This window comes from Lepidochelys kempii, chromosome 4, assembly GCF_965140285.1.
Source record: "Lepidochelys kempii isolate rLepKem1 chromosome 4, rLepKem1.hap1, whole genome shotgun sequence".
In the NCBI taxonomy this organism is placed as follows: Eukaryota; Metazoa; Chordata; order Testudines; family Cheloniidae; genus Lepidochelys; species Lepidochelys kempii.
In genome coordinates, this window is record NC_136383.1 from 63,697,906 (window position 1) to 64,851,338 (window position 1,153,433).

A 1,153,433-nucleotide genomic window follows, 5' to 3' on the forward strand; every position below is an offset into this window, starting at 1 on the left:
AATAAGCTATTCTAGATATGGGCAAAATTTTCCAGACAAATAGTTATTTGCCAGTGATGATGCTTTATAACCCATTGGCCAGGGCATTCACCTGGGATGTAGAAAACCCAGGTTTAATTCCCCATTCTGCCAGATGTAGAGAAGGGGGTTGAATGGGGGTTTCTGAGCTCCCAGGTGAGTGTTTTAACCATTGTGCTTTGAGACATTCTGGGGTAGGTCTTAGTCTCCACTGCTGAAGTGGTTCAACTTTGTATACGTAGTCATGGAGCAGTGACTAGAATCTAGGTCTCCTATGTTCCAGATTCATGCTCTAACCTCTGAGACAGAGAGTTGTTCTAATACTCTGTCTCTTGCCCAGTGAAACCACAGTTCATCTTTCAGCAAACATGTAAAAATTGGCCTGGGCTGAATTAAATGTTTTGGGCAACAAAAAAAGCTAACCCATTTCATTTTAGATTTGTCAAAAACTTTTGGAATTTTTAGTTTGTTTGACCCAGCCCAATATTTTTTGATTTCCAGAACTTCCAACCAACTGAAGAATTAGTTATTCTCCCAGACTTATTGTACATCAATGGATGTTAAGTTTACTGCAACTGATTCTTTGTAAATTTTAGAACAATTTGCTGCAATATTTGTTTAGAAGTAATACAGAGAGCTGCTGCTGCTTCATCACAGACACGATCATGGAAAACTATTCTGTAGAGCATGTTAAACTGGCTATTTTCTTAACACTGTTTAATGGCTTATGCTAATTGAATCTGTGGTCTCAGTCCAGATCTTAATAGATGTATCTGCAGCATAACCCGCCCCCCACCCCCCACCACCACCGCCAACAGAATTAACTGGGACACTTGCCACTGGAAGATTAGATTCCCATCATCTTCATTGGGCTTCCAATGAGATCCAGATTCAGCAAAGACTAAAGAGCGACTGGGTGTGGAAACTGAATGTTAAACTGAAAACGGAAACTGAAAATTAAAAGTTTTGAAGAACATCCAGGAACAATGAGACCAGAGAAGAATGGTGAAACAATCCAATTTTTATAACCTTTTGGTGCTGGAGTGACTGGAATAGATTTTTGAAAGAAAGCAGAAATTGGCTGGAACCTTCTTCCATCCTGTCTCTACCCTTCACATCTAGGATCTTTAGGAAGAATTCCTCTGGAATAGAGGTAGGAAAGTGGCAAGCAAAGAATCTGACAAGTCCTAATCCTGGACCTCCATTTATAGGAGGGGAAGGGACATGGAGGCCGTTGTCCCTATACTCCGAATCCAGACGTTTGAAAAGAGTTTAAAATAAAGAATATTACTATTCACTATTAATATTGCAAGTTAAAATATAATTTCATGTTCAAATTTTGTTACCACTAGTACTGTACTAGGATGACTACCAAGCTCGTTTCATTCATAGCACTCAAAGCATTCTACAAAGGAGGTCATTTTATGGATGAGAAAACAGAGGCACAGAAAGGTGAAATGACTTGTAACTTACTGGTATAGTCCCACTGTTGACTGGACATGTGGGGGTGAAATTACATTTGCCCTTCCACTGATTCAGACACATCTCTTACTTTCATTGGCACTAGTTCTCGATTAACAAATGTTTTTTCTTAAGACTTCCATACATGGAAGGGGTGGGAGAAGTGAGGGAAAGATAACACCATTTTCTCACCCTCAGTGATTCTATAGACCACTGTAATTGGGTTTCTACCCCTGTACCCTTGCTAGCTGCACTTTCTGTGATGTGGGTGTCCTGGTCTACTCAGCTGCTATTTCAGTCTGAAACCTCAAGGTTGGCAAGCAGCTGCATGGATTAGGACAGCAAAGCAGTAGTCTGTTCACTACAGAGCCCAGCAGTGGTAGCTGACTACAGAACAGAATAAGTGTTTGGTTTGGGGGAAAACTGTTTTGGTTTAGGGAAAACTGTTTTGAACTTACGCACAGAGGTGCCTTCACTAGAGAGGAATACTTGAGTTTTGTATCTGTATTTAAAACGGAGTGTGGGTGACATAAAATAGTGACAGTTGGGAGTTTCGGACTCATTCTCTACAAAATAGTTGATGACTATGATATGATGATTGCTCAGGATTGACAGGAATCCAGAAGGTGCTCATGGCATAACTGGACAAATCGTCAATAGCAATGTGTGCACTGGTTGTTAACTATTTGAAAGGTGTGTAACATGATCAGATCTGTCAAACAATTATCTATACTTTGAGATAGTACACTAAGGAAATACCTCATTTTTTCCATACCAATACTATATAAGGATAGGCTGGATTCAAAGGGAGAAGTAATAAAGCATTCCCATTTTTACTGTAAACTTCACATCCAATATTACATAGTTTGCAAAGCCCTGTTTGTACCAGAAACAGGCAAACAAGGTAACTTGCACACTAATTCTTTCATGCAGCAAGTGCACATGACAATTATCAGGGCACCTAGGACTGAGAGTCACTTTGTTACCCCCTGCCTGCAACATGAGGAAATCTTTCATGTGCCTGGCTGAATATCAGTTCCCTAACACAATCAGCCTCTTAGCCACTCGAGCACTCTCCTTTGGGCGATGCCAGTCTTGCAATCTCGGAAACAAATAAATACTTACAACACAAACCTGGCTCTATACTTTATTAATAAAGTAGGTTCCCTCCCTACCTCCAAGTTCACTCTGGACAAGCATAAAAGGACAAGCATCCAAACATTCATGAATACATCCCCACTTCAAAAGGGGTTTCCTCAGTGATTGGAGTCAAGAGACCATTCCTCCCTCTGCATTATACTGAAACAGTCTTTTATTTTAGTTGCTATCGATAGACCGGGTAAACCCCTGTCTTGTTGTAACATTCCTTTTGTACCTTCAAGGAGTTTTGGTTGTTTGCAGTTGCCTCAGATGCCTTTCCAGTCAAAGTCTTGGTACTGAGCAAGACTAAACAATTGAGCCTTGCATTACACCCCCAGCTAAACAGGGCTGAATGATGACTCCCTCCTGCTTGAATGGACCACCACTGAGGCATATTATCCCCTGGCTACTAATTTTCATGCCAGATCCATAAAGCATACTTTCAGTACAAATACATTATCCCCTTAAATATTGCCTGTTCATACATGTCAGAATGATTACAAGTCTTGACAATTAATGAGCTTTCTTTAGATATTTTACATGTTACTCTACGGAAAAATATCCTGTAAGAGATGTGTTTGATGTAGTGAGTTTGTCATGTCTGAGGTGAGAGTTGTTTGCAAAGAACAGGGAACCCTTTGCTAAGGAGTCTGTGTCACTTTGCACATCAGGCTTATATAAAAAGGACAAACAGGATTGAATTAGCCACACTGGAAAAAAAAATTCAGTTGTTTTTTTTTCAGAGAACTAACCAGGATTCATCTTGCTCAAGATAATCCTTCCCAAGCAACTTTCAAGAAACTAAAAATGTTCAAAGGTGTGCATGGCACAACTATTTTCAAAGATACAGCTATGTTGTGATTTCGTAGCAGAATGCTTGTGGAGAATATGGGTTACACTAGTATTCTGGAACATATCAAATTTTACCCTCTCATTAATATGGTCATCTTGCCTGCTCCTGCCCTTTCAGGCTCAACTTGAGCTATTGAACATTCCTTCAGATCTTTGCAGCATGAAGATGTGGCTCTGACCAGCAATGGGGAATCAGAGGATGAATGCGTTGTGTTTGGATTTATGTCCATCAGGAGAAGATTAATCTTAAGGACACACTTCTGGAGAGAGTGCTGAACCAATTGGGACTTAGGGAAAAGAAATTTTGCTTCCTCTTTAGGAAAAAAAATCTTGTGCATAAGCAAATAATTATGGTACATTCATCATTCAGTTAATATTCTGTTTAACTATGGTTATCAATCATTACTTGATTAAAACCTTGTGTGCCTGGCAACAAAATTTAGCTTGTCTAAAAAATGATGGGGCAGGGAAATGTACTAATGCAGGTAAGGGGAAAAAAAAGGCAACTGTGCAAGTTACTAATCAAATCACTTAATTAAAACTAGTTTGTGTTAAACAGGAATTCTTAATTTAGGACTGGGAATGTCAATGCGAAACAGTCAATTTTGTTCAGATAGTAAACAAAAACACACAAATAATGTTAACATTAAAATCTTTCCAAATCCACAACATGAATACATTGATAAAATTGAACAGAAAAAAATATTATGCAAACAGCTGATTTCAGAAAGTAGTAACTTATGCTCTGTACATGACATAACAATTTAAAAGAAAATGTATGTCACAGAATTTACTTAAATCCTCTCATTTTCACTGTTCTCTCATACAGATATATTGAGTAAAACTTCCCCCAATGCAAAATCATTCAGTAAAGACCAGTGTAAGATCTAAACTATAAAATTCAAATCCAGACTCAGCTTTTCCAGAAGACTAGGTGTAAGTTGGTCTTAAATTGTAGTGATTGAGGACCATTATAAAGATAGGACTGATCCTCAAAATTCAGATATAGATCCAACCTACCCTCAAGTTTGGGTGCGGGGGATAATTGTGGATCCAGGATTCGAAGTTCAGGCTTATCTGCAATGTTGGGATTAATCATTACAGAAAATGCTACCTGGAGGGAATTTATCAATTTAATAACCTCCATGATCACGCATATGATAAATCATCCAATAACTTTTCTTTTAACTACTGTGACTATCTGTACTATCTGGTCGACTGAATTTAGCCGTATGGAGTGGAAATCTATCAACTTAATGAAAAAACTCGTACAGATACAGACAGACATCATCTTCCTTTCCAAATGCAAACAGATGGAAACCATACCAAAAGGACTGAAGGTAAAAAATCCATTACAATCTCCATACCACACAGACTATGCTGACACACACTCTTGCTTGTGCCACACACTCTCAAAGAAACTGCGGAACCACCTGATCAACATTCTCTACAGCAAACAGGGAAAGATTAAGAATGAGCTCTCAAAACTGGATACTCTCATAAAAATCCAACCTTCCACACAAACTTCCTCATGGCTGGACTTTACAAAAAGTAGACAAGCCATTTACAACACACACTTTCCTTCTCTACAAAAGAAAAAGGACACTAAACTATCTAAACTACTACATGCCACAAGGGACCACAACAGTGGTTCCCTTAACCCATCCAGCAATACTGTTAATCTATCCAACTATACTCTTAGCCCAACAGAAGAATCTGTCCTATCTCGGGGCCTCTCCCTCTGCCCCTCCACCCCCACGAACATGATACAGTTCTGTGGTGACCTAGAATCTTATTTTCAACGTCTCCGATTCAAGGAATATTTCCAGCACACCTCTGAACAACATTACTAACCCACAGAGACCTTCCTACCAAGACTACAAAAAGAAGAATTCTGGGTGGACTCCTCCTGAAGGTCGAAACAACAGACTGGACTTCTACACAGAGTGCTTCCGCCAACGTGCATGGGCTGAAATTGTGGAAAAGCAGCATCACTTGCCCCATAACCTCAGCCGTGTAGAACACAATGCCATCCACAGCCTCAGAAACAACTCTGACATCATAATCAAAAAGGTTGACAAAGGAGGTGCTGTCATCATCATGAATAGCTCGGAAAATGAACAAGAGGCTGCTAGGCAGCTCTCCAACACGACTTTCTACAAGCCATTACCCGCTAATCCCACTGAGGGTTACCAAAAGACACTACACCAATTGCTCAAGAAACTCCCTGAAAAAAGCACAAGAACAAATCCGCAAAGACACGCCCATAGAACCCCAACCAGGGGTATTCTATCTGCTACCCAAGATCCATAAACCTGGAAATCCTGGACGCCCCATCATCTCAGGCATTGGCAGCCTGACAGCAGGATTGTCTGGCTATGTAGGCTCCCTCCTCAGGCCCTACGCTACCAGCAATCCCAGCTATCGTAGAGACACCACTGACTTCCTGAGGAAACTAAAATCCATCGCTGATCTTTCTGAAAACACCATCCTAGCCACTATGGATGTAGAAGCCCTCTACACCAACATTCAACATTCTACACAAAGATGGACTACAAGCTGTCAGGAACAGTATCCCCGATAATATCACGGCTAACCTGGTGGCCGAACTTTGTCCTCACCCATAACTATTTCACATTTGGGGACAATGTATACCTTCAAATCAGCGGCATTGCTATGGGTACCCGCATGGCCCCACAGTATGCCAACATTTTTATGGCTGACTTAGAACAACGCTTCCTCAGCTCTCGTCCCCTAACGCCCCTACTCTACTTGCGCTATATTGATGACATCTTCATCATCTCGACCCATGGGAAAAGAATCCCTTGAGGAATTCCACCATGATTTCAACAATTTCCATCCCACCATCAACCTCAGCCTAGACCAGTCCACACAAGAGATCCACTTCCTGGACACTACGGTGCTAATAAGCGATGGTCACATAAACACCACCCTATACCAGAAACCTACTGACTGCTATTCCTACCTACATGCCTCCAGCTTTCATCCAGACCCCATCACACGATCCAGTGTCTACAGCCAAGCTTTTGACACGGTCTCCACAGTATTCTTGTCAGCAAGTTAAGGAAGTATGGGCTGGATGAATGCACTATAAGGTGGGTAGAAAGCTGGCTAGATTGTCGGGCTCAACGGGTAGTGATCAATGGCTCCATGTCTAGTTGGCAGCCGGTATCAAGTGGAGTGCCCCAAGGGTCGGTCCTGGGGCCGGTTTTGTTCAATATCTTCATAAATGATCTGGAGGATGGTGTGGATTGCACTCTCAGCAAATTTGCGGATGATACTAAACTGGGAGGAGTGGTAGATACGCTGGAGGGGAGGGATAGGATACAGAAGGACCTAGACAAATTGGAGGATTGGGCCAAAAGAAATCTGATGAGGTTCAATAAGGATAAGTGCAGGGTCCTGCACTTAGGACGGAAGAACCCAATGCACCGCTACAGACTAGGGACCAAAAGGCTAGGCAGCAGTTCTGCGGAAAAGGACCTAGGGGTGACAGTGGACGAGAAGCTGGATATGAGTCAGCAGTGTGCCCTTGTTGCCAAGAAGGCCAATGGCATTTTGGGATGTATAAGTAGAGGCATAGCGAGCAGATCGAGGGACGTGATCGTTCCCCTCTATTCGACATTGGTGAGGCCTCATCTGGAGTACTGTGTCCAGTTTTGGGCCCAACACTTCAAGAAGGATGTGGATAAATTGGAGAGAGTCCAGTGAAGGGCAACAAAAATGATTAGGGGACTGGAACACGTGAGTTATGAGGAGAGGCTGAGGGAGCTGGGATTGTTTAGCCTGCAGAAGAGAAGAATGAGGGGGGATTTGATAGCTGCTTTCAACTACCTGAAAGGGGGTTCCAAAGAGGATGGCTCTAGACTGTTCTCAATGGTAGCAGATGACAGAACGAGGAGTAATGGTCTCAAGTTGCAGTGGGGGAGGTTTAGATTGGATATTAGGAAAAACTTTTTCACTAAGAGGGTGGTGAAACACTGGAATGCATTACCTAGGGAGGTGGTAGAATCTCCTTCCTTAGAGGTTTTTAAGGTCAGGCTTGACAAAGCCCTGGCTGGGATGATTTAACTGGGAATTGGTCCTGCTTCGAGCAGGGGGTTGGACCAGATGACCTTCTGGGGTCCCTTCCAACCCTGATATTCTATGATTCTATGATTCTAAGCTCTATGAGACAACCGCATTTGCTCCAACCCCTCAGATAGAGACATACACCTACAAGATCTCTATCAAGCATTCTTACAACTACAATACCCACCTGCTGAAGTGAAGAAACAGATTGACAGAGCCAGAAGCGGACCCAGAAGGTACCTATTCCAGGACAGGCCCAACAAAGAAAACAGAACGCCACTAGCCGTCACCTTCAGCCCCCATCTAAAATCTCTCCAACGCATCATCAAGGGAAGTGAAAGGTGGGAGCACGGAAGGGGCATAGGACATTAGAAGCAGTGAGGCAGAAAGGCATAAACACTAAGGAAAGAGGATGTGGAAGGCAAGGGAATAGTGTTCTCAGTTTAAAAAATACCCCAACAACTACAGTGTCTGTCATCACACTGATCGCTCAGCTTATATATGAAAGCCCTTTCTCCAACCCTTTAGCTGTCTACATCCTATTAGATTGCACATTTTGGGGGAAAAGACTGTGGCTCTTTCACCATAAAAAATTAAATCATATGGATGATATTCCTACACATCATGGCAATGTACTCCGATTTTGGGCCTTCTTCTAATTCCTTCCTCCATGTGACATGGTACTCCACTCACTACTGGAATGGCACCCTCTCCTGGTCATTCTGGGGAATAGCTTGCAAGGTTGATGCCCTTCCCAATGGCCAGGTCACCAAACGGTTTCCTCTTCCAGGGTTGGAAAGTCTCTTCCCCAAAACAGGCTCAGGCAATCTTGCTATTTACTGCCCCATGGTGCCGTTTACCCAGTGGGTGGCAGGGGAACCAAGGCCCACCTCTAGCTCTACTCCAGGTTCCAGCTCAGGGACCCTCTTGTCAGCAGTCAAGATCTGTTCCACCCCAAACCTTGCTGCATTCCCCTGAGCCCTTTCCTAATCTTCTGGCTCTCCCTTTCTTCTCTGGGTCTACCAGCTTCACCACTCCCTCCTCCTAGGGAGAGACTACAGCCTTTCCCAGCAACCCTGTCTTTCTGCTACCAATTTCCTGTCATTGTAAATCCAGCCCAACTCATTCCTCCCCTGCTGTGCTCCCCTCACTCAGTCCAGGGATTACTTAGCACCCAATTCCTCTCAGCTGTGGGCTGTTGGGTTAAGTAGCCCTCCTCTTACCCTCCATTAACCTGTCAGGGCAAGTGTGGGGTGAGCACCCCATCACACTCCCCTGAGCCCTTCAGTATAAATTCAGATCAAGAGTAGAAAAAGCTACAACTAAAGGAAGTATTTCCCCATGGTCAGCCTCTATACTTTGAGGTTTAGAAGCATATTTTTCACATGTAATTAAGCATCTCCATTTTTGTGGGCTCACAAATATGAATGCAAATTTCTATTTTCACAGTGTGAAAATTCCTGTATCAAAGATGTTTTTAAATTTTACATCCACTTATTTTCAGCTACTGAGATTCCTAAATCTCGGATTTCACCTGCCAAGATTAGACAGGGTTCCAATTGTATAGGATTTCAAAGTCACTGCCCAGCATCCACACAGGCAAAAATAAAGTTCAGATGATTAAGACAAAGCTTTAAAAGTTCCTTGGTTGCAGTGACTATGTAGCCATTCAATTTTCAGTCCTCGGTGTAAGATGAGAAAGGTGAAAATTAAGCTATTTGTGTAGCACTGTAAACTTTTTTTTGTTTTGCACAACACTTTGCTCTGCTCCCTCTTTTTCTGGTTACAATTTAATCATCTGCACTAACCTGATTAGCAGATCTACTTGGAGATCATTGCAGGGCATGCTGACTCAGGAGCAGCCTGGCAATATGTAGGTCCAGTGGGTCCATTTTGTTGACTAGATATATTCATTGTGCTTGATTGATTTAGAACTGTGAGCTGAGTTGCACTCACCACACCAGCATTGATCTTATCTTTTTGGGAAGGCAACATATTTTTTCCTCAGCTACTGCTCAGTTTTGTATAGCTGTTTATTCTACTACTAATGATAGAATGGTAATTTTTGTGACCAATTCTGAGTGCCACTTAATATCATTTTGATAGACGATTCTTCCCCAGTTAAAACATTTGGGAATAGTAGTAAGCTTTAATAAAATATAAAGCATACACAAAAAGTTAAGGACAGTTACTACTTGTGTCACATGTGGCCGAAGGTGATATGAAAAGAGCATGTATCCTTACCCTGTGCTGCGAAACTCTAAACAGAAAACCATATTATAATAAAGACACAACCTGTGCTCATTTCAAAAGTTAATCTTTCATAGTGCCACCACAGGACTTTCTTATAACTGCTTCCTACCATTTGTCAGGCAAAAGTCTTGACTCACAGAAACCATATTAATTAAGTTTTTACTAGCTTTTCCAAACAGATGGGAAAAAACCAAGACAACCATGATATTTGACAGTCAGCATAATACTAGTGTAATACTTGTAATAACAATAGAAGAGTTCAGTCTTTATTGACATTACATTGAACAGAGCAATGACTCGCCATTTAATATCATGACCAACATGTTCCTTTTCTCTTAAAGTGGCCCTGAATTTTTTCCTTGCTCTATTAAAGGCACTTCATTTTAACTTATGTATGAAACATAAAGGCCAAGTTCTTCTAAACTCATTCTTACAAGCCTGCTTAAAACGCTCAGTGCATAATTATATTAACTAAATTTCTTTTTAGAGAAGCAAGGTTATGTTTGCACGTTCTTGACAGCTGGTTTGGCATAGAAAGGGATTTTAATAAGTGATGGATAATTTTCAGAAAGTTTAGAGTCCTGGTTTGGTTCAGATAAGCATCCCACCTTATGTAAAATATCTGAATTTTCAGTCTTTCTTTATTCAGGAACTTCTCTGTCCAGTGACTCCTGCTACACAAAATCCTTAGTTCACTATGCTGTTAGTTATGCCCCTTCCATATAAGCGAACAGCTTTCTATTTCCTCTACTGCATTTTTCCCCTTTTTTGTGCAAGGTGCAGCAGCTTGTTCCATGGCCTTCAAGAGACATCTCAACAGGCCCCTGGCATTACACAGGGGAAAGGTTCTCTGGCTAGCTATACTCTGTGAACAAGTATCTTTAGAGATTAACCTGGCAACCCACCTTACCTATCTATGGCACTTATATGCCCTCAGTTGCTGTAATATCCAAGTACCTCTATCTGTCATGTATTTATCCTCAATACCCCCAAAGTAGGGAAGTGCTAACATATGGGGAATTGAAACAGAGATTAAGGTCTTGTCCTCAAGGGGGAAGATAGCGCTCAGCAAGCATGGGTGTGAAAATTGCACAAAGGCACTTTAAATTCGCACCCTACTTTGCTGCCTCCCCCTGTAAACAAGTCCCAAGTGATTTGCCCAAAGTCACACAGGCTGTTTCTGATGGAGCAACAAATTGAACCCAAGTCTTCAGGGTCCCAGGCTAGTGTCCTAACCACCAGATTACCTTTTCACTCTTAATGGGTGGGATTTTCAAAAGCACTCAGCACTCACCTCATTCTACTTCTATCAATGTCAATGTGAACATTAACACTGATTTAGGGAGTGTCTACACAGTAGGGATGGGGGGTTAATCTGAAGCTTTCTGATGCACATCAGGTAACTCACAGTACACAAGTCACACAAATAGTGTACACACAGAATGCCTGTTTTGTTTTCAATTCAAATCATGTGAACACACAGCAGCAGTTTGCTGTGAACTGAAGGTGTAGTCCATGGTCCTCTGTGTTGCTTCAGAGCAGTATCCATCCTGGGGTTGTTTTCACCCTGATTCCACTGTCTCCACCCCTATGCTTCCGTTCTGGGATGTCTCGCATCATTTTCAAATTGCTGTTGGCCAGCAAGGATCAAACAATGCTCTGCACCACTACGGTGACCAGTGTGAATAAGCACAGGCTACTTGGGCTGTATTACAGCAGTCAGAGCTAGATGAATTCAACATTGGACTTCACCCATCACACTTCTGAGCAGATGGAGCAAGAAAACACTCTGTCAACAGCAGCTCCTTTGGCAGCAGGATGAGGCAGAAGAAGAACAGGATGACACTGAACTGCTGGAACAAGAAAACCAGTTCATGGATCACCAGAACAGCATTCAGTGCCATTTCTGGGCCTGGGAAACCAACATGGATTGGTTGGAGGCTCACTCTGCAGATGTTCTCTTGCTAAAGCTGGTTATCCCACTTTAGGATGGGGGTAGCTACCATTTTTGAGCTCTATGCAGAACTGGCCCTGGAGCTTCATCAAGAGTGTACCAACATGCTGTGTCCTAAACCTATAGAGAAATGGGTCACCATTGCCAGCTGGAAGCCAGACATCCCAGAATGTTACCTGTGTATAGTCAATCAATTTCAGCATGGGGTGATCAACTGTTAGGGACACTTTCCTGCAGATCTGCTCTGCCATTGATAACTAGCTGTCTAACTGGATCATGAAGCAGGGTAATGCTCAGGAAATTGTTGATGACTTTACATTCATGAGGTTCCCAAACTAGAAGTGCAACTGATGGAACACATGTACCTATCATTTGCCTCTTCCCCTAGGCAAAGCACAGAATTTATAAACAGAACTGGGTAAATTTATTTAGTGCTCCAAGGACCAGTGAACCCAGCAGTAGCTTTACAGACACAGGCAGGGGACAGTCCATAACGCTAGGATCTTATGGAACACAGTTCTATTTAAATTAATGGAGACAGGACTGTTTGTCCGTAGGACCACTGTGGTCATTAATGGTGTGGAGGTTAGTGTGGTAATTCGGGGAAACCCAGACTATCCTCTGGTGCCATGGCTAATGAAGCCATACAGAGGAGCATTACTGTCTGTGCCTTGAGAGGTTATGCATACATCACGTAAACTACAAGAACTAACCAAGTATCTTTTCCTGTAAGCATTGTCTCAGTGAACTGTTGGAACTTTGCACAAATGAATGTTATATGTATTCACATCTGCTGTGGGAGGTGGGCCAGGAGAAGGATGAGGTACAGAGTACAACTGTACCATGCTAGCGTGTGCCATTTTGAAACAGCAAAAGGCCGGGGCGGGGGAGGCTGGGACAGGCTGGCTGTCATTGAGATCCTGAATCCCAAAAAGATCCGGGCTCTCAGGGGGGTGCTCCTCTCATCCCCCAATGGGTCAAGCTGGTCGTCCACAGCAGGGGTGGGTGGGGGGAGAAAGTGCAGGCAGCAGGCTCCTAATAGCCCCTGGGACAGTTGTCCTGTAATTGCATAGAATCCTTCCCAGTTCATCCAAAAGTGAACAGGTCCCATGTGCCCTACCAAAATGTCTCTTTATTCCTTTTTTCAGTGTACTTTCCCCTGAGCTGCTTGTTCTTTATCCAGCACTGGTTGGCATTGCAATCATGACTCCTCATGGATATCTGTTTAGCAGTATCCACAAAAGGGTCTTCATTCCTGTGCCTGGCCAAAAGAGCTTCATGCAGTGATGCTCCTCCCCAGATGGCAATGAGATGTAGGGTCTCAGCATGGCTCAAAGCAGCTAATGTGAGACATGTTGTGGGCTTTCAGGAGTGCAATCATAATTGTATCACCAGAACAATATACTGGGATCCAGGAGTAAATGGGCAAAATCTGGCTCTGCTTTTAAAAGGGGGAAGGGCCATCCTGGAAACTTAACAGGGCAGGGAGGGTGCATAAGTAAACAGACAGGCCAATAACAGTTGACCTACAAAGCATTGTGCAATACCACTTTCTGCATGCTTCCAATGCTATGCAGCAACTGCATGTACACAAAACACTAATACAATTCAAAACAATTCTAGTCCACTTTGCAAGAGGATGCCCGATAAATGCTGAGTACATGCGCAGTGATGGGTTTCATCATGTGTATGCAAGTGTTTTCAAACCAGATTAACCTCAGTTTGAACCAGTTTAAAACCTACACACAGACAAGCCCTTACATGGAAACAGAGTTATCCCAACATCAAAGTCCTTTACAAAACAAAAAAAATCCACCCTCTATCTGTACAGCATTTACAGTTGTGCCTCCAGCCTTATCAAAAAGTCTCATAACATTTACAAAGAGAGGGAATTTATGTTCATGGCATACACACACACAGTTCGAAACAAAACAAATACATTGCAATCTGTCAGGAAGAGTAACTACTTTTTTCCCCTTAAGAATCCAGAATTCTAACATACAACCACCACCAAATACAGAGAGGAAGAGAGAAAGTAGGCTGCTACCTAAAGCAGCGAGGCACAACTCAACCCCATGTCCTAGGCTGGCTTTTTGCAGATTGACTGGTAGAGGACAGAATGCACACTTCCCTCTAAGCCCCGAAGCAGGACCAGTAAACCCCTTAGGATTTAAAGGGACCGCTAGTAATTTTTACACTTGAATACACCACAGTAACATCTGTCTCAATTTTTTTAAATTAACCTATAGGTTTCTGTAGCAAGTAAATATCTATTAAATTCCATAAGACATTTAAAAATTTCTACTGTGTATCCAATGTGTATTAAATTCTATGCGTTTTAGAGTACCTCTATTGTATACTAGGACTTTTCCACGAATGATCCATTTGTGGATCCTATTCACAGTCCTGGTCTTAATTTATTAAGATCCTTAATAGGCTCTCAGTCCTTCTCCCTCTGTGACCCACAAAGAGAGTTGCACTCAAAGTTGTGGTTGACAAAGCCCAGGATGAAACTTATCAGGAGCTCAAGGTTGAGGCCTCTCAGCAGAGGGCCCTGAAGCTGCAGAACTGTATTGAAAGAGGTCGCATTGAGCCCAAGTCTAAAGCACACAATAGAAGTTAGCCTCTTTGCATGATTTCTCCCATGAGGTGGTGGAGGACGGTGAGGATGCAAGAGAGAAGTGAAAAAAGGATGTTTATGGGGGGAATTAAAAAAAAAACCACACACACACACACAATAACTAAGCACTGGAACAGCTTCAAGCAGGGATTGTTGGATTGCAGAGATCGCTGCCTATCAGGATGACCAACGTTTTCTCATTGTTTCCTTGTACTCCATCTGTTGTCTCCCAAGTTATAATTAAACTGTAAGCCCCTTGGGTCAGGATCTTTTTGTACAGCACCTAGCACAATGGGCTCCTGATATATGACTATAGGCACTAGGATTGCTGTTATTTAGGTCCTTTTGGACTGAATTAGTGCTACCTTTAGCCTTTGAGCCTGCAAACATACATGAACTTGCTTAACTTCATTCACATGAGTAATCCCACTGAAGTCAATGGGACTGCTTAGGTGACAAAGTCACATGTATGCACAAGATTTTGAAGGAATATTTTTTTTTGTTTTAATTTGGTGCTGAGCTATCATGATTATAAAGATGCAGAACATAGAAAGAATATGCCCTTAAATATGGACTCATACAATACGTCCATTTAGAGCATTTGAAAGGTAGGGCCTGGAATTATTTTATTTAGATTTTGTTTAATATGATTTGTCACCTTGTGTTATGTGAAATTTTCTTTTATGGGTCATAAAAAAAACTTGAAATTGAATTTAAAATAGGTGCCACTCTGAGCTAATCTTGCAAACAAATCCTATTTAAAACTAAGATCGATTTGCTTCTCCTGTGTTAATAATTTCCCTTGCCACTTTTACTAATTATAAAATGGTTTTATTGTTTACCCAAAGGAGTTTTCTCTATTCCAGCCCATCTGCTCCTCCTACTTTGATGTTACAGGAATAATTAGAACGATCAGCTAAAACTGATCCAAATTTTTTGAAAGCATATAAAGAAACAACTTTTTGATGGTCAATATAATTTTTTGCCCTATACCCACCCCATATACAAAAAATATTCAGCCCCTTAGGTACTTCAAGTGGGGCACTTAAAGCCAGCGGACAACTTTTAAAATGTAGATTTAAAGGACTAGAGAGGCAATAGTCTCATGCAAGAGGGAAGAGTCCAAAGTCTGAGAACCTTAACATATACTATCCAACGTATCTTATCAAAGTTAGATCTGATCGGGGAATATTTTTCCGCCTGAGAAATCAAAGATAAATAAAAAAACCTTGAGAAATTTTCTTTAACATTTTTGGAGGAGTGGGGATGGAAGGGGTGTTGGGGAAAAAAATAAAACAAAGTTTTCACCCCCCCCCCCAATTTTTTTAAACCTGCTCTGCTCCAAATGTGCTTTTGTTGGCATGTGTTTATGTTCTTTTTTGTCTGTATGTAGATAAAAATAAAATATTCTTTATGGAAGTCTGCAGCATAACTGCTTTTATTTTTTTTAAAATCCAGAATCTTAAACACAGGAGAGGGAGAAAGCAGGCTGCTCCTTAAGGCAGCGAGGCATGATTCACCCTCCTTACTCTAGGCTAGCTCTTTGTACAGTGAATGCTGCTAGACCTAGATTACACTCACTACAAATCCCCCTAGACTTCAAGCAGGACTGGAGAAACCCCAAAAGTTGAAAGGACAGTTTACAATTTTAAGTTTTTAAAACCACCACATATCTGACTCCGAGTTGGGAATAGGAAACCACCTTGAAACTCCTTGTAGCTGTGCAGAAAGCTTTTGATTCTAAAACAAAGCTGTAAATTTATAGTTTTCCCATTAGTCATATCCTACCATCAGGTTTTTTCCCCTCCTCCAGAGATTCCATAGACTTTAATGTAGTTTCCCCCACAGAACATGGCCTGACATTTGGGAGATTAAATGTGAAGTTTGCAAAAGGACCACACTATTCACAAAAGAATAGGGCATCTGTATAATGTTCTGAAAATGGGGGGGGGTGGAATAGAATGTTCGCTAAATGTTTCCATTAAAAGTTTTGCTCTATCGTAATGGGGGAGGAGGGGAGGACAAAAGGAAATATACATTCCTTTACTTTTAAAATAAAATTGCCAACTATCTCCCCTCCTACTCACATTGAGTTCTTTGTTTCTAGCCATACCATAACTAAGTTACATCTGAGAGGTGTATTAAGCCTGCAGACTTGCTTTGGTCAGCCATAATTCATAACTAGATGTGTGCAGAAAGTCCTAAAGCTTACAATATTTTATGGTCTCAAGTGGGCAGGATCCTTGGTTACAGTTGCTTCTTGAAAAGGTCAGTTTTTTAATATGTCATTATAAGAAGAGGTTTCAGAGTAACAGCCGTGTTAGTTTGTATTCGCAAAAAGAAAAGGAGTACTTGTGGCACCTTAGAGACTAACCAATTTATTTGAGCATAAGCTTTCGTGAGCTACAGCTCACTTCATCGGACGCATACTGTGGAAAGTACAGAAGATCTTTTTATACACACAAACCATGAAAAAATGGGTGTTTACCACTACAAAAGGTTTTCTCTCCCCCCACCCCACTCTCCTGCTGGTAATAGCTTATCTGAAGTGATCACTCTCCTTACAATGTGTATGATAATCAAGTTGGGCCATTTCCAGCACAAATCCAGGTTTTCTCCCCATCCCCCCACAAACCCACTCTCCTGTTGGTAATAGCTTATCTAAAGTGATCACTCTCCTTACAATGTAAGATTGTAAGGAGAGTGATCACTTTAGATAAGCTATTACCAACAGGAGAGTGGGTTTGTGGGGGGGTGGGGAGAAAACCTGGATTTCCTTAGCTGAGCCTTCCCATGCAGAGCTGATTTCAGGGTCTGTGTTTCTGCAGCTGGGTATGTCCCTACCTCTGTGCTGGTGAAAGTGAGAGACCAGAAGCATGTCTTCAGCTTGCCAGAGCATTATAGGGTAAAAGTGAGCCCAGGCTGGTGGGCTCAATAGTGCCCCAGTTCCAGGTAGTACCTCAAAGGGGGGATGGGGAGGATCAGTCACACCCACCTTATAGTAAATTTAATCTAGACCACATATATGACATTCTCACATGCAAAGTAGAAATAAGACTGTCAAAAGTCTTACTAAAAACCAAGCTCTATCACGTCTACTGCTTCCCCACTGCCATCCACTAGGCTGTAACCCTGCCAAAGAAGGAAACTGGTGATTTGCCATTATTTGTTCTTGACAAATACATGCTGGAGATCCCTTCTAATCCTGTGATCCTTTAGGTGGCTATACATTGATTGTTTAGTAATTAGCTTCTGGTACCTTTCCAGGTATTGAAGTTAAGCTGACAGGTTTATAATTCCCTGGGTCATCTTTGTCCCCCCTTTTTAAAAAAATAGGAGAAACATAGTAACTTCTTCAATCCTCTGGGGTCTGATCCATCTACCAGGAGTTCTTGAAAATAATTGTTAATGGTTCCAAGATTCCTTCAGCTAGTTCCTTAAGTACCCTAGGATGAATTTCATCCAGTACTCCCACTTGATTACTTCTAACGTAGCTAGATATTCTTTAACCTATTATTTCCCTATTTTGGCCTGTGTTCTTCCCCCTGTCAGAGAAAAACACAGTTCTCACTCTCAGGTTGGGTGCAGCAAGTCAGATACACTTTATTATCTCACGCAATTGCACCGAGGGAGAGAGAGCACTAGGACACAGGGTTTCCCCCACCTAGGCAGGTCTCTCCCAGATAAACAATTTGAGCAAGTATTTATACCTTTATTACAGACAATAATAAGCAACAACTGCAGATTGTTTATACATATTCCTTCATGATATCTTATTTTTCTTACCATTTCTCTTATAGTCTGCATTCTATTCTTATCTAATACAAGGTCACAACAGCCTCTTTCACAGTTGTTTTCCACTCGCTTCGCGCTATCCCTGCTTCTACAAATCTTGCGTTATTAAAGCTAGAGTTAGCCTGACTCCTGCTCATTTCAGAGGACTGCATCCAAATTCCCTTTTTTCCACACCCCCTCGTTAATATTAATTGTGTTGAGTAGCTAGTCAGCATTAACCTTTTTAGTGAAGATTATAGCAAAATAGGCATTAACTCAGTCTTCTTGAGGTCATCAGTTATTAGTTTTCCTTCCCTGATAAGCAGAAGGAAAGGAGAAGGACCTACACTTTCCCTCAGTTTTCCCTTCTTTCTCCTAATGTATTAAAAGGCAATAAGAAGTAGTTCTTTAATGTTGCTTAGTTGGCGTAATTCATTTTGTACTTTAGCCTTTCTGATTTTGTCCCTTCATGCTTGTTCTAGTCTTTTGCACTTCTCCTTAGCACTTTGTTCACATTTCTATTTTTTGTAGGATTCCTTTTAGATTTTCAGGTCATAAGGAGCTCCTGGTAGAAGCATATTGTTATCTTTCTATTTTTTAATGTTACCTTTGCATCAGAATACTTTGTTGTTGTGCCTTTAATATTGTCTCTTTGAGAAACTGTAAGCTCTCCTGAACTCCTTTATCCCTTAGATTTTCTTCCCACAGGAACTTACCTACCAGTTCATGGGTTTGTTAAAGTCTGCTTTTTGTTTTTTAAGTCCATTGTTCTTATTCTGCTTCGCTCATGTTTTCTTTCCTTAGAATCAAGAAATGTATCCTTTCATGCTCATTCTCATCCAACTGCTCTTATATTTTCACAACCAGTTCCTCCCTGCTGGTCATAATCAAGTAAATGACTGTCGTCCTGGTTACTTCCTAAAACAAAATGTTGCCCCAATACTTACTGGAAATTTTGTGTCTTACCATATTACTTTTCTAACAGATGTATGGATATTTATAGTCCCCCATTAGTACCAGGTCTTGTGTTTTGGAATATTTCTGTTATGTGTTCTAGCAATGCCTCATCCACCTCCTCTTCTTCTGGCAAGTTCCAATGTGGATGGGGAATTAGGAAGTGTCCGCGTGAGGTCACTGTAACCCAGTGGACTACCTGGGCATAACAATGCATGGTGAGGAGGTATGCCTCTATGTCTGGCACCGCTTGTGGCTCCCTTCATCTTATGTCTTATATCTCCAGTGTAAAGGAGGGGAGTGGTTCAGGAGTCAGGCTTCCACTTAGGGTTCCTTTCCAGACTTAAAAGGGGCATGGCCTTCGCACCCACCCTCAGGTTTGCAGTATGTTGGGCCACGAGTGACAGTTGAGAACTGCACCAAAACAAACCTGCCAGGTAGTTTGGAGTAGTTACCTCAATTGAAAGCTTTAAATAAAGTTGCAGCCTCTGCATTTAATCATCCTCTGTCTGTGTCATGGGCACAAACAAGGACAATAACCTTAAGTTAAAAAACACACAATACTTGTTTTTAAACAGTGTTTTGAGACTTATCAAATTATAGACATTTAAATGATTTAAAAGGTTACACTGTTTACCAAGGTTTTCAGTGCATGAACAATTCTGATAACCATTTTAATACATTTGAAATCATTTGCTAAACACTTAAAGTTACCAAGACATTTCACTACCTCTTCCCCAAATTGGCCCCTGAAAAACTAACATGTAAAGGTTTTTTTTGCAAAATGGGGTTCCATTTTTTGACCAGCTCTAAAGATATTAATGGCATGAGGAAAAGTAATAGGTTTATATAGACCCTAACCTTGCAAACATTTAAGCACATTGAAGTCAATGGGACTATTCATGTAAGTGAAGTGCATATGTACATGTTCAGACTCAGGACCTTAAATTGTAAACCAGGATTGTCAAGATGTTTGTACAAGTTCTCACTACTAATGAACTACAAAGTTCAAGATCCTGTAGACAGATAAAATAATGTGATTAGTGATTCCTCTAGCGTTTATGGTCATTTTGTTTAACTCATGCTCACCTCTATCATTGCAAGATTCTCTCTTCTTGTTTAAGGGTTAACTTTTTTTCTTACAGCAGTTGATAGTACTTTAATATATTTCTCATTGACTAGGTCGTTAGCTAACATAAATCAGCATAGCATCATTGAAATCTAGCAGTATCAGTGGAAATATCAGTCCCTCCACAGTACCAACCCCAACCTAGTGGGATAACCTCCAATTCTAAGAGAGTAATGCATGCAGACTCAATTCCTTGGTCCATTGGATAAAACGATCAACAGATACAAATATGGATTGTGGGGCTGACATTTCCCCATTAAGAATCGACTCAAGTCCACAAACTTATTTCATATGGAAAAAAAAAAGCTAGTCAATGACAATAGTTTGTGTTTTATAACTGATTTATCAATAGGACTCACTGAAGTCAGCAGAATTCTACAGCTGAGGATCTGACCTAATTATTAAACTTTATTAGGGCTCTCTATAGCACTCGTCACTGTAATATTTGAAACCTGGAACACGAAGCCAGTGAAAGGCTCAATATCCTCTACCAATCAGTCCCTAACACAAGCTCAATTTTAGATAAAGCAGTTGACTGCACCGCACTTAAAGTGGGGCAAATGGGTGGGCTTGCTGAAGGAGGGCAGCTGTGCTTTATGGTGGGGAGGGGGGTTATGAGCTAGTGTGATTGCTCAATGTCAGATCAGAAAGCCAGGCATTGAGAGGGAGAGGGAGAGGGAGAGAGAGAGAGAGAGAGAGAGAGAGAGAGAGAGAGAGAGAAGGTAGCTTAGCTCTCTCTTGTGCCAACCCTGTTTTTACCAAATCCGTGGGGAATTAGGTTTCGCCTCATTCCTGCTTGGCCAGATTAGCACTGGGAGAAATTTACCTTCACTGCGGGGAGGGTAACAAATGTTGCACAGGGCAGTCCTAGTGGGGGCGAAGGGGTAAATGGTGGCCCAGGGTGGGCTCCCCACACTAGGGGCAAGGGGTTACCACCAGGACAGGGGTTGGGGAACCCCACAGTGGTGTGGTAGATCACCCAAGGTAGACTCATGCACTGGGGGAAACGGATGCTCCAGGGGAAGCAACTACACATGCAGGTGAGCAGGCTGTTTGCTGGTGGGTTAGCCAGCAGCCATTTGCAGCAAGTGACCAGTGAGGTTGTTTCCACAGTACTGCAGGGCTTCCAAAATGTACTGAGCCACCCAGAACCCCAATGTTCTTCTACACTGAATCAAGGAGACGGGGGTGAGGCTGGTTCCAGCAGTAAGGGGATGCTTTGCAGGACCAGATCTTGAGCAAAGCAAGCACGTGCTTGGGGCGGCACAATTCCAGGGGCGGCGTTCTGGCCACTCCCCCCCCCCCTTTCTTTTTTTTTTGGCTTGGGCAGTTGCCATCGGAGCTTGTGGCGGCAAAAAACCTAGAGCTGGCCCTGGTGCTTTGCAACAGACAGAGGTGCAGGATCTGGGCTCAAATTATACCACCTCAGAATGTACTGGAGGGGGACGGGAGTGAGCCTTGTGGGGTAACAAATAGGCCAGGGCCAGGAATGGGAGTCCCAGAATCCATATCAGATCCATCTGGAGGGTGCACCCCGGCTGGAGACACCCCTGCTGGTGTTGTGCAGCTGCTGCAAGCTAATCTGCAGTTGCTGCGCCAGCTTCAGGCATGTGTGGGTGAGGAGTTTGGCCTCGATTCCAGGGGAGGCCCAGCATGTGCCTGAATTTGGGAGTCAGGAGACAGGCCGGCGGGGAAGACTCCCCTGCATGGGTACGGGGGGCAGCAGTGTGGTGGAAACCCCTGGGCACATCAACTCACTGGCTGTTGACAGATAACCTTCTGGAAGAGAGGTGAGCTTCCTGGGGAGGCTGTGGGGGAACAGGGCACAGAGGAGGCCCCATCAGTCAGTCCCAAGTATGGTTATGCTCAGGTGGGTGACCCCATGGGCGTTCACCTGCTCAGTACAACGAAGGACAAAATCCTGCGTGGGGAATACGTGGACCTATTATCCCTCTTGCACAGGGAGGCATTGACAGAAAGTAAGCTGGAACACAGCGCACAGAATGAGTTGCCCAAGCGGCCACGAGTGCCTAGAACGTGGGAAAATTGGGAGGCTGCCTTCCTTATTTCTGCAGGTGTTATAGGGCAGGCCTACCCAGAGAGAAGCTCAGCCTTGTTTAAGTATATGGATAGAATCAGGCGAGCATACAATACGTTGGGGGGGCATGTATTGGTTTACTTATGACGAGCAGTTTCGATTAAGGCCAGTAACACAAACTGGGATCCGGTGACACATACCACATCACACGCTGTGGTTAGAGTGGATGACTCCACAGGGACGAGGATTTCACACGAATAGTGGCCTGTTCCTTCCACTGCAAGCTCAGGAGAGGCACGAGTCACATAATATTTGCTGGGCATTTAATAACAGTGTTTGTTGTTGCAGCCCCTGTAGATTCAAGCATATGTGCGAGGTATGTTTTGGGACCCATTCAGCCTGTTCTTTCCGGAGCCATAGGGGATGATCGCAAGAGGAAAACATAACTGGGGGCGGTCCAAGTGCCAACCGCAGGTTTGGCTCAGTTGGACAGCGTATCGGACACAGAACACAAGTTGGGGAGGGGGCCCAGTTGGTGGTGGTACAATGGGCATGGACACCACTGCTAGATGTGTTAAACGTTCTCCTATGGGATTACCCTAACAAGACAGATGGGGCATATTTGTGGAAGGGGTTTACTGTGGGATTTCAGATCCCCTTTGTGCGGAATAGGACTCATGTGATGTCAAAAAATTAAAAAGTCAGGAACTGGGATGGGCTATATTGTTCAAGAAAAGATTACATAGGAATTAAAGGAGGGCAGGGCAGCTGGGCCCTTTGACCAATTACCTATAGAAAACTTGAAGGTGATGAATTAATCACCTGCCGTACCCACGAGGTGGCTCTGTTAACGATGGGATAGACCCGGCGCTATGTTCTGTGCACGGTTCCTCCATTGATGAAGCCGTTCATATGGTTAGGGCTTCTGGCCCAGGGGTAATAATGGCTCAGTGAGATATCAGGTCTGCTTTTCAACTGGTTCAACATTGGACTTTGAACTTTTGGATTTCTTTTTTGAGGCACAATTTTATTTTGACTATGGCTATGCCCATGGGCTGTTCGGTATCCTGTTCAGCATTTGAAAAACGTAATTCACGGTTGCACCAGGCAGTGGTGCAGGCAGCAGAACTATGTCAAGTAGTGCATTATTTGGATAATTTTTTGTTTGCAGGATGAGCCTGGTCAGATGGACCTAATGGACATTTCAGTCCTGGCTAAACAGTTGGGGATACCCCTAACAGAAGAAAAACCAAAACCAAAACAAAACACAAACACACACAGAGGTCCCTTCCATTACACTGACTGACCTGGGGATCAAGCTGGACACCAACGAGGGCATATCTTCCAAGCACGTGCCGGGCACGGATAATGGCATAGCAGACACCTTGTCTCATTTCCAGTTTGAGAGATTTTGTGAGCTTACACAAGAAGCTAGCAACAAATCTGTGCAGATGCTGCTGGCTCTATGGAACCTCAGCATATGATGTAGTCAGTGTCATGGAGATTTGTGGCTCAGGGCATGCAGTTGAGCTATGTAAGAAGGTTTTTTTGTTTGTTTGTTTGGTTTTTTTTTTTAAATGAGTTTTCAATGTAAGGATCCAGAGTGCTGGTCACCTATACTACCCACCACAGAGGGCGATTGTTCTGGTACCTGGTTGAGGACAACCTAGCTGCTGGTACCCTTTGACAATCCTGGCATGGTGCAAGGGACAATGGGTTCTTTCAGGAGAATGGGGCTTCACCTATTGGGGCTGCTATACAAGAGATGTCTGGGAACCCAACCGGGTTGGTGGGGGGAGGGGGGAAAGAGGAGGCAGCCGAGCAAATTGTTGGTGCTTTCTTGTGCTGGATGTCCAGTGCAGGTACTTCATAGGGAAGGCAACCAGTGACCAGATAAATGGCCTGGTAAAGGACTTAAATGGAGGTGCTGGATAAAAATAACAGAATGGGGGAGGGGGATTGGGGACTGCTATGATTGGTATGGCAGGGAGCCACCGCCATTCCTCCCCCCAGCCGCCCATTCTCATACCCCACCTTAACCCTCCTATGAGGGGGGTGGATGGTAAGGTCCAAGCCATGGGTTGGCTGGGGGGACCTGGATGGAAAATGAAGTGTGACTGGGTAATGATTTGAATACATATGGATTTGCCTGCACTGTACACTTCATCAGACATCCATATAAAGTTGTGGCCTGATTAAAATCCATATCAAGTGTCTCCTGTCCTTCTTTCAGTATGCCTAGACAATGAACTTCCCTGTCAACTAATATGATGTTGTAGCACATTTTACTGCCATATAGAAGAGCTGAGTATAATTGCCTAACTTGGTATTTACTCCTTGGTCCAAAAGTAGTCAGGAGACATACAAGTCAGTGAGCAGTCTCTCACAATAATCCGTTGAAAAGTTTGCAGGCAGATTTAGAAACAGTGTTTTTGGCTCCAAAGGAAGTTCTATTAATTTCTCCCAAGTTTGAAACTGCCTTGCAGAACAGCATCTTAAAAAAGGCACAGAAAGACATGTAGACACTGCATAAGCCTTTTGTGGTTACGTATACACTGAAAGCAAATTTAATTGTTTGACCTGCCTAAACTGAATATAAATGTATTTCAATCAAGAATGGGGCATCATCTTTTCTCCAATAATATAAAATTAAATCCTGCAATAAGAATCAAGATAGGTAGATTTGATTTGAAGTCTGTTGTCAAATCATGCATCATAGATTTATAAATATCTGCTCTGGAAGCTAGTCTCTTAAGTATGAAAAGCTCACTGAGCTGATGAAGTAAATCCCACAGAATGCCTGTAATCAGTCTCAGAGATCTTACATGTATAAGTATATGGTACTGCAGACAGATGGCATGAATAGCCTCATCCACGAAGCAGTGCAACTGCTCTGGGGCTGTGGGGGAAGTCCATATCAATACGCAAATGAACTACCATAGTTAGTTATTCTGAAAGACTGAGCAAATGGAATTAAAGAATTTTTCTAGTTAAATTGTATGTGAAGTATGCTGTAAAACAATGCATTTTATGAAGATGCAAATCGTTCGTAAGACTCCTAACCACTATTAAACAATTGGCATGACCTTGGGTTTCCAATTTGCAAGTATTTTTAGAAATCCATAACTGCCATAATTGATTAAACTTTCCGTTACCATAGTTAAAAGCCTTGTAAAGCTTCCATTGTTCTTGAGTAATTGGTAATAATATGCTGTTGTTCTAATGGGCGCTTGTGCATGACTGCAATATTAACAATTTACCCTTTGATTTTTAGCACATTATAACTAACAGGAAATAGTATATCAATTTTCAACTTTGTATATTTGGTATAGCTTCAAATCACATCAAAACTTCAAATCATCTCCTCCCTTTGTTAGAGGATATATTCTGAATGCTTGAAATCATGGAACTTAGCTACAGCTCTAGCTAATGAATTAATTATTTAATGACATCTGCAGAATAGGAAGGAAAATATATTAACCTAAAGGCTGTCCACATGCATCAGATAGGAATAAAACTGGGAAGCTTAACAGCTTTGACTTTATTAATGAACTCAAACCACTAACAACAGAAGTCAACTTAATCATGCTTTATTTTTTAACATGTATTCTTATAATCATGATGCAAACAGTTAATTTCTGGAATATACTATTTAACCAGGAGTGGGTTGGTTATAAAGGACACTGGATATTTACTAATCAATGGAAATATTTTTAATTCATATTTTTCAAAGTATACTTTCAACATATTAAAGTATTCAGTTATTACCATAGAAGCCATCTGTGTATTATCTATGTTCAAGAACAGGGGAAAATAGGTCTACATTAGCTCCCCTTGAAAGAGTGACTTTTTTCCCCATTATACAATTACTGTAGCTATCCAACCTCAAAACTAAATGTATCCTCCCTGATTCAAGTCACCCTTTGTTCCTAAAGATAGAAGTTCCTATAAAAGCCAAAGACAACCCTAAAACTACCACCTTCTCACATGAGTATTATACCATGAAAGCATCAGAAGAGACCATCTTAATTAGGCAGCATTTGTAGTTAAAAGACCCTCCCAAAGCCTCTCCAGAGATGCAAGAACAATTCTGTTGCACCTTTGTTAGAAGACTATCACTCCTAATAAATGATTGAAGCAACCAATAGTCACTCAAAAAAGACTAGTCAAGTCTCACTGTCTTTATTTCCAAAGCTGATAGTTACCTGCGTTTCCAGGTTAAATGGCAACTACTGATCAACCTTCCACCATCCAGCTCCAAATGGAATGGGGCACTCTTGGTGAATCCCTATGCAATGAAACATGAAAGCTAATATAACATAATACATTTTCATCATTGCTCAACCTATATCTATTTCAAAATTAATACATTCTAGCAGACACCAGACTGCAGAATCAACAACTTTCTGGAGCTGCAACCTCTCACTCGTTGTAATACGCTGTCTTTGTGTATATGAGGGAGGAAGTCATATTGTTCTCTAGTGGCTGCCCTGATAATTACCTGTTACTACCACCTACTACAGTGTTTGTCAGATGTTCAGCTGTGTGCGTGTGTTCTTTCAGTGTGCTGTCCCAGCTCTTCACAGATAGCAGAGATAGCAGACTTCCACTGAACTGCCCAATAAATCCACAGGCTCTGTTTTTAGTGAAAGAACCTGGCCAGGGTTATTGTCAACGAGGCATGGTCCTAGTATCCTGCAGACTCTATGGGACCACTAACACATGTATGCCTGTTACACTGAGCTGTCCATTGTATGGCAGGACTTTCCATTCCTCCCTGGGCCAGACGAAGACATTCCCTCTGAGACTCCATTTTATATACCAACACAAACAAGTTAGGAATTGCCCCTCTGAAATGGCTAGTTGCCACCCACTGATGTGGCTCGCTTCTACCTATCACCTTGTACATGTTGGTTGAATCAAAACATCTCTCCCCATCTTACTGTCATCCTGACCTTATCTCTGAGGAGCATGCTTGTACTATTCTTGGTATCGTGGTGTTCTGATACTGCCCTTCTGGAATGCGTTTGTGTGAGTGTTCCATGCCTGGCACTTATTAGGAATGTGTGTTTCTCCAACATCAGCCCTGGTCTTACCAGGTTCTGGGAGCACGTTCACCTTTAGTTCAAATAGTGGAAGGATGTGTTTGTGGCTGAAAGTAAGGGTCCAATTCTTGCTCCCTGTATATGGGTATATATCGTGTGTGATTTATACAGTAACAGTGGGCTTGTCTATGTGGTGCACACACACTAAACGCTTCCGAGAGCACCTAATATAGTACGGAGGCTACATTAACATGCACTAGGGAACTTTCACTGTATGCCAACAGGGTTCACAGAGGCCGCCAGTTAGTGGACGATATGCTGGTGCACATTAGAAAGTAGTAAAAGTGCCTGAGCTCAATCTACACAACAGTGAACATCATTGGAGCAACAGAGTGGTACTCTTGTTGGGAAAAAAAAAGGGATAAGAAGTTTCCTATTGTACACAGTCTCTTTTGTGTTGTGTTATGTGACGTGACTAATGAGTCTGGATGCCTAGATTTCTGGGTACCAAATTACAAACAGCTTAAAGGAATCTCAGAGGGCAGTTACTCAGCACTTTCCGAAAGTCAGGTACATTTAGATTTTCTTCACTTGCATACCCAAAATCTAAGCACCCAAAATATTTAGTCACCTTTGAAAAAAGTCAGTCTACTTTCCCATTAGATATAAAAAATGAAAAGTCCAGGACGAGAATTTTTATTTCTTGAATAGGAGTCAAGTATTGTATGTAAGACCCAGGAATTAGTTGTTCCATTCTACTCTGCACTGGTGAGGCCTCAGTTAAAAAGTGTTGCGTCCAATATTGGGCACCACACTTTAAGAAAGAAGTGAACAAAGTGCAGAGAGTCCAGAGGAGAGTGATCTCAATAATAAGAGGTTTAGAAAACCCCACCTAACGACAAGGCTGCAAGAACGACTACAAGGGACTTGATACCTCAATAATATTAAGGGCTGTTCTAAAAAGATCAATTGTTCTGCATGTCTACTGACAATAGGTCAAATAGTAATCATCTTAGTTTGCAGCAAGGGAAATTTAGGTTAGATATTAGGATAAAAGCTCTTTAAGTAAGCACTGGAACAGGCTACCTAGGGAGGCTATGAGATACCTATGATTGCAGGTTTTCAAGAACAGGCTAGATATACTCCAGTCAGGGATGGTCTAAGGATACTTCATCCTGCCTCAGTGCAGGAGAATGAACCAGATGACCTCCTGAGGTTCCTTTCAGCCCTACATTTCTACGATTAGTGAAATCAAGTACAAATAAAGTCTCCATGAAAGAGCACATTCACTCTAATGATCAGCACATGTGTACTAAAACACAAATTTGGAGCTGCATCCTTTTTGTTATTAAACAGCGTGTCTTAGAAGAAGTCCTAAAAATGTTAGCAGCCTAATATACCTACAGTGGGCCTGGATGAAAAATATTAAATGTTAATCGAAATTCTGAGAAATTGAGCAAAGAGCAGATCTGAGTTTGGTTCAACTTTTGGGTGAAGGTTTGAGTTGTGTCTTATTTTATCTGAAGGGTTTTTCCGAGTCTAGTAGGCTAGTGTCCCAGAGGGGTTTGCACCAATGCACCTATACCAACAGCTGGCAGTTGATGAGGCCTGGCCCTGCTCACAGCCAAGGCCCTGGTCAATGGCCCTGGCAACACCCTGTGACTGAACACATCCCTGTATTCACACCCTACGCACCATTGTAATAATCTTTGTGCTACATATGCTTTATGAGTTATCAGATTTCAAATGATACCTCACTGGTCAGTAATATCATGGTGAAATATATGTAGCAACATTATAAGTAAAGTTATGCATTCCCCCGAATGCTGTTGGTAGCAGCTGTTCAAACCCACATTGACCCAGTTAAGTAGGAATGGTCAAGCAGGTCTATTTTAAAAGAATGAGTGTCTACCTCAATTTACATATGCAGTAAAGAAGGTCCTTGAGACAGCAAGAGGGAGACATCCCAGACTCCCACCTCCTTCTTTACTGTTTAAGTAAACTTCGCTTTGAGGGGTAGTCCTCAGAAGAATCCATTTCAAAAGGGGATCTAACTAAAAGTGAGAGGCAAAAGGATCCCGGTATTAATTATTATTTTCCTCTAACATTCACACAGAAGATGGCAAAATAAACTAGACCTTTGGACAGGGTTCTGACCTGATAATTTTGTGAGTCCTGTTGCTGGGAAGGATTTTACTTTGAACCAAGTCTAGTTTGTTTAAATTTAGTTATTGGAAGTTGTGATGCATGGCTAGAAAGGGTTAAACATCCTGCAAAATAAATAACTCTCAAAAGACATGTAGGGAGATAATGTTTGTGTTTTTGTGTATTTACGTATGTATGAGTAGGGTCAACAATGTAATCAACAGTCCCCATCTATACTGTATTCTGATATCATTTAAATGAATTGTAAACACAGGATCTCTCAGTATTCATCTCTTTGAAATGTACTGTGAATGGTGGAGGAACAAGCAAATGGCCTTATGTGAATTCATCTAGCTAAGTACTGGTGAAGGACCTCCTTCAAAGTCATCCTAATTACCTTTTGTTCCCTGAGGAACTCCAACTTGTCAAAAGACATGAAATTGTATAAAAGATATTTGGATCCTGATTCTGTCATCTCAGATTTGCTTAAGCTTCATCAGGGGAAGTTTGAGTCACAAGCCTGAGGTCCCAGTTATGCTGGTATGCCCTGAATATGATATTTGGGCATTGGACTATGACCTATAAACTGAATTCTGAAAGAATTCTTTGCAACTACAAAGCTCACCATCTCTGCTATGAATCTGAACCTCAATGATTGAACTCATGTCTGTATGTATATTGATCTTTTAACCATTCTCTCGGTTTTTTAAAATAAATTTTAGTGTAGTTAATAAGAATTGGCTGTAGTGTGTATTTGGGTAAGATCTGAAACATTCATTAACCTGGGCAGTAATGTGTTCAATCCTTTGGGATTGTTAAAACCTTTTCTTTTATATGATGAAATAAGATTTACAGAAATTTTCATCATATTTGATGTGGGTAGCTGGAGGCCCGAGGCTGGATCACTTAAGGGAACTGTGTTTTTTGGACTTCTGAGTAACCAGTAAGGTAAATAAGAAGCAGTTTTATGCTGGCTTGGTAAATCACTTAGCTTTATGGGGATTGTCTGCCCCATTCTTTGCAGTTCACCCTAACGGAGTGACCATATCTGGCTCCCCACTAGGACCTCGGTCACAGAAGTGTTATCTTTTTCTCTCTTGTAACCATTTCTGACTTCAACTTTTTTATTCTTTAATTAAAACTATTCCAGTGTTGTGGTTAAACTGGGCAGAGTAGTAATTCCATTTAAAGTAGTCAATTGTTAGATATTGTTCCCGTACAGGGGCAACAGGCCTCCAATATCTGGACTTTGCATGAGAAGGCAGTGTAGAATACATAATTGGGTGGAAATTTGGGACAGAGTTTTGGAAGTCATCCTGCAGGTAGTAACTAAGGCTGCTGGGCTCAGTGTTGCTAGCAAGCTGCAGCTATACTCAGACACTCAGGTTGTGACCTGCATGCTGTTTGTGAGGAGCCCAGGTTGAGAGCAACAGCAGAAAAGCTGTAGACACAACCCAGGTTTCAGGGCAGATGGTGACAACCTCTCACTGATTTGGATTGTACCCCAGAATACACCAAAATCAGCTTGACCAAAAAAAGTCTACTCCCACTTATAACAGACTAGAAGTGTCCCTGACAGGGACTCCTTCCAGCTTCAGATCACTTGTTAATGATCTACTGGCACAGATGAAGTTGCAGAAATGGCCCCCTGCTCCTGGTGCCCCCAAGCATCGGTCCACATAAGGGGCTGTTTTGGGACCAGAGAATACCAGGGTCTAAGGGAAATCCAGCCATTCCGTTGGCACTGGTGGATGTGCATGGATAGTACAGGAGCTTTCCCCAGTTGCTCTGAATCACCTGAGGAATCCTCTACCCAGGAATATTCCTTTAGAATCTTGATCTGCCAGATTTAAGGACTTTTGCATCAGCAGAGCAGTGCCATTTTGCACTCACTGTTCATTATACGAGGAGTTTTGTACCCCACTTGGATTAGAGGTTAGGCTGAGATATATTAAAAATAGTGTGTTTTAATGTACGAAATTGTTTAAATTCTGATCTATTAAGTGTATGATTTTTTGGAAGGCTAAATCACTACTAAAGGATAAAAAATTTGGTAGGGCTGCATCTTTAAGAGGAGGTAGCAACAACCATGTATGTTGCCTCTCTAAAAGTGAATAGTTATTGAAGTTAGTCAAATCCAGAGAAGACTGAGTAACTTCAGAGGACCCACCCAAGCTAGGTGATTGGACAACAATGACAAATGAAGTTCAAAGCTGATAAATAAAAAGTAATACACATTGGAGGGAAAAAGCCGGAGTACTCATATCTTACCGAGTTCACCATATCAATTCAGGAAGAGAACCTTGGCATCACTGTGGAAAGTTCTATGTTTGATGTGCAGCTCTGGTCCAAAAAGCCAACAAGATATTAATATGTACAACAGTGGTCCCCAAACTTTTTACCTCATGCCCCTGTCAAGCTGATTCCCCACTCTGGCACTTTGAGTGCAGAAGGTGGGGGCCTACAAGGATTATACAAATTAATCCTGGCCACTCCAGGCTGGTATTAAACTTCCAATGTTACAGCTTCTCTCTGACCTTGTATGGGTAGATGCTGCCACTGCACAAGTGCAAAAAACCCCTTTTGACCCAGGAAGGCACACTTGGGAATTCTTCCTTGTGGGGTACCCTCAAGCCCTTTCACACACCCCTCTGGGAAAGAGCTGAGAAAGAAAACAAAGAAAATCAGTTGTTGCCACCAGCTTATTAAACATATGCACAAACCTTTTAGGACACACAAAACCCCAATCCAGTTCTTTAAAAAGGTAAATTTTATTAAAAACAAAAATAATTAAAATACATCTGGAACTTAGGCTTTTGCTAGATTTAAAAAGAGCAAATATAATAATTAAGAATCAAGAATGGTTTTCTTGAGGTCCAGCTCAATGGTTACAAGCAAAACAAAAGCATTTGGGAGTTAGCACAGAGGAGATCAAAGCCTTACAAAAATAAAAGATAAACCTAATCGCGTCTTTCTAGACATTTCCTGGTCTACTTACATATCTGGGGTTTCAAATTGAGTAGTTTCTAGGTATGATCTGGTGATTTTCATACACGGTTTACAGATTTTTACAGCATAGCTCCAGCCCGGTCTCTGCTGTGTTACCCCCCCCCCCCCCCCCGCCATTTAAAAAAGTTCTAGCCCTCCCATTGGCTCTTTTGGTCAGGTTCCCACTCCCTTCCTTTTACCTATGGGCTTTTTTAACCCTTTACAGGTAAAGCAAGTAGAGAATAGCTACTAACAGGGATTTTATAGCTAAGTGGCTGGCTGGCTGTCCATAAAAGGGAGCTACCCACCCCTCCCCACCCCCCTTCATTTAGCACACCCCCACCTTACCCCTGTCCACACCACCTCCAGCCTCCCAGAGCTTCTGCCAGGAGTGGGGCCAGATTTCCAGGAAGGAAGGGGGCATGGAGAGGGGTAAGGGTGCCAAGTCTGGGGCCATAAGTGGGATTGGCAGTGGAGCTGGCAGTGTGGGACTGCAGGGCCAGTAGCGGAGCTGGGTGGTGCTCCCTCCCCACCCCCTATAAGGGCTGGCCCAGGGCCCCAGCTGTGCCCCCCCAAATGTTCCTCCGTGCCCTCCCTAGGGGGGTGTGCCCCATAGATTAGGGACCTCTGATATATAAGAGGTGGGATAGAGAATGTGGAAATCATTCTATTATATCAATCAATGGTATAACCTCCATCTGAAATAGTGTGCAGTACTGGTGACCCCATCTCAAAAAGGATATGGAGGGAAACATGATGAGAACAATTAAGGGCCTAAACTCTCACATGGAGAGACTGAAAAGATTGGGATTGTTTAGCTTAGAAAGGAGATGAGTAAGGGTTGACATGATAGAAGAATGAATGGTTAGAGAAGGTTTCATTTTCGTTGAATGTCAACATGGCAAATTCAAAACGGATAAAGGAAACTAGTTTTTCAAGCAAAATGTAATTAGATTGTGGAACTGATAGCCGCAGAATGTCATGGAGACCAAAAATTTAGCAAGATTCAAGAAGAGTTTGGACATTTGGATGAGAGTTTGGATGAGGCTTTCTTCCGGCAGCTCGCGGAAGCTACTAGATCGCATGCCCTGATTCTCATGGGTGACTTTAATTTTCCTGATATCTGCTGGGAGAGCAATACAGCGGTGCATAGACAATCCAGGAAGTTTTTGGAAAGCGTAGGAGACAATTTCCTGGCGCAAGTGCTAGAGGAGCCAACTAGGGGGGGCGCTTTTCTTGACCTGCTGCTCACAAACCGGGTAGAATTAGTGGGGGAAGCAAAAGCGGATGGGAATCTGGGAGGCAGTGACTATGAGTTGGTTGAGTTCAGGATCCTGACGCAGGGAAGAAAGGTAAGCAGCAGGATACGGACCCTGGACTTCAGGAAAGCAGACTTCGACTCCCTCAGGGAACGGATGGCCAGGATCCCCTGGGGGACTAACTTGAAGGGGAAAGGAGTCCAGGAGAGCTGGCTGTATTTCAAGGAATCCCTGTTGAGGTTACAGGGACAAACCATCCCGATGAGTCGAAAGAATAGTAAATATGGCAGGCGACCAGCTTGGCTTAATGGTGAAATCCTAGCGGATCTTAAAAATAAAAAAGAAGCTTACAAGAAGTGGAAGGTTGGACATATGACCAGGGAAGAGTATAAAAATATTGCTCGGGCATGTAGGAATGATATCAGGAGGGCCAAATCGAACCTGGAGCTGCAGCTAGCCAGAGATGTCAAGAGTAACAAGAAGGGTTTCTTCAGGTATGTTGGCAACAAGAAGAAAGCCAAGGAATGTGTGGGCCCCTTACTGAATGAGGGAGGCAACCTAGTGACAGAGGATGTGGAAAAAGCTAATGTACTCAATGCTTTTTTTGCCTCTGTTTTCACTAACAAGGTCAGCTCCCAGACTGCTGTGCTGGGCATCACAAAATGGGGAAGAGATGGCCAGCCCTCTGTGGAGATAGAGGTGGTTAGGGACTATTTAGAAAAGCTGGACGTGCACAAGTCCATGGTGCCGGATGAGTTGCATCCGAGAGTGCTGAAGGAATTGGCGGCTGTGATTGCAGAGCCATTGGCCATTATCTTTGAAAACTCGTGGCGAACCGGGGAAGTCCCGGATGACTGGAAAAAGGCTAATGTAGTGCCAGTCTTTAAAAAAGGGAAGAAGGAGGATCCTGGGAACTACAGGCCAGTCAGCCTCACCTCAGTCCCTGGAAAAATCATGGAGCAGGTCCTCAAAGAATCAATCCTGAAGCACTTGCATGAGAGGAAAGTGATCAGGAACAGCCAGCATGAATTCACCAAGGGAAGGTCATGCCTGACTAATCTAATCGCCTTTTATGATGAGATTACTGGTTCTGTGGATGAAGGGAAAGCAGTGGATGTATTGTTTCTTGACTTTAGCAAAGCTTTTGACACGGTCTCCCATAGTATTCGTGTCAGCAAGTTAAGGAAGTATGGGCTGGATGAATGCACTATATGGTGGGTAGAAAGCTGGCTAGATTGTCGGGCTCAACGGGTAGTGATCAATGGCTCCATGTCTAGTTGGCAGCCGGTATCAAGTGGAGTGCCCCAAGGGTCGGTCCTGGGGCCGGTTTTGTTCAATATCTTCATAAATGATCTGGAGGATGGTGTGGATTGCACTCTCAGCAAATTTGCAGATGATACTAAACTGGGAGGAGTGGTAGATACGCTGGAGGGGAGGGATAGGATACAGAAGGACCTAGACAAATTGGAGGATTGGGCCAAAAGGAATCTGATGAGGTTCAATAAGGATAAGTGCAGGGTCCTGCACTTAGGATGGAAGAACCCAATGCACAGCTACAGACTAGAGACCGAATGGCTAGGCAGCAGTTCTGCGGAAAAGGACCTAGGGGTGACAGTGGACGAGAAGCTGGATATGAGTCAGCAGTGTGCCCTTGTTGCCAAGAAGGCCAATGGCATTTTGGGATGTATAAGTAGGGGCATAGCGAGCAGATCGAGGTACGTGATCGTTCCCCTCTATTCGACATTGGTGAGGCCTCATCTGGAGTACTGTGTCCAGTTTTGGGCCCCACACTTCAAGAAGGATGTGGATAAATTGGAGAGAGTCCAGCGAAGGGCAACAAAAATGATTAGGGGACTGGAACACATGAGTTATGAGGAGAGGCTGAGGGAGCTGGGATTGTTTAGCCTGCAGAAGAGAAGAATGAGGGGGGATTTGATAGCTGCTTTCAACTACCTGAAAGGGGGTTCCAAAGAGGATGGCTCTAGACTGTTCTCAATGGTAGCAGATGACAGAACGAGGAGTAATGGTCTCAAGTTGCAGTGGGGGAGGTTTAGATTGGATATTAGGAAAAACTTTTTCACTAAGAGGGTGGTGAAACACTGGAATGCTTTACCTAGGGAGGTGGTAGAATCTCCTTCCTTAGAGGTTTTTAAGGTCAGGCTCGACAAAGCCCTGGCTGGGATGATTTAACTGGGAATTAGTCCTGCTTTGAGCAGGGGGTTGGACTAGTTGACCTTCTGGGGTCCCTTCCAACCTTGATATTCTATGATTCTATGATTTATGACCAAGAATATTCGGAATTGTAACAGTTCATGCTAACAAAAAAAATCAGAAGGCATGCTTCAGCACTTAAATCAATCTCCAACTATTACATGTTAGGTTGAGTCCTTCATAGGAGATGAATGCAAAGTAGGCAGATGTGGAACAATCACATTTCTTGCACCTTCCTGTGACGCTCCTGGCTCTGGCCCCTGTCAGGAGGAGGATTCTGGACTAGGTAATTCCTGGTTCTGATCTAGGTTGGCGATTCCTTTTGATGGCTCGAGCCTGATCTTTGGTTTATGATTTAGTTTTGATATATTGAGCTTGTTTTATGCCAGTTTTGTAACACAAAGATCAAAGTGGTGAACCAGCTCCATTAAGAGATGTGACTTAAAAACTAAAACCAAACCCTATTGTTTCTATATTCTCCTTGTCAGGTTTTGTTTTTGTTTTTAAACTTAATATCGTTCTTCCCCCATTTTCTTCTGCTTAGCTTAAGCACACAAAAGGCTGCTCTTTATGGTATTAAGGGACTCCATTTCTGTTTTATTTCCACTGAACTATGCCACAGAGTCAGTTTAACTTGCGTTTACTGAGGTGTTTTAGGTGGCTTGATTAAGGTTTAGGAGTTTCATTGCTGTGTTGGAAAAAAATCCACTAAAATAGCAATAAGTAAATGAATAAAATACATGATGAAGATTTAGGTTATACTTCCAAATCAACTAGTAAAATAAACAAAATAGTTCAAGTTTTCAGCAATCACTTTCTCAATCAGGCCATAAAAAAAATAAATCAAGCCAAGTAACAGACAGTGTCAGCACACTAATTCCAACCTCAATTAAACAATGATGCAGCGGATTCTGTTGTCCCGCCAATTTATGTAATTTACCGTGCAGTCTCCAGCCTGAATATTAAAGCTAAACATTTTTACATGTTGGACATGTGGGCTAACAGTATCAAGGGAGAGTGAAAGCAAGTGTTGGCTAGGGAACAAACATACCTGCTATACTGAAGGCAGTGCTAATGAGGTCCAATAAATCTCTTTCTGGCATTGAATTTATCAGAAGTAAAGCTTTCTTGTAGGATCTTGGTCCCCCTTTTCAGAGTTTGCAGGGGTCGGGATTCACAGCTCACTTAATTTCAGAGAGACAGAGAGAGAGAGAGAGAGAGAGAGAGAGAGAGAGAGAGAGAGAGACTACCTTTTGCCTCAAGTAACTTAAAAGTGAGCTTTTTGGCAGGATAAGGGAGACTGGCTGCAATTGGAAACCCACCCATTCTTCCACCATCCTTCTAGCTGAGGCTGTGAAGCAGGACTTCAAAGGTTGTGAGACAGAAACAAGGCCAAGAGAAGGGTCCTCTTTCCATTGTAAGGGACGTCTGATCCCTTAAGGAATGAATCTCCAAGCTAAACTCCAATTTTTATTCACACATAGAAGCACAGGTGCCTTGTTCATTAAAATAATTCAATATCATTATATAATGATATTAGTATGAAATATGCTTAGTAACTACAATCCAGTTATAATTACTTTATAAATTTATTTGTGGAAGCTAAATAGACATTCAGAAAATTGCAAAAATATCAAGCTAATGGCATTTACATATAAATCACATTTTACAAAAATCTTCTTTATAATAGAGTCTATACTTTTGTCATGTTTCTATACACAGAACAAAATTACCAAGTTCCCCAGTGGCTGACAAAAGAGTGCTAAATATACACTAGCAACTCTCTCATGCATCAAATTTGTAATAAAAAACATGGCTAAGTCTGAAGGAAAAATCTGCACTTTAGAGAAATCATTAAATAAAAATAATTGTTTTAACAGAGGGATGTTTTTCATTCCCCCCCCTCTTGCCCCCACACAACACACACATTCCTTCTCCTAACCTGTTGTGTTTCACACCAAAGTTGGCTGCATTTCAGTGGTGAGAGAAGTGTAATGTCATTTGGGTTTCTTCACACAGAGGCAATATAGATATTTAATATAGTTAATAAAGTATATTATTTAATGAGATTCATCTATGCCTCAATTTCTGTGGCCTCTACCAGCCTAATCCACTGCAAATCCTTTTAATTTGGAGGTTTGGGTGGTGGTTTTATCTGGTACTGAAAGCTCCTATCAGGTATAAATTGGCAAATATGCCAGAGCATAGCCACTTTGATTCAGTGGTAAGTGTAATGAACAAAGCTGTTGACTGCATCTGAAAACCTTACCTTGCTAGAGAAGGTCTCAGTCCTAACTTTAACAGCGTTTTTCTCCATATCAGTATACATATCCTGGATGTTTCCTTAATGGGAGATGTCCACACTGCCATTAGACAACTGAGGCTGGCCTGTGCCAGCTGACTCAGGCTCAGAGGGCTCAGTCTAAGGGGTTATTTAACTGTAGTGTAGAGATTCAGGTTTGGGCTGCACTACCTGTGAGACCCACCTCACAGGGTCCTTGGAGACCAGGCTCCAGACTGAGCTGAACATCTACAGTGCAATTAAACAGCCCCGTAGCCCAAGCACGGTGATCCCAAATGAGCTGGCATGGCCATAGGGTTTTTAATTGCAATATAAAACATACCCCCATTCATCTACAGCTAGTGACCTGGCCCTTAAACTGCCAGCACAAGGACTTTTATTCTTTAGAACATTTGGCTCAACACCATTAGGTCTGTCACATCTTTTCATGCTTTAAATCACAGTTTAAGGTTTTTCTATTTAATTTTGTTAAAATGGACCTGTCTGCTTACTTTTGCTTTGCTCATTGTAGGTCACTGACATTTTCTTTTCACCTGTCTTATGTGCTCTTTTGTAAAATACTTCAAGATATGCATGAGAAGTAAGTTATAAGTGAATTGATACACTGGATGGGTGCTTGTAAACATTAACATATTGAATGAATTTCAAACATTTTAATGGAACTATTTGGCCAACATAATATAATCACTTATGAGACAAACTATCTGAAACAGTTGTTTCTTTCTTATAGGAGTGCTGGATTTCAGTCCTGCATAAAATATATTAGCATTTAAAGGTTCCACAATTCATTTTCATAGCTGGCTTTCTGTGCTCATGCAATTTAAAAAGCAGTTTCTTGACTGTCCATTTAGCTGCCCCTGCTGTTAAAGACGTGCTCCTTAATCAGAACTTTAAAAAAAAAAAAAAAAGCTCAATATGTATTGAAAAATGCTGCAAGAAGTCTTTTGGAATTCTGCATTCCATCTGTGAAATTGAAATACATTCTTTAGAAATGAGAAACGGTGCAGCCTGCTCTCACAAAAAGAATATCAATATTCTGTAAAGGAGAGTGCTCCCAAAAAGAAAACCTAAATGTTTTCAATGGGACATATTTCAATACTACCTCTTCAGAGAGTCTTGAGGAAAGCAGCACAATGAAAAGGAACTCAGCTCTCTTTTTCCCTCAATCATGACTAAAGGCAAGAGATACAGAAAGGTGTATGTCATTTAAGAGGAAAACCCCCCACATTTTCCATCTTGAGAACAAAACTATCAGAAGTCAGTAATACCTTTCAAGATCCAAGACCACTGGAAATAAAAAAAAAAACATTCTTGTCAGCAAGTTCTTGAAGAAGCCAATTGGTCTGTAAATCTTATTAAAATGAGATTACCATCCTAAATGTGACTATAAGAGTGTCATTATGGGGCTCCATGTTTGTTGTCTCCACACAATTCTGTTTCAAATTTGCTCAGTTTGAAGGGTGAAGATTTTTGTTCCTCAGCAGTCAATTCTGCAAAACTCACTCAGGCATTTAAAAACTAAGCTGAGTTGTTCTTTCTAGTCATGGACCCAAGGCTTGAAATAGCCCAGTGGTGTGGGGGGAAATTGACCTTCTCCCAAGCTCCATCCAGTTGAGACAGACACCAAAATGAGGTAGACACCTATGCCTTCAACCTTGCTCAACTTTGCTTGCCCATGGTGGAGCTTGAATCCTCCTCTGACATCTGCTGGTCTTGACTCACCCTCAATGGGACTTTGTTTGTCCTCTGTCAGGCTTGGACCTCATTCTGGGCTCAGTTGTTCTCAGAGGGACCCCAGAGATTGATGGGGTGGTTGGTTCCTTCTAGTTGAGATGTTGCCTATCTGGCTATTGCACCCTGTTCTGGTGGGCATAGCAATATTGCTGCTGCCTCTACCTAGTGCTCTCTCTCAGGAAGGCAGAAATGCTTGCTGCTTCTGTGTTGAGGGTAGCAAATAGACTCCCTCCCAGGGGTTTCAGACTGCAAAAGATGGGGAAATTGGCAGAAGTTGGGGGCCCAGCAGACAAACCCATAGGGAGAGCTCCTCTCATGAGGGACATTGGTTTTTTTTCCCCTATGCTGAGCCTTCATGGGTGGGGCTACGGCTGTGTTTGAACTTGTATCATTCTCCCTCTGCAAGGAGAATGATGCCAGGGACAACACAAAATAGCTGTTGAGGAGCAGACAGGAAATCATCAGAAAGCCCAGAAGTAAAATAAAAAAGGTAGATGGCCAAAAATGCCCTGGTTCACCAAGCTGGCATAAGTCAGAACAATTTGAGAACTGCAAGCCCTCCTGACTCAAAAAAGGTGTATTATTGGGGTCAGTAAAGTGCAATTGTTTTGTTCCTCTATATGCAATTCAAGGTAAAGATGAGGGTTAGGTTAGGGTTAAAAATTGTGTTCACAATGCATGAGCTGAACTAGTTATTGCCCAGTGTTTATCCTCCCTTTTCTAAGGGAAAGAATCAAGAAGATAGAAACTTTGTTTTTCTAATAGCACCCATTAAATGCCAATAGCCTGATGCCGGTCAGACTTAAGGTCAGAGCAGGATACAGAGACACCAGTTGCAGCACCACCGGATGATGACCTCCTAGCCATACTCATTCTGCTGGGTTTCTGTGCATCATTTGATTAATGAATGATGCCATTTTCCAACCCCAGTGCAGAGATGCATTGAAATGCACTGAAATGGCTGAGATCCTTCACATTCTGAATCACAGGTTCATTACATGCAGCTGTTTCTCTACCACCAAGACCCTCACCTGTGGATTCTTACTGGATAGTCACAGAGGGTGAGCGTCACTTTGCAGTCCCTCTTGAATATGCCCCGTGGGTAAACTTTGCTACCTTCACCCCTTTCTGGGTGGAACTATGCAGTCCTACCACATTGGCACACAGACTCAGTGACAAAGTCCCCATTTACCACTCATGATAATCAATAGGCCTAACTGTATTTGGCATCTGAACTTTCCTTCAGGACCTTGTGACCAGCAGCTGACTGAAGTGACTCAAAACAGGCCCTTCAAAACAAACTATATTTGTTTACCCAAAGGTACATATTCAGAGAAATGAGCTAAAACAGAAGTCTGTACACATCCGGTCTCACCTAAACATTATCCTTTCTTTGCAAATTTTGGTAAACTCCCCTTAGCCCATCTATTGCTGGCTGGAGAAGAAAATCTGCAGCACTCTGCCTCTGTGTCTTGCCCAAGTAACTGCTGCCCACTCACCCCCACCCTGCCTCTCTAGGTAGGGTTCTCAACTGTTCATTGGCCTTTTTGAATCTAGACTCCGGACTTGCCAAAACAAAAAACAAAAAAAACAGCTGGCACCAGGGAATAACATCCTTCCAATTAGTAGCTTCCTCACTGTTATCTTAACTCCCTTAAAGTTGTTGACTTCAGATGTCTTATCTGACCATTATTTTGTTTCCTATTTGCTATTCCTAAGGCACCACCTGCATCAACTTTACCCAGCAACAAACAAGGCACTGCAACACATCATTACAATAATCTCACTTCAAGCCTACCTTCCCTCCCAGGGGCTCTGATAGGCAGCAGTTTTGCAAGCAGTTCCTAACTCAAAGTGAAAGCTGGAAGCCTACTTCTCTTCCTAGCCAATCTAGAGGTGACCTGGGCTCTCTCCTTTTAACTCCTCCCCCCAAGCCTAGCTCCTAAGGCAAGGGTAGCAGGCTAGGGCTGATTAAGCTCACAGATGCTAGTTAACCTTTTCCTGGCCAGTGCGGGGTTTGTACACCCTTTCATATCTGATTCTACAAAACCCTTTTGATTCTTTAAAAAAATCATTTTAACTCCATACATAAAACAAACAAAATGTAAAACAAACAAAGAACCAAATATCAGCCTGGGGGTCCATGTCCATTGTGTGAAGCCCAACACAGCTTTTTGTAACAGCTGAGTTCCACAGCTGTAGAAATATAAGCACTGTTGCTGATTGAGAATTTTTCACTGGAACAAACTTTTGTTAGAAAATGCAGATTAATCAAACCAAAACTTGTGGCAATGTATTTGATGTAGAAGACAACAAGCTACAAGCCAAACAAGCTACAACCCAAAACTAGCCAACAAGCAACTCACAAGCCAATAACAAGCTCAATTTCTGCTTTTTTTTTTTTTTTTCAGGTTTGGCATGTCTGCTTGGGACACATGCAGGGTTCATAGATTCATAGAAGGTTAGGGTTGGAAGGGACCTCAGGAGGTCATCTAGTCCAACCCCCTGCTTGAAGCAGGACCAATCCCCAATTTTTGCTCCAGATCCCTAAATGGCCCCCTCAAGGATTGAACTCACAACCCTGGGTTTAGCAGGCCAATGCTCAAACCACTGAGCTATCCCCCCCCCCCCCCAAGCTGGTCAAAAAATGCAGAAAGAAAAGGTTAAAAAAATGATTTTCACTCTCTCAACCAGTAAAATAAACAACAAAATCTCTTTCAAAAAAAGTCAAAATTTTGAGAAATCCAAAAGATTTGACCATCTCTAACATAGGGTTGTGCCGGTTGCAGTATGCACATATAAATGTGAGCCTCACCCCACAAGCAGTTTTACAGCTTCTGACTGCACAGCAGTTAGGGGTCCCTGCACCTGCTATACACCAATGCCTGACCTTCCATAGGAGACTCTTGCCCCAGAATTATTGTAGCCAGTTTTTATGGTATGCTGGGACTCCCATGCTCTATACTGCTGCATACACTGACCTTAAGATTTGGCCCCAAAGTAATAAAATACAAAAAACAAACTGTCTAGTCAAAAGTTCAGCTTGAATGAGAATGGAAAGAATCTTATTGAGCCTACCATAAAGGCTCCAAATGTCATCATGCACTCTTCTCCTTCTTCTGTCAGTATTATTTTCATTAATGCCAGCTTGGACTATCACAATAATTCTTACATTCATCAGGCATGTGGCACTTCGCACTGCCTCATTAGAACTCTCAGGGCTACAGCTAGTGCAAGAGAAACCCATCTGAAGGCAGATGGAGAAAGATGGAAATTAGGAAAAGGGAGACTGAAAGTAGAGTGCTTAGAAGATGGAACTAAATACATGATTGCAAGCAAGAAGGAGAGGCTGTTACAAATGTCAATGTAATACATTTTTGCCTTCAAGACACAGGAGTAATCTGAGGGACAGATTTGCAGGTTGTCATTGCTGCAGGCACTTCCAGAATGTTTCATCATTTGAACACCTTGCCTTGTTCATTCTCTCTGACAGCCAAAAGTTCCCGAAGGTTTTTAGAACTCTTTGGCAGCTTCTACACAACAGATTTTCCACTTGTCAATTGTCCAACTCTCTCTGTGATTTCTTTCTCCAAGCCTGAATGTATTTTTTTCCCTTAAGAGGTAATAGCTGCAAACAGTGCATTAGTGAGAAGAAAATCCACCTCAATCAGCAATAGAATATGGGATAATTGTACCTTCCAATTTTCTTACGATTGTGGAACCTTAAAAATTCCACCTGTCCTGCAGGGTCACTTCTGAATAACATTACATTTCTGATAAAACCCAATAGGCCTTTTCTTCAAACAAAGGTGAAGCTTTAAGCCTGAAGGACTATGTACCTTTGAGAGATCAGATTTACATTTTAACTTTGTTAGTTTGAATTCTAGCACCAAAGCACATAAAGTTACTTTGGAACAAATGTCAGCTCATATAGCACACAACTTTAAATAACAGAGCTGTGAACATTTGCCAATATATTAGCATTCACATGCAAAAATGGCTACTCTTGGATATAGAGTATTTGCAATTTAAATATGAGATTATAATTTCCTGATGATACATATGGGTTTTTAGAAAACGGATGAATTTATTACACGGGCAAAGTCATGTCATTCATTTGCACACAAGGAAAAATCTCAAAAAATTTAAATCAGAAATACGAAACCATTGAGTAGCACAATCAGTTTCTCGAAGGAAAAATCTTCCTTCTCCTCCACCCCCAAATTAGAGGCAAAAACAAAACAAAAATTATTGCTTTTATGGAAACTCGTGAAATGTATAGCTTCAGTGCAGAGGACTGGATTTGGTGATTTCTTGAGGTTTCTTCCAGGTCTACATGTATACAGTGCTATGGTTCTATACTGTTTACTGGTTTTGCCAGTGGTAAGAATTGTATTACATAGTTCTGGTAACTTAGTGACATCCTCATATTCATGAATTTGCAGAAACTCTCATGCATTTGTTTCCCTTAAAAAAGTGAGAAATCTATATGCTATGCAATAAGGGTAAGAGGGGGGTGTTTGTTTTTCTTTTTAACGAACCCCGCTCTATTCATTTAAGAGAGGGCGGAACATATACAAGTAAAGGATGTTGTCATAAAAGTTAGAAATATCCTTTCTCTCTAACAGCTTCTGGGGCCTATCTACATAGCAGGCTCTTTGTTGTGTAGTCAGTTCGTTTTATTAACTTTCTATTTCTGGGAAGCCCTGAAAGGCAAGAATTTTCAGAAACAGCGGATCCTGACAACGTGTACTGTTTGAGCAAAGCCAAATGACGAGTTTTATTGTGACAGCATTTGCAGATGCCAAAAAAAAGTTCTGAATCGATTTCCAAATCATAAAAGAAACAGCATATTCTGTATGGCAAATCAGATTGGTAACTCTTTTTGATCTGAGTAGTTAGCTAACGTCCAGGGCCCTGAGGATTGTTCTATTAGAAGGAGAAATTGATGAGGGAATCAGGTAACTTTGATGCAATCTTGTTTATTTACAAAGATTGTACAAAGTCCTGTTTCCCTGAACACAGGAGAAATCAAATAACAACATAGTTTTCTTGCTCACAGCTCCAAGCCTCTTTCCAACCAGCATTCAGCACAAAAGTTCTCTTTCAGGGCAAGGCTACCAGTGCTTCTGCCACTGTAGCTGGTGCTTCCTTTCTGACTTCTTTATCAGCTTCTCTGATCTTTTTTTTCTTTTTTTTTCCTTTTTACTTTTTATTGAGTTACAATAAAATGTTAACATTCTTATTATGTACTTATTCAGGATCAGGTGAATATTCAAAGAACCTGGGAAAAGATTATGGCTTGCTGCTGTTTCTCTCACCGACACATAATAATAGCCAGCAAAGCACTTCCACCCACATGTGCCTTTGCTTTGGATGGTAACATGTGCCTGTGTTTGAGGTAGAGGCCACTATTATTTTCACCTATATAAAACAGCTCATTAGCTTCTACAATTATCTTACATGACGAGTTGTGATTATACTCCTTGCCCCAGTTTCAAAGAGATTTAATCTAACCCATAACAATGTAGTTTAGTTCCTTCTTATTTATATATACAGATTTAAATGCATCCTAACTACAGATAGGAAAAAACCCACAACTGCAACCATCATTTTCAATCCTCAGTGTCTACAGTTAGACATCTAAAAAAGTGGCCTGATTTTCACAGGACCTGAGCACGCACATTTACTTGTCTACATTTTGATTCAGGTGCCTAACTTTGGGCACACATGTTTTAAATTTTTAGCGTACACCTTTAAATAATTGTCCTTTTGGATCTTTTCTTTCCCATACAGAGATGGGCCAGAATCTTTCTATTCAGTTGGTGCACTAGATGGAGGAGGTGCCAGTTACCTCTCCCTACTGCTCAAACTGCCTCAGTCCTGACACAGAGGTAGATAGATAGGAGCAATCTAGGGACTACTCTAATTTACGACACCTGGCTCTGGGCCCTAAGGGACCATATACCAGCTGTGGTTTGACATAGGGAGTTCCCTACCTCTGACTTGTCCCCTACCTCAGGGGAGGGGCTGATGGCATAGGAGCCAGTTATGACAGTTTTTCACCAGTTGACTATTCCCCTCCATCTGGGGAATTCTCTGCTTGTACCTAGAGCAAGAATCTTGCCTCTTTGTGCTGCAAAGGGGTTACAATAAGGACACAGCAGCTGGACCTACTTGCGTATCATGTTCCATTTCTTAATGTTAACTTTCACACTAAAGGACAAATTGCCAAAAACAGTTTCTAATGTAGTCACTATTTTATGCCAACAATCAACTGTGGGAGCACATCTGTGGGTAGATTATACTTTAGGAACAAAGGACAGAATTTAGATAAATCACTACCTGATTTTCAAGTGCAAATAATTGCTGCTGTTTGTGCCCTCAACTGAGCATGTACAATTATGCCTACAAGTAAAACTCACACCAAATGAGAGGCTGAGGGGGGCACTGTAAATATCATGAAGGATGATGGAAATCCCACCCCAAGGAGTTTACAAATCTGGGATGACAATATTTTAAAATCCTCTGCCAATCTTCTTGCCTTCCATATCCGTGTTTTGTTTAATGAATTGTAACTGTTTGGGAATTAAACTGACTGGCCTTACAGAAGAACTATGCTTCCAGGAGGGATTAAAAGGAGGAATGTGTAAAGGCTAGCTGCACCAGGGAGGGGATGGCATTCCTAGTGTAGCGTGGGCAGTGTGGGGAAGGAGAAAATGAAGGGATGAGCATAGGAAAAGGATTAGGAGAGGTGAGATGGAGTTCACTGAGGGAGCAAAGTGGAGAAGTATTTACAGCTATAGGGTGAATGGAGCCAATGACTTATAAAACATTAATATAATCAGAGGAAGATGAATACTATTATCTTAGTAGAAGCATTTTGCAGGTAGCAGGCAGAACTATTAGATATTGCAAAACCTACCATACATTTATTTAGCCAGGAAATTTAAATTTAATATGTTAACATATGTATGGGCATATGTTGCTTGTGTTGAGGGAGCCAGAAAGGATTTTTTCCACATACATGGATCATTGCACTGGTGGCTTGGTGCATTATGGGAAGAATTGTGGGTTTTTTTTTTCATCCTCTGAATAATCAGGCAGTAGCTACTTCCCAGGATGTCCAGATTACCAGTAGTTATGATGTATTTGAAAGTTCAGATAGTACATAGCCCCGGTACAATTTTGCCAGTAGATACATTGATTACTACAGTGCATGTTCTGCATGTTTCAACTGTCTGAGAAGCAGTTCCTCTAGAAAAGAGAAAATATCATATTTCTGTCTGCCCAAGAAACTATAACGTGTCTTGGTGTTTATTGCTAAAATGACAATTGTACACATAGAATCATAGACTTTAAGGTCAGAAGGGACCATTACGATCTCTGTAGTAACTCAGATCCCACCCCATCTAACATCCCATCACAGGCCATTGGGCGTATTTACAGCTAAAAGTCAAAGATCAATTAATTGCCAAAATTAGGCTATCCCATCATACCATCCCCTCCATAAACTTATCAAGCTTAGTCTTGAAGCCAGATATGTCTTTTGCCGCCACTGCTCACCTTGGAAGGCTGTTCCAGAACTTCACTTCTCTGATGGTTAGAAACCTTCGTCTAATTTCAAGTCTAAACTTCCTGATGGCCAGTTTATATCCATTTGTTCTTGTGTCCACATTGGTACTGAACTTAAATAATTCCTCTCCCTCCCTGGTGTTTATCCCTCTGATATATTAATAGAAAGCAATCATATCTCCCCTCAGCCTTCTTTTGGTTAGGCTAAACAAGCCAAGCTCTTTGAGTCTCCTTTCATAAGACAGGCTTTTCATTCTTCGGATCATCCCAGTAGCCCTTCTGTGTACCTGTTCCAGTTTGAATTCATCCTTCTTAAACATGGGAGACCAGAACTGCACACAATATTCCAGATGAGGTCTCACCAGTGCCTTGTATAATGGTACTAACACCTCCTTATCTCTACCGGAAATACCTCGCCTGATGCATCCCAAGACCACATTAGCTTTTTTCACGGCCTGATCACATTGGTGGCTCATAGTCCTCCTGTGATCAACCAATAGTCCGAGGTTCTTCTCCTCCTCTGTTACTTCCAAGTGATGCGTCCCCAGCTTATAATAAAAAAAATTTGTTATTAGTCCCCAACTTGTTATTAATACAGAACTGAAAACAAAAGGGATCTGATCTGCTAAGGCAAGGTGGCCAACCTGAGCCTGAGAAGGAGCCAGAATTTACAAATGTACATTGCCAAAGACCCACAGTAATACGTCAGCAACCCTGCTGATCAGTGCCTTCCCTTCCCTCCCCGCACCTCCCGATCAGCTGTTTCGTGGCAGGCAGGAGGCTCTGTGGGGGAGGGGGAGGAGTGAGGGCATGGCAGGCTCAGGGGAGGGGGCAGCAAGGGGTGGAGTGGGGGAAGGGCCTGTGGTAGAGCCAGGAGTTGAACAGTGAGAACCCCCCGACACATTGGAAAGTTGGCGCCTGTAGCTCTAGCCCCAGAGTCGGTGCCTATACAAGGAGCCGCATATTAACTTCTGAAGAGCCGCATGTGGCTCTGGAGCCACAGGTTGGACACCCCGGTGCTAAGGTAAGTCCTGAGGTCCTGTGATATAGATTTGTAGATTCTAAGGCCAGAAGGGACTATCGTGACCATCTAGTCTGACTTCCTACATAGCACAGGCCTTAGAACTGCCCCCAAAATAATTTCTGTTTGAACTAGATCATTTAGAAAAATATCCAGTCTTGATTTAAAAATTGCCTGTGATGGAAAATCTACCATCACTTTTGGTAAATTTTATCAATGATTAATTACCATTGCTGACAAAAATGTACACCTTATTCCAGTCTGCATTTGTCTAGCTTCAACTTCTAGCCACTGGACCTTATTATACCTTTGTCTCCTAGATTAAAGTGTCCATTATCAAATATTTGTTCTCAACATAGGTACTTATAGATTGTAATCAAGTGACTGCTTAACCTTCTCTTTGTTAAACTATATAGATCGAGTTCCTTGAGTCTGTTGCAATAAGGCATGTTTTCCAATCTAGATTATGTGAGGGAGCAAGAAGAGGTTGATGGATAATTCATTTTTGGTTCACTGGAATTTCTGAAAACCGTTAAATAAAATATAGGTTCGGGTTGAAACAAATGTGAAAAATTACAAACAAAAATGGTGAATCAGAAAAATATTTTTTGAATTTAATTAATCGTTTTAATTTACTATTCACTGAAAACCAAAAATTCAGCCAGCTCTAGTGGCAAGTGATATTGGTTAAGAAAATTAACAAATAATATAGAAATGGAGGCTGGAATGCATATCTGCATATATCTTTTTTATTTTTTTTAATTAGACATTAGTTCTCTGAGAGTCAATTGAAAACAACAATAAAATGACCCTTCAAACAAAATAACAATTTATTTAGAGATCCAAAATACTAACTGCATGCAGAAGCTCCTATGAGCATCTAGACCTTTCATTGTCTGACTCCAAGCTTTTTAATGCAAATCATATTTTAATTCCACGTCTCTCACATGTACCGACATACATTGTACAATAGTTGGTGTTGATACATGGAAATCACATGCATATTTCTACACTTTGCTATGAGATATTTCTGGTTGCCTGTATTTTCGATGGAACCAACATATTCCAGGTAACTTGGACTGGTGAAGCATGCAAAATCATATTTTATGGGTGTCTCTGGTGTGTGTACATCACTCACTTTGTGGATTACTTGTTTGTTTTTTTTAAGTCTGTGCACTAACACAAAAGATCAATCTTTTAAACTCCGCCATATGAAATGTTGTGTCATTCATTTCAAAAATTGTGATGACTAACCTCCAGGAGGCATAAAAACATAAAGGTGGAATCGAACAAGTATAGTGTTACAGAGAAAAAGTTCAAGCATTAAAATATTTCAGTCAGAAAACTAATCACAATTATCCCAAGAATAAGAAAACAACCTGGGACAGACTTCCCTTTGAGCCATCCTGCCCTACATTGGCTGCATGATTCATGGACTTCCTGCAGGTGATTGGCTCCAATCCTATAACTTTACACAGCAGAAAAAGATGGATTTTGCTGTAAGTCTGGGACGTACAGCAAGCATGCAAAAAGTAGCAGGTGTCCACCTTACACAGATGCCTTGCACAGTGATACACTCTCACAGAGATAACCATGTAACTGCAGTTTTCCATTCATTACAACGAGCACATTAGGGGATTGAAGAACACTATTGAGGAAACACCTGCATGAAATCTCCCATCTTCTACAAAACAAAGTAATATTAACAGGGAGCACATTACCATTGTGCAATTTGAAGTCTCCCCTTTAACAAGCTGATTTTTTTGTCTGTAGCTCATATTGGATTTTTAATGGGAGTCTAGTAGCATGAATGTAAGAAAACTAGGAAAGATCTATTTTTCTGCCTGCAAGGCCTTGTTTGCCTGTTCTTTCCAAAGATGAGAGTCAACCATCTCATACTTCATGGGAAGCAATTCTCAGCAGTCCAGTATAACAATATTTGCTGGCATTTCCTAATAATCCACAGGTGGAGAGAAAACATGCAGCTGCCATTTCTTTGTGCGCTGAACTAGAATAAAGCTCTCTCATTCTTTTCATCCTCTCACTCATTTTAGGTACTTTAAACTCTGAAAAAAAAAGGTGAAACAACTCCTTTGGGGTGGGAAAAGAAACTTCACCATAAATGCTGAATTCAGACATTTATTTCAATTTGTCTTTTTTTTTCTTTTAGAGTCTTAATATTATTAGCCAAATGATAGCCATTTCCTGCATGAACTCTCCCTGGTATCAGCCAGTATTGAAGCCCCTTGTGATCTCCTGAGAGTAAGACCTAGTGCTCCATAGCGTACTAGCTTCTCCAAAAGTGCTGGTGGGCTGAGGCAGGAAATAAAGAGAGTGCCATGTTTCTTATTTCCCTCCCACAAGCAACATAACCACCGGCAGGCCAATGATGCAAATGGGCAGCTCACACTGTCTGATGGCTATTCTCTGTAGAAGTTCTGCACTCTACTCTACTCAGGGCCACTCTAAATAGCAAACTTTCTGACTTTATTTATGTAGTGATGTTTGCAAGCTATAATACTACAAATAAATAATAGGACAATTAACATACATTTGAATGGTTGTTACCTTCCTGCAAATACAATAGACATCTATTGTAAATGGTGAGAACTCCCTAAATAATAAAGTGCTCCACACCTGTATACATGCCAGATAAAAGTTTTGTGTCTTTCTTGATTAACATGGCTCTTCCTCTTCTAATTCAATATTCTCTCTTTATTCTTCAGATTATTCATTTCCCCACTCATTTCCTCTCCCTCCTTACAGTACCATAGATTTATGTCATTCCACACATGATATAGACAGAATTCTTGTCTCATTTATCCTAGTAGAAAGCAGGACAGACTCCACTGAAACTTAGGAAATTACACTACTGTGAGATCATAATCAGGCCCAGTGCTGTTCATTGCACCCAGCAGGGCCTGCATCTACCAGTATATGTAGGGGCCCAAGCTTTTCTCTAAATCAATTGCCTGAATTATTGTAGTTGCACATTGATTTTCCACTGAACCATAAACTTGGCCTGACTGGTAGGATGACATTAATACAAGGAGTTCTTTTTCAAAATCAAATTATCTTGCATAAAGCTCTTCACATTGATTCCCATAACTAGTGCTGATGGGAGCCACTTCAATGAGGTGGTGGGAACTTTCCTAATTAGATTAGATGCTATTCTTTCTAACAGATTTCTGAGGTGTTATTTCTAACAGGTGACAGACTGATAAAGAGAACAGTTGGACAGGAGAGATTGTGAAGTACTTGAATGATAAACAGTTAAAGGTTTCAGAGTAGCAGCCATGTTAGTCTGTATTCGCAAAAAGAAAAGGAGTACTTGTGGCACCTTAGACACTAACCAATTTATTTGAGCATAAGCTTTCATGAGCTACAGCTCACTTCATTGGATGCATGCAGTGGAAAATACAGTGGGGAGATTTTATATACACATAAAACATGAAACAATGTGTATTACCATACACACTGTAACGAAAGTGATCAGGTAAGGAACAGTATGGGGGGGCGCTAGTGGCATTCTGTTATTTTCTTTGTTGGGCCTGTCCTGTAGAATTTACCTACTATCTATTCTGAAGGACGACCCATCACTGGGAGTGGATGTGTCATTATATAAAGTAAAACTTTTTCCCCAGGTTTATTTCCCTCCCCCCATTGTTCCTCAGATGTTCTTGTCAACTGCTAGAAATGGCGCACCTTGATTATCACTACAAAAGGGTTTTTTTTCTCTCCTGCTGGTAATAGCTCACCTTACCTGATCGCTCTTGTTACAGTGTGTATGGCAACACCCATTGTTTCATGTTCTCTGTGTATATAAGATCTCCCTACTGTATTTTCCACTGTATGCATCCAATGAAGTGAGCTGTAGCTCACAAAAGCTTATGCTCAAATAAATGTGTTAGTCTCTAAGGTGCCACAAGTACTCCTTTTCGTTTTAGTATGTATTGGGAGCACTATAAAAAAGGAAACATCAGAGAAATAGGGCAATGCATTGTTTAAAAACTGAATTTATCCAACTAAATTTAGCTAAACAGCTATTGTGAACCTAGAATGGAAGTAAAAGAACATTTACTTGTTTCAGCTAATCTGAGTTCTTAACTTGGATCCTCTGCTTGGGTTACCTAAAAGAAAAAGTAAAATATCTTTTCTTGGTTATATATATATATTTTTTGAGACAAGTGTTAATATTGTAGTAGAGGCAGTTACCATGAATTAACATGTATTAATCTCATCAACTGTGGCTATTTTGTAGGTTTTTTTTTTATTTTCAGATATTTACCAGACCTATTATGATTTTCTGTTTTCCTTAAAGTAACTCACTCTACAGTTCTATGATTAAGGGGAATGAAATATAAAATTTGTATGAAAAAAAGAGAAAAAAAATTCAAAATACTGAATAATAATGATACAAAACAGTTACAGTGTAACAAATTCTGTCAAAACTATGAGGCAAATTTGCATAAAGGCACAAACCTGGTAGCATACACCTATATAGTTACTGTGATGGCACACAAAAATACTCTGGTAGTTTGATTCCAGGTTGATGATAACTAACAATTCCTAGCATCAAATGAAAAATTGTAATTTTAAGTATAAGCATGAATAAGCCTCAAATCTTGCAGTCAAATATGGCTGGATAGACACCTATTTACTTTAGCAGAGATGTGCACAAAGATAGTGTCCACTTACATGGATCCAAGAACTAGAGCCGAGTAGGAAATCTTTTTCTGTCCTGTGAGATTTTCTGAAATTAAAAAAAAAAAAAAAATCCTGCCCGACATCAGGACAGTTGAAATCTCAATGTTTTTTGCACCAAAAAGCCAAAAATAAAATAAAATAAAAAAAATAAAATAAAATAAAATAAAATAAAATAAATAGCTCGATCTTGTCAATTAAAATATTTTGTTTCAATTTTGACATTTTTTTAAAGAATTGTTGGGTTTTTTACTATAAATTAATTTAAATTTATAAATTTTAAAAAAATAAACAAACACATTTATAAAATGTCAGCATGGGATGTTTTGACAACTTTGAAACTTTGGCTTTGACAAACTGGCATTTTCTGACCAAAAAAAACCCAGTATTGTCAACAAATTGCTGACCAGCTCTATTAAGTATAGTTTTGGGACACAAATTGATTGTTATAACTGGTGACCTAATTCATTGTCTTGCATTGGAGTATGTTGATTGAAATAAATTTTGTTACATTTACAAAAAAGGACATTGCATTGTTAGATTGGAAGCAATTTATGTTAGCAAGATCCTGGCTGTGAATGCTACAGAGACTTTTATTCTGATGAAATAAAGTGTACCTTTCTGACGTTAGAGATCACTCAATCAGCAAAGTCAATATGAGAGGAAATATTACAGCTTTGACCTCTTTAATGGGCCTGCCAATGAGCAGAGACTCAGATGCCAGTAAGATGACTAGTGTTCCTGAAATTCTGAGGGGAGGAAAAAAAGATGTTTTCCTGGAAACAAGACATCAAAGACAAATGGTCATGTCTTCTTAGCACATGCACAACCTGCCTCAGGTGGCACATGCCCAGGATTCATCGCCGAATTTGGTAGGCTGGTTTAGTAGCATGCTGTACTGCTCACTTACAGTATGCTACTAAATGAACATTAGAGTTGCTCAGCCTCAATCATGCAATGAAACCGCGATGGAAGTAGTAAAGGACCACTGGAATACCTCAAAATTACTGCAACAGGTAGCAATGGAAAAACATCTCCAGTTTTCTCCCTCTCCTTGTGTCAGGGAAAAGTATGAATCTATTTTTTCAGGATTCGGTGGAAATAAATACTGCATGATGAGGATAATACTGATACTAAATGATACAAGGATGGATGGAAGGCACTATACTACATGTAACTGTCCTGAAGGCTCTAGCTAAATGATCAGTGAAAGTAACTTTAGAAAAGCAGTATGAAGACTGCAATTCCCTAATTTTATAGACTACTGAATTAACAAACTGTCTTCTAGGTATAAAAAATCACAATCAATCTCTTTATATGAAAACCCGCATTCAGGAAGCTCTAAAAACAATGTTGTAGCAATGGTGGGTTTTTGTTTTTTTTTTTTTTTTTTTTATTTGTTTTAAATCTACAAAACAAAGCAGCTTCCTAATTAAAGAAAAGGATTGATCTGATTCCAAATCCTCTTTCTTGGTGATTAAGAAATAAGAGTATTAGATTATTGAAAAGTACTCACATTTACTGAACCAAAGATTTTCAGTGTTTGCCAAATGTAACTATTAATATGATTAGGAACCATGTTATAGAATAATAGATATTTTTGTTAGAGCTATGTGAAACCTCTGTATAAATACACCAAAATAACAGAAAGGTAATCTACTGTAGTACTGTATCTGGAAACCATTCCTAGATATATTTTCTAAGTGGCTGACACTTGAGATGAACCCTTCTGCTCATATGGGGTCCCATTAAAGTCAATGGAAAGACTCCCCTTGACTTTGATAGGAATTTTATCAGACTCCTGTTTACACAACTGGTAGATTTACAATCTAGATACCATAGTTGGGGCTTTTGTTTGTTTTGGAGTTCAATAAATACTGAGCCAGTCTATTGTATTTGCCTGGTAGTACTCCATTACTTTGTCATTAACTGCTATCATGACATAATGAGATATTTATGTATAAGCATATTTATGTATAAGCATCAGTGTCACCAGCGTGAGAAATAGCATGGGTCTAGCATGAGATAGCAGTACTGTAGTGCTTATTGCTTTTTGTTTTCTTCAGTGGAGATCTTGACTTATATGGTGGTACCTCTGCTTTATGGCTTTCCTCCTGAGAGGACACAAAGGAGTGCTGCTCCCAGGGCATATAAAACACTAACTGTTCAAGAATAATACACATTCCCCTCAGAAATCAACAAACAGAGGCATGAAAAGGAGGCCAAGACATCCCTCTGGTGAATCAAAGAAAATATGTCTTATTTGGATCATAAAAATAAATAAATAACTACATACATGCATACATAGAGGGTAGGAGAAGAGCAAAGAAGAACTTGTACCCATGGGGTGAGCACTGGACAGTTCCAATGGACATGCTGCTGGGTCCGACACATTTAGCATTACTGTGTGAGAAGAATGGGGTCTAAAGGTTGATTTGGGGGTGTAAGAATGCTGGTTCTGGCGAAACCCAACTGAGAGTGCCAATTCAGGACAAATTGCTTAAAGCAGGGCAGTTACCACCCAAGGCTGGGGTTTCTATGCACACCAAGGCAAACCAAACCAGCCAAACAGAGAAGACTTTGGTTTCACCCCACTGGCTAACCACAAGTCACACAAGCAGTTCCCTTAGACACTCCAGTTTCCCAGTATCACAACCAGTGCCACTCGTTATAGGGACAAATGGTTATGGGGGCTACTCATTATGGGGACAATACCCCAGTAAAAGAAGAAAGGTTCTCTCGATCCCGAAGGATCAAGCCCCAGACCCAGGTCAATACAAATCAGATCTTACCCACAAATCATGCTGTTGCCAATCCTTTAGAATCTAAAATCTAAAGGTTTATTCATAAAAGGAAAAAGATATAGATGAGAGCTAGAACTGGTTAAATGGAATCAATTACATACAGTAATGGCAAAGTTCTTGGTTCAGACTTGCAGCAGTGATAGAATAAACTGCAGGTTCAAATCAAGTCTCTGGAGTACATCCACAGCTGGGATGGGTCATCAGTCCTTGGTTCAAAGCTTCAGTGTAGCAAAGTTCCTCCAGAGGTAGGAAGCAGGATTGAAGACAAGATGGAGGAGCTGCGGCAGCTTTTTATAGTCTCTTGCCATGTGGTCTTTCTTTCTTTGTTCCAAAGACAAGCTGTCCATCACATGGCCTGGAAAAACCTTAGAGTTCTGTCCATAGGCAGGTCCCTGCATGCCTTGCTGAGTCACAAGGCGTGTCTGCCTTCTCTCAATGGGTCAGTTGTGTAGCTGATGGTCCTTAATGGGCCATCAAGCAGGCTAGGCAGGGCTGACACCAACTTGTCTGGGGTGTCACCCAGAAGCATAGCGCAAGTTTGAACTACAGACAGTACAGAGCCAATGTTCATAACTTCTACTACAAAAATGATACACATATACAGATAGCACAATCATAACCAGAAAACCATAACCTTGTCTTAGACACCTTATTTGACCCCCTTTATACAAGATTTAGTGCCACTATAGGACCTTGGTTGCAACAATGTTCTATATGGTCCCAGTTCAAGTCAATCACGTCACAGGGGGCTTAGGGAAAATGTCCCTACTCCTTCAGGTGACTCACACTGTGGCAGACACGTCTTGGATTAGATTGGGCAATTAGTGTTCTGAGCATCGATGCTGCCATATTGACTTGCCTGGACCTTGGAGTCAGGAGAACCGTTGCAGGGGATTTTCTAGCTCTGATCCTGCTCAGCCTTCCACTGTGAGACCTCAGTTCTGCTGTCTCCACGTTATCATTAGCAAATGACAGCTGGGTTTTGGGTGTGCCCTTTTGGCCATCGAGCACATTAGGTTAATCTGTAATAGTTGTATGAATATGTGATCTACTCAGTGAACCAATGCATTGCTATATCAGGCCATTGGAATGTGGGAATGTCTTGCAACAGTTTAATATTGGACTGTTGGGACAACAAGAAGGCAGGCAACAGTAACAGCCCAGATAAGGAACAGCCAATTTGAAAGACAACAGCAGAGCTGGCAGTTGAGAAAAGGCCACTTCCAGGCTCCAGTATGAGTTGCACAGCTACTTTGCTAAGATTGGGCACCTAGAGCTCAACAGAACTCTAAAAAATTGAAAAGATTCTCCAGAGAAAGTGTGGAGGTGGGGGTGGGGTGAGTGGTCAGCAGCTGTTGCAGAGGAGAGCCACTGATACACAGCAAGTCTGCATCAAGAGACTTGTCTCTACAGACCAGAGGTGATGGTACACTTGGATTAAGAGGAATTTACCAAAAATCTGGAAAGGAAGGTTAAAGTTTAGGCAAGGTCTACAGCTCTGCTAGGTTCAGCCCTGTCCTCTGATGGCTGTGTACCTATGGGTGATTAAACATGTTTGTCTGGAAGAAGTTGTTTTGAATAACTTTAATTAGCCTTTGGTCACAGACTCCCAAAGGAAAGTTGCTTGTGAGTGCCAAGTACAGTTGGGCCTGTGGATTTATGATGGTTGAAAAGAGGGATGGGGGGGTTGCCACCCTGGTATGCAGTCGAATAGTGGCAGACCTATGGGGTTCCACTCAGAGAGATGAAGGGAACAGAAGGGGACAGTTGAGAGGACTGCAAAGGGATCTAAGGCACAGCTCATCCTGTAAATGTGACAGTCCATGGTGATCCAGTCTAAAGTAGGATGAACTTCAGAGTTCCACTCAGAAGGAAGTGCAGGAAGAGGGCTGTCACTTGGAAAGAGTACCCAAAGAGACATTGGGGGAGTGGTTATAGGTGCAACTCACCCGTGAACCATGATATCAGTTTTGGAAGAAAACATCTATTTATTTAAAATAGGAATGAAGTCACCTCAAAATTAGTTTTGGAGTAAATTGGAGACCTAAGCTACAGTCCTCTTTGAGCAATAGCTTTGTTATGAAAAACATTTAAAAAATAATTGACCTGCATAGAAAAATAATGGGATTTGAAAAGGACTCTAGGAATCTGGAATTACTCAGACTTCCCGCAAAAAAAAAAAAAAAAAAAAAAGCAAAAGCACTGCAAATGTTGGATTCCCTGTTTATTTTATTCAAAAAACTACATTGGCTCACTAGATTTAAAGGTTTGAGAATCCCATTGAATGGAAATCCCTGATTCAACTTGAAGTATGCTCTTGCTACTAATCCACTATACTAAACTGATGAGCCAAATGCTCAGCTGTTAATCAGCACAGTTGCACTGAAGTCGAAAAATCTATTCCGATTCACACCAGCCGAAGATCTGGGCTCATATATTTTAAAACAAGGGTTCGTTTTAAACTTGCATTACAGTGGCTGCTGCTCCGCTGAAAATGCACCTCTATAGAATATATGTTGAATTGTTTCAATACTCACAAAGCCATTTACACACATTGAAATGCAGAGTACTAGTAAGGGCTCATCACATGAATAGAATGTACCTGTATGTCCATTCCATTTAAGAGTTTGTACGTACTTTTACACTTTGCCTCACTTAGTTTAGTAAAGCATCACTTGCTCTAGCTGGAATAAACTTCCTGTGGAACAAACAAGTAGTTGTTTTTTAAAGAGATACCATTGTTTTGAGTAGTAGCACCTGATCCTTTGAGAGTTCTTGCTAGCTAGCATCCAAGGCTGCTCAGTCACCACTTTCCTATCTGTGAACAGAGAGTGTGCTATCTCAAAGATAAATGAAAAGTTACACAGTACTCCTTTTCTTTTTGCGAATACAGACTAACACGGCTGTTCCTCTGAAACAGTTTATACAGTATGTCTGAAAAATTAAAAGCTGCATGTTTTGTATTTTTAACAAACAGAACCACATTTATTTGCTAAAATCATTTATAAATTCACAATTCAGAATGTATCATTCATCATTAATCCTTCACTGCTAAAATAAACTGTTCTTGCATTTTGCTGGTGTATGACCTGCTGGTAGATGTTGACTGAACTGCCTGTACATAAATATTCATCAAAATCCGCAAAGTCATGGATTTAGACTCACCTGGGATGTGAGTAAGCCAGTTGCAACAGTGTCACAGTGTATGACAGGGTCTTATAGGTCATCTTTACACAGACAGTTGTAACATATACAAATTTTAAACTGGTGTCATGTATCCTTTGGCCTTAAAACAAACTTTAAAACAAACAAAAAAACAACAGGAATGACTATGCCAGGCTCGCTCCCTAAAACCTTTCAGTGGTGGCTTGTCATGAGCATTTGTCCTTAGGAAGGAAGGCATGTCATATTGTGTCTTTGGAGCTTATTATTGGTCAAGCTTATCGAGTTCTATACTCAACATGGTGGCATTTCTCTGTTTGCCTGTGTGGATATAACACAATAACTTTTGAACACCACATCCAGAAAGGAGAAATGATGGACACATGGAGCCCCTGCCATCTGTTTAGCAGAACCACAGCTTCATGCTCCTCTACAATTGTCTGAAGACCAAAAAAGTGGTTGATGGCACCCATCAGCACCTTTCAGCATAACAATATCCCTATCACATCTCTGTACATCCTCCCAACGGAGATGACCATGTTGACATCCTGAATGAGTTATCTCCCCTAGATAAAAAAAGAGAAATAATAATTGTTGAGGAAGAGGAGAATGGAGTGATGTACAGAACCCTGTGCAGGGGGAGATTAAGGGATCTTCGTATGGGGTGGAAGAGAGGGCATACAAAACCCATGGTACTGGGGAGGCTGCTGGGAGTTCCTGAAATACGGGGGGAATGGGAGGGTGGCACACAGTGAGTTTTTGAGAGAGAAAGGAGGGATGAAAGGATTCCCTAGTTTTCTCAATGAATTATGCGACCCTCCCCTAGGTCTTAAACCATAACATCCTGCTGGTAAAGGTCACAGTTCATTTTGGGTTTTACACTCACACACACACACAAAAACCCCTGAAGCATCTCGTCAGAGAACACATTGTTTTTTTACCATACATTTAATTAAAAGGGGGAACATATACCTGAGTTTTACCCCTCACCCCCCTCCAAAAAACACACACACAAACTCACTATCCTGCTGGTAATAGCTAATACATTGTAGGGAGAGTGGTCACTTTGGATGAGCTATTACCAGCAGGATAGTGAGTTTGTGTGTGTGTGTTTTTGGAGGAGGGTGAGGGGGTGAGAGAACCTGGATTTGTGCAGGAAATGGCCCACCTTGATTATCATGCACATTGTGTAGAGAGTTATCACTTTGGATGGGCTATTACCAGCAGGAGAGTGAGTTTGTGTGTGGGGGGGTGGAGGGTGAGAAAACCTGGATTTGTGCTGGAAATGGCCCAACTTGATGATCACTTTAGATAAGCTATTACCAGCAGGACAGTGGGGTGGGAGGAGGTATTGTTTTATGATCTCTGTGTGTATATAAAGTCTGCTGCAGTTTCCATGGTATGCATCTGATGAAGTGAGCTGTAGCTCACGAAAGCTCATGCTCAAATAAATTGGTTAGTCTCTAAGGTGCCACAAGTACTCCTTTTCTTTCTACTTTCTAGTGTATCTTGTTTTAGCTCTATCTGAATTTAGGAGGATGAAAATTGTAAGACTCAGATTTGCTTCTATAAATTTCACCTCTTCATGATGGCTGTAGTCACTGATCACTTAATTTCACTCTATTGTCTGGTTACAACTGCATACTCCTTACTTTCCTCTTGTTCTTCCATAGCAATAGCCTTGTGTTCATGGCTAATCACAGACAGAATGACATAATTAGTAGCTTTCTGAGAATCTGATTCAAATGAAAATTAATAAGCAGACCGAAGGGAGAATGTACAGATCAAAGATGCCAATTTTGGCTTTCTCCAGGAGGCTAATACTATTTTCTTCATGAGCAAAGAGTTCCCTTTGAAGACACTCATACTATATACCTGACATGCTCTCGCCTGTCTCAAGCCAATTAACCAGTTAGCTTCTCTTCTACTTTACATACCCCCATGATGAATACAATATGGTAGGCTTCTAATATTAAATATTTGTCCAGTGTATAAAACACCCAGAACTGCTGCAATCAGAGCTGTGGCAGGTCTGGGACATTTGGAGGCCCACCACAACTGGGCCATTAGGAAGTCTGGGAGGGGCGGGCCTTGGCTGTGAGGTTCAGATTTGTATATGCGCTATCCAGTGCTGCAGTTGAGTCCCACTTCAGTTGTGCTGTAGCTGTTCTTCCACAATTTGTAAAGGAGTACTTAGTGTGCAATGCCCGTTACAGGCTCCTTTGCATACCTGGGTCTATTTGACACCCGAGGACTGCATTCTAAGTATCAACATAAGACTGCTCCTGCCTCAAGATGAAATATTCAGGGCTCTAGATTAGCCAAATGTCAACACAGATTTCTGACTGTATCTTGGGCCAGATTTTTAGCCCCTCCCTAACTGAGTCTCTGGGCTTCACGCTCGCAAATTAGACAATTTAGCTTTAAGCACTGATATGCAAGTGCAATCAAGTAGTTTGACATTTGAAACACTTAAATTATGTCTGTAATTATTTTCAAGCACTGGTTTCATGAGCAAAAATGAAAGCCAGCATTTATGAATCTTGCCCTTGATTATACTATCACATCTCTTCTTTGCCATCTTTTCTTCATGTTGGCTTTTGAGGTAGTGTGTCTCCCCCTAAACAAATATTCAAGAGCTACTAGAAAAATAACCCATCATACACACCTATACAAATGCACTGTGGAACAAAATTCAGATACTCTTTCAAGCTATGGAATGAATACTGCTTGGATTAAAACCTGCTAATACTTCAAGAAACACCATGTCATTCTCTAACTACTGTTTTTTTTTATAGGATAGTAACTATGGTTTGTTGGTTTGTATTTTTTTAAAAACCCAACTGATCTATAAAAAAAGAGCTAATTTTAAACTTTCTTTTCTAGTATAAAGTTTTAGGGTCTTATTCTCTTCTCATCTATATCAAGAATCAGTGCCTTTAAGTCAATGGATTCATACTGATGTAAAATTGTTGTAGGTGAGAAGAGTATCAGCCATTTGCTAAACAAACCAAAAGAGGCAGCCTATGTCATGAGGTGACCATTTGATTATTTGAGGTGGTGATGGTTCTCTATATTTGTTCATCTGTTATATATTTAGAGCTAAATTTTCAGTAAGATGCATGTAAATGTTCACATACATCTATGGCCTCCGAAGTTATGAATGCAAGTATGTAACAAAACCACATAGAAAGGGTATTTGTATGGGCCTTAAGTGAGCCCGCTACTCTCCTTGCTTAATGATCTCATTCTGATATTGGACAAAAATTAAGTGTCCATGCTGATTCTTTTAGCAGAGACAGTGAGGCGATGAGGGCAGCAGTGGCTGCAGTATGTGGAGAACGTGCCTCTCTACGGCTCTTTCATTGGACAGTTCACTAGTTCAGTTTTCCCAACATCCAGCAAAGATCAGGACTTTACTGATTTAGACTCAGTCCATGTAAAGACAAAGAGAACAGAGTAGATTTGGGGAAACAACCAGAGGAATTGTCAGAGATTATACTAGTGATCTCTAATGAGTAACAATGGGTCGCCCCTTTGTTACTCAGGTTCACAACTGAGAGGTCTTGATGGATCCTTGGACGTAGGGAGATAGAAGCAGTGGCAGTGGCCCTCACCCAGAGTCAATTTTCCACCTGTGCTTAGCCAGAATGATGATGGTGTTGAGTTTTTTTGTCACAATTCTCATCACATTTAATCGTTTGTTTGTCCTCTGTTACCACAGCACGTTCTTCATACTTGAAGACAGCTTTCAGACACTGTATTTGGTGCAGAATACAAGAATCGACTCACATAACTGTATTTCTACAGACCATTGTTCAGTATGAGCTCTAAGTTCCTGTTTATTTCTGGGTGCAATTCAAGCTCTTGGTTTTGATATGTAAATTCTCAGCAGGTTGGGGCTGGTCACATCAGATACAACGATTTCTTTGTGTAATGCATTAGTAGTTGAGATTAGCTGAAGTGGGCAAGGAATTTACTTCCACAAATATGATCAAGCAAGACCACAGTCTGTTGACCTTCAGAACATGAAATAAAACTCAACTGTTTTCACACATATCCCCCCCCCAAGGGAATGGGATGAATGATTGCAAGGCTAAGGGGAAACAGTGGAAGTATTCCTGGATGGTGGAATTGGTGCAAATTTATGGCTAATTTACAGCTAATATGTGTATTTTTTAGGCGCTTTCGAAATATTGATGCAGGTGATTATCCTTACTCAAAATACCATGAGAGGTGAAAAGTTAAACATCACAAGTAGAAATGAAAAAGGATGGAATGGCTAACACTGGTAAATGTTGTAGGACATGTATGAATAATTGACAGTCCTTTTTCAAAAGTTAGCCGGACACCTTTCCTGCCAATTAAAATAAATGGCCCAAATTAAGCTGGCATTGCTAATTCAGTTTCAAGCCTAGTCAGGGTACCCAAGAATTTTGAGCTAAGTGGGCAAAAGGATTTAATAATTATACTTTGACATTTATATAATATTTTTCATTTATAATTCTCCTGAATAACTTTGCAAATATATTCAAGAATAATTTCATTCATCACTGAAATCCCTGGGTGGAAAATAGCAGCTGCTTAACAGCACACTGCAAACTATACCCATTTAAACTTGAAAGTGTAGAAAAAATCTACATCTAATTTAAACTGCAAGGTAATATATAGCAAGACAGAATATAATTATCCTATCTCGGGTATAGCCAAGACTCAAGACTTAAAAACCAAATAATGCTATGAGATTTTAAAAGCTAAAAATATTCAGGGGCTCACCCAGCAAAAATCCCTCCAGTAAAAGCCACCTAACACCATGTTAATTCCACTGCCATCCACATCACTTACAATAGCAATAGTCTTTTCTTTAGAAGTCTCCCACGTGAGAACTTGTTAAGACAGATGCTTCTTAACATTTGCTTTCGTAGCTGACAAGATCACATCTGAGATGGCATTGCTAGAGACAAAACCCAATGATTATAATTTTCAGCCTATACTTTTTTAAAATCATTACGAGCACCAGTGTTCTGTTTTAAATGTGTCTGTAAATGTATGAACAACAAATATGCTTGAATTTTTGATGGGATGGGAAACTTTCAGATATTTGCAAAGGTGTTTTTGGGCCCATATACTCTTTTGTGCCATATGTCTTCACATTGGAAATAACTTGTTTGCAGCAAATATAATTAAACAAGTTAAAGTAGGTGTTTTGAGCTTAGTTTACCTATTTCTGTGAGCGAATTAATTGGTGATTAATTAATACTTAGGAAACAGAGCAGTCTGTTGAAAGAATGTAACTGAAGGCAACGTGTACATGTTGGAAGATACAACCATCAGATTTCTGAGTGGCTACCTCCACTAGCTTATAAAAAGAAACTGCAGTGGCCTCTCACCTTCCCTCCCCTGCGTCCATTGATGTAGGTACTCAACACAAGGCAGGTAGATCATATTTCAACTGATTATTGGTATGAAAGAAGTTATTAAAAAGTAAGTGCTCCAGAGCGCTGCCTCCACCACTCTTCCCTTCTCCTATCAAACTGATGGAAAATTCAACATGATTTCCTTGCCTCAGGTGGAGTTCATTCTTCTCTCTGGATACTGCTAAATCAGCCCTGCCAGAGCTTTGTCTCATAAAAGTACAGCATTCTTTTGGAATAGTTCAGGTTGGAACACATAGGAAGCTTACACAATTCCCAGTGGAGGTCTCCATTCTACCCCATACCCGTCAAATTACACATTTTAATGCTGTGCTGTTCTTTCAATATACTCAGTTTTCAGAAACAAACTTTTCCAGCAAATTTATATTTACTGTAAATTTGTTTGCCATGTGGTTTTTGACTCCTTTCTGTGTTATGACTAGGTTTCTCAATTTGTATCTATGAGCAGACCATAAATCTATGAGCAGACCATAGGTTACAGAGGAAAATCAGGACTTTTACCACAGGACTTCTTCCATTTTTGTGGGAGGCCCATGCTAAAGTATTGTCACAGAACATTATTAGACTATATTTTAAAAGATAGCATTGATTGGGACTTCATTTATAACAACAATTAATAAAGTAAGAATCTGAAACTGCCTACTGTATCTTGCATATGCACATCAAGGTGGAATTTTGGCTGCATCAAAGTCAATAGGATTTTTGCCATTAACTTCAACAGAGCCAGAACTTCACCCCCCGATGCAGGGAAGCTGGAAGGACTTTTTAAAATCAGCAACTGGAAACCAACCAAATTGTGGGCCTTTGTGACAGCAAAATGTGAGAACAAAGCAAGCAAACAACTGCTTCAACCACCTTATCCAAATATACTTACAATAATAGATTTTAAACTAGAATTCAGCAAGTTACTGGGCCAGATTCTGTGCTCGTATAATGTAATTTCATTGAAGCCAATTGAGTTATTCCAGTTCACATGAGCAGAAAATTTGGCCCACTATGTTAATGGAAGTTTAACATATTTAATTTACAACTGAAGGTGCCTACTACTACCAAATATTTTTGAGTTCTTAAAGAAATGTACTTTGACCAAACTGTTAATTGACTATTTTATTTATACTTCAATGAGACAGTGGGGCTAACACACAATGTGGCACAGCTTCTCAGAAATATCCTTTACTGTTGGAGACATAATCACACTATGCTTTATAGATAAATAGAAGTCCTGAGTCTTTCTGTGTAAAAGCAAATGTAAAGCTTCCCAGTTGGTAAAGTTTCTCCAAACAAAAAACATATGCTGCATATATCATTCATGATATGCAGTAGGTGATGAAAGGCAGATGAGCCTCTTCTCCCTTGGCCTTCAAATAAAAAGCAGTGTTATATGTTTCTTGGTTTACTACAATAAAATATAATTTATGGCTGTATTGCAACATTCACTGAAGTCAAGAATGTTTAAAATTGAAAGGGTTTATTCTCCTTTTGTCAAGCATTTTCTACATACAGAACATCCACATGGTGTAAATTACAGAAGAAAAATGCATAAGAGACAGACTACTGTAAATAATTGAGTAACAGTTTACATGGCTCTCATTCACAATGGGAAAAATTGTTAAAAAGGAAAACAGATTCAGTAGCTAGAAATGTAAGCAGATTTTTTATTTTAATTAAATCTACCTGCCAGGAAGTTTCCTCAAGCTAAAGAGAGATCTACTGTATCACACAGCACAGGATGCTACATACACACACAATTACAATGCTAGAAAATTTCAGGTTTCTAAGTGATTTTACACAATCTAAACTGGAGCAAAATTTTACTTAGAAAAGCTTTTTTTTTTTCTAATTGTCTTTAGTAAACAGAGGACAGTTTAAGAGCTCATAAGCATTCCTTAGGAAAATAAAAATAAATAAAAATTACCCCCAAATATTTATGTCATTACTGTAAGTCTTAGATGTTTTACTGCTGGCTTCAATTAGTCACATGTTTATTTTTTTCTGATTTTATGTGCTAACATTGTTCTAAATTTAAGAACCTTATTCTCATTTAGATGTGTAAGCTATGTTTAAATTTAGAGTAACAGTTAGTTAAATTAAAAAAAAATACAAGGGAACTTTTTTTTGCAATAATCCAATTAGAGATTTGGAGTGGCAAATCTACTAAGCAAATGGAAGAGGTTATGAAATACTTGTACATGACATAACGCACAAGCAAAAACTCTATCCACTGGTTGTTGTCTTAAATCCAGTTCTGAGTTTTATGTTAAGTTCTTCAAAATGCATGTCTCACAAAATTATTTTAAAAAATAGTTTTCTTGCCAGTATAAGTGAAGCTTCATATCAGTATGAGAAAGTGTGATTTATTCTAAGCAGATACACATCTTGTTTCTCTTTAGTAGAAACTCCCTGTTGATGCAACCCTGTGATAGCAAAATAACCTGACACTTAGATCTGTTACAAAAAGGTAAAACTTCTGCTATCAATTGAAATGATCTCAACTAAAACTCACAATAAAAATAAACTTCTCAAACTGCAGTGATCAAAAAACAGAGTACAGAAAAAATTGCAAATATAATTTGCCATTTTTTTCCTTAATGTGCTCCACAACCTGATGGAGACTAAAAACTTGAGATACTAAATGCTTCTTTTCAATAACACAAAATCCTGTAGCCACACTGGGAATAAATTATATAATTTCTACTCTTCCTTTTCCTTGTGAGACATTCCCTTCAAGGCACAAAAAGATTAAACAGTGGACAGGATAGAACATTTCAGTTTAAGAAGTCTAAGGTTGCACAACACTTCTTATTTTTTGTTGGAAGAAAACCAAACTGGAATTTAAGTATATTTCAGTATGCCACTTACAAATGCAATGGATCATATTAAGTCATTTGAAATTCCCTGAAGCATAGGTTTGTTGTTTTACTACCTTAAAATATTGTATCATCATTTCATAATTAAGCTTTAGAATTGCTCTCATTATTAAGGTGTAGCATAAATTTCAATATTGATTTTAATCAACCAATGTATCCTCAGATGGTCATTAGTAATAAGTCCCTTTGATGAATAATCAGTTTTAACAATTTTCTATGTCAGAGTTAATATCAAATTGTATCTGAACCAAACAAATGACAGATACAGAAGGGTCTAAATTTCAAAGGAAAACAATGTAAATTTAAAGAATGAAGTTAAGTGCAATGTACTGTAGAACTATTCATTCGGTAATTATCTAATATGATTCCTTATGCTTCTCCAACCCAAATTACTGTGTTGCCTCTCTCAACTTCAGTGATTTCACAATTTAACTTATTGAGTCTTCCATCCAGGATAAACAGGGATTCCTTGGAAGGTGTCATAAGGTACTGGCCAAAGAGACCACTGTCCTTGATTAGCCGGTTCTTACTGCTCCATGGCCATTCTTCTGTCTTGACAGGCTCTTTAAGGCTCTTCACCATTTTCACTTTGCCAGAGGAGAGCTCTACAAAGAGCACATCAGTTTGTGTGCTGGAACTAGCATAGATGTTGTATTGATGGGCTTCAGTAAATGATGGCTGAAAAGCAACATCAGATATGTGCAAGTTAGTGTGAATATCAAATGCATCCTGTACTTCTCCTCTGATTGTAATGGACTGGACCCTCATGAGACCTTTCACATCATCAATGCTGACAAGGTAGTGCCCATCTGGAGAGATATATGGGGTGCCTGTCACATCACCATTGTATCCAATCACAGAATCAGTGACACTGTCCACAATAAGCTGTGGTAGAATAGCCCCAGTTGTATCAGGCTTGCAGCAGATAAAATAATATCCTCCGAGGTGTGTATAAGCCAGAGACTGAGGAATGCAATTATAATCCTTTAAACTAATTGTCTTGATGTATGACATAGTTTCAAGATCAATTTTCTGGAGCACAGGCTCATCTTTGTGAAGAATAAATCCAAACCTAAGAGGAAAAAGCACAACATCAAAGAAAGAAAGCCCATAGTCTAATTATGCACAAACGTGCAATCTATGTAAGCAAAGTAGATGAGTTAAGATGTATAACAATATGTTCCTGCATATCTCAGCTTCAAATGTTTCAAACAGTAAGCTGCTTACAAATATCTATGTTTTCTTGGCTTCTTTGCAATTATAATTCAGAATTTGTAAAGCAAAATATTTTAAAACCATTGATCTAGTTAATTGGAAGAGTATAATTTGTTTTTTTTTTACAAAGGGTAAGAGGTAAACATTATTCCGGATGTGTCTAAATCTATTGGCATTTTCTATGTTCAGTTATAAAATCAAGTAACTTTTACCAAAACCAGAAGGGATACAAAACTTGAATATCAAGATGCAGTACATCCCACATATTTTAATTCGCTTCATTTAGTTCTCATATTTTGTTGAGAACATCAGATTAATCCATCTGAATTGCTATTCAGATAATAATCCAAATCCTTCTAATTGAATTCATCTGAAATAAATATCAAATAAGGATTTAGATTTATGTCTTTCAACCACAAGGACCTCACTTATAAAATTTTTAAACAGCCCTTCTTAAATCACAGAATGTCGATTGAAAATGAGCTGTACAATTAAACCCTAAAATCCCTAAATTTTATATTGATAAAAAAATTAATATAAACTCCATAGTAGTTCTCTAACTATCTGCACATTGTCCCACAAAGGAGCATTTCTGGTCCCATTAATTATTGCATTGCACTCACACAAAAACCTTGAACATTTTCTAAAGCTTAGGAAGTGCACAGTACTCGTTTCCCTTCAAGACAAGAGCATCAGCAGCATTTTTTCTTAATAGGTGCTTCATCTCGACACACATTTCAAACCCTAACTGACCCCTGGATCCTGAGAGCCAGGCTTTCTTGCTGCTGAGTGCTAATATATCTGGAAAGCCTGACAATCTGAGCCAATGGGTTAATAGGATTAACAACAAATAAGGATGACAGTGATGCTGGGACAGGAAATTGGAATGGATTGACTGAACAAGATTAGGCTCATATTGTGTTTTGGAAAGTCTGATTTTGGATGCCTTTTCTTTTAGCTTTGACCTTGACTAAAATACGCTCCCACACTCTTCTCATGAAGCCTACTGAGACTCTTGATGCATGATATTGTGTTGCTGAAGGTAAAATACAGTATTCGTACTTCTGCGGTAAGAGCAATGTAATTTGGCTAATGCTACACACATTGTGAATTGGCAAATGCACACGTTTGTCAGACATTTAAAACAATATTGGGCACAATTACATACTGAATTACCATTTGTAACACGAGGGCTCTTGTCGAGCAACAATATGAAATCTTAAAACTATATGGCCCACTTCAATGCATATATCAACACACTGCATCCAAATGCAGAGAAGTAGAATGATTTAATAAAGGTGACTAGAAAAGAGTAAATAATAACTAAATCCGGATGTCCTTTATGTAATGGCCTCCACTGAGAGTTATCTTTGGGGATTGATCCCCACACCTGCAGTGCTAAACGTAAAGGAACATTAATTGGTAGCAACAATGGACTCATACTCTCCATGAATCAACCGGTTTAACACACTTAACAGTACTTACCTATTACTCAATCTTTCCCATACGAACCATTCAACTGGATTTTTATTTGGCAAGCAATGACTGGGCCAGATAACGTCTTCAATTCTGAAACAAAACTCCCCTTTGACTTCACCTTTAATACCAAATTCCTTCCTCTTCCCTCACAAAAATTGTAACATTAAAATTGCTATGTCAAGCATTCAAAAGTCAGTAAATAAAAATCAAAAATGGTTTGTCCCACAACATTAACTCAGCTTAACAACACAGCCTTTCTACTATATGGTGTGCATTAATAAAAACAAAAAAATACATTTAACAAGGAAAACAGGATTTGAAACCACCATGTATTTGTAACACAGCTGAGTTAACACTGTGGGAGAAAATCTTAACCTTTGGCATTTCTTGACTTTTGAGATGAGTGAATACAATTGACGATTTAAAAAAAAAAATCAGATGTTAAATACATTTTTCTTTTAAAAATAAACTTGTTTAAAATTAAATTTAAAATTATAACAATGTATGTTAAGGCCTAAACTTGCTACAATTTATAAGTTGACTTGTGGCCATGATCCTGAAGAGGTTCTGAGGCAAACTTAATTTATCTATAGTTTGCAAAATTACCTTTATGAGTCAAGCCAATATAGCTAAAGTGAAAACAGAAAACATACAGTATAAATATTAACATTATTAATGTTAAGGTAAGTTTGGCAATCAAGCTGAAGCCTAGCGATGTCTATTAGTAGTTATATTTTTGTTAGTAGAAATAGCATAGGAGTTAGCATAGATTATAAGATTTAGCAATATGTGCCTTGTGATAAATGTGTAAACTGCAAAAGTACCAATATAACTTTTGAAATAATGAAATTTTAGAAACTTTGTAACAGGAGCTGATCACATTGATGTATTAAAACTATTAGGAAATGTACTGATGCAAATAGCTTATGTTAAGAGTTGAAACCTTAATTATGGTCTTTCAGGATACCATACACAGGCAAGAGGCTAAAATTTAACAAGTTATCATCCTGGACATGTGTGGGTGTTCAGGGTATAAAAGCTAATGTGTGGATATTCACAAGTGGGTTCAATAGAATGACAAGAGCAGGCAGCAGGCCAGATCCTCACTTCCACTTACAATGTGCTCCACTTATTGATCTTTCCATCTTCATTTCTAATGGTCGCCATAAGATTGTAAGTATGAGCAAGAGAGGGGACATTTTGTTATCTTTACTTTGCTTTATGATAATTTTCTATTCTTTCAATTATATTTACCTGTAACACCTAAAACTCAATGTCTGTGTGTGCACCTACCAATCTCATACATAATAAAAGTGACTGAAGAAAAGAATCTGTTGTTAGTGACCTGTGCAATTTCCTCTCCAAAGTTATCAAAGGCTACAATTAAAACATTTAAATAAATAAATGTGCTGGAACAATGAGCCCTCCTCTGGTTGCCCCGTCTCAAAAGAGATATATTAGAATTGGGAAAGGTGCAGAGAAGGGCAACAGAAATTATTTGGGGTACAGAACAGCTTCCATATGAGGAGAGATTAAAAAGACTGATGACATTTTCCTGTGGAGTCAAGGGCTCAAGTAACACCAAATAGGCTGCGGGCAAACCAGCTTATCTAGCAGCTAAAAAGTTGTAATTTAACTGAATTGTTGCAAAACCTTAAAATCACCAGTTTAAAAAAAATCAATTGGAGGGAAAGTGAGAGGAAGAGAGAGATTTTAAAGAGCATTTTAAAAGGCTTCTTTTCTATTTATAACTGGCTTTTTTAGAGAGAGTCTCTGAAATTGGGATGGGGATGGGTATATGAATGTGCAGGGGATGGGTGTATGTGTGTGAGGGGGACAGCTGTGTGTGTGCGTGCGTGCATGAAAGGAGAGTCTGCTAGTTAAGGCACTGGACTGGGATTCAGATATGCAGTTTCAGTTCCTGGATCTGCCACAGACTGCTTGTTCGACCTTGAAGAAGTTAATCTCTCTGTGCCTCAATTTCCATCTCTAAAACAGAGATACTACTACTTTATTTCTGACATCCTTTGTCATCTTCTTAGATTTCATATTTTTTGGGGCAGAGACTCTCTCTTACTTTCTGTGAACACAGCATGACTAGATGGTGATCTCGATTGGGGCCTCTAGGTGCTACTGTAATAAAAATAAAAGGAAAAAGAATGTACACCTCCAGCCGCTGGAGGTAGGATGTATTGCCACTTCTCTCACTTGGAAAGTCTGGTGGGAGGAAGCAGAATTAGATTATGGTTCAATCTCAGAAGAGTCCCATCAGCCAACCTGCTGTGTGGACACATTAAATCAACACACCTCAGTTTGGCCTGACAACTTATTCTTGGCCAGATCTTCCCTCATGTTGGCTGTGCTGATCCCCTAAAGTCCTTCAGTGGAGGGAAGATTGCAGCTGCCTTCTGCTACAAACCCTACCCAATAGACTTTTCTCTCCCAAAGGCCACAGCCAAGGACTGCACCAGAATAAACACTGGGTTGCTGATTCCAGCCCACTCTATTAAAACACTTATGGCTGGAATTTTCAAAGGAGCTGGGCACCTAACTCACTTAGGTTCCTTTCAAAATTAAGCCTATAAAGTAAACACACCATAAGATAGCATGCAGAGGCTCGTGTATTCATATAGACCTTGGATTTTCATACCATGTTTTGACCATTTTAAAAAGAAAGATTTTAGTTTTAAAATTAACCTCACAACATTTTTGGTCTATAGCTTTTATCATGTCCATACTTTGCTGATTTCACACAAGGGCATTTCAATTAACTTTTTCTAAAATAAAAAGAACGAATGACCAGTTGTGATCATACACTGTTCAAACTAAATGTTCCCTCCAGCCTAAAACCATGTCTTCTTATAAGGCACTGATCTAGTAACTGGGGAGGGGGTTTGTTGGTGTTTATAATTTTACATTTTAAAAGATTGTCAAAAGGCTGGCCATTCTTTTGAGGGATATAAATCTAAATAAATAAATACTAATACAATGCACCATTGCTGACAGGTGTTTTTATGTTAATCAGCCATAACAATGTGGAAACTCCTCAAGTAGCAGTGAATGGCTTGGGGGACTAGCACTGGGATTGATATGGAAGCTTTTCTCTCAAGATTGCCAGTTGTATGCAGTGTTGTTGTAGCTGTGTCAGTCCCTGACTATTAGAGAGACAAGGTGTGTGAGGCAGTATCTTTTATTGGACCAATAGCTTTTGTTGGTGAGAGAAACAAGCTTGAGGGCTTGTCTACACTGGCACTTCACAGCGCTGCAACTTTCTTGCTCAGGGGTATGAAAAAACATTGCATCACCACTGCACTCCCAGCGCTGGCAGCTACGCCCCTCGTGACAGCACTTTAATGTTGCTAGTGAAGATGTGCCCTGGGTCTGGAAAACACAGAGTGTCACAACTAAATACAAAGTGGAAGAGATTGTTTAGCATAAGTAGTTAACAAATATTTCAAATGACTATTCAAGGTGAAATGGCCCATTAATACCTCTCCAGTCATTGGAGGTGGGGGAGGGGGAAGGGGCAAGGGGGCTGTTAGTGGGTTATATAAAGTGTTCACCCATGGATGATGTGGTATTCTTGTCTTTTATCATTTTCCTGTGAGAGTCCATTTAAGAGCATAGTGATTGTCTGATTTCATCCACATAGTTGTTTTTGGGGCATTTAGTGCACTGGATGAGGTACACCAGATGCTGTGATAGGCATGTGTAGGACCCACGGATCTTGAAAGGTGTGTCACAGGCAGTATTGATCGTTGTAGCAGTGGAGATATGGCTGCAAGTTTTGCTTTGGTTGTTCTGGCAGAGTCTGGTGCTGCTTTGAGTTGGTGTGTCCTGGTCTGTGGGGAGCTTGCTTCTGATGATGAGTTGGAGAGGTTGTGGGGTTGTATGAAGGACAGAGGAGGGAGTTTAGGAAAGATTTCTTTCAGGATGGGGTCCCATTGAGTACGGATTGTAGTTATCTGATGATACCCTATATGGTTTCAGTGTTGGGCGGTAGGTGGCAATTTGGGGTGTGCAGTTGGAAGGGGGTTTATTTCTGTATTCAAGCAGGTTCTCTTGGGGTATTTGGTGGCCCGTTCCATGATGCAATCTACTCTGGTGGAGTGTCCCTGTTTGGTGAAGGTGGTTTTGAATGCATTAAGGTGTATATTCCAGACTTTCTCCTCAGAGCATATTCTGTGGTATCCGAGTGCCTGACACCTCTATAATAATAAGCACCCCCCACAATACACCTTTCAATATCCATGGGTCCTACACATGCCATCACATCATGTAGTGTACCTCATCAAGTACACTAAATGCCCCAGTAACAACTATGTGAGTGAAACCAGACAATTACTGCACTCTTGAATGAACTCACACAGGAAAATGAAAAAAGACAAGAAGACCATATCAGCTGTAGCAATTCTCACAAAGTGATCACTCTGTATCTGACATATCAGTCCTCATCCTCCAAGGAAACCTGCACAAAACTTTCAAAAGATGAGCTTGGGAGCTAAAATTCCTAACTTTGCTAGAAATTAAAAACTATAGAGCAAATAGAGACACTAGTTTTATGGCTTATTACAACAATCTATAATCCACTAAAAAAAACCCTCACCACACTTCTTTTCCCTCCAATGACTGGAAGGATACTAATGAGCCACTTTACTTTGAACAGTCCCTTGAAATATTTCTTAACTACTTATGCTAAACAATCTTTTCCACCTTGTATTTAGCTGTGACACTTTGAGTACATTTCCCAGACCTGAAGAAGAGCTCTGTGAGAGCTCTAAAACTTGTCTTGCTCACCAATGGAAAATTTCCAGTAAAAGATATTACTCACCCATTTTGTGTCTATGACACTGCCAGTTAGAATTTCGCCTAGATTAATAGCAAACTGATTAGGTTGGGGTTGGTTCTACTTTGAGCGGGTGGTTGGCCTAGAAGACCCCCTAAGGTCTCTTCCAACCCTAATCTTCTATGATTCTATGATTCTATGAAATGGCCATTTTTGCCATCTCATGTTTTCTCAATGTCCTATATGACATGAATGGTTTGTTATTTCAGTGCTGATTCCTATTCCGAAGGATGTCCACTTCACAAAACTGGCTTTAAATAGAACCTATTGTTGACAGTCTCAGCAGATTGGTTAGTGATTGATTCGGCAGAGATGTCACTATCCACTTAGCTTTATATAAGGTTCTTTCTGAGCTGTGTGGGAAAGTCTGTACTTTTACCCCCTACGTTTCACCTGCTGTGTGGATGCAGGAATTCAATCTCCATGACAAATTTCAAAAGCACTTAATTTTAAAATATTTTTGTTTTTTAAAAAAATATAGCCACGCATAATCATGCCAAGAAATTATGCCTGTGGCTTAAGTGCTGCACGACTATTTTATGACTAGGCCTCCAGTAGAACAAGTGATACATCACAGAGCCTTCAGTTTTCCCAAATGATTCATGGGTAAGACGTGGTGTGTTTAATGCAAAGTTTCCTCTCATACAAGTTGATATAAAGAGTCCTCCCACTGTTCATTAATCCCTGATTAATATTTATGAGTTCAACCCTCATGTCTCCTCCATGCAATAAAATAATGCTCATTATCAGGCAGCCTATATGGCATTTGTCAGAGCATGTACTGGGAGCTCAAACAACTCAAGTCTGTAAGACTAAGTAGCTAAAACTTATTTTTTTCAACCATTTACTTTACAATTAATGAAGGTGAGAAGCTGTAACCTGCAGGCACATCACTGCACGTAGAATATTTGTCAGAGTTTCAAAAGCTGTAGTCAATTGTTTCTTTCTTCATTTATTCCATCTGACTATCTAATACAAATCTCAATCTTCCTAGAGGTAAAGAAATTTAGCCAAATTGTATTTTGTGACTAACAACCAAAAGAAGGGTTTCAGAGTAGCAACTGTTTTAGTCTGTATTCGCAAAAAGAAAAGGAGGACTTGTGGCACCTTAGAGACTAACCAATTTATTTGAACATAAACTTTCGTGAGCTACAGCTCACTTTGTAGCTCACGAAAGCTTATGCTCCAATAAATTGGTTAGTCTCTAAGGAACCAAAAGAAGAAAATTGAAGCAATAATACCTTGCTCTTCTATAGCACTTCTTAGCTGGTTGTGGTGCTAGAAGCACTCTACAAGCATGAATGAATTAAGCTTCATAATACCCACATTAAGTGCTCTGGGTAAGTACTATTATTATAGTACCAGCTTGGGTAAATTGAGGCAAAGAGAAGTTAAATGACCTCTCCGAAATCACACAGCGCAGGTGGGAAGACAATCCAGGAGTCCTGACTCAGTGCCCCGCTCTAATCATTAGACCATACTTCCCCCAGAAGTAAAGCACAACCAATACAGATAGTTATGTATTTTTCTAATTCAAATGAAAGTAGCTATATTAAAACATATAGTATCTTTAACAACTAAGTTAACAATATGTTCCAGCTGACTCCCTGTATTATCTCAAAATCTATATCTGACATGAGACTTTTTTTTTTACTATGTTACGTGTTCCTTAATACTTAGCTGTGCTTATATTAATGTGTCTTGCCTCCTGTAAAGGAAAGACTGAGTAATGTTCAGCCTAAAATACAAAAGAAACAGCTTTTTAGCTGAACTTCATATGAAAGCTGAGGTGAAATATTTCAGTTCTTAAATAGTAGTTACATTCATAGTTAGGAGAAAAAAATGCACAGAGAAGTACAAATGAATACATTTATTATAGCTCTAAAGCTAGAATTGGAACAGATTCTGAATAGCTCAAATGCTGGGACATAGTTGAGAAATGGATGAGCTCTTCTGAGCTCTAGATTTATGGAACCAATAACCAGTATACAGGCAAAACCAGAGAATGGGAAAAAAACTACCAGCTTAGATCTCTGCAGCATGTTTTCTCACATACCTTCCCTCTCCCCCCATGATGAAAGACTTCCACTACCTCCCTATATCCATTGACAGCCACTGCAAACTAGTTCTTTTTCATTCAACACCCTTAATGGTCATGCCTCTCAAAATTCCTCTCTCCAGTTTCTCCATTCTGCCAATAACAGCCTCCTCTCCCACTTTGAGGTCAGACTGGACTTCTACATAGAGTGCTTCCACCAACGTGCATGGGCTGAAATTGTGGAAAAGCAGCATCACTTGTCCCATAACCTCAGCCATGCAGAACACAATGTCATCCACAGCCTCAGGAACAACTCTGACATCATAATCAAAAAGACTGATAAAGGAGGTGCTGTCATCATCATGAATAGGTCGGAATATGAACAAGAGGCTGCTAGGCAGCTCTCTAACACCACATTCTACAGGCCATTACCCGCTGATCCCACTGAGGGTTACCAAAAGAAACTACACCATCTGTTCAAGAAACTTCCTGAAAAAGCATAAGAACAAATCTGCACGGACACACACCTAGATCCCCGATCAGGGGCATTCTATCTGCTACCCAAGATCCATAAACCTGGAAATCCAGGATGCCCCATCATCTCGGGCATAGACACCCTGACAGCAGATTGTCTGGCTATGTAGACACTCTCCTCAGGCCCTACACTATCAGCACTCCTAGCTATCTTCGAGACACCACTGACTTCCTGAGGAAACTACAATCCATTGGTGATCTTCCTGAAAACACCATACTAGCCACTATGGACGTAGAAGCCCTCTACACCAACATTCCACACAAAGATGGACTACAAGCCATCAGGAACAGTATCCCCAATAATGTCATGGCAAACCTGGTGGCTGAACTTTGTGACTTTGTCCTCATCCACAACTATTTCACTTTTGGGGACAGTGTATACCTTCAAGTCAGCGGCACTGCTACGGGTACCTTCATGGCCCCACAGTATACCAACATTTTTATGGCTAACTTAGAACAACACTCTACTTGTACTACATTGATGACATCTTCATCATCTGGAGCAATGGAAAAGAAGCCCTTGAGGAATTCCACCATGATTTCAACAATTTCCATCCCACTATCAACCTCAGCCTGGACCAGTCCACACAAGAGATCCACTTCCTGGACACTACAGTGCTAATAAATGATGGTCACATAAACACCACAATATACCGGAAACCTACTGACCACTATACTTACCTACATACCTCCAGCTTTCATCCAGACCACACCATATGATCCATTGTCTACGGCCAAGCTCTACTATACAACCACATGTGCTCCAACCACTCAGACAGAGACAAACACCTACAAGATCTCTATCAAGCATTCTTACAACTACAATACCCACCTGCTGAAGTGAAGAAACAAATTGACAGAGCCAGAAGAGTACCCAGAAGTCACCTACTACAGGACAGGCCCAACAAAGAAAGTAACAGATCGCCACTAGCTGTCACCTAGAGCCCCCAACTAAAACCTCTCCAACGCATCATCAAGGATCTACAACCTATCCGGAAAGACGATCCCTCATTCTCACAGATCTTGGGAGACAGGCCAGTCTTTTCTTACAGACAGCCCCCCAACCTGAAACAAATACTCACCAGCTACCACACACCACACAACAAAACCACTAACCCAGGAACCTATCCTTGCAACAAAGCTCGTTGCCAACTCTGTCCAAATATCTATTCAAGGGACACCATCATAGGGCCTAATCACATCAGCCACACTATTAGAGGCTCATTCACCTGCACATCTACCAATGTGATATATGACATCATGTGCCAGCAATGCCCCTCTGCCATGTACATTGGCCAAACCGGACAATCTCTATGCAAAAGAATAAATGGACATAAATCAGATGTCAAGAATTATAACATTCAAAAACCAGTTGGAGAACACTTCAACCTCCTGGACACTCAATTACAGCCCTAAAAGTAGCAATTATTCAACAAAAAAAAGTTCAAAACCAGACTCCAACGAGAAACAGCAGAACTGGAATTAATCTGCAAACTGGACACCATTAAATTAGGCTTGAATAAAGACTGGGAGTGGATGAGTTATTACACTAATTAAAAACTATTTCCCCATGCTAATTTCCCCCCCTACTGTTACTTACACTTTCTTGTCAACTGTTTGAAATGGGCCATCCTAATTATTACTACATTTTTTTTTCTCCTGCTGATAATAGGCCACCTTAATCGATTGGTCTTGTTAGAACTGGTATGGCAACCCCCATTTTTTCCATGTTCTCTCTCTATATATATCTTCCTAATGTATTTTCCACTACATGCATCTGATGAAGTGGGCTTTAGCCCACGGAAACTTATGCTCAAATAAATTTGTTAGTCTCTAAGGTGCCACAAGTACTCCTTGTTCTTTCATTTTATCTCTATTGTCTCAACCAGTGAGTACCCGCATACTTTAGGTGTGATCAATTTTCCACTTTCTCTTATAGAATCAATGGAATTGCCATGGCAGGTTAGACTTGTGGTCTGTCTGGTCCAGCATCCTGTCTGACAGTAGCCACTACCGGATATCTAAGAAACCCTGAAGTAAGAAGTTATGAAATAGCCTACACCCAGGGAAAGTTTCTTCCCCAGCCTTTTCATTTAGAGTTGGTTTATGCTCTGAAACATGGGGGTTTAATTCAGATTTCAAAGTATATTTATTTTTAAATCCTAACAATGGTAATTCTGGATACTCACGCTATCCATATTTCAATGACTCTATTGGTTTTTCAAGTTCTACTTGCCTCCTTTTGTTAGTTATCTCTACCTACTCTTGCATTGTTTTTCAATATTTTTCCATTGTTTTAACTGTTGTGACCTGTGAGAAGAATGAATCATACATTATACAAATATATTAGGTTGTAATGTATAACCTCAAAAGGAATAGAACAGAAGTCTTCCAGTGTATGAGAAAATATTGTGTAAGAGTGTGGTATACATATTCTGATGTCACCATGGGATTTAGGTAGCTACCTCCTTTCCATTCTCTGAAACATTTACATAAGAGATTTGTCATTGTCTTTTAGTGCATGAGTTATTTTCACAATTGCTCCAACGCTACTGCAGAAAAAGAATTCAGTACATGGTAATATCTACTGTTGGGTATGCTTTATACAATACTCCTATTCAAATTCTACATCTGTGCCATTTGGACTGGAGCACCCTCCCTGATGCCGTAGAGTAGACCAATACAAGTAAAGATTCTCTTTTATTGATGGAAGGAGAGTCCTCAGTTTGATTATTTTCTTTCTGTGTTATATTCATCTATATTTCTACCCCTACTTTAAAAATGCTTTGAAGGTATTAGCACAGTTTAAAGTCTAGGTGACTCTGTGGACAGATGAATCTGAACTCCAGATGCTTATTTGAAATTTATATGAACTACCAAGCCTATGGAAGCTTCCCCACCCCAAATCCTCCTTGCTCCCAGAAAAAAAAAAACACCCCTTATAGCCAATAGGTTATCGCTCCCCCAACCTTGTCTGGGTACCTCTCTTCCTGTCCTCTAGCACTGAGAAGAGTGGGGGAGCCATCTTCTAAACCCCCACAGTGGTGAGCTTCATTGCAGCACTTCTATCTCTGTTTAGGGATCATACAGTCTTATTTACCCAAACCAATATACATGGCTGTGAAGCAAGCAGGATAAATGTTGTCCAGTTCCCCTCTGAAGAGAGGGTATAGAGCCAGAGGACACACGTGACAGCAGATGTTGATGGTCATACTGAAGAATGAATTTTGTAGCCTCTTTTTAAATCATTATAAACTTACTATGATATTTTTAATGCTTTCATCCGGAAGCTGCATTCCCTCAGGCTGATTCTGCTCCCTATATGCCACCCTGGCAGGGTATGCAAGCTGCAATAGAGACACAAGTAGCTAGGGAAGAATGTCTACGGTAAAGAAGCTGCATGGGGCCAACACGTGCCCCTATCCAGCCCTCCCCTCCTTCCCTTGCAATTTCCATTTCAGGGGCAGAAAATGGTCTGAGGGCTATGGGAAATTCTGGGCTGCTGCCATAAATCTGCATTGCTGGATTCGGGTAAGCCACTATAAGTTAGAGCAGCACTCTGTTGGGGTCTGTCATGGCCCCCTCAGCAGCCCAGAATCCAGTGGGTGCAAGATTGGCAGGAAAATCAGCTTTTTCCCCATGTCCCTGTGCTGTACCACTCTGGAATTGGAGCTCAGGCACTACCCCTCTCTATGGTGTAGTCTGCTTCACCCAACTTTCAAGATGGCACTTTCTTTTCTGATAGTAAATTATTATTTTTGTTAGAATTAAGACACTTAAAATATGTTGTCATTTGCTTTGTTGGTGATTAGCTGCAGTGATGAAAATATCTTCCATATATTATACAAGGATTTTTAATTCAGTTACTGCTTGACACATTCTATAAGTTTCTCCGTTTTCCTTGTAATGAGGGCAGTAAACAGCTTTACTTCTGATCTATTACTTTCTAAAGGAAGGAAACAGAATTTTGGTGTCAAGGGTAGGGAGGTCACATGAGTTTTCTTCTCTAGTCTCCTCTCAAAAGGCCACAGGTAGAGTTAGTGCACAAATGCTTCTTTTGCATGTTAGCTACTTTTGCGTCAAACAGAGGGTCCTCTTGAATGTAACATGAGGCCCTCCTTCCTCCCACCCTCAAAGGATGAGCATACTGCCTCTGCTTATAAATAAATTCAGTCTTGTGCTTCAGTTTATGAAATGGATGCTCAAATTTATACTTTTCTCTCATAGAACAAAGTACACTGCTAGAGATGGACCCAACAAGTCCTGAAGTTTGGGGGATTCACCATCTAGATCCAAATTCTGCAGCTCAAGCATATTTTAGCCTCATCACTGTTGGCGATGTTTTCGAACACTGAACATTTAAAAAAAAAAAGACTCTGCTTCTTAGGACCAATGGTACAAAGGCATTTGGTAGAACTGCAGATTATACTGCTATGTTTTTAAAGTCTTGTATTTCCCACAATGTATGTCTTGGATCAGTTTATCAATAAATGGCATGGAGATCACATCCCCCCTTTTGGGTTAGGCATGGTGTTACACATGAGCCCTGCCTCATTGCCCTTCACTCAGGTTACAAACAAGTCCAGACAGACCTTTTTATCAAAGAGCATCCCTTTTCCTATAAGTGTGAATAGGACCTTACCCAGATGCACTTGAGCACTGATCCTCTCTGACTCCTTCATTCTTCACTGCACAAGGTAACACACACTGTTTCTGGAACCCTTCCCAGTTCCTTCTCCTTGTCAGACTTTTCTTAAGCAGGAGGTCTACTTAAAACAGAATTCCCTCCAGCTCTCCTGCCTGGAACCGTTATTCAGATTTTCTAGGCCTTCTTAAGTAGGAGCTCTCACCTCTCCTCTCTGGAGCTAAGTTAAGGTCAGTCAACTTAACACACCAGCTTCTCCTTCAGATGGTTCCTTTTCCTGAATCAGGTTTCAGACTGTTCCAAATGCTAGGCTTTCTTTATTGGAATCTCCTGGTGTCTGCCCTGCTGTGAGGGAGGAGGCAGCATTTATTCTCCCACCTCATCCCCAATTGGCTGCGGGAGAGGGAAACCTAACCCTACCCCCTCTGCATAGTTGGTCTCAGGCCCACAAAAAACTGTAAAAGGATTTCCCTCTGAATACTTCTTACTCATAGACTATCAGAGTTGGAAGGGACCTCAGGAGGTCATCTAGTCCAACCCCCTGCTCAAAGCAGGCACAATCCCCAATTTATTTTTTATTTTTTTTGCCCCAGATCCCTAAATGACCCCCTCAAGGATTGAACTCACAACCCTGGGTTTAGCAGGCCAATGCTCAAACCACTGAGCTATCTCTGCATAGATCCATAATTTTTAGAAGGAAATTAGAATGTTTAGAAGCAGACTGCTACTGCTCCAATATCGAAGATCTCCTTGTAGCTATAATTGGAACTTTCTAACTCTTAAAGGACCATGCCAGGTGACAGGGTGGGCTGACCATTAGTCATCACTACTCTTAAGCAGTCAACTAACCCCTAACATGCTACTTAGATCTGTTGGACTAACAGCTTCCAAAACTTTTGGCTTTCTCCTTGTGGTAGGTGTCCAAAGCCAGCCTACCATTTTTGAGCAAGCCTGTGAAGCAAAGCATTATTTTCTAACCAAATACAACTTAACCAAATACAACCAGTATTTTCTAACCAAATACAACTGATGACTCTTCACTATGACCACACCACTATGCATTGCAAAGGCCTGAGGATTTTAGAGTTGTGGGTGCCCAACAACCCTGAAAATCACACTCCAAAAAGTTTCAAATTTGGCATCCAAAAAAATGGAGGCATCAAAAATCCGTAAATACTTTTGAAAATTCTAGCTAAAAATGACCAAGGCTGCAGTGAGAATCAGAACCAGAACTAGATTTCAAATATCGGTGGCCCTTTCCCCTGTCCAGGGCATAGTCCGCTAGCTCAGACAGACACTCAAGCTACTTTCCTCCATGGTCAGAAATCACAGTGGCTGCTCAAGAGAGAAGCTAGCTCATCTACAAGTAACTGGCTAGGATGGTGATGGATGTCAGTCCCAGTGCCCACCATATTTGCAAATTGATTTGGTTTCCTTCTAAAAATTCAGGGATCTATGCAAATACTATCTATAGGCTTCAAAGATTAGTCCTGGGTATTTGTAATGAAGGACCATAAATAACTCTGTGTTTTAGGGAAAAACTACTTTTGAAACACTAGTGATCAATTTAGATATTTTTATACTTTTACATTTTCAAAACTATGTTCCCAAGGAAAAGGGCTAGACATTTGAAAGAAAGAAAGAGAGAAAGAAAGAGAAAAACAAAAGAACAAAAAGAAAAAGAGAAAGAAACTTGTGATTCTCCCTTGCATTTCTAGGCCCCTAACAAGTTTTCCAAAGGTAACTGTGCTTATTGCAAATCTAAATGTGCTAGATATTGTTTTTACTATTAAACTAAAAGACTTGACATACTTTGCTAGTATTAATGTGATAGCTGCCAGTGATATGGCTTCTACTAGATTTCTTTCAGATATTCCATTTACAAATGTGGAAAAATGTTTAGAAAGGAAGATTAAACTCTGAAGAAAACATTAATATTTTTCCCCAGGAAATCGTATATACATTATCGGCACTGTAGCTTTAATATTTTATGGATGACACCTAAATAACTCAAGATGATTTTTTTAAAATCTACCAAATACACAGCAGTCGCAAAGCACTGAATCACATAGTTAGTGTATAATAATGTGGAGGTTTTTAAAGAAATATTGTGATTGGTGTGATTAATTATTTTAAGTTATTCCTTTTAAAAAAGGCATTTTGAGTGTGCCTTTGTATGTACACACAGTCTGATACTGTCAAAGATAATAAGGAAATTGGACATCCACTTTCCATGAATTTCTAATGGCCACTGGGCTTCTCTCTCATTAAGGTGGCATGCACATACTGCTATATATTATATCTTTACATAATATGTATGTATGGAACAGAATGGCCACCACTGAAAAAAGAAGTCAGCATTTGCCAGTTGTTTCACACAGTGATATTTGAGGTTACTATAATTTCCCACTGTTTAGTATAGGAGATGGCTGTGTGAATTGTGTGATATCTGACTTCTGTACAACACGCTAGTGCTGGGTGGATAGCTCAGGAAGAAATTCAAGGCCACTTAAAGGTAACATTTGAGTTCCTGCTGCTTTTAGTTTTAGTCCAATTAACGTTGATTGAACTGCTGCATCATATGACCTCAATGTAAATATCACTGAAGGGTCAGATGCAAGGGCAAAAAGAACTGCACCTTCTGAGAACTGATCTCTGGGGAGCAGGAAAAGCTGTTTCCCTGCATTTCTGAAACCCATTTCTGGAGTTCAGGTGATTCAGATTTGACCAAACTCTGTATCTAGCTGCTGAATGTGAACATCTCTAGGCTGTTCGATACCAGTAACACTGCATCCCCAATAGTACACTATTGCCATGATGACATCTGATACAGTTAACTCCTAGAGTGAAGTAATATCGTCTGAAACCTCAGATGTATGACTTTATTCACAACTCTCCTGTTATTCTGAAAATAGTTTCAGACAGTTACAAACGCTAGTGAAGATGTGCCCTTAGTCTGGTCTTATTCTAAATGTTACTTCTTAGAGAAACTGTGCTCACAATTACACAGGGATATCTTGGCAGAGATGGAAGGTCATACAGGTATTGAAAGAAATAATTAAGGAAAAGTGCACTCAAATAGCGAAAAATTACCATTATCTCTCTTGCTTTTTTTAAAAAAAATTAAATGTTATATTTATTTTTAAATATGTTTATCTAATGAAATGAGCAGGAAAATTGGTTGAATGGAATGTGCTGTAGTCTATGGAAAATATAAAGTCATTTTCAGTTTCTATCTTAGTCCCTGCTCCCACAAAATACCTACGGAAGTCAAGAGGCATATTTATGGAATCAAGAGTAAATAGAGTGAGTGAGGACTCCCAAGAATGTGATGCTATGGAAGGAGAATGAGCACTTAAGGACAAATTTCTCTCTCAAAATAAAAATAGATAAAATAGCAAAAGGAAAACAAAATAGGGGAAAAAGAAAGGGCTGGACCAATTAAAGAAGCAGGATTTATCCTTTCTATCAGCCAAGAGCAGTGGAAGATTTAGTGGTGCCCAAGACCATGGGACTCCAGGTTTACATAACTGTCTGTAAATAACCCTTTGAAGGACTGGGGTCTAACATCATGAAGAGCGTCTCTTCAATCCATATAGAAAACTACTAATTATCACAAACAAAATTCAAAAGAAGCAAAATGTTATCTGCTAGCTATTTTTCTCATGAAATGGAGTAATATTCACTATAGTCCCAGATAGGGAAATATTCATTTAAAAAAAACAAAAAGAAGCATGTTTTTGCATGCTTTACTAGGCTGTTCAGCTCAGTTACTTTCAGGGGCCCATTTAGTTTTTGTGATAAATAAAATATCAAAATTATTACACTTTTCACTCTAAATATTTGATCCTCTAGGAGTCTGACATTTAGTATCCCGAGTATTCGCTATTTATTTCTTTTGTTGCTCTCCAGTTTATAGCTACACAGAGATGGATGTGTGAGCGTGACTGACTGGTTGCACAGATCATTTATTTGATCTGGACATTTTAAAGTAACACACGGATAACCTTCTCTGACTAAAATATTTGTAAACAGGCTATGCTTCTTTAGAACCATTTTATATTAAAATATCCTATTATGTATTACATGTACATATATTTATCTATAGATAACATATACTTTAGACTGAACTGTTTCTGATGTCAAAAACTGTCAGCAAGTGCACAGCAAACATCCCTTCATTCTTGCCTAGGACAGTACACTTCCGGCAGTTGCTGAGAAGGGCCCTTTGTTTAATTTCTGTAACTCAAAAATTGTTGTTTGATGATAAGGAAAGGCTAAGTAGATATTGCCAGTGGCTATTGCTCATCAGAATAAAAAGTTGTTTTTCTTTTGGGTGCTATTACAGTCTCTGACCTTTAAAGTTCATTTCCTTAATTTTCCTTTCCTGCTGTTCTCTATGAATAATAAAATGATACTGAACTTTTCCATCAATATTTAGTGCTCTGTTTCTGTGGAAAGATTAATCATTCATTTTTTTGGTTTGGAATATTTGTGTGTGAAAATTCTAAGGAGGTAGAAGTCCACCTGACTGAGGACTCATCTAAGTGGCACACACTGATAATTCTGTGTTGTTTCTGTTATTGAAGGCCTTCTTCCCTTCCCTTTCCTTCCACAATTTATTTTACTTGTTGCATCACAGAGAGTAATATTGCAATATTCTTTATATAAAACACAACAATATTTTACTAGCCTGTAATACTGCAGTATCACTAGTAATCTACTCATTAGGGGAATCCAAATATTGTTACTCTGAGGATCACAATATGGGAGTGGATTAGTAGGCCAACCAAAAAAGGCAGAGCAGAGGAATGACAGGAAAACTGAGTCTTATAAACTGTTGCATAAAAACAGCCAACACGTGTGAAACACCCTCATTACCCCCAAGTCAAAAGGTAAGCTCTGATGAAACGCAGGATTGATGGTAGGACTGTTCCTTTAGTCCTCAGACTGTTCGTGCTGCTCAGAACACGGCTGTTCCAAAGGAAGTGCTGGGTTCTGAGCTCTGTAAACAAACGTAAAGGTGTGTGAGAGCTTATGAACATGAAAACAGAGATAAGTACTGTGTGTGTAATTGAGAAGAATGGAAGGATTTTCCCACTTTTAAATTCATTACTTTTACTGAATGTGCATTTATCGACCTCAGCCCAAACTGACCTCAGCATGCTAAAGTAATAAAGCAATAATAATAATGATGATGCAAAGCATTTGTGAGGGTTTCCTTTGCAAACCAGTCTTGCCCATCTAGCTGATACTTCAGAATGTGAGCAAATTTAGGGCTCCATTTCCCTTACATTGGAATAACCCTTGAAGGGAAAAAGAACTTCATGAGTTGCAAATTTTTGGATTTTCTGAATAATTCTTCTGTTGCAGTGGATGGCTGGGAATGGTTTGTCCCCAAGGAAAAGACTACAGATTCAGCCTGAGAACCCATGAATCCTGAGACTCAAATGGATGCTGACGAGTCCCCTGGAAGCTCTGGTCCATCATGGAGATGTGCAGAGCTCATGAAGAGTTCAATGTAACTATAATGATGTAAATGAGAACAGAATTTGGCCATGTAACTAACTGCAAGTGATTAACAAAAACCTCATTACCAACCTTTGCAATTTTACTTCAAATCGCATGATACAGTATCTGGTGCATGGGGGGGGGGGGGGAGGAGGAGTCTGAGTCATGCCATTACACGAGAATCCCAACTTTCATGACAAAAATTAAAAGTAAGTTTCTAGCATTTGTGGTTGCAGAGGAACGCCTGAAAATGTGAAGTGAGTGTTCCTTAAAGGCTCAAAAATACAGAAAGCAAATTTAATTCTATTTACACCAATTTCCTGATTTTCAGGAGCCTGACACATGATTTTTGAAACCATGGGGTTGGCAATTTTGAAGTGTGGAAAAACTTGGGTCTGACTTTAACTCACAGAAGTGTAAATCATGAGTAATTCCACTGACATTAGTGAAGCTGCATCAGTGAAAAACCTGTATAATAACTGTGAAGAAATCCAAACCCTCTTAGAAAAAAAATGATTGAACAACAGCTCCCATATATCTGAGGGACCTTGGGTTATAGTCTACATTTTTTGTTCTTCTAATTCAGACACAGGAATATATGTCTGATAGATATTTCAAAAATACAATCCACTTTATCATTTGCTATTTAACTTGTCGGTGGAAAAGCCACCAAAGTAAGTTTAATTAACTTGTGGTCATTCTGTGCAAACAATAAAGCATTTAAACAAACAAACAAATAAAAAAACAGTCCCTTACCACATATACTGAATTTAGTTTAAAAATCGTGCTTTGGAAGCTGACAAAATGGGTAACTGTTAAATTTCAAGATCACTTAATACGTCTTGCCATCACTTGCCATAATCTTTATAATTTGATTTATCTGAAATATGTATGATTAATTAGGAGGGCATTAAAGAAAAAAGTTACCTGCTGCTCTTTGAATACCATGGACAACAGGCTACACATCTGTGGGTTAGTTTTCTGCTATACTTGAATGTGTTTTAGAATATATTATACACATGTGCTTTATTTCCATGTAGTGCTACATGCTGCTGTCCCAAAAAGAGTGGATGAAAGAAGGTGCTACAATTATTTGAAATAATGGTTTATTTGGCCACTTCTAATGGACTGGGTACCCATTATCCCCTCCTGTACACCAGCTCTTAAAGATATTTGTACAGGCATTAGGGAAGAAGAAACATATAGGGTGAAATTCTAGTCTAATTGAAGTCAATGGCAACATTTCCATTGACTTCACTGGGGCCAGGATTTCATGCACACAACTTATTTATGGCCGGATTCTAGCTGGTGCCTGAATTGCTGTGAAAGTAGGATAGGTCACAAAGAATTTCCTTTCACCACCACCTTTGTGCCACAGCACACAGCTGATCTGAATCCCACATGTTTCTAACAGAGTACTAAGCATTAATTTTGATAGTTATACTGAAAGAGTTAGGTATTTACTATCATCTTTACTCAATTAGCAGCTATACTTCTGCAGCCCTTGCAAAAATTCTACTCCACTCACTCAAAACAAAGATTTTGGGTGGGTTTTTTTGGGTGTGTGCGTGAATTAAATCAAATATTTTTTTTCTTTATCATCAGTTTTCACTGTATAAAGGAAGCAAGTAAATTTCACGCCCGAAATAATGGTCAATTTAATAAATGTAATCAATGTAAGAGTTAGCTAGTTGAAATAGCCTTTGTCTGTATAAATCAATGACTTTTAAATAAACATAATAAAGACCACAAGGTGAATTTAGAAATGAATTGCTAACTGTACCATACAAACTAATGTCTATTAATTCTCTTTTATCTATCAATTTCATTTGCAAACAATGGTCAGACGAATCCACAGACCTAACTTGAACTTTTAGACCAGTTCATTTCTTCCATAAATACTGAATGACCTATACAAGCTAAATCTCTTCTCTTTTGTTCATTCTTTGTATTGCTTTTAAAGTACAGATCCTGGAAGGGAACAATTTAAAACTAGAGGCAGATAAAGTCTTAAGGAAACTTTCTATCTGTCTCACGTTCTTCCTGTAAAACCAAATTGCACTCTTTCCTCCTTTTTGGGCAGGGAGAAGGGACATAGGAATGGGAAAGAGGACTGAAAAGTTTTGCAAGGTTATTTTTGCAGTTTCCAGCTAATGCTCTCCTCACCATTAAGTACTTTAGAGAGTTAGAGTGAGCGTAGGCCTCCAAACTTTGCTGCTCCTGCACAAGCTGTGCTGCTACTGGCTGCTCAGAGTATCAACTGGATACTACAGTTACTGTCAATTGCAGTTGCTCCACAGATTCTCCTCCTCCTCAGAGAAGGCATCTGCTCTTGGAAGTCTTGATCCCACAGGGTTGGGGCATATTAGCTTCTTTTGGTCTAAGGTAGTGTGCTGTGATGCTGCTGAGCCTTCTATAACTGTGTCCTTAAGCACCACCTGAAATGACTTCCCCCTTAGCTTACATTACCACTGAGAAGCACTGCTCCCTATATTATAAACCCATCATTAATATTTTGTTCACTAATGTGTGTGAATTGGCATAAATTATCATTTTCCTTACCCAACTTTCAGTAGTATTTGTAAAATACTAAATTGTTGTTTATTATCTTTGAACTAGACCACATTAGCTAGTTGGATATACAACCCAAAATTTAATTGTATCTCTTTGTTGTTGTTTTGACAATGATAGACACAGAATTTACTGCTTGCATCATCTGATTTGCAAAGCAAAATTTCATGATTTCTAATCTTACAGGATTCCTGAAGCAAAGTGATATTTTTTTAATGTGCTGATTTACACTTGGTTCAAAGAATGTGCTTCCAGCTTTTCAGCTATTCCACAGCAGTGTGCGAGCCTATGCTTTGGAATGAAGTTGGAAGCCGTGTGAGTTTTTTGAATGCATTAATTCTTCCCAAAGGGCTTACTTTTAGGAACTCTTACAATGGTGTATTTCCAATCTCTTTTTATAACGGCTCAGTTTTCAGAAAGTTTGGCGTGAACCAATGAATATAATTTCAGAGTGGATATTTCTCCTAATAACATCTACACAACAGAAAGAGAAGAATGAAACATTTCAAACAGAGAATATTTAATTTTACTCAGCTCATGAGCCTTCCCTCACCAGTGGGTTGATTGTTCATTCTTTCACAGATTGAGGCAGGTAACTGTATGATGGTCAAAATGCTTGTTAAAAAGATTAAAACAGCTGAAGAGTTAGCGAGAATCCATTACAACTAGTTCATTTAATATTGCTTAGAAACATTGTACAGCAGTGTAATGATAGACTTTAATTTATTCCAATTATCTTTTGTTCACTTAGATTTATGAACTGCGGAACTGAAATAATCAGCCCTTCTGCTCCTTAGACTTCTAAGAACATCCCTTCATGGGCACTGCAAAAATAATCTTTCTGCAGCCATCCCACACACTAATTACAAATGTCTATTTTTATGATAATGAACAGATATTAAGAGACAACATAATTGCTTGTATTGATCTAACTTAGCAGGAAGGGTGGTTCATTTCATGAAATTTTCTTCAAGGTAAATATATGGGGCCAAAGACTGAAGCCCCTACTCAATTTTTACAGGCAAATCTCCAAAGGGAATAAATTGGGTGTAGGTTTGTCTGAATAAAAACTAAGTAAAACAGAATAAGGACCTTGGGATTTCTTCTACTACTACTACATTCCATCTTAACTATTTGTCTCCTTGTATGACCATGGTATCTGAGTGCCCTTGGCTGCAACAGTGGGATCTACTTTCAGGCTGTGCACTCTGAAAATGTGGATAGAAGAAACTATATTTTACATAGATGCACACGCGCACACACACACACACAGAGCATGTGCTCAGGCATGATTTAACTAAAACCAGCAATGAGCCAATATGTTACAGGTACTAACAAAGTAGAAGTTGATAACAGGCTACACATTTTTTTTCAAGATTTGCAAAATGAAAAATAAAAACAAAAATCCTCCATTGAGGACCATACACTCCTAACACCAATCCCTCATTTACTTATAGATTTGGAATCACTGGTGCCTTAGTGGGTTGTACCACAGTGTCCTTCCAGCTTGTGATCTGCCCGAGACGGAATTCTCGGGCACTGGACTCAACTAGTAGCTCTAGAGTCTCAGTAAACAGTGCAGAAGTCACTACTCGGTTCTGCTGAAGTCAATGGAATTTTTACTTGAGTAACAACTTCAAGCATGTGTCCTTCATTTTTAAGTATCAAGGGGGTGAAGGTCTTCTGCTGTCCCTTGGAGGAACTCCCACACACATGACACCACCTGTCCCAATGTAACTAGCAGGGGGACCACCCAAGCCATAAAGTGACATGAGGATTATGGGGTTAAATTCACACGATTTTCAGAGGCTCATCAGGGAGTCCCTGACCTTAGAGTAGTTGAGGAAATCTTACGCTTCCTATCTGCATTTGAGAAAATCAGGCATGGATTTGGTAACTAGAAAAAAGGACAAGGTATTCTGGAGATATTAGAGCTACCTTTAACAACAGACCTATGCTTTATTGTATGGTTTGCTTTGGTGTTTAAGGATGGTTAACTGACAAGAAAGCAATGTGGCCAGAGTCTGGTAGCTTGTTTAACATTATTTTACGAGGGGAGAAGAGTAGTTTGACCAGACCAGAGGGAGAAAGGCACACCCTGTGCTCTTAGTCATGCTGCAAGATAGAGTAGGGGAGTCACTCAGCCCTTCACCTCCCAATGCTTGTGGCCCTCCTCCTCTTCCTTCTCCTCTGCATGATTACATTCATCTTAGAGAGAAGGAAACGGGTCTGGGGGTGGTTTCAGAGACAAAGCTGGACACTTGCTCCACCCCCTCTTGGCACTCATCTGGCTAGCTTGGGGAGTGAACCAACCAGGTTTGGTCAGCTCATGAGGTCTCTCCCCAGGCCCTGGCACAATCTTTGCTGATGTCTAAATGGCTCCTACTCACTCTTCTCAGTACTTAAGTGGCCTGAAAATGGCATACCTGGGACTCCCACTATGCTGTCAGCTAAGCCATATCACCCCTCAGTTAAAGAGGAAAGTTTGGGAAGAAATTTTCTCTCAGGACAGCATGGGCCATTGCTCTGAGGATTTTCAGTTTTTGTTGTTTTGCTTTTTACTTACTCACAATACCTGGGAAGCCTTTTTGGGTGGGATGGGCTTTGAGAGTCAACACAACATTTAGCTGGTGTCCAGCATGGGATTAGTGTAGCTGTCAGTTGACCAGCTACTGGGATAAACCTGAGCACAGGACTCAAAGCATTGGCTAAATTCACTTTTTGTAGAGTGAGAGGAAGTCTCTTCAGTGTAGCATTGGTCACAGTAACTCTCCTCCACCCCCATTCCCTAACAAGAACAGGAGGAATCAGGAGGATATCTGTGGCTGGGTAGACCTTTAGGATACTAAGCGATTGAGCCTTGTTTGTGTTGTTGGTGTAGCATAAAGTCATATTTTCCTCTATTGGACCACTGTTTTGCCTGATGGAATTTGTCATACTTTTCACCCTAGCATTAATTCATATCAATAAAAAGTTATGGTCTGCTGCTTAAACCCATCTACTGTGTGTTGTGTCTGCATTCATCTGTGTATCTGGGTCAAAAACCCTGGAAATAAACTCCAGATTCCAGTTCTGGATTAGCTTTAGAAAACACATTACAATAATGTTCAGACAGCCATTAACCCAGTCCTATCTCAAATATTATTCTCAGAGAATAATCAGCAGCACCCAGATTAATTCAACTATTCAGTGAAATAGACACAAAGTTTAACTCATTTCCCCCACACCAATCAATTTTCTCAAAACTTCAAAAGTCCACATCTCTTGGGCGTGTTCTAAATGCTTAGAGCTTTGAAAACTATAGGTCAATGCTCATTTAAGTGAATGTTTTAAGTACAGTACACAGTGGACAAGTCTTGCATAATTCATTTCTGTTAATTCTGGTAAGGAGCAAGGAATACCTTTTAAATGACAAATGGATAAAAACAACTAATTTTATATGACAGATTTTTTTAAAGAGTAACACTTAGAAGCAGTGTATTTTTCTTTTTTAAATGTAAAATTAAAACCAGTTAACAGCTAGGGTTGACCACACATCATTCTGTCTGTGTTAGTCTCATTCAAATTAAAATATAAAACTCATCTGTATTTACACAAAGTTTTAAATAAGTATGTAATTGTGTTAAAGGTAAAAATGAGACAGAACCAATAGTCCACCATTGCTTTACATTCATCACTTTCATTTATGTACATGTACATACAAACATATAGACACTATCTCTCTCATACAAACCTCCTTAGCCTCTATATTTCACAAATAAAAACTCATTAGAAAGTTTAAATGATATCACCTACATCACGCTCTAATTTACACAAGATGTATGGCATCTTTTGAGAGCTACAGTCTTTTTACAGGTTTCAGAGTAACAGCCGTGTTAGTTTGTATTCGCAAAAAGAAAAGGAGTACTTGTGGCACCTTAGAGACTAACCAATTTATTTAAGCATGAGCTTTCATGAGCTACAGCTCACTTCATCGGATGCATACCGTGGAAACTGCAGCAGACTTTATATACACACAGAGAATATGAAACAATACCTCCTCCCACCCCACTGTCCTGCTGGTAATAGCTTATCTAAAGTGATCATCAGGTTGGGCCATTTCCAGCACAAATCCAGGTTTTCTCATCCTCCACCCCCCCACACAAATTCACTCTCCTGCTGGTGATAGCCCATCCAAAGTGACAACTCTTTACACAGTGTGCATGATAATAAAGTTGGGCCATTTCCTGCACAAATCCAGGTTCTCTCACCCCCTCACCCTCCTCCCAAAAACCACACACACAAACTCACTCTCCTGCTGGTAATAGCTCATCCAAACTGACCACTCTCCAAGTTTAAATCCAAGTTAAACCAGAACATCGGAGGGGGGGGGTAGGAAAAAACAAGGGGAAATAGGCTACCTTGCATAATGACTTAGCCACTCCCAGTCTCTATTTAAGCCTAAATTAATAGTATCCAATTTTCAAATGAATTCCAATTCAGCAGTTTCTCGCTGGAGTCTGGATTTGAAGTTTTTTTGTTTTAAGATAGCGACCTTCATGTCTGTGATTGCGTGACCAGAGAGATTGAAGTGTTCTCCGAGTGGTTTATGAATGTTATAATTCTTGACATCTGATTTGTGTCCATTTATTCTTTTACGTAGAGACTGTCCAGTTTGACCGATGTAAATGGCAGAGGGGCATTGCTGGCACATGATGGCATATATCACATTGGTGGATGTGCAGGTGAACGAGCCTCTGATAGTGTGGCTGATGTTATTAGGCCCTGTGATGGTGTCCCCTGAATAGATATGTGGGCACAGTTGCAACGGGCTTTGTTGCAAGGATAAGTTCCTGGGTTAGTGGTTCTGTTGTGTGGTGTGTGGTTGTTGGTGAGTATTTGCTTCAGGTTGCGGGGCTGTCTGTAGGCAAGGACTGGCCTGTCTCCCAAGATTTGTGAGAGTGTTGGGTCATCCTTTAGGAGAGGTTGTAGATCCTTAATAATGCGTTGGAGGGGTTTTAGTTGGGGGCTGAAGGTGACGGCTAGTGGCGTTCTGTTATTTTCTTTGTTAGGCCTGTCCTGTAGTAGGTAACTTCTGGGAACTCTTCTGGCTCTATCAATCTGTTTCTTTACTTCCGCAGGTGGGTATTGTAGTTGTAAGAAAGCTTGACAGAGATCTTGTAGGTGTTTGTCTCTGTCTGAGGGGTTGGAGCAAATGCGGTTGTATCGCAGAGCTTGGCTGTAGACGATGGATCGTGTGGTGTGGTCAGGGTGAAAGCTGGAGGCATTCAGGTAGGAATAGCAGTCAGTAGGTTTCCGGTATAGGGTGGTGTTTATGTGACCATTGTTTATTAGCACTGTAGTGTCCAGGAAGTGGATCTCTTGTGTGGACTGGACCAGGCTGAGGTTGGTGGTGGGATGGAAATTGTTGAAATCATGGTGGAATTCCTCAAGGGCTTCTTTTCCATGGGTCCAGATGATGAAGATGTCATCAATATAGCGCAAGTAGAGTAGGGGCTTTAGGGGTAAGAAAACCTGGATTTGTGATGGAAATGGCCCAACCTGATGATCACTTTAGATAAGCTATTACCAGCAGGACAGTGGAGTGGGAGGAGGTATTGTTTCATATTCTCTGTGTGTATATAAAGTCTGCTGCAGTTTCCACGGTATGCATCCGATGAAGTGAGCTGTAGCTCACAAAAGCTCATGCTCAAATAAATTGGTTAGTCTCTACGTTGCCACAAGTACTCCTTTTCTTTTTGAGTCTTTTTACAAGACAACGTCAGATGGCTCAGAAATGCCTCTTTTAAAAAACAAAACAAAAAACCTCAGACTTGAGTTGCCACAAGATAAACTCAGATTTGTCCTGGACACCAATTTGGTAAAACATGCACATTCTGTAATCTGCCTCATCATTCAAAGAATTAGTTTACAAGTGACAAATGTGCGTACCTCCAGAAGGTTTTCATTATGATGGAAAACTCTGCTCTTGCATGGTCAGTGGGGACTGAATTCTAACAAAGCAAAGAGGAGCTCCTGAACAGTTAAGTTAACCATATCAACTCACTCAGCCAGTGGGGTTATTTCCTTTGTAGCTGTCTCTTGCTATTCAAGTTCATGACATGTTCTCCTGGTTGGTTTATACACAAAAGGATAATAAGCAGGAAATCTGATGTTTGTTGCTTAACGTCCTTAACACGCATGTGCTGTTATTGAGTATTTTCATAGCTCACTGATGACAGGTTAGATTTAGACAGTTTTTCCATACCACTACTAATTTGATGGATTTCTCTTTTGCAGTTAATTTAAAACCTTCCCTGACACACTGCACATATAGTTCATTTTTATTTAAACAAAACTTCAAAGTGTTTGAAAGTCAGGCACAGTGGAAGGTGAATTTTTTAAATAATGAACAAATTTAAATAGATTTATTCCAGAAAAGTAAAAGAAAAATATATACGTGATCTCTGTCTGCATCATTGTTTGTTTGTTTGTTTTTTTTTTTAAATACAAGATGCATTCAGAGTTGGTACAATTTTAACAATCAAACTCCAGCTCTTTTTAGTGTCAAATTCCTTGGGAGCTAAAAGCTCCACATGCATAACCAAGGTCAGGATTTGTTTTATTGGAATGAATATTGGGAAAATTTGCTGAAGTATTTGAACTATTGGTAATCAAGATTTTTTTTGGTGAAAATAATATCAAGAGAGAGGAAAAGGCAAATAATTACCTCTTTGATTACTAAATAGGAAGAAGTCATTTTCTACTCAGGATCAAATGCATTTAATGATACTCTAGAAAGTATACTGTCAAACTATTTGCAAAAAACAATTTTTGATTTTAAACACTCAATTAAAAATTAAGGGCACTATTTGCACTTTTAGAAATTTGAAAATGGCACATCCTTAAAGGAGTTTTTTCTAAGCATGAGGAGGGTTGTCTTTTTGGAAATATATTTTAGGGCATTTCCAATGCAGCACAAACCAATCAAACTCTGGTGAATTAATTTCATTGGTTATATACATAAATCAATTATGTCAGCATAGGAAAAATATAAGTCCTTTTGAAACAGTAGCCATTTTATTTGTAAGAAAATGAAAAGAAAGTGCAAAAGAAATTAGAAGTTAGAGAAATCAGAAGCATCAAAAAATAAAATAAAATTCACTAATCCTAAAAGTTGTGTTTCTTTCTATTTTATGTTGTCACTCCTTATCCCATTTCATTCTTTCAGTATTTCACTCCATTTATGTCTTTCTTTTCTAAGTATTTTTAATTTAAAATTTAATGTGTACAATTCAATTTTTAGTTTTCTTTCTCTTCTTCTTCCCTTTCATTCTGTTGGGTGTATTGCAAAGCCTGCTGAAGCCAAAAGAAAGATTCTCACTGACTTCAATCGGCTTTGGATCAGGCCCTTTGTCTTTTCCCATTCCCATGTCACTGTTGTCTCTTGAGTAGGAGTATGGAGGTTAAATTACCTCTGTATTTAGCACCACTGAAGCTACTGCTGGAATACTATGTCTAGTTCTGGTGTCCACAGTTCAAAAAGGATGTTGAAAAATGGTCAGAGGTTCAGAGAAGAGGCACAGAAATGATTATAGTATTACACTCAAGAAACTCAGTCTACTTAGCTGAGCAAAGAGAAGGTTAAGGGATGACTCCATCACATTTTAAAAGTACCTACATGGAGAACATTTTATGGTGGGCTCTTCAGCATAGGAGACAAAGGTATAACAAGATCCAATGGCTGGAAGTTGAAACTAAACAAATTCAATCTGGAAATAAGAAGCAATTCCTTTAACAGTAAGAGTAATTAACCTTTGGAACAACTTCCAAAGGTTGTGGTGGACTCATCATCAGTGGTCATTTTAAAATCAAGATTGGTTGTTTTTCTAAAAGATATCTTCTACCTCAAAGAGGAATTAGTTCAGGGAAGTTCTATGTCCTGTGTTACACAGTAGATCAGACTAGATGATCATAGTAGGCCCTTCTGTTCTTATATGTCCATTTCCATATTTCTGTTTCCTGTTCTGACTGTAGGGAAATTAATGTACCGAATTGAAATGTTACCTCTGTTCCATTGTACCTTTCCACTGTAAAAATCTGCACAAGGAATATTTTATAGTTATATTAAATTTTGGCCCAGATAAAGTTGGTAGCATCTCTTTAAATAAATTTGTCTGCCTAAATGGTGTAGGATCTTTTTGACTTTCATGAAACAAAATAAATATATTTAATATTAATAAGGTTCATTACTAAGATGGCACAATATGTGCCTATCTGAAAAAATGTTACAACATATACCTATATTTAATTTAGAAAGTTGACTCAGTCTTTATTCTGGCAAAGCTTTTTACTGGTAGCCATGCTGTGGGATGTAAAAGAACACCACATTTTATTGTTATGCTTAAGCTATACTGCTTAAACTGAACACAATTAGCAACATGTAGAAGTGCCCAACAGGATCCATTAGTTGAAATATTGCTCAGGAAGACAATTAAATCAATCAGTCCAGCACTTCAGGGTAGATCAATGCCAGCTCTTTCCTTTAAATGTTGCTCTACATTGTGGATTAAGGGTTTGTGGGCACCTGTCCAGGTAAGAACCACCACCACTGCATGCCATTAATGACAGAATTCAATAGAAACCGAGTCTCCCCAGGGCATTAATACAGAAATAAAAAATTATGTTCCATTAATACTAGGAGAAGTGCTTCCTTACTTGATTACTACTTTATATAAATAGTGGCCATTGGCTTTAAAGTACTACTACTCCAAAATGTAGCAGACATGGTTTAATGATTTTCTAAGCATGAAGATAAGGACTGTTTGTGCACTTATTCAGGGATAGTGTATACTCATGTTTAAATCGATTTAATTAAAGAATTATGTGCACAGTTATGGTACTTGGAATCATAATTTATTATTCAAATGTGTTAATTTACATTTACTATATGTTTTCATTTACATATGACAGGGTGATAATTCACTTGTTATCTAGGAATTACGTGGAAAATTAGACATTTTGCCTTTTAATGTGACAGCATCTTCAGGAGAACTGCAAAGATGTTTTCTAATACAAAGGACCAGATTCAAAGGTATAGGGAATATTTTTACTTTTATGAATTCCAACAGCTCAGTCTCTATCCTACTAATTTGAATTCAGAAACTGACAAATATTTTTATTGATAAATTTCTGAATTTCATATTTAAAAGAAAGCCAATGCCAAACTTCTAAATATATATTTTAAAAAGGGAGGATATAGCTCAGTGGTTTGAGCATTGGCCTGCTAAACGCAGGGTTGTGAGTTCAATCCTTGAGGGAGCCATTTGGGATCTGGGGCAAAAATTGGGGATTGGTCCTGCTTTGAGCAGGGGGTTGGACTAGATGACCTCCTGAGGTCCCTTCCAACCCTGATATTCTATGATTCTATGATATTATTTGAAATTGTAGCTGAATCTCCCTTAGGGTGAATGATGCTTGTTCATTTATAGTGAAGATATTCCTAATTAAAGCAGTTTTGTACAAGTATCCAAAACCTTTGAAACTCAGAGTACTAAACAAACAGCTCAATTATTTGCAACACTGGTTTGAAGTAAAATCAGGACTAGGTTAATCCGGGGCTGACCTTACATTCCTTGAGCACACAAAGCTCCCAGTGAGAATTAATGCAAGTTTTGGAAGTGTGGAAGGAATATGTGACTTCTGCATCTTCTGTGGACTGAAGCACTAGTAACTGCTATAGGCAAATTTTGGGGGAAAAAGCAATTTAATATACCTGCTAACATACTCAGAGAAAAAATTAGTATAATTAAAATTGACATACATTTACATATATCATTGGTTACAGCACTTGGTGATGGTGTGGGGACAACACCATCACCAAGCCCTTCTCCCTTGAAGTGGGTGGGAGGGAGAAATTGGAGTGTGGGTAGAAACATGAGATTTCTTTTCTCGTTTCTTTCTCATTTAAAATATTTCCCTCCTTCCCTCACCTCTTCACAATTTCTCTTTCCTCTCTGACTAACCCATGTCTCCATAAAATCCAACTGGCCACTTTCTCCCATACCTGGTATATTCATATTACAGGCAGAGTTTATATAGTCTGTAGGACAAATAAGCATAGTTTGTGAAATTTATAGGCTCCAGTGGTTCAACTAGTGGATTGTTACACTTCTTGAGAGAAACAGCTAGAGTTCATGAAATTTACCACCTCTTCCAGCAGAGATTGTAATGAGCTCCCACTAACACCTCTAAGAGGTGTATTTTTGTCATGAAGAAACAACGGGAAACTCACTATACAAGAATTAATGTACATTAATTTGTGAGGGCACAATCAAGAAAGCAATTGGTGACATCTAATGTAGTCTATGTCAGAAAAGGTGCTCTATGGTTATCAAGACACCCAGGGCTCAATTCTGCATTGTCAATGGGACTTTCAAGTGTGTGCGCAGTGCATAGCAATACTAACAAACTGGTATCTGTGACCTTCATTCAAGGAAGCATCCAGACTCCACAAATAAATCAAATAACCAGAGAACACTCAATCCCAACATTATTCCATGTGTGGAGCCCTTACTGACATCAGTGGAAGTTTTCAATATATGACAAGATCAGAAAGAGATATGCTGGTACAAGGACAAAGTCTGACATACTTAGTCTATACTCAGCAAAACTCCCACTGAAGTAGGCCCATAGAGAATAACTTTATAACACAGTAATAAATGTTATCATTACTGGGGGTTTTTCAAACAATACAGTGCTTTCTTTACATGAGATGTCATGGCTCATTTGAAAGTTAATTATAAAATATTATGACTCATATGGACTTACCTAATATGGGTGATGATTAAGGTTGTAGTTGGAATGAAAAAGTCATCCACTCTATCAAACTGTTTTCCCACGGGCTGAGTATGGATTGTGTGGTGAGCAATACTCCCACTGGCCTGTGTTATTACCTAGAGTAATAATAACAGTGTTACATGCTTTAAAAATATGCCAACAATTAGTTGGAATTAATGGGGTTTGATTCAAAATAATAAGCAGGTTTAAAGATACCCTCTCTGCCTCAACTCCACCATTGTCAGCACAGGAATGCTATTATATGCAAGTCAAATTTAATAAATGGTAATAGTCCATCATCAGTTGCCTTTTTATTCCACTCCTGTTTGCATTAATCTTTGGCTATGCTGATAAAGAGCAGTTCAAAGGACAATGGAGTAAAACTAACTGGTATGACAGATTTTGGAGAAACATTGTGTCCAGGCTTTAACCCTGTTGTAATGATTGGGCTTACACATTTATCCTAATTGTAAGCTCAATTGTAAAAGTGCATAAAAATTATAAAACGTTACTGTAACCAACAATAACGAATGTTGATGGGAAAAGGTGCAAAGTAAGACACAAAGACTGAATTAATACAAACAAAAAAGTCCGACTAATATAATTCAAGGACTGTATTAAAATTATGACTGGTAAACAAGATAAATTAAGGATCAGAAATTAATGAACTAAAATTGATGTGCTGGAAATTGGGCCTAATTGGTGGACAAAATGATGAAGGCTACTCCACCCATCACTTTCTTTTAGGGTACTTAAAGAGATTTTGGAAAATAACTGGCTACTTCACCATCATGGCTGCTACCCCTACCATGTCCTGGGACCTGGACCATCTTCATCCTAATCCTGGAGAGATAGCCTGATCAGACCAGGCCAGAGAGGGACCCAGATGACACCACCACCTCCACCAGTTCTGGAATGTGAGATTTTGTCTTTCTTACTCACACTCCCTATGTGTTCTTTTCCTTGCTAACCTTATTTCCTGTCTGTGACCAAAAAGAGGCAGCTGAAAGCAATGCCCTACAGCCTGATTCTGGTACAAATTTGCCAGGTCTCAGAGTGGTTAATAAGACAGTATGCTGTAAGGTTCCAGCAGTAAGGTTCCAAGTGAAAGTCAATATCAAAGACAAACTGAATTTTCTATCTTTGCTATTCTTTTCTATTCCCTTTTTGTGTGTTTGCCTTGTTTTATTTCTTTAGGAAACAGGATTAGTCTTTAACAGCAGCAGCCTCTAAAGCTCCAGACCATCTCAACTCATTTCTTCTCTTTTTCTCAAGAGGACAGTTACAACCATCTTTAATACCATCTAAGAGACTGTCAAACAAGATGTTTTCCACCTTTCTCAAACTCTGTCCAGCTAAAGGAAAGGAACAAGGACTGTTGTTAAAATAAAAGCCTCACTTAATACTTTGCATCTCAAATGCTTTAACTGTTTTTCCTTTTTTCTGTGTCATTAATAAAAGGTTAACAAGATGTTGAAAATTGTATTTGCCATGGTACTAAGCAGGCTAAGGTGTTTGTGTACTAAACCTTCTTTAACACTGTTTAATGTTGCACAGGGTTGTGTAACACCTTTTACTTTTTGGGCCATGTCACAGGGTAGGGTTCCCTCACTGTCCTTACTGCCAATAGTCTTCATGAACATAGAACTCATGGCAAGTTCAACACCTAGTGCTTTATTTACAGTGTGAATATAAGAACAAGTACCCCACTGCTTGAGGTTCTTATATTCTCCCAAGGCAGGGTGTGAGAGAGGAACAAGATCACACCTCTCTGAGATCCTAGGCTTCTTTCTTTCTTCCAGCCTTCCCCTCTTCCTGTCTCTCTCTTAGCTGTCCTCAGCTGATGAGCTGAGGAACCTTGTTAACTGGTTAATCATTCAGTCCGTAACTAATTATTTCCCTAATTTGCCCCATGTGGGGATGCTTAGCAAATGCCCAGCCTGGTGAGTCAGCCTAAGGCTACACTCACTCTGTCACAGGCCCATATATTCCATCTAAATTAGTACAACCACCCTCATGCTTACTTTTTATTCTAGTACAGTTTTCTTAGGCCAAGGTACCAAGATTTTTTTTTTTAAATGAGTGCCTGAAATCAGGCTGCTGAATCCACAATGGGGCATCTAAATTAAAGGGCCAGATTTTCAAAGGGCTTGTCTACACTGGCAAGTTTTGTAGCCAAAAACACCCAGTTTGGGTGACAAAAAACTTCCACCCCTATGAGAGACTTGTCTTTTTCCCTCCCTTTATTGTCAACAAAGAGCCAGTCTAGACACTGCTGACTGTTTTGTCAACAGAACTAGCTTCCGCCAGTATCCCACAATGCCTGCCCTAATTGTGTACCCAGTAGTTCACACTGAAAACCACCCCACTTGCTTAGGTGCCTACACATGAATTTAGAAGCCTCAGTTTAGGCACTCATTTAAAAAAAAAATAAAAAAAACCTTGGCCTTTATCTTTATACAGCAAAAAAGAGGATGTATGGGGGAAGATTCTGTAAAGCAGTAAGAAAGGAAAAGGTAAAATAAAATAGCCAGATACCCTGAAATTATAGTAAAAAAATGTCAGGTAGAGCAGGAGATTACCATATTGTCATGATGTTGTTTTAAACAGAAGTAGAAAATGATATGAAAAAAATAAAAAAATTAAGTACAACTGTTGAAATGTATTTTTTAAATTGCTCTCCAGTGACTGAACTTAGATTTGCATATGCTCACAAACATTGTAAAAGTGAAGCTATTTATTCTTTTATTTTGAAAAAAAGTTCACATTATGGGTTTTTGTTAGCTTGCCCACGTCTCTATAAAGCCCGCATAATTTTACTGAAACACAGTTTAATAATGCTACATCTAGGCAGCAAATCAACATGCTTAAAATCTGCTGAAAGCTCCAACCAGACATTCAGTCACAGACAGTAGCAACACATACAATCTACATTCAAAAGATATGCAGCTATAAAACATGCTATTCTTGTAACCTGTGTCGCACTGCCATTATCAATTCAGTGGAATCACCCCTTTAGAAATGAATACGATGAAAACAACCAACTTTAGTAAACAAATTCACCGGTTATCTGAATTATTTTCAGGTAGTTCACTTTATCACCATTGTTGAGATTATTAATATTATGTTTAAAGGAAGACAAACAAAAATGTTGTTATTAAGCAGATTGTCAGGTTTCCATATAATTTAATAATTTTGGAACTAGATGCTTTTAAATCACTTTTTATTTGACGAATGAAAAGGTATTCCCAGTGAAAAATTAATCTGGGTATACAATGAAAACTATCTTCCCCAACACCATTTTGTTTAAGTGTCTTAGTTTCTATATTAAAAAAAACCCCACACATGAACCAAATATTTTATCTCTATTTTTCTTCTCTTAACTAGTGTCTTCCATTCTTTTTGCTCAATTTTGAGAGATGCTGAGTTCTTCTTGGGAGGTGACGAGCCTTCTAGACTTCCAGTGATGTCAGTGACTGCTCAAGATCCTCAGCACCTGCCATGATCAAACTATATATTTGCTATTTTGTCGTGCACACAAGTATCCTCCCAGGATATGCGGATCCCATCAAGGCCCTGATTGGGGAAAGCATCCTTATTCAAGACATTAAATGTTTGCTTAAATGCTATCCTGAATAGGGATGGACATATACAAGGGCTTGCATGCTTAGCTGAACGAGGTCCCAAACTTATGACATAAAAATTTTGAACCCAGGTCTCTAGATGGTAAAATGCCAGGATATGAATCTGCCACTGACCTGTTGTTAGTGTTGCTAGTGCCCCACTGCTTAAGGTTCTTATATTCTCCCAAGGCACGATGTGAGAGAGGAACGAGATCGTACCTGTCTGAGATCCTAGGCTTCTGGTACTGCTATTTCTGGAGCTCATATGTATTCTGCATCAGCAGAGAGTGTAGTTTGTTGATTCAGACCTCAATGTTTTTCAAAGAAAGACCAAAGGCTCGGTTCGGTGGTGAAGGCTTGGCAAGGTTTATTGTCAGCAAAGCACTGTGCTAGTGCCCTGTCCAATGGGTCACAGGGACACTAAGACATGTATGTCCATGACAAGGTACTGGCTCAATCAACAGCATTATCCCCTAGGCCAATACGAAGACAGCCCTCCTTCCACTCTCTTTTTATACATTGATACAAATAAGTTACATATTAAATTCCATATGTTGTTACCACCTTTGTACTTTGTAGTTCAAACAAAACATCCTCATCCATTATCCTGTCATCCCATCCTTATCTTTACAGGAGGTCTGTGGTTTCCTGTACCACCATCTTAGGAATTTGTTTACATACTGTTGAACACTCTGTGTGTTCCTATGCCATTCTCTCAGGTCAGGGACATGCTTACTAGTTAGCTGATACCGAGTGTCACTATTCTGACAAGGCCTGCTTTGATTCATAACCTTTCTTTAGTTCATATTTTAAGCTGAGGGCTCCAGCAAGGCCTGCACTACCCACTGACATTTGTTAAGCTTGAGTATTAGCATCACTACAAAGATTCACAAAGTATACTGACCTGCAATGTCGGTGAATTCTTCTCCATGTTTCCCCAGCTGAGCACCCATACCTGATCATGTGATTTGTCATAGTGTAGTTTCACTGGAACAGGGTCTGTGCTTACTGCCTATAGTATAAAAAAAAGTAGAAATAATCACTCTTTTTGATTTCGGAAGAGAAAAATAAAATAGAATAATACAAGAAATGATGACTGAATGAGATCTTCGAGATGCCATAAGACCACATATAAAATTCAGGCTGCCAATTGTTGAAGCAGGTCTCTGATTAATTTGAAGCTACTGTACTTCTGCTTAAATAGTAATCTTCATTATTTGCATAACACGACAGATATATGTTCACTCAGCATCTGACTGTATACTATACTGGAGCTACAAAGAAGCTCAAGACAAAAGTGGTAAGTCAGCCAAAAGTTTATTTAACCTCCTTACCACATTGTATATTACATTTAATGAATATGGGTAAGACTTTTTACTGGACATTGACTGAAAAGGGAAGGGCATTTTGATAATGTATTTCGCTAAATGTTTTGCATTTCTCTTGAGTTGTAGATCAAAGTTTGAAAATTCTCCCTAAAAATTTCAGAGCTTAAAACAGCAAGCACATTTGTACAACATATTTCTTTCCCAGCTGGATTACTTAAATGACAAGGCCACCATCAATAAGGAAACAGTTTGTATAGTATTGTGTATAGATTAGTACTTTTATTAGTCAGTCAACATTTGTTAATGGTTGGTATTTAATTTACTAAACTTGAAAGAAATGACTGCTATGAAAATGTTCTTATTCTACCTAATTAGGTTCTTCTGCTACAGATCAATACTACTTTTGTTTTTAAATTCATTGCAGTTCATATTTTGATATTTTTGTATTTTTACAAAATACGTTCAGTACAACATCTCACCAACCCTTAACAGTATTTACAATAGAGGCAGAATTGTTAAAAGTAGGTAACACCTGCCTTCTCTTATTCAGAGTGAAAATCTTATTGCACTATATAAAATGTTCTCAATTGGATGGGACACTACTGGTTCTGGGGTATTTGCGGGAAACTATGTGGGTGGGTGAAAGATGTTCTGGTTTGGATTCTAGCTACATTTTTGGCAGCTCTGACTTTTCAATTTGATTAAAACTACTATGTGACATCATATGCAATAAGACCCCAGAAGAGGCCTGGAGCGCATCTTCAAAAAGAGAAGATAAGAGAGCTAGCTTCAAAAGCAAACAAACAATCTATATTTTATACTTTTGAGATCATATAGGATACATCTACACAGCAATCAAAGATGTGATTGCAATTCAGGAAGGCATACCTGCATTAGCTTTAATCTAGATAGTGTGGTTGAAAGTAGCAGTGAAGATACAGCATCTTGAACCTTGGACCAGGCTACGGTTTCAGGTGCAACTGTACAGTTTGTGTTAAGGCCTGTATTGCCATGCCTTCACTGCTATTTTTAGCCATAGTAGCTAGATTAAAGCTAGTGTGGATATGCCTACCCAAGCTACATTCACATTTTTGACTGCAGTGTAGACACACCCGTAGTGTGAGATCTTCATTATGATATTACAACAGAAACCTCACTAATTGGAAAAAAATATGTCAGGATGCAATGTCATTTCAAGGCTGTGGAACATATAGAAAAGTGTATTGGGCTGACTCAAAGAAAATGTATTCATGGGAATAGAGAAAAAGTAGACTTTTTCCTCCCAGTAATTGTAATAATTCACTAATGGCTGGATTCAGAGACTTAGATCCTGCCACTTCAGGTGCCTGAATACCAGAATCAGGCCACAGTGGAATTCACAAAACCTCTGCTCAGCTGCCCCCAAGTCCTACAGGGGTACAGCATCACCATGGCTGAGTTTCTTTGTGAATCTAGCCCCAAATAAATCAATCTGGAGTAATTCTGTTGGTATCAACAGTTATACCAGTGTGAGATCAGAATTTTGGATCCAGTAACATTCCCTGCTCTTTGAAGCTTTGTGATCAAGTCCTAGTAGGTCACAGAGTTCAACAGGTTAATTCAGTATAACTAATTTGAGTTCCGTGCCTCTTCAGCCCAACCAATTATTTTAGATATTTGCATGCTCTTCTTTCCTTTCTTGGAAATGGCTTGTTAACAAAATCACACAGCTGAGAACATATCTGAAGACTTTATAAGTGGAGGACAACAAAGCATTTGATTAAGTGACACATTGTATTATAAGTGAAGTAAAACAACTGTAGGGCTAATTTTTCTATTTTGGTCATTACAGTAGAAAAAATAACATGTGGCACTCTGTTTTTTGGTCTTGCCATTATGGAACTCTAAAGCACAGCTTGTTTATCAGTTTGTCAAGGAGAGTACCAGCTGGCTAATTAAGTGAACCTAATTTAAACTAATGATGTCAAGCCTCAAGATAATGCTCTAATGGCTGGATGAGACTGCAGATGATACTTAACTGTACTCCTGAGGGCTCAGAACAAGCCTCTTCTGCATCTAAGCAGAACCTGGTTTTCCTTTTGAAGACACAAAATTAAGCCAGTTGTTTACTAGCTCTTTTTAAGCAGCAAAATAACTCCTGTAAAAAGTCATTCACACTTTATAAAACTTTTATAGTACTGTTGAGTTAAGCTACTTACTGTCTAAAACAATAGCTAGACTGCTGTACTATTTAATTTGCCTCAAATTTCCATTTAGCTACTTCAAAGGAAATGTATGAATGACAAATATTTATGATTACACGTGAATGATTCCATTTCTTCCTTCTTGGTAGTGCCCCAAATTCCCAATCCCAATCCCAATCCCCATTGTGCCAGACACAGCACAAACACAGAAGACAATCACTGCCCTAAAGATTTGCTTAAGGTCCATATCCTGCAGATACTTAATTTTATGCATGTGAATATCCAACTAAAGTCAAAGAGTTCATTTGTGCTTAAAGTTAAGCATGTGCTTGTTTGCAACAACCATTTGTAACTCAGAACATTCAATATAGGATCGGTCATCTCATCTTCACTATTTTATATATTTCCCTAAAAACCATCATCTTAGAACCAAATTGTCACAGGTGTACCTCTACATTTTTTCCTTTACTGTCGATTTTTATCAAAGAAATTAATAAAACTAGCTAGAACAAGTTCCGTCCAAACAAAATCACCACAGAAATGAAAAAGGACAATAAACGAATGAAGCAAAATAAGAGATAAAATTTAGATAGGAAAAACTAGAACTCTGCAGCATAAAAGTTTGCACAAAACATGAAAAATTGATTTTAGTGACTTAGAGTTTCTTCACTTTAGAAACTTGATAGATTTTTTTTCATTATTGAATCCATGCCTCTGTTTTTCCCACTTTTGATCCTGATGAGAACACTTTTTTTTGCATGTCTGAAAACTCAATTTTGCAAAGCAGATATAAGAATGGACATACTGTGGTAGACCAAGGGTTCATCTAGCCCAGTACCCTGTCTTCCGACAGTGGCCAATGCCAGGTGCCCCAGAGGGAATTAACAGAATAGGTAATCATCAAGTGATCCATCCCCTCTCACCCATTCCCAGCTTCTGGCAAACAGAGACTAGGGACACTATCTCTGTCCATCCTGGCTAGTAGCCATTGATGGACCTATCCTCCAAGAACTTATCTAGTTCTTTTTTTAACCCTGTTATAGTTTTGGCCTTCACAACATCCTCTGGCAAGGAGTTCCAGAGGTTGTGCGAAAAAAATACTTCTTTTTGTTTGTTTTAAACCTGCTACCTATTAATTTCATTTGGTGACCCCCTAGTTCTTGTGTGATGAGAAGGATTAAATAACACTTCTTTATTTACTTACTTTCTCCACACTAGTTTTATACAGTTTTATCTTGAGGAATTAGAGTTTAAGTGATAATCAACTTGAAATAATTATGCTCAGTATTTAAGTAACATATTACTAAAAGAGAGGACAGCTAGAAATGGAACAAGAGACTCCAAACTCCCTTTCCCCCCCAAAAAAAAAAACAGATAAGGGTTTAAATTAATGATGGAGGAGTGCATCAAGCAGGTCCTGTCTTCCTCTTGCCGGACAATGGGACACAGCAAGCCCAGGGAAGAGGAGGTACTACCTGCATTCCTCCTGCTTGTATCACCCCACTTTTACCTGCAGAGTCTGTTTCCTTCCCAGCAGGTCCAATCAAGTCTTTAACCCACTGAGCCAGGTGGACTGCATTTTAGGAGGTATGGCCTTATTTATATACAGAGGAGACAGGTTTTCTAGATTTTACCTTAGTTACTTACAAAGGAGGCAATCTATTAAGGAGCAGCTGAACAAACAGCTTACTATTGTATTTTCGAAGAAACTTTGACTTTTTGCAATTTCCTGTGCTAGGAAATTATACTCATATGAACAACAGAAATAAATACTTTTCAAACAACTGACCTGAGTAAGAAGTTAAACTCCCTTTTCACTCAATTTTAAGGTATATATTTACAGACCTAACTTAAAGGGAAATAAAAAATTACTAGTGCTTAGAGGAAAAAAGGGTGTGGAGGTGAAAGCAGATGTCTTATTAAAAGATAAGGAGAAAAGGACTGTTTCTGCGGTAATACCAGCAATGCTGAGCAAAGTATTTCCTGTACTATGTGTAGAAACTTTTATGGACTTTTTTCTTCTTCTCTACTCAAACACTCGGAGACTTTTCAGGTTGTCGTCAAGCTATATATTTTAAGTATGTGCATGGTTAACAGCAACCAGTCATCTGAGGCAAGTCCCATGGTATTTTTGCAGTGATTGGCTAAGCGTATCCCATGTTCAGGAAAATCAGTTGAGCTCAAAAGAAGCTCTATTCAATCACTTCAATAGAGAGACAGGCTGCCTTTCAGTTCATTTCTCTAGTCCAACAGTTATTCTCAGTCCTATTATCCTACTTCCTATAACAATTTGAGGACTATCTTATATTTATATTTGTCTGAATTAAGTATTTTCAAGTTTATTGGGGGAAAATGCATTTCTTTCACTAAGTCTCCTTGTACCATTAAGACTGAGGCTTATATTCCTGGACAAAAGCCACCTCTGTAGTTCCCTAAGTTGGTGTCCAGCAGTATTATCATTTGATATTTTGCTTTATATAAATATCTCTCAGTTTTACAATAGCAATTTTCCTTGACATTCAAATTTTTCTTTTGCAAAAACTTAGATTTTCTGGGGAAGTCATCCTTGCACTGGCAGTAGGGTCAGTCTGGACTGGTGGGAGGTGGCTTGTGCCTCCCATATTAAGGGGATGTCTTAGTCCCTGGTGCAGAACAGGATAGCTCTGTTCCCCATCCACAATCCTTTCCCTCCCCCAGCACTAGGGACTCTTGCAGGGGAACACAGAGTGGGCTCCAGAAAAAGGCCTTTGTTGTTGTTTTTAATTTAGGGTAGTTTAACGATGTATTCCACTGCATTTTATGATGACAAAAAAGATAATTTTAAAAACAAGTAATTGGAATGATACCTCAAGTAAAAAACTTCGAGTGTATTTGCATAGTTTTTGTTAGAATCCTAAAGTGTTATTAAAATCAACTTTATATATTGTTAAAAAGCATGTGTTATGCATCAGCATTACATCATGTTACACAGAATCTTGTAGACATTATGAACACTTGTGCGATTGCAATTTGAATGAGAACATGCACTGTGGTATAAGAAACCCTCACTGAAATAATTGCCTTTTATTCTGAGGATGACAGCTGAATTGTTAACAAGTTATTAGGCTTATTCATGAACTGAATTCATAGATGCTTGCAATAGAGTTAAATTTATTTTAGCAAGTGCAGAGTTTTACTTTTAAAATAAGTTTAAAGATGATTCTACATGTTCTGAAATGGACAGTAATTAGAAAACTCCTTTGCTGGCAAAAGACTGTTGACAGTTCCAAACTGAATGCCTGTAATTGGTTGACCTGTGTTGCAGCTGGAAACAAAGTAAAGCTAATTTTCTTGGTCGGATGACAACAGTCAGAAAGACTGTATAGTATAATATATTCCACTGTAATAATCTTTGGCTTAAAAATGAAAAACAGAGTATAATGCCTTTGTAGAGGTATTAGACAAACTGAACTAAGAGGAAAAAGAATTCTACTGCAATTGTGCCTTTGTAAATTTTATCTGTCTTGTTATGAACTGTAAACACATGAGAGTTTACAACAAGTAACCTCTTCGTATTTTGGAGACACATTTTTAGACATTGTAAAGCTTAGTCTATTATTCTCCAAGCATATTTTTGTATTTGAGCATCCCATGTAGCTGGTGATAGAGGGCCTGATCCTGCTGCCATTAACGTCAAGTTTGCACGGAGTTCAAATGGGGCAATATCAGGTCCACAGTGCTCAGTCTTGTAGTACTTACTCACATGAATCCTCATCTTGATTGACTTAAATGGAAGGACTCACATGAGTAAGGACTACTGGGTTATTGGCATCAGTATGACTGTACATGTGAGTAATGTCACCAGAACCGAGTGTATCGTAAGATTTTACATTGCCTTGTTAACAAATCAAAACTGTACACCATGGAGCAATTGGGAGGGATTCTCACCTCTGCTTGAACCTTTCTGTGGAAGCATAAAAGAGCCTGAAGACCTCTTGATCCAAATGAAGAAAACAGGTTGCCATAACTTAAGAAGCCCCTCAATTTGTCAAAGTCATGTTGGGGGCCTCCCTACTGCCATAGCAGCCGAGAATTGAGAGGACAGAAAGGTGGCTTAAAGTCACCTTGAGCTTCACTCTCCCTCAGCTGTGGAATTTTGTGCTCTTGCAATGCCGTCAGACCCTGGTCGTCAGTGGGCGGGATCGAACGGGGACCTCTGGAGCTTAAAGCATGAGCCAAAAGCCAACTGGCTGTTAGCTAAGGCTGTAGAGCAGACTCATTAATTGCTCTAAGTGGTCTCCGTGCCACTAGATGGGACAGAACACCACACCCAGGAGGTGTGTAGGTTACATACTTCCCCTAGCTGAGGAAGCGTGACCCGAGCTTCAGAGGGCTTCCCAGCTGAAATCCTGGATGAGCCCCCACCTATAACACACAGACCCTGACAGACATTGGCCATCAGAGGGCAGGATCGACCCACGGACCTCGGGTGCTTAGTGCATAAGCCTCTACCATATGAGCTAAAAGCCAACTGCCTGTTAGCTGAGGCTGTAGAGCAAACTCATGAATTGCTCTCTATGTGGTCTTGGTGCCACTAGATGGGAAAGAACACTACACCCAGGAGGTGTGTGGGTTACACTGTGTTTAAGAGGCACAGCACAGAACCTAACAAGTAGCATCTTGAATGTCTGTATATAGGGACTGTAACAACATCTAAAATGGATACTATTTTTTTAACTGACAAATTTAAAAAAATCATTTTCTGATGGAGCACCCTTTAAATAGTATATTAAAATATTTTTAATGTTGTACTGATTCTTTATGTTTCTAAAGGTCTTTTCAGTTACTTTCTCTCTTGCTAACTCTCTATATGCAGGGGAAAAGTGAAAGTGACTAAATACAAACTACTGTCAAATACGCAAAGTAAACAAATTGGTTTGGGGCAGGAAGTGTTCATTAATTACTTTCAGTGTAAGTAATGTTTGGTGTGAATTGTAAAAACAATATGTTGAATTGCTTTCAGACATAAAAGGTAATTGTCAGGTTGACTGTGTCCCTGAAAAGCATATAGAGAAGCAGAGCTGGAGATGTTGCATCCATACTTGTCATTAATTGTAAAGTTAGAAATAAGTACCTGCACAACTTTTTGGGATTGTACATCAACAATAAGCACTCTGTCCAAAGTAGGCTGAGTTACGTAAATGAACTTGTCTTTGATATTAACAGCAGATGCCCACACACACCTCTGAACAGTATCTCTTTGAGCTTTGGGACAAACTTCATCCTATAATGCAAGAGAAACAAATGAGAGAGAAATGAAAATCAAAACAATAAACTCAAGCAATGCAAAAGATTAGTCACAATTACTGTTTGTAACATGTTTCCTCCTGAATCAAATACAAGGGATATTGCATTTCATCTAAGGAATTAAAAAAAAAAAAAGGTTAGAGTATAGACTATTCCAGGAGTTTATCATCTTAGTGTTAAAACCAATGTGGACAACCACCTTTAAGTCAGATTTTTTTTCAAAGTCTCTTAGGTGAAATCCTGAATCCATTGAAGTTAATAGCAAAAATGTCCATTGAATTTGAAGCCTTAGGAAGAATTTGAAAAATATTCTGTTTAGAGATGTACATCAAGGGTTTTTTTTCCTGTTTATTTCTCCAACTTTTACTACTTGAATAAATGAAGACTTGGCACACCACTTCTGAAAGGTTGCCAACCCCTGCGATAGTACATAAAAAACATGCCCTTTAAAGGAACATGAATGCAGAATAAAATTCCCTTGGCACTGGCTGTAAAATTGTGCTAGTTCAAGGAACAAGATATATTTAAAAAAAGCAGCATGAATTTAGATGAGGGAAATTCTTGCATATTTATTAAAATATTGTTTAACATAGCTCTTTGTTGTATAAAGAGTATGCATGTAAGGCTGCTAGTATGAGCAAGCAAATATGTAACATGATCAATAATTGTCAGATTTCAAGTGATGGGAGTTTCTATCACCTTCTCTGAAAGACTATCCCACAGACCTCCTGGCCATCACTCCTTCAGAAAGATCCATGCTGATGGCCTCTGACACCTCTTTATGCTCAGGGTTTATCAACAGGGAAATTATTTCTGATGCTCAGCCTAAATGTTCATTTTCTCAGTTTTATGTAATTAATCAAATGTATAACCTTTTGGATCACTCTAAAAATTCTCTTCCCTCCTGCTGGGACGATTTGAGGACTGGCACTGGACCTAAGGTAAATTGAGTTTGAGACCCCTAGCATAGATCAAGCTATTTGAGAATTTTAAAATGTATCTCTATGTGAAAATGAAGTAAAAATCATGAGACCCATGAAACAAATTTCAAGTGCTAATATTTTTTTTAATTTGCAATTATGTGAAAGTAAGCTGGAGATATGGAATATTCAGAATTTTTTTCTCTCCTATTCTACGTCACACACACAAAATGTAAAGCAAATGCTGTCTCAAATAATAAATTAAAGAGGTGGTCAAATTAAAGTTTATAAATTAAACTCCCAATGCAAATGCAACCATGGAGTCACTATAGTGGCTTTATGATTTTTTTTAAAAATTCCACAATATGCTAGCTGACCCTTGCTCTCCCCCAAAACATCCTCTACAAAAATATATAGAAAAATTCAAATCAGTGGTATAAAAACACTACAATCTCCAAACTCTTTTATCTAAAATATGATTTTGTTTCCCCACATGAATCCGTTTCCCATTTGTTTCCCCAGTTATTCATTCCCCCATTTATCTGGCATTCGAGAGGTCCCAGAAATATCGGGGATTAATGGAGCTGAGATTTTGCCTTTTAAAGAAGTAAAAATTATGTGAGGAGGCTGAATTTGGAGTTCTCTTTAAAACTATACTCTCTGCTATTAAGAGTCAATATTAATTTCCCTTGGGGTTGGGTAACAGGATAAAATATTTTTTCCTTAAAGTATAGGTATAAATGCATTTGTTTTTTTTTTAATTAAAAAGTGAGCAATTTACCTTTTTTTCTAATTTAGCCTTTGTACAAGACAAGCAAACATCTGTTAAAAGGCAATGGAAAAAGTTAATTTATTTCATTCTTTTCACCGCATTTCCCTACTCAGAAAATGACTCTCCTAAATCAAATCAAGGGATGGTAGAAAATAATTCCTTGGATGTACTGTAAAGAATGTTTGAAGATGTTGGGGCAACAATACATTCTAAAGAGAAAACATCTGTTTGTGGACAAATTTTACTTTAATCCAAAGCCACTGAAGTCAATACAATGATTCCATTGTCCAGCTATACCAAAAAGAGGACAGAAGACACTTCATATGGTTTTAATCAGGCTACAACTTTATTATTATGTCTGGCATGACCCAGCAGCTCAAAGTATACAGTGCAGATAACTCCATGTTCATTCAATATCTACCTGGGGGGCTTTCACCAGCCCCCCCCGCCCCCTTTTCCATCCAGGTACCCCAGCCAACCCATAGTTTGGACCTTACCAAGCTCTCCCCCCAAACAAATGACAGTTAAGGTGGGTTATAAGAAAAGAGGGTGACTCCCTGCTGTAGCAATCATAGGAGCCCAGAACTCCCCACCCCCATTCCACACCTAAACACCTCCTTTTAAAGTCCTTTACCAAGCCATTTATCTGGTCACTGTATCCCTTCCCTGTGGAGTACCTGCACTGGACTTCTACATCATGAGTTGCAACATCTTAGCCTAAATCACCATAACAAAGCCCCCTGAACCCACGGTGGGGAAGGCAAAAAACAAAACAAAACAAAACAAAAACCCACTCCACCTTGGCCAATCTGATGGTGAGGGAAAAATTCCTTCCCTAGGAGGGGGCAAACTAGTGTGAGGCCCACAGCAGGTCCTGAGTCCTGACCAATCCTAGTATTTTGCCACCTCCAAGGATGGGGAGGATAGGTGCTGCTCCGTCTGGTCCAGGAAAAAGGGGCTTGTTCTGCCGGGTTGGCCCCTTTCTAACTCCGCAGCCCTTCCAGTCCCTGGGGATGAGTCAGCATCACCACATTGACCCACTCTGCCTTTGGCAGCAGCTTCTGAGCCCCTCTTCCCCCCTCCAACCCATAAAGTACTATTCCCTCTCCTCCGGCAAGCTGGACAACACCCTCCCCACCTACTTAAAGGTGCAGTGTGGCCAATTGTATGTCATGGGCTTTCAATCAAGTTGTTTAAACACAGATTTGATAATCTGATGAACTCTTATTACATAATTGTAATTAATAATCTCAAAAAACCCTCTTTCTGCTGGTTAGGGCTTACGTTTTCAATGCAAATAATTTTCCACAAAAAAGTGTTGGACAAAATTCCAGTCTGAAATTCAGGGTGAGCACCCCACACATATCTCACAAAGAGTACAACTGTCTTTGGGCACATTGAACCAGTCGTGGCTTTTTCAAAGTATACAGTGAAGTATTGCTTCCCTTTCATAATCTAGTCCTTCGTTTGCTAGTGTAATTCAGCTGAGATAGACCAGCAACCTGAAAAAGCTAGAGGACTGTGTATACTGTCCCCAGAAAAACTGGTTGGTATCAGTGTTAGCTATTGTATGGTATCAGGTTGTACAAGATACTGTATATGTTATTATGTGCGCTCATTTTAGAAGGACAGGATCCTGGTTTAAAACGTTAAACCTGTAATTTAACAACAACAATTACAACACAATTTCAGGATAAGAAATAGTGTTAAAGAATCTGGCCCCATTAGAACTTTATGTGCTTAAATGCTGTCATGAACTGGTATAATTGTGTAGAGGACAGACAAGGGTTGAAATATTGGCTCCACTGAAGTTAACGGGAGTTTTGTAATGAACTTCAGTGAGCCCGGGTTTCCACCAGCCTCAGGGGAAGGGAAAGAATCTGCGTTTTTTGCTTGTTTTAAGAGTAACTCAATGATTTTCACTCTGTAAGGCAAAAGATCCCCTGCACAATGGTAGAATGGTAGAACCAAAGCCATCTACGAAATATTTTAAGTTCTTCATTATTGCTCTCAGAATAAGTGAGATCCCCTTTCCTCTGGCACAAATGTAATGAAAGGAATCAATACATTCAGAAACTTCTGAAAGGAGTGTAGGCTTCTATTTTTCTGGGGAAAAAACAGAGCAAGTTTGGGATGCCACTGAACAAAATATGGATGCATGCAACAAAACAAGGCTTCAGTCCAGCAAAGTACTCAAGCACATACTTAACTTTGAAGATGTGAGTAGTCCCATTGATTTAAATGTTAAGCACCTGTGTAAATGCTTTGCTGGATTGAGGCTCAATAGAATGAGTGCCTAGAAAATCTTAATATATACTTGGTGGGAACTTACATTTTCTCTCATCAAAATGTAGACATCTAATTTACTGAACAGAGTGTACACAACTACCAAAGAGCCCTAAATATGAGCTTGAGTGTATGGAGCATTACATCAGAAAGGTGTTTAAGAAAAACTAATTCAAGGAGCTGTGCATATGCTTCACTTTCTTCTTCTTCCACTGAAGGCCTCATATTTAGAAAGCTTTGTAAAAAAAACACTGCATGGTTTCTTGTAGACATATCAAAGAATTAAATAATGGAAATGTTTCATTCATGGTAGGTATATTAAGTGGTGGGGCAAAAATGTATGCACAGCTATAAAAGTAGATATATCTAAAATACTACCCTGTAAAGCTCTCTGGCAAAGGAAGCCGGAAGAAAGAATAACTCAGAATGCATCACATGAACCCTGACCAGTCAATGAGCACAAGCTGAAAGTTGATGAAATCTGACACTGCACCAAAATTGATTTTTTATTTAGAACAAACCCAGAGCTTTTTCCAAAGAGGTATGAAAAAGATAACAACTGACTCCTTTGCAGAGTGGATCTAAAGTTCCTGCTCAATGAGTTGTTTTGAGTAGCACACAGCTGCTGTCTTGATATTAAGAGTGTATATAGGGAATTCTGTTAAATTCACACTTCAATCCTTCTTCTAGGAAGAAAATCTCAATGGACTTCTATTTGTCCTATCACACTCCAGAATCTTTCACTGAAAATCAACCCCTTTTTCTTGGACAGGGAAGTGAAGAGTGATTTAACAAGTATTTGTAAAAACAGAAACAAAAAACCAAACAACAACAATGAAACAAAACACACACACCAAGGTAACTGTCTGAATACTCTCATGTTTCTTTCTGCAAGATAAAGTCCCCATTAACCTGCCTATTCAAGGGAGGAAAAAGTCAGTCTTCTGATGTACGTGCAGCACTAGTATTGATGTTAATGGAGGTGACCCACACATTCAAGGGCAAAATCTACTGCTCCTCCCTTTTAAAAAAAATATATATATATATCCATGTACTACCTTATAAATTTTATACATAAATCAAAATACATTCTACAGAGGCGCCAAGTTTGTTCCTATTTAAAGAAAAGAGTCACTCTCTAACATTTCCTTGGCTTAATTAGAATGTTATTTTGGAAATGGAAAGCTGCAAAAAAGAAATGTGGTTTTTTTTTCATTAAACTTACTTATCCATACCATTAATCATTCTGAAGATCATTAAATTCTTAAACAAAACACAGGATACATTTAAAATATGCCACTCTCATTTTCACTTTAACCCAATAAAATTTTCAGAGATTTCTTAAATAATCAGCTTTTGAATTAACCATCCATAAAGAAAGGTCTTTAGCTTATTTTTGGCTGTGTCAACCTTATTTAACTTAAGCGGCACAAATCAAGGTATGATTAGCTGCTGAAAGTATAATTATTCACAGTAAAAATATATCTTGCTGTTGTGTATTGCATACTATGACTTCTGTAATGACAGCTGAAGAGGCAAACTCCATAGAGACAGTTCTGTTTTTTTTTTTAACTTAATGTACTTTTGGTAATTGAAAAACATTGCATGGGGGATTGCTCATGGATTGTTAGACTGAGGTTTTCATCTAAAGCTCCATCAGTCAAATCCAGTCCAGATGTGCAGTGAGAAAGAGTTATTACCGTTCGAAGGCTTTATAATGGACTATACAAAATGAGTTAATCTAGATACGAGCACACAAGTGTTCCTATCGGAAGTGCCCATCATCCCAGTCAATAATGGAATGAGTGGATATGGAGACTAAACTACTGTTTACAGAGTGCTTTACAAACACACAAAAATTTAACACAGAAGTGGATGAAACTGGGTACAACACCAGTCATTGCAAAGAGATGCAACTGCTTACATCAACTTTAATTGTGGTCTTCTGGTGTTAACTATCTCCACTGACTATGACAATTTACACCAGCAGAGGTCTCTGGTCTCCGGAGCTGACAATCTAATTTAGACAAATAAAATAAAATGGAGAACAATACAAACAGTTCAGCACTGAGGCACATTGGTTTGTAGCAATTACCTGTTACAATGGACACGTAGAAGACTTCACTTTCCATGGTCATCATCCTGGCACATTTGACCAGCATTAAATTGACATTTTTATTTTAAAAGAAAAGAATCACTGAAGAAAAAAAAAACCCTATAAATAAATTCATAAAATACTTGCCTGAAACCCGAGGAGTTTTTCACTGGGCTTAATATGTCTCTGAAATTCACATTCTACAGGTTGTATCACTTTGATTCCATCTTCATAAAACACATAGAACATGTTCCCAATTCCCAGACCTTAGGAACAAAAACACATTCAAATGAACAAAATTAGAGCCTAAAAAACACACAACCAACTCCTCCTTTTGAATGCAAGCCCTCACCATATCACTGGCATGAGATCAATTTATTAATGTGCATGATGTTAATAAAGCTAATCCTATGGGATCTTTTATTGTTTAGCTAAAACAAAAAAATGACATTATTCAGGATTTCACATTGTTTTTTCCCACATGAGTAAGCCAGTGGGCTTCATGAACACAGACTTGGAAATGTATACCACATTGAGAGCTTCATTAAGGAAAATGATCATGTAATTTTTTTTTTTACATTTGGATCAAATGAAAATAAATTCCACATATTTTTCACTTTTCCTTTTCTGAGGGATGAGTTCAAATAATTTCTATAAAACCTTAACAGAACCATCCTGATTTTTAGTCATTCATTATTATATATCACATTTCTTTCAGTACTGTAAATAACATATTCTTTATAATATTTTATTGGAAAGTCACGGTGGAAGAAGAAGGGGCCTACTGTAATGCTAATTTGAACAAACACAAATGTTTAGCCACTGTACAATCACAGAAATGTAGGTCTGGACGGGACCGTGAGAAGTCATCTAGTCCAGCACCCTGTGCTGAGACAGGACAAAGTATACCAAGACCATTCCATAGATGTTTGTCTAACTTGCTCTTAAAAATCTCCAGTATCAGAGATTCAACAACATGCCTTGGAAGTTTACTCCAGTGCTTAACTATCCTTACAGTTAGACAGTTTTTCCTAGCATCTAACCTAAATCTCCCCTGATGCAGACTAACAGTATTACTTGTTGTTCTACCTTTAGTGAACATGGAGAATAACTGATCGCTATCCTCTTTAATAACAGTCTTCTAATACGTTTATATGTCCCTCCCCCCGTCTTCTTTTCTCAAGGTTAGTGTGCCCAGTTTTATCTTTCCTCCAAAGTCATGTTTTCTAAACCCCCTTTTTTTTCCCCCTTAATTTTTCTCTGAACTCTGCACTCTCTAATTTCTCTACATCTTTCCTAAAGTGTGGCACTTAGAACTGGACACAGTACTCCAGTTGAGGCTTCACCAGTGCTAAGTTGAACCCCTGTGTCTTACATACAACACTCCTCCCCCACAAATTATATTAGCCTTTTTCACAATTGCATCACACTGTTGGCTCATATTCAATTTGTGATCGACTATGACCCCAGATCCTTTTCGGTAGTACTATTACCTAGCCAGTAATTCCCTGTTCTCTAGTTGTGCATTTGATTTTTCTTTCCTAAGTATAATACTTATCTTCATTTAACTTCATTTTGTTGATTTCAGACCAATATTCTAATTTGTCAAGGTAATTTTGAATTCTATTCCTGTCCTCCAAAATGCTTGCAACCACTCCCAACTTCTTTTCATCCCACAAATTTTGTAAGCAAACTCTCCACTCCTTTATCTAAGTCATTAATGAAAATATTGACTTGTACTGGACGCTGGACACACCCATGTGGATTAGATACTTTATCCCAGTTTGACAGTGAACCATGATAAATACTCTTTAAGTACAGCCTTTCAATCAGTTGCGCACCCACCTTTTAGTAATTTCATGTAGACCACCTTTCCCTAGTTTGTTTATGAAAATGTTATGCGAGCCATGTGAAAAGCCTTACTAAAATCAAGATACCTCATGTCTACTGCTCCCCCCTCTCCACTAGGACAGTAACCCTGTCAAGAAATAGAAAACCAATTACGTGGTCTGGCATGATTTGGACTTGACAAATTCATGTTGGCTATTCCTAATAACCCTATGTAACCACCCTCTAGGAGGTTACAAAATGATTGCTTAATAATCTGTTCCACTATCTTTTCAGGTATCAAAATTAGGCTGATTGTTCTATAATTCCGTAGGTCCTCTTTGTTCCCCTTTTTAAACATAGATACTATGCCTGCCTTTCTCCAGTTGTCTGGGACCTCACCACATAATTGCTTCAAGGCCCAGATGAATCCATGCTGACGAATAACTACAACTGTGAGAGCCTATATTAACTGGACTGTCAATACTCAACTCCATCAAGGCACATCAATAAGTAAATATAGGACTTAAAGGAAAGGTAAGGATGGTGGGAGTGCTGCAACAGTGTAGAAAGGGAGAAAAGGCATACTTCCTCCTGGCTTTGCCTTTATTGGATGTCTGCTGTCACCTTCCTGCCAGCCGCAATAATTGCTAAAGGCACAGGGACTGACCTGACAATAACAGAACTGCCATTGGCCTGTGAGTGTTTGGTTACAGTCCCTGATCCACAAATAGGAGTCCTGGGGGCATACAAGAGTCTGGGACATGTTTACTCTGTTCTCATCAGTCCACACACTGGTACATCATTTTTTAATTATTAATAACTATTGTTACAGAAGCAATAAAAATGTGATAGGTACTCTCTAATCACAGAAGATGACAGAGGATCAGGCTTGAAAAGTTTACACTCAGCTTATACTCAGCAGACAAAAAAGGGCCAATAACGTACTCAGTTCTATATAAGACAAGAAATGAGAGAACCCTTTGCTAAAGTTGCAAAATAAGCTTGGAGGGTGATACATGTTGGATTCTCAGTCCCCAACAACTGAATCAAGAACCCTAGTATGTGACTCTCAGTGTTGTCTTGGAAAACTCACTTGAACTCTCTGGGCCAGATTCCCACCTGGTGTACCTTGGCTTAGCTCCACTGAGGTCACTGGATTGGCAGGTTTATATCGGGACCCGTAAAATAGGGATGTTGAAAGAACCTAGTTAATATTTGTAAAGCACTTTGGCAGCATAAAGAATATGTGCTAAGTTTTATTTGTAATTAGGCCATTTCCAAGTCAAATGTTATATTTTGAACTTTGATTTCTATGGAACAGAAAATTCAGTCACAAAAAGTGTATTTGTGTACCACGCATCAACATCTACCATGGCAAAAGAGCACTGTAGCACAGAGCAAAATCTGTGGGAAACTCAGCTACCATGAATCTTTCATTGGAAGTAATTGAAAAAAAAAAAAAAACCCTTACATTTATGGAAATATCTGAAAGTTTCCCTATAACTTTAATTGAATATACAGCTAGTCAGAGTTAAAAATAAAGGGTCTTATTAACACTTCGGTTTCAACATTTTTGCTTGTGCCTAGATATTGCTATGGTAAGTCATATTAAAGCACAGACTCAGATCCTGCAAAATACCTATCATTGGAAGTAAACCTTAGAAGGCAACAGTGTTCTAAACTGCACAAACACCTGATACTGCTTATGCCATAAAATGTATCCCTTAGAGAAGTTTCCAAAAGGTCATGAAATTTTCCCCCAGAGTCACAACATTATATCAAGAAGAAACTGCTTTGTCTTATGGACTAATTAACCAATCAGAATTCTCTATTATTCTGCGAGCTGCACAAGATGACACTCTTGACAAATGATTCACAGCATGCAGTCAAAATTCTAACTACAGATAGGCTGAATGGATGAAAGATTTATAACAACAACAGGACAAGCTAAGGGCAAAGCAACAGCCTGGATTTTCAATTCTGACTCTGAGTTTCCTTGTTCCTATACCCTTAACATTACACAGATGTAGGTTAAATACAAACAATAAAAAAGTTGTTGTAAATAATCAATTTGCCCCAAAATAAGCATGTTTATATAAAGGCATTAACATGCCATGATATTTTACAAAAAAACCCCTGCAAATGAAAAGATAATTACTAGAACTACTGACTGCTAACGAGAAATGTAATAGGCACAAAAGAAAAAATATCATAGTATAGAAAAAATAATGTGTTAGTACCTTCCTCTCGCCACAATATGTTTGCAACTGCAGCATGTAAGAGAGAAAGAACAGAAGAGACAAATGAACAAGAAAAAAACCCCATGAAATGGTATATCAGTCCCTGAAATAATTATGACGCTACATTTTCTGGTTCATAAACTAAAGAACTTGTATTTACAAAATACAGTGAATTTACCAAAAGTTTCATATCAAACTATTGTACTTCAAAATGGGAAAAGCAATGACTTATCCATGCTTGTTGTTGATGTTTTTTGCAATTAACATTTCTAGCCTTTTATTAATAATGAGTATGTTCAATATTCCATTACTAACATATCTCAAGTTTATGTTCATAGAAATATAGATAAGACTATAGCTGAAGATAATTTTCATCTACTGTTTTAGTGCAAGTAATGAATTTTGAAGAATTATTCATTTTAGAAAAAAGTGATGAGAGACGTACACACTTAAGAACATATTTATAAGAGGCACTTAAAAATCATTGTTACTTCTATCCTGCTGTAACATGAGTCCTGATCCTTCAAAGTTAATGGTATGTTTGCCATTGACTTCAAAAAGAGCAGAAAGGGACAATAACTTTGTGGGGCAAACACACATGAATTGTGAGTTGTTACATTTACATGACATCATGAGCCATATCTGAAATTCTTGCCTGAAGTGTTTGGATTTTTGACATGTGGGATGGAGAAAAATGAATTATACAAATTCTGCTACTCCTTCCATCTATATATATTATATATAGCACCTAAATATAACTACCCGCTAAATATTTCTAAATATTTAAAGCACAGCCTGAAGTGGAAGAAACTAATCAAACAAACACACGAATGCCTTGAAAAATAACTGTCCTCACAGATACATACATATTTCAAGGAAAAGGAACAAAGAGAGAGAAAAAAAGTTTTTGTAAGCCCCTGGAGAACACCATTAGACTTTTTTCTAAGTTAATGATTCAGAGGCTTTGGAAAACATGGCAGTTGGGTTTTTCTTATTATCTTATTGCCTCCTCATTGTATTTCACACAGTCTCTCTTAGTAGTATTGACTTGCTATATGACCTTAGCCATACTACTTAAAGTCACTGTCTTTCAATTTCCCTATCTGCACTAGAGGAGGAGAACGTTTATGAACATTCAGCACTTTCAGATCTATGGATGAAGTTTTCTATATAAGTGTAAATTATTAGTAGCAATAGTGAAATGTAGCATTATTGAATTTTGGAATCAAAGCTTCACTCTTCTACATGAGAGCATACATTATTAACATATTACTATATTAATGTTTATTAGCTTTATAACTGTTTAATTTTTGTGCCTTTGTTAATTGCCCCTTGGGCGTATAGTAACTTCAAACTCCCAACACTGTATTGTCTTCATTGTGACCCATTAATGTATTATACACTACAAACGGCTAATACTGATTGTGGTCCTGATTCTGCCACCCTTTATTCACATTATGACATTTCTACATAAGGGGGCACATCCTCCCTCAGTTGGTGTAAATTGTAACAGACCCATTGAAATCAAAATTGAGACACTGCAAATTAAAATCTGTTTGTATATTCTCTCAATTTATTTTTTATACTTGCTCTTTTGAAGTCAAGTTGGCTTCCTATTTCAAAAAGAGATTAACTTCAGTGGAGTTATGACAGTTTACACCAGCTCAGGGTCAGTCTCACTGAAAGCAGCAGGATACCTGGGGACAATCTGCAGAGTAAATTACTACTCAGCAACAGTGAGGGCAGAACTGGGCTCTATGTTAACAGTACAAAATATGCTGGGCTTGCAGTGTGATATTACATTGGCAATCACAAACACAGTACTTAATATGCCTCTGTTAGTGTAAGGTACAATATTTTTTACTTGGCTACTCATGTGTAAGCAATTTGGCTGTTTTGCTAAATGATATTTCTTTTGTCCTTGTGTAAAAGCGTTTAACAGTTTGAGGCAGATCTAGTCCTCTTGCTGTAAGCTGCATTCATGTAGGGATGGAAGATTAGCTTGGTGTCTTATTGACTGATTCTCTTTGTGAAGTAAGAAACCAACTTGACATAAAGAGGGCAAATATATTGTGGCAGAGCTCCAACCTTGTTCCCGTGGGTCCCGCGCTTCCAGGGGGTTTATGCTAGCTTCAGAGGCTCACTGCAACCCTCCACATAGCCCTTCTCTCCCAAGGGCCAGGGATACAGTCTACGGAGTCCTTTTCATCATAAGCCAGCAATGGAGGTTGGTGAGAGAATTCCCAAAGTCTCTGTTGCTCCTACGGACTTATGCCAAAACAGTTTAGCCTCCTGTCCTGACAGGGGCCTGTTTTCCCCTCCCAGGAGGTGTTTCTGTAGTGGAGGGTTGGGGGGAACCCAGGCCTGCCCTCTACTCCGGGTTCCGGCCCAGGGACCCTAATGGTAGCAGCTGTTGGCAGCCAACCTTTTACTGCCAGAGTTGCTACATTTTCCTGGGCCACTTCCCCACAGCTCTAATGCTTCTCCCTTACCTATGACTTGGGGGTGTCTTCATTAACCAGCCCTTCAGCTGCACTTCCTCTCCTCTGGTTCCTCTCTGCCCGACTGGAGTGAGCCCTTTTATATTATCAGAGGGGCCTTAATTAGAGTCAGGTGGTCACATTACCTTAATGGAGTCACCTGACTCTTTGCAGGTTAATTGGAATTAGGTGTTCTCATTAGCCTGGAGCAGCCCCTGCTCTGGTCAGTCAGGGAACAGAAAACTGTTAATCCAGTGGCCAGTATATCTGCCTTCTGCTTAGGCTGGGGGGCCGGTGGGCCAGTCTCTATTCCACCTTAGTCCCGAGGCCTGCCGGGGATATCAGTTGGCAGCTCCTTCACCGGGCCGTGATCACGAGCATGTACTTGGCACGGTTCACCCCAATCCCGGACAACTGCCCCTTTTGCGGCGTGAGGGAAACCCTGGCGCACGTCTATCTGGAGTGCGCCAGGTTGCAGCCCCTATTCCGGCTCCTCACGAATATTTTGTTAAGTTTTTGGTTGCACTTTTCTCCTCACCTTCTTATCTATGCACTCCCTGTCCGTGGCCCCACTAAGTCGCGGGACCTCCTGGTCAACCTCCTCCTGGCCCTGGCTAAAGTGGCTTAGGCTGGGGGGGAGGAGGGCCTGGATCCCAATAAGGCTTAGGCTGGGGGGGGGAGGATCCTTTAGCAGTGGGCTAGCCTGCCCATATAGATATATATTAAAAAAATTGAGATGGTATAAAATATAGATTTTAAATTGTGTTACTCCAGACAATGGAGAGAAAAACGTTGAATTTGGATTTTTTTTTCTACTTAAAGAAAATTTTCAATGAGATAATCATAGTCCTGCTGCTACAGAGCCAAGCATTCCCTCTTCTGCACAGGAAGATGAGAGCTGGTGGTACCCATAAAGAGAAGGAAGTACAGCCAATAAAGCATTACCCTTCCCTTCAACTTCTTTGAAGCCCCTCTTTGCAAACAACCTGCAGTGGAGCCTCTTCACGTGCAGGGGACACCAGCCCGAAGAGGGAGGGGGTGCAAAACAAGAAAAAACACTCTATATGTCATGCACCCCCAGCAACTCAATCTTTCCAAGAAAAAAAGCAAACATGGTAGTTAACACCCCAGCATTTAACTACCCTTTGTACATCTGCAGGGGGGTAAGACATAAACAGGGATTCAGAGAGCAGCGTGGACGAGCAGGGTGTCCTTGCAGATGCACTAGGATAGTGTGGCTGGAGACTATTATGCACGGACATTCAGTATCTGCAGCATTTGTGGACTCAATTTGCCTATGTAATGCTATGCAGGGTCTCTCTGCAAGACTCAAAAGCTGTCTCCTTAGAGTAGTGGTTCTTAAACTTTATTTCAGCCTGCACCCGTTTGGTTCTCAAAATATGTTCCTGCACACCTGATCAAAATCAAAATATGTTCTCGCACCCCTTATCAAAAATTGTGGAAGTAGGTCAGTTCTTTAAACCTATTTGTATATTACAGTAATCGTTAAAAAATGTATAATGTTAATAAATACATAGGTTTGATAAAACAAAGTACTTGCACTTATGTGCCCGCGCTTAATTTGTGTTTTTGATGATTTACCTTCTAAAAAAATCTGGCATGTCTCGCACCCTCAGGGGGTGCGTGCGGTCCAGGTTAAGAACCACGGCCCTAGAGCAAATTGGAAGGATTTTTTTTTTAAATTAGTGTTCCTCTCCAAAGATTTTCTTAAGGAAGGGCAGCATGTGACCCAAATGTATTCAAGGCCTCCTGCACAGAGCTGTAACTCCTGCATTTGAACAATAAATTCTAGGAAAGGTGGATGTGGGGGAGAGAGATAAAAGAAAATTAAAACCATTCTCCCAATTATTTCAACTACATGTAAGGACATGGCATTAACAAATGCATGACATCTAAGACATTCAATACAGAATACAAATAATCTGGTTAATGCAAAATGACATATATGATATCTAGATTTGTTACACAAGACAAAAAATGAATGAAAAAAAAAACCTCAGCTTTAGAAAAACTGACTTACTAGCTTGAAAATACCACAAGATACCTGGTAAATTGTAGTGGGAAGAAGATTTAGCATTGCTTTTTGAAACTGCAGCTTGGATGTGAAATACAGATTTTATAGATTTTAAGAGTGGACCATTATCACCATCTAATCTAACCTCCTGGAGAGCACAAGCCAAAGACGCTGCCCCAATATTTTATGCATTAAGTCCACAACTTCTATTTGAACTATAACATATTTTTAAGGAAGATATCCAGTCCTGATTTAAAGATTTCAATAATGGAGGATCCATCACATCTGCACTACAGATGGGAGGCACTACAAGGAACATGCCCTTCAGATTCTATTTTAAATAAAAACTAATCACTCAGCCATACCCCAATACTCAACTCTTGCATTTTTCTTAGGCTCAAGATGGAAAAAATGCACAATTATTATAAGTAATCTCATAGATGACAATTCTTCCCATGTATTAAAATGGAGAGTTGCTATGTTCCAGTCATGTCTTTTTTGTGTCAAGAAATGCGGTATGTAATGCATTACAACTACTGATTAAACAGTTACGTATATACAATATACAATTATTAAATAGTAATACTGGTCAAGATCCAAATCTTTTCCCCTTGAACAAGAAGTGTTCTTAACATAATCAGAAACCTCCACAAATAGGCCAGAGAAGCTCTGAATGGCTAGGAAAACACACATACTCAGTATTTACAAAAGATGACTTTCAGTAAAGAAAACCCCTCTCTGCCAGTATGGGACCTCTCTGCCACATCACATGGTATTACAGTGTCCTAATTTTCTTCTTTATATTGAAATGGTGGAGAATGGATACAAATGATGGGATCTTTCTTGTTTATTTTTCACATGACTTGAAATTCAACAATTTTGCAGTTGAATTAACAATTTCCTTTTGCCAACATAACTGGATCATCATATTGCCAGCAATCAATAAGCAGTATACTATGTTTCAGGAGAAAACAAAGGGTGAGGCCACTGAGAATCAGAAAAGTCACTTCTTTTGTACAAAAAAATGCTCTTTCATGTTTTCCATAGAACAGTTTTACTTCTTGACTCACATGCTTCAATGGCCATCATATAAAAATGGCTGATGACCTTTAAGATCTATTAGCTTTTATCTTCACTGAAGTATTGTCATTTTTTTACTGGACCTATATTATGCAGCTTGTGGTTAAATAAGCTTTCCTTCCCTCTCCATTGATATTTCAAATCACAGGGCTAAACAAAACATTTTCAATACCATTTTGTTGCTTTGGTGCTAATGTAGACTAAGTGGAAATCAATTGAAAGCTTAAGTTTAGAAATGTTTCCAGAATCACTATGCTGGCTGAACATTTTAATTCAAAACAGCCTCATAAGAGACGGGGAAAAAAACCCTAACGAAAAAGACACCAAATTCTCTTCTGGGTTTGCATACTGAACTAGTAAGAAATACATTGTTTCAACATTGTCATTTATGATATTAAATTAACAGGTTTCAAACTGAACATCCATTTGTGGAAACCTGGCAAATGGAGAAAAACAATGATCTCTCATGACACCTTATGAAATATAACTCAAACTCAAATTTCTCTATCTCTAACTCCTCAAAATGCCTTTCCATAGTTTGCATTTAATAAGAATATTCCTTTGTCTAGTATTATTAATTCCAATAGATGGATCAATAGATACATGCACAGTGGCACCACAACTCAAGTAACCTTCTTTCACATTAACCCAACAACCTAGGGTGACTGCTCTATAGGGGTCAGGATATCGACTGAGAATTCCTTCTACTGGCTCTGCAGCTGCTCAAGGGTAGGAAGGGGATTCTGTAGAGTTGGCTTCTAAAGACAGTAATTCCAAACGTTTTCATTAATTGTTATCATGAGTTTATATCACATGAATTTCAATTTAAAGGTTGGATTCAAAACCATCAGGTTTCATTTGGTTTCCTGATTATCATTTAAACCCACACAGTTTGCAATATTTCTAAATGAACCCAATTTGAGTTTTAGCTTCGTCGTGAAACCAAGAAACAAGATGAGAATTTTTGCATGTGTTTGGTTTTTTTACGTTATCTTTAGATCGTGTAACCAAGTATAACACTTCAATCTCTCTGGTCACTCGATTAGAGACCTAAAAGTGACAATTCTTCAACAAAAAAACTTCAAAAACAGACTCCAACGAGAGACTGCTGAATTGAAATTAATTTGCAAACTGGATACAATTAACTTGGGACAATTAAATTGGGAGTGGATGGGTTATTACACAAAGTAAAACTATTTCCCCATGTTTATTCCCTCCCTCCCCGTTCCTCAGATGTTCTTGTCAACTGCTGAAAATGGCCCACCTTGATTATCACTACAAAAGGTTTTCTCGCCCTCCCCCCCCGGCTCTCCTGCTGATATTAGCTCATCTTAAGTGATCACTCTCGTTACAGTGTGTATGGTAACACCCATTGTTTCATGTTCTCTGTGTATATTAATCTCCGCACTCTATTTTCCACTGAATGCATCCGATGAAGTGAGCTGTAGCTCACGAAAGCTTACGCTCAAATAAATTTGTTAGTCTCTAAGGTGCCACAAGTACTCCTTTTCTTTTTGTGGATACAGACTAACACAGCTGCTATTCTGAAAACTATAATAGTAATGACTGCAGACACTATGGCTAAGGCTTGCCTTTTCAGACTATTTTCTTCAGAAAAATATGGATAGCTGTCCTTATGTCATGAGTGAGGAATCCTGGTTTCTGTTCCCAACTCTGTTCCAGACTTCCTGTGTGATAATGGGTAAGTTTTTTACTCTGTGGTACAGGTTTCCCATAATACTTTCTTAAATTATGTGTTTCTGAATTTCCTCATTACCATTTAGTTTCCCTTTATTGGAATTTTGGATAAATTTAATAGTGATATCAGATCCTAATTCAGATTTTCTCAGGACTCGCTATCTACCAATGTTATGGTCAAATACTCTTCATCCATGGTGAAACTCATATTAATATTAATGAAGTGTTCATGTGTGGGCTCAGAGCAACATTGGCCCTAAAAATTCATTTCTAGTTAAGTTTCAGGCCTGTCTCTATAGTACTGTATAAATGAGTACAGACAGCATGAGTGAATTTTAGGAAGGTAGTTGCAGTACACTTTTTCTGCTCTCTGTAATAGCTATAAGATTAATTGTTGAAAAATAATGTCATTATTTGGGAGAGACATTCTCTGCTTGATTCATATGGTGATAACTCTCATAGGCAACAGCTGTACATCGATATACACCCATCAAGAAGAAACCATATCCTGTGACAGGGTCGGTCCATATGACTACAGGAGAAGAGTAATAGAAGGCAGATATATTAGCTGCAAGCTAAGTAGGTCCCTTTTCCCTGGGTAAGGTAACAGGGAAGGTTTTTTTTTTTTTGTTTTTTTTTTGAAACAGAAAGAAAATTTATTGGTAACGCTTACAGAATTACCAAAGGAAACAAAACAACTATGCAACAAAACAACGCAATCAGAAGGTATAACACAGCAGCTTTCAGGAGGGAGAAGTGTTCAGGCTAGCCTGGGCCCAGAGCGGGGGGGCTTCCTCGACACTCGTGGTCTTCCACCCTCCTGAGTTACCTGGTGGCCTAGAGCGGGGGGGCTTCCTCGACACTCGTGGTCTTCCACCCCCTCGAGTTACCCAGTGCCGCGCCCAGTGTCACCGATCCTCCCCCTCCTGAGAGTGCCCGGTAAGATGGGCACGGCTGCGGGGTGGGCAGGTTAGGGAGGGGGGGGTAGACACCCATGTATTATAGGACCCCTCCTAGATGACAGGAATGATGGTATCCACAGCGGCAACGGCTGGGGCTGGCGTCTCTCGCTCTTCCCCTCAATCAAAGGGTCAGACGGAGGGAACCGGACGGGGTCACCGAGCAGAGAACCCCAGACAGCGCCCACCGCTCCTCGAAGGCTTCAAGGGAGTCGGTGGACGCCGCCCAGAGGAACTCCGCCCGGATACGTGAGTGTACTGAGGATAGGAAAACGGCCCCACAATCGCAGGACGCTTCATGGGCCAACCTCCTCTCTCTGGTTTTATAAATGGCTGTTTTAGTCAAAGCTAGGAGGAGGTTGACCAGAAGATCCCGCAACTTTGTGGGGCCACGAATGGGAAGTGTATAGATAAAAAGGTGGGGGGAAAAATGAAGCCAGAAGCGTAATAAAATATTTGTGAGGAGCCGGAAAAGGGGTTGCAATCTGGCACACTCTAAATACACGTGCGCCAGGGTTTCCCTCACATTACAAAAAGGACAAGTGTCCGGAATGGGGGTAAACCGTGTCAAAAACACGCCCGTGCTCACAGCTCCGTGAAGGAGCCGCCAACTGATGTCCCCGACGGGCCTTGGGACCAGGGTGGAATACAGGCTGGCCCACCGAGGTTGCTCACCCTCCAAAGGTGGCAGGAGATCCCGCCACTTTGTATCGGGGCGGGACACCAGGGTGTGGGCGTGAAGGGTGTGAAGCCTAAGTGTATATAAGTATTTCCGTGGAGCAATTTGAAAGCTAACCGGCTGCAGTTCGTGCAGCCGGCTTGCAGTGAAAGGGTGAGGGGTTTGTTGGGATCTACGGGGTGGGGGCCCGATGGAAAGGTTCGGCGGGCCCGGGGTAAGGGATGGGCGGGGTGCGCCCTCGCACAAGGCTCGGCTAACATAAGCCCGAGCAGCGGGGGTCAAGGCGGCCTTCACCTCCTGAAGTACGCGCCGGGGGGTACGAAGGCTGGAGAGCCCCATGCGCCGAGCGAGCATCAGGGGATCCAGCCAGTCTCTCCGGTCGTAGTCCAGGAGGTCTCCGACCCTCGTGACTTCCGCCAGGACCAACCTCTGGCGCACCGAGCGGGACTCCGCCACCTGCACACGGAGCTGGGGGTTGTGTAGCAGGGGCTCCGTGAGGAAATCTGCCCCCACGGTGGCAGCCACGGACCTGGTTGTTAGAAACAATTTCCAGGTCCGGAGGAGGTCCTGGTAGAAGACCGGCAGCCTGGAGAGGTCTCGCGGAAAACCCCTCGGAGAAAGATAAAAGAGCTGCCGGTCATATCGAAACCCTTGGAAACGGCGCAGGAAGGCGTGCGCCAGTATGCTCCACGCCGAACTACTTGCACTATAAAAGAGCCTCTGCAGGGCCTGGAGGCGGAAGACGCGGACCTGAGTGTACAGACACTTCAGGCCCTGCCCTCCTTCCTTCAGGGGTAGATGAAGAACTCCAACAGGGGCCCAGTGCATTCCTGACCAAAAGAACTCTAGAATCAATCTCCGGAGATGGGTCAGGAAACCCGGGGCCGGGGCCAGGGTGTTGAGCCGGTACCAGAGTGTGGACAGGACTAGTTGGTTAAGCACCAGTGCTCTCCCTCGGAGGGAGAGACATCGGAGAAGCCTCGTCCATCTCCGGATCCGCTCTATCACCCCGCCCTCTAAATTTTGCCAGTTCTCCGGCGGGGAAGGATGCATGGCGGAAAGGTAAACGCCGAGATAGAGCAGTGGACCCGCACTCCACCGGATGGTCTGAAGTGCGGGTGGGAGGGAGCTCACCTGCCGCCAGTCCCCCACCGCCAAGCCAGAGCTCTTGACCCAGTTGACTCGGGCGGAGGAGGCTGCCAAATAAATGGCTTGGCATGCCTCCACTCGCGCCAAGTCACCCGGGTCCTGGACCACGAGGAGTACGTCATCGGCGTACGCCGACAGGACCAGCTGCAGCTCCAGCTCCCGCAGCACCAACCCTGTCATCCTCCTGCGGAGGAGACAGAGGAAAGGCTCGATCGCCAGAGCATACAACTGGCCCGAGAGGGGGCACCCCTGCCGCACTCCTCGCCCGAAGCTGACCGGTTCAGTCAGGGTCCAGTTGAGCCTAACCAAACACTCCGCGGAGGCATACAGCACCCGGAGAAAACTCACAAACTGAGGTCCAAATCCAAACGCCTGCAGCGTGCTCAGGAGGTACCCATGGTCTACTCTATCAAACGCCTTCTCCTGATCAAGAGACAGGAGGGCGAACGATAGACCATCTCTCCGCCCGAGTTCCAAAAGGTCTCAGACGAGAAAGAGGTTGTCAAAAATGCTGCGACCCGGGACAGTATAGGTCTGGTCTGGGTGGACCACGTCCGCCATCACGGACCCTAGCCGCAGCGAGATTGCTTTCGCTACGATTTTGTAATCCGTGCTAAGGAGTGAGACGGGACGCCAGTTTCGTAAATCGCGGAGGTCCCCCTTCTTCGTCAGCAAAGCGAGCACCGCTCGCCTGCATGACAGAGGGAGGACCCCGCTCTGCAAGGACTCAGCCCAGACGGTGACTAGGTCTGGGCCGAGAATGTCCCAGAACGCGCGGTAAAACTCCACGGTCAGCCCGTCCATGCCCGGAGATTTATTGGTGGGCATGCGACGGAGGGCTTCCGAGAACTCGGCCAGGGTGAGAGGCAGCTCTAGTCGGTCTCGGTCGCCCACGCTGACTGTGGGGAGTTCCTCCCAGAGCACCTCGCAAGCGTCAGGATAGGTCGGGTCCGGGGAGAAAAGGCTTGTGTAGAAGTCACGGGCCCTCCCACACATCTCCTCCGGACCCGTGAGGGGGGTGCCGTCTTCCGCAAGAAGGCAGGTGACGTGTTTCTTGGCCCCCCTCGTTTTCTCCAGGGCATAGAAGAAGCGGGAGCCGCGGTCCATCTCCCGAAGGAGGCGGATGCGGGATCGAACGAAGGCACCTCGGGCCCGGTGGTCCTCAAGGGCCCGGAGCTCCTCCCGCTTCTCCCGGCACGCTCCGCAGAGGGACGGGTCCTCGGGATCGGCGGCCAGGCGCCTCTCCATCTCTAAGACCTCCCGTTCCAGCTGCTCTATCGCCGCATTTCGCCGTCGGCTGGTGCCCCGAGTGTAGTCACGGCAGAAGAGCTTGGCACGCACCTTCCCGAGATCCCACCATCGCCGCACCGAGGGAAAGGCACGCCACTGCTCTCGCCAGGCCAACCAAAACTCCCGGAAGGACATCACAAAGCTCTCGTCCTCCAACAGGCTGTTATTAAAGTGCCAATAGGCCGGCCCCGGTCTCTCTGCACGGAGGGAAACCGTTACAGCGACTAAATGATGATCGGAGAATGGGGCCGGCCGAATGGCGGAGGAGTGGGCCTGTGAAAGATGGAAACGGGATAAGTAAATACGGTCCAACCGAGAGTGGTGTGACCGATGGGCCTCCACCTGGACAAAGGTGAACGTGGAGGTGTCATCTGGGTGATGGTCGCGCCAGACGTCCACTAGGGAGTGATGGTCGACTATCCCTTGGAGAATATTCGCGTCGGCCGGACTCGGTTCGGCCCCTGAGCGGTCCCGTTCCTCGAGGGTGGTGTTAAAATCCCCTCCCAGGACCAGGCACTCATGCGAATCCAGGGTGCCGAGAAAGTCGGACACCTGCTGATAAAATTGTGGCCGCCTGGAGCTCATTTGCGGGGCATAGATGTTAACAAAATTAACCACGAGCCCCTCCATACGGACTCGAAGGTGCAGCACGTGGCCCGGTACGGCCTCATTGACCCCTAGCACCTCAGGCCGTAGATTGGGGGAGAATAGGGTTGCCACTCCAGCCTGCCAGGTCGCAAAGTGGCTAAAGTATACCCCGTCCCCCCACTCCAGCCACCACCTGTCCTCGGCGGCCGGGTCCGTATGGGTCTCCTGCAGGAAAACTACAGAGTACCTCCCCTCCCGAAGGTAAGAGAGCACCTGGGACCTGCGGAGAGCCATCCTACAGCCCCTGGTATTCAGGGTCGCAATAATAAAAGGCGTCATACGGAGGGCTGGGGGGGTGGGGGTCTCGTATTGGCGGGGGGGTTCAGGGCCCCCGGCGGGTTGCACAGCAACCCATGACCCATCCCGTGGGTGAGTAGATCGCTTCGGAAGCTGCGGGCTCGCTCGTAGGCCGCAGCACCGCGCTTTCCTTGCCCCCTGCCCTCCTTTATAAGGGCCTTTGTGGCCTGGAGGAGTTGATCAAAATCCCCCCATAGCCAAAGAGCCAGCTGTGCCCTATCGCGGGCGCCACGGGAGTGCTCTAGGAACTTCCGTAGCGCATGCCGCAGCTCATGGGGGGGTGGGGTTACAATTCCTGAGGTATTCCCTGATGGGCCTCTTAATACAGCCTCGTGGTCCGCTAAGGCAGGTAGACAGGGTGCGGACCACCGACGAGGCGTCTGACAGGCTGGGGTTATTAAATTCATTTCACACCTTGGGGTGGAGGGGGATGGCAGGGGAAAAATTGCCACTCCTAACGGGTCGCGACTAGAAAGTGCAAAGACTGCTCCCTGGGGGGAGTCTGCAAAAGGCGGAAAGGAAATAACCCCAGGGGCGGCATTAACATTGCAGGAGGAGGGACCTTGGGCAGGGGCAGGGGTGGGGGCAGGGGTAAGGCTCTGGGGTGCAGGAGGCGAGCAGCTAAAGGAAAGTGCCTCCTGAGCAGAATCAAGGGTTAAGGGGGAAGGGGAGGGGCTCCCAATAATGCTAGGTGCTGGCTCCTTGGTGGTTTTAGCGGTCACGACATCAGGTGGTGGACCGCCTTCTGCAGGGTGCTCACCCGGGAAGGCAAAAAGGGGGAGGGAGCATGGGGAAAGGGAGGCTGGGGTAAGGCTGCCCAGTTCGAGGCCAGCCGGCAGCAAATCATCCCCTCCCTGGGTGACCGGGGTCAAATCTAGGGCCTCAATCTCCGCATACACGGAGGAGAGGCCAACTCCTGCCACCCCGGGGGCCTCTCCTCTAGGGCCTGCCTCAACGGCTGCCTCGGGGTCCGCGGGGGGTTCGGGTAGCGTCCAGGCAGAAGGGGTGTCCTCAGGAGTCTCGGAGGGGAGGGTTTCCCGTGGAGGGGGGATTCTGCCCTCCAATGCCAGTCCGTCTTCCCCTCCCGACACCGGCGGATGGATCTCGCTCGCGGCCGTGGCGGGAGGCTCGATAGCAGTGCCTCCTTTCCTGGTCTTCCGGGGGGCTTCCGCGTCGGGTGGATGCAGCGGAGCTCGAGCCTTCCGCTTGCCTCGCTTCCCCTGGACTAGGGTCCAGCCCTCCATAGCATCATCTGGGGGTTGGTTAGCAGGGGTCGTGTCGGGGGGCGGAGGCGATGGTTTAGGGGTTCGGGGAGGTAGCGGTGGGGCAACATGAGGGGCGGGGGCCTCTCCTTGGGGAGGGCCCTCTCCTATACCCGATAATATCCTTGCCACACCCTCCTCCATGGGCTCTATTGGGGTGGTACTAGCAAGGGTGGAAACCCCTTGCTCGCCCGGGCATTGTAGGGAAGGGATCTCTTGGGCCCGGACGGGAGCAGCGATGGGTCGAGTAGGAGGAGGGTTGGTTTCTGGTACTGGGCAGCCAGGGGCGTCAGCAGCGACGGGGCCGATGTCCTGCTGGGTCTCGGGGGTTTCGGGTGCCCCTCCCCCCCCCAGCCAAAGGGCAGTCTCTGCGGACGTGCCCCGCTGAGCGGCAGAGGTAGCACCGGGCCTCTCCGGTAGAATAAAAGACCCGATAGCGGGCTCCCTCGTAGGGGACTAGAAAGGACCCCTCAAGCGCCTCTCCGTCACGCGCCCCTGCTGGTGGCAGAAGCTGCACTTGCCGGCGGAACGAAAAAATGTGACGGAGGGTGGGGTCCTTGCAGCCCAACGGGAGAGGGCTGATGACAGAAACAAGTTTCCCCAGGGTGGAAAGAGCGGGTAACAGGGCAGCATTGGGTAAGAAGGGAGGAACGGAGGTAAGGACGAGGCGAACGCCCAGGTCTTCTAACGGTTCTAGGGGGACAAACACCCCCTCTACCGTCAGGCCCCTCTCCACCGCCTCCTGGGCGGCATCCTCCGAGGCTAAGAAGAAAACGACCTTCCCATACATCTTGGAGGCCGCCACAATAGCCGTGGGTCCTACCACCTTCGCCAACGCCTGCACGTATGTCTCCACGCGGGGCGAGGCGGGCACCAGGAGGCAACGGACGCCGTGCTTCCTGGTCAAGGCGGGGAAAGGGCCTCGGCCGCTGGTGATGGTGGCGGAGGCAGGGGGTGGGGGGGAGATGACGAGGCGGCAGGCAGCGGGGAGCCCGCTGCCGCCCGGGCATACGTCCTGGGGGCCGGGGGAGGGACAATCGCAGAGCTGGTGGAGGGAAACGCTGGGAGGGGCGCCACGGTTGATGACAAGGCCGCAGCGGTGGGGGCAGCCCCTGCCATGGAGGGCTCAGTGGTTTTAGCGGGGCCCTTTCCCTTCCACCCGCCCTGGCCCTTCTGGCGAACCGGGGGGGGTTTCCTAGAATCTGTGGGGGGGGTGGGTGCAGCAGCAGCAGCAATCACCCTGGTGCCTTCTGCTACCGGTGCCCCAGCAGGGGGGGTGGCAAGTACCTTAACAATAGTAGTAGGGGGGGGGACCTTGGGGGTTGGGCTGGGGTGGTGGTGGTGTGGAAGGGACAACTAATTTTATTGAAGCAGTCTCGCCCCTCTCGTTCCCCGCCATTGTGAGCAGGGAGAGACAGGGAGACACCGGAAGGAGGAGGGGGGGGGGAGAAGGCAGAATAGCCCCTCCTTCCGCTGGCTGCAGACGGGAAGGGAAAAAATGCCGAGGGAGGGGGGCTGGGAGGAGCGGGGGGAACAAAATCGGGGTCCAGTAAAAGGGGCAAGTTGTGGGATAAGCAATCCGGGGGGGGGGGGGGTGCAGACCCACACACGTTTGTCCAAAGAGTCTTGGTTGGTCGGTTGTTAGGTCCGGTCCGGAAGGCAAAGTTCAAAGCAAACAGCTGGATCCGAAGGGAGATGGCAGATTGCCAGCAAGGACAGACTGCGGGGGGGCCGTGACAGTTGTAATAACGATGGGGGGGTAGGGGCACCGATGGATCGGGGGTGGGGGTCTCCACGCCACACCCCCTGTGCCGCCACAAACGCAAGTAATCACAGTCAAACTCCCCCCCACGAGAGTATAATTCAGAAAGTTACTCAATCTTACGGCCTCCGTCACGATGATTTATATTATTTCTTCTGTCCGATGAAATCTCCGTCTCCGGCTGTGTTGGCTGTGTTCCAAGTCCTCCGGTATGTTAAGAATGTTATAAGGTCCGGGCTGCTGGCAAAACGGCTGGGTCTGGGGGTTTCCACTCCCCCCTCCGGACAGCAAAATCGGCAATCTTCCCCCCCCCCCCCTCCGGGGGCTCAGCTGAGGCAAATAGCTGCGCCCGAAAGCAGGCGTGGGGGGGATGGCTGGTGAAGGACGTAGACGGAAAAAAAACATAAAAAATAAAAAGAAAAATCAAAAAAGCGTCTGGCCCGGTCGGGGGGGACTAAGGCAGGTGCAAAACGTAAGAAAAATCCGGGCCAGGGGGCTTTAGGAAAGAATAGAAAGCAAATAGCTGAGGAGCAAGCAAAAGACGTTCCGTTTCCTAACAGGGAAGGTTCCAGAACAATCAGGAACCTTCTGGAGACAACTAAGACAGGCAGGCTGATTAGAACACCTACAGCCAATCAAGTAGCTGCTAGAATCAATTAATGCAGGCTAATCAGGACTTCTTTTAAAAAGGAGCTCACTTCAGTTTGTGGTGTGCGTGTGAGGAGCTGGGAGCAAGAGGCACTAGGAGCTGAGAGTGAGAATGTGGACTGTTGGAGGACTGAGGGGTACAAGCATTATCAGACACCAGGAGGAAGGTCCTGTGGTGAGGATAAAGAAGGTGTTGGGAGGAGGCCATGGGGAAGTAGCCCAGGGAGTTGTAGCTGTCGCACAGCTGTTCCGGGAGGCACTCTGGACAGCTGCATTCCACAGAGCCCTAGGCTGGAACCCGGAGTAGAGGGCGGGCCTGGGTTCCCCCCAAATCCTCCTAACTACTGGTCAGACACAGGAGGAGTTGACCTGGACTGTGGGTTCACGAAAATGGCCAAACTAAGGGCTGCCGTGAAGCTCCAAGGCGAGCAAATCCACCAATAATCGCAAGACCCACTAAGGTAGAGGAGGAACTTTGTCACAATCCCTAATGATATAATTTTTTCTGGTACTTCGAAAACATAACATGATACTCCTAAGTGATAGGAACAATGTTGTGTCATTAATAATTCTTTGTATGTGAATAAAACAATGCACTTTTTCAAAAAGAACCATGACTTCTTTCAATTGGTATTCATGTGATCGAGTATATCTGACAAAGAAAGCCTGACTCTTTTGTTCTATTAGCATCATCTCAGATTTTAGAGAAAAAAAAATGAGCCTGCTCTCCCTTCATGTGATACGTGCTTTGATTTCATCTTGGGGTATATTAAAACCAATTATCTAACATTTATTGTCCTGACTAATTATTAAGCTTTTATTTATCAGTTAAAATGTCACAACTTCCATATTACTTCCTCTGATTATATTGCTCAGAGCAGAAGGTTGTTTGATTGTAATTTTTCATAATTATATCTTGAGATAGTGTAACAAAGCATAGCAAAGATGACATTTCAGTGATAGCGGTGCATATTGTGACACAAATAATTTTGCTGTAAGAGATTAAATATTGACACCTTTCAGTGGAACTGACTTTTCGGGGTAAGATAGTTCTGGAGTTCATCATAAATGTTCGTGACCTTTACACTGCACTCTTATTTATTTTCTGTAAGTTCTGATAGTGATCCAACCTGAATTCTTTTGTCAGAGCACCCTAACACAATACAATGTACATGAAAATAATCTGAAAGTTTAACCTTATTTAAGCTTTGAATACCTAGCCATAAAATGAAATGCCAGCATAATTATCTCCAAAGAAATTAGGTAAATAGGTGTCACTGAGTATGAGAGTCGACAGGGAGATTCCATTAAAGGTGCATAAAGCCTTGCAGGGAAAATTTAGGCAATAAAACAAAGTCAAAAAGCTTTTAGTCTTATTCCAAATTCTAGGCAGCGGAGATGCCTGGTTGCTTATGATGGCCATAAACCTGTCAAGTCAGTAGTATTCAGATCACATAACCTCTTGTTAGGTGATAAGACTATGACATTACCTCCAAAAAGGCATTGTGTTAGACATAGATCTATTTAACGGCATGGAAAAGGCATATTATTTTTTAAATACAGCCCCAAGGCAGAGAGTGCATGAGGCAGATAATTTTCAGCTTCCTCTGGGTGAACAGACGAAAGGATTGTATAGAAAAAGTTGCTTCATGGAATGTGACAGCATCACAGTGGCTAAAGTGAGTACATGGGAAGCTGTAATTGATGTTAAAGAATCAAACCTGCTTGATAAAATTTTTAAAATATTCTTAAACTGCTCCAGAAATACCATAATGACATTATGTGACAAATTTCTATCTCACTAGATTATCGGGTACATCTCTGTCATAAATATAAAGGGAAGGGTAAACCCCTTTGAAATCCCTCCTGGCCAGGGGAAAGCTCCTCTCACCTGTAAAGGGTTAAGAAGCTAAAGGTAACCTCGCTGGCACCTGACCAAAATGACCAATGAGGAGACAAGATATTTTCAAAAGCTGGGAGGAGGGAGAGAAACAAAGGGTCTGTGTGTCTGTCTATATGCTGGTTTCTGCTGGGGATAGACCAGGAATGGAGTCTTAGAACTTTTAGTAAGTAATCTAGCTAGGTATGTGTTAGATTATGATTTCTTTAAATGGCTGAGAAAAGAATTGTGCTGAATAGAATAACTATTTCTGTCTGTGTATCTTTTTTGTAACTTAAGGTTTTGCCTAGAGGGGTTCTCTATGTTTTTGAATCTAATTACCCTGTAAGATATCTACCATCCTGATTTTACAGGGGGGGTTTCTTTATTTCTATTCACTTCTATTTTTATTAAAAGTCTTCTTGTAAGAAAACTGAATGCTTTTTCATTGTTCTCAGATCCAAGGGTTTGGGTCTGTGGTCACCTATGCAAATTGGTGAGGCTTTTTATCCAACATTTCCCAGGAAAGGGGGGGGTGCAAGTGTTGGGAGGATTGTTCATTGTTCTTAAGATCCAAGGGTCTGGGTCTGTAGTCACCTAGGCAAATTGGTGAGGCTTTTTACCAAACCTTGTCCAGGAAGTGGGGTGCAAGGTTTTGGGAAGTATTTTGGGGGGAAAGACGCGTCCAAACAGCTCTTCCCCAGTAACCAGTATTAGTTTGGTGGTGGTAGCAGCCAATCCAAGGACGACGGGTGGAATATTTTGTACCTTGGGGAAGTTTTGACCTAAGCTGGTAAAGATAAGCTTAGGAGGTTTTTCATGCAGGTCCCCACATCTGTACCCTAGAGTTCAGAGTGGGGGAGGAACCTTGACATGGTGGCATAGTGGTGGGATTAACCTGAAATCATTTTGAGATCCAGTTGAGATTTTTTGAACTAGAAATACAGATTTTAAAAAGGATTTTTTTTTCCTTTGGAAAGGAAGTCCAGAAAGCAGCTGAAATTGAAAGCAGCTTCTCTCTGCTTTGTGGCCAAGCAGAAACAAAAGGGGATTATCTTTGTGAATTGCAGGTTTTCTTTGCCTGGAGGCAGGGTACTTAACTCCTGCAGGGAAATTCACAGTCTTCCAACCCAGAGTTTTTTTTTTTTCTTGTCTTCCTAAAAGTAAATAGGGGGTGTGTGTTCTACCCATTTGCTTTTCCTTTGGGCTGCTGGTAAGCAGGTTTCCAAGTAGTTGGAGGTTTTTTGCTTTAATTTGGGCCCAGAGCAGAGACAAGGGAATTGTCTTTTTCTGTAGGCTGACAATCACTATCAGAGAATAGGTATTCTATTCCAGCACAGCAAAATTTTACAGCCAAGTTTTGTTTGTTTATTTCTAAACCTCGGGTGTAAAGTTAGTTAAAAACAGAGAGGTTAGAATGACAAAATCCGCGGCTCGACAACAGCTGGAATTAGCCAAATTTCAGGCTGAGGAAAAACTAAGGGAACATGAAAGACAGATAGAACTCATGCAGCTGAAGAAGGAGGTACAGGAGGCTGCCCACAAGAGGGAAATGGAGGCAAGGAAGCATGTGGAGGAGGAGAAGGAAAAAGAGAGGAAGCATGTGGAGGAGGTGGAGAGGATAAAGGCCCGGCAGAATATACCAACAAACCCTAGCAATCCTTCTCCAGGTACCACTTCCCATCCCAGAAAGTTCCCCACCTACAAGGCAGGTGATGATACTGAGGCCTTCTTAGAAAACTTCGAAAGGGTCTGCCTTGGGTACAGCATCTCTACTGACCAATACATGGTAGAGCTGAGGCCGCAGCTCAGTGGACCCTTAGCTGAGGTGGCAGCTGAAATGCCTAAAGAACACATGAACAAGTATGAACTGTTTAAATCCAAGGCGAGAGTCAGAATGGGGATAACACCCAAGCAGTCTCGTCGGAGGTTCCGAGCCCTAAGGTGGAAACCAGACATGTCATTTACCCGACATGCCTACCACATTGTGAAACATTGGGATGCCTGGATATCAGGAGCAAGTGTTGAATCTCCAGAAAATTTGCCCTTCCTAATGCAAATGGAACAATTCTTAGAGGGTGTTCCTGAGGAAATAGAAAGATACATCCTAGATGGGAAACCCAAAACTGTAATCGAGGCAGGAGAGATTGGAGCCAGATGGGTGGAGGTAGCAGAGAAGAAGAAAACTGGTCGCTGTTGGAGCAGAGACCAGAAGGGACCACCCCAGACCACACCCTATTACCGGGGGCCGCCCAAAGCCCCACCTACCTCCCAAAGAACCCTCCAGACCCCTTATCGTCCCACCACCCCGTTCTCCAGCAACCCTCCTCGCCCCAGTGACCCGTCAGCTGGACGATGTTTTAAATGTAATGAGCTGGGGCATGTAAAGGCCAACTGCCCCAAGAACCCCAACAGATTACAGTTCATTGCATCGGAATCACACCAGAGGTCCGCAGGCCCAGATACCTCCCAGATACCCTTGGAGCGGAGGGAAACTGTGAGTGTGGGCGGGAAGAAGGTCACCGCGTGGAGGGACACCGGAGCACAAGTGTCAGCTATCCATGCTTCCTTAGTGGACCCCAATTTAATCAACCCAGAGATCCAAGTGACGATTCAACCCTTCAAGTCCAACTCTTTCAATTTGCCTACAGCCAAGTTGCCTGTCCAGTACAAGGGCTGGTCAAGAAGGTGGACTTTTGCAGTCTATGATGATTATCCCATCCCCATGCTGTTGGGGGAAGACTTGGCCAATCATGTGAAGCAGGCCAAGAGGGTGGGAACGGTCACCCGCAGCCAGGCTAAACAAGCCGTGAGGCCTAGCTCTGTTCCGGAAACTTCTATCAGGACCCAGTCAGAGGTGATGGACCCGGACCCCAGGCCAATGTCTGCAACAGCAGTAGTGGATCCAGTCCCAGAGACCCAGACGGAACCAGTCCCAGAACCGGAACCAGCCAAACAACCAACACCAGACCTTGCAACCTCAACACCAGAGGGCCCTACCGACCCTGAACTGGCAGCAGCCGATAACCGACACAAGAGGCTCAGCCGGAGCCTGAATCCCAACATAGTGCACCAGCGGAGAGCGGAGAGCGGTTCACAGTCAACAGAAACAGCTCCATCCCCTATATCGCTTCCAGAGGGACCAAGCCTAGGTCCACAATCCAATGAGGGACTGATGTCTCCAGCATCAAGGGAACAGTTCCAGACCGAACAGGAAGCAGATGAAAGCCTCCAGAGAGCTTGGACGGCGGCACGGAGCAACCCACCGCCTCTCAGCTCTTCTAATCGATCCAGGTTTGTTGTAGAAAGAGGACTTTTATACAAGGAAACTCTTTCTGGGGGACACCAGGAAGACTGGCATCCTCAGAGACAGTTGGTAGTTACAACTAAATACCGGGCCAAGCTCTTGAGCTTAGCCCACGATCACCCTAGTGACCATGCTGGGGTGAACAGGACCAAAGACCGTTTGGGGGGGTCATTCCACTGGGAGGGAATGGGCAAGGATGTTTCTACCTATGTCCAGTCTTGTGAGGCGTGCCAAAGAGTGGGAAAACCCCAAGACCAGGTCAAAGCCCCTCTCCAGCCACTCCCCATCATTGAAGTTCCATTTCAGCGAGTAGCTGTGGATATTCTGGGTCCTTTTCCAAAAAAGACAGCCAGAGGAAAGCAGTACATACTGACTTTCATGGATTTTGCCACTCGATGGCCGGAAGCAGTAGCTCTAAGCAACACCAGGGCTAAAAGTGTGTGCCAGGCACTAGCAGACATTTTTGCCAGGGTAGGTTGGCCCTCCAACATCCTCACAGGTGCGGGACTAATTTCCTGGCAGGAACTATGGAAAACCTTTGGGAAGCTCATGGGGTAAATCACTTGGTTGCCACTCCTTACCACCATCAAACAAATGGCATGGTGGAGAAGTTTAATGGAACTTTGCGGGCCATGATATGTAAATTCGTAAATGAGCACTCCAATGATTGGGACCTAGTGTTGCAGCAGTTGCTCTTTGCCTACGGAGCTGTACCACATCCCAGTTTAGGGTTTTCCCCATTTGAACTTGTATATGGCCGTGAGGTTAAGGGGCCATTGCAGTTGGTGAAGCAGCAATGGGAGAGATTTACACCTTCTCCAGGAACTAACATTCTGGACTTTGTAACCAACCTACAAAACACCCTCCGAACCTCTTTAGCCCTTGCTAAAGAAAACTTACAGGATGCTCAAAAAGAGCAAAAAGCCTGGTATGATAAACATGCCAGAGAGCGTTCCTTCAAAGTAGGGGACCAGGTCATGGTCTTAAAGGCGCTCCAGGCCCATAAAATGGAAGCATCGTGGGAAGGGCCATTCACGGTCCAGGAGCGCCTGGGAGCTGTTAATTATCTCATAGCATTCCCCACCTCCAACCGAAAGCCTAAGGTGTACCATATTAATTCTCTAAAGCCCTTTTATTCCAGAGAATTAAAGGTTTGTCAGTTTACAGCCCAGGGAGGAGATGACGCTGAGTGGCCCAAAGGTGTCTACTACGAAGGGAAATGTGGTGGTGGTGTGGAAGAGGTGAACCTCTCCATGACCCTTGGGCATATGCAGCGACAGCAGATCCAGGAGCTGTGCACTAGCTATGCGCCAACGTTCTCAGCCACCCCAGGACTGACTGAACGGGCATACCACTCCATTGACACAGGTAATGCTCACCCAATTAGGGTCCAACCTTACCGGGTGTCTCCTCAAGCTAAAACTGCTATAGAACGGGAGATCCAGGATATGTTACAAATGGGTGTAATCCGCCCCTCTGAAAGTGCATGGGCATCTCCAGTGGTTCTAGTTCCCAAACCAGATGGGGAAATACGTTTTTGTGTGGACTACCGTAAGCTAAATGCTGTAACTCGCCCAGACAACTATCCAATGCCACGCACAGATGAACTATTAGAGAAACTGGGACGGGCCCAGTTCATCTCTACCTTGGACTTAACCAAGGGGTACTGGCAGGTACCGCTAGATGAATCTGCCAAGGAAAGGTCAGCCTTCATCACACATCTCGGGCTGTATGAATTTAATGTACTCCCTTTCGGGCTGCGAAATGCACCCACCACTTTCCAAAGACTTGTAGATTGTCTCCTAGCGGGATTAGGAGAATATGCAGTCGCCTACCTTGACGATGTGGCCATATTTTCGGATTCCTGGGCAGACCACCTGGAACATCTACACAAAGTCCTTGAGCGCATAAGGGAGGCAGGACTAACTGTTAAGGCTAAGAAGTGTCAAACAGGCCTAAACAGAGTGACTTACCTTGGACACCAGGTGGGTCAAGGAACTATCAGCCCCCTACAGGCCAAAGTGGATGCTATCCAAAAGTGGCCTGTCCCAAAATCAAAGAAACAGGTTCAATCCTTCTTAGGCTTGGCCGGTTATTACAGACGATTTGTACCGCACTACAGTCAAATCACTGCCCCACTGACAGACCTAACCAAAAAGAAACAGCCAAATGCTGTTCAGTGGACCGAAAAGTGTCAGAAGGCCTTTAACAAGCTTAAAGCGACACTCATGTCTGACCCTGTACTAAGGGCCCCAGACTTTGACAAACCGTTCCTAGTAACCACAGATGCGTCCGAGCGTGGTGTGGGAGCAGTTTTAATGCAGAAAGGACCTGATCAAGAATTCCACCCTGTAGTGTTCCTCAGCAAAAAACTGTCTGAGAGGGAAAGCAACTGGTCAATCACTGAAAAAGAATGTTACGCCATTGTCTACGCTCTGGAAAAACTATGCCCATATGTTTGGGGACGGCGTTTCCACCTACAAACCGACCATGCTGCACTGAAGTGGCTTCACACCGTCAAGGAAACTAACAAAAAACTTCTTCGGTGGAGTTTAGCTCTCCAAGATTTTGATTTCGACATCCAACACATCTCAGGAACTTCTAACAAAGTGGCTGATGCACTCTCCCGTGAAAGTTTCCCAGAATCAACTGGTTAAAATCGTCCTTGAGATGTGGAAAATATTGTTAGTCTTTATGTACTTGGTAGTATATTTAGAGATGCATGTGTCTTATTAACTCTGTTTTCCCTAGAGCTCCAGGAAGAAATCCCAGCCAGTGTTTCACCCTAGCTGAGATTTGGGGAGCATGTCATAAATATAAAGGGAAGGGTAAAGCCCTTTGAAATCCCTCCTGGCCAGGGGAAAGCTCCTCTCACCTGTAAAAGGTTAAGAAGCTAAAGGTAACCTCGCTGGCACCTGACCAAAATGACCAATGAGGAGACAAGATATTTTCAAAAGCTGGGAGGAGGGAGAGAAACAAAGGGTCTGTGTGTCTGTCTATATGCTGGTTTCTGCTGGGGATAGACCAGGAATGGAGTCTTAGAACTTTTAGTAAGTAATCTAGCTAGGTATGTGTTAGATTATGATTTCTTTAAATGGCTGAGAAAAGAATTGTGCTGAATAGAATAACTATTTCTGTCTGTGTATCTTTTTTGTAACTTAAGGTTTTGCCTAGAGGGGTTCTCTATGTTTTTGAATCTAATTACCCTGTAAGATATCTACCATCCTGATTTTACAGGGGGGGGGGGTTCTTTATTTCTATTCACTTCTATTTTTATTAAAAGTCTTCTTGTAAGAAAACTGAATGCTTTTTCATTGTTCTCAGATCCAAGGGTTTGGGTCTGTGGTCACCTATGCAAATTGGTGAGGCTTTTTATCCAACATTTCCCAGGAAAGGGGGGGGTGCAAGTGTTGGGAGGATTGTTCATTGTTTTTAAGATCCAAGGGTCTGGGTCTGTAGTCACCTAGGCAAATTGGTGAGGCTTTTTACCAAACCTTGTCCAGGAAGTGGGGTGCAAGGTTTTGGGAAGTATTTTGGGGGGAAAGACGCGTCCAAACAGCTCTTCCCCAGTAACCAGTATTAGTTTGGTGGTGGTAGCGGCCAATCCAAGGACGACGGGTGGAATATTTTGTACCTTGGGGAAGTTTTGACCTAAGCTGGTAAAGATAAGCTTAGGAGGTTTTTCATGCAGGTCCCCACATCTGTACCCTAGAGTTCAGAGTGGGGGAGGAACCTTGACAATCTCTTACATGAAAATTTAGATCTAGGCAGTAAGTTAGTTTTAAAAAAACAATTTAAGAGACACTGTTCTATTTAGACCCATTTGTTTTGTAAAACAACGTTCTAGAAAGTTTGAAAAAAATAGAAATGTTGCCATGATTTAAAAATAAACAAAAATTAACTGAACCAGTTGATTTTAAAAGAACGCATATTTTCATTATCTGCAAGCCCAATATTGTAATATTCAGCGAATGTGCAATGACCCAGCAATGAAACTAACCATAAGCAAGTGAAATTTATCTAGCTGCATTGTCAAAACTGAGTGAATAGCAAAAATTAAACAGAAAAAAAATTAAAGGATTTTTGTTTAAAATATTGTTAGTAATTATTAGTTAGACAGATAAAAAAGGTTTTTTATTTTAAATACATGACAATTAGTATTGAAAGTGTCCCTTTGGCATACACTTTCTTCCCTCTTTAATGCTCATTCTTTTAAAGCTCTTTCTGTAGTATACTGTCAGGTTATCTTTTCCCCTCCCTATCTAATCTATTCCATACTCCTAAACATGTAATTAATACTACTCTACTTCTGTAGCTTTCCTTTATTTTTCCAATCTGATTTGAGTTTCCACTTAAGACAGATTTCACTGTGCCTCCCAACTTTGCATTTCTTCTCTCAGAAGGCAAAATTCAGGCTTGCTCCTTAGCTATTTATTCAAATACATCTTGGTTGATGTTGCTTTTACTAAACTAAAGCTTGAGATATATATTACCAGCACTGTTACTACCTGGAAGGATTTGTAACTTAACTTTAGGTTAATGAAACTAAAATAGCCCGCAGACAGACAAAATCACTTCTGCCTCCTCAATGTTTCATTTTGATACAGTAAAAAGAAAACCTAACTAAAATGGTCATCCTCTGCATTGTCATCTAGATGCTGTCAACTCAAATTTACTCACATTCATTAATATTTAATGAATGCCAATACCTCAGCCAGAGAACCTGCACCCTTTGCCTGGTGGTTTTCAGCATCCAGTTGACCAGACTGTAATTCTGATAGTAAGAACACATATAGTAAACTGAGTCAGCACAGGGCCTGCTGCAGACTCACACTCACATAATCTAATCAATGATACATTCGTTATGATGGAGGGAGAAGCTGCTCATATTAATGACTTTAATGAGAGAGTTGAGAGCTTCTTGAAATTCAGCTGCATGTACGGCAAACTACGAAAAGAAACAGCTGTCTTATCAGCTGTTGCTGGAGATGATGGACTACTGGAATAAGAATCATGTTCAGAAAACAGCAAGATTAACTGTTCCTCTTAGGAGAAGATGTAGCTTTAACTACACTTGATACCTTTGTTTTAAACCGAAGGAATTATTTCTAGCTGCTTGAAATTCATTCCATGCCATTTTATTCTCCTCCACTCTGTAACAACAAAGGCCACATCACAACAACCTATCAGATACGAGACAATAATGTGATGCAGAAGCAAAAAAGGCAAACATAATTCTATATTATATTAACAAAATTGTCACATGTAAGACATGGGAAGTAACTGTTCCACTATACTCAGCATTGGTGACACCTCAGCTGGAATATTATGTCCAGTTATTAGTGCATGCTTTTAAAAAAATGTGGACATACTGGAGAGAGTCAGAGGAGAGCAACAAAAATGATAAGAGGTTTAGAAAACATGACGTGTGAGGGAAAGTATTTTTTAAAGGACATATTTAAGTCTTGAGAAAAGAAGACCAAGGGGGACCTAATAATATTCCTCAAATATGGCAAGGGCTGTCATAAAGAGAGATCAGTGATCAGTTATTCTCCATGTCCACTGAAGTTAGGACAAGAAGTAATTGGATTAATCTGCTTCAAGGGACATTTAGGTTAGCTATTAGGAAAAAGGTTCTAACCATAGGATAGTAAAGTACTGGAATAGGTTACCAAAGGAGGTTGTGGGATCCCCATCATTGGAGGTTTGTAAGAAAAGGGTAGACAAACACCTGTAAATGATGGTCTAGGTATACTTGGTCCTGCCTCAGTGTGGCAGGCACGGACTCTATATTTCTATGATTCAAGCAAATATGTGCATGTATGTGAGGAGAAAGAAAATATGGCCAGATGGTGCCGTACAAAGATAACTAATCCAAATGCTAAATCATGTGGAAAAGCTGTAAGAAGAGAAGGAAAAATATTCCCTTTTAAGAGCTACTTAAAACCTGTCAGGTTTGGTTTGAATGGATGTTGGAAAATTTTATAGCATGCTTCATTGTTAATATTGTTCAATAAATATTTCTAGTCTTTATTTGGAAAGAAGTAGGATGATATACACTTATCACATGGATAATTTGCATCGAAGAGTCCCAAAAGTATTGGCTGAGAAAATCTATGGCTCATTCATATTAATTTTTAAATTTTGAAACACCAGACATTTCAGAAAACTGGAAAAGTGCTACTATTGTGCCAATATTCAAAAAGAGCAAGAGAGATGACCTAAGTAACAATACATCAGTCAGCCTGACATAATCCCAACCAAAATAATGCAAAAACTGATAAGAGATTTAATTGATAAAGAATGAAAGGATAGGACTATAATTCATGCCAGTCAACATAGGTTTTAAAGCAAATAGGTTTTATCGAAGAAATCTGATTTCATCCTCTGAGGAGATTGGAAGTTTGGCTGATAAAGGTACTACAAAGTTGTAATACATTGGCTTAGTATTGCACAGCATTCTGATTAAAATATTAGCACTCTACAATATATCAAAAGGCACACTTTAAATGGAATAAGAACTGGATAACAGAGAGAACTCAAAAAGTAGTAAAGTAGTTGTCAATGAGGAATCATCATCAAATGGGGGTATTTCTAGGGGTGTTCCATAAAGATTGGCAAAGTGACAAATAATGATAAAAACAAGGCATTCATATTGCACAATCTTGATTGCTTGTTAAACTGGGCCCATTTAAAGAAAATATGTTCTAATATAGTCAAATGCAAAATTATACATCTAGGAACAAGGGATGCAGGCCATGCTTACAGAACAGGGGACTTTAACCTGGAAAGCAATGATTCTGGACCAGGTCATAACAGGCAAGCAACTCAACATCAGCTCCCAGTGGGATGCTGTAGCAAAATGGGCTAATGCAATCCTAAGTAATGTAAACAAGGGAGCAGTGAGAGTAGGATAAGGAAGTGATTTTATCTCTGTATACTGTATTGAAGAGACTGATCCCAAAATATTGTGTACACTTTTGGTGTCCACATTTTAGAAAGGATGATGAAAAACTGGAGAAGGTGCAAAAATGGACCACAAATATCATTTGAGAGCTAGGGAAAATGCCAGATAGCGAAAGACTTACAGAACTCAATCCACGCATCTTATTATAGAGACAAGGTGACTTGATTACAGTGTATAAATACCTCCATGGGGAGAAAACACCTGAGCTAAAAGTCTCCTTAATCTACAATAGGAAGGCATAACAAGAACCAATGGATGGAATGTAAATCCAGAGAAATTTAAATTAGCAATTAGGCACATTTTTTTTTTAACAGTCAGTATGGTTAACCATTGGAACAAACTACTAAGGACAGTGGTGGATTCTCCATCTCTTGATGTCTTCAGACGAAGACTTGATGCCTTTCTGGAGAATATGCTTTAGCTAACCACAAGGCACTGGGCTTGAACAGCCATGACTGCTGTTTGATTTCCTGTGATATACAGGAGGTCAGACTTGATCAAATGGTCCCTTCTAGCCTTGAACTCTAAGTGGTTACAGTTTCACTCTGAGTATTGAGTTCATTTGAATTTGAGATGCCAAACAAAATAAGATAGAAGTGGAAAGCCAACAGGTTTCATTGCTTTTATTGTGAAACTGATGAAACTAGCCCTGATCTTCTTATCCACAATAAGTATGCAAAAGACACTAGAGGTGATAGGCTAAATGGTGCTCAAGCTTCCCATCCTAATCCAAGGAGACATCTGATATTTTGGGAGATCAATACCTGCTGGGAATGGGTCCTGGTCAAAAATCTTACTTGAAGTTTGCTGAAAAGTTTATGGTAACCATAGGCATTTTCCAGTTTTCTTACAAAACTTTCACAAAGCCTGCTTAATTCACCACTAAGGAGCTTATGACAGGGGATGGATCACTTGAGGATTACCTGTTCTGTGCATTCCCTCTGAAGCACCTGGCATTAGACAGTCAGAAGACAGGATAATGGGCTAGATGGACCTTTGGTCTGACCCAATATGGCTGTTCTTATGTTCGTATGACCCAAATTCTACTGAAATTAATAGAAAGACTCCTTTTGACTTCATAGGCTTTAGAATGGTTTTGCTTTGCTTCCACTATTGCTCCTGTCTTCTGCTGACCTAAAACACAATCCACACAGAGCACTAACCACAAGACCATTTGGATGTCATTTACAAAGTATGATTCAAATGGTTTTGGCTCTCTAAATGGTGAGGAAATCAAAATGGATTGCCTCAGATGTAAGGGAAAAAATGTATTCATTGGTATCACTGCATGGTTAAAAGCTTGTCAGAGTGCATCCTGCTGTAGTCCCTGTATTAAAACAATTTTCCTTCCAAAATGGGTTGGGCCATTAGTTGAAGGTCAAAATCTGCGTACTAATATACAGAACTGCATGCACCAATTAACTCCCATATGTATGCTAACAATACATATAGATTATATAGACCAGTCATTTCCAAACTTGTTCCGCTGCTTGTGCAGGGAAAGCCCCTGCCGGGCCGGGCCAGTTTGTTTACTTACTGCATCCGCAGGTTCGGCCTTTTGTGGCTCCCAGTGGCTGCGGTTTGCTACTCCAGACCAACGGGAGCTGCTGGAAGCGGCAGCCAGTACGTCCCTCGGCCTGCGCCACTTCCAGCAGCTCCCATTGGCCTGGAGCAGCGAACCGCAGCCACTGGGAGCCGCGATCGGATGAACCTGCGGACATGGCACATAAACAAACCGGCCTGGCCCACCAGTGGCTTTCCCTACACAAGTGGCGGAACAAGTTTGGGAACCACTGTTATAGACATACATTAACAAAACTATACTAAAACATCAATAAGAGGTTGCAAACTCAAGCACTCAAAAGTTAGGAAATGCCAGAATTAAGATTACCCATGTAATCACAATGTTAATGTGATCTCCTTGTCTGTATGCACTATGATACAATCTTTAATTTCATGGCCATATACTATTTTTTCCACACAAACCCAGCCTCATGCAGCGAATCAGCAGCTATTCAATATTTATTTTCTTCTCCATATTCAATGTATGTCCCTAGGCCTTGTTTAACATACACCATCCAATCCCTGAACTGAATAAAAATTATTAATTTCCTCATGGATGTTTCTATGGTGTTTTCATCATAGTATCTGAGTGCTTCACGAACATTAATGAATTTAACTTTCAAATGTCTTGTGACATTAAGTGGCAGTCAGTATTAAATCCAATTTGCAAATGGGGAACTCAGGCACAGAGAGATTAAAGGACAAAACTGTGAGAAGTGTCCACTAATTTTGTGAGCTCAGCTTGAGTCACTAGGACCTGATATTTTAGAGTACTTAGCATTATATAGTACAGTATATATTCAGTGCACAGCTCCCACTGACTTCAGTTGCAGTTGTGATTGCTCAACACCTCTGCAAATCTGTCCTGAGGTTTCTCACCTGGGTATCCAGAAAATGAGGAACACACTATTACTTGCCAACGGTGCAGTTTGGATTAAGAGATTTCTCCAGCATCACACAGGAACTCCGTGGCAGAGACAGGGACAGAATCCATTTCTTCAGGACAGAATACAACTGCCTTAACCATTAGACCATCCTTTATCTTTTCCAGTTCTCTGCCACCACACATCTTTCAACATCTGCCACAAATCAGGCAGGTGTTCTACAAACGACAGCCTCCTTCACTACACAATCCTGATTAATTTGTGGAGCACTGTCCATCCTTTACATTGAATGAGGCAGGGATCCTCTGGAAAAAATAGTATATAATCATGTCATTATAGCATGTATCATAATGCATACATAAAAGATAGACGAATTAAGTTTACACAGGTAAACTTAATCTTAGCATTTCCTAACTTTTGAGTGCTTGGCTTTGCAAGCTATTTCTAACATTTTTATATAGAATTTCTTAATTAAAAAAAATCACAAAATCTGTCATGTGGAACCACACTGAGCCCCAGACTGGGTCATCGGCAGGATTCAGATAATTATATTCACAGCATAGACCTCTAGCACTTGAGCTTACTTAGTAATTAGTAGCAGCAGTACACAATTATCCTCTATATGGACCAGATACTAGAGAGTGGACGAGACACATCTGCCATTGATTTCACAAGTATTTGCTGACAAGAGAGGAATATAAAGAGTGAGGACACCTGGGTTCAGTTTCAGGTAGAGGAGGGTGCTCTCATGGTTATAGACCCCATTACCCCAGGCTGCTCCTCTGTTCTTATCCTCTCCTGACTTCTATCCATCTAATAATCCCACAGTTCCTGCCATCCTCTAGCTCTATGCCTATATAACTCCAGAACCGCACTCTCTGCTCCTATCCACACACCTGCACACCTGCTATCCTAGCCTCCTTTGCTTCCCCACACTCTTTAGTCCCTGGTTCTAGCAACCCTCTCTCCCTGTCCCTGGATTCCTCTTCCCTCTGCATTCCAATCAATTACTTTCTCCTTCTCTGCCATACAGTCTAGGTGCCTGTGGGGAGCACTGAGTACAGGAAGGAAAGACTCTATGCTTTCAGTTTCTGTACCAGTTCCACAGTGGCCTCCAACAGCCAAGAAAGCAATTATGGGAAAGTCCTGCTCAGTTCCTGCAGCCCTAAGGATGGAGCATGCCCAGTAGAGACAAAATTTGAAGAGAACTTAGCTGCCAAACTTTAATAAATCTCTACTGACCGTGTATAAACTGGGATTATTTGGAATCTTATAATGTGGCCAAATTTGGGCAGATTTTAATTGGGATGGCAAAAGGCATACCCAGTGCCACCCCTCCCCCCCAATTCCAGTCCTTGTTCCAAAATGTGGATATGCTAAAGCTTCTCAATAAAACTATTTTTTTAAACATAATCAAAAATAATGTATTTTCCCCTAAACCTTTTTCTCAGAAATGGCTGAATCTATTAGTTGAAACTTAAATGAACAAAAAACGCATTCTAAGGCAGACAACCATCATGGAAAGTTTCAGCCTGAACGGTTAAGGCTCAGCAAATGAAAATAGGGTCTAATGATGGGAAGCATCAGGCAACTTCTGCATATAATATAAATGTTTTGCGGAATAGTATGTAACTAGAAAAATTCTCATGGCATTTTTTTTCAGATCTGGCAAGAAAAAGGTATCAATTCTTGGGCTCAGATGTAAAATATATCAAGTTTCAATTCAAAAGGGAGTTTGTATGTTGACATAGTAATCCCCTGAAAGTATGCTGTTTGAAAGAAAATGCTCTTGCATATTCAAGTATTGTGCTTCTGGGACAATCCTAACATGAAAACGTATTTTTAAAAGTTTGTTTTGTTTTCTTTTAAAAATATATACTGCATAATGCTCAAAGGCTAACCAGAGGCTGGACTTTTCTTGAGATTGTCATAATTTATTAAAATCTCACCTATATGTAACAGAACACCAGCTCATTGTTTAATGTAGGCATACATTTAACAGCTCTGGGTGACAAAGCACTGTCACAATGTTTTTCATCTACTTTAATCTTGAATTTCCATCTTGATGATGAATCATTACCATCTAGGTGTAGTGACGTCTCCTAGGAATGGGAATGTATCAAATATCTGTGCTACCTGCTAGAAACTTTAAAATAAATAACGTCCTTACTGATCTACCTAAACCATACCTCATACTATTTATTTCCTTTTATTCTTGCTTCTAGCATCAGGCACCACACAATCCACGACAGGTCCTATCCATCACTCTATTTCTCTTTCTGTTATAAACAACAGGACATTCATCTCTAACACACCACACCATAAACTATTAAATCTCAGCAATCTAATCTCAAATTTAAAATATAACAATAAAGGAAATGCTCTGATTTTTGTTTACAGTCAGTGGCTTCAAAAAGCAAATTTCAGAGTCTAATTTTTGCTAATGAAACCTAAGTGATGACATTATGGCAGAAGCACAGGAAAATGCAAGCCTTACTATCATATTCTGCAAGACCTTGTTCTTTCCAAGACCTTTTGTGGGTCCAAGAAGGAATTAATTCTTTACACGAGATAATTCTAGGGCTCTGGTGAGAAGATAGCATTTATGTTTATGTTCACAGCACTGTGTGTACTCTTTAATATACAAATTAAGCAACTCATTTTTGTTGGACTGAAAATGAGATCCCAGAGATAAATGGCCAAATGTAATCTATTATGGAACACTGATTCTATATTCATTGCCAAAATGTTTTACACGCATACAAAAACAGTAGATGGAATCAGTGCAGAAAGGCAACCCGTCATTCCAGAAGTGAAATATTTACACTCTGTGTACTTTTGTTTGTTGAGTGGATCATTATGTTAGTAATATTAAGTGTGATGCAATGCAATTATAAACGCTTTATACTCCAGATAGACACTGGAAATGCTCATTATAAATCATTACCTCCTCAACAGCCAATCAGCATTCTGAATTCCCCAATACTCTGACATATTGTTCTCAGAAAGCAGGGGAGTTCAGGCGAGCTGACAAGCTGGAGAGGAGCTATGTTGCTTCCCTCCTGATGCAGAATTCCACTATAACATTTCCAACAAGGAGGTTTCTGTGCTTTAGTAAGAAAGAAAAAAAAAGCCTAGATTAAGAATATAAACATGTCCACTTTATTCCCTTAATGGAGAATAAAAGTGGAATCATTTATAATGAATGTAGTATATAAGAGCTACAGCTTATGTGAGATCATATGAAATCACATTTGCACCACTCACCAGAGGACATTCTTGGATCAGAACCTGTGGCCTCAGCAGCAGGAATTAGATTATAGTTGAAAAAAAATGTTGCATTTAAGTAACAAATAACTAACCAGACGGTTCTGGCTGTATCAGTCTCATCCCTGTTAAAAGGGTAAAGCATTTTTTTCTAAAATGCAGTGCTTGGAGGGGTCTGAATAAAAGCAGACTGAAGTTAGTGACAAAGCCCTCCTCCTCTAACTTCAAATATAAATTAAATAAATATTCTGTAAAGGTGCATCTTTTTCAATAAGAATACAACAGAAATGAGAGCCAAAAAAAGTGTGCACCCTGGTGTCTACAAAAGATCAGTAGTTGTGCAGGCAGGCTAACATTTGTGCATGTAAAAACAACAACTGGATGCTGACAGTAACTACCCATTTCCATTTATATGCCCATATGTCTGATTTGGACATGCAAATATAGGTTTTGAGTGCACATGCATCTTCTGGAAGCGCCTGTTGAACCCACGTTTGAAATACTCACTCAAAGTGTAATGAGGTATAAGAAGCTGAGGACAATAATGTCCATACCTATACAAAAAGAAAAGGAGTACTTGTGGTACCTTAGAGACTAACAAATGTATTTGAGCATGAGCTTTCATGAGCTAAAGCTCACTTCATTGGATGCATTCAGTGGAAAATACAGTGGGGAGATTTATTCACATAGAGAACATGAAACAATGGGTGTTACCATACACACTGTAAGGAGAGTGATCACTTAAGATGAGCTATTACCAGCAGGAGAGCCGGGGGCCGGGGGGGGGGGGGGAGAGAAGAAAACCTTTTATAGGGATAATCAAGGTGGGTCATTTCCAGCAGTTGACAAGAACTTCTGAGGAACAGTGGGGGTGGGGAAATAAACATGGGGAAATAGTTTTACTTTGTGTAATGACGCATTCACTCCCAGTCTCTCTTCAAGCCTAAATTAATTGTATCCAGTTTGCAAATTAATTCCAATTCAGCAGTCTCTCCTTGGAGTCTGTTTTTGAAGTTTGTTAGTCTCTAAGGTGCCACAAGTACTCCTTTTCTTTTTGCGAATACAGACTAGCACGGCTGCTACTCTGAAACCATACCTATACAGTCACAGATTTTTAGAAAAAAACATCTTAAGAATCTCTGAACAATAGGATAATAATACTCCCTGTCCCCAACATATAGCAGTCTGTTTTACTTAGATGGATCCTCTTAGAAACATTTAGGTTTATAGTCTGTTTTTCTCCTGTTACAAATTTCAGTTAAACCCAAATGTCTACACTAACTGCTCCCAACATATTGCTATTGAACCTGACTGCATTGTAAGTCTTATAAAGTTAGCTGCTATAAAGTCTTGGCATCATTTTATAATTCATGAAAACAGTATTTTGAATTTGTAAAGGGAATCTTTTCTGAGTTTAGACCTCATAAATATCACAACTTAAAGTGATTTTTCTCTGATTAACTTTAGTTCTCAGTTTTATAAATTAAGACAAATATACATGGTTGTTAAGCATAAAATAATAAATAATAATATTAATAATACTAATTTTGTTTGCAATAAAGATATCAAAAATAGAAAAATATTATACATTAAGTTTAAAAAATCCTAAAAAGGATATATATTGAACATTAAAGTTGAAAGGCCCCAAACTTTACTTAAAACACATACATCACTTTAAAACGTGACCTCCTGATCCTGGAAAATCTAACAGTTACTCAAACTGAAGACGACAGCCTTGATAAAAATTAAAGTTTACGGTATCCATTTTGTAATCCTACAACAGCAAAACTAATATGCACAATTTCTTTGTGATCATGGATGTTCAAGTGAGCTTTAAATTGTCCTTCACACCTTTTGGTACATTCTTAGCATCATGAAGAATTTATTTTAATATCCCCCCTCATCACATAAGGGTGTTTTGAAAATAAATCGATTAATGTTTGTGATACATTCAGATACCATAGTGATGACACCCCTGACGAAATTACTAATTCAGTCTTCAGAACAGGATATGAATAGTCTGCAGTAAATAAAACCTGGGGCCACACACTGAATCATGAAGATACAATAATAAATTGAAGGCTGCATGCCTTTAGCACCATCCTGTGCACTGAATGAGACAGGGATTCTGTGAAAAAAATAGTATGTGTTAATGTAATTAAAACCTGCATCAACATGCATGTGCAAAAGGGGGTTGGGCTAGGGTTACCAGAATTAAGGTTATCCCTTTGCATTTCCTAACTTCTAAGTGCTTGACTTTGCGATCTTAATAATGTTCTTTCAATGAAGTTCTTTGTGTACCACTTCCTAGATTTAAAAAAAAAAATGCAAAAATAGAAAATCTATCACATGGCATAGGGTCCAGACAAATTGGAGGATTGGGCCAAAAGGAATCCGATGAGGTTCAACAAGGACATGTGCAAAGTCCTGCACTTAGGATGGAAGAATCCCATGCACCGCTATAGGCTGGGGACCGACTGGCTAAGCAGCCGTTCTGCAGAAAAGGACCTGGGGATTAGACTAGATGAGAAGCTGGATATGAGTCAGCAGTGCGCCCTTGTTGCCAAGAAGGCTAATGGCATATTGGGAGGCAAAAGTAGGAGCATTGCCAGCAGATCGCGGGAAGTGATTATTTCCCTCTATTTGGCACTGGTGAGGTCACATCTGGAGTACTGCATCCAGTTTTGGGCCCCCCATTACAGAAGGGCTGTTGACAAATTGGACAGAGTCCAGCAGAGGTCAACAAAAATGATCAGGGGGCTGGGGCACATGACTTATGAGGAGAGGCTGAGAGAACTAGGCTTGTTTAGTCTGAAGAAGAGAAAAGTGAGGGGAGATTTGATAGCAGCCTTCAACTACCTGAAGTGGAGTTCCAAAGAGGATGGAACTTGGCTGTTCTCAGTGGTGGCAGATGACACAACAAGGAGCAATGGTCTTAAGTTGCAGTGGGGGAGATCTAGGTTGGATATTAGGAAAAAATATTTCACTAGGAGGGTGGTGAAGCACTAGGGAGGTGGTGGAATCTCCATCCTTAGATGTTTTTAAGGTCAGGCTTGACGAAGCCCTGGCTGGGATGATTTAGTTGGGGTTGGTCCTGCTTTGAGCAGGGGGTTGGACTAGATGACCTCCTGAGGTCGCTTCCAACCCTAATCTTCCATGATTCTATGAAAATGACACCCATTGTGGAACACTGGGTTGGAACATTTAGATCCACCACACAGACTTTTGCCACTTGAGGTAAAGGAGCAACTGATAGAAATATTTGGTTGTCATCCTCTAAGTGGACAAGTATAAGAGGGAGATTTTGATGGAGTTTACCCCCTGCACCTACAAGGCAAAGGAAAGAACCCATGTTCCACACCTAGATGGTAATTAACTGATTGCCATCAGTCTTATAAGTAGACTGATGGAGCTCAGTTGGAAAGAGGCAACAGAGGTGACTGGACTCTCTGATGGAGAAAAGTCTTAGCTTAGGGTTTAACAGACAGAAAGCAACAGAGAAAGAACACTACAAGACCAGGTTAGACTCCTGCAGGGGAAGCCCTTGAGCAGAATGAACAAGTGATGTCTGAAAGGCATGGAATGGCTATTAGTTATAAGATTTATTTGGATTTTCATTTAGACCTGTAAGGGGCTTAAACTTTTATGTGATTTGGCTGGAGGGCCACCGCATACAATACCCCAAGGGGGAGCCAGGAGAAGATGCAGGCTGAGAAAGAACATTGCAAATCCAAGGGAGAGCCCAATAGGGGGACTCCATGAAATATGGTGACCAGAGACAAGGGGGCACTCCTGAAGGGTGGACATGCTACTATCGGGATGAGACATTTTGTCAGTGAGTTTAACAGATATTTGCTGACAGAAGTGGAATAGTCAGACTTAGGAGTCTTGGGTTCCATTCCAGATTCTGGAGGGGAATGTTCTCCAGTGGGCATAGACTCCAACCTCAGTCTCTTCCCTCACATCCATCTTATCCCAATCTATTTACTCACAACTCCCATCTGGCTCTGTCCACTCTGCATTAGATTCATAGAGCTTCCTCCTCTACAATGCATGGTCCCAGCAGGTTGAGCACAGGAGAAACAGGCTTTCCTGCCTCAGTTTAGGTACCAGGACATAGCATAGCATGGACAAGAGTAGCAACTTCACTTTCTGGACCGTGCACAGTGCAGACAGACTCTTCAGAGATATTGGCTGTTAAGCCCTAGCAGGTCTTGACAGAACATATTCTAACTGAATTTTTTCAAAGGCTTATAACTTAGCAAAACTTGGGTGAATTTTCCTGGGGAAAGCAAAAGACACATCTTTGACATAAAAACCAGCTCCTGCCAAATGTCAGGTCCTTACTCCAAAGCATCTCATAGCAAAGGTGACCAGAAATATTTAATATGTGCATAAAAGTATTTTTCTTGAGAGCATCATTCTCAGAAATGGATGAACCTTTTTGGTTGAAGTTTAAAAACCAAAACCAACAAAAACGAAACCTCCACAAAGCCCAAGGTAGATATCCCTCATGCATAATTTCAGCCCAAATGCTTAAAGTTTGGTAAAATTATATGCAATTGAGAATAAGGTCTTATAATGAGAAGTGTCAGACAACCTTACTGTAATACCGTAATATTATATATATCATCTATAATATCTATGATTGTTGAATAATCACCCAGGTTACTAGGGATTTCTTGAATTAACACGACACTCATTATTAAACTATACTGGATGTACTTGCAGTGAATGGGAATCTGCATGGTATTAAATAAAACTTGCAGAGTTGTTCTGCCATGAACGGGGCTTAGTGTAAAACCAGGTCGGGATTCTTTGGAGATGTCTCTTATTCAGTTGATATAAAGACCAATTGTAAGATCCTCGGCATCTACAATTCCTCTGTATCACTCTAGTTCTGCAAAGGGCCGTTAAAGCTGCCTTAAGGTAACAGCTAAGGATTTTCCTGGCATTGTAGAATCCTGTGCTGGCATAGGACTAGCATCACTGCTGTTTCTTATTTCCCCAGGCTAACAGGTGCTTAGGGGAGGGTTGGGGTATGCAGGGAGAATTACAAGAGCACAAGATTGCAGAGACAGACTACAATTCTTTGGACTCACTGGAGTCTGTTATCTACTAGACTTTACTAACTAGAGCAGTGGTTCCCAAACTTGTTCCACTGCTTGTGCAGGGAAAGCCCCTGGCCAGGCCGGTTTGTTTACCTGCTGCATTCGCAGGTTTGGCCAATCGCCAGTGGCTGCGGTTCGCTGCTCCAGCCCAATGGGGGCTGTGGGAAGCGGCATGGGCCAAGGGACGTACTGGCCGCCGCTTCCAGGAGCTCCCATTGGCCTGGAGCAGCGAACCGTGGCCAGTGGGAGCTGCGATAGGCCGAACCTGCGGACGCAGCAGGTAAACAAACTGGCCCGGCCTGGCAGGGGCTTTCCCTGCACAAGCGGCGGAACAAGTTTGGGAACCATTGATCTAGACATACAAACTTTAATACTTCACAGTGGTTTCCAATATCAATTTTCTTAACACATAGCTGAGGGCTAACATAAGAAATAGACTTTCTTCCCAATACATACGGGTCTTCCGAGCAGAATCTTCCACAAAGAGAGAAGAAATGTCTTCATCCACTCCTGCTTCATTCTTTGCAATACAAGTATACGCTCCTGTATCTTCATAGCGCACATTGCTAATGTGAACCTCACTGCCATTTGCTGAAAACAGAGGGAGAACACGCCATGTGAACAACAATTTCAGTTTTGCTACAGTGCTTTCAGATTACACTCAGGAAGTTTTCTCAGTTCATCCTAATTAAACTGCTTTCGTTCCTGAGTTCATGCTTTTGAGCCATGCCAAACTACTCCAAAGGTATAGTAGTACTATCAACCATTTCACAAAGAACAGGAATATCTCAATTGTACTTGCTGCTTGGATCTAGATGTCAGTTCCAGATTAGATACCTGCTTGAGTGCTGATATGCCCTCTTCTATAGACTTTAGCTGTTGTTACTTATGCTGTATATAATCATTGACATTCTGGCGTCTTGTATTGCTGATTTAACACAAAATAACATGGCTTCCATAGAACATAATGGGGTAAATTTTCAGCTCAATTCAAGCTGAAAGAGAAACGGCTTCTAGCATATGGGATGCTATATTAATTGTATTTATTTATAATTTGGTATAATTGAGTTAGAAAAATAGAGAGTCGAATTTGCATAACCCAACCTCTTTTTCATGCGTACACTCCTGCTCACCAATCAGAGTGCCACTGCACACGCAGATGACAGTTTATATGTGCAAAATGTGGACAAATGCCCTTGAAAATTCACTCATATGTGCTTACAGCAATAAAAGTCAAACAAATGCAAACTGTCAAAAGCACAATTACACCACATGCTGAAAAACAGATATAGCTCCTAGTTTCTGCAATGCTACTCAAGGAGGCTGGGATGAGGGTCCTTTGAAATATCAGTCTAAGAAAATCCACCTTTCTGAAACGGTTCTCAAATATGCAATATTGCTCTAATACACTTTTCAATTGATAATTCTGCCTTAAAAAAAAAACAGCCATAGCGATTACTACATCTGGAAGTGAATGCAGAATAGCAGCTGACAGGTTTGTACAGCATTTTATAGTAGGATTCTGTGGAAACCTGTCTCTGAAACAATTTCAGGGCTATATTTCAGATATGCTTCTGAAACAGTACACTCAAATAGTGTTTTGTGCACAAGTTTGTACACACAAAATCAATCTTTGTGCATACAAATGAGAAATTGTATGTGGACTTGGGTAGATAGGTGTACAATTTTCTGGTTTTCATATGCAAATACCCTTTTGTAATAGGAGTGCCACTCTGCTGTAAGTGCAAAATGTGCCTGCTCAAATTCAGAATCCATGTTTAAGAATCCAATCTTTACAATTGTATATGGACAAAATGGGACTCAGGGATGTGGCATATAGCTTGTCAAGGAGCACTTTTCTTTTGTTCCAGTCTTTACATTTTTTTTTACTGCTGATTTGTGGGGTAAAGGATAGACAGGTTACAGGAAAAATATATTAAGATTATCCATAATTTAATTTTTAATAAAGTGTATTAAGTAAGAAGGCATGAAATATGTTTTCCTTGAAAAAAGATAATTTTCCTCATTGTATTTATCTCTAGACATCTAATGTTAAAGTCAGAAGAGAACCTCCCTAAACAACCCTCCAGAGCACAAGTGAGCTGTCAGAGTCCTGAAGGCATGTTCCCATGGACAGTGGTCCTGCAGAAGGAAACGTTCCCATGGTATGAAGTGCTCCTTCAAGGGGAAAGTGGGTATGTCTCTTGGGGGAGCTGAAGTGGTTAAGAGAGCTCAGGATGATCACCTATAAGGGTAAATACAACACTCTCTGCACAGAGCTATCTGCTACCTTCCCATCTGTACTCTTTCCCCAGATGCACTTTGGATTATTGTCGATAGGAACTCAACACTCTCACACTCCCCAGACACTTCTCTGTCTAGAGGAGTCACTGCCCCATGCCCTACCTTTGAAGTTGAACATAATGGAGTTGTGGAGGGAGACTAACACCACAGGGTCCCTTAAAGTGGCAGATCATCCAAGAGAAGGATGGATAACAAGTAGCTCTGCACATGGAACAGAGGGATCTCAATGAGCTATTTACCCTGCATTCAGACAGACCTGAGATCACTGTTCCCTGTAAGCTGTGAGCATGTGCGTGTGCGCACAGATCCTAAACCCCATGCACACGGCGAAACACCACGCGCAAAAAATGTGCACAGAAGCACAACAATTTGCACAGAAGAATATTTTGTGCACACGGCCTGTCAAAAATTAGAGGGAACATTGCCTGAGATCCATGGGATCACTCCCTTTATCTGCCTCTTATTGTTTCACAAAAGCATTTTCCTTTAGATTGTCTGTTTGCAAGAGTGCTCCCCACACATCCCTTCAAGAGAGCTTTCATAGCATCCCCACTAGCTGTGCATATTTTGGGTGCTTCTCTTGCTCTTTCTGCTACCAGGTTCCTTATCAGAGGTCTGAGTGTTCCTCTCCTTCCTGTTCCCAATAACTTAGCAAAACTTAGGGCAGCCTTGCGTTTAGGCAGCCTGCTAATTCAGGTGTTGCTCATTGCTGACAACATAGTAACTCTCAGCACTGGGGGACCCTCTCCTATGAAAGGGTGGGAAGTCCTTGGGATTAAGTGGATAAGACTGCACTTTTATAAAAATAGAGAGGGGAGATTAACAGCCCAAGATTGGCCTTTAATTTACACTTTATATAAAGTACAAGTTGCTAATATAGAAATAAGTATACAGCTGTACTTTGAAAGCTGCAGGATCTCCCATGCATCTTTAAATTATATCCATTTCAATGGATGTTCAATCAAAGCTCCTACCAAAGCCCAAGAATTATCTTAGAGCAGTAAAGAAGTTAAAAACACAAATACATTTCAGAAGTGACAAGTGATTTCAGGTGCCTCAATATTTGGGAGTTCAACCTGAGACCTCTTAAAAGGGCCTGATTTTCAAGAGTTCTGTGCATCTGCTCCTGAAAAAAATCAGACCCTTTTGAGGTGTCCCAACTTGGGCAAAAGTGGAAGCACCTACAATCACTAATCACTTTTGGAAATTTAGACCTAAATGACTAAAAATACACTAGAAATTAGATCCATCAAATCAACTTTAAGTACAACTGAATCTAGTGTCGGGAAATAGAGGATTATTTAAATTTTGTTTTAGAGTTAAGGATAAAACTGGACCCTAGGATTTGATCCCACTCCAAACTTTGGGAAAGATCCAGAACTAGACTTTGTGTCTTGGGGTTCTTCTTTCATATTAGAGAACTAGATTGCCATTATTTACAAATTTGCATTAAATATTAAAATGAAAACATATGGAAACTTATATCCTCCCTCTGTTTTTATCAATTATTTAACATTTTAAAGTATCTGGGAATAACATATGTATGGAAAGTCGTACAAAAAATAAAGCCGCACCGTATTACGTGAGACTGCATTCTGGATATTAGAAAGCATAGGGGCTGCTTCAATAGGACAAGAACTGACCTGAATCTTCATCCAAACTTGAAATGAACCAGAAGCGAATTTTGTTAGGAGTTGGAAAATGTTGATTATTTTTCTTTTTCTTTCATTTTTGCCCTTCTCTATATCATTACTTTGGCTACGACAGGAAGCACTGAAATACTGCAAAAGGCGAATCTTGTGATATATCTGACCTGACCAGATTCATTACTTTTAGAAATCTCATGAAGGAGCCTGCCTTCTGTCCAATTTCCAGCCAAAAGTAGCATCCACATTTTCAGTGCTGTCTAAAACCAACTTTGAGGGTTTTCTCTATGTTCTGACAGCCTTACTTCTATTGAGTTGTACCTTACTCCTTGAATAGCCTCACTGGCATTAGTGGAACTACTCACACGCTGTGGTACTATTCACCCTGAGTAAGGGTGCCAGAATCTGGCCCTGGCGCATTTTCAAAATAAAAACCATGATGCACTTTGTCATGAAATACTTCTACAAAAAGATAAAAAAGAACAGATTTTCAAAAATGCTGCACAGTTGTTGCTAACTCACACCTGCATATTTCTCAGAAGGGAGGATTTTTTCCAGTCACCGAAGGCAAGTCTACACTGCAGCTGGGAGTTTACTTCCCAGCGTGGATAGACAGACCTGGTTAACTAGAAGGGTTGAGGCATGGGCTAACTGCCTCAGTACAAACCCTCTGGATGCACACTAATGGCTCAATTCTGCAACCCCTTTTCAGGTCAAGTAACGGATATTCACAATAGTATCCCCACTTATTACAATGAGATTACTCACATGAATAAGTACCACTCACCAGTTATGTCTTCACATGACAGCTAGCTGGAGTTAGCACACTAGAGTTAACTGCACTCAAACTAGCCTAGCTTCAGAGATCTTGTCCACACTTCAAAACAACAGAGGGTTACACAGAGTGACTTGATTACCAGCACAGAGCGATTGCATTAGCTGCTGATGAATTGTTGTAATTCTAGCTGTTGCATCCACATTGCATTTCTATCTCAATGTAAGCGGAGGAATAGTCCCACTGTTGTGGGGAACTTTCCTGGCTTCTGCACTACCCCGGTGAAGTGGGCTAGTGAAAGGATCTGAGTCCTCGCTCCCACTTCCTTTACCCAGAGGCCTCCCTGCCCTTGAGGACTCCCCTTCCACTCTCCAGTCTGGCAGAGTACTTGTAACCCTGACAAGGCTGGGTCCAGGATTCCTCGGGGGCTCGACCCCTAACCTTGCTGTGGTCACCTAGGACAGGGGCTAGGGTGTCCCCACTCCAGGGTACTCTCTCTGCACTGGGCACTTCCCTGACCCACTGATCATTATATACTATTTAAAGCAAATACAAGTTGTTTAATTAACAATTAATTTAAAAAAAGAATAAGGAAAAATGGGAAAGGTTAAAGGAAAACACATCCCCCTGCTCTGTAGCAGGGAACATTGAAAACAGTCTCTGAACGCCAGGGCACTTCACAGTCTGTTCCTTGTAGGTCCAAGGCCTCCTTCTCAGGCCCTGCCTGTGCTGCAGGGATGTTGCGGGTTGGACACTTGCAATGGTGGTAGACACACACCTCTGGGTTTTGGGTGTTGGGACCTTTCTTGACAGTGTCAGCCCCCCATCGGGTGTAGATCCCCCTCACAGTCTGGCCTGCAAGGACCCTTGGCTGGGGGTGTCTTTCTGTGCTGGGCCCTTTGCCCAAGGTCCCCCCTTGACTGGCCCCAGTTGTTCACCACATCTGGCTCTGTGGCTGCAGCCCTGTTCCCAGCACAGGATCTGCTCTCTCCCTGGGCTGTTTCTCTGGCTCTGGGGCTGCAGCTCTGCTCCCAGAACAGGATCTGCTCTCCCTGGGCTGCTTCTGTGACTGCTCCTAACTCTGACCTGTTTCCTGGGCTGCTTTTCTGGTCCCTCTGAATCTGGCACAGCTCTGCTCCCCAGCTCAGCTTGGGCCCCTGCTTTCTCCTTAGCTCGGCCCCACTCTGTCTGACCCAGGCAATTCCAGCTCACACGGAGGACGGGACCCCCCCTGGCCTCCTGACTCCCTGATTAGCCTGCCCACCCTGTTCTGGAACATTGGTCTCTCCCCATTGTTCCTGGGGACTGTCAGTCTCTGGGTCCTGATTTCCCATTGACCCTTCCCCTTTAAGTACTGGGAGCTAGCCAACCAAAACAGCACCACTGAATGTTAGTAAGGGGGCAACAGTCCCCTGACATCAAGCTTCAACAACAACAGAGCTTTAACAACCCTCTTCACCCTACCCCCAAGAACTAGCTAGCTTGAGTTTAAAGCACCATCTAACTCCAGCTAGAGATTGTTCTGTATGGAGAGGAGTTCAGCTGAGGTAACACTCAAGTTATAACTCAAGCTAACTGTGCTGAGAAGACACATCCATTGTGAGTAAAGGTGGCAAAATAGGATCATGACAATTCAGATACTTAACTCTTGGAGTCTTCTACTCAACCTGCAAAGGAAACTGCTAGTATTGCTGGACAATTCTATTACTGCTTCCTGTATTGCCAATTCCTGTCCAGCAGGCAAGGGTGGTTTTTAAATCTTAAAAGACTGTATTTTCAGCCTGGCTTTTGGCAGAGTTCAACTCTTTGCTGGCATTTTATTTACAGCATGTATTACAAAATGGTATGAGACACCTTTACTAATAAATGTATATATGTTTCATGTTTATAATGTCCAATAACTGATTAATGCTCTGTTCTAGTCATTCTTTACTTATCTCAGTGAACAGATTTTGATGGTTTTAACAGAAACTGCAAAATTTACAAAATTCACTTAAATCCTAATCCATCCCTAAAGTAAACTCTTTTGTTTTCAATGGAGGTAGAGTAAAAAATGAATTTGGAACATTGGGCCAAGTTCTGCTCTCATTTGTGGTGGAGTAAATCTGGAAAAATTCCATTAAAGTCAATAGAATGAGTTTTGATTTACACCAGTGTAACAAATAAAAACAATAACTGGGATTCTTGGCTATCTTTTTTTAAACATATTATTTTCTCCTAAATTAGATAAATGGCAAAAACAGCATAAATTGCAGTAGTTCCAAGTCAAAAACTTTAGTACTGAATTGCAGTTAAACGATGATCTGGATTGTGTGCCTTCTGCTACACAGACCTGTGCAGAGGAGTAAGGGAGAGTAAGAATCATCACCCTTCATTTACATGGATCTTAGGTTTAATATCACTTGCCCCATCTGGTACAGGTTGCAGGGTAGGAGGAGTCTTAGCTCTTCATTGTGCTGGCTCACACAGATAAACTCTAGTGCAGGACTGGAGACAGGTCCAGGTATTGAAATGTATTGCAGGTACAGGCCAGAATCAATTACTCTCCCCATTCTCTCACTCAAGCAAAGGGGGAGCAGGGAGGGATTTGTGCCTCAGAGGGTACCTCTAAGGCACAGTGTCTCCTGAGGTGGTGCAATTCACACTTGTCTCCTTGGTTCAGGGCTGTGCCTAATGGCACAATGTCTCTCTAAACAGATAAATTAAAGCAGCATGAAACGTAAAATTCTACTGTAGAATCTCCATTGTTTGTTTTAAATCAAGTCTTGCCCTTAGACAGTGGTAAGTATGCCTCTTTACCTTGAAGGGTTAACTGTTTGGATAACTTTGGAGTAATATCAATTCCATTCTTCAGCCAACCAAGCTGTGGGTTTGGGATACCTTCAGCGTAGCATCGGAGGCTTGCTGTCACACCAGGCTCTCTGGCCTGGCTCTCTGGATAGACTCGAATGACTGGTGGAACTGAATACAGAAAACAATTATCAGTCAAATGAAAAGCAAAATTATCACATTAAAAAAAAAAATTCTCCAAGCAGTTGATTCTAAGAACCTTGAAGCCATATATAATGAGATAATGAAAGGGTACTGTGATATTACCAGCATATTTAACAGTATCTAGCATTGCATTCCACAGCAAGTCAATTTCTGAAAGAGAAGGCATGTCATTGTGAGAAATCCCTCTTTCCCTTGTCAACAGTGTGACTGCACAATTCTGAATTTTAATTCAGTTGTTCTTAGGGTTTGATATTGATTTCTTTATATATATATTTCCTTTGAAGAACAGGATTTTGTATGAATCATTTACAATATACCAACATCTTTCATTAGGATTTATACATAATGTTCAGATCATGTTTTACCTACACTTCACAGTTTGATTATATTTTTGGTTGTTTTTACACTCTTGGAAAAACGTTCTCCTCCATCCTCCTCCTGTGCTGTCATGCATCTTCATATCTCAGCCTTTACCCCATCACCTCACAGAGCATTTTTCCAAGCAATGAGCATTAATCCATTTTATATGAACAAAAATATCCATACTTATAATAGTTGATGCTAACAAAAAAGTGAATGATAAATCAACACTCAACTCTTAAGAATTAGAAAGAGATCTTTAAGAGGGGTAGATTGCCTATTGCAGGGTTTCCTGTCCCTTCCTCTAAAGCATGAGGTGCTGGCCACTGTCAGACACAGGATACTGGGTGAGATGGACCTGGGTCTGATCCAATACAAAAATTCCTATAGTCCTAATTATTTTAATTGATAAATAAGGCTGGCTGGATAAAAAGAATTTAGCGTTGTGAAAAATTTTAAGGTTTCAATTTTTGTTTGCATTGCATATTGGAAGAAAACAGAGATCTTTGGAAACGTTTACTGAAAAAACAAGGGGAGAGAGACAGATCCAGTTTCAAGTCCCTACTCTACCTGATTCAGAGCAAGGACTTGAATGCAGGTCTTCTACATCACAGGTGGTGCGCTAACCACCTGGCTATTAGCAGAAGATCTTTGCTTTCTCTTCTTCCCCCTCCTCCTTCCCCAGAGATACCCTCCTGGACCCAAGATGCTTTCCCAACAAAAGCATCATCAAAACAACTGCTTCCACAAAAAGTTTCAGTTTCAACCAATCAGCATTTTCCCACAAAAGAAAAAAAAAGAAACAATTCCAATCAGCTTTACTGATGAACTACAAGTAACATTTACAAGACATAACTATAAAAAAACTGAACATGCAAGACACAAACATATAAAAACTGAAGCAACTGCTTAAATTTATTATATTGCTCTGAGCCTGCCTTCCATAAACCCTCCACCCCTTTTTGCCTGTTATCATTTGTTACATTATTTCTAAGTTTAAGTTTAGACCCCAAAGATGCTATGTGGAAGGATCCTTATGCATGCATAGAGACTCACGGACATCAGCGTGGCTCTGCTTGGACACAAAGATTACCTTTCACAGATTCAATTTCAGGATTGGGGCCGTAGATCATAAGATATTTGGGGCATGCCTTTTTTCATGTTCTGAAAAATCTCATGCATATTTAAGACATTGTATGCAATTTAATAACCATAATAATTAATAATGAAAAGAGAAAAATATTAAATGGAAAGAGTACAGAGGCATAAAGGGTAGGAGAATAAAGGGAGAAGAGAGCACTGAAATATGCTTGGATAGCACACCTCCATGGGGCATCCATCAGCCAGTCTATAAAAAGAGAAATTGGGAGCCCCTGCATTTTAGGCTGCAGTATTGCTAATATAAGAACGATATTTAACTTCACATCTCCTTTTGTTGAATCTGGATGCTGTGGTGTCTCTGCCCTCCCAGAGGTTACTGGAGGTAGTGATATGGATAACAGAATACTGTCAGAAGCTCAATCTAGATAAAATGGAAGTAGTGTATATCAGTAAGTAGAAGGTCTGTGTGTGCACGCCTTGTGTTCTTCCTTTTACCCACACAATCCACAGTGTATGAGTTATTCTTAATGTGTCACTGCTTTTGGATGCCTATACAACAGGCAATGGTTCAAAGCACCTATAGAATTTGCGTATATTGAAGGCCCATCAGAGTTCACATTTAATGAGGTTTAGAGGCAAAATGCTTGCACTTTTTTACTTTGATTAAAACTCATTATATTCCCCATAATTTATTAATTTAAACTTGTTGTTCCTACATGGTACTATTTTATGTACATTTAAATGCTGTTATGGTGCCCAAATGTTATGGTAGAGATATTAATTAAACATAAAGGAAGAATAAACAACAACATAATTACTGAAAACTGTTGAAGAGATGCTTTACTTCCATGCCATAACGTGCTTAACTTCATCTTCACTGCCAAGGAATAACTCTTGAATGATCCGGTGAAAGGTTCAGAACAGCAACCATACATACAGTATCCACCAATACTTCATTACACTATATAGTATTGAAAGCATTAACATATATGGTGTATGTCATTTTTTATATTGCCCTTAGAAGTTTTTTGGGAATGCTTTTCCTGAAATACTGGATATCTGTATTTTACACATTTAACTGATACAGCCAAAATTCCACTAGCAGCAAAAAAATCATATTTCATGGCTACATTTCAATCAGAAGCTTATTTTCATCTGATCAATTTGTTAAATAGTAGCTGAAGACCTACAGTATAATCTATAGCTACTGTATGACAACTGTAAATATAACTTTTAAAGTCACAGGAAAAAAAACAGTATTTTATGCTAACAGTGAAATCCTCTAATTAAAAATGATTTTTGGTTCCCACTTTTGGTTCCCACCCAGTTTTATTGTGCTTGTAGTAGATCCCCTTAAGGGTGGGAGCAAGCCAAGGCTGATTACAGAATGAGCCATACTTTGGGAGAGATCAGGGTAATTTCCCTATAAAGAGCAGGAGGAGCCAAAAAGCTTGGGAAATGGTAAAGACTGTGAGTGACTAGTCCAGGGAAGATCCTAAGGGCTTGTCTACACTGTGACGTTGTTGACAAAACTTTTGTCTTTCACGGGTACTTAAAAAAAGCCTCCCTGTGAAAGACAAAAGTTTTGCTGACGCAAGTGGCACTGTGAATGCGGCTTTGGCAGCAGAAGTGCTCTCCTGCTGACAAAGCTAACATCGCTCGTAGGGTTGGAAGTATTTTGTCGGCAAAAGTGCTGACAAAATACCAACAGAGAGCGTTTATACACACTGACTTTTAGTGACACAGCCTTGTTGCTAAAAGCTGCGTAGTGTAGACAAGCTAAGATTAAGGGAGTTATGACAGAGGAACTGTAGTGAGCAGGATGTTCCTACTAGAGACCCTGACTGGGAGAAGGGTTTAGGTCCCTGGAAGTAAGAGGGCTGAGCTCCAGCCAGGTACAGCTTGAAGGTACATTTATACTACAATAAAAAATTGGCACTGAGTCTCAGAGCCTGGGCCAATTGATTTGGGCTTGTGGGTCTTGGGCTCTGGGGCTAAAAACTGCAGTGTAGGTGGTTGGGCTTGGACTGCAGCCCTGACTCTGAGTCCCACCCTCCTGCAAACCCAAGTCAGATGACCCAGGCCAGCCAGGGCCATGCTGCAGGAGACACACAGGGGTGGGTGGGGGAAGTTCAAAAATCAACTAAAAAGCATGTTTTTTTTTTAAAAAAAATATAATTTTTGACTCTTAATTTTTGAACCTTCAGGGTTGGCACTATTGTGAATAAAAATATTTGTTGACTGCATCAGTTGTAGATTAGTATTTAAACATCTTACATATTTGAGCAGCTCTTACATATTCCATCAGGTTTCAAAGTAACAGCCATGTTAGTCTGTATTCTCAAAAAGAAAAGGAGTACTTGTGGCACCTTAGAGACTAACCCATTTATTTGAGCATGAGCTTTCGTGAGCTACAGCTCACTTCATCCGACGAAAGCTTATGCTCAAATAAATGGGTTAGTCTCTAAGGTGCCACAAGTACTCCTTTTCATATTCCATCAGGTAGAGGGAACTAGAACTCATGCCCATGGTAGGGGGGCGGAGGAAGGAGGAGGCGGCAACCAGAAAAACAGAAATTTTAATAGAACTGGTCAGGTTGATATACTAGTAAGTATAGGAGCTTGTCAGACTATTTAGCTAATAGAACTGTTTATTTTTAGGAAATGGAAGAGTGCCTATAGTTGTTCGAAGACACTTGCAGGAAGTAACAGATAAATATTTTTCTTTCAGGGATAAAAGCAAAATCCTTTTTATTGAGAAAAGGATGTTTTAGTCTGCCATATATGGTGTTTGGAAGCCTTTAATCTGTAATTCTACATATTAGAACCTCTTTGCTACCTCTAATTTTACACATCCTTCCTGAGATACAATACATTGGTGTACTTCTTAGTAGGCAGAAATCTGAAGCATTTCTTTATTAACAGGATCTAAATGGGACAACATACTGGGGCATTTCTTGTAAACAGTTGGATAACACTTGAAAATATTTAACTGATTATGTTGGAATGGGATTCATTTTTTCATTTAGTTATCTTACTTCATATCTCTCCAACTGTGTTTTGTGACACCAGTTAACTGCTCCAAATTCTATTTAATTGTAGGAAATAAAACTTTGGGGAAAGGGAGGTATGTTTCTTTAACCTTCATTACAACTTGTTTCTCTTTTACAAAGAAGCTCAAAGTTCCTGCTATTTAATGTATAATTAAAGATAAGATCACCAATTACTTTTGCTTAAAAAAAATCTAATTAGCGGATTTAAGAAATCTTGGTTAATCATTGATTACTAATAGGAATATGCCCACTGTGATATCACATCTTTTTTCTGCCAATAGTGACATGTTACATATCAGACTTTCATTGATAACTGTGTACTGTAGCACCTTCACAAGACCTTGATAAGTGTTCGTGATTATCGTTATTTTTTTGCTAAGGGGAGTGTTAGTACAGCAGATTAGTGTGGCCTGTACCTCTGGAGCTCATTTAAACAGGTGGTTTGGCTCTGGGATTTAAGAACAATTAGTTGGATTGTCTCAGGTCAATTATTGTGAAATACTCCATAATAAAATACACACATATACAGTCATATGTCTAAAGCACAAACTGGAAGAAGAAAGTAAGGCACAGGGAGGTGAAGGGAATTGCCCAAGATCACCCATAGGCCACTGACTGAGCCAGGAATAGAACCCTGAGTTCCAGTCGAATGTTCTAAGCACTAGACAACATTGTTTCCCTGTAAATCTTTAAATCTGAAAGGGAGTAGGCCTAGCAACAGGGAGAGGCTTTTACTTTCCCCATGAAACTCCATTCAGAATCAACTGACTTTTAAGATATCAAAAAATTGCCATTTGCAGTGTGCACTAAGCTCATTAGAGCTTGCTTAAAGCCTGTTGCTAAAATCACTGACAATTTCATCTGAGTATATTCCCAGCATTGTACAGAGTTAAATCTCTTCCTCTGCCATCTCCTTAAAATACCCTCTGGCTTAGGGAAGGTGCACAGAGCTGGGAACCAGGAGATCATACATTCTAAACTTACCACTGCTGGTAAATGATGAATAATTCAGTGGTTTTCTCAAAACTTATTGTTGAACTAGCTTCACACCCCACAGAAAAATTACACAAGGTGGGAGATCTTAATCTTATCCATTCTGCTTCTCAGGTAGAATATGCCAAATATATGTGCTTGGCTATGTTGTCAGTAAAACGGGATTACTAGTGTATACATAACACACTATTTCAATTAATTACTCTTCTTCTAATGAGTGGTCCACAGGGCATATCTGCGATTATGTCATAACTGCTCTTTAGTCATTTAGCCCATGTGATCTGTGTTGCAACGCAGAGACTCCAGAGTTCATGCTCTGCTGATGATGTATGCAAGGGAAGCATTATAGTTGAATGCATCTGATGAAGTGAGCTGTAGCTCACGAAAGCTTATGCTCAAATAAATTGGTTAGTCTCTAAGGTACCACAAGTACTCCTTTTCTTTTATAGTTGCAGTTATAGTATACTATGTTTTGCCTGTTTTCTTCTTAATAAACCAAAGGAAGTTATAAAAAAACCAAAACCTTGAACAACAACAAAAACATGACATCAGTCCCTGGAAAATCATGGAGCAGGTCCTCAAGAAATCAATTCTGAAGCACTTAGAGGAGAGTGATCAGGAACAGTCAGCATGGATTCACCAAGGGCAACTCATGCCTGACGAACCTAATTGCCTTCTATGATGAGATAAGTGGCTCTGTGGATAAGGGGAAAACAAGGGACGTGTTATTCATTGACTTTAGCAAAGCTTTTGATACGGTCTCTCACAATATTCTTGCCAGCAAGTTAAAGAAGTATGGGCTGAATAAATGGAGTATAAGGTGGACAGAAAGCTGGCTAGATCATTGGGCTCAATGGGTAGTGATCATTTTTCTCCATGTCTAGTTGGCAGCAGGTATCAAGTGGAGTGCCCCAAGGGTCGGTCCTGGGGCCGGTTTTGTTCAATATCTTCATTAATGATCTGGAGGATGGCATGGATTGCACCCTCAGCAAGTTTTCAGATGACACTAAACTGGGAGGAGAGGTAGATACGGTGAAGGCTAATGGCATTTTGAGCTGTACAAATAGGAGCACTGCCAGCAGATCAAGGGAGGTGATTATTCTCCTCTATTCGACATTGGTGAGGCCTCATTTGGAGTACTGTGTCCAGTTTTGGGCCCCACACTACAAGAAGGAGGTGGCAAAATTGGAAAGCGTCCAGCAGAGGGCAACACAAATGACTAGGGGGTTGGAGGCACATGACTTATGAGGAGAAGCTAAGGGAACTGGGATTATTTAGTCTGCAGAAGAGAAGAATGAGGGGGGATTTGATAGCTGTTTTCAACTACCTGAACGGGGGTTCCAAAGAGAATGGATCTAGACCGACTCACTGGTAGAAGATGACAGAACAAGGAGAAATGGTCTCAAGTTGCAGTGGGGGAGGTTTAGGTTGGATATTAGGAAAAACTTTTTCACTAGGAGGGTGGTGAAGCACTGGAACAGGTTGCCTAGGGAGGTTTCTAAGGAAACTCCTTCCTGAGAGCTTTCTAAGGTCAGTCTCGACAAAGTCCTGGCTGGGATGATTTAGTTGGGGATTGGTCCTGCTTTGAGCAGGGGGTTGGAATAGATGACCTCCTGAGGTCCCTTCCAACCCTGATATTCTATGATTCTATGATCAAAGGAAAGTTATTAAAGTTGCAAAGTCAAGCTCTCAAAGGTTAAGAAATGCCAGAATGAAGGCTATTCATACAAACTATATTATGTTGCCAGTTTGTGTGCATTATAATACATTCTTTAATTATACAAACTCATACTATTTTTTCCATAGCCTCGTTGTGATACACCCTAGGAAATGAGCTTCACCCTAAGAGTATTTTCTCAAATTTAATAACTAATAACAGCTGTGATTGTGCTCCATGTGCTCATGGAAAGAAAATTTTATGCATGCATGCTAAAGCACTCATTAATGGTGTATTTTAAATGCAAATGCTTGAATACTTAAACCAAAAGTTTTATAATGGACAGAGGATCTTATGACTAAATGGCAAGGATAGGGTTTCTAGGTCCCCTCATCAGAGCCCTGCCAAATTAAATGAATCAAAGAAGGTTCTGACTACACTCTTTGCAACTAAGACCATTAAAGTACATGGAATTACTTGATTTGAATGTGATGCAGGAAGAAATCTATCTCCAGCTAATAAATTCTACAGTAACATAATTTTTCTAGGAATGATGCCTCAGGCAAGAGTTGTCGATCCCTATTCCCCAGAGACATATAAATGCTAGAAATGAAATGAAATCTATTTAGTGAAAAATAATAATAATTCCATAATGAACTGGAAACTACTAATGCTCTAAAGAATCATCTTTTCTTTTAGAATTAAGGAGAAATATCTGACTTGGATGCAAAAAGCTGTTCAGGTTAAAAGGTACTTGAGTACAATGGGCCAGTTCCTCAGCTGGTGTAAATCTGCATAGTTGTACTGATTTACACCCACTAAGAATTTAGCTCAGTGATTGTTCCTTTGAAGTAGTAAAATATAACCTCACTGAAGAGGGTTTAGTCCAGAACCCAAATGTGGCATGAGGAGAACACATGCAATCATTTTGCACGAAAGCTCCATAGAAGTCAGTGGGGCTTTTGGGAAAAAAATCAATAGTAATGAGCAGAGATAAAGATCTCATGTTATGTTATTACTTATTTAGCTCTTCTGTAAAATACACAATGGAAATCAAACTATTTCTATTCCAGCTTTTAAAAAATATATGCCTGAATTAACAGATGAAATCCTGGACTTTTCTTTATCACAAAAGATATCAAGTCCTGGAATTTATCCTTTGGAAAAGCCATGCAAGTATATCTATGGTCATTTCATTTATATGAAAGAACAACTGAGCTGTAAATAAGGATCTGGTGTCATCTAGATATTGTGCACATAACTCCCAGTAGAATCAGTAAGATTAACATCCATGGGTATGGAGAGAATAGATCCATAAGAACAACATCATATACTCAGATGACATGGTAAATGTTCAGGTAATGAGAAAAAGAAAACCCAAATGCAATTACTTCTAAGATATCTACATTATGCTTTTCCCAGGGCACTTTTGAGAGCTTGCATGTGTCAGCTGAAGTAGAGTCATCGTTTGAAACCTCAGGTTACTGTAAATTGTTCTAATCATATCACGCTAACATAATCCCAAAGAACAACAACAAAAAGATTGATTTATATTCCGCATTGGTCCTTAATAAATACATTCAGTTAGAATAAAGAATAACATCCCAGAGCAAGGAAGTAAAATAACTCTTCTATGATACAATCTATTTTTTTCCCCTAGCGTCAAAGTGTGATCTGTTATCTTGAGAACTAACTGAACTCTTGTGATTCAAGTAGGAAAATTGCATGATGTAGGTACTTTGAGAGCAGTGGGTTGGGGATATTTGGGATGAATAGCTGACCCACCACAATTGTTTTATTCCAGGAGAAAACAAGAATGAATTGGAGGTGAATCATAAGGTCACTCACAAGTAAACCAATCAAAAAGTTAGATTTTTTGAAAAAAGTTTTGCTGCTGCCATTATTTGCTTTTGTTTTAAAGAATTCTGCCATTGTTCTTCCACAGTGTAGTCATACAACTGCTGTAAAAAGGGTTAGAAATAGGTTTGATGGAATGAATACAAATGTCTTTATAATACTGGTAACTCACCACGGCATTTGTGGTGTTCTATTTGCACTATTTTCTTTTGTGACTAAAGCAAGCTTTCAATCAAAAATTATGGGGCTGATTTTATAAATATGTTATGGGTTAGTGAACTAGCCAATGCCTCTTTGTCTGAAATATTATAAAAGCAATCAATTCACCCCATCATTGTCCTAGAACAGGCTTCATGATTTTCATATTATCTCTTGCCACCAAAACAAAAAACAAACAAACAAAAAACCCTCCCATATCATTAATGTTTCCAACATAGAAACATTTCAGATCTTAAAAACATGCAAACATACTCCAATATCTAAATAATCTGCTCAAAATTTTATGGCAACATTAATCCCTCAATTTCATCATCATCAAATCACAGAAATTTTAGAAGAAATTTTGTTGACAAAAATTAAGTTTTTTAAAATAGATATTTCATAAAGGAATTAAGAATAGCCCATTTCAGTTTTTGACATATCCAGAATTGTGGGGAATGATCTATTGAGTCAGGAAGACTCAGCTACATGAGCTCTCCACCATCAAGCAGGATTTCAATGACCAGCCAAAAACATTCCCATGCTGAATAATTCATTTAGTGTGGAGCCAAATCTTTAGCCATTTTTGTTGAATAGGTTTAGTTAGTCTTGTATCTTAGTCCCTCAGTTTAGAAATAATCCATGTCATGAGGAAGAATTCTTCAACCATTACATTTTACATGTGGAGTTTTAAGGATTCCAAATGTGATATATGTTCATTTAGTACAGGCCCCAGTCATGCACTGTCAATTACACAGCCAATAGCTACAATACTGGGCCCATAACATGTAGTGATAGATTTACCTACTGTATGCTGACAATATAATTTAGCTTGATTTCACCAGAGAAAATTGAGTGTGGACCCATGGAAACATTTGGATGAAAGGGATCAATCCTATGCTCAACAGCAAGAATTTAAATATTCTCTTATTAGGATTATCTAATGATTCTATAACACTTTGACAATGTAAAGTGTTACATAAGTGCAAAGAATTATTAATCAGTAAAATAATTATTCCTGCACCAGCATTGTTTTGTGGTGAGTTGTCTATTTACTATATGTATGAGAAAAGGCTTAAAATACTTAATGTTCACATAAAACATTATTTACATAAAAAGTAAAGAATGTATTCTGTCCATAATATGCAAATTTTTATGCAGTGATTATCTGTATTATTTAAATAAGGGCTTCACTAATTTTTTTTAACACTTAATACGCCAATTCAGAAAATTAGAGTTTAATCCTGATATACACAAAATAAGCCAAAGTATAAAATATTTTTGCAATGTTTAAGGATTGGGCAAACTGGTGAATGCAATATAGATATAGATATATAGTACCCTCACGCTAGATGTTAAGATCAACTAAGCCTCCCTATCTCATTAACCTTCTTTTGACTCTTCTGTTAGACTAGTGTCATTATATTAATTGGTTATTATCCTAGCCTATGAGTACTGATTATCTTGTCTCTCTCTAGGAACATTACAGTTTAGATGTACAGATGTAATCTATGGAAGTGCTGTTCATTTGACCAGAACATTAAACTTAATGTTTTTCATCCCATTTAACTACAACATACAAATTATAATGGTTAATCAGTATGCAGTTTCATTAGATAATGCTACAACAGAAACAAAATAATTGTGTAACCGTGTCTTCAAATAGACAATATTCTTGCTATTACATTAAATACATAGTGGTACAGTTCACATATATAATACGATAACACACCAACCTCGGCATTAAATTCCCATCAGGAATTACTTTAACCTGATCCTAGATCTGACAGGCTAAAGAAAAACAGTATCCAAACTTGTGAGAGAAGGGGTCACTCCAGTGCTGACTCTTAGAGCAGCAGCTGTCAGGGCAGAGAAAAAACGGACTAGTCAATTTGCTTGGGTAGCTTTAAATAATCTGATAGTGACATGTAGTAGCATAGGCAGCTATTGCCTTCAGCACCATGTACATTTACAATATGCTCTGAATGACTAACACACAGTAACAGTAATATGCTGATGGACATATCCTGCAACTGCAAGAATGTGTAAAAAAATCAGTATTTCAGTTGTGGATGTTTTATTGTATAAGCACCCATTCTGAAAGAAAAGTGCTTTTCTGAAGATAGCCAAGAAAAGCATGAAATGGTTTCCACCTCTAGTGTCCTGCATTTTTATGGCCTCATTATCAGAAGTGTTGAGCACCAACAAATCATACTAAAGTCAAGGGAGTTGAAGAAGTTACATCTCATTGTTTCCTTGGGCACTCTCTGCCTATCTGTTGCATTCATCTGTTGTCTCTTGTCTTAGCTTTTCAGGGCAGGGACCGTCTCTTTGTTCTATGCATGTACAGTGCCTGGCACAATGGGACTAGGGCTTCGAGGCACTACAGCAATATAAATAATAAACAACAATAGCAGCAGCAGCAACAAAGCAGGTGCTCAGTACTTTGATAATCAGGCCATTGATGTATAAATTTTAGGAACCAGCTAGCATTGCTTACTCAGGCAAAGCTTGCACATACTTCAACAGGAGTTTTGCCTGAGTAAGGAGTGCTAAATTGGGTCCAAATGACATACATTAAGAACTGCACAACACTATTAATTGTGCTATAATAACACCCAAACCCCCTCATTAGGATAGGGTCCCTATTCTGCTAAGCACTATGATGATAAGGGTAACACTAATATGTCCATGTAGTTACATAGCCTTGCTATGTATTCAAATTTCAGGTTTAATGTTTGTCTTTAAATAAATATCAGCTGTCTCTATTTCCTCCTCAGTTTAGCCAGAGTTAATTGGCTGGCTTCTTGTTGGCTTCAAAGCTTGAGGAGAGATTTCAAGGAGGAAGGTTAGTGGTTTTATGCATTACTGCAGGAAGGGCATTCAACCTGCAACAGGCTGCATGGAAGAAAACACGGAGACACTTGTGGAAGATATGGACAAATAGGCATTCAAGGTTGACAGCACTGAAGGAACACAGGGAATGGGAAGACAATGTGAGAGTGAAAGATCATGAAGAGACTAAGTTAGGGCAATAACAAGAATCTTGAATTTGATGTGATGGAGAAAGTGGAGTTACCAGGGGAATGCAAAGGTGGAGGTGGTGGATGTAGTCAGACTGAAGGACAAGGGAATGGTGCATTTTTTTATGGATAGGATGGACAAATGTGGATATCAGGGAGGCCAGTGAGAATATTTTAGTTATCAAGGGAGGAAATAATGAGAGCATGGATGAGAATCACAGATGTCTGGTCAGAGAAGAAAGGTCATATTGTAGAGTTGAGAGAAGAAGTGTCAGGGAGTGGACACACGTTCAATGGATCTGAACAGACAGGGAGCGTCAAAGTTGACAAGAATTTGGGCCTAGCTAAAAAGGAGAACAGTAGTGGTACCAACAGTAACAAAGACTGGGAGAATGGAGTAGGCTTCAGCAGAAAGATAAGGAATTTTGGGCTGCTGGCCAGACATCTAGGGCCACATTACAGAGAAACAGACTTTAAAAGCTTTAATCCTGACCAAAAATATTGGATTGGATGAAGAATATTGAAATCTGAGAGTGGAAAGGTAAATATCATCATAAACATGGAAATTGAAGCCATGAGCACAGATGAAGTCTTTCAAAGAAACGATAAAACAGAAAAAGAGAAGGAGGCAAGGACTGAGCTCCATGAGGTGGAGGAAGACCACTCAAAAATAACTTGAAAGAACAACCTGAGAGGTGGGAGGAGAATGAGGAGAGGACAGTGTCTTGCAAGCCAAGGGAAGGGCAGATGTTAAGGATACTAGTACTGATTTCAGTTGAGGTTCTGCCTGAGTAAGGAATACAGGAATGGGGCTTTATATGCTGACAAAGGCCTTGAATATTGTGGACAAGATTTTCAAAATCCAAAGCCTAAATTTGTACTCCAAAAACCACAATTAGGCACCTAAAGAGATGCTTTGATTTTTAAAAAAACAGAGAAGCCAGTGATTCTCATGGAGATTAATTGAAGCTCAACACTTACGCCTTTTTAAAAACAAATGTGTTTTTTTTTCAATTTGTATTATACTTAATATTTTTGCAGAGAAATAGAGCTGCAAACATATTTTTTCACAGATTGTGCAGTATAATGATTATGTTGTTATTCAAAGTTACTTTTTCATAAATACCTATTGTACAAATAGCATGGTAATAATGTGCACTAACAATGTTAAGGGATTGGTGTACAGAAAAAAAATGTTTGTTTTTTTTATTATTCTTTTTAATAAATATTATTTATGTAGGATCACTAAATACTGTGATTATATTTTGTTTTCCTGCAATCTTTTATACAGAAGAAAAGCTATTAACGAAAACATATTGCCTGCTGTATCTACTATTGTATTCAGCTGTAATATGAAGTTAAATAACTGAAAAAAAAATCTACCAAATAATATCCAGAGACTGCCCTACAACTGGCAATTAGAACTTCTTTCCTTACCATTTACTTGGACGATATGAGTCTGATAGAGATTATCATAGCCATCAGCATAGCATCTGTAATTTCCCATGTGAGTTGTGGTAACCTTAGTAATGTACAAGGACCCATCATCTCCAAAATCCTACAGGGAAAGATTAAAAACAAGGTGATCGTAATTATTTCAGCAGCACTATAATAATTGTGTACTTCACCTTGGCAACAGAGCTGATGCAACTATCAAACATCTACATTTCGAACTAGATAGGCATTGGTGGCATACATAAAAGCAGACTTTGGTGTTAATATTTTATCTATAGCTTTGTTTTTGTGTGTGCCTTCCCTGCCCTGCAGTTCATCTTAATTTTACGAGTTTTCTATTTGTAACTCATTAAACCTCAAAATTAGTATTAGTATACTTTTTATTGCATCTATTTTTTTTATTTCATTATGGTAGTTATGGGGGAGAGGTTAGTTTTGCCTCTACCTGTTCACATGGAAAAAAACCACCAATCACTGCCCAATGTATGTAATGTTTTAAAGTAAAAAATCAAATAACATGTTGCAGGAATAAGATTATATTTACCCTTGGACATGAGCTGTTATACAGAAAATAATCTTATTTTTCATGAAGTTTGCTCTCACTGTTAAATTACATCTTCTAGTTCCACTTTAATTAGTGGACAGGTTCCACAGGATTAGGACACAGGTTGGAAATCAGAAGACCTAGGTTTGGTTCCCCACTGCCAGGGTCTCACCATATACAAGTCACTACACTTTTCTATTCCTTAGTTTCTCCATCTGCAAAATGGTGATGACAATATAAACTTTTCATTATAAAGTGTTGTGAAATCTTTGGAATAAAAGTGTCAAGTTTAAACATTATTTTTAGTAACAAGATATAACCTCAAATTTACAACAAGAGGTTAACAGTTATCGCAATTTGGCAGATTTACAGCAATATAGCTATTGAAACATATTCAAATTTTCCTTATCTTTCATGCCTTCAAAGATTGGTAACTTTAACACAAAAGTCATATTCCTCATATGCCTAACTTCTTGTTACCTAATAGCATATGTGGTTGTTTTGTATTTGCATTATTCGCCAAGATAGCTTCTGTTGTCTGATATTTAATTCAGCACCAAGAAATACAATGGAAAATTAATTTAAAGACTACAGAAATTTTTGAAAAAATTGTATTCCTTCCACTTTTTGAAATACAACAAAGACTTTCAAAGCCTAGAAACCTGCAAGGATGGAAGAGAGTATAGGTCAGTGGGACTACAGCCATCTTTCCTAAAGCAATAAAGAGTTGAATGGTTTGAATGTACATATATAGAAAACCAAGTATCAAATAGGCCTCTTTGACTAGAACTCTGCTAAACACAAGGCAGCCAGTGATAAATTAATGTGTGTGCCTCATTAGGGTCAAGGGCGTTGCAACAAAAGCAATAAATTTGTAAACATTAATTTTCAAACTAGGAAGAGTTATTGGGCCAGATTCTCAGCTCCACTTGTGCACCACTTAAGTGGGTGCGAAGTGGGCATATTTGGGCTGCAATGGTGGGTAATTCTCATAAAACCAGTTAGGGTGACTCCAATGTCAATTGTCCCCACTTCTTGGCATTGGAGTATGAGTGGCAGGGCATACCTCTATTCCACTATTTCAATACTCAGTTGGCATATGGCCCACTTACATAAGGATTGGGCGAAGACCCTTGAGAATCAGGAAGCAGTAACCTGATGAATCTCCATCTCCCCCCTGTGCTGAGTATATTTCAGTGTTGGAAAGAATCTCTGGCCCATCTTCTTTAATGGATTTTTGGCATTGTGTGTGTGAGGGGGAGGGTGACATTTTAAGAGAGGTGGAGAAGAAGAGCTTACTGAGAGTTCCTGCAAGATGCTGCAATGGCAAGTTTAGAGCTGTCTATGGGAGGCAAAAAGTATCAAAGCAGCTATTTTGTTTAATCACGGAGGAGACTGAATCTTCATCCTCATTAATGACAGGTAAATGCTGATACAATGATTGTTCTCTTAAAAAATCCAGTTCAGATGACAGGATATTAGAGTGCCATAAAAATACAGTTAAAATACAAACACACTGTATATCACTCCAGACATAAATCAAAAGCAGATGATACCAGAACAAAAGCAAGTTCTATTACAACAATCAACTAGAGACAATTATAGACTAGTATAAGCAGCTGATCAAAGACAGACAATTATGTAATAAGAGCTAGGTTCTATTATTGCTATTAGTCATTGTATGTAGAGTACAATGACAGTCCAAACTGCCCATTTTCAGAAGCATCTATTACAGTAATTATGAGAAGTATTAACATTTTTAGTTCAATCTTGGGGTTTTGTTTGCGTAGCAAATGCTGTGAGTCCAGTGACCAGGATGACTTTTTTCTAAACTGCATCGAGTCATGACATGCAATGACTCTTGGATGCGACCCACACTGTCATTTATGCCTTTGTATTTGAAAATTAGATTATTGCTTGATATTATGTATAGGGCTATAATTTACTTCTACTTGAAAACTGAAAGTGGTGTATAGGAGACAGTGTCCCACTTGTCACTTTATGTATCTTGCTATGAGTACATGACACTAGTACTCAGTAATCTGCATTGGCTGCTTGTTGATTTACAGGTGGAATTTAGGAAACTGGTGCAAGCTGTATGGAATATGGGTGACTATTTATAATATTATTGATACCAAGATTACAAAATTGCAATGAATCTTATACAAGATATGCCATGTAAGGTATCACCTGAAAAGTTATGATTTGCTAAATATAGTAAGCTTACTTTATATGTATATATCATCTCTGTATCATGAGTTATAAATATGTGTGGTATATTGATATCTCAAACTTGTGCTATGCATCTGGGTGACACCCCAAGAAAGATAGGCATCAGCACTCTCCAGCCTGCTTGATGGCCTGACAAGGGAAAAATCAGCTGTACAATAAACCCATTGAGAGAAGCTAGGGGCTGTGCATATCAGTCAGCAGGACTTTTAGGGACATGCCTAGGGACAGGAGACTCCAAATACTTTTCCATGCCCATGTGCTGTGAGCATGTGTTTAGGACAAAGGATGTAAAAGCCACATGGCAGAGAATATAAAAAGGCAGCTGCATCACCAGACATACCAGGATCTCCATGTGGAAGATACATAGATACCCAAAAAGAAAAGGAGTACTTGTGGCACCTTAGAGACTAACCAATTTATTTGAGCATGAGCTTTCGTGAGCTACAGCTCACTTCATCAGATGTTTACCGTGGAAACTGCAGCAGACTTTATATACACACAGAAATCATGAAACAATACCTCCTCCCACCCCACTGTCCTGCTGGTAATAGCTTATCTAAAGTGATCAACAGGTGGGACATTTCCAGCACAAATCCAGGTTTTCTCACCCTCCACCCCCCCACACAAATTCACTCTCCTGCTGGTGCTAGCCCATCCAAAGTGACAACTCTTTACATAATCAAGTCGGGCTATTTCCTGCATAGATCAAGGTTTTCTCACATCCCCCCCACCCCCATACACACACAAACTCACTCTCCTGCTGGTAATAGCTCATCTAAACTGACCATTCTCCAGGAGAATGGTCAGTTTAGATGAGCTATTACCAGCAGGAGAGTGAGTTTGTGTGTGTATGGGGGTGGGGGGGATGTGAGAAAACCTTGATCTATGCAGGAAATAGCCCGACTTGATTATGTAAAGAGTTGTCACTTTGGATGGGCTAGCACCAGCAGGAGAGTGAATTTGTGTGGGGGGGTGGAGGGTGAGAAAACCTGGATTTGTGCTGGAAATGTCCCACCTGTTGATCACTTTAGATAAGCTATTACCAGCAGGACAGTGGGGTGGGAGGAGGTATTGTTTCATGATTTCTGTGTGTATATAAAGTCTGCTGCAGTTTCCACGGTAAACATCTGATGAAGTGAGCTGTAGCTCACGAAAGCTCATGCTCAAATAAATTGGTTAGTCTCTAAGGTGCCACAAGTACTCCTTTTCTTTTTGCGAATACAGACTAACACGGCTGTTCCTCTGAAACCTGACATAGATACCCAGTAAGCTAGACATGTATAGTCTATTTATTGTTTTAACACATCTTTTTCTCTGAACTGCTTTGGTTCCAATTAAATAATACTTTGCTTTAAGAAGATTGTCAGGTCACTGGTTACCTCTGTAATTGCTCTTGGAGGGAAGAGAACTGCAGGTACTTAACTTATGTCAGGCCTGTGGAGGTAATCACAACAGATAAATGGGGCACTGCAGCCCAGGATCTAGTCTGACAGTGAGAGAATCATGTGACTCCATCCTGAGAGACAGGTGGAAGCTTGAGGCTCAATACCTGAGAGGAGATGCACTTGAAGAGACCAGCAAGGGTCAGAGGTGCACTTTTCACTTGACTGTTTTCCGCTATTATTGCCCTTCCACTCCTTCCCTCTACTCTACTATCCCCCTTTCACTCCTGACTGTCTTCACCCACACCTACTTATACAGCAAGCTGACACCAACCCATCTCCCTACCAATTCAGATATCACCCATGTCCCCTCGGCTTCCTCCCACTGCTCAGAAGCTTCCTCCCAGGTAAAAATATCTCCCTTCCCACAGCTGAGAACTCCCCCCCACATATTTTCTACCCATCTGCCCAAAGCTCAGAGCAAACTCTGCATCTCTCCGCAGAGCTCAGAAACCCCTGGCTTTCACACATTCCTGCCCCAGGCTCAGAAACTGTCCACCTACAAGGTCAGAAAACCTCTGTTCAGGTGCAGAGGTCTTCCCCATACTTCCTAACCCAACCTCAAACTCAGAATTCTAGTCTCACAGAAACAGGATGGGAAGGGAAAGCTGAATTATTGGTACTTAGCCTCTGAATGATAGCACAGCAAACTCCATCTTTGCTTCTCATGCATAATCATTACATGGACAAAAAGTATGCCCTCACTCAGTTACACCTCTGGAACTCCAGTGGGGTTTGATGAAAAAGGGATTAGCAAATCTGGGTAAGGATATATCAGTTGACTGTAGAATCTTTGGTACTAGTGATGATCCATGAGAAGGAAAGAACCCAGCATGCCTCTCAGAGCCCAGATGAGTTTGTAGGACTGGTAGTTAAGGGGGGAAAATTGTGTGTGTGTAAACTGTGCATATTTAATATGACACACAAACATAAAATTAATTCTAACTGTTTTAGAGTACTTTTTCAGAGTAGAACCAGGCTTTAAAGGTATCTGCCCCCTGTACTCTCACTTTGTTCTTTTATCTGGTTAATGGCATTTGGCATTTTTTTGTAATTACCTATATATTGCTGTGTTGTGTGCTTTACTTCAGTATCTGGTCTGTCTATTGTCCCGTCCCCCCCCCCCCCCCCCCCCGCTTTTAGTCTGGGGTTTGTTATTTCAGCTAAAATATAGGCCTTCCAACAATATTTTTTTCCTCACCTGTCACAGTCCTGGTCCTTTGAGGTAAGAAATGCTTTCAGGGTTCACTGTAGTGCTGTGGGTTCTGTGTTTGCTTTTGATAGGTTAGAGATTTTGTGCACAGAGATTTAGCGCTGAGTTACTTGGAGTCAGCTGATCCTTGTTGCCAAATGTAGTTTTTTTGTTTTTTTGTTTTTGTCATGAATGAAAGAAAAGAATACTAAAAGTGTTTAAATATGCAACATATCCTTTTAGCAAGACCTTACCAGAGGACCTCCTTTCTTCATCACATACAGTATGTTCTTTGTGGACATTCACAGTCGAAGGCTGCTAGTAAGGCTGGCCAGAAAACAAGAATTCTGTAGTTTTGAAATTTGTTTTCATTCCAATGCAGAATGAAAACACAATTGTTCAAAAATTTATGGGGAAAAAAAGAAAAAAAACCCTCACAAGAGAACCACCTCAGAACAGCCAATAGCCCTGTGGTTTAGAGCACTCAGCTGAGGTATGTGTGCCCCAGGTTCAAGTCCATCCTGTGAATCAGGCAGAACAAGGACTTGAACCTGGTGTTCCACATCCAAAGTGCTCTGATCACTTGGCTATTCTGGGGTATGTCTCTAACTAAAAATTCCGTCCTGTATCTGAGAAATTGTCCTAATAAAATTTTCATTGAAACCAATGCATTTCTGTGAAAGATTTCAGTTTCAACAACATGGCATGTTTTAATAGGGAAAACACTGAAACATTTTGATTAGCTCTTGTTGCTAGTGAAAGTCTGCAATGTATTATGTAGTTCACTGGACCGGAGTCTGCAGCGCTAAAGCAGATTATAGAGAGACATCACTGGAGTGAAATTCATACAGTAATATGACTCAGGCTTCTGCCATCCAAAATAGGCCAGAGCACCTTCTTGAGTTTAAGCAAGAACACATAGCTGAACCAATTTTATATTCTCTGGTTAGTAGCTGCCTTAAGCCACTATATAATTGGCTACTACAACCTTTGTAAAACTTAGAATGATTTTTACTCACATGGTATCTGTATCCAAGGGAAGAAAATTCCTACATTAAACTCAGAGCTGGAGCGCCTCAAAAATGTGCCCGTTGTGCTGATCAGTTTAACTCTGCCCTTCAGTGTATTTTAATCATTTGAAGCAATGTCAGAAAGTTCACCCATATCATAGACCCTCTATTATCTCCAGTGTTCCATGAAAATGTGACTTCTGTTTTAAACATGGAGTGACAAGCTATTCTACCCTAACTTGTCATACTCTGTATGTATGTACATAAAATTCATATTGAGTAAAAGATAATATTCTAGAAGTACCAAACAACACTGAATAAACAACACAGCTTTATGTAATGATCACTGATTAGTTCTGACTGTGCACATTGCCTTATTTCCTAAGTGTGCCACTCAATTAATAGGTCTTTTCACTATTTCACGTGGGATACTGTTATATTTATGAAGAAACTACATCTTAGAATTTAGCATTCAGCTGGATTATTCGAGCAGACAAAACTTGGTTTGTCAGCAGAAAATCTCTCCAGACAAACTTTGAGGTTTGATACTTATATTCTTTATCTCTTTCTTAGCTCTAATAATAAACTCCTTTGACTGATATTTTCTCATCGCTAGCTTGCTACATATTATCAAGGAGTGGCTGTTTAACTAAATGGAGGCGGTAGGTACCTTCAAAAGAGCCATAACAGAGGGAGAGGAGTAGAAAACAGGCTGTTCTCTCCTACTGCTTATACACTATGGGTATATCAATCATGTGATTTAGTTTTATTGGGATTGCACCATTTTTCCATATGATATCCCAGGATATCTTTTTGGGACAGATGAAATATCCCAGTTTTTCATTTCATTAGTCAAAAAGGTTTTTTTTTAATAAATACAGAATAAATGTTCATGGCATATTATTACACCAAGTAGAATTTTCCCTGAAAAAAAATTATTTGCTCTGAAAAAACAAGCAGATGTCACTGTTGGGTCAGAAGCTGGTAATAGTAACCTCAGCACACATGAGGGTGGGCAGGGGAAGAGGGGGAAGCATTCTATTATCTTTTAAAGGGAATTTAAGGTTTTGTCACCTGAAAAAAAAAAGTTATTACAAAAGTTTCCCAGTTTTTGAATTTGAAAATATGGTCATCTTAAGCACAGAGAGTGCATGGTAACCACTTCTGAAATATAAACTCTTAGAACTTCTAAAATTAAATTGATAATCTCTTTCCTTATTTTTATCACACAAAAATATTGTGAAAGTCAACTGTTATTTTGGAAATCATGATTCTTAAAAGGTCTTGTATACTGCTAAGGGACTCGGCATTTAAGCATGTGTGTGATGAATATCAATTAAAGGGATTCTGTTAAACTAAAAAATATGTTTACAATCAATTTTTACTTAATTATATTACTGACAATAGAAACCTAAAGTGATATTTGTTTTCAAATCGGTCATTTTATCTTCTTTACATTTTCAGTTTGTTTTCATGTGCTAATCCCTATGCAGATGGAAGGAGTTTGTGAACACTTCCAGGTCCTGGATTATGTGTGGCTATTAGAAACCACTAGCTTCCATCCTATACAATAAAGAGGAAGTGTGTATAAAGAAAGCAATTTAACTCCAATCTGTGTATAAATTCATATATAAATTTCATTATATTATTAAACTACTGTTATATTACTTTCTTAAAGTGTATTTATATATTTCCTATTTGCCCTCACAAACTTTGATCCTTTTCCTCAGTTATAAAACACCACCTTACTTTAAAAAACAATAAAAAAGAAGAAAACCATCAGTGGCTTTCTCCCTCTCATCCCATCCTGCAAAATCTCCCCATGCAAAGATATCACAGGCAACACACACAAGATGTCCTTCAATATCTCCTCACACAATATACAATATTCTAGAATTTTTCCGGAGGTGTCACGCACCAGAGTTTCGGAAACAATCTCCTACAGTCATACAAGATTTCAAAAAGGGACGACCTAACATATGGCATGTTGGAGGGCTGCCATGGCACAATATTTAGTAGGGCTCTTGGCCTTGTTCTTTATCTCTCTCAACCTGAGGGGTTAAGACCTGAAGTTCTCCAAATCTTCCATGACTTCTCCGAGAACAACTCTTTTACTTAGAAGAAGTCCTGAAGATAGTAGTAACACAGAACTGAAGTGCTCCAAAATGAGCTGTCGTGAATTAGGTTGGCTCCATGTGCATATGCACACTTCTATACCAGCGCTTGTTTGTGGCCCGTGTTAGGCAAATCAAATTAAATAATCACCATGGTTCCCTATGGCCTTAAAATATGATTTTATGGACTACAAATGACTTCAAAACATTAACCTCGCATGGGTACCTGCTTTCTAAAACTCCACATTTTGGAACAAAAATAATGAAAAGAAGAAACATACAGAAAAAAGGATGGCTCACAGGACATAGACGTTATTTTGAAATAGAAAATTTGAGTGATTAAAATGAATTACTAGCATAAACACAAAACAAATTAATAGTTTATAATATTCTACAAATGTGGGCCTAAACCTACAGGAAATCATTTCAAACCAACCTGGCAGCTTTCTTTGACAGGACAACAAGCTTTCTTTGATAGGACAACAAGCTTTGTGGATGGGAGGAAGCAGGCAGGTAAACAAACCGGCCGGGCCTGCTAGGGGCTTTCCCTACACAAGCATCCCAAGTTTGGGAAACACTGATCTAGATAATTAGTCCTGCCTTGAGTGCAGGGGACTGGACTAGATGACCTCTCGAGGTCCCTTCCAGTTCTATGACTCTATGAAGCAAACCTACCTATAAACAGCACAGTGATCATACATTATCTGCTATCTCTCAAAGAGCACTTGCTGAACATATATAACTCCTTCTGAAATCAATGGCATCTGAGAAGGCTCAGCAAGTCTGAGAATTGGCAGAGAAACTTTCTGTTACTCTAAACGAGTGAAATCCATTTAAATTGATTGAACTGTGTCTGTTTATACCAGCAGAGGATTTGACCTTAACGCCTGCCTCCCTCTTCACAATTCTGAGTATACAATAGGGACTGAAGTTTTACACAAGAGATAAATAAATGGCAACAGCTATTGCCCGCTGCTGTTTTATGCTGCAAATATCCACCAGCTCTGTGCTCTCCAAAATCTGCAGACAGAGTGAGGGCTCCTTTTTGGCTCTGTCTGGCTGGGAGAAGGTATCACTTTCTCAGGACTGAAGAGTTGGAGATATCGCCCAGCCCCCTCTAAGAAAGTAATGATAAATCCAACAGATCTCATAGCACCATCACCAACCAGGGGAAGAAGAGAGTAGAATAGTCAGCCCCTGGACATTGACAGAGAAGGTGACTTTCCTTCTTGCAACACTTCTCACTGAAGTGCTAAGGCCCATCCTTTCTGAATCAATGATGAAAACAGACATGAACATAGAAGTTGGATGGCATATATTGGAAGACATGGTTATGAAATTTGAATCCCAGTTTAGAATACTGACTCTTGAAGGCCATCTACTGGAGTGTATATTGGCTTGCTACATCACCAAGTGTGACGAAATTAATTTTTGGACAATCAACTCTCCATTTTATGACTATAAATGACTTTTTACTAAAAGGTCTGTGTTCTCTGATAGTGCGGCTCCTTATGAGATGGTTTATTTTATACACTGGGTGGGATTTTCAAAAGTTCCTAAGATTTTTAGGAGTACAAATCTCATTGACTTTCTACAGAGTTTGTGCTCCTAAATCGCTTAGGAACTTTTGAAAATCCTATCCATATTCTGATATATTATGAATATTTATATAATAATCCTTTGTCAGCTGATCAAGCTCCACAAATTAAAAACTAATGTGCCATCTGCACAGTCCACCTTTCTACCTACTTGTCGACTTTTCTTTTCCACTCAAGTTGTTTTTTCTATCTTGGCTAGTTCTATCCCATCTGTTTTTTTCCAATCTTGCTGTGTCTTTGATTTCACTGGTACTACACACTGAAGTGTTTGTATTATGGGAACATTGTCTCACAATATTTAGTGAAAATTTAATTAAAAATTACTTTATTTTTTAAAAAATAATGAGAAAAGAAAAGTATTTTGTGAGTAGATCTCTCATTTTATTATTATTTTTACGTTGTTATACATTGCAGTTTATTTAGGTAAAGCTATTTAGCATTCCCCCAGTATGCTTTGAGCATTTTCTCCCCATTAGACAGATTTAACAATTGCTCATGCACTTTTTTGACATTCCTCTGTAACAATTACTCCATCCTCATAATCATAAAAGATAAGTTAAGCTAGGGTGAATTTAACACAGCATGTTCCATATGAATTCTGGAAAAAATATAACCCTGAGTGAAAAGCTGTAATAAAGCTTTCCCATCATTTTCATCCTCAGCATGCCACCTATTACATTAGAAGCAATGCATTCTCTCTGTAGCCGTGCCTCAAGAAACCAGCCACTTCGAAAACCTTTTCTATCAAGTTCTGTTTAACTGAAACTGTTTAGAAAAACACTTTGGGTTGAATCCTCAGTTAAAGTAAATCAGTATCACTTTATTCAAAGCAATGAAGCTGCACTGATTTACATCACTTGAGGACCTGGCACTTTCTTCATTCTGAATACGTCAACCTTTACTCTTGCAAAGCGATCTTTACATTCTAGTTGTACAGGATCCAGGGGGCTTCTTAAGCATTAATAGCACTATTCATTCTAGATACAGATGGCAAAATATGGCCCTCAGTGAGCTTGCTTAATTTCAATGAGTCTATATCCCCAAACACCATAATACGTCACTCTTCTGGGTGCATCCTGTCACCAATTCACCATTTCATGAGTCAACTATATCACCTTTTTTTTTTTTAAACTTAGGTGTGGTTGAGACTATTTCACTCTTGGTTTCATTCTTTCATTTGCAGTTACCATTTAACTACTTAATTCTACATATTTCTAAATAAAGTCACCTGTACCCTGGTTTTGCTTTCAGCTTTGAGCACAGCTCCACTGAAAGTACTCCATCAATTCACAAATAATGAGCTATTTTGGAGGCGCTCTATTCAAAACTAGAAATGGTTTGTACACAGGGTGTATATAATTATTTCTTTTATATCTCTTTCCACACATAATAGTGAAATAGTCTGAGAACTGATATAATTTATGGCTGAAACCCTATCCTAGCATTGCCCTCTTTCCTTCAGTCACATCCTTCTTTCCCTGCTACTCCAATAAGTGAGCTGTAGCTCATGAAAGCTTGTGCTCAAATAAATTTGTTAGTCTCTAAGGTGCCAGAAGTCCTCCTTTTCTTTTGGAGGACAAGGAGGGTAAATGGCATTAGAGTCCCATATTCTGAGGTAGTTTCCCGTCAGCCAGTGACATTAGATTTAAAGCCAAACAATGTGAACAGCATGGCCCAAAGAGAATGCACACAATGGATAATCTGATCCAATACATATAACTTAAGTATCCTAATACTTCACATCCAATAACACAAGAAAGTGTGCTAAAAAAACCCCAACTCTACCAGTTCAAATTGTCCAGATAAGAATGAGTTCACCTTTCATTGATGTTGCAAATAAATGTTAAAAGCATTATTTTTTCCTTGAAGCTCTGCTGAATGTACACTGCTATTCTACTGTTAGTACCATTAGCCCTTAACATTGCTGCATTAGAAGTAGCTTGTTGTCATCTATTGGAGGTGACTTTAATATTACCTTTATTCCAACTACTTTGCTCTAAAGCCACACTTAGAGAACTTGTTATAGATGTTTAAGTATATTTCTTTTGACTATTATGGAAACAGTATTTGGGGGTCAGATTTAACTCCATCTGTGCAAACCCCTTCCCTTATGGTGGAAGTAATTTACAATTTTAGACTGAAGGGCTGAATATATATTTTTGTTCCTTTAAGATACTGTAGGTAATAGCTTTCTCTCTTTTTTCCCTTTTGATTATACAAAATTTCTCTGGTTGCATGTTTAGGAGCTTACAAAATTCTCCATAAAATATAAAAATGAGCCTTAAAACCTATGTTCCTGAATTTTTCATCCATCCACATTTCCAAAACTGTCAGAAACAGTATGTTTGTAAAAACATATGCGTCTTTGAGGTTTATACAGGCAACAAAAGCTCTGTGAGCTAAGTCTACATTTTATTACTGGGGAACAACACTAACCTGCACAGATACGATAAAACACCCAAAGGACAATAAAATACCCTGCCAAACATATACCTTTCCTTCAAGTATGTTACAATCAATGCAGATATTTGAGAGCCACCTCAAAGCTTTGTCTTATGTTATCCTGCTTGCATCTAGAATGCACAAGAAGGATACTCTTTCTTTCTTTGCTTGTTTTCAACATTGTATTAACACACTGGAAAGTTTTGCAAAAAGAAAAGGAGGACTTGTGGCACCTTAGAGACTAACCAATTTATTAGAGCATAAGCTTTCGTGAGCTACAGCTCACTTCCTCAGATGCCATCTGAGGAAGTGAGCTGTAGCTCACGAAAGCTTATGCTCTAATAAATTGGTTAGTCTCTAAGGTGCCACAAGTCCTCCTTTTCTTTTTGCGAATACAGACTAACACGGCTGTTACTCTGGAAAGTTTTGGAAATTCTGATGGTTCCTTTGCCCTTTGTTACAATAGAATTCCAAGTGTCCGAGTGGGTCAAAATCAGCACTGTATTTTCATGTCTTTTCACTTGAATTCAAAGTCTACAATATTTCTAAAAACCACAAAAGAAGGGCAAGTCAGTTTCACCACAACAGAATTTCCAAGTATTAATGGCAGGACAGGGGAAAGGGAGACTGCGGACCACAGTGCCCTGAGTGGTTCCCTCTGGGTCCAGATGGGGATCAGGAAGACTCTGAGTTATCCTCTGCACACTTGGCATTGAAAGAGAAAAAGCAAGAGAGAGAAAAGAAAAACAAAAAACAGTTGCTGTGGTACTTCTGGGTGAGAAACTTGAAAGACAATTGCTTTCGTGGCATCTCTTACCCAGTTTTGATTCAGAAAGATCAAATAAGCTGCTTACACACTTTTGGGTACTCATCTGAACCAAAGCACAGAAGATTTTCTACCAATCATTTAGTCATTGCCCACCATACTTCAAAACAGTTGCTTGTTTGACATTAAGAAAGTATCTGACGCTTAAAAAATGGGAAAAAAGATTTGTGAATTATCAGTTGATTCTGATACAAAGTGGGGTGCTCCTAACATGTAGGTCTACAGAATTAGATAGGAACTCTCAGAAGAATAGCTTCTCCTATTGTAGTCCAGATCTTTTGCTTAATATCCCAAATGGAACAAAATTAAAAAAAAAATTACACCTAGTAGCCTTAAATCAAAATGACTCAGCTATTTAATTTTGGGAAACACCAGAAAATAATTTTGGGGAACACTGAAGAATCTTATTTGAGTTTATTTGCCTATTCCTAGCTCTCAAGTCATATCCAGCAGCCACACAGAATCTCCGAACAACAACATAGTGCTAGAAGTAACTGTTGCATTTCTCATCAGGATTAATAACAGATTGCCATTTTGGCAGTTCATTATAACAAAATGATACAAATATATATATAAAAAGATTTGAAGGCCACTTATTTTTTAGAAAGATCCTATATGAAGGATAGGAAAAGAATATAGACTAACATATATGCAAACGCGTGCGTATACACACACACACACACACTCACACACACAAGTGACATATTCCTCCCATTTTCTTCCTTAGTTCCCAGACTATGGATAAAGCAAAGTGGTGAAAGATGACACATTTGTTCTAGCTGCTTCATTTTAGCTAGGGCTTTTCCCAACTTAACATACTTTACACCCATTGTATCTTTTTTGTTAAATAAATTATTTGTGAAAACGGCTTAACTCCAGTCAATCTGAACTAAGAATTTAGCATCAGCTGGAGTACAGCAAGTAGAATGAATTAGTAAACAAATACATAGAGAATGATGAATTACACTAATTAAAAACTGGAAGTTTAGAGAAGCAAAGCATTTATGTTTAATGTCAGTTTTAGCTAGGGGCAAACTGAATACCTAGACATTGCCTTTCTCAGATCTCTAGCACAATGTAAAATTATTTTCAGATTAATCTTATATCATGAGAAAAACTTTACTGTGCAAGATCACTTCTGTTACAGAAGTGGAAGAAAAGACCTTTCCGTTCCATTGGCAGCACCTTCAACACTTTTATCGTAACTATTGAAACCAATTACATAGGAATGACTCAATTTTTTTCTTCTACCAGAAAGGGTCATAAAGGTGGCCTCTTTAAAAATGGCTTTTGTATTTCACTCTGATATTGTGTTCTGAACAGGCAAGGTGTAGGCTATTAAAGGAGGGCAGAGCCTGGGGGTGGAGGGGGGGACTCCGTTGGTTACTGTGTTGACAAGTTGTCTTCACAAAAAGGATTCAGCAGCTATATGGCACTGGCAGAAGTTACTGGTTGGAGCTGAATCGAAACCAGTGACATCTTTTCTTTTACCAAATGATGTGAAACCAAGATGTTATCAAGAAATTAAATAACTCTACCAATAACCTATTATGCCTTACCTTGCCCACTTGCATCTGTATTCCCACCTTCTGCAAAAGCTTAAAAAAACCAGTCCACACACACAACTCTTCAGGGTACAGCACAACAGATTTTGACGATTCTGGACCAAAGGAAATGTGAATTCCAAAACCACAGGGAATACTATGCTGACAGTTTGCTTACTTTCACACACAGCCAGTGATCTTCAGCTCAAGCACCTCAGCTATTTTATGGCAGCATTGCACAGGGAGTGGAGAAGGCAGGTTATCTTTCACGTAGGCAGGCCCTAGAAAATGTAGGGCTTATCTGTTGACATCAGCACCTTATTCTCTACCCAGAAGGCAACTCATAACCAGTGTTGATCACAGAAATCTCATGCCCGGTACTGCCAGCAAGAATCCCATCAAGGCACATCAACAGTGCAGGGAGCTTCATTGCACATAAGCTTTAGCTTCCAAATAGACTTCAGGTGTAACCTTATGCAATATCTAATTGCAGTAGTTTGATCCTGATGTAACAAAGGCCTGGTCTTTTCTACTCACTATGGCCAACAAAAAAACTTCAAAAACAGACTCCAGCGAGAGACTGCTGAATTGGAATTAATTTGCAAACTGGATACAATTAACTTAGGCTTGAATAGAGATTCGGAGTGGATGGGTCATTACACAAAGTAAAACAATTTCCCCATGTTTATCCGCCCCCCTCCACCCCCCACCCCCATTGTTCCTCAGACATTCTTGTCAACTGCTGGAAATGGCTCACCTTGATTATCACTCCGAAAGGTTTTTTTTCTCCCCGCTCTCCTGCTGGTAATAGCTCACCTTAAGTGATCACTCTGGTTACAGTGTGTATGGTAACACCCATTGTTTCCTGTTCTCTATGTATATAAATCTCCCCACTGTATTTTCCACTGAATGCATCCGATGAAGTGAGCTGTAGCTCACAAAAGCTTATGCTCAAATAAATTTGTTAGTCTCTAAGGTGCCACAAGTACTCCTTTTCTTTTTGTGAATGCAGACTAACATGGCTGCTACTCTGAAATAAAACATTTGTGTTCCTTCTCTCCCACATTGCTTTTTATTTTGCCTTATCTTGTACCTATGCGATGTAAATCGGTGAGGAAATTACCCATTTGCTAGTGTCCCATGGGCAGTAGGTATCAGTCTGGGGGAGACTGTGCCTCCCCAAACAGCCTGGCATGGACCTGCCCACAGTCCGCTCCTAGGCTCCCTCCTGAAGTTTCCAGCGCTCTGCCCTGGCCCAAGCTGCCTGAGGCTGGCCGGTCGGCCTGCCTGCTATGGGGACTCGGGGCAGCTGGTACTGGGGCCATGTTGTCTGTCCAGTGCTCGGAACATGCCACTTGGCTAACTGGCACTCTGGGACTAGTGGCGCTGGCCATCCGGCATTCCAGGATTCACACGAGGGCTGGGGATGCTGTGCACTGGACCTAAAGGCGCTGCCGCCTAGTGCTCCAGGGCTGGCCACCCGGTGCACTTGGAAAGATATTGTTTGGAAATGGCCTTGCCTTTCAATCTTTCTGCCATTGATAGGTGTGGCAACCATCTGAAAGGTTTAGCTCTGGCCAGGTAAAAGGCTAATGCTTGCCTGAAGTCCAACTTGCTCCTTCTGATTGTTGTCTGGTTTTGAAAAGAAGCATGGAAGGTGGATTGGTTGATTTAGATGGAAAGAGGATGGTACTGTGGGTGAGAATTTTGGGAGTGGATGTAAGGTAAACTTATCTTTATGAAGTATTGTGTATGGGGGGAAATATCATGAGCACACCAATTTATTCCACCTGTTGGGCAGAGGTGATAGTGACCATGCTGTTTTCATGGATAAATTAATATAAGAGCATGTTGCCATTGGTTCGAATGGTGCTCTAATAAGGGAGCAGAGTACTAGGCTGGGGTCCCAAACAGGAGTGGAATCCCATATGTAAGGATAAAAATTTTGAAGACCCTTCAGAAATCTTTTCAAGCGTGAATGGGTAAAAATGGAGTGACCCTCCATACCAGGGTGAAAAATAGTGATGGCAGTTAAGTGTATGTGATTGGAGCTGGTGGATAATTCTGATTCTTTAAAATGTAAAACACAATCTAGGATGAGTGGCAAGGGAACGTTCATTGCATGACATGATTGGTGGTGCACCAGGATTAGAATCTTGTCCATTTTTGGAGATAAGCGTGTCAAGTTGTGTCACATCTCCTAGTCAAGAGTATCTCTTTTACTGCCTCTGAACAGCTCATCTCTGAATCCCCAAACCATGGAAGAGCCATGCCTTCAGCTGGAGTAGCTGTTGATTGGGATGGAGGATTCAACTCGAGTTGTGGAATCAGTCTCAGAGTGATCAGAGGACATACCGCCATGTGAATCAGGTAAGTATACCAGATAACGTTGTGGCCATGTTGGAGCTATAAGGTCCGCTTGGATCGTGTGGAGTATTCTGAACAGAAATGGGAAGGAAGAGAAAGTAAAGATTAGCGGGGTATCTCATGTGAGAAGGAAAGTGCCTCCCAGGGATCTGCGGCTAGGCCTGCTCTCGAGCAGAACTGAGGACAATGTGTGTTCTCCAGTGTGGTGAAGAGATCTATCGTGGGGAATCCCCAGCGGCTGAATATGTGGTGTAGGGCTTGCGTGTCCAGCTCCCACTTGTGGTTGTGGGAGAATCTTCTGCTCAATGAGTCTGCTGTGGTGTTCTGGTGGCTAGGGAGTCATGCAGCTGAGATGCTGATGTCATGCTGATGTTGGATACACCAGTTCCATAATTTCAGCGCCTCCGAGTATAGAGAGTGGGATCTCACTCCACCTTGCCTGTTGATGTGGAACACTCAGGCAATATTGTCCATTGTAACTCTTAAAGTGTGATGCCAGATCAATAGTAGAAAATGTCAGCAGGCATTGTAGATGTCCCATAGCTCTAGGAGGTTGGTGTGCAGGGTGGATTTGGTTAAGAACCATCTGTCCTGCACTGGATGTGTCTGTAGGTGTGCTCCCCAACCAATTAAGGAGGCATCATTTGTTAATATCATGGACAGTGCTGGTTGAATGAAAGGGACTCCGACATAGATACTTTTGGGTTTAGTCCACCAGCATCATGAACTGGTGACCTTGATAGGCTTGGATAGTAGCTTGTGAAGGCTGTGTCTGAGAGGTACATAATTATACACAGGCACACCTGGAGGCAGCACATATGCAACCATGCATACTTTACCACTAATGTGGCTGCCACCATTTGGCCAAATAGCTGGAGACACATCCTGGCTGAGATCTGGGGACAAGTCCTCACTATGGATATGAGATAAATTATTGCTGCAAATCTGCGAGGAGGGAGGAAAGCTCTGGCTTCTATGACATCCAACTGTGCCCCAATAAACTCTAGGTATTGCACCAGTGACAATGCTGATTTTTCTAGGTTTATGTGAAGTCCAGGTCTCGAAAAGAGGTCTATTGTCACGTATATGGTGTGAATGGCATCAGGTTCGAATGGGGCCCTGAAGAGACAGTCATCTAAGTATGGACGTATGACGATGCCCTGTTTGCGTATGTAGGCAGCCACTACCTCGAGGAATTTGGAGAATATCTGGGGGCAGGTGTGTGTGTAGAGAGTCCAAAGGGTAGTACCCTGTATTAGTAGTGGTCGGTCCCCATGTTAAATTGGTGGAACTGTCTGTGAGCAGGATATATTGTGATATGAAAACTTGTGTCTTTGAGGTCGAGGGACGAGAACCAGCCCTCCTGTTCCAGTGCAGGGATAATGGTTGATAGAGTAACCATCTTGAAATGCTGCAGTTTGACAAACTTGTTGAAGTTTTGTATAGATCCCTGCAAATCCACAGGTATCCGCTTTATATTCATGAACCATTTCTGCAGATACCAGCGTGGATGCGGATACAAATTTTGTATCCAAGAAGGGCTCTGGCAGTAAGAGCAAGTGGGCAGCTCTGAGGAACCACGGCACAGATCCTCCACCTGCCCAGGGAAGAGAGCTTGGGGGGCAGGGATGGAGGCCGGGGACTGCTCGGGCCCCACATCCAGAAAATGTGGAGGGTCTGCCGGGGCTCTGCACAGTTGCCTGCCTGGCTCTTACTATGGCAGGGGTGCAGCTCCGAAGTGGCCCCCTGGCCAGAGCTGAGTCAGGGAGAGCCGCTCTGGCAGCTGTGGGGAGCCTGGGTCCCTCCACCTGCCCTGGGTGGGGGGCTGAGACACTGGGCAGAGCGCTGCTCGGAGGGCTGCCCAGGGCAGGTGGAGGATCCACCGCATTGCCACATAGCTGACAGCGCATCTCTACCAGACCAGGCTCCGTGTGTGTGTGTGTGTGTGTGCGCGAGCGCACGCGCGTGCCTCGGAGCCTCAATTCGGCTCAGCCCTGGTGTAGAACCCTGCAAATCCGCAGATCATTTTTGCGGATCGTGGATCAGATGCGGATACACAATTGTGTAGCTGTGCAGGGCTCTAATTTTGTACCTCTAGGATCAGTCTCCACCCTCCAGATTTCTGTTGGATCATAGAAGTACAAACTCTTCCCTCTGTGTTGGAATGGGACTGCTTCCATGGCTCCCAGTTGCAGAAGGTAGTTTATTTCTTCTCATACATGTTTTTGTGAGAAGGGTCCTTGAGGAGGGACGGAGAGAAAGGGTAGCTTGTTGGGATAGATAGGGAGGAGGTTTCTCGGACTCAACCAAACCTTCAGAATTGTTGTTTGGATGAAGGCATATGAGATGTCGCCCCTTGAAGAGTCAAGTGTCTGTGCTTCAAAGGTGGTTTCTGTTGTTGGCACTGGGTGTCATATTGTCGATAAGGAGTGAAAGATAGAGGTCGGGGTCTCTGCGGAGATTGGTATTTTCCAGGTTGTCTCTTTGGGGCCAGCATATAAATGCAGAGAAAACAGAGATTTGTCCGTGAGTCCTTTAGGGCGTGTAGGAACTGGTCAGTGTGTTCTGCAAATAATTTGGGGCCCTCAAATGGTAGGTCCTTAACAACGGTTTCTATCTCCTTAGGGAGACTGTAGAGGTATAGCCATGATGTATGGCCGTCACAATGAAACAGACAACTGTATCTGCAAAATCCAAGGAGGCTAGAGGTGTCCTTCAGATCCGAGCGCCTGAACCTGCTCCTTCTTGTGGTCAGGAAGGTCATGGCAGAACTCCTGTATCTTGGAATACATGAGATTATTGTATTTGGCCATGAGAGCTTCGTACCTGGAGATGAAGAATTGGAGCATGGTGGAAGAATAAGCCTTGTAACTGAAGAGATCAAGTTGTTTCCAATCCCTGGTAAAAGGGGTGGATCGTGGGTGGAACTGGTGCCCGTTTTCATGAACGGCATTGACCACTTGGGAGTTTGGAGTGGGATGAGACAAAAGGAACTCCATGTCATAAGTGGGACATAATATTTCTTGTCTGCCACCTTACAGCTATATATAGATGCTGCTTACGGTGTGAGATGGGAAGGTGTGAATGTATGGTCCAACGGGCACTGCTACTGGAGACCTCTGATCCCAGTCACAGTGGGCGCTGTCACACTTACAATGGAACACTCATAAGGACATCACTCAAAGAAAAACATTCTGTTTTTCAACAAGTTTTTTATTTAATTCCCAATAGCATATAATCAGAAATGAAAGGTAACTTATGAGGTACATACCTTGACCTGTTTAGCAAACTATTGCTAGAAGTTTGATGGGTTTTCTTTAGAAATAAAAATAATAAAAACACCTAGCTGATTTCAATTTGTTTATTGAGTCTGTTTCTTTATTTCACTCACATAGTTTTCTAAATTAAACATCATTCAGAATTTCATTCAGATGGCATATTGCGTTGTGTACCATGAAACCGCATACTTAGAAAATACTTGGTTTTTTTGCGCGTTTGTCACACATTTCCATACTAGACTATGCAGAGGCACTACTATTGTAAACCATGAATGTTAATGTCAGCTTATGTGACTGGGTTACGGAAGCACTAGTAAGGCAATTTTTGTTAGGCAGAGTTCATACTTAGCTGGAAGACAGAAGGGCAGAAAAGGTTCCTTTAAATTGCTGATGCCATTTGCTGATGCCTACTTTCAGTTATATTTTACTCTATTTATAACCCTATCATCAACAGTTGCTGATAGGTTACATTACTCATTCCAGAGACAAGACCTTTAGAAAAATGAAATCATACATGGGGGCAAAAAGTAGCAAAGGAGTTTTGTTTCTTTACTTCAATTCAAAATGTTTTAATGTTTCAATGTTATCTGCTTAAAGTACACTGCTTTCACTCATGAATACATTGTTTAAAATTAAGAATAGTATGTGTCTTGTGTCCAAAACATGCAGACAAGGCAAAGCCTCCACCATTCCTCAGTAATCACAAGTGCTGATTCTATTTCATAGAACTAGGGGGAAAAATCATGCATATTGAAATTTCATGACATACCAGTTTGAATATTTACCAATACTTCCTTTTACATTATTTATTATTGTAAGCAGAGTCAGGATGAGCTCTACCCTGACATCTGGTGGCGAGTCATGGTGGGTTGTGGAAAAAAACTTCAGGGGCTGATCTCATTTGCATAGACACACCCACCCCGCCTAGATGGTCACTTTGGCTGCCGTAGGAGCCCCAGTTTCTCTGTTATTGGGGCAGGAATAAACTGTTATTATCCTGATTATGTGAATCAAGGACAGTGGAACTGTACTTGACTTTTTGTTATGATGGAGGGACTCACCATCAACTAAGTAGCACTCGCTAGGCAAGGGTCATGGGTTCCACAACTGAGTGAATGTAGAGAGGTTTGGAACAGGTATTGATACCTGGTGGTATGGGTCCCCTTACATGCTAATTACACTTCCTCCTCTCTTTACTGTGGAATATCAGAGCTAATTTTGACTCCATTAGGAGTCTAGTTACAGGCTGCTGAGCTGAATTCACTTTGGGCCAATAGTGCACCAGCACTGAGGCTCCCCTACTACAAGCTGAAATCACAAAAGAGCTAAACTTACTAAGAGCTGAAATCACTGAGTGTTGTGTTATGTAGTGGGGGAGCCTGAAGATATAGTGCGGAGCAGTTCATGGGATGGCTGGAGTAGCTCATAGGATGACTGGCAGGGCAGAGCAGAGCAGAGGGGCTGGTGGAATGGAGCAGTTTGTGGGATGCCTGGAGCAGCTCATGGGGGTGGCTGGCAGAGCGGAGCGATTTGTGGGATCGCTGGCAGAGCGGAGCCCCATGGAGAGGTGGGGTGATCGACTTTGGACCATGTAAGGTGCCCCTTTAACCCCCCCCCCATCTCCACCTATGTTGGGAGGTAAAACTCTGCAGATAAACTTTCGGACTCTGGGGCTGCAATGACCAGGGACAGAGACTTTTGGGTTGTTGGACTTTTGGGACTTTGGGTGATTTTGGGTTCCTGGACTCAAGAACCAGAGGGAAAGGACATGCCGCAATTTGCTTGGGGTGGGTTTTTGGTCACGGGTAGTGTTATGAATCCTGTTGGTGGTATTTCCCCAACATAATGCCACATTGTTTCTCTCTGTTATTAAAAGGCTTTTGCTACACTCAGACTCTGTGCTTTCAAGAGGGGAAGTATTGCCTCTTAGAGGCTCCCGGCGGGAGTGGTATATATTTGTCCCAGGTCACTGGGTGGGGGCTCGAGCCAGTTTTGCATTGTGTTATTGGAATGGAACCCCTAGATACTGAACCCAGCCCTTGTTGCTGCCAACTCTGACGGGCATAAGGGTTACATTATTATGGGAGCATCCAGAGGCCACAATCAGGATCAAGGTTAACTGTGCTATATGTCGCAGAGAGGAAGATACAGTCCTTGGCACAAAGAACTGACAATCAAAGGACTTGAGCAAACTTTTGGGCGTGTGGACACAAAGACACAGCACTTAAAAATGTTATGCAAAATGACATGGCAGGATTTGAACAGAGAGGGTGAAAAGCAGAACTGGATTGATGGAGAAAAATCAGGAGTGGAAAGATAAACTTATGAGTCATGGACATAAAGAAGGCAGTTGAATGGAAGACATAATCCAAGGAAAGGGTGTAAAGAAAGGAGAGGACAGAGGTTAGTGAATTTTTTTTGGAAAGTAGGGAAGGGAAGAAGGTGGCCCAAATAAAATGGATGCTAAGGGAATAGTCACAGGAAAACTAAGGTGGAGAAGGGCAGTATCACAAAACTCAAAGACAGACAAGATGTCATGGAAAGGAAAAGCAGCAATGTCAAAAGAGGCAGAAAGGTCAAGGAGGATGAGGATATAGTAGAGGCCCTGAGATTTAGTTCTGAGCACATCATTAGAGGCCTTGGTTAAACCCGTTTTAGTGAAACGGAGAGGATGAAAACCAGAATAGAATGGATCCAGCAAAGACTTGGAGAAGAAGTCAAAGCAATGCTTTTAGACTCTATACTGTAGTGAGTTTACAGAGCAAGAGAGATGGAGTAATAATAGGAGAGGCCAGTATGTGTGAATTTTTCTTGAGGATAGAAAAATGGAGATTAGAGCATGTTTGTGCTGCGAACAGAAGGAACCCAAGGAAAGTAAGAGTTTAAGGACAGTGATGTAGGTAACAAAAACAGGAACAAAGGAGGTCAGAACGTAGGATAGGATGTGGTTATGAAGGCAAGTAGAGGGGGTAGAGGAGGGCAGCTGTGAAACCTAGATGTCAGTAACAAAGGGAGGGGAGAGGAAACAATTTGCAAGACTGCATGGAGATGCATGAAGATGTCGGAGGCAGAGTGATGTTTTAATACGTCCAAGGTGGTAAATAGGCTTCTGAGATTATGGGTGTGGGAGACAATGAGTGAGGAGAAATAGTGCTGCTTGAGCAGGACAATGACAGAACTCCCAATGGCCATCTGCTTTTTTCCACGGATATTCAGAGGTGTCAAAGCAGATACTGAGAGTAAACCAGGGTTGACATGACAGACTTTACTGTAGGAGAGAGGGACAAGTTACACAGAATTCCAAGAAATTTAGTTGCAAAGAGACCAGGGAAGGAGGAGCATGTGAGACTAAAGAACATGTATTATTAACAAAGCAGTGCAGCAGGAAAGATAAATGAAGAAACCAGAGAAAGGCCACCCATGGCAGCACTAAAAGCAAGAGTATAAGCATGAGTATAAGCAACAGCACTGAAAATCTCATGTCCATGCTGCTACACTGCTTAATACATATGAATAAAAATTAAGGAATTACATATTTTAAGGAGTTTTGTATGCACAGGGAATGCAAGATTGAGCCCTGAACCATTACCAAGGGAAGCAGGTAAAATCTGGATGTCCATTGCACCTTGATTGTATCCTCTATTATATAACATGGCTATCAACTAAAGTATAGGTTCTTCCAGAACAAACAAAGGTCTTCCTATAACTGAACAGAGCAATGACTAAACCAGATATATACTCCTGAGTTTTACCATCCTCTGTATACCCCTGAAAATGAAATGAACAGAACCAATACAAAATGTAAGCAGAAGTAGCACTATCAAAAACAACAAGGAGAATCAAACAGACTTACTACTGATGATGGCTACTGGCTAGTAATGCAAAGATAATTAATTTTCCAAAACACATGTTGTAGCAGCGTTCAGAAATTAAATCAGCAAGACAGAGTATTTATGTACCAGAAGTGGCATCTGTCACTCAGGGGAAGTTTATGGTGTTTCTGTTAATTCTCTATTAGATAACATATAGAATTAAGGTGGAAAATACACTGAAAGAAAATAAAAGTTCTCCAGTAAAGACAAACAGTAGGACCATGAATAATTGTGTTTCTGCATCCAAGTACTATCAGTTTTCAAAATGAAGGGGGAGGTGTGTGTAATCTGGGTGTTTCAAGGAACAAAGTACAGAAAATGGAGCCTTTCACCTTGAGATGACCCATTCAAATCCATCTGAGGCAAGCCGCCATCATGTGTTTCAGGTCCTATGTGTACGAATTTGGTAGTGCCTGTCTCATTTCCAGTAGAGAGGTGTCAAGATAAAAGAAACATCCAATGAATGGCACTTCTGTTGGGAGAGGGAGGCCAAGATAGGAATGGTCATGGAGACTGCAACATCCTCTGACTCCTTGAGGTGATCCTTCTCCATCATTGTTAAGGCACAAAGTAAGGGAAGGGTGGTGAAAAAGTGCCCTTGATTTGGCTGAGTTTGTTCTGTGAATCAAGACCTTCGTGACCAATAATTCATATGAAAAGTTTTAATTAAAAAACAAACAACTTTTTACATAAGATGCATTTAAAAATTGGCAATTTAGCATAATAGGCATGGATTCAAAAGAGGAAAACTATGCCAGACAAATCAAGTAAAAAAGGAAGTATTCCAAGTTTTATGTGGGGAATTCATTGTCATGAGTTTAAGAAAACTTTTGTACAGTGTTGTTCAATATTCCATAATAGAAATGTGAAAAATAATACAATACGCAATAAAGGGAGAGCTATTTGAACATATAAAATGCCTTGCTATGAAAAGAAAGGCTACTTACGTATGTCTGGAAGTGGAAACAATTTGGGATGAAAAGTGGTGAAAAATGAGTGTTACATTATTTAAATGGATTTTAACTTAGTATAAAACAACAAAAAGGAATACACAGGAAGGTGTTAAAGTTTATATATGGTACAGAACTTGCAATGAGGAAAGAGAAATCAGTCCGTACTAAAGTAGATCATCAATAAAATTTAGAAGTAAATGCATGCAAGGTACTAGGAGCATGGGTAGATAGATCAGTGAGCAGTTTAATTTAGAGAAATGTTAAGTGCCATCACTTGAGAAGTATGTCAGACAGACCATCTTGCATTGTAATCCTGTCAGAGCTCACATATTAAGCGGGGGTAATCTGGATAAGTAATTTGCTGCATCTCAGTTTGGCTGGGAATAGTTCTAGTGATTTTATAGTGGGAGGCAATCTGCTTTTTGCGTCAGTACTGAATCAATGCCACAGCACTATGATGAAACACTTGTTGTCCTGTCCTCTTGCAGTACTTAAGGATTGTATGGTATTTTGGGGAACATTATAGATGTTAGCTCTGGCCATATTCCAAGCATGGTAATTACATTCTGCCTATCTGAATTCAACTTCCCCAGATACCTAAACCAAAGGGTAGTGCTGTTGTGCTCAGTTAAGATCCGGACTTGCTGCTGGCCACTTCTGGGACACAGTGCAGAGTCAGGACAGGCAAGGACAAGTCTGCCTTAGCTCTGCAGCACTGCACACCAGACTTTTAATGGCCTGGTCTACAGTGCTGACCGGAGCCACCAAGGTCCCTTTTCGACCCGGTGTTCCAGTCAAAAACCGGACACCTGGTCACCCTAGAATGGAGACAACAATGATACTCAGATTCTGAGATGTAGAGAAAATGTTAGTGATACTAGATCTAAAGAGGATCTAAGAGAAAGAGCATATGAAAAGGAGACCACAGTAAAGTACACAACTTCTGAGGCAAGCTGAAAGGATAAAAAGTGTTTTCTATGCAACAGTCAAATGCAAGAATGATGAGGCATAAACTTAAAGGCAGGAATGGACACTAAATTAGATGGAATCTCTTGGAAAAGTACTAAAAGCTACTGTAATAATAGAACTAAAGAATAGTTTTTGAAAGAATAAATTCAGAGAAATGCGTATCAGAGAAATGCCTGCTAAAAGGAAGGGGTCCCTGACCTTTTTTCTTGAAATGCCCATATTTCTAAAGAATCATGAACAGTTAATTGCTATTCATTTCATACAACTTAAAAATAGAACGGGTATCAAGCAGGGCACAGCTGTGCAGGAAAATACTAAAAACAATGATACAAGTCAGGAGAAAGATATTTTTGTTTTCTTTCACAAGACAAAATTAGCTCTATAGTTCCGATAGAAGAAACTATTTTTAACACCAAAAAAAATGTGCATTAGTGCAAAACAATAAATAGGATGTTTACAAATAAAATGATACTTTCATGTTTTATTTTAAAAATCTAGACATTTATTTAATGCTTTATTTAAAAAACCTGGACATTTGTTTAAAATTGCAGATATATTTGTGCTCCTTCCCATTTGTTGTTAAGTGTGTGTAAAATGAACAACGTAAAATTTTGTGTGCTCGAGGGAAAAACAACATATGCAGTGTCTTGCTTCCCTAACACAGCATATAAAATAGCCATGCACTCTTTTTGTTTTTTTAGGAGTACATTTTCTGTGTTGAAAATTTAACTCAGAAATATCCAGACTCTTTCCAAGCCTTTATGCTTTTGCTGCAATCTTTGGATAACATTTGTTCTGCTTCTGATACTCAATTCCTGTAATGTGAAAGAGAAATCCCAAGGACTGAATTAGCAAACATGAGCCTCTGTACCCAGCTTTCATATATGTTTTTGTCTCCCCAGTATCTCCTCATGAATGGAAGCTTGCTCCTTACTTAAACTGAATGTTCAAGTCAAGATTTTCAAAGGTGACTAGTGATTTTGGATGCCTCAGTTTCTAGGTGCCCAACTTGAAACACCTAAACGAGCCAGATTTTGAATGTGGGTTCTCAGAACTTTCTGAAAAATCTATCTTTTTAAGGTTATTTTATTACAATAAATAATTGATTGCTTTAAATAATTAATTTTAATCATGTTTTGAATTTGTACTTTTTCCATTATTTTCCTAAAGAAAGATTGATTCTTATTGGTTGGTAACCATTAACACATGTTGATTTGCCACTAAATGTAGCCTTTACACTAAATGTGGTGCTTCTGTTTGCCACCCAGGAGAATATACGATATCTATACATATTTAAACAATAATATTACTCAATTTCCATTCATTCAGATTCTTGTACTTTACATTTTTCTTACGTTAAAAAATGATGAATGATGCATTTCTTATTTACTAGATGAACTCTCTCACCTAGTTTTTATTCATCTATTGGAAGAAGAAAACAAGCTTTTCTGCTTTTTCAACTTCCAATTTTTTTTTAAACTTTGAATGAATTAGTCATTGAATTGAACTACTTGAATCAACTGAAATACAGAAAATATTTTCTCTGCACCTGCAAAAGAGGCTACTGTAATCAAAAGCTGGTTTAGCACTTCAACAAACTCTGGTTCCAAGTACTTAGCCAGTGACTTCCAGCAGTTCAGTGATTTGTTTTTCTTTAAAATTTGGGAGAAAACGTGTACTGCTTAATATTAATTTTGTCTTCAGCATAAGTTATTTAATATATTATAGTAAGTTTAGGCCTTAACAGTAAAAATAACAGAGGGTGTCAATTTCAATGTTAATTGGGTTTATTTGAAGAAAAAAAACCACATTTAAATGGCAAAAAAGCCAATTTATAAAGTCTGAGTTTTTTTAAATCATCACTTTTTATCTATCTTGGCAATAAGTGTTGCAGTAGACAGACCAAATTATTGGAAAGAGATCTGCATTTTGCTTCTTTATAGACATCATGCTGCTTATCCAGGGGACACTGGAATCTAACACAGCACTGATACCTCTTCTCACAGACACAGTCATACAGTGCCAATTGAATTTTCCTCTGTGATGAGCACACTGACTCAACCAGTGCCTCTGCTTCCAGTCACAGCTCTCCTTCTGGACAGCCATCACCCATTCTTTCAAATCATCTCCATAGTCCATCGGACTAATCTGCTTTCCTACTGCACATACAAAGTTCCAGTGCTCAGTGCTTATAATCAGATCCCTGGCTTCATTAGCTGGGGTTACTGGCAGTTTACATCCGCTACCACATCTTTTTTCTGGTTTGTAAATGTGAGATTCATTTTCATACCGGCTGTATTGTGCTCTCACTGTTCATTACCTTGAAAGCACCTGCTCCAACTAAAGAGTCAAGTCTGGGAATTACTCTGGGGGATCGATCACTCTACATGAGCCCCTAATGTCCAGCTGTAATCTAAGCCAGTGGCTCCCCCAAAACATTGTTACATACAGTGATATTGGTATTCTGCCCCATTGCTCTTCTGCCCCAAGTCTCTGACCTCTATATGTATTTGGAATTAGGTAGAGAATCATGATATCATTATCTTCCCATATTGTCTGTGGGGCCATCCACTTCCTGTACAATTCTAAAACAACAACTCTGACACCTATCCTCAGTCTTGTACATTCTACTAAAATGGTTTAGTTTTCCATACTCCTTATCACAATGTTCAATTGCACTTTTCTTTTACCCAGTACTTGGGACAAGTCACTAAAGTGGGAGATTCAGCAATTTCGAGCAGAAAACAGTTAATAATACATTTTAAGTAGGAATATTGTGTTAAAAATATTGGAATTAAGATATAGTACAACACATTTCATTAGATATGTAGCTGTGATATGATGCAATACTGCTTGAGGAAACAGTGTATTTGACTGATTGTATACAAACAACAAAATGGAATTTTCCAACTTAATTCTACTAAAATATTTCAGGTTGTGAAAGGTGCAAAGTTTAATTAGACAATAAATGCTTTTAAAATATTGGATTTTCAATGGAAATCAAATTGAAAATAACACATCTGTTTTGAAATCTTGTACCTATTGTTGTCACAAGAAACTCCTTGGATTAATATAACTCAAATAGACTGGGAAAGGGAAAGATCTTTCTCTCTATTTCTGTTTATTATCTGGCAGCACTTTGCATAGGGTCAGTTTCACTTTTATTTATTTATATTGCAGTACTGCCTAGAGGCCTCAATTAGATCAGCGTCCAGTTGTGCTAGGTACAGAACAAAAAGAAGATCCATTCCTTCACAATCTTACATTACAAGCTGATACACGAAAGCAGTGAGAAAAGGGGAGCGCCAGGGTCTGTATCCACAAAGGGATTTAGGCACTATTGTGAGACATAAAACCCCTACTCAGCTGCCACTTACCTCCGTAGATGCCTAAACTCTCTCAGCACCTGAATTTCTGCTGTAAAACTTCTTTGGGTGCCTAAGTTTCTGCTTACACACTCTGCTACCTTACTCTACCAGCCTAGATTCTTATCTCCTGACTAAGTGCCATTATGATCCACAAACTAGGAAAAGAAAATAATTAGTAGGGGAAGCAAAAGTGGATGGGAACCTGAGAGGCAGTGACCATGAGATGATGCTGATCTTAAACACAAAAAAGAAGCTTACAAGAAGTGGAAGTTTGGACAAATGACCAGGGAGGAGTATAAAAATATTGCTCAGGCATGCAGGAGTGAAATCAGGAAGGCCAAATCACACCTGGAGTTGCAGCTAGCAAGAGATGTTAAGAGTAACAAAGTATGTTATCAACAAGAAGAAAGCCAAGGAAAGTGTGGGCCCCTTTCTGAATGAGGGAGGCAACCTAGTGACAGAGGATGTGGAAAAAGTTAATGTACTCAATGCTTTTTTCCCCCTCTCAAGTTGCAGTGGGGGGGCGGGGGGAGGTTTAGTTTGGATGTTAGGAAAAAACTTTTTCACTAGGATGGTGGTGAAGCACTGGAATGGGTTACCTAGGGAGGTGGTGGAATCTCCTTCCTTAGAGGTTTTCAAGGTCAGACTTGACAAAGCCCTGGGTGGGATGATTTAGTTGGGGATTGGTCCTGCTTTGAGCAGGGGGTTGGACTAGATGACCTCCTGAGGTCCATTCCAGCCCTGATATTCTATGATTCTATGAAGTGAAGGAGCACCTATCTTGCCTGCAGGGCCCATTATAGTAGAATTGCTCAGAGGACACCTAAGTCCACAGAAAGCAGGAGATGGAGGGAAGGAGGAGGATTCCACCCTTATAACCTTTAGCCCGGTGGTTAGGGTACCCATCTGGGATGAGAGACATCTCACTTCAATTTTCCCCTCCCCTAATGAGGAGAAAGCATTTGAACAAGTATTTCCCACCTCTTAGGTGAATGCCTAACTACTGAACTATAGAGTGATTGTTACTTTTTCTCTGGCCCAATTAATATTTAATTATTGAATTAAAGAGCTTCAACAGGAGAGATTGAGGGAGACCCACATCAGAATAGCCCCTGGTCCAGTGGCTAGGGCACCCACCTGAGAGGTGGAGAACTCTGATCAAATCTGTTCACCTAATTAGGCAGAGAGCGGCGGGGGGGGGACTGAATCCTTGTTTACCACATCTTGAGTAAGTACCCAAACCACTGAGCTAAAGGTTTCAAGGGAGGACTTCTCCCTGGCCATTTTGTGTGAAGTTAGGCAGGCACCTAACTCATTTTTGCAAGAAGTGCGAGGGGCTCCCAGCTGTGGATTGCAATAGATAGGTATAGAATCATAGAATATCAGGGTTGGAAGGAACCTCAGGAGGTCATCTAGTCCAACCCCCTGCTCAAAGCAGGACTAATCTCCAATTTTTGCCCCAGATCCCTAAATGGCCCCCTCAAGGATTGAACTCACAACCCTGGGTTTAGGAGGCCAAAGCTCAAACCACTGAGCTATCCCTCCCTTGTACTGCAACTTGTGAGGTACCTCCTCACAGCCTGAATTTAGGTGCTGAACTCTGTGACTGGGGTGGAATTTAAGACACACTCCTCTTGCCAACATCTCCCATTGGCTAGCTTGGGTGTCTTCCCACCTAGAGGGGTGGCTTTTGTGGATTGCGTTCTTAGGCAACTCTCTCTCTCTCCATGCATTATATATAGGGAGTCTAGGCTTAGGCTAACTTAGGTTTTGTGGATAGCAGTTATTTCCAGTGATTTTCGAGGCACCTAGATCTTAGGCAATGCAACACCTAAGCCCCGTTGTTGATCCATACCAACGTGGCAATGAGACTGTCACAGGGTGAGCTGGCCCTTTAAGGGGGCTGGGAGGTGCCTCCCTTGGTGAAGGGAATAAGTTCAGGAGTTACATGATAAGTGTTTGTGACTCACAACCACGCCTGCTGATATATCAGTATGAGATCACTGAGGGACTTAAAGAAACAGGAGGGTTGAGTGAGCTGCTCTACACAGAAAGATGTACTCAGATTGTAAACTTTTGGTGGGGGACAGGAGTCATCTTAATGTTCTGTGTTTTTTACAGTGCCTAGTACAACTGGGTTCTACTCCTGGAGCTCCTAAGCACTACTCTGTATTTATAACAATAAGAGAGAGACTCTCTTAGTCCTAAAGCAGAGATCTGGAAAGTCAAGCCTTTAGGGAGCAGGAGCCAGCTAGGAAGGGTCGAGTGTGGGGAGGAAACACGCTGGAAGAAAGCCTCCACAGAACCCTGTTCCAGAGCTTGTGAGACATCTGTGTGGAATTTTTTGTGTTCCTCTGAAATTTACGTTAATAAACAAGACTCCCAAAAGAGGAGGGTTACTGAGAAAACTCCCACAGAGTGAAATTTCCTTACATGAGAAAGAAGTGGAAACTGAGACAACAACAGGGAGAAGTATAAGTGGGATAAGTTGTGGACACAGCATATGACTTTGTGTAGGGTTAATTTCACTGTTTATTGATGGCACGCGCTTCTCTCAGTGCTGAAAAGAACATTTTCCAATTAAAAGCAGCAGAAGAGAAAAACTGGAGGATGTACTTCAGCCTACTCAAAAGACCATTCTAAACAAGCAGGGATCAGAAAATCCCCTTTAACTGTTTTTAAAAGGGTGTTTTAGATAAAGCATGCTCAGGAGTGTCATGATAGCAAACTGATTTAAAATTAGTTTAAAAAATGTCAATTTGGCAATATCCCTTTAATTTTGTGATTATAACTGCTAACAAAACATATATGTAAGGGTAAGAAAATGTTTAAAATTCTCAGAGTGATGTGCAAGATAATTTTTCATTTTGTTAGCAATTCATATAAAACATTTAGTGCGTATCTCCTTCTAGCTAGTTTCATATGGGTTGTTTCAGGTTATTCTCATCAGGGCAGTTAGGAATGGATATACATCTTATATTACAGCCTTTCAGGGACATAAGACCTTTCAATTTGAAGTTATAAAAGACAAAATCAATTATTAACAGACCCAGCTTATTTAGATATGTTTAAAAGAAAAGACATTTGGGTGTAAAATGAGAATTAATGGAAAACAAAACAAAAAAAAAAATAGAACACAAATACATGTAACAGAAGTTGTCACCCATCTCACCATAGGGGACCATGTAGACCTGCACTCCTCCTGTCAGCCATTGGAAGACCATGGACCAGATTCTGCCCTCAGTTACTCTGATGGAAACCTGAGAGCAGAATGCCACAGCATACAGCTCAACAGGTCAGAGACTTGACTGGACATACAGTGTGGTGAATAGTCCTGTGGAGAGGTGGATGCTGGAGAATGCAGAGGTGGGACCCTCCGCTTCCAAAGCTCTCCACCTCTCACTGACCAGCCAGAGGGAGATGGTATCTGACTGGTCCCCAACTCCTGTTTCTTCCCCTCCTCTGCCCGCCATTAATTTAAACCATTGACTGGGTCTTTTGGAGTCTCTCGCTCTCTTTAGCTGTCCCACCCTCCCTCCTTTTAATTGTAGTATAGGGGCTGTGTTTTTTTAGCATGATTGCCTGTTTTGGGATCAGAAAGGAATTGTTTTCATTGGGGACAAATTGACAGAAGCCTGATGGGATTTTTCACCTTACTCACAGCATCATGGAGACACAGTTAGATCAAAGAGGAGGACCTAGAAATTAATATTAGGAATTTGTACAGCTGTTTAATTCATCATGGTTGGAGTTCAGCACAGATAAAAGGCAAAAAGGACAGCTTCCAGAAGTAATGGACACCTCATATTTCATAGGTGGTCCTTACATCTATCGGAGAAGGGAGGACCTGAAGACTTCTCTGACCGAGGTCCCCCTTAGGGTAGGAAGATTAAGAGGATTCACAAGCATGAGCAGAATCCTTTGGGTAGGCTGAGGGGGTGTCTACCCTGAGTTATATGTTATATGGTGGGAGCCCTGTCACCCTCACACTTTCAAAGATTCATAGATTCCAAGGCCAGAAGAGAATATTTTGATCATCTGGTCTGGACTCCAGTATACACAGGTCATAGAGCTTCCCCAAAATAACTCCTAGAGCAGATCTGTTAGAAAAAAAAAACATCCAATCTTGATTTAAAAATATCCAGTGATGGAGACTCCACCACCATCCTTAGAAAATTGTCCCAATGGTTAATTGTTCTCACCATTAAAAATTTGTCTTATATTTCCAGTCTGAATTTGTCTGGCTTCAACTTCCAGGTACTTGGATTCTGTTACACCTTTCTTTGCTAGAAAAGACTATCACCAAATATTTCTTCCCCATGTAGGTACTGAGGGGCTGTAATTGAGTGACCCCTTAACGTTCTCTTTGTTAAACTAAATAGAATTTAGATAGATAGCTCTTTGAGTCTATCATAGTAAGGCAGGTTTTCTAATCCTTTATTCTTTCTTGTAGCTCTTTTCTGAACCGTCTCCAAACTGTATACACTCTTGAATTGTGAATACCAGAAATGGCACATTATTCCAACAGCAGCTGCATCAGTGCCAAATATTGAGTAAAATAACCTCTCTATTCCCACTCAAAATTCCTGTTTATGCATCCAAGGATTGCATTAGTCCTTTTGGCCACAGCTTCACACTGGGAGTTCATTTTCAGCTGATTATCCACCATGACCCCTGAATCTTTTTCAGAGTCACTGATTCTCAGGATGGAGTCCTCAGTCTTTTAAGTATGGCCTACATTATTTGTTCCAAGATCTATTTATTTACATTTAGCATATTAAAACACAGTGTTTGCTTTTGCCCAGTTTACCAAGCAGTCTAGATTGCTCTGAATTAGTGACCTGTCCTCTTCTTTATTGACCACTACCCCAATTTTTGGATCATCTGCAAACTTTATCAGTGATCATTTTATGCTTTCTTCATTAATAAGAACATTAAATAGCATAGGGCCAAGAACTGATCCCTGCTTGCTGATGATTCCCCATTTACAATCACATTTTGAGACCTATTAGTTAGCCAGTTTTTAATCCATTTAATGTGTGCCATGTTAATTTTATATTCTTCTCATTTTTTAATCAAAACGCCATGTGGTAAGTCAAATGCCTTAGAGAAGTCTAAGTATTATTACATCAACATTATTACCGTTAGCTACCAAACTTGTAAACTCAACAAAGATATCAGTTTACTTTGACAATTTCCATCAACTCCTGTTGATTTGAGTAAATACATAACCCTATTTTAATTCTTTATTAATCAAGCCATTCCATTATCTTTAATAATTATGCAGGTCATCCCGTTTACCCTTTTTAAAAATTGGCACAGCATTATCTTTCTTCCAGTCTTCTGGAACTTCCCCTGAAAGTCAACATTAACAGTCCAGTGAGCTCTTCAGACCACTCTTTAAAAACTCTTGGCTGTAACTTATCTGAACCTGCTGATTAACAAATGTCTGCCTTTAGTAGCTTCTGTTTAACATCCTCCAGACAGACTAGTGCAATGAAAAGAGTTACCATCACCATATGATGAGACTATATCATCTATTTTAACCCCAAATACAGAACAGAAATATTACTGTACACCTTTGCCTCTTCTGCATTGTTATTGATAATTTTACCATTTCCATCTGGTGATGAGTCAATATCATTGTCAGGATTCATTTTGTTCCTAATATATTTTGAAAAAAACCTCTGTATTTTCCTTAACTCTTCTGGTCTCTTAGCCCATTTAAATGTCTGGTACCGGAGAGTTGGGAGAGATGAGTTAGAAAGCACCTTTCTGAGGTGTTAAATTAATGAAGTTGAGGCTTGCCACTTAAATCGATCCCTGTTTGTCTTCATACTTCTGTGTGTCTTGATCAGTTTGGCCCTCTGAGCTTGATTTTGTTCCCATTGAAATGAATAGTATAATTCCCATTGATATCAACAAGCACAGGTTCAGGCACATGCTGCTTCTGCAACAATCCTGTGGCACAAAGAAAGTGGAAAGTTCATTCCCCAGCAGGGAATTCTTCCACTAGGGCAGAATTCCCAGATGATATATAGCTGACATAACTAGCTGGCCACCAGCATATTGAATGTGGCCAGAGCTCAGATTATAGTTGGCATAAGATTCCGGGAGACTGTTCCCTCTTAGCTTAAGTCAGAGCACCTAGAGCTCTGACATATGCCAGGTCCAAACAACCCAAATAATTGGTGAACTGTAACTGGCACCCCAATGCATCTCCTTACCCTTTCTCTCCTGTGCTGAGCAGATCTCTGAGCAGGAGAGTACCTAGACCCATAGCGCCTACTCTATAGTACTGAACAACATAATGAAAAATATTAAAAAACAATAAAAATATAAATGTACAAAGTCCTCTTAATGTTCAAACAGATGAAAGCAAATGAGATGGTGCATATAAAAAGAGCATGATCCTACAAGTCTTACTCCTTGAATGCCAGTGGATCATGTGAATAATGTCACTAATTCTTTAAATACAGCTCATTGTGAATAAGGGTCCAAAAAAGAGATGGAAAAAGTGACTGTGGAAAAGGGCTAGTAAATATAGGGATAACACTGGTCAAAACAAAATACTTTTTCCATAAAAACATAAATAAATAAAAAATACAAACTATCTTTTATGAGTAGTAAGATAGTAAAAAAACTGAAAGGTGTTTGTATTATTAAATAATAGGCAGTTGTATCAGTGAGAATTTAAAACAAATGTAATTGTTTTGATGTTTAATTCTAAAGATTTAACAGAGCCAGCAGTATTGGTATTTGATCCAATAAGGAAAGAGAAAAAAGTAAATAATAATACTCAAGACTTGGAAGACATTATCTCTTAATACTTAAGAGATAACATATGATAAAAATAAAAATGTGCCAACTTTGATGAATTAGTATTAGTCAAATGCGACTACCTCAGAAAATATAAACAATAAAAAGTATAGGAGCTAGGTAAGAGATAAGTTTGAGTGTCTCAATAAAAATAACATATGAGGAAAAGTGACAACTAGTTTGTTAAAATGACCTTCACATGGTCTGTTGGGAACTCATACTAAAGAGTGTGCACCAAGTGGAATTTTGGCAACTAATTTCATTGCTGGTTGACTGACCGTTATTTACCCAGTGAAATTTTAAAGAATTTATTTTAAAACTAGCTAGTCAGAAGCCAATTTACCTAACAATACTGTATTTTTATCTAGTTAGACTGAAATTCTAATCTGAATACAGAACAAACACAGAATACAAAATTCTGTTGGGAACAAAGGATAACCATATCTATGAATATTGCCGTCAGCTACAAATATCTAAAACAGCCTCCCCTTATAATACATACAATACGATAAAACAAGAGCCTGATCACTTCATCCTGCGGGAGAGGTCCACGGACAAGGAGTACTCCATAAGGTCCTCCTAAGAGCTTTTTCCAAGCCATGCAGAGGAGTAAGGGCAGGTTTCTCCCTTGCAGTTCTAACAGGGGGGCTCTACTCCCACAATCCATGTATCGTAAGATATCTAAAGAAGGCCATCTCTGTGGAAGCCCTGTACTTCTTCAGTGGTGGTTATCTCACCTGCTTCCCCCTTTAGGCTTCCTTCACAGAGGATGTGCTTGGAACCTTTAGTGAAACAGAATTCTACATTGTGGAAAGGAGCATTATCTCTGGGATATTAACTTCTCATGGATTCACTGATGGACCTTGGGGAAAGAAAATGGGGAGAGGGCAAGAAGGAACATGCCTTTGCAAATGCAGGTAGAGTAAGTGTAAGTGTATCTCTCAAGCAGCTGATACTTCCCTGTGTAAGAAAATGTTGGAACCCATACACAGTTCTTTCCCTCACAGTACAGGACACAGCAGGATGATTACACCTCAGATGTGTATTTGATATGCTGCTGTCTTTACTAGTGAAAGCTAAATCGCAGAACATCTATAAAGTTGTTGAGAAAAGAGAAATTGTTTTTTCCTTCCAAATTAGACCACCAAATTCACATTTCCTAAAAGGAACACAACATTTCTCCTCCCATCCAGGTACTTCAGAAATAGCTGGGATGCCTTTAGTTTACTTAAAACCTAGATGCTAAACTAAGAACATTTAAAGAACAACCAATTTAGTTATGTCAGCAAAACAAACTTTTGTAGTGGATTAGTTATCTGACTAGTTGTAGTATAAATATAATACTATTTAAAGAGTGGCCAGACGTGCTGTAATGAAAGAAAAGTTCTATTGCTAGTAGAGAGTGGGTAAAGATATGAGAGGGGTGGAGAGCAGTAGAAGGAAACAGTATGTTTGCTATATTTTATGTCCTCAGAGTTTAAACAAAACACCAATGGATACCTGATCAAAGTAGTTATTCAATACCCAGGTTAAATCTTCAGAATTGGGTGTAAAGAGGTCCTGACCTATTTCTGACTCCATTTTTCCATTTATGTATTATGACACAAAAGTGGAGTTTATAGTGGGTGATTTAGGAATATGGACTGAAATCCTGACCCCATTGAAGTCAATGGCAAAACTCCCAGAATGCTGTGTGAAAAGCTGTATGTAGGGGAAGGCTGTCATTTCTACATCTGGAGTGTTTTCATGTGTGTTTGCCATGATGTACAAATTCTCTTCATGCTTGCAGCTGTACTGCTTAGGCCGATGCAGGATCACTCTCTCACACATGTAATGGTGTAACGTTGACGGAACCTGCTTGTCGGGGGGTGGGATCTAACCTGGAGCTTAGTGCATGAGCCTCTACCGAATGAGCTAAAAAACAACTGGCTCTTAACTAAGGCTGTAGAACAGACTCATTTAACTCTCTCTAAGTGGTAGCATGTATTTTTCAATCAGTACAAATTGTATCGTTGGTAGTTTATTATTCCAACAACAGTGATCTACCTGTGTTTGTAATTCTGTGCCATGGCTAAATCATACTGCAAGCTTTATGGGACAGGAATTTTCCTATTTGCCTATAAAGTGCTATGTACACTCATAGTGCTCTATGAATAGGCTTGGCAGAGTTTGATTATTTTAATATAATTTTGAGGGATAGCATCAATGTTTATTTTTAATCATTTATTCAATTTTTATCTATATACATTTTTACAGTTGTTCAAAATTATCGGTGTTAAGCTTCCCCCCCTTCAGTTTCTACTGATTTAAGTTTTCACACTTGTGGGAAATTATGGGGGGCAGAGAATAGGGCTAGAGAATAATTATTTAATGACAGTAGATGTTGAGATTCAAAAGTTAAAGCCTTATAACTGTTAACACAAATGATCAACATCATTGTCAAAAAGAAAATACCCTTAAATCAAAGTCCAATAGGTTCTCAAGCAGGATTTTTCTTACTTTGCCTATCTGTAAATTTTAATTATTATTGAGGTAAATATTATTTTTTGGTTTGTGTTTGTACACTGATATCAAAATGTATTGACATTTACTGATAAAAATGAAATCCTTCCAAACCCATCTAAGAATAACATTAATATGGAGATTTTCTTGAAACAAAAGATGTAAAACCTCACAGTTCTAAGTTTTTATATTGGGTAACTTAAAATGGCCAGACCAACACTATTACTTTAGCTGAAAGTTTGTATGTCAAGTTTCATCTGGAGGTGTTTGTTTTTGTATGTAGCAAAATTGCAATTCTAAAGAAAGTTATTTATAATTAAAATGCTACCAAAATTTTTGTGATATTCATGATCACATTAAGATATACCATATACACTATCAGATTCTTAATAAAGCCTCCTATTCACAGTAAGTCCCTTATTTTGAAAAACAGTTTCCCTTTTTAAAGAAAAAAGTCAGCAGTTACTCTTCTTATTATGATCTGTTTGTACCATGATTCATTTTCATGGACAAGATCTTGATGTTATTATATGCAGTATGACACTAACTATATTTTAATATGTGATCTTGTCTCAATATTCTTATATTGCTATATTCATTCTCTGAAATGGTCATCGGATACATCTTGGTTTCTCTGTGTGTGACTTTTACTATTGAATCCTACATTACAGTAGGAGTTTTATCATTGACTTAAATGGGAGGACAAGTAGACATTACAGTCACTATTGATCATCATAAAAGGTATAACAAATTCAGTTACTGGTGAACAAGTGACTGTGGATAAACTGGTGAACACTGGCACTAAAAGACCAATAATTAAAGTAAAACTATAATATGTGCCAGATATTAAAGTACTTCACTTAAAAGATATTTTTGGTTGCTTCATTTTATGGACAAGTATTGTATAAAAACCTAAATCTTGTATAGCTCTACGTTTGTCAGCAGAGATGTGCTAAACCCATAGTTCACCAAGGTAAGTAGACAGATACTCCGTCTCAAATTGCATATTCTTTACAAACTTGATTATCCAAATGTTGCTGAGGTCATATTATAACAATGCACAATGTGACAGGTTTAGTAGGTCCTCCGAGCCCCTAGGGGGCGATGGAGAGCTATGGTCCCACTGGCAGGCCTCAGTCACATCTTTCGGGCGCTGGGGAATTAGCGGGGAAGGTGTGCCGGCCGGAGTCTGCAGCGCGCCCCTCAGGCAGGGGAGCGCCGGCACGAGTCTGCAGCGCGCCCCTCAGGCAGGGGAGCGCCGGTATGGGTTTGTAGCACACAGTTCTGCTACCCAAGGCAGGCTGGCCGGGGTAGGAGAACGCAGGTCCACCCAACTCCACTGCGTTCCAGCCCAGGGCCTGGTCAGTGGCGGGAGGCGAAGGTCCCGCCGCTGGGCCATGTGCTCCCGCTGACCAAACACACCCACCCCACGGTGCAGTTCTGCCCCTGGGCTACTTCCTGCCCGGTCTCTCAAGCGGGTCTCTCCGGTCCCTCCAGCTCGTCCGGGTATTCCGCTGCTGGCAGCTCCAGCTCCCCCTCTGTGTCGGACTCACGCTGGCCCGGGCTACAGCCGGGCCCCTCCAGGTAGTCAGCGGCTGGCAGTCCTGGTTGCCACAGGCCTTCCTCCTGGTCGCCACAGGCCTTCCTCCTGGTCAGGTTCCTCCTTGCCCAGGGCCTCCCCTGGGTCAGCAGCAGGATCACGAGGGAGCAGCCAACAGCCTGTGTCTGCCTCCCTCCCTGGTGCTCTCCTCACTGGGCAAAGGGCCCCTCCCTTTGTACTTCCTGTCCCACCCCTCCCCTTCCGGGGATTGGCGTAAGCTTGGCTGGCCCCGCCCACTCAGGCTGAGAGGGTGGCTCTTTACCCTCTGGTTTGGAGGGGAGCCACCCTGGCTCCCTACATACCCACCCCTCAAATCCAGCTCCTGATCTTCAAAGCTGGCATCCTCCCCCTCTCTGAGGCGGGATAGGAAATCCGCATTGGCGTTGTCTCGTCCCGCACGATGGTGGATCGTGAAGGCATAGGGCTGCAGAGCAAGATACCACCGCATCAGCCTGGCATAGTTGTCCTTCATCTTATTAAGCCACTTCAGGGGTGCGTGGTCCATAACCAGTATAAAGGGGGCTCCGAGGATGTAGTAGCGGAGAGCATCAACTGCCCACTTAACTGCTAGGGCCTCTTTCTCCACGATGGAGTAGTTCCGTTCTCTGGGGAACAGCTTCCGACTGAGGTAAACAATCGGGTGTTCCTCCCCATCCACCTCCTGTGAGAGGACCGCCCCAAGCCCTACATCTGAGGCATCAGTCTGAACAATAAAGTCACGATGAAAGTCAGGGCTGAAGAGTATTGGATCGCTACACAGCTGTTCTTTGATAGTTCGAAAGGCCGTCTCGCACTCGTTGGACCAATGCACCCAGCGGGGACTGTCCTTGGTCAAGAGCTCTGTTAGCGGGGCCGTAATGCTTGCGAAGTAGGGTACAAACTGCCGGTAATAACCAGCTAAGCCCAAGAATTGACGCACCTGCCTCTTCGTGGTCAGCACCGGACATTCCTGCAGTGCTTGGACTTTCCCGATGAGGGGGCGGACCTGTCCCTGGCCCAAGGTGTACCCCAGGTAAGTGGTTTCCTCCCGCCCGATTTGGCACTTTTTTGGATTGGCCGTAAGCCCAGCTGCCCGGAGGTCCCGGAGGACTGCCGCTACTTGGTTAAGATGTTCCTCCCAGTTATTGCCGTAGATGACCACATTGTCCAGGCAGGCCGCAGCGTACTTTGTGTGTGGTTGAACACCTAATCCACCAAACGCTGGAAGGTTGCCAGGGCCCCATGTAGGCCGAAAGGCATCCGGGTGAAATGGTATATCCCTGTAGGGGTGGCAAACGCGATCTTCTCCTTGGACCTGGGATCCAAGAGGATCTGCCAGTACCCTTTGGTGAGATCTAAAGTGGTGATATAACAGGCCTCCCTGAGCCGGTCGAGGAGCTCATTGACGTGGGGCATCAGATAGGCGTCAAATTTTGAGATGGCGTTTACCCTCCGGAAGTCAATGCAAAACTGCCGGCTCCCATCTGGCTTTGGTACGAGGATGACGGGGCTCCGCCACTTGCTCTGGGAGCGCTCAATAACACCCAGATCCAACATTGCCTGGACTTCCTCCTCTATGGCCTCCCGCATTCGCCTAGGCAATGGCCGGGTTGTCTCTCGGACCACCACCCCGGGTTCCATCTGGATCACATGGTAGGTTAGCGTAGTGCGCCCAGGTTTCATGGTGAACGTCTTGGGGAATGCCCTTACTAAGCAGAGTGCCTGTTCTTGCTGCTCGACTGCGAGTGTCTCTGCTAGCTGGGGCTCACCATTATCCGATTCCTCGGGCGGTTGGGGCCCCAGTTCCGGTTCAGGGGGATATGGGGCAACTAGGAGCCCTTCTCGGTCCTGCCAGGGTTTTAAGAGGTTTACATGATAAATCTGTTTTTCCTTACAGCGACCAGGTTGCCGAATCTCATAGGTGACTGGTCCTACCTGGTGGAGGACCTCATACGGACCCTGCCAGCGGGCAAAAAGCTTTGATTCCTCCGAGGGGAGCAGGAGGAGTACTCGGTCCCCTGGCCCAAATGATCGAGCCTGGGCGCCCCGACTGTAGTGCTGCTCCTGGGCTCTTTGGGCTGTGTTTAAGTTATCCCTCGCGAGCTCGCCCACCTACGCCAGCTGCCCCTGCAGTTGTAAGACGTATTGCAAGAGACCCTTGCGGACGGGTCGTGTTCCCAATTGTTGTGTTCCCCTTGCGGATGTGTTGCGGATGGGTTGTGTTCCCAAGTCTCCCTCAAGAGGTCCACCCTTGCGAAGATCTTCACGAGCTCCGCAGTGATAGTGCGGGCGGTGATACTTCTTAAGAGGGCAGCCTCGGGGAAGTGGGTGGCGTAGTCCATCAGGACAAGGATGTATTGATGGCCCGCCTTACTTTTTGGAAAAGGCCCGACCAGGTCCATTGCTACCCGCTCAAATGGTACACCTATAACTGGTAACGGGACCAGGGAGGCCTTCCGTACCCCTGCCGGGGCTACATGTTGGCAGTCCAGGCACGACGCACAGTAATCCTTCACCTCACACTGGATGCTGGGCCAGAAGAACCTAGCCAGGAGCCTGGCCACAGTTTATTCCTGCCCTTAATGGCCGGCAGCCGGGATGTCATGTGCAAGCTTCAGGACAGCCCGACGATGAATGCGGGGGACCACGAGTTGGGTCTGGACCTCTTGGGTCTGGGGGTCTCGGTCAAGGTGGTAGAGCCGCTCGTGGTTGAGTTCAAACCTGGGCCATTGGGTGGTGCACCGCGCCTCCACGACCTCACCATCCACCCGGGCCAGCTGCTCATAGGCAAACCGGAGCATAGGGTCCTCCCTTTGATCCCGGCTAAAGTCCACCAGGTCAGGAGGGGGACCAGCCTTTTCCAGGCCATCCTGCCCGGGGGTGAGACCTGGGTCAGCTCCAGGGTCGGAGCTCAAGTCAGGTCCTGTCTTCTCAGGCGGGGCTCCCTCGAACGCCTCTTTGGTGGGTAGGGATTGGAGCACCTCGATGAAGTCTGGCCAGTCACGGCCCAGGATCACTGGATAGGTGAGGGATGATGCCACCACCACATTCATTAACTGAGTTGCTCCATTCATGATGGGGACCCAAACCGTGGGGTACAATTTTACGTCTCCGTGGATGCACTGAATCCGTACTTCCCCAATGGTCTGCTTGGTGTCCGAGAAGAGCGCCTGGTGAGGGTCTGCCCACAGCCCAAATCAACTAGACCCACCACGGGGACCCCGGCGACCTCCATGGGAGCTGTCAGTTTGACCACAGAGGGCAGACGGGCCCGTCGCTCCCCTGCGCACACAAGGCCAAAGTTGCAGTCCATTGCAGGACAGCCCCGTTGCAGATGACCATACTCGCCACATCGGAAACAAGGTCCTACCTCTGGGTGCGTTGGCCGCATGGTGGCACCAGTGGGGTTGCAGAGTGGGCTGGGGCCCAGTGGTTGGGTTAAGCATCCAGGGCCAGAGAGTGGTGTGGACTTGGGGCGTTGGGAAAACTCGGTCCTGCCGCCATCTGGTCGTCAGGTACGCTGGGGTGCGTTGGTTTGGGAGGTGGGCCCCCTCCGTACAAGTTTCTGTGCATTGGGTCCAGGGTTTGGGGGGCGGGCGGGCGGCCGGTCCTATCGGGGCCTCTGCCTCGAGAAAGTCCTCCATAAGCGCGACGGCCGTGCTCAGACTTTGTGGCCGGTGCCGCAACACCCAACCCCTCCCCTGGGGTGGGAGAATGTGCACTGTTCAGTCACCTCAGCTGCGGTTCAACGCTCGGATTGGAGCCATCGGGTACCTGCTTCCTTCAGTTCCTGGGCCAAGGCCCGGGGTCTGGCGCCCGGTGGGTAGACCTTTTCCTGAAACCGTCACTGAAAAGTCTCCAGGGTAATGTCGAAGGCATCCAAGATAGCTGTTTTCACTCGAGCATAAATGCGGGCCTCATCATCTGGGAGCCCACGGTAAGCCTTCTGGGACAGCCCCATCAGATATGGGGCGAGGAGCGTCGCCCATTGGTCAGACGCCCAACCAGCCAATGAGGCAACCCGCTCGAAGGTCACTAGATAGGCCTCCGGGTCATCCTCAGGCCCCATCTTGGCCAGACGGATCGGTGGGGCAGGCAGGGGCGGGGTGGCTGCCCGGTCCGGTTGAGTACCCCATGGCCTGGCCACAGGGTTGCAAGCTGCTGGAAGCATTGGGTTTGTTGTTCATGGTGCTGGGCCCCCAGGGTTTGAAGCAACTGCTGCTGGTGGACGCCCAGCTGCTGTACGAGTTGGTGCTGCTGCTGTTGTTGGCTCTCAGCCAGGAACTTAAGAAGCCTTTCCATCTCCATCTTTCCAGTAGGGGAGCTTCAGAGGCCCCCTCGCACTAACCCCTTTCTGCAGGGATAGGGAGTCGAGTGCCCACATTCTCCACCACTTGTGACAGGGTTCAGTCGGTCCTCTGAGCCCCTAGGGGGCGATGGAGAGCTATGGTCCCACTCGCAGGCCTCAGTCATACCTTTCGGGTGCTGGGGAATTAGCGGGGAAGGTGTGCCGGCCAGAGTCTGCAGCGCGCCCCTCAGGCAGGGGAGCGCCGGCCAGAGTCTGCAGCGCGCCCCTCAGGCAGGGGAGCGCCGGCACGCGTCTGCAGCGCGCCCCTCAGGCAGGCGAGCGCCGGCACGCGTCTGCAGCGCGCCCCTCAGGCAGGCGAGCGCCGGCACGCGTCTGCAGCGCGCCCCTCAGGCAGGCGAGCGCCGGCACGCGTCTGCAGCGCGCCCCTCAGGCAGGCGAGCGCCGGCACGCGTCTGCAGCGCGCCCCTCAGGCAGGCGAGCGCCGGCACGCGTCTGCAGCGCGCCCCTCAGGCAGGCGAGCGCCGGTATGGGTTTGTAGCACACAGTTCTGCTACCCAAGGCAGGCTGGCCGGGGTAGGAGAACGCAGGCCCACCCAACTCCACTGCGTTCCAGCCCAGGGCCTGGTCAGTGGCGGGAGGCGAAGGTCCCGCCGCTGGGCCATGTGCTCCCGCTGACCAAACACACCCACCCCACGGTGCAGTTCTGCCCCTGGGCTACTTCCTACCCGATCTCTCAAGCGGGTCTCTCCAGTCCCTCCAGCTCGTCCGGGTATTCCGCTGCTGGCAGCTCCAGCTCCCCCTCTGTGTCGGACTCACGCTGGCCCGGGCTACAGCCGGGCCCCTCCAGGTCCTCCGGGAAGTCAGCAGCTGGCAGTCCTGGTTGCCACAGACCTTCCTCCTGGTCGCCACAGGCCTTCCTCCTGGTCAGGTTCCTCCTTGCCCAGGGCCTCCCCTGGGTCAGCTGCAGGATCGCGAGGGAGCAGCCAGCAGCCTGTGTCTGCCTCCCTCCCTGGTGCTCTCCTCACTGGGCAAAGGGCCCCGCCCTTTGTACTTCCTGTCCCACCCCTCCCCTTCTGGGGATTGGCATAAACTTGGCCTGGCCCCGCCCACTCAGGCTGAGAGGGTGGCTCTTTACCCTCTGGTTCGGAGGGGAGCCACCCTGGCTCCCTACAACAATGATTACAAACCAATAGATAAGTAAAGATCTGAAAGGTTTCAGAGTAACAGCCGTGTTAGTCTGTATTTGCAAAAAGAAAAGCAGTACATCCTATGAAGTGAGCTGTAGCTCACGAAAGCTTATGCTCAAATAAATTGGTTAGTCTCTAAGGTGCCACAAGTACTCCTTTTCTTTTTTAAAGACCTGAAAACAATTCATTTTCATTTGGTTTAGGCTGTAAAGAAACATTCAAAATTTAATATATCCAAGCTCAGCATGACACAAAATAAGGCAAAGATACATCAATAAAAACAAGGATATTAACTCTTTCACTTCCTCTTTTTTCTATATTACTCACAAACATCTGGTTACAACATTTGTGAGCAATATCCCATCAGAGGCAATTATCACCTGCTCAGATAACACTGCTAATTTTTATGGCTAACATTTTATAATGAGGACATTAAATCATTTTAGAGCGTTTCATTACTTACATTGATGTCTTCCAAATCTAAGTTATTTAGAATGACATTGTTCCTTTTCCAGATGATAGGAGGTCTCAGGGCTCCCTGAATGGCACAACTTAGGACAGCACTTTGTCCTACTGTTGCTGTAGTGACACTTATTTTCTGATCATCTGGCAGACTCAGCTGAACAATCTCTGTAAAAGATATATTGTTTGTAAGGTTAATTAGCATGCAGTTTCATAAGGTTAATTGGCATGCAGTTTCCGCACCTTTGTAATTTAAGGATTCTAATTTGAACCAAAGGAAAAAGAACTTTCAAAGGACTGTTGGAAGTTTAAACTCTTCCAAATAAAAGGTCAGCATGACATTTCAATTAAATTGACTGACAAGTATCGCCTAGTCAGAAAATAAGCATTTAACATGAAATAAATTTCAGAGATACAGTTATAATAAATATGGCAGACTAGATCCAAAGGTAGACACACACAAAGTTATTTAACTACCAAGCCAGCATCTGCAATTGAACCAAAACAGATCAGTTTATTCACCAATATATCATTACAATAGCCACTGAGACATGTTCATTTCCTGCTAAGTCAGAACATAAATGCAGCTGAATGAATAATATATGCTCATGTATTTGGAAACACATGAGAGGGAAAATAAAATGTGTTTAAGATAAGGCTCTGAAACAGGAGATTTGTAAAATGTAGGTTTGTTTCTTTATATCTAGTCCTCCTTTATTTAGAACCAGTTTAACTCAAGAATATAAGGTTCTGGCAGGCAAGTGATGAAGCTGATTTAAACTGATTTATTGTTGAGAAGCAATTGTACAAATATTTTTATACATATTAAAGAAAAAACACAACATAGTATTTTGATTAGACTATTAAAAAAAAAAAACCCTGCTTTGATGCTATTTGCAAACATCTGCTCTAATGGGACACGTTGCAGGCAATATGGACAAAATCCTAATTTAAACCAATTTAAAGAATACTGAAAGAACTCAGAACTGTGACAGAAAATGTGTCCCAGAAATACAAACATCCAAAAGAAGACTTTTCCTATCTAATCTAAAAGTCTCCAGGGAAGAGGTGAAAATGAACATTATAATCTAAAAAAAGAAAGGAAAGTTTCCAAAAAGCTGAGAAAAAGTGTACATTTTAGTACTAATAAAAACCTACAAATAATGTCCCACAGTATAATAAGGTGTTAATGTTGCATTGACCAAATACAGGGTTGATCAAAATCACTTGATTTTTTAAAAGAAATAAATAAAAATAACCAGATTTTTTTATTTAAATTGGATTTTTAATTTAAATTACATATATTTTTGTTTTAAAAATAAACCTATTCAAAATTAAATTTGAAATTATGACAACCTGTATTAAGGCTTAAACTTACTATATATTAATATCATGTAAATTAAATAAAAGGAAAATAAGATTAGGCAATGCATGTTTGCTGCTGAAGTTGTAAAGAAAGTCAAGCACTGACCCAATGGCTAAGCACCTGAAACTACAGTGTGTTGACATGCTAAACCAGCTTTGGACAATAGCCTCTTCTGCAGGTATAGAGAATATTTTCTTCATTTCAGTTTACTCAACTAGTTCAGTTCACTGACTAGTTCATTTAAAGTTAAGAAACTGATTGGGTGTTGAAAAAAGCAGGAAAACTTGTTCTCTTCTATTAATCCAAGAATAAAAACTTAGAAATGTCTAAATTTACAAGTTCTATTACCTTGAAGGACATGGTGAACAGAAAAAAATAATCAATTAAATTTACAAAAAAATACAACCACTATAAATAAACAACATATAAACCTGTTTTGTACATTTTTAATTGAATTCCAATTCCCATCCAAATAGAATTTGACACAAAGTATGAATAAAAATAAATAAATCACCTAGTAAATAAGAAATGCATTATTTACCATTTTTAACATAATATAAAATGTTAACTTTAAGAATCTGAATCAGTGTGCTAAGATATATAATTACTTAATTGAGAGTATACACACAACATATCCTCTTGTTTGCAAGAAGACAGACACATTTAGTGTAAAGGCTATGTTTAGTTGCAAATCAACGTGTTTTAATAGTTACCAATGAATGAGAATCAAACTTTCTTTAGGAATATAATTAAAAAGTACTAATGCAAAAGAAGATTAAAATCACTTATTTAAATCAAAGTTTCCTGCTTTCTGCTTTAAATCATGATTAAAATAGTTGATTTAATTTGCTTTGATTTGAATTAATCCAGCCTGACCAAGGAGCCCTAATAAAACATGACACTTCTCACTTAAATCTGGCTCAATCACCCCCTCATTAGAATATTTATTTGAACACCTGATGGATTTCTGTGTTCAGAAAATAAGAGGAAGGAATTTGTTGCAGTTCCTCAAGAGACAAATCTATTGTGCTTATGCTTTCCTTCTTTCTGTCAATGAAATCATGGTTTATTGATCAAGCTAGCACTGCTAATGAAGGTGGGAATGTTCTCTCTTTATATCTCTCAGAAGAACTTTATTATCCATGATCTACTGAGCACAATAGGATTTCAAATTATTTCCTTTAAAAAGAAACAGAACTAAATTAATTTCTATTGGATTACTGCAGTAAGTGAAATGTTTCCTTTGACTTCTTATGAAACTCATAACAGTAATAGTAAAGAGCACATTTTACATGCATGGAACTCCTTTGAATCCAAAAGAGATCAAAACACTTTACAGAGTACATACACAAATCACTGCATCCACCGAGCAACCTACTTCTGTGATGGAACATGGCAGCTATTATAAAGTATGGCAAATTTACATAACAGCTGAGGACAAGAATTAAAGTGCATGTTGTTTATTCTAAATGAAACAGTAGGGGGAATAGAAGGAGGTTAGAATTTAGTTAGGAATGATATGCTATGTTCTGATGACCTATTTGCAAAAGTATATCACCCAAAGAGCAAAAATAACAGAGTCCAATAAGATTGGAGGATCTCAGCAATTCAAATACAATAGTTTAGAGAAACTGAATAAGTTTGCAAAAATGAAGAAGAGCCTCTCTACAGTATACATAGCTCCCAAAGGAAGACAGAATTACTGAAATTTTGGCAATTAAAAGGTTTAAATATTGAAATAAATAAGCACACAGATATTGTTAAGGAACAGTGAGGCAGTATTTCTTTAACTGGTTAGCCTTAGAGTCACACAATCTACATTATCAAGCTGGCATAATTCATACAAAAATTTTTAAGGAGGTCGGTGTTAGAAATATTGTGTTCTTAGTGGCCTGAGCAGCGGAATTGAAACCAAGGATATCAGAGTTCTAATTCTGGCTCTGACAAAGATTCTTTTTATGGTCATTGGCATGTCAATCAAACTCTCAGTCTAGGTTTGTCTGTAAAATAGAAGTAAAAAATATTTAATTAGCTACCTCCCAAGTTTGGCGTAAGGATTAATTAATTTATATTTGTAAAGTACTTTTATGGGGAAGTTGTTATTTAAGTCCTAAGCATTTGCAGAAAACACATTGTGGAGTGAAGGTACTGATTCAAAGAAGATTAAAAGGGCTGCATGGTCTCTTGTCCCAAGCTTCCTATTTAGATTATGGTAAAAATTAAAGAGGCAACATATTTCTGAATTAGGGAAGTTGTTATAGTATTTCAGATCCATATATTCATCACATACAATCCCCTATGCATGGAATGTCCTCACTAATTCAGGTTTCAGAGTAGCAGCCCTGTTAGTCTGTATCCGCAAAAAGAAAAGGAGTACTTGTGGTACCTTAGAGACTAACAAATTTATTTGAGCATAAGCTTTCGTGAGCTATAGCTCACTTCATCGGATGCATGCAGTGGAAAATACAGTGGGGAGATTTATATACACAGAGAATATGGAACAATGGGTGTTTCCATACACACTGTAACAAGAGTGATCAAGTAAGGTGAGCTATTACCAGCAGGAGAGCAGGCCGAGGGGAGAAACTTTTGTAGTGATAATCAAGGTGGGCCACTTCCAGCAGTTGACAAGAACGTGTGAAGAACAGTAGTGGGGAAGGGGGGGGGATAAACATGGGGAAACAGACTCCAATGAGAGACTGCTGAACTGGAATTAATTTGCAAACTGGATATAATTAATTTAGGCTTGAATAAAGACTGGGAGTGGATGTGTCATTACACAAAGTGAAACTATTCCCCCATGTTTATACCCCCCCGTCCCCGTCCCTGCTACTGTTCCTCACACGTTCTTGTCATCTGCTGGAAATGGCCCACCTTGATTATCACTACAAAAGGTTTCTCCCCCGGCCTGCTCTCCTGCTGGTAATAGCTCACGAAAGCTTATGCTCCAATAAATTTGTTAGTCTCTAAGGTGCCACAAGTACTCCTTTTCTTCTCACTAATTCAGTTTGTGAGCCTCCAGGAAATCCACTTCTTTTATGATGCTTACAAGATGCAATTATATAATATTTAAAAAGCAAATGACCAACTAAATTGTCTCTACTTCTGGATTTTCCGGTGGTTTCTGTTTTAGATGGGTCAGGTTTTCAGAAGTGCTGATCATACAGACGTCCAGTTCAAATGTAAGACAGCAGAGCATATTCAACACCTAAGAAAAACTAAGCACAATGTCTGTGCTAAAACAACAACATTACATGTAACTTTTCTTACTAAAACTAAAATTTTGCACTGTAACAGAATCACATACATAAAAAATATTTAATACAGTCATTGCACTTAAAATAGATTAATTCTGCCTCTGCATTTTTCATTGTCCTCTTTATACTTACTATGGAGAACACCGAGGGGGATATTGCAAAGAGAGTGGTATTTAGTAATCTAAGAAAAATTAAGTTTTAAAATGTGACTACTGTACTTGTACCCGAGGAAGAGAATAACATTTTCCCACGGGAATTATAAGAGAGCTGGTTATTATCCATTTCATGAAAAATCCAAAGTACTCCACTAACAATGTTTATATACTGTATCTTTTTATTCAGTCATTTTTAACACAAAGTGCCTAAAGTTTGAGATGCTCCCCCCCTTTTTAAAATTCTAAATAAATAAAAGTTTAGAACAACAACACTTAAGAATACTTGAACCAAACATGGATAAAACTGACTTATTCAGCTGTATTTCTGCTGTACTATAGTTTAGAGCTTGCCATCTAGCTAGGCAGTCTTGGCAATTTAAACAGGCCAGCCTGCTGTAAACAACACAGTTAATGCGTGACCCACTAAATGCTTCTTATGTTAGAAAAGCATGCTTTTTTAATAACTGCATCACATCACATACAGCCAGGAGGATTTTCTCTGCCAGCACCAGAGCCAATAGACCTAAATCTGTATAATGTAGTGAGGACTGACACAAAACTATGCTGTTTTTCAATCTATTTCCTTCTTAGTAGTGTGTTTATAAATCCACTAGCCTACCCTGTACACATACATAATTGGAGGAAGAAAGGAAGAGCTCCTGTTACACTCACTCACAGAAGTTAAAAATAAAAAAAAAAAAAGACAGCAACAGTCCTATCTTTCTCCAGACTGAATTTTAGACACACAAACACAGCCCACTTAGAATGGGTTTCTACCTTCAGTCAAGTGTTTATTTAATTAAAATCTCAGTGGGCTTTCACTTCCAAACAAAAGGGGAAGAACACTGAGTCCCATCATCCAAACTATAAAATATCAGGGAATTGGTATATCGTTGGTAGGGTCCAGGGGTGAAAGTAACTTAAAGGATTTACGGGTACTCTGGAGTCCTTAGGAGGGGACAGGGCCTCTACCGGAAGAGGTGTGGCCTCTTCTGGAAGAGGCTGTGCCTTTACATCCCTGGGCTCTTTAAATCAAGAGCAAGATTTAAAGGGCCCAGGGCTGGGACTGTGGTAACAGCAGCTGGGAGCTCCGGGCCGTTTAAATCACCATCGGAGCCCCAGGGGCTCCCGGCTGCCACTGCTACCCCGGGGCCCCGGGCTCTGGTGGAGCTTTAAAGGGCCAGGGGCTCCGCTGCCGCTACCCCCGCTGCCACTACCAACAGCAGGGCTCGGGTGGCGATTTAAAGGGCTCCAGAGGGTAACAGCAGTGGGAGCCCTGGGCCCTTTAAATCGCCATCCAAGCCCCACTGCTGGAGCCCTGGGGTAGCAGAGGCAGCCAGGGGCTCCGGCAGTGATTTAAAGGGCCAGGGGCTCCCAGCCGCCACTACCGCAGCGGAGCCCCAGGCCCTTTAAATTGCTGCCGCGACCCCCGGGGCTCCAGCAGCAGGGCTTGGACTGCGATTTAAAGGGTCCAGGGCTCCGGTTGCCGCTACCTCCCTGGGTCCTTTAAATTGTCCCCGGAGCCTGCCGGAGCCCTGGGGTAGCAGCGACGGGGCTCTGGTGGCTATTTCAAGGGTCCGGGGCGGTAACGGCGGTCGGAACCCCAGGCCCTTTAAATCATCCCCAGAGCCCTACCGTCACTACCCCAGGGCTCCAGCAGGCTCCGGGGACCATTTAAAGGACACAGGGAGGCAGTGGCAACCGGAGCTCCGGACTCTTTAAATCGTCCCCAGAGGGGTATTTAAAGGGTCCGGGTTGGTAGCTGTGGCAGCAGCCCCGGGCCCTTTAAATTGCTCCTGAGCCCCGCTGCCACTTCCCCAGGGCTCCAGCAGCAGGGCTCTGGAGGCAATTTAAAGGGCCCGGGGCTCCAGCTGCTGCTAGGAGCCCCAGGCCCTTTACATTGCCGCCTGGGAAAGCCTATCCATGCCAGTACGGCGCACAGGCTCTTGCTGGTACACTGTACCAGGCGTCGGCTTACTTTCACCTCTGGTAGGGTCCTACAAAATTCACAGTCCATTTTGGTCATTTTCATGGGTTTTAAAATTGGCCAATTTCATGTTTACAGATGTTTACATCTGAAATTTCATGGTGTTGTAACTGTGGGGGTCCCAACCCAAAAAGTACCTGGAGGTGCATCTGATTCCCTCCCCAGCCCAGCTAGGATTTACAGCTAGGATTTAGTCCCCAGCTGGGGCACTCCCAGCAGCATGGGGGAGATCAGATTTCATGGAGAAGGGCTTATTTCACCATCCGTGAAACATTTTTCACGCCTGTGAATTTGGTAGGGCCCTAATCAAAGGATACTCTGAAGGCCTAGGGCAACATTCTGGGGATGTGAGGACACAGGCGATCCCTCCTTTACTTCCCCACCCTCCTCCTGCCATGTGGGCTGCAGAGAGAAGCGAGCCAGAGATTCCAACAAGTAGGCGCACAGCAGCCAAAGCAGGGACCTTTTGAACTAGAGAATCTGAATCCCCAAAGTGCTGCAATGGTACTTCTGCTAGAAGACAGTATTTCTGAAATGAAGATCAGTTGACTGCATCCATACTTAGTGGGAGAGACAATTGTTTATGATGCATTGTCTGACATTTTAAAACATTTGTTTCCCAAATATACTGCATCTTTTTTATCCACATCCATATTCATCCGTCCATTTGATCTAGTGCATAAGGCAAGCAGTACTGAACAGGAAGTAGCAGAAGCTTACTCTTTTGTTCTGCTCCTGGTGTAGTCATTTACACCAATGCAAAATGAGTGCATATAAAATGCTACCATTCTGACTTGGTAGCATTTTACACCCACTTTGCACTGGTGTCACAAGGAGCAGAGCAATGGAATATCAAGCTAAGAGTAACTTTCCATACATTGTCCAACTCTGTGTCTCAGCCCTGAGCTGGAGGGACCACGACTCCAGGTGAAAGCAGAGTTTATGTCCTTTCAAAATCCATGGCCTCATGCTGAGGCCAACAAAGATGCAAGTAATAGATAATTAAGAGCGTGTTCTTCTGTGGTCACCTGGGCCCTACAAATTTGGACTGAGAACAGCAACTCATTTCACCTAGATTATTGAAGAGCCATCAGCTCATAATGACTTAAAGCAACTACTAACCTGGACTCAATTAGAACCAGTGTCCTAGAAATGAAAATTTGTTTATCCTATAACAAATTATCTTAGCCATTGTTCATTTAAAAACAAACAAACAAACCCAAGATACACTTCTGCAGGTCCTGCTTTGAACCTATTCCAATCCAGCCAAAACCAAAAGCTTTTGACCTATTATAAGAAAGGTTGTTTTGGTCAGATACTGAGCCTGATTTTCACTTGAGTGTTGTCTACAGTTTCTCATTTTGGAGAAGGGAGTTGGGGGTTCTGAGAGTTGGAACATTGAAAGTTTGTATTTTTGGCTGCTGGATTAATCTAATCCAAAATAATCTAAAAGTGGCATACTTAAAAGAAACAGCATAGTTAGGAACATGTGTGGAATTTAAAGAGGTCAGGAAAAAGGTGTTGAGGAGAAGTTCATGCTGTTTCCACCAGCAGGAATCCTTGGAGAGATGTTCATGGGAACAAGGACATCATGGCTTCTCTCTTAATCTGTTCTCTCCTACCCCCAGCCAGGCTGACTCACTCAAACAAGTCAAAAAGCCTAAAGAGTATTTAGCTAGAAGCAACAGAAGTGAATACACAGGATTTAGGGTGGAGCAAACACTGAACGGGCTGCTCTGTTCCTGATCATTATTTGAATGCTTTCCTGCCACATTATGCTTTCTTCTGAAATGCACATCATTTTCCCCACAGGACAACTTCCTGGTTTCCTTCTGCAGAAATCATATAACAATGTCATTCTCGCTTTTCCATCTTCTGTACAATTACTTCAGTCATTCAGAAATTTCCATGGAGTCAAAGAAACACTCAGTTTACAACAAATTCTTAACCTCCCTTTCACATCTCAAGCATACAACTGCTGAAATGTGAAAATCTTAATGTTATAGGGCTTTCATCCTCTAATGCAATTAAGGGGAGAAAAGTTTGGATAATTTGAAGAAGTTTAGTATATTACCTTCCACACACTGGAGGCCTTTACTGAATCTTGAGAACCTTTCAGGGCTCATCCCAGGCTAACCATTTCACTGCCAAGTGAAAGACCTTCAGTTATTTTATCTATCAGTCTTTAAATCACTGGAGTGACCCCCAAAGGCTTCACTTTTCTCCATTCTTTTTACTTTAGGTTCATATAAAACAGGCATTAATCTTTAGATTATGACAAAACAGCAACCTATGAACATGCTGAGATCCTTAACTAGCTCTTTTTTACCCACCAAGGCAACATTTAGTGATTAGCATTAGCACAATTAAAAAGATAGTAAATTTTGTCTAATGTGTTTCAAATAGTAGGCATCAAAGAAGTATTTCAATTGCTTTAGGAAGCAAAGCTTTGTTATTTCATCATTAAATCACAAAAATCAGTATTTCAGTTTTCTTTGGAGTATAAATATTAATCTTCTATTTAGACAAAAAGAAAAATTACATCAATTTGTTCTTTTCCAAAAGGCATGCTCCATAAGTCAGAGCTTAATATATTGCCCAGAAGAGACATGTAAATGTGATTTATACATTGTTTTACTGGACTCATCATGTGACATACAGTTATGAATGTCATCAGCTAGAATATCTTTTTAAAAAAGAAAAGAAAGAAGTGAATCAAGTAGAAGATCTGTGGTCATGTATTACAGTTTCTAAGGTCAAACATATCCATTTGGAATATTTCAATCCCCTGTTCCCTCCACATTATTAGAGATATATATGGGGTGGACTTCCTGAAACGATCTGTTTAGCCACTGGCAGATTCAAAACAGATAATTACTTCTTGGAGACAAACACATACTTTGCTCATTTATAGTAGTGTAGCAGTTATTTTTTCATCCAATGATCTCAAGATGTTTCACAAACGGTTATTGGTGGTGGTAGTGGCCTGTGGTATGCTGGAGGTCAGACCAGATGATCAGCTTTAAACACCATGACTCTATTAATCCTAATGTACACCCGGGGAAACAGAGGCATAGGGGGATTAATTGACTTGTCCAAGGTTACATAGGAAGCCAGAGTTGGACTAGTCTTCAAGACTCCCAGCCCTGTGCCTTAACCTCTATACCATGCAACAATGCCAAGTGTTATTGCAGAGTAGCAACTTTAATAAAATAAAATAAAATACAAAAGTCCCACTTGTTTTAAGATTTTTGTTTTTATTTACATGTCTTTGCCGAACTAGAAATATTACAAATGGAAATGTTCAGCAGAGCAGAATTGTTGCCATAGAACCTTTCGAGCCATGTTGCCTCCAACGGTGGAAAACATCAACCTTATGTTTATCTTCTTATTTTCTTTAGCTACTCAGGAAGCTTGCCTTTCATACTAGCTCACAGTGAGAATGGTTATGTTTCTTCATGCCCTCGGTCTCCAACAAACTTTGTTAATGTCTTTATCTTTAATGCAATATAGATTCTAGTTTAATCTTGAAAGTTTCACTCAAAGTTGGGGCCTGATTCATCTACCCTTACTAATATTCAGTAGTACTATAGTCTGGCTCCATTTCAGCAAATAATTTTACATCTTGAAATTCATATCTATTCAGCAAAACACGTAACTTTCAGAGTGTGTGGGACTTAAGCATGTGCTTAAGTGCTTTGTTTAATTGGAGTAGACTGCTGAATTATGGCCCTATGAATATTCATTGATTCCAAGGAACTATTAAAAGTGAATAAGGATGGAAGTCTGGATTCTTTGATTTTTAATGGCTGTCAGTGACAGCAGGGACAATGATTACATAATACAGCGAGGTACCCCTAATGGAAGATACACTTCTAATATTAGGCTGTTAGATAACTGATATACATACTACTTACACATAAAATACAGTTCTAGTTCTGTGTTTCTCCAGGGGGCCATGAGAAAACAAACAAAGTGAGAAAAGTCTATTTACAAATTATAATGCAAAAGGCAGAAATTAGGAGAAAAGCTATAAAATAACAGCTTTCATATTTTCAGTTTCTCCGTGAATATCAGAAACCTACCTTCACTTGTAAAGTTCTGGCCTAATGGATATTAGGAAGTTTCTGATTTTCACTGAGTTTAGATTGCTTTGGAGAATAATCTCTATATACACAGAAGTGGTACTGATTTGCCTGATTCACTATTACTTAATGTCGGATATCCTTGAAACAATAGTTGTTTGCTATTGTCTCTTTGTTGAACTGAACTGTGCCAGGCACAACCCACTTTCTGAACGCATTAGAGAAATTTAAAACTGCCAAAAGGGAAGGAGGACAGATTTTCAAATATTGCTCTCCACCTGACAAAGAGGCTTCAAGAAATATTATGACTATTAGTTTTACTTAACTACTCTAAATACTTGTACATACAGATAAACAAAAACAGTGAGTTGTGTTTCACATAACAGAAATGTTGTCAGATTTTTAAATTTTGAGAAAAAGTATAATTTTTCACCAGCAGAAAAGACAACTTTTACCACTTTAACCAAGATGGCATACACAATTAAAGAGATATACTAGCTCTACCACTTGATTGAGGTGATATAAATAAGCCATGTGCAAGATATATTTTTCTACTGCTCTGCTAACCAGTGGTACTGATAACCTTGTACATTACGCATTCATTAAATGGCAAATAATGAGCTGGAAATGAAGGTAAAATTATAGTACTGATAGAGGAATTCCCTAAAAATGACTTCAGTAACACTCAGTCTTTTATATAAGATACATTAATATTCATGTTGGTACTATGATTATAATTATAAATACATATGTATAATATTTTTAAAACATAAGATGAGTCATGCCAGGTCAGAACTGGTCAATATACTTCCATGTGTAAAGAAATAAATGCGATAAGAAAACAAATAGGGAGAAGTCTATTTGCAAGTCCTTTATGTATCTATTTATTTATTTTGCAAAACACCATATGTATGTTACATATGCAATGCAAAAGTAATCATGAAATTATGTATTTGTACAGGCAGGCCTGTCGACAGCAATGCCAGGACCCAGGGCCAGGGCTGTCCCTGGGGGGACGGGGGGAACCCGGGCTGGAAGTGATGAATCCCTCACTCCTAGGCACACGTGACCACTCCAGTCCATGCGCTTTGGGGGGCCCCGCAGGCCGGCACGATTGTCCAGCACGGTCATGTGTGCCTTCGAGGTATAAAACAATGCCCGCCCGGGAGATTCAAAAGGGCCTGGGGGCCCCTGGCCGACACCACTGCTGCAACTACCAGGAGGCCACGGGCCCTTTTAAATCACTCAGGCCCCTGGGCAATTGCCCCCTTTCCCTCCCCCGTCAGCGGGCCTGTGTACCAGTAATATTGTGCAAGTTGAACAAATCTTACTTTTTTCTGATATTCTACAAAAAATGTAAATATATTTTATACACTAAATTTTCATAAAGAAACCTACATTTTTCCAGTGAAATATTCATTTTTGCTATAATAATCTCTTGCTACTTACCAAAAAGAATCATAATTTTACCCAAATAGTAGTATTTAACCAGTTATACCACTAAAAAATTTACTAAGCAGAAATAGCTAACTTTTGTGCTGAATTAATTTCACAAAAGACTCAAGAATATACCCATTTTTCATATGCATATTTGTAATTCAAGAAGTTAAAAAGACAGGTACATAGGAATCGCCATAGCCAAACAAACAGATGGTCTGGTATACTGTTTCCAACAATGATCACGGTCAGAGTTCTCATTGGAAGATATAAAACAATGTCTACGCTACACATACACCTCACAACATTGTCTAACAATTGAGGGCTATTTCTTCCTTACACTAACTGATCATCAACATATGACCAAAGCATTAGAACTGATAACAGAACTATGAATCATGATTTTAAACAGCTCATTGAGGACTGAGTTATCAGATGATTGAAGACAAATAAAAATGGAAATCCAATAAATTAATGGAAAGTTTGTCTAACATCAACAGTGTAAATATTTGAACAAACAAGTGGAGAAAATTTCAAAGTAAATACAAGACAGAAATTTCTTGCACACACAATGGACAGAATGGGTTTAAAAAGGAAATTGTAATAGACAATCCACAATAGTCCTTCTATGAGGCAATTACACGTTTCATACACAGGCAATGCAATGATCCTATAATACTGAAACATGATCTTCACATGTTAATCTAGTTGAGAAATTAAATTGATGATTAATTATACTATGATGATCACATAGATAAGAAGTTGGTTGTTAAACTAGATGAAAAATGATACGAATGCTGTATGCAAAGTTTAGAGAAAATGACAACAAAGGAGGTAATACACAATTGTGCATAAATAACTGCTTGGAAGCAAGAAAGAGAGAGGGAAGAAATTGTCACACTTTCAGGATTAACTGCACCATTGACACCTCCTCCCACCTTGGTCTTTGAGGGAACCAGCGTATGGTTTCAGGCTCTCAGCAGCCACCTCTATCAGGTAGAGACCCTTTTCCCACTCCCTTTTTAGGTTCTATAGGCTGCACTGTCCAGTCTCATATTGTAATATCCCCAACAAGCTTGAGTGTCCACAAGGAAGACCAGGAGGGAAATCAAATGTGCAGTTAACCCTGAAACTGAGACTATATGGTGGCAGCACGTGTAATCTATGACAGTGTGGAATTGCCAGTAAAGCGCCGACAGCAGTGCTGTTTCCTATAGAAAGGAAAATAACAGAAAAGTCTCAGTGTCTTTGGGAGATGAATAGTGAAAAGAGAGAGGGGGAAACTGAGTTATGAACAGCTGAAAAAAAGTTGATGGCTGTGAGCCTGAAGTGGGTGTCCTTGAGAAAGACTGAAGTGGGAGTGGTTCAAAGGGGCAGTTAACCCAGTATCTGTGTCAGATATATTTAAGATTTTACAATAAGATATTGAATCCAGAATAGTCAGAAATATTTTCTTAATGCTTAATAACCGTGACATCAGTTAAAAAATGGAATCTTTTTACCAAGAGAAATCATTGAAGTCCTTAGAAGTAGACTGGCTAGAATATTTAAGTTTTACACATAGGACAGTTCTGCTTAGTGCAGGGATGTGCTCTAGATAGGTGAAGCCTAAATCCATGTCTATACTTCAAAAAGGAATTATTTTTAATCAATGGTTAACTGTGGCCATATTTCTATGATTGTGTGATTATTTATTAGTGTCAAGCAGAGCTTTAAAAGGACAGCTATTGCCCCCTGTGGCAGGATGCTGCTGGAGACATTCTTAATCAGCTCCTGCCACTCCAGACCCAATCAGGGAGAATGGATTGAGGCTGGGGGAACCGCCCTATGTTTGCCTGGTAACTGACTACACCTGCCAGCCTCATTAGCGGGAGCTATAAGGCTGGGAGGAAGTGAGAGAAAGGGGGGAGGCGGAAAATGAGAGCGGGAGGTCAAGCTCAGGCTCAGAGGAAGTAGGAACCTCCTAGTCTGTTGCTGGCCAGGCCTGTAGTAGGCCAAGCTGTTGTAAAAAGCCTGTATATAATTGGAAACTGGTGGTGAGAAACTGATCACGAATAAAGAACACAGGTGTTGCAACAGACTGAAGTGTCCCTGATTCATGGAGGAGAGGGGCCCAGGGGCTGAATCTGGAGGGGCACAATGTGTCCCCCGTTACACCCCCAAAGTTTACTACCTAAAGACTGTGAATTTACTGCTGCTGATTCCACTTTATTCACTGTTGGAGTTCACTGCACTAGACATAACGGGTATCGCATTGATCACATTAGGTAGGTTTAAGATTTCAGCAACCGAAGCGAAGGAGAAGAGATCAGCTGAGAGAGATTTCTGGAGAAGTCATCACAAATGCCGAATGGCTGAAATGTATATCAATTCTCAGAGAACAGGAATACTTTATTTTATTCTGAATACTTCCAGTTAACTGCTGTGTACTGGAGGCCTCTCTATTTACCAGACAGAGGGACAATCAGGGTTCAAAGAAAAATAAAGATTGTCAGACAAGATAGCATTTTGCAGGGATATCCTTCCTTCAAATAGGGAAGCAAACTTCATGCCACTCATCACTAAGCCTCATGGGCTGTCATAATTTTGTTGCAAGTTAGCACCTAATAGCAATAATACCATACTTTTAAAATATATAGTAAGATACTGCTTTAAAGACAGGGACCAGTGATCTTCAGGTATCACTGAGCTGCACTTTAAGTCTCCTTTCTGTTTCTCTAATTCTGGAGATAGCTAGCAGCTGGTGTGGCCCCCTATGTAATTTAAAGTAGCCTTTGAGATGTTCTAACTTCAACTTGCTTACATGAGCTCACCTTTACCCCCAAGAACTATAGACTGGCTGGGGAATAAAGTTCTCTCATTGCACACCTCCTTATACTTCTATGTTCATACGAGAAGGACCAGGGAAGTAAGTGGGTGAAGGAATAAGCCCCCTAACACATTTCTCTGCACTTTTTGCAATTCCAATATATCTTTTTTGAGATGGGATGAACAGAATTTCATGCAGTATTCAAGGTGTAGGTGTACCATAGATTAATATAGTGATATTAGGATATTTACTGTTTTATTGTCTATCCCTTTCCTAATTGTTCCTCACATTCTGTTAGCTTTTTTGACTGCTGCTGCACATTGAATGGACGTTTCCAGAGAACCATCCATGATGACCCTAAAATCTCTTTCTTGCGTGGAAAAAGCTAATTTAGACTCCATCATTTTGTATGTGTAGTTGGGATAATGTTTTCCAATGTACATTACTTTGCATTTATTAACATTGAATTTCATTCCCCATTTTCTTGCCCAGTCACCCCATTTTGTGAGATCCCTTTGCAACTCTTTGCAGTCTGCTTTGGTTTTAACTGTTTTGAGTAATTTTGTATCATCTGCAAACTTTGTCACTTCACTGTTTACCCCCTTTTCCAGATAATTTTTGAATATGTTGAACAGTTCTGGTCCCAATACTGGTCCCTGAGGGACACTACTATTTACCTCTCTCCATTCTGAAAACTGACCATTTATGACTACCCTTTGTTACCTGTCCTTTTAACCAGTTACTGACCCATGAGAGGACCTTCCCTCTTATCCCATGACTGCTTAGTTTGCTTAAGTTCCCTTTGGTGAGGGATCTCGTCAAAGATTTTCTGAAAGTCCAGGTACACTATATCCACTGATGCAAAGAATTCATTTAGTTTCTCCACAAGGCCATTATCTTCCTTTTAGCACCTTGCTCATCTTGTGGCTACACTGATTGTTTGACAGGCTTCCTGCTTCTCATGTACTTAAAAAAATTGCTGTTAGCTTTCGTGTCTTTTGCTAGTTGCTCTTCAAATTCTTTTCTTGACTGCCTAATTATACCTTTACACTTGACTTGCCAGAGTTTATGGTCCTTTCTATTTTCCTCAGTAGTGTTTGACTTCCAATTTTTAAAGAATGCTTCCCTCTTCCCCCCTACTGCCGCTTATACTCTGTTTATCCATGGTGGCTTTTTTATTTATTTATTTTGGTTTTCTTACTATTTTTTTATATTTCACAAATACGTTTATTTTGAACCTGTACTATGGTATTTTAAAAAGTTTCCATGCAAGTTTTCCTGAAGACATTTCACTCTTGTGACTCTTCCTTTCAATTTCTGTTTATTTAGCGTCCTTATTTTTGTGTAGTTACTCTTTTTGAAATTACATGCTACTGTGCTGGGCTTTGGTATTTCTTTGGTTGCCAGCCTTATGGTTAGCCCAGCAGAGCACTATGCCTTTATAACACATTAATATGGCATCCAAAAACAAAAACTCCTAATAAATTAGAATAAATCACAGCTGTAATTAAAATACATTTTTACTCTGTTCCCAAGTCAGTTGAAAGTCACGTTTCTGTTGACATAGAAAGCTAATATTAGAATATTTCCAGTTGGTAAGATATCTTGCACAAGCTGATTCCATAAAGAAAATCATTACAAACTGTAAAAAAATCTGTAAAAGATTTGTATGTTGGAGCAACGGGTATTAATAAAGGGTAATTTATAGGTCATGTTAGTCAACATCTATTTCAAGGAGGAAGAAAAAAAATACATAACAGAGCTAAAACATATGCAAACACTGCTTTTTTTAAAAATTACATACAGAATGAAGCATTCTTATTTTATTGTCTGGAAAACCAAAAGAATGTTTCAGCTTTTAAAATGAGCATTATTCACATGACTAATAAGGTGAAATACCTCTGTTAACATCTTGATTTAGTCAAATCACTATTAGATACCTGCATTAACTGGAACTGATGAAACATCTTTCATCTTCTGATTAGATTAGGGCCAATATATTAAATGGAAACAGATGTCCAAACAAGACATATCGGCGCTGAAGTAAATTAATGGACTAGATGCAGGTATGCAAGGAGACAACAATTTCTGTAATACCAACCAACTACTAAACATTTTATAACCTGAATATGAATTTCATAGCTAAAAACGTGCATGGATTTGGAGTGAATTTTACATGTAGCTTTTCAACAGTAACTGTGCTTGGTACAATCTCTCAGTTTTTCCTAACATGGGAACCACAATATGGTAAACAGATTTCCTGGGGTATCTAAAAGTTTTTCTCAGTCCTGGGCCTTGTGCAGTTTTCCATCTGAGTTAAAGACTGCCTATCCTCCCTAGTGTAAACAATATTTATAGTTATTCATATCCACATATAAACAATTCCCAAATAAATAAAATCCATAGGAATTTATACCTCAGGGACAGATTAGATATAAGCAAGTACACAGGGTCCCAGTTTCCGGAACTGGAAGATGACATCCGAATCTCAGTTTTTGTTGTTTTTAATTTTTAGGGAGAAAAAAAATCCATTTCCAGACCTCATGGCTGTGACAAAAACATTGAGTGCAACCAATGCAGTGACTTCCTTTGGAGTATGCATAAAGTCTGAAACATCCCACATATCACAATAAGTTATTAATTCTCCAGCTTGCTGCTCTGGAACATCTCCATACACTACCTCAGTAGAGGGGGGAGGGAGTCTTCATTGCTGCCACTCCATTATTGACTCTAGGGTACCCTCCTGAGGACACAAAACAGTGGCCTACAGGGAGGAGGCTCACCTTCCCCCAAAAAGAAAAGGAGTACTTGTGGCACCTTAGAGACTAACCAATTTATTTGCACATGAGCTTTCGTGAGCTACAGCTCACTTCATCGGATGCATACCGTGGAAACTGCAGCAGACTTTATATACACACAGAGAACATGAAACAATACCTCCTCCCACCCCACTGTCCTGCTGGTAATAGCTTATCTAAAGTGATCATCAGGTTGGGCCATTTCCATCACAAATCCAGGTTTTCTCACCCCTAAAGCCCCTACTCTACTTGCGCTATATTGATGACATCTTCATCATCTGGACCCATGGAAAAGAAGCCCTTGAGGAATTCCACCATGATTTCAACAATTTCCATCCCACCACCAACCTCAGCCTGGTCCAGTCCACACAAGAGATCCACTTCCTGGACACTACAGTGCTAATAAACAATGGTCACATAAACACCACCCTATACCAGAAACCTACTGACCGCTATTCCTACCTAAAAAGTGATCATCAAGTTGGGCCATTTCCAGCACAAATCCAGGTTTTCTCACCCTCCACCCCCCACCCCCCCCACACAAACTCACTCTCCTGCTGGTAATAGCCCATCCAAAGTGACAACTCTCTACACAATGTGCATGATAATCAAGTTGGGCCATTTCCTGCACAAATCCAGGTTCTCTCACCCCCTCACCCCCCTCCAAAAAACACACACACAAACTCACTCTCCTGCTGGTAATAGCTCATCCAAAGTGACCACTCTCCCTACAATGTGCATGGTAATTAAGGTGGGCCATGTCCAGCACAAATCCAGGCTTTCTCACCCCCCCGCCCTTTTTTTTTCCCCCAGGGACACACACACACACATACAAACTCACTCTCCTGCTGGCAATAGCTCATCCAAACTGACCACTCTCCAAGTTTAAATCCAAGTTTAACCAGAACGCTGGGGGGAGGGGGCGTAGGAAAAAACAAGGGGAAAAAACTTCCTGGACACTACAGTGCTAATAAACAATGGTCACATAAACACCACCCTATACCGGAAACCTACTGACCGCTATTCCTACCTACATGCCTCAAGCTTTCACCCTGACCACACCACACGATCCATCGTCTACAGCCAAGCTCTGCAATACAACCGCATTTGCTCCAACCCCTCAGACAGAGACAAACACCTACAAGATCTCTGTCAAGCTTTCTTACAACTACAATACCCACCTGCGGAAGTGAAGAAACAGATTGATAGAGCCAGAAGAGTTCCCAGAAGTTACCTACTACAGGACAGGCCTAACAAAGAAAATATCAGAACGCCACTAGCCGTCACCTTCAGCCCCCAACTAAAACCCCTCCAACGCATTATTAAGGATCTACAACCTATCCTAAAGGATGACCCAACACTCTCACAAATCTTGGGAGACAGGCCAGTCCTTGCCTACAGACAGCCCCCCAACCTGAAGCAAATACTCACCAACAACCACATACCACACAACAGAACCACTAACCCAGGAACTTATCCTTGCAACAAAGCCCGTTGCCAACTGTGCCCACATATCTATTCAGGGGACTCCATCACAGGGCCTAATAACATCAGCCACACTATCAGACGCTCGTTCACCTGCACATCCACCAATGTGATATATGCCATCATGTGCCAGCAATGCCCCTCTGCCATTTACATTGGTCAAACTGGACAGTCTCTATGTAAAATAATAAATGGACACAAATCATATGTCAAGAATTATAACATTCATAAACCAGTCGGAGAACACTTCAATCTCTCTGGTCACGCAATCACAGACATGAAGGTCGCTATCTTAAAACAAAAAAACTTCAAATCCAGACTCCAGCGAGAAACTGCTGAATTGGAATTCATTTGCAAATTGGATACTATTAATTTAGGCTTAAATAGAGACTGGGAGTGGCTAAGTCATTATGCAAGGTAGCCTATTTCCCCTTGTTTTTTCCTACGCCCCCTCCCCCCAACGTTCTGGTTAAACTTGGATTTAAACTTGGAGAGTGGTCAGTCTGGATGAGCTATTGCCAGCAGGAGAGTGAGTTTGTGTGTGTGTGTGTGTGTGTGTCCCCGGGGGGGAAAAAAAAGGGGGGGGGTGAGAAAGCCTGGATTTGTGCTGGACATGGCCCACCTTGATTACCATGCACATTGTAGGGAGAGTGGTCACTTTGGATGAGCTATTACCAGCAGGAGAGTGAGTTTGTGTGTGTATGGGGGTGGGGGGTTGAGAGAACCTGGATTTGTGCAGGAAATGGCCAAACTTGATTATCATGCACATTGTGTAGAGAGTTGTCACTTTGGATGGGCTATTACCAGCAGGAGAGTGAGTTTGTGTGTGGGGGGGTGGAGGGTGAGAAAACCTGGATTTGTGCTGGAAATGGCCCAACCTGATGATCACTTTAGATAAGCTATTACCAGCAGGACAGTGGGGTGGGAGGAGGTATTGTTTCATGTTCTCTGTGTGTATATAAAGTCTGCTGCAGTTTCCACGGTATGCATCCGATGAAGTGAGCTGTAGCTCACGAAAGCTCATGCGCAAATAAATTGGTTAGTCTCTAAGGTGCCACAAGTACTCCTTTTCTTTTTGTGAATACAGACTAACACGGCTGTTACTCTGAAACTTCCCCAAAAAGGAATCATTGTGTGCTCCCTACATACCAGCAAACTGTTTTTGTGTGAGTGGCCATGGCTAATACCATCCCAAAGAGGAGTGGGGGCTCCTGTGTTAGAGTGTGTCTAATCTGATTCTGTATATGACCTTAAAAAACCCCCAACACTTTATCTGTATTCCACATACAAGATGTGCATTATGAGCAAGATAGACTTCAGCTATGATAAATTTCAGAGTAACAGCCGTGTTAGTCTGTATTCGTAAAAAGAAAAGGAGTACTTGTGGCACCTTAGAGACTAACCAATTTATTTGAGCATGAGCTTTTGTGAGCTACAGCTCACTTCATCCGATGAAGCTCATGAAAGCTCATGCTCAAATAAATTGGTTAGTCTCTAAGGTGCCACAAGTACTCCTTTTCTTTTTAGCTATGATAAAAAATGGGAAATGAAGAATATGTCTTTGATTCATAGATTTTAAGACCTTTCCCCTTCACAGGGTCCTAGAGCTTGGGCTCCAGCCTGAGCTTAAATGTTTACAGCATAATTAAACAGCCCTGCAGCCCGATTCCCAGGAGCCTGAGTCACCAGCCACAGGTGTTTAATTGAAGTGTAGACATACCTTAAATCTCTCACTGCAAGGTACTTCTCCAGCCCTCAAAATAATTTTTGTAGCTCTTTTCTGCACCATCTACAATTTTTCAACATCCTTTTTAAAATGTGGACACCAAAAATGTACCCAGTATTCATCTCACCAATGACATATTCAGAATAAAAAAAACCCTCCTTATTCCTACTCATTATTCTCCTGTTTATAAATCATTCATGAAGTGACCCTCAAGTAATTTAGTAAAGACTGTTCCCTTGGGGAGGAAGTTTCTTCCCTTCCCAGAGTATAGACAGGAGGTTCCATTTCCAAAATCCACAGATTTAGGAAGATATGCCAGAAGAAAAAAAAATCAATATAGAAGTCATCTCCATACTGACTCCGGAACCCCCTGTTTCCATCATAGGCATTGTTTGAGCGGGAGTCCTGGATTAAGGACTGATGTCAAGAAAGAGAATAATAATATATCAATTAATTAATAAACTCCCTAAGAAGCCCAACTCCCTTGGCAATAATAAAATAGTACATACTTGTCTTATTAAAGTTAGTTTTATTCTTCACATTGTAATTTTAAAATGAAAAAGAAAAATAGTTAAATAAATGTTAATTCTGCAGCATGAAGAATGCTAATCCCTATGCAAAATGATGGGGTTGGAAATATTCAGTCAATCTGATAGGAATACTCAGCCAATTAGAGTTTAAGTACTTTACAGAGTTAATGAAAGGATTTTATTTTGATTTGTTCCTTAGCATTTTGGTAACATTAAGGGAATTATAGGCAAACTATTTTGTTGACAGAATAGTAAGGCTGGTTATATGTTGCACGATGTTCTCTAGTCTAGTATGTTATTCAGGAATGTCATGTTTAGTTACCAGGTCCAGGGCTCTTGTTTCTTGGGCTGACAGGAACTGGAAACATTCCAAAGACAGTATGCTTGGCCCTTGATGGGACGGGAATAAATGGCCTTCTGTCAGTTAACAGTGACCTTTGACTGATCATGGAGCAACAGATGGGCTTTTAAGGCAGACCTGTCGAGACAGTCATCTTCAGATAAAAGGATGATGCTAATGCTTCAGGGCTTTCAGAAAAGCTGGAGCGGGGGTTAAAGTTGGGACAATGTAGTGATCAATGGCTCCATGTCTAGTTGGCAACTGGTATCAAGCGGAGTGCCCCAAGGGTCGGTCCTGGGGCCGGTTTTGTTCAATATCTTCATTAATGATCTGAAGGATGGCAAGGATTGCACCCTCAGCAAGTTTGCAGATGACACTAAACTGGGAGGAGTGGTAGATATGCGGGAGGGTAGGGATAGGATACAGAGAGAACTAAACAAATTAGAGGATTGGGCTAAAAGAAATCTGATGAGGTTCAACAAAGACAAGTGCAGAGTCCTGCACTTAGGATGGAAGAATCCCATGCACCGCCACAGATTAGGGACTGAATGGTTAGGCAGCAGTTCTACAGAAAAGGGGTTACAGTGGACGAGAAGCTGGATATGAGTCAAAAGTGTGCCCTTGTTGCGAAGAAGGCCAAAGGCATTTTGGGCTGTATAAGTAGGGGCATTGCCAGCAGATTGAGGGACATGATCGTTCCCCTCTATTTGACATTGGTGAGGCCTCATCTGGAGTACTGTGTCCAGTTTTGGGCCCTACACTACAAGGAGGATATGTAAAAATTGAAAATGATTAGGGGACTGGAACACATGACTTACGAGGAGAGGCTGAGGGAACTGGGATTGTTTAGTCTGCAGAAGAGAAGAATGAGGGGGTATTTGATAACTGCTTTCAACTACCTGAAAGGGGGTTCCAAAGAGGATGGATCTAGACTGTTCTCAGTGGTAGCAGATGACAGAACAAGGAGTAATGGTCTCAAGTTGCAGCGGGGGAGGTTTAGGTTGGATATTAGGAAAAACTTTTTCACTAGGAGGGTTACCTAGGGAGGTGATGGAATCCCCTTCCTTAGAGGTTTCTAAGGTCAGGCTTGACAAAGCCCTGGCTGGGATGATTTAATTGGGGATTGGTCCTGCATTGATCAGGGGGTTGGACTAGACCTCCTGAGGTCCCTTCCAAGCCTGATATTCTATGATTCTATGAACATCTCAGGGTTCTGCCAGAGATGCAAAGGACTCACTGGGAATGAAACTATATTGGATAACTTGAACACATGTATAGGAATGGTTTACAGTGGGGGTTTGTGCATTTGATAAAAGTGCAGCGGTGCAAACCCTCATGGTCTGTATTTTTATTTTATAGAAAGTATTTTCAAGGAGTGTTGGGGAGGGGAGGGAGAAGGAGGCTAGCTGGAGTCCATGAAATATTGTTTTTTAACTACATCTTTTGTTTGGGAAATAACTTTTGTGAAGTAAATTCCCCCACTCCGTACTACCCCTCAGAATCCCAGGACAATCCAAATGCTTGATTCACATTGTAATAGAGAGCCCAGGGAAGTTGCATGGTGTCCACTGTGGAAGTACAAGACCTTTAATGAATTGCTTGTTGCTGCTGCATGTGTAAACCCTGCCCCCGTCAGAAAAAAAAATCTAGTCCATATCATTAACTTTGAATTTGGTTTCTGTGTGCTATAAGACTATTCCAAAGGATGTCTGGGGAAACAACCGCTCCCCCAGACTTCAAATGCAGGGAAGGAAGTCAGTAAGCTAGTCTAACAACCACAAAGGCTTTAAGGGAAAATGGGTTTTCAAGGGCAGACCTTGCAAGTCCCAAGAAAACAAAATAAGATAAACTAAACTCACTGCTATAGGTTTGCCAAAACTATACAAATCAACCAGTGAGTTTTTCATAATGTTATTATAACAAAATGGCTCCTTCAGGCTGCATGAAAAGTAGGGCTAATTAAAAACTTTAATTTCAAACTCACAGTGTGCATGTATATATATATATATATTTAGTGAGATTTGCATCTCAGTTCTCAGATTGTAAAGGTGAGAATTAATGCTCTATTAAAAAAAAGATGTAATCAAGATGTCACATAAGAACACTGGTAAGAGACTGTGTCATCTACTAGTTCCTATCATATTACATGCTTATAGAATCATAGAAGATTAGGGTTGGAAGAGACCTCAGAAGGTCATCTAGTCAAATCCTCTGCTCAAAGCAGGACCAACACCAAGTAAATCTTCCCAGCCGGGATGTTAGGCCAGGCCCTAAAAACCTCTAAGGATGGAGTTTCCACTACCTCCCAAGGTAACCCATTCCAGTGCTTCACCACCCTCCTAGTGAAATTATGGTTTACAACATTTTTATTTGTTCTGTTTGTACTTGAATGGGGTCTGGGAAAGTTGTCTTCACCTAATGTAAGAACTGGGCCAGATCTTCAGGTCTTTATTCAAATAAATTCCACTAAGCTCAAAGCTTTGCTGATTTACACCAGTTTGATCTGACTCACTGTGACCTTGGAGCCCCATCCTAGAAAATACAAGCAGTGACACTCAGGTTCATATATGGCACTCATCTAGTAAATCCTGTTTCTAGTTTCTCCTCCCAGATATAGTGTCCTCACTTTTTAGCAGTGGGAACAAAGTCATCTCTAGCACATCTCCATTGACCCCCAACAGGACAAACATTTTATATTATTCTTTCAAGTATTACTATAATACAGTAATTTAGATATATTGACAGAGTAGTCTATCTTCTCAACCTCAAGTGTATTATCATGGATTAATTAAATAGTATCATACATATTGTTTTCTAATTATTCTGATATTTTTAAATTGCTCTAATTAGACTACATTTGAAAGGGCAAATAAGCTTAAAGTATATGAGTTTTAGGATAAAAAAATGCAAAATGATACTAGTAGGGATTATTAGTGTAATTAATATTTATAAATTATATCTATTTTAAAACTAAAAAACCCACCACCCAAAGCTTTTATGTAATTTCTCATCGTTATCCTATAGCATGCATTTAATTTGTTACACTCACTCATGTTTTGACTATAAACTCTTTGGGACAAGGAACATCTCTTTGTTTGCTCAGAGTATAGCACAAGGGGACTCCATTTATGAATAGGCCCTCTGTTGCTACAGCGATGATGACGATTCATATAGGGCAATACATAATAAAGCATATGCCTTTACTTGCACATCTCTGGAATACTTGGAAAACAAAATTAAGATACTACATACATTGAAATGTTAAAAGGCATTAACATTACAATATTTTTGTATTTAAAACTACCAATGCCACTGTTTAGAAAGACTTAGAATGTAACCACATTAAAAATAAAAGTCAGACAGAAACATAATCAGCACAAGCAGATTAGGGATAATCCTTAGCTCATTTCCATATATTCCACTTTGGAATTAAATGAGTTGGTTTGCAAAAAAAAAATGTCTCCAAGAAGCAGCACTGGGAACGAATAATTGCCTTCACTGATAAAAAACATGCCCAGGAAAATAACTTCTACAATTGTATGCCTTAAGCAAAAAGATTACTTTATAGATTCTCTATAGGTAATGCAAATTACTATAGCTGTGAGAGGCGAATGCAATTATCTGATTCATGAACATCTACCAAAATATTATTATGAACAAGGGGATTTTGCAACTGATCACAGACTGATATGATATTCAAAAATCAAAATACAAATCTGAAAATGCAAGAAAATAACTATGGTATAAAAAGTAACAAGCATACGCACACATGCACACACACAACTCAATCAAATCAACACTTAATAGAACATCATAGCTACTTTCTTCTGGGTGCTGAAGATTTTGTGGAAGTCTTGAATATGCTGCAGGGAATTTTAACATTTTAATATGTTCACATTTTAAATGATTAGGAAATACATTTGTGTAACCTAGATGTAAATGCAAACAACTATATTCAGCCTATTCCTTGTTACTCATGGAAGACGGCCAACTGTGCATCTACTTGTTTTAATAATGAAAAATGCAACATTTTTCATTATATTTTAGTCAATTTCCATTTAACTCTGTCATCTGAATATAATCAATATACTTTATCTGTGTGAGGGTGTTGCAGCGTCTCTGATTTAAATGTCTGTCAGATCTGTCATTGCAACAATTTTAATGGTCCTGTCTTCTGAAGTTCATAGTGTGTTCATGTTCTTCATAAAAGGAAAGAAACTAATGATAAATACAAAAATGAATACATAATCTGTATAACACTGATCAGTACAAGGTAAAACAAGGGCTTCAACATTTTACATTAGAAGCTCTTAATAACAGATTGTGGTATTTTGGTACTGGGGTCAAGGTAGTAATGACAAGTACGGAAAATATGAATTACAAAGACAGCCCTAGAAAATAATTATTTAAAATTACAATGCCATTATTAAATGTTTGACTAAAATGTTTTAAATAATAAATACCATGTTATATTCAAGATTATTTATTAAATAAATTTCTGGGAGCAGGTGCCATTAACTAAACTACGCTACAAACATGATCTACATCTTTTATAAAATTCAAACACACCCTCTTCCTGGGGTTGGAATTATGAGTGGGGGGAGGAGAGAAACAAAACAAATATTAATAAGATAAAACAGACCAGGTGAAACCTCTATTTTCAGGTTTAATTGCTCTTAGCATTCCTCCTCAGGACTATATAGCCCACAAGCTAGATACACTCCTTCCAGAGAGCCACTCCAACCTCCCCTATATCCAGGAAGGAAAATGAATCACCCAGCTCAGTGAATCAGTAGGACCCACTTAACCCCTTTATATTAAGATTGACACCTGATAAACCAGATGGAATGTTCCAGGAACATAATGCTAGCTTGATATAGTTTCTTTATGGTTGGGGGAGGTAGGGGCGGTTAGTTTTGTATTCTTTTGTTTTTTTAATTATTGTTATGAACTGGTATCTTAAACAAAGTTATCAATCCTTTCCCAAAACTTGCTCTATGATACAAAAATGGGTTAACATAATATTTTTTCTTATATAAATGTACTAATAAAAGTAATATTGGAAGGTACTACTGTCAGTTAATAAGCTTGTAAATTAATGTTTTTGATCTCAGTGATATCATTTCTTTCTTGCTCTTTATTGAGATCTATAAATGTTCCCCTCCCAAATCTGGCCCTGTGTGCTAAAGGTAAAGGTTTCCTGATACACAGTTTGACATGATTAATTAAACATTGCCTGATGATGGCTGATAGCTCCCTTTTTAACTACTTTATTTTGCTTTTTTCTCTCTCTCAAAATACCTTCTGTTTATTGCTCAGAGTTTCTGAAGTTATTTGGTTTACTGAGAACAGAAGAGTCAGATGGCAGGAGAACTTTTTTCCTCCCCACTTAACTTCAAATTTTATATAGGCCAGATAGACTGTACAGATGACACATGCAGAAGGTGAAAGAAAGGTAGAACGTCCACAAACAGAAGGGATCCAGAGTAAGTATTTTTTTTCCCATTTACTTCAGATTTAGCCATACAGTGCAAGGTGTTTGAGACTGGGCTTCCTGGCATCCATTTGGGGAAGAAGGGAATGTTCTCCTGCTTACTACATGTTTATAAAGTGTCTAACACAATAAGATTCTAATCTTGCTTGGAATCTATCAGAGCTACTGTAATACTAATAAAATAAAATAAAATAAAATAAAATAATAATAATAATAATAATACAATCTTTTGAACAGCAATTTTCAATCACAAAAATATAGCCTTTTGTGAACTGAAGATATAGCACATAAATGGATCATTTTGTTGAAGCTGCTGAAAAAATCTTGTGTGTTGGTTTTATCAGTGTACAAATATTTTTGCACAACTGTAAGGAACCTTTATGAACATTCTCTGCAGTCAACAGATGAGGATATTGTTCTTTTTTCACTGTTCAATGACTGATGAGAAAATTCATCTTGAAACAAATACCCAAAGTTATCCTTGTTTAATTTCTTCTGATCTATCTATAAACTTTCCCGAGGAACACAATATGATTGGAAGAGAATTCTGAAAATGCAGAGTTGGGTTAGTTAACATACCTATGTATAGGCTTGAACTGACAGCTTCACCAGGATCAATATTTTCCAATATTAACAAGATAGTAGGAAAAGCAAGGTTGTGGGTGGGAGGGTAAAGAGGAATTAATATTTTAAGCCTCCAACCTTGTAAAGTAAGAAAGTCCAGTTGCTATTCAAATACTCACAACAGGCAAAATCAAGAGCCAATCCTGTAAGGTCCTGATCTCCTTCTTTGAGAACCCTCAGTATTTAATGGAATCAGAAAGTGCTCAGCATCTTACAGGATCAGACCTTTAATACTGAAGTGTAATAAATGGAGTGCACTTGCAGTTCAGCTAATCATTGAATGGGGATATACTCAGAAGTTAAAAAAAACAGACAAAAACGCACTGCATGTTATATGCATGGGGTTTGTGGAAAATAAGCATTCCTCTGGATAAAGAGCAGCTCCTTCTCTCCATTTGTCAACACATTATGTGAAACCTGACTGTCACACAGGTGTGACAACAAATTTCCGTTTTAACAGTGGCTGTTTGTGGATATCATCGGACAAAATTCCTTTTTCATTGAAGAAATTAATTAGATTCACAAGGATTACATATCAACAATTTTTAAAATAAAACTATGATCTAAAATCATCTATCTTCTGTATTTACCTTAAAAAAAGTCAAAATAATTGAAATAAGAGACATGTAAGGAGGTAACATTGGAAAGATGGCTAACCGTGGCTTAGATAAAACAAAAACTTGATATCAACATTTTCAGTATCATTTATACTTCCCGATGCTTACTACAGGAATACTTAGAATACTTCAAATATACACCTCAATCTTGCAACTGACAGTGCAGGAGCCTTTTCTGAATTCAGTGGGGCTCCCTGCCACTCATGGATCTGACCTGATGAAGTCAGTTGGAGGATTGGTAGAAATGATGTGTCAGAACTGCCAACTCTAGGGGGCTTTCACACCCTCCTATTGCAGGGAAAACTGGTAGCCTATAGGAAAATCCCCACCTCACTGGCTGCCCTTTCCCTTCCTCTGTTTCCTGGGGAAGAGCAGCCAGTCAGAGCTCATCATGCACTGAGTGACAGACTTACTGAGTGGAGCACCTAATGCTCTCTACCCCTCCACTGAATGAAGTGTGGAAGTGCTTCTGCTGGCTGGCGTGCAGGTTCTGCAGCCCCAGTGTGACTCCTAGTAGTGATCCCAACACAAGCCTGGGAGAACACAAGACTCCTTCCCGTGCTGCCCAAAGCTAGGGAACGAAGGTGAAGGATCTTTCCTGGCCAGCCCTTCTCTCAGCAGAGGTTCCCTGGGTTGCCTCACCCGAGGCTTCTACAGATGAAGGAGAAGGAGGTTAAAATGAAATTGGGGAGGGTGCATTTGAGTTTCAGAATGTAATTTGGGGATGGCATTTAGTTTTAAAATAAACCAATTTTATCTGGGGACATTTTGGAATAAAAAGCTGATGCTGGTTGGGGAATAAAAGAAGAGAATGAAACAGTGGAGCTTTTCTCTGCCTCCCTTCTTCCCAAGTTCAATACAATTTTTTATCTATATATTGATGCAAAGGTATTTATTTTATTGTACAGTTTTGCAATTATGTAATCTACAGGTTTTCATTCTGAGGATGTTGTTAGGTAGGATATATGGACCTTTTGATCCTACAAAAAATTTACAGAGTTTCTTAACTTCAAGGACCCAGATAGTCCCATTGAATTCACTATTGCCAATGCCACTTAAGGAAATTAGCAAGATTTTAAGAGGGGTTACTGCAATATAATGCCTGTATTTTTCTCTCTATGATTAAAATATTTATTCCCCCAAAAAGTTAAAAGCAATTTAAGGTGGAAAGTATGTTTTGACTTACTCCAATTATCACTCCCCCAAATCTTAAACTTACTTTACAAAACCTTTACTAACTTTGAAAACCAAATAATAAAAGTATAGAAATGAAAAGTTAAGCAACTCAGCCAGTCCCTGCCACCATCACTTACTATCACTCCACATCTGACCTTCACTTTTCCCCTGGATTTGTTCTGTAATTGATTTTGTGTTTAGTAAAGATTTCAAAACAAATATAGCATCAGGGTACCTCAAGTCATGCAATAATTATATCATTTTTCTCATGGCGTGATGTACTGACTCAAAGAATATTTTTTATAAATGATGCTGGATTGACTGATCTATTCAGTGTTCTCAAAATGTATGGTGTTGCAAGCTTGTGTAAGTGTATGCAGAGTTGCAACCTTTTATATAGCAAATATTAAAATTATATAATTAATACCATTTTAGAAGCCAATAAATTTGAAGTAAATGTTAACAAAGTATATTTAGAAATTGATCTAAAAAAGAACAACAAAAATTATAGTCTTCTAGTCATCTGTAATTTTATCCTTTGCACGTATTTTACCAAATATTAAGTAGTACATTTAATATTGGTTGGGCACTGTTAAAATAGAGGCTCACTAATCATACTCCCTGCACGAACTGAATCCACAATGGTTTGGAAAAGTGATTAGCCCTCCCACCTACAGTGCTACATCACTGTACGGGAAAAGAGCCACTTCAATGGGGCTACGTACTGAGCTGGAGTGACTTTGCCTGTCGTATGTGATGATATGACAGCGGCAGCCACGAGAGCTCATCCACCCAGTTATCCTTAGTCACTCACTCATTCATTATTCATTGATCCCAGTGCATTCTTGCACCAATCATGTGGTGATAATTGCTTTAAAAATTGCTACTACTGTGGTAATAGTTGCTAAAAAAAAATCCCACAAGGAAATATGATCGCCAATGTTAAGAGCTGCAGGGAAAATAAAACTGTGTGTTCAATTTGGCCTTAACTAAGTTCACTTTTGTGAAATAAAGAGGGGAGAGTTGGAATGTAACAGTGTATTGGACTAATTAGCATACATGTCTAAAACTGATAAAGCACTATTGGGATGCCTTAAATCTGAATTCCCTTGTTTTGTTTGTGACATTTATTATATCATATTTTTAGTGTTTATATTTAGTGTTCACCAAAGAACATGTTAGACAAATGTTCAGGGCAATATGTCTCACTACAGTAATATTGGTTCCTTTGTTAATTAAGGAGAACACTGGATAGGCTAGATTTCAAGTGATTTTGTGCTAATAAACACAAGAACATTTCTTGTTAACTTTAATGCCAATATGTCATTGTGGGCATTTAGTAGGTAAACAGTAGCAGCAGCAGGTGGTGTTTCGGCCCCCTCCTCCCAAACCAAAATCAATAAAAATTAACAGTCATGTTAAACTTAGCCTCAGTACCTTTTAATGACATCTCTGTTTAGTTTGAGGCAAATTGGTATGTGCAACCAAAGTTTTAATCTTTTAATAACTGTGGTGATGAGGGATGAGTAATAAATAGGAGAGGACTTGAAGGAAAACACAAAAATATTAGGAAAGGGGAGAGGTACAAATGATCAAAAAACTAAGGTGGGACAGACAGGGAGAGAATGAATGAGAAGGGAATGAGAGCACAGAAAAGGACAGAATCAGAAAGGTGGAAAGGAATGAGCTAAGGAAAGAGTGGGATGGTGAAGAAAGAGGACCAAAACAGAAAAAAAGGACGCAAAATAAAAGGAAAGAAAAGATTAAAGATAGTATATGAGGGACCCTCTTACTATCATATAGAAACAACGAGGCCTCCATGGCACTTTAAAGACTAACAGATTTATTTGGGCATAAGCTTTCGTGTACACAAAACCCACTTCATCAGATGCATGCCCAAAGAAATCTGTTAATCTTTAAGGTGCCACCGGACTCCTCGTTGTTTCTGTGGATACAGACTAATATGGTTACCTCTCTGATACTTACTATCATATAGAGTTCTACAGCGATTAGCAATGGCCTGAGCCTAAGGGAATCATGCCCAACAGGTGAAATATATCATCAAATATTTTGCAAGATTATTAGGATGAGTCAAAATTTCATTTTGACCATTACCTACATGAATTTTTGGCTATGTTTTAAATTAGTCAAGGGCAGACAGAAATCTGAGACTGAAAAGAGGCTTGAGTATTATATTATATATTGCATTTTTCTGTCACTCCAAGAACATCACCCCTTCCCATATTCCTACTCTCTCTCCAAACCGATCCCTTTATCTCTGTCCTTGTCTACACTACAAAATAACAATTGCAATTTAGCTGCTGGTGATCAGTAACCAGTGTAGCTGAACCAGAGGTTTTCAGTGAAATTCCTAAATGGGTCATGCTGGCTTTCATGGAGGAAGGTCAACCTGGCAAGCATTGCAGTGACACAAAGCACCCAGAAAATGGGGCCAATTGGCTCCATCAGCCATAACTGAGCCAAAAGAGGGTTGCACCATCCAGGGAGGATGGAGAATGTACTTTTTCAGTACATCTCCCAGGCGATCTCTGCTGATGGGGCTTCCATGAGGCCCAACCACAAGTTAAAGCTGAAAACCCCAGAGATGCCTCAAGAGCTATACAGAGACAGAGTTTGCAGCTCACTACAACCAGCAAAGGTGAGTATAGCCCAGTGTCTTGTATTAATTTTGTATGGAGGTGGTTTACACTTATAATACTTGATGATAATAGCACAGGGATGATGTAGCTGTACTGACCTTGATGGAGCCACAACAATTTATGTCTTATCTTCCCTCTTATCCCATAGCAGCTTACTTTGCTTAAGACACTTTGGTGAGGGACCTTGTCACAGGCTTTCTGAAAATCTAAGTACACTATATCCATTGGATCCCCTTGTCCACGTGCTTGTTGATCCCCTCAAAGAATTCTAGTAGACTGGTGGGGCATGATTTCCCTTTACAAAAAACATGTTGACTCTTCCCCAAGAAATTATGTTAAGCTATGCATCTGGCAATTTTGTTCTTTACTATAGTTTCAACCAGTTTACCCAGTACTAAAGTCAAGCTTACTGGCTTGTAATTGCTGTGATCACCTCTGGAGACTTTTTTAAAAATTGGTGTGACATTAGCAATCCTCTGGTCATTTGGTACAGAAGCTGATTTAAATGATAGGTTACAAACAACAGATAGGTTTCAGAGGAACAGCCGTGTTAGTCTGTATTCGCAAAAAGAAAAGGAGTACTTGTGGCACCTTAGAGACTAACCAATTTATTTGAGCATGAGCTTTCGTGAGCTACAGCTCACTTCATCAGATGATTACCGTGGAAACTGCAGCAGACTTTATATACACACAGAAATCATGAAACAATACCTCCTCCCACCCCACTGTCCTGCTGGTAATAGCTTATCTAAAGTGATCAACAGGTGGGACATTTCCAGCACAAATCCAGGTTTTCTCACCCTCCACCCCCCCACACAAATTCACTCTCCTGCTGGTGCTAGCCCATCCAAAGTGACAACTCTTTACGACTTGATTATGTAAAGAGTTGTCACTTTGGATGGGCTAGCACCAGCAGGAGAGTGAATTTGTGTGGGGGGGTGGAGGGTGAGAAAACCTGGATTTGTGCTGGAAATGTCCCACCTGTTGATCACTTTAGATAAGCTATTACCAGCAGGACAGTGGGGTGGGAGGAGGTATTGTTTCATGATTTCTGTGTGTATATAAAGTCTGCTGCAGTTTCCACGGTAAACATCTGATGAAGTGAGCTGTAGCTCACGAAAGCTCATGCTCAAATAAATTGGTTAGTCTCTAAGGTGCCACAAGTACTCCTTTTCTTTTTGCAAACAACAGATAGTAGTTCTGCAATTTCACATTTGAGTTTCTTCAGAACTCTTGGGTGAATATCATCTGGTCCTGGTGACTTATTACAGTTTAGTTTATCAATAATGCATAGTGAGATAAGGGGAAAGGAAAAGAAGAAAGGTTGCTGTACTTATTAACCCCACACTCAAACTAATAACAATAAGCCTAATAGCCTATATGTCAGTTTTAAAGAGGAAGGATTCAGACAGAAAAAGCTGATATGTAGGAAGGGTTCTGAAGAATGACATCTGTGGTGCAACAGATTTTTTTAGCGTATATTTTTCCTATCTCCTGAATGAAGCAATGACTGGTGGTAGAAAAAGGAAGTGGCTGAGGGCTATTAAAGACTCTCTCTGTAATGATATTGGCAGTCCGACTGGGGATAGATCAGGGTATAAACTCAGAGAGCAGGGCTCAACTAGCTGCTATGAGCATCCCAAGCAACACCTTCTGAACCACTCATCCAAGGCACGATTAGACAGAAGGGATAAATCCTTTGTAAAAAGCTAGGCACATTCTCCCCAGGGAAATATTTTGAAAAATACCTGTAATTTCATGAGAACTGTTCCCCTCAAAGGACAGAAAGGTTGTTCTTCAGAACATCTTCAAAGGACATCTCTTCAAAAAACAATCCATTACGAGGGTGATTTACACATATTAAGAAATGAGGCTGAAATGCAACAAAAGCAAGGATCCCCTTGCAGTCCTATATTCAGTTCAAAGAGTACACATATGTATATCTCACATCTATAGAATCTACGACAGTATTGATGTATTTAATAGTAACATTTTGGCAATCTATTTCAGAATTTTTTTTAGATCTTTCTTGCTTTTGTCTCTTCCTTCACTTTCTCTTTTTTCCAGTAGTAAGCCCTATTGTCAAATTTGTCAAACAAAATTGTTCTTTCCTCCATTGCTTTCAGTGATCTGTGATTTCGTCATTCTCTCCTTCACAGGCTTTGTTCCACTTCTTTCTTTTCCTGAATTATGCTGTCTCTCCTTATCCCCACCAATCTAATTTCTTCTGTGCCCACTACTTTTTACACTTTTCCCACAAACCTCATCACTTTTCTGCTCAGTGATTCCGTTACACCCACATGTACACTCTTACTGGTGCTCAGATATGCTTTCATGTGTCAGCTCTAGATTTCAAGATGTACACAGGTCAGTTTTATTTGGGTTTGTATTTTCTTATAAAAACTCCTCATAGTTCTATGTATAATGAAGATAAGGATAAGCTTGCACTCCTGCTACCAGAAACATGGTCATAGCATCTACTTTTAGATAGACACACACACAAGGTTTAGATTGTTACATTTAATAATTGAAACTACCTCTTAAGGGGGAATAGTGCACTGGAATCTAAGTCCAAAATATCAAATAAATGCATATATAAGGATCAAGTATAACAGTTCCACTATTTAGCTGAGGTAAAAAATATATAATTCTGCAGTTTTCAAGCCACAGATTCTTGCTACAATATTTCCAGTCACACAGTAATGGCATATCTTGTTACAGCTTAAAGACTTTTCTGTTTGTACACTCAAATACAGTACTTCACAGAATATATCATCTTCACTGATGTTTTCTTTTAAGGCAAGTGTGGTACCTGCATATTAAACAACCATAGTTTAAAATCGTTCAACCCTATTCTCCAGCTGCAGAATAGGAATAACTGTAATTGAAAGTAGTACAAACAGCCTACATTTTCTCATGTTTTCCAAGAACAAAAGTTGGAGGGAAGAAATGCATATGAAGGGAATCCCAAGAAATATTAAAATACTGGTTAATGGGGTAACAGAAAAGAGGGCATTAAATAGAGGGAACAGAGAAAAAGTACTAATGTTAATTGGACTGCTAGCTGACATTCAGAAATAAAATTTCCACCCTACTGCCTTAACACATTAGAATTCCTTCATCTGGAAGAGGGAGTATGGTTAGTTCTTCCCTCAAGTCAAAAGAAAATTAAGCCCCTGTCACTATATGCGTACAGTAAGATACTTTTAAAATTTAACAGCGCAAAGGTACAACATTGCTTATTTTTAGTTAATGGAGGTAAAAAAAATCTTCAAATCACTTTTGTTTACCTTATTCAATGCTTAGCTAAACCAAAGACACTCTGACCCCTAAAACAAAACAAAAAACAAATATGCTCCTAGGCCGATTCCTCCAATAGCAAGTCATGAACCAAAAATAAATCATGTGGTCCATTTTCAAACCCATAAAATGAGAGTTTATAATGATAACCCAAATCTTTATAACAGGAAATTCAATATAGAGAAAAAACAGTAGTTCTTTGTATAGAAACAACTGATTCATTCCAATGATAAAATGAGTAAGGTGTCAAGAGTGAAACCTTAGGGCATATCAATCCACTCATCCAGTTACAAGTAAATACTCCATTTACAAATAGCTGAAATGGAAAATAGGAATGGAATTAAATAAAACAGGATTGTCTAGCCTTGTATGTGAACAATACTAAGATAAGTTATCCTACTTGGTCAGAGAAACTTCAACAGAATCATATTGACAGAATATGTAGTTTCATCAAAATGCTTTGCACGATCTGGTCAATTTTACTGGAATATCATTTAATAATAAAAGAGGGAGAAGTTCTGGTGATACTGAAATTGGATGTTTTGACATTTCTGGAATAAAAAAAATGATTTTTTTCAGTTCTTTTAACATTTCATTTTATTATGTAATATACAATTTTAAAAAGTCTACATAGAAACAAAATACTTTGACTAATCTGAGAATTTTTTTCAGAATTTTCTTTCATGAAACATTTCAAAGTTTCTGTTTTGTTCCACTTCATAACTAAGCTGAATTTCAAAATATTGAAATCCTTCAAGAAACTGAACTTCAATTCACCACACAGCTCAAATAATTAATTTAACAGCTTCCTGTTATCTGGTACAAGATCTGCTGTAATGTCAATATATGGCAAGGATGACGGTGGCAGGGGGATCTTGACTATGAAGTGTCCAAATTAATTGCTGTGCTTATGTTCAAAAATAAATAAATGTTTTTGGTATGTTGTCAAGGTTCCTTCCCCACTCTGAATGCTAGGGTACAGATGTGGGGACCTGCATGAAAAACCTCCTAAGCTTCTCTTTACCAGCTTAGGTCAAAACTTCCCCAAGGTACAAAATATTCCACCCTTTGTCCTTGGATTGGCCGCTACCACCACCAAACAAATACTGGTTACTGGGGAAGAGCTGTTTGGACACGTCTTTCCCCCCAAAATACTTCCCAAAACCTTGCACCCCACTTCCTGGACAAGGTTTGGTAAAAAACCTCACCAATTTGCCTAGGTGACTACAGACCCAGACCCTTGGATCTTAAGAACAATGAACAATCCTCCCAACACTTGCACCCCCCTCTCCGGGGGAATGTTGGATAAAAAGCCTCACCAATTTGCATAGGTGACCACAGACCCAAACCCTTGGATCTGAGAACAATGAAAAAGCATTCAGTTTTCTTACAAGAAGACTTTTAATAGAGATAGAAGTAAATAGAAGTAAAGAAATCCCCCCTGTAACATCAGGATGGTAGATACCTTACAGGGTAATTAGATTCAAAACATAGAGAACCCCTCTAGGCAAAACCTTAAGTTACAAAAAAGATACACAGACAGAAATAGTTATTCTATTCAGCACAGTTCTTTTCTCAGCCATTTAAAGAAATCATAATCTAACGCATACCTAGCTAGATTACTTACTAAAAGTTCTAAGACTCCATTCCTGGTCTATCCCCGACAAAGACCAGCATATAGACAGACACAGACCCTTTGTTTCTCTCCCTCCTCCCAGCTTTTGAAACTATCTTGTCTCCCCATTGGTCATTTTGGTCAGGTGCCAGTGAGGTTACCTTTAGCTTCTTAACCCTTTACAGGTGAGAGGATTTTTTTCCTCTGGCCAGGAGGGATTTTAAAGGGGTTTACCCTTCCCTTTATATTTATGACATACATGAAGACCAAGGCAGCTCATCAGGCTAGTCCCATGACCTGATCTTTGACAACGTGAATACAAATGCATTATATACAAGGCAGTACTCACTGCAAAATCTTCCATGCTCAGTTCAAACAAAATGGCATTTTAGTACACAAGGGACCATTTTTAATTTGTTGTAAACTTCAACTTCAATTTGTTGTAAATTTCAGATTCAAATTAGGCTTTTCAAGTGCCTTGGTGAAATAAATGTTTATTATATTATACACAAAAAGCTATGTTAAGAAAAAAAAAAACTATTGATGTTGCGTAGCCAGGCCAGAATTAAGAAATGCCAGAATTAAGATTGCCTGTGCAACCTTATTTCAGCCTTATTTCCTTAGCTTTCTTAATTCTGGCATTTCCTAACTTTTAAGTGAATGATTTTGCAACCTTAATAATTTTCTTTTAAAACAGTTTGTCTGTGTGTAATTCCCTACGGTGTTTTTTTTTAAGAATTTCCCTTGTTTTTAAAATGATATTCCATCATACTGATTACACATATGGGTCACTAGTAGGGTTGGAACCTTTAGATCCACTACTCTGATCTCCGCCACCTGAGCTAAAGAAGTAACTGATAACATCTCATCCTTTATATGGCCCAGCACTGGGGGGGTAAGACACATACTTTGTCAGTGGAATCACAGATATTTGCAAATGGAGGAATGGTGAGACTCAAAAATTTTGGTTCCATTCTAGGCTCTGGAAGGGAGTGTACTCTAGGGGTCATGGACTCTTCTTCTCTCTTTCCCCCAAGCATGACCTCTTATGCCCCCTCTACCTGTCACAATCCTATCTCTTCCCTACTCCTGCATCTTTGTCCCAGTCCCATTCTCTTTGCCTATCCCATCTTAGTTCTCTCGCTCTTGCCCCAATCCTTGTCCTTAGTCTTCTAGCCCAGCAAGTCCCAATTCCCTTCTCCTGGCTCATCACCCAGTGTGTATCTCCTCTCTGCCACAACCTGGTTCATAGTCCCAGTCTCCCTGACTGGGCTTTTCATCCAGTGTCAGTATCCCCCAACCCAGGCTCCTTGACGAAGTCTTTCCTCTAGATCCCTCATTGCCCAGTCAGTCCCAGTGTTCCCCTGCACCCTAGCTCCTTTTCATATCTGTCTCTGTTCCTCTCCTCCCCACTTTCCTCCACCCTACTTCCTGGTCAGTCCTTCTTTTAGCAAAATGAGTTTGTCCACCCATCTCCATAACTCGTTTGTTTTCAGAACCATCCTTATTGTTACTTAGATCCTAATCCTACACTTCTTATTCAAAATGGAAGTTATTGAGTAAAATCTTGACGTCAATAAGAATTCTGTCACTTAGAAGTGCAGAATCAGAACTGTAAAATTGTTGAATTCTTTACTTGTTGCACAAGACAAGAGAGAGTTTTATTTAGACCACTACTATCCTAGCTCAAATAATATTACATAGCAATAGGCTGAATCATCTTTTGTGTGGATTCCACATGAGATTTGGGGGCAGGGCAGCTAAATAGCTCCAGTCAGGCCATATTAACGTACACTCCAAATGTGAATTTATGAAAAAATGCACACATATGTAGTGCATCTTTCAAGTACAAACTCTCAAACCCTGACATTTTTATAAATAAGCAAATGCTCCCAAATAAGAAGTACTACATACAATAGATTTATATTTATGTACTTACCAGTAATATTTTCATGTTAAAACTTTTCAGTAGATGCTTATGTTACACATATTTAGGCAGTGAACCATTATTTCTGACTGGTTCCTTTTCAACAATATTTGAACTAGGACTTCCCAACTTCCATTGTTCACAAAAGGTTGACATACAATAGATCAGTGATTACATATGGCATTTTCTAAATCCACACAGGAAGTCTAATGAGGAATAAAGTCAATCATGAGTCTTGATAAGCCTGATTATAAAGGTTTATTACAGCATTAATTTCAAATTCATCCAATATCAGAAATTAGAAAATGATAAAACGGAATCCCATCAAGCTGAAAATAGTGTTTCCCATGGAAACAGTGGCATGTTACAGCATGCATGGTTGATGGCATGTGAGGAACAAGAACTGAATGCTAATTTTTGGAACTTTAAATAAATTAGTTCAAATTATATATGTGTGAATGATGGCAAATTTTAAATTCAAAATATAGCTTTTAGTTATGAGGAGGTAATTGATAAAGTTATGTAACTGTTCATAAAATAGAATTCAAGTGGAAGGTTATAGTGTTTATGGACAGACAGACAATGCATACACAGACAACTATGTATTCCTATCACTATTTCTCTCTTGTCCTCCCTCCACATTCCCTCCTTTTGTTATGTTTGTGTAGCTGGGATTATATTTTCCAATGTGCATTACTTTACATTCATCATCACTGAGTTTCATCTGTCATTTTCTCACCCAGTTTTGTGAGATCCATTTGTAACTCTTTGCAGTCTTTGGACTTAACTATCTTGAGTAGTTTTGTATCATCTGCAAAGTTTGCCACCTCACTGTTTACCCCCTTTTCCAGACCATTTATGAATATGTTGAATAGAACTGATCCCTATACAGACCGCTGGGGGACACCACTATTTACCTCTTTCCATTCTGAAAATTGACCGTTTATTTCTACCCTTTGTTTCCTATCTTTTAACCAGTTACTGATCGATGAAAGGACTTTCCCTCTTATCCCATAACAGCTTCCTTTGCTTAAGAGCCTTTGATGGGGGACCTTGTCAAAGGCTTTCTGAAAATCTAAGTACACTGTTTCCACTGGATCACCCTTGGCTGACCCCCTCAAAAAATTCTAGTAGATTGGTGAGGCACGATTTTCCTTTAAAAAAAAAACATGCTGACTTTTCCTCAATAAATCATGTTCGTCTATGTGTCTAATAATTCTGTTCTTTACTATAGTTTCAACCAATTCACCAGGTACTGAAGCCAGGCTTACTGGCCCATAGTTGCCAGGATCGCCTCTGGAGCCCTTTTTAAAAATTGGCGTCAAAATAGCTATCCTCCGGTCATCTGGTACAGAAACTGATTTAAATGATAGGTTACATACAACAGTCAGTAGTTCCGCAATTTCACATTTGAGTTCCTTCAGAACTCTTGGGTGAATACCATTTGCTCCTGATGACTTATTACTGTTTAATTGATCAGTGTGTTCCAAAACCTTCTCCACTGAAACCTCAATTTGGGACAGTTCCACATATTTGTCATCTAAGAAAATTAGCTGAGATATGGGAATCTCCCTCACATCCTCTGCAATGAAGGCTGATGCAAATAATTCATTTAGTTTCTCTGCAGTGGCCTTATTTTCCTTGGGTACTCCTTTAGCATCTCAATCGTCCAGTGGCCCCACTGAATGTTTGGTAGGTTTCCTGCTTCTGATATACTTAAAAAAATACTGTTAGTTTTTGTGTCTTTTGCTAGTTGCTCTTCAAATTATTTTCTTACCTGCTTAATTATACTTCTGTGCTTGACTTGCCAAAATTTATGCTCCTTTCTATTTTCCTCAATAGGATTTGACTTCCAATTTTTAAAGAATGCCTTTTTTTTCCTAACCACCTCTTATATTCCATTGTTTAGCCATTGTGGATCTTTTTTGGTCCTCTTACTATGTTTTTTTTTTCAATTTGGGGTATCAAGAAACTTTGGCTCTGCATCCACCATGAGGTGACATATACCTAGTCAATATAGGGATAGGTATAGGGAATATAGGGAAATCCCCCATTATTATTGAGGTGGGTTTTATTTTATTTTATTTTATTTTATAGCCTCTTTAATCTCCCTGAGCATTTCACAGTCACTATCAGCATCCTGGTCAGGTGGTCGGTAGTACATCCCTACTGTAATATATTTATTATTCAACCAGGGAATTACTATTTTATGGTAGTTTGATTAATTTAAGATTTTTACTATATTTGAGTCTATACTTTCTTCCACATGTAGTGCCACTCCCCCACCAACAAGACCTATTCTGTCCTTCTGATATATTTAGTACCCTGGAATTACTGTGTCCCATTGATTATCCTCATCCCACCAAGTTTCTGTGATGCCTATTATATCAATATCCTCATTTAATATGAGCCACTCAAGTTCACCCATCTTATTATTTAGATTTCTAGCATTTGTACATAAGTACTTAAAAATTGTCACTTTTTAGCTGTCTGCCATTATGTGATGTAACTGAATGGGACTCTTTTACATTTGACTATTTCTCATCAGATCCTACCCATATTTTATCATATTCCACCCTTTCCTCCTTACTAGAATATAGAAAATCTCCATTAACAGATCCTCTCCTAAGGGAGATCTCTGCTCGAACCATGTGCTCCTCTCCTCGAACCATGCCTGTCGGCTTTTCCCCAGCCCTTAATTTAAAACCTGTTCTACGACCTTTTTAATTTTACGTGCCAGCAATCCAGTTCCATTTTGGTTTAGATGGAGCCCATCCTTCCCGTATAGGCTCCCCATTTCCCAAAAGGTTCCCCAGGTCCCAGTAAGTCCAAATCCCTTCTTCCTACACCATTGTCTCATTCACACATTGAGACCCTGCAGTTCTGCCTGTCTAACTGGCCCCATGCATGGAACTGAAAGCATGGAATAGAGAATGCTACCATGGAGATCTTGGATTTCAATCTCTTACTTACCAGCACAAATTCGGCCTTCAGGACTTCTTGCCTATTCTTCCCTATATCATTGGTACCTACATGGATAGGCGTGGGAGTCCCAGGGGGCCTGTCAGGGGGCGGGGGTATGGATATGGGTTGGGGCAGTCAGCGAACAGGGAGCAGGGGGGGTTGGATACGGGGTGGGGTCCCAGGAGGAATCGCTCCCTGCCCCAGCTCACCTCCGCTCCACCACCGCTGCCGCTCGGCTTCTCCTCCCTCCCTCCCAGGCTTGCCACACAAAATAGCTGTTTCATGTGTGGCAAGCCTGGGAGGGAGGGGGGAGAAGCAGAGCAGCGGCAACGCACACAGGGGAGCAGGCGGAGGCGAGCTGGGGCAGCGGGAGCATATTTCTAGAGGCGGCATGGCCGGCGCCGGAATGCTGCCCCTCGAAATGTGCTGCCCCAAGCACCGGCTTGTTTTGCTGGTGTCTAGAGCCGGCCCCGTTCATAGGTATTTTCTGACAGCAGAGAATGTAGAAACTTGGTTCAATGTCAGGTTATATAGGAAAGCTGTCATAGTAGTTGGTAGTAGACTGGTACAGTGTCAGAAGGGTCTATTTCTTGTTCTGCTTATACCCACCCTCTGCTTCCCCATTCTGTCTCTTCCAACCTCCTCCCCCACTCTACTCCCTACGCACACCTCCACCAGCTCCCAACCACCTAGCTCCTCCAATCCCCTACCATCATCATTTATCATCTTTCTGAATTCCAGTAAGGCTATGTATACATCATCAGATAAAATTACATCATTAGAAGTCTTGCCTGAATAAGGACTACCTTTGGATTAAGCTTATTATCAGCTGCCCCTAAGTTTGCTTTCCATTGATACAAGAATTTTCCGGAATGCAATGGAACTTTCTACAGTGTCCATCAAACCACTAGGAAGCACAGGAAATAAGCTCTCCAGTATAATATAAATTCTTGTTTTCATAAGTAATTTGTATCTCCACACATTGCATCTAAAACCAATAGCCTAAGGGACAAAATAGGAACTCATTTCTGATGTACAGATGATGATGTTATGCAACTTCAGCTGAAGACTAGTCTGAATTTACTTTACTCAACCCTTTTAAAAACTGAACAGCATCCTAGGCACTTAATTGGGTAGCAGCCTGGAGATCAACAATGCTCAAAGGGTTAATGATAAATTTGTTAAATTCTCATACTGTAACAAAGAAAGGATTATTCCAGTGTTTCATTTATAACTTCAAATGATGTGTTGACTCTCTATTCTGTTATGTCTACAGGGTATGATCTTAGAATGCTAGCCAATAAAACCCATCATGCAATACAAAGAATTGAAATTCAGTATAATTCCCCCAATGAATAAAGTGATGTGGAACAGAATACGCATTTTCAAAGGGACAATATTTGATTAAACATTCTGGTCACTAAGAAATAAGAGAAATCTGAGTCATTCATGTTTTGCTTTTTAGACTTTTCCACTTGTTCACTATAAATAACTGATGAATTAATTACTTTTAAATCTGGGCCACCTGTTTCCTTCTTGCTGAAGGAAAGATAAAAACATCACTATACTGGTTTCTATTATGCCGAGAGAGAGAATTAAATTTTGCTGCTAGCTACACTTCCTAGACTTGTTAAGGGGGAGGTGGGGTTATGGCTATAAATGGGGGCAGAATTTGACCAAACATTTTTGACCAGAATTTGACCAGTAGCTACAAACATACACAAATGGTAATGCCGACATCTTCATTACTTTTAATAAAATCATTTGACTTTTTTTTCTGAAAATGTTTTATATAAAACAGTTTTATGTAAAACACGGTTTAGCCCCTATACCAAATGCACATGGCAGTTCACTAAAGTAATAGTGATATAATTAGAATAAAAGGCTAATCATCTTTGGCCTAATATATTGTAAAATAGTTCGGTGAATTTGTCTAACTGGAAAAGTGAATTTATGAAAAAATCAGTTACAATGAACATCTGTTGTGTTTGCACATGACTAGCTCAAGCAAAAATATTTTAATTAGATGTTAAAAGTTTAGCAAAAATTTTCAAGCAATTTTACTGGTATAGATCCGAATCTAATGCTTCTTATGTTTACTACAAATACAGATGCTGAACATCAATATTGCATACTTGCAGTTACTTCAAATTAAATACTTAAAATTAAATACAGCAGTTCAATCTACAAGGTATTTCTGGAACTAATCAATAGTAATGGGAATGTTAAGAGAAGAGTTGACATCCCCAGTAACTCATGGTTTTACACATGAAGGTTTAGGGTTTTTTAAATATAATACATTTACCCATTTTATTTAGTGCATAGCTTGATTTACATTTTGAATTCCAATGTTCCTTCCTCAAAACTGTAGTAGAAGGACTAAATATTTACAACCTTTGGAATTATCTAGAATTTCACAATAATCAGACTTGTGTAACACTGTCTTTACTTCTAGTTCTATCAGCAAAGTGATAAAACAATAAATCTAATATAGTCATCAAGATTAAATCTTCCTAACCACAGAGGGGCCTCAGACATCCTGAAACATAACAGAATTGCAGCATTTCCACTGGATCAGAAGGAGAGAGAGGCCACACAAGAAGAACTCTACAGTTCTCTGTGTACTAGAAAGTGGAGCTGTGCAGTAGCTCTCCACAGAAGTCTGAAATGTGGAAATAGTTTGAGCTGGAGTGGCAGTGGACTAGCAAGTGACTCTGCAAATCTATCAATCAACTGGACAATTATTCACAGGCAAGGGGAGAGGGAAATAATACAAGATGGAGAGAGAAGGCAATGGCTGCCACCCAGCTGTGCAGATGCAATTCATTTTGCCTATTGGTTGTGGGAAGGTTTCCGCACCCCACCAGTACTGATTTCCATCAAATGTTTCTTTGCCAAGAAACCAAATTTCACCTCTTAAATTAAATTAGTTGGTATAAACTGAACATGATGGAGCATATTCTGTAAGCTTTGTTCAGGGTTGTAACTGCTTGATCCTCACTAACATCAATGTGCCAAATTCTGTCCTCAGTTACATCTCCCACAACTCCCATGGCTTTGGTGGATTTGCACAGGGTTTAATTGAGGACAAGATTTCAACCAGTGTGTTTTAATCTTAGCAACAAAACTAGACAAATCCCAAGTCAAAAGAAAACAGACAATCAATTATTTGTGGGGGGCGGAGGGGCTCAGTATCCCTAATGTAGTGAATCACCGTGCACTTGAAAGCTCTTATCACACTAGACAATTAAAATTGGTCTGCTGGAATTCCTGGTGTCGAAAGAGGAGATGGTAGTAAGCTAAACTACAACCCTAGTCAGCCTCCACAAATGTTTCCAGCCTGTATAAAACAAACTTTGGTGAGATTCCATGGATGTGGTGGCTAAATATTTAGACCCCAATTCTGCAAAGACTTAAACATAGGATTAATTTTGTACAGAGTGGGTAGTCCCACCAACTACTCACTGGCCCCCATTATTGAAAGTACCTGTTTTCAAGAAAACACATAAGCATGTGCTTAATTTGAAGGCAATGGGACTTAAGCACATGCTTAACTTTAAGGGCTTTTCTTGAATCAAGGCATGTACATAACTCTTTTTGCAGAACTGGTACCAAATATGTACAAAAATTCCAGAGCTGCAGTAAAATATATATTAAATGAGAACTAAGTTTTTGCACAGATCTACTGTTGGATTTATAATTTATGAAAGAGTTAAGTGCACAGATTTTGTTTTCATTTACAGAATTTTGATGAATGACATACAATAGATATCTACTACTGAATTTTAACTGAGAATCATCAGTGTGTATTTTTCCTATTTAAAAAAAAATATTTTGTGCATTCAGTTAATAACTATGGGTGAGATAACATACTGTACCTCTAAGGGTATTTCTACAGTGCAATCAGAGGTGTGATTACAGCTCGGGTAGGCATACCTGTGCTAGCTTTAATCTAGCTAGTGTAGCTAAAAATAGCAGTGAAGACATGGCAGCATGGATCTCAGCATGGATTAGGAGCATGAGTATGTACTAAGGCAGTAATTCTCAAACTTGTTCCACAGCTCGTGCAGGGAAAGCCCCTGCCTGGCCAGGCCGATTTGTTTACCTGCCATGTCTGCAGGTTTGGCCAATCGCAGCTCCCAGTGGCTGTGGATCACTGCTCCAGGCCAATGGGAGCTGCTGTTAGCGGAGGCCAGTAAGTCCCTTTGCCCGCGCCACTTCCAGCAGCTCCCATTGGCCTGGAGCAGCGAACCGCGGCCACTGGGAGCCGCAATCGGACGAACCTGTGGCTGCGGCAGGTAAACAAACTGGCCCAGCCCAGCCCAGCAGGGGCTTTCCCTGCACAAGCGGCGGAACAAGTTTGGGAACCACTGTACTAAGGATTCCAGGCAAATTTGTATAGCCCACAGCATGGTCCGCACCAGCCATCTTCATGGCTAATTTCAGTAGTATTAGCTAGATTAAAACTAGCATGGGCATGCCTGCAAAATAGGGTTGCCAGGTGTCTGGTTTTCGACCGGCGTGCCCAGTTGAAAAGGGACCCTAGTGGCTCCAATCACCAACCCTGACCAGGCCATTAAAAGTCCGACCCATGGTGCAGTGGGGCTAAGGCATGCCCTGGCTCTGCATGGCTCCTGGAAGCAGCGGCATGTCCCCCTCCAGCTCCTAGGTGCAGGGGCGACCATGGGGCTCTGTACGCTGCCCCCGCCAAAAGTGCTAGCTCCACAGCTCCCACTGGTTGCACCCCAGCCTGCACCCAGCCTATACGCTGCACTCCCTCCTGCACCCCAGACCCTGCTCGCAGCCCCCTCCTGCACTTTGTACCTCTGCGCCCAAGCCTGGAGCCTCCTTCTGAACATCAAACCCCTCATCCCCATCCCAGAGCTCGCACTCCCCCTCCCAGCCAGAGCCCGCACCCCCCACACCTCAACCCCCTGCCCTAGCCCAGTGAAAATGATCAAGTGAGGGTGCGGGAGAGTGAGTGATGGAGGGTGGGGTATGCAGTGACCAGAGGGTTGAGCCTCAGAGAAGGGGCAGGGTAGGGGCAGGGCCTCAGGCTGGGGCAGGGACAAGGCAAGGGTATTCAGTTTTCTGCCATCAGAAAGTTGACAACACTACTACTCAGGTTGCAATCACACATGTGACTGTACTTATATACCCAAAGAGGCTCAGCAATATAGCTGAGCAAGTAACAAACCTTTGGTTGCTGGCAATTCTGGCAAGCAAATGTTTCAGGTTGAACAGAATTTTTTATTTTATTTTTTTTTAATTTTCAGCTAACAGAAAAGTAAAAAAAGAAACAAAAAACAACAACTTGTTTTTGGGTCAAATGTAAAGTTTTGTTTGAACCAAACCAAAATGTTTCATTTCAAATTTTTAAATATTTTAACTATTAAAAATTAACTTATAGAAATTTTTTAATGTGAAAAGTAGTTTCAAATAAAAAAGTCAAAATGTTTCAATTAGAAAATGTTGAAACAAAATATTTCGTTTATATGTTTGTTTTGTTAAATAAAACCAATTTGGTAAAATTGACATAAAACCACAAAATGTTTTGAGGAAAAATAATCTGCATTTTTCCCTCACCTTCACAGCTCAGCCCCGAATGCCACTGGCCCTCTCACCCCCCAGTAAAATCACGGTATGATGGGTCCCTGGAAGGCAGCTTTATTGCTTCCTCAGTTCTTGTGCTGGAGAAATCCTTCCCCAGCCTCAAATGGGAGTTGCAGGACTCATTTACACTGCTCCAGCCAGAGACCTGAGTGGAGGCAAAACATCTCACCCCATGATTTGATATTTCACATATAGTAACTCTTTACAAGACATATGATTCAGATAACATAAAAATCAACCCAGTGCTCCACCCAAATTAATCTGAAGAGAACATTTTTTGTCTGTGAAAGGTAACTTCTACACTTAAATTAAATTTTCATGTACCTTTATACTTTTGAGTGTCAGATTGAACCAGAAACAAAATGCTGAAAGAGTGCAAAAAAGATTATTCTTGTGATATTTTTAGTCTAATCAGATGCAATACATCTTATAATTTCAACCCAGTTTTGAAGGCTTGGGATATTCTGAGAATTCATAAAAAGCATCCAAACTTTCGCCTTGCACAAGAAATTGAATCCACTAGCATAGAACCAGGGTGGATAAAAATTAATTATTTAAAAAAAAATTTAAAAATTGGATTTTTTTATTTAAGTATTATTTTTTGATAAAATGCTTTTTTGAGGAAAAGACCTATCTAAAGATAGTTTTAATTAAGATATATTATAGCTCAAAGAGATCTCATCATGGAATAGGGATTATAAATTCTAATTCTATAGTATGAAACAATATATTCATGTAATGTTTAAGAAAAGTTATGTAAATGAGTTCCAATAGTTCATGGATTAGGGTCCCAATCTTATGGGGTTTCAGGGGCTTCTCTATACATTATTTAGGTTAATCTTTCTATCTACCCAGTGGGACTCAGTGCTCAGTCTAGAAGATATCATCAGAGATGTTTAGTTTTGAAGTTTTCAAACTGTGGATTTGTGTATCCAGAGATAACATGCTCGTTAACAGCAAAAAATGTTTTAAAAGAAATAAATAATATATAGATATGAGAAATAACAGACCTTCTGCAAATTTGTGTACACAGAGTCAATCCCTTACCTCTCTCTAAAAATGCAAAGTTTCAAAAAGTTCAATGAATAGAAGATTGTTGGGGGAGGAATAGATCTGGACAAGGAGAAGAAGTCGGGAAGTAAATGTGAGAAGGGAGGGGCAGGCAGTGGAAACAAAAGTGAAACTGTTTAAGTAACATATTCCCCAAAGTCTTGAGGTCTTTCTGAGTGTAGCCTTCATTGATTTGAGATCTACCATACCATTCTCTCACTAGATGGGAAAATCTATAATGGCAGCAGGCCATAAGAGAGACCCAGTTTGGGAATATTTCAATGAAGTTCCTCTACCTGTGGGTAAAACAGGCATGCATGCAAAATCCAAACATGCAACAAAGAAATGCAAGGCCTGGTTTCCCAAATAAAACAACATCATGAGGAGGAAGTTGTGTTGAAGATGATGAAATGAACATGTCTGAACATGCAGGATCTTTAGGTATGTAAACTTTTTTTATTTCATACTTCTTTCTTAAGTACTGCCTGTCTTCCTTCTGGACTATTCTTGAATTCTCATGTTTGAGCAAAAAATATAGTTACTCTATGGTACTATCATTTTAGATGCAGTTGTGATAAAAAATAAATAGCTGAAATAGGCAGATCTTCCTTTTACAATTTCACCTTTAAAGTAGTACTGAGTGTCAGTGAATGTAATGAGTAACACTAAATGAGCAGTATGGTAATAATTAAATAACTGCATTGACTTATTTTGTTTAGGAGAATCCATCCTCAACATACAGGATTCTGAAGACCATCCACCTTCAAGATAACCATCATTTTCTATAGTTTCAGAGTTATCTGCCAATGATAGTGTTTCAGTCACATCATGTATGTCACATAGCCACAGTATATCATATAAAAAGAAAAGGAGGACTTGTGGGACCTTAGAAACTAACAAATTTATTTGAGCAAAAAGAAAAGGAGTACTTGTGGCACCTTAGAGACTAACCAATTTATTTGAGCATAAGCTTTCGTCAGCTACAGCTCACTTCATTGGATGCATAAAGTGGAAAATACAGTGAGGATGTTTTTATACACACAGACCATGAAAAAAAGTGAGGATGTTTTTATAAACACACACACCATGAAAAAAAGTGAGGATGTTTTTATACACACAGACCATAAAAAAATGGGTGTTTATCACTACAAAAGGTTTCTCTCCCCACACCCCACTCTCCTGCTGGTAATAGCTTATCTAAAGTGATCACTCTCCTTACAATGTGTATGATAATCAAGGTGGGCCATTTCAAGCACAAAGCCACGGTTTAACAAGAACCTCTGAGGAACGGGGAGGGGAGGGGGGAAGAATAAACAAGGGGAAATAGGTTACTTTTTATAATGACTCAACCACTCCCAGTCTCTATTCAAGCCTAAGTTAATTGTATCCAATTCAGCAGTCTCTCGTTGGAGTCTGTTTCTGTTTTCTGTTTCTTATAAATATGTAAAAAAACACTTAAAATACAATTTTAAACTACTAACACAGAAAAAGAAACGTTAAAAACAACACTTTTTCCTCTTAAAAGCTTACCAAACAAAATTTTACTTTCATAACCCTAGCCTAGTTATTGTGCTATAAACAGAAAATGAGATAGCTCCTTTCTGCTACAGTTTTGAGATCATTGACCATTAGGATCCTGTCCTTATGGTTTATGTGAGATACAACGAACGTAAATGACTTGTGATATTAACAAGAGCAGAGTCAGGCTATATTTTAAGTGGATCCAAAATAAGTAACCTTGAAAAGAAGCAAACAAAACCAGCAAGGACAATTTGCATCCTGGGTTGTGAAATTCTTAAATTAAACAAAGATTATCTGCCAGGAAAATGGTATTAATATCAAGAGTGTGTTGAATTTATGGCTTTTATTGAAGATACCCAATGTCATAAACAGAAAGGTATTTGTAGTATAGCTTTCATTATATGTTTTTAGACTAAATTTATGAACCGCATCATGCATGTTTAATTCCATGTTTTGCTTTCAACAAGGAAGATGAAAACACTCTAGTACTAGTTGCATATTAGACATGTCAACAGACATCCATCTTCAGTCTTTTTATGTTTTCTATGTGTCACAGATATGGCCAATTAAAAACCACATGTTATAATTGCAGCAAGCTCTACCGTACGAATGTGAACAAGTTTTGTGGACTCACAATCAATCAATAAATCCTCCTCCCTATATGCCCTCTTTTTTTTCACCAGGAAAATAAATAGATAAATATAAATTCTACAAACATTTTAAAGGGGCTTGCTAGAAGCATTCTAGATCAGGGATCTGCCTCAACTCCCTCTTTAGCTAGGTGGAGTACTTACATGAAGATAAAACATTTAAAAAATGAACCATTTATCCTCTTTTTGCTGATTGATTAGAGGTAGAGACATTTTCTGAAGCCAGGAAGCCATTTCACTGTACTGTACATCTCTGAAATCAAAGCGGAGCCCTATAACAGACTAAATCTCCGAACCTGCAAATACCTTCATGTGTCCTTAAATCAATGCAATTACTCATGTTTTTAAAGTCAAGCATGTTTATAGATGTTTGCCCAAGAGCTGAATTCTGCAAGGTGCTAAGCACTTTGGCCCCAATCCAAGCAAGCATTTGAACAAATGAATAATTCCATTGGGACTTCTCACAGTCCTAAGTGCTTGGCTGGATCAGAGAATGAGAGAACTATTTGTTGAGTTCCTTGTTAAAATACTTGTAGTACACCTTGGCTCTGAAATAGAACTTTCCAGCCCATAGCAATACATCCATATTTAAAAACACTTACGCTTGGTGGCAGAGAGAAATATATATTAACCACAGCTTTAAAAACATCAGACCCCCAAATAGTTGTGAGTTTTTTAATTAAATATTGAAACCCAACAACACAGCTTTAAACCCAACAACAGAGGTAATAAAAATGAAATACATAAAAATAGTCAAAATAATAATAAATATCAGAAACTTCAGAAATTCACCTGGAAGGTATTGATCTGCACTGTTTGCAGATGGGAGACTTCAACTACCCAGACATTTGTTGGGAAAATAACACAGCAGGGCACAGATTATCCAATAATTTCTTGGAATGTATTGGAGACAATTTTTTATTTCAGAAGGTGGAGACAGCTGCCAGGGGAGAGGCTGTTCTAGATTTGATTTTGACAAATAGGGAGGAACTGGTTGAGAATTTGAAAATGGAAGGCAGCTGCGGTGAAAGTGATAATGAAATGATAGAGTTCACGATTCTAAGGAATGGTAGGAGGGAGAACAGCAAAATAAAAACAATGGATTTAAGACGGCAGACTTTAGCAAACAGAATAATAAATAACAGAAAATGTGGAAATGGCAGAGGTGCTTAATGACTTCTTTGTTTCAGTTTTCACCAAGAAGGTTGTTGGTGATTGGACGTTTAATGTAATGAATGCCAGTGAAAATGAGGTAGGATTGGAAGAGGCTAAAATAGGGAAAGAAAAAGTGAAAAATTACTTGGACAAATTAGATGTCTTCAAAGCACCAGAGCCTGATCAAATGCATCCTAAAATACTTAAGGAACTGACTGAGGAGATATCTGAGCCATTAGCGATTATCTTTGAGAAGTCATGGAAGACAGGAGAGATTTCAGAAGACTGGAAAAGGGCAACTATAGTGTCCATCTATAAAAAGGGAAATAAGGACAACCCAATGTTGTCCAATCAGCCAATCAGCTTAACTTCTGTACCCGGAAAGATAATGGAGCAAATAATTAAGCAATCAATTTGCAAACATCTAGAAGATAATAAAGGGATAAGTAACAGTCAGCAGGGATTTCTCAAAAACAAATCATGTCAAACCAACCTGATAGCTTTCTTTGACAGGGTAACAAGCCTTGTGGATAGGGGGGAAGCAGTAGACATGAGATATCTTGATTTTAGTAAAGCTTTTGATACTGTCTCGCATGACCTTCTCATAAACAAACTAGGGAAATGCAAGCTAGATGGAGCTACTGTAAGGTGGATTCAAAACAGGTTGGAAAAACGTTCCCAGAGAGTAGTTATCAGTGGTTCACAGTCATGCTGGAAGGTTATAATGAGTGGGGTCCTACAGGGATCAGTTCTGGGTCCGGTTCTGTTCAATATCTTCATCAATGATTTAGATAATGGCATAGAGAGTACACTTATAAAGTTTGTGGACAATACCAAACTGGGAGGGATTGCAAGTGTTTGGAGGATAGGATTATAATTCAAAATGATCTGGACAAACTGGAGAAATGGTCTGAAGTAAACAGGATGAAATTCAATAAGGACAAATGCAAAGTACTCCATTTAGGAAGGAACAATCAGTTGTACACATACAAAATGGGAAATGGCTGCCTAGGAAGGAGTACTGTGGAAAGGGATCTGGGGGTCACAGTGGAACACAAGCTAAATATAAGTCTACAGTGTAACACTGTTGCATAAAAAGCTAACATTATTCTGGGATGCATTAGCAGGAATGTTGTAAGCAAGGCATGAGAAGTAATTCTTCCACTCTACTCTGCTCTGATTAGGCCTCAACTGGAGAATGTGTCCAGTTCTAGGAAGCACATTTCAAGGAAGGATGTTGGACAAATTGGAGAGAGTCAAGAGAAGAGCGACAAAAATTATTTAAGGTTTAGAAAACATGACCTATGTGGGAAGATTGAAAAAAAAATTGGGTTTGTTTAGTCTGGAGAAGAGAAGACTGAGAGGGGACATGATAACAGTTTTCAAGTATTTAAAAGGTTGTTACAAGGAGGAGGAAGAAAAATTGTTTTTCTTAATCTCTGAGGATAGGACAAGAAGCAATGGGCTTAAAATGCAGCAAGGGAGGTTTAGGTTGGACATTAGGAAAAACTTCCTAACTGTCAGGGTGGTTAAGCACTGGAATAAATTGCATAGGGGGGTTGTGGAATCTCCATCATTGGAGATTTTTAAGAGCAGGTTAGACAACCACCTTTCAGGAATGGTCTAGATTAGTCTTGCCGTGAGTGCAGGGGACTGGACTGGATGACCTCTCAAGGTCCCTTCCAGTTCTATGATTCTGTGATTTATTACATTCAAAGTCCAATCTGTTTTTGAAATAATATACGTTTCCCCCCAACACATCATCAACCACTACCATATGTCCTCAATGTGGGGGATTGTATCTATAATACAATAAGAATAAAATGCACTAACACTGCTTCTAGCTTCAGTGATTTATTCATTTGCAGAGGAAGTAACCAGGTGAATTTCCCCAACCTCACTTCCATTCTAAACAATCTATTCCCTGGCTCTGTATATTCAATAATTTCCCACCCAGAAAACACATTTGTTTCCCTCCTCCTCTATATTTCCTTTGTTTTTCATTATCTCTTTCTAAATGTTTTGTGACACAATACTGCAATATATTTACCTCTGCCTGCAGCTTTGAAACCTTTGAGTGGTGCCCTCCAGGAATTTCATAAATAAATCACTACTCACTTAGTCACACGGGATTCTGGGTACCTAAGAATTCCAGGGGATGTGCTCAAGAATCCATTGATAAGTTTATTTTGGGTACAGCACAACCCCAGTTTTTGGAAAGGCTTTGGAATAAATATAAAAATCTCTGAACAAACATGATTTTGGGTAAGTGGAAGTGCAGTGTATATTATGAAATGCAGTTAGGGTGACCACCTTTTCAAAAAGCGAAAGCAAGACACATGCAGGAGCCACCCCCTTCATAATCCCACTCCCTGCTCCTCCTCTCCCTCCCAAGCCCTCCACCCCCTGACCCTCTTCTTCACCTGCCACCAGCCAGGCCAGAACCCAGAGCCAGGCCATAGTAAGAGCCATCTCGGAGAGGCATGTGCGAGGGGTGTGTGTGTGTGTGCCAGGTACCCGAGAGCAGGCCCGGGTCCCCGCCCCCAGGGTCACACCGCCCAGGGTGGGTAGAGCGTTCGGGATTCCCCACAGCAGCCAAGGCTCCCTGGGAAGCTCTTACTACTGCCCGGCTCTGGCTTCTGGCCTGGTCAGGGGTGGGGCCTCAGGGGAAGGAGGAGGAACGTGGGCAGGACCTGGAGGCAAAGGCGGGGCAAAAGCCCACCTAACTCCCTCCGCCTCCAGGAAGAGGCTGGCACCACCCCTGAGTCTCGGGCAGGCATAGAGTGGTGCTGCTGGGAATCCGGGACAAATGCTGTGCCTGGAGTCATTCAGCTCAGGACTGGGACTTGAACTCTGCATTTCGGGACTCTCCCACCCAATTCAGGACAGGTGATTACCCTACATGTAGTAAGAACAGGACTATTAGCTAGCTAGGACTTGTGGCCTATCACAGTCTTCAGTGATTGAGTTGTCCCTATATGTTGTTAATTTGGTCTCTCTCTCTCTCACAGACACACAGAGACAGGTCTATACAATATCCAAATATACATGTAAATATATGTAATTATGATGTTGTCATAAATATAAAGGGAAGGGTAAACCCCTTTGAAATCCCTCCTGGCCAGGGGAAAGCTCCTCTCACCTGTAAAGGGTTAAGAAGCTAAAGGTAACCTTGCTGACACCTGACCAAAATGACCAATGAGGAGACAAGATACTTTCAAAAGCTGGGAGGAGGGAGAGAAACAAAGGGTCTGGGTCTGTCTGTAGTCGTCTTGGCCGGGGACAGAACAGGAATGGAGTATTAGAACTTTTAGTAAGTAATCTAGCTAGGTATGTGTTAGATTATGATTTCTTTAAATGGCTGAGAAAAGAATTGTGCTGAATAGAATAACTATTTCTGTCTGTGTATCTTCTTTGTAACTTAAGGTTTTGCCTAGAGGGGTTCTCTATGTTTTTGAATCTAATTACCCTGTAAGATATCTACCATCCTGATTTTACAGGGGGGATTTCTTTATTTCCATTTACTTCTATTTTTTATTAAAAGTCTTCTTGTAAAACACTGAATGCTTTTTCATTCTTCTCAGATCCAAGGGTTTGGGTCTGTGGTCACCTATGCAAATTGGTGAGGCTTTTTATCCAACATTTCCCAGGAAACGGGGGGTGCAAGTGTTGGGAGGATTGTTCATTGTTCTTAAGATCCAAGGGTCTGGGTCTGTAGTCACCTAGGCAAATTGGTGAGGCTTTTTACCAAACCTTGTCCAGGAAGTGGGGTGCAAGGTTTTGGGAAGTATTTTGGGGGGAAGGACGCGTCCAAACAGCTCTTCCCCAGTAACCAGTATTAGTTTGGTGGTGGTAGCGGCCAGTCCAAGGATAACGGGGGTAATATTTTGTACCTTGGGGAAGTTTTGACCTAAGCTGGTAAAGATAAGCTTAGGAGGTTTTTCATGCAGGTCCCCACATCTGTACCCTAGAGTTCAGAGTGGGGGAGGAACCGTGACATGGTGGCACAGTGGTGGGATTAACCTGAAATCATTTTGAGATCCAGTTGAGATTTTTTGAACTAGAAATACAGATTTTAAAAAGGAATTTTTAGGAAGTCCAGAAGGCAGCTTTGAAACTGAAAGCAGCTTGGTTTCTCTCTGCTTTGTGGCCAAGCAGAGACAAAAGGGGATTATCTTGTGAATTGCAGGTTTTCTTTGCCTGGAGGCAGGGTACTTAACTCCTGCAGGGAAATTCACAGTCTTCCAACCCAGAGGTTTTTTTTTTCTTTTCTTCCTAAAAGTAAATAGGGGGTGTGTGCTCTACCCATTTGCCTGGAGACAAAAGTGGCAGGGTTTTTTTTTAGGATTTTGATTTTTTTTTGTTTTACAAGGAGCACAGGTTTGAAAAGAAATTTTTTTTTTCTTTGGGCTGGGTAAGCAGGTTTCCAAGTAGTTGGAGGTTTTTTGCTTTAATTTGGGCCCAGAGCAGAGACAAGGGAATTGTCTTTTTCTGTAGGCTGACAATCACTATCAGAGAATAGGTATTCTATTCCAGCACAGCAAAATTTTACAGCCAAGTTTTGTTTGTTTATTTCTAAACCTTGGGTGTAAAGTTAGTTAAAAACAGAGAGGTTAGAATGGCCAAATCCTCGGCTCGACTACAGCTGGAATTAGCCAAATTTCAGGCTGAGGAAAAACAAAGGGAACATGAAAGACAGATAGAACTCATGCGGCTGGAGAAGGAGGTACAGGAGGCTGCCCACAAGAGGGAAATGGAGGCAAGGAAGCATGTGGAGGAGATGGAGAGGATAAAGGCCCAGCAGAATATACCAACAAACCCTAGCAATCCTTCTCCAGGTACCACTTCCCATCCCAGAAAGTTCCCCACCTACAAGGCAGGTGATGATACTGAGGCCTTCTTAGAAAACTTCGAAAGGGCCTGCCTTGGGTACAACATCTCTACTGACCAATACATGGTAGAGCTGAGGCTGCAGCTCAGTGGACCCTTAGCTGAGGTGGCAGCTGAAATGCCTAAAGAACACATGAACAAGTATGAACTGTTTAAATCCAAGGCGAGAGTCAGAATGGGGATAACACCCAAGCAGTCTCGTCGGAGGTTCAGAGCCCTAAGGTGGAAACCAGACATGTCATTTACCCGACATGCCTACCACATTGTGAAACATTGGGATGCCTGGATATCAGGAGCAAGTGTTGAATCTCCAGTAAATTTGCCCTTCCTAATGCAAATGGAACAATTCTTAGAGGGTGTTCCTGAGGAAATAGAAAGATACATCCTAGATGGGAAACCCAAAACTGTAATTGAGGCAGGAGAGATTGGAGCCAGATGGGTGGAGGTGGCAGAGAAGAAGAAAACTGGTCGCAGTTGGAGCGGAGACCAGAAGGGACCACCCCAGACCACACCCTATTCCCGGGGGCCGCCCAAAGCCCCACCTACCTCCCAAAGAACCCTCCAGACCCCTTATCGTCCCAGCACCCCGTTCTCCAGCAACCCTCCTCGCCCCAGTGACCCGTCAGCTGGACGATGTTTTAAATGTAACGAGCTGGGGCATGTAAAGGCCAACTGCCCCAAGAACCCCAACAGATTACAGTTCATTGCACCGGAATCACACCAGAGGTCCACAGGCCCAGATACCTCCCAGATACCCTTGGAGCGGAGGGAAACTGTGAGGGTGGGCGGGAAGAAGGTCACCGCGTGGAGGGACACCGGAGCACAAGTGTCAGCTATCCATGCTTCCTTAGTAGACCCCAATTTAATCAACCCAGAGATCCAAGTGACGATTCAACCCTTCAAGTCCAACTCTTTCAATTTGCCTACAGCCAAGTTGCCTATCCAGTACAAGGGCTGGTCAGGAATGTGGACTTTTGCAGTCTATGATGATTATCCCATCCCCATGCTGTTGGGGGAAGACTTGGCCAATCATGTGAAGCAGGCCAAGAGGGTGGGAATGGTCACCTGCAGCCAGGCTAAACAAGCCGTGAGGCCTAGCTCTGTTCCGGAAACTTCTATCAGGACCCAGTCAGAGGTGATGGACCCGGACCCCAGGCCAATGTCTGCAACAGCAGTAGTGGATCCAGTCCCAGAGACCCAGACGGAACCAGTCCCAGAACCGGAACCAGCCAAACAACCAACACCAGACCCCGTGCCAGCACTGAATCCAGTACTTGCAACCTCAACACCAGAGGGCCCCACCGAACCTGAACTGGCAGCAGCCGATAACCCTACACAAGAGGCTCAGCCGGAGCCTGAATCCCAACATAGTGCACCAGCGGAGAGCGGTTCACAGTCAACAGAAACAGCTCCATCCCCTATATCGCTTCCAGAGGGACCAAGCCTATGTCCCCAATCCAATGAGGAACTGATGTCTCCAGCATCAAGGGAACAGTTCCAGACCGAACAGGAAGCAGATGAAAGCCTCCAGAGAGCTTGGACGGCGGCACGGAGCAACCCAGCGCCTCTCAGCTCTTCTAATCGATCCAGGTTTGTTGTAGAAAGAGGACTTTTATACAAGGAAACTCTTTCTGGGGGACACCAGGAAGACTGGCATCCTCAGAGACAGTTGGTAGTTCCAACTAAATACCGGGCCAAGCTCTTGAGCTTAGCCCATGATCACCCTAGTAGCCATGCTGGGGTGAACAGGACCAAAGACCGTTTGGGGGGATCATTCCACTGGGAGGGAATGGGCAAGGATGTTTCTACCTATGTCCAGTCTTGTGAGGTGTGCCAAAGAGTGGGAAAACCCCAAGACCAGGTCAAAGCCCCTCTCCAGCCACTCCCCATCATTGAAGTTCCATTTCAGCGAGTAGCTGTGGATATTCTGGGTCCTTTTCCGAAAAAGACACCCAGGGGAAAGCAGTACATACTGCCTTTCATGGATTTTGCCACCCGATGGCCGGAAGCAGTAGCTCTAAGCAACACCAGGGCTAAAAGTGTGTGCCAGGCACTAGCAGACATTTTTGCCAGGGTAGGTTGGCCCTCCGACATCCTCACAGATGCAGGGACTAATTTCCTGGCAGGAACTATGAAAAACCTTTGGGAAGCTCATGGGGTAAATCACTTGGTTGCCACTCCTTACCACCATCAAACAAATGGCATGGTGGAGAAGTTTAATGGAACTTTGGGGGCCATGATACGTAAATTCGTAAATGAGCACTCCAATGATTGGGACCTAGTATTGCAGCAGTTGCTCTTTGCCTACAGAGCTGTACCACATCCCAGTTTAGGGTTTTCCCCATTTGAACTTGTATATGGCCGTGAGGTTAAGGGGCCATTGCAGTTGGTGAAGCAGCAATCGGAGGGATTTACACCTTCTCCAGGAACTAACATTCTGGACTTTGTAACCAACCTACAAAACACCCTCCGAACCTCTTTAGCCCTTGCTAGAGAAAACTTACAGGATGCTCAAAAAGAGCAAAAAGCCTGGTATGATAAACATGCCAGAAAGCGTTCCTTCAAAGTAGAAGACCAGGTCATGGTCTTAAAGGCGCTCCAGGCCCATAAAATGGAAGCATCGTGGGAAGGGCCATTCACGGTCCAGGAGCGCCTGGGAGCTGTTAATTATCTCATAGCATTCCCCACCTCCAACCGAAAGCCTAAGGTGTACCATATTAATTCTCTAAAGCCCTTTTATTCCAGAGAATTAAAGGTTTGTCAGTTTACAGCCCAGGGAGGAGACGACGCTGAGTGGCCTGAAGGTGTTTACTATGAAGGGAAATGTGCTGGTGGTGTGGAAGAGGTGAACCTCTCCATGACCCTTGGGCGTATGCAGCGACAGCAGATCCAGAAGCTGTGCACTAGCTACGCGCCAACGTTCTCAGCCACCCCAGGACTGACTGAACGGGCATACCACTCCATTGACACAGGTAATGCTCACCCAATTAGGGTCCACCCTTACCGGGTGTCTCCTCAAGCTAAAACTGCTATAGAACGGGAGATCCAGGATATGTTACAGATGGGTGTAATCCGCCCCTCTGAAAGTGCATGGGCATCTCCAGTGGTTCTAGTTCCCAAACCAGATGGGGAAATACGTTTTTGCGTGGACTACCGTAAGCTAAATGATGTAACTCGCCCAGACAACTATCCAATGCCACGCACAGATGAACTATTAGAGAAACTGGGACGGGCCCAGTTCATCTCTACCTTGGACTTAACCAAGGGGTACTGGCAGGTACCGCTAGATGAATCTGCCAAGGAAAGGTCAGCCTTCATCACACATCTCGGGCTGTATGAATTTAATGTACTCCCTTTCGGGCTGCGAAATACACCCGCCACTTTCCAAAGACTTGTAGATGGTCTCCTAGCGGGATTAGGAGAATATGCAGTCGCCTACCTTGACGATGTGGCCATATTTTCGGATTCCTGGGCAGACCACCTGGAACATCTACAAAAAGTCCTTGAGTGCATAAGGGAGGCAGGACTAACTGTTAAGGCTAAGAAGTATCAAATAGGCCTAAACAGAGTGACTTACCTTGGACACCAGGTGGGTCAAGGAACTATCAGCCCCCTACAGGCCAAAGTGGATGCTATCCAAAAGTGGCCTGTCCCAAAGTCAAAGAAACAGGTTCAATCCTTCTTAGGCTTGGCCGGTTATTACAGACGATTTGTACCGCACTACAGCCAAATCGCTGCCCCACTGACAGACCTAACCAAAAAGAAACAGCCAAATGCTGTTCAGTGGACCGGAAAGTGTCAGAAGGCCTTTAACAAGCTTAAAGCGACACTCATGTCTGACCCTGTACTAAGGGCCCCAGACTTTGACAAACCGTTCCTAGTAACCACAGATGCATCCGAGCGTGGTGTGGGAGCAGTTTTAATGCAGAAAGGACCTGATCAAGAATTCCACCCTGTAGTGTTTCTCAGCAAAAAACTGTCTGAGAGGGAAAGCAACTGGTCAGTCACTGAAAAAGAATGTTATGCCATTGTCTACGCTCTGGAAAAGCTACGCCCATATGTTTGGGGACGGCGTTTCCACCTGCAAACCGACCATGCTGCACTAAAGTGGCTTCACACCGTCAAAGAAACTAACAAAAAACTTCTTCGGTGGAGTTTAGCTCTCCAAGATTTTGATTTCGACATCCAACACATCTCAGGAGCTTCTAACAAAGTAGCTGATGCACTCTCCCGTGAAAGTTTCCCAGAATCAACTGGTTAAAATCGTCCTTGAGATGTGGAAAATATTGTTAGTCTTTATGTACTTGGTAGTATATTTAGAGATGCATGTGTCTTATTAACTCTGTTTTCCTAGAGCTCCAGGAAGAAATCCCAGCCAGTGTTTCACCCTAGCTGAGATTTGGGGGGCGTGTCATAAATATAAAGGGAAGGGTAAACCCCTTTGAAATCCCTCCTGGCCAGGGGAAAGCTCCTCTCACCTGTAAAGGGTTAAGAAGCTAAAGGTAACCTCGCTGGCACCTGACCAAAATGACCAATGAGGAGACAAGATACTTTCAAAAGCTGGGAGGAAGGGGAGAAACAAAGGGTCTGGGTCTGTCTGTAGTCGTCTTGGCCGGGGACAGAACAGGAATGGAGTCTTAGAACTTTTAGTAAGTAATCTAGCTAGGTATGTGTTAGATTATGATTTCTTTAAATGGCTGAGAAAAGAATTGTGCTGAATAGAATAACTATTTCTGTCTCTGTATCTTTTCTGTAACTTAAGGTTTTGCCTAGAGGGGTTCTCTATGTTTTTGAATCTAATTACCCTGTAAGATATCTACCATCCTGATTTTACAGGGGGGATTTCTTTATTTCCATTTACTTCTATTTTTTATTAAAAGTCTTCTTGTAAAACACTGAATGCTTTTTCATTCTTCTCAGATCCAAGGGTTTGGGTCTGTGGTCACCTATGCAAATTGGTGAGGCTTTTTATCCAACATTTCCCAGGAAACGGGGGGTGCAAGTGTTGGGAGGATTGTTCATTGTTCTTAAGATCCAAGGGTCTGGGTCTGTAGTCACCTAGGCAAATTGGTGAGGCTTTTTACCAAACCTTGTCCAGGAAGTGGGGTGCAAGGTTTTGGGAAGTATTTTGGGGGGAAGGACGCGTCCAAACAGCTCTTCCCCAGTAACCAGTATTAGTTTGGTGGTGGTAGCGGCCAGTCCAAGGATAACGGGGGTAATATTTTGTACCTTGGGGAAGTTTTGACCTAAGCTGGTAAAGATAAGCTTAGGAGGTTTTTCATGCAGGTCCCCACATCTGTACCCTAGAGTTCAGAGTGGGGGAGGAACCGTGACAGATGTACTATTACTTGAATAGGCAGAAAACCAGCAATGATCAGCCGTGATGAGTATCAGTGTAAAACAACAGTAATTTTCATAGATTTCAAGTCCAGAAGGGATCACGATTATCATCTAGTCTGACCTCCTGGATACAATAGGCCATAGAACTTCCCCAAAATAAGACCGTATCTATTATGGGGAAAAATGCAATTTTGATTTTAAAATTACCAGTGAAGGAGAATCCACTATTACCCGTGGTAAACTGTTCCAATTGTTAGCCAAGATCATAAAAATAGCTATGACAGACTGAAGCATTTGATACTCCCTCTCCCTTCTCCAGTACACACATGCATTGGTTTCTGTGAAAAAGTCTGCACTTACTAAGAATCACCATACCACTCTATCTGGAATATTACAATTATTTTCTATTCTAAGAGTAGAAATAAACCAAAGTGTAACCATTATTGGCACTTTTTTTAACTTTTTAGCAGTGACCACAGTAGACATATTTTGTGTAAACAAAAAAGAAAATTAAATTATATTACTATGCAACATGGGCTGACAAAAGATCCATGCTTTATATACGGTCTCATAAATTTTTGTGTGTTCCAGTTTTAAAATATACTGAAAGAAATCTATCGCTAGAGGATTAAAGAGACCTACTTTTCAAAACTTCATAATAGCTCTTAGGGTTCAGCTCATGGTTAGTAAAAGATATATTCAGCTTTCATACCATATAGGATTGCAGAAAATGATTTTTCATGTTTAGTTGAGACTTCCCAAATCTATCAACGAGTCAGAAATAGCCAGCTGTCACAATGGAAAGCTTTTTAGAAAAGCATCTTGTGCATGTACCAAAATGATAGACACAGTCAAATATGGTTATTGGAAATGATCATTACTACACACTGCCCTGCTGAGATTATTTGATGCTTTAAAGAGACAGAAGTAGTCTCTCTTTAAAGAAAGGTTTCCTTCATATTTTTTTTTCTCTCAAAGAGGTTGCTCTTTTAAATGATAACTTTTAGACTACTGTATAGCAGGAGCACTAGGAAATTAAGAAACTAGGAAAATAAGTTACTCCCCAGCTAAAATAAGCACTCATTTGCTAATTGATAGATTTACTCATTTTTTAAATAAAAAGTAAAAACCAAAATTCAGATTTTTATTACTTAAGTGATGGCAGTGTCCTCAGTACTCTACAAGGGAAAAAAAGCTGAATTAGGTAAGGGAACTTAACTAACTTAAGACTGTGTAAGATAAGTGGAACAAGGAAGTAAGATTAGAGTAGGGAAAGAGCTACTACAGATTTTTTATTGTTCAATTTGGGGTTTTGGGTAAAGATGGGTTGAAATACTGCAAACCTTTGTGTAATTCAATTGTCCCACTCGTCTAGTGTGTTTAAAACCAGGGATTTTGAAGTCATCAATACTTTGTGACTTTAAATTTTCAAAATTAAATAATTTTTTTTAAATCTTCTTTGCTATTTAGAGAAGCATATCCAACTTAGGGACCAGGCCCTAGCAGGGGTGCCCTACCTAGTTCAGGGGTACAGAGAAGGGAACAATACTTGGGTGGATTCTTTGGATCTGTTCTTCTGCAGTGAAACTATGCTTCTGTAACTGCATGTAATGTACCCTCTTGAAAAACACCCCTTTTCCCTTTCTTGTTCCATAACCATTGCTAAATGAAATGATTAGTTGAAGCTGACATGCACAGTTCTGCAGGGTACTCCTCTTCTCCAATAGCACTCAGCTAGACTGCAGGAACATGAAACCCCAACCTTTAGCATCATTTAACCTTCTGCTAAGGTGGTAGTAGAGTAGAGTAGAGTACAGAGGGAAAGCCACAAAACAAAAATAAAATGTACTAAAAACTTTAGAAAGCAAGACCAAAAAGAGGGTACATTTTAGGGGGGTGGGGGTGGGGCACAGAACAGTTGCAGAATAGAAGATAGAAAATGGGTAGGAAAAAAATGGTACAACTGTGCCAGGGAATGGCAAGAGGGGACACCAGAGGTCGGGCACCCTGAAACTTTCATAAGGGTTATTGTAACTAATTGTAACGGCTTTTCAAAGGGGCCTACAATAAGGGTGGCACCACCAGAAAGAAATTGGTAACCAGTGAGTTAAAGGCTTCCCTCAAACACTTGCATGTCCAGCTGTAGTATTTTTTTCCTAGGAACTTTCTGTGGGGTGAGAGGTGGGGAGGGAAATGGGGGAGACAAGAGAATGTACTTCCCCCAATCTCTACACTCCCTTCTTCAGCTAACCCACTGCAGCCCTGATCAATCCCCAGGCTCTGTGGGGAAAGATGGAGGTTGGAACATCCCCGTGGAAGGGGTATAAAGGTGCTCTCCCTTCTTCCATGTGGAAGGGACCATTATCCACAGGCATAATTGGGCCCAACGAGCATAATTGGGCCCATTTAAAAATCCATGTGCATCTGTGCATACATGCATAAACACACACACGCGGAACTGATTGTTATAGGCCACTGGGTACTAAACAAACAACAAAATTCAACAACATTTAAAAACACAATATTACTCGTTTTAAAAGAGGAAAACCAGGGTGTAATAAACTTTAGTTGTTTCTTGAATTGTTAAGTTTGTTGTGTTAAGATAAGTGATATGAAAAAAAAGCTTTGATTATCTATTTCAAAACCAAGTATAATAAGTTGACTACATATAGAATAAGAATTAACTATTTACCCCCACCCTGTCTTTGAAGATTTCTATAAATTCTTACATCCAATATTACATTTATTTTTATTTCAGTTGGTGAGCAATAATCTCTTTCCAGGTCTTTGATGTAGGCAAGACATGAACTTAAAAAAAATCGTAGTATGATAGCACGTTATGGGAGCACAACACTAAAGGGAAAAAAAGGATACAGGAATGAAAAGCTATGGATTAATACCATAGTAATTCTTGAAAAATGTGCTTATTACTTTTGGGAATGGAGTTTGTAATGGAATTTCCTGAAATCAGTACATTTTGCCATGGCGTTGTTTTCTAAAGCAACAGAATGAAACTAAAAGGGTTTCCCCCTCTAATATTGTTCCTTGAAATAGAGAGATTTTTTTTAATGCTGATTTTGTTCACATTGTATGCATTTCATATTTAAGAACATTCAGAAAAATAATTTATCCACCTTCTACGCCACAAAGTTCTACAAAAGCTTTGCAAAATTGAAAACATTTTTTTTAAATTAAGCCCAGCCCTGTGTATCTTAGACATTTCTAACAGATCTCTTAGGATACTATGTAGGTGTTTACTCCAAAAGAGCAACTTGAAACATAATCTGTCCTTCTGTATATTGAGACTATCATGAATGCTCAGTAAATCTAAGTAATTTAGACAGTACTGAAAGGCTTTTCTGAAAATTGTTCCTGTCTGCAATTAAGGTTAATAATCTAATTAATATTTACCTATTCATGTAAACGGAGTCCCTAAGCTCCCTTCTTCTCTGAGGCAGTGAAAGAAGCAAATGAGTAAAAAAAATATAACAAAAATAAAAACAAACAAAAACAGATGGACAAGCCTTTGTGGTAAACTTATATATTCTGAGAGGTCTGTTGGGGAAGGCAACATGTTCCCTTACCTAATTCAGTAAACTAAGGGCTGTCTGTGATGGGTTCGGTCACAGAGACCCCTTTGAGGCTGTCACCTGATGTGCTGGAATTACCTCTGAGCCTGCTTTCGCTGCCAACTTGGGACTTCAGAACCCAGCCTTGTTGAGCCAGACATGCCAGTCTGCTGCAACACAGACCCAGATCTGGTCCACACCCCCAAAGCTGCAGACTTTAACCAAAAACTGCTCAGCAAGTCACCTATCTCCAGCACCCAGACACCCAGCTCCCAATGGGACCCAAACCCCAAATAAATCCATTTTACTCTGTATAAAGTTTATACAGGGTAAACTCATAAATTGTCCACCCTCTATAACTCTGAGAGAGAGATATACACAGGTGTTTGCTCCCCCAGGTATCAATCACTTATTCTGGGTTAATTAATAAACAAAAGTGATTTTATTAAGTATAGAAAGTAGAATTTAAGTGGTTTCAAGTAATAACTGACAGGACAAAAAAGTTAAGCAAAATAAAACAAAACACACAAGTCTAAGCCTCATACATTTAAGAAACTGAATACAGGTACATCTGACCCACAGAGATGTTCCAATAAGCTTCTTTCATAGGCTAGACTCCTTCTTAGTCTGGGCCCAATCCTTTCCCCTGGTACAGTTCTTGTTAGTTCCAGCTCAGGTGGCACCTAGGGGATTTCTCATGACTGGCAGCCCCCTTTGTTCTGTTCCACCCCCCTTGGCACAAGGTGGAGATATTTTGTCTCTCTGGGTCCCCAGTCCTCCTCCTAAATGGAAAAGCATAAGGTTTAAGATAGATTCCAGTACGAGGTGACATGATTACATGTCACTGTAAGACCCCATTCTCCATTCTTTTAGGGCTGGCCTGAAGGTTCCCAGGAAAGTTTTCAGAGTAGCAGCCGTGTTAGTCTGTATCCACAAAAGGAAAAGGAGTACTTGTGGCACCTTAGAGACTAACAAATGTATTTGAGCATAAGCTTTCATGAGGATAGCTCACTTCATCGGATGCATGTAGTGGAAAATAGAGTGGGGAGATTTTATATACACAGAGAACATGAAACAATGGGTGTTACAATACACACTGTAACAAGAGTGATCGGGTAAGGTGAGCTATTACCAGCAGGAGAGCGGGGGGAGGAGTGAGGGAAGGGGAACCTAGGCCCAACAAAGAAAATAACAGAACAAAGAAAGTAGCCATCACCTTCAGCCCCCAACTAAAACCTCTCCAATGCATCATCAAGGATCTACAACCTATCCTGAAGGACGACCCATCACTCTCACAGATGTTGGGAGATAGGCCAGTCCTTGCTTACAGACAGCCCCCAACCTGAAGCAAATACTCACCAGCAACCGCACACCACACAACAAAAACACTAAACCAGGAACCTATCCTTGCAACAAAGCCCGTTGCCAACCGTGTCCACATATCTATTCAGGGGACACCTTCATAGGGTCTAATATACCTCTACCAACCTGCCCCACGTAATGCCTCCACCGTTCAAAGCATTTAAGCCTGCTAAAACTCACACAGTGAATGCAGGGCAGTGAATGCAGATAATTCCCAGTTGCTGTTGCAGCTCCAGGAAAGCAAAGTTAAGGCTAGCTGGGTGTTTACCTTAATGCTGTATTTTCTGAAGTTTGACTTTTGCTGAACTTGACATGCTGGAAGGGCACAAGCTGGCACTGGGAAACCTTAACTCTGCACTAATGAACTTTTTTGCCCAATTAATTATACAAAGTCAGCAAATCCTTGACAAATAAAAGACTTCTTTTGTGAATAATTTTTAATTTACAGAACCTAAAACTCTGAATATTCTGTACTTGATTCCTCTACTTGTTGACTAGCTCCATTGTCTTATGTTTCAGCCACTCCTCTGAGACAAAATACATGTATTATTTGTCCATTATTAAAAGAGGTATTCATAAATATAAATCACTTTGACTTTACTTTTATTTGGTCTGTTGTGTGTGTGAATGTGTGTGCGCTTACATTATACATATTATATTTTACCCACACACGGGCTATCCATATCCTAAACTTCAGAACCATGTGATAACTAGAGTCAGTCTGAATTTTTCCAACGGACATCATTTTGGTCAACAAATGCTCATTCTTTGAACTCAAACATTTGCAGGAACCTCTTGATTTCAACAAAGCTTTTGTGGAAACCAGACAGGTTCCTGCCTCCCTGGCACCTCAGCAGTCTGTCTAGAGGAAACTGAGAGCCCTGCAGTCCTGGGGGCCTTGCCTCCAGATGGAGATCTCAAGGTTTCTAGTCTCCCTATTCCTCAAGGCCTTTGTGGCCCTGGAAGCTGTAGGAGTCCAAGCTTGAGACAAGTGTTTCCTAGTTTCTAAGCTTCCCATTCTGTGGCAGATAACTCAAATGGAAATGCTCCAATTTTTCAGAACCAAAATTTCCTTTCCACAGGAAATTTCTCATTACAAAAACAAAAATGAAAAAACAAGAGAAAACAAAAACCTGATTCTGAACAAAAACTTCTTCTGATATGTTAGAATTTCCTTTGGAACAGAAATTCCAAGTTTGAGCAGTTATAATGAGAGTCAATATTCAACCTCTTCCAACCTACACACCAGACAGTGAAAAATTCCTTTTTGACCTAAAAAGGTGGTCAGGTAGAATCAGAAGGGTAGGGAAAACTTTATCTATGTTACATACTCCATGTCCCTGCTTTAAATATATCTTTATCATTTTAGATTTAATGATCCCTGTTTATGAGTCTTGCCCTGAGAGACTGTTCCAAAGTCTAACAAGATCTGATTAGGAATTCTTTTCCTAATATTCAGCTTAATTTTTTTCCTTTTTACCCCGACTATTATTGGAAATAATTAGTTTTGCTCCGTTGTGATTGTGCCATTCAAATAGCAGGCCTGGAAATATAACCTGTAGCCCCCCAAAAGCTCATGATATATGTAAAACGGCTAACACTGGCATATGTATGTTAAGGGTAAAAGAACAAAAGCCTCAAAATATAAAAACCCCACAAATGCCAAGGCCCTACTGAAGCCAATAGGACAACTCAGATCCTTACATTTCCAAACATGTTGAATTATCTTGATTAACTGGGGCCCAAGTCACTAGACTTCAAAACAGAGTTCTGTCAGAAGCAGTTCTCCCCTCGCTGTTATTGACTTCATCACCTACTCACAGAAGAGGAAAAGCCCTGAATTTAAGGACCATAACTCTAGGCTACTTCATCCCAAGAGATACAGTCTGTCACCCTGTATTCTCCCTTACAATAGATACCAGAAATATCAGACTACACTAACCCTCTGATACTTGAAAGAGACCTTTGTTTTAAGGGGTGCCACTTAGCTGTCTCTTACAGCTATCTTAAATGAAAAGTGGAGCTCACAGCTGTTTAATGGAGGTTTAACCCAACACACCACTTACTATTTAAATTACAGATCTTTCTAGGAATGATGACATCTACTTTTGTCAGCAACACTGTTATATGAACTGATAGTTAGTAAAAGTAGAGCACAAATACACACAACTTAAAAAACTGTAAATTTAAATGAACTGCATATTTAAGGGGTGATATTTGCTTATTTCACACATACTTATTTTACTTGCATTGAAAAAGTGGGAAACACCCCCCAGTATTTATCTCAAATGCATTTTGTCAGCTGAAGAGATATTGTCTAAATAATTAGCAGTAAATGAATATGAATATAATATGTTAATCTTTACACTAGGCAACTACCAGTTTATTATCAAGAAAACCAACCTCCTTTAATCTAAAATATGTATTATAATCTTTAAAATGGATGATTTCTCTTTGTCCTGAAGGTAGTTATTAATAGAAGAAAAATAAAAGTTCATATTGCCTGACTGGAGCCTTATCGTTAAACTCACAATGTAATTCATGGTCATATTTGATTCTGAACTCACAATCTTTATGTGACAGTCAAGGCTATAATCAACTACACTGCTGGGGAAAAAAAAACTATTAGGAGATGCTAATGAAACAAAAGATAATTAATTTAAACAGATATTGCACTCTGGTCCTTGTCCGCATATTGAAATGAAATTTAATTGCCTAAAAAAGTAGTTTTCAATATGGGGTCCACAGACCGCAGGGGGTCCACAGACTATGTCTAAGGGGTCTACAAAAGGTGGTTGTTACTACAAAAAGTAGTTTTCAACTTGGGATCTACAGACCCCTGAGGGTTCACAGACACATCTAAGTTTTCACTCCATAACTGACCTATCAGTTCTCATCCTCCAAGGAAACCTGCACCACACTTTCAAAAGACGAGCCTGGGAGCTTAAATTCCTAATTTTGCTAAACATTAAAAATCCTGGATTGAATAGAGACACTGGACTTATTACAACTATATATAACCCAATAGAAACCATCCCCACAGCTGTTTTTCCCTCCTCTTTCCTTTCCTCTCTGTGACGGGAGGGATGTTGAAATGTGTGGTAAGTACTTATGCTAAATATTCTGTTCCATCTTGTATTTAGCAGTAACACTAAGTTTCCCAGACCTGAAGAAGAGCTCTTTACAAGCTCAAATTCTGGTCTCTCTCACCAACAAAAATTTGTCTTCTAAAAGATATTCCCTCACCCACTTTACCTATCTGACCCATAACACAAGTAGTAAGACTTCTTAACTGTATTAATGTACCCAAAATAGATTGCATAAGCAGAATTGCACATTCAAAATCAGAGGATGCTTTTTTGAAAATCTGCCCCAGAAATAGTTTAAATGGATCAAAGTTTATTTAAATGAGTTATCCAATCCCTAACAATCGTATTCAGTATCTTGTTTAAATGTCCAGATTCTCACTGGCTACAACCAAGAGTGTAACAACGTATGTAACAATACATAAAGTATGTGATGTAGACTATTTAATACTATGCCTATCTTCATTTTCTTAATCTTTCATGATAAAAAACCATTATACAGACATATCATGTGTCATACACTAGCTTCCTGGTGGACCCTGCATATATCAACAAGGGGACAAATAACTTTTATTGTTTTCACAAAAGGTTTAGTATGCACACATAATTTAAGCTGAACAATAATGCATCCACTGGCCTTTCCTAAGAATTTTTAAACCATACAGGTTTCAGAGTAGAAGCCATGTCAGTCTGTATCCACAAAAAGAAAAGGAGTACTAGTGGCACCTTAGAGACTAACTAATTTATTTGAGCATAAGCTTTAGTGAGCTACAGCTCACTTCATCCACTGAATGCATCCGATGAAGTGAGCTGTAGCTCACGAAAGCTTATGCTCAAATAAATTGGTTAGTCTCTAAGGTGCCACGAGTACTCCTTTCCTTAAAGCCATACAGAATAATTCATATGGAATCATTTATAAATGATCATCATGCTTGCACATTTCAAAGAGCAGGAGTGTGATATTTCTGGATACACTCAATTATTTCCCTTGTAAAAGGGTGAAGTTTGGCTCTCATGTATGAAAAGGACAAATAGCAACTAACAGCCAGCACCAGAGCTAGTGCATGCAGTAGCTGTGGAGGTTTCTCCATGTAGCTCTGTCACTGAATCTCAAGACTGACCTTCAACACTCCTAGGCTTCACTGCTGATTATGCCAGAATGTGACAAATTATGAAATGGCTTACCTTTGCCCTGCACACAGCAACTAGGAAGAAGACACCAAATTAATTTCCACTTGTGATCTAAGTGAGAATTAACACCCAAGCACACCTTACACTCCCAGACTGCTCTGCTCTCACTTATATAAATATAAATTATATGCCCGTTAAAATCAATGCAGTTACATCAGTTGGAAAACAGTAAGAGGTGAAGCCACCTTTTCATTTCCTAACAGAAAAATCTAAGGTGGCCGTGTAGCAATGCTTCCATTATCCATCACCTCCCATTTGTTTTCCAATAGCTTCCCAATTTTAAATATGGACTCCTCTAACATTTTGTAGTGGTAAGCAGAAAAGAAAACTTTCAATTCATTATAAATAGTGTTTCCCCTTTTGACTCAAGCAGCTAGCCAAAAAATTGGGGTCATGGAACAGAGACAGGGAGAACAGTAGTGTCTGGAGATGCAACAATACCATATAGCAGTAAACTTTTGTTCCCAGACACCTTGGACATCCAGTAATGAGGGATGGTTGTCAAAAAACAAGGACCATCCACAAGTTACACTGAAAATTCACCTTGTTTTATGAATCCTCTATAGAGTACCCTTCAACATATTTTGTTGAACAAGCACAGCAGGGGTATATCAGCATGAAATGACTACCTGTATCTGTTAGGCTTGTAGCAATCAGAATATAGAAAAGGGATGTGGCTTGACCAATTTTACAGATTACAACCGGATCTTGAATACAGTAGCTTTTCACTAGTGCATCCGTACATTCGTTTGTTGGCAGAAAAGCCGATCTTCTACAAATGCCCCTTTATCAGAATCATTGTCTTGAGAAAACTGGACACAAACGCATCTCCTACTGATTTCTGTTTCAGGATGTTTCCCTACATCATAATGATCAAGTTGTGCTCACTGTTGAAGCACTGCATCATGGCACTTCAAATTAGGACATTTTATTTTTAAAAAGTGAGACAGAAAGAGAAAACTGTGAGAAGAGTAGAAAAAAATCTTGTACTTACCAAATGCTCTGTAGAATTCTTCTAGAAGTAGGTGCTTGTCACCGTTATAATCATCATATTTCAGCAGATCGAATAGAGAGCAGTCAGACAGATCCTTGCCAAGCTCATCCTGTTTTATTACCTGATAAGAAAATTATAACCATGAAATTACATTTGAACTCTTAGAGTTTTGCGGTATAATTAATTGATCTATTAAATGATTATTAGAAACATTTTAAGGCTGCTTGGGGCAACGAACTGAAACTGCGTAAAGTTGGGGATTTCCACTTGCTTTATAATTATTTATTACAGTTTAGAAAGTTAATACCTTTAAGTCAGTGCCAATGAGTTTACACCAAAGTTTGTGAAATATGAGGAATATATACTTTGGCACAGTATGTAATAACATTGCATAGATATTCTGGTTTGCAATTAAGATTTCACTATATTGAAATTCTTTACAATGACATTGACCAAAAAAAAAAAAAAAATGAGATGCGTGAACAAGATGCACTGTCCTCCTTATAACAACATGGATTAATAGTAAGTTTCTCCCTCCTATTACCCTCCCTTTCCCTCACCCCAAATAAGAACTTCTTTTATTTACATGAGGTTCCAATTCTTATTACACCAGCAATTACATCAACTTCTTATACACGTCTGACAAGCCTATTATATTTCCTAAGAACCTGTTATAAAAGACCTCAGAAGATATCTCAGTGTCTCCACGAGGGGGGCATCCATTTTGTAAGTGGATTATAATTAGTGGTTATTAGATTTTAACACTAATGAACCTCTGCTGAAGGTATGTTTTTCTAATGTGTGCATCATTTCTATTCAGTCTCTAGACTTTGCAAGGACAAATGTATATTACACCAAAAATTGCCAGATGCTAGTCTGCAAGTCCCATTGATGCACCTAATATCTTAAAAGTGCCCTGAGATCTTTCATAACAACAAATGCTCAAGGCCTGTGTTTTACAGCACAGCTTAAAGAGAAAACTTAATTATGCATCCATAAGAATCAAAGAAAACACAGTCAACTTTTGTAATGCTGCAAGAAGCTCAAACTTCTGCAATGAACACAGCTCAATTCAATATAAAACATATACTTTCTCCCTCTTAAATAAATATAAACAAATAAATAATAAAAACCTACACTTCAACTGAAGAGATATTACAGTTTACACTACTAATTTTGAATGCTATGTTTTCCCAAAACCAAATGTAGAGGATTCAGACTGTTTCACAAATATGTAATTGGGATATTCCAATTGCTCCACCCAAGGGACAACAAGAGCAGAAAGGAGCAATGCTGACAACTGAATTCACAGCTCTCCTTAGGGCAAAAGAAAACATTTCCAAACATGCAAATACCATAAAACAAAAGGACCAATAAGCCTAAAGATAGAAAGTGCAAACTTATTTTTCCCTAAAAGATGGGATGGCTCTCTTATAGAGCTGTACAAAATTCTTTAAAAATGTATAATGACCTCGTTAATAATTTATAAATGATAATTTATAGAAGCACAAGCACAAAAACCATAAAAAAACACCATGCAAATAGTTTAGTTATTAAATAAGATGTTACCTGAAGAAAATTAGTACTATTATGCATTATTTATCTAGCTTGTTTATTACGATTAATGCCACCAGAATGCAGAAAAAGGATGCTGTATGGAATCTATGCAATGATGTCTTTAACCACTCAAACATCTCCTTAGCTGGCTGATAAAAGGCAGAAATGCAGCCAAAGACAATTAAATATACATACCTTACGTTCCAAGTTAGTTACTGTGCTTATAGCATTTGGAAATCTCACTGTTATAGAACTCTTACAAGTTTCAGCTAATTAACTTCTAAATCTAAGATGCTTGTGGATGTTAAAATTCACAGTTGGCTCATGGAAACAGAACTTTGTGTACACAGAATCCCTCAGAGCAACAGAGCCTGCACTGTCAAGGCCAGGCCAGGGCTACAAGGGCAAAAACACACTTTCCACATAATAGCTACTCTGGGCCAGGCATCTGAACTGATAGCAGGAACCCTGTCTCTCCTATGCTCCTAATTATTGCTGGGCCCCACTTGACTCAAATGCAATGGGGACAAGAGCTGGGGTTGAGTTGTGTATGTGTGGTGAAATCTATTGGAATGAGGACCCAGGGAGGGGGAGACCAGAACTGGATGTGGGGGAGGGTGGGGAAGCAAAGAAAATGAAACTGGAACTGGGAGTTGGAAAGCAGGGGGAATGGGACTAGAAGACAGATTGAAAATGGAATAGGGGGACTGGGAGTCAGTGAGTGAGAGTGAGACTGAGATTGGATGAAGAGCAGGGGCAAACGAAAGCTGGGCGAGGATACTGGTACCGTAAATCAGTGCAACAGGGAGCGGAGGTGGGGAAAGAAAGAAAGAGCCATGGCAGTGCAAGAGGAGGGACGAGAAATCAGGAGGCAGGCAGAGGGTTGGGGGGAAACTAAGAATGGCTTGGTAAAGAGACTGGGATTAAAAACGTCAGGAGTGGAGACTGGCACTGGTAATGTGAGAAGAATGGAACTAGAATGAGGAGCAATGGGTAACAAAGAGACAATACTGGGCCAGGTCAAAAGAGACAGAGAAGGGGTCATAAGCTTGGGGGTAAATGGGTGGAGTCTTCTGTCAGCAAATAACTGTGAAACTCGCTGGCAAAGTATCCCACCTCCTTTCAGCACTAACTCATATAATTTAACAACCTACTACTATTAGTCACTCAAATGGCAGAGTACATTGGGTCTGTACATTGGGTCTGAAGGTCCCAAACCCTGCTGATGAGCCACATGGGTACCAATATGCTGTCATATGATACAACTTCTATTCTTTATGTTGGCTTTTTTAAAAAAAATCTAGGAAACCACACATACACACTTTTAAAGAACATTATTAAGTTTGCAAAGTTAAGCATTCGAAGAATTAGGAAATGCCAGGATTACGGTTGCCTATGCAACCTAAATTCAGTCCCCTAGTGCCTATGCATTTTAACACATTTCTTAATTGCATGATCGCATGCCTGCTGAGCAATCACAGTTGGTACTCAGGGTGTACCCTGGACCTTGTCTAAAGAGTAGAGAAAACCATGACATTCCATCCAGAATAGGTGAAGGCAAGACGTCTAACACCTGAGGGGGATGCACTCAGAGAGATCAAAGGTGCAGCTAGCCCTGTGACATACTGTATATTTAAATTGTGCTTGTCCTGTATCTAGTACAAACATCCCAAGTATAAATAGAGTCTTGTTTACATTGCTGTGCTTCATGAGAAATCAGACACTAGGCCTCCACTTTTGCTTGCAGTGTACAATTTTTGGCAATACATTAAAAAGGTGTATTCCTCATCTGAGTTTAAAGTTTTTTCTATAGCTTCAATGCCTCACCCTTGGAAATAGCAGTCAGCTTCATAAGTCAATTTACTAATACATAACAAGTCTCCCACCATCTTAACTGGAATGTATTCAAACTGAGACAATATCAAAATATGAAAGAATAATTATGAGTTTTAAAAAATATCCCACTAAATGTTTTCATTTGTCATATTTTAAACCAAAAAAAAAAAACAAGAAAAGAAAATATATATCTTGACATCTGATACTCTAAACAGTAGGTCACGAATAAGAGTGTGAAACAGACCTCATTCTTCATCATTATTCTACCTGACATGCTTAACCTGCTTTTGGATCAAGTCCTTTTAGGAGATTTTCCCCCTTTTTCATCAGTATACATTCTTTTGGATGGCCCCCAAGCAAAACGAGTAAATACAGTAGCAAAACAAAATATAGCGTCTGGGGACTTAATCAAGTATAAAATTGTTTCATCTTTTTGTTATAGTACTGCAAAAAATGCACTTCAATATGTCTAGTTGAGTTTGATGAAGCATATTAAAAGCCCAAATACCTTTCAGTGAACACTTATGGCAAAAAAGAAAGGTGGTTTACTGTTTGTAAAAGGTCAATCCTACCATATGGGAACGACTACATTCTTCACCGGAAAAGCACAATTTTATTCCCATGTCTCCCCATAATACTTTGGATCCTTGTTCTCGCTCTCTCTCTCTCATACCCACACCCACAGCAGCATAAAGTAACTTAAGTAACAAAGAGATCTGCAACAACAAGAAAACAGGCAGAGTTTATAAACAGGCATTAAATAATAGTTTGTTTTATGTGTGTGTGAGAGAACAGATAGCTAGAAAGTGAGTTTGCCAGATGCAATTTATAGCTAAGGATACGATTCTATCACGGAGGTCATGGATTCTGTGACTTTCCGGAACCTCCATGACTACTTCTGCAGCAGCAGGGTTGAAGCAGCTGTCAGCCCCAGAGCTGCTAGGGCAATGGCTGGGGTTGGATCAGCCCCCTCAGGGCTGGAGCAGCAGTGGTCATCCCCTGTGGCAGGAGCAGTGTCGGTGCTGGAACAGCTGGCTGGAGCAGCAGTCCTCAGGGCCGCTGGAGCAGCAGATGGGGTTGGATCATCCCCTGCAGCAGGAGCAGCAGCAGAACTGGAGAAGCTGCTGGAGGTCAGCCCCTGGCAGCGCTCTGACTGTTAGTCCTCTCCTCCACCAGGGTATATTTAGTAAAAGTCAGGGACAGGTAGTGGGTTTCCGTGAATTTTTGTTTAGTGCCCGCAAACTGTCCCTAACTTTTACCAAAAATACCTGCAACAGAATCTTAACCTTATTCATAGCTAACCACCAGCAGGGCCAATGTATTATCTTCTTTTATTCTGGTTAACCTGAAGTCTGATCCTGCAAGGTACCAAATGCCTTCAATCTTGACTGAATTTTCCTATTGTTACAAATTGTTTAGATATTTTGAATTACTATTATTTCTGAGAGAGGGGGAAAGATGAAATCTTAATCAGTATGGTCTAGATTGTGCAAACTTTACCCATCCTGGGTTAGCACTTACTCACATGAGTAGTCCCATTAGTGACCATTAAAATAGTTGCATAAGTAAGTGTTCACTAGCATGAGTAAAGACTCCACAATATTTACACTGGATAACTGAGGTAAATATATTCTTGAGCTGTAATGCTGTATTAAATTATAGTAAATCACATAATCATTTGTTAATAACAAATCACATCAGGATTATGGTTGTTCAAATGAAAGAGAAAATGATTAATTATTGGCCAACTTTAGATATTTTAATGATACATTAAATAAATTAACTTTTTGGAAAGATCTCACTCTTGGAAATATCAGTTTTAAAAATTCATAAAAGGAGACATCTTTACCACTGCAAATGCCATAATCCCTTTGCTGGGAAAGGTATTTGCATCTCACATATTGTGGGAAGAAATTTCATGATTGGTGAACCAAAATACTCCAATCAGGAACCAAATCCTGCTGTCCTTATTTCAATGAAGTCTCCAACTGACTAATCTGAGTTGTTCACTATTATTCACTTTTCCAACCCATTTGTAAACAATTTCCAACACTGACACTCAGCTTTACACGCACACATAGTTGTGCTATTCATATGATTAACTGCATATTACTTTTATCTTGCACCTTTAACCAACTGACTTTCATTTGGCTCATTAACACATCTCTGCTAGGACTATATCTAACTTGCCTTCAGAATACCTCCAATCTGTTTTTCTTTTCTTTAAATAAAGTACATGCTAGGGATAGGGATAGGTTTTCTTTTTTCCACCAAACTACTTATTTGACTGAGATCCAAGATAGGCAATGTTTGGACCAGTGACAGGTTCAAGGTCATATATTTCAAGACAGATTTAAAAACTGGAGTTTGCTGGCATACAAAAGCTATGAATCCCTCTTCCTAATAGTATAAGACATATTCATCTAGCCCTCTTAGATCATGTTAGATCAATATTTAATTATTATATAACATATAGAAAATCTATTTTACGTATTTTAGAAAGTTTTTAAAATTTGTCTGTAGAATTGGATTAACTAACTAGGCTATCTGGCTTTACAGGTGAAGAGATATGACTAATAGGACCAATAATGTGTTTTTAAGCACTTCTGTTTTCCCCTGTAAAATGTGGCATGTCAGTTGATGTGTCAGTGCAGTGGCATCGCCTGTGGCCAGACCGGGCATTGCACCTGAATTTACTCAGCCTGCTGGGGCTGTTAGTCTATTCTTGGTCCCCAGGAATCTGGAAGCCTTCTACTCTCTTAAGTCCATTAGGGGCATGGTACGGCCCTAAGCCTACCCACTCCACTGGGTTCCAGCTCAGGGCCCTCAAGCTAGATCAGGGTTTGTCAACTCTGGATGTGGCCTGAGCTCCTTCCTACCTTCCCCTGGGTTTCCGCAGGCTCTTCAGTGTGTTGGTCTGGTCGTCTCCTTCTAGGATGTTGTACCCAAGTAGCTTTTCAGCAGCTTGCTGACAGGAGTTCTTTTTTTCAGCCAGTTCACTTTTCTGGGAGCTGCCCTACCCCTCTGCTTCCAAGCTTTTTTGTCTCTCAGCTGTTATGAGGCTGACAACAAGCAGTGGCTGGCAGTGCCTGTGTTAACCCTTTGGTTGCTGGGCTGATGTGGGGTACATACACCCCATGACATTATATACAGAATGGAATGGTATGAAGATTATATTGGGATACAAGATTAAGTAGTGCAGTTCAGCCTGGTCAACATTTTTACAGAATTTTTGAATTTCCTGACTTATTTCAACCTTAACATTGTCTTAATGACTCAGGATAATAATAATCCTTTTCAAGCAGTCTTAAATCCTTAAGTGAAGTTTCACATCTCTTAAGCCAACATGTAAGTATCAAATGAAGGAAAAGGGTTGCATCAAAGGACACCACATACCACATATCTACACCGCAGTAGAGATTTTGCAAACTTGACCACAGGCAAAGTGAAGAGGTACTGTGCTGAGGAAAGCAAAATCCAAATCTTACCTGAGAGAGTTCATTACTGTCCACAAGTCCATTGTTGTCAGAATCGAAATATTTAAACATTTGATCCACCAGCAATTTCTTTAAAATCATTTTATCTTCAGCATTTTTTTCTTTTGCTTGTGCAATGTATCTCTGGTTTTGTAGATCCAACAACATATTTTTCACTTTGCTGTATTCAGTGGATGTGCACTTGTCCCCTGGAAAGGAAATGCACAAGATAATTTTGAGGCAGATTTTAAAAATTGTTTAAATGGATAAAGAAAATATACAAATACTGAAGACAGTGATATCTTCTTCTACCAACACTATCCAACAGGGTTGACACATGTGGGTGCATTGCCGTTTTCATTTGTACATCTAGTGAGCTAGAGATATGTCCTATAAAGGCTGAATCCAAATCAGTGGGAGGCTTTCCATTTACCTATATGTGCTTTGGGTGAGGCCAAATAGGTTTATAAAGGTGTAATAATCATATGTGTTTGCTTAGTTTTCTGTCTCACAAGACTTACCATTAAAAACATTTTGTAACAACTTAAACAGTGTCCAGCAGCCCGCTATTCTTTTCCTTGTAGGTCATTTTAGAGCTGGACTATTGGAAAATTTTCATAGAATTTTATACATAATATATTTTGAATGAAGATTAACAAAGTATATATTGCAATACAATATATGTGGTAATGATGGTAAACATGATAGAAAATGATATATTACAAAATGTATACAGTTCATAACAGGATTTGACTTCAAAAACAGAAGTGACAACTGTGAGTACTCATAAACCAACCCAACCTCTTTATCCACCTGGAATACGAATTTAGTTTTAATAGGGGAGGGAGAGTAAGAGGGAGCAAGAATATCTATGACATATGATCTAGTAGACACACAAAGTGGGCGAGTTAATATCTTTTATTGGACCAGCTTCTGTTAGTCCACTAAAAGATATTACCTCAGCCATCTTGTGTTTCTTGTATCCTGGGATCAACACAGCTATGATGGAACTGCATATAAAAGGATCTAGTTTATTCCTTTCATTGTCAAGTCTTTCTATAAATCAGGAACTACATTATGCACATGTCCTGCTTACAGTGACTATAGAAGCTATTTTCTCTACAACAAAATGTAATAAAACCTCCTAATTTCCTCTAACCTCCATCACGCACATACAGGCCACATTTCAAGGTGAAGATAGAAGTTTTGTTTTAATATTAGAAACAAGCTTAAGGTTTCAAGACACAATTGTTTCTTGAGATCACAGAAATCATAGAAATGTAGGACTAGAAGGGACCTCCAGAAATCATTTAGTCCCTGGCTGAGGCAGGATTAAGTATACTAGACCAGTGGTTCTCAAAGCCAGTCTGCTGCTTGTTCAGGGAAAGCCCCTTGCAGGCCGGACCGGTTTGTTTACCTGCCGCGTCCGCAGGTTTGGCCGATCGCAGCTCCCACTGGCCATGGTTCATCACTCCAGGCCAATGGGGGCTGTGGGAAGGGCGGCCAGCATGTCCCTTGGCCTGCGCCACTTCCCGCAGCCCCCATTGGCCTGGAGTGGCGAACCGCGGACAATGGGAACTGCGATCGGCTGAACCTGTGGACGTGGCAGGTAAACAAACTGGTCCGGCCCACCAGGGGCTTTCCCTGAACAAACGGTGGACCGGCTTTGAGAACCACTGTACGAGACCATTCTTGCCAGATTTTGTCTAACCTTTTTGTCTCAAAATGTTCTCGTGATGGGGAATTCAAAACCTCCCTACACAGCCTGGTCCAGTGCTTAACTATCCTTATAGTTAGAAAGATTTTCTAATGTTTAACCTAAATATCCCTTTCTACAAACTAAGTCAATTTCTTCTTATCCTACCCTCAGTTGACATGGATAATACTCCAGCTAAGGCCTCACTAGTTCAGAGTAGATCAGAATAATTTTATTTTGTGTCTTACATATGACACTTCTTTAACAGCCCCGTCTCCCCAGCCACTTGATATTTGTCTCTGTTTGCAACAGCATCACACAAAAGAACATAACAGCCATACTGGGTCAGACCAAAGATTCATCTAGACCAGTGTCCTGTCTTCTGACAGTGGCCATGCCAGGTTCTTCAGAGAAAATGAACAGAACACGTAATCATCAAGTGATCTGTCCCCTGTTGCCTATTCACAGCTTCTGGTGAACAGAGGCAAGGACACCATCCCTGCCAATCATGGCTAATAGTCATTGATGACGTATCCTCCATGTATTTCTCTAGTTCTTTTTTGAACCCTGTTATAAGTCTTGGCCTTCACCACATACTCTGGAAAAGAGTTCCACATGGTGACTGTGTGAAGAAATACTTCCTTTTGTTTGTTTTAAATGTGCTGCCTATTAATTTCATTTGGTGACACCTAGTCTTGTGCTATGAGAAGGAGTAAATAACACTTCCTTATTTACTTTCTAAAAACCAGTTGTGATTTTATAGACCTCTATCATATCCCCTCTTAGTCGTTTCTTTTCCAAGCTGAAAAGTCCCAGTCTTATTAATCTCTCCTCAGATGGAAGCTGTTCAATACCCCTAATAATTTTTGTTGCCCATTTCTGAACCTTTTCCAATTCCAATATATCTTTTTTTGAAATGGGGCGATCACATCTGCATGCAGTATTCAAGATGTGGACGTGCACGGATTTATGTAGAGGCAATATGAAATTTTCTGTCTTATTATCTATCCATTTCTTAGTGATTCCCAACATTCTGTTCACTTTTTTGACTGCTGCTGAACATTGAGTGGATGTTTTCTGAGAACTATTCACAATGACTCCACGATCTCTTGATCTTGTTGACTCATATTCAATTTGTGATCCACTATAACCCCCATGTCCTATTCTGATGTACTACTGCCTAGTCAATTATTCCCCATTTTGTATTTGTGCATTTGGCATTTCCTTCCTAAGTGAAGTACTTTGCACTTTATTGGTTTACATCTTGATTCAGATCAGCTCTTAAATTGTTCAAGGTCATTTTGATTTCTAATACTGTCACAAAGTGCTGGCAACCCCTCCCAGCTCATTTGCAAATTTCATAAATGTACTTTCTACTCCATTATCCAAGTCATGAATGAATATATTGACTAGTAGCAGACCCAGGACAGACTCCTGCAGGACCCCACTTGATATGTCCACCCAGTTTGTCAGCAAACTGTTGATAACTTCTTTGTGAATATAGCCTGTCAACCAGTTGTGCATCCACCTTATAGTAATTTCACTGAGACCATATTTCTCTAGTTTGGTTATGAGAATGTCACTTGAGACTGTGTCAAAAGTCTTATTAAAGTCAAGATATATTACGTTTATTGTTCCTCCCTATCTACTAGGCCAGTTATCCTGTCAAAGAAGGAAATTAAATTGGTTTGGCCACTCTGTCCCATATGCCCTTGAGGAGAGTGGCACAAGGACATGGCTGGCATAGGCATAGCCCCAACAGACACTGCTGGTCAAAAGATTCTAGTTGCATGCCACAAGTGGCATTCATACAAAGACTTAAAGAAGAATCACATCTAATATTTATTGTGTCTTACAAGCTCTTAGTTTCTCAATGCTGGATAATATATGTAGATCCTGCCTCATGGCTCATATGTATGTTCCATGACCAAAGGGTTAACAGTCTTTGCCATCAATTTTGCAAAGGATTCCATCTACAGATGCCTTGTGGTTAAAGTACGGTACTGAGACTCAGGAGATCTCAGTTCAATTCCTATTTCTGACACAGACATCTAACATGTGACCTTGGGCAAGTGGTTTAGGGTTTGTCTAGTTTTTGAAAAGAGAACAAGGTTAACTAAAGAAAAAATAGCTTTTTCTCGAGTGTAGACTTAGGTCAATATATTTTACTTTGTTAGCTGGTCCAAGCTGACTCTAGAGTCTCCCATCTGTGTAGCTGAGATAACACTTCTAACACACAGAAGTATTATAAAGCTGTAAACATTATTATGTGGGAAGGAGTCACATGGGGAGCATCAAATCTTCTTGTAGATACAAAATTACTTAAAGTTTGACTTTAATTTGAGATAAAAATTATAACACTTAAACAGTGAAAGTTCAATAATTTTACTTTAAATGTCACTACACGTACTAAGGAACTAATTAAGCAAGTGAATTTTATTGAAAGAATTCAATCACTTACTAATGAAGACATTTTTCATTCCTTAATGAAAACCATTTTAGTTCTCAAGTTTGAACAGGTCTGTTACTTGAACTAATTACACTTACTATGACAGGCAGAGGAGAAATATAGAAATGTTTCTGTGGGTCTTTTATTTACATACCTTGCTTATTTCAAATTGACTACAGTAGTTATATTTAGACAAAGTGGAGTACATAATTATAATTTACATCTAGATTTGACAATGATGGGGAATCTATTGTTTCTGTTCTGCATTAACTGACTACATACAGAGCGATATATGGCATTTACTATTGGCATAATAATTTAGATATTGTCTTTTAGATGATTCAGCATGACTATAGAGTAAGGGAGGGATGCAGTTAAACTCTCACCTAAACTCTTGCCTGCAGTCACTCTAATTATATTATAACAGTGTCACTGTCAACTAAATACTTTAAATCACCCCCTATCAGTTTATACTTACCACACTGATAAATCAAGTCTTCATGGACAAAATACTTCTTTAACTAAAAGTCTGTCATGGGGTTTCTACAATCAAGGTAATTTCTGGTCCCTATATCTTTGATTTTGGTAGGAAATTTAATATTTTTTTTCTAAGGGGAAATCATAACCATTGGTATAACTTGCTGGTTACACACACACACAAAATTAACAGAGTTTTTATTGTGTTAGTATACCATTAATGATTGTTAGGTTAAACAATTTTAATGTGAAAAAAGATTTAGGAAAAAAACTACTTGTAGTTAATTTGAGACAGAAATCGGTAGCTAATTATTGTATAGATTCTGAAACATTATTCACAAGGCTTGTCTCCGGCAAGCCAGCTGTCAAGGTTCCTCCCCCACTCTGAACTCTAGGGTACAGATGTGGGGACCTGCATGAAAAACCTCCTAAGCTTCTCTTTACCAGCTTAGGTCAAAACTTGCCCAAGGTACAAAATATTCCACCCGTTGTCCTTGGACTGGCCGCTACCACCACCAAACTAATACTGGTTACTGGGGAAGAGCTGTTTGGACGCGTCCTTCCCCCCAAAATACTTCCCAAAACCTTGCACCCCACTTCCTGGACAAGGTTTGGTAAAAAGCCTCACCAATTTGCCTACGTGACTACAGACCCATACCCTTGGATCTTAAGAACAATGAACAATCCTCCCAACACTTGCACCCCCCCTTTCCTGGAAAATGTTGGATAAAAAGCCTCACCAATTTGCATAGGTGACCACAGACCCAAATCCTTGGATCTGAGAACAATGAAAAAGCATTCCGTTTTCTTACAAGACAACTTTTAATAAAAATAGAAGTAAATAGAAATAAAGAAATCCCCCCTGTAAAATCAGGATGGTAGATATCTTGCAAGGTAATTAGATTCAAAAACATAGAGAACCCCTCTAGGCAAAACCTTAAGTTACAAAAAAGATACACAGACAGAAATAGTTATTCTATTCAGCACAATTCTTTTCTCAGCCATTTAAAGAAATCATAATCTAACACATACCTAGCTAGATTACTTACTAAAAGTTCTAAGACTCCATTCCTGGTCTATCCCCGGTAAAGACCAGCATATAGACAGACACACAGACCCTTTGTTTCTCTCCCTCCTCCCAGCTTTTGAAAGTATCTTGTCTCCTCATTGGTCATTTTGGTCAGTGCCAGCGAGGTTACCTTTAGCTTCTTAACCCTTTACAGGTGAGAGGAGCTTTCCCCTGGCTAGGAGGGATTTCAAAGGGGTTTACCCTTCCCTTTATATTTATGACAGGGGGACTGGGAGTCAGTGAGTGAGAGTGAGACTGAGATTTACTCTACAGATCAACCTGATTCTGAATTACATACAATTCCAGCCACAATAGTAATGTGTGATCCAAAATCTTCATCTCTTTGAGAGTGATATGCAAAAATAGTCAATATTTAGCCACCAAAGCATGGCCATTTTTTTCAAAACAGACAATAATAGCAATTATTTATTGTATTAAAAAAAAAAAACCCTTTGCCTGAATCAGTTAGGATTTAAACAGATACCACTGTACTTCTCACACACAATACAAATAAAATAGGGTGACAACTGTAATTAAAATGCTCTAGTTGTATAGGTTCTTTTACAGTTAGGTCTGTGCTGTTTGTGACCTTGGCAAGTTATTTAACCTCTCTGTGCCTCATTTCCCATCTACAAAATGAGAATAATACTCCCCTAACTCACAGAAAGAGCACTCAATTTTTGTAAAGTACTTTGAAGTTATTGTGTACAAAAGCATTATATAAAAGTATTGTCAATAATTATGTTTGTCTATTGCTGCCTGAGAAATGATAAAAGAAAATAACTCTTAACACTTGCAATAAGTTTTCTGTTACCATTGTTTTTGTTTGTTTCTTTTCAATTGTTCAAGACAGCTATCAATAAATAATGCAAAAATAGCCTGAATGTGTTGACCTTCAGGCATGCTGCAAAAGGCATCAATTTGACAATACTGCAGGGGAGGGCTGAATCCAGGTGGAGGATGATATATAATTTACTGATGTACTTACTGGCTAGTATGCTAACTTATGTTATTGTCTTATATTGCTGACTGATACCCCTATAAATTTTAAGTTTTCATTGTTAGACTGCTTAGCGGTTATATATACATGTTTACATATTTTAAATCAAAACAAATATATAAATAAAAAGTATAACTACTTTTCAACACATGCTCAAATTCTTTAGCCTTCATTTTCTCTACAGTTTCCTCTTAACATTATAACAAGTCAAAGAAACGAGGATGGGTAGAAAGGTACAGACTACCATTGGCATTCTTTAAGAGTAAGAATGAATCAAGAACCTGCACAACCTGTGAGAATTCTATAGAAAAGTGTGGTTATGTCTAACTTTCCTTACCATTCTTTCTTTTTCATTGTATTTGACAGAAAGAACTTAGCTTATGCTGAACTTTGCTACCTAGTATCAAAATTGCTGTGAAGGCTCTGGAAACTTTTGTATGATGTGCACCTCTCAACATCACTAGGTGTTCCTACAGAGTAATTTTGTTTTATGTTAGCAGCAGTTTAACCTTTGGTAATGGTTTAAGATGATTATATTTGTGATATAACAGGTATATGTAAGAATATGGAGTTAAAATAATTTGGTTTCAGTTCTCTTTATCTGTAAAATAAGTAAGTATAACAGAATCAGAGAGCATTTTCTGTTTGACCTGCCTTTCCAATTACCATCCCTTCTCCTTTCTTTTCACCTCTAAGCTCCTTGAAATTTCATTTAGAATTGCTGCTTTGACTTCCTCTCTTCCAGCTCATTCCTATATTCCCTCTAATTTATATAAATACACTAAGAATACACAATACTGTAGTATAGTGTAAAGCTTGTATTGGCATAAGTTGGCATTGCCAAAATTACTTTAAAATGGTGAAGCTATGTCATTCCAAATGAGTGCCAATAAAGTCTTATATACTATACCATCATGTACGCTCAATATGCCCTACATACCACAGAAAATTATGCTTTAGAGAGTCTTAAAAAATTGGGATAACTTTGTGCATGCTTCTGCCTATATAGCTCAATGTCTTAGTCAGCATGAGTCCAATTGTACAGAAGTCATAGGGAGAGAAAAATCAATCAAAATTTCACACACCTCTAAAAGTGATCACAAGTATTTTTTCTGATATTTCAATATTTCAACTTTAATATTTTTGAGACTTCCAGGGCTAGAAAGTAGTGATAGGCATCCTGATAGGAAGTTATGAATCTTTTCTTTCCAAAAATATAAAGCTCCTATTCCTAACTATGCAGCTAGATAACAGATCATAAACCTATCAGCCTTGATCTAATACTGAATATTGCCATTTATATGGGCCTCAAGAAAAATACACATTTCAGGGGAAAGGAAAAAACATTCCTCTGTCATTTAAAAAAAGTATGATTTTTGAAATAGCATCTGTTTGAAACTCCTCATAGGCTCAGAATTTTAGAAGTAGTCTGGGCAAAGATGAATTAGTGTGTGCAATGACAGTGACTGGCACAACATATTTATTTATACATATTTAACTCTAAATACATAGGTAGTCCTGCTGACTTCAAAGGAACTATTATTTATTACTTGCATTGTTGTGGCAGCTGGAAGCCTAAGTCATGGACTAGCTCCCCATTTTGTTAAATATTACACAAACACATACCTAAAAAGCAGTCCTTGCCCCATAGAACCTACAATCTACTCACAATACAACAAGGGATATAATAGATGGAAAGGGAGAGCACAAGGAACCAGAGAGTGCTGGTCCGTATGATAGGCAAAGGTCTCAGGAACCCACTGAATATTTATTTTCACGTTTGTTTGTAGAACACATGGCAAAGTGTTTTAAGTAGAGAGCTTTAAAGGAAGGGCAACGTGGTGCTCTGCAGATATCTGTGGGTGAGACACAGCATGGCGGAAAAGAACAAAGATGCTTGTTTGAAAATTTAACCAGTAGATGATGAAGGCTTGCATTTTTGACAGAGCAGAGGCACGAGTTGTCATCTCAATAGCATACGACAGTCGGTAAGCAGGGTAGGGACAGGACATGAAGGCTTTGAAAGTGAAGACAAGTAATTTGTTTTTAATGTCATGGAGAAACAGCAGCTGGGGGAGCATGGAGGGGTGAAACGAGAGGGGTGACATGGCCAAAGTGAGAAGACAGAAAAATTATCTCTGCAGCAGTTACACGTGAGTAGTTACACGTGAAGCAAGATTGTATTTGTCAAGACCGGAGAAGAGGATGTTGCAGCAATCAAGAGGCCAGAGTTTCAGCTGTGTGGTGGAGAGGAAAAGCTGTATCTTAGGGTATTACAAAGGAATTCCCAGCAATATTTAAACACAGCCTGGATGTAAGGACCTAGAGTCAAAAGATGGTTATGGGTCTGCGTAATAAACAGGATGGTTGCATTCTTCATGGTGACTGAGGGCATATCCATACTTTGAGCTGGAGATGTAAAAATTCCATCTCGAGGAGACATACCTGTATGAGCTCTGATCATGGTAGCATGATAAAAATAAAGGATAGCTGCAGAAGTCCAAACAGCACAGGGGCTAGCCATCTTGAGTACATATTTAGCAACTTGCCCTTGGGGTGGCTAGTCCCTCCTGCTGTTTTTAGTGCACTAGATCAGTCACAACTAATGTGGGTATATATCCTCAAGCTGGAATTTACACCTGCAGCTTGAAGGGTAGACATACCCAAAGAAAGGAAGGAGGGGAAAAGGGCATGGGAGGAAAGATTAATAGCATAGTTTTAGTCACACTAGAATTCACAAGATTACTCACATGCTTAGGTATAAACTCACGCTTGCATGCTTTCCTCGATCAAAGCCATTGTGGCTGCCTTTTTCCATCTCCCCCTTTTTGAACCTGCACAAAGGAGCTGTGTACAATCTTTCCCTTAATGTTTCTCATAACCACTATAATCTTGAAAAAAGCTTAAAAGGAGATACTAGTGGTAAATACTAATTATATTCTGTGTTTTATTCTTTTCCATCTTTAATGCTTGAATGCTCCATGGGAGGAAGTAATCCAGCTATGACGTTTTCAGGTTCTTGCATCTACAACATTTCCCCCCCAATTATGCATGATTTATTTCACTACTTTTTTATTGGCTTCATATTGGGTTTTAGATAATATAGTTTTTTTTAATGCATGCAGAAACATAAATAACATTAAACAAGTGAACCAACAGGAGTAAAAGAAGTGTCACTCCTCTGTCCCCCAATTTGTATATTTATTTTTTGAAATATTAATAGGTTTGAATGGGGGAGTGTTAATATGAGTTCAAATTTAGTGAAAAAAATTAATGATTTTTCTATTTGTTTCCTTCCACTCTGCAATTCATTCTTTTAGCTGTGTGTTAGTTAACTAGGAAACAGCTGTAAAGTGGAATTTTTAAGTGCTATTGTCCTCATAGGCAAAGTTTTGAATAGAAGTTTGCCTATTATGCATAAGAAAAGTAAATATTTGACAATTTAAGTTTTATTTAATTTGTAAGGGGAGCAGAAACACTGAAAATTAATTGGATTATACTTATGAAAGAGTAGTTAGGAAAGGAAATACTGTACTAGCATTACAAATTTGTGTGAAGAAATATTTCTGATTGCGCTAAATAAAGGTATTCTAGGAAATTATTTTTAATGTCTCAAATTATAAAATATTACTTATCTCAGAGGTTATTGGAAAATACTTGAGTGTGTAGAGAGAAAGGATGGTCTCATGGTTAAAAAAATAAAAGGGGCTATTTAACTCCCAGCTTGAAGGGTCCTAAAGCCTGGGCTGCAGCCCTAAACCAAACATCTACACTGTAGTTAAAGAGTCCATTCGCCTGAGCCACATGAGCCAAAGTCAGCTGTCATGGGCCCGTCATGGGATTTTAATTGCAGCGTAGACATATCTAAAGAGGCTAAGTGACTTACCCAAGGTCACACAGGAAGTGTTTGCCATAATATGGCCAAACCTAGACGTTCCAGTTAAGCTTCCATAAAGCAAGCAAACTTGTGTGTGTTCTGCGGGAACAAATTACAGTTTTCATAGTGCTAAAAGATGCACTTTAAAAGATCTTTTTATAACATAATAATGGATGCCTCTGTAGGATTTTTGACATCAGTAAACAACTTTGTAAAAAAATTGGGAATTACCTCAAGCCATATTAATTTGAAAACTGGAGATTTCTTCGACCTTGGTGGCATGTTACGTTTCAGGTATTTACTTCAACGGACCGATGTATAGGTGTGTGCACTGGCGTGCGAGCACAAATGCACACATCTGTCACTACCACTCTTAGCAAGTAATCAGGAGTACTCTCCTCTTTGTTAAAAGCTAAACAGAGATCCTTTTTTAGCTCCAGATAATAGGTACTTGTGTTTTTAGGACATCAGAATCTGAATTTTATCTCCTTTATCAGTGTGAAATTTTAAGTGGCTATGACATGCAGTGAAAATACATCCGATGCATCCAGTAAGTTGCCTTGATGCTTGTTATAATATAACAATATGTAATAAGCAACATATATAACAATCACATACAATGAATTTATGATAATTTTGTCTCCTACACATATTTGGTCCCATTACAAACATTTTCCATTCATCATCATGTTGCTTCTACAACAGACTTGAGGTCATATTCTACTCTCAGTTCTACTATGTAAGTCTTGACTGACTCTAATGAAGCATGCCTTTTTTAGTTATTAATTATGGGTCATAATATTTTATTTTTTATTTTTCAGAGCTATTAGAGTAATAATGCTGGTATCTCCAAAATATGAGTCATAAAATATTGAATTAAAATATATTCCAGATCAATAATTTGTCTGGTAAATGACATCTTTGCCAGCTATATTTTCTGAATTTCAATAAAAAGGATTTCAAATGTAGAACTTGAAAACATACCCTCTAGATTTTGAAATTTCATTAGAGTCTTGGTATAAAATTCAAGTTTCTGAAAGTCCTAGACTGTTTTCCTTAACTATGAATCAAGTTGACATGTATTTGTGTGTCATATCTTGTCTACAGAGACATATAGACAAATCTTCAGTACTTAAGAAATAATTTACAATATGCAGATAAATTATTCAATCTCATCCAAGAGATAATGTCCCAGTTAAGGCAAATACTAGTAGAAGCTGAAATAAATAATTTAGGATGTCAAAAGCTATTTTACGTAACTTGTCTGAATGTGGTATTTGCCAAATTCTGACCACAATTAAATATTAATCACACTAAGAGTTGCACAGAGTAACTAATAGCTTGACTGTGATTACATTATTCTAGTAATTACTGATGACTCTGCCTGAGTAACAGAGTCTAATGATTATTTTTTCCTTACTGCAAAAGTGTTGTTATATTTAAAGACTTTATACTTTTCCCTTTTTGTCAGCATTATCTAGGATTTATATTATTTCAGTAGGTGATATCACTTCATATTAAATGCCATTGATCTACATAATTGAACCTTTAAATAGACCAAGTTACGCAAAGCTGTGTTTTCATTGACAATCTACTATTCATTCTGTGTTCTTTGATTATACAGAATAGGGCTCATCAAACATTATTGGTAATCAAAGTTAAAAGAAAAGACTCAGGTTCTTTCAGAAAATAATATATCTGTGTGTGACTTTGTTAAAGAAAATACATCTTCCAGACACTCCATTTAGTTCCACTTATAGTTTTTTTATATATATATTTATCATCAATTCTTAGGAGGCAGTGAGGGAATTACTTTAGCCCCTTTTTTCAATCCTTTTTGATCCTTACCATCAAGATCTCTTTTGTTTTATTTTTCTACTTGCCCCCTTGAACTTGCAACTTCAACAGCACTGAACACCTCTATATGTAACTTTAACAAAAATTTAACCCTGCAGTTGTCTATACTTTCCATTCACTCAGTCTATCAAAGAAAAAAAAAAAAAGAGTGAGAAAGACACAAAAGCATCCTGTCCCCCAGGAAGACATCGCTGAAAGCAAAGGTCAAGACGGGAGTTCAAAGTGGTGCTTTATTTTCCTCTCCAGTGGAGTTAGCCCAACTGTTGCTGTCATACCTTCTCCTATAGGGCCTGGAGATTTTTCCTTTTCAATATTTATTCAGAATAATACTATAAAACAGGGGCGGGCAAACTTTTTGGCCTGAGGGTTTTGGAAATTGTATGGAGCGCCGGTTAGGGTAGGCTGTGCCAGGCTGCGCCCCCGCTCCCGATTCACGCCCCCCTGATTCTCCCACACACACTCCCTGTCCCCTGACCACCCCCAGAACCCCTGCCCCTGACTGCCCCCCACCGCCCCATTCAACCTCCCCTCCTTCCTGACTGCTCCCCCCCGGGGCCCCGTCCCCGTTCAAACATCCCCCATGCTCCCCACGCTCTGACTGCCCCGAGCCCATCCACACCCCCGCCCTCTGACCACCATCCCAAACTCCTCTGCCCTCTATCTAACCACCCCCCCGCTCCCTGCCCCCTTACCACGCAGCACGGAGCACCCGTGGCTGGCAACGCTACAGCTGAGCTGCCCAGAGAGTAGCGCCAGTGTAGTGTAGTAAATTGCTCTCCGTACCTGCTACCAGTAGCACATTCCTACGTGGAACAGTTTAATACACTACACCGGCAGCATGGCGCGCTGAGGCTGCAGGGGGAGGGGGAACAGCGGAGGGAGGGCCAGGGGCGAGCCTCCTGCTCCAGGAGCTCAGGGGCCGGGCAAGAGGGTCCCGTGGGCCGGATATGGCCCGCGGGCTGTAGTTTGCCCACCTCTGCTTTAAACGTATAAAATACCACAGTTTTAACATGTTAAAATAAATACTGAAAGGCAAAAGAAAGCCCAAATCTAGAAGGAAAATGCTTTAAGACTTGAAAAGCTGCTATAACAAAGATAGAGAAAAGTTGTTCTCTGTTGCCACAAACAGCAGAGCAAGAGGCAATGGATTCAAACTACAGCATAGCAGATTTAGATTAAATCTCAGGAAAAAACTTCCTAACTGTTAGACCAGTAGGACAATGGAACAGACTAGGGAGGTTGTGGAAGCTCCTTCCCTGGAGGTTTTCAAAAGGAGGCTGGATAGCCATCTGCCTTGGATGGTTTAGACACAACAAATCCTGCAACTTGGCAGGGGGTTACACTAGATGACCCTTGTGGTTCCTTCTGACCCTATGGTTCTAAGGCAGTGCTGAGTTAGCCACAAATCTACACAAACTGTTTGCTTTTGTTTCTTGTCATCTCTGCCACAAGGCTATATTACTACCCTTTCACACAGTATCTGGAAAAGGGAAATGTGGATTATATTAAGCCACTATCTTCAATGTTTCACAAATGTTTACCATACACTCGACCAATCAATTATTCTCTAGAGAGACTCAGCTTTCATTTAAAATACAACAAAAATGTGAAGTGAGTGAAACCAATGAGTTTGCAGAGATATCTGAAGTGTTAACTGCCCCATTCATTGCAATGGCTGCTCAGTCAGTCCCCTTACTTTAAAACTTCCCTACTGTTAACTATCTCATATTAAAACAAGTAATTATCATACTATGAAGCATTTTCCTTGGGGGTATGTATGAAGAACTAGATACTACAGTAATAGGCCACACTATAAAATCCCTAAAATGCCATGGAAGATGATGTGTAGGTTATTAACAGCACATAGTAGAGGACATGAGAGGAGGGTAATTATTGGTTTCATTTTCATGAAGGGGGATCAGTTTTCAAAAGTATGAATCACAACTTTATTAATATTCACCATTTTATTTTTAATTTGAATACTGATGTATCCAGTAATACCAGGGTACAAAATATGGAAGAATGACAGAGTAGGTGGCAATGGGGGGGTGGAGGGGGGAAGGGGGCATTATACATGAAAAAAGCCATAGAATCAAATAAAGTAAAAACCTTAAATAAACCAAACTGTACCACAGAATCTCTGTGGATAGAAATTCCATGCTTGAAAAATGAGAGTATAGCAGTAAAAATATACTACCAACCACCTGACCCGGGTGGTGACAGTGACTGGGAAATACTAAGGGAGATCAGAGAGGTTACAAAGGCAGAAAACACATAATTAATGGGCTATTTCAACTATCCTCATATTGACAAAGTGTCACCTCAGGAAGGGATGCAGAGATAAAATTTCTAGACATCTATAAATTACTGCTTCTTGGAGCCCAGAAGGGGAGAAACAATTCTTGATTTTGTCCTAAATGGCATCCAGATGGTGAATATTGCTGAACCATTCCTTAATAGCAACCATAACAAAATTAAATTTAACATCCTTGTAGGAGGGAAAGAAACCCAAAGAAACAGTAGCATTTAACTTCAAAAAGAAGAACAACAGAAAAAAATGAGGAACTAGGTAAATAGAAATCACAAGCATGAAATGCCTACAAATTGCATGGATACTATTCAAAAACACCATACCAGAGGCTCAAACTAAATGCATATGACAAATTAGAAAAAAACAAGCATAAAACGCACACACACCCACACCAGTAAGAGGACCAAAAAAAGGCCACCCTGCCTAAACAACAGAATAAAAGAAGTGGTCAGTGGCAAAAAGACATCTTTTAAAAACTAGAAGTCAGATCCTACTGAAGGAAATAGAAAGGAACATAGACTCTGCAAGTCAAGTGCAAAAGTATAATAAGGCAGGCCAACATAGTTTGACGAGGAACTAGCTAAGGACACAGAAAGTAACAAAAGTAACCCCTTTTTTTGTTTTAAAGTACCTCAAAAGCAGGAACACTGCCCAATCAGTAGGGGTACTGGACGACTGAGCTACTAAAGGAGCACTCAAGGAACACAAGGCTGTTGCAAAGAAGCTAAATGAATTCTTTGCATTGGTCTTCACTGCAGAGGATATGGGGGAGATCCACAGACCCAAGCCATTCTTCATAGGTGATAAAGTTTGAGGAACTGTCCCAGACTGAGATGTCAGTAGAAAAGGTTTGGGAACAAACTGACTAATTAAACAGTAATAAGTCACTAGGAACAACTCAAATATGAAATTGCAGAACTACTAATGGTGGACTGTAACCTATCACTTAAATCAGACTCTGTACCAAATGACTGGAGGACAGATAATGCAATGCCTATATTTTAAAAAGGCTCCACAGGCCATCCTGGCAATTATAGGCCAGTAACTCTAACTTTAACTTTAATGCCAGGCAAACTGGTTGAAACTATAGTAAAGAACAAAATTATCAGACACAGAAAAACACAATATTTTGGCAAAGAGTCAACATGGTTTTAATAATGGGAAATTATGCCTCACCAATGTATTAGAATTATTTGAGGGAGTCAAAAATCATATGGATCAGCACTTGGTGTTTCAGAAAGTCTTTGACAAGGTCCCTCACCAAAGGCTCTTAAGCAAAGTAAGCATTCATGGAATAACAGGGAAAATCCTCTCATGGATCAGTAACAGGGCAAAGACAGGAAACAAAAGGTAGGAATAAATGGCTTCACAATAGTAAGAGATAAATAGCAGGATCCCCAGAGGATCAGTACCAGCACCTTTGCTATTCAACATATTCATAAAAGATCTGGAAAACAGTGTGAACAGTGAGGTGTCAAAATTTGCTGATATACAACATTACTCAAGATAGTTAAGTCCAAAGTTGATGTACAAGAGTTACAAAGCGATCTCATTAAACTGGGTGACTTGGCAACAAAATGTGTTGATAAGTTCAAAGTAATGTACATTAGAAATAAGAATCCCCATTATGCATACAAAAGAATGGGATCCAATTTAGCTGTTACCACTCAAGAAAGATCTTGAAGTCATGGTGGTTAGTTTTCCAGAAACATCCACTCAATGTGCAGTTTTAGTCAAAAAAAAGCTAAGAAAACGTTAGGAACTCTTAGGAAAGGGATAGACACTAAGGCAGTAAATATAATGCCACTATATAAATCCATGATATGTCATCTCCTTGAATACTGTGAGCAGTTCCAGTCACCCCCATCTCAATATATAAAGAAATGGAAAAGATACACACAAAAGACAACAAAAATTATTAGATATATGGAACAGCTTTCACATGAGCAGAGATTAAAAAGACTGGAACTGTTCAGTTTAGAGAAGAGATGACTAAGGAGGAATATGATAGCAGTGTATAAAATTATGAATATTAGGGATAAAGTAGACAGAGAAGTGTTATTTACTCCATCACATGAAGTAGGGATCACCCAATGGAATTAATAGTTAGCAGGTTTAAAAGGATCATAAAAAAAGTTCTTCGCACAATGCAGTGAACCTGTGGAACTCATTGCCATCGGATGATGTGAAGGCTAAAAGTATAACTGGATTCAAAAAAGAATTAAATACATTCATGGACGTCCATCAATGGCTGTTAGGCAAGATAATCAGAGATGCAACCTGATGCTCCCGGTGTCCCTAAACCTTTTACTGCCAGAAGCTGGGACTAGATGACAGGTGATAGATTACTCAAAATTGCCCTGTTCTGTTCATTCCCTCTAAAGCATCCGGCACCAGCCATTGCTAGAGACCAGATACTGGACTAGATGAAGCATTAGTATGATGCAGTATGGCCATTCTTATGTTATGTAAAATTAGCAGTATTTACACACTGAGTTTCAAACTTTTTTTTCAGCCAAACGCAGTTCAGAAATAGGTTAGTATTTTTCTTTGAACTTTAAAACAAAAACAAACAAACAAAACATTTGGCTTTTACAAACAAATGTAACATTAGCCCAAATGGAGAATATTTTGGAAAGCTATGAGAGTGAAAAAAATCTTAGCTGTAGTATTCACTACCAAGCAATGGTACAATAATTTGGCATTGCGTACCAGTTTTGTATAAATTACATCTACAAAATAAATTAAGGATCACCAAACTAAAAGTCAATTATTGCATCTAATATTGTAACGTAATGCAACTTCAGTGTTAAATACTACTGCATTCATTTTTAAGATAAAGAGCTGCAGTATACATACTACAATGTGTCATATTCTTTAATGTTATGTGATCATGTAATGAAAGACCTGAACATTATCTCCCATCATAAAAAGGGTGAAGTTAAAGGTGCCTTAAATCTGTAATTCCTGATTTTGGGGATAAAAATAAAAAAATTACTATTATGCTAATTAACATTTTTGTACTGTGTGCAATATAATGAACCTGGTTCTTCTCTCGCACCAGTCACTGGAGCCATGCCAAAGTGAAAGCAAAGTCAGGCCCAGATAGATTTACAGTAGCTTACTTTCTGATGTGTGATTTGTTTCATGAGTTATGGGATGACACACATAGGCGTGTTGTGACAAGTCATTCCTATACAACATCTGGATCACAGTTTCCTCTTACAGAAGATGACATAAAAGGTTATCCTAAGAGAGTAGATCAATCATTTTATTCTAGCTTCACTACTAAGAAATAAATGTTTCAACGCAAGATATCTCTGTACAACTACAAAGGAGGCTGTTGACATAATAGCTGAAGTTAAGGTGTTATAGGCTGTCTTCAAGTGCAGTTTCATATCACTATCCTTCCTTTGTGGTTTGATGCAGAAGTGTGTGATTAAAAAGGATTTGAATCCACAATTTGGTCCCAGATTATTATTTTTTTAAACAGTGAAGCTTGTCTTTCCTTTGAGTTTTTATTTCACCTTTTGGCCTTCAGAAGAGAGCCCTCATTCACATATAAGCCCTTCTAATAAAAAAGGTACATGGTTTCTATTCTATTCCATATTATGAATATGATTCTCCCTCTATTTCACAGAGACAGAAATGAAAATGACTATGAGAACAAGTCATGAAAGATGTTTCTGTCAAAATGGAAAGCATTTACTTAAATTCAGCTCCACAGATATCAGTTTGGATATGAAATTTCATCTATCTTGTCCATTAGTCACAAACCAGAAATGGCATAATTAGTTAAGGGTTCAACCCAAGGAAATGGTATGTTGCTATCTACAGCACCTTATTTTGAAATGCATACACTTTTCAGTCACAGTAACTTAAAGATATGAAGTTATCTAGCTATTCAGAAGGCCTGATTAGCAGTGGGGGCACAGGATCTGATTAAATCAAAACAAACTTATGACATGTCTCTTCTTTCACTCCACTCTCTCTCGTGAATGGAGAGTGAGGATGGAGATAGACATTTGGATTTTTGGTTAAATGGCTGCAACACTACTATAATCTTGTAGTTTTAAAATAGCAAAATTCCTTGAGGCACACTGCCCTGGCAGCAGTGAAATGGAGGAGGCAAAGGCCACCCCACACTGTTACTGGTCTTTTCCCCTTGAAAAGTTTGAATCCAAAGGATCCTGCAAGTCCCATGCTTAGTCTGTGTATTTAAACCATAGGCTCTACCATGGCTCTTATTATTCTAACTAAAGCCTGCAACCCAAGCTACTAACTAACTAAGAGACCTAAGCAAGGCTTGCAACTACATCAGAGCTGATGCACAAAGGCACTTCCGTGTTATAAATATTAAATTTCACACAACAAACTACATTAAAAGAATACTATTGAGATTTCAAAATAAAGCACTCCCATTCCACTCTAGGTCTAGCTCTTGTTCCCACTTCATTCAAATCAGGCAGCTTCCTCCTTTACACCTCCTGGGCACCAGCACTGGGGCCATTGAGAACATAGGAAAAACCACTCCCTGCTCCCATTTCTGATGTCTAGCCCCAACCTGGCCCTCAGCAGCCCAGAATCAGCAGATGGAATCTTGAGATATTTTAAAGCCATATTGTAAAGCCATATCTAAATGTACATGTGCAAGGTGTGATTCTCTGAAGGCTTATAACGTGGCCAAATTTAGGCAGATTTTCTCAGTGATAACCAAAGTCACAACCCTAACAAAAAACAAAAAAAACCTACCAAATTACAAGTCCCTGCTCCAGAGCACGGAGTGCTACAGCTTTTCAAAGAAAAAGTCATCTGATTTTTTTTTTAACAAGGGGAAAACAATGAATTACTCACTAGTCTCATTCTCAGAAATGGCTGACCCATTTTGGCTGAAATTTTCTAAAGCATACAACCCAAGGCTGATACCCAGCATGGAAAACATCAGCTTGAATGGTTAACATTTGTCAATGTTTTAAGCCATTATACGTTCTGATAATGGGAAATGCTAGGCTACGTTAGCAGGTGATACTACCAGCCCTTCCTATAGTAATAAATATATTTTTTTAAGGAATAACAAATCACTAAATGAAAAAGCAGAAATTCAGGCACAGCTACTAGAAATATCCCTCAATAAAATGACTAGATGATAATACCCTTTAATCTTCCCATATTTTCCTGCCATTTTAATTTCAGTTTTTACACCATTGTTTCTTCCACTCAATGGCTAACATGCATTTCATAAAGAAAAGGAGTACTTGTGGCACCTTAGAGACTAACCAATTTATTTGAGCATAAGCTTTCATGAGCTACAGCTTCCTTCATCATGTAGCTCACAAAAGCTTATGCTCAAATAAATGCATTTCATAGGAATCATAGGACTGGAAGGGACCTTGACAGCTCATCTAGTCCACTACCCTGCACGTGTAACACCGACAGACCCCAGTTGTCAGTGGGCAGTATTGAACCGGGGAACCTCTGGACCTTAGTGCATGAACCTCCACCGCATGAGCTAAAAGCCAACTGCCTGTAAGCTAAGGCTACACAGCAAACTTATTAATCTCTCTCTAAGTGGTCTCGGAGCTATTAGATGGGACAGAACACCACACCCAGGAGGTATGTGGGTTACACATGTAAGGACTAAATATTATCTAGACCATTCCTGACAGGTGTTTGTCTAACCTGCTCTTAAAAGTCTCCAATGATGGAGATTCCACAACCTCCCTAGGCAATTTATTCCAGTGCTTAACCACCCTGACCATTAGGAAGTTTTTCCTAATGTTCAACCTAAACCTCCCTTGCTGCAATTTAAGCTCATTGCTTCTTGTCCTATCCTCAGAGGTTAAGAAAAACAATTTTCCTCCCTCCTCCTTGTAACAACCTTTTACGTTCTTCAAAACAGTTATGTCCCCTCTTAGCCTTCTCTTTTCCAAACTAAACAAACCCATTTTTTTCAATATTTCCTCATAGGTCATGTTTTCTAGACATTTTTGTTGCTTTTAAGAAAGGAGCAGAAAAGAAAGTGCAGCATTTGGGCAGAATAAGTTATGAAATATCTCAAATAGAGCAACACAGTTGCCTGCTTCTTGATTTAATTTGACCTTGTTTCAACCAAAAATCAGTTGCAAAAAACAAGATTGCAAAAACATTATGCCGTGTGATAGTGTCTCAGCCAACTGCATTTTTATGGTAATTTGAGGATAAAAGTATATGTGGTAATTATACCATGGAACAACTCCCCTGCTCCCTGTGTGATAAAAAAGGTTGTGTAAAATGGGGCAATGTGCTATGGAATTTTCAGGAGTAAGTAGGGTTTGAACCATAATTCTGCCTTGCTTGAGAACCACTTCTCTCCTAGAAACTTGTGTGTGAGACCGGGAAACTGTCCTGTTTGCCCAAAGCCAGTTTACCACTCATCCTTCCAGTTCCTTTGGAGTATCTGATCTTGTTTTAAATGGGGGATTGTTTGTCTCAAAAGGTTATAACCAGGGTAACCTGTTGGGCAGACTCTGAAATCTGTGTTCAGGGATGGGAATCTTTTCAGCTCCTTTGACTATTTGAAGATTTGAGTTGTCCCTAGAATCTTCTAGATAACTGAGGTTTTACTGGATATAAAGACCACCTGATAATATTGGCACTCATTTCTCCTGAAGAAAATATGACTTTTTTGTTCAATTGCACTTTCTATACAAAATATATTTATTTATTAACAGATTTAGTTATTTGAGGCATCACACAATTTCCTTTTGAAACCACACGGAGATAAAATATTTCTGTACACTGCACAAAGGTACTACACTGTGTTCATCAAGTTGTTCATATTCCAGATGAGTTGTGATTGAAATTTAGGGAGAACATATTAGAAAGGACCACCTAGTGAGACTTGCTGCTGGTATGTTCTGTTCACTCACTGAACTGAAATATATGATGTTATTTCAAGATAATCTTTGAAGACACAGGAATTTCTTCTTTACCTTAGAGTTCTGGAAATATTAGAGAATAGAACCTTTAACTAAAAGAGAATTCAGATCAAAAGCAAACATGATAAAATTAAACAAAGAATATCTATAAACTCTCCTCATAATAAAATACCACCACCTAATTCTTTTTATCAGTAAATCCCAATGCACTGTACAAATGAAGGCAAGCATCATCATCCCCATTTTATAGATGGGGAAATGGAGGCAGAAAGTGGTGACATGAGTTGCCCAAAGTCAACCAGCAGAACAGCGGCCAAGTTGGGAATAGAACCACAGACTATTGTAATAATTGGTGCCTAGCTGACCTACTGCTGCTGTGAGCCAAACTCTGGTAAAGTAGGCAGAAGTTTATAAAATGACGCAGTCAACTGCAACAACTAATGTTGATGGGAAAAGATGAAAAAGGTAGACAAAAAGGCTGAATTAGTCCAAACAAAAAGGCCTACTGTTACATCATGCATGGCAAACAAGAAAAGCGTGGAACCAGAAATTAATGAACCAAAATTGGTATTTTGGGAATTAGGCCTAATTGGTGTACAAAACAATGAGAGGATAGACTATTTGTCCCATCACTCATTTTTGGGGTCCTCAAAACAAACAAACAAGAAAACACTTTGTGGAGAAAAAGCTCGCTGCCTCGATGATGGCTGACTGAAAGACAGGGAAGAAGTAAGCATCACCATTATGGCTAAAACAAACATGATCTTCTGGGACCCCAGACCTTCTTTCCTAATTCTAAGAGATGTCCTGACCAGACTGGGCCAAGGAAGAAGTCAGATGACATTGCTACCTGGATACAAACCTATGTGTCCTCCTCCTTTCCCACCTTATTTCTTCTCTTTCCTATCCCTCTCCTTTTGTCTAATAAGAGTCTGGCTTAGCTGGCCAAGACTGCATATTTTGCAACACTGATGAACCGAAAGAAGTAGCTCAAAGCAGGGCCCTAACCAGCCCAATGCTGATACAAGTTTGTCATGTCTCAGAGTGGCTGATAAAACAATGTGCCATGCCTGTGTTTTTCCAGCAGTGAGGTTGCAAGTGAGAATCAACACCAGAGACAAAAGCAGCATTTTCTATCTTTGCTGTTCTTTTGTTTACCCTTTTGTGTGTGTTTCTTTTGTTGAGTCTTCTAGGAACTTGAATTGAACTTTAACAACAACAGTTCCAGACCATCAACTAATTTCTTCTTTTTTCTCCAAAAGTGACAGTTATCATCATCTTTAATATCATGTAAGAGACCATCAAACATGTTTCCCCCCCGGCCCCCAAAGATTCTCTACAGCTAAAGGGAAAGGGAACATGAGATCTTGTTAAAATAAAAGCCTCACTTAATCCTTTACATTTCAAATGCTTTAAGCTGTTTCCCCTTCTTTTTGTGTAGCTTTAATAAAAGGTTAAAAAGAGGTTTAATGGTCTGCCATGTCGCTACGCAGGATGAAGTCTCTGTATACCAGACTGCAAACCTTGTTTAAAACTGTTTAATATTGGACAGTTTCAGGGTCATGTTAACACCTTCAACTCTTTGGCCTCATACATTCCACCTAAGTTAATACCACAGGTCTCTTGAGTCCCTGTCTAGTACTCTTCCATTAGGTCACTGCCTCTCCCTCCAGGTAAATGAACTGTGTCACCTTAATAGATACTATTTTGATTTTCTTTTTGAATATGAACACACTGATTCATTTATTATAATCCTACTGGATTCAAATTCTGGTTGTAACAGAATCTTGAGCTACTACCTAACCTAATGATCCTATGCCATCTTTTATTATGTAGTTTCTATAGGCATCATAGTTTGAACCACATCCCAAAAAGGACCTTGCCTTTGAGCATTTGAGCATTCATAACTCCTGTCAGGGTTCCCTTCCACACTCTGAACTCTAGGGTACAGATATGGGGACCTGCATGAAAGACGCCCTATGCTTATTCTTACTAGCTTAGGGTAAAGCTTCCCCAAGTCACAAACTCCTTGCCCTTGGAGGGTACGCTGCCGCCACCAAGTGGTTTAACAAAGAATCAGGGAAAGGACCACTTGGAGTTCCTATTCCCCCAAAATATCCCCCCAAGTCATTACACCCCCTTTCCAGGCATGAGAATAATATCCTAACCAATTGGTTACAAAATGATCACAGACCCAAACCCCTGGGTCTTAGGACCATAGAGAAATCAGTCAGGCTCTTAAAAAAACAGAACTTTATTAGAAAGAAAAAAGATAAAAGAAGCACCACTGTAAAATTAGAAGGGAAGCTAATCTCACAGGGCAATCAGATATAAAACACAGAGGATTTTCCTCTGGGCAAAAAACTTTAAAGCTACAAAAAGAAAACCAGGAATACACCTTCTTCTCAGCACAGAGAAAATCATAAGCCAAAACAAAAGTAAACTAATGCTTTTCCTTGCTAGTACTTACTAATTCTAATGGAGTTGGATTGCTTGCTTTCTTGATCTCTCTCCGGCAAGCACACAGAACAGACAGACAAAAACCTTCCCCTGCCCCTAGATTTGAAAGTATGTTGTCCCCTTATTGGTCCTTTTGGTCAGGTGCCAGCCAGGTTACCTGAGCTTCTTAACCCTTTACAGGTAAAAGGATATTGTGCCTCTGGCCAGGAGGGACTTTATAGTACTGTATACAGGAAGGTTGTTACTCTTCCCTTTATATTTATGGCAACTCCAATCAGTGTAAACAACTGGGGGCAGGGAGAGCAGGGAGGAGAATTCTGAAGGGAATGATGTATACATGTTAGCATATGCATTTGTTCCAACAAATAGTTCTATTTATTACAATTTTCTGAAGGGGGGGGGAAGAATCCATTTAAGAGAAGGAATAAAACCAAAGCAATTTCAAAGACAGGAAAAAAACATGCTTACAGTTGCTCAAACTATTTCCTATCCTGAGGGGGTTTCTGTCTTCCTGGTCCTCACTTTTTTTGGCTAAATTCTAACTGGGTAATTTATTTTCAAAAATTCCTCTGTGGTAGTTTTTGTTGGTTATATTTTCTTCTACACTTTCTGCCCTTAAAATGTTGTGTTATGTTTTTGTTATTATTTTAATACTGCAGTCTTCTACCCAACTGATGGCTGCTTTTTAGCAATGGATGGAACATAGGTATGTGTAGTTTTTAAGTGTGTAAAGCACTTTGGGATACTTGGATGAAAAGTAAAGTATTAATCACCACCATTAAGCTGCCCACCAACAAAGTGAGTTATATACTGATTATATTAAACTATAAGGATGAGTCAATATTTCATCTAAGTGTAGAGAACAAATCTACCAAAGAAAGATGTAAGGGTGGATTTCTGTGGACTTACCATGAGCTTTATACTGTCAGTGTAGCCTAGACAATTTGTGCCTGATATACCTCACATTTGTGCTGGTGTCAGGAATAACATTCTCCACTGAACTCCAGAGAAGAGTTACACTAGCATACAAATTAAATCAGAGGACAAACAGACCCCTTAAAGAGCTATAATAACTTCTACAAAAAAGAAAACTATAATCCACAGATCTTTTAAGATACACACACACAGGGTACACTTAAGAACATAAGAACAGCCATACTAGGTCAGACCGAAGGTCCTTCTATCGCAGTATCCTGCCCTCCGACAGTGCCCAATGCCTGGTGCCCAGGAGGGAATGTACAGAACAGATAATCCTCAAGTGATCCATCCTGTTGCCCATTCCCAGCTTCTGGCAAATAGAGGCTAGGGATACCATCTCTCTCCATTCTGGGTGTCATAAATATAAAGGGAAGGGTAAACCCCTTTGAAATCCCTCCTGGCCAGGGGAAAGCTCCTCTCACCTGTAAAGGGTTAAGAAGCTAAAGGTAACCTCGCTGGCACCTGACCAAAATGACCAATGAGGAGACAAGATACTTTCAAAAGCTGGGAGGAGGGAGAGAAACAAAGGGTCTGTGTGTCTGTCTATATGCTGGTCTTTACCGGGGATAGACCAGGAATGGAGTCTTAGAACTTTTAGTAAGTAATCTAGCTAGGTATGTGTTAGATTATGATTTCTTTAAATGGCTGAGAAAAGAATTGTGCTGAATAGAATAACTATTTCTGTCTGTGTACTTTTTTGTAACTTAAGGTTTTGCCTAGAGGGGTTCTCTATGTTTTTGAATCTAATTACCCTGTAAGATATCTACCATCCTGATTTTACAGGGGGGATTTCTTTATTTCTATTTACTTCTATTTTTATTAAAAGTCTTCTTGTAAGAAAACTGAATGCTTTTTCATTGTTCTCAGATCCAAGGATTTGGGTCTGTGGTCACCTATGCAAATTGGTGAGGCTTTTTATCCAACATTTCCCAGGAAAGGGGGGGTGCAAGTGTTGGGAGGATTGTTCATTGTTCTTAAGATCCAAGGGTCTGGGTCTGTAGTCACCTAGGCAAATTGGTGAGGCTTTTTACCAAACCTTGCCCAGGAAGTGGGGTGCAAGGTTTTGGGAAGTATTTTGCGGAGAAAGACGCGTCCAAACAGCTCTTCCCCAGTAACCAGTATTAGTTTGGTGGTGGTAGCGGCCAATCCAAGGACGACGGGTGGAATATTTTGTACCTTGGGGAAGTTTTGACCTAAGCTGGTAAAGATAAGCTTAGGAGGTTTTTTCATGCAGGTCCCCACATCTGTACCCTAGAGTTCAGAGTGGGGGAGGAACCTTGACACTGGGTAATAGCCATTGATGGACCTATCCTCCATGAACTTTTCTAGTTCCTTTTTGAACCCTGTTAAAGTTTTGGCCTTCACAACATCCTTTGGCGAGAAGTTTCACAGATTGGCAGTGCCTTGTCTGAAGAAATACTTCCTTCTGTTTGTTTTAAACCTGATGCATATTAATATCGTTTGAAATAGTATAATAATAATATTAAAATAGTTCTTGTGTTATGAGAAGTAGTAAATAGCACTTCCTTATTTACTTTCTCCACACCAATCATGACTTTATAGACCTCTGCAATATCCCCCCCTTTAATTCATCTCTTTTCCAAGCTGAAAAGCCCCAGTCTTATCAGTCTTTCCTCAGATGGCAGTCATTCCATACCCCTAATCATTTTTGTTGCCCTTTTCTGAACCTTTTCCAATTCTAATATATCTTTTTTTGAGATGTGGTGACCACATCTGCACACAGTATTCAAGATGTGGGCATAACATGAATTTATATAGAGGCAATATGATATTTTCTGTCTTATTATCTATCCCTTTCTTAGTGATTCCCAACATTCTATTCCCTTTTTAGACTGCTGCTGCACAATGAGTGGACATTTTCAGAGAACTATCCACAGTGACTCCAAGATCTCTTTCTTGAGTGGTAGCAGCTAATTTAGATCCCATCATTTTATATGTGTAGTTAGGATTATGTTTTCCAATGTGCATTACTTTGCATTTGTCAACATTGAATTTCATCTGCCATTTTGTTGCCCAGTCACCCAGTTTTGTGAAATCCTTTTGAAGCTCTTCGCAGTCTGCTTGGGACTTAGCTATCTTGAGTAATTTTGTATTATCTGCACATTTTGCCACTTCACTGTTTTCCCCTTTTTCCAGACCATTTATGAATATGTTAAATAGGACTGGGCCCTGTATGGACCCCCTGAGGGATACCACTATTTACCTCTCTCTATTCTGAAAACTGACCATTTATTCCTACCCTTTGTTCCCTATCTTTTAAACCAGTTACCAATCCATAAGAGGACCTTCCCTCTTATCCCATGACAGCTTACTTTACTTAAGAGGCTTTGGTGAGGGACCTTGTGAAAGACTTTCTGAAAATCTAACTACACTATATCCCCTGGATCCCCCTTGTCCACATTCTTGTTGAACCCCTCAAAGAATTATAGTAGATTAGTGATGCATGATTTCCGTTCTCAAAAACCATGTTGACTCTTCTCCAGCAAATTATGTTCATCTATGTGTCTGACAATTTTGTTCTTTACTATAGTTTCAAGCAATTTACCAAGTACTGAAATCAGGCTTACTGGCCTGTAATTGCCAGGATACCTTCTGGAGCCCTTTTTAAAAATTGCATCACATTAGCTATCCTCCAGTCATTTGGTACAGAAGCTGATTTAAATGATAGATTACAGGCTACAGTTAGTAGTTCTGCAATTTCACATTTGAATTCCTTCAGAACTCTTGGGTGAATAACATCTGTTTCTGGTGACTTATTACTGTTTAGTTTATCAATTTGTTCCAAAACCCCCTCTAATTACACCTCCATCTGCAACAGTTCCTCAGATTTGTCAGCTAATAAGAATGGCTCAAGTTTGGGCATCTCCCTCACATCCTCAGCCATGAAGACCGCTGCAAAGAATTTATTTAGTTTCTCCGCAATTGCCTTATCGTCCTTGAGTGCTCCTTTAGCATCTCTGTGATCAGTGAACCCACTGGTTGTTTAGCAGGCTTCCTGCTTCTGACCTACTTAAACATTTTTTTTGCTATTACTTTGAATCTTTGGCTAGCTGTTCTTCACATTCTTTTTGGCCTTCCTAATTATATTTTTACAAATCATTTGCAGAGCTTATGCTCTTTTCTATTTTCCTCAATAGGATTAAACTTCCACTTTTTAAAGGATGCTTTTTTGCCTCTCACTGCCTCTTTTACTTTGTTGTTTAGTGGCACGTTTTTGGATCTCTTACTATGTTCTCTTAATTTGGGGTATATATTTTAGTTGAGCCTCTATTATGGTGTCTTTAAAAAGTTTCCATGCAGCTTGGCAGGGATTTCACTTTTGGCACTGTACCTTTAAATTTCTGTTTCACTAACTTCCTCATTTTTGTGTAGTTCCCCTTTCTGAAATTAAATGTGACAGTGTTGGGCTGCTGTGGTGCTTACCCCAACACAAGGATGTTAAATTTAATTATATTATGGTCTCTATTACCAAGCGGCCCAGCTATATTCACCTGTGCTCCACTTAGGACTAAATCAAGAATTGTCTCTCCTCTTGTGTGCTCCAAGAAGCAGCCATTTAAGGTGTCAAAAAACTTTATCTCTGCTTCCCATCCTGAGGTGACATGTAGTCAATATGGGGATAGTGGAAATTCCCCAATATTATTGAGTTTTTTATTTTAATAGCCTCTTCTCTACATCATCGTTTCATCCAAGCATTAAGACCCTGCAGCTCTGCCTGTCTAACTGGCCCCACACATGGAAATGGAAGCATTTCAGAGAATGCTACCATAGAGGTCCTGGATTTCAATCTCTTACATTGCAGCCTAAATTTGGCCTCCAGGACTTCTCTCCTATCCTTCCCTATGTCAGTGGTACCTACATGTACCTTGACCACCGGCCTCCCCAGCACTACCTATAAGCCTATCTTGATGTCTCGAGAGATCCGCAACCTTCACACCAGGCAGGCAAGTCACAATGCGGTTCTCCTGGTCATTGCAAACCCAGCTATCTATGTTTCTAATGATCGAATCACACCTTACTAATACCTGTCTCTTCCTAATAACTGGAGGTCCCTCCTTTGGAGAGGTATCCTCAGTACGAGAGGATACGACATCATCAACTGGAAGGAGGGTCCCAACTATGGGATCTTTTACCTCTGCTCCAGTTGGATGTTCTCCTTCCCTGAGACTTTCATCCTCTTCAACAGCACAGACCAGGGGTGGGACCATTCCACTGTGTCCCAGAAAGTCTCATCTATATACACTGTCTCCCTTACCTCCTCCAGTTCAACCACTCTGGTCTCCAAATCCCATACATGGTCTCTGAAGGCCAGAAAGACCTTTCACTGAATGCACACATAGGCCACCTGACCACAGGGCAGGTAATCATACATGCTGCATTGTGTGCAATAAACTGGTTAGCCCCCACTCTGTTTCTGGACTTCTGCCTTCATTATCTTTTAATTCCTGAAGCTCATTCTTTTGTTGTTCTTTTGTTTTTATCAGGGGATGTTTTGGGCTTTAAGTTTAAAGTAGCTTAAGGAATGTTAAGTGTATCTAGCCCCCACTCCTACTTCCCCCTGTAAATGCCTCGCAAAACTCCCGTTAGATGCTCCTGTTCGCTAGCAATTCAAACAAAGTGGGCAGGTGTGACAGAATGTACCTGTGTCCATACCCTACACACTATTGTAATAATATTTGTACAAAGTATGCTGTGTAAGGTGTGATTTGAAATTCATATTTTGCTGGTCATTATTGTCCTAATAAAATGTGTCTGGAAACATTGTATGTGAAGTTATAAGATTCCAGTGTATGGTGTTCTTAACACGTTTCAATCTAAGGTTGGCAAACAGATATGTCACAAACAAAGGAATGTGTGCTCTGCTTAATTTGCACTTACGCAGTAAACAGTCAGCAAGCAGGAATGGAAACAAAAGATGAGGAAAAGCAGCAGGAAACATCCTTCCCTATACCACCCCCATCCCTTGAAAAACATTTCCAGCTGAGATTCAGGAGACAGACACTATAAAAAAGGAGGGGCAAACACTCCAAGACTTCCCCCCTCCCCACCCGTTGCTTTCACAGCACCAGAAGGGACAAAGGAAGCACTCGTTGAACACTGGGCGAAGGGGTCATGAGCTAAGAAGTTTGGTCAGTAAGACTGCTGAATTGTGGTGAGAAAACTTTGCTTTGAATTTAACATAGTTTGTTAAGTTAGGCACTAGTAGCATTATCTTTAGTTTCTTGTAACCATTTCTGACTTTTATTCCTAATTGCTTTTAGTTACTTAATCTCTCTCGTTGTAGTTAATAAACTTGTTTTATTCTTTTATCTCATACAGTGTGTTTAAATTGAAGTGTTAGGGAAACTCCATTTAGGGTGGCAGGTTATGTGCATATTATTTCTATTAAAGCAATAATGGACTTTATATGAACTTATATAGTCCAGGAGAGGGCTGGGCAGTACAGAACATACATTTCTGGGGGAAAATCTAAGACTGAGAGTGTTGGGGTCACCCTGCAGTATAGCTAAGCCTGGTAAGAGATAAAGGGTGGCTGGCTGCAGCACATGCAGACACAGCTGGGAGTGACTTGATGGCTGGAGGCTGTTTGTGAGCAGTCAGGGCTGGAAGCTACAGCAGCCAAGCATTGTAAAGGGTGTCCCAAGTTAGAGGGCAGGGGTAATACAGCTACTTGTTAGTCTAGATTGTACCCTGGGTATGTCACAGTAGGGTATTACAATAATCACTCACAAAGAGGAATTGTAGACTTAATTCTCCATATTCTAGCCTAGAAAGGTGTGTTGCTACATTCATGTTTTTCAGCACACTCTAATTTTAATATTACAACGATTCAGATGAAGTTATAGAAGAAAATGGGTATAGTATGGCTGACAAATTCAATGAGCTATTAAATGTGCAACAATAATTAGGTTACCAATTGAGAATACTGTGTCAGAGGAACAAAAACACATAATTAACTTAATTACTAACACAGACATCATCCACAGGTGTATCCATGGAGTGTCTCCTTTCATCCAATTATTAAATAACAACCTCCTAAGTAAAATGAAGAATCCAGCCAAGAAAAAACAGGTGATTTGGCAGTTAATGTATTAGTTGGTCTGTCAGCCTGCTAAGTCATAAACACAAATTTAGAACAAGTTCAGTGTTGGCACTGTAATTTACCCTTGAGCTACCCCTTTGAGTATAGTCCTTAGTAAGAAGCCACCTTTTGCTAAAAGATACCAGAGTTACCCCTAGACTTAGTAAAATACACTGAAAAAGTTATATAAATGCATGAGTGAGATATTATGCAAAAAAAATTGCCATTTGATGAATTATGTATCCGATAAATATTTGCTCAAAGCTGCACACATACAAAAAAACCCTGAATTGATTATTCAGTTAAAGTGCTCAATTTCACTGTGTAACCTATTTGATAAATAGTATTTAACAGTTTTTATTACCACAGTTATTTCCTCTTTAAAGTATGATGGCGAGGGGTGGGGGCGAAATGTGGGTACACCGCTGTGGTGCTTGCAAGTGCTTACTTTTTAATATCAAGCAATGTTATAGCAAGAGATGTAACAGCCCATTTCTCGTCTTTATTGTGAACACTTTGAGTATTGGACATAAATGGAAACTATAGGAATCTTTTTTGGAAAAATTAGGATTTCATACCAACTTAGCTTAAGTTCAGTCAACCTGCAACTTCGTATAGTGCCAATTAAAGTTTTTATCTTCCCAATCTTCGGTTCCCAAGAAATCCTCACAAAGGATCCCTGCTAATAAATAAATAAAAATAAGTGGGAGGAGAGTGTTTGTTTATATTTTATTTGGAAACAGAATAATACTTCTGGATTTGGCCAAGTTTCTCTCTGTTTCTCCAATTCAAGAAATGTAAAACCATATGAAACTAATTATATGTATGTATTTAAAGGAGGCCTCACAGTCCTACCGGATCCTGCCCCAAGAAAAAGAACAGTGAACTTCGGTCATCCTGACCTGACTACAAAAGCTGCAGAGAGCAACCAATCAGAGCACAGCAGGCTTAGTTAAAAGGGGCTGAGCAAACCAGTTCCTGACTGCCGCCTGAGTAGCAAAGAAGGGTGTTCTGGTCAAAGGTAGAGTCCTGCGCAGATACAAAATTAATATCTGAGGATGTGGATATCCATAGATATAAATCATATATCCGCAGAGCTGCAGGGCTCTACCGGGACTGCAGCAGCAAAAGCAGCCATAGGTCAGGCTGCCACTTGCAGGAGCCAGTGTCTCGCACGGGCAGCTCCTCTGGCCTGGCTGTACCTCCCCCAGCTCAACCCACTAGGGTGGGCACCAGGCTCACTGGTAGCTGTCTCTAGTCACACTAGTGTGTGCAGTGGCTTGAACGCTCCCAGATAGGAGTCCCTTCCATGCAGCTGTCTGAGTCTCCTGTTTGAGGGACAGCTGCCAGTGATCCTGGTGCCTCCCTCCGTGGGTGGGGCTGAGGGCCATACAGCCACGCTGGAGGAGCTGCCCTGCAGGGCACTGGCTCCTGTGACTGGCAGCACAACATGGTGCTTTTGCCTCTGCATTTCCTGATAGAGCCCTGCAGCTCCACAGATACAAAATTTATATCCACGGATATAAATTGGATATCTGTGCAGGGCTTTAGTCACAGGAGCCTGAGAGATAACCAGAAGTTGTGTTCTGGTTGCATTTTGCTTTCTGCAAGGAGAGAGCAGACCTGAGAATTTTAACCCTGAAGTGCTGTGTGACACAGAAGAGACCCAGTGGGAAGAAGCCCAGGAGAAACAGTAGCAACTATGATGGAGTTAAAGGCAGCTGTGTGTGACTGCTGTTCATAGTGTCCCTGGGTTGGGATCCACAGTAGTGGGAGGGCCTGGGTCCCCCGCACCGGCCACTGGGGCAGTGGCCTAAGCCCCAAGAAAGGGATAAGACTATTTGCTAGAAGCCTGACAAAGGGGCTGTAATTCAAACAGCCCAGAGACAGGGCTCATGTGTTGAATTTTGCTACCCTGGAAGGGGACTGAATTCAAGGGCAACCTGACCGGAGAGCTGGGACAGTGAGAACCAGTGAAGCCAGAGTCATGAGGGAGAAAGCCCTGAGGGGCAATTCAGTGGTGAGCTGGAGCCGATTCACACCGGTTCGCTAGAACCGGTTGTTCTGCAAGGGACAACCGGTTCTAAGAGGGCTTCTAAATTTAACCAGCCAAAAGCGGTGCCTTAGGCGCTGACTCCATGGATGCTCCAGCCCTGGAGAAGCCAAGGGGAAAATTTGGTGGGTGCAGAGCACCCACCGGCAGCTCCCCGCTCCGGCCCCAATTCACCTCTGCTCCGCCGCCTCCCCGTCCCCTGAACGCGCTGCCCTGCTCTGCTTCTCCGCCCCCCCAGGCTTTCCGCGAATCAGCTGTTCGTACGGGAAGCTGGGGGAGGCTGAAAAGCAGTCTGCAGCTTCCCGCTCAGGCCCAGGGATGTGTAGGTGAGCTGGGGTGGAAGGGGTGTGAGGAAGGCCGCCCGCGCCACAGCAGGTAACCCGGGGTGGGGGAGGTGGCACGCAGGGGAACTGCTCCTTGCCCCAGCTCACCTCCACCACCCTCGGCCTGAGTGTGAAGCCGCCGCCTGCTTCTCAGCCCTCCCAGGCTTCCCGCCGAACAGCTGATTTGCGGAAAGCCTGGGGAGGGGGGCACGGAGAAGCAGAGCGGGGCAGTGCAATCAGGGGAAGAGGCAGAGCGGAGGTGAGGTGATCTGGGGCCGGGCGCGGGGTGGGGAGCTGCCGGTGGGTGCTCTGCAAATGCTCCAGCCCCGGAGCACCCAGGGGGTCGGTGCCTAAGGTGCCACTTTTGATCTGATCAGTGGGGGAGCAGTTGCTCCCCCTGTTCCCCCACTAGCTACACTCCCCAGCCTCTAGAAGCCGGAGGGACCTGCTGGTTGCTTCCTGGGAGCTACCCCAGGTAAGCACCTCTGGGACTTTTCACCTCACCCCCCGGCAGATGCCTCTGGCTCTTAGGGGTGGGGTGGGCACCCACTACGATGGCCCATGAGACCCTCCTTCCCAGTTCTGGGGGCAGTCAGGGGACAGGGTAGAGGGGTGGATGGGGCAAGGGTCCAGGGGGGCATCAAGGAACGCAGGGGGATTGGATGGGCCAGGAGTCCCGGGGGGATGGGGGTGCACAACGATCCCCTCGTGGGGTGAGGAGGGAACCCATTAAGATTTTGGCAGCTCATCACTGGGGCAATTGTCTATAACAGGGCAGGGATGGACTTAAAATTAGCCAAGAAAGGGCTGAGAACTGAGCCTAAAAACACTAACAAGGGTACAGTGATTGGCCCTTTTGGACCTTTGTAACCCCAGAAGGGATTCATCCATTGACAACTGTGTGACTGAGCCTCAGGGCTCAGCCACTGAAGACCTGCTTGATGAGGTCAACAACGTACAAGGAAAAAGAAAACTAGCACCACACCCAGCCAACAGGAGACACTCACGAGAGGTGAGTGCACCATGTCACAATAACAAGAGTCCTGTGATTCAACATCACCGTTTCATTCAGCTCTAAAACTCTTTTCCAACAATTACTTATGTTACCAGAAGCAAATATTTCAAAAAGTACGTGCAGGAACAGGAAGCAGCTATTTACTACCATTAATCTCTAGAATTTCTAGTTCTACTATCTGATTGCCCTCATAACTTTCATTTTTATGGCCTTAAATCTAATAGAGGAATGTATTGGAAAGTAGACTGATAATACTGAAGAATGCAACCCATTGGGTTTTGAGGGAGATTTCTGAATCTATATAGTCAAGAGTGGTTCTAATATATAGGAGTGTTCCCCTCTCAGTTAAATCTGCCTCTTGATATTGAGCATGGCAGAAGTGGAAAGAGCTTTCGATCCCCTGAGATGTTTCCCTAAATATCTTTTTTCCAAGTGTGTTTTTTTTTAAAAACTTCTCAAGGCTTCCTACTGTTGATGGGTCACCCGCTCCTACTCAGTCATCAATCACAGAGCCTCCATTTGCTCTCATGCATTGACAGGCATGACTTCTTCATTCATACATCAGAAGACAGACAGCTAAGAAGCCTTTATCATTTCTTCTAGAGCAGGAGCTGGATTAAAGTACTCTGCGGGTTTACTTGGCAAGATTAAAGTTTTCCACAGGTCACTTCCAGCCCATGTGTTATATGATTGACATTACTGTTGAAAATTAAAGATTGCCCTACATTTCCACTAGATTACCAAATACAGGACGTAGTTTCCTGACAGCTGGGGGTCACATAGAAGCTCAATCACTGTACTGCTTTTTTCTGCTCTCACTGGGCAAAAAAGTGTTTTCAGCCAAATTTTGCTGTGTTTAATAAACACCAAAACTGAATCTAGCAGCTGAATCAAAGTTGTCCAAAGCCATCCAATACCGCAGTGCTATTTCTCTGTTCCTCATACTTAATTTATTACTATAGTTTATTATTTTTAAAATCAAAGACCACTACTCACCTGGTTACTTCCTAAAAGTGCAGTGCATTCCCATTAGATATCCTAAGATTAGACATGCTGGAAAAGTTATACGGTAGAAGGAGGAAACAAGATTTTTTATCTCCCAAGATTCAAAAGGTGACATTCTGGAGTTTTGTAAAAATTATTTATGTTGGTTAAGAAATAGGCATTTAAGCAAGCCCATACTGAGTGCAGCACAATATCTTTACACTGTTTCAAGTAAACAAGCTAAGGGCTGAGTCCTACTCAGGTAGTTGACTGTGCAATGGGTACTTCAGCAGGATGGGTGAGGGCAAGAAATTCTCTTCAGTAGAAGCTGCTTCAGCTCAAATATTGAAGCAATCCTCATGTGCCCAGGTGGGGAAAGGACAAGAGGATTCTATGACCCACCCCCAAGCCTTCCATATACAGGGTACCATGCTGACAAACCTCTGAGATAGGACAGTGCATAATCCCTGTTTATTCTTTTATATCCTGTCTCTGTGGCACTGCAGAATGACATTGATTCTGCTGCCAGCGTGTGCTTCTCAGCAACAAAGGTGGGAGCTGGCCTTGCTCCTCTAAGCCTTTCGCAATACAGCCTTTACTTTTGTACCTCAACATTTGTCAAACAGAATTATTAGCCAATGACAAGACCTATATTGTTTCCAGAATTCTAAGATGTAGCTTTCTAAAGAAAAAGCTGAGCTTTCTATTATTTTTTGTCAGCTGAAGTTAATCAAGCCTATTTTATTTAGATTATCCATTGTTTGTTCAGCAACAACCACTCTTGCTGCTGCAGAAAATACATAGAGAGATGCCCTTCAGAGAAGGCACTACATTCTAAAAGACAGAGACATGGAAGAAAACAGAATATTTTAGAGGGTTTTTTTTTTCATTCTGTCTCTCCCCCACTGATTTTTCCTTAAGCACAGATTTTGAACCCCTTACTCACTGGTGAGCACTTATAAACCCAAGTAGTCCCATTGACTCCAATGGGATCAGTCATGTTAAAAAAAAAAAAAAAGAACAAAAACCCTATATGCCAATCCGTTAGTACTGTGTTGCTTAACTATCACAATGCCTTCTGCCTCAGTCTACCTATGAAATAACATATGTGGATTCTTGTCCATATCTATTGAATATTTTCATACACGATTAAAATTGTTTTATATCATTGCTTCCCTCTCCCCTGTAAATAGAAAAGAATGGTGATAAAAGCCTTGACATGCTTTCCCCATGGAAAAGATGTTTCTGTCAAGCAGATGGGTGGATATTCCTCAATCTTTCTAATAAGAATTAATGGAAATTAAAAAAGGATTTATTGACTGATGGCAGATGGCTGGAGGATTTTGTGGAGGTGCATCTTGTGTAAATTACAGCAACAGCACACTCAACCTCTTGCTGTGGACAAAAGGTTAGTTCTGCATTAAATTAGAAATGTTCTGCTTGATTAAATGTTAAGAAGAAAACAACAGTTTTGTTCTACCTTGTCAGATATCAGCATGCAAGATCCACCCCATCCCTTAATCATGATATTTAACTACCTATTTAGCTTCTCAGGAATTAGTACTGCTCAACTCTCTCTCATACTTAACAGCCTTTAGGTTCAGGCCTACTACAACTGCTTTGTAGAGCAGGAGTGTTCTATATTCTGAACTTCTCTTCTTTCCCCACAAGCCACACCCTCCCCACATCTCTGCCCACAGCTCCCATTCCATTCTGCTATACCAGTCCATTCCTCTCCCTCCCTTGCTTTGGGAACACACAGCCCAAGCAGAGAATCAAGTTTGTTACTCTCCAATATCTGAACATTCTCCTGATCCTCTTTGCTCTGGCTTTGTGAGTCACATTGAGTCTGGGTGGACTCATAAGCGAGTGCACACTGAGACAGGGAAATGGGCTGGCAATCTGAAGGTGTGCAACACTCCAATTACTGGCAGGCTTATAGGGAAATGAGGCACAGGGAGTAAAAACAGATCAAACTAATTCCCACATTGCTTTCAGCATGGCATAAATCTCCCTCAAACCTCTGGCTGAGTCTTGGGAGTTCTGTAAATAGCACTGTCATGCTGGGCTGAACATACCAGATACGGAGACAACTGAGATGCAGAATTTAGGGTGCTACTCCCCTTGTGGCTGCACTGATGTTAGGTCAAAGCCCAATGTGTCCTTCAGTCAGAGCAGCTGATGCACTGCCAGGAAATTTTAATTTGTTTTTGGACAACTGTTCTTGAAGCTTGGTTATTTGCATTTCTGTGGTCTTTCCACAACCCCCACATACTGGTAGTCATGACCCCAGAATCCATGTATCTCCTGCCCAAAGGCACCCCATGAGATAGGTCCTCCCACAACTCCGTGCAGGGTGAGACAGACCAATCTGGGATCCACTCAGCTACTTCTCAGATGAAGCACTGGATGAAGGACAGATCGCTCAAACTATAGGTAGAGTAGACTTAAGAGATGTTGGCTGGAAGAGGGAAACACTTAGTGCAGACGTTGTCTTCCTCTTCCATCAAAGTTGCCTCCATCACATTTATTCAAACATTGACACAGCTGGAAGACTTATTACTAGGCCTACATGATGAGGGAAGATTAATGATACGAGTCATATTTTTCCATTTTCTACTTGGGAAGTAACTTTGCTCCTGGCCACCATGATCCATGCATTTGTCATCTCCAGACTAGATTACTGCAATTCAGTGTATCTGGGACTAAAAGGATAAAGTACTGGAAAGGCTCCAGCAGTATAAAGTTGCTCACCTCCAGAGCTTCAGCGGTTCCTAATCTGCTTCATTTGCCAGTTCTAGGCCCTGCTTCTAATACTTAAAACCATCAACAACAGATGCAGCTGAATCAGCAACTGCATCTCTATGTGACTAACCAAGACACCTACACTTTTCTGGGAAAATGCAGCTGACAGCATATGATGAAGTCAAAGAGTGCAGGAGATAAGCATGGTTAGTTGAGAGGTTTCAGCTATTGAAAGAGCTTCCAGAGGAGATCAAACTAATCGGGATTCTGACCATATTTAATGCACGTAGCAAGATCCTTTTCCCATGATTATTCCCTCTCGCTGTAACCAGACTGACTGTATTTCACATAAGGTGCATGCACACAGCAAGAGTTTTCTTTCAAAGGTTTTATCATGAAGTCCACTAGGAACCTTGTCTTGCAGACCTAATTTACCATAGAGTTTTTTTAAGGCCCGGCTTGACAAAACCTTGGCCGGGATGATTTAGTTGGTGTTGGTCCTGCTTTGAGCAGGGGATTAGATTAGATGCCCTCCTGAGGTCTCTTCCAATCCTAATATTCTATGATTCTACCTGAACAATGTTTATGTACTTCAGTTATGGGTACTAAAAAATGATAGTAACCAAGATCAGAATCTGGTATAATCTTTTTACTGGTATTTCAAAGCATTCATTGTCATCACACTGCAACAATAAAAAAAAAATACTACATTAATTGATATTAGGGCCAGAAAGGCCTTCTTAGGCAATGTAGACCATCTCACTGTGTCACTTAAATAGATTGTTAAATCCATAAACTGCAAATACAAAGTATAATTACAGAAAAAAATTCTGTAAGTTTTGCAGTAACTGGGAAAGCTTATTGAGCAAGATATTTATTTCAATACCATATGTCAAATTTGCAATAATAGCAAAGTCACATAGAGTACCTCCTTAACTCAAATTAACCCCTGGAGTGTTCTTTGCAGAGGTAACATATGTCTATAAATGGCAACTGTATGGCCATATGAGATGTTTGTCACACATCCTGCAGCACAGTGCTTTTTTAAACAAAGGAAGGTGGTAATTTTCCATCATGAAAGCATGAGAAGCAGCACAAAGATTGGAAATGTTGTTTCTGTATATTTATTACTGTCTGTTACAATCCAAAGTGTAACATATGGCAGGCACCAACACAGTGCAGTAGGATGTCCTTTAACCCCACTGCCCCAGAGATGTCCCTTTACCCCTTATCTCCAAAAAGCGTAAGCTATATGTTTCAATCACTGATCAAAGTGCATGTGGTTGAGATGCCTCGTTGATGCCACTACTCTCCCTCCCACCCACGTGCTCAGGACTGAGGACTGGGCAAAGCCTTGATGCTGTTTCACCACCCCCTCCAAGCTTGTTGGCCAGTATGGCTGAGCAGGAGCAGAAAGTGCAGCTTGCTTCCTATGCAAAGAACAGGCAAGTGGAGACTAAATTATGACTCTGATATTCTGGTCCCTGATCTGCTCTTGGGATTGTGTATTTAGGTGCTGCCACTTACTTAGCCCTGGATTTAATTCCACAACCTATCCCTAAAGTTATTTTTTCAGGTGCTGTCCCCACTATAAAACTGCCAGTGTAAAAAATTACACACATGCACACACACGTTTTGTGAGACTGAAGAGCTGCATAGGCCACATGAAGATCTAATTGATAACCCAGGACTGGCTTGCACATTCACTCTGCAGAATACTTGGGATGTAATTCCTTTCCCCCATTAACTTACAGGTGTTTAAGAATGGCTGAGAGTCATGACTTTTTTGTGTCTTTCCCTCCCTCCCACCCCCCTTAAAGGTTGCATTTCTCTATTTACTAGAGAATAATTATTTAAAGCAAGGGTACACTTCTCTACCATTAATTGAATAATAATAGTTTATTACTGCTAACAAGCTGGGAAATATAGAAATAAGCAGCAGTAAACCAGTTGTATGGATGGACATGTAGAACTATAATTCAGACACCATAATACATCTTGCTTTTTCTTTACTTAGAAATGGATGGAGAAATTCAGCAACACATTTAGAAACTGTATAAACAATTATCAGAGGGGTAGCCATGTTAGTCTGGATCTGTAAAATCAGCAAAGAGACCTGTGGCACCTTATAGACTAACAGATGTATTGGAGCATAAGCTTTCGTGGGTGAATACCCACTTCGTCGGATGCATGTTAAACAATTGTGTCAATACCAGTGTGTGTGATGAAGGATGGTGGCAGAATGGACTCTAGAATAGTACTCATAATTTTCACTTATAATGCATCTTCCATCCAAGGATCTGAAAGTACTTTATAAACATAGCAGTGTTGTTTTTAAATCTCTTTACTGGAATATGGTAGAGAGGGAACAGCTTGTTCAGGAAGAACAGACAGGGGAGAAAAGGGAGGAGATGTCATGTTATACATCAAGAAGATATAGGTTCAGGAGGTGAGGCAGACCAGATGAAAGTCTCTGGGTAAAGACAAAAGTGGGAAAAAAATAGGGGTGACATTCTGGTAGGAATCTACTGTTGACCACCAGATCAGGGAAAGGTAGAGGATGAGGCATTTTCAGAACAAGTAAGAGAAATATCCAAACTACAAGACCTGGTAGTTATGGGGTGGGGGGAGGGGGGATTTTAACTATCCAGTCACCTGTTGGAAAAGAAATGTGGCAAAACACAAAAATTTCCAAAATTTATTGGGGACAACATTTTGTTTCAGAATGGGGTGAGGGGGAGGGGGAGGAACACAAGCCAAAATAGGGAAAGAGATTAAAGAATATTTAGATAAGTTAGATGTGATCAAGTTGGCAGGGCCTGATGAAACTCATCCTACAGTACTTAAGAAATTAGATGAAGCAATCTCAGAACCACTAGCAATTATCTTCAAGAACTCCAGGAGGATGGGTGAAGCCCGAGAGGACTGAAGAAGGGCAAACAGAGTTCCTATTTTTGAAAAGGGGAAACCAAGAGGACCCAGAGAATTATATAGACTAGTCAGCATAACTTCAGTTCCTGGAAATATACTAGAACAAATGATTAAATCAGTTTGTAAGCAGCGATCCTAAAGGATAAGAAGGTTATAAGGAATAGCCAGCATATGTCTGTCAAGAACAAATCATGTACGATCAATCCAGTTTCCTTTTTTGACAGGGTTACTACTGGCCTAGTGGATAGAGGAAAAGCAGTAGACATGATATATCTTGATTTTAGTAAAGTTTTTGACACAGTCCCACATGACATTCTCATAATCAAACCACAGAAATGTGGTCGAGATGAAATTACTATAAGGTGGGTGCACAACTGGTTGAGAGAAAGACTTTACTTGAAGTATAGTTATCAATGGTGTTCTGTCAAACTTTGAGAATGTATCTAGTGCGGTCCCCTAGGGATCAGCCCTGTGTCTAGATCTATTCAATAATTTTCATTAATGACTTGGATAATGGAGTGCAAAGTATGCTTATAGTATTTGTGGATGATACCAAGATGGGAGGGGCTGTAAGCACTGTGGAGGACAGGATTAGAATTCAAAGTGACCTTGGATTAGAGAACTGATCTGAAATCAACAAGATGAAACTCAATAAAGACAAATACAAAGTACTACACTGAGCTAGGAAAAAAATAAAATGAACAACTACAAAATGGGGAACAACTAGCTAGGTGTATTATTGCTCAAAAGGATCTTGAGGTTACAATGGATTACAAATTGAGAGTGAATCAACAATATGATGCAGTTGTAAAAAGGCTAATATTCTGGGATGTATTAATTGGAGTGTTTTACTTAAGACATAGGAGGTAATTGTGCTTGTTAAACAATCCTTAATAAACCTATGAGCAGCAATAACTTATTAATTCAAATTTTACACCAAATTGCAGACCGTGGTCCACAGTTGGTGGGTCCCATCAACCCATTTAAAATCAAAGCACTAACGCTGCTTTTTCTATTGCTTTAAGAAAAATAACTTAACTTTTCATACTCTATTGGTCCCAGGGTGACCACAGTTGCAAAGTGTATCCCCAACACAAATAACAAGGGTGAAGTTATTTCCTTGGTAACGTCTTTTAGGATTTTTTAAATCTGATATTTATATTTTGGTTTACGTTAACTAGAATAGAATGTTTTTAAAACAGGTTAGATTTTATCTTTCATTTCCCCTAGAGATAGCTCACTGCAATAAGAGGTGTTATGTTTTTCATAACTACATACTACACCCATACAAAATGTAAAGCATATTTCTCCATACCAAAAAACTAAAACATGTATGTGAACATTCAAAATATAGTTATTTTATAATTAAACTTTCATCTTAACAATGGGCATTTAAAATCAACATGGTGATGGGATTTTAAGTACATTTTCATGGTCTACAGTTAACACAAAATTTCCCTCAGTCAGCTTTAGTCAAAACAAATTGCACTACTAATCATAAAATGACTTTTGAGAGAGTTTTTGCATGATGCACTATGTTTCTGGTAAAGTACTACAGGTTTATTTAGTAGCAAAGACATTGTCAAAAATGCTCTTTGTAGATTAATTTGTAATTGCACTTGTACAAAAATAAATGCATTATGAGTCATATCCAAATTCATCTAACCATTGAAGAGGCACTGCATGGATTTAGTGATTTGCTGGCTTGATTTCAGATATAATGTGTACTCTGATACAATTTTATTTAATAATATATCGCTGAACTATTCAGCCAGTAAAGGTCTGCATACAAAGGTAAACTAAGGGACATGATTAAAAATATGGATTTGGCCAGTTCATTCCCTTTGCAGACATTGTTGGAAGATTCCATGTAAACATTCTATATCTACAGGTAATCAACCCCCCTCCCAATACTGTTGAAAGCAGACATGGGAGTTAAACTGAATTTAAAATTACTGACACAAGATGATGTGGGAATATCTTTTAGTGGACCTACTTCTGTTGGGGAGAGAATCTTTTTGAGGACCTGAAGACCTCTATGAGTCAAAAGCTTGTCTCTTTCACCAACAGAAGTTGGTCCAATAACAGATATCATTTCACCTACCTTTTATCTCTAATCTCTCTTAAACAAAGTCAGCTCTTATGGGATAAGAGGAAAGGTCCTCTCATGGATTGCTAACTGGTTAAAAGATAGGAAACAAAGGGTAGGAATAAATGGATAGTTTACAGAATGGAGAGGTAAATAGTGATGTCCCCCCAGGGGTCTGTACTTGGACCAGTCATATTCAACATATTGATACATGATTTGGAAAAAATGGTAAAGAGTGAGGTGGCAAAATTTGCAGATGATACAAAACTACTCAAGATAGTTAAGTCCCAGGCAGACTGCAAAGAGCTAACAAAAGAATCTCTCAAAACTGGGTGACTGGACAACAAAATAGCAGATGAAATTCAATGCTCATAAATGCAAAGTAATGGACATTGGAAAACTATACGTATAAACTGAGGGGGGGTCTAAATTAGCTGTTACCACTCAAGAAACAGATCGTGGAATCATTGTAGATAGAGCTCTGAAAACATCCACTCAATGTGCAGCGGCAGTCACAAAAGGTGAACAGAATGTTGGGAATCATTAAGAAAGGGATAGATAATAAGACAGATAAGATGTGGTCGCCCCATCTCAAAAAAGATATATTGGAGCTGGAAAAAGTTCAGAAAAGAACAAAAATGATTAGGTGTATGGAACGGCTTCCGTATGAGAAGAGATTAATAAGACTGAGACTTTTCAGCTTGGAAAAGAGACAAAAAAGGGGTGATATGATGTCTATAAAATCATGACTGGTGTGGAAAAAGTAAATAAGGAAGTGTTATTTATTCACTCTCACAGCACAAGAACTAGGCATCACCAGATGAAATTGATAGGCAGCAGGTTTAAAACAAACAAAAGGAAATATTTCTTCAAACAGTGCACAGTCAGCCTGTTTGAAGGCCAAGACTATCACACGGTTCAAAAAAGAACTAGGTAAATTCATGGAGGATAGGTCCATCAATGGCTGTGAGCCATGATTGGCAGGGATGGGGTCCCTACCCTGTTTGCCAGAAGCTGGGAATGAGCAATGGGATGGATCATTTGATGATTACCTGTTGTGTTCATTCCCTCTGGGGCACCTGGCAATGGCCATGATACTGGGCTAGATGGACCTTTGGTCTGGCCCAGTATGGCTGTTCTTATATTCTAGGAACACTGAAAAAAAATATTGTAATTTCATTGTGCATCAAGGTTCTATTCCTTGAGCTGCACAGTTTGCTAAGGATGTCTCATTTTAGCTAATTTCCATGGCCATCAGCCTCATGGCACTACACCATGCAGCTGAAAAAAAAAGCAAGTGGCCCACACAAATAATATAACTGAATTGAACATGTGTTGTGAGAACAGAAACATTCATAAATGAAGGAAAGGCTCTTAAAAAGCTGACTGGCTGGCAGAAACACATCAGCCAGTCATCTCTAAAGTGAAACACAGGGTTCTGTAAATACCTAAAAGGCCTTTGCAAAGAGACATTCAGAGTCTCATAATGCACACAAAATTCTGTTACGCTGTCTTCTTCCTTTCACCTCCTGTAAGCCCTACACAATAAGGTGCAAACAAACATGGATGATATGAAGAATCAATATTTTTAAAAATGTATTTTTGCCATTGTTGCACATCAACAGACCTATTGTCGATGTACTGGACACCTTCTGTTGAGTGTCTGCTCTTTCACCTGAAATATTCGTATCTTGAGAGCTTGTGCTCCTCACTCTTACTGCACACAAAATACCATCTACTCTGTCATCATGGTATAGTGTCGCTTTCTACCAGGTAAAATAAAACGTCTTTCTGGAAACCTCAGCTGTGCACATTTCAAGGGATATGAATAGTACTTCCCCATTGGATAAAAGTTATAAAAGTTGAGGCCAGCTCCATTTAAAAATTCATTGCTGTCTCTGTGTTTCATTCTCTTGCGTATCCTGATCAACATGGTATTGCTGTCACAGAAGAGTGCGATAAATACAAATTAAGTTGTTCATAGACCAGAGAGCAAAATACCAAGCCTACATTTATGCATGAAAAGCAACAAAACATATGGACATCAATTGTGGCTGATGATTGGATTCCTAGCCAAAGGCTTTCATCCTTAGCTTACGTGCCTATGGTTAAGGGACTCTCTTATGGCATCTTCATCATATAACTAAACAAAATATCATTACTTGCTCTACAAGTACTGTTTGGGGCTTTTGATGAATCTGAATTTGTTTTCCCTGGAGGGGAAAAAAAATAAAAAAGATCCAACCTCATGATTTGTCATTGAAAACATTTTCACACCAACCTGCATTGGTGAAAGAGAAGAGTTGAAGAAGAGCTCTGTGTCAGCTTGAAAGTTTACATAGAGCTCTTCTTCAGCACTCCTCTTTCACCAGCACAAGTTAGTCCAATAAAAGATATTACCTGACCCACTCGTCTCTCTAATATCTTGGGATCAACAAGACTACAACTACTTTTCACAGAATTGGTTAAGAACATTTTTTAGAGAAGCTGCAGAATTTTTGCTGAATAAACATGCCTATTATCTGGTCTTCTACAATATTACTTCTGAAAGAGTGCTTGAAAAGAATACATGACTCAACCTTGTTTTCATGGAATATGTAAACAAAATATACACAATAATCTCAAAGAGTTTTTAGTTTTGCTAAAAAATGTCTACTTGTATATGCTTGCTAAAGCTTTTATAAACTTTCATAGTAAATCCAGTGCAAATTCAGTTAACAGAATTACTTTTGACTCTTAAAGTCTTCTGTGTTGTTGAAAATCAATAAATGCATCTAAAAATTTAGCATGTGTTCCAGTAATGCATTTTTCACAGGTAGCTTTCAAACAAAATATATCCCATGTTCTGTTCTTAGTCTATTTCATGAATAATTTAATATAATATTAAAAAGAAATTTGTTGAATGCTTTTGTGAAAATCTGTAGCTAGAGAATTTCTAATTGTGGTTTTCTGTAACATGATGAAAGACCATTGTTCCCTATCTCATGTACTATATAAATGGATTTTTACACAATTTTGTAACACAAGTTTAAAGAAATACTAGACTGTATTTCAAAATTTCATTTACTACTAAAATGAATCTACATTAGCTGTTTTACCCTTATGAAGGATCACATTTAAAAAAAAATAGCAAATAGATATTAAGAAGAAGATTCAAATGTTTAACTGAGTTAAAGTTGGCTTGAACTAAACTACTCATGCTTTAAACTAAGTTCATGAGTAATTGTTTGCAGGATCAAGGTCTAAGTTTTCCTCATTCCTAAAAATCTACCTACATAACGTGTTTTCAAAGATGTAAATTAGTTTTAGTGCTTTAATAAGATACTAACACAGCATTAACTAAAACAGATTGCTCATTTTTGATTGTTTTCGTCAAAAATTGTCTTTTACTAAATTAATGTTGCTAACTTATTGCATCTATATAATTTAAAGTGCTTTAACATTTCATGACATTATTTTGCTTCCTTTCATAAAGCAATATTTATCCTCAGGCACACATGTATTAGACTAACTTCCAAAAGCATATTTTTGTTGGACAGCAGTCAGTCTCTTTTTCCTACTGTTGTACTTACTTTCTGAACCTGTGTATCTGGAGAACCAAAAGAATATATATTTTAAGGGTCAGTTTTGTTTAATCTGTATAGAAATAACTTTGAGAAAGTGTGTAAGTTTGCTTCTGACATAATTGGGAAGAAGCGCAAATACAAATGAACAAAGCAAACACATTTAAATTATTTTGAACAGATTAGGTTCATGAGCGTATTAGTGGCTCATGAAGTTCAATGAAAAAAGTGTAAAATAATGAGATGAGGGACCAAAACAATTACTTAAGGCTATAGCATACAAGAAGGAAGTAGGACTAGGAAAATTAGTTGTGGATGTTATTAGATAGACCAGTAATTCTATCTATTTAATGTTTACCAGAAAGAAGAAAACAAGTTAAGTATGGTATAAAGTATAAATTAATGGAAGTTATTTACAAGACATTACTAAGTATACATTAAAAAGGTATTACTGTGTTAAGTCTTGTCTCAGATATTTAAAAGACATCTATTCTTAGAGTTTCAGACTATAGCCTGAAACTGATGGCTTTTCCAACTACTCATTTTTCAGGAAGTCAATCGCAAAAGAGATCATAAGGATCATGAGCTCTGCTAGAACTAATACCAACCATGGACTGGAATGATGACTAAACAAGTAAACGTGTACTCATGGATGTATTATAGTGTGTAAAGTGGCTTGAATCATTACACTAGGAAGTTAATACTGTGGTACATACAATACACTTCCTCAACTAGGATCTATTTCAAGGCACCTTGGCTTCCTTTCAATTATATTTCTGTATTGATGTTTACAACATAAACACTGTTTAAGAATTTAAAATGTTATAGCAAAAATTCTTGAAAATAATTTTATTTTCTTTAAATTATAGTGTGTACTAAAGTCAGTGTATGCCAGATGTGCACCCAAACTTCAGAATTCAGATCTGGGTTTCACTTACTCAAAAAAAGGAATTAGCAGCATATGGGGTTTTGGTTTGACACATTAGAGGTAAGGACCAGACTCTCACAAGTTACTTGCAGAAACCAATATTGTCAGGAGAGGTCATTTAAAAAAAAATTCTTCTATATCATTGAAAATATCCTCCACATTCAGCCCTCCATTGCCACTAAGGCCTAGATAGTGGAGTAAAGTTCCTACTATAGACCAAGCCTATGTCGGCATAACTACGTCATTTCCACTCCCCTGAGTGATGCAGTTATACTGACCTAATCACCAGTGTAGACAAAACTAGGTTGACAGGAGTGCTTCTCCCATTGACATACTTACCGCCTCTTGGGGAGGTGGAATACGAACATTGAGAGGAGAAAAGCTCCCCTGTTGGCCTAGATATCATCCTCCCTGAAGCACTATAGCAACACAGCTGCAGTGTTGTAAGTGTAGACAAGCCCTCCGAGTGATAGAGTCTAGCCATAAATGATTGGAAATAAGAAAAATGCATCAACACTGTTTCTGGAGGAAAATCACAATGACCAAAAGAACACTGACTGTGATTCATTTTACATTTGATTTTCTACAAATTATTGAATAATCTTGTACACCTATATAGACCACTGATATTCCATGCACTTTCCTTGACACATATCCTTAAATCACTCACCTCCTGCACTCTTATTTTCTACTTCTTTTGTTTTCCCATTCTCCTCACTCTCCTTTATTTACTCTTTCTGTACTCTTTTTAAATGGTTTCCCCCCACTTACTGTTACATTTTAAAAGGCTCTGTGATTCTCTTACTAAACATTTCATTACCAGTTAATGTGTTTGTGTTGCAACAAAAGAGAAACCAAATTTAGGTATTTTATCATATAAGTTGCAAAATTCACTTAAAAATAAATGAAACATAAAATACTAATTAAATAAAAGTTTTAAGCAAAAAGACCAAGAGGGCAGCAGGGAAGTTCCAGTCTGGATAAAGATAAAGATCTCAAAAAAAACCAGTGTCTTCCTCCAAAGTTTAAAAGAGTTTAGTTTCGCTGTTTGGCTTAGGAAAGCTAATCTCAACTGTATATGTTACTATTTCTTTTTTCTTATTCACTTCGCAAATATCTTCCTGTTTTCTTGGCAAAACCTTTTGTACCTCTCTTGTATTGTCTGTTGTCAGCTAATGTCTGTAAATTTACATCTGTGAACATTAACATTTTTCAAAGATGGTCACCAAGCTGCAGCCACAAAAACGTTGGGACACACCTATTTTCAGCAAATAGTGCAATTCAGCACGAAAATAAGGAGGTGGCTCAAGGTGAGAAAATCTTTGCAAGGATCCCTTTATGAAGCTCCTCCTCCAATCTTCCTCTGGGAGGCGTTTAGCTGACTTGGAAGAATAAGCCAGTGTACCCACCCACAAACCTGGGGAACTTGTGGGAGGGAAGTAGTGTTGCCAACTCTCATGATTTTGTGTCTGATAATTACTGTTTTCCTTGAAGCCCCAGCTCCTGGAGTCAAGTGAATATGTGATGATTTCAGCCTTCATTCTTAAAGAAAAAGTAAGTTTCTACCCCTTGTGGCTGTGGAGAAAGCTTCAAAATGTGACCCCAGTGCACCCTAAAGGCTCAAAAAGCAGAAGGCAAATCAAATGAACACCAAATCTATTCTTTTAACAATCTCAATCTCATGATTTTTTTATGATCTTAACTCATGATTTTGGAATATTTGAGGTTGGCAATACTGAGGAAGCACCTTCTACATTGAAGTCCTATGCCTCCACATGAGCTCTGGCTCTTGGCAACCTTCCCTGTCTCTCAGGTTCCCTGAGAACTGGACTGCCAGTGTGAAACCCACAGAGGAGATAAGGCCCCAGTCATACTACCTTTTCTGCTGAACCTCCGCAAGAGTGATGGAGGTAGAGTGGGGCAAATGTGCATACCTCCAAGGCAACTTTGCTTCTGACCCTTTTCCTCAATGGATCTAGAATATGGATGGGGGGGAGCGGGGACAATGACATACAGGGTTCATACAAGGGAGCCGATCCAGAGGCATGGGGTGTGCTACAGCATGTGCTTTGTCCTGGGGGAGGGGAATGATCGGACCCATAAATACTAATTAGAAAAAGCAAATGCAAAATTTGTGTGCCTAATAAGCAAACAAATTTTGTGACAACTTCAACAGATGCTTTGGAAAAACTGGCTCAGTATTTAAATCTTCCATTTACAATTTTGTTGGTGCTTAGTCAGTACTAGATCCAATGCCCACTGAGGTTAATGCACATGCAATGGAAGAGGCTACTGGTGAACTGCATTGGTCTTCTGTTGGATTTTCTATCTAGATGACTGGCTAACATAAAACAATGACTCTTATTTTTCCCAATATTCATTTAAATACTTATTCACTAAAAGTAGAGATATATAGCAGCTATTAATTTTGCTTTTTGTGCAAAACCAAATAGTTTTATCCTATTTATTTACTTTCCAACTTACTGACCCAAATACTGTCATCATTTATAACCACATAACCCCACTAACTGTAGGTTGAGCATGGCATATAGAAGCTGTAGTTTATATTTTGGCCATATACTTTTCTTCAAGTGTTTCTCACAGTAAAGTTTTTTGTTTTGTTTTGTTTTTTTGCCAAGAAACTTACTCAGCAAATAACTAGCAATTTACTGCCTAAAATATAGGGAACAAGCTCAGTGAATAATCTTCAAAAATATTTTGAGATTTTAGTTTTTTATTGCTAACAAAATGAGCAGAGTTTATAATGTTAAAGAATTAATCTTCTGCTTGTAGTATATACCTTTCACTTCATCATGGTTTTTTTCATATATCATACATTTAGAAAATGCAACATTTGCATTTTGATAAGATACAGCCATTTTTAGCAATGGGTGCTGAATCTGATATACTTTAATTTGCTTTCATATCATTACATCTGACAGTTCCACTTCAACAATATTGCCCCAGCAGCAGAAGACCTGCTATAAATTCAGAGAAGACCTTACTCTATTTTAATCTGTCTTTACCAAATTCCAACAATCACCAGGTCCATGGAAAGTGTAGTGTTATATTCCAGAAAATTGTTATTGCCTATCATATTCTGCTCAGCATATTTTTTAACCTTTTGCACTGCACTAACATTTCTCTCTGAATGCAGGCAGATGACAAAGCAGGATCTCATTTTGCAGTGCTAGCTTTTGTGAGTAAGAACACTGAAAATGTTCTCCCCCTCCTTATACCCTATATTTGCAGCCCAACTAGTTCCATCCATTTTTGGTCAGTGGGTTCCTCCTTCTCAGGACATATAGTAAATGCACCACAAAGGGAGGATGCTTTTCAGACTAGTAAAGTGGACCACATGTTACTATATTACCTTGTGGAACATCTCTCTTCCCATTCATGCTCACACAGACCATCTTCGCTCCAGTTTGCTATTGCATAATAATCTCATGACAACTACAATTGCTTCCTAAATCTAATTTTCCATGTAAAGTATTTAATGTCCTGTTAGCTTTTTTAATGCAGTTCAGCAGCTAGAAACCAAGACAAGAGTCTGCACAATGTGGCTAGCCCGTTCTCTAGGACCACCAGGCAGTCCTTTAAGGTACACAATACATAGTTTTACTACATAGTTAAACTAGTGCTTTATAGTCCTGCTCCTTGATTCTGTTAACCTTTGTGCATATAAGCAATTAAACAAATAAAAATGTTAGTTGGAAAAAGTGTTCTCTGGATACTGGAAGTTTTTGGAAGGATCAGTACATGACAAGCTGATACAACCTATGTCACTTTCTTCTACATTTGAAATGGAAAACTACCACCAATATTTTTACAACAAGCTAGGGGATTGAACACTTAGTTTAAAACCCTTTCAGAATTAAACGTATTCATGTATTTACACCATGGAAATCACATGGTGTTTGAGTGCCTTACGCGTTACATTACAAGATCCCTTTCCTTGCCCATGAGGGTAGGATATTTTCCACCTTTTCTTTCACTTCTTTTTGGGGAAAGCTATGTCAGAGCAACAGGTTTTTCATTTTATTTCTAAATCCACATTAATTCTAATCTCTCCCAAAAGTGAATTGTACAGTTGTGGGCCAGGAGACTGCACTCAGGAGTCACACCTTGTAGAGGGATAGTTCTATTATTCCTGTAGAATGTAGTTATGAGAGGTTATGATCAGAGAGAAAGACAGAGGGGGACAGATGGTCTCAGGTAGCTTGGGCAAACCCTATGAATGGTTTTCAAAATTAGGATCGCAACTTTGAATGTCAGTTGGTGAAGTGAGCAAAGCACAGGAATATTGTGCACTCTACAACCTGCATTATTAAGGAAGCAGGCAGTTACATTCTAAACTGGAGCTTTTCCCCCAAACCGATGCCTTCATTAGTAAGTACAAGTGGCAATATTTTAACCTGAATCGTTCAAATATAAACAAGACACCCAATTTCCTGTCCAATTGTTGGTGGAAAATGGTCTTTAAAAAAATCAGACATAGCTATATGGGTATCCAGTATGAATGAGTACCCCAAAGTCTCAATTATTTGAGGACACTTTCGATGGAGGGAAACATTATGATAGTGGAGAGTTCTACAAAGGATTTCTTTGTCTTGCACAGTTCAGCTATCTGCTTATCATTCAGGAGCTGATCTCTTAGGCACTGTGATAACAGGTGACGGTGTTCACAGTTGAAGTAAAGGATGTGCAGAATCAGGGTTTTTTTCCCCCTTCATATATTGCTGCCATTTAAGGATTTGGGGCTAAAAATGTATTATTGTTTGGACATTGTTGTAAACGTGTTCAGTTGAGCACTCATTAGTCTAGAGAACAGATAGTTATTCACACCTGTGTACATAATAGGAAGAACAAGCCCTTAGACTTTTTTAAGCAGTAGCTGCACCTCTGAGACACATCTTCAGCTAATTAAGACAGAGGTTGACAAATAATTTTTCATCTCTTTCTCCAGCCATATGTTGGGTGTAGCCATGGCAGGTGTTATTTGGGGATAACTATAGGAGAAAAGGACATTCAAACAAAAATCTTCTGAAGAATACATAAAACTGTCATTGCTTTTCTTCAGAAGGTATTAGCAGTTATAAAAACTTATTGATGAAAAACAGGTAACACAGTTCTGTTAGTAACAAAGTAATAAATGTATTGTACATGCCAAAGCAACAAGAATCTAGTTGGCTACTGTGATAGCAGAATTACTTAACAGCAGGTGCTTACAATAAGAACAACCTTGTTGTTATATAGTTAACATCTGTGCTTCCTAAATGGTAAAGTAAATGAACATAATGGTTATTGCCCTGGATTCGCATTTTGCCACCTGTTTTTGCATGGCAATATACTCAGTGTAATCAAACTACAAAAGCCAACAAAACCCTAATTCCATTCTTCCAGCTTCCCTTGAACATCTATGTGTAATATGCTTATAACTAGACATCCAACACACCAAGAAAAGTTTATTAAAAAAAACCCCAAAAATCTCAGAAACATTGATTGCAATAAGACATGGCCAAGATCAAGAATGCTGCCTTTTAGCTTGGCAAATGGCAGAAAAATGTTAGCTTCACCAAGGCCAAAAAATCACCGCATTTTTGTTTACTTGATTGAACATATCGAATCATTTTGCAGTTCTAGTTATGCAGTGAAATCACAGAGATTATAACAAAATACCCCTTATGCTACACTTACTTGAAGCAACACACCTAAATGAATGTATGGAACTTTTATAAATCAGGTTAAGTGAACGTTTAAAAAATAATCTTACCCTCAAACGCAAACCACAACATGGATGACTGAGAATCAAATAAAGTGACTAGGCTGCAGGTGGCACTCTGTAGCCATCCCCATCTTTTCAGCCAGCAACTTGATCAGATCTTTAAAGTAAAAAAAATGAGGATGCTATGGTTGGGAATGCTGCAGGGAAACTTTTGGTGGGGGAGTGGCAAGAAAGATGGTCTCCTGTTCCCTTTCAAAATGAAAAACTGGGACACTTCCTGACAAAGAGCAGGATGGGAGAAAATGGTATTGGTATAAGTAATCCTTAAGTGATCACTCTGGTTACAGTGTGCATGGTAACACCCATTGTTTCCTGTTCTCTATGTATATAAATCTCCCCACTGTATTTTCCACTGAATGCATCCGATGAAGTTAGCTGTAGCTCACGAAAGCTCATGCTCAAATAAATTGGTTAGTCTCTAAGGTGCCACAAGTACTCCTTTTCTTTTTGCGAATACAGACTAACACGGCTGCTACTCTGAAACCCATTAGTTATGTTGTATATTGGAAGATTGTTTTGAAGACATTATATACACAGATTTCAGAGTAACAGCCGTGTTAGTCTGTATTCGCAAAAAGAAAAGGAGTACTTGTGGCACCTTAGAGATTAACCAATTTATTTGAGCATGAGCTTTCGTGAGCTACAGCTCACTTCATCGGCTGCATACCGTGGAAACTGCAGCAGACATTATATACACACAGAGATCATGAAACAATACCTCCTCCCAGTGAGTTTGTGTGTGTGTGTGGGGGGGGGGGGACGGAGGGTGAGAAAACCTGGATTTGTGCTGGAAATGGCCCAACTTGATCATCACTTTAGATAAGCTATTACCAGCAGGACAGTGGGGTGGGAGGGGGTATTGTTTTATGATCTCTGTGTGTATATAATGTCTGCTGCAGTTTCCACGGTATGCATCTGATGAAGTGAGCTGTAGCTCACGAAAGCTCATGCTCAAATAAATTGGTTAGTCTCTAAGGTGCCACAAGTACTCCTTTTCTATATACACAGAGTTGTTCTCTTCTGCATCTCTTCATTATCAAGACTTTTTTTTAAAATATCAGGATTATAATCAGATTCTGTTTCTGGAATACATCTGACATTTTAAAAATATTCCCTCTGTTCATTCGGGAATAAATTTAGTATAACTACTGAAATAATTATACTTTCCTAGGTGAGTTTCGTAAACGTTATGGATGGTCCCTTAATCAGTAAGTTGCGGGGAGGGTAAGAGAGGTCTGCATATGGAGTAACTAATTTATTTGATTGAATTCAAGAGAAGATCTGTGAGCAGAAGAAGCAAATAAATTCTCATTAGGTTGGGGGAGGAGGAAACCAACAGCTTTGACCCTAAGGAAATCTAAAATGTGTTAACTATGATTGTTTCTGATTAGTTAATATTATGTTCAGCCGTGCTCAAGAGAGAGTTAATGAAGTGTTAATTAATTAAACTAAAACACACAGAAAACTATGAGCATTATATATGTTGTTTGTTTTTATGTAGTGATTCCTATAAATGTTGGCACTGTAGGAATATGAATAAAGGGCAGAGTATTTAGAGTAATGATTCTGTATGACCTTATTTGTTTTGTTTAAAAAACAAAACAGGAATTGTTTTTTTTTAAAGAAAAAAGATATTTTAAAAAAAGGAGGAAAAAATTTTCAGTTAAGAGCATGTATGGTCAATGAGAGAAAGTGTGTGCTTTTTTGGAATGCCGTAATTGATGTAAATACAATTCTGTATTAGATGTACTGGCACACTAAAATACTTATTGCCACATTGAAAAAATCAAAGAGGTATTTGGTAGTCAATAGAGTCCCTGCAGTGACTGAGTAGGAGTTGCTGGGCATACAACTGTGGTGTTTTGAAAACAGTATTTATAATAAGCCATTAATATAACTTTAAATTCTAAATGTTTCCTGGTTCTGCCTGAAGCTTGAGAGCTTTGTAGGAAAGCATGCAATCTGGGTCTTAAGAAACCAGCCTGCAAGGAGCCACCCTAAAGCAAGGTGGGGTGGGGTATGGTTGGGTGTGCCTCTCTACTTTAGGGAGCAGCCTGCTTTCTCGCTTTGTACTTTTGTCTCTTACATGTTGAGGCTCGGGTTTTAAGAAATAATGTAGTGTTACATTGTAAACTTCTACAAGGAGTGTTTTATATAACTTCTCTGTATGCTGTTAACATAACAGAGAACTGGCCTTGATTTTTTTTCTTTTTTTAAACAACATAGGAGTTTCCAAACAGGAATATACACTGTAAATATCCAAAGGTACTAATAGAATAGATTGAATTTTGTATGATTGAGTTGGTATCCACAGATTTGTCAATGTTAAATTGAAAAGTTCTGTTTGGCCAAGTGGGTCCTGTCTGTTCTGCTTGTTTATTAGAGCAAATTTATTTATTGACATTTTCAATTTGCCTCTGCAGAGATGAAGCTGACAACCAAGAAGGGAACACTATCTCCTTTGAACTTAAATGTTAGAGAGGGACTGTAACCCTGTCCCAGAGTGAGTATGACAGCAATACATTAGGAATCTTTTTGTTATATACGTTTAGTTTTGTCATCTGTAGATATATGTGCAAAAGTCATGCAGGATTATAGTGTTTTTGATGTCCCCAGGGATCGGGCAGGGTATTTTTTGCTTTGATACTTATCTAATTCTGAGGTCTGTAACACACTGGCTAGTGCGCATGTGTAAAATCTGTTCTCTGTAAAGTGGAATGTCAGACCTGCTCAAGTGAGTGTCAAGAATTTTAATGCTGCTAACTGCTAAAAGAGATGCTCAAGTAGCCTGAGAATGGGTTTTTGGACACAAACCTGAGTTTCTAGTTTCATTTATGATGTTATAACATATATAGCGTATCCATGACAGCATCACTTTGAGGGGTCTAGTGGTTTTTCCTCCTTGCTTGCTTGCATTATTATCCAAATAACTTCTCTTTTTATCAACCTAGGTGTATGGAATAAACCCTTCCCAGTGCAGTATATGAACCCTTAAGCAAAATATTAGTAATACCTTCTTAGGCCCTAATCGTGCAAACACTTATATACATATATACAATGACTTTACATTTTAGGGTAGTTCCTTTGATTCCAATGGGATAATTAATGTGCACAAAATTAGGCAGATCCATGTTAGCAGCATCACAGACTTATTTATCAGATTGTGTCAATGGTTGAGAGAGACAAGGTCATCTTTCTGACAATTTTTTTTTCTCTCCTACATATGTATATGTGATTGTACCTGCCAAAGTTGACATAGCTGTGAGAAACAACAGTGTCTTTCAGTTAAAACTAGTAGCTATTTCCCTACATCATTTGTATCTCATTTCCCATTTTCAGTATGTTCACTTAAGGTAAGCATATTAATTCTATTATTTATCTTCCATTTCAGAATAGCACCATCTTCTGTATTGTTCACATTAAAGCTACATGCCAAATTTTGAACTAAACTTAAATTATTCCCTTTCTTCGCTTCTCTCCTATGCGGTTTATGGCAAGCATTTAGCATTTACATGAATTACAAACATTAAAAATACCAAGCTTATTTTTCAGATTCTTCTTTGTAATCTATTTTATGTGTTTATTGAACAATTTACCAAAGAGTTCAATAAATGTACTGGGATATATGATCCACTTGAATGCAAAATTACTAAGCAATAATTCCTGAACAGATGCTCAAACCCTAAGATGTCCCATCATGGTACTGGAACGGAATTTGCCATATGTCTCCTACAGCAATTCTCCTTTGTGTATTGCAAAATTCATATAAAATCAAATCGGAAGATTAACAAATGGATTCACTAGTTGACAAATCAAAACATTTACAACCTTGATTTAGTGCTCTAGGTACTAAAACAGTGAAAAGATTAGATTCAAGCAATAATGCCTCACTGCACATTAAGTGGTGGGGGCTATTGTATGGTTTGTAGGAAAAGGTATTGGGACCCTTTAAGGGGTAGATACCCAGAGCATGACTTGCTGTGGCAGCTTCAGATGGGGATGCTGACCCAACTCCCTAGGCGACCAGAAGAGAGGAGACACTATTTTTAGGTCCAACCTAGTGCAGGAAAAGCTCCACTCTTTTACCTAAACCAGGCATAACTGCATCCTACCTCCCACCCAAGGAAGTAGTTAAATATCAGGTTTTTTTCATGATCCACTGTGGACTTTGTCCTAGTCACTCCATTCTTGTGGGAACTGGGAAGGAACTTTTCCCCTCACTGCCAGATTGGCCAAGGTGAGGGGTTTTTTTGGTTTTGTTTTGCCTTTGGGCTGGGAGCTTAGCAGGGGTGAACATGAAACGGTGGTTAGGCTATGATGTCGCTACTCACTATGTAAGCCTGGTAAGTAAGTCCAGTGCACATACTCCATAGGGAAGGGATACAGTGACCAGATAAAATGGATTTGGAAAGCATTTAAAGGAGGTATTCTTTAAGGGACAAGTTTCAGAGTAGCAGCTGTGTTATTCTGTATTCGCAAAAAGGAAAGGAGTACTTGTGGCATCTTAGAGACTAACCAATTTATTTGAGTATAAGCTTTCGTGAGCTACACCTCACTTCATCGGACGCATTCAGTGGAAAATACAGTGAGGAGATTTATATACACACAGAACATGAAAAAAATGGGTGTTTATCATGCACACTGTAAGGAGAGTGATCACTTAAGATGAGCTATTACCAGCAGTTACATGCCAAGCCAAGTTTTCACAAAGCAGTGAGAGTTCTATTCTAGCACTCTGTTCTGCTAATAAGATCAGATATGCCCCCATAAGGTATTGTATTTTTTCTTCCTTTGGTAACACTATCTATAAAGTCCAACCTTATGCATCATGCAGTTAAAAAGTTCTCAAATGATAACTTATTTATTTTGCTAATTACATGGCATAATTCAAAGATTGAGGAATGGAAGTGTTTCCATTGACTTTACTGAGTGTTGGATAAAGCCACATATGTTAATTTCCAATTAAACAGATGTCTCTGCACAGGCACAGACTCTCACTTTAAAGAAAAAAAAAAACACCAAAACACTTCCCAGTTAGACAATTTGAGTTTTTGTCATATTCTAGAGAAGACTGGAGTATAATATACATATAGCACAACCTCACTAATTGACCATTGTCACAGAGCTCCATCCACCACACATTACCAAATGTTGTAAGCCAGTCTGCAATTCAGGAAAGCATTTAAGCACATGCTTAATTCCTATCATGATCCATGGATCTCAAATAATCAGCAGGACTGCAGGGTTCATAGGAGCAGCTACGCTCAACCTGCCATCTGGCAGCCTGCTAACCATTGCTTACCTGGCACCCACGAAGCCTAGCCCTAGTTTGAGGCTCCACCCATGAGCTTCTATTGGCAGCATCTGGGAGCAGCTAATGAGCCCGCTGGCTCTACTTAAGCCAGCAGCAGGCATTGGAAGTTGTTTGATCAACTGGTCTTCACCCTATTGTTGACTGTGTTCCTTGTGCTTCCTGCTTCCCTGGCATGACTCCTGGTACCTGACTCATGGTTCTGATCTCCAGTTTGTCTCTTGCTTCTGACCTTCCACTATCCTGACCCAACCAACACTTACTCTTCAGGGTTGCAGATTCTGGTTCTGACTACTAGGTCTGCCTGCCCATGATCTTGCCTTGACAATTCCACCTAAAGTTAAATAGCGCTTAAATTCTGTGCTGAATAGGGGTGGATTTAAAGTTATGCTTAACTGCTTTGCTGAATTGGGGCTCTAGTGAAAAGGCAAAACACACAGTAAAAAGCAAAGATAATGCAAACCACAATACAATACTGCTTTGGCAATTGCAGTTTACAGATGTTTAAAATATTAGTTCTTCACAGTACGCTGTAAAAAATAGTATGCAATGATTTAAGAACATAATGACATTGTGGGAACTATCAGACTGTCCTCCAGGACTTTGATATTAAAATCTTAGCTGAGAAGAGGGTGTTTCATTCGCAAAGTATGATGTGAAACACATGGTATGTTGAACAAAGGGAATTTTGTTAAACCTTGTGGACTGTTCTGTCCATGTAACTGAGTTGCTTCCAGCTTAACTCCCTGTGTTTCCTGTCCCATTGGTGTCCCATCAATAACAGCTTCTCTAGGGAACACTGGCATTCAGACTCCAGTTCCATTGATGAAACACCTTCCCTATTTTACAAACATTAGAAACAAATAATTGATGACCAGAACCCCACCCCATATCCCATTATGTAACCAGCTGAATCTGTTGTAGTCTTTGAGATCATGTGGTTGCCTGTTAAGGAGACCAAACTAGGAGGGCCCTCTGCCTGTCCAATTTTCACCTAACTCCAAATCTATCAAATACTCTCTGGAGTCTCCTCCCTCCCTGTGGGGTTGGCTTCTGGAGGATTTTGTCTCTCTGTTCTGTGATTATCTCCATATTTATATAGGTTCTCTTTGGGTGTTGTGTCTGCTGGCTTGTAAGTGTCTCCTGATCCTTTGGCTCACTTGTCCCTCTTGCATAATCACCTTGTATGACCTGGGTGCCACTGCACTCCTCATGACTCTTACTCCACTCCTTCTGCTGTCTCTAATGTGTGGATCCTCACAGGAGTTCTCCAGTGCCGGTAAGTCTTTGGCTGACCCATCCAATTCTCATGCCTGCTTTCTCTGACTGTTTGCCATTTCTTCTTGGTGGTGTCTCCATCCTTCTGGCTGCTGCATTGGTAGCAGGGTCAGTAACAGCCCCTCCAGGGATCATGGGCCCTCTGAATCCACTTCCATTGATCATGATGCAAGGGGAGAGACATTCCCCCCCCCAATGAATTGTGGTTTAGTAAAGTTTTGTTGTACTAAAATAATGTTAACTGTGGAATTCAGATCAATCACAAATCGTAAATCACATGATACATTTCTTCCCAGGTTTTTATGGATATCCCTTTGAAGCCCACTTGTTTAGGAACTAAATCCATGCCTCCTCCCCCCACACAAGCAGGTGAGGAGGGCAAGGAGTAGGCATAGCCTTTACAGCTTCCTGGTGAAGTTATGCTGATGTTTCAGAGAGCACATGTTGTGCTGGCAATAGACCTTGCACAGTTCACTCCTTCCCCAGAGCAGTGGGATGACCGAGAGATACTGTGATGCACAGTTTCCATTCTCGCCACTCCAGAGGCAGCCCAGCAATGTATTTCCCATTGGACACCACAAAGCACCGTTGGCCTAGAATTATACATTTCATTTTGTTCTCCGCACTCATGCAATATTGTGCACTGTTTCCAGTCAGCCTCTCCTTTCAGTTCTTCAGGGTCAGAGTCTGATATATATTTTAGCAACAGGATCATCGTCATTACTTTTAATATTTTAATATACTGCACTTCATTAAAAGCAGCCAAATAAAAGGGGCTATAGAAGTTTAAATCTGTCAACCTGATGTTCTTCTTTTAAGTTCGCATAGTAATTCCTGAAATATAGCTGGCACTGCAGAGCCTACTGCAGTCAATGTGCCTATGCATTAGCAGGTGTGCTGTGGGAACATCATTTTGAATTTCATCAGCTCTGATCATTAACTTATCATGCAGTGAAAGGATATTTCAGAGTGACTGTTCTGCCAGGACATACTAAAGAAGCTTAGGAAAATTTACTCAAGTTAGAACCAAGAACAGATTTTCAGTTGGCAGGAAGGGAGGGAGGGAAAGCAACAGTGCACCACAGTGTTTTGAAAGACAGATGGCAGAGCACTAGATTCAAATTCAGCCATTTAAAAAAATCCTCATGTACTTCATGTTCAACTAGGGAAAAGGAAGAGACACTTGTAACAAGCTGGGGATTTGTGTGGGGAAGAGCGTCTCTTATCTGAAGAGCAGAAAATCTTTACTTTCTCTGGCATGGGCCCACAGATACAAGCCAAGAAATGCTCCTCTCTCTCCACTCTGGTGGGACTTACATATACAAATGGATACAGAGTTTATCAAGTACCTAGTAAAATCAATGGCAATTTACCAAGGGAAGAACTATTTATTATAGGATTCTGTGTGTCAAAAAGCTACTAAGCATCGACAAGAATGTAATATCTCAAGTACCGGACAGATTCAGATTAAGATGGACACCCACTGTGCACTATGAATACTGCATACTGGCTCGTTGAAGGCAGCTAACATAGAAACAGAAGCATAAGTTTACTTCTATGGCTCTTCATAACCTTTAAGTTTTATAGATGGTGAATAGCAATATGATCTCCTAAGGTTTCCTTTACTCTGTTTGTTTAGTAAAATCACCTGGATTACTTTGCACAGTGCTTTTCAACACAAATTGCACAAACCTAATGTAACAGGATTTCCTCTGGACAGAATGTACTTTCTGTGAGTTATGCTTTGAGCAAGCTCTCGTCCCCAAAGAGTTGGATTTACCAAAGCCAGTGTATTAATTCAAGGGAAATAAATTCTGTCAGTATTATTCTTCATCTGGCTCTGTTACCTTGATAAGAAAAGGCATTAGCAATGGGTCCACATATTTCCTTCCAAACACAGTCCCTCCTGCAACATTCAGGAAAGCTGCTTTCCCCACTACTCATCTGTCATTAAATTAACCAAACCTAACTAGGACCAAGCAGTTACCAGGGATGCACATGACAATGAGAGTTATTATTGCTGATTCTAGAGAGGAGGTCTCCTTTGCAGATCCTTAAATTGGCCACAACTCTGAAACAGGTTCTATGAATGAGAATCATGAGTAGGGAAAGGATGATGGCATATGAATAGTGAGGAATGGATGACAAACTTTGTTGCCAAACCAGAGGCAGACAAACTACCCTTTTGGCAACAATGATGAACTCCCACTAGAATGTCTTATTTCCTACTAAAATACACGAATACTTGAACCATGCAATCTATTGGGAGTATCAGCATAAAAACTATAAGGAGCAGTAAAGGAAATTCGCTCATGAATTCACAAACAATGTCTAAGTTAATAGCGAGCCACAACCCTGAGGAAGAAGTCGGAGCTTGTGTGAATTTGGCACCTTGTTTTTTTCCCTCCCCGCACACACAACATCTCTGTCACTGCTACTATGCCCAAAACTAACCTATTTCATGTTTTGGGGAATGGCTGGTGTGAAATAAGCTCATATCAAGTGAAAATAGTAACTGAAGGCATTCCAAAAGACAGAACTATAAACCTATGGGATAATGTAGGCTTCTGTCCAGAAGTAACACACAGAGTGCTCGTCTGGTACAACAAAAGGACCCCAGCATCCGGAAGGGTTTTCATTGTAAAAATAGGCTATGTCAGCCAAAATATAGAATAACTCCCAATAATAGCAGAATTAGTCCTGGGCGACACTACAAAAAAAACTTACATTGGTATAACTACGTCACTCAGAGCTGTAGAAAATCAAAGACCCCTAAGCAATACAGTTATAACTGACCTAACAACCCATGTAGAAGCCCTCCTGCAACATAGCTATGGACTCTAAGGGAGGTGGAGTAGTCGGGGAGGTGGAAGCTCTCCCATAACTGTAGATGGCATCTTCACTAAATGCTGTAGTGGTACAGCTGCAGCACTGTACATGTAGACGCCCTTAGAGAAGGTAATGTACTAAGTTACTGCTTACCAGTGACAAAGAAGATAAGAATATTTTTTCTGGATTTCCCCCCCCTTTGGATGAAAAAGCTCAAATAAAATGCAGAGTCTCTTTCCGACAGTGGTTTCACCAAGCTATTTTAAAATGTGGATCTCAAATATACTGATCTGGATATCCCTCTTGATCAGAAGGTACATGTTCAGCCAATCACATATAGAATCCCTATCTCTTATACAGTGTTTTGCAGAAGTAGATCTCAGGCACTTTTGAAAAGATGCCAGTATCATTATCCCCAATTTACAGAAAAGGAAACTGAGGCACGAATAAGCAAAGTGACTTGCCCAAGGTCACCCTCTAGGCCAGTAGCAGAGCTGGTAATAAAACCCAGATCTCCTTGGTCCCAGATCAGTGCTCCATCCACTAGCCAACACTGCTCAAAGAATTACATGACTTCCACGATGTTTAGATCAATGTCATCTATGCCAACACATGCAAGCTTGATCTCTGAAAACATCACAAACCACAGGCTAATAATGTTCACAGTAATTTGCAAACCAAAAGGTTTTAACAAGTTATTGGTGACTCTCAGATGTTGGCTGAAGTCAAAGCAATGATGATTTAGAGTATTTTATGGTTCAAGTCAAATATTTTACAAGCTTTGCTTCAGGGATAGGATTTTGGAATGGAGATACTAATGTGCAAACAAGGGATAGTAAGAACCTACTGCAAATATTGCCAACCATCCCTCATTTTACCAGGGTAAAATCTTCGGGTACATATTCCATCTATCTTTGGTATCTGAACTGTAACTTGAAAGAGGGTGGCTATAAATTTAACTAATTTACTAAGATGAATGTTTATGCTAAATATTATTAATTTGTGATTTCTGTACCATTTGGTTATATCGTTCATATTGCACATATCAGTATGGAAGGGTAGATAAAGGACATAGTAAGTTTAAGCTTGACGTTTTCATTTTTCTGTAATTCATTTAACAGAACTGGACTTCGTTGTCACTAGATAATATTTATATATAGAAACATATTAATATAAAGACATTGTATCTTAAAAATTACCTGGCTGGCAATTGTGGCTTGATCCAACTTAATATATTCAGAGCATACAGATCTGCACAAGCCCTGGAATGCACAAGCCCATTACTAACTCCTCATAGTTGGAAAACACTTCCCAGAGCTGCTCCTTGGTAGTTAATAAAGGATTCTGGGAACGCATGGAGAGATCATGTAAACAAATGTTTTAACTCCCATGTTGCATATAACCAATTATCATGCTCTCCTCCAATTTAGGGCGACATAGCACCCTGGAGTTACAACAGACAGACTTGAATAATAACTTTTTGCCCTTTCCAGAGCGCCTTTGACCTAGAATTTTTACATCAATATACAAAAGCAGATATAGATGTGTGTATATGTACGCACATTTGTAGGATGCACAAAAATATTTGGTCATTTTTCTTCTCTTTCTCAACAAAGAAGCAAGGCTTCAAACCATGCAGTAGTTGTTAATTGGCTCCATTACTTAAATTTTCCACCTTGCAGACATGGAAGAGTCCACTTTTAAACCAGCAATTGCAAGGTTCCCAGAGGAACATTATTCTCATCAGTCTGAGTTGGAGAGCAGAAAGAAGGGGAAGATAATACAACTCCTTGTCGAGATTAGGATTTAAAGTGGGATGTCACCATATGTTAACTAATGTGCTAACTAATGTGTTTTAAAAGTCTAGTGTAGACAAGGTACAACACCTATCAAATGCACTAAACGCTTGAGTTATAGCCAACCCAAAATTTAACTCTACCAAATTAGCACATGTGAAAGGCAGTCTGCCTTGTCTACACTGGACTTTTGAAACCTGTTAGCTACCACATTAACATCACACTTTAAATCCTAATCTAGATAAGGCCAAATAGGGTTTACTTATTGCATACCTTGGAACAGCGTGAGATTCTGTCGCAGCAGAGACATCTCTCTCAACATCTTAATCAAGCAACATATGATAAAATGCAGTAAAATAGCCCAACTGTATGATTTGGGGGCAGGGTAAAGCAGGACCTGTAAAATGTAGGCTTTTTTCCACTAGCTCTATGAAACTGTTTTACTAAGTTAGGACATAATTAAACTCCCTGCCAATGCAGAACTGAATAAGAAAGGGGGGTGGGAGAGAGCAGATAGTAAGGTCAGTTATAATATCACAACAAAATAGGAAAACATATTAGACTCCTTCTCCAGGATCCCAGGAGCCCCTTGTTCCAGTCTTGGAAAGAGTCTCACACTCAACCTCATTCAACTTGTCTGGAATGTCCATCTTTGCTTGCTGCTGGCCACCTTATGTCCTGCCTCTCTCCCTTAGCATTTCTACAGATTGTGCTTTCTGTGGAAGCCTTGTGTGCTTCCTCCTTGATAAGCTGGTGCCGAGAAAGAGGCGCAGTAAAGGGCCAAACAGGAAAGAGGCAGGTAAACTGCTCAGACAAAGGCAGCAGCAGAATGTGCAGCATGGCAGCTCCTATCTCTTGGCAACAGAGAGCTGGCAGGAGAACATGCAGTATCTGTAGATTTGTAAGTTCTTGAGTGCTGGAACTGTGATTGGCCCCAACACTGCAAAGGGATTCAGTCTCACAAAACACCTACAACCTGCACTGCATCCCAAATGTTGGTCTCCAGTTATTTCCATGGCCTTGTCTTCACTGCAACAGTTAGGTTGAGCAGAACACTCAAGTTGTTCGACTAGCTAGCGTAATGCCACATGGCCATAAGAGTGTTTGTGTTACCACAACCCTCGGAAGGAGCAATGGCTTCCTCTATGTTAAAAACAATACCAAATCACATTAACAGTTCTGAATTAAATTAATAAACAACAAATAGGTGTGACCTAAGGGAGGGGAAAAAAAGATTTTTCAAAGAAACTGACAGTAATACCCAGGGTGTTGTAAGTGGCACAACATCAAGAGAAGCTTATTTCAACTCAGTGGCCTCGTACTTGTATTGCTTAGATTTTATTACAATTTGCAATCGGATGGAGACACCGCTTTATAAGCAAAGATTGGTGCTGTAATTTTTACCTCTATATCCCTTATAACTAAAGAAACAAACAAAATGTCTTGGCCTGTATTAGGCAGTGTTTGCTTTCACATGAATAACTTAACTTGGAATGTCTTTAATTATATTGAGAAGCCTCACTGAAATAGATGTTAATAAAATACCCAATCAGAATCTCTTTTCTCACCATATGCAAATGTTTATTTGCATGTTCAATTCTGGATATTTTTGAGATGCTCCAGTTAAAAACAAAATAATCTACTGTCTAAGAACGATTATTTTCTCACAGTGCAGGGTGCATCTTTAATTGACTCAGTGCTAAAATATTAATTAAAGCTTTAGAAAAAAAAAAGAACAGAAAGCCTTACAGTAAAATCAGCAATGTCTGGTTTAGCCCATTAGCAGAAGTCAACAACCTGGTAAATTCATCATAAGTAGTAACTATAGAAACAGGGTGTTTGTAATAATTTCTCATTAACTTAATTTCCAATATATAAAGTGTTTTTAACAATCAATCACTATCTTGTTAGTTCTCAATGAATAATGAAAACTTTTTGTGCACCCACTGGTGACACAGGAGTGTAAGCATGAAAGGGAGTCAATTACATGAATTTGCTGAGGTGCCAGTTAGATTTTAAATATGAAATCTAAAACTAGATTTGCAATTGGATAAGTGTTACTCCCTTTTTAGTGAGTTAGCTTACTAATAGAGAGCTATATTCCCTTCAGGTCGCTTTCATCTTTCACAGTATCTCTCAAACAGGAAAACTGGTTATTCTTACCTAATCAAACATTTATTAATTATTCCGAACCACATCAGTTCCTCAATCAGGTATAAATACAACCATTGCTCTAGGTGTGTACTGAACTCACCAATTCAGTCTTGCAAGCAATTATCAGACTAGGTTTGATGCTCAGTAATTCTATAAAGGAATAGTACAAATCAACAAGATTCCATAAAACATTTACTTTTGATCATCAGTTATTTAGTATCTAACATATTTATCACACTTCCAGTATTTCTCCAAGAAATAAGGATGCACTTTAAGAGTGAGGTCCCTGTTATTTAAGGATTTCATATTGAAGGCACAAGTTTACAATATCAAAACCCATTGCTTAAAGTTATTGTTCAAATCCCTTGGGTCAATTTGCTTGGATTTATAAAGGAAGGTATGCCTAGAGCAATACTTAGGTTATTTGAAGTCTCACTAAGTGTGTGCATTCAACAAGAGAACCATCAGTTATTTATACTAAAGAACAGAAGATTAAATACAATATTTGAAATGAAATCTTGCCACTTCTTATCCTGTTACCCCTAGAATGAGGAAAACTCTTTTCCATGCAGCTGTCCAGGCATCAGTCACACTTGGGATTCTGAAGTTTCTTTGTGGGTTCAGTGAACTCCTTTTGGTCCTGTGACCCTGGCCAAAGAGAGGTGTTCACAGAAGTTCAGGTAACTCTTCTTAGTCCTCTGACCCTGGATGAGGCCACACAGGGGTTTAGCAAGCTCTGAGGTTTTACACACTGGCCTCAGTTTTCTATATCCCAATTCCAAAGCTTACTGGAAGGTACCATCCTCTGATATGGCCATGTGCCAAATGGCTCTCAGCTTTAAATTCTCTTAATTTCTCTGTTGTGTCCATTGTTATTAAGTAGATGGTGTTGGTGTATAAGAAATTCCTTCAATGCTCTTTAGTCAGAGGGTTTAATTCATTTCATGTATTGCACTTCAGTATTAGCCCTGACTATCAGCTGGAATCACTTTTCTAAAGCTATTTCTCTTAGCTTTCCAAGGTTTATCCTGGCTAGTGCTTATAACTTTCAACATTCCTTTCCCAAAACCACTCTCCCACCTTCTGCTTACTGTGATCCTAACAGTGCAAAAGGGCAAGGGGCTTGCAGGTATCTAGTAGTGAGTTTCAGCTGACTGTCAAGTTGAATGCACTGTAATTCACTAATGTCATAACCTGTATCTAAAAAGGACCCAAGAAGAGCTCAGAGACTAGCTTTCAAGCTTATGCAATCAACAGAAGTTGGTCCAAGAGAAAGATATTACTTTGCCCATGCTGTCTTTCTAAAAGGTATCATGTAGAAAGCTAATACCATACTGATCAGTAATATTATTACATGGTGCTTGTATAGAGGACAAATTCAAAATTACAAACATATTGTAAATTACATTTTTAAAGTCTGCCAAGTAGGGCTTTAGAAGTTACCCCACGGTAGACAAAGGAATTTAGTTCTGCAACTTTGAAGGTATTTGCAATCTACATTCAGAGACAATTGGAATACAATTTACATAGAAGGTAAAAACAGGACCATCAAGCCAACAAAGGGAGGAGATTACCACCCAGCATCGCAGCTGGAGAAGGAGTTTGCAGGAAGCAGATCAATTTGCATTTTAGCAGACACAGCAGGGGAAGAAACCAGCATGAAAATTCCTTTTCCAGGAGCTCTATATTTCCCTCCTCACTGCTTGAATGAGGTTCACTTTTTTTTGGGGGGGTGCCTTCAGAAAAATCCATTTCAACAGTTCACAGGACTATGAGAGAGAGGCAAAGAACACCAAATCATCTTTCGCCTAAAAAGACAAAGGAGCTGAACTTTTTGGACTTTGTGGGAGAACCTGAAAAAGGAGCTGGTCAGCTATCTTGCTGGAAGGTAGCTTGGAACAAAGGCTATAGCTTGTTTTAAGTCAGCCTCTACAAAGCATTTTCACTTATTTGCTTGTAACCATTTCTAATGCTATCCTTTATACTTGAACTTAATTAAAGTCCTCTCCCCTTTTGTTAATAAACTTGTTTTACTTCTAATCTAAAACAACCCAGTGCTGTATTTGATTTAAAGTGAATGTTAACTACAATTAAGGTGGCAAGCTGCTAGGTATTGCACCTTGAAAGGAACAAGAAATCTTAATATCTCTGAAAGGTCCAAGAGAGCTAAACATTGAAGAGCATACAAGTTGGGGAAAACTTGGGACTGGAAGAAAGGGGTCATCTTACCAGCTGTAACCAAGGTGAAAATGTGGCAATGGTGTAACAAGCAGGCTGCTGGGATCAGAGTTGCTGAGCCAGCGCTACTTAACTCACCGACACGCAGTGCATGCTTGTATGCTGACTGGAAATGCCCAGACAAGGGAGCTACACCAGCAGAGGATTCTGAGGCACTTAGGGTTACAGGGCAGGCAGTGACACAACCTCTCACTTGTCTGATTGGACTCCAGACAGTGACACTAATACAATTGCTATCATTTCTCTAGTGCAACGATCACAATCAGAGAAAACACACAAAATCCCTTATAGTTCTTCTAAATGCAGTGCACACAATCCATTCATTCTTTGACTAATACCTGTCACTTCATATACTTCAAGGTTTATCACATGATATAAGACATTACATGGAAGGAACAAGACATTATTCACAAGGAGAGATATAGATCTGTTTCCTCAGGCAAACAAATATGCATGCACACAAACACACACACACACACACACACCCTCAAGAAGCTTTTATGCATCATGATGTTTGACCTCAAACTTTCAGGTTTTGGGATCAAACTATTCCTAATTGATTTTGTTTTGTTTTTCCACTCCTGTTTAATATATAGGAAACAATAGGTTACTCTGCACAGAAAAGGAGGCAGTAAAAAAGTTTGTCACCTAGCAGTTGTTCTTAGATTAAGAGAGATGGATATGACAAAGAATGGCAATATCCTGAATGTATTTTATTTAATTAAGTTTAACATCTTTGGGGTCCATTATATTAAAAATGCAATTATGTGTGTGTGTTATATATATGTACCTTCTCTAGGAGACTAATTAATGCAATCTCTGGAAGGTTTTAGGAACTTCAAAGGACTTTTTGGAATAATACCTGTGTAGTGGATTTGCTAGGAAGTACCTAGGTAATGGAAATGACCCATTTCAAATCCATCCTTTTGAAGCTAAGTCCTGGGTAGGAAAACCCATTATCTACTAATTACCTGCTCTCAGTAACTCTATATCAAAGACCCCTGAACTGTAAAAAGGGTGGACTAAACATGCTATGAGTGTGCTTGTTCTTAGCTGAAGTTCTAATGAACTTCTAATCACAAGAAATCCCTTTGGGTTGGGGTGGTGGGGGCTAAAAGACCTCTCCTGCCAGAATCCATGTTAGGATGGAGTGATCTCTGATAAATGTATGGGCATGATTGTAGGTTCTTTTACTGTTTTTAATATGTTTTCTCTGTAGTATTTTTACCTTCATAAATAAGGCTTGCAATAAAGAACTGTGTGGTAACTTATAACCATTGCAATTACACCTATTAACTGTCTCTGAAGGCACAACAAGCCAGTATGCCTAGGCTACCGTCTCTGCTGGGAATAAACACAGTAAGGACAGAACTGTGAAGCCTGGAATTACCCTGGCCAGAAGGGAGAGAGAAAGACATGTCACAACCCAAGAAAGGCAACAGCTGGGGAGCTGGAAGCCTAAAAGCGGGTACCCTAGCTGAACCACTGAGGGGAAATACAGGTGCAGTTGCCCAGCACCGTGACAGAAAGTTTTATCCATAAGTAAATTGTGGGAGTCATAAGTTGGAAAATTCCTTACCAAATCTCAGAGCTTCCCTTTTCTGGGAATTATGTATTTTAACTTTAGCTTAATGTTTCCCAGATTAGATTTCCCAGTTGCTGGTGTGGGCCAATTGATCCTCATTGTCTTTATTTCTGAGAAGTTAAGAGTTTGGAAGATGCATAAAAGTGATTGGTGTCAATCTTAGTTGCTTCAGACTGATAGAAGGGCAGAGTAAGAGAACTGTAGTTAACACATTTTCATGTCTATATACCTTACAAGAGTCCTTTACATTTTCATCCTCATTAAAAAATCCTGGCATTTCCCCCTCAGAAACCACACAATTTGTTTTAGAAAAAAAAAAAAAACGGTTTTACACATTTAGTCAAATATCACCTCTTATTAAAAACTTGAAAAGGAAAGAGGCTAAAGGGCTTTTTGGTTTTTCTCACACTCATGTCTGACCAAATTTTCTAAGAAAAGGTTGGGGGGATGGGGGGAGAGGAGAAAACAAAGCAAAAGCCTAGGATCTATGTGCCTAAGCTCAGGTCTGCTGGTACAGATAAAGAAAGAACTAACCAGAATTTCTGTGCCAAAATTCAGTCCAATCCTTTCTTGAGATTTGGAAAGATACATTTTCATATGCTACAAATTTCTATTTCTGCTCCCATCTGGAAGTACCATTGTACTACAAGAAAGGCTGTACTTCATAGGGCTGGCTGGGAAACTAGAATTTTTTTTTTCAAACTATTTCAAGGTTTTGATGTTTATTTTCACTCTGTGCAAGAACAAAAACTAGACCTTTAAAAAATTTTCATGAAAAAAAAACAAGGAGGAAGCCAGCCCCAGATTAGTCAAGGCATCCATCTGGCATGCAAGAAACCTGGGTTTCTCAAATCAGACAGAGTAGGGACTTGAACCTGAATCTTCCATATCCCATGATTACTATTTTCAGGTGAGTTCCTTAACCACTTGTATGAGTGAATCTTTCTCTCTTCTCAGACTATCCTAGGCCTGAAAAATGCTGAGTGCTGAAACTTATGTGGATATGTCTCAACAAATGGGCATTTTCTGATTTAAAAAAAATAGTTTTGTCCAGAAACTCCCAACTAGTTCTAGTATTTTCAGTTTACCAGAAGCAGAGGTTACCAAAGAATTGTGGAAGAACTTATCCTCATGAAATTTCCAGCACTATTTTGCTGATTTGGATGGAATTTGATGTATCACTGGAATCATGTTTGAGTAATGTAGATAAGCTTCTGAAAATCTGGATAATTATTGAAAGAATCTCTTAACCTTTTGAAGTGTGGATATCTCTGAAAATTTTATTCAAGTCACAAGAGGAGCACATATTTCCACAGTTTTCATAATATAATAGTTTCCATTACAAATTTATTCTAGATACTTTGAGAGACCTCCCCCGCCGCAGGCATTAATCAGCATAACTCCATTAACAGCTTGATTCCAACGACTTCAATGGACCTGTGCAATATACATCATTATCTGATGACCTGGCCTTTTGTAATTTGAGACTAGTACAATAAAATATAATGGAATGTAGTTTGGAAAGCATCCTATTAATGATTCCTATTTCCATATAGTTGCAAGATATAACTTGCTAGTTCTGTACTGCACATTCTAACAAATGTATTCAGGCTATTCAAGAAAAATAGTAGAATGCACATTGTTGTATCTAATTTAAAAATGTTTACACTTCTGTGTTGTTGCATTTCATGGAGTCCTATTTGTTCCCTGCGTGCACATGAAAAGAAATCCTTGATCAGAATACAGAAAACTTGCAAAGAATTTCTGTTACTAATAACTGAAAATAACAAAGAACAAAAATACTAGCCCTTGAGTAGAATTTCTCTCAAGAGGTCAGAAGGGAAGTTGACCATGCTGCTTTTCCCTGTTCTTCAGGCATATAAACAGATGACCAAAAAAACAAACCACCACAACAAAATTAAATAAAACTTGAGAGCATCATGGGTTTCAGAGGACAGATGAGTTACATTCTCTGCAAGACGAACTTCTCTGTGCTGTCAAAGCAGATGGAAATTCACATTACCTTTAGTCTCTAAGAGCCATGCAGAGAGATTCAGATGTTTTGTATTGCAAAACTCTATTGTCAAGGTTAAAGAGAGATACTAGTAGGAGGCTTCTATACGTGTCAGCTTCCCCAATTCTAGCATCTTTCATTTTTTGACCCTGTTCTTTTTATATTAAGAATCCACACTGAGAGATTAGTCAGTCTTCTTAACTCCCTCTACAGGAGTTCAGCAATTGGTTACTGCTGTTATCTTTAGCTATTTTCCTTAGTGAAGAATTCCTCATTCACTCCTATGAGAAAAGGTACACAGTAACAGGAGCATATCAGATAGGAAAGATTCATCTTCTCTTGTACAAGTCCTATTAATGTTTGTACAGTGCTTTTGAAAATAGAAAGTACTATATAAGAGCTAAATATTATTATTCCATAGCAAAAAGATGGCTGCTGTTAAGTTCTTCCATTGTACAATTTCTAAACTAAACTAAACAGATGTGACAGGTGCCAGAAATGTCTATATTTAAGATTGTCTAACTTTTTCTAAATTTTCTAATATTCTCACCACTATTTTCACTTGTTTTTAAGTCTGCCAAACTTTATCCATTTTCTTTGCAAGATATTTAATGCAGACTGGATTTCTTTTTTTTAAAAGTCTCAACAAAAACAGTTCACCTCTTTCCAAGAATGAGACTAGAGGAAATACAACCGCTTCATTGAGAAGGTCCAGTGGCTTCATGGAGCAGGATATTGAAATTTGACCAGGGGATGATGTTACTTGTGACACATTCTGTGACAGACCGTACCTCAAAGTAGCACTCTGTAACCCCCATATTCATCATTCATATATGGTTGGGTATTTCATACAAAGCATGCCTTGTAAGATATCATATGAAAGGTCATGATTTGCTGAAACCCATTGTCCTGTCAAAATGTGTATATCGTTAGTGTGCATGAAGTTATGAGATTTTGCTGTACGGTTGTTACTGAAATATGTTGTGAGTTTAGGCATTACCCAGTGCTAGTTCTCTAGTGACAAAGGACGTGACCAACACCCAGGCATTCATTGAACAGCCATTAATCATCAGGGGAGTTGTAAACAAGGGATTTACAATTCTGTAAGAGTTGCAAAACATCACTCAGCTCTGCAACTCAGCAAGGCCCACCAGGACATGTTTGGGCTAGTATTTTCCAGGCACATAGACTGAGGGTATTTTTCTAAGGGACAGTAGCATCATGCAATTACCTTTCTCCTCCCACACCTAAACTGACAACAATGAGAACTCTGGGAAGACAAAGACTTGAACTGAGGAGAGCAGTCCCAGGCTTAAAGGAAAGCCTGTAAAGTGAAAACTGTAAGCTACCTGCAACATCCAGTGGGGTGAGAAACTGCTTGATCCAAATATTGCTTAGTCTAATAAGGTTTAGGATTTATATTGCTTCCTTACCTTTTATATCTATCTCTGACTTTTATGCCTACTTAGAATCAGTTAAAAATCTATCTTTCTGTAGTTAATAAACTTATTTAAATGTTTTATCTTAACCGGTGAGTTTGTCTGAAGTGTTTGTGAAATCTGTTCAGGTTACAGGTCCAATTTCCTTTGATGAAGTGGTGAATTTGTTAATAAACTTGCACTGCTCAAGAGAAGGGCAAGACTGTACGTTCCTGGGGTGCAAAGCTGGGGGCTTGTGAGGTTCTCTGGTCTCCTGCTGGCATCAACACCCAAACTGGCATCAACACCCAAACTTCATGAAAGTATTCATGCAATGTAGCTAGGTGTGCCTCTGCATGCTGGTGGCTGAATGGCAACTGTGCCTGTAGGGGTTTGCTGCTCATCACTGGCAAAGCATAGTGAGAGACAGCCCAGCTGCTTGGGTGGCCCTGGGGTCAGTCTCCCTGACTGCTGCAGAAGTCACGGAGATCATGGAAAACCACAAAAGATGCTATGGATGTTGTAGCACCAAACACAGAAACAGAACAAGGAGACTCTCGAGTATGATATCACTGTGCCTCCTACTGGCATTCGGGGAGAATGGAGTAGAAGGAGGAAGCTGCCTGACATGATACAGAAGGGTGAAAGATGGTCAGAACAGGGTTAGGCAAGGGGCAACAGAAGCAGAAGATGATGGGTATAGACTTGGGCAGAGGATAGGGGAAGCTAGAATAGGACTAGGTTTGGGTAATAGCAGCAGAAGTTAACAAGAGCATAAAAAGGGACAGCTGGCAGAGGAGCCATGCTAAGGCTCAATTTCACTCACCTTCAGAATTTAGGATTGAACACGAGATCCTCAGTTTCAGCATTTCTGTATTGTTTAGCAAATAGCTGTGAAATCCACAAGCAAAGTATGTATCTCATTGCCCATTAGGGGCTGGCCAAGTGCTGCTACCACTTACTCCATTAGTACAGTTCTGTGTATCTAAATATTTCAACCCCTTTTGAAGACCCATGTAGGGATCAATATAATTCCATATGATGGAAATCATCATTATATTGTTGAGACAAAGTAAGTGAGGTAATGTCTTTTATTGGACCAACTTCTGTTGATGGAAGGAACAATCTTTCAGACTTACACAGAACTCTTCTTCAGGTCTGTGTAACTTGAAAGCTTGTCCCTTCCACCAACAGAAGTTCTCTCTGACATCCTGGGACCAACATGTTTACACCACTTTATATCATCAGTTTTTTTGCTTTTTAATATAGGAAATCACATATCAAAAGAGTTCCTCCTTCAAAGCACAGGATGGATAGTGCTCAGCAAATGATTCAGGATTGTGAATCAGGCTGCAGTTACAAGTCCCCTACTTCAATATAACATCAAACAGCACATACATGTTCATAACAAGTCAGGGCCTGCTAAATCACAAAGACCTACTAAACCACAAGGCTCATCTTCATGAACTAGCAGAATATAGCTCCCAGATGAGAAGGTCTTGAAGGTGGTGATGATGGAATTAAGCTGCTGTGCATTCATTGTCCTGTAGGTACTGCAACCCACATTTCTTCCTGTCCCTGCCTAACTTGCCCAGCCCCAGCCAAGCATCTGAACAGCCCACACACACACTAGCAAGGAACTGGCATCCGTTTCCCCATTCAGTAGCCTGCTAAGACCCAGATCCCATCTTATGGAGAACTCCAGTAGCCAGGGCAGATATGCCCAAATAAAGAACCAAAGAGGATCCATTTGGAGCTTGAGACCACAGGTGCTGCTGGGAAGAACAGCTCTCCAGTAGGGAAGCCCCTTAGAGGAGATTCAATGTGGTAGTGGATGGGGGAGGAGAAATCAAGAAATACTGTGGCAGAAGTGAGGAAGTATTGATAGATTTTGGAATGGAAAAAGTACACAACTCCTGGGTTATTACTTGTGGGAGGAAAGTGTGGAAATAATGACAGGTTTCAGAGTAGCAGCCGTGTTAGTCTGTATTCTCAAAAAGAAAAGGAGTACTTGTGGCACCTACGAGACTAACAAATTTATTTGAGCATAAGCTTTCGTGAGCTCAGCTAATGCTTATGCTCAGATAAATTTGTTAGTCTCTAAGGTGCCACAAATACTCCTTTTCTTTTTGTAGAAATAATGTCTCTCTTATCAGAGCCAAAGTATTTTACACCAAGTAAATTTGTACACATTGCTGACTAAGGTAAAATTTACTCTAGGAAGACTGTTTATATTTAGGTCGTATGTCCCTCATCATCACCATATTATATATTGTATCTGTAACTCAGGGCCCTAACTTGCAAACCCTTCCTCACATGACTCATTCCATTGAAATCAGTGGAACTATTTGTTCAAATAAGGGGTGGAAAGTTTAGGTGTTGATGCCAGCTTCTGCATGGCACAAGAGTGGGTGGAGAATGACAAAAGGATCATTAAATGCTTTCCAGAATAGGAATGGATTTAGACACATCCTTAAATGCTTTCCTGAGTCAGCATCTAAAGGGTTACTAGTCCTGATGGGATATAAATGGGCTTGCATCCAGGGCAGTATAGTGCTCTGTAGAGGTAATTCCTGAGGCAGCAGTATTCAAAACTCTGAAAAACTGGGAAAAGCAAGTTCTGTTTCAATTTACAGTGGGGGAAAAGAAAATGAAGAGCGAGCCTTATGGTCCAATTTCTGTCCAACTTTTTAAATTAATGCACAAATATGGACAGAGAAAAACAAAGCAGTAAAAGTAAACTATTTGGATTTTAGTAAGGCATTTGATACAGACTAAAATCTTGCTTTCAAAATTAATTCAAATTGCTTTGGATGCAAACAACCATGTGGATTGAAAACTTGCTGAAAGTCTGTACTCATACATTTATGAGGCATTGCAGCATATTGAATTATGGAGAGGTTTCATTTGGGGTACTATATGAATCTGAGTTAGGTATAGTGTTTTTTGTCATCTTCCTCAATAAACTGGATGATAGATCAGCAAGTTGATGAAAATTACATATTATAGAGAATTGGTAGGTATAGAAATACCAACAAGGACAGAAGAATTATACAAAGATCTAAAGAGATTCAAAACATGGTCAGAAAATAATGAAATTAGATTAAATTGGGGTGGGGGGATTTAAACACAGCGCTTGTTTACATGGCACAGTCATGCACATTTAATGTAGTCCAATTTCAGACCGCACTACATTACAGTATTGAAATTTTAGTGCACTCCAGCAGGGTCTGTACAGACCAAGTAATTCACAGTACATTGGTGCACTTTAGAAGAAGTCACACGATTCTAGGGTGCATTGCTTCACCATGTAGACAAGCCCACAGTTATTGATAGGGGATACTTGAAAGCAAATTTGCTTGTGTTTTCAGTGTGAATTGACAACAAAAAGGGGCAGGGCAGTGTTGCACTAGGTATATGGGTATATACCATACACTGATGCAATGCTGGAATACTCAACATGCTGCTCTTTACAGCCGCAGCTGGAAGGGTGTGTTCTGTTCTGGGCACATTACTAGAAAATTATTGACAAATGTACAAGCTAAGATTTAAGATGAGCTACATATAATGTCTTGCATAAGTGAGAACTAAAATGAAAGGTAGAACATAAGAGTCTCCAAGTATTTGAAAAAAATGCACAAATCAAGACAAAAGACGAATTAATTAGCACATGAAGCATAAATAGGAATAATATGAAATTAATAAATGGAATATTTAGGCTCAATAAAAAGGATAACTTTCTAACTGTAAAGTCTGTTAGGTTGTAGAACAACTTCTCTATGGCAATGGTGGGAGACATTTCCCATGACACATTTACAACTAGACTAGACAAAATACTAGAAAATAAACAAGAATCAGTACTCCCTAGAGATCATTACTAGGAGATCGATTAGATGACCCAATAAATAATTTTCCATCTCTACTGTCTGATTCCATGACAAATCTATTTTGCAATACTGAATCTATAATTCTCAAACAATCACACTTCCACTTTCTGGCCCCATTCTGACCATGTTTATACCCATACAACCTCACATATTACAAATGAAAGGGAAAATTTACCTGTGTGTCGCATAAGAAAACTTCTTTTGATTAAGCCGTTCTCAAAATGTGGGTCAGGACCCCAAAGTGGGTCGCAACCACATTTTCGCCAAGGCTGGCTTAAATTTTCTGGGGCCTGATGCTGAAACCCAAGCCCCCCTGACTGGGGCCAGAGCCAAAGCCAACACTTGCAAACTAACTGGCTATGTAGGCCCTGTTGACACACTAAATATTCTGTTGTATATTTATGCACACTAGGGAATTTTTAGTGCATGCTAGCAGCATCTACATGGACCAGTTAATGTCCACTGGTGCCCTTTAGAATTCACACTTTGCTGGTTCGCATTATTGCACCTTGTATACAAGACCTAACTCAAAAAAGGTAAAAAAAGGTTAAAAGGCTAAATTCAGCTCTCAGTGATGCCTGTATAAATCCAGAATAATTCCACTGATTTTAGTAAAGTTATTCCATGTTTATGCTATTGTAACTGAGAGCACCATTTGGCCTACTCTATCTCTATCAGTCTTAGAATGATATATTAAGCACGTCTGTGATAAACTGCAGTACTTCATTTAAAAAAAAAACTATGCTAAAAAAGGAATTCTAGTTCTTAGAGTATTTATCCAGTATATATAACCCTCAAGTATGTCTTAGTGTACTGCAAGAACCTTCATTACAGAAGCACTGTTATGTCATAACCATTTGGGGCTAAATTCTGCTCAGTTATACTAGTACAAATCAGCAGTAATGCCCCTGAATTTAAGTTCAGCTGAAGTACTTGATTTACACAATATGAAACATAACAGAATTTTCTTTTAATATCTTAGGCAGCAATTGGATTGCATTTGTTATGTGCCAAACATTCACAAGGGCAATGAAAAGCAAATGAAAACACATGCTCTTAAGATAGATATTGATCCCTAGCCATAGTTCTGGTTAAGATTCAAATAGTCCTCCTATAGTCACCTTCTTGCCTAAATCCTACAAAACCTTAGTATCATTCAAGTGTGGATTGTTAGTTTGCAATAAAATTTACTAGAAAGTTAGAAGGATGTCAGGCTTTACATAATCAATGAACCTTTTTAGTTATTTTACTAAAGCAGCCTTTTTTTTTTTTAAGACCAGATATTTCCTTTTTGATTCCTGTGTGATCAGGCTAGAGACTATTTTCCCTCAATCTCACAAGATGAAAAAGGATAGACTTTTCTGTAGATTATAGATGGGAATTGAACATCTATTTGATCAGAACAAGAAAAATCAGTGTAATTTCTTCACTACAGTTTTACCCACTATAAGTCTGTATTTTGCCAGGCATACCTTAACCCTCAGGATTAATTGTAAAACTTCACAGAGGGGTCTGTGGCCTTAGGTGGAACCTTTCCTTTTCCCTCTAGCAGTCTGATGAACTAGATGAATAGCAGCAGCAGTAGTATTAGAAAGTTCAATAATTTAGGACATTTGCAAGGCTACATCTTGGTTTCTAGCTGATGTGGTTTCAAAAGCCATTATTAAAAAAAAATACTTAGGGTCCATTTTGTCTGTAATCAAAAACTGAATGTTCAGCCCTTGACTTGTGTCCACTGTGTGCTCACTTCCCCAATCCTGTTTTGATGTTCACTTAGGCACACTGAGTGAATAGGTAGAAACAGGAACGATTTCCTAGAAATACTGAACATAGTGATAGTACCAGAAGGATTAGAGTTTCCATGCCCAAACAAACTGAAGTCTCCTTCAGCACACACTGTCTACCCATGAACATTATCTGGGGGAGTGCGGGGAAACCTACCCTTTCTGCTCTCAGTAAATGAAGGTTCCTGTGCATCTCTCCTATTAGATAGGAAACTCAGAAATGCAAACACTAATGACTCTGCCTACTTTTTTTCCTCCACTTTGGGAATGGGTTTCTGTCTTTTTTCTAACATTAGTACATATATGTTGATAATTACATACACAGTGTCAGACTCCTGTCATTAAAGAATCTGCATGATTCCCAGAGATATCAAACACCAACCAAACCAATATAATGAAACTTCATTGTTAATATAAAGAACTTTATACAACAGAAGTACAAAGGAATAGTTTTCAAAAAAATTATCCCTTAAGTAAAAAATTAGAGCAATTTTTATTGTCTTTATTAAGGCATAACTGCCTGAAAATTGGACTTAAGCACATATTCATTAAGGACTGCAAGATTTGGCTCTATGCTAGTAGATTGACTTTAATGACTCTTAATTTAAAAATACAAGTTCTCATGGACGAAGAAGTTAACTTAAGGTTGAAAAGGTTCAAGATAGGTAAAAGTTTCTAAAGGACAAAATATTTACGGACAGAATAAAAAAAATAAGTGGGGAAAATCAGATCAATGGTTCAAGGAAAATAGAGAGAATCACTGACAGACTGAGATATACGAGGATACTGAAGACATATAGGAGCAAAATTCAGAACAGCAAAGACACAAATGGAAATACTATTAGGAAGGTTATAAAGGGGAACAAGAGAAAAAAGATTTAAAGCACCTTAGTAGCAAGAGGATGATTTAAGTCTTAAAAAAGAAAAAAAAAAGGGAAATCTGAGATGTATAGTTGCTATCCTATTCAGCTCATATATAATAGAACAACAACAAGATGTTTAATGCAATAATAGTATAGTAAGAGAGGAAAGAGAAAAAACTCAGGATATAATATGAAAGTAACATATTAAATAACAAATGGACAATTTGAATAGACTTCACATTAGCACAGCCTGATGAAATTCATACTGATAGTGTACTAAAGGAACTCACTGAGGAATCAGAATCAAAGGCAATTATTTGAGAATTTGTGAAGGATGGGCAAAGGATTTTCTAATGGCAAACACACTGCTAGATATGGTATGTTAATCGACAACAAAGTGGTTAATTATCACTAAGTTTATTGATTATGGTTAAATTATAATACTAATAGTTGTCACGTCCCACTGACTAGCACATCATAGGAACAAATAGAAATACATTGTTGCAACTATGTTCTAGCTTTCATCTGTTTTAATCTGCAGAAAGTTTCCAGAAGAATAGCTTGAGAGCAGATGAAAAAAAAGAGAGCTAACTTCTAAAATGCTTAAATGGTGATTTTAATTTTTATCATATTTGAGAAACCTTTTCTTTAATAAAACTTAGCCATTGTTGGTTATGTAAATTCCAACATGTAGTTAGTCTTGAGTTTTAATACAGAAAACATCATAGCTATTTTTTCAAAGGAAAATACAGACTGGCAAGTTTAATTTCAGTGAGGGGCAAATTGCTAGTATAATAAAGCAATCATTTTGTAAGCAACAAAAGGACAATAAAGTGATTAGTTGGTAATCTGGATTTGTCAAAAATTGCCATCAATTTGTTAGCATTTCAGTATCAAGTAGGGAGGAGGACTTGAGTGAGATCCTATAGGGATTTGTGGTGAGTGTTCAGGGTTATAGTTAAAAACTGGGAGGATAGAGTGGAAAGCACATTAATCAAATTCATAGAGGACATTGAACAGGGACTACCAAATTTTTTGGTAGGTAGAATAAAAACACAGTGGAGTCTTTATATGAAAGATTAAATCAATAAAATGAGATACAAAACAATGCAAAGTGGGCTCCACAGTAAAGAAAAATCCAATGAATGCAAATTGAAAGGAAAAATGTTGTCTCAGAAGAGGTGCCATTTGGATGATAGTACATTTATAGTAGATTTAAATTCAATGATATCAATAGATAACTGGAATAGGAATCTATTTGGTCTAGAACAAGGCTTCACATGTGTTCCTCTTTCCAAATGTCCCTTTTATAACGTCCAAATATTTGAGATATCCTTACAGGTTTATATTTATTTGTAAGACACAATATGACAAAACGGAACACATTAGTTTAGCTGAATTTGAAGTATGTTTCCCAAAGCAAGCTAAGCTCATTGCACTAGAGAGAAGATATGTTTTTCTTAAGGACAGTCTAAATTATTATGATTATTTTTTAGCTCTGCTCTACCTGATCTGAATGTCTATTATTTTTTGGTGTTTGTAACAATTATGCGACTGGTTCTTTCTGCTTCAAACTAAATAAATACATAAAAGAAAAGCAAATGTAATGGGGGATAATAATGGGTTTGTGTATTATTAATAACTATTATTTTCATTACTATAGTTGAAGAACACCAGTCATGGACCTAAACCCCACAGAAAGATTGTCCCTGCCCCACAGAGCTTACACGCTAAGTATAGCCATTAAACAGCTATAGTACACACATACCTTCAGGAACACAAAAGATCATGATGCTGAAGCGAGTGAAGTATTTTGGCAATATAGCTAATTGCAGAATGAACTGAGAAAAAAATTCAGATGTCAAGGTTATTTCTGCAGTGTGTTATAAATCCTACTTATCAAATGACAATTTAAAAGCACATTTTACCAAATTGGCTCTCTACTTCTTGAATTCCCATGAGAATAACATTATGAAAATTTAAAAAAATCAGAACATATCTGTGGGATAAAGTCCCAAGAGCTATCCTGTTTACAAACTGTCTGTCAGTATGAGGAGGTGAGTTCATGTTTCTAGATCTTCCAGCTTTTATGTTTAAACAGATGGTTTTAAGTAACAGGAATAAATCCACACTAAAATAGTAAAAAATGTTTAAGAATACCTCTTCTGATACAAATAGGAAATAAGTCTCTCATCAGTGGTACATTCACAAGAAAACTTTAGATACATTTGTAAAAATGACATTTTAACACTTAACACATAATACTATATGACAATCTATATCTAAAGAAGAAAAGGAGTACTTGTGGCACCTTAGAGACTAACAAATTTATTTGAGCATAAGTTTTCGTGAGCTACAGCTCACTTCATCGGATGCATTCCGTGGAAAATACAGTGGGGAGATTTATATACACAGAGAACATAAAAAAAAAAAATGGGTGTTACCATACGTAACAAGAGCGTGATCAGGTAAGGTGAGCTATTACCAGCAGGAGAGTGGGGGATGGGGGAACCTTTTGTAGTGATAATCAAGGTGGGCCTAGACTATTTCCCCATGTTTATTCCCTCTTGCCCCCCCTCACCCCCCCCCCGTTCCTCAGACATTCTTGTCTACTGCTGGAGCGATGACAAGTTGACGAAATGAGCTGTAGCTCATAAAAGCTTATGCTCAAATAAATTTGTTAGTCTCTAAGGTGCCACAAGTACTCCTGTTCTTTTTGTGGATACAGACTAACACGGCTGCTACTCTGAAACCAATCTATGTATAGGTTTCAGAGGAACAGCCGTGTTAGTCTGTATTCGCAAAAAGAAAAGGAGTACTTGTGGCACCTTAGAGACTAACCAATTTATTTGAGCATGAGCTTTCGTGAGCTACAGCTCACTTCATCAGATGTTTACCGTGGAAACTGCAGCAGACTTTATATACACACAGAAATCATGAAACAATACCTCCTCCCACCCCACTGTCCTGCTGGTAATAGCTTATCTAAAGTGATCAACAGGTGGGACATTTCCAGCACAAATCCAGGTTTTCTCACCCTCCACCCCCCCACACAAATTCACTCTCCTGCTGGTGCTAGCCCATCCAAAGTGACAACTCTTTACATAATCAAGTCGGGCTATTTCCTGCATAGATCAAGGTTTTCTCACATCCCCCCCACCCCCATACACACACAAACTCACTCTCCTGCTGGTAATAGCTCATCTAAACTGACCATTCTCCAGGTTTAAATCCAAGTTAAACCAGAACATCTGGGGGGGGGGGGTAGGAAAAAACAAGAGGAAACAGGCTACCTTGCATAATGACTTAGCCACTCCCAGTCTCTATTTAAGCCTAAATTAATAGTATCCAATTTGCAAATGAATTCCAATTCAGCAGTTTCTCGCTGGAGTCTGGATTTGAAGTTTTTTTGTTTTAAGATAGCGACCTTCATGTCTGTGATTGCGTGACCAGAGAGATTGAAGTGTTCTCCGACTGGTTTATGAATGTTATAATTCTTGACATCTGATTTGTGTCCATTTATTCTTTTACGTAGAGACTGTCCAGTTTGACCAATGTACATGGCAGAGGGGCATTGCTGGCACATGATGGCATAGATCACATTGGTGGATGTGCAGGTGAACGAGCCTCTGATAGTGTGGCTGATGTTATTAGGCCCTGTGATGGTGTCCCCTGAATAGATATGTGGGCACAATTGGCAACGGGCTTTGTTGCAAGGATAAGTTCCTGGGTTAGTGGTTCTGTTGTGTGGTATGTGGTTGTTGGTGAGTATTTGCTTCAGGTTGCGGGGCTGTCTGTAGGCAAGGACTGGCCTGTCTCCCAAGACTTGTGAGAGTGTTGGGTCATCCTTTAGGATAGGTTGTAGATCCTTAATAATGCGTTGGAGGGGTTTTAGTTGGGGGCTGAAGGTGACGGCTAGTGGCGTTCTGTTATTTTCTTTGTTAGGCCTGTCCTGTAGTAGGTAACTTCTGGGAACTCTTCTGGCTCTATCAATCTGTTTCTTTACTTCTGCAGGTGGGTATTGTAGTTGTAAGAAAGCTTGACAGAGATCTTGTAGGTGTTTGTCTCTGTCTGAGGGGTTGGAGCAAATGCGGTTGTATCGCAGAGCTTGGCTGTAGACGATGGATCGTGTGGTGTGGTCAGGGTGAAAGCTGGAGGCATGCAGGTAGGAATAGCGGTCAGTAGGTTTACGGTATAGGGTGGTGTTTATGTGGCCATTGTTTATTAGCACTGTAGTGTCCAGGAAGTGGATCTCTTGTGTGGACTGGACCAGGCTGAGGTTGGTGGTGGGATGGAAATTGTTGAAATCATGGTGGAATTCCTCAAGGGCTTCTTTTCCATGGGTCCAGATGATGAAGATGTCATCAATATAGCGCAAGTAGAGTAGGGGCTTTAGGGGACGAGAGCTGAGGAAGCGTTGTTCTAAATCAGCCATAAAAATGTTGGCATACTGTGGGGCCATGCGGGTACCCATAGCAGTGCCGCTGATCTGAAGGTATACATTGTCCCCAAATGTGAAATAGTTATGGGTAAGGACAAAGTCACAAAGTTCAGCCACCAGGTTAGCCGTGACATTATCGGGGATAGTGTTCTTGACGGCTTGTAGTCCATCTTTGTGTGGAATGTTGGTGTAGAGGGCTTCTACATCCATAGTAGCCAGGATGGTGTTATCAGGAAGATCACCGATGGATTGAAGTTTCCTCAGGAAGTCAGTGGTGTCTCGAAGGTAGCTGGGAGTGCTGGTAGCGTAGGGCCTGAGGAGGGAGTCTACATAGCCAGACAATCCTGCTGTCAGGGTGCCAATGCCTGAGATGATGGGGCGCCCAGGATTTCCAGGTTTATGGATCTTGGGTAGTAGATAGAATATCCCAGGTCGGGGTTCCAGGGGTGTGTCTGTGCGGATTTGATCTTGTGCTTTTTCAGGAAGTTTCTTGAGCAAATGCTGTAGTTGCTTTTGGTAACTCTCAGTGGGATCATAGGGTAATGGCTTGTAGAAACTCGTGTTGGAGAGCTGCCGAGCAGCCTCTTGTTCATATTCCGACCTATTCATGATGACAACAGCACCTCCTTTGTCAGCCTTTTTGATTATGATGTCAGAGTTGTTTCTGAGGCTGTGGATGGCATTGCGTTCCGCATGGCTGAGGTTATGGGGCAAGTGATGCTGCTTTTCCACAATTTCAGCCCGTGCACGTCGGCGGAAGCACTCTATGTAGAAGTCCAGTCTGCTGTTTCGACCTTCAGGAGGAGTCCATCTAGAATCCCTCTTTCTGTAGTGTTGGCAGGGAGACCTCTGTGGATTAGTATGTTGTTCAGAGGTATTTTGGAAATATTCCTTGAGACGGAGACGTCGAAAATAGGATCACTTTAGATAAGCTATTACCAGCAGGACAGTGGGGTGGGAGGAGGTATTGTTTCATGATTTCTGTGTGTATATAAAGTCTGCTGCAGTTTCCACGGTAAACATCTGATGAAGTGAGCTGTAGCTCACGAAAGCTCATGCTCAAATAAATTGGTTAGTCTCTAAGGTGCCACAAGTACTCCTTTTCTTTTTGCGAATCTATGTATAGTTATTCACAGGAATAGAAAATGTCCAACATAGACTGTTCTAAAGTTAAATCAATTGTTCCATAGCAGAACATTCCTTCCCTTCCCTAGAGCACATGATTAAACAATACTGGTAATGAGAGAGAGCCACTGTCAGTACTTGCAAGTTTGGTTGGTATTCCTGGCCAGAACAAACACACACAACCAACCAAAATCAGAAAACAAAGCAAAACCCCACAAACTTCAAATGGGATTTGCCTCTGAAAAAATAACCTTTGTTATTGTTTTTACAAAACCAAAAAGGACCACATTTACTATTTATAAATTCTGTTTGCCTGTCTCTAAACCAGTTAATGAATCATTAATGTTGATTGACATATGTTAAGAAACCGCCCTTAACTACTGTTCAGTGTGTTATGTGTTCCCTTCTGTGAATGATCCATAGTGGATGGGTGTGACCCTTTGTACTCCAAAGCAACACCCTGGCACCTCCTTATTTACCACAGTGATATAATTTTGATGTTTTGTACAAATTATGCCTTGTGAGGTATCATTCTAAAAGTCTTTATCTGTTGAACTTTAAATATCCTGTTGGATTGTGTGTGCTGTTATTGTATGTGAAGTTATGAAGTTTTGCTATGTGTGTGTTACTGAAATATATTGTGAAATTGGAAACACCCACAGCCATCCTTTCAGGTACAACAATGGGGCCACCAGACAGAGTTGATGGCCCATTAAGGGAAATCCACACTACTGAGGACTATCACAGGATCTGCATACAATAAAGGCTTCTCAGAAATCATGTAACAAGGGAGATTGCTGGAAAGATGTTTCCAGCAAACTGGAGGAACCTATAAAGGCGGGGAAGTTACATCATTGTTTGGCCTCAATTCTCCCACAACTCAACACCTGGAAATACATCTGGAAAATAAAGACAGCGCTTCATTCGAATCCTGTCTAGTTTATAGAACTCGGATTGCATTTTTACTTTTATTTCTTAGATAATCAGCTTTGATCTGTACACTTACTACTTATAATCACTTAAAAACTTTCTGTAGTTAATAAATCGGTTTTATATTTTACCTAAAACAGTGTGTTGCTTGAAGTACTCGAGGAATCTGCTCAGCGTACAAAAGCTGGTGCATGGCCACTTTCCTTTGTGGAAGTGGCGGACTAGATAATGAACTTACACTGGTCAGGCTTCTGACCAGGGCAAGATAGTACAGCTATGGGATCCTAGGTTGGGGAGCTGGGATAATTGTCTGGAGCCTCTCTACTTTTAGTTCATGAGTGGCTAGGAGAAGCATTCATATAACTCAGCTGGGTTTGTCCCTGCCTGTGGATGGCTGTGTAAGTGCAGGATCAGGATCATGAGAGCATTGCAGTTCGTCAGAGCATCACAGTGTGAGAGGGAGCCCAGGTTGGTATGCCAGAGGACTCAGTGGTACCCCTGTTCCAGGTTGCACCCTGGGGAACCTGTCACAATGGGTATTTTACAGCTCCCAGATATAGAAATTGGTTCTTTAGGTCAAGCTGTAAAGGCTCATGCTCTTCATTCTAGTTCAACCCCATCATGACCAAAATAGAAGTCATCCTAAGAACATCGCATAATTAAATAAAACAAATCCTCTCTCTTCACTTAGTTGCTATCTTCATGTTCCAAGACAATACTCTAAACAATGTGATTCTAATGTCACTTACACTAGAAGGATTAACTTCATTAAAATCTAGGAAATTACACCAGTTTACAACAGGTATAAAGTCAGATTCAGGCCTGACATGCACTTAAAACTATACACACACACACACTTAGAGACTATCCCCTTAGTGCATAGTGCTTTGCACTGCAACATTTTATATCCTCTCAATTTGTTATTTAGTAGCACAAAGAAATGTACATTTGACATTAAAATTGATGTGTAAAACATACTAAAGAGCTACAAAAGGTGTAAATAGTCACTAGTATGCAAGTGATTCACCTCAGGTTCAAATACTAGTATCTTGTATAAACAAAGACTTTCAGCTCTTATTAGCTTCCTAGAAAAAAAACCAAACCCCACAACAAATAGTATTAAAAAAGAACAAATCATGCATGGGTATCTGAATTTCCAACAACAGGATACTCTCATTCAGTGATACTCTGCATTCTGACTAGGAGACTGACCTCACTGCACATTTAGCAGTGGGGATCCTTGTCTGAGTTATCAGAGAAGGTGTATTGTCCCTGTTAGGGTAGCTAGAGACCCAGAGAGTTACCTGGAAGCTTTTGTTCAAGTTGCATCTTCTAATGATAAAATTTCTAAAGCATTTTGTAAGACAATGAGACTTTTTAATTATGACAGTGGCAACTGCTCTTGGTGCAGTCTCTCTGGGGTCCCAACTGTCTCCTAAATGGTCCCCTTCAATTCACCTACAGTTAGACCAGTCCATAAATGCTTTTTAACCTAAACTGAGTCTACCAGCTCTTCAACTGTAGGACTTATAGTCTTCTTTTTATCACCTTCTTCAAAGCATGCATGGTGACTCTTGCTCTTCTACTATCCCAGACTTTTCTGCTGTACTTTTGCTCTCTGTTCTCCCTCCATTATAGCTGGGCTTGTTTTCTTTATTGGTCACAGGTGTGGGTGCATGCCTCTGTGATTGGCAGTTCTGGCAGCTGTGTGGCGGTGTGTCCAGCCTGATTGCCTGGAAACAAGGAAGAATCTCCTCTCCCTTCTGGCTACGCTCAGTATAGGGTACATAAACTTCATTACAATCAATATATTTTCTTCTTATTGTTTCTAATATTAAGGATGCATTTTAAAGTTAAGGAATTTTGTGCGTATATTGGTGATGCGTGTGTGTGTGTATGTTATATTTAGTACTTAGGAACCTTGAAAGTATCCTTCATATTGGAAATGATTATGAGTGTTTTTACCACAGCACATCTCCCTCCCTTCTCCTATCAGTACTGATTTGAGATGTTTATAATACTAAACATAATTCAACAAATGCCAGTTCTGACATTTTCTTCAAGTTAACAAGGTAGCTGTTTTGGTACCGAAGCTCTGCTTTCAGGTATGCTGTTCCATGAATCTGCAAGGTCTATATTTGGAGGCTAATTCAGGATGAACTCTGGCTTGGGCTAACAGAAGTTGGGTTTATCATCATCATTATGTCCCTGTGGACTAGGGACAGGGGAGGATTCATGGGGGTGGGGAAATCATGACTGATATAAACAAGGGCTATGAAAGCTGCCTCCTTATTCTACTTTATGAAAATTAAATTGCAATAAAAATTGAAAGGAAGGGAAATGTATAGGAGTAAGCTGCTCAGAAAGGCTTAGTGAGCTGTATCTAGGGATGCAGTAGTTACTTTATCTTAGTGTATATTTAATATTTTAAGTCTCACTGAAACATGGTATAACACCACTAGCATTTCCTAACTTGGTCCATCTGAGGTACATGGAACAGATTATTTTTTTCCATTCCAAGACGACCTGTGGAAATGGTATTCATTTTTCATGTTGAATGGATTCTTCATTCAAAGAACCAGAGAGTGATATGATTATATCTTTTAAAAAGTCATCAAAGCTCCAAATGATAGAGTCAAAAAGGTAGTACAGTTCTATGGGCTCTTGTGGTACCATTCCTTACAAAAGCTGTTTAGACTAGCATACTCATACTCTGCCTTGGGGACCTGGTAGTGGGGGACAAAGGACCAGCCTCGTCTCTGGCATGCCCAATGATTCCGATGGTACAGGTTCCTCGAACCCAAGATGGTGGCAATAAGGGTCAAGTGTCGAGTAGCTTAAGTTATACTGCAAAAGCTGAGCTGATGGCTAAATAAAAGAAAACTAAAAATCTATACAAATCAAAGAGTCAAAGAAGACCTAATTCTACAGGGGGGGTTGCCCTCTTATAGGTCTTGACACTATCCTAAATATTCATGTCAGTGCTCAACCTTCCATTTCCGAATCTCATTCCCTCACCTACATAAACCTTAGGGTACATTTACTCTGTAGGTTTACATATTCATGTATACTAATGCCAATTATCTCATTCTTGAAACCCATTACCTTTGGCCTGGATCATTACTTCCATGTTCTTGAGGTGTTTCTTGTGGTTACTGCTATGTTCCAGAATTTTGGTAAACACATTCAGTTCCCCAAAGTCTAAAAAGATAACCATTAGGCCATATACCTATGTCAAAGGTTACAGGCACTTCAGAAGTCACTTATGAATTTAATGATAAACCATTTCTGTAAGAAATGATATGGTAGAATACAGAGGTGGGATGAGAGTAATAGATATCATCCTATTTCTCCCTTCAGTCTGGGAGCAGATTTTTAACAAAGGACAACTGAAAGTTCCTACTGGCAGCACCTTACCAATTTAAGGAGTTAAAGCAATCTTTGATGCAAGGAGATGAGCATCAAAAAGCTTAAGGAATCTATTTCTACTAGGAACTATCAGAGAGTTCGCTAAATATAAGTACATTACAATCTAAAAGATAATTTGATCAAACCAATTTAGGTAACAACCTTCTAAAGAAATAGATGAACACATGTGAACACACTATGGGCCTGATTCTGACTTCATTTACAGTAGTGTAACACTCAGAAGTCATAAATCCCCCCCCACCCCCGTTTTTTAAAGGCAGAATTCATGGCAGCTGGTAAAGAAAAAGAGACAGATGGCAGGTAATACAATTGTCATAGATGGAAAAAGAAGGGAATAGAGAAGAACAAGTAAAAGAAAACAAGAGAGTCAACTGTATCAGCAGCCAATATCCGGAAGTTCCAGTTTCTTCTGTTTAACAAAAACAAAACAAAGAACAAGAAGCAAAGGAAGAAATAGAAACAATACTTCCAAACCATCCATACAACCCATTCTTACTGCCAATCATATTCTGCCGCTTCTTTGTTTTGATCCTGTGGTGAGTCAGGATATTGAACAAGCTGACTAGGGAATTGGGGAGAGGGAGTGTGTCATGGTTAGTGTGCTGGTTATGCCATGCTCAGCTGAGGACCACATCAGTTAGCTCCTATTCAATAACTTATTGAAACAAAGGGCTAGAGGACTTATCACTGAGATTCCAAAAGTCCCCCTTTATTTACCGTCTACACATTAGTGATCCTCTGTTGCCCATTTGTGGACTACAGCATACTTGGCTACAGTAGGCTTATCATATTATACCTCCACTATAAATGTTAATTAAAAAAAAATCAGTAATCTGCAGTGGACTTCTCCTGACAGTGTAGGTTAAAGTTACTTTACTGTAGTGCAAGTTGGAGTTACAATAAAATAGTATAAATGTACCTCCTACAAAATTGCAATAGTCAGTATTCGGATATACAAATAAAGACGCAGCATGTATATATTTACCTCATGTTCAAACAAAGGTTATATATTTTGTTTTGCCTCCTTATTGCCCTTGTGCCCCTAGGATGAAAATTCTGGCCACAGTGAAGTCAATGGCAAAGCTCACATTAACTTTAATCTAGTCAGGATTTCACTCCTAGTCACAGACAAGAAGCTAAAATGCACACCCATTAAATCCTACTCCAAACAACTATGCTGTAGGGAGGGAAACACTTAATTGAAGGGAGGAAAAATTCTGGCCACTCAGGAACATTTATATAATAAGAAGCATCAAGACTGTGCTGAACAGGTCAAAATACCACAAATCAGGACTCTCCAGAACTTGGGCCTTCCATGCTGCTGCTGCACCATCCTAGTGAAATTTAAAAGAACGTTTGTGTGTGCAGTGTGCCGTTCCCAACCAAGGGTATATGAAGTTGGATCTTATATTACAATAAAATATTACTTTTTGAAGTTAAAGCAATGAAAACCTCCACAAGGCAGATTCCCCACAGGTAATCCTAACCTTTACACAGCTTCTTCATAACATAAATGTCTGCACCTTATAAATATTACAGTGTAGAACATAAAATAACTGAGGTTTATATACTAACATTCAGTCTGAATAAAGTCTTTGAATAAGTTTAAGTTGTTCAAACATAGAACTTTGATTGGATTTCTGAACTAGATTAAATGTCATGTTGCTATGAAGTCCATCTCAGCAGACAATTGTATGAATTCCCTGCCAAAGTATATACTCATAAATATATATTACACATCAAGAGTAGTTTTGGCCACCAATTGTTACATAGGAAAAATAACCATGATATCCTATGTAGTAACTTTTGGTAAGTTACTTTTTAATTGTAACCTTAGTATATACATATACATTATGTACACACACATGCATGCACACACACAAATCGCCATGTGATAATATGGATATACAAATACATGTTTGCAAAGTCAAGCACTGAAAATTTAAGAAATGCCAGAGTTAAGGTTTCATCTGCAATCTTAATTCATCCTCCTTGTGCAATTACATTATCACGCACTATTTTTTCCACAGAACCCTGACTTGTTTACTGTACAGGGTAGACCATGCTTATTGAATGTGCAGCTGTTCCATCTTTCTTCATACTTGAAATGCTAATAAACCCCAGCTATGACATATTCAGCATCACAGAGACTTGGTGGAATAATACACATGACTGAAATATTGTTATAGAAGGGTACAGCTTGCTCAGGAAGGACAAGCAGGAAAAAAAAGGGGAGGAGGCGACGCCTTATATATAAAAATCGTATACACTTGGACTGAGGAAATAGGAGACAGGCATTTGAAAGTCTATGGGTAAGGATAAAAGGTGTAAAAAACAAGGGTGATGTCATGGTAGGTATCTACTATAGACCACATAACCAGGAAGAATATGTGGATGAGGCTTTTTTTAAACCACTACCAAAATCATCCAAAGCACAGGACTTGATGGTGACAGGGTACTTCAACTACCCAGATATCTGTTGAGAAACTAACATGTCAGGACACAGATTATACAAGTTCTTGAAATGTATTGGAGATGTTTTTTTTATTTCAGAAGATGGAGAAAGTTACTATGGGAGAGGCTGTTCTAGATTTGATTTTGGCAAATAGGGAGGAATTGGCTGACAATTTGAAAATGGAGGGCAGTTTGGGTGAAAGTGATCATGAAATGGATCATGATTCTAAGGAAGGGTAGGTGGGAAAACAGCACAGTAACAATAATGGATTTCAACAAGGAAGACTTTAGCAAACTCAGGGAGTAAGATTAGGTAAGATCCCATGGGAAGCAAGTCTAAGGGGAAAAACAGGTCAAGAGAGTTGGAGTTTTTCAAAGAGATATTATTAAGGGCACAAGAGTACACTATCCCACTGCAAAAGAAAGATAGGAAGCATGGCAAGAGACCACCCTCTTCAGAGATCTGAGTCCTACAAAAAGTGGAAACTAGGTCAAATTACAAAGGATGAATATAAACAAATAACACAATTATGTAGAGATAAAATTAGAAAGGCAAGGTACAAAACAAGATTAAACTAGCTACAGACAAAGAGTAACAAGAAAACATTGTATGAGTATATTAGAAGCAAGAGGAAGACCAAGGACAGGGTAGGCCCGTTATTCAATGAGAGGGGAAAAATAATAACAGAAAATGTGGAAATGGCAGAAGTGCTAAATGACTTTTTGTTTCAGTTTCTCAAAAACAAACTAGGGGAAATACAACCTATATGGAGCTACTATAAGATGGATATATAACTGGTTGGAAAACCATTCCCAGAGAGTCATTATCAGTGGTTAATCATCAAGCTGGAAGGGCATATTGAGTGAGATTACACAGGGATCAGTTTTGGTTTCAGTTCTGTTCAGTATCTTCATCATGATATAGATAATGGTAAAGAGAGAACACTTATAAGTTTGAGGCTGAAACCAAGCTGGGAGGTTGCAAGTGCTTTGGAGGATAGGATTAAAATTCAAAATGATCTGGACAAACCGGAGAAATGGTCTGAAGTAAAAAGAATGAAATTCAATAAGGATAAATGCAAAATACTTCACTTAGGAAAGAACAATCAGTTGCACGCATACAAAATGGGAAATGACTGCCTAGGAAGGAATACTGCAGAAAGGGATCTGGAGGTCATAGTGAATCACAAGCTAAATATGAGTCAACAGTGTAACACTGTTGCAAAACAAGCAAACATAAGTCTGGGATGTACTTGCAGGAGTGCTACATTGTAAGCAAGACACAATAACTAATTCTTCTGCTCTGCTTCGCACTGATATGGCCTCAAATAGAGTACTGTGTCCAGTTCTGAGTGCCACATCTCTGGAAAGATGAGGATAAATTGGAGAAAGTCCAGAGAAGAGCAACAAAAATGATTAAAGGTCTAGAAAACATGACCTATGAGAGAAGATTGAAAAAATTGGGTTTGTTTAGTCTGAAGAAGAGAAAACTGAGAGGGGACATAACAGTTTTTAAGATTTTAAAGAGCAGGTTAGACAAACACCTGTCAGGGATAGTCTAGATAATACTTAGTCCTGCCATGAGTTCAGGTGACTGGACTAGATGACCTCGTGCAGTCCTTTCCAGTTCTATGATTCTGTATCTTCATTATTCAATGTCTTTGCCTTAGAACATATTTACCACAATTCCTCCATACTCTAAACTGAATAAAGCATTTTTTATTTTCTCACCTGCTTTTCTATTGTACTCATCACTGTAGTATCTGACTATTTCACAAACATTTATGAATTTATCTTCACTACGCTCCTGAGTGAGGTGAGGAGATGTTATTAAATCCATTTGAGAGTGGAGGAATGAAGCACAGACATATTAAGGCCAAAACTGGAAAAGGTATCCACTAATTTTGTGTGCCCAACTTGAGATACATAGTGCCTGACATTTCAGAGTACTTAGTATTGCGACAGCACTTTATATATTTAAGAATAGCTTCCCTTGCCTGCAGTTGAAGTTGTGACAGCTCAGTACTTCTGCAAATCAGACCCCACGATTTAGAGTCAAGTACCAAAAATTGGAGATACAAAGTTAGTGTCTACCAGTGAAAAGTTTTGTTTAGGTGACTTGCCTACCATCGCATAGGAATTCTGAGGCAATAACTGTTCCATAGGGTGGTGATTTGACTGCTTTAACCATGAGACACTACTTTCTCTTCTCGCAGTTCCATCTCTTATTCACCACGTACCATCCAACTTCTTCTACAAATGAGGCAAAGGTTCTACAGACAACAGCCTCATTCACATACCACCCTGATTTATTCCCTGGAATTCTATCTGCTTCCCATTTTCTTGCCTTCTCCCAACACACCTCATTCTTCTCCTGTTCCCCAGTATGTCCTCTACCATCTTGTTGCCCTCTCCTTCCACTGACCCAATCCCCATGGCTCCCATCATCCCAAACCTGTTCTTAAACTCTACATCCACCCTCACATACTTCTGTGCCTGTAACTTCCAGATTGTTCCTATTCCTTTTTACTACAATCCCTTCAACCTATCCTTATCTCCCATCTACTCATCCCACTGTACTCTAGTAAGGGTGACCTCTCCTTCTCTTTGATTCTGTCTGGAAGCCAGCATTTCTGCTCATAGTTCTGTTACTTCCAGAAGGAGCAGTTACATGAGTCTTGCTCAACCCTTGTTGTTCTCACCTATGGCACGCTCAGTTCAGATGGAATCATCAGATTTTTAAAAAATATCAGCCTAAAACAAATCTCCACTAGGCATGTGCAAACAACAAATTTTCAGAGGGTTACACTCAGCCAAATACAGGTGAATTTTCAAAAAGACACCAAAAAAACACCAACTCTTTTCATGCCGGGCTACCCCTCTGCAAAATTCTAAGTCCCCACTTCAAAGCATGGAAGTGGCACAGTTTCTCAAATAACTGACTGTAAGAATTTAACAGTCCTAAAATATTAGACCTTACAAATCAATTTATAAGGTGTCTTGTGTTTCACTGGTTTCTATTTTCATATGATGGATTTTTTAAAGAGGAAAAAAATTAGACAATTCCATGAAAAATACTAAGGTTGCACAGTGTTTGTGCATGTTAATTTATATTATAAAGCCATTCACAATGATCTGATTATGGACTATTTCTCAAATAAAATGAAAAATAAAGTAGCTGATTTTCAGTTTTCAGTATGTTTTTCAATTTCAATCAATCAATTAGGGCTAATAAGTACATTTTCTGTGCAAAGATCATTAACAGAATATTTTCTGGTTATGAACCACTAGGCAAACGAGGTCCAAATATATGAACTTGTTTTCAGTCTACTAATGCATTACAGTCCAATTTATAAAACAAAACCTTCAGTCAATTCATTATAGATATTTGGACCTTGTAAACTATTTAAAAATAATTATATTCATTAGAACATTCTCCACAGGCTAATACAGTTTAACCTTGCATAATGAACATGGAACATGGAGTAGATATTGGCAAAACATACTTTGCATATCTACTCTTATTAGTAAGAAACATTTGTCATAAATCTATTCTTCTAAAACTCATTTTCTGAACAAAACAATAGCTACTGATGATTTTCTTATATAAAGGTCATGGTGCTTAGTTTGTAAGGAAAGTCTGCTATTTTCTATTTTCATTTGAACATTTCCTCTATATAATAACTACTATTTAGTAGGTTTCAGAGTAGAAGCCGTGTTAGTCTGTATCCACAAAAAGAAAAGGAGTACTTGTGGCACTTTAGAGACTAACCAATTTATTTGAGCATAAGCTTTAGTGAGCTACAGCTCACTTCATCGGATACTTAAGTAGGATACTTAAGCCTGAATATGATGACAACTTTATTCCACTTGTCTAAAAAGCTACTTGAAAGCATAAAAGACCTTCCATTCTATTTAATACACCTCAAAATAAGGAGAAAATTCTTCCTTCGGAAGCTGTTTTGCCATCAGATTGACCTCTGTACATTCAATGTTGAATTGAACAAAAATACACTGCTTCTGGAAACATGGCTCTTTGCATTAAATATTGTAAGAACTGAATTTGTTTTGTATCCTAATAATTCTGCCTGTGGAATCATTATGTAAAATATAAATTATAGTAAAAATATAATATAAAAAATATCAATGTGAATGACACTAATTTGTTCATATTTTCTATTACCAAATACTCCCTTCACAGCATTGATTCCTTTCACATGCTGTGGAAATTTATCATCTCAACAATTACACCTTCTCTGGCCTTTCTGCATGACCTGTTTCTCATTCAGTCTAGCCAAGATATCAACTACATTCATTTGCTTTCTGACTCTTACAACATCAAATCCAAGCTTCCTGTTCTCAATTTCATGGTTCTAATTACTCTAGTTCCCACCTACATCAGTGTTTTCAGGCGCCTATTTCAACAAAGCACTTAAGTACAGGTTTCACTGACTTGCTGGGCTTATGTGTTTTGCTGAATAGGGATGATTTAAGCAGAGGTTTAAATGCTTTTCCTTCCATTTCTCTGTCTCCCACTTTTAGCTTCACATGCTGTCTTCTAGGTAGGCTCTCTTTTGTCCACCAGGTGCACTCTATCCCTCTCCCATTTGTAAATCCCTCCTTAAAAGTCATTGCTACTTGGAATCCTTCCCTAACTACTACTTCTCACCAATAATTCATCACACCCTCTCTTTCCTTAATTTTGTCAAAATTAGATTGTTTGAGTTCCTTGGAGCAGGACATGTGAGCTATAATGATTTTCATAATAGAGAACAAGAATAATTTCTTATATATACATTGCATGTCTGACCACTTATGCACTAAATAAAACTTCTGCTCAAATGTTTTGTGTTATAGGATAAGTGAAGCAACAAACTTTGGCTTTTCTTTTTATCCCAAAGGCTTAAGTTTACATCTAGCTAAGGCTCTCTGTGAAACACGTTTGCTGATTTCACCTTTGTTCATAAATCCTATTTCTAAAATAAAACAAAATAAAATGCTTGACCAGGAGATAGGAATGACTGCAAAAGCAAGTGATCCAACCTGTACAAAATTATCTGAGCTACAGATTTAAGTGCCACCTGTTCCCACAAGTTTTGGCTAGTGCTATTGGTCTCTCACTTATATGACTGCAATTTTTTTCCAAATAAAAACGAACAAACAAACCAAACAGCCATTTGTATCTGACCTCATGAATTGAATAACATTCACCCAGGCTATAGCTCACTTCAGGTACTGCATAGAGCATTCCCCAATGTGAAGTGTTTATAAAATATTTCTGTACCCATATAAGTTAAGGAAATATTTTATTACTATAATGGGAAGACAATAGATTTTTCTCTAAGCATCATTTAGTTATATTTCTCATTGCAAGAAATAGCTAGTGTTTTATATAATATTTTCTAAATAAAGTTGCTCTAAAAACTTGTCCATTTTATAAGAGATATTTAAATTGACAGATATATGTACAATAGAAATACATTTTATACTCGTGGCGATTGAGGGAGGTCCCGGACAATTGGAAAAAGGCAAATATAGTGCCCATCTTTAAAAAAGGGAGAAAGAGAATCCGGGGACTACAGACTAGTCAGCCTCACTTCAGTCACTGGAAAAATCATGGAGCAGGTCCTCAAGGAATCCATTTTGAAGCACTTGGAGGAGAAGGTGGTGATCAGGAACAGTCAGCATGGATTCACCAAGGGCTAGTCATGCCTGATCAAACCTGATTGTCTTCTGTGATGAGATAACTGGTTCTGTGTATATGGAGAAAGTGGTGGACTGATGTATCTTGACTTTAGCAAAGCTTTTGATATGGTCTCCCACAGTATTTGTGCCAGCAAGTTGAAAAAATGTATGGATTGGACGAATGAACTATAAGGTAGATAAAAAGCTGGCTAGATCGTCGGGCTCAACAGGTAGTGATCAACAGCTTGATGTCTAGTTGGCATCCGGTATCAAGCGGAATGGCCCAGGGATTGGTCATGGGGCTGGTTTTGTTCAACATCTTCATTAATAATCTGGATGATGGGATGGATTGCACCCTCAGCAAGTTTGTGGATGACACTAAGATGGGGGAAGAGGTAGATATGCTGGAGGGTAGTGACAGGGTCCAGAGTGACCTAGACAAATTGGAGGATTGGGCCAAAAGAAATCTGAAGAGGTTCAACAAGGACAAATACCAAGTCCTGCACTTAGGACGGAAGAATCCCATGCACCACTACAGGCTGGGGCTGAATGGCTAAGTGGCAGTTCTGCAGAAAAGAACCTGGAGATTACAGTGGATGAGAAGTTGGATATGAGTCAACAGTGTGCCCCTGTTGCCAAGAAGGCTAACGGCATATTGGTCTGCATTAGTAGGAGCATTGCCAGCAGATTGAGGGACGTGATCATTCCCCTCTGTTAGGCACTGGTAAGGTCAGATCTGGAGTATTGTGTCAAGTTTTGCCTCCTCACCCCCACCCACACTACAGAAAGGATGTGAACAAATTGGAGAGTCCAGTGGAGGTCAACAAAAATTATTAGGGGCTGGGGCACATGATTTACAAGGAGAGGCTGAGGGAACTGGGCTCATTTAATCTGCAGAAGAGAAGCGTGAGGGGATTTGATAGTAGCCTTTAACTACCTGAAGAGGGGTTCCAAAGAGGATGGAGATAGGCTGTTCTCAGTGGTGGCAGATGACAGAACAAGAAGCAACAGTCTCAAGTTGCAGTGCGGGAGGTCTAGGTTGGATATTAGGAAAAACTATTTCACTAGGAGGGTGGTGAAGCACTGGAATGGGTTACCTAGGGAGGTGGTGAAATCTCCATCCTTAGAGGTTTTTAAGGCCTGGCTTGACAAAGCTCTGGCTGGGATGATTTAGTTGGGGTTGTCCCACTCCTGAGGTCTCTTCCAACCCTAATCTTCTATGATTCTGTGATTTTATAAAAATGTTTATTTCCCCAATTAAAGACTTCATTTAATTTTCCAGTAATCTGTTTCCTCTTGGATCTTATATTCCATAGCGCCCCCCCAGCCTGTTTCATACATAGTAAATTCTTCTCCTAGACAAATTTAATAATCCTTTGCCACCTCTCTCTCAGATGATCTGTAAACTTTTCCCTTGTAAACCACGAGTTTTAAATAAAAATTACAGTGAAACTGTTCTTGTATATTTAACATGTTAATAATCATAACCATATATCATCAATTAAACATTTCCAGAGATATATTCGGTACAAAATTGCAAGTCTTCTTTGGAGAGTCTCCCGTGGTGATCATCTAAGGTTTCCCATCCCACCATTATTTGCTTAGTGTGTCTCAAATGTTTACACGAGTGTCATTTGCAATTCTGCCTTCTGTGAAAGTATGCACATGTTGAAGATTTCTCCTAAAATATAATTCCTCTCAGTTAAGATAAAATGTGACATAACTTTGTCCTTTAATTTAAAGAAGAGTTTCTGGTATTGTGACACCATTTAATGTCTATTCTCTCCACTTGCTCATGAATGAAAGTAGCAGCTCTACAGAGTCTGATTTTTCTTCTGTGCTGTGTGTGGCAGTACAGATACCTGCTATAAGATAGTAAAGAGAACCCTTACGCCTCATTATTACTTCTCACAGCTGCACAAATTGGGCCATAGACTGGTCCAAAGATGATAAGTGGTCATAGACATTCATAAATAATTTTCAAAAAGAAAAGGAGGACTTGTGGCACCTTAGAGACTAACCAATTTATTTGAGCATAAGCTTTCGTGAGCTACAGCTCACTTCATCGGATGGCTTATGCTCAAATAAATTGGTTAGTCTCTAAGGTGCCACAAGTACTCCTTTTCTTTTTGCGAATACAGACTAACACGGCTGTTACTCTGAAACCCATAAATAATTTTGCTTAGCGACTCTCTGCCAATTTTAGTTCCAAAAATAACTCTTGCAAAACTCAGAACATTGTTGCTTTGACAGAAATATCATCTAGAACAGAATTAAATAGTTTGTTGAAGGAAATAAATATATGGAAGTCATTTCATCATAGTTATGTTAATGATGCATTTTTCTTAGGTATTTAATGCTGCTTGGGATTAATAGTTGTCAACCCTCTCCAAGAGTTAGTTCCCTAAGCCAGGCCAGTCCTTCCTCACCCAAAAACAGTGAGACACCTCCTGCACCATTATAATGTATACTCAGTGGTTAGGGCACCCACCTGGAATTTGGGAGACCTGATTTCAAATTTTTACTGTGCCTGATTTAGAGCAGTGACTTGAACGGAGCTCTCCCATATCTTAAAATACTAGCCTAACCACCAGGCTATTTGGTATCCTGAGGTTAATGTTTTTCAGTCTCTCCTACGGAAGTAGTTCCACTTTGTATTAAAGAACTATCTATTCATTGGGCCATAGAGAGAGACAGCAAGAGAGATTGACTCTAGAGTCCAGTAGTGAGGGCACTCTCCTGGGTTATGGGAGATTCAAGTTTAAGTCCCTATTCCCATAAATATTTAATGGTAGTATATCACCAAATATTTTGTTGTGTGTATGTTGTTACTTATAATATTAGGATTATAATAGTACACTTTAGGGAGCTATTACAGTTTGAAACAACGCTGAGATGAACAGTTTCACGCAGTTCATCAATGATCTTTGCAGAATGCTTTCTGTGAAGAACTGTAGGAGTTTCTAAGTGGTATTTTTCCAGCTTATTTTAGGTTATCTTGTATTAAGAGTTCTGAATGGTCTAACAATTAGCACTTTTTTATCTAATCCGTCAAAATGATACTCCTTCATGCTGAAAAACAACAAGATGCTTCGAGCTCTGGAAACTTCTTAAGTGTTGTGTTGTGTTCTGTTTATTTTTAAATGGTTCTATAGAAGATGCAGCATATTTGTACAAGAAATGCATACTATTTGTACAGTATTAAGATTCTAATATCCTTCTTGTTCATGGCGTGGGCCATGTTAGTGTTTTATGAAGTCATATTGGAGAACGGAAAATATATGCACAATATATACTTGCAATGGATCCTTATCTTTTTGAGCTAATATGATTAAGTCCTTGTCTGAGCCTTTTTATGTAATCTTAAAATTACCATCTTTACCAATATGTATCTCATCATCTTGGAGCTACAAAGAGAGAATGCATAGATCAAGAGTGCCTGGTTCACTTCCCTCTTATAGAAGTAAACTGATCAAATGTCTTAAGGAATTTCCTCCCTGATGCATCTCTAATCCCTCTTCAAAGCTCTGTTTTCAGTCTCTCCTTCCCCCTACTAGTCAATACTGTCAGAGTCCCAGGATGGTGAAGGAACTAATACCCTTTTCTTTCTATAATATGTAAGACAGCATTAATGAACTGTAAATGGATTGCCTACCTTACCTCAAGTTGTCCCCATCTAATTCAGGCTTTTCTCAAGTGATTACTGCCTCTACTTCAAAAGCACAAAATTTCAACTAATTCTCTCACAGATTACTTAGAGATGTCATCTCTTGTGTCCCAAAAGAGTTAAAACTGCTTGGAAAATTGAACTCGATCCATTAGGATACATTTTGGCAAGACACTAGTAAATCTCCCTCAGGAAAAGGATATGTGTGTGTGTGTGTGTGTGTGTGCGCACTTTTGGTTAACTATCTGAGCTACACAACAATCACAATCCTCAGCATCCCATGTCTGAGCTTATAGTGTATAAATAAAATGTATATTTGCACTACGCTCTATTTTCTTGTATACTACAATAGAAAAGCAATTTGAACAGAATATAAGCATAACTGCTAAGTGACAATAATGTATCTGACAGCCCTGTCACACCTGCTGGCACACAAGACAAAGAGAGAGAGAGAGAGAGAGACAGAAACTATCTCCACAAGATACACTTTGGCTTACAGGAAAGTGCATTGCTCTAGGAACCAGGCTAGCACAGGCCCTGGTCTCACTTCTTCTACTGACGGTATATACCTGTTCTAAGTGGCAGCAACCATCATCCCTTTTAGAAAATAAGTTAACTAAGTATCTTGAGAGCACAATGTCAGAATGTCATTTCAGGCAGAGCCTTGAACAAACCTACATCTCTAATACGACAGACCTGACTCTAATCCACTCAGCCACACACTTTCAGACAAAAATGTATAAATCTGTGTGTTTGGCTATTCTGTCTGTAACCATTAGCCCACATTCTGCTTCCAAAGTTGGGAGTAGAACCCCAAGAATCCTGATAACCAACATTCTGTTATCTACAAATAGCTGTACAACCCATGACAAATTGTATGTTGTGTCTCCATTTAGGAGCTGGTCCACAGAGGTGAAGTACCAGTTGCTACTTCAGCTCATGTGGAAGTGGCATACACTTTATTTCTAAAGGGCCTGGCTTCAATTCTGATGACTACCAATACAGAAAAAAAATAATATCATTACAAAATGTATTATAGAACTTATGCACAAGTGGGCAGAACATGAACATTGGTATTTCTCAACTTTTAAGAGCTTGATTTTGCAACCTGAACAATCTTAGCAGAGGCGGAGACAGAGCGAGAGAGAGAATAAACTACTTCTTAAATTCGCTTGAGGACCTGAGAATAATTGTAATGGATTTTACACTTGTTAAAATGACTTTATATTCCAAAACACCCTATTTAGAAGTGAATGAGTGTTGTGGTAACATTTATTTTTTACTGTTGCATTTTATTGTTTGTATTTTGGTGAATGGAGTTGTCCCTTAAAAAAAGCTGAAGAGAGCACTTGATTGTGAAGTATGTTTGCAAGAGACAGAACAATATGTGGCCAGTGTTTGTCCATGTGTCCAGAGAATGCTGAAGTAAACTTTAAAATGTCACAATTTGATTTAATAAACATTTTTTTAAATTAATCTCACTCTAGAAGGTATAATAGTAGCATATATTTGAGGATTAGACACCTTAAATCATTATTAATGAGCTAGCTCACTAGTCTGTATCTAGCACATCTTAGTAAAAATCAAAACGTAATTAATTAAAAAATTAATCAAAAATCATTAGTTGTTTGCAGGCCCTTATATGAGATGAATTTGGTGGGTCTTAGTGCTTCTTCCCAAATCACAATTTCACCACCATGCTTTGCACTAACTGAGAAACTCAACAGGCCAAGAAATGCCTTGGCCACTGAGACCACCTGTGTTATCCCTAGAAGTTGCCTCATATGAAAGTCGAGAGATGCTGGCGGGGCAGTGTGAATAGGAAGCTTGTCATGCTGCTGCCCTGTAGACTAAATAGAGGGCTTCACTCCGCAGGGCTATCAAGCTAATGCCTTTCATCGGCTATAAATCCACAATTTTTCATTTTAAAATGAAGTATATTGTTATGTGAAAATAAGATGATTAAATAATTTGCACAAAGTGTCAGAGTTTCTGAATTTGGTGTCAGAGTAGCAGCCGTGTTAGTCTGTATCCGCAAAAAGAAAAGGAGGACTTGTGGCACCTTAGAGACTAACCCATTTATTTGAGCGTGAGCTTTCGTGAGCTACAGCTCACTTCGTCGGATTCATTGGTGTGTGTTTCTTATTCCAATTAACTCCACCAAATAGTTAACAGACTATATCAGGCCGTGTCCTGTGTGCTGGTGAAAGTTACCAAGCGATAACTATACTGCAACCAGAAGGGGCCGGGATAGCACATACTCCTTCATGTTATGCCTGAGTACTATTCTACAGGAATTGCTTTTATGACCTCTCCATTTATACTGACGACAAAGGTGCCAATGCTGCTGGTGGTGATGTAGTCACCTATTCAATGGAAATGTGAGCAAGATCATTAAACGTACTTCTAAGTGTTTCAAGCCAGACAGCGATTGGATGATAACTTTCAATGAATACAGATCTTAAGTGGAGTCAGTCTGATGACTTAGAATAAAGGTTATATGGGCTTGATCCAATGTCCACTGCAGTCATTAGAAAGACACCCATTGACTTAAATGGCTTTTGTATTAAGCCCTAAATCATATTACCCAAACCTCATGTGGTCCCTCATGTAAGTACCACCCTCACAGTTTGGCTAAAGTGGCCCTAATATTTTTCTTTCCCGGGCTTTGTTAATATATGATTTTACCAGAAAGGAAAATACTTTAGTACCATAAACCATAACCTAAAGTTCTTGTGCTAGGTGAGAGGTTTGAATGTGTGTAGATGAAACAATATTTTTAAAACAGAAACACAAAAAACAAACCAGTGACAAAATAGGTGTGCAGAATTGTTTAAAGTTATATAGTTTTCCAATTCTGAATTAAAGATATGGTTTGGGATATGTTAGGCTGACTCAATTGCTGTGACATGATTCAGCTGTCATAACAGGATGGGATGTTTCTGAGAAATGATACTGCATGTCAGCTGAGGAAATTGAAAACAGTGCAATTGATGGGTTTTTTACCTTTAAGAGGTTTCTACTCTATTAAAAAAGGAAATGGTGCAATTGCCTGAAAACTGAGTTTAAAATGCTATTAAATGCCTGTACTTTGAAATATAGCCCAAAGCTATTTGATGACCCTTTATGCATTTTATCAGCATGCTGAAGACAATTGAAATATCCAAGAGTGTTACCTGGAGAAGACTGCCTTTTTTCCGAGAAAAGATGATGACCAGGTAATTAAGGAACATTTATTTATATATGCATTTGAACTGGTCATTTAAAGTTCGTGTTGAAGAAAAAAAGCTTGTCATATGTTCAGTCTTGATTTTAGACTCACTTATCAGCTGCATTTTTTTCCTTCTAAATATCGTTTTATAATAATTTTCTCTTTCTGGCTCCAAGTCTCTTTTGAAAAAATACAATTTATGAATGATTTCTAATCTGAAAAATTCCCAAAACTTCTAGCCAACAAGTTTTAGTCTCAGTCCCTTGTAGTTTTATGTTCCCGACTATCTTCTAATCTATTTTAATAGGCTTAACCTACTGTATCATATTAAGTGTTACTTCCTTCTGATATTGTTGTTCCTAGACTGATGAGGATTTTTTCTCTTTGTATATATGCATACTGATTATATACCTAGATGGTCTTCCCCCACTTCTACTGACAACCTATCAGTCATACAAGAAATTTCAGTGTCCATGGATCCAAAAAAGTTATCTTCTTTGCTGACAAATCTCTTATGGAGAGCTCTAGGGGAAACAAAAGGAACCCAATATGCTGAAGGTGTCTTCCCCAAACCTCACAAAACTTGAGATTATATGATTGAGGAAACCTGAATTACAGAATTCCCGGTAATTATAAGTGGTGTAGGGACCTTCTAGCCTCCATTTCTCTCCACCAGTTAGGAACAAGAGAAAAACACCACTCTCCTATGGGTCTGTAATTTCATACACACATACATAAAATAATACTGGCTTTGGACTGGTTGGTTGGTTTTGGGCTCGCCAGGACCTGTGCCTTTCACCTTCTTGGCAACATCCATATGAGTTTTATATATGTGTGTGTGTGTGTATATATACACACACACACACACAGTAGCCACTTTCATGAGTTTTAAGACCCCAGTGCAATCTATTAACAGTAGGATACCAAGGGAGAAAAAAAACACTTTTGTAGTGGTAATGAGAGTGGCCCATTTCAAACAGTTGACAAGAAGGTGTGAGTAACAGTAGTGGGGAATTAGTATGGGGGAAATTAGGTTTTGTAATCACCTAGCCACTCCCAGCCTTTATTCAGGCCTAATTTGATGGTGTCCCATTTGCAAATTAATTCCAGTTCTGCAGTTTCACGTTGGAGTCTGTTTTTGAAGGTTTTTTTGTTAAAGAATTGCCACTTTTAGGTCTGCTATTGAGTGACTAGGGAGATTGAAGTGTTCTTCTACTGGTTTTTGAATGCTATAATTCCTGATGTCAGATTTGTGTCCATTTATTCTTTTGCGTAAAGACTGTCTGGTTTGGCCAATGTGCATGGCAGAGGGGCATTGCTGGCACATGATGGCATATATCACATTGGTAGATGTGCAGGTGAACGAGCCCCTGATGGTGTGGCTGATGTGGTTAGGTCCTATGATGGTGTCCCTTGAATAGATATGTGGACAGAATTGGCACCGAAGTTTGTTGTAGGGTTTGGTTCCTGGGTTGGTGTTTTTGTTGTGAGGTGTGTAGTTTCCGGTGAGTATTGCTTCAGATTGGGGGGCTGTCTGTAAGTGAGGACTGGACTGTCTCCCAAGGTCTGAGAGAGTGAGAGATCGTCCTTCAGGATAGGTTGTAGATCCTTGATGATGTGCTGGAGAGGTTTTAGTTGGGGGATGTAGGTGATGGCTAGCGGCGTTCTGTTATTTTCTTTGTTGGGCCTGTCTTGTAGTAGGCGACTTCTGGGTACCCTTCTGGTTCCGTCAATCCGTTTCTTCACTTCACCAGGTGGGTATTGTAGTTTTAAGAACGCTTAATAGAGATCCAGTAAGTGTTTGTCTCTGTCTGAGGGGTTAGAGCAAATGCGGTTGTATCTTAGAGCTTGGCTGTAGACAATGTGTGATGTGGTCTGGATGAAAGCTGGAGGCATGTAGGTAAGTATAGCGGTCAGTAGGTTTCCAGTATAGGGTGGTATTTATGTGACCATCGCGTATTAGCACTGTAGTGTTCAGGAAGTGGATATCTTGTGTGGACTGGTCCAGGCTGAGGTTGATGGTGGGGTGGAAATTGTTGAAATCATGGTGGAATTCCTCCTCCTTCCCATGGGTCCAGATGATGAAGATGTCATCAATGTAGCGCAAGTAGAGTAGGGGCATTAGGGGACGAGAGCTGAGGAAGCATTGTTCTAAGTTAACCATAAAAATGTTGGCATACTGTGGGGCCATGTGGATACCCATAGCAGTCCCGCTGACTTGAAGGTATAAATTGTTCCCCAATCTGAAATAGTTGTGGGTGAGGACAAAGTCACAAAGTTCAGCCACCAGGTTTGCCGTCATGGTATTGGGGATGCTATTCCTGAGAGCTTGTAATCCATCTTTGTGTTGAATGTTCATGTAGAGAGCTTCTATATCCATAGTGGCTAGGATGGTGTTTTCTGGAAGATCACTAAAGGATTGTAGTTTCCTCAGGACAACAGTGGTGTCTCGAAGATACCTGGGAGTGCTGGTAGTGTAGGGCCTGAGGACAGAGTCTACATAGCTAGATAATCTGCTGTCAGGGTGCCAATGCCTGAGATGATGGGGCATCCAGGATTCCCAGGTTTATGGATTTTGGGTAGCAGATAGAATACCGTTGGTTGGGGCTCTAGGGGTGTGTTAGTGTAGATTTGTTCCTGTGCTTCTTCAAGGAGTTTCTTGAGCAGATGGTGTAGTTTCTTTTGGTAATCCTCAGTGGGATCAGAGGGTAATGGCCTGTATAATGTGGTGTCAGAGTTGCCTAGCAGCCTCTTGTTCATTTTCCGAGCTATTCATGATGACTACAGCACCTCCTTTGTCAGCCTTTTTTATTATGATGTCAGAGTTGTTTCTGAGGCTGTGGATGGCGTTGCGTTCTGCACGGCTGAAGTTATGGGGCAAGTGAAGCTGCCTTTCCATAATTTCAGCCTGTGCACGTCGTAGGAAGCACTCTATGTAGAAGTCCAGTCTGTTGTTTCGACCTTCAGGAGCAGTCCACGCAGAATTCTTCTTTTTGTAGTGTTGGAAGAAAGCTTTCTGTGGATTAGTGTACTGTTCAGTGGTGTGTTGGAAATATTTCTTGAGTTGGAGATGTCAAAAGTAGGATTCTAGGTCACCGCAGAACTGTATCATGTTCATGGGGATGGTGGGGCAGAAGGAGAAGCCCCGAGATAGGACAGAGTCTTTTGCCAAGCTAAGAGTATAGCTGGATAGATTAATAATATTGTTGGGTGAGTTAATGGAACCACTGTTGTGGCCCCTTGTGGCATGTAGGCGTTTAGATAGTTTAGTGTCCTTTTTCCTCTGTAGAGAAGCAAAGTGTGTGTTGTAAATGCCTTGTCTAGTTTTTGTAAAGTCCAGCCATGAGGGAGTTTGTGTGGAAGGTTGTTTTTTTTGGAGAGTTTCTAGTTTTGAGAGTTCAATCTTGATCTTCTCCAGTTTGCTGTATAAGATGTTGATCAGGTGGTCCCGCAGTTTCTTTGAGAGTGTGTGGCACAATCTCTCGCCAGTCTGTGTGGTATGTTGATTGTAATGGATTTTTTATATTCAGTCCTTTTGGCATGATGTTCATTTGTTTGCATTTGGAAAGGAAGATAATGTCTGTCTGTATCTGCATGAGTTTTTTCATGAAGTTGATGGATTTCCACTTCATATGGCTAAATTCAGTGCCTTGCATAGTGATAGGTTTTTGAGTGGTAGCCGTGTTAGTCTGTATCAGCAAAAACAACGAGGAGTCCTTGTGGCACCTTAGAGACTAACAAATTTATTTGGACATAAGCTTTCATGGGCTAGAACCCACCCAAGCTGAAGCAAATACTCACCAACAACCACACACCACACACCAAAAACACCAGCCCAGGAACCAAACCCTGCAACAAACCCCGGTGCCAACTCTGTCCACATATCTATTCAAGGGACACCATCATAGGACCTAACCACATCAGCCACACTATCAGGGGCTCATTCACCTGCACATCTACCAATGTGATATATGCCATCATGTGCCAGCAATTCCCCTCTGCCATGTACATTGGCCAAACCTGACAGTCTTTACGCAAAAGAATAAATGGACACAAATCTGACATCAGGAATTATAACATTCAAAAACCAGTAGGAGAACACTTCAATCTCCCTGGTCACTCAATAGCAGACCTAAAAGTGGCAATTCTTTAACAAAAAACCTTCAAAAACAGACTCCAACGTGAAACTGCAGAACTGGAATTAATTTGCAAATGGGACACCATAAAATTAGGTCTGAATAAAGGCTGGGAGTGGTTAGGTGATTACAAAACCTAATTTCACCCATACTAATTTCCCCCTACTGTTACTCAACCTTGTCAACTGTTTGAAATGGGCCACTCTCATCACCACTACAAAAGTGATTTTTCCTTCCTTGGTATCCTACTGTTAATTGAATTGTCTCGTTAAACTGACCTCCCACTTGGTAAGGCAACTCCCATCTTTTCATGTGCTGTGTATTTATATCTGCTACTGTATTTTCCACTCTATGCATCTGATGAAGTGGGTTCTAGCCCACAAAACCTTATGCCCAAATAAATTTGTTAGTCTCTAAAGTCCCACAAGGACTCCTCATTGTTTTTGCTGATCCAGACTAACACGGCTACCACTCTGAAACTTAAAATCAATAGAAACCTTGATCCTATGTGGAGAATGAGGGAGTTTTGTGTAGTATTTTTTGAAAATATCATATGGCCCCAAGTTATCTGTTTGATATTATCGTGCCTTACTGCCAGGAGTTAAACAGGAAGCAAACAAATGAAACAATGGCACAGACAAAAACCTTGAGTTAAAAGGCTTCAGAAGGATTTAAGAAAACAATGGAAGGGCCACCAATTGTGAAGATGCTATCTGCTTGACTCTCACCAAACTGGCACGGTTTACTTCCTAAGGTTGAAAGCCCGGGATCAAAGGAGATCCTTAGCCTCAAAGATGCTGGCTTCAGGAAGTAGGAGAGGCTGCCGGGGAGTCAGTCAGTGCTGATAGGCATACAGGGAGACAGACAGCGTGCTTCAAGCAGGACAGTCTGCTTCTGCAAGCCAGAGATGGGAATGAGCTGGACCTACATGAGGCATGGATAGAGAGTGTAAGCTTAGGTAAGAAAATATGTGTAGGACTCTTCTTTGTGTTAACCCATTTCCTATATTCAGAGATCCTTCTGGGAATTAAACGCTACTTTGTTTTGAAGATGCTGCTTTTGAGTCACTTTAATCAGCTGCTGCCACCGGTCCCCAGAGAAAAAGTTCTCACAGTTAGACTCTTGCATTAAGATGGTTGGGAATTGGGGGGCGGGGGGAGTGCAGTGCAGAGACCCAGTCTAGGAATGGCTGGACTATGTGGTTCCACCCATAGTAAGGTGAAGGAGGCCAGGTCTGTCAGCCAAGGGATGCACTCAAGAGGGACTAAAAGGGTTCTACAAAGTACAGCTTGCCCAGTAACTGTGACATCATTTTTCAGAAATATTAACACATTAGCCAATACTAGTATAAAATTAAAGCCAAGGACTGATAATATTTTAATCTAAGTATCAGAGGGGTAGCAGTGTTAGTCTGGATCTTTAAAAGCGGCAAAGAGTCCTGTAGCACCTTACGGACTAAGAGACATATCCGAGCAAAAGCTTTCATGGGTGAATACCTCCACCAGACTCAACAAAATCAATATCTAAGATAAGACCATGTACATATTTTTAAGATGAACAGATTAACTCAGTGGTACTGCATATTCTTCATAACACAAATTATTTGGTTAAGCAAATATTCTAAATATATTAGATTACTATGCAGAAACCATTCCCCTTGTTTTGTAGGACTTATGTTCAGTATATTTAGTTGAAATATTTTGGCATAGGTACAGGACAGTTACAAATTATTATGTTTTTGTATTAATGCTTGCTTGTAATTGTTGGTTCTATAGTTCAGACTAAATGCCTTAATCAAATTCCTTGGGCATATTTGTTTCTGAATGTAACTGAAGTGGCCTGTTTATGATATTTATATTCTATCCTTTAGCTACTGACATTATAGAATTTACCAAAAATTATGAATAGTTCTGTACAAACCAGGCTAATATGAGTATTTTATTTCAAAGCTATTGTTTTATGAATTCATAAGTCTGTGTAGACATGTGAACTTGACTTCCCTGGCACACTTCAGAAAGTGGTGTCAGGAACTATTCTGGTGGTCAGGGTAGGGAGAGTGACACACACTACCCAAATGGCATAAAGCCTGAATACAGAATGAAAAAACAGAACACTTTACTCATGGGCACAAGAACCAGACTGCAAATTAAGCAATACTACCATCAGGCTAACATAGAGATTCCTTTCTCACAACCTTGCCATGTTTTCAAAACTGCTAAGTACATACTCCAGGATGGTTTGCAGGTTAATGAAGGTAATGATAATAATACTTAGCACTTTGCAAACATTATCTAATTAACCCTCATTATTCCTGCAAGGAAGGTATTATCCTCATTTCAGATATGCAGTAAATTGTCTATTGCCACAGATAAAGTCAGTATTGATGTCCAGACAAGAATCCTGGACTACAACTCAGGATTTCCTCAGTCCAAATCCAGTGCTTAAACTAGCGGTCTACAGTTCTTTCTATGATCACAAGGGACCTGGTAGAAATCACATCTGCATTAGACCCATCCTTTTACATTACCATTTCAGAGCTCCTGAATGCCCTTGAACAAACAACAATGCTACAATGACTGAGACAAAAATCACACACTTGATTTCTACAGAGGAGGAAAAAATACTGATTTTTTTTAATGTGCAGATAGTTCAGTTTTGCTTCCTTAATAACCAGCATGCAGTGGGATTTTCAGAATAGAGTGTAATGAGGAGATCTGGATGAGTGGGTTTCATTCTAAAAAATAACAGTAAGTTTGAGTAAGTAGCCAAATGTTTATACATTGACTCAAGTTTTTAATAGTAAATATTAAATTTGAGCTTCACTATAATGTGACTTGATGAAACAAGCAAACTACACATATGGGTGTACAGTCTCCTCTTTGAATACAGAAACCTTCATTGTCAAGGGAACAGTATAGCCAATTATTTCTGAAATGGCTAAAAAGCTATTAAACTTCCTGGGATGATGTCAAGTCTCATAAAGTTAGAGTGACATATCTCCACCCCTTAAATTAGGGGACATTTAGGTGCACTGAATGTGAGTAAAGAAGTCATTCTCTCAGAGAAATTTGTGAGCTACTCTCTATCATCCCAGAGAAGACTATTTACTTCTAAATGTAGGTAAGATTAGAAGAGAAATTTCCACCTTCAGCCATCCATGGGGTCACCATTGCACCTGTAATAGGTTACTGCAATAATACAATATAATTTGTACATTCCAACTTTCAGAGGCCATCCTCAGATGAGAAAGACATAAACAAAATACACCGAGAATGTTAAAGAGATCACTTGATCACAGTCTATAAGTACTTACATTGGGAGAAGACTTCTGTTACTAGAGGACTCTTTAAACTACCAGAAAAAGGCATAACAAGATTGAATGGCTGGAATTCAAAACTAGACCAATTCAAAGTGGAAAAAATGCCCCCAATTTTAAGGCTAAGGGTAGTCAACCTGAGAAAAAATTACTCAGGGGTGTGGACCATGTTGTTGATTTTCCATCACTTGAAGCCTTCAAATCAAGGCCTCTTTCTAAAAGACATGTTCTAGTTCAACCAGAAATTATGGCCTGTGATACACATACAGAAGGTCAAATTTGATTACCATCTATGAACCTATGTGAAGCCATTTACACAAGAAAGAGTCTTCCTACCAATCCAGAAAGGAGAGAGGAGACAAATTATATTGAGAGCCAGTACGGAAATTATGCATCAGTCAGGTGCTAAGTAAAGCTGCCTTTAATCTTATTAGTGACTCATCCTGGGCTATTTTTCTGTACAGTTGAATACTGCCAGATCCTGTGAGTACCATAGAGACCTGGAAGATGTGTAAAGCCGCAGCCAGCCAGTCAATTCACCAACTAGTGCAGCCAGCAATCCCTTGTCCGGGAAGAAAGTAAGATGTCTGCAATAGCCATTTTGAATGGCTTGTCTTGTCAGAAACCCAGCCTGAGAGTTTGAAAAAAGGGCTGTGACTTTTCTACCTTATTACAGCTTTTACACGTGTTAGTTTAGGGATTAACTAGCAAGACCCTGCTACTGGGATTGTCTTAACAAGTACACTAGGCCCATAGCCAAATCAAAGTGCTTTACAGCGACTGAGGTACTATTAAACTGTGAGCTTCCTAAGCACACTGCATAGCCTAGCTCCAGACAAATAAAAATCCCTATGTTAAAAAATATGGTTGCTAGGTCAAGAATTTGAAAATTAGGAAATGTCAAAATTAGGGATGCATATGTGTAAGTCTGATGACATTATCTTTAATTACATAAATCTTATGATTTTAGTATCCTAGTGTCTCTCAAACATAAACAAATTTATCTTTACAGAACCCCTGCAATTATTTCAGATTTACAGATGTGGAACTAAGTCACAAAGTGATTAAGGCCAAAATGTACAATAGCATCCATATATTGTTAGTCCCTCAATGATTGGGTGCCCAACTTGAAATGTTTTGGGCCTTATTTTTACTTAATATGGAGTTCACTTAAAATGGAGTTACAAACACTCAGCTCTTTTGAAAATCAGTTTCTAGGTGTCTCAGGTTAGTCGCCCAGAAAATGAAATCTACACAGTTAACAGCCACCTCTGAAAATTTTAGTTGACGTAATTTTTGTGGCATGCCACAGGAATTTTACAGCAGAGTCAGATATAGAATCCAGTTCTCCTGAGTCACAGTCAAGTATCTTAAACACAAGACCATCCTCTCTCTTCAACCAGTCCCTTTACCCCCGTTCATTTCACACCTTCCAATTTTTGCAGTAAATGAGGCAGGGAACCTACAGACAACCTCATTCATAACAGAACCCTAAATCATTCACTAAGCACTATCCATTCATAATGCAGGGCCCTTTGGAAAAAAAAAAACATTAGGCAATCATGTATAACCAAAGGCTAGATCACAATGCAAGTGCATGAGGAAGAAGATTTAAGATTGCACATAACACCTTAATAAAGACATTTCATAGTTTTTGAGTGCTTGACTTTTCAGCCTTAACAATATTCTTTCAATTTAGCTTTTTTGTTTGTTTAATTGTTTAATGGAACGTTCCACTTAAAGAAATGCCAAGTGGAAAAAGAAAGAAAATTAAAGAAATTACATCATTATAACCCCTGTGCATGACTCATCTGCAATGTCTGAACTTCACAACTGCCACATAGACCTCTACTGACTGAGTTTAAATATCTAATAACTTAATTAGCTGGCAGCAGGAGTAGGTCTGCAGACTAACGACAAAAGAAGGCATGTAATACACTGAACAATTGAGTTACATATGCTGAAGTAGTCCAATTTATATAGCATAGACAAGCACGTAGACAGAGAAGAGTGGCTGATACTTGAGTCTATCATATTATAAACCTGGTTTGTACTCAGATTAACCTTTACAACCTCTCAGTTACTCATTTTGTAAAATGGGAGAGAGGAAGCTGATATTTGCCACCTACCTAGGGTTGGCATATCAGATTTAGCTCAATAATAATATTGTGAAGTACACCAAATTATTAACTCCAATCAATATAGGAAGTGGGACTAGAACTTAGTTTCTTGGCTTCCAGTCCAATTCTCCATCCCTTAGAACAAACCTTATTTTGATGGGCAAAAACAGGAGGAGAATCAACTTGGTCAGTGTTCCATTGTATAGTAAAAGTGCAAATGGTAATTTTCCACAGCTGGTAGATCAGTCAACTTGGATTATTAAAGGGTCATCAAAGGGCACTCGCTGACCACAAAATTATCCCCCATCTAACTTCAAGTTCTTACCCCCAAAACACAGAATCATAGAATCATAGAATATCAGGGTTGGAAGGGACCCCAGAAGGTCATCTAGTCCAACCCCCTGCTCAAAGCAGGACCAATTCCCAGTTAAATCATCCCAGCCAGGGCTTTGTCAAGCCTGACCTTAAAAACCTCTAAGGAAGGAGATTCTACCACCTCCCTAGGTAACGCATTCCAGTGTTTCACCACCCTCTTAGTGAAAAAGTTTTTCCTAATATCCAATCTAAACCTCCCCCACTGCAACTTGAGACCATTACTCCTCGTTCTGTCATCTGCTACCATTGAGAACAGTCTAGAGCCATCCTCTTTGGAACCCCCTTTCAGGTAGTTGAAAGCAGCTATCAAATCCCCCCTCATTCTTCTCTTCTGCAGGCTAAACAATCCCAGCTCCCTCAGCCTCTCCTCATAACTCATGTGTTCCAGTCCCCTAATCATTTTTGTTGCCCTTCGCTGGACTCTCTCCAATTTATCCACATCCTTCTTGAAGTGTGGGGCCCAAAACTGCACACAGTACTCCAGATGAGGCCTCATCAATGTCGAATAGAGGGGAACGATCACGTCCCTCGATCTGCTCGCTATGCCCCTACTTATACATCCCAAAATGCCATTGGCCTTCTTGGCAACAAGGGCACACTGCTGACTCATATCCAGCTTCTCGTCCACTGTCACCCCTAGGTCCTTTTCTGCAGAACTGCTGCCTAGCCATTCGGTCCCTAGTCTGTAGCTGTGCATTGGGTTCTTCCGTCCTAAGTGCAGGACCCTGCACTTATCCTTATTGAACCTCATCAGATTCCTTTTGGCCCAATCTTCCAATTGGTCTAGGTCCTTCTGTATCCTATCCCTCCCCTCCAGCGTATCTACCACTCCTCCCAGTTTAGTATCATCCGCAAATTTGCTGAGAGTGCAATCCACACCATCCTCCAGATCATTTATGAAGATATTGAATAAAACCGGCCCCAGGACCGACCCTTGGGGCACTCCACTTGATACCGGCTGCCAACTAGACATGGAGCCATTGATCACTACCCGTTGAGCCCGACAATTTAGCCAGCTTTCTACCCACCTTATAGTGCATTCATCCAGCCCATACTTCCTTAACTTGCTGACAAGAATACTATGGGAGACCGTGTCAAAAGCTTTGCTAAAGTCAAGAAACAATACATCCACTGCTTTCCCTTCATCCACAGAACCAGTAATCTCATCATAAAAGGCGATTAGATTAGTCAGGCATGACCTTCCCTTGGTGAATCCATGCTGGCTGTTCCTGATCACTTTCCTCTCATGCAAGTGCTTCAGGATTGATTCTTTGAGGACCTGCTCCATGATTTTTCCAGGGACTGAGGTGAGGCTGACTGGCCTGTAGTTCCCAGGATCTTCCTTCTTCCCTTTTTTAAAGATTGGCACTACATTAGCCTTTTTCCAGTCATCCGGGACTTCCCCGGTTCGCCACGAGTTTTCAAAGATAATGGCCAGTGGCTCTGCAATCACAGCCGCCAATTCCTTCAGCACTCTCGGATGCAACTCGTCCGGCCCCATGGACTTGTGCACGTCCAGCTTTTCTAAATAGTCCCTAACCGCCTCTATCTCCACAGAGGGCTGGCCATCTCTTCCGCATTTTGTGATGCCCAGCGCAGCAGTCTGGGAGCTGACCTTGTTAGTGAAAACAGAGGCAAAAAAAGCATTGAGTACATTAGCTTTTTCCACATCCTCTGTCACTAGGTTGCCTCCCTCATTCAGTAAGGGGTCCACACATTCCTTGGCTTTCTTCTTGTTGCCAACATACCTGAAGAAACCCTTCTTGTTACTCTTGACATCTCTGTCAGAGATGCTACAATTGTTTTTAAAAGCATCATGTTTTTTAACATTGGAAGAACTATTCAGTGTTCATTAACCTTGTTCTCAAAAATGTCATTTTTGCTCAAACTTTCAAAGAAATGCAACCTGCCACAGTATTATCATTCCCAAACATTCAAAAATCAATAACCTAGCTTCCAAAAAATAATTAAATTGGCTTAAAACATGAGATTTTTAAAAAAAAATAAGTATTTATTTGCCTTTCTGTCTTGGAGCATTCTGCGGCAAATTTCCCAAGCTCTTCTCTGAAACTATATAGCTAGAAACTTATTTTTGTTTTAATGACAGCTAAGATTCCCACAAACATGATACTAGGAGCTCGAGTTTTAGGAAAAAACACCAAACATTGTAAGACTCATGATACAGACATGTGAGCTGCTGACATGGCTGCACAGACTGAGCATAGAATATTTCAAGACTAACAGATAGGGTTTGGCAAAGGTATCAGTATCTAAAAATAGGGGGTTGTAGAGGGAACTGTTTAGCGACTTTAATACAGATGTGAGTTCCACTTCACTTATAGGTAAACACCATCTTCAGAAATTACCACATTTACTAATTATGTCCATATATGTTAGTTGTAATTGCTTTTATTGTTTGTAAATAGTTTAAGTGTAAATAGTTGCATCACCATCAGAATTTGTAGTGTCTGTTTATCACTACCCGACTATACCCACTTTTATTTCTGTGAACAGACCACTCTGCAAGATATTGAGGCGTCAAGAACTGTTGTGATTTCAGGCATTAGACAGTTTACTCTGTATTGCCTTTACCTTCTGCTGTCCCTGCTATCAGATAGATCTATCTTTGTATATACTGTCTAGTTACTGCCTTACAGCTGTAGAACGGATTTTCCTTGACTAATTCATTTGTGTACTATATCACACATGCACAAATGTGAGACATACTAAAACATATTTGTAAAAAAGATACAACAAAAGAATTTGATCCCACTGAAGTCAATTGGAGTCTTTCCACCAACCTCAGACCCCTAGTGCCCATTCAGCACACAAGCATCTTCCAGGGAGAGAAGTTACCTAGAAAATTTCAATCAGAAACTTGTACTTGAGATGCTGCTTCTTACTGGTTTTGGTTATAGCTTTATACTCTTATTTTTAGGATGAGCTCCCCTAGGATTATGTAGTAGCAGTCAAGGGCGTGGCTGCGCTGAGACAACTTTCTAAATGGATTGTTTATTTCTAATTTAATGGGAATTACTGACATATTTGCTCCTTGCATTTTGTCCTTATTCTATTTGCAAATGGTCACAGGAACTGGTCATGATTTTTTCATGAATTTGTTCCTTATCACAGTTAGAGGAATAATTTTTGTGAACAAGTTTATGCAATATCAAATTAATATTTCAAAGTCCTAATCTCTTTGGCAAAATGAAGGGAAAGCACTGCCTTATGTTTAATAAAAATAAGTGCAGGACTTGTAAGTTATCTGTGCCACCATCTATTTTCAGTTTCAAATTATTGTTCTTTTTAAACAACCCAGAACAAATGTAGGAAAATGTTCTCAATACTGACTGAAAGCAAACGACAAAATTATTTTTTTAATTTAAACACGATTTTTCTTGTAAATTTTTTTTTATTGATATAAATTTTAATCCTTCTGTACGGGTCAGCTTTCAAAAGAGGTTCAAAATAATGTACAGACCTTAATTAAGCACCTAGAAAGATTACCAGGTACACTAGAGTTATACCCATTTTATATATGAATAAACAAAGGAGCAAGGATTATAAGCATTAATCTGAAAGGCAGTGTTTTCTAGTGATAAAGCACTAGACTGGGTGTAAAGGAGACCTGGGTTCTATTCCTAGCAGTGCCTCTGACCCACTATGTGTCCCTGGGCAAGTAACTCGACATTTGTGTCTCTGCTTCCTTTCCTACCCTTGTATATTTTATCTGCTTAGACTTTAAGCTCTTTGGCGCAGTGACTGTCTCTTGCTCTATGCTTGTACGGTTCCTAGCTCGATGGGAACCCAGCATGAGTTGGGGTATACAGGTACTACTGCAATATAAATAATAACATTAATCCAGGCCTCACCCTGCCTCAGTGGCAGAGTGGGCAAGAGAAACCTTGCTCCCAGTGACCTCTTAACACATACACAAAACATTCTGTAAAAATCAGTGGATGTATATGGAGTCATCCAAGTGTTTGTCCAACTGTAGTTTCTTGAAAGTTCCTAAAAATTGGATCCGGTTTTAATTTGCAAACACATCAGAGTTGATACACACGGGTACCATTTGGGGTACTGTGTAATATGAACAAACAGCCACCAGCCAGGGTCTAATCAAACCTGCATTTGCCATTGCCTCTCCCAATCTTTCACTAAGAAAACTAGATTTATTGACAGAAATTGCTACATAACAATTTAGAGGCATCATCTGTGCTGATACCTACTGGACTTCTCTTGTGACTATTTACTGTTGCCTTCCTACTACCTCTTTTCAGTAAACAACAATTCAATTTCACAAAGAACTTCGAGGTTTCAGAATCTGTTTTTGTCCCATTATGGAGTGAACCTTCAACCTTTTGAATTTTTTCATGAAAACAGAGACAGACACATCTCCACCCTAGAATAGCCAATAGCCTTGTGTGTGAGAGGTGGTGGTAGGTTGTTCTTTCTCTGTTTTCACAAAATATTCAAAAGATCTTGGGTTCGTCCAAATCTGGCAGCTCAAAGACTTGAACCCATGCCTCAAGTCAGTGTCGTAGCAACTGGGTTATAATGTCAGTTTCTACTATTGGAGCGGTTTTCCCCTTTGTATGAATTCTTAAATATCCTTTGATCCAAGTAGAGACTGATTCCATAGCCTGGTGGTTAGTGTGCTAGTTTGGGACAGACTTCAATTCAAGTCTTTGCTCCAAATCAGGCATACCAGAGTCTCTGACAACACCAGGCTATTACCTATGTTAAGGTGACTTTGTGCTTTCTCTTTATGATTCTGTCCTGGACCTGAATAATCTTCCCATCAGAAAGTTAATTAATACTGGCACATTCTCATGAAACTTTTTGGTTTTGACAGAAAAAAAGTTGCCAGCATTTTTTCATCCGGCTGAAATCTCTCCCAATACACGTCCCAAGCCTTCCATCTAATGTCCTATGGATCTTCTCCTAGCTCTTGCTTTTTGCCTGCATGATACTCCTTATGCTTTTCTCCTCAAGGGCCTGATCTAAAGTCCATTAAAGTCACTGGTATTCATATCAATCCTGATATGAGGTCTTTCCAGTGAATTATGCCATTGCCTGGCTACTTCTTTACTTTAAGCCTTTTGCCAGAAATCCTTACCACTTGTTTTGTTTTAGTTAACATTCTGGAAGGATGCCTGCATGTGATTTTTTAAATCAAAAAACAGTTAAAAAAATTAAGTAAAAAATTATTAGAGTCCTTAAATCCACAATATAAGTGAATGCAATTTTAGGTCACAAATCCTGATTTATGAAATCTATACCAATTTCCTACACTCTAGTATTAGAAGCTTCAGGCTCTTATACCAATTCTTTTATATACAGTTGATTATACAAGTCTGTGTTTTCCTACCCCCATAGTTAAAATTTCTGCTTTAAAACTCCATCATACAGTAAAAAAGATGGATGTATTCCCAGTGTGACCATTCACCATCTGCTTAAGCAAATACACTTAAAGATGCTTCTACAATTGTGATAAAGTGACAGCAGATCTAAGAGCATACAGAGCTCAGATTTTGAAATGATGATTGTACAGCTGTAGTTTGCATCATTAGGGACCAATAAAATCTTTATGTTCCATTTGAATGGCAAGGACCTTTATCAAAGAGAAACTGAAATGGGCAAATAACAAAGAAATGATCCATTCAGCAGTTGTTTTAAATTTAGGAGTGCTAATGAAACAAACTTCTTAACCATAATTAGTATTTAACACTGGAAAGATATTTCCTCACTTTCATATGTTCCTATCAATATATCAAACTTACCATTAAAAAAAAATTCTAGACTGTTTTTCGTCTCACTTTCCTGTGCAGAAACTATTACATAAGCAGAAGCAAATTCCAGATTCTTAACAGCAATGCAATTAGAGTTCTCTGTGTGTTTCAAGGATTTCATTTTAAACATATGAAAAAGATATTTGGAAAAATGCTAAGTTCTTTGTGTCTTCCTTGCACATTGGAATTTCCTAGAACATGGAGAGTGAAAATGCTTTAATTTCTTATTCACAGATACTAAACACTCAGTACTTTTGCTTTTTCTAGTCTACACAAATATAACATTACTAAATAGCTATAAAATTACTATTAAAACAAGAAGAAAAACAAAGGCTTCAGTGTAGTATATGGTTATTGGCAGCCTCAGCAATAATCCCTTAGAGAGCACTGCTAAGAACCCTGTTGCTTTAGGTTGACATCAGCAGTTTTTCCCAGTGAATGCATGTTTTCTTCTCCCACAGATTCAGCAGTCCTGGTCTCTAAATATTTCAACCATCTGCTCCAGCCCTCAGGGACACAAACTTTTCAGCCAGTATACAGTTCAGAACTTAATTGTGACATAACCAAATAAAGATAAATGCAAAAATTCCAAATCCTATCCATTACGAATGAAAGTATTTGTATGCTTGTACTTTAGTTTATGTCATGGGATGACATTTTAACCTGTTTTTGTTGTAATATGTTTTCATTGTTTCTTTTATTTGCTTCTAACCATTTAAGACTAAATCAATGTTATCATTACAGACAGAAAGTCAGTGAATCTAATTAGTGTGTATTTGCCCAATTTGTTATGAGTTTCATTTAATATTCACTTCAAGTATAAAGGACAATTGGCCATAAAAATGTTTTCCAATCTCAAATAACCACTTTTCTGGAAAATTAGTTTCTTTATAAAATGAGAAAATCAATCTCTGTCTCTCTCTCTCTCTCTTTCTCTGACTTAGTTCTACTCCCATTGAAGTTAACGGGAGTTTTGCCATTGATTTCAATGGAAGAAGGTTCAGATCCCAGCAAAAAATAACTAAATTAATATTGAGGCTAACAAACCGGTTTTGTTGTTCCTGGAAAGAATTTCTTTAAAACAATTTCTGCCATCAGAGTCATGTGGCCAACTCATATTGACTTCAGTAGGAACCATGTATGGATATCAGAGAACAGTTTAGTGGTGTAATTTATTTTGTTTCTAGATTATGTTATAGAAAGTAAAATGAAGAGAGGTAGTTCTATAAAGAAGATGTTCTTTAAAATTTTAAATTTGAATCTCTCCCCTTGATCTGCTTTCTCTACCACATCATGTTATTATCCTTGCCTTATTCAGAGCCTTTTGTCATTGTTCCAGGATTAGCTACACCTCTGTCCTGTTGTGATCTCTCTGAGTGCAGCCCACTCAGATGTCAGGCCTTGTGCCTTCACCTACATCCTGGGGAGCCTTTACCTATCTTAAAGAGATTTTTTCCTTCCTCCATTCCCCTCCCCCGCACACCAGACAGCCCTCTAATGAGTTACCCAATAGCCAGACCAACATATAGTATTCATAAATTATTACAGAGCAGCTTCAAATCCATCAGACCTAATATGAATCTGCCTTTCTAATCTAAACTCTTAGTGAATCAACTCAAACCTTGATATCAGTCTACATGCCTCATTCATCCATCCCTATGCTAAGAGTTCACTAGTGTGCATTAAAGTAGTGTACCTTGTTTATTTCAGACCAATTCTGCAATTTGTCAAGGTCATTTTGAATTCCAATTCTATCCTCCAAAGTGTTTGCAACCCCTCCCAGCTTGGTGTCCTCATCAGATTTTATAAGTGTGGTCTCCACTCCACTATCCAAATCTTTCAAGTAAATGTGGAATAGTACCATATCCAAGACAGGCCCCTGAAGGACCCCATTAGATACATCATCTCAATTTGACAGTGAACCATTGATACTACTCTTTAAGTACGGGCTTACAACCAGTTATGTATTCACCTTATAGCAATTTCACATACACCACATTTCATTAGCTTTCTTATGAGAATGAAATGGGGGACTGTGTCAAAAGCCTTACTATAATCAAGATATATCACATCTTCTGCTTCTTCCCCATCAACTAGGCCAGTAACCCCATCAAAGAAGGAAATTAGGTTGATTTGGCATAATTTGTTCCAGACAAATCCATGCTGGCAATTTCTTATTATCCTATTATCCTTGAGGTGCTTACAAACTGATAGTTTAATAATTGGTTCCACTATTTTTCTAGCTATTGAAGTTAGGCTGACTAGTCTATAATTTCTCATGTCCTCTTTGTTTCCATTTTTAAAGATAGGTATTATGTTTGCTCTTCTCCAGTCTTTTTGGACCTCACCCTTTCTCCATGAGTTCTCGAAGATGATCACTGTACCCTGATCCATCAAAGCTGCACATCACCTCTCACTTCCTGTGTGACCATGTTTGAATTGTCTGGATAATGGCTCTGGAATGGGAGACAGACAATGGAACTGTACACCTGATACTTTTCACTCTGAGCAAGTAGGTGAAGTGTGGAAAGAAAGGGATGTGTAGCAGTCAGAGTCATATCTCCAGCCTTACACATGCCAACCAATGGAGCTGAGGAGGGAGGAAAGGAAGGTTACAGGCCATTAATCAGCCATCACATCACTGTAAACTGTCAGTGGATGTTAACCATTTGAAATGAGAAATACATGGCTTTTATTTCAGATTACTAAAATCCTGTTACTCCCAACAACCATGAGCAAAACCACATTCAACTCTTACAGAATGTTAACCAACAGAACTGCAGTATGCAAATTAACTACTGTCAACTACCGTATATAGTAACTAGTCTGAATTATTCCTGATAATATCGCACCTCCCAAGACCTATTGTTACACTCCTGAAGTCAAACTACTCTATTTAAAAAAAAAAAGATAGAAGTTTTCTTCTCTCTCACTGTTTTTTCCTCAATTTTTTCTTAAAAAAACCCAACAACAAGCTCCCTCCACATTTCTGCGATTGGCAGGCCAGACAATCTAGCTGCAAAAAGTGAAGAGAAAGCAGCCCAGACTGATCAATATTCTGAACAGCAGAGCCAGCTTCCAGAGCTAATTCCATGCAGCCTTGGCAGCTGGAGGCATTTTAAACTGTGAAAGTGGGGACCAAGAATGGGAGAAGGAATAAATAAGCAGGAAAGGGGGAGGTTTCAGAGTAACAGCCGTGTTAGTCTGTATTCGCAAAAAGAAAAGGAGTACTTGTGGCACCTTAGAGACTAACCAATTTATTTGAGCATGAGCTTTTGTGAGCCACAGCTCACTTCATCGGACTGCAGCAGACATTATATACACACAGAGATCATGAAACAATACCTCCTCCCACCCCACTGTTCTGCTGGTAATAGCTTATCTAAAGTGATCATCAAGTTGGGCCATTTCCAGCACAAATCCAGGTTTTCTCACCCTCCACCCCCCCCACACACAAACTCACTCTCCTGCTGGTAATAGCCCATCCAAAGTGACAACTCTCTTCACAGTGTGCATGATAATCAAGGTGGGCCATTTCCTGCACAAATCCAGGCTTTCTCACCACCCCCACCCCTTCTTTTTTTTTTTTTCCCCCGGGGACACACACACATACACAAACTCACTCTCCTGCTGGCAATAGCTCATCCAAACTGACCACTCTCCAAGTTTAAATCCAAGTTTAACCAGAACGTCTGGGGGGGGAGGGGGGAGGAAAAAACAAGGGGAAATAGGCTACCTTGCATAATGACTTAGCCACTCCCAGTCTCTATTTAAGCCTAAATTAATAGTATCCAATTTGCAAATGAATTCCAATTCAGCAGTTTCTCGCTGGAGTCTGGATTTGAAGTTTTTTTGTTTTAAGATAGCGACCTTCATGTCTGTGATTGCGTGACCAGAGAGATTGAAGTGTTCTCCGGCTGGTTTATGAATGTTATAATTCTTGACATCTGATTTGTGCCCATTTATTCTTTTACGTAGAGACTATCCAGTTTGACCGATGTAAATGGCAGAGGGGCATTGCTGGCACATGATGGCATATATCACATTGGTGGATGTGCAGGTGAACGAGCCTCTGATAGTGTGGCTGATGTTATTAGGCCCTGTGATGGAGTCCCCTGAATAGATATGTGGGCACAGTTGGCAACGGGCTTTGTTGCAAGGATAAGTTCCTGGGTTAGTGGTTCTGTTGTGTGGTATGTGGTTGTTCATAAACCAGTCGGAGAACATTTCAATCTCTCTGGTCACGCAATCACAGACATGAAGGTCGCTATCTTAAAACAAAAAAACTTCAAATCCAGACTCCAGCGAGAAACTGCTGAACTGGAATTCATTTGCAAATTGGATACTATTAATTTAGGCTTAAATAGAGACTGGGAGTGGCTAAGTCATTATGCAAGGTAGCCTATTTCCCCTTGTTTTTTCCTCCCCCCCCCCAGACGTTCTGGTTAAACTTGGATTTAAACTTGGAGAGTGGTCAGTTTGGATGAGCTATTGCCAGGAGAGTGAGTTTGTGTATGTGTGTGTGTGCGTCCCTGGGGGAAAAAAAAAAGGGGGGGGGTGGTGAGAAAGCCTGGATTTGTGCTGGACATGGCCCACCTTGATTACCATGCACATTGTAGGGAGAGTGGTCACTTTGGATGAGCTATTACCAGCAGGAGAGTGAGTTTGTGTATGTATGGGGGTGGGGGGGTGAGAAAGCCTGGATTTGTGCAGGAAATGGCCCACCTTGATTATCATGCACATTGTAGGGAGAGTGGTCACTTTGGATGAGCTATTACCAGCAGGAGAGTGAGTTTGTGTGTGTGGTTTTTGGAGGGGGGTGAGGGGGTGAGAGAACCTGGATTTGTGCAGGAAATGGCCCAACTTGATGATCACTTTAGATAAGCTATTACCAGCAGGACAGTGGGGTGGGAGGAGGTATTGTTTCATGATCTCTGTGTGTATATAATGTCTGCTGCAGTTTCCACGGTATGTATCCGATGAAGTGAGCTGTAGCTCACGAAAGCTCATGCTCAAATAAATTGGTTAGTCTCTAAGGTGCCACAAGTACTCCTTTCCTTTTTTTTTAGGAAAGGGGGAGTCACTTTTCAAGGGTCCCTTTCCAACAAAAATCTTCTAATAGTTTTCAAATATATATAAAAAGAAAACTAAGGAAAAGACTATGTGTCTCAGCTCTGAAATCTTAAACCAGATGTGCCTCACATGATGTTGTGAACAAATTAGGGTTGTTATGCTAGCATGTAAATGGGAAGAGCATTGAAAACCGCACAAGACATGCTTTTAACGTATAGGCTCTATCCAGTCCAAATTTGTTTTCCTGACAGTTATTAACTACCTCTTACTCAGCACTGACAATTTGTGTGTGTGTTTATATGCCTATTTACTCTATTATTAATGAAAGAAGTTGTTGCTTTATCTACTGCTATGTCATATACCAGCTATCTCCGAGTTACAGCTATTATGCCAATATGTCATGTAAATGTGGAAATGTATCCAACTCTTAAGATCTTTAAAGGCCAAAAATATGTTATATTAATCAGACATGGTTCCTCAGATTTAATGATAATTCTGGCATGACTTTAATTAAAACTAAAAAAAAACCATGTTGCATGCCTTGTATTAGCTGATGTGCATCAGCTAAATGCTTTGTTGTTATTCCGAATTCTGAAAAATACATTTCATGTAAATGTCTGTGAAAGAATAAATTTTCTGTTACATTTAAATTTATGGTTGGATAGTTCAATTTTAATTTGATTTACTATCCCTTTTCACTAGCCCACATTGTCTCTGATTAAAAGTAACAGTTTTGATAAAAACCTGGAATTACACCTGACAGCGCTGAAGTTGACAGAGCAGACAGAATGTTGCTATACTGTTGGCCACAGTTGCCTATGCTTTTTTCCCAGTGTTAGGAGAAACTCCCCCAAAGTAAAGAGTGCTGATATTTATTTTAACACACTCAATGAAGTGTTTGTTTTCACTTTTTAATAATTTTGGTTTAGATGAAAGTTGCCCAGGTGTTGAAGCCCCATGTACCACATCAGCCCTGCTCTGCCTTTCAAGCAGGTTGGGGGAGGTGGGTAGAGCAATCATTCAGCAGGCTCTGCACCACTGGTGCTATGAAAGGGTGGCTCTACAGTGATCCTGAATTGGCTAATATATAGGGAGAACTAAGGTCTCCTGGATCTCCACTATCATGGATCCCGTGTCCCAGTTACCCATCACAAGGAACAGAGAGGAGCTGTGTTGCAATAGCAAAACTTAACTGCTGGTCCTGGTACAGAGAAGGAAGTTGGAGTCTAACTCACCCAGGACTCTCCACACAGGGTTTGATTACATGTGTTATATTTAGGATGGGAAGAGAATGGGGGAATTTCATCCTTTATGAAAAATCTAGTACTCTGTAGACCAATTTATAAATAATGTTGGATATGTTCTAGCTACTGCACATGGTAAATATTATACAATCTTCAGAACAGAATGAAGAAGATGTGGATTTCTTTCTACAAAACAAAGATCTCGTTTGCTCACAATATATTAGTGAAGTCAAATTATACTAGTTTTGGAGAATTACTGTATTGTACTTCACATGTATGTAGGTGTTTTTAAGCATTAGTGAAACTATTCATGCAGATATAGTATCACCACTTGCAATTAAACCCACAAAGTGATAAAGCTGATGAATCTTGCTAAATCATTTTACAAAGAGGGACAGGGTCTTCTAATACCCTGTTCTATCAGACAAAAACCTCACTTCAGGCATCCATGCCTTTGTCAGGTTGCAAATGGATTGCTGCATTGTGCTGTACAACAGCTACATATAAAGACTGTTCCGAAACATGAAACAATGCATAATGCAACTGTCTATGTAGATAATTTTACATGCATAGCACATGTATAATGTGCTCACTATCCCACACTGGCTTCCAATTAGTTTCTGAGTGAAGGTATTATTTTTGGCTTATAAATTTCTAAATGGTTTGGACTAGGGCTATATTTGAGATCACCTCTTTTCTAGTGACTGTGTGGCAGTTTCCATCTGTGAATTCATAGGGGATGGAAGCCCTCTGTGAAGAGGGAGGGACAGAGAGTTACAAGCGGGAGTGACAGAAGGTACTGAGTTGGTGGCGGGGTGGGTGAGGCGGGAAGCAGGGAAAAGGCTCCAGGCTAGGGATGAAGATCCTGGAGTTTCCTACCTGCTCCCAGGCCCACTCCAGCCCCTCTGGTCCTGCTCTCTGGCCTGATCCCAGACCCCACAGTGGGCGCTTCAGTGCCCCTGGATCCCACTTTCATCTCCACCCTCCCCTTCCCTTCCCCTGGGCATATGTGAGTTTATATGGGGGCAGAGCCCCCACAATATTTCCACTGAAGCCCCACTAGCCACACCACCGTCCTGGTTCCATTCCTCCTGAAATAATTCCTGCCAACAGCCGTCTGGTTTAAATGGGATAGGATTGATAGCAGAGAATTTTTCAACTCTGATACTTGGTTCAACAGTGTCCAGATGTGCTGGCCTTCAGAGCATGTTGGAAGAGCTATTTTCCAGGCGCTCTCTGAGGAAGTGAACTGAGTAGGACTGTGGATGTAGATCTTACTGGTAGTGGTTGCAGAAGTTGTGGGGATATTAAAAGAAGCAAAATCAGAGCGTTATTTGGAGCAGACCAAGGTGTTTTACATAGCTATTGGTCCAACAGATTTTTTTCTTAAGTGATGTATAAGGCAGCTGAAACTTAGACAAGTGCACTTGATTAATCAAGCTACATAATTATACAATAAAATAAAGTCCAAAAAGAACAATATTATCATGTTCCATCTAATTATTTATACACATTAACACAAGCTGGATAAATATTAATTGTTAAAATTTAAAACATGCTACAATAATAAGTGAATAAAGAATCTCACACAAACCAGTTTAAATTATCCTATATTCTAAAAAGCCAAAACACAGCTTTAACCTTATTTATCTATAAACTACATCTGCCAGCACCTAAGACTATATGCATATGACCATTAGTCATTGTAAAAAGACCTCTTTTACCAGTTGCTGAGAGATTAGTTTTAGAAATATTCATATTCCAGTACTGATGTAGACCCTTTCCTATCCATTAGGGTTGAGACAATCTAACTTCTGCACGATTTGTTGCAGCTACAGTGACTGACTGCATACTAATGCAGAATTTACAACCTTGGAGGCACTTCTTATAGGTATAACCTGCGGCATCAAACAGAGATAAGATGTCTTTGTCAGATTGTTTGCACAAAACATCTGCAGTATAAACCAGTTGAAGAATACAGTCACTTCATTCTGCTGATTTGTCATTGTTTTAAACAGGTTACATTATATTAATTCTTCCTCTTAACCCATCAACTGGGGTTGGGTCAACATGCAAGCATCCACTATTTTTGTCTGTTTGATGGGGCCTTAAGATCCATCTGTTTACTATTTTCTTTGGTGCAATCCATTCATCACTTCCTCAGCTTTCCTTGGTGCCTCTTTTCTACCACCATCTCCTGCCTTGCTGTTGTGACCAGGTGTCTTTAATTCATCCTCTGCATTCATCCAAATCAGCAAAGTTGTTGCTTCCTGGATTTTGTCAGCCACATCACAGACTTTGACTTTCATCCTAATATTTTCATTTCCAATCCTGTCTCTTCATGCAACTCCTCTTGTGGCACAAAGACATCTGTAGGTGTTGAACCTGTGATCTCTATTGCCTACGCTTCTGCACCATACTACAGGATACACCATTATTCTATTATACAGTTTCTCTTTTAGTCTCAATGGCATACCTCTGAGACGTCACTCCGCACTCTTCCAACACCCTCGAGTCTGGCCAGTATCTCACATTAAAGCCCACCATCTTCCATGACCTGGCCATGAAGGTACTTGAACTGGTGAGTCTGGTTCATGCTCTCATCTCATTAGGTCCAGTCACACTGTGGCTCCTTTAATTACCCACACAACCTCAGTCTTAGTCATGCTCATTTTCATTATTATTTCCTCTAGATTTTCTTTTGAGGATTCCCTTATTGCTAGGTTGTCTGAATATAGCAGCTTCTCACCTTTTCCCACTGGGGTCTTCCTGCTGACATAGCCCGTCAATATGATAAATAGCAGCAACTTAGTGCCAACCCTTGGCACAGTCTGGCTTTCACTTCAAAGGTACTTGTTCAGATCACTGTTTTAGGTGATCTATATAGGGCATTCACCACAGTTATTAAATCCTCAGATGCTGCATATTTTCCCAGCACTGGTATGAGCACCCTTCTATCCCCTTTATCATATGTCTTTTCTAAGTCTATAAAATCTGGAAACTATCCTGCTGGCAGAATAGTCATTTCTCTACACCTTGATGAATTACAAACATGATATCTGTGGCTCCCCGTTCTTTCCTAAGCCAAACTGTTCTTGTTTGAGGAGGGGTTCCACCATTCTCCTAATACTAGCAACCAGGATCCATTCCCGTACCTTCATCTCATGCAACAAGAGGTTTATCCCTCAATACTTTCCACATTCCTGGGTATTTACCTTATGTATTAGACCAGGATAAACTTGAACCAGTCTTCAGGAATTCTCTTACCTTGCCACACAACTTTAACCACTCTGCTCATCCACTTTATACCTCTGTTGCCCAAGATTTTCACCAGATCTGCCATCCCTTCATCGGGTCCCACTGTCTTACCAGTCTTCATTTCCTGGATTGTATTTCTCACTTCTACCTCTGTTATATCAGACTCAGGCACCACATTACGATCACAAGTTGAAAACTCCACCCTGAAATCAACCTTCTGAATTTTGAGGGGAACTCATATCTGAACCCACTCAACTGGTTTTGTTTCTAAACCAATCAGGGCAAAGGGGAGTGTCAGACTCCAATCCAATTCTCACAAATTTTCCAGCATTTGGGCCACAAAACTGCTACAAAATTGCCCAAAGGATTTTAGTCCTTGCATCCGATGAAGTGAGCTGTAGCTCACGAAAGCTTATGCTCAAATAAATTGGTTAGTCTCTAAGGTGCCACAAGTACTCCTTTTCTTTTTGCGAATACAGACTAACACGGCTGTTACTCTGAAACCAGTCCTATTTATGGCTTCAATACGGTCAACACTTTATCCATCATGACTATAAATATGAGCACCATGCCTCCCAGGTATGGCCATTTGAGTGGTGATGGCACTGAATCAGCAGCTCAGGCAAACAGCTTAGAATAAGAGCCTCCCCATAAGAATAAAAAAGTAAACAAGGATCAAAATTCCTTGCCACGTGGCATTCTGTACAGAAATCCATATTACAAGAGAACTGCAGGCAGGTCTGTGGTGTAACATAAGTGAAAAAGAAATACCTAGTGTTAAAGGGGAGTTTCTAGTCAACCATTTAAATAAAACTTTATCAAAGTTACTGACATGGATTTAGTGAGGCCAACACACAGTGCAGTGTATGTGACAAAAGAGGAAAAACTCTAAACTAAAATCTCTTTAATGTCCAGTTTTGGACACTTGCCATCTACTGTGTGTCACACATCAATTGTAGTGTTTGATGACGTCACTGCTCAATCCCACAGTTTATTGTCCCACACATAAAAGAAGTCCAGTTTCCAAGTGAAAGAACAATTCTAGCCTTCTAAACTTGCCAGGCAGCCATTGGCTCTAGCTGAGAATACATGCAGCAAAGATGCTGGCAGAAGCACACATTAGAGCAATTCTAATCAATTGAAATCACCACCCACTGGAGGTTGTTAAAGATAGGTTGGCAACAGAAAGCAGGGGGTTATTTATCATCATCATCATCCTCTTCTTCCCCAACCAGTGCAGACATCCAGCCAATTTCCAGTTCTCCCAGTACACCAGTCAAAAGCAATTCAGGGGCACAAAGCACATGGCCCAAGATCAGCAACATCATGGAGGGTGGCTTTCAGCCTTTCAGCCAGCCAGCCAAACAGGCAGCAGGAGCAAAGCAGATCTCACGAGCTGCTGACATCAGAAAGATGATTTTCAGCTTCTCATTTTGTCTTACACTGTCCACTGTCCAGTCAAAAGCAATTCTGGGGCACAAAGCACATGGCCCAAGATCAGCAACATCATGGAGGGTGGCTTGTATGTGGTCTCTACATCCAAAAAGTCCTTTCAGCCAGCCAGCCAAACAGGCAGCAGGAGCACAGCAGATCTCACAAGCTGCTGACATCAGAAAGATGATTTTCAGCTTCTCATTTTGTCTTATACTGTCCACTTCAGTTCATCAGGCATAACACCCTTTCCCTAATCTAACCCAGTTCTCCATGGCCATCATCAACCTCTCTTTTCCTTCCTTCTCTTCCTACCCTCCATCATCTTTTTTTCTCTCTTATCTTCAGAAAAGCTTAAAGTAATTGTCCAGAAACTGCAAACTAAAATGTTATCACATATAATCACCATGAAGTATGCAAAACAAATCAAGCCAACCCTATGATCTAATTTATATAAACACCTGTCCTCCAATCTCCTTATTCTCCTACTGACCGTAATCACTTCTTGGTATGTTCTTAGAATGTAAGCTCTGTGGGGCACAGACTAGGTCTTTCAAACATTCTCCTAATTGTTCAGCATATTTTAGGCTTGATATCAATAGCAGTTTTAAACATCCACATATGGTAAAAGGTTGATCACATTTCTGACAGTGGTAGCTGTACATTGCATTCATTGACTGGGAATACTTGACTATGCAGCTGAGTAACTCTGGCTCAGAAGATACTGATGAGGAATATGATCCTACTTTCTGGGTGTTTCATATAGAGGTTAGCTTCCCAGCAGAGTACATTTGTCCCCAAACCTCAGAAGGCCTACAGATCAACATCTAACAAAACCCTTCTCCTCTGATTGCTATTCCATGCTAGTGCAGTCCAAAGCCCAAGAGACACATAAGGTATCATTTGTGGTTGGAAAGGAAGATGGCAGAGGACAGTGGTCCAGTGAGTCTTCCCATGGCCATATCAGAACATTCTTTATCAAAGAAACTGGAGAGGGCAGAACAACTGATCTGTTGATTCTGCTGCTGTCAGTTCACTTAGCATAGCCACACAGACTGACAGCTTGCCACTGGGGCCAATGCAAAAAATTGTCTAACTGCTTTAGAGACAAATAATTTATGTTATACACAAGAAATATGTTGATATCTGAAGATCTGCATTGCATCATAACATAAGCAGAGGGACTGACTACATCTCCTCAAAAGCTCATGGTCTCTACATACATATTTCAAAGGTATTTCAGGTATTAGTATAGAATGTTATTCCTTCTGTCTACAGGACAACATACTGACCTCAGACAAGACAAGCAGTTCTCTGTGATTTCAATGGAAGTTTCTAAAAATAAACCAAAAGGGTTGTGGGGGAGGGGGAGTTTTGTTGTTGTTGGTTTTGGGGTTTTTTTGGTCTAATATATCACTCCCTCAACCTCACATATAACACACACCTCTGTTCAAAGGACAATTTCCACATCACTAAGCCAGAGCTCTGAAGTTCTTGAAGATCAATTTGAAAATTATTCAAATATACATTGTATTATTTTAACAATTATAGCTGCTAAGCTGTTATTGTTTGTGATGCTAATTGAGGTGCACAGAGCATTTGCTGCTGTGATTTTCATTCTCTAGTCAGTAAATGGCAAGTGGTTTTCCATGTAGTAGTGTTTCTTATAAAAGGGGTCATTCTCAATTATTTTGTTTTAGGATTTATATTCAGTTCCTGTCTGAAGCTTTAAATTTAAACCTCAAGCAAGTAAATTATGTTTTCTAACAGACTGACCCTGTGTCAGTGTTGAAAGAAATCGTGCTTGTTAGAAAGAACTATATGGATTAGATCAGTTGTAAAGTTATAGGAAAATGACAAAGTAAATGTCTGCCTAGTCTGAAAACTGAATGACTAGGCATGACACAGAAACTGAAATATTTATATTAAGGCATCATTCAAAATGCATCTATGGTGTCAGTGATAATAGATGATGATGATGTATTCAATCTTGAATGGAAACAGTTAGAAAAAATTATTTCTTACTAAAAAAATAATAAATCTCTATGAGTAAACCCTACCTGTGATAACACAGGAGTGTTTAGCTGTTTTCTGCATTTAGTTTCAAAATAATTAAACATGATTTATAATCAGTGGTAGATTAAGACCAGATCCTCTGTGCATGAGGATCCAGGGCAGAGGACCTGCCTCACAGCCCAGCTAAGGGCAGCTGATGGTTATGGAATTCTTCTTCTCTAAAGACACCATCTATTCAGGTTCTGACTGTTAGTTCTTGTCCATCCATGCAAGAAAATTTCCTTAGCTCTTAAGGTTTTGTCTAATGACTGACTCAAGGGCACTGCCCCACTGAGCACATCCTGGGAATTCTGTAAGATGATATGGTCAGAGAAGCAGAACTACTATATTCAATTTGTGTGGGAGGTGGAAAAAATCCCTTTCTCGCTCTTGTTCCACAAAAGTATGGTGAAAGGTGGGTGGGAATCCAGCCCACATAACTTCAGCCTTTCAGAAATGACGCATTCTCCTTACAAGACCTTCCTTTCTACATTCTCTCTCTGAATTGGCTGCTGTATAACAGCTTCCTGCACCCTGCTTCCTGTCATAATGGTGGTAACAAAGGGACTAGAAAGTGACTGTACTGTGTGGTGGTGGGCTGCAGAGCAGGAAAACATTCAATGATTTTAAAAACAAATTCAGAAAAAAACAGGCCACCCTTTAAATTAATTGAAAGAGCTGAGTCTACAATTTCAACTGTTCTTGAAATGCAATGCAACCGTTTAATATCCTGGGGTCATATTATGCCATTCATGTACAAAAGTCCCTACTTAAATTAAAAAAAAACAAACAACACGATATGCCCCAATGTAATTATCAAAAACAGGTAACAGAAAAACAATGTTTGTCAAACTCTGCCACCAGTCTCACTTGTGCAACCTCAATGAAGTCAGAGTTTGATCCAGTGTTCACTCCAATCTTGTGGAGCTTAGCCAACAAAAGTGCAGTAAAACTTCTGACAGCATTTGTCTAGCACTCCCAGTAAACCTTCTAAAATAGACTGTTGGTATAATATTCTGCATGTGAGAGACACCATTGCAATGACTGAACTGGTTGCCTAAACTAGCTGAAACTTCCAAGTGATCTTCAAGGATACCACATAGAGGGCGCATAGGAATAATTCATCTGGCAGTGACAAAGCATGGCTAATTGGCCCATAACTTCAAGAGATCAAAATCTCCTTTTTTTGAAAGCAACATTTTCCCCAGGAAGATAAAGAACGATGTAGAACAGCTTTTTTATATTGTACATGATGCAGTGCGCTATACTCATTTTAGCCATTACATGCTTATTACCAGAAAGAAGCTAAAATTTTAGGGGCAATTTCAGTTATTTAATACATCTTTCTAAACTGTAAAGTTAGAGGAAAACACAGGAGTGAAAATTTTAACACATAATATTTGCATAAATTTACACCATAATGCAAGTCATTCTCTTATTTAAAATACATACACACTTTCCCTTAAAAATCTTGAAGTCTCTCTTAATTTCTATGACTTACAATTATTATTTTATTTACATTTGATGTTGCCTAGTTGTATTGTTTTATGTGAAATAGAACTCTCTTTTCTGAGTTTTGAGTGGACGTCTTCATGTAGTGGTTATTTTCAGATTCATTGTTGCACCACTAAGCCATTCACAGGTATTTATAAACATTAATTATCACAAAAATGTTAATAAAATAATGTTAGTCGCAAAAAGAACACAAATTCATTCAACCTAGTCAGGCCATTAAGAGTGCCTCACTTGAAAAAAACAATGAGGAGTCTGGTGACACCTTAAAGACTAACAGATTTATTTATAAGCTTTCGTAGGTAAAAAAATATATACTTCTTCAGATACATGGAGTGAAAGTTACAGATGCAGGTATAAATATACTGACACATGACACACTTTACAAGTGGAGACCCATAGTTGACAGGGAAACTTGTAAGGTAACTCCCTTCTCTTCATGTGTCAGTATATTTATGCCTGCGTCTGTAATTTTCACTCCATGCATCTGAATAAGTGGGGTTTTTAACCCACAGAAGCTTATGCTCAAATAAATCTGTTAGTCTTTAAGGTGCCACCAGACTCCTTGTTGTTTTTGTGGATACAGACTAACACAGCTACCCCTCTGATACTTATCACTTGAAAAAGCAGCTTTTCTTGAAAAGCCATCTGCTTCTCTCTGCTTTAAACAAGAAAAAGAGACAATGCAGAATTCAGAAAAAATACATGAAAATATTTCCATCATTTACATTGGTGGATACAAACATTGTTTAATCAAGGACTGTACTGGTGGTGCTCTAGGAGCCTCAGAGCTGCACTTCAGTTTCATAAAATGGAAGAGGCTCTCATCTTTAATATGATAGATGTAGCTGCTGCCAACTGCTGTCTCTCAGCATTTGGTGTGGCCTTCAATTTACAAGCAGCTCTATGCAGGGGGACCCCCGCACCCACATAGAATCCCATGGAAGTTTTTGATTGAATTTTTGTGTCCCTGGCATGAATTTATACTGCATGTTGGGACTACCACCCGACGTTAATGATGAACGTGGTCATCAGCTACATTTGTATAGCTCTTTGGGTATATTGGTCCCAGAGCCCCACTTTGACTTACCCAGGTTTATACACACTGTTTTCAGAGGATATTGAGTAAAATGAAAAAAACAGCTGCAAGAAATCTCTAGAGTGAGATACTTGTCAAATCAACTTTTTGCATTACTTCTTCATAATACACTTTGTGCAGTCTCACTGGTGCTTTAATTGAATTGCTTCAAAATATGTACCTGATAAGAGTATTCCAGACTTTGTCCAACCACTTACCTTTGAAGAAGCAGTCTTCATTGTGAACGATGGTAACCTTTTGCTTTTTCAAGCAGGCAGCCCTGTGCACTTCACAATGGTTTTTATAGAATTCTCCATCAGAACCACACACAGGCTTGTAGTGAGATTTGCAGTGTTCCATGCATGCACATTCAGCTTGGCCAATCTCTCTGTTAACAACACAGTGCCTACCTAGACCACAATATTTATTTTCACATGATCCAAAGGGGCCATCCTGATCAATGTGCCCTAAGGAAAAGGAAAAAAGAAAAGAAAAAAAGAGGCTATGAATTTACATGTAATCTGACAACCAGGATAATATGTAATACCTGGCCTGCAGGTTTTCTTTGAAAACAGAAATTGTACCCCATGAATCTCATATAAATTGTTACATACCATAGAAGGAAGAATTGTCTGTGATTTGCATGGGTGAGAATTGTGACATAAGAAAGCATAGTTCTACAATCCACAGAGTAGGTTTCTCTGTAAGAGTTACTATGAATGGGGCATTGTTTTACTTTAAATCCCCTGATTTTTTCAAGTCAGTATCCTCTGATTCTTTTAAGGTTGTTTGCATACTTTGTATAAGGAATGAGAACCCAGTTATAATGTAATGTCCTATTGGGAGAATACCAAACCTGCCCTACAGCCAAATAGGATGTTTAAGGTTTCTGAAAGAGGCAGACTTTAGAATACCAGTGTTTAGAAAATTAGGAAATGTAATCTCTGGCTGATGAAGAAACAATGATATACTATTGCACAAGAAGAGTTAATGACAATATACTGCAAATAGTCTGTAGTGCTTTTCTTAAGTAAATTGTAAGCATAAGATCAATTAGCAATAACTTTAAATTCCACTACTGTTCTCACTATAAGTTCAAGAAGCTTGAAAATACTTTATTTCTCCCATGAATTATTTGTTGTATGCATTTACTTTACTTAAAGATTCTTCATTTAAGCCAATCCTCAGTCAATTGCAATTGTGGCTCCTCTCTCTCTTTTTTTTAAACTCTGAGGCTCAGTAGAAAATTTTAACACTAACTTCCAACTTAATAACCCAATTTTGGAGGAGCTGACTTTACTTTTGTGGGTGAGAACTTCATTTTAAATGGCAGCTGTGAACCAAATTGGGGGATGAAGAGGAATGTTTGTTCTTAAAAGTACTGACATCTGAATATTTCAAGAAAGAAAGGAATTCACTATTTAAAAAAATCAAAACACTCTATTCTCACTAGTTCTTTCTCCTTCTCTCACCTATCTTCCTATTAAAAATATAACCACCTCTTCCACCAGATTAGGATAGCCACTTCCTTCCCCTTGTTCACTCTTCACTTCTTTCTCAGACCAGCCCATTTCTCTGGTCTCTCCTCCTCATTTGCTCCTCTCTTCCCCCCACTTCTCTTCTGTCTTCCTTACTGCTCATATACTCTGTCCCAATTATCCTGCTCTGATTTTCTCTTCCTTATTCGCCACTGTTTTATATTCCATCATCTGTCCCTTTCTCTCCCATTTGCTTCTCTAGTGAATACATAATGTCCAACCTTGAAAATAGTATTTCTACTCCACATATATGAGTGCCCCCATTGACCAGACAAAGCATTTACAAAATCAGGCCTCCAAAACAATTTTACTAACACGCTGGCAAAATAGACAAAAGTGCTAAACAGAGCAGAAAAGTGTTATGTTGGATCATATAAAGAAGATCTGTACTAAAATCACAAATGAGATTGATTCCCCATAGTTTAAATTGCAGGGTAAATTAAGAGGTCTCTTGGTTTTCGGTTTCTTGTTTTTACTAAAAAGAAAAGGAGTACTTGTGGCACCTTAGAGACTAACCAATTTATTTGAGCATAAGCTTTCGTGAGCTACAGCTCACTTCATCGGATGCTCACGAAAGCTCATGCTCAAACAAATTGGTTAGTCTCTAAGGTGCCACAAGTACTCCTTTTCTTTTTGCGAATACAGACTAACATGGCTGTTACTCTGAAACTTGTTTTTACTGTTTCTCTCCCTCTCTGTGTAAACTTGCAAGCTGCTAATTGTGTTAATACATCCTAAGACAGAGTCTGTTCTCAAAGCAATACTTTGTAACAACTACTCACACAGAAAAAAAAAGGAGTACTTGTGGCACCTTAGAGACTAACAAATGTATTTGAGCGTAAGCTTTCGTGAGCTACAGCTCACTTCATCGGACGCATGCAGTGGAAAATATTGTGGGGAGATTTTATATACACAGGGAACATGAAACAATGGGTGTTACCATACACACGGTAACGAGAGTGACCAGGAAAGGTGAGCTATTACCAGCAGGAGAGCAGGGGGTGGGGGGAACCTTTTGTAGTGATAATCAAGGTGGGCCATTTCCAGCACTTTACAAGAACAGTAGGCGGGGAAATAAACAAGGGGCAATAGTTTTACTTTGTGTAATGACAAATCCACTCCCAGTCTTTATTCAACCCTAAGTTAATTGTATCCAGTTTGCAAATTAATTCCAATTCAGCAGTCTCTCCTTGGAGTCTGTTTTTGAAGTTTTTTTGTTGAAGAATTGCCACTTTTAGGTCTGTAATCGAGTGACCAAAGAGATTGAAGTGTTCTCCAACTGGTTTTTGAATATTGTAATTCTTGACGTCTGATTTGTGTCCATTTATTCTTCTATGTAGAGACTGTCCAGTTTGGCCAATGTACATGGCAGAGGGGTATTGCTGGCACATGATGGCATATATCACATTGGTAGATGTGCAGGTGAACGAGCCTTTGATAGCGTAGCTGATGTGATTAGGCCCTATGATGGCGTACCCTGAATAGATATGTGGACACAGTTGGCAATGGCTGTGTTACAAGGATAGGTTCCTGGGTTAGTGTTTTTGTTGTGTGATGTGTGGTTAAACTTCTGAGTACTCTTCTGGATCTGTCAATCTGTTTCTTCACTTCAGCAGGTGGGGATTGTAGTTGTAAGAACACTTGATAGAGATCTTGTAGGTGTTTGTCTCTGTCTGAGGGGTTGGAGCAAATGTGGTTGTATTGTAGAGCGTGGCTGTAGACAATGGATCGTGTGGTGTAGTCTGGATGAAAGCTGGAGGCATGTAGGTAAGCATTGCGGTCAGTAGGTTTCCAGTATAGGGTGGTGTTTATGTGACCATTGCTTATTAGCACCGTAGTGTCCAGGAAGTGGCTCTCTCATGTGGACTGGTCCAGGCTGAGGTTGATGGTGGGATGGAAATTGTTGAAATCATGGTGGAATTCCTCAAGGGCTTCTTTGCCTGAAAGACCCCCTAAGCTTATTTTTACCAGGTTAAAAACTTCCTCAAGGTACAAACTTTGCCTTGTCCTTGAACCCTATGCTGCCACCACCAAGCGTGTTAAACAAAGAACAGGGAAAGAGCCCACCTGGAGACGTCTTCCCCCCAAAATATCCCCCAAAACCTTACACCCACTTTCCTGGGGAAGGCTTGATAAAAATCCTCACCAATTTGCATTGGTGAACACACACAGAGAGACTCAAAGCGATACTTTGTAACAACAGAAACAGCACACAGAGACTCCCTGCCCTTTTGTTGTATTTATCTTGCTTTGTTAACAATTGTGATTAAAATAGAGATAGAGGATGTATGTGGATGGATGCTTGGTGTGGATAATAAATGAATGATCAGGGAGGTGCCAGCCTAAGAATCCAGTGTCAACTAGCCAAAGAAGGCGTCAAGTGGAATCAACCAGAAAATCCCCGGAGGGCAGATTGGAATCCACCCAACAGCCTCAAGAATGGGAGAACCGAAGAACAAGATAACATCTGGCAGCATGGAGCCGTCAGGAATGTGCCATCTGCTGATTGATTCAGCAACAGCATGATGAAGCAATTTCCATAGACTGGCATATGAATAAATTCCTATAAAAATGGACTCTAGAAACTGAGAATTTCGGGGCTCAGATTCTGCAAACCAACTTCCAGGAGCATCAGATGAGCATCTGACAAGGCCCTGCTTCCTCCTCGTGTCCAGGTCACCTGGCCAGTGGCATGGCATGAGCAACTCTAAGGCTGGTAACTATGATAACAACCTTGCAGAACCTGTGTGTGTGTGTATGAATGAATGTGTGAATAAATATGAAATCGAATAGAATGTTATAGCTATAACTAAGTGCTTACTATGATTTTTTCTGTATTTACAATAAATGTGGCATTTTGCCTTATTCCCTTTTACAAGATCCTGCTGGTTTTTATTTTATTGGTATAACAAAAGGACTGCAAGACTGAAAGGTTTTGGTGCAGGTTTTACTATTGTACCTCTAGCGCAATCATGTTATAAAATAACAATATTCCTCTGTTGTCTATAGAACAAGGCCTTTATTTTTCTGCTCCACTACTACCTATGCTGACTGTTTAGATACTTATGTGAAGTAGTGAGCATGAGAGCCCACTTTACAAGGCCTGCAAAGAGCAGTGGAAGGGGCGAATGCTTTTCCTCACACAGAAAATAACCTGATAAATGGCAGCTATGGGTCCCACAGAAAGGAAGAGTAGCAATCTAATATGTCAAGTAGGCTTCAGACTGAATATCAGTGATGGGGGTGGGGGGAGAAATGGAATACAGTGTGCATTTACAGTACAACATCAAATATGGTATTCCTAAAAGTAGCAATACAGATAAACTGGTTGCATGAGAAAATTAGCCATTTTCTAGGAATTAATTATCTGTTTTACACCACCTGCAAACGTACAGATTCTAAGTAGCTTCAATACAATTAAACAAAATGTAATTAATCCATACAAGCATCCTTTTGCATCTCATATTATGTAAATGAATGGTGAGAACATGGCCTTTCTGACTGTAATTATCCAAGACTAATGTGAAACATAGTTCAGCCTGAGATTAAATCAATTTAATCTGATTATCATGACTAGGTATACATTCAGTTGTCATTATACACTAAATGAATTGCAATCAGCAGCAACCAATAACTTTGCACAATTTACTCTTCTTAAAAGATATATTTTCACACTAAATCATGCCAACTCTTACAAGTCTTCTTTAAAAAAATTCTACTACAATACTTCATATCACTGGAATGGTTTACTATATAGCTATTTAAAAACCCACAAACAACTGTATCAAAAAGGCTGATAGGAAAAATAACCCATACAAAAACAGAACTGCCAGTCATTACCTCCTTTGGTAGGTCAATAATGTAGAATACACAATATTCACTGACCCATAACGTCAATAATATTAAACACAAGAAAACACCTCTCCATATTGTAACAACCCACTTTGCGAGTCTGCAAACTCCATAAGGTTCCCCCTGCAGGTTTTTTTTTAGTGATATTATTTTAGGGTTTGCTTTTAACTCCCAGAATGAGCAAGAATTTAGTTCCCAAAGTGGTAGCTGTTCCAAACTCTCTCCTGGCTCTCTGCTCCATTGTAACTCTTTCCCAGTCCCTCTCCAGATCCATGCTGGACTCTGTTGCCAGCCAATATCCCCAGTGGCTCATAGTGACAGGAAAAAAGAGGAGTGTCAAAGGTAATTCTGCCTTAGATAGCATAAAATTTAGGTTCTACTATGAAAATTGAGAACTTCTTACTCAACATATATGCTCCCTGAGTGCATTCACTCTTACGCTGACTTAAATGATTAAAATACGTTATTACTTTTTACAATCGCCTTGTTAGTCCTATAGAACTAATACAGCTAAGACATGGGTTCTTTCCTTTCCTGTGCATCAACACAATTGGTTTTCTGAGTTTTAATATCAGGGCCAATGAACTGCACCTCTGCCAACCCCCTGAAGGCAATTGGTATATACAGGTGTCACCGAGGGAATAACACAAAGGCAATGGGAAAATGAAGACACAGTTTGGCCTAAAGTATTTTATTACTGGTGATGATGTATTAGAAGGAAAAAAAAAACCCAGCCAGCCTGACTCTGAGACTCCAGGCTTAGCTCACAGGGTTGGCAATTAGGAAATTTGCTCATAAACTAAACACATGTTAATTAGTTAATGTTAAGAAAAAATAACCATGGTTATCCATTAAGCCATCATAGACAACTGCTTTTCAGAAGAGAACTACACTAATTTAGGTGGAGATTTACCACAGGTTAGGGTAATGACACATGGAGATAACACAATCACTTGGCCTCACTGTCTCCCATATGTGTCTGCCCCCTTCCCAACTGCACATATGGAGCCATAGGGAGCCCTTACAAAGGGGTTTCTGCAGGGACAGGGAAAGGGTTGCGAAGTAATGCCCTGGGTACAGTCCCCCAAAGGGATCTGCTAGTTTGTTTCCCAGGCAACCTTTGCCCTGAATGCCATTCTTTAAATTGATTTTGCTATACTGGGTAGACTGTCGGTCCTTCATCAGTTGAGACTAAGCCAATAACAACACATCTTCCAATCTTCTCTCACTCTGGCCATCCTTCGCCATGCTTGTCCATATCTCCTTGTTAGGAAATTATCCCACCTCTTTGGAGGCTGACCGCGTGGACGTTTCTGTTCTCACGGATACTACTCAGATATAGCTGCGGTCCATCTGTTGTCTCTGAGTTGGGCCACATGTCCCACCTACCGCATTTTGCTGAGCCTGCTTTCAACAACAACAACATCTCACACTCCAGACTGCTGCCTAATTATTTTGTTGGGGATGTGATCAAGGAGTGAAATGCCCAAAAATGTTCATTCCATCATTCTCTGTGTGACAGATAGTTGATGTTCTTCAATCTTTGTCAGCGACCATGTTTTGCTGCCATATAACATCGCTAGAAGCACGGTCGTGTTAAAAAGATTTGCACGAGTTGTTGTGCTGATCTTTCCTTGGACGATGTCCTTGATGTCATTGAACGCGCACCATCCAGCTTTTTTTTCCTGAGACGTTAAAAGGTACAAAATTCTTCCAACTTATCCATATATTTTGCCCATATTAATGGGAAAAACCCCTTTATATGTGTTATTTTAAATTACCCAGCATGATGAGTCCCTCTGAATAAAAGTTATCCCCTAGTATTTTCTATAGCTTTATTTTTCTTTTCCACCTGGAGACTCACAAACACAATATTTCTCCCTACCAGTTGGTCAGTTCCATTATCCAAACACTGATCTGCTCACCCCCACTATGAACAATGTTGCTTCCTTTTCCTTAAAAAGATGAACTTTCAAAAGATGCTCCAAAAGTATTTCAAAATAGGGCAGCATTAAATGCATATGGTAGTATCACATCAAATCTCGGCAAATTTTTAAAATTGGGAATTGGTGTTGTTCCAGTGAATGATGAAGTTCCATATACAAAGTTATTTATCTAAAGTAAATGCAATGAAAGCAGCTGTGTTTTCATTTTGGAGACCAAACATCTAACAGAGAGCATTTAACCACGGAAATTAGCATTGGTGTGACAGATCCTTTTGCTGCATTGTGTTACACCGATTTGGGGGTAAAACTTAAGTATGCATGTGGTCTTTAATGTGTGATAATTCTAATATATCTCTACATTCCATTGGTATTCAACATATATGGGAGGAACTCGCTAGCCAGATTGGTTTTAATGGGTACAATTTTCATAAGTGCCTAAGTAACTTTGAAGGTTTGGTGTCATTGGATTTAGGCTCCTAAGTCACTTTGGTGCTTATGAAAATTTTACCAAACATGCCAAGAAATTATTACTATTGGTGGGCATTAGATATTAACTGATACAAGTTCATGTAAATCCAAATTCCTTATATAACCACTAATCTCAAATAAAGTAACATTTTTCAGGATCTGAGACTACTTTATGGACTAGGTTGTGCACACACATTATAAAATTATGAGACTCCCTCCCATGAAGGGATAGAATCGTTGTAGTGTGAAGCCAAAGTCTATAAATCATTATTATTTCTGCTTTCTGAATTAGAAGATAAGGATCAGAGACTGGCAATTGTTCTGAATTATTGCAGTATGTGTGGAGACTTAACAATGTATAGTGCAGCATACTGCTGTGCAAGTCGAGATTGAAGTGAGACTTTGCTTGGGATTTGATTTTAGTAATGTAATTGACTGATACCTGAAAGTAAAAGGCCAACTAAATAGCTTCTTCAGAACAAAGGAAAATAATATATATAATGCAATCTGATATCCACTATATGCCAGAAGTAACATTCATATGCGGAATTAAACAAACAAGCTCTCTCTCCTAATGGAAGACTGCATTATTAGTTTGCTGGGAAAGACCTTTTATCAACTGTTTGCTTTATACCACTAACCATAAAATGAAACAATACTCTCATTAACTTCAACAGGGTGAGAATTTCACCCACAGTCTTGATCTGGAATTCATTTCTTATTGAATGGCCTCAATATATTTAAAAAAGAGTACAGGAAATAGTTTTGCAGGTTTTAATTTGAATTTAGAAAATGGCAGCATATTTTCTAATGACCTTCACAAAAGGACTGCACTGTATTTTAAGCTTATGTATCATACAATAGTATGTTTTGAAGTATAACACTTCAGAGATTTGTTTTTAAAAAGAAGGCCATTGACTTTTGCTTACTGGTCGCATGTGGCACAAAATGAAAGAGAAAGAATCCCACACTTTTCAAATAAGTTGGTATGAGGCTCACAATAACCCAACTCTAAATCTAAACTAAGGTATGTACCAAAGCCTGAAAATGTAAATAAACTCATAGGTACTAAGAAGCAGTAGGAAAATAAAAATATATGGAAAATATTTTTTAAAAATTGTGATACATAAAATAAATAAGAATTGTGGTACAATAAAAATGTGAGTTAAGGTCATCTATAGAAATAAATACTTGATCCTGAGCACTGAAGTCAATGAGAGCCCTACTGTGTGCAGGATCAAACCCAAAATCAATAAAAGGTGCAAGGCTCTCACAACATTCTTTTCCTGAGAAGATCAAAAGAAAAGGAAAAACCAGTATATCAGTAAGTGCTATGTCTGAATAATACATCGAGAGGAGAAAGGAAAGTGGTGTGAAGTACTATTTTAAAGAATTACTGAGCCAATTGTTCCCCCAGATGCATACTCACATCTCTTTCAGTGAATCCAGTGAAACACACATGTGCAGCAGAGGGAAGAATTAGACCTCTAAGCTGAAAATAAACAAATATAAAAGAGCCCAGATATTTTGAATTGCCTAAGTAACGGGCATTTTCAGTGGCAGATGAAAACACTGACATTCTGATATCAAGAGCTGATAATTTACAGAATATCTGACCCAAATCTGATGGTAAAGAGATATGTGTGGTGATCGATGACCGTTCCGTCTATCTATGCATGTCATCTATATTATTATCCTGCTATCACAGTAAGCCTCCAAAATATATACGTGGGGTGAGGGGAGGAAATATACTTGTTAATTAGGCAACTAGCTAACTTTTAACTAGGTACTTTATCTATTAACACTGAAGCATTTGTGTGGGTAACTTCTGCTAGATAAAATATCATCTCCTCACATCTATCACAAACACATTTCTAAATTATGTCAGAGTCTGGCTTAAACCCAGAAAGACAAATAAAGTATTGGGGGTGATATTTCATCATTAATCCAGTTAATTCACCTAGGTAGCACAGCACAATGGAATTTTAATTTTATCATGCACCATTTGAAAAGATTCCCTGAAATACTTAGGCACAATAAACCAGCTGAATACCCTTGAGGCTAAATTCTGCTCTCAGTTACAATTATAGTGATTGTACTGGTGTAACTGACTGAATACTTGGTCCTGAAATCTGAATACTGAATGAAAGTAGCCCCAAATATTTGAATTCGATGAGCTAACTTCATTCTCTATTCAGACAGGATGTATCAGTGTATTGGTATTTCTAAAGTAAAGTTGGGTCAGTTACAAGCATCTAATGGACCTAAGCTTTAATATCCCCTGAAGAGGCACCATTCTTAAAGAGCAGGAAGTTAAATCCTTGCACATCAAATGTCATATCAAAAGTGTACCTTATTTGTTCATGTTTCATGAACACAAAATTTAATGTAATTGCTGGCCTAAACATATGAGACTCCACAGCTGTCTGGTCAATAGCTTTCTCTGCCTTCATGTGACCTATAAGCTGTCAACTGTAAATAAGATATATTATGTAGATTTTAGACACTGTCCAGGAGACTGTGGATCCATAAAAAAATGAATACAATACACTTGAACATACATAAAAGTTCCCATCTGAAACAGATATATTGATATTCTTTATTTAACAAGCTATTCAAGTGCAATTCAATGTAACTTTCTCATAGAAGTTAGAAATGGTCTATATTATTTTCACAGAACATAGCCAAATAGGAATTTGTTTTTAAAGATCTGAGTAAGTTTACAGGATGAACCACAGAAACAGAATGCTGTAAATTAATATTCTGCACTAGCAAATAATCTCCACTGATCTTGAAATGCAGTAGGTCCACCCCATGTCCCCATAATTTCCTAATGGAAAAATTGCAAATATCTTGGAAGGACTGGGATTGCTAAACCAACGGCCTCCTTCAGATAGAGTTTAAACTGAAGGACCAGTAGCTCCACTTATAACATCTTTTGGATGTTTTGTGGTATGTTTCTGGAGGTGTTACAACCTGAGTGATTTATCTTGATCTTTCCCTACTGTTTTTACTTCCTTGGAGGAGCTATGGTAGCCCTCACTCTGTAGCATACATACAATCCCTAGCCCACAATGATACATAATCATACATGTAATACAGTACTAGTTTACCAAAAATATTGCAGGAAGTTGCTCTAGCTGTCACAGTCACTTCCGACTTGGCCATAATCTTTATTTTAGAAGAGTGATCTTCCTGAAAACACCATCCTGGCCACTATAGATGTAGAAGCCCTCTACACCAACATTCCACACAAAGATGGACTACAAGCCGTCAGGAACACTATCCCCAATAATGTCACGGCAAACCTGGTGGCTGAACTTTGTGACTTTGTCCTCACTCATAACTATTTCACATTTGGGGACAATGTGTACCTTCAAATCAGTGGCACTGCTGTGGGTACCCGCATGGCCCCACAGTATGCCAACATTTTTATGGCTGATTTAGAACAACGCTTCCTCAGCTCTCGTCCCCTAATGCCCCTACTCTACTTGCGCTATATTGATGACATCTTCATCATCTGGACCCATGGAAAAGAAGCCCTTGAGGAATTCCACCGTGATTTCAACAATTTCCATCCCACCATCAACCGCAGCCTGAACCAGTCCACACAAGAGATCCACTGCCTGGACACTACGGTAGTAATAAGCGATGGTCACATAAACACCACCCTATACCGGAAACCTACTGACCGCTATGCCTACCTACATGCCTCCAGCTTTCACCCAGACCACACCACACAATCCATTGTCTATAGCCAAGCTCTACGATACAACTGCATTTGCTCCAACCCCTCAGACAGAGACAAACATCTACAAGATCTCTATCAAGCATTCTTACAACTACAGTCCCCACCTGCTGAAGTGAAGAAACAGATTGACAGAGCCAGAAGAGTACCCAGAAGTCACCTACCACAGAACAGGCCCAACAAAGAAAGTAACAGAACGCCACTAGCCATCACCTTCAGCCCCCAACTAAAACCTCTCCAACGCATCATCAAGGATCTACAACCTATCCTGAAGGGTGACCCATCACTTTCACAGATCTTGGGAGACAGGCCAGTCCTTGCTTACAGACAGCCCCCAAACCTGAAGCAAATACTCACCAACAACCACACATCAAAAACACTAACCCAGGAACCTATCCTTGCAACAAAGCCTGTTGCCAACTGTGCCCACATATCTATTCAGGGGACACCATCACAGGGCCTAATAATATCAGCTACACTATCAGAGGCTCGTTCACCTGCGCATCTACCAATGTGATATATGCCATCATGTGCCAGCAATGCCCCTCTGCCATGTACATTGGTCAAACTGGACAGTCTCCACATAAAAGAATAAATGGACACAAATCAGATGTCAAGAATTATAACATTCATAAACCAGCTGGAGAACACTTCAATCTCTCTGGTCACTCGATTACAGACCTAAAAGTGGCAATACTTCAACAAAAAAACTTCAAAAACAGACTCCAAGGAGAGACTGCTGAATTGGAATTAATTTGCAAACTGGATACAATTAACTTAGGCTTGAATAGAGACTGGGAGTGGATTGGTCATTACACAAAGTAAAACTATTTCCCCATGTTTATCCCCCCCCCCCACTGTTCCTCAACTGCTGGAAATGGCCCACCTTGATTATCACTACAAAAGCCCCCCCACCTCGCTCTCCTGCTGGTAATAGCTCACCTTAAGTGATCACTCTGGTTACAGTGTGTATGGTAACACCCATTGTTTCATGTTCTCTGTGTATATAAATCTCCTCACTGTATTTTCCACTGCATGCATCCGATGAAGTGAGCTGTAACTCACGAAAGCTTATGCTCAAATAAATTGGTTAGTCTCTAAGATGCCACAAATCCTCCTTTCCTTCTGTTCAGGAGCCTAGTTGCAGGCTCGTCTTGTTAGTATATGAATAGCCATCTATAACCAAGATAGAGATGGAGTTGTGCGCCATTTCTGAAAAGGCTATGTCTGTACTCAGAATTTTCAGGAAATCTCCACTCTTGCTCTATCAGTGCAACGCCACTGGTGCGGCAACCGTGGGAGATTTCTGAAAAAACTGCAAAGTAGATAAAATTCATGTCACTAGATCACGGAGGGTCAACATTATTTAGGAGAAACAAGTGGCGGCATACACGAAGAAGAAAAAAAGTTCTCCGAACTACTCCGATAGGCAATATGCTACAAAAGAATTTAGACAGAAAGTGTGTGCTGATATGCTGTGTACTCAAGGATCCCCACTTTGAGCACTTTACTGATTCTGGATAACTGAAAAAAGAAAAGAAACAGTCTGCTCTACAATGTAGTTGGTAGTAAGGAAGATTGAGATAAAGGAATCAGGGAGACAGAGAGAACTACAGTTCTTGGGTGCCCAAACAGCAGTTTGACTGAAGTTCTGAATATTACTCATGTGAGGAGAGTGAATGAGCCCACAGTTCCCAAATGGTACATCAGAGTTGCAGAAACTGTATTCCCTATTCATATGTGCTCTGGCTAAAATGCTTGGACTGCACCTGCTCAGTCAAAGATAATGATTTCTCCCATAATGTTAATCACACATACTTATTGGCGTATGGTCCTGTAAAGAAGCAAGTATTCTTTTTTGTATTGGACAACCAGAAAAAGGCACTTTCAGTTAGACAAGACACTTAGGGCTTTTCTAAAGAGTATGGTGATGTGCACTACAAGGGTGAGAACTTTAAAACACTCTAATGAGTGGCTAATTAATTAGTCCATGCTGCTGCTCACTGAAAGTTCCCTAACGCACTCAGATGTAGTGCTGTTTGAAACAGTACTATGTTAAACCGCACTAGGCAGCTTTTAGTGTGGACCTGAAGGGTCTACATGGACCAATTAACACGCAACAGTTTAGGACTCTTTTGAAATCACACTGCTGTAGTGTGCACAGCCCCACTGGGTAGACTTGCCCTTAGAGGAGTAAATAGCCATAGGCATAGATTAAGCACTCACTATATTTGTTGGAAGTATCACTATGGAAAAGCTATCATACAGAGAATTACCAAAACACAGAGCAGTCAATGTACAGTGTAAATTGTCCTTATAGATATCCTACTGTTCTTAATTATACATGCAAGGGCACATCTAGTTTTTGAATCAATATTTTTATCACACAAGGAACAGAGTTGAATTCTGAACTTTTAAGTTTTTATTTTGTACTACTAATTTGTTAATCCTAGGCTCTGTAGCACATTTTTTAGGTATTTTTATTTATGGTAACTATGGTTTAGCTGTTCAACTTCAATTTTTTTTTTATTACAGTTGCTCCCAGAGACTCCAATCATGACTATAGCCCCATTGTGCTAGGGGCTGTATAAACATCTTGAAAGATGGTCCCTTGCCCCAACCAACTTATAGTCAACACAAAAGTCTCCCAGATCACATCTGGAAAGATCCTGAAGCAAAGATTTATGATTAAGTTTATCCACCCACCACTCCTACCCATACTACATACAAATGAATTACAATACATCATTTGTTTGTAGGCATTCTGGAAAATCTTTTTTGCAAAAGTTCAAATACTAGAATGGCAGTTCACATAATCTTAATAACCAAACATATGAGAATTTGGAGATTAATGAAAAGAAAAGCTTCTTAAAAGGAATAATTATGTTGGGTAAACAAAACAAAAATGCTACCACAAGCATCGAGTAATTTGGCTGTTCAACAAAATGCTTTTGTGTTATGAAAAATACTAAAGAAAAAATGAGCTCATAATTGAAATATTTACAATAGTTGAAAATTAAATGGATGTTGTCAAATTAAAATTATTATGTGTTACTAATAAGAATCTAGGTAGTCAGAAGTGAAATTGATTTTTAAAACTCTTTGTCACTATGTTCGCTAGAACAGTGTTATTCAAGTTTTACATCAGCATAAGTCCTTTGGTGTCAATATTTACACCGTATAAACTGAAGTAATGTACTTGTGATCCAGAACTTTTTCTGATTAACTTTTGCATTCCTCTGATTACGTTTAAAAAATCAGCTGTGTCTGCTTTGTTTATAGCCTGTTTAGTTCAATTTCTAAATTTCCAAATTGGTGCGAGGGGCCACCAAATCAGAAATAATGACATGACCCCTTACAATCTAAACGCAACACGAGAGGGCCACAGACAGACTAAAGAACAAGAGAAGGGAGAGAAAAAGGTGATGTTAACAAGACTGTGTGGTTTGTTGTTTCCATCTCAGTTACTACAACAGGTTACATAGTAAGGTGAACATTTTGAGGACTTTGTTAAAAAACTGGTCCGCTCAGCTGCTACTTTCATCACTCCATCTCAGCCCTGTTCCCTCCATGCCAGCTAAGTTACTTTGCAGCTGCTCCCAACAGGTTGCCCCGGATCTTCTTCCTGGACTTGAGGCAAGGGAGAAAAACCATACATTACTCCCTTAATTTAAAGTATAGAGGAGGCAGGAAGACAATCACACAGGCCCATTCTAGGTTAAGGAAGAACGGGAAGAAGAAAGCTGTAGAGCTCCTCACAGCACTAATTCCAACTTGCAGCAGAAAAATCACTGGTAAGACTCACCACATCCCTCTCTCCTACTGCCCAGAGCCTTCCCTGTTTCCCTGTGTGCCTGTTCTCCAACTCCCTCTCCTTCCACAAAAAGAAAAGGAGTACTTGTGGCACCTTAGAGACTAACCAATTTATTTGAGCATTAGCTTTCGTGAGCTACAGCTCACTTCATTGGATGCGTACCGATGAAGTGAGCTGTAGCTCACGAAAGCTTATGCTCAAATAAATTGTTTAGTATCTAAGGTGCCACAAGTACTCCTTTTCTTTTTGCGAATAGAGACTAACATGGCTGTTACTCTGAAACCTCTCCTTCCACAATATGCTCAGCCCTTCCACTCCCTGCCTACCCTGTGCACCTGATACAAATTCCCCCATTTCCCAATGTCCTACCCCCACACTTCCTGATTCCCTTGTGTATCTTCTCTGCAACCCCCCTCACTAGCCTCCTATTGTCCCCAGCCCTCTCTAAGTACCTGTTCTCTCACCCCTCCACTCCTGTCATCCCCTTTCTCCTTTGCAATTCCCTGGTGCACCTGCTACCCATTGGCGGACTCTAGCAGCCCCACACACTTGCAGGCTGTGTCATTCACACAGCCCCACTGCTCCCAGAGTCCCCTCAACAGCAGGGTTCAGCAGCTGTCCTCCCTGTCTCCAGACTTTAGGGGAAAGATTTTCCTTTGGCTCTAACAGCTTCTCATTGCACTGGGCAGGAGGGTAAGACTATGGCTCCAAACATCAGTGGATGGCAGGAAAAGAGACAGCTCCAATGATCTGCACTTGCTCCAGGGCTATGCCCCACAGGGAGTGCCTAGCCCAGGCAAGTGCCCAGGCCTAGTACTGGAGGCAGCCACTGAACTTGCAGCTGGGATTCACACCTCCTAGGACAATGCCCTAACCACCATGCTATTGGCTATTCTGGGGTGGGTGTCTTTCAATCTCTTCCTGGATCTGTTCAACTTTGTATAAATAATCAAATATTCATTAGATCAAAATGAGAGAGTGATCCTGGAGCCTTGTGGTTAGGACCCTCACTCAAGAAGTGGGAGACCCAGGTTCAAGTCCATCTGAACCAGGCAGAAAAGGGAATTGAACCTGAGTCATATAGCCCAGGCAAGTGCTCTAACCACTGAGCTAGTGGCTATGCTGGGGCTGGTCTTTCACATTTTTCGTAACATTACTCAAAAAGTCTCAGTTTTGTCCTAATGCAGGAATGACATATTTTTTAAAATATGTCAAAAATGCTCACAGGATGGGAAAATCACTTCTGACCCAGTTCTGCCCACAACTACTCCTCTCACTGCTCAAGACAATATCCTAAGCAGCATGACAAACCCTACTTGTGGGCATCCTCCATATCATTTGCTCACTGGCACTTAATCTGTAAAGCATCCATGTGCTCTATGCAAGTTAAATGCTTTAAATGATAGAAATGGAAAGAAAATACAGATTTGAAACAACCAGCTGAGAAGACTTATAAAATGAGCACCAGGGAGCTCAGATTTAAATGTAGACTGATGTCCTTCAGGTAGTTTCAAGACAATAATTCATTAAATGACATTAAATTCTTGGTTGCATCTAACACTTACTGTGTTCCTTCTCACATATTTTGTCTTTTAAAAAATATTTATTTTTCAATTTTGTGAAACCAGTGACAAACAACAGACATCTAAAGCAAAATGAGAAGTGACACACTTGCCTCATCACAGACACAGGGACCAGTATTCAAATGAGTTGAGTGCTTTTCAGTAGCAGCACTGCACACAAGCCTTCAGTCTGGTAACTTTGCTTTACCCAGTGCCACCAAGTAACAGAAGGAAACAAAAAGAAAAGGAGTACTTGTGGCACCTTAGAGACTAACAAATTTATTTGAGCATAAGCTTTCGTGAGCAACAGCTCACTTCATCAGATGCATTCAGTGGAAAATACAGTGGGAAGATTTATATACACAGAGAACATGAAACAATGGGTGTTACCATACACACTATAACAAGAGTGATCAGGTAAGGTGAGCTATTACCAGCAGGAGAGAAAGAAAACCTTTTGTATTGATAATCAAAGTGGGTCACTTCCAGCAGTTGACAAGAACGTGTGAGGAGCAGTAGAGGGGGAAATAAACAAGGGGCAATAGTTTTACTTTGTGTAATGACACATCCAGCCCCAGTCTTCATTCAAGCCTAAGTTAATGGTGTTCCGTTTGCAAATTAATTCCAATTCAGCAGCGTCTCGTTGCAGTCTGTTTTTGAAGTTTTTTGTTGAAGAATTGCCACTTTTAGGTCTGTAATCGAGTGACCGGAGAGATTGAAGTGTTCTCCGACTGGTTTTTGAATGTTATAATTCGTGACATCTGATTTATGTCCAATGTACACGGCCGAGGGGCATTGCTGGCACATGATGGCATATATCACATTGGTAGATGTGCAGGTGAACGAGCCTCTGATAGTGTACCTCATGTGATTAGGCCCTATGATGGTGTCCCCTGAATAAATATGTGGACACAGTTGGCAACGGGCTTTGTTGCAAGGATAGGTTCCTGGGTTAGAGTTTTTGTTGTGTGGTTGTTGGTGAGTATTTGCTTCAGGTTGGGGGGTTGTCTGTAAGCAAGGACTGGCCTGTCTCCCAAAACCTGTGAGAGTGATGGGTCATTCTTCAGGATAGGTTGTAGATCCTTGATGATGTGTTGGAGAGGTTTTAGTTGGAGGCTGAATGTGATGGGTCGTGGTGTTCTGTTATTTTATTTGTTGGGCCTGTCCTGTGATAGGTAACTTCTGGGTACTCTTCTGGCTCCGTCAATCTGTTTCTTCACTTCAGCAGGTCGGTATTGTAGGAAACATGCATCGCAATCATTACATTGAAAAAGGTCATACTGTGAACAACATTTACCTGAAATGCCACTTAATAAAAATCTGAGGCCTGGATTAGTTCTACCACACAGGCAATGCTACCTATATAGTACATTCAGTATACAACATAAAGAACAGATTTGTTAGAATTAAAGTCAATAGTTTAAACTTCTGAATGAAATCATTGGGATTTTCATCGTAGTTGAGATTTAATAATAACAAATTAGCAAGGACTTTAGGATTTGGTCTTAGAAGTAGTAATAACTATGGTATCTCAAATATCAGGGGTGTACTAATTTTTCTTCAATGTTGACTTTAAATGCCCAGCATGGATTCTTACATAGGACCCATTGCATATTTAGTATGTCCATACAACTCCCATTTGGATTAAATAAATGAACACATCAAAAGGGAGTATAATCACAATTTTAGACTCTTCCACTGAATCAGCATCAGTCATAAGGCATGTCACTCAGTCTTTCTTTGCTATATTTCAACTTATTGTAATATTATACGAATAGTATGCTAGTAAGGTATAAAACTGATGTTTTAAAATTCTTTGAGACCCCCCCTCCCTAGTAGAACAGTTTGCAGCTGCTTTCAAACTAAGTTCCCCATGAATCTCTCTTACAGACATGACAGTGTACAGTGAACTACATAATATGGTTGAAAGTTACAAACAACAAAATACAGCACTATAACTGTGCAGGAAAAACTAAGAACTCAGTAGACGTGAGAGTGTTGGTCTGGTTCTGCCACATTTCAGGCATCATGACATCTCGCTAAAAAAAGTGGAGAAGGAGAAAAAAATGAAACAGAGTCAAGAGAGTAAGAAAAATGTACAGTAATTTCTAAGCTGTCCTTCTAACTCCAGAGTCAATAGAATTTTGAAAGAAAATATCATTTTGACCAAATACAAGATAAGAGTTGATATATACAGTTTCTACTTCAAACTAGTGGAAGGATGATCTTAAAAATGCTAGGGGACATAAAATGTTCTGTCATCTCTCCAACACCCAGCTGGAGCAAAAGTACTCTCATGAAAAATATAATCTTTTGGGAATATTAAAAAGGGCAAGAGTCCTGCGAAATCACTATAGTAACATCATCCAGAAAGAGCAGCAACATGCACTTGCACCCTTTGTAAGCTTATAGATTGTTTCCATCATTTATAACGAGCCCAGAGTAGGACAGGATCTTTCCAATAAATTCAATCTGCATCATCATCAATAGGTGTACATCATTCTGCCTGGAAAGGTGTATGTATATTAGCAGAAGACCACTTGTTAAAATAAGAAGTTGGAAAAAACTGTTGGAAGCAGCTCTGACAAAAAATTAATTACTATTCACTTCCTGAATTGCTCATCGTCAAGCAAGCACTCAGAAGCTGCTCCTAGTTGCATGAGGCCAGACTGAAGAATCCTGCTTAAGGTAGTCAGGGCTGTGAATAATGAGTACTTTGACACGAGTTCATCTCTACAAGTTAATTTTATAACGTGCTTGTGCATGGGCTGCCATCAATTATTCATTTTATTACAGAAGTATATTAATGTTTCTCACATCATGTAAAAGTGAATGCAAAAGGAGCCATATGAATGTTAACTGATATTTTGAGTTGTTTATTAAAAGAGTTACAGAATTAGAAATCCTATTTCCATAATGTATGTTTACCTGTTCACTGAACTTAAATGTGTATTGTCTTTTTAAATTCGGGGGGAGGGGGGAACTGAGTGATCCACAAATTTCCAACTGAAATAAAAAGAACAAACTTTTCAATTTATTGTTTATTGTTCAATATGGAATCTTGTTTCTTAGAGCCAGGCTCTTGATGGGAAGAAGAAAGGGGAAAAAAATGAGTTGAGAATCACTTGGCAGAACTGACCTACTTTGAATGCTTCATAACAAGAGTAGATACTCCCCAAAGACACCTAACTCAAACAACAAACTTTGACATAAATAGCATTCTCATGTGAGTCTCGATTTCTGGATAGAGACGTCCAAACCTAAACGTCATTTCTAAACGTACCATCAGTGGCATGTCTGAAAATGATGTTTCAGAGGCAGTAAGACAGAATCTTCAAAGGGTTGGTTCTTCTAAAAATGGCTATACATATGGTAAGGCCCTTTGCTTTTGCCCCTGTGGCAAGCAATGGAACATGCAACACTGATTTTTGTAGGTACTGGAATCTTCATGGCTCAGCTCTGCTCTCTTATGCAAATATGCACTGCAAAATTACTTGTCAAATCAGTTGAGAATCCATAAGATGCACAATGTGTATCTGTTTTCTGTCTACAGTCTATATATTTCAGCAGACACCGATCAGCATAGGAAACCTAGAATTTTCTCTGATGGACTCAATTGTTGTGAAACTTCTATACTCATTAACAACTGTGATGAGCAGACCTCGCTAAGACAGAGAAAAGTAAAACGATTTTTCCCCCTCTCTATTTGGCATGAAAACTGGTTGATTAAAATGAAATGTAGATGGCAGGATAAAGTAATAGAAATATTTAATTTTGATGTATGGTAGAGACTGCATATTTGCAAGGACACTGTTTTTTAAAAAACTATACAATAGAAGAAGTTCACACAAAGAAAGGTCTATAAAAAAAAAAAACCACTACATTTTCTGTGTTCTAAATGCTACCTGTCAAATACTGCAGAGAAGCCCATTGAAATGAGTGTAAGCAAAAGGAATAAACTATTTGTAAGGATGATGTCCTTTACTAACTGTAACAAGATGACCCAAAAAATAGAACTACTGAAGATTATGTTTTCCATTTACTAATGACAACACACTGTATCTGATAATACAATGATGTTTTCATAAATATATACTTGATGAAGAATGTTTCAGAATATATTAGATGCGAAATCACATTAACAGATTTTAAGTATATAAGAATGACCAACATTCTCGGTTAGAAACCTTTCACAGTGGAGACAAGTATTTCTGTTCCCTTTATCCTTGTGTTCAATATGTCATAGACACTTAAAGCACAAATAAAATGAGACCCATGTCCTCGATGCTGAAAGATGAACACTTTTAAGGAAGTGCTTTGTATAGTAAATGTAAAGGGAAAGTATTTTAGATCGCAGTAGAAAGGATAATTCATGTTCTAGTCACTGGACCGACACATTCTGTATTCTAGGTGAATGTTTATGTAAGTAAAGAAAAACTGGTACTAATGCAAAATTATTGAAAATAAATAATCCTGTGTTTTTACTTAAAACTTACTGAGCCAGAGCCATAGATCTTAGATCTTTGCTTGCATGAACCATTTTTGTTTAAAAAAAACCCCTCACAATAATTAAAAAAAAAGCTTCATACATTTTGCACTAAGAATAATCATTTGCGCAACAGGAAGCAATGTCACTAAATTTCACATGAATCACACTGAATTGAAAGTTTCTACAAGTTTCTACAAGTTTAGCCACTCTATTTTTCACATTCCAGCTATGCATTATTAATCTCTTTTGACAAAGATAGAAATTTGTACACAATTTTTTAAAGTTAAAATTAAATGGCTGAAACTACAATGCAGAGTATTTCTTCTAAGCTTACTTACTACCAGAGGAGGTCTCTTCTCTTCCCAACAGTTTGAAAGCTGGTAAAGAGACCTAAATAGAATATGCATGGCCTTATTAATTCAATTTAACTTACTTCAAGATGTCAATATGTTAATGTTTTCCAGAACACATGTATTTCTGTCATACTGTAGTTTTATTCTTACACATGAATAATAAAATTAAATGACTATAGATATATTCATTTAATTACCACAGCAAAGTGCCAAAAACTTTGTTATGACATGGCTTTTTTAGTCTGCCCTGGAGATCCCTATTTCAGTGTACGCATTGGGTGGCTGCGGGGCTGATCCTATGCTTCTGTACAGAGGGGATATAGAGGCCTTGGCGTTATTGTTGTGGGAGTTTGGATGCCTTGATCTATGGCAGGCTGGATCCTCCATGATCTTTGGTAGGAGATAGAGACAGGGGAAAAAATCTGGAAGATTGTGAAAATGTTAGTTGTCAGATGATTATTATGTTAATCCCTTTGATTTCTCCATAGTTATTTCTTGAGAGTTTGGGATGTCAGTGGACAAGGGTCCTTTGTTCTTCAGTTCATGGTGATTAATGTAAGTTTGGTGATAAACAAGACTTCAAAATCATTCATGATTCCATAAGGGATGAGATCTCCAACGCTGCATAGATATTCAAAATCTAATTAGAGGACAGTGCTAGTTGGTGTTGGCTCATTTGTCTCCAGAAAGGTATTCAGTGCATCATGAACCAATGGGTGACTGGGGAGGAGGTGGAATAACCGTACTGCTAGTCATGCCTTACTTGTAGATGATCTCTCGCTCCATATCTAAATTTGAACTAGTGTGTTCACCTTCTATATAAACCGTGGGATAGGGTGAAGGTGGGAGTAGTTTCAAAGTACCTATCACCCTAGTCCAATGCAAAGACCCTGGGTTCAATTAAGCTTCTCACTATCATGGTATTGAGAATCTCCCAAAAGTGGTAATTGTGTTTGGTGAATTCAATATCCATGGAGAATATAAATTTTCTAAGTCAGCTCAGGATTTCATGGCCATTCTGACTACTATCAAGTATGGCTTGCAGTGAGGTTCTACTTTTTCACTTATTTTTTTCAACATTTATATGGGGGTTGCAGGGTTAGTGAGGAGGTGTATGTTTCATGGTCAGTTCTGAATCATTCCCGTAGCAATTAGGTCTTTCTTCATCTGAGGCACTGGTTGGGAAGTTGTACACTTCTTGGAGTAGGCACCATCTCTTTTTCCTTTGTAAAGCAACATGGTGCTATGTAAATAACAGTAATAATAATTAGAGGTGATGGAGATAATGATACCTACAATGAAGGTTGTCTGATTCTTTCCAGTATAAACCCGTTTTCAGTAATTTATAACTTTGGCAACCTTGCAAAATGGTCCAGCCATTTCTGAGAATGAGATAAGGGAAAATAGAGACGCAAATAGAGTGAGGTAATATCTTGTATTGGGCCAACTTCTGGACCAACAGAAGTTGGTCCAATAAAAGATATTACCTTACCCACCTTGTCTCTCTAATATCCTGGGACCACCACAGCCACAATGTTGTGTACAATATTAGTAAAAATACACTGCTTTGCTCATGTTAAAAAAATATTTCAATCATTTTGTTGAGAAACTCTAGTACCTCCATGCTTTGGAGCTGGGACTTCAAATTTGGCAAGGTAATCACTTTGGTGTCATGGATATATCTTTTGCCAACCCCATGAAAATTTGTGCATGTTCAGAAAATATCAAGCTTTTGAAATGCACAATTTGTAAAGTCCTGGTAGAGTTTTCTTAAAGTTTAGCAGTTAAATTCTCAAAAGATTCCACCTCACTGAATATGCTTCATCTCTTAAGGAAAAGGAGTACTTGTGGCACCTTAGAGACTAACCAATTTATTTGAGCATAAGCTTTCATGAGCTACAGCTCACTTCATCGTGTAGCTCATGAAAGCTTATGCTCAAATAAATTGGTTAGTCTCTAAGGTGCCACAAGTACTCCTTTTCTTTTTGCGAACACAGACTAACATGGCTGTTACTCTGAAACCTTCATCCCTTAGCAGCTCCTATGGTGCTAAACAAACTGAGTATTCAACATTGATACAGAGCAACTGTGCATGCTCCATCCCAGGGGTCCAGGTCCTGAGCAGGACTTTTCTCACAATTGTTCTTCAAGTTGAGAGCTACTATGGCACCAAGCATCAGAAATTAGAGCTGGGAGACAGTCTCTCCTGTGCTCTCCATAGATACCCTGGGAGCGCGGAGAAGGAGGAAGCCACATGATTTAAATTCAGAAGGTGTGAGGAATCTGGGGGGGGGGGTGAGGGAGGAGGAAAAGATACCAGGCAGAGGAATGAGGGAGGACAGGAATCTGAAGTGAGGGAAGAAGGAAGACAGGGACGGGAACAAAGGGGAGATGATGGAAGGAAAGAGTAGGGAGGAGGATATGAGCAGAGAGAGGCATAATCAGGACTAGGGAGGAGAAAAACTAGAACAGGAGCTGGGTAGGAAGATAGGTGCAGGGAGGGGGGAAAGATGGATAGAGGCATGAACTGGGGAGGAGAAGAGGGGAGAGCCAAAGGGAACAGAGAGAGACTGTATGGACAGGAGAAGAATGGTCTGTAACCACTAGAGAACATTCCTGTATAGAACCTGGAAATGAACCCATTATTTCTTAGTCTCAACATTCCTTTGCTTGCTAGAAAATAGCTGTGAAACCCACTGGCAAAGTGTGACTCCAACCACTCTAGTGACAGGTCTACATAGAAGATAACAGCATTCTGTTGCTGCTAATAACTCCATTAGCTTAAGTGGTAGACAACAGTTGTGTGGATCTAAAGATTGCACAGGCAACTCCTAACTTGTGAGTGCTTGACTTTGTAACCTTGAAGTTGTTTTACTTAGTTTTACTTCTTGAAGTAATTAAGTATAAGGTGTATATTCATTAGCATTAAGAATCATAATGCACAATTCCTCTTTGCAACAAAGGTGGCAGCTATGAAGCTTTGGTTGGAAATAATCCAGTTCCATACTTTAAGTTGTTGTGAACCTGATGCAAAAAAAATCTGAATCATAATCATAAGGATGTTAAGCAACAGGATGTGAATAATGAGCATGGCCACTCAAAGAAAAAATATTTCATATTTTTTGGTTACTGAAGGTAAAATACCTGCCATTGACTAGTGATTACTTGGTTTGGGTATGAAAGTTAGCAATTTTTATGACTAATACCATATATATTTTTATTAAGAATTACTTAAAATCAGATGATGTAATTGTTGAACAAACTAAAGCAGAGCCTGAATTAGTCAAGTACTAGGAGTACAGGCTCAACTGCCTGGTATGGAGAGGCCTGTATTCCAAGTTTTTCAATGAAACAAAAGTCCAACCCAGTCCATTACATAAAAATTGTTTACTGAAGTCAGCCAAAGTCAGAGGCAGAAAAATAACACAGTTTGTACCAGTCTAAGTTAAAAGAATCATAATAATATGCCCTCAGGGCTGTTAAAATCATAGCTTTGCTTAACAATGAGCTGAAATATTCTAGAAATGGGAGGAAACATTTGTAGTTAAAAATCACCTATTGTTTAATTGTAATGGGATGCAGTTTCCACCTCTTTCTGGACATTGCTTATCTTCTAGAGTATCCCTCATAGAGCTTCACCATCAGGGCTGCTGCCACATTCACTGTTTTTTGGGAGCCTGGGTATCCACCGTGACAATACTGGTCTTTGTTGTACTGATCCTGAAAACCATCTTGATCAGACCAGGTCAGAGCGAGGGAACCATATGACATTGCCACCTTCATCCGCTCCAGGTACATTCTGAACACCACCTGAGATGTGAGTCTTCGGTTGCTGCTGTTAGTCTGCCTTATTATGTCATTTTTCCTCCTTAGCCTGCCTTATATCTCTTTTTGCCTTCTGTCTAATGAAAGTCTGACTTATCCGGTCAAGACAACTTCACTTTTTTCAACTCTGCTGTAAGCTGGTGATACAAAAGACAAACTAAGACCAGTGTCTTGAACAGTCTGACAATGGTAAAAGTTTGCTAGGTCTCAGAGTAGCTTGTAGTCATAAGTGTGTGTGCTGGGCCTGTACTCCCCAGGATCTTGGTTGCAAGTGAAAGTCAGTCCCAAAGGCAGAAGCTGTGTTTTCTATCAACATTATTCTTTTCTCTCTCTCTCTTTATGAGTTTGTCTTGTTTTGTTAGAAGATCAGACTTCAACAATAGCAGCTCAAGACCATCTAAACTAAACTTTCTTTTCCCCCCAAAACAACAATTGATGCCAATTTTAATACCATTTAAAACAAGTATTAAACATAACTTTTCCCCTATAAAAAGCTCTACACACCTAAAGCTAACAGGAATTAGGAAACTAAATAGATTAGGGACATTAATAGATTTTTAATGGTGGTTGTTACAATGGAGTAAGCCAACAAGGACTTGACAGAAAACCTTGGACCACATTTAACTGTTTGACCCCCTTATAAATGCAACATTTTAATGCAATTTTTTAACACCTTCCTCCCTGTTGAATGCACAAACCTGACTTTATCAGTAATGTCCAAATTAGTGTATGCCCATCTATGATAAACTTAAAAAAAAATCTTCAAAGCTGCTTATTGGAAAGGTTAGGCTTCCTTAGAATAACTCCAGCTAGAAAAAAATATTTTGCATATACTGATAATCAAAATATTCATAAAGAAGACAGAGAAAAAAAACACAAGTTGATACCACAGCCCTCCAAGTAACTGAATGGAGAATTAAAGAAACCATCTGACGCTGTACTGTGTGAGTACCGTTGTAGTCATGACTCCCATGATCCACACATAATGCAGACCATGTGGTAATAATTAGATTATGCAGGTTTTCAAAGTGTTTTTGGTAGGTGGACTGTTTATCATTTGGTGAGTGTGTTTTCTTAATTTTATATACATATTAAAAATGAATAATCAAGCTGTGCATTTTCTGAACAGTCTCCATGATATTTTTTTGTTTACTGAAGTCAAGCAAATAAGGCTAATTGATATTGTATTATGGTTTGTCTATATGACAAATTCATGGGGAAATTAGAGCACAATAGTTAGGGTATCAATCTAAATTGCAAAAGCTATTTCTCACTGAGTCCCAGTATAGACGCTGTTATTCTACATTAAAGTGGCTTTGTGGTCTTTAGCTTAATCCACTTCCAAAACTAAAGTGGAATAGTTATTCTGTCAATTAACCTAAACCACACAAAGACACTTTTATTTCAGAATAAAGTGTCCAGTCAGACTGTTAGTGAGGAATAGCCAATCAGCAATAGATGTTCTGGGTTTTTCCGCCCCACAGATCCTGAATTCTAACCTTCCTTACATGTTATAAATTAGGAGAGACTCCACTGACATCAGAGCTACGCTGTTGTAAAACTAGTGACAGACTGAAAGAGACCAATCAAATTAGTTTAACAAAGAGAAGGTTAAGGGGTGACTTGATTAACGTCTTTAAGTAACTACCATGGAAAACAAATATTTTATTAGGGGCTCTTCAATCTAGCAAAGAAAGGTATAACGTGATCCAGTTGCTGGAAGTTGAAATTAGACATTCCCAGACAGAAAAGATTTGGTCACGGGTCATCCTGGGAGGGTCTGAAATCCAGATAATCATCTATTTAGTACAGAGCACTGTGTATTCTTTAGTTACCTAGAAGAGAAAATGAGGACAAAAGGAGATTGCAATTGGCAGGTGGGAGCAGGAGACTGGAGGGAAAAGCCTGGTTTGACTTCAGGGGGAAGGACAGGCAGAAGCGTCTGATGGGCAGCTGCTGGAGAAGAAGCTGGCCTGAACCAGGACAGAAAAGCAAAGAGCACTGCCATCTGGTGGGATTGAAAGAAGATAGGGGAACCAATAAGTAACAGCAGAGCCAGGATTGGGGAAAGCATGGCTTCAGCAGTGGACTGCAGAGCTGGGCTGGCAGCAACTGGCAGAGAGCAAAGAATGAGGTATGGAGGAATATTTGCACAGACTCTGGTGATGGGTCCAGGGTTGTGTTATGTAATGTCTTACTCACAAAAGCAGAGAATGTGGGCAAACAGCACTCAAGGCAGCAGAAAGAAGACATGAAGGGGGCCACCAATGTGACCATCAGGAGATACCCAGAATACCAATGTAGAGAAAGACCAAGCCTATGGATCCAAGTAACCTGGACTTTCTCCCAGAGAGATCAAAATTGTCAAATGAATAAATTGTCAAATAAAAAAACATAAAGAGAACTATAAAACTCTATCACCACTGGATATCAGAAGCAAATCTAGTATTAGAGACCTAAAATGGTTTAAGAATTTTAACCACTCTGCCTGCTGGTAAGTGTTGTTTTCATGCTTCTCCAAATAAACCTTTTTTTTGCATCTTCTTTAAGTCTGTTTCTAGCAACACAGTCCTAGCTTCTACAACATTTTACCAGATAAACCATTTTTGCATTTGTTCGCTCAAACTTAGATTCTGGGCCTTGAATGGCCTGAGTGTTTCCTCCAGGTACAAAACGTAATTTTGAGAGACTTATGGATAGCAACAGAAAATGAAATTGAAATTGAAATTATGAAGTTTTGTCACCAAGATTAATTCTCTCCAGCTTGGCAATTGTTAAAAGGACTAGTGACAAGGACTGGAATGTGAGGAACTACTATCATTTCTGCAGTCTCCTTAGACAACAGAAGAGTGTTAGGAGGTAAACATTTATCTAAATAAGTCCCACCTTTGTTCTTCTGCTTCCTTTGTGGAGCTATATTTATAAACCACATAATGGGAAATATGTCTCCCTTTGATGCACAGGGAATGCAGGATCAAAGAAGCAAAACAAATTGTTAGGAAAAAAATAATCTATAAACTGTAAGATGTGCTGTATTGTTGTGGAATGTCTTATCAAAACAAAGCCCTATTTAATGCTTTATTAATAATCATCTACAATTATTGCAAAAATTAACTCCATTCTTAAAACTATTTCACTGTAAATGATGCATAGGATAAGTAATTTCATGGGAAGTTCTTAAAATTAACCCAAAGCAAAGAATTAAAAACAAACATTTGATTTTTGGTGTAGATAGAAATCTCCTAAATAAGCCCTCATATAATTTGAGGCTAAATTGAGTTGAACAAATACATTTTAAATCAATAAGTTAGAGTCTTATAGTACTTGTGTCACACTATCTGTTATTACTAAACAAGACACACAGTATTCATAATAATACACGCTCTTATATTTTATAAACTTTGGTATAAATTGCAAGCTATTATGCAAAATTAAGTTTATTCTATATTCATGTGCACCACTTTGTTCTGGTATACCGGTGATGTCATTGCTTGTATTATAGTAACTCATGTAATTCTAAGAAGGGATGCTTAGGGAGAGAACCAAAACAAAAGTAGCAGCACCTAATGGTGGAATAAAGGTGTCACAAGCAGGAATCTGCTGGCCACTTCTTCACCCCTCAAAACTTCTGTCCCCTCCCCCTTCTTTTCTCCAACAGGAGAGAGGAGGAGGAAAAATATTCCCTTCCCCCCTGTATTTCCACACAATACACAAACACATGCACAATTTTGTTCAGCTGGCTGCACACCTTCTGGATAGTCTGAAAGACTTGCATTTCCATTTCTTCTTTGGCTTTTATTCTCTTCTTCTTGCACCCCATCACCATGTAATTAGTCAATGTCCCATCATTAGGCAATATTGAGAGCTGTAATGGAAGCCACCAAAACTGGTCCAACCACCATTCTATTTGGATTTATTCCTGCCACTCCTTGTAATTTAGACACACTTGAGCAATGCAGTCATCCTAAGATTATAAATACCTTAGAGCACCGCTCTAAGGTGAGGGTGCTCTAAGGTATTTATAATCTTAGGATGTAGGACAAATTGTATACTGGACTATATATTTATCAATCTTTAGATATCCTCCATATACTATATGCATATCAGTCTTGCATGGCACAGCAATAGGAAATGTCCTATATTAGCATATAGTGTATGTAAAACAGAATATAATTGCATTTAACAAAATATTACCTTGCTAATTAACTGAAAGTTTGCTTCGAAATACCATATTAAAGGGAATGCAATCTGGCTTGATTTGAAAAAACAAAAAAAAGTCTAATATTTTTACTTGAAAGTATGTTTCTCCCACTATGAAGTCCAATCCAAGAAACAAAAGATTGTGAAGTAATGAATAAAAACCAATGTATTTATAGACTGAGTTCACTGTAAATGGACTTGGAATCTCTGCAACATACACTTACATTTGTGTTGGATCTTTCACTTAAGAAAAACTGAATTCCAAATCAGTATCTTGCAGCTTCCTGAATTCTAAAAAAAATTCAATCTACATTTATCAATCATCATGCCCCATTAAAATGCACATAATAACTTTTAGAATTTTTTTGCTATTATCCTAGGACTATGAGGTACTGATTGTTCTGAAACTAGAGAACAAGGTTTACACAGCAGGAATTTCAGTGTTAATTACATTTCTTGTACAGTACATATAAATCCCTAATGGATAGCAACAAAATTGATTCACCATTACGCACAGATCGCCAAGACTTCTTTTTTGCACAGCTGGATTCTGCTAGAATCCTGGACACAATGGAGAGGCACATCAAACTTTGTAAAAGAGTCATTTCAAGGCTGTTTTCTCTTTGTTGACAAAAGGACAGAAGCACCTTTAAAAGCTTTATGACAAGTAATACTAATACTGGGTTTTAAACTGTATTGTAAAATTTTACATTAATATTCTCAAGTTATAACCTATAATATATTTTTCTCTCTTTCTAAAGAACATTTTTAATATCAAAAGGGAATATACTAAAACTTAAAAATAAGCTATTTTCAGAAATCTAGATTGATGTGGACTCTGCATATAAATAATACCCAGAATACATATGCTCTGGTTTAACTGTCTCCTGCAACTTTATTGAAGTGCTTAAACAAGCAACAATAACTATAAAGGCTCAGTGTATAAGAGCCCTTTCAGTTGTCATTTACCGCTTTCGCAATCCAGTGTAGTATGCAATTACTGACTGTCTGATACCATTGGGGATGCTACCTTTTTTCATACATTCCAATCCAAGTCAGGAGAGGACTAAGGCAATTGCCAGAATTCCCCCAAATACCTCTTCCTAATGAGAGGAATCCAGGATCAGATGGGGAATGCCACAATCTGTATATGACATTGAAACTGAAGACCACTATCCGACTGCCTGCTGATGGTCCCAGACCACTTTCTTCCTAGCCCCGCACTTTGGATTGGGATCAATAGACAGCCTGAGCTATGCTATCACTCCTTCACAGACTCCTGCCCCACAAAGTTACAACAAATGATCACTAACGTCAATGGGTATTACATGCATATATCAAGGAGATTGTGGATATGGTAGAACCTCAGTTATAAACCCCTCAGGAACAGAGGTTGTTCATAACTCTGAAATATTCGTAACTCTGAACAAAATGTTATAGCTGTTCTTTCTAAAGTTTACAACTGAACATTGACTTAATGAAGCTTTGAAACTTTACTATGAAGAAGAAAAATGCTGTTTTTCACCATCTTAATTTAAATGAACCAAGCACAGAAACTGTTTCCTTACCTTGTCAAATCTTTTTAAAACTTTCCCTTTATTTTTTTTTAATAGTTTAGTTTAACACAGTAATGTATTTGTTTTGGAGGGTTTTTTTGCTTTTTGGAGGGGCGGGGGGAGGGTTGTGCCCTGTGGCCTGAGGGCGTACTTGCAGTTCCAAATGAGGTGTGTGGTTGACTGGTCAGTTTGTAACTCTGGTGTTCATAACTTAGAGGTTTTACTGTAAATAGTGTACTCCTCCAACCTTTCAATAAGCTTAAATCCACGCACTCTAAAATCAGTGTGAACCCTGAAATAGTCAAACAAGTAGTACAGTATCAGTATCAGACACTTAAATCATTACAAAATACTGCTGCAGGTATACAATCTGAAAAGGACTTTGCTGGATATTTTAGAAAGACTGATTTCTTTTTGCATACAGTAGTGTCTGCCTTCTATCAGAAAGCGTCGCTCACTGTATGTATTTGGAAATGCTTGAAATGTCATGTTCTGATATTCTATTGCTTCAGACAGAAGGGAAAAAAAGTACTTCCTTTCACCAATTTTTATGGCTTGGCATGTTGAGCCATAGAGAGCAAACACGTGACGGGATTAATATTTAGAGGTTGAGAATAAAATGTTATCAATTAAATATAAGCTTTTTCACAGGGCTAGATTCTGTCACCTTACTAATGATGATCAGCACCTAACTCCACAAGTTATCCTATGGTGTTCAAATAAAGACTGATTTCCAGGGGAGTACTTGCAAAGTAAGGGACTACTTAATGTAAGTGTGGCAGAGTCTTGCCTATACACAGAAAGGAAATCTGACTTCAAGGGATGAGAAAGGATTTAATACGGTAACAGAGAAATAAAGGCTAAAGGAGATCTTTAAAATATTTAGCCATTAATATTATTTAAGACAAGCTCTCTCATGTAAATAAAATATTCTATTCTGCTGTGGTCACTCCTGATCTACATTAGTTAGGATACTGGGCAGCTCTAATCTATATCAAATATAGGACTATTATTCCATGGAACCGGAACTGTTCTTATCAAAAAAGACATGTGATGCACTTTATGCACCTAGAAGAAAAGCCAAAAGTTTGCACTTCACTAATCCAACAGAAATTTTCCTCATGTATGATTCTGCTAGAAAATGTCTTCAGAGAAGGAGTGCCATAACCCTCTATATTTTATTAGAGAAATGTTATCACTACAGTCTTGCAAATTTTGCAGTCTGAAATCAAAGTGAAAGCATGATAAATTATGCATTAATTAAAGAATAAAAAGAATAAAGGATGTCAGTGAGCAAACTTATGCACATACTCTTTTCTGCTGAAGAACTACTCTGACTCCAGGTTTTCAATTCACATCACATGGTTGTCAATCTATAACAAAATCCCAGAGACACTCACCAGAGTACAATAAAAGCCATCTCAAATTTAGCTGCTTTACTTATTAAACACATTTCAGGGTCATACAAGTGTTTAGAATGTATTTTGATGCTAAGAAGAGTGAGCTTGTAACAAGAATCCATAAAGTTTTAATGAGTTTGCAAGGAAACATGGTTCTTGTATACCATTATTCCACTGCATCTTTCAGAAAAGGCAACTAGGGATATGTCAAACATGACATTTACTCTATTGAGTTGAGTTGAGAATAAGACCACTACAGAGCCTATGTCGCCTACGCAAAAATACATATAACTATGTGGGATATACACCAATTTATGGTGGATCCATACCCCTGAACGTCACATCAGGATCCAAACTTTACTTCAGTTTTTGTCTGGCTGGAACACGATAAACTTCATCTCTGGCCATATCTCTGCTCATTCCAACAAGTGCCACCCTCTGTCAAGCCACAACAACTGTCTATATATCTTCTGGACTTTGTGGAAAGGAGCAAAGCCGATATGCAGAAAGCAATATTGCTTTTGTGCTGTGTAATTCTGCTCTCTTTATCTCCCAAAATGAAGAGGCACCTAATAAATAAATAATCTATAGGATTATAGAAATCTTGAGAAGTTCGTTCTCTCACACCGCGGTATGACTTGAATTCCATTCTAGCTCTGGGTCTGACTTGCTCAGAGTCTGGAGCAAGTAACCTCTGAGAACTTCAATTTTCCCATCTGGAAAATGAAAAATATTACACCTACCTCGCCTTGTAGATACAAAGCAAATTTAATATTGTGTAAATAGGTGATATGTAAGGGTAGTGGTAAGGCCACACAGTGTGGCAAAGCCAAGGATAGAACTCAGGAGGTCCTGGCTCAGCCTGCTGCTCTGTTTATTAGACCATTTGTCCTCAATATCTCTTCCTAATCACAACATATACAGGTTAGCCTTGTTATCTCAGTTTGGTCTAATGTCAGGGCTGTACTGTTGGAATCAGACCATGCAGTCATTTTAGGTTTGGAAAATATGAAATGAGTAATTTAAAAATACTATCCTAGAATTTCCCACAAAGTTAGACACACCAGTGCTGGTTGAGGCCTAACAAGAAAAATAAATTTGGAGTATATAGTTGTAGGTGGGTGAAGTTCCTACTCTGCTCTGAACAATGTGAGCACATTGTAAAAAGCCAAGATTTACCCTCATCTTGGGATCTTGGCTTTCTTGCTAACCTAAAACAAAAACACAACAGAAGCTTCAGCCTACACATTTGTCCACACGGCTGTACCTCCGTTTTTTCCTGCAGGACCTCTGTCCTAAACCCTAGTTCCTTCTGTTTTTCAGAAAGGCTCCCACCCCCTCCATAGCCTAGTTAAAGATAATATAATCCACTTACTAGTATGACTTAGTAATAATTATACACTACACCTTCATACATGGTTTAAATGTGCATGATGCAGGTACTTGGTAACAAGATGCAAAGTAGGAGTTTTATATCCTTATGCAGGACCCTTGTGTCTGGCATCTTGCTACAGTACAGCCAAACATTTTTTTTGTAGGACATCTGAAAATAAAAGGGCAATGGTGAAATACCTCCATGTTTAAATTACTGTATATCCTTAAATGCCTTGTACAATTCACTCCAGACCAAGCTTTATAAAAGACTTTTCTCCTTTGGCAGAGAAGCAAACATAAGAACTTCCATATGTATTGACTGAGTTTTGGTCAACTGAAGGTGGACAAATTGAACTTTTAATAGACAGGAAGTCCCAACTTTAATAAGCTACTGCTCCAAAAAAAAAATCACATTGTATTATCTATTGTATTAGAATGTTTCAGTAAACAGATTGAATATTTCATTTTAAAAATAGCAACGTATTGCCAGTGTAACATTTTATATGGACATTATTTGGAAAAAAGAAAATTACTACAATTTGGGGCCTGGATTCTCTAGGCCAACTGAGCCGCACTTGGCACAAGTCAGGTAATGGGGACAGGGTGCAAAGGCAGTCTTAAGCCACCTTTATACTCTTCCAATTCTGCAGCCACTGGGCAGCATCCAGGTCCATGGTGTGAAACAGAGTAGTTTGCTCTATTCTACAGCAACTGCCAATAACCTATACAGGCCATACGGTCATCCAGGGACCAGCTGGGAGCAGAGTGACAAGAGGGGCATGGTGCATGAGAGAATCCTCCACTGGCTGGACAGGGGCTCAGAATAATCTTTAAGGATCAGAGAATTCAGCCCTGATTTTGTATGAATATATACTGCTAGCATGTCTTACTATATTGTACTTATCTTGTTGTGAGAGAGTACATTATCTTTTAACTAGGATTAGAACTTCCAAATAACATTTTTGCTAAGATTCAGAATAGTATCAATTAATATATGTTATGTCCTCTGTTGAGCGGCTCTGTCTTGCCCTTACAGGAAAGTGAAGTTTATGATATAATAGGATTCTTCCATCTCTAATTACTATGATTTTACACCATTTTCCTTGCTGAGGAAAAGCCACTCATTCTGCTTTGTCCATTAACAATTACAAATAAATGAAAAAGAGGAAAAAATGATAACTGCTGGGAAGATCATCAATAGTGTACTGTGTAGGAAAACATCCAATTTGCTTTCAGAGAGAGTCTTTTACACAAACAACATTTGTCTACAAGGTAGGGTACCCACCCTGAGCTTTTCTAGAGGTGTGAAAGTGTTTCACAAAATATTATATACTGTACATAGACTCCAGCTAAAAATTGATCCCACAGATAAATCTTTTGGATGTGTTAGGTCTGGAGCACCTACTTTAAGTAAATAAATCCCAGAACCCAGAAAAAGATTGCACTGTGCTCATGACTGTGCTCAAGTCACCTTTGTGTGAAGGCGTTAGCTTGTTAAAGCAACAGTTCATTTTAGGGCCATCACAGGATTTGTTTGATTTTATTATTGCTGGATATGCTCACCAATAGATAAGTTTGCTAATAACCTCCTTTAAAGAATTATCACCTCGATTGGTCTTTTAATTAGACACAAGCTACATATAAAATACCAATCCTTAAATTTTCAAAAACTGTATGCAGGGCCTTTTATCACATGACTCATTAAAAGTAATAGCAGTCTCAGCTACAATCACATGCAATGCTTTGAAAATTCCCTCTTATCAGTAACTTGCCCATGAATCAAAGATGGCCTCTGTTTCTAGTATCTATAACATGTGCATTAATATCATGAAAGGACCGTTCATGTACATATAAAATTTATGTGGTGCCTATTGTAAAATAATATAGTAAACTGCTATCTTAAACCCCATCTGAAATGGTTCAAATCAATGCAAACTAAACATGATTAACATGATTTGTTTGGTCAGTGTGTGTAAAACCGACTTAGATAATCAATTGGTATAACCAATTTGAAAACGTGTATTTATTTGTTTACTTCAGAAGTCTACATTAAGTATACTGCACAGGATAAATTCAATTCTGGTTTCAACAAAGTTAAATTCCAGTTTCCAGAATACAATTTCAATTCTAAAACAGCTATGACTTGTCCACATTAGACCAACTTAAACAAGATGGGTGCAAACTGACAGTTTGTGTGCTGAAGGTCCATCTTAATTTTAAACTACAATTAAAAACAGTCCTATTTGATAGCAGTTTTAGCCCCAGTGTGCACTGAGCTTTAGGTAAATTATATGATTGTTACATTGTAATTAAACTTGAACTAACTGAGCTATCACTTGAAGATAGGTAAAAGCATAACAACTATTATACTGTATTTATCAAAGTAAACAAGATGTACAGCAGGGAAGGAATAGTTACAGTGTGTATCACTAAAATGGCTTCAGAATTGGTGGCTACTGCCCCAAATAACTGATGGGGTGACATAACAGTAGTGGTGGGGTGAAGGTGTCACTGGGAAGCATTCTCCTGGAGGTAAAGAAGGTTGGTGGGCAACTGGGAAGACAAAGGGCCACTTCTCTCTCCTGCCTAGCCCTTTCAGAATGAATAACTGGGACAGTTATCAGTGAAGGACAGGATGGGAGAAAACAAGTATTTATCCATCTGTCAACGCTTCACAACCACTCCCCCTCCAATGTACCAGTTACTCTAGGGAGATGGTAGAGTGTCTTTTTCCTCTCCACCATGCACACCACCATTTCACCAACACCCTTTTCACCAATTGACTCCATTCAACTCTGCTTACCCAACCTGTCCCCCTCCCTGCTCAGAACCTCTCCAATCCAGATCCAATAGCTGAGACACACCCCCATCCAGACACACATTTACCTCCACTTCCTATCTAAACTCTCCACAGTTCAGAAACATTCCATAAGTTCAGAATCTTAATGCTTCCTACGTGGCATCCACTCACCATCATGCTCGGGAACCCCACCCTCACACTGTTCAGAATCACTTACTTACTACTTGCTGGACCTGAGGAAGCAGACACAGGAAGCAGGAAAAAGTGGACGTTGCAGGCAGCTTCCAGCCATATGCTCTTCCCCTGAGACCATGACAAGAATCAGCCCCACTGAAGCCTGTATTCTCTGTTTTGTACTTCCTCCCTTTGCCACTTCCATTCTGTGCGCTGTGTGACCACAACAACTTGGTGGCAGCCAGATGTAATTTTCAGTTGCCAGGCGCAGGACTTAATTTCCAGCAAAAGTCCCCCCAGTGGCACAGAGTGTACTGCACCATATAAGACATCGGCTTCACTACACAGTATTGATACTACATTGCAGCTAACAGCTGTGCCATTATTGTTGGGGATTAGCACTCTTAGAACCTAATAATCAAATGGCCCTGCTGTGTATGACATTGTATCCTGTATCACAAAACATCAGACAACACTTCTTGGTTAGGGAAGCACTTTCAGGAAAAAAGCCTATTCCAGGAGCACTCGGCTAGCACTGAAATATGAATTAAACTCATTTCAAGAAATTTCCATGTGAGCTTGAGGCAAACTTCAGACAAGGCTCAAATTGTTCTGCAGTATAAAGATAACATAAAAATGCACATTTGCCTGAGACAGCTCACTTGGAATTTCTCCAACATTTCAATTTAAAAAGCAGGAAATCCTTGATAAGAACATAGTAACAGCCATTGCAGAATAAAATGAATGTATCTAGCCCAGAATCCTGTTTTCAGTCAGAAACAGTGCTGGTTACTTCAGAGAGGGAAACACAAAAGTCTCAGAATGGAGCTAATTGCAAAATGCTGTGGAGGATAATGTCTTTCCTACTCTAACAGGTGATCCATCCATCCCATGAAACCTGGGCTACTGAGGCCTCATAAGACTGAGTGCTTGTTCTGAGGTGAAGTTCTAATGAACTTGTAACCACAAAGAAACCCCTAGGGTGGGGTAATGCCTGGTAAATTTATTAGCATATATGCAGGTTCTTTTATTATTTTTAATATGTTTTCTCCATCATGCTTTTTACCTTAAGAATAAAGGAGACTTGCATAGCCAGTGCTGTCTGGTAACTTGCATCTATAGCAAACACCCTGTTTCTAGTCCTGCAGCCTTTCCCTGATTGACTGCCTCCTGCACAGTGTCTCTAAGCTGCTCGGAGGTCTTAGCTCCACTGCTCCTTTCCTGGAATGGGACTCTGGGCCTACTCCACCCCATCACAAAGATTATAATCATAAAATTATAGTCTATGAACTATCCAGAGACATTTGCAAAAACAATACAAAGAACAAAAACAAGATTTGTATTTAAGGAAGTCAAAAAGAAAACTCATCTGTTGTTAAACAGAATTCAAATTCACCTCTACCTTTCTCCTACTTACTCCTACTCACTAAAAAAAAAAGAAAAAGTGAGGAAAACCTGTTCTAACAAAGAAAATACAGATGCAATTACATGCACCCACTTTCTTTTTCTTAAGTTATAGGTTTTGTAATGGGTTTAAATGGAATATATGGAGTGTAAAATGTTTCTGGTTGTTAAGACTGAGAAGATAAGAACTCAGCTTTTTGTAATCACTGTCGGTTGTGATGGCTGAAGAGAAGATGTGATCACATCTGTATTTTTAGTTATTAGACTTATAAAAAACACAAACTAGTTCATTATCAATTTTTCAAACAACATAAAATGAAATGGTTTATTTTTCATTATATGGCTTTCATTATTTAGTAGGGGAAAATGAACAGTTTCATTATTTATCACTTGCTGCTTATTCATTTAGTGTAGGGCTGGCTGAACTTTTTGGCCCCACAAACAAAAGTCTCTCAGACATATGTTTCTTTATTTCCAAAGAAGAGACACCAAAATGTAAAAAGGGGGTGGGGGTGAGAGAGAGAGCAGGAGACCAAAAAACTAAACAAAACAAAAAACAAACTCTGAAGCAACAGGAGAAAAGCAGCATCTGCTGAAGACAGAAAATAAAAGAAGGAATAACACACAAGGTCTAAAATGCTTGCTCACCCCATCAGTCTTTTAAAAGCTAAAAGAAATAAAGCTATACATGTAAAATAGTTCCAATTTTCCTTTAAAAAAATGTGTTTCCACCTCAATCTCTCCTCTCTCTGTTTCACTATTTTGCCATGTTTTAGAAGTCCACAGTATTCTTGTCAGCAAGTTAAGGAAGTATGGGCTGGATGAATGCACTATAAGGTGGGTAGAAAGTTGGCTAGATTGTCGGGCTCAACGGGTAGTGATCAATGGCTCCATGTCTAGTTGGCAGCCGGTGTCAAGTGGAGTGCCCCAGGGGTCGGTCCTGGGGCCGGTTTTGTTCAATATCTTCATAAATGATCTGGAGGATGGTGTGGATTGCACTCTCAGCAAATTTGCGGATGATACTAAACTGGGAGGAGTGGTAGATACGCTGGAGGGCAGGGATAGGATACAGAGGGACCTAGACAAATTGGAGGATTGGGCCAAAAGAAATCTGATGAGGTTCAATAAGGATAAGTGCAGGGTCCTGCACTTAGGACGGAAGAACCCAATGCACAGCTACAGACTAGGGACCGAATGGCTAGGCAGCAGTTCTGCGGAAAAGGACCTAGGGGTGACAGTGGACGAGAAGCTGGATATGAGCCAGCAGTGTGCCCTTGTTGCCAAGAAGGCCAATGGCATTTTGGGATGTATAAGTAGGGGCATAGCGAGCAGATCGAGGGACGTGATCGTCCCTCTCTATTCGACATTGGTGAGGCTCATCTGGAGTACTGTGTCCAGTTTTGGGCCCCACACTACAAGAAGGATGTGGATAAATTGGAGAGAGTCCAGCGAAGGGCAACAAAAATGATTAGGGGTCTGGAACACATGACTTATGAGGAGAGGCTGAGGGAACTGGGATTGTTTAGTCTGCAGAAGAGAAGAATGAGGGGGGATTTAATAGCTGCTTTCAACTACCTGAGAGGTAGTTCCAGAGAGTATGGTTCTAGACTATTCTCAGTGGTGGAAGAGGACAGGACAAGGAGTAATGGTCTCAAGTTGCAGTGGGGGAGGTTTAGGTTGGATATTAGGAAAAACTTTTTCACTAGGAGGGTGGTGAAACACTGGAATGCGTTGCCTAGGGAGGTGGTGGAATCTCCTTCCTTAGAAGTTTTTAAGGTCAGGCTTGACAAAGCCCTGGCTGGGATGATTTAATTGGGTATGGGTCCTGCTCTTGAGCAGGGGGTTGGACTAGATGACCTCCTGAGGTCCCTTCCAACCCTGATATTCTATGATTCTATGATTCTATGATTCTAAGTCCACGTATATGCACAAGACAAGTCAGAGCCCTGGCACCTAAATGCACACTGACTTGCTCAGGTACCTGGTCAGATACTTGGATAATAAGGATGGTCCTACTTAGGGCAGAATGATGGTCTAGTGGATAAGGCAATGGACTGAGACTTAGGTTCAATTCTAACTATGTCATAGCCTTCATATAATTGGCCTCAGTTCCCCATCTGTAAAAAGAGGACAAACCTTCCCTGCCTCATAGAAGTATTATGAGGCTAAAATCCATTAATGATCATAAAGCATTCAGATAATATAGATAATAAGAGTCCATGGATAGGTTACATATACACCATTTTATTGAGTTGGTAAAACATGAGATGATACAGGGGGCATAGCTAGGTGCCATGGAAAGGGAATAAAGTATATGTACTGGGGCAATATTTTCTGACACTGGTGAGGGCTGTAGAGTAGACTCATTTACTCTCTCTAAGTGTTCTTGGTGCCACTATTTGGACACAACACCACACCCAAAAGGTGTGTGGGTTACACTTGCAACATGTGCACTTGTGCCCCATGGTGGGAAGTATCAGCCTCCACTTGTTGACTGAGCACTCTATGGTGAAACTAGATTTTTACCTCCTATCATTGCCTTCCACATCAAAGGTTTCCCTTCCGGCTGATTAACAGGAAATCTCCATCCACTATTTTCCTAATTCCTATTAATATTCACAAGTTCTAAATATATTTAAATTAGAAGGGGAAACAGCTCAGTCCTCTTTTCCCCTTTTCCATGCAAGTCAATGGAATTTTCATGCTTACTACGAAAATTTGGACACTGGCTCTTCTTAGTAGGCCAGACAGCTAGTATTTCTACATTCACTTTTGAAGTAGCAATCCTATATTGAGAATGAGACAGTCTACCAGCTACACCTAAAGAATGGTTAAACCAGAAGGATATTCTAATTACATTAAAATCCTTCTCCAAAGTCTACTATCAAATTCCAAGGAAAAACAGAGGAGACTAATTCCCTGATGCATAATGCCAAGCTATTTTTCTCCTTTATCTTAGTTACTATATTACAAAGAGATACTGGGCACTTTTACTTTCTGGAACTGCTTCTCTCGTGATTCTGAGGTTGTCAGAGTTCCCCCCCCCACTCTGAACTATAGGGTACAGAGGTGGGGACCCACATGGAAGACCCCTAAGCTTATTTCTACCAGCTTAGGTTAAAAACTCCCCAAGGCACAAATTCTCCCTTGTACCTTGGATTAGGTAATGCTGCCACTACCAAGTAATTTAGACAAAATCAGAGAAAGGACCACTTGGAGTTCCTACTCCCCCCTAATATCTCCCCAAGTCCCCATACCCCCTTTCCTGGGGAGGCTTGAGAATAAACAAGATGAGCACAGACCAACCTTGGGTTTTTTTAGGACACACACACACACACACAAAACCCAATCAGATTCTAAAAGAAACAGAACTTTATTAGAAAGAAAAAAGGTAAAAGAAGCACCTTTTTAAAATTAGAATGGAAGATAATCTTACAGGGCAATCAGATTCAAAAACACAGAGGATTTCCCTCTGGGCAAAAACTTTAAAGTTATTTAAAGAAAACCAGGAATACACCTTCCTCTCGGCACAGAGAAAATCACAAGCCAAAACAAAAATAAGCTAACACATTTCCTTGCTAGTACTTAGTAATTCTAATGGAGTTGGATTGTTTGCTCCCTTGATCTGTGTCCGGAAAGCACACAGAACAGACAGACCAAAACCTTCCCCCCCACACCCAGATTGAAAGCATCTTGTCCCCTTATTGGTCCTTTTGGTCAGGTGCCAGCCAGGTTACCTGAGCTTCTTAACCCTTTACAGGTAAAAGGATTTTGTGCCTCTGGCCAGGAGGGATTTTATAGTACTGTATACAGGAAGGTTGTTACCCTTCCCTTTATATTTATGACAGAGGCCCAGGTGAAACCAGCAGTACTTGCTTACTGCTGGAAAATGCCATCTAGGAATCATGGCAGTGAGGCCAATTTATAGTTTCATATAGCTCCACTTGGTGGCAGGAATGCTATATTACAGCTTCTCTTTAAATCGAATGATGAAATTGCAAAATATGTTATTTTGTTTTGTTTTCCCATCTTTTGTTGTTGTTATTGGTAGGGTATTGGTAGCCCCAAATTTTGTGCTGGTCAGAGAATGCAGTCCGTTTGTTTTAGGACTAAAACCAAACACACAAAATTAAAGGGGGAAAGGGGAAACAACATGGAGAGAGCTGCCTGGCTGAAACCAAAGGACAGAGAAGTCAAAGCCCTTTTAGACCCATCTTCAGAATTTAAGTAGGCAGTTCAGGACAGAAAATGTTTTTTAAGTTTAAGTTTGCATTGTGTTACATAATTTGAAGTTGCACTAAATTTTATGGCTTCAACAAGCTGGGGGAGATGTTTATCAGCTAAATTACCCGTTCTCTTTGTAGAAAATAACCAAAAATAAATTATGCAGGTAATTAAATTGTATAGCAAAACTGAATCCGATTCTTCATTAATTAAAAATTACCAGATAAAAAGCACAAGAGGTGCCAAGGAGTTGTTGGTGTTCAGAATATCTCAGAGTCTGGTCCATTAAGCCTTCCTGCGGCCCAATCCTGCTTCTCTTCACACTGATGGAAGTTCTTTGATTTCAAAATGGGAGGAGGATGGAGACCTTATTTTTAATCTTTTTGTCATATAGCATTGCTCTCTTAGAATTCTCTCTCTTGCTTTCCATTTTAGCAACGGATTGTGGCTGGCTTTTCACAGATACACAGAATGGAGGAAAGGAATCATACATGAGAAGCACAGGCAGTATGTATGGCTAGAGCCCCCAACAGCTGTGCCGCCACAAAAAGGGAGAGAAAGGCCAAGGAAGGCAGGCCAATCGCTCCAAGTCTATCCCTACCACCTCCAGTGGGTGGCTGGAGACAAGAGGCCAGTTTCTGGGGCACCCTCTCTCAGAATAGCAGAACAGCCACCTCAGCATTCCCTGGAAGCCCCCAGGGAGGGTCATTCAGAATGTCGCATGAGGACTGCAGCCCTTTTGCATTGTCATTAGTGTGGCTGAGATGGTAAACCACAAACTGGCCCTTATTTGTAAATTGTAATTCTTTGAAATTACAGTTTACAAAAAAAAAATAAGATGTTGATAGTTACTTTGAAGTGAGGTAAAAATTCCTTGTAGAAGTACATATGAAAAACTATTTAATAATGAGAGAAGTGACAGGATACTACAATTCGTGTAGCCTTTTGCCTTATTAAGACATTATTATCTAATACTCACTGTGAGAATACTCATAGTGAGCTCAGTACATGATTTAGAAACTGTCAAACAAAAATTGTACTGTTGGCATGTGGCTTCACAATGTCATATGACTGGATGCGTCATGTTATTTGGAAAGCAAGAGTATATTTGTGAGCTGAAGCAGTAAAAACAGACTACAAGCTTTTAAATGACTGATTCCCATTCAGTAGTGTCCAAATTATATGTGAACAATTTGGCAAACGCATGTTCTCTATTTCTTCTGAATTTTTGTGAATTCTTTGGAAAAGTGAAATAATTGCAGGATGATCTTTTTTGTTTGTTTGTTTTAGACAGGCCTGTCAAAAGATTCCTAGATGAAAGCTGAAATAATGAGGGCCATTTACCATAAAAGAGGATAATTTAGCTTATTCAGAAAACTCACTTTCAGAAATGGTGACGTGCTCTGGTTTGAGTTAACTGAATTAAGCCCCTATCTATGCAGGCAGATCCCCACATCCTTGTACAGAGCCACTGAAATCAATGTGGCTCCATGTGGCCTCATAGTCTGTAAATCATGACTGCACATCAAGAGTAAATATTCATGATTTGGCCATATCAGTCTTTGCTAAAAAATATATAGATTAGGAAGAGATAAAAGTTAGTTACTTTTATCTTCTTGCATCTTGATTATGGCAGCATACTTTTCTCTGCCTTGACAAATACGATCTTGCCCTATCATTTTCTCTTAGTCCATTGCTTTGATGATGTCACTGCTCTCTTTGCATCCTTTCACTAGCTCCTATCAAATATAAGCTACTTGTCTTACTTTCAAGGCCCTTCACAGCCTAGCCCATCCTACCTATCGTTTCTCATTCAGCATCAAAAAGTCAACTCCCATCTCTGATTAACCCCAGATATCAGCCTCTACAGCCCACTTGTTAAATTTTCAAACAAGCACCTTTATGATGTCTTTCATGCTGCTCCTTGCACTTGGGAGAAGCACTTCGTAAATATCCACAAAACTACCTCATTATCCTCCTGAAAACCCTCTTTTGCCGTCAGGCAAAAAAACTTGACATCGATTAAGCTGCTGATGTGCTGAGACCACCACCTATCATGCTGCCCATTTTGTTATATTCCTGTGTTCGTCTGTATCCATCTTTGTCTTGTTTATATTTAGATTGTAAGCTCTCTGGGACATGGACCATCTTCTTTGTTCAGTGTTTATACAGTGTCCCACACAGTGGGGTCCTGGTCAAAGACCAGGGCTCCTATGAGCTACAGGAATCTAACAAATAATAACCACCACCACCAAAATGGAAGCTTAAAAAATTGGAAGAAATAATCAGTAATTCAAAAACATCATTAGTCTTCTTGGACTGCTGAATTATCTATAAGTTAATGCTTCTGGATGCTCAGTCTGGTTCAAAAGCCCCCAGTGAAGCAATATATTAGCATACCATAAACTCCAATAATAGCTGCTACCTTGCTGCATGTGCACTTAGCATTCTATGGCCAAAACAATGTTCTTTTGTGTTTTTCTTCAAGCTGTCCTTCTAGTGCTCTAGTTGATTTAGGGGAAACGATGCTAAAACTGGTTTATTTGGAATAGCAAAAAAAGAGTTAATTCTAATAATGATATAACCCCTTACAGTGTTGTCTCTGAATCATTAGAGGATTTGCAGATAGTATCTTGTGAATGCAAACAAGATAATCATACAAGTGCAGATACCAAGCAGTCCTTTTTCCAAACAGTGGTGGGCATGCATATTCAACAGAATGCAAATATTGACTTTTCTGATAGCAACCAGATCAGATTGCTAAAGTGTCTGATGGAAAATTGCAGTCCCATTGTGGGAAGCCGTACTGACCTTCATGCCCTATATGGCTACCATGTAGTCTACTTGCATTTATTGCCACAGTTGGAAGAATATAATAGACATCTGGAAAAGGGCAGTCTCTGTCAGTACAAAAAGGTTTGAAAGAAAGTAAACAGGCTTCATGTCTCATAATGTTTCTCTAGAGATGCAAGGCAAGTAAGAACTGCAGGCTGCAATAGACTGCTCATAAAGACAACTCAGAAGCATGAAAAGGGTCTTCTTTCTGAATAAGCAAGCAAAAGTGATGATAAAAAGGTCAGATGAGAGTGTGCCCGCTGATCAGTATTGCCAGCAAATATATTAGTACATATAAATCTATTCAAACATTTAATATTTGAACAGTAACTGATCAAGCCAGGATGCAATCAGAGAGTTTCCTTTCCTACAGTGTTTTACAAAACTCAAAGTGTGGCACAATAGCTCTCCATAGTAGATCCAGGAATATGTTTTAATGTACACTTACTGTACACTTCCAAACACTTTTCCAAATGCTTAATCCAGAATTTCCAAACAAAGTACAAGATAAGAAATGGAACGAAAGGGTCTCCGTACTTTCTACTATTTTTATTACACTTGCAGTAGGCGTTGACAGTGGTGAAAGGGTAACTTTAAAAAGTTTGCTTAAAATAAGCATTCAAAAGTTTATCTAAACCTCCTTTGTCTGGAAAACTCACAAGAGGATGCTTTCTTCTGGGATTTCCTGTATTTTATGTTCTGGCTAGCTAGGAACTAGTGTGAGATTTGCTTCTCTCATTATTTCCACTTTTCCTGGCTCTGGTCAGGACAGTGTGAGAAAGTGCAAGTTTTTTGTATGTTTGTTAAGTTAATATTTTTAACCTCCAAAAAGGGGTAGTTTATTACATTTTGATCAAAGGTTAATCTGTCCTCCCTCAACAGTGGTCAAAATTTGTATCTCATTTGATAAAATTCTTGCTTCTAAACTAGATAGATAATCAAGTAATTTTCCACTTAACCTACAAAAATATCTGACTATTGTTCTTTCCAGTTTGGGCACGTTGGTGCTGCACACGTAAGAGAGGACGTGTATCATGTTTCATTGCCATCATCACTATTCATCGTCTATTAAAAATAAAACTTGCAGCTATTTTACGAATAAAGCTAGGCAATATTTTCAGATGAATGGTTTATTTGCTGAAAAATGCAGTTTCAGGGCCACCAAAACTATTAAGGAGTTTATGTCATGTTTGCCAGATAATTTAGACTGAACTAAAAAAGTTTAAATGTTTTGGTAATATTTTCATTTCAACCCATAAAATTTGCTTCAATTTTCAGGCATTTTTTTAAAAATGCCAAGGGAAGGATTCCCAAAACGGCTACAGGAACAGGAGGAAGAGGTGGTATTGGTGCTGCTTTCCTTATAAGCTTTAGCTCAAGGGATAAGCCACACAGATGACTATGAATTGCCACTATGAATGACAGTGTGCCCACTGCAGTTTTATGTAGTGGATCCTCGTCTAGCTGGCTGGAGAAAGGGGGTTGTTGCCCTTTTAAGGATTCCACCTGTAGCTGGTAACAGAGAGGAGGAAGGGGAAATTTCACCTTTATGAAGCCAGGAAGAGCAGGAAACAGCTGGACCAGGTGAGGGTGGGTGTATTTGTATCCTGTATAGTCCAGCCAAAGCACTCTTTCACTTGGACCAGGCTGGCAACTGCTGCTGCTGCTCTGGTGTCTGCATGTGCTCACCACAGCCAGGGCAGCAGAGAGCATTTTTGGAGCCCACAGCAAAATCTGAAACAGAGGGCCCTGCCCTTCCAAAAAAGTGACCACTGAGGGGAGGTCCCAGATGGAGAGTGAGCCCAGTGACTCGGCTCCTGTGCAGCAAGGCTGAGCCTGGCTCCCTGCAATGGGCATTAAAATCTGGCACATGGGGTTGCAGGCCCACTCTGGCTTGGCTTGGCCACCCCTCCATCATGACAGAAAGGCCGCTGGGCCAACCGAATTGGCGCTCTGACCCTGTACGCCAGATTGCAATACCGCTCAGTCTGGGGGCCCTCTCAGATGGTGCCCCTTTTGCTTTGACCACAGCAGCATGGAAGTGGGAGGGGGAAATCCTCCCTCTCAGTATGAAGGGAACCCCTAATTAGCATGGCCTGGGAATGGGGGAGGCCAAACACATGGGACAAGGTGCAGGGTTAGGGTACTAGTACAAAGGAGAGGGAAACCAATCCAGGCAGTAAGTGGGAGTGCAGAGTCAGGGTCCTGGAGGCATGGAAGGAAGGGGAGCTCCCTCTCTCTCGCCCCGGAACGGATGGAATGCAGTCCTGTGTGGCAGTTAGTAGGGAAGCACCCAGGTGAGTTGGGGACAATGACTGGCTGTGCTCTTCCTGTCACATGATTGTGGCCCCTCTTGGGAGAGGATGGAGACAGGGCAGCAGCGGCATTCTCCCCACCACAACAGAGCTCTGAAGGGCAAGAAGGAGAGCAGGGAAAATACAAGCACATTCCCAGAGTTTGGAATTTATTGCCTGGGATTCCACAGGTTCTAGAGTCCAGACATTAAAGAGTAGGCAAGAAACCCCATAGACACACTGCAGGCTATGCTGGGATGTGGGACGGGGTCAGGCATCAGGCAGCAAAGCCTGGGTCTCCCCAGAAGGCAGAGTGTTACAGAACAAACACCTGAGATCCAGCTCAGAGAAGGAATCTAGGGAGAGGGGGCAAAGACCACTGAGAACTCTCCCTACAAGGAAGGGGCATGCGGTATGACAAGCACATCCTCAGGTAACAGAAACTGGGGAAACTGAGGCACATCTCAGGGCGGCCATACCTGCCGAAACAGAGGAACAGCTCAAGGTTGGCTACAGCCAAGACTCCAGCCCAATTTAGATACTAAATTTGGTAAAACTGAGGCATCATTCAGGGTTGCTGTCAATGGCTAAGACTTAGCCAAAACTGGAGAACAAAAATGGGGAAACTGTAGCCCTTGGAATAGGAGCCCAGGAGTGTGGGATGGATGTGGTCAAGATTCCAGCAGAAATGGGGGACCAAAACTGGGGAAACAGGTACTGTTCAGGGTTGATGCAGCCACGCTCCCAGTAGATACTGAAAACTGCAACTGGGGAAAATCATGCAGTACTCAGGGTGGCTGCCAGTGGAAATTTGAGACCAAGTTTGGGGAAATTGAGGCATGGCCCAGGGTGGCTGTGGCCAAGTTCCTTGCCGAAATTTGGGAAGCTGAAGCACAGCCCAATGTGTCGCTGGCCAAGATTTTAGTGGACATTGCAGAAAGTGAGGCAGGGCATCCAAGATACATGTGCAGCAATTGGGAAGCTGTGGCCTATAACTAAGAACTATTTAAAGAGGTCAACCCTGGATTTTTGGGGACACCTCAGTCAAGGGACCCTGGCTCACAGCACACACTGTGGTGGAAATAAGAAGTTGTTCTTGGGAAAGAAACATACCCTTAACTCTAAAGAGGGGAGATATTTTCCTTATACATGCAGACAACCACCCCAGAAAGGGATGCTATAGCAAGTGGGGAGAGGGGACATGAATCTTCCCCATCTGACAGTGAGTAATTGAAGCCCAGGTGTAACTTAAGACCAGCTTTGCATGTGGTGTGCCACCTGGATTCATTTTTGTTTGCAGCAAGTGGATTCAAAAGAAGATGCAAGCCCAACTTCATTGCACTCTGTCTGGTAGGTTAGGAAAATTTTGCTGCTAGCAAAATATAATACAACTACCACCACCTCCAGCCCACAGCCCATTTGTCTGGTGACAAGTTAGAGGCAGGCAGGCATCACTATTCCCTGTTAATAAACTGGCAGGATGGAGGGAGTTGGATAGGAGGACAGGCATCGCTGATTACTTTGCATGAACTACATGCTTAGCCATCTTCAGTTTCACACCCCAGGTATCCCCTTGGGATAGGCATTGTACACTTCCTCAGTCATGGCAGATCCCATTTATTGAGGGAAAATTAAGAGATGGAGCGGGGTTGAGTGTTGGACAATCACCTAGTCAGTGCAATAGTGTTTCCTTGGAGGGCGGATGGGGTGTCAGAGGTCAGACCTGAAAATGGAGCGGTGTGCACTGGATGTGGGGAGGGATGGGAGCATAACTCTTTCCTGTCCTAGTGGCAGTGACGACCTATACACGAATGAAATCGGGCTAGGGAAGTGATTCAGGCAGGGGTCCACACTGAGTCTTCTAGTCACTCAGAGTATGAGGTGGGTGGAATTTGAGAGTTGGTGTAGAGAACCATCAAAAGAGACAATTTGGGTGGAGGGAGACCTCAGGGAGCCTGATTCTATTTAGACCAATTTGGGGAGTGTGGGAGAATTTACTTCACTTCATTATCAAGTTTAATAAGGCTTTTGATAAGGATGGATTTAGACAGGGGCAGAGGTGCTGGAACAATTTGTATAGTGGGGGTGTGGAGAGCCATTGAACAAAATTGTAAACCTATATATGATAGAAACCACTTCAAGCCAGGGGGTGTGGCAGCACCCCCAGCACCTCTTATTCCAGCAGCTCTGGATAGGGCTTTGGGGATCTGCAGGAGAGATCTGACCCTTTAACTGAGTGTCAAGAAGCTGATGAGAGATGGCAAGGCAGGTTGTAATGCTACAAGAGTGTGGGGAAGGCTGGAATTGGTTGGAGTGACAGTCTTTATCTGTGTTAAGGAGGGCTTCAGCAAGTAAAGTTATAGATAGGGCTTTGGAATTCAGGGAGGTGGGAGTGACCTGGCAGCCTGACTTGCAGACTGTCAGAAAACCACTTAAGGGGCACAAGGAGAGTCATAATTCTACAAGAGCATGGAGGAGGCTGGGATTTGCCCAGTCAAAGCAATACAGACTTGCTTAGTGTAGGTGCCACTTTTCTTCCTGGGAAATGGAATTACCTTGGAGAAGGAAAATTCAGTTTGTGGTCATGTCAACGAATGCATGTTGTTGATGTTAACCTGGTGAATTCATGCAGGATTGCATTGGTTATACCCACACCACAGCTTGAAATAGAAGCCCTATAAATCAAACCTATCAGTAGTGGCACCCAAATACATACAAGGTTGGCACCCTGAGATAAAGAGAGTAATTTATGTGCTAAAGTCAGTGTTTATTCCTTACGTCAGGATCACGTGACTGGATTCGGGTGCTGGCGACGGGAGGTTTGGGCTTAATCTTGTATATTTGGCCCAAAGGTTCACGGATTGGTCTCAGCAGTGAGGCAGTTCTGAGTTAGCATGAATGGAGGGACACTCTCTAGAGGAACGGGTCAAGTGGGGGCATATTCTGGGACCAACTGATGCACCTTGTACACTCTTTGGCAGTCCCAGAGCAGGCAATAGATAAATATATTGTTCACATTGATTAAAATGATTTGGGAAGGTGTAAAGGGGTCAACTTGATAGACAGATCTAAGAGGGATTTGGGGCAGATCCCGAATATTTGCCCAGCATGATGATTGTTTGGGATTACATGTTGCAGTATAGGGGGTGTTGAGGAGCAGCGAAGCATCTGGGGTGGATAAGTCCAGGAGATATTTGAATAAGAAATGTGTCTGGATTCATATGCAACAAAGGGGGGTTGGTCGTTCCACATCCAGACATATCTTACAGGCACCCAAGTTATTCAGTGTGGATGGGGTACTCCTCTCTGATTGGGGAACATATATAATTTTGTCTGATATTAAGGAATGAATCAGTGAATATCTGGGAACTCAACAGGAGTGAGGGGGAAGCAGCCAAGCATACCTGCTGGCATCTTCTTGTGGAAGATATCCAGTGTATGGTCATTGGATGGACCATTGGATATGGTCATTGGATGAAAAGGATTTGAAGAAAAGCATCCCTTCAGGGAGTTGAGTAAGTGGGGTTTGTGCTCCTAGATATGGTAGAGTGGAGAGCCGATCCTTTTCTAGCCCCCTTTAGCACACATATCAGGGGAGGGTGGCAGGGTTCCAGCAGTGAGATAGCTGGGGCCAAGTTCAGGATTACATGTAAAGAATTAAGGAAATGATGATAACCTGGACTGTACAATTTATTGCTGGGTGCTCCCACATATTTTAAATGAATAAAGTTGCGGCCTAAATAAACAACAGTCATTGCCTCCTGTCTTTCTCCCAGTGTAGCTGGACAATGTGGATAGTCACTGGACCAATGAAAAACTGAGAATGACCCTACACCCTGGTAATTGGGTCACTTGCCTAGGATGTAGAAGACCCAAGTTCAAATACATGCTACCATGGCTAATTAATTATTTATAAAAAGTGGAACCTCCCCCTACAGCCATTTTGTGAAGACTTCCTTTTGCTTTTGTCAAAACGCCTGAAAAAAAATCAAACCAACATTTTCCGGGTCAAAATGAAACATTTTGTTTTGATACTACTGAAATATTTCCATTTGTTTCAATCTGAATTATTTTTTACTTTGTGATTAACCAAAAAATGTCATTTTGTCCCGCCCCCTTTTTGATTGTCAGCAAACTGAAAAGCCCTTTATTTTCCCAACTCTACCTATGATAAATTACAGTCAAAAGTTTTCATTCATATAATTCCGAAACATTTAGGTGGCTGTACAAAGCTTCTCAAAACTATTGAGGTCTTCTTCCTTCCATCCTACATCTTATATCAACCCATTTCTTACCTTCCTTGTGCCCTAGTTTCATTTCCAGCCAAATAACCAATACCTGATGTCCCTCTCTCTCCCTTACTGATTCCCCAACCTGGCCTTCCCCTCCCCCTTTACCCTTGGACATATTACACTCTGTTACTTTTTGGGTGCATTCTGCCAGCACCCATCACATAACATTCAGCCCAACAGTGAGAGCCATGTCAGACTAGATATTGCAAGCCACATAATTTCACACAGTAACAACAAAGTTATGGGGACTGTCGGATAGCAGAAGAGATGTTTGATTAGGTGGAGTCCTAATTGTTGAAACCAGGGTCAGGATTAGTTCAGTTTGGCATCTGGGCTCAGAAGAAGGCCATATCTTTCCTCTCCTCTAAACCAGATTGTCTTTCCTTCATACCAAGACTTTCTGAATTTGCCAGCTACAAACATTATCTGATTATTTTTCAGTTATCAGTACAGCTTTTAACCATACAGTCTAAATCCTTATTACATTGTTCTACATGAATCACTATAGCAAAATAAATTGTTTACACTGATATGAGATACTTCTGGATTGTTATGATAATTAAACATTTAAAAAAAACAAAAACAAAACAAACAAAATCCTGCAAATGGTAGCAATGCACAGGTTTAATAACTCTGCTTTTCAAACCAGCCTCACAATTTAAAGGCTATTCTGTGAACCTTGCTGTAGGCACAAAGAGCAGAGTAAGCGGGCATAAAGAACTCCCTTACTCCTGTGTGATTGCTACTCTTTTTTGTGGGTAGCTGTGCAGAGGAGAAAGAATACCCTGTGCAGTATGCTCTACCCCTCCAATATGCTTCATGGGTAGATGCCAGGAGTAGACAGAACCTTGATTCCGCTCCACCGCCTCATGTGCATTGCATTGGTTACTGAGCAGACACAACAGAGGAAATAATCTGCAGCAGTATAAACCAGGGCAGATTCTGCTTCCGAGCCCCCAGCCAAGCAAGGAGAAACCAGGGACCAGATAACCTTCTCCTGGGGCAGCACAGCCACTTGCTTTCCCCTACTCAGCACTTGTGGCAAAGCCATTCATTATTTAGTCCTAAAATAACTGTTACCTGACACAGTTTCTCATTGTGAAACATCACAATTTATTGATAATATTTCGTGATGTAATGCAAAATGAAATGTAATTTCAATACTATGGGAAAGAATTGTTTTACATATTTTGAAAAAATAGTGTTTATATTCTTAATTTAAGCCTGGAATTTTAAAGGGATTAGAGTGCTAGGCACCAACTAACATTAGCACTTAACTGCCTTTTGCAAAATCCCAGCCTATATGTTCAAATTAATACTGCCTCTGAAGTTAACATTCTGGTTACATTTTTTTAATCTAAATAAGGAACTCAATTTGTCCCATACATTTCAAATTCTGTATAAAAGCACTGATAACTTGACTATGAATGATCTCAAAATATTAAAATATCAAAGGAAGAACAACATTATAAAATCAGTCAGTCAAGAAATTCATACTTATGAACCACGATGATCTGTAAACTAAATTCATGTAAGTCAGACCTTCCTTACACAGAGATTCCTTTAGGGAAACTTACACCCATTCTACTTATGTGAAAGGAGGCCCAACTGGATGTAGTTGAGGAGGTAGAAGAACATACAAGCTCCCTTCCATACTTTAATTTGCACCCCTCAGATACTCTTTTGACTCCTCAGCATGTAAGTTGCACATCGTCTTTCAAACGACTTGTGTGAATGAATCCCTGTCCCTAGAGGAAGAACCACTGAAGTCAGTGGAGCTCTGTGTGGGTGCAGGGGTTCACTGGCAAACCACAGTTAGCATGAGAAGGGCCTGAGTGTAAGGGCTGAAGACACACATTTTATGCATAACTTCTGAATTTGTCTTGTGCAAATTACAAAGTTACACACAATGGGTAGCAAAAGCCTTCCATAGAGTACCACTGAAAAAGAAATAAAGATTTTTGCCTGGCTTACGCTGCAAAATCTTGTTTTCTGTCTGCACAGCCTTGCACACGTCCATACACAATTTTGAATTCTGCCAAGAAAATCCTCAACTTTTTCAGGTGAAGTTAAACCAGTTCCCCAAGCAACTTAAGCCCTCTCTCCCCAGTATGTTTCTGCCAGCACAATGCCTGTATACACAAGTACAAGCAGGCCTCCAGGAACAAGCTCACATTGCAGCTGTTCCTGCAATACTAACTGTTCTGGTCAAATATTTGAACTCAACTTCATTATCAAGTCTTGTATGACATTCCATTGTTAAACTGAAATGTCTTTCATCATATTTTCTTGGTGTTTTGGTATCCAAACAAATTGTGCACTCTTATGCTGACAACCTTTTATCTCCAGATGTTTAGATCACAGAAGCTTAAATGTAACTCTACAATAGAAGAAATAATCTAAAACACTTATTGTCAGATTTTTTAATATTTTTCTAGTTATAATTAAGAAAAGATAAGCTGCATTTTGACTGGAATCTTATAAAGCATACTAACTGTACCACTATTTGCCATGAAAAAAAAGGGAACCTAAGCTAACAATGAATACAATTTATTATCCTTTTCATCTGTGAAAAAAAACCCATCTATTAGTGATCTTATTCCTTTTGTAGAAGAAAAGTGTGCTGAAGAACTCTAGAGACTCTGTTTAAAGGAGGATTTTATTTGAGACACTTAAATATATTCCCTCCAGGCTTTTTGGTGCTCTACCAGCTATGCCAATTTTATTTACTTTCTTGTAATTGTAACTCTGCATAACTTTCTATTTTGAGATGTCTGCTGACTTCCTTATAAACAGTAACAGGATTCTTCAGTGTTTGGGGTGGAGGGAGGTCATTTTAGTGCTAATTAGATCATATTGCAAGATGCACAAATGATCCTCTAGGGATAGAAATTATGATAACAGAATATTATTTTTATAGGTTTGTTCTCCATTTGTAGCACATTTTTAGTGGGCAATTATCCCTAAAGCTATGAGATCACAACTCTTACATTTTACAGGGATGAATCAATGTGTGTGCTAATTAGAGCCTCCATGGAACATAAAACAGGAGTGGGATTTTTGTGTGTCATTTTGATTTGTTAAAATTCTTTATTCTGCCTCCCTCCTCAGAATTCTATGGTGCATGTTCTACAGCTAAGAAAAATGCTTAGTGTAGTATTCAAATATAATTTTTGGGACAAATAATGAAGTGCTTATTCAGTTTTTCTTTAGTCTTAAATCAAACACTCCCATTGATTTTTAAGGGAGTTTTAACTGAGTAAAGACATCAGGATTTGGCCAATTAGCATTTTTTTTAATGCTAAAAAAAATTGGAAGGGTCATTCACAGTGATATCTAATTTATTTTAATATGCACTGAATTTGGGAGCAAATTAACATGAATTGTTAGCAGTGCATGCACAGGGACCCCTGAAGCACAGTAATTTAATGTACTTAGAGAGAAGTCCAGACAGTGGGCTGAAGCTTTAGAGAAACAAAAGTTCATAATTAGTGCAAAGCTTGGGTAAATAGATGCCTCTTGTAATATACTGATTTATTTCCAGTTCTACAGGAGACTTTATCATCGGATCCAGTGAGCCTTGCTCTTGGGACAATTAGATTAAACATTGTGGATGTACACAGGTGGTGTAAAAGGTCAGAATAGGAGAAGTAATCTCTTAAGTAATTTATGTCTAGGCCATTTAGGGCTTTCTAGATCAAAACCAGTGTGAAAGATCAACTTTAATCTGTCAGTAGTTCATATATGATATACAACAGAAATAAGGTTAAAATGGAATTACTGAAAAATAGAACGCATGTCTCTAAAGAACAGGTTTCAGGTTAACAACTGAAAAAAGGAACAGAAAACACTTGAAGGGAGATTGATTAGCATACCAAAATTATCACTTCAAAACTCAGACGGTTATGCTGGGGGTGGGGGAGCACAAATATCAACTAAGAGACAACTACTATATGGTGTGACAAAGTTCTGTCCTTGTCTCCGTGGAGCCCACATTTCCTGGTGGATTTCACTAGCCTCAAAGGCTCACTGTGACCCTCCACATAGCCCTTCTCTCTCTAGAGGCAAGGGTCACAGCTTACAGAGCCATATTCATCATAAGCCAGCAAGGGAGGTGAGGAGAAGCTACCCTCCCTTGCACAGTCTCTGTTGTCTCCCAGTCTCAGTGATTAATCAAGGGGGCAAAGAGGGGAGCCCAGGCCCGCCCTCTACTCTGGGCTCCAGCCCAGGGACCCTAATAGTATCAGCTATGGTAGCTGACATTTTAGAAACAGGACACATACAATTCCCTGGGCTACTTCCCCACAGCAGCCCCCACTTCCTCAAGCTCCACTTCACCCTTACCTCAAGGCCTCCTTCCTTGTGCCTGATATGGTGTGTACTGCTCAGTTTCTCCAACAGCGCAACTTCCTCCCACAGCTCCTGACATGCGCGCCCACCTGTCTAACTGGGAGGTTTTTAACTAGTTTCAGCCAGCCCCTGACTGGCTTCAGGTGTCCCAATCAACCTAGCTGTCTCCACTGCTTTCTGGAAGAATCTTAATTGGCCCCAGGTGTCTTGATTAACCTGGAGCAACTGCCATTTGGTTACCATGGTAACGGGGATTTGTTTAGCCTGGGGCTAACATACCTGTTTCTCACTAGTTTCCTATAGCCATCTGGTCTTTCCCTGTCACATATCTCCCCCCATCCCCCTCTGCCCAACACCATGGAGTTGGGCAACTTGGGACACCAGGCAGTGTGCTCGTCACAGACCATCAGCATTGCCGTGGTAGCATCCAGCCCTGTGCTGTATGCAGAACTGGAACGGTTGGAGGGATAAGAACCACCTGGTGACCCTTGCATTCTTTTCTTTATTTCACTGCATGCACTGGAGGGGTCCGTCACATGAGTAAATTGCCGGCCTAAGAGGTAATAACGCAGTGTTTCCATTGCCCATTTGACAGCAAGGCATTCTCTCTCGACTACTGAGTATTTCTGTTCTCTTGGGAGCAGCTCTCTGCTTAGGTAGATGATCAGGTGTTCCTATTCTCCCACCATTTGTGACAGAATTGCCCCCAACCCCACATTGGAAGAGTCTGTTTGTAAAATAAATTCCTTGTTAAAGTCCGGGGCTATGAGTACAGGGTCATTACAAAGGGACATCCGAAGGTCTGTGAATGCCCCCTCTGCTGCGTCGGTCCACTTCACCATGTCTGGAACTCAGGTCTTTACCAGGTCCATTAGGGGATTTGCCCTAGTGGCGAAGTGGGGAATAAAACTACAGTAATAGCCTACCACGCCTAGGAACACGCGGACCTGCTTCTTTTGGGTTGGCCAGGCCCAATTTTGAACTGCCTCTAGCTTATTCACTTGGGGCTTCACTATACCCCTTCCTACAATATACCACAGGTACCTACCCTCTGCTAACCCTATGGCGCATTTAGTGGGATTAGCAGTGAGGCCAGCCCATTTTAAGGTGTGCAGTACTGCCTCAACTTTCTCCAAGTGGGTTCCCCAGTCTGGCGTATGGATTATGACGTCATCTAGGTACGCGGCTGCATAACTAGTATGGGGATACAGCAGTTTATCCATGAGGTGCTGGATTGTGGCTGGTGCCCCATGTAACCTGCAAAGGAGGACGGTGTACTGGAATAGCCCGTCCGGGGTGGAGAACGCTGTCTTTTCTTTAGCTTCTTTAGTCAGGGGAATCTACCAATACCCTTTTGTCAGATCCAGTGTAGTCAAGAATTGGGCACTATCCAGACGTCAATGAGTGGTATGCGGTATGCTTTGATTTGGGATACTTCGTTCAGTCGGTGAAAGTCATTACAGAATCCCATGGTACTGTCAGGTTTAGGCACTAGAACAATTGGACTGGACCACTGACTGTAAGATTCTTCAATAACCTCTAATTCTAACATTTTCTTTACTTTGGCCTTGATTTCTTCTCTTTTGGCTGCTGGGATTCGGTAGGGTCAAAATATTACCTTGGCTCCAGAGATCGTGTGGATATGATGATAGGTCTCAGTTCTCCACCCTGGTTTTGTAGAGAGCACATCTCGGTTGCAATTAATCATGCCGGCTGCCTCGATCTTTTGGATCGGCGTCAAGTTGGGTGATATCCTCACTTTCTTGTTTAAGTTATCCTCCTTGGGAAGGGTCTCCCATGTGACTAAGCATGCCTCTCGATTGTGCCAAGGTTTTAGAAGATTGATGTGGTAAATCTGCTCCGGTTTCCTGAGGCCTGGCTGCTGCACTTTATAGTTCACTATAACTTTATAGTTCTTGCATTTGCATCACGTGGTGCAGGAAATCTTTCTTCACTATAAAGTAAGGTCCTGGAGCCCGGACCTTCCCATCCATGGGTATCCCATCTATCTCAGCCACCTCTTTCCTGATTATCATATCTAGGCTCCTCTGCCCGGTCCCACCCGAAAGTCTCTCTCCTGGCACTAACCTGCCCGAGCTCCCAGGGGCCGCCCTCTGCTTCTTCCAATGGCTCGCTGCCATCAAGGCTGGGGCCAGCCTCCAGCTCACCTTCCATGGTGGTAGTTTCTCGAATGGCTGCTTGTGTCCATCTGCCTACTAGGGCAGTCTTCTGGCCCTGGGTCAGGATCTGGGTTCCCAAAGGTTTTGCAGACTTTCTCTCTTTTTTTGTTTTCTGGGTCTTTTGAGGGGCTGAGAACAGATCCTGAGAAATCTCAGCTAACATCGGGGGTTGACATTCCCCGGTGATGAGTCGCTGCTCTCAGCATCCCCACCTCCCTCCAGCTTCTCCGGGGGGAGTAAATTATCAAACCCTAGATAGTCCCTCCAATGACTACAGGATTTGGGAGTTTAGGAACTACACCCACTGTCACCTCAATGGGGTTCCCTTGAACCTCTATCTCCACTGGGATAGCGGAGCAATGGCTCACGGCCCCATGCCTGCATGTCACTGCTAGGCATTTGGTTTGTAGCAGCTGGCTACTTTTTACCAGCTTATGCGATATAAGGATGATAGCACTCCCAGAGTCCACAAGCACTGTAGTCTCTGTTCCATTTATCTTCACCGCCCTGGTGTAGTTATGCAGGGCTAATGCGACGCCCACAAGGTGGATAAGGGAGCACGGGACCTCCCAATCCCCCAAGTTGCATTGCACAGGCTTCTCGGTGCTGGGACACTGTGCTGCTATGTGTCCCCACTCCCCACATGCATAACATCTATAATTGTTTCTAATCATTCCCCTATCATGGAGATTAGGGGATTTAGTCCCAGGGGGTTCCCCCACTCAGGCCAATCCCTTCCTTCTGGGGTCCCCTCTGGGTTTCGCCACCCCCCTTCCACCTAGGACTCCGGCTGCCCAACCTTCCAGGGTTGGGGTCAGGTGCTTGCTTCAAAAGGGACCTTCCTTGGGTAGTTAGGTCAATTCCCTGGCTGTCATGCATCTTTCTACCAGCATGATCATCTCATCATAGGTGGACGGATCATTCTCGCCTACCCATTTGCAAAGATCTGGTGGTAGTCCTCACATGTAATGGTTCATGACCAGGGTCTACAAAATCTCCTCTGGGCTGCACACCTCAGGCTGTAACCACTTCCGTGAAAGGTGTACGAGGTCAAATAGCTGGGACCTCTGTATAAGTAGGGGCATAGCGAGCAGATCGAGGGACGTGATCATTCCCTTCTATTCGACATTGGTGAGGCCTCATCTGGAGTACTGTGTCCAGTTTTGGGCCCCACACTACAAGAAGGATGTGGATAAATTGGAGAGAGTCCAGCGAAGGGCAACAAAAATGATTAGGGGACTGGAACACATGAGTTATGAGGAGAGGCTGAGGGAGCTGGGATTGTTTAGCCTGCAGAAGAGAAGAATGAGGGGGGATTTGATAGCTGCTTTCAACTACCTGAAAGGGGGTTCCAAAGAGGATGCTCTAGACTGTTCTCAATGGTAGCAGATGACAGAACGAGGAGTAATGGTCTCAAGTTGCAGTGGGGGAGGTTTAGATTGGATATTAGGAAAAACTTTTTCACTAAGAGGGTGGTGAAACACTGGAATGTGTTACCTAGGGAGGTGGTAGAATCTCCTTCCTTAGAGGTTTTTAAGGTCAGGCTTGACAAAGCCCTGGCTGGGATGATTTAACTGGGAATTGGTCCTGCTTTGAGTAGGGGGTTGGACTAGATGACCTTCTGGGGTCCCTTCCAACCCTGATATTCTGTGATTCTATGATTCTATGACCTCAGGGGTTTGTTCTCCTGGTATTTCCATTCATTGAACCTCTGGGCCCGTACTGCTGTCATCGTGCCTGATTGTGTTAGGATCTCTGCCTTCAGCCGGGTATAGTCAGTGGCATCCATGGCAGGCAAATCAAAGTAGGCCTAGAAATGCCTTAAAACCACAGATGATAACTAATTACATGGAGCTTAAAGCGACAACCTTCACCCTGAACTTCACCTGGTGGATGAGCAATCAGTGTAGAGAGTAGAACACGGAGGGTGAAATGCCCTCACCTATTTGTTTCATTCTGAAGACAGATTCTACTCTAGCAAGAGCTTCACAGTTGTCTTTATGGTTAGCCTCATTTCAATAGTGTAGTTTAAAGGTGACACAGGGATGGATGACAGAGATAAGGCTTAAGTCTGAAGTGAAAGTGCACAATCAATTGGGCAAATTAAGATGTTTCTTACCACTGACTCAGTCTTAGAGTTTTAGTACTAGTAATGGCTGTAAACTAGTTTGAAAAACAGACAGACACCCTCCTTTGAAAGATCAGGTAGATTTCAGCAAATCCTCAAATTGCTTCCCCCTACATGCTTTGTATCTACTATTTCAGTCCAGTTTAAATACAGAAGAAGCATAGCATGGGTCTGTCATTCAAATTACACACCATTGTTATATTTCCCCTGAAATTTTGAGTGCATCTTATTAAACTTGCCAGGCACTAATGGCCTGGATGGATAAATAGGGAATTTGTACTTGCAAAATGGAGTGCAGGTGGAAAATTAAAAGAGAAGGTTCTAGTCCAAAAGATTAAGTTATATGAACTCAAACAAAAATGCGTTAACTTTCATAAGCATTGCATAAGAAGCAAATGACTGCTTGACTTTTACAGCACTATGGAAATCTGCCCATAAGAAAAACCACTTTGAATATATTCTTAAAATAAATATTGCTTCAAAATCAAGTAACAATTTAATTTAATTGTACCACCTTATTGCTTTCTGACCATATTTTTGTAGCCATGATGCAAGCCAAATTTTAATAATTACAGAAAATTATAAGTGGGGCTGTTAGCACTGCCTATTATTATGGTTGACTGACACTTCCCATTTTAAGACCCTGTTTTCAGTTGCTTATAACTTTGCCAAACTTTAACTGTCTGGACTGCCACTTGCCATGCCATGTGATTGCCTTAGGCTGCATTGTTTCAGAAAATTTCATCCAAAATGGGTCAGCTGTTTTCAGGAAAGAGGCTAGGGAAAATTACATTGTTTTACTTATGTTTAAAAAAATTATTATTATTATTATTATTATTATTTAAGTTCTAGTGTCCAATCTTTTCAACAAGGACTTGAAATTCGGCAGACTGGTGTCCTTTGTGTCAGGGAGGTAACTTTTGCTTGCCTAATGAAAATCCACCCAGATTTGGCTTATTCAAATTTAATTTGCCCCCTTTCTGCATAGGCATTATGATTACATATTTAATTATATGATCATATATATTTTTCTACAGGATCCCTGCCTTATTCAATGCACAGAATGGGCTTGCTCTGGGGATGAATCAGAGTTATATAATGAAGGAGACTGTTGGTTGGACCCCTACCTCATTTGTTGTCAAAGCTGGAAGGTGTGTAGTCAATAAGGCAGGATAAGGCAAAAAGAGAAAATAGGTACTAATGGCTAAGGCAGTTGAATGCTGTCCTGGAGCACTGGATTCTATTCCTGCTTCTGCCACAGTGTTCTGACACGATGTTGCGCAAGTCCTCATTCCTCATTTTCTGGATGACTGACTTGTGTCGCCGGGCTCTGATTTGCAGAAGTGCTGAGAAGAGTGGGGCAAAGAAAGGTGTAACTATTTCACAAAGGATTTCAGGGTTTTAAAATTTGTTTTCATTTCAATTTGAAATGAAAAACAAACAAAAAATGCTGGAATTCTCTTTGAAACAGAATTTTAAAAAAATTTAAAAATTGAAACATTTTGTTTCAATATTTTCAAAACAAAATTCCATCTGGCACACTGGAGTGGACCTGGAAGTCCTGGCTGAGTTGGGATGCCCAAAGGTTGGGAGGCAGCCCTGTCAGGGTATGTTCACACTGCAATTAGACACCCACAGCTGGCCCATGCCAGCCAACTTGGGCTTGTGGGGCTTGAGCTGCAGGGCTGCTTCATTAATGTGTACACTTCCAGGCTCGGGCCTTGCGAGGTGGGAGGGTCAAGAGCCCAGGCTCCAGCCCAGAAGTCCACATGGCAATGAAATAGCTCCACCACCTGAGCCCCAAGAGCCTGAGTTGGTGGCATGAGCCAGCTGTGTGTTTTTGTTTGTTGTATAGACATACCCTTATGGCTTCCAGGCTCCTCTTCAGCCCTGGGCTGCCAGAAAGCCAGGAAGCCGCAGCTCTGCAACAGTTTGCCTGGCACCCTGACTCATGGGACAGCTGGATCTGGGCTGCCTGAATCTTGGGAGTTGGACAGCATGGGGAGTCAGTTGCCCAAGTAGTCTAGAAACTGTGGGGTCCCCGACTCCAAATAAATCTACCTGAAGGGCTGCCCTGGAACTGCAGACCATGGAGCCTGGGGCTCACCATTAGCCTGCCAAATAAACTGCAGAAGAGTGGGGCAAGTAATCTGGAAGGAACCAGGTAGGTTTAAAACAGAACCCTGCCAGGGTTCCATCAAAACTTTGTGAAAAGTGAACCATTTCCGCAAAATGTTTAGATTTTGATGAATCCGCAAATTTCAATAAAAAAATATTTTGTCAGAATTTTTCCAACCAGCACTAGTGCACGCAGAGCTGCAACTAAAGTCAGTGGGAGCTGTGCTTTGAATACAGAAAGTGCTATATGATGTTTAGTACTCTGAAAAATCAGAAACTAAGCATCTCAAATTGGGCACCCAAAATTAATGGATACTGCTGTGCTTACTCTCTCTGTGCCTCTCCATTAGTGAAATGGGGATGATACCACCCCCTTATCTCACATGGGCATTGTGAAGATTAATTAATTAAAAGTTAGTGAAGCACTCATGTACTATAGTGATGAGAACTATAGAAAAACCTCTGTGGAAAGTAATAATTCTGTCTTCAGAAAACAATTTGAATAGTATGCAATAAATAAGGCCTAGGCCACACAGTGAACAATGAGGAGAAAACAAAATACTGAATAGCTGCTCATTCAGTGCGTACCATCCATCCTGTGCACTGAGACAGTGATGCTGTGGAAAGCATAGTACATGCTTATGTAATTAAAGATTGTAGCATAATGCTAATGCACAAGAGGTGTGAAGTAAGGTCGCACAGACAATCTTAATTCTGGCATTTCCTAACTTTTGAGTGCTTGATTTTTCATGTTTAATAATGTTCTTTCCATGTAGTTTTCGTATGTGTAATATCTGTAGGCATACACATGCAGACATACTTCATATACATATATAGTCCTATTTCCTTCTTGGGATGGAATGCAGATATGCTTCATTTCCAGATTCTACAGTGCTTGGAAACGGTAGCATCTGTGTTTCCCCCAAAAGGATGTCAGTAAAGGTGAATAACTAAGTAACTGACAAAACTCACTATGCAGTGATAGGGGGAATAAGGCATTTCTTTCCCACTTTTCCTTCTTGTGTGTAGGTATTATGGATTGCATTTTTAAAGCTGAACACATAAATATTCATTGCTATCAACGATAGTGTAATATGTATGTTGAGGTTACAAGGATTCTTTTAGGGAATGGGGGTGGGGTTATTGCGATGGTCAGTGGATTGTTTTTTGAATGTGTCTTAAATACTATAGGTAAAAGTATTGTTCAGTTGCTCTATGCTGTCTGCCCATATCTTTCACTGTTGGATTAAGAAGCCACAGAGAAGATACTGAAATAAATTGCAAGAACCGAAGTTAAAGAGAGGCTCACATCCTTGGAAATGTCTTGGGGCAAAAGAAAGGACCATGAGCATTGGTCTACTAAATGTCCTTGAATTGTGTATAAAAATTGTATGTCCTCATTTGTTTGGGATGTGTAATGAATGTAATATCAGTTGGTGTCCTTTAATGAATTAGAACAGAAGAACGGCCATACTGAGTCAGACCAAAGTATCCTGATCTAGCCCAGTATCCTGTCTTCCAAAAGTGGCAATGCCAGGTGCCCCAGAGGGGATGAACAGAACAGGCAAACATCAAGTGATCCTTGATGCCCATTCCCATTTTCTGGCAAACAGAGGCTAGGGACACCATCCTAGCTCATCCTAATAGCCATTGATAGACCTATCCGCCATGAATTTAGCTAGTTCAATGAATTAATGAAACTGCCAGAGTACTGAATGGTATAACTGCACAATGAATGGCATAAAGTGAATCAGTGTTAAAGATTATATCTGAGTAGCTCCAAAGCACAAATTTCAGTTAGCACTTTGTTTCCTTGTTGATACATCAAAACAAAATCACACGTCAGCACCCACCCAAATAATCCAATTTTTTGCATATTTCTATATCAGTTAGGTTTAAGAGCAAACCCTGCTTATCTTCCTCATGTGAAGTTGTCAAACAGAAGTAAATGGGAGTTCTATCCTTTTATGTTATAAGTAAATGGCTTCAATATGACCACTCTAAGGAGTAAGGTGAGCAGACTTCGTCCCTTAACCTTGTTTACTTTGTGGGCTGAGATAGATGGAGATATTGGCACACATTTATTGGCATTTTTCAAGAAGTATAAGAGCTGTTTAGCATAGCGGTTGCTATGGAAATTAATGGCTGAATAGCAGAGTGATTATTAGAATAAAGGTATCTACAAATTACCAGCAGGTACACATTTTTGGGAAGTGTTTCTACTGCTTGTTTAAACTAGGCTACCTCAAATAATAATCCTAATCCTTTCTGTATTTCACAACCTTGTAATCCTGGCAAATAAATATCTATTACATTGATTTCAGGTATGACTAAGGCAATGTAGATAGATCACCGGTAACCCAGTTTACATTTAGCTAATCAGAATATGTAATATAAGACCTCCCTTTTTTAAGAGTCTGTAATGCATAGAAATTGACTGAACAATTCCTGCATTTCAGAGGCCTAACATTTAAATATTTTTGGCGGGGAAGGGGGTGCTGACGAGTCATAACAAGGAACAAATAACCACACAGAAGCCTTCACATATAGAAAAATCTGGTAGAGTGCAACAAATACTGCATGCATAAGAAGTAGGACACTTTTTAGTGATAATTTGTACTTATACAGTGCCTTTCATCTGAAGATCTCAATGCACTTTGCAAACACTAATTAATCCTCAACACCTGGTGAGGTAACAGAGTACGGCTGCCTTCGTCAAACATTTTCCACCTTATTTATTTGTTTTTAAACAAAAATGTTGTTGGCCTGGGGATGCAGCAGTATTGTCCAAGAATTCCGAAATCCTGAGTCACATTCATTTTTGAATATTTTTATTCAGAGATTGACTTAAAAATAATGAGATTTTAGAAAATTAAAAAAAAATCACATTATTTTGCCTATCTTATTATTTGTTTTCATCTTTAGGGGGAAGTTACCTACTCTCAATAATGGTGGTTCAGCTCAGGTTCAGAATTCAACCATAAATACAATATGCAGTCTTCCCTATTCACTACTTGGATGGATCTCCATTTACCTTCTCCTAGTCCCTGGGTTGTGGGGAGCTGACAATCTTTCCATCTTTAACTAGACAGGGAAGACTGTCCTGCTCACTTTCTCTCAGCATACTCCTGCACAGTCTCCTGTCCCTAACTTCTCCTCTACATTCATTTGCACCCATATTTTTCTCCCTTTTCCCTTGTCTCCTATTCTGACACACCGCATCCTCCTGCACCCTATTAATTCTGCATCCAGCTCCCCACATTTCCCTGAATCCCGCTCAGTCTGCTTTCTGACCTCCATACTCCTCTACCTGCCTGAGTCTGTCCCTTGCTCCCTACATAGCCCTCCGTCTTCTCTTACTTCTCCCATTATTCTGACTCCTTACAGTGTCCTGTCCTGTTTCCCACTAGATGCCCAGATTTCCCCTTCCTCCTACCCATGCAATTGCATTGTAGGCACCTCCACATTCTCCTGTCGTCTGTCTAGCCCTCATATGGTGACTAAGAAGACACCATCTTCTCTTAGGACAGTCTGGCTTTAGCCACATTGGAAACGATGGGAGGTGGGAGCCATCTTGCCATGGGAAGCCTAAGACTTCAGGCCCATTGACAGTAATTGGTTTTATCATCCATTTGGAATTATACTTGAGGATTATACTTCATAAACTTGATTCTCATTTACACGTATTTTAAGGCCATTTTACCCTGCCAGAGTAATATGAAGGCACCTTATTGTAAATGAGAATCAGGCCTAATGTGTATATCTTGACACACAGAATAGGTCCATTGCTCTCTCTCCAGTCACAGGATTTCACTTTCTAACATTTCTAAACGTTGGAGTTGGTTTAATTGTTGCATATGGAACATGCTGTGGTATCACACTCAGGTTCATTTACTTGAGATGCCTACAGAGTTAGCGTTATTTCTGAAGGCCCTTAAGTTACTCAGAGTAGGAGACAGATGGCAGAGAACAGCATTTCATATTTCTGTTAAGTAGAAACAGTGGTAGAAAACTACTGCCAGAGCTGGTGTGTTCCTGCTTTGGGAAAGAAGCCCTTATTGTCTTAATTGGGTTCCTGACAGACATCCTCAGCAAAAGGAAAGGGGAAGAAATAAAATTCCAATAAATTTCTCATAATTTTGCCTGAATGGATTTAGACTGTCCTATTTGTAATATCTAAAGTAATACTAGTTTGCAGCTGGTGCTTCCAACTGGATAGCCTCAGCTACTCAAGGAGCTATTTAAATAGAAGGATTACAAATTTTCTTTTCTTTTAGAAAAGAAACTGAGTTTTTTGTACTTGTAAACTGAAAAGTAGAAAGACATTTGATTGACAGCAGCCTCTTTCTATAAATGGGTCTAATAATTACCCACATTTAAACTGCTAGTTAAGAATGGATGAATTCATTCCTTGCAAAGTCTCCCTAGAAACACTAGATTTTAAGCATAATCAAAACAGACAGCTAGGTCCACCCTTTATGATAATGTGCCATGCAGCTTTATTAATCTGACCTTTGGAAATAAATGAGAAATTTAATACGGCCCCACCATAATTGTCAGTGGCAGGCATTTTAGCAGTCTTTAATGTGAACTTCACTTTAATATCAGCTCCCAGTTATGATGTAAATGTTAACAGGATCTGACACTATTAATAGTATTCTAATGTCTGGAACAGTGGCAAAAGAGTGTTCTTGGAGTAAACTAGAACATGACCTTAATAGATAATGAAATGTGTCAACCCTTGTATGCAAAGACTAGAGCACAAAATGAATACTGTAATTGTTTCAACAGGCACCTGCATAATGTACAGTGCTGCAATTATAGAGTATGCATGAAGAAAAAAGCATACTCATTGGACTCATATTTCAAGGTTACGTAAGTTCTGATTGTCCTTTAAATCGCTTGTAAGAGATATGAGAAAATAATATGTTCCCAATATATAATTAATAGCACTCCAAAGAATTCAGAGTGAGCACAGAAAGCTAATACTGTGTCTTAGATGGCATGAGTAAGAAAACTGCTTCTGTAAACCCTGTTCAACACAATTAAATCTGGATTTTCTGCACAAAAGTGTTCTTAACAGGTCATGCATATTGCCCAAATGTTCTTTGCTAGTTATAGGATAACGGATAGCTATTTAACTTTATTGAAAACATGTTGTGGCATGCTATTTAAATGAACATATTCTGTAGTTGCAGGTACTTACTGTACAGCAATTTAGTTCTGTAAAGCCAGGATATGTGATTCATTAACTTTTGCTCTTACATACTCCCCCTTTCTTTTATTCATCTTTCATGCCACCCTTTTACATGTAAAACACTTTCCCTTCCTCAAACACCAAACTACACTTCTCCTTAAAGATCTGTGGATGAAAAGGGCTACATATTTATATTTATTATTTAAGTCTTCTCTTAAAAAGCACTTCTATATCGCACTTGAATGATGAATTCCCTAAAGATATTTGTACCATTTTTAAAAGAGTCCTTCATATGTGTCATGTTCAGATCATAAACTCCTTGACACAGAGATCACAACTTCCTCTCAATTCAGTAAGAAGACATCATAGCAGCTTCTTTTAATTCAGGTTGCCTGAGACTGGCACTTAAAGCAGGAATTACACTTATTTGTTATGCATGAATAATGTCAAGGGTCCTTCCCAAATTTAGAGTATTTACTATTAGATTACAGTGTGAATTTTCTGTGATTTGAAAATTGTTTCACATCTAGAGTATAACAAAATATGAGACTACTTTTAAAATTTATTGGTGTGGATTTTTAATTTATTAACTAGAGCTGTGAAAATAACTGATTTTTTGGTTTGCTAGCTGTTCCAAAAAAAAAAAAATGGCAAACAGAAAAGTAAGAAAAATTATTGTTTTGTCGAATGAAACATTTTATTTGAGCTGAAATGGAATGTTTCATTTTGTTTTCAAACTAAATTATTTTTTTAAAACACACTGAAGCAAAATTTTGAACTGAAAAGCAAATTGACCTGAAGTAATGAAGTGCTTCATTTGACCCAAAAACTACATTTTTTGGTGAAAATATTTTGGCCAAACAATTTCACCAAGTTTTATTATTAATACTATGCATCATAACCATTTATATGTGTATCACAATGTATATCAATGAAAATATTAACTAATATTATTTTTCTTTAATATTTGTTGTCAAATAGATGTTCCAGAATCTGCTGACAAACTAAAACACTCGCTCTAATAGATCCACATGGCCTCATTCATATAAAAGGAAACCACACTGCAACAAGCAAACAATTCTGATCTATACAGTTATTAAATGATATCTTGTAAATATACACATACTTATTAATATGCATATGGCACAGTGTATATGTCTAAATTTAAATATTATTTATGTATACACAGTTTGACCTGGTGTGTTTTATAGCGGATGTATTTTTCAATTTCATTGTAAATTACACAGAAGTAGTTTCTTTTTTTGACAGGGTAAACAATTTTGAATATGTAATCAAAGTTGCATTCTGTATCTGCCTGGTGTAAGGCATATGAAGATGCTGATGGCAGGATCTGAGGAACACTCAGCAGAGCCGAGGAGGGTGCAAAGATGTCCTTTGCATGTCCCTGATCCTAGGACCACTTTGTGTAAATTCAATCTGCTATCACACATAGACTGCTCTAACTTGCTCTAGCTGCCAATACCTCAACCTGCCATTACTGCAGCTGTGGTTTGCTAGGACATAGGGGAGCCCCAGCTATACCCCCTGTGCAGCCTGAACATACCTTTATACAATGGAGGTACTCCCAACTAGAGATGCTCAGAACACTTTTGACTAAATGAAATTTTGTTGAAGCCAAAATGTTTTTGGAGACGTGTTGGTTTCGATCGAGTTCTCATCAAGAATGGTTGTGGGGTGGGGAGAATTGGTAGAGTGACAGAGCTCTCACACTCTTTTGCTTGATGGCTCGGGCACTGGCCTGAGATGTGGCCAACATAAGTCTCTGCTCTGCCTGATTCAGAATGACAAACTCTTTTCTGAGCCAGGCATAGTAGATACTTGATCCAGAGTTTCCTACATCAAAGGTCAATGCCCTACCCACAAATATGTAGACACACACACAAAGAAAACTCACATTTTGATCTAATAACAAACATTTCAGTCCAATTCTGTTTTTGTGAAAATATTCAAAAGGTTGTGTTTTTATTCCAATTTTGGAATAAAAACAAATGTTAAAACCTCAAAAGTTGTCTCAAAATGGAATTGTCATATTCCAATCAGGTCTACACCTAAGTCCTGATTCATCAGGTTTAGGGCCACCATGCATATGTGGTATGGTACCAAACAATGGTGCATCTCCCACAACTGTAACCCAATATTGTAATTTTAAGATTTAAATTGTCATTACAATATTACAGAATGTAGCACTCTAAATATGGAGCTAAATTTGTGCATTCTGTCTGATTTTCAATTCCTGATGTGTGTATTGAGGGTGATAATGTTAAATTGACAATGAGTATGTTAGACCGGGTTCTATCATATGGGTGTCTAAACTACAATGACTTTAGTGGCTAATACATACATATTGGTTTATGTGTTTAGTGTTTCTGTGGCAAGAAAATACATTTGAACAACCATAACCTTACTTCAGTGATGATTTTGAAAGGGAATTCCCCCCCCCACATCATTTCTACATGCTGTTAGAGCTTTCTAAATAATAATAATCTACAGAAAATTGAAATTAATTAGCCCCTAATCCTACAAAGACTTTATGTATATGCCTAATTTTACCCAGTATAAGATGTCCCATTGAAGTCAAACAGGGCATATGATTGTTAGCTCTTCTGGGCAATAATTGCCTCTTACTATTGGACAGTACTTAGAACAACAGGGTTTTGATATTGGTTGGGGGTCTCTAAACACTGATGTAGTTAACATACATAATAATAACAATTCCATGATATTTAGTAAGTAAAATATACAAAGTCACCATATAAATACAAAGGACTTAATAAACATGTTATTTTGAGATGTAATAATTACTCTGGCATACTCTTCAAAGAAAAGAGAACCACGGCCGTGTGCTCAAATTGTTTTTACTTCTATTTTGAACGTATATAATAACCTTAAAGAAACTATCAATTTTCTGTTGTCATTGAAAGAGTTTACCTGAAAATGACTTTAATTATAACAGTTTCCTTTCTTCCTAGTAAGGACTCATGTTCTTTGTGAATTATTTGTATAGTACTAACAGACCAAAACAGCATGTCTTGGCTGCTTGAAGGAACCAAACTGTTGAAAACCAAGAGAAATAAAAACTCCCACAAAAAATGAGGCAAAAGGGACCACCATGTACACATCCCAGAGAAAACAATAGTATTAACAATAAGCAAATGGAGAACAAAAGTTGCCAATGCATTGTGAGGAAGGGATATAAAACCTTATGCTTCATTGTTTAAATCATCTCTAATGTTAGTGCTAGTGATATTTTTGTTTATTTGCAGAAAGTGAAAAAGCCGTAAGGCAAATATGTAGTTGTGCTGTAAGTGTTTATGTAGCCAGGTTTATGATTACGTATATTACAATAGTGCCCAGAGAGTGAATTTGTGGTCCCATTGTGCTAGGTGTTGTATGCATATGTTTACATAGTAAGAGAAAGTAAGAGAAACTTAAAGAAAGTTTCAGAGTAAAAAGAAAAGGAGTACTAGTGGCACCTTAGAGACTAACCAATTTAATTGAGTTAGTTTACATACACTGTAAGTTAGTATACATACAAAGTTAGTACACATACATTGTATGCATATGTTTACATAGTAAGAGAAAAGTTATTTACATAATAAGAAAAAGTTATTGCTCCAAGGTCAATCCAGACGGTAACCACAAGGACATATTTGTTCTCCAATTACACATTAAATACAAATAAAGCCATGGAGTCCATGCATAAATTTGATTTTTCTACTGTTTATAAATATTGAGGTCAACCAGAGAGGGAACAAAAACAATAGCAAGTGAACAATAACACACCACAAATACTGAATAGTCAAAAATGTTGAATGTTTGTGGACAATGCATATGCTGAAGTATCTTTGCAAAATATTTTCAAACAAGTTCACTTAACAAACAAGTTAGTCAAAATCAAAATGGATAATTCAAAAACTGAAAAAAGGCTCAACTCAGTAAACACATTCTTTCCTCTGTATACTTTACTCACCTTTTCATGTAACTGTACAGATCCTTGTGTTTGAGCTAAGTTGAATGGTAGAGTACAATGGAAATATATTTCTTATATACAGAAATGTCTTACTTTAGGAAAATAAAATGTAAAAGAAGTCTAATTGTATTAACAATATGCATTCTTTAGTCTGTTTCTTCTGTCATGTGAAATACAGCCTGAGCCAAAGCCCATTAAAGTTCCTTAAAGTATGAAATGACCCAAACATGAAGCTAAAATGTCAGCTAAAATAACCCGTTTAAAAAAATAGAGGGGAGGAGAGGAGCAGCACCAAACAAACAACTATACTCCTACGTGATTCTTCATTTCCTCTTTACAGCCTGGACCAGAATACAAGTACCAAAATACAATAAGATACTACTAATACTGCTTTTTAAGTATTTCCAGCCTCATGTCCAGTCCAAAGAGGATTAGATAAATTGATAAATTCATGTAAGCTTTGGAAAAGCACCCAAGCTTTATCCTGGACTTGCAGGAAGAATGACCAAATGAAAGGGATTTGGTTTGACTAGGCAACAGCTTCCTGCCTTCCCCTCATCTGAGGATTAAGGGGCTGAAGAATGGGGCTTGTCTCCTTGCTGTACCAGACATTAGAAACATAACCCCATTCCCCTGCTTCTTTATTGGATGGCTCCCCCTAAATCCACTTTCAATTCCAGTTTACCAGAAAACTGGACTCCCTATAGAACGAGTACCTGCATTCACCTAACATCTGACATCTGCTAGATTGTGACAACTTGAGCCATGTCTCCTGACCTACTCCACTGGGTCCCTGATCTGCTGTGGGGAAAGCAAACACACACACATACACACACCACACTCCACCTTGGCCAATCTAGCAATGAGGGGAAAAATTCCTGACCATTCCTGAAGGAGGTGACTATGCATTGCCCAGAGCAGACCACAACACCCAGTTCTACTCTGATCCCATAGGTAGGAGGGTGAGGACTGCTGACCTGGGAATGAGAGGGACTCTGTCAGGACCAAGTTTCAATATATACCTTTCCCCTGGTGTCCTGGAGTCAATGGCATATCTGAGCCCCTCTGGACAATCTGCAGCTCAGATGATGCCGCCTAATCCTCATTCAACTTGCAGGAGAGAAGGAACCCTTACAGGAGCCACAACTCCTTTCTTCCTGCCTGACTAGACAAATCCGCCCCCCTCCCACACACACACACACCTTTGAGGTTGCAGGTATTGCATTAGGATTATTATTCAAATTCCACCTGAATCCTGAACCACTGGAGGTTCACACATCACTAACATTCACTCTATTAAAACATTTTCAAACAATTAAGCAAAAATAGCGAAATTCATCCCTAGGGTGAATTCACTGAAGTCAGCGGAGTCACACCAGGGATGAATTTAGCCCAGTAAGCCCTTCTTCTCCTTCACGGCATTGAACTTCTTATTCTTTGTATCTGTGCAACCTGAAATGTTATGTTCACTACAGAGATAGGAAGTTTATGAATAATATATTGTACAGAAATATGCTCTCTCCAATATATTTCATAATGTTTGTTTCAAAGTTTTAACAATTTAACAGCATGTAGCCAAAATTTTAAAAAGACATTAACAGGAAAAGAAGCTGGTAATACAAATCTATAGCGTTAGCTTGACAGGCTTTCTACCATGTTACCACATACAGTAGCGACTGTTACACATCATCCTAATGCAGGTAGATAATTTTGCAATATGGGAGTTCTTCAGGTCATTTTCTCTGGAGCTTGCTGAATGACAGAGAGGTCACACTGCAACAAAGAGCAGTCTAAATGACAATCTTTCTACCTTGCAAAAACTATGAGCAGTAAAATAAATAATAATGGATTGCCATTTTTGTGTCATTCTAAAGATGCTTATGCAACTGAAACACAGGATAAGTATCCTACATAAATTCCAGGGGAACTCTGTTCCATTTACAATGCAGTACAATAAAACTGCAGTGTGAAATACAATTTAGCTACATATATTTTCCCCATTATACAATAATATGCCAATTATTTTAGTGCCACTAGTGACAAGTCTTCAACCTTAGATCTATATTCTGTGCAATCTGCAGGGATTATATATAAATTTGAAACTGTTTACTGTGGATCATATTCTGCAATCCTTACGGACACTGAATAGCATTTAACTCTGGAAATACACCATGATGTCTACATCAGTGGCATCAGTCACCTGGGTTACTCAGGATGAGACAGGATTGTTGAAATGGCGCTAATCAACAAATTAAATAGCATAAAAAGCCACATTGCCCAGGAGAGGAAACTGATTACTATTATACACAGAAATTCTTATTAGTGGTTATTTTTGCCTTCAAAGACATTTTGAAGTAGAACAAGCAATAATATTTTTAATAAAGTATGTAAGCAAAATACAGAAAGATAAATGACCAGTACATCTTTAGTTTTACATTTCATAATAACAAATCAGTTAAACTAGGCAAACCAAACAGATACAGAATTTACTTAACTATCTTTGATCTCAGAGAAACAAGAATGTTTAGATTTTAGAGAAGGGATGGGGAGGTGCAGATTCTGACATGTTACCTGGATGTAAATCTAGAGTAAAGTCATAAAAAGAAATCAATGGAATTATCCCAGATTAACATCACTGCAAGTGAGATTTCAATTTGGCCTAGACTATCCACTACCAGTCACTATTTGTGGATAGGGATTTTTAATCATGCAGTACTACCCACAGACAAAATCATCTTTCGGGAGGATTCCCTCTGTGGTTTATAGATACAAAGGTACTCAAAGTGTCTGATCCTAATCCTATCAAACCAATTGGTATATTTCCTTTTGGCTTCAATGTGTAGAAAATCAGGCCTCAAAACAACTTAAGGACAGAATATGCATGTCTGTTCCTGGAAAGTGAAGGGATGATACAAGAAACATTGTCACCCTCTTTGCTGCCCTGTGTATCAGTCAGGTCCAACCATACTACCTGAGAGGTGTAGAGATTGCTTGTGCCTAGCAACCCCTAGATGCCAAGATCCCTCAAAGGGCCTGGAGAGAGAGACTACACATCTTCCAGGGGCTTTTTGGCAGTCACATTTCCATGTCACGCATTGATTTATTCCATCCTGCACTTTACTATGATATTGAACTTCCATAATCTCATTTACTCATTCTGGGCCTGTTTGACACTCCTGCAAAAGGAATTGGCAGGGAAACAACCTACTCTTTGCCTTCGCACAGGTGGGCAGGCAGGGATTGCTTGCAGGTGAAGAGTGAGAGGAGCCAAGGCAACATAGCTGGTCCAGCACACTGAAGGACATATGCTACATCAGATATAGAGATGATACAGGGTACAATGCTCCACATCCCCTGAGCAGGGAGAAACTGCTCAGTAGATTCTGACTCTTTGACTTCATACATGGGATTTGTGACAAAGCTACAATTTAACCACCAGTGCCTATCTACAGACCTAGTTAACCCTTCACACTGCCCAATTCAGAAAATTAAACATATCCATTATCTAGTAATACATTTCAAATTTTTCAACTTTCCTATTCAGTATATGTATAACAGGAAGGCTTTTGCAATGGCTTGCAGATTACATGCTTCCCCAGGTTAGAAATAAGTGCTACTGATCTCTTAATTTCATTTGCACTAAATTTTTTCAATTAAAAAAAATGGCAAAATGGCTTTTTCCCATTTTTCTAAGACCCTTTGTCATAAATATAAAGGGAAGGGTAAACCCCTTTGAAATCCCTCCTGGCCAGGGGAAAGCTCCTCTCACCTGTAAAGGGTTAAGAAGCTAAAGGTAACCTCGCTGGCACCTGACCAAAATGACCAATGAGGAGACAAGATACTTTCAAAAGCTGGGAGGAGGGAGAGAAACAAAGGGTCTGTGTGTCTGTCTTATGCTGGTTTCTGCCGGGGATAGACCAGGAATGGAGCCTTAGAACTTTTAGTAAGTAATCTAGCTAGGTATGTGTTAGATTATGATTTCTTTAAATGGCTGAGAAAAGAATTGTGCTGAATAGAATAACTATTTCTGTCTGTGTATCTTTTTTGTAACTTAAGGTTTTGCCTAGAGGGGTCCTCTATGTTTTTGAATCTAATTACCCTGTAAGATATCTACCATCCTGATTTTACAGGGGGGATTTCTTTATTTCTATTTACTTCTATTTTTATTAAAAGTCTTCTTGTAAGAAAACTGAATGCTTTTTCATTGTTCTCAGATCCAAGGGTTTGGGTCTGTGGTCACCTATGCAAATTGGTGAGGCTTTTTATCCAACATTTCCCAGGAAAGGGGGGGTGCAAGTGTTGGGAGGATTGTTCATTGTTCTTAAGATCCAAGGGTCTGGGTCTGTAGTCACCAAGGCAAATTGGTGAGGCTTTTTACCAAACCTTGTCCAGGAAGTGGGGTGCAAGGTTTTGGGAAGTATTTTGGGGGGAAAGACGCGTCCAAACAGCTCTTCCCCAGTAACCAGTATTAGTTTGGTGGTGGTAGCGGCTAATCCAAGGACGACGGGTGGAATATTTTGTACCTTGGGGAAGTTTTGACCTAAGCTGGTAAAGATAAGCTTAGGAGGTTTTTCATGCAGGTCCCCACATCTGTACCCTAGAGTTCAGAGTGGGGGAGGAACCTTGACAACCCTTTGATAACGTAATGGACTACTGGCTAGTGTATTTATGTGTCACTGCTATCTACTTGAGACAATTAGAACCGCTCAACTGCTCCACATACCCTGTGAGAAGCTCTATACTATTAATAGCTAAAGGAAATTATCCCTTAGCTCAAATGCTCAGTGCATTTGTTTTTCGTTTTTTGTTTTTGTTTGTTTGTTTGGTTTTTTTTTTATCAAAAGGGTCTCAGGTCTGCTTAGGTTCCTGCTGTTATTGATATGTTATGAATAAGTCAGGTATGTAGCACCGTGACAACTGTAAAGCCTTAGCAGGTCTTAGATCAGTTTGAGAAGTGATATTTTGACCACAGATGTTTAAGGATGAGCTTTTTCCCAGTACAGGTGTATGTCCCAAACTGGCTAGTGTTGTGTATGTGTACTACTACCCTCTGCTGGATGGTATAAGAACTGCTAAAATGCAAATGACAGACCATACATTGCTAACAACTAACAGTTTATATTTTGCCTCAAGTAGTATGAGCCAGGCCATTCTTTTTGATAAAACAAATTGAGGCTTTATCCCCCCTGCCATGATAAAATTCTGAGTATGGAAACAATGGCAACTGTGAAGTCCCTAGGTGGTCAGAGATTTGTTACAATGCTTTGAAGATCAACATCAAAAATAGAAAAATATTAAGTTTTCTGGCTATTATGTTGCAGCTATAGGTATACATATAACAAAAAAAAAGCAGAAGGTTTTCGAACATACAAACATCAGAGTCGAGTCTCTCTTATCAAAAGGAAATTAAAAATAAATCATAGGTTGCAGTATTGAAGTTATGCACAAACCAATGTTATGAAATTCTATGAGAAGACACATAATCCTTACAGACCTCAAGCCTGACACTCTGGCCAATATTCTCACTTTCAATAGGTCAGAACTAATCACCTCTACATTTAAGAAATGTTAAATAGTACAGCAATGATACAATAAGCATGCAATATCTGAATCATCATTTACCTGTTACCACTTGAATAATTTTGATTTTCTTCATTTACCTGTAATTTCAGTAGAACCAGCCTAGCAAGGTAAAAGACAGTGGGTCAAATTCATTCTTGGTGCAACTCCAAAGTCTTCATTCAGCTTGTACCAATAATAAATTTGGCCCAATGTAACTGGACCACAAATACACCAAAGAAAGAGCTGACTTCCTTTTAACTAGAATCTAGATTCTCTTTAATTAGTATATTGAAATAAGATTATCACCTGTTATACTATATAGGCCTTATTCTTATCTGACATTGGTTTTATACCTGTGTAACTCCATTAACATCAGTGGAGTTACTGCTGATGTACTCTGAGTCAGATGAGAAAAGAATCCGAGTTTAAGATACAAGTTAATTCACCACTTCATGCCAGTTTATGCTCATGTAGCTTTAATTAAGCCAAAAGAACTATACTGGTGCAAAACTGGAATGACACCTTGGTGAATCAGATCCACATATTTTATTTTCTCCACTAAAGCTGGTTTCACAACAAATGTCAGTTATCTCCACAAATGGAATTTTGTTAAATGAAGAGTCTGTTTGTGGGAAAAACACCATTGACCCTTCACAATTTGTTTCAGAGTTTCATGTTATAATCAATTGATTCTCTACTGGTTCATAAACTAAAGAAAATCACAAACATGTAACATATTCAAGCCGTTCCAAACAATAAGATGAAAATGTTCTATTGATGATCCAAATCTGCATCAATGGGACTGATTGTGAGAGTCAGGTGACCAGTAACTGCTCTTACATTGACCTCATGGATCAGATCCTTAACCCAATTCTGTTCCTTTTGTACTGCTTGTATGGTGTAAAAAGGATGGTGAATTGCCCTATAAGGACAAATGGTTATTGGGTGCCCTTGCACTGGAGAATTTTCAACTGACATAAAGGGGACTCTGAAGGGGTTTGACAAGGGTTGAAGAGGATGTGGTGCAGTGTCTCATACAATGAGAATTGTATATCTGCAGATCAACCTTTAGGATGCTGTAAGTTGGGACAAGTTAACATAAGAACATAAGAATGACTATACTGGGTCAGACCAAAGGTCCATCCAGCCCAGTATGATGTCTACCGACAGTGGCAAATGCCAGGTGCCCCAGACGGAGTGAACCTAAGAGGAAATGAAAAAGTGATCTCCTTCCTGCCATCCATCTCCACTCTGTGACAAACAGAGGCTAGGGACACCATTACTTGCCCATCCTGGCTAATAGCCATTAATGGACTTAACCTCCATGAATTTATCCAGTTCTCTTTTAAACCCTGTTATAGTCCTAGCCTTCATAACCTCCTCAGGCAAGGAGTTCCACAGGTTGACTGTGCACTGGGTGAAGAAGAACTTCCTTTTATTTGTTTTAAACCTGCTACCCATTAATTTCATTTGGTGGCCCCTAGTTCTTATATTATGGGAACAAGTAAATAACTTTTCCTTATTCACTTTCTCCACACCACTCATGATTATATATACCTCTATCATATCCTCCCCTTAGTCTCCTCTTTTCCAAGCTGAAAAGTCCTAGCCTCTTTAATCTCTCCTCATATGGGAGCCGTTCCAAACCCCTAATCATTTTAATTGCCCTTTTCTGAACCTTTTCTAATGCCACTATATCTTTTTTGAGATGAGGGGACCTGTACGCAGTATTCAATATGTGGGCATACCATGGATTTATATAACGGCAATAAGATATTCTCTGTCTTATTCTCTATCCCCTTTTTTAATGATTACTAACATTCCGTTTGCTTTTTTGACTGCCGCTGCACACTGCATGGATGTCTTCAGAGAACTATCCACAATGACTCCAAGATCTTTCTCCTGATTAGTTGTAGCTAAATTAGCCCCCATCATATTGTATGTATAGTTGGGGTTATTTTTTCCAATGTGCATTACTTTACATTTATCCACATTACATTTCATTTGCCATTTTGTTGCCCAATCACTTAGTTTTGTGAGATCTTTTTCAAGTTCTTCACAGTCTTCTTTGGTCTTGACTATACTGAGCAGTTTAGTATCATCTGCAAACATTGCCACCTCACTGTTTACCCCTTTCTCCAGATCATTTATGAATAAGTTGAATAGGATTGGTCCTAGGACTGACCCTTGGGGAACACCACTAGTTACCCCTCTCCATTCTAAAAATTTACCATTTATTCCTACCCTTTGTTCCCTGTCTTTTAACCAGTTCTCAATCCATGAAAGGATCTTCCCTCTTATCCCATGACAACTTAATTTACGTAAGAGCCTTTGGTGAGGGACCTTGTCAAAGGCTTTCTGGAAATCTAAGTACACTATGTCCACTGGATCCCCCTTGTCCACATGTTTGTTGACCCCCTCAAAGAACCCTAATAGATTAGTAAGACATGATCTCCCTTTACAGAAATCATGTTGACTTTTGAGCAACAATTTATGTTCTTCTATGTGTCTGACAATTTTATTCTTTACTATTGTTCCAACTAATTTCCCTGGTACTGACATTAGACTTACTGGTCTGTAATTGCCAGGATCACCTCTAGAGCCCTTTTTAAACATTGGTGTTATATTAGCTATCTTCCAGTCATTGGGTACAGTAGCTGATTTAAAGGACAGGTTACAAACCATAGTTAATAGTTCCGCAATTTCACATTTGAGTTCTTTCAGAACTCTTGGGTGAATGCCAAGTCCCGGTGACTTGTTAGTGTTAAGTTTCTCAGTTAATTCCAAAACCTCCTCTAGTGACACTTCAATCTATGAAAATTCCTCAGATTTGTCACCTACAAAAGACGACTCAGGTTTGGGAATCTCCCTAATATCCTCAGCCATGAAGACTGAAGCAAAGAATTCATTTAGTTTCTCTGTGATGACTTTATCGTCTTTAAGTGCTCCTTTTGTATCTCGATCGTCCAGGGGTCCCGCTGGTTGTTTAGCAGGCTTCCTGCTTCTCATGTACTTAAACATTTTGTTATTAATTAAAATTTTTGAGTTTTTGGCTAGCAGTTCTTCAAACTCCTTTTTGGCTTTTCTTATTACATTTTTACATTTAATTTGGCAATGTTTATGCTCCTTTCTATTTACCTCACTAGGATTTGACTTCCACTTTTTAAAAGATGCCTTTTTACTCTATCTGCTTCTTTATATGGTTGTTAAGCCACGGTGGCTCTTTCTTAGTTCTTTTACTGTGTTTTTATAATTTGGGGTATACATTTAGGTTGAGCCTCTATTATGGTGTTTTTGAAAAGTGTCCATGCAGCTGGCAGGGATTTCACTCTAGTCACTGTACCTTTTAATTTCTGTTTAACTAACCTCCTCATTTTTGCATAGTTCCCATTTCTGAAATTAAATGCCACAGTGTTGGGCTATTGAGGTGTTCTTCCCACCACAGGAATGTTAAATGTTATTATATTATGGTCACTATTTCCAAGCGGTCCTGTTATAGTTACCTCTTGGACCTGCACTCCACTCAAGACTAGATCAAGAGTTGCCTCTCCCCTTGTGGGTTCCTGTACCAGTTGCTCCAAGAAGCGGTCATCTAAAGTATTGAGAAATTTTGTCTCTGCATTTTGTGCTGAGGTGAGTTAGAGTATTACTAACAAAAGGACACCCAGACCAAAAAATAGATGTTTAACTTTCTTTTCAAGGGCATGGTTAAACTGTTCATTTAAATATGTTCATGATTCTATTCCAGCATGAAGGACATTTTGGATTAAAAAGTCATGAGCTTAACTGATTTTTTTTTTAATCACTTCAAACACAAATCACTTCAGTCCATATCAGAATGTATCAAGATATTCTGGACCTGATTCTGATCACGCTTACACCAACATCACTTAATTGAAAATAGTGGAGTTATTGGAATTTAGAACAGTGTCAGAGAGCAGAATTGCAGCCATCTATCAAATGACCCATGACAAACAGGAACAAAAGATTATGTTTATACAGTGATATAATGAAGTGTGTGCACATGATGTAATATCAGGAGCAGATACAGTATATTGTACATTTTAATGTAGTTTGCTTTGTTCAGTATTAAAAGACATATCAAAGATTGCCATACTATAAGATGTTTAAAATATTTTCTGTCAAGTATTTCCCATTCTCTAGCATCTGATAGTATCTGACAACGTTTCTGGCCATTTTCTAGCAGAGGCAATCAATTTAACAAAGGTCGCTTTTAGACTCCTTCCTAAATATATTTTAATGTTGAACAGGGTTCAGCTGTTCTTCCCTTCTCCTTCTCCTTTTACTTTTGTTTATGCACAGAAAAGTGTATGCATTTACAATACCATGAAACTAGCTACAGTATCAGTCTGGCATTCCAAACAGGATTGGTCCTGAGTACTGCTATTGTGTATGTGTGTCATCTTTTTCCAAGTGCTAAATACAAGTAAGATATGCAATTGACTTCCATATGGCATACTCCTTATTCCTGATAGCTAAAGATTAGAAAAGGGGCAGATGTTTGTTAATGAAATCAGAAAAGGCTGGCAATATGTTCATAATAATAGAGAATTACATTTTTGAAATTCATCTCTAAGTCAACAGTCATTTTGCATTCATATTGTTAAGGTAAGCGTAAAATGAAAAGGATTGAACATTTTGAGAAACTAATACTGTAATTAAAGAGCTGTCAATCAATATTCTTCCATTTAGTTGTGTGTGTTGGTGACACTATGCTCAGCTGATCAGTAGCAGTTCACAAAAACCTGAAAATTTTTAGTCAGTTTCTAAAATGCAGTTTAAATAAAAGAAAAACAGTTATACTGTAAATTTTAACACCATTCAAATCAACCAAGCACATATGCCATTGCTTACAAACTGAAAAATTTGCCAGTATCCATTTGGCCCCTTTTTATATTTTTATTCTCTCTCTTACAAGTTATTATGTGAAAGACCCAAATTAACATTGGGCTCTGCCCAGTATGATTTCAAATGAGTCAGTGACTGCAGGATGCTAGTCCTTTAGATTTTGTTTTGTTTTTCCGTTCTGTTGATATTTGGTAAAATGGGTTCTTGGACATTGATTGATTGTAAATTAGTTTCTATTGTTCTGTTGTTATACTGATAGAATGACAGGAGATGTTTGATATGATTTTAATCAGGCCCCAACTTTATTATTAGATGTCTGGGACTACTTGGCAGATACAGTGCAGGTAACCCCATGTCATTCAATAATTACATGGAGGGTCTTTCGCCAGCTCCCCCTCTTTTTCCATCTAGGTCCCCCAGCCAATCCATTGCTGGGACCTTACCATCCACTTCCCTCATAGGACGGTTAAGGTGGGCCATAAGTAGGGCCCTACCAAATTCATGGCCATGAAAAATGCATCACGGACCATGAAATCTGGTCTCCTGCTGTGAAATCTGGTGTTTTGTATACCCTTTACTATACAGATTTCATGGGAGAGACCAGTGTTTCTCACACTGGGGATCCTGACCCAAAAGGGAGTTGCAGGGTGGTTACAAGATTATTTTAAGAGGGTAGCGGTATTACCACCCTTACTTCTGTGCTGACGTCAGAGCTGGGTGGCCAGAGAGCGGCGGCTGTTGGCCGGGGGCCCAGCTCTGAAGGCAGCGCCCCACCAGCAGCAGCAGAGAAGTAAGGGTAGCAATACCAGACCATGACACCCTTACTTCTGCGCTGCTGCCTTCAGAGCTGGGCGGCCAGAGAGCGGCAGCTCCTGACGGAGAGCCCAGCTCTGCAGGCAACAGCACAAAAGTAAGGGAGCCAATACCATACCCTGCCACCCTTACTTCTGCTCTGCTGCTAACAGTGGCTCTGCCGCCTTCAGAGCTGGGCTCCCAACCAGCAGCCGCCACTCTCCAGCTGCCCAGCTCTGAAGGCAGAGCCACCAGCAGCAGCAGCACCAAAGTAAGGGTAGCAGTACTGCACCCCCTCACCCCCAAATAACCTTGCAATCCCTCCACAACTTCTTTTTGGTCAGGACCCCTAAAATACAACACCGTGACATTTCAGATCTAAAGAGCTGAAACCATGAAATTTACAATTTTTAAAATCCTACGACTGTGAAATTGACCAAAATGGATTATGAGTTTGGTAGGGCCCTAGCTATGAGAAAGGGGATTGGCTGCCTGCGATACCAGTTACAGGAGCTCGAAACATCCCCCCCATTCCACTCCTTTAGCAAGCACCTCCTTTCTAAGTTATTTTCCAAGCCATTTACCCGGTCTCTGTATTCCTTCCCTGTGGAGCATCTGCACTGGATATCCACCCTACACTTAAATAATGAGTTGCGACCTACAACCTACTGCCCTTCATACCATGCATGAACAGAGCCCCTGCTGAACCCACTGTGGGGAAGGCAAAAAAACCAACAACTCCACCTAGGCCAATCTGGTGATAAGGGAAAAATTCCCTCCCAGCCCTGCCAAACAAGGGATGGCTAGCACAATGACCACAGCAAGTCTTGACCAAACCTGGTATTTCACCACCTGAAGGGGAGGGAGGGTAGATGCTGCCTCAGCCTGATCCATATAATAGGGGGCTTCATGCACAGGGCTAGCCCCTTTTAAACCCTCCCACCCATCTAGTTCCCAGTGGAGGAGTCAGTGGGTGCCCTGTCCCCTTTTGCAGCAGTTTGCTCCCCCCCCCCCCCACCCCTGCAGCCCTGAAGCCATAAAGCACTCTTCCTTTCATTCAGCCAGCCAGCCAGATTCCACGCTGCCCGCTGCCCCTACTTAAAGGTGTGGTGTGGTCATTATCAATAAAAAGGAAATAGAAATAGAGCTATAATTATTTTTCTACTTCCACTGTGGGAGCATTTCAAAACAGCTTTGGTGTGAGTTCAACTTTTGATCATGAACCACAGTGATTTATTAGACTATTTGTGCCTCCACAAACTGTACCTCAGTGCTTTATTTATTTATTGCAAACTCTGCTATTCTAGCTGACTGACCACAAACTATTTCTCAGCACCCCACACTGTTGGAATTAAAAGGCTGCTCATTTTATCTGGAAGTGGTGAATATTGGAGAACGCTAAACTGTAGTTATTGGTTGCAAAGGTCGGACAAGGTCCTAGCTGGCCATTTCTTGCCTTATTATCATTGTGTTGTTGGCATATGCATTTGAGCAATCCTAGTTGCAATTTAGTCATGGTTTTTATTTAGATGAATTCTATTAAAACAGATCAAGTACACCAATTTTACATAAGTACTCTAATTTGAGTTTCTAACAGTTTATGGTATGTTACATTTCATATATGTTAAAATATCTAAAATTATACAGAAGACCCTTATCCAAGCTTATATGCATTACTTTACTTTAAGGCCCTATTCTACCACCACTCACATGCTATGTTTAAATTTGCACATACTTAAACAAGAGACTTGTGTTAGGATACTCCCTCACTTACTTTAAGCACAATTTATATTCTTTCTGATGTTGACGAAATCACAATCATCTCAAAAATATTCTAGTAACATAAGGAAGGGTGACAGCACATTCTAAAGCTGTGATTGGAACATTTTAAAATTATGTAACTTTGTAAACAGAAGCAAATCTTCTGACTTAAGCTATGCATGGTAAAAGTTCAGAGATCCATATTATGGAACAAGGAAGACAATATTATAGACAGAAAGCAGTTAGTTTATTTGTTTCAGTTTTGGTGTGAGTGACTGGAGGATGATAGCAGAAGTAACAGCTGGAACAGAGGAGCAAAGGAAAAGAAACCCACCAAAATATAAATATAAACTCCAGCATCAAAAATGATACAACACAATCACTATGAATTTATTATAGGACTGAAAATTATAGACTCATACTTAGATACTAAAGGCTTGATCCTACTCCAAATCAAATCAACAGAAGACGTCCTATTGACTTCAACGATGCTGAATCAAGCCTTAACTGGATAGGTATTTTATAAGGTAAAAACTCAAAGAAATGCCAGGGTAAGGAGAAGGTATCGGAGTATAACTGGCAGCCAAGAGTTATGAGGTACTGCAAATCATTAAAATTGGAAGAAAAAAACCGCCTGATTTATATTTTGGGAAAGCTGTTGGACATGATCTTCACTTACCCTCCAAATTAAAACAAGACAGAAGTCCTGAAAGGTTCAGAACATTTCAGGAACTTCAGATGTTTATTAGTTTTATGTATCCCTAATTAAAGACTATTATTAATGGAGTCTATTACTTCTTTTTAGAATCAGGCAATTAGAAGAACATTATCTCAGAACAACATACAGTGTACACAGTGGTTATCCTGTGCATAGGATGTAGGAAACATAATTAAATTCTGTCTTGGAAACTTAAAACTACTTTAAGTTTACCATAAGAATAGGTACAGTACATTAGTTTTATGAAGTGAATGACAGGAGAAATGTGACTCCCTGTTGCCAGTAAAGGAGTTTCTATAAACTAAAATTTGAATGTAACCTTACATTATTTAGTGTTGATCCAACCATTGCTACTGTAACACATCTTCCTCTACATGTAAAATAAGGATCATTTTCGGAAACTTCACAATGGCACAGAGAAAAAGAATGAAAAATGTGACAATGAAAAGCATGAGAAAAGCACTAAGTACTATATGAACAAAAGCAAAAAAGAATATATGAACATTATTGTAAAATCCAATCTGTGTGTCTATTTGGCAGAAAAGTGGAATCAATTTTCCAGAGAGTGCCTTGTGCCTCAGTGTCCTTTCAAATCACTGGAATCTTCAAAGTTGGATTGTCAGCGTAAACAGAGATATGCACAGCATGCAGAAATATCAGTAGATTAAAAATTTCCTTTCGAGATGTCAAAGTCATAACCATGAAGCTGAACACCAATTTAACTGACTACTTGGAGGTAATGGATTTATCCCTGAAACTAGTGCTTGGCATAGTTTTTGTAAGCCCCTGACAATTATTTACTTATTTAGTCTGCTAAACTCATAGCCCAATGCATCTCTGAACATGTGAGCCCTGCCAACTGGCAGATAATTGGTTCCCTACCTTAATATATTCCTCACTGCATGGAGGTAACACCCAGAAACAATAAATAAAAACTAACCAATCAGCATGTCCCATGACATACCTTCCAGATAATTTAACAGATCTGGTTGTTAGCGGAGCTCCCATGGAGTTGATGGAAAAGGGAAATCATTTTATGCAGACAGATCTGTTGCACCTCCTTCAGCCAGATTGACCAGTTTTTGGTACAGGCCATAGGCACTGACTCCATGGGGAAAAAATAGCGGTGCTCAGCCACAGTTGTTTGGAGCATCCCCAATCAGCTGTTTCACCCTGGCTTAGCTGATTGTAGGTGCCGCCAAACAGCTGATTGGTGGCTGGGGAAGGGGGGAGGGCGGAGAGCTGCAAGTGGGCGGGGGCCTTGGGGAGGGGAAGGAGCAGGGGCAGGAGGAGCTGGGGCGAGGGCAGGGCCTTGGGGGAGAAGGCAGAGTGAAGGCAGGGCCCTAGGGGAGGAGTGGAGTGGGGGTGGGGTCTCGGTGCAGACCGGGGGTGGAGCATTCCTGGGGAAAAGAAAAACTCAACACTTATGGTCCAGGACCTTCAATTTCCATGCCTCATGCTGTTTTACACTGATATAATATTTTAATCTAGTGTATAATCACTGAAATGTAGGAAAACTGCAATGACAAATAAATATAAAGAAGTGAATGCTTGCCTAAAACACAGAATATTATTGTTTCCTAAGGAGGTCTATTGAGGCCCGGATTAATTTGTAAATAAAATTGGGATCAACTCTATGCAAGGGTTGGAAATGTAGAAATGGGAACTCCAGGTTTTTTACATATATTTTTTCTATGTAGGTTTGTCAAAAGTTCTTTGGCTTTGGTTCTATATCACACTAAAACACTCAGTAAATAACATAAAGATTATTTTAAACACCTATGAAGATTAGGCTCCTGATAATGGCATTAAAAATAGTTCTGCATTTTAAAAATAGCTAGTACTTACCTTTATTTCTTGAACTTTCTCGACTCTTTTCTTGCTGGAATTAAAAAATAGAAAGAAAAATGTGTCATTAACTGTATTAGTTGTATTAGCAAATTAACAAGGAAAAGGTTTATTCCACTGAGAACAGCACCATATAAATAATGTCTGTTGGCGTGTTTGTAAAACTTAATTAGCTAAAGAAAAGGAGATCTGAATCCCTTTTTTAAAATAAGCAGAGAAAGTGAGTTAAAGTAGACACACAGAATTTTGCAACAGAAAAGCTTCAAAAACAGACTCCAATGAGAAGCTGCTGAGCTTGAATTAATATACAAACTAGATACCATTAACTTGGGTTTGAATAGAGACTGGGAGTGGCTGGGTCATTACACATATTGAGTCTATTTCCCCATGTTAAGTATCCTCACAACCACCTTCTTGTCAACTGTCTAAATGGGCCATCTTGATTATCACTGCAAAAGTTTTTTTTTTCTCCTGCTGATAATAGCTCATCTTAATTAATTAGCCTCTTACGGTTGGTATGGCTACTTCCACCTTTTCATGTTCTCTGTATTATATATATATATATCTTCTTACTATATGTTCCATTCTATGCATCCGATGAAGTGAGCTGTAGCCCACGAAAGCTTATGCTCAAATAAATGTGTTAGTCTCTAAGGTACCACAAGTACTCCTGTTCTTTTTACACTCAGAAGACTAAATCTGGATGAACTGTACATAGGGGAATATATTCTGATTTTATTAATACTTCTTCTTCTTACTATTAATTATTATTATTATTATTATTATTATTAACAATTGTCCAATTAACACTTTATACATATTTAGCCTATGAATTGTCCTTCAATGAATATACTTCCACTACATCTTCAAATATTACCAGTCATTCTGTGTGGTGAGGAGCTGGTCACCTAAGCCACATAATATTGTTTCTACTCCCTGACTGGATGACACAGAAATGTAGGGATCAGACTAGTCCAGTAAAATGTCTCTGACAGCCAATACCTGATGTGCCTTAGAAAGGTGCAAAATAACCCATGATAGGCAATTACACAATAACTTGCCCTCAAGGGATGTTTTCTCCTCATTCCAAGTAATCAGTGGTTGATCTATAGCCCTTATAGATGTTATAACTGCTGCCTCCTCATCCCTGAGACAGGCCTGAGCTTGTGCACACACTCGTGAACAATAATTGGTTAGTACTGGTAGCTATGACAACCACACCACAACCCTGGAGGCAAACTCTCAGAGCAATATGGGCATCTAACACATGGTAGGTTCATCCAGGAATGGTGCGCTCCATCAGAAGTGACACTTCACTTTCCTCAGGCTGCATCCCTGGAGCCTCCTTTCCTCTCCTAAGATTCAGAGGGTTGCAGATGTATTTCCTGTTCCCCTGGGCACCAGACACATACTATTTTATCCTCCTTCCTTCCAAGGTGTCTCCTGACATGGATTCCAGACCCAAAGTCATTTTACTGGCTGAGATGGAGGGACTCAACTATCTATCAAAGTATCAGTCTCTGATCAGCCAAAAACTGCATCAGCTCAGTCTTCTGCTGGGGAGACAGTGATGGCCATTTCGAAGCTCAGGACAACATTTACACTATCTTCTCCCATTGTCCATATAAATAGCTACAAATTGTTTTTAATCCTGAAAAGTTCTTATCCACTTATTGTATGGCAGTGGGTTGTACCTTTGATTCTTTTATAACATAAAAAGCTATTTCCTTTAATCAGGTTTTAATTTTTAATTTTTTTTTTGCCTGGAAATTTCATTAGAGAAACATCTATAACGAAGAGGAAGGAAATCAAAGAGATTTAAAGATGTCTTCATAAGCACTTCCAGTCTCAACCTTCCCACAAACATGTATCTAAATGAGCTTCCACAAGACATTTACTTGCCACAAACATTCCTGCAAACAATTACAAATCTCGCCTACAAATATTTGTGGAGAATGAACAGAGAAGGCTGTGAAAACAGTTGAAGTGAATTCATGGTTTGTTTGTTTTTTTTCATTTGAACAGAGATTTCTGCTTTTATCTGCAGTATTTTCCCATTTATGTTATATGTTCTCATATAATAAAGCAATATCTTGAGTGAAAAAAAATGAATTTGAAGGTTAAGGGTAGCATATTAATACAGAAACTCAGTGTTAGGTGGCTTCCATCTTAAAAGCTCTATTTTTCCCATTAGGAATAGGATAGCAATTTAACAATAACTTACTAAATAGTTTGAACTCTGTACCTAGTATTAATAATAAATCATTGATAAGGAATAAAGAAAAGGGTCAAGCAAGCTGTGGAATTCCCCAGAAGGATACAAAGAACTCTCAGCAATCCTTCCAGTTAACTTACCAAAGGGCCCCCCTCTCACTCATCTGAAACAAAAGCTAAAGTAGACAACTCTTCTGTTTATTCATTTAGATCTGTCTCTGGATTTGACACACATCTTGCTGGTTGCTTGGCAACCCAGGAAGTATTATTTCTCATTCAAACACTAACTGCCATCATACCATATTCTTCTAATTTAATCTTTAAACATATTTTACTTTCTGAATGACAAGTTACTTCTCTAGTAGTGTTGAAGTCCATGTAACATTCAAGTTTGGATGTACCTAACTCAAAATAGGTGTCTGACAAGTACACACATACAATTGCACATGGTCACTAAACACCCTAATAACTTTCTCTAAAGTAGGAGCACAATAAAGAAAATGTACTGCTTAGTGAAATATTCAGAGTTTAAAAGAGAGGTATATCCTCAAGTGTAAACTGTCTTCAGTGGAGCTATGACCTGAATAAGACCTGTCCCCAAATCTTCAAACATTCTTATTCTACACAATGGCTGCCACAACAGTCAATCTCTGATTTCTTTACTTTGGGCACTTTTTCAAATCTTTTGTTCTCTATCAACTGTTATTATACCAGCAATGTGTGTTGAGAATAAGTTAACACAAAATACCTCATCAAGAATCTATTTTTATTGGAACACATGAGTATTTACAATACTTGAAAAGTAGCTATGATACTTCGAGTTTTGCTTTTGTGGCAAATTTATATATAACTAGTAATGAGAGACTAATCTTAAATTTAACCACTATACTGGGCATTTTGTGTGTGTGTTTCCCTACAAAAAATAAATCAGGCTGATAACACTTAAAGTCCAATTGCATTATTCTATTTAATTTATCTATAACATTTACCAAACATCTATCTAAAGTATTTCTAAGGTTCCTATTATTGTGGTACCCATATAAAATTCATTCGTATCAGTCATGAACAAGCTAAACATTACACACAATGAACATCTCATGGGTGGCGGGATAGGAATTAGAAGCAGATTCTCCTAGTGCTATATGCTTGTGTCTAGATTCCAGAGTACCCTTCTAACATTCCTTTTTCCCAGAAGCCAACAAGTGATGATATGCTGTGACTTAACACCAGTCTCTGCCTATTGGCAATGACAAAATTTCACTACCTGAAGCTACTTTTATGTTCCTACATACTTATATAAAAAGCTACTGGGTATCCCACAACTGTACGGAACAAAATTATCACAGCACTGAGAGAAAAGGAGTACTTGTGACACCTTAGAGACTAACCAAATTGGTTAGTGCCACAAGTACTCCTTTTCTTTTTGTGAATACAAACTAACATGGCTGTTACTCTGAGCACTGAGAGAGTATTTGATTATTCTAGTATAGACAGAAACTTAACTCCATTGTGAGACTTTCTCACCCGCGTGATGCCAAACGTATTTATTATTTTTACTTTAAAACATTCTCTTTATATAGGATAGTCTCCTACTGGCCACGGGTCCATGCTGTATCTATCTGGAACAGTTGTCCCAATTTTTTTACATCACAGTGCCTCTTACTTCTGTCCACATCTCCTCCCCCGAGCCACGGTTTGGAACCGGGAGCAGGGCCACAGTGGGGAACAGGACCGGAGCTGTGGCTTGGTCTGGGGGCAGAAGCAGTGTCGGGAGCAGAGCCATGGTCAGAGCCAGGGGTGGGACAGGGGCGCCGGCCAGGTGTAAAGCCGCGGCTAGGCCAGGAGCCAGAGGCTGAGGACAGAGCTGCAGGTCAGAGCAGTGGCTGGAAGCAGGAGCCGTGGCTGGAGTCAGCAACTGAGCAGAGCTGGGGCAAAGTGATACTGTGTGGTGCTCCATGACCCGCTAGGTGGGTGCACCCCACAATTTGAGGACCAGTGATCTAGAATGAGGTACATTTTGAACATGCTGCATATGAGTGTGTTTAAAGTGAACAATCACCAGCAGTGCTCCCTCAAGTCAGACGGGAATTGGCAGATCATCTCCCTGTTAAAACACAGTCCTGTCCTTCTTTGCTCCTGTCCCCAAGGATTTAAGCACAGGGAATTTGGGGTCTGGGCCCTTGAATAGTCAAGGTCTTTTCAGCTAGTCTCTCACCCTAGGTGAAGACTCTACTATTTGTAATGTCCTCCCTTAGTGGTGTAAGGAGAGTCAGGATGAGCTCTACCCTGACATCTGGTGGCGAGTCATGGTGGGTTGTGGAAAAGAACTTCAGGGGCTGATCTCATTGGCATAGGCACACCCACCCTGCCTAGATGGTCACTTTGGCTGCTGTAGGAGCCCCAGTTACTCTGTTATTGGGGCAGGAATAAACTGTTATTATCCTGATTATGTGAATCAAGGACAGTGGAACTGTACTTGGCCTTTTGTTATGATGGACTAAGCAGCACTCGCTAGGCAAGGGTCATGCGTTCCAAACCCCAGTGAATGGAGAAAGGCTGGGGATATGTATTAATACTTGGTGGTATGGGCCCTCTGGTAAGGGCCTTACATGCTAATTGCACTTCCTCCTCTCTCCACTGTGGAATATCAGAGCTAATTTTGATTCCATTAGGAGTCTAGTTACAGGCTACTGAGCTGAGTTCACTTTGGGCTAATGGTGCACCAGCACTGAGGCTCCCCTACTACGAGCTGAAATCACAAAAGAGCTAAACTTACGAAGAGCTGAAATCACTGAGTGTTGTGTTAAGTAATGGGGGAGCCTGAAAATATATGGTGGAGCAGTTTGTGGGACAGCTGGCAGAGCAGAGCGGCTGGTGGAGCAGAGCAGTTTGCGGGACGGCTGGCAGAACAGAGTGGCTGGTGGAGCAGAGCAGTTTGTCGGATGCCTGGAGCAGCTCATGGGGGGGGTGGCTGGCAGAGCAGAGCCCCATGGAGAGTGGGGCAATCATCTTTGGACCATGTAAGGTTCCCCTTAACCCCCACCCCCCCATCTCCACCCAGGTTAGGAGGTAAAACTCTGCAGATAAACTTTCGGACTCTGGGGCTGCAATGACCAGGGACAGAGACTTTTGGGTTGTTGGACTTTTGGGACTTTGGGTGATTTTGGGTTCCTGGACTCAAGAACCAGAGGGAAAGGACATGCCGCAATTTGCTTGGGGTGGGTTTTTGGTCACGGGTAGTGTTATGAATCCTGTTGGTGGTATTTCCCCAACATAATGCCACATTGTTTCTCTCTGTTATTAAAAGGCTTTTTGCTACACTCAGACTCTGTGCTTGCGAGAGGGGAAGTATTGCCTCTTGGAGGCGCCCAGCGGGGGTGGTATATATTTGTCCCAGGTCACTGGGTGGGGGCTCGAGCCGGTTTTGCATTGTGTTATTGGAATGGAACCCCTAGATACTGAACCCGGCCCTTGTTCTGAACTCTGATGGGCAGAAGGGTTACAGTGGGTAGAGAGGAGCCTGGGCCTGCCCTCACCACCAGCCTCTGGGCCAGGACCCAGTGGTGAGCAGCTACACTCAGCACCTTGGCGTGCTAAGCCACTGCCCCCCGGACCACTTCTACCCCAGTCTCCTTTAGCTACCCAGAGTAAATCAGTCCAATCAAGTCTCTGACCTGCACACTCAGTCACCTTCCTCTCTTCCATGGGCTTGCACAGGTCTGTGGTGTCAAGCTTCAGGCAATGAGCCCCTGGCCAGTATTTGTCCCTCAGAGCAGCCATTTGCTCCCTTCCACTGCCTGCCTCTGACTTGCTCTGCTGCCCTGTTTAAAGCCCTGCCTCTAGCTTGTACAGACTTTGCACATGTGGATGGGTGAGGCTGCCTGAGCTCAGAGCTGCTCCTTAACACCTTGCTCTCCAGTGTGGCATAAAAGCCTCACTAAAAACTAATTAGAAGATATACTTTAGTCTTAATTGCAACATAATGGATAATACAATGGACCTTAAACTGTTTTAGATTACATGGCTAAATGTTTCCTTATACAATGGGATGGTATTTCCTGACATTTTCAACAGACCACATAAATCAAATTCCAAGGTAAATAGTAGGATCTAATTTTGATCTCACACTAGTTTTACTCCTTTGACATCAGTGTAAATTAAGCCATAATTTTGCTTAAGGGAGTCTAAATGGATGTAAATTACATTTTCTTCCAACCCTGTGAAGAATCTGCTCTCATTCCTATGGGGTAAATTTAGAACAACTTCAGTGGAGTTAAGAGGTGTTGTAACTCAAACTTCTTCACATTTACATCAAATTCCAAGAGCAGAATCTCTCTTTTAAGCAGTCCCTGCTTATAACAGGTTCAGATTTGAAAAATGTTAGAATTGTGTCAACATAGAGATAACAGTATTTTACTCCATAGGCCTTAATCTGAAAGAATGGAAAATTGAGACTACAATAACTAGATTATGAAGACCCAGACCGCACTGACTGTAAAATCAGAGGGGCCTTGTAAGAAAGCAAAGGAGGAGGTGAATCATCTACTGAAAAAATGGATTTTGTGCATACCAAAAACATTTTGAAAGGGATGGGAAGGGGAACACTCGACAGGCGCATGAAGAGACGCTTTGCATGTGGTGCTCTCAGCCTGTCTCTGGCAGAAAGGGCAAGAACAGAACAGTTTAGAAAATGGGGAAAGATGTTAATGAAGAAAATTGTTTTCATTAAAGTGTTCAGCAAAACCTGAAGAGTTTTCATTTTTCAAGATTCTGAGAGTAAAAAAGTAAAATTTCCAGAAAAGCAGATGCTATCTGTAATTTTTTTTGTTTTGTTGAAAATCCAAATTTCAGTTTGAAAAAAGTTCAGCCTGAAAATTTTCAACCAGCTCTAGGCAAGAACCTGAGTCTCAATTTCAGTTCCCTGACAAGAGACTCCAGCCTTGTGAATTCTGGCTTTATACCATCTAGCTTCCTACCCTCAGTGCTATTTGAGTTGTCAGACCAGAACTCATAAAAGTGATGCTCACCCAGAAAGAATTGTGAGTTATCAGGCTAGAAGCAACATTAATGAGTTATGAAAGAAATCCTATCTATCTCTTCTGGCTGGAGGGAATTTGTTGCAAAGTGATGCCTTTGACCAGAAAAGGGAGAGTTAAAATGTAGAGAAAGCTAGCTTTCAGTGAAAGTGTATACATTCAGATTCTTCACTACCTAAATCCTGGGTACCTCCAGGGTACTACCAGTATCTGGGTTAAATTATGAAATGTACCCAAACAAACAAAAACAGCACAGGTTAGTGAGGATTCTGGTATAAAATTGAAATAAGTAAGCAGTATGTCTTAAAAATCTATATTTCAACAATATAAAGTTTGCATCCTAAGGGGACAAAGAACAGCCCTGTTGGGGGGAGAAGCCAACCCTCAGGGACAGAGAGAATTCCCTTCCCCCCTCGCTCAGCAGGAGTCATCAGCAGCCACAATTGCCACAACCCATGCACACCAGTGCGGTCAGCAAGCTGTTCTTTTTTATTTGAACTTGGGAAGATTTTTTTCTATTTTTTTCCTAGTGTTTGTTCAGCACAATGGGTCTCTGATCCTAAATGGGCTCTTTGAGTGCTACTTTAATAAAATAATACAACAAAATAATTAATCTTTTTAACAGTTATTACATGTAAATATTCAACTGTTGTAATTAAAACAGACAGTTGTGTATCCAAAAAAGTAAGAGGGTATCTCTATATAAAGAAATACTATGACATATTATAACAAATTTCTGCTATTGCACTGTAATATATTAGCAAAACATTTTCAACTGATGGTTTAACATTCATGGAAAGGAGATCTATTTAAATAAAAACAGAAATGATTATGTGATTTAAAACATACAACAGTATCCACTGCTGCAAGTCATTTGCAACCAGCACAAATTATCTTGCTTCCCAAGAGTTTCTCATCCGCCACAATGTACCAAGATAGTTTTGAATCCAATATGCTCCAGCCAAATTAATCTGATGAGTTGCACGGCATTGCATCATATTTTCTTGCATCATGTTGTGTCAGCCTAGTTCAGTGAAATGTAGCAATACAGAATACATCAGAACTGGAAAGAAGCCAGTCTTTTGTGTCAGACAGGCTCTATTCAAACCTAACTTTTCAACGCACAGTAGATGAAAGTCTAGAAAATGTCAAATTTTCCACTTTGTTTGTGAACTAGAAAAGATCACGGATGGCTGGCCACAAAAATTGCTACTCTGGCACATCACGAGTTATAAGCTACTTGCAGTATATCTTAAACCAGGGGATGCAAAAGAACTGATTTAAATACACTGAAATGCGTTTGCAGGGGTAAAATCTTCCTTTATAGTAACTGCTATAATATCTTAGTCATAATACACAAATACACTCAATCTTTCTTAAAGGATTCTGACATTGTTATTGCTCAGCTATGACTGGGTAAACAGCATGGGTGTAGTTAATTTTTTTTATTTGTCAAGGAAGCTTTATCACTAACTTCTCAATGACAGTAAAGAAACAGAATAGCGGAGCTGGGAGGTGAAGAGGACTAGAGAAAGAGATAGGCCGGTAGTCATAAAGATATGCAGAGTGACAGACTTGGGAGATAATATATGTTAACTAAAACCTCCAGACCATTATATGAAGAAGGAATGTGGTTTCTTATTCAGAGCCTTTTTAAATCTATACTTAGTGACTTCTGTTTTGTTTTGTTTGTTATTTATGCCTAGCTGGCTGAAGCGAAGTTGATATTTATTTATGTATCAACAGTGGAGAGATTTTCAAACGGGCATATGGGATTTCAGAGCACAAGTTCCACTGAGTTTCAATGGGTCTTTTGCTCCTAAAATCTTTAGGCACATTTGAAAATCTCTTCCTAGATAAATATGCACTCTCACAGCACCTATCTCCACAGAGATAAGCATTGTATTACACATATGCCTCTTTGGGTTAGGGATGAAGGAGAGAAGCAGTATCTCTTCATCCTCAAAGCCTCCCACAAATTCTACCATGATAAACAGATCTTTTTGAATATTTGTTGTATTAAAAGTGGAAAGGTTGAATCAATAAAACTCTTAAAATAAACACGAGTGATAATTAGTCTAACATACTGTAGGCTGTCCTTTGTGAATGAATGATTATAATTTTGCAAACATAAATTACTAATTGATGAAACCGGGAAGGAAGAGGGACTATAAACCTATTTCCTTGATTAGCATATTTTATAATGAAAAATCATCATTAATCATCATATGATGTAGTTATGATGCAGAATATGACTCTGGTACTCATTAAATGTTGTGTTCTTTCTGTGATAGTATTTCATTACTAACAACATATTTCATTACTAATAATTCTTTGTAATGAACCATAAGGAATAATTGCTATTAAAATATAATATGTTGATATGAGAACATTTGAAATAAAAAAATCAAATTTTCCATGATTTAACAAAAGCCCGCACATGTTCAAGTATTTGAATAACAATATATTTATAACTTACATTTATATAACAGCTTTAATACCAATTGATCCCCAGTATCTTTATGCTCTATACACCTACAGAAATTTCTTCTCTCCTGGATAGGTAGCTAACTCTGCATTAGGACAGTCAGAACCAGGTAGACAACTAAAGCACAGCGACAAGAGCTTGGTGGAGAATAAAATTCAGTCACTAATGTCACGAGCAGACATGTATTCTTACAAAAAGAATTAATGGATCATTTTTCAGCAGAAGCTCTCAATGACAGCCATGCAATAGCAGGGTAACCTGCCTTTGTATAGATTATACACACAGGACTAGATTGTGACATACACTAAGCACCCAGGGAAAGGAGCAAGAGCCTTCCACTCCTGCACAGCCATCCTGGCACACAGTAGTAAGCAAGGCTGCACACTCACTAACTGTCCAAAGCAGCCCGAACAGACAGGTAGGAAGGTATAGAACAGGCAGGGCTTGTGTTACATCCCCGCTACTCACTGGGCAGGGCAGCTGTGCCATCAGAGAGGGTATTGTAATTGGCTGTTTGTAAAAGGTAGTGGTCCTGAAAGTGAAGGCATGCCCCAGCACTGCTGTTATAAGGCTTCTACCCTTTAAAACCAGGACTTCTGGGGATGTAGTCTGGAGCAACTGATGGGGAATGTAGGCTCGGAGTCATATTACTGATAATGTGAAGAAGGCAGGAGATAAAAGTCTGAGCCTGCTTCTCAAACACACATAGACCACGGATTGGAAAAAAGAGATGCTGTGGGTCTCACCATGGAGAATGGAAGGATGACTTTGCTTAGGAAAGAGCAGTGCCAAAGGTCCAGAGTAGTTACCTGCATAGAGGGAACTGGGGCACAGACTTAATAGCAAAACTAATGGGAGGCCTTCCTGGGTGAAAACATGGTGAAGCCTTGATAGCAGGGTAACTGTGAAACCCTAGAAATGATTGGGGAAGTCCAGAGTGAGGGATTTTGTTTAATACTAATAATAAATGAAACTCCAGCAGGGAAGACTGGTGTGAAACATAACATTGTGTTTCGTTTCAGAGTAACAGCCGTGTTAGTCTGTATTCGCAAAAAGAAAAGGAGTTCTTGTGGCACCTTAGAGACTAACCAATTTATTTGAGCATAAGCTTTCATGAGCTACAGCTCACTTCATCGGATGCGTACTGTGGAAAGTATAGAAGATCTTTTTATACACACAAAGCATGAAAAAATGGGTGTTTGCATACTGTGGAAAGAATAGAAGATCTTTTTACAGTAAACACCCATTTTTTCATGCTTTTTGTGTATAAAAAGATCTTCTATACTTTCCACAGTACGCATCCGATGAAGTGAGCTGTAGCTCACAAAATCTTATGCTCAAATAAATTGGTTAGTCTCTAAGGTGCCACAAGTACTCCTTTTCTTTTTGCGAACATTGTGTTTGACACTTTATTGAGCTGAGCCATGGAAGAATGGAAAACTCAGACATGGTGGCACTCACAGATGGGGAATATTTGGTAACCCTCCTGCACTGCTGTTATAGGCCACAGCGAATTACTACTGCATCAGAGCAAAGAGGAATTGTGACATAGAGGCATGTTTCTGAGTTACAATGCCTTCAGGGGTAGTGCACCAACCCTTAATTGAGACTGTGACTAAAGGCACAATCTAGCACGTGACTGTATTTCTGTTACAGCTTTTCTGTCATCAGTTGCATTCAGCTCACTGCAAAAATGAGAATCAATATCACAGTAGTATTGTATAAATCATGTAGATTGCTGCAAACTTATTTACCTTATACTGACCAACAAAGAAAGAGGCAGTGAGAGAGAAAGAGGAATCTCTTTTAAAAGCAAACACTCATCTGGGAAGCTTATACCTGCAAAATCACTGATGATGTGAGAAATGTTTGCTGAAAACTGCTGCCTAATGTAAAAAGACCTATGTGCAGCAGGTTGCAAATAGATCCGAAGGGATTTAAGCACCCCCAGCTAGAGTTAGATCCATCTGCCCTGATTAGCACTTATGGTTGAAAGGAGCTGACATGCAGCTTCTATTTTTATCTTACCTTTAAATTCCAGGAACTTCATTTCACTAAATCATCACTTTCCAGTCAGATTGTAAAGCACTCTCCCAGTGTTTGTTTATTTTAAATCTAGATCTACTAGCTCTCGAGTGTAGCTCTAAGAGGGCTACTGTCCTGATCACTCTACTTGACCTTTGTCATTGCTTTCACCCACACCACAACTTATTGGTTTAGAAAAAGGCATGCCTGACAACCATCCATAAGTAACTCCTCTTTTACACTAAGGCTGGAATTCACTTAGGATGATCAGATGTCCTGATTTGATAGGGACAGTCCTGGTATTCTGGACTTTCTCTTATATAGGTGCCTATTACCTCCCACCCTTGTCCCGATCTTTCACACTTGCTATCGGATCACCCTAAATTCTCTTCATTTGAGATGACCAGTGCAAAGCCTTCCACACTAAGCTCCATTTGAAATCTTAACGTGAGGATTAAGTGGTATAAACTGGAATATATATTTCACTTGGGAAGAATGTAGAATATGACCAGTACCGCTACATGGATTTCCATAACCAGCTTCTGTACTGAATTGATCATCTCCTAGTTTCAGTTGGGAAAGCTCCTGAACTGAGCAGAAACAGCTTGGTTATGGTCATGGAGCAAAACATGTTTTGCAAAGAGTGGTCAAACAGAACTGAATTATTACTGTTAGTGCTTGTTATTGCCCTAAAATTTAACTGCTCAAGCAATAAAAACATGCTTTCAGCATGGAAGTACCTGTCTGTGTATGAGCAGTATGGAGATTTTTCTACACATCACTACTGAGAAAGAAATAAGGTATTGTGGGAAGGCTAATATGCTGTACTCTCACATGCATAATAATAAACACCTGAAAAAGTGAGGTAACCACTGGTTATTTGTACTGTAAATATCTCCAGAGTACTCAATGATATACCCCAGATTCAGGTAGCATGTTAAAAAGTTAAAGGGATTTTGAGAAATGAGATTTCAACGCCATCAATTGTTATTCAGTGTAATAGGGGACCGATTTAACGGTATACAATTACCTTCTCCAGCCTGTGAGTTCCTAAAGCTCTTGATCTTTACAAATTTCTAAAAAGTATTTTTCTTCTGAAGAACATTGTCTTTTTTCTTCCAAAAAAATCACAAATGGATTTTTGCTACACAACTCCCATTGACATTAATGGGAAGTAATTTACTAAAATCCCATTCTGCTCTGAAAATTTTGGAGTGGGGGTTTAATTGTAATTTTCCAAGAAATCACATAATTTGTGTTGCATTTCATTATTCATCCTATTTAAAGCACATTCTGATCCTACCAAGAAAGACGTATTTTTTTTGTTCCTTGCTCATTGCAAAAATTTGGTGAGATATAAGAAAAATCTGAGGGAAGAAGGAAAATTTGAAAAGTAAGATGTTTTACAGTTTTATTGTCAATTACCTTCTCACACACCAAGAATGTAAGTATTATTTAGGATGTTTGGAGACATAATTATTGAACAGACTTTAGCATATCCTGTGGTAATCCTGTGATTAGAAACCAGATTCTGAGGAATATTCTAGGAATAATATACAGCTTTTACCATTCAATAATATACTGAAGGCCAGATAAGGTAATGTTGCAAAGAAAAACAGAAGTGGGTGATATGAATTTTAATCAGTTGCATCTACCCTTTGGTAAAGTGTCCGACCAAATATTTGAGGGATAGGCTCATTCTAACTTCAGACTTGATGAAAGATAATATTATATTGCCTACTTTGTGACATTTACAAAACTAGAGTACAAAATTAAGATGGGAATTCTTTATTAAATCTTAGAAAATTCCAGATTACATCAGTATGTGATAGCTGCATGTCAACGAACTTTTCAGAATTAACTAGAAAGCAGAGCTACACAGACTACAGAGGTACTGGCAATTGACTGCAATCACCCTACTGTGAAGCAGGTAATCAGTTTAAAGCTTTTAGTTATTTTCTTTTAGTGTTTATGTTAAAGGCAGGAAGCTTCTTATTTTTAAAGCAAATGCAATAATAATTTAATAATAGAAATGAAAATCAGTTGTAATTGTTCTAAATATATTAAGCATTAACGTATATATTATTCACCTTGCTTTTTTAGATCTGGCATATCAATTTTTTTAACAGCCATCAGCTTTTCATCTTCTTTTCCTGAACACATCACATCAGATTTTAATTTAGCAGAAATTGCTAAAGTACATACACTTCCTTTTTTCAGAGAACAGACACCTGTTCTGCAGTGACCTCCCTGTATTGGTTCTGATCTCCTGTCAGACTCTCATTGTTTCTACGATGAGGTCTTCATTTTGCTGGGTATTTCTCAGCTTCTTCATTTGTGCCTTGGGAATTATTTTTTATACCTTGGAAACTTGTCTTTATCACCTTTACCCTTGTGTATAGTCGTTCAGTGGTCTCACTTTTGTTTTGATCAGTTCTCGTAACGTCCATGTCAGCGATCAGCTTCTTGCTTTACTTACAATGTTCTTACTTTAAATCATATGATGACAGCTGATAATATGATAAAAAAAAGACTGCACTTCTTTACAATAGGTTAATGTAGTGGTTTGACACCAGCTCTGCATGACCTAACTTTAGCTCAACAGTAGTCCCAAGTTTCCCGAATTTATGAGGTTGCAGAACTCAAAAGTGGCACTCTGTAGCTCTCAGAAGCAAGTAGCAGTCACACTCTCTCTGAGTATCTTCTGACAGCTTATCCACAAAGAAGCTTTAATGTCAACTGAAGCAAAGGAAGCCACTCGTCAGCCAGGCTGAATGAGTTCAAGATTGCTTAAATGTCTTATAATATTGCAACCATTTCAAATTGCATTGTGTTGAAAGGTAGTATAAAAAGTATTAGTATGAATTCAATTTATGAAAAGCATGGTTTAAATCCATTAATGTTGCTGAAGTTGTAGAACTGCTGAAAATGTAATCACAAGTTATCTTTGTCAAAAAGTTACAGCCAAATCCTGAAGCCAGTGGCAAAAGGCAGTAGAATCAGGATACAGGCCCAGAATCAGGATGCTTAAGACACACTGACTTCAATTAGACTTAATCATACTTTTGTTCTTCTTTTTTACCCCTTCCCTATCTGGGGTCAGCGATTATATCTCCTTCATATTTAAAAATAGGCACCATAAAGTTTTATGCCATTCATCTGATATTTCCCTTTCTTATGAATATAATTGAACAAACTTCTAAGATATTTGATGCTTTCACTTACCAATAACTTCAACAGATCCACTGGTACTGGATCCAGCTAGGGGCTTTCTTCTTTTTCATTTTCCTAAATTCCTCTGCAATGTCTTCCTCCTGTATACAATCTATCATGCCCCAATTTGGCTTACATGTTCTCAGTTCCAGCCTTGGGTTCTCCTCATCGATCACTCTTTCAAAATAATCACTCCAAACTTCGTTGATTGATTCACCATTCATTTACAAAATACCATATTCATTTCTAATGTAAGCAAACTCGTTCACATCCCTCATCATTTTCTCTCTTGCCTTGGGGAGTTTATAGATGGCCTTCTGTCCTTCGTGTCCTCATAGTCGGTTATATAGCTCATCACAAGCCATACTTTAGCTGTCACAATACTTCTTCTGACCTCCTTTTTTGCCTCCACATATGCCATCTTATCACTGCTCAAGCCACTGGGCTGCCATTTTTTTGAAGGTTACCCTTTCTTCCCCTCAATGGAGTTTTTAACTTGATGATTTCACCACCAAGCCTCCCCCTTATCCTTTTTGGCACTGGTTTAATCACTCCTAGGACTTTGTGTGCCATTTCCCGCAAAGCTGACTTTAGTTCAAACCAGTTGTCCTCCACATGTGTGTAAGCACTTTGCTGAATGAGGACATTGGCTGTTAGACCTAATTCTGCACCCACTGCCTTCAATATATACAACACTGGATCAGCTGGTAAACTGGACTGATTTCAAACAAAATGAGTTTTAATACAGCTAAATGAAAAGTCATACATCTAGGAATAAAGAATGCAGGTCATACCTGCAGAATAAGTAAAGATCTCATGGAAACAATTTCTCTGAAAAGGATTTAGCAGTCATAGTGGACAAGCAACTCCACCTGAGTTCCAAGTACAATGCAGTGGCAAGAAGGGCTAATACAATCATTGGATGTATAAACAGAGGAATAGTGAGAAGGTGCAGAGAGGTGATTTTACATCCTTATATGGCATTAGTGAGACTGACACTGGAATACTGTGTACATTCTGGTGTACATATTTTTAAAAGGATGTTGAAAAATTAGAGGGGGCAAAAACATAGCCACAAAAATGATTCAAGGGCTGGAAAAAAATGCCTTACAGTGAGAGACACAGAGCTCAATTTGTTTAGCTTACCAAAAAAGATCAAGAGGTGACTTAATGACAGTGTATATGTACTTTCATAGAGAATAAATATTGAATACTAAAGGCTTTTTCATCTAGTGGAGAAAGGCATATAAAACACTATGTCTGGAAGTTGAAGCCAGACAATTCCATTTAGAAAGAAGGCTTTAAAAAAAAAAAAAACATTAAGGGTGATTAACCATTGGAACAAACTACCAAGGAGGTAGTGGATTCTCCACCTCTTGATATCTTCACATCAAGACTGAATGCCTTTCTAGAGCACATGTTTAAGTCAAGCACAAGTTATTGGTTCAATAGAGGGGTAATTGGGTGAAATTCTATGGTCTGTGTTATACAGAAGATCATACTAATGATCTCTTCCAGCCTTAAAATCTGTGAATCTGTGAAATAGGATCAGGATCAGGCTTTTAGTCCTTTCCATTTTCTTGTATTAATATTGTAATGATCATTCATTTAAATTGGAGTTTAACTGATGGACAGGCTCATGTTGATACCATTGCAACAAATCAAGACACATTATGACATCAACATAGTTTTGATGAGTATGTTGTTCTATGGAGATCTAATGGTGGAAAATGACCATATCAAAACTATATGCTGATGAAAACTATGTAGATGATTCAACAATGTTAACTAAATTTTATGGCAACAATATTACATAATGCTAAATTATGTACCACTTGTTGCCAATTGGGCCAATTCAAAGAGTAAAGTCCTACTCAACATGAGTAAGAATCAGTGGCAGTCCCTATAGTAAAAAAATGTTTTGCAATGTGAGTATAGTAAGACTTCAGTACAATAGCTCATATTATCATGGCTAGTTATACTACTTGTTAAAAAAAATCAAACAAATAATCTAGAAAAATGTTATCATTATGACCCTCAAAAATGTAGTGAAATTGTAAAGTAAGGCTGTAAAGCGCTGCTAGAGGCAAATCCTTATTCAATCCTTCCTGCAGCAATTGAGTGGGAGTTTTGTAAGAGGAAGACCATCATAAGAAAGGCAGGATTTGTCCTTTCATGCACACTCCATATAGGTCATAGTGTTGAACACAGCTTTCAGAGTAGCAGCCGTGTTAGTCTGTATTCGCAAAAAGAAAAGGAGTACTTGTGGCACCTTAGAGACTAACAAATTTATTTGAGCATAAGCTTTCGTGAGCTACAGCTCACTTCATGAGATGCATCTGATGAAGTGAGCTGTAGCTCACGAAAGCTTATGCTCAAATAAAGATGAAATGAGCTGTAGCTCACGAAAGCTTACGCTCAAATAAATTTGTTAGTCTCTAAGGTGCCAAAAGTACTCCTTTTCATGTTGAACACAGAAAGTGAGAGAAAAATGTAACCCCATGTACATGACAGCATTTATCAATGTCTATGAAAAAGTTCCATAACATGTTCTCTCTCACCATTTTCCACTCTCTCATTCCAAAAAACTTTTCCATCTCCTTGAGGCATTTTGTCTGCCTATTCTGCTATGTGTTGGATGTCCCAGTGTTGCTTTGCAGTCCCCACTTAAGAAAAAAATTCCTGGATATGGAAGCTCTGCTTTCTCATTTGGATCACCCTAATGTCACTTCTGACATACTGATCTCTGAATATTTTTGTCTGGCTCCTCACTATCCCAGAGTCCCTTTGTTCCACTTGGAAAACATAGGACATGAATCACATAGACACTCCCATACAGACAGACTTGTCTCTGCACAGAAGGAGGAGGAGAAGAGGAGACTTGGCCCACCTACCACTCCACTGAATGCAAGCCCTTCAGCAGCTGAAGGCCACCTTTCCCCCTTTCTAGCCCAGCCCACAGTTTGAACAATCTGTTCTAGGATGGCGCATGGAAACCTGTTGCCAAATCAGCCAGCACCACAACCCAGCGGAATCCTATTCCGTCCAACAGCCCGGGAGACCCACTGCTACAGATGACCCACCTGCTTCAAAAACTAAATAAAATCTGTTCCCCAATCAACTACCCAACCCTTAATGAGAGGGAGACCAGTTCCTCTCTTGATTAACCATGCCCCTGCCAAACACACAGGGTGATTTGCCCCCAATCACATGCTGCCAGCAGAGTACTTGAAGAAATCAATGTATATCCTGTGGGAGCAGTGAGAAATGATTTGGGGTAGAAGCTTAGGTGAGGAGAGAAAAGTAAGGGGATTAATATTTTACCCAGCAAATGCCACATTCTGTTAGCTAAACAAGTTTTGAGGGAGTCCCTTATTAAAACAAATATCAGTTTATCACTGCCATATTTCAAGACAGTGGGAGCACCATTAAAAAAAACTGGATGGATTATTGTTGAAGGCTTCATGGAAGAATTGTATTTTCTGAAAAGTTTTAAATAAGAAGGGGAAGAGTTTTTTTTCCAGATGCTTCTCATCTGATAGTGGAACCTGTTCCACTCCTTTTCTCCATATTTGAGAATACAGTCAAAGTTCTAAGCCATATGTTTCTTCTCAGGAAATCTTCTAGCCTGTGCTGAATTTTGAGGGAACCGATGTGCTCATTCCCTTATTTACTGAACTAGTTAACCCTTCATGTTTCACACAACTGATAAGCTTTTTACATCAGAGATTCTGTTTAATATATTTAGTTAAATTGCAAATGATTTACCTGTCTGGTTTTAGTATATACACACAAGGATATTAAACGGGACTACAGATCTTCAAAGAGCATGAATTACAGTATGTATTTATGACTCTGTTTTAGGCTGGTGGGACTGAACTTGCACTGTCTTACAGCAGTAGTATTGTAGCATTGTAACAGATTTATAATGTACATTTAAGGCATTGATGAAATGTCAGATTTATTTATAAAAATTACAGCCTGGATTATTGGTTGTTTTTCCCAAAGTATGTACTTTACCATGCCATAAATGTTTGATGTTTGGTGGGGGAGGGGAAGAAAGAAAAAAGGGGCTTGTTAGAATTGTGTTTTCATATATTGTTATAATGTCCAGAGTGTGAATCCAAGCAAAAGAAGTATAATTAGCAGCTAAAATTAAGAACTGACGGATCATTAAGCAGCCATGCTTTAATATAAACTAACACTTAAAAAAATATTTGTTGCTGTTACACTTGATTTAGGAAGTATAAAGCTATCTGTAGTAATACTTAACTAGCTGTGGTGAATTCAGACAAGGAAGAGCTATGTGGTTCAGATACAAGAAGAATCTTCTTAATTCCTCAGCTTTATTTAGAACTGAGCTCAAATTGAACCTTTCTGAAGTTCATAATGTCTGGATTTTTGGTTTTGTTTTAATATCTTGGGGTGTTCATAGGGAAACTTCATAGGGAAACCATAGTCTCCTTTTAAGCTTTGGATACCATGATAATGGGTGCATAACTGAAAAGGACAAAGAAAAGAACAAAACAGAACATAACACTTACTACTTTCAGTCAAAATATCATTAGAATATCTGTTTTCCTGGTGTTTCAGCTCTGACCCGAACTATGAGGAGCTCTCACTTCCTCCCTTAAGATTTTGTGCCCAATTATCTGGAGGGAGGGAGGTGAATAGTAGTTTAAAATGCTGCAGTTTCATTATTGTATGGCTGGGTGGAGTTGGAGATAGTGATGAGGATGGTGTTCTTGGTTGAGGGGGATTGGCTGTGGAACAAGTTAGCAAAGACAATTAGACTAATCCAGAGTCTGACCACTTATGCAATTACCACCATAAATGGGAAAGGTGAAGAGCAGAATACTCCATGAAGTCTCCCAAGGACTTCACAGTGCAGGTCTACTTGTGCTGCACTTAGATCCTGCAGTGTTGGGTATTAGAGAAAATGCTGAGAAAGAAGTAATTCATCCCTGGATATTGGTAGATTAGAAATAACATTTAATAACTCAAAACTCATTTAAAATTAAAACTAAGATCAGGGTGGAATGATGTCCCATTGAAGTCCCTGGCAAATCTCCCATTCACTTCAATAGGACCAGGATTTCAGATTCTTAAAAAAGCTACTCAAACGGCCAAACACAGTGTACTCTTGCACATGCACACAGAATCACAGCGGCTTCCCCAACAGAAACAGGGTTATCCATCAGAAACTTTTGTTGATAGGGGAAGTTTAATTTCTGTGCCTGTATCTAACAACCTGAGCGGTAACACCATTCATTTTCTCACACAGGTTGGATTAGGGGAAGGTGATATCAAACAAATCAAGAAAAGGATATAACATATCCACAGTGGGTGGGCTGCTCTGTCCTGGTATCCAGAATGACCATCTGGGTGCCAGATTCTGATCATAGCAAACCAATTATTCTCCAGGTTTCATAGTAATATCACAATAGTAAGTAAAGCCAAAGGAAGGCTGATGCTTGATTATTAGTTTTGAGCAACTGAGAAAAACTTTTGTTTTGGTGATATGCACCATTCTACCTTTTTATCTGTCAGAAGGAATACACTTAGTGCTTTGTTCAGCAGATAAACTTAATTCCTCCACTAGAGGTATGAGGATTGCTCTGCGTATTGGATTCTCTGTTGCAGTATACATCATGAGAATTATTCCTACCACCACCAAAATGGTGACCAAGGGGGGGGGGGCAAAATAAAAACCAAAACATTAAATCTTTGAATTACCTATGAATGTTTGGGGATAAATAGAGGGCATTCAAAGAGGGACTCATCTTCCTATTGTCTGAGAATATAGGGTTGGATGGCTCAGCTGTGGCTCTTGGAAGCTGGGAAGATCATGCAGAGGTATTCCATGCCTCATACAAACAATGTATTCGTTTGGTTTTTAAAAAAATAAATACTGTTTGGGCTATTAATAATTCAGAAAACCATTTAAAATCAATTTGTTTGGCAGGTAAAATAGAAATTAACTTTAAAATAAAGGATTAATAATAGCATTCTAAAATCTACACCTAAAATTATCAAGGGATGAATGCTGCTAAGAATTCTTCAGTTCTGATATTCTTATTAGAGTCTATGGAGGAAGAAATGTGCTCCCACCTTACAAATAGATAAGGTTTCTGCTGTCCAATAATATTTTTCATCACTTACACTACTGAAAGAGACCCTGGAGGTAATTTTGAGTTTACAATTTCTCTATGTTACAACAAAATACACTGCTAACATATCACAGGTTCATTTCAAACTACATACACAGGAACAGTGCAACTAGTCAGTCAAGAAGAAGGATATGTGGGGGAGGACATTTGAACTCACACCGTTAGAATATACCTGATTCAGAACAGAGATGTTGCCTGATCCAAAATAGAGATCTTTGTGAAGCCCACAGTAAAACTAAAAATCTGTAAAGACAAAAATATCCACTGATGTAAGATTTTTAAAAACTCTTCAGAATAGCTAGAAGATGGCAGAGCCACCTTGTAGCACTGATTTAGATGCTTACAAGCCTCAGTTTTCTGTGAGTGGGACAAAGTCTGGTAATTAAAGCTGGTAAAAAATGTAAAGGGTTTTTTCAGCAAAATTTGATAACATTTTTGATAAACAATTTTTGGAAACATTTTTTGACCAATGCTAGGGTTAACAATATACTGAAAAAAAATCATAGCAATAAGAATACCTTATTTAGGGTGACCAGACAGCATGCATGAAAAATCGGGACACAGGGTGGGGGGTAATAGGAGCCTATATAAGAAAAAGCCCCCAAAATCTGGACTGTCCGTATAATATCGGGACATCTGATCACCCTAACCTCATTGTAAACTCTTGTGGTAGCCACGGATACCAAATTAGACAGGTTAGCCCCTGAGGTTATTACTCCAAAAGCCACATGAATATAATGAATCAGGTATCAGTGCTGGTTGAAAGGGACCTTATGAAGCAGGGAATAAAATTGGTTAAACTTACTATATTACTCCTAGCAATAACTGAAGAAAACAAAACCATTCACCACTAAATTGAACTCTTCGAAAAATGGGCATGCAGTAAAAACGGATGTTTGTTGGAGGTCCCAAAGAATGAGTATTTGATTGCATTTCTTCAATTAATTCTTAAGGGTCTTAGGTAAATACATGAAAAATCCAATATATATTGAGGGAGTTCATACACTCCCAAAAAAGGCTTCAGTTGACAGTAGTGGCTAAAAGGAAACCATTGTTTTTATTATCTGACTTCACACAGTGAAGACAATGGGATTACTGACACATGCTCACAATTAAGCACATGAGTAAGTTTCTGTAGGACCAGGACTTCTCACTGTGACACAGAATTAAAGAAAGAATACAAATACAATGAAGTGTTAATTGTTTCAATAACCACAGTATTCACTTTATGCCAATATACTGTCATTCCATTTTTCTTGCTATAATTTGTTCTTAATAGTTAGCATAATTAAAATTTAAGTGCAGTAATCTATGATTTAGATGTTATGACCTGTACGTTTAATAGGAATCACTTAATGCTAATTAAAGAAGTAAGATGTGACTTGTGTTTGTAATACTTACTATCTGCCAGTGTTCTGTATTACCGTTTTGATTTATTATATTTATCAGCACCAAATGCACATATAATTACAATTAAAAACTGACGTTTTCCCCTGTATCCACAGTCAGGATAAACAAATTATATCACTATCTCCAATAGGGAATAGGCCATGGATTAATATATTTTTAATTCACTATATATGTAGAAACCTATTCAGAGAATCTTCATTGTAGAGTAGTGATACACACGTCTTTTTACGTAGACATTGTAGTTTCATGTATCAATCCAAAACTTTACCATCAATGAGACCGTGTTGACAACATTAATGTCAAAACCTCAAAACGTCAACAACAAACAGAGTAAGTGAAAAATGTGACTCAGGGGTCATAAAAGCAGTTATCGCAAAGTTCATTTTGGCATACATGTAATAGCTTTTCCCTCTACTTTTAGAAATATTTAAACACTTTACAGCAAGACAGGGAGTCATGGACCTTTCTACTCATGTAGCCATTTTAAAAAAGATACTTTCAATAATCTTCAGTGAAATGCCAGGATATCTATAGCATGTTTGGCAATACAGTAGCTACATGTTTCACTTTGCACAATAACTGGAACATATTGTAATAGATTCATCCATAGATATATGGACCAATGTGATCATCTCGTCTGATTTCCTGCACAACCCAGGCTATAGCACTACCCTGAATTAATTCCTGCTTCAACTCCAGTTGCTGTAGTTGCACTAGAACATATCACCCAATTTTAATTTAAAAGTTACCAGCGATGGAAAAGTTCAACACAACTCTTGATAAGTTGCTCTGATGGGTATTTACTCTCACTGCTAAAAATGTGCACCTTATTTCTAGTCTGAATCTGTCTAGCTTCAACTTCCAGCCAATAGCTCTTGCTATAGCTTTGTCTGCTAGACGGAAACATCTTCTTTTCCCAAATTTATGTTCTCCACGTAAACTGTGATCAAATCAACCATTAAACAACCTTTTAGTTGAGAAGTTAATAAATTGAGCTCCTTGATACTCTCCCTGTAAGGCATATTTTCCCATACCTTTAGTCATTTGTGGGCTCTTCTCTGAATCCCCTCCAATTCTTCAACATCTTCCTTGAAATGTGGACACCAGAACTGGACACAGTATTCCAATGTCAGTTGCACCAATGCCCAATACAAGAGTAATATAACCTCCCTACTCCTACTCAGTAACCCCCTACTGAGACATCCAAGGATTTCATTAATCCTTTTAGCTACAGAGTTGTGGTGGAAGCTCCCAGTCAGCTGATTATCCACCATGACCCCTGTGACGTTGCACCCCATAATGCTTTATAGAAATATGCTTATGAAAGTAAATATAACATAACTGGAATATATGTTATGCTAGATATGCCATGTAACATATCTCTGCAAAAGTTATGATCTACTGGATATATTCATCCTATTTGTATGCATGTATCATTTTTTATTCAGAGTTATGACTATTGGCTATGAACATGTTTAATTTTAAGTACCCTCAGTGAAGCAGTTGGTCAGCTTCCTGAGAAAAGACTATTCTCAGTAAGTGCTCAATCAAGAAACACTTAAGCTAACAATGAACTTGGAGACACCAATCCACATCTGAGCTTTCCCAGGAATGTGGCCTGGCTGGTAAGGAACTCAGTCATGCATGGACATGTGACTTGCCCATGTGACTCCAAAACTCCATCTTGGAGCTGGATTCTGGATAGGAGAGAGGAGGGAGAAGAGAAAGTCTATTTAAGCCCCTGGGAGACCCCTGGGAGGGAGAAGAGAAAGTCTATTTAAGCCCCTGGGAGACCCCTGGGAGGGAGAAGAGAAAGTCTATTTAAGCCCCTGGGAGACCCCTCCATTTTGTCTTCAGCTGGCTCAAGAGATAGCCTCCCCACCCCCAAAGAATACCTGAAAGAAACTGGAATAAAGGACAGTAACCACAGGGGTGTGAGTGATTGCTGGACCCAGACTAGAAGGAGGCTAGTCTGTAAAAGAATCTTACTGGAACATCTCTGAGGGTGAGACTTCATCTGTAATCACTTTCTTACTGTATTAGGCATAGGTGTGCATGTTTTATTTTATTTTGTTGATAATTCTCTTTGTTCTGTCTGTTATTAATTGGAACCACTTAAATACTACTTTTTTGTATTAAAAAATCACTTTTTACTTATTAATTAACCCAGAGTATCTATTAATACTGGGGGGGGGGGGCAAACAGCTGTGCATACCTCTCTATCACTGTTATAGTGAGTGAACAATTTATGAGTTTATCCTGTATAAGCTTTATACAGGGTGAAACAGATTTATTTGGGGTTTGGACCCCACTGAGAGCTGGGCATCTGACTGTTGGAGACAGGAACACTTCTTAAGCTGTTTTCAGCTAAGCCTTCAGCTTTTGGAGGATGTTGTTCAGACCTGGGTCTGTGTTTGCCGCAGGCAAGTGTGTCTGGCTCAAACCAGGCAGGGCACTGAAGTCCAAAGCTTCCAGGTAAAATGGGCTTAGAGGTAGTCCCAGCACATCAGGTGGCAGTTCCCAAGGGGTTTTCTGTGATCCAACCCATCACAACCCCAAAGTCTTCTTAAAGAAACTACTTTACAGAATAATCCCCCATCCTGTAGTATGGCCTACTGTCATGACTTTACGGGTCTCAAACTTTGGTCCATGGGGTTCCCAGACAACTGGGATTTCACACAATGGCTTGCTACCAACCAATTGGGAGGAGAGACTATAAAATCTGAAGCTACATCAGAGAGGGTTCCCTTGGGCCCTGATTGGAGGAACAGCTGGACCTCTGATTGGTCAAGACTTTCTATTTAAACCCAATGAGAGGCACAGGAAGTTGTCTGCACAACTGGGTGAATTTCTGGTTGGCTGCTATATTTGTCCCAACCTTCTTGCCTGATTCTTGAGCCCTGCTTTCTCACTTTGTCCCTGGTTCCTCCTTTCCTGACCTTTTCCTCAACCTTGCCCCTGGTCTCTGACTTTTTGACTCCAGCTCTTATCCTTGGCTCAACTCCCAACTCCAATTCTTGGCTTGATGCTGACTCCTATTCTGACCGCTAGGTTAGACCATTCAAGACCCAGTCATGACACCTATATTCTTTGTTCCTAGCTGTGTAAGCTTATATTTGGCCATACTGAAACACATCTGCATACACTCAGCTGACCAAGCAATTCAAATTGCTCTGTATTAGTGATGCCTCTTCATTATTTATCACTGCTTCAATCTTTGTGTCATCTGCAAACTTAATCAGTGATTTTATGTTTTCTTCAAAGGTATAGATAAGAATATTAAATAGTGCCAAGAACCAGTTCCTACATATCCACATCAGAAATGTCTGCTGCAGTTTCCACGGTATGCATCCGATGAAGTGAGCTGTGGCTCACGAAAGCTCATGCTCAAATAAATTGGTTAGTCTCTAAGGTGCCACAAGTACTCCTTTTCTTTTTACATCTGCTCCATGGTTCCCTGTGTACAATTAAATGTTGAAACCTATCAGTTAGCCAGTTTTAATTCATTTAATGTGCTGATTTTGTATCATTCTGGTTTCTTAATTAAAATGTTGTGCAGTACCAAATCTATTACAGAAGTTTTTTTTTATATCAACAGTATTATTTTTTAATGAACCAAACTTGTAGTCTCATTCAAACCTGATGCGAAGTTAGCTTGACAAGATGTATTTTGCATAGCCTCACATTGAGTGGCATTAATTATAATCTCCTCTTTAATTCTCGATTAACCAAGTTCTGTATCTGCAGTTCCATTATTTTTGCTGGGATTGAAGTCAGGCTGAAAGGCCTATAATTACTCAAGTCATCCTGTTTACCTTTATTAAATACTGGCACAACAGCAGCTTTCTTCATGTCATCTGGAACTTCCCCAGTGTTCCAAGCCTCCCTTAAAATCAACACTAAGGGTCCCTCAGTCAGTTCTTTTAAAACTCTTGTATATACGTTATCCAGATCTGATGATTTAAAGATGTCTAACTTTAGTAGATGTTGTTTAACATCCTTCTTAGTTACTATTGGGATAGAAAGTATTTCATCATCATCGTATTATATGCAGCCTTGCTTTCCCATCCTGAGACTTAAGTCTGCTGGGTTAAGTAGGGCCTGCTTTAATAAGCCTAGGGAAGATAGAAGGATAGGCAAGAGTCATGCATGTAGGGGTTCTTTGTTATTTTAACCCATATCTCTAGCTGTGTTCCTGTAGACAAATATCATTTTGTTATTAGAAGACTGAACTGTATCACTGCATACATTTTCTAGTTACAAATGTCTCAAGAGAGAAGACACCTGCAGGGAACCAAGCCAAATTAACCCTGTTGAAGGAGCTTTGGTGAGAAACAGGGACCCAAAGAGAGTGGCTATCACAGGACCCCCTTGACTGAACTGGAGACCCAGACCTATCACAAGGAAAGGTGCACTCATGAGACTGCAGAGAGTACAATGTGTAGCTTTTTGGAATGCTTTTTGGAACATGCAAAAGGGGCTGTCTGAAAAAAAATCCCTCCATCAAACACAAAGAGGGGAAAAACTTATAGGACTTAGCAACAAAGAGGGCATGCAAAACGCAGCATAGAATAGATCGGGATGGTGGAGCTTTGTTCACGCTCTAAGCGATGTCTGATATTGCAAGGTTTTAGATTCAGATAGGATATGAATATATGCAATAGCTTTTCCCAGATATAAAACAGAAATATTTAAATAGTTAAGCAAATGACAGACTTTTAGAAGTAAAAGTTTGAAAGAAGTAATGATATATCTGGCAACACTACATGATTGACTACCATTAATAAAAGTGTTGACTGCTGTAGCAGTTCCGAAACTCCAGTGCCAGCCTTATTTAAAGACAGAGAAAATTACCAGCTTGCATCTTTGAAAATCCATTTGATGTTATGAATATCCCTTTCTCCTTCAGCTTTGCAGATGAATCAGCATTTCTGTAGTGGTGCATCTATACTCTATTGAACGTAATACACTAACTGAAATGAATGAAGCAAGTCCTAGTCCAGTATTTGCTGATACTTGAACACAAGAGTTAGCAAAACATTCAGATTCAGTGACAAAATGTTTGGCATAATGAAAAGGATAGAACTTGTTCAAATACACTTGGAACTCACTAAAAATATAGAAGTTTAAAATGTACTAAACCCTGAAAATTTGTGTCCTTGAAAAATTATTTTCCAGTGATGTATGAAAATGATTTAGATTGTCATCTACATAATTTACCAACATGCAAATACTCTTAGAATGTAGGTTGGATATCAATAAAGTCTTTCTGAAAGTAAGATATTAGACAATGGAATCATTTCCAAAGGCTTTGGTGGAAACTCATCATTGGAGATATTTAAAACTGGAGAGGAAAAACACTAAAAAAATACCTTAGAGAACAATCCTTCAGTAACAGGAATTTACTGCAAAGAGCTGAGCACTGTGGCCCTAAAGGGTAAACAGGATTGTTTTGGTTCTTGGGGCATGCAGGAATGAGTGCCATCTTATTACCCCCTGTGTCAAGTGAAACGGAGTCTTTTTGTGGTGGCTGGGTGTCAGTTCCCTGACACCACCAGTCTCTCAGCCACTCAAGCACTCTCCTCTGGGCTATGTCAAACCTCACCTCACCCAGTAGGATTGTTCCCCTGTGATATCCAGCTTCTGACACTGGCTGCTCACAGAAATTCCAGATCTTCTCCACCCAAAGGTGCAGCATACCCCAGTTTTACCTTAGTTCCCTACTCCTGTAAACCACAAAGAACTTGTGAGCACGTATAATAAAACAAAAGTAGGTTTATTTAAGAAAGAATAAAGATTTAACTAGAAGTGAGAGAAAGTGATGGAAACAACTGGTTACAAAATCATAAACAACTGCAAAACAAAATCATAACCACTAAACTTTGCCAACTATTAGCAATATTTATATTTCTTATATAATAAATATATAGTCTGTACTTATAGACTATATAAATAAGTAACTTCCCCCACAAAGTTCAGTCCATTGCAGAGCTGGCAGGTTTCACCAGAACCAGAATCCAACATTCCTGGAAATCCCTTGCTCCCTAATGGACGTCCTTAGTGAATGAATCCAGAGTGCCTTTCCCTACTTTCTGTTGTATTGAAACAGTAAAGAGCTTTCTATAGCTACGTTATATGTTATTCTTTATGGATAAATATATTGTAAGATGTTTTGTGTAATGAGTTTACCAGGTCTGAGGGGAGAGTTGTTAGCTAAGAATAGGGGAGCATTTGCCAAGAGGCCTCTGTATCACAGGGTTGACCTGGGTAGCTGTAGGCTGGTTAACCTACAATATGAAATCATGGAACAGCTCATATGGTAGTTTAATCAATGAAGAATTGAAGGACAGTAGAATATTTAGTACCATTCAACATGGTTTTATGGAAAATAGGTCTTGTCAAACAAAACTTGTTATTGTTTTTTAGGACATTTCAAATTTTGTAAAGGTAACTGACAAAATACTCAGATTTATCACTATATCAAATTAATGTAATACATATTAAATGGATTAAAAACAGATTTCAAAATATAGTTATTAATGGTGAATCACCATCAAATGGGGATATTTCTAATAGGGTCCTGTAGGGATCTGTTCTTGGCCTAATGCTAAGCAATATCTTTATCATTGGTCTGGGGGGAAATATAAAATTATTGCAGGTATATTTTGCAGATGACATGAAGAATGACAGAGTGGTAAATAATTTTTTTAAAAAAGAACAAGTCAGTTTTTCCGAGTGAGCTGGATCACTTGATAAACTGGGTGCAATCAACCATTTGCATGTAACCCAAAGCAAAGTCGTTCATCTGGGTACAAAACATATAGGTCATACTGTATTCTGGAAAAGTGTGACAGTAAAAAGGACGTTGGGGTCGTGGTGGATAATCAAGTGAACATGTGCTCCCAATGAGATTCTATGACTAAAAGTGTAACATGATTCTTTCATGTAGGAGAATGTCAAGTAGGAGTTGGGGGAGGGGGTGATATTACCTCTACATGCACCATAGGAGACCATTTCTGAAATAGTGTGTCAGTTTCTCGCATCCACATTCAAAGAGAAGGTTAACTGGTGATTTGATCATTGTCAAGGTACCTACATAGCAAGATTTCTGATACTAGAGGGCTTCAGAAGACAAAGACATAACAAGTGACAATGGCTGGAAGTTGAGGCTAGACAAATTCCAATGGGAAATACGGCTAAAAAAAATAATAATTAAGGTAATTGACCAGTGAAACTATAAGATGATGCATTCTCCATCACTTGAAGTGTTTAAATCCAGACAATGTCTTCTAACAGATATGCTCTACTTAAACCATAAATTATGGGCTTGATATAGGAATTACTGGGTGAAACTCTGTTCCCTGTGTTATTCAGTAGATCAGACTACATGATAATAATGTCCCTTTGTCGTTTATTAAAAAAAAATAATCTACAAATACAGTATTTCTAAACGCTGGGAAATAGTTCAAATACGAATATACAGTAGTTTGCCACCACCTTTTCTGTTGCCTTCATATTATATGGTATACTGCAGTAATTTCTAAGAAATTCCATGACAGCAGTGCTTCACAGATTGTACACTGAATACTGAAATCTAGCTCCCTATGATAAAATAAAAGAATGATCAAGGAGGTGCCCTAATGTCATGATGCAGTTTGGTAACACATTCTGACATCCAATAAAAAAATTATAAAAAATGGTAATCTATTATAGAGGGAAGAGAGGAAGCAGCAAATACACAATCTATGAATAAAAGGCAAGAGATCAGCAGGTTAAAAAGTCATGAAGCTACAGTAGGAATTAAAAAGTTATTTATATTTGCTAAAAGTTATATAAATAAGACCTTTTCAGTTTCCATGTGAGAGTCCAGCTAATGCACCTATTAAGTAAGTGGAGCACAGGATCCTCCAGAGACCCTTTCTTTGTCTTTGAAACACATATCTTCAAATGAAAATCTTTTGAAAATAATCTGCCTTCTTTTTCTTCGGGGAATTTAGGCTTGTCAAGGTTCCTCCCCCACTCTGAACTCTAGGGTACAGATGTGGGGACCTGCATGAAAAACTTCCTAAGCTTATCTTTACCAGCTTAGGTCAAAACTTCCCCAAGGTACAAAATATTCCACCCGTCGTCCTTGGATTGGCCGCTACCACCACCAAACTAATACTGGTTACTGGGGAAGAGCTGTTTCGACGCGTCTTTCCCCCCAAAATACTTCCCAAAACCTTGCACCCCACTTCCTGGACAAGGTTTGGTAAAAAGCCTCACCAATTTGCCTTGGTGACTACAGACCCAGACCCTTGGATCTTAAGAACAATGAACAATCCTCCCAACACTTGCACTCCCCCTTTCCTGGCAAATGTTGGATAAAAAGCCTCACCAATTTGCATAGGTGACCACAGACCCAACCCCTTGGATCTGAGAACAATGAAAAAGCATTCAGTTTCTTACAAGAAGACTTTTAATAAAAATAGAAGTAAATAGAAATAAAGAAATCCCCCCCTGTAAAATCAGGATGGTAGATATCTTACAGGGTAATTAGCTTCAAAAACATAGAGAACCCCTCTAGGCAAAACCTTAAGTTACAAAAAAGATACACAGACAGAAATAGTTATTCTATTCAGCACAATTCTTTTCTCAGCCATTTAAAGAAATCATAATCTAACACATACCTAGCTAGATTACTTACTAAAAGTTCTAAGACTCCATTCCTGGTCTATCCCCGGCAGAAACCAGCATATAGACAGACACACAGACCCTTTGTTTCTCTCCCTCCTCCCAGCTTTTGAAAGTATCTTGTCTCCTCATTGGTCATTTTGGTCAGGTGCCAGCGAGGTTACCTTTAACTTCTTAACCCTTTACAGGTGAGAGGAGATTTCCCCTGGCCAGGAGGGATTTCAAAGGGGTTTACCCTTCCCTTTATATTTATGACAAGGCTAAATCAACCAGGAAGAAATGGGAGTTAAGACTCTTGATATCTTTTCCTGATGTTAAAAGGAAGGCCATTTTTCTGTGAAAAGTCATTTGTTTTTCCCGCAAAGACAAAACAGGAGAGAAAGATGCTTAAAAGCTTAAAAATAAATCAGCAAAATAAATGCATGAATTAAAAATGGGATCAGATCTAAATTCTGAATTAAATTCCACACAAATTCTTTGCCTGAACCCCAAAGGCAGGCACAAACAAAATAACTTCTACAGTTCACCCTCTTATTATTTATAGTACATATTTCTTCTGATTTATAATACAGCAGTTTGCTAATTGGAATCAGAATAGAAATTTTAAAAATCCATTAATTTAGAACAGTGGAGCTGGGGTGCATGCCAGTTTGTCAACACACCACTATTAATGATTAGATTGACTTCATTGTCCTGCTAAGATTACATATAGTTTTATAAGACTTTCATATTGATTTTGAATTTTATATTTTATATTACAATTTTATTCAATTAATATGTATGCTCTGGAACTATCATTCTCACTCATATGAGCCAAATTATAATGTATGCAGATCACACCTCACCAACACACTGTAATTCACTTAATGTATGTACTTTGTCCCAGTGCTGCCCAAACTCTCACACCCTAGAGAGGGGATGAAGGAATTACATGAACAATGGAGTCAGAACAAAGAATGTACAAATCCATTTTTTCATTCATTCATCAGAGACTGCGTTATGCGTATCATCATTCTATAGATAATAAAAATGGATAATCAGATACTAGGAGGAATAGACGGAACCAGGCAGTAGGACAGAAAGAACTCATTATGCAGTGCTGGGCTGATGCACAGGTGGGAGTGCATAGGGAACAGGTTTGGGGGACTGGGAGGCTAACCAGATACAGAGTGGCCAAACGGGAGGAATCTGGACCTTGCTTATTTACATGGTAACAGCTATTTTAACTATCTCGTATTTGTTCTGATCTTAGGGATCAGAATTGTGTGAATAGGAATCCAGGAGCAAAGCACCCTCATTTGTACATTTGTCACATTCCTAAACCAAGGCCCATGTGATTCAACATAAACAATATTTTATTCATCATTAAATTGCAGCATACAGAAAAGGTTTAGTAGTAGTTGTTCTTAACCTTGTCTGTACCAGGAATGCCCAGCCCTCTTCCTCCTAGTTATCAATATGGGGCGGACAGGGTGGTCATGCCTCCGAACACTTAGTTATGAGCCGAGGTAGAGAAGCTATGATTTATAGGGTAATTACATGAGCTTCCCAGAACATGGACTATACATGGTTCATTTATGGTTGCAATAGTATGGCATGTGACATAAAGAAGCAATGCTGCTAACCGAGCTCTAGGTGATGCCCCTGATATCTGCATGCATAAAGAGCCCTATGAATATAGATCTCATCCATCCCATGAAGAATGGGATGAGGTCAACCACCTCCAGTGTCAGGATTCACATGGGTGGAGAGGACAGTGGATGGTGCTAAAACTTCTACCTCTCTCATCATTGACACCAGAGAATTTCCCAAGTGAAGGTAGTGCAGCCAGATACTGCCAACAGCCAACAGTAAGACCCAGCACAGGGCCTCTGCATCCATAATCCTGGCCTTTTGCAGAATGTAGTGTTTCTGGCCAGAACTCCTGCTTCTTCCACAGGGAATGTTGGTGGAAGAAACAATGTGCAGTAGACTTTTTAAGGGAAACCTCAATTTCCTTCCCAAAAAAACTTCTTTCAAGGGTTTTCTATGGGAGGGAATGTTCTTGATTTCCAACCAATATCAGCTACCATATGATGGTTATAATAGCACTTTTTAAATAGGTTATGTCCTGAAAATACTAATGGACAAAGGAAAGAAATAATATATTAAATTGTCAAATTTTATTCATGTATATCTGGAAGAAAATATTAAATATTGTTACTGTTTACAAGACTACAGGATTACAGTTAAAAAACAAAACAAAACCAAGCTGTCATGTAGCTTAGGGGAAACCTGGAATTTGCCCTGGACATATTAAAAGGGCAATGGGTACAGAGTATAAGATCCTTCAGGAATAAAAGAATTCTCACATTTTTTACAAGTGAGAACAGCACTGTACTCTGAGTCTCCAGCATTCACTGCTACATTTAACAGCAGTAGAAAGCCTTTTTTCCAGGGCAGAGAGGATTTAAGGGGATGAAATTATATGAATTCTCAGAGCCTTCAGGCAGGCAGGACTTCTAGATAAACACTGAACTTTTCAACTTGGGATTGTTTGAAGCTTTATAATCTGGGCTTTGCCTGCTTGACCCTTCTCTGTATCTCTGAGTAGCATTATTTTGCATGTAATCTTTCCTGGATAAAATGTTCCAAATGAGCATGTGAGTGTAACCTTAAAAAACATAACTAGCATACACAGTACATATATCATTGAAAAGAACATCTGTATAAACCCTCCCATTTGCTGATATACATTATACAACATTCTAACTAATTTACATTTCATAATTTGTAATGAAAATAATGTATTATCCCAATTTATTATATTAATTGGAATGCATCTGTTTCTTCCTACAACATTTTATTTTTCTATTTCCCTTCTTTGTTTCACCTGAAAGTGCAGATTTTTCATAAGAAGGCAAAAATGGAAATATTTGGACTTATAGAAATATTTGAGAAAACTTTGAATGTTGTGGATTTTATTTGTTCTCACACTTACTTAACTGTGAGTTAAGAGGGTTTCCAATTGTGTTACACTGGGGTGAAATAAGAATCAGAAACATTAATTTTAAGAAGGGGGTGTTTGTGATGTTCTGTACCTCAGCAGATCACTCTGCACGCCCATGTTCACCCTTATATGATTGTGTGATATCCTATGCAAAGTTTTTCATGCCAGGTGTCTTCAGAAGTCTCATAATGCACTGAGTATTGTTATTATAGTAATGTGATAGGTTGTAATTTCATGTATGTAGTTATGAGGTTGAAAATGTGTTCTCATAGCTTAAAACAAGCCCAGGCAAAACTCCCCAAAAGCAGAGGGGCAGTTCATACCTCATCAGGGCATGTATGGGACAAACCCAGCCCAGCCTCACAGGAACAAAGGACACTGGCCTAGGCAGCAGCAAGGTATCTGTTGGACTCTTGAGTGAGCCACCCCCCTTCATTTTGTCATTTTGGGACTATGATGTCGTAATGCTCACCTAACTCTGAAGGAGTGGGGGACAAACCCAAGAGGGAAGAAAGAACATGATAAAAGGGAGAGACGTTTGCCATGCTCTTCCTCTCTCATCCACGTCCATCTACAGACATCACCACCAAGCGACTGAAGCACTGATCAAAGGGGAAAGCCTGGCTGAAGGGCAACCAGCCAGCCTGTGGTGAGAGGAATCTAAGTTTGTAAGGGCACTGAAAGTGTTCAGATCAGCTTAGAATGCATCCTGCTTTTATTTCATTTGACCAAATCTGACTTGTTGTGCTTTGACTTATAATAACTTAAAATTTATCTTTGTAGTTAATAAATTTGTTTGTTGCGGTTCAGTGATGAGACAGAACACAGCTTTATGCAAGCAAACAGGCTGGTCAGCGGAGATGGGCTGTTCTGCCCCCCCTGCCTTCCACCTTCTCCTTTTATTATATTTCTCCCCCTAAGCATTACACACTGCTACACAAAGGAATGTATGACGTTGATTCATATGCTTAGTTACCATCCTCTATCTACTACAATCCTGGTTCTCAGGCCTTGAGCCCAGGCTAAAGAAACCTCCCACAGTTGCTGTCCAAACAATCAAGTTCTCAGGGTTCATATCTAGCCCTTGTCCTTGGAGAGAGCAATGTGTGCATTGCTCCTAGGAAACAGTCAGGGTGTGCCCCGCCTGCTTCCAGGTGGAATAGCTAGACATTAACCCTTCATTTGTTTATTCTACCTGAAGCAGTGCATTTGGTTTGAAGCATGTCAGAGACCAGGGCTGGCCTTACCATGAGGCGAACTGAGGTGGCCACCTCAGGTGCCAGACTGTGGGGGGCACCACTAGGACCCAGAGTGTAGAAAACTGTGTCTGCTGCTGGTGCATATGTATCCTCTCTGCTCTAGATGCACAGAGATGGTGGAGTGCTATGCTGGAGGAAGGAGGGAACAAGAGACATAACAGGCAGGGAGTAGAAAAGGTGGGAATAACAGAAAGCAGCAGGAGCTGCAGGGAGACAGAGGAGGAGGAGCCTCTTATGTACCTCTCTAGCACCCCCAGGAGCCTGGACTGATTAACACCAGCTTCTCAGGGAGCTTCCTGTTTCCTGCTTCCCTGAACCCACTTGAGGAGAACAGGCAATCAACTAAAGTAGTAGGAGCCTGTTAGGCCCTTAAGATGCTGATATCTTCCCTCACTCAGGCCCTGCTACCAGCCTGCTTATTTGTCCCCTTCAACTGAGTGTTGAGAGCCACTATAGCTGGCACAGAACACCAGTCATGAGTGAAAGAAAATGCCCCTCTGGGGCAGCATTCAGAAAAAGAAATAAAGCAAAGGAAGCTTTTCTATCTAATCAGGAAGGAGCTCTCCTGAGTTACATAGACACAAATGTTCACGGTGAGCCTTCCAGCCCCAGTGAGGATGTGAGTGGTGAGGAGATGCCTGATTTTCCAGTTAGTCAGAGTGCAGGTGACCTGGCAGCTACTGCAGCATCCATATCTCCATCTCAAATGGATGTAACCATGCACATTCCTGAAGAAAATGGTAGATCAGAAAAGAGTGTGGTGGAGGCACAAGAAACAGCTGCTGCTGAGTTTAGTTCCTTAAGTCTAGATGATCCAGGACTGTGGACGCACTTGAGCAGTAGCCTGAGGGACTTCCTTGTACTGCATGGGCCACAGCAAGTGAAAATCTTCATGTTCCCTGAAGACAATGAAAATAGAAGTTTCCAGCCAACACATTACTGCCGTGAAATCCCCAATGGTGACAAAGTGGAGAGGCCATGGCTTATGTACTCAAAACCCCAGAATGCTACATACTGTTTTTGTTGCAAACTCTTCCACTCTAATGTTTCAGCCTGTTTGGGTTCTACAGGAACAAAAGGACTGGAAAAATCTGGCTAGAAATCTGGCATGCCATGAAAAGGCAGCAAATCACCAGAGAGCATTCCACAGGTTGAAAGAGCTTGAGATGAGGCTAAAGCTAAAGGCCACCATAGATGACCAGCATCAAGAGAAGATTTCATCAGAGTCTCTTTACTGGCAAAATGTTCTGAAAAGGCTCATTGCCATTGTGAGAATGCTTGCTACCCAAAACCTAGCAGAGTGTGGCACTTCGGATCAGCTGTATGTGCCAAACAATGGAAACTTCCTTAAAATTGTGGAGCTGTACTTCAGGAGCATCTAAGAAGAGTCACCACCCAAGAAATGTACACACCACTACCTTGGAAAAACAATTCAAAATGAAATCATACAGTTACTGGCAACAAAAGTCAAACAGAAGATTGTGACAGATCTGAAGTCAGCAAGATATTACTCTGTTATTCTGGACTGCACTCCTGACATTAGCCATATGGAACAAATGACTTTAATGGTGCATTTTGTAACAACAACAGAACCTAGTGAAAATGTCCCTGCAATGGTGACTGTCTTAGAGTACTTTCTAGAATTTTTTGACATTGATGATACTACAGGACCTGGTACGACAAATGTGGTTCTTAAAAAGCTGGAAGATACGGGAATTGCTTTACTGACATGAGAGGTCAGGGCTACGATAATGGTGCCAACATGAGAGGAAAGAACATAGGAGTGCAAACATGGATCCGAGAGTTAAACCCTTGAGGTTTTTTTTGTCCCTTGCAGTTCTCATTCATTGAATTTAGTGGTCAGTGATGCAGCATCAGCTTCTAGTGAGGCTGCTGAATTTTTCAATGTAATTCAAAGCATCTATGTATTTCTCTCTGCATCAGCTCATCGATGGCAAATTTTGAAGCAACATCAGGGATCATCCTCTCTGACACAGAAACCACTGAGTGCCACATGATGGGAAAGTCGAGCGGAGGCGATAAAGCCTATCAAACATCAAATTGGGAAGGTAGATGGTGCCATAGTTGCCATTATGGAGGATAATGCTATGACAGAAACTGTTCATGGGAGAACAGTGGCAGAGGGAAATGGAATCACCAGAAACATACATAACTTCAAATTTCTGTGTGGCTTAGTGTTGTGGCATGACATACTGTTTGAAATAAATATTGTAAGCAAAGTCATACCTACAGTATTACTGGTCAGATGAGGGATTTCAAAATGTTCTGAAGAGTGCCCAGAAGTTGGCAGAGGAACTTCCCACTGAAGCTATTTTCCCACCCATTCAAGAATACAAGAGTCACCAAAGAAGAAGACATTTTGATTATGAGGCCTGGGATAATCCCATAAGAGATCCCAAACAACAATTCAAAGTTGAATTCTTTAACCAGGTGCTAGATTGTGCAAGAGTCAGTTGAAGAACGTTTCATGCAGCTCAAGGAACACAGCAGTATATTTGGGATGTTGTATGATATTCCAAAACTCCTCACTATATCTGAAGAAGACCTACACCAGCAATGCAGGGCACTAGAGACAGTGTTGACACATGATGACATGCCCTATATTGATGCGAGTGATTTAGGTGATGAACCGAAAACCCTTTCAAGATACATTTCAGCAGGATGAACTCCAAAGGCTTTTCTGGAATATATGTGCACATATAAGATGACCACCCTCTTTCCAAATGCTTTTGTTGCTCTGCGCATAATTTGAACACTTCCTGTAACAGTTGCCAGTGGAGAACGCAGCTTCTCCAAGCTGAAGTTAATAAAAAGACATCTATGCTCCACAATAACACAGGAGAGGCTGGTCAGCCTTGCAACCATCTCAATAGAGCATGAGCTGGCCCAGACTGTGGACCTTCAGCAGTTCAAATCTTTGCAACCAAGAAGGCATGGAAAGCACCACTTTGATTATTCAAACAGATAAAAATGCCAATGTTTACTATGCAGACAAAAAAAGTTACATTTGCTGTTCAGGTGTTTGAAAGTTAAGTGTTACTTAAAATTTTTGAACAAGGCATTTTAAGTTGTTAGTTCTCCTTTATTGGGGTAGGCAGCAGAGCAGTACCGTGAGAGGAACAAGAAGAAGGCAGAATTGAGACCTTTCAAAGTTTTGGCCCAAGCGACGGGGCATGAGGGCATCATTTGAGCTCCTCACCTCAGGCACCAAAATGTTCTGGGCCGGTCCTGTCAAAGACTCCCCTTAGGATAACAACCTTGGTACATATCAATTTATTTGTTAAATTGACTAATTCATATAAGCTTGCAGTGTCCAGCAGGCATAATTGGACACTGCAAGACCAAGGTTCCTAGGGTTGTGTCTGGGACCAGAGATATTGGCTAATGTCATTCGGTTGCACAATCATAGGAGCAGCTTACATGCTGGAGGCTGTACGTGAACAGCCCAGGAGTGGGGGTTCTCACAGCAGAGCAGGGTAAGGCTGGCTCCCAGAGTTGAGCACTAGAGTGACTTAGCAGATCACCGGTCCAGATAACACCAGGAGAATGTCACAGTGGCACAGCAAGCAGGGTGTATGTGCGGCTTGTTACTCCACTTGGAGTTCATACTTTAAGCACTGATATTTGTGATGTTAAGTGAGTCTTAAGTGCACTGGCTAAGAACAGTCAGAAGGAGGTCACAGTTTTGTTATTTTTCTGTCTGTTTATTTCAGGTGGGGGAAATAAGCACAAGAAAGCAGAAAAATGATTACCAGTGAAGCAGCTACAAAACTAGAGCTGGCCAGTCTGGAAGTAGCAGAGAAGAAAAAGGACCATGAGTTTCAAGTGTGGCAGGCAGAAATGAGGCTCAAAGAAGAGGAGCTGCACACAGAAGGGCTATGGAGGCAGAGGCAGCCAGAGAGGAGGCTGCACACAGAAGGCTATGGGAGAAAAAGGGAGAGGAAGAGAAGAAAAAAAGAGAGAGCGAGGAGAAAGAGAGAGAAAACACCAGCTCGAGAAGCAGAACCAGAGGCCCCCGACCCCAATGACTCCCATCACTCCAAAAATCCACAAATGGGAACACTTATGTCCTGCATATAGTGAAGAGGATGATATTGCTGAATATCTGAATACCTTTGGAAGACTGTGTGTAATACATGAAATCCCTGATGATAAGAGAGTTCCTACCCTGACTGTGAAATTAACTGGTAAAGCTCGAAATGTATTCAATGGAATGTCTATCAAAGAGGTTTTAGACTACTGTAAATTTAAAAATAATGTTTTGGAAAGTTTTCAGATTACCCCCAGAAACATATGGAATTAAATTTGGGAATTTTAAAAGGGATATTGGGATGAGTAATGGGGAATATGTAAACAAAATGAAAGATTTGTTGGGAAAATGGGTGAGGCGTAAAGAGGTGGCAAGTTTTGAAGGAATGCTTGATCTTGTTGCTCAAAAGCATTTCCTAAGCATATGTAAGGCTGATGTAAAGCAGTATCTATGGGACAAAGATGTAAAGACCGTGGATGAGATGGCATTTTTAGCTTATGCCTTCAAACAGACTCAGGCATCTATTGAGGGCAGGCCATAGAAACAGTGGTTTAAAACTGGTGAGAAGGGAGGATCCCATTTTGCCCCTGGGAAGAGAGAAGGGGGTTGGGAGCCTAAACATTCTCTTACCCAAAAACAGACCTCTACTGGTAACTCCTATCCCAAATTTCCTGTAAAAGCAAAAGAGCCCATAAGGTGCTAATTCTACTGCTCACCTGAGGAATAAATGCCCTGTGCTGGGAGGAAGCAAGCAACCAATAGCTCATGTTAACTCTTCTGTCCTCAACACAGAAAACCCCAAAGCAATTGAAACCTATCATATTGGTTTTGTGAGGTTAGCCTCTGCAGAACCAAATATGGAGCATGTTAAGGCTGTCCAAATAGATGGCAGGGCATACTTGGGATACAGGGGCCCAGATCTCTCTGGTTAAGCAGAGTGTGGTCCCAAAGGCCAGTATGCTAACTGGCCAATGGCAGAGATTGTGGGGGTGGGCAAAAGCAGATTTCTCATAGCACTAGCTAAAATCCATGTGGTGTGGGAAGGTTTGGAAAGTGTTTCGACTTAGTCAACCTGCTTCTTGGTAATGATTTTTTTTGTGTAGCTCAGGTTAAAGTATTTGCCTGCAGCAGGAGGGAGTTTTATACTGGGACACCCGAGGGAAAGGGTAAGGTCTCAGGAACTGCTGAGAGAATGGAAAAGAGTCTCCTTGATTCTTCTGCAGCAGGGGGAAGCCACATGCTTCCAGGTGGGAGGGTGGTTGAGACCAACTCCTGCACTGCAACTGGAGGCAACACCACATCAGGAATGGATGGGGGTGTAATGCCTGCCAGGGAGAGAACTGTCCAGGTTGTTAGCTGCCAGCAGGTCACAGCTGAACCAGAGATAAACCCAGCTCTAGGAAGCATAGAGAAATGTGTCCCAGAGAAGAGCCCAGAGAAGGGGCAGGGAATCTCAGAAACCACTGAGGTGGGTGAGGATTCCTGTGACTCTGTAACACAGGGAAGCAGTGTGCTTCCAAGAATAGGAGAGGCTGAGACTAGCTCCTTTCCAACAGAAGGCAACATGCCCTCAGGCACGGGGCAGGAGAGGTGTTGTCAGTGATTAAGGAAACTGTCTCACTTGTTAGCTGGCAGAGTTTTACAGATGAACAAGGGATAGAAGCCTTCTTATGGAACACAGAGAAATGTGTCTTAGGAGGGGGCCAAGAGGAGGAAACTGGGGAAGGAATAGTGGGGGTACAGGAATGTCTCCTCAAAAGTCACTTGGGGCAGAATGCCCAGGACACTAGGAGTATGGCTGGGTCAGCATCTGTGCACCCAGGCACTCAGCCTGTGACCCAGGTTTTGAGAAGCAACTGTGTAACTGACCTCCTGGAAGGAGCAGTCACACAGCTGACTTCTCAGGGACAGAGAAACGGGTGATGGAGGGTACCCCAAGCCAGGTCCCAGTTTTTCAGGATGCTGTTTCTGGTAAGTTTTTAGAAAGTAACTCTGTCGCTTTACATCAAGATGCAGCTCTAACACTTGTGACAGCAGAAGAGTTGAGATCAGGAAATTGCCAGGTGGTAGTTTGTAAGAACACAAATGACCCAACTGACAAAAGGGGGTGTTTTCCCGCAGGCTAGTGAGAGACAGTTATGGGAAAACTGCTGGGAAGAGAAAAGGAGTACTTGTGGCACCTTAGAGAAGAGGTGCATGTGATCAAAGGGTAAACACACCTAGCCCACAGATCACAGATCACAGCCCTCTAGGGGACAGGGAAGGACTCACTGCTGGGAGGGAGAAACACCAGGTAACCTCAAAAAGGGAACTGGATTTCCTACATATGTACAGTCTTGGGGTTGGGAGACCGTTCCCCAAAGGGTCAGTCAATGTGCAGGATCCCCCTGAACACCTATCTTGCCAGATCCTGAGGCACCAAAATTCCAGAAACATTATTAAATTAAGAGCCCACACAGAGGGGAATACTGGGGGGAAAGAAAAACCAGTGACTGATTACATGGGAGAGAGTTGAAGGACACCCTGGGTAATGAACAAACTAACCTAAAACTACACTATCTGAACAGAGGGTGTGGTATCATAAAGATACAATTTCTAATGATTTCAGATGTGAGACTTCATATTAATAAATGATCTACAACAGCTCATTAGCAATGCAAGACAACTTCCAAATGGAAAGGCCCTTACACATTTATTCAGTGTCTTTGCTTATGGAGAACCTGGAGAAACTTGCAAAACAGTAAACCCAAATAACATTCAGACATAGCTTAACATCCCTCTGAATAACCACAGCAAAATATTCTTTGGAGTTTGATCTAAAAAGACAACCTGGAGTAAATTTTTTAGAAATGCTCGCTCATCACTGACTTTACTAAATGCTTCTGTTGATGCCAACGGATATTTTACCGTTGACTTGGAGTGGCAACAGTTAGGCCAGTGCTGAGTTCTTTTAAAAATTCTACCCATAATCTCCTCCAGATTCTAGAACTTCTTATTCATCTTTCTGAAGTATTACACCAATGAAATCCCCCTTATACCTAAACCCACTCTTTGACCTGATTTTCTGTTTTTGTGACCACAGTGAAAGATAGGACAAGGATTTTGTTCATTTTCTTTTTCTTTTCTTGCATGGCATAATTTTGACAATGTTCTTTTGAAGAAAACCAGTGATGATAAACCACTTAAGCAAGACCAAACAACTAATAGTACTGCACAATTAAAATATAAATACAGATCACTGTTCTAAAACTAATGGAAAATCTTATTAAAGGAAATGTACTCTTTAAAGAAGCCCCATTTTGGACAACAGAGATATGATACTGAGCAGTAATTAAAATTCTGTGATCAAATATAATAGGCTATTGTTGAGCCAAAGTGACATAATCACAAGAACATTTTCTTGATAACTGGAAATTTCCCAGTTGTCCAATGGTCCATTAGTTTAAGTTTAATTCATACAGTCAAACATTTGAATTTAATTGACATGATATTATGGTAATGTCTGAACTATTGTCAATTTACATGCACAGAGTTGACAAGTTACAGATAATTGAATTTTATTCCCTTAGAAAATTTCCAGAAGGCAGGATGAGACATACTGCTTAGATGCCAGCTGGTCATTTTGTATAATGGGTACTAAAAATACCATAAATGAAACTTTTAATAGTTTCAATTAATAACTGATAAAATTCGACTTCTTCTCATAAAATCATTTTCTTGTATGGACCCTTCACATTTTGTGATCTTTTTACTGAAATACTATAAAGTGAATTGATTAGCTCAAATGGGGAAGAAATTTCTGGTAATTCCTAATGATAAAATGAAATCTATCAAAATAACATTAAACATTTTTTCTATTAACATATAACTATATGTAATGGTATTGTCATGAGAAATTGCAAATGGGGAAATGGTAGTTCCAATGGCATTGGATCCAAATATTCATTAACTACCAGTGTGATCACCCACACCCCTAGACTGCACTGGGGTTGGCCAGGACCATTGCAGCCCAGGCCCAGAACTGAGGTATCTAAGTACTCAGACTTATATTGCCACATCTTTCTGTGTAAAGTTAGCCAAAAATGAAAGATTAGATATTGAAAGCTTGTTTGCAAGACTGTCAATGTCAAGTGATGCAAAAGACAGCACCGCTGTCTCCTTGAGAAAGTCTTGTACATATAGTCTCAGGGAAGGGTTAACAGTCTTTGTCAATGATGAGACTAGTTGTTCCCTGCTGGCCTGCATCAATCATAAAGAACTAAGTTCTCTACAGTCTCAGCATAATTTTTTTTGTATAATCTGTATGGTCCAATCAGTCTGAAGCATCTGTTGTCAAACATCTTTCATCATATTTCATCTATTGCTGGTATGTGTAAACCCAGATGATCTGTGAAAATGAAGCCAGAGAACAGAAACTACCCTTTTGATGGCTGAAAATAAAAAAAATAAAATAAACAGATAAAAGAGATAAAGAAAAAAATCTTTTAAGAGGATACAGACTCTTGTGGCCTTCTGAAAGAGCTCTGATTCCCTTGACCAGTAAGGGCAGACCATCAACACAAGTCCCTCACCCCAACAAAGTAAATCTGTCCCAACCTCAAAACTGAGGAAGGCAATGACCAGACCATGACAAATTCAAAAGTGCCTACCACCTAACCTACAATCCCAATCCAGAAACTAAATTAAGAGTGTGGCAAATTCTGTGAAATGAGACAGTTATTACCTGTTATAGTTCAATGGTCATTTTGTTAGCTAAGAAATCTTGAGCTGATTCAAAAGATGTCATGAGATGGCTGTTAAAGGCACAAAGCATTAGCAGCCACAGAGGTTTCAATGCCACTGTGGTGAGGAAACCCATAAACGCATGCAGGGACTTCCTGTCTAGCAAGTGACTGGTACAGCAGAACCAGTCCCAATTTAACTCCACCTCATGACTCCCACGCAAGATAGATACATTGTATTCTATCCAGTTATGGTGTAGGGCACCTCTTGAATTGCAGATTGGATACAAAAAGCACAGCCATATCACCTCCTCATTAATTCCTCCTTAATTCAAGCTGAGCTGAACTCCTGGCCAGAATCAACTGTATCGAAAGCAGTCCAGCAGTATCACCCAACAAGCTTTCAGTAATGCAATGCAAACCATTTGCATGAAATTATGGACATCTGAAACTTTATTAACCATTGAACATGCACTTAGCATCACGAACCTAAAACCGGCATCTTTGTTTAGCAACATCACACTGAGAGTTAATGACAAGCAATACCAGTTGGATTAATATTAAACCTCTCAATTCTGGTTTACACTGTAGACATGATTTCTTTTTGCCTTGTCTTCCTCTGTCTGCTACAACAGAAATCAAAGAACCCAAGAACTCACCATTGATCTCTCCCCCAGGCCTCTCTAACCCTGGTTAGGGTAGCATTGCAAGAGAGAAAGAGAAACAGTTTGGAACCAAGTGGTGTGTTTGTTTTCTTGTAAGATAGAGAGGTTCTCTGGGGCAGGAGGAAAAGGCAAATGGAAGAAGGGCTGTGGGAAGTCATATGATGTTTCTAGGAAAGCTGACAGTAACCCACTTCCAAATTATAATGTCTTCACGGTGAGAAAAACACTGGTGATTTAGGTCCTGTTCCACTGTTTTCACAGTACAATAGGATTTACATGGGGAAGCTAGAGGTTGGTAAGTATAAGATGTGTATATTTGTTTTCCTGGGTGATGTGGTTTCAGTTGGCTAATTTGCATCGTATTTCTAGAGAATTCATACACTGAGCATTAGTTAGTGATATCTGAAGAACTTGTTGATTTAATTTATAATAGACTTTACTAAGACTATTAAATCAGTGGATTAGGGAATCTTCTCTCTTTTTTATTATCTTTAGTAAGGATGTTGCTGCCTTCAGTGGCAACTATAGCTTTCCCTGGTAACATTCTTGGCAGCTATTTTGTGTTTGTGTGTGTAACATTGTGACATTTTAATAGTCAATGATCTCCCTTCAGAACTAAATTCCATCCATGGAAACCCACTAATTTCAGGATTTGGTCATGAATACTGTAAATTATATATATACCATATAATATGGTCTAAATTAACCTCAAAGTTGCCTGAGTTTTCCTATACCTACTTGCAACTCTGTGAAAAAAAAAATCTGCACAAAAGTGGTATATAACCCATTTTTAAATATAAATGCACAAAACCTTTGTGAATATCTAAACTTGCTAACTACAGAAACAGTGTAAACAGTAACTACCTCCTCAAGCTGATAAGTTAATCATTTCAAGTTAACTAAGAAGAAATGGGATACTTGTGTTTTCACCTGACAGTTGAAACTACTCTGACTGTACTGTAATCATTGGTTAAGCTTCCCAGCACTGCAGCAACAGTGAATCATCATTTGTTTTCACTTTATGTAGCCATAAACCATTCAGAAATGTTACTTACTCAATAGCAAGCAACACCTTGCTGTACTTGTGATCATCTTTTACCCGCAATAAGCAATCTTGCATAATTGAATTTATTTATTTAAACATTTGAAATATACAATGCTTGTTGGAAGCAGAAAAGGCTCAGATTCTCAGAGTACATACCCGATATAAAATATTATTTGTTAAATACTTTGAATGTATGTCTGTGCCAGAATTGATTCCAAAAAAAGCTGACTTTAGGACATGTTTTTTTATCTTTTTGTTTTACTCTAATATTGAAAGCTAGATCATTTTATCATCTAGAAACATTTTCCAGAAAATAATCAACACAGAGATTTTGTTGGTTAGAGGTCAGAACTCATTTTAGTTCTCAGTTTTATCTACTTCACTTTTATCACTCACTTTTTTTCTCTTTTTAAAACTTTAATTTTATCTTTTTCAAAGAAATAAAAATACAAGGTATGCTAACAGAATGTGCCATCACTTCTGCAGTAAAACATAACATTCCAGTCCCCCTACTTCTTAACAGTTATTTTCAAGGACAGTGGACATGATTCTGAACTAGTGTAACTCAGGAATTACTCCACTAGAGTAAATCAGAAGTTAAAAATTCCCATCATTAAAGTTGGTCAGGAAATTTTTTGACAAGTAGGTTTTTTTCCCCTGGAAAATGCCAATTTGTCAAAATCAAAACGTTTAATGGGAATGTATCAATTTTAATGAGACTTTGGTTAGAAAATTTCCCCAAGTCTGGGATAGAATTGTGGTCAATACCAGAGAGAGAAAGAAATAGAATGACACCCCAGAATAGCCAACAGCCTGGTGGCTAGGGCATTCACTTGAAATGTGGAAGATTCAGAATGAAGTCTCTGATCTAAATCAGGAAGATTCTTCCATATCACAGTGGGTAACCTAAAAGGTTATTCTGGGTGTTTATCGAAAAACTTTGAAAAGTCTTGGTTTCATACCAGTGTGGAATGGGAAAATTTTTGAGATCTTGTAAATTTTCATGGGACAGGAAAACCATTTCCTGACCAGCTCTATCCAGCATTGATTGCACTCTGTAAGCAGGAGCCATTACCAACCTGCAGTATAAAAAACTCCACACACTTTAAGGTCCAACCTCACCTAATTCTGGGGGTTTAGCTTTACAGCAATAAAGTAACAAACACCAGCTCACACTTTCTACCAGGTTTGACTGTTCAGAGGATTTTTCCCCCTTAGGAATGTTCAGTCCACAGTCTACATCTTTCTTTTCCCCGAGAGAGAATCCCACTTCCTTTATAGACAGATGGTGATGACAAGTCATGTCAGTGAGTCAACAGGACTCATTTAAACCTTTCCCAAAAGTACCAACATTCACTAGACGGAGGGTGTTTCAGGAAAACACTGCCAGTCTGGTACATTCTCACAACTAATTGCAAACAAAAATTTATTAGTATAATATCAGAGGCCTTTTTAATAGAATTGACTAATTAAAATAAAGCAATGATGGTTTAGAGATGAGAGACAAAAAATAATCTTCTATTTTTTATCTATGTTAATCTCCACAAACTATGTTTGTAATCTGTATCATATTCTGTTTTCAAACATAAAACAGCTATCTAAGAATTACTCCACCAACAACACTACGAACAGACTAATGTTAACTTAACTAGAGGTAACTAGAGACCACGTAAATCTAAAAAATATATTCTTAGTTGTTTTTTTATCTCCTGCTTCTGTCTCTATCTCTGCTTTCATCTCCATTCTTCCTCTTTTTTTCTTTTCCACCGAAACTGTCTGTATTTCCAGTGTTGTTTTCATGGTCACCCTTCCTGTCTGTCTGTTTTAATTTCCTCCTAGTTTCAGTCTATTATTTTCTCATTTTTCTTTCTTCTCCTTGCTACTATAGAGTATGCTTCTCTGAAATTGCATAAATGGAACTGAATTAACAGGTAAAGTCTAAGACCCTGATCCTGCCAAGTAGTCCACTTACCAGTTTAAAATGAAGCACATATATGAGTGTTTGCAGGACTGGGCCTCACGTACTCAAGACATTCTTAGCACGTGCTGATATTGGAATAATAATCCACAGAGGATTCATACTATAACATTTCTTTGTAATTTTACTAAAATATAGTGTTTACATATTTTATGTTCCATCTGTAAGAAATATACTGTACTTACACAAAAATGTACATTCATGGGCAAATCCTTCAATATTTACTTAGGCAAAATTTCCACTGGTTTCAATGGTGAGTTTCACCTGAATATAGACCGAGTGAGAACTTCAGGATTTGGGCTCATCTTTACAAACTTACAAATAGCAGGAAATAGTTTTGATATTTTGTAAAGTACATGAAGAAATTTAACTAAAACACCTTGAAATGTTAATACCAACCCACTTAGCTGGTTTCAAAATACTTAGATATTTAATACAGATAATGGCCCTGATTCTCCAACTGAAGTGCACCTTGCACAAGCCCAGAAGTAGGGGGCAAAGGTGGTTTTAAGTCACAGTTGTGGCCCCATGCTTGTCCAGGTGCTGCTTCTGTCTTTGGCATAAGTTAAAGCAATTTAAAGGCTGTTTTAGTCTATGCCAACTGCAGGCAACCCCCAGGGCCCATTATAGCAGTCAAGTATACCTTTCTATGGCCACTCACCTACATTGGCAGCCCAGTGAGGAGCAGTTTAGGAGATGCTATGATGATTCTATACCACTAGAGAATCACTGTATGCAAGGGGAGTTATCTGGTGGCTATGGAAACTGGATTTAAGGCTGTTTTGATCCCTGGAAAGTTGCAAAGCATCTCCATTATACTGATTAATTAGAGCAATATTCTGAAGATTTTATTATTGGAAAGAGTTTCTTCCTAAACGGTTACTCTGATAAAATAAAAGTTTATTGAGTAAATTATTCCTTATTTGTGGAAAAGCAAAGAATGCTAGAAAATAATCAGTACCTTGTGGCGTAATCTTACTAGAGGCTGATAGGGCTTAAAGTCATATCCTTCCTTGGCTGGCCACCCTTCTGCTCCCAACAAAATGCATCCAAGAAATAAAACAGCTGACCACCACATAAACATCCTTACTGGTTTCCTCCTGTCAAAATAAAAAAATAGTAAAAGATTAATGACAGACCATTAAAATAATTTTGCCACAAATAATCTAATAAAAACTAAAAATATTTAAATTCCATTTGTAGACTAGAATAGATGCTATTAAAATTATCTAGCATAAGCTGTCTGATAGCCCAAAAATAATGATGGGCTGGTGTTTAGGAATCAAAAAATGACTAGGTTGTATTGGACTAAATATTTCTAATCAGCATTCAGCACCTATACCATAGTTTGACTGTGGAGGAAAAAAATATGTAAAGGACAGTACATAAAAGAAAAGCATTGAAGAAAACAAAAATATTTTTTTAAACTGAAGAGCAGAAAAGAAGGAAAACACCAGTGACATGGCCCAGTGTTTTTTGTTTATAAGCATATTCTCCAGCATTTCACTGTCTATGTATGATGCCATCTCCCATATATATTCACTATTCTAGTTATCGTACAGGATTTGCAAACATAAACTATATGCAATGCATTGTACATGTGAACACATACCCTATTATGTCCCAATATTCGGGAGAACTTCTTAAATCAAGGTACTGGGGTCACACATTTTATGAGCTTCATTAATGATGTCTGCACTCTATGTGTATTTATATTCCAGTGACTAAAATCCCGAAGTCCTGGTCCAATATGTGATGGAATGCGTAAAAAATGCGTTGGATTCTTTGGGAGAAAACTCTTCTTTGATTGTTTCAAAACCCCCAGCTGAGCTGTGGCTGAGCTCAGTTAGCATAGCTTAGGAAGGTTGTGAGGGAACAAAGATTCTAAAACCTGTCAGGGACTACTCTGATTATTGGCATAAAGTAGACCAGCCCCAGGAGCTGTTATAAAACTGTGATTATCTGCAATGACAGCCAAGCGTAGATAAACTCATAGAATCATAGGACTGGAAGGGATCTCGAGAGGTCATCTAATCCGGGCCCTGGACTGAACGTAGCACAGTCCCACCATACACCTTCCATTACCCAACACAACATGTCCCTTAGCGCTGTACGCGTTGTGTTACAAGACTATTATTCCATCAGCAGTAGGACACCAGAAGAATTCTCTAGTCTGGTATTCACTAATGGCTAATTCTGCTGACTTTGTAGCCCAGCAGAGGTGGCATAATGAAGAAGCCATAATGAAACCCAGAAGTAGGGCCTCAATCAGGAACCTGGATAGTCTATCCTCAAGACATCACTCACAGGAGGATTAGGGATTAGGAAGGTTTTATATGTTTGTTTAATGATTTGTTTAGTGAATTTCCTTACAACTTTTCCTTTTATATGTGTGTATCCCCTAAAGTATGAGACAGGGAAAATATAACTTTAAATATATAAAATAAATATCCTGTGAATTGGTACTTCTCTAGCCATCACCCAGAATTAAAGGAGGTATTGTTTGTACCTTTGTTTTGTTTTACTATATTCTAGGTGCTGTATCTATAAGCATACATTGGGAAACTTGATCTTCGTTATGCTGGTTTATATCCTGTTAACATCAGAATTTAACATATTCCCCTCACCCCCCGCTATTCAGCCCAGACCCACCCACGGAAATCCATGAGCCTAAGGTGAGATATATGTCAGAAAAACAACAAAATAACTTGACTTTTCAACAGTTGATGTTTTCAACAGTTGTTTTGTTCGCATATGCAGTGCTGTTACTTTGTGTACGTTTGTGGAGTGAGAAAGAGTTTTTTGGAACACACTCAAGGTGTGTGGATGAAGGATGATCCTGTGATTATGACAGGGGCTCAAGAGACTCTGATTCAGTTTGAGGTTCTGCTGCAGAATTGCTGTATGAACATGGGCAAGGCACTTCATCTCTTTGTGCCTCAGTTCCCCATTGGTAAAATTAAGATAATACTTCCTTTCTTATTTCCTTTGTGTGTCTTGTCTAGAGGACCCTTAGCAAATTTGGATGGAATATAGCAAATAGTTTTGGCAATAAGAACTGAAAACAAACAAACAAAACAAAAACAAACCATTTCAATTTGAAACAAACAGCAAAATAGTGATCCAAGATGACATTTCATTTAGAAAATGATATTTCAAGTCAACATTCCAAATGTTTTCTGTGACTCAAACACATTTTTTTTCTGTCTTTCAATTTTGTGAGGGGAAAAAAAGCAGTTTCATTATTAAAAAAAAACCTCCTCCTCTCCTTTCCCTCCCCCAACCCCACCAGATTTCCTGTTTGGCCACTGAGCTGAAATATCAATTATTTGCTCAGCTCTGGTCTTCTCTCCTCCTACTGTAAAATCTTTGGGGCAAGGACTCTTTCTTACTATATGTTTATACAGAATCTAGCACAATGGGACCAGGATCTTGGCCTGACATTGTAGTACAATAATAAATAATAATGACTACTTCCATTCACCTAAGTTTGGTGGGGATGATGAAGGAGAAAAGATAAAGGTAGAGTGAGGGGAAGGGCGAGTAAATCCAACAGTTTATGGATTCACCAACCATTGCATACACCCCTCAGAGAATGGAGGAGCAGGAATAGTAGGAGTCATTGTGGGTTCAAAAGTTTAACAGTCCATAACCTTTGTTGGGGAGACAGATTTAAGCAATTTCAGCCTTTGAGGAACTCTCCTTTGCCAAGCCTAATTACCTGGGCTTGGTACAGGCGCAAGGTAAACCTCTATTACCAGTGACCTATAAAAGATATATCATGCAGTATGCACATTTATGATACTATAGAAATTATTATAAAGCATACAGCATGATCTGCTGAAAAGGTTGGAAAGCCCACTGGTAAAACCATAGAGTTCAAAAGTATTCCACATAACTCAGAAAACTGCAGCTTCCATTCTGGGCTATTTCTGCAATTGAAACAGAGTATCTTGCTTTGTGTTTAGAAAGCACTCAACATTTTGAGAACTGCTGCCATCTAAATACTGAATGCTAATTACCTCAAAAGGGTTGATCCAAGATCAAAGTTTCTAAAGATTTAAAATAGCCTCTCAATCCTGAGCCTCTTTAGAATCAAATCCAAAAAGGCAATTGAAATTTAGTAAGGTGGATTTCATGAGTCACAACATGATCTTCCAGGATTCATACTTAATACAATTGTATTAAAGCTAGTGGTATTTAGTTAACGTATTTCACCTTTAGAAATAATTTTAAAAGGTCGAGATTTCTTTTTAACTTTATATTCAGCCATTTTGAATTGTAAATAACATTTTATATTGTGAACACCACAGAGGACACTTTGAAAGACAGTTAAGAACACAGGGATAATTTATTTCACAATATTTTGAAGTAGCATCTCTAACTTCAGGTGCTGAAACACCTCAATAGCTATTCTTATTTGCATAGATGGTCAATTTGCATAAATGGTCAATTTGTTGACAGCTCAGTGGGAATGCTGAAAATCATGTGATAAACCCAATGTAACTTTTTATGATACACTGAAACTTGAAAGAGATAAATTTTAAATCCAGATCTTCTCTGTTCAAAGCCCAGTTATTGGACATTGCTTTGGATTATGCAGGAATCAAAAAGGGACAGAATCCTCTTGTTTAGATCCAGAGCATCCTTTGTTGCTGCTGCAATCTCCTATTCTGGGTGCAGGGGATGTTGGCTGATGGAACACATCAGTTACTCAATTTCAGGCTGTTCATACCCATGTACAGGCAGGCCAAGTTTGCTCTTTACACATACAAATCAGACTATTAAATTTAAAAATAATTATAAATACATGGGATGGTGATATCAATATGCTAAATTTCATACATCATGCACCTTTGACGGCCTTACCTGCACTCTACCCATTACTCCATTACCCTGGACTCTTTCTAACATTCCAAATCTCTGAGCAGCTCCAAAGTCTTTATTTTTTTAAATCAACATAGCACATAAATGTTTGCTTCAGGCCCTCAACCCAATATGGAATTTCCCTACCAAAATTGCACTGTTCTGGAGGTGCTGGACATACATTATTCAGTCCCAGGCAAGTGACAGGTTTACGGTCTGATTTATTAGGATTAAAATAGGAAATGTATGTTAGTGAAAAGGGGAGAATCCAAGCTAATGCACTGGCTTCTAGCTCTGGCAGGTCCTTAGATATCAGACTTTAAAATTATGACACACAAAAGAGGCTGCCAGGAACTACTGAAAAGTCATAGAAAGTTCATGTCACAGTTGCTTCTGAGGAAAGGTGAAGTCTTTTCTTAAAACAAATTGTTAACATTCTCTGCTAGTTCAGATCTCCTCACTTTCTGCTGACACCTAGAGAAGCAGAAATACAGCTGGGAAGGTAATTTATATAAGCTTTCCAGAAAATTCTATTTAGGTACTTACATATGTTCAACCTGTATTATCTGAGCACCTCACATACACAAGACCAACCTTATCCCTTAACATTATATTCTATAAAGGGCAAGAGAAAATCAATACATCTGTTATTGAAATTGGTGCATTTTTCCTTTTAGGGTTCTTGTATCTTCCATTGGTACTGGGAGCCCATATCATATACTATATTTTATAAATAAAAGTCTTCTGGCTATTCAGCTTCTATAGAGGAGTCCGTAGAGTTTGTAAGTGTCTATGGACGCTCCATACATTCTTCTATAAGATACTATAAAATCATCCATTGAGATACCAAAATTACACCTGCTTGCAAACTCTTCTGCATTATAAATACCTTCCCTCTATCAGACGTATCAGTCCTACATTAATGATTGTTTCTTCCAAAGCAAATCCTAACCTAACCTTTGCAAAATGGCATAGGAACAGGGATTGTTTCACTGCACAAAGGGTGGGACAGAATTTGTTTGCCATGATGATAGTGCTACTCCTCTCCCCTGTGAAGTTAAGCTTCACTGATCTCTGGCTTCTTATACAAGGGAGATGAGTGAGGAGCAGATCAGGCTGGAGAGACTACTGCATCTGCTGAGGGGCACTCGTAATGGTTTCTTCTCCCCTTCACCACATGAACGCCCAGCTAACTGGCATGGACAGTGGGGGAAAGCATTTGTGCAGCAGATACTTTTATCATTTAGGTGGATTGCTATTTGTCATCTGGAATGTACTGGAATCCCCTGCTCCTCCACCTACACATGCATAACTCCCAATGATATTAATGATGGTATATAGGGAGAGAAAAATCAAACTACTTAAAAACAAGGAAAGTTTAATTACAAGGAACTTAGTAAGGACCAGATAAGATCTATCCAGGAAGGACCTATAAGAATCACACTTACAGTCTTATACAAAATGTCTGAGAGTCTCCTGTTTATATTTCTTATAGGACCATGAATTTCAGAGATATGCTATATACTGAAACTAGCATCTCCACAGACAACACAGTAAAAAGATGGGGGCTGAGATCTATGCAAGTCTCTCTCAGATTGATCTCTCTATGCAAGATGACTTACTATTTACTTTTTCCCTTAGCATCTTGCAGCTAGTATCCCTCTGCTGCCAATTTGTAGATTTTTGGTAAGAACAAAAAGATACACGAGTAATTACACAGAGGCAGAAGAGTGCCCTAGGAGTCCAAGAACATGACTGTGATTAGAATGTTAAAGTCTGGACTATAATTTACTTTTTACTCATTTTATGGGAACTCAGCTGAACTGAAAATGTGAACAAGTTGAGGAACAGTGGTTATCCTACATACTTATGTCCACACTCCTGGAACTACTGCTACTCCTCTATGCTTGTGTCATAAATATAAAGGGAAGGGTAAACCCCTTTAAAATCCCTCCTGGCCAGGGGAAAGCTCCTCTCATCTGTAAAGGGGTAAGAAGCTAAAGGTAACCTCGCTGGCACCTGACCAAAATGACCAATGAGGAGACAAGATACTTTCAAAAGCTGGGAGGAGGGAGAGAAACAAAGGGTCTGTGTGTCTGTCTATATGCTGGTTTCTGCTGGGGATAGACCAGGAATGGAGTCTTAGAACTTTTAGTAAGTAATCTAGCTAGGTATGTGTTAGATTATGATTTCTTTAAATGGCTGAGAAAAGAATTGTGCTGAATAGAATAACTATCTCTGTCTGTGTATCTTTTTTGTAACTTAAGGTTTTGCCTAGAGGGGTTCTCTATGTTTTTGAATCTAATTACCCTGTAAGATATCTACCATCCTGATTTTACAGGGGGGGATTTCTTCATTTCTATTTACTTCTATTTTTATTAAAAGTCTTCTTGTAAGAAACTGAATGCTTTTTCATTGTTCTCAGATCCAAGGGGTTGGGTCTGTGGTCACCTATGCAAATTGGTGAGGCTTTTTATCCAACATTTCCCAGGAAAGGGGGGGTGCAAGTGTTGGGAGGATTGTTCATTGTTCTTAAGATCCAAGGGTCTGGGTCTGTAGTCACCAAGGCAAATTGGTGAGGCTTTTTACCAAACCTTGTCCAGGAAGTGGGGTGCAAGGTTTTGGGAAGTATTTTGGGGGGAAGGATGCATCCAAACAGCTCTTCCCCAGTAACCAGTATTAGTTTGGTGGTGGTAGCGGCCAGTCCAAGGACAACGGGTGGAATATTTTGTACCTTGGGGAAGTTTTCACTTAAGCTGGTAAAGATAAGCTTAGGAGGTTTTTCATGCAGGTCCCCACATCTGTACCCTAGAGTTCAGAGTGGGGGAGGAACCTTGACAGCTCAGAAAAGAGCTGTCCTGAATAGAATGACTATCCCTGTTTGTGTGTCTTTTTTGTAACTTAAGGTTTTGCCTAGAGGGATTCTCTATGTTTTGAATCTAATTACCCTGTATCTACCATCCTGATTTTACAGAGGTGATTTCTTTACTTCTATTAAAAGTCTTCTTGTAAGAAAACTGAATGCTTTTTCATTGTTCTAAGATCCAAGGGTTTGGGTCTGTGGTCACCTATGTAAATTGGTGAGGATTTTTACCAAACCTTCCCCAGGAAGTGGGGTGCAAGGATTGGGAGGATTTTGGGTGGAAAGATGTGTCCAAACTACATTTCCCAGTAAACCCAGTTAAGTTTGGTGGTGGCAGTGGAAATTCCAAGGGCAAAGGGTAAAATTAATTTGTATCTTGGGGAAGTTTTAACCTAAGCTGGTAAAAGTAAGCTTAGGAGGTTTTCATGCAGGTCCCCACATCTGTACCCTAGAGTTCAGAGTGGGGAAGGAACCTTGACAGCTTGTGACTATATTATACAACATACAACTGCAGTCCTTCAACTCACCTGAAAGCAAGGCTATTTTCTCTAGAGGTGTTGACCACCATGATTTGCAGGGAGCTCAAGTCCTCCCTCTACTCCAGGCTCCAGTCCTGGGACCATATGTAGTGAAACAGCTGCTTTCCCCAGTGTTCAAGCTGTTCCTCTTTATAAGTGCTACTTACTATTTCTGCCTGTTTCTGTCTTTATTTATGGCATTTGCCAAGCCCGACCCAGCTTTCATTCTCTCTTAGCACAGACCCCCACACCTGTCTCAGTTCAAAACCTAGCTCCCTGGAGAGTTCCCACCAGCAAGCCACTACTATTGCTCCTTCCAGGTTTCCCACCATGTAATCCTCCCTAGTCCTCTTCCTCCTGAGGGTAAAGTTGCCCCTTATATACTACATCATTCCTTGTTTCAGCAGTCCATGATTCCAGTCTGCAGTGATGTGACCAGTTTGGAGTCTACAGCTTCAAAAATTCCTGGCCTTCACAGGGCTGATGCCCTTTAACAGATGTTCTGGCCCATGCCTGCTGTTAAAGGGCCAGTATGCTCTATTAAAGAGGGATGCTTTTGCATAAGTAAACTGATGCACAAAGTCTCTGACTCTGTATGTTCTGTAACTAAAACACTCTGGTGGTAATTCAAAGTCAGATATAGATGCTACTAATACCAGGCTAACACAGAGGAAAACCAAATATTGCCAGCAGATCTTTGGCACTGAAGAGTTGAAATGGCCCTGCAGTATGGAATATTGGCATATATTTCATTGGAATTTTGGAATTCAGGTATACACAAAGAATGGTATTTTTCTTTTATTGTCTCCAGTAACAATGATTCAGAAAAAAAATATGTAGAAACAAGGAAATTTGACTTCTAATGTTGGGGTAAAGCTTATTTGTATCTAGTATATTGGTGAAAATGTTTGAAAGTAGTTATTTGTTAACCTCTAGATGACACTGACCTTGAAGTTAACAGTTATACATGCTAAAACTAGACAAGGACTGGCCTGTCTCCCAAGATTTGTGAGAGTGTTGGGTCATCCTTCAGGATAGGTTGTAGATCCTTGATAATGCGTTGGAGGGGTTTTAGTTGGGGGCTGAAAGTGACGGCTAGTGGCGTTCTGTTATTTTCTTTGTTAGGCCTGTCCTGTAGTAGGTCCCCTTCCTCAGACGTTCTTGTTAAACCCTGGATTTTTTGCTGGAAATGGCCCACCTTGATTATCACACACATTGTAAGGAGAGTGATCACTTTAGATAAGCTATTACCAACAGGAGAGTGGGTTTGTTGGGGAGGGTGGGTAGAAAACCTGGATTTGTGCTGGAAATGGCCCACCTTGTACAATATTATACACGTTGTAAGGAGAGTGATCACTTTAGGTAAGCTATTACCAGCAGGAGAGTGGGGTGAGGGAGAGAGAACCTTTTGTAGTGATAAACAACCATTTTTTCATGATTTGTGTGTATAAAAACAAACATCTTCTGTATTTTCCACAGTATGCATCCGATGAAGTGAGCTGTAGCTCACGAAAGCTTATGGTCAAATAAATTGGTTAGTCTCTAAGGTGCCACAAAGTACTCCTTTTCTTTTTGCGAATACAGACTAACACGGCTGTTATTCTGAAACCTGACATTGTACAATGTAAATGTAGGCTACAGAATAGTAATTTCACATAAGACAGAGAAGAGAGTGACATTCCACCACTCTTCCATCTAAACTGCATAAATTGTGGCCACGTGTGGTGTGAAAGAATAGACCCCTTACAATTTTAAAAATTATCTGACCTTGAAGGGTTTTTTCTTTGTTCTGGTTCAAAAGAAGAGAAAATTATTACACGTTCAGTCTTCTGACTTCATTGCCTCTTAACTTGATGAGCACTTAAAATATAAATTAAAAAAGAAATGCAGCTTTTAGGACAGGCTCTGCCTAAAATCCCAGAGGTATGATGTCTGCATTTCTTATTTGCGGCTCATTTAACTTTTGTCAAAGTCAGACAAAATTTCTCTTGAACTTATTGCATAATGTGATTGATACAATGATCATTTCTACCTTAAAAAGTCATTGCAAGGGGTACTACTCTTCCTTAAATCAATGAATACTTTTTATTACATCTTCATTATAAGAGTAACATGATTTACATATTAATACTATTCAATTTTGAGGACTAAACAAGGAGGGAAACTTACCATATTATATAAGAGGAGACACTAAAACTTCATCCACAATTCATACTGTACCCTTACTTTACCAAAAATTCTAATATGTATAAGGAAAAAAATGTTTTCAGGAAATAAACTTTCTCAATAAAAGTAGGGTTTTTTTGCACCCAGCAAGTACACAAATCATGCATCCTTTGCATTTTACTTCCATCACTGCAAAGGGAGATGATATTTGGAACAGTGCGGAAAGAGGGCTTGACTTTAATTTTTTTAATCTCCGGAACATAAAAACTGAGTGCCCACTAAGATTGACTCCGTTTGACAGTCAAAGGTGTTAGAAATGTCATAAGCATCAGTCATGCAGAGTGATTGAGTTGGGACAGAACAGGGATATACTTATGCTAGAGTGTAAGGGGATAGTTGGAAACTCATAAGAGAAACCCATCCTATGCCCCAGAATAAGTCAATTGACTAATATCTTTTTCCGTATATCTGTCATTTGTTGTTTTAATAGTAATTGAAATCATAAGGTATGCTTTTAGTCCAAATAAAGGTATGAATTAATAAATCTGAGTGTATCAGCCCCGAGTGTGTTGTGTTCCTCACCTAACAAAGGGCAACTAGGGCATCTGCCTCACTGTATCCCCCCAAGGGCAACATGGTCTTTATGGTCCCATTGTTATGAAGACTAGGGTCTGGATTTGCTGGCTGGAGCTCTAACCAGACAAGACAGAGGAGATGTTGGCCTTGAGGGAACAACCAGAGAATTTGGCAAGGGCTATAATACTGGCCTATGCTCCCTACTGAATTGTTGGTTGCTTCTCTTCACCATTGCTTAGGGCTAGATTATGCCAGTGAAGCACAGCATATAGGAAGGGGTGGTTCAGAGCCAATGAATAAATCATTTGCTCATATTGTGAAAGTAGTTTGATCAGATTGTCAGATATTCAGTCCTGTGTAACCTTTAACAGCTTTGTCAGCTTTGTCAATAGTTTGTGGCTGTTGACCCATCCCTCCCTGCAGGTGACCAGAAGCAAGGGGTATTATATAGGTCCATGCCAGACAGGAGAAGCCCACTTTTACCTGACCCAGGCAAAGCAGCATCCCCTCTCCCATGGAAAGCAGCATCCCCTCTCCCATGGAAGTGGTGAAATAGCAGGCTGTAAGGATCTGCTGTTGGCATTGCACAAGTCACTTCTTTCTTGGGGGGCTGGGAAGAAATCTCCCCCCTCACCACCAGATTGGCCAAGGCAAAGTAGGGGGTTTGTCACTTTTCCCACAGCAGCTTTTGGGGTTGGGAGGGGCTTAGTTGGGGCAAACATAGAATAGAAGCTAAGCTATGATGTCACAACTCATTATGTAAGCATGTGGTGGATGTCCAGTGCAGGTACTCCATAGGGAAGGGATACAGTGATCAGATAAAATGGACTGATTAATGAATACTGGCTTTTAAATTCTTTAAGTGCTAAAAAAGGCAGGTTTGGGGCTCCTATGACTAGCATATTAGGAAGCCAATCCCTCCTCCTTTATAGCCCCCCAACCCTCATTTGAGGGGTGGGGAGGGATGGTGAGATCCCAGCAAGTTGGCTGGGGCCCAGGATGGGTATATGGGGGAGGGTTGATGGAATATTTATGGATATATGAAAATGATCATGGAGTTACCTGCACTGTACACTTTTAACTACCGGGTAGAATAATATTGCAGCCTAATTAAACCACATTCAGTGCCTCCTGTCCTTCTTCTGGCATAGTCAGACAACATATACCCAAAGCCTATATATTACAATATGTCTTCTACTACACATTTGTAGCCATTTCAGAATAAGTCAAAACACACATTCTCTAACTCTATCCTCAATATTAGTATCATGTATTAGCAGGAGTGTGGTAAACAAGACACAAGAAGTAACTCTTCCTTACTTCACCTACAGTATATTGTTCACCATTATACTGCTAAAAGCATTCTGGGCCCATTACCTTTAAAATATGTCTTAGTTGTATTCTGTCTTCACTCACACCAACAGGGATTGTAATTCAGCAGCCATCACAGAATATCATTTGCACTTCCAAATATCACATTTATATTATCTACCTCTACGAGATACATATATAACCACTGTCCTCAATAATCTTAAACAGCAGCAAAAACTACATAATTGCAGTTCATTAAGTGTAAAACCTCCCACTTCAACAATTAGAATTCAACCTAGCATATGATCACATGCAATCTTTACTGGAAAGTGCCACACATAAATACATTAGTCAGAATGATCTCAGTCAGGATGAGTCTTTAGTGTGGCCCGACGACCGTACTGGAACACATCTTTTGAATCCTGACACCCTCTGATTGTCACTGGAGTGGTCAATGCCGCAAATCATTTAGTTAGTTAAGCTGCTCCTCTCTGCTGAAGTGGACAAAATGAGGGAAACCCATGCATTACCCATACCAAAGGCATGAGACTAATCCAGAGAACCTGTTTCTCTTTCCTGCTGATGGATTCTTATTGCCCAATATTATTTTATAATTAATGTATTTTACCCTTGAAGTATATTCAAGGCCCAAGAGGTCAGGATAATTTGGATAACAATCCTATAAGTATCTGAATTTTTGAGCTAGCTAAGATTATATGAACTGAACCTGCAAATATTTTGAAGTTTGACTATCACCTCAGTAATTTAAACTTCAGCAAAACTGCCTCTAAACAGTGAAATAATTCCTAAGAGGTGTTAAGCATTTACAACTCCTATTTAAATCCCAAGGAGTTGTATGAGTCAGTGCCTCTCGTACTTTTGCCCAGTACACACACACACCTGGGTTATAGTTAAAGCATGAAACAACAGAATTCTATGCAACAAAAGAGAGATTAGGGATACTCTACCACTCAGCACATATCGTCTGAAATTACTGCACCATTGTAAATATCACAACAATAGAACTGATATAATTCTTTTTCCATGTTCCAGCATAAAAAGAAATAGAGCAAAATAGTGCAATATTCATGTTTTATTCTTTCCCCCACATAAGCTTTTCTTTCTCATCAAGCACTTCCTGAAAGTAAAGTTCTCTAAGTTCCTACATGCAGTCATGCTATAGCACTTTATAGAAAGAAGCTATTTATCCTAAGCTCCTTTTTGTCATATTTATTTGAAATAACAAAATTAACCCTAAATACCATAATGTACTTGCAAACTTAACATTCTATTATACCTACATAAAGGTCACAGCATCATACATATAAAACTTAGCACCAACTTTTTTAAGCTAATCAAGGCCTTACTTGCTTGGCAATTAAGATATTTTCCTCTGAGTTTGAGAGGATTGTTCTTTAAAGTATTAAGATTGTCCAGAGTCTTGTATAAACCTTGCAGGTGGTTTGATGTTGGAGAGAACGTGAGTCTCTCTTATGGCAATGGGAGACTACCTTGCACTTGGTTTTGCTGGTGGGGTATTTTTGAGAGTCTGTTCCTTCTTTGTCCTGCTTATCAAGTATCAGCAAAATGCACATTTTGTCATCTTTCACATTCTTGGTTCTTTCCTGTGTTCTTGTGGGTGAATGCATTCTTAATTTTGGTGATTATACACCATTCACTGTTATGTAACTTATAAGAAGGTTTTATCTGCTCAATACATATAGCTTGCTTCCAAGTGCATGACTTATCCTGAGAAAATAGTTTGACGATCTCCCATATGTAGCTCTGGGAAGTTTTTTGTTTGTCGGATGTGGTAGATTTTGGCCTTTCAGATCTTTTTTTCCTTTTAGTCTATTACTTCTTCCACCACTGCCAGTATGCTGAGGCTATAGGCACATAGGTACACATGCAGCATAACATTAAGTATTGTTCTGGGCTGCTATTAATGCCTTGGGTGGGAGTGTTCAAGGATCCAGCCATATATTTGTGTTGTTTTTTACAGCTTTCTTTAATAGAGCTTTAGAAATTTTAAGCTACCAATTTGGCTTTACCATATTACTGTCTCTGGTGTGGTGGTGATATGTTATGAATGAATTCCCATGCCCAGGCAAATTGCTCAAATTCACTGTAAGGGTCCGTTATCTGAAACTGCACAGTTTGGGATACCATGCGTGATGAAATGCTTCACTGCTTTGTCTGTGATGGTCACTGCCATAGTGTCTGACAGTTGGCCTAGTTCCCAGAAGTCTGAATAGTAGCCTGCAATAATGAGGTAGTTATTGAGTGTGGTTTGCAGTGAAAAGGTCTGTTCCTACTTTGCTCCAAGGTCTGATAGTGATTCTGTCCATTTTTATTGTCTCTTTCTGCTGCTTGGCCTGCATTTCCCCGTGCATATCTCAACTGCTCCCCAGGTTTCAGATACCCGGGGTCATGTTTGACCAGTATACTATGTCTCTGGCTTTCAAGATACATGCTTCTATTCCATAACGGTTCTGATATATTCTTGAGAGAATTTGTTCTCAATAGTCTGGACATTATGATTTGACAGCCTTTATAGATGAAGCTATCTTAGATGTTCATATTCTCAGGATAGTTCCAGTATTCTTGGGAAGCAAGTGGGGCTTCTCCACTGGTGTCTGGCCATCCTGACAGAATGATGAATTTTAGCACTGAAATATATAGCTTGTATAGTTTGTTCTCAGATTCTTTCTAGCTGCTGCCTTGAAACTGACAAATAATTGATTTAGCTGATTTTTTTGTGTCTTTCTGTATTTTCTATATTTCTACCAGGTTGTGGGTATCATATTCTTGTCCAGCTGCCTTATTTTCATGCTGCAAGGCTGCTCTGGATAAGAAGTCAGTTATGCTCATGTCTGTCCCTTTCTTGTAATATATATCTCATTTGCAGCACTTGTGTTTCAACAGCATGCACTGAAGTTGTTTTTGGGCCACTAGCTGTCATTTGTAAAAAGCTGATGCTTCTGATTTATGATCACTTTCTATTGAATAATTTCCCACTCTTAAACATACTGGTTGAACTTTTCACATGTGAAAACTATGCAATGTTGTTGTAGCTATGTCCATCCCAGGATACTGGAGAGTGGTGACACTCTGAGTCCCTCTCCCAGGCCAGAGCAAGAGATCAGTGTAGCTCAAAAGCTTGTCTCTCACCAGCAGAAGTTGGTCCAATAAAAGATATTACCTCAGCCACCTTGTCTCTCTAACACTGTGGAAGACAGTCCTGTTCACTCTCAGCATATTTTTGTTCCTTTGACAGTAGTACCCTTTTTATGAAGACTACTTTTGTAGCAGTGATGCTTAACGCTAAGATTTAGTCACAGGTAGTTTTGGGAAAAGTCATGGACAGGTCACAGGCAATAAATAAAAATTCATGACCTGTCCATGACTTTTACCAAAAACACCCCTGACGAAACCTCTACTTCTGAAGCCCTGCTGCTCCAGGGGCCCCTGCTCCAGTGCTGGGGGTTGACTGCCCCTGGCCACTGCTCCCCAGGGACTACTCTCCGGACAGCCTCCGGGTGCCCCTGAGGCCACTGATCTAGCCCTCCCAGGACTGCTGCTGCTCGGGTGGTCACCAGGACCTCTGTTTAGGAACTCCCCAGAGCCAGCTGCACCCGCTGCTGCTTTGTCAGTCTCTGGAACCAGCTGCCCGGGGCTGCCTGAGCAGTGTCCAGTGTGGCTGGCTCCAGGGACCACCCGAGACCGCTGACTGGGCACCCCCCAGGGCCGGCCCCAGGACCACTGCTTGGGTGGTCCACGGGACCAGCCGCTGCTTGGATGGTCCCCAAAGCCAGCTACCAGGGGCCTCCCAAGCAGCTGCTGGTGCAGCTGGCCCTGGGTCGCTCCAGCAGACTCAGACACACCAGTTGCTGTGGAAGTCACGGTGGTTGCAGAAAGTCACAGAATTTGTGACTTCTGCAACCTCCATGAGACAATCACAGCCTTAGTGATGCTCCAAGCCCTATCTTACTGGCATTATGTTGTATGGTTGTTCATCACTCACATCGTAATATTTCAGGATAGGATAGTTGGTCACCAACTCCTTGATACCCAACACAGGTACATCAGATTGAGGTAACCATGTCCATTCTGCACCTTTGTCCAATTGTCACCTTAGGGGTTCAGACACATCTGACAGGTTTGGAAAATATTTTGTCAGATAGTTTCTGAACTGATTTAATATCTTTAGTTGTAGGCATCTGTTGTATTCCTTTTACCTTTTCAGGGTCAGGTTGCAGCCTTTCAGAGATCAGCAATTGTCCCATGTATGGTATTATAGTCAATCACAATTTAATCTTGTTTATATTCAATTTTAGATTTATTTGCCTGGCTCTTTCTGGCAGACAGATGAGGTTGTGCTTGTGATCTGTCACAACTTTCACCATGTTGTCTTTGCATTCATTCATCAGAATGTCGTCAGCTATGACCGTCATACATGTGAGTCCTGTCAGCATATCTTGCTGGTAATGTTCATATTCTTCCACTGCATCTCTGATCCCAAATCACATTCTCAACCATCTCTACCTACCTGTGGAATCCAAAATGTGATGAGGTAGCTGCCTTCCTTACTCTGTTGCATTTGCCAACATCTGCCTTTGACATCAAGTACTGAGGATAGTTTGTGTTTCGTGAAGTAGGTACTATTTCTTCAGTTGCAAGCATTTGATAATGAGGTTTTTTAATTGCTTTGTATAAGCTGCTTGGATCTATGCAAATGCACAATTTGCCAAGCTTCTCAATAGATATCATGCCACTTATCCAACATGTGGGAGCTATGACTTTAGAATATGAAGGAATCATTGCTATTTAATTTATTGCACCTAATATTTTTTTTCTCTTAATGCAATGGGCACCATTAGGAAAACGTAAATGATGAACAGAATACCAAGGAAGCCTACACAGGCTGAAATTTGACATTAATACAGGCAAAATAGCCAAAATAAATGGTTTATAAAGCTCAGGCACTGTACTGGCTGAATCATTTTATCTATTTCTAGATATAACATTCCTGGAGGACATCTCAGTCCTACAGAAATATCCTGGTAATCTTTTCTCAGCTTTTCAGCAGGGATGCCACAGTTCTTTGTTTTTTTTTTGTTCTGCTTGCTTGTCTATTGTACGAATAATGTGTCACTGGCTTAATGTCACTAGGTTCATGCTTTCATTTGTTTTAGCTGAAAAAAGTGGCTTCTGCGAACTACCTGAAATTTCAGCTTGTGTAGGTTTCCTTGGTATGCTGCTCATAATTTACATTTTCCTAATGGTATTATGATCATTCAGTTGGTATAATTTTTAATTTGACTTTGCTTGGTTGTAATTTCACTTTCTTCTCTTGAATAATGCTGAGAGAAATCTTTGTAGCTTAGCATATTTACTGGTGTCTCACTGTCTATTTGGCATTCCATTTCCTCTTTGTTTTTGTGTTGCTGCCTTGCCTTTGCATCCGGTGTTAGTCTGAGCTTCATAAACCATTTATTTTGGCTATTTTGCTGATATTAATGTCATATACATGCAAAATATCATCCTCTGAGTCGCTGCGTCTTTCCTCAATATGAGGATGACATTTTTCTTTTGCTGCAAGCTTTGACATCATGATTAATTTTGCCGCAATTATTGCATATGACGCCATATGCTAGACATATGCTAAACAATACTTTTAAGTACCCTGATGTATTAAGAAATATATCAGATAAGAAAAAGTATATGTTTTGGGCAGCCCTTACCAATCAGTTACATTAAAAAGTTGAACCTATATATGTATAGTTGGATATACCAAAGTTCCAAATGAATTAAAGTTCATTGACTTTTGAAACACATCTTAAATTATACGAAAGAAATTGTATCTAAAGAGGGGAATATCCTATTTGAATATGAATGTATTTATACCTTAATTATCCAGTTTTCAAGTTTCAAAGAAACTGCTACAGGAAATTTTTCACATATTTTACTATTATGCTTTATTACTTGAGGGAAGCTAGCCAGGATATTGTCATTAGAAACCTTCATATAATTCATTTGAAAATATGAAAACTGTCCTATCCAAAGACATTGATGTTAATCAACAATACATTTAGTAAAAAGTAATAATGGAATTTAAATACTGGTTGGATTATTGAATTCATTCTCCACCATCTCTAAGACAGAGAACATATCAGATATTAAACTGATACCTCATTTGACCCTATCAGAAAGGTTATATTAAAAATATCAAGGAGTGTTTCTATATACTTTCAGGATTTGACAGTTGTTTTACTCAAATTGCTAATCTGGAAAAGAGAATAATTAATTATTTACTATAGACCAGGCATTGGCTATGAGTTCAATCACCATATTTTGTGTTATTAATAGGTTTATAGTATAGCTACAGTGGTAAATATAAACTATGCTTCACTGCCTATGATTTGAACACATCATTGTATATGCTGATGCAAATAAATTCCTGTCAGTGAAGAGTATACTTGCTACCCTTTCCTAAATATGGTTTTGCTATACACACTCCTTTTTTTCATAGCATGATGAACAAACAAGTTTACTTTTATAGGAATGATGGAGAATGTTCAGTGACGTCAATTATAGATTGTTCCAAAATAAACTTTGTTAAGAGTGTCTAGAACTGCTGCTACGAACCATGTATGATATACAAGAAAACCAGTCATATTTACCCTTAGTGGTAGAGCTGAACAATGAAATCCACTATATGGATTTTATGTACATTTTTACATATTTGGAGCTAGATCCTGAGACTGAGGTGCATGAACCACAGATCAAGAGAGATATAGTTGTAGCCATTGATCACCATTAAGTGACTGAAATCTTGGGGCTCTACAGATAGACAGAAAACTGTTCTAGTTTATGCTATCTGCCACAGTCCCAAGGACCTATGGCAGTGAACAATCACCTGAACCAATAATTGTTGGAGTAGCCAAATTTTCTAGAAATAACGCCCAGAAAAGGTTTTAACATTTTATAAATGTCTACAATGCTGTCTTATCTACAGCTTCTCCCTAAACTGCTCACTGTCCCTGAAAGATTCTTATTCCCAGCGTCTTCCTCAAGTTGTCCTTATATGTCTCTTTCTCTCAAAGAACAGAAACAATGTCCTTCCATGACTAATCACAACTAACATAATTAAATTTCCTAATACAGAATAATGGATTGAATTGTTCACATTCAATGTATAGATTTAAAAAAGAAAAGAAAATCTCTTATGAGAAAAATGTTAAGTAAGTAGATTTGGGGAAATTTCCTTATGCATGCTAGATAGTACCTTATTCTGAGAAGTCCCAGCAGAGTCAATGGAAGTCAGGAATTAGCAGAATAGGGTATTACCCAACATGAGTAAGATTATTGGAATAGTATGCTGTGTGAGAAAAAAGAGAAGCCTTAGTAAATTATTTACACTTATTTTTAACTTGAATTTAATATTAACTTTTTCGCAATAAATAAAATTAGATATACCCATAATAATACCAGATTCCTTAGTTCCGGTGACACAGATCTAAATGGAATATAATGAAATGGGAAACACTGCAAACTTAACCCCTTCTCATTACATCCTTGAGATTGTAATCTCAGAGTCTCTCCTGAATGCTGTAAGGAAAGAAACATGATAAAGGTATTATCCTTCACAGGCCTCAGAGGAGCCTTTTTAATAGAATTGAGCTGTGCCTGTTGATCTTATTTTCCCATAAAGCTTCAAAGCTCAGTCTCATGGAACTACTGTGTTTACCACCATTGCTATTTGTACTCAGTGCTAGTATACAGAACATGTATAGTCAGCTAAGCAGTCCCTTTCTTCTCTTGTTAACTGGGCTTGTTATTACTGCTTCCTTAATATCCTAGGGGATTCATGTACATGATCATGTCAGCTGCCGAACTGGTGGGAATTACAACTGTTGTATATTATGAAATCATGAGTATTATGTCTGTCAGCTTAAAACTCATGTAAACACTATGTTCTATTGTCATAAATATAAAGGGAAGGGTAAACCCCTTTGAAATCCCTCCTGGCCAGGGGAAAGCTCCTCTCACCTGTAAAGGGTTAAGAAGCTAAAGGTAACCTCGCTGGCACCTGACCAAAATGACCAATGAGGAGACAAGATACTTTCAAAAGCTGGGAGGAGGGAGAGAAACAGAGGGTCTGTGTCTGTCTGTATGCTGGTTTCTGCCAGGGATAGACCAGGAATGGAGCCTTAGAACTTTTAGTAAGTAATCTAGCTAGGTATGTGTTAGATTATGATTTCTTTAAATGGCTGAGAAAAGAATTGTGCTGAATAGAATAACTATTTCTGTCTGTGTATCTTTTTTGTAACTTAAGGTTTTGCCTAGAGGGGTTCTCTATGTTTTTGAATCTAATTACCCTGTAAGATATCTACCATCCTGATTTTACAGGGGGGATTTCTTTATTTCTATTTACTTCTATTTTTTATTAAAAGTCTTCTTGTAAAACACTGAGTGCTTTTTCATTGTTCTCAGATCCAAGGGTTTGGGTCTGTGGTCACCTATGCAAATTGGTGAGGCTTTTTATCCAACATTTCCCAGGAAAGGGGGGGTGCAAGTGTTGGGAGGATTGTTCATTGTTCTTAAGATCCAAGGGTCTGGGTCTGTAGTCACCTAGGCAAATTGGTGAGGCTTTTTACCAAACCTTGTCCGGGAAGTATTTTGGGGGGAAGGACGCGTCCAAACAGCTCTTCCCCAGTAACCAGTATTAGTGTGGTGGTGGTAGCAGCCAGTCCAAGGATAACGGGTGTAATATTTTGTACCTTGGGGAAGTTTTGACCTAAGCTGGTAAAGATAAGCTTAGGAGGTTTTTCATGCAGGTCCCCACATCTGTACCCTAGAGTTCAGAGTGGGGGAGGAACCTTGACATCTATGTTTTCAATAATATTAATATTTTGGCGAGTATTTTTATTTTTTTTTCATTGCATAGGCTTAGGACAGTTATCAAGAGAGGTGCAGAACTGGTTTGAAAAAGTGCAGCTGTATGTTTCTTCTAACATGAAGGGTTTAACTTCTCAGCATTGTATTTTCTACATTCTCTGTGCACGAGATAGATTTTTGTCATGTAATTTTTCAATATAACCTTGAAATAATTTTAAAAACCCACTCTTTTAAAAGGTATTGATTGTTTTTGTTTTGTTTTTCTGGCTATGGAAAATACTAAGTTTGAACAACTAAAATAATGAGAAGAAAAAACAGCAGTTGCTACTTTGTCAACTCACTGTTAGGCTTATTCTAACAATTAATTGTTGTTAATTATTATTCTCACTGATAAACTTATTCTTGCTTATCCTGTAGTAAGAACAGTGCCCACTAAAGTTAATGAATGTTTGTCCAATCAGTTAAGATAACGGGTTGAAGGATATCAGACTGTCCAGCCTTAGATAGTATGCACTATTTACTTTAACATCCCCTTTAATCTTTGACAATCTAGGGAAACCTCAGAGTCTGCACTTCAGCTAGAAATTAGTTAGATAGTGGGTCTGTGCCAAAGCCAACTGAAGTCCCTAGAAAGATCTCCAGATTTTGGAGCCAGCTGTGTATACCATGAGGTTTTGAGCACCCTTCAGAGTCACTGACTACCATGGGAGTTAAGACCATTCAGCAACTGTCACGGCTGGACCCAAATTATATTTTCCCCATTGACCATCTCAGACTAATTCTCCAACAGACTATGGATGAAATCCTATCCTTGCTAAAAATCAATGGCAAAACTTCTATTGACTTCAATGGGACCAGGATGTCACCCTGTTTCTAGAACTGTGCTGATATCACTGATGATGCTGGTGCACAGAGAAAGAATGGAGCAAAAAAGATCTTTGGTATGAAATCTGCCATTCTTCCCTCTCACTCTCCAATAATCAGTTTAAAAAAATTATGAAAACAAATCTTAAGTTTCTAAAAGAATACTTTATAAAATCATAACAACAGGTCCTTAAATAATACAAAATAATTGACCATGTTCTATGCTTAAGGTAAATATACATTTGTGGAAAATATTTTTTCTTCCCTATTTCATTGCTCTGGGTTTTTTCCTCTCTGCTTGGGAGGGAGCTAGCTTTGGTTCTATGTTAAAGCTATCAAGGTCAACTTTCTTGATGAGGCTGAATATATCATAGTCAGAAATAAGTGCAGAAAATTGCACTTGTTCTGTCAGTCAGGAAAGAAGCTTGAGTTGCTAGGGTAATGTAATGTATTCAACATCTTTCTTAGATCTGTCAATCGAGGAAGCTTCCAGAACTTATCAGAGCTTCAGTCTTTGGGAACAGTTTGGAGAGACATCGTTGGCCCCAGTTAGAAGTGGATCCATCATGCCTGCTAGCCTAGGGGCTTCACTTGGACAGTTTGTTGAAGATTAAATAGAACTGTGGGGAATATAAAGTGAATTATATATTTTCAAGCATTTAAAGAACAACAAATAAAGAAGTAGCAGCAGCAAATATTCTAACCCACAGATTATCATGTTCAATGAAACATATATACCATAATTGTAGGAGTTGTCTCTAGCATATACATTCTACTATTGATAGACCTCTAGTCTATCAATGCATAAAATATTTTCATTTAACTGCACTAATATAATCTCATTTCAGCTTTTCTATTGCAAGGCCATTGATGATATAAGAATTTATTTACTGTCTCCTCTGAATCCCATCTATTATAATCAGGAACTTCACAGCATGCAATGTACTATTATGCTCAAACTAATTTTATTTGATTCAAAAGAGTTTTAATAGTTTAGTGATAATATATGTAAATAATTAAAAACTACTGGAATTGACAATGGTCATATTATATATATATAATATATATATATACACACACACATACACACTGATGACTTAGACTGCTCCTCCAGGGATGGTGCAACTACATGTTTCTCCTTACTGTGGGCAGATTGTTAATCCCTATGATATCGCTAGATTCATTATACAAAGAAACTGGCCTCCAAACACAGAACACACTGTTGGTATCCATGAAATGCAATGCAACTGTCTTTGGCATGCCCACCCATTCTTGAAGAGTATAAATCAGCTATTTCTTAATCCTCACTACTGTAGTTTAATTTCACGCATCAACCTCCAAATGCTAACTCTTGTAGTAAGTTGAAAGAGGGGATCAAGGAAGATTAATTCTTAATGTTAAGGGATGTAGAACACTCACCATTTCAATGGTGGCAACTGTTCCTTAGTGAGCAACAAAATTACCTCTAGTTAAAAATGTGTGCAACACAATGACCTTATTCCTCAGTTTTCAAGGAAAAAACATAGTATACAATGTTTATCAGAACTACTATTAAAAGAACCTAGCAGTCTCTCAAATCAGAATTCTGTTTTCTTTAATCATCATCCTTAAGGATATGCATCATAGAATCATAGAATATCAGGGTTGAAAGGGACCTCAGGAGGTCATCTAGTCCAACCCCTTGCTCAAAGCAAGACCAATCCCCAACTAAATCATCCCAGCCAGGGCTTTGTCAAGCCTGACCTTAAAAACTTCTAAGGAAGGAGATTCCACCACCTCCCTAGGTAACGCATTCCAGTGTTTTACCACCCTCCTAGTGAAAACGTTTTTCCTAATAGATGCTGGCCCATGTTCTAGTGGCACAAAAAGGCTGAAAACTTGCCCTAGGAGGGCATCTAAGCATTCCCCCTGCATGGGGGAATCAGAGCTAGCACCAGCCAGCACTACATAACATCCTTCTAGCCCGTCCTATTGTACTGTGCATGTCAGAGACATGACAGCGGAGGGAGCATAGGAGGCCACAGCTATCCTAATGCTCACACTTTGTTTAAATGACTTTTGTGTACATCTGGTGAAGGCTCATCTGTTAGATTTCGATTTACTGTCAACCATCATGTCTTTCATTCATTCTTTATGAAAGATTTGCGAGATAGTGAGTTTGTACTTCCAGAGCATTTTCCAAAGTTTCTCTTAGCATTTTAATGTAATTTTGTTTTACCTTCAGTTTCCGGTTAATTACAAGAAAACTATCTTTATATTGGACGTGGTCTAAGACATCTTGTAGTTCCTCAGGTTATTTGGATAGTTCTGTGCCTTACTTTCTCAATATCATCAGACAGTTCTGGTAAAGAATCTTTATGTCAGCCTGTCTAATACAATTCTTGAATGATTCTTGCCAATGCTGTCTGGCATCCAACTTCCAAAACATGGGTTAATGTAGTCTGAAACTTGTTCCTGTTTTTTTTCTGATAAATAACTTAGCCCTGGTCTACACTAGGACTTTAGGTCGAATTTAGCAACGTTAAATAGATTTAAACCTGCACCTGTCCACACAGTGAAGCCCTTTATTTCGACTTAAAGGGCTCTTAAAATCGATTTCCTTACTCCACCCCTGACAAGTGGATTAGCGCTTAAATCGACGTTCCCAGCTCGAATTTGGGGTACTGTGGACACAATTCGATGGTATTGGCCTCCGGGAGCTATCCCAGAGTGCTCCATTCTGACCGCTCTGGACAGCACTCTCAACTCAGATGCACTGGCCAGGTAGATAGGAAAAGAACCGCGAACTTTTGAATCTCATTTCCTGTTTGGCCAGCGTGGCAAGCTGCAGGTGACCATGCAGAGCTCATCAGCACAGGTGACCATGATGGAGTCCCAGAATCGCAAAAGAGCTCCAGCATGGACCGAACGGGAGGTACGGGATCTGATCGCTGTTTGGGGAGAGGAATCCGTGCTATCAGAACTCTGTTCCAGTTTTCGAAATGCCAAAACCTTTGTGAAAATCTCCCAGGGCATGAAGGACAGAGGCCATAACAGGGACCCGAAGCAGTGCCGCGTGAAACTGAAGGAGCTGAGGCAAGCCTACCAGAAAACCAGAGAGGCGAACAGCCGCTCTGGGTCAGAGCCCCAAACATGCCGCTTCTATGATGAGCTGCATGCCATTTTAGGGGGTTCAGCCACCACTACCCCAGCCGTGTTGTTTGACTCCTTCAATGGAGATGGAGGCAATACGGAAGCAGGTTTTGGGGACGAAGAAGATGATGATGAGGAGGAGGTTGTAGATAGCTCACAGCAAGCAAGCGGAGAAACCGGTTTTCCCGACAGCCAGGAACTGTTTCTCACCCTAGACCTGGAGCCAGTACCCCCCGAACCCACCCAAGGCTGCCTCCTGGACCCAGCAGGCGGAGAAGGGACCTCTGGTGAGTGTACCTTTTAAAATGCTATACATGGTTTAAAAGCAAGCATGTGAAAGGATTACTTTGCCCTGGCATTTGCGGTTCTCCTAGATGTAGTCCTAAAGCCTTTGCAAAAGGTTTCTGGGGAGGGCAGTCTTATTTCGTCCTTCATGGTAGGACACTTTATCACTCCAGGCCAGTAACACATACTCGGGAATCACTGTAGAACAAAGCATTGCAGTGTATGTTTGCTGGCATTCAACCAAAATCCGTTCTTTCTCTCTCTGTGTTATCCTCAGGAGAGTGAGATATAATTCATGGTCACCTGGTTGAAATAGGGTGCTTTTCTTCAGGGACACTCAGTATAGCCCATTCCTGCTGGGCTGTTTGCCTGTGGCTGAACAGAAATGTTCCCCGCTGTTAGCCACAGGGAGGGGGGAAGGTTGAGGGGGTAGTCACGCGGTGGGAGGAGGCAAAATGCGACCTTGTAACGAAAGCACATGTGCTATGTATGTAATGTTAACAGCAAGGTTTACCCTGAAAGAGTGTAGCGACTGTTTTATAAAATGTGTCTTTTTAAATACCGCTGTCCCTTTTTTTTTTCTCCACCAGCTGCATGTGTTTCAATGATCACAGGATCTTCTCCTTCCCAGAGGCTAGTGAAGCTTAGAAAGAAAAAAAAACGCACTCGCGATGAAATGTTCTCCGAGCTCATGCTGTCCTCCCACACTGACAGAGCACAGACGAATGCGTGGAGGCAAATAATGTCAGAGTGCAGGAAAGCACAAAATGACCGGGAGGAGAGGTGGCGGGCTGAAGAGAGTAAGTGGCGGGCTGAAGAGAGTAAGTGGCGGGCTGAAGACAGGGCTGAAGCTCAAATGTGGCGGCAGCGTGATGAGAGGAGGCAGGATTCAATGCTGAGGCTGCTGCAGGACCAAACCAGAATGCTCCAGTGTATGGTTGAGCTGCAGCAAAGGCAGCTGGAGCACAGACTGCCACTGCTGCCCCTCTGTAACCAACCGCCCTCCTCCCCAAGTTCCATAGCCTCCACACCCAGATGCCCAAGAACGCGGTGGGGGGGCCTCCGGCCAACCAGCCACTCCACAACAGAGGATTGCCCAAAAAAAAGAAGGCTGTCTTTCAATAAATTTTAAAGTTGTAAACTTTTGAAGTGCTGTGCTTAAAGTGCTATGTGGCATTTTCCTTCCCTCCTCCACCACCCCTCCTGGGATACCTTGGTAGTCATCTCCCTATTTGTGTGATGAATGAATAACGAATGCATGACTGTGAAGCAGCAATGACTTTATTGCCTCTGCAAGCGGTGATTAAAGGGAGGAGGGGAGGGTGGTTAGCTTACAGGGAAGTAGAGTGAACCAAGGGGCGGGGGGTTTCATCAAGGAGAAACAAACAGAACTTTCACTCTGTAGCCTGGCCAGTCATGAAACTGGTTTTCAAAGCTTCTCTGATGCGTACCGCGCCCTCCTGTGCTCTTCTAACCGCCCTGGTGTCTGGCTGCGCGTAACCAGCAGCTAGGCGATTTGCCTCAACCTCCCACCCCGCCATAAACGTCTCCTCCTTACTCTCACAGATATTGTGGAGCACACAGCAAGCAGTAATAACAGTGGGAATATTGGTTTCGCTGAGGTCTAAGCGAGTCAGTAAACTGCGCCAGCGCGCCTTTAAACGTCCAAATGCACATTCTACCACCATTCTGCACTTGCTCAGCCTGTAGTTGAACAGCTCCTGACCACTGTCCAGGCTGCCTGTGTACGGCTTCATGAGCCATGGCATTAAGGGGTAGGCTGGGTCCCCAAGGATACATATAGGCATTTCAACATCCCCAACAGTTATTTTCTGGTCTGGGAAGAAAGTCCCTTCCTGCAGCTTTTGAAACAGACCAGAGTTCCTGAAGATGCGAGCGTCATGCACCTTTCCCGGCCATCCCACGTTGATGTTGGTGAAACGTCCCTTGTGATCCACCAGAGCTTGCAGCACTATCGAAAAGTACCCCTTGCGGTTTATGTACTCGCCGGCTTGGTGCTCTGGTGCCAAGATAGGGATATGGGTTCCGTCTATAGCCCCACCACAGTTAGGGAATCCCATTGCAGCAAAGCCATCCACTATGACCTGCACATTTCCCAGGGTCACTACCCTTGATATCAGCAGATCTTTGATTGCGTGAGCTACTTGCATCACAGCAGCCCCCACAGTAGATTTGCCCACTCCAAATTGATTCCCAACTGACCGGTAGCTGTCTGGCGTTGCAAGCTTCCACAGGGCTATCGCCACTCGCTTCTCAACTGTGAGGGCTGCTCTCATCCTGGTATTCATGCGCTTCAGGGCAGGGGAAAGCAAGTCACAAAGTTCCATGAAAGTGCCCTTACGCATGCGAAAGTTTCGCAGCCACTGGGAATCGTCCCAGACCTGCAACACTATGCGGTCCCACCAGTCTGTGCTTGTTTCCCGAGCCCAGAATGGGCGTTCCACAGCATGAACCTGCCCCATTAGCACCATGATGCATGCATTGGCAGGGCCCATGCTTTCAGAGAAATCTGTGTCCATGTCCTGATCACTCACGGAACCGCGCTGACGTCGCCTCCTCGCCCGGTATCGCGTTGCCATGTTCTGGTGCTGCATATACTGCTGGATAATGCGTGTGGTGGTTGATGTGCTCCTAATTGCCAAAATGAGCTCAGCGGCCTCCATGCTTGCCTTGGTATGGCGTCCGCACAGAAAAAAGGCGCGGAACGATTGTCTGCCGTTGCTCTGACGGAGGGAGGGGAGACTGACGACACGGCTTACAGGGTTGGCTTCAGGGAGCTAAAATCAACAAAGGGTGTGCCTGTACATCAAGGAGTATTTCAGGCAGGACTGCACGGAGGGTTCCAATAAGAAATGGTGCACCAAAGTTATCGTTGTTATTGGAACAAGGAGGTTAGCCTGGCCTCTGATTGATACATGGCTAGATTAACCTCGCTGCGCCTTCTCTGTGACTGACTACAGTGTGATCTAGACAGGGGAGGAGGAAAATGAGTACAAAACAAATCTGGTCTATTTCTTGTTCTGACCCACTCCATCTATCCTTTACATCTTTGGCTGGCAGCAGACAAAAAAGGCACGAAATGATTGTCTGCCCTTGCTTTCACGGGGGGAGGGAGGGTGGGAACGGGGTCCTGACGATATGTACCCAGAACCACCCGCGACAATGTTTTAGCCCCATCAGGCATTGGGATATCAACCCAGAATTCCAATGGCCAGCGGAGACTGCGGGAACTGTGGGATAGCTACCCACAGTGCAACGCTCCGGAAGTCGACGCTTGCCTCGGTACTGTGGAAGCGCTCCGCCGAGTTAATGCACTTAATGCACTTAGAGCATTTTCTGTGGGGACACACACACTCGAATATATAAAACCGATTTCAAAAAAACCGACTTCTATAAATTCGACCTAATTTCGTAGTGTAGACATACCCTTAGCATAATAAGGGCATATCCCTTTAGACTAGGAGCAAGAAATATAACTTTTTGTTCTCTGGTCCATTGGTTCATTTGCCCTATTATCTCAAAATGAGCATAATAAGCTTCAAAATATTATTTTACTTCAAAGCTGACTGGTTTCTGAATTGATTGATTAACCAAGCTGTCTACATAAGCACTTGTCACAGTTTTTTGTGGCTGTAAACTTGTTTCTGGATTCCATAGCATAAAAGTGTAACTTTCCTCTGTAGGACTTCCCTGAATTCCTGAAGAAGGAACTGTAGGTTGTAATTCAGACAGATTCTTTCCACAGACTTTGTAGCTCAGTAGGTGATGGTCTAAAATGGTCTGCATTCCTTTTGAACAAAAATTAGTCCTTGATTTGTTTCTTCTTTAAATGTGTTAATCTTATGAGCTGTTTCTTCAATCATTTTGTAGAATTTTTTCCTAAGTTTTACTTCCAGCCATGATTATTTTGTGACAACATTCATGTTTTCATGTTGCTCAGTTTATTTGATCATGCTTTTGTAGCAGGTTTTTATTTACCTTTCTATATTTCATAATATTTGGTTAGGTATACCTGGCTGCTTTTCTCCCGTCCTTCTATTTCATTTTATGTGGCTTTGATATGGTCTTTATGTGTTCCATACATATTTGTCCCGGTTAATTTTATTTTTTTTCCATTAGTTGGCCACTAATTTCATTTGCCAGGTTTTTGGTTTCATCAGTATTTGTAGAATGTTAATAAAGACCAGGTAACAGAAAACAGCTCAGCTGCCTCTGTGAACTCTTTATGGAATTCAAGGGAAGTAATCTCTTGAAGGTTTTTTTAAATATAAAAAATTAAGTCAAAAATACACTGTAAAAGTGGATCTGTAGAACCACAACTACATGGCTCAAAACTACTACTCAACATTCCTCAAGCATGACAGACACAGAGCTATGTGGTTTCATTCTGTGTTTGAACACTCCAAATCTTTTAGGTTACAGCAGAGCCAGCATGAGAACTACACCTGTATTACAACTTAATTTACATTAAAATCCTCACCTCCTTAATATTGCTTTGGAAGCTGATGACTATTTTTAATATTATTACATTTATCCAAAAGCTAGCCTAAATAGAAAGTCTAATATAAAATCATATATTTATAAAATATTAAGACATTAAATAATGAAGCTAAATAGTAGTAATAATAATACTTTTTCCCATTAGATACATTAGCAAGAATTATTTACAGTTCTCCACTAACAAAAGGTGACACTGAAATATATACTTTTTCTTAAACAAGGATCACCTGCAGGTTTTTCTTGCACTAACTGGTGGCTCTATCAATTTCTGTTTTTATGTCTATGCTCGCCAAGCCTCCCTACATTAATATGGAAGATTTGTTTCCAGAGATGCATGTGTAACTCACATGTTCTTGACTGAAGCATTTGACTTTGTTTGGCCTAAAGAAAGGGAGATAAGCAGTGGAGAGGACATAAGGATTTCAGCTGGAATATTCTGTCTTTATAAACTTGCAGAATGCTGTGCAGGTCAACTCAGCTAGAAGGGCACAGAAACATCCAGAAATAGGATATGATGGTTAACTAAACATGCTCACTAGCTGTTTCTGTAGCTGTATAGGTATTTTTTGTGTTGGATGAACCCTGTGGTAGGTCACACTCTATTCACTAATCTGAGAGCTGAGCCACTCAGCATATAGGGGCTGGGAAGATAAAGGAAAGGATATAAACATATGGGTTAAAGACAGCCCTGACTGATATAGGACTGAGGAATGTGTCTGCTGCGAAGGTGGGTTCCAATACCAGAAGCACTCTGGATACAGGTCAGCGCTATTCCAGCTTTACTTATTAGGGAAGCTCTCCATTAACATGTTTGGTCCACCCCGGTATATGGACCTAGAGGAAGAGCTGGTAGGGGAGCATCTATTACCCCTAGAGGCTACACAGCTATTAACTAACTGGAACTCTTTCAGGGGCTAGTCTGAGGGAGGTAAAGGTTTGTAAATTCTTGCCTGAATGACCCGAGTTTATGGAAAAAAGATAGTGACCTATATAGTGAAACCTTTGTAGAAATCCAGGGAATGGATATGTTATACGCTGATCCCACTACCTGTACCACTCTGGATGCAGACCAGAGATTTCTGTTTTACCAGCAACTGAGAAGACCAATCAACTGTTAGCCCAAGGGTTCGAATGCTGCTAGCTATACAGATTCCCAGACAATTTGCTGTCAGGGTTCTGAAGAATTTGAAAGGACTGAGATGCTGCCACTCTTCCCAAGTTCTGAAGAATCCAGGTGACACATACTACATATTACAGTCACATTACAGAGACTAATAAATCATCTCTATAAAAAGATCAGAAAGAAGTGAGTTCATTGATATCCGTTAAAGTATAGAAGTGTAAATGTTAAGTTGAAACATTGCATTTAAATACGAAAAAACAAAAAAAAACAAAAAAGAGGGAGGGGGGAAGGGGAGAAGGGAAGTCTATATGAGGAACACCAGTAGATTTACTATTTGATAGCTTTTGTTTAAAAGTTATTCATCGTCTTCTATGTACTATTTATAATGTTTTCTGTATGCACTAAATGTTTGTCTACAAAGAAACTGTATAGTTAACTCTTTGAAGTTTGACTGAGGACTATTACCACCTACTCCTTAGGGTATTACATACAATAACCCTGAGGTTTATCTCTGTGTAATACTTTCTGAGAAGTCCGGAAATAGACACAACTCTGGCCTGTGCTTCAGGAAAGAGAGCTTGTCTAATCAATGAATTAGTCTGGAGCAAGCTGGAGTCTGAATCTACTGTGCTACAGTGTCCACGTGGATCCTGCTGCTGCTCGCTAGTGCACAATGAACAATGCAAAGCATAATAGGCAACTTTTAGTATGTGGCAGCAGGGTCCACATGGACAGTTAGCGTGGAGAACACTGGAGTGCAGTAGATATAAACCCCAACTTGCAGCACACTAACTAATCATTTAGACATGTCCAGAGTTAATCTGAGATGCAGGAAGAAGGGCATGCAGTAGAGTTATATATATTTCCTCAGCGTCCCACTACCCCTTTACACATGCTTTCTGGAGAAGAGCAGAACACTAGCAAATCATTCATTTAGCACTGAAGATGTAGACAGCATTTGTAATGCATACGTTATTCCACTTTGGGAAATTTTGTTCAGATACAGAAAAAACAATTTTTAGCATTGCTGGCCAGAGCTACCTTTACACAAGTCAAATTAATGTAATTTTTCTTGATACCACATATCCATCACCATGAATGTGCTTTCATTGCTGTAGTAAAACACTGTCTTGGATTTGATAATATATCATGCAGACAGCCAAAAGCTAATATGCATACATGGAAACTGAGGAAGTGACACATTTCTGGTGGTGAGGTGGCATAATGTTTATTATTCCAATTACTATAATATCCCTTCAGTAGTTATATCTGCAATGGGAATATGCTGGGCCTGATTCTCCTCTCCTTTTAACTGATGTACATTTGGTAAGATCCTATTAATGTCAATAAAGTTATGTGTAAGAGTGGTCTCACCACTGGCATGCCCCCTCATGGCGGGGTGTGGCATAGCCAGCTCTCATCTAGTGCCCCCTACTGACAATCAACCACTCCAGCCTTGTGGGAGTTTGCCTCTTCTTGTGACTCAGCCCTCTAGCCAGGTCATCATTAGTCCCACTCCCTTCAGGATAACAAAATTCCAATGTTCTTATTAAAGGTCTTCAGCTCCAACTCTGGGCCCTGTGGTCTCATCTCAGGGTTTTCAAATGTCCTCATCTGAGTATATCAAAGGGCGCTTTATGCCACCTTCCCCAGTAGTTGGTAGGGGAACCCAGGCCCTCCCACTCCTCTGAGTTCCAGCCCAGGTACCAGTTAATGACAACACAAGGTCTGTCTATTCAGACCCACCCCCGGCTACCCTTGTGGGTTTCTTCCTACCTCAGGCAATCAGCAAAGCCTTTCTCACAGATTCTCTAGGTTCATTTTTTTTTCAAGGGTGGGTCTCACAAGGCTTCCCCCCTTGAGTTCCCCAACATATTCCAAATGAAGTATAAACCTAAACAAACATTTGCCCCCCTCAGGGTTGACCTTTCCTCCCTCTTAAGTTTCCTCTGCTCTCTTCCTCAGTTGAATATCTATAAGGAAGTAAGCTTGCTTCATATTTCTCTTGGCCTCTTGTCACCCTTCTCTTCTCAGGAGATCCCAGGGGCAACTCTTTTCCTGGGCTTCCTCCTTGACCTTGCCAGTCACTCCATTTAATGCCAAAAGAAGGATTGCATAGTTCAGTTCCTTCCCTTCCTTTCTTTTTAACCACTCACCTCCACCTCAGCTGAGATCCATCTTTCATTGTGCCTGACCCACTCTACAGATACAACCAGGTGCCATAATTGAGCTTCCAGCTGCAGTTAATCCTTTCCTTACCTGTGTGGGGTACATACCTCCTTACAAACAACATCAGTTTAAAATTAGTATGAAAGGAAAACAGGATCATTGTTTTGTTTCAAAATTTCCACTGGAAACCTGGAATCAGCAATGTGACCAGTAAGGTCAAAATTTTAATTTAGTTTAGAAATTGGAGACTGCACTGGAATCTGTAAATTTTCTAACAAGTTGTGAGGAGGGAAAAGTGTGTCAAATTGGTATTTCTCAACATATTAACTCTTCAGCCATATTTATTTCCTTTTAAGTTCTAGAGCTGTGTTCTCTTATTGTAGGGTTATAATAACAGCTACCCACTGACTTTGCTGGGAGAAAATCTATCAAGTGGTCAAGAAGATTTTTGCTAGTGAAGTATATCAGAAATGGAAATATAGAAGGAACCTCAAGAAACCACCTAGTCCATCCCTTACCACTCCCTGTGCTGAAACAGGATTAGGTATACCTAAGTCATTGGTTCTTGTCCCTGTCCTATTTAACGTGGTTATCAATGACCTGGAACAAAACATAAAATCATTGCTGATAAAATTTGCAGATGATACAGTGGAAGTGATAAATAAATGAAGAGGGCAGGTCACGGATACATAGTGATCTGGATTGCTTGGTAAATTGGGCTTAAGCAAATACTGTTTTAATACCGGTAAATGTATATGAACAAAGAATGTAGGCTATGTTTACAGGACGGGGCTCTATCCCAGAAAGCAGTGACTCTGGAAAAGATTTGGGGAGCCTAGTGGATAATCAGCTGAACATGAGCTCCCAGTGTGATGCTGTGGCCAAAAGAGCTGAAGTGATCATGTGATGCATAAACAGGGGAAACTCAAGTAGGAGTAGAGAGGTTATTTTCCATTGTAACTGGCACTGGTGTGACTGCTGATGAAATACTGCATCCAGTTTTGGTGCCCACAATTCAAGAAAGATGTTCATAAATTGGAGAGGATTCAGAGAAGAGCCACAAGAATGATTAGAGGATTGGAAAACATGCCTTATAGCAATAAGTTAAATAGAGTGAGCTGCTTGAGTCTAACTGAGAGAAGAGTAAGGGGTAACTTGGTTAGTCTATAAGTATTGACATGGGGAACAAATGTTAAATAATGGGCTCTTCAATCTGGCAGAGAAAAGTATAATGCTGTCCAATGGCTGGAGGTTGAAGCTAAACAAATTCATACTGGAGAAAAGGCGTCAGTTTTTAATGGTGAGAATAATTAACCATTGGAATAATTTTCCAAGGGTTGTGGTGGATTCTCCATCACTGACCATTTTAAAATCAAAACTGGATGTTTTTTTTTTTCTAAAAGATTCATTCTAAAAATGACTTTGGGGAAGTTCTCTGCCCTGTGTTATACAGGAGGTCAGACTAGATGATCGCAATAGTCCTTTCTGGCCTTGAAATCTAGGAATCTATGAATGCCTGACAGCTGTTTGTCTAACCCAGAGGTTCTCAAACTTTTTCTTTCTGAGGCCCCCCCCAACATGCTATAAAAACTCCATGGCACACCTGTGCCACAATAACTGGTTTTCTGCAAACAAAAGCCAGGTCTGGCATTGGGGGTAGCAAGCAGGGCAATTGCCTGGGGCCCCAAGCCACAGAGGCCCCCATGAAGCTACATTGATCAGGCTTCAGCTTCAGCCTTGGGTGGCAGGGCTCAGGGACCTGGGCTTCAGCCCCATGTGATGGGGCTTCAGCTTTCTGCCCTAGGTCTAATGCTGTCCCTGCTTGGAGGCCCCCGTGAAACCTGCTTGGGGCCCCCTAGGGGCCCCAGAACCCTGGTAAGAACTACTGGTCTAACCAGTTCTTAAAAACTTCCAATGACAGGGATTCCACAACCTCCCTAGATAACCTCTTGCAGTGCTTAACTATTTCCTCCTGAATAGAAAAATGGCAATGTGTCCCTGTATGGATTGAGGGACATGGCCCTCTGTCCCTCACATTCATGTTAGCATTATTATTTATGACACTTAAAAACAAAGTGTAGGACAAGTTTAAATGTCTCATATCTCATTGACTTAGCGCAGTTCATGTGTGTTGAGAGCAGAAATTACCCCAGAAGTGTACTGCAATACCACTTACCTTGTCTTTTAAGTGGCTTGTTCAGACAAATGGATTGTTGAATAACTTTCAAAATATATTATATAGAGTGATAAACACCAGTAAGTGCTGTTTCGGGGCCTATATAGAACAATGTAGAATTCTGAAGATAAATCTGTGAAGACGATTTAAAAAAAAAAAAGTCTGTTTGGTCTTACCATATTAGAATGCTTCTGTCAAGAGACATCATTTTGAGCTGAGAATCTCCAACTGCAGAGCTCACTTCCCTCATTGATCTGATGGAGCCTAAGTTTGTTAATTTTCACTGCACATTGCCAGGACTGTCTGTTCAGACTTTTGCATTAGGGGTTGACTTGAAGAGGTGTGACTTTCTTATGTGGATCTTTGAATATCTTTGGAATGACTTTTTCCTCAGTTTAGTTATGCTATGACTTGTGATTTTAAAACTGATGTACTCTATACCCACATAGATTATGATTTCCATATTTTATAAACTGAAGAGGTAGTAAATTTATGTTTGGGTGTATCCAAATATTCTCTGACTTATACAACAAAGAAAGGAATTGAGAAAAAAAAATGACTCACAAGAAGATAAAAAATGCATTGAAAAAATGGAAAAAAATAGCAACATAGAAGCTGGCGGACACGATAAGTGCCAAGTGTGAGGAAAGTGATGCCTGGGACAGATATTATATCCAGCCAAGACATGCAGTTGAGGTAGAGTAGGTACAAGATTGTGACAGAGCTGATCCCTCAGATACTTGTCAAAAGCAATGAAAATTTCATATGGATTGTTAGCACATAGGCTTAGTCTGCATGCAAGGCAGACAAATAACCTGAGGAACTAAATACTCAGTACTGAATACTCAGTGACATGACAGACTGTACTGCACTGTGTCTTGTCAAACGGAGGTGTGTTTCTTGCTCCCACAAAGACTCAGTAGTTTGTGGGGCAGTGGCCCTTCTCTGGTGGTCTCCTCAAAGACCCAGCTCCAGTGAGGCTGGCCAAGTGGTGCCCCCTACACACTAGTTAAGGCACCACCAGGCTAGGAGATTATGAAATCTTGCCTCTGCTATCTCCCTCTTCTGAAGAAAATTCCGATAAACAGAGTGATCCCAGGGTTTAACAGAGTGCTTTACCAGGAATGGAATTGCTAGAGGGTCTCTCCACACAGCAGAGGTCTAGGTCTGCCAAATGTTGATTAAACTAATCTGATGATCAAAATCATAATGGAAACCCAGAACCACTATGTTTTCAGATAAATTTGAAGCTTTATGTGAACCTTGCTTTTGAGCCATTAAGATCAGGCTGATTTTTTTTTCAAGTCCTTATATAAGTATTCAAACTGCAGTATTTTCAAAAAAGAATCTATTATGTAAATAATTGCATTTTTTAAAAAAACTCTGAGCTTCCATGAGTATAATCTATTGTTCTTTTTCTGCTTTAAAAAGAAACATAATTGCAGACACAGTCCCCACTCACATTTAAATCACATTAAGAGCTGCACTTTCAAATATTTCAAGTTATGTTCAACATTTATACTCATTTCATGAACAAATACCTATTTTATCACTCAAATACAAGTCTGGTGGATGCAACTTTGGCTCCTTCTCTTCTCCCCAGAGAGATGAATGAAGAAGGATACACACATCCTTGATGTTAGTCATGTTCCTTTGCACAGTTCTGGAAGATGCTTAGGTACTATGGTGATGAGTGTGGCATATGAACTTGAATAAAACAGATTGACTCACAATAGCCAGGATATTCCAAATTGCATATGAAATTTGAACTCATGTCTTTGTATCCATGTGTTGTGGATGATAGGGTACATTTAATCATACATACCACAATGTATCATATGAGCTGCAATAACCAGGAATATTTGGATAACTGGAAGAGAGGCTATCAGTTTTCATACTAAATTTCCACACTTGTGTGGATATAAACAAGACCTTACTATTGTTTTAGCATTTTTGTGAATGAAAATACAGATAGTATATACAAAGACAAATGCACACATACCATTTGAAAAATTTAACTATAGGAGAGAAAATTTACTAACTGAGAGGCTGGATCAGTACATGAATGAGACATTCACAATGAAAATATGTAAATAACATAAATATATTGAAATATTAGATTCTTGGCCTACAGGGGCATCTTCTTTTAATTTCTGAGGCCTACAGCATTCTGTTTATGCTTCAGAGGAAAACCCTCAGGGGTATCCTACCCTCCCTGTTGAATGCAACAAGAACATGAAAATGCAAGTTATTCCAGTATGTTTGTTGCAATAATTCTCTAGGTATGAAGGAACAAAATCAGTCTAGTAGGTGACAATAGACAAAAATGTAACATAGCCAAAGAACCCCATCTAAAGTCATCTGATATTCTGTCACCAGTTCTGGGCTTTTACTTAGCATAACACCAAAATTAAACCTCAGGAAAAACATTGTTCAGTTTCTAGTGTCCCAAGCAAATAACTAAACTGCCCATGCATTAATAAGCAGAATACCTTTTACTAAAATTTACTATTGATCAAAAACTACTCAGAGCAAAACCATAAAAAATAAAATAGGAATATCTTTCCTTTTATGTATAACCAGTAGATAGTTGCTCTGTTTCTGAATGGTCTAAGGAAAATAATGGAATATAAATGGATGAGAGAAGCACATCAGGTGCATTGGAGGCAACTGTTTTAGGATTAATCTTTTAGATCTCCAGTGCAGTAGCTGAGGTTCTTTCTTCTTAAATATACAGTGTGTTCAACTGACAATATTACCTATCTTCAAATCATGATAATGTGGTGAAAAATGGCGTATGGTTTGTTATAAGATCAGATATTATATCTGCTTAGGAACAAAATGTTTTCGGAGATTAGTAATGTTATAGTGTCTGTCATTTACAGATTATTTATCGCAATTTGGTTGATGGCAGTAGTGACTGAAAGCCAGTATACTTTCCACAACAGGCCTGGCTTGTCACTGAGGATGATGTCATGATTAGCCTTTACATAGTGTGACAAGTGGGTAAGGAGCTTTTCCCTACTCATACATAGCACCGATAAGGGCCAGACAAAATTGCACACAAGGACTGCTGTTTCTCTATATACTTCCAGGAGCTATACCCCGGTATCAGTCTGCAGAGCAGATTGAGGACACATTGTGAGGAACAAGCTGCACCACCATTCTCGTAGATCGGTTAGCCACTAGACCTCTGTGGACAAGATAGAGCTTAGACAGTGAATGTATAGTGACTATATTACTCTCTGAGTTACTGTCTGATCCCTCCCAGTCAGGACTGGAAAGACCACTGGAGACAATATTCAGAAAGCCTGCACTTTCCCATGAGGTACTTGGTCTGATGACTTCACTCTCCAAGGCTGACTATTCATCACCTTTTATAAAAAATGAATAATCACTTAGGTTCTGATTAAAAGTCCAGGAAGGACAATAAGAGACATTTTATTGACTTAGATGTGCTTTGGAGCAGAACCTTAGAATGGGGGGAAAGAAAAAAAAATAGTCATTGCTGAGAAAATGGAAAGAAGAACAAAACTGTGGCATACAGAAGTCGAAAAGGCAATAAAAAAAAATCAAACCTAAAAGAGAGATTCCTTGCTTGTGAAAGGAAAATATGGTCTCTCTCAAAATGAGTATTAAGGAACTGTTTTCATACTGGTACATATGGGAGTTATTTGCATAAAACCCTCTCTATCACATCAATAAGAGAGAGTAGACTCCTATATCTGGGGGAGGGGAGGTAATCATTAAAGGGTTTATTTTCTTGTTCATGTGCATATTTAACTCTTAATAACATTCTCTGGCATTCAGCACTCCAGCATTAAGAGAGCAGATGCTGGTATTTGTGTTTGTGTATTAACTTTTATTTTAAAAGTTCAACTGTATAGACCATACATATGGCATTGGTGGCACAGACACACAAAAGAAGAGAGAGAAGAATCTGGCCTATCTGTTCCAAAAAATGAATTATGTCAAGGTTCCTCCCCCAGTCTGAACTCTAGGGTATAGATGTGGGGACCTGCATGAAAAACCTCCTAAGCTTATCTTTACCAGCTTAGGTCAAAACTTCCCCAAGGTACAAAATATTCCACCCGTTATCCTTGGACTGGCCGCTACCACCACCAAACTAATACTGGTTACTAGGGAAGAGCTGTTTGGACGCGTCCTTCCCCCCAAAATACTTCCCAAAACCTTGCACCCCACTTCCTGGACAAGGTTTGGTAAAAAGCCTCACCAATTTGCCTAGGTGACTACAGACCCAGACCCTTGGATCTTAAGAACAATGAACAATCCTCCCAACACTTGCACCCCCCCTTTCCTGGGAAATGTTGGATAAAAAGCCTCACCAATTTGCATAGGTGACCACAGACCCAACCCCTTGGATCTGAGAACAATGAAAAAGCATTCAGTTTTTTACAAGAAGACTTTTAATAAAAAAATAGAAGTAAATAGAAATAAAGAAATCCCCCCTGTAAAATCAGGATGGTAGATATCTTACAGGGTAATTAGATTCAAAAACATAGAGAACCCCTCTAGGCAAAACCTTAAGTTACAAAAAAGATACACAGACAGAAATAGTTATTCTATTCAGCACAATTCTTTTCTCAGCCATTTAAAGAAATCATAATCTAACACATACCTAGCTAGATTACTTACTAAAAATTCTAAGACTCTATTCCTGGTCTATCCCCGGCAAAGACAGACTATAGACAGACACACAGACCCTTTGTTTCTCTCCCTCCTCCCAGCTTTTGAAAGTATCTTGTCTCCTCATTGGTCATTTTGGTCAGGTGCCAGCGAGGTTACCTTTGGCTTCTTAACCCTTTACAGGTGAGAGGAGCTTTCCCCTGGCCAGGAGGGATTTCAAAGGGGTTTACCCTTCCCTTTATATTTATGACAAACTACATCTGCAGAATATTTGTGTTTGTTTTTTTTTTTTTCACAATGTGATTACTCTACTTAAATAAACAGAAAAACAACATGGTATTGTTCGAATGATGTCATATTTACAATTGGTGCATTTTCATGGCGATATTTCAATTTCTGAACAAACGCTTTCTGAGAACTATTTTGGAAAAGGCAACCATACTTTTATTTTAATTATATATAATTAAATAATAAAATATAGCAAGCAAGTAGGTAAGCATGTTTTCTTAAACAACATAAGAACTGCCATTCTAGATCAAACCAAAGATCCATCTTATCCAGTATCCTATGTCTGATAGTGGTCAATATAAGATACGTTAGAGGAAGGAACAAGAAATACCATAGTGGAAAAATCAAGGTATACATAATCCACAGGAGAAATTTCTTCCTAACCTAAATTAGTGGTGAGTTTATGACTTGAAGATGAGTTTTTATATCTCTTATAAAGTCTTTCATTTTTATGTAATGTATTTGTAGAAATTCTCATTATCTATATGTGTCTACTTCTTTTTTTACCCTGATAATCACTTGGCTTCAGTGATAACTTGTGGCAATAAGTTCCAAAGACCAATTATGTGCTGTGCAAAAAAATAATCCTTTAATCAGTTTTACATTTGTTTCCATTCAATTTTATTGAATGTCCCTTTGTTCTTGTGCTATGAGAAAGAGTAATTGGATTACCCTGAATTACTGTCTCTATATATTTCATTATTTTATATTATTTTATCATGTCCTGTCTTTTTCATCTGTTCTCCAATCATTTCAGTCTTATCAATTATGAAAGTTTACACCCACATCCAATATTTTTGTGGCCCATCTCTGAACCTTGCATATCTCTGCTCTCCTAGCGCCTTCCTGAGATAATGTGACCATCACTGAACATAATATTCAAGGTAAGAAGGAATGGAATTATATTATCTGTTATTGTCTATCTCATTCTTTATACATCCTAACATTTTGCTTACTTTTTTGGCTGCTGTTTCACACTGAGCAGAGTTTTCCACTGAGCTATCCACAGTGATGCCAAATCTTTTTTTCCTGAGTGGTAACTGTTAATTTAAACCCAGTAAGTCCTATAAGTGACACACTGTACCAGGCTATACAACATTGTGCTAAATCAAATTTATAATATAATACAATACAAAATATTCTACCTTGAAACATGATACAGTACTCAAGATATTTGAAAGGCAAATTATTTCCTGTTTATTTCCTTATAAATTAAGATCACCAATTTTCCCTCCTGTTTACTCTTGAATTCCCTCATTACTAGGTTTGTTTTAGTGCAACTGAGAGCTTTGTCCAGATAATTTATGTATTAGGATTACCTCAAAATTTTAGATATTTTCAAAAGAGTTACACTATAGAAAGCATCTAGCATTTTGTGGTGCCTTTTTTAATCCAAATGATCAATACTAATAAACTGGAAGTTTCTCTCATTTATTAAACTGTCTTATAGTGATAGACTGTAGTGCATATGACTAATATTAAAAGATAAACCATACATAGTTTAATTGTCAACGCAGGTGCTCAACACCACTGAAAATAAGCCATTTTTATTTAGGCACCTAAACATGCCTTTATAAAAGCTTAACTTTAGATACCCAGGTTTGAAAATGCTGGCCCTTATTAACACAAGAATGCATACTTAGTGGTATAAGTATTTGAAAGTTACTATAAAGCTTGCTTAGATAAAACATATTTAAGTACCAAAAACTGTCAGACAGAGAAAAATATCTTGAAAATATCTTTCACCATCTTCCCTCTAACATATACAAGAATTCATCAAGTACTTTATTATACTAGAGTTTTTTTCCGGAACCCTGTTCTATAAAGCTCAGCTGGACACCAATCTCAATTAATTCAAATGCAAATAAACCCTGAACTTCAACCTACTTCAAGTAATCAGTGACAGTACTGCCACCTAGTCCTCAGATTTAACTCTTCATACTCTTTTAGCACCTTGTGGTTTGGATAACCTAGTGATACAATCCAAACAAAATGCCACTAATTTCACTTTAAATGTGTCAGAACGGTAGTTAATTAAATCAAGCAGTCATGCTTATTTCATGGTTTATTTCTAAAACAGTAAAGGGAAATATCTCAGTGAAAATTAGCTGCCAAATAAATAAATATATCTCTGTATCACACAGAATAATAAATGTATAATTCAATGTTCACTCAAATTGTCACTCCCACTCACCTGGGAATCACAAATTTCTGGGTCCCAATAGGACTAGTTGATTTGAAGAACACCAATCTACTCACCTGTTCACATGGATGATTATGGGGAATGGAAGATGCTGTCAATGGGAAACAGCTCTTCAGCTTCTCTCCCACACAGAGAGTGAAGAATTACCCCTATCCAGATTTCCCACCCTTTATTGTTCAGGCAAAGGTGGGACAGAGTTAATGATAACATGTCTGTTACTTCATTCAATGCATTTTTACTACTGATATTTTTATTTCAAACTCATAACTACAGTATCTGTCAGCAAGAAGTGCCTCCAAGCAGGAGACATTAGAGAGGGTGTCACTAACACAAAACCTGGGTATTGAATTTGGAAAGTGAACACCACAAAGTAGCCACAGAGGAAAGTCTGATTATGGTAGGGTGACCATATCTCCCATTTTGGTAGGGACAATCCCTTTTTTAAGCCCTGTCCAGGCCGTCCCAACTTTTCCGGCAAAAGTGGGAATTTGTCAAAAAAGTGGGATGTAGAGGAACGTGTGGGGGGGTAAGTGGTGATGCCAGCCTCAGGCCGGGGGAGGGGCGGGGAAAGCAGGGCTCAGGCGAGCAATGATGCCAGCCCCAGCTTAGTGTAGGGGGCAGGCAGTGCTTGGGTGAGCAGCAACTTCAGCTCTGGGTGGTGGGTTGTGGGGTTTGGGCAAGCAGCTGGGGTGACTCAGGCTAGCCGCATAGGGTATCCCATTTTCCCTTTGGGAAATATGGTCACCCTAGATTATGGTGAAGAGATATGAAGAACCATTGCGACTGGGCTTATTCTTCCTGTGGGCAGAGAGTGAAATCAGGGAGTGGTGGAAAGGATTGTTTTCCCTGAAAACTGGGCAATGATAGTAACTTTGGCCTTAATAGTTGTTAGACATTACCAAAGGGGTTAGCTTTGTGCTCAGCACAGTTTTCAGAGTTGTTGGACACCCACAACTCTCACTGAAATCAAAGGTTGCTCTGGATGCCCTGCACCTCTGAAACGTGTTTTTTATTACCCAGTATAATGTGTGTAATGAAAGTTGCAACTTATGGCCCTTTTACCAAAATACACAAGAGCGCTAACTGTCTTTTCTGCCTACGAGGAAGAAAAAACAACAACCCTATTGCATCAAACTATAATATCCTGACAACAATTCCCTACCTTTTGATTTGTTGTCAGGCACCATCAATGCTTTGAAATAGCTGCAAATTAGAAGAGCAAATGAATTCACTAAGCCATCCATTTTGCTTTAGAATTACATAATGTAATGGAACAAGTTATAGTAAATAAAAAAGATTGCCTAATTTAATCTAAAAATATAAAAATATTAAACTTAAGACATGACCCATAAGTCACCCTTTGAGAGCTACATCATATTCTTTTCTGAGATCACTGCCACATCTGGCAATAATAGTGTAATATTGTGAACTGAAAACTGAATTTTTTTCTCAAAGCCAATTTTTACATCTAGGCTTTGAACCCTTTAATTTAGGCCCTTTAGGCTAAACTCAGAATTGCTGTAACTGGGTGCAACTGAACATAATGGAGTTGTCCTCCTGTGTTTCAGGTAGAATTTTTTTAAGGATGGGTGTTATCATGGAAACAATGACAGGACTTGAAGTGTAGCATTGCTGTCAGTAGAAGCTAGGGAAATTAATGGAAAATTTACATCTTTTACTTTGTATAGAAATTTAGAATACTGCTTATTGCAGATGGAAGTTTGTGATTTTTTGTATTTGTTTATGAGTCTTAACCTAGATGGGTAAAATATTTATCTTTTAAAGAAATATTGAAGGCTAGACAACCACAAAGAAAAGTGCAGAATGACAGTTCAGTATAATTAGATCACAACCGAGAAATTTTTTCAGAGTAACACAGACACCATTCACTTGAAACTCAATCAATAACTTTTAGTTGCCATTGTATAACTCAGCAAAATAACTGAATGGTCCACAAACAAAAGTATGCTAAGAACTACTGGAAAGCTTTTTATTGACATTGATAAAATCCTTGTACATGCATTTGCAAATACATTCACGTACTTGGTCAGTGTTGGCAAGGCTCACACTGCGGCCCTTAGTAAATAGGAGGGTTTGACTGAATAATGATTTTTGTAAAGACCTAAAATAGGCAATAATGTTGTGTGAAGCTGTGTTAGTTTGAGAATTCAATATACCAGTGATTTGACTGTATAAGTATAGTTTTCATCAGCTATCAAGAGATAATTTTGTAATTTAGAGTTTTTGGAACTTTACACTAACAAATCCCATTGTTATAAGTATATATATATATTGCAAGGATGAAAAATGACTGTTGCCTAATCACACAAACTGAACAAAAGAAATATTCATGGGCTACAATGTCTGAATTACTCTTAGATTATATGTTTAAAATGTCTGTTTGAAGATAACAATACCAAGATATTAATAACAAGATAATAATTTTACTACTTGGAAAGTCTCTGTGCCCAATAGGTAAAAATCTGTTATTTTTAAACCTGTGATTCATAGCTCTAAAAGAATGCAGCATAGTGTAAACCTCACAGGCACATATAAAGATTTACAAGAGGTACAATAAGAATTTATATGTTGTAAATTCTAAGTACATAATTTATCATATGATTAACCCTAGTAACACAATTGATGGCAGAGAGCTCAATTCTGCTCACTCTTCCTCATGGGAGTCCTTAATCTTGCAAGCAGTGACACTGGTGTTAACATGACTACCTATGTATGAGTAGGGACTACTCCAATGAACAAGGCTCAGGCCCTTTATATGTATATATCAACATTACAAAATGTGGTCGTGTACTTTATTTTTTAAAATTTTCACTGAATTGTTCATGTAACTTATTTTAGAATATAGTTTTCAAAACAATAATGTAATCAGTCTTTGAAAGCAAACTTCCTGAAATTGCACACTTCTAAAAAAAAAAAAAGAGGCAGGGACAAAAATCAAGGATGAACATGTTTTAGTTTATGAAAAATCTGAACATATTTATAAACAAATATTCACATGCATTCAAAGAGATATAGATCTTTTCTAACTGTAGGCTTATGAAGGTTAGCAGTCTATTTTGAATGCTGTATATAAACTCCCACCCCTTTTCTTTGGGGTAGGAAGAGGGGAGAGCTGCTTTATAATTAGTGAGGGAAAAAAGGCATTTCTTAAAACTCATTAACAGGGTTCAATACTACTTAAATGTAATAGAACATTTACTTTTGCCTGAATTGATCAGTTTTTAACTTTACATTTCAGTATGCCTGCACTGCTGCCAAGTAGCCTAACTTATTCTGTAGCTGATAAATATTCACTAACATCACACTTCAACTTTAAATAAATTGTACAGAAAAAATGTTGCTGTAATAACGTGGCACATAACTTTTCTGCTTCTGGAATCAAACAGATAAATAGAGATTATCTCATGCTTATACCTATTAAGGCTACTTGTACATTACAAATATGTGATGCAGCACATGAGTTTTAGATTTGGAGTCTAAGGAAAATTCATTGTGTTGGCCAAAGTAATAAATAACGTCACAAAATGCAGGATGGGGATTTAATTTGTCTCCCTATTCCGCTCAGTCACCTCACTGGCGCTGGCTACAAGCAGCACCAGTCCATTCATTTTGGAGTCAGCGTTTAGCTCTCAACACACACAAGTCCCTGCTCCTCTCCTTGCATACCCAGGACGCTGAGAATTCACAGAAGCAAGCAACGCATCTTCAATAGTAAACCCTTAAATGGAGCAGAGTACTCTGCTCAGCACGCCGAAGGTTAAACGCTGCTGAAACAGCGACGTTTCATCTGCCCACGCTTCCCAGTTCCATTCAATTACCAAACAGCAGCGGCCCTATAATACAATATAATACTGTACTATTAAATCAGAGCTCCACATTTACATCTACTTCTAGCCCAGAGGAAGGCCTGACATTCACCAGTCAATACCGGAACAAACAACCCACAACTTGCAAAACACGCACCCCTATCCACCTTGGGGAAGAGGCGAGGACGAGCCCTCAGCGAGATTTCAATTTCACAAGTTTGTTGTTCTTGTCAATTACCCTAAGGCATCACTCCTCTTCTCAGCCACACATACAGCCGCCAGGGCAAACATCAGGCATTTCTTTTGCAAATCCTCTCTAATTCCTACTTTGCTCACTAGTTCCCAGCCTGACCTTACATACCCCTCGCCCCCAGCGAAATCGATTAGAGATTTACTCGCCCCCAAACCTGGAAGTTATGTGGAGTATCTTTTTCAATGCAGGTTAATTAAAATCCGTCAAAAATATAATACCCACCTTTACAAACTGTTCATTTATTTGTTTATGATAAACCCAACCGCCAGGACTACAGAAACTTAGCAACAAAAATAACCCTCCAACTTCCCATTCTGCATTCATTTCTTGTTTGCAGAGCCCATTTTGATGCTGAAAGCTGCTGAAATCTTTCCCAAATGTTTCCTTTGCACTGACCTCAGGGCTAACAAGCTCACAACTTTGCACTTTTTTTTCTTTTGGTCAATGCCCCTCTCCAACAATTAGACATGCATTTCCATTCAAACCGAGCTTCCTCCTTACCTGGTCTAACAGTCACAAAAGTCCCCCAGAAGAAAAGGTTGTGTCCTTTGGCAAGAATGGTGGATACAGAAATATTTCTTTTCACCACACGTCCAAACTGGGATCACGCAATGGAGAGAAAAGGGAGCCAACAGTTTGGGTAAAACTCTGAAGCAATCCCCAGGAACTCGTCTAGCCGGGCGCCCAGGAGCAGCAGAGCCGGGGGAATCTCTTCCAGGGGCGAACGGCTCCTTTGCCAAGTTGCTCCTAGGCGGGTCGGGGGTGGAGTGGAAGGGGGTGGGGGCGGTTTGGCCTTTGGGGCGGGCGAGGAGGGGAGCGGGCGCGCGGTCCCGGGTTCAGCACCAGCAGCGCCGTGGACAGCACCAGCTCCTCTCGCCTCCAGTTTGTCTCAGTCACTGAACCCGCCTGGCTCTGCCGCCTCCTCTCTCCCCGGCGCTGCCACTCAGCCCGGCGTGTCCCGCCTCCCCCTCCCCAGCCCGCACGTCGGCCCCGGCTCTTCCCTCATTTGCATGGAAGCCGAAGAGGGGGCAGCCGCGGGCAGCTCGGCAGCCAGCAGGAGCAGCCGGCCGTAGCGGGTAGCGGGGACGGCCAGGGGCTCACGGCCCAGCCGCAGCCCTCCGGCTGCAAAGCTCCCAGCCCACGAGCTGCCGCCGCTGAGCAGGCGGCTCTGTCTGTTCTCAGTCGGATGCTAGTCTTTGTACGCCCAGGACCCGGGGATCAGCCGCCGCACAGAGCTGCAGGAGCCCTGTTTCCTAAGCACGTCTCGTTGCCTCCGGCGTGGGCACGTGCTGAGAACTTGTTGGGTTTCTTGAAGGGGATGAGAAACAGGAATTTAACCCCCCCACCCTCGTATTTTGGACCCCTAATAACAAACAAGCACCTCTAACTGCACTGATGCAGGACCGACCCCCCCCCCCCCCCAACCCTGGGACTTAAAGACAGCCAGCCCCGGCCCTGATCGTCTGCACTGATGTGTGTGTGTGAGAGAGAATCTGTCCAATGTCTGGTTGGGGGAAGAGTGCAGTCACCCCCAAAATAGCAAATAGTTCCCATCTTGAACCCAAAGTCTGCTTCCATTCTAAAGGCGGAATGGTTGTTATGCAATATTTATTAGATCGCATAGGTCAACTGGCTAACTGAAAGATCAAGTATGCTAGAAGCATTGCACAGCCTGTAGCAGTAATCTCTACTCTCTATATCATGTTTTAGTGGCCCAGTTCTGAGATGGAGCTTTTCACTAGAATCAGGATAGTGGTTGCTCAGGCAGAATTCACACTGGGGCAATTTTTTTAGTTAGTACACATAAGGAAAAATGTGGCTGAAGAGCAGGACCAACACCATTATGATACTCAGCTCTTGTAAAAGAAAGTTGGTCCCTTTGTAAACGGCAGAAACAAAGAAATTGACAGCAATAGAATACCTAAAACACTAGCAATATTTTCATAGAGATCGGAGACTTGTGCAAAAATAAATATACCCCATGGAGAGATTCACTGGGAGGTGTTAAATTTCTTCTCTCCCCCGTAGAACAATCTGAGGTATTACTTTTTAAATTTACTGGTAGAAAATTAATAAATATGAACCTCTTCTCTTGAAAGGGTTACTGGTGTTGAAATTACAGGTTACATAGTTCTGGCCTTTGGGGTTAATACATGTTCCAGATTAAAGTATTAAACTATCTTTACATCATCCATGACTACGGTGAGACAGACTCAGGTCAGCTGCAGTGATCTATGGTAGCATGCCAAATTAGTGAATTATCCTTGCTGCTATATGTAGAATCAACACACATAGCAGCAAACATGAACAAATATTTGATCATTCTAAATTATTAATTTTTCGATATATCTGATATGGCATTGACCTAGGTAAACACAACATTTAGCTTTAAGAACTCAACAATTTAAAACAGAAAAAAATGTAATGTCACATTATGATTGCATTTGTTATTGTGGTGGTGGGGCTGTTACACACACACACACAGAGTTAGGCATAATACCATAAATATGCATCTTTACTCATGAGACTAGTCCCTTTGGCTATATATGTAGCACATGCAAAGGGCCATATTCTGAGCCTCATACATTCCACTTGTATTCTGATTGTGCAATAGGGTCATGAAAGCAAGCTTAACTTACTTCCAGAGGATTCTGGATCATCCGCAGAGGGCCAGCAAAGCTGGCTCTACTCCAGCCCTGTTGTGATTTACAGAATAGGTATATGGGAGATTGTTAAGCACCATTGTATGGTTGAATCTTCTTTCTGGAGCACAATGTAGAGCTGCATTGAAATGTCCACACAGCTTTGACTCCTAACTACTCAGCTACCCTGGAGCTGCTCTGGCACAGGTGAAGATCTAACCCAAACACAACTTCTGCTCTAAAGTCAGGAAAAGTTGAACTCATGTACATGACAGCAAAATCAGGACCCCACATAACACATATAGAGACTATATAGATAGTTAGTTAGGAATAAACCATCAACACTAGCATGTATAATATGAAGAGAAAAAAAAAACCAAACCAAAGTCTGCTAGATCATGTAAGTTCTGACAAAGACAACATAATATTCCTTATTTATACTGTTTGAGTTGGTAGGGCTTTTGATTTAAAAGACTACCAAAAGTAGTAACTGAAGGCAGTAGAAAAATCTTCTAATCTGCAAATCTCATGTCCATTTAAGCCTTTTAATTTGCATACTAAATGTGTACACATGAGAATGACACACACGAATTAGAAAGATCATTCTGCATTTCTTCTGTATGTATAATGAATTACATGTCTCTAATCATGTTCCTGTTGTCTTCTCTTTTCAGGACACCTACTGTGACATCTAATTTTGCAAACTTCTATTTAATTATAATTCTTTTTTGTATTTGTAATACATATACTATGTTATTTTTCCCCTTCTTGCATCAGTTATCATGGCAATATTTGTTGCTAATTAAAAACACTTGTTTTGAAAACCTGAGCTTTGCATCTTCCACTGGACAGATGATGTTTACCATTTTTCATTTTGTGTACTCCAGAAAAGTAGGCCATAAAGCAAAATGTTTTGTGAGTAAATTAACCCAGACCTCTTCTTAACTATTTTAAGCAAGCAATAGATTGCACCATCACTACTTACTGCTGGAAAGCTTAAGTCCACTGAGTCTCAGCTGTATTACAGCATGAACATTCACTTGATTACTTGTACCTTGCTCTAACACACACATATATACACACCACATTATGGAGAATGTGGTCTGTATTTAGCAATTATTTGTTAAGTAGCAGGAATTGCTGGTGCTTAGTTTCATGTTTCTGCTTTCCAGGGCTGTTTAATTTGGATGGTATTTGACATCTTGCCAGATGCAGTGTAATATGCCACACACTACAATATTCTTTATAATTAGTTATAGTTCACAATCCCAAATGCATGATTTTTACCTGTTAATGTTTGTTTTGCTTCCTTTTGGTAACCTTAACTGTTATACTCAAAGCATTTACAGTTTCTTTCTGCTGTACAATAGCTGCATACCTGCTGACTTTCGTAGAAGATTGTGATAAATTGCAGTGAATGTTGTCTTACTAATTTAAGTCTACTTGAGAGGCAGTGTTGCTCTTTGTTTTAACATTTTATGATTTAAAACAAAACAAAACGGCAGGCTTCAGTGTATACCACATGTTGGATGGACAACAGAACAAAGATTAAGAGGAAAATACAAGATAAGTCCTGATTAAAGTTGTTCAAACACCAGAGACTATTTGTCCAACATCTCTCTCATTTATTATGTATGGCACACTTACAATATGTTGAACAACTGGCCCATTTTTAGTCTGACAGATTTGGGACTGTTTTTTCTTTTACAAATGTATAAGGGCCCTCTCCTAAATTCTTTGCATTGGAAGTTTTGGATGCAAAAGGAATGCAGAATTAGGACGTGAAAGTGCAAGAACACTTGGTAGGTTTTTTTCTCTTTTTTGCTTCTGTTATCTTTTTCATTTTTAGTACTTCATGTCCTCTTTATTCAGTTTTCTATACTTGGGGCTTGTTGCGACAGTATATCAGCATGCTGGCACAAAAGAGTTTCAGAGGGACAGGTTTTGCCACCCTTGCTCATGTGGAGTTGCACTTTACTCCACAAGTCATCCCAATGACTTCAGTGGGGCAAAGTACTACTACAACAGGAATAATATGAAAAGGAGGACTTGTGGCACCTTAGAGACCAACCAATTTATTTGAGCATAAGCTTTCGTGAGCTACAGCTCACTTCATTGGATGGCATCCTGCTCGCAGCCCCTGAGTGGGCCCCGGGATCCCTGGTTGAGAACCACTGATTAAGAGCTGCTCTTGCACCTAGGCCAAGTGATGCCAGATCAGATGCCATCCGATGAAGTGAGCTGTAGCTCACGAAAGCTTATGCTCAAATAAATTGGTTGGTCTCTAAGGTGCCACAAGGACTCCTTTTCCTTTTTGCGAATACAGACTAACACGGCTGCTACTCTGAAAGGTGACATAATATGGTGCTGAATGGTTACTTCATCTTTCTTCGGCAGAATTGAGGGCCTTATCCAAAGCTCATAAAAGTCAATGGAAAGACTTGCAGTAACTTCTGTGTGTGGTTCAAGACCTGAATGAACTAAAATGTTTAATATTGGCAATGTTTTATCTTTACTTCTTTTATGGTCTAGTAAAGAAAGTTCTTCCACTGAAGCATACCATTTTTAATCTACCGTATACCGTTATAATACTACTAAAAATAGTCAACTTAGAATTAGAGAATTTTGCATCTGAATATTTCCCAGTATCAATAAAGTTTATTTCCTGTTATTTGCTAGTTTGTAACATACAAGTCTGAACAAACCTGAATTGAATTATACTTACAAGACAAATACAAACAAATGTTCTTTAACTCAAGCCAGTACAATGATTTAAACACACACCAGTTATTATACTCTAATTTCCAATCAATTTTACACATTCATTTCTCTTATTAAGTATTGTCTCAGGAACTAATGTTAAGGAGATATCTTTCAGGGCCAAATTATATCATCCTCCCCTTCCATTCTGCTACATCCACCCTGTGCTGCTGAAGTGGCAGAAAGTAATAGGAACCAGACTCAAATTGCCTGCACAGGGGAATTTTGCTAGTATAAAGCTGCTGGAGGTGCCCTTCCCCCTCCCCCCATGATATACAAACTCCACAGCCCACCTGTGCCAAAGCAACTGTTTTTCTGCATATAAAAGCCAGGACCAGCATTATGGGGTAGCAAGCAGGGTAATTGCCACAGGGGTCCCTGCAAAACTAAGTTGCTCAGGCTTTGGTTTCAGCCCCTGGTGGTGGGGCTTGGGCTTTCTTCCTTGGGCCCCAGCAGGTCTAATCCCAGCCCTGCTTGGCAGACCCCCGAAACCTGCTCACAGCCCCTGAGTGGGCCCCGGGATCCCTGGTTGAGAACCACTGATTAAGAGCTGCTCTTGCACCTAGGCCAAGTGATGCCAGATCAGAGCTACAGCTGGCTTCTAGAAGTCTCCTCTCCCTCCCATCACTGTATCTGAGTAGAGCTGAGACACAGATGAGAAACTGGCCCATTGAGTAATATCTGATTCTATGATGAGTATCATTGAAATCAATGAGTGCTTGCCATACTAAGGTTTCTACTTGATAGATTCTGGCCCTAAACAACTGTTCTTTTAAAACAAATGATCTCCTTCCTCTAATGTTTATTTTCCTTTTCCCTCCAAATCATTACTTTCATTCCAATGAAGGAAGGAAAAACTGATTAGAGGGTAGTGGCCTCTCTAAAGCAGCTGATGCTAGTAGAGCACATTGGTTAGCTAGAAGTAAATAGCTGCAGGAGAGGTTAGCTAGCTTCCTCTGTATCCAACATGAGGCAGAATGAATTGTGTTCCAAATACAACTAATCTCTCACAAAATGAAGCTTGGAAGCCTGACTTTCTTCCCCACATCATCCAGTGGACACATTCACTTGCTGTCTGTTTTAATAAATTTGAATCTATAAAATGTTGTTGCATAAAATTATAGACTGTGAGCATATTTACAGAGTAAGCACAATGCAATGAGACTTTATATTTGCCATGATCTGGCTTAACAGCAGGACATCCTGAGCACGAGGATGGTAGACACTGACAATGGTATAGAAGATAATTATTCAGATGGGAGCCTGGAGAGAGGGTGTACCAACCATCTGGAATCAGAGAATTCCCTATTGACCAAAGAATGATAGCAATGTAGGACATTAGGATACCATACTTCATCAAGACAACTTCCCAACATCGGACTCAAATCCTCAAAAAATCAAGGTGGAAATATGCTTAAAAGATGCATTTAGGGTAGAGAGCACATCCACAATAAGAAGTTAGTGATAATAAATAATAATGCCAATGCATAAAACAAAATAACCAAAGTAAATTCATTAAGGAGACCTTGAAGTGATGTTAGACTTGTAGCTTTCTCCATTATTTCTAATAAAATAAATGTTATTCTTTTACTCACGTTTGTAGTAACTTTGCAACGGTAATAATGCATAATGAGGTAACACTACATCTATCTGCTATTTCTACAAATAGAACAAAATGTAAAATACACTTAAAATCTAGATGACATTTAAAATTACTACTTAAAGCCAATCTTAAAAAATGGTGCTAAATATTTTATTTCTTAACATCCAGTCTTTTTGGACTAGTAGTAGATCTTCAAGCTAATTATTCAACATATCTTTGAAATCTGAAAGCACTTGATATGTAGAGAGAAGCAAATTTTATAGGTATATAAACACAATACTGATGATAATCAGTAGTAAGTGGTCATGTTTACAAGAGATCTCTTAGGGCATCTATTGGAGAACCTTAGTACTGCATGTGAAAGAAAAGGGCCTTTGGAATTAATCAGGACCTAATAATTAACTGTTATTCCATATTTTCCACAAACTAATAATAAATGTACATTTTAGTGGGGACTATGTGGATAAAATTGGTCAGGTTGATTGTGGGATTTAAGAAAGGCAAGCAAATAGTGTATTAGTACTGATCTTGCAATTCTGTTACTATATACAAAGTGATCGCAATAAAAGTGAATATTTTCCATTTTATAATTTACAAGATAACCTAATCTTGAGCACTTAAATATGTTCAGAACAATGCACTGTCACTGATTTTTACATAGTGTGCCGTTCATGTTTAGATAAACTGAAATAATAAATAATAATAATTTTACATAAAAAACACCAATAATCCAATACAAAGATGAAATTCACAGTTAAGGACTAAACATTTGATACTGTGATACAGCATGACCAGAGGGCAGCAGGAAAGTGTTGTTGTTTTTTTTTTTTTGAAGCAAAAAAGGTGTTTTTATTTGCATAACACACTTACAAAGCAAAAACAACAGCATATGCAATGTGTAACACAGCAACCAATCACAATTGTTTTCTCATTAGCTTCAGGGGAGGGAAGTGTTCAAGCTCGCCTGGGCCCAGGGTGGGGGGCTTCCTCAACTCTTGTGGTCTTCCACCCTTCCGAGTTACCTGGTGGCCCAGAGCGAGGGGGCTTCATCGACTCTCAAGGTCTGCCACCCCCTCGAGTTACCTGGCGCCACGCCCAGTGTCACCAATAATTCCCTCCTTTGAAGGCACCCAACAAGAGGGACAGGCTGTGGGGTGGACAATCGGGGGGGGGGAGGGCACGTGCACCCACGTATGAAAGGACCCTCTAATGTGGTGGTGTCCACAGCAGCAATGGCTGGGACTGGGGTCCCTTACTCTCTCCCCCATCAAAGGGTCAGACAAAGGGAACTGGATGGCGACACCGAGCAGAGAACCTCGGACAGCGCCCACCGCTCCTCAAAAGCATCAAGGGAGTCAGTGGATGCCGCCCAGAGGAACTCCGCCCGGATATGTGAACGGACCGAGAATCGGAAAACGGCACCACAGTCACAGGACACTCCATTGGCCAACCTCCTCTCTCTGGTTTTATAGATGGCCATTTTAGCCAGGGCCAGGAGGAGGTTAACTAGGAGATCCTGCGACTTTGTGAGGCCACGGATGGGGAGTGCATAAATAAAAAGGTGAGGGGAAAAATGCAACCAAAAACGTAATAGAAGATTTGTGAGGAGCCAGAACAGGGGCTGCAGCCTGGCGCACTCCAAATATACGTGTGCCAGGGTTTCCCTCACACCGCAAAAGGGACAAGTATCTGGGATGGGGGTGAGTCGCATTAAGTATGTGCCCGTGCTCACAGCTCCGTGAAGGAGCCGCCAACTGATGTCCCCAACAGGCCTCAGAACCAAGGTGGAATATAGGCTGGCCCACCGGGGCTGCTCACCCTCCAAAGGTGGCAAAAGGTCTCGCCACTTTGTGTCGGGCGGGACACTAGGGTGAGGGCGTGAAGGGTGTGGAGCACGAGCGTGTATAGATGTTTCCTTGGCATGATTTGGAAGCCTACCAGCTGCAGTTCATGCAGCTGGCTCGCAGTAAAGGGGTGAGGGGGTCGATTTGGTCTATGGGGCAGGGGTCCAATTAAAAGGTCCGGCAGGCCTGGGGTAGAGGATGGGCAGGGCATGCCCTAGAGTAGGACCCGATCGAGGTAAGCTCGAGCAGCGGGTGGCAAAGTGGCCTTCACCTCCTGAAGTACGCGCCGGGGGGTACGAGAACTGGAGAGCCCCATGCGCCGAGCGAGCATCAGGGGATCCAGCCAGTCTCCCCGGTTGTAGTCCAGGAGGTCTCCAACTCTCGTGACTTCTGCCAGGATCAAGCTCTGGTGCACAGAGCGGGACTCCGCCACCTGCACACGGAGCTGGGGGTTGTGTAGCAGGGGCTCCGCGAGGAGATCTGCCCCCTCGGCGGAGAGGGATGCGTGGCACAAAGGTAAACGCTGAGGTAGAGCAGCAGACCCGCGCTCCACCAGATGGTCTGAAGCACGGGTGGAAGGGAGCTCGCCTGCCGCCAGTCTCCTACCACCAAGCCAGAGCTCTTGACCCAGTTGACCCGGGCAGAGGAGGCTGCCGAATAGATGGCCTGACAAGCCTCCACCCTTGCCAAGTGGCCCAGGTCCTGGACCATGAGGAGCATGTCATCAGCGTACGCCGACAGGACCAGCCGCAGTTCCAGCTCCCGCAGCACCAACCCTGTCAACCTCCTGCGGAGGAGATAGAGGAAGGGCGTGATCGCCAGAGTGTACAGCTGGCCCGAGAGGGGGCACCCTTGCCATACTCCTCACCCGAAGCTGACCGGTTCGGTCAGGGTCCAGTTGAGCTTAACCAGACACTCTGCGGAAGTGTACAACACCCAGAGAAAACCCACAAACTGGGGTCCGAAGCCAAACACCTGCAGAGTGCTCAGAAGGTACCCATGGTCCACCCTATCGAATACCTTCTCCTGATCTAGGGACAGGAGGGCGATGACAGACCGTCTCTACACCGGAGTTCCAAAAGGTCCCGAACCAGAAATAGGTTATCAAAGATACTGCGGTCCGGGATGGTGTAGGTCTAGTCTGGGTGGATCACGTCCGCCAGCACAGACCCTAGCCACAGCGAGATTGCTTTCGCTACAATTTTGTAGTCCGTGCTGAGGAGCGAGACAGGATGCCAATTTCGTAAATCACGGAGGTCCCACTTCTTTGGCAATAAGGCGAGCACTGCTTGCCTGCACGAAAAGAGGGAGGACCCCGCTCTGCAGAGACTCGGCCCAGACAATGACTAGGTCTGGCCCGAGGACATCCCAAAACACACAGTAGAATTCCACGGTCAGCACGTCCATGCCTGGAGACTTATTAGTGGGCATACGACAGAGGGCTTCCGAGAACTCAACCAGAGTGAGAGGCAACTCTGGCTGGTCTCGGTCTCTCGTGCTGACCGTAGGGAGCTCCTCCCAGAGCACTCTGCAAGCGCTAGGGTCGGTCAGATCTGGGGAGAAAAGACTTGCGTAGAAGGCTCGGGCCCTCCCACACATCTCCACTGGTTCCGTGAGGGGGGTGACATCTTCTGCCAGGAGGCAGGTGACGTGTTTCTTGGGCCCCCTCGTTTTCTCCAGGGCATAGAAGAAGCGGGAGCCGCGATCCATCTCCCGAAGGAGGCAGATGTGGGATTGAACAAAGGCGCCCCAGGCCCGATGGTCCTCGAGGGCCCGGAGCTCCTCCCGCTTCTCCCAGCACGCTCTGCAGAGGAGCAGGTCCTTGGGACTGGCGGCCAGACGCCTCTCCAGCTCTAAGACCTCCCATTCCAACTGCTCTATCGCCGCATTTCTCCGTCAGCTGGTGCCCCGGATGTAGTCGCGGCAGAAAAGCCGGGCGCGCACCTTCCCCAGGTCCCACCATCACCGCGCTGAGGGAAAGACACGCCACTGCCCTCGCCAGGCCAGCCAGAATTCCCGGAAGCACATCACGAAGCCCTCACCCTCCAATAGGCTGTTGTTAAAATGCCAATAGGCCAGCCCCAGCCTCTCCGCACAGAGGGAGGCTGTCAGGGTGGCTAGGTGATGGTCAGAAAATGGGGCCAGCCAAATGCTGGAGGAGTGGGTTCATGAAAGATGGAAGCGTGATAAATAAATGCGGTCCAACTGGGAGTGGCACAACCAATGGGCCTCCACCCGGACAAAGGTGAACATGGAAGTGTCATCCGGGCGGTGGTCACGCCAGATGTCCACGAGGGAGTGATGTTTGACTATCTCCCGGAGGGTGTTTGCAGCGGCCGGGCTCTGCTCAATCCCCGAGTGGTCCCGCTCCTCAAGGGTGGTATTAAAATCCCCTCCCAGGACCAGGCACTCGTGAGAATCTAAGGTGTCAAGGAAGGCGGATGCCTGCTGATAGAATTGCAGCTGCTCCAGGCCCGATGTCGGGGCATAGACGTTAACAAGGTTAACCACGAGCCCCGCCATATGAACCCGGAGATGCAGCAGGCCACCCGGCACGGCCTTGGTGACCCCTAGCACCTCGGGCCGTAGGTCAGGGGAGAACAGGGTCACCACTCCAGCCTGTCGAACCGTGGAATGGCTAAAGTAGACCCTGTCCCCCCAACTCCAGCTGCCAACTGACTTCGGCAGTCGGATCTGTATGGGTCTCCTGCAGGGAAATCAGAATACCCTCCCTCCCGAAGGGAGGAGAGCACCTGGGACCTGCGGAGAGCCGTCCTACAACCCCGGGTGTTCAATGTTGCGATGGTGAGAGGTGTCATGGGGAGGGTCGGGAGGGATTCTTACTGGCAGGGACGCTCGCATCGCCCAGCGGGCCACGCAACAGTCCTTGACCCATCCCATAGGTGAGTAATTGTTCACAGAAGATGCGGACCCACCAATACGCCATGGCATCCCACTTCCCCATCCCTTTATCTTCCCCCATGAGGGTCCTGGTGGCCCAGAGGATTTGAGAAAAGTTCTCCCATCGCTGGAGAGCAAGCTGTACCTTGTTGCGGGAGCCACGGGCATCTTCTAAAAACTTCCGCAGGGCTCTTCGCAGCTCATTGGCGGGGTAGGGTTACGGTTTCCCAATTGTTCCCCGGTGGGGCCCTTGGTGCAGCCCCGTGGCCCACTAAAATGGGCAAGCAGGGTGCGGACCCCTGATGGGGTGCCTGATGGGCTGGAGCTTCTAGGCCCGCCTCAAACCCTGGGGCAATAGGGGGCAGTGGAGGGAAAATAGCAGCCCCTAATGGGTCGGGGCAGGAGAACACAAAGGCCGCTCCCTGGGGGTCATCAGTTGGAAAAAGGAAGGAGACAGCCCCGGGGGCAGCAATAACATTGCAGGAGGTAGTCTGGATGGGGTAGGGGCGGGGGCAGGGGCAGAGGCGAGGTTCTGGGTTTCAGGAGGCAAGCAGCTGGATGGTGGTGCCTCCCGATCAGGTTCGAGGGTTAAGGGGATGGGGAGGGAGCTCTCAGTGATACCGGGTGCAGGCTCTATGGTGGATTTAGCGGCCACAGCAGCAGGAGGTGGATTATCTTCTGTTGGACCCCCGCCTGGGAAGGAAATAGATTGCTCCGCACCAACGGGGGGTGCCCCTGACAACTCATGTCCCGGCTGTCACCTGAGCAGACTCGGTGGTCGTCAGCGGGGTGCCCTCAGCGGCTGGGTTGATGGAGAAGTCCAGGGGCTCCTCGGAGGTGGGAGCAGAAGCAGCAGTTAGGGGGAGGGAGCATGGGGAAAAGAGGTGTGGAGTGAGGTCGCCCAGATTGAGGTTTGCTGGCAAAAGGTCCTCCTCCCCCGGGCGACCAGGGTCAGATCTAGAGCCTCGATCTCCTCGAACATGGAGGAGAGGACACTTTCCGCCACCCCGGGGTTTTCCCCGCTGGCACCCGCCATGACGATTGCCTCGGGGTTCACGGGGGCTTCAGGTAGTGTCAGGACAGAAGGGGCTTCCTCGAGGGTCTCGGAGGGGACGGTCTCTCATGGAGGGGAGACACTACCTTCCGGTGCTACCACGTCTTTCCCGGCTGACACTGGTGGATGGGACGCACTCGTGGGCAAGGCAGAAGGCTCAGCATCGGTGCCCCCCTTCCTGGTCTTCCGGGGGACCTCTGCTTCGGGTGGATGAGGCGGAGCTCGAGCCTTCCGCTTGCCTCGCTTCCCCTGGACTAGGGCCCGGTCCTCCATGGCATCATCTGGGGGCTGGTTAGCAGGGGTCACGTCAGGGGGTAGAGGTGGTGGCTCAGGGACTTGGGGGGGAACGGTGGGGCAACATAAGGGAGCGAGGATTCTCCCTGGGACAGGCTCTCTCCCATGCCTGGTGGTATCTCTGCTACACCCTCCTCCATAGGCCCTGCCAGATTGTCAGCAGCGAGGGCGGGGTTCTCAGGAGGTGCCCCTTGGGCCTGAATGGGAGAAGTGGTGGTCCGAAGAGGGGGGGTGGGTTCAGGTACCGGGTGGCCAAGGGCATTGGCAATGACAGGGCCAATGTCCTGCCTGGTCTCGGGGATCCCAGGTGCCCCTCCTTGCCGGGCTAAAGGACAGTTCCCCCATGGAGAAGTACACCCAGTAACGGGCCCCCGGTGGAGGACTAGGAAGGACCTCTCGAGCGCCTCTCCGTCACGTGCTGCTGACGGCAGTAGAAGCTGCATTTGCCGGCGGAAAAAAAAGATGTGATGGAGGGTGGGGTCCTTGCAGCCCAACGGGAGAGGGCTGATAACAGAAACAGGTTTCCCCAGGGTGGAAAGGGCAGGTAACAGGGCAGCATTGGGGAGAAAAGGAGGGACAGAGGTCAGGACCAGGTGGACGCCCAGGTCCTCTAGCGGCTCTAGGGGGACAAACACCCCCCCCCGCCAGGCCTCTCTCCACTGCTTTCTGGGAGGCAGCGTCTGATGCTAAGAAGAAGACGACCTTCCCATACATTTTGGAGGCCGCCACAATGGCCGAGGGCCCCACCATCCTTGCCAACGCCCCCACGTAGGTCTCCATGTGTGGCGAGGCAGGCACCAGGAGGCATTGGACACCATGCTTCCTTGTCATGGTGGGAAAGGGGCCCCGGCCGCTATTGATGGTGGTGGAGGCGATGGGCAGGAGAGATGATGAGGCGGGAGACGGGGGGCTGCCACCGCCTGGGCATACATCCTGGAGGCTGAGGGAGGGACACCCGCAGAGCTGATGGAGGAGGCAGCAGGGAAGGACGCCGAGGTTGGTGGCGGGGCCGCAGCAGTGGGGGTAGCCCCTGGCATGGAGAGCCTGGTGGTTTTAGCGGGGCCCTTCCCCTTCTTTTTGCATTGGCCTTTCCCGTCAGCCTGGGGGGGCTTCCCTAGAGTCTGGGGAGGCGATGGGCATGGCAGCGGCGGAGGTCACCCCGGTGCCCTCCATTGCCGATGCCCCAGCAGGGGCGGTGGCAGGTGGTTAACAGGAGTTGGAGTCAGGTAAAAAGGGACAAGCTGTGAGGTGGACCATTCAGGGCGGGGGGGCACATGAACCACCGTACGCTTGTACAGAGAGTCCTGTTTGGTTGGCCGGTGCTTCTGGCCCACACGGTGGAATCAGGGCGAGCAGCTGAGTCCAGAGGCAGATGTTAAACAGCCAGCAAAGACGGTAGAGGGGGGCAGTGGTGAAGATAGTAGTGTGGGGGTTGGGAGGACACAGATGGATCAAGGGGCAGCTCCGTGCCACACCCCCTGTTCCCTACAAACACAGTCAAGACACAGTCAAGGCCTCCCCCCACACGAGAGCATAGTTCAAAGGTTACTCAGTCTTAAGGCCCCCTCCACGGCGATTTGTAAATTCCCCGGGTGGTGTTCCTCCAGTAGATGGCTTTTTTCCTTTCTTTCCCAGGCTTTCTTTGTAGCTGTAGCATTCCAGGGATGCCGGAATAGATTATAAGAGTCTCTCTCGGCTGGATACGGGTCCATGAAAAAACAGCAAGCGGCTGGGTCTAGGGGCTGGGTCCCTCCACTCCCTCCCTCCGGGGAGAGGGCCAGCAGACCCCCCCACTCTCAGGGGGCCTCAGCTGGAGCGGCAGCAATGTCCGAGGGCGGGCGGGGCGACAGCCTGCCGGCAGCTGACCAGCACTCAAGCAACAGCAGAAAAACAAACAAAAAAAATAGTGGGGAGGAAGGGGGAGAACGTCTAGCGTGGTCGGGGGGGAAGCTGAAAGCAGGGGCAAAAAGCAAGGAAAGCCCAGACCAGGGGGCAGCAGGAGAACATGAGAAGGGAGCCTTATTCGCTGTAGAGGGAAGAAAGTTTGCTATAAATTAATTAAAGCACCTGAAGCCAATTAAAGCACCTGAAGCCAGTCACCTGATTAACCCCCCCCCCTTCAATCAGACAAGGGAAGGAGTTGAAGCAGAGTGGATTGGTGTTGGAGCAGAGAGCAGTTTGGAGGGAAGCAGAGGAGAGCTTGGAGAAGTGCTGTGGTGGGCTAAGAAGACCAAGACCCTAGGTAAAGGGACACCTGGTTTGTGCAGAGGGAGGGCAGGAAGCCCCACAAACTGGAGGGCAGGAGAGGGAAGGAACCGCTAGTTCAAACAGTTTACCGCTATCCCTAGGGCTGCTGGGCTGGGACCCGGAGTACAGGGTGCGCCCGAGTCCCTCCCTCTCCATTCCCCTCCTCTAGGACACTAGTGGGGCAGTTAATACCCCAGTTCAGGGGTGAGAAACGGTACCCTGAACCCTCCCCAAGAAGAGAAAGCGTGAGACTCAAAGTAGTGCCAGCAATTTGCAATAATACCTAAACAATGTATCACTAAAAAGGGGTTTAGGATTATACTTGTGTATTCATTAACTGGGATTGCCATAATCTTTGGTTTAAATTTTCTTCTTTATCTTAATGTTCTTTCCACATTGCTCCAGTAGAGTAATACCAAACTCTTTATTCTTCAGACTCAAAACCATAACAGACTCATTAGGCTTGGCCTCCTAGCACTAAGCTTTATTTCTGTCCTTCCCAACAGAGGACGGCCCCTTCCTGAGCTGATATATGGCTGAGGAATTGTTTTGAAGACCTAAAGAGAAAGGTGCCTGGCTTGGGAAACTTGCCTGGCTTGCCCCATAGAAACTCTAATTCTTCAAGATTTTGTCAGTGCAGGTCACTGCCTCATGCATGTAAGATTGCTGTTAAAAAAAACCCAGTGTCTGTCAGGACCACACATGGAACCTGTGCCTGCTTGTGCTCCCCTCAGAGGGCATAAAAGGTGGAGTGATCATGACCCTCCCCCAGTTCCCTCACAATTCAAAGCCCTTAGCAACTAAGTTGGATCAGGGAATATACACTGACTACAACATATCAAAAAGAACAAAGTACTTGTGGCACTTTAGAGACTAACAAATTTATTTGAGCATAAGCTTTCGTGGGCTACAGCCCACTTCATCGGATGCATGCAGTGGAAAATACAGTAGGATGATTTTATATACACAGAGAACATGAAACAATGGGTGTTACCATACACACTATAATTAGAGTGATCAGTTAAGGTGAGCTATTACCAGCAGGAGGTGGTGAGGGAGACCCTTTTGTAGTGATAATCAAGATGGGCCATTTCCAGCGGTTGACAAGAACGTGTGAGGAACAGTAGGGGGAAAAATAAACATGGGGAAATAGTTTTACTTTGTGTAATGACACATCAACTCCCAGTCTTTATTCAAGCCTAATTTAATGGTGTTCAGTTTGCAAATTAATTTCAATTCAGCAGTCTCTCCTTGGAGTCTGTTTTTGACTTTTTTGTTGTAATATTGCGACTTTTAGGTCTGTAATCGAGTGACCAGAGAGATTGAAGTGTTCTCCGACTGGTTTTTGAATGTTATAATTCTTGACGTCTGATTTGTGTCCATTTATTCTTTTACATACATACTGTCCAGCTTGGCCAATGTACATGGCAGAGAGGCATTGCTGGCACATGATGGCATATATCACATTGGTAGACGTGCAGGTGAACGAGCCTCTGCCGTCACCTTCAGCCCCCAACTAAAACCTCCAGCGAATCATCAAGGATCTACAACCTATCCTGAAGGATGACCCATCACTTGCGAGACAGGCCAGTCCTTGCTTACAGACAGCCCCCTAACCTGAAGCAAATACTCACCAGCAACCACACAACAAAAACACTAATCCAGGAACCTATCCTTGCAACAAAGCCCGTTGCCAGCTGTGTCCACATATCTATTCAGGGGACACCATCATAGGGCCTAAACACATCAGCCACACTATCAGAAGCTCGTTCACCTGCACATCTACCAATGTGATATTGGCACATTCCTGAAGAAGGTGGAGGATGTTGCTTTAGCTTTGGTGGAGTAAGCCTGTATGTTAAGCGGTAATTTCATGAAATATAATGTGATGGTCATTTTTATATCCTTTAAGGAGATAAACATTTAGCACACCTACCTATGGCTATCAATTGATGGGGCAACAGTCTGAAAGGTTTGATCCTGTCAATCTAACATATGCAATTTCTTTTCTCCCAGTGCAGAGTATTGCTTCGGGAAGAAGACAGGGAGGTTGACTGACCTATTTAGATGAAAATCTGAGGCCACTTTAGAAATAAACTTTAGGTGAGGCTGCAGCTTCACCGTGTGCCTATGGAATATCATATAGAGAAGTTTGTCCATAAGCACGTGAAGCTCATGTAGTCTGCTGGCCACAGTGATAGCAAGAAGAAAGTCTTCAGAGTGAGGAACATTCTGAGAGAGGTTCAAATGGATTCTCCATCAGTCTCAGGAAGACTATATATTGAGAACCTTGAAAGTAGGTTGATACTTGATACTTGTAGGACTTTCTGTAGGGAGCCAGGGTGAAAATTCTCAGGTATCACAGAGTGGTCATGAAGGGAATGGAGTTCTCTCTCTGTCCTCTGGTTGAAGAATCCATTTCCTTGAAAGAATTGTAGTCTGTATTACATGTGGTAGGCCAAATAACTTGAGCCAGGTAACTTGTCTCATAGTGACGTCTGTGGCCATGGACCTTACAGCTGTACCAGAGGTGTTCATGGTCACCTGCAGTGATATTCTAGCTATTAACTGCCTCTACTTCATCTTTCATTTCATCTCTGCCATTCTGCAGGATTTTTCAAAGGAAGAGAGATATTTATTTCCCATGGACGATATTTCTACTTGGCAAACAATGCCTGGTAGCTTGCAACCAGAAGCTGATGAATATGCCTTTCACCCAGACATGCCTAGTTTCTTGGAATCTTTCTCCTGAGAAGTGCCTTTAGTGGACTTTGATTTTTCTTGAACTAAGATGACCAAAGACCATGAGTGTGGGCAGTCATTTGAAAAAAGCACTGCTCGAAGATGTCTTGGGCACCTGCAACTTTTCTCCATGTACTTGGAGGTGGAGGGTGAAGAGTGTCTGGAGTCTGCCACAGCCCTTTAGCTGATTCCAGGAACCCTTAATTAATAGGGACGCCAATTCTGGCCAGTGTCATTACACACAGGCCATCAAAAAGCTTGCAAATCTTTTCTAGTTGCAATGTCCAGGGTCTCTGCATTTTGGGACAAAAGGTCCTGGAACACTTTACAATCACCTATTTTCAAGGCAAGTACTAGTGTTACTGCCTCATCTGGTGGATGAAGAGAATTTCTTAGGTGAAACTCCCTTATCTCTTTTGCAGATATTTTTTTTAAACCACTTCTTACTTTGTCCCTCTCCCTTTCAGGACTACAGAGGAGTTAGCATGCCTTAGTTCCAGTGTCAAATAAAATGACAATGCCTAAATGGTACAGAGCTGTGTAACAAAAGGGGAGGCCCACATCCTACCCTTTCCCTCCCCTGCAGGATACAAGTAACTTCCAGTATCCTGAAGGTGGGGGAGAAAATAGGTCTCCAGGCTTCTAATGTGCATGATTTTCTCTTCCCTTTCCTCTTCTCAGCCCAGTCCACAAATCCAGGATACACAGGATTTCTGCCCCTCTACCCGCACCCCACACTTTTTGCCATCTGCAAATCAACCCTTTTTGTGATTACAGCAGCTAGCTATGGAGTCAGTAACCACATACCTTCTTAACAAATAACAGGGCCATGATACTTGAGCTGTATAGGACTCTACATTGTAGGGCAATTGATCATTAACATGCTAACATAATATAAGGCTAGAAACTGATTTTGAGTTAACTAATCCTAATATACATTGTGAAAATGGAGAGGAAGGGCTGAAGAGTACTAAACACCATTACAAATATTTTATAAACATTGTAACCAAATGTTGTTCAACATTTTAATTGAAAAGAGACATCTGTTTTATAAAAGGCCCACTTTGACATTTCGCAGATAAGTGGGAAGTAAAAGGTACTTGTTACTTGTTAGTGAGCTGAAAGTGCAGCTTCTTTAGTGCCTGTACATTTTAATAACAAATCTGTTCCAGGATTTAATTAATGCTTTTCCAAAATTCAGCTAATTTAAAATTAGGGACTCTGAATTAAATATGACATACTAGTCAAGTGCTAAAGTCTCTTTTTTATCAGCACCATCCTTTATTTAGAGAATTATGAGATTTGTCAGGAAAGTCTAATTTTCATTCAAAAAAAATTCCTCAAATATCTATAAAAGATGACAAGAAAAGTACACTTCAGTCTATTCAAATACTCAAAAGATCAGCTTGTGCAAAATATCATGTGGGAAAATCATATATTCTTTCCATTCAGTCTGAAAGTCAGGAAAGAGGCTGAATGGATTCATACTGCTTATTCTTTCTATGTTTTAGGAAAGAAATTTAGAAAAAAATCCATTGTCATGGGATTAAGATCAAATCACAATCACTATTTTCAGAGGAACTAGTAGTAAAGAAATACAAGGAAACAAATTCACCACTTTTTAAGCGAAGTGCTAGATTAGTAGTTCATATTCACAAGTGTCAAATCTATTTATGGTACTTATGTGGCTCCCATCACCACATATCTGGGCATTTTTCAAATATTTATGGATATATCCCTGAAGCAGCTCTGAGTATGGAAATATTATCTCCATTTCTCATAAGTGGATTTGTGCAAGATCATACAGGAAATCTGGGGTGGAGCTAGAAACCCAGATTTTCTGATTCCTATTCAACTATGTTAACTACAAGGCAATCCTTCCTTCCAGATCAGTATACAGATTTCAAAATGGTGGCTATACTTACTGAAGCAGTTAGAGGAGGACAGCAGACAAGAAACTTCAGTGTCTGACTGGGGAGGAGGAGGGAGTTGTAGGAGAGGAAGGGGTAGGGAAAGTGAGTCAATGGGAGAGGAAAGATCATGTACTATTTTGTCAATTTTCTCTTGCAAGAAGTCTGAGATCTTGTGTAGAGAGAATAGTGAAGGCAGATGGAGGGGAGGAGTTTCAGGAGTGAATTAAAGGTAGTCCAAAGGCACCTGGGTTTTCAGGCATGGGATTCAATTAAATGGGAGTGTTTAGCTACAAAGCTGGCAGAACCTAGGAGAAGAGAATAAATTTGTAGTGGTGGAAGTCAGCCTGGTCACAGTATTTCCACCAGAGAGACTCTGCAGCCTGAGGACAGGAGCAGAGGAAAAGGAGGCTGGGGTGAGCCAAAGCTGGGAGTTGGCAGGGCTGACCTTGTGATGGGACAGAGGAGCAAAAGAGTTAAGGCAGGAGGGGAGCAAAGCATGGAGAGATTGTCACAAATATCAGGCTAACTGCATCTCTGACCCCCCTCAGACAGGGTCTTGGGCTGCAGTTACCTGGGGCTAACTGTGATTACCGCAGTAGGCCCAACTTGGGTTCAGTACCTGCAGTTCTGCTCCTTAGCAGCTATGACCAACAGCATCCATTGTCCACACAGGCATCTTATGGCAAAATATTGTTTATTTAGAATCAAAGCATTTCAGAAAAAATAGGCCTTAAAAGAATTACTAGTCTTTATACAGGACTACCTTCCCTAAGCCTTACCATTCCCTGTGAGTTTGGGGAGGTCTCAATTGTTTCAGATATTGCTGCAGGACTTGTCCTGCTGTTGTATTCAATTAAGGAATAACCCACCTCTAGGAAAGATTTCTTCTCCTCTTCCAACTTAATTGAATCCCATGCCCACATTGCCAGCTGCCTTTTCACCACATACAACTAGATGACTTATTTCCTGAAGCATAAGAGTGTGCATCCCTTATACATTTTATTCTATTAAATGTAACTGAGGGAGTTTTTATGATAAACGTAAATGCCTAGTAGCTATTTGATCCCTACTCAGCTCTTGACCTCAATGATATTTTGTGGCAGTAAGTTCCACTTTAGTTATGCATTGTGCAAAAATATGTGTTGTTATTTCAACTTGCTGCCTTTCAGTTTCATCAAATGTTGCCCCTTCTGTTGGGAGAGGGTAAATAGGAGCTCCAGACTGGCCACAAGACTATTTCAGTCAAGCTATATACTCAAAAGAGGAAGCAAACAAGTATCCCATGGGACATATCTAAAAGACACACCCAATACAGCAGTTGACATTTCTGAAGCTTCATCACAATTCAGTGTTGATGCTTGTTCTGTTTATCCCCCATTATAGCACCACAAAGAAGGATCAGAAGACTATCTGCCAATATCCATCTCCTATCCAATATGCTATATTAATGCTGTTAGCTATTGTTTTCTACCTTCCCAGAGAAAAAAATTGTTAAGATGAAGTTAAGATGGACAGTGCATATCAGTGGTTTTGGGTAAGATACTTCAGGGGGAAGTTTAAATTATCCCAAAATTAAGAATAGATAGACTGTAAGTAGATATGGTTACACTAAAGAAATCCAAACATGCTAAGATATGGAAGTGTGAATTAAGGCACAAAAACAACTTTACCTCCGCATCCCAAAACTGTGAAAATTTGGTTTTCAGTATTTACATGGGGACATAGGACTGGAGGAAATCTCTTTGGTCATCAAGTCCAGTCCCATGTTATTGCAAGCACTGCAGTATATAATCCCCATTCATAAACATATCTAGCTCAATTTTCAGACTAGTTAGGTTATTTGCCCATCTATTAGACTGTAGTCTATTTGACCAGCTCTATTAGATTTCAATAGCAACAATTTGCAAGTCACATGCTACTATTTCCATTAGTCATCCAATCAAGGAACAGATGCAACAATAATTTTGTGAATATTCATAATAAACTACAAATTATCTGAAGTTTAAGATGTTTTTACTGAAGAAATTCACATGTACATTTGAATAATGAATTAATTTAAGAACGATTGAATAGAAAATTTGGCTAACTGAGCGGGGGGAAGGGTGCACGATTAATTAATTGAATTGTTTTCTCAGTTCTGAGCTATCCCTTCAAAAAGAAAGGAAAATAATATTAGACAACATTGATTAAATCACACTACACTATTAAGTACCAGCACACAGATTCTGCTAGACATAGGTATTCTTCTGTTGGGGTCAGCCATGATATTGTTTGACAGTGTAAACAATTATGCAGATAAACACACGTAAAACCAAAGTTACAAATCAAATCTGTTTGTACCAGACAGCAAGCTCCATGCAGAAGCTAACTCTACCCATGAGCAAGTGGATAGAGAGAAGACAGTGGAGGGAGGTATAACTAAACTTGGCTTTGTCCTCAATCCCCCCCCCCCCCCCCCACTAGCCAGTAGAGCTCATCTGACATGATAGGGGAAGTAAGATTCACCCTTTCCAAGGCTGCACTTAATTACTTTCTCCCTAAAGCAATTGGGCAGCAGGGTAGGAAATGTGACTGACAATTCCATTCCAGGACTACTCCCCGGGGTGGCACATCCACACTTTACCAAAAGTAAAGAGAGTAATCTCCCTATCTAGCACAAACCCACAGTAGTAACAAACCAAGTTCTGGGAAACAGAAACCATGGATTAAGTGTTGTACCTAACTTCTGACACACAAGATACCTAACAACAGGATTTTGAACTCTAAATAACCATAACAATTCAGCTTTATTTTACACAATGCTTTTCTTTAGAACTGTATTTCAAAATCTTTTCTAGAAGAGAGTACATGGTGCATGTTACAGACAACCCTGTTATAGTGACATGAGGCCAGACTGTGCGCTCACAGGGGTAAATCAGGAATCACTTTTCTAGTCAATAAAACTTCTCTGGATTTAAACCAACATATCCGAGGGCAGACTCTAGCACATTGTGTTGTGAATAAATTAAAACATTCACTCAAAGTCAATTTAAAAAAAGGACTTAAGAGGAGGCAGAGACAGAACAGAAAAGATCAGTCTTAAAATGAGATTAACGGAACTCATTTACTACATTTACTGTTCAAACATTAAAACAATATTAGAACAAATAAATAAAGGCATGTACCTGCAGTCAATAGGACTATTTGTGTGAGTAAAGGTTGCAGAATTAGGCCCTAAATGAAAAAGAAGATTGTATTACCGTATAAAAGGAAAGCAGAGAAAACAGCTTATAGTAATTTAGATGCATGGATCTCATTTCTACACCCAGTCAACAGCTCATCAGGCAACATTTCACAGGCTAGCATCTCAATGATAGGCTTGAACTAACCATTACACATCCTGCAACAGTTCACTCACCTCTGCTTCTCTATAATCCTATCCTGGTGTTCAATTAATAGTTGCAGCTCCCTTGTTTCATTGTTATTTTAACAGTTAATCAATACTAAAAACAGAGCAGGAGGTGTCCGGAATACTTCAGTTCATTCATTGCAGAGGTACACAATTTTTCCTCAAAGCATGTCTGCTCCACTCAGTCAGCCTGCAGAAAACATTTAGACTAAGACTGATTGTTGGAACATGATTCAGCCCTAAATAGTTTTCCAGCGATTAACCTGAAATTTCTCACAAAACCAAGTCAGGTTTGGTGAACTTTCACTGAATCCCAGACAGGGTTTGATGGAATCCTGAGAGCTGGCCTGGTGGGCTGATTGGACTCCAGGTGTTAGGGTTCATGGCTCTGGGACAGCTCCTCCATGCAAGGGTTTCCAGACTCCTTCCCGTGGAACCATGAAGCTCTAGGAGACCCAACTAACTGAAGCTCAGCTCCTGGCTAAGCAGCAAGGAGTCTGGAAATCCTTGGGTCTCTCAGGGCTCCCAGGTTCACTGCTGTAGAGCTGGGAGCCTCAAAGTCCTGGGATGAATCCCAGGGTCTGCAGCTCTGGGGCAGACTTCAGGGTAGGGTTCTCCCCAGAGTTGCAAACACTGCCAGCCACAGTAGCTGCAGAGTGAAATTGATATTGCCAGCTTCCCCACTGCAATAGCAACATGAATGTAAATGTCACTCAGCAGCTGTCAGTCCCAGGGAGCAAATTTTGTTTTGGAAATATGTCAGTGTTTCCAAAATTAATTTTTCCCCGGAGTTTCTGGTTTATGAAAAGTTTTGAAAACATTGGAACAAAATCAATTTGGAACGAAACCACATTTTGAAATGCGAACATTTTTCACAAACCAGAAATCCATATGTTTCAGCCAGCTCCGCTACTAGTTGTACTGCCTCGCCCACTAGAAATCAAATCCTGCTCAAACTACTAACAAAAACTCCCAGCTGGAATTTTCAGAGACTCCTAGACTCCAAGGCCAGAAAGGACCATTGTGATCATCTAGCCTGACCTTCTGTATAACACAGGCCATAAAACTTCCCCAAAGTAATTCCCAGAGTATATCTTTTAGAAAAAATATCAAATCTTGATTTAAAAAAGTTGCCAGAGTGCCATCTACAACATCCTTGGTAAACTGTTCCAGTGATTACTCTCCATTAACAATATACTGATTTCCAGTTTGAATGCCCTATTTTCAGTCTAAAGGTTTGCATTAATTAGATTACCAGGATTGGGCCTTAAATCCATACTGCCTTAAATCATTTTATCAGATACAACACATTTCCCTTCACTCTAGGGTATCAGTAGCTCCATTGACTCCATTACTAAATCTGATACATGGAACATAAGAGTCAAGTGAATATTTGTAAACGTATATTTCCTAAATATTGTTACATCTCCATTTATTTAGCAATTCCATGCAAAGAAATCTCTAGAAGGGTGGGTTTTGGTGAAGTAATTGATCATCATCGCCATGAGGAGAAGAAAGAGTTAGTTCGATTTCCTGATGAAAGCTACACATGTTAGTGTTTGCCTACAATGCTAGTCCTAAATTTCCAGATGCTATATAGGTTCCTTGCCATACCGAAAGACATATTTGGGCACTGAAATAAAATACATGATTGTTCAAGAATACTTAACACCCTTAGATCCCATTGATATTCGCAACCTAAAGTTTTAACATTTTGGTGTTAGTGATTTGTTTTTACATTAATACTTTCTTCTACTGGCAATAGTCTTCATAAACTTTTTAAAAATTCAGTAGGAGTTTTGCCATTGACTGCACCATCTAAGCTGCAGTGTCACACTGGGAGATCATATTCAATTAGTTTTGTATCATGAATATTAATTATTTTGAGAATCTCTCTTTCTAAGATACAGTCCCCCATCTGGTAAATGTGACCACTTTCTTTGTTCTTAGGTGTATTACCCTACGTGTGTCAGTCTTAAAAACTTATTGTTCAAATGAGTCTACCTTACCAAGCCATCTAAGTATTTATAACTTTATCAACTGGAATTGGTAAAGTTATAAATTGGAATAACAGAGACTTGGTGGGATAACTCACATGACTGGAGTACTGTCATGGATGGATATAAACTGTTCAGGAAGGACAGGCAGGACAAAAAAGGTGGGGGACTTGCATTCCACACTACAAGAAGGATGTGAAAAAGTTGGAAAACATCCATCAGAGGGCAACAAAAATGATTAGGGGACTGGAACACATGACTTATGAGGAGAGGCTGAGGAAACTGGGATTGTTTAGTCTGCGGAAGAGAAGAATGAGGGGGGATTTGATAGCTGCTTTCAACTACCTGAAAGGCGGATTCCAAAGAGGATGGATCTAGACTGTTCTCAGTGGTGGCAGATGACAGAACAAGGAGTAATGGTCTCAAGTTGCAGTGGGGGAGGTTTAGGTTGGATATTAGGAAAAACTTTTTCACTAGGAGGGTGGTGAAGCACTGGAATGTGTTACCTAGACAGGTGGTGGAATCTCCTTCCTTTGAAGTTTTTTAGGTCAGGCTTGACAAAGCCCTGGCTGGGATGATTTAGTTGGGGTCCTGCTTTGAGTAGGGGTTGGACTAGATGACCTCCTGAGGTCCATTCCAACCCTGAAGTTCTATGATTCTATGAATTGTGGTGTCATGTGCAAACTTCACCAGAAATTTTTTTTGATCACTCAAAGATATTGAATAGCATTGGAACAAGAACTCTGTGGGGCCCTACTAGAAATACACACATTTACAATTACTTTTAGTGAGTTTTTAATCAATTTATTTTCACAATAGACTTTTTAAGTTTAGAATATCAAGCAGGTGTAAGTACAATGCCTTGCAGAATTCTAAGTGTTACAGCTGGTCAGAAAATTTCCAACTAAGTGTTTTTCCATTGGAAAGTGCCAATTAACTGAGACATTCCATGGGAATGTCAATTTCAACAAACTTTTGTTTCAGAAAAAAATCCTAAGTGCTTTGATAAGGTTGAAACATTCTGACCTTATCAGAATGCAAAGTTTTGATTTTAAAATGACTTCTTGTTTCAAAGTTTTATGATATAAGTTATAATATAGAAATATAAAATAAAATAAAAATGCAATGTAAAAAATTAAAATGCCACAAAAGGAAACATTTCAATTGACCAAATATAATATTTTTTGAAGATTATTTTGCTGGAAATTTCAAAAGTTTGTTTTGTTCCCAGTCAAATGAAAATTTTCAAAATATTAGCATTTCCCATGTAACAGAAATTGTTTCCTGGGCAGTTCTATTTAGAATATTATATCAAACGTTAAGTTTGGTTGAAAAAGGTGTTATCTCATCAAAAAAACTATACTTGAGTTTGAAAAGACCTATTTTCCATGAAGCCATGTTTACTGCCATTAATTATGCTACTATCTTTTAATTTTAAGCCTTTCCATGTTTTTGCCCAGAATTGAGGTCAGTGTAACTGCCCTATAGTTCCCTGGGATATCCTATTTACCCTTTTAAATATTGTTAAAATATTTACTTTTTTTCTGAATTTTTACTGAATTTTAAATATTACTATTGTTTTCTTTTCAGTGATAGCTTGTAGTGATTTTTTCATTTTCCCCTCTAGAACAATTCAACTGCTCCCCATATTGTCTTTCAAGAATATCATCATGTTTAAGCACTGAGGTTGCTGAGCTCATGTGCGTCATTCATGAGTATATGAACATCTACTGGGTATTTGTGAAAATATTCACGAATCCTAAAAGTTTAATTATTCAGCTAAAAATATCATACGGACAGTTATTATATTTGTTGTTAACTATTTATCATCTACAATTTTTTCAGCCATTACTCACTAGTTTCAAAAAGAATTATATATGCTCTCTAGTGGGATACTGAAACTGTCACCCACCTTAAATAACAAGCAGTGAATGGTTGAAGAGAACTGTTCATAAACAACCTACAGACTTAATTATTTTTTGGATACAAGCTAGTGAGTGAATACTTGCCTATGAATCAGTACATTCATAGAAATCTAAATTAGTGTGTGAATGATTTCCAATGAGAAATAGATGTTTAATGGGCAACTAATATTATTCACAATGAATAATCTGATGAGCTCTAGAATTTGGCTTATTTAACACTGTCAATCTCCATATTTTGGGGGTGTTTATGTCCATTTTGTTCGCTGGTACTTCCACGGACGCAGCTACCTCCAGGAGTATCCCAAGGAAGGAACTGGGGCTGAAGGAGGTAATAATTGCTGCTGGACTATATTAGCCTTACATTACTACCACTCCCTTTGCTGGCACAGCTCTGCTGAATGGAATAGAATAGAATAGAATCATAGAATATCAGGGTTGGAAGGGACCTCAGAAAGGAGGATGCCCCCACCTATTCCTGGCTTCTCCCTTCCCATTCAACTGTGCTAGTGGGAAGAATTAGCACACATGCAGTGTTTCCAACGCCTGCACCACAGATCTGAGAGATCCATATGTCTGACTCCCCTTACCCCTCCCCACCCCCGCAAGCAGGAGTGCAATCTGGGTGGGGTGGGGTGTGGGGGAAATCTAGCTCTTAATATTATGCTGATCTGATCTGACTCCTTTCTGGGCTGCACACAGGTTTTATAGAATATCTGGCTTCCACAAGAATTTTCTGTCACATACAACTATTCATTTCTCAGTGTCAGTTAGCAGCACAGTTGTAACTGCATCAGATTTAACTTTTTGGACAAACGCTTTACTTTATGGACATATTTTTAAAAAGCACAAGATACCTCCCTCACTTAATGAAAGGGAATTTCTTCAGTTGACCTCTGATATTTTCATTGGAAACTAACATTAGTTATTGATCAGCCTTTAATTTTTTAACTATCCCCAGTTATTCTATTATCAAGCCTCTATTCGAATTTCCTTGTATTGTCTGAGATGGAATTAAAATTTTTAAAATTTAAAAATTCCTCCCGGACGGCAATTTAAGAACCAAAAAGCCTGACATGTCAGGGAAAATACAGGAGTATGTTAACCCTACCTAAAGTTCTTTTTTAAAAAGATGGGCCTGAACTAGAAATAAGCTCCATTTCATATGTGGGTCCCCGCCACTTCCTGGGGGTGTGCTAGGGTGACCAGATGTCCCGATTTTGGGGTCTTTTTCTTATATAGGCTCCTATTACACACACACACACACACACCCCCCGTCCTGATTTTTCACACTTGCTGTCTGGTCACCCTAGGGTGTGCACATGTGTGAGTCCCAGCTGCTCCCTGCCCCCCTCATTGAAGCAGGTGTGCAGGGCTACTGCCCTGGGAACTGCAGGGCACCAGTGGACGTAGGGCCAGCTGCAAACAGGGGCATGAGGCAAAGCTAGCTGGAGGCAGGGGGTGCGGGGCTGGCTGCAGGCAGGGCGGGGGTGCGGAGCTGGCTGGAGACAGGGGCTGGCTGAGGGCAGGGTGGTGGGTCCTCTGGGAGAGCGGCTCGGAACAGCCCGAGCAGCAGGACACAGCCCACACCCACCAGAGCAGCCGGGGACCCACCAGACAGCAGTGGGAGCCCCAGGGCCCGGGGTCGGGGGAACAGCAGCAGCAACAGGGTTCATGTGCAGGGCCAGGTGGCAGCCCACATGGCTCCTGCAGCGCAGCGCCCCCAGCGGCCGGAGGAGGAATTACATCACTTCTCGGCCGGAGCCCATGAAAGCCTCAGCGCCCCCTGCAGGGAAGCAGGTTAACAACCAGTTCTAAAACTGCTTCAAAATTTAACAACCGGTTTGTGCAAACCGGCTCCAGCTCACTACTGGTTACAAGGGTTTAATTCCATCAGGAAAGTAGACAGCATACAGAGAACAACTATTGTGAAGTTTATCCGAGACGCTGCTTGATGGAGTGCATAAACTGCTTTGGCCAGGTTCAGGAAACTTTGAGGGGGACAAAAGGGACCAAGCACCCATGAAAAGCTGGGAAGAGGGCAGGAGGCACGGACACTTCATTGTGTTAATAGCCTTTGTCATGCTGTGATCCTTCTGTTGATATTAAACAATCCTTTGTTTTGTCACTGTCTTCACACTGGACACAGTTCCTGAAGGGAAGTCTTGCAGGGCAGCTGAATCTAGTCAGGCCTGCTGAGCAATGACAGGTGGTACACAGGGGACTGTACCCTAGTATTTCAATGTGAGAGAGTGGGAGAATCACAAGATTCCACCCCAGGGAGGTGAAGGCCAGAAGGCTGTCACCCGGAGGGGATGACTGAGACGGTTCAAAAGTTGCTGATAGCCCAGGAGTGACTCACAGGCTTAAGCCCAATCACTATTCGAAAGTACTTTACTTCAGTGAGATGTATGCACACATTTAAAGTTAGCATATGAGTATTTGTTTTCCTAAATAGGGATAAATTCTTGATTTGGGAGCTAAATAAGTGGATTATCTGTGCTTTGACCCCACCAGATAAACCAGGGGTGGGAAAACATTTTGGCCCAAGGGCCACATCTGGGTATGCAAATTATATGGAGAGCCATGAATGCTCACAAAATTGGGGATGGGGTGCGGGAGGGGGTGATGGCTCCGGCTGGGGGTGTGGGCTCTGGGGATAAGGGGTTGAGGTATAGGAGGGTGCTCTGGGCTGGGACTGAGGGGTTCAGAAGGTGGGAGGGGGGACACAGCAGAGGCTGAGGCACTCAGGGGTGCAGGCTCTGGGAGGTACTTTCCTCAAGTAACTATGGCTAGCTGAGCTCTTTCATGCTAAGATAAAAAGACAAGATAGCAATCCTTTTCCAGACACTTAACATTTTCTCAGCCTCAAGAAGATTCTTGAACCTGAACCTTTGAAAACAGAGATAATTTTCCGGACAATTGCTTGCCAGTTTTTCAGGTCATAGTGGTTGACCTGCAGAACCCCAGGCCATTTATTAGAGCTGCTCGAAAATTTTCCAGTGGAAAATGCTATTTTGTTGAAATCAAAAGTTTTTCTGGGCACAGGTCAATTGACAACATTTTGTCATATAAAATAGAAAAAAAGCATTCTGATAAGGTCACAATATTCCAGTCACACATTATTGGAATGGAACATTTTGATTTCTCATTTCAAATAGATTGTATTTTATATAAGTTAATGGAAATGTTTTTATTTTGACTTCTATTTCCTAGAAAAACAAACATTTCAATTGACCCATAACTATTTTTTTTTAAATTTCATTTCACAGGAAATTTCATTTTTTATTGTTTGGTTTTGTTCAGATTTGAAACAGATACATTTTGAAATGTCAGAATTCTGAATTTCCACCACCTCCATTAATTATTTTATATTAAAAGTGGGCCTAACACTTTCCTTGTGTCTGACTTAAACCCTCTTCTCCTGTGGCTAAGACAACTTTTCAGATGGTCTCTTCTCTAGAGTACTAATTACATGATCATAATGGCTCCTTCACAAAGTGTATTTTTGTGCTTGAATCAGTTTGTGACTGATGCTTTGGCAGTGGGCCCATTTCTTCTTTTCAGAAATTGACTTCTATTTTATTCTATTGCCTGCAGGTATTTTATGAGATTTATAATTTGACTATCTTTGTATAGGCAGAAAGGCCATGATAATCCAGCCTTAGGCACATGTGTTTGGTATTATTCAGTTTTAAAAATCGGGTCACAGTACATAGACTGTTTTAGTCAGAAACTACAATCAGCACATTATCTCGATATCGCATCTTTAGACTTTATCAGTTCAGTTACATATTTCAGCAGACTGTCACTGTGATCCACACACTTTTACTGGAACATCTAAATATTTTGGTTTGATTATCTCAAAACATGCCCAATGGAGCATAAATCTCCATTATAAACTTAGAACATTCCCTACAGTTCTCATAAATAAGACTATGATACATTTGAGATAGTGAGAAAAGTACATATGGGATGGGATTTTCAAAAGCATTCAGCATTGACCTCACCCAGCTACCATTGAGGTCAGTGGAATTGACTCCAGTAGAAAGAGAGTTAAAACAATGCTAAATGCTTTTGAAAATACTGCCCCTTGTGTCATCCAGTTTCTCTTTTGGAGCTGGTTCAAAAATTGGCCATTTTCTGGATTGCATGATTGGGGCCTGTCTACACAAGAAAGATAATCCAGAATAAAGTGGGGGCAAGGATTTAACATGGATTAACTATTCATGATAGATTAACTCCATGAGCGGATACTCTTGTTCTAGAACGAGAGCGCCAGTGAATTAAGCTAATTCAGAATACAGCACTCTAACTCCATGAGTGGATGCTCTTACTGCAGAATGAGTGTTTTATTCTGAATTAGTTTAATTCACTAGCGCGCTCATTCTGGAACAAGAGTATCCACTCATGAAGTTAATCAGGAACAGCTATTCTGCAGTAACTCTCTATGTCGACAAGTCCTTAGACAGTCAAAGATGTTCTCTCAGTAATGCAGATCATAAGCTTATCTGTACTGAAAGAGACACTTTCATTTATTTAGAGGCCTTTTTATAGTACTCATGATAGTAATATTTAGTTCAATTTCTGACTGATGATTTGGAGTTAGTTCTATAATATTTGAACACCTCACAATCATTAATGAATAAAGAATCTCAGAAGAAAAGTAGAGAACTGGAATGGTTATCATCCATTTTACACATAGGAAACGGGAAACCGAGTGAGAAATTAAAGTTACTTTTCCAAGGACACCCAAGAAGATCATGACAGAGCTGGGAATAGAACCCAGATATCCTGATTTATAGTCCTATGCATTAACAAGGGTATCCTTGGCCTGGTAAGCGTTTCTTGTGAAGTTGCTTGACTAAGTTTTGCTCTTAGATGGTCGGCTGACGTTACCTTAATACAGACACAAGTGAATTGCAATTGATTGATAGCAGACACTGGAGAATCACCACCCTGCTCTTTAAGCATTTAACTTTCTGGCTTGGGGGAGGAGGGGAGATGTAAAACTGCTGGAAGAGCAGTCAGCATGGCAGATGACTCACCACATAAGAATGAGGGTTTAAAAAGGTCAGCCTGGGCCTGGCCACTCCCTTCATTCACTCAGAACAGGCCTGTCAGCACCCACCCTCCCTCCCTCCCTATGTAGGTCACAAATATGCTAGGTGTTTAGCTATATCTGCTGTGGGCATTATGCTAGCCGCCCTGCTAAGTGGGGCTGGGAAGGAATTTTTCCCTTACTACCATGTTGACCAGGTGCAGGGGGGGGGGTGTCACCTTCCTCGCAGCAGGTTCAGGTGGGCTCTGTTCATGATAGCATGACAGATGGTAGGCCATACGTGGCAACTCTTTATTTAAGAGTATAGCAGATGTTCAGTGCAGGTACTCCATAAATTAAGGCACAAAAGAACTGAAAAATGGCTTGGAAAAGAATTAAGGAGAGGTGTTTGGTAATTGAGCAAGCCTGGGGCAGCTGGGGACTCCTCTGATTGGTACAGCAGAGAGCCAACCTCCCCATCATTATAGTCCACCTTAACCCCTCCTATATGTGGGGGTGGTCAGTAAAGTCCCGGCAAAGGAATTGCTGGAGGGACCTGGATAAATAGGGGGGGGAGCTGTGGAAGCCCCCTCCCACAAAAAATTGGCTGGAATTGGAGGGTCCCAGTAGTGGATCTGCTGGAGGGACATAAAATGTGCAGTGCAGGTGCAAAATGTATCTGCCAGGTTAGTCCCAGACATCTAATAATAAAGTTGCAACCGGATTAACCTCATATCTAATGCCTCCTATCATTCTTTCGACATAGCTGGACAATAAAGCTGAGCTTCCTTAGCTTGTACTTTAAGATAGATCTAGCTGCTGATTTTGTTAACAGCCTTGGGTCATTTGGAATTACAGACTTGTTATCTGAACATATGACTACCCTCTTAAACTCAGTTGTCTCCATTTGAAAAAAATACAGTGAGGATAACTCATACACATTCTGTGCTGACAGTCTTCAAGATTTTATTCTATGTACATTTGATTAGTGCACTTCTTTCTGCTGTTATACAGACATTCTCTGTTTCTATGATACATCAGCAAAGCTTTCCACATAAGTTGAATTTTCTGATCATATTACTCCTGTATTTGGGTCACTTTAGGTCTTTTCATGTCAGCACATTAATCTTTTAAATTTCATCTGTCAAGTACTGAATATTGTTCTACATGGTCTAGCACCATCCTTGCTGAACTGTGTACCCTGTTCAAATCTTTACATTCTTCTGGTTGGGACTTTCCTTTAGCAACTAAACTTTTCTCTTTGAGTGAGCTTTATTCACACAATGTTCCTGCACTAATCTGGTAGTGCCTTTCATGGAAGGACCCACTCTAAGTGATTTTAAGAGTAAGGGCAAAGGTTCTCCTTTCAATTTAGCTTACAGCTGAGCCATATTGATTTTCTTTTTGATTTTAATATAAAGGCACCATAAAAATCACTTACAATATATCACCCTAACATTGTTTTGTATTCTCTTGTAGGAATTTTTCACATCTTAAAAATATTTGTCAGTAGATTTAAACTATTATCATGGCATACTATGGTTACCATAACAAATCTAGTTTCCCATTGCAAAGTACTGAAATGACATGAATTGTATATCATAAACAGAGTATTGTTTTTAGAAATGAAAAGGATAGCATAGCTCATCTTTCTGTGTGTTAAAAGTAAGGAAAACACATTGCATTGTACCCTAATTTCTTAACAAGCTTCATTCCCATGCAAGCTACCCTGCCTTATTATAACAGTTGAATTTCCTTTCCTTTCTACAGCTTATTGGTACATGACCATTTTACTGCTGCTCTCTTACTTGGGAGTATTATTGTTTTGAATAGGTTAAAACTCTGTAAGAGACTATGATTCCTTCTCATCCTTATCAATCATAAGTAAATGGCTAGGTTTGATATATACCATTAGTATTTCCTGGGGATGATGGCACAGAAAATGGCAAAATACGCATCTGGCAACAACTAGAATAGATATCACCTGAAGCTTGCTCTATTTGGTATGTCAGCCATGTTTTTCCTAAAGCTAATTTATCTTGGAGTAGTGAAGTTAGACCATCTCTACCTTAATTTATTTCCTCTTTTGAGGCACTTGAGCACAGTGGACAATGTTTTGTAACATTGGTGTCTTACACTAAGCACCCAAATTCATATTTAGGGACTGATATTCTCAATTACGTCATTAAGAGCAACAGCCCACAAATTTTGGGGTTCTAATCATAGATTTAGAAGCCTAATTTTAGTCACTCAGATTTGAAAAAATTGGTGATCGCCTCATGTCTGCACTGGTTTGGATCTCCCAGCAGTGTTTTTGTTTTGTTTAGTTAAATAATTAGAAACCTCTCTATATGGATGTTTTGTTGCAGCTTGGAACACTTCTTTCTTCTCAATTTTGTGTTGCAGTTGTTCCTTTGTACCTCAGAATTTTAAGCTATTAGTATTTGTGCTTTTTTTGTTTGAGTTTTCCCACTACCCTCTATAAATTTCACACCAAATATGAAATAGGGGGAAACTAAGACTGTGCTGTAATAAATCTGTCACAGTCAATGACCAACAAAAATAAAATGTAGGAATTCAGTGTTCTATTTAAAAAAATTAACTAATTGAGCAATCTGCAAAACATTCATTATACTATATTGTGGGAGTTCATTGTGACATAACTCAAAATATGAGAAGCATGCAAACAGTATCCTTCCTGGAATTGTAGCAAATCATTGTGCAATTAAAATCTGGATTGCTAGAAGAGCAAATATCCTCCTGAGATGTATGGACCTTTTGATTTTATTCATTCATTAGTACACTACAGGCCCACAATTATTTCCTTTTTTATAAAATTAGATTGAAATGCATTTATAAACAAATCAACTACCACAAGTGCTTTTTGGAGAATGAGTTATTTAATTTTTTTGAACTTTTTGTGCAATAGTTATATAAAGAATTAAGCAAGTCATGTTTAATTCAGTTTGTCTATCAGCAATGTTACAACAATGATGTTAAAGAAAAAAAGAAAAAGAAAAAAACAAAAAGCAAAGCACTATTAACTTTGATGGTCTCTTGGCAATAATCATTAAATAATTGAAGCTTTAATGAACTCACTAAAATTCAAGGCAATGTATTTTCAAAACTATTGAAATAGATTGTCTTACTTTATTAGTCCTCTTCTATTTAAAAAAAAATCCCCCCCCCCCCCCCAACATCACAAAAAAATACATACTATCTGGATCTGGTAAAAGCTATAGGTCCAAATCCTGCAGTCTTTATTCAGGCTGAGCTCCCATTGATTTTGGTGCAATATGCATGACTTCTTTTGAGGTTTTGCCTGAGTAATGTCTATATGATTGACCTACAGCTGACAGTGATTTGTCTTATAGCCTCCAGGCATACATTTTTTTTAATTAAAATTAACATGACACACATCAATTGAATCCAGACAAAGAAGATACAAAGGTCAATTAATGTTTGCTTTTCTGCCCCATTGCTATCTCAGGAAGAAATAGACTATGTGGCACACGGTCACCTAATTCTAATCCACTCCTCCTCCAATATTCCACAGTAAAAGTAAAAACAAAAAAGAAACAGTCCTCGTCAACGTGCCCTAGCTATTTCCTTCACCTAACGCTGGTGTTTGGTTTAATACTGTACTTAAGAGCAAGAATCAGCAAACTTTAATATCTAATCCCATTTAGAACAAAAAGTATTAGATTTAGCTACAATTACACGGGGTGTAGATTAAACCTGTCTAATCTAACTAAACTACCGTCACCCCAACTGTGAACGTGCTGTGTTATAATATCCATGTCCCTCTGGATTTGCATCTGGAGGGAGGCATCTTTAATTTGTGCTGGAACCTTGCAGCTGTTAAACTGGCAGAAGTCACTCGCACTATGCCCTTTTAGGTTTAAGCGTTAGAACCTATCAAACTAAATCAAGATCCTTGCTACCACTGATCAACAAAGTAGCTTTTTCAGGGCAAGAAACACGTGTGACGAAGTGGGGGAGTTTCTTGCTCTTCCTTGTTTCCTATGGTTTGCATGCAGAGGGGGTGGGACTCAGTTTTCCTAGGTGCTACAGGTTTAACAAGGTGAGGGAGAGGGAGTTTGTTGTTACAGAGGATCGGCGAGGGAACTTGAGACTCCAACCGCTGGCATGGAGAATGGAAACCCCAGTGACTGGTGACCTGGAGGCCCAGCTCAGGAGTCACAGCCGATTCTGGCCAGTGGGAGGGCTCTGGGCTGGAAAGAGGGAGCAGGCAGAGCCCACCTGGATACAGGGGAGACTTGGATGTGCTGTGCTGAGGGAGGCCAGGCCTGAGGCCCTGAGAGTTTCCTGTGCTGTGTTCAACACTCAATAAACCCTCCTGTTTTACGCTGGCTGAGAGTCACTGCAGTCTAGAGAACAGGGTTGCATCATCCTCTCTGGGGGGTGGAGGCCCTGGGGGTCCAGAGCAAGTGGACTCCCTGAGGGGGCCCACAGTGAGAAACAGGTGTGCTAAGGCTCAGTGAGATGCGGCTCCAGGAGGTGGAGGGGCTTAACCCCAAGAGTGGACCCACGCGAGAAGGGCTGGCTCACTGAAAGGGGCACCCCCGCACGGGGCCAAGAGTGGGCACGACCAGTGAGTCCATGACAACATGTCTAAGTGTTTTTATAGCACTGAGCCTAGAGGCCTGCCCATGAAAAGCTTGCAGTCAAATTTAAGGCAAGATGTAATAAGCAGATGTAAACAATTGGACAAGGGAGGGAGTACAAATGTAAATAATGAGGAAGATGTGGCTACAAACACTAGCTATGTGATAGATGTTTTTGAGCCCGTTCATTTTTAATAAATCATGAGAAATAGAATAACTGAAATAGGCCAGTCGGGATTTCTGATACCATCTACCTAACCATTGTGCATGGACCATTTCTCATAGGTGTCACAGTAGCAGTAAGCCTTGAGGAGGAATGCAAATGAGGACAGGTTTCTCTCAAAGTGCTTCCCCACCACCACAACGGTGTCTGTTTTTTTCATTGCTAATATCTAGACACAGCAACTCATTACAACTAGACATTAAAATATTAAAAATGTACAAGTACAGACAAACAAATCTCCTCCTCAAAGTCCTAATCCTGACCTTAAAATCCTTCTAACAAAACCCTCCAAGAAGTCTGCAGTCAAGCTATCGTTCCCTGTGCTCCTGCACTGCGCCTACTCCTCACATTACCATTTGTTTATCTCTGGAAAGTGACTGTCTTTTCTCATCTTTCTGATAGATGCAGAACATTGTTGATGGGAAGCATACTTAATAAGTATGAGGTCTAGAGGAGGTGGCTTTATTGTTCACTACTCATGTGAGATCATCTTTTCAGGGATATTTTCAAATTGAAGCATAAAGCAGATGCTCCTGTGTGTATAGGTAAACATTAATATCCATACTAAGGTCTTGTTCAAAACAAAACAAAAAAAACAAAACTGAATTGAGACATGTAAATGGATTAAACTTAACTAAAATAGGAGTTGTTTCAGAATAGCAGCTGTGTTAGTCTGTATCTGCAAAAAGAAAAGGAGGACTTGTGGCACCTTAGAGACTAACAAATTTATTTGAGCATAAACTTTCGTGAGCTACAGCACTAGTTTAACTAAATCAGTATAAAATCATACAATTAGCCCAGGTCTGCTCTACAAACTTCTGTCAACTTAGTTATGTTGGTCTCCCTGATCAACAAAAAATGATTTTGCCAATATACCTTATTTTGCTTGGAGGTGGGTGCTAAAATAAGCTATATTGACAAAAGGGCAGCTTTGTCATTATAAGTTGTGTCTATATTAGGGACGCGTTGCTGACATAGTATACTAGTACAGATCTCCTGGGAAAGACTTCCAAGAATAGACCTGACCTTAATTTAACCAGTGCAAATATATGTGTAGACCAGACCTAAGATGCTCTGTTTTAGCCTGTCTTCTAGACTTTCACCAAAGCATTGATTGGCTTCAGACTTGTGGTACTAAGGAATGGCAGGATCAGATTTCATCAACTGCTGGTTCACTTGTGGACAGGTGTGCAGATAACATGGATTTCATCTTTCACAAGCCCTGTAAACTAGTAGCTGCATAAGGCTAGCTGTCTCCAAAGTCTGCAACATTCACAAATATTTATTCAGAATTTGAAAACAAAACTATCATTCATCCCTGTTCCTCAGGAAACTTGATTTCCCTTCTGTCTCATGGTCCTCCTCCTCCGCCCTCCCCCACTTTGAATAGGAAGCTTTTCTTGTCCGTTAACTTAAAACATTTATAAAGTGTGTTTTATTTTCATTTTAGTTTTATATATATGGTCCTATATTTTGGATTACAGTAAATAATTTGCTATGTGAAGGATTATAAAAGTTATACATATATAGTCCTCTAACACAAATTCAAATGCTAACAAAGATTTAAATAAAAAAACAACCAAAAAAAAAAAAACCCACACACACACACACTTTGGCTTGACCTTGCCATTGTTCCGTATGTAGGATTCCCAGTAAAACCAATAAGAGTTTGATTGATGACAAGATTTGGCACCATGTGCACACAATCTAAATGATATTACTGTAAACTGACTTCCTGCATAAAGGATCTATTTCACCTCCCACTGAAGTCAATGGAAGTCTTAACTTTAATGAGAGTTAGATTGAGCTCAATGTGCTAAGTCATCCACTTCTAGGTATTATATGAATTTATATGGTCCCTGTCAAACATACAGCTAAGGGTAGCATAAAATCCCTCCTTTACCTGTAAAGGGTTAATCAGTTCTCTTAATCTAGTTGGCACCTAACCAGAAAGGCCAATGGGGAGAGAAGATACTTTCAAATCTGGGGCAGGGGAAGGTTTTTGTTTGTCTCTGGAGAAAACAACAAAAGCCCAAAGAGAGAGACCAAGCAAGTAATCCAGCTCCTATTGAATTATACATCTAAAATTACAGAAATAGTAAGTAATAGCAAGGAAATGCGTTTGAGTATCTTTTGTTTTAGCTTGTGAATTTTCCCTATGCTAAGAGGAAGGTTTATTCCTATTTTTTTTTGTAACTTTAAAGTTTTGCCTAGAGGGGAATCCTCTGTGTTTTAAATCTTATTACCCTGTAAAATTATCTTCCATCCTTATTTTACAGAGGTGTTTCTTTTACTTTTTTTCCTCTTTATAATAGAAGTTCTGTTTTTAAGAATCTGATTGGGGTTTTTAGTGTCCTAAAAACCCAAGGGTCTGGGCTGTGCTCACCTTGGTTACTCTCAAGCCTCCCCAGGAAAGGGGTGAAAGGGCTTGAGGGATATTTTGGGGAAACAGGAACGCCAAGTGGTCCTTTTCCTAAATCTTTGTCTAACTCACTTGGTGGTGGCAGCGATACCGTTCCAAGGACAAGGAAGAATTTGTTCCTTGGGGAAGTTTTTAACCTAACCTGGTAGAAATAAGCTTAGGGGTCTTTCATGTGGGTCCCCACATCTGTACCCTAGAGTTCAGAGCAGGGAGGAAAGCCTGACAGTCCATATTACATAGTATTTTCTTATATTTTGTTCCTTTAATACAGATTACTTCTTCTGAGGCTAGACTTCATATTTGGGTCATAATCCAGGTCAGGATTGATAAAGTATTTTTCCTTCATCAATGGAAAGGTACTCCTTGTTTTGGCCAGTAACAAACCTGAAGAGAATAAGTTTTAAGTCTACATATAGAATGTCCATTATGCTTAACTTATCCCTGATCTACACTACAGGGTTAAGTCAAATTTAGCCGCATTAGGTCAATTTTAAAACAAATGCGTCTACACAACCAACCCCATTCTGTCGACCTAAAGGGCTCTTAAAATCAACTTCTGTACTCCTCCCCGGCGAGGGGAGTAGCGCTAAAAATCAACCTTGCTGGGTCGAATTTAGGGTAATGCAGATGCAATTCGATGGTATTGGCCTCCAGGAGCTATCCCAGAGTGCTCCAATGTGACGGCTCTGGTCAGCACTTTCAACTTGGACGCACTAGCCAGGTACACAGTAAAAGCCCCGGGAAATTTTGAATTTCATTTCCTGTTTGGTCAGTGTGGCGAGCTCAGCAGTACAGGTGATCATGCAGTCCCAGAATCGCAAACAAGCTCCAGCATGGAGCGAACGGGAGACACTGGATCTGATTGCTGTATGGGGAGAAGAATCTGTGCAGGCCAAACTCCGATCAAAAAGAAGAAATGCTAATATATATGCCAAAAAAAATTGCACAGGGCATGGTGGAGAGAGGCTACAACAGGGACACACAGCAGTGCCACATGAAAGTTAAGGAGCTCAGGCAAGCCTACCAAAAGACAAAGGAGGAAAACGGTTGCTTTGGGTCAGAGCCCCATACACGCTGCTTCTATGATCAGCTGCATGGCATTCTAGGGGGGGGGAACCCTACCACTACCCCACCACTGTCTGTGGACACCTGCCAGGGGGGAATCTCACGCAACAGGGAGGAGGATTTTGTGGATGAGCAGAAGGAGAACATGCTGCAGGCAAGTGGTGACTCTGTTCTCCCCGGCAGCCAGGACCTTTTCATCACCTTGGAGCCAATACCCTCCCAAGGCGGGATCCCTAGCCCTGAAGCTGGAGAAGGCAGCTCTGGTGAGTGCACATTTGTAACTACAGTACAGAGTTTAAAAGCAATAGTGTTTAATGTTTGATTTGCCCTAAAGAATTAGGATGCATTCGCAGCCAGTACAGCTACTGGAAAAGTCTGTTAACGTGTCTGGGGATGGAGCAGGAATCCTCCAGGGACATCTCCATGAAGCTCTCCTGGAGGTACTCTGAAAGCCTTTGCAGAAGGTTTCTGGGGAGGGCTGCCTTATTTCGTCCTCCACGGAAGGACACTTTACCACACCAAGCCAGTATTCTGGAATTATTGCAGCACGGAGCATGGCAGCAAATGGGCCTGGGTTTTGGTCGCATTCAAGCAACGTTCGGTCTATATCTTTCTGTGTTAGCCTCAGGAGAGTGATATAATTCATGGTCACCTGGTTGAAATAGGGGAATTTTTGTAAGGGAACAGTAAAAGGACCCCATTCGTGCTGGGTTGTTTGCACTTGACTAAAAGGGATCATCCCGGAGAATAGCCATGTGGCGGGGAGGGGTGAAGGGATCATCCCAGAGAATAGCCTTGCAGTGGGGTGTGGGAGAGGTGTGTGCTGCACATCTACCCAAAAACTGCAGCCCTTCCTTTTAAATGTGAAACCCAACCGGCATTGCTCACTTTGGGAAAGGATGGTGCTGCAGTTTGAAACCATTCCCACATGTTATAAAGGCGGAAGAAGCCAAGCCCACATACCAAAAGGCTTACCATGGCTGCCTGGAAACCAAATTCTGTTGCCCAGCTGAGTGTGATGTGTCACCATACCGGCAGGCGCTCAATATAAAAGGCAAAATGAGACCTTTTACCTAAAGCACATGTGCTGTCTGCTGTGAATTGCTTGATTCACTGTGAAAGACTCTCCCTTTTGTTCTCAGAAATGTATCTTATCTTTTACTCTCCCTTTTTATCTCCCCCTAGGTGCAAATGTTTCTATGCTCCCCCTATCATCTCCTTCCCTGAAGTTATCACAGATTAGAAGGCCAAACAAAGCAAAACCACCATGCACTCGCAATGACATGTTTTCCGAGCACATGCAGTCCTCCCACATTGATAGGGCACAGCTTACTGCATGGAGGCATTCAATGGCAGAGGCCAGGAAAGCACTAAGTGAGTGCAAAAGAGCAGAGGGAAGGGGCGATACCGAGGCTAATGGGGGAGCAAACAGACATGATGAAGCATCTGTTGGAGCTGTAGGAAAGCCAACAAGAGCACAGACTCCCACTGCATCCATTGTATAACCACCTGCCCTCTTCCCCAAGTTCCATATCCTCCTCACCCAGACTCCCAAGAACACGGTGGGGGAGGCTCTGGGCACCCAGCCACTCCAGAGGATGGCCCAAGCAACAGAAGGCTGTCATTCAAACAGTTTTGATTTGTAGTGTGGCTACAATAAGCAATGGGGCCTTGTCCTTCCCTTCTCCTGCACCCCATCCCACCCGGGCTACCTTGTTGGGTCTCATGTCTTTTTGTTTTAATTAAGAAAGAAATACATAGTTTCAAAACAATAGTTACTTTATTTCCTTTGCTAGCAGTGATCAAAGGGGGGAGGGTGGTTGGCTTACAGAGAATTAAAATCAACAAAGGGGCCGGGTTTGCAGCAAGGAGAAACACACACAGCTGTCACACCGTAGCCTGGTCAGTCATGAAACTGATTTTCAAAGCCTCTCTGATGCGCAGCGCACCTAGCTGCGCTTTTCTAATCGCCCTGGTGTTTGGCTGCTCAAAATTGACCACCAGACGATTTTTCTCAACCTCCCACCCCGCCATAAATGTCTCCCCCTTACTCTCACAGATATTATGGAGCACAAAGCAATGAGAATGTTGGTTGCACTGAGGTCTAACCTAGTCAGCAAACAGCGCCAGCGAGCTTTTAAACATCCAAAGGCATGTTCTACCAACATTCTGCACTTGCTCAGCCTATAGTTGAACTGCTCCTTACTACTGTCCAGGCTGCCTGCGTACGTCTTCATGAACCATGGGAGCAAGGGGTAGGCTGGGTCCCCAAGGATAACTATTGGCATTTCAACATCCCCATCAGTAATTTTCTGGTGTGGGAAGTAAGCCCCTTCTTGCAACCGCTAGAACAGCCCCGAGTTCCTAAAGATGCGAGCGTCATGCACCTTTCCTAGCCATCCCATGTTGATGTTGGTGAAACGTCCCTTGTGGTCCACCAGTACTTGCACAGCACCATTGAGAAATACCCCTTGTGGTTTATATCATAGAATCATAGAATATCAGGGTTGGAAGGGACCCCAGAAGGTCATCTAGTCCAACCCCCTGCTCGAAGCAGGACCAATTCCCAGTTAAATCATCCCAGCCAGGGCTTTGTCAAGCCTGACCTTAAAACCTCTAAGGAAGGAGATTCTACCACCTCCCTAGGTAACGCATTCCAGTGTTTCACCACCCTCATAGTGAAAAAGTTTTTCCTAATATCCAATCTAAACCTCCCCCACTGCAACTTGAGACCATTACTCCTCGTTCTGTCATCTGCTACCATCGAGAACAGTCTAGAGCCATCCTCTTTGGAACCCCCTTTCAGGTAGTTGAAAGCAGCTATCAAATCCCCCCTCATTCTTCTCTTCCGCAGACTAAACAATCCCAGCTCCCTCAGCCTCTCCTCCTGTGTTCCAGACCCCTAATCATTTTTGTTGCCCTTTGCTGGACTCTCTCCAATTTATCCACATCCTTCTTGTAGTGTGGGGCCCAAAACTGGACACAGTACTCCAGATGAGGCCTCACCAATGTCGAATAGAGGGGAACGATCACGTCCCTCGATCTGCTCGCTATGCCCCTACTTATACATCCCAAAATGCCATTGGCCTTCTTGGCAACAAGGGCACACTGCTGACTTATATCCAGCTTCTCATCCACCATCACCCCTAGGTCCGTTTCTGCAGAACTGCTGCCTAGCCATTCGGCCCCTAGTCTGTAGCGGTACATTGGATTCTTCCATCCTAAGTGCAGGACCCTGCACTTATCCTTATTGAACCTCATCAGATTTCTTTTGGCCCAATCCTCCAATTTGTCTAGGTCCTTCTGTATCCTATCCCTCCCCTCCAGCGTATCTACCACTCCTCTCAGTTTAGTATCATCCGCAAATTTGCTGAGAGTGCAATCTACACCATCCTCCAGATCATTTATGAAGATATTGAACAAAACCGGCCCCAGGCCCAACCCCTGGGGCACTCCACTTGACACCGGCTGCCAACTAGACATGGAGCCATTGATCACTACCCGTTGAGCCCGACAATCTAGCCAGCTTTCTACCCACCTTATATATGGTTTGGCAAGGTGATCCGGTGCCAAAATAGGAATATGTGTTCCATCCATCACCCCACCACAGTTAGGGAACCCCATTGCAGCCATTCAGTATGACCTGCACATTTCCCAGAGTCACTACCTTTGATAGCAGAATGTCAGTGATTGCATTGGCTACTTGGATCACAGCAGTCCCCACAGTAGACTTGCCCACTCCAAATTGATTCCCGACTGACCAGTAACAGTCGGGTGTTGCAAGCTTCCACAGGACTATTGCCACTCGCTTCTCAACTGTCAGGGCAGCTCTCAACTTGGTATTCCTGCGCTTCAGAGTAGGGGAAAGTAACTCACAACGTTCAAGGAAAGCGGCCTTACGCATGCGAAAGTTTCGCAACCACTGTGAATCATTCCATACCTGCAACACTATGCAGTCCCACAATCTGTGCTTGTTTGCCGGGCCCAGAATCAGCGTTCCACTAGATCAACCAGCCCCACTGCCACCATGATGTCCCAATTGCCACAGCCCGTGCTTTCAGGAATGTCTGTTGTCCATGTCCTCATCACAGTCGTCCTCTTAGCCCGGTTCTGTGCATACTCCAGGATAATGTGCGAGGTGTTTACAATGCTTACAACAGCAGCGGTGAGCTGAACGGCCTCCATGCTTGTCGTGGCATGGCGTCTCCATGGGTACCCACGGAAAAAAAGTACAAAATGATTGTCTGCCGTTGCTTTCACGGAGGGAAGGAGGGGCGACTGACGACATGTACCCAAAACTACCCTCAACAATGTTTTTGCCCCATCAGGCATTGGGAGCTTAACCCAGAATCCCAATGGGCAGTGGAGATGCGGGAACTGTGGGATAGCTACCACTACGCACCGCTCCGTAAGTCGATGCTAGCCTTAGTATTGAGGACACACTCTGCCGACTTAATGCGCTTAGTGGGGACATACACAATCAACTGTATAAAACCAATTTCTAAAAATCGACTGCTATAAAATCGACTTAATTTCATAGTATAGACATATTAATGATTGGGGTTTAATGTCATTCTTGCATTAGCAATTTCTTTCCTATGCATCCTACATAGAATTAGATATTTCTCTAGCACCCTCCATCAAAGGATAGCAACATGGGTTTTCTCCCCCCATGAAATGAAGTTAGTAACTGGAGAGGTAAATATTCAAACATATGTCAGCAGACAAGTTCCACCTATTAACGGAGGACCACATGACACAATCATTCCCACTTTGTAAAACCAGTAAAGATGGCTGGAAGAAATTGAAATGGGAGGAAGAGATGTCGCTGCACCAGCCCAGGAGAAAGGTGAACTTTTGTGGAGAGTGCTGCTCACCCAAGCAGGGTGGTGGTGAAGGGGAAGCTCACCCTGGCTTCCAGCCAGGGGAGGGCAATGGGCTCCCCACCATTCTGTCCTACTTTAATCTCTGGATAAATATTTAGTAACATAAAATAAATGAGTTATAAGGGATTTCAAAGGGTTTTTCCCTCCACATGTGCCCCAAAGTACAAATCCCAAACTACGAGTGTATTAGTGACAGAAGTCTGTTTCCATGCTTAAAAATATAGGATTTATAAAATTTCCTCCAGATTTATTGCTGGAATAGTTTAAATTCTGAGTGTTTTCCTTAAAATTAAAAAGATAGATTTTCATATGGAAAACGGAGGTCTCAAATACTATGTATTTGTAAATTATATACATGTACTATCAATTAAAATGGCATCATTATGCATTGCTTAATAACTGAATTATGGTAGTACCCATTTTACTCTCAGTAGCTATGGAGTCATTTAACATTTATACTATGAAGTTCATTTTTCAAAGGTTTAATAACTCAGATGTTTGCAATCATATTAGCGTGCAATGCTATACATGAATTTTCTAGTAAAAATGCATCAAATACAGATTATTATATAAGTAGAGGAGTTAAAAAAAATTTTTTTTTGTGACATTTGTTTTTTTTAACCACACTGGTACTGAAAGGGAGACCTAGGTTGAAGAGCAGCTGGCTTGAATGCATATAAGATGTTGAGACACCATGACTATTGTACTTTTACAATAAAAAGCTGCTATTTTATTTCATTTGTAATTTTCTCATAAAATTTCAATCTAGTTAATACCTGATGTAATTCCATTCATTTCAAAAAAGAATTACACCAGAAATAAATTACTCACCAGAGTTCAGTTTATCTAAACTTTTTTTTATGTTTTATATATATATATATATATATATATATATATAAATAAAAATAAAAAACAAACAAACACACAGGTGGAAGGGTGTAGATGAGAAGTGGAATAGAAACTGCTATATGAGTAACAGATTTTTTTTGGTTCAAATATAGCAGTGAAAAACATGACCGATAAAATATTGCAAGATAGTACTTAAAGAAGAGGGTAAAATGCACAATGATTTGTGTACCATTTAAATTGGCAAGAGGTGGCAATCCATTGTTCACTGGAAAACAGACTAGAAGGATAGTATTCTGAGGCTGCTGTTTACTAAGAATTAGAATGTTAGATCAAAAGCAAATGATACAACTGAACTGCCTTTGAAGGATGACATTTTTAATCTATTGCTGCTGATTTACTAAATTCTAGAAAAACTGAAGAATGCATCAGGATCAAAGTGAAAACATCAAGTTGCAGTACTAATCTTACAGACAGATAGATCAACCTTCAAGGTGTATGCAAAGGGGGACAGAGGAGGAAGAGACATAAGGATTATTGGTTGCAGTAAAGTTGTTTGGACTGCTTGACAGGAATATTTATTGGACCAGAATATGGTTTGATTTATCACTCAGCCCAGTCCTGCTCCCACAGAAATCAATGGGAGGCTTACCAGTGTATTTCCCTGGGGATTTTGATGTGAACAGTCAGTTGGGATTTGATCCTGCATGCTGCTGAAAGAAGAAATGTTGAGAACCAGAATGTTAGCTCACAGCACTCTGCACAAGTACTGATGAATGCTGAGGACCAGCCACATAGGACAGATAAATGTGTACAGTGCTCAGCAGTGTAAACCACAGGCACTCAAAGCATGGATGAGTCGAACTAGGGACATGGACTTGAATGGGGATGGGCAGGGATATTGGGTGGCCAGCGTGTACGTTCTTACATGTAATGTAATTTTTCAGTCATTGGATGAGTAGCAGCCATTTTAGGGTTTTCAAATATCCCTACTGCCAGGAGGGATAATTGAAGTCTGCTTATGAGATGCATTTTGGGCCGGGGGGAATAAGGAAGAGTAGCAGCTCTAAGGACCAACTACTGAGACACAACTGTACCAGGGGGTGTGCCAGAGAACCATACCATCCTAACGGATTCTGAGGATACTTTGATGGGCACAGTGGGAAGGGTGGTGGATAGTATAAGCTGCCTAGTGGCTACAGGCCTGGATCTAAGAAAGGGGACAGGGAGCTCATGCAAATTAACTCCTTTGCCCCCTTATTGGATCCTGCCCCTCTTTTCTTGGTACAGAAAGGTAGACGCTACTAGTGCCCTGCTACATAGCCTCCATGGAGGCTATCTACAGGCTGAGAGTAAACATAGGAACCTCAGGGCATATTCCGAGTCTCACAGAAACTGAGAATCACAGCATCTCCTGCTGCTTTCCCTCCATGTTCAGTGACTTGGCAGGGGGTGGGGACCCTTCCTCCCCAAGAAGCCTGGCTGAAAGTTCCTGCCTGGAGCTATCAATTAGCACTGGTGCATCTGATGGAGGCAGCTTAACCCCCTCATTGTTAGTCTCTGGCAGTCACCCTAAATCCTGCAAAAGAGTGCCTGAAAGACCCATTCTGTGGTTGTATTGAGTGAGTGGGGTCTGTGTGGGCACTGAGCTCTTGGGTCAGTATTTTACACATCTATTTCTTGATATCGTTACATAGGTCCATAAAACAGAATAGCCCTAAATTTACAACAGTAACTCATTCTCACCTCTTACTTATGGATTAGATATACTCTAAATTGTATTTGCTGTTCTATTCCACATTATATAACATAACATCCTGTTATTGTATAGAAGAAGATAAAACTTTCTGGATCATTGTAAGAATCCTTACATGCAAAGTCTCTGCAAAACATAGAATGTCTAGCAACTATCATGGAACAGTAATACAGCAGCTACACCTTCACTTCTCTTGTGGCATATTTAACTGCTGCTGATGTTAATAGTGGGGGGATAGGGGTCTGTGCATGCATTAAAAAGGAGAATATGCTCCATGGTGTATGTGTTCACACATCCCAGCACAGTGGCTGGGAAGGTAATGTGCCACCACTGTACAATGTGTCTAATTTAAAATACCCCAAGATGTGCAGTTGTGAGTTGTTTTTTGATAAAGTAAACAGTTGTAGGTTTGAAGTACAGTACACTGCCTCTCAGAGCTGGGTCATGGGAAGCCTGTGTGCACCAGTCAACTGCTAAACTGCAGTCAGGAGATGAGTAATGGGGCCTTGAGCTAGCTGGGTCTGAATGCCAGGAAGTCAGGGTCAGACTCCTAGTTGCAGATGGCAGATGGTGAGTCAGAGTCAAGCTGGGTCAAGACATCAGGGTCAGGCACCAGGTTATAGACAGCAAGCAAATAGAAACGTCAAGGATGAACCAGAGTCAACAGCCTGAGTCTAGCATATACAGCAAGCAAGGTCTGATAGGAAGTCTGCATTGTTGATCAAAAAGCTCCTCATGATGGCTTCCTGGTTTAAAAATACTAGCATCAGGGGGCTATGATGGGCTTCCGTCTAGGTCCTTCTGGGAGTCTCTAAACAGCCTCGTTCCACAGGGTCCTCCAACAGAAAAAACAGGCTCAGCGTCTACTGGTAATATAGATGCATCAGCAGTTTAGCTAATCCCAGGTTCTAGTCCTCAAGGTTCTTACACTGCCAGTGTCATAAATATAAAGGGAAGGGTAAGCACCTTTAAAATCCCTCCTGGCCAGAGGAAAAACCCTTTCACCTGTAAAGGGTTAAGAAGCTAGGATAACCTCACTGGCACCTGACCAAAATGACCAATGAGGAGACAAGATGCTTTCAAAGCTGGAGGGGGGGGAGAAAAAAAGGTTCTCTGTCTGTGTGTTGTTTTTGCCAGGAAAAGAAAAGGAATGGAGTCTTAGAACTTAGTAAGTAATCTAGCTAGATATGCCTTAGATTCTGTTTTGTTTAAATGGCTGATAAAATAAGCTGTGCTGAATGGAATGTATATTCCTGTTTTTGTGTCTTTTTGTAACTTAAGGTTTTGCCTAGAGGGATTCTCTATGTTTTGAATCTGATTACCCTGTAAGGTATTTACCATCCTGATTTTACAGAGGTGATTCTTTTACTTTTTCTTCGGTTAAAATTCTTCTTTTAAGAACCTGATTGCTTTTTCCTTGTTCTTAAGATCCAAGGGTTTGGGTATGTGTTCACCTATGCAAATTGGTGAGGGTTTTTATCAAGCCTTCCCCAGGAAAGGGGGTGTAGGGTTTGGGAAGATTTGGGGGGGGGGGAAGACATTTCCAAGTGGGCTTTTTCCCTGTTATATATTTGTTAGATGCTTGGTGGTGGCAGCAATAAAGTCCAAGGTAAAAGAGGTAAAAAAGGTAGAATAGTTTGTACCTTGGGGAAGTTTTAACCTAAGCTGGTAAAAATAAGCTTGGGGAGTTTTTCATGCAGGTCCCCACATCTGTATCTTAGAGTTCAGAGTGGGGAAGGAACCTTGACAGTCACATAAATATGCTTCATGGCTAAGAAAGACTAACAAGTAGAAGTAATCTATTTCTTTCCTCAAAATAGTTCTCCTGGTAGTGTTACAAAAATAAGGGATTGTTTTCTTAGCACCCCCCACTCCACCCTTCCTCCTGATATCATTGCCATTATTAATAATGAATAAATAAATAATAAGCAGCAGTATACTCCTACATTTGCCAGGAATATTTCTCACAGCTTTTTGCAGCACTCAGCAACTCCTGATCTTGTACAGAGATGAAAAAAAAACAAACAAACAAAGGCTGTGCCCTGTAATAAGGGATTGTTGGCAACCCTACCTGGTAGCAGCACTGGAAAGAAAGGGGATTGGGGTGGGATGGGTCTTCTCTAAGAGAAATGGGACAGCGCTATAAATCCCTGTAAGAAAAGCAATGAATCTAGATAAGTAGACTGAACTAACTTGCATAGGATTCAAACAGTAAAATCTTAGCCAAGACATATGTTTATCCTTCAGTGAGAGCTTTGTTGGTCTCTTTCCAACTCTAACCTTGCCTGTAATATCAGACCTCAGTTGTGGAGGTCTCAGGAGTCAGACGGTAGCAGCCTGAATCACAGGCTTTATTTACCAATGCTTCTTTATGAAATGTGAACCTTCATTTGTGTCAGGTTTATTGAAAAGGTTTGTTTGCTTTTTAAATCTTCTTGGTTTGTTGTGTAGCTACCAGGGGAACTAATTTGAGAAAGAAATGGAACATTTTAATTTTGTACATGCTTCACAGGAAGATGCAAAAAATCTCCTACTCGGGAGGCATAAAACAACAAAGTTATGGGGAAAGTTTCTTCCTAATCTCGGTCAGTGACAGGCTGTCTTGTGCCGTGAAAATGAGGGTTAACCCTTCCATTTTTTATTTCCTATCGTATAGCTATGGATGTTCTCATTGGCCAAATAAATGTTTAATAACTTTTTGAATCCTCCTAACCTCTTGGCCACAGTATCCTTTCAGTGAGTTCTACGACTTAATTATTCATTTTGTAAAAAATAATTATTGTCTATCAGTTTCATTGTGTTCCCTTGCCCTTCCTTTTATGACAAAGGGTAAATGGGAGCTCCTGATTTACCTTTTCTCCTAATCATCATTCTGTACATCTCTTCCATGTCTCCTCTTATTCCCCTTCTCTCTACACTAAACAATTTGGTGTTTTTTTTTTTAAATTAGTCACCCACCTCTTAATCCTCTAATCTTGTTAACTCCTTTGAGAGTTAGTGTAGAGCCTTGACTACTCTCAGACTCCCATCAGTGCAACAGAACCTACAGTAGCATCAGTGTTAAGATTTCACTCTATTCTCCAGGAAAGAGCACTGTAGCTTTGCCTATGACATGGGATTTTTGGTAAAAATTGAGTCCTGAGTTTTTGGTAAAAATTGAAATAAATGGAAAAATCCTCAATGACTTCAATGGGGACAGAATTTCACCCATGCTTTGTTACATACGAATGGCCACACTGGGTCAGACCAATGATAATTTAGCCGGTACCATGTCTTTTGACAAGTGGGCAATGACAGATGCTTAAAAGAAATGAGCAAAACAGAGCAATCAAGGGATCCATCATCAAGGGATCCTCCACTTCCAGCATCTGTCTAAGTCTCTGACTGCAACACCCAGAGCATTGGATTGCATCCATGACCATTTTGGTCACTAGCCATTGATGGACCTATCCTCCATGAATACTTCCAAATTTTTTTGTGAACCCAGTTATACTTCTGGCCTTCACAACATTCTTTGGCAATGAGTTCCACAGGTTGACTATGCATTGTAGGAAGAAGTACTTCCTTTTGTTTTAAACCTGCTGCCTATTAATTTCATTAGGTGACCTTAGTTCTTGCATTATGTGAAGGGGTAAACACTTCCTTATTCACATTCTCCACATCACTCATGATTTTATAGACCTCTATCATATCCCCTGTTGATCATCTCTTTTCTGATCTGAACACCACTAGTCTTTTTAACCTCTCCTCATATGGATGCTGTTCTGTACCCCTAATCATTGCTGTTGCCCTTCTCTATACCTTTTCCAGTTAAAATACATCTTTAAGATGGGGTGATCAGAACTGAATCCAGTATTCAAGGTGTGGGTATCCATGGATTTAGGTCATGTCATTAGGATATGTCTTATTATCTATCCCTTTCCTAATTGTTCCTAACATTCCATTAGCTTTTTCGACTTACTACACATTGAGTGGATATTTTCAGAGACCTAGCCACAAGGCTCCTAAATCTCTTTCTTGAGCAGTAGCAGCTAATTTATCATTATCGTGTTTAATTTGTTTATGTTTTCCAATATGCATTACTTTGCATTTATCAACTGTGACAAAGTTCCTCCTCTTCCTTGGTGGGCCCTGCACTTATTGGTGGATTTGCTTGCCTCAGAGATTCAGGGCAGCCCTCAGTTTGGCCACTCTTGCTAGTGGCTCAAACCTGCCGTCCACTCAACTAACCTCATCACTGGCCAGCATGGGGGAAAACAGAACAATCCCCACAGTCTGTGTCCCACCTAGTGGGTCGGGGACAGGGCAGATCCCTTTCCAATTTAGGCCTTCTCTTCTGGTATTTCTCACAGACCAGGTCAACTCCTCCTGTGTCCGATCAGGTGTTGTGGGGGGATTGGGGAGGGAGAACCCAGGCCCACCCTCTACACCAGGTTCCAGCCCAGGGCCCTGAGGATAGCAACTGTCCACAATGTTCCCTGTATCAGCTGCATGACAGCTACAACTCACTGGCTACTTCCCCATGGCCTCCCCCCCAGCACCTTCTTTATCCTCACTGTAGGATCTTCCTCCTGAAGCCTGATCACACTACCTTCTCTCTCCCTGCTCCTGGGGTGCCCTCCTACTAACTGATGGGAGGTCCTTTTTAAACCAGGTGTCCTGATTAGCCTGCCTGCCATAATTGAATAGAGAAAGTTCTTAACTGGCTGCAGGTGTCTTGATTAACTTGCCTGTCTTAAATGGTTCTGGCAGGTTCCTGATTGCTCTAGGGCAGCTCCTGCTCTGGTCATTCAGGGAACAGAAAACTGTTCATCCAAGGGCCAATATATTTGCCTTCTACCAGACTCCTGTATCCCACTGGTCTGGGTCTGTCACGCAACACTGAATAGGACTGTTCCCAGTACAGATCCTTGTTGGACATTGCTGTTTAGATCTCTCCATGCTGAAAACTATTTATTCCTACCTGTTGTTTCCTGTCTTTTAATCAGTTACTGATCCACAATAGAACGGTTCCTTCCCTTTTATTCCATGAATGCTTACTTTGCTTAAGAGCTTTTGGTGAAGGACCTTGTTAAAGGCTTTCTGAAAGTCCACTGTACACTATATCCACTGAATCACCATTGTCCACATGGCTGATCCCCCTCTCCCCGCACCCAAAAAAAAATTCTAGTAGAGTGGCAAGATACTACTTCCTTTACAAAAGCTGTGTTACTGTTCCCCAACAAATCATGTTCATCTGTGTGTCTTGTTGCGTGTCTGAGTTAATAACTCAAAACGGTAGAAATAACAGGCTCCATTGAAATTTAATCTAAGATTATTAATCAGAAATTAGTACAGCATGATACAGAAATACATAGATATATTACCACCCTTTGTTGTCAGACTAAGAGCTGGATGTGAGTCTTTCCTGCATCCCTACCAGATGCGGAGTCTTCATTCACTATCCTTATATAGGGTTTCAGACAAAGGAAACCTAGTTGCCAAGAATATTCTCCCATAATATTTTGTGATGTCATTTCTATACAGTCTCAGTTTACCTGACTCATGTATGAAGGCATGATTATTTACAGCTCAGAGGACTAACAATAGATTCAAGTTAATATCTCTCAGTGGGTCTCTTACCCCACAATCATTCTTCCATGTTGATTTCCCCCCTCACTCCCAACAGAAAATATCTGCTATAACAATAATCTCCTTACTTTCCCTAGTCTATATATGTTTGTTAGTTTCCAAGAGTATCTGGAGTTTTATAGACACGAAGGTGCCCTAGAGTTATTAAATACAGCATAATGAATAAATTCCTGAATAGGGTTACTTATTGGTCAAGACCAGTGTTCTGGGCCTTAGACTTCAGACAGACACTCTCTTTGTTGAAGATTCTAAAGAACGCCTATATAATAAAGGAATCAAATATACAGAAAAAAAGAATAAAGGTAAGTAGATCATAAGAACAGGTACTAACAGTCTGAATTCTGTTCTTTGCTATAGTTTCAACCAATTTGCCCAGTAATGAAGTTAGGCTTACTGGCCAGTAATTGCCATGATTGCCTCTGCAGCCTTTTTGAAAAATAGCTATCCTCAAGTCATCTGACTTAAATAAGTTAGACATGACAATTAGTAGATCTGCAATTTTATATTTGAGTTCCTTTGGAACATCTGGTTCTGGTGACTTATTACTGTTCAATTTATCAATTTGTTCCAAAACCTCCCTTATTGACATCTCATTTTGGGACAGTTCTTCAAATTGGTCACCTAAAAATAATGGTTGAGGTGTGGGATTCCCCCCACCCACATTCTCTGTGGTGAAGATAAAGGCAAAAAATTCATTTAGCTTCTCTGCAATGGCCTGGTCTTCCTTGAGTGTTTCTTTAGTACCTCAATTGTCCAGCGGCCCCAATGATTGTGGCCTTGATCATCCAGTGGCCCCACTACTTCTGATGTTATTACATTTTTTGCTGTTTCTTTTTGAGTCTTTTGCTAGTTGCTCTTCAAATTCTTTTGGTCTGTCTAATTATACTTTTACACTTGACTTGCCAGAGCTTATGCTCCTTTCTATTTTCCTCAGTAGAATGTGATTTCCAATTTTTAAAGAATTCCTTCTTGCCTCAAACCACATCTTTTACTCTGTTTAGCCATTTTTGTCCTCTATTCTTTTTTTAAATTTGGGAGTATATTTAATTTGAGCCTCTATTATGGTGTTTAAAAATTTTCTATGAAGCTTGCAGGTATTTCACTCGTGACTTTTAATTTCCATTTACGAAGTTCCTTGTTTTGTAGTTAAATGCTACTGTGGTGGGCTTTTTTGGTATTCCCCTCTCCCCCCAAAGGATGTTTAAATTAACTTATGGTTGCTATTGCTGCATGGTTCATCTATATTCACCTGTTGAACCAGATCTTGTGTTCCACTTTTGACTAAATCAAGAATAGCCTCTCCCCTTCGTGGGTTCCAGAATTAGCTGCTCCAAGAAGTAGTAATTAATGGTGACTAGAAACTTTACCTCAGCATCCCATCCTGAGGTGACCTAGGCAGTAAATGAGGATAGTTGAAATCCCCCATTATTAAAGTTTTCTATTTTTATAGCCTCTCTAACCTCCCTGAGCATTTCACAATCACCATTACCATCCAGGTCAGATCAGCAATATATGTGTACAACTATACTCACTCTTCAAGCATGGAATTTCTATCCCTAGAGATTCTATGGATCAGTTTGATTGATTTAAGATTTTTAGTATATTTGAGTCTATGCTTTCTTTCACAAAGTGCCACTGCCTCACCAGCAAGACTCACTCGATCATTCCAATATAGTTTGTAGCCTGGGATTACAGCGTTCCAGTGACTGGCAGAATTCTACCAAGTTTCTCTGGTGCATAGATGCCAATATCCTCATTTAGGCACTCAAGTTCACTCATCTTAGTATTTAGGGTCTTAAAGTGACATTTCATATTGGCTTTCCTGTTTATTCCTTTCAAACAGGATTATACTTGAAGTAAACTGCATACTGTACCTGTGTTGAATGGGGTTTTGATCCTTCATTGTTTCCTTTCACTCTTTTTGAATGTTTTACATTGTTGATCACTTAAGCTCTCATTGATGTTAACAAATGCTCATACTGGCATTTTCAGAGCTTTCTTGGTTTGACTCCTTTTACTCAGCCAACTAAAGTGTATTATTTCAGATCCCATGTTTTCACTTGCCAAAATGGCTTCACAGGACCTTTTATTTTGACCTTTTTGTTTGTGCCTATAAATAGTCTCCACAGTGATGAGCTGCCAACATTAACAACCAGTTCCCTCCTCAACCCATGAAGGGGTCGTGGCCTGCTCCCCCACCCTTCCAGGACCCCTGCCCCATCCACCCCCCTCCTTGGTCCCCTGACTGCCCCCCCAGAACTGGGTAGGAGGGTCTCGTGGGCCACTGTAGTGGGTGCCCACCGTGCCCTGCCCCTAAGAGCCAGAGGGACCTGTCGGAGGGTGAGGTGGGGAGTCCTGGGAAGCATCCAGCAGTTCCCAGGAAGCATCCGCCAGTTCCCTCTGGCTTCTAGAGGTGGGGTAGCGTAGCTGGGGGAGGGGAACAGGGGGAGCAGCTGCTCCCCGCACCGATCACATCAAAGTGGCACCTTAGGCACTGACTCCCTGGGTGCTCTGGGGCTGGAGCACCCACAGGGAGAATTTTGTGGGTGCAGAGCCCCCACTGGCAGCTCCCCGCGCCCAGCCCCAGCTCACCTCTGCTCCGCCCCTGAACGTGCCACCCCGCTCTGCTTCTCTACCCCCACCCCCACCCCCCGTGGCTTCCCGTGAATCAGCTGTTTGTGTGGGAAGCCTGGGAGGGCTGAGAAGCGGCAGCAGCTTCGTGCTCAGGCCCAGGGAGGCCGAGTTGAGCTGGGGCAGGGAGCAGTTTCCCTGTGCCCCCCCCTCCCCCAGGTTACCTTCTGCTGTGTGTGGTGCCCTCCTCGCGCCCCCCAGCCCCAGCTCACCTCCGCCTCCCTGGGCCTGAGTGCAAAGTCGCCGCCTGCTTCTCAGCCCGCCTGGCTGATTTGTGGGAAGCCGGGGGGGGAGGGGAGGGGAGGGGAGGCAGGCGGGAGAGAAGAAGAGCGGGGTGGTTCAGGAGAGGAGGCGGAGATGAGGTGAGCTGGGGCCAGGCGAGGAGCTGCCAGTGGGTGCTCTGCACCCACCAAATTTTCCCCGTAGGTGCCACGGAGGTGGCGCCTAAGGTGCCACTTTTGGCTGGTTGTCAAATTTAGAAGCCCTTTTAGACAACTAGTTCTAAAAGGGCTTCTAAATTTGACAACCAGTTCCAGCGAACCAGTGCTAACTGGCTCCAGCTCACCACTGGATATGTGAATTAGCTTTTCCCCCCAGGCTTCAGGCAGTATTGAGCAAAGATAAAAATAGTGTGAAACAGGTACCTGAAGAACACTACTTTTCATTTTGGCTTAGGGCTTGGCTACACTTGTGAGTGAGAGTGCATTAAAGCAGCCCTGGGCACCCTAGCTCAATACCTGTCCACACTGGCAAGGCACGTAGAGCACTCTGACTCTGTGGCTAGAGCACTCCTGGTACTCTACCTTGGCAAGAAGATTAACACTTTGTGCGCCTTGGCTGAAATGCCCGGGCATCAGTGTGAATGAGGTGTTGCATTACTGCACTCTGATCAGCCTCTGGAAACATCCCATAATCCCCTTAAGTCAAGTGGCCACTCTTCTCATTGTTTTGGAATCGCTGCAGGAATGCAGATAGGCCCTTTGAAAGCTCTGTTTCTGACAGCTGGCATGCTTATCTGCTCCCGAGACACAGCAAACCATTTCTGTGGAATGTTGTGTGAGAGAGAAGTGGGGGGAGGGAGGGTCTGCCGCTCTCTGAACTTACAAGACAGCATGCTGACATACTATCAGCCCCCCAAAAACCCACTCTCCCCCCCACACACAAACACACAACACACTCCCTGTCACACTCCACCCCACCCCCATTTGAAAAGCATTTTGCAGCCCCTTGCATGCTGGGATAGCTACCCAATGAACTGCTCTTTGTGGCCATTGCAAGAGCTGCTAATGTGGCCATGCCAGTGCGCTTGCAGCTGCCAGTGTGGACAGACTGTAGCACTTTCCCTACTGCGTTCTGTGAAGGCTGGTTTAACTCCAAGCGCTCTACACCTGCAAGTGTAGCCATGCCCTTAGATGCTCCCAAGATCTGCATTCAAGAGAAGGAAAATGCTAAATAGAAGATGCTATTTTTCTGTGATCAACAGCTTGTGGAATTTCCTCTCCCCCAAATCAAGGATTTTAGAAATGAACAGAATAGCCATATTGAAATAAAGCCGGAAAATAGTAGGGTAATTGTTTTCTTAAACCACACACTGATGGAGGAGATTTCCTACACTAATGCTTGGACAGATTCTCTGACAGTCAAAACAAAGCAGCCAAAGCCACTGTGCCTCGAGCTCACTCTCATACTTCCACCAGACACATTAACACATGTTAAAGCAGTCCAAGGGCCAGCACACTGATGCAAAATAAAATACAAAACCCCAAGTTATCCCCTCCCCTATACAACAGAATATTGGCCTCTTGTGTGGCTCTCCTATTCAGTCAGCTCTCTCAAACCTTGTTTTACACAGTTCTGTGCAAACCAAACAAATTGTTCAGTGTAACGGTGTAGCAACAGACAGACAACATTTTGTCTATGTAGGCTTGCTTCTGACTTTTCACTAGAGTTATCCTGGTGCATAACTGATATAATAGAGATCAGTCAGGCCCATTATGTCTCAAGTTCTGTTCTTCCTCTTCCTTTCAATAATTCCCCCCCCCCCATTGCTGCCTCCTGATTCTCTAATTTTTCTTGACTTTTCATCTAAAGTTCTCCTAAACGCTGATGTTCCTTTTCCTTTTTATCCTATTCGCCCTTCTTCACACCCTGCTCTCTTCTCCTAATTCCATTCCACCCCCCCGCCACTATGGGCAAGTCTACATTACTGCATTATATGGGCGCAGCTATGCCACTGTAGCACATCTGGTGAAGACACAGTATGCTGATAGGAGAGTGCTCTCCCATTGGCATATTATTCCTCCTCCACAAGTGGTGGAAGCTATGGCTGAGGGAGAGCATCTTCCACTGACTTAGCACCTGTATGGACAGCTCTTAGGTTGATGTAACTGATATTGCTCAGAGGGGTGTCTTTCACACCCCTGAGCAACGTAAATTACAGCAACTTAAGCGGTAAAATAGACCAGCCCAATGGAATGCAAATGGGGACATGGATCTGTGAGGACCATTCTGTAATCCCTGGAATCTGTGTAGGGGAAGTGGCAAAATTTTCCTCCTCTTCCTCACACATCAGAGGATGGAAGAAACTCACCTGCAGTGGAATCTATTGCTTTTCCTTCATCATCTCCACAGAAAGTAGAGGTTGCTGTGATATTTTCTTTGGACAATCAGAACCATAAGTCACCATTAGCCTCTGCAACAGAGAACTTTGGCAGAACTTAAGCTGCATCAGGGATCTGATATACCAGTCAGACAACCTTACCAGTAAACTCCTCCAGATTCTATCAGTCTCAGCCTTGCCTTGCATGTAACATCCAGTGAACCCAAGTTCCCTGTCACTGGACAGTCACAGAAATTATTTAGTCCACTGTCTCCAAAGAGACAGTATATACAGAATCTGTTTGTGTCTTCAGTTGAGGACACACTATCTCAGTTTCACTATAACGCATCTCAAAGCTCAGTACAAGTTATTAGCAAAGACCATAGATTTAAGTGATATTAAGCAAGAGAAAAGAAACAGGTATGTTACAAACAAAACAAAAACATGCATTTTAGTGACTAAAACACAACTTTAGCAAGCTACAATCTTTGAGTAATGAAACTATCAGCATCTCCAGCCCCTCAGAAAGGAGGAGCCACCATTCACAGAATCAGAGGGTGCTGACCCCCTTGTCTCCAAAATAATGGATGTGAAAATGGCTTCTCTTTATTTCATAAAACTCGTTGGTTCTGTCCCCAGAACCAGGATGACCCCCTGGGGTTCAGGCTCTGGTCATGCTATTTGCTTTCCAGCAAGCTGGGACCCTCTTCTTGCTAGTTTGATCATTCTGTTTACCTTCAATGCAAATGTACTTTCATTGTGTTTTGCTTGTAATCAAGCCATGCTGTTTACTCCTTCACCTATTAGGTTGATCAGTTTAATATATATCAGCAAATATATTATCCATTGTCTCTGGCTTACAAAGCTTGACCCCAGTGGACTGGGAAAATTTACATTCTTTGGGTAGTGTAGACCAGGCACTAAACAGTTAGGTCAATTTAAAGGCAGTTTATGTTGACCTAATTAGTCAGTGTCTACACTACAGCATCGTCCTGCCAGTGTAAGTGCTCTACTACACCAACATAACTCCACCTCCACAAAAGGTGGAGGGCTTATATCCATATAGTTAGGGCAACAGTGTCTGTTTAGACATTGTTACTTACATTGGCTGTTCCCTATCTTGTTAATTTCAAAACTCTAGCCAAAAGCCCTTGAGTTCAGCTGCCCCACCCCCTTGGAAAGTTGGGCCATGCTTCCAGCTAGGAGCAGTGGCTAGAAGTCCAGTAGTTGGACCCTGTTCCCCAGGGATGAGAAGCCCTAGTGGCTGGACCCTGCTGCCAGCAGGGAATGGGGAGGAGAGAAGTTCCTGTAGGCTCCCCCTGCCTCTGCTCCTGGATGGGAACCTTGGCTGTCTTGTCCATTTCAGGGCTCCATGCTGGAGTTGTGAAATTCACAAGGCTGCCAAGCTACTGGCAGGGACCAGGGAGGCAAGAAGCCCCTGGGCAGCTTCCCCTCAGCTCCTGGCAGGAAACAGGGAGCCAAGAGGTGCTGAGAGACCAGGCTGTCAGCTCCCAACACTGCCCCTCTTAGGTTTGTGAGAGCACTCCTGGTGAGGATGCATACCAGCCCAAGGAGGTTAGAGTGGACATACAGCCACCTCAGTAATTACTGCAGTGGTACAAGTCAACCTCATATAGTTTAAAGTTTTGAGTGTAGAAATATGCCAAGACAAACCTGTTTATCAGCTCTACTTTGATTGCTTTGTCAAAACAAACATACTTCTAGAACACCTGCATAACTCTTCACATGCTAACCATACATTATGCAAGAATATTAATGACCAGAGTGTCAGTTTTATTAAAAAAACCACCAAATACACCTTACAAGATACACTTTAGATAAATATTATTATGACAGTTGTGTAGTGTGTTTGTCAGGCATGGTAGCAGTTATAGTTATCAACAGTGAACTTTTTGGGGCATTGAGGAGCATATGGTTTATAGGTCATGGTCCCCAGCTGTAATCCTGTCAGGTACACTGGCTGTAGAAGAGCTGGTTGGAACTTTTGCAATGAAACTTAGTTTAGTCAGAAACTACCCATTCAAAGAAAGCATAATGTTTAGTCACCAAAACTTTCAATGAAACACAGGCAGGGTTTCCCTTGGAAACTGTCCCAGGAGCCCATGTTCCAGGGTCCACATCTCCATAGTTGGGAGCCTGCCAGCCCCTGAAGCCAGGGCTCTTGGGGCAGCTAAGTTCCCCAACCTCACACATCAGGGAGCTTAGAATTCAGATCCCAGGCTCCCTCTGGGGCTCTGCAGCAGCCTCGCTGTGTCAAGTTTCTAGGCTCCCTGCATGGAGGCAGGAGCCTGAAGGTTCGGGTGCTCCAGCTCAAGCAGTAGCTTGGCTCCTGGATTCACAACAGGGAGCCCAAAAGTCCTGAGAACCCTAGCTCAAGGGGCTCAAGTTGTGGAGTTTCTGGGGCTTCCAAAAGATGGAGCAGCAGATCAGAGCTGGCCAAAACTCGGTTTGCCATTCACAAGAAATGTCTTTATGTTTATTTTCCAATATTTTATTTTGTTTAATCAGTGAATATTTTTAAATAAAGTGTTTTGGGGTTGAGTTTTTTTTGGTGGGGATGTTACAAGGATTCTACTGAAATGCACATTAAATCTTAAATTCCTAAACAACACATTAAATTAAGTTATTAATTTAAGAATGACATTTATGAATAGTTCTTAGTCTTACTTGAACTGTTACAGCTGTAAGGGAGCATTCAACTCCAAGGACTACAAACTAAAATAAACTTGTGACAGATACTGAGAAACAGAAAATGGCATACTGTTAACATTTTAACAACCTTTCCTTTCTCTAATTAGAGGTGAAAAAATTATACCTTGACTTTCACAAGAAAAGCTACTCATTTCACACATTTATTCCTTAATGCCTGACTTGCAGCACAGTAATTAAGAGCAGAATACAAAAATCACACCAAATTATACACAGGTCAGTCATGTGATTTGGATTTTTAGTGCCTTTTTAGTCAGTTTATGAACTTGCAATGGGATTAGCATCAGAGGGCCATATTTACAATGTACCACATTATAAAAAACTGAAAGCAAGGCAGAAAGATGGTCTGTGTTAGATGTGTTATTGATGCAAAGATTTCCTAATTGGAGATCCAAAGTTATGCACCTAAATCTTAAATTAATATTGAGGAATCTAAAGAAACAAAAAGGGCTTTATTTTCAGAGATGCTGAGCACCTACAGCTTCCATTGCATTCAGTAGACATAGGTGATCAGCACTTCCGAAAAGTAATAGCACTTTTTTAGGTACCTAAATATAAAATCAGGTGCCTGATTTTAGTCAGTCAAGTTTGAAAGAGTGGGCCTTACTGAATAAGGTCAAAATATAATTTTTAGATTAGTTGCTGTGGCAGGTGAATGTAAAGACAAAAAATTTACACCTGCATTCTCCTGTAAACACTTAGTTCAGGTGAGAACTAATGGAAACTGCATATGGTGACATTAGGTGTCACAGCTTAGTTTGTCTGTATATGAGCTAGTCAGCAAGAACAGCTGAGTCTATGTCCAGCAGCCTGAATAAGTTATCCCTTTTACTGTTGCCCCTATAGTTGGCCCTTCAGAAACCTCATAGTAATCAGGTACCATGTTCTACCTCAAGAATTAGCTAATCAAAGGCCACAACTCCCTCTCCTAAAACCCATTATGCAAGCGGGAGAATAGTCCCGCTCTTGTGGGGAACTTTCCTGGATTCTGCACTATGCTGGTGAAGTGGGCTAGCGAAAGGATCCGAGGCCTCACTCCCACTTCCTTTACCCAGAAGCCTCCCTGCCCTTGAGGACTCCCCTTCCACTCTGTCTGGCAGAGTCCTCGTAACCCCAACAAGGCTTGGCCCAGGATTCCTGAGGGGCTCACCCCCAACTCTGCTGTGGTCACCGAGGACAGGGGCTAGGGTGCCCCCACTCCGGGGTACTCTCTCTGCACTGGGTACTTCTCTGACCCACTGACCATTACATACAAGTTAAAGCAAATGCAAGTTATTTAATCAACAATTAATTTTAAAGAGAATAAGGAAAAATGGGAAAGGTTAAAGGAAACATCAACCCGTTCTGTGGCAGGGAACATCACAAACAGTGCCTCTGGAATGTCAGGAAGTTCACAGTCTGTTCCTTGTAAGTCCCAGGCCTTCTTCTCAGGCCCTAGCTGTGCTGTAGGGATGCTGTGGGTTGGACACTTGCTCTGGTGGTGGCCACATGCTCTCAGGCTCTAAGTGATAGGACCCTTCTTCCCAGTGTCGCCCTCGCCCTGTCGGGGTTACGATCCAAGCCTGGCCTGCAGAGCCTCTTGGCAGAGGCGTCTCCCTGTGCTGGGCCTGCTGCCCAGGGTCCCCCTCGCTCTTCCCAGCTGCTCACGACACCCAGCGCCGGACTGCTCCAGCCCCAGCTGCACCACTCTGTCTCTGCTGCTCTGCCTCCAGCTCCCTGGGCTGCTTCTTTGGCCCCTCTGCTTCTGATTGCTACAGCTCTGCTCCCAGGACAGGTCTGCTCTGCAGGCTGCTTCTGTGACTCTGCTCCCAGCACTGACCTGCTGTGTGGGCTGCTTTTCTGGCCCCTCAGGCTCTGGTTGCTGTAACTCTCCTCCCAGGGCAAGTCCGTTCCCTCTGGGCTGCGCCTTTGGCTTTGGGGCTGCAGCTCTGCTCCGAGGACAGGGTCTGCTCTCACTGGATCTGGCTCAGCTCGGGCGTCTGCTTTCTCCTTAGCTCAGCCCCACTCTGTCTGGCCCAGACAAATCCAGCTCACAGGGAGGATGGGACCTCCCTGGCCTCCTGACTCCCTGATTAGCCTGCTCGCCCTGGCATTCAGGCTGACCAGGAGTATTGGCCTCTCCCCATTGTTCCTGGCGGCTGTCAGTCTCAGGGTCCTGATTGCCCATCGACCCTTCCCCCTTTTTAGTATTGGGAGCTAGAAAACCAAAACACCCCCACTGAATGTTAGTAAGGGGGCAGCAGTCCCCTTACATTTGCATAACTAAGTGAACATAAGAATTTCTTCCCAAGAGTGAATATTTGCTGGCATGCTAAGAAAAAGAAACTTGAAAGAGTGTGTAACAGCACCACCTACTGAACACCACCAAATATGTTGGTAAAAAGTCAGGGCTCTTTCTAAGATGAGGGACATTTGCCTTTCCTTCCAATTGCAAACAATTAATTTTTCAGTACTGTCAGAACAACCACAGCTTTAGTCTTACATAGCTAATTTTAGCACAGATTACCACTGTACATGATGGGAAGTGAGAAATGGGTTCAAGTCTCAGATTCAATTCCAAATACAGTCAGAAAAAAAGGGAAACCTCCCCACCCCCATTTGCAGGGTTGCTGACTTCTATGATTGTCAAAAGTCTTGCAATTGTTTTTCTTAAAGTTCCAGCTCCTAGAATACCTAGAATAAAATTACATGAGAACCTCAGCCCTAATGGAGAGAGGACAGAGAGGCTTGAAACTGAACTCTATATGTCTACACTGCAAATACCCACTCAGAGTTGGCCCATGTCAACTGGCTCAGGGGATGCTTAATTGAGATAGATACTTGGGATCAGGCTGGAGCCTGGGCTCTGGGATCTGCCTCCCCTCACAGGCTCCCAGAGCCCAGTCTCCAGATTGAGTGTGAACATCTACACCACTATTAAACAGCCCTGTAGCCTGAGCCCTACAAGTCCAAGTCAACTGACGTGGGCCAGCCACAGGTATTTATCTAGTGTGTGTCTACCCTAGAATTATTTACTATTGTCTGTGTGCTCCCATGACCATGAAGCTGTGCACTTCGCAAAAGACTTCCTCTGCTCATTTTCCACTGTAAACACAGAAGGCTCTCGGATGGTGCGTTTGCAGTTTGCCAATTAGAAGACAAGGGAAGGGTTAATGCTCACTCACTAAACTGCTTCACTGCACCAAGAGACAGGGGGTGGGGGAGTTCTTCTGTTTCCCTGTTGTTGACTGCAGATTCTTGGGCTAGAGAGAGGACAAAGGCATTTAACTGATGGCATTGTTGGGTTGGGAGTTGCCAAAAGTAGCCAGGACCCAAGTGGGGGGAGGGCTTCGTCTACACCACAAAGAAATAGGGCCTGGGTCTCAGCTTGACTTGGGCTTGAACATTCCAGCCTCACAGGGTCCTAGGACCAAGCCTGAGAGATCTGTGTAGATGCATGGGGCGGGGTGGGCTCAAGGCCAAGTCTGAGCCCAGGTTTACATTGCAGTATAGACAAACCCTCAGTCCTTAAGAAAGGGGGCAGAGTTAAATGCACACAGACAAAATGAATAAATGACTAGGCAGTAGTACTGCTGAAAAGGACCTGGGGATTATAATGAGTCAAATTTATTATGAGCCAACAGCACAATGCTGTTGTGAAAAAAGGGAAATGTCATTCTGGGATACATTAGCAGGAGTGTCATAAGACACAGGAGGTAAATGTTGCATTCTACTGGACACTGGTGATGCCTCTGCTGAATGGTCTCCAGACTGGGGGACTGTACTATGAGAAAGGTCTGAATAAAGTGGAGAGACTCTAGAGGAGAGCAACAAAAATTAGATTTAGAAAACAGGACCTGTGAGAAAAGGTTGAAAGAAGTTGGCATGTTTAGTTTAGAGAAGGCTGAGAGGGAACAGAAGTCTTCAAAATACATGAAAGATTGTTATAAAGAGGACAGTGATCAGTTGTTCTCTATGTCCAGCAGGGTAGGACAGGACAGGAAGTAGTCAGCTTAGTTTTCCAGCAAGGGACCTTTAGGTTGGATAATAGGGGAAAAGGGAAAAAAATAATAAAAAAAAACTTTCTACATAAGGATAGCAAAGATTAGAATAGGTTACTTATGGAGATTGTGGAATCCTGTCCTTGGACGTTTTTAAAAATAGGTTACACAAGCACCTGTTAGAGATGATCTAGGTATAGCTAATCCTGCCTCAGCACAGGGGAATAATGGATTAGACGACTCCAAGAGGTCCCTTCCAGCCCTTCATTGTGCTTTCTGTTTACACTTGAAACCCAGACAAACAGGTATTTTTTAAAATCTCATGGTTTTTAAGCCAATCTTATGATTTTTTGGGGCCTGACAGGGTTGTTCAATGTGTGGAGTTTAGCAATATTATGTACAAAAATGAACTGCAAAAACAGATGATGGCAGCAGCATGAATCAAAATGATGAGAAAGGACTTGAAATCCTAGAGCAAGAAAAGACTTCTGCTTGAAGAAAGTAATAATTGGCCAACAAAACACAAGTTCTTTCATCTCTTTCCCCTGACCCATTAGCTACCAAGGACAAGCTAGGGATGACCATCAAGATCTGTAGGACTCTTGTGCAAATGTTGACCACCTGACACTGTGCATGCATGTCCTCTACTCACAAGACTGTACTGTTACTGAAGTAAGGCATAAAAAATAGTTTCAGCATAAAAAACTGCACATGAAGATGTAAGCATCCACTCACTCCACTCATTGATTCCTTTATCTTTTGAGTATGTGGTTTTGTTGTTCTGATTAATTAGTGACTAATTTGAGAAGGCATGATTTGGTGACCACTTCAACTTGTGATATTGCATGTCAATATTATCTTCCATGAATGTGAAAATTAACATATCAGTAAGTTCTAGATCCCAATTCCCAAGGACATGAAACTGCCTTGACCACTTTAAGCTTATTGGGGGACAATTGACAGTACTAGGACTGAATGCAACACCTTGCCTCTCGCTTCAGCATTAAACTACCTTCATACTTGTAGAAGGCAGCAAATATTTTGGACTACATTTGTGGCTCTGGAGGCCTGAGTGCAATTCAGGAAGGGGTATTGAAAAATGGCCTTAAACCAGCTTTGAGCTCTCCTCATCCTGGCTGGTCCATTGGCATATGACAGAGCAGCCTGAAGGCTGTCCAGCTTGTGCCAGCTTCCAACAGTACCAGAGCACCATAGAGGTAGCCAGGGATCAGTGGGGTGTAGGGCCATGCCTTATTTCCCTAGCCATGTTTCCTACACAACCCACAAGGGAGGGGAGGATAAGCTCAGGAGCCGATACTACATCAGTTCTATGCCACCAAAGGATCTCTGAACACTAGGATAATTCTGCTGTGGCCAGGTACATCAGCTTTAGAGCCTCTTTGCACTAGCAGTACAGCACACACAAGCTACAGTGCAGCCTGGGTTGTAGGTGTAAGCAGAGTCAGGATGAGCTCTACCCTGACATCTGGTGGTGAGTCATGGTGGGTTGAGGAAAAGAACTTCAGGGGCTGATCTCATTTGCATAGGCACACCCACCCTGCCTAGATGGTCCCTTTGACTGCTGTAGGAGCCCCAGTTTCTGTTATTGGGGCAGGAATAAACTATTATCCTGATTATGTGAATCAAGGGCAGTGGAATTGTACTTGGCCTTTTGTTATGATGGAGGGACTCACCATCAACTAAGCAGCACTCACTGGGCAAGGGTCATGCATTCCAAAACCCAGTGAATGGAGAGAGGCATTAATACTTGGTGGTATGGGTCCCCGGTGAGGGCTTTACATGTTAATTGCACTTCCTCCTTTCTCCACTGTGGAATATCAGAACTAATTTTGATTCCATTAGGAGTCTAGTTACAGGCTGCTGAGCTGAATTCACTTTGGTCTAATGGTGCACCAGCACTGAGGCTCCCCTACTACAAGCTGAAATCACAAAAGAGCTAAACTTACTAAAGCTGAAATCACTGAGTATTGTGTTCAGTAGTGCAGGAGCCTGAAGATATATGGTGGAGCAGTTTGCAAGCAGAGCAGCTTGTCAGATGCCTGGAGCAGCTCATGGGGCAGCTGGCAGAGCGGAGCCCCATGGAGAAGTGGGGCAATCAGCTTTGGACCATGTAAAGTGCCCCTTAACCTACACCCCCTCCCCCCCATCTCCACCCAGGTAGGGAGGTAAAACTCTGCAGATAAACTTTTGAACTCTGCGGCTGCCCTGACCAGGACAGAGACTTTTGGGTCCTTGGACTTTTGGGACTTTGGGTTGCTGGACTCAAGAACCAAGGGAAAGGACACGCCCCAATTTGCTTGTGGTGGGTTTTTTGCTCATGGGTTGTGTTATGAATCCTGTTGGTGGTGTTTCCCCAACATAATGCCACATTGTTTCTCTCTGTTATTAAAAGGCTTTTTGCTACACTCAGACTGTGCTTGCGAGAGGGGAAGTATTGCCTCTTGGAGGCGCCCAGCGGGGGTGGTATATATTTGTCCCAGGTCACTGGGTGGGGGCTCGAGCCGGTTTTGCATTGTGTTATTGGAATGGAACCCCTAGATACTGAACCCAGCCCTTGTTGCTGCCAACTCTGACAGGCAGAAGGGTTACATAGGCATCCAACTCTGATCAAGAGCATATATTCAGGTGTTCTTAGGAGCACTTCACTGTACCTTATGTACCTTTTATTTATTACTTATCTTACTTCTCTTTGTTACTGCCACTGTTTACTAGTATTATATAGCGAGTTATGGGGAATTATGACTAAAGATAAATATCAACTGAAAAAAGGGGAATGTGCATTTCTTAAATCTGTGATGAAAACTTGTTAACATTTCCATTACTCAATCTTGGATAAACAGGATGGATTTAATACTACTCTATGTTCACTAAAATTTGAGTCATGAGACTGATTCAAATGAATTGTAAAGCCTGAGAGCTAAATCCTGGTCCTATTAAAGTAAGTGACAGTTTTGCCACTGACTTCAATGAGACCAGGACTAAAATTAGCACACTGGGTAAATAATGATTCAACTGCAGTAGGTGTCATGTTACAGAGCTGTACATCAATTTGTCTGCTTAATTGCCTGACATTCTTAAATCACCCATATAAATTACAACTGATCCTCAGAATATAAAATGGCTACCTGAATAATTTGTTTAAAGAAATATTTTTTTTAAAAAATAGGTTAATTTTAATTTTTACTGCAAAAATATCAAGGGCTAGTAAACTAAGCCAACTGCTAAAAAACTGAAAACTTTGATGGGTACTTCAGAATGTTATGACATTTCTTTAGAATTTTTAAACCAATCTATTCAATTCTATAGAATCGGGGGGGGGGGGGGGAGAGCTACCTCTTTACCTGTTCCTTCCAAATGCTGTGGGATTATGGTTATATTCTCTGTGGTAAAAAAAACTTATGATCTTGTGGAGGTGTTGATGCACCAAAAAACCACACAAAACCACACTATAAAAATAAAAACTTCCACAATTTATCCCCTTGTGCAGAAAAAAATATTTTTTAAAGCAAACAAATTAAACGAAGTCAATAAAAGGCTCCAAATTTTGTTCTGTGTTACTGGTACTTGAGTGTACACAATAGTAAGGGATCTTAAAGAATACCTAAACAAAACCCCAGCTGTTCAAAGTTCCTCACTTGCTTCTTGCACATAAAGAGGTGTTTGGCAGGGCCAAGTGCTTTGTTCATTTTTGTCACAGCCAAACGGTGCCTCATGAATGGAGCAGAGGGGCTGTGCATGCAAAGGAAACAAGAACGCAGCAAAGAACTGGAGAAAGTGGAACACAGAGGAGAGGCATGGAGGCAACCGTGGATTGAAGAGGGGGAAGACATTGAGTTGTGGCAGAAAAGGACAGTTGGGCCCAGGTTTTGAGCTGCCTACAATGACCCCTCCCTTCTTCTCCCCCCTCACATATATTTGTTTTTTTAAGTCTAAGCCTCCAAATGAATTGAAATCTTTAGACTGGGCATGAGGATGTACCTAAATATGGTTTGGGCACTCATAAGAAATGGTTTGATTTTTAGGAGTGGCAAGCAAGCAGAAATCCAGGTGAAATTAATGGGAGCTGTAGATGCTCAGCACCTTTGAAAATTATGAAATATCACAAGATATTCATTAAAACTGAATTGTCACAATACATGGGGGGAAATACTACTTGTGTGGCATTATGCAGAGTTATTGCATTGGTCAGTTCAGGCCTGCCTCTCCTCTTCAATGTGAGCTGGATCAAACCTTGACCCAATGGCCACTAAAGTTAACTAACTAAATAAATGGGCACAGATCCTTCCCAATTCACAGCAGGGCTGTGTAACTGAGTGGTTTGCTCCCCCCTTCCCAAGGGGGGAGGCTAGCCAACCCTGATTACTAAAGACACCTGGGATGGATCAAAGGACTCCTCATCAAAAGCAGCAGGAAGTTACAGAGAGTATGGGTGACAGGAGAAGGAAGTTAGGGCCAGAGAGCTGAGCAGACTAGGCTAGAGGAAGATCTCAGGGTGTCAGAAGAACCAGGGCCCAGTATGATCTTGTTTTATGGTCATGGACTTTATTTTGGGGACTCTGAGCACTGTTTGAACCTTTATTATTAAGCTAGCCATGGGTAGAGGGGCTATTAGAACCAAGAGAGGTGATGTGGAATTCTTAAGTTACCTGCAAAGGCAACCCCTGGCCACAAGTGGCTGCTTAGTAAGTGTAGTACCTGCTAATTCACATCTTTAAAAATTCTTCCCTAAAGAGGTTGGTGTGGACATTTGGGGCACAACTAACTTTCACACTTAACAAGTCATTAATGTATATATCCATCAAAAAGATAGCACAAATTAATGGAAACAGTGGAAAAATCTGATGAAGTAAGCAGATTATTCCTATCCCATACAAATGTTACCCAACCTACTTTGTACATCTAAGGAATAGAGAACTCTTTATCAGAGAAATACCTATGAGGTTGTCTCAATCTTTTGCATCTATATTATAGAAGATGACATTTCAAAATTACTGAGTTAATTATCTGTCAGTAAGTCTGTTACCAATTTTCTTATCTATTTGTGCACATGCCTAATGACAACTGATTTTACTGTATTTTCTTCTTAGGTTTCTAATCCAGTGTAGTAAACACTTTCCCATTTTGAAAGAGATTAATATTCTAGCTATGTTTAGCTAACATGAAGATTTACACTTCCCTTGAAACAAACTCAAATGCAAGGCCACACAACTCTTATTTCTTTCATTGCATACCACTAGTCAGTGACAAATTTCTGGTCTTCTCATTCTCACACCAATTTAAGTCTCAGCAGGCTATTGTATAATTTGCTCATGTACTTAATTTAAAACAAATATAGGACATTAGAAATATTCTTATGCTATCTTCTGAAAAGTCAGCAAGCAATTCCCTTGCTTTACTACAAAAATTGTCAGTAAGATAATCAGTTCTATTTAGTACAAACCTGTTTTCTAGGGTGTAACAACTATAAAAATTTTAAAAAGACAAATTCAAGATCTTAGTTAATAAATGGAACATTTACCAACTATTTTAATATATAGCAGAACAAAAAGTAATTAGGAGAACCATTAACTGAATAAGATATAAAAAAATATTTAAAAGTCTGGGTGTCTACTTCAGGCATCTAATACAGTTCACCTAGTGGTAATCACGATCATTTGTATAAGAGTTCAGCCTACATGATGATCATATCCAAACCAGCTGGAATTAATTTTACAAATAAGACTTCAAGGACACTCAGACATTATCCTAAATTATCACACTTGCTGTGTTATTGGCTGAACAGAACTGTGTCAAAAAACAAAGGCAAAGCTAATCAACTTGTCTTCCAGACTTGCCCTTATACATGTATTGCCCATGGCTCCATTATCTTAGATGCAGAGGGTTTGTGTTTGTTTTTTAAGTCTATTGATGTGTTCCATAATTTAAATCCCAAGTAAAAAAAGCTTTACACACACAGAGCATTAATCGCCACAATCACTCTTGTATCTTTTTTCTGGAAGTTGCAGCCACACTTGCTTTTCTGTAGTGTGCCTGTACTTCTGCAGTTCTCAATTACTTGCAATTACCTTTGAAAGCTGTGTCATTGCTAGTACAGGTTCCAGATTCCCAATATCAATAGGTGTGTCTTTCCTAGTTGTCCCTAGTCATTTATTATTTTTGGAACTTTAAGTCAATTTTAGAGTAATCAGTCACCACCACTCAATGTTTCTACTCTTCCTCTAAATACTGTTAGGATAAAACATTTACTGTTCTAAGCATTTTAGGCTAGCACTAACTTCTTCTGTGATTAAAACCTTTTCTTCCTTCCCCTGACAAGCCACAGGCAATGTTCAGTTGCCTCTACTATGCCATTTCAAGTATTACTGTCCCAAACAGACAGAATGAGATAAGGATGTGGTTTAATTAGGCTACAAATTTAATAAATTATCTAGGAATGATCTGGCATTGACTTGTACAGTGCAGGTTATTGCTTCCATTTTATTGAAGGGCTGTCATCAGCCCCCACAGCCTTCCCCATACACTCCACCCATATGAGGGTTAAGGGGGAGGGGGGGGCAGCCTCCTTGCTGTAGTAGACATTAGAAGCCCCAACTCCACCATCCTCAGGAGAAGGCATTCCCCAAGTCCACATCCAACGCTGCTTTATCAGGGAACCAGATGTCCTATGTGTAAGGGGACTGTTGCCCCCTTACTAACATTCAGTGGGGGTGTTTTAGTTGCTAGCTCCCAGTACTAAAAGGGGAAAGGGTTGATGGGGAATTGGGACCCTGAGACTGCCAGTACCTGGGAGCAATGGGGAGAGGCCAATGCTCCAGGTCAGCCTGAATGACACGGTGGGCAGGCTAATCAGGAGGCCAGGGAGGTCCTGTCCTCTATGTGAGCTGGAATTGCCTGGGTCAGACAGAGTGGGGCTGAGCTAAGGAGAAAGCAGGAGCCCAAAGTTGTGCCAGATCCAGAGGGACCAGAAGAGCAGCCCAGAGAGAGCGGACCCTGTCCTGGGAGCAGAGCTGCAGCCTCAAAGCCAGAGGCACAGCCCAGAGAGAGCACTTGCCCTGGGAGCAGAGCTGCAGCAACCAGAGCCAGAGGGGCCAGAAAAGCAGCCCAGGAAGCAGGTCAGTGCTGGGAGCAGAGTCACAGAAGCAGCCTGCAGAGCAGACCTGTCCTGGGAGCAGAGCTGCAGCAACCAGAGCCAGAGAAGCAGCCCAGGGAGCTGGAGGCAGAGCAGCAGCAGTGCTGAGGCAGAGTAGAGCTGGAGCTGGGGCTGGAGCAGTCTGGGGCTGGGTGTCGTGAGCAACTGGGGAGAGCTGGGGGGACCCTGGTAAGTGGGCCCAGCACAGGGAGACACCTCAGCCAGGAGGCTCTGCAGGCCAGACTCGGAGGGGGATTGGTAACCCGGACAGGGCGGGGGCAATGCTGGGAAGAAAGACCCTGCCACCTAGAGCCTGACAGTGTGGCCACCACCAGAGCAAGTGTCCAACCCACAGCATCCCTGCAGCACAGCCAGGGCCGGAGAAGGAGGCCTGGGACTTGCAAGTGACAGACTGAACTGGCCTGACATTCCAGAGACGCTGTTTGTATTGTTCCCTGCCACAGAGTGGGGTGATGTGTTTCCTTTAACTTTTCCTGTTTTTCCTTATTCTTTTTTAAAATTGTTTATTAAATAATTTGCATTTGCTTTAAATTGTATGTAATGATCAGTGGGTCAGAGAAGTACCCAGTGTAGAGAGAGTACCCCAGAGTGGTGACACCCTAGCCCCTGTCTTGGTGACTACAGCAGGGTTGGGGGTCAAGCCCCCAGGAATCCTGGGCCCAGCCTTGTTGGGGTTTCGAGGACTCTGCCAGATGGGAGAGTGGAAGGGGAGTCCTCAATGGCAGGGAGGCTTCTGGGTAAAGGAAGTGGGAGCGAGGACTCAGATCCTTTCGCTAGCCCACTTCACTGGGGTAGTGCAGAAGCCAGGAAAGTTCCCCACAATAGCGGGACTGTTCTCCCACTTACATATGAAATGAGTACCTACACTGGACACCTACCACAAGGAGGAGATAGCAGTTAGCTTGACTGCCTCCTACTCCAGAAGGCTCCCAGCCAGGTTCCCTGACAGGGAGGGAAGTGTTAACCAACATCTGCTCCCCAGTTGAAATATACCCTTAACTTGGGTAATTAGCAATCCTCCCTGTTTGTGTGCAGATTTAGTGATCTCCTGTCATAAATATAAAGGGAAGAGTAACCACCTTTCTGTATACAGTACTATAAAATCCCTCCTGGCCAGAGGCAAAATCCTTTAACCTGTAAAGGGTTAAGAAGCTAAGGTAACCCCACTGGCACCTGACTCAAAATGGCCAAGGGAGCAAGATGCTTTCAAATCTGGGGGGGGGGGGGGGTAGAAGAGGGGGAGGAAGAGGAAACAAAGAGTTTGGGCTGTCTGTGTGATGCTTTTGCCAGGAACAGATCAGGAATGCAAGCCTTACAACTCCTGTAAAGTTAGTAAGTAATCTAGCTAGAAATGCATTAGATTTCCTTTCATTTAATGGCTTGTAAAATCTGTGCTTTAGGGAATGTATATTCCTGTTTGTGTCTTTTTGTAACTTAAGGTTTTGCCTAGAGGGATTCTCTATGTTTTGAATCTGATTACCCTGTAAAGTATTTACCATCCTGATTTTACAGAGATGATTCTTTTACCTTTTCTTTAATTGAAATTCTTCTTCTAAGAACCTTATTGATTTTTCATTGTTCTTAAGGTCCCAGGGTTTGGGTCTGTGTTCACCTGTACCAATTGGTGAGGATCATCATCAAGCCTTCCCCAGGAAAGGGGTGTAGGGCTTGGGGGGAAGACGTCTCCAAGTGGGCTCTTTCCCTGGTCTTTGTTTAACACACTTGGTGGTGGCAGCACACTGTTCAAGAACAAGGCAAAGTCTGTACCTTGAGGAAGTTTTTAACCTAAGCTGGTAAGAATAAGCTTAGGGGATTCTTTCCTACAGGTCCCCACATCTGTACCCTAGAGCTCAGAGTGTGGAAGGAACCTTCACACCTCCCAACTCAGGAGTCTGGCCTTGTCAAATCAAGAAAACTTAACTCCCTCCCACACACTTTACTACAGCATTTTAGAACAGTTTATAGTCACCTGTCACCACTGGGATGTGGGCAGTCTGAGCTAATGGTAGGACCAGGAGTAAGCACTAGTGGTCAGAGCAGGAGTAAGGAGACATGGGTCAGAGACAGAAACCTGGAGCCAAGCCAAAGCTCTGAACCAAAGTCATGATCCAGGAGTCTAGTCATATAGTTGGACTCAGGGATCAGGAATCAAGAAAAGATAAGAGCTGAAAAACTGAGTAGAGTCTGTTGTAGTAGCAGGCCAGGTACCACACAACTTCCTGGAACTCCCTACATGCTTAGTGTGCCTGGACCAGAGGCAGCATTTCCTACAGTGCTTGGTCTTCTAGTATATTGATCTTGGCTCTACCATAGCTACCAGGTTGTGGCCTAGAAGCATCAGTCATCCAATACCCTGCAGACCTGGGTTCTACTCCTCCGATCCCCCTCTTGGAAAGTCATGTACCTGTCCAAGATCTCTTTGCCCAATGATTAAAATCAACTCAGTCACAAAATCCCAATTTGATTTCATTCAAGCAAATAGAGTGGCAGCAGCTGCCACAGAGTGCAAGAAACATCAGCTGGTCTCACAGCAAACTTCTCCTTCCAGGCCAACTCAGGTTGGTCTTACTATTGAGGCCGAGCTCCAAACCCCTGGGGCAAGTGGCTGCCTGCAGGCCCAGTGGACAACACTGTCCGCAGATCCACATGTCCGCTTACCAGTTTGGTCAGTCATGAAATTGGATCAATAGCACAGTCACTCACACCATTGGAGTCAATAAATCCCTCTTAAAACTGCCACAATCTGGGGTTTTGTGATGGGACTCATCTCCAACCAGCCTTGCTACTATATAAAGCCTTAATGACCTGCCTGGGAAATCTGCCTTGCTACCCTCTTGTAGCTCTAGGGACTCACCTTGCACTCCCCAATCTGCTTTGTCAACCACAGGCTCAAGATGACCAATCATTCACTGCAGGACACAGCAAAGCAGGTCCTAGAGAGTGTCTCCCTGTAGTACACAGAACCTTGGGATACTACCCCTGAAATGGTAGCTCCAGTGTCACACACCTACAGCGGCAGTGTGGACATGTGTATGTGTGTCTACACAGTATTACACCCATATCCACCACTGCACATGTGAGCTCTTTGGCATTGATCTGGGAAGCACTCAGGAGCATTACAAGATACAGTACTCAAGTATGGGTGTAAGTATAGACATACCCAATGTGTAGTTATGAATCTATCTGCCTAAACCCTGAACATGTCTCTGTGCTGAGAGAGACAGGGAGCTCCTGAAGAAGTGAACACCAGAACACTTGAAGTTGTGGCCCCGTGGAAGCCCCGCATCCTGTCACCTACCTGCATGGTAGAACCACACCAGTTCCAAGAAGAAAAGGAGTACTTGTGGCACCTTAGAGACTAACCAATTTATTTGAGCATGAGCTTTCGTGAGCTACAGCTCACTTCATCGGATGCATACCGTGGAAACTGCAGAAGACATTATATGGGAGTGCTGGTAGCGTAGGGCCTGAGGAGGGAGTCTACATAGCCAGACAATCCTGCTGTCAGGGTGCCAATGCCTGAAATGATGGGGCCTTCCATAGGCTGCATTTTGTATTTTAATTCCAACTAGTAATTAGACTTCAGTATATTCACAAAAAAATAACCACCATTACATTCAAAATATCATCCAAGTAATTAGGATAAACTTAGAGCAAGATCACTTCCATTCTTTTTTCCCCTATCCATAGTCTCTAAATAAAATAGATGGATAAACAAATGAGTAGGATGAATGGAGATCAGAAGGGTATTTTTCAGAAGTTTTGAAGACAAACATTTTTGTAAGTATCAACTAATATAACGTGAAGATAATGGATTTCTGACATACAGTAACTTCTTTGCTACAATTTGAAAATTCTAATTCTGTCCATGTCTGCTTTCATCAATGCAAAATAAAAGCTAACGAACTGTATGCAGGTACTCCTTTGGCAAGAAAAATGTTGTCCAACATTCATAAGGTAGACCATAATAAAATGAAAAATTCAATTGAGTAGTCTACAGTTTGACACTGTTCAAGTACTCGAGTAAAGGTTATGTCCCCAAAACCTTTAACAAAGCCTCTTAGGAAAGGGTGGCTAACACATCAAAGAACAGGGTAAAATAAACAAGACCTTCTTGACACAGGTGATGGTCAAATTATTCTGATTATAAACATGTAGATTCCACTTGGGTGATTACAAGTAATGAGGGTTTATTTTAAAAAGTTACAATGGAATGTAACTATATGTAATCAAAACAGACATGACAATTTACAGTGTTTTTCAGATTTGTCCTTTCAGAGATAGATAAGCATTAGGCTATTCACACTTATGTCTCCTTTGCAAGTATTGCCAAGAGACAGGAAACTATTATGGGCAGTAATTGTAGCATGCCTCATGCATTTACTATATATGATTTTAGAATTATTTTGAGAAGTATTAGCCCAACAGGAAAAAAACAAACCAACTTAAAGACACAGTGCAGCAGCTAGTTAGAATATCAAAAATAATTAGCATCTTAAAAGTGATTCGCTACAGCTAGATAGCGGACTACGTACCAGTGAAAGTGTGGCCTCACCACTAGAGTCTGCATGTGGCTGGGCATAGCAGTTCTCTCCCCTTCTGGCACCCCAGGGTCCTGTGGTGGCTCTCCTCTTCTTATGACTCAGCCAGGTCATGATTTTGTCCACCCCTTCCAGAGCAACAGAAAACAGTCCAATGTTCTGACAAAAGGAAAATCTGCACCCCCAACTGAGCCCCTTGGCCCTTGCACCTTCTTAGTCCAGGACTTTGAAGGTCCTTCCCCCCTACATTGTGGGGGGCTCCATACCAACTTCCCCAATAGCTGGAAAGGGAACCCAGGGCCTTCCACTATACCAGGTTCTAACATAGGGACCCCATAATCAGCAGCCAAGATCTGCTTGGCATAACTCCTAGCTGCTGCATTTCTAGACTTCTTCCTACCCAGCCTCTCAGGCTACCTTCCCCACGACTTCTCTAGCCTGACCCTTCTAAACAGGGCCAGCACACTTCTCTGAAATCCCCTAACAAACACCCAAACTAGAAAACCCAAAAGCCTATTTCTACCCTCCTTGAGCTTCACCTTACAGACCCAGCTTTCTGTGGGATCTATTCCCTGTTTGAATGCAACTCAGGGATAGCTCCCTAGAACTCTACTCCCTGCCCTTTGGTCAGGGCTTCCCAGCAGATCTTACTGCTCTACTCCTATAGCTTCTCTGTGTGCCTAGCCAGACTTCTCTAGGCAGGAGGGGATCCAGAGGCTTTCTCTCCTCCTAGGATTCCTCTCTACCATACCAGTCTTTGACACTCTACACCCAGAGAGGGCCTGAAAAATTCTCCTCTGGGCCCCTTTGCCCTCAGCTTCCTGTGTTTATACCACTCACCTAACTAATTCTCCAGCTTGACTTCATCATTAACTATCAGGTGAAGCTGGGTAGCATAACTGGCCTAAGAAGCCCATGTTAACTCTTTCAGGGTACGTCTATCCTGCAGTTAGATACACATGGCTGACCCATACCAACTGACTTGGACTCCCAGGGCTCAGTGACTAACAGGTTATTTAACTGTGGTGTAGCTGTTCAGGCCCAGGCTGTAGCCCAAGCTCCGGGACCCTCCCAACCTGTGGGTTCCTAGAGCCCAGCTCCCAGCCTGAGCCCAACCATCTACACTGCAATTAAACAGCCCATTAGCCTGAGCCCTGCCTATCTGAGTCAGCTGGCATGGGCCAGTGTGGGGTTTTAATTGCAGTGTAGACGTACCCTGTGTGGAGGTGCATGCCCCATCACAACATTCATTTATATTTTTGAAGTAAATTACACTTATGTTCAAGTCCTCTCATTAGAGAGACAAGATGGGTGAAGTAATATCTTTTATTGGCCCAAATTCTGTTCCCGAGAGAGACAAGCTTTCAAGACAAGACTTCTCATCTCGCTTTTTGTTGGGTTGGAGTAGTTGTTGTTTCCACAATATGCTATCAGAAAAATTTACTGGCAGGAATATTAGTGAATTCTGGTGGACAGCTAATTTTGAAATCATAATGATTTGCATTAGAAATCTGTTTGCATTGGAAATCTGATTTTACACTCATCCAGAGTTACAGTAATCTGAGAACACAAACTTTTCATGCATTTTTATAGCTGATAAGCTTCTTGATTTTTGAACTGTAGATACTGAATATTTGAACTAGTACTCTCAGAACAGTTTATAAACTGCACATAGTTTTAATGAACATATTCCTGAACATTTTGATCTCTCTGTGAATACTATCAGAACAGAAAATAAAGGGCTACATTTGTGCTAAAATTTGTATAATAAATATACTTATTCATCTAATGTGGGGTACTCCAGATGTGGTCTATAAAAACTACATTCGCAGTTCAGTTTAAGCATGTCTAGAGTTTTTAAAATTTCATTTTCTCTTTGATGTGCAGCAGCCGCTTTCTAATGAACAAGTTACAAAGGGCTGTCTGGGAGACCATTTGTTTTACAGTATATCCACAGGGGATTAAAGAGATGTAAGATTTTAGTGTTATGTTGAGCTCTGTTTTCATTATTATTTAATTTTTATAAAAGGAGGTAAAGGAAAAGGAAAGGGTTAATCTTTTCCCATCTTTCAGCGCTATCCAAAGAGAGAAATTATCTTTGAAAAACAATTATGTGCAGATAACAAGACGTGGAAATGTCTGATAACAACATACAGAGTGCACAGTTTTTGTTCTGAGACTATTATAATCTAATTCATATCAAAAACAGGTGTCAAAATTGATTACACACTATTTTGATTGATTCATTAATCATTTTAATAATACCATTGTTGAGCTATAATCTGACAGTTTACAGTTCCTTCCGCTAAAAATGTTTCTCCTATTCATATCATTATAAAATATTTTAAATTGTAGCATTAATCTTAAGGGAAATGTAAATATTACTTCTATATTTTATGAAACAGATGAAGACATTGGAGTAGATTAGTCTTTGGAATAATGGACAGCTATTTTTCTTTTGTGAAATTTTAATGGTAAATAGCATTCCTATTTGTTATATATCGATTCCTGAACTTAAAAAAATATGCTTCTAGTGATAATTACCCAGTGGCTGTGCTGTATGTGCAGAAAACTGGCACCCATGGAGATAATTTTGACAGACTATTTTTTTCTGTATTTAAAAATTTGAGATTTGTCACATGTAGAACAACCAACAGATTTATGCCCTAATTCAGCAAAGCACTCAAGTATGTGCTTAACTTTTATCATCTATTGAAGTTTCATTGAACTCAATGGGATTTATGCATGTGCTTAAGTGCTTTGCTTAATTGGGATCCATTTTCTCATGCTCTTGAAGATAAATGTACTTGAGTGCTTTGTTGAATCAGGGCCTAAACACTAGTTTGTTGTACATTTGTCTTCAAAACTGGGTTCCTCTGAGAGAAGGGGGCCAAGGTCTCCTTGTGGAGGCTCTGTAACTTCACTCTGTCTCTTGCTTCCTTCCCTTCACTCCTCAGTCCTTTCAACAGATGTTCCGAACTCCCATACTTAATGGGAATACTTCAGTATGGAAAAGGAAGACACAATAGTTATTAGAGCATCACATTAAAATTATTCCTGTCCCTTTTACCTGTCCCTCAAATTGTATGTTTGGCTTTTAAAGTAGTTTAAGTGAGTAAAGGGGGGGGGAGGACAATTTCTAGAAATTAAAGCTTATTTTATGCAAACTACAGGCTTATTTTAAGTGGTTTAACTTTATGAAAGGAAATACTTTAGAAAAAATAGATCATGTTCCTGGATTTTATATTTCTTTACATGTCTCTCTCAACTAGTCTATTTGTCTTTCAAAGTTTAATTTTCATATTAAGATGGTGAAAAACAGAGGAGAGTTGTAGTATGGCAGCCTCTTGTTTTATAGGTCCAAGATATGAGAATGTGAGCTTTTATTGTAGACTCCACATTAGCTTCAGAAGGTATGGAAATTGTTATATGAAACAATAAGGAGCTAGTGATGGTCAACTGGGCTGACTACTGCAGTTGTATTATATTCATATTATACTCATATTAAGGATTCCCAACTCTCAGTGCTCCCCCCACTCCATTCCCAATAGAATATCAGTCCTTCCCCATGTAAACCTTTATCCAATTAACCTGGTTTCCTCATTTACTCAGAAGTGACAGGACAGCAATCTATATTTTTACTAATGCTCTAATCCCTGAGGTTTTTGTGTGGCTAGCTGCTTTGCTCATCAAAAATCCAGGAGCCAGGAATTCAGCTGATGTAAACTGTTACAGTTCCATAGAAATAAACTACCTTACTCTGAAAATTAAACTAGGAAAGAAAGACCATTGAAGTCAATGGAACTATTTACAATTTACACCAGCTGAAGATCTGCCTCCTGGTAACAACAGGGTCAGGAGCCTTTCCAACAGCCCATTCTACCTGGCTTACAAGTGGACAAAGAAATGTTCCTCTCTTCTTAATTGACTCGTTAACATACTGGGAGTGAGAAAGCCCAGGACACACTAAGCCTAACGAGAATCAGTTTCTGGCATCAGAAGATTTCCATAAGTCCAACACTGGGACACCTCACTTCTCCTAACTTCCTAACATGGTTTACAGGATGAATGCACCCAAGAAGCACCAACCAGGCATAATTCTGTCTGGGCAAATGAAATATCTGTCAGATGAATATTGCTTTCTCTGCTTTATAAACTCAGCACACCTATATTCATTTATCTTATCCCTAGAATGTGCTAAATTGTCAACAGTATAAGCTAGTTTAGCTACAATAATGGCTGGAAGTAGACAGGAAATCCTTAATATTAACAATATGATAGCTACTGCTAAAGAGCTCAGAAGAAAATATATCCTAAGTATTGTGATTTATTGTGCTGCTTATCTTTTATTTGCATGCTTCATGGGAATTTTATACTATAGCGTAAATAATAATAATTTGGTATGGCACCTTTAAATATCACCGTCAACATTTTCCTGGAAAAAACATTGTCCAGTAAATTACACTATATTTTTTAGTTTGCATTATGTCTTTATGTGAAAAATCAGAGACGTTTAATAAACTTTCTTAAATTGCTTATGAATCATTCTAGCTAGACTAATCAGGGTCTTTCTGTGGTGTGCACTGGAAAAAATTAATGAGAAAAAAATTATTGAAATGTATCCAAAATTTTACAGCCACAAAGATTTATGAAATATTAATATACACTTCTCTGTATCAATTGAAGATTGAGTGTCACCTCCCATATCCTTACAGTTGCACAGTTACAACATTCAGCTTTGCTCAGTGGTTCTTTCACCTTAATTGTACTAAAGGTGACACTCTTGATCTGCCAAGGTAGGCAGGAGCATATACAAATATTTGATCTTAGATAATGGAATGCTTTGGTTACCACAATAAATAATGTAAGGTATATGCGTGCTTGTAATGTAAAGAACATTTTTGTCTTATTTCTGTTGTTGAAGAATACTTTATGCCCCTGATACCATTCTCCTAATCAAGAACAGAAAATTTGTAAGATGTCTACATAGAGCTAGAAATGCTCCTTGTCCAAGAAAAATAATATGATTGCTTTAAAAAGTTTGCCATACTTATCAGTATTAAGAACCTTAGGGTTTATTTATTGGCAATGAAGAAACACAGTAAATGTTCAAGTGCTACGTAGTTAGCCACCCTAGAATATGAAGAGTCCAGTCCAGCAGATCTCAGGCACAATTCTAATTGACTTCAACAATGAGTGTTGAAGTGAGTCACTCAAATTTATCTGTTATCTGGCTTCAACTATATTAGATACTGAAATTTTCTGCTTTGCCTAACTGGGGTATAATGTATTACCCAATATTAGATAGAACATTAAACTTGCTCATGCATTTTCTGGCTTACTGAAGGTATACTAGAGCATATCTTCTCTATTAATCCTATTACTAAGTGCTGTAGTTCTTCTTTAGCTAAAGTGATAGAGGCCTGTGCATTTGAAAATGAAGACTTCCAGGTGCCACGAGTGTAGGACATAGATTAAAAATATGGCATATCTGTATTTTCTCTGTTCTAGCTGCACTGGTTATGGAGGGAAGGGACAATTACTCTGTTTTTTGGAAGTCTAAACTCTGGAGAAGGCAGTGTTCCTTACTAGAGTCCCCTGGAAAGAATGACAATCCGTCAGTCCCTGACCACCTAAGTGAAATGTGGGAGAGGTCAACTGGCTCCAAAAATATCAGAAGGCCTAAATACTAGCCACCTTCCATCATCCAAACATATAAACAGTAAGGTTGATAGAATGGGGTGTGGAGATATCTGTAGATGGAGGTTTGGGTTCAACAAACCTGAGCCCCCATGGGGAAGTAGCGATAGAATCATAAAAATGTGGAACTGGAAAGGACATCAGTAGGTCATCTTGTCCAGTCCCGTGCACTCAGGCAGGATTTAGTTATCTTCCTCACAACTCTCTAAGCCAACCTGGATGATGATGGGTCTCTGCTGACCCAAGCAAATAGAACGGTGAGGTTCTGTTTGTGAACTAAATGCCTCAGTTGCCATATAGGCCTAGACAACATCCACAGTGTCTATCAAAGGGGAGAATTGTCTCATTAAGTAAAATGGTTTATTTTAGAGACAGAATATGAAAATATCACCAACTGTGTTGATCAGCTGTCTGAAATGTGTCACAGTACAGACAATTTTTTTTAAAATACAAATAACTGGAGATTTTAAAGTCTTCATCCAAGGACCAAAGATCTTCCCTCCTGTAGACCTACTCATGCACAGGGATAATGAAGTTTCTTATGAACATTCAGTGATTCATGTCTTTATTACTTTTTAAAAAAAAATAGTTACAATTTCTCAGTGCTCTAAGAGTGCATAGAACAATTACCACAGACCACTGAATTGATAAGTACCTCCAGTATCATCTGAATCCAGTAGAGAGAAACAGTAAAACATATTTGACCTCACTAGGGACGACTGAACCCCCCCCCCCAATAATTTCCAATAATTACCTTCTATTTAACATGTCCACTGGCATTCTCTAAAAGAACTTAACTTTGAGTTTTCAATGCGGGAGTCAGAAGCATTAATACATTTCCAACCAAGCAAATCAACCAATCTATCTAATCTACCAAACTGTTGATGCATTTCTCATCTTTCTCTTATCATGTTATATAGATACCCTGCACATAAATTAGGAAATTGCTGGTCAGTATCAGCACAGCTCACTCCACAGTCACTGATCCAATTCTTGGTGATGAATGCAAAGTTGAACATTTTGTATGCAATCAAATTACAGTTGCTACTGGTTTTATTCATTAGTTGGAAACTTTTAAATGGGAAAATACAGTAAAATCTATGGTTTCAGAGTAGCAGCCGTGTTAGTCTGTATTCACAAAAAGAAAAGGAGTACTTGTGGCACCTTAGAGACTAACAAATTTATTTGAGCATAAGCTTTCGTGAGCTACAGCTCACTTCATTGGATGTTATCTGGCACTTTCATCGGATGTTATCTGGCAATTTACTAACCGGAAAACTCTATAAACTGGCATTTCTGATCTTCGTTGAAAGTCCAGTTTATAGTTTGGTTGGCATGGGGCTGGCAGGCTCCCTACCATGTGGCTCCCCAGACTTGTCCCTGCTACTCCTAGGCAGAGGAATGACCACAAGGGGTTAGGAGTGCAGAAGGAGGTATGCGGCGTGGGCTCTGGGATGCAGTTTGGGTGCGAGCGGGGGGCTTGGGCCAGGGGTTGAGGCATGGGAGGGGGTGCAGGGTGCTGGAAATGGGCAGCACCCACAAGCAGCAACATGTCCCTGCTGCTGTGAGGGTGGCACCTGCGGGGTTCCCTGCCAATGGGAGCTATGGAGCCAGCACTTGGGGTGGGGCAGGGGCCGTAGGCAGAGTCATAGAATCATAGAATATCAGGGTTGGAAGGGACCTCAGGAGGTCATCTAGTCCAACCCCCTGCTCAAAGCAGGACCAATCCCCAACTAAACCATCCCAGCCAGGCCTTTAAAAGTTCTAAGGAAGGAGATTCCACCACCTCCCTAGGTAACCCATTCGAGTGCTTCACCACCGTCCTAGTGAAACTGCAACTTGAGACCATTACTCCGTGTTCTGTCATCTACTACCACTGAGAACAGTCTAGATCCATTTTCTTTGCAACTCCCTTTCAGGTAGTTGCAAGTAGCTATCAAATCCACCCCCCTCATTCTTCTCTTCTGCAGACTAAACAATCCCAGTTCCCTCAGCCTCTCCTCATAAGTCATGTGTTCCAGTTCCCTAATCATTTTCGTTGCCCTCCACTGGACGCTTTCCAATTTTTCCATATCCTTCTTGTAGTGTGGGGCCCAAAACTGGACACAGTACTCCAGTTGAGGCCTCACCAATGTTGAATAGAGGGGAACAATCACCTTGATCTGCTGGCAATGCCCCTACTTATACAGCCCAAAATGCCATTAGACTTCTTGGCAACAAGGGCACACTGTTGACTCATATCCAGCTTCTCGTCCACTGTAGCTCCTAGGTTCTTTTCTGCAGAACTGCTGCCATGCCGCTCGGTCCCTAGTCTGTAGCAGTGCATGGGATTCTTTCATCCTAAGTGCAGGACTCTGCACTTGTCCTTGTTGAACCTCATCAGATTTCTTTTGGCCCAATCCTCTAATTTGTCTAGGTTCCTCTGTATCCTATCCCTACCTTCCAATGCATCTATCACTCCTCCCAGTTTCGTGTAATCTGAAAACTTGCTGAGGGTGCAATCCACACCATCCTCCAGATCGTTAATGAAAATATTGAACAAAACCGGCCCCAGGACCGACCCTCGGGGCACTCCACTTGATACCGGCTGCCAACTAGACATGGAGAAAATTGATCACTACCGTTGAGCCTGTTGGATAGAGAGGCAGCTTTCTATCCACCTTATAGTCCATTCATCCAGCCCATACTTCTTTAACTTGCTGGCAAGAATACTGTGGGAGACCGTATCAAAAACTTTGCTAAAATCAAGGAATAACACGTCCACTGTTTTCCCCTCATCCACAGAGCCAGTTATGTTGTCATGGAAGGCAATTAGGTTAGTCAGCCATGAGTTGCCCTTGGTGAATCCATGCTGACTGTACCTCATCAATTTCCTCTCCTCTAAGAGCTTCTGAATTGATTCCTTGAGGATCTGCTCCATGATTTTTCCAGGGAGTGAGGTCACCTAGCTGCACCTCCACCTAGAAGCAGCAGGGACATGTCACCACTTATGGGGAGTTGCGCAAGGTAAGCGCCGCTGGATACAGAACCCCACACCTCCTCTCACGCCCCAACCCCCTGCCATGAGCCCCCTCCCGCACCCAAACTCCCTCCCAGAATCCTTGCTCCAGACCCCCTCTTCCACCCCGATCCCCAGCCCTCAGCCCCACCCCGCACCCAAACTCTCTCTCTCTTAGTTAACTGGAATTTTTTACTTACTGGAACCCACCATTCCCCCAACATGCCGGATAACAAAGCTTTTACTGTAGTTTGGCATCTATTTAGCCATTTGTGTGCAAATATTTAAGTTAAACTTACCGACTGAGCACACACTGTAGTACATAGTCATTGCTGTCAAAATCTGCTATCACAGTAATCCCGTGACCAAACACACTACTTCATTTTTTTGTCTTTAGTCATCTTTAGTGCTTGTTAATGGGTTTGAATAAAGGTAGATTTAATGTTAGTCTGTAAGAAATCTAGATGATGTATGTATACATTTGCAGCACTATTGAAATGATAATCCTCCCAATTGCTCCTTTCCTTAATAGTAATGGCACTTCATGCTGTGCCCTTCCATCTTCTTTCAGTACTTCCCTAAGCTTTCAAGGAAACATTTAATGGCAAGTGTCAGGCTCCAGGAAATATCATTCAAGCAGTAACATTTGAATTTGCTGTTAATTCCTTAAGTAGTGTCTCCACTTCCTGCTTGGCTTGCACTCCTCTCTTAGCTGCCAGTGTTGTAATTACTGGGCTATGAAAGGCATCTGCAGAGCTTGCTGGCCAAATCACATTTCCTTCTTTCTGTGTATTAGATGATGTTCATTAAAGACTCTGCATCTTTTTATAAGTATGATAATGAATTTCATTGGAAACTGCCCTGTTGTTGCAGCAAGCTGAACTTGGTAGAAAATCTGCAACATACTGTCTGCTCTCAAAACCCAAAAGATAATTTAGAAGCAAAAGGAGTATTTCCAGTTATATCCCTATATGAAAGTCAATATTTTACTGGTCTAAATGGTTACTGACATGTTTTTTACATAGGAGTTAAGACACGGACACTATCAGAAGAACATAAAAATTACACTATTTTAACACATATTTTTGTGGTCTGATTTTTTTCATAACACTTTTTTCACTCAGTCTTTGTGCTCCTGACCATCCCCCATTTTTTCCACTCAGCATGATGGATGTGACTTGTGTACTGATTACCTTATAAAGCATCCTTTCTATGGGCAGAAAGATTTTAATGAAAAGAAATATACAGGAATTTAACTTGACAAGAATTATGCTACACTTTAAAAAATATGTAAGGATTCTATCAAATTGCTGCAGATATCTTTTGAAATGCCCTTGGGGATAACTTACATTCCAGTCCCTGCATTTCTTTGAGAATTAGAAGCAAATTCTCTAATCTTTTAGGTAAATAAAACTATGATTTTCTTCAGCAAAACCACATCTACATTTTTTCTAGGAAAGGAAGGTTCTTTATTTTTAGCTTTCTGGTAAATTGCTGTTGAAATTACAATCTCCTGTGTATGATCCAGCTACCTCATCTCTCACACACATCCTGAATCTTCCATACAAGATCTGTACTGTGATGCCTGCGGCCAGTGTTTCATTTCACTGACAGTCTGATTACACTGTCTAGTTGCATAAATCATTTTTAAACATCAAGTTCAGTCCCACATTTTAGGAAGCACCTGTAAGTGTTCTTGGGCAAACTATGCCTGCTTTATTTTAGCAAACATTAATTTTTATGAAAGTCATAATCCAAACTACTTTATAAAAGTTGCAGATTTGACTAACTGCATCATTTGCAGTTTTGTTAGCACTGAATGTCAGAGCACTCACATGGCGTATTCAGTCAAGCCCACCTGATAATGACATTGCTGAGGTGTTATTTACACCTCTAAGTATATACTACATGTGTACCTGGAATAAGAAGGTCACAGTTAAGGAATTATGCTCTTAAAATCTATTATTGGGCTTTTATTACACAACAATTTATATAAATGTACTTAGCCCCCAGAACCATTCCCCCAGGATGCTGTACAATTAGAATTATTGGCACTTGATGTGAGAGAACAAGATGAAAGAAGTGACATTTTGTAATTTGATGCAGAAATTCATTCACCTTCAGCCATTAGCCTTATAAAATTATTAGAAAAATTCTGACATTGAGACTTTTCTCAACTACTTATCTTATCTGTGTTATCAGAAGAGACAGGTGAACATACGTATGAAAAAACAGCATGACCCTTCTGCCCCATATAACCTTGCAGTGATGAAACAGAGTTTGAAAGAAAAAGACAATTTTTTTTTAATAAGAAATGCTTTATGGAACCAGCAAAAGTTTCAGAGATCCTTTAAGAAAGTTTGAATGGACAAACATGAAAGGAGGGATCTGTAGTTTTCCCTTTTAATTAGCTTAATTAAAGCAAGCACCATTTAAAATCCACATGAAATTAGAAAAAAAAAATTGAAATTATCCCATTTTAATTATATGGGAAAGCCAAATTACTGTCAGCCTGCATAATAATATTGAAGATGGATGGGAGATGAAGATCTAGTTTGCATGCTTTTATAATATATGTATATACAGATATAATTTTCTTAGTTCATTGTGAAGTTAGTAACATCAAAAATAATGTGCTGAAAGTTGTTTGCAAGATTTAACAAGAATGAACAAGACTACCCATTTTAGCACCTTAAACTATAGAAAAAACTATTAGTTCCTGTAAAAGCTTGGTTGTTATGACAGAAAATTATTCATAATATCACATTATAAATCACCTTGGAGCATGGGTGACATATAAAGGTCCTAGATAAGTTTATTATAGTTGGTATTCAGACTCTCTGGTGTGTTGCCATTTAAACCAATAAAAATATTTCAGATATATTATCGGTCCTATTTTAATTTTAATGATATTTCTTGCATTGGAATTAATGCTTGAATACTGCAATAAATCTCACAGCATTTTTTTAATTGTAGGTACACGTTAGGGCTAAGATGAACTTGCTCACGAACAGTACATGAAAATTTAATTAAAAGGCTATTAAATTATTCATGATCAATGAAATGGTCAGGAACTCTGCAGAAAAGTTCAAGTACATTTATCATATTGTTCCATTCATGAACTTATTCTTCACAGTTAATGAATAAGAATTCATTAGAAATTCCTAGATACTTTTTAAAGGTTCATGTACCTTTATGTATATAAAATCTCATTGAATATTCACAGTCCTTAATGAACTAGATTATGAACTTTAAAGAATGTCCCTGAGCATGGTAAAATGAACAATTTATAAACACCTCACTATGGAGCTCATCAGACATCAGAAACCACTAACAGACTTATTTAGCCAGATGACAAAAACTAGTCAAGGAAATAAATGCAGACTAGAAAGGCACACAAAAAGCAAGAGAATTGATCATGAGAGCATTTAAAGTATTCCAGCACTGACTAGAATAAACATTTCAGATTGATTAAGCAAAATAACTATCTATTTGCATAGAACTTTTCCATAAATAGTTGTATGAGTAGCTAAAAAGATCAAATATATTGTACATTTAGGGACAAAACATTTACTTCACTATAAATAATATTTGAGATGGTAAACATCTATACTCTCATCCCCTATCATTGTAAACAATTTATATGGTATCAAAATAAAGATATCCATGCCTTTCATGGCTAAATGCCAAAATGCATACGCTACAGAAAACGTTAATATTTACATTGAGTTAATGCTAAAGGGGTTCCAAACATTTGCCAGAGCCTGTATGGTTAAATTAGCTATTTTCAGTAGATCCTGGTCAGTTCATATGAAACATGCAGGGATTATGTTGCAAGAGCAGATACAATCCACTATTGGTCTAACCAGATATTATCAGGAGTTTGTAAAGGGATTCAGTAACACTGTTATTTCCATAATGGACCTTACAAAGAAAAGGCCTGCATTATTCAGTCCTGATTTTGATTAATCATTTCTGTTATACACTGATACTTATAATGTTGGGTTAGAAGCTGTAATAACATAAGACCAAGAATGGGAAGTTCCTAGGATGTATTCAGCAGTGTCTGGGACACCCCTTCTTGCATCAATTTTGCATTGAGGGATTAATGATGTATGATTGAACACAGCTATTTATCTCATTGATATTGCCACTGTTATACAATTGCAACACATCTTGTACAAAGTCTGTCATATAGGGTGTCAGTGGAAAGTTATTATTTGCTAAGGATGATTATAATGTTTATAGATGCATATGGATTTGTATTCTATACATGTGATTGTATTCCTGGATAACACACACCAGATAAAATGTATATTGAGGCCAGACAGCTACATGTTGATGGCTCATCAAAGGCACTTAGCCGCTCACAATGGGCCATGGAAGAAATACATTCCACCTAGATAGCCCTCTCTGCTGAAGCTTCAGGCTCCAAGACGCCAATGGCTACTCCCTGTGAGTCATCAAGCCATATAAGGACTTATGATATGATCATATGACCCTAGACTCCATCCTGTGCCAGTAATTTTCCACAAATTGGGCTGAGAGCTTTGTTTGAGACAGTAAATTTCCAGGCTCATGTCCGAGGATATAAAAGACCCCTGAGATGTCTGCATTTTGCCTTTGTCCTGCTCTGATTCTCTGGACTAAAAGAAGCATATTGAACTATGGACTGAGGACCTTCCAATCTTTCAGAAGTTAGTGGAGACTTTATAAGTCAGCAGTTATTCCATCAATGCCACACACCTGATATAATGACTTTGCAATTATTTTTATGTGTAGAATCTATTAATCTTTATTAACTCTCTTATTCCTTCTTTTATTATTAAACCTTTTAGCTTTTAGTTACTAAAGGATTAGCACCAGCATGATTATTGGGTAAAATCTGGGTTATATATTGACCTGGCTATGTGGCTGATCTGTTGGGACTAGAAAAGCCCTATATTTGATTAAATTGGTTTTCAATAACCACTTATCAGAGTCCAGTGTCTGGGTGGTGAAACAAAGTCTGAAATGCCTAAAGAGAGTGCATTTTTGACTTCTTGTTAACCAATGTGGTGAAACAGAAGCTTACTTTTGTTACGGGCTTGGTATAATCTAATGATAGAATATCCTCCATTTTGGTGTGAGTCTACCCTATGTCTCAACAGTTTGTCCTGAATTTGATATTCTCAGTTGTGACCCACTGAGGTACAGTGACACCAATGTTTTTATGAAATTAATTTCTATATGAAACATGATATAGCAAAATGTTTAAATCTATTTTGTTTGGTTTCAATTTTGCTTTTCCAGTTTAAAACCATTTGTTGAGGTTCTGTAGGGGAACACATTGTTTCAGAATATCTTTGTAACATGGTATATATGACATTCTATCTAGTAGTATAGTTTGAAACACATATTTCCCCCCTAAAATAATGGTAAGTGCCTCTTGTCTTCCATACCAAAATGGCAGGCATAACAAATATAGTATAATGTAGTCACATTAATTAGTTGTCAATAGTGCTCTTTTCTAGTCACTACAATTTTCTTTGCATTCAGATGCAACCTTTCAATTCCCCTTCATTATCCCAACTACCTCCATTTTCCCCTAAGCAAAGCTGCAGCTTGCAAACACCCAGGAATGGGCACAAGTCAAAATATTCAGAGTCCAAATACAAAAAGTTTTGGTGCTTATTCAAACTAATCAAATCCCTTCAGTATGAAAAAATGGGCCTGCAAATTTAATAAGAACAGGCTTCTTATTTCTATCCAGAAATACATCCACTGCTCTCTGTTTATATTATACCCACTTCTAGATCCAGTCAAATGTCAGAATGTTTGTGTGTCATAAAAGGTTTAGTTCTTTTTTGAATGATTGTCCATGTGTATTCCACTCTTGGCACATATTTACCTGGGATCTTGCGTTCAGAATCTTTTGGCCACCAGCATCTGTTGGGGCCACACCTGTGCCCTAAATGCTGTTCCTGTATTCCAATCCTTATCATCGACTGACAGGGCTAGGATACAGCATTACCATCTCTGTCTTACAGATGGAGAAAGTGAGGGCACAGAGTGGTTAAGTGACCTGCCAAAAGTTACACATTGAGCCAATGGAAAAAAATGGGAACAACCAGGGGTGAAATCCTAGCTCTACTGAAGTCAATGACAAAACTCCCACTGACTCTCATAGGGCCAGGAATTGTACCCCAGTTTCTTAATTGACAGTGGGACCTCTTATACTGCTCAGTACAAGCAAAACAAAACAAAAAAGAGTGACAGGAAATCACATACAGAAAATATCAACCATATGCATCTGTCTAAACCTTTACATATTTATGTCTTGTCTCAATGGGCATAAAAGGGGAGCCTAAGCTGCAAAGCAAGCAGTTCACATACCTTTAGATATGCTAGCCTGAATCTTAGCAAAGTTTTCACTAACATTAATTCAACTAAAAGAAAAGGAGTACTTGTGGCACCTTAGAGATTCACTTCATCCGATGAAGTGAGCTGTAGCTCACGAAAGCTTATGCTCAAATAAATTGGTTAGTCTCTAAGGTGCCACAAGTACTCCTTTTCTTTTTGCGAATACAGACTAACACGGCTGTTACTCTGATACCTGTCATTAATTCAACTGGCTTAGGCAAAACAGGTATGTTTATTTTTTCAGTTGCATTAGCTATCAAAACATGGTCAAGTAATCTTAAGAGCCTGTTTCCACTCACCTATGCATTTCACAAGACAAATTAACTAATGCAAATGCAACTTACAAGAGTGGAACAGTTAAAGGCTTTGGAGTTTCATGACCTTTTGTGACTAGACAGATTAACATTTTATTTAATCTGTCCATATGCAGCCCAGAAAGCCATCTTACCAGTTCTGTGGCAGTCTGAGCTCTGAACTGAATATCTTGTCCTAAACCATCCATTAAATGTATCTCATTATGCTGTTCTTTATCACCTGAGTTACAAATGTATATGCTTTGCTTGTTGTTTTGCAAGTGTGGATAGTCAGCTCTGTTTCTAGAGTTCCTTGCTGGACTGTTTGATGGCCCTAGACAAATAAATAATAGCTTTGACATCAGAGACCAATTTATATCTAAGCTCCTGCAAAGTCCTATTTAATGTTCCTGAGTTCAGATGGATCACAATAGCACACAATGGCTAATGCCTCAGAGAATCACATATTAGTTACAATAGCTAAGTCCCATCCATTTCTGTGCTACTTTACTAGCCTAAATTGACCACAGATCGCCATTTCCCAACACATGATTAAAATGTGTGGTCACTCTGTGCCAGGCAGATCAGGTAATAGTGCCTATTATGGAAACTATGAAAAACAAGAAAATGAAACAGTCAAGCAAGCAAATCTTTATAAAAATAGCCTCTTCTCACTTTAAGGTCACTGTAATAATGCTTTCTAAAATTCAGAGCTTCTGCATTTCCATAGTTCTGTTCCCTTATTCTACTCTGCTTCAAAGACTGCCTTTGCTGCTAACATAGTTACCACTACATGAAGTGAATCAGACATAGATTTTACTCAATATGCTTTAATTAAAATTTCTTGACCTTCACTAGCATTCATTGCTCCCCATTTTCTTTCCCTTTTTCAATTCTCCTTTTCATCTCCCTTTCAGTATGTGCACTTCAATCTCTGTGCCTTAACTAGTGCATGTCCTCATTTCTGATATACCTATCTTCTGATGTGATGATGCTTGAGACTGGACCACAGGGTCCTGAATGGCCTTGAGTATGAATACTCCATCTTTTTAAACTCCTCCTAAATACTGTACTGGGGAATACATTAGAATTCATGAAAACTACTAATTTCCTAGAGATAGCAATGCCCACAGGTTTGGCCATGCCCTTCTTGTGTATATTAACATACTGAATGGCATAGCCCTCGGACACTGGTAACAAGGAATGTAATTGCTCTTTTAGCTGGAATCACTGGAGACACAGCATGGCTGGCTGCATGGATCAAGATGGGGAGGATCAGGAAGAATATTTTTTTAATATTAATTAGGCCCAAACAAAAACCCTGTGCCAGAGGAATTCTCAGGGTGAGAGAGGGTGGAGCTGGATCCATATTTTGCCATGTTTTAACTTAGGGAGCCTATCTCTACTTTTAATATATGTTGTAGATCTAGGTATTCCAACATCCTGTAATTATAAGAGATTTGTTGTTTCACTGCCATTCTTACAGCTGGTTGAAAACTTTAAAATGTTTGCATTTCAGAAATTTCAAAAATAAACAGGAACATTTTGAACAAATATTCACAATGTCCCCCCTACTTCCCCCCCACAATATTTTAACCAGTTGTAGAGCCAGTCAAAATTTTTCATGACATTTCAAATGATGGGGTGGGGGAAAGGAACAAATTTCAAAAGACTATTTCCCCTAGACTTCCAGACTCATTCATTTCTTCTGGAGGAAAAGGTTTTATTTTTTCTTCATCAAGCTGAGTTGTACTATATTTTTATTTGAGAAGAGATGCTCTTTTCATAGTTAATATACCTCATTTTGTATCTAAAGAAGTAAAGAAGTAAGATTTGAAAATAGGAAGTTCATGAAGTTAGTAAACAGAATAAAATAATAATAATTAATAATAAGCCCCCATACAAAACAGTAAGGTAACTAAATACTGTGTCACTTTCATATTCTTTCATTATTAATGAGAACATTTGAGAGAATACAATAAACTAATAAAACTATTACTGTTAATTAAGATAAAAACAATGTTAAAGCTAAAAATACTTGATGTCAAACCATTCCAAAGTGTAAAAACATCTTCCAAGCAAAAGCAACTGCTTTAATCTTTTCCTTTGAAAGTTCTGTTTGTTTATTTTAAGTAAATATTTGTTTCTCTGTCCCTGTTCATTAACTATAAAGCTTTAAACCTTTCTCTAACAGACTTTAAAAAGAATTTTTAAAAAAACCCAAAACCTGTCTGTAGTAGCTTTTTCATCTGATTACAGAAAACAGTTAAATATCTTATTGTTTGAATTAGTTTACTCAGTTATGTAGTTGAAGAGTTACCAATGTGTCCCGAAAAACTTAAAAAAATGTTTATAAAACCCATTTTTAAAATAAGGATATATAAACAAATAACTGCATCTAGGTTTGACAGGAAGAGCACAATTCTGCTTCACAGTTAGAAATAATGCAGCTCAAAAAAGCTTTGAAGAAAAACATCTTTGGGAAGGTAATGTTGATTCTTTAGGTGAATGCTGAGGTCTTTAGACAGTGTATTGTGTGAAGGGGATGTAATTGATTTCTCTTGAGGAAGAGCAAGAGAGGCCTGTAGGCTACGTATGAGGTTACAAGTTTGATAGTGATTATGGATACACCTGTGATATGAATCTGAGAATGAATAGTGTGTACTAATGGTTTCAAGATCCTAAGAAGACTCAGACTGAGCTGAGTAATTGTAGAGTTAATAAAGTACAGCTGATCTTCTTTCAGTCTACCCAATCTGCCATTTGATTGCTCCCTGTATGAATGTGCACAACCCTGTCTCTCAGACACACACATTTAGGCCAACAGGGCATAGAAATCTGCCAGTGATATGTGCCTCACAGGTACAGACAGACCCCCATTATATTTATTATATGGCATTTCTCCTTAGAAGTCACCAGAGGAGAGAACTGGCACTTTAAACCCCCCAAAATTTAGAGTCTTTAAATGTAGGGGGGCATGGGAACTCCCAGGGCAGCTGTGGGTGAACAGGATGAAGAGTTTCTAGTGAAAGGTTAATTTTTTTCCTGATGCGGCCAAAATAACCACCCAATAAAACATCTAGCACCAGTCCCTCAATCAACAAACTCCATAACACTATAAAACCTCTCCTAGTATCTCATCCACAACCTTCCTCAACATGAAAATAGGAGTCCAGTCCCTTTTCAAGACTCTGAGCCTAACTAGGCTCAGCTGCAATTGGTCACCTTGGACAAAATAAAATCAGCCAATCAAACAAGAACCAACATTTGTGTAACAAATCCTAATAATAAAATATGATGATTTCTTTAAAATTTCACTATTTCTGAACTTAACTGCCTCCTGCATGAGCGGACATCAAACCATTTCACGTTTTGCGGTGTAAGATGACTTTGTAGGCCAGATAAAGGGAATATATGGCCATCCAACAACTTGACATGAAAGGAAACACAACAAAGTCAGGTTTCAGAGTAACAGCCGTGTTAGTCTGTATTCGCAAAAAGAAAAGGAGTACTTGTGGCACCTTAGAGACTAACCAATTTATTTGAGCATGAGCTTTCGTGAGCTACAGCTCACTTCATCGGATGCGTACCATGGAAACTGCAGCAGACTTTATATACACACAGAGAATATGAAACAATACCTCCTCCCACCCCACTGTCCTGCTGATAATAGCTTATCTAAAGTGATCATCAGGTTGGGCCATTTCCAGCACAAATCCAGGTTTTCTCACCCTCCACCCCCCCACACACAAATTCACTCTCCTGCTGGTGATAGCCCATCCAAGAGTTGTCACGTTGACTGCAAGGATTTTTCTGAGGCGGCAAAGGTGGAAGCTATTCAACCTCTGCTCCTGCTTGGAGTACATGACCTAGCTTTCATAACTGTAAAAGAGGGTACTGAGGACACAAGCATGATAAACAGACCCCTTTATGTTCAGGGTTAGCAACTTGTTGTTCCAGACAAGTTTCCCAAAGGTGACAGAAGCTTTGCTGATTCTCACATCTAGTCCCCTATCAAGGCTAAGTGAGCTAGTTAGAGTTGAGCCAAGATAGCATAAGTGATCCATGTCGTTCAGAGCTTCATTATTGATGTAGATTTTAGGTAGAATGTTGGTATCCTGTGACATGGCAACTGTTTTCTTGATACTGATTGCCATGCTGAACTTGATACATAGAACTTATTCATCATGACCTGAAGTTCGTCAGATAATTTAGAGAGGAATGCAGTGTCATCTGCGAAGAGCAGATCCTGAATAGTGAGCTGGGTGGCATGCCTTCTGCTCTAGAATTGTCTGATTTTGAACAAGTTGCTGTCCATCTTTGATTTAATTAGTCCACCAGATTGATTGTTTCCAAAAGCGTACTTAACAAGAATAGAGAAGAAGATGCCAAAGCCAGTAGGCGCTAAGACATAGCCTTACTTCATGCCAGTATCAATGCTAAACTCAGACAATGTTTCATTTTCATACTGGGTAGTTGCCTTCATTCCCTCATGGAACTCCTTAAACAGGGAGAGCATTTTTTGCAGACAGACAATTTTTGACAGTATCTTGTATATGCCATTCCTGCTAACCATGTCGAAGGCATTTTGAAGATCAACTAATGCCTGTGGTTCACGGGTTTTTTCTTGCAACAAGTGTATTGTGAAGTATACGTCAGTTATGGTGCATCCAGCTATGAACCCACACTGGCTCTCAGGGTAAACTCTCTCAGTGAGGACTTGGAGTCTTTTCAGCAGGACCCTTTCAAGCACCTTGCCAAGCATGGTGAGCAGAGTTATCCCCCAGTAGTTTTTGGAGTCTGCTCTGTCCCCTTTATTTTTGTATAAAGTAATTATATTTGCATCTTTCAGATCCTGGGGTTTGTAGCTTTCTTCCCAGCAAGCACAGAGATGTCACTAGCAAGCTTTCCCTCTTCTGCCTTTAGGAGCTCCAGAGGTATCTGATTGTTGCCTGCTGCTTTCCAAGGAACAATCTCTTTGATAGCATTCTCTACATCTTCAAGAGTCAGTATTTGTTCCAGCTCCTGCATCACTGGAAGCTGGGAAATGGCAGCTGTCATAAATATAAAGGGAAGGGTAACCACCTTTCTGTATACAGTGCTATAAAATCCCTCCTGGCCAGAGGCGCAAAATCCTTTTACCTGTAAAGGGTTAAGAAGCTGAGACAACCTCGCTGGCACCTGACCCAAAATGACCAATGAGGGGACAGGATACTTTCAAATCTGGAGATGGGGGGGAGGAGGGGGAACACAAAGGGTTTGGGCTGTCTGTGTGATGCTTTTGGCGGGAACAGATCAGGAATGCAGCCTTACAACTCCTGTTAAGTTAGTAAGTAAGCTAGCTAGAAATTTGTTAGATTTCCTTTTGTTTAATGGCTGGTAAAATAAGCTGTGCTGCATGGAATGTATATTCCTGTTTTTGTGTCTTTTTGTAACTTAAGGTTTTGCCTAGAGGGATTCTCTATGTTTTGAATCTGATTACCCTGTAAGGTATTTACCATCCTGATTTTACAGAGATGATTCTTTTACCTTTTCTTTAATTAAAATTCTTTTAAGAACCTGATTTTTCATTGTTCTTAAGATCCAAGGGTTTGGGTCTGTGTTCACCTGTACCAAATTGGTGAGGATTCTTATCAAGCCTTCCCCAAGAAAGGGGGTGTAGGTCTTGGGGGGGATATTTTGGGGGAAGACGTCTCCAAGTGGGCTTTTTCCCTGTTCTTTGTTTAAAACACTTGGTGGTGGCAGCATACGGTTCAAGGACAAGGCAAAGATTGTACCTTGGGGAAGTTTTTAACCTAAGCTGGTAAGAATAAGCTTAGGGGGTCTTTCATGCAGGTCCCCACATCTGTGCCGTAGAGTTCAGAGTGGGGAAGGAACCTTGACAGCAGCTAAGGCAATATCACAGATAGTGGCATCCTTTGAGTAGAGTTCTTTGTAATGTTCATTCAATCAGTGAAGTTGTTCTTGCCTGTCAATCAAGATAGTAACATCCTTTGCCTTCATGTTTGCAGTCTTTTTACAAATTGAACCAAGTGCATCTTTGATTCCTTCACAGGTACCACGAAGATCCCCTCTTTCCAAGCAGGTCTGAATCTTTCTGCACAAGTCATGCCAGTACTTTTGGGCACATTCTCTGGTGTCTTTCTGGACTGCAGCCTTAGCCTCTTTGAACTTAAGAGTTCAGGACTCAGCTGGTTGTTGAAGTAAAGTTGGGTGAGCTTGCTTTTTCTTTTCTATGAGTGGGAGCAGCAGATGTTCAGAGGCTGTGAATCAGTCAGGTTGTTTTTCCTTTGTTGTTCCAAAGACATCTTTGGCAGTAGCCAGTGTCTTATTCTTGTAATTTTCCTACAAGGTGTCAGAATCAGGGGAATCATTTTTCAGAAACAAAATAAAGTGCACATTGAAACTTTTCACAGGTGTCAGAGTCCTTCAGATTAGTGATGTTGATACAAGGTTTGCCTTTGGGTTTTGCTCGATGGATCTTTTTAGAGTGTAATTGGAGCTTGACCCGGACAAGGGCCTGGTCAGTGTCACAATCAGCACTGCATTGATCAAGCATGCAGTACTTCACAAATGTTTCTGTGACAGATCAAGAGGAGGTCAAGCTGATGCCAAGGTCTTGAGTGGGGGTGCCCTCATGTGATCTTCCTGGTGCTGCTTCTACCAATTAGGACTAACTGCATCGAGGTCATTGGCACTACACCAGTTTAAAGCTGGTGTACGTGACAGGAAATCTGGGCTTGAGTCTTATCTCAAGCTATCACCTAATGAGGTATGATCTAGCAGGCAAACAACAGTAGGCACCCCTATTCTCAGGAAGTATTGCAGTTAGCCAGGTGTGGACAGTAATGCAGTGAATCATGATGAAAAAGGCAAAGTGGTGAGTTTTGGGACACTTATTAGTGTCCTCTGCTTGTCAGGATACAACTTACCTTAGCCCAACATTTCTGTGAGAATGATCCATGTGCTGTCCAGTATTATCTTACACCATTGAAGAGTTTAGGTAAGATAGACCTGTATGCACCTTTGGTTGTTTTCAAACTCCTTTTTCTCTTATGCTACGCTTTCTTCCTGCTTTTACTATTAAACAATACTTTGGTGTTAAGGCTGGCTGGCTGCTGGTCACAACCTCCCAAAGGGAGGAATTGCAGATACTGACCCCAATCGGGCCTGCTGGGCTTTCTGATGGCTCTCCGCAATGTCTGCACCAGCCTTGACCTGGCACCCATTGTATTGACCTGGGGTAAGCATGGTTGATACAATGGGGGCTGTAGCCTGGGACCTGGTCTAAGAGTGAGAGAATTGCAGGATTCAATCCCAGAAGAGGTAAAGGCTCAGGAGATCCAAAGGGTGTACTAGACCAGAGAAGAGGTCTGAGGTTCAGCTAACTCTGAAACCATGACAGGTGCCACTTTTAAAAATATATATAAATCTATTTACATAGATATTATTAATGTAAAGTCTTAATGGAAGAGCTATTTGGCAATAGCAATTCTGTTTTCCAGCCCTTTCATGTGTACACTTTTCACTCTGCTTTTTGCATCACCTACTTTACACTTTATTTTTTTCCTACAGCCTCTATTGCAATTTTTTGTATTCATTTATTTTTGCATGTTTGGCTTCACTTAGTTGTCTGTCTAGAGAGTTTCAAATTCCTTTGGAAAAGGAAGTAGTTTTCAAAATGGTAAAGCTGTTTTGTTTTGGATGCGATTCTCTGATGGCAGATTTCAGCAGCAAGACTTCAACAGCCAGAAACTACCAAATTAGAAGAGTCAGAAAAAGAAGATATTTGAGATGAATAATAATCACACCATCACATTCATATTTTCTTGTTTATTTAGTATACACCTGTGGCTTGTTGGCAGTGCATCTGCTTGCAATATGAGAGACTCAAAGCTGGCCCACCTCCCCTTCTGTGATCTTTAAATAGCTTATGCATGTTCTTTTAACTATATAGGTAGAAACTGTTTACTTCAGCGGGCAAGTTAAAACTCATTCTGCACAAAGGACCAGATAACACTTTTAATTATGATTTCTGGGGAAGGGCTATGTTGATGTGCTACCCTCATTCCACTGAAGGCCTCCCACAGATGATAATGGGAGGATAGAATGTTGTAAAAAGACTGACGGTAGAATATGGTCCTTTATTAGTAACTAAGGGCTTGTCTGGATAAACAGTTAGTATGTGGCAAGCTGGGTGAAATCTACAATGTGATTGTGCGCTGGGGACTAGTTGCCTTTGTGGATCCTGCTACTGCACACTAAACGTTCCCTCGGGAACTTTAATCTACACAGCTTTGAAACAGGAGCACATCAATCAATACTAGGGAACTTTTAGTGCACGGTAGTGGGGTCCACAGGGACATTTAGTGTGTGATACACTAGTGAGCTGTGGATTTTCACCCAGCTTGCTGTGCTCTAACTGCTTATCTAGAAAATGCCTAAGGAAGAGATTTTTAAAAGGTATGTAGGCACCTAGAGATCAAGAGAGAGGCTTTTGAAAAATCCCATTAGGCCCCTACTTGCACCTTTAGGTACCTACATATATTTAAAAATCTGGCCCTTGGGGCCCAAGCCAGAGCCTACTGACATTAATGGAAAGATTCCTATTAACGTCAATGGCCTTTGGATCAGGAATTCATTGACGTTAAGTAGACTACTCACATGAATGAAGTTAAACAAAACCATAAGCATGGGTGCCAACTCTCATGGTTGTATCATGAATTTCCCCTATTCGGTGTTTCTCTTAAAGCCTCAGCTCATGGATTCACATGATTGTAAAAATCGATCCCTCAGCTGAGGAGCAAAGCTTGAAAATGTGATCTGAGTATACAATAAAGGCCCTAAAAATAGGAGGCAATTATGAAGCACCCAACATTTATTTTTTTTAAATCACGACTTATGTCAATTTCATGATATTTTGGAGTGGACTCATGATTTTTAAATGCCTCAGATCGTCAATACTGCACAAGTGTTTGTAGGGTTGGGGCCTAATTTTTCAGCTAGTGAATTTAGTGTTGCATTCAGCATCACTCCGTGGAGGGAGGGGGGAAGGAGAAATGATGCAGGACTGTCATAAATATAAAGGGAAGGGTAAACCCCTTTGAAATCCCTCCTGGCCAGGGGAAAGCTCCTCTCACCTGTAAAGGGTTAAGAAGCTAAAGGTAACCTTGCTGGCACCTGACCAAAATGACCAATGAGGAGACAAGATACTTTCAAAAGCTGGGAGGAGGGAGAGAAACAAAGGGTTTGTGTGTCTGTCTGTAGTCGTCTTGGCCGGGGACAGAACAGGAATGGAGTCTTAGAACTTTTAGTAAGTAATCTAGCTAGGTATGTGTTAGATTATGATTTCTTTAAATGGCTGAGAAAAGAATTGTGCTGAATAGAATAACTATTTCTGTCTGTGTATCTTTTTTGTAACTTAAGGTTTTGCCTAGAGGGGTTCTCTATGTTTTTGAATCTAATTACCCTGTAAGATATATACCATCCTGATTTTACAGGGGGGATTTCTTTATTTCTATTTACTTCTATTTTTTATTAAAAGTCTTCTTGTAAAACACTGAATGCTTTTTCATTGTTCTCAGATCCAAGGGTTTGGGTTTGTGGTCACCTATGCAAATTGGTGAGGCTTTTTATCCAACATTTCCCAGGAAAGGGGGGGGTGCAAGTGTTGGGAGGATTGTTCATTGTTCTTAAGATCCAAGGGTCTGGGTCTGTAGTCACCTAGGCAAATTGGTGAGGCTTTTTACCAAACCTTGTCCAGGAAGTGGGGTGCAAGGTTTTGGGAAGTATTTTGGGGGGAAGGACGCGTCCAAACAGCTCTTCCCCAGTAACCAGTATTAGTTTGGTGGTGGTAGCGGCCATTCCAAGGATAACGGGGGTAATATTTTGTACCTTGGGGAAGTTTTGACCTAAGCTGGTAAAGATAAGCTTAGGAGGTTTTTCATGCAGGTCCCCACATCTGTACCCTAGAGTTCAGAGTGGGGGAGGAACCTTGACAAGGACACTTTTAGGATCATCTTTATTTCTATCCTTTGTTTATCTATGGATGCATTTAAATAGACAATAAAAATACTAGCATTATTGCATTAGCTGTACAATTCTGCCCTACATTATTTGAAAATCTGTCTGTCAAAATACCATCATCAATTTTTACAGTGAACATCCCATTGGAATGACTGGGGGCAGCTCACACATCAGAGTTATCTAACATAGTTCTACATCATTTCATATGCAGAAGGTTCCCAACAATAAGTACTAGAAACGTAAATTTCATGAAATGAAATTGTACATGATGCAGAATATGAATCTGTTTAGGGGACCAAATAATCATAGCAAATAAACCAGTATCTGACAGTCCTCAGATATAAATATAATTGCATGAATATCAATTATTTTGAAAGTACTAGAGCAACTATTCTAGTAAATACAGCAACAAAAGTTATACTTCTCACAATTCAGGGCAATTGCACCTGTATTTCCTCCCTCAGAAGGTATAAGCAGCCTAATTAGCTACAGTTAAGTTACCATGCAGCTCTTTCAAAGGAAGCATATTTATTCTTAAGGTAAAAGCATTGCCAATAATAAACAAGCCTATTCATGTTAATAAATTTAGCAGAGATCACCCCAGCTCCAGCAAAGGCTCTGGCAAGTGAATAGTCCTTCAAACCCCATCAACAGACTTTTCTATGGAGACAAGTTCATAACAGCTGTTAGCTCAGAACAAGCAAACCCATGAATCTGAGACACTCTTTTATACAGTTTGGATAAAAAAACATGCTGTTGTGTAATGGGTGATCAGCAGACAGTGGGGTTCTCCTCAGGAGGAAGCTCCAAAAGGTTGGGCCTGGAAGTGAGAAGTAGCCTACTCCTCCTCCCAAGTATTTCCTGGAAATGACACTTAACTTTGTTTGTCAAGCACATTGTTTCAAAGAGCCCTTTGTAACTCATAACGCTTCCCAATGTTTACATTAGCCAGGTCTCCTCCACAGGGACATCTCCTATAATTCCACAATAATACATACACATTTGCATTTTTAATACAATGAACCCCTAAATATGGAAACTTAATTCAGAAAGGTTTGTCCAAGATATTGCATGAACTTACCATATCTGTCACTTTACTGTAGTAAGTAAAGGAGAACATGGCATACATTTAGGTCACAATCCCTTTCAGAATTTTTGACTCAGTCTTAATCAACATTTTTTCCACATTAAATTACATAAACTGCTTGATAGCCTATCCCTCCAATTTTTGTTAAGCCTTTTGCTCCTCATTTGACGAGGACTGGCCCTCCAGGTTTTATTTCACATGTTAATACTCCTTTATTTCTTCAAAATATTTATGTTAATGTAAACCACCAAATACCCAGCTGTACATCATTCTAAAGTTTCCCTCCTATGGTTAGTACACGTGCACATATGCACACACACCAATAATTCAGCATTGACAGTGATAACTAGGTGCTATCTACGTAACTAACATCAAGTGAATACATTTTCTCCAAAGTAGAGATTATATATTCTTTTCCACTACAGTGACCAAATCATCTTCTCTATTAGGACTAATAGTAAAGGCATTCCACTCAGGAAATAAACATACAAAAGGATTCCAAACTACTACAGTTAACAGAGAGCTTAAATAAAGAGTTGGGTCACGAAATTTAAGAAGTGACCAGCGATTTTGTTTGCCCAATTTGAGATGCCTTGAAGAGGGCTGATTTTTAGAAGATGGACACTTAAGACCTCTCAGGTTGGGTACCTAAAAGGGTAAAGCAACCAAAATGACAAAGTCACTTTTAAAAATCTTGGTCATGAGACTTACATGTTCTAAAAGTGGCAATGTGTATAGCCATACAAGTCTCCTTATCATTAGTGAGAGCTGCAGAGTTACATACATATGCACTGCTCTGAATAATACAAGGTTTCCAAATTTGAGCACAAACCCAGTCTAATTCCATTTTGTTGGATTCTTGAGACTCTGCTGTGCATCTTGAGTAATTTCAAAAATCAGTTTTGCAAAACTCTGCTTATAGCACTGAAGATGGTTGCCATAGTTATTTCAGTGTATGCTAAGTTGCCTACACAGTTCCCGTTTTCAAATCTCATTCTATGATATATCAGCTAAATATGAATTGCCATAGTATGTTTTTTTCCTGTAATTTAAAATTACTATTGTTCCATTCTGACCTTAATTTCTGTTACCACAGAGAAAGAATAACCTGACAGTAAATCAGTTCTCATCAGAATTAGTCTTTGCTTGTAATATTACACTTCCTATGCCTTGTGCTGCATCTGTTTCTAAACCTACTTAAGGAAAACTGGTTGCTTTCACTACAAAATGTAGGACATAATTTAAGGATTTTAAAAATGAACATGTTTTTCAAAGCTAAATTCTACAACTATTAAAATTTTCCCCTCCATGTCAAGGTTAAAAAAAAATAGCAATGGGGAAGTGGGGCTGCTACCATCTCTGTTTTACCGTGCTATAGTTAAACAGAACACTTCAGAATTCTAGGGATATCATAACTGTAACTTTCATAAGCACTAAAAACGCAGTTAAAAATGTAGTGGGTCAAAGTTGTGCTGCAAGTATTTGTGTTGAATGTGAATTTGTGGGGGGTTTACTGGCTTTTTAATGCCTCTGGGAGAAAAAGCAGACTTGCAATAAAAACAAGCTAACATCACTCTCTCATGTCTGAGTGCACTGGTCCTTGATCACAGAAGAAAATAATTTTAAGGGAATGACAGTTCTGATTGTAATAGTTACAGGAGAATTTACTGCAAGTGTAATCATTCTCTGCAAAATACTGCAATGCTGCCTGATGAAAAAACTGCTGCTGCCACAGATTTAAATTGGCACAGTAAACAGGTACATTTCTCCCTCTTACACAAGTCTCAGCTTCTAGATAAATGAATGGTTCTCACCTATTTGCTCTTTAGTTACTGTTCATGAGCTCTAAGTTATTATCATTTGGAAGGGTCCCTGGAATGAATGCATTTTCAAACCTCTCAATAGTTTAACATCAGGTATTTTTCAAATAATCCAATAAAATTATTGAACCAGATGCTCAGCTGGTATATACAGCATAGGTCCATAGACTTGAATGGAGCTACACCAATTTACATCAAATTGAGAATCTGGACTATTATTATTTATATTTCAGATGCACACTAAAGATCCAAATCAAAATCAGCATGCCATTGTGCTAAACTCTTCATGATACACAATATTTCATATATGTTAATAGGATCCCGTCTCAAAGAGCTTATGATCTAAAGTGAAGCGAGATGCCACGAGTGTAACAAATTGTAGGAGGGAAAGATGAAAGGGTGGACAAATGGTAACTGGAATAAGATAACCTGGTTACACAGACAAATATGTGCTGTAAGCATAAAGATAGGACCACATTACCAAGTGCCGCATCTGAAATGATGGCGTGGATCAAGGCATAGTGTTTAGAAAACATGTGTATTGAAGCCCAGTTAGCAGCCTTCTATATCTCAGATAGTGAAATGTTTTTGAGTCATGCTGTGGATGGATGCTGTTTGTGATCTGATAGAATGTGCTGTCATCGTCTGTGGGCATTGAACACCAGCTGCATCATAACAAGAGGCAATGCACTCAGAGATCCACCTGACAGTCTGTGGACAGAAATCATGGACCCCTTGGATCTGTCTGTGATGGAAACAAACAGTCTAGGTGACTTCTGAAATTGCTTGGTCCTATCTAGATGTTAGGCCTGTCTAACATCTAAAGGTATGAAAGGGGGTTTATACATATGTGGTTTTGAAAAATAACACCAGCAGATGAATTGGCAGGTTAAGATGAAAATCCAATAGTACCTTAGGTAAGATTTTAGGGTGTGGGTGAAAAAAAACCTTGTCCTTGAAGAACACCACAAGAGGATGGTCTGCCAACAAGGCCCTGTTTCTCTGACTCTATGGGCCGATGTGATATCCATGAAGGTGGCCTTTTTAGAAGTGAAGTTAAAGAACTTATCATTGGTTTGAATGGAGGCTTTGAGAGAGGTTGCCAAAAACCTTAATAAATCCTGAAAACATAGGATGAATAAATATATAAAACCCTTCTACCAGAGAATGAAAGCTGATACTGCAGTCAAATGAACCTTCATCCAGCTAACCGATAACTCCAGTATCTTTAGGGCTAACAGGTAATCCGGGATAGCAGAGGGCTGGAGGCATTGATACCAGTGATTGAATCTCTTCCACTCCTGCAGGTAAGTAAACTGGGTTGCCTCCTTTGTACTATCCAGTACCATTGGCCATACTTCCACAGAGCAGATAGATTCTAACCCCATGAAACACCAAGGAATCATGCCTGAAGCAAAGGATCCCTAGGTTGGAATGGAGAAACTGACCTGTGTCTTGAGAGAGGTGATGAGGAATAATCAGAAGTCTGATTGCTGAGTGGACACACAGGTGAAGTAGGAAGGATACCAAACTGGTCTTGGATAGGTCAGTATTGTAAGAATAACCTTGGCCTTGCCCTGTCTGATCATGTTTGTCACTCTCAGTATTATGGGTGTTGGAGGAAACCATAGACTAGCCCTTTCATCCAAGAAAGCCATCTCCCAGACCATGACAGCCTAGACCACCTCTTGAGCAAAACGGGTGACATTTCGTGTTCCCAGAGGTAGTGAAGAGGTCCATCTCTGGAAGTCCCCAATTTTGGAATATATTGTGGAGAATTTTAGAGTCCAGTTCCCATTTGTATTCCTGGGAGAAATGCCTGCTGACAGGATCTGCTGTGGTGTTCTGAATCTCAGGAAGTTAGGCTGAAATTTGGATCTGATGGGCTATAAATCAGTTCAACAGCTTTATTACTTTGGCACATGGGGAGGGAGGAATCTTGCCCCCCTCGTCTGTTGATATAGAACATGCAAGCCACATTGTCATGATCCTGATGGGTATGCACTCATGACAGCTAGGAAATGAAGGTAAGTATTCCTGACTGCCCTGAGTTCCAACAGGTTAATGTTGGGACTTGTTTACAGAGGTGACCATCTGCCTTGAGCAGTGAGGTGTTAAGATGCATCACTTGCATGGTTATCGTTGGAGTTGGAAGAACAAAAGGAATGTGCTGACAATAAGTTGATCTTTTCACCAGTCTAGGGAGTTCCTTACATGAAAAGGGACTGTGAGCTGCTTGTCCAAACTGTCTTTGGTAAGTGAACGTATCATTCTGAGCCAGTTCTGGAAGAATCAGAGGCTTAATCTTCCCTGATTGTTCACAAAGGTGTAAACTGCCATATGGTCCAGGAGTTGCAGGGTGTTCTTTCTGTGATTCGAAGACTCCCTTGAATGGTCCTGACTAGATCTGATAGAGTTAACAATCTGTCTGTGGGAAGGTATGCCCTGTCTGTCAAGGGATTCAAGTACGCTCCTATGAACTGTATTCTCTGTACGGGGTTCAAATGGATTTTCTTATGTTGAGCTGAAGACCCAGTTCCTGGAAAAAAGAGAGTGCCATCTTAGTGGATGCTTCAGAAGATCTATCCTTGAGCAGCCAGTTGTCAAGATCCAGGAAGACTAAAATCACCTCCCGGTGAAGGCAAGTGGTCACTACCACTAGAGCTGTTGGGAACACCGTTTGGCCAAGGAAAGGCCAAAAGGGAAATACTCTATTGAAAATGTTCCTGGCCTATAGTAAATCATAGGTATTTTCTGTGAGATGGGTGTATCATTATGTGGAAATAGGAGTCTTGAAAATTGAGGGCTGAAAACCAATCTCCTGCCTCTAGTGAAGGGATTATAGCTGCCAGGGACGACATCCTGAACTTCTGAGACATTACAAATTTGTTTAGTAGTTTTTGATCCAAATCAGTCTTCACCATCTGCCCTTCTTTGGCACAAGGAAATACCTTGAATAGAACCCCCTTCCTTTGTGAGGAGCTGGGACCAGCTCTATAGCTACAAATCGAAGGAGAGAGTCTATTTCTTGTCTCATTAAAAACTAATAGAGAAGTCATAGAATACCAGGGTTGGAAGGGATCTCAGGAGGTCATCTAGTCCAACCCCCTGCTGAAAGCAGGACCAATCCCCAATTGTTGCCCCAGATCCCTAAACGGCCCCCTCAGGGATTGAGCTCACAACCCTGGGTTTAGCAGGCCAATGCTCAAACCATTGAGCTATCCCTCCCACCCTTTAAGAAGGCTGGGGAGGGGGCTGGAAAGGAGGGAGTGATACAAAGTGGATGGTGTAGCCCAATGTTATGACCTCTGTGACCCACCAGTCTGTCGTGATCTGCCTCCCCACATGTGGAAATGGTGAACACAGTCTCCAAAAGAGAGAAGGCAGGGAAAGGGTTGCAGCTGTTGAACTAGAAGTGTGGTAAGATTTGACTGGCCTTTCAAAAGTGTTGTTTCAATGATGACTGGGTATTCTTTTTGTGGGGGAGGGGACTGGTCAGTGGATCTGTGAATTCAGAATGAGCCAGGTGAAATCTCTGGGCAGTTTATGACCTACTTGATCTTCTTTTATTTGTAGGAATATATATATATACCCAGTCATCTTGATTTAGCCCTGGAATCTTTCAGTGTGTGAGGAGACTTATTTGTGGTTTCTGCAAAAATGCAGCATCCACATTTAAAAGAAATATATTCAGAACAAATCCATCCTAATGTGGGGTTGTTGTACTTTAGGTACAATGGGGGTGGAAGTTTCATGGTTGTATAGAAGTGCTAGGATAGTACAATCCTTAGCCTGACTCTAGAATTGGAAAGATTAAAAAACAACAACAAAAGAACCAAACATCAGATTTCAAAGAGCTAATTAGAATACCACTAGGCTTGCACCTTTATGAGAACTAATTATGTTAAGAAGCCCCATACTGACTGACTCACTTTTCTATTAATTACACTATTTTTATAAGTTAAAGAAGCGAGAAACAGCTCTATGCAATGATAGACAAAGAGGAGGACATTTTCAAAGCAGTGTGTGGGAGTTACAATGAAGGTAAGTCTGGCCATGACAGCTTTCACAACTGTTGATGTTGTAGCTCTGTAGTCAACTGTAATAATTTCAGGGTCCAATTATTTTACCATCTCTCTTCTGTAGAGATAAGTGTTTTTTTTCCTGTCTTTCAACAAGATATAAAGAGAGAAAATATGCACTAGTTTCCTCACATATAATAGCTAATAAATTACTGTAATAAGTTTATACATATAATATTGTAAATAAGGGAGCTATTGGCATAATTAAGTTTTTTTCCTACTCTGCAACCCTTGCCATTGAAAAATGGTTAAGCGTGGAATATTTTTATTGAATGGTATAATAAATACTGAAGGTTTTAAAACTGTAATCTTAACCCTTGTAAATTAACCAACCCAAAACTACAGCTCAAACTACACTGACTCAACTCTGCTGTGTTCTTTTACCTCTCAGATTTGTCACCCTCTCTTTTAGAGCTTGTGGAAAAGAAATGATTTGGACTGTTAACAATTCTGTTTATCTTCAATTAAAAAAAGTTAAACTAAAAGCCATTCTCCCAAACAAGATAAAACCTAAAAGGCATCTCACCTTGTTACCTTAGGTTTTAATCAATTAAGACTAAATGTGTGATTTTACAAGTAATCCTGGCCAAGGTATTAAATCTGATTACTCCAGTATACTTAGTAGCTTCTGTAGCCCAATATGGAAGAGCTGGCTGTGTACAGCAATAGAGCAGCGCTGTCTCTTACAGGCAAGCTGGAGAGCGTTATCTGTTTCTTCTCCTAGGTGTCTTGGCAACCCATCCATCCAGAAGTTATTCCATCATTCTACCTACTGAATTGACCATCTGCTCTATGGCATTTTATGAACTTCCTAATAGCAGCACTAGAACCAGTGATAGGTCTAGCAACCTTTTTGTAACTCAGCCCCAGATGATGTGACTAGGGCCAGGAAATAGAGATCAGACTTTTTTACGATTGACCTTTAACCATAATTATATTTTTTTTAATTTAATTTATTTAAAATCTATAATTTAATTATAGAGCTAATTACCACCACTAGATCAGTGATACATTTAGCCTTCCCATTAACTTTGATGATGAGTTCGTTCAGAAATTGCACAGACTATTTGATCTGTTGCTCATTCTAGGCTCTCCCCTATAATGAACTCTGCACTTTTGTTGTTTATTTAAATAGTAGTTAAAGGAGATTTTACTATAATGCATTGTCTTTCTACTTTGTAATTTCAGTGCAGATTTTTGTAGCTCAAAAGTTTCAAGGTCAGAGATTAAAAGTCACATCAGTCACAGAATACCAAACTAATGAGATTTACATCAGTAAGGGATAAGAAATTCCACATAGGTTCCTTAGTACTCAAATGTATACTTTCAATATAGAATCCTGCACTCCCACAGTATTCACCTAAAGTCAAAGATTTTTTTTCCTCTTCTATTTCAAGTGTATTTAGTGCCAGCTAAAAGTACCAGATTGACAGCACTGATGTATGAAATCCTCGGTTTATTCAAGGTCAGATTTTGCAGCCCAGTCTCATACTGAGAAGTACTTTCTCATGATTTCAAAGGAATTATTCAGGTGAATAAACACTACTCACAATAACATCTGCAGAACTGTGTCTTCAGAGAGCAAGTGCAGGATGGTAAGTGGCAGTGAAAGCTTCCCCAAACCACCCAGAAAATGTCTTAGTCCTCAGCTAGAAGGACTAACTTTAGAGGTTAACGGGTAGTTCAGTCTTTATGACCATTCACTCTTTGGTCTTTCAGCTGAGACTAATGCTAAAATGTGATATGGATATGAGACTAGCACGAAATGAAATGAGATCAACAACTCATTTCATACAGGTTACTAAAAGGCATTCAGCAGAAAAGGACTTTTGATAATGAGCTGGGCTGGATTTTAAACAGAAAACCTAAAGTTTAAGGTTTATGTACCATATAAGTCACCTAACCATACAGAAGACCTATACTGTGGCTGAAAATGTTACATGCATGCTAATTTAAAAAACCCAAGAAGTCAGAATAAGTCACAAATGCTATCCGTGCCTAGATAAAATAGTGGTTGGATTAGATGTGCCGTATTTGACAGATAGGTCATAGAATATCAGGGTTGGAAGGGACCTCAGGAGGTCATCTAGTCCAACTCCCTACTCAAAGCAGGATCAATCCCCAACTAAATCATCCTAGTCAGGGTTTTGTCAAGCCTTACCTTAAAAACTTCTAAGGAAGGAGATTCCACCACCTCCCTAGGTCAGTACAGGATTCTACGTATCTCTTCGTGCATCACACCAGGTGTGTCAGAAACTACCAAAGGTATTTAATTGTCAGCATACAACCTGTGAACGTTATAATATTCTCCTATGTGACCTGTCCAAGTTTGTCTCATGCACATAAAAAGAAAGTGCTGGCTTGACAGTGGATGAGATTTGTATATCTCTGGAATCAGTTTCTAAACACAGTGACCACTGCACCTGAAGTTCTAGTTACATTATCAGGAATAAAGTTGATTTCTCTGCATCTTTGCAGGAATAATTGTAGATATGCAGCCATTGTTCAGCAGGCTAGGGAGAAATATTTCCCCTTGCTCAGATGCATATATGTCCCCACTTTTTTATTCTTCAAAAGTATAAAATCTAGTCTGTAAATTTATCTGAAATTGTGAATTGTTATATTCAACACAGTTCATTCTCTCCTCTATATCATAAGGCTTTATGGTGAATTAAAAACTTTTTTGTATTCCCAACTGCCATGTTAATTGCCCTGAGAAAAGACCTATATTTGTATCCAGCAGCTTAATTAAGACTGACAGGACAGTTATTCATCATTTATCCATAGTTTGATAGTTTCTCATTTAAGGGTGATACACACAGTTTATTGGTCTGGTTTATAGATTGTGAAAATTACAAGAGATTCTAATCTACAGTATAATAACCCTTAGCCCCAGCATTTCAACTTCATACAATGGTTCAGTTAAGAAAAAGAAATGGGGATTATCAATTTTGACCTTTGGCCTGTAATCTTTAGATAGATATTTTTGCTCTATAATCAAGTAAAAGCTACCTACAAGTAATTCTTTGGCCCTCTTAGCACTACTTCACAAAGCTTCATGGGAGTCTTGCCTGTATGTGAACAGTCTTTTGGCATAACAGTAAGCAATGCCGGTAACTCTAGTATGGCAACCTAAGAATACACAGTTCATTGGTAATTGCTGCTACGCTGATATACCCAAATATAAACACAGGCAATTGTTACAATGTTGTATGCTGCAAAGTCAGTTAAGATTGTTACAATTTGCTTTACAATATCCTATCCAAAGCCAGAACTAATTTTTCATTCATACAACCACATCAGAGACATATCCAGATTCAGAAAGCCACCTTTCCCCCCTGCACCCCTCAAATTCTGTGCCAAGAAAAGATCACTTAGACATAAGGATTGGGGCCTAAATATGAGAGATGATTTTGCACTGGGATCTCTGTAAAAGAGCATGACTCTCAAGGGAGAGCCCAAAGCTATGTTACAAAGGATACATTATTTCTATGGGACCGGTTGAAGCTGCTCCCCAGCTCCCGAGAGGGAAACCAAGACATGTAACATTCTTTAGTGTGGCACTTTGGAACAAGTACCACATCAGTAAATGTAGATCAGGCTTCTCAGTGAAACTGGAACAAGTTTCAGAAAGGGTGTTATAGTCAAGGCCCTTTGATATTGGCTTTTATTTTGTTTCAAATGCCCTAGGAATTTCAGTGTTTGCTGCAAAAGTTTAAAAACTGGTGAAAAGCAGTGCAAAAAAAATAATTTAATAGTTTTCTGGGTAAATATTGGGGTTAAGATTGGGGGAGAGGGAAACAAGAAAAAAAGCAACAAATAGAGAAAAGTAAGAGTATTGAAAGCAAAAATAGTTTAATGTTTTGGTTTATTTAATGAACTGTACATTAACAATACATTCACACACACACATGCATATATGTATCTTCAACTACACTGTCTTACTTTAACAGACAGCCTCATATTTATACTTTCTCTGATTTATAATAGACATCTACCTAATGTTCTGTGTTTTCTTAACATAATTAGTATTTTCATATATTTGAGTGGTCCAAAATTCAAGTAAAAATACACATCAGTAAAAAGCAAATAATAGCTTTTGGGAAAACAGGGAAATTAAGTAAAAATATCATAAAAACTAAATCCAAGGGCCTTAGTTATAGTTTATGAAAAAGATACCCAAGTCATTATCCCTTTAAGAGCAGGAGATGAAACTTCCTAACCAGTAGCACATTCCTGGCAACAAAATACAGGATAGGAGAGAGAAAGTAAGTCATATATGGACAAAACTAGAAAGCTCTCTGAGCATCTGCTCCTTTCAAACACTTATAAGGGCGGAAACAAAAAACATTCACACTCACCATTTCTAGCCTTCAAATCATGTCCACTGCCACCCATCTTCACAATAAGATGAATCCACAGCTCAATTGATAAAGCTGAGAAGTCCAGGGCAGCAATGCTATTCACTAGACAGAAACATTGGCAGAGTGTCCAGAAAGTCACCTAAAATATCACAGCAATAAAGGACAGGACTATCACTCTGCAGCAGAACTCAATAGATAAAATAACACCACAATGAGATTGCTTCAGTGAAAGGATTACAAACATGGAGTACTGTACAGAGCTCATTTTTATGACAGAATACAGCCCCTGGAAAATAAAGCTATGATACTTAAAGGAAAGGAAAAACAAAAAATTACGAGAGTGGAAGTAAATGGAAAAATGACCACTTTGTTGGGCTGTCACAATGGGCTGAACTTCTAAACCTCATCTCCTTGGAAATATGGCTGCCAGAACTTATGTATCTTTTGCTCAACGAAGGTAAAGAAAGAAACTCATTACATCCTTGGACTGGCTCCTGAGCTGGGGTATTCCCTATGGTATGTACTCATTGGGTTCAATTACTTTCACGAGCATCAGCTACTACCAGCATCCATAAAACACACAATATTAGGGATAGAAGGTCTGTGTAAATTCAAGGGTTCTCAGTCAGAATGAAGTTACCTACTACAGGACAGGCCTAACAAAGAAAATAACAGAACGCCACTAGCCGTCACCTTCAGCCCCCAACTAAAACCCCTCCAATGCATTATTAAGGATCTACAACCTATCCTAAAGGATGACCCAACACTCTCACAAATCTTGGGAGACAGGCCAGTCCTTGCCTACAGACAGCCCCGCAACCTGAAGCAAATATTCACCAACAACCACATACCACACAACAGAACCACTAACCCAGGAACTTATCCTTGCAACAAAGCCCGTTGCCAATTGTGCCCACATATCTATTCAGGGGACACCATCACAGGGCCTAATAACATCAGCCACACTATCAGAGGCTCGTTCACCTGCACATCCACCAATGTGATATATGCCATCATGTGCCAGCAATGCCCCTCCGCCATGTACATTGGTCAAACTGGACAGTCTCTACGTAAAAGAATAAATGGTCACAAATCAGATGTCAAGAATTATAACATTCATAAACCAGTCGGAGAACACTTCAATCTCTCTGGTTACGCAATCACAGACATGAAGGTCGCTATCTTAAAACAAAAAAACTTCAAATCCAGACTCCAGCGAGAAACTGCTGAATTGGAATTCATTTGCAAATTGGATACTATTACTTTAGGCTTAAATAGAGACTGGGAGTGGCTAAGTCATTATGCAAGGTAGCCTATTTCCTCTTGTTTTTTCCTACCCCCCCCCCAGATGTTCTGGTTTAACTTGGATTTAAACTTGGAGAGTGGTCAGTTTGGATGAGCTATTACCAGCAGGATAGTGAGTTTGTGTGTGTGGTTTTTGGGAGGGGGGTGAGGGGGTGAGAGAACCTGGATTTGTGCAGGAAATGGCCCAACTTGATTATCATGCACATTGTGTAAAGAGTTGTCACTTTGGATGGACTATCACCAGCAGGAGAGTGAATTTGTGTGGGGGGGTGGAGGGTGAGAAAACCTGGATTTGTGCTGGAAATGGCCCAACCTGATGATCACTTTAGATAAGCTATTACCAGCAGGACAGTGGGGTGGGAGGAGGTGTTGTTTCATATTCTCTGTGTGTATATAAAGTCTGCTGCAGTTTCCACGGTATGTATCTGATGAAGTGAGCTGTAGCTCACGAAAGCTCATGCTCAAATAAATTGGTTAGTCTCTAAGGTGCCACAAGTACTCCTTTTCTTTTTGCGAATACAGACTAACACGCCTGTTACTCTGAAACCAATGAATTGTCAGAGACAGGTGTTTACAGATGAAATAAAATACTTTTCAAATAATGCAAGCAATTGTTCATGGTTCAATCCATTAGCAGGATACAGGGGTAGAGAAAATCTTTTTAAAACAAGGTATCTGAAAATCAAAGCATGTTTTCTGTGTGAATGTTTGAATGCCTGCATGACTATGTGTGCACATGCACTGGTGTGCACTATTCAACACTATTAATACAACTAGCATTTCATTGGAAAGGAATGGATAGTTCTATAGAAAGGAAAGAATTCAGACCCTCTATTTAACTACAAGGTGAGAGTCATTAGCAGTCACCATCCATGACTTCTTGTCTAGTTTGCCCATTTGTTCCTGGACTTAGAGAAAAACCTGGGTACCAGTTATTACAAATACTCGCTTTATCTGCCTCTAAATACTAACATGATTAAACCTTCCCATGTTGCATCTACTAAGCAGGTAATTAGAAGTGTTAGCTTCTATAATTAAAACCTACAGACTCTCTGAAGTGCTATCTAGTTCAGGGAAATGTACTATTGGGCTCTTCCAGGAATCAAGTAATCCTGGAGTAGATATTGGTTGGTGAAGTCAGCCTTCATTGAATGGTAGAGGAGTTGTGTAAGGAAAATATAAATAGGGAATCCTTAGAAACTCTGTCCAGGACTAAGGATACAAAAAGACTCCTCCACTTAGAAGAAAAAAGACAGAGGAGGAGAGACAGACATATCAACATGGAGAACAAAGGACAGCAACTATTACTCAAATGATGAAAGGGAGATTGTGAATAAAGCAGAACCAATGAGCTGAATCCTCTATGTTTACACAGAGATGTACAGGGCACTGAGGGGACACATCCCATGTATATGCTTTCAGATTCATGGCTAACAAAAGATCTTGGTTTGGATACAAATCCGCTTATAGAGAAAGTGAGTAGGGATGGTGCAACATGGAAGGCATGGGAGAATCTGGGTACTTTAAATTAGCTTTCTAGAAAATCTTCTTTAACACACTTTTGCTTACATCACCCTCCATCCCTCCTCCTCTTCCATAAATGCCTGTTCTGCAAGTTGCAAGCTACAGAATATACTTACCAATAGCCTGAAAAGTTTACTGATAAAACCTCAGAATTCAACCATGGCCTTTTCATACAGATGAGTATTAAGATACTGGCAGAGTGGTTTGAATCTGAGGATAGGTACTATTTTCTGCAAGGTCATGCTTCACATCTAAAAGAAGGTGAGAATCTTGAATCCTAGGGAGAACTGTTCTGTTTAATGGGATTGAAAGAGTTGATGGGGCGGAATGACTACAACTGCCAGGCTTGGAGATTAGGACTAGGCCTCAGATGCAGTGCCTGAGCTGTTAAAAAGGCAGGACTGCAAGTGTTACTATATTACAAGGCAGGGCTTAATTGATTAGACAGGACCATGTGGTACCTCAGTGCTGTGTGAAAAAGAAGAGATATGCTGCAAGCAAGCAGATGGATATTCAGCTGTTTTCACCGTCACCTGTTGAGGGTCACCATCATGAGGATGGATCACTAAGCCCAAGCTCTGAAGAAAAGGGGCAACTTCTTAAAATAGTTGTTCAGGTTACTGAAGAGTTCCACTGAGGCCATCTTCCAGCTCCTCTTCACTTACAGGTCCAAAGTACACACAAGGATGAGAACTGAAAGGATCTCTCATCTTCAGATTTGCAGACTAGTTTCTCACCTTCACTAGAATTGAAAATTTTAGAGGTCACACTTTTTATTTATTTATTTTATTTACTGAGTGGTATGAATCTACAACTGGGTCTGGATTACTTGGTAAAATGTGTGTGTTTTAAAATGGTAAAATATAAACTCAAATCTGAAAGCAAAGAATGAAGGCCTTACTTACAGAATGGGAGGCTGCAACCTGGGACGCAGGTTGAAAAAAACTTGGAATCATGCTGGATAATCAGCTGAACATGAGCTTCCAGTGCAATGTTGTGGCCAAAAGGGCTAATGCAATCCTTGGGGAATATCAAGGAGGTTATTCTACCTCTGTATTGGCACTAGTGTGGCTGCTACTGCAATACTGTGTCCAATTCTGGGGCTCACAAGTCAAGAAGGATGTTGATAAATTGGAGAGGGTTCAGAGAAGAGACACAAGAATGACTAAAGGACGGGAAAAGGAGCTCAATATGTTTAGTTTAACAGAGTGAAGGGTAAGGGGAGACTTGATCAGTCTATAAGTATCTATATGGGTATAGCAGGTCAATCCAATAGCCAGCTGACCTAGTGGTTAGGCAATGGCTTCAGAGTTCATTTCAATCTGCTTGTCCTGGAGGGGTCGCTGCCAGGTCATATGTAGTGGGCGTTAGTCTCTCCTGCATGACCCTTCATCCCCCCGTTCTGGGTTCTCTCATGACAGGGAGGAGGGGAAACAAGGTAGGGGAATCCAGGCCCTCCCACTCCACCAGTCCCAACCCAGACCCTTCAATCTAGCAGACAAAATGTATAATCCCTCAAAGCAAGAGCTAGACAAATTCAGGCTGCAAACAAGACACACCTTTTTAAAAAAAAAAAAAAACAGTGAGGGTAATTAACCATTGGTACAACTTACCAAGAGTGGTGGATTCTCCATCATTGGAAAGATTTAAGTCAAGATTTAATACTTTTCTAGAATATATGCTCTAGAATGAAAAAAGGAATTAATTCAGAGAAGTCCTAGGGCCTGTGTTATACAGGAGGTAAGGCTAGATGACCACAGTGGTCCCTTCTGGCCTTAGAATCTACATTTTTTTTTATTTCCAGGCATTCACCATTCTCTGAATTCCTTATTTAGTAAAGATTGAATGGGGTTTTATTCTGTCATCAGTACCCTGGGTCATTGCTGTAGCACCTATTGAGTCAGAATCTTGTCTCTACTTTAATAAGCAACACCAACAAAAACTGGCTGTATTTTGTGCAGTTCCAGCTAGTGTACAGGGCCAGTAAATGAGACCCCAAAGCTGAAGCAGCATTTACATTCCCTAGCTCAGAGCTCATCTACTCTAGAGCTAGCCCTTCAGTATCATAGCAACAAACACTGAGCCACAACAGGCATGACACAAGAGGCTTCTTTAGTCTCAGGTGTACTTAGCCTACTCTACAGTTACATCATTAAAAAGGATCTTTGTTTTCAGATTTTTCTGGTTATAGATTAATGCGTTGATGCTTTTCAACTGACACAGCATTTTGGACTGCTCTGCCATTGCCTCTAGGATGATCCTGAAGTCACATGCCTGTGATAGGCAGCTGACAGAGAACTCCAGGATCTCATCCATTTGCTTTTTTAACCTGCAGTCGACAAGAGATTCAATGCCATTGTTAACATGTCCCCCTAGGACTTCTACTCTGTAACTATGTTTATGGTAGTGACAATAAGGAATAACAAGCAAAACAAAAAACAACTCCATTCAGATTGAAATCAGATTCTTTCACTCAATTCTGTACTTGACCAGTGTCTATAGTCTTGGGGGTGGTGGTGGTGGTGGTGGGGAAACAACCGAAAAGCAGACTCAGACATTCTAAGGTTTTAGGGAAAACTTCTGGATCTGGCCTACAAACTATATTGTAGTATTTTAAATACGCACTTCTGAGAGACTGTTCTGGATTCTAACAATGCTGTGATGATTAGTTGCATTTCTTTTGGTTTGCTTGCTAGAGAATTATCAAAGACAGTTTAGAAATAGTTGAGACAGGGAGGGAGCACTAGTTGCCATCCCACTCAAGGTATATGTTTGTGTGTTACTTTACTAGCCTTGTTCCATCAGTAACAATAGAATCAGTAGAACAAAGACTAAAATTCCTCTCAGTGCTGGCCAGGATTTTTTTTTTAATTTTTTTTTATTTATTCTCCCTTATATACTCCTGGTCTAGTAAGACAGCAGAAATAGCTCATCTTGGGTGCACAAGGTGGGGTATTCTGTGCTGTTCAGCTCCTGGCACTGAAACTATGTATTCTTGGATGAACAAAGCAGTGCTTCCATCCCCTGCAACCAACTGGTTAGACCAGAACAAATTGTCTCTGCAAATAGATTTTTTTTTAAAGTGGCCCGCTTCTGGTTCTTGTATACCTGCTGGCAGCGAAACAGAACCTTATCTTCTACTGCCTGACACAAAGGAGTTAAAAGCACAAAGTGTTTGCTTTTGGGTTTCTGTAGAGCTATGGGATCTGGTATCATTGTCAGGTTCACTGTTTGCTTTTCATTTCTATAACATCTTTAATTTGAGGATCTCAAGGCTCTTTACAAGAATTAATTTACTACCCATACTGGCAAAAGTATGGATAGTGAAAAGCATCAGTATTACAGGACCATGCAGAGATCATTCATGCCTAATAAAAAACATAATTACATTGACCATGCATTCATTATGCCAAGTTCTTAAAATGCAAGGCTAGTGAAATGTGTGATGTAGAGTGGTATGCTATTAAAAGTCAGTTCAGAGAGAAAACTGAAATGAACCTCTGAATTACTTATTGATGGACTTCATAAACCCCATGATGATGCACAGGGTGCCACAGATGACTCTATCATCCTCATTCCAATCTATCTGAAAAGGAAAGTGGGGAGATCTTAACAACATACAAATTGCTTGAAAAGACAGTCTGAATCATTGTTCCTAATCACAGACAATGAACTGAACACTTGCTTTCAGACTAACCAGGAGATGGCAAATACATTTAAAACCAGGGTGCAAAGAGGCCCAAGGACAGGGGTTCTCATGACAAATTTCTTGGTGGCCTCAGAGTGAGGCCACCAACTCTTGCTGGAGGCCACTCTGACAATTTTTCCTAAAATACTTAATTAACTTTAGGAAAAGAAAAGAAATATGCATCAAAATCATTGTAATTTATTTATTGCTAGCTAGTAAGTCTGTGAAAAGTGACATTTGTATGTCTGTTAATATTTTTCACAGCCTCCCAGCTACTAAGTCTGCTGTGAAAAGGGATATTACCAAACATAAAAGTTTCACTTTTCACAGCAGACTTACTCAGCCCTGGCAAGCCCGGGGACAAATTAAGCCCTGGACAGGGAGGTGGATGGATAGGCAGCGGGGTCAGGAGCAATGAGGCGTGGGGGAGGAGGCAGGGAGCCAGAGCCAGAGCCTGAAGCCTGGGGCATGGTGCCCCAGGAAGGCGCTTGAAGCCCTGGGGCCATAGTCCAAAGCCCCGTGGCCAGCAGATGGGGCCCTGCAGCCAGGGGACAGGGCCAGAGCCCAAAGCCCCACAGCCAGGGCCTGGGGATAGGGCTGGAGCCCAAAGCCCCACAGCCAGGGCCCAAGGACAGGGCCTGAAGCCTGAAGCCCTGCAGCTGGTGACTGCCACCCCAGGGCTGAAGCCCGAGCCCCACCACCCCTGGGAAGGTGGGAAACTCACAGGCTGCCTGCTCCTCCAGTGTTGTGCCCCAGGTGTCTCCAGAGGGAGGGCAGGGCCCAACCCCTGCTGGCAGAACCAACACCAATGTGGCACATCCAGGACCAACGGAGAGTGGGAGAGGCAGCTGCTTTGGCCCTCATAATCACTGCCCAGGAGGCTGAGGCTGAAAGAAAAGCCCCTGGTGTCCGCATGCAGTCATGGTGGTTGCATTTGAGAAACACTGCTCTAGGCTACAATAACTTGCTGAAGTTCAAACAAACTTTTTTATTTTTCACCCATAATTATCAGGCAGCCAAAAGCCTGCACTCTCATTTTTCTAAGTGCACTCAAGAAGGATGACATGTATAAGGAAAAGCCAATTTTAGCATGGGAAGATGAGATAAAACCATCATCTGGATCAAGTGAACACTGGCAATTTTCGTAAGATTGTGGCCAACCAGAGCCATAATGTAGCTACTTATCTTTTTGCCTGGATGGCCCTGGACAGAAAGCGCAGAGAAATCCGCAGAATCCATAGAAAGTTAACAAAGGTCCCATTTGTTTAACCCCTTCTGGTCCTGGAAGAACCACTCTTGTGGCAGAAGAGGTATGGGCCTTCTTCCTGAGGACATCACATAATCAGCATGCTATCAGGCCAGAATGATTACTGAGTCCAGAACAGACTATCACATGCACTAGTGTAAAGTAAGAAAACATCACTATGGATAGGAAGGAATCAGAATTTATTTAAGGGTATCTACAACTTTCAGGGCTAACTAATCCCAAATTACAAATTATGAACCTACAACCACAAACTATCCCAAATTAAGGTAGTTTGGGAATCTTTGGCAAAATGAACCAGATTACAAGAAAGCTCACTAGCAGTCTAAGGATTTCCCCTTGTAAGCGAAGAAGCTCCCATCTCATTCCAAGCCCATATAAATATAATTCTTTACAGCCCTTTGATGCAGATATAAACCAGTCATTGCTGCTCATGGCCTTGAGTAACATATGTGTAGGCATGAGCGAATACTAGTAATTCCTATGACTCACCATTGGCATTCAGTGGACTTACTGAAAGTTTGTTACTTTCAACCCCACACTAAAGTGGCAAAGCAGATAAAGGTACCAATATGCAAAGCAAACAAGTAGCAGCCTAAAATGAACTCAGACAAAACTCCTGCATCAAACTATCCATTGACGAGTGATATTATTTATTTAGATTTGTAAAAATGGGCCCCTATGCAAAGCTCTAGGCATCCTTGGCACAAGCGATTTTGATCCAAGAACTTAAGAAAATTGAAAGGCAGCATACTTTCCTCCAACAGCCAGCAGAACTCAAACTGCTAAAAAACACAAAACATCCTTCTCCATTGCATAGCAAATCCCCATCAAATTCCACCCTTTTGCAGCAGTCTGTGCAAATAGATGCACCTTATAATGCGCCCTGAGGATTTAAAAAAAACCCAATAAACAAACAGGGCTATTTCAGACCAAAGGGAGGTCAGGATTACTTAGTCCACACAGTACTCATGCACAGCTTTTTCCTGTTCGTGAAAATATAGCAACGTATGCAAGGTAAAAATCTACTGAGAGTGATATTTTGCTTCAGTTTCTTTACAGTTTACTTTGGTTTGGCTTGTATATTAAAGAGAATATTCACAACTTTGAGAAAATGACTACGAAGATTGAGTGAAATATTCCTCATGAACTTCTCCAGAAACGCTGCTCTCAATGTCAGTGACAATACATCCTGTTCTCAATTCTGGTGAAGAAAAGTCAAGTTTATTTTGGTCTCAAGTAGCTTTATGAGGCTTTTTAATGGCTTTTAGACAGCAATGCCATTCTCCCTGAGATTTTGTTGGCAAGTGCTTTCTATAGATGATGAAGAAGAAAGTTAATGAGTAGTGAGACACACTGCCTGCTTTTTTGTACATGCCACAACTTTTCCTTTGGCTTCCCTGAGTAATTACTGCCTGACCAAGATTCAGACAACTCACTATACCTTGTGAATTTTGAAAGAAGAGAAATAACACCTCAAAGAAATTTAAGAGTACCACAGATCTATGTACAGAAGGAAGGGCCCAAACCTGGTATTTTCCCCAGGAGAAAACTGCAGAAGTTTTATAGCTATCTAGGTATTTTCTGAGTGAGAGCTCTAATGAGCTCTGCTTAAGCCTGTTGGTTATAGAAATCTTTACAGGTGACAGACTGTGTTGGTTGCAGACATGCTAATAGAAAAAAGATGTTGCAATGGTACTAATGTCACCTTCATCCTCAACTTTACCACAGAATATATTTCACTGTCTGAATTCCAAACTGCATAAAAGCCTTTGAAATGATGGTGGAGTGAAGATGTTCCTACCTGAATAAACATGACTGACCACAATCTTGCAATGTGTTTGCTTTTGGGGGGGGACACAGATATCACAGCAAGTAACTGTTTCACTGGTGACGAGAACGCAGCACATAGACCCCACTTTGACTTCTCCCTCTCCTCCTCCCTACATATTTAGGGTGTTTCCAAAGCTTTGGTTTTTGTTCTATAACATATAGAAAAATCTGACGTTTGAAAATATCTTATTCATGGCACAAAAACAAGAGGACCTATGGATATTAACAAACTAAATTAATATAATTTTAACTATAGAAGGAACAATACGTATTTATACTATATATCAAAAGATGAATATGTAAATCTGCCTGCATACAAGATAGATGGGATTAAACCAAAATAACTAGAGGAAGGACTCACTCTACAGCTGCAAAGAGAAATAATTCTGGCTTTTTTATATAAATAAGAAAAAACGAAGTGACAGAAATTAACTAATCATAGTAATTGTGGTCTTCTAACACTTAATAGTTGGCCTTCGATTTCTTCTTCCCTAAAAAAGCTTTCTAGTCAATGAGTAAGTGCCATGAACCTCAGTATAGCCTGAATAGAGATAAGTAGGAATAGACTTCTGTAACAAGAAAGCTGTGATACAAAAGGGAGAAAGGTGATTTGAAGGCCAGAATGCTTACTAGCTTTCGCACTTTTAATAGCAATTTTATAGTTTGATTCAATCAATTCATGTTTTACAGTGATCCTCTAAGCCAATTTAGAAGGCCAGACTATTTATAGAAGTGGACCCTTTGTGTTTATGATAAACAACTACAAATCAAGGACCTACAGTTCTGAAAGTATTCAAGTGAATCTAGAGGGGGGAAGTGAACATAAAGACCATTTCAATTTTTTTAAGCTTTGCTGAAATTAGAAATCAGCATTAACAACAGAGAGAGAACAAACAAACCAGATACACCTAGAAAGAAATGTGAGACCTCATTCTCCACTGACATGCACCCTGTGTAATAATTTACACTTAGGCAAATTTGCATTCAGTTTTGGTGTATTTTACACCCACGTGTAAATAATTACACAGGGTGTAAGGGAGAGGAGAATCAGGCCTGATTGTTTTAGGGCAATCTAATAGATTTAGATCTAATACTGTTTGATGTTACCAGAAGCCTTTCTGTTAACCTTAATCAGGCCCCGAGTCTTCAAAAGGAAACAACAGAGAGAATAAGGTATGCAAATATAGATCATAGTTACATGCCATAGTTTTTAATGTAAGACTGCATTACAGTATTCAGTCACATGAGCCTTTAGTACAAGTAGGACATAAGCAAATTTATTTTGTCTAATTTGTTACATATTCATATATCATAGGAGTAAAGATTCAACTTTAATATCATTAGGCTCCTGCTCTATTTAAGAGAAACTGTGGGGGAAAGGAGGGGACAGAGAGTGGGCAGAAAGAGAAAAAATATTCCAGTGATAAAATATGGTGTAAATGGATCATACATCAGGCAGAATTAAAAATAAATACTGAGAGCGTGTGAAAAAAGGCACAGACAAGGTAAGATAAAATTCTAAGGAAAATAATATGTACATAATGTTTTTTCCCACAAAAGTCTTTATTATTCTGAAGTTAAGGTTGCAGGCTGTTTGAAAGCATGTTACCACTCAAAAATATTACAGATAAAAATGCTAGTAACCTGGCAAATGTACATCTCAAACAAACCTTTTCTGTGTTAATTTGAATGGAGTAAATGAACACAGAGAATCATAGGTGTTAATATGACTGCCATCACAACATTAAAAAGTTTTAAACCAGGTTCAGTGTTCATAGAATCATAGAATATCAGAGTTGGAAGGGACCTCAGGAGGTCATCTAGTCCAACCCCCTGCTCAAAGCAGGACCGATCCCCAATTAAATCATCCCAGCCAGGGCTTTGTCAAGCCTGACCTTAAAAACTTCTAGGGAAGGAGATTCCACAACCTCCCTAGGTAACGCATTCCAGTATTTCACCACCCTCGTAGTGAAAAAGTTTTTCCTAATATGCAACCTAAATCTCCCCCCCTGCAACTTGTTCTGTCATCTGCTACCACTGAGAACAGTCTAGAGCCATCCTCTTTGGCCCTTTCAGGTAGTTGAAAGCAGCTATCAAATCCCCCCTCATTCTTCTCTTCTGCAAACTAAACATCCCCAGTTTCCTCAGCTTCTCCTCATAAGTCATGTGTTCCTGTCCCTCAATCATTTTTGTTGCCCTCCGCTGGACGCTTTCCAATTTTTCCACATCCTTCTTGTAGTGTGGGGCCCAAAACTGGACACAGTACTCCAGATGAGGCCTCACCAATGTTGAATAGAGGGGAACGATCACGTCCCTCAATCTGCTGGCAATGCCCCTACATATACATCCCAAAATGCCATTGGCCTTCTTGGCAACAAGGGCACACTGTTGACTCATATCCAACTTCTCGTCCACTGTAACCCCTAGGTCCTTTTCTGCAGAACTGCCATTCGGTCCCTAGTCTGTAGCAGTGCATGGGATTCTTCCGTCCTAAGTGCAGGACTCTGCAGTGGTCCTTGTTGAACCTCATCAGATTTCTTTTGGCCCAATCCTCTAATTTGTCTAGGGCCCTCTGTAGCCTATCCCTACCCTCCAGTGTATCTACCACGCCTCCCAGTTTAGTGTCATCTGCAAACTTGCTGAGGGTGCAATCCACACCATCCTCCAGATCATTTATGAAGATATTGAACAAAACCGGCCCCAGGACCGACCCTCGTGGCACTCCACTTGATACCAACTGCCAACTAGACATGGAGCCATTGATCACTACCCTTTAAGCCCGACAATCTAGCCAGCTTTCTATCCACCTTATAGTCCATTCATCCAGCCCATACTTCTTTAACTTGCTGGCAAGAATACTGTGGGAGACCGTGTCAAAAGCTTTGCTAAAGTCAAGAAACAACACGTCCACTGCTTTGCCTTCATCCACAGAGCCAGTTATCTCATCATAGAAGGCAATTAGATTAGTCAGGCATGACTTGCCCTTGGTGAATCCATGCTGACTGTTCTTGATAATTTTTCTCTCCTCTAAGTGCTTCAGAATTGATTCCTTGAGGACCTGCTCCATGATTTTTCCAGGGACTGAGGTGAGGCTGACAGGCCTGTAGTTCCCAGGATCCTCCTTCTCACCTTTTTTAAAGATGGGCACTACATTAGCCCTTTTCCAGTCATCTGGGACCTCCCCCGATCGCCATGCGTTTTCAAAGATAATGGCCAATGGCTCTGCAATCACATCCGCCAACTCCTTTAGCACTCTCGGATGCAACGCATCCGGCCCCATGGACTTGTGCTTGTCCAGCTTTTCTAAATAGTCCCGAACCACTTCTTCCTCCACAGAGGGTTGGTCACCTCCTCCCCATGCTGTGCTGTCCAGTGCAGTAGTCTGGGAGCTGACCTTGTTCGTGAAGACAGAGGCAAAAAAAGCATTGAGTACATTAGCTTTTTCCACATCCTCTGTCACGAGGTTGCCTCCTTCATTCAGTAAGGGGCCCACACTTTCCTTGACTTTCTTCTTGTTGCTAACATACCTGAAGAAACCCTTCTTGTTACTCTTAACATCTCTTGCTGGCTGCAACTCCAGGTGTGATTTGGCCTTCCTGATTTCACTCCTGCAAGCCCGAGCAATATTTTTATATTCATCCCTGGTCATTTGTCCAATGTTCCACTTCTTGTAAGCTTCTTTTTTGTATTTAAGAGCAGCAAGGATTTCACTGTTAAACCAAGCTGGTTGCCTGCCATATTTACTATTCTTTCTACACATCGGGATGGTTTGTCCCTGTAATCTCAATAAGGATTCTTTAAAATACAGCTAGCACTCCTGGACTCCTTTCCCCCTCATGCTATTCTCCCAGGGGATCTTGCCCATCTGTTCCCTGAGGGAGTCAAAGTCTGCTTTTCTGAAGTCCGGGGTCTGTATTCTGCTGCTCTCCTTTCTTCCTTGTGTTAGGATCCTGAACTCGACCATTTCATGGTTACTGCCTCCCAGGTTCCCATCCACTTTTGCTTCCCCTACTAATTCTTCCCGGTTTGTGAGCAGCAGGTCAAGAAGAGCTCTGCCCCTACTTGGTTCCTACAGCACTTGCACCAGGAAATTGTGTTTCAAGTACAGAAACCACAGTCTGCTTTGTATCATCACAAACGTGCTAGAAAACTCATGCCAAAGTTCAGAAATGTATTGCTTGGCATACACAAAAGAAAAAGAATCAAAAGAAAGCAAAAAAAGCATTGAATCTGAACTTGAGGGGTTATGCAAAAGCAATCAACTATCTAAGGCCTTTTTTCAGACACCAGGGATTAGCTTCTTATTCTGTCAAGCAGTCCTTCTTGGTGGGGAAGAAAGGGTTGGTGCTGTTCAATACGTTCATGAATGATAAGCACTTTCCTGCTTTTGGCAAAACAGACACACAGAGGATAGAATGGTAAAGATGGGGAAAATATGGCTTTTTGTTGATGATCTCAGGCCCCAGGTCAGCTAGTCAGTCTTGGATGGATGCTTTGCATTTGGGACAGCAGGTTGGCTGCAAGAGCTGCTATTCCGGATTCCAGCTCACCTTCCTGAGCAGGGATGTCACCTGAGTGGTTTGGTCACATCCTCTCCTTCATGGTCCTTCTCAGGCTGGACGGGCCATCTCATGTAGCTGTATTGGTGCCATGTGGTGTGGTTGATCTCAGGATCAGATAGAAATCCAAGAAATAGATGGGACAGTAGAAAGATAGTGGGGGATGAAGAGGGACATGAGGGAGGGGAAGACAGAGCCAGATCTCATAGGTATCAAGTTGAGGTCCTCCCTGGTGCAGTGGTGAGGGTCAGGCATCCCCAGCCATGTGCCAAGGTGTGGGTGTATTCCCCTTCCCTTGGAGGAATAAAATATACTAGTCTATGCATTTATATATATATATATATATATATATATATATATATATATATATATAACTGCACCCACACTGGATTGAATAATGCCACCTTAACTATACCAGCATATTTAAAGGTATATAGATAAGGCCTAAGTCTCCTGTCAATCACTGTCCTTACCCTAGGGAGGGAGTTAGTCCCAATTCTGAAGATCTGTAAGTGCTCAGGATTAGGGCTCCTTCTGCAGAGCTTAGAGAATGCTTACGGTGGTCATGTTTAATATTTTTTTTCCTTGAGAACGATTCCCTATATTTAAAATGGAGAGCACTATCATACAGAAAGTGTATGAAAGTGTCCCCTCTTCTTGACTTCCTAAAGTTGAAAGAACATCTTAAGGTACACAGAAAGGGAAAGCATGAGGAAATGTGGCTGTCAATAGGCTTGGGAAATCTGCAGATTTTAGGGATGTGCATGGATGCAGGCGGGAAGGACAGTTGCTCTCAGCTCTCAGTTGACACAGTTGCTCTCAGCTGACACAGAGGGAACCAAATGGGTTATGAACCCCTTCCTTGCTTCCCCTGTGGCTTTCTGCTGATGTCTGGGTCCCACCCAAAATTCCTTTGGGGATTTTCCCTGATCCTATCACATGTTAGGAACTTAAGCTACCTGACAGCCTCTATTCTCTGCCTCTTCTTGGCCTTAGGAAGCTCATGGCCTCCACATCTCATGAGCATTAGGGCTGCCAGCCCTCACAGTCCTTAGCTGGCTCAGATTGGCCTCTGATGAACTCTAACATGATCATGACTAGCCTGACTACTAAGAGTCATTGGGATAGAAGGGTTAAGGAGTTCCCTGGTGAACCTCCTAAGGCTCATGAAGGGGGCCAGATGAGCCTCTTAGGTCTTGCTGTGGATTCCACATCCTACTACCAATGGTCTGCAGGATCTGGCTCTCTTCCAGCAGCTCTTATGAGCCCCCACTTAGTGAGATTGTGTCAGAACAAGGAAATCCTATGGGCCCAATTCATCACTGCCTTGCACAGGCATTTACACAGATGCAAAGTGAGCATGACACCACCAATCAGAATCAGAGATAAGATCCAAAATACACCAGTTAGGTATCTTCACTTGTGTAAAGTTCATGCATATGGAGATACAGGGTATGTCTACAGTGCAATAAAACACCTATGGTTGGCCTGTGTCAGTTGATGTGGGCTTAGGGGGCTTGGACTTCAGGGCTATAAAAATCCAGTGCAGACATCTGGCCTCAACCCAGAGCCCAAATGTCTACACTGTAATTTTATAGTCCCACTGTTACTCCAAGAACAGATCCAGGAATGCCAGGAAAGCCCTCCTATTGCTTTCTTCCAGATTCCCAAAATGTTGACCTATTAATCTGTTCCTGCAAGGTGCAAGGAGGTGGCCTGCCCTAGTAGAAGTGCCAAGATCTCCCTGTGCCCTTCAGGAAACTCAGAACAGACTAGATCTTTTCATCCCCGGGAGGACATGGATACAACCCTCCCCTCAAAGGATTTAAACTCAGGCAGTACTTTTCCAAAACAAAGTATTTTCTTTATTTAGTGTAACCAACTTTTCCTAATACAATTAATCTAAACCTAATTTAAAGCACTAAACATAAATCCCTTAGCACAGGTATACACGTTAAAGTACCCAAGACCATCATACATTTGGAATGACTTAAGTGATTTCTGCACATGATGATCAGTCACATGCAGGACACTGACAGCAGTCTTAATAAACCCTAAAATTTATATATAGTAACAAAGATACACTCCACAAACACTCATCTTTATTGTCCCAAGCATACACATTCATTAACCCTATTTCTATTCTATATATTATTGCGGGCATGCTTACTCTCTGTAGGCTTCTCTTCCTCCATTTTGGAAGGAACTGCTGCTGCTGCTGTCACCCTGCGGTTGCTTCTGCTGCTGCTTCTGATTTCTTTGCTCTTTTAGGTTTCTTCTGATCTCTTCTGGTTCTCCCTCCTTCTCCTGCTCCTATCTTGACTGACTTTTGCCTGCTTGCTCTCTGCCTTATATACAGTTTTGGGCCTGTTCTGACCGGCTTATTCTAAATGCTAGTATTAGCATACCTATCCTCCAATCACTTTCAGACCCTTTCTGATTGGTCCATACTCATAGACCAATTACAACAGCTAAATCTAATTGTCATTCAAAGTTATTACACAGCAAGTTTTTGTATTATGGGATGGTGATCTTCACATAATTTTGGACTGAGCATGCCTGACTGGCCCCTCCCTTCAGTTTTGGAGTGATCTTTACCTAACCTCACGCCACACTCTGCCTACTAACAGAGTGGTCTCCAAAGTGGGGTGTGCAAGACCATCCCTGGGGTTGCACGATAGCAGGACCACTGCTGAAGGAGTGCTGCCGGCATAGCAGCAGCTCGGCTCTCCCCGCTCCGTCTTCGGCAGCATGCAGCTCTGTTTTTTTTTTTTTTTTTTGCTTCCCTAGAGCTGGCCCTGGGGGTCCGCGATCCAAAAAGTTTGGAGGCCACTGTACTAACTACTTAAAACAGCCACCTCACTATCCTTGGCAGTGTGCCAACATTGTACACTCAGTTAAATTACCAAAGTTTGGAAGTATAAACCCTCACCTTATTTCTTTAGTATATGCTTAACTGTTGACTTGTGCACTTTAATGATATGGTCTACTGTTGCCACCCCATTCCTTATCAATTAGGTTAATTTTATTCTGTTTTTCCCCGCTATTTTCCGTGAATGGTGACAAAGCAATGTTTTCAGTACAAGCAATGTTCTCAGTGCTGTGGTTAAGAAACAAAACAGAGCAGCTCAAAACCCTTCGTATCTCCACAGCCCAAGCCCATGTCAGCTGACATGGGTCAGCCGTGGGTGTTTATTGCAGTGTAGACATGCCCTCAGTGACCTGGGTGGCATCACCCTATTCAAGCTGCAAAATGGGCATGTCTGGACCAAAACAGGATGTGATTGGGCATAAGTTACATTGCTCTGATTCTCACCCAATATCTGGGTAAAGGTGTCATAAGCAGTCTGCATATAATAGCAGCCATCAGTCACTTCTATATTCCTATGCAAATATAAGGCATAAAGCAGGTTTCAACATGTTGGGTATTATGGCATCCTAATTTGTAACATCCATCACATTAGTATTTCTTCTATTTTTCTTTGCAGTCTGTGCAGTAATCCAGTATGCCTATTTTGATACCGTCTCACATCCTCAAAGGTAAATTCTTTCTAGAAAAAGAGATCCAGAAGGAAAATATACTCTACCACTAATCAAAACCTTGACACATAGTTTTATATGCCAAACTAGTGGTTTGCAGAATTTTTCTTGTAAATAAGAGACGTTTTACAGTATATGCAAACATTGTACAGAACAATGTAAAAAACTGAATGATAGTCTGTAGATCTGAAATTGCTCTTACTGGCTGCCTGGACCATAAACAACCACAGGGCAGGTTACCAAAGATAAGCACTGAAGTTCCAAGCTAGAATGCCAATGTGCAAATATAATGCACCTTTCCATAAGCAGGAGACCCTGTGATTTAGATTCATTGAGCTCTCATCCTCCCCTCACCTTCCCCGCCCCCCGACACACACACAAAAAATTCCAAAACATTGAAGGTACTGGAAGTCCTTCCATTTGGATTAAGCTCTTGATGATGAGTGCATTTCTATAGCATATGCTGTCACTCTATGCTCTCTGTGAATTACTGCTAGACAGGCAAAGAAACATACAAAGGAGGGAGAAGTTGTGTTCAACTTCCCTGTGCCTTTGGCACTGCCCTTCACCCAGCTGTACTCCAGACTTTGTCAGTAGATCCGGGGTGTGGAAATTCTGAAGAATCAGAGACATGTAACTGACTTGAATACCTCTATTGGAGGTGCAGACACACTGCTGACTTCACTTGGTCAACCCAGGCTCAGAACCAATGGGTTTAATAGAGAAAAAAGATTCACAAATTCCAATTCATTTTGTGAAAACTGAACCCACAAACTACCATAATACCTTGGAAATTCATGTGGCTCGTCTATCCCTAGAAGGACCATATTAAGTTATAGACTCTAGGCTGTTCTGCCTCCCATAGGAAGCCCAGGCTGCTCCAGTTTATACCCGAAGTTGTTTTGGTTGGGAATATTACTTCCACCTGAAACTTGGAATGTAGTATGGAAATAATATTTAGGATAAAAAGAGGTTAACAGGTATACATCTGTTGGGAACACTGGGGCATGGCCACTAGGTAACTCGAGGGGATGGAAGACCACGAGTGTCGATGAAGCCCCCTTGCACTAGGCCCCGGTGTCCTTGCCCCCCCCCCCGCCTGGAGGCACTCGCAGCAGCTCTTGTGCTAGGCCCAAGTGTCCTTGGCCCCCCCGCCTGGAGGCACACACAGCAGTTATGCTGAGAATCTGCAACAGTATGTTGCAGAGTCAGACTGCCTGAAACTAAGCAAGGCCAAACAGGGGAGATATGGAAGAACAATGCTGAATAAAGCAGCTTTATGTATAGTTTAACAAGTGATACAGAGAATCAGGGAACTAGCTGGGAACTGGATTGGCTGGCTATATGGATACTTGGAGCAGCTTGCTATTGGATAAGTATGCTGGGAAAAAGGATGTATAAAAGCCTGTGTAACTTCCTGCTCTGTTGTACAGGATTTGAGATTCAAATCTCCCTGTACCTTTTTGAAGCTTCAGATAAACTTTTCTGCTTCTCCACCCCGTTGTGATTATTGGGTGTAGCACACCGGGTAACGAACCAACTCAAGCTGTTGTTCAGCCTCTCGGCACTGGGTGCCAGCAACACATCTGAATTCTGGGTAGGCCAAGCATGTGTAAGAACTTACACTGAAACTCCACATTGAAAAATAAGTATGCAAATCAATTGATTTTTACATTAAGGTGTGATTTGTTCTGAAAAATGACGAAGTAAAATGGTATGTAAGAGGCAAACATATACACTGATGCTTAGGCAAAGCAATTAATATTTATTTGTGTTGAGATAAAAAGATAAATACAATAAAACAGAAGAGTCAGAACTGCTATGGCTATGGTGATAGTTAGAATTTGTTAAAGCCCCAGCTCCTTGAGCCAGGTGATCGCAACTTTCCATTTAAAATAATGACGTTTCTATCACTCACGGTTTCAGAAAACAGTTTTAAACCATGGGCCCTGACAGCTCATAAATCAGAAGGTGAATAAAAAAAGATCCTACAGTTATTACTGTAAAATCTCATGACGTTTTGAATGCTTGGCAATACTACAAGTACAACACTACTTCTCACATATTCAGCACCGGTCTGAAACGTTCTCGTCTGGAACTCCTGCCTTCTGGTAATAGGCCTCCAATTCCCCTCTGCCACTTCAACTCTCCATCTCTTTCCAGTCTCATCTGAAAAGATCGCTCCTCTCTCTTACTGATATCTCTTAAATAATGAATAAGAGAAGTAATGAGAGACGTGAACTCTACTTAGAAGTTCACAAAAGAAGTGTTTACAAAAAATTATGGGAAACCTGTCTTTGCCTATTAATGACTTACATAATCTATTACCAAAGTCTCTACATTCTTCCCTTAGTACAAAAGTAAATAACCCCAGTTCTCAATCTTTATAAGCAGTAGAGTTAATAAAGTATTTTACTGTTATTGGGTGAAGTTCATTCAATCCAGAAGGCCTGCTGAAAGTACCAATTACACGGTCCATATGGCGAATTTCCCCAGCATTAAGTCTAAGTAAAACCTGCTGCCCTTGTGCCTCACCTGCAGTGTGTCAGGGACACAATCTATGTCAGTATAAATCCCCTAGCTCATCTCCCACCCTTCCCAAAGCTGCGCTGAATACTGTCCTGTGTCAGACCAGCACATAGACCTCCTCCATGGTACATGGGTAGAGAAGCCCCACTGTGTAGCTGCTCTGCCGTGCAATACCAACTCAGGGTTTAAGCACTGAGCCTTGTACTGGCCCTTTGCACCTTGGGGAATTTCACCCTTTGAGCACAAATTTTAGAGCACTTTTGGAAGACACATGAAGAATGCTTGCATTGATGTTAACACCTCCAAAGTGAGAGGTATAGAACAGAGTAGAAATGGAATCCACAAGCAATTACAAATAAAGTATGGATTTGGCAGTGGAATCTTAAAACTCTTTTCAGACTTTCAGGAGATATCTTCCAGGGACCAAGTAATACAATCATTGCATTTGTTTAGCCAGCTCAAGTACTACAGAAATATTATGTCAAAAGCTAAAATGCCAATTAGAGGGTGCAAAGTCATCTATTCCTTCAGCTGGCAAAATGAAAAATTGACTTGGGCTCTCTCTCCAGTTGCAGCGGTGCCAGGCATGAAACATAATTAAAGTGGAAATAAGACTATTTTTGGTACAAATCATGTGGAGTCTCATGGTTTGTGAATAATTTCCTAAAGCACTATCTTAGATTAGGGTTTTTTTTATACTGAGTGCTATTTTCCAGCAGGTCAGCAATCCTGACAAACTTGTTACAGTAGTGGTTTCCTCACAAAGCAATAACAAAAAATAATAATTCTTTACTCAGCCAATTGTAAGAAATGGCACTTACAAAAAAGACAAGTTTTTGCATGTTGATTGAAATCTGGGCTCTTCCAAGCTGATTTCATTACTCTGCACTCAGAATAATTACTTATTACAGAACACACACCTGAGACAGGGAGGAATGTCAGCTTTGTGGGACACCTTCTCCTCTTTAATGGCATTTATAATTTTATACAACTGACAGTATAGTTATAGCACCTAACTGTTTGAAAACATTGACTATAGATTTATTATGAGACTTATTAATGCACAAAATATGTTTTTAGCCATTAAGGGCTAGATCCACAAAGGGGAGACTTAGACTCAGCACCTAAATTAGCCGACGGAAAATGTGAAGAAAAGAGGTCGATCTTATGCTCCTCCCCTCCAGAAGCTTTGGATTCACAGCCATGAACCCTCTCCTGGAGTTAGGCACTGAAGTCCTTTCTCTCCCCCTCCAACTCCTCCCACCCCCAAAAAATAGGGTAGGCAGGAAGTTTAAGGATCTTTGAGGATCTAGCCCTAAATTCCTAATTGTCAGTAGCATTGAGCACCTGCAGTTTCCATAGAGCTTCAACTAGAGTTTCATGGACTCTGCACCTTTAAAAATATCAAACCCTAGAGACTAAATATAGAACTATGCAAAACATTTTGCTTCTACTTGCATTGTCAAGATCATTCATGGGACACAGTTCAAATTATGCAGCCTTTAAAATTCATGGAAGTTGTGGCTTTAGTCAAAGTGAAAATCAACTGATGCTCCTGACCACTTTGCACTGTTTTTAATAAAAAGTTCTGGGGCAGCCTCTCTTTTCCCAAGACCTCCTTCCCCCTACCAGACAGTGTGACCTTGTTTGACTTTTATAGTCTTTGGAAATATCAAGGGATTTGATAAGCACTTGGATTGTCCTACACAATTCTCATTACAGATACCTTTATTCCTGAGGTTAAAAAAATCATATAGGCTACCAAGATGAGGAGGGCTGGGGGACACACAGGCTGGAAAAATATGGTCACCCTATCTCTCAGCGGCTTTGACAGAATTTCACTTTGAATTCACTGGTTCTGGAAATGGCAGCAGAGCAATCTGCTAAACTGGGAAAAATTGGAACAGTTTTCTTCAACTGAGCAAAATGATATCCATCACAGATGGAAATGCCATCTCAGTTACTTCTGTTTAGATGGTGGAATATAAATAACTTACGCATATTACTAAAAGTCCCCAATTTACAATAAACTATGCCACTTTGGAGAATCTTCTGTCAAAGGCCGATATGTACATTTTGTCTAATATGCTGTTAGGAAAAAGGCACCAATGCAGTCTATCAGTTTAGACTCATTAGTTTGATAAGCACTTGGATAGTCCTACACAATCTTCATTACAGATACTTTTATTCCCGAGGTTAAAAAAATCATATAGGCTACAAAGATGAGGTGATACTATACTGCATCATTTGGTTGGATCAGCACTTTCAGTTCTGTGGTGATCAGAAACAAGAAATATTCATTGCGCTCAGGCAACCAGCCTGATAGGTGTTCAGGTTAGAAACACATCTCACAGTGAATAAGCTGTGTAAGCTTCTTTTCAGGTATTGTTCTTTACTTAATTTTGATGCACAGTGTTGCCAACTCTTGCAATTTAATAGCTAGGAACTCAGTTTTAGCCCCAGCTGGAGCCAGTTTGGAATGACACGAAAAGATCCAGCCTTCACATGATTTTCAGCCTCTCCAAGGGGAAAACTCCCTCTGACTGACTGCCCTCCTCACTCCCTCGCTTTCTGAGGAAGACCAGCCAATCAGAGCTACTGTAGGAGTCAAATAGAGATCTCTTTTCTTCCTTCAGGAAGGACACAGAATTAAGTAATTGTAATTTGGGGGTTTAGGGAGAAACTTCCAGCTTCTCTCTAAACCCCAAAATTCTAATTACTGAATTCTTAATACTTAACCTTCCAGCTTCTCCCCATTAGGCAACACTTTATAGAAGCCTGTAACTTGGTTTTAGTTGGGTCTTCCAGTGTGAGCTCCTTTAAATCTTTGTCCTGAGGAGAGGAAGTGCTGATTGTTCCATGAAAAGGAAGGGTTGTTTTCTGGGAAGGGAAGTATGGAGACAGGGAAAGTGAGAGGGTATGTGTGCCTGGAGCTCCAGACTGAAGGGCTACAACAAGCAGGCCCTCACATAGCGAAGCGGCTGAGAACCTGCCCGAAGCCTGGGAGGGACAGAGTGGCCGACTGGGGACAGGACCCAGAAGGAGCATTGTCTCTGCTGTGTTCCTGCGTGCACCTTTTCTTGGCTGGAGCTGTCTGCAGAGCAGACTCCATTATGGCCACTAGGGCACTAAAGTTACACATTGAAATCAATGGAAACAAGGAACTATGACGTGATTGGAATAACAGAGACTTGGTGGGATAACTCACATGACTGGAGTACTGTCATGGATGGTTATAAACTGTTCAGGAAGGACAGGCAGGGCAGAAAAGGTGGGGGAGTAGCACTGTATGTAAGGGAGCAGTATGACTGCTCAGAGCTCCGGTACGATACTGCAGAAAAACCTGAGTGTCTCTGGATTAAGTTTAGAAGTGTGAGCAACAGGAGTGATGTAGTGATGGGAGTCTGCTATAGACCACTGGACCAGGGGGATGAGGTGGATGAGGCTTTCTTCTGGCAGCTCGCGGAAGCTACTAGATCGCATGCCCTGGTTCTCATGGGTGACTTTAATTTTCCTGATATCTGCTGGGAGAGCAGTACAGCGGTGCATAGACAATCCAGAAAGTTTTTGGAAAGCATAGGGGACAATTTCCTGGTGCAAGTGCTGGAGGAACCAACTAGGGGGGGGGAGCTTTTCTTGACCTGCTGCTCACAAACCAGGAAGAATTAGTAGGGGAAGCAAAAGTGGATGGGAATCTGGGAGGCAGTGACCATGAGTTGGTTGAGTTCAGGATCCTGACACAGGGAAGAAAGGTAAGCAGCAGGATACAGACCCTGGACTTCAGGAAAGCAGACTTCGACTCCCTCAGGGAACGGATGGGTAGGATCCCCTGGGGGACTAACATGAAGGGGAAAGGAGTCCAGGAGAGCTGGCTGTATTTCAAGGAATCCCTGTTGAGGTTACAGGGACAAACCATCCTGATGAGTCGAAAGAATAGTAAGTATGGCAGGCGACCAGCTTGGCTTAATGGTGAAATCCTAGCAGATCTTAAACATAAAAAAGAAGCTTACAAGAAGTGGAAGGTTGGACATATGACCAGGGAAGAGTATAAAAATATTGCTCGGGCATGTAGGAATGATATCAGGAGGGCCAAATCGCACCTGGAGCTGCAGCTAGCAAGAGATGTCAAGAGTAACAAGAAGGGTTTCTTCAGGTATGTTGGCAACAAGAAGAAAGCCAAGGAAAGTGTGGGCCCCTTACTGAATGAGGGAGGCAACCTAGTGACAGAGGATGTGGAAAAAGCTAATGTACTCAATGCTTTTTTTGCCTCTGTCTTCACTAACAAGGTCAGCTCCCAGACTGCTGTGCTGGGCATCACAGCATGGGGAGTAGGTGGCCAGCCCTCTGTGGAGATAGAGGTGGTTAGGGACTATTTAGAAAAGCTGGACGTGCACAAGTCCATGGGGCCGGACGAGTTGCATCCGAGAGTGCTGAAGGAATTGGCGGCTGTGATTGCAGAGCCATTGGCCATTATCTTTGAAAACTCGTGGCGAACCGGGGAAGTCCCGGATGACTGGAAAAAGGCTAATGTAGTGCCAATCTTTAAAAAAGGGAAGAAGGAGGATCCTGGGAACTACAGGCCAGTCAGCCTCACCTCAGTCCCTGGAAAAATCATGGAGCAGGTCCTCAAAGAATCAATCCTGAAGCACTTGCATGAGAGGAAAGTGATCAGGAACAGCCAGCATGGATTCACCAAGGGAAGGTCATGCCTGACTAATCTAATCGCCTTTTATGATGAGATTACTGGTTCTGTGGATGAAGGGAAAGCAGTGGATGTATTGTTTTTTGACTTTAGCAAAGCTTTTGACACGGTCTCCCACAGTATTCTTGTCAGCAAGTTAAGGAAGTATGGGCTGGATGAATGCACTATAAGGTGGGTAGAAATCTGGCTAGATTGTCGGGCTCAACGGGTAGTGATCAATGGCTCCATGTCTAGTTGGCAGCCGGTATCAAGTGGAGTGCCCCAAGGGTCGGTCCTGGGGCCGGTTTTGTTCAATATCTTCATAAATGATCTGGAGGATGGTGTGGATTGCACTCTCAGCAAATTTGCGGATGATACTAAACATGGAGGAGTGGTAGATACGCTGGAGGGGAGGGATAGGATACAGAAGGACCTAGACAAATTGGAGGATTGGGCCAAAAGAAATCTGATGAGGTTCAATAAGGATAAGTGCAGGGTCCTGCACTTAGGATGGAAGAATCCAATGCACCGCTACAGACTAGGGACCGAATGGCTAGGCAGCAGTTCTGCGGAAAAGGACCTAGGGGTGACAGTGGACGAGAAGCTGGATATGAGTCAGCAGTGTGCCCTTGTTGCCAAGAAGGCCAATGGCATTTTGGGATGTATAAGTAGGGGCATAGCGAGCAGATCGAGGGACGTGATCGTTCCCCTCTATTCGACATTGGTGAGGCCTCATCTGGAGTACTGTGTCCAGTTTTGGGCCCTACACTACAAGAAGGATGTGGATAAATTGGAGAGAGTCCAGCGAAGGGCAACAAAAATGATTAGGGGTCTAGAACACATGACTTATGAGGAGAGGCTGAGGGAGCTGGGATTGTTTAGCCTGCGGAAGAGAAGAATGAGGGGGATTTGATAGCTGCTTTCAACTACCTGAAAGGGAGTTCCAAAGAGGATGGCTCTAGACTGTTCTCAATGGTAGCAGATGACAGAACGAGGAGTAATGGTCTCAAGTTGCAGTGGGGGAGGTTTAGATTGGATATTAGGAAAAACTTTTTCACTAAGAGGGTGGTGAAACACTGGAATGCGTTACCTAGGGAGGTGGTAGAATCTCCTTCCTTTAGAGGTTTTTAAGGTCAGGCTTGACAAAGCCCTGGCTGGGATGATTTAACTGGGAATTGGTCCTGCTTCGAGCAGGGGGTTGGACTAGATGACCTTCAGGGGTCCCTTCCAACCCTGAGATTCTATGATTCTAAGATTTGCCCATGAATGGGCACACTGGTGTTCATCTATGTTGGGCAAACCGGGTACATCTAACTCGCACAAAGTTAACTTTGGGCGCTCAAGTTTGAGATGTTTTGCCTGCAAGGCTGTCACAAAGAAATGACTGGTGCATAGTGCTGTGTAAATCTTTGGTTACAATTCCAAACCTTGGACCATTTTTGCTTCATTTTTTAACTTGTAGTTAGATGGGAACTGATGTCTGAGCAAACTTGAGCTGACTTATGGTTTCCCCTCAGTAAGGTTTTGGTTGGGACAGTCCCTTTTTTTAAGCTCCGTCCCAGCTGTCCCGATATTTTTGGCAAAACTGGGCATTTTCCCATTTGCTAGTTGCAAAGAGCAAACTGGACACATGCACAGTTTTGCCAAAGAAAAAAGGGGGTGGGGAGACGCGATCCCTAGCAGGGCACAGAGAAACGTGGCGGGGGTGGGGAAGGGGGACAAGCAGCAACACCAGCCCTGCTCAGGCGGGTGGGGCTCATGCCAGCCTCACGCATGGGGGAGAAAGGAGGGTCTTGGCCCGGACCCACGGGCAGGAGGCAGGGAGGGCTGGGAGACACACAGGCTGGAAAAATATGGTCACCCTATCTCTCAGCGGCTTTGACAGAATTTCACTTTGAATTCACTGGTTCTGGAAATGGCAGCAGAGCAATCTGCTAAACTGGGAAAAATTGGAATAGTTTACTTCAACTAAGTAGAATGAAATCCATCACAGATGGAAATGCCATCTCAGTTACTTCTGTTTAGATGGTGGAATATAAATAACTTACGCATATTGCTAAAAGTCCCCAATTTACAATAAACTATGCCACTTTGGAGAATCTTCTGTCAAAGGCCGATATGTACATTTTATTTAATATGCTGTCTGGAAAAAGGCAACAATGCAGTTTATCAGTTTAGAACGGAAGCTGCTAATAGCATAAATTATTCCACTTTCTAAAGATTAGTATAAGTATACAATTCTTGTAAAATTTCACCATGAATACATACAAAGTTCCACTTGTCCCACAGAAGAGAAGTGTTTTATTTTTTAAACAGTAAGTTGATGTTATTCAGTGGACTTCACCTTGCATAACAGGACATATTTTTCATGACAGGGAGAAGTTTAAACTCTATGGGTGAAATCCTGTCTCTGTTGAAGTCAATGGGAGTTTTGCCATTGATTGCAATGGAGCTAAGATTTTACTTCATAAATGTAAGGAAGTGGAGGTGGGATAACTTATTGAAAGATACTTGAAGAAGGACATCAAATTAGGGCCTGATTCAGGAAAAGCACATGAGCGTGCGCTTAGCTTTTGGGGACTCCAATTCAGCAAAGCACTTAACCACAGGCTTAAAGTTAATTGTATATTCAAGTGCTTTGCTGAATTGAAGCACCAAAAAGCTACCTAAAATAAATGACATATCATGAAGGTGCATCCCCTCCCAGGTGCTGAATGCTCTGATTTTAATCTGTGGCCCAGGATTCATTACACAATATTTCTGATATGCCAGGAAATGTGTAATAACATGTTCTTGAAGAGAACTATTGCATAAATTATTTCCCTGAAAACTGTTTTGCAGCCTGCTAAGATGATCCAGGGAAGACTAGTGTCATCCCTTATACTCCTGGACTATAAAATGGGAGGTATGTGCTGTTTTCATCTTTACTAATGCACATACTGCAGACAAGAAGCATTCTAAAGATGTAACAGTATAAGGTAGGAATGGGGAAGCAAGGAAGGAAATGCATTCTTAATGATGTTTGCTCAAATGGTTCTAAAACGTGAGTGTAATTTGATTTTTAATATTAAAAATGTTACTCTTTCCCTACTCTTTCCCTTTTCCCACAGCATTTTACATAGTGCTTGGATGGATATCATGTATTTAATTTGCAATCAAAAATCTGAAATGCTGCAGCTGTCTGTGTTGCTCTACAATAATAGGAAAATGGACTGTGATGCTGCTTATGTCTACCCTGTTTCAAAGTCAGTACTGCCATCTAGGGGTAGTTTGAAAGACAAAGTTCCCTTTCATAAAACTTCTGTGACTCTCAGACGTCCTGCCTTTGAGTTATACTTTATGCTAGCTCTGTTAGATATTTACTCATCATTCCCATGCTGAGTGTAATTAAATAGCTTACAAAGCAAGATGATGGCTCCAGAACATTTCTTAAAATGCTCATAATTTCATTTGGTCATGAATACACTTTCTTACCCTTCTCATACCATTTCACAGCCCCTAACATATTTTTGGGGAATGAGATAGAGACACATACTGTACCTAAATATATAATGTAAAATGTTTACCAGAAGAAATGCATTTGTTGTACATTAGAGTCACTGCAACCTTCAACCTTTTTTTTTTTCTGACTCCCTATGGCATGTCACATTTTTCTGCACCCTCAGTTTATGCTTTACACCACTGCTTATGTTGTGTACAACTCTCAGATAACAGAAATACTTTTATAGCCCAACTTTAGAAAATTCCTAGCACAGGAAGTGTTAGTCTTCCATTGTCTGGGTTGCCTTATTTATGAAGAGTCTTTCCCCCCCCCCCCGCCTCAGTTTGATGTATTTTAAAATAGAAAGAATGAACTAGGGTTAACTATTGTAATGAACTAACTAAAAATCAAGTCTTAATAGTTATATCCACATACATTTTCAATAAAATCCATTTTTAAAGATTACAGTGTAGTGCTAAAATGATTGGACTTTTTAAACTAATTGTTATATTTAACAAGAGAACCATGAGAGAATACAGGTTTTGTAGTCTGATATAACTGATTTTAGCAAGTTGTTTAATAGCTACACATCTGTTTTCTGTGAAGGCAAATTGTTTACAGTCAGCGCGGATTAGGAATATAGGGCTTGTCTTACCAGACCAGACCAAGGTTTGTCATACCAGATCCGACCACATCCTTTCCTCCATGGAACCAAAAATCCCTCCATACTTCTGGGTCTTCTCTTTTCCTCAAGTCATCCTGGAAAGTCTCTCACATTTCCAATTGTTTGTGTACTCCAGTCCGAGGGGTGCGGGAAACCCACATATAACTGTCAACCCAGCTTTTCATTACGATAAAGAAACCTGGCTCAGTCTTCCCATTTACCAAATGGATGAACAGTCTGTAGCCTGAGTTTTCCTTTCCTGAAGGGGCCTTCTCTCTTCCAAGTAGCGTAGCCATGTTTGTTGGATGGAAATAAAGGGACAATGCTTTATTTTAAGGGACATCTTAGAGAAACAACATTTCTCATAGCATATCATGTATTTTTATTTTTCTCTCAAGTTGCCCTCAAGTATACAATGCAATTGTCCTACGCTACAATTTAATGCTTAAAATGGTACTACTTATTACTTTTAATACATTTCAATACATCTTAAAATAAGGAATGGGTGATTACCCTACTTCCAGATATTTTGTATTTCTCAGGACCTGGGATTCATTTTCTTCCACAGAAGAGCTCTTTCTCCTCTACCAGGATTACCAACTCCTTGAACCCTTCTTCCTCCTTTTAGCCTGTTTATTCCATTTAGCTTGAGGGGCCTGCCTCCAAACTTGATATTTCTGCCAAGGGCTACAGGGAAGAGCTCACTGCAGCCCTGGTCTATAGGCCAGACCACCAAAACCTCATTAATCCAGTGTACAGGTTTGCATACCCCGTAACATATATATGATTGTTAGTAACTTAAAATGTACAGCATAGATAAAATGGCCCAACTTATATTTAATCAAGCTACAACATTTGACATTAAATTTCCTTTGTTAGTAATTAGCCCACATCAGCCCTTCTGCTTCCTTTACCTAGTGCCTGGTGTGACTATGTATTGTCTTGTTTAGATTGTTAACTGCTGGGGTAGAGACCTAACCATTTTATCTGTAAATCTCCATTAGGCCTTCTGACAATGCATAAATAAATAAGTGAAATTCGAGATCATGGTCTTAGATCCATGAGCATAGAGGTTCCACTCCATTTGCAGGCCTCAAGTAACTCACCAAGGAATGGATGTAGAACTAGCCACTAGAAAATGAACATCTGGGTCTCAGTCCTTGTATATATGGTATCAGAAAGAAGCGACATTTTTTACAAAAATGGGGCAGATCCCTCAGTCTGGAAGGGAAGAGTTGGAAGAGTAGGCTGCACTGTTTCTAAAATTTGCTTGAAAGAAGCAATATGGCAGAATATGGCATGGCATCATCCTGCTTCTGTTTCTTTTCTAGCCACAAACCACTTGGAGACCTTCTTTTTGGTCAAAAAATTTATTTACAAAATATTTATTTCCCCACCACTTTTACAGACTTGTGCAGCTCAGTAATTACAAACATACTCTCCTTAGCTCACTCAGCAAAGGAGAGGGAAGACGGAAGGTATCTTCACCCTGAGAGATCCCTCAAAAGCCAATCAATCACTCTCACACCCCCAGCCCCCAGGCACTTCCTTCTTGTGACTTTTCTACTTTCTAAATTAATGGGTTAATTAGAGTTGTAGCTCTCCCACCCCCATCCCCACAGTTTTGCCTCTCAGGTTTACTCCAGGGCAATTTAATTGGTAATCTAGTGATCAGAGTGCTGGCACAGCTGCTGTTGACCAGCACTCAATCATATAGAAAAAAAAAACAGAAGGGTGTTTCACGTGGCAGACCACGAGGCATTTGACATCTACAATACAATACATTCCATTGGGAACATGAATGAGGCTGCACACTGCTAGATAAACTCATTCAATAATTTGATCCAGATAAAATTGTCAAGTGGGAAAGTCAGTTGCCTTTTCTTTACAAGAAATTAGCTGCCAAGTGAAAGGCATGCTGGAAATCAGCATAAGAACATACATCCATTTGCACTTGGGTTAAACAGATGTCTGCAAATGCATGTGATCAAACAGGTATATAACTTGTCTTCTGAAGAGGTCACGGCATATATTCTTAAATGATATGATGAGGTGCTCCATGAACAGATTCAGTGAGAATGCAATACATTATACTCACACACGTATGCTGCCAAAAATACATGCACAACATGAAGTCCTCCTAGCAGCAAGAGTAAGAAAAAGATGATCTTGACCAAATGGCATAATTAGTTATTATTGATTGAATACAGACAATATGCAACTGGCTTGACAGTATGGTCACTATAATAAAAAGTCAGTCTCTTACTAGCACTTCAGTTTTAATATCTCCTATGAATTACCTGGGGGGAAAAGTTTCAGAGTAACAGCCGTGTTAGTCTGTATTCGCAAAAAGAAAAGGAGTACTTGTGGCACCTTAGAGACTAACCAATTTATTTGAGCATGAGCTTTCGTGAGCTACAGCTCACTTCATCGGATGCATACCGTGGAAACTGCAGCAGACTTTATATATACACAGAGAATATGAAACAATACCTCCTCCCACCCCACTGTCCTGCTGGTAATAGCTTATCTAAAGTGATCATCAGGTGTGGGGGGGTGGAGGGTGAGAAAACCTGGATTTGTGCTGGAAATGGCCCACCTGATGATCACTTCAGATAAGCTATTACCAGCAGGACAGTGGGGTGGGAGGAGGTATTGTTTCATATTCTCTGTGTATATATAAAGTCTGCTGCAGTTTCCACGGTATGCATCCGATGAAGTGAGCTGTAGCTCACGAAAGCTCATGCTCAAATAAATTGGTTAGTCTCTAAGGTGCCACGAGTACTCCTTTTCTTTCTGGGGGAAAAAAAATCTGGTCTGCTGTTTGCTTTTCTATTGACCATCTCTGAGCCTGTAAGGAAGGTCTTTGAGGCAGACATAGCAAGGAGAGGCTGCCCTCAGAATGACCTTCAAGAACTCCTTGAGGGGCTCTTCTGTAAGTAATTTTAAATCCACCGGTATTTCTGCAGGAGGGGATGTTCTGGGCCAATATTATCACTATGTGATTATGTTTTGTTCTCTCCTTTGTTGGGAAGTTAGTTCATGGAATCATAGAACACTAGGGTTGGAAGAGACCTCAGGAGGTCATCTAGTCCAACCCCTTGCTCAAAGCAGGACAAACCCCAACTAAATCATCCCAGCCAGGACTTTGTCAAGCCGGGCCTTAAAAACCTCTAAGGATGGAGAGTCCACCACCTCCCTAGGTAACCCATTCCAGAGATTCACCACCCTCCTAGTGAAATAGTTTTTCCTAATATTCAACCTAGACCTCCCCCACTGAAACTTGAGACCATTGCTTCTTGTTCTGTCATCTGCCACCACTGAGAACAGCCTAGCTCCATCCTCTTTGGAAGCCCCCTTCAGGTAGTTGAAGGCTGCTATCAAATCCCCCCTCACTCTTCTCTTCTGCAGACTAAATAAGCCCAGTTCCCTCAGCCTCTCCTCATAAGTCATGTACCCCAGCCCCTAATCATTTCCATTGCCCTCTTCTGGACTCCAATTTGTCCAAATCCTTTCTGTAGTGGTGGGGGGGGAGGCAAAAACTGGATGCAATACTCCAGATGTGGCCTCACCAGTGCCGAATAGAGGAGAATAATCACTTCCCTCGATCTGCTGGCAATGCTCTCACTAATGCAGACCAATATGCCGTTAACCTCCTTGGCAACAAGGGCACACTGTTGACTCATATCCAGCTTCTTATCCACTGTAATCCCTGGGTCCTTTACTGCAGAACTGCTGCTTAGCCATTTGGTTCCTAGCCTGTAGCGGTGCGTGGGATTCTTCCCTCCTAAGTGCAGTTGTCCTTGTTGAACCTCATCAGATTTCTTTTGGCCCAAACCTTCAATTTGTCTAGGTCACTCTGGACCCTACCCCTACCCTCCAGCATATTTACCTCTCCCCTACCAGCTTAGTGTCATCTGTGAACTTGTTGGGGGTGCAATCCATCCCATCATCCAGAGCATTAAGGAAGTTCTTTTAATGTCCCCACCCATTTCTCTTGAACTGAAGACATGTAATAGTTGTCCTGAAATGATTTATGTGGTGACGTTTTTTGTTGTTTGTGTTTTTAATCTTTGGTAAGCTAGTTTCATGACTGGGGAAGACCCCCTTTTATTTGTGTCCCTTCCTTAGGCAAAGTCAATATAAATGTAATAAAATTATTTTGTATGTCATTCTGCTGAGAGTTACATCAAAGTGGTAGGTATTTTGTATGAAAGTCTTGGTAAGTCTCCTTCACCTACTGGACCTGAAACATTGTTAATTAGTGGCTAAGGTATCCTACCGGCATGTAATACTGTAGATATTGTAACACACATGCTTTTTGACTGTGCCTAGTCATACTTTGAGGAACACTGTTCACAGGACTGTATCAATAAATAGGTCCAGGCAGATAGGGCAGTGATTTCAGGCCACCCTTTAAGAGAGTGAGCCAGGCAGGTGGCTTGGAGTGCAGCAACAGTTGTATGTCAGGTATTGGGGGAATCTGAGGAACAACTGACTGGTGAAAGTACTGTAGCTACACACAGCCCATATGCAGTGAAGTATGACACTTTAGCTAGTGAAGTGATGGTGTGGAGGGGAGGAGGATTTGCGGTACACCATGCAGTGGGGGATGCAGTGGGTGCTGAGTATAGTTGGAGTGCTGAGTCTCTGACCCGTTCTCAACATGCCACTCTAGTGGCCCACTAGAAACAGCCAGTTAAGAAGGGGAGGTTTAGTGCCTTTGCAGAGATCATTGGATAAATCTAGTCCTAACATGTCACTTTACCTGTTATATTCACTAGCAGGTTTGCTCGTTCATCTGCCGTACAATATTCTGATCTCATACCCCATTCTGAGAAGATGACAGGAAGGCACTCTTTCGTAAGTGGGATTGGTTTTCTTATTTAATAACCCTGCAGCATTACATAATGGCTTGTTTTCAAATGCTGTTCTTTTTCCTCAAGGAGAACAGTTAATGAATGAATTTCCTTTCCTTACTAAAAACAGACAGAAATACAGGCAAGCTGGATTGATGATGATAGGTTGATTTTAAATACATCTGTTACTAACATTATACCATCAGGTAGGAATTCAAATGAAAAGTCATCAGAAAGGAATTATTGGAGGCTGAATCTTAAGGGATGTAATTGATAGGTTGCTTCCCTTGATGGCTTTTTTACACTTGCAGGGAACTTCATAAAGTCATCTGTTTGTGCCTTGTTGATGTTCATAAATGATTCTAGTTGTGTTAAGTAAATATTTTTAGACAGATTGAAGGCCTGTTTACTTTATGACAGTATACCATGAAGGAAATTGCCTGGATTAACACTGATCTGTACTCTCTGACATCTATTAGTTCCCATTATTGAAACAGCCTGTCTGGAAGAGTTCATTTTTAAACATTGACTTCCTTCATCAAGTATTGCTGAATTATGATCAGATTTGCATATTTAAAAGAATACTTTTTTGATTGTCAGTGGTAACAACTCAATTTCTTAATTAAAGGTTTCACATACAAGCATTGCAGACTTCAATTTTACCACAACAATGAAACTAATAACAGTTACATGATGTGCCATGGCATAGAGAGTGAATTGTTGTTTGCATTTTCCCAGCATAAAATCATTTCTTCCTTCTAGACTATCCAATCCAATAACCCTTTGCAGTGGATATTGAATCCTACGGTGCTTGAAGCTCACTAAATCAGGGAAGCAACATAAATTACTGTAGATGCAAAATGTGACTTACTAATACTGAACAATCATGAGGAAAATTGGTTATAAATAGGCCATCTGATCAAAGCGTTTTTAGACTTTTGATAGTAAGAGCACTGCCTCCTCAGTGTTCTTTTACAAAGGAGTACTGACTTTTTCGAAGGACCTCATTCAACAAATGCTTTGCTGTCTATTTCCTTACAGCATCTTCTATATAATGGAGAAGAGTCTTATGGATTGCAAATACTTAACTACAGCATTGTACAGAAATAATATAGCTTAACACAGACAAGTCAAGTTGTAATAATATTTGGAAGGAGAAACCAAGAATCTAATATGGGATAAGGTGAAGTTGTTCTAGTGAAAGACCTGCCCTAAAGTAGACCTTCTTGGAGGAAAGAACCAAGTCAACCAAGAAAGAAAACATTTTAAAAGGAAAGGACCCACACTGAAAAACATAAAGGGTATATCAGTCAACCGAAATAGAAAAGAACTTCTTGATCTAGATGAGATTAAATAAGATCACAAAATACCAGAAAAAAATATTTGTAAACTACCAATGATTAAAAAATGCCATGGTTAGGTAGTAAATCAGAAATAGGAGTATTGTAATGAAGCCTTTAAAAATAACATCTTTTGGTGCTTTTCTATTTTTTCTAAACAGCGAGTAGAGAAAGCTGAAACTGAACTCCTTTAGGTCAGAAATGTATAGCATTCTTGTCAAGCGGCTGAAAAAAATCAAATCTAAAGGTGTTTTCTCTGAGTAAAAACCTATCCTTTTCCAACAACTGTCACACAGTGTTTGTGTGTGTGCGTATTTTATATATTGTGACAAAGTTCCTCCTCTACCTTGGTGGGTCTTGCGCTTATTGGCGGATTTGCTCACCTTGGAGCTTCACGGCGCCCTCAGCTTGGCCGTTTTTCTGAACCCACAGTCCAGGTCAACTCCTTCTGTGTCTGACCAGGAATTGGGAGGATTTGGGAGGAACCCGGGCCCGCCCTCTACTCCGGGTTCCAGGCCAGGGCCCTGTGGAATGCAGCTGTCTAGAGTGCCTCCTGGAACAGCTGTGCGACAGCTACAACTCCCTGGGCTACTTCCCCATGGCCTCCTCCCAACACCTTCTTTATCCTCACCACAGGACCTTCTTCCTAGTGTCTGATAATGCTTGTACTCCTCAGTCCTCCAACAGTCCATGTTCTCACTCTCAGTTCCTAGTGCCTCTTGCTCCCAGCTCCTCACACGCGCACCACAAACTGAAGTGAGCTCCTTTTTAAACCCAGGTGCCCTCATTAGCCTGCCTTAATTGATTCTAGCAAGCTTCTTGATCGGCTGCTGGTGTTCTAATCGGCCTGCCTTAATTGTCTCCAGAAGGTTCCTGATTGATCTGGAACCTTCCCTGTTAGGAAACGGAACGTCTTTTGCTTGCTCCTCAGCTATTTGCTTTCTATTCTTTCCTAAAGCCCCCTGGCCCGGATTTTTCTTACTTTTTGCACCTGCCTTAGTCCCCCCCGACCGGGCCAGACGCTTTTTTGATTTTTCTTTTTATTTTTTATGGTTTTTTTCCGTCTACGTCCTTCGCCAGCCATCCCCCCCACGCCTGCTTTCGGGCGCAGCTATTTGCCTCAGCTGAGCCCCTGGAGTGGGGGGGGGAAGATTGCCGATTTTGCTGTCCGGAGGGGGGAGTGGAAACCCCCAGACCCAGCCGTTTTGCCAGCAGCCCGGACCTTATAACATTCTTAACATACCGGAGGACTTGGAACACAGCCAACACAGCCGGAGACGGAGATTTCATCGGACAGAAGAAATAATGTAAATCATCGTGACGGAGGCCGTAAGACTGAGTAACTTTCTGAATTATACTCTCGTGGGGGGGAGTTTGACTGTGATTACTTGCGTTTGTGGCGGCACAGGGGGTGTGGCGTGGAGACCCCCACCCCCGATCCATCGGTGCCCCTACCCCCCCATCGTTATTACAACTGTCACGGCCCCCCCGCAGTCTGTCCTTGCTGGCAATCTGCCATCTCCCTTCGGATCCAGCTGTTTGCTTTGAACTTTGCCTTCCGGACCGGACCTAACAACCGACCAACCGAGACTCTTTGGACAAACGTGTGTGGGTCTGCACCCCCCCCCCCGGATTGCTTATCCCACAACTTGCCCCTTTTACTGGACCCCGATTTTGTTCCCCCCGCTCCTCCCAGCCCCCCTCCCTCGGCATTTTTTCCCTTCCCGTCCACAGCCAGCGGAAGGAGGGGCTATTCTGCCTTCTCCCCCGGCCCCCTCCTCCTTCCGGTGTCTCCCTGTCTCTCCCTGCTCACAATGGCGGGGAACGAGAGGGGCGAGACTGCTTCAATAAAATTAGTTGTCCCTTCCCCACCACCACCCCAGCCCAACCCCTAAGGTCCCCCCCCTACTACTATTGTTAAGGTACTTGCCACCCCCCCTGCTGGGGCACCGGTAGCAGGAGGCACCAGGGTGATTGCTGCTGCTGCTGCACCCACCCCCCCCACAGATTCTAGGAAACCCCCCCCCGGTTCGCCAGAAGGGCCAGGGCGGGTGGAAGGGAAAGGGCCCCGCTAAAACCACTGAGCCCTCCATGGCGGGAGCTGCCCCCACCGCTGCGGCCTCGTCATCAACCGTGGCGCCCCTCCCAGCGTTTCCCTCCACCAGCTCTGCGATTGTCCCTCCCCCGGCCCCCAGGACGTATGCCCGGGCGGCAGCGGGCTCCCCGCTGCCTGCCGCCTCGTCATCTCCCCCCCACCCCCTGCCTCCGCCACCATCACCAGCGGCCGAGGCCCTTTCCCCACCTTGACCAGGAAGCACGGCGTCCGTTGCCTCCTGGTGCCCGCCTCACCCCACGTGGAGACATACGTGCAGGCGTTGGCGAAGGTGGTAGGACCCACGGCTATTGTGGCGGCCTCCAAGATGTATGGGAAGGTCGTTTTCTTCTTAGCCTCGGAGGATGCCGCCCAGGAGGCGGTGGAGAGGGGCCTGACGGTAGGGGGGGTGTTTGTCCCCCTAGAACCGTTAGAAGACCTGGGCGTTCGCCTCGTCCTTACCTCCGTTCCTCCCTTTTTACCCAATGCTGCCCTGTTACCCGCTCTTTCCACCCTGGGGAAACTTGTTTCTGTCATCAGCCCTCTCCCGTTGGGCTGCAAGGACCCCACCCTCCGTCACATTTTTTCGTTCCGCCGGCAAGTGCAGCTTCTACCACCGGCAGGGGCACGTGACGGAGAGGCGCTTGAGGGGTCCTTTCTAGTCCCCTATGAGGGAGCCCGCTATCGGGTCTTTTATTCTACCGGAGAGGCCCGGTGCTACCTCTGCCGCTCAGCGGGGCACGTCCGCAGAGACTGCCCTTTGGCTCGGGGGGAGGGGCACCCGAAACCCCCGAGACCCGGCAGGACATCGGCCCCGTCGCTGCCGACGCCCCTGGCTGCCCAGTACCAGAAACCAACCCTCCTCCTACTCGACCCATCGCTGCTCCCGTCCGGGCCCAAGAGATCCCTTCCCTACAATGCCCGGGCGAGCAAGGGGTTTCCACCCTTGCTAGTACCACCCCAATAGAGCCCATGGAGGAGGGTGTGGCAAGGATATTATCGGGTATAAGAGAGGGCCCTCCCCAAGGAGAAGCCCCCGCCCCTCATGTTGCCCCACCGCTACCTCCCCGAACCCCTAAACCATCGCCTCCGCCCCCCGACACGACCCCTGCTAACCAACCCCCAGATGATGCTATGGAGGGCTGGACCCTAGTCCAGGGGAAGCGAGGCAAGCGGAAGGCTCGAGCTCCGCTGCATCCACCCGACGCGGAAGCCCCCCGGAAGACCAGGAAAGGAGGCACTGCTATCGAGCCTCCCGCCACGGCCGTGAGCGAGATCCATCTGCCGGTGTCGGGAGGGGAAGACGGACTGGCATTGGAGGGCAGAATCCCCCCTCCACGGGAAACCCTCCCCTCCGAGACTTCTGAGGACACACCTTCTGCCTGGACGCTACCCGACCCCCCCCGCGGACCCCGAGGCGGCCGTTGAGGCGGGCCCTAGAGGAGAGGCCCCCGGGGTGGCAGGAGTTGGCCTCTCCTCCGTGTATGCGGAGATTGAGGCCCTAGATTTGACCCCGGTCACCCAGGGAGGGGATGATTTGCTGCCGGCTGGCCTCGAGCTGGGCAGCCTTACCCCAGCCTCCCTTTCCCCATGCTCCCTCCCCCTTTTTGCCTTCCCGGGTGAGCACCCTGCAGAAGGCGGTCCACCACCTGATGCCGTGACCGCTAAAACCACCATGGAGCCAGCACCTAGCATTCTTGGGAGCCCCTCCCCTTCCCCCTTAACCCTTGACTCTGCTCAGGAGGCACTTTCCTTTAGCTGTTCGCCTCCTGCACCCCAGAGCCTTACCCCTGCCCCTGCCCCCACCCCTGCCCCTGCCCAAGGTCCCTCCTCCTGCAATGTTAATGCCGCCCCTGGGGTTATTTCCTTTCCGCCTTTTGCAGACTCCCCCCAGGGAGCAGTCTTTGCACTTTCTAGTCGCGACCCGTTAGGAGTGGCAATTTTTCCCCTGCCATCCCCCTCCACCCCAAGGCGTGAAATGAATTTAATAACCCCAGCCTGTCAGACGCCCCGTCGGTGGTCCGCACCCTGTCTACCTGCCTTAGCGGACCACGAGGCTGTATTAAGAGGCCCATCAGGGAATACCTCGGGAATTGTAACCCCACCCCCCCATGAGCTGCAGCATGCGCTACGGAAGTTCCTAGAGCACTCCCGTGGCGCCCGCGATAGGGCACAGCTGGCTCTTCGGCTATGGGGGGACTTTGATCAACTCCTTCAGGCCACAAAGGCCCTTATAAAGGAGGGAAGGGGGCAAGGAAAGCGCGGTGCTGCGGCCTACGAGCGAGCCCGCAGCTTCCGAAGCGATCTACTCACCCACGGGATGGGTCATGGGTTGCTGTGCAACCCGCCGGGGGCCCTGAACCCCCCCCCGCCAATACGAGACCCCCACCCCCCCAGCCCTCCGTATGACGCCTCTTATTATTGCGACCCTGAATACCAGGGGCTGTAGGATGGCTCTCCGCAGGTCCCAGGTGCTCTCTTACCTTCGGGAGGGGAGGTACTCTGTAGTTTTCCTGCAGGAGACCCATACAGACCCGGCCGCCGAGGACAGGTGGCGGCTGGAGTAGGGGGACGGGGTATACTTTAGCCACTTTGCGACCTGGCAGGCTGGAGTGGCAACCCTATTCTCCCCCAACCTACGGCCTGAGGTGCTAGGGGTCAATGAGGCCGTGCCGGGCCACGTGCTGCACCTTCGAGTCCGTATGGAGGGGCTCGTGGTTAATCTTGTTAATATCTATGCCCCGCAAATGAGCTCCAGGCGGCCACAATTTTATCAGCAGGTGTCCGACTTTCTCGGCACCCTGGATTCGCATGAGTGCCTGGTCCTGGGAGGGGACTTTAACACCACCCTCGAGGAACGGGACCGCTCAGGGGCCGAACCGAGTCCGGCCGCCGCGAATATTCTCCAAGGGATAGTCGACCATCACTCCCTAGTGGACGCCTGGCGCGACCATCACCCAGATGACACCTCCACGTTCACCTTTGTCCGGGTGGAGGCCCATCGGTCACACCACTCTCGGTTGGACCGTATTTACTTATCCCGTTTCCATCTTTCACAGGCCCACTCCTCCGCCATTCGGCCGGCCCCATTCTCCGATCATCATTTAGTCGCTGTAACGGTTTCCCTCCGTGCAGAGAGACCGGGGCCGGCCTATTGGCACTTTAATAACAGCCTGTTGGAGGACAAGAGCTTTGTGATGTCCTTCCGGGAGTTTTGGCTGGCCTGGCGAGAGCAGTGGCGTGCCTTTCCCTCGGTGCGGCGATGGTGGGATCTCGGGAAGGTGCGCGCCAAGCTCTTCTGCCGTGACTACACTCGGGGCACCAGCCGACGGCGAAATGCGGCAATAGATCAGCTGGAACGGGAGGTCTTAGAGATGGAGAGGCGCCTGGCCGCCGATCCCGAGGACCCGTCCCTCTGCGGAGCGTGCCGGGAGAAGCGGGAGGAGCTCTGGGCCCTTGAGGACCACCGGGCCCGAGGTGCCTTCGTTCGATCCCGCATCCGCCTCCTTCGGGAGATGGACCGCGGCTCCCGCTTCTTCTATGCCCTGGAGAAAACGAGGGGGGCCAAGAAACACGTCACCTGCCTTCTTGCGGAAGACGGCACCCCCCTCACGGGTCCGGAGGAGATGTGTGGGAGGGCCCGTGACTTCTACACAAGCCTTTTCTCCCCGGACCCGACCGATCCTGACGCTTGCGAGGTGCTCTGGGAGGAACTCCCCACGGTCAGCGTGGGCGACCGAGACCGACTAGAGCTGCCTCTCACCCTGGCCGAGTTCTCGGAAGCCCTCCGTCGCATGCCCACCAATAAATCTCCGGGCATGGACGGGCTGACCGTGGAGTTTTACCGTGCGTTCTGGGACATTCTCGGCCCAGACCTAGTCACCGTCTGGGCTGAGTCCTTGCAGAGCGGGGTCCTCCCTCTGTCATGCAGGCGAGCGGTGCTCGCTTTGCTGCCGAAGAAGGGGGACCTCCGCGATCTACGAAACTGGCGTCCCGTCTCACTCCTTAGCACGGATTACAAAATCGTAGCGAAAGCAATCTCGCTGCGGCTAGGGTCCGTGATGGCGGACGTGGTCCACCCAGACCAGACCTATACTGTCCCGGGTCGCAGCATTTTCGACAACCTCTTTCTCGTCCGAGACCTTTTGGAACTCGGGCGGAGAGATGGTCTATCGTTCGCCCTCCTGTCTCTTGATCAGGAGAAGGCGTTCGATAGAGTAGACCATGAGTACCTCCTGAGCACTCTGCAGGCGTTTGGATTTGGACCTCAGTTTGTGAGTTTTCTCCGGGTGCTGTATGCCTCCGCGGAGTGTTTGGTTAGGCTCAACTGGACCCTGACTGAACCGGTCAGCTTCGGGCGAGGAGTGCGGCAAGGGTGCCCCCTCTCGGGCCAGTTGTATGCTCTGGCGATCGAGCCTTTCCTCTGTCTCCTCCGCAGGAGGATGACAGGGTTGGTGCTGCGGGAGCCGGAGCTGCGGCTGGTCCTGTCGGCGTACGCCGATGACGTACTCCTCGTGGTCCAGGACCCGGGCGACTTGGCGCGAGTGGAGGCATGCCAAGCCATCTATTCGGCAGCCTCCTCCGCCCGAGTCAACTGGGTCAAGAGCTCTGGCTTGGCGGTGGGGGACTGGCGGCAGGTGAGCTCCCTCCCACCCGCACTTCAGACCATCCGGTGGAGTGCGGGTCCACTGCTCTATCTCGGCGTTTACCTTTCCGCCACGCATCCTTCCCCGCCGGAGAACTGGCAAAATTTAGAGGGCGGGGTGATAGAGCGGATCCGGAGATGGACGAGGCTTCTCCGATGTCTCTCCCTCCGAGGGAGAGCACTGGTGCTTAACCAACTAGTCCTGTCCACGCTCTGGTACCGGCTCAACACCCTGGCCCCGGCCCCGGGTTTCCTGACCCATCTCCGGAGATTGATTCTAGAGTTCTTTTGGTCAGGAATGCACTGGGCCCCTGTTGGAGTTCTTCATCTACCCCTGAAGGAAGGAGGGCAGGGCCTGAAGTGTCTGTACACTCAGGTCCGCGTCTTCCGCCTCCAGGCCCTGCAGAGGTTCTTTTATAGTGCAAGTAGTTCGGCGTGGAGCATACTGGTGCACGCCTTCCTGCGCCGTTTCCAAGGGTTTCGATATGACCGGCAGCTCTTTTATCTTTCTCCGAGAGGTTTTCCGCGAGACCTCTCCGGGCTGCCGGTCTTCTACCAGGACCTCCTCCGGACCTGGAAATTGTTTCTAACAACCAGGTCCGTGGCTGCCACCGTGGGGGCAGATCTCCTCACGGAGCCCCTGCTACACAACCCCCAGCTCCGTGTGCAGGTGGCGGAGTCCCACTCGGTGCGCCAGAGGTTGGTCCTGGCGGAAGTCACGAGGGTCGGAGACCTCCTGGACTACGACCGGAGAGACTGGCTGGATCCCCTGATGCTCGCTCGGCGCATGGGGCTCTCCAGCCTTCGTACCCCCCGGCGCGTACTTCAGGAGGTGAAGGCCGCCTTGACCCCCGCTGCTCGGGCTTATGTTAGCCGAGCCTTGTGCGAGGGCGCACCCCGCCCATCCCTTACCCCAGGCCCGCCGGACCTTTCCATCGGGCCCCCACCCCGTAGATCCCAACAAACCCCTCACCCTTTCACTGCAAGCCGGCTGCACGAACTGCAGCCGGTTAGCTTTCAAATTGCTCCACGGAAATACTTATATACACGTACGCTTCACACCCTTCACGCCCACACCCTGGTGTCCTGCCCCGATACAAAGTGGCGGAATCTCCTGCCATCTTTGGAGGGTGAGCAACCTCGGTGGGCCAGCCTGTATTCCACCCTGGTCCCAAGGCCCGTCGGGGACATCAGTTGGCGGCTCCTTCACGGAGCTGTGAGCACGGGCGTGTTTTTGACACGGTTTACCCCCATTCTGGACACTTGTCCTTTTTGTAATGTGAGGGAAACCCTGGCGCACGTGTATTTAGAGTGTGCCAGATTGCAGCCCCTTTTCCGGCTCCTCACAAATATTTTATTACGCTTCTGGCTTCATTTTCCCCCCCACCTTTTTATCTATACACTTCCCATTCGTGGCCCCACAAAGTCGCGGGATCTTCTGGTCAACCTCCTCCTAGCTTTGGCTAAAACAGCCATTTATAAAACCAGAGAGAGGAGGTTGGCCCATGAAGCGTCCTGCGATTGTGGGGCCGTTTTCCGATCCTCAGTACACTCACGTATCCGGGCGGAGTTCCTCTGGGCGGCGTCCACCGACTCCCTTGAAGCCTTCGAGGAGCGGTGGGTGCTGTCTGGGGTTCTCTGCTGGGTGACCCCGTCCGGTTCCCTCCGTCTGACCCTTTGATTGAGGGGAAGAGTGAGAGACGCCAGCCCCAGCCGTTGCCGCTGTGGATACCATCATTCTTGTCATCTAGGAGGGGTCCTATAATACATGGGTGTCTACCCCCCCTCCTCCCTAACCTGCCTACCCCGCAGCCGTGCCCATCTTACCGGGCACTCTCAGGAGGGGGAGGATCGGTGACACTGGGCGCGGCACTGGGTAACTCGAGGGGGTGGAAGACCACGAGTGTCGAGGAAGCCCCCCCGCTCTAGGCCACCAGGTAACTCAGGAGGGTGGAAGACCACGAGTGTCGAGGAAGCCCCCCCGCTCTGGGCCCAGGCTAGCCTGAACACTTCTCCCTCCTGAAAGCTGCTGTGTTATACCTTCTGATTGCGTTGTTTTGTTGCATAGTTGTTTTGTTTCCTTTGGTAATTCTGTAAGCGTTACCAATAAACTTTCTTTCTGTTTCAAAAAAAAAAAAAAAACCTTCCCTGTTATCTTACCCAGGGAAAAGGGACCTGCTTTCAGCTCCCCCCCGCCCCCTGACTGGGCCAGACGCTCTCCCCCCTTTCTTTTCCTTTTGTTGTTTTTTTTCTTTCTCCTCTGTTGCTAGAGTGCTGGCCAGCTGCCGGCCGGCTGTTAGCCCCCCGCAGCCCACACTCGGACGCTGCTGCCACTCCAGCTGAAACCCGCGCCCTGAGAGGGGGGGGCCTGCCGGCCCGCTTCCCCAGAGCGGGGAGTGGAAGGACCCAGCCCCCAGACTCAGCCGCTTGCTGTTTGTCTGCGGACCCATCTCCGGTTGAGAGGAATCTTATCACTTGCTCCGACATTTCTGGAATGCAAAAAAGAAAACCTGGAACAGACAGAGAAACAGCCGACTACCAGAGGAACACCACCCAAGGAACTTACAAATCACCGTGGAGGGAGCCCAAGACTGAGTAACTTTTGAACTGTGCTCTCGTGTGGGGGGAGGCCTTGACTGTGTCGTGACTGTGTTTGTAGGGACACAGGGGGTGTGGCACGGAGCTGCCCCCCCGATCCATCTGTGTCCTCCCAACCCCCACACTACCATCTTCACAACTGCCTCCTCCACCATCATTGCTGGCTGTTTAACATCTGCCTCTGGACTTAGCTGCTCGCCCTGATTCCACCGTGTGGGCCAGAAGCACCAGCCAACCAAACAGGACTCTCTAGACAAGCGTACGGTGGTTCATGTGCCCCCGCCCCCCTGAACTGCCCATCCCCCAGCCTGCCCCTTTTTACCTTACCCCAACTCCTGTTAACCACCTGCCACCACCCCCGCTGGGGCATCGGCAATGGAGGGCACCGGGGTGACCTCCGCTGCTGCCATGCCCATCACTTCCCCAGACTCTAGGGGAGCCCCCCCAGCCGGCGGGAAAGGCCAGGGCAAGAAGAAGGGGAAGGGCCCCGCTAAAACCACCAGGCCCTCCGTGGCAGGGGCTACCCCCACTGCTGCAGCCCCACCACTGACCACGGCATCCTTCCCTGCTGCCCCCTTCACCAGCTCTGCAGGTGTCCCTCCCTCAGCCCCCAAGATGTATGCCCAGACGGTGGCAGCCCTCCCGCCTCGTCATCTCTCCCACCCACCGCCTCCGCCACCATCAACAGCAGCCGGGGCCCCCTCCCCACCATGACAAGGAAGCACGGTGTCCGATGCCTCTTGGTGTCCGCCTCATCCCACGTAGAGACGTACGTGTGGGCGTTGGCGAGGGTGGTGGGGCCCTCGGCCATTGTGGCGGCCTCCAAAATGTATGGGAAGGTCGTCGTCTTCTTAGCATCGGAGGCTGCTGCCCAGGAGGCGGTGGAGAGGGGCCTGGTGGTGGTGGGGGGTGTTTGTCCCCCTAGAGCCGATAGAGGACCTGGGCGTCCGCCTGGTCCTGACCTCTGTCCCTCCTTTTCTCCCCAATGCTGCCCTGTTACCCACCCTTTCCACCCTGGGGAAACCTGTTTCTATCATCAGCCCTTTTCCGTTGGGCTGCAAGGACCCCACCCTCCATCATATATTTTCCTTCCGCCGGCAAGTGCAGCTTCTACTGCCGTCAGTGGTGCATGATGGAGAGGCGCTCGAGGGGTCCTTCCTAGTCCCCCACCAGGGGGCCCATTACTGGGTGTATTTCTCCATGGGGGAAGCCCGGTGCCACCTCTGCCAGGTGTCAGGGCATGTCTGGAGGGACTGCCCCTTAGCCCGGCAAGGAAGGGCATCTAAGATCCACGAGACCCGCCAGGACATCGGCTCCGTCATTGACGATGCCCCTGGCCACCCGATACCCGAACCCGCCCCCCCTCCTCTTCGGACCACCACTTCTCTCGCTCAGGCCCAAGGGGCACCTCCCCTACAATGCCCAGACGAGCAGGAGAGCCCCGCCCTCGCTGCTGACAGTCTGGCGGTGCCTATGGAGGAGGGTGTGGCAGAGATACCACCAGGCATGGGAGAGAGCCTGCCCCAGGGAGAATCCTCCCTCCCTTATGCCGCCCTACTGTCCCCCGCACCCCCAAGTCCCTAAGCCATCGCCTTTACCCCCTGACACGACCCCTGCTAACCAGCCCCCAGATGATGCCATGGAGGGCTGGGCCCTAGTCCAGGGGAAGTGAGGCAAGCGGAAGGCTCGAGCTCCACCTTATCTACCTGAGGCGGAGGCCCCCCGGAAGACCGGGAAGGGGGGCACTGATGCTGAAACTTCCGCTTTGCCCACGAGTGCGTCCCATCCACCGGCATCAGCCGAGAAAGACGTGGTAGCACCGGAAGGTAGTGTCTCCCCTCCATGGGAGACCCTCCCCTCTGAGACCCTCGAGGAAGCCCCTTCTGTCCTGAAACTACCCGAAGCCCCCATGAACCCCGAGGCAACCATCATTGTGGGTGCCAGCGGGGAGAACCCCGGGGCGATGGAAAGTGTCCTCTCCTCCATGTTTGAGGAGATCGAGGCCCTAGATATGACCCCAGTCGCCCAGGGGGAGGATGACCTTTTGCCAGCAAACCTCAATTTGGGAGACCTCACTCCACCCCTCTTTTTCCCATGCTCCCTCCCCCTAACTGCTGCTTCTGCTCCCACCTCCGAGGAGCCCCTGGACTCCTCCATCGACCCAGCTGCTGATGGCACCCCGCTGACGACCACTGAGCCTGCTCAGGTGACAGCCAGCGCCATGCGGCTGGGACATTAGTTGCCAGGGGCACCCCCCGTTGGTGCGGAGCAATCTATTTCCTTCCCAGGCGGGGGCCCAACAGAAGATAATCCACCTCCTGATGCTGTGGCCACTAAATCCACCATAGAGCCCGCGCCCGGTATCACTGAGAGCTCCCTCCCCATCCCCTTAACCCTCGAACCTGATCGGGATGCGCCACCATCCAGCTGCTTGCCTCCTGAAACCCAGAACCTCACCTCTGCCCCTACCCCTACCCCTATCCAATTTACCTCCTGCAATGTTATTGCCGCCACCAGGGCTGACTCCTTCCCTTTCCCAACTGATGACCCCCAGGGAGCGGCCTTTGTGTTCTCCTGCCCCGACCCATTAGGAGCTGCTATCTTCCCTCCTCCGCCCCCTATCACCCCAGAGCTCGAGGCGGGCCTAGAAGGTCCAGCCCATCAGGCACCCCGTCAGGGATCCGCACCCTGCTTGTCCGTTTTAGTGGACCATGGGGCTGCACTAAGGGCCCCGCTGGGGAACAACTGGGAAACCGTAACCCCACCCCCCCATGAGCTGCGAGGAGAGCTGCGGAAGTTTTTAGAGGATGTCCTTGGCTCCCACAACAAGGTACAGCTTGCTCTCCAGCAATGGGGGGATTTTTTTCAAATCCTCCAAGCCTCAAGGGCCCTCATAGGGGAAGGTAAAGGGATGGGGAAGCAGGATGCAGCGGTCTACTGGCAGGTCCGCGTCTTCCGTGACCAATTACTCACCTATGGGATGGGGTCAAGGACTGCTGCGTGGCCCGCTGGGGGATGCGAGCATCCCTACCAGTGAGGACCTGCCCCCGGTCCCCCCCATGACACCTCTCACCATCGCAACGTTGAACACCCGGGGTTGTAGGATGGCTCTCCGCAGGGTCCAGGTGCTCTCCTTCCTTCGGGAGGGAGGGTACTCTGTGATTTTCCTGCAGGAGACCCATACGGATCTGACCGCCGAAGACAGTTGGCGGCTGGAGTGGGGGGACAGGGTCTATTTCAGCCATTCCACGATTCGGCAGGCTAGAGTGGCGACCCCGTTCTCCCCCGACCTATGGCCCGAGGTGCTAGGGGTCACCGAGGCCATGCCGGGTCGCCTGCTGCATCTCCAAGTCCGTATGGAGGGGCTTGTGGTTAACCTCGTTAACGTCTATGCCCCGACATCGGGCCCGGAGCGGCTGCAATTTTATCAGCAGGTGTCCGCCTTCCTCAGCGCCTTAGATTCTCACGAGTGCCTGGTCCTCGGAGGGGATTTTAATACCACCCTCAAGGAGTGAGACCACTCGGGGACTGAGCAGAGCCTGGCTGCCGCGGACACCCTCCGGGAGATAGTCGAACATCACTCCCTAGTGGACATCTGGCGTGACCACCACCCAGATGACACTTCCAAGTTCATCTTTGTCCAGGTGGAAGCCTATCGGTCGAGCCACTCCCGGTTGGACCGCATTTATTTATCATGCTTCCATCTCTCACGAGCCCACTCCTCCAGTATTCGGCTGGCCCCATTTTCTGACTATCACCTAGCTACCGTGACAGCCTCCCTCTGTGTGGAGAGGCCGGGGCTGGCCTACTGGCATTTTAACAACAGCCTGTTGGAGGATGAAGGCTTTGTGACGTCCTTCCGGGAATTCTGGCTGGCCTGGCGAGGGCAGCGGCGTGCCTTTCCCTCAGCATGGCGATGGTGGGACCTGGGGAAGGTGCACGCCCGGCTTTTCTGCCACGACTACACCCGGGGCACCAGCTGACGGAGAAATGCGGCGATAGAGCATAACGGGAGGTCTTAGAGCTGGAGAGGCGTCTGGCTGCCAGTCCCAAGGACCCGCTCCTCTGCGGAGCGTGCTGGGAGAAGCGGGAGGAGCTCCGGGCTCTTGAGGACCATCGGCCCCTGGGCGCCTTTGTTCGATCCCGCATCCGCCTCCTTCAGGAGATGGATCACGGCTCCTGCTTCTTCTATGCCCTGGAGAAAACGAGAGGGGCTAAGAAACACACCACTTGCCTTCTGGCAGAAGATAGCACCCCCCTCATGGAACCGGCGGAGATGTGCAGGAGGGCCCGAGCCTTCTACACAAGTCTTTTCTCCCCAGATCCGACCGACACTTGCACTTGCAGAGTGCTTTGGGAGGAGCTCCCTATGGTCAGTGCGAGTGACCGAGACCGGCTAGAATTGTCTCTCAATCTGGTCGAGTTCTCGGAAGCCCTCCATCGTATGCCCACTAATAAGTCTCCAGGCATGGACGTGCTGACCGTGGAGTTCTATCGCCTGTTTTGGGATGTCCTCGGCCCAGACCTAGTCACTGTCTGGGCCGAGTCTCTGCAGAGCAGGGTCCTCCCTCTTTTGTGCAGGCGAGCTGTGCTCACCTTATTGCTGGAGAAGGGGGACCGCCGTGATTTATGAAATTGGCGTCCCATCTCGCTCCTCAGCACTGACTACAAAATCGTAGCGAAAGCAATCTCGCTGCGGCTAGGGTCTGTGCTGGCGGACGTGATCCACCCAGACCAGACCTACACCGTCCCGGACCACAGTATCTTTGATAACCTATTTATGGTTCGGGACCTTTTGGAACTCGGGCATAGAGACAGTCTGTCGTTTGCCCTCCTGTCCCTAGATCAGGAGAAGGCGTTCGATAGGGTGGACCACGGGTACCTCCTGAGCACTCTGCAGGCGTTTGGCTTCGGACCCCAGTTTGTGGGTTTTCTCCGGGTGCTGTATGCTTCCGCAGAGTGTCTGGTTAAGCTCAACTGGACCGTGACCGAACCGGTCAGCTTCAGGGAGGAGTGCTGCAGGGGTGCCCCCTCTCCGCAGGAGGTTGATAGGGTTGGTGCGGCGGGAGCCACAGCTGCAGCTTGTCCTGTCGGCGTACGCTGACGACGTGCTCCTCGTGATCCAGGACCCCAGCGACTTGGCTCGGGTGGAGGCTTGCCAGGCCATCTATTCAGCAGCCTCCTCCGCCCGGGTCAACTAGGTTAAGAGGAGACTGTAGGTAGGTAGGACGGTAGGAGACTGGCGGCAGGCGAGCTCCCTCCCACCCGTGCTTCAGACCATCCGGTGGAGCGCGGGTCCGCTGCTCTACCTTGGCATTCACCTTTCTGCCACGCATCCCTCTCCGCCGAAGAACTGGGAAAATTTAGAGGGCGGGGTGATAGAGTGGCTCCGGAAATGGACGGGACTACTCCGATGTCTCTCCCTCCGAGGGAGAGCACTGGTGCTTAATCAACTAGTCCTGTCCATGCTCTGGTACCGACTCAACACCCTGGTCCCAGCCCCGGGTTTCCTGACCAACCTCCGGACATCGATTCTGGGGTTCTTTTGGTCAGGAATGGACTGGGCCCCTGTAGGGGTTCTTCATCTACCCCTGAAGGAAGGAGGACAGGGCCTGAAGTGTCTACACACTCAGGTCCATGTCTTCCGCCTCCAGGCCCTACAGAGGCTCCTCTATGGTGCAGGCAGTTCAGCGTGGAGCACACTGGCGCACACCATCCTGCGCCACATCCGAGGGCTCCGATATGACCGGAAGCTCTTTTATCTCCGTCCAGGAGGTCTTCCACGAGACCTCTTGGGGCTGCCGGTCTTCTACCAGGACCTCCTCCAGACTTGGAAACTGTTTTTAATGACCAGGTCCATGGCGGCCACCGAGGGGGTAGATCTCCTCGCGGAGCCCCTGCTACACAATGCCCAGCTCCGTGTGTAGGTGGCGGAGTCCTGCTCGGTGTGCCACAGCTTGATCCTGGCACAAGTCACGAGAGTTGGAGACCTCCTGGACTACTACCGGGCACGTACTTGGCACTGTTCACCCCCGTCCCAGATACTTGTCCCTTTTGTGGTGTGAGGGAAACCCTGGCGCACGTATATTTGGAGTGCACCAGGCTGCAGCCCCTGTTTCAGCTCCTCACAAATCTCCTATTACGTTTTTGGTTGCATTTTTCCCCTCCCCTTTTTATTTATGCATGCCCCATCCGTGGCCTCACAAAGTCATGGGATCTCCTAGTTAACCTCCTCCTGGCCCTGGCTAAAATGGCCATCTATAAAACCAGAGAGAGGAGGTTGGCCGATGGAGTTTCCTGTGACTGTGGGGCCGTTTTCCGATCCTCGGTCCGTTCACATATCCGGGCAGAGTTCCTCTGAGCAGCGTCCACTGACTCCCTTGATGCTTTTGAGGAGCGGTGGGCACTGTCCGAGGTTCTCTGCTCGGTGTCCCCGTCCGGGTCCCTTTGTCTGACCCTTTGATTGGGGGAGTGAGTAAGGGACCCCAGCCCCAGTCATTGCTGCTGCAGACACCACCACCTTAGAGGGGTCCTTTCATACATGGGTGCACGTGCCCCCCCCCTCCCCCCGATTGTCCACCCCACAGCCTGCCCCTCTTGTTGGGTGCTTTCAGAGGAGGGAAGTGTTGGTGACACTTGGCTGTGGCGCCAGGTAACTTGAAGGGGTGGAAGACCACAAGAGTCAATGAAGCCCCCTCGCTCTGGGCCACCAGGTAACTCGGAAGGGTGGAAGACCACGAGAGTCGAGGAAGCCCCCTGCTCTGGGCCCAGGCAAGCTTGAACACTTCCCTCCCCTGAAGCTAATGAGAAAACAATTGTGATTGGTTGCTGTGTTACACATTGCATATGCTGCTGTTTTTACTTTGTAAGTGTGTTATGCAAATAAAAAAACATCTTTTGCTTCAAAAAAAAAATTACTCTCCTATAGCCATCTGGCCTGACCCTGTCACAATATATATACATATAATTATTCCTGACTTCTTGAATGTGTCATTTCCACCAATATATATTTATATCCAAAAGGAAAAAAAATGGTCTTGAGATGTTTAAAGTTTAGTCCATAGACTGTCAGACACTGTGAGGGGGAGGAGGGGAAGAGAAGCCCCTAGAATCACAGTTGGTTATAGTTATTCATCATTGTTATCATCCAGACCAGGATACTGTAGAATACTAACCAGATATTGGATTATATTTATCAGAACAGAAGGATGCCCTTCAAGTCTTACTTTGTAACAATACGCACTTTTTATCCTATGTACATTGAGAGAAAATGGGTTAAACAGTGTTAAGAAAGGGAGTGGACTGATAGAACCAAAGAGGTTCTTTTTAGAGCATTTGCCTTCCCTTACCATTTATGCTATTTTCCCTCCATTATCAAGAATATAGTTTAATCTCCAAATGTAGTTATTGAATCTGTCTCAACTGGTCTTGTAGCATATTCTTGGCTAACTAATGCATAAGGACAAGGAGTGGCCAAATACCATTCATCTCTAAGAGTTTCTGCAGTCTGTCTGGACTACGCAGCCTGACAAGTTCACTATTCAGAATAACTGTGAGGGCAAAGCTAGCATTTTTCAAAAACAGAAGACAACAATTCATTTCAATTTCCTGAGTGTATTGGACCCTTGTCACCTGTAGAAAAATTGTGCTAAAAGTAATGGTCATTGTAATGTCTTCCTTAAGCTATTAGTTACTGCAATGCCATCTATTTATAAATGTAGAAAACTAAATAATTACCATTACAAAAAAAAACCCTCACAGTAACAATTAGTTTTAAATCTCTGTATAAAATTTCTACTTGCACTTGATAACTTCTATGGATAAATGGCTTACTGACAGTTTCATAGCTCCATTTTCCAGTTTGTAAGGAGTCCATAGCCATCCTTCAGTCACTTGACAACTTCATTTGTAAATTTGACAGTATTTATGCAGATAATCTGATGTTCAGCTTCCATAACATCTGTCCTCCAGTGAAACTTGTTTAGTACACTTCTGTCATAGACTCTCTCAGTCAGCTTCTAGGACTTGATTTTTGTTTTGATGAGGTGTTTAAAAATAAACACACACACAATCAATATACAGCTGACTTACATTTCCATACAAAAAACTCATGAAGACAAAAACCTGGACTTCACCATATAGTATCTGAACACATCCCAATGAGTTCATCTTGCACTCTGTTGGCTGTTTGTTTTTTTTATTTAGGCTATTTATGGATTTTTAAATAGAGTTTCTATTAGTGTAGTGTTAATGCACTAAGGACCTGATCCAAACCTCTGTGAAGTCAATGTCAGAGACTGTAAGACTACTGATCAGCCTCCTCTTTCTGTATACATCCTCCTCCCATCTAAAGCCAGGATGCCCGTAGGGGCAGTTGTCTTAGAGTGTCCTCATGCTTCCATATCTGCTTTCCAAGTTGGTGTATACAAATGTCTGCATCCCAATATCAGAAAATCCACTGTTCAAATTAAGCAGAATCTTCACAAAAACCCTAGGGCTGAGAAGGAAGTCTGGTGCAGCTCTGTTGTTTCCAGATGGCCCACTCCAGGGGGTGCTGATGCCCATCCTCCAACCCATACAGCATAACCTGGGACCTTGTGCCAAAAAAAGAGGCTCATTCATCCCATACTGCTGGTGGATTTCCCCACCAACCAGAGGACTCTAACACCACACCACTTTTGGCAGCATATTTGGTATGCATTGCTAAATGCCACAATGAAAACCAGGCTGACTGCACAGTACAGTAGGGTTGCCAATGTTCTAATAGCACAAAACCAAACATCCTTGCCCAGCCCCTGCCCCGCCCCTTCTCTGAGGCCCTGCCCTGGCTCACTCCATCCCCCCTCCCTCCATCGCTCGCTCTCCCGAACCCACACTCACTTTCACTGGGCTGGGGCAGGGGGTTGGGGTCCAGGAAGGGATAAGGGCTTGAGCTGGGGGTGAGGGCTATGGGGTGGGGCCAGACATGAGTGGTTATGGGTGCAGAATGGGGTTCCAGGCTGCGTCAGGGGGTCAGAGTGCCAGAGGGGGCTCTGGCGCTCTGGCTGGAGGTGCAGGCTCTGGGATGGGACTGGAGATGAGGGATTTGGGGCACAGGAGGGGATGCAGGGCTGGGGCAGGGGGGTTGGGTACAGGGGGGGTTTGGGTACAGGAGGGGGTTCTGACCTGGGGTAGGTGTTTGGGGTGCAGGCTCTGGCCAGGTGGTGCTTAACTGCCTGTCCTGGCTTTTGCGGCCAATGGGAGCTGCGGGGGCAGTACCTGTGTGTGTGGGCATCACACAGAGCCCCCATGGCTGCCTTTGCTCCTAGGAGCCAGACATACCAGCCACTTCCGGGAGCTGTGCGGAGTCAGGGTTGGCAAGGAGCCTGCCTTAGCCCTGCAGCACTGCTGATGGGACTTTTAATGGCCCAAATCAACAGTGCTGACCGGAGCCGCCAAGGTCTCTTTTCTACCACGCGTTCTGGTCAAAAACCTGGCAACCCTACAGTGCAGTGTGTAGCTACACATCTGTGAAAGGATCTGGTAGTGGGGAGGCACCAGAGAAAGGCTTCAGCAGGTCCCTGCTGCCAGAGCCTTTCCCTGCTGGAGGGAAAGGCTCTTGCAGCAGGACACTCCAGGGCTAAATGTAGCAGCGTAGATGTGCAGGCATGGCTTGGCCGAGTAAAGAGCCGCATAGAATACGCACTTGCATACACACCCACACCCTTCCGACATTCTTACTCTACACGTCTAAGCTGTGCCTCGCTGTCTACACCACTATTTATACCTGCGCAGGGTGTGTGTGTGTGAAATAATTGGTTATGTACTCTGCACGCCATTGAAAGCAGGCAGTGTAGATGTACCTTATTAGTCAAGAGCAAATAGAGTTAATATGTAATGCAGTGGCTTTATTCATTAAAGATGTATAATGAGTTGTAGTCGTTCAAACGAATGAAGACTGAACTGTGCATGTTGGATTCATTACTAACTTTAGTAAAGTTAAGCCCACAGATGGAAGAGAACAGAACTTGACACTTACCAATGCTATTAACGAGCACCAAAATCATGCACAAGTTTAAAAATAAAAACTAACTCCCCCTACCCCCCAGTCATTGTAGAACAAAAGCAGTATCCCATTTATTCAGCATTCATAATAGAACTATGTAAATTCTTGACATATTGCATACATTAACCTTTTAGTAAAAGACTGAGTTAATTGTACACAAGAATAACCTTATTACAATAACTGTGACTAAATTTTAACATCTGGATCACTGCTCTGTATCATTAAAAATTTCAGATATACATGTTTCATCTAGGAGCAATATTTATCCTGTTTCTCTTTTGTCCCTGGGTTCTGTGGCTTCTATTCTCCTGGGTAGTTGTGTCTGTATAGAGTTGGAATAGGATAGACATGCAACTTACCACTAGTGAACTGTACTGTACTCTGCACTTTTGAGGACATTTGAGGATAGTAGTTGTAGGTATTCTGTCTAGTCCTTACCCAAATGGCAAACTCCAAAAGAGGTGTAATGGAGCCAAAAAGGAGCCTAGTTACCAAAAAATTACATTGATACCCACCTGGTGAAGTGAAGAAACAGATTAACAGAGCCAGAAGGGTACCCAGAAGTCACCTACTACAAGGCAGGCCCAACAAAAAGTAACAAAATGCCACTAGCCATCACCTAGAGCCCCCAACTAAAACCTCTCCAGCCGCATCATCAAGGATCTACAACCTATCCTGAAGGACAATCCCTCACTCTCACAGACCTTGGGGAACAGGTCAGTCCTTGCTTACAGACAGCCCCCCAACCTGAAGCAAATACTCACCAACAACTACACACCACACAACAAAAACACCAACCCAGGAACCAAACCTTGCAACAAACCCCGGTGCCAACTCTGTCCACATATTGATTCAAAGGACACCATCACAGGACCTAACCACATCAGCCACAACATCAGGAGCTCGTTCACCTGCACATCTACCAATGTGATATATGCCATCATGTGCCAGCAGTGCCCCTCTGCCATGTGCATTGGCCAAACCGGACAGTCTCTACACAAAAGAATAAACGGACACAAATCTGACATCAGGAATCATAACATTCAAAAACCAGTAGGAGAACACTTCAATCTCCCTGGTCACTCAATAACAGACCTAAAAGTGGCAATTCTTCAACAAAAAAAACTTCAAAAACAGACTCCAAAATGAAACTGCAGAACTGGAATTAATTTGCAAACTGGACACCATCAGATTAGGCCTGAATAAAGACTGGGAGTGGTTGGGTCATTACAAAACCTAAACCTAATTTCCCCAATACTTATTTTTCCCTACTGTTACTCACACCTTCTTGTCAATTGTCTGAAATGGGCCACGCTCATTACCACTTCAAAAGTTATTTTTCCTCCCTTGGTATCTTGCTGTCAATTGAATTGTCTCGTTAGACTGACCTCACACTTGGTAAGGCAACTCACATCTTTTCATGTATTTATACCTGCTTCTGTATTTTCAACTCCATGCATCTGATGTAGTGGGTTCTAGCCCACAAAAGCTTATGCCCAAATTTGTTAGTCTCTAAGGTGCTACAAGGACTCCTTTTTTTAGGTAAAGCTAGTGTAAATCACAGCAGTCATGTGGCTGCTGTAATCTGACACACAAAGCTGGTGTATGTGCCAGAGTTGGTTTGAAAATTTTATGTGTTTGTGTGGAACTCAGCTTTTTGGTCAACAGTCAAAAAAAATTCAGAGAAAAAGAGTTTCCAGGTTTTTAATTTTCTGATGAAAAATTGAAAATTAGAGGAAAGCAAACATTTTTCAAATAGCCCTTGTATGTACTATAAAGTCTTAAGCTTCTTCAAGAAATTTAAAGTTGCTACACAGCCTGCAGGCTGCTGTCAAAGTTCACATTACCTGTTCAGTCTTCCTTGCCTACATGAAGGAATTTTGTTACTTTTGCTAACATAGTTTCAGATTCGCTGGCATTAACAATCTCAGGACTCCTACATAGACAGCTCTCTGGTCCCAGAAGTTGTATTCAGTACAGTTCAATTAAATCTGCTCAAAATAAGACTAATCATCTTAGTATTGAAAATGGCTGCCAGAGAGCCCTTCACACCATGGTTTTCAATGTTACACTGATGTAAAAAAAAAAATCACTACTATAAACAATGCTACAGAGGCCGGAACAGTTGCAGATACAGACACAGTGAATGCAGCCAGCACTAACAAAATTACATTTGTTTGATAAATTATATCTTGTTTTTAATCAAGGTCTAGATGCTGATTTCAATGGGATTCAATGCTCAATGAGAACAATACTCCTCAGCTTGTGTATGAGTGGCAGCATCTGGCCCTAAATAAGTTATCCTAACAGCTACTACAATCTTGACTAAAAAGCCGCATTATGCAAAAATTGGATGACACAAAAGTGGTGTTGGTGTGACAGACTGACAATATCCTGGACAATTAAGATAGATGTTATTGGATTAGGTTTAATGTATTTTTAATACAAGGGATGCCAAGGTAATTGTGAGATTGTATGTAAATTTGGGTGTGCTAATGTAATTCCTCTGATTATCAGCCCTTTACAACCATCCCCTTGAGAGTCTCACATAAACTAGTTCTGATTGGATTCACAAAGAATGGATTTTTTTTTTTAATAAATAGCCTTATTTTAAAATACGCTTAAGGGGTTCTTCCTGATCCAGGAAACAGACAGGACCCCTGCTCCATGGAGCCTCCAGTCCTTAGGGAAGCGTTGGAAGGACTGGAACTACTGAGGTTCCCTAAGTTCTTGTTCTGAGATGAAGAGGTAATGAACTTGAAACCACAAGGAAATCCCTTGGGGGGAGGTTGGAAGGACCAGTCCTGCCAGAGCCTATGCTAGGATTGGGGTGATCTCTAGCAAACTTATTAGCTTGTGTGTTGGTTCTTTTATTGTTTTTAAAGCTTTCTTTGTAGTGCTTTTACCTTAAGAATAAAATAGGCTTGCATAGGAAGTGTTGTGGTACATTATAATAGTTGGCAATTACTCTGTTACTAGTCTCTGAAGAGAAAGTAATCCGGCCTCCTTAGGCAGAGTCTCTCACTGGAATATCACCGTATAGCAAGGCAGCCATGCGGCCTGGTCAGAAGACAGCAAGATGCAGGCTTCTGCTCAAGTGAGGTGATGGCCAAGGGAGCCTGAAGCACAGAGTGGGTGCCTTTCTAGAGCACAGAGTGGAAATGCAGGTGCAGTTACCCTGAACTGTAACAGCTGGCTACAAGGTGAATGGTAAAATAAAAATAATGTCTGTAAAGTCTATGCAACTAGGTCACGTAAATTACGTTCTAGCCCTAAAAAATATGAGGAATGCTGAGGAACCCTGGAAAAAATTCAGGTAGAAATTTGAACTGCAGTTAAAAAAAAAAAGGGCTAGTGAAATGGAAGATGAGCCAGAAATGTTGCACTGCTTTAATGCTTACTGGTGCTGAAATACTTGCACCATGCATGTCTAAGGAAACAGATGATGAGGAAGGGGAAGAATGCTTTGAGGTATTAGTGAAAAGATTGAGAATAATTATGTCATGAGAGTGTTCAGACAATAGATTTTTTATAGGAAAGAAGGGCCCAGAAAGAAAGGTAAATGTTACAGTACTTTGTTGTTGACTTCTTAAAATTAAGCCCATCATGAATTTGGATGACTTCCTTATGAAAGGCCAAAGACCCTAGTTTATGATGCAGCAAAAAAGTGAAAGGCCAAATCTGAGACACAGACCTGATGCTTGCCAAGGCAGTATCCCTATCAAAGCAGTGGAACAAACTTGAACATGGATCTGGTTGAAATGCAGGATTTCTGGTTTGCAAGAAATTTTGGCATGTTAAAATTTCGTTTTGTCGCTGACTCAGCGTTATATCTTTTTTTTTTTTTTTTTAATTTCTCATGTACTGGAAATGCTGAAATAATATCTTTTTGGAAAGACTGACAAATGAAATCTGTCAAATAAAGACTGACAAAATCATTTATGAAATGAAATCTGCTCCCTGAACCTGCAACTGCTGACTGAAGTTGAGATTCTTGTCAGTTTCACTGCTTCTACTTGGGTGACCTGACTCCCAAGAAGACAGCCTAGTGAGCCAGCTGACCAAAAGTCTGGAAGCCCAGAGTGCCAGTCCTAGGGCAGTATGCATTAAGGGACTGCCCTAGAATTGTGGACCAGGGAAGCCCATCCCAGGACCAACGGACTCCCACCTCTGCAGCATTGAGCCTAGAAGCCCTGAGATCCCCTAGGATTTCCAGTCTCCCTGCTCTAGAACATTGAGCTGAGCTCCAGGTAGAGTCAGGGCTTCTAGGCTCCCTTCTCTGTGGGAGACATCCTGGAAGTTCTGAAAGCCCTGATTTGAGTTGACTCACTTTCACAAGAGATTTCAAGTTTGCTAAACTGTTTTTTTCCAACAAAAGTTGGTTGTTATTTTTTTTCCAGAAAGTTTCATACCAGATCTAGTTAAGTGCAAATAGAGGCCCTAGATAAAGAAATACTTCCAGCAACTCCTCAGACTTATAGCCAATCTGGATTTCTTTATAGGTTTGATATCCATTTCCCTAACCCCATTTCTACTTCAGATTTCCTGTCCTTGCTCATCTGTAAATTATTCCTCGCATTTTCAGGCTGATATCTTTCACGTGGCACAGGCAGTGGTGCGCTGGAGTCGGTTCGCACTAGTTCGCTAGAACGGTTGCTAAATTTAGAAGCCCTTTTAGAACCGGTTGTTCCATGAGGGACAACCGGTTCTAAAAGGGCTTCTAAATTTAACCAGCCAAAAGTGGCGCCTTAGGCGCCGACTCCATGGGTGCTTCAGCCCTGGAGCACCCAAGGGGAAAATTTGGTGGGTGCAGAGCACCCACCGGCAGCTCCCCGCCCCACCCCTGGCCCCAGCTCACCTCTACTCTGCCTCCGCCTCCTCCCCTGAAGGCGCCGCCCTGCTCTGCTTCTCGGCCCCCCACCCTGGCTTCCCACGAATCAGCTGTTCATGCGGGAAGCCAGGGCAGGCTGAGAAGCAGAAGGTGGCTTCCCGCTCAGGCCCAGGGAGGCGGAGGTGAGCTGGGGTGGGGGGCGCGAAGAGGGCTGCCCACGCCATAGCAAGTAACCCGGGGGGGTGTGCAGGGGAACCGCTTCCAGCCCCAGCTCACCTCCGCCACCCTTGGCCTGAGCGGGAAGCTGCGGCTTGCTTCTCTGCCCTCCCCGGCTTCCCACCGAACAGCTGATTTGTGGAAAGCTGGAAGGGGGCGCAGAGAAGCAGAGCGGGGCAGTGGGTTCAGGGGAGGAGGTGGAGTGGAGATGAGGTGATCTGGGGTCGGGCACGGGGTTGGGAGCTGCCGGTGGGTGCTCTGCACCCACCAAATTTTCCCCATGAGTGCTCCAGCCCTGGAGCATCCAGGGAGTTGGTGTCTAAGGTGCCACTTTTGATGTGATCAGTGGAGGAGCGGCTGCTCCCCCCCAGCTATGCTCCCCCACCACTAGAAGCCAGAGTAACCTGCCGGCTTCCTGGGAGCTGCCCCAGGTAAGCACCGCCGGGACTCCCCACCTCACCCCCTGGCAGGTGTCTCTGGCTCTTAGGGGTGGGGTGGGCACCCACTACGGTGGCCCACAAGACCCTCCTGCCTAGTTCTGGGGACAGTCAGGGGATGGGGCGGGTGGATGGGGCAGGGATCCTGGGGGACGGGGGTGGGCAGCGACCCCTTCGTGGGGTGAGGAGGGAACCTGTTGTTAAGATTTTAGCAGCTCATCACTGGGCACCGGCCATATCAGAACTAAATAGATCAATCTTAAATATGGGGTCCATCATTTCTGCTTCCTTTCATCTGTCAGATATTAGAATCATGAAGCTTTCAGCAGCCCATTCTTCAAGGGACACATGATAAGGTGCTTCTCTGAACTGAGACTTTTAATAAGAGCAAAAGCAGACCCTTTGTCTTTGCACCAGCAAGTAGAGCATTTTTTTTTTTAGGATTTGGCTTCTATGCTAAGGAAGTCAGAGCAGTTTTTAAGGTGAAATGCACCTTAGTGAAGAAAAAAGACAAGGTGGATGAGGTAATATATTTTATGGGAGATATTACCTCACACGCTTTGTCTCTCCAATATCCTGGGAGTGACACGGCTACTACTACACTGCATACCACCTTAATGGTGAAGACATATACAAGGCCCTATGCTCCACCAATACATTAGTGTTAAAAGCTCAGAAGGGCTGAAGTGCAGCATAGAGCCTTCTTGGGTCCTTTCCACATGGCTGAATCTCTATCCCTTTATGAGAATCACTGTTTAAAAAACTTTCATTAAACAGTTTTATTAGCAATAATAAAGAGTGGTTGATAGTACTACAACCAGCCACAGGGAGGCAGCAAAGGATAAAAGGACACAGAAATAGATATAGACACACACACACACATAAAATCAACACAAACAAAAAAAAGACCAACCCCCCCCCCCTTACAATTCACAACAATTGTAGGACGATAAGGTCAACAGTAAAAGTAGAAGCCCTCATTCTCATGGTGCAATGTACGGACTTGTCCAGACTTCCCTAGACTTAACCATATATGAAAGCAAGGGAATTTAAGTTGGAGTAAGTTACACACTGAATGTCCAGAAGAAAGTTTAAGTTAAAGCCGTGCGGGCAATTTAACATACCTACATATACCCTCCTGCGAGTTGTTTTCCTCGCAAACTCCTCTATTCTAGCTGCTCAGCATACTTATTACACCAGCTAAGAGTCCCTTATGCCCAAGACTCAGTAGGTCAAGCTCAGAGATGTGTAAAGTGTCTTTATGCATAAGTTACACATAGGTAAGTGGGTGTAAATTTAAGTCAGAAGTGAATTGGTGAAAAACTTCCTGGGGGAAAGAAAATACAAATTAGCATCACTGCTGAGTTTGGTCTACTGTATTCAAAATTATGTTAATAGAGATTTCCCATTTTGTTTAAACACCTCATGACTGAAGTGTTAATATCCATTCATAAACATATTTCTAATGCAGAAAGGGTGTAATGATATCTATACCTCTTTGCACTGGATAGGTCTATCTATGTGAAGACAGCATCTGCCTGCATTCATTACAACCCTCCTGTGTGTAGGTGATTAGCTCTTGAGGCTTCAAAAATAATCCAGAAGTAAATAGTGACTTAAGTCAGGTCTGTATTAGAAGTTTTTGCCAGTACAGCAATGGCATTTAGGGGTATGATTTTTCTTATGACAATTCTATACCAGAAAAAGCCCTACTATAGATACAGTTGCACCAAAACACTAGGGAAGAAGAAAAAGCTTTTGCTGGTATAGCTTATTTTGCTGGTATCAGCTCTAGCAGCCAAAGTACTCTTTTTGCAGTTACCTGGGTAATTATAGGCCTATCAGTCTGAGATCAATCCCAAGCAAGTTAATGGAGCAGATGTTATGGGACTTAATAAAACATTAAAAGAGGGCAATATAATATCAATCAAGTTGGATTTATAGAAAATAAATCCTGACAAACTAAATTGATATATTTTTTTTTAAATGAGATTACAAGTTTGGCTGATAAATGTAAGAATGTTGACATAATATATTTAGAGTTCTATAAGGTGTCTGACCGGATACATCGTGACATTTTCAGTAACGAAAACTAGAATATAAAATTTACCTGGATTAAAAACTGGCTAACTGATAGGTGTCAAAATGTAACTGGAAGCAGTGGACCATTGAATAGACGTGTTTTTAGTGGGGTCCTGCGGGATCAGTTCTTGTCCCTACACTATCATTTTTATTAATAACCTGGAAAAAAACAAAATCCTCACTGATAAAGTTTGCAGATAATAGTTGGGGGAAGTGGTAAATAATGAAGAAGACAGGTCACTGATTGAGTGATCGAGATTGCTTGGAAAGCTGAGGGGAAGCAAACAATATGCATTTTAATACGGTCAGTTAAACGTAAATATAAACAAACAAAGAATGTAGGCCATATTTACAGGATGGGAGGCTATCCTGGAAAGAAGTGACTGTGAAAAAGGTGTGGGGGTTGTGGTGCATAATCAGCTGAGCATGAGCTTCCAGTGTGACACTGTAGCCAAAAGAGGTAATGCCACCCTGAGATGCATAACCAGGGGAATCTTGAGTAGGAGTAGCGAGGTTATATTACCTCTGTATTTGGTACTGGTGTTACCACTTCAGAACTTGACACAGTATTCCAGGTGTCCACAATTTAAAAAAGATGTTGATAAATTAGACCATGTCGAGAGAAGAGCCACAAGAATGATTAAAGGATTAGAAAATATGTCTTATAGTGAGACTCAAGGAGCTCACACTATTTAGCTTAATCAAGTCACCCCTTAACCATCTCTTTGTTACAGTCTGTGAATACTTGGATGGAGAACAAATCTTTACTAATGTGGTCTCCAGTCTAGCAGTGAAAGGACAACATAAACCAATGGCTGGAAGTTGAAGCTAGACACATTCAGACTGAAAATAAGGTGTAATTTTTAAATGGTGAGTAACTAACCGCTGGAACAATTTACCAAGGGTTGTAGTGGAGTCTGACCATTTTCAAATCATGATTGGATGTTTTCCTAAAAGATCTTCTCTAGGAATTATTTTAGAGACGTTTTATGGCCCACACAGAATGATCATAATGGTGACTTCTGTCCTTGCACTCTATAAATCTAGAGTCTGCCAGTATAGCTATACCAGTAAGCCCTTTCTCATTTCAGCAAACTTTCAAAGGATTGCTCAGGCTCTATTTTACCCCCTCACCTGAGAATTGTTGCTTACAGGCAATGAGGATAATAGCTCACCTTAATTGATTAGTCTTGTTATAGTTGGTATGGCAACACCCATTTTTTCATGTTCTGTGTATATATATCTTCCTACTGTATTTTCCACCGCATGCATCCGATGAAGCAGGTTTTAGCCCACAAAAGCTTATGCCCAAATAAATTTTTAGTCTCTAAGGTGCCACAAGTACTCCTTTTCTTTTTTCTTGACATCTCAGCATCACTATGAGCAAGATGGTCTCATGGCAAATTCAGCCACCAGATGGCAGACACTACTAATCTATTAAACCCACTCATGTTTGGCCACAGATGGTATTTGTAGTTGTCAAAAATAAATCAAAAATACCAGCGAGAGTAAAGGTTGGTCTGCAGAGCTAGTCACCTATAGAGGAAAAGGCTTATGCTTTAGGACTTTGCTCTTTCCACAGAATATTTTTGCCAAGTATGTTGAGTTGTCTACATAAAAATACATCCTGCTCAACTGGTCACCCAGCAGGGCAGAACATTTTAATTTTCTCTTCAAAACCAAGTCAAATATCCATGACATATCATGTATATGAATTGTCTAATTGATTCATATATTTGTATTAGTCACTCAAATATCTAATTAGTTGCAGCACTTAGTTTTTAGTTATAGGAATTTAGCATAGAGAAGAACTTCCCATTTATGCATCCGCATAACAGGTAGAAAGCAAGTGTCCCTACGTTGTCCAGACAATAGAGTTGGTTGAGTTGTTTCTTACAAACCAGTTCAAATTTCTAAGAATATATGCAATATTTGTAAGGCTTCCTAGATTAGTTTGAACAAATAGTTTTCCACCTGTGGTTTGTTCAGAACCTCTTCATCACAACTATTCATTAGTTATTTTTTATGGTAGGATTGTTTGAAAAGTATTTAGTCAATACTTTAATCAATACATTTCACTGTTACTCTTTATTAACAATAGTTGCAAATGAAAAATTCAGTATTTTCCCAGCTCTAATTTGTGGTGTGTAATTGACTGAGGTAAACAATCTTTTCCATTAATTGATGACAGTGTGTGGAATATAGACTTATTATGGGGAACTGGGCAGCGTATAAATTGATCTACAAGTAGTTCTGATACAAAACTACTCAAGATAGTTAAGTCCCACTCAGACTGCGAAGAGCTACAAAGGATCTTTCAAAACTGGCTGACTGGGCAACAAAATGGCAGATGAAACTCAATGTTGATAAATGCAAAGCAACGTACATTGGAAAACATAATCCCAACTATACATATAAAATGATGGGGTCTAAATTAGTTGTCACTCAAGAAAGAGAACTTGGAGTCATTGTGGATAGTTCTCTGAAAACATACACTCAATGTGCAGCGGCAGTCAAAAACGTGAACAGAATGTTGGGAAATCATTAAGAAAGGGATAGATAATAAGACAGAAAATATCATATTGCCTCTATAAATCCATGGTAAATCCACATCTTCAGAACTGCATACAGATGTGGTTGCCCCATCTCAAAAGATATATTGGAATTGGAAAAGGTTCAGAAAAGAGCAACAAAAATTATTAGGTGTATGGAATGGATTCCATATGAGGAGAGATTAATAAGACTGGGACTTTTCAGCTTGGAAAAGAGACGACTAAGCGGGAATATGATTGAGGTCTATAAAATCATGACTGGGGTAGAGAAAGTAAATAAGGAAGTGTTATTTACTCCTTCTCATAATACAAGAACTAGGGGTCACCAAATGAAATTAAGAGGCAGTAGGTTTAAAACAAACAAAAGGAAGTATTTCTTCACACAATGCACAGTCAACCTGTGGAACTCTGCCAGAAGATGTTGTGAAGACCAAGGCTATAACAGGGTTCAAAAAAGAAATTCATGGAAGATAGGTCCATCAATGGCTATTAGCCAGGATGGGTAGGGATGGTTTCCCTAGCCTTTGTTTGCCAGAAGCTGGGAATGAGGAACTGGGAATGGATCACTTGATTACTACCTGTTCATTCCCCCGGGACACAGGGCATTGGCCACTGTCAGAAGACAGGATGGACCTTTTGTCTGACCCAGTATGGATGTTCTTCTGACCAGCTTACTAGGCCCTCAAAGGTTCTGGAACCCACATAGCTTATGAAAAGAAATGATCACTACATGAGTCAACTTTCATTCAAAAAGGAACAGTTGACCACTTCAGTGACAAGTTCTTCAAGGCCTATAGGGGCAGGTCTACGGACTACCACTAAGTTGGTCAGAGAATTGCTTTTGGTTTATTCAAGTGATGACTCAGGTCCAGAGATCTTATGTCAAAGGATGAAACATCCAAATCAATAGGATTCTGATTTTATATACATTATTAACAGGCTAAATAACTCAGCAAAAGCATTAAATAAAATACATATGTAAAACTAAATCAGACGTAAGGAAAGTAGGTTACTAGCAGATTAATCTAGTTATGCTGATTAACAGTATAAAGTAAATGAACAATTCCTTAGAAATTCTATATTATAATTCGGGAAGGCAGCAGTCTTGTTTAGCAGTCAGCCCCCAAAGTAAGAAGGCATTATCAGTCTCAATGTCAACTGATATATTTATATTCTAGCCAAACAGCTGATACAGAGAGGATCAAATCAGTTCCAGGTTGAAGCTAATGTTGAAATTATAACTCTGAAACCATTTAAAGCAGCCTGCCCAAATTATCTTGTCTTCCCCACCCCGCTCCAACACCGGGTTACATGGAAACACAATTCATAATAGCAGATTGAATAGTAAATGTAACAGATGACTTCAAGATTGTTTTAGGTATCTGACTAACTATTACATAGCTAACTTTCTCAAATAAATTCTGAATGTTTTACACTCTCCCCCGCACCAGCCATCAACTGGAGTTTTAAAACACAAGTGCAAGAAGGCTGAGATAGAGGCATCCCTCTACTAATAAAGATTGGAAAATAACTAAAAGAGTTGATACTTACGCCCAATTACTGTAGTGACTTTTTGTGGTTTCATTCAACTTCAGGAAATCTGATAGAAAAGTTAAGTGGGTGGTCTTTATTGGCTTTGATGATTTATGTTCACCGAATTGCTGTCTGGCTAGAAGTTATTTTCTTGTAGATGTCAAATCTTAGAAGTCACAGATTGTTGGACTGCTACTGCTTGGTTATCAGATGCCAAGATAGAGGAAGCACAGGCCACTTTGTCAGCAATGTGGGCATTGCATGACCAGAGGCAGCAAACAATGGTTGTAGCAGCAGCCATTGCAGACAACAACAACAACAACAACAAAAAACAGAGGCAAGCAAACCAGCCAACTGCTTGCCTCTTCCTTTCATTCAGTTTTGAAAATGGTGACCTGGCTGGCTCATCCTCCTTTTAAGTCTTCTCAGGAGCTTCTTGGCAAATCAGAATGAGGTAACTGGTATCACCAAATGGGGTCCAATTAGGTCACCATTATGGAAATGAACTCAACTTTGGCTCAGAAAGTCCACATCTCTAAAAACAGATCCAGTCACTCAGAATGGTCATAGATATTCTAAGCCATTCAAAGACATAGGTCAGTCCACATGTATTATGTCAACTATCCTAAAAAGCCCTGACTCAAAAACAATTTCAAACATGCAAAGCTAGGAAAAATGTTGGAATTGTAATCATAGCAATAAACCAGTTGTGCTTACATGCCCACAGAGGGCAATTCCTGATAAACAGATGAATGCCTATAACTTCCTCTTTATATTTTAGAATTCAGCATCTCAACTTTGAGCAGCTTTCTTGACAAAAAATCTGTGAGAAAGGTTAGACTTTCTCTTGGTCAGAGTAAAACAATGCCTCACCCCACACCTACACAAAATGTTGTGTTTCGATTTTTTTTTACATGCAGAGCTATCTGCCTCACAATTATAGCATTTTGAAGTGGAGGTAAGAAATCCTGGCTTCATTCAGCTCAATGAGAATTTGAACATGACGTCAGAAGGGCCAGGATTCTTCCTTTCCCCTAAGAATGACAAATTAAGCTCTTCTGATACAAGTTTTCGACACGTATTAATTTGGAGACTTTGGGGATTCACAAGCATTTCACAAACATCCAGCCATTGCCTGAATATTCATTAATAATATGATACCACAGTTAAAAGGAACTGAACTCTATCTTTTTTTTTGCATAAATAACAGTCACCTTTTTAGTCAGTATTTGACAAACTTTTAGAAGGGTGACAATTACTGCCAGTTTAAGTAGTTTCTGTAATGAGGACAACTGGGAACTAGATTGATGAGCCTGCTAAACTCATTTTATATAGGTCAATGAAAAGCCAGCAGGTGGTAACATTTTTCGGTCACTATGGCTTGGATTTGCACACAAAGAACTTGCAGCAATTTATTCAAGGGCTGTTTATGTCTGTAACCTGATACTAATTATACACATTGCAGCTACATGTTTTTCACTGATTAAATCCTCTTGAAGTTGGATTTTGTTCTCTGTTCATAACCGCCAAGACAACTGCTTGTAGTTACACATTCTTACCTCATGGTCACCCCCTCATCTCTAGTCACAGAACTACACAGGATCCTTATCTCTAGCATCCCTTACTATGCTTTTCCTCAGCCCTACAATGGCCTTTCACAGCTTTTGTTTTTTCCCCAGCTCCCCTTGTGGGTGTTCTGTGGCTTGGCCCTCCAGCCACATCAAATGAAAGTCTAAACCCCTTCTAGCATAAACACAAACATGTCCAAGTGAAAGCACAAACAAACCTTCAAACTAATACCATTTCCACCCCTCTCAGACGCCAATACAGTTCTCCTGCTGGCCATATCTCAGGAACTCTCCCTACACGGTCCTAACCTGCTTCCATAGTGTTCTTCCCACATTGCTTACTGTCTGTTAAACTCTAGCCGAGGGCTTCTCTCCCCCAAAGAGATCTATCCCTATTTGGTCTCTCCCCCAATCTAGTTACAAGATCTAGCTCCACCTCCTCTGGCCAGGAGGCAATTTAATCACTCCCCTCCCACCAGGTGCAGAACATGACTAATTGAATTTTTCCCTTGCCTTGTAGATGATGGAATTAAGTCCATCACAGTGCTATTTATTAGAACTGGTACTTTGTTTGTTTCTCTGTCAGCAGTATATATATATTCTGCTAGCAATGAAACAAACACATATATCAGAGTTAATGAGAACAGAGTGATCAAAGGTGTTTGGTTTCATAGTGTCGGAACATATTTGATGTTGAACTGTAAAGCAAACATTAGAAAAGAAAAACAAAGACTAACATTTTCAAACGTGGTGCCTGAAATTAAGCTCCTAAATCCATATTTAGACACATTAATAAAAGTGGTAAGACTGATAAGGAATACTAAGCACCTACAAATACCACTGAAGTCAATGGGAACTGTGGGTGTTGAGCACCTTTAAAAAACAGGCCAAATTTTTATTTATTTGCCTAAGTATGAATTTAGGAGCCTAATTTCAGGCATTCAGGTCTGAAAATTCTCACCAGAGATCCTGGTATACAATATTGTAAAGTGAGAATGTCAGCAATGCTAGAGTTTATAATTGTGCACAAACTGCTGAAGTATTGATCAAACTGGTGCAGCTCTACCAATAAAAGCATATGTGCTGATTTACTTCCACAAGACATTTCACCACTTCAAAATGTGATGCTCTCAAGATAAACAGGATAGTGCAAATGATCTGTCAAATGCTTCCAGACTTCTGAACCATAATTTCTGTTTCACTGATCAACTAAATCCTCAAAGTAACTGGCTGGTCATGATGTCCTGACTTTGAAAGTTAGAGGACAGTTGCATTGGCAAGCAAATGGACTGGATAGTGGTAGAAAGAGGCTTTGGGAAACTAGAGTAAGCAGCAACAGTGAAAGTGGAAAATTTAAGGCCAGAAAGGAATGCTGGGTATGAGAGGCTAGAACAAAGGGAAGGTCACTGGACTTCTGCAGTAAGTATAAACACAGTTAGCTGTCACAGGCTCCATGCAACTTGTAGATCCTGAGCCTATTGCTGTTGTAAGAACTTCCCCCAGGGACCTTCCACAGCACACTGGCAGCATGATATTTCCCCTTTATTTTACCCTTGATATCACCCCAGCACCTCACTTCCATCTCCTGCTTTATCCTTTATCTGCCTCATTTAATTATATTAACTTTCCTTATGTTTATATCATCTAATTTCTGCCCTGTGCCAATTATTACAGCAATTTAATTGTGGTCTGTATTTCACTGACTAAACTGTACTTTGCCAGCACCTGGTTACATCACTCCCTGCTTTCACCCTCATCTTTCCCATTCCTTCATCCCACCATCTGCTAACCCTCCTTTGGTTTCCTCAACCCATTTTTGAGCAACTGGCCTCCTCAAACCTCCTTTCCTGTTTCATCTTCCTCTCTCCAGCTACTCCTCCTTCTCTCCAGATCAGTTCCTGTACCTCCTTTCTCTTCAGAACCTGCTCCTTCTACACCTAACATTGACAAATACCTGGCTGTGTCCATGTGACCACTCCTGTATGGCAGCCTTTCCTTTATTTCCTCTCACCCTTTCAGCAGTGGTATTGGCCTCAGGTTTCATATCACTTCCTTCCAAACTCCTCCTCCTCACCACTCCCATTTTTTCCCTTCATAGTACATCTTAGTTCCTTCCAGCTTTTCTCTCCTGCTTCCTTTTATACTGGATATGTCACCCTCCCAGCTCATCCACCTATTTTTATGTTTGATTTTAAATCCTAACTCTGTCTCCCCTTTCCCTCCCAATCACTCTGAGGATTTCAAAGGAACATAGGAATTGCCATTCTGGATTAGCTGCATGGTTCATCCCCCTACAAAGGTCTTTTTCTAATCCCTAATAATTAAAGATGGCCTTCAAATCTGAAGTCAGAGGTTTTGCATCCCTGATGAAATGTGTTATCTCTCCATAGTGATGACTGCTGCCTTTTTATATTTCACTGCTTCTATCTGTTAGGCTTATTGTCCTGTATCTACTTCTATACCCACCACAAAGGATACTCCCTTAACCTTGTCTTTACCAACAAGATGAGCATGCATCACCATGATCTTACAGTAACCCTTATGAGAAAGTCCTCTAGAACTGAACAGGATTAAACCAATGGAGTTATAAAGGGCTTATGCTGAAAAGCTATAGAACATAATAGATAATGTAATCATTTCTAGAAGATTTTTGAGTGATGCTTTAGAATGCTGTTGCACGGGTATAATTCTTTAGTAAATTCTATAAGATGGTTCAAAAATCTTTGGAATCCTACTGGACTGTTCCATAAGGAAACCCTACTTCTTTCAGTACACTGACCTCCCTCTGCTTACCACAATCAATGAGTAAAAAGAGCCTGTAAAGAGACTGTGGACCATACCCCCAAATAATTCAGCCTAACTCCTCTAACTTCACTGTGGCTAAATTGATTTACACCAGATGAGTGTCTTTACTACGTTCTTCAACATTTGAGATGGAAGTCTTGAAACCCTCATCTTGTGAAACTTTAGGAAAATGCATATTTCTTGACGGTATTTTTTGATGTTTTATCACTGTGGATTGTTGATTCAAACAGCAATATGCAAATATAACTCCTATTGTTCTTGCTGCCTTTATAAAGATTAAAATGCATATACTATTTTTTCCTGAGAACTTTTGGGTGGGTTGTTGAATATTAATTCACCAACATTCTTGTTTTAGTGCTGCAATATTATACAGATTTATTTTTCTAAGAGCTGCATTTTATTTTTCCATACTTACTATTACATAAATTTTGACTAGAATGTTATGACCAGAAACTACAGAATATAGGCACCTATAAAAAGTGCATGTTGTACCATAAAAAGTAATACAGTACAGCCTCAGAGTTATGAACTGACCGGTCAAGCATACACCTCATTTGGACGTGGAAGTACACAATCAGGCTGCAACAGAAAGGGAAAAAAGCAAATTACAGCACTGTGTGAAACATAAAGGGAAAGTTTAAAAAAAAATTTGACAAGGTAAGAAAACTGTTTCTGTGCTTGTTTCATTTAAATTAAGATGTTTAAAAGCAGCATTTTTCTTCCTCATAGTAAAGTTTCAAAGCTGTGGTATGGTAACACTGCATTTCTAAGGTTTGGACTATCTATATTTTGATCATAAACCTTAGAAACTCACTGTTCCTATCAATTTCTGTAACAGGGGGCTTGGAGGGTCAGGCAGACTAGTGGTTGGAATGCTTGATTTCCAGTTGTCTACTTGGTCAAGGTGCCTCAGTCTTTAAGGATAGAGAAAGGTAGGGGGACTCAGGATCTTGCAATCCTCAGGGTCCCAGCCCAGAGCCCTCGGTAAGTCCATCCCAAGTAGGGGAGATCCCAGCAGGGAGTCTACGTCCACTACTGTGGGCTATTTCCTACTGTGGTCCCTTTAGTTTGGGGCATGAGCCCTACACTCCAAGTTGTAGTGGTGGCTTTTTTCTAGGAGTGGCCCCGCATGGATCCTGGGTAGTGTCCTGTTGTGGCCCCAGGTTGCTCCAGTTTGGGGAAGTTGTAAGTTTGGTAAGGTTGTTAGCCGGTGTTTTCAGAACCCCAAAACTATAGTAACAACCTGTTTTCTCCAGGCAGTGTCAGGTATAAATCAATGGAGATTCAGCTCCTCTGTATGATAAATGATTGGTACAAACAACAATGCTTTCACTCAAAACTACTTTTTTATTAGATCTCAAGTGCACACACACACACACACACATATGCAATAGCAATAGGTTCAGAGCACCCCCAAATTATAGTTACCCAAAGTCTGAGATGGTTTTGAGTGATCAAGAGCCAGGCTTCCAGAGGCCCTCCTTCCATCCAGCTGCTGGGGAGTTTAGATGTCATCTCCTTGCTCAAAGAAAAGCTCCTTCAGATTGCTCCAAAGTGTATTTTTTTAAATTAATCTTTCATAGATAACTTAAACAAAGCACATAATACATGGTGACTCCTCGCAGGTTACAAATTGATTTGTAGGTCACCATAGTAACCCCTAGTGGGTCACCAATTTTCCTAGCTTCAGCAAAATTACTAATTGTCTCTTATCATCAAAGCATTTCTAGTATTTCTGATAATACTGAACAATAAAACTTATCTTAGGGGCACTTAACACCAATGTCTGCTGTCCAAACATTCCTTCCATTCTCACGGTACATTAACTCTGCAGTTTTACTAATCAGAACGGAAGGATGGGAGAATCATACAGCTGTTTGGCCTTGTCTCTTAGAATCCTAAAAATGATTCCTAAATATGCGGTATTTGGTTTTCAGCTTGCAGTGATTAGACAAACAAAATGGATGACTGCAGTAATGTCAAGTTTAATTCTCCCATAACAGGACTAAAACCCCACAAGGTCTCAGTACTTATTGAATCATAGAATCATAGAATATCAGGGTTGGAAGGGACCCCAGAAGGTCATCTAGTCCAACCCCCTGCTCAAAGCAGGACCAATTCCCAGTTAAATCATCCCAGCCAGGGCTTTGTCAAGCCTGACCTTAAAAACCTCTAAGGAAGGAGATTCTACCACCTCCCTAGGTAACGCATTCCAGGGTTTCACCACCCTCTTAGTGAAAAAGTTTTTCCTAATATCCAATCTAAACCTCCCCCACTGCAACTTGAGACCATTACTCCTCGTTCTGTCATCTGCTACCATTGAGAACAGTCTAGAGCCATCCTCTTTGGAACCCCCTTTCAGGTAGTTGAAAGCAGCTATCAAATCCCCCCTCATTCTTCTCTTCTGCAGGCTAAACAATCCCAGCTCCCTCAGCCTCTCCTCATAACTCATGTGTTCCAGTCCCCTAATCATTTTTGTTGCCCTTCGCTGGACTCTCTCCAATTTATCCACATCCTTCTTGAAGTGTGGGGCCCCAAAACTGGACACAGTACTGAAGATGAGGCCTCACCAATGTCGAATAGAGGGGAATGATCACGTCCCTCGCTATGCCCCTACTTATACATCCCAAAATGCCATTGGCCTTCTTGGCAACAAGGGCACACTGCTGACTCATATCCAGCTTCTCGTCCACTGTCACCCCTAGGTCCTTTTCCGCAGAACTGCTGCCTAGCCATTCGGTCCCTAGTCTGTAGCTGTGCATTGGGTTCTTCCGTCCTAAGTGCAGGACCCTGCACTTATCCTTATTGAACCTCATCAGATTTCTTTTGGCCCAATCCTCCAATTTGTCTAGGTCCTTCTGTATCCTATCCCTACCCTCCAGCGTATCTACCACTCCTCCATGTTTAGTATCATCCGCAAATTTGCTGAGAGTGCAATCCACACCATCCTCCAGATCATTTATGAAGATATTGAACAAAACCGGCCCCAGGACCGACCCTTGGGGCACTCCACTTGATACCGGCTGCCAAGTAGATATGGAGCCATTGATCACTACCCGTTGAGCCCGACAATCTAGCCAGCTTTCTACCCACCTTGTAGTGCATTCATCCAGCCCATACTTCCTTAACTTGCTGACAAGAATACTGTGGGAGACCGTGTCAAAAGCTTTGCTAAAGTCAAGAAACAATACATCCACTGCAGTCACCCAGTTCTGTCCTAGACCAGGTGCTCCCTTTATCCTCAGTCTTTTCTGGTCACGGAGAAAGTGCTGGTCACATGTTGGCTGACTTGTCTGGCAGGCTAGTGATCCTTCCCCTCATATAGGGAGGAAGCTAGTTCCTCCCTCTTCATCAGACAGCCCCAAACTGAGCCAGGTTCTCTCTTCTCTCTCCCCTGGCATTGGCTGCAGGTATAGCGGGGCAGGGCTAGCTGAGCCCAAAGGCTCTGCTTAACCTGTTCCATTTCTCTGCCTCAACACAATTTCAATAGGAATTTTAATGCTATTTCTTTAATGCAAGGAATAAAAATGAACTTTAATAGATAAATGATTGATGCTTTCATTGTTTCTACACTTCCTGAAAAAACAACAAACACACAAAAGACCCTCACCTTCTTCAAATGCCATGAAGTAAATAGGAGGGAAGATATTTCTTAACTTTCTCCCAATTTTGCAGGTTTTCTTATATCTCTGGCCTTTATTGTGCTCTCTATAGTCAAAGTTTTCAAATTAGGTGCATGAAGTCAGGCCCATAAACCCATATTTTAACACATAAATGAGTGCCCTGATCATGAGATGGGTTGCGCACCTGCAGCAACTTTTGATTTCTCTGGGTGGTGTTGAAATTGTTTCAGTATACAGGTATCATGTTGCAATCTCTCTTTTGGAAACAATACTTGACTTTAAGACATTTTCTCCCAGCAGAAGTCCTGACAAGAAGGGACTTAGCAGGGGTAGAATACACACAGCCTGGGCAAATCGCCGAAAGGAGGCTTGGTGCTGTAAGCAAAGAGTCCATCTCCTGTTTTTTGGTTCTTCATGTATTCATAGAAACAGGGCTTCTACATTCCTTATAAATAAACAGGACTGCATCAAAGGTACCTGACTCCATCAGCCGCTTCTCCTCCTAACAGCATCAACCTGCAAGACCCCAAAATTATTGGCACAATGACAGTGTGTCATCTATTAAAAGTGTTATTTTAATTTGCAGAACTTCTGTTGTCATGTTGAGCCATGTACTGAATATTAAACTAGATCTTATTATGTAGCATACCGTACACCTGGTTTTCCTTCCTGAGCTGCAAAACCAAAGCATTTTATAATCTTGATTATGTTCAAAATCTGTTCAGACAGTCTCTAAAATTCTGGTTTTATTTTCTGATACCCTTTTACTTTTACATTTTTCTACTTTGCACCCTATGCTAATGATGTGTTCAACAGTCCCCATTGTAGTCATCATTGCTAATTTTTATTAATGGGTTTACCATATATTTTATTTAAACTGTTTTAAATTAATAATTTCAGTTTAATAATTAAATAACATGGAGTTGCGATCTCAATGATGTAGGGGTAAGCTACATGAGGTTTATACATATAGGCATAGAACTATAATGGACTAGGGAAGCAATAGGCCTCTTGCCAGCACTAGTGAAATGGCACCTAAATTATTATGTTCTTATCTGAGCAGCTCAGTGCCAAAAGTATATTGAAGAAATTCAGAGAAGGGCAAAAAAATTGATTAAAACTCTGAAGGGATTATAAGGAAAGACTAAAAAGGTGACACATATATAAATACAAAAATACACACACACACGCTCCTTAGAGGATATTTATCCAAATGTGTGTGTTACATTTAATTATCTGAGGAATGTAAATACCAAATAGAACTACTTAGGGTCTTCTAAGGAAGACAATTAAAAGTAATGGTGTGAAAATCAGCAAAGGTAAATTAGGCTGAATATAAAGAATGAATCTTATGAGAAAGTTGAATTTCTTTGATTGCATAATTTAAAAAGGTGTACAGACAAGACAGTAGAAAACATATGGTAGGAAACAATATAGATTGTCAGGAGAATAGATTGGATGGTTTAGTATGCTTTCCTATATCTATTGTATATGATTCTATGCTAAGTGTGATTACAATGAATAAAAAGCTTGATGATTTTCAAAGAGGTTCATATAATTCCTAAACCTATGCACAGTTGCATTAAAAATCCCTATTTTTTTTAAAATGGTATTAAGGTTGCAAAGTCAAGCACAACACTCAAAGGTTAGCAAATGACAAAATTATGTTTGCATGAGCAACATTAATTCTGCCCCCTTGTTGTTTTTGGGGAATGAAACAAAGGTGTGTAGAGAATGGCCTATCCCAGGACAAGAAAAGGAGTGAAATGATTAAAAGTTATGACCTGTTACTAAATTCATTTCTATAACAAGTGTAATCAGCCTTTTAGCTTGATACTAAACATTTGCCTGAAAAATTATTTTGTAACAAAGTCAAAAAAAAAAAAAAGCCAACCAAACCAAACAAAAAATGGGATAGATTTTATCCCCTCTTTGCTTTATACGAAGAAAAAAATGATTCTGGAATAAAAAGTATCTATCTTCTGCAATAATGTGTTGAAGAGACATATTGGATAGTAGAGGACTTCAGTAAATCCTCAGGCAAGATGGTTAGCTGTTCCTTTGGATACAAGATTCAAGTTACTTTTAAGCTTCTTAAAGACCAAGCTATTGTTCTTGTCATCAACTCACCTACTTCTACAATTTGAACAGGACAGAACTCTGAGGGGAAAAGAAATATTAGGAGGACCAAGCTCTGTAAGCAAGGTAGCATTTTTGATTTATCACAGTTTCATCATTAAATTGCCATTGTTTAGTGGTAAGGATCTGAATCTCCACAGAGTTTCTGCTCTTCTGAACAAAGACTGTAGAACAGTATAAGATACCAAGGTTTTATATGAAATGTAGATGTTCTTGTTCTCAGTAAAAAAATGCTTCACAATTAAGTCTACTGTATATTTAGGAGAAAGAAGTCCTGTCATTCCCTGAGAAAAGGGCACATGAAACCATTTGGGTATTTGCAGTTTATATGATTGGAGGCCAGCTATTACCAACAGTATAAGAAAAGATGGCATGCTTTCATATTTTAGTACAACATATACAAATTACCCATGGATTTTGTATTCAGAACTGGTATACCCAATATGGAAAGTCCTATGGAATTTAATAGGGATCAAACATACATGGTCCTATAGAAATTTAATAGCATTGTATAGCAGTGTCTCTAAGAAACCTTTAACTGAAATTGCTAACCTTTCTATAGGTTTTTTTGAACTAGCCCAGTGATACACTGTAGCTGTCTATTGAATTCTATATTTTTCTATAAGCTTTTGGTTGTGCAGAGAACCTCCCCAACCCCTATGGAAGTATCACAGCACTTCCATGGTATGGAGAGTCTTTCACAAGCCTTCTGTCCAAGGACAAACTTCACCCACAGTGAAAAACCTAAAGGAAGTACTAGCATGCACAGGGCTGGGGTAAAGATATACATTCAGAATTAAGTGAGTTTGTGGTGTATGTGACATTCATGAAAGGGTTAATTTGCCAAAAATATCAGCTCTTAGATGCTACTAGATGCAAGGCTTCATGGTATGAGCAACCAAAGAGATCTTTGTTGATTTAACGCTTCTGTCCTGGTGGCCATGTATTAATATTATCCCAGTCTAGAGTTTAGAGATGAAGTTATGAAGATGTTATGAAAGCTGTTTGCTGCATATAATTTAGTTAAGCTCTTAGTAAATGCAGGTTATTTCTTTGGACTTATAGTAACTATTGCTATAAACACACCAGTGGTGATTGCATCATGACTTTTTCCTTCACAGTTTACTGTTGTATTTATTTTTCACTGTTTAGGATAGCCAGAGGCCAATATTTCTCTTGAGTGTACAGTATTATTGCAGTGTTTAAAAAAAAATCTCATTTAAATTTAAATCCCCATCCTTGGAGCTGTTTAAAACTAGATTGGTAAAATCACTAGAAAATTTTTCACTGGCAAGAAGACCCTCTCTCTAATTTCTTTGGGATCAGTTAAGAAAATGAGCTTTCTGTTAATCAAGAGAGACACATATTGCTGAACACATAGAGTAAAGTGAAATTAGTTCTATTTCATATCTTTAATTCATTGCAAATATTGAGTTTATAAGAATGAGAGGGACTGGCAGACAGCATAGGATGTTGTTAAACTTTTTTTCTCCTGTTTCACTTTTGAGAATTCTTAAACCTTGGAGAGAATATGCTGATAAGTAACAGAACTGAATATTGTATTAGAACCATTACCAAATTCTTATTTCTAACACCAGAAAAGGGGAATTCTTTTGTTTTTTCATGTCTTTGTGAAATTAAGGCTTTTTAAAACTAATTGCAGAATTTTCCACAATAAATGCTTTCCTGATTTTCTTCAAAGTTATATGTAGATGTTTGAGTTATATAAATTTTATTACAATGAATTCAATTTAATAACAGCTTGTATAATTATTATTGATTCTGCATCTTAAACTACATTCTGTATTAGAAACATGTTCAAAGGAGTGCTGAATTCTGTAATATTTTATCAGACATCTCAAGTTCATCCTATGCTCTAAGGAAGACTGAATGGCATAGGAGATTAGTACTGGCATACAAATCGTTCCAACTCTAAGCCAGCTGTGTGTGTTATATAATTACACACAAAACACCATGTTAAAAGAATTTTATTAAAACTGCAATGTCAAGCACTTGAAAAAGTTATGAAATGCCAGAGTTAAAGCAGACTGTCCAACCTTAATTTGCCATACCAGCCTCAGTCTCCTTGCTTAGCTAGTCTTAGTTCCCCCCTTCTGTCTTCTTATTCAATCTATCTTTCCCCCTTCTCTTCTTCACCCATGTTTTCTAGCCCCTTTGGCTCCCAATCCATCTTCCTGCACCAGCTCCTTTGCCTAGTCTCTTTGCCAGTTCTCCTGCTACCCCAGTTTCTCATCAGTTCCTCTTTCTATTTACCTCCTTGCCATGGCTCACAGGCTCACATGCCCAGTCTTCTTGCTCAGGTTTCCCCACAGCCTCCCCATCTGATCTCAGGCCCACAGATTGCTCCTTGCCCAGCAAATCACAGTCCCTGTCCCAAGCTTCCAGTCTCCTTGACTGGCCAGTCCCACTCTTGTCCACTGCAGCTCCTAGTTGCAATTTCCTGCTCCCTCCTGCCCGCCTTCAGGTCCAGTCTCCTCCCTCCCAGGTCCTTTATCCCAATATTGCCCCTCCCCACTGCTCAATCTGGCAGATCTGGCTCTTGTTCTCTTTGCATTTGAATCAGGCAGCTTTCTCCTCCAAGCTGCCTGGATCCAGCAGAGGGGTCATTACTGACAGCACAGCATACCCTGCATCAGACCACAGCTGAAATTGAAAGGAATGCTCAGCTTGAGCATGCCTGGTGTAGATGGAATATTCAAGGAATTTAGCTGCTAAAATCTATGAAGTCTCTATTGATCATGTGGAAACTGAGGTTTTCAAAGACTTACAAGTTGGCCAAATTTGGTAGATTTTCAGGAGGATGATCAAAAAAACCCCCAAACCCTTACATAAAGACCACCCCTCTTATAAAATGTAAGTCCCTGTTCAAGGATTGTGGGCATTAGGGCTGTAAAAAAGTGGCCAGATTTTTTTTTTTAAACATTTTCCTTGCCTCATTCTGAGAAACAGCTGAACTGTTCTGGCTGAAATTTTAAAAGAAGTCAGCCTCAGGCAGATAGCTGGCATGGAAACTTTCAGCCAAAATGGTTAAAGTTTGACAAAATTATAAACAACCGAAAACACAGTCTTATAACAGGGAGTGTCAGATAACCTTAGCAGCACATCTATAACAAGCATACACACACTCCCCTACCTCCGGACAGACCCACCTTTCCAGCTTCCCACAAATGGTACTTATATCTGCTTGTATGATGCATTTCTTTTTCATAGAATCATATGATTTCATAGAATCATAGATCATAGAATATCAGGGTTGGAAGGGACCTCAGGAGGTCATCTAGTCCAACCCCCTGCTCAAAAGCAGGACCCATACCCAATTAAATCATCCCAGCCAGGGCTTTGTCAAGCCTGACCTTAAAAACTTCTAAGGAAGGAGATTCCACCACCTCCCTAGGCAACGCATTCCAGTGTTTCACCACCCTCCTAGTGAAAAAGTTTTTCCTAATATCCAACCTAAACCTCCCCCACTGCAACTTGAGACCATTACTCCTTGTCCTGTCCTCTTTCACCACTGAGAATAGTCTAGAACCATCCTCTCTGGAACTACCTATCAGGTAGTTGAAAGCAGCTATCAAATCCCCCCTCATTCTTCTCTTCTGCAGACTAAACAATCCCAGTTCCCTCAGCCTCTCCTCATAACTCATGGGTTCCAGACCCCTAATCATTTTTGTTGCCCTTCGCTGGACTCTCTCCAATTTATCCACATCCTTCTTGTAGTGTGGGGCCCAAAACTGGACACAGTACTCCAGATGAGGCCTCACCAATGTCAAATAGAGGGGGACGATCACATCCCTCGATCTGCTCGCTATGCCCCTACTTATATATCCCAAAATGCCATTGGCCTTCTTGGCAACAAGGGCACACTGCTGGCTCATATCCAGCTTCTCGTCCACTGTCACTCCTAGGTCCTTTTCCACAGAACTGCTGCCTAGCCATTCGGTCCCTAGTCTGTAGCTGTGCATTGGGTTCTTCCGTCCTAAGTGCAGGACCCTGCACTTATCCTTATTGAACCTCATCAGATTTCCTTTGGCCCAATCCTCCAATTTGTCTAGGGCCCTCTGTATCCTATCCCTGCCCTCCAGCGTATCTACCACTCCTCCCAGTTTAGTATCATCCGCAAATTTGCTGAGAGTGCAATCCACACCATCCTCCAGATCATTTATGAAGATATTGAACAAAACCGGCCCCAGGACCGACCCCTGGGGCACTCCACTTGACACCGGCTGCCAACTAGACATGGAGCCATTGATCACTACCCATTGAGCCTGACAATCTAGCCAACTTTCTACCCACCTTATAGTGCATTCATCCAGCCCATACTTCCTTAACTTGCTGACAAGAATACTGTGGGAGACCGTGTCAAAAGATTTGCTAAAGTCAAGATACAATACATGCACTGCTTTCCCTTCATCCACAGAACCAGTAATCTCATCATAGAAGGCGATTAGATTAGTCAGGCATGACCTTCCCTTGGTGAATCCATGCTGACTGTTCCTGATCACTTTCCTCTCATGTAAGTGCTTCAGGATTGATTCTTTGAGGACCTGCTCCATGATTTTTCCGGGGACTGAAGTGAGGCTTACTGGCCTGTAGTTCCCAGGATCCTCCTTCTTCCCTTTTTTAAAGATTGGCACTACATTAGCCTTTTTCCAGTCATCTGGGACTTCCCCCATTCACCACGAGTTTTCAAAGATAATGGCCAATGGCTCGGCAATCACAGACGCCAGTTCCTTTAGCACTCTCGGATGCAACTCATCCGGCCCCATGGACTTGTGCACGTCCAGTTTTTCTAATAGTCCCTAACCACCTCTTTCTCGACAGAGGGCTGGCCATCTATTCCCCATGTTGTGATGCCCAGCACAGCAGTCTGGGAGCTGACCTTGTTCGTGAAGACAGAGGCAAAAAAAGCATTGAGTACATTAGCTTTTTCCACATCCTCCGTCACTAGGTTGCCTCCCTCATTCATTAAGGGGCTCACACTTTCCTTGGCTTTCTTCTTGTTGCCAACATACCTGAAGAAACCCTTCTTGTTACTCTTAACATCTCTCGCTAGCTGCAGCTCCAGGTGCGATTTGGCCCTCCTAATTTCATTCCTACATGCCCGAGCAATATTTTTATACTCTTCCCTGGTCATATGTCCAACCTTCCACTTCTTGTAAGCTTCTTTTTTATGCTTAAGATCTGCTAGGATTTCACCGTTAAGCCAAGCTGGTCGCCTGCCATACTTACTATTCTTTCGACACATCGGGATGGTTTGTCCCTGTAACCTCAACAGGGATTCCTTGAAATACAGCCAGCTCTCCTGGACTCCTTTCCCCTTCATGTTAGTCCCCCAGGGGATCCTACCCATCCGTTCCCTGAGGGAGTCGAAGTCTGCTTTCCTGAAGTCCAGGGTCTGTATCCTGCTGCTTACCTTTCTTCCCTGTGTCAGGATCCTGAACTCAACCAACTCATGGTCACTTTTGCTTCCCCTACTAATTCTTCCTGGTTTGTGAGCAGCAGGTCAAGAAAAGCTCCCCCCCTAGTTGGTTTCTCCAGCACTTGCACCAGGAAATTGTCCCCTATGCTTTCCAAAAACTTTCTGGATTGTCTATGCACCGCTGTACTGCTCTCCCAGCGGATATCAGGAAAATTAAAGTCACCCATGAGAACCATGGCATGCGATCTAGTAGCTTCCGCGGGCTGCCAGAAGAAAGCCTCATCCACCTCATCCCCCTGGTCCAGTGGTCTATAGCAGACTCCCATCACTACATCACTCCTGTTGCTCACACTTCTAAACTTAATCCAGAGACACTCAGGTTTTTCTGCAGTATCGTACCGGAGCTCTGAGCAGTCATACTGCTCCCTTACATACAGTGCTACTCCCCCACCTTTTCTGCCCTGCCTGTCCTTCCTGAACAGTTTATAACCATCCATGACAGTACTCCAGTCATGTGAGTTATCCCACCAAGTCTCTGTTATTCCAATCACGTCATAATTCCTTGACATCACCAGGACCTCCAGTTCTCCCTGCTTGTTTCCAAGGCTTTGTGCATTCGTATATAAGCACTTGAGATAACCTGCTGATCGCTCCTCATTCTCAGTATGAGGCAGGAGCCCTCCCCTCACAGACATTCCTGCCTGTGCTTCCTCCCGGTATCCCGCTTTCCCACTTACCTCAGGGCTTTGGTCTCCTTCCCCCGGTGAACCTAGTTTAAAGCCCTCCTCACTAGGTTAGCCAGCCTGCTCGTAAAGATGCTCTTCCCTCTCTTCGTAAGGTGGAGCCCGTCTCTGCCCAGCACTCCTCCTTCATGGAAGACCATCCCATGGTCAAAGAATCCAAAGCCTTCTCTCCGGCACCACCTGCGTAGCCATTCGTTGACTTCCACTATTCGACGGTCCCTACCCAGGCCTTTTCCTTCCACGGGGAGGATGGACAAGAACACCACCTGCACCTCAAACTCCTTTATCCTTCTTCCCAGAGCCACGTAGTCCGCAGTGATCCACTCAAGGTCATTCTTGGCAGTATCATTGGTGCCCACGTAGAGAAGCAGAAAGGGGTAGCGATCCAAGGGCTTGACGAGTCTCGGCAGTCTCTCCGTCACATCGTGAATCTTAGCCCCCGGCAAGCAGCAGACTTCTCGGTTTTCCCGGTCAGGGCGGCAATAGATGACTCAGTCCCCCGGAGTAGAGAGTCCCCGACCACCACCACCCGCCTCCTTCTCTTGGGAGTAGTGGTCGTGGAACCCCCCATCTCAGGACAGTACATCTCATGCCTTCCAACCAGCGGAGTCTCCTTCTGCTTTCTCCCCCCAGACATATCATCTGGTCCACTCTTCGCAACGGTACCTGTGGAGAGAACATGAAAGCGGTTAGTTACCTGTGTCCGCGTTGCTGGAACCCGGACATTCCCCCTTCTTCTTCTGGAGGTCACATGTTGCCAAGCTTCTTCACTGGCGTCTTGGCTCCGCTGTGCAACCTGCTCTAAATCTTTAGAGCTTTGTGCCCGTAGAAGCATATCCTGACTTTTGTCCAGAAAATCCTCAGTTTCTCGTATGCAACGCAGGGTCGTTATCTGTTGCTCCAGACCTACAATCTTCTCTTCCAGTATGGAGACCAGCTTGCACTTTGTACACACAAAGTTGCTTCTGTCCTGTGGAAGAAAGACAAACATGGCACATCCAGTGCAGGTAACAATAGCTGAATCCCTCCCTTCCATATCACCTTCTTACTATGAGCTTCCTCAGAGAAGTTGGCAAGATGTAAGCCTCACTGGGCTCACTCCAGGCGAACTCCTAGGCAAACTCCTGCTGTGTGCTGCTCTGCTGTCCCCCGCTGCTCAGCTGGTTCGCCGCTGCTCCTTTTTCCCACCCTTTGTCTTCTCTCTTTAAATTGTGAGCTCTTTTGGGGGAGAAACCATCTCTTACATAATGGGATTCTGTTCCTGGTTTTCCGCCACTCTGTTGTGAGAGAGCGAACAAACAATAATCATGCAAACATAACTCAGCTTCATAATAATGACCAAAAGTTGTTACTGTCCCTTGGCTGCTCGGAGTCCTGTGACAAATGAATTGATATAATTATTTGTTATGACAGCACTTGCAGTATCCTAGGCACTTGTCCACACCTGTAGGAAGACACAGTTATAATCCAAGATGACAAGAAACAGGCAGAGGTCCGTTATCATTAACCAGTCTTGAGAGTAAGGGAGACAGGTTACTCTCTTACGGAGCAAAAGTGTTGGCTTTAGCTCTGTATAATGCTTCTGTATAAATACGTTTAGAATTCTGAAAAAAAAAACATATGCTCCATCATAGTGGCTGTCAAAGTTTTGCCAGCTGATGTAAATAAGACATTAGCCTTAAAACTTTTGTTATCTGGGAACTCAGACTATACAGTCATTCACTAAATTTTCATTATTTTACAGCAAAACTCTGGAGACTTCCAAGTGTTTTATACTGCTGGCTGAAAACCTTTTGTCCTTCAGACTGATGCTGGAATGTATGTTCTGGCTGCTTCTGCATAGCTTAAAATGTTCATTATGGTATGGCTAGGACTGTATCCTAAGTTACCATAATAATAAGGGACTACAACTGGTGCAGAATACTCGTTGCCTGTGTGACTTAATTTATATTCTTTAAGCATTTTCCATTCACCTCTGCCCTCCTTCCCACCCTACCAGGACTTTATTTGTATCCTTTTGCAGAGATAATTATCCCTTTAATGCAGATATGTCAAGTTAATTGTCCATTTATGGATATATAGCTCTATTTAAACTTTGCATCCATTTTTGCACAAACCATAAATACTTCAGTACATAGACTGATGATGAACAGCAGCAGTTAGAGATAGTTTGGTCTTGCGTGACTAAAATATGAATTTAGGTTAGCACTGATGTTACCTAATAAAACAAAATTGGCAGTACACAATTAACTCATTTAAGATATATATTTTGCTATAATCTCTGATTCATTGTTCATATAATACTTATGGCATTAAATTTAATCCATATTGTAGCATATCCAACTCACTCCTTTATAATTGCTTGTCAAAAAATTTGAGTTAGAAGATCCAATACGGCAGTCCTTATTCATTGCTATAAATGAGCTGACTCATGAGTAAGTTACATGGTTGGAACTTATTTATAATTAACCAGTGTTTGCCTTTTGGCTACACATTCATATTTCAGGCTAGTTATAGATTTGGATAATGGCATAGAGAGTACACTTCTAATGTCTGCAGACATTCCAGATTGGAAGGGGTGTAAGATCTTTGGATGACAGGATTAGAATTCAAAGCGATTTTATCAAACTGGAGAAATGGTCTGAAATAAATAGGATGAAATTCATTAAGGACAAATGCAAAGTACTGTACATAGGAAGGAACAATCAATCACACAAATACATAGTAGGAAATGACTGCCAAGCAAGGAGTACTGCAGAAAAGGATCTAGTGGTTACAGAGGATCACAAACTAAATCTGAGTCAACAACGTTAATACTAGGTTTCAGAGTAACAGCCGTGTTAGTCTGTATTCGCAAAAAGAAAAGGAGTACTTGTGGCACCTTAGAGACTAACCAATTTATTTGAGCATAAGCTTTCGTGAGCTACAGCTCACTTCATCGGATGCATACTGTGGAAACTGCAGAAGACATTATATACACAGAGACCATGAAACAATACCTCCTCCCACCCCACTCTCCTGCTGTTAATAGCTTATCTAAAGTGATCACTCTCCTTACAATGTGTATGATAATCAAGTTGGGCCATTTCCAGCACAAACATGATGATGGGTGTAGAAAACATGACCTATGAGGAAAAATTGAAACAATTAGATGTGTTTAGTCTGGAGAAGAGAAGACTGAGGGGGGCATGACAAGTCTTAAAATATGTAAAGTTATCATAAAGAGGAGGGTGATGCATTGTTCTCCACTGAGGACAGGACAAATAGTAATGGTTTAAATAGCAGCAATGGAGATTTAGGTTACACATTAGGAAAAACTTCCTAATTGTAAGGATAGCTAAGCACTGGAACGAATTACCTAGGTAGGTTGTGGAATCTCCCTCCTTTGGAGGTTTTTAAGAACAGGTTATACAAACACCTTACAGGGATGGTCTAGATAATACGTAGTCCTGCCTCAGTGCAAGGGATTGGATTAGATCAGTGACTCTCAACCTTTCCAGACTACTGTACCCCTTTCAGGAGTCTGATTTGTCTTGCGTACCACCAAGTTTCACCTCACTTAAAAACTATTTGCTTACAAAATCAGACAAACATACAAAAGTGTCACTGAACTCTGTTACTGAAAAAATGCTTATTTCTTATTTTTACTATCTAATTATAAAATAAATCAATTGGAATATTAATATTGTACTTACATTTCAGTGTATAGTATATAGAGCAGTATAAGCAAGTCATTATCTGTATGAAATTCTAGTTTGTACTGACTTCACTAGTGAATTTTACGTAGCCCGTTGTAAAACTGGGCAAATAGCTAGATGAGTTGATGTACCCCTGGAAGATCTCTGCATTCCCCGAGGATACACATACCTCTGGTTGAGAACCACTGGACTAGATGACCTATTGAGCTCCCTTCTAGTTCTACATTTTTTACTTTGAAAAAAGTCAGACGAGGAAAAAAGAAAGAGAGAGATGGATAGAGATTAGTGTCACAGTTTTGGGCTTAACTTCACCTCTGACCCCCTTCATGGCACCTACTCAAGTCTCAGGCCCCTTTCTTTCTATGGCCAGAAGCCCACATCCTTCACCCCCTTGACTGTGGAATTAAATGTGCCATTTCCCTGCAATTCACAGTGTTCATACCAGCAGATCTGCCCTTAGTTTAATACCTGTGGTTTTAATTTCTCACTGCCAGGGACTATGCCAGTGTATACCGGTGACCAGTCAACCTTTATAAAAAAATACATATATATATTTTTAGGACAAAAGCATTGCACAGAAAACATAACAAAACTATAAAAGGTGTACATGCCCGTTGTGTCTTACCAGGAGTCACCCATCTTACACATGAGTAATTAGGTAGACTTCAAAGGCCTTCAAAGACTTCCAGAGGTGCCTTTCTTAAAGTCTCCTGTCAGTTGGCAAGTTCAAAAGTGGGGATTCTAAGCCAGTGTAGGCTGGTCTTATATACTACAGGCTGCACTAATTACCCCCTTGGTTTTAATTCCCGAAAGGAGCTTGGTAAGCCTCCCCTATGGTGCCGTCATACAGTCCCCAGCTTACAGATATACAGATAACATGTATTAAGTTGCTACTATAGTCATATATATATATATATATATATATTACATGTGTCCATAACATCTGTCACAAATAGATTTTCTTTTTCAGAGGGCACCTCTGCACCTGTGTTTATTTCTGTTTCCCCCTAAAGATTTCTGCCAACCAAAGAGGACAATAGTGCGATGGTTCAAGAAGCAGAAAAAAACCAGATTGTGAATAGGTGCTTTTCCCAAGTAGTCCTAAAATAGAGAGTGTAGAGACAAAACTTCACCTCCTCACTGGGGATCTCTTTTATTAAAGTAATTAAGATAAAATTCAGCTCTAGCCTTCTCACATAGTTTGTAGGATTCCTAGTTTAATTCAGATCAGCCTCAAGAGTTGCTGGTCACTAGATGCTAATGAGACTAAACTTCACCAATAACAGCAAAATGCAATGTAGGCACTGTCGTGTGGCTGATCTACTCATAGGCACTGATCCCAAGGGTGCGCCGGGGCAGAAGCACCCATGGGGAAAAAAATAGTGGGGGCGCTCAGCACTCACCAGCCACAGTTGCTCAGTTGTAACTGGGGGTGGGGACTGTTTCTGATATAGGTATGGGGGTTCTAAGCTTGAAGAGTAGCTTCTCAGTGTGGTTTTGGTGAGGAGGAAAAGGTCTGATCCTCTGACCTGGAGGAGTGTGTCTACCCTGGGGTGGGGTGGGGGTTACAGAGGAGCTCTCTTGGCCCAGGGATGTTTGTGAGAATGTGAGATAGTGTTTTTGCACAGGCAGTTCAGGATGGAGGGTGAACTGAGTCTGTAGAGAGGTAAGTCAGGTCTGGCAGGGTTGAATGTAGCTAATTGGTTGCATGAGGTTGTGGGATAATTGATTGTGCATGTGAGAGTGATGGGTGTATATATTGTAGGGTAAGATTAAGATTGAAGGGTGTGAATAAATTGAACAACTGTTTTGTCAAGCTTGACCGAAATAAAAGCATTGCAAATGTTAGGCGTCAAACTTCCGTATACTGCAAAATGTAAGCCTTGCAAAAATAAAGCTTAAGCTTGTGGCCAGGACTCGCTGCTACCAGATAGCAATTTCTGCTGACTCCTATGTACTTATCAACCCCAAATTACACACAATCAATATCTAATTGGCTACAGAAAATAAATAGGCCTCAATTATACAAACAACTAACAATTGGACATAAAAATTAAATACGAATCAATTATACAATTAGGGCAACCACATAAACAATGTGGCCCACCCTGATTGGTCTGTTCTAAAACACAGCCATCAGACCAGATGAAAAGGACGAAGGCACGGGGCGGGAGGAGGGGTGTTGAGTGTGTGTGTGTGTTTTCGGTCATACCTGACCCACACCCCCTGAACTGAAGGGACGTGCACTTTGCGACTGTTTGTACCTGGCCAGTGTGGAAAGCGGCCGACTGAAGGGTAATGTATTTTTCGGACGAATGCAGGGTAAGTCTATGGAGTAAAGTAATCTAGTTGCTCAAGCCAAATTGATCATACTCATATCGATACCATAGTATAAAGTCGATAGTAGGTAGCTGATGCATAATAGCTTTGCATGTATTTGTGCTTGTCTTTTAAGTAGTCCGAGTGGATGCATTTGGTGCTGTTGTTCATCAGCTTTATGTTGCCTTTGAAATAGTTTGTCACCAGAAATATAAAGCTGATGAATAAGAGCCTTACTTATGCTTGTTTTCTGGGCTTTTATTATGACTTGCCAGGACCAGCATATGTAGAGTAATTCTTATTCAGTGCTGGTCTTTGTTTTTTGTGTTTTGCTTTTCTTGTTTTGTTTATGCTGTTATTATAGTCAGAAATCATTAAAAGCCTTCCTTGAGGAATAATCAGTAGTTCTTACTTATTTTATACGGACACCACTTAACCTCATTACATCTGTGTTAGGTGGTGGGTAGTAGCCAACACACCGGGGGGGAAATAGGGCCCCGAGCCGTGCCTCCTTCTTCCTTGATCTCCGCAAAGGGGAGGAAAAGGAAGGGAAAGTTGGGATTACGAGAGAACAGTGAAGGGCTGATAGTGAATATATACCATTTTTCTTTAACCTTACCCTTTCCTGCAAGTGTTTGATTGTGTAATGGGGATAGATTGGGAAATGGTGCCTCATATTGGTCCCATTTCAAATTGGGAAGCCTGTTATATTAAACTATGCCCTCCTCTCCATCATTTTAACATAATCCATCCATAATTATAACAGTATGCTGTACGTCCCACACTTTCAGGAATGCAGGTGTCAGTGACCTTTCACCTGAATTAGTTTTTTTTCTGGAGAAATGTCTCTTGTTTAGTCATACTGACATTGTGCATAGGAACAGTCATCTAGTCCATCTCTGTGCCATCACTGAATTATTGCCTATTGTTCATTTAACAGTGCTTTTTCAGTCTATTTTTAAGTATTTTAGGCAACCATTACTCCCAGTTTCACTTTGTTTCAGGGCACTCAAAGCTTCCTCTTCTAGTTGGTGTTTAAATATTTCATATATGTATGCAGTGGTCTCTCATATCTCATGGCAAACATTTAGCTGTGCGGAATAGGGAAAACAAAGTCAGGTCATCTGAAGAAAAAATATTTCATTAAAAATAAAACAATGGAAGTTGGTTAAACTAAGACCTGATATCATGCTGATGGCTTGCCTTCAGTCAATTTTAATTTAAACCAATAATAAAGAAGTTCAGCACGTTCAACTTTTTGAATGTTATTCTGGCATTTCTAGATCTTTTCAAGCATTATCAGAATTTTTCTACTATTGGGATTGTTCCTTCTATCTGTATTTGGAGAGGAAATTAAGAGCAAGAATGTTTACTACTGAGTACATATTTTAGTTAGTAGTTTTCTTCTAAAAAAGATGAATGACTATGACATTCTAGTTACATGGTGCACACTGGCAACAGTGTCTCTTGAAAATCAATATGTGTACCTGAGTATGTTTTTCTAAATGAAAATGCCATCAATAGATTCAATTTATCTATTTGAATATTCACATTTCTTAGTGCTTTGAGGAGAAATTGCATAGGTCTTTTGTGCAGTTGTTAAAGGCAGGAATATGCAGTCCAATGTGAAGACTGCTGTCAATGAATTTCATTTACAGGCTTCCAAAATATGGACAAATATTGCTGCTTAGAAAGTATAGCAGACTTCTTGGTATGTTATGTCCTTGCTCTATTCCATATTAAATATTCTTGGTAGTAACATACAAGAACTAAAATCCTGTGTTTGTGTCACCAGAGAAGGAAAACCTGTCTGCTAACAGAATACATTCTGTGTAGTGCACTCCAGCCATTGCAAGGACTGGAAATAGATTGTGAGTCCTCTACTAATACAATATAAAATTATAGGAATTATGTAAATATTCCTTTATAGGGAGACATGTATCCAGTATAAAGCAATTGTACCTTAAATACAGCATTACGATATTCAAATTGAAACAACACAATAAAACATCCTGAAAAAAATATATCAGCATATTTGAAAATACACCTCTGTCAGCAGCAGATGTTCTTTGCCAGAGGGAAAAGAAAACCAACACCCCACAGACATTCACAGTGGTTTAAAATAATGAATGCTTTAAATGAGCTACTTTACAGAAACATAATGTGTTGCTAGAGTGCATGTCCCCTAAAGCTTAATATGAAATAAGTACACAGTTATGCTGACCCTGTTCTTTAGGAGGGCTCTGAGTGAGGAACTGCATCAAATAGTTCCCTGCTGACTTGTCTGGCCCAACTGAAGACACCACTAGCAAACTGCACCACAGTGCAGAACTTCTGAAGTTGGAAGGAGATCAATGAAAGAAAAAGATGCAGACTCTCATTATTTAAAATTACTTTTGCATATAGGGCCAATCTTTAATATGCTGACGATGACGTGTATGTGCGCATGCACCAGCAAGCTACTGGACAGAATGTCAGACATATATTTACATTATTTGGGATCAGACCTAAAGCCCACTAAAGTGGGCAGATTTCCACTGACTTGAATAGGCTTTGCATCAGGACCTCGTTATTCTACTGGCTGAACGAGTAAAATTGTTCGTTTTGTTAATCCTGATTCAACATCTAAGTCTATACAGTCAAGATTACCTACTCTAAAGTTGTTGCTGGGGGGTATGCATAGTTTTATTTCCCGAGAAACATATGAAGTAAGTAATTCCTCATCCAGGCCAGTAACACATTTAAGTGATCACAACTGTAGATAATTGCATGCCATGCCATGACAGAACTTCTAATTTTACCTAATATGCTAAATGAGGCTCCTAATTTTGAATCACTTCTTAGACTGGTTAGTGAAGGTTTTGATGTAACAGACTTCCATAAGGCATTTGACTTGGTACCACACAACATTTTGATTAAGAAACCAGAATCATACAAGGTCAACATAGCACATATTAAATAGATTTAAAACTGGCTGATAGGTTCAAAATATATTTTGAGAGAAACATCATTGAGTTGGCATGTTTCTATTGGGGTTCTACCAGGATCATTTCTTGACCTATGCTATATTTTTATTAATGACATGGAAGAAAATATAAAAACCATCACTGATAAAGTTTGCAGATGACCAAGATTGGGGGAGTATAAATATTGAAGGGGACAGGTCATTGACACAAAGAGATCTGGATCACTTGGTAATTAAGCACAAACAAATAATATGGCCAAATGTAAGGAACAAAGAACATAGGTCATATTTACAGGATGTGGGACTATCCTGGGAAGTACTAACTCTGAAACAGACTGGGGCTCACAGTGGACAATCAGCTGAACATGAGCTAACAGTGTTTGCCTGTGGTCAAAAGGGCTAATGAGATCCTGGTATGACTAAACGGGGAAATATGGAGTAGGGAGTAGAGAGGTTATATTACCTCTGTATTTGGCACTCTTGTGGCCACTACTGGAATAGTTCTGGTGTCCACATTTCAAAATGGATGTTGAAAAATTGGAGAGCATTCAGATAAAAGACATAAGGATGATTAGAGGATTGGAAAACGTGCCCGTGAATGCACTGAAGAGCTCAAATTCAATAAGGACAAGCGCAAAATACTAGACATACGAAGCGGGAAAATGCACAAATACAAAATGGGGAATAACTGCCTAGGCAGTAGCTCTGCAGAAAAGGATCTGGGGCTTATAATGGATCATAAACTGAATATACACCAACAATAGGATGCAGTTGTGAAAAAGCTAGTATTCTGGGATGTTTTAACAAAAATGTCATATGTAAGTCACAGGAGGTAATTGTCCCACTGTCTCACAGCATTGGTGAGGTTTCAGATGTAGTATTGTGTTAAATTTTGATCATCACACTTTAAGAAAGATGTGGACAAATTGGAGAATCCAGAAGAGAGCAAACAACAAACAAAACAGAAAACCTGACCGATGAAGAAAGATTAAAAAACACTAGGTATGTTTAGTCTTGAGAAAAGACGACAGAGGACCTGATAAACTTTAAAATGTCTACTGAAGGTAGAACATAAAGTAATTGGCTTAATCTGAAGCAAGAGAGATTTAGGTTAAATATAAGGGAAAGCTTTCTAACTTTAAAGATAGTTAAACACTGGAACAGTCTTTCAAGAAAGGTTGTGGACTCCTTGTTATTGGATGTTTTTAAGAACAGGTTAGACAAACTCGCATCAGAGATGGTTTAGATATATTTGGTCTTGCCTCAGCACAGGGGGTAGGACTAGGTGACCTCTTGAGGTTCCTTCCATCCCTACATTTCTGTGATTCTGTGCTTCTATTCAGCTTATCAAAGAGAAGGTTAAGGGCAACTTGATCACAGCCTATAAGTAAATAGGAAACAGAATTTACATGGGAAAATCTATTTGCTAGTAGAGGGCTCTTCCATCTAGCACAAAAGGTAAGATCTGATGGCTGAAAGTTGAAGCTAGACAAATTCAGACTAGAAATAAATGTGCTCCCCCAACCCCTTTTTTTATATAACAGCAAGGGCAATTAACCATTGGAGCAACTTACCAAGGGTTGTGGTGAAATTTTTAAAATCCAGATTAAATGTTTTTTTCTAAAAGAGACATGCTCTAGTTCAATTACAGCTATTGGAGTTGAATCAGGAATTCACTCAGGGAAGACCTATGGCCTGTGTTATGCAAGAGATCAGACTCAATCACAAATGGTCCTTTCCAGCCTCAAAACATCTATGAATCTGTTATTCATTATTTACTTTGTGCGACTGTTCAAGGAACCAGTCTGTGTCACATTGCAAAAGTTATTTTGTTTTGTATTCTGCATTGTGCATTAGAACTTCCATTTTGTACATGACTACTTTGTACTCTGTGTTGAAAGCTAGCTTAAACTAGTATACGCATTGCTTGCTTGTAATGCATAACAAGACTGGAAAAGGAGTGGGTGCTTCTTACCTGGGGGAGAGATAGCACAGAAAGTTCTCCAGCCAGCTCACAAAGATTAGTGACTTGCTAATGACTCTTACCAGCTCTACCCCTCAGCCCCATCCTAAAATTAAGGGGGTTTGTGCACAGGAATTCAGCATGGCTGTGGCATGGGTTCTCACATTGGGACACATGTCCAAGACCACCTATAAACAGGAAGGCTTCTGAGAAGACTGACATGGAAGGTTTCAGAGTAGCAGCCATGTTAGTCTGTATCTGCAAAAAGAAAAGGAGTACTTGTGGCACCTTAGAGACTAACAAATTTATTTGAGCATAAGCTTTCGTGAGCTACAGCTCACTTCATCGTGAGCTGTAGCTCACAAAAGCTTATGCTCAAATAAATTTGTTAGTCTCTACGCTGCCACAAGTACTCCTTTTCTTTTTGAGATGGAAGGGTGGAGTTAGGAGTGTTCTGAATCACTTGAAGGCCACTGCCTAATACCCAAAAGGCTCCTAGGAGGGGAAAGAAAATGGAGGGAGGGTTGTGAGCACAGCTCTGTTATTTTTCCCTAGATGAGTAACTTGTGAACTTTGTTATGAGTAAACTGTGCATGGTTAATAAGTGCCTTTGCAAAAGTTTGTGTGTTACATGTTTAACTCTCACATAGTCCTGAGTTAAATTGTAACCAAGAGTACCAATGAGGGTGAAACTCTGGGGAAGGAGAGTTTAAGCATCTGGGGATATGTGGGGGCCTAAGTCAGTTGGACCACGGGATCCTACATCCCAAGAAGGGATACCAGACAGGAAGTCTGTACTCTAGGAGACTGCTCGAGAGGCCAGACGAAGAGATGGTTACTCAGACCCAGTAGGCTTGGAAGCACATGGGATCCGGAGGTTGGGTCCAATACAACAGTCTGGTGTGTGATCACAAGGGGGACCTTCACTAGGTCCTTCACCTTATATGACAGGTTTCAGAGTAGCAGCCGTGTTAGTCTGTATTCGCAAAAAGAAAAGGAGTACTTGTGGCACCTTAGAGACTAACCAATGAAATGAGCTGTAGCTTACGAAAGCTTATGCTCAAATAAATTGGTTAGTCTCTAAGGTGCCACAAGTACTCCTTTTCTTTTCACCTTATATGAGTTAACTGAACATTGATGAAATATGCTGTGCAATAATATTTCAAAGGACAAATTTTTCTCTGAAGTTATAAAATTAGAATATAAAGTTCTACATTACAATTCCTTTGCGCGTCAGTTGAATAGTGCAATGCCCAAATATAGCCTTGCCAGTTAATTACAACCAGAGTGGACTTTCTCAAGGTAACATAGCACAGCATCTCTGGAAACATCACTTGGTGAAAGTAAAGAAAATATAAGTGCATGACACTTTAAATATTGCAGTGGTTGAGGGGTAAAGGCAAAATCAGAACAATGTAGTCTTTATTGCAATGTGTCAAACTGATGCTTTCTCAGGAGAAGAGAAACAAACTGAAAAAAATATTGAAGCAGGTTATATTTTGGCTATAGGAGGCCAACTGCTTTCCTTTTACTATTTGTTGAATTATGAATTCACAAGCATTGTGAATTTTTCTATCTTGCATGCAGTGCTCTGTGTGGCACATAAGGTGATATATACAGAAAAACCACCAATAGTAAAATGCTTTTAAGGATTTATATTTTTGGTACAATGCACCCGTTTAAATGTGTATACCTGCTATTTCTGAAAACAAAACAAAACAAGACTTTAATACAAACCAATATAATATAGTGTGTGCTGATAGTAATCAATCAGAGGCAATATATTTGTCTAGCATTGTGTGGACTGGGGATTTCAAAGACTTACTAATAGATACTTCTTACAATATCTAACAATGTTTCTCTGAATTGCATCTCTAAATTGATTTTGTACTCTAGCCATATCCTGGCATATTGTTGGAACAAGAAGAGAAAATGCCTCAGTCTGCACTGAAAGGACAGCTTCAAAAAACTGTTCAAACGTGCACAAACGTAAGGGAATGGGGCAGAGAAACACTGGGGATAAAGGGGCTAAAACCAGGGAAAGTGTTTGAGCTATTTTAAGGAGTGATGCATAATACAGTACTAAAACCTGCATTGCTGGCAGATTATCCCCTTCTATATTAAAAGATTATTTGGGAAAAATACAATCCCCAGTAATCTCATACTAGTTTGCTATTATATGGCAATGGCAAAACAGGTTAGGTTTTGTGACAGACTGATAATATCCTGAACAAACTGTATAAAATTAAGATAATCCTTACTGTATTAAGTTAAACCTTATTGAATTAGGGTTGATACCTTTGAAATACTTTGTATTCAAATGCAAGTGTGTGCGCATGTTATTGTGGCATTGAATGTACCTTCGCTAGTAGGGACATGGATGCTAACGTATTGCCTTCATTATCAGCTCTTTGAAGCCACTCCCCTAGTGGCTTCAAATACGAGTTCAAACTGGATTCTCCAGGGACTAACAAAGAAAGGGGTTTTGAATAAACAGCCTGGTTTTAAACAGCCTCAGAGCCTTTTTGCTGATCCACAAATAGACAAGATTGCTGGTCCAATCCTTAGGGTAGGGGGTGGAAGGACTGGGTGCTGAGGCTGTGAGGAACTTGTGACCACAAAGGAAACCCCAGTGGTGGGGTCTTGAAAGATTGATCTGGCCAGAGCCCACATTAGAGTTGGGATGATATCTGGTAAGCTTATTAGCATGCACTTATGCTATTTTAATATTTTTGTAATGCTTTTTACCTCAAGAAAAAAGCAGGCTTGCATAGGAAGTGTAGTGTGGTACCTTATAAAACTGTAGCAATTACACCTGTCAACTATGTCTGAATTGATGGTAAGCAGGTGTCATGTCTCTGCTGCGAATAACACAGTGTTGAACTCCTTCTGACTTCATTTGGGGTTTAACTGTAATCTGTGTTAATTAAAAGCATTATTATGCTACAAGCATGACACCTCTAACCAGGCCTGTCAATAAAACTTTAAGTTATTGTAGTCTCTCTGCTATAAACCATTTGTATGCATCGCTATTAATCATTTTAGGTGGTATCTTATTCGAATTTCAAGACTGAGCTTAAACCTTATTTTTGATTCCTTGATTGACATTAATGTGACTTGGACCATGCAGCATTATTTAATTAATAAATGTAGAGCTGGTTGAAATTTTGTGTATTTATCAGTGTCTGGTCATCCTGGTGCATTTATTTAACTAAAAATTCAGACTAATCTGCAAATAAAAAAGAGAGACTGACTGTGGAAGTTGCATCAATTAAGCTACAATTAATGTAAAACAATGATAATCTTTGTTAAGGATTCAGAAATCTTTTCCAAACTGCTGTCTAAATATGGCATTTTGGATGTGTGTTCTTGCTGTGCAAGAGCTGAGAGGTGGTACAGCTGCAGGAATGTGGGAAAAGCAGATGCTTTGGGAATTTTCTTCTCCCAACCCCATTACCTCATCTTCTGTAAAAAGCTCCTGTTTAAAGTGTATAAAATCTGGACCCTTTCAGCAGAAAGAAATCTGACGGTATGATTAACACAGCCTTGTAATGTGCATATAAAGAGAGACTGGATTCAACCCTCTCTGCAATTCAGAATCAAATATTTATTCTGTTTACTTCTCTCTTATTGCCATTATCATTAGTTAAGGATACTCTCAGACACCATTCCATGTTCATCAAGGCTGATATGGAATTTTTTGTTCTGTTTTGTTTTTAAAGGGAATTGTCAGGAGGGACACACCTCTTGAGTGCCTTCTTGCAGCTGGGTGCGGTATTTCAGACTTTTCCCCACTCCTGGAACTCCTGTAGGTTGTTGACCTCACTTGGCAGGTTTTCAGTGGCGCAACTCTCTGGCGAGGTCACACAATCAAAACAAACTCATTGTGGGGTAGCAAAGGGCCCAACAAATAAACATTGTATCTCTCCTCCCCAAGGTCTTCACTCCCAGCTCTCTAAATTCAGCCCAATCCCTCAGGTTTTAGATTAGGCCCGCCCCCGCTTCTCAGAGTTTACACCATTTTGCTGGTGGACAGCAGGGGAACATGGGCCCACCCACTACTCTGGGTTCCAACCCAGGGAACCTATAAACAAAAGCCTGTACTATTCAATTCAATTTGTTGTTACTACTTTCATGGGCCTCTTCCTACCTGGCCCCCTTATCTTCAGCCTTATCTCAGAGTCAAAAGTTCTCAAGTCCCTTTTGCTGGGATCGGCCTTGTCCACTTGGTTCCCAAAAACTCAGTTTGATTCCAGAATGTGTCAGTCAAGTACCTTTATTTGGCATATAGCAACACTATTCCTGAGCTGGCCAGGCTCAAACACAGGAGATGGACGCAGGGTACATCACAAATCCAAAGTTACATAGCAAAACCTTTCCTTATATATAGGTTTACTAACACCTGCTTTCCTGACTATACATTGCATCACACACTTCATGAGTCACTTAGTTACATTGCAGGAACCAATCCCTGTACAGCATGCTCTGTCCATATATCACCTGCTCTCTACATTCCAGGTTTATCTTGTCCACTGTCCCTAGTACCAGGGGTTTCGTGCTTATCTTAGTTAGAGTGACTTGTTACACCCTTATTTACAGCTTAATTATGTTCACAGAGAAATGAGATCTTACTCATATCAAGTTAGGCTTACACCTTTCTCCCTGCAAACCCAGCTATGCAGTGCAGCCAGAGAGAAATCCTAGCTAGTCCTCAGGCTCCTGCTACCAGAAAAAAGCAAATTTACCTACTCTTGTGGTCCCAGCCAGCAACTGAGCTGCAGCAACTTTTAGCTGAGCCTGCTGGGTTATGATTGGCTGTCACCAGCCCTTCCAGGACCAGGTGTCTGTAGTTTCCAAGATGACTGCTCCATAGATACTTGTCTTGGTAGGTGTAGAAGACCCATCTTCACTGCTCCATTCCGCCCACATTGATTCTTCCAGGGGCAGGGTGTAGGTGGACGGTGGGGCCTCCTGTAGAAAGCTGCAAAGGCCACGTGCACCCCATCACAGGAGATGAAGCAGTTTTATTTTCCTGGATGGATGGCAGTAACTGTCTCTATAGAGGAAGACAGGGTGATTTATTGTTCTTCAGTTCGGGGGGAGAACTTGGGGACAGAAGAAAGGAATATTATTGTCAAGTTGTGGGACTAGAAATCTGGAGATCTGATTGCAATTTAATTCTAGTTCTGCCAAAAACTTCTTGTGTGGTTTCAGGCAATTTACTTAATCTCTTTGTACCACACTTTCCCTATCTGCAAAATAGAGGTAGTACCTGATAGGAACACTGTTGACTTAATTCATAGGTACTGAAGTGTTGTGTTTTTTATGATTCTTAAATGTTATTTCTGAGTCTCTTATGCCTGATTTGCTGTTTTTTTCTCTACTCCCACTTACCAGTACCCATTTAAAGTACATTTCCTAATCCTATTCAGATTCTATACCATGCATTAGGCAAGGGCCAAGGGAAATTAGAGTCAATTAGTACTAGCATAAAGGAGTACTCTCTCTTTATGAAAGAGAAAAACAGAGAGCTTGAAAGCTACACTCTACAGTCAGCTTTCCTCTATGGGTAATTATAATAAGTGACTGATAACTGTCTTTTCCCCTTTACTCATTGGGGGGGGGAGAAGAGTGATTTTTGTATGCATTTAAGTGATTAGATAAAAGGCAGTGTCAATCTCAAACAAAGAAACAGAATTTTAAAATGAAAGACTCAAGCCACATTGTCTTTTTTGCCATCAGTCAGGGGAGCACCCTTGGTAGTCTTAAATAGGCACATAAATATGTAACATTATGGATAAAATCAGTGGCCAAAATTGTTCAAATGACTAATCCATTTTCATCGATTAATCTACTAACCACTATGAAACGATTTTTCTTTTTTGTCTAGCAATAGAGTCTGAGTCATTAATATACATTTAAATTAGCAGGTGTAATATGAGGACATTGCAGAACATCTGTTCACTTTCTTGAAGAAACATGGATTCGCTGATAAATTATTTGTCAAAACTTTTACAGCATTTGGTGCAAATGGTGAATCCAAGATGACAGTTGGAATAGCAGGTGTTAGAATATCATTGGCCCAGAAGTATGCTAGGCATGTGACTTGGCACTCTTGCAGCCAAAGCTATTGAATATACATCAATCATTTTAACTCTAAAACTTCTCAGAATTGTCTTTGCCAAATTGCATAGGCTTTATAGTTCTTCATATAATTTCAGAATGGTAAGTGAACGTGACATGAACCTATTTTCACTTGTAAAGATTTCTGTGAACTTGATGGGTCACATTTAGAACAGATTAAAAAAAACTGGTAGACTGCAGTGTGGTTGTACAATAGTATATATTCTTCCAAGTAGTTTTTATTAAATTGGTTTAAAGATGAATTTATGGATAATTTTCAGAGAATATTTAGTGCAGTCAATAATATGTAATACTATTGTTCTTCAGTCATGAGGTAACACAGGTATTCTCTACAATAATGTGTCAACTCATACTAGTCCAGTCTGTCTTTTGATCAGTATATTTAGGAAAGAAGATTTTTGTAAGACAACAGGTATAAATTCCATTGATCAGAGGGACAAAATGTGATGGCCTGGCAGGGATGCTAGAGATGCATTCCTCAACCTGTGGCTCTAATGCAAATAGCTTCAGTTTAGGCAGCGTTACTCTAGAAAACAACAACATCTGGAATTACTCTAGAGGAAATGGAAACTTGATGCTGTTGAAAGGGAAAAAACGGGCAATAAAATATACTAATTACCTGATTTTTTTCTGCCACTACAGAGGTATCTGCTTCTGAAAGATATATATTATACAAAATGAATATACATTTTCATAGAGCCTATACGTTTGCTTGAAGTTTCACAGAGAAAAAGCAGAGAATGACAAAAATGTTATTAGACATATATTAAGGATAAAATTTTCAAACCAAGGTGTTTAAATCCCTATTGAGATTTTGAGCCTGTGTTCTCCCTATGTCATCACAAGAACAAGGGAACAGACATTAAAACAAAGTTTCTAATTCAAATTCAAAATTAAGGAAACGTTTCCATACATTCACTTAGACTGTGGAATTCATTTCCACATGATGTCATCAATCCCAAGACTCAAATAAGGATTGAATGTTTATATAATAGTTAATGCTAACAAAAATAATTTTAGAAAAGAGATGAAGTCTCATGTTTCAAGTCTTAAACTAGTCTTTAACTATTAAAGATTAGGATGAGACTTTCATGGAGCCAGATTATCTCATATGTGCCTACTGGGGGGAGGATTGTGCTTTTCTCTGAAGAATCTGATGCTGGCAAAGGTCAGGGACCTTAAAAATAGCATAAGAAGAGCCTTCAATGGACTAGATGGACCAATGGTCTGATTCTGTATTATAGCCTTTTATTTTATTTAACGTGAATTTTCTAATGTGGTGTTACACCACTGTAAATTCATCTCTGGTGGCTACAGACTCAAGCTCAATAGAGTGAAAGTCACCTCTGCTACTTGCTTCAGATTTAGAGTGTCTAGGAACACGAAGACCAAGGATAGTGACCACACATACATTTATAAGAACAAGGTTTAGTCTGTTGTACAAGGTTTATTAAAGTTACAATTAAAGTAATGATTACCCAAGCATATAGAAATCCTATAAAGACTTATGCACAAGTTACAAATATAGTTATATTCTCATCCTTAATGATATTCTTAAGATCTGATGGATGCCTTGCCAATTGATCATCAGTAGAAGGATGGTTCCTGCTGCAGTTTTCCCAGAGCGAATTCATTTTTCCCAGTCTGGGCACTATCTTTTTATAATGTGATTCTGACTATAACTCATTAAACTTTTACACACAGTGCACTCTGCTGTTAGGGCATGTGTTAGAAAATGTGACTACCAGGTATCTTGTAGTCAAAAATTACTCTGTTAATTTTTTGCAATACTACCCATTGGCACATCTTTTCTTGTAATCTTTCACATAGGGTCATTTTTGGTCACTTACTTATGTCAAGCATTTCTTAAGACTATGGCCTAGTATGGCTAAGCTAAAATCCTACAGGCCTCAGGCTGTAGGCCTTGTGTTTCAACCCTATTTACTGAGATACCTAATACATACTTATCCCTTCTGACTACTAAACAATCTTATACTTTTATAACCCTATAATTTAAATCTATTCGGCATACAGTGATTATCTATGACATACAACGTTATCATGACATCACACAACACACAATAAATGAATGATAAAATGAACTAATTCGCTACAGTCTGACAATTCCTGTTTTCAGGCATTTAAGCAGAAGTAGCTTGATTTTTAAAAGTTTCTGGGCATTTATTACTCCCTTAGAAGCCCATGAGAGCTAGAGTTATAGTCTTTGAAAATCAAGCTACTTCACTTAGGTGCCTGAATATGGACTCAGGAGCCCAACTTTAGGGACGCTGCTCAGAGAAAACCACTCTGGGAGGAGATAAAAGAGCTACCAGTTATATTGGAGCCCTCAGAGATGGAAGAGGAAGGCATGTGCCAGCACACTCCATGCTGGGTTACCTGCACTATAAAGGAGACTGTTTTGGTGTATGAGCATTCGTAAGTGTTAGTGCACTGTGACTGCTCAAACACTCCCCTCTTTAAAAATAGCATCAGAAGAGCCTTCAGTGGTATTTTGGTATGTCCACGTCCAGTCCTAACTGAAACCAGGAAGTGCAGAGGTGGGCAACAATTTTAAAAGGTTAATTGAACTTTTCCAAATCTCAAATTCATTTGAATAATGGGGTGCAGACTTGAAGTGAAGTTAAATTATCTTGTACCCTCTTTCTATTCTTGGGAAGAATTGGAGATTTACATCGTATAGCATAAATGCTACTAGTCAGAGTACCTATAGCTGATTCTATTTCTTTCTAATTTGTAGTATCCAATCTTTGGTACTTCATGCTTTTTAGGCTTTTTTTATTCATAATTTTTAGAAACAATAATAATGATGACATTTAGACATATACTAGAGATTTGGATAGCTAAAAGTGACTAAGTGCATCTTTCAGAGTAACAGCCGTGTTAGTCTGTATTCGCAAAAAGAAAAGGAGTACTTGTGGCACCTTAGAGACTAACCAATTTATTTGAGCATAAGCTTTCGTGAGCTACAGCTCACTTCATCAGAGGCATACTGTGGAAAATACAGAAGATGTTTGTTTTTATACACACAAATCATGAACAAATGGGTGTTTATCACTACAAAAGGTTTTCTCTCCCCCCACCCCACTCTCCTGCTGGTAATAGCTTATGTAAAGTGATCACTCTCCTTACAATGTGTATGATAATCAAGGTGGGCCATTTCCAGTGCATCTTTGTGATTTAGATCACATGAATATAATTAACTGTACCATTCTTATATGGATAATGTTTTTTGTAAGCTACAGTCATAACATGGATGCATATGTTATATAATCAAGCATAATATGGTACAATTAAGGGAAAAGTAAAATTTAAAATGGGTCACTTCCCAGCTTATCTTTCTGATGAATCACCATTAAAGATGCCTTTTCTAGTGTCCAGTTTTAGTTCCATTTATCAAGCTATTAAATTTGATCTGAAAATCATATCTATATATGGTCCCTGCACAGTGATTCGTATCACTTCCATTATGAAAGTATAGGCACAGGGCATGTTCACTTCCTATGGTCTGAGAACTCAACTTTGTCTGGGGGAGGAGGAAAACAAAACAAAACAAAACAAACCCACACAGAATGGTCTACAGTTTAACCTTTGTCTAAAGTGTCTACAGGCTTAGAACATGCAGTACTGTACATCAGCGTACAAGACATATTCCACCTTGTCCCTTGACTGTCCCAGATTTTGTTATCTCCATTTGCCACCCATTTTTGACACTCCTTTTAAGAACATAATCTAAATGAATATTTTCCTTCCCCAATATTTAAACATTTAAGGTAGAATTCAAACATTATGTTTAAGATGCTGTAAGTTATGCTCCCTTAGCCTCAGAGGACTGATCCAAAGCCATTGACTAAATTGGGCTTTGGATCAAGCTCACTTACACCATTTTAGAATATGCCAATGTACCAATAAGTGAATGTCAGAGAGAGAAACATACATTGGGAAGACTGGGAGGTGGTGTGTAATACACTAGCCTAGACTCCATTTATACCTACTTACACTCACCTCTGAATATGGCTCTAAGACTGTCCATTGGTGCAGAAAGGATTTAAATTTAATCTAGTTCTTTTTATTCATGCACTCCTATCTCTTTCTTTATTACAGTTACAAATTGTATGAAAGCAAGTTTCAGTTCCATTACTGGGTCAGCTGGTTTCCTTTCAGTAGAACCCTATTTTATTTACTTACATAAATGTGCATACCAATATACTCTGGAAATACATATCTGTTTCATGAAGATCCCAGTGGCTTCCAATCATACTATTTTACACCTAAATACTTGAGGACACCAGAAATATAATGCAGACTTCTTATTCTTTGGACTAAATATTCTCATTTCCTGGGAAAAAAAATGTACAAGACCCCAAAATCTACAAAACAAAAGATGACATATGAATCCATAATGTTGTAAGTTACAGGAGATTTGACTATGAAAACTCATCAGTGAAGTCCTGCACTTCTAATGATGTCTGAAACAAACCCCATGCAGCCAGAGTGATGGGTTGTATAAGACCCTCTCCAGACCAGTGCAGGTTAATGAAGTTAGTGGTACGGCCTGCAGATATGGATCACAAATGTCAATCCTAAAGAGAAAGTCATCCATCTGGGGGGGAATAACTAGCAGGTGTCCAGGAGAAAAAATGGTAGATGCAGGGTTCAAAGGCCTCCGTGTTCTCAGATTTCTGATAATTTTTAATGTCATAAGATATTCATTTATTTACCTATCTGTAGAGGTTATTATACTGTATCCATTACTGAAGTAACTGGGTGCATCTGAAACATATTAAATTGCACATGAGACCTTTCCTCCATCTTTTGCAATATTTCTTCTATGCATGTATTTCATAATATTTGATTTTGATGATGTTACTGAGTGGTGGCTAGGTCTAGCCAAGAGGAGGGTTTTAATGTTTTTGCTGAAGATGGTGGGGCTCATGGCCACTGATCAAATTCTTACTTTTTACAAATGACTGTTGCCATAAGCAACAGTAGCTTCAATGTGCATTCTTAAGGAAGTTAGATTTTATTTCCATAGGTAGGTACTGTAGTACATAAGCCTGCCTCTTCCTTTTTCCACATTTTGCAGACCCACACTATTTGCTGTTTGATGAGCATCAGATGTTCTGTATGGTACTAATTTTCTGCTGTATTATTAAGTTTTGGTATGCTATATTCCAAGAAAGATTTTGGACAGGCTTCTGATATTGAATTTGTATCAATTTGCTACACTTTGTCACTCCTCGTTCAAGAGTCTTGAGTTTTTTTTATCTGAAATAAGACAACACCAAAGAGTCATGACTGTTCCAGCTCTTCACTCTCTCCAAACTAACTTTCCAAACTAAGCTGCACAGTAGGCAGAGCTGTGAAATATTGAAGCCTTAGCAAAAAAAACATTCTCAATGATTTCACAGAGATCACAACATTCCATGGTTTTACCTATATTCTTGCTCATATTTTGTGCACAAAAGGGACAGGAAAGTTTACATTAGAGATAAACACCGAGATAGTTAATCTATGTGAAAAACTTTTCTTTACCGTTATCTTCAGCAGCAAGGTGCTGCAAAATCTCACTTGCATCTTAAGTTCCTGTGAATTTCACAATAATGACAAAAACATTTCACTAAAGTAATGCTTATATAACACACACTTTGACCTCTAAGAGATCCTGGAAAAATACTGGGAGTTAAAGAAATTTGGCATTCAACGACTCACAAGAGTCGCTCCAAACATCACATTGTGAAGGGTAATGGAGCAGAATTCCAGGTACCCAAAAAGCATTATGGTCCAATTAACTGGTTGTAAAGCCTCAACCTGGGTCAAAATCTTGTTGAGCTCCAGAAAACATGGGGGACATTCCCTTCCGCAACCCCAAAGCTGCTAAATAGCATCCAAACATGCTCTACCTGAGAAAAGACCACACAATTATTAATATAAGATCAGGTTGTATTAAACTTTCAAGGCTTTCCAGCTGTTTTCTGTAGAAGAGAGAGCAAAATATTCTGGCCCTAGCATTCACCATGCTCCTCATTATACATCCCCTCCCTACATGACATTCAGGTTCTCATCTCAGTGAGTCCTCTGAAGGATCTAAGAGCAATATGGCATGATGTTGCTGAGGCAGCTGACTTCCATACACTATGAACATTGTTGCTACTTTCTTTTATACAAAAAGAAAACCTTACTGCCAAGATATAAAACTAAAAGAACACAGAGGGATTCAGACCAGGATGCTACCTTCTCCATAGCACTGCCATCTCAACCTACGTGTGGCTTTTCAGTGGCGTTGAAGCTTTTTGGAATAACTGATTAGGGGTGGAGTTTAATAATACTGTAATGGTTAAATACACACTTGGGATCTATCAAGTGAACAACTGTTCAAAACATTTTTTTCCAAGTGTATTCAAGTGAGTGGCTTTCAAGGAGGACAGGAATATAATTGGCAGAGCCGAGTGTCACTAGAAGCAAGTTCACAAGAAGAGTCTGGTTAAACTGTTCCAAGCTGTATAATTTTATTAACAATGACCTCCTATATTGTGCTTCTTAGCCAAATACTTCAGACAGACAGTTCTCTTGCAGCTGAGAACATTGTGAGCAATTACATTTTGTTAATATACACTTCCAAAACTGGAGCCCTGAACAGCATTCACTGGAATTGCTACAAAGTACACACATCAGGTCATGTGGGAAATCAGATTATTCTCTCCCCTTTTGTCCATGTTGATAAATAAGTTGTTATGGATGCATCTCACCATTACTTGATTTGTTTTTCCATTTCTAACGATGCCAGATGCTCACATCTCTAATACAATTTTCTGCCTTGAAATTTTTGATTACAAACTTTCTGTATAATATTTCCCTCTCTCTCTCTTTTTCCATACCTTTTCCATAATTTTAGTGGTGATGTTAGGATAATTGTTGCAACTCTCCTATGGAGACTTTTTGTGACCATTGAGGTAGAGGTTCTCTCTTATTTGTACTATCTAATAAGATTCCAGGAATGTCACTCTGAAACCTAGAATGTCTGTACAGTATGAAATGCTGGGAACACCTAGAAGCATGGCTAAGAGCACTTTTTGTTAGAACATCACTGGGTTCAATCATTACAGGGATTTGTGGTCTGTTACCATCCAATTTTTACGTTCTCAGCCATTTTCAGATTTTTTTTTTAATATACATGACTTTACAAATTTCACTCATGTGACAGCATGGGCTTTCAGCTACTCTTTCAGATATGAGAGGAACATGAGTGCAATTCATTTTTGGAACAAACACATAAGGAGTGTAAAGCCTTTCTAAAGTCCCATAAAACCAATCTGCATATATGATTACCATCTCTCAGATGCTGTAAAACCACCTCTTCTAACTTTTTCTGACTCTATAGCTATATATATGCAATTAAAGGTTTAATCTTGTAAAGTTACATATAGTGTTAAAGGACAAACAAACTTGAGTTACTTACTAAGGCTATGGCTACAGTAGAGAGTGTACAGTGGCGCAGCTGCACTGATGCAGCTGCTCCACTGTAAACTCTCTAGTGTAGCTGCTCTAAAATGAACGGAGAGAGCTCTCCTGTCGACTCAATTAATCCACCCCCAACCAGTGGGCAGGAGAAGCTCTCCTGCTGACATAATGCTGTCTACACTGCACTTAGGTCTGTGTAACTTATGTCACTCAGGCGGGTGGCATATTCACATCTGTGAGCAACATAAGTTATTACAACATAAGTGGTAATGTAGACATAGCCTGTGCCCCAGTGTCTGCCTCTGTCCCAGTGTCAGTTGTGTAGTTGCTTATTCTACAAATAATTCAACTGATACAACTCAATGGAGTAAACTACTACACAGTACAAGTAAGGGTATCAAAATGTGACCACAAAGAAGGGTGTGTTATGCAGTCAGTAATCAGGTAAAGCTCCCAGTGAGGTTAACGACAGATTAAAGAATGGGTCATATATTCTCTCTCCCCTCACAGGAAAGACTTTAAAAACAGGTTGAGTAAAACACCAATGCTTAATAAGATTATAAAGATGGCAGAAGGTAAATGGTATTATCTGGATGGAAAACTGGTGCGCAATGTGACAAGTGTACAGGGTGACCTATATGAAATTATTACAGCCAGATGGGAAAAAATGTAAATGATCTCAGTAATAAAGTGTATAATTCTCAGAAATTCTAAATCCATCTTCTTTCATTATGGTGCTAATAACAATAAAATGAATTAAGTGAGAGAAGTTAAAGTAAAGATGGAAAAGCATGTTTAATTCCAATAATTATTAAGATCTTACAATAAAAACTTTAAGAACATAATATAGTTAAAATTAGTTTCTGTAAGATTTGAAAAGACAAAACAAAAGGTGAGAATGTATTGCCCTTTAAAACAATATTAGTAGCATTTCAAGAATAGAATAGAAACTGTCACAAAAGCCAGAAGTTAATGCTGCTAATAATAAAATAAATAATAAATAATGTTTTAGACTTCTACTGCACATTCCACAAAAGGGTATCAAAGTATTTTGAAAACATGAATGAAACTATTATTTTTATTGGTGTGCTAGTTGCTATACATATAGATGAAAAAAGACACTCCCTACTGCAAAAGCAAAAACAAAAACTGTACACTTTAATGCTTCAGTTCATCAGAACAGTTAAGCACACATGTATCAGGGACTTACCCAGTCTGGCTTCTGGCCCATTTGCTGCCTTTCAGTTTCCACTCTCAGGTGGGGAACCAGCATGGTTAGGTCACTGAGCTGCCTTAGTCTTCTAGGTAAGTCAACCAAAACCAGATCTTCTGCTCCAGATTCTTGCTGATCACAACCCTTCCTCTCAGGCTATGTTCTCTTTCACTTGTCTTTAGCCCATTTCTTGGGCTCAGCTTCCTACTTGCCTGGGCTCTAATCAATTCCTCTTTCTTATTATTGACAAGGATGGCCATACCACACCTCAAGTTAACTACCCTCTACTGTGGGTTTCAAGCCCTAGAACCTTGAAAATTGGGCTGAGAATTCTTTGCAGCCCATCTACCCCATAAACTTATCATAAGCCCGATACTCTTTCCCTCCAGCCACCTGTGGAGACAGCTAAACTTGGAACCGGTGAGCATGAGCCCCACCCCCCCCGCCCCGCCTGTGACAACGTGCTTAAACTTTAAGTATGTGAACAGTCAGATTGACTCTAATGCACTACTTGCATGCTTAAGAATAAGTACATGTTTAAATGCTCTGCTGAATCAGGGTCCAAACAAACAAGTCAGACAAAGGATGGAAGATAGCAAGTATCATTTTGCCCATTTGGCTGATGAGGAAATTGATGCAGAGAGTGTGTACTTTAACCATGAAACCATTCTTCCTGTCCTACCAGAAGTAATGCTTACTCCACAGCAACTCAAGAGAAGCATAGAGAGACTCTCTCTCTCTCTCTCTCTGTCTGGGTGCCCAAAATCCAGTGTGAGCATCAGATCTTCCTATGTTTCCTCAGCATCATTTGAAGGCCACCTGTCATTCCTCAGAAGCCACACAGCTACTAACTCCACCCAAAGGGGAAATCTTGGGAGTAACTTTAAGAGCCTCATGGAAGTTTAACAGGACTATTTTCCCTCCTACAGATGCAGGAGGGTGTAGCCCCTTGTGTGCAAATGTGACAAGCCCTGGCTGGCCAAAATGTGTGTTACTATAGTCTGTCAGAGCAAAAGAAAAGGCCCAGTATATGCAGCAAAATTATTTTTAGTAGATCTCAATATATTATTTATGCTGCTCATAAAATTATTCATAATTCTGTTTACCTCCTCCACAAATTAAAAAAAAATATTTGGAAACAGCATATTAATCATGATTTCTCCCTTCTTTTTCTGCTCTCCTATGCTCTTACTTGTATATGGAATTGATAGTACTTTAGTGGTACTCAATGTAATAAGGATACATTTGCATTAAGTTAACATATCACCATATTATAGTGGCAAATTGTGTTCTGTTTCAATATAATTGAATTGCTTATTCAGGCCCCTATTTAGGAAAGCACTAAAGAACACATTTAAACATAACATGTTTAAATGCTACCCCGAATAGGGATACTTTCTGGAACTGGAGCATTAGATTGCTGACAAAACAGTATTAAATGTTCTTTAATAATTTAAATGGCCTATTGCCAACTTAAAAGAGTGCAAAAGAGATTTATTTTATGTTAGCCGATACAGCATTTTTGAAAGGTCCAACAATAGCTAAGTTTCAGCAATACTATATTGTCCTCCATTTGTTCAAGGCTGATATTTGGTTTTTCCTAATCGGTATCTAGCATGACACGATGAGACAGGTTTTCTGGGTGGATGAAATAAAGAAATAAAGAAAAAATAAAGGTTAAAAAAGAAGATTAGTGGAAAGTTTCTATCCATCTTTAAAAAGATGAATTTATCAATAACAACATTCTGAAATGAAATCAATCATTTTTTTTAAAATCTTACTTTTTGTGTCACTTAAATCAGCTTCTGTACCAGATGACTGGAGGACAGGTAATGTGCACCAATTTTTTTAAAAGATGCTCCAGGGGCAATCCTGACAATTACAGGCCAGTAAGCCTAACTTCAATACCAGGCAAATTGGTTGAAACTATAGTGAAGAACAGAATTATCAGACACATAGATGAATAGGATTTGTTGGAAAAGAGTCAACATGGCTTTTGTACAGAGAAATCACGCCTCACCAATCTAATAGAATTTTTTGAGGAAGTCAGCAAACATGTGGACAAGGACAAATACATATTCATGCAGTTGCCTTTGATGAGAAAGACAACCAGCAGAAAATAGCAGTCTTTTTAACCACTGCAAGACTTGAGGCAGTAGATGTCTTTAATAGCATGCAACTATGTCAGGCAGAGAGAGCAAGTTATAAAACAATTTAACAGAAATTAGAAGAATATAGTATATCTAAAAACACTGAAATATTTGAAAGGTATAAGCTTCACCTTTGAAGACAAAAGGAAGGAGAGTCCTTTGCAGAATTCAAGCTAATAAGCCAAACCTGCAAATATGGACAGTTAACAGATTTAATTATAATGGGTCAAATTATAATTCAGATCAGAGATCCAAAGCCGCAAAGAAAGACTATTGGAAGATATGGATCTCACTTTGGATAAAGCAGTAAGACTGTGGCAAGCAAAAGAATACATAAAGAACGCTTGGGCATGCAGAAATGTAAAAACAGAGTCAGAGACAGATACTGTATTGGCAACAAATTAATTTTTTTTCTATCTCATTGTTCATGTATAAAACATAAAAAATACCAACCTTGAAAACATTGTTTATGATGATAAACAATGAACAATTAAGGGCATGGTCTAAAGTTGGTGTGATTTACATATGCAGGTAAAACTATGGTTTTATTTTGGATTATTATTCTCATTATCCAGAGGGTATTAGAAAATACCATATCAAAGCATGTTCTAACATCCATGAAATCCATATTTTCCAGGCATGGAATCCCTGAATTTATGTTTGATAAGGGTTCACAGTTTGATTGGTCATGAATTTAATTATTTTTTTAAGAGAGTATGGGTTTAATCATGCAACTTCAATTCCCAAGTGTCCTCAATCCAATGGTCTGGTAGGGAATGGTGTCAAAATTATTAAAAGACTTTTGAAAAAAAGGCCACTGACTCAGATATAGCTCCATATTTGTCTATACTGAACTACAGAACAGCACCAATGAATCATGGACTGTCACCTGCAGAGAGACTGTTTGGCAGGAAGTTGAGAACAAGACTCCCTAAATACAAGCAACATGATAAGTATATACAAAAGATGTATTATGACAGTGGGTCCAGTGTGTTAGAGACTTGGAAACCCTCAGTTGCTGTGCGGATTCATGATGGTACTTCCTGGGCACAGACAGTAGAGTGACTCGTGAGGTCGCCCCATGATCTTATGAAGCACAGACTCCTAAAGGACATGCATTTCAGAGGAACAGAAGACATCAGCCATCTTCTTGAAGAAGAAGAAGATGATAAGGAGGCAGATGCTTCACTCACAGCTACAAACAAAAGCAATTCTGAAAACCACTGACGGTCTTTCAGACCAGAAAGCAGAAGAGGCTGCTGATTCAGCTAGTGCAAGGATTGAAGTGGTGCCTCATAGATCTAATAGGCTGAACAGAACACGTGAAAGACTCATTGAACACTGCTAACAAAGATAATTATGTTATTGTATTTGTACAGAAAGTTAGTATACATGTTAAATTGTTGGGGTTGCTTTTGCTGGAAAAAGGGAAGTGTTAGGAGTATATACTGTGCCATTAAGAGCAGAGCACATGCTAGGAAGATCTGGTTGGAAGTAGTCTAGAGTCAGCTTCACCAGACACATAGCTAGGAGCACCTGGCTCTCCTTTGTCTTATGTACCTCTGTTTTAGTTCTAACAAAGCCTTACTTCTAAAAGTCCAGTCTTACAAATCCACAAGACAACACAGCTCCAATATACGCTGGGGGAGGGGGGGAGGGAATACCATATACTGACTGCCATGGGAATTATTGAGGGAACACAAAGGTGGTGTACAACCACTTTCTGACCCTCGCCTCATTCTATACTGAATATAGGCTAGCCAGATTTAAGGACTAGAGCCTTTGGGTTACATTTTCAAAGCAGATGAAAGTGCTCATATAAAATGTGAGTGCACAGCTATCATAGCCATACAACATCAATATCTAGGAAATCTAGTAGGTATTTGTGAATGCAGCTATGAAGACAAGTATCCAATTACTTGATCTATACCACAACCATCTACAAATGTTGCATGCATAAATGCAGTGCTTGTGCACACAAAACATACACAAACTCTTTGCATTTAAAAAAGTGTTTTGACCATATGGTCCATTATGTCAGTTTAGTTCAATAGAAAATCTGAACTAAAGTGCCAGACTCTGGGGAATGGGTATGGTAAATACGTTGGTTACAGTTGCCACCACATTGTGTTACGTAGTTAGGTCTGTGATAGAACTGGTCGTAACATTGTGGAGGAAAGAGAAAGAAAAAAGTCCTCATAGTTCTGCGATTGGTGTTTTGTAAATTCCCAAAATGGAAAGGATTTACCTTGAGCTAACCTAAAACTGCATTTGAAAAAAAAAGAAGTCAGTCTTCTTTAATAATGTTACACAATGGGTTACTTCTCACAGATATCAGAATGCCATTAGTAATATGGGATCAGGGATTGTGTTAAATTGCCCTACAATATTAATTTTCCTTGTCTTATTTTCCCTTACCAAAGTACTACAGTTTCTACCCAACAGGTCTAAAATGCTGCAGTAACATTTCTGTAAGATACAGAACTTTGGACCTTCACTATAAAATACTATAATATTGTTTACAGGGGTGAATCTAAGCTTTCACAGCGGGGGGTGGGGAAACCTGGTTACACTGCAGTTCTTTGTCCGGGAGATCAAGAAAAGGACCAAAGGAAGCTTGGAAAAAATAGAAGCAGCTAATTAGGGTATTGGGAATTGAAGGGCAGAGCCTGATTCACTCCTTTATAAGAATCCTCCACTTCAGTAAATGATTAATAGAGCCTTCACACTTGCAGGTAATTTTCTTCATTCTAAAATAAACTTAGTCCACAGGCAAAGCCCAAAGGCAATTAACCTCCTAAATCCCTATCTGCATAGAAGTGGAATTAGATAAATCCTGTAAGTTGTGCCACCTCTAGGTTGTTGGAAATATAGAATCATAGATATAGAATATATAGAATTGCCATGCTGCCATCAGATCTCAGATCCTTCTCAATAATAGGTCAGTACCAGATGTTTCAGAGGAAGGTATAAATTCACCTCAGTAGGCAGATGTGGGATAATCTGCCTCCTCCTTCCCTTCCCCCCTTCCCCTCCCACCATATTAGGTCTCATCTTGATCTCCAAAAAGTCCTGAAGAACAAAGTTTAATATCCTTTCCAACATTTGTCATTAAAAACTCCTCTGGATATCATTGATATCCATGCAAATATCCAATACTTTTTTTGAATTTTGCTGAACTTTTGGCTTCAATGACTTCCTGTGTCAATGAGTTCCACAATCCAATTACACATTGAATGAAAAAGTATTTCCATCTAGGAGTTTTGAATTCTCCCCTGTCAATTTCACTGAATGATTCTTGTGTTATGAGATAGATCAGGAACTTCTGTTCTTCCTATCTTCTCTATATGTCATTATTGTATATACTTTTATTGCATCCCTTCTTATTTGTCTCTTTTTGAAGGTGAACAATCCCAATCTCTTTTCATATTACAGTTTTTTACATACCTTTAACCATTCTCAATTCCCTTCTCCAAAGCCCCTCTAATTCTGCAAAATCCTTGTTGAGCTGAAAGTTGATCGATGAAATGAAAAGGGTAGGCTGGGAAAGTGTCAGGACCTCTAGCAGAGGATCAAGACCTGTGCACTATGGGAGTTTGTGCAGTTGGATGACACTGGGCAGGCTTTGTATTATTTTTTCTTTTGGTTCTCAATAGCAAGCCAACATTCCCCTTGGACTAGAATGACCAGCTTCAGAATCCACCTCCAACAAGTGACAGTGGCTTGTGCAGCTCAGAAGTCAGGTTATTTTTCAGCTGGATCATGTCCAAAAAGGCTGCACAGAAACTACTTCAGAGGATTTTCCTCATTCTAAGTAATTTAACTGACTGAGACGACTGAATTAATCTGGAATTAGCTGTGGCCATCTGAATTTTTTTTTTATATACAATTAGATCTGTACAGAATCATGAACAGAAAAACGTGATAATACCTTAAGGTCCCAGCCATTTGTACAAATTTCTGCATGTGAATATTCTCATGGAACTCAGTAGGACTATTCATGCATGTAAAGTTAGGCACACACTTAAGTTTTTGCAGGAACCAGGCCTATGAGTATAGTCAGGCTGGAACTTCACCCTTAAAAGAAAAAAGAGCACAGAGGCTCACTGGCCATTTTCTGGACTTGGGAAGGCAGAATTTTCCCCAGCTAATAGGGAGTAACAGTTTCTGATAGCAGAATTTAGGAGGTCTCTGGAGATTTCAGGGGCCAGCTACCTCATAAATTATATTTGATGGCGTCAGACCCTTAGGTGCTGGCAATGGAGCAAGCATGAAATAAATGAAATGTTGGCAAATTATAAATATATTAGAATATTTTCTATAGTACACAATAGGCAGCAGGTTTTTATCCTTTATGATCTTATGCAGCCTGTCATCTATTAGGAAGATATTAACCACATGTTCAGTAATGCTTTAAAATATTAACCTTGGACATTGGTGGGAAGAGATGTTCCCAATAACAGCTTTCAGTGTTATAAATATGAAAAACAACAGCCAGTCTGATAACAAATAGCAAATGTTCCAGTAGGCAAGCATTGCAATGTTGTTACATGGAAACATTCACGTTCATTCGAAAAGAAGAGGTATGTGATTTTCTTTAAAACAGAAGTCCCCATTCTGTCAAGTTAGGCTTATGGAATTCTATTTTATCCACAGTACTATATCTAGATCCCTAGTGAAATGAAATTTATTGCCACTATAAAAACTATGTGTGTGTGTGCGGGGGGAGACTTCAGTTGATTACAGAGACAGATTTAGGAAATGTTTGCCCTTTTAAATTATGCCTTCACACTTTTACTGATGACAGTGATCGTTCTTTACATGCAGCCTGTTAACGTAGGGACTACAATAAAAGGCATTGCAGTGTTGCCTTTGCTTTTCACATAAACATCATGAACTTTATAGAGTCTGATAAACACCACAGACTTTCTTTTCTTCCTAAAGCATTTTGAAAGATTCTCAAAATTTAATATAGATTTTTCAAGAATGGGTGCATAAAGTTAAGGTCCAAAGTCCAGGTTTAGGCATCTAAAGAACTAGCCTCATTTCCAGAATTACTTGAACATCTAGCATCTTCAGGTGATTTCAACTTTAGATAGCCATTTTTTGAAAATCTTGGCCATATATATTATACAGTGCAAAGGTGTACCCAATACCCCACCCACCTGACCTAATGCTACCTGCCTGCATCAGTGAGTGGAGGAAATTGATGGGGCTAGTGGCGAAAGGAGGAAAGTCCCAATACAAGGAAGGAAGACACTTGCCAAGGGACAATAGTTAGGATCTCTTCCTGGGAGTCTCTGGTACCCATTGGCCGCCTGGGAGAGAGGGGTGCTGATTGGCCAGCATTTCCCTGTTGCCAGGATTTAGCCCAGTGCAGGGGCTATGTAGAGTCTCTCTTGGTCTAATTCCAGTAGCCTACACTGCCCAGGAATGAGAACCTGGCCTCACAGATGCTGCGGGTCTAGCTGATAGTCTGTTTAGGGTGATCAGGAAAGTATTTTCTTTCCCATGGCCACTTGGCTGAGGACCAGGGAGTTTTTGCCTTCCTTGCAGCACTTCAAGCCACAGTGGGTTAAGTAGGAATGTGGTCAGTACCTCACTGAAGTACTGGGGTGGTGTTTATTTATTGCAATTTGCAGCCAGTTTCCAGTGCAGGTAAAAGAATAAAGTGAACTGTTCCCAGAGGTAAAAGACCTGGCATTTTGGTGATAGGTCATAGGCTCATGTGATTGAGGGAGACCCCATGGCCCTTGCAGGCGAAGGGCCCCACCCTGCTTCACCCTCTGTCCCCCTCGTGGTGCCCCACCCTTCTGTTAAAGTTTAATATAAGCTGAGGCCAATCACTTAATTCCATTCATGTCTGTCCTCATTTTGCCACTATGTCCACATCAATTATTAAAATATCAATTCAATGGCAATGTCTTGTGTCCCTCTCTATCAGCTTAGCAAAAAAGGGGACAGATCAGCAGTATCTCTCCACCAGTCATGTGCTATTCACTAGATTCACTAGTGATAGTAAGTCAAGATGGATGAACAAGGTATTGGGCAATATTTTCAGTAGTGTCTAAATTACACAGGATCCCAAGTCCCATTGACATTCAAGAGAACTGTTGCTAACATTTTGCTAAATTAGCACTGACACAGCCTATGGCAGATTTTTTAAGGCTAGTGTCTCTGAAATCTTGAGTCACAGAACCACTCCTCCACTCAGCATTTCTCTACAGAGGCAAACTAGTGAGTTTGGAACAGCTAAGTTGTGCACCCAACTGAGCAAAGGCTCCTGCACTAGTACTTACACTTTTATCCTTCTAACAAGCTGAAGTTTTCTTAATTATCCTGGCACAGTTCATCTTATGCCAAATCATGTGTCATCTGTAAAGCTTGGAACCTTTGATCTATTAGAATGTCAAGCAAGTACCTATTTTGTACATCTTTTGTAACCTTTCAGGATCCTGCAATTGGTCATTTATTTCTTAATCTTACCATGGTGCATATCAGCAATATGGTTGCTTCATCTGGTTTAAAAGCTTTCTTTGTAAAGAGGAATGCCGCATTCTTAGAAATCTTCTGAGTGATATGACCTGACTAGAGAGGATGACTCAGCACCACAGTTGCCAACGTTCATGCAGTAAATAAGCACCCAACTTTCAAAATAAGCCAAAAATCAAGCTAATCCCATTTCAAAACAAGGCCAAAACAAGCCAATGCCTAAGAACCCCAACACTATGTGACTAGATCCCCCTGGCAAGCAGTCTGGTACTGTGGGGGGCCTGATGTGCACCCCTGACTTTCTCTCCCTCCTTGCCCCTGCTTGCTGGGACACAATTTTAAAAACAAACAAACGAACAAAAACAAGCAACAAGCCAAAAAGCAACTCACAAGCCAGTTAAGCCAAAAACAAGCCCAATTTCTGCATAGCCCTTCATAGCCCATGTCAAGGTTCCTTCCCCACTCTGAACTCAAGGGTACAGATGTGGGGACCTGCATGAAAGACCCCCTAAGCTTATTCTTAGCAGCTTAGGTGAAAAACTTCCCAAGGTACAAACTTTGCCTTGTCCTTGAACCCTATGCTGCCACCACCAAGCGTGTTAAACAAAGAACAGGGAAAGAGCTCCCTTGGAGACATCTTCCCCCCAAAATATCCCCCCAACCCCTACACCCCCTTTCCTGGGGAAGGCTTGATAAAAATCCTCACCAATTTGCATAGGTGAACACAGCCTCAAACCCTTGGATCTTAAGAACAATGAAAAAGCAATCAGGATCTTAAAAGAAGAATTTTAATTAAAGAAAAAGTAAAAGAGTCACTTCTGTAAAATCAGGATGGTAAATACCTTACAGGGTAATCAGATTCAAAACATAGAGAATCCCTCTAGGCAAAACCTTAAGTTACAAAAAGACACAAAAACAGAAATATACATTCCATTCACCACAGCTTATTTACCAGCCATTTAAACAAAAGGAAATCTAATGAATTTCTAGCTAGATTGCTTACTAACTTTTTACAGTTCTGAAGAGCATTCCTGATCTGTTCCCAGCAAAAGCATCATACAGACAGACAGACCTTTTGTTGTCCCCCTCCACCCCAGCTTTGAAAGTATCTTGTTTCCTCATTGGTCATTTTGGTCAGGTGCCAGCGAGGTTATCTTATCTTCTTAACCCTTTACAGGTGAAGGGGTTTTGCCTCTGGCCAGGAGGGATTTTATAGCACTGTATACAGAAAGGTGGTTACCCTTCCCTTTATATTTATGACGGCCCAGAATGTGACTACCAGAAGGACACAGGCAAGAGGAGCTGACTGACCATCCCAACAGATCAAGCAGACTGCAATGTTTGGTCTCACCAGAGGGGATGTTGTTATATTAGCATGCCCACCCAAACGGCTGTTGGCATCTTACCCTCATTATTGCATCTCACCAACATAAGTGGTACTGCTGCATATAATTTTTAACAGCAACTTCAGACAATCCTTAATAAAACACCAAGGAGGACCAGTTTAACTAACTAAAAAAACCAACAACCCACCATACAGTTGATGGTGTTCTTCTGTATACTGGAGATGGGTCATTTCTGAGTCTTATCACATATTATCAATATTTTTCCTTGGGCATTAAATACACTTAGGCTGGATCCACATGAGAAAAGGTTAACTAGTAAACATCACTTTAACCATAGTTAAACCACCTTGCAAGAGGTGCACAGTGTATGAAAAATTGCATATATGAGATTATAGACTAAGATTTTTTTTAAAGTTTGCAAGTTTTCACGTTAATAGATTCTGTAGATTCCAGAAGTATAGCTGTTTTACCTTTAGCTCTGATTCAAATTAGAAAGGTTACGGTAACCTCCAAGAAAAAGAAATGGTAGTGATGAATCAGGTCATAATTTTGAACTTGTTTTTAATTTTGCTTATGAATGAACATTGAGCGATTGGTTTTTCTAATCAGCTATTTTTATAGAGTTGTGTGTCAAAATTTCCATAACCTGTTGACACAATGTCATCTGAAATCATTTTAACCCAGATAAAGCCATGTGAGCTTCCTCAAAAGTGGTCTCACATGTCTAGAGTTTTGATATTTGGGGAGGGGAGGATGCACAGACTAACAGTCTCCATAGTATGAATAACTTCAAATATTTTAAAATTTTGCTGAGTTAAGTGGTACTGATGCTAGCTAAGCATGACCTAAGTTGAACCCAGTTGAACCAATTTGCATTGCTCCATTGTACCTGATTTGTCTGAAGGACTTGGAAGGAGATTATATAAGGTTGAGTTCTTTGCAAACCAACAGACTGAAGAGTAAGACCAAGAAGGCTTTGCCTTTTGAATCAACAAGCCAAGTGAGAGAAGAGTGACATTCCAGAATCCCTAAGATTAGTCACCTTGAGGGAAGGAAGTCACAACATCCACCATTCCAGCCTTTGACCAATCTCTCCCTACACCCAAAGGAGGCCCACTAGTGGGAAGCACTGGGTCAATAGATCACCACCGCTGGCTTCTTGTCTGCAGATCCAGCTCCGACTCTACAAGAACCCAGAAACTGCAAGAGCTGAAGAGTGTGCAGCCCCCGTTAGCTTAAATATCTTGTTTTGCTTTTCTGTTTTAGTATTTTTGTTTTTTTAGCTAGCACATATCTCAGCCTATTTAGCCTTTTTATTCAAAAGATGTGGAAGTGAAATGTGGCTGTTTGAATATGTCTGTGTGCCCCCACACAGAGCATATGGGGAAGGTTCCAGAAAAAAAAATCCCCAGGTTTAAACAGCCTTAAATATTGTTTCATTAAACTATTCACAAAAAGTATGTTCTTTGCTTTATGTTTACAAGTCCTAAAAGACTTAAGATAGTTATCTGCAAGATTCATCAAACTTCAGTTTATCAAGAGAGATCTGTTAAAGTCTATATTACAATCTCTCTCTTTTGGGTGGGCAAGGGCTAGCCACCACATAAGAGCTGGATTTTAAGAAGGAAGTTTTATAATTGGCTCTGAGGCTGTGGTTTAGACCCTTTGATAAGAATTTGGCTTCAGTATTAAGATATTTAATCAGCTCCAAGTTATAGAGTTGGCTTTGGCAAAAAAATTGTTCGGGTTTATAACCAAATAGACAACCATCTCCTTAGAATCCTTCTTAGAATTTGTATGAGGCTTGATTATTTTTAATATTTGAGTATTTAGTTTCATTATTCAATTTTAATCCAATATTTAGACTAATCTGTTGATTTGTTATATTGCTTTATTTTTAGTTTAATGCTATTAATAGTTTAGCTTGGATATATTTTCTTGATTTTATTTTTAAGTTTAATAAAATTATAAAAGGATATGGAGTCACATTCCTGTCCATAAGCAACATGGGTCCAGAACCTTTGAGAGACTGAGGTGGATACCAGCCAGTCTTACCAGCTCTCTCTAATTAGCCTTTTGTTCCAAAAAGTGTGCTAGAAAACGCCTAAGACACGTACCTTGGAAATATTACAGTGCTGGAAGCTTGATAGAGTGAAGCTGATGACACTCAGTGTAATTATCCAGTGACACTGATGGGTAGCCAGAGATTCATAATCCAAACCACCAGAGGTCAAATTCTCACCAGTGTAAAACCACTGAAGACAAAAGAGAGCTGTGTGTGTGCATTCAGAACGTCAGGGGGTGGGGAGGAGGACAGGGAAAAAAAAACAACTTCAGGCTACTTAGTTAGGTGTCTAAATATGAACGTGAGAGCCTAACATTAGGATATTTTTGGTCCAAGCTTGACATTTTTGGCTTTTGACTTTAATTCTCTAAAGAGTTGAGTCAGCATCTAAGCTGGAGTTTCATATTTTGTTGATTTATTTAGTCTTCTAGGTGCTACTTTGTTGAACTCACATTATATACTTGTGCCACTTTAAAGTCCACTTACGAACAGACATTTCACTGTCTAACCTATGAGCAATCTCCTAATCTGTTTATCTACAAAAGTAAGGTTTTAATGCTTTTAACCCATTAGCTCCCTTTCTCAGCACTGCTGAGATAAAAGTAATGGGAGAAGGAGCTGAATGAACTGTTTACTAAGTTTGTTGCAGAATTTTTATTACTAATTATATGAGAAAGTAGAAAGAACATAGCTTGAATCTCACATCCTATGCAGGGATGGCAGATGGGAAAAAATATACTTATAAACTGAAGAGAACTCAGAGAAATCACTGAATAACAATAAAAATGGAACCCTATGAAGCTATTGTTTTACAAAATCACTTTTCCAGAGTAAAGTCTCACATCAAAGAGCCAGATTCAGAAATGGTGTAAACTTCAATGGAATTGCACTGCTTAATACTAGTTAAGAATTTAGCCAGTCGGCATCATTAGACAAGTGTGGATGCCATTAAAAAAGCCTGCATTTATTACACTGTCATCAGTTTCACTCTATCAAGCCGCTAGCATTTCAATATTAGTGTCTTACTGTGCTTTTATTCCCTATTGTGCAAGTAGAAAAGGCAAGGGGACACTGTAGTAATGTCAAACTGCACTGATTACTAATTATTGCTGTTTAGTTGTAGCCACTTGCAAGCAAACAATGTAATACAGGTGTGTGGCCAACAAGAGCTGTTTAAAAACTATAGTCTTTTTATAACTACTAAAATCATGCACACTCCCAATACTTTTTCCAATCTGATTTTTCTCCTCATTTTCTGCTAGCACTACCCAGTCAGTGAAATTATGATCACACAGGATGCATCTTCTCCTACACTGAAGACGAAGAAGTAGTTCTATAGACTGAAGTAGTTCTATAGACCAGATTGTGACCATAGATCCTGATCCTGGAAATTGATCCACATGGGTGACTACTGTGCCCTTGTAAAGCCTTGTTGATTTCACTGGGTCTTCACATGGACCAGTTTGTACATTTGGGGTCCTAGTAAGTGGAAGGCTGGAATATCTTTTCAACAGAGTGCCAGCAGCTATCAAGAAAACAAGAAGCATGCTTTTCCTCTTTATTGGGAAAGACTGCCGGGGCAGTGTTGTCAGCATACCTTTGAGAGGGTGCTCTTGTGTTGACATCACTCTATTCTTAGTCTGCTCATTTAAATCAATAATACCGAACATAATCACTGTTTGTCACCCTCAGTATCAAAGGGAACTGTGTTATTTTATGCTCCACATGAAGTCCAGTATGTGACCAACACACACTGATCCTTTGGACTGAGCACAAAGAAACAACTCCCAGTTCGCATTTAAAAAAGAAACACAATACTTTGACTTTGTAGTGAACAAAGACAGGTAATTGCAAGGTGTGGATGTGAAAAATAAAAAAAAGGTGTATTGTGATCAAAAAAACGATTTGCTGAAAACACAGTAACAAAAAGTATAATTACTGCATACTGTGAATATATATTTTAAGCATATTGTGTTTGACTCCATTTTTGCACAGTTGCTACAGGATGGCAAGAATTGGTGGTGGGGAAGGATGGACAGGAGAGAAATAAGATTTTTGCACCAGCTTTTAAAAAGTAATTTTATATTTAAAACACCCCAGAAACACTCAGGGCAGTGCTAGGGAAGACATGGGAGGCAATAGCCAGCCCAAAATTTGCCTTAGCCTCCTGTAGCCACCCCTCCTAATGCAAAGGTCAAATGTTATAAAGAAGTAAGGGTGGCATGGTATGGCCCTGCCTTCACAGCTAGGCAGCCAGAGAGCGGCGGCTGCTGCCAGCAGCAGTGCAGAAGTAAGGGTGGCAATGCCATTCCATGCTACTCTTACTTCTTTGCTGCGGCTCTGCCTTCAGAGCTGGGTGCCTGATCAACAGCCGCCATGCTCTGGCTGCCCAGCTGTGAAGGCAGCTCTGCCTTCAGAGAAGAGTGGCTTATGCCTTCCCCAGCCCCAAACACTTTCACACACTCCTGAATCAGGGCCCTCAACATCATGCACCACTATGTGAATATGAACTAGGGATAGGAGCTAAATTATAGCCCAGTGTGGTAGGTAACAGTGGGGGCAGGTTGGGGCTCAGCAAGGCTCGACTTCACAGTTGGACTTTTATACAGAGCTGGTAGCCCACACTACCGGACACCATTTCTACTCCAGCCCAAGAGCTGGGCATGGGATTTCAGGACCTGGCTGCTCTGAAGTCCAACCACATAAATCCCAAGTATTCAAGGTTTAAGCAGGTGGAATGGATTTTGCCCTGTGTGATTGCATTCCATTCCATTGTCTCTGTGCAAACTGGCTCATTTCACAAAGGGTGCATAGTGTCTGTAGACTTAAATTTGCAAGTAAAATATTTTGAAAATGGACAAAAAAATGCACACATGCTTGCTAATGGAAGTACAGTTAAGTAATATTTTAATATAAGAAGGTAACCATTGATCCTTACCTGACTGAGCAGCCCTCCTGTTTGCTTAGCCAGAGACTCAGTAATGCCAAAACATGCTCCATTTAACAGAGGTTTAAATGTAAGAGCACTCAGCATTGGTATATACGTCTACAAAATCTTGAACCTCACACTTCAATGCATTTGAAAATATATGTAGGATACTTCTACATGAGTTAGAAACACAGCCCTCTCTTCCCGTAGAAAAAGTTTAGTGCCCAGTTTTCATATACAACTTATTTGATGACTACTGAAAATTCTCCCAGACCCATTCCTAATTGTTAGGATTGGGCAAATAGGTTTATGTTATATTTACCTTCAGCAGCAAATCAGCAGGGCTTTTTCCTGAACATTCAGAACCAGCTGCAATGTTCAGCCTGCAGGCTGAATCCTACTGATAAGACAGACCGACAAACTAGTATGAGGCAGCTTTCCACCTCTCCAAGCACTGTCTCAAATATTGTTCAAGTTTCAGGTGAGCCTGAACCCAAAATCCAGCTCCTAAAACCTCTAGGTGATGGATGAGGATAAGAATTCAACTCCAGGCCCAAATCTGAATTTCATATCACAGGCTGTACCAGATTACAAGATCCAAATATTCTGAGGTTTGGGACATTTGAAATCCAGATTTGAATTTTATAGTTTAGACCTGTCATTAACGCTAGTATTAGTAACCTGTAATCTGAGATTGTCAAGGCTTTTTATGAATTTCTACGCATTTGACCCAAAACAAGATTTCAAAAATTGATATCCAAAACGTTGATTTTTTTTCTTTTGTTCCAATTGGAATTAAACAAAATTTGAAACTGTTGAAATTTCCCTTGGAATGGAAATTTTGAGTTTTGACCAGTACAAGTTATGAGATTCACAGCCCAGATTCCAGATCAAAGAGGTTCTGATAATCTTCAGATAAGCATTCAAAAGTTCCAGTGCTTATCATGCCTATCTAATCCATCTATTATATTTCTAAAGTACTGATCCCCTTGGTATCAAACCTAAGGTAGAAACTTCTCTTTGTTTGATCGATCACTTTTCAGCAACTAAATCTCATTGAGAAATACATACAGTTGTCTCCCACAGACTATATCAATATCTTTCTTTCCTTCTATGTTCCCATTTTTGGAGGAGGAGCTAAGATGGAAAAGCATCTAGAAGCAGCCCACCTGGGCTGTAGTAGATTAATTCACTGAAAGTATGGAACCCAAATTGCTTTTCCAGCATTAGTCTCTGAACCAGCCAACATCACAGCAGAAGAAGTGTGATCAAAATTAATTCATTTTGTAGTTGCATCAAAATCAAGATTACTTCTGCATAAAACATGAATAGGTCCCCCCCACACACACACACACTGAGACACGGTAAACAAAAGTGCACATCTAGCACACAAGTGGTAGATGCAATAGCATTAAGAATAATCACAAGGGGATTTCTTGGTAGTCACAGAAAGGCTCATTGTTTGAAGCCCAGTTCATCTTTTGGTTAAGATGAACAAAAATAGCTTATGCAGATTTCCACAAGCATTGTGTATTATTTGGTTTAGTGATCACAGCTTAAAAGCGTGATTTTAATAATGAGGCCCAATAAGCAGATTAAAGAAAGATTCAGGGGCTGCCTTATTGCACTAGAGAACAAAATGAGCTAGTTTCATTTAAATAAGTCTGATAATGATAATACATGTAATGTATATAACCTAATTTGACCGGCTTTTGTTTTGCACCCCTATATTTAAAGTTGCCAAAATGCCACTGATGCGAAGAAAGACTTTAATCACCCACCTGGTCTCCTTGGCTTGAGCCTTGCACTGCGCAACATTTTTTCTTTTGGTGAAGTTGAGGGGGGGGTGTTGCCATGGGTGTAGATTCTTATTAGTACCCCCAAATCATCCAAGAATCACTGATAGGCCTTGCGGCCCTCAAACTATATGCTGACTGAACTAATCATCCTGCATATCAATACTTGTGTTAAAACAAATAAATGCTGCTGTAAACTTAACTACAGTCTGTTGAATGGTTGGAACAACTGAAATCTAACTTTATATCAAATCTTTATATGAAAAAGGAGGAGGGGGGACTGGACACCATAGATATCTCAGGGTGTAAGTGAAATTTGATTTCTACAGTAGTTTTTTCTCACATGGACAGGATTAAACCGATTGCCAGATTTGAAATAAGAAACAAAATTTTGCCTCTGAGCACACTAGCAAGGGACCTTAGAACAGAGGTTTTCAAACTGTGTGGTATGCCCCCCTAAGGGGGCACAGGGGAACATTTGGGGGGCAGCCCCATGTGGATAGCAGAAAAAAAAACATAAGTTTAAGTGCGTATTGTTAAAATAAGTATGTGTGCCCACAGGATTTATAGCACAACCCCCCCCCCATTTTCTGTCTGGCACACCTCAGCCAGCCAGCCAGCCCCCCTCTCCCCCCCCCCCCCCCCAAAGAGGCTGGTGCTGCCCCGGCAAATACTTTATCAATATTTTAGCTTAGTGGTATTCAATGTAGATATATTTGCTTTAGACAGGAGATTATTTGTATCATAATACGTATCTTCAATTTATATCTGTTTGAAATAATCATAGAAAAGGTGCAGGAATCTGTCTCAAGCACAACACACAAAAAAGACAACCCTCCCCAACCCCATATCTTGAAGCAGCCTATACAAGTTACAGAAAGGTAGGCTGTCTATATTCTTTATGGAGGGAGAAAATACAAAAAGGACCTGAATTTCATTCCCACATTCACCTAGGACTCTGGGTGTATAGAAGAAGTTATCTGAATAAAAACTGGATAACAAATAGATGCAATCAAAAAATTTCTCTCTGTTCTATGCTCGTGACAAGAATATCCAGAAGTCTCAATCCTATAAGTGCTTCCCTGTGGTAGGCACTGGACCGATAGATAATAAATGACAATTCCTGCCCAAAGAGTTTACAGACTAAAGATAAGAACAAGGAACTGAGACATACAAAGGAAGAGAGGGCTGGGTAGCCAAGATGACAATAGAATATTTTCATTATTTTGTGCTTTGAAGGAGCTGGCCTGAGCTAACCCCTCCCAGATGGTCCATCTCATGCCACCCTGGGGATAGGCCCTCTGTCTAGAGGCATTGTGCTTCAAGGAGGTAAATTTACCCAGAGCTCTATGGAATACAGTTGAAGTGCTCACATTGCACCATCTCTTCACCTAGCATAGCCTCTCCTCAAAGCACATAGCTGGTTGGGAAACAGTCAGTGGCTCTCCTTTCTCATTTTGGCAGTTTGTGATCCAGAAGGTGATAGGTTCTTATTAAGGAATGGGGATCTAGTATTTAACAGTCAAATTACTTTTGTTTAAACATAATATAGCTGAAAGCTTCCTGTAGGCTTCAGCCAGCTGCAGTCTCTTCTGCCTCCTGGAACCCAGAACCTCATCTTCCACAGTGGAGGATTACCCTCAGTCTCTGCAGCCACACTCATCCCCACACAACAATGGCAGGTACTCCACACAACTGATAGGGGAATCATCCCTTGTGCTTTGGGAATGTCAGGGACTGCAGTCATGCCTCGCCCTTACATTGGAGGCACACTGGGATTGAGAAGGGCCCTGGCCTTAACACTGAATTGGTGAAGTCAGTGGAGTTACATCACAGACTAATTTGACCCTGTTACTTTAAGTGACTTCAAGTCTAGTCTCTGATTTTGGATGAACAATTTTGCATGATCCTTATGTTTCAGGATAGAAACAATATCATTGTCCTAGTTACTTTACATATGTAGAATCTTGCTTGGGCAAGAACAGGGACTGCAATCTCCCTGGCCCTCAGGCAGGCCAAGCATGGACTGAAGGAGATTCCTTCCCACAAGACCACAAACCTGCAAAAAGGTCCAGGAGAATCTGTCCCAAAGAAATCATCTGTCCACATCTTAAAGAGAATGGAGATGAGAAGGTTCTTGACCTAGTTTCCAATCCAAAAACATGCTTAATGTTTGGCTGAATATGAAATATATTTCAGCAGAATTGTTTTATGGTAGTGGGAAATTCTGAAACCTAATATTCCTTTAGCATGGAAAGTGAATTGGTATTGAGCCCAATAACTTGTATTTAACTAAAGCATTGCTGGTTATATCATTGTTTATACCAGTTTAGCTTATTCTGGTTCAGGAACCTAAATAAGCTGTAACAGTATTAGGTACCTTTATACCAATATGGTTGTGCTTACACTATGGCTTTTACCAGTATAACTATATTGGAAAAAAATCACAACTTTAATTGACAGTTTAACTATATAAACCAGCTTGAAGATTAAAAATGTTGTGAGCCCTATTTATAAAAAATAAAAAAAATAATTAGAAATAAAAAGGCTCTAAACAAGTCAAAGAATGCCATAAGCACATGCATATCTCCCATTTTTCAAAGTAAATGACAAAAGTTCAGTAAAGCAAGACTGATCAGCAATCTGAGCAGCACAGTACAGAACTAAATGCAAAGTGCAATATTATGGTACTGCAATATAATTTAATGAAGACTGTTATTCATCAGACAAGTGTTAAATTCCTGATGTTTCTTGAAAATGTAAACTAAAATAACAAAACTACACCATATCCCAACATGGACACTTTCTGAATGCAGATGGATCTGTTTGGTGGAGATAAGGAAGTGAGGGTTTGGGAAAATGGGGTTTGGAAAAACAAAACTGAAATGCAAATTGACCCAAAGGGTTTAGTCTGTTCTCAGACCAACCCTCAGTCATTCTGGATCCATTCAGGGTAGGTTCTTTTGGTTCTATCTTAGCTGTATGATCCCTAAAACGCACATCCTTCCTGCCCTATAGGTGGGAGTAGGAATAATTGCTAAGATGTATTGTCCGCTGATTGCAATCATGCATGTGATCACAATCAGTCTTCTGAATGGAACAGAGATGTGACAAATCTACTTTTCTCAGATTTGCCAGATCTTAAACCCCACCTTAACTGTTTTCTAAAAGATTAATTGCCATGGAGCTAGAAAGACAATGACAATTCTGATCTCATAATACTGTATTTAGCTAATGTTGCCTCACAAAAAAATAAGGTATACTTCCACCATTAAACAGGGATACTGCTGAAGCCCTGGAGTCAGTTCTGCCTTAGTAATGTAATATTTGAATGGTGAAGATTTTATTTTCCCATTTGTTCTCTATATCCTCCTTTCAAAAATTTGCACAGCACCCTTCCAGTTTGTAAAGAAAAAAAAACATTAAACATTGTTAGTCTATTTTGCACAGACATCTTAAAATAGCACAGATACGGAAAAGATCTATTTAAATAAATTACTGTTCCTGCTCTATGTTCCTGTGTTTACAGACATGGAGCTGTGGAATTCAACAACTGCATCATGAAATGTGGTAGGATTTTTGCTGTCAAAGACAAGGATTTGAAACACTGAGGTTTTTTCAGTTATTAAAATTATCTAACCTTTCTGTGCAATTTTGTAGATGAAGTGTGACCTTCCTATTGAATAACAATTAGCGCTTATAGCAACTGAAAATTCACCCAACTCAAAAAGCATCTTTCATTCTGTCTCTTTACTGAAACTCAGTATGATATATAGGTTGTAATTATAACTTTTTTTTTTTAAAAAAAAAAAGCATAATTGCAAAAGCTGACATGGTTGAAGAAAATCCTTACAGACATGAAATCCATGATGCTAAAGCCTTTTGGTTTTAGTCAATTTACATAGCTGTCAGGCTTAAGCTTCCTAAAGCTCCTCAGCTGAAATAGTGTCCAATTGTGTTACCAGGAGAAGCCTGACAGCTTTTTCAAATTAAACTGTCACTACATTTCCTCTCAGTTTCTCATTGCATGATTGAATGGGAGAGGTCCACTTTCAGTGAATGAGAAAAGAAATGTTTCATGGCAGCTAGTGTATTTCATTTCAGTATTTACTCAATCCACTTTCCATACCAAATGATGAAGGGGGGGGACTTAGAATTTATTTGCATCAGACTGGTGGCATAATTTTTATGAATTAAATAGCAGTTCTCTGTTGTCTATCATTTTTTAAAAAATCCACCACAGTGCCTTTTACATACATATTTGGAAAAGGTGATTTCAGGTCAATATAATGAAAATTTAGTAGTCAATCTACATTGGATAAGCAAATGCTTTTGATGATTACAAAACAGAGCCACAAAATAAAACTCATATAGGCCTGAATGAATGAAATATACCTTTTAGTTAGAAGGCAAGAGAAACTTCACTTCTTGTGTCAGGGGTGATAAGCCAGGGGATGCCAAGGACAACTGAATGTGCACAAAGTAGCCCAAACTAGAGGATTTCTCAGTTGCCCTGAAGGACAGTTACCTCTATGGAAGCCATCTGGTATGTGACTGGTCCAGACGAAAGGAGTGACCAATCTATAGACTCCACCAGCTCACGTGAATCCTTGTGCTGGGTGGTGAGCTTGCGTGCTCAGAAAACTCCAGAACCATAGAGTGTCTAATTTCGTGTTGGCCATAACAGGATTCCAAAGCTGGAAAGGGAATTGGAGGGGGAAAAAACTTCCCTAATTAGTGAACCACACTAGAATCTTAAGCTCTGAGGCTCTGTTGATAAATTAACTATGCAAATTAGCAAAGAGAGTATATTATCATGAAATCATACCTGCTCAATGACACCACATGGCTCCATAATGCTGTCTAGTTTCAATTATTTGCTATACTTATCACTTGGGGTGGAACTACTCCTTTCACCCTTAAGAGAATTATTACATCCTCTGCCATAGTTACACTGAATACACCAATGACATCATTCTGGCAAAGTACAGGTATGTATTTTCCAATTATAGTGCATGTTTAACCCCCCATACTAAGGTTAATACTGTACATCATTAGAAAATCAGCCCCAACCAATGCCCCTTGATCACAGTCCTCTGCTACGTTAAAATCCCATACCAGTTTAAGGTTATCAGTTTCTATGGTGGTTTGCCAATGGCCCATTACATTCAGTCTTTGGCCATTTTCCCCTCTGACCACCACAGAGTAGGATGTTAATTTCCGTGCTGGCTAGCGGAAAGCTTCTTTCCATAGCTTTTTCAAGTAAAACAGAAAATTGGGGCCCAAAATGGCTGCTTCTTGCAGCAGCTAGTCCTGAAACACTCAGGGAAGAGGCAATTCTTGATTTAGCCCTAAGTGACACACAGATTTTGCTCCAAGAACAGTGATCATAATGTAATTAAATTTAACATCCTGGGGAGGGGGCAAAGAATACCAAAGAAACCCAGTACAGAAGCATTTAACTTCAAAAAGAGGAACTACACAGAAGTGAGAACTCTAGTTAAAAGGAAATTAAAAGGAACAGTCAAGAATTAAATGCCTTCACGCTGCATGGAAACATTTTAAACACACCATAGAGGCTAATGCATACTGTGACATTGCATTCCATATGATTTTGTGAGGGCGTGCTGGTGAGTGTGAATGCAGTGTGGTTGGAGTGTGCTTCATGTGGAAGGTGTCTTGTAAGGTATCACTACAAAGCTTATAATCTACTGAGTGTGGTCATCCAATTTGTGTAAATGTATCATCCTTGTATCTGAAACTAGAAATATGAAATATAACTCGGAGGTCCTATTGTAATTATGCAAAGTGTTGGCCATTAATGGTGGTTTGGAATCTCGATGGCTCCCATCAACTAGGACAATTGGTTGTAAATAGCTCTGTTTAATTGCAAGCCTTCCTGTGAGTCAGGCCAGGAAGAATGAAGGCTCGGGGTCTCCAAGGACATGTGACCATGTCACCTGGTACTGGAATCCATCGTTAATGTGGTGCTTTTCCATTTAGAAGGACGGATGGGGACCCAGAGAGACAAAAGATTCCCGCCTTGTGCCAAAGCTATATAAGGGGATGGAACAGAACAAAGGAGGTTCCAGTAATGAGAAGTCCCCTAGTTACCACCTGAGCTGGAGGAAACAAGAACTGTACCAAGGGAAAGGATTGGGCCAAGACTAGGAAGGAGGCCAGTCTGTGAAAGAAGCTTATTGGAACATCTCTGAGGGTGAGATTTTATCTGTATTCAGTTTCCTATTGTATTAGGCTTAGACTTGCATGTTTCATTTTATTTTGCTTGATAACTTACTTTGTTCTGTCTGTTACTTGGAACCACTTAAATCCTACATGTTATAGTTAATAAAATCACTTTTGTTTATTAATTAACGCAGAGTAAGCAATTAATACCTGGGGGAGCAAACAGCTGTGCATATCTCTCTATCAGTGTTATAGAGGGCAAACAATTTATGAGTTTACCCTGCATAAGCTTTATACAGAGTAAAACTTATTTATCTGGGGTTTGGATCCCATTGGGAGCTGGGTGTCTGGGTGCTAAACACAGGAGCACTTCTTAAGCGGTTTTCAGTTATGTCTGCAGCTTTTGGGGGATGTGGTTCAGACCTGGGTTGGTGTTTGCAGCAGGCTAGCATGTCTGGCTCAACAAGACAGGGTACTGAAGTCCCAAGCAGGCAGGGGAATTGGGCTCAGAGGTAGTCTCAGAACATCAGGTGGCAGTCCCAAGGGGGTTTCTGAGACCCAACCCGTCACACATATCCCAAATAAAAATTGTAAGAGGACAAACAAAAATTGCTTCCATGGCTATCCAATGGAGTAAAAGAGGAAGTTAGAGGCAAAAAGGCATCTTTTAAAAATTGGAAGTCAAATCCTACTGAAGAAAGTGGAAAGGGAGCATAAACTCTGGCAAGTCAGGTGTAATTAGGCAGGCAGGCAGGCAGGCAGAGAAAGAAAGAAAGAAAGAAAGAAAGAAAGAAAGAAAGAAAGAAAGAAAGAAAGAAAGAAAGAAAGAAAGAAAGAAAGAAAGAAAGAAAGAAAGAAGAGGAGTAACTAGCTAAGGACACAAAAAACAGCAATTTTTTTGTTAAAGTACATCAGAAGGAGGAAGCCTGCCAAAAATCAGTGGAGTCACCGGGCAATCAAGTTGCTAAAGGAGCCCTCAGGGAAGACAAGGTTGCTGCAGAGAAGCTAAATGAATTCTTTGCATCAGTCTTCTCTGCAGAAGCTGTGAGAGAGCCATTCTTTTACCTGACAAATCTGAGGAAGTGTCCCAGACTTGAGGTGTTGATAAAGTTGGTTTTGGAACAAATTGATAAATTTAACTGTAATAAGTCACTAAACTGTGATATGTAAACTATCACTTAAATCAGCCTCTGTACCAGATGATAGCTAAGGTAATGCCAATTTTTTAAAAGAAAGGCTCCAGAAGTGATCCTGGAAACTACAGGGCAGCAAGCCTGCCTTCAATACTATGCATACTGGTTGAAAGCATAGTAAAGAACAGCATTATCAGACACACAGATGAACATGATTCATTGGGGAAGAGTCAACACAGCTTTTGTAAAGGGAAATCATGCCTCAATCTATTAGAATTCTTTGAGGGGGTCAACAAATGTGAACAAAAGTGATTCAGTGAATAGAGTATACTTGGACTTTCAGAAAGCCTTTGATAGGTCCCTCACCAGCAGCTCTTAAGCAAAGTAAGCAGTCATGTGATAAGACGAAAAATGTTCTTAGAGATCAGTAAAAAGGTAGAAACAAAGGGTAGGAATAAATTATCAGTTTTCAGACTGGAGAGAGGTAAATAGCAGGGTCCCCCAAGGAGCTGTACTGGAATCATTGCTGTTCAACATATTCATAAGTGATCTAGAAAAAGGGGTAAACAGTGAGGTGGCAAAGTTGGCAGATGATACAAAATTACTCAAGGTAATTAAAACCAAAAGCAGACTGCAAAGAGTTACAAAGGGATCTGGGTCTCACAAAACTGAGTGACTGGACAACAAAATGGCAAATGCAAAGTAATGCACATTTGAAAAAACATATTACCAACTATACGTACCAAATGAGCAAAGAGGGTCAGGGATGCACCCCAGTGCTCTGGGTGTCTCTAAGGATCTGACTGCCAGATGCTGGGAGTTGACGACAGAGGATGGATCACACACTAATTGCCCTGTTCTGTTAATTCCCTCTCACGCATCTGGCATGGCCACCATAGGAAGACAGGCTACCAGTCTCTATAGACCATTGATCTGACCCAATAAGACCCTGGTTATATTCTTAAAAGCAATTAGGATTTCACCTGAGGTTCCTCCAACCTCCTCAGGCAGATAGATATCACTCTCTAAAATAGCACTCAGATAGCTCAGTGGCCTAGAATTAACTGACAGCTTGTGGAGCTATTCCTTGCACCAGTCTGACCAACATCAGTTTTAATCAATGGGTAATCCCATTTAAAATGTCCAGTCTTTCCACATTTCCAGCAGGTCCAATCCTCTGTGGCATTCAGTAATATACTCCAGTGTCCTTTCGAGCCCTGGTCAGGGAGTTATCTTGTGTCTCTTGACTGAAAATCTACATCTCTCTCTCCCGGTACCTTTTGTTGCTGTGCAGTTACAGGCTGCCTTTCCCTCTTCAGACTTCCTTGGTCAGTATTTTCATTGCTTCTTGCAGACAATTATATTGTTGATCCTTTTGCCCTCATTGTTCCGTCCCTAAGCTCTGTGGCCCCAGATCCTCACGGCTGCTCCTTCATACCTTTCCAGCTCATGTATCTGTTCTAATTCACTTGCTAGTACGATGTCTTCAATTAGTATTTACAATTTTGCACTCTACAATTGTATTCAAATAGCCTCTCAGCCTGCCTTAATAATGAAGTAGTCTCATGTTAGGCTATCCTCTATGTCCCTTCCCAAAAGGGCGAATGAAATCCAAAAACAGGGGAAATCTTGAGTAGGAGTTGAAAGGTTATTTTATCTCTGGATCTGACACTGATTTGACTGCTGCTGGAATACTCGTCCAGTTCTGGTGGCCACAATTCAAGAATAAGCTGATAAGGGTTCAAAGAAGAGCCATGAGAGTAATTAGAGGATTAGAAAACATGTCTTATAGTATAGGCTCTCAGAGCTCATATTATTTAGCCTAACAAAGAAAAGGTTAAGGGGTGACTTGATTACAGTCTGTAAGTATCAACATGGGGAATATGTAATGGGCTCTTCAATCTAGAAGAGAAAGGTATAACACAATCCAATGGCTGAATGTTCAAGCTAAACAAATTCAGTATGGAAATAAATTACTTTTGGGGGGTGAAAGGGGACAGTCAGAGTAATTAACCATTGGAACAATCTGACAAGGGTTGTGGTGATTCTATCACAGACAATTTTAAAATCGAGATTGGATGTTTTTTTCTAAAAGATCTGCTCTAGGAATTGTTTTGGGGAAACTCTATGGCCTGTGCTACACAGGAGGTCAGACTAGACAATCATAATGTGCCTTTTGGGCTTGGAATCTAGGACTCTAGGGAAACACTTTGACCGATATCAGTCTCACAATAAAACCTACAGCTGAATGAAACAAAATGCAGAAAATTCAGCAAGGTCAGCCAAGCAGCTTTTCCACCACTGGGGAAGGGCTTTGTGAGCTCATGGAGGGTGTAAAGGACACAATGAAAATTTTAAAATAACTTAAGTGACTTAGGAGCGTGTTATGTGTTTTGTGTATACCATAGGTTGCAGGGCTTCTGTATCATATATGGACAGACTACAGAACTTCCTTCTCGCAGAGATACACCAGAGATGTGTCTTCCATAAGATTTAAATGACCTACCAGATATAAATGAGGTTAGCTTAAATAAGATATGTTATTCACATGCACCATAGAACTTCTTGAAGTTAATGTCTGTCAAGGTTGCTTTTTTTGTAGATGGTGTAGTCTTTTCTGACACTGTTCTGTATAGGTCCACAGCATTCGCGTATGACTATGTCATCTCTGAGCTCATGGATAGCGGAGTTTGATGCTGGGCTCCATCACAGAATGTTTGCTACTACCAGATTTTTCCCAGGAACATATTCAGCAATTGGTTTAAATCACATTAACCTCATCAATAGTGATTTTTAGTCTTCATGCTGTTTACAGCTTCTAAGGTAATTTCAGGTTTTTCCAAGTTGCCTTTTGTTCTGCTGCTTGATTAGTTCAGACTGCCTTGCATCTATATAGCTGTGGGTAGGGTTAGTCTGTTTTTAATTGCAGTTGCTGTGAAAGAATTTTATCTGTTAACCTGCCTGTTTCTGGTATTTTCATGTTTTGCAATTCCCCCAAAATCTCAATTTTTAGCTAATGCATCCAGAGCTCTTATAAAACACAACATTTTCTCCTGGTCCTTGAATTCTCTGGTGAAAACATGCTCTTTTATAAACCACATTTCTCTGTGTTATAAAATATACATCAAACATAGCTGGAACTTTTTCAAAGTCATATTTGTGACTATTTTCAGTAAAGTCAAATAATTTAATGATATGCTCTGCCTGCTTCCCCATAGCATAAATTAAAAAGCCTACCTGAATATCTTCAGTTTCCTTACAGAGTTTTGTAGCAATTTGAAATCTTTCAAAATACTGCTTCCAGTCTGTCCATTATGAAGCTGAAGTTTGTCAAAGCTGAAGTTCTCTGGGGCATTGAAGAGTGGCATGTTGATGACAACTTGCAACCTTTGTAGTTTGTTCCTTCTGTTTCTACTGTCTTCTGGCACTAGAATTATTCCTGACACCATGTCATGTATTTCGTGTATGGAGTAATAATACCACTGAAAAAAATCAAGCGTTTTCCAGCAGGACCACAAACTGAAAAAGCTGATTCTCCAGCAAAAACACCTGAAGAACTAGCTGTGACATGGTCTTCCTCTTCCTAAAATGTGTCCCATTCATGCAAGTGATGCATAGCTAAAGAGTTCTACTAGAGTCATTTCTAAGACTAGATGACCAGGTAGTGTCAGTGGTGAAAGGTGGCTTCCTTCAATGTCATCTTGCTAAGAAATGTTACCTGTTTCTCCTGGATGAGGATTTGGCCACAGCGATCCACTCCTTTGTCACCTCCAAACTAGATTACTGTAATTAAAGTGTAGCTGGGACTGAAAGTGACAGCAATGCAGACTCCAGCTTATACAGAATGCATCAGCCTGCCACCACAACACATCATCCTTGTACTCCAATACCTCCACTGGCTCCTGGTATGTTACATTTACCAGACAAGGTCTCTGTCCTGTTCCTCAATGCTATTAATTGGTTAGCACCCAGTTAAACTAGTGTCTGCATCTCCATCCAAGAAAACTAAGCAGATTATATGAACAGATTTAACACACACACTGAAAACCCAAAATGATCAGCAGAAGATTAAGCAGTGAGCAGATCTCATGACTCAGCACTGTCTCTAAGTCAAATAAGCTAATTAACTACTGTAATGAATTACTGGTAATATTTTTACAGATGTCTCCTCCTTTCTATTCACCTACACAAATATAAGGATAGTAGTTTGTACTGGTCATTTCTACCTCTATCACCTCTATATTCATTTCACTGGCCTCTAGAGAATTGGAGGCAAGAGCATCAGGTGTCATGCTTACAGCATGGGACAGGGAGACAAGGAATTTTGGTTCTGTCTCTAACAGTGCCGCTTTTAAACATTTAGCCTCAGCTTCTGCATCAGAAAAATGAATGCAATAAAAACTTCTTTCACAGTGGTAGCCATATTAGTCTGTATCAGCAAAAAAAGTACTCATAAAAACTTCTGTAGCTCTCAGGGGTTTGTGTCAATTAATTGACTGTAAAGCACTGAGATAATTCCATGAATGATGTAATGAAATATATTGAAATTTTATTATAATTAAGTTTTATAGCTAGGACTCACGCAATAGTAAGGATGTGAAAACAAGCATTCAGCCGAAGAAATTCCAAGAGTCATATTTACTCTGGCAACTTAAACTTGGTACCATCACATTTCCTTTATATTTTATGGAATTCTTTAACACATTATGAAATGATGTTATGAAATGAAAAAATACTACAAATATACAAAGTGGCACTGGCCCATTGAAAAATAGGTTTGTCCATGCTGCTCTTCTCCTCTAGTTGACCTGTATGTGTTGTGCTCAGCATTGCAAATAGGCTTTCATTTTTCTTTAACATGAGATCATTTTGTATACTAAAGAATGATAGATACATGATTAATTTTACCCACACACTGAAGCTTTTATTTATTTAATATATTTGTAACTTTATGGACACTGATCAAAAACTTAATCTAGTGTTTCATTCTGGCAATAAGGAAATAAATAAAACATCGGCTATATCTTTACAGACACTAGGGCCTGGTCTACACCACAGCTGCCGGTGGAGCTCAGCTATGCAATTTGAGTTACGTTAGTAGAGTAACTCCAGTCGATGTAGCTTAGCTCTATTTACCTCGGGGTCCACACTCTGCTATGTTGATGAGAGACACCCTCCTGCCGACATTGTGTCTGCCTCTCATTGAGATGGAGTACAGAAATCGATGGGACAACTCTCCCCCATCGATTGAATGTGTCTTCACTAGACCTGCTAAATCAATGCCTCCACATCCACTGCAGCAGTGCCAATTTAGCTCTGTAGCAAAGACAATCCCTGAGAATAACTATTGGTTCCTAAATACTTGACCTTTTGATTCATCCTTTTAAATCTCCACATTACGTCAGAGTTACTGTGCCTTTACATATTAAATATAATGCCGCTGTATTTATTCGACAACTTACCCGTTTTATCCAAAGTGATTAGAACTGGCCAATTTGTCAGAGCTGTTCGACTGCTTGGCAGAATTAAATGATTCCTCAAGATATTTTGCTGAAATAATGGAGGAAAAAAATAATGAAAAATAGCACCCAAGGAAGTTCTCTGGGGCATTGAAGAGTGGCATATTGTGGCAGGTCTGCAGGTGATTTATGTGTCTCTGCAAATAACAGTCCTTTGTGCTGATCAGCAATATCCCTGCTATTCTAAATAAATGGCTCACATGGAGTACTGGTTGCCAACCAATATTTCCCCTAATGATTTTTTCTGTGTAATTTTCTCCTCCTCTTTTTTTTAGCCATTAGATGTATTCAGGCCATATACTACCTTTGATTCATACATGCAACTCTCATTGCCATCAACATAATAGGCTTTCAGATCAAGAGCAGAAGATAGTTTGTGTGCTGTCAAAATTTCCCCCATATCACCTGCTTGTGACTAAAGGAGGAGCTTCTCTTTTTCTCTCTGGCTTCTCCTAAAGTGGAAGTGTGGGGGTGGGAGAAAAACCAGCTTAATCTCTGACCATCCCATGGGAAAGACCCAGTTCTTCTAAACCATTGGACCAATTTTTTTAGTACTGCCTGAGTTGCCTAATAGTGTCAAATACTCCAGTGTGCAGTGCTATGATGGATGGTTCTGCCTAAATCCATGCAGAGAAAATAAACAGCATTCCCCACTCAGTCAAGCACAGCAGGAAGTGTTTCTTTAAGTCTCCCCTTGAGCATGAATTTTGTCAAAAATGAGTGAACTAGTCAGGCATGCATTAACATGTGCAAGGAGGCATCTTTCACATTTAAAAAATGATCACCTTACCAACTGGAGCATCCTTAGTCTCAGTTTGATTGTGTTACTGCTGCTGGAGTGGAACCATAGAACAATTTTAATCCTCCCAATTTAAACCAAATGACAACTAAAACTTTTAGCGTCAACATTAAAAGATTAAAAGGGATACTTAATCTCAGACTGATGTAATCTAAATGAAAAATCCCTTTAGAGTTGGCACAAATAAAGCAATTAAGTACTGTTTCCATAGCTGCTGCTCTCATGCTAAATGTTTACTTTGTGACTCCATGTATGAGCACAGAAATTATCAATCATCTCTCTCATCCAGTATCCTATCTCTCAGAGTGGCCAGTTCCAGATGCTTCAGAGAAAGGTGCAAGAAACTGCACAGTAGACAGTTATGGAAGAACTGGCCCACAGTGGAAATTTAGATGTTGTCTTATGTCCAGAGCATGTGGGTTTACTTCGCTAATTCTTTGTTGAATCTTATCTCATGTACCTCTATGTTCTCATTAGTCACATAAATCATTTCTTGGGTCCTGCTATGCTCTTAACCTTGATATTTCATGCTAATCAGTTACACAGATTAATTATGTCCTATTTAAATAAAATATTTTATCAGTTTTAAATTGCTGCCTTTCAATTTCACTCAGTGTCCCCTCAATTTTGCATTATGAGAAAGGGTAAATAGGAGTGTATAATTTACCTTCTCTTCCCCATTGATTATTTTGTATAACTAATTTTTTGTAGTCTCCTTTGTAGATTAACAGTCCTAGGGTGAGATCTTGACCTTCGATCTGGCCTATTTATGGAGGATGAAAGGGCCAAAGCAGCATGCAGAAACCTAAAAGCCCATGTGCAGGCATTGTGGGAAATAGTCATGAGGCTGCCCTCTGAGTATACCCTTGGCAAGCCCAGGTGTAGGACCGTTCTGGGGCAGACCTGGGAATGGAAGGGACGTTCTGGGGGCAAGGCTACAACATACATCACTGGAGAATCCAAGCACTGCTACAGCCCATAAGGTAGCTTGGGGAGACGGCCATAACTTAGACAGGGCTTCAGGGTTGTCTTCCTTACAGCAGGTTCCATTCTAGCCCTCTGAGCAGCTCTGGATGAGGGGGCACAAAAGTGACTTAAAGCCTCTTAGAGACCCAGCATGCAATGTTACCCCAATGTTTTCAGTCTCTCCTCATATTTACACATTGATTCAGACATATATGGCAAAAAAAGTGCCTATCCTGGGTTCTAGAGAGACAAGGTGAAAGAGGTAATATCTTTTATTGGACCAAATGATATTACCTCATAATAAAAGATATTACCTCACCTACCTTGTGTCTCCTGGAATATCCTGGAATTGATACAGTGCATATCCTGGGTTGTAGGCATCTTTTATGTATTTATTATATAAACCCACCAATCTCCCCCAAACCAGAAAAACAACCAGAGTTGTCAAATCACACAGCATATTAGGAAATCATCAACACATTTTACATAAGCCACTAACAGTTAAAATATTTTTGGGTCACTTTTGATCTGGGCTACTTTCATAACGACGATGCAGAAATGAAAGTTTCTGTATAATCCCTTGAGGATCTTACTCCGTTCGAATGGGACAATTACATTTGTTTCTGTACGACAAAAGATCTGGACAGAGCGCAACAGCAGTAATATATAAACAAAAAGCTCACACACAGCACTTTAGGAAGCATCTGAATAAAGCTTCTTTCAATCATTTTATGCGGTTCTGTACCAAATGACTGACAACTTCCTCTTTTTTTATTGTAAAGGTGATTATAAACCACCTAATTTAGATTTTATAATAGAAAGTGACAACTTAATTTGCTGCATTGCTAGCAATTGAAAAGCAAATTGAAGTGGAAGTCGTAGCAATATCCAAAGGATGCACAGCAGCTTTGGCAAACTGAAAAAGATAAAACAAAACTATTGTTTAGAAGAGAACTTTCTTAGTATCGTTCAAATTTTCTTGTGCTATTTTTTTCTGAATTATTTATGTATGATTATTGTGCACATTTAAAAAAAAATAATCTAAGAGGCTGTGAGGGCATTTCGAACATGGCCAGAAGGGCTGCAGTCTCTCTGTTAGTTTGAGTTTTGATTTAGATTTTGCCTTACTGTTTTACTATATCGCACCTTTCTAAGTCATGGAAAGCCAAGCATCTTCCATGAGGTATTGATCAGCTGTGATTCATAATGGACTTCAAATGGGAAGATGTGGCCTTCCCTGGACTGGCTTCTATGCCCCTTCAGGTAATCTTTCAAAATATAACCAGGAATTCTCTTGCTTATTTTACTAGTCTCTTCACAGTGACCATCTCCAGTTTTGAGGTCCAATTTGTATGTATCGAACAGAAAAGGGAAGCAAAAAGAGATGCCAAATTAGCAGATGTGATATTATATGATCATTCAGAGCTTAAGATGCTTGCAAGAGCTCCGCTGTATTCTGTCTGGTTTCAACTGGCCAATCACAACAAGAGCTTCACAGAGCCTACCCAGATTCTGTTTGGGAAGCTTAGCCCTTAAAGGCACAGTCCACCATAACTCAGATGCACTAGAGTAGTTACAACATGGATAGCAGTCCCATACCATAATTGGGTTCCACTGCTCTACCCTGTTCCATCCAGCTCCTCCAAAAAAACAAAAGAATGTCTTATAGACTTGAGAAATGAAACAGGAATTACATGGTAAAAGAATGGAAAATTTGTCTACACTCTGGCAATTACCCAGCACAAGTTCCAAGTAACATCAAAGGAGAAACTAGAACAACCTTTGAGGTTCTGGAAAGTAATGGATACTAAGGGAGTTAGAAATCATATTAAGAGAAGGAGTACTTGTGATATCTGCATCCGATGAAGTGAGCTGTAGCTCACGAAAGCTTATGCTCAAAATTGGTTAGTCTCTAAGGTGCTACAAGTACTCCTTTTCCTTTTGCGAATACAGACTAACACAGCTGCTACTCTGAAACCAGAAATCATATTGAATTTCAGTAGAATTCAGATCTCTAACTCCTTTAGGGTACTTATGCTTGCATAAAAGGGAGATTTTCACAGTTGGGGGAAAAATGTACATTTCCTTTAATTATACTATACATCTGCCATATGCAACTACCTACATTTTTCACAGCTTTTCATGTCCTTTTTGTTTCCATCCTTTCCTGCTCATGTAATATGAAGCAAAGTTATAACGTAGAACATATGACTTTGCTGTCATTTGCTTGGCAAACAATTATAAATACAGGACTATAATTTCATTACAAGATCCATCAGAAGGAGATAGCTCCTGTTCAAACACAAACATCAACAATAGGCAAATAAAGAGAAAAATTCACAAAACACTCTGATTCCAAAAATCAACTCCATGGTAATTTATGTGTCTGCGGTCATAAGGAGCCAATGGGATTTTGCGTGTATGCAAGAGTCTAACCTTACAGATATCACAGGATTGGGGCCTAAATTGCTACAGTAGTTATATAAATATTGTTTTAAGAATTTTTCACTGTCTAGTTTCCTTTTTATAAACAGTTGGCCATTGCCATTGGTTTAATTGTTCAGATCTGAAGATAACCCTATTAATATTGGTCCAAATCCTTTACATAGTTATTTAGTTTTTACCTGGTCTTTTCACAAGCAAAATGCCAACTGGGAAAAAATTCTGATGGCAAGAACATTACTGTATTAGAATTAGACACACTCTTTGTAAAAACAATTTGTTCAATTCATTTAGCCCCTGAAGAATTCTTGATTAAATGACTTAGGTTTTTATTAATTTGTTCACTCTTCAAAATCCTTCAGTTAAAACAATGCTTCTCTGTCTTTCTTACAAACTATTCGGGGTAACTATTGCTTTGGATTTTTGGCTTTCGTAATTCCTTATTTGTACTAGGTGATTAGTGACGTGGAATTGTTTCTTTTCCTTGTTTGGAGAACTGTAAGGTTTAGCAACAGGGCATGGGCTTGAGTAAGCCATATCTGGCACGAACATTCTTGCACAAAGAAAACCTGCAATGCTTTCTGAAACATTTCTAATGCGTCACTGATCACATCTGCCTTTCGGTGGTAGCTAGTAGACCTTTCTGCACGCAAATGCATAATTGTTTATTCTAATTTGAATTTGTGTGTCTCTCTCTAAATGCAACGTCTTCCCTGATCACCAAATAAAATGCAGGCCCAGATTCTTTGGTCTGGTGGAGCTACACTTTGTGCCAGTTGGTTCACTTACACAAAATTATTCCTTTCTGGCCATCAATGCTATTGCCCAATACCATCTTTCCGAACTTTGATAGTATTACCATCGCTTTTCAAATATGTGGTATGAAGTTTTTACGAGAGATTTCCTTGAGTCTTGCTTTAATCACAGGTTTCCCTCCTCTACCTTAGAGATATTGGTGGCCTCTTGAGAGCTTTTAGCATCTGATATTAAGTGATACGTGCACTCATCCTCCAGACTTGACTGGAAATCTCTAATTCTTTATTGGCCTTCCTCATGCTCATATTCTGTAATTGTAACATGTACAAAATGCCATGACCTGACTACTGACAAGCTCAAACATATTGATCGGATCTTCCCAGCTCTCCACAAAACTCTATTTCTCGGACATTTAGCACTTCCGTGCAATTCGTTTTTGGGGCATTTAAGCATCTGATGCCATTACAGCACCTCATTTTTCTGATTGGTCAGAATCATTTATTGTCATATCTCCTATCAGATCATTTAAGTAACCCAGGTCTATGCCTCAGGATAAAAACCGTTGATAACTAAGAGTCCTCTTGCTATGCCCTAAATCTTTGAAACTTGGTAAAGTGCACAAGATATTAGATCAAAACTAACTTAGGTGACTGATAAATTCTGAAGTCCTACTCTACAGAAAGAGGTTTATTCTCATTTGGAATATAACGGTGGTGTTGTATCAAGTTTTACTAATTTGGGGCCCAATTCTTCCTGCACTTTGCCTAGGTGCAATGGGTCATATTTCTTTTAAATAAATTGTCTATTAGAATTATATTAATGTTGGTACTAGAATTACCTAGAAGTTGAGTGAGTTTATGTTTGTGAGTAATATGATCCTTCATTGTATGTAAGGACAAATGAGGACACTTGCAAGTGGGTATCAAATGAGCTATTGATGATATGTAGCATCAGGAATGACTTTGTACAGAAACACCAAAACAATGCCTGCATGTGTGATGAGCCTGCTACAACAATTAAACAAAACCATGTAAGTCTTTTTCTGGCAAGAAATGCTGGAAGTGATTTCATCAGTTATATAAAACAACTGGAGGCAACAGCATTCTTGAAGGCTCTTGGAGCCTGAGCTATATTTTGGAGTAATAGCAGGAGAGCAGCCTGAGTTGTGCTGGCTCATGTGGCATTATAGCTAAGGTTTTGCCTAGTCTCTGAAAAGTTTCAGAGTGGAGGAATGTGTCAGTACCTACCCACTCCCTTGCACCTCAATGCAAGGCCACCAAGAATCAATAGCAGGAGCATAATCCCTATGCTTTCTTATCACCCCATAAAAACTGGGTCTGTGCCCACAAGGGCTGGGAGGGAAGATACCAGTGAAAGGAGGACACTCAGGCCTAAGAATAGTAAACTATGCTTTATTGAAGGAAGGAAGAACTTACGCTCCAATCTGCGCGGGGAGCCCCTAGGACGCGCAGAGGGGCTGCAGGGGACTCTGGCCATTCGGAACAGCTGACCAGGCAGGACTCCGCTGTGGAGGGAGTCCTCTGCGGCGCTATATTCTCTACGCTTATCTTGGGGTTACATGGGATCAACAGCCGGTTACATTCTTACATGTATAATTTATGCTTATTACATAAACGGACTTGTTTACAGGCAAAAATATGCTGTGCTATGTGACAATATCTTTTGGCAGGGGATGTCAGACAAAGTTAATTGAAACTGCCTGCATCCTCCACTTACCTCCAGTCACATACTCAGTCCACCACTTAGCTCCTCGCCAATCTTCCGCAACCTTGCCCCTACAGGGTCCATTGGGGTCAGGGTGAAGTTGGGGCTATGACTTCCTCCTACTGCATCAGCCCCTGGTGATGACTAGGCCCAGAAAAAAGATATTTTGCAAAAATGGAGCAAAGAAAGCCATTTGAATCCCTCAGAAAGGAGAGCTAGCAGAGAACTGGAGAAGATGATTGTAGCACTCCTCAATTTGCCATGATGTCAGTGATAATTCAGAGGAGTCAAAGAGGGTGAAATCTTCACCCTGCTGTGAGATGCCTAGAAGCACTGAAGAGGTACAATAAATTCCAGTGGGCAAAAGAAAGGAACTGCAAACTTTTGACAGTTATTCAAAAATTTCAGGAACACTGAAGCTAGACACTAGATGAGGCCATTGATTACAGACCTATATAAAAAATGTGCCATGTTATTTTGAAAAAAAAATCATTAACTGTCACCCCATGCCCTTCTCCTCTTCTCATCAAGGAGAGGGAACCATGCAGTGGTATTCAGCTTACATCAATGCTGCTATCAAGAACATTAACTCCCTTGGGACACTCCATACTCACTTTCTATGTCTGGGGGAGAATACTGCAGATCAGTCATTGCCAGTTTGCCACCACTCCAGATGGGCTGCTTTCCTTCCAGAAACTGGACAGTCCCAGTTGTGTGTCAGTCTGAGGAAGGGGTTTCTGCATCCTCAGTGGGAGGAAGATACTTCCTAAATGCTTCCTGGACCTATTTGGACATTATTTGTTATTGTCATCTCCTGTATGTCATCCAGTGGAGAAGATAATACAGGCCTTGGACTGTTATTATTTAGCCATGATATATAGGACCTGGTCAAATATGCCTAAAAAATTAATGCATATGCACTCAGTTAACACAATGGTATTATATGCCAGCAATGTTATGACTGACATTAAGCCAAGACTACTGTCAGGTTTATGAATGTTTTGTAGAGAACTACTTTTTAACTGATGCCTTTAAAAGCAATAGTCTACTTGTTGGGACTTCACTTACAAACTGAAAACAACTACTAAAGGCAAGCTTGTAATTATTAAGCAGCATTCTCTTCAGTAGCTAAGTGAATTGACATGGGTTTTTCAGGTAGTATTAGTTCTATTTATAATGAACAATTGTTCACAAGAGAAATGCTATACTTGATTGTATACAATATCAGTGTCGAGGGGGCAAAGCTGTGCTTACAGTTGAGGAATTTTCATTATAAGCCAGTTTCAGCTATATATCAACATAGAGATGGTACTCAAAATGTTTCCAAAGTGTCTTTATTAATGCAGTTTGGAAAGTTTAGAAGTATGCAACCTTTCTATGTATTTCAACTTTATATCAATATTCTGAGTCATACAAATGCAAGCATGCATGCGCTTCTTTATCTTTAGTATATATACATATGTAGGTAGAGTTCAACTCATTGAGATAAGCGCAGTACATTTTATGGTTTGTATAGCATTTATAAAAATACTAACTCCTACTGAAATGACACATTGGAAATACCAACAAAATGCTGTGGGTAAAAATGTGTACTGGCACTAGAAATTTGAAATAATTAAAATAAATTACATTTCCCTTTGTAGATGTACAAAGTTCCTTCTTTCCTTTTGATAATATATTGAAGTCTAGTTGAGTGGACCTTCTAAAAGGGAAAAAAGCATTTTTCTGATGTATTGTTGTGAAAAAAGTACTCTTGTTAACATTATTATAGTTCATAACAAAATGGTTGCTTTTCAAAAATATTCATTGAGTAGCTTCTTGAATTTTTTCATTGTGGTATTACATGAAATTCACAGGTTATTTACTCTTTAAATATTAATGTTGTCTAAACCATTTGTGTGTGTGCACACATTAAAAAAACAGTACCCATTCAATAAGACAGTTATTGAAGTCAATGGGATTTAAGTCCACATGAAATTGCTTTTCTGAATCAAATCTTACAAGCATACAGGATCTCATTAAGAGATGAGGGTTTTGTAGGAAGCAGTAAGCACCTTGAAAGGTTAGAGCTGTAATTTGGTTGAGATGAGGGAGAGACAGATTTTATGTTCAGCTAAAGGTGATTTCTCCCCTATGAAGATGTCTTCTCCAAGCGCCTGATCCAGAGCTCACTTAACTAGTCCATTGTCTTCACACTGGAAAGTATGCCATTTGCTTCAGTGACCTTAGGATCAGACCCCAGTGATTCAGTTGTTGGATATGGTCTTTTTTTCTGATAAGAAGGATGCTGTTGATAATTCTGACTAACATAAGATGTAAAGTTTCCTGTAATACCATCCAATCACTGTCTAATGGCAGAATTGTGGGGATGTAGGTAAAACACTGTCCTGAGAGATGATTATTCAGAGTAGAACTAATTCCATATGCATGTTTTTTTTGAGTGCCATACTCCATTATAAATCATGGAAACTGGTGCATGCCCAATGTTCCTAACAGTAGTTGAAATTATGTTTGCAATCAAATGATGCGACAGTAAAAATTTAATCCAACAAAGAGCGAGAAGACTGAATCCTGGAGTAGAATTCATAATTCTGCTCCTCCAAAAGAATGTTTCAGCTCCCAGAGGCCTAAAAACGACATTCTTTCGTCATCACCATTATCTTGCTGCTTGACCATAGAGAATCTGTGCATTATTGCCTGTGGATCTTACCATGTACATATCTGCCAAGAATCATTCATTTGGAACAAAAAGGTGGGTGAGGTAATATCTTTTACTGGACAAACTTCTGTCCCACCTGTATCTCTAATATCCTGGGACCCACATAGCTATACCACTACTGGCAGGAACACGCATCTGGAATCACAATCACATATTTGACTGCTGTTACTATTGGTCTCTCATGCCAGCTGAAGTGTTACATGTAAACTAGGCTGCCAGGATCATGAAAGGTTTCCTCTTCAGCTCAATGCTGACTACCAAACGCTATTTGTGGACTTTCTGAGCATATAGTTACGGCTTTCTCTTCTCAGTGCTCCCTGTGCTGGCTTCCTCACTCCACATCTTGTGTGTTTATTTATTATGGGTCAGACCTTGAGAAGTGCTTGTACACATTTGCATATGCCCAAAGTAGACATGCACAAATCCTGATGTGCATGCAAAAAGTCATTTTCCCACATACGTTGTGCATGTTTAAATGTATGTGCACACTTCTGAAAATTTCCTCCATTATCCCTATGTTTAGGGATATCCCAATCTAATTTATGCCATACAAAAATAAACCCTCTATTAAAATACATTATACTTGCAAAGAAAACCTCTTATGCTACAATTAAGGCTGCCTTTGCAATTTTTAATTCTACATTCTTGGGCATTTCAAACACCACAATATAAATCAAAAGCCAAGCTTGGACAGGACACTGAGATATCACCAGCATTTCCCTCCAGGACCTTCTCTGTCTTAGCTCCTTAGTGTGCTCTCTCTCTCACTTCTTCCACCCTCTCCCTCCCTCCCCCCCCCCCCCCCCCCCCGAGTGCCCCAGAAACAGCTAAAGATGGATATTGGAACAAATCTTGTCTTATCATAGAATGGACAAAAACTGATCAGTTTTTCTTCTGTGCCTACACAGAACTTAATTAACAAAACATATCTGTATTTATTACCTTTTTCATTCCAGGCCAGCCTAGCAAAAAACTTATTTTACCTAGAATGCACTTGTTTTTAACGATGTTTAACAAAACTTTAACATGAAGAACAAAGACATCTTTTTAATGCCGACAGACGTACATGTCTTTACTTTTGTTTATTCTCCTGTGAAAGAAATTGGAATGCTAACTTAATTAAAGAACCACATTTCATCATCTGTTTAGAAAGATAATAATGTCCAATTGCACATTATAATCCTTTCAAAGAAGAAATTTGAGTAATATATTTCAAACAGACAAAACCATTTTAAAAATTGTAGAACTTTTGCTCTTAATAAACAGGAAGCACTGAGTTGCCTAGCAGTCCTGAAGAATGCAGTTTGTCAGTCTTCAAAGTCCCGAGACAATGTGATTTGTTTGGTACAATCACTGATTTCTTAAATTCTAGCCGCTGACATCTTAAACATTTTCCATATGAAAGGAACTTATTATAGATCTCAGCATCACCAGCATGCATAAATCAATCTACAGTTTATATGCATTTGTTTTTCTACCGCTTTAGAAACTGATTGAGAATTCATAGAGTAGTACTCCATCTGTATTCTCAGATGCAATAATGAATGTCAGATTGTAATTTTCTTAGCAAATAACGTCAATTACAATTCTTGCTTGGGTCAGTTTGATGGTGACCAATTGCACACCTAAAATGTCTGTTTTAACATTTTATTCACAGTACTATTCTGAACTAGAACAGATTAAAACAAAGCTAAGCCAAACTAAAATACCTTATATAACATCCAAGCTGTAAAATCATTGCACTCTGACAGCTAAACATGGCTCAGAGGTTTTAAACTGGCACAAAGGACTATGGAGTAATTCACTGAAGCAGTGACAGTGGAAACAGTTCATCAGTCACAATTCCCAGACATTACACAACTCTATAACAGTAGAGGAGATAAATTATAATATATGCTAGGATGTTAGACACTTAGAGAAGTCTAATTTCATATGCAGCAAATGAAAGTCTAGTTTAATATGAAACCATTGTTCCACAAAATCTTCACAGATCTGTAGATGCTTGGAAAACTACTCTTGCTTTCCACATAACAGAAAGCTACAAGGAGCATTATTAATTAATATGACTTGATATTTTCCTCTATTTTTAGCTTATAGATCTTTTAGAATAAAATCCATCTAGTGAAATTTCTAAACACCTAAATAAAAATGTCAAGCTTGAGACAAAAGGTTCATTTTAGACCAAATTTGTATTTTGGATGAAGGCTTCAAGGGGAAGAATTGGTTGGAAAATATATTTTCTTTTCTTCAAAATAAATAAATAAATAAATAGAATAATCGTCAAATTTTTTAATGGAATATGTTGGGTTTCTCACCCAATGGAATTAATAGGCAGCAGGTTTAAAAAACAAAACGTAAGGAAAGACTTCCTCACACAATGCACAATCAACCTGCGGAATTTATTGCCAGGAGATGTTGAGAAGGTCAAGAGCATAACTGGGTTCAAAAAAGAATTTGATAAATTCAAGGAGGATAGGTCAATCAATGTCTTTTAGCCATGATGGTCAGGGCACAACCCCATATTCTGGGTGTTTATAAATCTCTGACTGCCAGAAGCTGGGACTGGATGATTATTGAATGATCCATCACCTATCGCCCTAGTCTGTTCATTCCCTCTGAACCATCTGGCACCACTGTCAAAAGACAGTGTACTGGGCTAGATGGACCATTGCTCTGACCCAGTATGGCCATTCTTATGTTCTTATGGTTATATATAGATCTTTTCAGTCTAAGTTTTATTAATTGGTTATTTAGATCTAACAACATCTTTCTGTTACTTCAAAGTTTATAACTTAAGTAAGCCAACATTTCTCATGGGGAGAGAAATTTCATGCACTTTGTGGTAAACAACAAATGTGTGTCTCAGTCTGTTAGTCAGTTTCCCACTCTGATTACAATTGGTTTCTCATATCTCATTTTCTTTTTTTTAAAAGATATGATGAATAAAGGTTATAGTTTATTAAAAGGGCTGAGTTTGTTTTACTCACAAAAGCATTCAACAGTTGGTTTGGGTTAGATAACCAATTTTTGTACTGATTGTCTGATTGTCCAGCTATGCACATTACTCTCTTAAGTGGAGTCCAAAGTAATTATCTGGTTCAATTTTCTAGAGGAACTGGTCACCCAACTTAGAAGAAATAAAAAACGAAGACTCCAAAGTGCCAGTGTGTTATGTGGTATTCAGTATAAAAGTGTGAAATTGGCACACAAGTTCCTTCTTTCAATGCTTGTTTAAGGACCAGCAGCACAAAGTGTGCTTTGAATAGAAGTGATGCTCAAGGACTTTTGAATCACTTATTTCTGTGAAGTAAGTGCTTTCTTGGCTCAGTCAGGCAGAGTCAATTTACAATATTACTAGAATATAAATCCTTAAGATGAACTAAGAAATGAAGATGAACTTAGTTAACTTACTGTTGATTTGGTGTGTGCACACATGTTGGGAGAATTAAAAGATTAATAAATTGTTAGTTGAACAGCACAACTAGTAAATACGGTCTTGGTGCATCTTTGAGCTGTTAACAGGAGCATTTCCACAGAGAACCCTTGTAAATTCAATAGTAATGAATGGTGAAGAATTCTTTGCCTTAATGAAAAGCAGGATGATGGGGTGGTAATTAAAATAATGGGTGAGAGACCAGCTGAGGACCTTAAAGATTAAAACTAGACCTCAAAGAGTTTCCAGAATCAAATATAGAATTCACAGACCATTCAGGGCACTGGGGTGATGTTCACTATATTATCTATGTGCAACAGGCTGGTGCTGCTATATTCAATATCAAAACATTTCAATTAGAAAACTTTCAATCAAAAAAACAAATTTTTCATGAATTTTTGTGGGGAAAAATATTCCCACTTTCTAACTATCTCTAGTTGCTGTGTGGCATACAGGATGGAGTTTCCATATCTTTATCCCTCGGTAGAGTGAGCTGCAGTACTTGGCTGAGACAAAAATACGATTCACGGTGGTTAATGAAGCTTCATCCAGGAGGAATAAGCATAATCTGCTGAAAGTGGAAATACACATTTCGAGTAAGTGTTGCTATCTGTGTCTACAAGCAGTGAGGAGTCCAGTAAAATCATAAAACTATACATTAGTAAGTAATAATCTGATGATCAGAGGTTAGACATCCTTGTTAGAGGAAGAGGTCAGTGTCTTCCTAGATACTTCCTTGGAGTGCTTCCCTCTTCCTAATACTATCATCTCTGTTTTACATGAATTGAGCTGGAACCAGCTATTTTTTAAATGCATGCGCTCATTTTTCACAAGCACTGTGGTTGATTCAATGAGTTATGTAGTTTAAAAGGAATTCCACTGCTATTCAAGCCTGGGTATCTTTTCCTGCTGTAAGAAAACCAAGTTGCACTTGATAAATATAGCCTTTCTGGCTTTTGTTTAAAAAACTGGAAGTTACCAGAATTCAGATCAGATTAACTTGCTAACTTAGGTTACAGTCATTTATATTTCTGTTATGCTCTCTTTGAGGCAACAGATCAGACTCTCCATAGCACTGTTGTGATTAAACAAAGACGGCAGACTTTGGCTCTAAATCCCCTGCTAGAATTGGAAACATTTTTTCTCTGTTTCTCTTTGCTATAGACAAAATGAAGTTTCCAAGAGTTGAGAGAGTGCTCTGATGGCCTCCTAGAGGAATGACAGGAACAGTCCTCTCAGATCCTGAAAGTTAAGTGCAGTGCAGGTTACTATGTATGCAAATCAGACTGCAAAGTTCTTACACAAAATACTGTTACATGGCTGTCAACTGTGGGCAAGAACTCCTTTAGATTCGACATTTTGAAAGAGTGGATTGTTTTGTATTTAATGCAGTGAATACTTCTATTCACTTAATTTCTGTGCCTGGCTTATTGTTTTTATACTCCTTTGTATCAGTTTGTGGACTTTTTCCTCAATTAGTTATAATGCATGTTTGCATTACTATAGGAACTCTTGGCTTCCAAAGCGGGGATGAATGTATGTATTTTTTCTCCCTCCTCAGGAACAATGGGGGCAGTGGTGCAGAAATCCTCTTTGGTATAAATTTAACTTGATTTGATCAGATATCAAAAACTAGAGATCTGAATTAGCTCTAAAAAGATGTGAAGATTTAATTGCACATGAACTTCACTTCATGCAGTTAAATTTGAACAATCAAGTGTGATTAAATGAAAATATATGTATTAGTGTTATTACTACATAGGGTTTAATGACAATAAAGGAGAGCTCACTGATAACATGGTGGCTGGTCTCATGATCTAACCTTAGTGCTCTATGCGAACATACAGACAATCAGATTTTAAGATTAAGATTGACCATTTGCTGGTGCAAACTCACGATGGTGTGGAGGCAACGAATTCAACCTTGCATGAGCAGTTTACATTGTTGTCCAGCATTAAGATGTTCTTGGATTAGCCATAGAAACAGTTGAATTATAGCCAAATCCAAACCTCCTCAGTCAGACAATAGTCACTGTAACATCTGGCCTTGAAATCACAGGGAGTGAAAAAAGAAGAGGGTCCACTAAGGCTCAAAATAAACCCAGTGAAGAAAACTGGACAAGTAAATTGTTCAATTTAAACAAAATGTACTTGGAATTTGTAGAGATCCTTCGAACAAAACCTGAGTCAAATTTCAGATCCATAGATTGTAAGGCGCGAAGGGACCACTGGAATCTTCTTGAGGGAGATGTAAAAGTCCAAACATGCTCTTAAATCTTCTGAGCTCTGCATTTCTTATGGTAGTGGCCTGTCTTCGGACCTAGTGGCATGCTTCCTCCCTCCAGATATCTTCAGGGTGGTCTGAGACTGTACGCCTCTGAGTGGCCCATGGTTCTTTGCTGGCACGGTGATACCCTGCAGGGTGTTCACTGCTCTAATTCTAGAACATTACCCTGACAACTGCATCCCAGACCACACAACTAGATTAGGAAATTCCTGAACTCAGACTTATCCCTCCCTCTTTTTCTTTCTGTGAGCTCAGCAGTTATCAAGGGAAACATACTCTTATCAATTTAGTTATATATAAACTATTTGAGAGTGTTTTATTTGGTTCCCTGGCATGGTTACATAGGTTAAAAACCTTGCCTTCTAATTTATAGGGTTTTTTTTACTCTCCACAGACAAAAACATAACATTCCCCATGTCCACAAATGTTCATTCTACCAGGGCAAAATATAATTCAGTAGTTTTTCCTTTTAAGTTTATACCAAGGCAGTCTGGGCACTTCCACATCCAGGGCTAGGATTATCTTCATATTATTGACTGACGTAACTGAATTTCCATAGTAGAACAGTGATGAGAGCATGATGTCTTTGTATTATTCCCAGGGATAAAACAGGTGGGGGGGGGAGTCTGCATGAAATACCTGATATCTGCATTCCCCCATCTAGGATCTCATGTATGGAAAGTGTGGTCCTTTTCAAAAGGATGTCCTTGCAGTGTATATATAGAAATCCCCTTAATGAATAAAGAATGAAGAGTCATAATTGCTTGACCTAACGTAGAATAATTCTGACTTCAAATGTTGGCAGATTGGGAGCCATCTATTAAGTGAAAAGTAGAATATGATTTTTATTATGCTACCAAAATACTGACTAGCATGCTTAATGATTAGAGGATTTTGACAGCTCTCCTAGAGGAAAAAAAGTCACACATAAAGGAGCTAAAGTACAACCTAAAGATAACAGAAATGTGATCATTAAAGCAACAGAATGATAGGAAAATTTATAGCCAAGGAAAAGCATATGACTCAGAAAAGGAGTTTTGATGTGAATCAAAACAATAGTGTAGAAAACTTCTAAGAACCAATGATAACAGGTCCTCACTTGGGGAATAATTGCCACTTTGTCCTAATATTTAAGTGACTATGGTCAACACTGAAATATCTGATCCATTCCAGATTACCAGAAAAAAAAGTTTTATACTGAATAATTTGCCAGGTCTGTATCACAAACCTCTAGACTTGCAGAATACAGAACTCCACATGCTTCAAAAGATCATAATTTTTATTGAATCTTTTCCTGTTATTGATTAGGCAAGTTAAAAGGATAGTCATGGCTGAATCTCTCCCTGAATCCTGTTTCTGTTATTTATCGGCTGCTTTGTTTGTGTGCCATGTATTTCCACAGAACTGAAAGAAAAAGAAAGCAAAATGCATAATTGGCTAAAAGGAAGGGGAATGATAACAGATGTGTCAGAAAAGGAGGAACAGCTTAGAACAGCTAGACAAGATAAGCAGAAATAGAAAATATGACAGCATTTGGAAGAGGAGTTTGTAATTGAAAGGAAGTTAGAAATAGGGCCAGGGAATGATTACAAATAACAAGAACATAAAAGAACAGCTGAAGTGAAGCAGATGAAATAGTTTCACAATCTAGATAATAACAGGAGGGGGTATCACTTTAAATGGCTCAACTAAGAATTTAATTTCACTATAATTAAATTTTACTTAGCTGTACAGATTAGAAGTCTAATAAAGCTTAAGTGTTCTTTTAAAAATATAACATTAAATATACATTTAGTATCTTATAAAATCAAAATTAAATGCTTATTTAAGGCAATTAAAGCATCTTCAATCCTTTTTTAAAATCTACAGGACTTATTCAATGTTTTTTAAATCTAATACCTTCCTTAATTCTCTAAGGGCTTCATATTTCCATTTTTCTTGTTCATTTTGGTGCATGGGCAGTTCTAAGAATACTTGGGCCTCCCTAAAATTGGGGAGGGCCTTAGTATTTCTCCTAGTGTTTTCATTTTAAAGTTTTACAAGGAGTTATGTCTTGGAGTTAGAACCTACAAGGACTCCAGGATTCGGTTCCCAGATTTATTGCTCATGCACAGTGTGGCAAAGGGCAAGATATTTGGGTACTGACTCCCACTTACACTAAGGCCTCTTCACACTGCTTCAGTACTGTAAATGAGACTAAGTGGATATAGTTTACATTTATACCCACTTCCAAGGGCAAAATATTCCATATATGCAAAATAGGTATAATTATGTTTTACTTCAAGAGTGTTGTGAAGTTCAGCTAATTAATACTTGTACATAGGTAGCAGATCCTCCAATATAAGGTGCTCTATAAATGATAACATTTTCACATATTACTTATATCTCTCGCTAGTTTACCTTTTTGCCCCCTTCTTGCAAGGCCCAATCCCATTAATTCAGTCAGCTTTGGATCAGGTCGATATTTTTCCTGGCCAAAATTTAAGCCTGGGTGCTTAAAATTCAGCTTCTAAATAAAGATTAAAATGTTTCTCTAAAACAGGCACCTAAATATAGATATAGGCACCTAGGTTCGTGTGATGGGGTGTTAACCCCATACTGAAGAAGAGGGGTTAATGGAGGCCTTGTGGGCCTGCACGCTGTCTCAGAAAGGAGCAGTGGAGGTGAGTCCTCCAAGCAGCCTAGAGAGGCTGAGCAGAAAGCAGCCAATTGGAGGAAGGCTGCAGGGAACAACCATTCAGAGCCCAGTGGGCTCACATAAAGGGAGCTGTAGGGAAGAGCCGAGGCAGCTGCTACAGGGAGCCCAAAAAGAGAGGACTGTGTTCCTTGCAGGCTGCAGGAAGGTAGCACCTTGGAGAGGGCAGTTGCTGGTAGGGACTGAGGGTATGTTTACCCTATGGAAATTAGGTCGAATTTATAGAAGTCAGTTTTGTAGAAAGCGTTTTTATACAGTTGATTGTGTGTGTCCCCACACAAATGCTCTAAGTGCATGTAGTCGGCGGAGTGTGTCCACAATACCGAGGCAACCGTCGACTTCCGGAGCGTTGCACTGTGGGTAGCTATCCCACAGTTCCCCCAGTCTCCACCACCCATTTGAACTCTGGGTAGAAATTCCAGTGCCTGATGGGGCTAAAACATTGTCGCAGGTGGTTCTGGGTACATATCATCAGGCCCCCATTCCCACCCTCCCTCCATGAAAGCAAGGGCAGACAATCGTTTTGTGCCTTTTTTCTTGAGTTACCTGTGCAGACACCATACTATGGCAAGCATGGAGCCCGCTCAGCTAACCATCACTGTATGTCTCCTAGGTGTTGGCAGACGTGGTACTGCATTGCTAGATAGCAGCAGTTTATTGCCTTTTGGCAGCAGACAGTGCAGTATGACTGGTAGCTGTCATCGATGTAGTCCTGGGTGCTCTTTTAATCAGGCACCTGGGCAAACATGGGAGCGACTCAGCCAGGTCATTTCCCTTGTTTCGTCTCATGGCGATTCAGTCCTACCGGCAGTGCACTGTCTTTTAATCTGCAGGTAGCAGAAGACGATGGCCAGTAGTCATACTGAACCGTCTTCTGCCGAGCACTCTGGAGATGACGATGGCTAGCAGTTGTACTGCACAGTCTGCTGCCAGCAAGATGTATAAAGATAGATGAAGTGGCTCAAAACAAGAAATAGACCAGATTTGTTTTGTATTAATTTTCTCCTTCCTCCCTCCCTCTGTGAAATCAACGGCCTGCTAAACCCAGTTTTGAGTTCTATCTTTGAGGGGGGCCATTCAGTTTGTTGCAAAACTTTGTTGATTTTAATTCCCTGTAAGCCAACCCTGTAAGCCATGTCGTCAGTCTCCCCTCCCTCTGTCAGGGCAATGGCAGACAATCGTTCCGCACCTTTTTTCTGTGCAGACGCCATACCACGGCAAGCATGGAGCCCCCTCAGATCACTTTGGCAATTAGGAGCACATTAAACACCACACGCATTATCCAGCAGTATATGCAGCACCAGAACCTGGCAAAGCGATACCGGGTGAGTAGGTGATGTCAGCGTGATAACGTGAGTGATGAGGACATGGACACAGACTTCTCTCAAAGCAGGGGCCCTGGAAATGTGGGCATCATGGTGCTAATGGGGCAGGTTCATGCAGTGGACCGCCGATTCTGGGCTCGGGAAACAAGCACAGACTGGTGGGACCACATAGTGTTGCAGGTCTGGGACAATTCCCAGTGGCTGCAAAACTTTCACATGCATAAAGGCACTTTCATGGAACTTTGTGACTTGCTTTCCCCTGCCCTGAGGCTCAAGAATACAAAGATGAGAGCAGCCCTCACAGTTGAGAAGCGAGTGGCGATAGCCCTGTGGAAGCTTGCAATGCCAGACAGCTACCGGTCAGTTGGGAATCAATTTGGAGTGGGCAAATCTACTGTGGGGGCTGCTGTGATGCAAGTAGCCAAAGCAATCAAAGATCTGCTGATATCAAGGGCAGTGACCCTGGGAAATGTGCAGGTCATAGTGGATGGCTTTGCTGCAATGGGATTCCCTAACTGTGGTGGGGCCATAGACGGAACCCATATCCCTATCTTGGCACCGGAGCACCAAGCCGGTGAGTACATAAACCTCAAGGGGTATTTTTCAATAGTGCTGCAAGCACTGGTGGATCACAAGGGACGTTTCACCAACATCAACGTGGGATGGCTGGGAAAGGTACATGACACTCGCATCTTCAGGAACTCTGGTCTGTTTCAAAAGCTGCAGAAAAGGACTTTATTCCCAGACTGGAAAATAACCATTGGGGATGTTGAAATGCCTATAGTTATCCTTGGGGACCCAGCCTATCCCTTGCTCCCAAGGATCATGAAGCCAAACACAGGCAGCCTGGACAGTAGTCAGGAGCTGTTCAACTACAGGCTGAGCAAGTGCAGAATGGTGGTAGAATGTGCATTTGGACGTTTAAAGGCGCGCTGGCGCAGTTTACTGACTCGGTTAGACCTCAGCGAAACCAATATTCCCACAGTTATTTCTCTTTGCTGTGCGCTCCACAATATCTGTGAGAGTAAGGGGGACACATTTATGGCAGGGTGGGAGGTTGAGGCAAATCGCCTGGCTGCTGGTTATGCACAGCCAGACACCAGGGCGGTTAGAAGAGCACAGGAGGGCACGGTGTGCATCAGAGAAGCTTTGAAAACCAGTTTCATGACTGGCCAGGCTACGGTGTGAAAGTTCTGTTTGTTTCTCCTTGATGAAACCCCCCGCCCCTTGGTTCACTCTACTTCCCGGTAAGCTAATCACTCTCCCCTCCTCCCTTCGATCACCGCTTGCAGATAAAGTCATTGTTGCTTCACATTCATGCATTCTTTATTAATTCATCACACAAATAGGGGGATAACTACCAAGGTAGCCCAGGATGGGTGGTGGAGGAGAGAAGCACCAGGAGGAGTGGTGGAGGAGGGAAGGACAAGGCCTCATAGCACTTTAAAAGTTTAAAACTTATTGAATGCCAGCCTTTTGTTGGTTGGGCAATCCTCTGGGGTGGAGTGGCTGCGTGGCTGGAGGCCCCCCCACCACGTTCTTGGGCGTCTGGGTGAGGAGGCTATGGAACTTGGGGAGGAAGGTGGTTGGTTACACAGGGGCTGTAGCGGCAGTCTGTGCTCCTCCTGCCTTTCCTGCAGCTCAACCATACACTGGAGCATACGAGTTTGATCCTCCAGCAGCCTCAGCATTGAATCCTGCCTCCTCTCATCATGCTGCCACCACCTTTCAGCTTCAGCCCTCTCTTCAGCCCGCCACTTACTCTCTTCAGCCCGCCACCTCTCCTCCCGGTCATTTTGTGCTTTCCTGCACTCTGACATTGTCTGCCTCCATGCGATCAGCAGGGTTATCTCAAGTGCCTATATACAAATGCACAAAGCCTTGGAAACAAGCAGGAGGGCTTTAAACTAGGTTCACCGGGGAAAGGAGACCAAAGCCCTGAGGTAAGTGGGAAAGCGGGATACCGGGAGGAAGGACAGGCAGGAACGTCTGTGAGGGAAGGGCTCCTACCTCATACTGAGAATGAGGGGCGATCAGCAGGTTATCTCAAGTGCTTATATACGAATGCACAAAGCCTTGGAAACAAGCAGGGAGAACTGGAGGTCCTGGTGATGTCAAGGAATTATGACGTGATTGGAATAACAGAGACTTGGTGGGATAACTCACATGACTGGAGTACTGTCATGAATGGTTATAAACTGTTCAGGAAGGACAGGCAGGGCAGAAAAGGTGGGGGAGTAGCACTGTATGTAAGGGAACAGTATGACTGTTCAGAGCTCCAGTATGAAACTGCAGAAAAACCTGAGTGTCTCTGGATTAAGTTTAGAAGTGTGAGCAACAAGAGTGATGTAGTGGTGGGAGTCTGCTATAGACCACCGGACCAGGGGAATGAGGTGGATGAGGCTTTCTTCCGGAAACTCACAGAAGCTACTAGATCGCACGCCCTAGTTCTCCTGGGCAACTTTAATCTTCCTGATATCTGCTGGGAGAGCACTACAGCGGTGCATAGACAATCCAGGAATTTTTTGAAAATGTAGGGGACAATTTCCTGGTGCAAGTGCTAGAGGAGCCAACTAGGGAAGGAGCTTTTCTTGACCTCCTGCTCACAAACCAGGAAGAATTAGTGGGGGAAGCAAAAGTGGATGGGAATCTGGGAGGCAGTGACCATGAGTTGGTTGAGTTCAGGATCCTGACACAGGGAAGAAAGGAGAGCAGCAGAATACGGACCCTGGACTTCAGGAAAGCAGACTTCGACTCCCTCAGGGAACGGATGGCCAGGATCCCCTGGGGGACTAACTTGAAGGGGAAAGGAGTCCAGGAGAGCTGGCTGTATTTCAAGGAATCCCTGTTGAGGTTACAGGGACAAACCATCCCAATGAGTAGAAAGAATAGTAAATATGGCAGGCGACCAGCTTGGCTTAACGGTGAAATCCTTACGGATCTTAAACATAAAAAAGAAGCTTACAAGAAGTGGAAGATTGGACAAATGACCAGGGAAGAGTATAAAAATATTGCTCGGGCATGTAGGAATGAAATCAGGAGGGCCAAATCGCACCTGGAGCTGCAGCTAGCAAGAGATGTCAAGAGTAACAAGAAGGGTTTCTTCAGGTATGTTGGCAACAAGAAGAAAGCCAAGGAAAGTGTGGGCCCCTTACTGAATGAGGGAGGCAACCTAGTGACAGAGGATGTGGAAAAAGCTAATGTACTCAATGCTTTTTTTGCCTCTGTCTTCACAAACAAGGTCAGCTCCCAGACTGCTGCACTGGGCATCACAGCATGGGGAGTAGGTGACCAGCCCTCTGTGAAGAAAAAGGTGGTTAGGGACTATTTAGAAAAGCTGGACGTGCACAAGTCCATGGGGCCGGACGCGTTGCATCCGAGAGTGCTAAAGGAATTGGCAGCTGTGATTGCAGAGCCATTGGCCATTATCTTTGAAAACTCGTGGCAAACGGGGGAAGTCCCAGATGACTGGAAAAAGGCTAATGTAGTGCAAATCTTTAAAAAAGGGAAGAAGGAGGATCCTGGGAACTACAGGCCAGTCAGCCTCACCTCAGTCCCCAGAAAAATCATGGAGCAAGTCCTCAAGGAATCAATCCTGAAGCACTTACACGAGAGGAAAGTGATCAGGAACAGTCAGCATGGATTCACCAAGGGAAGGTCATGCCTGACTAATCTAATCGCCTTCTATGATGAGATTACTGGTTCTGTGGATGAAGGGAAAGCAGTGGATGTATTGTTTCTTGACTTTAGCAAAGCTTTTGACACGGTCTCCCACAGTATTCTTGCCAGCAAGTTAAAGAAGTATGGGCTGGATGAATGCACTATAAGGTGGGTAGAAAGTTGGCTAGATTGTCGGGCTCAAAGGGTAGTGATCAATTGCTCCATGTCTAGTTGGCAGCCGGTATCAAGTGGAGTTCCCCAAGGGTCGGTCCTGGGGCCGGTTTTGTTCAATATCTTCAAAAATGATCTGGAGGATGGTGTGGATTGCACTCTCAGGAAATTTGCGGATGATACTAAACTAGAAGGAGTGGTAGATATGCTGGAGGGTAGGGATAGGATACAGAGGGCCCTAGACAAATTGGAGGATTGGGCCAAAAGAAATCTGATGAGGTTCAATAAGGATAAGTGCAGGGTCCTGCACTTAGGACAGAAGAACCCAATGCACCGCTACAGACTAGGGACGAATGCGGGAAAGGACCTAGGGGTGACAGTGGACAAGAAGCTGGATATGAGTTAACAGTGTGCCCTTGTTGCCAAGAAGGCCAATGGCACTTTGAGATGTATAAGTAGGGGCATAGCAAGCAGATCGAGGGACGTGATCGTTCCCCTCTATTCGACATTGGTGAGGCCTCATCTGGAGTACTGTGTCCAGTTTTGGGCCCCGCACTACAAGAAGGATGTGAATAAATTGGAGAGAGTCCAGCGAAGGGCAACAAAAATTATTAGGGGTCTGGAACACATGACTTATGAGGAGAGGCTGAGGGAACTGGGATTGTTTAGTCTGCAGAAGAGAAGAATGAGGGGGGATTTGATAGCTGCTTTCAACTACCTGAGAGGTGGTTCCAAAGAGGATGGTTCTAGACTATTCTCAGTGGTAGAAGAGGACAGAACAAGGAGTAATGGTCTCAAGTTGCAGTGGGGGAGGTTTAGGTTGGATATTAGGAAAAACGTTTTCACTAGGAGGGTGGTGAAACACTGGAATGCGTTACCTAGGGAGGTGGTAGAATCTCCTACCTTAGAAGTTTTTAAGGTCAGGCTTGACAAAGCCCTGGCTGGGATGATTTAATTGGGGATTGGTCCTGCTTTGAGCAGGGCGTTGGAGTAGATGACCTCCTGAGGTCCCTTCCAACCCTGATATTCTTTGATTCTATGATTCATTTGTCTGTGCTCTGTCAGTGTGGGAGGACAGCATGAGCTCAGAGAACATTTCATCACGAGTACGTTTTTTTCGCCTTCTAATCTTCGCTAGCCTCTGGGAAGGAGAAGATCCTGTGATCCTTGAAACACATGCAGTTGGTGGAGAAAAAAGCGACAGTGGTATTTAAAAAGACATTTTATAGAACAATGGGTACACTCTTTCACGGTAAACCTTGCTGTTAACATTACATACATAGCACGTGTGCTTTCATTCCAAGGTCGCATTTTGCCTCCCCCCAGCGCGTGGCTAGCCCCTCCCCCCTCCCCGTGGCTAACAGCGGGGAACATTTCTGTTCAGCCACAGGCAAACAGCCCAGCAGGAACGGGCACCTCTGAATGTCCCCTTAAGAAAAGCACCCTATTTCAATCAGATAACCATGAATGATATCACTCTCCTGAGAATAACACAAAGAGATAAAGAACGGATGTTGTTTGAATGCCAGCAAACATACACTGCAATGCTTTGTTCTACAATGATTCCCAAGTACATGCTACTGGCCTGGAGTGGTAAAGTGTCCTACCATGGTGGATGGAATAAGACTGCCCTCCCCAGAAACCTTTTGCAAAGGCTTTGGAAGTATATCCAGGAGAGCCACGAATGCCAAGGCAAATTAATCATTAAACATGCTTGCTTTTAAACCATGTATAGTATTTTAAAAGGTACACTCATCAGAGGTCCTTTCTCCGCCTGGCGAGTCCTGGAGGCAGCCTTGGGTGGGTTCGGGGGGTACTGGCTCCAGGTCCACGGTGAGAAACAGTTCCTGGCTGTCGGGAAAACCGGTTTCTCCGCTTGCTTGCTGTGAGCTATCTACAACCTCATCATCAATCATCATCTTCCTCGTCCACAAAACCTGCTTCCGTGTTGCCTCCATCTCCATTGAAGGAGTCAAACAACACGGCTGGGATAGTGGTGGCTGAACCCCCTAAAATGGCATGCAGCTCATCATAGAAGCAGCATGTTTGGGGCTCAGACCCAGAGCAGCCGTTCGCCTCTCTGGTTTTCTGGTAGGGTTGCCTCAGCTCCTTAAGTTTCACATGGCACTGCTTCGGGTCCCTGTTATGGCCTCTGTCCTTCATGTCCTGGGAGATTTTGACAAATGTTTTGGCATTTCGAAAACTGGAATGGAGTTCTGATAGCACGGATTCCTCTCCCCATACAGAGATCAGATCCCGTACCTCCTGTTCGGTCCATGCTGGAGCTCTTTTGCGATTCTGGGACTCCACCATGGTCACCTCTGCTGATGAGCTCTGCATGGTCACCTGCAGCTTGCCATGCTGGCCAAACAGGAAATTGAAATTCAAAAGTTTGTGGGCCTTTTCCTGTCTACCTGGCCAGTGCATGTGAGTTGAGAGTGCTGTCCAGAGCGGTCACAATAGAGCACTCTGGGATAGCTCCCAGAGGCCAATACCGTCTAATTGCGTCCACAGTACCCCAAATTCGACCCAGCAAAGCCGATTTCAGTGCTAATCTCCTTGTCGGAGGTGGAGTAAGGAAATAGATTTTAAGAGCCCTTTTTAGTCGGAAAAAAGGGCTTCGTCATGTGGACGGGTACAGGGTTAAATTGATTTAATGCTGCTGAATTCGACCTCAACTCCTAGTGTAGACCAGGGCTGGGGGAGCTCCTTCTCGGGATGTTCTGTCTGGAGGCCCAGAGAAGAGGGCAAAGAAGATACTGGGGCCTTGGGGAAGTGGCCCAGGGAACAGAAGAAGCAGAGATGAAAGTTAAGGAGGGTAGAAGACGACTGCTATCCACAGGGTCCCTGGGCTGGGACCTGAAGTCGTGGCCAGGCCTGGGTCCCCTCCACTCACCACTGAGGAAATGGCAGGATTCAGACAGAGACAGAAACACAGATGGTGGCACAGCTGGAGGGCCAAGTCATGCAAAAGATGCTGGAGTGCTTGGGCCGAGATGGGTCAGCAGCAGAGGTGCCACCAGAAGAGGCTGCTCTAGCTGAAAGAGCTAATCTCAAACTCCCAGCAGGAGGTGCCACTTTGGTGAGTAGGACCCCATCAGAGTTTGGAAACTCTGAATTATAGTTGAAATAAATCATATTGCCTTAAAAATTAAGTAAGCTTCTTCTACCACCCTTGAAAATCTGAATCACTTATTAAAGTTCACCTTCTGTTTTTTCCTCTTTAATGGCAGATTTGTCAAAGAGTTGTGTTTTATTTTAGAGCAAAGTGATGACGGTAAAAGAAAACACCCAAATTTTAAAAATGTATGGATGATGCAGTTACCAACGTACTACATACTTTGAGGATCTGATGTCATACGGCCATTCAGCTATATTTCTCACCCAAACCACTCACTAGATGACACTCTTGTACCGTAGGAGGTATTCCTACTAATGAGTGCTGGCTATGAGAGTCAACATTTAAAAGAAAAAAACATCAGCTTCAAATTATGTGATCATAATCTGTTGCAAAGAATAGCAAAGGTGTAATATTACTCAGTTGTAAAAAGTAAAAAATAAACTTATGTAATGTAAACCAAACCAGAACACACAATTTAACATCATGAATTGTATCTTTGTATGTATGTAGCAGAGATACCAATTTGTCATTTCATTCCTCACAAATATGGGCTGGCTCAGATTCCAGCAGTGGTGAAATATTACCCAGGAGTAATATATTAGTTTCTGAAATATAGTGGTATATTGCCTCAATATAGCTGAAGGGAAAGAGCAGTTTCAAGATAGAGAGACACAGACACACACACCCTGATTGGGCAGAGTTTGGGAGTTTTCTGTCTCCCTGCAGTGAGTTACGACCTCCTCTCAGCAGATGTGATCTTGGGGAACAGAGTGACCACCCTTCTCCTCTAACAAATTCTCTCCATTCCCTCACGCCCCCATTATTTTCACTCTCCCAAACCCCATTCAACTCATCCCCAGCTGTAAAGTCAGGGTAATGACAAGAATACAGCCAGCATGCTCTGTTCCTCCAGCCGAGGAAACCTCAGGAGAACTTAAGGCAAACTGAAAAGCTGGTTTTAAACGACCATTGTATGCGCTTTTTCTGCGGCATTTGTGTAAAACCGGTGATATGCAGTGGGCCACGAGTCTTATAACATGTAAATACTTTCTGTAGAGGTTTCAAATGACTAATCTATTCCAGTCATGGTATCCTGCTTAGAGCTAGTCTGGTAACCAATAGCTCAAATTATGAAATCATTGTACTGTAATATTTTATACATCTGGCATATCATGCTCTGATAAAGCAGCCAATGCAGTCTTGTACTTGCAAATCTGGTACATTTCTGTTAAGAATCGCTGATAGCTTGCAGTCTAGAAACTGTCAGATATGTAGCTAGATGTGTGCTGTTCTCAAGTTGTTCCTTATTGAGCAAATAAGGTTTATTCACAAAAAGTGATAAGCTAAACAAAGATACTTCAGGATTACTTATGGATGTATCGTACTGCTTTTTTTCTGAAATGTACTGGTTTTTTTCCTGAAATAGAACTTGTTATGGAAGAGGTGTTGTGTGTGGAGTTTGGAGCTTTGTTTTCTGTGGCCTGCATTTTTTTAAAAAATTAAGTACTATGCATTTGTGCCAAGATATATGCTCATTATGTTTTCAGTACATATGCAGTATGTGACAGAAGAGAAACTCTCAAGGAGACTTAGACCTGGTCTACATAAGAAAGGGTTGGTATGTATAGCTATACTGGCAATCCCTTCTAGGGGACATGATTTTATAGCAGCAAGTTAATGTTTGGCTGATATAGCTACACCAGTTCTCCAGATGAAGTGAGTTATACCATCACAAGCACTTTTTTGTGGTATAAGTGCATCTACACTAGGAAACTAGTTTTGCTGCTACAAGTGTCTGTAAAAAAAAATTAACATAACCCAAACTGCCATTACTATACTGGCAAAAGTTTCAAGCTATGCTGACACAAGACTTTTTTGCTACTATAACCTATGTCTACGCGGGTGACTCGCTGATATAAGGGGCCTACAGAGGGGGTTTTGCTCTCACAACTATGTTGGTTTGGGGGGAGATTTTTTCTCTTGGGCAAAAAACTGTTTTAGATTAAGTCAAAGTCCTTCACACTGAAAATATAGGATAGCTTTCAGTGCACAGTAACGAGAACGTTTGTTTTTAGGACCACATCTACTCTTATTCTGGTCTGGGGACTAGATGGTGGATATGTTCCAAATAAGATAGGGAACAATTCACCCAGATGCAGACTCAAATGGAGACCAGATTAGGAATGTCAAAGCTTTTCCCATCTGTTGCCTTGTTTGGAGTCATACAGGAAATAAATTTGGTAGTCTCACTCTGGTTCTTGGTAGGCATGTGTCCATGTCACAAAATCCACAATAAAGGAACTAATTAGCACTCTTAGTAACAGTCAGAAGCCAAAGACTAACTGTGTTGGAAAACAATGTAGGTTCCCAGCTTTCAGGTCAGGGTATAGGTATTCTAGAAGAGCACTGTAAGAAAGATTGCACTGCTGCTCCTTATGCTCAGTAGCTCAAATGAAGACTTCATGCTCTGGGACGGACTATCAATGAACATTACTATTTTGTGAGCATAAGTGTAATTGTAAATATATTTGAGATTTTTCAGTAAACTTGTCTGTTTTTTGTTCAGCCTCCATAATGCCACTAATACTCTTTTAAGCAAGGCAGAGGCAACCTTGTAACAGGTTGTGTGGCATATAAACCAAGTATTTAAGTTATTCATTGTCATGCAGATAATGAAATGAGCATTTTATTGAATTCTACTGTTTTGTTTGATCTAGTACATGTCTACACTACAAATATTTTTGTATTATAATGGTACTGGGGGCAAGACACTGAATTTTAACATAACTGTTCCCTAAACATGTTAATATATAAGTCTGGCCTATCTGTACAGAAATGATCAAATGAGAACTGGACTAAATGTTAAGGCTGTAGCATATTTCCCTTATGGTTTTACAGTTTTGCTTCATTTGCACAAAAGCAATCATGTTATAACAGCTCACAATTGTGCTAAAACTGGGTGTTCCAAAATATTTGGAATTGTATTATAGAAAGGACTGATTAGGCACTCTAGCAAACTCTTCTTCAGATCAGAATTCCTGAGTAGTGATCTCTTGTCTTAACAGGATTCCAAGAACCAGGAATATTAAAACTCAAGTAGTCAATTATTTCCATGTTAGGAGAGAATCTGAAATAAAAATAGAAATACAAGTGTAGTATCTTTCTGTTTTTACAACAAGGAGTCTAGTGGCACCATAAAGACCAACAGATTTATTTGGGCATAAGCTTTTGTGGGTAAAAAACCCACTTCAGATGCATGGAGTGAAAAATCACAGATACAGGCATAAATACATATACTGGCACATGAAGAGAAGGGAGGATTTGTGGATACAGAATAACACGGCTACTCCGCCGATACTTTATATTTTTATTGGTTACTGTTAACCTGTTGACTTCAAATCCGAGTGAAGTTAGGTATCAAGAGAAAAGGTAGAACACTTAGAAATATGTATTCATAAAGCTGCAGAAAGTCTTATATATGCCAAACTGTCTGTCCTTATATCAAGCAGATAAAAAAAACCTGTCTCTTTGAACAGTCAGAGCCTCATCCTGTTTCCTTTGAAAATAAATGGCCAAAGTCCAATTGACTTCAACATAAGCAGGATCAAGAGTTCAGGTTCAGAAATTAAAATGCAAAAGCTCTGTGCCCTAATCCACTCCTCCAGCGATCACAGGGAGTCTTTATTCTCCGAGGAGCGTGCTTTGACCATGTGGTTCAAGAGAGTAGACAAAGGTTATCCTTTGCTGGTCTCAGAGCCTGCTTCGCTCTCATATTTGCACTAAGAAAGAAAATAGCTTGAAACATTCAACTTTAGAGGGTGGGGAAAAAGTTACACTTAACTATGTAAAAAGACTATAAAAGCAGCACCAGATATTCTTAGCCTAGGATTTGATACCACATGGGGAAGAGAACCTGTGCCTGAACCGTATGATATCTTATACCTTTGGTATCCCTAGTACAGCTGCATCAATGCTGAAAAACACTTTAAGTTCTTTGTACTGAGGACCCACCTTTCTACACTTGGATTTGGGGGTGAGATTCCCAGCTCAAGTAGATCATATAATATCAGGGTTGGAAGGAACCTCAGGAGGTCATCTACTCCAACCCCTGCTCAAAGCAGGACCAATCCCCAATGTTTGCCCCATCCCTAAATGGCCCCCTCAAGGATTGAACTCACTACCCTGGGTTTAGCAGGCCAATGCTCAAACCACTGAGCTATCCCTCCCCCTCCGTGAGCTATCCCTCCCCCTTCCCCTCCAAGTAGACAAATACTAGCTCTGATTTTTTTTTAAATGCACTAGCTCAAACTAGTAATCTAACCCATGGTAGCAGCAAATGGCAACATAGACTAGGTGCCCTGAGTACATACCCAGAGGGTCCGGGTGGGTTTCTACTTGGTGTCTATCCCAAGCTGTTGCCACCACAGTTGCATTATTCTTAGCTAGTTATATGTCTTATATACTCACACACAAATAGGTATTATGTTCATGTACTAATTGTTTTTAACTCAAACTACTATATTATAAATATGACTGGTTTTGCATGCATATTTGGGAGCAAACCTGCCATGTAGGGCATGATAACCACTTCCCAGAAGGATAGATATTGTACTGTTGTCTTTAGACAATAAATTGGCTATTTGGTCTGCAACATTTTTAATATTGAACCACAAGTGTAGTCAAGTAATTGGCTATACTTTGGACAATAAGCTCAGAGCTAGTGCATGTCTACCCAACTCCAAGTGTAGACCTAGCCCTAGTTTAGTCACTATCTACATTAATTTTTCTATCACTGGTTTGATGCCAGTAGCGCTGCCTTTTAAATAAAAATGGTGTGTTAAAGGTCTGTTTACTTGCCTACTTAACACAACTTGTTTTCCTGATGAGTCTGTCTTTGGATGGATCACTTTCCTTTATAAAAGTGCTTTATCTAGTTGCTTTCATGTTTTATAGAAAAGATATTTTATTTGAATTCAAAGACTCATTTCTTCATAGTTTCAATATATTTAAACAAGGATAAAATCTGTCCAATATAAATATAGGGGATCTCCATATGTATTTAACAGCTTAAAGTGGGGGAAGGCACAGTTTAAAATAAACTAGTGATTTGTTAGTCTTCCCACAACTTTAAACTTGCTGTTCATATAAGCCTGAGCCATGCTGGGGCAAAGGAGGATACTGCCTTTGAACCACACACACTAACTCAGTAGTAGCCTGGAGAAGTATGGGGAATGGATTCCCTCCCTACACCTTTTACAGAGTTAGCTGCAGTGCTGTCATCTCAGACCATAGGCCCAAGTTCTTGTCCTGGCCTTGGCCAGAAATCTCCCATGTGGCCAGTAGGTTGTACCTGTCCTCCATACAAGTGCACCAAACAGGAATAAGACTCCTCGTGCCTTTGTACTCACTGCTACCAGAGAAGCATAACTTAGGCCATTAATTTTCAAAGTTAAATTAATATTATTTCTATCAAATATTTGTTTAAATAAATAGAGCAGGTTAGATGTCATGTTTTGGTAATTCAGTACAACATAGCACTATGGGGCAGAGTCACTTCAGACAATGTTGCTAAATCTGAGTCTGTGTATGTCCCCAGAGAATGGGGACCCACTCTTGCTACATGTTTACCATTCATTGAGCAGTAATTGTATATCGCTTTGTGCAAAGCGAGCTAGTAGGAATGATAACTTGAGTTTACTAAGGAAGCTGGAAGTGTCAGTCTCTCATGGATCTGGTTGAGTTAATCCTCCCCTCCTCTTGTTAATTGGAGAATTTGATCTCTTATTTCAAAAACACTGAACATTTACATCCATTTTAAGGCCCTTTTACACTGCCAGAGCAGTGTAAACAGGCTTTACTGAAAATGAGAATCGGGCCCTCCGTTTCTATATTTGTGTATGTAAGTTAACTACTTGTGCAGAATAGCTATTTAGGTGCCTAACACTCAGATTTCAAAACTGATGTATGCAATTTATGGTGCACTTGTTCATGCAGCTGCATGGCTAAATCCATGTATTGTGTGTGTACTAAAGTTTACACCTTTTAAAAATTTGGTCCTAAAAATCATGTTACAGGATTTTTGTGGAGGGTAACAGGTTAAAGGGCTTTTATGAATTAGGATTAGCATTGCATCTTGAATTTAAAAAGGTCTTGACTGGTTTAAGCAGGTGATCTTTCTTTAAGAAGGCTCTTAAATACTATTGAAAGTCCATGGACTTAATCATTTTCATCTTTAATCTCCCATTATCAAGAGATCAATGTGTGTTTTGGTATTTTTCCCCAGGAATACCCAACAGGTTGTGACCCATCTCCATCCAGATGTTAATAGTAAACATAACCAGATAGACACAAAACATGGCTTAGCAAAAGCATGAAGAATATTTGAAGTATATTTAAATTCTTGTTTACTTAACACATTAGAAATTGATGGTATGTCATTCTTTTTTCTTAATGTGTGATCATTTCAGCTACCCAAAGCTGTAAGAACACGCATCTATGATCAGACTCTGGTTATATTTAATTTATAAAAGGTTTTGATTTCTTCATTTATAGGATCTGGAGGGGGTAAAAGGAGACTGTTAAATTAACGTGACAAATGCTACACTGTGGGTAGCAAGTCGTCTTTGCATTTATTCTTTTTAATTTCTTCTGTCTCATTTTTATTGCCAAAGGGTTTATCTTGCCAGAGGGAACAAACATGTAATATGCTTGAATATGTCTGTGTGAACAATATTATGCTAAAGAAGAAATGTTATGCAATTTTAACTTTGCATTATGGCCTAATAAAAGTAAGTGTATATGAAGGTTCAAAGTCTGCTCAATTATATTAGTGCAAATCCACAGTAACTTGCCTTAAATCCTGGAGTTACTCCAGATTCATCTTGGAGTAAGAGTAAGGAATTCAGGCAAGATTTTTTTTTCTCCCTGTAACCTAAAACTACTTCTACCAGCACAAACATTTTAATATTCTAAGTAAACAGAGGCAAATAGTGTGGAGATAGTACTGTTCTGTTCAAGAACATATTAAAGGGGCAATGTCAAACCATCTAAGATCACTAGAAATGAAAAAAAAGCCCACTCCAAAAGTACCATTGTAGCATTCAGTGATTACCACTTTGAAATAAAGGTCTGTAGTACCAAGTGAAAAAGGAAAGCTGATGTATGCCTGCTTTCTTTCAAAATAAGGAAAGTTTGGAGAGCATATTCAGCATAATGGAAGCCATGAGAGGGGTATGGATCATGTCAGTTTCAAGAGGATGTACTTTCATTGAACCAGCAACAAGGTGTGGATGCTGTGAAAATGCCAGATTTATCTTTTGAATTGCAATTAAGCTATACTGACAGTTCTCAGGTTGAGATTGCTTGTTTTACATTACATTTTACTAAGGTGGTGGTTGATTAAGGAAAAAACTCAATTCTCCAATTACATTACGCCCACACAGAGTATACACAAACAGCAGGAGATGCAGTGAGCAAATGAACATATGTACATGACCAAACATTTTCTTGACAAAAATGTACATCAGTAACTTACTAAGTCTAAACAGTGAGAAGCCATCTATTTTAATTTTTTGTTTGCATTATTGTAGCTGTGTTGGCCCCAGCATGACACACACAAGGTGGGTGCAGTAATTTCTGAAGAGATTTGAAAACAAGAAATTCCTCTTTTCCCCAGTCTCCAAGCATTGCAACCCATCTCAGCTTCCTCAAACTCAACTGAAAGTTATCATGATATCCAGTCCTCAGCCCATCAGTGGGCAGAGGCATGTAAAATCCTGTATTGTTTTACCTCTTCCCATTGCTGTGCTGCTTTCTGCCTCTTCCTCTTCCTCCTCCCGCCCCCACACAGCTTTTCTTCTATCCTCTCATTCTCTCAGCTTTTCATCAACTCCTGAGATCAGCTGCACTGAATTCATCCAAGGCTGCCTTGTCTAAAAAGAAACAAACCAATCAAATGACATCCCTGACCAAAATGTGAACCAGAGTTGAAGCAGCAGGTGTTCTATTCAGCTCGCCAGCCAAAGCATCCACTTGTAACTAACCAGTGGTCCAATGTTCCAAAACCACCAACAAATGGTTTAAATACAGCTTTTTCTATCCTGTCTCTCTTCCACCTTATCTGTCAAAAACAGGATAAAATGAATGCCCTTCACATATCAAAACAGAGTAAAATGAATACTTTCCTTTTCATCAAAGAAAAGTTAACAAAAAAGTGACTGATATTTTAATCTCAAAAGGAGAGAGACTTTGAGAGGGTCTAATTAATTTTCTTTTTTATAATCACTCAACCAGTTTCAGGGGTTTTTTTTAAATAGGAAAAATATTTGCTTTGCATGCTTATTTTAAATAGTTTAATATAGTAAAGAATTTTAAAACAAGCTGCTAACTTTGAAAACAATTGCCTGTTTACTAAGGTGCTAGCTTCTGAGTATATATTACACATTGGGCACTATGTTGGGCTGCTAAAAAAAATGTTATATTAATTTAGACTGAATAAATGGGCCAAAGTCATTAATACAACATCTTGTTTAATGTTAAATAAGATTTGGTATTTAGCCTAGGTAGTATGACATTCTTTAACTTCTTATGAACAATACAAAAAAGGAAAAATGGTTGAAATGTAAAGTATTAAGTAATGCTTTTATTCCCCCTCCCCTTTATCTGGAGAGCGTTTCAGTAGGGGAAAAAACCTTGTATGAGCCTCTTAAATGGTACTAATGATGGTAATAAATGTCCTTCTGGTTAAAAAAACGTTGAGAGGAGCTGGAGCTGTTAAAGACTGATCCAGTTTCATTTCAGGTGGTATTTGGGATTCAACTGGAGCCAGTAGAGTTGTCAGTGTTAATTGGGTCCCTTTCTCTGGTCCAACCAGATCTGAGGATTAGGGAGATGAAGGCCCAAGGTGTCAGCCACTATGGTGAAGCTCACTCTAGTAGCCTCCATCCGTTCATCCTTCCTGTTCTCACCCCCTTCCAAAACTATCTTCCTTTAAGGACATAAAAAGGGAGTGGTGGGTGGAATAATTGATCCCATCATTCTGTAGGTCAGTTAGGGTTAATATTTGACACCAATTTTGGTTTACTAGTTTTCCATTCTATGTGTTTTTACTAAGCATTAGTTTAATGTTAGTACTTAAATTATATTAATAGGCTTGTTTAGACTAATTTAGTTTGTCTCCCTTTTGTACTTTTCTATTAACATTTGTTGTAGGTTTGTGACATTTTATGAACTTTTACACAATTTCTACAATTGAGCTTAAAATTAAGTTTTTAGGTCCCATAATGACAGCAGGTCCTCAATCCCACAAACATGTGTTTGTCTTCACCCATGTAAAGTTCTCACTGAAACAATCACTTCTGCTCAATGGAAAATCCCTATTATGCAGCTGCACTCTCAACTAAAGGAAAGCTGGTGGAAGTGGTATAGACATCTTGTGTGTTCGCTGCACCATCTTCTCCAATTTAGGAGTGAAAGTGTCAGGCAGGGGAGTGAGGCAGGACAGAGCAGCTTCTTGGCAGCTGTGATTTATGCCACAGGCTGAGTGGCAAAGGTTCAAGGCTCCCTGCAGCTTCTGCCTCCAATGGAGTTTGAATAGGGTGCTGAATCTCGGCCATCGTGTTAATACTACAGAATCTAGACCACATAACAATAGTCTATATGCAAGCATAGTTTGGTATATAATTTAAAGCCTGAAAAGTTTACTTTTAAAACTTTGAAAGGGAAGCTACACTGAAAAGAGGAAAATGAAAGAGTAGTGAATTAAAGCACCTCTAAGTCTGTGCAAGCTTTAATAAATGCATCTGGAGGAGGTAGATGGACACATGGTAAACTATAGACCGAGATAAACCATAGATACCAAGCAGCAGTTAGAAAAGTAGGATAAATTAAACTACTATAATGACTGATGCTGGCAGACTAGGTGCCAGCTCATTCCAAGGGCCCTAGGCCTCAGTGAATACTGACAAATGCATAGCTGGAAACCAGTCTGACTCATTTGTGTGTTAGTGTTGGTAAAATATGTATTAGACATAGAGATGGTTTTAGTATTTGAACTTTATAAAATGCTTGTGAGTTTCTGCATGCATTAATCTCACTTAATATCTGTATTCTGTATTATAAAAGTAAATATTTAAGTGTTTGCTCTGTCATTCCAGTAATGTTTTCTGTGAACTTGGAAGCCATCTTCTCCCACAATCAAAAGAAAAAAGTATTACCGAGTGTGAAATACTTGTTTACCACAGGAGGTGTTATCTCCTGCCCAACAAAAGATGACCTATGAACAGAAGACAAACCACTGTGGAACATCAGTAGACAGAAGAATTTGTTGATTATTTTCCCTGGACCCATGAAGAAGGGACATGCAAAAATGTTAGTTTATTCACAGCTTGAACTTTGGGAGAAGGGAATAAAAAATCCCCAAGAGGAAGAAACTAGATCTCTATGCAGAGTGGACTTTGGGAGGGCAGGATTTTTAAGCATAAGTTGGGATCCCCAACTGCTTAGCCTGGGATGCCCTAGAGGACATATAGAGTTTGAATAATATAGGAGCTTCTATTACCTTTTGGAACCTAAGACTAACTTGTTTATGTGTATGTTTACTTGTTTTAACCTTGTAAATAACATTTGTTAATAAATCTTTAGTTTATTATAGGTTTGACTCAAACATGGTCTTTGGTGTAGGACCTAAGGTGCAGTTGACCTGGGATAAGTGAGTGGTCCTTTGGGACTGGAAATAACCTGAATATTATTGTGATTTTTGGTGTAAGAGACCATCTATCACAAAGGCAAATTTGCCTGAGTGGCAAGATCAACTGGAGTGCCCAAGGAGACAGTCTGTGACTCCACATTAAGGATGTTAGTGTTTGAGGCTCATACTTGTTACATGGTTGGTGAATTCTAATTATAGAACCAACATCAGTTTGGAGTTTGTGCCCTGGTTTGTAACAGTCTGCCCTGAGGTTGGCACCTGCATTCGTGAGTCATGCCAGACAGATTGACACGGACTTACTTTGAACTGAAAGTAGCGAAGGATGATTAGTAAGACCTATTTATTGTTAGATCAGATGTTATGATCTTTGCATATAGTATTTCATAATTCCTTCCCCTCCTCCCCCCCCCCACCAACACACACATGCCCAAGTATAGGAAGTGAATGGGTGACATGGCCTAAAAAAAAGCTGAGGTACTTACAGGCCTTTTGTTATGTGGATGGCATTTGTTACCAAAAGGTTGGTTGTTTATTATTTTTATCATCTAAGATGCCATAAGTGTGTTATGGGACTGAAATAGTGAACATTAAGGTTGTTACCACAAGACAACTTCTAGAGCGCTGCTGTGCTTTTTGGGGGGTTGATAGTGTTTTTGCCAGAATTACTTTCCATACAAGACTTCCTATGCTGCGGTCTGAACAAATCCTGACCTTCTTTGTGAGCTTGCTTATTTATATTCAGAATTTAGGAGATGTGCTGGTGGTTCTGTATGTCACAATGAACATTTGATCCCCCAAACCCTTAAGGCAAGGTGTTCCATACAGTGAGTATAGATAACCCTACTGTACAGGTGTTTAATTAAGCTAGTCAGAGGAAATTTTCAAATTATCAGATTATTTTGTGTTGGATTCCCCCACCCCAGCCCACATTGAAATTGTCCTGTTTCCATGAAACATTTTGCTTTCTGTGAATTGGCATTTTTCAACCAAAAAACTAAAGATACCATTCCATCAGCTCACAGTCAAATATGAACACCTCAAAATATTATCCTATGCTTCTGTCACCTTACTGCTCTTTAGAGACTGGATGAAACAAATGGGCCTTGCAAGATACCCTGAAAGTTGACAAAATTTGGACCATGGTAGTAAGATGTTCCAGATTCCTGGGATACTTACAGAGAATGCCCTGCCAGACATTCCCTCTGTTATAACCAGGGGGAACTAGCAGCAACACCTACCCTGATCACATGCATGTCAGAGCATCATGGGGAGAGAGATGGGCTCAGAAATAAGACCTTATAAATGTGCTAATGAACAGATGTCATTAAACCTCACACTTCCTTACAAACCTCAAATCACACACAATCTTCCTTCAGGAGATATACTCTATCACTGACATGCAGCTTTCAGTTCCATGCTATGCTGCCATGGCTCATCACTATCACATGCAGTATAGAATAGCCTTTTACATTACAGAAGGACTGTCTGTCACTAAATCCACATCTGGTCTAAATGACATATAATGGCAGGCAGAGATAAGAGCTTGTGCTGATTAATATCTACAAGCCCCCATCAGTTAACTTTACCCACTCTATGGTGGCAACTTTAATTCTTGAAAAGTCAAGCTGTATCGACAACAATGCAGATGGAGAGGGTAATGGAATGGGCATCAGTTGCTAACATACAACTCTAGGACCCAAAACAAATGCCAAGCTCACAGTAGCAGATGGACAATTGATTTTTCACCCAACATAGCCTTTTCATTTTCCAAGCAACTGCTGTCAGTTGTCAGAGTAGCAGGAGCTTGAAGCTTTCCTGAAGTCTCAGCATTGGTTGTCTGTTTGATATGGACAGGCCCATGGTGGAAAGTTTGCAGAAGGCCAAGTGGAATTTTTGGAAAGCTTGATATGAGGGGTATGCAGAAGACAGACATCTGTCAGCAAGCTAGAATTTGACATGTCCAGGCAATGTAAACTCCTCCAACCAAACATTACATTAATTAGTTCAGGCAGCTTCAAATAAATTGATCTCCAGAGGCTATCGCCGACAGCATATCCCTGGGTAAAAGTCACAGGCAATTAAACTCTATTAGGAATTCAAATCTGCTGATAATAAACAGACCACCATTAAGAAGAGCAAGGACCTCATTCAACTGCTGGATCAAGCCAGGCACAATTGCTGGAGACAGTCACAAAGATGGACTTTCCATGGTCTGCCAGAATAAGTAAAAAAAATTCTGGAGTTTCCAGCGTCAGCAAAAATGATTTTCAGTCACCACAACTACTCTCTCATCCTACTTCGAGGCTAATGGCCATGCACAGAACTTGTATAAGTCCTTCATCCATGCAGTCAATATTGAAGTTAGAGAGGTGACAGGCCCTAGTGTGGATTCAGACTTGACAGGTCCTTTCTCAGAGAGCTGGACCAAGCCACAAAGCTTATGAAAAACAGAAAAGGCTCTTCAGGCCTGGATTATATCCAGATGGAATTTCATGTAAAACCAAAGCTGCCAGCTTTTGGGACATCAACTGAATCCCAAAAAACTGGTGCAGGGCAAAGCTCAGCCATTCCAAAACCAGGAATACTTCTGGAAGATCCCCAAGATCTATGGACAAGCTTATGGAGAGACTGATTCTGCTGCACATCAACAAGGCTATTGAACCAAAGCTGTCCTGTGTTCAGGCTGGCTTCAGTTGAGAACCGTGCACCCAAGATCAAATCATTTATCTAAGCATAAGACATTGAAGATGCCTTTGAGAAATTGGTGCCATTCTGGTGGTTCTGTCAGCTGCAGACGATACTGTCTGGCATGTGGAGCTGCCTCTGCCAAGTTGCTGAACACTATTCCCTGTAAGATCATGATGCAGTTTATCATGGAAATTATAACTAGGGCCCTACCAAATTCACAGTCCATTTGGGTCAATTTTACGGTTTTAGGATTTTAAAAATAGTAAATGTCATGATTTCAGCTATTTAAATCTGAGATTTTACGGAGTTGTAGCTGTAGGGGTCCTGACCCAAAAAGGAGCTGCGCTGCGGCTGGTGGTGGCGCTGCCTTCAGAGTTGGGCACCCAGTCAACACCACTACTCTCTGGCCACCCAGCTCTGAAGTCAGTGCAGAAGTAAGGGTGGCAAGACTGAGATACACATCCCTGCAAATACCTTTTGGGTCAGGACCCCCAATTTGAGAAATGCTGGTCTCCCCCATGAAATCTGTATAGTATAGGGTACAAAAACATAAGACCAGATTTTACGGTCCATGACTCATTTTTCATGGCCCTGAATTTGGTAGGGCCCCAATTATAACCAACTGGAGCTTTGTCTCAAGCAGGAGAGACAAAGTCAGCTAGCTGGCTTAGGCATCTCCATAATTCACTCCTGCAAGGATCCAATCTAGCTCCTTTCCTTTGCAAGATATATATTTAAGATCAACACGGAGACTGATAAGTATGTATATATGGATGACATCTGTCTTGTTGATGTGAATGGTGCTCTGCATTATATAGTGTGTCAGTCAGGACATGAATACTCTGGCCACTTATCTGATTCAGTGGATACTTACATTAAATGAGTCTAAGATGACGGTCACAATCTTTCATCTGATCACCTGGCCAATCAACCCTTACAGTCCCTGTTGAGGATTGCCCACTCCCTTTCCAGCCAGTTGTCACTTACTTAGGAGTCAAACTGGACTGCAGTCTAACATAGTGGTCCTGTCTAGAATGCTTAAACAAACAGATTATCTCCCACACTGCCTTGTTCTGGAAGCTAGCAGGAACTTCCAGGGAAGCAGAGGCAAAGTATTTGCTCCAGTGTAACATTTTTGTGTAGTAGTTTGGGGCAGAAGTCAGCATGCACATCGTGAACACAACCACAGAATTATTGTTCTTAGCCACATATGAACATCTAATTTAATCAGTGTTGGCTCTTATACCTCCTTCAAAATTTTGACAAGATGCCATTAGCCATAGAGTTGAGAGGAGGGCTATGATCAATGAAAGCAACCTGCTGCACACAAGGCTCACAATGTAGGAGCAGGATTTTATAACTGTACTATAAGAATAGAGGTACTAATGTATGTCTTGATTTCATTTTACCAGCCACCCTTTTTGAATAGCAGAAAGGAATGACCCTCTGGGACATTGGTAGAAATGCATCTGACGGACTGCCAGTGTCTGTACTGATAAGGCAGGGACAGACCAGAACAATCCTTATGACTAATTATGGTCACCCTTTTGTTTAGGATAAGTTATAATGTTTACTATGGTTTCCTATATGTATTACAAATTAGGCACTCTAGTTAAATATATATTTCTTTGTTTTAAAGTTTAGTAAGTAAAAGACAGGATCTTGTATTGTGTCTATGTGAAGGAGATACTGACACTGTTTGTATTCTCAAAGGTCTCTGTAAAAAAGACTGTTTGTGTGAATGAGGAATGTATGCATCAGGAAAAGATAAGGTGTGAAGGCCATTGTTATAGCCAGATGGTCAAGGAAGGAGGAGTAAAGAGACTTAAAGACACCAGAGAATCATCAACACGCATCCATAATGAAGGAACGACAAATTGACGACCCTGAGGTGAAGGCTAGCACCCCTAAAGAGAGGACAATTAATTAAATCGGAACCAGGACAGGATGACCCTCTCGGAGGTGTACTGGAATGTTTACATCAAAAGATGCACCAATTAATGGATCCGATGAAGTGGGCTCAAGTAGCCCATGAAAGCTTATGCTCTAATAAATGTGTTAGTCTCTAAGGTGCCACAAGTACTCCTGTTCTGTTTACCAATTAAGAAGTAACCAGTCACAAACTGACACAGCAAAATCCATAGACTTCAACAGAGTAAAAGACTAAGAACAGGGTGCTTGGCCATGGGACTTTGGGTTAGTCTTGCCACACTTCAGGGACATCAGATGGTGACTGACAGAGCTCTGCTCCTCTCTGCGACCAATCTGGCTGGCCACTAGATTGATCCGGACTCTGGACTGGTAACTATAAACATCAACTGGCAGGAGAGAGAGAGAGAGACTGAAAAGCTTATGCTAACTGTTGTATTCTCAATAAATGTGGCATGCTGCCTTCTTCCCTATAAAGATCCCGTGTGCTTCTTATAAGAACAGTGGTTCTAATGGGTGTAAATAAGCGCACACTTCCTATAAGATTTGCCTGCTTCAAGAACACACTTACCCCAGTAGTTCCTGCTGATTTGCCACTATTTACTTTGCAATATCCTTTTGTAGCCACTGTTCATGCTCTCATGTGCAGTGCTGCCAGCCCACTGCCAGTCTTGGCTGAACCACCACACATCAGGGCTGATAGCTATATCCTTGCAGAGTGGCAGCAACTCTGGCATAGAGAGAGAGGGCTTCTGAAATTTGTCAGCATGCATAACTTACATCCATCTCTTGGCAGTCTGGGATGCAGATCCTGAACTAGGCTTAACAGGCTGCTGATTGGAATGGCCAGAGTGGCTGCCACAATGCAGAAGTTTACTTATCCCTATCTTCAGTGTGACTGTGAGAAAATGATGCAAATGGCAAAACATGTGGTGGAGTCTCATTAAAAAACAACAAGGTGTTGCAGTACACCTTCCAACCCTCAATGATACACCAGTTTGATGGCTGAACATTCCAGATGTTGACTTTGATGCATACAAGAAGATTAAAACATACTACAAAGGCCAGGTCAGATGAAAAGACGGCCATTCCTGTGCAAAAGTGTGAGGACATGAATGAGGGAAGGGAAAGGAACTAACAATATAGATACATACCCTGTTAAAGTAAAATCTAAGGTTTAGACAGATCTATGAAACATAGCATGGACCCCAAAAAAAGGTCCTACCTTTTTGGAAGAAAAATAGTGCAATAAATGAGGCCAGAGTATCCGTGGCACAACTGAAGATCAAACATGCAATGAAGTCAGATATGTCTGATTTTTAAAAATCTGAAGAATGGTTTAGACAGCAGAAGTCAGTCACTTTAATGAAAGAATGATGCTCTAGAGCTTAAAACTTTAAAAAAAATTAAATAGTACTCCAACTTTTGTGAATTCACGGTTGAGGAAGACTTTATTCATGAGGTTAAAGTACATGAATTAAACATAGAGACAAATCTATGATGGAATACACAGCTAAGTTACCTCCATGTTATATTGCCTTTCATTGTAATAAGGCTAGGTATACTGTTACTCTTATGGAGTGGTAGAGACTCTACAGTAAAGTTGTGTTACAGATTTCAGTTTAGCCAGAGCTTTAAACCTTTATTTTGGGTGTTAAAGTCATTAAATGGTGAAAGCTAAGACCTAGATTGTAAGCAATTTGATTCTGCACCCCCATAATTGCTTGATGAAAAATGGTTTTAAACCGAAAGACTGACCAGTTCAAAAATCACCTCTATAAGGCAGTTGTTCACTGGATTGTCTTGCTTTTCTTTGCGTCCTTTTTGCAAGAAGTCTAAAATCCTGGAATCTGTTTTGTCCTTATTGGAGAGTTTCCAGAAGTTGTTTCGGCTAATTGTGTAACTCAAGAGTGCTCGTAGTTTAGGGAGTTTCACTGGGAAGCTATATTTTCCTTCTTAGTTACTCCTCTAAAGACTGCATGCCACTTGGCCTTACTCACTGTGGAAGACTAGACCTGACATCTTCTGAACATTCCATGCTCAAAATGGCTGCTTGTTTTTATTTATCACTGATGTTAAGTTCCATGTAGACTTACTGGACTATCAGGTTTGAAGAGAGGTGTATCTCAAAAGTGATTAAGGTACTCCCTACCCTTTAGGCCTTCCTCTTCAGTATACCCAAATCTGGGAACAAAAAAACCCCACCAAGCTCAAAACCTGAAGTCAGGCTCTGAAGGGTTAATGTCTAGCTATTCCACCTGGAAGCAGGCGGGGCACACCCTGACTGTCTCCTAGGAGCAATGCACACATTGCTCTATCCAAGGACAAGGGCTAGATATGAACCCTGAGAACTTGATTGTTTGGACAGCAACTGTGGGAGGTTTCTTTAGCCTGGGCTGAAGGCCTGAGAACCAGGATTGTAGTAGATAGAGGATGGTAACTAAGCATATGAATCAACGTCATACATTCCTTTGTGTAGCAGTGTGTAATGCATAGGGGGAGAAATATAATAAAAGGAGAAGGTGGAAGGCAGGGGGGGCAGAACAGCCCATCTCCGCTGACCAGCCTGTTTGCTTGCATAAAGCTGTGTTCTGTCTCATCACTGAACCGCAACAAGGCTCTTCTCTGGGGCCATGATCCAGGAAAGCACTTAAATATGTGCTTAGCTTAGAGCATGCATATAGGCTCATTGAATGTTTTGTTTGCTGCTTGAAGATAACAGAGAAAATAAGCATGTTTTTAAAATATCGGACTGCTCACAAGCTTAAAGGTAAGCATAGGCTAAGTGCTTTGTTCAATCAGGGCCTATGTACTTGATCCAATACCCAATAAAGTCAATGAGGTGGAAATGGAGCTTTCCTCTTAATCCGATATCAATGAATTATGCTCACAGTGCACTTGTTCACTGCATTGTTTCTGAATATTAAACAGATAAAAAATACATGAATAAGTTATTGAATGTTGTATCTTTCAGAATTTCTTATTTTGCTTAATGTTTTCAGATTTGCAGAAATAAAGGGTCACTGATTAGTTTCAGCTAGTGAGATGCCAGCTATAGTTAAAAGCAGTGATGAGCTGCCAAAATCTTAACGGGTTCCCTCCTCACCCCACGAGGAGGTCATTGCCTACCCCCACCCCCCAGGACTCCTGCCCCATCCAACCCCCCCACAAACCTTGAGCCCTCCCCACAGGACCCCTGCCCCACCACCCCCCTCCCCTGACTGCCCCCAGAACTGGGAAGGAGGGTCTCGTGGGCCACCGTAGTGGGTGCCCAACCCACCCCTAAGAGCCAGAGGCACCTGCTGGGGGGCAAGGTGGGGAGTCCCAGAGGTGCTTACCTGCGGCAACTCCCAGGAAGCATCCGGCAGGTCCCTCTGGCTCCTAGGGGCAAGGGAGCATAGCTGGGGGGGAGCAGGGGAGCGGCCGCTCCCCCCCACTGATCAAAAGTGGCTCCTTAGGTGCCGACTCCCTAGGTGCTCCAGGGCTGGAGCACGCACGGGGAAAAAACCCACCAGCAGCTCCCCACCCAGCCCCAGCTCACCTCACCTCCGCTCTGCCTCCTCCCCTGAATGCACCGCCCCGCTCTGCTTCTCCGCGCCCCCCCTCCCGCCGGCTTCACGCGAATCAGCTGTTCGGCAGGAAGCCTGGGAGGGCTGAGAAGCAGGTTGCAGCTTACCGCTCAGGGCGAGGGTGGTGCAGGTGAGCTGGGGCGGGGAGTGGTTCCCCTGTGCACCCCCTCCGGGTTACCTCCTGCGGCGTGGGTGGCCCTTTTTGCGCATTCCCCCAGCCCGAGCTCACCTCCGCTCTGCCTCCCTGGGCCTGAGCGGGAAGCCGCAGCTTGCTTCTCAGCCTGCCCCGGTTTCCCGTGCGAACAGCTGATTCGCAGGAAGCCTGGGGAGGGGTGGAGAAGCAGAGCGGGACGGTGTGTTCAGGGGAGGGGGAGGCGGCAGAACGGAGGTGAAGTGAGCTGGGGCAGGGGGTGGGGAGCTGCTGGTGGGTGCTCTGCACCCACCAAATTTTCCCCTTGGGTGCTCCAGGGCTGGAGCACCCGTGGAGTCGGCGCCTAAGGCACCACTTTTGGCCAGTTAAATTTAGAAGCCCTTTTAGAACTGGTTGTCCCTTACAGAACAACCGGTTCTAAAAGGGCTTCTAAATTTAACAACTGGTTCTAGCGAACCAGCTCCAGCTCACCACTGGTTAAAAGCAAAGGGAGTTCAAACACTTAAGTCTTGCCATATGGAGCTGCCTTATTTATCTGCTACTCTTGACTGAAAAAAAAAAAGCATTCTACAGAAAATATGAAAGAGAAGTGAATGATGGGGGGCGGGGGGGATTAAGACAGCTTGGATACTTGCAGCTGATGTTTCTGACTGTTGTGTGTGGAGTTGTCTTACCTTGTCAGAGGAAGAAAGAAGAAGAAAAAAACAAGCCTGTTGCTAAAAAAAAACAAAAAATCCACACACAAGAATGTTGTCCTTGAGAAAAGAAATTAAAAAGAACAATCCTGGCATATAGAAATTAACACAACTAGTCTGAAATCTGCATGCTCATGGAATCAAAAAGGGCTAATTCTGGCACTAAGTTAGTGCTGGTCCTGTGAGGTGTTTGATCCTGCAAGGTGTCCTTAACTTCTATTGACTTCAACGCAATGATTGATTTAAAAATTCACACTTTTGTTTGTAATGACTAATTTTCAGTCATACAAAAATAAATAAATAAAATGAAGACTGGAAAAGGGGTTTTTGCCAGAATGCTGAAAGATTTTTTTATAAGGAAAAGTTAATTTTCCGACTATGGGAGGACCCATAAGGTGCACACATCTGATGACAGAAAAGCGCTTCACACTCCTATTGTAATCTGGCATTTTCTTAGAATTGTGACAGGCTGGCAACCTCACAGCCACTGACTAGATTGAGCAATCTTGATAGGTGAAAGGAAACATCTCAGATGGTGATCTGTTATGTTTAAATTAATCTGTTCTGATCTGGATCTTTGCCATTTTTGTGAAAGATACAGAGAAGCCAGCAAAAAGAAAAGGAGTACCTGTGGCAGCCTTGGAGACTAACAAATTTATTTGAGCATAAGGTGCCACAAGTCCTCCTTTTTCTTTTTGTGGATACAGACTAACACGACTGCTACTCTGAAAGAAGCCAGCAAGATTCCAGTCTCCAAAAATGCAAGCTGTCACAGTTTCTGAAAAAAAACTGGGTGGCAGCGAGTTCTTCAGTGTTAAATTAAAATGGCATTAGCTCACGCTGTGCTTGCCAAGACACACTCATCTCATGTTGACTGACAGATAAATAATAACCCTCAGCTAAACACCAGTGACAAGATGCTACCCCCATAAATCTCTGAACATTCTCTGCATGTCAAAGAACATGGGTAACCGAGCTCTCTTAACTCTACACCATGAACAAAAAAAGCAGAATGCCCTATCTTTAAGTGAAAAGATCAATGTCCCTCCCCCATGAGCATGTCAGTGAATGACAAGGAGAAAGATTCAGACAAAAAAAAAAGTAGAGTTCACTTTTGATCACCTATACACAACAGTAATTACTATGAAATTAGATCATTTCAGAATTGCATTAATGGTGGTCATATTTTGGGGTGCAATACAGACCTATGAAGAGTTATCACCTCTTACCCTGTAACCCCGAGTGCCTCACAATGCATTGCTTCTGTAGCTTGCTGACTGGGATACCCACAGTCAGCAACAAGCGTGCTCTGTCTATATATTGGAAAGCCCAGGTCCAATGCTTTGGATCCTGGAGCCTGTCTGCAATACTACAGACTTCCAAACTAGCTCCACCACCCTTGGTTAACAACTGGTAAGATGACACCACACTCTACCCACCCCCATATTTCCCCCAAAATGTGGGTTCTGAAGTCTCCAGTCCTGTGTGGAACAATCAGAGGGATGTTAATGTTTGTTGCTTCTTTAAGGGACAGTTATTCAACAGTTCCTTACTTTAATTGGAGTTATTAAACAGTTAAGTTCAAATGAAGAACTGGATTGCTTTAAATTAAAAATAAAACCAGTGTATCTAATTACATAGATTTTAAGTAAGTACAAGTGTAAGGATTAAAGTCAAATGGTTTCTGGAAAAAAAAAAGCATGCTTTCTAGTAACTAAAATAAACAAGCTAGACTTGGTTCAAGGTAAAATCCCCACCACACGTTCCTAACAAGATGTGGGAACTATCCCCCAGCGTCAAATGGTTGATAAGAGGGGGGCCAAGAAACCGTAATTGTCCAATGAATCATTGAAATGGATTCTTCACAAGGAGACCCCCAGATAAAACTATTTCCAGCTGTGGACAACATGAGGCTCTTGAAGGAAGCTCCCTGCTGCTTCCCCCACTGCTGGAGTGGTGTCTGCTAAAATGCTAGTTATTTAATTCCTGCCCTCTCCAGTGTAACTGAACGAACATTGAACATGTTATTGTCAATATTCTCCTGCACCATGATAGTGTGAGGTTTTCCTCCAGATCTTCTTAGTTTGATTAATCTGTTTATGTAATATATAAATACATTCTCATTGTCTTTCAGAAGTACTTTTTTAGTAACTCCCTTGTGGAAAAGCTACATTTGTCTGGGTGAGGTTATTCCTGCTTGGATGGCAAACAGTTTAAGAATTCTAATTTTAGTTTATGTCCATAACTTTGCATCAGTTGCTTGCACCTACATTGTGCAATATTAATAGCCAATGAGTCATGAGCTTTTCATTAACACCTTACAAGGCATATTTTGTACAAATATTATTACAGTAGTGTGTAGTCAGAAGAGAGCACTGCTGCATGCTCACCTAGTTACTTTTGCTTTGAAAGATGGAAGAGAGGACAAATAGGACTCATAGGAGCTAACCATTTCAATTTCATGAGAAGAATTTTGCTAAATTTATGTCTCCTGCGACATCCATTCTCTGCCCTGCCCCACCTCACCCCCTTTTCATCTGATTTAAGCTGATTTCTAATTCAACTATTTTTGGTAAGAGCTACCACTAGAACAGATCTGCATTTTTTTAAAATGCAATACTGTCTTAGTAAATAATTGAAGAATTTAAAATGTTATCTCATGTTTGCTTCTCCATGGAGTTTGGTAGGTGGCAAGTCTCCTGTTCCCCACCACAATCTCCAAGTTTTGCTGCTTCTCTTTCGTTTCTGGAAATATTAAAATACTAGCTGTCATAAAAATAAAGGGAAGGGTAACCATCTTTCTGTATACAGTGCTATAAAATCCCTCCTGGCCAGAGGCAAAACCCTTTCACCTGTAAAGGGTTAAGAAGCTAAGACAACCTCGTGGCACCTGACCAAAATGACCAATGAGGAGACAAGATACTTTCAAAACTGGATGGGGGGGGGGGCAAAGGGTCTGTCTGTGTGTATGATGCCAGGAACAGATCAGGAATGCTCTTCAGATCTCCTGTAAAAGTTAGTAAGTAATCTAGCTAGAAATGCGTTCAATTTTCTTTTGTTTAATGGCTGGTAAAATAGCTGTACTGAATGGAATGTATATTTCTGTTTTTGTGTCTTTTTGTAACTTAAGGTTTTGCCTAGTGGGATTCTCTATGTTTTGAATCTGATTACCCTGTATTTACCATCCTGATTTTACAGAGGTGATTCTTTTACTTTTTCTTCTATTAAAATTCTTCTTTTAAGAACCTGATTGCTTTTTCATTGTTCTTAAGATCCAAGGGTTTGGGTCTGTGTTCACCTATGCAAATTGGTGAGGATTTTTATCAAGCCTTCCCCAGAAAAGGGGGTGTAGGGCTTGGGGGGATATTTTTTTGGGGGGAAGATGTCTCCAAGGGGGCTCTTTCCCTGTTCTTTGTTTAACACGCTTGGTGGTGGCAGCATAGAGTTCAAGGACAAGGCAAAGTTTGTACCTTGAGGAAGTTTTTAACCTAAACTGGTAAGAATAAGCTCTGGGGGTCTTTCATGCAGGTCCCCACATCTGTACCCTAGAGTTCAGAGTGGGGAAGGAACCTTGACACTAGCTAATTAGAAAAATAGAAGATTAGGGTTGGAAGAGACCTCAGGAAGTCATCTAGTCCAACCCCCTGCTCAAAGCAGGACCAACACCCACTAAATAATCCCAGCCAGGGGTGTCTCAAGATGGGCCTTAAAAACTTCTAAGGATTGAGATTCCACCAACTCCCTAGATAACCCATTCCAGTGCTTCACCACCCCCCTAGTGAAATAGTGTTTCCTAATATCTAACCTAGACCTTCCCCACTGCAAGTTGAGACCATTGCTCCTTGTTCAGTTATCTGCCACCACTGAGAACAGCTGAGAGCCATCCTCAATGGAACCCCCCTTCAGGTAGTTGAAGGCTGCTATCAAATCCCCCCTCACTCTTCTCTTCTGTAAACTAAATAACCCCAGTTCCCTCAGCCTCTCCTCGTAAGTCATGTACCCCAGCCCCCTAATCATTTTCGTTGCCCTTCGCTTGACTCTCTCTAATTTATCCACATCCATTCTACAGTGTGGGGACCAAAACTGGATGCAATAGTCCAGTGCCAAGTAGAGGGGAATAGTCACTTCCCTCGATCCGCTGGCAATGGTCCTACTAAAACAGCCCAATATGCTGTTGGCCTTCTTGGCAAGAAGGGTACACTGCTGATTCATATCCCATTTTTCATCCACTGTAATCCCCAGGTCCTTTTCTGCAGAACTGCTGCTTAGCCAGTTGGTCCCCAGCCTGTAGCAGTGCATGGGATTCTTCCTTCCTAAATGCAGGACTCTACACTTGTCCTTGTTGAACCTCATCAGATTTCTTTTGGCCCAGTCCTCCAATTTGTCTTGGTCACTCTGGACCCTATCCCTACCCTCCAGCATACCTACCTCTCACCCCATCTTCGTATCACCTGCGAACTTGCTGAGGGTGCAATTCATCCCATCATCCAGATCATTAATAAAGATGTTGAACAAAACCAGCCCCAGGACTGATCCCTAGAGCACTCTGCTTGATACCGTCTGCCAACTAGACATCGAGCCATTGATCACTACCCTTTGAGCCCGACAAAATAGCCAGCTTTCTATCCACCTTATGGACCATTCATCCAATCCATACTTTTTTAACTTGCTGGCAAGAATACTGTGGGAGACGGTATCAAAAGCTTTGCTAAAGTAAAGATATATCACACCCACCACTTTCCTCATATACACAGTGCCAGTTATCTCATCATAGAAGGCAATCAGGTTGGTCTGGCATGACTTGCCCTTGATGAATACATGTTGACTGCTCCTGATCACCTTCCTCTTCTCCAAGTGCTTCAAAATGGATTCCTTGAGGACCTGCTCCATGATTTTGCTGGGTCCTGAAGTGAGTCTGACCAGTTTGTCATTCCCCAAGTTCTCTTTCTTCCCTTTTTTAAATATGAGCACTATATTTGCCTTTTTCCAATCGTTCGGGACCTCTCCCGATCGCCATGAATTTTCAGGGATAATGGGCAATGGCTCTGCAATCACATCAGCCAACTCCCTCAGCACCCTTGGATGCATTAGATCTAGGGTGACCAGATAGCAACTGTGAAAAAAACGGGACAGGGGGTGGGGAGGGGGAAATAATAGGCTCTTATGTAAGAAAAAGTCCCAAAAAACAGGACTGTCCCTATAAAAACAGGACATCTGGTCACCCTAATTAGATCTGGACCCATGGACTTGTGCATGTCCAGCTTTTCTAAATAGTCCTTAACCTATTCTTTCACCACTAAAGGCTGCTCATCTCTTCCCCATACGGTGTTGCCCAGTGCAGCAGTCTGGGAGCTGACCTTATCTGTGAAGATAGAGGCAATTAAATGGTCTACATTCTGCACTTATACCCATACAAATTCACTGACTTCAAGATGACTGAATTGGTGTAACTAAACAGTTGGTTCAATGTTTCTAACATTATGACAGGGAACATGCATTATGACAGGGAACATAGTTACCCCAGTATTAGGCCTCCACATTTTTCCCAAATCTTTCTATCTTGTCTCTAATTGAAGATTTTTTAAAAAAAATATTCAAGTCTCATTTCACTTCCACTAATTATAGGCATGGGAATGCTATCATCACAAATGTACTGTTAGTTTCCTTAAACCTTGTAATATTTTGGATATTTGCATGATAATGAATGATTCCTGGTGCACAATGTTTTCACGTTACTGCATAGCCATTCATGTCTGCAAGAAGTGTAAATAACTAAAGAACCTGAAAAAAAAAGTTAGACTGGGACTAGTGTTACTATACTTCAGTTAGATTAGTTGCATTATCCTAACAATGTGGTGTTCTTCCTATAGCATAATCAGTCAATATTTATGCAACACAACATTGATCCACAAAGTCTTCACTGTTATAAAAGTCTGACAATGCAGAGTTCAGCTCCAGACTGAGTAGAAATGTAGGCTAGCCCTAGCATATCTATGTAATGTCTGAAGAAACTGTGTCCCTAGTGGTTGTCGTGTGCATATAAAATGAAGTGATTAGGAGACTTTCTTTGGTTATGTTAAGATAAACCAAAGCTCTTCTAGATGCTAACATGTGCAGCTTTGACTCACCTACAGACGATCTAGAGGAAAAAATACTGGCAAATTAATCATTTGATTAAAAGGTGAGAGTCAGCTACCCCTATGGAGGATTAGGATGAAGCACCTTATCTTTGTGAAAGATAGTGAATGGTGGTGTCCTGGGTTCGGTCACAGAGACCCCCTTGGAACCGTCACCTGATGTGCTGAGACTACCTCTGAGCCTGTTTGCTCTGCCAGTTTGGGCCTCCACCCTGTCTTGGTGAGCCAGATATGCTAATCTGCTGCAACACAGACCCAGGATCTGAACCATGCTCCCAAAGCTGCAGACTTAACTGAAAACGGCTTAGCAAGTGCTCCAGTCTCTAACGCCCAGACACCCAACTCCCAATGGGATCCAAACCCCAAATTAATCATTTTACTCTTTATAAAGCTTATACAGGGTAAACTCAGATTGTCTGCCCTCTATAACACAGAGAGAGATATGCACAGCTGTTTGCTGCCCCAAGTATTAATCACTTACTCTGGGTTAAAAAGCAAAAAAGTGATATTAAGTAACAGACAACAAAATAAGTTCCCAAGCAAAACAAAACAACACACACAAGTCTAAGCCTAATACATTAAGAAACTGATTACAGATAAAAATCTCACCCTCAGAGATGTTCCAATAAGCTTCTTTCACAGACTGGACTCCTTCCTAGTCTTGGCCCAATCCTTTCCCTGGTACAATTCTTGTTAACTCCAGTTCAGGTGGTAACTAGGGGATTTCTCATTACTGGAACCTCCTTTGTTCTGTTCCATCCCCTTATATAGCTTTGGCACAAGGCGGGGATCTTGTCTCTCTGGGTCCCCACCCCTCCTTCTAAATGGAAAAGCACCAGGTGTAAGATGGATTCCAGTACCAGGTGACATGGTCACATTTTGTGTGTGTCAGGCCAGGAAGAATGAAGGCTTGGGGTCTCACAGGATGGCTTGCAAGTAAATAGAGCCATTTATAACCAGTTGTCCTAATTGATGGGAGCCATCAAGATTCCAAACCATCATTAATGGCCCACACTTTGCATAATTACAATAGGACATCAGTTATATTTCATATTTCTAGTTTCAGATACAAGAATGATGCATTTATACAAATAGGATGACCACACTCAATAGATAAGCTTTGATGCCTTACAAGAGACCTTTTGCATGAAGCATATTCCAGTTACATTATATGCACATTCATGAGCATATTTGCATAAAATCACATGGAGTGCAATGTCATAGGCGACGTTCAGTCATTGGCCAAGCTGATGTTATAATTTGAGGAATGCCATTTTAATAGGTGTAACAGAGAATCTTCAGGAGACTTCCTTAACTGTGAAAAGACTAAGTTGAGATCCCGCTATAGTACTGGATCCTATATTGGTGGGTACATATGGGTTTTCATTGGTAAAGGCAGTAAACATTGATTCCACCATACACCCATAAACCAGAAAAAAAATATTTCCATTACAGATAAACAACGAAAGAGAAATGTTGCTTGAGAATTTGGAGTTTAAGGATATTTACTTTGTATATTTTGAAATGTCCTCTTCACCCCCCCCCCCCCCCGCAGGCCATTTTGCATATCCAATCATTTACTTTTGCCAAAATGTCCAAAATGAAATTGTGTCTGATCAAAACAAAAATACTTGACAAATCTCCTGATTCCCAAACCACACAGTTTTGTGAAGTTTTGGTTCAAAGAATTAACATTTGATGAAAAGTGGATAAAGCACTGGTATGGCACTCAGAGGACCTGGGTTCTAATCCCAGCTCAGCCACTGACCAGCTGGGCAACCCCTCCCCTCAGTTTCCCCATATGTACAAGGGATAATACTTGTGCTTTACAACAAAGGGAGACTTGAAGACCTGATGAAGAGGTAGGTATTAGTTGAAAAATTCCCAATGAGCTGTATTTAGGACTACTTTGAAATGATGAAGCACATTTCCTATGAAAAAACACATGGAGCCTAATCATCAACTGGCAGTTTCTAATCTATAGTGATTATATAATATCAAACATTGAGATACATGATTAACAAAAGGCAATCATTTTCCCTGAAGGGTACTGATAGAAATAGTAGAAGGCTGCTGGCCAATAACAAAAGCATCAAAAGTGGACCTGGCCATTACCAATTTGCCCTATTGTAAAAGTGTAGAAACAAGAGAAGTCATACAGGTAGATATGAGCCTGCTGGCTTTCAAAAACCCAGGGTCTAATTGGAGTACCAGAGGAGACCACTATTTAGGATTCTATCAAAGCATTTAAACGTGTTTCATTTTAAGCACATATGTAGTCCCACTGAAGTTGAAGTGTTTTCCTGGCTTGGGGCCTAGAAAAGTTCAGTTACCTGATGACACTGGGCATATGCCTGCTCGTGAGGAAAGTGGGTAATTTACTGCAGATGGGTTAGAGTTTGGAATATGTCTGGTACCATTACAGGAGAAGTCCATGGAGGATTCTTTGGAAATATATGCCAGATATTACTTTGTTGTTCTGTCTTTATTAGCACATAGCTGTAAGTCAAGGACAATCTCTTTGAGATATGGACAATGTGAGTCCGAGATTTCTTCAACACTGGGCTTTAAAATTATCAAATTAAATTCTCTTTTATCAGCCCATGGCAAGCTTTTTCATCCAGGTGTTGGTGTACATCTGATGCCTGATAATAAAAGCATGGTAAAGGCTACTGAAGTGTGATGATGCAAAGCAGGAAGAACTCTATTCTGCTGCTGTTTTCTGCTCTGTTGCCATTTAGCAGGTGGAGGATGAGATACATCCAGAAAAGCTAGCCGAATGGTGATTTGCATAATTACATTGAAGATGTCCTATTAAAGCTGTACTGCCCAAATCATCATCATCTCTTATGAAGATCAGACAGAGCACACACAAGGACATGGATCATGAGGGTTCTAATTAAAACTGGTACTGAACAAGTGATGAGTGGTTTCTTTGGGGAGAGCTCACTGGCCAAGCATGTGGTCTGATTGTAAAGAAGATGCTGCTGCTGTTCCTGGACAAAAGAATGAAACCAGGAATGAGTAAGAAAAAGAGGCGGTACTATGAGCATCAACTTCTGATAATTTGTACTTACTCTATACCTTTCCTCCAGCATAACACCAAAGCACATTACAGGTGGCCTACGCAGAGATCACCCCTTTGCTACTGAGCTACAGCTTCCTCCAGGATACAAAAGGGTAGCAAAATATACCAGCAAGCGCCAAACCACCCTGTGGTGACATGTCCATAATAATATTGTGTGTTTGCGTGCCACGTTCCTTAGTAGAGTCAGTGTGTAACCCCTCAGTGTCACTAGCCAGGCTCCAATATGTATCATCTGAAAAATATTTAGCCCGCGGCTTCAGAAGATTTTTTTTTAAATTTAATGTGTGAATAATACACATGAAAGTGAGGGATTGATAGTGTCATTACACTTTTTTGACCCAAGCAGTTAGCTATATTTGGGGTGTTGTGGGTTGTTCGAATTAGGAGAAACTGGTAAGAGAGAGTCAGGTATTTTTGTTGATGCAGTCCTGTTTATTTACAAAACTACACAAAGTCATTTTTTCCCCAAATACAGAAGGAACTAAAGAGTTTTTGCTTACAGCCCTGAGTCTTGCCAGTACCAGAAACCTCCTCTCAGTCTCTCACATTATGCCTGTCCAGCTTGTCTCTAACACAACCCTACACTTCAGTCACATACCGCAAACACTCTCCATCCAGGTCATGTAGTTCAAGTTTCTGGGCAGCCTCACATTTGCCTTCCTTTTTGGCATGTGTCTGAGTTTTGGGGTTGGAGCCTACTGTTATTTCAGTCACTTATTCAGTTCAGGATGATCTAAAGTCATTGGTTATGCCCAACCTATAACAAGGTTGTACTCCTCCTGTGCATGAAATTAAGCATGTGCCTAAGTCTTTGTGGGATCAGGGCTTAAGGGGTTTATTCTTCCCTAGCAAAAGGGTACATTTGCCACTGAAGAAAATGGGAGCTGCCCCCCCTGTAAATGATGCAGAATTTTCAGCATTAAACTCAATGGGACTTGATAGAGGTGTGAATCAGAGCAAGAATTGTCTTTAGGAACTTGCAGTTCTTTCCCAGGTAAAACTCCCAAATTATGTTAATAGTTGACAGGTTGGTCAAGCTTCAATCGTGTGCTCTACCCAGTACATAGAGGACCCAGTTAGTGAACTTGGCTAGAGGAAATTAGGCCTTATAGAGAACAGGTGGTTTGGAAAGAAAAGCTTGCAGATATAGAACAGACAAATAAGTACAAGCGGTGCTCTCTGCCATGGAAGTTGGCAACAAGGAGATAAGCATAGAAACAAGCTAAGGTAAATGTGGTACAAGAAGGGTTAACCCGATCTAGTTCAGAGGATAAGTCATTTTCTTTAGAAATATTATAGTATCTCCAGCAAAGATTTGGATACCTCCGGGTAAGGGATAAACAATAGACCCTACTAGCAGATATTTTGCGGCTTATGTTTTTCTTCCAATGTACAAGATTAAGAATGATACACGATGAATAAGTCAATGAGCCCTCCAATTTTTTACAAAAGGTTGTTTAAAATGGGATTAGTTTTACAAGCTACATTAAGAAAACATTGACATACAGTGAAGCAGTCAAAAGGAAGGAACTGGCAAGGTAAGACTATATGCACAATTTTAATTGTCCGTTTGTATACATGCTTTCTAATACAATCTTTAATTGCATCAGCTCATATTAAGAGAGTCTTTCCAGTGACATCAATGGACTTTGGATCAACCTCATTTATGGTTGCCTAATGGGTTTATCACAAGTAGAATCATGTGAGGAAAAAAAAACCACACAAAACTCTGAAGGAGGCATGGGTCATTACCTCCCTCTGAGAATGTTCACTTAGCTATCAATGAACACATCCTGGAAAGCTATAGTGAAATATACTGAAGACTAGGCCATCCATGCTGAAGTCCTGAGTCCTCCCCTCATCCCATCTGGTAGAAACCCCCATGTTCATTTAACTGGATGAAGGAAACCCCACCACTTGGAATGGTGGGAAATGTCTGAAAGCTGAAGTCATAGGGCCCTTCTATAGATGGATGCTTAACATTTCAATCTGACCCTTAACGTTCTAAAGTACATTGAGATACTCAGATTAGTTGCAGGATATACACACATGCTATTTTTTTCTGTCACTGAAATAACCATGCATATGCTGGAGCACAAATAAAGGCAATTGAAAAGTTTCCCATTGTTTAGAAATTCAGTGATTTTCAGCATAAATTGCATCCAGATATCAGCCTGCACTTGCACTTAGTTCTTTACTTTGATTGATCTAGGTTCTGGTTCAATCCTGCACCAGTGAATGTTTGGCCACAGACTTCCGTAAGGAGCAGCTCCTGTTCCTAACTACATGGAGCTGAACCAATGCAGGGAAATTTGTCAAAAGTGTCCCTAATATTGACAGGGCACATACAGGCCCTCACTTCCACCCAAAAAAGTAGGTGTACCATTCAGGATGTATTATGCCCAAAAAAAATTGTTAGTCTCCAAGGTGCCACAGGGATTCCTTGTTTTTTCTAACACTCCTGAATGGTAACATCAGATTGGGAAAATGTGATAGCAATTTTGACACTTTCTATATATTCTGCCTCCAAATAGTTGTGCTATCAATTTTAGTCATTTACCGCCATGGCTTCCAAACTGACACTAAGTGCCACTTATTGAAGAGATTCCGATCAAGACTATGTGACATAGAAGCTAAATTTCAATTTTGACCAACTTTTATATTTAGTGTGTTTGCAACTTTTGTTTCTCCTGAGAAATTATTTGTATAACTGCATCCAATAAGAGGATTAATAAAGCAAAGGGATCAACGATTATTTTTGTGTGGAATATTCTTGCACACCATGAAAATAAAAATTGAAAATGTATTTAGATTCAAATGATGCGAGTCTTTGCTCTGGCAATGGAAAAGTCTAAATTAAAATTAACTTGAAAATGCAACTTAATTCCTGTATTCTAATTTAGAGCGATAAAAGTATCTGTAATGGTAAGGGGAATTAAGATACAACTAGCATGGGAGTAGCTGTACTGATGTGTAAACAAGTAGAGATAGACTCTCCAGTCTAGTATGTCTGCTTTGTGCCACTTTGTCAGAACAAAATCAAAAAACAAACAAACATTAAAGTTGGCTCAGTTGGCCCAGGGAGGATCAGTTTAGGATAAGGTTTATCCTTCGGTGGCCTAGAACTGACAGAGGCTCTTATACCACTCCCTCACCTCTACTGGGAATGTAGGAGGAGAAAGAGGACATGGGTGGAAAAAACAGATTGACCAGCATGCCCCTAAGCCACACCAGTCTGCAGTTTCAGTCCATCCTACTGGCTGTTTGCAGGTTCCTCTTGCACAACCCTGGACTGAGCCTGCAGAAGAGTCAGGGGAGCATTAAGTTAAAGCTTTAACTTACTTTTGCATGCTTACCCCAGAATTATGTTTGGTGCAGATCAGCCTCATCTAACATGTGGACCAAAAGGTCAGTGTATGATAATTGTACTGAATAAAATATGTCCACAGATTACTGAGGAGGCAGGGGGAGAGTAGGGTTGGGTTGTTTATTTTTAAAACACTTTGTTTGTTGTCCTTTTATATTTTCCTATTTCCAGCATAGGTGATTTCTACTTTGATTAAATAAACCCAAGCAAAAGAAACTTACAGTACTATTAACATAGTTTATTTTAATTTAGTAATATTTTTGACATAGCACCAACACTGCACAGATGCTTTATACAGGAGACAGGGACCAGGGCTCAGAAGTGCTCACACACTCAGGGGCCTGTTGACATCAATGGCAAGACTCATTGACTTCAATAGGAGTAGGCCTTTAATGGTAAATAAGGATTAAGTTCTGTCCCTGAGCATACATGAATGGCTCCTATGAAGAGCTAGAAATAAATACTTTCGCAGAAGAATGGACAAAAGCACTAATAGTACTACATTCAGAGCTAAATCCTACAAATCGTACTCCAGCAAATCTTCATCACCTGATGTCAATAAGTCAATTGATAAGTTTTCTAGAGTAAAGACTGAAACGAGACCTGTTCCTGCCCTTGCTGAACTCAGTGGCTTGATTACCATTGATTTTAGTGGGAATAGGATTGGATCAAGAAAGCAGGCAGAGCTTTGGCTCCAAATATAAGAGCATTTGTGCACTCAGGGTCTAATCTTGGACCAGTGAAGCTAATGAGAGATTTCTCCACTGATTTCAAGGGAAGAGGATCAGGCCTCCATATGTCTTAAAATACATGCAGTAGACTATTCCCACAAATGTCTTCTATCAGTTTATATATTTAAAAAAAATCACACTTGAAATTGTGTTTTGAAGGACATACTTTAAAAGACCCTATTTGCATTTCTACTACAGCCAACCATTTCCTTTGTGCCACTCAGACTTGAGTGACACACTCTTTAAAATAAAAAAAAAAAGTAGTAATTGGAATAGTCCCTTGGGCATTTGAAGCTGATTGCTTTTACATTTTTAATGTTACAGTATGAAATGAGATAATGAAAAAACTTTATCCAGAATTACTGTGAATTTATGATGTACCTTTTGGGACTTTTTCCCATTTAAATTAGATGCTGGAAGACATGATAGCTTGCTATCTAAACTATGTACTTGAAATCATGCTTCTGATATTTTTTCAAATATGAAGACAATAGTATCAGATGTCCTTTTAGAGAGAAAGCATCTTAATGTACGACTAAAATACCCAAGAATCATGGTAACACTTAAGGTTAGACACATCAAAATAAATGTTCACTTTTGAGAGAGGAGTGCAGGTATGGGCTGGGAACTGCTTGAAAAACTGTGAGAAGAACTTCACAAAATTATATAAGAGTTATTGCTTCATCTGGTCCTGTTGTACCAGATCCTCAGCTAAAACAGTGTAGCTTCATTGACTTTGATGGAGTTACATCTAATTGATGTAACTGATGAGTTACAGATCTGTCTCAATGACATGTTTAAAAGCTGTTCCAAAAGTCTACAGTTGGAATTAGAACAAGTCAGTCAAAATCCCTCAGTGAATCCTCAAGTAATCCTGGAGAGAATTTTCTTAAATAAAAAAAAAATAAATTATTTCAGTCTTACATTTAGACCAACCCTAGCTATCTGCCAAAAACCTGCACTGTTGTCATAGCCAGTTAAGTGTCCAAAACAAGAGCCACCCTTTTGTCACAGGGTGACAACATGCTATGATAAGCTCTTTATGGTTCATCTTAGCAAGATCAAACTCGGTCATGGACTGTTTTTGTTCAGCACCTAGAGCCAGAGTGTCTGTACCTGGGGATTCTGCACACTACCGTAATACAAAGAACTAATTAATAGCATTAAGTGAGGTAATTGATTATAGCCAGATAATGGCGTTTGGCTACTAATCAGTTTATGTGGCAGTCATGCCTCTATTTTTGCTAACTATGCCATCTTTGTTAATGGTTCATATTCTATCACATTAGGTAGTTCCATTCAGATGGAATTTTGTCATGCTTCCTGCCAGTCTGCATCATTTGTGGCGCTAGTCAAAAAAATTTAAGATGGAATGTTCTCTTCCCCCCACCAGAAAATAGGGTTTCAGCAAAATTGAAGTTCCCATTGGGAAAACTGACAGAAATGAGTAATTTCATCACCTGTTTTTGAAGGAATAATCTAAGTGATGTAATATCTTAATCTTATTACCTAGGATAAGACAGGCATTACCTATTTCTCCAGAATCAACATTTTCTTTTCCCAATTGTATTGATTTTCAGCCATGGAGATGCATAGTGGGCAACTAGAAAATTACTAAAACATTGAAACCTATTCTTCATATTGTCTTAAATAACAAATGAAATCTATTTAGTCCCTTTGTTTTGTTATTGCTCATCCTATGGAAATAGCTGACAGTGATCTTCAGAGAAGAGCCACACATAATTTCTGCATCTAGATATCTCTATAGCTATGAGAGCTGCCTTGAACCCAATTAAAATGAAGCTATGCTTCCTATTCCACTGCTTTTTAATATTGTCTCTCTGGTCACTTGTTTATAGATTAATTAAAGGCATCATAACTGTCTCAATATATGTCAAGGTAGCCATGTTAGTCTGGATCTGGAATTGTCAATATATGTCAAATCTCTATTCCAAATACAATTTAAATACATCACCTGAGTCTGCCAAAGGGGATAAAGAGTAAAGAAATATCAGTTATTCTGAAGTACAAAGTTTAAAAAAATTGTTAGCAATAGGATAAATCAACTAATGTTAAGGTTTGAATTCATACACTGTCAAGTTGTTCCTAAAGATAACTGGAAAAAATCATTAAAATTTTCTTGATTCTGTACTCTACTTATAAGTCATTATGATAGCATGGTTATTTACTTTGATACATGATATTTATAATAAGAAAGAAGATGCAATTTCATGAATGAAGAGGAAAATGAAGATGCAATTTGGTAGACATAATATACCAGGACTTCAGCAAGGCTTTGACAGAGTCCCACATGACATTCTGATAAGAAAGCTGGAGAAATGCAGTCTGGACAGAACTACCATTAATGATTATATAATTGGTTAAAACATCCGCAAACAAAAAGAGTAACTATTAATTGAATGACATCAGATTGGAGGGAGGCCTCAAGTGGGGTTCCACAGGGATCTGTTCTGGGTCTGGTGTTGTTCAATATCTTTATTAAATGATGTGGATGTGGATATAGAACACATACTGATTAAGTTTGCAGATGACACAAAAGTGTGGGAGGTTGCTAACACTTTGGAGGATAGAGCTAAAATTCAGAGGGATCTTGATATTCTGGAGAACTGGGCTATGGACAACAAAATGAAATTCAAAGACAATGTAAGGTGCTTCACTTAAAGAATAACCAAATGCACAAATGAGGAATGGGAGGTGAGGGGAATTGGCTTGGCAACAGCACTACTGAGATGTATCTGGGTGTTGTGGTGGATCACAACCTCAACATGAGTCAGCAATACCACTTTTGCAAAAATTGCAAATGCAGTTTTTGGTTTCATTAACAGATCTAGTATTCAAGTCACAGGAGGTGATAGTACCACTCTACTTGGCACTGGTTAAGCCTCAGCTAGAGTACTGGGTCAAGTTTTGTTCACCAATTTTGCTTGCCTCCAGTGATCCCTGCACCCCAACAATCACTGTAGCACACACCCTGTTGCTCAGTACCTGGCAGTGCAGCCTTCGCCTCCAGCGATCCCTGCAGCCCAACAATCTTGGCTACAAACACTCCCGTTCAGTTCTCTTGCCTGTGCATCCTATTGTGGTTTGCATTAAAAAGGGGGTGTCTCAGGGAGTCCCAAACCAAGGTGTGCACTAGAGGTGGTTAGTAAAAAGGTACTTACTTCTGGTTGTGAGAAACTCTGAGGATTCCCGATCACATCCTGCTCAAGTCCATGGGACTGGAAGCACTGCATCCGAAGGTGCTAAAGGAGTAGATGGATGTGATTGCAGAACCCTCGGCCATTATCTTTGAAAACTCATGGTGATTGGGGTAGGTCCCAGAAGACAGGAAAAGGGCTAATGTAGTGCCCATCTTTAAAAAAGGGAAAGAGGAGGATCTGGGGAACTACAGGCCAGTCAGCCTCACCTCAGTCCCTGGAAAAATCATGGAGCAGGTCCTCAAGGAATCAATTCTGAAGCATTTCGAGGAGAGGAAAGTGATCAGGAACAGTCAGCATGGATTCACCAAGGGAGAATTTCTAAATAGTCCCGAACCACTTCTTTCTCCACAAAGGGCTGGTCACCTCCTTCACATGTTGTACTGTCTAGTGCAGCAGTCTGGGAGCTGACCTTGTTTGTGAAGACAGAGGCAAAAAAAGCATTGAGTACATTAGCTTTTTCCACATCCTCTGTCACTAGGTTGCCTCCCTCGTTCAGTAAGGGGCCCACACTTTCTTTGACTTTCTTCTTGTTGATAACATACCTGAAGAAACCCTTCTTGTTACTCTTAACATCTCTTGCTAGCTGCAACTCCAGGTGTGATTTGGCCTTCCTGATTTCACTCGTGCATGTCTGAGCAATATTTTTATACTCCTCCCTGGTCATTTGTCCAGTCTTCCACTTCTTGTAAGCTTCTTTTTTGTGTTTAAGATCAGCAAGGATTTCACTGTTAAGCCAAGCTGGTCGCCTGCCATATTTACTATTCTTTCTACACATTGGGATGGTTTGTCCCTGTAACCACAATAAGGATTCTTTAAAATACAGCCACCACTCCTGAACTCCTTTCCCCCTCATGTTATTCTCCCAGGGGATCCTGCCCATCAGTTCCCTGAGGGAGTCAAAGTCTGCTTTTCTGAAGTCCAGGGTCCATATTCTGCTGCTCTCCTTTCTTCCTTGTGTCAGGATCCTGAACTCGACCATCTCATGGTCACTGCCTCCCAGGTTCCCATCCACTTTTGCTTCACCTACTAATTCTTCTCGGTTTGTGAGCAGCAGGTCAAGAAGAGCTTTGCCCCCAGTTGGCTTCTCCAGCACTTGCATCAGGAAATTGTCCCCTATGCTTTCCAAAAGCTTCCTGGATTGTCTATGCACTGCTGTATTGCTCTCCCAGCAGATATCAGGGATTGAAGTAACTATCTAGTAACTTCTTTTAGTTGCCGGAAGAAAGCCTCATCCACCTCATCCCATACTCATTAATGGAGTATGTGTAGCTACATGCTCCATCCACAGTATGATGCATGGCTCTCCACAGTGGGGAAAGGCTGTGGCAGCTCCCAGCAGGAGGACACCACACTAGTAAAAATAGTGTAGATGGGAGAGTTTGGGTGCAGAGAGCGCTGTGTAGGGTATGTACCATAAGCATTCAAGTGGGTCTCCACTCTACTTGCCTAAGTAGTGCTTCACCATCTAACCATCAGTGTATACCCATTTTGGGGTGTGTGCTGTGTAAGTACTCAACACACCATCATAAGGAGCATGAAGTGTAGAATACCCTTAGAACCTCACCTTTTTCATCCCTTGGCATCACAACACAAGGAGATGTTTCCTGATGTCAGTCAGCTAGGAAATAGAAAATATTACCTCCCTCATTCCAAAATTATATTTCTAGCCAGTGACTCTGTGGTGAAGAACCTGAACTGAGACATCTGTACCCTAAATAAAGGAATTCTTTAACTAATTAAAGATTTTGTCTTGGTGGCAGATGTAATATTACAATAAAAGCATCACATTTGGATGAGGGCCCAGTTTTCAAAGAGGAAATGCAATATACAATATTGAAGTTGTCCTACTTCCTACTCTCTTAGGTGACCAAACCAAACCAGTGACCAAACCAAAGTGTCCATTGTAGCACAGACCACCATATTCTCAAATCTCCACCCCAGACCCTTAGGATTCTAACCCCCTCCTCACATTCCCCCACGTCTCTGGTGGCGTTACCCTTCTGTTACTCCTGCAAACTTTGTCTTTTGTCCTTTCCCTTTAGTATTTCTAGATACTGCCAACTACAAATTTGTAGCACTGTTTGACTTCATAGTATATATTCCATAAATTCTGTAATTAAGGGGCCATACTGAGACTGTGGAATGAATTAAGGACCTTCGCACATCTCACCACCTTCTCTAAGCACGAGGCCTATTTTTGACTTTGGCCTTTCTAACAAATACAATGCAACAGGTTTATTTAAAAAACTCTATACAACCAAGATGCTCCACTGTACACATTTCTACTCTCTGAAGGGAGGATCAGAGAACCACCACCTCATAACAGATATTAATCACGCTGCTTCACGCACTACTGGAAGATGCTCAATACTATGGTGATGAGTGTGATATAAGAACCTATCTAGAATACAATGAAGCTTTAATAGGGAGAAGTGAGGAGGCCTCCACTACAGTCATCACCACTACTCTTTTCTTTAACGGCCTGGAATATGAGTGAGAATTTTCCCGTATTTATATTATTTTACCAGTACAAATTACTATATGAATGACTGAAATTAAAAGAGAAGATGGCACTCAGAAATGTCACTGTAAAATAAAGACATTGAATAGATGAAAAGTTGAACCAAAGTTATTTCTGCTGATTAATAAGTCTGGAATAGTGAACAACTGATACCTGTTTGTATTTCCTTAAAATATTTTTTCTAGGTTTAATTTGTGGAAGTTTTGGATGATTATAATTTGACTTCCAGAATAAGATGAGAAACTTCTAGCCTACATTTCGGAAGGAAACATACAGTTTTCCTGGTCACTTACTGATAAACCTGTACCTGGAGACAAACAGTTCATGAAAGAGGAAAGAATTGGAATTCTCTATTTAAAAAAAAACCAATTGTTCAAAAACATAGCTGTTACAACCTTCTCGGTATCTCAGTATCAAATCTTAATTGATTTCAGTTACATTTGTTTAATTTTCAGCTGTCTTAGTCTTAAGTGAAAATTCGGCTTAAGCCCTGCAGTTCTTTGTTTTCATGTGGATAATAAATTACTAATCAGGTTTCAAAATTTGTACTACATGCCAGTAAGTTTTATTTCATATCCAAAGGGCTAAGTATCTTTGACAACACTAATCTCATGCCTCTAACTTTCCTTGTGTATTATTCAGCTACACTAAGCACATTTGGACTATTTACATTCTAATGTGATTGTTTTGTTACAATCCTATTTGTTTAAAGCATCAGTACTCAAAGAAACAGTCTAGTACTCTGTTATATGATTAAGGCCAATATTTCGGCTTCAGTAAATGAGCTATTCAAAAGCTAATAGGAAGGGATATGTTTTCATGAATTAAAAGATAATATACAACTAATCAACATGTGTTGGACAACAATCCCTGCAGTTTTGCTAATGTGCATGAGAATCTGAAAAAGAAATTGCCAATTGATCTATAAGGAGCCAGATTCTCTCCCCAATTCCCTTCTCTAAATGTAGAGTCTGACAATACTACCACTTAGAGTTTCCTGTTGGGCCCAGTCTTGAAATCACTACTCCATCCTTATTCAGGAAGTCAGACATTGGCCTCCATAAGGCCAAAATTTTCAAATGCAGTACCTAAAGTTAGGCACCTAAACAGGTGGCCTCCTTTTCAAGGGTATTGGGCACCCACATCTCTTTATGTAGAACTGAAGGTCAATAAGTCATTCTGTGGATTTATGTACCTAAGTTTGTGAGTTTTAGCCTCAGCCTGTGTCAAGGTTCCTTCCCCACTCTGAACTCTAGGGTACAGATATGGGGACCTGCATGAAAACCTCCCAAGCTTACTTTTACCAGCTTAGATTAAAACTTCCCCAAGGTACAAACTGTTTTACCCTTTGCCCTTGGACTTCCACTGACACCACCAAACTTTATCTGGGTTCCTGAAAAAACGTAGTTTGGAAACGTCTTTCCCCCCAAAATCCTCCCAACCCTTGCACCCCACTTCCTGGGGAAGGTTTGGTAAAAATCCTCACCAATTTGCATAGGTGACCACAGACCCAAACCCTTGGATCTTAGAACAATGAAAAAGCTTTCAGTTTCCTTACAAGAAGACTTTTAATAGAGGTAAAAAAAGAATCACCTCTGTAAAATCAGGATGGTAGATACCTTACAGAGTAATTAGATTCAAAACATAGAGAATCCCTCTAGGCAAAACCTTAAGTTACAAAAAAGACACACAGACAGGAATATTTATTCTATTCAGCACAGCTATTTTCTCAGCCATTTAAAGAAATCATAATCTAACACATACCTAGCTAGATTACTTACTAAGTTCTAAGACTCCATTCCTGTTCTGTCCCCAGCAAAAGCATCATACAGACACAGACCCTTTGTTTTTCTCCCTCCTCCCAGCTTTTGAAGTATCTTGTCTTCTCATTGGTCATTTTGGTCAGGTGCCAACGAGGTTACCTTTAGCTTCTTAACCCTTTACAGGTGAGAGGATTTTTCCTCTGGCCAGGAGGGATTTTAAAGGGGTTTACACTTCCCTTTATATTTATGACAGCCCGTTCTTCAAAAGAAGACTACTTAAAATTGATATGCGTGCCATAAAGGAAGGACTGAAATGCCAATCTTATAGGTAGACTTGGTAGAATTTATATTTATTCAATTTTGACAGATTTTAGTTTTTATTGATTTAAATTTTCAGTTGTGCAAAATTATGGGGGAATCAGACAGTTTAATGACAGACAGATTCAAAAGTTAAAGCTTTATAACTGTTAAAACAAATTGTCATCACATGTCAAAATATGCAGAGTAAATATCCTTATGTCAAACTCTAATAAGTTCTCAAGCAGTATTTTTCTTACTTTATTTCCATTGATAATCAAAATATACAAATAGGCATTTTTGTCAGTTTGTGCATGCACAGTGATATTGACATTTACTGATAAAAATCTAATCCTTCCAAGCTAATTTGTAGGCCATCCAGTAGAATTTTGTCCTAACTTTGACCCTGAAGTTCAGCCAAGGCCTAGCTGACTTCAGATGTGTTTACAATTTTAAGAAAGAAAAAAAATGTGAAAAGGTGGGAGCAGTTAGACTAATATAGCAGCCTAACCTTGCGGCCAGGTATAAAAAGTGGATACTTGTCATCACTGAGACAACAATTAAAAACAAAGTTTCTACCTATCTGGGGATATTCTCTCTTTTTGACCTACCTTTCTAGCATTCATGACCAACAGGGAAAATGACCATCTTTTCTTTGAAAGCAGAAGTGAAGCAGAAACACCAAATAATCATTTCACTCTGTGGCTGATGAGGCAAATCACCTGATATAATGAGACTTCAACAACTGTTTTTGTATTCCATAGCTGTGAATTCAGCTGCTGCATGCCTAGATCACATAGCAATCGGCATGTTTTTCAGTGTATCCTACAATCTGGTCTGGCTACATGCTTGTCATTGACCTCTCAACCAGTTTGCTTTTACAGATATTTCAGTATAGTGCCAATTCTCAGAAAAGTATACCTGAACATGGTCCATTTTCAGTTTTTTTGCAAATGTCTTTGCTTCCTGGGAAGTCAGTTTTTAACAAAGCCTTTTCCTTTAGAGTTATCTACCATAACTAAGAGCCAATATTGCAAATGGCTAAGATTTTATTCAAAGCCTTTGCATGGAAAATTAGTTTTCCTGTCTTAACCTGCTGTGTGGATTTACAACTCAATGTATCAAATTGCTTCTTCCTAGTACTTACAAATAAACATATATTTAGCATCATGCAATAAATCTTCCCTTCTCAGGACTGATATTTCACATACCTATGAAAAAGCTGTTGCGGTCAATTAAGAGGTTTGGATTCTGAACTTTAATATAGCTTTTCAGACTAATTAACTGACATTTCAAAAATTGTCTTTTGAACCAGAAAACTGGATTGGGGGTGGGGGGTGGTCAAAAGCATCAAAAGCATTAAGTCTTTTGAGTCTGGAAATTATTCAAACCAGACCCTGTGTTGCAAACTTTTGTTTTGTTTTGTCTCCATTGGTAAAAACAAAACGCACTGTAGTCAAAGAATTCCTAACCAAAGTCTATTTTAAACACACTATTTAGATCTACTACCTATGGCTAAACTTCCAGGAATTGCAGAAGCCCCAAGGAATTTTTGATTTTAAGGCACCATATTTGGGGTTGGTGCTTTTGGAAATGAGGACAATAAAGATGGTAGCATGAGTGATGAGCCATGGTAGAACTGTTAACAAGGCTTCCATTGCAAGTGTCTTGCTTTCTGTAGCTTTAGACTTAGATATAGTTCATTATAACAGATAAGAACACCCTTAGGAGGTTCAGATAAAAAAAGTCTCTTTTTAACATATGGTCCTAGTAGAGACCCTGAACATTGTGACAGACTAACAATTTAACTTAAACCTTATTGAATTAGTTTTAACATCTTGGGGGTTTGTTGTTTTCAAAATGCAAATGTTTATGTATTATTGTGAGACTGTATGGAATTTCTTTAGCAGGAAGAAAAGACTAATGCAATCCCTGGAATGGATTGTGAAGATTGTTTCACAAGATCCTATGACAGTGTGAAATTTTAAGATTAACTGGGTTCCCATAGGAGGAGGGTGTATGTGTTGACATAATTGCTCTGGTTTTACCTTTGAAGCCACCCCGCCCTAAAATGTTTGAATATACTAGTTCAAACTAGATTCTCCAAGGACTGACGAAGAAAGGATTTTTGGATGAATAGCCTGGTTTTGAACTGACTCAGGGCCTTCTTCCTGATTTAGCAAACTGACAAGACCTCCGGTACATGGAGGTCCCCGGTCCTTTGGGAAGAATTGGAAGGACTGGGCCTATTAAGGCCCCATAAGTCTGGGTGCTTGCTTTCAGCTGAACTATGATGAACTTGAAACCACAAGAACTCCCTGGCATGGGGGGTTGGCTTGTTCTTACCAGAATCCATATTAGGGTTAGTGTTAACTCAGGTAAGTTATTAGCATGTGCTTAGATTCTTGTGTTCTTTTAAGTAGGTTTTCTGTAATTCTTTTACCTTAAGAGTGAGATCTTTCACCTCAGAGACTGCAAGCAGATGTCATCATTTGTACTGGGAACAACAGTGTAAGCAGGGAAACTACGCAACCTGGGAATACCCCAGTAAAAAGGAAGAGAAATGTGGGTGTCCACCCATGAAAGGCAACAGTTGAGGAACTAGAAGCCTGAGAGTGGGTGCCCTTCCTGGACCATTAAGAAGGAATACAAATGCTGTTGCCCTGAACTGTGACATAAGAAAAGGAAGATTTGCCTGGACCTCCGCCTATGACCCTAGTGTGGGCTCTGAACAGAATTTAGGAAGTTATATACACGAACAGACATAGGACAGTATTTGAAAATATTCAAAAAATTATGTTTAGAAACATTTAAGAAAAGTAGCCGAGAGCTCAGGACCAGATTGTGTGATACTCCCTGTGAATAAAGGTAATGTCTCCACTTTGTAAGTAAGGGGCTCTGCCTGATGTGAGATACTATTCAAAGTAATTAGTTCCACATATTGGCCTTTACACTATTAGTAATGGGAAGTGTATCTCATACCTTCTACAAACTGGTAGAATGTAGAGAGAAGCCTCCAGCTAGGCACAAACAATTTGAAGATTCTTAGGAGGATTGAATCTACAGGGGGCAGGGGGAGAATCAGCAATTTAGATCTGACATTGCAGGCTTTACAATGCATAGCAGCAAACTATTTTTGGTCGTCTCACTGGGAGTGAGCAGAATGAAAACCTTTTCAAGCTGCGCTTACCAAGCTGTTTGATAAAGCTTATGGTGCTTGGCTAAGAGATTCATATCTCTGGATGGCAGAGCTGTTTTGTGCCAATAGCCATGACGTTTGTCCAGCCCTGTAGCTAGGCAAACATAGCAGGGATGCTGCAGAGAGCTATGGGGAGAGAAAAAGAATTTTAGTTTGGGGTGGGAGTGGTGAGGAGGGTCTGCCTATTTCCCTGCAAATAGGATCTCTGCATACCAGCCTCCCCACTCAGTTATCTCCAGGGCTCTGTGCATGCCTTTGTGAGGTTCCTAGTGGCTCCTTCTCTCTTCTTTATAACTGCATTCCTTAACTCTGGTATGTGAGAGGTAGGAAGGGAGCTATCCTGTACTTAGCACTTACCTTCCTTGGCTCAGATGAAGGCAGGTGAGCACCCATCTTGCTTCCCCTACAGCCTTAGGATCTCTCTGGTGTCTGGCAAACAGACCTGGGACCTTCCAGAGTGCCTCTCTTTCTAACCCTCCCAACTTTACCAATTGTGGGACAGCGGGTGACTGCTGGAGGCACTTGCCGCACAGCTGAAGGGGAAACAGAGCAGCTGTAGCTCAGTGCCTTGAGCCATTTCCCTGAAGCAATGGGCTTTGTCATATTGCTGAGGGAAATTATGTAAATACTGTAACATGTAAGTACTGTAAGATGTGGAGCTGCTATGTAACAATTCTGTGAATAGTGTATATGGACTTGATCAGTAAGGTAAAGTTACTATATAGTTATATAGACTTCCCTGTGTCATTGTGTTGATCTAGCTTGACAGGGGCCTGCTTAAAACAAAAAAACCAAAGCATGAAAAGCAATGCAATGGGTTTAGGTAGAGAACTATTAATGCTATGGAACTTACTGTGCTTAATTACTACATTTTAGAAGCAGATTGTAACCATTCTAAAGCTTACTTTGTTTCGTATTGTATATAGAAGCGAGTGCCTGGGAGGGGTAACCGTCTGTTCAATCTTTGGGGTTTTTGGGGAGATGGGGGGGGCAAAAAGAGGCATGCCATTATATGGGTGTCACAATGAACAATGAAAATCTAAATTTCTCTTGTAAGCAATTGTCCTTGAAACAGGTCAGATTGAGTCTGTCTTCATGCTCAATGACATGAAAAAATTATACTTTATGAAATGATATGTTCCAAAATATTGGTATTAGATGTTGTGCTCACAACATGTACCTGTATCTTGACGTACTTACAGTACTTGAAAGTATCTTTTTTCTCCTTCTAGACAGATGTGTGAACACTAAACCTTAATTAGTGAAATATTAACAAATAGGCAAGCAAGGAATGATGGCAGGCTATTTTTAATCCCATAAAGATAACCCTAATTATTGTTTCTTCATAGTAATTACTCTCAAACCTCCACAGGACTGTATGGACAATTTATTTAAATTACATATTCAGGGCTTAGGATGTTGTGGCAAAAGGCACTGTAGAAAAGCTTCAGCTAGACAGATAGAGATGGTCCCAAGACATAGCTATTTTTTGGGAGATTGAGGAGACCAGCATAGAAGAAATATGCAGTGCCATTCTCTGTGCTTTATCAGTTCTGTAGATAGCTAGAGATCTTCACTCTCCAGCTCGGTGCCTGTCTGAGCACTAAAATCCACTTAATATAAATGCACACTAGACTAACTTGTTTCCTTTTACTGAAGCACTTTCAAAGGTTAACAGTTATTATTCCTGTCAGAATAGCCTTTGTTGAGGGAAAACAAGCTTTGTAATATCATTTGAGAGACTGAGCTGAGCTGAAGGCTACTCCTTGTACAGAAACAGACAAATCACTCTGCGGATAATAGGCCAGCTTCAGACCTCCGTTACATCAGACTGCCCAGGTTTCTATCCCTCTACAGAAAGCCTGTTCAGGGCAGTTAGAATCTGAAATCATGTTGTTTCTGCTCAGTAGTCATATCTGAATTTGAATAGGTGTGAACCAGCATTTTATCCAGGACTAATAGTGAAAGCAAACATTGACTACCAGCGGCATGTACCAGGAAAAGACAATATTTCAGCTACATTTAAACTAAGTTATCTCAGTCTAGTGATGCTTATGGTGAGTTACATTGAAATACAATTCCTCCCACCCCCTCTTCTTTTGATCAAGAGGACCTTTTACCACATAGGGGAGTAGTAGCCAGAGCACTCTTAAGTTTAGGTCAAGTCACTACCAAGACCAATGGTTAGGTGTAAAACAACAAGAAAGGGTTTTATTTAGCTGTCATCACCTTCAAGCAAGACACCAACTGCAGTCTTACCTAGCCACAAGCAAGGCACAGATAGCAAACCATAGTTTCATATCTGGCCTACCTTCCTTCAGGGACGCTCTATCAGACAGCAAGTCTGAGGTAGATGCTAACTGTAATTCCACATCAGGTCTACCTTCCCTCAGCAAGGCTGACAGAAAATAGCCACAAAGGGAGGGGTTCCCAGACAAGCTTCTCTCACCAAGCTAATCATCTGCTATCTTTTCCAATCATCCCTGAAACCACCTGTGCTCTTCCCTCTTCAACTTCTCCCTCCAAGCCTGACCCCTACTGCAGGTGTAGCACAGCAGGGCAGATTAAACCCACAGCAGATCATTAACCCTATCCCAGCAAAGTGCGATTTGTAGATCCTATCACAAGGAGTTAAAAGATAAAGTTTTATTTAAATCAGAAAGTTTGTGTATTCTCAGATCTTTCACATTCATGAGTTGTTGACTCAATTAGACCTTTAAGGCACAACTCTGCACCAGGATTGATGCCAAAGCATGCTGCTGTAGTGAGAGCTGCAGAGTAATAATCCAGCCCGTGAAATTGCTAAATTTCATATAGAGGAGCATACAGCTATACAGCAATCAAGCTTCCTGTATAGCCAAAATAGTATAGGAGTAGACAGTAATGTGTCTTTTCTCAACATGTACATATTAGATGTCTTCCACCTGTTTTTAAAGGGCATTTTTATGATTCATTTGTTAAGCTTGTATTAGTTCATGGTGATTTGCCAATACTAAATATTCATAACCAAATTGCCTTCAAAGTAAGCTTGTTTTGCAGATCTACTTTAAAATTTAAAATCTAACCACATTGGAAGAAAAATGATTTGGTAGTATTAAAACTGTAACTGCTTAAATTCAGTATGTCCTTTACAAATGTGTGATGAATTGGGATGTCCCTTAGAAATAAATCATGAAAATTCATAGAAAAATAACAGATAACTCAATAGTTGTGAATTATTCACTCGACTCTAGTTTTATGCATTTAAAATACATATTTTTGATAACTACCTTTTCCACCTTTTTCTCATTCTAGATGTACCAATCAAAGAGTAAAAATAATACCATGTATCTTATCAATTATATACTTTTTATTCTTTCATTGGCACTTCTGGCATAAACACTCATGCATGACAATTTAAAATTCATTCCCTGTGTACATTTAATCTTTCATCCAACCATGAACCTCCCTTTCTGCAAATGTTTCTGCCATTACAACTCAACTGCATGAATGTATGCAGAAATAAAGACAAGTGAATGCAATCATCGTTGAAGTGAAATTAAAAATTCAAATGAATATTTTGCAGTATTGTCACCAAGTTCTCAGCCACTAATTGGAATTATTTAAATATGGTTTAAAAGTTAGGTCTTAATTAGATCTACCAAACAAATGAAGTTTGATATTTCTAGTTTCAGACAGTTTTGAATTACTAGAGCACAAAAGTTTCCTGGTGGAAGTGAAATCTAAACAATTATGCTCAAAGGTATCTTTGCATAAAGTGATGACATTATTAATCTCTGATTGTTAGACCCAGCCAATTATATTAGTTACAAGCACTGTAACTAAGATTTTTCACCATGAGGGAGATTCAATGACTAATTTTGGATAAAAAACAGATATTAACCATTAAATTATTATTTGGTAACTTCCAGAAGACAGCATTACAAAAAAGTGCTTTTTAGTAAATCATGGTTGTTGTATATTTGCAAATTCACTGACTAAATATGGGATGCACATTACATGACTAATTATGCTGAAAATACAATTAAATACTTGAACAGAATATCCTGCCTCAGTGTTCCTGCTCACTTATATAGACACAAAATTGTTTCTTTGCCTTGATTCAACAAAGCACTTCATTTAGATTTAAACATATGTATAAGTGCTTTTCTGAATAAGAGAGAAGTTCAAGAACATGTTTCGCTGAATGAGTGCCTTAAGCATCACCTAAAAGCCCATGTAATTGAAAGTGCATAGAAGAACAATTGCACACCTGTTCAGACAGGCAGTTGCCATATTGTACATCTGTTTAATATGTTATTTAGAGAGAGCAGTTTGCTTCCCAGAATGATTAAGGGGTTGAAAGGACCTTTTTTGTAAGTGGCAGGCTGGTAGAGGTCCTTTCAAAATGATTATTTTAATGCTGCTGCGGGTTTGTTAGACTGTTCAGGTAATAGACCCTTGTACAGGCATATTTTTATTAATATTTCAAATTAATGTAAATAAATAAATTTTATTGAGCTAGTGAAAATGTTTTGATGGAACTGTATTTAGTCAAAAAATGCTGATCTGATGAAATTGAGATACTGTGGGAATTTCTTGGAAATTTTGACTTTTCATTCCAGTCTGGGATGACAGGAAATTTCAAATATTCAGAATTTTCCAAAGAAAAGAAATCATTCCAAGTACTGACCATCTGTAACATGGTACAGAAATCTCTTCATGTACATTTCTTCCCCCCTCCAACCCCGAAGATGGAGGACAGGCATGAAACTGACAGCTTCTGTGAAGGGATATATTAAAGCACTACAACACAGAGTTAACATAATTAAAATTAGTGTTTTAACAACTGTTGTAAAAACATCTATTCAACTGATTTCCTCTTTGGAATATAATGCATTGATTTAGGTTTCTTTGTAGACTTTTTAAACATAAAAGAATGATATTGCATACATGTTGCTTGTTTATCTTTGTTTATCCATCTTGTCTAATTAGATTGTAAACTCACTGGGGCAGCCGCTGTCTTTCATTTTGTCTATATACTGCCTAGCACAATGTGACCCTGATCCTGAATGGGGTCTTGAGGCAGTACCAGAAAATAAATAAATAAATAAATAAATAGCCCTTGTGAATTTGTAGTCTTCCTACACTCTGCCTTTTACTAATGATTATAGTCAGGACTAATTTCAAACTTACTGAGTAAATTGAACACAGTACATCACCAGATGTAAACACCATTTACATCTGAGACCACTGGGTTTTAATTTCATGGCCCTTTGACATGCTAGTAGTTGGCCCTTCTATTCTTCTTGTTTCCAGTTTTAGCTAATTCTGGATATCATGACTTTCATTTCCCCCTGGACAATTTCTGTCCCAATGGTATGCATCTGTAATACGTTGTTTGCCCTGTGTCATAAATATAAAGGGAAGGGTAACCACCTTTCTGTATACAGTGATATAAAATCCCTCCTGGCCAGAGGCAACATCCTGTTACCTGTAAAGGATTAAGAAGCTCAGCTAACCTGGCTGGCACCTGACCCAAAGGACCAATAAGGGAGCAAGATACTTTCAAATCTTGGGGGGTGGGAAAGGCTTTTGTTGTGCTCTTTGTTTTGCATGGTGGTTCTCTCTTGGGAGTGAGAGAGGCCAGACAGAAATCCATCTTCTCCCACCCATCCTTAATCCAAGTCTCCAATATTGCAACCAGTATAGGTAAACCAGGCAAGGTGTATTAGTTTATCTTTTGTTTTATGTGAATTTTCCCTGTGTTAAGAGGGAGGTTTATTCCTGTTTTCTGTAACTTTAAGGTTTTGCCCAGAGGGGGATCCTCTGTGTTTTGAATCTGAATACCCTGTAAAGTATTTTCCATTCTGATTTTGCAGAGGTGATTCTTTTACCTTTTCTTTAATTAAAATTCTTCTTTTAATAACCTGATTGGATCTTAAGAACAATGAAAAATCAAGGGTTTGGGTCTGTGGGCACCTGTACAAATTGGTAAGGATTATTATCAAGCCTTCCCAAGGAAAGGGGGTGTAGAGCTTGGAAGGATATTATGGGGAAAGACGTCTCCAAGTGGTCTCTTTCCCTGTTCTTTGTTTAAAACACTTGGTGGTGGCAGAATACTGTTCAAGGACAAGGCAAAGTTTGTACCTTGGGGAAGTTTTTAACCTAAGCTGGTAAGAATAAGCTTAGGGGGTCTTTCATGCGGGTCCCCACAGCTGTACCCTAGAGTTCAGAGTGGGGAAGGAACCCTGACACCCTGTAACACTCTCTTTACATAATGTAATGCTGCATGCCTATCCCCAACTCCATATTCTGCTGCAGAACAATTCCACTGAATGCTGCACCTGAGCCTAATGATGTGTTCATTTATTATTCTGTATAATCCTGTCTCATCTTTCCTGGTGTGACTTCATTAAATCTTGATTAGCATTGTTTTGACAATCTGGACTGTGTCCCAGGTAGTTTATGCCTAGTTCTCTGGATTACCATGAGGTAAGAGGCAGTGTTGGGGTAGTTTTCTTTTTTCCCCCATTTGATAGATACACATTTCACTTGTGACTTGGCTGTGGCATTTAATTCCATGATTGTTAGTTCCAGCCCTGATTTTGCAAGCAGTTACTTGTTCCAGCCTGCACATTTGAACTTTCCTATTTTATCATTCTTCAGCAAGTGCCTCCTTCACCCTTAATACCTTCTTTATTGTTTTATTCCCCCTTCCTGATTGTCTCATTTCCTTCTTTTCCTGATTTCCTAGAGCACCTTCAGGGTTTTTTGCATTTGTTTATTTTTGTTTTTTTTTACTTTCTATCAAACCCCTAGGCTGTCTCATACTTTTGTCTGCTTAACAACCTTCATCTGCAATTGAGAGGCATTTGGTCTGGGCTTTTCAAAGGGGCCTAAAGTATTTAGGAACCCAACTCTCATAGAAAGTCCAAGACTTGGGCTCCTAACTGCCTTAGCTCCCTTTGAAAGTCTCCGCCTAAGTGACAACGCTTCCCCCACATTATAAGATCATTTATTTTCTGTTCAAGGTGATGCATGCTCATAATGCAAGACACTGCATGTCTGCAATGTCCAGTGAAAATGAAACTGCTTAGCCAACATTGTCTATCCTTTTTTAGGAATTAGTCCTGTCTACACTGAAAAAAATGTACAACAGAGTAACTATATTGATTTAGTTACCCCCACAGTAAAACCCAAAGTTGAAACCCTGGCTCCATTAAAGTCAATGGCAAAACTTCTATTGATTTCAGTGGGGTCAGGCTTTCATCACTCACATAAACAGATTGCACCAACAAAAATGTGGTCTTATAGCCTACTCTACCATTAGAAGCCCCACTTTGCACCACTGTAACCCATTTTCATTAGTGCAGTGGTTCTCAAACTTTTTTTTTCACGGACCACTTGAAAATTGCTGCGGGTCTCAGCAGACCACTTAATGATCATTCCAAATGTTGTTTGTACCGTTAGCTAACTATCGTAAAGCACTTTGGATAAAAGCGCTATATAAAAAAACCCCTAATAATAATAATCATTTTTTGTTCTACAAATAAAAGCACACAACTCATATTTTAATATCAGTAGTCTTACGTTTCTAATGAGATAGATGTGCCCTCTCTCCCCCACCATAGTAGCCCTCGAGCTGGGGCTGGGAAGGATGGGGGTTTCTCCCCCACCGCAGCAGCTGCCGAGCTGGGGAAAGTTGCCTCTTTCTCTGGCTGCTGTAGTCCTGCACGTCCCAAATTCCTCCCATTCCCTCTTCTCACTGCCCCTTCCCATGTACCCCTTATTCCCCCCCAAGACCACCCTCTCACCATACATGTGCACCACGGTCCAGGCACCTAATTAGTGGAGCCACACCTGCACAGCTCCACTAATTAAGTGGATGATCCTTCATTCTCTCCTGTGTGGCCATCCAGGTGTGCACCTTAGAGGGAACTATCTGCAGACCACCTGAATGGAGCTTGCAAACCACTGGTGGTCCGTGGGGGCACAGTTTGAGAACCTCTGCATTAGTGGATTGTGCAGTTTAACTAAATTGATATATTTCAGAGTAGCAGCCATGTTAGTCTGTATTCTCAAAAAGAAAAGGAGTACTTGTGGCAGCTTAGAGACTAACACATTTATTTGTGCATAAGCGCTCCGATGAAGTGAACTGTAGCTCACGAAAGCTTATGCTCAAATAAATGTGTTAGTATCTAAGGTGCCACAAGTACTCCTTTTCTTAAATTGATATAATTCTACTGATGTGAATGTTCTTAATGTAAAGAAGGTTTATTCAGTCTTATTCACATTTAATCTCCTCCTTCTTGGAATAACAAGTTGGTCTCCAAAGACAAGTATGAAAATAGTCTTATATAGCAGTAGGTCCAAGATTAAAAAATCCTGCTATTTATACAGTAATACCAAGTATAATTGTTTGTTAACACAATGCTCATTTCAAAATATTTTATGACTACAAATTTAATTTTCAAGCTTTAAAAGCTCATATGCAAATGCATTATTTTATTATTGATACCCTGAATGAAAAATTGTACTGTAACTTGATGGCAAAGATCCGTATATGATATATTACCCAAGAATGTGGATAGGAGACACAGCTGTGTTTTCTGAGTATGCTTAGCAGCTTTAGCTGATTGCATATACAATAAAGGTCATTAATACTTAGCTTACTTGATATTTGCAGGCAAGCAACATGAAGAAAGAATAAGATAGATTCACAAGTTCATAAACTTTATGGCCAGAGGGGACCATTTGATCATCCAGTCTGATCTCTTGTATATCAGAGGCCACTACTTTTCACACAATTACCTCTGTATTGAGGCCAATAACTTGTATTTGGCTAAAGCATAGCTTCCAGAAAGATCCAGTCTTGATCTGAAGATATCAAGAGATGGAGAATTCATTGCAGCCTGTGATAGATTGTTCCACTGGTTAATCACCTCATTGTTAAGCATTTGTGCCTAATTTCTAATTTAAATTTGTCTGGCTTCATCTTCAAGCCATTAGTTCTTGTTATGCCCTTCACCACTCGATTAAAGAGTCTTTTAGTTCTCAGTATTTTCTCCCTGTGATGGTACTTATAAATTGTAATCCAGTACTTTAGATAAAGAGCTCAATCTGTTTAGTTTAAGTCTCACTGTTAAAGGCATTTTCTCCAGCCCTCAAATTATTCTTGTGGTTCTTTTCTTCACCCTCTCCAAATTTTTCACATCCCTTTTAAATGTGGACACCCAAGCTGTACACAATATTCCAGTATCAGTCTCACCTATACTGTATACAGAGGTAAAATCACCTCCTTACCCCTAATCACTACACTCCTGTTCATGTACCCAAAGATCACATTAGCCCTTTTGCACAGCATCACACTGGGTTTGGCTGTGTTTTATGCCAAAACTCTGCTCTGAGCACAGGAAAAAGATAATCAAAGCTGTGATGGGTTGAGAAAGAAGTTTGCAAATTCTGCAAGGTGACAGCAGTTTGGTCATTTACAGAGACACATTATCATTGCTCAGGGAAAGCCATGCACAGCAAAGGAAATGGGTCACTGGGATGGTGTTGAGATCACTTTTGCGCAGATTGGCAGTTACTGGAAACATATATAGTGGATACTTAACCCACACCACCTTAACCATCAACCCAACCCTTTGCTGTGGAAGAAACTCAACAACGAAACAACAGCGGTGGAGTATCTGTCTGCAAAATATACTATTGGTGTATATTAGAGTATGCACATCGCAGTATCGGCAGGAAAAGCACATACTGAATCAGATCGCTGTCTGTTTCACAAAGACATTTTATGTGCAAACTCTGATTTCTGGTTCAAGCTTAGGAGAAGGAGAAAATACAGCCCCCACTGCTCTTGATAATAGTGCAGAACAGGCTCTCTTACTTTGCAGGAACAGAATGAATGACATTAATATCTCTAGCTTTGTGTTGATATGAAACAAAGAGAGGGGGTCAGAAAGCTCACGCATGAGTTTTGGATATTGTCTGCTACATAGGACCATGAAAACCGCTTTCTGGTATGAGCCTGTAAATGAGCTTTACAATGCCCTAGACAGAGTTAGAAAGAGTGCATACTAGACAGCCACCGGTGAGCTTACTGGAACATTAGAGATCTGGCATGGTATGCTGGAAGTTAATGAATTAGACCAATAATGCTAACTAATACTTCCTTATCTGATACTGTTACTAAAAATATGTACATTTAACTGGACTTACAAATGGACACTAATGTATCAGCTTTTTTGTTTTAACCCAAACCATGTTTAAAGTGTGTTGCTTATCTATTTCCAATTTAAAAACACACCATTAGAAAATCTAAATATTTTTCAGTACTGCACTTTGATACTGTGACACATCCCAGGGTTTGAGGCACCTCACAACCACCTGCCCTTAGCGTGAGAAAGCTTTGGCTGTGCCTGCTGTGGGTCAGTTCCCCAGCTCCACCAGCCATGGACAATACAAGCACTGCTTTTTCAGCCTACGCAGGTTAGCAATAAGCATGCTCCAATACCCGAGCCTGCCATGCATCCCTCTGGACTGTCTAGCCCCTGATCCACTGCACACCCATTATCTTTACAGATTAGCTGCTCCCAAAGAAGCAGTACACACCAGATTGCCAGTTTCCCTTTAGATTACTGCTGCATTTAACACACAGCACTTAGATAGGTTTATAGTGAAAACAAGCAAACGTTTATTTAACAAAGTATAGCTATTTAAGAAGTAGCAAGTCAGAGTACTGGAAACAAATGGTTACATATAAAATAATATCATAATGTGCATTCTGAAGCCTAGATTTAATTACTAAGATGCTCTTCTAACAAAGTTTTGCTCACCCAAAATCTTTGCAGTGTTTGCCAGCCAGATTGGCTGTGACCCTCCTTACATAAGGCAGAACACACTGAGCATTTGTGTCTTCAGTGAAGAATTCCAGGTGTACTTTAATACCCCAAGTTATTCCCCCCCAAATCCATTGACCTTAGTCATAAACCGAACAGACCCTGATGTTTTTTTTTTTTTTGGGGGGGGGGGGTTTCTGCAGATCTTCTCTCATGTGAATTTACAATCTCTTCATTAGCTTCAGGCACAGTAATGCAACTAGACTTACACTTTGTAACACACAGTACAGCCAGAGAGATAAGTGTCTGTTCCCTCCTGCCTGAATAGAACCTTATCACCACCTTTGGTGACCTGTCTTAAATCACATACCTTAAGAACACAGTTTTCAGTATAAATGCATAACTCCTTTAATATTATCCATATATACATCTCGCAACGATTAGGATGACAAGGGCATTACTGGCTGTTGGTAGTATCTCATGCTACCCTCTTGTACATGGTTATGTAGACATCTGATCAGGGAATCCATCATGCATACTTTATGCCCTCTGCCAGTTGACACCAAGGGGTCCCTAAGTCACATATATATCAATTTTCACTTAACAGTGTCTCCCACTAAAGCAATAAACACTCAACCCAATCATACCATAAAATTCCACCATAAATCAGTCATCCTCCAATCTCTACCTCTAGGAAATACCAGCCTACCTAAATGCCTATCGGAAAGTGTGGTCTTTACAGCATACTGAATCTTCAACATATTCAGACTCTGGTGAACCCAGGAGCAAAGCAAATCTTTTAGTCTTGGATTCTTCATATCCTGAACAGTGTCCAGCTGACAGTCTCATTTGTAGAGAGAGCTCCTACTGCCATGTTTCCACTGAACTCTACTATAGCAATATGACACTGGAAAGAAGGGGGCTCTTAGGTAACTGGGTCCCAGAGCATTTGCAGCTTTATAGCATAACACCAATTCACTGACCTCCTCACAGAAACTTATATAAAGGCAGTATCATTCACAGAATATTGGCCTTTTATGTTCTCTGCATGACACGTTGTTTAACAAATGGGCAGCTTGTTATAAAAATCTAGGCTTAGGCTCGAAAGCGTAAGGCTCCAAAGTCCACATTTAGCCTTCATTGGGAGCTGCTGAGCAATCAGTACTTCTAAAAGTGGGCCACTAATTTAGATACTTAAATATGAAGTTGTAAATCTGACTTTAGGCACTCAGTTTCAGTCTAGTCTTAAGGAAAGGCAGGAATGATTGTAGCAAGATGTGCATCAAATAGGAAAAGTCACAGACTTCTGACCAATAAAAGATTAATAATGCCTTTTTGGAAACAATTACAATTTGATCTTTGAAAAGCAGTGCTGGCTTTCATGTTAATTATTTCCCTGAAAAATAACTGAAGTGGCTTTGGCTGCTGCAAAATATATTGAGGCTTTCTTGATGACTCATTTCAGTTATTTCACACAATGCCTGCCTTTTTTCCTTTCTTTTTTTTTTCAATCAACCCAGCCAGAAAATGCTTTTCGCATCCTCATGATTTTTTTTGTTTGCTTAGTTTCTTTTTAAGCATAACTTAAACTCTTTATTCTTCCTCAGATAATAGTAAATTGCCTCCAGCTGAAAATTTCTGAAAGCTGCTGGCATATAGATGAAGAACAAAACAGATGGGAGTTAAATGTGAGCGTATGGATACAAATAAATAAATGCAACCGTAGGATGGAATCAGTACTCTGCCATAGAGTAATATAATTTTTAAAATTAAAACTCTTTGGCTTACAAGGATCATGCTAGACCAGTGATACTCAGATCTCAGTGGTTCAGGAGCCAAATTAGCAATCATTACCTAAAAGAGTCACAGAAGTGTTTCACTGTTTCATTTACTATAGTACTATATGTTCATATTGAAACAGTATGACAGGGGAAATATATAGTATTCTCACAGCAAAATGACCAAATATTATTATTTTATCAACTACAATTGGTTAATAACATAGTAAAAGCATCCTGATTGGTTAATAATTAAATCACATTGTTTTTTTAATATCACGTGCTGCAAAGAGCTGCAGGAAACACATTAAAGAGACACTTGTGGCTGACGAGCCTCAGTCTGAGTATCACTGTGCTGGAGACTTAGTGGTTGCTGCTTCCTGCATTTTGAGAGACAAAGTAACAGAGGTCAATAGGCATAATAGGCCAAGAAGCAGAAATAGTGCATCTATTGTTAAGACTGCTCAGTGGATAGCCGTTCCATTAACTTCACATAGTAAATATTTCTTCTTCAGCTTGAGAAGTAGGAGATAACATTTAGGACAAGGTAAATAGACATTCCAAGGAAGAAATGGCAATTGGATCCACCAAAAATAATGGAATTCAGTCATTTTCAAAGAAAAATGTTTTAATTTCATTTCACTTTTTTTCCCAATCCATTCCTACAATACCAAATCCAATTTAAAAGTATTATCCCAGCAGACTTGCATAGGACTTTTTAAAAATATTCCTAATGATGGATTTTATGATGGCATAAAAATTACAGCCAAACCCAGCGTGATGTTGTGGCAAAAGGGTTAATGTTCGTCTGTCTGTGAACAGGTGAGTAGCAGTTAGGGATGATTTTAAGGGAAAGAACTACAAAATATAATTGTGCTATCAGGAGACCTCTACATTCACAATACAATAAAAGCCGTAATCGGACAGCAGGGAATCCAATCTATGTGATACACAATCAGGGTCACCTTTCACCCAATTAGGGAGAATGTTATATTAGTGATGACTAAAACTAGTAAAATATCATCATGTCTTATCTAAAATTAAAACTCAAAATCCATGTGAAACAAAATCCATACACTCCAGGCATACAATTAACAGTTGAAGGATTATAGGCTTATTCTATTTATTGTCATAAAACACCTATTTGAATTTGTTTGATTATATGCACAGCTCTACCTATTTCACACTTCAGGGGACGACCTTTAATAAATAAATAAATGAATAATTTTGGATCAACCTAATATAATTTTTTCTAATCTTTTGACAAAATGAAAAAGCTAAAAAAAATTAGGTTAAATTAAATGTTTTGTTTCACACAATCGAAAAAACATATTTAATTTTGAAAATGTCAAAACAACCCCAAAATAATTAAAACACTTTTTTCTTCCAGCCAAAATCCTCAGGCAAATTTGACATGAATTTGCAAAACATTGCAGTCTACCTGAATATGTATTTTTGGTGAAAAAATGTTTCATCTAAAAAATTTCACCCGTTTCTATTGTCAGGTCCACCAACAAAGCACCATCTAGGTAGTAATTTGAATTCCTTGGATTTAATAATATAAAAAGATGAAATATCATTAAGGGAATCCAATTTTACCATAAATATTAACGTATTGTTTGATGGATCAAGTTCTCCTTTATTTTCTGATAAAAATACCTAAAAGATGAAAAATAGCTGCTATGTGATGCACAAGAAGGCTACCAGCTTGCCTGCTGATCAGCTTGCCTGCTGCCTGGCTCCTGGGTTGCCTGGACAGATGCCTGGATGGTGTGGGTGGACTGGCCAGCTGCCTGTCTCCCCAGCTGGCAGGCAAGCTATCCAATTTCCCCGTTGTCGGGCTCCTGGCTGCTTGGCCAACTTTCCAGCTGCTCTGCTTGCTTCTAGCCAGTTGCCTGGCTTTCCAGCTGCTTGGCTTCGTAGGTGATCAGCTTCCTGGCTGGTTGGCAATGGCAGTGTCGTTTTCCAGAGGAAAGGAGGAGCACATTTAAAATCTAATGATCAACATTAAATAAATATTTATTCTTAGCTCCATTATTAAATCATTTGAGATCCCAGAATAAAACTGTTATACAGATGAATGACAAAGCTGAGCAAAACTTTCATGTGGAACCCAAAAATCACAAAAAGCTGTCACCTGAACTACTGTTGTATCACAAACATGTAATTCAGCCCAGTTTCACAAAAAGGCTTGCAGACTACTTAAGGGAACCTTGGCCCAGTTGCAGGTGATCCAAGTTCCTGAAAATCTTGGGTGAGGTATGCTTTCATGCTGAAATCTTGTCATCATTAAATCAGGTGGACATGGAAGTTTCAGCTGAGGTTTGATTTGATTTGAGGAGTTTGCTTGAACCAATAAATCCGAGTGAAATTCCAGAGACCAGTTACTGTAGGGCTTTAAATCCCATGCAACCCCATTGACTTTAAAGGAGAGCAAAAGGTACAATACAGAATTTGGCCCATAGAGGAAGATACCAATAAACCCCAAAAGATCAAAAACCTGTGCACTGAAACCAAGTTTCACAGAGATCTGATAATTCGTTCATAAAACATTACATCTTGGCCTGGGAATCTTTCATATTTTTAGACTCCATTGGCCCCGTGAGGCTCTTAGAGTCCAGGTTCCTGCCTGAGTCTGAACGTCTACACCACAATTTAACAGCCCTGGAGCCTGAGACCAGTAAGCCTGAGTCAGCTGATATGGACAGTGATGGGTATTTGTCACAGAGTCACCAGGCGATGCTCTGGAACTACTCCATACGAAGCCAGTCAGGACTCTGGAGGAGTCTCCTCTCTGTGAGCATACTGTCTCCAGGGCAAGAAGCTTAGACAGCTTCGACCTTCCTGAATCTGACCTCGGAGCATTCAGCATCCCCTTCCACACAGTGTGCTTCCCACAGCAAGTCCACCCGGGCGGGGCTCCTGGGGAAGCCAGAGGGCCCTGCACCCCAATTCCGCAGTCAGACGTGACTCTCAGCCAGCCAGTAAAACGGAAGGTTTATTAGACAACAGGAACATAAAACAGAGCTTGTATGTACTGAGAATAGGACCCCTCAGTCAGGTCCATCTTGGAAGGCAGGGAGGCCAGAGCCCCATCTGGGCCTCCCTCCATTTCCCCAGCCAGCTCCAAACTGGAACTCTCCCGCCCCTCCTCTTGCCTTTGTCTCTTTCCCAGGCCAGGAGGCCACCTGATCTCTTTGTTCTCCAACCCCTTCAGTTGGCACCCTTCCAGAGGAAGGGCCCAGGCCATCAGTTGCCAGGAGACAAGGTGTCAGCCATTCTCTGTGTAGACACCATCACACTGGCTCTCTAGGGCTCTGCAACAATCACACACCCTTATCCCGCTACCTAGATACTTAAGAACTGCATTGGGGAAACTGAGGTACCCACACAGTATTCAGAGAAAACATTAAGAACATTCCCACTTTGTCACAGTGTTTAACTGCAATGAACCCTCAGTGACCTCAACCAAGGTTTGTACAGTACATCTTTAGACACAGTGCTGCTATTAGCCCCGGTCTCTTTTGAGGGGGGGAAATGTTTTGTGCATTGTCTAGTGGCTGAAATACGTACTCTGAGTAGTTTGTATTATGCTTGGGTGGAAGGTGACAGCTTTATATTGTTTTATTGAAGAGCCTTTTTGTGTTTGTTCAAAAAACTACAGTTTCCAAATATGTCAGTGAAGAAAGATGCCCTTTTTGATGGCTGTGTAAAGCAGATGCATAGTGTAGGAATTATTGAATTTACACCATATGACATTTTAGCCTGGAACATGGAGAAAAATAGAAGTGGAAATCTCAAAAGATTCTAAAATGTATCGAAAGGAGGACTAAACAAAAGGTCATTCAAACGTGTATTCTCCCATCCAAAGAGATCAAAGCTGAATAGGGATGGAGGATTAAAGAGACTTGTGAAGGATTTTTTTTTTAATTTCAGTTTGTGCCATTTTTGCTATTTTACGATACATAAACAAGACCTGAAATTTGTGGTGGTGTTTTTAGTAACTATTTTTTCTGCTTTTCTCTTTCATCAATAATGTGAAGTCTGGCTTTATCTGGATTTCTAGAAGGACATCTTAAGGTCTCCTAAATATTTAGCTTGAACTCCCACAACGTAACTGAAAAGGACAAAGGGCTCCCTTCTTCCAAATGTTCGTTAGCCATTGGAATCAAATAAATATTAACAAAAACAAAGAAAAAAATCAAACAGTTTGGTTACAAGTTTCTTCTGATGCCATTATTTTATTGGTTCTGCAGTCACCAGAGTCTTCCCTTACAGACAAGACCTGAATTTATAATTTAAAAAGAAGCAAGTTTGATAAACAGTTTTCAGACTTTGTCCATCGTAAATAAGCAAAAAATTGCACAAAGTTTTTTTTTCCCCTCCTTTGCCGATCAGCTTTAAAAGGCGTCCTAGAAGAAACAAACACAGCTCAAAGGATATATGGTATTGTGACAGCTCAGTGCACAGAATACACTAAGATTTTTAAATGAGCCATTTTTTCTTGCACTTCTTAAGATGTTAACTAGCTCACTCACCACAGGCACAACCCACTGGTCAGGCAGGGCATAGCAGATCCTCTTCTTTCCTGGTCTCCCTGTTGAAGGCGCTTTGAGTCAGCAGGGTCTGTTTCTTCCGTGACTTGGCCCTCCAGCCAGATCATGTGTTTTCTGTCTGCCCCTTTCCGAGTATATAAAAAGTCCAGCAAGGGATAGTTCTTTGGGTTAGTCAAAGGCCTCTGGGTCTCCCCCGACTGAGGTCTCGGAGTCTTGACCCCTCAGTCCTCAGGGCCTTCTCTCCCCTAGCTTTGCCATAAGTCCATTTGATTGCATTGTGCAAGTAAAAGGTGATATTTTCTCTCTACAACTCTAGAAGGCGTATTATCAGAGTCCTGCACTGTATACACAGATCGGGCTATATCCTATGTGAAACAGTCAAGGACAGTATTCGAAACAAACTCACATATTATATTGTGAAACTTTAGCAGGAGCTCTACCTAACTCAGGAGATCACACATGCAGCAGCTTGGCATCTGGGCTTCCCTTTGAATTCAGCCTGCTTCTGTCAGTCTAATTAAAATTGGTATGGCAGTCTGTTCCTCAGTTTCCTCATCTTCAAAATGGACATAAAACCTATGATACAGGGAACTGGAATGGAGTGATTCATAAATCTTGTAAAGCAAATTGAGATCCTTGGAGGCTGCTAGATTATTTTTACTATATGCATTTTAATTTTCAATCTTATAGTAACACAGGAACATAAGAATGGCCATATCGGGTCATAGCAATGGTCCATCTAGCCCAGTATCCTGTCTTCTGACAGGGGCTACTGCCAGATGCTTCAGTGGGAATGAACAGAACAGATCAATTATTGAGTGATCCATCCCCTGTCTTCCAGGCCGAGCCACGATGGACCTATCCGCTATGAAATTATCTCATTCCTTTTTGAACCCAGTTATACTTTTGGCCTTCACCTCATCCCTTGGCAATGAGTTCCCCAGGTTGACTGTGTGTTGTGTGCAGTTCTCCTTTATGCTTGTTTAAAGCTTCTGCCTCTTAAAATATGTATCTGCAAATTTGTTTTTCAACTTTTATAAAGCCAGATTATTACTTTAAGCCATTGGTTGAAGTGAAGCATAAATGTGCCATCCTCTCAGGAGCTCCTACAAGCATTGTGCCTCAGGCAGACAGACACAATACTTCCAAAAGCCCTGCTGCAGAAACACAATTTATTGTGCCATTGTCAACAGTAGCTCTGAGCAGTCCTTACATTCAAGTTCTCATGCACTGCAATAAGGCATGAAGTCTTCTTGCCCTTCCAGCTCAGATTTGAGCACCTCTACCAAGCTACTAGTCTTCAAGCATATGGTGTGAGTGGGCATCTCGAGACTTAAATGCCTAATGAGTCCTGCGATTCTTGCAATTTTAGAATAAAGACCAAACTATTAATGTTTATATAGTATGTATTTTAACCATCTCACTCTTGGCTGTTCTTAATAACTGTTTTTCACTAAATAAGGCAAAAATAGATAAACACTGGGAATGATCCTCATTCTCTGTGGGAGAATGTCTGTAGCTGAACAAGACTGAGCATTTCATTTTTTTTTTTAAGGACTTGAAATATATTGTAAACACATGTCCACTTCATCTTTATTAACTTACCCCACTCTATGTGGCCTGACTTAAATAGCAGTGCTGTGAATCAAAGCAGCACTCAATCTAAACTTGTCACAGCACATTATCAGTAAGGTAAAAATATTTATTGCCACTATGACTTTGAACACCAGACTACAGATAAAATGTTTCATTCGCCAAATTATACATGGCTTTTTAAATAAACTTTAAAGTGTTCTAAAGGAATAGTTTATGCAAAGAGCCTCCAGTTGATTCATTTTTGCCAGCAGATAGTTATTGTAATAAGAACTGTAGAGTTATCCAAAGACACCTATATAATGTTGCTATAGAAGCTAAGATAGAAGTGCTCACATGCCTAGGGTTTAATGCTTATATTATTGTAATTGCAATTCAGGTTTTAATAGTGTGACATTGAATCATTGGGTAATAACATTATAACCTACATAATATAAAATCAGTTTAGAAATACTTTGTGAAAAAATATATTGCTGATTATAAATAATTCTGATTACTCTATTTAATCATAAAACCTACAATATGATACCTCTCAAGAGTTTCTGAGCCCATGGAGTGATTTTAATGAAAATGTGGGAGAAATGCTTTGTAAGCTCCTCTAATATATCCATTTGTGTTTTAATCACATGCCTTGGAAGAGCGGTAGTAAGATAAATGTTTGTAAAGTCACAAAGGGGCAACTGAATACCTCAAAATGACATTTAAGCAGACCTGAGTGAAATTTTTTTACTAAAACTTTTTAAATAAAAGAGCAAATTCAGTGACACCAAAACATTTGCAAATTTGTGTCAGTGTTGCCCTATTATTTTGGCTGACAAACAGCTAAAAATAATCAAAACATTGTTTCAACATTATCTGAGCTTTTAGTTTTATTTATTTTTAAATTTTAAAAAAAATTAAAAATACTTGAAATCAAAACATAATTAATTTTTTCTTCAACCTCTTTTGATTCACTAAAAAATTCAAAAAGATTCATTTTTGTTTGATTTAACCAATTTAAAAAAAATTCCCCACTTTCGGGGGGGAATTGAGAGAGAACTAAAAAAACCCTCGTTATTCATCGAAGTCTAGGCATAACAAAATCCAATGGCTGGAAACTGAAGTTAGACAAATTCAGACTGGAAATAAGATGTACATTTTTGTAGTGGGGTTGGGGGATAAGAATAAATTGGTTGGAATAAGTTAATTAAGGACATGGTGGTTTCCCTTTTCAAGCTGTCTCGAGTGGCTCAGGAGTACAAGTACCATCCTCAGGGCAGACTGTTAAGAAGCTGGGCACAAACCCCAAACTTCCTGTGAATTCTGTGCTTGGATTTCACTAACCAAGCATCAAGCGTGAACTTTTCAGGCACTGCAACAGCATTAACATGGCATCACAGACAATCCCCCTGGGTACTCCAAGCTATTTTACCACACCAGTAAGCTTGCCTTTGTGGTAAATGGTTCCTTACAGCAAAACTCACAACAATATTCAGGTTTCTCCTAAACTGGGAGTCCCAGTCCCAAAGGACAAGTCACTTACCCACATCAGTTGCACCTTAATTCCTGTAGCCTATCCTACAGTAAATAAATATTTAGTTAATTTATTAAGAAAAAGAAATGAGAGTTATTTACAAGGTTAAAGCAAGTAAACCTACACACAAATGAGTTACAGTCTTAGGTTCTATAAGGTAATAGAAGCTGCTGCAATATACAAGCTCTACATGTCCTCTAGGACTAACCCAGGCTAAGCAGCTTGCTAGTGCTTAGAAATCTCCCCCTCCCAAAGTCCAAGAAGCATAGAGATCCAAGTTCTTCCTGTCACAGATTTTTATTCCCTTCCCCCAGAGTTCAAGCTGATGGGACAAGCCTTTGTGCACATCTCCTCTTCAGGGGTGTGGAGGGGAATAATCAATAGAGTCTTTGTCCTTTGAAATTTCACAAAGGCTCATTTGGTTTCAATGGGTCTTCTTGTGTGCAGAATCTAACACCTTATATAGGAAGCTAGCCTTTACATTAGTTAGTGCTTCTGTCCGGTTTGGCGAGTTACACAGTTAGAGAGGTTGACATGGCAAACATTTAATATAACCTTATATCACAGGGTACAGATGTTAAATGAGATTAATACATGCAGCATCCTACAAGCATTTCATAAAGTCGAAACAGTAAACATATATTTTTTTCAGATCTAATACCTATTCTAATACTAACATACAGGTGAGCTAAACTGGTTCTCAGCTATGCATTCATCAGTGTTCACTTGGGGCCTAAGAACCTTGGCATGAGCTGGCCATCATTATATCCCTGTCATTTGAAGGGACTGGATGTCTTTCTAAAAGATAAATTCCAGCTCAACCAAAAATTATAGGTTTGATGCAGGAATCAATTGCAGTGTATGGGACCAGGACAGTCTGGCCTAGCAATCACAGCTGGGCTGTGGTCCACACATCAAGGAGTAGTCAGTGAGCAGGGGACTGAGAAATTGCTAGTGCCAGACTCTATATGCAGGAGTTAGGGTCAAAGTCAGGCCAGAGTCCAGAGATAGTATCAGGCTTGAATCAAGATCAGAATGAAACCAGAGTCAGAGACCAGAAGTAGCAAAAGGCTAGAATCAGGAGGCACAGGGTCAGACTGGGATTGGAGATCAGGAGACAAGATGAGATCTTCCAGGGTTAATTAGGGGGCTTGGCCAATTAGAGAGCCTCAGAGTACTGTCACTCTGGATATCTCAGCTGGTACTTCCTGTGGCGCCCACACTTCACGCTGCTTCCTGGCTGCAGTACTGTAGAGGCTCCTGCTGGCCTTGTGAGAACCTCAGCTACCTCTGGCTTTACAGACCCTGGTTCTAGTCTACAGATCCTTACATGCAGGAGGTCAGAGAAGATAATCTTTGTAGCCTTAAAATCTATGAAACTTCCTAAGAACACACAGGTAGAACTGGAAAATGAACTGTAGTACATAAAACTATCCTTTCCAACTCTTGCAAATGGAATTGGCTACAAACTGGGGTGAGGAAGCAAATTGGGGTATTGACTCTTCCCCCTCACAATAAATTATATTGAAAAGTAGAAAATTAACATGTGCAGGGAAGAAGAAATCAGTTTCAGGAATCATCATGAGAAAATAAGTAAGGAAAGAAACAGGAGTCCTGTGGAAAAACTACTGTTTACTGACTATCATAATGATTATTCACAAAGGAGCAAAGTTACATGGGCAGCTTTAATACTGGAGTTTCCTTTTTTTGAGTGCTTGACTTTACAACTTCAGTACTGTTCTTTAATGTACAGAGTTCTTTTGGATATGGAATATTTTATACTTCATCATGGATAGTGCACTTGAGAATATTTTGTTTATCCTTAGGACCAAGCAGAAGGATTTGACATCCAGTTTGTAAATTGTTTCCACTACACTGGTATGTTTTGGAATTGGAATTCTTTAACAAGAAATATTCACTAGCTTGGCTGCTTTTTGGCTCTTCTTTGACGAAGACTAATTTGACAGACTTGCTTCTTTTGTCTTCCTGAAACATATACCAGTAAATGAATATATACTAGAATGTTATGAGTAGCTCGATGCTCTCCTTTGTATTTTTCTCCTTTTTAACCACATTATAGCACATCTCTGGGTGGCATAATTGCTCAATTTCACTACTTCCTTGAAACATAGATTTTCTGCTATTTTTTCCATGAGGACTATTGACTCCTTGTAGCTATCAGAATCTTGTTAACATCAAAACATAAACAGGAAACAATAATCAAGCAGTGGAATCCATGTCTACATTGGCACTTACTGTAAAGATAGCTCTACTTGGCTCCTATCCAATATCCACTGAGGTCAATTGAAAAACTGTTTTTGACTACAGTGGTAATTGGCTCCAAATTCTTTGTGGGTGAAAGCTAGCTTCTTAGTGATTCAGATCTGGATAATTTGAGGAGGGTGCCATCTCAAATTTTTGTAGCCCACCCTGACAACAGCCACTACCTCCATTAGCACAGTTTATATGGACAGGCTCTAATGTATTCACAACCAGAGTCCAAAAATAAAAGGGACTCAGGAAATAATAGCCACAGCTAGTCACACAGCAGCAATAGTAATAACAAAAATGATTGCTGCCCTTACTCTAAAATCAATTTGACCTTGATGATGATAACTTTGTCCTTTAGTCAGTAACCAGAATGGGACAGCTCTATTCAGGCAAATTCATTTCTGCTTTTCTATCTGCAGAAGAATATTTCCATAACAAAATTAATGGCTCAATACAGGTGCAGGAAACTGTTCTTCACACAGCTGAGCTCAAGGGAACCCACTTAAATAGCGGTTTTGAAACTCTTGCTTGAAAGCATTTCAACAATCTGACTGTTGTTCAGCTTCAAGTCTCAGCTAATGACTTTTTAATTCAACATGGTTCTTTAAAGTTTTTAATATATTCTTTAAGTGTTTCTCTGTAGCACACTCTGGGTCCCTATGTCATGTAACCTGCAAATTAAAAGGACTGAACTGGCAGTGCTAACAGATTAATTTAACAAAATCTATTTGTAAATCTTTATCCTAATAAAGAGTAAGATAACATTTACATTAACTTGAGTGAGACTAGGATTTAGTCTTGATACTTCCAATTTCTGGGGGGTTTCCCATCTATGTCTGATGTAAAATCCAATCCTGTGTGAGAACAGCCATGGTGCATGGGCAACACATTATTTTAAATAATAGTATGTACATTAGAGAGACAAGCTGGGTGAGGTAATATATTTTCCTGGACCAACTTCAGTTGGTGAAATGTACAAGCTTTTGAGCTTCACGGAGATTTTCTTCAGCTCTGAGGAAGGAAACCAGAGTACCTAAGCTAAACACGCGTTGGGACAGATTGTTAAGTATAAGGGGTTTGCATATGCTGTAGGAGACAACTTAAAATGAACTGGGCAATTAAGGGTTAGAAAGCAGTAGGATGTTACAAATTGTTGTCCATAAAGCCAGTGTGTCTGTTGAGTCCATGGTTTTTAGTGTCTAGCAGCCTTCTGAATTTAAGTTCCCAGGCTTGTCTTTTGAAGGGGTTGTGCTCGTTTCCTTTCAGGACGAGTACTGAGAAAAGTGAAAAGTGTTCAAACACAGGTGATATAGTGTTTTTGTCTTATCATTTCGCTGCATGAGTCCATTCGAGAGCATCTGGTTTCAGCCAAATAGTTGTTGGGAATTTGATGCACTGTGTGAGGTACATCATGTATTGTGGTAAGCTGGTGTAGGACCAATGGATCTTGAATGGTGAATGGTGCTGATCATCGTAGCAGTGGAGATATGTCTGGAAATTTTGCATATGTTGATCTGGCAGGGTTTGGTGCTGCTTTGATTTGGTGTGTCTAGTCTATGAGGAGCTTGCTTCTAATGTGTTTGGCCAGGTGAGGGGAGGGGCTTGTTTCAAGGCCAGAAGAGGAGTTCAGGATGTGGTCTCCATCAGATATAGCTTGTAATTCTTTGATGACACTTTGTATGCTAACCCTTAATTACTGCCAACTTCAGACCCACATAGAGTGAATTACAATAATCCAATGTGGAGACGGTGGAGAACTGGGACGTATCTGTATTATTTTTTATGGCTGTGGTGCATACCACTGGTTATTTATACTAAGGAGCATGATCAAAACGGGAAAGCCTGGGGCACAAAGCAGGAAAGGCAACACAATGGGCTACAAAAGGAGCATCCCAACAAACCCTCTACACAATAACCAGCTGTGAAGAAGCGACACCTCAGCCACAACCCTAGTCACATAGCTGTTTTGCCAAGGCTGAAAATCTGGAAATCAAAAGAACTGATCATTCAGAAGATCTGCCCCGTAGAAAGTGAAGGGTTAAGTTGTCAGCTGCAGCAAGCTGATTGAGAGTCAGGGTCCACACTAGAAATCCTATAACTTGGTCCCCAAGAGAACAGAGGCACCAAGGATAAGTCAGGTCTATCTAGGGGATGGAGCAGAAAGCCAAACCTAGGTAAAACAGTATGGCTACAGGGCTCTAGTTTTAAATCCATTTCTCTGATTGCTGTTTATCTTTTGGCAAATAAATCACACTTTGTTTTGAAGCAGGTTTTTCTGGAACATTGCATGCTGTTACTGTCCACAGGGTCTTGAAGGCACACTCTTGCAGGCACCAAGCTCACTGAACCTGCTCTGTATCACAGTTGGAAACCAGGAATCACAGTTGTAACCCAGAAATCCATTCAGAATGGTTAGAAAGCAGGGTGCCCCCCAAAGAGAAGTGGAGGCATGGGCTTCCACTTAACAGAGATGCACCTGAGAAACTGTAAAAGGTTCTCAGAAGGGGCAGCCTATACAGGGATCATAACAGAGATGGTGAGAGCATAGATCACTGTGAGCATACCCTCCTGCGAGAGGAAAAGGCAATGTCTCCAAGCAAGTTGTAGGTGGAAGACGACATTTTTATCATGGATACTAACGAGTGTCTATGCTAAGATCTGAGATTTTGCACCACTTTGACAAATTCTGTTTATCCTATTCTATTGTATATATTCTTACATCCCACTTAGCACTTCCAGTAGTGCATTAAGCAACATGACTACACATCTGTCACTTGCTGTTTGTTCCCTCATCCTCTTCCCAGGGAGAAAAATGTATGCAGTGAAGTATCTTTGGTAGGGGTTTTTTGTTTGTTTGTTTGTTTGTTTTAACTCAGTATGCCTGTTACTAGGTGTTTGAAACGGCAGGTCAAAGAAATGCAACTTGCACTTTTTATGGAATGTGATGAGTTTTATGATGGTCCCTAGATCTTGGGAAAGTTCATTCCACAGTCTTGGACTGCTCCTAAGAAAGTTTTGTCTCCTGCACAGACAAGCTTTACTTTTATTGTTGAGAGTTCCATTGTGCCAAAGAAGCATAACTGTTGACCACACTCTTTCCCTTAGAAATTTAGGCAGTCTTTTAGGTATCTTGAATCCGGGTCTTTGGAGATAAGGACTGAGATCTAGAACATGAATTAAAATGCCATAGGAAGCTAGTAGATAGCAGAGGAGTTTTGATGTGCCCTTGCTAGCTTGTATTGCAGACACCTTCGATCAAAGGGAGGACAGTGATCAGTGATCCATTTAGTTCATTTGAGTATTTTCTCCTTCTCACCAGCATCACTTTAGTCATGCTGGGATGAGCTTGAGACAGCTTTTCACAGGCATTTTGTCTTGTTACTGTGAAAAAATTGCACTTGCACTTTTGTGTGAAAAAATTCAGAAATACAAGAGTGTAATCAGTTTATTGTGACAGCAGATACTGTGGTGTACCTCTCCAGGTGGTCTTATGTAAATATGGAAGAGGAGTGGGAACAGAATAGATTCCTGGGGGACTCTGCAGAAGAGGAATTTGGGGGAAGATGAGCAGTTACCCCTTACTTTGTTCATTGTGGCAGACCATGCCAAAAGCTGGAGAAAAGCTCAAGTATTCTTAGCAGTGAGATGTGGCTTTCACCCATTGCTACTAAGATGTCATCCATTATTGCTACTGTGGTGGTTTCCATGTGGTGTTTGAAGCATGATTGTGAAACATCCAGATTAACACAAATTGTAAAAATTTCCTCTCAGATCTACTCAAAAGATCTCAAATCTGCTCTTCTAGCGTGCTTATAATTCCTATTAACCTCAGTACATCTGTGCATTTGAAGGGAGCAGAATATTGGAGTTAAGCACTGTCCCATGGATCTGAGAGAAGAATGTTGCCCTCTATAAGCCCTGTACAGTATATGAGTGCTGTACTGTATTAGTATTTAATCTGGATATAATGGCTTTTTTGTGTTTCAAATCTTGTAAGAAATTTGAACACTGTCATGATTGTCAAATTTCCTACCTGCTACTGGTAAATTAAAGGAGAATGTGTTCTGAAAAATTAAAGAGTAGAAATATTGGCCCTGATTTTCCTCTCATTTACTGTGGTGCAAATCAGGAGTATATCAATTGATAATGAAATTACACCAGTATAAAACTGTCCACATCACAAAGAGAATCAGACCCATTATTTATTTAACTTGCTTTCTTTACCCTCATTTCCCTGGTCTCTATTCTCTGACAGGTTTTATCAGCCTCATGGTACAGCATCTTTTGTTTGGAGAACAGCTTGCATATTCTAAAACTATCAAAGCTTCAAGTCTCAGCTCTTTTCTCTGCACCTGTTTATATACTAAGGACATTGTGCTGTTGTTAGTTTCTAATGAAAGAGTTCTTTCATCCTTTTCAAAAACTTACGAGCTGTGACTTGCCTAAAAGGTGCAGCTCTTATTTAATATAGATTGACTGTACCTTTGGTATTAAGCCTCCTTTGAGGCCAGCTGATTATTGACTGGTTATAATGCCACAGAGAAAATATTGGACATGAAGTGATGCCACCTAGTTTGCCTTCTTAAAAGGAGGCATTTATCCCAAACACAGAGACTGCTACAGCCAAACATATAATCCTGCCTAAATAGAATTACAACATATTGAGTGGGCACACTTAAAATATTGTTCCATTTGTTCGTTTGCAAATTGAGACTTGCAGTAATTGCAGTTATTATTTTCAGTGACTCACTATCTTCTAATCTAATTGATCCAGCCAATGGTAATCACAGCCCCTCTGCTTGCTACAGGCCCTCTAAGAGAGGTATTAGCCGTTCTGCAGATAGATACTTCAGCTGAACTATGCCATGGTCTCTAAGGCAACGAGTTGTGTACAGCAGGGAGCAGCCACATTTGTTTACCTTATCATATGAATGCTGGCAGAGCAACCATTTAATATTTTGTAGCTCAAAAATTACCTTTCTATTCACCAAGAGTCTAGAGAATTATCAGCTATGAGTTTTTACAAACACTTGTGTTGCTTGCTCCACATGCAGAAAAGTCTCATGGCAGCCATGAGTGAGGCATAACACAATGTAAATAAAAAATACTCAAAGTTGGTTGACAGGACACTCAATGAGTCTGCAATAGGTACAGAAATGACACCAGCAGAGTGCCAGCTGTCTCACTGAGGCAGCCAGCAGTACAATTATGTGTCCTCTGGATGCATAAACTCTCTTTTGTCCCACCATTGGATCATTAAATGACACTGTTTTATAGATCTCCATAACATTCATTGGCTCCCACTGATTAATTGTCCCTGGGTGCTCTTTTGCTGTGTAGGCGCATTATGCTAATCAGGCCCCACCCACAGTTGGATGCACCAATACTGCATCCATCTTATTTTACATTATGGAATCAGTGCATACACTCAAACTTTGCATACTGTTTAATTCACATGTAAAGTTGCATTTCTTTAGTTATAGCATGTATGCCAGGAACTGAATCAAACCTACTTTGTGAGCTATCTCACTGGTACACCCTAAGAGAAAAGATATGGACAGGGTCAAAATAAATCAAACATATGTATTTTAGATAAAATGTTCTCTTCAAGAGATTAAGGCAATGATCTAAATCTACTGGTTAGCATATAAACAGTTAAAGAGGCTATCATTAAAGATGTAAAAGCCATGTACCCAGTGTATTGTATGACACCATAAGACAGTCTGACTTTTTACTCTGCAGGGTTACTGAGCAGCTATATTGAAACCTGCAATTTTGATGAAAATATTTCACTGTTTAGCTTAAATTAAATATTTAAGTCACTTTATACTCTATTATTCATTTTTACACTGTTGCTTAGGGTTTCATATATTCAATCTTGCAGACAGAATTATTTTAATAGCTTAATGCTACTGAAAATATAAAAGATTCAAAATATCTTTTCCAGTGATTCAAAGGCAATGGAATGAAATCATCATGAAGTTGACTGACATGAAATCAAATGCATGTCCCTTAGCAATAATTCTTGTCCAATTCATTAATTCATTACAACACAAGATTTGAACATGAAAATGAATTATATATATGTGTGTGTGTGTGTGTTTCAAAATGTAAATCAACTAGACGCTAGTGAAGAGGAAATCAACCTCTCAGGTAAGGACAGGTGAATAAAGGCTGAACTGGTCAAAATATTAATCTGGTAGAAATGATCAAATTACAGATTGACGACTCAGACACTGTGTCTTGAACAGCCAGCCACATTGTGGAACACAGTATTTGGAAGGTCACAGAGCACAGATTGAATGAAAGGACACACCTTGATACAGCAAATGGGGAAGCTTCTCCAGTTTGACTGAGTTGCCTAGTAAGCCAGTCTCTAGCATGGGCTGCTCCTGTGATCAGCTGGATGCTGTCTAAGAAGATCTGAACTGGGCTCCTGTTTGTTCTGCATGTCCTCACACCAGACACTTATTACACATAAAGACCTGGTCATATTATAGCTACCACCAGTATAGCTATTACTGTATTTTTTCTTTTTGCCCCAGTGCCTTACCAATCTGCTCAAAGATAAAGAAATGAATAGTTGGTGGACTGAATGTATGTGGAGTGTATGTGTGAGAAAGACAGTTCTTGGGGTATCCAGGACTGGATTCACTTTGTTACCCCCTATCTCCAGTGAGAGGGAGTCTTGCTTGTGTTTAGCTGGGGTCAGCTCTCTGACACCACCAGCCTGTCAGTCACTCAAGCACTCTTCCCTGGGCAATACCAGCCCTATCTTCATCTTGCAGACTAACAAGAGATGAATCCCAGTCCACACGTCCCTTTGAAGCATTCCTCTGTGCTATCCAGCTCCTGACACTGGCCACTCACAGAAATACCATGTCTGCTAATGGAACAGTGTACGTACCAGCTCAGGCCGAGCACTTTGCTTAACACCTCAGCCCTGAGACATATTTATAAAAAAAACTTATTCTTCTTTTCACTAATCAAAGACTAGAGATTCAGGAGATACTAAGGCTACTGGAAGCGTAAGGTTACATATAAAATAAAAATCATAATATGCCTTCTAGAGACTCAACTAACAGGTTAACCTCCTATCTAAACAAGTTTCTCTCACCCAAAGCCTTCTGCAGTGTTTTCAACCAAGGTTGGTTGAGATCCCATTTTCATGAAGGTAAACATGCTGTCTATTTACTTCATAGGTGCTGTATGAGGGGATGTCCTCTTTGCTTTCTATGTATACCTCCAAAGTTCATTGCCTGTACGTAGAGACAGGATAAACACCTGTGGCTTGTTTTTCCTGTGTGCTACTGTCCTGTTGACTTCATATCTCCTTGTTAACATTATACTTTGTATATAAATGGGCATCCATTGTGTTAACTTACAATGAATACTTTACATCCCTGACAGAGAGATATACATTTCTTACTTCCTGTCTGGAGGCAAACCCGGTTTTCACTTTTGCTGGTGACTTAATATGTTGATACAGATTTAAAAAAAAAAAACACACATTTTCAGTATATATACAAAATTCAATACATACTATCTGTACATACATTTAACATTTATATTAATGACCAGCATGAGCATGGCTTACGTTTAAGACTTCACATGACATTCTTTAGTGAACCAGAATCTACATACCAGAATCTAGATATTCCTGTAGCCTCTTGCCAGTTGACATCACAGGGTTCTTGGGTCATAGAGTATGCATGTGTGTGGTGTGCACGCATGTGTGTATGTTATGGGGGAGTTTTGAGTGGCAGGCATGGAGTGCAGAGCTGGGAGATCAACAATGGAGCAGAAAAAGATAACATGGCTTTTATGATAATACTGTTTCCTTATTCTAATGAAGTTCCTTGTTCAGATAAAAGAAAGCAACTTTTTCTGTGATTTTTTTACCCAGTCACAAGACAGAAATTGACAAGGAAAAGAGACACCTTGATCACAACGTAAGAAAATAGAAATCTATTCTTTTTAAGATGTATAAATGCTAAAGATTGGGATGGGGAGATCCCACTTTCTCTCTCTCTGTGCTGCTTTGGTGGCACACAGGGACTGTAAACAGCCAGCTGAAGAATCCTACAACTTGGAAAAACTCTGCTGTGACATACAGCTTCATACACCAGGTCTATATCACTTCTCACCTGCTTCAACCCCAGCTTCTGGTGAGTGAGCAGGTGAGTACCCATGCAAAGGTTACCGTCTCTGGCAGAAGCCCCTGCCCAGCAATAAGGGATAGGGGTACCAGGGCCCTTCCACTCCACCAGGTTTCAACTCAAGGGCCCTCTGGAGCACCGTAAATACAGCATCTGCTACCTGCAGTCCAGCTGACACCCTCCCCATGGGCTCTGTCCCTCCGTGGGGTGCACTGTGGCTTGTAGTAGTCTCTTGCATCCCAACCCACGGACCTCTTCAGGCTAGGAGTCCTAGCTTTGGGCAGCAGTACTCCTCCTTGGGGATACCCCTCTGGCATAGTCCCTCTGTAGCAGTGAGTGCAGATCTGTCTCTCTCTGACCACCGCCTTACTTGCTAAAGAGGCACCCTTTCAAGTCCCTACTCAAACTGGAGCATGCTCAGCAGGCTTGCCGGGGCAGGGACTCCCCAGCCCAGAGTTCCTCCTGTGCCCTGTCTCTTAATTGAAGCATTTATCCATCCTATCACAGGAAGCATATTGAAGTTGTGGCTGGGAGCAACTCCTGGCTGCCACATCAGCCCTTTGAGAATTGCTGCAGTCAGTCAGTTGTAACTCTGAGTTGTACCCGAGCCCAGACTATCTTCAGGATCAGAGAAGCTCAGTGACGGTGTAAAACCAACTTTGCCCCAAACACATTTTGTCCTGTGGCAGATAGAATTCAGCTAGACTTGAGACCCAGGGACCAATTATTCAAGCTATGTGTTTTTGTTGAGAATTATGTGTGATTATTGTTGAGAACAAAAGAAATCCTTTTTTATATGAGCATGCTAAAACATCATATAAGGAGCACTTTTGGGGGTGGGGAAGGAGTTATTGATGTGTGAGATGTTAATCTAAATGGTTCAGATGCTGAAGCTATTTTTGACCGTATATTCCTACTTGAGTAATATTATCATGGATCAATTTAAATGATCACCAAAATAAATTAAAACCCTGAAATAAAAGAGAACTCTTATGAAACTAATGTGTTTTTTTGGGGTGGGCGGGGGAGGAGGGTGTTATTCTTTGCGTGCTAGAGCTGGTATTTTAAAAACTATTATATTGCTTGTAAAAGTGTTATACAATATTTTATTATCGGATTTTGTGCTGCACTGTTTATCTCCCCTCTAAGACCTCCTTTGCTCAGCTATTTATCACCCCATGGTGTTCTCTTAATCACAATGGCCTAGAATGGCCCTAATAGTAATGCAGCCACATGGTGAAATAGGGACCATTCACTCAGTTGTGTTAAGGCTGTCTGGATTGCAGCTGCAAGCAATGGAGGAGATAGGGGCTGCATGCCCAATACCATCACTCCATGCTTATAAGCAAGAGGGTGGGAAAGGTGGAGAGTGGGTGGGGAGAGGTACAGCCATGGCACCATCACTCCTGTGATGACTGCAAGTATGTTTCAACCCTGTAAAGGGCTATAAAATAACCCTCCACCACCGCAAAAGAGCAAGAGGGAAGCATGGCAAGGGTGTGTGAGAGGTAAAATTTCTTGCAGGGAGGTCCTCCTGCAACAGTGCAGTTTATACATTGTCTGGTGCTCAAGGTGCTGCCTAAGGGCACACTAACCCTCCCCCCCCACCCCCACCCCCCACAGTACTTTTAGAAGTTGCATAGAGTGCTCATTACTAAGATGAAATTATTTTGTATGTGTACACATATAGAACTGTGAGTAATTCTGAGGTTAACACAAGAGAACAAAAAAAAATTGTAGCCTCCATCATTGTCAGCATGTACCCGGGTGCTTTTTATTGATGAAACTTGTGCAATTTTAACAGATTGTTTTCGCTACCCTGGTTTGTCAGGATCAATCAATATATTTACTGACGTAATACTGTTAAAATATAATAAAAAGGTCTGGTTTGTTATTGGTTATAGAAGGTTGTACTGTATGTCATTGTCTTCTTTAGAGACCTGATTAGTCAGTGTCAACATGCAGTCCAAAGGAGTGTTTTAGCTGGTTTCATTATGCCTGCACTTATGCTTAATTTGTAGTGAAAGGTGTTGGGGCTTAAACAATTGTTTTTTTACATTCATAACTGATTCAGCAAGGCTAGAGGTGCCAGGGCTATGAACTGTCAAGCCTCAGCGCTGTCAAGCCTTGAAACAATGTGCTTAATATGTGCCATGCTTTGTTTTACCATTTTGTGCTCATGTTCCTTTTGTTTTTGTTACAAAAAAGAGGAGAAGGTTACCTCCAGAACAATGTAAATCAACTCGGTGGGCAACAGAGATTAAACTATGAAACGCTGTCTAAATTAATTCCACAGTGTGGGTGCTGTGAATGGCTTGGGCAAAATAAGAACCAGCTCAAATATTCTTCCAGCCAAAGCCAAACCTTTACTGAGGTTCAGGATCAATTACTGTAACTTCCAAAGCTGTGTAGGAGAGAAGTATCTTGTTGGATGCTGCTAGTGCTCTTACCTGAGGGGTTTCCCCATTTGTGATGCCCCAGTTTCCATAATGGCTCTGAAATCTCAAATCAAACCCTATGTACTTTGTAGCCTCCAAAGCATGCTATATGCAATGGAGCACAAGTAGTATTGACAGTGCAGTGTGGTAAGTTTCACTTAAACAGCAGTGGAGTTGGTAAAGGGAATACTGGACTCTACCAGTGGGTTATAGTACAGATTGGTGTCTCATGCTGCTCACAGGTATCCTCTTCCTGGGGGAAAAAAACAAAAAAAACAAAACAAACAAACTACAAATGCTTCTTTATAGTTCTGTTGCTGGGAAGACCATTGAGTTCAAATCCTCTCTACGCTTCCTACTGAACCTCCTCTTGAAGACATTTCTTGCTGCTGCAGGGAATTAGAGGAGCATCTCCTGAAGTTTGTTCCTTCTGTGTGGCAGAGGCCAACTGAATGACCTACTTAATGGCATTAGACTTTTTCCTCCACTTTAAGGAAGCAACATGGCCCCACAAAGGCCTCAGATATTTAAACTATTAAATGCAGAGGCCTGGATAAGAACAATCACAGAAATCCCATTTTACAAAGCTAATGAACCTGCTATAAAGTCTATAAAATCTATTAAAAATTAGACAGTGGGACTGCTGTTACTCTGAAATATAAGATATTGGAGGAAGGATGCATTTTGCCAAAAGTAAGAGTCATTGTCCTGTCTCCAGTTAAAGTTGCCAAAACAGCACTATATAGTAGAGTCTTGTTCCATGCGTGAAGGAAGAGAGAAGGTCAAAGCTTTTGGAAGTGAAATACTGGCTAGGTAAGTGGTATATGGAAGGGGGTTTTGGTTGTGGTGCATCGGGGTCGAATTCTTAGGGGGAAATTAGGTATATTGTTTGGATGGCCTCCACTTCATTGGAAGGAGGACCAAACTCCTCAGGGACAGGCTGCTTCAAGTAGTCAGGAGGGAGTTAAACTACTAGCAAAAGTGCAGGATAAAAAGAGGGAAGATATTAGCACTAAGTACAAAATTGAAATATTGAGAACAAAATTAATCAGGGAGTCAAAAGACATGAAAAGAAGAAATTCTTGAATTGCCTATTTACTAGTGCTCAGAGCCTGGGTAACAAAACAAGAGGAATTGAAATTGCTCATTTATAAGCAAAAATATGATCTGGGGGTATTACTGAAACATGGTGAGATGATTCAGCCAATTGTTATAACCTACTTAGGAAAGATTGAATTGGCAAAAGGGGATGGGGCATGGCACTAAGTCAAAAAAGGCATTTTCCTGGGAGGAAGAATTTAATTGGAAATATGCAAATAATAACTGGGAATCAGTTAAGAACACCTTACTAAATGCCCTGTGAAAGGTTCCCCTGAAGGTGCCACCTGGAACCGGGGTATCTGAGGCCCCCGACCCACCAGCCTGGGTTCCCTTAACATTATTTTAGCGTGACAAGCTCTCGCCAGGCTCCAGCCTGCACCTTCACCAGCACCCATACAGGCATTTTCTAATTTGAGTGCTTGACTATGCAACATTAACATTCTTTTAATGTAATTTATGTGACAGAAGAACAATGGAAATGAATTATTTCAAACTTGTGGCATTATAGAAACTAATGATTGCACAGTCTAGATAAAATACAGATAAGGTGATCTACTGTATGTTTGCCTGGCTATTGGAATATCAACTGTGATCTGTTTAGAATTCCCTGGAATATTTAATTTGCATAATATTAATACCCTAATCTGAAACCTTGAAGCATCCACAGATTTCATTGTTTTCATATCCTCTCATAAGCTTTAAATGTTAGAGTGTAATCCTTTTCTCTGTACAGTTCTAGAAATGTTTTGCAGTTGGATTCAGTCTCCAGTGTCTCTAGAGACAAGAGACTACACTTTGTGATTAATGAGAATCTGTTAAAGAAAGGGAATTGTTACTGAATTGTTAGTTGAAAGTTCTTAATGCTAGTCACCTTGAGAAACTGGCACATCATGACATATTTTGTGCACTCTGGTTTGCCTTGTCTTTAGTATGTGCCTTTGCTTTATTGAAGATTCTAACTCATTTTTGATGGAAAAATATCTTTTGGAAGCACGATAGCTTTTGGAGACTTGTACAATAGAAAGTAGTGTGAAAGTCAATTTGTGACAGGCTTTATTTTATGGATCTGGAATGATTAAGTATGGACAAGTATTATGATATGAATAAAACAGAACCACAATAAAAATGCTGGCCTATATTCTGAAACCCTTACTCAGATTTAATATTACTTTATTGCACAAGTGTTCCCACAAAAAAAAAATCAATGGAATCACTTGTGGAGTTAGGTACTGCTTAGTATGAATAAACGAAATCAGAATTTGAACCCAACAGACTGATTCCGATTTCACTTAGGTCACAGTTTCATTCCTGTGTAGCTGTTTACTTCAGAGACATTGCTCCCAATTTATACCACTGTAAGTGAGATCAGAACAAAGCCTTAGACCCATCACGCAAAGTGCACTGCTATGTTTCTCCAATAAAGTAAGTGTGTATGAGCCCCCTTAGCTATTGTGGAGGTATCTGGCTTTGAGAATACAGAATTATGAAACCACAGTAGTGATGACTATAAAGTTGTGAGATATAACAATAAACTAAGTCTAATTTTGATACCACACATCTCTGAAACATTTACTTTTTTTCCTGAAGTGTTTCTTGCCTACTCTTAGGAGAGGAGAGAAGCTGGGGGTGGGGGATGGAGGGGTGTCATAAATATAAAGGGAAGGGTAAACCCCTTTGAAATCCCTCCTGGCCAGGGGAAAGCTCCTCTCACCTGTAAAGGGTTAAGAAGCTAAAGGTAACCTCGCTGGCACCTGACCAAAATGACCAATGAGGAGACAAGATACTTTCAAAAGCTGGGAGGAGGGAGAGAAACAAAGGGTCTGCGTCTGTCTGTAGTCGTCTTGGCCGGGGATAGACCAGGAATGGAGTCTTAGAACTTTTAGTAAGTAATCTAGCTAGGTATGTGTTAGATTATGATTTCTTTAAATGGCTGAGAAAAGAATTGTGCTGAATAGAATAACTATTTCTGTCTGTGTATCTTTTTTGTAACTTAAGGTTTTGCCTAGAGGGGTTCTCTATGTTTTTGAATCTAATTACCCTGTAAGATATCTACCATCCTGATTTTACAGGGGGGGATTTCTTTATTTCTATTTACTTCTATTTTTTATTAAAAGTCTTCTTGTAAAACACTGAATGCTTTTTCATTGTTCTCAGATCCAAGGGTTTGGGTCTGTGGTCACCTATGCAAATTGGTGAGGCTTTTTATCCAACATTTCCCAGGAAAAGGGGGGGTGCAAGTGTTGGGAGGATTGTTCATTGTTCTTAAGATCCAAGGGTCTGGGTCTGTAGTCACCTAGGCAAATTGGTGAGGCTTTTTATCCAACATTTCCCAGGAAAAGGGGGGGTGCAAGTGTTGGGAGGATTGTTCATTGTTCTTAAGATCCAAGGGTCTGGGTCTGTAGTCACCTAGGCAAATTGGTGAGGCTTTTTACCAAACCTTGTCCAGGAAGTGGGGTGCAAGGTTTTGGGAAGTATTTTGGGGGGGAAGGACGCGTCCAAACAGCTCTTCCCCAGTAACCAGTATTAGTTTGGTGGTGGTAGCGGCCAGTCCAAGGATAACGGGTGTAATATTTTGTACCTTGGGGAAGTTTTGACCTAAGCTGGTAAAGATAAGCTTAGGAGGTTTTTCATGCAGGTCCCCACATCTGTACCCTAGAGTTCAGAGTGGGGGAGGAACCTTGACATGGTGGCACAGTGGTGGGATTAACCTGAAATCATTTTGAGATCCAGTTGAGATTTTTTGAACTAGAAATACAGATTTTAAAAAGGAATTTTTAGGAAGTCCAGAAAGCAGCTTTGAAACTGAAAGCAGCTTGGTTTCTCTCTGCTTTGTGGCCAAGCAGAGACAAAAGGGGATTATCTTGTGAATTGCAGGTTTTCTTTGCCTGGAGGCAGGGTACTTAACTCCTGCAGGGAAATTCACAGTCTTCCAACCCAGAGGTTTTTTTTTCTTTTCTTCCTAAAAGTAAATAGGGGGTGTGTGTTCTACCCATTTGCTTTTTCTTTGGGCTGGTTAAGCAGGTTTCCAAGTAGTTGGAGGTTTTTTGCTTTAATTTGGGCCCAGAGCAGAGACAAGGGAATTGTCTTTTTCTGTAGGCTGACAGTCACTATCAGAGAATAGGTATTCTATTCCAGCACAGCAAAATTTTACAGCCACGTTTTGTTTGTTTATTTCTAAACCTCGGGTGTAAAGTTAGTTAAAAACAGAGAGGTTAGAATGACCAAATCCTCAGCTCGACTACAGCTGGAATTAGCCAAATTTCAGGCTGAGGAAAAACAAAGGGAACATGAAAGACAGATAGAACTCATGCGGCTGGAGAAGGAGGTACAGGAGGCTGCCCACAAGAGGGAAATGGAGGCAAGGAAGCATGTGGAGGAGGTGGAGAGGATAAAGGCCCAGCAGAATATACCAACAAACCCTAGCAATCCTTCTCCAGGTACCACTTCCCATCCCAGAAAGTTCCCCACCTACAAGGCAGGTGATGATACTGAGGCCTTCTTAGAAAACTTCGAAAGGGCCTGCCTTGGGTACAACATCTCTACTGACCAATACATGGTAGAGCTGAGGCCGCAGCTCAGTGGACCCTTAGCTGAGGTGGCAGCTGAAATGCCTAAAGAACACATGAACAAGTATGAACTGTTTAAATCCAAGGCGAGAGTCAGAATGGGGATAACACCCGAGCAGTCTCGGAGGTTCAGAGCCCTAAGGTGGAAACCAGACATGTCATTTACCCGACATGCCTACCACATTGTGAAACATTGGGATGCCTGGATATCAGGAGCAAGTGTTGAATCTCCAGTAAATTTGCCCTTCCTAATGCAAATGGAACAATTCTTAGAGGGTGTTCCTGAGGAAATAAAAAGATACATCCTAGATGGGAAACCCAAAACTGTAATCGAGGCAGGAGAGATTGGAGCCAGATGGGTGGAGGTGGCAGAGAAGAAGAAAACTGGTCGCAGTTGGAGCGGAGACCAGAAGGGACCACCCCAGACCACACCCTATTCCCGGGGGCCACCCAAAGCCCCACCTACCTCCCAAAGAACCCTCCAGACCCTTATCGTCCCACCACCCCGTTCTCCAGCAACCCTCCTCGCCCCAGTGACCTGTCAGCTGGACGATGTTTTAAATGTAACGAGCTGGGGCATGTAAAGGCCAACTGCCCCAAGAACCCCAACAGATTACAGTTCATTGCACTGGAATCACACCAGAGGTCCACAGGCCCAGATACCTCCCAGATACCCTTGGAGCAGAGGGAAACTGTGAGTGTGGGCGGGAAGAAGGTCACCGCGTGGAGGGACACCGGAGCACACGTGTCAGCTATCCATGCTTCCTTAGTGGACCCCAATTTAATCAACCCAGAGATCCAAGTGACGATTCAACCCTTCAAGTCCAACTCTTTCAATTTGCCTACAGCCAAGTTGCCTGTCCAGTACAAGGGCTGGTCAGGAATGTGGACTTTTGCAGTCTATGATGATTATCCCATCCCCATGCTGTTGGGGGAAGACTTGGCCAATCATGTGAAGCAGGCCAAGAGGGTGGGAATGGTCACCCGCAGCCAGGCTAAACAAGCCGTGAGGCCTAGCTCTGTTCCGGAAACTTCTATCAGGACCCAGTCAGAGGTGATGGACCTGGACCCCAGGCCAATGTCTGCAACAGCAGTAGTGGATCCAGTCCGAGAGACCCAGACGGAACCAGTCCCAGAACCGGAACCAGCCGAACAACCAACACCAGACCCCGTGTCAGCACTGAATCCAGTACTTGCAACCTCAACACCAGAGGGCCCCACCGAACCTGAACTGGCAGCAGCCGATAACCCTACACAAGAGGCTCAGCCGGAGCCTGAATCCCAACATAGTGCACCAGCGGAGAGCGGTTCACAGTCAACAGAAACAGCTCCATCCCCTACATCGCTTCCAGAGGGACCAAGCCTAGGTCCACAATCCCATGAGGAACTGATGTCTCCAGCATCAAGGGAACAGTTCCAGACCGAACAGGAAGCAGATGAAAGCCTCCAGAGAGCTTGGACGGCGGCACGGAGCAACCCACCGCCTCTCAGCTCTTCTAATCGATCCAGGTTTGTTGTAGAAAGAGGACTTTTATACAAGGAAACTCTTTCTGGTGGACACCAGGAAGACTGGCATCCTCAGAGACAGTTGGTAGTTCCAACTAAATACCGGGCCAAGCTCTTGAGCTTAGCCCATGATCACCCTAGTGGCCATGCTGGGGTGAACAGGACCAAAGACCGTTTGGGGGGATCATTCCACTGGGAGGGAATGGGCAAGGATGTTTCTACCTATGTCCAGTCTTGTGAGGTGTGCCAAAGAGTGGGAAAACCCCAAGACCAGGTCAAAGCCCCTCTCCAGCCACTCCCCATCATTGAAGTTCCATTTCAGCGAGTAGCTGTGGATATTCTGGGTCCTTTTCCGAAAAAGACACCCAGAGGAAAGCAGTATATACTGACTTTCATGGATTTTGCCACCCGATGGCCGGAAGCAGTAGCTCTAAGCAACACCAGGGCTAAAAGTGTGTGTCAGGCACTAGCAGACATTTTTGCCAGGGTAGGTTGGCCCTCCGACATCCTCACAGATGCAGGGACTAATTTCCTGGCAGGAACTATGAAAAACCTTTGGGAAGCTCATGGGGTAAATCACTTGGTTGCCACTCCTTACCACCATCAAACAAATGGCATGGTGGAGAAGTTTCATGGAACTTTGGGGGCCATGATACGTAAATTCGTAAATGAGCACTCCAATGATTGGGACCTAGTATTGCAGCAGTTGCTCTTTGCCTACAGAGCTGTACCACATCCCAGTTTAGGGTTTTCCCCATTTGAACTTGTATATGGCCGTGAGGTTAAGGGGCCATTGCAGTTGGTGAAGCAGCAATGGGAGGGATTTACACCTTCTCCAGGAACTAACATTCTGGACTTTGTAACCAACCTACAAAACACCCTCCGAACCTCTTTAGCCCTTGCTAGAGAAAACTTACAGGATGCTCAAAAAGAGCAAAAAGCCTGGTATGATAAACATGCCAGAGAGCGTTCCTTCAAAGTAGGAGACCAGGTCATGGTCTTAAAGGCGCTCCAGGCCCATAAAATGGAAGCATCGTGGGAAGGGCCATTCGTGGTCCAGGAGCGCCTGGGAGCTGTTAATTATCTCATAGCATTCCCCACCTCCAACCGAAAGCCTAAGGTGTACCATATTAATTCTCTAAAGCCCTTTTATTCCAGAGAATTAAAGGTTTGTCAGTTTACAGCCCAGGGAGGAGACGACGCTGAGTGGCCTGAAGGTGTTTACTACGAAGTGAAATGTGCTGGTGGTGTGGAAGAGGTGAACCTCTCCATGACCCTTGGGCGTATGCAGCGACAGCAGATCCAGGAGCTGTGCACCAGCTACGCGCCAACGTTCTCAGCCACCCCAGGACTGACTGAACGGGCATACCACTCCATTGACACAGGTAATGCTCACCCAATTAGGGTCCAACCTTACCGGGTGTCTCCTCAAGCTAAAACTGCTATAGAACGGGAGATCCAGGATATGTTACAGATGGGTGTAATCCGCCCCTCTGAAAGTGCATGGGCATCTCCAGTGGTTCTAGTTCCCAAACCAGATGGGGAGATATGTTTTTGCGTGGACTATCGTAAGCTAAATGCTGTAACTCGCCCCGACAACTATCCAATGCCAGGCACAGATGAACTATTAGAGAAACTGGGACGGGCCCAGTTCATCTCTACCTTGGACTTAACCAAGGGGTACTGGCAGGTACCGCTAGATGAATCTGCCAAGGAAAGGTCAGCCTCCATCACACATCTCGGGCTGTATGAATTTAATGTACTCCCTTTCGGGCTGCGAAATGCACCCGCCACTTTCCAAAGACTTGTAGATGGTCTCCTAGCGGGATTAGGAGAATATGCAGTCGCCTACCTTGACGATGTGGCCATATTTTCGGATTCCTGGGCAGACCACCTGGAACATCTACAAAAAGTCCTTGAGCGCATAAGGGAGGCAGGACTAACTGTTAAGGCTGAGAAGTGTCAAATAGGCCTAAACAGAGTGACTTACCTTGGACACCAGGTGGGTCAAGGAACTATCAGCCCCCTACAGGCCAAAGTGGATGCTATCCAAAAGTGGCCTGTCCCAAAGTCAAAGAAACAGGTTCAATCCTTCTTAGGCTTGGCCGGTTATTACAGACGATTTGTACCGCACTACAGCCAAATCGCTGCCCCACTGACAGACCTAACCAAAAAGAAACAGCCAAATGCTGTTCAGTGGACCGGAAAGTGTCAGAAGGCTTTTAACAAGCTTAAAGCGACACTCATGTCTGACCCTGTACTAAGGGCCCCAGACTTTGACAAACCGTTCCTAGTAACCACAGATGCATCCGAGCGTGGTGTGGGAGCAGTTTTAATGCAGAAAGGACCTGATCAAGAATTCCACCCTGTAGTGTTTCTCAGCAAAAAACTGTCTGAGAGGGAAAGCAACTGGTCAGTCACTGAAAAAGAATGTTATGCCATTGTCTACGCTCTGGAAAAGCTACGCCCATATGTTTGGGGACGGCGTTTCCACCTGCAAACCGACCATGCTGCACTAAAGTGGCTTCACACCGTCAAAGAAACTAACAAAAAACTTCTTCGGTGGAGTTTAGCTCTCCAAGATTTTGATTTCGACATCCAACACATCTCAGGAGCTTCTAACAAAGTGGCTGATGCACTCTCCCGTGAAAGTTTCCCAGAATCAACTGGTTAAAATCGTCCTTGAGATGTGGAAAATATTGTTAGTCTTTATGTACTTGGTAGTATATTTAGAGATGCATGTGTCTTATTAACTCTGTTTTCCTAGAGCTCCAGGAAGAAATCCCAGCCAGTGTTTCACCCTAGCTGAGATTTGGGGGGCGTGTCATAAATATAAAGGGAAGGGTAAACCCCTTTGAAATCCCTCCTGGCCAGGGGAAAGCTCCTCTCACCTGTAAAGGGTTAAGAAGCTAAAGGTAACCTCGCTGTCTCCTCATTGGTCATTTTGGTCAGGTGCCAAGATACTTTCAAAAGCTGGGAGGAGGGAGAGAAACAAAAGGGTCTGCGTCTGTCTGTAGTCGTCTTGGCCGGGGATAGACCAGGAATGGAGTCTTAGAACTTTTAGTAAGTAATCTAGCTAGGTATGTGTTAGATTATGATTTCTTTAAATGGCTGAGAAAAGAATTGTGCTGAATAGAATAACTATTTCTGTCTGTGTATCTTTTTTGTAACTTAAGGTTTTGCCTAGAGGGGTTCTCTATGTTTTTGAATCTAATTACCCTGTAAGATATCTACCACCCTGATTTTACAGGGGGGATTTCTTTATTTCTATTTACTTCTATTTTTTTATTAAAAGTCTTCTTGTAAAACACTGAATGCTTTTTCATTGTTCTCAGATCCAAGGGTTTGGGTCTGTGGTCACCTATGCAAATTGGTGAGGCTTTTTATCCAACATTTCTCAGGAAAGGGGGGGTGCAAGTGTTGGGAGGATTGTTCATTGTTCTTAAGATCCAAAGGTCTGGGTCTGTAGTCACCTAGGCAAATTGGTGAGGCTTTTTTACCAAACCTTGTCCAGGAAGTGGGGTGCAAGGTTTTGGGAAGTATTTTGGAGGGAAGGACGCGTCCAAACAGCTCTTCCCCAGTAACCAGTATTAGTTTGGTGGTGGTAGCGGCCAGTCCAAGGATAACGGGTGTAATATTTTGTACCTTGGGGAAGTTTTGACCTAAGCTGGTAAAGATAAGCTTAGGAGGTTTTTCATGCAGGTCCCCACATCTGTACCCTAGAGTTCAGAGTGGGGGAGGAACCTTGACAAGGGGAAAGAGTGAGAATTTGAATGTAATCAGGCAAATTGTTTTTCAGTTATGGGACTGAAAAAAAAAATCTCATTTTGAAACTTCTGATGTTTTCTTGCCATAGAATCTCAAACACAAAACTTTGAAAAATTTTAGGTCAATTTTTTATTTCAAAAGTTTGGTTTTCATTCAGGACCTGATACAGCTCCCTTTGTGGTCAATGGGAATCTTTTCTTTGATTTCTAAGGGAGTTCAATTAGGGCCCAATTTAGGAGCATTTGGGCCCTTTTTATTAGAGTTCTAAAAAGTATTTCAGACTTGTTAGATGTCAACATTATGCAAGACAAAGCTTCCTGAAAGTTTGTGACCATCACTATCTCCATGAGAAGTTTAATGGATGTTATTAAGTAATATTACAGTGCCATAAGAACTTGCAGGGACATTTCAACAGGGAAAGGCAGAGTTTCTATCCAAAGCCTAGTTTTTAGATCTCTGAAAATCTGCAGATATCCCCTTTATATCTGTGGATATCCAATATCCATGGACCATGTTTGAGGAACCCAGATGGGTGTGGATCCAAATTTTATATCTAGAGCCTTGCAAATCCACAGATATCCATGGACCATGTTTGCGGTTTGCAGATCGGATGTGGATTCTAATTTTGTATCCATGTAGGGCTCTAATTTTACTTTATTAAATTTACTACAAATAAAAATAAAAATGTCCTCTAGAAATAAAATTACCTATGACACCTTTCCAGAGATAATCTGTAGTGGGAGGAGGGGAGAGTTTGATATTATAGGGACAAGTACTTTAAGGATGTAAAAAATATTCAATCCAGAAAGACAGATTTGTGTTATTCTGTGAAGAGCATGATCTGTGGATTTTGTTTAATCTTCCTTTTTGCCTTTGTGTTAAACGTTCACCCACACAGCAATCCAGAGCAGATAACTCTAAATAGAAAGAAGGCAAAAAATACTGCATCTCAGATTATTATACTTCAGACTTTTTGGTACTGTAGTGAATGTGTCTAAATGACTTACACTGTTTCCACACACAACCTATTCAATCTACATTGCCTAGCAACCACTGTTTTCATCTCACTTCAACTGGTTGAGCTATGCTAAGAAAATGTAAGTGCTATTTATTGTGCTTTGCTATCTAGGAAATCTGAATTTTACCAGCACTCTGAACTAGGAGTCTGAATCTTCTCTATTGCTCCAGACTTCCACTGGTGTAACAGTAATGCAAAAGTAGTGGAAAGTAAGAGGAGAATCAGGCTTTAGAAGAGCATTTTATATTACCAAGTATTTTGGGGGGGGACCCACAAATTCATAACCAAAGGATGCTTTAGAGAGAAAAAATCAAACCCATGCAAATTATAACTTTGTAGGATGGATCCTACCTAAATCAGGGGAAATACTGTCCAAATATTTCCATCAATTGTGACTTTTTAAAAATCTGCTTTGATTGTGCCCACAACCCTTACCTTTTTATGAAAACTCTATTGAAGGAGTTTGCTGACAGTAAAAGCAAGTTTTAACCAAATAGAGCAGAATATTTGCAGAAATTTGTAATCATAAGTTTTCATGCTGGAAATATGATTTTAAATATTACTTCTGTCCACACTGGAAATATATATTACCTATGCATACAATAAAAAACACTTGCATTTTGAACATGTGCGATGAATTTATTGTGAAAATAATGCAGATTGAGAATTATTCAGCAATCTAGATAAACATGTGCTCAAAGCTCTGAATAAGGGCACTGCATGGCTGCTATACCCCAGGAAAAGCTCCAAAAAGGGATTGTGATGTAGTCATTTGCAATTTCTTTTCTGCTTCTCATTTGCTCCTGAGGAGAAGCAACTTGCTCAAGCCCTTTCCCAGGTACAGGTGTCTTTACCTCTGACACCAGTTTAGCTCCACTGTCTGGAGCCTTGGATAGATGGATGGAGCCAGGCTTCCCCATTCCTCATCCCCTGTTTTGGGGAAAGAGAAATACAGGGTATACAAGACCTGTGTTCCCCCACATACTCCATGAAATGTAGGGAACACTAATGCAGACTGTTAAGGAGTTCTCTTACCACAAGAGCACCTCCTTGTGGCAAGGTGGGTGGCTCTCTCCCTGTATGGTGGCCCCTGCCAAAAGTCACAATATTGCTATGGTGGTCTCTCTTCCTGTAACTTGGCCCTCTGGCCAGGTCATGCTTTTGTCCTGCCCTTCCAAGGTAATAGAGTCCAACCAAGCTGTAGTCCAATGACCTTACAGAAGGTCTTCTGTCTCTGAGCTCCATGATCCTTACACCCCCTACCTCGGGACTTTCTCTCCACCTTTCTCAGTGTCTGGTAGGGGCCCTAGGCTCTTCCTCTACTCTCAGCTCCAGCCAGTGTCCCTGTAACTGGCAGCGGGTAGTCTAGTCTACTCCCTCAGGCTCCTTGCTGCCTCTCTGGACCACTTCCTACCTCTTATCCATCAGAGAGTGACTGCAGCCTCTCTTCCTGCAGCCTCTTCTTTCCACAAAATTCCTTGCTTTATAATCACCAACCAGTGCCACCCCAGCTGGGCTTCTTCATCATTGAAGCCTGGCTGTCACTTTGGAAAGTGCTGCCAAGTATGTCAATTGGCAGCCCACATTAACTCCTTCAGGGCCTGTGAAGTCCACTCACCCCATCACATACCCACTCTCCAACAAGACTATACCCAATATGAATGCAAAGGCCTTCTGCTGTGGAGTTGCTGTAGCTGAGCCTGCAGGTTCTCACTTTTTCAAGCTCACCCACCACAATAAAGGTCCATGGACCATCCAAAAAGAAAAATAGTTAATAGAACAATGATTTGCAATGGACTGATTCCAAGTTGAAGGTAATTTCATAACAGGCCCTCTTAAGTAAATAATGTAACTTTTACACAGAGCTTTACAAACATTAAGTTTCACACAGTGAGTATCTGTACATATTTATTTTTTGCTGGGGACAGCAAGATTTCTCAGCTGGGATAAATGAAACCTAAGATCAATGTGTCTCCATCCCTCCTGAAGCAGAAGTTACTTGGGGCAAGTCTACACTACAAAATTAAGTTACATCAACTTACAGCCACTGGAGTAATTGAATCCATTTTCCATGTTCACACTACCCTCCTTTCGCTGGCGCTGTGTATCCTTACCAAGAGCGCCTGGACCAATTAAACTGCCAATGTGGGGCACTGAGGGACAGCTTCTAAAAGGCAACAGTCAATGTAAGCAATGCTGTGTCTACACTGACACTATCAACCCAACTACATCAATTTAAGTGCTACACCTCCATGCTACACCTAAGTCAGTGTACAGGGCTAGTTACATCGGTGGGAGCTACATTTTAGTGTAGCCACTTACAGAGTTAAGTCGACATAAGTGGCTTTATGCCAACTTAACTCTGTAGTGTAGACCAAGCTTCAGTACTAGAAGACTATCTCTGGATATCAGGTAGTGTTGGGAAAGTAGGTGGAGAAGAGATCAACCACTGATCATGTCAGGTCAAGAGTTTTTGGAGGTGTCTAGGTCCTGAGACAAAGTGCTAAGGATTATGCTGTGGTGTCACATTCACTTCTCTACTAGACTGATTCAATTCCCATTAAAGTCAAGAGACTTTCCTATAATAGCCACACTGGCCTGATTCTCCTCTCTCACCTATGAGAGAGAACAGCAGTTCCCTGAAGTTACACCACTGTAAAACTCATACAAGAGAAAAGAGACCCAGACCCACTATCTCCTCAACGTTTACATCGATAGGGTATTTGAGAAGAAAAAAAGACAATATCTTGACAATAGTCTAGATTCCAAACCCGAAACAAAATAGTATTTCGGCTTCATTTCAATACTCTGTACTCTGACTACTAACATCAGACCCACCGACAGGGGGATGGGGTGGCAAAGGTGGCAATTGCCCAGGGGCCTGGGCAATTTAAAAGGGCCTGGGGACAGCCAGCTGCTGCTGCGATAGTGGTGATGGCCAGGAGCCTATGGCCCTTTTAAATTGCCTGAGTGGTGCACAGGATGCCTAGGCGTGTGAGACTACTCCAGGCCCTATACTGTGGGGGGTCCCTGCACAAGCCAGCATGGGTGGTCCTGACATGACAGATTTGTCACTTCCACCTCGCCTCCCCGCCCCCCCGGGATGGCCCTGGCCCTGGTGCCCGGAATTTCTGTTGGCGGGCCTGACTAAAATCCTCCATATTCTAGAGCTTCTTCTCACCATTGTCATCTTTCAGTCTGAATTCTTAGCAATTGTTCATGGGATTCTAGAATTTAAGTGCTAATGTGGCTATTGACAGGGGTCTTATGGAAGGGACAAGTTCACTAGGCTCAGATTAACCAATGTGCACTCAATGCACTTGCAACCTTCTCAGGAGTGCCCCTGACCACTGAGAAAAAAACAAAACTGAGTGGCACAGTCACATTGCGCCTGTTCTGTTCTACCCTGTATGTAGCTATGGTACTGAATACCTTTCCCAGACCTGAAGAAGAACTCTGTAAACTCAAAAGCTTGTCTCTTTCACCAACAGAAGTTGGTCCAGTGAAAGGTATTACCTCTCCCGCCTTGTGTCTCAAGTTCTAACAAAGAGCTCTCTTCCTATTGCCTCCTCCAACTGATCAATATAATCTCAACTAGTTAGCTCTCACCCATTCCACAATCTCATTCAGATAATTAGTAAAGACATTGACTATTCAGTTTGGGTCAGATGAGATGGAAATATTGATGTCAGATATATTGACTACTAAATCTATGTCTCATTACTAACCATCGTAATGGCTCCACACCCACATGAAACAAGAACAAAAAATAATCTCCCTTAAAACTCTTGGGGGGGGTGGAGAAGTGATTGCCCATTTCCTTCCTTTGAGTGCAGTCAGAAAGACTCCCACCCAAGAGCAGCACCTGTGAACCACAGATTAGTCAACACCACCTCATGAAGAAAAGTACTACCAGAAGTTGATGGATCGGACTATCAACATAATCATCTGGTCTCCAGCCAATTATTAGGAGAAAAAAAATCAACTGCTGGGGCATGGAATGCAGTCTCCATGCCAAACTCAGGCTAGCACCCAAACTGCCAACAGACAAATAGATCTGTTCTCACCATGACTTGTTCAATAAAACTTAACCATAACTGGAAGACTAGTTACATGGCAAGAATTATCTAGATCAATGTCTCTCAACTGTGGTCCACCGCTTGTTCAGGGAAAGCCCCTGGCTCACTGGGCTGGTTTGTTTACCTGCCTCGTCCACAGGTTTGGCTGATTGCGGCTCCCACTGGCCATGGTTTGCTGTTCCAGGCCAATGGGGGCTTTGGGAAGCAGTGACCAGCACATACCTCAGTCCATGCTGCTTGCCGCAGCCTCCTTTGGCCTGGAGCGGTGAACCGCACCCAGTGGGAGCCGCGATAGGCTGAACCTGCAGACCCGGCAGGTAAACAAAACCTGCCTGGTGCGCCAGGGGCTTTTCCTGAACAAGCAGTGGATCACAGTTGAGAACCACTGATCTAGATTGTCAGCATGCAGATGTAGTTTTTGAGCAGCAGTTGCACACATGTGCTAAGAGAAGCCAACAACATGCCATCCATCAATAAGGCATTCACAGTCTCCAGTTCTTTGCGACTTGCCTTCACCAGCCAGGAAAGACATTGGTCCCTAGACCACTTTGTCAAAAGACATGTTCCCAAAAACTTCATCACTGTAGAGGGTGACACTTCAGACACACCTTGGTGCTAACATTCACTATCAAATCAGAATAATGTTGTTATTAAACAGATTTTATTAGCATACTCCCACTTTTTGTGCCAAGGTCAGTAATAAAAATGTTAAGATTGGTCCCAAGACTGATCCCTGAGGGACTTCACTAGCAACCTCCCTCCAGCCTGACAGTTCATCTTTCAGCATGACCTGTTGCAGTCTCCCCTTCAATCAGTTCCTTATCCAACTTTCAATTACAAATTAAAAAAAGGAATGCAGACACTGTATCCACCTCTCTGCATCATAGCTTCAAAGGAACTCCAATAAGGCCTCCAACATTGTGCCTGCATTTTTAATGGCACAATAATTTGTGCATGCGCTAATTGAACACACACAGAGAATAGAATTTGCATATGCACACAGGAGAACTGTGCCCACAAATCTGAATAAGCTGCTAGAGTGGCAAACAGTTCCATATAAATAGGATTCAATTTTGGACACAATCCACATAACTAGAAGCTGCATTCTGAATATTTGTCTTTCCAGTCTGTCCTCCCCCAGCCTTCTTGAGTCCACTGTTGTATTTTTAAATGCTTTCTATGATAAATTTGCCTTTGACTGAGAGATGGCATGTGCTTTTTGAAGGACAAGTACAGTTGTGGGAGCATACTATGTGCATGTTTATGTCTGTGCTATTTGTGACAGGTTTTTCAAAATTGTTTTTGCAGAAAATTCTTAAGAGTTGCTTCTCTTTCATTGTTTCCCTAAAACAGCTCGAAGAACATTCAGACCAAGTATTTATCTTCCTTCCTCCACATGGACTTGAAATTCAGCTGGATAATACACAATGGCACATATGTGCCTCTGAAAATCATGCCAATGCCACCCAATAAGTGCCCGGCATTCCATAGTCTACTGAAAAGAAATGAGTAGCTTTGTTTCACTGAACATGGATTTGTGATTTTCAGTCCTAGATATATTTCTAGTATGGCATGCAGCTAATTAGATACAAAATCTAATTCTGATTAGCAGTTTGTACAGTTCTCTGTATTGGCAATGAAAATACTCCCCATTAAGGTCACTAGAATTTTAAACATTCTTCTATTAAACAAGCAAATTTGCCATTCTGCATCATCTTTCTGAGGCAGGTGCTAAGTTTGATTTCCTTGTACATAATCGTGTTTTACATTTTGATGCAATTTTTTTTCAGAAGTTGCCACTGTTGTCATCACTGCTCCTCCTATACTTAAATTACAACAAGGCAGCCACCCTGTACTGGCAGTTCTGCTAGTTTGCTCTGACTAGCTGTGAGTCGACTACACAACGTTTACCATCAAAATGCTCCTTCTCCCTTTCTCTGTTATTTACCCAATAACAGGAGAGCTGCGAGCAAGATTTAAAAAAAAATTAAACTAGATTTTAATAAAATAGTGACTACTGTACATGGCACAAGATTAACCAACGTAAAATTATTCATCCTAAAAGCCTGATGAAAACATACAGAACACCAATTAATGTTACCTGCCTGTAGATCAGGTATTTAGAATCACCTTGCCTTGTATATATTTAAGATAATCTCTTTCTCTCCTAACCTGTAGGAAGAAGAGCTTGATAGGGTTATTCTTCTTTGCTAGTGTGTGTGTGTGTGTGTGTGTGTGTGTGTGTGTGTGTGTGTGTGTGGACCTTATTGAGGGAGTTCAGGTTTACACTTAGCTCTGAATTTGGTTAGGTTAGTGGTTGTTCTTTCTCTCTTCTGTTATTGGTACTATAGTCCAGATCTAGCTCCCATAAGAGTTCTGCCTTCTGCAGTCTGGCCTAGCATACAGATCATTTAATTTTTTTTCAGTGTTTTAATTGTCATGGGCAGTGATGGTTTTCAAAAATGAAGACATAAAAAGGGACTCTGAATTTCCAGTTCAAAGATCAGACCACTAGAGTGATATGTTCACAGTGACATGTAATGGTAGGCATAAAGACATAAGAATGGCCATACTGAGTCAGGTCCATCAAGCCCAAAGATCCATCAAGCCCAGTATCCTGTCCTCTGCCAGTGGCCAATGGCAGGTGCCCCAAAGGGAATGGACAGACAGATTATCAAGTGATCCATGCCCTGTCACCCAATCCCAGCTTCTAGCAAACAGAGGCTAGGGACACCATTCCTGCCCATCCTGGCTAATAGCCATTGATGGACCTATCTTCCAAGAATTTATCTAGCTCCCTTTTGAACCCCGTTCTGTGTTTTGTACTAGTTTGAGGCATGAAGTGTCTTTCCTACATAAAATTAGTTGCAGTAAGCAAGCTTAGAGGCCTAAATACATGAATCATAGTAGCTAGGTCACCCTGATAGGTGGAGCATAATATTCTGGCCAGACACACTTTGAAGTGGATGGTTTGTTGCTGCCATTTTTGTTTGGGCATCCAGTAGTATGGAGGAGTCAGAAGAGACCCTAAGGCAGAGTCCAACTTATCCATCTGTAGGTAGGTGTCCTTGATAGTGGGGATTGTTATAGAAGAGATGTTCTTCAAAACACTTCACTCTTCTTTTCAATGTTGTCTTGACTTACTTGGGTTAAGCTTAAGCCAATTGCTCTTCACTGAGCATTGAGAAAGCAGTGAGATATAAACATGAACTCATATTATTCATAAACCCTACAGCAATTCTGTATCTTATAGCTGTTTGCAGAGATATCGTACTGGTCACAGAGTTCTCTCATCCCTGGGTTTGATGTCAGCTAGCTGCTATGTTGGATATCCTCCCTCTTCTCTATTTCCTTTGTTAGAGTTGTGTATATAGTTTTCCCCAGCACTGTAGCAAATAAATGATATTGGCCTATTCCAATTCCCTGGTTGTCCATGGGAAATTGTCTCCATCCCTCTTGGCTGGGATATTAAGTAGAGTGGTAAGTTGCACTCACTTCTTTAAGCTCCCCCTCTGCTAGCAGTAGGTAGCTCCTTTTATTTTGGCCTGTTGGGCTTTGATTGGCTATTGGTGGTTCCCAGCCCTTCTAGCTACTTAAGGGCCAGATCTCAGTCGTTCCCAAAATGGCTGCTTCAAACACTTCTCTAAGTAAGTCTGGAGGTCTACTACTTGATGCTCTTTTCTTCTCAAAGAGCTTTTTCCTGGGGCAGGGTGTATCAGAGTAGTAGGAACTCCAGCAGGGAATGGCAAAAGCCAGGTATACTCCATCACAAGTAGGCACTGCTTATGTAACAGTAGGGGAAATCTGCTCAATATTTTAGATGTCTAGACACAAATGTTAGAAGTATGGGAAATAAACAGGAAGAACTGGAAGTATTAGTACATAAACTAAAGTATGACCTAATTAGCATCACATACATTTAGTGGGATAAATCTCATGCCTGGAATATTGATATAGAGGTGTATAGCTTGTTCAGGAAGATAAGTGGGGAGCAATAGGAGGTGTTACATTATACATCAAGAATATACACAGTTGTTCTGAGATCCAGGGGGAGCAAGAGGCAGACCAGTTGAAATTCTCTAGATAAAGATAAAAAGGGGAAAAATACAGGTGACATCATGGTAGGGGGTCTACTATAGACCATTAAATCTCCAATTCTGGACTGCACACTTTAGGAAAGAGGTGACCAAATTGGAGTCAGTCTAGAAGAATCCCATAAAAGTAAAAATGTTTAGAAAACCTGACCTACAGGTTAAAGGTTAAAAAAAGGTTTGAAAAACTGGACATGTTTAGTCTTAATAAAAAATGGATCAGGGACATGATAACAGTCTTAAAATATGTTAAGTGCTGTTCTAAAGAGAATGGTGAGCAATTGTTTTCCATTTCTGCTGAAGGTAGGACAAGTAGTAATGAGCTTAATCTGTACCAAGGGAGGTTTAGATTAGATATTTGAAAAAACTTTCCAATATAAGGATAGTTAAGCTCCGGAATAGACTTCCCAGGGAAATTGCAGAATCCCCATTATTGGTGATTTTTAATAACAGGTTAGATAACATCAGTCAGGGATGGTCTAGGTTTACTTGGTCCTGCCACAGTATAGGGGTCTGGGCTTGATGACCTCACAAGGCACCTTCCAGTCCTATTTTTCTATGATTCTCTATACAACCTTATATAGCAGTCAGGGCAGGGCAGGAACAAACAATAGGCATTATGACAGGTTTCAGAGTAACAGCCGTGTTAGTCTGTATTCACAAAAAGAAAAGGAGTACTTGTGGCACCTTAGAGACTGCATCTGACAAAGTGAGCTGTAGCTCACGAAAGCTTATGCTCAAATAAATTGGTTAGTCTCTAAGGTGCCACAAGTACTCCTTTTCAATAGGCATGATATACCTGTGCTGAGGAAACCTACTCCTGGAGTCAAGATTATGCCAGAATGTATGTTTTCATTAAAACTAGAGTGTAAATTCTTAACCTTCATGGGTGAGACAAAAAGCTTGAAAATGTGATCCAAGCATAACCAATCCTGTGATATCTGCCTGAGTCTGCAGAGACCGACTGAAAACAATAGGTTTGAAAGGGGTGATGCTATCCATCTCAAAGGTTAGCTCAGACCCCAACCTCTGCTGTATGGAGGTTGTGTTAGTGGAGGACCACTGTGTGTGTGTGTGAAGAGAAGATTTTCAGCTCCCCACCAAGCACCCAAGCAGTTGTTCTCTGGCTGTTGAGGTAAGTAGGGCAGGACCCTTCTAGTTGCCACCAGTTCTCCTCTGTGGGGGAAAGGAAACCTTTGCTGCCACCCCTCCAACTCCCAGTGGGAAGAGGCAACTGCTTACATTTCTGAAAAGAGGAAGGAGTCCCATGAACTGCTCCTGCCTCTCAGGGATGGGGGGGACCCCCTGACACCAACACTCCATGTGGAGGTTGGGGCCAAATTGGGAGAGCCACAGGGGGACAACAACCTATGTTCTGGTGCACTTAGGGCACATGATTTTTTTTAAAAAATTAACATGCATTATCAGTGTTGCTGGATACTGGGCAGGATTGGCTCATATTATAGGTGCTATGCAGTCACCATGGAGGAACAAGATTCCCTTTGAATCTGAGGTCATTGCTGTAGCCAGGGAGACCAAGTCATCTGTGGAGGTGTTAACAAAAGCATGTGAATTTAGAGGTGTTAGTTTGTTACATACTGTATGGACAGCACCATATATATTTATTAAATTATAACCAATTCACTGTGAAAGTTCTGGAAGTGTGACTAATTGGTGCTTCTCAACATCACTACACGGTGATGCAAAGTTGTTTGCTTGGTTTAATGAAAATGTAACTTTTGTAATGGCTTATGGTTATCTTACTAGCTAACCTAAAGTGATTTGGATATGTTAATACTCAGACAAGTCTTCATATTAACCTCGTGCTTAAATAGATTTCAGTATGCTTAGTGAATCTTCTGATTAGTAACGCTTGAACGCCAGATGTGTACTGGGATAAATTAGAGTAAGAGTGAGAGTGTGTGCACGCGCATGCCCGGTGTGCAACCTGGACTGCGGGACCACTGAGCCCTCCAAACCTGCCAACCTGGGCTGCCTCTCACACTGTAATGTGGATGTCAAGCTACAAGTCTGACAGCCATTACACTTACACAGCCTCCACAGGCAGGAACACACCCAACTGAGTTACATGAATTCTCTCAGTCACTCATGAGCCGTCAATAGGGAGGCTTCAGCCAATTTTCCCCAGCTCCCCAGTCTTGCACCTCAGAACTGTACTGACTTGCACTGGTCAGAAGCCTGGCCAGTGCAACCTCATTACCTAGTTCACCACTTCAAAGGAAAGGGGGCATGCAGCAGCCTTTGAAACTTGAGTTGACATTCTCTTCCCCCCCTCCCCTCCCCACACCAAGCACTTCAACCAAAATACACTGTTTCAGGTAAAAGATAGATTTTTAAGTGATTATAAGTAGCAGGCATAGGGATCAAAGTTCCTTAAGAAAAAAATAAATTAAGTCTAAATTCTGCAAATGAAGCAGGATTTGAATCAAGCAGAGTGTTACCCTGACAGGTGGTACAAGCAGGTTACAGTTCCTCAGTACACAGGCTGAGACTACCTTCCAGCCTGGGACTAAACTTCCCCAGTTAAAAAAAAAAAAATATTGTAAACCTTCTTCCAGGTGTTGAAATGGGGGTAGGGAGGGTGAAGGGGGAAGAGGGGTTCAGTGATTATCTTACTCTCTAGCAGCTGGAAGAAAGTTATAAAAGAGGGAAAGATCCTTGCTGTGATGTTGGGGTTAGGCAGTCCCCATTGCATACATGCCTTCTCTAAGGAGTCTCCGGGATAGTGGAATCTTTTCTATATGGGCTATCAATGCTCTCTGGGCCCTCCTTTGTTTCAACTGAAAGGCTGGCTGTGGGTGTTCCCTAGAACATAAGAATGGCCATACTGGTTCAGACCAAAGGTCCGTCCAGCCCAGTATGCTGTCTACCGACAGTGGCCAATGCCAGGTACCCCAGAGGGAGTGAACCTAACAGGTAATGATCAAGTGATCTCTCCTGCCATCAGTCTTCACCATCTGACAAACAGACTAGGGACACCATTCCTTACCCATCCTGGCTAATAACCATTAATGGACTTAACCTCCATGAATTTATCCAGTTCCCTTTTAAACCGTGTTATAGTCCTAGCTTTCACAACCTCCTCAGGCAAAGAGTTCCATAGGTTGACTGTGCACTGAGTGAAGAAAAACTTCCTTTTATTGGTTTTAAACCTGCTGCCCATTAAATTTCATTTGGTGGCCCCTAGTTCCTATATTATGGGAACAAGTAAATAACTTTTCCTTATTCACTTTCTCCACCAATCATGATTTTATATACCTCTATCATATCCCCCTTAGTCTCCTCTTTTCCAAGCTGAAGAGTCCTAGCCTCTTTAATCTCTCCACATATGGGACACATTCCAAACCCCTTTTAGTTGCCCTTTTCTGAACCTTTTCTAATGCCACTGTATCTTTTTTGATATGAGGAGACCTCACAACATATGAAGTACTGCTATGATAGTATGTACAATCCAACCAGATATTAATGTTCAACAGATCACAACTTTTAGAATGATACATCACAAGGCATACTTTGTTCAAAACATCTCAGCCATATCAGTGGTAAATATGGGGTTCCAGGGTGCTACTTTGAAGTACAGAGTGTCAGAATATATGCATCTAGAAAACTAAAGGATTATTAAAATGTAGTAGTAGGAAAAATAGCACTAACATTAGGTAGACGCCTGAGGCAGACTTTTGGCAGGAAAGACTGAGATCTGGAATCTTTCAATATTTTATGAAGCCAGAAATATATCTTATACAATACAGAGTTATTTTTAAACAACCTGATTACATGCAGAGTTTCCAAAGACAGTTTCAGCATCAGATTATTTGACCTTTAAAGGACTTGTTCCTTCTTTCATTATGTGGCCAGTAAAAGAAGAATGCTAATTGACATTTATAAGACTCATTGTCTTTCTGCCTTAATCCTTATGAGGGCATTTGCTTGAACTATAATACCCTCTTGATCTGCATGAAACTGAATAGTCAAATGCCAGTACTTATAACATTTGCAAGAGGTAGAGTTAGATTAACGTGAAAGATATGCTAATATAGCCTGAGGTGTTTATTAATTCTTAGTACAATGAGTTTAAGGAAGCATTCATATAGCAATTTCCCTAGGAGATAAGAGAAAACTTCTCCTAACACCTATTCCCTCATCCATTGTTATATGGCTTTTTATTGAGACATACTTCAAAAGTTAGTATATTGTAGTTTATGGCTTTGTGAGGACAGGGATTACTTATTTATTAATAGCATACAACATAGTTGTGACAAGGGAACCAGTAGGCTCACATGAGTGCTAAAGTTTTGTTGTGCAATAGCTTTCTTTGAAAGTTAAATACACATTTTGTTATAGAAAGGCAGATAATTGGATTCTCTCTTTTCTTCAAAACTTTAAAAAGAAAAATAAATCTTGTGATATAGGAGGGCCAGGGAGCATTGGGAGAGTGGTCCTTTTGAGCAGTGGGAGGCCCGCGAGCACTGGGCTAATTAAGGAGTGGTTCCCTGTAGACTAGGGAGGGTTGCTACAGGTTAATTGGAGCACCTGTAGTCAATTAAGGCCCTGCCAGGAACCTAATAAAACCCCCTGCTTCAGGCAGTCAGGGAAGAGGAGGAAGAAGAGAGGACTGGAGCTTGGAGGTGTGTTGTGAGATTTGAAAGACCAGAGAACTGAAGTAAGGGAGACCATGCTCCAGCACGGGAGGGATACTTCCCCTGCCCCCTCAGTGTCTAAGGACTGAAGGTACCCACCCCAGGGGAAGAACCAGCAAGGGTTGAGAGGGGCTGGGGCTCAGAGTGAGGCGCAAACCCAGACCCCTCCCCTGCTTCCCTCCTCTACCACCTTCCTGGGCCACTAGTGAGGACCTTGGTGCCCCAAGAGCAGGGGCAAGGGTTGGTGTCTTAGCCCCCCACCAAGAAAAGTGCAGGACCCACCATACTATCAGCGATCTTGCCACAATCTATATACATTGATGATTGCATTAAACTGAAGAAGCACCTGCTGGGTAGGCTTGGGATCTTAGAAATTGAAAAAATGTAGAGATTACATCTTTTTCTGTTTCCTTTATTACAATATGTTCACTGTGAGACTCCATTATGATTACATTCTTGAAGGAGTTGACTGTTCTCTTTGGTCATTTCTTTATTTTTTGCTTATCTGATCATTATGTAAAAATAAAAAGTATAACTGATTCTTCCTAGAAAACATCCTACAGTATTTAGAAGCGATGCTGCTAATATTAGATACAGGCCTGAAGCCAGTTTTCAGGTCTGAAGCCCTCTTTGTATCTAAAATGCTATATCCAGATCAATCCTTTGGATTCAATCTAGCCAAAAAAAACTAGCAGGAATTTAGTTTTGTTTCTCCACATTCTTCCTCTGCCTTTTCCAGGATCTACTGCAGTGAGTTGCAACAAATGATTAATTTAAGAAGGGACTTCTGCAATGTGGCAGTAGGCCTCAGATTAAAAAAATTGGGGGGCCTATGCATTATGCAAATTGGACCCTCATACCTTATATAAGGTGCCCACATCCCAGATACAGACCCCAGAATGCCCCTCCAGCCCCAACTTATCCTGACAGCACCCCTACACATCCCAGTACTCTGAACTTACATCCCACTCACCACAGCCTCAATACCTCAGCCCACTAACCACAACCCTCAACACCCCCATTCACCCCAACCCTGCAGCTCCCCCCCCCCCGCCCCAACACTCACTCACTTTATAGTCCACCAACAACCTGCCCCCAGTTCCTCACCCATTGGCTCCAGGATCTTCCTGGCCATTCAACACAACCCCCCCACCCCAATCTGCCAGCTCAGGGGTCTGCTCTTGTCCCAATCCCAGCTCTGCTCACTCCCATCACCCACCCCACTCCACTCAGGTTTGGCTCAGCTGCCCCAGTTCCATGACCTTATGCATCAGGTTGCAATCCCACTCACTCAGCTGCCTTCACCAAACAAGGACACTCCACCAGAGAAATAAGTTGCATCATGAAACCTGCTTCAATACAGGAAAAATATACCTTCTGACTGCATACCCATAGTTGTCCCCTACCACTCCACACTGTGACCCATATGGGGTATCATTAAACATCTACAACCCATATATCATGGGCACCACATCCTGAAATCTTTTCCAACCCTCCAATTCTGGCCTTCAGATAGTCTCCCAACCTTGCTAAACTTTTCATCAGAAGCAAGCTCCCACAGATCAGGGCATATGAACTCAAAATGGCACTAGACCCTGCCAGAACAGATGCAAAACCTATAGACATATCTTCACTGCTACAATGATCAATACCCCCCACAACTCACCTGTCAAGATCCATGGGTCTTTGTAATGGGCTCTCTCATGAGCACTCCTTCACTGAGTGCATGCCTTCAGTCTCTCAGTTTGTGGTGACCTCTCTTGGTAGTTCCACAAATGTGTTTTCAATGATTCAGCCCTCCAGCCAAGTCATACACATGTTTCTTCACATACAGACAATAACCCCTTTCTGTGGTATACAATCTTTAATGTATCCTGTCCCTGGAATGAGGCCATACCACCAGGGCTTCCTCCCTGGAGACACTGTCTTCCTGCAGCCCTTCCTGAGCTCACTCCTTTCTCTGTCCCATCAGCCACCCAGGAAATCTGTCTCTCTTGCTCCCTCAGACCCTGCCAGCACTGAGCTGTCCATGGTCCTGCTGATCTTTCATCCACCCAGGAACACAAAACTCTCTCCTCCAGCTCCAGGCATCAACTGACTGACTTTCATCTGCAGCTCCTTTTATATGAGTCTGCTATGCCCTGATTGGCTGCTCCCTCCAGCCTCCCCCATTGGCTGCTTCCCCACAGCCTCCCTCATTGGCAGCAACTACTCTAGGCTGTTTTGAGGACTTCTCTTCTGTTCCTGTCTGGGATGGAGTGTGGTAGTACTCTGAAGCCTCCAGCAAGGGGCTTCTGGGCCTAGTCCACACAGTCACAGGCTTGAGCATGCCTATCACAGCATATGGTATAAATGCCCCCCTAACAACTATATGGGTGAAACCAAACAATCACCATGCTCTCAAATGAATTTACACAGAAAAAAATGATAAAGGACAGAAAATACCCTATCATTTGTGGGCAAAACTGTTCCACAAAACAATAACTCCCTGATCTCTGAATCTTCATCCCCAAAGGAAATGTATAATACCTTCAAAACACAAGCCTGGGAATTTAAATTCATAACTTTCCTAGACACTGAAAATCATGGACTTAATAAAGACACTGTCTTATTATGTAAGCTTAAACAGGAAAAGGAAGCTTACAAGAAGTGGAAACTTGGACAGATGACCAGGGAGGAGTATAAAAATATTGCTTGAGCATGCTAGGATGTAATCAGGAAGGCCAAAGCACAATTGGAATTGCAGCTAGCAAGGGATATGAAGGGTAACAAGAAGGGTTTCTACAGGTTTGTTAGCAACAAGAAGAAGGTCAGGGAAAGTGTGGGATCCTTACTGAATGGGGGAGGCAACCAATGACAGATGATGTGGAAAAAGCTGAAGTACTCAATGCTTTTTTTGCCTCGGTCTTCACAGACCAGGTCAGCTCCCAGACTTCTGCACTGGACAGTACAGTATGGGGAGGAGGTGAGCAGCTCTCAGTGGTGAAAGAACAGGTTAAGGACTATTTAGAAAACCTGGACATGCACAAGTCCGTGGGGCTGGATGCAATGTATCCGAGGTGGCTGAGGCAGTTGGCTGATGTGAATGAAAAGCCATTAGCCATTATCTTTGAAAACTCATGGCGATTGGGGGAGGTCCTGGATGATTAGAAAAAGGCAAATATAGTGTCCATATTTTTAAAAAGGGAAGAAGGAGAATCTGGGAAACTATAGACCAGGCAGCCTCACCTCAGTCCCCTGAAAAATCATGGAGCAGATCCTCAAGGAATCCATTTTGAAGAGGAGAGGAAGGTGATCAGGAACAGGCAACATGGATTCACCAAGGGCAAATCATGCCTGACCACCCTGATTCCCTTCTATGATGAGATAATTGGCTCTGTGGATATGGGGAAAGTGGTGGACGTGATATATCTTGACTTTAGCAAAGCTTTTGATACGGTCTCCCACAATATTCTTGCCATCAAGTTAAAAAAGTATGGATTGGATGAGTGGACTATAAAGTGGATAGAAATCTGGCTAGATTGTCAGGCTCAATAGGTATTGATCAGTGGCTCAGTATTTAGTTGGAAGTTGGTATCAAGCGGAGTGCCCGAGGCATCGGTCCTGGGGTCGGTTTTGTTCAACATCTTCATTAATGATCTCGATGATGGGATGGATTGCTTGCTCAGCAAGTTTGTGAATGACACTAAGCTGGGGGGAGAGGTAGATATACTGGAGCATAGGGATAGGGTCCAGCGTGACCTAGACAAATTGGAGGATTGGGCCAAAAGAAATCTGATGAGATTCAGCAAGGACAAGTGTAGAGTACTGCACTTAGGATGGAAGAATCCCATGCACTGCTATAGGGTGGGGATTCATTGGCTAAGCGGCAGTTCTGCAGAAAAGGACCTGGGGATTACAGTGGACAAGAAGTTGGATAAGAGTCATCAGTGTGCCCTTTTTGCCAAGAAAGCTAATGGTATATTGGGCTGCATTAGTAGGAGCATTGCCAGCAGATCGAGGGAAGTGATTATTCCCCTCTATTCGGCACTGGTGAGGCCACATCCCATCCCAGACTCCTTGTCCAAATAGTCACTTCCTCTCTTCCCCCTCAAGTGCTACTTTCCCTCTACTCATCCACAAGCCTCCAGTTTGAGTTCCCTTTACCCAGACTCCTTTACCCAGTTTCTCTTCCAGTCCAGCTCTTGTTCCCTCTGTGTTGGAATCAGGCAGCTTCCTCCTCAAGCCCAGCAGAGTGGTAATTGAGAATACATGAGAAACAGTCTTCTGCTTTCAGTTCCAGTAGTCAGACCTGGCATAATCTGCAGCAGTCCAAGGCAGTAATTGCAGGGAAAGCCCTGATCAGACCTGTATTTTAGCATGTCCACTGTGTACAGAGTTTAGGTTTCAAAAAAGGGATGGCGTCCCTAGCCTCTGTTTGCCAGAAGCTGGGAATGGGTGACAGGGGATGGATCACTTGATGATTAGCTGTTCTGTTCATTTCCTCTGGGGCACCTGGCATTGGCCACTGTCAGAAGACAGGATAGCGGACCCGATGGACCTTTGGTCTGACCCAGTAAGATCGTTCTTATGACAGAGTCTTCAGAGATTTTAGCTTTAAAGGTCTATCAAGCTTCTTCAGACCATGTGCAAATTGTGATTTTTCAAAGGCTATAACCAGTCTCCACTGCTTCCTGCAGCTCCCATTGGCTGGGAACAGCAAACTGCTGCCACTGAGAGCTGCAGGCAGCCATGCCTGCAGACAGTCAATATAAACAAATTGTCTTGCAGCTCGCCAGTGGATTAACCTGGCAGGCCGCTGATCAGGACTGTTTTGGCTGAATTTTTCCAACAATATTCAGCCTCTGACAAACACCTGGCATGGAAAATTTCATCCCTAATAGTTAAAGTTTTGCAAAGTTATAAGCACTGCAAACAAAGTTTTATAATGGGAATTGCTACCAGTCTACATCAGTGTTTCTCAGCCTTCTCATGTTGGTAACCTCTTGTTCAAAATAAAAAATTTTAGCAAATCTATTACATTTACTATAAAATTAAGAGAAAAAAGTATCATTATAACAATAAGTCTATATTATTTGTGTGTGTTTCAAAAGGCTGACAGAATATTTAACCTTGAAGGGAAGGATGGGCGGAGAGAGAGATTTTCTTTGATTTAGCTTGTAGTAAAGTATTTGAATCCCTGTGGATCCCTGATTACCTTTTATGCCCCTTCTCTCCCCCTACCTGACCCCCAGAGGTTGCAGCTCACTGGTCTCCTTCATTAATGCACTTTTTAAAATGATCAGTGGGAGCAGCCATCTTTATTATTGTGTTCTTTGGAGGAACATAATAAAAAGGAGTTTGTTTCTGACCTGCAGTTCTTCTTTCAAAGGTGAGTTACCCACCTTTGTAGATGTCTCCTTGAACCTAGCTATCTCAATTTGTGTCTCTGCTCCCATGGATCCTACCATATACAATGCACAGAATCTATTCTATCTGTTCGGCCTTATTCTTTTTACGCATACCCTTCTAATAAAGTTTGGATACATTTATAAGAAGTGTACAGACTTAAGAGTAAAATATTGTTTGGGGTACTGAATTCTGTTTCATTTCAATAGTACATCACCTTATTGTCACAGGATCTTACTGTTTGAGAATTTTTTTAATGATGAGTAATGTACTGGGTGAAGAGGTTCACACTAAACATGTTGGTTTCTGGAACTTTTATAGATGCATTCATCTTTTATTTTGTAACTTGTTCTCTAAGCTACAGTAGAATGAAAAAAAATATATAGTTAGACACTGAGATAAAAGTCAGCCCCCTACAACCCCCCTATTACTTCACATATCAATCTGAGATTTTCACAGAACGAAAATGTAAAGCTTGACTGAGTCACTCACTCTTACAAGGATGCCAGAAAAATAATACACTCCTCTTTCTTTGTATGGGTCTTTGTTTCCCCCTCCGTCTCTTCAGCATACAATACAGTTAACAAGAGCTGTTTCTGTACATCTCCACACACTACATATGCCACTTAACCCAAGAATATCATATTTACAATCTGATAGTGCTAAACTATGTCCTCCAAACCTTTTCCTGGGTAATATCTAAAGGCCTGAAAGAAATCTCGGCATATTCTCAGCTGCATAGGCAGTGATTAGGACCCTTATGGTCAAATATTCAAATATGACCTTTAGTAGAAGATTCCAGTATTTCTCAAGTAAATCTTGTGTGCAGATATACAAGGCTACAAACTGTGGCACTGATACAGGAAGTGCTTACCCACTTGGTTAACTTTGTGTATTTGAATAAGGGCTAATACAATCCTGGCATGCATAAACAGGGGAAACTTGAATAGGAGTAGAGAGGTTATTTTACTTCTATATTTGGAACTGGTGCAACTGCTGCTTAAGTACTGTGTCCAGTTCTCATGCCTACAATTCAGAATGATGCTGATAAATTGGAGAGGGCTTAGAGAAGAGACAAGTATAATTAAAGGATTAGAAAACATGCTTTACAGTAATTGTGATCCTTGAGTCTATCTAACTTAATAAAGAGAAAGTTAAGGAGTGGCATGGCCACAGTCTATCAGTACTATTTGGGGAACAAATATTTGATATTGACTCTTCAATCTAGCAGACAAAGATATAAGTTCCAGTGGCTAGAAGTTGAAGATAGACAAATTCAGAATGGAAATAAGGTGTAAATTTTTAACGGTGAGTGTAACTAACCATGGAAACAATTTACCAAGGTTTGTTGTGGATTTCCCATAACTGACAATTTAAAATCAAGATTGGATTTTTTTCTAAGACATATAGATCTATTTCAAAAGGAATTATTTTAGGAAAGTTCTATGGTTTGTATTATACAGAAGGTGACCACATTCTAAAGACTATGTGACCACAATGGTCCCTTCTGGCCTCTGAATCTATAAGAAGTTTCACTGAAGTCAGTGTGATTTTTCATATGTATAAATATATTGGTTTTGATGAAAATTTAATTGGGAATGTTTCCTGGAGTGGGGGCTGGGAGATGCGTGTGCACGCTCACACACACACACACCATCTTGGAACAGCCAATGACTGCTGTTCAGGGCATTGATCTGAAATGTGAGAAACTCAGGGTCAGCTCCCTACTCTGAATCAGTGTTTCTGAATCAGGTACTGAATGTCCTAATCACTGGACTATTCCTAATCACTGGACTATTAACTATTATGGAGAGTGTCTCATATTTTTTTGCCTAAATTTTGAAAGTCTCATTTTTGTTCTAATCAAGAACTAAACAAAGTTCAAAACCTCTTATTTTTTGTGAAACAGAATTATTTTCCATCCAATCTTAATTCATAACAGTTGCAGGTTCAGGGACTATGTTATTAACCATTTACTGATTATAAAATATTAAAGATGGAAAGAGGAAGTGGTAGAAAACATGCCTTAGAGTGATAAGCTCAATAGATTGAACACCTTGAGTCTAACAAAGAAAAGGATGTGTCTAAGTATCTACATAGGGAACAAATATTTAATAATGGACTCTTCAGTCTAGCAGAGAAAGATATAACAGTGGCTGGAAATTGAGGCTAGACAAATTCAGATTGGAAATGAGAAGTAAACTTATAATGGTGAGTGTAATTAACCACTGAAACAATTTACAAAGAGAAATGGTGGATTCTCCATCAGTGACAATTTTAAATCAAGATTGGTGTTTTTCTAAATCTAAATGATATTCTAGGAATTATTGGGGAAGTTCTATGGCCTGTGTTATACAGGAAATCATATTATTAGTGGCTTGGGGTGGTTCCTCTCTGTTTGCATCAGAGGGAGGCCTTAGTACACCACCTAATCACTGAAAGCTGATCAACAAGGAATTAGAACAGTCAGGCTCAGCCCTCTGGGCAGGGCAGAGCAAAAGAAATCTGTGGCCCAGCTCCCTGGCTGGAGCAGACAGCAAACAAACGCAGGCCGTGTGGACCACGGTGAGTAGGCTGCCACCCCAGGGGTGGGGTTGGCAGCAGGGGGAAGGGGGACCCGTGCCCACCCTACTCCACCAGTCCATCTGCCCACCAGGGGATTGGGAGTGGGTCCTCCCTGTCTACATCAGAGGGAAGACACTCCACCTCGCTACAAGACTACATGATCACAATGGTTCCTTCAGGCTTGCAATCTATGAATCTATAAATATTAAGACTGGTATTTCATGATATTCCCTGTAATCTATTTTGAGAAGTCTCAGGTAAATAGTTAAAACACATGTTATACCTGATTCCCCACTGCACTGCACTATATCCATTATATACCAGTGTGACTCTCTGATTTCAGTGGAACTACACCAGTGTAAGAATTCACTGGTACCAGCGACAAAACTAAGTGGAAAATCAGAACCTTTATGTGTGTATGGGTGTATATATCACTTGAAGTATTCTACCATGCTTTTGGTCTCTACTCCATTATTTGAGAAACAGAAAGAGTGAAAATCCGAAAGGATGGAAGACAGGAAAGGGAAATCACTAACACAACACACACTGAATGTGTGATTCATAGTTTTGTTTCTTTCTTTTAAGTAAAGCTTCAGCAGGTGCACAGAAACAAATATTGGATGATGTCTATACAAAATAACTCCCCTCTTCCTCCACCAATATCTCCATTCCCTTACTGAAGCCCTGATTCATCAGCCCATACCGACTAAAGAAAGAACTTAGGCACATGATTAAATTCCATTGTCTATATTGGAGCCAATATAAACTGAATCAATGATGCAGCACGAGAGAGTTATGTAGAAAATGTATGTCTGTTTTCTTACCCCAGTGTCCCTTGAAGATGCCAGTCACATCACAAAGCAGCAGATGGAACTTAATCACTTTCTGCTCCAGTAATTCTGACTACTGGGAGGTGAGATTGATTTTCCTCACTTTGGCTTCTGAAGATCCAGGAGCCTGCTGTGAGACAGTATGAAGTGGCACCAACCACAGAGGTATCTGAAGTACCCTAGCAGCTGCTCTAAGCAGGAGAGCTGGCAGCATCAGAAGCAATGGCATGAATTCATTGTTCAGGTACAGTACGTCGTCTTCCTCTACTCTCTAAAACTGAACAGTTCCCATATAGGTCAGCAGCCTATGTGTAATGATTACTTTATTTGCTATTTTGTCTTGATGTTTGAACTTTTGCTGGTCTGATGTGGTATGGGTTTGCCTATGCTTTTGTGGGTTTCAATATATGTACAGACAAATACATAAACAAAAGAGAAAGAATACTGAATATTGTTGGTCTTATATTTTCAGTTTGTCTGCAGGACAGCTGTGGGAGGGGCACGGTAATTCTGCACCACTGAGTCAATAACAGCTTCTCAGAACCAAACCAAGCAGTTCATTTGCCACTGCAACAAAAGAAAGTATCTTAATTTACTCATTGTGGCTCTTTTGTGTCAGTGAAAATTCTGAAGATAACACAGAATATAATTCATTATTTAGTGGCTTCATGTGTTAAGGCTGTTTGAATTGGCAGATAGAATGCACTCAAATTGTTTTCCATCAACAAGCTTTCAAAAACGTTGACATCACTGAAGAGCAGGACTGAGTGTTGTATGGCCTTTAAGTGATGCTAAATTTGACAAATTCTGGAAAGTTACCTAAAATTCTGAGAGAAGTGAGACAGCATGTTCCTAATTCTGATCTGACAGTGGTATAAATCAGGAGGAATGCCACTGAAGTCAATGCAATAAAACCAGGGTTCTGTTCTAGGTCCCCATATCATGCCAGCACCATAATATTAAGCTCCTTTCAGTAGTGCTTTAAGCACAGGGCCGGCTCTACAGTTTTTGCCACCCCAAGCAGTGAAAAAAAACTGCCACCGCGGACAGCAAAAGGGAGAAGCTGCTGCCGATTTGCTGCTGCAGCCGGTGGAACAGAGGACCTGCCGCCAAATTGCCACCGCCGCGGAAACACTGCTGCCCCTTTCTAACTGCAGCCCCAAGCACCTGCTTGGAACGCTGGTGCCTGGAACCGGCCCTCTTTAAGCAACATGACTACACATCTGGCATGTGTTGTTCGTTCTTTAATCCTCTCTCCAAAAGGAGACGCATGTGCAGTGGAGTGTCTTGTTTGGATAGTTTAGTTTTGGGTTTTTCCCATTCCATATAAATATACCTGATGCTGTATGTTAAAGATAGAGAAGACAAGGGCAAAGAAATATGCCTTGCACTTGGAGCAGAAAGTTGGAAGATTTGTGATGCTCCTGAGGGTGTTCTTTCCACCATCTCAGACTCCCTTTGGGGAAAGTTCTGTCTCCTGCAGACTAGCTTTATTCTTATTGCTGAGTGTGAGATCAGAAAAAGCTCATAAGGCCTGATTCTATCTGAACTTCTGAGAAAGAAGGAAGATTTGAAGACAGTTTAACAGAGGCAGGATTGAGATGCAGAACACATACTAATTAATACATGATTTAATGAAAACACTTGAATTCTTAACTGTATATCAAGCTGGTGAAACCCGCTAGTTTCATTCAGATCTGAAGAGGATCTCCAGAAGAGTGTTAGGTCTTTAAAATGCAAACACAAACATGGATTACACAAGCTATTGTACACAGCCTAGAGTAAGTGCAGCATGCAGTCAGCTGGAATTTCACCTACAAATAAGTGTCTCACATTTTTTCATCTCCCCTTTCATAACTCAAATTAAATGCATTTGAAGGTCTTTTTGTGAAACTTGATTATCTGAATTTGCTTTGTTTTTTTTTCATTAGTAAAAATGAAGACAAATGTAGGAAAACTGAAAGCTATTGTATTACATTTAAAGACTGACAACTGTTCACTCCACAAAAGAAAACATCATCTTTCTGATTTGTTATAAACTCTTCATTATTAGGTCAAGAAATATACTAAGAAAAAAATCTGTTGCTAACCTGTATCCTCCCTTTAACAGAAGAATAGATAATGATTAATTAAGTCCTTTATTTTAAATTTACATTTCACTAAGTTAGCCTGGCATTTTTAAATTTTTGGAAACTGTGCCAGATACATTACGTTACGGGAGTTGCTCAACTGTGGCAGGTATCCTAAAAAAACATTCTGGCAACATGCAGGCAGGAAAAATGCATATGAGCATCTGCTTATGCCAAAATGTGAAGTCTCATTTAATTATATAAAACAAATGAAGAACAAGAATCAGTGTTTTTCTGATTGGGAAATAAGGAATCTCAAAAACATCAAGTACTAGTTTTAAACTACAGCCCATGAACTTATCAACAGCATATATCAGTAGTCCTACACACCCAAGCTAGATCATTTTTAGTTTTCATTAAAGAGATACATCAGCTAAACGAATGCTTTTGTGGCAATCGGGTTGTTGTTCCCAGATGGCTTTCTCAGACTAAACAGCAGTGTTATCTAAAAGTTAGACAAAATAAATCAAGTAGAAAATATTTAGAGAAGAGATAATAGGTAGATGTTTACATCAAATTAATAAATATGCTACAAAATATACTATTCCCCCATATCCAATTAACTTTTACAGATATGCTGACTTGTTCAGTAGTGTGTTACAAGACAATATAATTATTACATCCATATCTCATGATGGTCATTTTCAAACAACATAAGTTTATGAAGAAATTTTATGAGCAAATTGAAAAGAATATACTTCTACTGGTGGGAGAGCTGCCACATGTGGAATGCACTGAGGGGCTGGCATTTCAATGGAGAGAAAGGAGATAATTTAATTTCCACTCTCACAAACTAGCACACCAAAATACTGTGTGTTGAATTACAGATTACTACCCACTAGTTAACAGAGGAAGTCAAATTTGAATCTATCCATTTAGTTCAGAAATGAAAAGCCAGACCCTGATTATAAACTAAGCTATCAGCAGCGCTTGCTAGCCTCTTCTATAAAATAAAACAAATTATTTGTACTCATGCGTTACTGATGGCTGATAGCACATGAGATATTGTGTAAATCCTAATTAAAATGAATGGGCCCATAACACATTTAAACTTGGGGCTAGGCTCACTGTTGCAGCATTTAATGTTTAGGTTTCAGAGTAACAGCCGTGTTAGTCTGTATTCGCAAAAAGAAAAGGAGGACTTGTGGCACCTTAGAGACTAACCAATTTATTTGAGCGTAAGCTTTGGTGAGCTACAGCTCACTTCATCGGATGCTTACTTTGGAAACTGCAGACGACATTATATACACAGAGACCATGAAACAATACCTCCTCCCACCCCACTCTCCTGCTGGTAATAGCTTATCTAAAGTGATCACTCTCCTTACAATGTGTATGATAATCAAGTTGGGCCATTTCCAGCACAAATCCAGGTTTTCTCACCCTGTGCCCCCGCACACACAAACTCACTCTCCTGCTGGTAATAGCCCATCCAAAGTGACCACTCTCTTTACAATGTGTATGACAATGTTTAGACACCCTGCCACCTAGTGGAATCCAAAGACCTGAGTTCGTAGGTCCAAGGCCAGAAGAGACTACTGTGATCATCTAGCTAGGCACCCAGGCTCCCTGTGCAAAACATGGAGACAGTTAGTGCTTCAGAATAGCATACACTAAAGCCAGCAAGTTCAACAGGGAGTCACCTAAACTAGGAAGTGCCAAAGACAGAGGTGCCCTAGTTTCCACCCCTTTACGGGTGGGGTGGACCTCCCTCTGCTCAGGATTTACAGCCAAGACCCTTTCCTGGAATTAGGCACTAAAGCCTAATCTTGGGAAAAATGGAGGGAGAAGTGCCCTCCCCCTGTTATGCAGGATCCCAAAGGCTAGAGCACTCACAAAGGATAGAGGAAGCTCAGATTCAAATCTCCCCTCTGCCTGATGTGGAGGAGGGATTAGAAAACTTGTCTCTTACCTTTCAGGTGAGTGTCCTAACCACTGGGTTATTGGCTATTTGTTAGTCTCTAAGGAGCCACAAGTACTCCTTTTCTTTTTAGCTATTCTGAGTGGCTTGTTCTCAATCTCTCCTACTGAAGTTGTTCCACTTGGTAAAACTAAATAGCCATTGGAACAGGGACTTGAACTTGGTTTCTCACAGTTCAGGTGAGAAACCATAATTGGGCTGTTGATTCATCCTTTCTGTTTCTCTGGCCCAATGACTATTAAGTACATCATCTGAAAAACCTTCCATAATAAACATAATATCACCAAAATATGTATAGATATGGGAGAATTGACACAGTAAATATTGTTAGACCAGGTCACTAGTTGGATGGGAAACCTCCAAGAAACACCTGAGTGGTGTAGGAAGCAGCTTTAGTGTTTCAGTCGGCAGCACTCTCTCTTCTTTGTCAGTATTAAATCAGTGCTCCAGCACTGGGTTTTTGTGGAATATCACACTGGAGATATCATATTTGGGATGCAGTATAAAGCTGAGGCCAGGATTGTGACAGAGCCACACAGGAATTAAAGGAGGTTAAAGGGCAGCTGGGTCCAATTTTATAATGGATCTTGCAGTGCCTAACTGGGGCTGATGTAACAGGATGGCTTAGAATCATAGAATCATAGAATATCAGGGTTGGAAGGGACCTCAGGATGTCATCTAGTCCAACCCCCTGCTCAAAGCAGGACCAATCCCCAACTAAATCATCCCAGCCAGGGCTTTGTCAAGCCTTAAAAATATCTAAGGGAGGAGATTCCAGCACCTCCCTAGGTAACGCATTCCAGTGTTTCACCACCCTCCTAGTGAAAACGTTTTTCCTAATATCCAACCTAAACCCCCCCACTGCAACTTGAAACCATTACTCCTTGTTCTGTCATCAGCTACTACTGAGAACAGTCTAGATCCATCCTCTTTGGAACCCCCTTTCAGGTAGTTGAAAGCAGCTATCAAATCCCCCCTCATTCTTCTCTTCTGCAGACTAAACAATCCCAGTTCCCTCAGCCTCTCCTCATTAAGTCATGTGTTCCAGTCCCCTAAACATTTTTGTTGCCCTCCGCTGGACGCTTTCCAATTTTTCCACATCCTTCTTGTAGTGTGGGGCCCAAAACTGGACACAGTACTCCAGATGAGGCCTCACCAATGTCGAATAGAGGGGAACGATCACATCCCTCAATCTGCTGGCAATGCCCCTACATATACATCCCAAAATGCCATTGGCCTTCTTGGCAACAAGGGCACACTGTTGACTCATATCCAGCTTCTCGTCCACTGTAACCCCTAGGTCCTTTTCTGCAGAACTGCTGCTGAGCCATTTGGTCCTTAGTCTGTAGCGGTGCATGGGATCCTTCCGTCCTAAGTGCAGGACTCTGCACTTGTCCTTGTTGAACCTCATCAGATTTCTTTTGGCCCAATCCTCTAATTTGTCTAGGGCCCTCTGTATCCTATCCCTACCCCCCAGCGTATCTACTTCTCCTCCCAGTTTAGTGTCATCTGCAAACTTGCTGAGGGTGCAATCCACACCATCCTCCAGATCATTTATGAAGATATTGAACAAAACCGGCCCCAGGACTGACCCTTGGGGCACTCCACTTGACACCGGCTGCCAACTAGACATGGAGCCATTGATCACTACCCATTGAGCCCGACAACCTAGCCAACTTTCTATCCACCTTATAGTCCATTCATCTAGCCCATACTTCTTTAACTTGCTGGCAAGAATACTGCGGGAGACCGTGTCAAAAGCTTTGCTAAAGTCAAGGAACAACACGTCCACCGCTTTCCTCTCATCCACAGAGCCAGTTATCTCATCATAGAAGGCAATTAGATTAGTGAGGCATAACTTGCCCTTGGTGAATCCATGCTGACTGTTCCTGATCACTTTCCTCTCCTCTAAGTGCTTCAGAATTGATTCCTTGAGGACCTGCTCCATGATTTTTCCAGGGACCCAGGTGAGGCTGACTGGCCTGTAGTTCCCAGGATCCTCCTCCTTCCCTTTTTTAAAGATGGGCACTACATTAGCCTTTTTCCAGTCGTCCAGGACTTCCCCTGATTGCCATGAGTTTTCAAAGATAATGGCCAATGGCTCAGCAATCACATCCGCCAACTCCTTTAGCACTCTTGGATGCAGCTCATCTGGCCCCATGGACTTGTGCTCATCCAGCTTTTCAAAATAGTCCCTAACCACTTCTTTCTCCACAGAGGGCTGGTCACCTCCTCCCCATGCTGTGCTGCACAGTGCAGTAGTCTGGGAGCTGACCTAGTTCGTGAAGACAGAGGCAAAAAAAGCATTGAGTACATTAGCTTTTTCCACATCCTCAGTTTAGTTCTCCACATCCTCAGGCTTAGTTCACCTCTGGGCTATATTGGTTCTGCTTGCAATTGTAAAGGCTCCACAATAGATAGAGCCTGAATTTCCCAGGAGCATGATTTCCCCTGTAGGGTTTTTGTCAGGAAAGGCATTCTTTTTTTCCCTGGCAAAGGGACTTATTGATGGTATAATATTTTTGAGGAGTTTAAAATGCATATTCTATATAAGATTTGGGACTTTCATCCACACCCACAAAAGTACAGCATAGCTATAGTTTTGAGACTCCCTGATTTGTACCATAACACAGTGACAGTTTATATTCATTAAACCCCTTTTCAGTACATTTTGTAAGAGTAGGTACATTACTGTCCTAGCCAAATTCCAAGCTGAGCACTTACACTGTAGAGATAGCACAACATATTTTATTAATTCTGTAAAGTGCTTAGTGACCCTTCATGATGAACAGCTCTGCATTCAGCATATTATAAATAGGGCTGTCGATTAATTGCAGTTAACTCACACCATTAACTCAAAAAAATTAATTGCAATAAATCGCACTGTTAAACAATACAATATCAGTTAAAATGTATTAAATATTTTAGATGTATTCTACATTTTCAAATATATTGATTTCTATTACAACACAGAATACAACATGTACAGTGCTGACTTTATATTATTATTATTGATTACAAATATTTTCACTGTAAAAATGATAAAAGAAGTATTTTTCAATTCACCTCAAAAGCAATCTCTTTATTGTGAAAGTGTAACTTACAAATGTAGATTTTTTGTTACATAGCTGCACACAAAAACAAAACAAATGTAAAACTTTAGCACCTACAAGTCCACTCAGTCCTACTTCTTGTTTAGCCAATCACTAAGACAAACAAGTTTGTTTACATTTACGGGAGATAATGCTGCCTGCTTCTTATTTACAATGCCATCTGAAAGTGAGAACAGGTATTTGCATGGCACTTTTGTAGCCAGCGTTGCAAGGTATTTACATACCAGATATGTTAAACATTTGTATGCCCCTTCATGCTTTGGCACCATTCCAGAGGACATGCTTCCATGCTGATGTGCTGGTTTAAAAAAAAATGTGTTAATTAAATTTGTGACTTAACTCCTTGGGACAGAATTCTATGTCTCCTGTTCTGTTTTACCCACATTCTGCCATATATTATTTGTTATAGGTCATCATCCAAGACTGCACCACATGTTGTTCATTTTAAGAATACTTTCACAGAAGATTTGACAAAATGCAAAGAAGGTACCAATGTGAGATTTCTAAAAATAGCTACAGCACTCGACTCAAGGTTTAAGAATCTGAAGTGCTGTCCAAAATCTGAGAGGGACGGGGAGTGGAGCACACTTTCAGAAGTCTTAAAAGAGCAATACTCAATGTGGAAACTACAAAACCCAAACCACCAAAAAATAAAATCAACCTTCTGCTGGTGGCATCTGACTCAAATGATGAAAATGAGCATGTGTCAGTCCACTCTGCTTTGGATCATTATTGAGCAGAACCCGTCATCAGCATTGACGCATGTCCTCTGGAATGGTGGTTGAACCATAAAAGGGACATATGAATCTTTAGCGCATCTGGCACGTAAATATCTTGTGACGTCAGCTGCAACAGTGCCATTCAAATGCCTGTTCTCATTTTCAGGTGATGTAAACAAGAAGCAGCCAGCATTATCTCCTGCAAATTGTAACCCAACTTGTATGTCTGAGTGATTCGGTGAAGTAGGATTGAGCAGATGTGTAGGCTCTAACGTTTTACATTGTTTTATTTTTGAATAAAGCAATTATTTTTGTACATAATTCTATATTTGTAATTTTAACTTTCATGATAAAGAGATTGCACTATAGTTCTTGTATTAAGTGAATTGAAAAATACTATTTTGGTTTTTTACAGTAAATATTTGTCATAAAAAATAAATAGAAAGTGAGCCCTGTACACTTTTTATTCTGTGTTGTAATTTAAATCAAGTTGAAAAAGTAGAAAACCTCAAAAATATTTAAATAAATGGTATTCTATTATTATTTAACGGTGTGATTAATTGCGCAATTAAAAAAATTAATTGTGCGATTAATCGCAATTAATTTTTTTATCCCTTGACAGCCCTAATTATAAATATAAATATAAATATATTGGAGGAAATAATAAGTCTATGGTGTCACTGAAAATCTCCTTGCAAAGTTTGCATGTATCATTTTAATTCTTCAAACCTAACAACCAGCAGACTCATAGTTTCGTAAACAAGCCAAACCAAACCAAACACATGTATACACTAAATACTTCAGCAAACTGCAAAAATAAATTTCCTTTTAAACAATAGTGTGTGATGAAAAAAGGAATAAAAAGTAACAGAGTGGAACATTTACAATTCAACTGCAGGACATTTAAGTGTCTTATTCCTACAGTTCATAGCATCACTTTTTGCCCTTGTTTATAGCCCATAATAGCCTAGGCCAACAATGTCAACACACGTGTTATAAAAGTTCGGCACATTGAAGGGAAAGAATGTGTTGCCTCACATACAGGTGAGTTAATTAAAAGATGCCTCCTCCACTTCAAGACAAGGAAAATTCAATGGAGTGCCTTTGGGAGCAAAGGAGGAAGAATACTGAAAAGAATAATGAGGTTATACTTGGTGCTTCCGGGGGATCTCAGAGCACTCCTTTGGGTATGGAGTGAGGTATGTACTGTATGTTGTTCTCTGGACTTCAATGAGCACAGCAAATGACACATGTAAACAGATTTTTACATATTATGATCATATACTTTTACAACTCTGACAAAGCAGTGGCTGAAAAATGCCATACAGATCCTCTGCAATAAGTTGTGTGGTGTTTAATGATCGAACTATTCCATCCTTTGTACTCAGCAACATCTTTTTAAAACAATAAATACCAGGCTAAAACAGAAGGGTTGTATATTTGATGGGCACATAATGCCTATAATGTACCTTCTGCTGGAACTGTTAATAAAGTAAATTCTCAACAGCAAGAATAAAAATCTAACTTCAGAAGAGAAAAAAATATATCCCATTTATAATTCATTATGGAATCTCAGTGCTTTGTTATGCATTCAGAAATTGTGGTGCCTGCAGCTATATTAATTACTTTTGCATTCATTATTAGAGTGCATAACAATTAGAAAAGCCTGCAGGCTTCATGAAGATGGCTTTCTTTCCTTCCATACCCCCACTGTTTAATTTTTTAAAATTTATTTTCATGTAGAAGCATGCAAAATACTAGTCCTGAAAAGCAAGATATTCTACTGCATCAACAGTTCTGCTCCTCTTAGAGCTAAAATTACTTATTTGGCATTCAGTGCAAAAGTTTTCTCTCCTAATGGCAGTCAGACTAATGGGCTTAAAGTACCAAAGGCAACTGATTTTTTAACAGACATTATTTTCAAAAGTCAGCTTTCTGTTGTATCTTGCTGGTTGATGCTTTGGATGTTTAACCTTCAACTGGACTATAACACACATTCGTGTATAAGATAAGGGCTTTATTGTAGTACAGAATTATAATTTTGTTTGTTTTTGTACAGATGAAAAAATCATAACTACAGAAATGAAACAACCAAACTGCAATCAAATGTTTACGAGAACAAACTTCCTGTGATTGGAGTAAACAACACTTGACTTAATCATGAAATTGATGAAGATTAAATTTCCAGGATCTAAAACTGTCTGGCTGCATCTGTAATCAGAGTTATTAGTTCCTGTTGTTGACATATGACTCCAGACCTTGCTGCTCACCACCTCTGGAAGTCATTCTGGGAAGTTCTGCCCATGAAGGCTCACCTCATTTCCCAAAAGTTGTCTACTCCGGGATCCCTGGACCCACAAACTCAGTGCCTGCGGGAACCCCTCGCCTAAACCAGTTCTTCCTCTTGTCTGCCAATCTGACCCTTTTTCTCCTCATGCACAACTGGTTCCCGCTCCTGTGTCCCCCCAACAAATAGCTTCAGGAAGGACTATCCCATGCTCTCGGACTCTCTTGCAACCTGACATTATTTGTAGCCAGTCTTTGATACTCTAGCCTCTGAAATGTTTTATATACATAGAAATCTGTGTAAGTGCTTTATATTCAAATAATCTATAGTTTCAGACAAACATGAGAATTGTTTCTAAAGGTTGAGATGAGTGATAATGCATGGCATGTTCATTTTACTGTTATGACATCCTCTTCCTCTTCTATTACAGATGCTAGCACAATGGGGCCCTGGTCCTTGTTTGGAGGGAAGGATCTGGGCCGCTGTTGTTGTTTACAATAGCACAAGATTTTAAAGTAGTGATTTTGTATGTCCCAGTTATTGGGTGCCCAACTAACAACAATTGAAAGGGGCCTGATTTTCAATGCCTTTTAAAATTGCCTCAATTTGGGCACGCAGCTGAAGCAGCAAAATCACTACTTATGGTACTTCTGAAAGTCTTGTCTGCCAAGTCTACCATTTCAAGTTCTATCAAACCAATGGTGAAAAGGAATATTGAGCTATCTCAGAAATAGGAGTTAAAAATAATACCTGTTACACTGTTACTATAACTCAGTAAAAGCAGAAAATATGAGTACCAGATTAGGAGGCTTCCATGGAAAAGAACATTGCTGGATTATTATTAACAAATTCACATGTATGTAACCAAAGATACATTTCTGTAACCCTTAAAAAAAATCAATAGAAAATCCTCTGAATAATAAACTGATATTTAATCAATGTGTTGCTCTTCTTGCAATGATAATAGCAGAAAACCAAGTATCATACAAATACTTTAGATGACATGGAACAAGCATGGCAGAGCATGGGATTTTCATACTGAAAAAAACAACCTAGAAAAGGCCTCTTCATGTGCTTAATTTAGACCTGCTTAGTAGTGACCTCATTGTTTATCAGGGGATGATTTCAGTAAAGCAGCAGGCTAAAGCTTCTGGTAATCCAAGCCTAAATCTTCCAATTAAAATACTTGGCATTTGGAATATAAACAGAGACAGTGGGATGCCATCACTGTTTTGATCTATGCTATTCCCTTTTTTACCAGTATAATTTTATGCTCATGTCATAAATATAAAGGGAAGGGTAAAGACCTTTAAAATCCCTCCTGGCCAGAGGAAAAACCCTTTCACCTGTAAAGGGTTAAGAAGCTAGGATAACCTCGCTGGCACCTGACCAAAATGACCAATGAGGAAACAAGATACTTTAAAAGCTGGAGCGGGGGGAGAAACAAGGTTTTCTCTGTCTGTGTGAGGCTTTTGCCGGGAACAGAAAAGGAATAGAGTCTTAGAATTTAGTAAGTAATCTAGCTAGATATGCGTTAGATTCTGTTTTGTTTAAATGGCTGATAAAATAAACTGTGCTGAAGGGAATGTATATTCCTGTTTTTGTGTCCTTTTTGTAACTTAAGGTTTTGCCTAGAGGGATTCTCTATGTTTTGAATCTGATTACCTTGTAAGGTATTTACCATCCTGATTTTACAGAGGTGATTCTTTTACTTTTTCTTCAATTAAAATTCTTCTTTTAAGAACCTGATTGCTTTTTCCTTGTTCTTACGATCCAAGGGTTTGGGTCTGTGTTCATCTATGCAAATTGGTGAGGATTTTTATCAAGCCTTCCCCAGGAAAGGGGGTGTAGGGTTTGGGAGGATTTTGGGAGGAAAGACTTTTCCAAGTGGGCTCTTTCCCTGTTATATATTTGTTAGAGGCTTGGTGGTGGCAGCAATAAAGTCCAAGGGCAAAAGATAACATAGTTTGTACCTTGGGGAAGTTTTAACCTAAACTGGTAAAAATAAGCTTAGGGGGTTTTCATGCAGGTCCCCACATCTGTACCCTAGAGTTCAGAGTGGGGAAAGAACCTTGATAGTTCATATCAAATGTTTGTTTTCCCCACACATAATGTTAACCCTAAGCTATAGGAACTAAATCCATACCTTCTGTTTATTATAAATGAATGTGTTAAACTCATCGCTAAGCAGTTGGCTCTCTTGGTTTTAACAAACCTGCCATTTCTAATCTTGCAATGGCAGGGGAGGCTTTCAAGGGTGCAACTAAGGGCATATTATAAAGAGACAGTGGAGTCTCCATAGTAAGACTGACTATTTTTGGTTATAATCCTATTTGGACATTTCTACCCACCCCTTCTAATTTCTCAAAAATTTAACCAATCAACTTTAAGTCTGTTAAACCTGAATCCCTGCTGGTAAATAGATTTGCACCCTTTCCCCCTTAAAACTTGAAGATGATTGGGCAGAGACATTAATCAAATATGAATATTTAAAACATTAGAGGTAGTTCTTATGCAAACATTTCCTGATTTTTCTTTTTAGGAACATTATAACTCATATCTTTTCCTAGAAACTCTTAAAATTAGTTTATTCTGTCCTTCTAAATGATGAGTGGTGCTTTTGACTGATTTTTTGAAAGTGTGATATCATAGATTAATTCTGAAATTATTCAATATGTTGTGTTTTCCCTGACATTAAAATTTTGAGGAGTCTATAAAGACTATTCTGGAAGACGGCCCTCACAGAGTTTATGAACACCACAGTGTCTCTATCTGCATGTCATATACGGAGAGAAATTCTGTAGGGACACAGATCTTCACTTCATGGATTTGGGAGATAATCAACATGTTTTTCTGGCCAAAACCCCAAAGTCCAATTTCAAGGTTGGGCCTCACTTGTCAACCTGTGAAGCTCATAAATTCCTTAAGACCATACAGAGATACCAAGGCTAATAGTATCTCAGATCTGCAGAGCTGATAAACTCTTCAGGCTCATGAGACTTGGTAAACCTCTTTAGGTCTGCAGAATTTATCATATGGATTACATAATGGAAAGAAACTGCAAGTGAAAGGAAATTTGTAAATATAAAGATCAGTGTGATTATTTTTTCCTTATGTGATGAGGAATCCTTGTAGTCAGTCATTCCTGCTAGAGCTAAGAAATGCTGCCTTTGTGAATGTGCTCTGATATGTCAGTCGTATCTTTAAAATAAATAAATAAAAATGTATAAATTGATGTAGTTAAGCAAAATAATCAAAGTACTATATTTATTTTTCTGTTAGATTTTTAGGATGACTGAGCCAGAAACAAAATTGAACATATTTGTTCTCTTTATTCAATAATCTGAGAGTTAGTCTTCCAAAATTGGAACCCAGGAGCCTGGTGAACTATGTACTGAATTTTATGAACAGTTTGAAGAATAATTGTGGGAACCACTTATTAAGATGCAGTCTTTCCGTCACTCATTTCTTTATTCTTTGTTTCATATTCTAGCTCCAGATGATAGTAAGAGGCTCTTATTAAAGCAAATATGAATGCAAAGCGAGAAATATATTATCACTGCTGTGAAGACCCAAGCAGAATTATATAAAGGATTTGCTAGAGTGCAGCTGTTATTGACCTATTTTTACCTTCAGTTTATACATTTACACACACACCCTTCATAAATTTAATAGAGAGAACCATGTGGTTGTGTCCTGTAAATTCTTTGAAAAATTTGGAGAATTTTATTGTCAAGAGATCAGAAACAACTGACTGGGAAAAAAAATAAAACATTTAGGCAGTATACCTGCCCTGGAGATTAACAGTATTTAACAGAGAAAAGTTACTTACTCATTTGTATGATCACAATATGATACAGAAAATACATCTGACTCAGACAGGGATTATAGGGATAGATTTTGCCCTAAAATATGTATGCCCACACCCTTGAAGTAAATAGGAGTTGTAAATCTGAGGCCAGAATTTTGTCCATAAAATTCAACTATAATGAGTATCTTTGTCGGATAGCTTAAATACCATTAAATAGGGTGGGTAGCTACCTTAGCTACCTAAGGAAATTAGGTACCTAACTCCCACTGCGGGTCACTTGGAGTGGTGCATCTAATTCCCTTATGTGCCTTTCATAGAATCATAGAATATCAGGGTTGGAAGGGACCTCAGGAAGTCATCTAGCCCAACCCCTTGCTCAAAGCAGGACCGATGCCCAATTAAATCATCCCAGCCAGGGCTTTGTCAAGCCTGACCTTAAAAACTTCTAAGGAAGGAGATTCCACCACCTCCCTAGGTAACGCATTCTAGTGTTTCACCACCCTCCTAGTGAAAAAGTTTTTCCTAATATCCAACCTAAATCTCCCCCACTGCAACTTGAGACCATTACTCCTTGTCCTGTCATCTGCTACCACTGAGAATAGTCTAGATCCATCCTCTTTGGAACCACCTTTCAGGTAGTTGATTATTGTTTCATTTATTTCTATTGCTTTAGTGCCTAAGGACCCCAAACATGAATCAGATATCCTACAGCACTAGGCACTGTACAACAAATAAGAGTAGCAATTCTTTCTCTACAATATAAAGAAATGTGACAAGTGAACAAACAGGATAGAGGAGATTCAGGAAGCCAACGTTATAAAAGAAATAAGCACATATATGTAAGTTGCTATAAAGATGAATCTAGTAGACTGCTCAGGAAGATGCTCAGCAAGGCTATACTTATAGTGCTGGTCAAGTAAAGCAAGTCTACACAAGCCTTGAAAAACTGATGAATAGACCAGTGTTTCCTTAGTTTGGCTTCCACTGGCAGATTTTAATTGAAAATAATTGAATACTACATTTATTGTTATTATTAATTTGATTTATTATGTGTATTACCATAGTGCCTAGGAACCCTAGTCTTGGATCAGAGTGTTATTGTGCTATATGAACAGAACAAAAAGTCTATGCCCCAGAGGCTTACAATCTCAGCCTTTAGATTTGAGAGTAAATGTTGCCAGGATTGGGAAACAATGTCAAAATTAAGTTGTTGTCCTTTTCTTGTATGAATTATTGTAAACATGAGTGACTGGAGCATATTGCCTTACTATTTATTTGGAAGAATGACTCATTAAACTGTCAGTATTATCCAAATCAAAACACCTATTACAAAGTGTGCATGGTTTCAGAGTAGCAGCCGTGTTAGTCTGTATTCACAAAAAGAAAAGGAGTACTTGCGGCACCTTAGAGACTAACAAAAGCTTATGCTCAAATAAATTTGTTAGTCTCTAAGGTACCACAAGTACTCCTTTTCTTTTTACAATGCATGGTAGTTTAAAATGCATGTGGCAGTATCTAGATTTGCTGGCCTTGTAGGGTAGCCCAAAATAACAGAGAAAAAAACGTAAGTATATAAAATCAGAAAGGCTAATTTATATTAGATTAATGAGTGTCACTAATCCAGTATATTACATAGTTGATTGGATTACATGTATGGATATTTCCTTAGTTATCGTAAGAGGACTGATCAGCAGTCTGTTGGTTTAGTAATGCAGAATTAATATTTCATTTGCTTAAAGACATTTTAATATGGCAAGTATAAAATGACTGTTACTTTTCTATTTATGTGATAGTGGACATTCTCTTTTACTGGGCATGGCTGTTAGGAAAAGTCTATGCTTGCTCACAACCAATATGCATCAGAGGAATTCCCCTTTGGGCATCCAAAGCAACACAAAGGGACGAACGCAAGCTAGAGAATCTGATCTATTCTTTTCAAAAAGAACTGAAGAACTTTAAAGTTGTGTGACTCTTTTCTTAAATTATATGGCAGAACATCCTCTAGCACTGCTGCAGACATTTGTTTATACATAACTTTATATCTTATTCTGTAACAAAAATGTAAGAGAGTAAATAATGACAATGGTAAAGCTGTAAATAGTCATCATCAGGTGCTGGTAGTAGCTGCAGGGAGAGAAGAAGAAATGAAATACTAAAAATGCATAAAAAAGAGTATCCTGGTGGAGAATAAAAAAGCAAGAGAGTGCCCTGTTGATGCACCTCATGGAGGCCAATGAACTGTGAAGGAGACTGGGATTTAGGATACCTGGGTTGTATTCTTGGATCTGCCAGTGGCCAGCTGTGTGGCCTAGGCTAAGTCATTCAACCTCTCTTGTCTTAATTTCTCCATCTTGTTAGGATATAGATATTCAGGCCTGTCTGTAAAGGCCTGTACTTTAAGAATTTAGGTGTATTCTTATCACTTGACTAGTTAGAGGTATAAAAGAAAGAATCAAAATCACTGTCTGCCAGTGTAAGGTCTTTCTCTTACTGTGACAGTCTGAGGCCCTGTTCTTAGGCTAAGGCCTTTGGCTAAGCAACAGAGGCAGCCATAAGTTGGGAAGCGACCGGTCACATCCTCACATTCCAAACTAGTCACATTGAAAGAAGGTGCTATTGGGCTGTTAGGAATACAATCCTGTCCTGATAGTGCCCATCACCTCCAGAGAAAGGGAAGTGCCTAGAAGATGTAAAAGGAATTTGAGGTTGATAGTTTTCTGTCTGGTAAGAACTCACTTATCAATAGACACAGCTGGGAAACTCTTATGTCTTTATAGATGTAGTTGTGAAATCCTCACTTCTGTATTGTTTTGTCATTATAGTTCCCACTTTGCTATTGTTTATTGGCATGGTCTCTGTCTGGTTCTGTGATTGTTTCTGTCTGCTGTATAATTAATTTTGCTGGGTGTAAACTAATTAAGGTGGTGGGATATAATTGGTTAGCTAATCATGTTACAATATGTTAGGATTGGTTAGTTAAATTTCAGTAGAATGATTGGTTAAGGTATAGCTCAGAATATTACTATATAAATTAGGGGCAAACAGGAAGTAAGCTGGGATTCGAAAATAAGGAAAAAGGAACTTGTATTTAAGCTTGCTGGAAGTTCACCCCAATAAACATTGAATTGTTTGCACCTTCGGACTTCGGGTATTGTTGCTCTCTGTTCATACGAGAAGGACCAGGGAAGTGGGAGAGTGAAGGAATAAGCTCTCTAACACATCTGTCTCAATATTTATCCTCAATTGTAAAGTGCTTTGAGATATAGGGATGGAGAGTGTTCTATAAAAGCAAAATGTTGTTAAATAGTGAAAGCTGAATGTAAGTCCAGGAAAAAAGCTTTGCCGATCATAAATACAAACTTGAACTCCATGAAGAATCTGTGGTATTGAAACACTGGAATGTCATTCTTTGGAGTTTATTATCTAAGATAACACAAAGGATCAAACCTTTACTCGCATGAGCAGTCCTTCCTCACATGGGTATTCTTCAGTGAGAAGAACTCACATGACTACCAAGTTGTAAATAAGTACCTGTAAAAAGGATGGGGGTGAGACTTCTGCTTAGTCTTACAATACATAAAGAACAATTAATTGCTGGTTAACAAAAATGTGTAGATGTTTTTAATGTGTGTGTGTGTGTATAAGAATAAGAATATAATTTTGTATTGTGTATAAACTCTTGGATGCTAACCAGTTGTGTTCCATATCCCATCGTTTCAGTAAAACTTATGAGTAAACTTGTTTCCTATTTGCTAGAGAATTGAAAAGCATTATAAATACTTTAAATGGGCATTCCACTGAAATGAAAGGAGCACCAGTATCTGCCAAAGTTGTTCAGCAGCATGAGAGATACAGGGCCATTGGGTGCACCTTATATATTTGGCATCTGTAAAGCAATTAATTAACCTTTTAGCCAATGGCAACACATTTCTATCACATCTTAGAAGCTTTTACATTTATGTGAGCTCCCTCTAGTGTCTTCTTTACAGGAAAGCATTTGGATTTGTTCTATTAGATGGATCTCTGTGGCTGAGTTGGGGATGTTCCTGACTTTGACGGAGAAACATGAGGGTTCAAAGTATATTTACTCTGTGTTTTCATTAATCACCACACCACCCCAAAAAATTTACAAATATCTTTGTTTTGTGTGTGTGTGTGTGAGAGAGAGAGAGAGAGAGAGGGATGAGTGCAGCCCTAATCAATCATTTTTCTTATACAAACAAGGGAACAAATAATTTAACTGAACACACCCACATTAATTAAAGAAAGAGTCAGCTGCCTACAGATGTGGTATCTTCAAAACCAGCAGAAAGTTAATCTGAGTTAGCTCTTTAAATCACTGCACTATGGGGCTATATCGCTTCTCTTGTAGGTTTCCAGTGGCCACACAGAGCAGCACCGGGGACAGTGTTAACCAGTTTGCTTCTTGACAGAATTTACTGTTTAAGGGCTAATCCCATTGATATTTATGTGAGTAGTCCCTTTGACTCTGATTCAGGGTTGGGAGGTCAGGCCCTGTATGATTAATTCACTTCTAACCTGTTGTGGGTTTTTTTAAGAGTTGGCACATTTCCTCTATATCTTGCTAGAAACATAAGATTGACTGTTATAGAACTTGGCTGTTTCTGGAATATATTTACGTTTTATCAGAAGTTTCTTGATATAGTACTACTGGGCATTAATATATAATCTTAACAGAATTTTTGTATGTCTAACATAATAGTTTATCCAGTCTTTATTATCAGCAAACCAGAGTATGAGGTACCACAAACACAGATAAGATAGATTTCACATGAAAGCTTCCCTACAAAATATGGAGTACGGTTTGTGTCAGGGAGAATTGGATGTGGCAGAAGCAACTTTGTGCTTCAGTTATTATATGCTGCTGCAGTGGCCTCCTGTTGGCCATCACTACCAAGGATAAATCAGGTTGTTCTAATTTACACTGGAAGCTGGATCAGTTCCAAACTGGCAGCCCTCTGGCACTTTTGAACTTGTGGTTCTTGGTAGTGTTTCTTTATTCTCTGTTTCTCTTTTTGTCAGAGGCACAGACCCACAACATATCCTCATGAGGAAATTGCCATCCACAGTTTTCACCATCTTGCCAGAAAAGCTCTTTATTTGAAAAATAAAAGTCAAATTTTCCTTTTTGGATAGCTTCTTCCTCTCACTCTGTTGACTTTTTGTTATCCCTTCAACCATTCCTCAAATCATATCTACCCCTCTCACTTTAAGATGGCCCTTTCTGTTACACCTATTTTGAAACTGTCTTTAGAATTCTGCTAGAACTTCCCTCTATGAACAGACCAAGTACAATGGGATCAACCAAGTAGGATAATTTACATGATGCCTGTATGTAGTTCCTCATAACAAATCCTAGGCCAGGGAATGCTAAGGATTTTTGAAGGGCCGGAAGGAGGGGAACAAAGGCTTTTAATCACTAAAGATTAAAAAAAAAACAAATTTAGCAATGTACAATAAGGGTTTATTCTCCAGGTTACTTTTTCTGCATAATGTAGCAAGGCAGGTCCTCTTGGAGCAACCCCTCTTGTCTTGAGGTGGTCCTGCAGGCACCCTGTTCTCATTTTCCTATCATAAACTTAATCTTTGCTCTTTAGAAATTCTAGCAGTGCTCTCTGGCACTATCTTCCACTCAATCTCAGCTGCCCCTTCCTTTCTCCAGCTCCCTACTGCTGTCTGAAGTGGTTCTTCTCTCCTGTCCCATTAGAAGGATGGTGCAGGTAAACTGGGCCCACTCCCTCTTGGAAGGTCCAATCCCCTCGTGACACGTAACTGAGTTTTAGTCTGTTACGAGCACACTAAATGCTACTACCCTTATTTGCTACATCTTCAATATACATATACTATTGTATCAGACTTTTGAGCTTCAGATCACCTTCCTCTGTCTTTCTGATACCGTGGCAGTGCTTTAAACATCAAAACAAGTCACCACACTGTTTTAGAGCTTGTAAAAGCACAAAGTGTTTTCAATCGGTTTTCTCTGCTTTCCCAGATGTACTGCTCCAGCTTTAGCCTAGCCAAGAGTGCTAGCTGGAATGAAATCAGCTTTGTGGAATGTCTCTATTTTAAAATGTTTCTTTGATACTGTACTTCATTAAGGGGTCCTGAGAGGAGTTAGTGACCTGGCAAATTGCAATTATTTTGGAGAGATGGACGAAAGTACTTGTTATATTAAAATACATATAAAACAGTTACTTTCCCATCATTTTAAAATGCTTGGAGATTTACTAGGAAGAGATGATTTAAACAAGTCATTTGTCAATCCTTTTTTCCTACCAGTGACAGATTTCAATAAAATTATATTGTGGTTATTTAAAAAGTCTTGGGAACGATTAATGTTGTTGGATTCTAGTCCAGAATCCTCTAAATAAAAAATAAATTATTCCTCACTTATTATGTGTTGCGTCGGCTAAACTTTTTTGTTTATAAAAATGTTTAACTAATATATATATATAACATCAAGAGTTTAAAAATATGCATCACAAGTGCCAGTTATTTTAGTGAGAATAATTACTCATTATTCAGATGTGATTTTATATTTAGAAATCTGAGTCACTTTGAATCAGTAACACATGTAGCAGAAATGTTGTTGAGCTTATGACACTGCTTATTTTGCAGCCTTTTAGGTACAACTCAGCCCTGTTTCCAGTGATTTCAATCAATCAGACATAGACCTGTCTTCAAAGCAAGGAATATAAACATTTGCCAAAGCATGAACTTAGACACAGAATTGCATGTCAAACTTTGGACAGTTGTGCACACTGGCGGCCCTAGCACCTATGCATTTAAGGATCCAGCTCTAACAGTCCAGGTTGTGCAGTGGCCCTGTAGCTATTGTGCGTATACTAGCATCAGAGCTATCATTATTCTGCCTGTGCATGACAGAAAACTTCAACCTATAGAACTGTAGACCCCCAGTTCCTTTTTCTGAACACTTAAGTAAAAATAATCAATGTTTCTTGTGACAGCTTTTACCACATGAAAAAGGAGGCAATCCTGAGTCCCACTATTCTAACTCTGTTTCTCAGCTGTTCTGGTACTAAACCCAAAGTACTTATGGTAATCTGGCAACTGGTCTGAACACAGCAATTAACTATCAGATTAGGGTTATTGTGTTTGTTTCTGGAATAATGTTTTTGAAGAAAATGTATTGGTGTTCTGGTATTATGGGGACCTCTTTTTGTGTATGGCAAATGAGCTCCGGGATCAAGTACAGTTTACCAGGAATTACCCATTCCACTATTAATAGCAGAATAGCTGCATGAGATTTGTGTTCAAAGTAAGATTTCTTCCTCATGCACCACACTTATATAGGAGAATAAATTAAGCTATTTTAAAAAGCAGATGGTGGATGTGGCTGTAATTGAAGAGACCTTCTGAGTGGATAAAGGGTTCCATAAATTCTAAAAAGATAGTTTAGTCAAATTAGTTCTGCCTCATCTCACCATGAGAGGAAGGGTTATGATCCTTTAATCAATAAAAATCAACCATTCAATATTGATAACCATTCTCATCCGAGATGGTTTTATATTTAGCTTCCTCACCAGGGAAAGAGCTAGTCTTTGTAAAATATTGTCCACCAGCTAAAGCTAGTCTGTATTCTGAGGATCGCAGAACAGTATTAATTTTATGAAGTCTGTGTTGATCTTTGGAATACAAATCAGGAAATATCATCAGAGTCACATAATCTCAAGAAACCAAACCAATATTGCAAGAAAGAGAGAAAGAAAGACCTTTCCTTGAAGGAGAAACTGGTTCTGTGAAGACCTAGACCCCAAAGAGATCTTAAGTAAATATCACCTACCTAAATATAGCTCTGACAACTTAGCCACTACTAATGAATACATACATATATAATTAGAAGGCTATGTTAGAGGTCTTTATTCTAACAATTTGTGTAGTTTTTCTTTAGTAAAACAGTTAAAATAGTGTATTAGTGTGTGCATCTATAGACTATAGAATATCTTAAGTGGTAGACTTAAAGGAAATGAGACATGTTCAGTGTCCACAGCTGCAGACTCTAGTTAAACACCAGGTTGATCAGCTTCATTTCTGATTCTTCATCTATAACAGCTACCATCTGGTATAAAAAGGCATAGTTCTCAAGTGTGGTCATTTCTTGCTGCTGACAGCTCTTCACTGTGTCTCTTTAATTAGGCAGAGGAACACAGCACATCCGACACGTATTTTTGTGGACCACTCATTGTACATATTGACAAAGCAGCAATTATTTTGGTGCCCACAAGTAGTTCAGAATATTCATTATTTCACATCTAGTGGTATCACTCTGATTATATCATCATCATCAATGGAAGTTTTAGTGTCCTGAACGCTCCATGCATAAACTGCATGTAGTCTATATGTTCAAATATATACAAAAAAACTGTCTTGAGTAAGAAAGGATGTAAGGCTAAAATACCTAGGCTAACAGCTATTGGGCCTTTTTTTTTAATCTCCCAAAGGCCAATTAAAACACACGTTATAACACAGATGCTCCTAACCATAGCAGAGGGTTGTGAAAAGAGGCACTGCAAGAGATGTGAGAACTGCTACAACAAAATACACTGTAGTTGGAAAGAAAATAAAATAGAAGACAATAGAAGCAAGGAAGATAAAAATGCAGTTTATTGCAATGTATGTTAAATGATGCAAAATTATTTTTGCAGATCCTCGGCCAGTGTAAATCACAGTGATTTCAATGGAGCTGCATTGATTTATGCCAGGTGAGTTTCTCATCCATTATGTTGTTTGGTTTATATAACATGTTAAGATGCACACAGATTTGGGGCTTGATCCTTGGTCTTTAGGCTGAGCCTGTGGTCCAATCCTGTCTGCTCTGAGTGTTACAACAACAGCAAAAAGGGGGGGTAGAAAGGGTGGGACAGACCTGGAGGGAGACCTCCTGGCTAATCAGTGCCAGCATTGACAGCCACAGAGCAGGAGGTTTGGGGGGGGGGGTTAACTCTTTTGTGGCAGGCAGACCTTTTCTCTAGATAGTTTTTCTATAGTGCCAGCATCTCCAGCTCTGTAATGCTTGTGCGCCACAAGAGCACTTTTACTGCACTGCTATTATTCTTCAAAGTATGCTAGTCAGATTAAAATGTTTTCAATGATCCTTAATAAAAAGGGAAATCACCATGATTTAGCATATACATATCACTTTACAGTACACATTCAAAGTGCTGTACTATGGAAAAATGTTTGTGCAATACCGGGGCACAGTGTAGTACTTGGATTGAGAAATCTTCTGTATAATTAATGTTTGTATTTAACATCTAAAATCATCAGGGTGTTTGCTTATTTCGGTTTGCTATCCCAGGAGTTTCTCTCCCTTCTTCCCATAGCACATGAAATGAATATCAGGGCTAAGGAGAATAAACCCTGTTAGAAGCTATTAGAAATCTGCTGGTATAATACAGTAGCTACACACAGTTTAAAAAAAAAAAAAAAAAAAGATGGTGGCGACCAATAATTGGGTTACATCTATGCAGCATTTCAGCAGATAGTTACCCAGATAGCATGCAAATCAAATCGACCCGTTGCCATAGCACCCTAGAGCCGTGTTAGCAGTTTAATTTAACAGAGGTCACTGGATGGTAACGTCAAGGAACAAATACTGAAAATTTTAACTGGTAAGAAGTGTTAGTACTTTGTAACTCATTGTGAGCTTTTTATTTTATAGAAGTTTTAGTCAGGGATTCAGTAAACCTGTTTTGGAAAAGGATGTATCTTTTAAAAAATCTGATTTTTTGGACCAAATCAAAGCTTCCATTGGGGTAATCATACTAAAACAGGAGAGTAGAAGGAGGTGTAAACCCAAAGTAGACTCCTATAGACATGATTGTGCCTGTGAAAGATAGGCACGATTTAGGGCTAGATTTTTAAGGGTATTTAGGCAACTGAAGATACAGATAGACACTAGGTGCCTTTGAAACTCCTGCTAGGCACCTATCTTCCATTGGATTCAATGGCTGTGTTGCCCAATGGTGAGAGTCCATAGTCATCTAGCCCAGTAGCAAGAGAGTAAGTGGCTGGGGTAGGGGAACCCAGACATACTCCACCAGGTTTCAGCCAAGGGCTCAAAAACAATTCAAAATATGTGGGTGAGGGGGCAGGTGCCCCTACATCTGTTCCCTGGGCCACTTCCTACCCCAGCTTTGGTTCCTCTGTTGGTGCCACTAGTCTGTCTTAGGGTCCCTCTTGGAGTTCTCTCTGGTTACTTTGTAGAGGGTCTCCCTCTATCTGTGGTGACTTGTGTCATAAATGTAAAGGGAAGGGTAAACCCCTTTAAAATCCCTCCTGGCCAGAGGAAAAATCCTCTCACCTGTAAAGGGTTAAGAAGCTAAAGGTAACCTCGCTGGCACCTGACCAAAATGACCAATGAGGAGACAAGATACTTTCAAAAGCTGGGAGGAGGGAGAGAAACAAAGGGTCTGTGTCTGTTGGTATGCTATTTTGCCGGGGATAGAACAGGAATAGAGTCTTAGAACTTTTAGTAAGTAATCTAGCTAGGTATGCGTTAGATTATGAGTTCTTTAAATGGCTGAGAAAAGAATTGTGCTGAATAGAATGATTATTTCTGTCTGTGTGTCTTTTTTGTAACTTAAGGTTTTGCCTAGAGGGATTCTCTATGTTTTGAATCTAATTACTCTGTAAGGTATCGACCATCCTGATTTTACTGCTATTAAAAGTCTTCTTGTAAGAAAACTGAATGCTTTTTCATTGTTCTCAGATCCAAGGGTTTGGGTCTGTGGTAACCTATGCAAATTGGTGAGGATTTTTACCAAACCTTTCCCAGGAAGTGGGGTGCAAGGGGGGGGAGGATTTTTGGGGGAAAGACATGTCCAAACTACGTTTTCCAGTAAACCCAGTTAGAGTTTGGTGGTGGCAGTGGTTATTCCAAGGACAAAGGATAAAATTAATTTGTACCTTGGGGATGTTTTAACCTAAGCTGGTAAAGATAAACTTAGGAGTTTTTCATGCAGGTCCCCACATCTGTACCCTAGAGTTCAGAGTGGGGGAGGAACCTTGACAACTTGTCATTCTCGGGCCCCACGGCTGAAGGGTCTGCAGCAGCTTGACCGTAAGGGCCTGGTGCTGGCCTGCTGGAGCCTCAGCAGCTCCTCTGCAGGAGGCTGCAACACCCAACTGCTCTCCTCCTCTATCTGCCCAGACTGAACTGAGCTGCTCCCTTTTGGACTCTGCCTCCAGCGCGTGTACCCAGTGAGGTGAGGCTTCCTGGGTCCAGAGCAACTTCTTAACTCTCACTTCACCACCGTGGGGTTCATACACCCCGTCATAGACCCCTAGATAAGAGTACTATTGCAGAATATGGAGCTGTGAAGACTGCTCTTTTTGGATAGATTGGGCGGGGGGGAGAGTTGAAGGGAAAGGAACCAGCCTAGGGAATCCTGTTCCTCCAGGGAGCAAGCCATACATCTTCACTAGTACTTGACAGACTGGTGATGCAAGTCCAGGACCAGTAGAGATTAATAGACATAGCAGCAGAACAATATTTGGAAAGTCTGCCTGGGAGGACACAGTTGAGAGTGCTGGCACCACGCTGACGGAAGCTGTACAGTAAAGGGAAGTCAAAAGTTGCTGCATGTATGCAAATGAATTAGTTCTGAAAATGTTTTTTACTGCCTCATGACTGCAGACAGCTGGGTAGTATTGTGTGATATGATATGAGAGCATCAAACAAGAGAACAAAGTCTAAAAAGGATTGAGAGTTTGTATGAAATTTTGTCACTTGCCTCATCAAGGGGGAGAAAAGGATTGTTTTAAAAATAGGGCAACATGGGGCGGGAGTCAAACATGTAAGTTGAGCAGTTAGATGTTATCCAGGCTGCTAGCAGCCCTTTTTTTCCCCATACCTGACGTACAGCAGAACTTATGACTCATAGGTCTTATTTTTCATCATCCCTGAAAGAACAGACTCCACAGCACTTCCAAAATCGCATTACAAAAGGGAGTTGACATTAGCTCATGCTGCAATTTGCTGCGATTTGCGATTTCTTCAGAGTACAACTAAAGAAGGAGATGTTTTTGAATGAGATATAGTCCCTCTCTTGCCCATAAAGTTCAGCAAGCCCAAGGTAAGGTGTATGGGAAATATACACAGGCATTCACACATCCTGAATATTTTTATTATCCCCTTTTAAAAATTAAAAGCAATTAGTTTAAGGAATTGGATATGTTCTTAGTACTTTAAAGATAGAGTGGTTTCAGAGTAAGAGCCGTGTTAGTCTGTATTCGCAAAAAGAAGAGGAATACTTGTGGCACCTTAGAGACTAACCAATTTATTTGAGCATAAGCTTTTGTGAGCTACAGCTCACTTCATCGGATGCATACTGTGGAAAATACAAAAGATGTTTTTATACACACAAACCATGAAAAAATGGGTGATTATCACTACAAAAGGTTTTCTCTCCCCCCACCCCACTCTCCTGCTGGTAATAGCTTATGTAAAGTGATCACTCTCCTTACACTGTGTATGATAATCAAGGTGGGCCATTTCCAGCACAAATCCAGGGTTTAACAAGAATGTCTGAGGAAGGGGGGGGGGGATTAGGAAAAAACAAGGGGAAATAGGCTTGAATAGAGACTGGGAGTGACTAAGTCATTATGTAAGGTAACCTAAGTTAATTGTATCCAATTTGCAAATGAATTCCAATTCAGCAGTCTCTCGCTGGAGTCTGGTTTTGAAGTTTTTTTGTTGTAATATCGCAACTTTCATGTCTGTAATCGCGTGGCCAGAGAGATTGAAGTGTTCTCCGACTGGTTTATGAATGTTATAATTCTTGACATCTGATTTGTGTCCATTTATTCTTTTACGTATAGACTGTCCAGTTTGACCAATGTACATGGCAGAGGGGCATTGCTGGCACATGATGGCATATATCATATTGGAAGATGTGCAGGTGAACGAGCCTCTGATAGCGTGCCTGATGTTATTAGGCCCTGTGATGGTGTCCCCTGAATAGATATGTGGGCACAGTTGGCAACGGGCTTTGTTGCAAGGATAGGTTCCTGGGTTAGTGGTTCTGTTGTGTGGTATGTGGTTGCTGGTGAGTATTCGCTTCAGGTTGCGGGGCTGTCTGTAGGCAAGGACTGGCCTGTCTCCCAAGATTTGTGAGAGTGTTGGGTCATCCTTCAGGATAGGTTGTAGATCCTTGATAATGCGTTGGAGGGGTTTTAGTTGGGGGCTGAAGGTGAAGGCTAGTGGCGTTCTGTTATTTAATTTGTTAGGCCTGTCCTGTAGTAGGTGACTTCTGGGAACTCTTCTGGCTCTATCAATCTGTTTCTTCACTTCTGCAGGTGGGTATTGTAGTTGTAAGAATGCTTGATAGGGATCTTGTAGGTGTTTGTCTCTGTCTGAGGGGTTGGAGCAAATGCGGTTGTATCGCAGACCTTGGCTGTAGACAATGGATCGTGTGGTGTGGTCAGGGAGAAAGCTGGAGGCATGTAGGTAGGAATAGCGGTCAGTAGGTTTCCGGTAGAGAGTGGTGTTTATGTGACCATCGTTCACTAGCACTGTAGTGTCCAGGAAGTGGATCTCTTGTGTGGACTGGACCAGGCTGAGGTTGATGGTGGGATGGAAATTGTTGAAATCATGGTGGAATTCCTCAAGGGCTTCTTTTCCATGGGTCCAGATGATGAAGATGTCATCAATATAGCGCAAGTAGAGTACGGGCATTAGGGGATGAGAGCTGAGGAAGCATTGTTCTAAGTCAGCCATAAAAATGTTGGCATACTGTGGGGCCATGCGGGTACCCATAGCAGTGCTGCTGATTTGAAGGTATACGTTGTCCCCAAATGTGAAATAGTTATGGGTGAGGACAAAGTCACAAAGTTCAGCCACCAGGTTAGCTGTGACATTATCGGGGATAGTGTTCTTGACGGCTTGTAGTCCATCTTTGTGTGGAATGTTGGTGTAGAGGGCTTCTACATCCATAGTGGCCAGGATGGTGTTATCAGGAAGATCACCGATGGATTGTAGTTTCCTCAGGAAGTCAGTGGTGTCTCGAAGGTAGCTGGGAGTGCTGGTATCATAGGGCCTGAGGAGGGAGTCTACATAGCCAGACAATCCTGCTGTCAGGGTGCCAATGCCTGAGATGATGGGGCACCCAGGATTTCCAGGTTTATGGATCTTGGGTAGTAGATAGAATATCCCAGGTCAGGGTTCCAGGGGTGTGTCTGCGGATTTGATCTTGTGCTTTTTCAGGGAGTTTCTTGAGCAAATGCTGTAGTTTCTTTTGGTAACTCTCAGTGGGACTGGGAGTGGCTAAGTCATTATGCAAGGTAACCTATTTCCCCTTGTTTTTTCCTACCCCTCCCCCCTTCCTCAGACGTTCTTGTTAAACCCTGGATTTGTGCTGGAAATGGCCCACCTTGATTATCATACACATTGTAAGGAGAGTGATCACTTTACATAAGCTATTACCAGCAGGAGAGTGGGGTGGAGAGAGAGAAAACCTTTTGTAGTGATAATCACCCATTTTTTCATGGTTTGTGTGTATAAAAACATCTTTTGTATTTTCCACAGTATGCATCCGATGAAGTGAGCTGTAGCTCATGAAAGCTTATGCTCAAATAAATTGGTTAGTCTCTAAGGTGCCACAAGTACTCCTTTTCTTTTTTTAAAGATAGATTATTATTTCTTCCACATTAGCTCCACATAAGAAAAGCAAACAGTTTGGCCAGAATAAAGACTGTCCCCAGCTTTTACTCAATCCTTCAACTAAGATTGAAACACAATCATTTTCAAAAGACCATTTTATTTTATGCTTGAAGAAAATCCATGCACAAAAAGATACAACATAAAGAAACATTTTCATTTTGACTGTTCAATGTGATCTCAAAGAAAGATCTAATAAATGCAACACATTCAACATGCTTAAAAATACATCTGTAATCTTCAGTATGTAGTGAGAACTTCTGATTTTCTTATACAGAGAAACCTTTTATTCTCTGGTTACATTTGAATGATCTTTTCATCAAATTCTGGAAGGGGCAGCCACACTTGATTAAAAGGTACCAACTCTCTCTTTGAAGTCATCTATCAATTTTTTCCATTGAGAATATGTCACAGATTTTCTATACCACCCAGTACAATCACGGGGCTCTTGTCTTTTCCAGAAGTGTTCAAACTGCATATCTAGCTGCCACCAGTAAACATGTTGTTTGGTCAGCTTCATAGTGAGTATATCCCCAAGTGATAACCCCAGTAAAGTCTTCAAGGGATCACAGAAATGTAGGACTGGAAGGAACTCGATAGGCCATCTAGTCCAGTGCCCTGCACTGAGGCAGGACTAAGTATTATCTAGCCCACCCCGACACTGTTTGTCAACCTGTTTTTAAAAACCTTCAAATGACAGAGATTCTACAGCCTCCCTAGGTAATTAGTTCCAGTGCTTAACTATCCCCTCTGTCCTCCCCCCAACATGTCTAACCTAAATCTCCCTTGCTGTAATTTAAGCCCATTACCATTTGTCCTGTCCTCAGTGATTAAGGAGAACAATTTTTCACACTCTTCTCTATAGCAATTTTTATGTATTTGAAGACTTACATCCTCCCTCAGGCTTCTCTTCTTCAGAACAACCAACTCAATTTTTTAAAATCTTTCCTCAGAGGTCATGTTTTCATCACTTTTGTTTCTCCTCTGGAATTTCTCCAATTTGTCCACATCTTCTCCAAAGTGTGATGCCCAGAACTGGACACAATAATCCAGCTGAGGCCTTATCAGGGCTGAGTGGAGTGGAAGAATTACTTCTCATGTCTTGCTTACAACACTTCTGGTAACACTTCCCAGAATGATTTTAGCTTTTTTCGCAATAGTATTACATTGTTGAATCATATTCAATTTCGTCTATAATTCCCTAGGTTGTCCTTAGATACTATATCCCTATATCCTTTTCTAGTCCTCTAGGATCTTTCCCACCCTCCATGAGTTCTCAAAGATACTTGCTAATGGCCCAGAGATCTCTTCAGATAGTTCCTTAAGTATTCTGGGAACTATTTCATCAGGCTGTGCAGTCTTTAAGACATCTAATCTAAATAATTCTTAATATGTTCTTTTCCTATTTTAGCATCAGATCCTACCCCATGAGACATGAGTTGTCATGAGGCAGCTTGACTCCTTCTGTTTTCAAAGGGTACTGTTATAACTGTGGTCCACTATTCTTGAACTTTAAGGCAGTCCCTCAAAATGTGGGGAATGGTGCCAATCATTTGGTCACTTCCTCCAGCAAAGATAAGGTGTCCTTATGAAGTTTTATAAGGCTGAAGACGGGCAAGATACCACTTGAACAATGGAATTATTTTATGGTGATGTACAGAGTCCTTTGCCATATCACTGAGCACTGTTCAAGAAATATCCTGACCTATAACCTACTATTACCATATAATTAAAGTTTATATTTCCCATCATTTTTGAGATTGAAAGAAGTTTATAAATCTTTTCAAAACTTTCTTGTGACAGAGTCTGTCTTGGTGGAGCCCCCATGTAACCAAATGGGGCACTGCTCATCCTGTGACAGGATCTTTGACAATTAGTTATTGCCTCTCATGGGGTTCAGTACAGAGGGCTTTAGCCCTCTGGCTAAGACACACTTGAGACCCACCCCTTCTGGGGTATTAAAGCACCAAAATAAGAAGAATGCTAAGAACTCAAAACAGGGCCACCCAAGAAGTCCTCAGCCGGACCCCGTCCTACTCAGGGCTTGTCTTCATGAAGTCAATCCTTTGGTCAGTCTCCATGGGTCCAGACCGTCTCATCCACCAGCAGGCTACTCCAGGCAGCAAGCTATCCCTGACTCTTGGCCAAAACCAAACTTCCCTCACAAGGGAGAAGCCAAGCTCTGCTTTCCACCCACCCTAGTCAGTCCCAAACTTAGCGAGGCCTTCTTTTAACTTCCATCTCCACACTTGAGATCTGCTGTAGGCATAGCAGTGGTGCCAGTCGTGTCTGCAGGCCCTCATTACATTTCTCCCTTTGCCAATGTGGGTGCCATCACTATTTATTCATATTTTTGCTCATTTCTAGACTTCTGAGTTTCATTTGGCATGAGAAGTAGAAATAATGAACTATTACACTTAGCTCTTGTATATTATTTTAATCTACCAGATATTGCACTCAAATAATGGACAAATGCAATTTTACCCAATACCATTCAAGCCTTTAGGCTCAGAGACCCAAAGACAATGGAAGTCAATGCAGTCTCTCTATTGACTTCACTCTGAGTTGGATCAGACCATAAGTGGGTTTTAATAATAGGAACTAGGTCTCTAGCAATGTTAATCATATAAGAATTCTCAGGACTTCCCTTCCCTTATTTATCTGATGAAGACAAATGGTGATTTATATTACTTAGAAAGTAGAAACTGGAATTAAATATCTTATCTGATTATGTGGTGCTATATAAACAGTGTTTAAGTGAATGTGAATTTCTCAAACTCATTCTGAGTTTAGAAAGTTCTCAGGTATTGCTCAGTGAAAAAAGAACATTTTCAGTTGTCACCTTACCTAGAATCATGCAATTCTCCAGATTATGTGGTGCTCCATAAATGATAGAAATCATACTTTTTGACAAACTATGTCACAATGCCAGAAAGAAACATGATTTAACAGTTTGTCTGAAGGATCCTCTAGAAGCTCAGGTAACATTACTACCCTTGTCCCCACCTTGTGTTTGTTTTTTTTAAATATCAGCTTAGAAGAATCATAAAAGTTAGAAACGTTTGAGGTCATTTACTCTATTCTTCTGTCAATAAACAACTGTTCCCTTTTATACATTTGCTAGTGTCTTGTCCACACTGATTTTAAGTGTTCCAAAAAGTGGGACCCCCACCACTTTTATTGGGAGACTATGCCACAGTCAAATATATTTGACTCTAAGGATGTATCTTTGCTATTCTTTCCAATTTTTTTCCATTCTTAATTTCGTCCCTTTGGTGTTAGTTGTACCCCCTTGTAAATAGTCCCTCTCCATCTTCAGTGTTCATATGCTTCAGTATTCATATCAAAGATTTGTAAAATACTATCATGTCTCCCCCAGTATTTTCCTCTTAGTAATATGATATTTTATTAATGTGGTTTCCAGAGTTTCTGAGCAATAGCAACCCCTTTTGACTTCGGTGGGAGCTCTGGACGTTAACACGTTTGAAAGTCAAGCAATACATGCCTTTTCTTTTTAAGTCAGTCTCTGAAGCAATGATTTGATTTGATTTTTTTTCTCTTCTCTGAGCACCTTTCCACTTATTAATATCTTTCCAGTGGTGAGGTGCCCAGAGCTAAATGCAGTATTTCAAGGTTTTTCTTCTAGAGCTATAGAGAGAGAGGCTATTACTTAGCTATATGACATTACTTCAATGTATACTGCCCTAAACTGCAGTGGAGTTCTGTATTTCCATCAAATTCATAATGATTACATTTGATTGCAGCTCCATATTGTTTATGCATGCAATATCCTATACAATCTGTAAGGCCTTCATTCATTTAGATTCTTACGAATGTGTCTAACCTAAGTACTATACATGTCCTTAAGCACCTTTGTGAGGCAAAGGGAGGCCTGTAAGTGAAAACAGAGTGCCAGAATTGGGATTTTTAAGACAGACTTTAAGTCTAACCTTTCACCCAAATATTGTGTGTCAAATGTTGTTCAGAGTTCAGCCACAATGCCAAAATATAAAAAGGGAAGTTAAGCATCTGTCTGCGGAATAAAGGACTGCTCCTGTGTGTGCATGAATGATAGAGTGGGATTGGTGTTTTCCTATTATTTCAGTTTCAATTATTTGCTAGTCTGGCATTTTAAAAAAAAATTTGTTTCTGGATTCTTGTAGGATGAATGGACTGACTGACTCATGATCAAGAAAACACTTACAGACCTGCTGACTGACTGGATGTCTTTTTGAATCCACAGATTTCATAGAATCATAGAATATCAGGGTTGGAAGGGACCTCAGGAGGTCATCTAGTCCAACCCCCTGCTCAAAGCAGGACCAATCCCCAATTTTTGCCCCAGATCCCTAAATGGCCCCCTCAAGGATTGAACTCACAACCCTGGGTTTAGCAGGCCAATGCTCAAACCACTGAGCTTCCCTCCCCCCATTTACTGGATTTACGGATCCAGAAGTTCCTGGAATGGAGTGACTTTTTGTTTGCATAAGGTTTTGTATAATATAACCCCAATTCGCATAATCCTATTTGCATAACAGGAGCCCATTTGTTGCTTCTGAAGTTACTGGTGAGTTTCCCATTCTTTTTTGCCAAGGAACTCCTCAGGAGTCACAAGAGTGGGGGGAGAGGAAACCCTGCCAGGCCACAATTTTCAAGAGCTGAAGATAAAGAACACACTGCTTTGGCTATGTCTCCCATTGCCATGGCTGCTTGCTGGTCCTATTGGTCACTAGCCTCTACCCCTGCAAACCTACCATGCCTGACAAAGAGTCCTGTGTTTTCACTCTCCCGGCTGGCTACCAAGGGATAGGAGTTCAACAGTGTGCAATATCACAGTGGTTCTCAACCAGGAGTCTGGGGGCCCCTTGAGGGGCCATGAGCAGGTTTCAGGGGGGCCTCCAAGCAGGGCCAGCATTATACTCTCTGGGGCCCGAGGTAGAAAGCCAAAGCCCCACTGCATGGGGCTGAAGCCAAGGGCCCTGAGCCCCACCACCTGGGGCTGAAGCTGAAGCCTGACTAATGTAGCTTTGCAGAGTCCCCTGTGGCATTGGGCCACAGGCAACTGCCCAACTTGCTACCCCCTTACGCTAACCCTGGCTTTTCTATGCAGAAAACCAGTTGTTGTAGCACAGGTGGGCCATGGAGTTTTAAGAGCATGTTGTGGGGGGGCCTCAGAAAGAAAAAGGTTGAGAACCTCTACAATATCAAACATTTGGCACCTGCAAGCAAGCCAGCAAATCCATTGACAAACCAGATGAGCTGAGAAAACCATCAGCTAATCTTTTCAATCACTTACCTGAGTCTCCTTCCCTTCCATTTGATACACACCCTTGTTGTATCTTGTGTTAAATTCATTGTAATCTTTTAGGGCTTATCTCATACTAATAGGATGCTACCAAGGGCATCTACATCAGTGGTTCCCAAACTAGGGGCACCGCTTGTTCAAGGAAAGCCCCTGGTGGGCCGGGCTGGTTTGTTTACCTGCCCGTTTCCACAGATTTGGCCGATCGCAGCTCCCAGTGGCCATGGTTCCCTGCTCTTGACCAATGGGAGCTGCAGGAAGCGGTGCGGGCCAAGGGACGTGCTGGCCACCGCTTTCCACAGCCCTCATTGGCCTGGAGTGGCAAACCGCGGCCACTGGGAGCTGCGATCGGTCAAACCTGTGGATGCAGCAGGTAAACAAACCAGCCCAGCCCGGCCCGCCAGGGGCTCTCTCTGAACAAGCAGCACCGCTAGTTTGGGAACCACTGCTCTACATGATACTCTTACAAATCATAAAAATTAGTAAAACATAGACCTTAAACTAGAACAAAGAACTGATGGCCCTTGGAATAGGGCAATGTAAGAGATAAAACTATTACCAGTACATTGATACCTGAAAAATAACTTTGTAAAAGGAGTCCAGAAAAAACGTTAACTACAAACTTTGTCCAATGCAGCATATGCAACAATGGACTGTTATGGGAACTATAAACAGTCATTTCATAAAAGTCTGTTATATATTCCTCAGAAGAGAGACATCTGTGGAAGAGAGAGTGATCCCAGGGGGCTGTTCAACATGATCTCAAATGTATAACTGGGGAAGACTCCAAGGAGGCAGAGAAGGGAGATAACAAGGCACTTTATACGAGAGGAGAAGGACTCCTATTTGGAGACAAAAGTCTGGGTTTCTGAGAAGGTGTCTCCAAAGGGTGAGGGAGAAAGAGAAACAGAACAGTGAAGATGTGCTCTTAATGTAGGTATATCTCATCCACTGCTTTCCCTGCAACTAATTTTGTTAGTGTATCAAAAAAATCTAGTTTGGCAAGATTTATTCTTTATCAGCAGCAGCAGCAGCTGCTGCTTATTACCCATGGTTTTGTTACCCTGGTTTTCCCTCACAGATGTTTTGAGGCCCTTCACTTAGGGGTCACAATAAGGTCACATTTATCCTTAACATCTTTATACTGTTAACAAATTGCATTTCTCATTAAATTCAGTTCGTGCTCCATTGACCACCTCAGCAACACGCATGTTCGCAACCAGCAAGCCAAATTCCTTTCACAAGGTAAATCACTACAGTTTTAAAACCAAGAACATCATTTAATACTATTTATTATTCTCAATACATTCTTTACCATGAAAAGTATTAACAGAAATCTTCGGCTAATACAAACAGCTGTGCTTTTTAATGGTCAGTGTTAATGTCCATTACACTCATGCAGGACCAGATGCATCCAAAGAATTCTAAAGAATCTGTAAAAGGTCATGATATAAAGTAAATTCTTGCTTTCTTCTGCACAGCCCTTTATGCATGAAATAAACTCTTAGAGCTAGTCTGTAAGGTTTCTAAACTGTCCTCTCTCCAATCCTTCCAGATTTTGCAATGATGCCCTCAATAATTACCAGTTGACAGTGCCAAGGTGGAGAGCCAGCAGGGATTATGGATGTTTATATTAATCAAATAAACTAATTCAGGACCATCAAGTTAGGCTAGGTAAGTGCATATGTACACATGTGATCTTATTACTATTAGCCTCATCTTCTTGCCCCTTTGTTACTTTCACTTGTTGCATCTTGTATTATATTAGGTTCCAATGCTGTGCTGAGAACTATGCAAGTGGACGCCTGCACATGAATGGAGCCCTATGACTTCAGTGGGGGTGAGCTGTAGCTCACGAAAGCTCATGCTCAAATAAATAGGTTAGTCTCTAAGGTGCCACAAGTACTCCTTTTCTTTTTGCGAATACAGACTAACACGGCTGTTACTCTGAAACAGATCCAACCATGAGGTTCTCAGTGCAGGACTGAGCCCTTAGATAGTAAGCACTTTCAGGGCTGGATTTCCACCTTACACACTCCTAGGCACAGCATCTTCAGCCCTCCCCACCCCCACAACTGGCCTTTGTGTTGCACACAGTTTTAGAGGTGTAAGGCACCCCTAAAATGCCGGTGCCCCTAGACACGTGTCTACTCTGCCTAATTGGAAATCTGGCCCTGAGCACTTTGGGTAACTCAATGTCTTCCTTTATTTTTTTGTAGAGCCAGCAGAATGAGGATGTCAGAATCCCAACAAGGGCAGTCATAGCCAAGGGTCAGAGCAGGGGCAAACCTGAGGCCGGGAATAGCCAAGAAGTTCGTCATCAGATCTAGGCCAGGGTCGATACCAAGGGTCAGAGTCCAAGTCAGGTTTCAGGTTCTGAGTCAGGAGTCAAAATCAAGCCAAGGTCAAGCAAGGAATTCAAGAGCAAGGCACAGAAACAGTCATAGTAGCTACAGAAGAGCTATACTGTTATCCATCTACTTCTTGGGTTTATATAGGGCATGGAGCCAATCAGGAGCCATAGGGCTTCTATCTGTCAAACCCTTGAGGTGGAATTTTCCATGGTCTATGTTCATAGAGGGTCATGGAAAGTGGAGCACAAACTAGTTACAACAGCTGCTGTTTAGCAGCCTGGAGATATTAGTTTCCTGGTAGCTCTGAAGGCCTGGGTTCTAGACATGTGGGGCCTTACAGTGGGGCTGATCCTTAGTGTGGCCTTTTAGCACTACTGCAATACAATAATAGCAGCACAAAGAAATAGTAGTTCTTTATTTAATAACCTGCCTCTTATTATTGTTCCCCCTTTTATAATTTATATTTCAGCGTTTTTAATCCTAACCCTCTTCTCTACCTTGGATAATTATTACGTGACCCAGATAACAAGTGATGTGAGATCTTTCCCTGACAGTAGCACTTTTGCCAAAGGACTTTATGCTAGTAAATTTGAGCTGCTTTTCAGCAGCTAATCCTCAGAGGGACACCTTCTGTCTTAGTTGTCATATCAAACATTATCGCTGTCATGTCTGTTTATAAGCATCTGTACTTTTATTGTCAACAATCTGTTGGGTTTTTTTAAAATCCCTGCACATTGTTTGGACATGTGGGGACATATGAATTATGATAGATGAACTGTGGCCTGATTTCTTTTGCTGCTGTAATTAGTCCACAAAACTTGTACCTGCAAATGAATTACAGATGCAAATCTGAGCACTTACAGATGAAACTACTTAGTGCACAACTACTTACACCTTAAAATTGTGGATGTAAGTTTTGTGGAACCACATTGCATGTCACTAACTGAAAATGTGGTCCACAGTGTGTAGTCATCATAACAGCCACCATAGGACACTAAGCTTATACAGCAAACAATACCTCTGCAAATACCATACAATTGTGCAATCCTTTGTATGTACACAAAGTTATCTTGCATAACTTTTAATAAGACTGAAAATAACATAGATTCAGTTTTGGTGAGTAGCAGTAATATAATATTGATGAGTATATTTGACACCAAAACAAATGAAGGAAAAAAAATAATTTTTTCCTTTTGTATATATCAAGGAAAGAATCTATTCTCCGTTAGAAAGAGAACTTATTTGCCATCTCCTGCCAAAGCAGAATTATGTTCTCTTTTGATTAAATTGTCTGAGGAAAAGTAAATATCATGTCCTTGAAAAGCCACATAATCTGAAGACTACAACTATTCATCACTTAACATGGAATGATAATGCTATTCAGTTCTTACAGTGTGAGTGCACCAAATATTTGTTTTCTGTTTATGAAGAAACTAATGAGCAAATAATAACATTTTCCACTAAGACATTCAAACATTTGTAACAGAATTTTTTCAAGACTTCTTAAGATTGTATGAATATTTTCTTTAAGATTGAACCATAGAGAGTGATAATTTTCTTCATAACAGCCTCACATAGAGACAATCTCAGGGCACTTCTGCTTAAACAGGAGATAAGGAGAAAAATGGGAACAGAATGGGACCCAAGTTTATTGTAGTCAACAGAAAGATACTTATTGATTTCAGTGGGTTTGGGATCGGTATCTACCAAAATTCCTTTAAACTGCATAGTTTAATCTCCCATTGCTGCTAAAGATATTTACATAGATAAATCCCAATAATACTAAAAGAATTTACATGTAGTATTGAAATTGATGCAGGAGGTAAGTTATGTACAACACAATTTCACTTCCCTTTCCTGCACTTCAGCCCATCTCTTTGAGAAGTATAGACCAGAGTCTATCCTATTAGGGCTTTTCACAAATCATTATACAGAGTCACACCCTATCACTATTGTATTCAAAGCCCTGAATATATGTGTAAGTAACAGTCAGTTTCAGAGACAATAGCTGTTTTAATAATTGAGGCATAGCAGGCCTACTTAAAATTGTTAGCCTGACTGGTGAAAAGTGGGTAAAGGTTCATGAATTGTCACAATAATCTGCTATAACAATATATAACATTGGTTAAGGGGCACATGATTTATGAGGAGACGCAGACGGAACTGGGGTTATTTAGTCTGCAGAAGAGAAGAGTGAGGGAGAATTTGATAGCAGCCTTCAACTACCTGAAGGGGGGTTCCAAAGAGGATGGAGCTAGGCTGTTCTCAGTAGTGACGGATGACAGAACAAGAAGCAATGGTCTCAAGTTGCAGTGAGGGAGGTCTAGGTTGGATATTAGGAAACACTATTTCACTAGGAGGGTGGTGAAGCACTGGAATGGGTTACTTAGGGAGGTAGTGGAATCTCCATCCTTAGAGGTTTTTAAGGTTTGACAAAGCCCTGGCTTGGATGATTTAATTGGTATTGGTCTGCTTTGAGCAGGGGGTTGGACTAGATGACCTCCTGAGGTCTCTTCCAACCCTAATATTCTATGATTCTATGAAATCTTTAAAGATTATGTAAAATAAAATTTCCAAACATAATTGTGTCTTAGTTTTAAGGGCTAATATCCCATGGTCTACCAGTACCACAATCAAAAGATTCGTTTTAATTGGAAAGGAGTATTGGGGAAGTCCTCACTTTGTTTGCATGTACTGCTTCATAAAAGCAAACTGTGTACACAGTCTGGTTACTGGTGGTATAAAAATCTTCTCCTCTACAACTTCTGCTATCTGAAATGGTATTGCTGTAGCTCACTGATTCTATGTTCATGTTCAGATTTCATCTAAATATATATCATGTATCCCTTGCCTGCTCCATTTAACTTTTCAATTCTTGTGATATTTATTTTAATTGTGTTACTTACAGTTAAGTGTAATTATATTAACTCTAAGAGACTGAAGGATACACTGTCAGCTAATGTAATTTTCCACCAAAGTCAATGGGTGTCTCCAGTTGATTTCAATGGGCTCTGGGTAAATCCTTTAGTTTATATGAAAGACAAAATCCACTATGTTTAGGGAAATTATCATTTCTTCCTGTCTATAACTGATTTGATTTGATTTAATTTAATAATAGTGAAATTGAAGACTTTACCTCTAGCCAAGTATAAGCAACAGACTGATAGTATCTGCCACAGAGCTTTGCCAAAACATCACGATATGCAACCCCCACACCTGCTATTGCTCTCCTTGTGTTGTCTAGACTGAAGAATACCAACCCTGTGAAATGGTGCAAAATTTTCTGGTGTTTTTTTATAATTAGGATGACAGACCACAAAAGGTATATTTAATGGATACCTCAGTGAATCCATTTAACTTAATGAGAATAGGATCAGGCCCAGAACAGAAAATAAACTAAGGTAGACAAGGTGTAAATAGGAAATTCAGAGATGTCACATGTCATGTAACAGCTAAATATTTTGTTGAGTCCTATTTGCAGCTCCCTTCTCCCCACCATGCTTTGTGCTAATTGGCAGACTCAGCAGAGAGGCCAAGAACTGCATGGGTCATTAAGACTGTTTCTCCTAGCCCAAAATCCCCATTCAGAGTTGAAGCAAGTTGGCAGGACAGCTGTAAGCGGGAAATTTGCTCACTACTGCCCTGGAAGACTTAATTTACTAGGGCTGCCAATCCTATCCCTTTCACCAACCGTTAATTTTTAAGATTAAGTTTATGGTTATATGCAAATTATTTGCAAACATGAAATTATCATATTAAATAATGTGCATAAAATATCACATATGGAGCTGCACACATTTGGTGGCTATAGAAATAAAGAGACTAACCAGAGATATTAAGTGAGAGAGGTCTCTCTGGAAGAGAGGTACGTGCAAATTCAGAAACTTCATAACAGTAAACCCTGAAAGCCAGATGAAATTTATCAAAATTCCAAAATAAGTAAAATATGAAACTACTGAATTCCAAACATAGAATATATCCTTCAAACGTCACCTTTCTCTGAGACTTGGTAAGTGGTCAACATGGGATTTATCTTTTAAAGAGTAGCAGTGGTTGAAATTGTAATTAAGTTCAGTATAGGGGAAAGTGGTTAAAAGCAATATTACAAGCAGATGAAAATACCACTTGCATGAAACTCAACTGGTAGGAATAAATTAGCATGATTTCTGCAAAGATATGTCATTCCTGTCAAACATGCCACAATTGTGGGAAAAGGTTAATAAAATAATGGGCAAAAGGGAACAAATATATATAATTTATTGGGACCTCCACAGATCTTTTGGCATGGTCCTTTGCAAAAGATTTTAAAATAAATTTAATAGGCATTGGATGAGAAACAAGATGTAAGGTTGTACCATGGATCAAACACTAGTAAGGAAACAAGAAATTATAAGTGACAGTGTGGAGAAAAAAATTAGTGGGGTGCCCAAGAGATTAAGTCATGTAGTAATATGGTTCAAGATATTTAGTAATGATATAGAAGATGTGCATAAAAGATGCTAAATCTGCCAATAACACACAATTATTCAGATAGAAAAACCATCACAGAATTATGAGAAACTCCAGAAGTATCTAATTCAATTAAATGAAAACTAGGCAACATGTTCACAAATTTAATTAAGATATGGGAAACATACTGCCCATTGGAAAAAATATTTTTCCTTTTCAAAGACACAGTGAGGGGTCTGAACGACCTATAACCTTTAATGAAAAAGATCAAGGAAGCATTGTGGAGAGATCAAGGAAGATGCATGATGCATAGCAATGGTCTAAACTGGATCATTAAGAAGAGAATAATATGGGCTTAAATAATGCTCTCCTGCAGGAAAACTCTTTGGAGGAAGCCAGGAGGAAAAAGATCTTTGAGGTCCACAGTTGTGAGAGAAACTGAGAGTCCAGCCTCTAAGCCCTATTTATTCTCTGAACTGATCTCCTCAACCTTTAAGTATCCAGTAAAAAGCAGGGTCATGAAAGCCGAGGCCCTGTGTGTCCTTACCGAGTCCATAGCTCTTTGCTCCCTGGTATCCCAGCTGCATTGGAGTTGTGATGCCAGGGATTCTCACATGTGGCAGCACCTGCAATGTCTCCCCTCAACACACAGACTTCAGTGGGGTTCTCCAGCAAGGAGGAAGCACCACAGAAATGTTAATACAACTCTATGCTGCATTAGTTGACAGGCTATTGAAAGGTATGTTTCCAGTCCTCTTCACATAGGCATCCCTGAAACCCAGTGATTGTGCTAAGTGGATCCACAGTTCTGTAGAGATGACTGATACCCCATCTATGTAGCCATGGGCAGAGGCTGATGTGGAGGGTGCACATATCAATGGTGCACATATCTATCCCATGGAACAAATCACAATGGCATTATATAACACATCTTGTCAAATCCTTCCACTCCCCCCATCAGCCTTCCTAGACTCCTTTGCCCCTCTTCCACCACAGAATCTATCTCATTAATCCCCAACCTTGGAACACCACCAGTATGTGCCTCAGAGTTTCATGATGATATTGACTTCCTCCATTATGTATTCAATCTCTCCTCCCTCAGTTCTGATGTATCCTTCCAAACACCACAACAGGCTAGATCCTCATGTATGTCTGATCTCCAATCATTGCATGTCATAAATATAAAGGGAAGGGTAAAGCCCTTTAAAATCCCTCCTGGCCAGAGGAAAAATCCTCTCACCTGTAAAGGGTTAAGAAGCTAAAGGTAACCTCGCTGGCACCTGACCAAAATGACCAATAAGGAGACAAGATACTTTCAAAAGCTGGGAGGAGGGAGAGAAACAAAGGGTCTGTGTGTCTGACTGTATGCTGGTTTCTGCAGGGGATAGACCAGGAATGGAGTCTTAGAACTTTTAGTAAGTAATCTAGCTAGGTATGTGTTAGATTATGATTTCTTTAAATGGCTGAGAAAATAGCTGTGCTGAATAGAATGAATATTCCTGTCTGTGTGTCTTTTTTGTAACTTAAGGTTTTGCCTAGAGGGATTCTCTATGTTTTGAATCTAATTACTCTGTAAGGTATCTACCATCCTGATTTTACAGAGGTGATTCTTTTCTTTTTACTGCTATTAAAAGTCTTCTTGTAAGGAAACTGAATGCTTTTTCATTGTTCTAAGATCCAAGGGTTTGGGTCTGTGGTCACCTATGCAAATTGGTGAGGATTTTTACCAAACCTTCCCCAGGAAGTGGGGTGCAAGGGTTGGGAGGATTTTTGGGGGAAAGACGTGTCCAAACTCCATTTTTTCAGGAGCCCAGATAAAGTTTGGCGGTGGCAGTGGAAATCCAAGGGCAAAGGGTAAAATTAATTTGTACCTTGGGGAAGTTTTAACCTAAGCTGGTAAAAGTAAGTTTAGGAGGTTTTCATGCAGTCCCCACATCTGTACCTCTAGAGTTCAGAGTGGGAAAGGAACCTTGACAGTGCATTTGAAGAACAAGGTGAGAAATAAGTGATTTTCTGCCAGCTTTCTGCTGGGACCAGTTTGGATGAATGAATATGGAGAACACCCTTAGATATAATCTACCTACAAGAGGGTTGTGCCAAGTGCAACACCTTCTCTAGTGAGGTGCCCTGAGCTAATCAGTATAGTCTAAGAAGTCGGTGGCACTGGCTCCAGGGGGAGTATGACCAGGACACCTTGCAGATAGATCGAATCATGGCATCTTCCCAGGCAGCCTTAACTATGCTGAAAAGGAAGCTCTCCACTCAACCGATCTCTTGGGGGTTCTCCCACCTCAGGAACAGCTACTCACACTAGGGCTACCACACTGAAACCTGTCACACTGGGGTGGGTGTGCAAATTACATCCCTTTTTGCCAGCATAAATTCCTCAGATTTATTCTACCAATTGCTTCAGGTGAGATGTACAGAGGCTTGGAACACAGATATCACAGACCATCCTGGAAGTAACAAGCCTAGATTAAAATGAGAGCCAGGATGCTCAATAATGTATTGAAACATTTCTCACTTTTTAGTCTTATTTTTATTCTATCATAAAAAAAACTGATGGAAATGTAATGACATCTTAATTAAAAATATAATAAGGTTCAGGAATGACAGATGGCAACTCAAGGTATGCCTACACTGCAAATAACAGGTGTGTTCTTAACTCAAGTCGAATCAGCAGCGAAGACATGGCAATTCGGCTTTTTGTCTGACCCTTCAGTGACTCTACATTATGCATCACTGAATCATTTATCTTTAGATTTGCTCACTATGTCTGTTACTGAAGGTCACAACCACAAAAAATAAAAATGATTCAGATGTTGAGCTCTTTCAATCTGACACGAGCACAGTGGGTACCTAAAATTGGTTAAACTCAAAGTATAGCTGAATAAATCAGGCTCCATATCTGCTAAAAAAAGTGATAGATCCAGATATAACAGAAGAAAACGGCTAATGGAAACATTTCAGTGTCTACCACTTATTTGTATTTTTTAAATTCACAGTGTAAAATGGATATCCCCCCTGCCATTACTCATAATGGAGGGAGGAAAACCTGAAGCTGAAGTAATCTATGACATTTGAGAGGTGATTAAACCATACAGATACGTAGTTTACTAAACAAGGACTTCAAAACCTGAGGAGCAAAGGGCAATGTACAAAAGCGTACACAATTGTACAACTAGTTTGTGCTGACAGTTTCCACAGTTGTACATGCAGCTTGGATACTAGCACACACAGTGTGAAGCCCTGTCCCTTTAAATGTTTGAGCACTCCCTCCTCCACAGTGCAAAGCCTCATTTTTTAGGTTAGTTTCAGTTTTGCTACCAGAAGAACAATAAAGCCAGCACAGCAGAGGGATGTATTTCTATCAACAATCTCTGTGTGTCTCCTTCTCTGCTGGGTCCAAATAGAATACACACATGCCCGTTAGGCCAATAATCTACACTAAATATGCTAATTACTCAGTGTTTGTGCACACAGCTATCTGATTGTCACATATTTGCAGGAACTGTGCATGCAAATTGAGCTCAAAATTGCACATGAAGTTTCACGCATGGCTCAAGGCTTCTGCTCTTTAGAAACTTCTCCTGAAAACCGAAACTGTTTGACTCTAAGTACACAATGTATTCTGAATAAATTTATGAAACAGCGAACACCAGACCACATCTTCAGTTAGCATCAGTCAGTATGTTCAACAGAACTACTCTGAATTACACCAGCTCAGGATCTGGACTACTATTTGAATGAAGCATTACATGAAAAGTTTTCCAAACCATGAAAGGAAGCTATGCAAAACTCTGGATAATGTTTTCTGAAATTTTCCACAATTTCAGTTTTCCTGTAGGGCCCTGATTCAGCAGGATACTTGAGCACACGCACGTAACTTTGCTGAAAACATTTCTTGTCAAACTTTGCTTACACTGGAGCTATTTAGAATGTCCAACAATATGCAAAAATGTCTACCTTCTGACCATTCTGAGATTTGGTACAGACATTTCACATCTCTATTCAGTGGTGGATTAATGCAGGGGCCCATGGGCCCTGGCCAATTTGGGGGCCCTCGCAGAAGTCCTGGAACCTCGGTAGAAGTGGGGGGCCACCAGTGCTGGAACTCTGGCCCCAACCCCTGCTCCTCCTCTTTCCCCAGGGCCCCACCCTCTGGCCAGGCCAGAAGCTGGAGCCAGGCCATAGTAAGAGCTGCCCTGGGAGCTCAGGTCACTGTATGGATCCCCAGACCTTCCTCCTGCCCAGGGCAGGGGCAGGGGCTGGGCTGGGGGAGCCTGAGAGCAGCCCCACTGGAGGAAGGCAGAGGGGCTCTGGGGGAGTGGGGAGACCTGAGGGGCCACAGATGATGTTGAGCCCATGGAGGCCAGTGGCACCAAAATACAAGTTTGCCCAGGGCATCATTTTTCCTAAGTCTGGCCCTGGGTGGTTCTTAACATGGCCCAGCTCTGGCTTCTAGCCTGGCCAGGGGGCAGAGCATCACAGGGAAGAGGAGGAGCAGGGCCCTATGGTGAGGGCAGTATGGGGGTCCCTAAAGTTCTTTGTGGCCAGGGCCCCAATAAATCATAATCCGCCTCTGTCTCTATTGAACATAAACCTAATTCTTTCTGATATTCAAAAATGTTCTATTCACTTTGTTTATTTAAAACATACTTGTATGCCTCTTTGCTTCCTGAATTTAGATGAACTATGAATCAGAGGTATCAAAGAAGGCTTATTTTTGTAGTATATCTGACTAGATTGGAAAAAAACTCGTAAGACCATGGTGGCCAACTGCACTTGTCTGGCACAGTGGAACTTTAAGAGTAAAGGTCATCTGTGCAGGAGAGAGAGCTTTTTCAGGAGCCAGTCTGAAACTGAAATGAACTCCATAGGGACGAAGGGCCATCACAAACCTCACTACCTTCTGCTCCAAGTCCAAAGTGCAGTTCTTTGACCTGCTTATCTAACATAAATGCACAGCAACAGGTACAGAAACCCTGTGCCTCTTCACCCCAAATAGCTGAGAAAAAAAGCTACCAGAACACCACAGTCCACTGGACATACAGCTCTCCTTCTGGGAAGAGAATGAGAGAAAAAAATATGTTGGTCACATCACTTAAGGTAGTGGTTCTCAAAGCCGGTCCGCTGCTTGTGCAGGGAAAGCCCCTGGCGGGCCAGGCCGGTTTGTTTACCTGTCGCATCAGCAGGTTCGGCCAATTGCGGCTCCCAGTGGCTGCGGTTCGCTGCTCCAGGCCCATGGGAGCTGCTGGAAGCAGCGGCCAGTATGTCCCTCAGCCCGCGCCACTTCCAGCAGCTCCCACTGGCCTGGAGCAGCGAACCGCGGCCACTGGGAGCCGCAATCGGCCGAACCTGCTGATGCGGCAGGTAATCAAACCGACCTGGCCCGCCAGGGGCTTTCCCTGCACAAACGGTGGAACAAGTTTGGGAACCACTGATGTAGAGGATGGAAACAAAAGCTAAAACATCTGATTCAAAAACTAACATGAGCAGATGGTATTGCTCATTCAAATGCCCTTACAACAGAGTAAACAGTTTTGAAAAGAATGAGGATCAAAGAGAATTCCCAACTGGGCAAAAATGATATTAAAAACATACTGCATTATTTAATGATGAAAACACACACCACCATAAGGCATTCCTCACATAAAGAACTTGTTGATTTCAGGTCAGACTTGAGAGGGAAATTTACATTTGTACTGCAACTATTTCAAAATACCACAAGTGACTGTATGACATGGTTTGCACTAATTGCTTGCCTGCTTTCAGTCTTTTTAGTGCTTTTAATTTAGACAGTGTCAAGAAGGTCCAGAAACTATAAACACCCCTTTTTTTATGCTTGTAGAATTTTAAATACACAGTACTGTTGTTGACAGTTTGAATTTAAAAAAAAAGTGATTTTTTTTTCCTTAGGGCCATCTACAGCAACTTTCATCTACATTATGCAGAGCCGAGGGACGTTTATAAGCATCAGCCATTTAAAATGCAGGCGACCAATGTCTTCATCAGGCTGAGTATTGGGAAAAGGGGGCTACTTTGTCTGGTTTCTATAAAGATGAGAGTGATAAAACCAAGGGAAAAATTTCCGAAGCGACTAGTAATTCTGAGTATTTTGGATTTGGCTACCTACCCTGAGACATTTTAAAGGGATCTGGTTTTTAGAAGGCGAGTGGTCAGCACTTCCCTGGAGACAGAAATTCCATTTCCTGACCAGCTCTGTTTACAACCAGGTTTTAAACTAGCACTGACCTTAAGAAGAGTGGGAGTGGGCCCTAAAGTAGCTTAACTTTCATTTTAGAATACCATTTGTAGCTACCACTGTGGACAGTGTTGGCTGAGTCAATCGTTGCTTTAGCTGATTAGTCAGAATGGTGAGGCAGCTTAGAAAACTCTAGTTTGGATAGTCTGTACAACGTACATATTGTTGTCAACCATGATCTTCAATTCCCTTACACTTCTGGTATGGGTGCACTATAGAATATAGACTTTTTTAAACAGATGTCACAGATTCAGATTTAAAAAAAAAATAAAGAAAGAAAGAAAAGAAAACAATACTCCAGCCATGATCACAGTAAATTTATCATTGACAGAATGCTCTCAGTCTCATAATGGTAACCATAGAAACAGAGTTTTGTGGTCACTGGTTTTTAATACATGTTCCATTTAAATAATGAAATAGATGCCTGAAGTTATTTAATTAGTGATATTTACATAGGTAAGAGCTAATCGTCAGCAATTCCTATAGGCAAACTGACCTAAAAAGGTGAAGATATATTTTAAGGATTTCAGCATTCTGATTTGATTTTTAATCCCATAAAAAAGTTTTGATTTTTAGATTTGTTTTTAACTGTAATCTGAAAATGTGCTGCCAGCAAATTAGATAATACCTATTTCTACATAAAGATAACTGAAAAACACTCACTTACTGGGGAGGAATATGAATCTCTGAAAATGACTAAGACTTTTGATGAAACATAATGGGTCAGCTGCACTAAATAAAGTTGCATTCTTTACTAAAAACTACCCCTAGTGAAATCAGTGTAATTTACCGATTGATTTTAGTGGGAGCAGAATTAGTCTCTAGTTCATGGTTCTATATCCAAGATATGTGAAATGTGAAGAGATATTGTCTCCTGACAAGATAGATCCATTAGCTGCAGGAATGTTCCCATTGCACGCAGGTGCAGAGGTACTTTGTCTTCTCCAGGTGTCAAGCACAAGCAAGTCGGTCCTTCATTTTGCCAAATTGCTATTGATTGATAGAAACAAATTTAGAATTACTTTAGAATCAAAGTAATTCTTAAAGTTATGTGAAAGTGTAACTGACTCATAAATGGGAGAATCTAGAATTTTGCCAAAAAAAGTAACATACAGAGATAAAGTACACATTTTACTTCTTTTTGAATACAAGTGTTCTAGGTGTGTGAAGGAATTCACTCACCCCTAGACCACCTCCTTGTGACCAAACATAGTAACTCTCCTCCCAACTGGCAACTCTGTGCCAATGGCTGCTCCATCTCTGTGAACATTTCCTAGTATGAATGTAAACATTTCCTAGTATGAATTATTTAAATTGCTATTTCCCTGGTCCACTAATTATACAATCCATATGTACTTTTAATATTAATCTTTTTTATTCATATTCTCAAACAGCTGTATTATGTACTAAAACTCTCTTTTGATGGCAATCTTATAAAATGCTGGGAAGAAAAGATTATATGCTGCATTCATGTAAAGTTTTATTATTCTTCCCATTTGTCAGGAATCACAGCAAGTCGTTATTCTTTTAATATATTTGAATCATGAAATAAGCCTCCTAGGATCAAAGACGTATCTGTGTAAGCTTTTTCCTTTAAGTTTTGAAAGATATTTTCTTTCATATGCCGTAGATGTGGACAGCAGTAAGTGACTCTGATTTCCATATTTCTTAACTCATCACTTGTATTCATCGGAACAGTTTTAAAAGCTAACGATCCACATTGCAGCAGTGGAAAATTGCTATTTCCCTGGTCCACTAATTATACAATCCATATGTACTTTTAATATTAATCTTTTTTTATTCATATTCTCAAACAGCTGTATTATGTACTAAAACTCTCTTTTGATGGCAATCTTATAAAATGCTGGGAAGAAAAGATTATATGCTGCATTCATGTAAAGTTTTATTATTCTTCCCATTTGTCAGGAATCACAGCAAGTCGTTATTCTTTTAATATATTTGAATCGTGAAATAAGCCTCCTAGGATCAAAGACGTATCTGTGTAAGCTTTTTCCTTTAAGTTTTGAAAGATATTTTCTTTCATGTGCCGTAGATGTGGACAGCAGTAAGTGACTCTGATTTCCATATTTCTTAACTCATCACTTGTATTCATCGGAACAGTTTTAAAAGCTAACGATCCACATTGCAGCAGTGGAAAATTTCATATATTTGTGTATGTTAAGGAAAAAAGCATTACCATTATTTCACCCATACTAATAGCTAAATCTATGGAACATTAGTGTTAGCGTAGATAAATAGATCATTTTACTTTTATATTTACAATAATTTAAACTGCCATTATGCATTGTTTGTAGAAATATACAGGGAACTTAAATATTAAGTCCCTGATTCTTCCTGTACAATTAAATTTGGAGAGCATAATAAAACACTTAAACAAGGTCTCCTGAATGAGGAGTGACACTCTTTGTATGGAATCATGGGATTCATTTTCTGTGAGTTTTTCCATCCTTTGAGCATTTTAGTTTCAAGTTCAAAGCAACCTGAAAAACTATTTGATTACCTACCTCATGTAGTGCTGTGAAGTTAACTTATGTAAAGTGTTTGACGGATGAAAAAATCTCTACAGCTAGTGCTAATTGTTACAAATGTTATTTTAAAATAAGTTTTTAAATGACATTTTGCTGAGAAATGTTAAGAATCAGTGGTGAGATGCACTAAGACAGGAATAAATAGGAGCACTGACCCAGTACACATAAATTACTTGCCCAGGTAGCCACCAGCATATCTTGGGTGTTTTGTTTGTTTTTATTGTGCAGTCCCATTTTTCTCCAGTGTGCAACTCTCCCCTCTCTTCTGCTCTCAGAAGGAAGCAGGACAGATCAGTGTGCCAGATGGCCTTTCAGTTATGCTGGGGCCCTTACCTGCTCCAGAGAGCAAGGCAACAATCCCTCCAGCAGACCTCTTCTCCCCTCTCTATCAGAGTGCCTGCTGCTCCAGAAAACCAAGCCCCGCAAGTGGAAAGAGGAAGAGGCTATATAGATGGCTGGGCTCCATTAGTAGGGGTGTCTCTTCCTTCCCTCACCTCCCATAGTGCTCCTATTGTTGGTGGCAGAAGAGGTTGTTTTCTCCAAACTCAAGCCTACAGAGGCAGCCACTTTGGATGGTACAAGGGAAATGAGTCTCTGGATATTATCTGGAGTCTGGGAGGAGGATGAGGGGCTGCTCAGCAGAGGTTACGTGGCTTCATGAGAACCCCAATTTATTCAGCAAATCTGGACCTACACTACATGCCTCCCAGCAATCTAGAACACTGGATCATTAGCAATAGGGCATTTTTTGATACCACTGCCTATCTGCTGTAGGCACATGAATTTAGATTTTTAAATATTACATTTTTGGTGGCGGTAGAGATGAAAAAGAACTGAGTGCACTGCATTTGCAGAGCAGGTATAGGCACAGATCACCAGATTTTTAAATGTAGACCGATAGGTGCCTAGGCACCTTTGAAAATCCCACCTGGTGCCTAACCCCTATTGATTTTAAAGTCCCAAGGAATTTGAAGTCAGTGGGAGGTAGACACACAAGGGGGATTTTCAAAAGTGCCTCAACATCTCTCTCTATTTTTAGGCATCTGTTAAAAATGTGGCCCTGACTGACTGCATGAGTGCTGTGGGCAACTCAGACAGACAATTTTGGAGGGAAACCATGCAGCAGTATACATTATCATTCATAACTACTGTTGTGTTGTGGACAACCCATCTTCATGTATTGCTTGCTATTTTTGTCCTCTTTACTATTCACAATTCAAACAGACAACAAATGCTATCTAAAGGCGTTCTTCAAAACATCATTTTAATAGTAATAAACCTATTCAAAATATAGTGAATGTGCAAATGTCAAAGATATCAATATGTTCAAGATGACATAAAACATTGGATTACTTTATGTACAAAGTGATTCCAGTGAAGGGCTGAACAATACACATTTCTCTTCAGTAACTCTAATACATTTCAGGCCACCAATACTTCTGGTGTTGTAAGAGGACTAATCACTGCTGTTATGCCTGTAACATTTCGGGCGCCATCTCTCATAGTGAGGAGTCCCTCATAACTAAAATGACCGAGAGCATCAAATTAGTTCTTCAAAAGAGATATTACTATTAGGATAATGGATGGACCATCTCTGCCTTTGCTCTCTGTATACCTGCAGATTTTTGAATAGCATAAAATGCTATTCCATGACACCTAATGGGTTGAAATGCAAATAGCCTACTGGTTTTAATTACTGCTTTGTTCTGCATTAATACATGGGATAGTATAATTTATACTACTGGGTATCTTATTGAGCTTCAAAGTATCATTTCCAGTTACTCACTGCTCTGCTGAATCCTAAAATTAAACATGCAATGAAGCTCGAGAGAACACACATATATAAGCATAAACCCATCTTTTATTTTACTTTGCCATTTATCTGTAGTAAAGTTCTCAGAGATCTGAATTATGTTAAGATCTTATACTTATGTTTCAATTGAATATGGTTCAACAATGGTAGTGCCTCATATCATCATAGTATTAGATGAGCAGTGGTAGGAGATCAGATGGCCTATTTAGTCCACCCTACTAATAATTAAAATTAACTTTCTATTTTATAAGTTTAGCAGTAACAATTTCTTTCTTAAAACATGACAACATTAACAGCATTCAAGGCAAAACTGACTCTGTGATCAGCACAGCAGATCTCCTGGAGTTCTGAACATGGAACAAGTGTAGAATATGTAATAGGAACCTGCACTGCAGATAAGTAGTATAAAGTGCAGTTCAGAGGAGAAATTTGCCTTGGGGAAATAATGGAAGACTGGCGATAACATCTGTTTTCATTTCCTCAAGGCTCACTATTAGTTCTAATCGAAACAATAATAAATTGCTGTGATAAAGGCAAATAATTATCTTACACTTTGTAAGTCTTTATTTTTAAAATATTTTCAGATTAATATCATCATATTCTAACATTATAAACTATTCCCATATTGTGAGGAAGCTCCAGAATATATATAACTAAAATTACCTTTCCGATTTTCAGTTATCCAAATTAATTTCTGATTGAAACAAAAAATCAATTTAAATATTTTGTTGCCTGCTTAAATAGAAGCATTAATGCAATGCCCAATTAACATGAAACCCTTAGAGTTCACTAGCCACTGTAAACATGTCAACACATGGTTTTGTGCCAACCATACCCAGATGCTCAACAATATCTGGGCAAAATACTCCACGATTTCAGCCAGAGCAGAAGAAATATTCACTTTTTATGGTGCAAATTCATAAATTCATTTGGTGTGTCTGTTTGTTGGGACATTCCTCATTGAAACAGTGGCACTGTCCCACCACATCCCCTTACCAAACACCAAGTCCGTCCCACTCCCCCCGGCCATTCTCCATCTGCTGAAATGTTGCTCAAGAGAAATGTTGTATGGAGTGTTGTACCCTGTTGGTCCCAGGATATTAGAAAGACAATATGGGGGAGGCAATATCTTTTATTGGACCAACTTCTTTTAGCTGTGACATTCTGCATAAGTTTCCCAGACCTGAAGAAGAGCTCTGTGTAAGCTTGAAAGCTTCTCTCTCTCTCACACTAGCAGATCTTGGTCCAATAAGATATTACCTCACCCACCTTATCATTCAAGAAATACAGTTATAAATCAATCACTGAACCACAAGCACAGGGTCTGCATTTCTGCTTCAAAAGCAAGATTTTGTGAACACTTTGAAAATTAGAAATAAATTGTGCCCCTGGGCCTGTCATGGCTGAGCCTTTTTCTGCTGTCTTCCCCTGCCAGACCCTGTCTCTGTGGCAGGGAAGGGCTCAAACAGCAGTTTAGATGGGAGGGCACTGCTTGAGTGAGTAAAGAGACATGTATGGTATGTATTTGAATACATATTCACACCCTTCAGGTGTGTCTTTACTCACCTGAGCCTTACCTCACCGTCTGCACTGCTATTTATACCTGTGCAAGGTGAGGAAGGAGAGAGGGAAGCTACACAGGTATGTACACTACATGGATGCCACCCAAAGAAGCGTACACTGTAGATTAATCCAATACCTTTGTTAATGTGTTCGTTGAGCATGTAGACAAAAAACCAAACAGACAATCCCACAATATAATGGTAATCACAAGGTGTCTACCAGTTCTATGTTACAAAACCCATTCCCCCACCTCAAGCGATGTAACTAACAAATTAAGGGAGTCCCAACAGGTATTAATTGCACCTTGCAAGGGCTACATTTCCACATTACCACTGACCATAGTGATTAAGTTATTCCCCTCCAACCTCCCTCATAAGCACTTTGCAAATGTTCAAGCACTCCCATGAGCAATGGTCTCTAATGATGGGGCACCTCAGAAATAAAGAAAAGAAATGCAGGCACACAAATAAAGTGTATTGCAGTCCCAGGATCAATTCCACAGGTAGCACATTTATGAAGAAAGGGTTTTAATTAAGCATTGAAATGTGTTATTTTGTAAAGTACTTCAGACCACTAAATGTGGCAAAGTAAGTGCTAATGCATCCTTCACCAGTGTAAAGAGAAACCTGAAATCATTGCATTAAAGAGGGGTTACCACTATACTCGTAAATGGAGTTTCATGTGTTCCCGGCCTGCAAAAAAACACAAGTAACAATGGCCAAGAGTATTTCCATCAGCACTCCTACCTCATTAATGATTCTAATAAGAATGTAAATTGATGAATTGCCTTACATACAGATGTCAATAATGACAACAGCAGCAGCAGTGAGCGCATAACAATACGACCACCACCATCAACAGCAGTTAACCAACATCAAGCCAATAGCACACTGTGGTTTCCCTGCAATAACTGCCTTACCTAATGTGCGCACTGACACCTGAGAACAGATAACAGAGCATCATTAATAGCAATTCAAAATGAAACAGAGTTACAAAGCTATGTGGGTCCTTAAGTATCTATTTATTTTCCATCATTTACATGTACAGCTGGTAAAAGAAAAGGATGTTCTCTTCCTGCTTTGCTGTGGTGTGTGCACATATAACATCCCCCATTTCCTTAGCCCACTAGGACCTGTGTGCATGTAGGTTGGATCCAGCTGCCTGTAAACAGTTCTCAAACCAGATCCGGCCTTAGCCCACTCAGGATGGAAATGTTCTCCTTACGCTCAAAAATGTTGTGGAGTGTAAAGCACAACAATATTCTAACAGCACTTTTCACATGGTATAGAGACATGTGTCAATATCTCCAATAAGCGTTCAGCCTACCAAACACACATTCCATAACAATTCTGCAGCTACTGCATTTCAAATTGAAATCCTAACACTAAAGGTTCATTAGCCAAGTCATGAGTGGATATGCAGTGTTCCCCAAAACAGTTGTTAGAAATATACCATATAGAACAATTTTATACCTGGGGAATAAAGTCTCTGCTTCCACCATTGTATACAACCCTAATCTCCTCAGCAACCTGACATCATGAACCTTTCCAGTGCACTCCACATTAATGTCCATGAATATGCCCCAGTGGTCCACAAGGCCTTGCTGAATGGTAGACTAGTATCCTCTTCCATTCATATACTCACTGTCCCCTTGTGGTGAGCAAACTATTGGGGTATGAGTTCAATGATTGCCCCAGCGAAGTTTGGAAATCCCTTCCAAAACCAGCCATTTTTTCTGTTATAGTTCTTATGCCAACCACCCATGGGTAAACCCCACAGCGCCAATTGCCTCACAAACCTCCATAACCACAAACCTTACGGTGAACTTCCTAACCCCAAATTGGGTTGCCACAGACCTATAGCTGTCTGGGGTACCCAGCTTACACAAGCAATAGAAACCCACTTCTCCACAGATATGGCTTTCCTAAATTGATTATCCTGGTGCTTGATTGTTAGTACAAGCACTACACACAGTTTCAGGAAGGTCTTGTTCATGCTCAATAGCTTCTTTTTTTTTTTCCTCATTGTCTGCCAATTTGTTGTCAGTTATTCCTACATGTGCTGAGACCCATGCTATTGCTACGGTCACATCCAATTGCACCAATTCAGTTAGCAGTAATATTTCCTTAAGCACATCATTATGTTGTCAGACTTGCCATTGTATAGTGCCTGCAGCATTATAAGGAATCAGACAGGATGGCCATGGCTTCCTTACTCTCTGGCTTCCTTCCTTCTACTGCTTCCTTACTCTCTGGAGCCATCACTATTTGACACTAGTGTCCCCACTTATCACAGATCTATTGATTTGCTATATCTTGTATATTTATCATGATCCTGCTGTTTATTTTATTATATAGTACCATGTCTTTCAATGGCGATGGTTTTCCAGTGTTAGAGTATTTTCCCATAGCTATAGATTTTGGCCTCTTTTAAGGTGCTTTTGTCAATGAGATTCTTTATCCTACATACATGAGGAATTTTTGAGTTTTTGTCCTACCCAGTCTCCACTTAATTCCCAATAATCAGTATATATTAGCTTAGTCTTATCTTCACTATTACCTAGTACTTTGGCTGAAAAGGTTAAGTACAGGAGCTTCATTCTAAGAGTGATAGGCATTTCTCCATCTGCTATTGGCATCACACACAGAGAGACATAGTAATGAAGGAACCACATGCTATATGCAATCCCTCTGCCTGGATACAGTCTAGTTTTTTCAGAGTTGTTTTTGATGCTGACCTAAAGCCATACTCAATAGGTCTGATTAGTGCTCTGTACAGCATTAGCACCATTTTCTTGTCCACTCCGCAGGAGGGTCCAGATATACTTTTAAGTACGTTGATTCTGCCCTTGCACTTACAATATTTTCAGTGTGATCTCCCCAGGTGAGCTTGTTATCAAATATCAGACCTAAGAATTTGTACTTTTTCCACTATGCTTATTTGCTGGTCTTTTATATAAAATTTTACCTCTTTTTGAATTGTCTGTGTTGTGAAGGTCCTCACTTCCATTGTTTTGTCAATGGACAACTTGAAGCCTCTCCTGTTTCCTCATTCTATATTCCTCTGTAGTGCATCATTGCCACCATATGGAATCACTTTCAAGGTTTCTGTATTTGGTCCCTATGGCACAGTCATCAGCAAATAATGTGATGCTTATTCCTTATTCCTGCATTCATAAGCACTGACTCCGTGGGTGCGCCGGGGCTGAAGCACCCACGGGGAAAAATTGGTGGGTGCTCTGCACCCACCAGCAACTCCCCGCCCTGTCCCAGCTCACCTCCACCTCCTCCCCTGAGCTGTGGGGGGGGAGGAGGCACGTGGCGTACTCAGGGAAGAGGCGAGGCTGGGGCGGGGATTTGGGGAGGGGTCCAATAGGGGCAGGGAGGGGGCAGAGTAGGGTAGGGCCAGGGGCGGGGCTGAGGGCAGGAGGCATGAGCACCCACCGGCACCAAGGAAAGTTGGTGACTGCGCCTGTACTCATCTATTTTGAAAGGTCATTTATCGTGATCTGAAAAAAAGTGGGGCTAATGACACTCTCTGTCGAGTTCCTTCTGTAACATAATATATGATGAAAAAAGGCTTTCCCTATGTAGCGTTGTATGGTTCTTTTGCTTAGGAAATCCCTTATCCATCTGTACATTCTGCCTTTAATACCTATGGTTGACAATTTTATATAATAGTTTTTCTCTCTATAACACATTATCGGTTTTTTTTATGCCCATGAAAGATACTATCAAGATTTTTTGGTTCTCAAGCTTTTTTGTGCTTGTCTGACCACATTGTACATATAATCAGACTCCTACCTCTTCTGATCCCACTTTGTGATCCATCTATGAGCCTATTTTTAAGCGTTCTACTAATCTTTCTGTCACCAGTTTTTCCATAGTTTTACCTAAACACATTGTAAGGGCAGTTAGTGTATATTTTCTCAGGCCTAGAGCACATCTTGCCTCATTTCCTAACTCATTTCCTCAAATACTTGCATATTTCTCCTCCCTAGATATTTCCCCTTTTTCCCATAAGGTGTTGTATAATTTCAATATTACCCTCAGGCCTTCATCACCTAGGTATGTGGGCATTTCAAAGCTTATTTTGTGCTTCTCTGGTGTGGTGTTTTTGTTCCTTATAATGCCTTTTTTGGACTTCCCTCATACTGAAGTTTTCATTTAAAATAAGATCTACATCCTCTTCCTACCTCCTCATCTCATAATCATTACTAAGGAACATTCTTTTCCTTTCCCTAATTTCTATCCTCTGATCCTCATTATTAGTGACTTTTTGAAACCTGGCTGCCAGAATTTCCACTTTTCCTTTGTTGGAGCTTATTACTCCATGGCCCTCAACTAGAAGGCCAGGTATTGTATTGCTCTTACTCTTTAGTCCATTAATTTTCTGACAGTCCTTGTATTCCTCTGATGTACTGAGATCTTTATTTACTCTCTCACAGTATTTCCTCCAGCTTCTTTTTTTATTTTTGCCCTTTTTATAGACCTTTGTCCAACTGTCTTAGTTTTTTTATATGTCATGCAGTCCTCACAGTTTAGTGTGGATTTTGCTTTCTTGTCTGCCTTGTTCTTTTCCTTACTTACCATGGTACACTTTTCGTATTTTAATTATGGTTGATTCCTTGGAATAGTTAGGCAGGCTGTCTTTATAGTAACATTACTAAAAAATTGCTTAATATCCTCACTTATACACTGCTCACAAACATAGTCCTCACTTTTGTGTCTAAAGAGTTTCCAGTTTACTTTTTCTAGATTCCAAGGGGGGATATTATTCTTGTCTTCAATATTTCTTTTTCCTTGATAAGTAATTAACATCGGGAAGGGTTCACTACCCATTCCCTCCTCTCTGTAAATTTCTCAGCTGTATTTGCTTGCTATGTTACTAAAAGCTATTGCCAGGTCTAGCCAAGAAAGGCTTCTATCTGCTGTATTGGACTTGTAGGTATTCCATCATCTAATATTATTAAAATATTATCTTCAAAAATTGCTCAATATTTTCCATTATCATTTGTCCTATTTCCCCAAAATCGGTTGTGACTGATCAGATCACTGCAAATAATTTATGGACATATGACATCTACAATTCTTTCAGCATCTAGTTTCCTGCAGGGGTTATAAACATTATACAGTTTGAGAGACAGGAGGATTTTTTTGTATTGGTATCTCAATAGCATTATACTCAATATTGAGCTTTTTAAACAATACTTCAAGGTAGTTTGAATTCTTCCCACTCTTTTCTATTAATCTATCATGTCTAAATATACCATATCATGGGATTTTATAGTCTAGTTTTTCTGTTAGCCAAGTCTCTTGTATGCATAGTATATCAGGCTTTCTTTTCAATATCAATAACGTTTCTTTAATCCCTGCCCATGGGCTATACAACTGTGTGCTTTCTAGCTAAAAATAACCACCCCATTCTCTTAACCTTCAATTCTTTCTTCACTTAGGTTGCTCACTCATAGGTACTTTTCAGCAGCTATATCTATAATTCTTATTGTTTTTGTTTTCTCTCCTGTCTGAGAACAACAAATTTATGACAAATCATAAATGCAATGAATTTTGTTCTATAACTGGCATCTCATCTCCTTTTACTCAGATATCACTCATTACTTCCTTCCCAGTATTTTGTTGCTTGCTAATCCCTGTTCCCCTATTGATCTACTTTTTTTCTCTCCTCCTTTTAGATGTCTCCAAGCAGCTTCTGCATATGAGATGCTAATTATTTTGTTTTTTGTATTTCTTTAGCTTCCTTTGCCTCAGCACAGCCTCCATATGTTGACCTGTGTTTTTCTCCACAGCTACAGAAGTTTTGTTCTTTCCCTTCCTCACATTTGTTCTATGAATGGTCAACTCCACAGTTGCTGTACCATAATTTACCCTTGCAATTATTTGCTGTGACACCAAATCTTGACCCTGTAGCATCTCAATGAAGGGGGTATATATGGCTGAGTCCAGAATATCTGATGTACTAAAGTTACTTTATCTTGAAGTATCCTTCCCTTAAATGTGACTAGCACAGCTATTGAGGGCTATCATATTCCTTTCTGCTAATTAGCCTCTTATCATGTATCACCTTTTCTTCATCTGTTCCTTGTTTTATTTTCTCTTCTAGCACTTCAAGTAGCACATCATACACTACCCCTCTTTTTTCACTTAGGAATCGGGGTAGCTGACAATTTATTTTAGCTTTCTAGTATCTTTATCTTGAGGAGCTTCTTTACTTGTTCTTTGCTTTTGCATTCCACTAACAAGTCTCCAGAAGGTAGTTTCCTAGCTCTTACTGTGTCTTAAACACTTTTTTTGAAACACTCTGCAATCCTCAGGGAGTTAAAGTCTCCTATCTTTTTGTTCTTAGCTAGGGATTTTACTATTAAGTAATTTTCGCCTATGTCCCATTCCTACCTTCGCACTTCTTGTACCTGCTGCTGATTCTAAAGAATCTACTCTTTTCTTTTTCTTCGTTTGCATCTAGTCTTCCTCAATCTTTTTCCTATCCACATTTTCTAGTCTGGTTTTAGTATAATGTATTATCACTTCCATCTGCCCCTGACCAGCCAGTTTAGCACAGCCAGCCTGAGCAAACAGCCAAACCCTTCCCTCTAGTCCCTCACAGCCAACCCAATCCCCTTCTGCTCCAGATGTCCTTCCTTCATAGTCACAACTCAGTTCCTTTCCCAGCTGGTCTTCATATTTAATTAAGCCTGGACCACCCTCCTGGTGCAGCCAGATAACATAATTAGACTATCAGGCATACATTAACTTTTTTGTTGCATGTGTAGGGTCACACACCATCACCATGACTTAATAGATGTTCTGGTCTTGTGACTCTTTCTCAGTGATAAATCTCGATAGCAGTTATGGTTAGAAAGTAGAATAAGTGGTATGGAATATGTACTTGTATTAATAGCTTTTTTCATCTTTGTCAAGTATAAACAGCAATGTGATACAGGAATTATGCAACAATAAAGAATGTTTTATAGTAAAATATAGCAATTGATATAAAACAATCTGATAAAGAGAGAAGAAATCCCTTTTTATTTAACACTATTTCTGACTAAATAAGTTCAGAGAAGCCACACACATGCTGACTAGAACTGCATAAAAGTAAGATACCCATTCTCAGGGGATTTAACCTTGTTCTTGGTCATTTGTTTGATTCAGTTTGTGTGGACACAACCCCTGCATCTTGCTTTGATTTCTAGATTTGATTCAAGTGAAATCTGCTGAGTTTCGTGTGGTTTTGAACAAAACTTTTAATCCCTCCCCAAGACCAGTAGGGAGTGAGTGGGTCCACACCAAACCTGGCTGCTAATTGCACAAAGATTGGCAAACCTTTAAAAGAAGCTGGCATGCATTGACATCCTAATGAAAGGTTTAGGAGCTAAAATACTGGATCGGGGCGGGAGGGGGATAACAAAAGGTTAATGTATAACAAAGGGTCTATTGCTAAGCAAAGATCTATTAAGTGAAGCAAACCCCTAGAAAACTTTCAGAATAATTTGTAATAATATAGAATGAAGAAATTAAGATGTTTGGCTTTTATTGATAGTAGTCAGAATGGAAAGTTTAGTTTCTTAATGTAATATCTTGTTTATCAAAGCAAGTGTTTTTAACTATAAAATGTACTAATAGCAGTATGGAAAGTCTGGATATTGCAAATATGTGCTTGGAAATTTGCAACAACCAAAAGTAATAAGTAACTGTCACATGTAAAACGGGAAGTTGTAAGTGATAAGCAGCTAATCTATAAGTAGTCTTGTTTGGGGAATTGATCTTGAAACTGTTCGTGTCATCAGCTGCAAGCTCTGCTTTCTACAAAGACTAGCTATCATATGCAAATATTTATCTTTGTGTGCTGTTTCTATAAAGGTAGTTATGCTTGGATATGCCATCATCTGCCTTGTCAACTGAACACTGATACATTGCCTCTTAAGGAGTGTAGGGTAAATAAGCTTGGGGAAAATACAGTTGTTTTATAACATATATTTCCAGACGTAAATTTTCACAAATATTTCTAGGTGGATGTCTTCTGCACCTGATGGAGTGAGCCAGGAAGATCCAAGGTTTTTTCCACTCTCATATTTACCAGTGAATGGTGAGGCTTCAGAAGGTCATCACTAGAAATGGAGGCCTCAGCACAATCCTTTGCTAGTCCACCACCAAGACTCAACCTAGAACTGGCTGAGATTTTTCTCAGGCACCTCTTTTCTCTACTGCGTTGGTGACCTGTGAAGACAAGGAAGACTGGAATATTCAGAGAAACTGGAATTCTTTGTAGAGTTGGACTGTGGATGTAACCCAACCATTTTGGTTTTGGTTTTTTTTTTGTTTGTTTTTTTTGCCCCTTAACTTTTATTCTATCCAATTAAGAGGTGTGGCAAACCAGTTAAAGCTCACTTCTATCCACACAAATGCACAGAATCAGTGGGAGTAATTGTCCAGGGGTCCACAATTCTAGTTCTGGAAATATCTCTTTGGGGGATTGTGGGTATCCCTTTTATTCTCCTAATGCTGGGGCACACAAAGGGGCCAGAGTTTAGTCATATGATGCTATAATCTGGATTTGTGAAGGAACTTCCTATTACCCAAGAAGTGAAAAGTCAATGAAGTATTCTACTTCAACTTTTTAACTACAGTCTTGGCAAAGATTATCTTTCACAATTTATTTCTTTTTACATTAAAGGATTTTATTTTGAATTTTGTGAGAGAATATGTACTATTGACATTTGCATTCAGCCAGATAACTTCTTTTCACTATTCCTTCTTGTACCATCCTCAAATGGGGAAATTTATTTTGTGTTAACTCTAAAGTAAAAATGAAACTAATATGAACCAGCTGGAACAAATCAGTATTAGTACTAAATTTCCCCTTCTATCACGCAGATGGAACAATATGTTAGCCTCTCTGGTGATCCCGGCCTTTCCCATACATTATTATTGGAATGAGAGACTAATTATAGGTTTTGGACTATAGAGCATATTGTTTCCGAATGATATTCTCACTCCTTGCTGGGGATTATGGAGGTGAATGTGGCATATATGGGGAAGGAGGAAACTAGGAAAAGTGGAAAAAGCATTGCTAGTGTTGATTAGAACAGAGGGATCACAGACAGATAACATTTTAAAAAGTGTACTTATAACCTTGATCTCCTTGCTTATTTGTTATTGCCTTTGTCCCCAATTGCTAATCTGTATAATTGTCATGTTTTGGAGTTCAAACCAGACCAGTCAGAGGTTGTATCACCACTTGTCCTATAACCCCAAGTGCCTTAAAATGCTTTGTTGCTGTAGCTCCCTGTCTAGTTTCTCCTAGCCAGCATACAAGCATGCAATGAGTGTTTGTGTATTAAGCAGCCCTGGTTCACCAGTTGGGACTCCAGCAGATTACTTGTTATACCACAGCCACATTCTGGTCTACACCAGCCTGGGTTACTACTAGCCAAGTGACCCCAACACACCCCCAGTTTCACATTGACCCAAAACTGTCCACCCTGAAATGTCCAGCCCTCTCCTGGAACATTCAGAGAAGTAATAAGGTCCATTACTCCTTTAAAGAGACAAAAACACAGCAGCTTGTTGTGTTAGCTGGTGTTAATAACCACTTCAAGTCAAACACAGTACTGGGTTGATTTAGAATAAAAAGTAAAATTAACTTATTTAGCCAAAAAGAGAGAGGTTTCCAGTGAGTTCAAGTTTAGGTCAGAAATAGTTACAAACAAAAGTGAGAACACATATCTAAAAGTCTAAAACTTAATCTAGCATGAAACAGTCTTTGTGCAAGATATTTTTTCTCTGACCCACAGTTTTCCCAGCTTTCTACTGGTTGGCCAGGCAATAACTCATCACTGAGATCAAATCCCTTGGTTTCTGTGTCTCCTTAAGGTGAAGGATAACTTAGGCATTTGTTCTCCCTCTCTATGTAGTTCAGTGTACCTTTGAAATATATTCTTCTCAAGTCTCAAATAATGTTCCTGCTGAATATAGAAGCAATGAGATCTGGAAGATAAGGCTCCATGCTGGTTCTCTACCCACTGGTGATTACTACTATGCAAACTCTCTTCCTGCTGCAACTTCTGATACAAATGAATAGTCCATTGAATTTGGGCCACATCTGATCAGAGGTGTCGGCCTCTTTTCTTTGTCAGGAGAAAACCTGTTTATCAACTCTTCCTGACATGCCTGGTTTACGCACATTTTAGTGACATCACAGACTTTAAAGCATATTAGTGGGTATCCATAATTCCACAGAGGAATATTACACATATTTTTATAATGATATTAACCAGTGTGTTATTAATTTTCAAATGACACCCCACAATGAGTATTTTGTACAAAAATTATTACATTAGTATGTAGGGTATGAATACAGAGTGCCCCACGGTCACAATGATATCTATTTAGTTAGCAAGCACAGACGCTTAGGGACTGTTTCTTTCAAAGTGTCAGTGAGGCACCTAGCACATGGGGAACACTAGACAAATAAAAAAACCCTCAGAATCTTCTTTCATCTCTCTAAAATCATCGCTCTCTTTTAGCTTTCTTTCCCTTTACTGTCAATAATGGAGTGCTGTTGGGAGACCAAGTAAAAATTTATTAAGCCCTATCCCATATAAGTTATCTTGCAACTTTGCTATCACTGCAGTCTTTCTGATCTCCTGATGGTAGGCTCAAACACACACAGTGGATAAGAGGATATTTTCATGTTCTGAGGAGATTAGCAGATAGATTCTGCAGGCACTCAACAGAAATGGCACAGAATCAAGATTAGCTGCCAAAACACATTCACTATTGTTCTTGAGACTGGCACAGGAGTGTCTCACATTTCTAAAAGCTCTAGGCTTAATCCTTACTTGCTTTTTTTCCTGTTGAGGAGACCTGTCCTTATTGTCAGATTCTCAGTTGCTATACAATGGATATAGGGGAAGATGAAAAGAGGGAACAAATAAGCCTTCATCTAACATAAAATCAAGATGCTGAGAACAAAATTAATCAAGGAACCAAAGGACATGAAGAGAAGAAATTCATTAATCACCTATACACCAATGCTAGGAGCCTGGGTAACAAACAAAAGGAATTGGAATTGCTCTTTAATGAGCATAAATTCAACCTAGTCATTATTTCTTAAAGCTGGTGGGAAGATTAGCATGTTTGGAAAGTTAAAACTACTGGTTATGACCCATTTAGAAAAGAATGAGTGGGCAAAAAGGGAGAGGGAGTGGTACTGTGTCAAAAATGGCCTTACTTTTTGAATCACTGACAACTCAAAAGTAAATGATCTTGAATGTTAGGGATAATGTCCTAATAGATAAAGCACAAGATGAGATACTAATTTGGTATCTGCTATACCAAATCATAGATAATAGGTGCTTAAGGAGCTAGTCATCCTATCTATAATGTGAAAAAGAAGCTATGTAATTGGTGGGGGGGGAGCTTTGATTTGAGTGACATATGCAGGAGGTCTCATGCTGACAATACTAAAACATCAATGGTATTTCTAAATATTATATTATAGAAGATAATTTCCTAATGAAAAAAGTTTTGCATCCAATATGAAGAAATTCTATATTAAACCTCATCTTGACAGATAAAGAACTGATCACAGCGTATAGGGAGATTTTGGCAAACCAGTAAAGTGCCTGAAACCACTATTGCTTATTGCTAAAAGCAGCCAAGTCAGCAGTCTGTAAATTGGCCATGCCGCAGCCTTAGCTTAACCAAGGCAGGAGGGGAGGGGGTTTAGGGTGCCACAGAAAGGGCAGCTTGACTCCATGTCCTTCCTAATAAGAATTTTGTTGAACGTGCTGATGCATGCATTTTAATGGCCTCAAGGCATGCAAACTCTGAAAAAAAAAAACACCTGGCTAATCGATGACCAGAAGGAAATCTCTTGCTTGATGTTTGAAACTGCTTAACAAGTTTTCTTTAAGTGATATGTCATTATATTACTAATGTATAAATAAGGGGAAAAAGTTTGAGGTAGTTGGATGGGACTCTCCCTCTGGATGCATCTTGTGTTCCCCACCAACAGATGGGCTGCTGCTGTGCCACTCGAGAGCCACACTCAGCTTTGGTAATTATCGAGGGTTGAGGGTGTTTTACTAACCTGTTGTGGACATATGTAAGTGCTTGAGACTAAGTAAAGTTTAGCTTTAAGTGAAAGCACTCTGGTGCTGTCCTGTTTGTGCCAACCATCTATCAGTCGGACGACCGTGTCTCCCCTGATTTATTTCCGGACACCACCTTGCACAGAGTAAAAGTTACCAAGAGCTTTGGGTTGAAAGAACCCCAGGTAACAACAGATCTAAAAATTTGTGGTAGCTTAGCTACAAAAGATCGTGACTTGATTACATTTGCTATGTGCAAATAGAAAAGTCTAAACCTGTAATTTATATACTTAGGCCCAGATCCTCTGGTATTTAGGTAACTGACTCGTATTGATTTCAAGGGGAGTTAGGCACCTAAAAGGCTTTGAGGATCTCATCCCTAGTACTTTAAAGGGGCCAGTTTCACAAAGCTGAATGAAATAGAATCATATCAGTTGGGAGAGAAGTTAAATAGATGGCTAAAAAGCCATAATTCAGAAAGAACGCCGCATTGGTTAAAAACCCAACCTGGTTTAGAAGGAAAGGGAAAGCAGTTCTTTAAAAAGAGAGGAGGTGGAAAAAGGAAGTTGATAGTAACAAACATAAATCAGAAGCTAGGAATTCTAGAAAATTGATCAGGAACAGAAAAGGAGAAATCTATAGTCAACAAAATTAAGACAATAAAACGGTATTTTTCAAATATATTGAGAACAAAAAGGTATCCTTACAATGGTATTGGTCCATTAATAATTGAAAATTGTATAACTGTCAATAATAATGCAGAAAAGGTAGAAGTGTTCAATAAATGTTTCTGTTCTGTATTTTGGAAATAGACGGTGTTGTAATATCGTATGATATAATATCCATTCTAACAGTAAATAAGGAGCATATACTAAATATTATCTACTAAAATTAGACATTATTAAAACTACAGGTCCGGATAACTTCCATCCAAGAGTTTTAAAAGAGCTGGCTGAGAAGTTCTCTGGACTGTTGGTTTTTAATAAGTCTTAGAACACTGGGGAAGTTCAAAGGACTGGGAGGAAGTTAATGTTGTGCCAATATTTAAGAAGCATAAAAGGGATGACCCAGGCAATTATAGGCTTATTAGCCTGACATTGATCTTGGATTGTCTGATATGGGAATTGATTGATAAAAATGAAAGGGTGGTAATTCAATTAATGCCAAGCAACAGGATTTATGGAAAATAGATCTTTTCAAACTAACTTAATATCTGTTTGATGACAAAAATTTGATTAATAAACGTAATAAGGTTGATGTAATATTCTGTAATTTTGTATAGAGAAAAAACCCAACACGGCACATATATTTAAGGCTAAAATTGCATCATGGATATTTTTAGCAAGTCATGGACAGGTCATGGGCAATAAGGAAAAATTCAGGGAAGCCCATGGCCTGTCCTTGACTTTTACTAAAAATACCCATGACAAAATGGGGAGCTCCGCTGCAGGGTTTCCATACTACCTGAAGTGGCTAGGCAGCTGCGGGGGCCTGCTCTGAGCTCCAGAGGCCCCACCGCCAGTGGAGACTCAGAGCTGCAGGGTCCCCCCACTGTGCACGGCAGCAAGGAGTGGCGGAGAGACTCTGCAGCTCCCAGCCACTGTGGGCTGAAGTCACGGAGGTCACAGATTCCGTGACTTCCGTGACCTTCATGAAAAACATCATAGCCAGTTTTTGATTAATATAATTAAGGCTAACTGAAAAGTCTCAACATGTATCCGTATATGGGAATCATCATCAAGTCAGTACGTTTCTAATGGGGCACCATGAGAATCAGTTTTGGCCCTATGCTATTTAACATGTTTATGTTCTTTTCCATTATTGATTATCGTTACCAGTAAAATATACAGACACAAAGAATGGGGGAATAGTAAATAATGAAGAGGACATGTCACAGATACACTGTGATCTGGATAGCTTGGTAAGATGAGGATAAGCAAACAAAATGTGTTTTAACACAGCTAAATGTAAGTCTTACATATAGGAATAGAGAATGTAGGCCATACTTACAGGTTGGGGAATCTGTCCCGGGAAGCAATGACTCTGAAAAGGACTTGGGGGTAGTGGTGGTTAATCGGTTGAACATGAGCTCCCAGTGCAATGCTATGATCAAAAGGACAAATATTGTCCTTAGAGGTATAAACAGGAGAATATCGTGTAGGAGTCGGGAGGGTATATTGTCTCTGTATTTGGCACGGTGTGTGACCGCTAATGGAATACTGTGTCTTTCAATTCAAAAAGGATGTTCAAAAATTGGAAAGGGTTCAGAGAAGAGCCATTAGAAGGATTAAAGGACTGGAGAATCTGCTTTATAAACAAAAGACTCAAGAAGCTCAATCTTCTTAGTTAAACAAAGATCAGGTTAAGGAGTGACTTGATCACAGTCTATATGTATTAACATGGGGGACAGAAATTTGGTAATAGAGGGCTTTTCAAACTAGCAAAGATATAAAAAGATCCAATAGTTGGAAGTTAAAGCTAGATAAATTCAGATTAAAAATAAGGTGCAAAATTTTAACAGTGTAGGTAATTTACCACTGAAATAACTTACCAAGGGTTGTGGTGCAGATGCTTCCTACAGCAACAGAAGTGGCTTTTCCATTGCTGTAAATAATCCACCTTCCCGAGCGGCAGAAACCAGGTGGAGGAAGCATTCTTCCATCAACCTAGCCATGTCTACACTGAAGGTTAGGTCTTCTTAACTATGCCTCTCTTGGGGTCTGGGTTTTCACACTCCTGAGTGACGTGGTTACTTCGATCTAAATATTAAATGCAAACCTGGCTTAAAGGATAACAGTGGTCCCTCTTGGCATTAAAATCTATGAATCTGCATCCTTATTGGACACAGGGGAAAGAATAATGTTTATAACTTTGTTAGTAGCTCCGGCTTCAGTTTAATATCTGTGTCTTACCTTTTTAAACATAGGAACCTATTATAGTTTATCATGATTTTTTTAAATTTATTTTTATTATAGTAGCATCAAGAGCAGGGGTGGGCAAACTTTTTGGCCCGAGGGCCACATTGGGGTTGCCAAACTGTATGGAGGGCTGGGTAGGGAAGGCTGTGCCTCCCCAAACAGCCTGGCCCCACCCCCTATCCGCCCCCTGCCACTTTTCACACCCTGACTGCCCCCCTCAGAATCCCCGACCCATCCAACCCCCCCTGCTCCCTGTCCCCTGACTGCGCCAACCCCTATTCATGCCCCGCCAGGCCCCCCGGGATTTCCAGGCCTATCCAACCTCCCATGCTCCCTGTCCCCTAACTGCTGCCCCAGGACCCCTCTGCCTCTTATCCAACCCCACCGCCTCCTTACCATGCCGCTCACAGCAGCAAGACCATGCAGCTCCACTGCCTGGACGGAGCTAGCCATGCTGCCTGCACGGCAGCATAGCTGCAGGGGAGGGGCCAGGGGCTAGCCTCCCCAGCTAGGAGCTCAAGGGCCAGGAAGGACAGTCCTGCAGGCCGTAGTTTGCCCACCTCTAATCAAGAGGCTCGGATCAAGATCAATGACGACTGTGACCATGCTAACCACCATACATACTCAGAGCATGAAACAGTTCTTGCCTTGAAAAGGTCATCATTTAAATAGGCGAGACAGACCATGTGTGGATAAAAAGAAGTATCGTTCCTGTTTTATAAGTGGAAACTGAGGCACAGAGAGATTGGGTAATTTACCCAGGAAATCTGTGCAAGAGGCATTAATCAAACCCAGTTCTCCTATGTCCCAGTGCTGTAATCACAGGACCATCTGACTCTAAGCTACATGGATCAAAACTAGGCCCAACGCATGATGTGGTCAGAGGTGACTTATACAGTCCTATAAACTCATAGGAAGAAGAATGCTACTGATGTGCCTTCAGTCACTTTTTCTGTAGTGTTCGATTTAGGCATATATAATAATAGATAAAACTGATGAAGTGCCTCACATTTGTCTTTTGCTATTTTCCAAATTTAAAGATCCTTTTTTCGAAAAAAAAAAAAATATTTCCATCCATCAGTCCTCTTCATATTTGTTCCTCTTACTCCCAGCAAACCATAAATGTCCCTTTCAAACACTTTCTAATATGGAAAATCTCAGTTTTTAACCAAGATTTCACGTCAATTTCCTGTTTTGTAGCAGTAGATGTTAGTGCCTCCCTATAAAACCCAGTGCCAGAGGTTTTTTAAAAATATATGTTTTCCAGACTTCATGAAATTGCATTTTCTAAGCCCCTACTTAATGCCACTGATGGAATCAGGTCACCCAAGCACCCTTTGTAGGATATCAGAAAGGTCCTTTCTTTTCTTATGGTGCAGTTTTCTTGGGCAGAAATGTAACACATTTCCCTGTAAAAGGATCCCATTGTATTTTTAAATGTATGATACACAGATTAAAATGCCTCACAGGATTGTTTTCCTATGCTCTTTTTAAATCCTGGCTATGACAACCTAATGTCATTAAGACAAAAAAGTTTGCTTTTCTATTTTGAATACCTACAAAAAAGAAGAGAGCATCCCAGAGGGCATCATTACTGAATGTGCCTAGTTCTGTAACAGCAAACACAACAACAAAAACAAGAAATCAGGAGCAGAAAGAGTCTTTTTGGTATGGAAGAATATTTACATATGAGAAAAAGATTAGTCCTCTGGGTGATTTCTCTGTCCCATTTCAGGAGCAGATTATAAAACAGACGGAGATATTCAATGGAGAAAAGATTACACTTTAAAGAAAGGTAAAAGAAAGGCTATTCAGATTGACAACTATCTGCCTCTTGCATTTACTGAAGTTCCTTATAAGCAATATGTTGTGTTATCTCACTGTCATATTTAACGACAATAACAACAACCCATCTTGTACTCATCTGCCCCAATCCTTTTATTTTTTTAATATATGGATTTTACAGTCCTAGTCCTCTTCTCGCTTACCCTAATTTTACACCAGTGTAACTCCAATGACTTTCATTTTACACCATTGAAAGTGACAGCAGAATCAGGCCTATGCCTTATGCACTAATCATTCTGCAATTACAACTTCAATACATATGCATTTGGTTGTAGCCCCTTTATACTTGGCTATTGAACAACCTTCTCTAAAGGTTATTCACTTGGTGTGCTATGTCTGCAAAAATAGTATTAGAATTGTTTCCTTATAAACAATTTAGGAATTGGCGATTGAAATGAAATAATGTTGTATATGAAACATATATATCATTTATCAAATGAATTGGGCTATACCAGTCATATGATGGTCTTCTAGTCAAGCAATTAATAGAGTACAATAGCACAGAGCTAAACTTGTGTGCCTGCTTTGCCACATCAAGGCCATCAGCATGGCTTATGAGGTGGCACAAATTCATCCAAGGCTGACTACTATTTCAGTATAATTCATGTCCTGTCTTATGTTATTGCTACCCAGAGGAATCCTGAGTGCAATGTCATTGGCGATTAAATTCATTATACAAACTGTGGGATGACAATAAGTATATTAAATGTAGGGTTACATAACCTTTTGAAGTTCAAAATGTATCTTTTGACGCACATGAACATTAAAGACCATCTCCCGGATGGTTGAAGAGTATGAGAACTCCCCATAGCTGGATCATGACAGTCCATCCTATATTCAAGAAACCTAGACTCATTGCCATTAAGACTGTCTAAGTATTCAGTATATGCATGCCATCACTTTTCAATTTGTCCTGGAAGATTTGTTTGTTTATTCTGCTACATGAATTTCTCTTCTATCTGGGCTTTGTCTTTGCAAGTGAGGATCTCTGGGCAAACTATGCAATCCTCAGACAAAAGCTAAACTGAGCAGATTTTAAAAAATGAATATATTCTTAGAATTACAAATCATTTCAATGTCAAACAATGTTGCACTGGTGCCTGCAATCACTCCCTAGTGCACAAATACCTTGCTATGGTTATCTAAACCAAAGAATTTAGATATTTTGTGAACGCTAAAGAGAAAAAAATCATTTTAGTTAGGCTATCAGGTCAACTATAAAGTTTGTACTGAAAGTATTATCTGTATACACTGTAGAAGCTGTTTACCTTTTCATGCATTCTACTGCACGATGATCTGATAAATGTACATGAATGCTAATGTCACAGTTACATCAGCAAAAATTAAACTGAATTGTATTATACAGACCATGGACATGAAGATAAGCAGACTTTATTAAAGTGAATCAGTTCTTATGAACTCTCACTAACATCTACTACTGAGAAATATTCTGAATATAAGAATATGCTACAGGTTTAAAGCTATAAGACAATTTCCTGGAGGCAGCATACTGATAAAATATACAGACTTATCCATTTTACATCCTTGGCTAGAACTTTTATGCCATTACACTGTTTTACAGATATTAATTCTTATCACTACTTCAATAAGAACGGATGAAAGAACTTGAATAAAATAAGTCTGAAACTTGAATCAGAATCAAGCCTGAAACACTCAGTTTTGAAATATTTTGAATCAATTTTGTTTTGTTTTTTTGTTTAAAAAAAAAAGAGTGGTTTTGTTTTCAAAATCTTCCTAGTTTTAGCTAGGAACCAGAGTGATGATTCTCATATTTTATGGCTTGTTTGAAATCAACAATAGAAAAATCTCAGAAGAAAGCCTGAACTCACAGTGTTTGTGTGTATAAATTGAGATAAACATACAAAAACACAGAGGTCATCAAGTAGTTGCTGAACCAACTAGAGGGAATGCCATTTTAGATTTGGTTTTGGTGAGTAGTGAGGACCTCATAGAAGATATGGTTCTGGGGGACAATCTTGGTTCAAGTGATCATGAACTAATTCAGTTCAAACTGAACAGAAGGATTAACAAAAATAAATCTGCAACTAGGGTTTTTGATTTCAAAAGGGCTGACTTTCAAAAATTAAGAAAATTAGTTAGGGAAGAGGATTGGACTGAAGAACTTATGGATCTAAAGGCAGAGGAGGCCTGGGATTACTTTAAATCAAAGCTGCAGAAGCTATCGGAAGCCTGCATCCCAAGAAAGGGGAAAAAATGTATAGGCAGCAGTTGTAGACCAAGCTGGATGAGCAAGCATCTCAGAGAGGTGATTAAGAAAAAGCAGAAAGCATACAGGGAGTGGAAGATGGGAGGGATTAGCAAGGAATGCTACCTTATTGAGGTCAGAATATGTAGGGATAAAGTAAGACAGGCTAAAAGTCAAGTAGAGTTGGACCTTGCAAAGGGAATTAAAACCAATAGTAAAAGGTTCTATAGCCATATAAATAAGAAGAAAACAAAAAATGAAGAAGTGGGACTGCTAAACACTGAGGATGGAATGGAGGTCAAGGATAATCTAGGCATGGCCCAATATCTAAACAAATACTTTGCCTCAGTCTTTAATAAGGTTAATGAGGATCTTAGGGATAATGGTAGCATGACAAATGGGAATGAGTATATGGAGGTAGATATTACCATATCTGAGGTAGAAGCCAAACTCAAACATCTTAATGGGACTAAATCGGGGAACCCAGATAATCTTCATCCAAGAATATTAAAGGAATCGGCACATGAAATTGCAAGCCTATTAGCAAGAATTTTTAAATGAATCTGTAAACTCAGGGGTTGTACCGTATGATTGGAAAATTGCTAACATAGTTCCTATTTTTAAGAAAGGGGAAAAAAGTGATCCACATAACTACAGGCCTGTTAGTTTGACAACTGTAGTATGCAAGGTCTTGGGAAAAAATTTGAAGGAGAAAGTAGTTAAGGACGTTGAGGTCAATGATAATTGGGACAAAATACAACATGGTTTTACAAAAGTGTAAGGTAGATCGTGCCAAACCAACCTGATCTCCTTCTTTGAGAAAGTAACATTTTTTAGACAAAGGAAACGCAGTGGATCCAATTTACCTAGATTTCAGTAAGGTGTTTGATATCGTGCCACATGGGGAATTATTAGTTAAATTGGAAAAGATGGGAATCAATATGAAAATTGAAAGGTGGATAAAGAATTGGTTAACAGGAAGACTACAGCGAGTCCTACTGAAAGGTGAACTATCAGGCTGGAGGGAGGTTACCAGTGGAGTTCCTCAGGGATCAGTTTTATTTAATCTTTTTATTACTGGCCTCCACACAAAAAGTGGGAGTGTCCTAATAAAGTTTGCGGATGATACAAAGCTGGGAGGTATTGCCAATTTAGAGAGAGACCGGGATATCATACAGGAAGATTTGGATGACCTTGTAAACTGGAGTAATAGTATGAAATTTAAAAGTGAGAAGTGTAAGGTTATGCATTTAGGGATTAATAACAAGAATTTTAGTTATAAACTGGGGCCGCATGAATAAGAAGTAACGGAGAAGGACCTTGGAGTATTGGTTGATCATAGGATGACTATGAGCCGCTAATGTGATAGGGCCGTGAAAAAAGCTAATGCAGTCTTGGGATACATCAGGAGAGGTATTTCCAGTAGAGATAAGGAGGTTTTATACAAGGCACTGGTGAGACCTCACCTGGAACAGTGTATGCAGTTCTGGTCTCCCATGTTTAAGAAGGATGAATTCAAACTGGAACAGGTACAGAGAAGGGCTACTAGGATGAGCCGAGGAATGGAAAACCGGTCTTATGAAAGGAGACTCAAGGAGCTTGGCTTGTTTAGCCTAACCAAAAGAAGGTTGAGGGGAGATATGATTGCTCTCTATAAATATATCAGAGGGATAAATACCAGAGAGGGAGAGGAATTATTTAAGTTCAGTACCAATGTGGACACAAGAACAAATGGATATAAACTGGTCATTGGGAAGTTTAGTCTTGAAATTAGACCAAGGTTTCTAACCATCAGAGGAGTGAACTTTTGGAATAGCCTTCCAAGGGAAGCAGTGGGGCCAAAAGACCTATCTGGCTTTAAGATTAAACTCGATAAGTTTATGGAGGAGATGGTATGATGGGATACATGATTTTGGTAACTAATTGATCTTTAAATATTCATGGTAAATAGGCCCAATGGCCTGCGATGAGATGTCAGATGGGGTGGGATCTGAGTTACTACAGAAAATTCTTTTCTGGGTATCTGGCTGGTGAATCTTGCCCATATGCTCAGGGTTTAGCTGATTGCCATATTTGGGGTTGGGAAGGAATTTTCCTCCAGGGCAGATTGGAAGAGGCTCTGGAGGTTTTTCACCTTCCTCTGTATCATGGGGCACAGGTCACTTGCTGGAGGATTCTCTGCTCCTTGAAGTCTTTAAACCATGATTTGAGGACTTCAATAGCTCAGACATAGGTGAGAGGTTTTTTGTAGGAGTGGGTGGGTGAGATTCTGTGGCCTGTGTTGTGCAGGAGGTCGGACTAGATTATCATAATGGTCCCTTCTGACCTTAATATCTATGAATCTATGTGAACCAATGCTTTTGAAGTCTACCCATCCATCGCTGGTTTCTAATACCTTAGTCATCCTATAGTACAGTAATCTTTATAAGAACCATTAGCATTACAAGTTTTTAAAATATGAGGGCAATTAAAAATATACCACGTTATCTTATTTATCACAGATCCACACAAAAAGAAGTGCACAAATGACTGCAACATTTCCAATTTCATAATAGCTAGAGCCCACAGTGAACTGGCCATGGCTATTGGATAGAACCTCTGTTGCATTTCTGGTTTTTCCTAGACTTTTGTAGGACCCATTCTTCCCAAATGCTCATGATGTGCTGGTACAGCAATTGGATACAGCATGGATTTGTTTAGTACAGCTGTGTCATAAATATAAAGGGAAGGGTAAACCCCTTTGAAATCCCTCCTGGCCAGGGGAAAGCTCCTCTCACCTGTAAAGGGTTAAGAAGCTAAAGGTAACCTCGCTGGCACCTGACCAAAATGACCAATGAGGAGACAAGATACTTTCAAAAGCTGGGAGGAGGGAGAGAAACAAAGGGTCTGTGTGTCTGTCTATATGCTGTTTCTCCCGGGGATAGACCAGGAATGGAGTCTTAGAACTTTTAGTAAATAATCTAACACATACCTAGCTAGATTACGATTTCTTTAAATGGCTGAGAAAAGAATTGTGCTGAATAGAATAACTATTTCTGTCTGTGTATCTTTTTTGTAACTTAAGGTTTTGCCTAGAGGGGTTCTCTATGTTTTGAATCTAATTACCCTGTAAGGTATCTATCATCCTGATTTTCCAGAGGTGATTTCTATTTACTTCTATTTCTATTAAAAGAATTCTTGTATGAAAACTGAATGCTTTTTCATTGTTCTCAGATCCAAGGGTTTGGGTCTGTAGTCACCTAGGCAAATTGGTGAGGCTTTTTGCCAAACCTTGTCCAGAAAGTGGGATGCAAGGTTTTGGGAAGTATTTTGGGGGGAAAGACGTGTCCAAACAGCTCTTCCCCAGTAACCAGTATTAGTTTGGTGGTGGTAGCGGCCAGTCCAAGGACAACGGGTGGAATATTTTGTACCTTGGGGAAGTTTTGACCTAAGCTGGTAAAGAGAAGCTTAGGAGGTTTTTCATGCAGGTCCCCACATCTGTATCCTAGAGTTCAGAGTGGGGGAGGAACCTTGACAAGCGGTCATAAATATAAAGGGAAGGGTAAACACCTTTAAATGCCTCCTGGCCAGAGGAAAAACCCTTTCACCTGTAAAGGGTTAAGAAGCTAAAGGTAACCTCGCTGGCACCTGACCAAAATGACCAATGAGGAGACAAGATACTTTCAAAGCTGGGGGGGGGGAACAAAGGGTTCTCTCTGTCTGTGTGTTCTTTTTTGCGGGGACCAGAGCAGGAATGCAGGTCAGAACTCCTGTAAAGGGCTAATAAGCAACCTAGTTAGATATGCGTTAGATTCTGTTTTGTTTAAATGGCTGAGAAAATAAGCTGTGCTGAATGGAATGTATATTCCTGTTTGTGTCTTTTTGTAACTTAAGGTTTTGCCTAGAGGGATTCTCTATGTTTTGAAGCTGATTACCCTGTAAGGTATTTACCATCCTGATTTTACAGAGGTGATTCTTTACTTTTTCTTCAATTAAAATTCTTCTTTTAAGAACCTGATTGGTTTTTTCATTGTTCTTAAGATCCAAGGGTTTGGGTCGGTGTTCACCTATGCAAATTGGTGAGGATTTTTATCAAGCCTTCCCCAGGAAAGGGGGTGTAGGGTTTGGGAGGATTTTGGGGGGAAAAGACGTTTCCAAGCGGGCTCTTTCCCTGTTATATATTTGTTAGACACTTGGTGGTAGCAGCAATAAAGTCCAAGGGCAAAAGGTAAAATAGTTTGTACCTTGGGAAAGTTTTAACCTAAGCTGGTAAAAATAAGCTTAAGGGGTTTTTCATGCAGGTCCCGACATCTGTACCCTAGAGTTCAGAGTGGGGAGGGAACCTTGACAACAGCATTACCTGATTTTAATTTTGACATTTCCACAATCTTACTTTGTTTAATTATGCTGCTCAGGTTTTAATATGACTGCTGCTTTATCAGAGATGGATGCAGTATTGCTGTTGCCATTTTGGTCTCGGGATACCATAGAGACAAGATGAGTGTGGTAATATCTTTTACTGAACCAACTTCTGTTGGCTCTCTCACCAACAGAAGTTGGTCCAATAAAAGATATTACCTCACCCACCTTGTCTCTCTGTTATCAAAGATGGATGAGAAACAAAATCCCAGCTACAACTCCATTGTCTCAAATTCTGGGGGACATTCAGCACTTGATCTGAGCTTTGTGGATGGTACTCCATCTGTAAAAAATAGGCCATATCACAACCCAGAATCCAAATGCTCAAGCTCCTGCAGTTTACATAATAGGGATCTAGCCATAAGACTCCTAATGGCTGTTAGGGGGGTCTCTGATGAGCCTCCTAAGGCTCATAGGCATGTGTGTGTGTTAAGAAGGTCTGTAACTACTTAATGAGCCTCTTTAGTTAGAAGCCACTAAATCCACACTGTAGTTAACCAACAATAATAATTACAGAAGGTAGGAAATTCAGAGTTAGGGTTAAATTAGCAAGAAACCCATTTTAAGATTATGGAAATTCCCAATTAAGGCACTCTGCCTGTAGTGATGGCTTGAGAAACTCAGGAAGGATATAAGTCCAGAACAAGTATTTTCATTTTATATTGAACACAAAAATTAGAATGCTTTATTTTTAATCATACAGGGGTTGTGCCAACTCTAACCTTCTTTACCATCATACACAATTGGGGGGGCGGGGGGGAGGGTGGGAAGACTACTTTACATATTTCTAATTAGACAAATAGCACTCTGAAGTCAATTATTCCCCACTCCTCATTAGGGCTGCAATCATGAGTGTGTGATTGGCACTTCAGAGGATCAGGTCCTGTAATTTCATATGCTAACCAATTATTCAAGTTTCCCTAAACACAGAGCTAGCCTGTCCTACAGTGGAAACAGGAGAGAAATTATACAGCATTCCATTGTGGTGCACACTTTCAATATTTCATTTCAAGCAGTACAAATACAGTAGCTTGTAAAAATTTAAGCCATAGACTTTGAATTTCAAGTCCTTAGAAAAAGTCCTTGCTCCAAAAGCAAAGCATCTTACGAAGCAACTATAAAAGAAATTTAGAAGTAGGGATGGAGCATCCAAGAAAATTACTTTGCATAACCTGTGTCAGGGTTCCCTCCCAACTCGGAACTCTAGGGTACAGACATGGGGACCCACATGAAAGACCCCCTAAGCTTATTTCTAGCAGCTTAGGTTAAAAACTTCCCCAGGCACAAATCTTTATTTGTCTTGGACTGAGGTATGCTGCCACCACCAAGTGATTTAGACAAATCAGGGAAAGGACCACTTGGAGTTCCTATTCCCACAAAATATTCCCCCAAGTCTACAGCCCCTTTCCTGGGGAGGCTTGAAAAATAAACAAGGTGAGCATAAACCAGACCCTTGGGTTTGTAGGATACTAAAAACCCAATCAGATTCTTACAAAACAGAACTTTATTATAAAGGGAAAAAAGGAAAAGAAGCATCTCTGTAAAATCAAAATGGAAGGTAATTTTACAGGACAATCAGATTCAAAACAGAGGATTTCCCTCTCAGCCAAGCTTTAAAGTTACAAAAAGAAAACCAGGAACACACCTTCTTCTCAGCACAGAGAAAATCACAAGCCAAAACAAAAATAAGCTAACGCATTCCCTTGCTAGTACTTACTAATTCTAATGGAGTTGGATTGCTTGCTTCCTTGATCTGTGCCTGACAAGCACACAGGACAGACAGACCAAAACCTCCCCTCCCCTCACCCCCAGATTTGAAAGTATCTTGTCCCCTTATTGGTCCTTTTGGTCAGGTGCCCGCCAGGTTACCTGAGCTTCTTTACCTGTAAAGGGTTAAAGGATTTTGTGCCTTTGGCCAGGAGGGATTTTATAGTACTGTATACAGGAAGGTTGTTACCCTTCCCTTTATATTTATGACAACCTGCAAGCTTGGCAGTGCTTGAAGTCCTAAAAAGAGAAGTGCCAGAACTCACTACTCTATTAGAGCCCTGGTGACACAAGTCTGGGTTGACTTGCTTATAGGCAGCAAAATCAGTGGGGGTCACTATACTCCTGACAGGAACCTTTGGTCTATGTGGCAGTAAAGGAGTCCTCTCCCTCCCCACTGGGTGCTAGTGGCACTAACCATAGGGAAGGCAGGGACAAGGGTAAATGAAAGGAGGACTGCCTGCACCCCTGGCCAGCTCTGAGCAGAGACTGCTGCTGCCTGCCCTCCCACCCATGCGCAAGAAAGTAGTACAGGGTGGCCCCATGGCTGGGGACCTTCTGATCACACAGGAGGTAACTGGATAAGGCACCTGCATCCCCACCCAATGCAGGACCTCCTGCCAGAGTCCCAGGCTCGGAAGAGAGGCCCCAGCACTTCACCAAGCACCCTGCCCCAGGCAGGGCAGCAGCAGGGAGTGGAACTGCAGACTTAAATTCCAGGGCTTTCCACAAGGAGCAGGAGTGCTGGTGGCCTGACAGAGATGCCTGGTACCATCCCCTGTACTCTCCAGGCTGTGCCCTGCCTGGCACTGGGGGACTAGGCTCTGCACCAGCGCTTCCTTGAGGAAGAAAGTGCATGTCTGTGATGGGCCTGGTCCTTGTTGCCAGATTGCTACTGCAGCTGCTCCTCAGAAAACATTTCAAATGCATCTCCATAGCACTGAGTATTGCCAGTGTTCAGAGACTTCACCCTTCATCCAAATGAAGTTAAATAACTTTAAAAGACCAACACTTCAGGCAATGTCATCTGGAGCAGGTGCCTTGTTGTTTTTCAGGGACCTGACTGAGGCTTCAATTTCTACTTCCAATATGTGTTCTTTGTTGTTGTCATCACAGTTGCTACCCTCAAGGACAACTGGGTGAACTTGAGTATTCATGTTCAATAACTGATGCAAATATTCTTTCCATCTTTTAAGCTTTTGATTTTTATCTAGTTCTTCTGAGCATCACATAGCTGACTTGTCACAGGTGTTAATTTATTTGATAGTAATCGGACTTTGTCAAAAACATAATATGAGAGGGCTTTTTCAGAGTGTTGTTCCTTCTCTCTGAAGCCAGTATTTCTTAACCTTTTTAACCACTCTTTTTAATTCCTTGCCATGCAGTCTGTATTTGTTTTTCCACTCAGAGCAACTTTCAGCTCTGAGAAGTACATGAGATGGTTTCTTTTTTCTTCTTGATAGGTTCTCTTTCCTTTTTGGATGCAAACTCATTTCTAAAACCTCTTTGCTCAGAGCATGAGTGATGACTTTCACTTCTGCCCAAAGTAGTTCTAGTGTTGCATCATCTAGGTCTAAGATAGGGGTAAAGGGCCACTGATGGTGTTCTGAAAGGTCACCATAGTGCCTGTATTTGTCAGGATTCAACACTATGACACTTTTGTCTTTTTCCCTAAAAAAAAATTTTTTTTAGAGTATTAAGTCTGATCCTGACTGCAGCACTCCCCAATAGTCTGAATCTGCTTTTACATTTTTATAGACCCTACAATTTAGGACACTTGTTTTTCAGCAATTATCTTAGTAAGATGAAGTTGATCATGATTTTTCTAGTACCATTTTTCTTTATGGGCTTGCAGTATTTGCTAGAAACAAGTTGTTTAATAGCACAAAAATAAAGCAATCTATTGCCTTGCTCATATTCCTTCCTTTCCCATGTTATTCTCCTAGTTGTTGTCACTCCCAATCATGGCATTAACTTCCCCCATTACAATTAAAAAAAAATCTAGATGGGGTCTTTTTGAAGTTCTTTGTACAACTGGTTTATGACACTGTCCTCTGCATCTGTGTGGCTGAGTAGACGTCCATTAGAGTCAGAGGGCCATGTTTCTCTTGTAGCTTAATGCTCATTATGCATGATGAGATTCTCCTACGTCTTTCCAAAGAAGTGTAAGCTTTTTCTGATATTATGAAGGCAAATCCTTCTCTGTGGGCATTGACAGTCCTTCCAGAGCAAATGATTTTGCAGCACTTCATGCAGAGTTCGCCACTGCCAGCCCAGTGTGTTTCACAAATACTGAGAATGTCTGTGGGAAAGGACGTAGCTCTGGCTTTGAGTTTCATCAATTAACATCCTGGCTTTGCCACACTCATATATAGTGTTCTTACATCCCATGTTCCAATATGCACTCTTGTTTTGGTACTGACCAATCTGTTTTTTCCTAGCCATTTTTTTTTTTTGGTAGCAGCTGACGTTTCCAAATTGTTGGTACAGACCTTTTTAGGCTGTGTCATAAATATAAAGGGAAGGGTAAACACCTTTAAATCCCTCCTGGCCAGAGGAAAAACCCTTTCACCTGTAAAGGGTTAAGAAGCTAGGATAACCTCGCTGGCACCTGACCAAAATGACCAATGAGGAGATAAGATACTTTCAAAGCTGGGGTGGGGGGAACAAAGGTTCTCTCTGTCTGTGTGATGCTTTTGCCAGGAACAGAACAGGAATGGAGTCTTAGAACTTAGCAAGTAATCTAGCTAGATATGCATTAGATTCAGTTTTGTTTAAATGGCTGAGAAAATAAATTGTGCTGAATGGAATGTATATTCCTGTTTTTGTGTCTTTTTGTAACTTAAGGTTTTGCCTAGAGGGATTCTCTGTTTTGAATCTGATTACCCTGTAAGGTATTTACCATCCTGATTTTACAGAGGTGATTCTTTTACTTTTTCTTCAATTAAAATTCTTCTTTTAAGAACCTGATTGGTTTTTTCATTGTTCTTAAGATCCAAGGGTTTGGGTAGGTGTTCACCTATGCAAATTGGTGAGGATTTTTATCAAGCCTTCCCCAGGAAAGGGGGTGTAGGGTTTGGGAGGATTTTGGGGGGAAAAGACATTTCCAAGCGGGCTCTTTCCCTGTTATATATTTGTTAGACGCTTGGTGGTGGCAGCAATAAAGTCCAAGGGCAAAAGGTAAAATAGTTTGTACCTTGGGGAAGTTTTAACCTAAGCTGGTAAAAATAAGCTTAGGGGATTTTTCATGCAGGTCCCCACATCTGTACCCTAGAGTTCAGAGTGGGGAAGGAAACTGGACAGGCTGGGTGATGTCTGACCAGCATGGTCATCATTTTGATTCTTGCTCCTTTTGTCTGTTTCTTGGTTTAAGTAAGTACCTAGAGTGCCAGCCACCTCAAATCTAGGCAACCCCTCCTCCATTCACTGCCCATTAGGAGAACCTGGATTGCACCACAAGGAGTTTGGAGTTGCATATTGTGTTTGTGGTCTGGTCACCTTTCTACTCTTATTTAAGGTACCATGGGGTTGGACCTGCCAATGTTTGACCCATCAACAAGATAATTTTGTAGAAAATTAACTTGCCCTTTAGAAACCTGTAATATAAGAGGGAGAAAAGGTGAAGAAAAAGGAGACAACAAGGAGTTGTCAATATTTATGTCTAGCAGTGAGTTTTCCATGTCCATGGTGACTAGGGACAGTACCAAAAATGACCATTCCCTAATCTCCCAAGGAAAACTGTGCGATCTGGTTTGCCTCCCTATGCAGCAACAAGGTGGATTCAGCACTGCAGATCTTTCTAAGAGAATGGAGGTGATGAGAAACTGGAAATTTTCATTCTGCAGGAAATTGTGACTTTAAAAAAATTAATTTCAAATAAAATCAAAGTTGAAATTTCCAAATTTCCTGTAAAAAGGAAAATTCTGGAATCTATTATTTCAATATGGTAAAAACAGGTCATTTTGACTTTGTTTCAATTCATTGTTTTTACTCTTTCATTAAAATAAATACAATACATATTTTATTACATTTAATATTTTACTATTAAAATAAAAACAAAATGAATTGAAACTGACTCCCCACCACAGAACATTCTGATTTTGACAAAACTGCATTTTTTGGCAGAAATGTTCCATTGAAGTTTTTTGACCAGCTCTATAAGAGAACTATTTATTTAACAGAGAGAACTCCATGCATTCCCAGAGTGTCTATCACTTTGTTTTTAACATTAACAAAATTCCATGAAGCATAAGTTTCAGTTACTGAGTTTGACTCTTAATCTCTACTTATGCTCTCCTATAGCAATCTGCATGGACTGCAGGAGGGAAGAGGTTGGGTGGGTCACCAGAAAGTCAGTCTGTTTGCACATGGATTGAATGCTAGCTGCAGTTGCAGCATCTCTGTAAATAAAGAACCAATTTAGTTTTAGAAACATGGAGTCTTTTCGTGTCATTACCCAGCACACAATGCGTGAAACATCTTCCATATCTCACACAGATTTGTATGTGGGAGTGAAGGGTGGGGTTATCATTTTGTATTTCCTTGTTGATATAAAAAAAAATTAATTAGCTTCTCAAAATTTGGCCTTGAGAGGTTAAATTAGTTCTGCTGTCTACAGTTCAAGAAGGATGTTGATAAATTGGAGCCATATGAATCATTAAGGGATTGAAAAACCCTGTAATGCCCTGTAATGACACACTCAAGGAGCTCTATCTATTCAGTTTAACAAAGAGAAGGCTAAAGGGTGATTTGTTCATCTATAAGTACATACATGGGGAATAAAAATTTGGTAAAGGGTATAATAAGATCTAATGGCTGGAAGTTGAAGCAAGATAAGTTCAGAATGGAAATAAGGCACACATTTTTAACAGTCAGTAATTAACCATTAGAGGAATTTATCAAGAATTTGGCAGAGTCTCCATCACTGGCAATTTTTAAATTGAGATTGGATGCTTTTCTAAAATATAATCAGGAATCAATTCAGGGAATTTCCATGGCTTGGGATTATAAAGGTAAGACTAGATGATCACAATGGTCCCTTCTGACCTTATAATCTATTAATAAATGGCTCATCTCATTAACTTTTGTGGGAGATGGTATCTTGTTTCTCTCAAAATACAGCCAAAAAGACAACAAAAATGCTCTTATGTCTGATATTGTAATCTAGTTTGCACAAAATGCTAGGTTTAAATATAAAATTCTGAGCAAGATTTTTCCTTCACACAAATGTTTTATTAATGTATTCACGTGTGTCCACAGTTGCTTAGGATTTACACCGATAAAAGGAAAAAAAATAGATCCAGCCTATTAGCAAGAGCATCTAAAGCCAGTAGCATGAATTATCCCTTTGATGACAGAATGGAAATAGCTCAATTTACCTGGCAAATGGAACAATGGGTGCAGTTTAGAAGTTTGGGGGTTAAAATCTTTTTACTGATAATATATTGTCTGTATTAGTGGTATTACTATTCTAAGTACAGGGACTACCTGCTCAAACTAGGAAGGGAGACTCAGAGAACACTACTGTGTTGCCTAAATCTGAGGAAAAAAGGAATGATACAGCAAAGAGAGCATCTGAACTCTGCACTATGATGTCATCGTGTCATCCCAAAAGCCCAGTACTCTGAAATCAACATTGAGGTCAGCACAGCACCTGGTGTAGGAGATGAAGGCTGGCCTGCCTTTCACTGGGTCTAGTTGCTATGTTGAATCCTGAGAGCAGGGTTCAACTTCTGGCAACTGTTCAATCTGTGCCAACAGGTTGACTGTAAGAGGAGGAAGAAGGCATACTCCCTCAGGGCGGAGACACAGTAGTGCCCAGTCACTCAGAGCAAGCAGTGGAGGAGAGAGAAAAGGCACTCTGTGTATTATGCAGGACCGAGCCCTGGGATTTCCAGGTCATAGAAGAGGAACAAATGTTAGTTCTGAGTCTCTAAAGGAGCATTACCTTAATGCACCGATTTGAAGAGGCATGAAGTGGGAGAGAGAGTCAAAGAAACAATTCCAGAGAAATTCCATCTCCAAGAGGGAAATGAATGGTAAACTTTCATAAAGGTTTCTATGCTCAGTTGTCCCAAAGTGGGGGCGGGGGTGAGTTGCCCAGTAGCTTTCTGGGACAGAAGCAGAGTTTCCTGATCTTGCAGGACATACTGGTTTCTCTTTTGGGGAGAAAAAAAGATGGGAAATGACACCAGTGTGGCAGACCTTGAAGTTATGCAGATTTGGCAGTACCAAGAATGTAGGTGATACTGTGTTACCATATAAGGTTAGTGTATGTAACCAGTCCTGATTGCATGAAAGTATAAATTAATTTGACAAATACTTTAAAATGAGATAAAGCAAGGGTCAGAGTTAAAGCTGAGCTTCCAATCTGAATTTTAACCTGCAGGCTTCTCGTTGATGGATTTTCCAACCTTCACTTTAATATTAGTGTTGTGTATGGAATAGAAAATGCACTGTATGCAGTATTGCCAACTCCATGTCTTCAAAATTTATGAATCAACTTTCTCATCCCCAAAGATCTTGAGGTTGGTTTAGAAATCCTTAGATTAAAAAAAATGACTTATTTATCTACCTTTTAATTTTTCAGATGAGTCAGGGGAGTGCGTTTCTGTCTTTGGCTTTCTCATTTGAGCAGCTGGTAGAGCTCTTGAGGGGGTTCTGTGCTGGTTAAGATCCCAGGCAACTGGGGACTAAAAGTTTCAAAGTCCCGAAGAGGGCAATTTGAAGATCCATGCTGATCTCGTGGCCCCCTGGATTGGCCCAGCCAGACTGATGAGGCAGGAGGAAGAAAGTTGGAAATGCCAGGCAGCTGGGGAACATTAGAGATCCAAGATCAGTGGCAGATTAGCCACTGGGCCAATGGGGCCTGTGCCCAGGGGTCCCAGCCAATTCAGGGCCCCCTGCAAAAGACACCCCAGTGCTCCAATCTGTTCCACCCACCCGGCACTCCTGCTGGGGAGCAAGATCAGGGCACAGGGGTTTGACCTGCCCGGCGCTTCTGCCAGGGAGCGGGGGAAGCCCCTGCACCATGACCCAACTTCCTGGCAGAAGCGCCGGGGGAGGGGGGACAAGAGGAATGCAGTTGGAAGGGGTGGGAAGGGGCCCCCCACTTGCTCCAGCCCAGGTCCCCACAAATCTGTCTCTGTCCAAGGGACTGTGGGGTGTGTGGAGATCAGAACCAATCTCATCTGGGACTGGGAGGATGGTGCATGACAAGGCTACTCTGTACATCTTGGGGCAATATAATCTCAAGGACTCTGCAGGGTAGGTGGAGGCTAGGACCAAACTTCCTTTGGTCCTAGGCAAATGGTGCATGAAAAAGCAAGGCTTCTTTGGGCATCCAGAATTCTTTCATAAACCCTTTGCTTAGGACCAAAGGAAACTGGTTCTAGCCTCCACATCTCCCGGGGACCAGTGTATGTGTAAGGGACAGGGGTCCTCATCCTGGAAAAATGAGGCGTGAAAGGCAAATCCACCTGAGATATTCAGGAGCCATTACTTCTCCAGGATGCTGCAGGATGTGGAGAGGATGGGAGCAATCTCCTTTAGTTTTAGGCAGGTGGTGTATGAAAGGCAAGGCTACTCTGCAAATCCAGGGGCCAATAGCAAAGTGTCAGCGGGGGCAATTTAAAGTTCTATATCAATCTTGTAGTTCTCATAACCCAAAGAACCATAGCTCTCTCCTGTAGTGACCCAATGAGGAGGAGAATATGTCAAAAAATGTCTTTAAAATTCAGTTTCATCCTATCAGAGACCATAAACTCTAAAATGTGTTAATCAAATTAAAAGGATATTGCATGGTGGCACTACAGGGTAGAGTTAGGGCTGTTTGAGGGCCTTAACTGTGCATTTCCATATGTACACATGTTTGGATTCCTTTTATGTTTAATATTAACTGGGAATGCCCTGGCTTAATCATGCTTAGTTTTGGTATAATTGCAATTATAAAGTATTTTATCTTAACTTACTGATGTGTTCTCAGCCTTAATTCCATCTTTATTCCTCTCTCCTTAATTGTCAGACAAAAACTATGTAGATACTTCAATATGTTACTCACTCTTTGCCTCTAGTAAGCTTTTGTTTGTAAAGGTCCATAAAAATAGTTCCAAAAAAACACGGGAAATATCAAAAAATAAGATTATCCTTACGGATTCCATAGAGGAAGCTAAAGATTCTGATCTAGTCCCTATTAACATTAAAAGACAAATATCTTTCCCAGAGCCCACTCAGTTTCAAAGTAAATAGAGATGATGAGTTTCCTATTAAAAAACAAAACAAACTTTAAATTCTAAATTCCTTTAGGGAATTTTCCACTTTTATTCAAACTGAGTAATATCTTTCTCTTCAAGTAATCCCACTGAAATCAGTGGGACTTACTGAGTACCATTAAATGTGAATTTGAGTGGAAAAATCTGTCCCTTTGATTTTAAGTAAGGTCAAAGACAAAGAGATTATTCTTCCACTAAAAGAAAAGGAGTACTTGTGGCACCTTAGAGACTAACCAATTTATTTGAGCATAAGCTTTCGTGAGCTACAGCTCACTTCATCGGATGCATACTGTGGAAAGTACAGAAGACGTTTTTATACACACAAACCATGAAAAAATGGGTGATTATCATACACATTGTAAGGAGAGTGAGCACTTTACATAAGCTATTACCAGCAGGAGAGTGGGGGGAGAGAAAACCTTTTGTAGTGATAATCATCCATTTTTTTCACGGTTTGTGTGTATAAAAACGTAAAACGTCTTCTGTACTTTCCACAGTATGCATCCGAAGAAGTGAGCTGTAGCTCACGAAAGCTTATGCTCAAATAAATTGGTTAGTCTCTAAGGTGCCACAAGTATTCCTTTTCTTTTTGTGAATACAGACTAAACACGGCTGTTACTCTGAAACCTGTTCTTCCACTGACAGTTCATCTTTCCCAGAGTGGGGACAACTCAGACTTTGAACAAAAAAGAGTCAGAGGAAAAGGGCCAGGATAGATTATTCCTAATGGAGTGTATTGCAACTGCGCTGAAGGCATTGATTAATGCTCTTTGACTTTCAGCCTGAAGAGGAAGAAAGCAAGAAGAAAAAAAGACAGATAAGAGAACTAAAAATGACAAAGCCAGCCATAAATAACAATTCCCTTCAGACCCAGCTAATCAGGTCTGTGCTCCACTGCATTCAGAAAATTTTAAAACAGAGAAGGAATATCCCAACAAAACCAGGTATCTAAACAGGCAAAAATCGAAAGTTTTGTTAATCCAAAAGGACTTAATCATTCTTATCTAAGCATCCCTAATTAAAGTCACAGTAATGCCTTCTTCCAAAGAACTCACTAACAAGAGAATGGAGTCCTCTCTGAGAAGGAATTATGAGGGTTTGTGTTCAAGGTGCTTCTACAGCTTTCACTTACTTTGCCAGAGCTACTTTTGTTAAAATGGGTAATTTGCCAGTCTCTGATCTTCCAAGCTAAAGGTTAGTGCCTTTGAAGTTAATGGAAAGATTCCCACTGACTTCAGTGCATGCTGGATCAGGCCCTATGAATATAATCATACAAATAAACAAAGCCAGAGTACAAGGTCCTTGCTCACCTGAGTTGAGGGCAAGGTCCATGCAGGATATAAAAAAAATAAAAAATAAGCAAAAGCAATATTTGGATCACTGCACTATGCTGATCCAATACTAACTGTTAGCTTAAATGGTGAGAAGAGCTGCAAAGGAAGTATTATTTTGGAGAGCAGTGGCAGAGCTTTTCAATTATTCTCAAGCTCTTACCAGATCTGCAAATTCCCTTATTGATTGAGAGGAGCATACATTAGTAAAGAGCTACAAAAATGAGATTTTTATCTTGTCAGTTTTGATCTAATGCCTTTATCAAATGTATTTTGGCAGTTTAAAACTACAGTACATTTCATCTGACTTACAGCTGTGCCATGCAAACTTTCTACCATGAAAGAGAGAATCTAATCCAAACCACATCTGAGATCTGTACTACCACTGGCCTTTGAAAAGATATGGCTATATCAGTGACCTACATTCACATGTCACAGGAGAAAAAGAAAAAATATAACAGACTGAACTATTACATCAGAATAAAATGTGAGGCAGTTGAACGGATTATGAATCTGAGGTACATAAGTGAGGGCAATACTAGCGATGGGCAGAAAGCATACATTTGAAATAGATAATGCTCATGTTTGGTGGTTGGAAAGGGAGTACATTAAGAAATATCCTGAAATCTGAGAAATTCTGACAAAGAAAAATTGAGAAGGAAATGTTTGACAAAAAGATCTCCTAGTAATTTTTTATTTTCAATTGTTTTTAACGGATGGAGCTTTGAAATATTAGCACGTCAGCCAACACACCACTTTATTCCTGCAATTTCAATAGAACCAGTTTGGAAACTTCTCATCACTGAGAAATAATTATTTTAATTAGTCTCCTATAGAAAACACTTACTTAGGTATTTCTAAATAAGAGTTGGGAAGAGAAGGTTCCACATGAATCATTCACTTTAGTACCAAACTCAATATTGTTTTCTGACGGACATGCCAGATACATCAATGAACATGCTACCACCAGTGATTAGTAGATATTCCTCATAAGTTTTGTGTCTGTCGATTTTGCCTCTTGTGAAGTTAGATTATAGTTTTCTCTAGAATAGGAAGGCATGATTCCTGAGTCCTGATATGATGCACAAAAAGGTTCATCATTTGAAGTACCCTGTTGGGAGACCACAGCTTCTTCAACACCCTGATTGCTCCCCCATTCCTATATATTGGAGCAGTTGGTTGGTGCTGCACATTATCAGCGCCCACAATAGCTTTCATACTATTACTGGCCACCTCACTTCACAAAATGGTTCCCTCAAGCACTTCCTGTTTACCACAGGAAGCACTAGAAGGAGATTTACTATACTGCAGAGAAGCCAGTGGTGAGAAATGCAATTGGAAGAAAAGAAAAATATTTTAAGGCTGAATGGCCCAATTGCTAGTGGCCCCCCTTCATAGTAAGAATGGGAATGTTGACAATTTAGAAAAAGGTGAACTCAAGAGAGAGACTAGGAGGAAAGACCTCAACAGAAGGGTGAGCATTCACAAAAAGAGGAACTGGCAAGAGCTGAGGAGGGATGGGATAGCTCAGTGGTTTGAGCATTGGCCTGCTAAACCCAGGGTTGTGAGTTCAATCCTTGAGGGGGCTATTTAGGGATCTGGGGCAAAAAAAATTGGGGATTAGTCCTGCTTTGAGCAGGTGGTTGGACTAGATGACCTCTTGAGGTCCCTTCCAACCCTGATAGTCTATGAAGTGGATGGAAGGAAACCTGTGGTTGAGAAGAATCTGTCCACAGGCTGGTTATTTTGGTGGATAGGGAAGGTTATGGTGGAAAGCTAGATGAAGAAAATGATAGAATTGGGGGAAGAGACAATGTGAGAGGAAAGAGAGAATATGGGGAAATGAGAGAGAGAGAGAAGACAAGACAGAAAATTCTAAAACATTGGTGCCCAAACTTTTTATCTTGCATCCCCCCTTACCAGTAATGAATGTGTCCACACTCCCCTCCCCACTCCATCCCCATTACTGCTTGGGCTGAAGGCAGAGCTGGGGGCAGAACTGTGGATGGGGGAGGAGTTGTGGCTAGAGGCAGAGCTGGCGTGGGGGCGGAAATGGAATCAGGGCAGGGCTGGGCTGGAGCCGGAGTTGTGGGTGGGGCCAGAGCCGGGTTGCAGGCAGAACAGGGCTGGGTGTCCCTGTCCCTCGTGGGGGCTGTGCTAGGTCCTACTGAACCACCGAACATTCCTCCACCCCCACCCCCAGGTGAGTGCGTCGCACAGTTTGAGGACTACTCTTCAGCTTATTTTACCCATCTAATGTTCCTCTCAGAAGTGAAAAATCAGAAAATTGTTTTGAAGAGAAAAGAGAAGATACAAGAACAGTTGGATGAAAAAATATTTTTTTCAAAAGGGAACAGCAAAATTATACCAAGGAAATTGATTAGATTGTCCATTGAAAGTTTTCAGTGTGTGATAAAAGGCAAATAAATAACATTTGTGTATGTGATATAAGCACATGCACGAACACACTTTCATTGTAAATGTAAATCTGTGCTTTGGCTCCACTGTCCAAAATTCCCCATGAACAATAACCTTCACTCTTGCTGATCTTGTGATGGCCCTGCACATAAGTTGAGAAAAGTAGGAAAATTCACAAGAATGATACTGATATCATCAGTAAGCAACAGCTCATTTAGGATTTAATAGTGAGCTCTTTGAAGCTATTGGCAAAACTCCCACTGTTTTTAGTGGTACAGGAGCAGGCTTTTAATTTTTATGCTGGTTTGGATTAAGCAATTAGTTAGTTTCCTATGTAATTATACATTGAAGGGTATCCTGAAGTTAAGTTTAAGAAGCACTAAGTTGGAAGTAAATGGTTTCATTTCTTGTATTCCAGATTTTTTAGACTATTGAAAATGTCTTTAAAAATCCTTATTTCCTGTCCAACTTAATGGACATTTTCCTCCAATTGTCTACTTCTCCCATTCTGTGCCAATGTATAGATGTAATAAATAATAAATCTTCACAGGAAATAATTAAATTTTTTACCCTACAGAGCATATAATGGGGAAATAATATTAGGAGAAATTTTAAGTGTTATTATTACAAAGGAAGGATGCAGAGATTTTGGATTTATAACAAGGGTTCAATCTGGCATCCCTTGCCCATCCAAATTTCACACTTACCAAACAGGATGTATACAAAATATGTAGCTTCCACCTTCAGGAGTTATATGTGAAAGTAGGACCTTGGCAGACAAACATTTATGCTGCCAGTGCCAACTGACCTTATAATGAATCCCTGACCTCATCAATGAATGTGGTTTGAGAAAAAGCTGACTGACTCATTCATTTTTATTGTTCCGGTTTCAAAGAAAACTTGGGATAATTTGAGATTTAGGAATTAAGTGCAATAAGCAATAAATCTTTATTTGCACTCTTGGAAAATGTATAGATGTCACAAGGTAACTATTTGGGAGGTGGATGGGGGTGGTTATGTTTTAGTATACATACCATCATTACAGATGGAATAAGTGGGCAGGGGTTACAATCAACTAGGAAATGTAAATGTATCTCATGCCATCTTTCCTGCTTATATGATGTGTAAAATATATTCAAAAATCCAGCTCACTCTCTTTTCTTTGGAAAGATGCTATTTTCAGCACCACAAATATTTTTGATGCCACATAGAAATGTATGTAAGTAAATACTAACATTGAAAAGGAGCATAGCTATTAGGGACTGAATACAACAATCCTCAAACCAGATAATTGTTGCAGCACAAGGTGGTAGCAAATGCTCTCAGTCAAGGGGTTCCAGGTAAACTTTACCTGAAACAAATGAAAAGCCATATAAAGAAGCTGGATAAGCCACACATCTAATTAATGTTAGTTGGTGCTATCCACTGATGTTGTGGAGTGCTGTAGGATCTATCAGATGGGTCAGTGGTTTTGATTAATTATGTATTCCTCCTGGAATATTTGCATTCTGATCAAACATTTCAGCTTCACTATATTTTATGCAGCAATCAGCTTCACTCGATCATCTTTCACAGAATTAATAGACATGTTCAGTATGGAAAGTTACTAGTTTCAGAAAATAAAACCTCAACAAAATTTTGGTCTCAACTCAACAGTCCATCTTTAGTCAATAAAACATAGAAGCACATTTTTATATTTTTTGCTAAATTGTATTTTAAAAAGGTACCTAAAATTACCATTGCTGAAAATCAAGTAATCTCATTTAAAAACTTTTTAACTGCTCTAAAACCTTCTACAGAATTTTTCCAATACTACATGTGAGCATGAATTTGGAGCCATATGTATTCATGGTAAATATGAAGCAGTCTTCAGCTGGTATCCAACAGGATGTTGGAATGTTTAAATGCAAATGACTATCCCCTCTACCCATCCTAAAAATAGGATTGTCCTGAATAGAATGAATATTTTTAATAGAATCAGCATCTGTGTGCACATTTACAATACAAATACAAAACAACCTTAACTCTACCCCTTAAAATAAAATGACTCAGTCTACAAATCTAAACCACTTTTATCGATCCTTCATTTAACTTTCAAAACTGTTCATTTGTGCATAAAAATGATACCTTAATTCTTACTCATACAAAGAATGTACAAAGTCTGGTCATATATATCTATACAAAATCCACAACAGTAAGGGTATTCTAATAAATCTGAATGAATCTTGCACATACAACAATCTTATCCAACTGAGCAATATAATTCTTCAAATACATAATTAAACAAATACTAAAAAGGAGCAATATAAAATAACTATTTAGGCCCAGATCCTGAGCTGGTGTAAATTGATGTAAGTCCTCCATTGGCATTAATTGAAGCATGCCAATTTTACCCAATTGTGTATCTGGTCCCTAATTTAAGTGCAAAAGGTGAGATGAGTGGGATGCAAAATATAGTTCTTAAAGAAAAATTAATGAGATGATTTCCATTTACCTGCAACACTTAGAATTAAATCAACAATAAGGAAAAGGGACATTTAAAAAAAGGGGGGGGACATTAAAAAGAAGAGAGAACAGTACCAAATCTGCAAAGAAAGAAGGGTTTATTAAGTACATACCCATTTCCATCTGATTTCATTTTAAATTCTGGAATTCTTGAACTGATTTTGGTTTGGTTGTGGGGTCATTGTCAAGATAAAAATAAGCTTCCTATGTTTCTATTAACACTTAAAAATTTATAAAATCTAAATTTACTTTTTGCCATTTGTGTGTTTTGTTTCATCACGGTAGATAATGAAACTTGACTGGTTAATTACATTTGCTGATTCTAATGAAATAGCACAATGCTCTAATATTTGGATTCCAGTACTTCAGGGCTATAGTTAGATTCCCTAAAACCATGTATATATATTTAAATTACGATGCTTTTATTCATATTAGTTTCACTAACCTTTTTACCTGCAAGCCTCAAATTCTGAGGATAATTACAGTCTATTTCTATTATCAATTTTGAACATCTTGTTAATAACAAAGCAGTGGTTTTACATATTTACAGCTATTTTACCTTAACATTTCATATTGATTTTGATCACATACCATCTGTGCTGTTATTTGTATAATATTTTGAAAGATACCATTTAAGATCTTTTCTTAGTTATATTTTGTTATAAAATATACTGCAGATAAGCTTGTGGCTTTAGAAATTACTCTGTTCAGATGCATTGTTAATTGCTCATTAATACTTTTCTGTATTGCATCAAGTATTAGTATGTCTGTCTCTTTCTCTATTGAGCTGAACATGACACACAGGGAACATTAAGTGGGAAATCCGAGATGGGCCTGATTACTCAAATTTGACTAGTATATTCTTCAGCTTTTGATGGATATTAGAAGTGATGGGTAGGATTCAAAGGGGGCTGTGGTGATTGGGGAAAAATCTGTACAATTCATTAATTCTGTGTGAGATTACAAAATCTGTATGTATCATTACCAAGCTGCAAACTCAATCTTGAATATGCAGCACTCTGCCTTTTCTATTGTCCATTTGCCTCTCTGCTGTACTGGAATTCCAAAAGGCTGGTGGCAGAGGGCTACCAAAAGAGGGTTGTTCATTTACATGGTCAACCATTGAAATTTTGTTGCTCTTCTAAACAAAAGCCTGACCCTGCCCAGAGGAACTGGTTTAGCAAGGGAGGTTGTCTAGCAATGAAGTCGCCTGGTAGGAGTTTATGATCACCTGCAGAAGCAGACCATGGAGTTACTTGGAAGGTTATAAAATGAAAGCAGCAGCTCTATTTGGGTGTTGTCTTTAGCCATTTTTCACCAGTTTAACATTATGGTATTATTTAATATTATGCTGTAGAAGCTGAATGAGATGGAGGTAACCCCTGAGCAACTTATGTTCTGCTGACATAGGCTGTAGTGTAGACAGCCTTAGACATATCAGACCATCCCCTGAAAGTGAGATGGGTGGGGGGAAACACATAGCTTGTGAATCCCATCTCTGATTTTCACCTTCGACCTTTGATAAAAAGGAAAGGGTTAATTTTACTTTCAGTCCTGCTGTGTGAAGGGTATTCACCTCTCCTGTTTTAAAGAGTAGGCAGACACACTCAAGGTGACAGAGAGACAGGATAGGAAAGGTGGGGGAAATATGGCTTTTGTTTATGTTCTTGGAACATTCGGTGGCTGGTCAGTTATGAACAGATGTTTTTGGGCTGGCTTGCCAGGCAGAATACCTATTGGTTGGACCTTGACTTACATTTTGGTTAGGGAAGTGACCTGATTGGGCCCTTTCCCCTTAGATAGGGCAGGGCTGGCTCATATAGCTGTGTTGAAGAAAGCAATACAACTGATTTCAGGATCCAATGACATGCAGAGAGAGATTGGAAGAAGACTAGTAAGGCAAAAAGTAACACAAAAAGGGAAGGGAGACAGAACAGGATCTTATATGCCCAACAGCAGGCTCTACGTTGCTGACAAGTAGGTATCCCCACTCATGGGCTGAGGATATCATGAGCTAATGACTTTCAGGACTCACAGGTGAAAAACAAAATCCCTTAAAGAAGAGCAAGGCTTTACTGCCTTCCTCTCAGGAAGAAAGTCCTTTAGTCAGTTCTGCCACTTCTGTCTTAGAGTCAGGGAAGATGAGATGACAAGACAGAGTCCAGCTGAGATGCCCTGAGCCGAGATGCCATGATGATTTTTTTAAAGTCTCATTTTAAGGACCCCCCACAAAGGAGGGTGGCATGTGGGCAGCACAGTTTATTGCCTCATTGTTTTGTTCACCAATTAGGTCCAATATCCACCACACCAATCTTGGTTGATTAAATTCCAGACCCATATCTTGTTTACCAGGCACGATCTTAGCAGAGTCCTTGAGTTTTATCAGTAGGCCTTTCTGTTTGGACTAATTTAATCTCTGTCTGGTTTTTTTGCACCTGTTTAGAACATTCTTAATTGAAAATAACTTGACTTTTGGCCCACAACAACATTTTACCCAGTGTTATGAAGGCAGCAGCGTGAGGGAAAAGGAAGAGCACCTTTCCAAAGAGAAGAAGGATTATAAATACCTACCCTTAACCAGGTATTACATCAGTATTCCTGTATTGGTAGAGAAGACACATTCTGCTCTGGCAAGTCTCACAGAATCTTTATAGCTGTTTCTTTTCAGTAATGCTTTTGTCGATTAGTCTGTTTTACTGGTTAGTGTAAAAATGCATCTGCAGACATTACAACATTTATTTTGTGGAGCACCCAAATGATTTTATTAGAAGAGCAACTTATAAAAATGTTGCTCGTCATACTTAGTCAAAGTCAATTCCTGCTCTCTCATTAGTTTTTCCCTTAGAGCATTTTCAGGGATTTTATAAATAATTCAGTCCCTTTTTAAAGATTCTGTTAAATCTCAATCCTATATTTTGGTTGGTATTAGAAGCTCTTTCTTTTAGTGAGCTATAAATTCTTTCTTTCTCACAAGAGAAGAATGTATGGCACTATCAGAATATTTTTTCTGCAAAATATAGTATTCACCTGGACTATTTTAACATTGCTCTCTATAAATACATCAGAGGGATAAATACCAGGGAGGGTGAAGAATTATTTAAGTTAAGTGCCAATGTAGACACAAGAACAAATGGATATAAATTGGCCATCAGGAAGTTTAGACTTGAAATTAGACAAAGGTTTCTAATAGTCAGGAGTGAAGTTCTGGAACAGCCTTCCAAGGGGAACAGTGGGAGCAAAAAAAAACCAAAAAAACAACAACACAAAAAAGCCACAACCAGCCACAAACACACACCAAACTGGCTTCAAGACAGAGCTTGATACGTTTATGGAGGGGCTGGTATAATGAAACAGCCTACAATGGCATGTGTGGCCCTCCCTCTCTGTCAATCTCTGAGGGAGGCCACACTTATTTGCCGTACATGCCCCTGTATGGATAGTCTAAGATAATGGGGAAGTTGTTAGTCTCAGTGCTGGATCCCTTAGTGAGGTAGAGCAGTGAGTGGTTCAGGGGCCCAAACCCTCAGGCAGGGCTGGGCACCAAACAGTCTAAAGCCCAACCCCTCAAGCAGAGTATAGTCAGGTACAGTTTGGCAACCCAGGCCCTCAGCTGGGGTACCAAACAGTCTTGGGTTCCAGCCCTCGGGCCAGGCGTCAGGCACCCAGCACACAGTCCAGGGGGCTCCAGCCAGGCGTCAGGCACCCAGCACACAGTCCAGGGGGCTCCAGCCAGGCGTCAGGCACAATCTGTCATCCTGGCTCTGGTGGGAGACAAGCACAGGCCTTTTGGCCTGCAGAAGGGAAGTACTTCTACCCCAGGGGTAGAGTGGCAGGGGTAGGCAGACGCAGGCCCACCTGACTCTACTGCGTCCCAGCCCAGGGCCCTAACAGTGGTAGAGTGGTCTACCACTGCATCAGCGGGGAATCCTACCGAAACATGCTGACCATGTTTCAGATGCCTCTGCAGCCAGACCAGTCAGCTTGTAACAGTGTGGGACTCATCCCTGCAGTGCCTCCTACTGGTCTCTCAGGGAAATTAGCTTTTCCAGCCTCCAGCACACCCTCTGCAGGCTACTGTCCCGCTTGCCGCTGACCCCACCCCCCATGTCCCTCCCAAACCCCAGTGCCCCTTTCCCTGAGGTGCTGCCCCCTGGCAATACCCCCACAGTGTCTGGGTCTCCCCTCCCTGGGGAACCCCCACCCACTATCCCCACCTCACCCCAGCCTTTGGCTACTGCCAGTCACCACTGCACCCCTGCACACTGGGGCAGACTGCAGCATCTAAGCCAATCATCACAGGCAAGGGGGGTTTGGACCTGCTGCCTCTGTCTACCCATGCACCACCCCCTGCAACCTCAGTACCCTTTCTGGCCTTACACTAGGCCTGCAGCCAGGGGGTTTCCAGGCCAGAGCTCCCCAGCTCCTCTGGCATTCCCCCAGCCCTGCTCCACTCCAGGTGTACCTTCTCAAGCTCCCCAGCAGTAGGCCTATCTCCCTCCACTGCTAGAGGAGACTCTCTCTGCTCCTGGCCCACTGCCCTCTTATAAGGGCCAGCTGAGCCCTGATTGGGGCAGCCACAGCTGAGCCTACTTCCCCCAGTCAGCCTGGGAACTGCTTCCTCCCAGCCACAGCCCTCTTCCAGGGCTGATTTCAAGCCCTTCAGGGCAGGAGCAGGTGGCCACCCCACTACACAGGTATTCCTGGGCTCCCCTCCCCTCAGGGTGTACTTGAACCCCGGGCTCATCCTCCATCTCCTAAGGGTATACTGCCAGTGACAATCCCAGCAGCTCTTCAGTATTGGTCAGTTCTGGTAGTTGGGGCAAGTCCTCAGGGTAACTGAAGCCTTCTGCATCAGCAGTAGAGAGAACATATCCATCTCCTTTGGCAGTTGACTCCCAACTGAGGCAACAGGGCCCGCCTTTTATACTTCCTGTTCCTGTCCCACCACTCTGCTTCTGGCGCAGTGAGCATGGCCTTCCTGGTTTTGCCCACCAGCGGGTGTCTGCCCCTCCCTTGCTGTCAATCTCTGTGGGAGGCCACGCCTCTTTTCTACAGGCATGTAGTCAATCTGCAATGACTAGCAGCAAATATCACCAAAGGCTGGTGACGGAACTTAGATGGGGAGGGTTCTGAGTTACTACAGAGAATTCTTTCCCAGGTGTCTGACTGGTGGATCTTTCCCACATGCTCAGGATCTAACTGATCGCCATATTTGGGGCTGGGAAGGAATTTTCCCCAAATCAGATTGACAGAGACCCTGGGATTTTTGCTTTCCTCTGGAGCATGGGGCAGAGGTCACTTGCATGTTTAAACTAGTGTAAATTACAGATTCTCTGTAACTTGAAGTTCTTAAATCATGATTTGAGGACTTCAGAAACTTAGCCAGAGGACTATTACAGGAATGGGTGGGTGAGGTTCTGCGGTCTGCAATGTGCAGGAGATGAGACTAGATGATCATGATGGTCTCTTCTGGCCTTAAAGTCTATAAGTCCAATATTGAATAGCATATTTTCATTTCTCTGAGTCTGGAAGTTGTTATAGAGATGCAGCATATAATACTTTCTCCAGTTGCACGGAGGAAAATCATTTTTTCTTGGCTTTTCTGTATAAACAAAAATTGTGCACTCAATAGAAGGTGTGTCAAGGTAATAGTTTGTACTTATGTACAGTACTTGGAATTTATATAGCTCTTTTCACCTAAGGATCCCCATCCAATGACAATGTCTTACTTGAATAGTCTTCATAACAAATAAACCTGCTGATGGTATGCTGAGCATGCCCTAATGAAGCAAAATAAGTGTTGTGTGCAACACAAGCCAGGGACCACCCTCTATACCAACTGCCTGTGTATATTCTGAATTATCATGCCTCACTGAAGAAGGTGGTGTGACACACTCTCTCTACCCTTTGTTTTCCTCTTTGCAGTTAGAGACAGCAGTGGCATCACTTTTCCAGTCTCTACTGCAATCACTGTTAGAAGAAAAGGGGTGTAGGAATGCAAGGAGAAACCAGGAGTAATAGCAGCTATTAGAGCCTATTACTTGTCCTAGCGGGTATTTTTTTTTTCATGCCAAAATCCAAGACCGTTCTTCTTACACTACTTCACAGGTTTATGGTGAAAATATGACTCTAGATCAGCTGTCTTTTTCCAAGAGTGGAGGATCCTGACAGAAGCCAGAGATATTTTTGCCCTGTTGCTGCTGAATGAGAGGTAAGCAGGGTACCCTCTCTACTGACTTTGTTTGTCATGGGAATTTGGAGTGAGCCTCCTTCAAACCCTCAGGAGATGGCATCTGGAGAAGGATGAGAGGTGGAAGACCTTGAAAAACGTGGCTAGGTGGAGAGACTGGAAAAGAAAATGTGGTGAAGGTTTCTGGATTCAATGAGTAAAATTCAAAACTAAAAGGCTGTGAATCCATTTGAACCAAATTCAGTGGTATAGATTCTCAAAATCGTTATGAGCTGAAACCAGCATATTTTGCAAAGTCCTAATCACACCTATATAAAGAGGAGAAAACAAAGCAAATAAACACCACCCCAAGAATTATTTCAAGTGGACATATCTAGAGTCATCATTCCATGTGACTTGTAGGGTAAAAAAAAAAAAAAAATCACATAACCCAATTAAAGACCAAGAGTGAAATCCTGGCTCTATTGAAGTTAATGGCAAAACTCCCATTGGTTTAATCAGTCAAGATTTTACCCCAAGTGTTCCTACTGTTGATAAGCAATTGTTTATACAATTTGAGTCACTTTATATTCAAGAGACCAAATAATCAACGTCAGTCAGGTTTATTGCTATAAGAAAAAGGTTCTATATGATACCAGTGTCTGGTGGAAGCCATCAGGTGCAGAATTGTTACATTCACCAGATGCAAAAGGTGTGCTCCCAAATTACACCCCTAAAGCCATCTTTTTATACCCTACCTGTTTACAAGTAAAAGGTGGTGTATATGTAATCTGAAAAAAAGATTTAACCAATCAGTTTTCTACCTTGTTTCTCTGGTACTCTCTCTCTTTTTGCTCGGAACACATGCATTCCAACTACCAAGGGGCATGAAAGCACCTCCCAGCTTTGTACTGGGGTAGAACAACATATTCTGTCCTCTTCCTTTGGGATATTCCAGTACTAACCTGTGAGATTAACTCCCTACCTGTTGCTTCGGTAAAAGAATCATATGCCCTGATCCTGACAACTGTCCTATCTACTTAAGCCAAATGGTGCTTCAGCTAAAGCAAGGTGCTAGCATATGAGGGGCTAGAATGGAAACTCCTCCACAGTGCACAGATAGTCCTCCCTCTAGCTAGTACTCTCTCATCCTCAGCTCCAGTGTGGGGGATGTTGCATGTGTGTTCCACACCTATGTGCATTTCAGCCTCAGGGAATAAATGGCATTCGGCATTTATTTAATTCTTGTTAACATATGATTCCAGTGGTGTTTACTTAATTTCCTTATTTAGGGATAAGCAACTCTTTATAAAGACATTCTGTTCTCTAGATATGCAGCTGTTCCTATAAATACAGAACTGTTTGTACAGAAGTTTCAGTGATAGTCTGAAAATAGATTATTGCAGGCCTAGGTGAAAACCTGTCATGGGGGTAATTCGTAAAGTTTTTTTTAAAAAAGGCTGAAAATGTAAAAAGTGGCCAGTAACAGACCATGAATCCCAGTGATGCTTCAACTTGGTAATATTCTAAACAAAAAGAGCCCTCTGCCATGCTTGTAAACTGCTGCAATCCATTCACATTGACTCAGATATTCTAGGCTCCAAAGTGACATACAGAGAGTAATAATCCTGGAATTTTATTATATACATAGTAATAACATTTATTTGGTAGTATTCAGAAATGAAATAGATTAACCTGTTATTCCTTTGATCAATCCAGCCCAGTGTTGTTGACTAAGCCCTATGAAAATTAAACCAAATATATTAATGAAGCCCCTTTAAGTTTTTCTTTAAAGAAACGTATTCCTTTTTTAAAACTACATCAGTGGTTTATTAAGGGCAAAATTGTGATATTTTTACTCTGAGTAGTCCCTGACTCCTTGAGTAGTCTCATTAATTTCATGGTTCCTTGTGATTTCAAAGGGATTTCTTGGGAGCAACGTACGACTCAATGTAAAGACACCAGAGTCTAGCCTCATGTGAGCACAGGGAAATGCGGAGTACGTTATCAATACTCAAGTACCTAATAAGTTACAATAAATGAATAATAATAATAGGAAGGCAACATAAAAAATGAATATAGAAAATCACTAGTAAGCCTCTTTTCTTAGGGAAGTGTGCAGAATGAGCTCTGTGCAGCCAGGATACTTAATCCAATTTAATGATCCTAAAAGACAGAGAAATCCATATTGAAGAACAGAATATGAGGCTGCCTATTTCTGCTGCTTCACTACAAATCACAGGTCTATAACATACGGACCTAGAGCTGTTTGCAATTCATGAATTAAAATTATTAATTAAAACATAGGTTGAAGAAGCTGACTTTTCCCCTAATTTCCTGGGTAGTCTTTATGACCCATTGTCAGACCATTCAGCATTGGCATAAGGTCCAGGCACAATTATTAAGAGAAAGATTTAGGTCCATCAAAAGATAACCAAGTCAAAACACTTCCTCAGCTATATATTTTAGTTAAGGTTAATTTTAAAACGATGATTCATTTTTTATTACTATTTATTTTCTCTCTCAGCCTAATTCTCTGTGTTTAGTGGTGGTATCACATGGCTTTCTGCATTGTCTCAGCTTTCGACAGCTCTGCTCTTATCTGGATTTTGTAAACAGTTTGTTCTTCCTTTGCTGATTAATTTTATTTTTGTTTATTCTGTCTGCAATATACCAAAGGCCACACAGCCTTTGTGTACTTTGTGTGACATTCAGTGACATCCAACCAATTCATCCTTCAACGGTTGAGTCTAAAACTATGCTTGTGGACAAAATAAGTGTTGTAACTATATTGAAATGCAGTACATTTTAAACATATGGCCACTGAATAATTTATTTCTGTAAGCAATATATTTATATGATTATTATTATAAAAATGTTAGTCATGAAAATGTGTTGTTTGCATAGATATCTGTAGTACTCATGAGTATATTAGAATTTTTTTTCTTAATAGGGTAGATGATATATTAAACTATTTTTACATATGACAAGATGAAATCATAATTAAGATTTCATCTTTCACAATTTATAAAGCACTGGTTTTTATTTTTTTTAGTAATATCTTCGTTCAGAGGGCCAAATTCTCTACTGAAATCAATGGCATTATGGCAGTAGAAATTTTTGCCTAGTGTTTTTTGTTTTTTCTTAAGCTGTATCCTTTGTTAAGAGATAGTCAAGCCTGGAAGACTGAAAATAACCTACTGGCCGTGTTTCAGGTTGCAAGCAGGTGTATGCTGAAGGAGCTTTTCTCCCTGTTGTGCAGGTCTACTTCATTCTTTTGTTATCAGGCAGCGATTGAAATGTTTAAGAATCTTCACAGAGGCATTTCTTATACATTTAAATATCCTGCCTGATCAAAAGTTCAGAGCATACAGAGACATGAAGGAAAACAGTCTGTTCCAGTGTTGTTGTGGTGGCTTTTATTTATTTTGTGTTTATATAGAGTGCATCGTGGTAATTTATCAGAGGGGGAGGGGACACTGTTTTTGGTGTCAGAAGGATAAAACAGATTTCCCACCTATTAGCTTTGAAAATATTCCTTCAAAATGCATATTCTTTTCAAAAACAATTACAACAGTGATCCATATGGATCGGACTGAGCTGCCCGAGATCCACACAGATTATCCCTTTTCGATGAGGAAGGGAGACCAGCCGCCTACACAGTACGTTTCTCCTGGAGATGCATAAGTAGGGAGGTAAAAGGCAAAGGCAAGGCTTGGGGATATGAATTGTATCCTTACAACCACTGTGCAGAATAATTGGGATAAGTCCCTACCGTTCTGTATCATGGAGTCCTCCCCTGCAGGAAGGTCCCAGGGTTAACTCATGGGGTGGAAACTCATGGGGAGCCCCTGTGTGCCTCCAGGGAGGCAGGAAAGGAAGCAGAGTGCTCTGGAGTAACCATAAGAGTACAGAGCTGCCCCATGATTGGCCTGTGCCTAGAGTGGCTCCGAGGAACCCACAGAGGTTAAGGCTTGACCCTGCTCCTTCCATGTGAGCATGAGGGGAAAAGGGACATACCCTGCTTTACCCACTGGAAGAATTTGGAAGAAGTTTGCAGAAAATTCTGCAGCCGTCCCTTAGGTCTTTTTCCACAGAAGAGCACAATCTCCCTTCCCCCATGTTTTAGAAGTGTAAAACATGCAATGACGATCAAAGCCTCAAACATGAAAGGTGCCGAGTGCCCTCAGCTCCCACTGACTTCTGGCTTCACACCCCCTTTTTCACAGTCAGGGCCTAGAAATGTTTTGCTGAAGTTCTGCTGCAGCTGTTACAGAGTGCACTGCGGTAGTCTGGAATCCGTTCTCCCATGGAAAGACAAGGATTTGAGAATACTGCAGCAAATTCTACTACATCTGAACATCAAAGTGTCTTACAGAAAGTATATTTCTTTATGGCCTTTTCTCTACCATTTATCGCTATTGTATCTGGGCCGCTCCAAACATTAATTTATCTTCACTGTATTTCTGTGAAATATTATCCTCATTTTACAGCTGAGGGACTGAGGCACCGAGGGATTAGATAGATTGGCCAAAGTTACACAGGTAGTCTGACACTGAGCCAGGAACAGAACTCCCCTCTCCTGAGTCCCCGAAAGCCATTCATCCTCTAATGTGTCAGTATGCCATTGCTGTGCAATTGAACCTTGTGGAGCATTTCTGGATCCCACTGCTGAAAAACAGGGGGAAAGTGTGCTGCTACACAGAAGCTTATGGACGGTGACTTCCAGCCATGCCCTGTGAACACTAAGCAGGCCCTCTGTTCAGCTCCTGAAAGCTGGGAGAATAAGGTGGCCGCTGGACTCCTCCCAAGAAGGCCTACCAGCCAGGTAGAGATGGTTGGACATTCCTAATTTCATTATCTGAACTTCCAACACTTTCACCAAAAAGTGTTCAGTTTGAGATCAAGTTTAATGATGAATGAAAATTTGGTGGAGATGTTCTTATGTTTTCCAAATCAGTTTGTTCCATGAAATTAGTAACATTTAAACATAGATATTTTATTTCTGCCTGTATCTATGTATCTTCCTATGGTACACCAGAGGGAGAAAATGCAGGGAGTTCACTTTGAGAAGATATTGTAATGATAATATAATGCTTTTTTGGTGTCATTTAAATATAGGAGGTAATTACGGAACAAAGGCCCTCTGAGACAAATTTTAAAGAGAATTTTCCAATCCCTTTCACCTGTCCTCACCTCCAGTAATAGTGCCTTGGCTTTTAGGTGGTACTGGTAGACAAATGATTGAGTCACTATGCATTACTTCTGGGCAACTCATATCAGCCTGAGGGGACTTTGAAGCCCAGCCGTAGGTTTAAATTGTTGTCCGTTTTCCATGCAGAAAAAAAACCCACATAATTATTCTAGGCCATGTTATCCTACTATTCTCCTCCCCTTCATTTTAGGTCATTGTGCTGACTTACCACTTGTGTTCATATCTGTGGACATACAGAATGCTATATAGTCAAGAGATCTGATAGAAGGCAGTGCTCGATCATGGCTTTCTAACAGCTTTATTTCATATATAACTAGAGGCAGCATCTAGCTGTTTTAGGAGGGGGCCATGGAGACATGTCAAATAGAATTTGTGAAACTGCTGCTTTACTATCCATTATCATTAACAAAGCAATTATATGAGCAAGGAATTTTGAAAGGGTGCTTTGGAATATTACATCCTGTCTGGAGACTAGTATTGAACCCAGGCTCACTGACATCATCCTTAACAGCTGTGCAACTCACTAAGCAATGTACTTAGCACTAAAGCTGTTGGTCAGGGAGCTAGCTAACGGCCTACAGCAGCCACATCTCTCATCCCTGATTGAGTGGACAGGCAGGTACCTTGGGTACCTGGATTTGATAAAGACCCCAACAGGAAAAGGAATGCCTGAGCAACAGACTAGTTAGTGCCTGCTGGTTACATCCCTATCTCATTGCCTCATTACATCCCTATCTTATTACCTCGCCTCACCCTGCCTTGTTGACTGTCTGCCTCACCTGACCCTATCTAGCCGCCTCATCCAACCTTGCCTCCCTGACCCACTGATCTGGCTTTTTGGATTAGCTCCAGGCTCCTGACGCCTGCAAGAATTCCAACTATTGCCCTGGACTGCCTCCGATACAGACTGACCTGCCAGCTACCTGACTACCTGCATATAGTGTTCTAGACTGACCTAGAGCCTGCCTCAGCCACCAGGCATTACACATCCACTATTAGGGAATTCTGCCGATATGCCATTACAGCCAAGCACATGGCATCCCTGCAGAAGAAGTATAGTCCTATGCAATGCTTCTTACCAAATGAAAATTGCCCTGAAGTGCTTCTGAATTTCAGATGCCCTAATTAAGTGCCAACAGTCACGTAAGTAAAATATAAGAAACTCCCTGAGGAGAACTTTAGCTATGTCTGAGCTATTATAGTGACTCTCTACTTAGGCAATATAGTACAGAGAGGCAAGAGAAATACAGAATCCCTATCCCATGCTGGTACTCTGGTAAGTGAAACAGAAATTACCTAGCAAAAGCAAGAGAGACTTCCATGTTTACTGAAAGATTTGTGAGTTATTTTGGACACTTGTGCTTATTCTGCAATTGGACGGTTGATTTATGACATTTTTCCAGTAAAGGTATAAAGTACGAGATTGCAAACTGTGCTGTTCGTTGGTAACTTTAACCTTTAGCATATCAGCTAATAACCAGCTTTATGTCAACTCAATGTATTGTATGCAGTTATTTAACTATAAGGAGATGTTATGAGTCTATCATTTGTGCACTACAATTTTGCATTCACTAAGTGGCCTGTGGCTCTAATAATCCATTTTGGGGCCTGTTTTCTGTGTTATGTTTTCTACATGCAAAGAGCCAGCAAATATTCCTACTCTAAATAACTTATTTTAGATATTAGAAAAACTGCCAAGAATAAAGAGGCTGCGCTAAGTATATCCCTCACTCTGTAAAATCCTCCGTTGTGATGATACATTCCACTGTCCCCTACCGGAAGGCAAGAAGATTCCTTACATTTAAAGGTGCCATACAAAGAAAACTATCAGAACAAGGGGGAGCAGGGAAAGTTGGGACTATGGCAAAGAAAAAGTCCTAACCCAATCACCCACTGCCAGGAACTTTCTTCTCCAAGGGCCAGATTAAGAAATAAGAGCTATAGTGATTTAAGTCAGCTCTGCATCCTCCCATAAAGCTTGTCCTTCCAAAGTGACCTACCTCCCCCTTGCAGTAATGTATTAGGAATTAATTCAAGGAAGTCCTATAGCTGGTATTATACAGGAGATCAGACTGGATGATCACAGTGACCCCTTCTGATTTCATAATCTGTGAAAGTCTCCCACTCCTGCCCCAGGAGGAAGAAGGTGGGTCACTTTACACTATTAGGTTGGAGACATTAGACAGAACTGGTATGGAAGCCAGCTGCATGGATGACCATGTAATAGAATCACAGAATCATAGAAGTGTAGGGCTGGAAGGAACCTTGAGAGGTCACTGAGTCTGCCCTGAGGTAGGACCAAGTAGACCTAGACCATCCCTGAAAGGTTTTTATCTACCTTACTCTTAAAAACCTCCAGTAAAAGGAATTTCTGAACCTCCCTTAAAAGCCTATTCCAATACTTAACTATCCTTAGAGTTAGAAAGCTTTTCCTAATATCTAACCTAAATCTCCCTTGCTGCAGATTAAACTGATTTCTCCTTGTCCAGTCTTCACTGGAGATCAATCAATCAATGTCTCCTTTATAACAGCCCTTAACATATTTGAAGGCTGCTATCAGATCTACCTCCACACACATACACACAGTCATCTTTTCTCAAGATTAAGCATGCCCAGTTTTTTTTAAACCTTTCTTCACAGATCAGGTTTTCTAAACCTTTTATCACTTTTGTTATTCTCTGGATTCTCTCCAGTGTGGCCATATGTGATGCTCAGAACTCGACATAGTACTCCAGCTGAGACCTCACCAGTGCCAACTCATGACATGTCTTACATAAAAGATTTCTGTTAATATACCCTAGAATGATATTAGCCTTTTTTGCATCTAGATCAGGGGTTCTCAAACTGGAGGTTGTGACCCCTGACGGGGTAGCAAGGTTATTACATAGGAGAGTCATGAGTGGTCAGCTTCCATCCCAAACCCTGCTTCATCTCCAGCATTTATAATAGTGTTAAATATAAAAAAAGTGTTTTTAATTTGGGGGGGGGGAGGGTGTCGCACTCAGAAGCTTGCTGTGTGAAAGGGATCACCACTACAAAAGTTTGAGAACACTGAACTAGATCACCTTGTTGACTAATTATGAAACTAGGTACTTCAGGAAAAAAAAAAAAAAAAGACAGGTGCTACTTATAATATACACCACCTGCCTAGCCTGGATAAGAAATCCTGGTTCTGCAGTTCCAAAACTGTTTCAAAAGGGATGTGTGGAGTGAGAGGAGAGGAGTAGGAAGTGTAAGGCCATTTGCCCATTGTAGGATGGCATGATGTGTTAATGAGGGGCAAAGGAAGGACTAGGAAAAAATGGGTGTTGTGTTAGGGGATGTCTGGTAAGATCCAGCCCTCCTGTTGTCAAGGAAGCGAGAGGAGATGTGTTGTCTTTTGCTCTTTACACAAGAAATGGAATATGAGAAACAATATAAGCACAGCAGAGTCCAAATAACCATTATTTACCACATGAAAGGACAAGCTACATATACACACTGCTGGTTCAAAGAGGGTTTGGGTGGCTTTGAAAACCAAATACTGAGAGGCCACTAAAGCGCCCACAAAACTATTTAAAGGGGTACTATCCAATTCCTATAAACTACAAGAGGTACTGAAGACTAATATATAACCTTCAACAGTCTCTGAGGACCACAAAATATGAAGATACTTCTTATTAGCACGCTAACAGTTGGTACACATACTCCAGAATTACAACAGCAGTATCCCAACCACACTGACTCAAACTGATTAGAAACCATGGTTCATACCACTTGATGTGGTAGTGGATCTAAATCAATGGACCATGGTCAACAGAGAATTTAGTGTTGTTGTCCAGAAGTGAACTATTTGAGAATTAAATATTAGGGGTGGGAGCTGATTCAAGAAATGACCAATCTTACCAAATGAAAAAGTTGGATAACCAATGTCATGACATACTAGAAAGACAGAACGCTAATACTACTGAACAAACCTAAGGGATCATCGATACAAGCCGTTAGTCTAGAATAGCTGTTATGCTTTAAATTAAACCGCCTGCTAACCACCAGCACCACTCTCCTTAGTGTTCCTTCACTTCTAAACAAAGTAGTGAAAGACATTGCTTTAGGATCTCTAGTTGAGAAAACAAAGAAAATATTGGTATTATGCTTACAAATTCTATGGATTACAGTGCCTGAACTCATTCAATTCCAGCTAGCATGGTTTCTTATCCAGTTGCTGCAAATAGCAAAGAACTCAAATCCCTGGGAAAGTGTAAGTCAATGGTACTAATATTTCTGGCTACAGCCAGGAGATGTACAAGTTTTCAGATGCTGCAGTTCTGCTACTGCATTCTGATCAATTTTACAAACACCCACTCTTATTTCACGCGCAGCCGCTTCCTGAATAGGACATGCCAGTCATGCATCATTATGTGGTGCAGACAAATAGAATACCAGAATGAGAACACCAAACTCAATTCACTTCTCATCCAATCAGGATTTGAATGCACCATGGAGGTGAAAGGTAAGTATGATAACCCACTGAGCTACTTAGCCTCCCAGGAATACTCTGGCTTTATAATGGAAATTCTGACAGACATGTAAGGGTGCAATTTAAAGTGGGAGTATGGGGATTTAGCAGACTCCAATTAGCAGGGTTAGCAGATGCTGCTGTTGTATAACCTAACATTCCTCTTAAATTTTATTTTCTCTACTCTGTATTTTAGGACTAGCATAAAAGAAGTTCTTCCAGAACCTTAACAATTGTTCTTCAATTCTTGGGTGGTGTGGGAGGAAGGGTAGAGAGAAAATGTCATATGGCAGAAGACCTTATTACTTAATTGATCTTTTCCAGTTCTATTTTCATAGTTGATACCAATTTACATTTGCAGCAACTAGAGGAGCATGTTAGAGGTAATTCTGCATTCTCAGGACATGACTAGTAATCAAGTTTTATTTTATTGAATCAATACTAACAGAGCTTTGGTTCTGTTAAAATCTGTCATCTAGCGTCAAGAACACTGCAGATAACAAACAACCATTTGACTTCTTCAAGAGCATGTCCTTTATAGCATGGTGCAGTATGAGGTGACCACACATAGCAATGGCAAAAGGTGAAACCTAATCATTCTGTTGCTGTTTAACTTGATGATAGTGGGCAAGCTGTCCACGCTCCTAAAAGTCAGGATTGAGGAGAGGGATATGAAACTTCCTTGCCAACTTCTACATCCCACAAAGAAAGGGGAACAGGACCGGAGGATCATACTTTGCAGTTCACAAGAGAGACAGCCAGTTACCCTTGTCAAGGTTCCTCCCCAACTCTGAACTCTAGGGTACAGATGTGGGGACCTGCATGAAAAACCTCCTAAGCTTATCTTTACCAGCTTAGGTCAAAACTTCCCCAAGGTACAAAATATTCCACCCGTTGTCCTTGGACTGGCCGCTACCACCACCAAACTAATACTGGTTACTGGGAAAGAGCTGTTTGGATGCGTCCTTCCCCCCAAAATACTTCCTAAAACCTTGCACCCCACTTCCTGGACAAGGTTTGATAAAAAGCCTCACCAATTTGCCTAGGTGACTACAGACCCAGACCCTTGGATCTTAAGAACAATGAACAATCCTCCCAACACTTGCACTCCCCCTTTCCTGGGAAATGTTGGATAAAAAGCCTCACCAATTTGCATAGGTGACCACCGACCCAAACCCTTGGATCTGAGAACAATGAAAAAGCATTCAGTGTTCTTACAAGAAGACTTTTAATAAAAAATAGAAGTAAATAGAAATAAAGAAATCCCCCCTGTAAAATCAGGATGGTAGATATCTTACAGGGTAATTAGATTCAAAAACATAGAGAACCCCTCTAGGCAAAACCTTAAGTTACAAAAAAGATACACAGACAGAAATAGTTATTCTATTCAGCACAATTCTTTTCTCAGCCATTTAAAGAAATCATAATCTAACACATACCTAGCTAGATTACTTACTAAAAGTTCTAAGACTCTATTCCTGGTCTATCCCCTGCAGAAACCAGCATACAGACAGACAGACACACAGACCCTTTGTTTCTCTCCCTCCTCCCAGCTTTTGAAAGTATCTTGTCTCCTCATTGGTCATTTTGGTCAGGTGCCAGCGAGGTTACCTTTAGCTTCTTAACCCTTTACAGGTGAGAGGAGCTTTCCCCTGGCCAAGAGGGATTTCAAAGGAGTTTACCCTTCCCTTTATATTTATGACAACCCTACAAAGACATCAGTCAATGTGCTGTGGGATGGTTACTACATTCCATTCCACATACTGACTATCCAAATACAGGGGTCCTGATTCTTCTCTCACTTACACTGATTTAACACCCTCGTAATTCCATTTGCTTCAATGGAGTTGCTCCAAATTTACACTGATGTAAGTAAGAAGAGGTTTCAGAGCAACAGCTGTGTTAGTCTGTATTCGCAAAAAGAAAAGGAGTACTTGTGGCACCTTAGAGACTAACCGATTTATTTGAGCATAAGCTTTCGTGAGCTATAGCTCACTTCATTGGATCTGATGAAATGAGCTATAGCTCACGAAAGCTTATGCTCAAATAGATCGGTTAGTCTCTAAGGTGCCACAAGTACTCCTTTTCTTTTTGTAAGTAAGAAGAGAATCTGTCAAAGAGGCTTTTCAAATTTCAGTTGCCTTAAAGACTTAAAATTCATTCAGAACACAGAATCATGGAAATTAAAGGGTGGTTTATTTCCTTTATTTTTAAATACAATCTAGGGGGGAGAGGAAATTGGTATTCATATCTGAGCAATGTTAATATTACTTTGCAAATCTTAATGTATTTGAATATGTTCTTTTTTCATCTTATTTTTACATGACACTTGGTTTTGAATGATCAGATTAATTTTCATTTGTTTTTTAAAGAATACTACATTTTATTCCTTTTCCCTCCATTGAAGAGAGATTTTTTTCATTCCAAACCCTTCTGTTACAAATTTTTTCCCTGGATATTTGTCTTAAAACCCCAACCCACAAATATGTATTTGCACACCATTAGTAACGCTTAGGACAACTGAAATCAATGGGACTACTGAAGGAATAAGGGACTACTCAACATGAATAAGCTGACTCTGGCTCTTAGTTAACAACCAGTTTCCCAATACATACCTACACAATTACAGAAGTTCACATTTTCCTGAAGGAGAAGAAACACAATTTGATTGTATTAAAAATGTGTGGTAAATCAGTTGCCAGAAGGAAAGGTACAGCACCTTTTAAAATATAACTATAATAAATCTCACTGACAGAGCCAAAAGACATTCAAATATCATTTACATTTGCTAAAATGCAGACTGCTACGAAGTAATAAAAAAATTCGTTTGAAAGAACTTTATTATATATGGTTAAGAGGGTGAATGCTAGATGTATAAACAGCAGAGTATCATGTATGATTAAGTATTAGTTAGATCATTACTGAAATACGGTGTCCAGGTCTAGTGTCCACATTTAAATAAGGATGTTAAAAAACTGGAAATGGTTCAGAAGAGAGCTACAAAAATTATTCAAGGTCTGGAAAACATGTTACAAGGAGAGACTTAAGCTCAGTTTATTTAGTATATCAAAGAGAAGATAAAGAGGTGACTTGGTCATGATCCATAAGTACCTATGTGAAAACAAGATTTCTGATAGATAGAGCTCTTTAACGAAGCAGACAAAAGCACAACAAAATCCAATGGCTGGAAAATGAAGCTAGACAGAAGCAAACTGAAAATAAGATGCACATTTTAAATGAGGTAATTAGGTACTTGAACAATTTACTGAGGAAAGTAGTGGATTCTCCATCACTTGAAGTCTTTAAATCAATACTGGATTGCTTTCGAAAAGATATATCATACTGCAACTAGACATTAGGGACTTGATATAGGAATCACTTGGTGAAATTCTATGGCCTGTGGCATACAAGTCAAAGTAGATGATCATAAAGGTCCCTTCGGACTTTAAAATCCATGAATATAGTTAGTGAGCTTAGTTAATGCATTTTTACTAGATGGATATTCCCACCTTCATAATATCAATCACAAATATTGTACATTGTATCATAGTTAAGAAGAGCTGAGAATTTTTCAAGGAATTTTAGGACCTAGAATATCCTACAGTTTTTGTCCTCATGTTTCTTCTGTGCACAGAGAATCTTTGCACTTAAAAAGAGGCCTATCAAGAATTTGCAGAAGAACACAGTTTTAGAATTGTGTAGCGCACAGAGGTATTATAATTAATGTAAAACAAGTAACATGACATCAAAAAAGTAAAAATTTTTACAAAAGGTGAAATCCTGGCACTATTGAAGTTTATGGCAAAACTTCCATTGATTTTCAATGGGGCCAGGATTTTGCAATGTTCAGCTACCATTATAAACTCAACATTTATCAACTGTTATCAGACATACAGTAGAACCTCAAAGATACGAACACCAGAGTTACGGACTGACTGATCAGCCAGACACCAAGTGAAACCAGAAGTAACCAATCAGGCACCAGCCGAGACCCAAAAAATAAAAAAGCAAATACTGTACTGTATCTGTATTGCATCTTAAAGGTAGGCAAATCTAGGGTGCCTGTCCCCACCCCCACACTCAGGGCAGCCACTTACAGCAAGAGACTGGGGCTGCCAACCCAAAGCAGCCAGAGTCAGCCAGTAGAGCAGGAGCAGGGCTGGGGTCTGCACCACTTTCATCCCTCTCTCCGCCAGGAGAGGGACATGCTGTTTTTCCACCCCCTCCCTGGGACACCCTGTTTTCACACACACACACACACACACACACACACACCCTGCAGGGAGGGGGACAAGCTTGTATAGGGAGTTCAGCTGCTGCTGGATCTGAAGCCCGAACTGCACTTTGTTTAGAGTTATGAACATTTCAGTGTTATGAACAACCTCCATTCCCAAGGTATCCGTAACTCTAAGGTTCTACTGTACTGCAATATCTGAGTGTCTCACAATCTTTAATGTGTTTATCCTCACAACAAACGCTCTTGTGAGCTATGGAAGTGCTAGAATTCTCATTTTACCCACACGGCTTTTGTCCAGTGTCACGCAGGAAGTCTATGACAGAGCAAAGCCTTGAACCCAAGACTTAGGATAGAGAACACCTGTGGAATCCCAGAGGTTGTGCTGAGGTGATTGCGAGTGAATATTGATTTTCCAATGGCACCAACCGTATACTGTTATATCCCTTATTTAAAGTGTCATTAACATTATGTGATAGGTGAAAATACATAAAATGTACTTAAACGACGTTTTATCTTTGAATTGCAAACTTACCCTCGCCTCACTTGCCACATAGTGTGGTTGTCTGCCTAAGCTGCATGCTTCCTCCCGCACCCCCCTAGATGTGGGTATTATGGTTCTGTTCAGTATGTTTATACATGGTTGGTAAAGAATAATGAGTCCAGTTTAGCTAAGCTGAATACAAATGTTAACCTCAGAATTTGTAGAATCCCATTTTGTTTATTATAGTAAATACTTTGGTTACTAGAAATACTGAGGTTAGCTGTCTGCAAATCTTGTTTAGTTATCCAAGCCAATTGACAAATTTTAAAGGAATGCCCTGTGATTTCATTTGGGATCCTTTGAGTAAAAGGTTTCATATAAATATTGTTCAACTGCATATAATAAATGAGGAAAAATTACGTAACTTTTACCTTCACTTTTTACTTTAACATTTAAATGAGTTTATTATTTCAGGTTTCTGGTGTTTGGGGAGAAGATAGATTGTAGATATGAGATCTATATAATCTTAAAGCACTGGTGTGCCAAAGGCTCCTGATTTATTTTTGGAGCTGCAAATGGACCTGTTTCAGATTATATATCAAACACAGTAAGAATCTGATCCAAAGCCCATTGAAGTCAATAAAAAGACTTCCTTTGACTTTAACTTTGGATCAGACTCTAAGCTCTTAATACAAAGCCTAGTGTCTAGTCCCCTACGCTCATGGCAGGGCCGAAGTTTTAACTAGACCATCCCTGACAGGTGTTTGTCTAACCTACTCTTAAAAATCTCCAGTGATGGAGATTCCACAACCTCTCTAGGCAATTTATTCCAGTGCTTAACCACTATGACAGTTAGGAAATTTTCCTAATGTCCAACCTAAGCTACCCGTGCTGCAATTTAAGCTCATTGCTTCTTGTCCTATCATCAGAGGTTAAGGAGACAATTTTTCTCCTTCCTCCTTCTATGGACTTGAAAACTGTTATGTCCCTTCTCAGTCTTCTCTTCTCCAAACTAAACAAGACCATTTTTTTTTTTCAGTCTTCCCTCCTAGGTCATGTTTTCTAACACTAGTAATTTTTGTTGCTCTTCTCAGGACTTTCTCCAATTTGTCCAATTTCCTGAAATGTGGCGCCCAGCACTGGACACAATACACCAATTGAGGCCTAGTCAGTGTGGAGCAGAGTTGAAGAATTATTTCTCATGTCTTGCTTACAACACTCTGGTAATACATCCAAGAATGAGGTTTGCTTTTTTTCTTTTTTGCACTAGTGTTACACTGTTGACTCATATTTAGCTTGTGATCCACTAGGACTCACAGATCCCTTTCTGCAGTACTGCTTCCTAGGAAGTCTGTGTCTGTGTGTAACTGATTGTTCCTTCCTAAGCTGAGTTCTTTACATTTTTCCTTTTTGATTATCCCTCTACGTCTGAGGGAGGCCATGCCTCTTTGCAATATGGGTCTGCTAAAGCCTTCTCTAAGCAGAAAAAGAGTGGGGGAATGAGCAATTCCCAAGGGGTCCCATCCTTCAAGTGGGGCGGGCTGTACACTGGCTGGGCTCTGGCTGGGCGAGCTGCAGCTGTTTACTCCCCCAGCTGTTAAGCAGAGTGGAGCGGTCAACACTGAAGGCTCTGGCCTGCAGTCAGGCAGAGCTTTCGTACCATATCAGTGTAGGGGCTCAGGTTTGGGGGTTGAGTACCACATGCAGTCTCTGGGGCACAGGTTTGGAGGTTGAGTGCCACACAGTGTCTCTGAGGATCAGGTTTGGGGTTGAGTTGAAGAACACGGGCCTCCTGGCCTACCATGGGGGAATAATGCCACCCCAGGGGTGCCGGGGCGGGGGGGGGGTGTCACAGGCCTGCCCAACTCCACAGCATCCCAAACCAGGGCCCTAACAGTGGCAGAGTAGTCCACCACTGGGTCAGCAGGGATCTGCCAGCAACACGCTGACCTGGTTTCAGGCTCGCTTGCCACCAGATTACTGCCTGGTTCCCCTGGGTTGCTTCCTTCTTTCCCCCTCGGGCGTACCTGGATCCAGGGGTTGTCCTCAGTTTCCCCTGGGTACACTGCCAAAAGTAGCAGTAGCAGCTCCTCCATGTCGAGAGCACCAGGGCTTCCCAGAAGCTCACACTGGGCCCTGGGGCAGCAGCGGTTCTCCTTGGTGCGCACCTCCAGCAGTGGGGAAGAAGCATCTATTTCCTCCAGCGGCTTCCTCCCAACTGAGCAGCTGGGCTGGCCTTTTATATTTCCCCTTCCTGTCCTGCCCCTCTGCTTCCAGCATGCGGGGAGTGGCCCTCGTGGCCCTTCCTACCAGGTGGCTTGATGTGTTCCCTCTGTGTCTGAGGGAGGCCACGCCTCCTCACTACACATCCTATTTACTTCAGACCATTTCTCCAGTTTGTCCAGATCATTTTGAATTTTAATCCCATCTTCCAAAGCACTTGCAACTCCTCCCAGCTTGGTATCATCCGTAAACTTTATAAGTGTACTCTCTATGCCATTATCTAAATCATTGATAAAGATATTGAACAGAACCAGACCCAGAACGGATCCCTACCACACCCCACTCGATATGCCCTTCCAGCTTAACTTTGAACCACAGATAACTACTCTCTAGGAACAGTTTTCCAACCAGTTGTGTACCCACCTTATAGTAGTTCCATCTAGGTTGTATTTCTCTAGTTTGTTTATTAGAAGGTCATGCAAGACAGTATCAAAAGCCTTACTAAAGTCAAGATATACCACAGATATCGCTTCCCCCCTATCCACAAGGCTTGTTACCCTGTCAAAGAAAGCTATTAGTTTTGACAGGATTTGTTTTTGACAAATCCATGCTTAACAACATAAGTAACGGTATCTTCTCAGTGTTTGCAAATTGATTGCTTATTAATTTGTTGCTCCATTATCTTTCCAGGTATTGAAGTTAAGCTGACTGGTCTATCCTTATTCCCCACATTGTCCTTATTCCCATTTTTACAGATGGGCACTATATTTGCCCTTTTCCAGTCCTCTGGAATGTCTCCTGTCTTCCATGACTTTTCAAAGATAATCACTAATGGCTCAGATATCTCCTCAGTCTGCTCCTTGAGTATTCTAGGATGTATTTCATGAGGCCCTGGTGACTTGAAGACATCTAACTTGTCTACGTAATTTTTAATTTATTCTTTCCCTATTTTGGCCTCTGATGCGACCTCATTTTCACTGTCATTCACCATGTTAGTTGTCCAAACATTACTAACCCTTTTGGCAAAAACTGAAACAAAAAGTTATTGAGCACTTCTGCCATTTCCACAATTATTGTTTTCTCCCCTCATTGAGTAATGGGACAGTCCTGTCCTTGGTCTTCCTCTTGCTTCTAATGTATTTGTAGAATGTTTCGTTACCTTTATGTCTCTAGCTAGTTTAATTTCATTTTGTGCCTTGGCTTTTCTAATTTTGTCGCTACATACTTGTGTTATTTTGTATTCATCCTTAGTAATTTGACTTAGTTTCCGCTTTTTATAGGACTCTTTTGAGTTAGAGGTCATTGAAGATCTCCTGGTTAAGCCATATGGGCTCTTGCCATACTTCTTATCTTTCCTATGCAGTGGGATAGTTTGCTCTTGTGCTCTTAATAATGTCTCTTTGAAAAAATGCCTGTCTCGTTTGAACTGTTTTTCCCCTTAGACTTACTTCCCATGAGATCTTACCAACTGACTCCCTGAGTTTTCTAAAATCTGTCTTCTTTAAATCCACCATCATTATTGTACTGTTTAGAATTATGAACTCTACCATTTCATGATCACTTTTACTTAGGATGCCTGCCTTCCAGTTTCAAATTCTCAGCCAGTTCCTCCCTATTTGTCAAAATCAAATCAAGAACAGCCTCTCGCCTAGTAGCTTTCTCCACCTTCTGAAATAAAAAATTGTCTCCAATACATTGCAAGAACTTGTTGGATAATCTGAGCCCTGCTGTGTTATTTTCCCAACAGATGTTTGGGTAGTTGAAGTTCCCTATCGCCACCAAGTCCCATGCTTTGAATGATGTTGTTAGTTGTTTAAAAAAAGCCTCATCCACCTCTTCTTCCTGGCTAGGTGGTCTGTAGTAGACTCCTACCATGACACCACCCTTGGGGGTTTTTTACCCCTTTTATCCCTACCCTGAGACTTTCAACAAGTCTGTCTCCTATTTCCATCTCAACCTCAGTCCAAGTGAATACATTTTTAATATACACTTTATTCAGGAAGGACAGGAAGGGAAGAAATTAACCTGTACCCTTCTATACCAATATTCCAGTCATGTGTATTATCCCACCAAGTCTCTGTGAAGCCAACTATGTCATAGTTGTGTTTATTAACTAGCATTTCAAGTTCTTCCTGTTTATTCCCCATACTTCTCACATTAGTATACAGACATCTAAGATACAGATTTAATTCCCCACCCCCAGGTTCTCTCTTATCTCTCCCTTATCCTGCTATAACAGCCTATGCACTCCCCAGATTCCAACCCTTCTCTTAGGTGTCCATTTTTTTGACTTACCTGTGGTGCTTCTAGTGTGCCCTTCAATGATCCAGCTCAATTTTTATTTATTTTGTTACATCTGCAACTCCTCACGACCCTGCCCACCTTAAGCACTGTGTGCTGGCCACTGAAGTCATTTGGTGTTGTTTCTGATCCCTCACTGGTTGACAAACTTTTTGAGCAGGAAAACAATGAGCAGCAAATACTACATTTCTGGAATGAATTTTCATACAAATAATCATTTGCCCTAAAATACAGGATTCTTAGGAATTCTGCATATTTTCACAAAGAGCTGTTAGTTTTCAAAATACTCAAACAATATATAATATGATCTCCAAAAAGGCTCATCATTTTCATTCACTAAACTATCCAGTAATCAGATTCAACCAGACCTACTCAGCAGCAAGTGTGACATAATTCTTCTAATATTCTTTTCCATTCTAAATATTTTGACTCAGTACAAGCTTGGGCTTTGAAGCCGAGGGACAGGGTTGGGCTTCAGAGCCTGAACTCCAGCGCAAACCTGAAATGTATACACAGAAATTTTTAGGGCTGTAACACAAGCCCTGTGACTTGAGTCTGCAGACCTGGGGTTTGAGACTTGCACCCATGGGATAATGCTTGCTGTGTAGATGTATCCAGAGAAACCACAAAAGAGACAGCAAAGCAGCTGTGCAGCCTGCAACTGTGACAAAATCTTCAAGAGGAATGATATATAATGAGGAAACTAAGAATCATTAACTTGGACAAATGGGCTGCATTGAGGACTTTACACCAATTCTCTCTAGAAGGATAGCTTTTCTTCGATACGTGCACGTTATTCATACTTTCAGCTCATCCTCATATTTTTGCTACCAGACACCTGACATGTTATAGTGTTGCCCATGACTCAGAATACAAATGAATTTTCAGAAGAAGATACTCTGCTTGTTTTATGAGGTCAAAAATCTTGCTCAGAACTTTCACCATGGAAACTGTTCTACTATCTATATTCTTGCTCAGATTGTTCCATAAATTGTATAGAATTTAATTATTACTTCTCAAAAAAATAGAAGTACTCCCTTTGACTGAAGAAATGAGGACTACAGCAAAGCAAAATTCAGAATTTCTGTACTGTGGGAAATTCCAACATTTGTTTTCCCTTCAAATTAGGGTAAATCAAATTTTATAGATTGGAAATTCTGAAAAAAATTAAATTTGGAAATAAAGATTTCAACATTCCTGGAATGAAAATGTTTTATTTCAATTTATTGAGTTGGTCTAAAATGCTTTCTTTAGATTCAGTTCATTATTAAACTGCATTTTCCTTTAGTGGTGCATTGCCATATGGGAGTGTAGGGTCATAGTGCCTTTGTTCTCCCCTCTGGACTAAGCTCCCTGGCTAGACTACATCTCCCAAGGTGCATCAGAGAGCTTGGTTGGAGGGCAATCCACATTGCATTATGGGAGATGTAATCCTTCAGGAAGCTCAGCTCAGAGAAACTGGATGCCTAACTAAAACTTCCATAAGGCAATATGCCAATAGAGAAATACAGTTTAATGAACTGATTCAAAATGAAATGTTTCAGGTCAGTTCATCTAAATTAAATATTTCAGTTCAGATCAAACTGACCCAAAATTACATTTAACTTTTCCCAGTGGAAAAAATATCAAAAGTTTGAGCGAGAAATTAAGATTTTCGTGTGGAAAATTTAATTTCTGGAGAAACTGAATTATCTGTTGGAAAATCATTCCAACAGAAAATTCCAACCAGCTCTACTGAGCACCTGATGTTGTAAAATCTGACCCTGTATGCACGGTGCAGATAATTTAAACAAGTGACTCAAACTAGACTCAAGTCAAATCTCAAATGCTTTCTAGTGGGGAAAATAATAATAATAATAATAATAAATTGTATTGTAATGCAACATTTATAATACGGAAGCACTTAGTGGCCTTGACCAAGTTGGGCCCACAGTTGTAGGCACTGTACAAGTATGTAATAAGTGACAGTTTCTGCCCCACGAGCTTACAATCTACAAGACAGGATGTAAGAAATGGATGAGAAAAAGCAGCAGATCAGGATAGCATTGGAACAGGCATTGTAACAAATAAATCTAATGGGATGTGTCCATTTCTTAGTCAGTCAGTAGTAGCGATCACATGTTCTTTATGAGAGAAAACAGGGCAACGTATTGTAACAAATGTACAACTCAAGGGAACTCAATCATTGCTGATTAAAGAGAAGCTTGAGTCTAATATGGAAAGGTAAAGAACTCACCCCCTGTACCCTCTTCTCTTTTAGTGCTTGTAGAAAGTTAGGTGAACTGTTCAGAAGAATCCCAGTCCTGCCTGAACTTCTGGTTTATGCTATTTTCTCTGAGCCATTAATCCCTAATTGTGCTTAATAAACACTTCCAGACATGGCACTAAAAGGGAGAATGCAGTTTCCAGAGGTTCCAGTCAACAAAGTGGAATCAGGTAGCCTGGCAACAGTGGAAGTAGCCTTTAAAAACTATATCAATTTAACAATGCTGGGGGCGGAGGAGTCATACTGAGCTGAGGTTGCTTGAGAAATGATAGTCCAGTATCTGTAGTCACTACTTGATATAAAATAAAACACATTTACAATGGTGGAAAATGGAATTACTAGTACATTAATTTCTGGAAAACTTCCATGTAGAGTTTTTTAGATTACTTAGATTTTCAGTTTAGGAGTGACTAGCTATGTTCCCCAGTGTCCTGCAGCATCCCTGGAGCAATTAATTTCTAGAGTATTGTGTCCTCAAAGGATAATCATACCTCAGCTCAGCTACTTATTCTTTACCTATTTCCTTGCAACAGAGCAATCTCAGTAGATTTATGGGAATAAAAAAATGCAATGTTTTGTCAACACACACTGCATGAAAACTCAGATTGGATTTTATATCCCATTTAAATCCAATATCCCATCATAACAGGCTGCTAAAGGGAATCATGATGCTGACTGATAACTACAATAACTCTAACACAGCCTGTAAATGCGAAGATGGGCTCTAGCAATTTCGCACAATATGCAATGATAAAAGAGACAATTGCTTATACATTCATTGTCAGGTCTCATTTGAGCTTTATAAATGGTTAGGAGAATGCAGATACTCTGAAGGCAGCCACACTAACCAGAAAATGTTAAAAATAATGGCACTGCAAAGTAGAGATTTTACCAAATGCTGAATTTTGATACTAATACTATCTTGCAAAACATAGTTATACAATTACATGCAGAAAGATGCTATGTGCAATAGATCTTAACTCTAGCTTTAGCATTACAACTATCACTTGTACTCACTTTCATTATACCTGCTCCAATAATAATGCCTTTTAAATCTAAGGAGTGCTCATAGTAACACTTTGTATACCTAAGTCATTTGTAGGAGAGGAGAAAAATCCAAATTAAGACCCATGCCTTAATTATTTATAGCTTCTGAAATGTTCCAACTTGTCAGCCCTGGTGACTGAATTCCCTAGCCAAGAAAGAAATAGAGCATAAGTAGTGGCTGTGTAGCTTTCTGACAACATAAAGCTAAAATCCCAGTGAATCAGCTGTGCAAGAAATCTACATATTACAGTGATGAGTACTCTACAACTACTGCATATAGTGTATTTTGTAAGCATAATGGGTGAAATTCTGGCCCTTCTGAAGTTAATGGAAGGCCATTGACTTCAATAGGGTCAGGATTTCACCTAGTCACTCAAAACACAGAATATAGCATACGCCTCTTGGGAAGCAGTGCATCCTAGAGCTTGTCTTCATGTTCACCTCAGAATTAACTGGAGCTCTTACACTCGTGTTGTCCATAACCCCACTCCCATCTACACACAAAATTTCTAACACTTGGGCTAGCTGGCCTGTCCCTACTAAAATCTGAGTACTGCTTACACGCAGACTAGAGAATCACTCACTTTATATTGTGGATGCTGTTTAACCACTAGAGTGGCCTTAGTCTTCCATTCCCTTCTCCTAATTCTCCGTATGTGCCCAAGACAATTTCTCCCACTATTGACTGGAAAAGACTCATACAGCTGCTCAGCTAACTGTAGTATTAAGAGTAATGTGAGGTGCTATAACTTCTGAAGGAACCTTGAATGAGCAAGTACAGCTGAGTGGCCACATAAGTATGGCTTTGCAGTGTGGCTGCTCACACCTAAGCTATGACGATCTGGGCACTTACACCTGAGTGCTAATCACCCAAATTGATTTTCAATTTAAATTTCCCCTAGTGGAAAGGGCACTGGGATGAGATTTAGGAGAGCATGATTCTATTCCTGGCTCTTCCACTGAGCTACTTCATATTCTTGGGTAAGTCACTTTGCCCCCTTTCCACTCCCAACCTTAGTCTTCTCTATTTAGATGATGTGTGCTTTGCACACTGGCTATCACTTACTGTGTGTTGGTAAAAGGTACCCCAATGTCACTTGGGACCCATATTTGCTGCTTTAATACATATAACAATAATTGTAACTTTGTTGTATCTATTTGTTTATCTGTGAAAAGTTGTTTTCTTGATGCAGATATGTAAAATGTTAGTTTTACCTCCCACTTACTTCTCCAAGTGATGTGAAAAATGAAGTTGTCTAACAGAAGACAAGCAACTAAAGGCCCCACAAATTTACCCCTTACAGAAAGACATTGCTGTAAAATATGCATTATTTCATTTAAAAATATACTGAATTGCAAGATAAAAGCAGAAAATAAAAAAAATCTGAGGCTTGCTGCTAAAAGCTGTTAAATTATCACAGTCTGCAGGTAGGTAACAAATTGACCTCTAAAAAACTCTCATTATCAAATATTGTCAATTTGAGCCCACGGCTCTGAAAGCACAGTCTGGGTTCTCCAAGAATAGTACAGTACTTATGTCAGCAACCAATCAATGACATGCTAACAAATGTGTTGCTAATATCTCAAGCTATTCAGCTGATGCTAAGTAACACGCTTGCCAATTATTTGGGGAAATCTATTGGAACACACCAACAATGGCACTTACAGGTGGCATAGTAAGATCTCCTATAGCTTTAGGTTTTGATGGTCTTGCTACAGCTTACGTGGTTGTATCACCTTTTATTTGACTCAATTCTCTTGACTGTATATAGAAAGTAGTTGGATCTATCCTAATTAGAATTAAATGGACCGATATCAGGAACTTAATCAAGTCATTGATACTTCTGTCAGCCTTCCTGATTAGGGACTTGTAGACAATGGAAGCAATCCCACTGATTTCAATTTACAGTGGACTGGGCCCTAACCCTGAATTAACAGTCCTTTAGATGTCTAAGGTTTTCATCACAATTTGAGTAAATTCTCAATAGGTTGGTATGTAAATTCACCAGTACAACAAATGTAGAGCAGATCCTTCATTTATCAAGTCTTTTTGTTGCCCATACAATCGCTACTGACTATTTCCCTTGTCCAATTTAATGTTTTCTGAATGGGATGGCATTAGCAGCAGAAATATCAGTACTCACAGACATTCTGATGGAATACAAAGACAAAACATTAGGGGGCAGAATCAGCAAAAAAAAAAAAGGGTGGGGGGCACAGAAGCAACCATATAGCTGGCCAGCTAACGATTCACATTATGAAAAGGAGTACTTGTGGCACCTTAGAGACTAACCAATTTATTTGAGCATGAGCTTTCGTGAGCTACAGCTCACTTCATCAGATGCATACCGCATTATGTCTTCCAGTGATTCCCCACTGCTGCAACAGTCTTTTGGGAGCCATTGCAATTGTCCATATATTACAAATAGTCTCTGAATTTAAATTTCAGTTTCTCTTCCTTGCTTTGAATTTAGGGTGATGGGGTGGTTGTTTCTGCCCTCTCCACTCCTCCCCATTGACAGTCCCCCAGGGACCTCAGCAACATCTATTACTTAAAGCTGCCTGTATTTAGTGTTTTTATTTGTTTTGGGAGAGTGGGTATTTTTATAAAACATTTTTCCTGAAATACTTACTGGACAACAACCTCTTGGCTATTTCTGCTAGTGGAAAATGTGGTGTTGAAATAAGCAAAAAGTGCTTCATATCATCCTTAAATCTTCAGACAAACTAATTATAACTCATGATTCTTCTTATTGGTTATGGTAGGTGCTTTCCAGAGAAAAAAGAGGGCATTGTCCTTGCCTGAGGAGCTCACAATCCAAGGACAGACAAGTGTCAGTGGAACAGTCTCCCACATATAAATAGAATGGTTGAGATGGTGGTTGGCCCCATCTTGGCAAAACATGTCTGTGTAAAACAACTAGCTTCCTTGTAGGGAGCATGGCAGAAAAGTGTGCTCTAAAGGGATTTAAGTGTGGAGAGGGTAGGGGGCCAAGAAAATGAGCTCAGCAAGGATGCTCCATGCAGAGAGGGCAGCCTGGTGTGAGAAGTGGAAATGGATAGTGAATGCTGGCATCATTGGCAGAGCACAGGGAATTGATTTATCAGGATTAAACCTGGTTTTCACAATATACTGTATCAATTTTGGCTAGATATAAAGGATTTGGAGGAGATTTATCTTTCATGCCCTTTGTAGTCCAAGTCTTCCAGTGTTGTTTTTTTCTCAGCAGCTCAGTGCAAACCCTTTCTAAATGTCCTGCAACTACTTCTGGCAAAGTTTCAACACTGCTTTTTACCTGTGGAGCTGCTGTCAGTTTATGTGACTCATTTTATGGTTATCCTTGCAACTAGTCTTTTGTAAAGTCTCTCTCATACCTTCTCAGAGTTTCATTAAGATCCTCTACACAATAGCTGCGATCATACAAAGATTAAATTCAGCTGTTGATTGGAACAGTTTCGTAGGTGGGGTTTCTCTGGTCTCTCTTTCACAGAAACCACAGGAGCAGCTTATCTACCCTCTGCATGCTCCTCTTTAAGTGTTTTAATCTCAGCATCTCTTTCAATGTAGCACCTTAGTAGCACATTCTTCAGACTCTTTTCCAGACTGTTGATTAAAATCTCTGTACATCTGCAACACTTTTTTGTAACTCAGATGTATGCTCATTTTCCTCAGTTTGAGCCTCTAATTTTTCTTCAAGCTCAATAGCTTTCTGTCAGCTTTATCTCTTTGTTCTCTTTTCTTGTGTGGCTTCTGCCAATACCTTTTTATATACATTTCTATGCTTATGAGATACTATTTTACAGTTTTGTCTCTAGTTTAGCTCTTGCTTGACAAATTTCTCTCAGATCCTAATTCTTTAATTTGTATTCCTTAATGTTGTCCAGTTGGTGCTAAAGCAACTTCCAAAGTAATTCACTTTTATCTGGCAAGATTTTATTTTTACTCCCTCCCTTCTTTTCCAGTGGTCTAACATATCTGTTTCAAATGCTCACTTGTCAAATCAGTTTCAGTAGTTAAATCTCCTTCCCATTCTTTAAATGAATGATCTACTGCTTCAAAACCTCGTCTACCCAGGAAATATTCTGTCTATACTAAAACGACAAGGACTCCTTGTGGCACCTTAGAGGCTAACAAATTTATTTGGGCATAAGCTTTCAGGGGCTAAAACCCACTTCATCAGATGCATGGAGTGAAAAAATAGTAAGCAGAATATATGTTATGGGGGTCAGTGCTAACAAGCCAATTCAGTTAAGGTGGAAATAGCCTATTCTCAACAGTTGACAAGAAGGAGTGAATACCAAGGGAGGGAAAATTACTTTTGAAGAAGGAGCCATGTTAGTCTGTATCCACAAAAAGAAAAGGAGTACTTGTGGCATCTTAGAGGCTAACAAATTTATTTGAGCATAAGCTTTCATGAGCTACAGCTCACTTCATTGGATGCATGCCTTTTATATACGTTTCTATGCTTATGAGATACCATCTTATAGTTTTTTGTCTCTAGTTTAGCTCTTGCTTGACAAAGTTCTCTCAGATCCTAATTCTTTAACTTGTATTCCTTAATGTGATAAAGTGAGCTGTAGCTCATGAAAGCTTATACTCAAATAAATTTGTTAGTCTCTAAGGTGCCACAAGTATTCCTTTTCTTTTACTTTTGTAGTGCTGATGAGGCCAATGCAATCAAGGTGGCCCATTTCCAACAACTGATAAGAAGGTGTAAGTATCAGCAGAGGGAAAACTACTTTTTGTAGTGATGGGTACTACAGTTTTTCTGGCTAACTTCTTTCTCATTCTTAAATATGATATGCTCTCCTTTCCTTTCCTGAGCTTCTCTCTCAGCTGCTTCTTTTTCCTCCTCTCCTCAACTAGAACATTTGTGAGACACAAATATGGGAAGGAGTATCTCATTCAATGTATACATTAACTACATCCAAAAAATTGTTAAAAGAAAATTAAGGTTGCAAAGTCAAACACTTAGAAGTTAGGAAATGCCAGAATTAAGGTTACTAGGGCTTCTTTGTCCCAGTCCCAGTCTCCTTGCCTAGCCAATCCAAGTCTTCAGGCCTCCTCATCTCTGTCCCAATAGCAGGGAAAGTCCTATTCAGTCTCTGCACCACTGGGCTGGAGTAAGCTAAATACTGGCAGAATCTTCAGAGAATTTATCTGTGCAACTCTAACAAGTCTCTACTGATCACATTCAAACAGTTTGCAAAGGCTTATAACTTGACTAAATTTGGGCATCTTTTTACAGGAAGAGAAAAGGTCACATCACTGACCGTGGGAGACTCCCAGCCAAATCTGAAGGCCTTGCACCAAAACCTGGAGGGATTAGAGCTTTTCAGTGAATGGTATTATGCATTTTTTTAACATGGACACAGCAACATATTTTCCCTAATATTGGACATGAACCACTGAACCACTTTAGCTGAAGTTTCCAAAAGAAAAGAAAAAAATCAGCCAGAGCCAGACACCCAGTATGGAAAGTTTCAGCCCAAATGGTTAAAGTTTGGTAACATTATAAACAACTGAAAATAGGGTATTATGGAAATGTCTGGAAAATTTCACCATAGATGGAGCTACCAGTTCCATCTATAATGGCAAAACCTATAAGAGTAAAATCTTCAAAAACACCTAAAGGTATGTCTACACTGCGGTGAAACACCTGCAGCTGGCCCACGTCAGTTGACTTGGGCTCATGGGGCTCTGGCTGTAGGGCTACAAAACTTCAGTGCAGACATTCAGGCTCAGGCTGGAGCCTGGGTTCTGGGACTCCGAAAGTGGGGAAGGTACCAAAGGTGTTTTATTGCTGTGTAGACATACCCTGAATAACCTAGACACCTAGATCCCATTTATTTTCAAAAGGGTCTTAAGCACTTAGGCTCTTAAGTCTTTTAAAAAAATCAATAGAACTTTGTCACTAAATGTCCAGGAGTACATTTACCCTGCAAAAATAGATTAGATAGATAGATAAAACAGCAAAAATCATACACCACTGCAGTGAATCTCAGAGCCCATGTCAACTGACTAGGGCTTATGGGGCTCTCACGAAAGGGCTAAAAATAGCAGTGTAAATGTTTGGGCTTTGGTTGGAGCCAGGGCTCAGACTCTCCCCACTTGCTGGGTTTCAGAGACTGGGCTCCAGCCTAAATGTCTATATTTCTATTTTTAGCCCTGTACCATGAACCCTGTAAATCCTTATCAGTTGATCCAGGCTCTGAGGTTCACTGCCACATATCTTTCTCTGCAGTGTTAACATATGTAAAGCACTTTTGAAAATAAGATTTAGAATCCTTAGTCAGCCAGGTACTTCTGTGGGATGTTTAACCAATTAAATGGTCATATCTAGGAGTATTCAGTTCAATATACCCTTGTTCTTATAGGAATAGACTCACTTTCCCTACTAAGGGTAAGGACAAACTGATTTCAGTTAACAGCTAAATTCATGTTAACCCTTATTTTTAAGCAAGTGATGCTACACCATCAATTTTTGTTTCAAATTAAGAGAGACCCAACAAGCATTTCCTCTTTTATATTCACATGCACATTTAGACATCCCTGCAATCACAAGTGTCTTTGTTGAATGACTAACAAAAGTCTAAGTTGAAGTTTTCAGAGAAAAGTCAGTCCATTAGTATTAATAAGTGACCATTTTTTTCACTAAGAAGGTGACACAGTCTTTGAATATAAAAAGTAACTTATGTCTTGAGTAAAAGAGGGAACAAAGGTGAAATGAGGCAAGAAAAGTGTTAATTTATACCAAATGCTTCTTTGTTGCCATTTCCCCATTCAACGTAGGCATGTTCACATGAGCATATCTATTGGATAAACTTTATAGTCTAGTTGTCCAAGCCTGACACCCTTGGTTTGAAATTTGAGTTTCTCTTTTACTGTGTGAACTGCCTACCGACACTACCAAATCCCACATGCCCTGGCAAGACTTATTTTAAGGAGGAGGTCTTTATTCTCTTTGGCATCCTAGTCATAGGCCCTATGTGGCACTTTATAGGGGTAGCTGTGCCACCAGCTGCCCCAGCATGCCCTGCTGAGAGACGCCGCTGCCAGTTGGTCCAATAGGGTATTTGCAGATGTCTGGCATCTGCAGGATGTTCCCCTATCTGCTACCTAGGGACATGCCTAATGAAAAACATGGCTAAGTAACCTAGAAGCCTAATGGTCACCCCTTGAAGGGCAATTTGTACCAAACATCAGTTATAATATTGATGCAAGTGAAAGCTATCCAGATGAAGATGACATTATCCTGGCCACTTGCCGAGTCAAAACTTGAATCCCCATGTAAATATCAAACACAGATTCAACTGAAGACTCCTGCAAAGTTTTATGCACATGTTTAACATTAAGCTCAAGAGTAGTCCCACTGAATTTATTAGGACTACTTCTAAGTGTGAAGTTAAACACATGCATAAGTCTTTGCAGAGCTGAGGCCTTAGTGCCCAGTTCTGCATCTTTGATGTTAATTCCCACTGATGTCAATAGGTGGAGGACTGGATTCCTACCGCCTCTTATGGCTGAGTAGATTATTCAAAAAAATCTTGGTATGGAACTTCTCTGTAGTTTCTACTTGACAGATGGTTGATTACTGGAAAGCAGTATGTTCTTGAGCAGTAAGCAACAGTTGTAACATTTCACTGAACTTCTGTTATAATTGAGTTGCTTACAGCCCTTTTGGCTCAGGATTACATCAGTCTGGATGGGCTATTATGAGTTTAGCTATTCCATCAATTTTCCTTTCTACTGTGAACGGAACATCTAAAACTAATTATTCTGCCTATTAAATAGCAAATGATGGAGGTATGCCAAGAGAGCTTGTTAACCATACATACCTTGGGAGAGCAGAAGGAATTAAGTGCTTATTTTTCATGGGTGACAAACCATTTATTTTCTGCATAGTATTTGAATTCAAGCACAATTTTGAAGCATTTATCTTTGGGTGTCTTCAATTTACAAAGCCCTTTTTCCCAAAATTCTATTTCTGTGGTATAACCACATACCACATGCTTCCCACTAATCTAACAAAAAGATTGTTATATCTTAAAGGCCATTTATGAAGTGTGAATCCAAACTGTAGGGATATTCAAATCTCGCATGTTGTTTCGTGACCATTTTTACTTAATGACAGGTAAAAATATGCAAATGTAAGCTTGACTACTTTAGAATAAAGGTTAATGATATAATTTCAAGGCAGCAAGACTGTTAAATAACAACTGGGCTTTGATTTTCATAACAATTTATATCTGGCTCATCCACCATGTAACACTTTACAACACCTGCATATTTAGAGCTAATCTTATACTTAGTACTAATCAGGCCAATAAAGTAATCTAAAATTATGATACCTAACCATGAGCCAGATGCTGAAAATATCCAGTGAAGTGAAGTTCCAGAAATTGTGCACTGTGGAAAACTAAATATCTTTTCTTTAGATCGGTATAACAAGCAGATCAATAAACAGTACCTGTATTTGACTACCTTCAGCCAAATTCTATTTTCAATCAGTCATGTAAATGAAATAAAAGGTGCTAGAATGTTCCCCATCTTGCAGATGAATGAAGTAGAGGATAAAGAATGTCTCTTCTTTGCATAACCTGCAGCAGACCTGAATGTACAAAAGCCACCATTATATCTGTACTCTGCCAAAGCTTTGAACACGCTCCCTTTATGGAGCTTCATGAAACAATGTGCTCATAAAGCAAAAGTGTCAAATTTAGTCTTTTCTGGAGTGGTCAGAAAAGGGGTAAAAGATTCATGTTCAACCAAGGTGGAGTCTCTCTAACTTGAAGTCTTTAAATCATGATTTGAGAACTTCAGTAACTCAGCCAGAAGTTATGGGCCTATTACAGCGGTTCTCAAACTTTTAATAGAGTTACCAGGGCTGGCTTAGACTTGCTGGGGCCTGGGCCGAAGCTGAAGCCCGAGCCCCACAGCCCAGGGCCAAGGCTGAAGCCTGAGCCCCACCACCCAGAGCCAAAGCCAAAGTCTGAGGGCTTCAATCCTGGGTAGCGGGGTCAGATTACAGGCCTCCCACCTGAGGATGAAGCCCTGGGGCTTCGCGTTTGCCCCCTCTCGCCTGGGGCAGCGGGGCTCTGGCGGGCTCAAGCTGCGGTCCCCCCTCCTGGGTTCATGTAGTAATTTTTGTTGTCAGAAGGGAGTTGCAGTTCAATGAAGTTTGAGAACCTCTGGTCTATTACAAGAGTGGATGGGTGGGTGAGGTTCCACAATGTGGCAAGAAGTCAGACTAGATGATCATGATAGTCCCTTCTAGCCTTAAAGTCTATGAGCTTAAGTAACATTTATTACACTGAGTTTTTGGGGTTTTTTTTTTTGTTTAGGGCAACAAAAAATATCACAGTAGAACAAGGAAGAACAATAGGACCAACCACCTCCCAAGTGCACCCTTGTGAACTGTTCAAGTAAAATTTTATCCAGGCTTTTTGAGGTCTGTTAAGGCTGAATCTCCACTCTAGCACCTCAAGTGCAGGAAGTGGGGGCCCGCAAGGATTTTAAAAATTAATACTTGCCACTCCAGGCTTGTATTACACTCTCAAGATTACAGCTTCTCTCAGACCTAGGCTTGGCAAACACTGCCACCACCCAACTGGAAAAATCCCCCTTTGAACCCAGGAAGGAGCACTTGGAAATTCCTCCCTGTGGGGTATCATCAAGCCCTTTCACCTCCCTTCCAGGGAAGGGCTGAAAAAGAAAACAAAGGAAATCAGCTGTGGCTACCAGCTAATCAAACAACATGCACAAACCTCTTAGGACACCAAAAATCCAAATCCTTCTTAGTAAAAAGTAAATTTTTTTTAAAACAAAAAGGAAGAAAATACATCTGGAACTTAAGCATTTGCTAGATTTAAAAAGAGCAATTCCAAAAATTTAGCACCCAAACTAGCTTTCTTGGGGGTTCAGCTTAAAGGTTACAAGCAAACAAAGGCATCTGGGGTTAGCACAGAGGAGATCCACAAGCCAAAATAAACCTGATAGCATCTGTCTAAACATTCTGTATCCAAATTATTTCTTCTAGGTATGGAAGTTACTTTTTCATACCTAGTTCAAGCCTTACACAGCATTTCAGCTTATAGCATTGGTGCTCTTTTCTAGGCTGCAGGGACACAGACCAAGGGAAAGTTTCTTTCCTCATTTTAAAAAGTTCTAGCCTTCCCATTGGTTCCTTTGGTCAGGTGCCCACTGTTTTTTTCCTTCTTCTTTGGGGGGGAGGGGGAGACACATGGACTTTTTAACCCTTTACAGGTAATGCAAATAAAGAATAGCTACCAAGAGGGATTTTACAGCTAACTGGCTGGCTGGGTGTCCATCAAAGGGAGCTACCCCACCACTTTATATATCACAAGGTCAAAAATAGCCTCCTTGAGGATTGGGTTTATTAATATAAATAACCTCCTAACAAAACTCAAAATCCCAAAACAAAGTCCAACCAAAAATCTGCAAAAAACAAAGGGTTCTCTCCCTTCTCCCAGGCCTTCCTTCCTAGGGCCTTCCCTGATTTGGAGGGCCACTCCCAGGCCCTACCTAGCTCGAGTTCCAGTCCTGACACTCTGCTTGAGCCTGCTCATGCCTAGCAATCTCAGGTCCTTGAGCATTTCCCTCTTTTACAGGCTCCTGCTGCTTTTTTTAATTTTATTTTTTTTAAATAATAGGAAAATCACCTGATTCCTCCCAGGTGTGGCTTTTTCAGTAATCAGGGTTGATTGGTCCCCAGCCCTCCAGCCCTTAAGGGCGAGCCCCGTTACAGGAAGTAGGAAATTAAAGTTAGTATGCTATTTTCTGCATTGCTAGTTATTGAAATTAAACTAGTGTTCACTGAGAACCATGGGGGGAGTTTGCAGAATATTTGCAGGGTCACATGGAAAAGAGTTGAAGACAGTAGTGACTAAACTTCACTTAAAACTGGTTTCTATGATTTACGAGTTTAGAATCACATTTTAAAAATTTCTCATTTTCTTCTGCAAACATTTGAGCCAAGAAGAAACACAAACATGTTTGTTTTGCATTATTAATAGGGAGAGACGGGAGGCACAGAAAATGATGAGACAGTAAAAGAGGAATAGATTAAAAAAAAATAAAAATTAAAATAAATGCCAGAAAACAGTTTGACCACACAGCAAATTCCCAGCACCAGCACAACCGACGCTTTTGTTTCCAGCCTCAGCAGAAAGTCCAAGGATTGAATGAGCACAGACTATAAATCCTTGAGGTAGTTCTCCAAATCAGACTTGAGATACAAAGACACAACAGGGCAGGGACTGTTGTATTGTACCTGTGCTGGTGAAAACTAGAACTACCTTGTCCAATCATATCAATGGGAGCATTTTAGGAATAATTCTTTAATAGAAGGCATTGTATTCATCTCTCTAAATAAACTTAAAGTTATAAGAATTTGTGAAATGCAAGAGGTGATCTAACATTTTCTTCATATAATTGAATCCAAGAGATCATTATCCAAATAGCTAAAGACTCAGTCTCTGTTGAAATGGTCTAATGTACAGTGAAGCAGGATGAGAGATTCAGTATGAGAGCTCAATACTCAGACTATTAACTGAAAAGCTGTTACAATGAGATCCCTGAATCAGAAAACTTTACTTTAATGTAAAGTAGAAACAGTCCGAAAACAGCATGGAATGGAATGAAGTCAAAATAGTAATGACTTTTTTAAGTGTATGAGATGAAAAAGCTACAGTTTTGGAATAGTAAGAAACATAGAAAAAGAATATAGGAGTCAATAGCAAAACTTCCACTGACTTCAATGAGCCAGGATTTCACCCCGTATCTTCTGATCAGAGCCCTATCATGTCTACATCACTGATTTTAATTGAGCACACTTTGGTAGTGATTGATAGTTATTATCATTTAATAGTAATTTACTGTCCAATGTGAAATGGCATTTTAATTCAGTTAAAATTGTATTAGCATCCACATTACAAAAACCATCATCACAACTTTGCTGTCAGTAGGTACCAGATACGGAATGGACCTGGAGATTGAACTAATCCTTAGCCATAAAGGCGGCTCTCAAAGTCCTGAGTGTTTATTAGAGAGAGAAGCTTTCAGTGTATGAACTGTACATGGATCAGGAATAGAAAGATGACAATCTCCAGGGATATCAGTGCAGCAGCTTTTAGAAGAACTAAATTCACCTAATAATTATGGAAAAAGATAATTCTTCCTTAGTATTTGTTTGATTAATTTTAATCCCACGAGTTTAAGCAAACATTGATTACCATTCTTGCCACTGATGGAAAGACGACATCTTGGTTAAAAAGAGATATGGAAGTCGATATATAAAGGATGGAAGTCAAAATAGAAAGAGGGGGGACAAAAGGCAATGAATATAAGTTACAAGTTTTAAAATGTCAGTGACTGATAGGGGAAGCTAAAGGAATCAACGAAATGCCAATAGTCAACAGGGCTAAAGACAATAAGAAGGCATTTTTACAACAAAACAAAAAATACTAGATCATGTATATGGCCATTGCTAGATGCAGATGGTAAAATATTCAATAGTGATGCAGAAAAGGCAGAACTGGTCAATAGATAATTCTATTCTGAATTTGAAATGAAGCATTTCAATTTCTATTTCATATGATGTTGTGAATGGAATAGAAAGTTTATCATTTGTACCAAAAGAGTATGTGAGGCAGCATTTGCTAAAATTAAACATTTTCAAATCAATATGGCCCTGTAGCGGGGCAGTTACCCCGCTCCTGAGAGAAAAGGCTAGGCTGACTGGGGAAGCGGCCACAGCTAGGGCCGTGCCCCAATCAGGCCACAGATGGCCCTATAAAAGGGCTATGAGCCAAGAGATAAGTCAGTCTCTCTAGCTCTTGAGAGAGAAGGACCTGGGTGCCTGGGAAAGCAGGGTACTTGGGACAGAGCAGTGCTCGGGAGCTCCAGCCTGGCAACTCTACAGGCCTTGGTAAAGGCCTAAAGCAGATACTAGGGTTGCAGAGATGCGGCCTAGGGTTAGGCAGAGGCAGAAGGTCCCTTGCCAATGATGAGTGGTTTACAGACTGCAGTCTACCCCAGTGAGCAGGGGCTGGATGATGACTGGCAGTAGCCACTGATGCAAGGTGGGCTTAGAGGGTGGGGGTTCCCCTGGATGGGGAGACCCAGATTGTGGATTACTGCTGGGGACAGAACCCTGAGGTAGAGGGGCACTGGGGTCTGGGAGGGACATGTGGGGGCCTGAGGCAGGTGAGCCGCCGGCCTGCAGAGGCCGCTCGGGACTGAAATCAAGCTAATTCCCAAACTAAACAAGTCCTGTTCTCACAAACAGTAGCCCGCCACTCTTTAAGGTGGTATGGTCATCTGCTCTGAATGTCTACGATCTTCCCTGTGAGAATCATCTTAGGCTTTGACCCAATGAAACCATGTAAGAAAGGGCCCCCCAAAAAACCTAAACCTCGATGGCTAGAGGGTGTCAACAGATACCTGTACCTCACAGGCATCCTACCCCATACTATGCCAGATATGGCTCGGGACAGAACATCATGAAGGCACATAGTGCACTGGTGTCCTCTATGCTGTCCAAGCAACAGCGTGAGAACTAACCTAATCTGTTATACAGGAGGACAAACACGATAATCTAATGGTCTGTGATGAGGGGTGTACCCCAGATAGGCCCACATTAACCAGTTATGGTACCTGACTGCACCTGGAGGCGGCATAGGCGCCAACTTTTCCTGGTGCCAGTGGGTGCTTGCCTCTGGCCCTGCCTGCCCCGCCCTGCCCCGCCCCCATTCCAACCCCTTCCCCAAAGTCTCCACCCTCTCCCTGCCCCTATTGGACTCCTTCCCCAAATCCCCACCCCAGCCCCGCCTCTTCCCTGAGCGCACTGTGTTCCCCCTCCTCCCCACTGCCTCCAAGTACTTGCCGTGGCGAAACAGTGATGGAAGGGAGTGCTAGACTGGACAAGAGCTGATCTCCAGTCCCAGCCACAAGGGGGTACCCCAGCAGTGAGTGAAGCCTGTTACATGGTCGCTTCTGGCTTCAGACTATCTGTGTGGTGGTTCAATGAGAAGCCTCAGGGAGACTGGGAAGTATTCACTAAAAATCTCAGAATAATCCAAAATGCGTAGCCCCCCTTCTCCCCCCCCAAACAACCTCCACTATGTGATTGTTACATTAAATTCATAACTTTGCTAGACACTAAAAATCATGGTTTTGATAAAGACACTGGATTTATAGCTTATTACAAAACTCTGTAACCTACTAACCCCCATTTTTGTCCTATGATCACAAGGGTGTTAATGGGCCACTTCACCTTGAATGGTGCCTTAGAATATGTGCTGACTATTTATGCTAAACTATTT

General features: G+C 40.7%; 1 protein-coding gene and 1 long non-coding RNA gene across 12 annotated transcripts; one reads left to right on the forward strand and one right to left on the reverse strand.

Moving 5' to 3' along the window:
* Positions 1-66,121: 66,121 nt before the first annotated feature.
* Positions 66,122-630,954, reverse strand: FSTL5 (follistatin like 5). 9 transcript variants are annotated; one of them, XM_073341502.1, is made up of 19 exons: positions 630,280-630,954; positions 602,678-602,770; positions 584,051-584,189; positions 535,153-535,186; positions 447,709-447,957; positions 310,401-310,597; positions 303,520-303,640; positions 230,748-230,914; positions 184,120-184,240; positions 170,247-170,408; positions 163,179-163,313; positions 157,612-157,635; positions 123,758-123,784; positions 119,835-119,953; positions 113,442-113,591; positions 105,722-105,829; positions 101,186-101,310; positions 70,238-70,321; positions 66,122-68,609 (listed from the first exon to the last, which is right to left on the reverse strand). In XM_073341502.1, the coding sequence occupies exons 3-19, from the start codon at positions 584,171-584,173 to the stop codon at positions 67,907-67,909; spliced, it is 2,649 nt and encodes an 882-aa protein (XP_073197603.1). In that variant the 5' UTR covers positions 584,174-584,189; positions 602,678-602,770; positions 630,280-630,954; the 3' UTR covers positions 66,122-67,906. The 9 variants fall into 9 exon arrangements, with proteins under 9 accessions (XP_073197603.1, XP_073197602.1, XP_073197610.1 ...); XM_073341501.2 differs by lacking the exon at positions 602,678-602,770; XM_073341509.1 differs by lacking the exons at positions 447,709-447,957; positions 602,678-602,770 and having other exon boundaries at positions 630,280-630,953.
* A 386,843-nt stretch (positions 630,955-1,017,797) lies between these two features.
* LOC140910493 (uncharacterized) lies at positions 1,017,798-1,084,231 on the forward strand. Of its 3 annotated transcripts, XR_012158608.2 has the most exons (8): positions 1,017,798-1,018,130; positions 1,027,828-1,029,565; positions 1,040,554-1,040,610; positions 1,052,578-1,052,802; positions 1,053,047-1,053,114; positions 1,053,425-1,053,543; positions 1,053,638-1,053,749; positions 1,064,592-1,065,487. It is a non-coding gene; the product is annotated as an uncharacterized LOC140910493 (long non-coding RNA). The 3 variants fall into 3 exon arrangements; XR_012158607.2 differs by lacking the exons at positions 1,052,578-1,052,802; positions 1,064,592-1,065,487 and adding an exon at positions 1,078,889-1,084,231; XR_012158606.1 differs by lacking the exon at positions 1,052,578-1,052,802.
* The last annotated feature ends 69,202 nt before the right edge of the window (positions 1,084,232-1,153,433 follow it).

Bases quoted from the DNA above. Each gene is read 5' to 3' on its own strand.
- FSTL5 (XM_073341501.2), bottom strand. From the start codon at position 584,173: ATGTTTATGTGGTGGTCAGCTGTTTTATTTCTTGGATGCATTTTGTTG. The intron at 447,958-535,152 runs GTAAGTACTAGC...CCTTTTCCTTAG, and splicing joins AGAAAGTTCAAGAAATAAAG to GGCACATTGATCAGGATGGC. The intron at 105,830-113,441 runs GTACTTATTTCT...TTTATACTATAG, and splicing joins AATCCCAAAAAGTTGTGCAG to GCAGTAAGCACAGACCCTGT.